The sequence below is a fragment of the Callospermophilus lateralis genome, chromosome 1, assembly GCF_048772815.1.
Source record: "Callospermophilus lateralis isolate mCalLat2 chromosome 1, mCalLat2.hap1, whole genome shotgun sequence".
NCBI classification, from domain to species: domain Eukaryota; kingdom Metazoa; phylum Chordata; class Mammalia; order Rodentia; family Sciuridae; genus Callospermophilus; species Callospermophilus lateralis.
In genome coordinates, this window is record NC_135305.1 from 70375246 (window position 1) to 71528678 (window position 1153433).

Here is a 1153433-nt window from a genome sequence, read left to right on the forward strand (position 1 = left end):
ACTCTCGTTTATTCTGCTTTTTCTGGTCACCTCTTGATAGCTAGCCTCCTTTCCCAACCCCTTTTTCTTTGTTTTTAGTTGAAGGTGGTACTTAAGCCTGAATTCTAAACCACTTCTTTGAGGGCTGTTTATTTTTCTCTGGACATCTCCCACAGGTACATAAGGTACATGTTAGAAGACTTCTATTTGTTTTCCTTGTTAGCCTACCTTTTGTTATGGTAGGCCTGCTAAGAACTGGAAAGATACAAGGAAAATGATTATTTTTTCTCTTATACTGTGATAGTAGGAGCAAATGTGACTCCATTTTGTTTTACGACTTCATCCTGTAAAACAACCATGCCAAGTAGAAGAGTCATGACTGGAGCAAGATGTTCTTTTCCTTTTGCTATAGAAACCTTTAAGAACACAGAACTACCTATTGTTTCTGTAACTAGGGTAACGGGGTCTGTTTCTGTAACTGGAGTGACTGGGCTAACTGTGATTGGTTAGGCTTCCCTCTGCTTGACTGCACTGTCCTGCTTCTGTAACCTGGCTTGCTTGCATTGGCTAGACCCCCTGAACATCCCTTTTGCGGTTTTCAGGCTTATAAGGAGTGCCCTTGCAATTGTTCGGGGCTGATCAGGGGAACAGCTTTAGTTTTTGGTCAGCCACCACTGGTGTGCTTCAATAAAGGCTTGATTCGATTATATGTGAGTGGTCTGGAAGTCAGTTTATGAAACCCTGGGACAAAGCTTTAACTATAACAATAAAAGAGTACGAGAACTACAAAGCCATCATTCTCTAAACAAAACATATTTTAACATTTTTTGGGGGGTGGTACTGGGGATTGAACTCAAGGGCACTCTCCCATTGAACCACATCCCCAGCCCTATTTTGTATTTTATTTAGAGACAGGGTCTCACTGAGTTGCTTAGCGCCTTGTTGTTGCTGGCTGGCTTTGAACTCTCGATCTTCCCAAGCCACTGGGATTACAGGTGTGCACCACTGCACCTGGCTTAACATAATTCTTATTTGGTTTATTTTTTTACAATTCAGTCTGAAATCCACTTTAAGGAAATAATGCAAAACATTGAAAAAGCTGTATGCAATGAGAAGGTCTCAGTGGTGTCATTTGTAGTATTATAGTATTAGGCATCATAGAATGTTCATTAACAAAGAAATCATTAAATTGTGGAATAATCTTTATATGCATGTGATAATATGAAAATAATTGCTATAACTTTAAGCAAAAAATAAGGCAGTCTTTCTAGATTCACTGTGATTATAACTATGTAAAACATACATGTTGAGAAATGAAACTGAAGCCCATGAATGGGTTAAATTGCTCCTGGCCCTAGCAAGTCTGTTTTTCACTGTTTGTTTGACCTCTCTCCCCTGTATCATTCTCCAAACGAATAACCAATGAAGTCAGCCCTGTTTGAATAACAGCAAACATCAGAGAACATCACCAGCCATAGGGCTCCCTGTCAGTGACTTTCTTTCTTTTAAAAAAAATTTTTTTAGTTGTTTATGGACCTTTATTTTAGTTATTCATATGCAGTGCTGAGAATCAAACCCAGGGCTTCAAACATGCTAGGCAAGTACTCTACTACTGAATTACAATCCCAGCCCAGTAATCTTTCTTTAGGTTGACAGGTATGTCTGGAATGCCTGGTGACCTGCGAGCAATACCTAAACCATGTCAAAAGAATTAATTATTGCAAGCATGAATCACCATTCCAGTGCCCACCTGGTTGTGACTAAAATCAGACTCCCCATAAAACCCATATGTGCTTTTGTGGCTGTAACCCTGGCACGATGTTATTTGGGAGAAAGTCCTCCATCTTCCACCTGCCATCTTGTTGTCACTTATGATCTTTCTTCTCCCATAACTCTGTCTCGAGTTACTGGCTTTATCAGGTAGCAGACCTTTCACAGTTACAAATTCAGCAATCTAATGCACTTATTCCATTGTTTATTAGCATTATTCTATTATTCCAGGAAATCTCTTGTCCAGGCGAATAATGACTATTCAGAATAGGAACTTCTCAAGGGACCCATCAACTCTTCAATAGAAAGCACCAATGGATGGTTTATGTCCCAAGATTCTTTGCATACCTTGACTCAAAATCCATGCCTTGCCGTCTCCACCCATCCTATACAAGTGCACCTTGACCTTTAATCTTAATCAAAGCCTGCTCAATGAAAGACCCACTGTAAACAAAACTCCAAAATTTCTATAAAATCTGATCTTGTCTTTGCGCCTCTGAGACAGGGCCAAAGCTCTGTCAGGATGGGGCTCTCTCATATGCTGAGCAATGGACACAGCGCTGTATCATCAACATTGTTGGTGATATTTGGGGAACAGGAACTCAACAATGCAGAAAAAAGACAAAAGGAATATGTAAAAAATAACAGCCATGTTGAGATTGATAGTCAAATCTTCAAACCTTTTCTGGTTTCCTTATATATTGGTGGCAAGACATAATTCAATCATTAAATGAGAATTCATTTTAGTAAAAGCCAGCTTTTAAAGTGTAAAGAGCAAATAAAGGCAAGATTATGTGATTTGTTATTCTTTTGTTGTCTTTTGTAGAACAATCACAATGCACACAGAAACCTTCTTAGGTGGGGAACTGAGCTATTCATATCGAAATTATGCTTGTAGACTTGAAATACTTATGGGCTCAGTTATAATGAAAATACTCCAGAAACGCTTAAGTCATTTAGTTAATGCTGAGAAACAATCAGGAAGATGTTGACAATGGCCTTTAACTGGGTTTTGGTATTTAACAGGACAGAAGCTTTAGACAGTGGTTTGCTTAGCATTGAGTTACATGAATGTCATAAACCTAACACAGCACAGACACAACTCACAAAATTAAAAGCCAGTCTTTATTAACAGAAAACTTGTAGTCATTGGATTTAGTGACTGTCAAATATATTCTATAACATTTTATAAAAACCAGGGAATAAAAGCAGGCATGCAAATAGAGCATGTTACAGCTGGCAAAAGCAGCACTAGGTCATTCCCTTGCCCAGTTCTACCTGTGTGTGTCAAGTTTTCTAATGCAAAGAAACTCTGATGGCTTGACTGGTTAAATTGGCTTTAGTTAGGCCAGTTAATGTTCAGCCACCCAGAAAAATGTAACCTTCTCCACGGGACAGTGACCCACACTGATCCTTTTCACCCTTTGTTCTTCATGGCATAAATGGGCCATAAAGAATAGAAGTGCATTAACTGGAGCCCAACAATACATAGCTGCTATTCTTGGTAAAGACACACTGATGATAGGAATAAAGACAGTAATATGAAGATTAATCTGGTAGCTTTATTTAATATTTACCATCCAGCAGCAACCAAAATGAACATCTGAGCTAAGGGAATCTCTTAAAATGTTCTGCTATATAGCTGCTTTAGAAATACACGCACATGATAAATTCAACTGTTCACTGCCAAAATTTTTTTTTTCTTAAAAAAAGTGGCTTCAAGAGCAAATAACACTGATTTATTCTGTGCCCAAGCACTAGTCAAGAAATCTATCAAATTACACAGGAAAAGGAAATCAAAGAAGCTTTGTTATCTTATGCATGTCATCTTATTTAAGTGGAAGGTTTTACTTCTTAAAGCAATAGAAATATGGAGCTTCCTACATTTATATATATGTATGTACATATATATATATACACACACATATATATAAATATATGGATGTGATTACAAACACAAAGTGTTATCATCAAAAGCGAAAGCTAGTTCAAGAAATTTCCAACTGCAAAACTTGCAAGATACAAAGCTAAAACTGTTCCTTTCCTCAATTATGAATACTTTCACTAGACATAAATATTTTAACATATATTAATTTTTCTGACATTCAAAATTGTAAAGTCAATATGGCAGAATTATTGTTAAAAGCACATATGTACAAATATTCTTTTTCCATACATAAAGTATTTGGCATAATTATAACAATCATACTGTATCCACAACTGTTTGCTTTTATTTTTACCCTTTTTTTTTTACACATAATGGTATCTCTTATTAAAATTAACCAGTTATGTACAAAAATACTTGAACATTTATTATAGAAAACCTCTATAACCAGCCTCAACAGCATATACCTGCTGAATGGTTTCATTAAGAGAATATAAAAAAGTGGTCACTGCCTTCCAGGTAAGCTATCAACAAAAACAAATAGGATTAAACTAAAATGAGCTTCCCAACAAAAGAGGGAAAATATTTAACAGTATGATTTAAAATACAGTTTATATCTATTGTCAATTGAGTGTTATAAACAGTCAGTAAAAGAAAAAAACAAAGATACAAAACACATTACTACATACAAGGTGCATTTTCCACACTCCTACAACAGTGGCATCAGCTTATCTATCTAGATCTAAGATGCTATGTTGCAATATTCAAGCTAGAACGTTCTATAATCATCCTCCTCTAACAAAAGGACCACAGGATCAGCTTAGAAGACAAGCTTCACTGGTAAGAAGAGAGAGTTGTGAGGAATTTTTAATTTTATGCAGGATTGAAAGTTAATGCCCTTGCCTTTTGAAAGTCCTTTTGCCATTTAATCATGCTGATATATTTTCACAAAGGTGTTTTTCTTCATTTACGCTATTGATTTAATACTGTCCTATATTGATTCCTGAATTCTTGTTAATGGGACACAGTAATTTGTGCCTATTTAATACTTGAACACTTGCTCTTCTGCAATGAAACATTTTAAATGGGACACTATCAAGTAAGGAAGCACAAAATTCAAGTAAACACTTCTCTTGGGGTCTTTTGCTTAATCTAGCTGATTGGAACTCTGAAAGCAAATTGCACCTTGAAAAGAAATACAGTAGATAACATGGTGTCAGGGTACTAAAGGATTTAGCAACTGATTCACAAGGTGGAGTTTTAAGAATGCAGACAGCTGTCAAACATCAAAAACAACCTTAAAGAAACATTTTGTTTCAAGAACAAAATAACTTCTAGTCCCAATCCTTGCAACCCCTTAATATATTGTCTAACTAGCTTTAACCTTTCAATTCAAGGGTGTGCACTGAACATTCTGCTCAGGGAAAGAGCCAGAAACCTCACCTTATTTACAGAAGTCTTCTAAAGTAAGGACCATTGTGTGAGGATGTGCATTGACGGTAATAAGCTTTCTCAGAGTATCAAGTATTCAGTAAAAAGTATACAACATTATCACACATTGTACTGTTTGACAATATTGTATTGGTTTTAAGATTAAACTATATATATTTATATATAAAAAAAAAAGCGAACATAAAAAGATATAAAAAGAGTCTTTATCACTATTTACCACTAGGAGAAACGTTCCAGAGAGATTCAGCCATTACTTCATGTAACATCTGGGCTTTAGATCAGTAACTTTTAATATTGTGCAACATTATATTAATAAGCAAGTTTTAATTCCACTCATGTAAAGAAAGATCTGAGTAAGTTATTAAAGTGCCTACACTAAATGTCTTCTCATCATACGTCTTATTTTGTAAACGGCCAGGTATTCATCGCAGGTACATGGAAAAGTGACTTAGAGCTGAGAAACCTTCCGGGGCAGGGGCCTGGGCCTCGGGCCGGGCTCGGTCCTCCTGGTCCCGTTCTCCAGGTGGCTGGTGCGCGCTGTCAGAGGCTTGGGGGGCAAGGCCGGCGGCTCAGAAGTGACGGGAATGGAGAGGCTGTGAGGTAGCGGGACCGGGCGCCGCAGAGTCCGCTCATACACGCTGTACGGGGGTGGGGTTTTGCTCTCTTTGCGCACCGGCTCCTCGGGTCCAGGCCCCGCGTAGCTGGACACCGACACCGGGGCCGCCTGTTCGTTCACCTGATTTTCAAAGCCTGAGGTTTCCGATGTGCTACACCGGCTGAGAGAGGAGATCCCGCTGCTGTAGCTGCCCGACAAGACCGGGGAGTTGGAGATCAGTCCTGGGGAATGGTACTCCACTGGAGATGGAGTGAAAGACTGCACAGAGCCCTGCTCCCAAGGTAAGGAGAGGGGGAGACGGAAAAGAAAGAGGGGAGACGGCAGAGTCAGGGACACTGGTGGGTTGAACATCCCACCACCCACATACAAGTCCACGCTTGGAAGCCCTGGCTTCCAAAACCGCAGCAGGTGGCTGTATTTGCAGCCAACTTCAAGGAAGGGACCAAGTTAAACCCACCTTGATGCAATCTGACTACTTTCTGTTAAAAAGAGGAATTTTGGTATCAAAGAGCAATGCTGGTACTCAGAAAAAAAAAAAAAAAAAAAAAGATTATATGAGGATGTTAAGAGCCAGCTGCCCATCTCAAGCCAGAGTTCTTAGGAGAAATCAAGACTTTTAAGACCTTAATCTTGGGCTTCTAGCTGTCAGAACTGTTCTGCTGTTTAAGCCCCACACTATAGTGTTTTGTTATGAGAACCCAAGCTGACTAATGCAAATACCCAGACTCAAACATGAGCATGAGCGGTGGTGGTCAAGCACAGCGCTGAAAATTACACATCTGACACTTATCTGCCAGCCCTCCATGCATCCAGTTCACCTCAATGCTTGACTTCTTATCATTTTCAAACAGAGGATGAAAGATACCAGCCAGGGAATTGGTTGGCAAACCACTGTCCTATATCCAGCTCGAAAGAGAGGCAACTGGTGAAAGCAGCCTTGGGGACTCCATTTTGTTTTTCTAGCTCAGCAGGCCAGGAGTTCACAACTGCAGGACACAGGGGCAGCTTGAGGACATGTAGGTAGGGCACTTCCCACTAGTCAAGAGGCCTTGCACTTGATTTTTCTGACTTTGCTCCAGACTCCTGAGATGAAGCTGTAAACTGAGCCCTCAGATTCTAGCCTGAGCTGTGAGCAGTTCCATCTGCTGCATTTTTTTTTAAACAAATTTAATTTTTTAATGTTAAATTTTCAATTTTAAATTATTAGTTGCTAATTTACTAATTTTTTAAAACAGGAAAATTTCACACAAAACCCTAGGTTTTCTGATATTATATAAAAAACTGGAAGTTTCGCAACAATGGCATGAATGCTTCAATTTACCACAATCCCCACTCCTCCACATGGCTTTCTACACAGCCTCCTTAACTCGGTTATGTCAGCAGTCTGGTCAATTTGCATCTGAATCTGTTGCTCCCCCAGGTGGTAATCTAAGGACAGCAAGTCCTAAGATAGGTTCCATGAATGGAGGGTTCCACTGGGAAATGTTCCTATGTACCTTGCAATCATATTAATATACAAAGTCTTATAATAAAGAAACCCAAATAACTCTGTTTAGCCCAATGTTTTCTAGTTTTATTTGACCATAGAACAATTTTCCACTAATAACAAATGTCCTATAAAAACCCAATATTCTATGGAACATACTTTGAGAAATGCTACGCTGGCCCAACTTTACCTTGGTCTCTCTTTTTAAACAAAATAATGCTGGTAAACACCAATCATTTCCTTTAATAGACAGTAAAATAAAGCATAGCTAATCAAATCCACATTCACTGCTGTCTTTGTCAAAAATTAGATCTCAAATTCAAAGGAAGGCAGGTAAGTTAAGTCTCCTCTAAAAGCTTAACTCCATTGTTTAACTGTTGAAAAAAAAAAAAAATCGAATTCTACCACTTAGGGCAGCACACTGCATTCTAATCATATTAAATTTAACAACTTGGTAGCAGTGTGCCCTCTAATGTAATCCAGGTGTTACAACACAAATGTTCAATCTATTTTCTCCTCTTTCAAGCCCCATTTACAAAGGCATGGCTTCAAGATTATCCATGGCCAGTAAAAATATATGCAGGTCTATAGAGAACATATACCAGTTTGCTAACTAGAACTGTTTGATAGCTTCTTGAACATTTTCAGGCCTTGGATTCTTTTTATTTTTTAGGAATTAATTCCTTAGACTACTTATTATCTTATTACTACTCTGCAAAATCAAGTTGAAAAACACATATGATAACTTCACAGCAACATGTGGAGTTCTCTGCCAGTAAGTACATGTAAAAATGTGGAAAAGCATGTTGCTTTCCTTTCCTCACATCAGGATGACAGGCAATGGCTTCCAAAGCAAATGCTATCTGTGTACTCTATGATAACACTGCATTTCAGAAAGACAACAAAACTAGCAAATAATTTCCACTGATAAGCCAATTTATGTGTCAGAAATTCTGGGCAACACAAATGAAATCACACTTCTTTGTGATTTTTCTCCTTTTCTTTTTGTTTTGATTTCCAGAATCTCCATTTCTATCAGCAACTCTCCTCGACAGCACAGATGCCTGGGATCACAACATGCCCCTATGTGTTTGTAGAGGCTAATTTGTCTTTTTCACATTAGCTAGAACCATCTCATCAACCAGAGGGACATGGAGCGTGTAAATCCTAAGTCACTCAGGTACAAAATCGTCCTTTCAACACTTACTTCAACCTTTTATTTGCTTCTGGTGCTGCAGCTCTGAACACCAACCTCTCATATGTGCTAACAAGACTTGCAGCTAGTCTGATTCAATTTGGATAGAGACTAAATATTATTCTTCATCTTCATGAGGGATTTGTATGTTTAGAGATGTTCAGCAGCCTGTATCTACACAGCAATTCAAAACTCTGACCTTTAAACCTTTCTCATTTTGTTTCCAGAAATTTTTTATCCACTTTATCATTTTGTTTTTCATGACTAAATATGTAATTCTAATGTGAATGACAATCTTCGTATAAAATATTAAAAAGAAAGTTGAACTTCACTTTGTCAAAACAGGTGAGGCTGATGATAAAGGCAAAACACCCACAGTAGAATATTTAGGAGACTTTGTTACTGATGTTTTTCAAGCATGGTGTGTGTGTGTGTGTGTGTGTGTGTGTGTGTGTGTATTGTGCAAAGTACCTTAAAGCAACAGAATAGACTGAAAATGTTTCTAAAAATTCATTGGGACCATATTTCTTTCCTAATTCCTTATACATACATACTGACTATAGTTTTTAAGTTCTCATTGCTACTATTTGGGGAGTGAGGCTAATAATCCAAAAATAAATAGCTGCATTCATGGAGAAGGCTCCCCAAGGGGAAAATCCAGAGTTTTTCTTACACATCCTTCCCCTACCTCTTATTTGTATATCCTTATCTGTGCAAATGAAAACACCTTTCAATTGTTTGGGATGAGTCTTACAGCATAAAGGAACCTGGCCTAGTCTCTAGCCTCAGTCTAAAGAAGGGTCTGTACCTTCAATGGAGACCGCCCAGCAGGTGAGGGGGATACTGACGTTGTGTGTCTTGCTGGCGAAGCTGTGGATGGAGAGAGATAACATTTTAATTAAGAAAAACCAGATAGCTGACCATATGCAAATACCCTCTGTGTTCAATCCCATATAGATGATCCAGTGTATAAGGCCCTCCTAAGCAAGGCAGGGTAGGGACAGGGGAGAAGCGAAACGAGGCCCATCAAATTCTTCACAAATGATAGCATTACTAAGACCTGAGCCAATTAGCGAAAAGTTGCCAGTGCACATATGATGCTTTGACCAAAGTGACAGGGCCCCAAATTGGTCCAAGGACCTTTCTATTTCTCTAATGTCCAGATGCTTCTCCACTGCTTGATCCCTCTACCTGGTAAGGTAAATTTAGGTGTGAGGTGCCAGGGAACAGTCCTTGGGAGACAGCTGTGGGCTTTGGCCTGGGCTGCAATGGGAAGACCAAGGCCATCCAAGCAGCTTAGAATAGGTCCATGGGAATATATTTAATCAAACTCCTTTTACACAGCCCACCCCAATACTCCCCAAACAGACAAAAAGCCTTGGTCATTTCTCCCCCCAACACTGTTCTCGGGTCTTCCCTTTGTCCCATGGGTGGTGGTATTTGATGGATTTTGTCATCATGGCCAGAAAAGTGATCTCCTTGCTCTTTAACTAGATTTTTAAGTCTTAGACTTGGGACATAGCATGCGTGATGGCACTGCCCCCTCTGTGTGTGCCTGTGGATCATATCCAGTTCTCTAGATCGTGACTATGCTGGGTGAAAGCCGCATATGACACAGTCACCAAGGGGAGGGCAAGCCACACTTCCCAATTCCACACAGAGAAGTTGCAGTGAATTCAGGATATGTTGCTTTGTGATTAGCTGCCACTCTCCCAGTTGTCACAGTAAGGTTTGTAACTCCTAAGAAAACCACAGAAAAGCTGAAAGGAAGAAAGACAGACAGTTACAGAGGCCTACAACAGTGACCACGGATGATGACATCAGGACAGACCATGAGGGCAATCAGTGCAGAAGGGATGGCAGCCCTGCCAGGTTACCTGGGGAGAAGGAAGGTCACCCTCCTAAGGGAACAGGAAGAGTGATCTACTGTTACATGGTGGGTGTAGCCTTCACCTGGCTGTGGCATGCTGTCAGACATGTCACCTTCTAACACAAAGGCTACTTCTCGTGGCTCATCAACTGTGGGTACTGATTATGGAAGAAATCATGCATATACAGAGAAGCCAATCCTGATTGGGAGCTATATTTATGTCATCACTGTGGCAGAAGTCAAGGTTTCCTGTTCCTCTTGACTCAGGCAGATGGTGACATCTCCATGGTGGCCTTGGCACTCAGTGCAGGTTCACAGATCCTTCTCTGGAAAAGCATTTTCCCACAAAGGCTAAAAATGGTTCCATTAATATCCCTGTCTTCAGGTTGAAACTGGCCTAGGAACCTAACTACCATCAATATAATGATGATGATGATGATGATGATGATAATTATTATTAACATTATTGTTAATATTATTAACATTATTTTTCCTTAAAAAAATGCCCTTAAAGTTCCCAACTGTAGGGACACAATCAGGTTTGAACTGGAGACAGCCTGAATCTATGTGAGTCACAAATGAAATACAAAAAAAATTGGCTGATGCATCTTAATCTTCTGTCATCACATTGACACAGTGACGCAGATGATCAATAAGCTTAGAGTAATTTCTTGTTTTGTTTAAAGGTCTCATGGGCCTTTCAAAAAATTATAGATAACTTGACTTTCAGCTTTGACAATTTTAGAACAAACTGGGTAGCATGTAGTTTATTTTTTAAAAGGAAAGTCAACTTTCTTAGTAAAAAAGAAACAGAACAAGATGCTAGAATACAGCAAATGAAATATGAAAGATCAATGCAGAAAAATCTACGGAAGAAACAGTGTCATATTTTCTCTTATTTTTAGGCCAACTATATTTGTAAAGTTCAAATCACCTTTCGACATAGGTAGGTGCTGAGAAGACCCCCAACACCAGAATAAGCAGAGTCAGTAAAGTAGGACAGGACGCTTTTAACAACAGCTCCTGCCCAGTGTGGTGGTGCATGCCTATAATCGCAGCAGTCAGGAGGCCGAAGCAGGAGGATCATGAGTTCAAAGCCAGCCTCAGCAACTTAGTGAGGCCCTAAGCAACTCAGCCTCTCAATTAAAAAAAAAAAAATCTATCTATCTATCTATCTATCTATCTATATCTATCTATCTATCTATCTATCTATCTATCTATCTATCTATCTCAAAGAGCTGAGGATGTGGCTCAGTGGCTAACACCCCTGGGTTCAAACCCCAGTACCAGAAGTTTCTCAGAAACCACTACCAGTGGTTCTCAGAATCTAGTATGAGAATCACTTGAAAGGTGTGGTAAAAATACAGACACAAGGATCTTTTCTCAGAAATCTTAAAATTCTGATTCAGTATGGCTGAGGTAAGGCCTCAGAATCTGCTTTGTGAGCTAGGACCCTAGGAAATGCAGTGCCTTGCATCAACCTTTGAAAAACACTCCCCTTGCATCCAGACTTAGAAAGCAGCAGGTGATCATGAATGCCAGAAGCCCATCAAAATCGCTGTTAGTTAATTCCTATTTAGGGGCAACTGAAACCTTGGCATGAGTCCTGAATGACACTGAAGAGAGTGCCTGAGTTAGCAGAGGGTGACAGGAACCAGGTGGCTCAAGCAAAGGCTGGAGGAAACGTGCGTGGCCCAGCAGGGTTAGAGGGTTGAGGATGGTGACTGGGGAGCACTGACAAAGTCTGCCTGAGGGCTTCATTAGAAATGGACCACTGTTGGACACGGAAAGGGGAGAACTATGCAGCTACCAAGGCTTTCACCTCAGAAACAAATGCCCACCTTTCTTTGAGGAGTTGAGTAAGTTGGAGAAGTGAGTAAAAGTTAGTTTACAAAACTAATTGTTCAAATGCTTCAAATACCCACCAGTCTGTGTGGGTCTTGGAGGGACAGGGGGAGAGATAAGTTTCCCACTATCCGACATGTTCTTGGCTTCTTTCCCACTGTCCAGGCTCCAGCTGCTAGGGGTAGGATTCACAGCTGGAAGGGAATAACACAGCTAAAAACACATGGTCCAGCTTTGACTTTCCAACACTTGAGATATTAGAATAAAGTCAGAATTATCCAGAATGCAAAAATCCAGAATTATTCAGAATGAAAAACCAAAAAAAAAAGAAAGCCTCCTGAATACCCAAACTTTGTTTAATTGGCTACCTGACAGAGTTGACATTTAATTGTAGGCTAGCATGTCTCTTTAATTCCCTAAGCTGTAAAACAGGACTACAAATCTCTATGCCAGAGTTTAGAAACTTGTTGAGAATTACAAATGTGTTTAGATGCTGGGAGACAGATGGAAGATATAGTCACTGGTCTATTTTAAAACTTGTTTTTTAGTGGAAATTTATGGACATGTGGCACCCAAAAAGGGAGAAGGCAATGACATCCTAATATTTCAACAGTTTGTTTGGCAGAACTATTGGGAAAGCATGCCTGTACCATGCCACCTCATTGACTAATTCTTTGAAGAAAGAAGTCTTGTTCCTGAAATCAGTGGATTGCAGTGAAGTATGTCCTAAGGAAACCATTTGGAATACTGAGTGCCATTCTTATTTTGTGATCTGTCTGCTCCATGCTTCACTGAGATGGAGGAATATGGAACAATCCTGCCAGGAACCAAGGCAGGACGCACAAGGTTGGTGACAGTCACTATGCAATGAAGTCCGCCTGGAGTTCCAGGAGCTCACTCCCTGTATAGATACTGCCATCTCCTGGACATGTTGAAAATTTCCACATTTTCCCACTAAATTGCCACTTTCATTTAACGGAGTGGAATGACTCTTAAGATATTTTTTCTCTATTCCTTTTAAATTTGCTTTGTGGTTCTCTTTTGATAGAAGAGATGAGAAAAACAGCACACCACCCAAGTTCTAGCGGCAAAGATCAATGCTTGACTCAAAACATTAAAGTTAAATTAGCATTTTAAAATTATTTTGGCTAAGGCCTCACTACTTTCCATCTTCTTTTGGAAAGTTTTAATGTTAATGTGTCAGTACCCAAATGACAATACAGTCTAGTTTTTAATGAGAGCAATTAAAGTGCACTTTACCAGGACGTTTCATTAGGGACTCTTGATTCACTGGCCTGTGGGACTGCTCCTATTTTTGAGGCCTGACCCTGAAGCCACAAATTGGTGACTTGCTGCAAACCCCCACCCCCCACAGTTGAAGAAGTGACATTTAATCTGCTCTTCATCTTCTGCCCATGTTGCAAAACTAATGCTAATTGGCTGCTTATTCAGATGCATGTATTTGGTTCTCATTTGTGTGTGTCTGCGTGTGTGTGTGACCTTGAGCAGGGCACACTCCGTTATGCACTGGATTGCAATTTTTAATAATATTTAATTGTACAAGACCCATATCTGAGCCACCACAAACAACAGATGAGCTGGCTGAATGGGCTTTGTAAGGGAGACAAAGGATAGGGACCACAGAATCAGTCTGCCAAGTTGCTATTTTCATTGTGCTGAACAAGTAACCTAATTGGCAACTTTGTTTCAGGAAGAACAGGCTTCACATGGGGACTCAATGAAAGACAACAAAAGTCATTCAACAGAGGCATTTCTAAGTTGCTCAGATTTTGCCCTTAAATCTCACAAACAGTTGATGAAGAATGGATCATGAATACTGTCTTTCATTAGTTCCCTAAAGAGTATACTAGTCCTGATCATTAAGGACCTAGAGCCCTGCCTTCCACAGGACACACGGAAGACTGGAGAAAATGAGGACAAAACAAACCCTTATACATCCCAGGACTGAGGAGGGGGCTGGTAGATACCCACCTTTCTCAGGGGCAGAAAGATTTGGGTCACTTCGCGGCAAGGCCCCATCTCCAATGTGATTAAACAGCATTCTCTGGAAAGGGATAAGAGTCTGTTTTTATGATGCAATATACCAACAAGGGAGACCTTTTAGAAAATGACATGATTATCTCCTTATTGAAACTTTTTGTTCAAAGTATTTTTTTTAATATGGTATGATGAGCCTAGGAACAAAGAATTTAATTATACTTAAGGGGAAAAGAGCCTTAGGTTTTGAGAAAAAGAATAGTGTTTTAGAAGTTTGTATTTCATTTTAAATATCAATGGTAAATAAATATTTATAACAAAATATAGAAAAAAATATTAAATAGTGGTTGAGCTATGGTTGAATTGAGGATAAGTTGTAGTAGTGAGTAAAAGTTAGTTTACTTTTAAACTAAATACAAATGCTAGACTGGCAATATGAAATTAAGGTAAGAATTAAAGGAGAAACTGTAGCTCAAAAAATTCTCTAATGAATGGATGTTTTAACCCCTTCACATTTTAAATCCAAATTAAGTTTAAAAACATATGAAATGGTTAATATTCTGTATTTTTTAACCTATAAAATGCCAGTTTTACATGGTGACCTATTAAAAAAAAGTTCCAAGTCCTTGACTAGATGCACTATGGCAACATTATTATTGTAATACTGGCAATATACACACTGCTTTGAATTTTACCCAAAGTAGAAAACTCAGGAGAGTAATCAGGGAAGGCTTTCAGAGTTTCCCATGCTGCCAACATACTTTCCTAGAGCAGATGGAACACACTGTGAAATCCCCTTGCAACATCAAGTGACAAAGGGAAATAAAACTGGTTAGCTGGTTCAGCCAAACGCACTCAGATATAATTTCTGCAAGACATCAGTGCTGCGCAGAGGAGGTATCCTGGGACTTTCAGGAAGATCACACAATCAGCAAAGATAAACCAATCAAGCCAAATCCCACTCGCTCTCATCCACTTCCAGATGCAGCTACAGACTTCTGCCAGGATGGTGTAGAAAAACAGAGAAATTAGCTGGAGTAGAAATAACTATTTTTCTCCGCTTCTAAATTACTCCCAAATAATCTATAAAAATTCAGGGCTACATACAAATCTTCAACTTTGAAATCATTCTTTGATGCTCTAGAAGCGCCCAAAGGGCTGAACCCATGACCTCAACCTTCAGATTAAGAGAATCACTTTGAAGCCAAGTTTGGGGGAGGAGGGTTCAAGCCACATTCCCTTGTCCCTGTGAGGGGTACTGGGAAAGCCAGAGGATGCAGCCACTTTGCCCTCAATGCCTTAAAGAAGAATGGCCAAGGCAAACAGATTGCTCCTGCACTCTTGGGGATTTCAGAATGGAATGGATTGCAGCTCTCTTATATAGGTAAGAGAAAAAAGAAAGAGTGAGGGACAATTCACAATAGCCAAATTATGGAAGCAGCCGAGATGCCCGTCAATAGATGAATGGATTAAGAAAATGTGGTATATAACACAATGGAGCTTTACTCAGCCATAAAGAAGAATGAAATTATGGCATTTACCAGTAAACAGATGGAACTAGAGAACATCATGCTAAGTGGAACAAGCCAGACTCAGAAAACCAAGGGTTGATGTTTTCTCTCATTTGTCGAAATTAGAACAAAATAAGGAAAAAGTGCATGGGTGGGGGGCGGATCTGATATCATAAAGATATAGGGAAGACCAGCAGAGTAGAAGAAGGAGATTGTGAGAGAGGAAGAAGAGAAAGGAAAGGGGAGGAAACGAGCAATGAATTTGACAAAATCATGTTATGTGCATATATAAATACACCACAGGGAATTTCAACTATATGTGTATGTGGAAGCACCAACCAAGGATGGATAAATGGATGAGCAAGGAGAGAGTCAGTGGAGTAAAAATGGTGGCAGGGGTCATAGGGAGAGGGGGAGAATTGGAGACTGAAATGGAGTGGGTCAGATTCCGTGCATATACGATTTTGTCAGGATGAACCTAGCTACCAGGAATAACTATAATGCTCTAATTAAAATTTTTTTTAAAAAAGAAAAGTGCCAGGTAGCAGGATACTTTTTCTTGAGAGTCATCTGCTAACCTAAAAAGCTCCCCCAGATTTCTGTTACATACACATGCAAACACACACACAGGCGATCCATTCACCCACTCCCCCTTGGAATGTTTAATAAAGAAACAAAATATTGGTTAAAGAGGAAAAAGGATTTCCCATTTTCCTTTTCAGCTGTACTGCTATACAACCCATATAGCACTACCAGAAATACAAGGCTCAGACAGAATGCCTTACAAAGGGCATAAAACAAAGGGGGGCTCTTCACCTAGCCGGCCTGTGGTCTGACAATGCCCATTTGGTTGCTTTTGGAATCTATGGTGTGCTTCTGCAGAGGTACGTAAGCAATTCCAGACTTTTCCCTATATTCTGGTTTCCTCACCCACAAAGAATACCTGAGATGGTTCCACAGGTGTTGGATAAATGGCACTGCAGGGTCTTTCTCTTGGGGACAGGCAAGAGTTTTCTCTGGAATGTTTGTGTTTGTCAGATAGCAAAGGAGAAGCTGGGAAGAGAAGGGAAGAATCATGTGTGGTGGCCATTTTGGACCTGTTTAGAGGCAAGAGCTGAGCTTCGGTGGCAGTAGGCCACAGGTTTCTTTGGACACCCTTAGTCTCCCCCACATTCTGGCACTGACCTCTGGCACTCGATGGAGCAGAACTTGTCACATTAGGTGAAGCAGAGTGAGTAGAACTCAGGCTTGAGGTAGATGGACTTGGCTGGAAATACATGAGGAGCTGTTACATACTGTTTAGAGGCTTCAAGTGACATGGATACATTAGAAACAAAACCATCAACATTTTTTTTTTCAAGTTAGCAAAAATGAAAAAATAAACATCAAAAGGCCATTTAAAAATATACAAAAATCTTACAAACTCAGACTGATAAGAAGTCCTGTCTGAATTAATCAAGAATCTGAGCTTTTCACTGACACCAAAGGAATACCTGTGCATTCATTTGTGCTACTACTGTCTGTGACTGCATACCTATTAGCAGCACACACCCAAAGAGTCAGTAGAGTGACTTCCAGCCCAGGGCATGTACTTGGGCAAGGTCTGTAAAAGGCACAGGGACTGCCTTCTCATTCTTTTAAAAAAATGAATTCAAAGCATGAATTTGGAAATACATGTTGTACTCCTTTTCCAAAGAAGGTGAGGGGAACAATTCAGCTTCGTCCTACTAAACTATCCTAAATGCCATATTAGTGATGTCTAAATAAAATGTTTCATTGCAACACTTATATTGGCTCTAAAATACTTAAAAACTATATTTTTTTCTCTTATAAAAGCTTTATTAGAGCTGGGTATGGTGGTGCATGCCTATAATCCCAGCGGCTTGGGAGGCTGAGGCAGGAAGATCATGAATTCAAAACCAGCCTTAGCAAAAGTGAGGCGTTAAGCAACTCAGTGAGACCCCATCTCTAAATAAAATACAAAATAGGGCTGGAGATGTGGCTCAGTGGTCGAGTGCCACTAAGTTCAATCCCCGGTCCCCCTCCCCAAAAGAAATTTATTATGGAAAATTTCTGATACGTATACAAATAGAGACAAAATTTTAATGAACCCTGAAACCAGGTCTTTCTTAAAGAGCCACCTGGACATGCTAAGGGGCAGCTAGTGTAGCAACACACTTCAAGAAATTCAGAACGGGTGGGGGGGGGGTGGGGGGGGGATGGTAGGTCTCAAAGCTAACCCTGGGTGGCTTGCCTGGGCTTTTCCATTGTTGTTCATGTCTTCTTAAAGTGATGGTAGTTTGGAAACATCTTTGCAGGCTCCAAAGACCAACAAAGCAATAAGAGTGTTTAAAGGTTTGTCCTTAAGTCAAGTTCTTGCTTGAAGGTCTGTTCATGAGCACAGCAGAATGAACAGACACTCTCACGATTGAGACAGAAAAGGAATAAACACGACCAGACAAAAAGCTAATAAAGTACCTGCATGTTAAAGACTTCATCAGAGCTTTCTGATTGCCCTGTAATATTGCTTACTTCAGCAGAAGCTTGTGAGGACAGTGAGGAGGAAGAATACCGGTTGACAGCTGGGTAACTTAATGGGCTGTTTCAGGGAAAAAAAAAAAAAAATGGTCGTTAACTTGGTCTCCAAATTGCACTTTATTACATGCTGGCAAGGTATACAACAAAAAGGGGGGGAGAGTAGACATCCCATTTTGTTGTCTCCCATTTGCCTCAATATAATCAAATGTTTGAGTTTGTTTATTTCTCATGCTGTTGCTGTTTTACCAGTGGCAGATGTCTGCAGCTGCCTTGCGGGTTAATTATTTCATTAAGAAAGAGCCCATTTGACAAATTATGCCATAGAGAGTGAGAGAATCATTCCAAATCATCTTGTGGGGATGCCAAATCGTAAGGTAATTCAAAATATGACTTACCTGCGCCTAGGAATTACCCTGGTACCATCTGGGCTCATGGAAGCTGGTGCTGAGTTCCTACACACCCGAGGACTTCCATTAGGAAAATGAACAGGACTGGCTTGGATACAAGCAGAGAACTCCTAAAGATGTGGTAAAGGAAATATTTTATTACAGTAATGATATGGGCAAACTAACTGCCACGATATTTTAATATACTAGATACATGTCCTAAATGCCATGAAATCTTTACATAGGAAACTATTAAGGTAAATTCCAGAATTACTAAGCCTTCCCTCACATTGTTGTTTACATGATACATAAACATGGCAAATAGCAGACAATGCATTTTAAATATTTAAAGACTCCATGGTTAGTGCTGCAGTTTGGCAGAAAAACCAAAAGATGTCACTATTGGATACTTCATTGTTTGTCTCTTCAAAAAAAAAAGCAAAGGGCAGTAGTTAGATAGATTACTCCCCCCATGAACACTGAGCATACATACCTGTATCCCTAAGCTCGACTTCATCACAAAGAACTGATCAACCAGCTTTTTGTGAAGGGGTCTCATATCTTGGGGTACAAACTTCTCATGCACGGCCAAACCAAATTCCAGAATCTGGGCCTTGATAATAACATAAGGAAAAACCCACATCAATGACCATCTCTCACAGTGTATGCTATGAACCAAGCACTGTATGCATGCATTATTGCTAATCTTCTGGATCCCATAAGAGAGGAACAATTGTTACTTTATGAGGGAGAAAACAAGATCAGAAAAGTCTTGCACGTAGTAAAAGACAAATGGGGATTTGAACTTGGGTCTGTCTGATTCCAAAGACTTGGTTTTTCCTAAGTTTCTTTCTGTGTATTTTAGATCTTGAAATATAAATCTCCATTTGACCCTTTCCTTCCTTTCCCAGCATGGGATAAGAGTTGCTCTCTTGTTAGGAGGGTCAACCAGGTCTCCTCCAGGAATCTCTTCTCTGGATGGCAGTCTCTCTTTCCTGTTATCCTCCTCTCTTCTATTAGGTTCTTCTGTGACCACCCCCAAATCTCTCCCACATTTTCAAACCCTGTCAGGAAGGAAAAAACAAGCAGAAATTCTGCAACTGTCGATATGCTTCGTCTTCTTCTTTTTTTTTATTTGAACCAAGGATGCCTAACCACTGAGCCACATCCCCAGCACTTTTTGTTTTTTATTTTGAGACAGGGTCTGCTTACAGCCTTGCTAAATTGCTGAGGCTGGCTTTGAACCTTTGATCCTCCTACCTCAGCCTTCCAAGCCACTGGGATTATAGGCACGAGCCACCAAACCAGGGCTTCTTGTTTTTAAGATATTATTCTTGTTTGCTAATTACAACGCAACAAAGGAACAGGTCGTTCCTAAAAAGTTTTCCTGCTGTGAGGACCCAAAAGGAAATGGACATAAACATGTTAATCTCCTTTGTTCATCTAGAAAAGGGAATAGTGTATGATTCCTTTGATTTGAGTACCAGCTATCTTGAAAATTTAAAAATGCTAAAGTGATCAATACAACTAACTTCTTAATCTGGGAGGAAAACAAATGATACTATACTACAAGGTTTTGTATCTTTCCAGCTCCTGAAGATTTTAGGTTGGAAGTTCAAAGCCAAACAAAACTGACCCTAATGAGTAAGAGAATCTAGCAGCTTCCCTAAGCAACAATGAATGACAACGCCTGGATGCCCACCCTATCCAACACATTTGTAAAAGAGGGAAAACACCTTGAAATAAATATGAAGGACACCTTTGAAAGAAAGAGCTAGAGTGGGATAAAGGTGCGGTTGACCTCTGTGCTGAGGGGACGGGAAGGATGAAGGAGCTTAGTCTAGTTAGAGGAGCTGCCAGTCTTCTCCACTTTACATGCTAGCTGTTGAGCCACCTCCCTTTTCGTCAGACAATATTGCAAGTTGGTCATTCAGGAAGTAGACTCTGGCTTGGATATTAGGATGTTCGCTGGGGAGAACCTGTTGGTGGATCAGAAGCAGAACTTGTCGAAAAAAGAAATGAGGCTGCATGGCAAGTTGGCCAGCTACTGCCTAAGCCCTAGGGAGCTTTACTGTGTCATCCCATGTTGCCCCAATTGGCCAGGTTTATACTTTCCCCTTAATCTTGGAGGTGCACCATTTGGAAGATAGTGCTGTGGGCCAGGTGGCTCTCTGAAGCTGAGGTAATCTTCAAAGGACCTGACAGCTGGATGTGTCTGTCAAGGGCCATGCTCCAGGAAGGAGCACAGGGCAGTGCCTCTTCATGGCAACAGATAGCTTATCTGAGCTACCTGGGAAGGATGGCACATTCTCTAGCTCAGGCTCCTAATCAATGGTCCCACAAACATGGGGTCACATGACAAGTCATTTGTACCTCTTATCTATACAAGAGATCTTGTTTCCTAGGCTACAGACTTCCCCAAAAGTCCTGGTACATAATTAGGCATGATGTGGTGTAAATAAATGCTCCCTGGTTATTTTTCCTGGGAAGCTTCTTGGCCCTGAGCTTCTACTTTAACTCTGGGGAAACAAATTTACTCAGGCTGAATATAGCAGACACAGCCTGAAGCAAAGCATTCACATGAGATCATGCTCAGGTAAAATGTAGATTAAAAAAAAATCAACCAAGGTGAAAGCCATCCCATACTCCTAGGAATTAGATGACCTAACCTGTTTAATTCTAATAGCTACATCCCACCCGGGGTCACACTGAGAACTTGATTTATTCTCTATTTCACTGCAGATCAATGACAAGTAATTCCTCTTTCTTTTCCAAAAGCTGTGCAAGTATCTTCATCCATGGCCAGTTTTGTGGACTGAGCCCAGTGAGCATAAAATATGGACTAAAATCAGATACAACCGCATCGCTTTCTAATCTAAAAGAACACGTTTTATCTATCACTTTGGTGTTATCAAGTGGGGAGAGATGCTTTTTCCCATTTTATCATACATGCTCCACTTTTCCTGGGAATAAAATGCCTTTGTTTCCCATTTCACTTAGATTTCTAATCATGTCTCTTCTACCTCTGAGGTATTCAAACCATTTTTAGGCCAAAAGCTATAATCCTGGAAGAGCTTAATCTTGGAAGTACACAGCAGGCAACAGATTAGTCACTCCAGTTCTTTTAATTGATGGTACCAAATAAGTAAATATAAACAATGTTTTTTTGGAGTAGAAAATGATGAGTTCTAGCTGGGCGTGGTGGTGCATGCCTATAATCCCAGATGCTTGGGAGAATCTGGAGTTCAAAGCCAGCCTCAGTAACTGCAAGGTGTTAAGCAACTCAGAGAGACCCTGTCTCTAAATAAAATACAAAAATAGGGCTGAGGATGTGGCTGTCACAGTTCATTCATTGTTAAATTTATTTTTGTATTCAGTGGTTGAGTGCCCCTGAGTTCAATCCCTGGTACCAAAAAAAAAAAAAAAAAAAAGGGGTGGGGAGAGTTCTATTTAATTTTGAACATTCTATATCATCTATAGGCATAGTCTGTAAAGCACAATATTTGTTATAAAGCAAATTCTACTGATTGTCCACTTTCTAATTATAACATTTGCATAATAATCTCATTCATTCATTCATGCACTCATTCATTTACTTTCAGGTAGCCTGAACTTATTTACACACAAATTTTTGAGTGAGAAGTCAGCAATAAGCCTACAGAAAGTCTTTTGGGGAAAGAACATTCAAAGAGACTACATGAAGTGCTTGCTATTATGGGCTGCCATAGTTCATTCATTGTTAAGTTTGTTTTTGTATTCAAGTGGGAAGAAAGAGTAGAAATTAGTTAGTTGGGATGCAGTACAGGTGTGCCTGCTAACTCCTGATCACCACTTTAGTAGACCACTGATTCAGAGAACAGTGTAGGCGGGCCTCTGGTAAGTAAGCACATAGCCAGGCAAGATGGAGAGAAGGTGAACGGCTTCTGCTTCACTTACCTGCTCAAGCATCAGCTCTCTTAATCGTGCAATTTTCTCCCCATCTTCAGGATGACTTAAAATATATTCTTTGACAAAGAATGCCTAGGAGGAGAAGGGACAGTCTACTTCAGGACAGTTACCAAGGAAGTAAAAGACACAGTTGTTGTTTTTAAAGACCTGGCATCTTAAGAGAAATGACATGATTATAAACCACTTGGGGACAGATGGAATGATTCCTAGTGTGGGTGGCTGGTCAGAAGGGAACATAAGGAAAAGATTGTTAAAGGAAGATCAGAGATTGTACAGTAAGTACCTTTGGTAAAATAAACAAAAAGCAAACCTATGTCAATAAGATATAGGGCATTCTAGCCTAAAATAAATTGTTGCGTGATTCAGCATGACCAAGATGGTGGCCTCATCCTTCAGGTGACTACGTACTTCTGTTTAAAACTAAAAGGGCAGAGGAAAAGTCCATTTAAAGGATTGTCTAAACAAGATCAGACTTTTCTACACCCAGGAACCTCTTTGCTCATACAAATTATTTTAGACAAACATTCATTAAGCAATCCTGAAATCTTTACTACTTTTATTCATATGAACACATCCTCAAAACATTACATGTTGGGGAAATGGAGTAAGTGGACATCACAAATGGCTATACATTTATGCTATTTCACAAAGGACTATATATGTGTCAATTGTAGCCGTTTGTCTGTATGGTGATATGAATACATATTTTGAAAAGATTCATGACACCCTAAGAAATCAAAACTGAAAACTTTCTCTCAAACAACAATCCCTAATTCTCACCTCTTGGTACCTTGAAACCCCACCGTTAACTGCAGCATCTATGACTCCATTCAGGCACATGGTCAGGGGGTTAATATTTTGCATCTGTCTTGTTTGACATTGACTAATCAGGGTCTTCAGCTGCTGGTTCTTATTTTCCAAAACTTCAATTGCGTTTTCCAGAGGACTCATTTCAATCTGATAAGCAAATGAGCATAAATATATATATAGAATATTGACTTTTTAAACACTCAAGAAGTAAGGAGGAGAAAGGAAAAGGAAAGAAAAAGGAAGAAAAAGAAGAGAAACAGGAAGAAAAAAGTAGATTATCTATGTTCTGAATTACCAATACTTCTACCAGGAGCCATGCAGTAAAATAGAAAAGGACGTGAAAGTCAAGTTAACTGTTCATCAGTAAGGTCTGAAAAGGGCAGGTAATTATATTCATTGATTAGAATGTGGTTTGGATAATCATCATTCATTCATTCTAATTAGTACTGTAACAATGAATTCACTCCTTAAAATCCAAGCATCCCATGGTTCTCTTTTCTTCTGAAGGACTAAATATTGAGGGACCCCAAATATTATTATTACCTTTTTAGATGCTTATTTGATACAAAGCACCATGGGAGACAATAAAGATCATTTGTAGATCCTCTGGTGTCAAAGGAGCTTTCAGCTCAGCTGGTGTTTTAGTCAGCTGAAACATTGCTGTGACCAAAAGACCCAACAAGAATAACTCAGAGGAGCAAGTTTGTTTTAGCTCACGGTTTTAAAGGTTCAGTCCATGGTCAACAGACTCCATAGCTCTGGGCCCAGAGCAAGGTAGAACATCAGGGTAGAAGGGTGTGGCAGAGGAAAGCAGCTCAGGAAATGAGAGCCAGGAGAAGAGTGAGCTCTTCTCAAGAGGGACAAAATATACACCCAAATGCATACCCCGAATGACCTACTTCTTCCAGCCACACCCTGCCTGCCTATAGTTGCTGCCCAGTTAATCCCTATCAGTGAACTGGTCCACAGATTAGGTTAAGGCTGACATAAACCTAATCATTTCACCTCTGACCATTCTTGCATTGCCTTACACAGCTTTCGGGGGATACCTCATATCTAAACCACAACAGGTGAGAAGAGGGGACACAAGCCCAGATGGACTGGACTTCACATGCACCGCACAAGACGGCATACAGTTGGGAGTTAAGAAAACAAGATGATCATATACACTCAGCATTCATTTGTTGAGAGAGCCAAGTCAAATCATAATGACTTGCTGGGTTGTACAGTGGCCACAACTGTGAAAATGACAAAAGTGCTCTTCAAATGAACTACAGATTTAAAGACATTAGTGTTTTCACAAAATCTTATAAGCTATCGGGATGTATGATTTAAAAAATAAAGATCTATAACTTCATATGAAACCTTTAATGCCACATTTCTGAATTTATAGTTTTTCAGATTTTCTCTTTTCTTTTTGGCAGTGCAGGGGATCAAACCTAGGGTCTTGCACATTAGGCAAGTGCTCTACCATTAAGTTATAGCCCCAGCTCCTTGAACTTTCAGATTTTAGAAAGGTAATATAAGGCATACAATTCAATAATCCCCATCAGGATCTGGGCAGTTTCCTTTAATCAACTGAATAAACATGTCTGCAGTGAAGCTTATAAGCATTCACACAAAATGACAGTAAGTTAATAAATGACCTTACATTGAAGAGCTTAGATATATAAGCAAATGACTTTTAAGTCAAATAAATGTAAACATCTTTGGTTCTCAGATTTGGGCATTGCAGACAGGAATCTCAATTCATTTTGGCATATATTTATTGCAGACCTACTTCAACATATCTGTGTTCTTGATGGCCTTATATAATAGGAATTAAACCAGCAAGTCAGTAACTTTAATAGATGGTGGAACATTCCAGGCAGCAGGAACAAGAGAACAACACAAAGGCTCTTAAGAGTGGGCTGTGCTCAGGGAACAAGTAGCCGAGTTTGATTTGTTCTGACAGAACATAAGATTACATATTCTAATAAAGTAGGCAGCTGATGTTTGAAAGGCTGTGTTTAGTAAGCTCTTTTTATCATTACCAGCGTGCTGTGTGTTTGTGTATGTGTGTGTTTCAAGAGCTAGGACCACTGTTAAGACCTCACTGAATTTAATGCTCTGGGTTTGATGGATCTAAGAGGGCTTTCTGAATCATTATCACAGCATGGATGACCAAGAGCCCTTCTGTGGGTTGGTCCATGCCATTCAGTAGGAAGCATAATAATAAGACTTTCTGACCACTGGGTTTGGCAGTCTCCTCTTTTCCATGGAGGGTACCAGGCCGTACCAGCTTTTGGGGATCCTTGATTCAGACTACACAAGAATACAACCGCAATGATGCAATCTGCTAAATTGAGTTCAATTTGTTGAGGGAGCTGTATTAATTTTTTTGGCACTGCAAAATGAAAATCCCATTAAATCCTTAGCTTAATTGAACATAATAAGCTGAGTTTTAATGCTGAGCGATTTGAGTAGGACTAGCCATTCTGGAAAGACAATTTGGGCAGGAGCTGCTGTTATTCATTGACAGCGTGGCCCTGTTACCTAATTAAAGTATGGGTTTAATTATACTTTCACAGTTGGCACACTTTCTTTCAGATAGAGGACCAGATCCAGCCATAACGGATATACTAAGAGCAGGAGGTATGCTGGGAGGGTCAGGGCTGTTAGCCTGAAGAGCAGTAGAGATGGCAGTATGCTGGGTCTCATCCTCAATGTGGCTGCCTCCAGCTGCTATCTCCTTGTTATCCACTGCTGGGGAGTGGAACAAAAGGTGTGTTTGACAATCAGCTTAGTGCTGTGTCTACCAGGTTCTATAATGGCATCTACTGATCTCTATCTGGTACTCCATGCAGGACAGCTCAGTTACTAATATCACACCATCCCCTCTACTGGAGACTGCAATAGTATAGACTTATGTGTGTCATACATGGTGCTGGGACTTTATATTAGCTTCATTTTACCTATAAGGAAACCAAGGCTAGGAGAAAAGAATACCACTGGCTTTGGAATTAGAAAAATCTGAGTTTAAGACTGTCCTGTTTTCAACATTTTGTTACATAACTTCTGGCAAAAGCTTTTAGTCTCTTGTTAAAAATGTTGAAAATTGGGAAAAGAATACATTACTCTGATATAAGAATACATAGCTTGAATATGATGATCCAGTAAGCCATGGTAGGCAGCCTTCTTGACACTGGTCTGCCACACACTACACACTGAAGGTCACTTAGCTATCTAGAGCAATTAGGAGAACTGAATTTCACTTCTTCTCACTCAAGGGCCCAGGTAGTTTTTTATAGGCTGCAGTCACAGCTGTTTTCAAGGAATTTGTCTGGCTGGATGGACTAGGACAAAGTTAATGTTCACCATCACAGCCTTAGTAACAGCAGTCAGTATCATAAATATTCACTAACTTACTATGAGTGAATCCAGGGACTTGGAGTCAAAAACAGAAGCAATTAATATCCAGCATGATTCCAGGTGAGCTACTGTGATGAGAAAGTACTTGAGAATAAGCTCGGGTCCTTACCACTTCACGCTTCTCCACTTCAAACCAGCGGGAGATGCCAGGTAAACTCTGCACCAAATAAAGTGATGTTCTCTCCACCCAGAGGCTCTACAAAACAGAAAACAAATGAAGTCCCCCGTTGCCCTTCTTTCTAGGCACTGAGCTATGACTAACACGATCAGGTTTTGCTTATTCGTCACCTTTTCTTTAGTCTTCGCTTGAGCACTCAAGAAACTTATCACAGTAAGATGCTGCTGAAGCTTATGCTAATAAATCCATTGTATGGTGCCTGGAACTTTTTTCTATGTAGAATAAATGAGCTCGTACTTCAGAAAGCAAGCTTTAAAATATAAAAATAGGCCATCGTGTTATATTCTTTGCTATTTCTCTAATGTGTGGATTCAAACTCTTTGTCCCTCAAGGTTTAGTCATTTTTACCCGAAAGAAGGAACTGAAGGAGCTAGTCAACGCAAGACTACAATAACTGGTATCCTAAAGAAAAAAAGAGCTTTAGGGATCATGCACCTTGATCTTTCCATTTTAAAAGTGAAGACACTTTAAGCCTTAAGAGACAATGGACCTGCTGAAAAGCAGCACACTAATCACCTGCAGAGCCGCACTGACCCCACCCCTAGAACCTGTCGCTGCCTCTGCCTCCTCCTCCTCCTCCCCTACTGTACAATGGGTCCACCCAAAACATTGTAATCTAGACTGACCTTTGAGTTGGCCCAGGGCTCCCTCTGACCAGGACTAGCACCCTCAGGACGTAGCTGCCTTTGGCACAAACTGCTGTTGTGACAATTTTCTCTTTCATCAACCCATTTTCTACCTATGCCTCATTTTTTCTTATTTAAACCAAGAGGATATGAAATGCCTGAAATTGTGCCATTTATTCAACAACAACAACAACAAAAAGGAAGGATTTGTTTATGCCCGTTGCGAATTATCGAAAGGAACACGGCAGCGTCACTGTGACAAGATTTCACAGCATTCTGGTGGTGACAGGGAGGTGAGCAGATAAATAAGATCTTGGAGGGAAGAGAAGGAACATTCAAGTTGCAGCGAGGGATGCAGGTGTTCGTGCCATGCTGAGGAGGGGGATGGCAGCCCTCAGAGGGGGTGACACGTGAGCTGAATTTTGAAGAGTGAGTAGGAGTTTGCCAGGAGGAGAGTGGGGGTAGCTGCGCAGGCAGGAGGAAGCAGCCCGCACAGACGCCGAGTGGCTTGTGAAAGGGCACCGTGACAGAGAAGGAGAGAAGCTGGGTGTTGCTGGAACTGAGGGAGAGGGTGGGTGAGTGGGTTGTGGTAGATACAGGCTTGGGGGTGCAGTTTGGAGCCAATTCTGAGGGCTGAAAGCACAAAAATGAGGAGCCAGATTTACTGTCCCCCGCCCTAGAGATGTTGCTGTATCAATGATAAATATATAAAGCGAGGGCCATGAGGAAACGTGGTGCAGTGGAGATAGTGATGGAGAGGGTGTTAGAAGATGTGGGTTCCAGTGCTGTGCCCAAAGGTAATTAGCATGGGACTTAGAGCAAGTCAGTTGTTTGGCTCCAGTGCATCTCTGACTTGTTAACACTGGAAGCAACTGCAAGGAGAACTACATCATAAACTAATTAGATCTTCAGTGGATTTTAGAGGCAAAAAGAGAAACAGAAGTATCTAGAAAGGACTAGAAAATGATCATGGATCTTCTCAGTAATATCACAGTGATGTTTTCCAGTGGTCTCCCTGCCTTGCTACGTAACCCACCAAACCTTCCTGCACAAAGAACTGCCCTTTATTCAGCTCTAATGGAACTCTGCAAAATGATCACAGCTTTCCTTTCTGATTCTTGAAGGTGAATAATCCCTGGAGTGACTGTTGAGAGGACTGGGAACCAACATTTAGGTAGGGCTAACAGGTGAGTCAACATTAGGTAGACAGGTAAGTAGGTTTGGATGTGGTATTGGGGATTGATCCCACTGCCTTGCACATACTAGGCAAGTGCTCTAAGTTACATCTCCAGCCATTTTTATTTTACTTTGAGGCAAGGTCTTGCTATCAGGCTGCCTTGAACTTGTGATCCTCCTGCCTCAGCTTCTCAAGTTGCTAGAATTACAAGTATACACCTCTGTGTCTGGCTAACATTAGGTAATTCTGACTGAAAGTATTGGGAGAATGCTTCCTAGCTCAAACAGAGAATATCTGTAATGAAAGATGCTAAGCCAACGAACTCCAATAATAAATTCACCTCGAATTTTTTGATTAAGTGCAAAAACTGACTAACTGGGGATTTATCTGGTCTCACTGTGTCTTTGTTTTCAAAGAAAGGGAAGATTTTAATTTATGTGCCAAACAATCTGGACCCTTCTCCCCATGGGGTTGCAGAACTCTTACCCTTTTTGGCTGGGAGCAAGCTGAACTAGGAAGGCATATTGGAGCTACTGAGCAGACAACGCAACACATGCCTTTACTTTGGGTTCTCTCAGAAATCCTAATTACACACCGTTCTAATGAGGAAAAACAACAAAGATGGCACAGAATTCACCCACTGTACTAGCAGTTTACCCGCCTGTTCTCTGTCTCAGCATCGCCTGTTTTCTGTCTCAGTGTCCTCTGTTCCTGAAATATTCTTTACTCATTTCAATCTTGTATCTGAGGATATCCTGAGGTTCCCTCAATGGGTTCAACATGAATAGGCAAGAGGACTGAGTTCAACCATGAGTTCTCAAAGACAGGTCTAAGGACCACTGGCTTTAGAACTGTAACAAGAAAGTTGATTTCAGGACCTCTTCCCACAGCCAAGACAGAATTCCTGGGCTTGGAGACCAAAATTCTTCTTGTAGGAAACAATCCCCATTAATCTGATACATGGAAGAGTTGAAGAACCACTATACTAAGGGATTTCTAGAGCCCCTTTTGGCTCTGTCACTATTCTGAGCATTTACCAGAAGAGTCTTGCCCCAAGGAACTCATAGTCTAGAAGAGAGTATGAGGAGAAAAATGCAATAAGAACTGCACGGTACCTTGAATTCATTCTCCTTATCTTTTGTGCCTTTGTGAAATGGTCTATCATAGCGGAATTTCCAGATATGATTCACTTTATAGAAACTTTTGATGTTGTCCGGAACACCCTCTCTCTGCAGGACCTCCTGGCTCTCTGGAATAGGGGTCACAGCATATATCTGCAAATCTAGGATTAAAGAGTCAAGGAGAGAACCTGAACTTGGCAAACTTAAAAGAAGTCTGGCTCGAACTGAGCTGTGTGGAGAGAAGAGGATTGTTAATGATCTGGTGTTTCCATTTCGGTTGAAGTCATTTATAAAATTGCCAAAAAGATGCTAGAAACACACTTGAAATCATATCTCAAACTATAGGCCTTGAACTAGTTCTAGGTAGGTGATTCTGACAAAGGGTCAGGTTTAAATTCCCATGGCCTATGAATTGGTCTTACCAAGCTTATTACTGATTTGTGTGTGTGTGTGTGTGTGTGTGTGTGTGTGTGTGTGTAGGGGGGATAGTTTGGATATTAGTTACTCAGATCACTCCTAATCCTTGTATGTGAGACACTATTTTGTGTGTGTGAATATGTGTGGGCATCAAATCTACTTGTACATGCTAGGCAAATGCTCTAAAACTGAGCTACAGCCCCAGCCTTCGTTTTTAAAAAATTACATTTTCAGGGTTGGGGCTACAGCTCAGCGGCAGAGTGCTTGCCTAGTATGTGTGAGGCATTGGGTTCAATCCTTAGCACCACATAAAAATAAATAAATAGATAGATAAGTAAAATAATTATATTAAAAAATAACTGTAAACCTTAAAAAGAAAATTGAATTTTGAGACAGGGTCTTACCAAGCTTCCCAGGCTGGCTCACTTGAGAGCCTCCTGCTTCAGCCTCCCAAGTAGATGGGAGTATAGGTGTATGCCACCAGGCCTGGTAAAGCACTTTTATCTTAGTTTGTGCATGGCCCTTTAGAACTTATTGTTTGTTTATAGTATTAAGTAAACCCTTATGTTGCCATGACCAAATACAGAAACCAGAACACTGACAATGACTTACATTTACATGTGTGATGCTGTGACCATAATTGTATTTTTCCATTCTCCTAAACCAGGTATTTAGGTGTTTAGGTGTAATTGACATTTTAAAAAACTTCATTAAAGGGCTCCCATATTTACTTGTATGTTTATCATCTCTTCTAATTCCAATAAAGCAAAAAAAAATTTTTAATGTACTTTCTTGCTTCTCTTGCATTTTGGCTTCTGCTTTGAGATGGTATCCATAATTGTCACTTGGAATTTTACATGTTCTTTAAGACCATTGGTTTCAGACAAAGGCAGAGGAATTCAGGAAGAAGTATGGTGATGAACTGCCTTTGCCTATAACATCTGTGTGATTTCAGCTGACTTGCTTGTGTTTAGGTGATGGGTGGGTGAATTGCATGGTAACTACTAAAGGTGTCCCAGATGTCATAGCTAAGTCTCCCCTCCTTCATTCTAGAATAAAAGTATCAGAGGAAAACAGAGTGAATGATTTGCATCTGCACCCCTGAACATACTGCTATCATCCTGAACTGAAGTAGCTTCCACCAGGTAAGTCAGAGGAAAATTATTCTAAGGGCAATCACTAAAATGAGCTTTAAAAGCAAGGTTGAGATACAGAGGAGTTTTAATTAAAAGGGAAAAAGTTCTTCAATAGAATCTGTAAGGGATTTCTTTTCATCTGACACTATGATAAAAAATTCAACAATTCCTGTTCAGAAGTATCTGGGCTAAAATTAAGAAGATGAGGAAGAGTAAGAACGTGGCTATTGAGAAGGGCCCAGGGGCTAAACGCCCAGTGTGCAAATGCTCTGCCGCTAGCAGCCAGTGTGACCTGACTGGAGTGGAGCCTTCCAGGTGTGGATACACTGAGCTTCTGCCTGGAAGATGGTCTCATCAGGCTGGTTGGCGTGCTGCATGGCGATGGCATGGGGGAACTCGTTCAGCATTCTCTGTTGGAAGGCTTCCAACCTCTCGTAGTCATGCCCTCGACACACAAACTCCTTATTCTGGGGAGGGGGGTGAAACCAAAAACAAAATTAGGACTATATAGGTGATGACATTTATTACAGAGATAATATTAAAAATGCAGGGCAAAGATCATGCATTTCACTCTCTATTGCTCTTATGGGGACCCAATAGAACACCTCACTCTTCCCAGTTCACTTGTAGGAAGTGCAAAGATGCGTCTGATTCTCAGAGTACCAAAGAACAAAATGAAGCAATCGTGTTCCATCTAAAGGCTAATGTACACACGTGTTAAAGATGATTTTTATAAACCGGATGTCAAACTTATGCACATAAATTCACAATTTGGAGGGAAAAAAAAAGCAAATACAACAACTAAAAATGCATTCTTTTTAAAAGGCTTCCGAGGTCAGCCTTAACACTTCCACTGAACACAGCCTTCCGGAGGAAGGAAGATTGAGCCCATCTGTATTCCAACTTTCAAAAGGGCTGGCAAAGAAACCTCCCTGTTATAACCAGCTCAGCTCAGATGCCTGTAGCCAGGAATCGTCTTAACTGCCTGAAACTAGGATTTTGGAGTTTCAGGATCCTGCTAAATGTTAAACATATTTTTGATGGATTTAAAAAATATATATAATATGTCTTCTGTGGGTCAGAACTCTGTCTCATTTGGGTGGGGATATTGAAGGTTATTCTTGAGGTCAGCCAGAGAGGTGGGAAGATGGGCAGGTCTTTGAAAAGTATCTTAATGGGCTGGTTAGATACGAGGGAACCCTTTCTGACAGTTTCATGATCATGAAATTAAAATGTTGAGTATAGTTATTGACCAGGCACACCACACTTATTTACTCTGTACAAGCTTGGAGGTAGTCACCCACCCCTTCTCCATTCTATAATCTGGGAACAGACTCAAAGGCTTTAAGCACTTTGTCCATGTGCATAGTACTTAAACTCAGGTCTGAGTCCAAGGGCTGAGCTCTGCAAACTCCAAACATGGCCTGATATGCTCAGGAAAACCTCCCAGGAGCTACCAGTGAGAGCCTAGGTCCTAAAGAAGAAGGGAGCAGTTTGAGCCTGGGAGCTAAGGTCCCAGGTTTTTAGTGCTTTTCAGCTCTCTGAAGTTCCTATTATTATATAAAATGCCCAAAGGAAGACTTCCAGGTCACAGTGAGAGAGTCAGAAACTTGCTGTAGACAGCTATGGCACAGGTTCTGAGAACCTACCTCACTTTCCTACAAATCTCTAAATTAATGGTGATCCTTTGAAAAAACACAAAACTTTCTAGATACAAATTATACCTTTTGATGCAAATGAAAGTTGTACCTTCTGATGCTGTATTTTAACAATTTTACTAAAAGATGATACATTTTCTTGATAAAGTAGGAGATAACACAACCCCTTCCTAAAGGAGTGCCAAAATAAACATCTGAATACTTCCAAACTTAAATAGTTTAAAAACAATGCTTATATATAATAACACTTTGTAAAATCAGAGCAGTTACTGTAAGTGCATAAGTGTTCAGTAGTGTTAGGAAGCTATTTTGAAAGAAAAACTGTGGCTCTGATATTTGGGTTTTCATGAAATAAAAATAAATTAAGCATTTTACTTCAACAATATTCTGTTTTTAAAAGTCATAGCTTTATTAAGATAAAATTCACATACTACTATAAAATTCAACATTTTAAAACATGCAATTCAGTGGATTTTTTTCAGTTTTTCATAGAATTGCACAACCATCAGAATAATTTAATATCAGAATATTTTCCATCATCCCCAAAAGAAACCCATGCCCAATCTCACACATGTCCTTTTAGTCACTTACTTTCCTCCAGCCCTGGAAACCCCAAACTATTTTCTGTTTCTAGGGATTTATCTACTATGGAATTACACAATGTGGCCTTTTGTGACTGGCTTCTTTCATTTCACAGAATATTTTCAAACTTCTCCCTCATCATGGCATGGAATTGTATTTCATTCCTTTTTTTTTTGGTGGTGCTGGGGATTGAACCCAGGGCTTTGTGCATGCGAGGTACTACTAACTGAGCTATGTCCCCAGGCCCCACAATTCATTGCTCTTTGTTGCTGGTTTACTTTACCGTTTATCAATTAAGAGACATTTGAGCTGGTTCTACTTTTTTGCTATTATGAATAATACTGTCATAAACACCCAGGTACAGATCTTTGTGTGAAAGCATGTTTTCAGTTTTCTTTAGTAAATACCTACAAGCAGATCTGCTGGGTCATGTTGGTCAAGAACTAACTTTGCATGAGAAGAAAACCTACTTAGATCATTAAATTGTATAAAGGTATTTATTGAATTTTAAAAAATTATCTTGAAATTGATTAAATAATGAAAGAAAAAATTTAAAGCTGATGTTTATTTTTAAATAGAAAAAAAGATTAGAATCTGAGCTCTCTCTCTCTCATACACACACACACACACACACACACACACACACACACACACACAAAGTGAGGCCCTGCAATGCCCTTTAGAAACCAATAGAGGGTAACCCTTCTCTTTCATTTTGAAGGAAATCCCAATTATGTCCAGAAAAGCTGTTTTCAGAAGACAGATGATATAGAGATTGATTTATTGTAACTGACTTTTACGCAAGATTTACTGCACCAGCCAGTGAAGTTTTCCAATTTCCTAAACTCTTTTTATAATTATGGCTTCTCAACTACTTTTAAAAGGTCTACACTTTTACAATAATTGCACATAATATATAGATGTAAGGGTACCTCACTGTGCACTTGCTAGCAAAACTCAGAGTTTTATCAGGGCTTCATTATGACTTTAGGGGGCCTTAGGTACTTTGCCTTCACAGGCTTCTTGCTTCATAAAAAATATTCAAAATTATATTATGACTGGTTTAGTAAAGAGATACTAACATTATCTAATGCATAATATACAATATATAGTATATTACAACATTTTCTTCAACTTAAATGTCCATTTTCCCCCTTCTGATATTTAAAAGGAATTAAAAGTTGTATGGATAGCAGGGTGTAGTGGCACATGCCTCTACTCTGAGCTACTCAGGCTAAGACAGGAGGATCACAAATTCAAGGCCAGCATAGGCAATTTAGTGACACCCTGTCTCAAAATCAAGGGCTGGAGATATATTTCAGTGTCAAAGTGACTCTGGGTTCAACCCCCAGTACCACACACATACCTCCAGAACCTTGTGGAGAGTGTATGTTTCCAGAACCTACCTTTCACAGTTGATGTAAAACTGCCCTCTTCCACAGCCTGTAGCACCCAAACCCGTGAGGTGTTCCATTTCCCCACCTCCACCTGTTTTTCTCTAATGCCAACTGTATGAAAATTACAAACTGAGAGTCTATGAATATCAACCTGTGAATATCACAGGAGGGAAACTAAATTACCAAAGACTCCTTGAAGGATAAACTTAGAGACAGATTGTTGATTCTTGAGAAATTATTCAAAACAACGCATTCTAGCTTAAATATGGTGTTTGCAAACTACAAAATTTAAAAAAAAACTCATGATGTCATTATCTGTCATAAAAAGTCATTAATATTTTAGTTTTCCTGATTGAATTTATCTGTATGAATAGGATAAAAGCTAATTAAACAGTTTATTACTTACTCTCAAGAAAAATGGAAATTTTTTCCCATAAAATCCGACTCTGAAGAATTCTGGTTCCAGACGCTGCTGGTCCATAATTTTGTCATAGAGAGAGGCTTCCATCATCTAGGAAGATATCAGAGAGGTTGTAAGTATTCTATCCCATCTTTCAGCCCTACCAATTAATGGAAGAGGATATTTCTTCTGTGTAAAGGAAAACTGCATTTTAATTCAGTTGAAGAAAAGAAGCTTGACTCCTTTTTTTATGCTTTAAGGCAAGGATCAGCAAACAATCTAGAAGCATCCAGAGAGCAAATATTTTAGGCTTTGCAGGCCATGTAGTCTCTGTCACAACTAATCAACCCTGCTAGGCCCACAGGCTATAGTTTGGTGACCCTTGTTTAAAGGACCAGGTATATAATTACATGTTATCAACAGAGCAAATTACCTCTATGCATGTAGTCTATTGAGGGAATATTTTCTTCAAGATTAAATTACATAAAAAATTAGAAGCAATACCTTTCTGGAGCATCCTCATGCCAGATATACTCACCTGTGGATTTGTCTCCACCTTGTAACCTGGTAATGCATTTGGAAGGTGCAAACTTGCACAGGTTGGGACAGAGGTAAACCAACCAACCAAACCAAAGGAGACCCATAGTGAAAAATGCCGTCTGGACTGAAAACTCTTAAGTACGCGTCTTTGAAAATGTGCAAACTATGAAGCATATAAAGCTTATAGTTTCCCTTTTAAGGTATGATTATCATCTCCAAGGTTTCTGGAGAAAGACTAATACTGCACTTGAAGACTTCCCCCCACCCTCAGTAACAACACCCCAAAGAGCAGTTGGTATGAAGTGTAATGCTTTGGGTTTATAAAAATCTTAATGTCTATGGCACCCAAGGGCTCTCACGGGTAAACATTGTAACCTCGCTTCTGTTACAGGGACAGGATGCCAAGAGAAGAACAGCAACGTTTTTATATAAAACTGCAGTGCCTGCCAGAGTCAGCACAATGAACTTATGTTAAAATAAGATTTTTTTTCATGCTAAGAGAAATATCAATGAACTGCTAACATGAAATACTATGCCAAGAGTATGGACCTAGTTCCTGCCAGGTGAATAAGTAACTTATGGTATAAGAAATTTTGAAAGCTATTAAAGGTATATGTTATCACCTCTTAAATGGTTACCTAAGATTAAAAGGTGATATCATGGTCTTTTTTTTTTAAATATATAAGAGCTGATGATCCTATTTTAGAAATCCCAAAAAACTTTAGCACTCATTAAATATTACAAAGTGACACAAAATGTTCATGATGCCCAAGAATAAGGACTTGGAGGACAAGAAGTACTTGTATGAACCTAAAACCAAAGGTGATACAAAACAACTGGCTCAGGAACAAAGACATTAAAGTCTTTCAGTTTGGGGGTACTAAAACCTGATTTAAGTTCAGTGAGATTGTATTTTCTGAAACTAAAGAGAGGTGATACACAATGTGGCCCTAAATTTATTTTAAGACAGGCTAGCTAGTCATTTCTACTATTTTGCTTTGCAGATTATGAAACTAAGAATGACATACAGTTAGAGATATGTGTACAACTGGAAAGTTCTTCAAACAGTGTGGAGATTTTCCATAATAAACTTAAAATATTAATCCTAGATTAAATTGTGTATTTCTGATGCATTTTAGAAATAGATGAAGGAGTCACTTTTGGTATATTAACAACAGCATTACACAGATCAAATTGCTATTTCTCTGCATTACACAGATGAGTACACTTCAGAGAAAACACTTATAAAAGGTTCCTACAAGGTATATCAAGATGATCACAAAGCTGATTTCATAGAACTACAGTGGAAAGTTAATCAAAAAGGGTACATCTTGATTAGGACGCACCCAGGTAGCTTACCCTCATCTTGCTCAGATTTCTGTAATCATAGTAACTCTCATACTGTTCTGCGATCTTCCGGCACAAGATGATGCCATTCTCCCAGCACTGTGGATAAATGAATGATGTAACTGTAACCCAAACGAATTATATAACTTTGCATCCAAAGGTCAGGATATGACTGCGTTCATATAATGAAGTCTTACTCCTTAATCTTTATAACATACCTTGAATAGTATCTCTGCAATTTTAAATATGAAAACACTATGTAATTAACATGCAGATTACTTAAAAGCTTTAGAAAGTTGGAAATGATACCACACCACTACAGTCATTAACATATGGTGCAGGAACAATATTTTCTGGTGTTGTTCAGAATCATCATCTTGAAATGACTGCAGTTCCACAATGGCCAAGTATATGGATACGCACAGGCCCTCAGTGCTGGGGAGAGAAGGATTACTGACCCTAAGGTCCAGTTATCTGGGCTGGTACCTCCATTCCTTGCTGGGCTAACTTGCATTTACAAATTATACGGGTCCAACCCAGCTGGGTATTCTCAATAGAAATGCAAAAAGTCATTGTTTTAACATAGGCATCAACATACTTTCTGCAAAGAGCCAGGCAGGTAATATGTTTGGCTTTGAGGACCATATAGTATTTGCCACAACCATTTATCCGTTATAGCATGAAAACCTCCATAGACATGAATGAATATGGCTGTGTTCTAATAAGAATTAGAACACAAAAGTAAATTTCACCTATTTTTCACATGCTATGAAATATTCATCTTTCAATTTCTTTCAAGCACTTAAAAATGTGAAAGCTATTTGTAACTTGTAGGCTGTATAGAAACAGGAGGTAAGCCATTTGACCTGAGGGTCACAGTTTGCAAACTCTGATCTGGCACAAACTCCTGGAAATGGTCAAATATAGGAAGTCAAGAAATTTTATAACAGTTTATCATACAGGTAAAAAATTTATAACAGGAGGGTACAAAGCCATTTCTTCTGCTACTAACATAATGCTATGACAGTGTAGTCAGATAAATAATAGAGGCGGATATGAAAGAAGCAATTTCCCTGCATCTCATTTTTAGGCATACCCAAATTTGTTCTGTACAAGAATGACAGCCACTAGTTGTGTTTTAATTTTTTCAGTTTAATTTTTGCAATTTGGAAGAGATATTTAAATCCAAGATATACCACTGAAACATCCAATGGTTCTGATCAAATAAAGAGTGGTGGTCAGATTCACAATTGTTTAAAAAAGAGAACTGTGAGCCCTTAAAGAAGGAGAGGAAGTGATGTGGGGCAAAGTTCTTAATTGTAGTAAGTGTTTTCAAAACCCCAGGCATCTCTAAGTATATGAAGGATGCCATAAACTTCTTTAGCAAATCTAGTTTTCTATATTTTAAACAAAAACGTGGAATGGGGCAGAATATATGCCAATATGGACAGCATGTGAAGGTTGATGATGTTTTTTTCAGAAAATAAAATAGCTAAGTGTTACGGTCTGAATGTTTGTGTTTCCTCCTAATTCACATGTTGAAATCTTACCTTCCAAGGTGATTATATCAGGAGGAGGATCCTTTGGGAGGTGAATATGTCATCAAGGTGGAACTCTCATGAATGGCATCAGTGCCCTTAAAAAGGGGCTTCAGAGAGCTGGCTTGAATTTCTTCTGTTCATTAGCCATCCAGTCTATGAACTATGACTGGGTATCGAAACCTCAAGATCAGTTTATCAAAGTGTAATGCAAAGTTTGTACACATGGGAAACTTCTGGAGTCCTCCTTAAAAAAATCACAGATTCTCCAGCCTCATGCTACTTAATCAGAAAGTCTAGGGCAGAGCCTGGGGATCTGCATTTTAACAAGTTCTAATGCACATTAAAGTGTGAGGATTCCTGATCAAGGAGGTAAGCATCCGTACACTAGAAATCAAAGGAAAAGGGACGCCAACAGTCACCTCAGGCGAGACCATGGGTCAGGCAGGGCTACTTACTTTGCCTCTGTCAAAGTTCTGAATGATGGTGAGGTGCAGGTGCTCCTTGCGCTGCCATTCTGTTTGCATGGGGTAGGTCAGGAACTCTCTGAGGGGCCGATCCGACCACTCCAGCAGCTCATCATACAACAGGAGAGTGTAGGCAGCCTCTGCAAGGCAAGTGGGGAGGCAGGAACTTAGCTGTGACCCCAAATCACCCCCCTCCAAATGGGGTCAGGAAAAACTGTTCTTTAAATTTTGTGAGATAGTAGAAAAATGTTCAGAATATATGCAACAACAGTTTAATGAATGGTGAGTTCCCTTGGATAACAGGGACTTGTTCAGGACTTGTTCAGTGGCTAGTATTCTCTATTTCTTTTTACTGTTCCCCTCCCCATAACCATATGCTATGGTCATAATACACATGCTCAAAGATTTCTTGTCATAGTTGGTTCCAAGATGTAGCAGGGTGGGGGACATGCTTTTGTTTGCTAGGACAGTTCATGGGGATCATTGAGACCTTAGAAAGGGCGTGTGTAAGAAACAACTAAAACCAACAAAAAGAAAGGCATCTAGAATTTTGTGGTTAACAAAGAGTTGAAAAATAGAAACTGCTTTCAGGGGAGGAGACATTCAGGGTGTAGCCAGAATTGAGAAGGGCAAAGAAGCCAGTGAGAAGCTGAGTGAAGAAAAAAGACAAAACAAAACAAAACAAAACAAAACAAAATAAACCCAACAACAGAGAAGAAAGAACTGGAGAAAGTGGAAAAGTTAAATGAGGTGTGTGTGTGTGTGTGTGTGTGTGTGTGTGTATGTGAGAGAGAGTGAGTGAGCAAGCACAACGTCTTGGGCTGTTGATAAGTCCCCAATAGTTGGCCCCACAAATTTCAGTAAAAGGATATTGAAATCATTACATGCTCGGTGTGTTTGAATTTCAAGTAGGGAAAACAATAACAACAACAATAACAAAAGGGGTGATTTTTTTCTATACACACATAAACAGAAATGCTGGACTGTTGACTCAGCATGGTTAACGGATAGGTCATGTGTTTTATAGAATACTTGCCATACTGCAGATCTCTTCTTTTCCTGAACCACAAATAGGGTCAAAAAGATCAAGAATAGGAACCAGAATTCACTGTCATTAATGAAATATTATAATAGTTTTTCCTTTAATATTATAATAGGCAACTTATTTTCTAAATGGAATAAAATGGACAAACCCTATGTTACTAATCCATTTAAACACTACTCCATCTGTCTCTCAAAAGTGTTAATATTAGCTTCTAACACAATATCAACACGTGACAAACCGTTTCTTAATTTATTTGTCTTAAGGCAACTCTACATAAAGTTCTGAAGTAACATTTTAAGTTCTGGAGTCCTCCTTAAAAATTTTTAAAGAGGCCATCTCCATGTAAAAAAAAAAAAGTGTAATTTGAAAGGCCTGCAGCCCTATCATTTACTCTTGTCTCTTCAGTACAGAAATCCCAGGAGATATAAGCTCTGGCCTTTTTTTTTTTTTTCTCCTCTTCAATTATCCTTAGGCGAGCTCAAACAATCTCCTGGCTTCATTTTATTATTATTATTATTATTATTATTATTATTATTGCAAAAATGTTTAGAACTCTTTAGCAGTCTCTTATCTTTTCCCTTCAGTTTGTGCACTTTTAACAAAACCATCTTCCTTCATTGCAAATAGTCATGTTGCTTCCCTGATTAAAAGCAGTCCATGACTCTCAATAGCTAAAATAATAAATAAATTTAGGCTTCGTAAGGGAGAAGACTGCTCAAGATCTGGCTGCTGCCAATCTCTCTGCTCCATCATTGCTCCAGAGTTTCTTCAAGCCTTTCCCCCTTAGCTGGCAGAACAACTCCTAATTTATTTTAACGTTGGACCTTAGGACTTATTTTTGCTTCTTTCAAATTTCTTTGGTGACACCCACTGCACCATAGTACTCAGAATAGCCTTCCCACAGCTGTTCACAGAGAGTGACTTAAAGGACCATGAAGGTCGATTTCATAAGACAAAACAGACTGTTGGATGCCAAGGGCAGGAAGAGTGGAGAAATAGTGTTTAATGGGTACAAAGTTTCATTTAGGAAGATGAAAAAGTTCTAGAGAGAGATGGTGGTGATGCTTGCATGACATTGCTGCTGAACCACACATTTAAAAATAGTTAAGATGGCATATTTTATGTTGTGCATGTTTCATCACAATTAAAAAACAAAGAAAGAGCAATAAATATCTTCAGCCCCTATAATTGCTTTCCCAATCTTGCTCGTCTTTGGAAGGTCCAGGAATACTTGGAGTGTCAGGTGTGGGCGAGTTGCCCCTGGAAAAGTCTGGAAAAACAAGGAGGCATGTGCAAGTTGCCAGGAGAAGCTGATAAATGACTGAACAGGGGCTGGGAAAGGTGTGAAGACAAACGACAAGTCCGTCAGAACCTGATTTGGGGAAATGATGATACCTAGCTAAGAGAAATGGTGTGTGGAGAGTAAGCTGTAGAAAATTTCTTATTAACCAAAAGCACATGTACTTTGAGGTGCAAACAACATGATCAACCCATGAGGCTGATTTTGAACAAGCTGATAAACTGAATATTTTCATGCATTGTTATATGTTTATTCTGCATACTTATTTATTTAGTTGTGGGTGGACACAATACCTTTATTTTATTTATTTACAGGTGGTGCTGAGGATTGAACCCAGGGCCTCACACATGCTAGGCAAACACTCTACCGCCGAGCCACAACCCCACAACCCCCGCCCTATTCTGCATCTTTAGAAGACAACATGTGTTGAAGAGGAATGAATTTCCAGCAGATGATCTTTTAAAAAGTGTTCATGATTTTAAACAAAATCTATCACTACACAATTAAATGTGGGTTATTCCATTATTCTGAGAAGTGTACAGTGAGGACACAAATATGCAAAAATAAGCAACACAGAAGAGTACAGATGCATAAGGAACAGGAGGCAGCATCGTGAAAGTTTGGAAAAGGGCTAAACCAGAAATGCCTTTAATTTACTTAAACAGAAAGAAAAGCTTTCCCATCAATTTCACTTTCTCCAAGGACACATAAAAACGAGCACATAAGAAAGAAAAACAAAATGTTACATGGGAAAAATACTTATTACTTATGACTTTGGGGAACATACAACTGCAAGTTCAGTAAATAAGGAAAAAAGACCTATTCTGAAGTATCGGATAAATTTGGACTTTATTTCAGAGAACCAAAATATATCCATTTCATCTCTAGAATAGTTTGTCCTCAGTTCCCTCTCTCATTTCTTATTTTATGGACTTGAAAATAAAATTGGTTTCTACGTTGTTTCCTTAGTGATTCAAGACCTATCAATACTGAAGGACAATCTTCCTACCAGGTGTTAAAATTTAATTAATGGTTCATTAGTGATACACTTATTTAAATCTTACATTGCTACTATTTTAAAAAGTTAGAAGACTAAGGAGAAGAACACATCATCTCTGTCCTCAGAGAAAACTCACCCTTTATCTGGGTATTACCTGTCTGTATACCCACACACATAATATATATTTTAAATGTAATATATAATTGATAAGAAAAACAATGTGATAAGGGTGCCCATGGAAATCTGAAAAAAAATACAATGTGGGGGAAAAAAAATAGAAATGGAAACATCAGTTTGTCCTCTAGGTGAAAGCTGGTGGACTGGAATCAGTGAGCGAAAGAGAAAGAAGAGAACTCCAGTGAGGGTCGGAGGGGTGTGGGGGGTGGGGGCTTCAAGGAGGTGATACAGGAGCTGGGGCCATTGGATGAAAGGAAGGTATGTACAAGGGGAAAGATGAGGCTGAACAGACAAAGGGTAGTTCCATTATGGCAGGCCTTGAATGAAGGACTTGAACTTTACTTTGTAGGATAATACACTGACAGCAGACTCACATCTAGAGAAGGGGTTAGGAATTTTTTTCTTAAAGGGCCAGACAGAAAATAATTAGGCTTGTGGGGCAGGAGGTCTTCATCTCAACTCGAGTCTGCCACTGTAGCACAAAAGCAGCCATAGACAGTACAACAATAAGGGGGCATGGCTGAGTTCTAATAAAACTTTCTTTAAAGAAACAGGTGTTTGGTTTCCAAGTTGTAGTGTGCTGTTCCTGGCTCTCAAGCATAACACTGGTAACTGTTGAGGGGGTAGGGGCAAGAATGATGAGGTCTAATAGAGGCAGTGAAAGTGGAAACAATGAAGAAACTGGGAGCAATGAGAAATTTTGAGGAAACAGAATCAATAGAACCTTATGAAAGACTACTTTGAGGGAGGTTAAGAAAATCAGAGTCAAGGATAATATCAAGGTTCACAGATTGAGTAAAGAGTGATGCTATCAATTGAAGCAGGGGAACCACAGTTAGAGGCAGGTTAAAATTCTGGGGACCATTCCTTTATTAATTTAAGGCATGGGTAGGGGCATGATTTAAGAGTCCCTTGGAAGAACAATGCAGTGAAAGGCCAAGATTCGTAGTTCCTGACTCCAACGAAAAGGTCTGGTTAAGACACAGTGAGCATATTCCACTGTCTCTTTTTCAGGGATTACAATTAAATGTTCCTGACAGGATATATAATACAACCATTGGAGGATTCTGAAATCTAAACTAAGAGCAGGTAGCCTGAGGAGGAAAACCAAAACTCCAAGAATGATCACGATGAGTTGAGTTCAGTTTTTATCTTTTTTTTTTTTTTTTAAGAGAGAGAGAGAGAGAGAGAGAGAGAGAGAGAGAGAATGAATATCTTTTTTTGTAGATGGACACAACACAATGCCTTTTTATTTTTATTTTTTATGTGGTGCTGAGAATCGAACAACCCGGGTCGTGCCCATGCTAGGCAAGCGCTCTACCGCTGAGCCACAATCCCAGCCCAGTTTTTATCTTTTGACTCCCGTGTCTGTCTTACATTTCCTTCTTTCCTGGCACAGCAAATGGGAAGAAAGAGAGAGCTCCCTCCTAGTCAGAGAACTAGGAAGGGGACATCCTGTGAGCCTGCAGACTCTTCTGGTCTCCCTCTAAGGAAGGCCTAGGAACAAAGCTGCCAACCGTGGCGGCAGCAGCAGCAGTGGGAGCGATGGCGGTGGCAGCAGTATCTTCCACAGGTTTTTTAAAACTTTTAAATGTTTTTCTATTGGTTCTTTTTAGTTATACATCAGAACAGAATGTAAAATGGCATAATGATAAAAGCATGGAATATAATTTGTTCTGATTCAGTCCCCAGTACTTCCCTTTTCCCTCCCTTCCTCCCAACCTCTTGTTTTCCCTGTACTTTATTGATCTTTTGGCTACTTAATTTTTTGTTTGTTTTTAATTAGTGCCTTGTGGATATACATGATGGTGAGATTCATGGTGTATATTCATATGTGTAAATAGGAAAGTGAGATCATGGCTTTTTTTTTTTTTTTTTTTTTTTTTTAAATCTCACTGCTTGGGCCCCAGCAGATGGGAGGACATCAAAGTAAAGAGGATCTAACCCTGGCTCTTATAACCAGAATCCTAGGAAAGGGAGTTTCTGGGAGTTGGGAAGAATGGGGTGGATACAGAGATGGAGAACTTGAGAAAGAGATTTTCTAATTTCTGTAGGAAGTCTTGGGCTCAAGTCCAAGGTGCACATTTGTAGAATGGGTCATGAGAGACATAACTAAGACTCTGAGACATGAACAATGGTGTGGATCATTGCTTAGGTTACAGAACTCCTTCTTGGGAGGTACCCATTAAGGAAAAACCAGAATGGTAACGCAAGAATTTTGAAAACAAAACTAACACTAGAATCACAAATTTCAATAGGGGGTTCAGGACTTGAGGTTTGAACCTAACTGGATTGATTGTTAAAATTTAAAAAAAAAATGTCAAAATTCTCCAGAAATTTTAAGAGAACCCAGAGTTTCAAAACATAATATTCAAAAGGTCCAGGATATAATCCAAAATTACTTGACATTCAAAAAACCAGGAAACTAAACAACTCTCAAAGGGAAAAGGCAATTAACAGATGCCAACCCCAAGATGACTCACATATTGGAACCATAGACAAAGCCTATGAAACAGCTATTATAACCACGCTCCATGTAGTAAATAGGAACACTTCTGAATAACTGAAAGGAAAGTGAAAGCTATAAAACACAAATAATCAAATGGAAATTTTAGAATGGAATAATAGAATAACAGAAACAAAAAGTTCACTGGAAAGGCTCAACTGTTTGGAGATGACAGGAGAGAATCAGGGGACTTGAAACTGAATCAACAGAAATCATCTAATCTGAAACTAAAGTTGGGGAAAGAAATGGACAGAGCCCTAAGAACTTATCAGAAAAAAAGGCCTAATATTCGTGCCATTGGAATCCCAAAAGAGAAATGAAGGATTGGTGTAGCAATGCATTTGGGAAAATAATGCTGGAAAACTTCCCAAATTTGGTGATGGAAATAAGGTATGGATCCAAAAAGCTCAGCAAACTCAAATACGTTCATATATAACATAATCAAGCCACTGAAAACTGCAGAGAAATGTTTAGAAGCAACCACAAAACAGGTATGCATTAGAATAGGTGAATAATTTGAATGACTACATATTTATCATCAGAAACCATGGAAGTCAGAAGACAATGGAGCAGTATTTTTAAAGTACTGGCACAAAAGAATTACTCACTTAGCATTTTACACTAGCGAACATATCTTTCAGTGAAACAGGTGTGCTTTACTTTGAATGTGGAATGTCCCCCAAAGGTCTATGTGTTAAAGACTTGGTCCCCAGCTTACTGCCATTGGGAAGAGGTGGAAACTTTAAAAGGTGAGGCCTACTGTGAGGTTTTAGGTCATTGGGAGTGTGTCCTTGAAAGGAACAGTGGGAATGCTTCCTTCTTCTCTCACATTCTGGCCATGAGGTGCATGGTTTGTTTTGTCACATGCTTCCGACCATCATGTGCTGCCTTGCCACAGGTCTAAAAGCAACAGGGCCAACAAACATGGCTTGAAACCTCCATAAGTGTGAGCCCCAACCTTTCCTCTTTATAAGCTGACTACTGTTGTTATAGTAAGGGAAAACTAACTAACACAAGGTACAATGAAGACATTCCCAAATGAAGGAAAATGAAGAGAATTCTTCATCATTAGATCAGCCTTAAAAGAAAAATCAAGCTGTTCAGGTTTAAGGGAAATAATAACAGGGAAACCAAGAACTTCATGAATGGGGAAAGAGTTACAGAAAAGGCCAATATCTGAGCAAATATAAAACATCATTTTAAAATTCTTTTGAGATAGGTATGAATGTTGAAGGCAACACCAATGCATTATTTGCTACAGTTTTGAATGTAGGTAGATGTAATACATATGACAAGTATAACACCAAATGGGGAGAATATTGGGATCTCTATGGTTATAAAGTTCCCATATTTAGCTTGAACTGGCAAATCACTGTTAGTAGATTGTAAAATGTTAGGTATGTATTTTGAAATCCTAAGATCGACCTCTAAAAAGTTATACAGAGAGAAATAGTCAAAAAATAGAGTACTTAGAAACATACACCTAATTAAAATATATTTTAAATTTAAAGTAGAAATGCCTGAGTACTCAGCTCTAATTACAAAAAAGCAGAGGAGTTATCATGTTTAATACATCAGTATCTAGCCCACTTCCCCAAATCTGAGCCAAAGACAGAATTACCTGTAAAGTTCTGTGCTTTGAGATGAAGATCATAAAGTTTGTGGATATACCGTATATACATCTCTTCTTTGTTCAGTTCAGTCTTATAGAAGTTCTGTAAAAAAAGAGAGTACAGGCATGGATAGTTCCTCAACAGTTATACCTATAATTATTTCCCATTTTCTTTGTGAAGTCAAGAGAATTTGTCTTGTGGAAGAGAACTGATGCATTTTTCCAGGTAAATATCTTTTTAAAAATGAAATAAGGAGCTCGATGATAGATTTTTAATTCAACACTACCCATGTTAAACATTATCAATTGCTGGATATGCTGTCAGTAACTCTTAGGTTATAACCATTCATTCACATTTCTTTTGTTACTTGCTATTATTTTTTTGTTAGTTTAACAGTCATCTAGACGATCATCCTATTTATCTAAATATATTAAAAATATAAAATAGATTAACATGCTTATTCACTTTGCTGGTTGATATTCAAAGGACAGTTCTTTAATTTTAAAAATATATTTTTCTCTAAAAAGTCTCTGAGACATATAGGTAAGGATTAGTAGAAACCATGGAGAAGCATCCTCCTACCCCAAGAATTATGTAAAAAGAGGGTAAATAAAAATGTTCTTTGTTGTTAAGGTATTATTCTGCATTTCTTACTTGTGTTAGAGTTTAAATGTTTCCAGTTTATGTATGAAACATAAAGGGACAGATATTTTTATTTCTAGTTGTTATTATGGGGCATACTTATTGAAAATATTCTATTCATTTATATTAAAACATCTGGGTGTTACCAAACTGCTCTGAAATGTTATAACAATTGTTACCAAAAACTCATTTTAAAAGATTTTTTTCACAGTTATAGATGGACAGCATGCCTTTATTTGTTTTTTATGTGGTGCTATGGATTGAACCCAGCGCCTCACACATGCTAGGCAAGCACTCTACCACTGAGCTATAGCCCCAGCCCACCAAAAACTCATTTTTTTTTTTTTTTTTTTACTTAGCTAGACACATATGCTGGTATTTTAAAGGTATATTTATAAGCATCAACATCTACTTCCTTACCACACTAGAAAGTGCGTTAGTCCTCAATGAACTTAGTAATCACAAGAACGAATGTATATGAATTTGGATTCTAGGAAACACATTATATTTGAGTCTCCAAATGAGGTTCTTTCCTTGAGTAGATCAGTGTATATCATGAAATTTCTATTTAAGATGCTCAAAACTGCTGGTGTTACTTATTGTTGCTGTTTTGACTAATGCTACTTGGGACAGAGTTGAGGGAAAATAAGCAGTGACAGGAGGAGAAATCTGTTGACACTAAGTAGCAACAAGTTTTTCAGGGGGGAAAGGGCCAGGAATTCTGACTGTTTCTGAAGCTGATTAGTTAGACAGGGCTTTGCTGATGGACTTTTAAACAAGCCAATGTGACTGCTTAAATTGGACTTGAAATCTGATGGCCCTCTATTGGATGTACCTTCTGCCCACTATCTTCTGGTGTCCATTCTCCAAGATGAGGACTCTTCTCACCGGAGACACTGACATTAAGTTCAAGACTTCAACAAAAAGCACTGTTTTATTTTTTCCAATTTATACCATTATCCTCCTTCTTTCCTTTTGTTTCCTGTAGACTCCTGGCATTCTTTGAAAAGCTAAGTAAATAATGCTATTCAAATCTCTCTCATTATAACCAAAATCATTTTAATTAGCAAGAATTGTTGTACCATAAACACAGCCTAACAACCCCACAGCAGGTTTCTACATTATTAAAGGCTGATTTGCTCTAATAGCTTTCTGGTAAGAAGCTGTTTTCTTTGAGAACAAAAATAAGTGATGTCTCTATAAATGAATAGTTCTTAAGGAAAAAAAAAGATCTCTCCAGTCAGCAGATGAGAATATTTCACATATGTCTGGCAAAACTTGTGACACAGGAACAAAACAATAATTACATTTCCTAGTATTAGTCATGTCAAATATTATGCATTTTTGCCGATTTCACAGTAGAGTTTAACTCTGATCTTATAAGGGAAGCCAGAGCTCTCCTGAAGGGGATTTGGATCTGATCGTTCCAAAGACTTAAGAAAAAATCTCTCAAAGGAAGTAAGTGGTTGAAGAGAACCATATTGCTGCAAGAAAACATCAAGAACTTTCCATATGGAGTAGAAGTTAAAAAGATTAGCTTCAAAGTGATATATCTGGTCCTGTAATAAGTGTTCTTGTCCTGGACTGAAATTGCAATCGCTCTTAAAATGTTGACATTTTCTCTAAGGACTATTCTTGATTATGGAAAATTATCAGTATAAACTCTCGTCTCATGTGATTAGTGATGGGGCCTCTGGTTTTATTAAATCTCTGGTTTATTCCTACTAGAAGACTAGAATAAGCACAGTTAGGGCAAAGTACTAATCTCTGGCCCAAGGAAATGATCTCTTCTTTTTTATACCAGTTGAGGATGAAGAACCAAGGGACAGCATTAATTTGGCCACTTCCAACTGGAAGGCACCTGTGAAAGGGGATGAAGACAACGGAAGAGGATTCCTTTGGGAAACGTGAAGGCTTTGTTTTGAGGTTTCTGAGGTGACTTTGTGCCTGAAGTTGCTCTATAGTCAGGGTTAGGGAGACAGACTGAAGTTTACTGAGCTCTTGGCTGTTCTCCCCGAACACTGACATACAAGCAGGACATGAGAAAAACAGGCTGAGGTTTTCAGTCTGATGAAAGACTGACAAAAGCTGGCAGGAAAGTAGGGAGATACGATGGTGGACTTAACAGGAATAAGTGTTCAAGGTTGGAAGTGATTGCAAGGGCTGACACCGTGAGTCTGGGCTGATGATCTGGAGGTCACTGTTGGGTCTGATAACAAAAATTATGGGAGAAAGGTGCATAATACATGGATCAGATGTAGCCTGATAGAGGATGCTCAGGTCTTGCTATTTTTAGGAGCTGATATTGGAGGTGGAGACGTAGCAATTAAATTTAAAATGAGAAGGAAGAGGTGGATGTGGTAAAAGAGGACAAAGCCATCAACTCAGAGATGAAGAACAGTGTAGCAAAATATTAGTGAAGTATAGAAAGACAGTCACAAGAAAGTGAAGCTTCTGAGCTTTGAAGAGGGACTGTGAGAGAAACAAAATTTAAAAGATTGAAACCAATGAACTAAGGTAAGACCGAATCAAAGAGGGGATAAAAGAAAACTTGAAGGCAAATAGAGAACAACGCAGCTTTTTAAGGGGTCCAGAGGATCAGAGGAAGAGTGAGAATGGCTGTATAAGTACTTAGAAGAGATGTTTCACCTATTTTGCAAAATGTAAGAAAAACAATCCATGAAATTCACAAATTTGGAAGTGGAAGCAGTCATTCTTCTTATATTTCACATCGGAGTGAAGGAAATTATCAAAATCATTAATTTACCCTGTATTAAAATATGAAAAATAAACATTTAAATGTGTGGTCATTTTTGTGCTCCGTGGTGAGAATCATTTGGTGGGTAACACTTTATGTCAATTTTGGTTTGCTCAGGACAATTGGTTTAGATGGTTATCCTTACATAATATTTAATTTCACTCTCAAAAATGTCCTGCCTGGGTGATACACTATATGGTCCTATGGTTATGATGCAAATCTTAACAATAGGGCTATCATGAATTGAATTTGCAAAGATGCTAGTGGTTGAAAATCAGTGGGTGAAAAAGAAAATTGTCACTAGTTCACAAAAGAAGAGATCAGTAATGTTTATTAAAATATAGAATGATTATGACTCTGGAGAAAGGAAAAAGGACACAGAAGCAAAAGGACCTCAATCTGGGGATACTGTGCCTTTTCCCAGGACGAGACTGGAGGAGGGCGAACAATGCAATAAGGGCTGTGTTCTCTGAGATCTCATGAGGTCTGCATTAGGGCTGAGGGCGTGCACCTGGCACATTCTGCAATGTTCAGAGCTGAAGATTTTCTGAGCTTTCATGCAATCTGCAACTTGCCATGAAGCTGAGCAACATTTCTAAACTCTTCTCAGAAACATCCAAGGGGGAAAAAAAATTCCAGATTAAGAACAAACAAACAAACAAACAAACAAAAAACAGTATTTCCATAAAGAAAACAAATGTTAGGATAAAAGGAGGAAAAGGAGAATGGGTTACTAACCAGAAGGCTAACTGTACAGCCGATCTTTTTGCCATCTACCTCTCCCATTTTCATGCAGTCCCTAAAAACAAAAAGCAACAGTCAGAACTTCCTTCTTAGGAGCACATACGTGAAACCTCTATCATCTTACTACTTGCTATTTTTCTATAAATCTAAAATTATGCAAACAACAACAACAAAAATTCCAACTTACTTCTTAGGGGCAAAAAATGGTTGGTTACTTTATCCCCCACCCTCAGAGCCCCACCAAAATGTACTGTCAGAAACCAGAGGCAATTGTGAGAGCTCAGAGAAAGGCTCCGGGGACTAAGGGTCTCTGGTGAAGCTGGGAAGCCAGAGACTCCTGAGCAACAGTTTCTGCTGAGAGTTCACTTCAGCATCAAGGTCTTGCTCCCTCTCCAGGGAAAGGGGCTCAGGAAACAAGTGTGAAGTTACTTTGAACACCTTCTAAAGTGGGAGGAGAAGCAGCTGCAAGCTTGGCCACGGGCAAGAGAGTGAGCGTTTTGTTTTATTTGAAAACAAGATCACTGTGCATGTAAATGAGATGAACTCCTTTGCAAGTCTAGATAATACAAAAATCAAGGAATTAAAGCTAGGAAAGGTAACAGTGGAGTTTTACCCTTGCAAGCCCCACCACTTTAAAAAGAGATAGCCTTGTGGTACATAATACTGCCTTCCCTCTAAAAAGGAAAGAGTCTATTCTCTTTACCCTAAAGCAAAGGAACCACAGAGGACTTTCTAGTGGTTGAACTGAAATTGTCTACTGGTTGAGACAAAAAAAAATTACTTTTTATTATTGTTATTATTATTTTGAGAACTGTCAGGGATGACTTTGAGAGCCCTCTCAACTCTCCAAGACTTTGAAAGATGAAAAACCAAAAACAAACCCAAAAGTGCCCAGATTAAAAACTCTGAACTACCTGGTTACGAGTCCAAGGTGTGATTATCAGTTCCTTGAGTGATGAACTCAAGTGGAACCCTGACTGTATTCTGGCTATTTGCTATTCTGGCATGCAGCATTTCTAGAGAACATGGGATGTGGCTTACCTGTAATCTAGCAACCTCTCCATTAGACGAGTTACAGTGGCAATTAATGAAACGCCACTTTCCCTCCATGTTTCCCGCTCTATTTTCTTTAGTAGACTGGAAAAGAAAGAACCCGGGGCATTTTCAACATTTATTTTTATCAGTCACCATGACAACCATTTTACTTTCATCAGTACCTTAAATGCCTTAGCAACCACTGCAACATTTCACAAGTAGCACAATTTGCAAACAATGTCTTACCTAGGATAGGGACCAAATAGTGGAATTCTAATCCAGGAAGCATTGACAAAGCAAATTGATTTTCAGATTATCCAAGTTATAAAATATGAACACATGCACATAATCAGATTTTCAAGAATATACAAAAGCACCTCACATCTCAAAGACATTTTTTTCCTAGCTTCTCTCTTGTACTAACAGAGGCTTGTGCCTCACCACATCAAATAACACTGCAAGAGGTGAAAACAGGAGTACCTCCAAGTTTACTTTTAAGTAAGAGCTTGCTTTATTCACATAAAAATGTTTTCCTACCTCTCAGTGGAATGCATCCTCATCCAAGCAATTCTACCGCAACGCAACTGCTACAGGAAAATCCTTGTACAGGCGGGATGACGTTTTGCGTTTTTTCCTTTCACTTAACATTTGCCCACTCAATACATATTGTACTATCTGTGCACTCACTCAACAGTTTCATTCATTTTGTCATTAATCACAGAGGATTTTCTAAGTGGTTGTTACAGCAGATTGATGACAAGTACTGAACCACGTCTCTCCTCCTACATCTCCCCTTGTCCTAAACACCTTGGAGCACAGGCACTATGTAAACACAAAATAATAACAATCATAATAATGAGGATCTGTGTTACTTTCACTCCGCCTCTTGGCAAATTAACATTGTGCTTTGCAAAGGCTTAGTGACTGAACTTACCCCCAAAGATAAAAAACAAAAAAACAAAACCCATGAGCACAGCAATATGAGGATTCCTCCCCTAGCCCTCAGAATTTAATGATCATGATTTCTGTCTAAAATCTTTTTTACTTTCCCTTACATCATGGTTAGACTGAAAGAAAATATTTCTTTCAATACAATACTTTCAGTACAATCTAAGCATATCATGTATGTACTTAGTGGAAAAATAAACACTAAGGAAAAAAGCTATCTCATCAAGGCTTTCTTTGCAGCCATGTTCTCCCCAATTGTCCTCTTTTTCTTGCTATTTCTGTCCCAGGGCCCAGTTTTCTGTCTTGTTTCCTCATCTGTTACCTCTGTATTCCCAATAATTTGCCTTCCTAATTTAAAAAAAAATTTTTTTTAGTTGTTGTTGGACACATGCCTTTATTTTATTTTTATGTAGTGCTGAGGATTGATCCCAGTGCCTCGCATGTGCTAGGTGAGCTCTCTACCTCTGAGCCCCAACCCCAGCCCCTGCCTTCCTAATTTATTCTAAACTATTTTATAGATTAAAGGTGGGTGGGATAGAGATTGCATATGGAAGAGATGAAACTCATTCTGGCAAATCTTCCAGGGGGAAGGTCCCTTAATTTGTTTAAATGCATTTTCTTTTAAAAGCCTCTGAACAGCACCTGTTTCAAACTTAAATGGCAAGCTGGTATTGAACCAAGTCCTGAAATGAAAACCTGCCTACCAAAGCAACACAGGATGATGCAGAAATTTCTCCAAGTGACAGCCTACACCTCATATACTTCAGAGGCTAAAAAACAAAGAATTCAAGTTAAGTAATAATTCTAAAAATACATGGAGACTGCTTTCATGAGTTTTATTAATTTTCACAGCCTACTGAGACAGTAAGGAGTCAGAGCCACATAATCCTCTTATAAGAAGAGGCAAAGCTGTACACGATCTGTTTTCTTGACTGACTCAAGACCAAAATGTTAGGACTGAGTCTGGAACCCAATTCACCTGTGTTTTCACCCAGGCTTGTTCCTTTTGTTGGGAAGCTTGCCAGTTCCCAGTACACCTGATAGGAACTGATAAGGAGAAGCCATCAGCAGCAAGAGAAGAATCTTTCTACATATCTTATGCCAGACTGGGTGTCTTCATTTGGTCTATAATCATGCTCATGTGCTCATACTGAGTACATAGGGACCCCATCTCATCATAGAGAGAGGCAATTCTCATTGCTAATTGATAAGGCTGCTTATAAGCAATGTCACTCTATAACACTGGGGATCTGGATAAAACACTGGTGTTGCCATATGACACTGCTCACCAGGCTCTGGGGGTAAAGAGGTGTCAGAATCTGATTCTCAATCTGCCTCCCTCTGTATCATAACAGGATCGTGCTGAGACTATCACTCTGAATATACTAGTATCTGTGCATTCTCTTCTTAAACTACCCAAAGAGTTAAAGATCTAAGGTATGATGCTACACAGTTAATCTTCTGTCTCCAAACAGCAATTAAATATGTGATCATAAAATAAAGATCTTTGAAATAATTTGAAGTCTTATTGAATTAGAGCATAAGAAAGAACTGAGATGGATGCTACTTGTTTGGGGGAAGCCCTTTAATTTTCCCCAAGTAAATCAGGCCTACTGTGTGCTCTGATAGCATAGTCACTGCTGCATTCCAGCCCTACACAAATAAAGCCCAATAAGTGAATCAGGTGGATCCAGAGAAAGCAGAATTTGGTTCTGATATTCTCTTTTAGATAGTTAACATTGCAGTGTCTGCTTCATAATTTCAGTGCTAACAAAAATTATAAACCCCACTAACTTCAAAAAGTTGTAGTATGAGTACATGGAGATGATGTTGAGAGGCCAGGAAAGATGAAATGAGTTCTAAGGTACTCTGCGGGGACTACTTTGGCAGGTATTACACTTTAGGAAATAATGAGCTACTTTCCGCCTTTTCAGCTTCCGAACAAAATTTAAGATATTTTGGGTATAAATTACAGAGAACTGAGAATCTGTACCATAATGGCGTGTGTTCCTAATTCATAATGTGTGCAGTGACTCACTGTGATCATGCTAACTCACTGTGATTTCTATCACCAAAACCACATTTTATTGTTTCTTGAAATATAGTTGAGATTTTCACTTTCTTATCTGAGTCCAGGCAGTAATGATATTTAATTATCACTTCAGATTTGATTTATTTTCAATATGCTGATCACAAAAGCATGAAAGAAAAATATTTATAGCAGCCTTTCTAGTAATATCCTAAAAATCAACAAAAGAATAAAAATCTCCATTGAATGAATCAGGATTCTTAAAATAGTCCTAATTACAGAGGCTTAATATTTTAATTATTGGTTTGCTTCTAATGTCAAAGTACATCTTCTATTTCAAAGTCATATTTATACACAAGCAATCCAAACTGCATGCTATCAGGTCTTTATTAAAGTAGATAAGAGGCAATATAGAACTATGCATGTATTTATTAATCTTGTGAACTTATTATAAATAATTAATCACAAATCTCAAGAGATTCATTTTACTGAGTGCTTTTTCATTTTAGTTCTTTGTTCAAACCAAAGACTAGTAACTGAAATGAGAGCAGTTTTCAAAAGCAATTTATTATATTGGATGAGGTTTTAATCAGAATTCTTACTAAACTCCAGCTGTCATGGAAGACAGACGCTTTGTACACAAGAATGAACAAGGGATTGGTGAATAATTATTAAAAGTTCGGGTTTAATTACAGTATCAGAAGAAAATGGTGTTCAGGGCTCAGTACAAAGAATGCATTTTATCACCCACCACCACCACATGAAATCTCTATACCCTTTCTTGGCTTTTCCGTTCAATATAATTTTCCTGAAAGCTTCAAGAATGATTTTGAATCAGGCAAGCTGAAATCTACCCAGTCTATCAGTCACTTATAATATTTTTCAAACCTATATAATAGTATTTCCACCGTTGTAACGTAATAATCCTAAAGTGAATTACAGAATCTTATATTTGGTCATCAATACCAAAATACTATTCTTGAATTTTAGCTGACAGTTGGCTTAAGGACAATTAAAAGTATATTTCATAACTGCAAATGTAATGCTGAACTATTTTGATACTTCTCTGAAAGGACTGAAAAATTTTTGAAAGATCAATGAGCTAATTCTTTCTTCAAAAAAGAAACATCTTGTAAGTATATCAGGTTCGAAAATGACTAAGATCCACAGAAAGCCATACAGAGAACAGGTACCAGAAGAGAGAACCCAAAGCCCCGAACCATTCTCACGTGTCCTCTCTAGCCAGTTCAACACAGTGGATGAACACTCAGCACAAGAAATTCATTCCTGTGACTGTTACCAGGTAATACTGGTAGGGACAACCACAAAGTCTCTTTATAGCACTCCATTATTTCTCTATCCTCCATACAAATCCCAAACACATAATTTATTAAAAATGATTTGCTTCCGTCATATTGTGATAAGAAACACCAAAGAAGCACTAAATAATCATGAGTGAATAATCAGTATAAATGGATTAAACCAGGTTCTAAAGAACAAATGCAAAATAGGTTAATTTTTCCAACAGCAAATCAGCCAAGGATATCAGGCTTTGGAAATCACTGAACAGACGTGTTACAATCATATCCCTTTGTCCCTCTCCCACTCATAGCCCTACTTAAAATCATTATCTTGAAGCAATGTTTTTTCTTCTTTTTTTTTAAATTATTAGGCATGAAAAGAGTGAGATTTGTTATGTAACACATACGACCTGTCCTAATCAGAGATTAAAATAAGGAGACATGTCTAATCATCAACATAATAAGATCCATTTTCCAGAGTTAGGCAATTATCCTTTATTTCACACTTCACAAAGACAAAGCAGTCCTATGAGACCCAAACTGTCTTTGCAACTCTCAGCTACGCCAGTGTGGAGCAGCTCAGGACTGACACCAAATCCCCTGAATAGAATCGACTTGAGATAAAACATTACTCACATACTGTTGAAGAGCTCCCGGTACGTTTCATCACCTTTGCCTTCTGACATCAGGCTATCCAGTTTGTCAATTAGCTTTGCTTCCACCTGAAACATACTCAAATATTACTCTTCTTTCTTCCTGTTCACAAGCATTTCTAGGCAAATTAAAGCATATTTATTTATCCCAGGGAAAAAGCCATACTGTATTTTGTGAAAGTGACATTATCAGCCATGGTTAATAGCAGACATCCCTTTGGAATTCTATGGGCCTCATTTGGATTGAGTTAACTTCAAACTCCCTGCTGGATGGCTTTGCCTACTGCCAAAGACATCTATCTATCTGTGATTCAAACACGAGTGCTTGCAGCCCAATTTAAATGTTTGAATTCTTTTTTAGGGACTGTAAAAACTGGCAGTCCTATTTCTTTTCTCTTTACATCACTATATATAAGGACATCAGCAAACTAACATGCCCACATACATGAATTTAAATCTTTGATGTGTTTTATATCTATTTTCTTTCCTAAAACAGTTGAGATTGCACTAAATCTTTACTGAAGTTGAGAACTTGTCCTATCCATGTGCAGATGGTAGACCCATGGAAATATTCTAAGTCAGCAATAAGCAGCAGGGGAGAGAAAGGACTATAGTCAAAACATTTATATTTTCAAGGATGTAAATTCTTTGGAACTTGAATATCAGGAAGAAAAAAAATATCCTTTGATCTATCTGAGGCAGGAGAAGAGATAGAAAATGAAAAACCTCTCTATGGCCAGAGAGAACTGAGACAATTAGGGATTTTGAGGGCTATTTGACTTGGTAAGTGGGCTGAGCCCAATTATTTCTTTAAACCAAATTTCAAGAAATAAATACAAGGGGGAAGGCAAGTGGTCCCCACTGCCCCACCCCCATCACCAAGCATTAATTTTTCTTCTGTGTGTGATACTGGGATTGAACCCAGGTTTATTCTACCACTGAGATACATTCCCAGCCTTAAAAAAAAAAAAAAAAAAAAAAAGATAGGCTCTTGCTAAATTGCCAAGACTGGCCTTAAACTTGTGATCCTCCTTCCTCAACCCTCCTGAATAGTTGGGATTACAGGTGTGCATCATCATACCTGGCAAACACAACTTTTCAAAATCCTTTCATTTTCCTAACTTTATTAAAAATAAATGTATATAACAATACACATGAAATACCCAAGCTTTTGCTAATTGAATCACTTTTTGCAATTGCCTTTTGCAATCAGACAGCTCATACAGTTGACAACGACATCTATGATTTGAGGAAGATTTCATTTAGAAAAGCATGAACAAGGGTCACATCCTAAGAGCAAACAGGGTAGTGCATTGACTGTGTGAACAGACAGTAGACCCACTGTCTCCAGCTTAAGGGACTTGGCATGGCAAAAGCAATTGATCCCTTATAAGATCTGGTGCTCAAATCAGAATGTCTGTCTTCCCCAAGCTAGAGAACACTATTAGAACCTATGTCAATGAGAAATGATAGGTTCATCCCCTTGGGATTTCCTTTGCAAGAATTCCCCCTGCTTTTTTTCTTTAAATTAATTCTCAATGCTTCAAGCTAAGAACAATAAAACATACTGTGAATCCAATGCTCAAAGCTAAGCCATTCACCAAATACAATGTGCAGACCACTAAGCTCAATGACTTTAAGAATCATTAACTCTCTGATTCCTCTATTCTGTGTCCAATTGGGAGCAGATAAAGTCTCTGTAAGTTCTTAAATATAGAACTGGGAAATCAAAGACTTTTTAACTGAAGGGGCTTTCCTGGAGGCTCAGAGGAACACAAGACCAAAGAGAAGTGTCCAGGCCATGTGGTATGGGAGAGGATAGACCAGCCAAATGAAGGTGTGCTGGCCCCAGCCTTCATTTCCCAGCTCAGGGTTGAATCTGGAATCAGAGATGCTAGAGGGGAAGTGAAATTGTTTCAACTGTTTTAAGGAACACTTCTGCCTACCTGCTTAAAGTTGCCACTCCGCCTCTGCTCCCAGTCCATCATATCATGAAAAATAGGAATCATGACATTCCGGAGATCTGGCTGGGGTATCAAGGTCACTTCTAGGAAGGGGCCAATCAGGGCAGGGATGAAGTGCAGTTTGTGTTCTCCTAAATTGAATACAATATATAAGTTTTAGCATATTTAGCCTTAATAATGTATCAGAAAATTCATATTATAAAATGTAGTTTGAAACTATCACTATAAGAATTTTCAATTATATATTATAGTTATCTCCAAGAAAAAAACAATCATAAGATACAATTAAAATTATACAAATCATGAGGAATTGACTACATGTTATTATACATTCATACATTAAAATTTTGATGCAGTTATTAAAAATGAGCCTGAAGAAGGATAACCCAGGTGAAGTTTTTCAATATAATTAAGTCAAGAAATAAGATACAATGTGGTAGGTATAGGAACATCTTTCACTTAGAAAAATGTAAGTCTAGAAAATTATACCCTCCTATGGTTAACAGTAGTCATTATCTCTGGGTGGTGAGACTCTAAGAGGGTTTAATATACAAAAAAGGTAATTCTTAGTATTATAAAATTTCCTTTTTTTTACATAATAAATACACAGCCTCAATAAAAATCTAAAAGGTACCCCCCCCAGTATAACTATTTTTCTGAAAAGAATAAAATGTAACAATAATTAACTCAAAATTGTGTGTTATCAAGTCTTAAAATGTGTGGTACTGATAAATCAGAGGAAAAGAAGGCAGGAGATGGCATGGACACAGATGATTTCATGAAGCAAGTGGGTGTGAAATCCATGACGCTAATCTTCTATGTTAAAAGTCACAGAGAAGTTTCTAGTTTTATAATCCAAACACTGCGTACCATGATAAATACACTCTTTCTCAAGAACTAACTTTGAGCAGCATGGTCAAAAGCATACAATATTGAGTATCCTGTTAGAATCCTTAGAACAACTTAGGAGATTAAGCCTAAGATGGGTGGCTTCAAGAAAGAGGGTAATTTCTTCTTTAGGGGAAAATCAGGAAACCTATCCTGATTAATTTTCCCTATGGCATACATTCTTTCTCTCTCTCTCTCTCTCTCTCTCTTTTTTTTTTTGTGGGAGGGGAGCTGTGCAAGAAATTGAACTCAGGGGTGCTCAACCACTGGGCCACATCACCAGCCCTATTTTAGAGAGAGAGTCTCACTGAGTTGCTTAGCACCGCAATGTTGCTGAGGCTGGCTTTGAACTCATGATCCTCTTGCCTCAGCCTCATGAGAGACTGGATTACAGGTGTGTGCCACTGGCACCTGGTTACCCATTTTTTCTTATATCCTCAGACTATAGGTACTCTATCATGATGAAACTTTCCTTCAGGGACATGATTGCATGAAAGAAACACCAGGATACCATTGCATGAAAGAAACACCACTGCATGTAGGTGAATATTTCAGAAGACAGGAGAAACCATGTTATAACATCACACATGTTACTGACATGAGAGATGAGATTTAGAGAAAGTTCTCTATTTCTCTGTGACCCAAAGAGGTCATGGAATCCCCATCCCTCCCTACATCTTAACTAACCTGGACAATGCATTATAGCAGTCAAAGCAAAGATCTGAATTTTTACTGATTTAGATTATTATAAACAAAAGCGGCAGAGAGAGTTGTAATGGGTTCCTCTTTCCTGTGCATTGTTTTGTAAGTGACACATTATTGGTTTAATAATTTGCAAAGAGTTTGAAAAGAGCTTGAAAAACTTGGAGAATGTCAAGATCTTAAAAATGTACTTTCCTTAACATTATGTGTGTGTTACTTTCTTCCATTTCATTGATCCATTCTATCATTAATCTGTTTCATTCAGTGGCTCAAGAAATAGGAATGTCTAAGTGTAATTTGAGTACACTATTACATGCAGATATGTGAAACACAAAGAAATTTGGGGCTGTCATAGAGATAGAAATCTAATATCAAGAAAGGGGTGTAGGGCTGGGGTTGTGGCTCAGTGGTAGAGCCCTTGCCTAGCATGTGTGAGGCACTAGGTTTTAACCATATGGGGTTGAAAAAAAAAAAAAAAAAAGAAAGGAAACTAGAACTCATGTTCCAAGATGGTGGATTAGAGGCATCTAACACTTGCCTGCTTCTCAAAACAACGGAGTGTAGCCTTGTTGAGCAAGCTGATGATGGGGGAGTGCTGGAATGCAACAGTAGAGAAAGAGAGAGAGAGAGAGACTTGGATAGCAGCAGAGTGGGAGAAACAGAGCACTCCAGGACTGATCAGATGGCAGCATGTCAGGGCAGGGGGAGTACCCCTTGGCAGGGATAGAGGTAAAAGAGGGAAAGCTCCAGTTAGCTCCACTGCTGCATGATCCAGCACCCTATGGCATGTAATCTAAGCAGATAAGAGCTATGGACTCTGCATTGGGAACAGGCCCTGGAGACCTGTCTGTACTTCCCAGAATATTTTCAGAGTGTTATCTTGAGAAGGGTCCTATTTTCTAAGTTTATACTGCTGTGGGAGTGAAAGGCCTCTTTGACTATCTCCTGGATCCTGAGGTAATACCACTGCACTGACTTAGCAGGCAGCCACCTCAAGTGTCAGTTTGGCCCAGGGGAGAGATGGACACAAACCAGCTGAGAATTCTACGTGGTAGGAAAATGGTCTCTGATGCAGAGGGGAATGGAAGGTACTTCCTTTTAAATTGGTAGTTTGGGAATCCAATTATCACAGCCCAGGGGAGTGAATCATGTGTCATTTCATGTGGAGGTCAAGAATGGAAGCACCCGAATCATGGGTGGTGGGCGGATTGCCCCATGGCCTCCCCTCCTAGCAGAGCTCCTTTGTGACCCCCTTGCCTCTCTCTGCCCTCGGGGACATCAAGGATCTGCAGTAGAACTGGCGTTATTCTCGCTCTAGAGAGTATCTTTGGGGGAGTCCACACTAGGCTAGCTTGTTGGTCAGCTGCAGTGCCAGTGTTAGTCCAGCCCTTGAAGTATATAGCTCAAATAGAATCTCTGTCAGGTGACTTATACATCCTATCCTAGCCCATCGACCTGATGTAGCACTGGCATTTTCTGTGCCCTTGAAATGTGCAGTCCAAAAATCTCCAGTGAGAATCTATACCTGGGAGGTTTGCTTTCAGCACTAACTCCTCACAGCCAGCAGAGGGGCTGAGAGGAATTCCAACTAGCTTCAGCTACAACCACTCCTGCTACTCACCAGGCAAAAATCAAAACAAAAAGACGAGGTGGGTGACTAACACACAGGTTCTGCTTTCTCTGAGGGGTGCACAGCCTAAGAAGACTCAGAGAAGCTTCCCCCCTCTTTTTATTTTTTCTCCCCCACACCTTTACCTGTTTTCCTGTCTCATCTTTTTAACATTTACTTTTTTAAAAAATATTTATTATCTTTTTAACTACTTACTTATCCATTGTGGTGCTGAGGATTGAACCCAGGGCCTCACAGTAGGCAAGTGCTCTACCATTGAGTTATCCCCTCAGCCCTAATATTTTTGAATTTTTATTTCATTCCATATTACTTTTCCCTTATCAGTATATAGTAAATGTTGGGGTTGTTGTTAATTTAATTTAATTTAATTTTTTTGTTTGGCCCTTTCCCCTCCCTTCCCTGTGCTAGGGATTGAGACTAGGACTTTAAGCATGTTGGATAGGTGCTGTGCTGCTAAACGATATTTCTAAGGCTAGCTGACTGAAACTGTACCTAGCTCCAGCCAAGATCTAGTCCTGCTCAAACCCTGGGGCAAAATTCCCTAGTCAGTAATCCCTCCCAAGTGGGCATGGTAAGGGGGAATCTGACTGCACTCACTCCCACAGCAACAAAAGAAAGATAAAAATAAACCTTGTGGCTATGACATCTATACAGTGCTCAGCATTGGTTGCTTCCACATTCTATTAGATTGCACATTGATAACAAGACTGAAGGTGCCACAAAGTGGGAGGTATAACCCTCATCCCTGCAACTCACCATGAAATACCAGGATAAAAGTGTCAGGTCCTTTACCATGATGAGAATACCTAGTACCAGGAGTCTTTTCTAGCAACAGAACCAATATCAATAGTACCTGAGGAAACCCCATCACCTAATAGGGGTTTCCACTCCTATTGTAGGAGTAACCCTAATAGATGCACCCCACTTTCTCTATTGTCTATGTCACACCTACCTGAACTATTGAGGGGAACCCCTACTCTTGTGAGACTTCTAGAGAAAGAAGTTCTTTCAGCCTCTGACACAGTAGGCATTATGTCAAAACCCACTAATCACAGCCGTAGAAATGACAAGGAGATTATATTATGAAGTCCAACTGAAATTAAACTCAATATTGAACAACAAATTGATACTCCAAGACATAATGTCAGGAGAAGACAGCTTATTAAGAAGGCTTCACCTAAAAAGAGAAGAAATATGCATCTCAACAGATGTACAGTTCTCAACATAAAAGCACATGAAATGTGAAAAAACAAGGCAAATGAACTCTACTTCCTAGAGTTCATAACTTCATAGTAACTTGTTACAGAGATATCAAAGTAGATGAAATTACAAAGAATTCAAAAGAAAAATTTTTTAAATGCTGAATGAAATAAATAGTTGAATAAAATAAGGAAAACAATGCAATATGTAAGTGAACAATTGAAAGAGAACCAAAGAGAAATCTTGGAAATAAAAAGCTCACAAGTTAGATAAAAACCTCAGTTGAAAGCCTGAGCAACAGACTAGATAGAGCAGACAGAAAAACATGACATGCAAGCTTGAAGGCTACTCTGCCAAAATATTATATTCAGACAACAATTAAAAAAGAATGAAGGAATAAAAAAAGAAAGAAGAGAGGGAAAAATCTAAGATCTCTGGGATACCATTAAAAGATCAAGTATTTACATAAATGGCATATAGGAAGGAGAAGAGCTACATACTGAAGAAACAGATAAATTATTCAGTGAAATAATAGAAGAAAATTTCCCATGTCTTAGAAAAGACGTGAACATGTAGGTTCAGGAGACATTTAGAACCCTAAACAGACATGGCCTGAAAAAACCTCTCCATGCCAGATTATAGTTAAATTGCCAAAATTACAGGACAAAGAAAGAATATTAACAGTTGCAAGAGAGAGGCACCAAATCATATTTAAAGGTAAACCCATTAGAATAAGCAGATTTGTCAGCAGAAAGTCTAAAGAATAGAAGGGCATGGAATTATGTATTTCAAGCCCTGGAAGAAAATAAATGCCAACCAAAATTACTATAGCCGGCAAGGTTATCCTTCAGAATTGAGGAAGACATAAAGACCTCTGAAGAAAAGCACAAACTTAGGGAGTTTATGACCATCAGACCCACATTACAGAAGATACTTAGTGGAATCCTAAGTATCGTAGGATTCAGAAGAGAAAGAAAAATACAATCATGAAAGCACAGGAAAGAATAAATCTCACTACAAGAGTAGACAAACGAGTAGAAAGGAATCAAACATTATCAATATAGTACAGTATAAGATGAATAAGAGGAAGAAATAGACGTAAAATATTCAAAACAACAAGAAGAAAATCAACACAAAGAAAGGAACAACTATATACCTTTCAATAATAATTCTGAATGTAAATGATCTCCAACATTATCCTGCCTACAAGAAATTCACCTCATCTGAAAGTGAAAGGATGGAAAATTATATTTCAAGCAAATGAAATCTGAAAGCAAGCAGGAGCAACTACACTTATATCTGAAAAAACTGACTTTCAAAATCAGAAGAGACAAAGAAGGTTACCACAAATATTGGTCAAGGAAACAATCAAGAAGATAAAATAATTATAAACACATATGGACCAAATGTCAGAGCAACTGAACACTACTGCACATATTAGCCATATTACAATATGATTATAATAGTTGACTTCAGTACCCCGCTATTACCAATAGCTACATCATCCAGACCTCCCCCACACAAAATCAACTAGTAAACATCAGAATTAAATTACACTTAGTCCAAATGGACTTAATCTACAGAATATTTTATCCAGCAGCTGCAGAATAAACATTTTTTCATTAACACATGGAATTTTTTTACCAAAATTGATGATATATCAGCCTACAGAGCAAGTCCCAACAACAGCAACAACAACAAAAACAAAAACAAAAACAAAAAACCTCTGAAATAATTTCTTCGTATTATTAGATCACAATGGAACGAAACTAAAAATCAGCAAGGGACACAACTGAAATTTAAAAAAATACTTAGAGATTGAATGACACCCTTTTTAATGAATGGTGGGTTCTTTCAAGACAAGAGTAGATTTTTTTTTTAAAGAAACTGGAGAAATTTAAAAATTCCTACAATCAAATCAAAATGCAAATACAGCAAAGAGACCCTGAATAGGCAAGTCAATCCTGAGCAAAATTAATGAGGCTTGAAGGCCTCATGATTTCTCATTTCAAAATGTACTATGGAACAGTATTAATAAAAACAGCATGGTATTTGGTATAAAAAGACATGAGGACCAATAGGACATAATACAGGATACAGAAACAAACTTGACACAGGTGCCAAAAACATATATTGGAGAATAAAAAACAGCCTCTTCCACAAACAGTGCTGGAAAAACCAGATATTCACACATTAAAGATTGAAACTAGACCCCTATTTCTTGCCCTGTACAAAAGTAAACTTAAAATGGATCAAAGACCTTCATGTAAAATCTGAAATTTTGTAACTGCTAGAAGAAAACACAAGAGAAACACTCTAAGATATTGGCACAGGCAACAATTTCCCAATCAGGTCTCCAATAGCTCAGGAAACAAAAGTCAACAATTGAAAAATGTGATTACATCAAATCAAAAAGCTTTTGCATAACAAAGAAAATAATCAACAGAATGAAGAGAGAACCTACAGAGTGGGAGAAAATCTGTTATCTACTCATGTGACAGAGGATTAATATCCAGAATATATAAAGAATAAAAAAAACCAAAAAAACATAAAAAGAGCAAGTAATCCAATAAAAAATAGTCAAATGATCTGAACTGACACTTGGAAAAAAGATATGAAAGTGGCCAATAAATATATGCAAAAATGCTCAATATCTTTAGTCAACAGAGAAATGCAGATCAAAACTACATTGAGCTTTCATCTCACCCAAGTCAGATCAGCTATTATCAAAAACAAAAAACAAAAACATGCTGTGAGGATGTGGAGAAAAAGGAATCCTTACATACTTTGGTGGGGATGTAACCACTATATAAAATATGGAAGTACCTCCAAAAACAACAAAAAACAAAACTAAATTAAAAATAGCAAAAGATGGAACTACCATATGTATAGATATATTTAAAGGAAATGAAGTTAACATGTAGAAGAGACATCTGTATACCCATGTTTATTGTGGCAGTATTCATAATAGTTAAGATGCAACCAGCTTAGGTGTCTGCCAACAGGTGAACAGATAAAGAAAAGGTGGTATCTTTCTATCTATCTACCTACCTACCTACCTACCTACCTACCTATGTTTGTATTATTCAGCCATAAAAAAGAATGAAATCATGACATTTGCAGGAAAATGGATAGAACTAGAGAACATTATCTTAAGTGAAAGAAGCCACACGTAGAAAGATAACCATTGCGTATCTTCCCTTAAATGTGAAAACTTAAAAAAGAAAAAAAAAAGGATTGGTGTGAAAGTAAAATAGGGACTATTAGGCCTATTAGGAAAGGGCCTGCAGGGAGGGAGTAGAGGGAGAGTGGACATGATCAAGGCATGGTATATGCATATATGGAAATATCCCAGTGAAACCTATTATGTTGTATAATTAATATGTGTTAATAATTTTTAAAAAATAATAAAAAGAGAGAGAGAGAGACAAAGGATAAAAGGGGAGGGGGAGATGGCACAATTCATCCTATCTGGGGAAACTAAAGAAAGCTGCTTGAAAGAAGTTGAGCACAAAAGGACCAGGACAAGAGGAGTTGCCAACAAGAGAGACGGGGTAGAGGCAGGCAGGGGAACATGGGAAAGTGGTGATGTGGACTGCAAAAGCATTAGAGATGGTGACTTATTTCTAATAGCAGCTGACCCTGGAAAGCACTTACATGTGGCAGGCAGGCTTGGGCTGCTTTGCATGTACAATTTCATTTACTCCCCATAACAACTCCAGGCAGTAGGAACTACCACCTCTTACTTACAGAGAAGGAAACTCTAAAATCTGGGAAGTTAAACAACTGGCCCAAAGTTCCTCAGCTAGTGATCAGGGTGGCCAGCATTTGAACCTAAGCAGGCTGGCTCTAGTTTGAATTAGTAATCACTATCTTGTGGATTCAACATAGGCCTTTAGTTTTGGCAGAAGAGTAATGTGAAGGAAAATATGACCATGAATTAAAGAGTAAAAAGAAACAGAAAAGGTGAGCTGGTAGGAATTGCCTATTTTTCCTCATAAAGTTGTCTGAGGGCAAAGGCAAGAAAGGAACTAAGCCAGAATCTGGGTGGGAGGGAAGAGGTAGTCAGACATGCCATCTGGCCAGCATCCTGTCCTTTGGGGAAATGGTTCATCTGTCATTATATGGGCTGGGAATGTGGGGTAGGTCTCAGAAAGGCATATAACCTGGGTCTTCTCCAAAGTCTCAGGCTAATTCCTGGACCTAGGGATTTGTTCATGAAGGATACATCACCCAGTAGGGCCAATTTGTGGCCTTGAAAGACTTCTCTATGGTGCTTTTAGGAAATAGAAAAATTCTTTTAAAGCCAACAGAAGCCACTTTCCCACTGAATGGAGACAGCCTGCTTGAGAATTAACACAGTGCATGGAACAAAGGACAGCTAGGAAATGGTGAGCCCCAGTGTTCTCTCTAGAAAACTATCACGCCTGAAGCCAGATCTACCTGTGGGCTTTCCAGCTACACAGTACCATGTATTTCTTCAATCCAAGTTTAACTGGGGGCATTTCAGGCTTTGTCTTTGACAAATGCAATCAGACACTAACAGAATGTCATCACCCAATCCTTTTGTCAAAACCCTTCTGAGGAGTATCTTGTCCATTCATGGAGACCAATATGGCAACAGGAAAAGATGGGAGGCTCTGTGACTTTCTGAGTTTGAATTCACTCTGGGTTTCTCTTTCCCTAGAAAGGGTGCCCTTGACAGAGGTCACAGGTCTGAACTACCTCTTATCTTGCAGATACCTAGAGGGCTTTGTATCAGCTTCCTAATGATAGTTATTGACACTGTCTCAGGACTCTCAGATACCTGCCTTGACTCAGGGAAGGATATCCTCACCCCTGCTCCACATCCTGAGTGTCCTATGGGCCAAGACCTCGTGATCTGCACTAGCAACATGCCTGCCCTCTTATTTAGCTATTACAGACATAGCATCCTGGGGCATCTGTCATATCCCCCATTATTGGGATTGGGTACTCCACAGAGATTTCAGGGAGTTGCTTCTCTATGACAATTGGGAAGTTTATGGATTTTACCTTGGGTTTAGTTTCAGAGCGAATTGAAGACAAGAGGCTTTGAGCATGTAGATAGAAACCCAGCCTTGGGCAGCTCACAGGCCTCTGACCATCTGAAGGTCCCTTTACTTTTTTTTTTTTTTTTTTTTTTTTTTTTAATTAATTTTTATTGTAGGTTGTTCAAAACATTACATAGTTTTTGATATATCATAATTCACACTTTGATTCAAGTGGGATATGAACTCCCATTTTTACCCCATATACAGATTGCAGAATCACATCAGTTGCACATTGATTTACATATTGCCATTCTGGAGTCTGTTGTATTCTGCTGCCTTTCCCATCCTCCGCTATCCCCCCTCCCCCCTCCCCTCCCCTCTTCTCTCTCTACCCCCTCTACTGTACTTCATTTCTCCCCCTTATATTTTCCCTCCTTTCCCCTCACTTCCTCTTGTATGTAATTTTGTATACCCCTGAGGGTCTCCTTCCATTTACATGCAATTTCCCTTCTCTCTCCCTTTCCCTCCCACCTCTCCTCCCTGTTTAATGTTAATCTTCTTCTCATGCTCTTCTTCCCTACTCTGTTCTTAGTTACTCTCCTTATATCAAAGAAGACATTTGGCATTTGTTTTTAAGGGATTGGCTAGCTTCACTTAGCATAATCTGCTCTAATGCCATCCATTTCCCTCCAAATTCTATGATTTTGTCATTTCTTAATGCAGAGTAATACTCCATTGTGTATAAATGCCACATTTTTTTTATCCATTCGTCTATTGAAGGGCATCTAGGTTGGTTCCACAGTCTTGCTATTGTGAATTGTGCTGCTATGAACATGGATGTAGCAGTGTCCCTATAGTGTGCTCTTTTTAGGTCTTTAGGGAATAGACCGAGTAGTGGAATAGCTGGATCAAATGGTGTTTCCATTCCGAGCTTTCCAAGAAATCTCCATACTGCTTTCCAAATTGGCCGCACCAATTTGCAGTCCCACCAGCAATGTACAAGAGTACCCTTTTCTCCACATCCTCGCCAGCACTTGTTGCTGTTTGACTTCCTAATGGCTGCCAATCTTACTGGAGTGAGATGGTATCTTAGGGTGGTTTTGATTTGCATTTCTCTGACTGCTAGAGATGGTGAGCATTTTTTCATATACTTGTTGATTGATTGTATGTCCTCCTCTGAGAAATTTCTGTTCAGGTCCTTGGCCCATTTGTTGATTGGGTTATTCGTTATCTCATTGTCTAATTTTTTTAGTTCTTTGTATATTCTGGATATTAGGGCTCTGTCTGAAGTGTGAGGAGTAAAGATTTGTTCCCAGGACGTAGGCTCCCTATTCACCTCTCTTATTGTTTCTTTTGCTGAGAAAAAACTTTTTAGTTTTAGTAAGTCCCATTTGTTGATTCTAGTTATTAACTGTTGTGCTATGGGTGTCCTATTGAGGAATTTGGAGCCCGACCCCACAGTATGTAGATCATAGCCAACTTTTTCTTCTATCAGACGCCATGTCTCTGATTTGATATCAAGTTCCTTGATCCACTTTGAGTTAACTTTTGTGCATGGCGAGAGAAAGGGATTCAGTTTCATTTTGTTGCATATGGATTTCCAGTTTTCCCAACACCATTTGTTGAAGATGCTATCCTTCTTCCATTTCATGCTTTTAGCCCCTTTATCAAATATAAGATAGTTGTAGTTTTGTGGATTGGTTTCTGTGTCCTCTATTCTGTACCATTGGTCCACCTGCCTGTTTTGGTACCAGTACCATGCTGTTTTTGTTACTATTGCTCTGTAGTATAGTTTGAAGTCTGGTATAGCTATGCCGCCTGATTCACATTTCCTGCTTAGAATTGTTTTTGCTATTCTGGGTCTTTTATTTTTCCATATGAATTTCATGATTGCTTTCTCTATTTCTACAAGAAATGCCGTTGGGATTTTGATTGGCATTGCATTAAACCTATAGAGAACTTTTGGTAATATCGCCATTTTGATGATGTTACTTCTACCTATCCATGAACAGGGTATATTTTTCCATCTTCTAAGATCTTCTTCTATTTCTCTCTTTAGGGTTCTGTAGTTTTCATTGTATAAGTCTTTCACCTCTTTTGTTAGGTTGATTCCCAAGTATTTTATTTTCTTTGAGGATATTGTGAATGGGGTGGTTGTCCTCATTTCCATTTCAGAGGATTTGTTGCTGATATACAGGAATGCCTTTGATTTATGCGTGTTGATCTTATAGCCTGCCACTTTGCTGAATTCATTTATTAGCTCTAATAGTTTCTTTGTAGACCCTTTTGGGTCTGCTAGGTATAGAATCATGTCATCTGCAAATAGTGATAATTTGAGTTCTTCTTTTCCTATTTTTATGCCTTTAATTTCTTTCGTCTGTCTAATTGCTCTGGCCAGTGATTCGAGAACTATGTTGAACAGAAGTGGTGAGAGAGGGCATCCCTGTCTTGTTCCAGATTTTAGAGGGAACGCCTTCAGTTTTTCTCCATTCAGAATGATGCTAGCCTGAGGCTTAGCATAGATTGCTTTTACAATGTTGAGGTATGTTCCTGTTATCCCTAGTTTTTCTAGAGTTTTGAACATAAAGGGATGCTGTACTTTGTCGAATGCTTTTTCCGCATCTATCGAGATGACCATATGGTTCTTATTTTTAAGCCTGTTGATGTGGTGAATAACATTTATTGATTTCCGTATATTGAACCAACCTTGCATCCCAGGGATAAATCCTACCTGATCATGGTGCACAATTTTTTTGATATGTTTTTGTATCCGGTTCGCAAGAAGTTTATTGAGGATTTTTGCATCTAGGTTCATTAGAGATATTGGTCTGTAGTTTTCTTTCTTTGAAGTGTCTTTGTCTGGTTTAGGAATCAGGGTGATGTTGGCCTCATAGAATGAATTTGGAAGTTCTCCCTCTTTTTCTATTTCCTTAAATAGCTTGAAAAGTATTGGTGTTAATTCCTCTTTAAAGGTTTTGAAAAACTCTGCTGTATACCCATCCGGTCCTGGGCTTTTCTTAGTTGGTAGTCTTTTGATGGTATCTTCTATTTCCTCAATTGATATTGGTCTGTTTAGGTTGTCAATATCCTCTTGGCTCAATCTGGGCAAATCATATGACTTAAGAAATTTTTCGATTCCTTCACTATCTTCTATTTTATTGGAGTATAAGGATTCAAAATAATTTCTGATAATCTTCTGTATTTCTGAAGTGTCTGTTGGGATATTGCCTTTTTCATCCCGTATGCTGGTAATTTGAGTTCTCTCTCTTCTTCTCTTTGTTAGCGTGGCTAAGGGTCTGTCGATTTTATTTATTTTTTCAAAGAACCAACTTTTAGTTTTGTCAATTTTTTCAATTGTTTCTTTCGTTTCGATTTCATTAATTTCAGCTCTGATTTTAATTATTTCTTGTCTTCTACTTCTTTTGCTGTTTTTTTGCTCTTCTTTTTCTAGGATTTTGAGTTGAAGTATTAGATCATTTATTTGTTGGTTTTTTCTTTTTTTAAGGAATGAACTCCAAGCAATAAATTTTCCTCTTAGAACTGCTTTCAATGTGTCCCATAGATTCCGATATGTTGTGTCTGTGTTTTCATTTATCTCTAAGAATTTTTTAATTTCCTCCTTGATGTCTTCTATAACCCATTGATCATTCAGTAACCTATTGTTCATTCTCCAAGTGATGCATGATTTTTCCTTACTTCTTTTATTGTTGATTTTCAATTTCATTCCATTATGATCAGATAATATGCATGGTATTATCTCTACTCCTTTATATTGTCTAATAGTTGCCCTGTGACATAATATATGATCTATTTTTGAGAAGGATCCATGTGCTGCTGAGAAAAAAGTGTAACTGCTTGATGTTGGGTGGTATATTCTATATATGTCAATTAAGTCTAGGTTATTAATTGTGTTATTAAGCTCTATAGTTTCCTTATTCAACTTTTGTTTGGAAGATCTGTCCAGTGGTGAGAGAGGTGTGTTGAAGTCTCCCATGATTATTGTATGGTGGTCTATTAGACTCTTGAACTTGAGAAGAGTTTGTTTGATGAACATAGCTGCACCATTGTTTGGGGCATATATATTTATAATTGTTATGTCTTGTTGGTGTATGGTTCCCTTGAGAAGTATGTAGTGTCCCTCTTCATCCCTTTTGATTAACTTTGGCTTGAAATCTATTTTATTTGAAATGAGTATGGACACTCCTGCTTGTTTGCGAAGTCCATATGAGTGATATGATTTTTCCCAACCTTTCACCTTCAGTCTATGTATGTCTTTTCCTATCAGATGTGTCTCCTGAAGGCAGCATATTGTTGGGTCTTGTTTAGTGATCCATTCTGCTAGCCTGTGTCTCTTAATTGGTGAGTTTAAGCCATTAACATTTAGAGTTATTATTGAGATATGGTTTGTTCTTCCAGCCATATTTGTTTATTTATGTTTCTAAACATGGTTTGTTTTCCTCTTTGATTATTCCCCCCCACCTTTACTGTACTACCTCCCGCTGTTGGTTTTCATTGATATTTTCCATTTCCTCTTCCTGTAATATTTTGCCGAGGATGTTTTGAAGAGCTGGTTTTCTAGCTGCAAATTCTTTTAACTTTTGTTTATCATGGAAGGTTTTAATTTCATCTTCCATCCTGAAGCTTAATTTCGCGGGATACACAATTCTTGGTTGGAACCCCTTTTCTTTCAACGTTTGAAATATGTTATTCCAGGATCTTCTAGCTTTCAGAGTCTGTGTTGAAAGATCAGCTGTTATCCTGATTGGTTTACCCCTAAATGTAATCTGCTTCCTTTCTCTTGTAGCTTTTAAAATTCTCTCCTTATTCTGTATGTTGGGCATCTTCATTATAATGTGTCTAGGTGTGGCTCTCTTATGATTTTGCACATTCGGCGTCCTGTAGGCTTCTAGGATTTGGGATTCTGTCTCATTCTTCAAGTCTGGGAAGTTTTCTCGTATTATTTCGTTGAATAGATTGGTCATTCCTTTGGTTTGGACCTCAATACCTTCCTGTATCCCCATGACCCTTAAGTTGGGTCTCTTTATGTTATCCCATATTTCTTGAATGTTCTGCTCATGGTTTCTTAACAGCTTTGCTGAGCTGTCTATGTTCTTCTCCAGTTGAAATACTTTGTCTTCATTGTCTGATGTTCTATCTTCTAAGTGTTCTACTCTGCTGGTAGTATTCTCAATTGAGTTTTTAAGTTGGTTTATTGTTTCCTGCATTTCCAGGATTTCTGTTTGTTTGTTTTTTATAACCTCTATCTCCCTGTATAATTGATCTTTTGCTTCTTGGATTTGTTTGTGTAATTTATTGTCGAAGTGGTCGAAGTGGTCTTTCATTGTCTGATTTTGCTGTCTAATGTCTTCCTTGAGACTCCAGATCATCTGAAGCATGTATATCCTGAATTCTTTATCTGACATTCCATCTGCTGCAGATATTACCTCTTCTAAAGTTGAGTTGACCTGCATTGCTTGTGGTCCTTTCTTTCCTTGTCTTTTCATACTGATCGCGTTTCGTTCTTCTGGTAGCCACGCCCCCGTATCTGGTGCAAGAGACCTCAGTTGTCAGCACTGGTGGGGGCTGTAGCTGGGAGACCCGCGCCGCGCGGCTCCCGCCGGCTCCTGCGTCAGCGCCGCCTCAGCTCCCGCCGGTTCCCGTGCCGCTGCCGCGGTTCCCGCCAGCTCCGTCCGGCTCCCTCGCCGCTCCTGCTAATTTAGAGTCCGCTGGGAAGGAATCTCTTTGGCCGATCTTTGGTGACTTCCCCTCTCTGCTATGGCGGGCCCCTGGCTCCTTGCAGGAGTGACCGAAGGGAGAGGTGGAACTGGCTTGTCTCTGGTCTGATATAATCTCTGGTTTTAGATCCCAGTTCGCTAATTCATAGAGGCTTGGTTAGATTTCCTTCCCATCCTCTCAAGGTGGGGAGCCCTTTCCTGGGTGGGCAGGGCCGTTAGCAGAGCCGGAAGGGCACGTGCCTTCTGTCGGGCCAGGCGGGGACCCTTCTGGCTGCTCTGGGCCGCCGGGGGCTCCCTCAGCGCCAGGCAGATGGCGCCCGCGTGGCTAAGAGCCGGGTGGGGTAACCCTTCGCAGAGCGGGCGGGCCGCCAGGAGTGCCGGGATGGTGGGAGCTGTCTGCCGGCCGGGCAGGGACCCTTCTCGACGAGCAGGGCCGCTGGGGGCGCTTGTAAAGCCGGGCGGCTGCCGCCGCGTGTCTAAGACCCAGGCGGGCGGGGTGGCTGTTTGCAGGGCAAGAGCGGGACCGGCAGGGTAGCCGGGATGGCGGAAACTGTCTGTTGGCCGGGCAGGGACCCTTCTCGCCAAGCAGGGTTGCCGGGGGCGCTTGTAAAGCCGGGCGGCTGCAGCCTCGTGGCTAAGAACCAAGCGGGCGGGGTGGCTGTTTGCAGAACGAGAGCGGAATGGCGGGAGCTGTCTGCCGGCAGGGCGGGGACCCTTCTCGCAGAGCAGGGCCGCCGGGGGCGCTTGTAAAGCCGGGCGGCTGCAGCCTCGTGGCTAAGAACCAAGCGGGCGGGCTGGCTGTTTGCAGAACAAGAGCGGAATGGCGGGAGCTGTCTGCCGGCAGGGCGGGGACCCTTCTCGCAGAGCAGGGCCGCCGGGGGCGCTTGTAAAGCCGGGTGGCTGCCGCCGCGTGTCTAAGACCCAGGCGGGCGGGGTGGCTGTTTGCAGGGCAAGAGCGGGACCGGCAGGGTAGCCGGGATGGCGGAAAATGTCTGTTGGCCGGGCAGGGACCCTTCTCGCCGAGCAGGGTCGCCGGGGGCGCTTGTAAAGCCGGGCGGCTGCAGCCTCGTGGCTAAGAACCAAGCGGGCGGGGTGGCTGTTTGCAGAACAAGAGCGGAATGGCGGGAGCTGTCTGCCAGCAGGGCAGGGACCCTTCTCGCCGAGGAGGGTCGCCGGGGGCGCTTGTAAAGCCGGGCGGCTGCAGCCTCGTGGCTAAGAACCAAGCGGGCGGGCTAGCTGTTTGCAGAACAAGAGCGGAATGGCGGGAGCTGTCTGCCGGCAGGGCGGGGACCCTTCTCGCCGAGCAGGGTCGCCGGGGGCGCTTGTAAAGCCGGGCGGCTGCAGCCTCGTGGCTAAGAACCAAGCGGGCGGGGTGGCTGCTTGCAGAACAAGAGCGGAATGGCGGGAGCTGTCTGCCGGCAGGGCGGGGGTGCTTGTAAAGCCGGGTGTCTGCAGCGGCGTGGCTAAGGACCAGCCGGGTGGGGTGGCTGTTCGCCGGGCGAAAGCAGGGCCGCCAGGGTAGCCGGGATGGCGGGCGCTGTCTGCTGGCTGGGCGGGGACCCTTCTGCCGCGCTGCTCTGGGCCGCCTGCCGCTTGCAGAAGCGGCGGGTGGCCGCGGGATTGGACTCTGAGCCCGCGCTGCCAGTCAAGTTTCACTTGTTTGGGGCAAACTGTCACGTCTAATAAACTTACTAATTCTCGGCAGGTCTCCTTTCAACGGAATTTTGCTAGAAGATCCTCAGTAGGTAGAATGTAGCTGTTTTAATTGGTGTTTCTGATCCCGTTAATGTGGAGATATTGAAAGTGCAGCTTCCTCGCCGGCCGCCATGTTGGATCCTTCCCCTTTACTTTTATATCACCGAAGTCACACAGTCCCTTCCTCATTCGAGGTTTCATCAAAAGTAATTTCATTGTACCTCACGCTCTCTAAATTATTTATCCATATCAATAATATGTGAGGAAGAAACCTGGCTGGTTATTCCTTGTGTGTTCCTACTTTGAATTTTGACTCAGGCAATCTCTTGTCTTTCTCAAAAAACTGCTTTATTTTCCTCATCAAAGCAAGAACACCTTAAAATCAACTTCCTTATTACTCTAACTTTGTATACTTTCCTCCAAAAAAAGAAAAAGAAGTTGAATCCTTTCAAGATCAACCTACTCAATGAAATAGCAATTCATCATTCTCCCTATTTATACCCCGCTCTTGAAACATACATTTCAAGCTGGCAACTAGCAGCTAGCATTTGCAAATTCTTTCCTCAGTTATTTTGTCGGGGCAGAAAGCAGAAGCGCCCTTAACTCAATCACTCTCATTGCCATTTACAAAAGATTAAACTCACTGTTTATTCAAGATGTCCTATTAAGTGGAAAAGAAAAAAGAAAAAAAAGAGGGAAGAATATTCCTGTCAGGGCAAAGGCTGGTAAATCCTGAAATTATAGGTCTTACCTCTGGCCCACTATTGTGCCCCAGGAAATGGCTGCAGGGTCTTGAAGTCTAGCCACCAAGAGCCATCACACTGAAGGAACCAAGTGCACCAGGACAAAGGCCACTGTTATGGCGTGGATGTGAGGTATCCCCCCAAAGCTCATGTATAAAACAATACAGAAACATTCAGAGGTGAAATGATTGGGTAACAAGACCCTTCTCCCAATCAGTGAATTATTCCCCTGATAGGAATTAACCAAGTGGTAACTGAAGGTGGGTGGGATGTGGTTGGATGAGGTGGGTCATTGGGAGCGTGCCTTTGTGGTATACATTTGGTGAGCTGAGCTTAGCCTCTTTGCTTTCTGATCTTTGCTTCCCTCCTTCACATTCATCTGCCATGAGATTCAGCCCCATCTTGAGCCCCGAGGAATGGAGCCAGTATGGACTGAGACCTCTGAAACCCAAATAATCTTTTCCTCCCCTAAAATTGTTCTGATTACTCGTTTAGTCACAGCAGTGACAAATCTGACTAAAACAGACATCTTAGCATTTGACCAGTTATCCCAGAAGACCTCTCTGCTGCTTTAACATTGGATAAGACACTAAAGCTCTGCATAGCTTTTGGGTGTGTGTGTGTGTGTGTGTGTGGAAAGGAGAATGAAAAAGAGAAGAAATACAAAATAAATTGAAATTCCTGTCAGGCCAGTTAGTTCTCCTAGGCCTGAGTGGGCAGAATGAGATTCAAAGCTATTACGTTAGTTTTAAATCTTTCTCAAGTCTGGTGTTCTTTGCCTTCTCTAATGAAGATCATAATTAGTAGGCCATGAACTTTATTTACCACTGTTTGCTTGAGTATTTTTTAATCTCTTCTTTAAAAAAAATTCTTATGTTTATAGACATTTTACAACCCAATTTTCTTCTTTTCAAAAATATCAATGTTGGGGCTCAGTGGCAGAGCACTTGCCTAGCATATATGAGGCACTGGGTTCAATCCTAAGTACCACATAAAAAATAAACACACAAATAAAACAAAGCCATGCTGTCCATCTACAACTACAAAAAAAATTAAAAACAAATATCAATGTACACTAAATGACAGAGAATAGAAAGACAAATCCTCATAAACCTATCAATTGGCTTCAATATCAAGATTTTTGTTAGTTTTATTTAATTTAACATCCCACATAATTTTTTTCCTAGAGCATTTTAAAGCAAGTCTGAGATATTGATATTATTGTGTAACATCAATAAATATTGTTAACTGGACATTTTAAGATTACAGAATCACAGTGTCTCTATCATGCCTAACAAAACAAACAACATTTGTTAATTTAAAACCCAGTCTATGTTAAAATTTGCCTGATCTTCATAAAAGACATCATCTATAATGGTTTTATTTAAAACACAATCCAAACAAGGCCCACACAATACATTCTGTAGTCTTATATGAGAATAAGGTCATGGAACAGTCATACCTACATTTAAATTATTGTGCAGAAATGCACAAGAATAGTCTTATTTGCTGAAAACACACTTTGAGAACACAGAATCTGTGCAAACCTGAACAGGCACCACAACCATTGAAAATTTAATTCCTCCTGAAACAGCAAAGCAAAAATTTGAGCTTCGTATGGCAATAGCAAACTAAATTTCCTTTAAATGATTTCTTTTTAAACTATAGTTTAGTCTATTTCCCCATCTCAAGTTGTCAGCCACATGGTCTTGTTTTGAAGTATTTAGGGCACCTGCTTCTTGGGCTGTTGGAGTTTTATATTTATGCACACAGAACAGCCTGCTAGGGAAGTATTGATTTTTCTACAGCAGTTACAAGATGCTGTGTTTGCAAATGTGGAACAAAGAGCTCACTTTATATTTAGTAGGAATGTGGGTTCATTTAAAAATAGAGAAAAATCTTAACCTTGCAATAAGATGAGGGCCAAAGGTGGGACACAGTAGTAAAGTCTAACCTCTCTGCAGACTATTCATACCAGTACACGTACCAACAGATAAACTTTTGGGGGAAAATATGTATTTTCCCCTTCTCTTGACAGAGTATTTATAATCCTTCAATTTAGAAAAATGAAAATGCTGAGAAATAGCATAGTCAAGAAAAGGTGTTCACTTATCACTAGTTGGTCTTTATTCTTGAAAAATAAGTTATTTTACCCAAACCTTAATGTGATGTCACCTCATACCCATGAAGATGTTGACTATGAACAACAACAACCCCAGAAAGCAGCCAAGTATTGGTGAGGATGGAACCCTTATTCTCTGTTGGTGGGAATGTAAAATGCTGCAGCAGTTATAGAAAATGATACAGTAAATCGTTGAGTTAAAAATAGAATGATGATCACATGATCCAGCAATTCTACTTCTGGGCATATGCCTCAAAGAATTGAAAGCAGGGTCTCAAGGAGATACTTGTAGACCCATGTTCATAGCAGCCTTATTCAGCATGGCCAAAAGGTTGAAGCAATCATGTATTCAAAGATGGATGAATGAATAAAGAGAATGCAGCACATTCATACAATAGAAAAGTACTCCAGCTTAAAAGGGAAGGAAATTCAGGCACATGTTACAACAGGGAAGAATCTTGAGGCATTCTGCTAAGTGAAACAAAAATCACAAAAAGACAAATACTGTATTATTCCACTTACATAAAGTACAAAGAACAGTCAAATTCAGAGCTAGAAAGTAGAATGGGCTGGGGAAGAAGGGAACCCAGGAGTCATTGTTTAATTTGTATAGAGTTTCAGTTTAGCCAAGTGAAAAGAGTTCTGGAAATGAGTGATGGTTGGTGGTGATTGTGTTATAATGGGAATGTCCTTAATACCATGGAATGAAGTAGGAAATGGTTAAGATGGCAAATTTTATGTGTAATTTACTTACTACAATTAAAAATACTTAAAAAGTTATTTCAATCATGTGATAGGATAATGTTGTTGTGTCCAGTGCTCCAGATGCAATGGAGACAAGGAGCATAATTCAAAATTTCAATGAAGAGCAAAAGCCTTTCTGTCTCCAAGAACCACTGCTGTCTCCTAAGGGGAAAAAATTCCTGCCTTGTTTACCTGTGGGGTACCACTGGTTGTCTGTACACAAGAAACTTTCTGGTTTTCTTCCTATGTCCCCATCCAGGCCTCATATTCTTGGGCTGAAGTATAAAATAACAGAACCTTTCGATTCACCCCCATGAAGTTGAATGGGCACTTTGACCCTGATTGCTCAAAAGCTCCAAGACTGAGATGAAAGAGAAAGAGAAGGTGCAGCCTGTGTCCCCCGCTTTTGTTGGCTTAATAAATAATTAAAGGATCCAAATATTCAGGAAGAAATTTAAACTTTCTGTATGTAAATAGTCATAAAAAACACTTAATACTACAGATAACTTGTTATACAAGTTTAGAACTACAAAATATTTCAAGTACACCCAACTGAGTTTGTCTACTAGTTTGGTGGCTACGGTTAAAAATAACAACTGGAAATCTTAAGTCATTCCAGGTCTCACAGGTTGAAAAGTTGCTCACAGGTTATTTTCTAGGGGGTATAATGACCAGATTTGAACATCCTTCAGCTTTCTATTTATGTCTGCCAGTACTGGGGATTGATTCAAATGGCACTTTATCACTGAGTCACATCCCCAGTCCTTTTTATTTTTTTATTTTGAGAAAGGGTCTCACTAAGTTTTCCAGGTTCATCTTGAATTTGCAATCTCCTGCCTCAGTTTCCTGAGTTGCTGGGAATATAGGTGTGTGCCACCACATCTGCTCTACTTTATATTTAAGAGCACTTTAGGGAAAAAGCCAAGTCATTGCCAGCATATGTAAGAATTCAACACATCTAAGCTAAACACCAAAGACAAAAATCTGATTTAAAAATATTGCTCAGTAAAATTGTATTTCCAAATTAGATCAATCAGCAAAAGCCTTTCAGGTGGTAAAAAGTGTATTTCGTCAGACCAGACATTTCCTGTGCTCAACTTATTTTCTAAAAGTAAATGTTCTTTGTATCTATTAAAAAGTACTGAGGTTGTTAATTTATTAACTCATACAAACTTACTAGCTTTTGCTTTTGTTTTTTTAATATTCACTTTTTAGTTGTAGTTGGACACGATACCTTTATTTCACTTATTTATTTCTATGTGGTGCTGAGGATTGAACCCAGGGTCTTGCACGTGGTAGGCTAGCGCTCTACTGCTGAGCCACAACCCTAGCCCCCGAACTTACTAGCTTTACTAAAAGACAGTAACTTTATCAGGATTTCTTCTGGTTCCACATATATCAGACAAAAATTTAAAATGCAAGATTTTAAAACTAAGCTTTTAACGGTTGTAGACCCCTTTTTCCCATTTCCCCAAATAACTTGCACATAGTCAATACTTTATGAGTTACTGGTCTGTAAAATTAAAATATGAAAATGTATAAACTCTTATTTAGCATTCAAATATTAAATATGACATTCTTATAGGCATATAAATTATATCTCATATATTTTGTTATAACTAACATATCATAACTACTTTATTTTGATATTCCTAAGTAATATAAGCCAATTTCAGGCTTATAAAATTGTCTAAATAGTTCACTGAATATTTAATGCTTATCCTTTTGCAAAAATATATGGTGGAGAGGGAGTTTTAATATTTTTTAACACATTCAAATTCTAGCTGTTATATACTAGCAACTTTAAAATTCACTTCATGTTTTAGAAGTTTCAGAAAAGTTAGGACACAACTTGGGAAATAATACAGAAACCAAGGAATGAAATGAAAATATATACTCACCCTACTCTTGAACTATATCATGCTGGGGACTCAAAGGTGTATATAATGAGCCTTCTCTAATCGAGTTCTAGACTGTGAGACAGCTAGTCTTTAGAGCTCTAACAACAGAGAAAGGGGATAATTTTGTATAAAGCAGGGCGGTTCTAGTCAAGTGTGTAAGGGTGACTTGGAAAACTTGCTAAAACTAAGATTTCTGGGTGGTCTCCCAAAGATTTTATCTCAGTAGGTCTGTGGTGGAACCGGACAATTAGTAGTTCTTATAAGCTTTCAGATGAGACTGATGCTGCTAGTCCACTTTTGAGTAGCAATGTTCTAAAGATACTGCATGATGAACTCTATGTGCTTAAGAGACTTTCTACCATCTCTAGATTTCTCAGAAAAACAGAGAATAATTTAACATAAAAAATGGAGGCAGAAATATTTTTGTTTTGGAACAAAGACAAAATAGAGAAAAAAAATTGTATGCTTGCTTAATTTTGCAGACCAAGGGACATAAGCCTCAGTGCATAGCTATCCTGGCCCAGACAAAAGATTTATGTGGAAATCATTACACACAGTAATGCTCAGATTTATCCAGAAGAGAAAGCCTGCCATGTTTCCTAATATTTTTAGTAACCAAACCAAATATGTCCTATATTTATCTTATAATTGGCTAGGAAAAGAGCTAAAAAAATCATAACTCTCTTTAAACACCTCAGTGCAAAATACTTTGGAAATTAGATTGCTAAATTAATGCTAATTGTAATATGGATTTATAAGGTCCATGATCTGCTTTTGAAAAAACAAGGAGACAATCAACCAAATATGAAGACTAAGAGGAACATTCTTCAAGTAACACAAACATTTAATGCTAATTTTGAACTGAATCTAAAGACAGATCATGATTTATTCTGGCTGGCCTTTCATAGTTGGAAGTTATTTTGAAGATGATAACTTCCTTTTTTGTATTATTTATCTATTCGTTTGTTCGTTCATTCGTTCATTCATTCATTCATTCATTTATTTTACTGAAATCACCACCAAGCACTGAACACAGGGCTCAATTATATATAATGAGGCACCCTCAAACTGCTATGTGTATTTGAGGGACAAACATATTCTAGTCAAAAATCACTCTGTAATAATTCAAGCAAAATGATAATGGTTCTATTTTCACTTACAGAAAGCAAATTCTGCCATTTCCAAATTGTTATTGGATGAGCCCAAGAAAGAAGGTATGCTCAGATCATTACATATTCAACTTAAATAGGTCAATCATTTTAATAAATCACAAGGAGGAATTAAAATGCAATAATTGTTAATGAATACTAGAAACTTATATAGTTAACATACCAAATTAAATGTTACAAATCTGTAGAATGATGCCAATGACTTTTAAATCAATTTGTTTCCAAAATATTATTCTTTTTTGTGCAACCAGATCTGTGCCATCAATTTGCTGGAATAATATGCTCTATCTGCTGTGGCAGATTTAACAAAATTGGATCTAACAGTCTCTTAGCAACCACAGATGCTTTTAAAGTCCTTTGGCTATACTCTTTATGACACAGGTCAATGGTCTGAAGGTTTTTAGAGTGATGATGTTTAAGTCAATGTTTCATGAAATTTAATCTAAATTTATGATGATTCATAGCCTCAATTTAGACTGCTAGAAATTTTGAGTAGTTATAGTCTCCAATTACCCTCTAGCTCATTGCTAGAAATAATGGGTGTAATGCTGGAGTAATGCTAGATTCTAAAATTTACCATTAATTAATAATGAAACACATAAAGGAAAGGTGATTTTTTTCAGACACCAATTTAAAGAATTAGTTGTAACTTTACTCACTGTCAAAATGCCAATGACTTCCTATAGATATTCTTATTGATTTCGACACTTGGTTTCAAAGGCTGTCATTGGTAAATTTCCTTCTTCGTTTGTGTGCTTGAAAGTACAATGATAAGCTGTGCAATGGTAGAGGTTTCTCTTTTCATCACTTACCTAGGTTCTGCCACATGCTGAAAATCTCACAACCCATTGTCACCCGCATGTCACCGTACCTGAAATAGAAAAAAGCAATCCTGACACAGAACCTTCAGAACAAAGAAGTATTTGTGTTTCTGTAGAATACAGTCTATCATTCTCAATTAAAAGGCACAATGTTTTTTTAATTAAACATGTCTAATGTACATGTCTTTATGTCTCTAAATCAATTCTTTACACAAATATTTTAGTAAAATGAATCTGTTTCATATTTTTTTGCTGCCATAATAATTTTGAATCCTGAAAGATTTGGGATAAAAAATGTATAAATAAGTTCAAAATATTGAAATTTCCCTAAGAAATTGCTTGTTGCCATTTTGGTTACTGCTATCCCACTTGTGATTTCTAGTTATGGATCTTTTGGTTCATGAGCCATTTGGAACAAGCACCTTCTAGAAGTTAACATTCTCACCTGAACACATAGTGGTACTTACTTTTCTAACACCTTTTTCTTTTTGGAAGGTGTGAACATCTCCAACTGCAGACATAACTGGTTTATAAAAATGACTGCAAGGTAAAAGTAGGAATCCCAGATCTAAAATAAGAGCAAGATATTTAAATACTATTGTTACAAAAATATTTGTAGGTGAAGTGACACAATATCTTGGATTTACTTCAGAAGTGGCAAATGGTAGAGTTGAAATAAGATTCAACTTGATAACAGTTAAGGGTGGAAATGAATACATGGAGGCTTATGAGACTATTCTCTATTCTTTATAAATCTATGCTTTAAATTTTCTATAAAAAGAAGTAAACACATAAATAATGTCTACTTAGATATTGCTTCAAAGCTATATCCCAAGTTCCATAAGCTCTTGGGTAGATGCTAAATGGAAGATGTTTTGTTTCTCTTATTTCTGTATCTCCTGTGAGGCAGAGATATAAGATGGGTTACTTTATTCCTATATGAATTCAGTCTTGGAACTGCTTTTAATGTAGAACTTTAAAAAATGCATATGCTTCTTTGGATATGCTAATTGCTTTCAATTCAGACAATACTTAAAAATTCCCTGCCCAGAAAATCTTTTGAGTCTATATTTTCTTATACCAAATACAGAATAAGAAATAGATCAGAGTATAATTTCCTGAAATAAACATTAAAAAATGTGTAGAACTTCTAATGAAAAAAACTATGTCTTAATTGATGCCATGTAAAATTATAGACAATGAGCTATAAGAAATATGGGAAAGACTATCTGTAATATGTAAAGAGTTCTGACAAATAAAAAAAAAATATGATAAAGCCCCAAGCTGAGCACAATAATACACATCTGCAATTCCAGATACTTTGGGAGTCTGAGGTGGGAGGATCATAAGTATGATCCCAGCTTGGGAAATACAATGAAACCCCATCTCCAAAAAAAATAAACCCAGGGAAAACAATAAACAAAAGTCAAGAACAGAAAATTCACAAAATATGAACTTCAATCAATAACTAGTAACTAGTGAATAACTAATAACTAGTAAGAAATTGCAAATTAAAGCAAAAAAGATGGTCCCCTTATCTAACTCTTGGAAAAAGCTGCCTCTTCTAGTGTTGGGTAGACTTAGGAAAATAGGTAATCAAACACAACTGGCTCAACCTTTAACTCAACAATTCCACTAATAAGTATTTATCCAAAGAAACAATTAAGAACATATGACAAATTTGGAATGCATCCAAAAAGGGTAGTTGTAAGAATGAAATAGAAGACAGAAATATCAAAAACTAGAACTCTGATTATGAAATTCTGACATACTATTATGAGAAATGATTTAAAGATATATGCAATTATTCAAATCCCATTTATTGTATTTGTGCTTTTTTGATAGTTTTTAATTATCCATTAAAGGAAATTTTATTAAATGCTTATTTATGAAAAATGCTATTCAAAAAGGATAAGACACAGAGATGCTTAAACAGAACAACACTGAGAAGAGAATCCACCATCGATAATTCCTATCTTTGTTTGCCATTTGAAAAAAATAGGAATCAAGAATTTTTAGGCACCTAGGTCTATCACTTCATATTATAGTATACAGAGAGTTCTGCCTGAAAAAAAGTTTTTAGAAATATTTCTTATTTTTTCATTGGTTAATTCTAAAACATGGGAAGCTAGAGGAGTAAGGAAATCAAGCATTTACTTCATAATTTTTTCTTCATATAAACTGTTTTGAAAAAATTCTTGAAAACATTATGTTCTAAGTCTTCTTTGTTATGCAACTAAATCATACAGAAAAGAGCAAGAATTATTATGTATACCAACAATAAAGATCTATCTTCTTTTAAGTACTACTGATCTCCATCAAGCTGATAAGCATTATTATAGCTCTGCTTGTGTGCAAATAAAATGAAAGTGTTCTACTACTATTCACAGTTAAAATTAATATAGGACAAGGAAATATATTAGTTAATTTACTAAAATGCAATACAAATCTTTTAGCCCAAGTGAGACAGTCATCTAAATGAATACTTACCTTATAATCAAAGTTTTCATTTAAGAAGTTCTTGCGAAGTGCATCTGAGAGGTATAGAACTGTTGTAATAATCACACTAGTGAGAAAAAGAATACATTATAAGTTGAAAACTTCATTTAGTAAAAGTCATTTAGTACATAAGAATAAAAAGCAACTAAGATAAAAGAAAAGCTCCTTCAGTAAACATGTGGGTCATTGTCAGATAATTCACAAAAGAGACATCAGGCAGAAGAAAAAAAATCTATTACTGAAGTTAGTTTCCTTGTAAAACAATACACAAGAAGATTCAGGAATTCCAAACAGAAACACATTAATATCACAATGTCTTGTAGTATTTTTGTTAAAATTTTTGAACAAAGCAAAATGACTTAATGGAAACCTAACACTCCTTTTGATTATCATGAAAGAAATGGAACCTAAAAATGAAATGATAAAATATATGATGAATTTATTAGATGACTTTTTTTTTTTTTTTTTTTTTGCTGTGCCTCATTTAAAGTGTTAGAGGTTATACAAGAACTATAAAAGGCAGATTCACTCTCAGGGCAATAAGACTTCCAACAATTATAAAATTGTCTGTAATCCAGGACTAAACTGTGTAAAGCTGATAATATTAGAGCTACTCAGAGAAAGGAGTATTTCTAGTACAGGAGAAATCGAAGAAAGCCTAACCTAGGGGTCATATACAGCCATATGTATCTTGCTAGGGAAATTAATAAAGGATTTGGTGAATTGTCTTGCCTAGTTCTAAAGTTCCATAATTTGTTCAAAATCTGCACATTTTTATAGCCAAAAAAAATTTATTCAAAATTGAATTGTGTTTTCAACAGGTTAATTAAATGTTAGATACAGCATTATAGTAAAATAATATAAACTAAGGAAAAACACAGAAATGGTGGATATTTAAAACTTCTTTGGCTTCTTCTGTATTATGATGTGATAAGACCCCAATTCTCATTATGGCATTTAGAATCGAAAGAGATGGCTATAAGACCCTAGGTAGAATGAAACAAAATGGCACCCCACCAAGTTTACACCTTGGTACTCATATATATTAGAAGAATATTTACTAATAATATTTATAGTCTTTGAAGGACATGAATGTTCATTATTATCTGCTAGAAAATTTATTATTTGATCTTTTTCTTTTTGTACCTGGGATTGAACCAAAGGGCATTTAACCACTGAGTCACATCCTCAGCCCCTTTTTATATTTTATTTAGAGACAGGGTCTTGATAAGTTGCTTAAGCCCTTGCTAAGTTGCTGAGGCTGGCTTTGAACTTACTATCTTCCTGCCTCAGCCTCCTGAGCTTCTGGGATTGCAGGTATGCCACCAAGCCTGGCTCACTATTAGATCTTTCTTGTGGGGTTGGGAAACATTATAATAAAGCTAAGGGGTTGGATGGTTGAATGTGGAAGTTCAATTTAAAGAAAGGGAAAGAGGAGGAAATCACCATTTCTCAGGCATATGCTCAACCATGAACAGACACTATCTTACCTAGATTTCATTTATACCTCTGAATGAATCTTGGTATGAGAGTCAATAAAGAAAAATCTATGAGACTAAGAAACCATTTCTGTGGTTTCTTCAGTTCCTAAAGTGGCAGCTATCACCAGTAAATTTCATATTAAAGAGACAAATTTCCTACAAATTTGTGAAATTTGTGAAAGTGACAATTTTCCATAGATACTGGCAAGACCAATAATGAAACTGAAGAAAGGTTCCCAAAGTATTTTATTCAAATTTTACTTTATGAAACTAAATTTTAACAACCAGAAAACAACAATGCTATCAGGTAAGGAAGTGGCTCTTTGCCTATCATGTGGCAGAAGTGTGGATTCTAAGTTTAAAGAAGAAAATTTGGGGGTACTCGGGGTATAGCTTAGTGATAAAGCATGTACTTAGGATACACAAGGTCCTGGGTTCCATGATTCCCATGAAAGAAAGAAACAAGGAAAGAGAGACTGAAATTTTGTATCCTTAACATTCTGCTTTGAAGTTCAGTAGAGAAATACATACAGTTCTTCTACAAGAGTCTGACATAGCAAATTGTTTTCTGGTCCAAAAATTCAATCTAGGATTATTGTTCAGAAATAATATCTTCGAGTATTAGTGAAACATGACATATCTGGGATTTAGCCAATTAGGCCTAACATTTTGGAAATAAGTTTACAAACTCAATCTTTCAACCAAGAGATCTTATTCCATCCAAGAGTTACCAAATTGTTATGTATATGCTGGGTCCCAAACAAACAAACAATGTCCATGGCTTCCTGAACTGCAGTACTTACTGGTAAGGTACATGGAAACTCTTTGGTATTGCTATGTTACAGTGTATCTCAATCTGGACTGTGAATTGGAATCACCTGAGCTTTAAAATACAGCTGTCTGGGCTGGGGTTGTGGCTCAGTGGTGGAGTGCTTGCCTCACATGTGTGAGGCACTGGGGTCAATCCTGAGCATCAAATAAAATAAATAAAGGTATTGCATTTATCTACAACTGAAAAAAAATACAGATGTCTGGATAATACCTTTAGCCAGAGATTCTAAAATGATTTGTTTGGGGTACAAAGGTTTGCCAGATAATTCCTTTGTGAATCCAGAGCTGACAACCACTGTTTTAGACTAGAGCAGCATTTCTCAAACTTTAGTGGGTGCCTGATGACCTAGTTAAGATGCAGATTATGAGTCAGCCATCCTGTAGTGGAACTTGTGATTCTGTGTCTCTAATAAGCTCCAAGTAATGCTGATGCAGTTGGTCCCCAACTCAGCCTTTGAAGAACAAGGCTCTAGAGAGGCCTGAATCAGAAAAATATTCCAACAAATTCTGCTTCAGCATTCTCCTGACTTCTAGAATTTTAGCAGATTCTTATGGCTCTTTAATGCAGCACGCAGTCCTTATTTCTAGACTCTTATTGGGGCATTTTTATCATTGAGCACTTAGGCTTATAAGATTTTCATGAGTTTTGGAAAATATTGAGACCTGAGAAATGTTATGGAACCAAATTGTGAAATAAAAACTAAAAAAAGGGGGGGAGGTTAATTACATGTTCATAGAATATATTGATGAGTTTCATTAATTTAATATTTATACAATTTTTACTACATTAAAAATTATAGGTCACTTTTAATATTTCATAAGAATCCTCAAATTTGCATAAATGCTAAGAAATCATAGCCAATCAAAATTAAGTGATTGCCTCATAGGCCAAAATTTAAGAGATAAATGTAAAAAGTGATTTTAATGTTTTTCTTCAGCAAAAATATCTACTGTGGCATGTAGTTTAATAGGTATCCAAAAGTAAGACTTCTCAGGGCTAGAAAGATCTTAAAATGACTCTACTTCAAAAGATTCTCATTTATGCCTATAATTTTCAGCCCAAATTCAAGAGGTAGCTTCCAGAGCTTTCCATGGTAACTCAGTATGGAAATATAGCTTCCTAGCAGCCAGGTCTCTAAGCCAGTTGCAAGTGTTCATACAGCTTTCCTCCTTCATTGTGCTGAGTAACTGTGGAGGGAGATGAGGGAAGTTTTTTTAATGGACTTTTTCTAATAAATCTAGAACCATGTGGCTCCTCTGGTTTTTTTTTTTTTTTTTTTTTTTTTACTCATGACTCAGTTTCTGAATATGGGATTATTTCAAATCTTGGTGGTCCAACTCAATAGCCAAGAATAGTTTGCGATCTGCTCCCACAAATGGTCAAATGACTGATTTCTGCCACAGAAACACAGGCACAAGAATCACTTCTGAGAACCTCAATTTGTGGATGCAGAATGATAAAATCTATACAGGAAAGAGGAATTGATACACAGGAAATAAGTTACTGCTTCAAGTTTTTCCAGTTATCAACTCATTCTGTGACTTAGGAATTATCTTCAATCACCCACTCCCACCTGCCCTAGAGAAAACTAATCTCCTATAATTTACCCTTTTGAAAGCTATTGCATCCTGGTAATCTGCTCAAGCCCAAGCCCATTGCCAAAAATCATATATGGACCTAGATTAACACTTTATGGATGAAGTTCGTATTAGCGATGTTGATGTTTACACAGTAAAAACCTAAGAAAACCTAAATCTAGAGTATGGCTTCATTACAATCTGGCACCTTAATTGTGGGCAGAAGCAATCACCACAGACACTGAGGGCAGAGGAAAATCTTGGACAGTCACCAAGGGAATTCATGGGAGACAGCAGTTCTCAAACTGCGGCATGCATGAGAATCACCCAAGTTGCAAAGAAACTTCAGGGTCTCACACCACCTCTGAGCAGTGGGTTTACCATGGGGCCTGGCCAGGTGATTCTGATGCGTGTGGTCATCCTTTCCCATTTGGAGGACTGGTGTACAGACAGAAGATACAGAAGGATCAGAAGGTAGAGAACAAAGACATCTGGGGAATTTGGCCTTGTTTCCCACTGTATTGCCATGGGCCTAGGCTAATAATTGTTGGTTGAATGACTGAGGGCTCCTCACTACATTGGAATCTATGGTTTATTATACTTATTTACCAGATTAGGTAATTTTAAAATGTGAACCCTGTAAAATGTTTAATATATCAGATATTTTAAAGGACATACTGAAATTAGGCAAAGCTGATGAGAGGAGGGCACAGCCTCAGGCAAAGCTGGGAAGGAGGAAACTAGTGACTTTGTTTCCAATCCATGAAGCCAATCCATGAAGCATGCAGTGTGGGAGAGGCAAAGAGAATTAGGAAAGACTGTAGTGATCTGCAGACTCCACTAGGATGCACTGGTAGAAAATCAGTCATGTGGCAACAGCCTTTATTTGGACATACTAGGCCTAAGCCTTAAGAAAGCCTTTCCTTTAGGTATCCATTCTTTCTACTTCACTGGGGGATGCAATGTGCATGGAATTCTTGCCAAAGTGCTTGTAATAACTATTTATGTTAGGTATAATTCTCACTGTATTACATAGTTTTGATAAAAATCAATATCTTATTTTTCTCTCTCTCACTTATAAGGTTTATTACACTTAAAAAATAACTATCTTTAGGAAAAACAAAAATGAAGCAACATCCAGTGTCAGTGGATGGCCAATGAATTATCTAGTCCACCGTTCAACTTTTCAGGGTCCCTATCACGTCCTTTCCCTTCCATCCTATAACTATGGACAAACTGCCAATGCTCCTTGTTTGAGCACAGCTTTCCTTGTGTGTACCAGGTGAGTTTTCTTTGTGTGCTACTCTAAGTGGGGAAAGCTTCCTTCATTGAGAAAGTCTTACTGAAGAAAGAAATGTCAGCTGAACTTGACTGTGTGCTTGCACAGTGGATTTATTTTTAGGAGTGAGAACACTGTGGACAGGGACACACAGCCATACTACTGTACTCCCCTCATTAAGCCAAAGGTGTTTCTGTATTAACTGGACCATTCCTATTAGTAAATCTAAATGCTACAATATCCCCTATTTTAAAAAAGAATTCTGGTCCTCATGTATCCTTCCAGATATAGCTTCATTTCTCTATTCCTTTTTATAGCAAAGTTCTTCTAAAGAGCTGCCTATAATTACTGCTATCAGCTTCTCAACTCCTTTCCACTCTTGAATTCACTCTAATCAGGCTTTCATCTCCACCATGCCACTGAAATAGCACTCGTCAAGGTCACCAGTATTTATTTACATTGCCAAATCCCAAGGTTAGCTGTTGGCCCACATCACTCCCAACCTCCCAACAGCTCTAGATGTTGGTATGCTCCAGGGCTCATGCCTACTTCATTTCCTTTTCTGTCTACACTTTCCTCCTGTGTGTTCTCATTCAGTCTCATGGCTTAAAATCCTAGCCATACCCTCAAAGTACAACTTCAGCTGCAATCTCTCCCCTGAGCTCCACCTAAGCACACATTAGCTTTCCCTTCTACATCTCTACCTAGATATCTAACAACATCTTAAACTTAGGTTCATTGTAGAATTCTTCACCTCATTCATCACCTTACCTACTCCTCTCTCATATTTTTCACCTAAGAGAATGGCACCACAATTTGTCCTTTTGCTCTGGCCAAAAAATTCCAAGGACATGTTTTCTTTCTCCCACGCACATCAATTCATCTTCAAGTCCCACCATCCTTATCATTGAAATCAACCTTCTCACTATAGTCCTTGCTAATCACCTGGCCAAACCATCATTTTTTCTTAACTGGATGGCGGCAGCAAGCTCGTATCTGTTGCTTTCTGGTTTCTCCTGTGCTGATAGTTCTCTGTACCTAACAATATCTGGGCCCTGTCTTCTTTCAATTGGGGTGGATCCCTCCCCATACTAACAGTCTTTCAGTTCTTGGAGTGAGCCTTGTTCCCTCTGACCACAGGGTCTTTTCTACGTACAATTCCTACACATTCTTCCTTCACTGTTTGCCTGCTATCTCTTGCTTTAGCTTTCAGCTCAAGTTTCACTTCTTCATGAATGACCCTTCCTCTTCCAATCCAGAACAAAGTTCCTTTCAAAAACACTCAAAGACCTATGCTCTTTAGCTTTACAGTGTTTATTTTACACATTAGGCACTGGGGGGGGGGGGGGAACCCTGCTGATAGATGTGTCAGTGAATGAATGGATGACCTCTGCTAAGAATCCATGATTTGACAAATTATTTATTTGCTAGATACACCTGTTGGAAACCCAAATTGGTTCATGTAAGACATGTTTGAGGCCAACTTGCATATAAGACAAACAAAGTGAGGATCTGAAATTGGATGCCAAGGGTTAGAAAGTTTTTACTGTCCTTAGCAGGCAAGGGTGTTGTAAGATTTATCTCCTTGAAAATATGCATGAAGCTGTGACTTTATTTTTGTACTTCATTTCACAATGTGGACGGGAAGGGGGTGGAGAGACACAGCTCTCAAAGTGTCCTGTATTTTTGGTATTCATGTTCCTTATGTTCCTTCTTTTTCAGATTGAGTGGTTATCCTCATCAGAAACATCTACTAAGAATTTAACAGTGGGCACAAGGTAGCTTTGAAGCATGCAAGAAAGAGGAAATGTCTTGTCCTTAGGGAATTTAGACTGGACACACTTCCTGTGCTACACAATTTTAGATATTTAGGTGGAAATAAACAAAAACCATAGAAATCACCAGGTGTTTGGTCACAGGACTTCACATAAAGCAGGAAACCTATAAGATTTGGGACAACACAGCTGTGGATGAAAATTAAAAGCATTTACTTGAAAACATAGGGGAAAGGGGCCAACATCTGAGAGATGAGTCATTCAGATGAGTTTAAGGAAGGGGTAACTGACTTCCCAGCTAGCTGCTATCAGTTGGCCACATTCTAAGCACACAAATGGGTTAATAAAATCGGAAGTTTGCATTTGAATGTCTCTCTCAGAAGCCCTGATCAAATGTTTGTCTAAGAAAGTTAATACTGTGGGAAAAAAGGGAGTCAGCTTCAGAGATGTAGATCTAGTTCCTGCAACTTGCTTCTACTCAGTTTAGCAAAGAGGAATTTGTTTCCTTTCCAGCATATGCTCTTTAACATATTTAAAATATTTTAGCATATTTCAGAAATATGTATTTTCTATCAATATTATATATAGGTTAATAGTTTTCACAAAAAAAGACATATAATTGAGGGCTTATTTCTGCACTATATTGCATTTACAGAGCAAGGCTAAGTCTTACATAGTTTCATAATTTGGGGAATGGTTTGTACAGTTAAATGAGGACAGCAGAGTCTGGTAGAAGAGTACATGGTTTATTCTACCTTGGCAGGTGCCTAAAATTCATGGAGTCCTTTTATGGCCAGCAATCTGCCCTCAGCGTTTACTTAATGGCAACATAATGGTACTGTTGCACTGAGCAAAGGCTTTTTGTCTTTTTTTTTTTTTGAGCAAAGGCAGAAGACTTTTGGGGTTTGTTATGGGGAAAGTTCCTGTTTAAATATATGACAACACAGAGCTCACCTCTTAAAAAAAATCATGTTCCTATGTGGTTAACACTGTAGATGAGCAATATACATGACCATGCACATCTTTATAAACCGAGTAGGGATTTTTAGGTGGGGCAGACAGAGACAGTATTTAATATCAAAAAGTCATATTCTTGTCATGATTTTCAGCAAGCTCAAGCAAAGCCTGTGTACCTAAGGAAGAAAATGTTAAATGTACTTTCACTTTGAATTTCTACTACTGGAAATTCTAATTTAAACCAAAAAGTTCTTTGGCATATGGGGCAGAACGACCAAATGCTGATTTTATGTGATGGTGACACTGGGCCACCTGAATCACTTCCCATCTGGTTCCCTGGATCATTTCATAGTCCTCTACAAGTACCAGAATGTTTGATCTTTATTAGCAAGTCCAGATATATGAGCAAAAGCTCCAACTTCAATCTGTAGCATCCAGACATTCAGAGGAATTGATATTGACTCTACTCACAGATATCAAAACTAAAATATATGCTAAATTCTTAGGAGAGCTGTTTTGCTACTCTCAATTAGTCTTCAAAATAGAAAAGCTGCTTTACTTATGTAAAATATAATATGCCATATTATACTATTTGTTACTTCACAAAGTTTTTAACACATCATGTTAACACCTCCAAGTCTATAAATGTGTACTGCAGCAGAAGCCATATGAAGCATATCTAATCAAAACTGAATCCTGTGTTCTGGGGCTCTCAGCACCATTGTACCTGGGCATCTGGGGAAGACATATGGTGACCTTGGCCTACAGATAGATGTGTTGAGAATCCAACCTTCATCCTGAGGATGAGGGAGTTGGTATTTGGAGAAGAGGGAAAAGGAGAAGCAGGCAAGCTTGGGCTTGGAAAGTAGGAATGTTAATGAAATAGAGTAAATAATGAGTTTGGAAGTGAAGACCAGGTTAGTTTCCTAAAGAACTTATGTTCATTCTTTCTCCTGAGACTAGGAAGATAGGAAGCTGAGATAGCATATGAACTCATGACACTGTGTTCTATGGAAACGGTGCCTAACATTTTCTCACTGTACCCTAATCTCCTGTTCTAGCTCCTATTCCTTCAGATCATTTTATTTTTTTGCTGGATATGCCTTGTATCAGGTAATTTTATCAACTCTTAGGAACTCAAATATTAACTTTACACTAATAATTTCCCAAATGTCTGTAACTAGTTCTGAACTTTCCTCAGAGCACTATTTTCAGTTCCTTAATGGCCATGTTGCTTGGATAAATAAAATAAATTCCAATCTTCATATGTCTAAAGCAAGGATCATGTCTCATTTCTGGAGATCAGCAGATAGTAGATGCTTAATGTAAAAAGAACTAAGAAGGATGAGAAATGACTCAAATGTCCAGCAATAGGGAACTAGTTAAATAAACTATGGTATATCCATTCAATTGGATATTATTCAGTCAGAAATGACAAAAAAACATAAAAGAATGAGAGGATTTTTTATCTCCTGCAATTTATAAGTGTAAGAGCAAGTCCAGAGCAATATAATGCTGTCTGCTTGACTATTATATAAAGGAACTATGGAAAAACTGTAAGAAACAGATAAGAATGGTTGCTACAGGCAGGCTGTTCTAGGGGGTAGAAAAGATCCAGTAGGTAGGTAATGGGATTTCTCAATGCATACTCTGTAATATTATTTGATTTTTGAATGATATTAATACATTCAAAACAAAATAATAACTCAAGACAAATTGTAATAATAATAAAAAAGAACCCTAGGATTTAGAGAATTAAAACTGGAAATAAAATAAAAAGGCCATCCTTTACTCTCCTTTTCCTCTATACATTGAGCCCCAATTATCATGAACTAAAATGTCTTACTTGTTAGCAACCAAGCGCATGACAGTCCAGTCCTTTGGAAACATCTCTGGGCGTATCAATATTCGGAACACAGTAAATATCTGCAGCAGGAAATCCTTGGACAAGGAGAAAATACAACATTTTACTGATTGAGCATAACTGTCAATACAAACAGAGAGACAGACAGTACTGCTGTTATCATTTCTAAAGCAATGACAGAGAAGAAGGGCACCTTTCTTTCATAATATACTCAGGAGCAGGAATATCACTTTCCCACTTTCAGCACCCAAAGCCATGGGTCTGCCGCTCTGCCCAAACACTGTCTTCTGTTTTTCTGCTTGGGCACAGTAGAAATGACTTTTCATTTCTCTTTGCAAGCTCTAAAAAACTAGGTTCTGGAAACAACTTGGAACAGAAGATTAGCAGGCAAATATATTCTGTTTCTTCTATTATAGCATCTTACACATCAGAACTTTTCAACCCAAGAAACAGTAAGCCGGTTCAGTTAAGTAAGGACTGAAATTTAAAGTTATGTTCATCAAAAAGCCTCTTATACAAAAACCTATTTTTTTTAGAGAGTGTTCTCAAGATGCAGTTTTAAGAGAATGTGTGCAGGTTATAGAATCTGAGTGAATTTTCCTGAGTGTGCTATGCAGATTATATTCAAATAAAACATGTGCTAAGTTGAGCCCAGTGACTGGCTGAATTTCGAAATTGTCCTCCTAGAGACCCCAAGCCATAGAGTAGTGGCATTACTGGCATCTTACTCTGAAACTGATCACCTGACACTTCCCCTCCCCATTTCTTCTTTCTCTTTTTATTTATTTAAAATTTTTCTGTTTTAAATTGACAGATAATATTGTATATTTTCATCATGTACATGATGCAGATGGTTAAATCTAGCTAATTAAAAATGGATGACCTCAGGTAGTATCATTTTTGTGGTGAGAACACATAACACTCTTGACAAGAAGCTGTCCTGAGACGTGGACACGTCACTCCTTTAAACACTGGAAGAGAGGGGGCCCCAAGTGCTTCAGCACATGATACTTCCAAGGGGAACAGGGAAGTAACACGGTGTAGGGAGTGAAATGGAGCCCTCCATACTCAAAGAGGAGCTGGCTCAGCTAGCTTTGATTTAAATTTGTTAACCAGAAAACAAAGTTTTTTTTCGTAACCTTAAGTGATTTTAGAAAAATATATTCCTCTAACAATCTAATTGAAGGCAACAGCATGGTGTTGCTTACCAAACAAAAAGTGACTCAAAACAGAAGATTTTTATTTATCAAACCAACAACACATTATGTTAAATATGTAAGCTGCTTAGATATAAGATTACAATTGTCACTCATATCAACAGAAGATAGAAAGAATCTAAAAACTGAGAACCATGTGTTAGCTTTTCTTTTTTTTCCTCCACATTCTAACAGCTTCGATCAAGCCCATAAATATTGTGACAAGAATTTATTTTAGCTTCTTTGGCATCAACACACATATGTTGATATGTAGTATGCGCCATGTGGAAACATTCCCACTAGGTCATCTGCTTTGAAATGGCCACACGGATCCTGCCCATGTCTCAAAAATGAATGGAAGCAGTGCTTTCAAAACATGTTTCACTGCAGGTCAGATAATTTTGTGGGCTGGGGGTAAATCTTAGTGGATGAGTGAGTGCTTAGCATGCACAAGGCCTAGGTTCCATACTTAGTGTCCCCCCAGATTTTTTGGAGGGGAAACACTTCACATTCTAGCCTTCCCTTGAGATAGTAGATTATTAGCATAATATAATTATGAACAACCCTTCTAAAAGCATTTCTCAAAGTTGTTCTAATGGTTTTTCAGTTGCTTCTTTTTGAGTTTCTCAGACATCAATACATATAATCACTGCAAAAAATGAGTTTGCATTTGTCTTTCAAAGGTTTCCTATTTTGTTGTTTGTTTAACAGATATTAAAGAAGAGTGAATGCAGGGAGTCATTTGTTTTTCATAGTCTACAATTAGGAGTTCAAATAAACTCTAAAATATGGAAGTTTCATCTTAACAACTTAACAGCACTGGTCTCTGGCAGCACCCTTGGTTGTGATGGTTGTATGTGTGTATGGTGGTTGTGTGTGTGTGTGTGTGTGTGTGTGTGTGTGTGCATGCGCTACTGTGATGTCAGTAGCAAAGTCGGGTATAAGGGTTGGCTAAAGGAGATAAGACATTTATCCTACAGGTTAGCAACCTCAGTTGTTCTTGCATAGGGCTGGGGACAAAGGAAAGGCTATTCCTGACACAGGAAGTGGAATAGACAACTTGTTTCCGTGCCATCCCATTTTAATATTCCCATTTATCTCTCAGAATAAAAGGCTGTGGCAGCATGTGACATCATACCCATGCCTATATATTGACATAAATCTTTATTTCTCCTAAGAAAACTTTTCAGTGTCTTGAGTAGCTTTCTAAGGTACCCACTTAAGTGTTATTTACATTTATGGAACCAAAAACAACCATTGGAAGAAGAAGGGGCGAGAAAACATTAAACTGAGAATCAGAAAAATCTAGATTTGAATTCTAGCTCAACTCCTCTGGCAACCTAGTAAACTTTTTTCATAACTGAGTTTTCATACTTGGAAAATCTGAGGGCTTTAGGGTTAGTATGATCACCGATCTATTCATACAGTACCATCCAATCTTTCTTATTTCTCAACTGTAGGCTAATGTTTTATCTGACCTCACTGAGATGACACAAACACTGCCCATTGTGGTACGCACATACAATTTAGTCCAGAGAGGGTTTGTCAACTCCCAAGCAACAGATTTCATTTCAGTAATAAGTTCCAAAATTCTAAAGCACCGAGACCTGAATGCCAGAGTCCACAGCACCTCCTTCTTCCCGTCCCCAGCACAGTGCTATTTCCTTTCTGTCCTCTAAGTACTTTCCAGCTCCAGTCATTTCACTAAATATGTGGTTTTGCATAGACAGACACAATTATTTTGTTCATCTGACTAAGCTACAGATTCCTTTTATAGATTAATAAAAAGAACACTTCCATGTCTACAGTATTCCAATTTGGACAGCACACAGAAATGTGTTTCATACGCCACCATTTAAAAATTGGCAGATCTGGAGCAGCTTCTTTTTTCCTGCTTATTTATTTTACATAGCACAACATGGCAATTTAATTATGTTATTGTCATTCTTTAAATCAGGGTTCAAAAGGAAAAAAGAAAAACTTTGGAGAATTACTTTTTTGGTAACACAAGAGATTCAAAGAAGACAGTTGATATTAAAATCTTCCCAAACAACAAAAAGGTCTGTGTTGAAATAAAAAAGAAAGCAGTAGTTGTTGCTATGATTTTAGAAATGATCACTGACATTCATTCATTTATAAATCCTGGGTGCTTTATGATGTGCCTGGCATCATGTTAGATGCTGGGGACACTTGGTTAAAGTGTGATATATTATTTTATTTATTCATACATCAAGTATTTATGGAGTGCCATACCACAGCAACTAAATGCTTTCTTTGCTTTGTGGCGCTCACATTTGGTGGGAGAGATGAATGTTAATCTAATAAACACACAGATGTGTGCATGCTCCATGAAAGAGGGTACATCAGAGGGCCAGATATTCCATGCAGTAGGAGAATACAAGAGAAGGGATAGTAAATGGGGTTGAAGTTGGGTGCAGTGGCATACACCTGTAATCCCAGTGGCTCAGGAAGCTGAGGCAGGAGGATCATGAGTTCAAAGCCAGCCTCAGCAATGTGGAGGTGCTTAGCAACTCAGTAAGACCCTGTCTCTAAATAAAATACAGTGGACAAGCACCCCTGAGTTAAATTCCTCTGTAACACCCCCCCCAAAAAAAAAAAAGAAATGGAGTTGAGAGATAAATAAAGCAGGATAAAGAGAGGACAAATAAATAAAAAACAAGTAAACAGGGAGAGATGAAAGATAAAATAAAATTTCATAACTTTTCTATGGTAAGGAGTTTGGAATTTGCTCTAAGGGCAATGTGGAGACATTGAAGGGTTTTATGCAAAAATGTAGAGGGTAAACTTTTGTGTTTTAGAAAGATTTTATGACTGTATACATGACATTATAATATTAACAATAGCACAAGACAGAAATTAGGACCATGAAACCAAAGAGGCAAGACACAGAGAAGACATGAGTTAAAACATCCAGAAAATAAAATACCACGAGGCAGGCAGACAGATAAAGAGCAATGAATAGGACAGACCTTTCTAGAAACACCGTTCCTTTACTTATGATTTAGACCATCATTAGGTGTTATTTTAAAAATTCATCATAAATTTACAATGTGTAATATCCTCGATATGGGGTTTGAATTCAATTAAAGGGTGCTAATAATCCTTATCACATTAAAATTTACATCCTTAAAGTGGAATCTTTAAGTATATTATGCAAAATAACTCCCAAAATGTCTTTAATCTTTGAGAATGACAGAACTATTTCTCTGTAATCAATATATTCAAATAAAGACAATAAGTCAAAATAATTACATGGAAAAAGATGGCTTATTGAAGCAGGCAGAAATCTCTTCAGAGGGCTCATTCATTCAACAAAGATTTAAAGTTCCAGACTCTATGCTTAAGACACAAAAACATGGTCCCTGCTCTTAAAGAACCCACAGTCACTGAAAACAAAATAAATGGCAAATAATCAGGATGCTGGTAAGTGTTAAGAGAAGGGTGGATCACAGTCTTTGAAGGCTTCATCATGAAAGTAAAATCTGAACTGGATTTTGTAGCATGAGTGGAAATCATGGAAGAGATGAATAGGATATACATTTCATAATCGAAGTAGTAGCAGAATAGGCATTTCAAATGTAAAGAACAAAAGGAATCAGAGGAATTGGGAATTATAAACATGCTTTGTTAGGAATATATAAGTAGTTTTAAGTGGCTGGAGTAGAAGTTCTTTGAAAGGAAATGGAGGCTAATATGTTGGAAGGTAGATTGAAGATAGGGACAATGTGACAAGGAGACTGGTCTTTGTTCTCTAGGTAACAGGAAATGCTCAGTTTTAAGGCTGGATCAACGTTTGATCAGATACATTTTTTTTTTTAAGCTAGTGGGCCAGGGAGCTTTAGGATGGCAAAGGAATGTTATAATAGTGCTGTACTTTTTATAATCTCATGCTTACACCAAGATTCCCATGGTTCTATATGAAAAGTCATAATCAACAAAAGAAGAGGAGTGAAACTGCTGTATATACATGAAAAACCAAAAATTTGGACAAAACTTTAGTCCTCAGCATGAGGGGGGTGAATAATAAGATATTACTGACTACAGGAAGAGGAAAAAAATACTTAATTGTTAACCCAGTCTTTGCTTTTTGTTCGTATTAGAATTATGTAATGTACAGAAGGAAAAAAAATTAAACAATTCAGAGTGCCAGCCCTCAGGTCTTCTCCCACGCACCTGTATTCTGACTCTGTGACTCACACCCCTCACGCACAGGTACCTGAGGGCCAAGAAGAAGCAGTGGCCTATGCCAAAACCCAGAAATCATGTAAATAGTAACCCTATGGGCTTCCAGGTTCTTTAAGCATGAATGGAGTTAAAGCACTATTAGTCTTAGTAGATACTAGAGAACTACACACTTTCAAAATTCATTTTGATTTAGAGAATCTTTGGGAAATGCTAAGACAAATCTTTCTTTGAAATGATAAGAAAAAAGTAAAAAAGCAGTGATGCTAGGAATAAAAACCAAAAATAGTCATTTGAAAATCTTAATATGTAATTTGTAAGAATCAATTAAAATTTAAAATATGTATATACTATGACCCAATAATTCTACTTCCAGGAATTAATACTACAGTAATAACGATATAGGTCCATAGAGATGTGTGTGTGTGTGTGTGTGTGTGTGTGTGTGTGTGTGTGTATTTACTGCAAGATCCTCTCTGGTTGCAAATATCAGAAACATTTTAAATGTTCATCAAAGAATGATTAAGTTGTGGGCTGCGGTTGTGTCTCAGTGGTAGAGCACTTGCCTAGGGTTCGATCCTTGGCACCACATAAAAATAAATTAAAAAAAAGTTATTCTGTACATCTATAACTGGAAAAAAACGGCTAAATTGTGTAGAATCTAAATAATGAGGTTCAGAAGAATGACGTACTGGGATACATACTATCCATGAGATACTGCTGTGCCAAGAAAAAAAAAAAAAAAGGACAGCACAAGAAGAATGAAATGATCTCACTTTTTAAAAATGTATGGACACAGCGTAGAACGTAGTCTAGGAGGATACACATCATCTATGGCTAGCTCTGGGAATTAGGGAACATTTTGCAGGAAGAAGGAGGACAAGGTGTGGTTTGAGTATGTCCCCCAGAAGTTCATTTGTTGGAACCTTAATTCCTAGTGGGAGGCGTATGGGTCAGAGGCAGGGCCCTCATGAATGGATGAATGCCTTTCTCTCATGACTGAGTTCTTGCTCATGCGTGACTGGCTGAATTCTAAGAGCAAGTTGTTATAAGTCAAGTCCATCCCTTGTGTTCTTTCTTCTTTGAAAATATTCATTTGCCTGTCTGCTTTCCACCATGAGTTGAGGTAGAACGAGACCCTTGAGAGAAGCCAAGCAAATGCCGGCACCATGCCCTTGGACTTTCCAGCCCTAAGAACTGTGCATGTAAGACACATGTCTTTTCTCTAAAAATTCTCCAGTGTCAGGCATTCTATTATAGCAATAGAAAATGAACTAGGATAGGACACATACTGTGATTTTCACTTTTTGAAACAGTATAGAGTTATGTGGGATTTTTAGTGTCTAATCCCAATATCAGTTACACTTTTCACTAACTAGTACTTTATTAATTCGTATCTTAACTTATTGATAGTTTCTTTATTCATTTAATTTCTAACCTATATGTAGACATAAACTTGCCTCCACCCTCCAGAAAAAAAAAACCCTCCCCCTCTCATTTGGTCTTTTTACTTCTACTCTATGACTAGAAATACCTTATTAATCTTAAAAAATCGACAAATAAAATTTTGTGCATTTTGATAGCAAAGATTTTGGTTTAGAAAAGTATAGTAAAGCTCAGGGAAGAGCTGAGTTCAGCTGCCTAAGCAAAGAGGTTGTAAGTTACTAGAATTCCCATCTCTCTCAATAACTTGGGAATAAGAATAACTGCATCAATCCATCTTCCAATGCAGGGGAATGAAATGTGATACTACAAGAGACTTGCAGACAGTGTTTAGCAGCATGTCTGGCTTATGATTGTGGGGGTGGGGTGGAGAAGTGTTCTTTAACTGTTAGTCATTATTCTTGTTGTTTAAACATAGCATGTTCCTTTGTATTGATTTAGATAACCTTTATAGCAGATTGCTTAATTAGCCTTAATATTACTTATGTGTAACCAACAATACTCAAGAAGTGTTTGCTGAATCAAGTAACTGGCATATGTAATACAGTAAGGGGGACTGGCCAGGGGCTCAGTGACGCACACCTGCAATCCCAACTATTCGGGAGGCTGAGGCAGGCAGATTGAAGTTCAAGGTCAGTCTGGGCAAATCAGTGAGATCCTGTTTCAAAATAAATAAAAAGGTATGAGGATGTAACTCAGTGGTATAGTGCTCTTGGGTTCAGTACCCAGTACCACAAAATGAGCAACATCAACAAAGTTAGGGACTCCCTCATGGGGTTCCTTTGAGAAGTAAATGAGTTAATATTAATCAACTGTTTAGAACAGTGCCTGGTATATATTAAATTCTATACAAAATGTTACTATTCCTTAGTTCCTCTACTGCAACATAAAGATTTAAAAAAGAGTATAAAATTTTTTGGTTTTCAGGAGACTGGGGTTGTGGCTCAGTAGTACAGTGCTTGTTGGCATATGTGAGTCCCTGGGTTCGATACTCAGTACCACATATAAAGAAACAAAGTAAAAAATCCATTGGCAAATAAAAAATATTTAAATTTTTTTTTTGCTTTTCTAATCCATTCAGCTGTATAATCTGACCTGAACTATTTGTAATCTTTATTTATTCTTCCTCTTGAGTGAACATTTTGTTATTGAAGATCTGATGGAGGTGCTATACTATAAAATACAGTAAATGCATTATCTATCTTTCTGAAGTTGCAAAAATTCTGGTTTCCAAAATGCATTTGGTACTAAGAACTTTAGATAGGGGATTATGGATTAATGTTATTATCTTTAAAACAATGTAATACAGCTTTGAGGAATATAATAGCCAAGGCTATTCAGCTTTGCAGAAAACTGAGAACAGAAAAAACTTATTAAAAGGTGGTGTCTTTTAATATGTGGATTAAAATCTGATGACTCATTAGCCTTTAGCAAAGTAAATAAATGACCTTGAGCTGGCATTTACTCCAGTTATCTCCTTTCTAGTCCTACACAGGTAAAGGGCTAATTCTTTCCCCTTCTGCTGCCTTGTCAGGGACCTCCCCTTTGTGAGAGGTGTGGCAGCCCTCTCTCCTTTATGTTTAGCTTCTCCCTCTCCATTGGCTCTAATCATTGATATTTAATCATGCTTAAGTCTCCTCCACTATACATACTGCTCTAACACCCAAAGTTATACATAAAGAGTCCCTTTAACTTACTCTTCTTGGAATATTACACACTTCTGTTCCTTTATATCTTTTTCTTTTCTTTTTTTTATTCCTCAATTGCATGGTAGCAATGGCTTTCACCTTCACCACTGAAATTGCTCATCAGCTTTCCCAATAATATTAATAATGTTACTTAACCTCTTTGAAGGAACAGGTACTAGTCACCACTCCCTTCTCTTTAATGCTTAGGATTCCACGTAAGTCCTTTTGAGTCTAGTTTCCTTGGATGCCTCATGATGTCAATTACTATTCACAGGCTGACAGTTGCCCAATCTGCTTCTGCCGCCCACCTCTCTCCTGAACCTCAGACACTGTCTACTAAACACCTCCAGCTGTATGTCCCTCAGGTGACCAAACTCAGACAAACTCAGAATTTACCTTTGCTCCCAAACCTCAACATCTACTCCTTCTATGTCCCCCAGTCAATGAATGGACCAATATTTAGCCTATTGTTAAAGAGTCTTGGAGTTATCTTCAGCTCCTTCATTTTTTTCACCTTTAAAAATATAGTTAGTTATCAAGTCCTGCCAATTCAACTTCCTAAATGTCTCCAGAATTTACTACCATGAGGTTCTCTATTTTAGGCCACAGTCTCTTCTAGCTTAAATTACTACACCAAATTACTAGCTTAGATTACTACATCTTTATAGGGTTCTGCCTCCTATTTTCATCTTAGTTAATCCACTTCCAGATACTGCAACTAGACAAATGTGGTTATGTCTTTCCCTTCTTAAAACCTTCCAGACAGATATTGCAACTAGACAAATGTGGTCATGTCTTTCCCTTCTTAAAACCCTCAATAGCTACCAAATATCCTCAAAATAAAGTCTACATCCATTAACAAAGACTTATGTCTTAACAATTCTCTTTCTCAAACTCTATATTCTATTCAACAATCAGTAAGCCAATTTCCCTCCTTCCTTTCCTCACTGTCTCCCTCACTCCCTCTAAGGATTGAAGGAAAGGCCACATGTGTGCTAGGCAAGTGCTTTAAAACTGAAAGACATCCCTGGTCCTTTTTAAACTTTTTGATTTTGACACAGGTTCTCACTAAGGTGGCCAGGTTGACTTAAAATTTGAGATTCTCCTGCATCAGCCTCCTGAGTAGCTGGGATTACCGGCATATGTCACCATACCTGGCTTCAACAAATATTTCTTCAATATTTATATGTGTTAGGGATGTTCTGGAATCTGACAAGAGAGGAATGAACCAGACAAAGCTTCAGATACAAGCTTATTATAACCTAGTAGCTGGGTGGGTTGGAAAAATACATAAAATCACAAACAAAAATATTCAAGATTATAAGAAGTGTCAGAGCACTGAGGTGACATTTTATTTATTTATTTATTTATTTTGCAGTGTTGGAGATCCTACTCAGGGCCTTGTGTATGCTAGGCAAACACTCTACCACTGAACTACATCTCTAGCCCAAGGTGAAAATTGATAGCACACACCTACTAATCTCTAGGTTCTCAATTGCGACATTCCTTGGGAAATTTTCCTGCTTCCTCGAGTCTATTGGCAGCAACTCCCAGATGCTCCAGAACACCATGTTCTTGCCTTATCCATCACCTTTAGGGTATCCATGTCCACTATTATCTGATTCCCCCAACTGGAAGATATCTTGTGCTGGATTACAACCCCAGTGCCTGCTCAGTGCTTGCCATGCATAGGATTCTCAGCCTGTATTTCCTGAATGACAGACTAAGTATTTAGTATCATTAAATAACTCTGTTGTCTGAAGGCCAGCTAATTTTGAAGAGGGAAATATATGTCTTTTGAAAAAGCTATGCTGGCCGACTGAAATAAAGCCCACATATAACACTTCACTGATTATCTCCATTTGCTTTATTATCAGTGAGAACCCTAGAGCATAAAACTCAATACCTTGATTAAATTAATCATATCTTTCAATCCATGCTTCTTGGCTATTTTTAATTCCCAGGCTCTTTAAAAATATGTAGTCTTTTTATGAGAAATTTTGAAATATGAAGTCACCAGACATCTTATGTAAAATCTAATTATTCTTCAACTGTATTAAATAGTCTCTGATGAAAGTTAACTTCATGATTACCTTCCTTTTCATGTACCCACAGTGGTGTAAGTTCTAAGGCCTTTCATCTGTTTTTAATTCTAAACTCAAGACTGAGTGAAAAAATGAAAAACACCATGGCATATGACAATCACATGATGCTGTGTAGACTGTATCTGCAAAAAACAATTGTTTTGCATGACTCAGCTTATGAACTATCAATTGCTCCAAGGTAAGAGAAAGAGTCTTCTGACATCATGCAGTATCTTCCAGGCACTTAAAAGTTGATAAGTGGAAAGGGAAAGTACTAGGGAATGATATGGATTAAAGTATGTTATGTGTGTGTACAAATATGGCATGATGAATTCCACTCTTAAGTATAAATATAGTTCACTAATAAAAAAGTCAGTAAGTGACCCCTATACACTATCCAAATAACTACCAATATTTCTCTAAGGCACTGTGATAGACCTCCCATCAATCAAACATTATAGTGTAATTGCATTGACCTATAATTCTCCATCAACCAGCATTTAAGCAATTCTCCCAATATGATAACTTACATATGCAGGTATCTGGAAAACTAAAGAGATGAAAGAGAAATTAAAGGAAATAAGGGCAGATGATAGATCATGTCTCTGACTACAATCAACTTCTAAGATTTTAGTGATATTATAAAGGAAGCATTATTGTTCCTCCAATACTAGATGTTTTTTGGCATACATTAGATTTTTATAACTTGGCATCGCTACTTTCTATTTAATGTCAGCCTGTCAAACAAGTATAGCATTTTGATTAGATTAAAGCTGATAAAGAATATCAAATAGAATTCTGCTTCTCTAGTCAGAAAGTTGCAACTAAAACTTCTCAATATGGTTCTACAGGGATGAAATCAGTCGCTATGTTTATATAATCTCCCTTATTTTCTATTTATTTATTTATTCATTTATATATATATATATATTTATTCTAATTTGTTATATATGATAGCAGAATGCATTATAAATCATATTATACATATAGAGCACAATTTTTCATCTCTGGCTGTATACAAAGTATATTTACACCATTTGTGGCTTCATTCATGTACTGAGGATAATGATGTCCATCTCATTACACAATCTTTTTTACCCCCACGTCCCCTCCCTTCCCTCCCTTTGCCCTTTATAGAGTTGGATAAAGAAAATGTGGTATACATACACAATGGAATATTACTCAGTTATAAAAGAGAATAAAATCATGGCATACAGGTAAATGGATAGAGTTGGAGAAGATAATGCTAAGTGAAGTTAGCGAATCCCCAAAAAACAAATGCTGAATGTTTTCTCTGATATAAGGAGGATGATTCATAGTGGGATTGGGAGGGGAAGCATGGGAGGATTAGATGATCTCCCCTATTTTCTACAAAGGTGATATTTTAGGTACACTTAACTAGAGTTAGTCTATTTGCGTTGTCTTCTTAGATCTGTTATTTTATTTCTAGTTTACTGAACTTGAAAGAAAGGTGTTTCAAATACTATGTCCTCCAAAAATCAGGGTTAATTACTTTGCTTGAGTAATACAAACCTTACAGAGTCAATGTAGCCAAGTGGATTTGTGAACAAGGCCAAGAAAAAAAAAATAGTTTAGAATTTAATGGAAAGAGGTAAAGCAATTGTCAAGAAGCTATCTGAAGAGTGATAAGAACATGAAAAACTAAAAATATACATAAAAGAAAAAATTTAAAATCACTTACCCTTAATTCTTCTTTTGTATTGAAACTATCAAGAAGTTGTTGATAATGTCTGTCAGTCATTTGTCGTAATAGGGACAGAAGACAGGCAACAAATTCCCCCTATTAAAAAAAAAAAAGAGGTATTTTTAAGGAAGGACATAAAAGAACACCAGTGATTTACTCTGAACTTCCCTCAAGGAGAAAATTTTTTAAAAATTCATTATGATTCATATTCACTATATGAACTCTTCTTAATGTAAATTTGTACATTGCCTGTAATATCACAGTCAAAAATCTCTCCCTGAGGATTAACATTTACTTCATACTATGATTGTTTGTTTGTTTATTTTAACTTGGGCAGAAGTTTTTCACTTCAGGACTAATTCCATGCACTTGAAGGAAAGTTATAAGGCCCATGATGATTTACTGAGCACTTAAAATACCTCTATTCATTATATTATTTGAGCCTTACATCAACTGGGGTATAATATTATTTAAAGAAGGCAAACTGCAGATTCAAATGGACTAAAAGACTTACTCCAAATCACAAAGCTAAAAAGTGGCCGAGTTGGAGTTATCAGCAGATTGTTTTACTCCAAAGCTCTTTAACTAACTTCATGCTCTATTTTTGAATTCACATGACCTCCTCCAACTCATCAGAGTTGGCTTACTGACTGACAGGGTGCAGAGAAAGAAATGCATTGCATAATGATGATTTCAATCTCCCTTTTGAAAACGGTTCTAATAGCCATTCTTTATGCTTGGGTTCCATGTGATTTATTTCTACAAAGTCCAATTCTCAAAAATTAAAAATAAAAATGTATGCAGAGAATCCTTAGATTTGAAGACCTATATAAAGTTGCTATCACTTGCATTTTACATGCATTTCTAATTTAAAATTCTTTTGTTTTCAGTACAAACATTTTTGCTTAGCAAATCATTCATCTATTTTTAAATAGAGTAATACCATTTAAAACAATATGAACACAGCAGGAAAAGCAATCTGTGGCAACTAACTGAATATTTACAGAAGTATTGTTTAGTTGGAATTTGTATCTTTGAATTTACATGGAAAAGGACTAAAGGCTCACATGTAAAATTGGAGACTAAATGCCCTGAGAAGTAGGATTTTCCAACAGAGTCAGCTGAGCTAGCACAGTCAAATGAATCTTTACCAGCTGCCATTGGAAGCCTGAGGATACACCTTCATGGTCATGGGAAGGCAACCCAGAACTCAAGTTGGTTCTTTGCATGTGGACAGCCATTTGCAATATACAGATATGAAAAATGGTTTCGCTTGAACATTAGTTAGGATAAATATTCAAGAAACTAATTAGTATGGCCCAATAGAAATATCCTACAAACTCAACACATTATCTTGTTAATAAACCAAGGAACCTTTGATATTCCACACGAGATGGAAAAAATGAAGAACAACTTTTGACAATTTAGTGCTTATGTATGAAGAAACAACCCAAGGCTAGAAAAATAGCACTCAGGAAAGAACTGAGTGAACAATACCAAGTGTTCACATAGGACTCGAAATAGAACTAATAGACTGCAAATTGTGAGATGAAACTTCACTGAATGGACAGTGCAAAAGAAAAGATCATTAAACTTACACATAGGGTCACAGAAATTCTCCAAAGTAAAGCATATACGGAAAAAAACCCCAAAACAAAATAAAAACAAAAAACAACTGAGGAAGCAAAACAAACAAAAAGAAAAAAAACCCCAGTGAAATTATAGAACAACTTCAAGTAGCAGAATCAATCTATCTGTCTGTCTGTCTGTCTGTCTGTCTGTCTATCTATCTATCTATCTATCTATCTATGTAATTTGTGGCCCCAAAGAGAAATAGGGCAGAAAAAGCAAGTAAAGATGTAAGGGGAAATCCTTTATATTCTTGAAAAACCAGAAACTATGTATCAAAAAAATTTCTACTAACCTCAAGCAAAAGAAATATCAAGGAAATTACATTGAAGTATATCATAATTTAATTGCTTATAGCCAGTGATAAGGATTTCATACAGAGAAACAAAGATAAGGATGAGAGAAGATTTCTCTTGGGAACAGTATAAGCTAAAATACAGTATAGCAACATTTTTAGAGTAATCAATGAGAGAACAACAGCTATCAACCAAGATTTATTATCCATTTCAAAAATGAAGAAAAAATACTTTTTAAACCTACCAAAACTTATTCATGGTTTCTATTCAGGTTCTAAGTAGTATAATAAGTCAAGAAAAAGAAATCAAAGAATACAAGTTTCAAAGGAATTTTTAAAAAACCTGTCTCAATTTACAGACAGCATACTTGTATACATAGAAAATGCTATGGAATCTACAAAGAGCTGCTAGAATTTGTTGAGGTTGATGAGGTAGCTCAGTGGTAGAACACTTGCCTAGCATACCTGAGATCACAGGTTCAATCAATAGCATCCCCCAAAAAAAGAAAAAGAAGAAAAAAGAAGTTTTTAATGTCCCAGGATATAAGTGTGAAAATATCAACTTCACTTCTATATACTAGAAATGAGGAATATAAAATTAAAATTTAAAATAACACCCTTTATAATACCTTTAAAAATATGAAATTAATTAGTGGTCTATATAACACAAGAGATATAAGCTTTGCATACCGAAGGCTATAAAACCCTGATGTAAGAAATTAAAGAACACCTAAATAAAAAGGAGAGATATCTTATATTCATGGATTGAGAGGGATTCAGTATTGTTAAGATATTAATACTTCCCACATTGACATGGGAACAATATAAGCAATTGTATTGTTCAATGCAATTCCAATCAATATTTCAGCATATTTTACTGAGAATAGAAATTGACAAGCTAATTTAAATACATATATGGAAATGCAGAGGATCTAGAATAGTCAAAACAGCTTTGAAAAAGAAGAGCAAAGTTGTAGGATTTATACTATCTGATTTTCAGACTTATTATAAAACATGGTAATCAAGAGAATATATTACAGGTGCTAAATAAATAAATAAATGGAACAATAGTCAAACCTATGAATAACCCAAATGTCTACCAACAAGCAAATAAACAAACACACTGTAGTCCATTCATACAATGGAATACTACTCATCAATAATAAGTAATGACTACTGACACACAAAGCAACTGAGATAAAACTCAAATAATTTCACTGTATGAAATAGGCTATAACAACACCTTTACCTCCTGTCAAGAAAAAATAACCCCCTGAAATCAACATTAACTATATGTCATATGATTCTAGTTATATTAAAATTCTGGAGAATGGAAACATATGTATAGTGCCAGATAATTTAATATAAAAATCAGGCAAATAGTTGCTGGGGGATGGAACAGGATGGAGGAGCAAGACAGAACAAATAGAGAGGACAAAAGGAAACTTGTGAGCAATGGTCCCATTCATTATCGTGACAACCGTGATGGACCATGGGTATACACATGTCAAAACACACCAAACTGTATATTTTAAACATGTGCAACTTATTATATGACAATTATTAACTCAATAAAAATTTCACTATGATTTATACTGTGTAGAAGTTACTATGCTTTGATTGCATTGTTGAGTTTATTCCTTATTAATCTTGTTGGGTGGACAACTTCATTTTAAAGATACAATAAGTATTTATTCAGGTTCAAAAGTTTACTCCAGCTTTCACAGCAAGCTGGCCTAGCCAAGATGTGAACCAACTATCTGTGGCTCTAGAAGTCAGTCCTCCGTGGCTTTCCTTCCAAATTCCCAGACTAATCTGATTTTATAGAGAAAATTTTATAGTGATTTTATAGAGAGCTTGGGGATTTAAATAGAACTAAGTACAACAATCTGTCTGTTGATAACTAATATTGACACTTTTCAATTTATTATGTCTCAATTTAAAAATGCAAATCTAATTGGTAGAAACCCAGTTTTTCATCGTTTTTCTCTATCCTCAACAAACTATCCTTAATACATCTACTACATCCATATTCTTTTTTACTTTAACACAACATTCTGTGAATATTGAAATAATCCAAAGCTTGAAAAACTACATATTATTTGTAATAATATCAGTAATAATGAGAAAAAAATTCAAGAGTGAATAGACTTTCATTAGGTCTTTATAATCAATGTACATACATAAACACCTCTTTGAATTCAGGTTATTAACTATGTATTTGTTATATCTGGCTGAGGCCCACTGCGAATAACTTACCATTCTGAAATATAATCCCTGGCACACTTATGGCACATTATCAACCCCAACATCTATTTATATTTATTCACTTAATCAATTTAGGAACTTAAAGCACATTCAACCCTGGTGAGAGGATTCAATGTTTAATATTTTACTGATGTATCTTTTGACTACAATGTAATTTTTTTAAGATATTTTAGGACTGTGTCTATATGAAAACCTTAATTCACAATTTGTTTTTAAAAATATGTAAAAACAAAAACAAACAAACAAACAAACAAACAAAAAACACCAGTCAAGACTCACTTAGTTTAGTGTGGAGACTTTCTTAACAAATTGCCTTTAAAACTCCGTGGTCTTCAGTGGCTTGTGCCAATTTTATGTACACATGGCGCGTAATGGGCATTTCTATAAAAAGCTTCAAGAGTATTGAATGTGTCAAGAAACCTTCCATTAAATATATGCATGCTTTTTTCCAGATATTTTAATAGAATTCTTCTGTACCCCTTTCCTTTTGTAATCATAAGCATGAAAACTTTAGATAAGCATACAGAGTACCTGTCTGAGATGTGGTCTATGCTGAGCTGAGTCACCCGCACTTGGAAGTGGTACTTAACAGAATTATGTGCAAAGAAGCATTTATAAATTGTAAGGAACTCTGGAGTCCAATTAGTCGAGGGTGTGAGGCAAATGGCCGTTATGCTGCTTTATAAAATCTGCTTCTATGTACAATTAGATTTTTGAAAGGAACCGATTATAATGTGCTTTTTTTTCCCTTTCTCTAGCCAGAGAGAACATTTTAAAGTTTAAAGAACAGTTGGTAGAAGAACAAAAAGTACAATCCTTTTAAATGGTAAAAATAAGACTACTGTTATTGGGAATTATGATACAACAGAAGCCTGTCCTCAGGCTGGGGTTGCTGAGAGGCAGGGTCACAACCATGGTACTTAACAGAGCATGGAGAAACTCATCATGACATGCTTTTGGGAACTGCTTTTGCCCACAGTGTGTCCACCCAGCATGGGTAAAACACGTGCTCAAAAGACTGAAAGGTGCTCAATATGGAACTGCCACATAAAGACTCCCAGTTTAGAAAGCCTGCTCCCTTGCAGGAAAATGATAAGGAACTTAGATCTTCTGTGCCCAGAGTGAACTGACTTTGTGAATGACCAGAGCACATATCTCACCACAGAATTAGTTATAACCACAACAGATTATAGTCTGCATCAGTGATAACATTAGTGTGACTCCTAGTGTTTCCACAGTAACTAATGTTTAAAGGTTTTATTCTGAGACCAGATACCGCTTAAACATGTTTACAGACTTGACGAAATCCTGTCATTAACTTTGGGATGAAGAAAATTATTTTCTCTGTTTTAAAGACAAACAGAGGCTTAGAGACATTCTTCGCAACTCAGCCCACTCAGTGAAACAGTAAATCAAACTGGGTCTGTCTGATCCTCCAAAAAAAATGTCTTAAAGTGTAAAACCAGAGTCATAGATGGCAAAGTTGCCAAATAATTTGGATTGTTTCCTAGAAAATTTCATCCCACATTTCTTCAAGAGTCAAGCTTTTCACACAGCAAAGAGCACCACAGAGTTGTGTGGGAACGACTCTCTTTATGTGATTTTCCTACAACTGAGTACACAGGATGGTTGCTCTCTCTATCCCACCCCCTACATCACCTGAAAGGCTGACTCACTGCCCTCTTCAAGTCTGTTGCTTCCCACCTGTTACTGCACTGGGATGGCCTAAAGATCAAGAATGCCCCCGCAGAGATGAGGTGAGCACTGTAGCTTGTGACCACAGGAACTACGTAACCCTGAAGAGCATGTGCTACAATTCTCTTTGCTGTGCAATTATAATTTCATGTAAGAGCTTTATTTACAGGACGTGGTTACATATTGCCATCAAAACCATAATGAAGACTTCCCTTCTTCTGAGGTAAAAGGGTGGTAGGGAAGCTTCTCCCTACTGTTCCTGGTAAACACAACTAAAAACCTGGATATTATAATATATAAAACAAACAGAAGAAGATCCAAAAGCTGGAGAAAGAAGACAGTCTAGCCAGGAAACTTGGGACCCAAGGAAGGTCTTGGTGCTCTATCCTTTTTGCCTTGTTCACCCCAGACTTGATTAAAGAAGCAGGCCTTCCTGAAACACCCACAGTTGAGTGGTGGTGGTGGGGTACCCTAAGAGAAGCCTGCTCTGTAACAAAAGGACCAGAAAAGGGGGACCCTGACAAGATAATAGTTTAAGTGATAACCACTCTGTTCCAGCAGAACACCGCAAAAATTGTTGGCTTTACCCACATTTACACCTTGAAGGCCAGGTGGGGGCCTAGACTCTCACTCTCGTGAGTAATAAGAAGCCCCAATAATTCTCCCAGAGCCGTGGCAGAGAAAGCCCAAGTGGGAGCAGGTACTTTCATCCCCAGTGGGAAGTGTCAGTGAAGGTGGGGAGTCTGGATTCCATCACTGCCTCCCAGTAACAAGCACACTTTTCTCTCCCCACTGGGTGGTGCCAGAGGAAGCCTCCTGGAGAGTGAGGACATTCACCCCTGCCCAGGAATAACAGGGGCATTCTCACAACGGTGTCAGTAGATGTGGGAGACCAACCTTACAGTGACTGAGTCACACTCCCGGGCTGGGTGCTGAGGCGCTCAGTCACAGAAATGTGGCAGAGCTTTCCCCACCCTTCTTGGGTTCAAGGGTCAGTGTCCTTGTGCATGGGTGTGTCTTGCTACAGCCCCATGGGTGAAGCTATGCTCACCTGTTCCTTTGTAATATAACCCCTTGCCCTATTTAGGAGCGACTCTTCCATGGAAGTGCCTTGTGTGTGTCCCCTTTCCTTACTGTGCCCTTGGGTGTGGCCTACCTAGGTGTCAGTCAACCTGCTGACAGTGGACATCATGAAGATAGACTCAGCCCCCTGAAACCTGACCCCTTGCCTCATTTGAATAGCTTCTCCTCAATAAAAGGGGTCAGCACGTGCTCTTGCTCTCTCTCTTTCTGCGGACCCTTAAGGTCAGAGGAGCCATCACAGCGACCCCTAAGAAAAAGGTATTTGTGTCTCTTGTGTGGTTATTTTGCACAGCCCAGTTAGTCAGTTCAACTGGAGTGACCCCTGACTGAGCCTTTGAGTCAGGAGAACAGAAACCCGGCAAGTAGAGATTATGGGTAGGGCCAAAACTTTCCATCGCTATCCAACATAACAACATCCCTCTTTCCTCAGGTGTCAGTGGAGGCCAAGTGGGAGATCTGGGCTTCTATCTCCATCTGGCCATAATAAGTTGGCATCCTCTTCTTTCCCAGCTGAGTGATACTGCATAAATCCAGCAAAAACAGAAGGCTTACATAAGATCCAGAACATTATAACACAGAAATGTTCAGATTTCAAATGAAAATCATTATACCAAGAGTCAAGAAGAATTCAAACTGAATGAAAAAAAGACTGTCAACAGATGTCAACATTGAGATGATGGTGGTTTTAAAATGGTTCAACCCAATTTGCACAAAAATTAACTTAAAATGGTTCATGGCATTAGATGCTAATTATAAAATTATAAAATTTTTAGGAAAAAACTAGGTGGTAAACTTCAGGATACAGAACTAGACAAAAGAGTTCTTAGACTTGACACCAAATGCAGGAGCCATAAAAGGAAAAATTAATAAACTACACGTCACTAAAACTAAACATATTTGCTTTTGCAAACCCTGATAAGAGAATGAAAAAAATAACTACAAAGTGGGAGAAAACATCTACAAACTATGTACTAAAAAATGAACTATATAATATATAGAATATATAAAGAACTATCAAAACCAACACTAAAAAGCAATTCAATAAGAAAATGAGAAAAATATGAAGAAATATTTTACTGAAGTGGATATATACATGGCAAATAAGCATATGAAAAGAATATTTGTGTTATTAGTTATTAGAGAAATGCAAATGAAAACCACAATATCACTCTACATCTATCAGAAAGTACTCCTGCTCCTGAAAAAAAATTAAGTGACAATACCAAACACTAATGAGGGTGTTAAGAACCTATTCATAAATGGGAATATAAAATGACATAGCCACTGTGGAAAAAAGTGTGGCAGTTTCTTAAAAAAAAAAAAAAAAAAAAAAAAAAAAAAAAACCCTAAACACCCAGCTACCATATGGGTTAGCAGTTACACTCCCCTGGGAATTTATACTACAGAAAATAAGACCTATGTTCACATAAAACTTATACAATGCATATAACAGCTTTATGGTAATAGCCAAAATCTGGAAACAACCCTGGAAACAACAACCTTTAGTGGGTGAATAGTTAAGCACCATGTTCTATTACACCATGGAATGACGCTCAGCAATTAAAAAGCAACTAGTGAGGTTTGGGGCTGTAGCTCAATGGCAGAGTTGCTTACCTAGCACATGTGAGGCACTGGGTTTGATCCTCAGCACCATATAAAAATAAATAAAATAAAGGTATGCGGTCCATCTACAACTACTAAAAAAAAAAACCCCACAAAAACTAACAAACAAACCAGCAACTAGTGATAAAGCTACCTGGATGAATCTTCAGAGAATTATGTTGAGTTTAAAAAAAAAAAGTCACAAAGGTTAACATGCTATATGTTTCTATTTATATAACATTCTTGAAATGACAAAATTACAGAAATAGAGAACAGAGTTGTGTTGCCAGGGGTTAAGGAAGAGATGGAGATGGAAAGGAAGTGGGTTTAGCTATAAAAAGGCAACACAAGAAATACTCAGGGTGATGGAAATAGTCTGGATCTTAATTGTATTAATGTCAATAGTTTGGTTGTGATGTCATTCTAGATTTCTGCAAGAGGTTACCATTGAGAAAACTAAGTAAAAGCCACACGGGATAGCTTTATATTATTTCTCTTAACTGCATGTGATTGTATACTTATTAAAAAAAGTTTTATCTATAAAAGATGAAAGAAACCCCAAATTTAGAATAAAACCTCCAAACCTTTAAACTCCATTGGCATTAAGCAACAGTAACACACTGTGAGCATTTATTGTGCACCAGGTAATATGGTAAGTATATGCAACAAACTCTAGAGTCAGGCCCCATTTTACAGGTAAAATGCCTCAGGCCAATGAGAAACTGTTATTTTATTCTTCTTTTAAAGAAGCAGTGTGGTGAGTATACTAATTAGAAAGTTTTTCATACTACTTCTAACTCTACTTTATTAATAGAAAGAATTTAACTTTACTTCCTCAAAATGGAATTTAGTTTGTTCAGGTAAATCTTATGATGGAAGCAAGAAGAAAGCAACACAAGACAGCTATCATGAAATGGCCGACCTTTGTGGGAAAACTGCTACAGAATTCTTATTATTTTAAGTAAAAATAAAAATTGTTTGCACCAGGACCTAGGCAAACATTTTTAAGACAGCAGTTCCACAGCACATTATAGGTAAAACTGATGGAAAAGGTTGACACTGTTGTAAATAATTTATACATGAAAACTACAGCATCTAATGCCATTTCTGCAAATGATACCATTTGCATGAGAAAATATTTTTTTTTTCCCTGACACATCTTATTTTATTCAGATAGCAATCTGATCATATATGGTCCAAGAAAACTCAAACAATAAATCAAATATAATCACATGTTAAAGATTGGTCTTCAAATGTTGTAGCCAACTATGCCATGCTTGCCTATGATCTCTCTTATATAAAATAGCATTCACACTTCAGTGGCCACCAAACCATTAAGCACAGCTTCCTTAACTGTAAACTGTTTGAAGCTACCAGTTTGAGCACTCTTGACTATTTTTTTCAGGCTCTGAATAGCTGTAGGGATCTCATCAGGGGTTGGAGGAACAAGCTCAACCTTGGAGTGATGCCAAAATGTGGCCAGTTGCGGCTTTGAGTAAGCCACAGCAGCATTCACCAGCTCTGGGGCCTTTTCCATGAGGTTACACACAAACTGGGCCAGGGTAGAAGGTGTGTTGCCCGGAAAGGCTGGCTGAATGTCTAAGAATATTCTTAATAAAGGCTAAAGATAGCTTTTAGTAGTTGAGTGTGAATTTTAAATAGAAATATGTGTGTGCAAGGGCTAAGGATAGCTTAGTGGTACAGAGCTTGCCTGGTATGCACAAGGCTCCTAGCACTGCTGAAAGAGAAAAAAAGTATGTGTACACACACATTTAAATATATGTATATGTGTGTGTGCTGGTGTGTGTGGGGGTGTGTGCATGTGTATATAAACTTTCAGTTATATTATTTCTTAATAGTTTATATGAATTGCATTATTTACATTAGACTCATAAGACAGTGGAGCTTGAAGGCCCCTTAGAATTTACCAAGTCATATCTTATCATATCATAGCCGAGGGGACCTAAAGTCTAGCAGAGTAAAGACCCTGGCTAGACACAGTGAAAAATCCAGAATTTGAATCCAGGGACCCTGACTTTCATGGCCCTATTTCACTATTTTGGGTTCCTCAGGTAATCTGATAGATGAAAAGAGAATGAAGAGTTACCAAGTTAACTGGGGATATAAAACTGTAGATTAAATTGGACAAAATGAAAACTAATATCAAAGTTTACTTTCTGAAATTAGAAACTGCTTATTGTAAGATCTTTTAATCACAAGATTCATATGACAGTTTTCTTATAAAATGAAGGAGAACTCACATACATTTGAAATGCTCACACATACTCTTGCAAGGTTGGATTTTCCGGATTCTTATAGCAACCCACCCTCAAAATGACTGAAGCTTTAAGAAGTCAAATTAGGCCCTGTTCCAAGTGCCATTTGCTTTAATCTTACAGTCACATCCTGGAACTGGAGCCGCATTGTGGAGCCGGATGGCTGGGGTCGGCTGGTGATCTCCAGGATGGTCCTCAGCAGGATGTCCAGCAGGCTGGCCACTATCACGTCTATTTCCTCCAACACAGATTTTTCCTAAGGAGAAAAAAATCTTCAGGAAATTGTGGCTTAATAGGTATATTATTCTTTCTTTAATTGCAAAGAGGAAAAAGGTCCATTTCCAAATACAGAATTAATTGAAGACTCAGAGAATTCAAGAGCATGAGAGATCTGGACCTCACATAAGTGAATGACCTTACAGAAAACCAAGACCCAGAGAAGTTACAGCTTACTCAAGGGTACACCACCTGGCCATGCAACGGATACCTGAGATACGAATGAAAAGTTGGGGTGAGGCCATCGGAAGCACAGTAGGCTAATTGAGACTGTCAGCTATGCCCTAACAGGCATGTACCTCAAGCAAATCAGTCTGCCTCTCTGGGCCTGCTTCCTCACTGAAAGTCCCCTCTGGTTCTTAGAGTCTATAATTCCGTGATTCCCAACTGTGCTTACATTTACTCTTCTCAGCACTGGAGCCCTACAGGTAATTCTCCAAAACTCTGGTTGATATGCAAATGACTATTCCTATAAAACATGATTTTTAAAAATCCTACATGTAAATATTAGGAAACAGTGATCAGTCTAGACAAACATCCTTAGCTAGTGTGGAGCTAGGGTCAGCTGTGGCAAAAACTGCTTTCCTGAAGCACAGTTAATACTACCCAAGCCCCCAGGATTTGAGAGACAAATTCAAATTGCTCTGCACTGACTGTACATAGCGGATTTAGGCTCTTATTATACTTGCACAAGACAGAACTCTGTGTACAAGGGCTCCTTACCAAGGAGCTCACTCTTTGTAAAGAATACTATTAGGAAGTGTGAGTTCTAACGAGCTTTTTGGCTATGATTTTATGATGAACTTTCCTACACCTGCAATAAAGCTACCAAGGTTTCCCTCCAGTGAGTAGGTTTCTGCTCTGAAATCCTTATCAGCTAGGTCCAAAACCTGACTTCAACTTCCAAGTTGAAATAGAGAAGGAGAAATAACCTCCACTACTGCTGATATTTATTTTTGGTTTTGTGTAGTGAAAAATCTGGCTTACTTTTTAACTGCAGCAATTATAATTTGGAAAAACATTCCAACTATGTATTGTACAGAAGGAATTTTTTTTTTCTTTTTTTGGTGGTGCTGGGGATTGAACCCAGGGCCTTGTGCATGCAAGGCAAGCACTCTACCAACTAAGCTATATCCCAGCCCCAGAGGGTGTTTTAAATCAGAATGTATGGCTTTTCCTTGTTGCCAATGTTCTACCCAGTTTCAGGTCACCTCTGGTGCCTGAATCACCGAGGTGGGTAAAGTGAACTGTTCCTTTCCATGCATGGCCCTCTTCTCACAGTTTTAGATGCAGGGTTTCTAGCCTTTTACTCTCAAATACCAACTCTGTTCCTACATGACTGGGGCCCTCACTCCACTGCTCCCCTAGGGACTCATCTCAGTTCTTCAGAGCTGATCATAACAGTGACAAAAATCAGAAAACTGTAGCACAGAGGTAATAGGCAAGCAGAGAAACAGGCATCTCAGCACTCGCTGCCAAAATTCTACTTTGTACAACCTGTTACCAATGAGAACAATGCTTAATTAACAGTTGCAGAGTGACAGAACTGGAACAGGACATCCTTCCTATGTGCATTTCACACCAGATCCCTGAGCCATTAACAGAAATACTCTGGGTTTGTCTGATTTATAAGCAAGCATGCTGTTTTTCTTATTTTGTACCACATTCTCTAACCCAATGCACTGTGTCAAGAGTCAAGCACCGTGACAAGAATCCCCAAAGCCATAACAACTTAGATTACTATTGTTGGGGGCAAAGAATTGCAAGTTACCCCTAGTCTCCTGGGGTTGTCCTTTGCTTCCACAATTTCCATGGGACCAGACCTAAGAGGCAAAGCCAAGCCCTGAGCATCACGATGTGGCCTTTCACAGAATGGACCCCAACGACTCCTTTGCAAGTAGTAATTTATTCTTGCCACAGAGTGTTCATCACATCAAGATTAAAGACACATGTGGGAGGCTTTGAACTTTCTAATTTTTCTCACTTGGTATTCAGTTCTTTCTTGAAACCCAAGTTTAAGAACCCAGGTTAGCTGGGGTTACAGCAATCCCATAAGGGTAAAAAAAAATTCCTTCCCAGAAAAACCATAACAAACAAACAAACAAAAAAACAACCACCACCCAATCCAGCTGCAAATGAAAGTGAGTCTCAGAGGGTTCCTCTGTTGCACGGTTTCTTTGAAGATATTTAAAATTTTATTTTCAGAAGCTCTTTGATGGGAACTACATACTATGACCTGTATTTACTTACTGAGCTGTTTTTCTTGATGAGGCAAAATACGTTGCTAAGGATACGCGCACACATGATCAAGTCCTTCTGTTCTTGCAAGTGAATGTGGAGGTGATGTAACACGACAGGCAGGAGAATGTACCGGGAATCTGGGGAGAGCAGAATCATTAGTGTCACATCTGTTAAAAGTCCCACGCAAAACGCAGTGAATCCTTATCTACTTTTAAATTCCGTTTTAATTGTTAAATTATTAACATGTGTAGTTACAAGGGCATCAGCTCTACATGATTCACATTGAAAAACAGTAGCTTTATTTCCCCAATACAATTCCGGCACTCAAGAGACCTCTGCCTCTTAGTTAAGACAGGTTTTCTTTTTTTTCCACATGTATGTTTTACCCCAAAAATCTCTAAAGTGAATGCTTCTCTTGCTCTTTCCTGAAATTTCAGTGAGATGGACAGTCCACTAACTTCTTACTATGGTAGATGATGATTCAGCCTTTTTACTCCCCTCCCTTCTTGACAGCCTTTCAAAATACTAGTTATATCTAAATTTCTGGTTAAGTGAACATTATGGTTTTGCTCCCATTCTGATTTCCAATCCTTTATATGTGTTTGGATTATTTTGTTTCTATCCCTCTTTGAAAGCTACTGGAAAATTATCTTTATTCATGAAAATACAACATTTCATATTAAGTGTCTTACCTTGGCCCTTTCAATTTATAAACTCATGTCCTTCAGTTTGGAAACTTGTCTTATATTATTTCTAGAATTATTTTCTTCCCTCTATTTTTTCTATACTCTGAGACTCCAAATTTATATTTTGAATCTCTATTCTATCTTCTACTTTCCTTGAATATTCTTCCATCTTTTTGTTCAATTTCTTGGGCAATTTCCTTATTTTATCTTCCAACTCTTCATTTTTCTTATTTATACTATCATATATTTCATTTCCAAGAGCTTTCTTCTTCCTTGGTCCAGTGTAATGGGTTTGTGTGGTCACAGAAGTCCCTGGGCTGGGAAGGGTCCCATATTTGATTTCATGCTAATGCTGGGTTGTTTCCATCTTGAAATTTTTCATAATTTTAAAACCATAGATTTTGCATTTTCATTATGCAGCCATTACTGTTTACTCCCCTGACTCTTTTCTTTATCAGCTTCCTGTTCATGTTTCATGTATGTACAATTCTTCTGGGATATACAATTCCCTTTGGGAATGTCAGAGATAATTTTGGAGTGTTTTGGAGGTCTCCCTGAATTATCTTTTTTCTTTCAAGTTATTGTTTTCTATTTTTTCATTTGTAGCCTCTGCCTTCAAATTAGAGTTTTTTCACCAATATCTGGAAGTCTTTCATTGTTCATTTATGTTTACAAGTGAAAAACTAAAAGGCTAACTGGAAAAAACAAACAGCAAACAAACAAAATTATTTCTTGAGTGCCGAGTTAAGTTTATGGACTGGTGAAGTTTTACTGCTGGATTGAAGGCCTCCAGATGTTGTTCATCTGGGAAATCCCCAAAATTCAGTATCTGAATGTTAGGCCAGTCAGTTGCTTTAAAGAGAAATTGGCAGTTCCCTCTCTGGGGAGCAGGAACCTATCTTAAAGTTAATTTAAAACCCAGAAAGGAAGTAGAGGGTAGAGGTCTCTCTGTTTAAATATAAATCTCTGATTATTCCAAAATTTAGCTGTGCCTGAGGCTCCTAAATCCAGGTCATATCTCATTCATTTTATTTAGAATGTAAATTTTCAATTTCTTTTAATAAAATAATGGTAGTGATTGGTGCAGGAAAAGGTAAAATGGTACCTATTCCTTAAAAAGATTTTTAAACCAAGTTTCATATGCATAGTACTCTTAATCTTCAAAGTTTCCTAATAGTCTCAATTCTTGGTCCTTCCTAAAGCCTACCTGAATCAGATGTTAAGTGACTTTGAGAGAGGCTACCCCCACTGACAGGTGTCTAAGCCAGGATTCAAACTCTGTCAACTAGTCCCTAGCCCCAAAGCTGGAGTTTCTAGCATTGTACTGCCCTGTCTCCTCCCATCTCCATTCTCTCTTCATCTGTGTATGGGAATGGAACTGAAAACAGAGCCTTGTTTTTTTCCCCCATTTTATTTTTAACCTGCTGCTGAGATTGTGGGCATTGATGGCTCAACTTTTTTTTCACCTGTGTTTTTCTGTGTATGATCACAAAAGTGCCATAAGTACTGATTTTGAGGTTGCAAACACATTTTATTGGGCAGGTGAATCCGTAATTATGGAATTTCCTGCTCTGGTTTTCTAAAAGATGTCATCTGTATGAAAATTCAGATAGACTGCCCTTGGTTTATAAAAATCCATGTGGGTCTTTCAAATAGTTGCATAAATTATAATTTCACTTGACTCACTCAAGAACGAATGGGGAGTCTAAGTGACTCCACATTTATTTATTTTAAAAATTGCATATGTAGTTAAAAACCCTCCTAACAATGAAAATTCCAAGTCCAGATGGCTTCATTGGTAAATTTTATGAAGCATTTATGGAAGAAGTCATACGAAACCTATGCAAATTTTCCCAGAAAACAGAATACAGACTATAATTCATTTTACTAGGCTAGCACTACCCTGATGCCCAAATCAGCCAAAACCATTACAAAATAAGAAAACTACAGACTGACAATCTTCATGGACATGGAATTAAAAATTCTTATAAAATCTGAGGAAAACAAATATAGTAAATACACTCTACTAGGATATATTCTCAAGAAAGTGCAAAGTTCTTTTAATACTTGAATATCAATCAATGCGCTTCACCATATTGGTGATAAATAAAGAAAAAACTTTTGACAAAATTCAGTACCAGTCATGACAAAAATCTTCAGGAGGCTAGGAACCGAAGGTTATTTTCTCAAGTTGATAAAGGGCACTAATGAAATGTCTACCTTTAGCTATCATAATACTTAGTAGTGAAAAATTGTATAATTTCTCCCTAACAACAAAAAACAAGGGAAGGATACCCAATTTTACCAGTTCACTTCAGCACTGTATGTCAAAGCCTGGCCAATGTCACAAGCTAATTTTAAAAATAGAAAAGAAAGGAAGAAAAATACTTATAGATTAAAAGGAAAAGTAAATTCTCTTTAATCATGAAATACATAATTATCAATATGGTAAAATGCTATGGAATCTAAAAAAAGTTACTGAACTCTTAAGCAAATTTAGTGATGACTCAAAATACAAGTTTAATGTGTGTATAACAATTATATTTCCATATAATGGTAATAATAAGAAATTAAAATTAAATAGCAATATGATATATTTTTGGTACTGGGGATTGAATCCAGAGTGCTTAAACATAAAGCTATATCCCCAGTCCTTTTTATTTTATTTTTTTCAATTTGAGAAAGGGTCTACCTAAGATGATGGAATTTGTGATCCTCCTGACTCAGTCTCCAAATTGCTGGGATTACAGGTATGTACCACCATGCCCAGCTAGCAATGCAATTTCTAACAGCGTATATTAACTACAAAGAAATAAATTCAACAAAATACATCAGTGTCACTGAACACTTTTTTCTTTAAGAAGTGTCAGGCAAGTCAATGGAGAAATGGTAAGTTTTCAACAAATGATACTGGCACACCTGAATACCCAGTTAAAAAGCTAACCTCTGTCCTTACCTCATACTGAATATAAAAATTAGCTTGGGATGTATCATGGACCTAAACGTACAGCTAAAAGTATAAATCCCCTGGAATAAAACACAGGATCTATCCTAGTGTCTCTAAGCTAGACACAGATTTCTTACACAGGTATAAAAAGCTACAAACTATCAAAAAAGGTAAGTGATGACTGGAATTCATCAAAATTTAAAATTCCATTTTACTTGCACCATGGACTCTGTTCAAGGTTCCTATTTGATGCCTTTTTTCTATTCATGGACCCTAGAATCAGAATGAGAGCTTAATTCTAACTGTATCAAATATTAATTGTGTGATCTTGGGCCATTCCCTTGACTTCTCTGTGCCTCAATCTTTTCATCTGTAAAATGGGGATAACAATGGTACCTCCTCTTGAGATTGTCTAAAAGATGATATGAGCTAACAGTATTTGGAACATAGTGAGTACTATGTAAGTGGTAATTAAGACACACGGAAAAACCCACACAAAACAGTCATCTGATCCATGTTTTTTAGCCAAAAAAAAAAAAAAAATAGAGAAAAGACAGTGTCTTTAACAATAATGGTGCTGGGAAAATTGTATATCCATATGTAGGAGAATAAAACTAGATCCCTTTCTCTCACCCTGCACAAAATTCAACTCTAGGTGGATCAAAGACCTATAAATCAAAGACCAGAAACTTTGCAACTGCCAGAAGAAAACACAAGGTCAACCCTCCAACATATTGGCATAGGCAGTAACTTCTTCAATGACCCCTTATGCTCAGTAAATAATACCAAGAATTAATAAATGAGATGGCATCAAATTAAAAAGCTTCTACACAACACAGGAAACAATTAATAGAGTGAAGAGACTACTTATAGATGGGAGAACACCTTTGCCAGCTATTCTTCTGAAAGAGGATTAATATTCAGAGTATATGAAGAACCAAAAAACTTAATGTTAAAAAATGCAATAACTCAATCAATAAACAGGCAAATGAACTAATCAGACATTTCTCAAAGGAAGAAATAAAAATGGTCAACAAATAAATGAAAAAATGTTCAACATCTTCAGCAATCAGGAAAAGGCAAATAAAAATCACACTGAGATTTCATCGCACTTAGAATGACAGTCATTAAGAATACAAATAATAACAAATGCTAGCAAGAATGCAGGGAAAAAGGAACCCTTATACACTGTTGATGGGGTTGTAAATTAGTACAACCCCTATGGTAATCAATACAGAAGGTCCTCAAAAGACTAGGCATGGAACTACCATATGACCCAGCTATGCAACTCTTTGGTGTTTACCCAAAAGAATTAAAGTCATCATACCAGGCTACTAGAGTGACAAATGCATACCCATGTTTATAGCAGCAAAATTCACAATAGCAAAGTTATAGAACCAGCCTAAAAAATATGGTAGATATACACAATGGAGTTCTATTCAGCATTTAAAGAAAAATAAAATTATATTATTTTCAGGAAAATACATGGAACTGGTAGGCACTATGTTATGCAAAATAAATCAGATTCAGAAAGTCAAGGGCTATACATTTTTTCTCACATGTAGAAGCTAGAGAAAAAAAGGGGATAAAAAAGGATTTCCTGAAAATAGAAGGGAGACCATTATAGTAGGGGAAGGGGGTCAAAGGGAAAGAGGAGAAAAGAGAAAAGAGAGGTAATGAGGAATGAAATTTACCGATTATGTTACATCCGTGGGTAAAAGAATATGCGATTCTATATACTAATTAAAATCATAAGGACTACAAATAAGGTATAAACAACTGGGAAAGTGCCTTTATCAGTTTTTGACTGATTTATTATCTTTTTTGATTCATTTTAGGAGTTAGGTTTGGAGTCTCATATTTCTTTTTATGCTGAAAGTAGGCTATTCAAAAAAGGACATTTGGAATTAGATTTACCACAAAAACCCAGTGACATAAGGGCCAAGCATTCATACTTTTATTAAAATCCAAACTTGTAAAATCATTCATTGAAGTCCTCCTTTAAACAGTGACCCTCATCCGTAACTTCACTTACTTACAAAGCAATTGCTGGACAAAAAGAACCAGGAAAAAGAGACTGAAAGCTGCAGAGCCAGGAATTACTGTCTGGTGATGTTTAATTAGAAAGGAAGCTAATGCTTACTTGATCTGTTCCTGCAGCTAGTTGAATGTGATTTCTAAAAATTCAATTGGCAGCCAACTGTTAAGAAAATATCTTCAGCAAGAACACAGACAAATAATTTGTATATAGTGTATTAAGAAAGAAATACGTGAATATCTAGTCTGCAGGTTTGCTTTTTCTTCATTACTAGGGTAATGTCAGTTGGCAAATAATAGAATCAGCAGGTAAATGCCAAATAAGCTGACTGGCTGAAATGCTAATTCTTACCTTTAAAAGTTAACATTTGGACCCATCAAGTAGGATCCTCCCAAATAACTAAAAAAAAAAAAAAAAAAAAAAAAAGGAAAAAAGAAACAAAATCCCCTGTAGTTGAACATACACTAATCTTCCACACATTTATCAAAACAACCTATCATGCAGATTCTGCCCTTTAAAGTGTCACTACTTTCACTCCATGTCCCAGGTAAAGATCACTATATTGTCTCCCTTGAATGGATAAGGGAATGTCTCATTTACTTTTTGCTTTGCCTGTAGTACATAAAGCCAGCTCCCCACTGTAACTTCCCAAGGGCATGGGATTAGTAGGTAGAGAAATATTGATAGGAGTTTTCCTTTAGCTTCATTGTGAGGAAGTGTACTTTTGCCTCCTCTATCAACAAGCTTTGTTGCCTGAGAGTCCCATGTGGAACAGAGAGTTAGTTACCTATCTCTTTGCATAAACTGGGCCCTAGGTAGGGGCTGGGTGTCAGCCGGACACCAAGGCAGCTGCTGTGTGGTTTGCCTCAGGAGGGAGGGTAAGGGAGCATTCAATACCACACAACTTTGCAAATAGCAGAGCTGCTAACTACAGAGAAGCACCAGAGCAACAAAAGCCTGAACTCAGATCAAAGCCACTGGGACATAAACTGCCAAAGTCAGAGATAGTGCAAACCTGAGAAAAGACCTCCCTATGGCTAGAGTACAGACAGCACACACTCAGAATGTGAAGCGCTGCAGATTTAGACAATGTTGGGATAAAAAGGAAAACAAGAGTGCAGCTCTAAGGATGATCTGTGTGTGTAGCTTATAGATCTCACCCACTGGCTTCAGTTGAACCGTGAATGCAAAATTGATGCTATGTGCACTATTACTTATGTCAACTGTGCCCTCTACTGGCTTGGAACTCCTACCTCTACCCCCACTGTTCTCAAGCTCATTCCTAGCTCAGAAGTTGCTTTTCCAATAAGATTTCCTTTTTCTTCTCCATCTCTTTTAATATACATCATTTCTTCAGTATTTTTAAATGCTGTATCCTAATCCTAACTCCATGACTTAGTACAGAGTATATTCTCAAGAAACATCTGTCAAGCTGCTGCTCATCTGTCACTATGGTGGAAGTGGGAAACACAATTGTGATCTGGGTAAATAAATTGCCTGTCCTCTGGTGCTTCCCTTCTGGTGTGGGGGAGGGAGATGGACATTAAATAACTGAATACGCAATTCTTCATTTAGTTAAGAGTTGTATTGGTGGGCTGGGGTTGTGGCTCAGTGGTACAGCACTTGCCTAGCATGTGTGAGGCACTGGGTTTGATTCTCAGCACCGCATATGAATAAATGAATAAAATAAAGGTCCATCAACAACTTAGAAAATAAATAAATAATGAAAAAAAAAGAATTATATTGGGCAATCTAGAAGCAAAACACAGTATGCTGAGAGTGGTAATGGGGTGGACAGTGCAGAAAGGATATCTCTTGAGAAAAGGAAAGTTTAACTGAGCCCTGAAGGGTAGTTGGAGATAAACGAGGGTCAGAAGGAGCTGGAAAAAGTGGATTCCAGATAGAGCAAGGAGACAAGAACATAAGTAGAACTATGTGCCAGGGCCAGATCATAAGCCTAGAAATCAGTTTTGAAGCATGCCCCCCAAACGGGAAAAACCAAGTGGGTTGAGAGTGAGGAGCTGGGTATGGTGATGTTTCCAATGGCCACATAGGCTACAAAGTAGATAGGAAGAAGGAGCTATGGGAAGTGAGTGCAGAAGGATGGAGGCAGTTCAAGCCAGGGACAGTCTGGATTAGAGATGGGCAAGCAGGGTGGGAAGAAGGGACCTGATGTGAGAGATGCTATGGAGGCACCCAGGAAGCCTGGGTTTTGGGTGCAGATAAGGGGAAGGGACAAGGAAGTTTCAAGAATGACTTTGAGGCTTCTAGATGGATGGTGTTGCCATCTACAGAGACACAGAGACATAAGCTTAGAAAGAAAAATCCTGAGGCTTCCATTTGAGACACACCAAATTTGAAAAGCCTATGGAAACATCCATATGGAGACACTGAGAGGACAGCTGGATATTTAGGTTTGGAGCTCAGAGGTGAGATCTGGCCTAGAATTACAAATCTGAGAACTCTGTCAGCCCATGGTTTTAAACAAATGGCATTTTCAGTTGTGAAAGACATCTAATCATTTGCAGCGCAATAAAACCAACACTAAACTGCATATGAACTACAGTTCTAAGAAATGCAAGTTACTAGTGGATGGGAGACCATCAATGGCAGTGCGATATTATTTTTGAAGTTATGAAATTAAAAGATAAACCTAATCAAATATCCCTTAAACATGCTTAAAAACAGTCTAATACTCTATCCCCTCTCACCCTTTCCTTATTTTCCACTGCAGCCTTGTTTCAAATCTATAAAATTGGGCATGATGACTAGGGAGTTTTTAGCACAAAGCCACACACACACACACACACACACACACATGTATTTCATCACTTTCTTAACAAAATCCCTACCATAAAACATTCGATTTTTTAGTCTCTACACAAAAGTAAGCAACCCCAGCATATTTCTCACCAATGGCACATGCTAAATGCATTAGGTTTTTATACTTATTTCTATTTTCTGCACTGGGTTTTGCTTAACAAGTTGCTCAATAATGCTCAAGCAGAAATATATATAAATTTTTCTTAGCAAGAAAAAGCTCAGCAGTGACTGCAGATCTCTGATAAATAAATCATTATGTACCAAGTAATGGGGACAAATGCAAAGTGAATGTCAAACCCACAGCTCTAGCAGAATCTGACCTTGCAAAGCCTAGATTTTGCCCCTTACCTGTGACTACTATGCCTTAAACTACCTGTTTCTGCTCCCAGCATCCATGCTTCCTTCTTCCTCCCAATCTCTATGCATCAAATATATGCATCAGACCCTTTTATTCCTGGCCTTCAAGAAACAAAAAGATTAAAATGTGGGCAAAAAAGGGGAAAATGAGTCACCAATTTTTAATGCCTAAAATAAAATTGCCTGGACCCCAGGTGATTTAGATACTGAATACCAACTACTCAGATTCCAAATGTTAGCTATGTCCTTCAGTTTGGGTCAGATGCCCTAGGGGTCTAACCTTGGTACTGTTACTGAGGGATGATTCAGGTTTCCTGACTGCTCTGTCCAACCATGAAGTTGCTCAATGACCCTTAACTCCATCTGGCTTGTATCTTCCTATGATAATATTTCATTTCCTATTTTTGGTATTAACTTTAGCATGTGTCCTTCTTTCATCGTTTCTCCATGTTAATTTCTAATCTAAACTCAACTGGGAATAATTTACAGTCATGCAGATGGGATGCTCATATATTTGGTTAAACACTATTTGGGGTGTGTCTCTTAGGGTGTTTCTGGAGGAGACCAATATTGGAATTGGTAGGTTGGATAAAGCAGAGTTGTCCTCCTCAAGGGGACTGAACCTCATCCAATCTGCTGAAGGCCTGATAGAACAAAAGGCTGAGGAAGGGAACATTTCTCTGCCTGGCTGAGTTTGAGCTGGGGCATCGGTTTTCTCCTGCCTTTGGACTTGGACCCAGACCGGAACTTACACTATTGGTTCTCTGTCTTCTCAGACCTTGGATCTTGGACTGGAGCAATATCATTAGTTTCCTGCTTACCAAGATTTTGGAATTCCTCAGCTTCCATAATCACGTGAACCAGTTCCTTATAATAGATCACTTTATATATGAACATATATCAGAGTGGCTCTGGTTCTCTGGAGAATCATGGCTAATATTGGATTGTAGTACAAAATTAACTTTTAGAACTTCTTAGATCTCTCTTGGTGGGCTTGTACATCAAAAGTAATTTTCTTCAAAATGTATTAAAATTTATTTTCTTAAAACGTAGGCTAATTGTGCTCTCTACTACTTTCTCTGGATAATATAAACCTATAAGAAAATGAGGTCACTTTCTCAGATTCTTGTTTTTAGCTGTATATGGATTCAGTTGATTCCTTATAACGTCTTTATCCCTATTTTATCTTACCCCTCATTTCCGATTTATAATTTTAATCAGGATATCATCATTTGTAATGTCTATCTGATCAGGATGTGTATACTCACACAACTGTAGCACTTCTGTGTTTCATTTCTTTTTCTTTCAATAAAGAAACATGATCTTATATTTCTGGTTTTTACCTTCTTATATGGAGATTAGCCATCACACTGCTTTTAGTTTGTTTTTAGTTTGAATTCTATTTTTCTACTTTTTAAAAAATATTTTCATTTGTTCTAATTAGTTATACATGACAGTAGAATGCGTTTTGACACATTACACATAAATGGAGTACAACTTCTCAGTCTCCTGGTTGTGATGTGGAGTTAAACAGGTCATGTAACCATATATGCACATAGGGTCACAATGTCCAATTCATTCTATTATTCTTCCTCTCCCCATACTCCCTCACCTCCCTTCACTCCCTTCTGTCTAATCCAAAGTATCTCTATTCTTTCTTACTCCCCCACACTCTTATCTTGAAGTAGCATCTGATTATCAGAGAAAACATTGAGCCTTTGGTTCTTTAGGATTGGCTTATTTTGCTTAGCATGATATTTTCCAGCTCCATCCACTTACCAGCAAATGCCATAATTTCATTCTTAAAGGCTGAGTAATATTCCATTGTGTATATATTCCAAATTTTCTTTATTCATTCATCTGTTGAAGGGCACCTAGTTTGGTTCCATAGTTTAGTCATTATGAATTGAGCTGCTATAAACATTGATGCATCACACTGCTTTTTGAATCTGTCTCCTCTATGCATGTGTGGTAAGCAGAATGCAACCCCTTAAATATGTCCATATCCTAATTTTCTGGACCCTATGAACTGTGTTATGGATAAAGAAACTTTGCAGATACAATTGAATTATAGATATCAAGATGAGGAATTATCCTGGACATACACAGGGGCCAATGCAAACTCAGGGATCATCACACATGAAAGAGCTAAAAGAACCAGAGTTAGAGATCTGGAGATGCTGTGCAGTTGACCTTGAAGAGGAAAGAAGTGGACCATGAGCCAAGTAATATGCAAGTGGTCTTTAAAAACTGTAAGAAAAGAAAACAAATGGTTCCTTAGATCCTCCAAAAAGAAATACTGTCTGGAAATCCTGAGTTTTGCCCAATGAGAACCAGAGTTCTATTCGACGTTAATAAGAAGATAAGAAAATTTTGTTGTTCAAAGCCACTAAGTTTGTGGTTATTGTTATAGTGTGTTATAGCTCGAATGTGAAGTGTCCCCACAAAGCTCACGTGTGAGACAATGAAAAAGGTTTAGAGGAAAAATGACAGGGTCATGATAATCTTAATCCCACACTACCCCTAAAATCCAATCAATGAATCAATCCCCTTATGGGATTAATTGGGTGGGGGCTGAAGGCAGGTGAGGTATGGCTGGAGAAGGTGGGAATGGAGGCGTGGCTTTGGGTATATATTTTGTATCTGGTGAGCGAAGCCTCTCTCTCTGCCTTCTGATCATCATGAGAGCTGCTTCCCTCGTGTAAACTCTTCTGCCATGATGTTCTGCCACACCTTAAGCCCTAAGGAATGGAACCAGCTGTCCATAGATTGAGACCTCTGAAACCATGAGCCTGCAAATAAACGTTTCCTTCTCTACCGTTGTTCTGGTCAGGTCTTTCAGTCACAGCAGTGAAAAAGCGGACTAAAACACAGCGGCAATGGGAAACTATCTTAGCACAACTATCTCCAAAACATGAGTCTTTCTATACCTGTTCATCTCTTTAGAGTAAAAGGAAAAAAAATGTACCTATTTCTCGTTATTTGGATATAGTCCCTTTGGGGAAACTAGGGCATCTAATCCCAAATTCTCTCTAAAAAAAAAATGTTTCCTCTATCCTAGGAATGTGATGTATTTTGCTTTAGAAGTCAAAAATGTTAGGCTTTATCTTTTACCCATTATTTGGAGTGGGCTTATCCCGGGAGTTCTTGCACTATGGTTCTCTGCATCCCCACCGTGCCCTAATTACACAGTTTTATATTGCCCCTCTTCTTCCACCTCCACTTGAATAGTCTTCTAACCACAATCCAAGACAACACATCCTTTTACTTCACAACATTTGCAGGGTCAGCTTTTTTCACTGCACATTTTATTTTCCTTGTAAAAATCTCCTCTTTCAACTGGAAAAGAAAAATATGCTCATCTATCCCTTAGATTCAAGATTACTGACACAGAAACCCTTTCCAGGTTTCCCAAACACTATTGCATAGACCCACATGATTTAAACAAGGGAGTTTGAGCCCTGGAAGGCCTTCAGGTCACTTGCTGTTTTTCTCCGTGAAAACAGGCTTCCTTCTGATGTGCTGTGCCCTTCTAGTTATACATGGCAGTCTCTGTTTCTTCAGTGATGAGTTAGTGAACATCAAGTCAAGCCCTGCCCTGCAGGGGCAATGAAAGCTTTTCCTCTCATGTTGACTGTGAGCTGCTTTTGCTTCTCCGTCATCATCCTCCAAAGGGAGCATCCTATACATTCCCTGCCCCCTTGTCCTTTTCCATGCCACCATATCACAATCACTGACCTCACAACCTTGACCCAGAGCCTCTCCTTCAGGGCTCGGCTCAGACCTTGCAGAATCTACATGTCCTGCATCATAAGTCCTTTTGCCCTTCACTGGGCAATAAATAAATACTCTCATCAACTTCCACAAAGATTCAGTATTTTTATTCCTGGAATGTAGCAGTTTCTTGTCTTTACAATCTATCTAGTCTTGCTTTCTATACTGCCTTTGCGGTATAGATACAGGAAACAGGGCCATATACAGAGCAAATCTCACAGACGCATAAATGAACACAATTCCCCCCAAAAGTTCCTTACACTTTAAAACTGTCTTGATTACCTGAATGACTCTTTTATGAGAGTTTAACCTAACAAAAACTTATCTGGTCAGTACGGGAGAAATATGGCAGAAATCAAATATGGCAGAAATCAGAGACAGCAACAAACTTTTCTTAGTTTGGTGAGGCAGAGTTGGTGCCTGAGTTAGACTGGGGTGTCTGGCTGGGAACCTTATCTACTCTGCACTTATCTACCCAACCCTGGAGGAGTCCTAGATCCTTGCAACAGAATCCTGAGGACTCTGAGGAGCAGTTTGAAAAACACTACAAAAAATATCTTTTCTCTAGGGTGAGTTTTTCTTTTTTTTTTTTTAAAGGGGAGAAATCAGAAGTCCATCAATGGGAAAAAACAATAAATTAAATATGATATATTATTTCAGTATAATAAGATACAACAGTGATATAAAAGTATACTACTAAAATCATAAAAAGCACTCCAAAGAATTACATACAACCTGAATGTTATCTTTACAGGACAAAAAGATTAAAAAAAAAATCAGGAGAGAAAAAACGGATACAATTTGTTTTTGTAATTATGTAATAAATGTTCAGAATATAGGAACCAGAATCTTTGATATTCTAGAAATTTGTATGAAGAAAGTGAGAGTACACACAGGAGACCTTGAGTACATCTATGATAAATTTATTTCTTTGTTTTTAATATTTATTTATTTGAGGATGAACACACAGTATATTTATTTATATTTATGGGATGTTGAGGATCAAAGCGTACCTCATACATGTGAGGCAAATTTTACCACTGAGCTACAGCCCCAGCCCATCTTTCTTTTTTTTTTAAAGTATTTTTTAGTTGTAGATGAACATAATATCTTTATTTATTTATCTTTATGTAGTTCTAAGGATACAACCCAGCCCCTCACATGTGCTAGGCAAGTGCTCTATCACTGAGCCATAACCCCAGCCTCTGATAAATTTTCTTGATAAAAGTCCTAAATCAGATATCTGACGTTAAGATATTTTATGATTTATTCCTATTGTGCTCTATTCTTGTTTGTCAGTTCAATACATTTTATGATAAAATAATGTAAAAAGGTTTGTTTATATATTGGAAATCCTATTTCAAAAGAATTATGTATGCATACATATATGTATTCATGTGGAGAAATGATTCTTAGAATCTATAAAAAGATTTTTTACTTAATGAAGCTGATAAAAACTTCTTTAAGTAACATGAGGTGGGGATTTACTCTTATTTACTTTAGGAAAAAAATGAGAAGAAATCAAGAAGCAATGGGATTATGTAACAGAAATTATGACAAAATCAATTTAGTAACATTACTTGCTATTGAGATAAAATAAAAAAATGAGAGCACATAAAACTTCCATATAGTTTTAGTCAGGACAAAAATCAATTGAAAACTTTGAAAAACAAGAGATAAAACAAGGAACATATGGGTGCTTATGAAAACCTCTGAAGGAAATGTTACATTTTTATTGACATTAAAAACAATCTAGAAAAAAAAAGTTCAGAAAAATCACGTTACATTACAAGTAGTTATGATTAGAATAAAACATTTAACCATTAGTTTTCATTCTTGTTTCCCCCCCCCCTTTTTTTTTTTTTTAGACAGGATCTTGCTGTTGTTGCCAAGGCTGGCCTCAACTCAGGGGCTTAGGTGATCCTCTAGTCACAATCTCCTGAGCATCTGGGACTATAGGCATACACCACTGTGTCTCGTTCTTTCTTTCTAGAAATAATGTTTTATAAGTCATGCTTTTATATTTGACCACTAAATAAATTTATCATGCAAATTACAATGTTTTGAGAAAGTGATTTTCAATTTTTTTTAAAAAACATTTTCTGCTGACCACAAACTAGGTGTATAATGGTCTTCTAGAGTCATAATTTTATCTGGAACTCAGCCTACCTGGATTGGTATAAAGCTGGCTTTCCACAGTTTTGCCAATGCACTGCAGCTTAATGGCCTGCAGGGAATCATCCACATGCATGATGGTGGGCAGGCTACCCAGGGTGTCCTGCACCAAGTTGGCTACTTCCCGAACATCGAAGAGCTTCAGCAGCTCTGAGTACACTGCTGGGAAGGAACTCAGAAACACAGCCTTGAAGAGAAGAGAAATTTAAATCAATTCCCTGATAAATCACGAGAACTGTGACAGTATTTTAAAATAGAAGGAACATGAATACAAAATATTTCTGTTACCAAAACTAAAAAGGAAAAATTTGAAAAGAAAAGATCTGTGACAGAAGAAAGTTTTTAGGAATATGCAAAGAAACAACACAATAAAAACTAAGAGAATCTAAAAATCACATTAGCAAAATGATTGGCAAAATCCCCACAGAATCAGTAAAAGATAACGTGACAGAAGAGAATGAATGCATTACTAAGACCTGGATTGCAGTCACTTGGATTTCATTCTGTTTTGGCAAAGCTTTCTGAAATGGACATTTTAATCTCATTTATCTCTAAGAGGCTGAACATATCGATTCCCTAAAACATTCAATTTATGATTTAAGAGAAAACACAGGGCAGGGCAGAAAGCTCAGGTTAAATAAAGTACTAACTTGTTTTCTAATCAACACTGTGACTTTGGAAAGTCATTTTAGTTTTACCACTTGTAAAATAAAAAAGATCATTGAACAATCTCTTGCATCACTTCATGATCTATTATAAACCAAAAAGTGTATGTAAAGACTAAGAACAATTATTTTTTTGGTCAATAAAGGAAGCTTATGATCATTTTATATGGAAAAAATGGATGCCAATGTCAACTCCTGAGAGACATAACTTAAAAAATCGGGCTACGACTGAACATCAAAACAAACTCAGCTCTTGTAAATTCCATAAACAGAGAGCAATGGAAGGAGCAGTCAATCAGCCTCAACTGCAGTCAGTGAGGGAAGCGGGCACAGGTTTCCACTATATTGAGCCTACAGGGCTCACTGGCTGCCCAGCCAGGGAAAGTCAACGCCATGGAAACTGAGTGCTGTCTACATGTGCTGATGATTCAAATTCAAAGAGCTAACGATTATGCTCTTGACTCTTAAAAATTATAATTTACTTCTTACTTAAAGTCAATAACTTGGTAATCTCTGTTAAAGACTATATTTATATAACTTTCAATGTACTCTGCAAAGAGCTGAGTCATATGAATGAAGTAAAATACAAGTGAAATGAAATAAAATGAGCCTAGTTTTCGGATTACTAAAACATCAAATAAGTTGATTTTCTTCATGTACCCTTTAATTTATCCCTTAATTCTTTATTTACATCTTTTTTACTTCAAAAAAGTATCTGACTATGTAAGATACATATGTAATAAGACTATTAAAAAGGATAAAGAAACAAAGACTTTATGACAAGGACTGAAAGAAGTACTAGGGCAAGCTAAGAGTTTTTACTGAAAATAAAAATAAGAGTACAATTTAGTTTTGACCTTCCTGGTGGCCAAGACAAATAGGGAAAAATAATCAGCAGGAATTTACAGTGATATATTGGGCCTTTAAACCTTCTGTCATTCCTTTTCTTTTCCAGGAGATCCTGGAGCAGGGGTCTGTCTGTGGAATGGGAAACCAAAAACCTTTGCTACCCCAGTGAGTTGGCCCTTGGTACTGCCCAAGGCAGAGGTACCCAGGAAAGTGTCATTGCAGAGCTGCGCTGTGGCCATGACATTAAATGAACCTCCTTACTATGACCAGAACAGACAGATGTGGGGCTGCTGTCCACCGATCCAATCTGAGAGATTGCTGGGATGGCTCCTCTGTCTCAAAGGAGTAGACTTTGCCCTGAGTTGTAACCATGGAAGAAATGCAAAACTGATCAAGAAAACTGCATTTCTATCTTGAAGGCAGCCTGATAGAAAAACCAAGGCCATGAATATCCTTGGTTCTGGATGTAGTAGAGAGAATTCAAAGAAAACCCCCAATGACCTTTGTTCCCACTGTTCTTACAATTATATTATGCTATAAGGCAAATGGGATTTTGCAGATGTAATGACGGTTACTAATCAGTTGGCATTAAAATATCGATTATATAGATGTACCTAACCTAATCACAAACCTTTAAAACAGAGTTTACTCTGGCTGGTAGCAGAAGCAATCAGAGAGATTCAAAGCATGAAAAGGATTCAGCGTAAGTTTGCTGGCTTTGAAGATGGAGAAGGCACATGTTGAAGAATGCCAGTGGTTCTAGAAGCCAAGAGTATCACCCATGCCCCAGCTCACAGCCATCAAGGGAAGTGGACCTCAGTCTTGCAAACACAAGGAAATATTTCTGCCAACAGCCTAAAAAAATTCTGAGAGCATATTCTTTTCCGAAGCCGCCAGATAAGACATCAAAGCCAATTCCTTGATTTTAGCTTTGGGAGACCTTCAGCAAAGAACTCAATGAACTCTGCCCAGACATCCAATCTTCAGAATTGTGACCCCATAAAAGAGCATTATTTAAAGTCATTAAACTGTGGTCATTTGAAATTCAACAACAGAAAAGGGTCACACTGAATCAATCAGATGAATGACACCCTGCTTTTGTGAAGAAAGGTGTGGGATCACAAGGAAACCTGATATGGAAAGAAGTATGGCCTTCCCCTTCCTCCCCAAATATAGAGGGCCATGCACTCATTAAAAAACTCACCACTCTAGGGTGTTGGGGTGGTGGCTCAGCGGTAGAGTGCTGGCCTAGCATGTGTGAGGTACTGGATTAGATTCTCAGCACCGCATATAAATAAATAAAATAAAGGTCCATTGACAACTAAAAAATATTAAAAAAAACTCACCAATCTATCATTTTATATGAGCTTTTTCTTAGCATCAAACTAAAAAGAAAATTATTACATCAAAATTTAGGGGTAAAGGATACTGTACAAAACAATAAAGAATGACTTCCGAAAAATTTATAAAGACATTCAGAAGCCTTGCACATATTTTGTATATTATCTCTTGATTAGGAAAAAATCAAATATGATTATGTTTTGGGAGTTGGCTTTATGTCTTATCTGAGAGTTAAGGGAAAAAATCAAATATGATTATATATTTATTTATTTATTTTGTTACAGGGATTGAACCCAGAGCACTTAACTACTGAGCCACATCCCCAGCCCTTTTAAAAATATTTTATTAGAGATAGTGTCTCACTAAGCTGCTGAGGCTGGCTTTGAACTCGTGAGCCTCCTGCTTCAACCTCCCGAGTTGCTGGGATTACAGGCATGTATCATTGCGCACAGTTCAAATACAATTCTTGAAAGGTGCCAAAGTTGTTTCTCAAACTTGGTTGTGGATAGAATGTCAATAACCAAGAGCAATAGAAGTCAGTGTGTTACAAAAATAAAAGCAGAACTACTCTCCCTGCAGTACCACAGTGGCCCGAGTCACCTTATGGGGATGGTTAGGGTTCAATAGAAATACAACTAAGGTAAAGAAATATTTCTGTAGCTTTAAAGGGGGTTAGAAATCTCTAGAATGCCTAGGAAGTGAGAACCCATGAATTAAGGTTACTCTTAAGAGTAAGAAAATATTTTTCAGGTTCAAATTAGGCAAACTTTGTCTCTGAAACCAGTAAAGAGAAATCTTAGGATGAAAACTCAAGTTATGAATAGCTTTTGTAGAAACAGAAACATGATGGGAACTCTAAAGGAACATGTGGTTAGCCCGCTGGATTATGCTTCTCAAATATCGTCTACGTCAAGTAGAGTTTGGTTACTGGGCATTTGATGCTGAGGTCTCTGGCAAGTTCCTGAAGTGCAGTGATTGTGCTGTTGACTAGAGAGGCCAAGATGACATTTAAAAGAGCCTGTGTTGTATCCTTGCCCAGATGGAAGATGAGTCCATCACTGTACAGAAGACAATGTGACAAGAATAGCAATAAACTGTCAGAAAAAGCACAGCTCTATCATCACAGGACTGGTATACTTCTGCTGTTTTTGCTATCATATACTATGCCTTCCAAATGCCCCATGTCACCAAATTGTGTCAAAACCATTAAGGATCTAGCTTGATCTCATCTCCCTTGATATGTGCTCAAGGATTAAAAGTCTCTGGTCTCTAGAGGATGAACAGAGCCTGCTTCTTCTGACACATTTGAAATCAAGTCATTAGAATTAGAAGTACATAAGACGGATTGAGAAAGTATAGAGAAAGATATTCAGAATTATCTCCTGAAACACGTACAAGGCCATGCTATTTGGAAAGCAGATGGATCCTGTTCTAAAACAAAAAACAAAAAGCAATATGTTAGGCTACACCTGGTAAGAGAACCTGGCAGCATGAACTCAGCTCTGGTCTTACACGTTCAGTCCCAGGATGATTACAGTCAAGTTAAATAAAACAAAACAAAACAACATGCAGTTTAGTGAAGTCCAATATAATGATTCTCAATAGATGAAAATGCAGTACCAGGCTTGGGGGAAAGAACTGCAATAGACTGGCTCTCTTACAATTCCTCCCCTGAGGCTGATGGTGATGTGCCTGACCAGCAGGATGTATCCTGGTAACTGAAACAAGGAGCAGGCAACCAACAGCCCCTCTAAGCAGAGGGAAGGGCTGGGAAAGGCAATCTAGGGAAGGCTGGTGCTCAGAGCTGGGGATGCTTAAGTCTATTCACAATGATGATCAGACTACAAATATGAACCGTGGAGCTGTGGATTTCTGGTGGAGAATTTCAGTCATGCTGCTGTGTAAAACAACAACAACAACAAAACAAAAAAAAAGAAAACCCAGATCACATTCACAGTTTTCCTCCATTCAGCAGAGGTGGAAAAAAATTACCTGCGACTGAGATAATGCTCCAGATCCTTTGCTCTCTTGTGAAAGAAAGAAACGGACGGACATAAGGAGCTCCTGAATGCAGCAGCGGAATTCCTCTTCATTTTGCCCACCAGTGGCAAGGGAAAAGAGCCTTCGGGACTGAACTATGTATTTAAAAATGTATTCTTGTGCCTGAAAAGGAAAAGTTTAAAAAGTTAGCTTCAAAGGAGGTCAAGAGTATTTATGTAACTGTGACACAGCATAAAAAGCATGGTACAGTATTAGACTTTTCAACTACTGACTTAAACACCAAGGTCCTGTGAGATTTTTAAATGTATTTAAATGTATTTTTCTGATGCCTAATAAATGTACAGAAAATTTAAAATGTTTTATAATTCTGAACGAATGCTGAATTCATGGATGCTGAATATTTTTGATCCTCATATGGCTTTTTAGATTTGGTCCATGAAGAGATACCTGATTTTCAAAAGTGATTTTGGAACTTAGTGAGGCAATAAGCAACTTAGACCCTGTCTCAAAATAAAAATAAAAAGGGCTGGGGATGTGGTTCAGTGGTAAAGCAGCCCTGGGTTCAATTCCTGATAACAAAAAAAAGTGATTTTGCTTTGGTAGGTACTCTTGTCACTTGGCATTTTACCTTCAAGCAGACCAAAATGAAAAATTCGTAATGATTACAATGCTTGTTTCAAAAAATGAATACTTTCCCTATAATACATAGGATGATACTCAACAGAAGACTACCAGGGCGGGGCCTAGACCACTAAGAATTTGTATTGTCCTTGAACATGAATCAGATATTAGTATCTCCAAATACAAAGGAACATATAAGGCCCAGAGACAGGAACAGCATCAACCATGAGACCCAGTAAAGCCTCAGGTTTCCTTACTGTGATCCTTGCTCAACAACCCTATTCTCTCTTAAAATTTAAGATGCATGATTCTCAGATGGTCTCTGTCAGGTGGATAGAAACAAGAGCCAGGAACTTCTAAGCTTAACTGCTCATGTGCAGTCTTCTTTCATAGGCTCTTTCCCCCTGACACTCAGGCATTTGACTTCAAGTTTCTAGGAGGCCAGAGAGGCAAGGATTCAATCCTGACCAGGTTCCAGTGGACAAGCCTGGCAAAGTCCCTTTTGAATTTCATCAGCTCTGGAGCAGCATAAACTGATTAAGATCCTTGAATTGGAATGGCAGTAACATATCATCACCAATTACTGTCTGTGTAGAGGAGACCAATTAGTTTAAGCATCACCGTGCCACAGCTTTGTTAGAATATGTTATCTGTTTTCAACAGCATGCTATTACCTTCAGCACCTCCTGGATATGCTCTTGCCGCTCTGCTTCTGTTATCCTGTCCACATACCACTTGAGAACTTTGATGAGATCTCTAAAATACAGGGAGAAATGTGCACAAAGTAGAATTGGTTGAACTTTCAATGAAATGCCAATAAACCTGATATGTGCATCATGAGGAATCTTCTTTCCTGTGAGGTTCATAGTTTTCTGTCAATTTGCTATATAATATTTTACTAAGCCTGAAGATCAATGTCACTACCCCTTTTTGAAGCTAAAGAGAGAAAATATGCTGTCTCCCCTTGAAATTCCCCTTAATCTGAACATATTCCATTGCCCACCCTGTTTCTGGCAAAGCTCTCTCAAAGGAGTGAACACAAATACTGGAGAAAAGGATTCTGGCCAAGCAAGCGGCTGGAAGTAGGGATGTTGTAGTCAACCCTGAACAACTGCTAGCTGGGATTTCTTCCCCACTGATCACATGAGCAGATAGATGGATTACCCTTCAGCTGCAAGCAAAAGAGAATAAAAGCAATACCTGAAACTCTAAGCTACACCCCCATGGATTTCTCATGCCATGAAAAAAATAATAAGTCCTATTGCTAAAGTGCACCTTAGAAAATGCTTCTAGAGGAGCAAAGTAGATTTAGCTTTAAGAAACAAAAAATTTCTTATTCCCACATCCCCTGCCTTCCCCTCCTTTCACTTCCCTCTATACTAATCTAAGGTAACACTATTTTTTTTTTGTATTACAATTCTTTTTTTTTTAAAGAGAGAGAGAGAGAGAGAGAGAGAGAGAGAGAGAGAGAGAGAGAGAGAGAGAGAATTTTTTAATATTTATTTTATTTTTTTTTAGTTTTCGGCAGACACAACATCCTTGTTTGTATGTGGTGCTGAGGATCGAACCTGGGCCGCATGCATGCCAGGCGAGCGCACTACTGCTTGAGCCACATCCCCAGCTCATTTTACAATTCTTAATACACATATATACCATAATTTTTGTATCTCTGTTTGTATATAAAGTATGTTGATAAGATAGTAGAATGAAACAGACATTATTACTTTATGTATGTATGTGACTGATTGACCAAGTGATTCTACCATATGTATAATCAGAAAAATGAGAAATTATATCCCTTCTATGTATGATATATGAAAGTATATAAGTGCATTCTACTGTCATGTATAACTAATTAAAACAAAAAAATTTAAAAAAAAGAAACAAAAAATTTTAAAAAGCAAAACAACAACCTAGGACACTTAAGATTACATTCTTGCCACATTCAACTTTGGTCAGTTCTTAATTTCTTGAAACAATTCACACAACTATTTTTTTTTATGATAAAAATTGTATACTAAGAGTTTGCTAGCTGGATTCATTTAGATAATCCTAATTTTGCTGGCAATATTCAAAGCATCGTAATCAACAGCCTCTTGAAAATATGCCTTTTTTCTGAACTCCATTAGGACTGATGGGATATTGACCTTGGTCATATCAATGCCAGAGAGCCATTTCACAGTCAGTTGATGCTTTTCAGCCTTGACTTCCACAGTGAACACAGGTGTGTGTCTTTATCTTCCTCATAGCCAACTCAGTGGTCAGGGAGAACTTCATGATGCCAGCATGGTCAAGCATGTTTCTTTTGGGGACACTCTTTTGAAGGTACGTGGGCTGCCTCTGGAGCTACAGTGTCTTGGACTGTAGGAGGTGGGTAATGTGTGGGTCTTTTCTTTTCATGTGGCTGTGGATGCCTTTTAGCATAACCTTCTTGGCCTTCAAAGCCTTTCTTTTGGCTTTTTCTGGGAGGGGCAACAGCTTCTTTTTTAACCTTTGTTGCCATTTTAGAGAAAAGATCACACAGGAATTTTTGTATTGGTCAGAAAAGAATATCCGGACATGCTAGGAGGTAGATGCTGCAGGAAGTGCTATTTTAAAGATGTCAGCAAATTCCCAACCACCTACAGCTTGAGAAGATTGCACAGGCCTTATCTGTCTTGTGAGGACTGGTTATCTTGCTTTTCTGGCCAACTTGAAATATTAGAAATTATACTCTTGTCTTCTATCTTCCAATGACAATTTCAGTGAGAAGCACTGACCTCCTCATACTGGGACCCAAATTGTTAGGTTGAGCAGGCCAACGTTTCAAAACTATTCCTGTTGTTACATTTCACCTTAGCAGTAAATCACCCTGATAGAGGGTAAAGTCTTACAAAAATACCTTAGTTTATTGAAATTTTGGAGACCTAAGTATAACATGTCATTGTCAGAAATACTCAAGCTGATCAAATACTTATGTGATTACTTACTACCTTTATAGGTCACTTAGATTGGGAGGCAGGTAAAAATCTGCTCCCAGGATCTTTGAGTTCACCTTTGGGAACTGGTGAATTGTATATGTACGTGCCCACAGGTGCTGAAGGTTTGAGGTAGAAATGTGGACAGCAAAGCAATGACAGCACTGGAGCGAGGAAACAGAACTAACTTCAGGGTTATATTTAAACAGGGCCCAAAACTAGAAAGGTGTTATTTATAGGATTGAAAGAGAGAAGCGGTTGCCTTCTGGCAACTGTCAACTAAGCTTCCTGGGAGAAGGCACCAGCTAAGCACTATTCATTCACTCTAAGCCTTACTTGCATTATCCAAGTTGGTGGGAAATGAGGAACAGTTAAAATGGCAGCAACCATCAAAGGGTAGATTCCAGAAACTAAATGACTTGAGGCCAGAGACCAAATAGCACTTCCTGCAGCATCTACCTCCTAGCATGTCCAGATATTCTTTTCTGACCAACACAAAAATTCCTGTTTTATCAGAACAAAATAGCTCTAGTATGAAGTAGGCACTCGGTAAATATTAACAACTGAATGAATGAATGCTTTCAAGCAGGTACGAAGGCAAAGATTGTCTTCCTTTCCATATCTCTTTCTTCAAGATAATCTTCAGGGTCAGTGATGCACACCTGTAATCCCAGCAACTCGGGAGGCTGAGGCAAGAGGATCACAAGTTCAATACCAACCTCACCAAATTAGCAAGGCCCTGGGATTTAGGGACACCTTGTCTCTAAATAAAAAATAAAAAGGGATGGGGATGTGGCTCAATGGTTAAGTGACCCTGGATTCAATCCTAGTACCCCCCCCCCCCAAAAAAGGATATACATGATCATCAGGGAATGCAGTGATTAAATGAGGCCTTGAAATGAAATAACCAGACATTTTTTACTAAAGAACATCAAGTTAAATAGAGACAAGAAGAAAATACTTTATATTTTAGGTCTCAGAGATAGAATTCAGGAAGTTCTTTTTTTTTTTTCTGCTTTCAACCAAAATCACTCCTAGCCATTAAAGAAGGGTGTGTGAGGAGGGAAGATATTGTCTCAAGAGGCACTTCAGTTGTTGTGCTTCATTTCTTCCTGCACCCCCTTTAAATGTTCCTATACAGCTGCTTCTGCTTAGACAAGCTCAAAAGGAACTGCTTCTAAACGAATTACAAGATAAACGGCTTTACCTGTACGCGAGGGCCCCAGCAAAATGACTCTCAATGTAAGTGTCCATTACAGGTTTAAAGTGGTGAAATTTGCTATCTTGTAGCAAATTTATTATGTGAACCTAAAAAAAAAAAAAAAAAAAAAAAAAAAAAAATTGAGCTTCTTAAAACCAAATGCAGATTGAGATTTTTTTTTGTTCCTTTAAAAATAAACACATTGTCAACTGCATATCTCTAAAACAGCCTCATGAAAGTCAAGACTGAGAGATATAATCGTTAGAATATAATTGAGTGAATTTGAACTTACCAAAGAATCAAACACTTTAGACCCATATTTCTGGGAATTTTCATCTAAAATTCCAAATAGGGTATCCAGTGTATCTTGCAGAAACTGTCGGATAAAGAAGTAGTAAGTGAATGAATAAAATACTATTTGTGCTTCCCCTCCAAGTGTTCTTTATTCTGTACGTTTCCAAGATGGGTAATGAAATAACATGTACCTTTACTATCTCTGAGCCATCGATTTCTTTTAATTTAGAGAGACAGCCTGTGATCTTGTCTGGATGGGTTCTCCATTTCAAAAGATCAAGCATATCACCTTTTCAAATAAAAAAAGGAAGATTAATTGCCTTTATAGAGAATAGTGATAAAAGTTGAGTTCTTAAACATGTTGCTTGCCCCTCCTAGCCATTTAAGTTGCAGGCATCTCCAGGATAGCATTTATTTCAGTGTATTCTAATTATTCCTCCCTGCTCCTACTTAACCCTTTAGTTTTCAGGTTGGATGCTGCTTCCAAGAAGCCTTTTCTGAGATCCCTAGCTAACCATCTCTTGTATGTGCTCCACCTCACAGTAACTCCTATCTTACCATCACAGTTGTATGTTAATGCCCCAAACTGACCATAAGCATCAATATAAAATAGAGCTAAGCTTGGCCCTATGGTACTCCCAATAGCAAGAACAGAGTAGGTATCTGACTGACAAATGTTAGTTGAATAAGTTGTGCCTCTTCCTAGTAAGATAGGAATTTCTTGGGGGCTGAGAACCTCCTTTATTTATGTTTGTATCTCCAAACATGAATACTCCACTTAGCACCCAACTTTGCCTAGATCAAAGGTCTTCTTGATGGACAAAGTGACCCAAACCCTGCAGGACTAAAAGCCCAGTGTTCTCAGACATGAGAGTGCCAGTTCCTAGATTTCATAGGCTATCTTCTGCCCCGGATTCTGGGTAAGCACAGTGCCCTGCTCTACAACTGCCTTCTCTTCTGAAACTACCTGTGGGCCCTGAGCCCTGCAAGCCCAGCAGGGATGGCTTCCAGGCTCAGCAGGGTTGAGAGAGAAGCCTGGAGGGATTTTCCAGGTGGCATAGTGAGAAATTCACTTCAAAGCACTTGTTTCAGAAGAAACTCAAATGGGACTTGCTGAGAGACAAAAAGACTAACAACGAATCAAAAAATCCTAAACCTCACAAAAATCAAGAAAGTAGTTGAGAAGGAAAATACAAATTGAACAGAAATGTGAAAAATCTTAACAGGAAAGAGAAACAACTTCACCAAAGACAGATGAGAGAAAAATCTTCATAAAAGATTTTAGTAAGAAGTTTGCTACAAGTGGAGCATCTCTAATCTGAAAATTCAAAATCTGAAAATACTACAAAATTCAAAACTTTTGAGCACCAACATGATGCCATAAGTGGCAATCCACGTAAGTTGTGGGTCACTTAAGTTGTGACCTCCTGTGATAGATCATAGCCAAAATGCTGGACCACTAAAAATACTGTGTATAATTACCACTAGCTTATATATACAAGGTACACATGAAACTTAAATAAATTCTGTGTTTGGACTTGGGTCTCATCCCCAAGATATCTTATGGATATGTAAATATTTTAAAATATAAAAAAAATCCTAATATCTGAAATAATTTTAGTCCCAAGCATATCAGACAAGGAATACTCAACGTGTACTAAATAGGAATGTGTATCTACAACAGTGAAGTACTTCTGCTTAGAAGTACTTCAACCAGGAATAAACCTCAGAGTGAGCACTGAGAACCTGTACTAAATAGGAATGTGTATCTACAACAGTGAATAGGAAAAAGAAGAAATATTTGAAATACCAATTTTGAACTAGATTTATGATGTTTTCTAACCAAAAAAATCCTGAAAATGTTTAATATTACTTTCTAACTCAGATATCCTGAGGATATTATTGAAACCTTTTAAAAATGGATTGGCTTTATTTAGAATATCAGATAGTTCCACAGAGAGACCCACAATGGTTTACAGAGACAGGGCTCTATTATTCTCCTAGTTTGCTTCCTTCTTCTTCCTCCTTTCTTCTTCTCCCATCTAATTTCAGGATGCCTCCCATTCCTAATATCTTCTCTTTTAAAAACTCCTATTACATTTCCCCTGCCATTCACTCCTCATTTCCCACCCCATCCCATCCCACTCTCACTCCTTCCCCTGGCTCTCTTTCCCTTCCCCTTCAAGTGAAGCAGTTGCTGTGTAGTTCAGGGCTCTGTCCAATGTAAGGAGGTGACTCTGCTGGTCATACAGTGGCATCCCCAGAGGCAGTAAACCCGAGATTTACTTAATGCCTTCTAATCACTGAGGATTAGGAGCCTCATGAACAGAGCTTGACAACCAACTATAGTGGTTCAGACAATCCCATTGGGACTGCTCTTAAAGGAGCACATGAAAGCACACAGCAGTTATATCTATATGAACACAATTGTGTATTCAAGTACTCAAAGTTAAGGCAAACTGTCACCTCCTAGGTCTGTTTTAATCATATGAAGATAAGTTAGCTACACATGAGAAACAATGATCTGAAAATATGGATTTCATATATTCCATTTAAGAAGCATTTACTAAGTATACTATAAGAGCTATAAAATATGAGGATGACATAACCCCACTCCTGCTTAAAATCTCTACTTCTGGCAATCACTGATTTCCAGCGCAATGTCCTGGCCTTGGCACATTATCCATGCACAATACTGGATACTACACAGAGAGTGCAGATAGACCTTAATGAATTCTGAAATGCAAATCTGCTCTAAGAAAATGCTTCTAGGGACTGAATCACTTGTTAAATGTCCAATTGTAGTAGAAATGTGATGTGTATATTTTTTTGAGTGAAGCAAAATGAATACATATCAATTTAATTCTAATTTGGAACTGGATTACTTCTACACAGAGATGTGTGTCCAGCATGTAAATTTTAGAAAGATCAACTGACTTCCTTCTCCCTTCTCATCTCTTAAAGCATGCTATTCATTTCCTGGCTCATTTTGAGCTGTCTTACATTGACAAGGTTAATCAAAGTCAAAATGATAATCAGCCTCCAAAAATGAGCCAGACATTGCATGGAATTCTGATCCAGCTTCTGTATAGTGAGATGTTTAATAGAATGGTTTCATGAATAGTTTATTTTCTAAATTTACCTGGAAATGTTTTCTTCTTTTGCAAAGGAGCAACTTCTAATTTTTAGCACTTGGTTCTCCCTTTCTTATGTTCTTAACTCTGCCTAACATCCTAAATCCTTGAACTAGAACAAATTCAGGAAGCAAGGCCAAATAGGTTGATGTCAGTGACTCTACTGTTAGGTTTATCTGTATGGAGGGCAGAATAATGCCCCCCCGCAAAGATATCCATATCCGAATTCCTAGAAATTCGACTGTTTACCTTACAGAGCAAGAGAGACTTTACAGATGTGAATAAAAGTCTTATAATAGGGAAGTTATATTGGATTTTCTGGTCAAATGTAATCACCAGGGTCCTATAAACATGGAAGAGGGTAAGAGAGAAATTTGAAGATGCTACTACTGGCTTTAGAAGATGGGGGAAGGCCCAAGAGCTAATACATGCAGGCAGCCTCTGGAAGCTAGAAAAGGTAAGAAAAAGTATTCTCCTCTATCGTGTCCAAACACTTTAATTTTAGCTTAGTAAAACTGATTTTAGATACCTGCTCTCTAAAACTGTAGGGTGATATATTTGTGTTGTTTTAAGCCAACAGGTTTGTAGCAATTGTTATAGCAGCAATGGAACAGTTAACTAACGTGGTCCTAAAATGTTTTACTAGGGATGTTTAGTTAAATGTGAATATGAGCTCTATAACATGTAGGATAAATACAATTTTTTTATTCACTAGGATGAATTTTTTTATATTCATCCTAATCCATGTAGGATGAACATAAATTTTGTCTAAGAGAGTCAGCAACAGGTTAATTTTGTCATCTATATAACCTCCATAGGAGTAGATTGGCCCCATAACAAATACCTGAGGTTTACTTAACGCCTTTTAATCATTGAGTTTTGTCAATAGAGGTTTATTTATTTATTTTAATTGGGGATATGACAACAGGATTTGCATTTTGTTTCATTGTACACAACTGCAGCACAATTTTACATTTCTATGGTTGTACACATTGTAGCATCATACCATATGTACAGTCCTACATGTACCTAGGGTAATGATGTCCATCTCATTTCACCGTCTTTCCTGCCCCCATACCCGCTCCCTGTTCTCCCTCCCCTTTTCCCAAAGTTCCTCCATTTTTCGCATGCCTACCCCGTTCCTCAATGGAGGTTTTATTTAAGTAAACATCATTTACCACTAAATACTGATGAAGTCTAGGACAACTTAACTTGGTGTCTTATTAAAATGCATGCTGAAATTGAGTGGCATTTTAAAAAGTGGTTAATATACTACTATATTTTGCTTCTTTCCTGATACTATGTTCTAAGAGAAGAACTATGCTTCCTTCTACAAAGGATGTGCCATGACACAACAGACAGAAGTAATAACACCTAACAAATGTTCAGGCACAGTGGCGTTCTATGAGACACAATACCTTATTATGAAGTGATTCTCCTCAGTGTAATGAATCTAACTTATTAATATAGCATTTAGGGTACGAGCTAAGAGCCTTATATGACAACCATGAAAAACTGAAAAAAAAATGTTTAATTTACTTCTTTCATTACAGACGATGTTTTCATAACAATTTGCCAAGGAGAAAAGCTTGCTTTATTAATCATAACTTGCTAAACAATCACTGACATAAAAAGTAATGCCAGAGCAGAAAAGCAATATCCATCTAATTAAACAAAAAACACGCTTTATTCTAAAGCCTACAATTAGCACTCTTTATGGAGCTATAAAACAAGACATTAAGGTGATGGTATTTCTTTTTTTTTTTTTTTTTTTTTTTTTGTCTCTTTTAAAAATGCAGCTGGGTTTTAATGATTTGTTTGAGGAGTTGTGTACTTGATTTTCAACACTGGGATAATTTTGAAATCCTTAAATGTCACGTATTCAACAGATCATTGGGTCACCCCTGTTTCCATTTTATTGGAAATCCTAAACAGATCAACAATTTTTCTAGTGCAAAGTTCTTAAATGTAACTGTAGTACTTGCTGAATATTCTTACCAAAATGCATACATGCACTTAGGTACAAAGGCTTTCAAATAACACTGTATCATACATTACCATTTTGTGTGAGTTTTGTGGAACAGAGAAAAGATGTTATCCAAAAAGACTCTTTTGTTGCCTTCATGGCTTGATTATTATTCCCAAGGAAAATGCCCTTGGAAAATGGAAGCTTGAGGTAGCGGGTAGTATCCTGAAGGTTTGTGTTTTCTTCACACTGTTAAAATATTTAAACAAAAAAACAAAAGAGGGGAAAGAGACTTCATTAAGAATTATTGAGTAAAATTTCCATTCCTACCCATTTATGAACAAGGAAACATTCCAAAAAACATTATAAGCAGAATTTGGCTTTTAAGTAAAAGGCAACATAAATGTGTAAAAAGAATTAAGTACAAATTATGGACTCAGATCCATCTGAATTTAAATCCTAGTGCTGTTATTTCCAATGTGAGAGACCTTATCAAGTTACTTAACTGCTCAAGAGTTTCTGTTGTCTTTCTCTGAAACCTCATTATCTTGTCAGAATAATTAGATTACGTAAAGCCTTTAACACAGTCCCGGATACACTGAAAACGCTCAAGAAATCATATTTGCAGTGACCAGAGGATTTTTAAAAAGAATGCTTAAATTTTTCCAACATCTCAGCTGAGTCAGCTGTTAAAGCTGTACTTTGAAAACCAGCAATTAAAGAATAGATATTTCAGATAACCTAATAGTCCCACTATGCAACAGAAATCTCTTCTTCACAAAAAATGCTGGCTAACACATGTAAAAGAAATTACAGATTCAGAAAATATAATATCATATCCCTACTGTAATTATTTCTTCAGTTAAGGACTGCTGTTTACTGCTAAAATCAGCAGGAGAATCCTTGATGAGGACCTGAATGCTCATGTGATGCCAACACATAGATTACTCCCTATTAGCAAGAGGACAACCACAACTGCATGTGGGGGATCGGGCTGTGATCCCACCACCGCAGGCAACACAGGGACACACATCATCTACAATGCATTGTCACCAAAGATGTCTAACCTGGCACCAGAGGAAACACAGGAATGGAGCCACATGCTGAACAACGCTATAGAAAAGCATCAAGACAAACCGGGAGAGTGGTGCCTTCTGCAATAGGCGTGGCCCATCTCTTCAAGTCAGTGTTGTCAACAAAGGGATTGCTCTAGAGTAATCAACACTTCAGAGACAGCCTGGTATAACAGATGGTCCTGGATTTGAACAAGCATGCTGAATTGCCCAAATATTTTTGTGGGTATTTGAAAGTTAAGTTCTAAGTGAGATAAGAATTTAGTGATTGAAAAAAACATTAATTGTTTTTAAAAAAAGTACATTAAAATAAATATATATGCTCGGTTATCATTTATTTTAAAAGTTTATATAGCTAGAAGGATACACACTAAGGGGTTAACGGTTAACATAATCTTAATAATGAGAGTATGGTGTTTTTATCTAATTTTGGTTTATTTGTATGCTGCTTTTTTAATGACAAATTAAAATTTTGAGGAAAAAAAAATGTTGTAGCTGGGTACTGTGGTGCATGCCTGTAATACCAGTGGCTGGAGAGGCTGAGATAGGAGAGTGCAAGTTTAAAGCCAGCCTCAGCAATAGCAAAGTGCTAAGCAACTCAGTGGGACCCTGTCTCTAATAAAAATACAAAATTGGGCTGGGGATATGGCTCAGTGGTTGAGTGCCCCTGAGTTCAATCCCTGGTACCCACCAAAAAAAAAAAAAAAAAAAGTTTTAACAGACATATACCTGCTTGAGCCTAGCCTCTTTGGGGCATAAATTCCTCCCTTCCTTCCTCCCTCCCTTCCTCCCTTCCTCCCTTCCTCCCTTCCTCCCATCCTCCCATCCTTCCTTCTGTCCTTTCTTCCTCCCCCTTCCCTTCCCTTCCCTCCCTTTCCTTTCTTTTCTTTTTTTTTTTGAATATCTATTTTCCAGTTGTAGTTGAACATAAAAACCTTTATTTTATTTATTTATTTTATGTGATGCTGAGGATTGAACTCAGGGCCTTGCACGTGTGGGGTATAAATTTCAAAACTCATGTGAACTCTATTTATTTAAATTGCTTCAAGTATTTTACTGGTAACAGGCAGGAGTTTAATCACAGAAACCCTTGTGTTTGAGACTTTTGTATGATTCACAAAGTGTATTTAAAAAAAATTTTATTTTCAATAAGTCTTTAGGAAGAATTTACAGAAACAAAATCAGAGTATTATGAGATATTCTTACTAGCAGATCTGCCTCATAACAGGAGTATCAATACAAACATAATAAACAGTGTCCATACTTCTCTTCTAGTGATATAACTCCAAATACTTCCTTTTATTACTATGGGTTACTTCGCATAGACAGACGACTGCATAAAACACACACGTATATTTTAAAGGATAATTAGAAGGTGAACACTTCAAATGCTTTCTTCAGAAAAACTGCTTGGGGCAAAGCAAAGTTCTGGAATCCTGGATCACTGCCCCCCACCTACTCTTGTTCCCGGTGTCAGGGCCATCACAGCAAGTCATGGCACCCTAAATTTATTCCCCAACTGGATCTGGTCTATAGAGTTAGAAACAGGCTCTGGTTTCCCATCCCCAGCCTGATTGTCTTCCACAGATCTAACCACCACTTCCTGTGGCGACTAAAGTCTAATGACAAACTGAACTCAGATAGGCTGCCCAGCAATTTCCAGGCTACCTCACTAGGAACTGCAGCCTGCCCTAGTCTGATATGCTCCATCTGTCCACAGAAATTTTGACCCTACACATATTTCTTATTCTCCCCACTCCCTCATCTAATCTTTTTACTTCCCTCCTCCTTCTTCCTGGGGAACTAAGCATCTGAGCCTAGGACATGACACCTTGACAGCTTCTTGCAGCTAAACTCGATCACCCTCAACACAATAATAAGTATGGTCAACACAAAAGTTATTTTAAGACCTTCCACCAAAACCACAGGGGTGTGTGTGTGTGTGTGTGTGTGTGTGTGTGTGTGTGTGTGTATGACCATGCAGAGAGATGGGGGAGGGTAAATAGAGAATTTTACCTATCAACTCAATAAAGAAAAACATATAGCCACTCTTCGGACAGGTTTTAATCAATTTCTGAAATGTTTAAGAAATTATACAGAAATTTCTATAGCATATCTTATTTTTCTTTGAGGTTTTCAGCATGCATGCTTAACACATAATATAAGCACTAGACTTAACAACTCAGAGAGCTACAGTTTATGAGAACACATTGTATGTCAGGCACTGCTAAGCACTTGTGTCTCTTTTCTTCTCATAACAACCTTATGAAACAGGATATTACAAATCTGAGGAGCTTATGTGTTTTACCTAATGTCACAAGAGTAGTCCTTGTCAGATTCAGGATTTGTATTCACAACTACTATAAAATATTGCCTCTTTCTAAGGTTGTTTTAACTGCATTTTGAATTCAAATATAATGCATTTAAAATTTATTAATTTGTAAATAAAATATGAAATGTTTTGTATGGTTAAGAAAGTTTAAAACACGTTCGCTTACCAAAAAAAGGAATATATGTGAGAGACACCTGGGAAAGAGCTCTGAGTTGTAATGTGGAAGTGAAATGATTTCAAAAGAGAAAGGCCATGAGTCTTTCAGGGAAATGGCTAGTCGACATGCTGAAACCACTCAGAGAAAAAAAAAGGAATCATGGGACTTGGATGGAATGAGTAAGAGGGGAAGATAGGAGATGAGACATGACACTGGAGCATGAGATTACAAAGAATGAACAAGAGGTCAGTCCTTTGAGGGCCAGGACTCTAGAAAGGAAATAGGGTTCGAGAACAGTAAAGAATAGAAACAGGGTTCCACAAGGTAGGCCTATAGGGCAGGGGCATGTGATAGCAAGGGTTTCAGCCAAAAAGGTTACCTAGACTCCTAACAGGAAGTGCACAGTTTACTAGCAGAAGCCAGCGAATGAAAAGAGTCAGTGGTAAATGCCCCAGACATTGTTCATCTAGGTGGGAGAAGGAGGAAACAAATGGGAATGAATAATCTCCCAGTTAGGTGAAAGGCTGAATCAATGAAGCCACAGAAATGACTCTGAAAAGTGTGGTTAGCACTGCTGGTTCTTTATTTGGAAATATTCAACCCTGAAAATAGGACCAGTATTGGGTAAGCTGCACCAAACTGTAGCTCTGAGATTCTTCTACTTCATGCAAGTGAGAGATGATTTTGTCATCATGGTAAAATCCAGTTATACTCCCAAACTGGATGAGTGGTAAAATATGGATCATTTGTATTCTGGGGAACACTTGTATATGTTCTGTTTTGGCTTTGGCAAAGGGATTTTTTCCCATCAAACCCAGGGTTCTCTTATGGGAGAAAAACACAGCTAAAGTGTTGCTAGGGTTGTGGTAGCTGTGTGATGGTAGTTGGTTGAGGGAAGAATGAATCAAGCAGTTCTTTTCAGGCAAAACAAGGCCTTCTGAGGTTGCTATCGGATTGGGTGAACAAAACTATGTCACTGTCAGAGTACTAGATAGTTCTCTGTGTTTGCTTTGACAAGCCGGAATCTGTGTAGTCATCTTAAAATGGCTAGGAGTTGATTTATTACAAAGAAGAGGAAGGAGATGAGAACCAGCTATTTCACCGTACATGGTTCTGAAATCAGATCTGACCAGGAGGACAGGCTCCTTCAGAATCTTACAGAAGTATCAAAATGCAGGCTCTGTAGTAGCAGAGGTAGCTTCAATCAAGGGATTACATATCTTGTTCACAGATACTTTTTTAATTTTTCATAATAGAAATCAGTACAAATAGCAGTGAATGGTACATCATATGCTAGGCTACTTGGGACTCCTGTCTTAGGCACATGAAAGACACCACAAGGGTCAGTCATGAACAGTGTTCCGGAACACAATAAGTGCCATTTCGTAAGATATGTGATTTAATAAATTCCTACTATTAGCCAGTCCTTCAATTCAGCATTACTAATGCAACAAGGAAATGGACACGGCCCCTGTCCTTGAGGGCATTATTACCTATCTAACCTGGTGCTTGTTTGTTGGAACTGATTTCAGAGCTCTGAAGACCACTGGATAGCAGCTCTTCTGGGGAAGGGAAAGAAGTATTTCTAGGAAGGACTACCTGACTTCAGTCCTAGAGAATAAGAGGGTCACCCCACAGGCAAGAGTTCAAGCCAAGGGAGGGAAGAAGCAATGCAAAGAAAGGCTCTGGGGAATAAAGTACATGTACGAAGTCATGGGCACATGACGGTTAAATGGAATGTGAGATCCTGGGACACAAAAATGACATTAGTGACTGGAACAATGGCGTATGCCTATAATCCCAGCAGCTTGGGAGGCTGAGGCAGGAGAATCGCGAGTTCCAAGCCAACCTCAGCAAAAGCAAGGTGCTAAGCAACTCAGTGAGACCCTGTCTCTAAATAAGAAAATACAAAATAGAGCTGGGATGTGGCTCAGTGGTTGAGTGCCTCTGAGTTCAATCCCTGATACCCACCCCCAAAATAAATGACATTAGTGGAAAAATTGTGAAATCCAAGTAAATCTTGTGTTAACAGTGTCTTAGCAAGATTAATTTAGTTTTTTTTTAAAGAGAGAGAGAGATAGATAATTTTTTAATATTTATTTTTTAGTTTTCGGTGGCACAACATCTTTATTTTATTTTTATGTGGTGCTGAGGATCAAACCCAGCGCCCCATGCAATGCCAGGAGAAGGTGCTACTGCTTGAGCCACATCCCCAGCCCCGAGATTAATTTAGTTTTGATTGATATGTTACAGTTTATATAGGAGGTTAACATAAGGATACTTGGGTGACAGCTACATGGGAATATTTGCAACTCCTCTGTAAGTCTAAATGAATCTTAAAAATAACTGTTAAAAATGCACAGGCATAGCTGGACAAATTTATGCAGTATAGTATGGCTAGAACATAAAATTGTTCAAACCTAGAAAAACCTTGGGACTATCCAAGACCTCTTAAATAAGAAAACCTCCAGGTAATTCTGATAGTCACCTCTGGTTAAAATTCCATGAATTGAAGCAATACCATGCAACTGGCTGTTTAGTTATGGAGGATGAGCGTGACAAGACAAGGAAATTTTGCAGGTTTCTATTCATGGCAGGAGTGGATGGAGGTGAGATTAAAAGCTCAGTTTTGGACATGCTGAATTTGAGTTATCTTTGGAAAAAGACAACTAAAGATGTTCAGTAGGCTGATAAAAGTTGTGGACCAGAAAATCAGATTTGGCTGTCATCAGCATAGAAATGTAGTAAGTTAATCCATGGAAGTGGATGAGGAGATCCAAGACAGAAGGCAGTGGAAGGTTAATCCATGACAACAACATTTTAGGTGTAAAGAGAGAAATCCTCAAAGAGGAAGAAGGATGGAACTTAGAAAAGCAATGCCAGACAGATGACAGAATGCGGGATTTTCAAGAAGTATAATCAACATTGTCACATGCTACTACAGGGAAGTCAAGTAAAGGAAAAAACATTTTTAATTCTTTTGGTATAGTGACTTTAGCTCCTGGATGGACATTCATGACCTGGAGGTGAAAAGCTTTACTTGAATGGTGGAAACACTGAATGTGATTGACTGGGACACAGGAAGTAGAGAAAGGGAGAGAAGACTGGTTTCTAATGTACGCTGGATGTCATGATGGAAAGGGAAGAGGGAATGTGATAGCTATTTTTTTTTTAATGTTTTTTAAAGAGAAATGCTGAAGCATGTTTCTGCTCTGAGTGAAGAGTGCCAAATAGAGGAAATAGTTATGGATGCAGGAGGAAGAGGGAGGCCATTGGGAGGGTCAGCATCCTAGAAAACATAGGAGGGAGGAAAATCCTGAGGGCAGAAAGTAGAAGAATTGGCCTTGGAGAGAAGGAGCTTTGCCTCATCCCTTGAGACAGGAAGCAGGAAGAAAAGGAAGGATGCAGATAAGTTTGCAGGTGGCAGGGGGAAGAGCACAGGAAGTTAAGGAAGTTCCTGTCTGGTGGCTTCTGTTTTCTCTATTAAGTAGACAGGAAGTAGTATGGTAAGGAGATTGTAAAATCTTGCCAGTAGTTCTGTGGGGATTGAGAGGGAGGTAATTAGTCTGCCTGAATGTTGGTGGTCCTGCATCTACACTGGTCAGGCTGATGCTAACCTATAACCACTATAATTTCCTCTAATAATACCCAACTGCCTGGAACAGGGTATAGGAGGGGGCAAAGAGAAGGCAAAGTTGACAGACTGACCCAGGACTGGTTTTTATTTCCCATGTGGGCACAGCAGAACTAAGGAAGAAGAAATACCTCAAATAAGAAAAGAAAGTAAGTAAAGGCAGGAGCGGTCTGTTGGAGGAGACTAAGACTGGAAAATAGAAGTAGAAAACTGGGAGGTTGAAAGATTATGGTTAGGATATTGTGAGTTTAGAAGTTTTGATATGAGATGATTCTGGATCATTTATTTTATCCATGCCCCATCCTCCCACCTACCTACCCACATATTTATCTATCTGTCCTATCAATTACCAAGTATTTATTTAGCACTCATGTGGCATATCCTGCTGGGTGGGAATGAAGGGACCAAAGAATAGCCACACTGAAGTTAAATGCAAATGAAGATTCAGCAGGATAGGCAGAAAGTCACAGTGCTATAGGGAAGGAGCCTTATAGAGGATAGGCAAGTTCTTCACCAGAAGTGGAAAGCCAGTAAGTATTTCTGAAAGGGGTGAGGAGACAGCTGACCTCTAGCCACTGGACACAAGGCTTCAGAGACAAGCTTTTTACCCCAACAGGTACCTGGGAAGCCCTCTCAGCAGACATGAGCCAGGTTACACTAAAGGGAGATCATTTTTGGAAGACAGTAGTAGTAATAGTTGGCATGAAAGGGGTTTTCAGGATGGGTTTCATATAATTACAGCCCTAAGTGCTAGGATCTATTAAGGTATCTTGGCCTTTTAAATTTTTTCCCCTTAGCTTCTATGTTCAGTTATGTACACTTTTATAATAAACTTACTGGGTTATTTACTTTTAAAAAAATTTGCAGGTGTTCTAAAATTTATCTCACTGGGTATAGTGAAACAAGAGTTCAGTGATCAATTCTACCCTCAAGCTTAGGGTGAATAGATACTTTTCTGGCTGATCATCGTTCCAAGATAAATCTCTCAGAATTATTTGAGCAGCATGTGGAATAAGTGAGGTAACAAATCCTTCAGTCTACCTAAAATTCCAGACTTCCTTCATCTTCTAATTTTATTTATGAATGCAAATACACTGATGTTCAGGATAAATAAGGAGCACCAGTTTCCAAATGCATTAGGGAAGTTCATCTCAAAGATAATGACCAGTGGAAAGAGATGGTGTTGGAATACCTGGACCAGCTGGGAAATACAATATGGCATAAGAAACTAAAAATGTGTAGGAACAAAAATATGGACTTAAGGCTTTATGGACACATTTTAGGTAGCAAAGGTGAAATAAATTAACCTGCAAAGGACTTTCATATTCTATAACATCACATTAAACTAATCCTCTCCCCACAGGAAACAGTATTATCCTCTATTTGGGACTTCTCATCTGGCCCTTTTCCTATTCAGATGTCTTGGATTAGAAAGCCAAAATAAATCCTGCTAGAGGAATCAGATTCTCTACTAAGCAAAACCCTAGCTTTGTTGAGTTGGACCATGTTAACCACGATGATGTCAGATAATCAGCAATATGAATTTATTAAACCCCAATTTCTCAAAGGCAGGTAGTGTAATTAATTTTAATTATTTAGTTTTAATAGTCTTGAGGGTGTTTTAGAATTTACTTCAGTTACTAAGAATCCTCAGGCAGAATGAGGACTCCAGTGTGCAGCTTCTGTCTTCCTGTCGTCCTCCTAGATCCTCACATCATTATCCTTAAGAGACATAAGTTTTGGAAAATACAATTTCCCATCCTCATTACTTTGGTCTCTTTTCTTGTTTTCCAGCAGTAGCTGGACAGAGGAAGCCAAAAATATCCCCATAAACTTGAGGGAGACAACAATCCTGACAAAATGCAGTGAGATGAAAAAAACTTATGAAGAATAAATGCTATAATTAACAAATTAGTAACTCCAGAGGGGAGTTTTGGACCTACCCATCAACCACTGGGAATATTGCTGATGTTCTGAGGGCTGCAAAGAGAACTCTGGAAGGACTAAGTCTCTCATGATGACTGATAAGAGTTATTTTCCTGATTCTTCTGGAGCTACACCATTTAAATGTTTATAGATTTTACAGTTTATTTGCACTGGAAATCATTGCAAACATGTAATCATTTAGGTTAAGATGAAAGGGAGAAAGGTGTCCCTATCATAGTCATCTCAACATCACTTATTAAGTGAGTTACTTTTCCAGCCGTTGATTTGAAATCCACTCCCCCCACCCCCTACTCCATGTCACTTTCTTTTTAAGTAATACATTTAAGGTTGCAATTATCAGCAGACTGGGAGCCTTCCTGCCATGGTAGGATAAGAATTATGCTGCTAATATGGTTTTATAATCACAAACTACAAATGGCCTTAAGCTGAAACTGAACTTGTTGGCTCAGTTATATGAGAAAGAAAACCACAGCATCAACCTGGCTGGAAACAGAAGTTGTTATACTTGGCAAGAATTTCACAAATCTTTGAATAAGCAATACTAAATAACTCTGTTCATAAGCAAACTCTGAAACTTGGGGGTTTGATTGTAAAGCTAATGCTTCGGGATGGGCCTATACAATGAAGGTCTGCCCCAAATTGACACATCATCATCCTGAGCTTACCCTCTAGTTTAGGATAATCACTGGGAATACCTGCACTGTAAATTGTTCAAGCTCAAATAAAATCGCCTCTATGGATCAGAATTTTGAGTACTTAGTCAAAATTCATGCAAGGGCCTGAGCTCATTCAAAGCTGTTTAGAGGAAAGTTTTGGCCCCATGGAAAGACACCAGATAGGCCTCTGATAAAGGAGTCGACTGGACCTGTGGGAGTCAATGTCAGTTGGACTCATAACTGCTCACATGGAGAAGTGAGCTCTGCTACCTGTCCTCGGGCATCTGATGCACTGGGTCTCTCTAGGCAGTAACTGAGAGTCTGGCTATTATTCACACTCATTTACAGAAATCAATTAGGACTCAACTGCAAAACTAGCATGTGTCAAAGAAGCATGCTCCAACCCATAGGTGACTGTCCATACGTGATATATGATACAAAAGCTATTCACTCTTCTATTACCCCAGTTTTAATTATCTCAGTCCTGACTATTCTGAGTCAAGACTTAAGGTTAAGAGAGCTATGCTATTTACATCTTTCAGAAAAGAGTGGATGAAGACTCTGCCTGTCATACTACTATCTCTTATAAGGGAGCTTCTGGCCTACAGGTGACATAAATAGATGTTTCCAGGTGTCTAGTACATTCTTCTGTTTGCCTTACTGGTTACTCTACAATATATTTTATTTATATTTAAACATTGTTAGCTCCTTTTCTATTTATTTATTTGTTTATTTATTGGTTCTTTTTATATATGACAGTAGAATACATTTTGATATAATGATACAAACATGGATTATATCTTATTCTAGTTAGGACCCCATTCTTGTGCATATACATGAGTGGATTCACTGTGATGTTTTCATATATGTGCATAGGAAAATTATGTCTGATTCATTCTACTGTCTTTCCTTTTCCTATCCCCCTCCCTTCACTCCATTTCCCACTGTCTACTCTACTGAACTTCTATTATTCCCCTCTTTTGTGCTTTAGCTTCCACATATTAGAGGAAACATTTGACTTTTGGGATTGGCTTATTTCACTTAGCATAATAGGTCTCCATTTACTGGCAAATGTCATAAAGTCATTCTTGTTCATGTGTTAATTTCTTTAGATAACTTTATGAAATAAAGAGAATGTAAGCACCAGAAATGGAGGGATTTGACTTTCTTGGTTATATTCTCTGTACCTGTCTTGATTATATTCTGGTTGGAATTTTTCCTCAATGAATATGTTGAACAAATAGCAAGGAAGAAAATTATTAAAGAAACAGACACACACATATACATGCACATAACAATAGGAATGACCAGATATGCTGTTCATCACTACTTATTTTATTAGCAGTTATCTAAAGGTAAAGAAAATTTTTGTTTGTGATCGTATTATTCATTCAATAAATCTTCACTGCACATCTGCTGCATGGCAGAATCCTCTGGTATAGCTGCTGCTTTAGAGAGGCTCAAAAACTTACTGGGATAAGCTAGGGGATCATCAGATAAATGTGGGGCAGTGTGCTGAGTAAAATGGTAAGAGATGCATGCAGAAACTTAGGGAGGTCAGGGGAGGGTGCTTGATCAGCCAGAAACATGGGGAGTACGTCCAGGAAGCTGGTAACAGTTCCTGAAGAAGGGTGTGGGTAAGGTGAGCACCTGAGGATGCACAAGAGAAAATCAGGGAGAGAGGCATGACTCCAGGAGTCCTTAATGGAAGAGCAGACAGAACTGGCAGGGAGGGTATGAGGATATAAGGAACTAGAAAGGGCTGGACAGAGCTACAGTGTGAAGGGACAAGAAGTAGTGAGGGGTGAGGCAGTAGAGGTAGAGGCCTGGCACACCCTGAGAAGCCCAGGATTTATTCCTGTAGCAATGAGGAGATTTTGCGTGACTCTTAGATTAAGAGATGACTTTGCTGGATCTGTATTTTAGATAGATCAACTCTAATATCCGGATAGAACCTGGAGTAGGGGGAGATAAAACCCAGATCAGCAGGACCAGATAGCACAGGTGAGAACTGATGAGAGCCTAGACTATCACAGGGTTATAAAAATGAAGCGATGTGAATGAGAAAATTGCCTGTATACTTTAAAAATACATTTTTATTTTATATTTCCTTATTGCAAGTATTCTTATCATTTCTTTGGGTTCCTCACTTTCTGAATTTTCTTTTGGAGGCCTACAATAATACACTTTGTTTGAAACATTTTTATAGGAATTCTGGATTTAAGATGAAAACTGCAAGAGCTCTGATAGCAAAGTGCAGACAAAAAGAAAAGAAAAAGAAATGTAATTCTGACTATGCTAAACTCACCTCTGGTAACATACAGATACGTAAAAAAAAAAAATGTATTGACGGTATTTAAAATTTTATTTGTGAGGTTTACTTAATTTTATCAAAGCAATGAAAAGACGTTAAGATCAGCATTCAGATTTACCCAAATGCCTATCTCTAAATTAAGATGAAAAAATAAATGATCTTTAAACTATGTTTTAGAATATGACATAGGATATAGAAAAATACTTCCAAATAATACTTTCAAAGACATTCTCCCTGCCAGCAATCTTACACAATAACATTCTTTTCAATGAATTTTCTTTTCTCTTTTTTGAACTGGAAAGCGAGTGAGTTAATAATTGCCCCATTTTCCACAGCCATGACCAGTATGTGATGAAGGGTACCTTGTGCACGATGAGCTCATGAGTGCCATCTGGAAGGGTCCTGCCATCTTCCTGCATCAGGGGCACAAAGGAGAAACCAAACAACTTCTTCTCTCCTTTCTCCTTCGCTACAAAGAAAAAAGAAAGAATCACTTGCTTATTCAGGTGCACGTTTACACATGTGTGTTTAAGAAGTAAGAACATTAAGAGATGTAACTGTCCCCACGCTCACGCCTCCACACATAGAGAACTGCATTTATGGTAGGAAATATACCTAAAGTAGCCATCCTCTAACCTCATATTCCTGTTCCCAAATATCCAAGTTATTTATATTCCGTGTCTAATTTTCTTCATAGGACTCTATGGACTTCATAGGGCCATCTGAAATCATGCTTTAAATTCTGTGGATTGCTTGTTTCTTCTCACATCACCCCTAAGCACCACCAAAGGCAGGTGTTATGGTTTAGATGTAGTGTCCCCCAAAAGCTTATGTGTAAGACCATGCAAGGTTTGGAGGTGAAATGATTGAGTTATAGCTTTAACCTAATCAGTGGATTAATCCCTGATGGATTAATTGAGTGGTAGCTGGAGACAGTTTGGGTGTGGCTGGAGGAAGTGATTCACTGGGGATGTGGCTATGGGGTATATATTTGTATCTGGAGAGTGGAGTCTCTCTTGGCTTTATGATCATGATATGAGCTGCTTCCCTCTGCTACATTCTTCCAACATGATATTCTGCCTCACCTCAAGCCCCAAGGAATGGAGCCGGCCGTCTACGGACTCAGACCTCTGAAACTGTGAGGCCCCAAATAAACCTTTTCTCCTCAACAATTGTGCTGGTGGGATCCTTTAGTCACAGCAGTAAAAACTCCTACTAAGACAGGAGGGGTCTTATCTGTTTTATTTTATATTCTCAGAGTGCCAAGAACATAGTAGGCTCTCAATAAATATATGCTTAATTAAAAAATGAATGAATATGGAATTAAAGATTTTGCTTACTACTCATGGAAAGGAAACTTCCCATCTCTGCCTGGGTCCATGACAGACCTTTCTTCCCTGTATCCATATATGTGAGGATGGTGTGATGCAGGTGAAAGCTACTTCCTTGGAATAGCTGATCCACTGAAAGGCAACATGAATTGAGAACTATAATTGAATACGGGCTTAATGTAGTATTGTTCAGGAAGTTGGAAATGAGGCAATGAGATTTTCTGATACCTAATTAAGAAGTACAATGGCTAGAAATTCTGAGGCTCCTTAGCTACTATTTATAGATAAGGAAATTGAGATCCCAGATGTTAGGTAATTTGCTCTAGATCTTTTGAGAACCACTCCAGTTCTTCCATCGTGCTCTTTTCTCCCAAAATGGAGAAACTGTTAACAGAACCTTGCTTGTTCAACTTGACTCTCCTGGTACTTAGCCAGTGCAGGGAAGAGCTCTCCAGGGCTTGTGACCTGTTTGGGGCTGGATGGTTACTATTTCCCATACAAGTGCAGCAGCAGAGTCTTACATTTGAATAGGAAAGTTCTGCCCTGAAAGACCATAAGATCTGGGCTAGAAGAGTTAGATATGGTGATCCTGAAGATTAGACAAGAGGGTTAGCAACAGCTTCCCTTTCAACAGCTTCTGGCATTCAACCTCAGGGAGTGGCACTTCGTGCAAAGAACAGTAGTTTAGGTTGCCTGGCATTGGCCCCTAACATGAGGACATTCCTGAAAGTGTGGTTTCTTTTAGGTGGGTCCTTTTGGAAAAAAAAGGGGGGGGGGGAGGGTTCTTAAATCCTTAAAATTATTAATTTCAACTCTAGAGAGAAACTGGGAAAACAAAGTTAAATAAAAGTTTGAGCAAAGACCTTTGGGATTCAGAGGAGAAGACCTTTATGATTCAGAGGAGAAGATTTATTTAGAAAAATTTCCTAATTTATTTGAATACCTTTTTTGGTATGGTTTGTGTTAGAAGCAATTTACTAATTTTATTTTTTTCTATAGTTTTGGTATGGTTTATGGTATTCAATTCAGAAAAATAAAGTGACTAAAGATTCCATAATAAATAAAATTAGCAAAAATAAGAAGCAATACAATCGCTTTCCCAAATTTTCCCTCCATTATAAAATAAAATAGATATTAAACAAAGTTTAATGTACATGACAATTTTTCCTGAGCCATTAGATCAGGATTAATAACTTACTGGAATGCTACAGTCTGCATAGTATCACCCCCTTTTTCTAATAAAATACACTAAATTTGTGCATTCTACCTCTAAATTTCCAATTTATTCTTTCTAGTACCATACTCCAACAGTTCTGCCTCCTGGAACCTTCAATTCACAAAGCCTGCCCTCCGTCCCCTCCTGTCTCAGTCTCCATGTTAATGGTCCACCATTCCAGTTACCTCCTTCCATATATCCTCGGCTTCCTTATTCCTCTACATTTCCATGGTAACACTCAAGCTGGTTAAATCCGACTTTGAGTTTCTTCTATGCCAAACCAGCCTAATTTCACTTTAATGAATGCACACTAACCACAAAGGGGTCTTTAGGTGGGCAAGCCTCCACTCACTTAATCTACTTTCTAGACAACTGTCTTACCTGCTCTCCCTTCTCAAGCCTCCAGCACCTTGGCTACCCTCCTCACTGTCACCTGATGTGAAGAGAGCTCCCACATATTACAGAACCTATTAACCCACTGTCTCTGTGCTCCCCTGTAATACTGTCAAGTGTCCACACTCCTGCTCCTTGAACACTGAACCCTACTCTCCTTATTCCAAAGGCACTGTTCCTATAGTTGTACCTTCTGTCTTCAGTATCACCTTTCTTCCTTTTGACTGAATTATTTACACCAAATAAACAGGCATTAAAAACTTCATCTTAAAAAATACCCTCACATGACCAAGTATTTCATTATAGTTCCTAACCCATGTCTCTGATCTATTTGCTTTTCCCGTTCTCTTTCCTCTTCCTTTTTTTTCTTTTAAATATCTTTTTTTAGTTGTAGATGAACACAATATTTTTATTTTATTTGTTTATGTGTATGTGTTGCCAGGATCGAACCCAGTGCCTCATGCATGCTAGGCAAGCCTCTACCACTGAGCCACAACCTCGAACCCCCCTTCTTTCTTTTCCCCATTTCCTTTCCTACCTTTCTTTCATAACCTTTATTTATTTATTTTTAATTTTTTTTTGGGGGGGGGTACCAGGGTTTGAATGCAGGGGCACTTAACCACTGAGCAACATCCCAAACCCTTTTTTGTATTTTTTATTTTGAGACAGGGTATTGCTAAATTGATAAGGAGCTTGTTAAACTGTTGAGGCTGGCTTTGAACTTGGAAGCCTCCAGCCTCAGCCTCTGGAGCCACTGGGATTATAACACATGCTACTGTACCTGGCAGCCTTTATTTTTTAAAAAAGCAGTTTCAGGTTCACAGCAACACTGAGAGGAAAATATAAAGATGTCCCACATACCTACCCTGTCCCGACTCCTGCATAGCCTTCAGTGGTACCAACATCCCCTGTCAGAGTGGTGCACTTCTTCAGCTGATGACTTGACATTGACACATCTCTATTACCCAAAGCCCAGTGTGCACATTAGGGTTCACTTGTGGTGTTATACATTCTATGGGCTTGTACAAATGTACAATGACATGCATCTGTTGTTATAATTTCATCCAGAAATTTCACCTCCCCCAAAATGCCCTGTGTTCTGCTTACTCATCCCTCCCTCCCCTAGCCCTTGGCAACCACTGAGCTTTATACTCTCTCCATAGCTTTGCCTTTCCCAGACTGTCATGTGGTTGAAATTATACGGTATGTAACCTTTTCAGATTGGTTTCTTTCACTTTGTAATAGGCATTTAAGTTTCCTCCATGTCTTTTCATGGCTTGATAATCTATTTCTTTCTAAGTGGACCTAGATTCCATTGTCTGTATGTACCACCGTTTATCCATTTACCTAATGAAGAACAGCTGGGCTCTTTCCAAGTTTGGGCAATTATGATAAAGCTGCTATAAATGTCTGTGCAGGTTTTTGTGCAGGCATAAGTTTTCAGCTCCTTTAGGTAAATACCAAAGGAGCATGTGGTTGTTGAATTTGTATGATATGAATTTGTTTAATTTAGTAAGAAACTACCAAACTGTCTTTCAAAATGACTGGTATTATTTTGTATTCCCGCCACCAGTGAAGGAGAGTTTCTGTTGTTCCATACACCTGCCAGCATTTGGTGTTGTCTGTGTTCTGGATTTTAGCTATTCTAAAGGGGTGTGATGATATATACCTGTTGTTCAAATTGTATTTTTCTGATATATGTATAATATGTGATGTGATGCATGCTTTCATATGCTTATTTGTCATCTGTATACTTTCTCTGGTGGGGTGTTTGTTAATGTTTTTATGCCCAAATTTTAACTGGCTTTATGTTTTCTTATTATTGGATTTTAGGAATTCTTTGTATATTTTTAATATAGTCCTTTATCAAATGTCTTTTGCAAAAATTGTCTACCAATATGTGTTTGTCTTTTATTTCTATTCACAGTGTCTTTCATAGATCAGAAAAATTTTAATTTTAATGAAGTCTAGCTTATCAATTCTTTCTTTTATAGATCATGACTTTGGTATTAAATGTAAAAAGTCATTGTCAAACCCAAGGTCATCTAGATTTTCTGTTATCTGCCAGAAGTTTTATAGTTTTATGTTTTACATTTATATCTATGATCCATTTTGATTTAATTTTTGTAATGGATGGAAGGTCTGTCTCTAGATTTCTTTCTTGAAATTGGACAAATATACACTTGTCCCAGAACCATTTGTTGAAAAGACTATCTTCTTATTATATTACCTCTGATTCTTCATCAAAGATCAGTTAACTTATGTGAGACTAATTCTGGGCTCTTTCTTCTGTTCCTTTGGTCTATCAATTTATTCCTTCACAATATCATACTGTCTTGATTACATGGTTTTACAGTAGTTCTTAAACTCAGGCAATGTCAATCCACTAACTTTGTTCTTCTCTAATACTGTGTTGGCTATTTAGATCTCTTGCTTTTCCTTTTCCATATAAATTTTAGGATCAATTCTCTTTGTTTCTCTCTCTCTCCCTCCCTCCCTCCCTCCCTCCCTCCCTCTCTCTCTCTCTCTCTCTCCATGACAACATTCAGTTAGGAAGAACTGACATCTTCACAATATTGAGTTTTCCTAACCATGAATATGTCTCTTGGATTCTTTATAGCAAAACTTTTCAAAAGACTTGTCTATATTTATAGCTTTCTCTTCCTTTTCTCTATCTCACTCTTGAACTCACATCCATCACCACAAATACACTAAAATCACCTGCCAAATTCAATGTCAAATCAAATGATAATTTCTCTGTCTTTACCTTATTTATTACTGGCTCCTGACATATCTGATCAATTCTCTCTTGAAAAACTAGCTTCATTTAGCCTTCTGGATGCTATTTATCCTTGATTATCCTTCAACCTCCTGGCTCTTCTTATTGTGACTTAATGGATCCTTCCTTCTCCCAGCTATAAATGTAGGTGAGTGCTCTAGAGAGCCATCCATGGACTTCTCTCTGCTATCTAAACATATTACTCAGGAATCTCATTTGGTCTCATGGCTTTTAAAAAAATGTCAAAATTAATGATGTGCTGGAGCTGGATTGTACTAGATCATAAGAGCTGAGAATAGGCATCTCTCTCCAACTCCACATTTGATGAAATCATTTTGGTAGCTTAAAATTGGCCATGGTTGGAGCACTTACGTCATGGAAATCAACAAATGTTACAAATCAGGGCTATTCATGCCCTGAGTTCTGGTCTTTAAATAGTTATAGCAGAATACTGAACTATATGTTCTCATTCCCAAGTTTAAGTTTCCATCCTGGACCTCATTCAATTTCCTGACATTTTGAATATTTAATAAATATCAAACATCTAAAATGAAATGTTTGCTTTTTGTTCCCCAAACAGTTTCCTCCTGTTGTCTTCCCCACGTCATTAAATGAATAATTCATTCTCAGGTCAAAATCCTCAGATCATTTTTTACTTTTTTCCTTCTTTCACATCTAATTCGTCAATAATCTCTAGAAAAAGAACCAAACCAGTACCATAATGTGACTAATTTAATCTCTTAGTTAAAAAACTATGAAAGCCTCCCAAATGGTCTTCCTGTTCCTAACTGGCCTGTCTACAATCTATCATCCATACGGAAGCCAAACCCTCTAATAGCTCTCCTTCTCAATCCAAGAAAATCTGCGGAGTCTTTGTGATGATGTAAGAGACAATAGTAGATCTGGTTTCCTTGCTTTTTCCTCCCTGTTCTCTTGCTGTTCCTTAAAAATATTAAGCATGCTAGGTGTGGTGGTACACACCTGTAATCCCAGCGGCATGGGAGGCTGGGGCAGGAGGATTGCGAGTTCAAAGCCAGCCTTAGCAAATGTGAGGTGCTAAGCAACTCAGTGAGACCCTGTTTCTAAATAAAATACAAAAAGGGCAAGGGATGGGGCTCAGTGGTTGAGTGTCCCTGAATTCAATCCCCAGTACCTGACCCTCCCCAACAAAAAAGAAAATGCCAAGTGTGTTTCAAGCTTCTGTCTTTTGTATTTACCATTCTCTCTCTCTGGAATATTCTTTCCCCAGATACCCCAATAGCTCAAGCCTTTACCACTTCTACCTTGTTGCTGACACACCTCATTATCAGAGAGGTATTCCCTGACCACTTTATGTAAAGTAGCAACATAGTACTATCACTTTCTAGCCCCCAAACTCAATTTAGCCTTCTTTACTACACCCACCACTCAGTATCCATATATCATGTTTATTTCTATACATATAGATCTATGATAAAGTTTAGTTTTTTAATTAGATACAGCAAGATTTAGAAAAATAACTTACCATAGATTTTAGCAAACTTAGAATATGATTTTTCCCTCCTGAGAACTTTTCACTTTTCACTTATGGGAAGCATTATATATCTTCTGCTTGGCATATCTAAAATGCCAGCATCGGTATTCTTGAATTTTGGGGGCATTTATGTAAAATAAAGGTGACTGAACACAAGCACTGTGACCAAAACAGTCAATATGATAATTGAGACAGCCATTAAGTGACTTATAGGTGGGTATTATATACCATATGGATACACTGGACAAAGGGATGATTCGCAACTCAGGTGGGATAAGATGGGATGGTGCAAGATATCATCCTGCTACTTGGAGTGGCAAGCAATTTAAGACTTATGAATCATTTATGGAATTTTCCATTTCACATTTTTGAACTGAGGTTGACTCTGGATAACTGAAATCAAGAACCACTAAAACTGTGGTTATGGGGAGACTAATGTATCAGGTATTTATTTCCTCATCTACCCTCTCTGGAATGAAAGCTCTATGAGAGGGAAATCTTGTATTCATAGATACATCTCCAGCACCCAGTCAAGTGCTCAGGTACACTGTAGGTATTCAATAAATATTCATTTCATGAATAAATGATATTTTGAACAAGCAAAAATATTGATGTCCATGTGATAAAATAATTTCAGTGAATATGTGTAGTTTATGGGATTATGGGAATTTCTTCTTTATGCTTTGCTATTTCTTTTGAATTTTAATAATGAACATTAAAACATCTCAAATGTGTGAGCAATGTTTAAAGTACAGGATGAGAGGGCAGAGATTTAACAGATTTTACTGAAAACAGCCTTTGTTCTGCTTTCCAAGTCATGAATTACAATAATTTTCTCCAAACGCTCTCCTCCTTTCCCTGCTGTTTCACCTTTATTTTCCTCTACCCTTTTCTTGCTTTAAAGCTCAAAGCTCATATTAGGTCCAAGTGAGAATTGATAACAAAGACTGGTGGAAGGAACAGTTTTCTATCACTCTACGTCCTTTATGTTTTCCCATTTCAAGTCCTTTATGTAAAACTCTTCTGGGAATTTGAAAGACTAGTGAGACTCTGCTAGCCATCTTCCTGTATTCTAAAACAAAATTTAATTTATAGAGCTTTCTGCACCAATTATGAAATATGCCATAGTCATGGCCACAGATGTAGTCCTCTCCTTTTCCTGAAGAGAACTGGTTGAATTATAGTATCCCTCAGGGAAAGTCGCCATGTATTTCTTGATGGTGCCCTGAGACTGCAGATGCACAGAATGGAGAGGAGCCTGCCACTTTTCTAATCCTGTGATTCTCCTGTACCTCTTACCTGCTATATGCTTCTCAAAGCAAGATTTACCAGAACCTTCTCCTGTCACAATGTATATTCTAGGGGTGTCTACAATACATTTCAGGGACACAGGGAATATCAGAAGATTCCTGGTCAGAGCTCAGTGGGGGTATGGAGGGTGTTTGAGAGTGTGGTAATGAATATAAGAGAATTAAAATAGAGATACCCAGAAACAACAACTTCATGAACAGTAATGTCCACATGAATAAATCTGGTAACATTTCTGTCTTGAGTTGTTTAAATCTGTAAATGAGGGCTATTACTTTGTATTATCTGAAAGACCTTTTCCGGTTGACATTATTTGATCCTCATTTCGACATCATCTGACACTGAACAGGGATGCAGATACACACAAATGAAACATCAATTCAAGTCTCACAGGCTTTCCAGTGGATGAACATGCACAGAAGATTCTGAGTAAGCTCTGCTGTTCTGACCAGGAGCTGGATCAGTTCCTGGTGATACCAGTCGGGTCAGGGCTGCTGAAGACCAGAACCTATCCAAGTTTTAATGCTGTCTCCCTTTCTATCTAATCTTTCTAGACCGTGGTGAGCTTTATATAAAAGCAATCAATTTAAAGAGAATCTGCAGATTTCCTGCAGTTTTTTTCCCCCTCTTTTCTCATTTCTTCTCTGTTTCCATAAAGGTTTTTGGCTCTTCAAATAGTGAGCCCAATTCCCTCTCAGGGTTCCCACTCACCTTCTTTCCTCCCTCCAGAAATCTCATTTGTTACTCTTTCTGCAGATCAGCCCCCTATCATCACTACAGCTAAATGAATATACTATACACATATCAACACAATACAGCCACAGAACCAACCCCACCAAACACTTACTGGAACAATGCCGAAACTCAAAGCGGATGTGTGCGCCCCTGAACTTATCCACAGGAATAGGCAGTTTCAGCAGTTCGGACCACCTGGGACTGTTGTTGTGATAAAGCACAAAGGAGTGGTATTCACTAGCTGGAGGCTCTCCAGAGCCAAAGGAGATAAAATCCTAACAAAGGAAACATGCAGGTTAAAGACAGCTTCATCCAAGGAACGAGTCTCTTCAAAGTGGCACCACAATCAGTGTTCTTTCTGCCTGGGCTCCCCAAACAGCACCCCATGTGAAATCACCTCCCCATTCTTTGCCACGTCATTTCTGTACTTGCTGCTGCCCAGTAAGGTGTGTCTGTTTAATTTGATGCTGGGCATTCTGTGCCCAGGTGATGTATGGGAGATGGACAACTGCAGGACCCACTGGAAGTACAACTATGAGGCAAAGTCCCCAGACTGCTGAAGCCAAAAGCCCATTCATGGTACCAGCGGGTATTCACTGGGCCCAGCAGCCAACACTAAAAGCAACAGGGCAATCTACTTCCTCAAAAAGAAGAGCCTCAGGAAAAATGCTTCTTCCATGAAGGAGCCTATTATTATCACCCCAAATGGCAAGTAGTACCCCAGTCTTCATGTCCAATTATGGTAAAAAAAAATAAATACGTAAGATTAAATATGATTCCCCCCAACTTTTTTTAGCCAATTGCCAAAGAACAAGTGTTTTATAAAAAACCATGGCAGATGAAAGGGGGAATAATTAAATAGCATAAATAAATATTACACTTAAGGAATAACTGTTATGAAGAAAATATTTGACACAATAAAATAAAAGCCTTTTTGCTTTTCTATTTCATTTTTGAGAGGCATCCTAATGAGTTTTTAAAAAGAAAACTCGGGGTGGGGTTGTGGCTCAGCAGTAGAGAGCTTGCCTAGCATGTGTGAGATCCAGGTTCCATCCTCAGCACCACATAAAAATGAACAAAATAAAGATATTGTACCCATGTATAACTAATATATATATAAAAGAAAACAATACAGGGTGGAGAAGATAATCCTGCAAATCAGAAATTAACTGATCACATTAAAGATGAAGCCAAAGCAATTATGTAGAATAATTTTACGAAAAAAAATATCCAGTATTAACGTACCTTTAAGGTCTGGCCACTACTATCTACAATGAACATCGTAACTTCCACATTTCTGGCCACACTCTTCCCTCCTTTCTCAAATTCTCCCCTTTCTATGGTGATATATAAATCATTCCTCATTTCACCTATTAGGAAATGAAAAATAAAATTGCGTTTTATATATATATTTGGAAGTGTAATAGTGTTTTATCAGGAAAAACTTTAGTTTATAAAATTTACTGTCATACATATAAAGGTACAAATGTACTTTAAAAGAAGGGTCCCACCCTCACTGCCAGTGCTGAAGAAGAATAAAAGCCAACTTCTGCTACACTGAACTCACAATACTGCAAATGTGCATTTAAGAGATGAATACCAGGACTGAGGAGGAAGGTGGTGTCCAGTCTCACCATTTGTCAATATTTCCCTCATTTCATTTACGAGGTGTGATTACAAAATGACAGCCTAGCAGAGGTGGCTCACAGAAACCAGTATTATTACTTTTTAGTAACGGCACTTAAGAGTAGAAGAATTACCTAAATGGAATAAAATGATAGGACTGCAAAGAGTATAGTTACAATTTAAATCTTTTCCAAAATTCACAGACAAAATGATCTCATTGCTGGAAGAATCCAGATTAGCACTTTATGAGCACAGATGTAGAATAATTCACTCACACAAATTCAATTTAATATTTCATGCCATCAAGCTATAAAACAAATGAGTAAGGCCCTAGATTCAAACCGACATTTTCTAGGCACACATGAACCATCTATATTTTCTCCATTTGTGATTTATAGAACTTGAATGCCTTTAAACCCCACCCTTTTCTTATGATTATAAGAAAAAAAAAAAACATTGTGCCAACTAGCAAACTTATGCAAATGGTCTAAAAGCATGCTTTTTTTTTTTTTTTTTTAACTTCTCCTGTAAGAATTAAGTGGCAAGGGTGGCTAGAAATAAGAAATACATAAATGAAGCACTACTACTTGAAAGTTTTTGAAGATCAATGTTGGTGAGATGGCAAGGCCGAACTTATTTATTATAACTTTCAAATGTTTGAAAGATTAAAAGTAACACTCTTTGAGAAAAACCTTCCATTAGGAGGCAAATCACCAGAAAGAAAAATAACCACATAAATGTCTGCAACTGTGAGAGTTATAAAAGTTTCTGATCAAAGTGTGTTTAACAAAGTACCCCAGCTCTCCAATCCCAGTGCCCTAGTCACCATCTTCCACAAAAACCAGCTTTTATGATAGCATCGTTCCCAAATGACCTGGGCTGACTAGGAAACAGATGGGCATAAAACAAACGAATTGAGTAAGTTCCAATAAGTATTAAATCTGAACCACCCTCTGCAAAGAGTATATAAAATGCATGCTAGTGGAAACAATTGATACAGAAATCTCTGGCTTTTGAATTTCCGTATTCTTATACAGCTTATAAAACCAACTTGGGAAAGTGATAAATTTATAAGTCCAGGACAAAACCAACACATTTCATGAGTCAGACATCATTAGGTACATGTATGGCTGCACATATGGTGCAATGTACATCATGTACAACCAGAAAAATGTGAATTTGTGCTGCAATTATGTACAGTGAGTCAAAAGGCATTTTGCTGTCATACATACCTATTTAAAATAAATAAATTAATAAAAAAATCATATATGCTTTGAAAGTTTTGTTTTAAATTTTTCCATGTTTTTAATGTTTTAATGAATGGTCCAGTCACTTTTGAAAGTTTGCTAGATTTTTTTTTATAACCCATTTCATTTTATTACTATTGAGATGTTCCTCGGTATTCATGAGAGATTGTTTAACAGTCCTCTGATCCACACCAAAATTCATGGATGCTCAAGTTCCTTCTATAAAATGGTGCAGTATTTGCATATATCCTACACACATCTTTCCAGGTACTTTAAATCATCTCTATATCACTTATGAAATCTAATACAATGTAAATGCTATGTAAACAGTTGTTATATTGTATTATTTAAGGAGTCATGATAAGAAAAATTCTTTGTGTTCAATGCAGACACAATTATTTTTCTGAATGTTTCTGATTCATTGCTGGTTGAATCTGTGAATGTGGAATCTGTGGGTACAAGGGCCCGTGTGTGTGTGTGTGTGTGTGTGTATGTGTGTATGTGTGTGTGTATTTAAAAAACATACACAAACACACCCTTAAGGTTATTTTTTAAAAATTCTACTAGAGAATGAAGAGCAAACTTGCAAATTCTGTCATCCAAATCAAGCTACTTAGGGCAATAAAAAAGAACTTTGGTGTGCTAACTGTCTACACACATACCAATCAGTAAGGAGCTTGGAAGGATATTCTTGATGTCAGTTTCCCATTAACAGATGTGGCAGGTAAAAAAAAAAAAAAAAACAATAAAATTATTTTGGTCCTTGAAGTAGGTGATGCATCTCACAAGCAAAGTATAAACCAGATGCTGATTAATGGGAAGCATAGCTATAGGGATTTTTACCTAAGGAATTTCTCATAATGAATAATTTGCTTGTCTAACTACACAGGGATTGGTTGTCCTGCAAAAGAAGGACTAGGGTTTTCTTGGGACAGTGTTTTCCTCACTCCTCTGCTAGAAGGCCACATCCACTTTGACTTCAGCAAAGGCAAGAGGGATGAGGGAGGTCTGCAAGGTACCCTGTTTTCTCACCCAAAGGAGGGAAGGCAGGGAGATGACTGCCAGTGTCCCACAATTTTTATTCCATGTATTCATTCAACAACTATTTCTTGAGCACCTCCTATGTGCCAGATGTACTATTCTAAGCAGTGAATAAAGCAAACATTACAGATTCTAGTAAAGGTAGGTCTTTAATAAACTAGTAAAATATACAACACACTGAACAATGTAGCTAAATTTAAGTGAGAGAAGGGGTAGGGGATGTCGAATAGGGGCAGAGAAGGAGTTATAATTCAACATGCTAATGAGAAGGATCTTCATGGAACATCAGAGACCAAAGTAAGCCATGCCATGGTCTAACACAGGAGCAAGGTGATAAATGACACTAGAATCTCATGCCAATCCACAAAGTCTATTTAGCTTCTAACTTAGCTGAATTCTCCTGTATCTTCATTACAAAGGAGATTCTGAATTCAAGCATGCCTAAAGGCTGTAGGGTCACAGGATAATCAGAAGAAGGAGATTTAAGTTCTACTCTCTTTGCTACTACTATATTGTGACATTAGTCTACACAGGACAATACAAAGCTCTGGAAATCAGGTCTTTCCATTATCAAAATGAGAGTGAACTAATAGCAAAGGTACAGACAAGACAGTGGAGGAACACCTGTCCTTGGAAAGGACAAGGTGACTTTCTTATGTTATGCTTTTTCTGACTTACAAAAGAGCTTCCAGAATAGAAGACATCCATAGATTAGAATACCTTGTATAGATGCTTTAATATTCTGTTCCTCAAATGTCACCATTCCTGTAAGCCCTCTTATCTTCTGTAAATCTTTTAGACTGAACCAAGATTTCTTTGAAAAGAAAGCACATGACAAGAAGAATATTTCTCCTGGGAGACATTCTACATATGCTTCTCTCCAGGAATTCTGCGGCTTGCTATGTTCCAATACTGCAAGGTGCCACATTCTGCCAAAATATGCAAAAGGATAAAGCTGAAACAAGTGCTAATTAAAACTGATGCACTTGAGGAGCTCTGGAGTAAACTAATAAGCCCAAGTGGTGTTAGGAAAGCATCTTGGGTAATTAGGAGAGTAACCATAAAGTGAGTATAAAATGGAGTCATTGCACCAGTGTGAAAAGCTATTTTCCTGACAATGTTTATTAACACCTCACACCTCTCAAATTTATTACTCTGTAAATTTGATGTGCATGACACTCTCCTCTCATTAGCAGGCCCACTAGTTGGGAAACCTGTATACACGTGAAGGCTTCTCAAAATATTGCAGACAAGATGAAGATAAGGCCACGGCAATGGGAACAAAGTCAAAAGACTTCAGTGACTTCAGTCCAAAGGGTTGATTAATAGCTTGACCTAAGCAGGCACAAGGTTTCCACTAATAGAAGCAAACCCTGAGAGTTGAACATCAAGGTTCAGATTTGATTTTGGATTTTTAAATTAGGGTACATGACTGGTAAAGTTTATGCAAATATTCCAAAATAAAAAACAAGAACAAAAACAACAACAAAAACTCTGCAATCTGAAACACTTCTGGTACTAATCACTTCAGACAAGGGAGCGACTCAGCCAGTAGTGGGAGTCCTGCTAGTAAGTGCAGCAGCAGCAGCATACTTCAGGGAGGACCAGCTGTGGGTCAGGTATTTTGTGAAGCACTAGAAGTAGAACCTCTCCTTAAATCCTCACATCCACTTTATAAAAAGGCACTATTATTTCCATTTTAGAGATGAGAAAACTGAAGCACTGAAGCATAGATGTAAAGAAATGTGTCCAAAGTATTATTAGAACCCTACTTTATCCAGGAAAAAAATGCAATTCACCAGAGTGAGAATAGCTATCAGGTAAGATGAAACAATCTGCCTTGTCTCTCACTACAAGTGACTTCAGCAAGGAAGGTGTAAGCCCTATATTATTGTGCATTGATCAAAAAAGTCATGAAATACTGATTTCAGTTCTAGGAACCCTCTTTACAGAACAGAAACGGCAAATGATAACATATAGGCTACAGACAATATGAAGAAAGGACTTAAAGTTCTAAGCAAAAAACCTCAAACCAGTGGATAGAAGAGGGAGGGAGAATGGTCCAATGTGAAAAAGGTCATTTTGAGAGGAGATCTGATAATGTGTTCTTTTAAATTTTTCCTTCATTTTTTACCTTTATTTATTTATTTTTATGTGGTGCTGAGGATCGAATCCAGTGCTTCACATATGCCAGGCAAGCACTCTGCCACTGAGATACAACCCCAGCTTCTGAGTATGTGTTCTTGGTCATCATAAATTTTCAATGAACTGGGCTGGGGGTGTAGTTCAAGCGGTAGCGCGCTTGCCTGGCATGCGCGGGGCACTGGGTTCGATTCTCAGCACCACATACAAATAAAGATGTTGTGTCCACCGAAAACTAAAAAAATACATATTAAAAATTCTCTCTCTCTCTCCCTCTCTCTCTCTCTCTCTCAAAAAAAAATACTAAAAAAAAAAAAAAAAAATTCAATGAACCAGAAAACCACTCTCAGGAACCCTGAAGAGAAAATTCAGCATCAAATACATTGGCTGTAGGGTCCTTCACGTGTGTGGCAGGTACACAAATGTTCCAAGGATTGGGAACCTATGGATATGTTACCCTATGTAACCTAATTTAAGTAAAGTAAATACTTGAAACCTATGAATATGTTAATTTACAAATAAGGGATTTTACAGATGTGATTAAATTAAGGATCTTGAGGGTACGGAGATTTTCTTGGATTGCTGGGGTGAGTCCAATATAATCACAAAGGTCCTTAAAAGATGCAGGCAGAAGAATCGGTTAGAGAAAGGGTTGTGATGAGGAAACAGAAGTTGAAATGAGTGGGCTCCTGAGTAGAGATGTGCAGATAGACTCCAGAAGCTGGAAATGGCAAGGAAGGAGATTCTCCCCAAAGCCATCAGAAGAAATGAAGCCCTGTTAACACCTTGATTTTTCCCCCATGAGACTAGAATGAACTCTGACCTCCAGAATGGTAATAAACATTAGTGTTGTTTTAAGCCAACTCATTTGTGGTGATGGTTTCTTATAGGAAACTAATATAATGTGTCCTTTAGAGCTAAGCTTATGTCACTTCATGACACCTTCAAGGAAGAGGAAGGAGGAGGATTCACAGGTAACTGGAGACTAAAGCAGACCACACACAAGAAAAATGTCAGGATGGGGTGGAAAATTAACTAATGTGAAGCAGAGCTTAACATTTCTCACCGATTCAGTTCAGTAAAACCTATCGAAGTTATTTTTCTACTTTCTGTCTGTTGTTCTCCTTTTTGTTTTGCTATGCTTCCAGGAATGTCGTAGGGGGTAGTGGACTTTTTTGGAGGGGGTATCTTTAAATTTTTGCTTATGAATATCCAATATACAAGGGTAACTCACAGAACAGCACCTGTGCCAGGTGTTTTAGAACAGTTCTGCAGAGAGGCAGGTGCAGGGACAGGTGATCATTCCCCATGGCCTATCTCACTCTGGGACAATGCATGAAGAGCTTGAAGGACCATTGTGGGAAAGCTCTACATCCTTGGGTGATGAAGCTCTTGGCTTCTTAATTTGAGAGGTGCCATCCCCTCCCCTAGACTGATCCGAAGCTGAGAGACAAACTCAGGGTGATGTGGTAGAAGCTCCATCTCTCTCTGGTCATTGTGGCATTCACTGCTTGAAAGGCCACAATTTCTTTGCATGATTAGGGGTTCACATCTGAGCTATATGTTTATATAAACACACACACACACACACACACACCCTATATGATATAGAGGCTCAGTGAGTTGGGCTGGGAGGGTGATGAACTTTGGTTAGATTTAGGATATACTTTTAAGGAAAATTAAATCATACCATAATAGTTCCAATCTCCTTTCTCCATAGAAGGGTCACCTCTGGATTAATTCCATCTGTTGATGTGCATTTCTCTATCAGTAAGCAGTAAATAATAATATTTATATTTAAAAAAGCACAGTAGCTTGCTTTCTTAACCATGAGGCAGGCACATTTATAACACTCTTGATTGGAGCCCTGTAAATCATTATCTAGTCAAATTACTTACAAAACAAATTTAAATAAATCTTGAGATCAATATCCACTTCCCTTATCACTCCATCATTTTTACTTTTTTAAAAAAAATGAATTAGAAGCTTCAAAGACCAACTAAGAGCACCAGAAGGAATTTATCACAGGTCCCCTAACAATGAGTGACAGTTTAACAAATTCCTGTGTGGAGTAAGTCTCCAGGGAAATGGGGTGCAGGCAGGGAAGATGAAGTAGTGAGATCATGATGGTGAAATCATAAACTTACGAGTAAAAATGGGTGTTTAAGGTGGAAGAAGAGCAGTTAGATCTTCCATGACCTTCCAGACACATCTGTTATATTTGCTCCAAAATGTCTGGTGGATGAAAACTCAGACCTTCCTGATACTCAGGAATGGCCCAGGCCTGATCTGCACAGTCTGTTAAGACATTTAATGGCCGGGCTGTCCAATACAATAACTGCTGCCACATGTGTGGCAACTGAACACTTAAAATGTGACTTGGCTACAAGGAGATTTTTTAACAGCAGCAAGACTGAGGTTCAAAAACATTCAAAATATTTTATATGGATTACCTATTGAGATGATAATATTTTGAGTGTAAAGGTTTAAATAACATGTACTGTGAAAATTAATTTCACCTCTTCTTTCCTGGGTTTTTAAAGTAGCTGCTAGCAAATTTTAAATTATATTTGTGGTTTGCTTTTTATTTCTATAGGAGAGCATGATTTTAAATATTTTTGCTGCTCTCCCTCTCTTAGGCTTAGAGACCAAAGCACAAAACTCCCCTCAGAATAATTATCTGGATTATTGGTAATAGTGATAAAGCTTCTCTGAAAATACCTTCTCTTAATTGGAAATAATATCCTAAGAAATAAAGTGTGGAGTGACTGACCCTTAACTCAGAGAATGATCATTGTCTTGATGGTTCCAAAGCACAAAGGCAGGTAGTTTCTTCATACCAGATGATATCTTAGAGATCCACCTGTACAAAAGCAAGGTCAAGGGGAGAGTTTCTGTCTTCATGTTTTCTCATTTCAAAAAGAGCTGGGCACTGATGGTGTTGTGCCATCCTTCAAACAGTTCTCTGTGTGTTCCTGTCTACTTCAAGAGCACAGATCATTCTGTTCAGCAGAGAGGCAGTGGCTGTGTTGATGAAGTTGGTCCTCTTGGAATGAGCGTGTGCTTCACCTGTCTTGACCCCTATCAGACCACTACAGATGCAAATTAACTCTGAAAGCAAGTCTAGAAAATGGAAAAAGAAAATCATGCTTTCAGACTATCCATGTCACACTGTGATCAGAAATGTTGTTCACAGTTTCTCACTGAAGCACTCAGCTCAAGTTTTCACTAAGCCACTGATGAGAATTAATTGACCATTCTGAAAATAACCACAGAAGACAGAACTACATGTTTCCCAAAGTAAAAAAAAAAAAAAAATCCAGTCACTTTTAGAGCTCCTTTCAGCTGTTTGAATAAATAACTACATCTCTTCTTTCTTCATCTAATTTGGAAAGATTAAGAAGTCAACAATAAAAAGGAGAAAAGAAAGAGAAGGAAGTGTTTCAAATTATCTTCTAGTCCCACAGTGCAGACCTGTGTCTGGGAAAGGCTGTTCCCCTGGACAGTGTGAACCTTGCACTACAAGACAGATCCAGAAAGGGACAGAATCATGCCTTATTCCCCCAGAAAGACCATTTCCATCACTAAAGCCAGACAAAAGCTGCATGAGCATAGCACCTCCCAGACAATTCAGCCAGTGAAGTGTCATCTTGCTTTATATTTTTCCATTTCTCAATGATACTGCCCAGAGACCAAGATGAGGAATTCAGCTGGCTGTATTCTGCTCTGAAATATGTTTTTTATATTAGATTTGCCCATCAATTTGCTTCCCAGTGGGATGATTTTTTTTTTGCTTTTTTGTTGAAGAGGAAATACCAGTTATTTATAGCAACTGAAGGAAATAATGAATGGTTGCAAGAGCCACTGAATAGCATGCCACCAAGTAAACAGATCTATAAACAGTCATTTTCAACAACAGTAGGATGAGATACTCAGGCAGAATAGGTCTCTAAGCTAGGTCAGGTCATTTCAGGAAGACTTCCAAACTGTTCTCTCAGCTCTCTCTGCATGAACGAATTTCTATCAAGAGATCACAAAATGGTGCAATGGGCAAGGCTGGTCATTTTGGGTTTTTATTCACAACAATCACAAGACATTTAAATCATAGTTCAGAGGATCTAATTTTTAAAAAGGGTTGTCCACAGCTTTATATTTTTCCATTCGGTCTACTTTTTCTCCCTTTTCTTGGTTGTGGAGGGTGGGTTAGGAAGCAATGAGAAATACTAATACTCAATATGCTGTCTTTCATCTCCTAACTTGCAGGTGAAAGGGCAGAAGTTTTTTGTTTCTATGCAAGACCAAACACAAGGTAGAGCCTTCCCATCATAAAATTTGGAGGCTGATGAAAGTTCATTTTTTAGTTTGTAAAACAAGGATGTGACATATCAATTTTTTTTTTAATTAAAGTAAGCCATAATAACCTGCATGGCTTACTCCCATTCTAAGGTAAAATTTAGAGGCCTTAGAGATGGATGATAAAGAAGAAGATGACAAAGACAAAAAGGAAAAGAGAAAGAAAGTGAGAGGGCTAGACACACGAAGGGACAGATAAACCAAAGCTCAGTGAGGATAATCCCACCTGTTCAGTCCTCTATTCCTAGGGATAATGAGAAATTTCTAGAATTTTAGCATCTTGGATTCACAACTAAATGGCATTTCAATGTTTCTGGTTTGTTCTAAGCTTTTACATTTCAAAGGATTTTAACAGGCTATTCTCTCATAAAATCCAGACTTTCACAGGACTTAAAAAATTTAAAAAGTTTGGGCTGGGGTTGCAGCTCAGTGGTAGAGCGCTTGCCTCTCATGCTGGAGGCACTGGGTTTGATCCTCAGTGCCACATAAATAAACAAACAAACAAATAAATAAATACAAATATTGTGTCCATCTACAACTTAAAAAATAAATATACTAAAAAAATTAACAAGTTTTTTGAATTTAGGTTTTCTTTTAACATTGGAGGTGGAGCATGGCTATCCACACCTGCACAGGCTCAGTACCAGAGCTGGGTTTGCTGCTCGCACAGAGGCAAACAATGGGAGATGTGGCCTGGAGTCATTGGCTCTGAAGACCCTGCTTAGATGTCCCCTCTCTATGAAATCTTCCGTACAGTTCCTTCAACAGGAGGAAGGTTCTATGCCTCCTCTGTGCTCCTTCCAACCCCTTCCAGATCTCCATGTGTCTTCTGCCTGGGCATGAACAGCTCACCCCTGAGGGCCTGAGCAGGTCTCAAGCTCCCCAGCTGGTACCTTCTCCAAGCTATGATCACACTCTCTTGGATAATCCCAAACAGCCTCGGCATTGATCTCCCTGTTTCTTTCCTGCCCTCCCACTTTCCTTTCAGGTACAATCTTCACGTAGAGACTATAATAATCTGGTCAGAATGTATACCAGTTAGGCACACCCCTGCTCAAAATCTTCCAGTTGCTCCTTTCATCATTCTGAATAAAAGTCAAAGTGTTTAGTGTGATCTCCAAGACCCCACATGATCTTCTGTCCTCCTTACTCTGTCTCCCATCACCATGACTCCCTTCTGACCAAGATGGCTTTCTTGCAGTTCTTCAGATATGCCAGGCATTCTCCTGCCTCAGGGCCTTTGCACTTGTTTCCTCTGCCTGGAATGCTTCTCTCTGCATGGCGTCCTCAGTTATTTCAGTTCTTTACTCTTTGTGTCCTCTCATAAATTCTTACCTACCTAAAGTTTCCATCCCTCAGCCCAGTCTGAATATCATTTCAGATATTCATGAGCCCTTTACTTACCTGAGTTTCTACCTTAGTATTTAGTATCTTTAAACACATATATTTTACTTAGACTTTAATTATAATTTTTTTATTAGAAAAAGAGTTCCATGAGAAAAGGGATTTCTTTTTCTGTTTGTTCATTATTGTATTCCCAATAGCTGGAAGAGTACCTCGGCCCATAGAAGGTACCCCAAACAAAACAAAACAAAACAGAAAAACTGCAGAATGAATGAATTCATCCTTTAATTTGGGGATCCTGGCATAAAACTGATCCTCAGTCAATGCCTGCTGCCTGCACTAACCACGTTTTGCTAAATACAACAGCTTTTCTCATCAGCAGGTATACTATTCTTGCCCATCTCATCAGTTTGTATGTAAAATACTCAGAGAACTGTAAGTTGCCATAAGATTACGAAGGGGCATGCTTTCAAAAACTTATTTTGGTTGAGAGATACAGACCAACTTACTGCAAAATTGCATCAGATTCAATGAACTTTGCATTGATTTCACAATGTGAACCCCTTTAACCTCTGCCTTTTCACTTAGAAAACAAACACTTGCGGAGTCTTTTTTGGGTACTAGAAAGACATGAATTATATACACAAATTGATCTAGAAAAGGTAAAAAAGACATATGGTATTTGTGCATGGATGCTTATTCACATATATAGATATGTATTTACAATGGAAAAAAATCCTGCAAGAGAGGACTGCTGCCCAATAACAGTTCTTATCAAAACCTATACGGACATTGGGTAGATTGGGTAGAGAGAGGTGATGGGAGGGGAGGGGAAGGGAGGGAAGGGGAGTGGGGGATAGGAAGGGCAGCAGAATAAAATAGACACTAGTATTGCTGTATGTATATATGTGACCATATAACCAATGTGATTCTGCAACCTGTACACTTGGAAAAATGAAAATTCATACCCCATTTGATTCACATGTATGATATGTCAAGATCATGGTATTGTCATGAGCAACTAATAAAAAAATAAATAAATAAAATAAAATAAAACATATCAACCGACAGAATCATTTTGGCTTTTGGAATGATAGTAAGAAACATGATATACAAGTCACAGAGGTACATTTTAAGGCGTCTCAGCAGGGGGATTATGGTACAAGAAAAACAATGGAATTACAACTACATGTATGTCAGATGTTCTAAATATATAAAATCTGTGTCTTTTCCTTTTTCTCAAAAACAACAACAAAAAACCTATATGGAGCCGGGCACTGTGGCACGTGCCTGTAATCCCAGTGGCTTGGGAGGCTGAAACAAGAGGATTGCGCGTTCAAAGCCAGCCTCAGCAATGGAGAAGCACTAAGCAACTCAGTGAGACCCTGTCTTTAAATAAAATACAAAATAGGGCTGGGGCTGTGGCTCCAGTGGTCAAGTGCCTCTGAGTTCAATCCCTGGTACCAAAAAAAAAAAAAAAAAAAAAACAAAACCCTATAAGGATATCCTCTCAGCATATTCACTGACATTTTCCACTAAGGGGTAAAATATTTTCTGGATACTATCCCCGTTTTTATCATTATCATGGTCATAATGAAATGAAGCCATGGCCAACACAAGTTAGTTACCCACCTTAAGATAATCAGGATGTACAAATATTTTGAAAAAGAAAACAAAAGCTTATGATCACACACTTCATTTCATTCTTCAGCATGGCCCACGTGAACTCCTCAAAATTGACAATTTGAAAAATTTCTCAAATGTCAAAAACAGACAACATGCCCATGCGTGATCATTTTGATGTACCCTACCCACATAACCTACCAGGCATGATAATATTAGAAAAACCCAACTTCCTTGTTATGGATACTCCATGAGAAAAGACGGATGAGTATTCTCTTCTGATTTGTTCAATGTCTCCGTGCAATAGTTGGAGGGAAACGGCTAACCCTGAAACAAATGAGAGATACCAAGTTAGAACCAGAATAGAAATAGCATAAATAGAAGCCCGTGTACTTCAATAGGCCCATTTTTATGGTAGCACAGTTTTAAACTATGGGTTAATATTCACGCAGATCAACAGAAACTAGATAACACTTCTCCATCATCAAACTCTGAGTTTTCTCACCTATAAGGAGGCTCATAGGAAGCCTGGTTCCAGCTCCCACACCCTCTCCCTAGCCCCACATAAGAAAGCACATCTCTGCACCAACACTTGTTCTAGCAATACGGTGGCCACCTGACCCCAGAAGACAGCAGGTCAATAGTAGAGTTTTCACTTTTTTTTTGCTCAACTCTATCAGGCCTATGAATAATGACTTATCAAATATTAAAAGCATGAACAATAAATCATAAGGCATTAATAATTCAGGGATTTAAAGGATATTGATGACAATTTTTCTTGAAACTTAAGAAACAAAGATAATTATAACAAAACTAAGGTTACATTCTTGTCATCATTCACAGTAGAAACTGGGGATGGCACTTATTTTCTCCTGAGGAGAATTGGCAAGATGCAGGACACCTTGACAAACAAAGGAAATATAGTCTCTAAAGTAGAAAAATTATCTGTTTTTTTTAACCCCAATTACAGTGACATTATCACAGTGGGATATACAGAAGATGAATGACACTTTCTTCATACATAATTTCCCCAATTCTCTGGCAAGAAGCACAAAAAAGAAATTAATGTCATGTCTTTGTGAATGTTTGTATGTATTTCAAAGACAGGTAATGTCTCTCAGCTTTCTCAGTCCCCCTTCCTTTGTCCATTATTGTTTTAAAACAAGAAAGACAGAAAGTTTCCTCACCTACATTTAGTGATAGAAAATGAAACTTGTCAAAGGTAATTCACTTTTAAAAACTTTGTCATCGTTAACCTGAATGTAATTTAAAAATGAAGTTGGGTGATGGATTCGAGAAAATGGTAAATTTGTTCCCTTGAGATATTCAATCTATGCTGTTATTTATCATTGCTTTTCCCCTTGATAATGCCCATGCTATGGCAGGTTCCACTCTGACCCATAACTAACAGCACGAGAATGCTCTACAGAGACAAAGGCATAAGTAGGACCACAAGTATACCGTAATGACAAGGAAATGCTAAACTTATTTGCCATGCATCTAGATTAGGATCTTTTTTTTTTACTCTAATAATACCAGCAAATAAGAATGGCAAAAGTGGTGTTTTGTTGGTTGATTTGCTTGCTTTTCAAGAGGGGCAAAAGAAAAAAGGAAAGAGGGAGTGGGGCACCACCACAATGTTGTCTTCACCCTTTCCCACAGGCATCTAACAGAATATTTGTTTCAGGGGGCTGCTATGAGAATTAAATTAAATCTGGCAGGTACTCACAACTTTACATCTGCACCCATTTTGACCAAACTATCCCTATCTACCCCTCCATTCACTTGAGTTGGGCAACGAAGACAACTGAACCCTTCAAGGAGAGTCGGTCCTTCCACAGCCAGGTGGAATGAAGTGGGTCTAGATGATCTGGTGAATGCAATTCTCTGTACAGCTTAGGGATACTTTATGTGGCACTACTGGTTCCATTTACAACCTAGAGGCAAGAGAATGTAGACATAATAACTTGTGTTCCCGCCTACCTGTCCTAACAGCTACTTCTTCCTGACTCACATCCCACTCGTTGAGCAGCTCCTCTGTTCTCCTCCCACTTCCATCCTTTTGCCTGCAAATACTCACCCCCACCATCACCATCATCACGACCATCATCAGAAGCTGGTATCTGATAAACACCAGTGTATGACACACATGGTAAATAATAATAGTTCTTCTTGCCAGGGAAAGAACTGTTCAAAAGTTGTGGTGTACTACCTATGTGATGCTTTCAAGTGCAGAATAAGATGAATTTAACCCAATTTTTGAGATCCTGTGATTTTTTTTTTTTTGGTAAGTGAAGATCCTTTTACTAGGCCTTCCATGGAAGGATTGGCTTCAAAATACTTGTAACCTTCTGAGGTATGTAGAAAAAAAGAAAAAGAAGAAGAAAAAATACTCAATAGTAATGTGAAAGCAAAGACATTAGGCTCTTCAGAACAGAGGTTAGACCCAGGAAAGCTGATAAGCATTCTTGTTTGGCTCCATAAGAGCCAGCATTCATTCAACCAGTAGTGACTTCTTTCTATTTTTACATAACTCTTTTTCTGGAGGAGTTAAGACAATGACAAAAGAAAAACATTTAGGGGCTTTGGGGATGTAGCTCAGTGGTACAATGTTTGCCTTGCATGTACAAGGTCCTGGGTTTGAGGACTAGCATCAACACACACACACACACACACACACACACACACACACACAAGCATTTAGTTAGAGACAACAGGAATCCTGAAGAAAATTAAAGAAGATACAAAAAGAGAAAAAAAAAATGAATGTTTTAGGAAAAGACCTGGATGGAGAGAGAGCAATAAAGGACAGAGAAATATATCAATACTCCCTAGACATCAAAAGCCATAGAGAGGGGCTGGGCTTGAGGCTCAGTGGTAGAATGCTTGCCTGGTAGAATGCAAGGGTTTGATCCTCAGCATGACAAAATAATAATAATAATAATAATAATAATAATAATAATAATAATAATAAAAAATATCCATTGACAACTAAAAAATATTTTTAAAAAAAGTCATAGAGAGGGGAGAGTACAAAAAACAGTGAGGACCCACTGAGGAGGAAGTGGATGGAGGGTAGTGGATAAAGGGAAGGGAATGCCAAAGTGTTGAGAAAACAGTCAAAATACTGTGGAACAAAGAAAACTAGAAACTTAAGAGTTTGATGTATCCTATAAAATGTTCAAACCGAATATTTAGAAAAATCTAGATATTAGTTGTAATTATTTCTTTTGTCTACCTCAGAAATAAAAATTGTGGTGGTGGTGGTGGTGGTGGTGTGTGTGTGTGTTGCAGGGATGCCACTTGGAGTTCCAGAATGAAAAACTTATAGTCAAGGACTGGAAAGGTCAACTGGATGGAGGGATTGACCACAATCTACTTGCTCTGCCCAAATCGTCTTCTCTTTCCATAAAGAAACTATAATACTTAACTAAAAAACATGAAGAAAGCCTGTACTTTCAATAAGAGAAAAAAACAAACAAAAACAAAGCCATGGTACTGGTGGTAAGTCCACAGGATCTGCCCACAATGAGCCATTGCTTTCTATTTATTTTTCAATCAGGGAAATTCCTGATCCTATTTTTACAGTGGTCCTTAATTATCATGACCACAATCAAGAGGTTGGATAAATGAGTCACCACAACAAGAAGAAATAACATATTAAAACTAAGAAACTACTCATCCTTGCAAAGAAGGGAGCAAATATTTAGACATTCCTTCTAACAAAGTTGAACTCATACATAGAAGACAGAAAGCAGGGAACAGAATAATGGTTGCCAGGGGCTAGGCAGAGTTGGGTAGGGAGAATGAGTAGATGGGAAGATCCGGTCACAGGGTACAAAATTTCAGTTAGGGTCAGTAAGTTCTGGGGACCTACAGCATGGTCACTAGAGTTAATAATGTTTCTATATTTGAAAATTGCTAAGGGAGATTTTAAATGTTGTCTCCACATACACACCCAAATACATGTTGATTATATTCATGTAAACATTTCACAATGTATACATAAGTCAAAAGACCACATTGTATATCATAAACACATAATTTTCATGTGTCAATTATAACTTAATAAAGACAGAAGGAAAAAAAAGACCTATAATTGTATATTTCAATTCCCTGACAATTAGCCCTATCCTTTTGGGTCTAGTCATTTATGACACAGGGCACGTTCATAAAAGAGTATCTTTCTTTCCATTTTCTTCCTGGCGTCATCCTACTTCACTGGCTTGGAGATTCCTGCTATCTCTGGGGGTGGTGTGACTTTCAAAATTTTATCCATACACTTTACCTCATTCCTGCCATAATTTAAAACACTATGACCAACAGTGATGTGATTAGAGCGGAAACAGAAGGTGGTATGTAAGGATATACACCATAGGGTTCTCGCTCCTAAGGAATTGACAATCTAATAACGAAAGTAAGACATACAAAAAAAAAAATAATAATAATAGAGCCATGGCAAAATGGCTAAGTGTATAAAAGGAATATAAAAATAAGGTAAAAATTTGTTACTGAAAGAATTTGAAAGTTGAGGGCACAATTTTTATAGAGATTTATAATAACCTGTAAAACAAGCTAAGGAACCAGGTTACTTCTTTAATTTTTAAACTATGTAAGTAATATTTGCATCACTTTTTCTGACCCTTGATTTTAGTACTCAAAATGAACTTGGTATGGGAGAAATGTTCCCCTTATTAGAAGAAATGTAATCATTAAACTGAACTTTCACACCAATCTAGATATTTAAGTCTCAATTATAAAACTTGATAGCTAATTTTAAACAAAAGCATAGTCATTAATTTATCTGTTGTCTGCCACAAAACAGCAAATTATTCAGGATTAAGTTCAACATATAGAGCAGTCGTGAAGTGTATAAAAAAAAATAAAAAAGGTTTGGTATCTGTTACACTGAATGTGGTTGATTGTTTGGTAGCTCTAGTTTTATGAGAATTGAAACTAATTCTCCAAGATGGTTCCTTTTAAATTCATAAAATTCTTTATTTTTGTATAAAAAATGGCAAACACAGCAGAATTTATAAGTAGCAGCCAAGATTAATTTTAGACTACATCAGCCATTTTGCCACTAATGAACCAAATAACATGTAGCTCTGATGTATAGCAATGCAAAAATGGAAAGCCAGGACAAATATATGATATTATTAATTGATGCAATTTCAGAAGTACATCACACGCAAGAAGATCCTGTCTGGATGTTAACTTCTCTGAGCTTCAGTTCCCATGTCTATAGAGTGAAGACAACAATAACACCAATTCCATAAAAAACCTGGGCTATGCCTGGCACAAAGGAGTACTCAAGGAAGTTAGATGCAGTTGCTGCAAGAACCACTGCCACTGCTATTATCAAACTACACCAATTGTTCTCTTCTTATCCCTACCTACCATGATTATCAATAAATTAGCTTCTATAAAAAATGGCCAAAGTTCCCTATGTTCCACACATCAAAAAATCAACAACATTCTTTTAAACAGACTTGCTCTCTTACCACTAGATAAAGTCAACTATTACAATCTAGTTCTATCTATCAAGATGGATGCTATGGCATGAAAGGTTTGACAAAGCTGTAACTGACCAATACAGGTAGGCAGTGTACAAAAAAATAGATAGGTATTGTGCCCAGGTATTAAAAAGTCAAAGCTCCAAAGAAGTGATAAATTCAGAACCCTTGAGTAGGAGAGATTATCTTACTAACTTAATTTCTGTTATTCAATTGTTAGAATTTTTCTTTGTTTCATCCCCCCCCCACACACACACTTCAGTTCTATCCTCTAAACAGACTGGGTTTTCTATGTTTTAATACACACAATTGACATAAAGACTCTATTTATAATCAACAGCATGATTCTCTTCTTGAACAAGTCTAGAGAACTTGGGTCTTTGCAACTCCAGTGATGAGATATTTTTAAATGGTTGCTGTTTACCAACAATGTGTAAATAGATTAATCATCACATTTACCATTCTCTTTGCACACTCTTACTTCTTATCTTTCTGTCCTTCTAGGTTCAGTTCTTTTTCCTGATGGTCATTTCTGACCAGTTTTCTCAGCGAATGTGGGTAGTAAATTCTCTAGGTCTTTATCCACAATTTTGTTTCATTCTGAGTTTTGTTTTTATTATTATTATTATTTTACAGTGCTGGGGATGGAACCCAATGCCTAGCACATGCTAGCCAAGTGCTCTATCACTGAACTCCATTCCCAGTGCCCCCAGTTCCTCATTCTCAGTTTTACATATTAGTTTGGCTTATATACAACTCAAAGTTGGCCATTTGTCCCTGGCAATTTTAAGAGAGAATTCCAAGGCATTCTGACCTCTGTAAGTGATGCTGAGACTATGACTTCTGTGTAGGTAATTTTCTCTCTGGGTTCTAGTTTTGATTTTGGTGTTTGATTGTTCTACAGTTTATCTAGGAATGACTTCAAATGCATCCTTCTCTTCCTCCTCCATTTTTTGGGGGGAGGGGGGATCTGGGAATTGAACCCATGGGCAGTTAACCATTGAGCAACATCCCCATTTTTTACATCTTATTTAGAGACTGGGTCTTGCCAAATTACTTAGGGCCTTGCTAAATTGTTGAGGCTGGCTTTAAATTCGTGATCCTCCTGCCTCAACCTCTGGAGTCACTGGGATTATAGGTGTGTGCTGCCACACCCAGCTATGACTTTTGCTTCTTAATGAGCCTGTGCATTTTCTGCAAAATCAAATTCTGCAACCTTTTCAAATATCTCAGCTTTCACATGTACTCTGTTTGCTCTTTCTGGAATTCATATTAGATGCATTTTTATCTTTTCATTCAATTCTTCATATCTCTTACAGGTTTATTCAGGTTTTTTGATTATCCCCCTTTGTGTAGCTCTCTGGCTAATATATTAAGCTATAATTTCAGCTTATTGATTTATTTTTCAACAGTGTTCATTTCTTACATAAGCAGTTCTTTCATTTAAAAAAAATTAATGACAAAAAAAGATGTCTAAAGCCCTCTTTAATTCTTTAGGACCAACAGAATTTAAGTGCCAAGAGGACAGGGATTATAATTTTCTTTGATACACACCTGTGTCTGGAGCAATGCCAGGAAAACATGCTCAACTGACATCTTTTGGTGCATTGATTTTAAAATCTCTCTCTCTCTCTCTCTCTCTCTCTCTCTCTTTTTTTTTTTTTTTTGTTATGAATCTCTTTTGCTACCTTAGTCTTTTCTTGAAAGCTATTACCTCAAATTCTAGGAAGTCCTGATCCCTCTTCTTCTCTGCCTCACTGTTGATGATTTCAGGGTTGATTATCATTACTAGTGTGGTTTATTATGACTCATCTCTACTGGGTGTCATTTTTCCACTGGAATCCCAGGTACCACAAGTATGGAAGTGACAATCAATTTTCCATTTCTTACCACATTTTGTTTGTAATTTAAATAGCATTTTCATCTGTTCGTAGTAAAAGGGGAAGTTACAACAGTCAGATCCACCTGTTTTGAAAAGCTGATTTATTTTAATATCCTTGAAATCCCTATTGTTTTCTAATAACACAAGGGTTCATGAAGAAAGAATAATAGTGTGCCTTTAGCGGACAACTGAATGGTAATTGTAACTGGTAAATTAATTAACCAACCAAAAAAATTACTCTAATTATGTAGGTATTTAAAGACTACCAAGGTTACCAAAATTTAATTCAAAAACTTTGCTCCAAAATCTTTATAAATGTACTAAATTAAGGCATAGAATAAAATTATAATAATGACTAAAATATTGACTTGAGAAATATAAAAAAGTATGTACTACTGTATAATTGTTTTTTTTTCTTTTCATTTTCCTGAGTTACCACACAAGTGTGGTAAATAAATCTTCAATTAAATAAGGATTAATATTTATTATCAATCCTTTATTTCCTCAATTAGAAGTTTCAAGATGTTTGATGAGAAACTGAAATGATCCTTTTTCATTTGAAGCATTTAGAAAAATATGCTATGCTAATAAAAAGCCAAAAAAATTGCTTCATATTACTTTTTCTCAAAATAAATACAGTTAAATGAAGAGCACCGAATTTGGCTATTCATTCCAACTCAGCCAAGATACTCGAAAGCTTTAAAAAAACTCTTTTCAAAAAATAGGCCTAGCTGAACGATTTTGGTAGTGACACAGAAAAAGAGGTGGCAGAATACTTATTACAGATAATTTTAACAGTCAAGATGAAAAATAATAAGGGATTAAATTTAATATCATAAAGTATTACAGAAGACAGAACTAATCTCAGAAGGTTACCTTGAGCCCACAGAGATCACAGAAATAAACCAATATATAAAACAAGAATTGTACCCCTCCCTTAATTCTCCCTTTCCTACTTGTAAGTCTATAATTCTGAATCTTCAGGCCCTTTATCTTCTAAATTCCTTTAATATTCTCTGTTCTAGGTTGCGTTATTTTTCTTCAAAAATGAACATCCAAGCCTTCTTTTATTTTGGTACCTTACAGAAACAGTCATAAAAAAAGTTCATATGCTCCCTTCATAATCCTACTTCTAAGGCATTATTTTAAAGATATATTCCAAAATACAAGAGTCATTCCTCACATTATTACTTAGCAAATGCGAAAAACTTCAAAGTACTCACGAGTCTAACAATAAGGATTAGACAAGTGCATTAGGGCCTTAGACCTCAAAGCCAGGAAAATTTATTAGTATTTCAAATCCTTAGGATTTGAAAATTTATTTTCATCTTCCATTTTACTCTTTGATTTGGCATTCATAAATAACAGAAACAAACTTGAGAAATACATCTCATATCTGAGGGTATACATATTATTGTTGTTATTTATTCATCAAACAAGATACTTATCAAGTGTCCTAGTCATTAATCATTGAACATTTAAAAATTTAACTAGATTCAATAATTTTAAAGTAGAGCAAGTATATGTTAAATAGTTCAAATTGTACAAAAAGTCCTGTTATTGAAGGAAATATACTCCCCTATCCCACTTCCTGAATTCTGTTTCCAGAATTAATCAATATACACAATTTCTTGTGTACCCTGCCAAAATTTTCTTCCTTTATATTGTGATAACTGTTGTTAAAAAAAAAAATAGGGGCATTTATATGGAAGATCTATCCATTGGTGAAAAAAGTGTGGTAAAGTCACCCAGAATTATTGCGTTGAGGTCTATTTGACTCTTGAACTTGAAAAGAGTCTTATTGATGAATGTAGATGCTCCATTGTTAGGGATATATATATATATATATATATTTATAACTGTTCTGTCTTGTTGATGTATGGTTCCTTAAGCAGTATGAAATGTCAATCTTTACCCTTTTTGATTAACTTTGGCTTAAAGTCTACTTTATTTGATATGAGGATGGAAAACCCTGCTTGCTTACATAGACCATGTGAATAATATATTTTAGCCCAACCTTTCACCTTCAGTCTGTGGATGTCTTTTCCTATGAAATGGGTCTCTTGAAAGCAGCATATTGTTGGGTCTTTTTTTAAAATCCAAACTACCAGTCTATGTCTTTTGATTGATGTGTTTAGGCCATTAGCATTTAGGGTAATTATTGAGACATGATTTGTATTACCGGTCATTTTTGTTTATTTTTGGTATTTAGCTTGACTTGGTTTCTCCTTTGGTTGGCTTTTTATTTATTGTAGTTCTTCCCTTTGCAGATTTTCATTGTTGTTTTTCATTTCCTCCTTGTGGAATATTTTGCCAAGAATGTTCTATAATACAGGCTTTCTTGCTGTAAATTCTTTTAGCTTTTGTTTATTTTTATTTCATTGTCAAATTTGAAGCTTAATTTTGCCTGATACAGAAATAAATAATACAATCAATAACTTAGACTTAAATGATATATAGAGAGTAAATTATCCATCAACAAGCCAACACACTTTCTTCTCAGCAGCACATGATGCTTCTCAAAAATAGACCATATATTATGACACAAAGCAAACTGTAGCAAATATAAAAAAGCAAAATACTACCCTGCATTCTATCAGATCACAATGGAATAGAATCAGAAATCGATGATAAAATAAAGGTACCCCAACATCTGGAGACTAAATAATATGCTATTGAATGAATAGTGGGTTGCAAAAGACATCAAAGAGGAGATTAAAAAATTCTTAGAAGTGAATGAGAACACAGATACAATGTATCAAAATCTCTGAGACAACATAAAGGGAGTTCTAAGAGGAAAGTTCATTGCATGGAGTTCATTCCTTCAAAGAAGAAAAAGTCAACAAATAAATGACCTAACATTACATTTCAAATCCCTAGAAAGAGAAGAATAAATCAACCCCCAAAGCAGTAGGAGACAGGAAATAAATAAAATCAGAGCTGAGATCAACGAAATTGAAACAAAATAAATAATTGAAAAAATTGACAAAACAAAAAGTTGGTTCTTTGAAATAGTAAATAAAATTGATAAACCATTAACCATGCTAATGAAGAGAAAGAGAGAGGAAACTCAAATTACTAACATCCGTGATGAAAAAAGGAAATATTACTATAGACACTACAGAAATACAGAAGATAATTAGAAATCATTTTTAAAATTTGTACTCTAATAAAATAAAAAATTTTGAAGGTATCAACAAATTTCTAGAGGCATATGATATTCCCAAACTAAATCAGGATGATATACACAATTTAAACAGATCAATTTCAAGCAAGGAAATAGAGGACGCCATCAGAAGCCCACCAACCAAGAAAAGCCCAGGACCAGATGAGTTCTACAAGACCTTTAAAGAAGGTCTAACACCAATATTTCTCAAACTATTTCATGATTTAGAAAAAGAGGGAACACTTCCAAACATATTCTATGAGACCAATATCACCAAAGACACATCAAAGAAAAAAAACTTCAGACCAATATAGATGCAAAAATTCTCAATTAAAAAATCCTGGCAAATCAAATTAAAAAAACATATCAAAAAGATAGTGCACCATGATCAAGTAGGGTTCATCCCAGGGATGCAAGGTTGGTTCAACATACAGAAATCAATAAATGAAATTCATCACATCAATAGACTCAAAGATAAAAATCATATGATCATCTCAACAGATGCTGAGAAATCATTTGATAAATTACAGCATCCCTTCATATTCAAAACGCTAGAAAAACTAGGGATAACAGGAACATACCTCAACATTGTAAGGGTGATCTATGTTAAGCCCCAGGCCAACATCATTCTAAATAGAGAAAAACTGAAAGCATTTCCTCTAAAAACTGGAATAAGACAGGGATGCCCTCTTTCACCAATTCTATTTAACATAATTCTTGAAACATTGGCCAGAGCAATCAGACAGTGAAAGAAATTAAAGGAATACGGATAGAAAAAGAAGGACTCAAATTATCACTAATTGTAGACAACATGATTCTATACCTAGGAGACCCAAAACATTCCACCAGAAAACTCTTAGAATAAATGAATTCAGCAAAGTAGCTGAATATAAAATCAACACCCATAAATCAAAGGCATTTCTGTACATTAGTGACAAATCTGCTGAAAGAGAAATTATGAAAACCACCCCATTTACAATAGTCTCAAAAAAAAATTTAATGAAAGAAGTGAAAGACCTCTACAATGAAAATTACAACATCCTAAAGAAAGAAATTAAAGAATACCTTAGAAGATGGAAAGATCTACCTCGTTCTTGGATAGGCAGAATTAATATTGTCAAAATGACCATACTACCAAAAGCACTATAGAGATTCACCGCAATCCCAATCAAAATCCCAATGACATCCCTTATAAGAAATAGAAAAAGCAACCTTTATACTCAGAAAAATGAGATATTATATCCCATTTGATTCAAATGTATGATGTCAAGGTCATTGTACTATCATGTGTAACTAATTAAAACAAATAAAAAAATAAAAATAAAGCAATCATGAAACTCATCTGGAAAAATAAGAGACCAAGAATAATCAAAGTAATCCTTATCAAGAAGAGTGAAACTGGTGGCATAACTATACCATACCTTAAACTATAGTACAGAACAACAGTAACAAAAACAGCATGGTATTGGCACCAAAAATAAACTGGTAGACCAATGGTACAGATTAGAGGACACAGAGTCTAACCCACATAACTACAGTTATCTTATATTATACAAAGGTGCCAAAAACATACATTGGAGAAAAGATAGCCTCTTCAACAAATGGTGTTAGTAAAACTAGAAATCCACATGCAACAAAATGAAATTAAACCTCTATCTCTCACCATGCACAAAACTCAACACAAAGTAGATCAAGTACCTAGGAAGTAAACTAGAGACCTTGCACTTAATAGAAGAAAAAGTAGGCCCAAATCTCCATCATGTTGGGTTAGGCCCCAACTTTCTTAATAAGACTCCTATAGCACAAGAATTAAAAACAAGAATCAATAAATGGGATGGATTCAAACTAAAAAAAAAAAAAAAAGCGTCTTCTCAGCAAAAGAAACAATCTGTGAGGTGAATAGAGAGCCTACAAAATGGGAGCAAATCTTTACCACAAGCACATCAGATGGAGCACTAATCTGTAGGATATATAAAGCACTCAAAAAACCAAATAGTCTAATCAATAAATGGGCCAAGGACCTGAACAGACACTTCTCAGAAGAGGAAATACAATCAATCAACAAACATATGAAAAAAAATTTCAGCATCTCTAGCAATTAGAGAAATGCAAATCAAAACTACTTTAAGATTTCATCTCACTCCAGTCACAATGGCAGCTATCAAGAATGCAAACAACAATAAGTGCTGGTGAGGATGTGGGGGAAAAGGCACAGTCATACATTGTTGGTGGACCTGAAAATTGGTGCAGCCAATCTGGAAAGCAGTATAAAGATTCCTTGGAGAACTCGGAATGGAACCACCATTATACCCAGCTATCCCACTCCTCAGTTTATACCCAAAGGACTTAAATACAGCATACCTCAGGAACACAGCCATATCAATGTTTATAGTGGCATAGTTCACAATAGCTAAATTGTGGAACCAACACAGATGCCCTTCGGTCGATGAATGGATAGGGAAACTTTGATATATATATATACAATGAAACATTACTCAGCATTAAAAGAGAATAAAATCATGGCATCTGCAGGTAAATGGATGGAGTTGGAGAATATAATGCTAAGTGAAGTAAGCCAATCCCCAAACCAAAGGTTGAATGTTTTCTTTGATATGAGGATGCTGACTCATAATGGTGATGGTGGGGGGAGCATGGGAGGAAAGGAGAAATTTTAGATAGGGCAAAGGGGAGGGAGGGGAAGGAAGGGGGCAAGGGAGTAGGAATGATGGTGGAATGAGTTAGACATCATTACCCTAAGTACATATATGAAGACACGAATGGTGTGAAAATACTTTATGTACAATCAGTGACTTGAAAAATTGTGCTCTATATGTGTAATATGAAATAAACTGCATTCTGCCATCATGTATAACAAATTAGAATAAATAAATAATTTTTAAAAAGAAAGTAAATAGGGGCTGGGGCTATAGCTCAGTGCCAGAGTGCTTGCTAGCATGTGTGAGGCACTGGTTTGATCCTCAGCACCACATAAAAAATAAATTAATATGGGGTTGGGAATGTGGCTCAAGCGGTAGCACGCTTGCCTGGCATGTGTGGGGCGCTGGGTTCGATCCTCAGCACCACATAAAAATAAAATAAAGATGTTGTGTCCACCAAAAACTAACAAATAAATATTAAAAAATTCTCTCTCTCTCTCTCTTAAAAAATGTAAATTAATAAACATAGATATTGTGTGTCCCTCTACAACTAAAATAAAATGAAGCAGAGACAGATGTAAAAATAATAAAGGATAATTGGCTATGGAAGGCATTTCTAAAAAAATAATATTTAAGATTTGAAAGAGAAAAGAAGGTAAAGTGAAAATGGAGAGAGAGTGCTCCTTGTAGAGGGATGATCATACGTAAAAGTCCCACAATAAGAAAGAGCTTAGGGTTATGAAGAAACAAGAAGCCCAGTGTATCTGAAGCCAGTACAGTCAGGTGTAGCCAGAGGTGAGAAAGGATAGACAGGCAGCAGTTATGAAGGCTGCGATAAAGTACACTTATGCTTTAGAAACATATGTAATGAGAACCTGGTGTGGAATTCTTAATAAAGAGAACATGAAAAAATTGCCATTTTAGAAAAGTACACTTGATCTTGCCTGAAAAATGGTACTGGGAAGAAAAAGAGCAGAACTAATGAGCCCAGCTAATGGCTACTGCAGCTATGAAAGCAAGAAATAACAGAAGCTAATGCTAACATGGTTGCAATAGAGATGGGGAAAAGTAGGAAACAAGCAAAAAACACTGTATCTTGAAGTATAAGAAGTAATAAGCCAGGATGTTATGTTAGATGTAGGGGGATAAGGGAAATGAGGATGATGGACAGCTTCTGATTGTCTGATCTCAGAGACTACAGAAGATGGGGCTCTGTACTGAGATCAATTAAAGAGAGAAGGGAAGAAAAAATAGCCACTGATAACTGTCTTTTATACAATCCATGAACAGCTTTAATGCTACTCTTTGTTTTTCATAAAGATTTGGCTTATTTTCTGGTAATAAATACTTGCTTTCAGTCTGGAAGAACTTCTTTTAATATTTCTTACGAGATAGGTATGCTAGCAACAAATTCTTTCAGTTTTTTGTCTGGAAATGTCTTTACTGTGCTTTGAAAGTTGAAATAAAATTTAAGATTCTTGGTTAATAGTCTTTACTTTTTTCTTTCAGACTTTTAATCTGTCCTCCCACTACCTTCTCACCTCTACTGTTTCATATGAGAAGTCAAGAGACAATCTTAATGCGCTTCCCTCAGACATAAGGAATTGTTTTTCTCTTGCTGCTTTCAACGAGATTTTGTTTTTTCTTTCATCATTTTCACAAAGATGTGCCTGGGTGTGTGTCTCTTTCTGTTCCTCATGTCAGTGTTGTTGAGCTTCTTGGATTTGTGATATTTTTATCAACTCTGGAAAGTTATGTATCTATTTTTATGTATCTATATTTATGTATGTATGTTATATATCTATATTTATTCATATATAAAAATACATAGAATATATAAATACATATTTATATAAGTAGATATAAACATATAAATATAATATACATTAAATATAATACAAATATTAAATATTATACAAAGATATATATAAAGATACATATATAGATATATAATATATAAATATATTATAGATATATAATATATTATATATATATAATTGTAAATTTCTATCTCTATTCTTCCAGGACTACTATTGTGCATATGGTTTTTTTTGTTCTATTTTTTAAATTTTTAGTTATAAATGGACATACCTTTATTATATTTATTTATTTTTATGTGGTGCTTAGAATCAAACCCAGAGCCTCACACATGCCAGGTGAGTGCTCTACCACTGAGTCACAACCCCAGACCATATGTTTGTTCTTAATAGTATTCCTGAGGTTCTGTTCATTTTTCTTTGTTCTTTCTCCACAAGTCTCCATATTTTCCAAGACCTTCCTTCAGTGTGAATTTCCACATGCTGTTTCTAATTAGATTAGTTCCTTTCAGGAGAATTTCAGTTTAACTCTATAGGGACTGCCTCTCTGTGGGCAAATCTCTGAGCCACCATTCCAGAGCTGGAACATCTATAAAAGACACCTTCTGTGGAGTGACATCACTGATTTATAAATAAGGTGCTGGGTTAGAGCAGTATCTGAGTTCTGGTTGCTATAATGCAGTACCATACAGACTAGATAACTTACAAACAACATAAATATATTTCTCACAGTTTTGAAGAGTGGAAGTCTGAGGCCAAGGTGCTGGCATGGTTGGGTTCTGGGGAGGATCCAGGTAGTAGTCTACCTGTCTTCTGACAATATCCTCATATGGTGGGAAGAGGGCAAAAGAGCTTGCTGGGATGTCTTTTACAAGGATATAAATGATAGTCATGAGAGCTCCTTACTGATGGTTTAATTACCTCCCAGAGGTTCTAATTCCTATTTCCATGATATTGGGAGTTATAATGTTAACACATGAATTTTGAGGAGGGATGCAAACATTTAATCCACTATCGGTAGTAATCTCTGGAACTGTCACTTGCTTCTCCCAAATAAAAGTCTCTACCCTATTAGCAAACCAGGGTAACATCAATCAGTGCCCCAATATTCTTATCCTTCTGCATCTGAGGTAGACCCTCTGCACTATGAGTGGGAATTGGATAGAAGAAGGGAGTCTCCAACCTCTCAGCTACTTGCAGGAATTCAGTCTGTGCATCTCCAAGTTGGGGGGATGAGAGAGGGTAGTGGCCTGTGAGATATTATATTCCTTGACTGGGAGCTAAGAGAAAGGGGAACTCCATCTCTTTGGCTTGGATTGGAGCTTCCATCATGCTGAGCTCAAGCAGGCAAAAAGGAGGAAGTGGGTTATGGTACAACTGCACTTATAGAATGTAGTCATCATTCTTGAATGCAGGTTTCTTCACTGGCTCTATGCTCTTAGGAAAATCTCTAGATGCTAATCCCCCTTTAAATATAATTTTCATCAGTTATTGTTGTTTCAACTTGGAGCAGGTTGTTGTAGCTTCTCACATCACCATTCTGTAGCAAACTCTCCAAATACTATCTCAGGACAGTACTTCCACACTTTGTATGTGTTTGGAAGGTAAGGGCTAAGGGCAAAATTTAATTGGTAGGTTTTTAAAGCTTGTCCTACAAATTCACCAATATCCTGAGCTCAGCAAAACTTCTTAAAGATGGTGTTATTAGATTATTTCAGAAAATCACCTTCAATAAAATCTACTCATTTCCGAAATACCTACAACTTCGATATTATTAAAGCAAGAATTTTTTACCTCTATTCACCCCTAAGTACTTGACTTAGAAAATTAATCATTTAAATTTTTGCTACAGGCACTGGAATGCTATAAGTTAAAACTGTAATTTAAGGTAATGGACTTTTTAAATAAATACACTAGCAGCTACATATCTGTTTTGAGTTCAACTCTGAGCCAGAGAAAATTTTCAAAGATACACCACGCAGTAAAATTCTGGCTGGATCTGGCAAGGTGTTTACATTGGGAAGTCAGAGCCCTGGGTCTCTGGAGCATAGGAACAAAAGGAGGGCAAAAGTTTAAAGGCATGATGTGAAGTGAGACAACACTGTCAGAAATGAGTCAATGAGCAAACTTCAGAGCATCTGGAAGAAAACAGAATGTAGAAATGAGCCAGGTTAGGTAATAAAATCAAGATGGCAACATGGGAACAGTGAGCAATAATATGCTGATCATGGGAAAAAGGAAGCCTACTTGCTCAGTCTTGATCCAGCAGGACCAGATGACCAAATTTACAGCTGTCCTTTAATACTGTCATCTTGCAGATCCAGACATCTATGTTATAAATATTGCTCCTGTCCAAATACGGAGATGCAATTCCTCTTTCACATGTACTTTACAAGTCATTTTAAAGTGAAAATAAAGAATGAGAGAGAAGAAAGAGAGCAACTGAAAAGTGAAGGGGAAAAGAATATTCTTCCATTCTTCTTTCTCAATAGGTCCATCTTAATTTCTGACTTTCAGCCTGTATTACTAAATTTGTGAGTATGGCTATTTCTCCCTTAAAGTAAATAAACTCTTAAAAATACAATTTTTTATATTATTGAGGATAATTCAAAGGGTCTGACAATAGGATCACCTTCTGATCATTACCTCCCTGACATCTTTCATCTTTGAATTGGATAACTCTGCTGGGATGCCTTACCTCTTGGTATGTATATAAAAAAAAAAGCATGAACAAATAATCTTGTGATTATAACTACCAGTCCACAGATCTCCTAGTTCCAAATTTCACAGTTTTGGGAAGGCTTTCATGTTTTTGTCAAAGAAGTGGTTAGACCACAACTAAGAGTCATAAAGAAAATAAGACCAGAGAAATACATGAATTTGTATTTGAGTGTAAAATGAAGGGATGTTAAGAGACATGAAATTTATTCATTTTCACTGAGTTCTACTTAGAAAAGAGTTGAGAGCTGGAGAGAAGTCATCCACATTTGGTGGCAGCTGTAATTTCAGGGGTGGATGAGACCATTCAGAGGCTTTTTAACATTTCCCTTTTGATTAATGGAGATTTTTCACCTTACACTTTTAGCTTCGTTCTGATTTAGGATCTCAACATTTCAAGGGTATATAATGGGATTATGTCAAGGTTAAAAAGATTTTGTGTATTTGTTCATTTTTACTGTAAATATTAATTATTTACATGTATTTCTTTTATCATGACCTCAAGTACCTAGGAATCCACTGGTGGAAAACCATTTCATAAGTATGTGTGCGCATGTGCATGTGAGAGAGAGTGTGTGTATATATGTGTGTGTATGTGTGTGTGTGTGTGTGTGTGTATGTGTGTGTGTGTGTGTATAGCATACTGATGGGACTTAGCACATGTTACCCTAAAATATGGCACACTATTTTTAGGAACATCATATATGCAGGAAGGTTACTCTTACCTTCCCTGCTCTTCTCCCCTAAAATAGGTCATCAGAATTTTATGTTAGAGGTGCTCTCCTTATACCCACAGGAAAACAGTATCTTTATCTCAGAAAATGAAAAGTCTGGCAGAGAAGAACCTGAATAAACAGGGCTTACTACATTTCCTCCAATTTATTACCATAATAAAATATTCCCATCATATATTATATGGAATTATATTACAAAATATAATTCTATCATATTTCTCCATGACTTCCCATTGTATGACAAATTAGTATTGAAAAACAGTAAAGTCTAACTGTTTCTTCTAAGGAAAGCTTCCTTGTCATGCAAAATTTACATTAAATACATCTGTATGCTCTTCTCTTACTAATTTGTCTTTTGTGATAGGGAAGTCAGTCATGAACTCAGGATGGGTGAGGAGATAGTATATTCCCTGTATTAGAAAAGCATATGTGGCTCTAATAACTAATTTAAAAAGAACTTATTGGAATACTTCCATATTCACATATATATTATCTTGCTGAAATATTTCTATGCGTGTGTGTGTATATATATATATATGTGTGTGTGTGTATGTGTGTATATATATATATATATATATATATATATATATATATATGATATAATCAGTAGGAATACTCTCTAGAAGGTTTTATATATATATATATATATATTATATATATATATCTAGAGAGTATTCCTACTGATTATATCAAAATCAGAAAAATGTAATTTAAAAATACCATTAAGCTCTAAACATTTCTTCTATTTGTTAACAATGGGTTTTTTTTTTTAAGATTACTGGTGGCTTTAAAGAATAGATAAGAGTCTAATTTAGTATCATATTTTGAACTATATTTTTTTCTTCAGTCAAGAGAAATGGTTTAGAAAAAAGAATTAAACAGATATGACAACCACATGTAATATAGCCCAGGTTTTCTTTTATTATTAAAATTGCCAAAATTTTAATAAGGTCTGTACATCATTATATCAATGTTAACTTCTGGATTTTGATCATCATACTCTAGCTATGTTACCATGTTCTGAAATAAAAGAGGCAATTTGTAAGAGAGGAAATTTGTTCTCAAGCAGTTCAGAAAAATAAATGCAAATATACAAGTACAATATGTATGTGAAATGTTTATATATATATATATATATATATATATATATATATATAATACGGATATATATACACATACGAATCAGGAGTACTGATGTAATCTTTAAGAATTATACCAACTCATTAATATTAATTTAAGTGTGTTTATGGTGGGAGTATATTTGGAGATAAAGGAAAAGTAATAAAATATTAACCTTTGGGAAATTAATAATTCTTTGCATTATTTTTGCTACTTTTATATAATTAGAATAAGTTGAATATTTTAAAAACTTGCAAAGAATTAAAAAGTGACCGTGGTTTAATGATTAGGAAAATCCAAAAATCAGTAAAACAATAACATACTATAAATCTAACCAATAGGTGGTGCCAGTAAGTACTACTTTTATTTCAATGCTATTAGAAAGCAAAATTTCTAAAAGCAATGCTAAAAAATTAGGGGCAATGATAAAATCTTTAAGAGTTATACCATTTTTGTAACACTGAATTACGTGATTACACTGATGTGTAGACAGGTTGCATTTAAGCAAAAATCATCAGCCAAATAAATAACAACATGCACTTTCTGCACAGCTAAACTGCTCTCCCTATGTACAGTAGAATTGGCAGGAAGATAACTATGTACACGCAGTTCATGAAAGCAAAAAGAAGGTTCTATAAGTTTATCTGATTAGCAAATATGATTTCTTTTAGTTGAAACTGCATGTATATTCAGATCCTTGGCCCATTTGTTGATTGGGTTATTTGTTTTTTCAGTGCTTAGCTTTTTGAGTTCTTTATATACCCCAGAGATTAGTGCTCTATCTGATGTGTGAGGGGTAAAGACACCTCTAAGAAGAGGATATACAATCAATCAATAAAAATATGAAAAAATTCTCATCATCTCTAGCAATCAGAGAAATGCAGATCAAAACTACTCTAAGATTTCATCTCACTCCAGTCAGAATGGCAGCCATTATGAAAATAAACAACAATAAGTGTTGGCAAGGATGTGGGGAAAAAGGTACACTCATACATTGCTGGTGGGACTGCAAATTGGTGCAGCCAATATGAAAAGCAGTATGGAGATTCCTTGGAAAACTGGAAATGGAATCACCATTTGACTCAGCTATCCCTCTCCTCGGCCTATACCCAAAGGATTTAAAAACAGCATACTACAGGAACACCGTCACAGTCACATCAATGTTTATAGCAGCACAATTCACAATAGCTAAACTGTGGAGCCAAACAGATGCCCTACAGTGGAGGAATGGATTAAAAAATGTGGCATATATACATATGGAATAAATATGGAATTTTACTCAGCAATAAAAGATAATAAAATTATGGCATTTGCAGGTAAATGGGTGGCATTGGAGATGATAATGCTAAGTGATTAGCTAATCCTCAGAAAACAAATGCCAAATGTTTTCTCTGATATAAGGAAGCTGAGTCATAAAGGGGGTGAGGAGGGGGAACATGGGACAAAGAGATGAATTCTAGATAGGGAAGAGAGGAGGAAGGGAAAGGGAGGAGGCAGGGGATTAGCAAGGATGGCGAAATGTGATGGTCATCATTATCCAAAGTACATGTATGAAGATAAGAATTGGGTGTCAACCTACTTTATAAACAGAGATATGAGAAATTGTGGTATATATGTATAATAAGAATTGTAATACAAAAAGTACACTCATAATAACATGAATTGGCCTGAACATACTTTATACAAAGATATGAAAAATTGTGCTCTATATGTGTAATAAGAATTGTAATACATTCTGCTGTTGTGTATTTAAAAAATAAATAAAAAAAGAAACTGCATGTATAAACTATAGAAAATAATAATTCATGAAGACATGATAAAAATATTTTAAAGTTTCTCTTGGGACATGAACAACTGCCAATGATTTTTATATACTTTGTCTAAGAACTGAATTTGCCCCAGTTAATCATATTGGCTTAGTCACATTCATAGAATTCAATCACTATCAGAGGTGACACTGTAATAAACATTTGTTCCATAAACCTAAATCAGGCTCATTTTAACAAATACTTCTAGAATTTCAAATTCTCAAAATATTGCTGTTGGATTTTCAAATTCCCACATAGAATACCTGAGAAATTTCAAATAACCCAGCCTAACTGAATCAAACTGAAGAGATATATTAATTATTTTTTACCTTTAAAAATTCCCTGGATCATTTGCAATTTCATCCCTATATCTAAACTCAACAAAAAGAGTGGTTAATGTACCTTTACAACATAAGTCTTAGGAAAAACCCCAGTTTAATCGATGAATCCTTTCACCTATTAAACAGACAAGATTACAACTCTAATAAGAGATATGGAGGATACCAGTGAAGCATAAAGGGCCTGGAAATTAGCTGGCAGAATTTGTTTCAAAGTAATTTCAAAGTTCTTCTTTTCTTCTTTTTTTAGTACCAAACCAAAGAATAGCAGAGGAAAAGCAGGAAGAAAAAAAAAAAAACAAAACAGCACTTTTTGAGTGAACTCAATTCTCTTGAAAATGTTTGTGCTGCTTCCATTTAATCAATTCTGTTTTCCAAGAAGAAAAAAGTGGGAAGTCAACAATATCCAGCCACTGTGATAACCAAACATTAGGCGCCCCAAGTTCCCACTTCAATTTCTTGTACTCTTGCTTCCTCTCCTATTTTAAAGGAAGTAATTAGAGTGCCTCCTTTTCAATAATGAAGCAATATGGATCCAGAACACCCACCTGGGCTTGTAACTCCCTTTCCCCAAGAAGGAAACAGATAAAGGTGACAAGAACAATGACTCACCAAGAATGGAGAACAGAAATTCTGGTAGGAAGAATACAAGCCTTTTTTAAAGGTTCATTTTGAGCTTTCTTTCTCTGGAGCAGTATTACAGAATGAGAAGGCTTAGGGCTGGGTGTGCCTAAGCTTAGGGCTTCAAAGAGTAAGAAGGGATCAGGGAGAGACCAGAGGGGTCTGTGCAGGGCTGGCTGGGACTCAGGCTTGACTGGAGAAGGATGGAGAAGGGCTGAGGTCATAAGAACAGGAGAGCAGGGCTCTGTAGCAGAAGCAAGGTAAAATGAGCACATATTTGGTTGCCAAGGACTTTAAGTATCATGGTAGACAGCAAAAAAATCATCATCACCGCACCAAAAGGAGGGGAAAGTATTCTATGAGGCCATTATATGCTACAATGATGATTTTTTACAACTTTTCCCAATGATAGCAACACAGTTTTCATTATAGTATAGTGTTTAGCAGAAAAATGAAGAATCAGGGAATAAAGTGGTTGGAGTCTCAGTTCCTGGTAAAGTCAATATTGCTGACAAAGCACATGGAACATGGGGAGTACTTTCCAAGGAGAAATGGCCCCAAGGAAGTAGAATATGCTGCTCATCCTTCCTGGAGTAATTTATGTAATCAGAAGGACAACAAACAATGAAAGGACCCCAGAAGGAGATATTAGAAATCAAATCTGTAAAGGGGAGATGGAAGAAACAAAATGTACGAGGAGTTGGTTCAATAATCCAATTTATCAAAAATCCAACTAATATTCTAAAAGTTTTCCTTAAGGAGATGAAATTGCTTCAATTTCTTATATTCCTGCTTCTTCTACTATTTCCTATCCATTTTTTAAAAACAATGAAACAAGGTAACTTAAGAGGAAAGGATAAAATATTCCAGATGATAGCTCAAAGTGAGATAAATAATGACAGCTAAAAGTGAATAATACATATACTTACTATGTATAAAGTTCTATGGTAAGTGCTTTGCATACATTTTTCTTTTTTAATCCTCCTATAATCTCTGGAAGATGATATTCTTATTATTCCAATGAAACTGATTCATACCTTCGATATCTTGCTTGCATAGGCAAAATTTTTAAAAAACCACACTATACTCTCAAAGAGATGATTCCTGTCTTTAAGCAGAGAGAATCTGTAGTCTGGTTTAATTGGAACCCTGACCCCTAAGGGAAGCCTTACAGGATACATATCACTGTCCTTAGGAATCTGTCTGGGATTAAATTAAAGCTCATCATCAAGATCTTCACTATGATCTAGGAGGCAACTGGGAATCACTTCAGAGTCTGGACAATGACCTATTCAAACAACCCAACAACAGATGAATCTTATTCTGCATGGGGCATATTCAAAAAGGGTAAGGATTGGGGGACCAATGACAAGTTAAGAAAGAAATGTACTGCAGTTGTCCTGGTTAGTGAAGAGGACATCTCTGCTGAGCACGGTGGTGCACCCCTGTAAACCTAGTGGCTCAGGAAGCTGAGGCAGGAGGATTGAGAATTCAAAGCCAGCCTCAGCAAAAGCAAAGCGCTAAGCAACTCAGTAAGACCCTGACTCTGAATAAAATATAAAATAGGGCTGGGGATATGGCTCAGTGGTTGAGTGCCCTGAGTTAAGTCACGGGTACCCCACTTCCTCACAAAAAGAGAACATCTATGATGGCAGGAAACAGGAAAGTCAGGAAACACAGGGGAAAATTCAGAAGGTGACAGTTAGTTTTATTATTATTTATTCACATAGAAGGCAAGTGCAAGCAAATAGAGAGTAATAGGACTTATGGGGGGCAGAGAATTAGCTCCCCAAAAGCTACAGTCCTCCATCTACAGTCAGTAGACAGAAAGAAAGTAGCAAGAAATAATGAACTTATTTGTAAGGTGTAAGATAAATTAGAGGAAAATGTTATCATGTAAACCAGGCCTGGGACAACACTGTCCCATAAAAATATCATGAGTTATGGGTGAAATTTAAAACTTTGTACTTACCACATTAAAAAATGTAAAAAGAAACATAATTTTAATAGTATGTTTTATTTAGCCCAATATATATACCATTTTAACAAGTTATCAATATAAAAACAATACTAACAGGATACTGTACATTCTATTAATAATATGAAGTCTTCAAAGTCTGACATCTAGTTTATAATATTCCTCCTGGCACTGCATTCAGCTAGTATGAATACTGCCTGGTAGCCACATGTGGGTAGTGGCGAGTGCCCACTGAACTGGAAGCACAGGTCTGCTCGATATTTAATGATAAAATAGTGGTCAGAGGTATCAGAAACACTGAAAGGTTCAGAATAGAACGATTGGATTTGGTGGAAGTCCACAGATTTGGTAAGGTAAGGTTTAAAATAGTAGCACATTTCCTACTTGAAGTGAAACCATTTGGTCCACACACAGTCAGCACTCCCATAATTCTTTATTGGGGAGAAGAGAAGACAAGCATGGAGAGAAGATTCTAAAATAAACTTATTACTCATGGAAGACACTTCTACTGTCTCCTCTTAGTCTTTTAGAGGCTTACCCTCAACATCCAGAAGCTCTAAGCCTCTTGTTTTTTTAGTGGTAGATATTGGACTTGGCCAAAGCAAATGACCATCTATATCAAATATAACCCATTACCTCCCCAACTCTTGGGAGAAGGAGGCCAACTCTTCATTTGACCTCACCATTCCTTTCAGCCAGAAATGCTGCCACATGTGTGAGCTGTGGATCCTTATGGTTCTCAAGAAATTGAACCACAAAGGCTTCTGGCTGCAGTTACTTTCTCTTTGCGGGATACATTGGCCTAGAGAGATGTGCATGAGTCTGAAAAGAAAAGCTGGTCTGAATTTAAACTGGTTCTCCTAATTACTAGTAAAGTTGGACTATCACACAAATATCTATTTATATTCAAGAGCTTTAAAATTACTTCTAAAAACAATGCATTCCATTTAAATAATGGCTTGTTTAATTTGAGGTTTCTTTATGTCAGCTGAAACACACAAATGCATATTATTTTGCTTCAATGTCTGACTGAAGGGTGAATAGGCACAAACAATATTCACCAAGTTTTTGCTAATAATCACATGTAAAGGAGTCACTATATATGCTATACAATCTACTTACACCATATAATGTCACATAGTCTATGATGTGTAACTACTGTAATACAAGTCTGCATGCCATATATTACATATAACTTAGAGTGGCATATAGAACATGAGTTGCTTTCTGAACAAGCATACGTACATTTTATCTATGTGACTCTACAGTCATCATCACTTCCTCAGCCCACTTCAATATGTGAACCTGTATGTTGGTTACCCAGTACAATAATGCTGCTTACAGCAGATTACATACAATGAGGCATCCTGTAATTGGACTTTCCTGTCAGACTTCTGTTTATCAAACCTACAGTCATGAACCCAGACATACTATCATTTAGGTTTTAGCAGTAAGTAAAAATTTATAGACTTGGCATCACTGAACAAATTCAGATCCGTAACTTTGTTTTAAGCCAGAATGAAATACATTTTTTTTTCTGAAAATTTATACTTATAGGCCTATCACACACAGTACCAGGAGATGTACCACAGTGCTTACTAAGCATTTTTAAAATTAGGAAGACAAAGAGAAAAAACCAAGAGGTTGACCATTTCCTTTTGACCTAAACAAAAGGCCTGAAATAAAAAGTGTAGGGCCAAGTTAGCCAGTTCCATATACTCACCTGCATTGGAGCCAGTCAAATTATAGCGTGCATTCAGCTTCTTGATGATGTTCTCATGGATTTGGTACCATTCACTTTCTGTATTACACCTATGAAAATAATCACTTGGTTAAACTTTACTGAAACATGGATTAAGCAATGATCTTGAATGCACACTTGCTCTTTTTGTTATGAACACTACAAGGTACTTCCCTAAATCTCCTTAGAATTTCTCGAAATTTGCTGTAAACAACTGATGATTTTAGTATGGCTATGCCAAGATGTGAAGTAATGCCCACGCCTGGTGAGGCATGGCCACCTCATCAAAGCAACAGCTGGGATGAACTCATAGGTTAAAAGTGGCCCCCAAAGAGAAAAAAACGCCGGAGAACAATGTATACAGTGGAAAATAGAAGAAGTCATCCCACCTATCCAATTGTGAAACATCAATTGCCACTTAGTACATTGGCTTCCACTTTCCTTATTTCAACCCAGTGGGGAAGGAAGAAAGAAGGGTTACTATCCTATTAGATAGTTAAGTGACTCTAGAGCATATGCTCTTTAACAATAACACCAAAAAACTCCATATAAAATCAAAAGCCCCCTTCTAGTCTCAGACAAGGTATCTGTTACTGTTCTTAAGAGTGCCAGATAGACTAGGGGCTTGGTCACCTTAACATTTAGAAATTTCTTTAAAAATTGTTTCTAATAAGCACTTCCTGGAGTGTTTTACTAAATTCCTGGTTCCTCTCTATTGTGCAGTGACTGTTTTGACTGGTTAGTATTCTCTTGAAATGGCCTCATGATTTGCTGAATTGTCATTTTTAAGGGATTTCTCTTCTAGGAAGAATTACCCAAAGCCTTATTTGATGCTTAAGAAAAAAATCAGAAAATAAAATACCACGAAGACCAGCACAATTTATTTTTATGAGAGTGAATGTCTGCCATAGGCAGAGCCAGGATTCATGGGTCTCCCTCATCTGACTGCATAATCAAGGGTGATGCATGTAACTGTCAGCCCCTCAGCGTTCCCTGTGGCAAGATAAACATGGCCCTTACAACCCACACCTGGAAAGACTATTCTAAGAAGAGACTGTGTTTTCAAAGAATTTCAATTTTCATAAAGAGCAACAGCACATACCACCATATATTACTATATAGTAGTATGAAGTAACATCTGGAAGAACACAACCTGATACCCTGAGAGCTCTAGTTCTGGAATTGGACAGTCTTGATTTCAAATCTGGTTCTCATTCTTTTTAGCAGCATGACATTGAGCAAGTCATTTAACTGTCCCCTTATGAGTAAAACTGAGATTACAGCATCTGTTTCATGGTTTGTTTTGAGGAAAAAAATGACACAATAGGCTTAACATGCTGACCAGAGTCCCTGGTAAAGCACACAGTAAAGGTTGGCTGTTACTAATCATTTTTATTTCAAATAAATGATGTTTTAAAACTCACAGCAGAATCTGGAAATATTACTTATGGATTTCTTCCTTTTTATTTGTTCTTTTTAGTTATACATGACAACAGAATTTATTTGGACATAATTATAAAAGCATGGAATATAATTTGTTCTAATTCATTCCCTAGTACTTTCCCTTTCCCTTTCTTCCTCCTATCCCCTCCCCCATTCCCTGACCTCTACTCTATTAATCCTTCTGCTGTTATGGTTTTTTAAAACCATCTTCTGGATGTACACACGATGAGATTCACTATGGTATATTCATGTATGCACATAGGAAACGTAGGTCAGGTTCATTTCACTGTCTTTCCCTATCCCATCCCTTCTCCCTCTCCCTTCAATCCCCTTTGTCTACTCCATTGATTTTTCTTCTAATCTTTTTTTTTTTCTTATTTTGGATTAGCTTCCACATATCCAGAGAAAACATTGAACCTTTGACTTTTGGGGACTGGTTTATTTCACTTAAGTATGAGAATCTCCAATTCCATCCATTTACCAGCAAATGCCATAAAGTCATATTACTTTATGGCTGAACAATACTCTATTGTGTATATGTACCACATTTTCTTCATCCATTCATCTGTTGAAAGGTACTTAGGTTGGCTCCATAGCTTAGCTATCGTGAATTGTGCTACTATAAACACTAATGTGGCTGTAGTACTGTAGTATGCTGATTTAAAATCCATTGGATATATACCAAGGAGTGGGATAGCTGGGTCATATGATGGCTTCATTCCTAGTTTTTTGAGGAATCTATGTATTGCTTTCCAGCCTGGTTGCATCAGTTTGTAGTCCCACCAACAATGTATGGAGAGACCAGAAGGTAGTTACTACAGATTTAAGTCCAGCCATTAAAAATGAGGGTTGACTTGTGACAAAAAGAGTAACAAGTTATGCTACTCACTAGCTTAAAAAGTTTTCAAGTTTAAAATCAAGGTCACAGGTTTTATCCCTCTTAAGAAGGGATAAAGAGAATTTCCAGTCCCAAACCACAGGATGTAGATAAATCTTTGTCAATTACTTAACTTGCTACAGAGGTCACCACTTGGTGGAGAGTAGATAAATCCATGAAACACTGCTGTAGTGGGTAAAAAATAAGCAATTGAAGTATGTGTCCCATAGGGGGTGGGCTGGTTGTGACCATCATATATGAAAAAACTGTTGGCATATGTTAGATCTAGCAACACAAACTCTGGAATAAAAGACAAAAGCAAGGTTGCTTGTGGAGGTAGCCAGGAGTTGGCCCTCAAAACAGGAATGCGGATACCCCAGGGGTTGGCTCCGACCATGTCTTTCTACTTCAGCTCTCAATTCTCAGATGTGTGGGGAGGTGAACAGGGTAGGCTGATTCAAACCATGTGCATTTAAGAAATCATTTAACTTAGAATTTGGATTATGTCAAGTGATTTTCTTCGCAGAGCATTATGGGTTATACTGAGTCCCCCTCCAAAAAGATAATGTTGATATCCTAACTTCAAGTACCTCAGAATGTGACCTTATTTGGAAAGAGGATCGTTACAGAAGTTATCAGGTGATAATGAGGTCACTGGTGTGAACCTCAATCCAGTACAACTGTCTTTATAAAAGGAAAAAATTAGACACAGAGATAGCCAAGCACATAAGGAGAATGCTGTGTAAAGATGAAGGGAGAGCTCAGGATGACAATAACTACAAGAACATCAAGGTCACATGGAACATCAAAGGTCACTAACAACCAACCAGAAGCTAGGAGAGAGGCATGAAAATGATTCTCCCTCACAGTCCCCAGAAGGAACCAACTCTGCCAACATGTTATCTCAGACTACTAGCCTCCAGGACTATGAGACAATAAATTTTTGTTGTTTAAGACACACTTTTATAGTATTTTACTACAGCAGGCCAGTTTAATATATGGAGTAGGAGGGTAATCACGTGAGCTTCCCTGTCTTAGTTCTCATTCATTTTTATTACAAAGTGCAGTATTTCCACTTTCCAAGAATGAATTAATTAATTATGAAAGATATACTAGGTATTCAAATTCAGTGGAAGTATGCTACACAGTACATGGCCTACCCAATCAATAAACCATCTGTATTCATTGGTTTTTGATTTCATATTTCTTCTGACTAAGAGCAACTTGTGGGCTAATTTGCAGCAAGTCAACAGATTGCTGGGAGTTTGAAAAACGACTCAAGCTTAACCCATGTGGTGTTCTGCATTTCCACACATAAAGTATTATCCAGGTAAGATCCAGACGCACCCCTGTGCCCACCCAGGCCCCACCATGTTCAGGCTTCTTACATGTACACTTTCAGGACAAGGTCATCCTTCGTCTCTCCTGTTAGCAGATCCGCGATGCTAAGAACCGCACAACCAAAGGGTCGCCGGTACTGGACGCTGCAGGCATTCTTTTTTTCTCCTGCTGCCATTCGACCTATCCAGTTAAAGAGCAAACATGACTCATGGAAATATTTGATTAGATGCATCCTAATCAGAGACACACAGAGCCACCAAGCAGGTCATACAAAACATAACTGGGTGATGGAAAGGGCATAGGATGGGGGCAAAAGAAGATTTCACTTTGCTTCAGGATCGCCTGCTCCAGTCACCTTCCTCTGTGACCTTGGGCAAGCATCATGAACTCTGAGCATCAGCTGCCATCCATAAAACTATGAAAATCAGAGCTGATCCCATGTTTGGGAACCACTTTCCTTCTCTTATGATTCATGAAGAGATCTCAGAAGGCCCACTTTATTAAAGGCAATCATGGTGCCTATGACATTTTCCATTTTCTAAAAAATTCCTTATTCACAAAACCATTTCAAAAAATTCACCTCTGATAAAAAGCAGTTGGAGAGACTCTGAATATAACAAGTAAGCACAGGTGAACAAATGAGCATGCTCCTGCCTCACTGTGCAGGCTGTGGATAACTTGGTCCATTACTGACATACCCTGGGACTGTGTTGACTATTACAAGCCTGGAAATTGTCATTTATTTGAAAATATGTTATCAATATTTTAATTTATTATTCATATTTATTTCCTATGATTATTTTAAAGACCAAAAGCATAATGTATACTGAAGCTGAAATATAAGAAGTTAATATGGGGCAAAAAAAAAAAAAGAAAAAATGCAAATTTGTCTCTAGATGCTGGTCAGCAGATCCATAAGTTGTTTCTATCTGACCAAAATTCTATAGCATATCAAGATGTCTCTAGCATTTCCAAAATCCAATGTTATATAGAAAAAAAAACCCACCAAAACCAAAAGGATGGTAGTATCCAATTGGGTTTTTACTCATCACTACTAAAGAAAAATGGAAAACTATATGTGCACTTTCAGGGAAATGCTTGCAAATAAAATCCTGAAAACCTCTTATTTTATGGTTAGAATCAAAACTAAAAAAAAAATGGACAACAGAAATCAATCACTTTTTAGATGTACAAAATGTAAGATCTTTAAATGTCATGTTTTCATGACCTTAAGCTATAGTCGGAAGCTAAATTTAAATATGCATAATTTTAATATAATTTCTGCCTACAAGTCAAACATCTTGTAATGTCATATTTAAATTGGTTGATTTAATTCTAAAGCAATTGTGCTTTGAAATAGTGCAATCTTGATCAATATCATGATTTAAAATACAAATTTTATTTTACTTATTCATTCCTTCGTACATGCAAGATGACAAAGTAATTAGGAGATTTCTGAGAGAAGTGCAATACAAATTTTATTTTACTTATTCATTCCTTCGTACATGCAAGATGACAAAGTAATTAGGAGATTTCTGAGAGAAGTGCTTCAAAGTTATTTAATATTTAGAAAAGAAACTCATTAATAAAAAAAATAGGAACTGAACATGAATATTCCTAAGGAATCTTCTAGCTCTGGCTTTCTACAATTTACACAAGGGCATAGCACACCTACCAGTCCTTTTTAAAACATCCCCTTCCTCTAGTACTGTGCTAAAGAAAAAACTATGGAGGAGGAGGATTGAGAAATAAGGGGGGTGGGAGAAGGTCTGTTCTCAGAACTACTTGAGAAGGTGCTCTAGGGAGGCTTGCAAGCTCTGCCACAGTGAAGTTTTGCTCCCTCCAAAGCTGCTGCTTCTCAAGTCCTCGACATGCAGTATTCAGTGTCCTTTCAGGACACTGTGGCACTACAGCTTTGCACACTGAGGCTTTGGTCTAACTATTACACCAATGAGATGATTCAGTGTCAGCCCTGGGGTCCCAACTCCAGGATTAATAAGAATTCACAGTTCTGCTCTGATTACTAGAAAAATTCTCTAAGCAGGAGGGAAGATAGGAGGAATTGGGGAAGATAAAATATTAAGGGTCCAGCCAAAAGCCAGAAGGGGAAACAGAGAGGTTCAAAGAACTTCACTTAGGATGGGCAGGAGGATATAAAACTATGAATTGCTCTTTTTTCCTTCATCTTCTTTCCAAATCAAAGGCTGGACATAATTTTCCAGCATTGAGGTGTTATTGCTCCTACTTTCCAATGAGGGACAGCGTGTCCTTTTCCCAATAAAGCAGGTACAAGGGTCATTCTATAAAAAGAAGTATCTGTCCCTGAAAGATAACAATCTTCCACTCCTCAATTTTACTAAATCGAAGGAGGATGGCAGTCAAAGTCATAACCTTTCTTAGAGCATTTTACCCTAACTTCATTTCTCCTCAGTTTCAAGCAGTAAAAATTTCTTGCAAGTTTCTTTCAACAATTCCAGAGATTTATCTTTAGCAAACCTAGAGGCAGGCAGGTAGGTAATTTCTGGATCAACATTCATTTTGAATGGTGTAATGACCATAAAATCTTAGTAAAAATTGCAAGCACTAATCAAACACCAGGTATTTGAAAGGCAATCCTATGACAGGCAACACTTTTGAGGTGGTTGCCTCAGCAATGAAGCTGTAAGAGGGGGACCATGGGCTTGAAGGGCACACACTCAGCTGCATGTTTTTATTTTTTCACCCAAATCGTGTAAATATTGTCTAGAAAGTTCCAAAAGCAAAAGTGGTTTACTTTTACTCTCAGTGCTTCAGATTATATTCAAGTTTTAGCAGTTTTACATAAAGATATCCCAAACTACATTTTAACAACTGGCATTACAAATTTGAAGTAAAATATATATATATATATATATATATATATATATATATATATATATATATATATAAAAATTATACAAGAAACTGTATCATATCATTCTCCAACAGACAGAGGTTTTAATCTCAAAAGTACATAGCAACATAGATTGCAACTTTTCCAAAATTTTAGAAGGTACTTTATAATTTTTGCTCACATACTCATTTATTAAAGGAAAAATTAAAATGCAACAAGTTTAGTTTTTGAAATCATTTCTACTATCTTTCAAATATAAAAAATAATTTAAAATGAAAACAAATATTCTGAACACATTTTTACAAGATATATAGAGAAATCTATGTTGGAATGAAAGGTTTTTTATAGTCTCTCTCAATGCACAATGTGGTTGTTGCATGCGTAAACTAAAAGACTATAAAATTAAAGGTCATTTAGCATGTCTGCATGGCAAGCTGTTACTGCACTGCAGAAGTATTTCCCTGCAAGTAATGGAGCACAGTTAGTTAAGAATTGGGAACACATTTCCAGCATCGGCTGGTCAGCCTTATTAGAAACACTGCAGAAGCTGCACCATTCCTTATTTCACCCAGCTGCTGTGACCCAAACGGTGGAAATATGTGGGAAAATAGAATACCAAAGTGTGTTCTGCAAGATATTAATAAATGCTACATTATATCCATGCTTTCACAGTCAAATCAGATTTGGGGGAAGCTGGGTCAACAAAGTTAGAGAACCATATTGATTTCTCCCTGTAGGACTTCTCAGACCCATTAATGAGCTATGACATTATATCAGTTCAAATAATACAGTATTCAGCATCTCTTAAACCTCTTTTTGTAGAATCTTCTGTAATAATGCTTTATAACATTCTGCATTTAGGAAAGTGATAGCTGGTGTGAAGCTTTCCTCAACTTGTAGGAAACTCAGGTCCTAAAAGTTTATTTCATGCTGTAAGAAATTAAAATTTAAAAGGGCAAATACAAAATATTTGAATCAGATGTGTTTAGGAGATTCAAGAAAACAAAAGGAAATACAACAAATTCCTGAACAACTTACATAGAAAAATATTAATATCTATTCATGGTAGGTGAGAAGGTTGTAATGTGAGGTTGGGGAGGCCAGAGAACAAATCCAGATTTCTGTGCTTCTGGAATTCACATTTCATTCCAGAGAGCAAAACAAACATACAAACACACAAACACACAAGCACATGTTTTACAGCTATTTGCCTGTAAAACAGTGACAAGTGCAGTACCTACCAATTCGGATGATGTGCACGGTGATATAGATGTCCTTTCTTAGCTCGCTGCTACCCAAATCCTGCCAAAAAATAAAGTTGGGTTATTTTAGAATTCATAATCTGCACCAGCACTTAAAGATTATAGTACATTATTTTCACAAGAACAGAAAGGCAAAAATGAACATAAATATTCTTAATGTAATGTTTAGAGCAGAAGCACATGATTCAAATTCTGACAAGATTCAAATTCTGTTCTAAAAATATCACTACAATCAACTTTGAGTCAACTGCTGTTAAGAGATGTTTAAAAGGAAAGACCATTGTTCATTCAGGCTCTCTCTCACATTTATGAAGCACAGATTAAACACCAGGTGCCATGCTCAGCCCTATTGCTACCGAACTTTGGCAATCATATCAGAGCACCAAAACACACCAACAGAAAAATTAAAGGAGTCAATAATACCCTAAGGGAAGTACAGTAATTGTGAATGACAGTATTCACAATTTTGGCCATTAATGCAATGTATGTGTTACTTACAAAGTTTAAATCAATTCACTATGTTCTTTCACAATCTTTTATTTCTCCTAAATAATATGAAGCACAGCTGGAAGAAGATACCTCATCAACAAAAGAAGATTCACTTACCACAAAGAGAGAGCAATGTCGTTCTGGTTTATCTGGGGCTTTGGGAAGCCCATTTCTATTCAGTCTCAAGAAAAATCTCTCACTATAAGGGAAAAAAAGGAATGCTTTGAAAATTATTTAATATTTATTCCTTTTCTAATTGCTATGCATTCTAAGAGTTTAGCTCAACATTTGTTAAGTTATTCATGTAATGTCAAAATTACCTATATAAATTCGGAGAGTACTGAAGACAATAAATATTTCCTTCACTTCTTATAAAATGGCAAAGTAGTAATTGCAAAAGAAAACATAAACAGGCAAAACAACTTTTAAAGCTGTAAGATAGGTTTCCCTATCAATGATACCATTGTTAGTATTACAAAAAGTAGAAATAAATGCACAAAACCAAAAAATATAGCCTGACAGCTCATGTGTTTGTACCTATCAAGATCATCTTCATGTTTTACATCATATTACTTCACTAAAATTAAGGGCAAGTAGCTTTATATTTTATGGTCTTCTAAGTCTATATAACTCAAAACACAAACAGAATTCCCCAAAAATGAAACTTGAATTTTCTTTGATCTTTAAACAAAAAGATCTCAAACTTCATTGAACATGTATTTGAAAATACAGTGCCACCCAGATTTAATGCAAATACAAACATTGTTGTTGATCAGCCACTAATTCTAGGCAATGAACACTTGTAGACACCATTTAGATTCAAGATCATGTATGACACTATTTATTTATGTTCAAAAAAAATAAAATGATTATCAACCCAAGGAAAATTAATCTACCAGCTACCAGGAGCTTCAAATTCTAACTGAGTTTCAATATCCTGGTGCCTATGATAAAATCAAAATGCTGGCTGCCTCAGGCAGAGAACACAAAGCCAATACCCATGGAATGTGTAATTATCACATGGTGGTGCAGCCTTGGGCAGCACAGCTTCTGCCTAGGAAGCAAGCTGGGAAATGGAGTGCAGGACATCAGTTAAAGGTCCAGAACCTACCAAGTCTCTGTTATTCATCACTAGATCCTTGGCTTAAACAATGGCTGTGCTACCCAAATACACAGAAGGAGAAAAAAATGATAACCATAAACGGATCTCTAAGGAAGCATATAGATTTGAATTTATGGCCACTATGGAAAACTTATTCTCTTTTGTGATCTAAATTCACAGAGATATATTTAACAGATCCAACTGCCTGACTAACCTCATCTTTTTCTTATATTATGCCTATTTCTGACCTCTCATATAAAAAAGGGCAACCAATACATACTTCTATGGGGCCATTTCCATTTCTATTACCTAAGCTTTTTTTCCACAGAGCAGGTAGCTGATAAGGCATAAATGGAGAGAATACAAATTACCATGAGGAGCCTCAACTAAAGTCAAAGTTCCTATATAATATTATTTTGAAATGGACACTGGGAATGACAGATACAATTGAGGGTGTGGAGTTGAATTAGTCTTATCCAACTGTCATTTACTATAATTAAAAAAAAAGACTTCATCCTCTCTTCACAGTAGAAGAAAATTCAGTATTATTTCAAATTTAATATAAGATAAAAGAAAATATGCAAAATGTATCTTAAGATAAAAGAATTATATTTCAAACAGTCTAAAGTCATATTATTAGGTAATACTTCTGAGAATTCACCATTTGACAGGCACTCTGCTAAGGACTTCATATGAATTAACTTCTTTTATATTTACCTCATTCTTAGGAAGCAGATACTATTAAGATAACCATTTTAAAGAAAGGAAAACTAAGATAATAAATAGCTTTGCCCAAGATCACAGAGCTGGTGTGTGACTTGAGTAGAGATTCTATTTCATGTGTAAAGTGAAAACCCTCACACTTCATCTGAATGTCATAGGTAAATTATATCTCTGCTCTACACAAGCATTGAGCCGATATTTCCAGAATACTGAGATAAAAGCATTGTCATTTATCTACCTGGGATACCCACATGATTTAGTCAAGCCTGGTCTTAAAAGTTCAGGAAATTTCCCCATGACCTGGACTAAATGGAAAGGAAGAAGTATCAATACTGACTGAGTAGGCTTCAAAGCAGTCTTTGGTAGGTTTTTTTTTTCCTTAATATTTTTTGTTGTTGTTGTTGAAAGACCCTATTTTAATCATTTATTTATATGTGGTGCTGAGAATCGAACCCAGTACCTCACACGTGAGGCAAGCTCTCTACCACTGAGCCACAACTCCAGCCCAGTAGGTAATTTTTATTTTGAGACAGGGACTCACTAAGTTGCTTAGGGACTTAGTAAGTTGCTGAGGTTGGCCTTGAACTTGTGATCTCTTATCTCAGCCTCTGAAGCTATGAAGCATGTAGCAGCACACTTGACTTTGGTAGTTTTTTTTTTTTTTCAATGAAAAAATGACTTGATAAATAAATTATTCTACTAAACAAAGGTGAAACTTCAAAAAGAGTTTAAGAATTTGATTTTACTTTTAGTCAAAACTGCTAAGGTTTAAATCTGGCATTTGTATTTACTAATTATAAAACATAAGCAATGTGAGCATTTCCCCCTCTTCTGTATCATGAACAGTATGTCCTAACTTTACATTTTTTTTTTAATTGTGTTTCTGAATGATACATTTAAACACTTATTCTCATTGAAACACTGGCAACAAATACCACATTACCTTCTGATAGGTCAATCCAAATGATGAATGCCAAGAAGATTAATATATAAAAATCTATCAGGCATTTTAGACATTAAGTTTCAACTAAATATAAAATTTAATACTGGGCTGGGGATGTGGCTCAAGCGGTAGTGCGCTCGCCTTGCATGCGTGTGGCCCGGGTTCAATCCTCAGCACCACATACAAACAAAGATGTGTCCGCCGAAAACTAAAAAATAAATATTTAAAAATAAAATAAAATAAAATTTAATACTACTAAATGTAAAATATACACATATTCCATATACGTGAGCTTTATCAATATTCTGGTAAAAATGTTTTCTAATGTATTCTATTTCAGAAAGAGATCCTTTTTGCTCTATCACAATTTTAATTTCACTTGTCTAGATAGAATCCTAATTATGAAAGTATTCTACTATATCATATCTTATTTCATAAAGAATATCAATATGTATTAAGCTTATGAGGTATGCCTTAGCTTAAACATGCCTTAAGTGGGAAATGAAAAAATAGACTGAAGATGAGTGCAGTGGAGGTAGTTATGTGCACATTGTTAAAAAACAGTCTTATTTATAAAGAATATCTCTGTGGTCAATTTTTTAAAAAATTTATTTGGTGACATGATGCTGTTATACAAACTCAGTTTCTTTCATCTTTATTGATATAGCAGGTAATCAATCAGCAAATGATTTTGGAGAGGGGGGAAAAGCCTACAGTAAGGAATTTTAGAATCTCTGGGTTATAATCACCTTCCATCATTCATATATTTGAGAAATACCAGGATGTCTACCTTCAAGGCCAAGATAAAAATTGAACAAAGTTAATGATATTTCATTCAAACACATCTTCTAAAATTCTCTCAACTATGTCACATGAAGTTTTGTGGCTACACATAAATGTACTTTCGATGCTCTATCTTAAGTCTGCTTATTAAGTTGTTTGTTTAAAAAAAATTAACAAATCTACTTTTCCTAAACTTAAAAAATGTCCTATTATAAGATAAATATACCTGAATTACATTGTTCATGCTTCTTTCCTAAGTTTAAGAGATTTGGGTACTTCTTTCCTAGTCATTGACCATCTTCAGTTTCTACCCAATGATTTGGTATTCCTTGATAAGACTAAACAAATATACAGTTCTAGGGAAAAAAATATAACATCATCAAAATAACTGAAAAGCTTTAACTCTCCCAAATGTTCCTTCTCTTTTTCATAATATCCTTTTCTTTAATGTTAAGGAAATCTCCAAAATTTCCCCCAAAGACATTACAACCAATGCTGTCCCACCACCAGATGTGAGATTCACCACATCAGTTTCATGGCACTTCTAAATTCTAGATCATGCCATTGAATCCTGTCCCAATCTAGATTTTATATCTTCATTATATTAAACATATAATAATGAATAAATCTGCAGTGACTAAGGTTTTCTAATGCCTCCCTCTTCTTAAAGATTAAGGAAATTGAATACTTGTAGAAAACCTGAGGAAAGAGAATTGATATTATCAGCACAGAAAAGATCATTATTGGCCTCATATACTTCCTCATGTTCTTCTAGAGTAAATTTCACTACAGGAAGCAATTTAGTGTCCACCTGAGTTCAGTGTGTGTTCCATTATACATCATGATACTATAAATCAACAATAATTAATTCTTTCTCTGGAAATAAAGACTAACAAATCATAATTATTATTTATAACCTACCTTCTTCTGACAAGGATTTGAGAAAACCAAGATAATGTAATAAGAACAGAAATAAGTGTCCCCAGCATAGCTCCTAGAGAAAAATAATAAAAGCAAATATGTACCTTCTGGTGCCAGACCCTATAACTTTGGCTTTATGTGGCTCTTCTCATTTAATTCCCACAACTACCCTAATGGGTAGAACCTATCATGCTGCTTGCCTGACAAATGAGAAACCTGGGTTTGAGATAACAGGTAAGTTGGCCACAGTTGTATGGCCAGGCAAGGATGGAGGCAGGATATTAATATCCAGAGTCCAGCTCGAGTGTCTTGGCTCTGAACAACATGCAGTCCTGTCTTTGAAAGAACAGCACTTCAGAAACAGAAAAAGAGCAATACTAACTATGTCACATAAAACATTCTCCATAAAATTAAAAAATAATTACAAATGCATGAGGCCAAAAGAAAAAAAATAAGCCACAACATGTCTGTGTTTATGAAGTTTATGCCTGCACAGTCAAACTACTGAAATTCTGATGTCCTGAAAAAGACCTCTAATAATGAAGAGTGTGTTTCAAATAGCACAATTTGGTAAAAATGGTTTTAGCCACGTTACATGTACTATAGGAAGCAGGGTGAGGATCTGAGGACTCTAATGGCTTCTCCTCTGTTTCTCAGCAATCTCAACCCGTCAGAAGCAGGCACCCTTCTGTTGCAAAAGCTTTACCTAGGGTCCTAAAGGACCCCAGGCCAGACAGATCTGGGAAGGTTCTTGTAACCTTCTGCATAATAACATCAAGTGGCTCTCCTATGGGGTGTCCTACTATAATTTGTTGCCTTCAGAAGGTAATGCAAATAAAAGATACTAGTGGCCAATGTCAGAGATTTTGATATTTCAATCGAAAAGTATTTATATATTCTAAAGATTTTTAAATTTTATATTTCATATGAAAAATTTTGTATCTCTCTGTATGGATTCATGTTTATTTCTACAACTCACCTAAGAAGCAAAACTGTCTAGTGATTTAATGCGCGTAAAAGTTACACAACATGTACTTTATCCAAAATATACGACTAGGTAATAACGTGGGTTGAACCATGTGGTATGAAAGATATGAAGCTACAAAAATGACAAAGACAGTTTCTAAAATAATTTTTAAAAGTTAAATCATTGGAGGGGCTGGGGCTGTAGCTCAGTGGTACAGTGCCCGCCTCGCATGTGTGAGGCACTGGGTTCAATCCTCAGCACCACATAAAAATAAATAAAGATATTATGTCCATCTACAACTAAAAAAAAAATTAAAAAAAATTAAATCATTGGAATAGATTTATGATCTCCAAAAGCAATTAAAATGGGAGAAAACATTAAAATGGTCAATTGGAGGAAAAACTGAACTGTCATCATATTTTTTACTCATACAAATCAATTTTGCAACAAAATATCCATGTAGTAACTTTGAAAAAACAAAGCCAATTATCTTAAATTAATTATGCTATATGTGAGAATAACAACCAATACCTCTTCTATACTGAGAAAGTGAGAGAGAAGACACACTAGAAACCAAGGAGGAAACAATGAGAGCAATTAAGATGGACAATAAGATGGCAAGAGGTAAGAAGATGGCTGGACAGAGTTTATCTAGAAGGCAACAGAGTATGCATGAACTCAATGGCTTCTATTTCCTGGCTCTCCTACATTTTCTCAAATGCTTTCTGATTGACTAACAGAGCAAGATGCTCCCAACAATCTGTTGTAAAAGACCAAAATATGCTACCCCAAAATATGTCTCTCTGGCATAAGGATTGTTGAGCAATTAAGAAGAAGCAGATTTGGGAAATATCTCTGCTTTCCCTCTATTTGCCTAGAAGAAGGAGACAGATGTATGCAATATCCAGCCTCCCACTTCTACCAGGAGGAACCATGTTCACCAATGAAGACAATTTTAGACCCTTACGGGCCTGGAGATGGCACAATGGGTATCTACATTAACAACTTTTGCTAACTATTCTTTGCATTTATTTGCCTTCCCACAAGCTGCTGCTCTTAGAGACTTTATCCTTTTTTTTTAATTTGTTATAATGAGTTATACATGATAGCAGAAAGCACTTTGGTTCATTGTATACAAATGGAACACAACTTTTCATTTCTCTGGTTGTACACGATGTAGAGTCACACCATTCCTGCAGTCATACATGTACCTAAGGTAACAGACTTTATCTTGTCCTTTCTCTATCAGTGTACTGTTCTTTATTGAAGATGCTATGTTAGCTGAAATTCACAGCCACCTATTTCAGAATTACTCATTCTCTGGGTGTCTTCCATGTATACACAAAATGCACATGCCAATAAACTCTGGTTTTCTTTTGTGAATCTTTCTTTTTTGTTTCAGGGGTTAGTTCCAACTAAGAAGATATGTAGGTTGTAAAAAAAAATTACCTTTCCTCCCCAACAGTGTGAAGAGAGCTGTAATTGTGTTCTTTCCTAGCACAAGTGGCAAAAGACAACTTGAAATAGAAAAATCTAAGCTACATTATGAACTGTTGAAGTAACATCCCCAGAAACTGATGCTACTTAGATCAGGCAGGACACCATGAGAAGTGGGTGGAGGGTGGGCTGGTAGCCCTGAGTGGCCACATGGGCTTTAGTACTCACTATGGATGAAGGATAAAAGGATGCTATATGCAAAGGGAATGATCAGTAGCAAACTGGACTGGTGTCCTTATCCAAGGACTCCTAACCCAGTTACCAGAACATTCTCCTGAGAAGCTGTACAAAGCTGAGGCTCTACCAGGTGATCCTGATTTATCAGGTCCAGGTACATTAAAGGACGCTGTTCGAGCTTAAAAACTAAGGTCCTAACCAGTCAGAATCATTGATTTTCTTTTAAGACAGTCATATATATATCAGAAAACAGGCAACAAAACCCAGGTACCTTAGGGTCAAAGACTTTTCTCTGTCTTTCTCCCAATCACATGACCAACATAAATGACAGAGTTTTTCCTTGGCAATAAATGAAAGCAACATCTCAAGCAAGTCTTTCTAGAGGCTATTAATGTGATTTCTAATTTTAAAACTAAAGCAACATTAGGGCCATGAGCTCTTTGACTAAAGGGAAATGGAAAGAGGAAGACCCTGAATGCCAATGTTTCCATAGTCGTTTATTTAAGGAGGAAAGAGATGTGCTTTCTTTTTTAAAGATTAACATCCAAGCCCAGCTTCACTTTACAAATGCATGAGTGTGGAAGAACTAAGAACCTAATAATGGGATAGCTTTGTTGGAACAGCAAAGGACTTGACTTCAGCTGAGTGACACAAGAGGAGATAAATGTCTAAGCTACAGTCAAGTTCATTGCCAATTTTCAATATCCAAGCCCTTTTCTTTCTTACTACTTAGGGTGATTATTAACCACTCTGTGCTATTTTTCATTTCAGATGATAAAGACATTCAAAGAATTTTGTGTTTAGGAAGTTAAGACTCAATGATAAAAGGCATGCAAAACTCCATAAAATTATAAATAAATGATTTTCACATCTGCTGCTTCATGTTACAAACAGTTTCCAGACTTATTGATTGAAACATTAAAGAAATAATCTTGATTAGATGTTGATTTAGGAAAGGCAACAATGAGTCTAAATTCAGAAGACATGGGACCCTAGAAATCTCAAAGTTCACTTTGAGTAAAATCCTTAGAAAGAAGAATATTTTATAACTAAATGACTTAGGAAAATATTTGCTTGCATTTCTCTACAGAAAAGTTTAACTGGAAAACAAGTTTCTCAGAGAAGGAACCAGAAGTAGGTGTGATAGTATCTAGGTCAACAGAAACAGACACTGTGAAATAAGAAGGGGTAGGCAGAAAGTCTCATATTTATTCTTCTGGGAATTTACATAATTTGATCACTGTAAACATTGTATCTCTGACACTTTATGAGGAAGGAATCACTCTGATCTACATTCAGCAATTATTCTGACTTTTCTAACAATGCCTCTTTGTTAGGAAAGCATGTGTAATAAAGAATGTTGAAAGTAAAGTAAACCCAAGCTCTTCATAATTTCTTTGGGTTGAAGTATGCAATTTTTTTAAGGCAAAGAAGCCTTCATGAAAACAGAATAGGTAATAAAAATCCATGCAATTCAAGTCCTACAAAAACAATAAGTGTAATAAATCTTCCATGCATTTATTATCTCAAAAGGATGTTCTTTTTTTTAATAAAAATAAGTCAGAATCAAATTTCCCTTTCAGCAGCTTACCTGTAAGATTCTTTATATTCATTATATTTTTTAAAAATGAAACTAAATCATCATTAAATGGCATTTATTAATTAGATGCCACATAGGCTTTTTGAAAGTCAGAAGTTTTCTTAATCAGAAAGCTACAAAGCCTCTGTACTGATAGACAAATGTTAATATGCAGAAGAACAGGTACACTAATATCTGCTGAGGTCTGCAATTTACATAAGTTTAAAAAGGAACCTTATACTGAACTGAACCTAGCCACTGAAAAGGTTGATCATTGTTTTAGACATTGGAATTACTTTTATAAAATAAAATTTGTTCGTTGAATACTTTAGAAAAGAAAATTATAGAAATTCTGGCCTTAAAAATGTTTCTCAACATTTGAACATAAGTAGAATATAAGATTTGTGAGGCAGGACTAACTTTTCTCATTTTATTCAATGATGAGCACCCCCAAATGAGTGGCCTGGAAGAGGAGAGAAACAAGTACTTGCTAAATAAATGAATGAATGAACTGACCTCAATAATTCCACAGGAATACTATGAATTTATGTTTAACTGGAGAAGAAGGAGAAGGAGAAGGAGAAGAAGGAGGAGCTATAGCCTCTGTTTAACTTGTAGTCCAAATTTCTAAATGGAAATGAGATGGAAAAGATGCTATGCATTTATCTGACAATTTTTATGTACTTTTTAGCATGACAGTGTTTGTAAATGATGGTTCCCTAGAGACAGGTCTGAGAGCAGAGTTCTGATTAACATAGTGTAACATGAAACAACTCTATAATGTTTCTGATGCACTCAACACCTTGAATTCTCTCGCTTATTAAGAAGCATATCCCCCCTGGAGTGGAAGTATGATAGCGAAGATTAAGACGCTAATGGCATCAACTCTTAATGCTTCCCCTCAACAGCAATGCAAGACTTGAAAGCTTCCTTTAACTGCATCAACCCCATGTGTCAGCCACTCTGCAAGGTGCTGAGAACACAAAGATGATGAGAAGATACAGCCGCATCATTAATAATTTCTTTGTTGATGTTGAATCATCCTGCAACATGAATGGCACGGAATACCAAAGAAGTCCTTGCCAGGTGGTTTCTTTATGTAATGACAGTTTATCCCTCAGGGAATTTAGAAAAACTTAATATACTGAATTCCCTCTAAGCAATAATCACAAGGTAGAGGAAGAAACAGAATCCTAGCAAAAAGAACACTAACCAGGCCATATTTTAAACACACAGATAGGAATAAAATGCCCTTCCGGTAACCTTCTAAAATACTTCCATGTTAAGGTAAAAAGGGACAAGTCACCCAAATAATTGCTTAGAACTCAAGAGAAAGAGAAGGCCAGTTTGTAAGGCTTTTGGTTTTCTGCAATTTTGAATTTCTAGCCACCTATTATAATAATGTGATTCACAATTTCAAAAATAATTGAAATTGTATGGCTCTTAAAATGCATCATAAAAAAAATAAACGAGTTCTACCCTGAGTGTTCTCAGTACGAATAAAAGTGTTTCTTGGCTATTTTGTTTTCATTTAGATTCACCTCCTGGCTGATTTCTTTAAAATTTCTCCCATTAAGGACATCACTAAGTCTCTAAAGCAATTATTTGTTTGTTTTTATGGGACACAGAAGTGTGACCAAAGGGGGAGTAAAGCACAAATATGATTAACTCTGAAGTGACAACAATCCCAATTTTCATGCACCTGCCAAAACAATCAAATGTTGGAGAAGAGGGAGGGTGGGGAGCAGCAGTGCCTTTCAACAAGAGGCCCAAGGGAAGGGCGCTACGGGTCGCTGACAGGCAGACACCCCCAGTGAGATCTGTGCCAGCATGTCTAGACATAGCAGGAAACACTCTGGGCAGTATGGGTGGTTGATACTGCCACGATTCAAGGAGGTCTCTGAATGATCTATTTTTGCTCTTGGGGCTGTGCTCCTTGAATGTCTGGCCAGTTGAACTTTTCCCCTACATTGTTGCTTTGCTTTGGAGAGCTTACAATTTTAGTTTTATAAAATGAAACTAGAAAAAGGGAACCATGCATACAATCTTTCAATGTTCAAAATAATATATGTTCCTAATTTATATAAAAATATAGATGCTAAACTTGTATGATCATGCCATGGTGAGCTGTAAATGATGTATGAACCAAGAAACACAAGTGCAGGGCACAGAGAATTCAAAAACCTTATCTGCTCTCTTGACTGTCTTATGTACTAACATGTAAACACAAAAATATTAGCTTTTTTTTTTTTTTTCTACTCTCGGCCAAATAACTAGTTTCCTTAACAGCTCCCTTCCGTATGCTCTTGAAAAATTTCCCCAGGAACTGAGTCTTTTCAAAAGTACAGTTCTTTCATTTTCTTTTAAAAATGAAAAGGCTCTTAGATCTTGTCAGCCCCTAAAGAGAATTACTAGAAGCTACAAATGTAATTTCTTAGATTCTCTTCAACATATCACGGGATTCCCAGTTTTCTCATTCTTTTGGACACGTGGTGTTTCAATCATCAGCCCTACCTCCTGCTTCTGATCCGCAGTGCCTGAACACTCCTAGAAAAGCTAACTTGGAAGCCAGGTTCCCTACAGATTTCAGAGATCTCTTAATGGTGCTCACTCAATGCACCTAGGGATTCTGTTACTCATCACAAACTCACTATCACATTCTTTCTTCCTTTTTTTTTTAACATTGGAGTATTATTTTTAACATTTTATTTATTTATTTTGAATTGACAAAAATTGTATCTGGGCATGGTGGTACACTCCTACTCTGGAGGAGGATTACAAATTTGAGGCTAGCCTCAGCAATTTAGCAAGATCTTATCTCAAAATGAAAAAATAAAATAAAAAGGTCTGGGAATGTAGCTCAGCAGGAAAGAACCCCTGGGTTTAATTCCTAATACAAAAGAACAAATTGTATGTATTTATATCATACAACATGATATTTTATATGTACATATTATGGAATGCCTAAGTCAAACTAATTAACATATGCATTACCTCAAATACTTTCCCACCCCATGGTGAGAACACTTAAAGCCTACACTCTCAGCAGTTTTCAAGAATACATTGCTATTAATTATAGTCACCTTATTATACAATAGATCTCTTGAACTTATTTCTCCTATCTAACAAGTTCTATGTCCTTTAACCAACATCTCCCCAAGCCCCCACCAATTCTATGGTAATAATTATTCTACTCTCTATATTTTATAGTTTGACTCTTTTATACTCCACATATAAGTCAGCTAATTTGATATTTTTCTTTCTGCGTTTGGCTTATTCACTGATAACTGTCCTTTAGGTTCATCCATCCTGGGCCAAAGACATGATTTCCTGCTTAAGGCTGAATAAGCACTCCACTGAATACGTATATATCACCTTTTCTTCATTCACTTATTGGTGGACCCTTAGGTAGTTTTCACCTCTTGGTTATTTTGATAGTGTTGCAATGAACGCCCCAGAGCTGATGTCTCTTTGACTGATTTCTTTTCCTTTGAGTCCACACCCAGTAGCGGGAGTGCTGGATCCCTATCACACCCTTGCTCTCAGTCTGCCTACCTTCCTCCTGCAATTCACTTCCAGTCCTTTGCTGTTGGATGGCAGCCAATCTTGTTTCAAATTTTACTCACAAAAGAGTAAGGCAACAAACACAAAACACCTCTACTCCATCTCAACATTTTATGCCTATTTCATTGTCCCACCTCCCACATTAATCAAAGAAGCATCCTTCATCTTTTTTAAAGTAGATTCCTGGCACTTGCTCTGAGAGTCACCATTGGATCTCCAGCTGGGCCTTGCACTGTGAGCACAGAACAGTTATTCCTATGCACTTGTGTAATGAGTGAAAAAACAAATGAATGGGAAGAGGTAACATACATTCTTCTAACTGAAATTTTCTCACCTTTGGAGGATGAACTTATACTGATTTAGAGCTCTGATTTTGCTCTTATCTGTAAGTTAAAGTTTATGCTTTAAAGGCAATACTGACCTTCCTATACCAGTAAGAAAGAGGCACTTTACCATGGAGCTACATCTCCAGCCTATTTTGTTTGTTTTTGTTTTCATTTTCTATTTTGAGACAGGGTCTTGCTAAGTTGTTTAGGTGGACTTTGAACTTGCAATCCTTTTGCCTCAGCCTCCTGAGTTACTGGGATTACACATGTGCACCACTGCGCCTAGGTAGAAAAACACTCCTTTTAAGTTCTGTCAAATATGTTATCAAAGGTAATCATTGTGGGTTCACTTGGATGCAGGTATGTTTTCTAGACAGAATGGAATTGGGATCATCTATGGGACTAGACTACATCAATAAAGTAGTCTTCCACCTAATATTCCATTTTACTAGTTACTAGAAGGGTTCTCTAAATTTTACATTACTGTAATATCTTACATAAGAAAAATCAACAATTCCTTGAAGACATGATTTCTTTAAGAATTCAAGGGCAACCATCACATATTTCTAATTATGTTAAAGTATACCTCCTGTTATGTTTTTTAAAAATCTTCATCACTATAGCTAAGATTTACTAACTAATTACCAGGTGTGCAAGCATCACACTCAGAGTTTAGTGCTAAAGTAATCCTAGGGGGAATGTACTACTATTATCCTCACTTAGCAGATGAGTTAACAGCCACAATATACATGAGTTAACTTGCCCAAGATTATATAGTTACTAAATGGCACAGTCAGGATTTCAACCCAGGTGATATAATTTCAGAGGGTGGCCACGTACATACTATAAAATGGTTTCAAAATGCAGGAAGATAAGTATCTTCCAGATGGAGAGAAGTTCACATATGAGTCCATATTAAAAAATGTGTATTCTCACCAATTGTATCACTGTTTATCTTTTCTTTAAATAATAGAATTGTTATGATATACTGAATAAAATGTAATTGTAGGCAATATAAATTTATATAGAAATGCATTTCCAGGAAAATGAGAATTTAACTGAATAATGATAGAAAATATACCTAACTGCAGGAAAGTATGTTAATAAGGTATCAACAGAAAGTTAACTTCATCTATAATTAATTACAAGGATAAGGCTTTTTCCAGAAGTACTATCTTGCTGCTAATTTCTAAAATAAAAGCTCATGCCAGCAGCTCACATTCATGAGTAGCCCTATAGTAAGGTGAATGCCAATTGGTGGCACTCAGGTTCTGTTAAATATGGTCTCAGATGAGAATGAAATAAAATAATGAATTAGTTCCCAAGACAAATGTACAATTTTAATTAACGAAGCCTTAGAATACATCAATAAATAAAGCAATGAACGTTCTAGGGGAGTTGGTCAACCACTGAACTATGTCATTTTCACTGGCCCATATAATTTACAGTCAGTTGTCTATTAATTGCCATGTCAAAGAAAGATAAGCATTAATATACAGATCCATAGCTCCATAATCTAGGGACAGCATAAACACTATGGCAATTTCTATTGCCATGCATTCTAAGAGCCAATTTTAAATACAACCTAAAGGAGATACTGTAAAATATAATACCAAGTTGTTCACTTTCTCTGTATAATGAAAAATGCATGTCCCCAGTCCAATAGCTCAGTTAAGACACAGCACACCTTTCCCTTTCTTCCTTTCTCTGGTCCATGGCTAATCCTCCCATCTGCAAATTCAAGTCTGTTTCCTGAAGCCCCTCTCCTAAGGGACCTTGACCATCCGTGATTTCACCTCTTCCTGAATGTGACTTCTTCCTCATCACTGGATTCTTTCTGTCAATTCTTAAAGAGTTCAAGTTCAACTACTCTAATTTCTTAAAAGACAAAACAAGAAACTCTCCACAAATCTCTTACTACACAATGGTGAGTAAAAATTGGCTAAGCAAAAACAAATTACAATTTTATAATTTGTAGCATATTCTAAATATTATAGATAATGAGATGAGTGGAGATATTAATAATACTTATTCCTGCACAGACTTCCCTGTTAAAATATCAGCCCCACCACATGCCAACTGTAGGACTTTTAGCAAGGTATTAATCTTTGTGCCTCAGTCTTCCCAGCTATAAAATTTGATGTATTTGTAGTACCTGCCTATCTTATAAGGTATTTTACACAAGCTAAAAAAAATTAATATTTTTAAAAGAGCTTAGAACAGTGCCTGGCACATAAGAAACATTATACAAAGGCTATAAAATGTCTAAAATAAAATTACAGAGAACTGGTTCCCTACCTTTCCTGGCTATACCATTGCAAACTGGTAAAATCAAATGTTTGACCAGATAAATATTCACTAGAAACATTTTACTCATGTGAAACTTCATACTGGAAAACTATTTTTTTTTAACTAACAATTAACTTTTATAGAAAGAAATTGAGCCCTGATGGTACAAAGCTCAAATAAACAGAAATGTTTTGTTGTTGTTGTTGTTGCCGTTGTTGTTTTTTGGTGGTGCTGGGGTTTGAATCCTGGGCTTTACACATGCAAGGCAAGCACTCTACCAACTGAGCTATATCCTCAGCCCCAGAAGTGTATTATTTTTAATGATCATCGAATAGCTGGCCTTTTCTGGCCCATGGCTAATCTCTCCGTCTCGAAACTCTAGTCTATTTCCTAAAGCCCCTATCTTTTGGGACCTTCATCCTGGGCCTTCTGAGCTGGTGATGCTACACAAACAGCTGGGGGAAGGAAAGTGGAAAAGAGGTCTGCAGCAGGCATGCACCAGCAGGATGCTGTGAGAATACACCTAACTTTACTCATACTTCATACAAGAGGTATCCATACCATGCAGCAGTGGCCTAACAATCTAGGCCAACTTCAGGCAGTGCCAGTAACTGTTTGAAGATAAAATTAGCACCAATTTTCCAAATATGGCCTGGCATTGATGATGATTTAAGGGTTGTTGTTTATTTAATTTTATCTATCTATCTATCTATCTATCTATCTATCTATCTATCTATCTATATTTGTTCCATTTTCCTGGTACCTGAGGAGATATTATATGCTTCACAATTTTTTGTGGTTTTTACACATGCTCCTTTTGTATATTTGACACTTGAAAGTATGGAATCTAAGATTTTGATCACAGTCAGGTAGCAAGAGCTGAAGCTACTTTTCTTTCTTGTTTGTTTATTATCTGTGGTATTAAGGATCCAACCTAGGGCCTTAAGCATGCCAGGCAAGTACTATATGGCCGAGCTATACCTCCAGCCTTACTTTACTTTTCTTGAAATATTTTGAGGACTCAATTTTAAGAACCAATTTCTAGAGCATGGACTATTCCTAAGGGCTTATACTGATTCCAGTATTGCCATTATCATTAGTTTATAATAATTTCTTATTAACACTATGACTCTCATTCTAGTCAATAAAATCCTGTCCAACTATGGAAAATTTCAGACAAACACTAAAGCATTTAAGGAGTAATTCTGAAGAGGCCTACAATGTAGAGGTTAAGACGATAGGGCTCTGGGACCAGACTATAAGATTTGTCGCTCTGTTTTACCTCTCGCCACTTACAGAACATTAGGCACATTACCTAATCACTCTGTGCATTAGTTGCCTCACCTTTAAAACTGATGCTTATAACAGTATATTTAGAGCACTTAAAACAAAGTTGGACAGATGGATATTTGCTTCTTAAAGGAGGGAGGTTTAAAAAACCAAAGTCTTAACTAGTTGTCTGCCTCATAAGAGAAATAAACATCCTCCTTTCCTTCTCCCTCCTCTACAGGTCTTGCAAATGTTGGCCCCTTCATCTGTACTTAGATGAGGTAACCTCCTGTGATTAATGGTCAGGGCAATGCCATAAAGATCTCACTTAGATTGTATTTTATTTTTGTAAACTGTAACAATAATGACGCTATATAACAAGAGAAGCATTCACTTAACTATACCATTTTTTTTTTTGTCCACTGTTTTCATTGTTTGGAATTAGATTCTGAACTATCAGAAAACAAGAAATCAAATGACTCCCATTTCTTCAACAAATAAAATACAAGGAATTTATGAGGGAGCGGGAGAGGGAAGCATTAGGGAAAATGTGACTTATAAGATTTAATCAACCAGTTGCAATGTATGGATCTGATTTAGTTCTTGATTTGAATACTTTGTAAACAATATTTATGAGTCAACAGGGGAAACAGAAATACTGACAGGAATCAGATATTATCAAGATAATATTAAGTTTTTAGGTGGCAATTTCTTTCAGAATTCCCTTTTTTAGAGATATACCCTGAAATACTTATATTTAAAAATAGGAAGAGGGTTAGGAATTTGCCTCAAAATCATCTAGGGGCAAAGAGGAGGCTTGGACAGGGATATAATTAAGAACAGCCCTGAGCTGATAACTGTTGAAGCTGGTGGTGGGTATATCAGTGTGTCTCATACTGTCTTACCTTTTTAATGTGTAATTCTGAAATAAAAAGTTGAAAAGAGAAAGACATAATGATTTAAAAATATCCACATAAGAAGAAATCTAAGAGTACCCTAAAATCACATCTTACATGTATAACACTTTCTTCTGAGATGATGCAGACATTTTATATTCATTATCTCTGTGGGGCACACTGAAGGAAGCAAGGATCCTTATCAGTTCTAGGATGGAGGGAAAGGTAGGGGTGCATAAAGAGGTCAGGACTATGGAGGTGCCATCAACTCCAGGGACAGGAATCAAGCCCTGTCTTGAGACTGTGCACCCTGTACCTCTTCACAAGGGAACTGTGACCTGTGTGGTTGGCAGTTGGAATCAAACTTATTCCTGACAAGATTTGGAACTCAGCCTGAGAGATAACAATCAGTGACCGTCAGAGGCCTTAGAAATGTGGATAAGCTAAACTGGAGATGGTTTCAAATACAGAGTAAGCTTATGTTTTGATTCTGATTCATTCTTTTGCCAAACACCTGTACAGTGATTGTGAGTTTGAAAGGTGAGAGCCACAGGTGAACCAACTCTGTGAGCAGAGGCAAAGAGGACTTCAAGCTTCATTTCTCCTGGGGTCTTCACAGGCCAGGTGGGATATTAGAGACAGGAAGAGAGGAAGGAGGCAGGGGAGCACCAAAGACCAAGCACATTACAGACCAGGAAAAGGGGCCCACTCCTGGTCTGAACTTGGGGACCACAAAGACAATATTTTGGGAGTTATTTTCCTACTTTCACCAAGTAAAAAGGAGAGCTCTGGAAATCAATGACTATATAGAATGTTTTAGAAAACTTGAAAATGTCTATAACCAGACAAAACTCAGGAAGAAGTTAATCGTAACCCTAAATTAATATAATCTGACATTAATGCAATTATAACATTAGTGGCAAAAGAGAATTTATGTTTCTCAAAGACTTCAGCTCCAAGGAATGAATGAGCAAGAGTGCCATCATTGTTCCTTTTTAAGTTTGTATAGTTTGTTAAATATATTAAAGACACCATATTATATGCAAACAATGTTACAAAAATTTTGTCAAACTCTACCCATAAACCATATATACTTCAGCAGAAATGATTTATCTCCAAATAATCTGTCACATGTTTTTTAAAAAGTGTTGAACTATAACTTGGATCAGTCTTTCAAGCCCTTAATGTCCCTTTTTAACATGCTGATTTGTGAAGGGAGAAAGTTTTTCTAACATTCTGATTCATTTTCTCCAGCAGTGTATAAGGTAGATTTTCAAGTGGTATTGCCATTGTTATTTCCACAGCTCATAAATTCTGTCCTTACCGAACAAAAACACTACCTTCTAAATTCCACGGACACTATCCACTGTCATGAAATAAAATGCACCAGTAAAAAAATGACTAACAGAAATTAACTCACCAAAGATTTTTATGACTATAAATGTATTTTAAAAACCCTGATATACTTCCTAGAAAAAGAAATCAATTTAATGAGAAAAGAAATATTCCACCATTATTTTATGTTTATGAAACAATGTATGTGGCTCAGATTTCTTTAAAATTACTAGTACTATTTTCATAAGTAATTTTTAATGCATGGTACAATGAAGATAACTCTGTGTGATTTGAGTGACTTAATTTTAATTCTTGATTTAAATGTAAAAATTTTAACTTAAAAGATGTGTGCTATATGCTTCACTATGATTTTTTTCTAAAAATCAATAACTTGCATTGGTGATGTACCTCAGTGGTTGAACATTTGTCTAGTATGCACAAGGCCTTGGGTTCAATCTCTAACATGGAAAAAAAAAGTTAAAATTAACACTTTCCAAAGGAGCACTATAATAGGTAAGACTCAGATAACTGAGAAAAGAGTGTGAAAACTCATCATCATTTTATAATTCTGAAACTTTACAGAAAAGATTTAAGAGTATTTAACTATCTCTTGATATCAACTGACCCAAACAGGATAAGAATAATGTAATTGTTTACAGAAAACTGAAAGAAAAAAATGTGCTGACCTTGATAAGCAAACCAATTTCAGACTGTAAAGAAACTTCCTTCCTTGTATTCCAATGCAAAACAAACAAAACAAATAACAGACTTGAAACCAAAGCCATGCTTCCATTTGATGTCAATTATTACAATTCTATAGCCTGTATAGAGTTCTACAGATGAGAAAATTGAGACTGACAGAGTAAAAGTGTACAAAAGTCACAGAACTTAAAATGTGCCAATCACAAATTTCTACCATTCTAATACTGTCTCCATAGGTAGTATCTCCATATGTAGTTACCTGATTGGTCGATTCTCTTTACTGTCAAAGAGGGAGAAGATGACCTCCAGCTCCTCTCCCAGGTTGGAACACATGAGGCTCTTCATCTGGACAAAGAGATGGTGACTGCTGGCCTGCACTGGGGTGTCCTTCTTCCGATGTCTATGTTCCATCTGAATGACAACACCAAAAAAAATGATTAGAATGGACCAAAGAAAATAGTGGCACTCAACAAACTAATTAATTATGGTATGGTAGTGATGTCTCAGGCTAAATTTTCTTATTTTTTTTTTTAATTTTAGGATTCAGTTCTAATTTAAATTTCAAATTTCTGCCAATTTCTAAAATGAGAAACTATGAAGTTTATATTATAGCTCATGAAGGAATTTTGCTTTAAGACTTAAAATTATCAATGCTAACATCACATCAACTCATAAAGGAGATTCAGAAGGAAGTTCAAAGGATTCTGCAGCTCCCCTATCAACTCCCAGGGTGAGAACAAACTATCATTCATCTTTTAAAAAACAGATTATATTATACTTCACTAACCATTGCACACTGATGGTAGCTGAGCAATGTAGCTATGACATCTCATTTCTAAAAATTAAAAGTTCTTCTATAAATTACACTAAATTGCAAAATTGTTGTAGTTTTGTGAGACAGTGTATGGCAATGATATTCTATCACTAAAGCAAGAACATGTTTCTAACTTGCTGAGACCCTGCAGGGAAACAGATTTAGGAAAGCCAGCAAAGTATCTAAAGGAAAGAATTGGTATCTTTGTCACAGCTGGAGGCAGGACCAGAACTGAGAGCTCTTGGATTGAGGGAAGAGAGGATCCAAGGGTAAGAAGAACATGGGAAGATCACTCATTCAACATATATCTGTTAAGTCTCTGATATGTGCCAAGCAATGGGAATGCAAGGGTGAGTAAAAAAAGAAAAGATCTATGCCTTCATGGAGATATCCACTGGGGGAAACAGACATCAGCACAACTGTGTACCCCGACCCCCTGTAAAACTGAAATTGAATGAGTGAAGGGCAAGGCCTGTATTACCAGGGATGGTGGGGAGGCAGGGCAACCTTAGTCTGAGCAGTCAAAGAAGGCTTTCTGGAAAAGTGACACTGAGGCTGAGAGCTAAAGATGGAGCACAAATAATATAGGACTCCACATGCTGCTTACAGCAAGGAACCAAGTTGCTTTCCTCTTGATATTTTGGAGGCTGATACTTCAGTACTTTTATAAAATACAGTAAAAGTACCATGGCAATGTCAAAATGGTGAAAAAAATTTCTAATTATTTGCTTGCCAGTCTTATCCTTGGCCCAATTTTCAATAGTTCAGAGTCCAGCTGGCTCTTGAACGGCACTTTGAGTGACAATGATTTAGGAGAAAACCACAGGAAAAACACATGGATGGGCATGTGTAGTAACAGAACAGGTGCTAAAGAAGTGCAGGCTTATCACTTTCATATCACAGACTACTAATGAAGTCACCTCTTCTGAATCGCTTGACAATGGAAAAAAAAAAAGCCTCAGAGATTTTTAACTCCATGGTAACTAAGCCACAGCCTTTGTTGGAGGTTAAAGAATATAACCCCATTTTTACCTCAGCCATCTTTTCAAAGCTTCTAAGTAGAGTTCAGTAATTAATGAACAACTCACCAATTTTCAAGCCAAAATGCCATCTTTATAATTTCCAGCTGTAAATCACATACTGGCATAAATTACCAGATTTTTTTTTCATGCTCTGAACTTTTATTTTGAACCACTTGAAAAGCAAAGGTTAAAATAAAAATGAGATCAACTAAATGCACCTGTAATCACTTTCCACTCAACAGGTACACTGGGCACCTCTTGGTAACAATGAAGAGCAAAGAGTAAATACATTTTTTTTTAAGTGGGCCTCAGCATTGTGGTATGTGTTGACCATAATTATTAGAAAAAAGCTATTTGGAAAAGAGTATTCTAACTTTAGAGGGAAAAAAAAACCCATAATTCTGTCTTGTTTTCTATGAATTTTCTCTACTTTATGCTTTTAAAATTCTTTTTACTATGGCAAAAGAAGCATCATATATTCATAAAACTACATCTCTTTAACTCACAAAGACTGTTTTCCCTAAAATTGCTAACTGACTTGCTAAGTTACTTAAAAAGCTCAACGTACATATACTTCAAAGGGAAACACAGCACAGGCTTCTCTGATTAAATGACTATGATATGGCAGAGCTAAAGAACCAGATGTAAAAAACTTGCAAGAAAAGCACTGACCTCAAGGAGGTGTCTGCTTTTGACTACAAAAAGCACAGTTTGTAGCATCCATCACAACATTCACTTAGAACCAATGGGAAAATAAGCTCCCTTACTCATGCAAGGAATCCAATATATCTAGATCAGTGGTTCTCAACCTTGGCTGCACTTTAGAGTCACCAAGAGAGTTATTAAAAAGTACTTATACCGAGGTCCTATCCCAGAACAATTAAATTAGAATTTCTAGGGGATGGGGGTCCAGAGAGTGGTAGTTTTAAAAGCTCCCCAGGTGACTCTAATGGGCAATGAGGGTTGAGACTCACTGATCAGGATCATATGCAAAGAGATGCAAATCAGAGCAGACTGACAAATGTCACATCCTCTGAACAACTACTGCCTTGATTTTTGCAAACATGCAAGTCTGATTCCACCCTTTGTACCTGTGGCACAACCCTCGAGTCTGGCACACCCTGGCATTGAAAGCTCTCCTCTCCCTCCCTTCAACCTTCAACTTGGAACTCCCTTCTAGGACTAGGATGGATTTGGGCTTAAGTAGGTTATGATTACTTGCTTATCTCTTGATAATTCACTGCTTTGGGGAAGTGCTAAAAATATCTTTTTGAAAATATTATTGCAATAACAAAATTTACAAGGCATTTTCACATTTCAAAAGTAGTTACTAAAAAGTAGTAGTGATAATATAAAGAGTAGTAATTGTGTAGTTATAACACACACAAAAATCCATCTTGAAATAATTTATGGTTAAAATGTATGTGACAGTTACTCTACATGTGATTACAGTTTATCTAGACCTCGGATTAAGAGAAAAATATATTCATCCCAAAGATTTATTCACTGACTGAACTTTTTAATCTTCATATAATACATTAATCATTAGATGAATTATCCATATCAGGATTTCTTAACCTCAGTGCTAATAACAATTTTGGCTAAATATCTCTTTATTTCCATATTTTTATTGGTGCATTATAGTTGTACATAATGATGGGATCTGTTGTTACATATTTGAATATACACACAACAATATAATTTAGGCAATAGCATTCCCCATGATTTCTGATTACCCTCCCCTTTCCTCTATTCTACTGATCTCCCTTCAATTTTCATGAGACCCCTAGCCCCCACCTTTCTTTTCTCTTTTCCTTTCTAGCTTCCATGAGTGAAAACACACAATTCTTAACCTTATGAGTATAGTTTGGCTGAATATGTATTGTGGGGGCTATCCCAGGTTTTGTGGAATGTTTCATGGTTTTTTTCCTGGACTCTGGCCTCTCTCCACCTCCACTTCTATGCGATAACCCCCAAATGCCTTCAGACAATGTCAAGTGTACTGGGAGGTGGGGTGTAAATCTCCCTCTGAGAATCATAATTTTCCATTTGTAAAGCACTGGTCTAACCCACTAAGGATTAAGCAAGAAGATAACATGATCCTATAAAACCATAAAAGGTTCCTATGAAGATACTCTGTGGGCCAAAAAAACAGACAATCAGCTAATTAGCTTCTCTATTTATAGCAGGATTGAGATCTGGCCTTTGGCACTAGACAAGACTTTCTGAGTGGACATATGTTAACACTGTGAGGCTTAGCAGTTTTACTGCTTAGATGAGCACAATTAGGTGAGAAAGATCTGCTAACAGGCTAGCAAAAAGCTAAAGCAAGACAATTTTTCCTCCTGATGCAATATGAATTTAGTGACATGAAAAAATAAAACTGTTTTATAAATATGACCCTAAAGAAGTAAAACATCTTCTGTTGGGCATTTTACCTCCATGTTGTGGTAGTTGGTCCAAGTGACAACAAGCAACAACAATAGCAAGGACTGTGCCTCCCAATTCTCCTTGGTGAGTCAACAGACACTTTCATATTGTGCAGAAAAAAGACCAGGACTGCAGAGACTGATTATTGCTAAGTCAATGTACACCTTAAAGAAGACAGCATGTTCTCCTCAAGTTTATAATCACTGGGTTTTTCTCAGGCTATAGGTCTTTGCTTTAGAAACGGTAAAATGCAAGGCTACATTTTTTAAGAAACAGTAAAATGTTATGGAGGAGAAATTAAGGTTTCAAGTGAAATTATAATGTTTTATTCTCCTCATCTGTACAACAAAGACTTTGGACTAGAATCTATGCTGTAAAATACTAAAGTATCCCCTCTTTTCTTTCTCACCAATGGCAGATATGGCTAATCAATCAAAGCCTAGATGAGATCCCAGAGTTTTATCATCACTACACTCCAGGCAGCCACCACCAGTAAACTGCAGTGTTAAGAGAGGTGAAATCAATTTGTCACCCATGTATAAGGTTAAGTAAAAAGAACTGAGGCAAAATTGCATATACAGAAAATAAAACTAGGGGGAAAAAGTGTTTGTGTCAGACATTATTGTTGCTTGTCAAATATCTGACATCCTCAGCTAAAGCTGGGGGTGTGATTATGCTCTGCCAGAGATGTAAAGGTCAGTGCTGAACGGAACTTTCAGGAAGGCTCATGAACATAACTGAATCAATGGAGAGGAAACTTTGTCCTCTGAATGCCTGGAGTTCACATGTAATGGCTATGACTCTTGCAGCTCTACTGTGCTTTAAAGAGTCCTCAGGAAGCCATCTATGGTATGACATCTACTGTATCTCTTTTCATATCATGAAGCTGCAAACCAATTCAGAATTTCCTGTTTATAGATTTGCACATTTTGAGAATTAAATTTCTATTGTGTCTAAGCTTCTATTATTTACTTCATTCCAAAGAGCCAACTAAAACCTAATATTGAGTACAGATTACATCACTTATTCTTATCATGCTGCCTCCCTAATGCAGATGAGATAAAAGAATAAAAACCAATTACCTATAGAGGTAATTTTGCAAATATAAGGAAAGCCATTTTACATGTTTTTTTTTAATTCAGTAATGAACAAGAAAAGAATTATTTTTCCACTTAGCACATGAAGAAACTGAGGCCCAGAGACGAAATAACAAGTCTAAGACCAGAGAGCTCATAAAGACTGCAAATCTAGATATTTGAAGCCACAATCCATAGTCTGTTCATCATATCATAATTATCTCTAAAACAATGACTGAGTGCTTATTAAGTACAAATCACTGGACAAAATTAAATTGAGCATAAGACCAGGGACAGAAGACATTGTTTACAACCTAAAGTAACTTAAAATTGAAAGAAAGATTATTTTTAAAAGTGAGAAAATACACAGCATGTATATTTAATATACTAATATATATTTATATTTATGTATATATATTTATGTATATTTAACATACTAACTAACAGGCTTAACAAACTAACTAATCAGATGTCACATCAGAAGATGTGACTGACAAGTGAACTACTGAAATTATATTTGCAATATAGGCTAAGAAGAAGTGATAACTTTAATTTGAGTTAAACTACCACTATCTTCTTGCCATGCACCATACATTCTGCTCAGCACAGATGCCGTAAAGGCCTATAGCATGCAACAGTGCTCACAAGAAGTTCACCACACAGTAAAGGGATCCTCTATAAAACCAGAATGTATTCCAACTACAACCCAAAGAATAGATAATCTAAACATATGGATGATGAAGAAAAACACTTAAACGGATAAAACTATGTCTGACTTCACAAGTCAGATTCAAACTCTGATGGACTTACTGATGATTTTTCCCGCTTTTTTTCATATATTGATAACCATTCAGTTTTAGACTATCCCACTATTTTCAGAAAAAGACTGTAAGCTTGAAAAGCTACCTCCAAAGAAGCAGGATCTTCCTAAATGGAGGGAGGACAGGCACTCCTCCTAGAAATATTATGGTAATGATATTACAGTAAAAGGTAATGGCCCATGAAAGCTCTTCCCAACCACCTCCTACTCTGATTCGGGGTTTTAAAAAGAGCTTAATTAATATCAATAAATTAGGTAAATTCTATACAAGTATTTACGAATATAAGGCTAAATTCAAGGCTGATTAGATCAGATTTGGAAAACCTAGGTTTTGGCACTTAGGCTTACGGTCTGGGGATAGGTTTAAGATCAGCAGGTGAAGACCAAAGAGGACACGCTTTCTGTAATCAATGTGTATCACAACAACAGGGACAGGGAGGCGGGTTAATATCCTGATGGACAACGAATGGTTGGACACCATTAGTTGGGACACTGGAAACACAACAGGTATGAATGTGTGACTTGTAACCACTTCACTACAGTAGGCAAAATGTATAAAGATTTGCAAAAGAATGTAAAACCTCACATTTACTTTCTAGTGCTTGGGAGTTGGGGGCTCAGTGGAGAACATCACATCACTCTGAGAAAGGGAAAATGTCTTAGTACTCTCCTCAGGGCAGGGTCACCTCAGCCCTCCATTCTTTTATTCTCTTCAAATTAAACCTGAACATCCTGTTCTTACAAAATCAAGTAGGTTTAAAAAGAGCTATGGAAACGACAAAATCAGCAGTGTGGTGTGAGTCAACAGTTCTTATACCTACCAATCGGTAGAGCTCAGTAATACTGATGTCCTCTGGATCCACCATTGCATACTCTTTCCGAGGCACCAGGTCCAGTCCTAGTTGTCTAGAAAAAAAAAATTGCAAAACATTTGGAGAAAAGTCACTTCTATGCAATATATTTAATTACTTTTACTACATCACCTTAAAACTTAGATGTATCATCTACTATCCTTTTCTCACTCATAGCTGTACCCTGTATGACTTATTACTATAACTGGGGTAGACAAGTTGCAAGGCTGGACACTGAGCTTAACCTGAGAAGAAGTGGATAACAAAGACAAGCAAATCAAGGAGGCAAGGGTTGGCACTTAGTGGAATGTTCCTGCCACTCAGGGCTTTCAACACCTATAAACTATCACCAGAAAAGCCCTTCTATACTGGAGTAGGGTGGAAACTAGGAATAATTTGGTTTCTGGAAATTGGTTTTGAGGAGAGGGAAAGTTGGTGTTTAGGATTTGGCGTAGTACCAAGTATAGAGTTAACACATTTCTAAGGTGAGTCGGGTCACTTGTGCCTGGTATTAATTCAGGGCAAGTTCTGGAGTAAGACATTTTGAAGAAACTTAGTAAACGAAGGAAACAGAAATTGAGGCAGCACCGTTCTAGGCCTAGAGTGGTGGAATGGTTTGTTTAAACTTCAGGGTCAGGTGTCATTATGACCAACATGTGGTTTGTGATGCTGAGAAGTATTCTAAGGTTATATCCAGTCTCAGAGGGACCATGCATGGTAATTGATTTAGGCTGTCTTAGACTGCACAGAGGAATGCGAGTACAAGCCTGTTCAAGCCAGTTTCCCTCCAGTGACCTTGTAACACCCTGCTCCCCAGAGCACCTACTGCACAACACTGATGCCAAAGTCACATCTTTCCATTCATCTCCTTAAGCATCCATTACCATCCTACTGGCTTCAACATGCCTTTGCAATACCCTATAGATCAAGGACAAGAAGCCCTCTGTCCACCAGACTCCTCTCAATTACCACACTCCAGGTCTCATGCTTATTGGAAGTTAATTTATTTGGCATCCCTTTTACATTATCACTCTTTCCACTACGGGAGCTTTGTGACATTGCACCTCCAATTACAGAACACAGCTTTCTTACATTTGTATACTAAAAAAATAAAAATAAAAAATAAAAAATCCATGCCCGTCTCAAAATCTCATTAAAGTTTCTTAAGCAAAATTTATTAATTTACCACCTGCTGCCAACCAAATACTGCCCAGCTACCCAGAGAGATATAAGTCCTTAAAACTAGAACAGTGTCCCTTCCTTGAGAGCAGAAAGCTATCTTTCAGACTCTAAAAACATTTTCTAAATTTCCCTTATTTGAGTTATTCTTTAAGAAAATCAAATGACACACTCATTCTTCTGGTTGAACTTTCAAATCACAAGCACAGTGATTTATTTTCAACATATCCTCCTATGCCATATCTCACCAGGGATTTTCATAGGGTCTATCCTCCATTCCCCAATCCCTCCAAAGAGAGAATCACTATATATTATGTATACTAGAGTAAGACAGGATTTGATATCAGGAATACATTGCTGATGAAAGATTATCCAGCAAAGAGAAGAGAGCATACAACCACCTAAGAACCATGGTGAGAGAAGCTTTGCTGCCCACCTTCTCTCCAGGAAGAGGCAGGAACATAAGGCAGTTATCTGAACATTTCCCCTTCTGATACATACTTAACTGGTCTGCAGGCGGACACCTGATCTAAGAATAAAGAATCCATGGGCTGGCCAGCAGCTTCTGAGAGGCTTGTATAAAGTACTCAGTCCAAACAGAAGGATTAGCTGTCAATGATATTCCTTCTTTGTGAATTTGAACTTGGAAATTCAGATAGAATTAGCCATTTAATGTAAGGGAGAAAAGATATGTGAAGGGCATCTGATTATCACTGCAGAATGAGTAAAGATCAGCTCCAGATGTGGGCTCCAGAACTTCCTGGACTTTCAGGCTTGGAATCATTATTCTGTAACCTCCTTTCTCCCATAAAACTTGATTTTTCAATTTTTCTTGGCTAACTGCAGTCCCAGCTGTGTGAAAAAAGAGAGTCTCGTTTGTTTTTATTTGGTTTTATCAACTTCTAGGTATCTCCTTAGGATAATCCAGGAACTGTTTGAGGTTTCTTAGCTCACAAAATAGACTCAGCGCAGTGTTCTACAATGCACACAGAGAAATCAGGCAAGGTAGGGGGAGACAACATGGAGAGAGATCCCACAGGATAAAGGAAGCCAGAATCTAAGCATGGAGAAATGGTCAGACTTAATGTCAGTGTAGCCACTATCCTACTCTGTGTTATATGAAGAAAGGAGGAACTAATTCTCCCTCCCATATAATCTTAGAGACATCAGATCTCAAAGGACATCAAAGCCCTCTATAGGAGACAGAAACATGTACCACTATTTTGCTGACCCCACTAGGAGCCAGATGGATTATGATCTCCTCCACCCAGGCTCCCCATTCCATAGGGCTTCGCTTCAACAGTTTGATAGGCAACTTGAGATTGGACATATTCTTTATTTATGTTCATCCAGAGATTTAAGTATTGACAGATAATTTCCAGAACAATCTGATATAGTTTAATAGACAACAAAAAAAAATTATCCTGGTTTGCTTTCCACAATGCACTTCAATAGGAAAACAAGTTTATAATAAAGTAACAAGGTAAATGCATAATCTGTGTGCTACAAATTATTTTTAATAAGTGGACATGAAATTAAAAGAAACATAATAAGAGCTCAGAAAATTCATGAATTTAAAGATGATCTTAATAAATGTATCATTCATTTTCATGCATCAGTGTTTGACCAATTTACCATAAATTAGCCCAACAAATGTTCAAACCATCAGCTAGAACTCATGTAAGTCAAAAACTAAGTCATGATTCAGCCATAATTAATGATCTTTCCTTCCTTCCTTTCCCTGTTCCTTCTGCCACCATTTTCCATTACTGAACCAAAAAAGCATCACTTTCTTGCCTGTTCTACATTACAACATTGTTTTTGATACATTAACTTCATCCAACTTTCCTCTAATTTACAAACTAGCCTTTTAAATGGCGACCAGCATAGTGACCAAGAGCCAACTATAACACAGTGAGAACTCAACGGTTTCTCAAAATCATAAAGAAATACGTGGAATTCAGGCAGCATAGGTCGGGCTTCAACAGCCTTTAGAGCCATCTCTCACTGCCAGTACTACCCCTTGAAAACAGCAAGAGGGGAAGCTCAACACCAACACTGGGAAGGTTGGTCTGCCAGGAGACACTGTGTTCGAATCTTACCATCCTGGAACTGAAAGGGCCCTTAGATCCTCTCATTCAGCTCACTCCCGCACAGCTAAAAATTGAAGTCAGGTTTAAGAAATTTGCTTCTGGTCTTTAAAAATAGTAGAGTTCCTTGCCCAATACTCCTGTTGCCACTCCACGCCTGTACCTGCTTTATTTCTCAGAGGAATGAATGTTCTAGAGATAAATCGATAAGGCTATGCTATTCACAGTGTGTAAACAGATAAATGGCACAGCACATTCAAAAAGATGTCATACATGCTCTGGGTGAGTGGCAGGATTCAAATCTGTCATTCCTGTAGTATTTAACATCTTGGTGGGAATCACACCTGGCTTCTGATAAAGTGACTTCCTAAGGGTAGGGGAAACATTCTACTTTCCAATTTTCTTTTTTGTTGTTGTTGTTTGCATTTTGTCCACTGTTCAAAATGTCCTGACATTTTCTCTCTCTTTTTTTATTCTTTCTTTTTTTATTCTGTTGCCCTAAGATCCTGTGAAGGTCCAAACAGTAAATGAGAGCTTGGGGAAAGGAAAGAAAGGTAGGCTATGGCCTTGTAGGATATTATGAAACCATTTCGGTGCCCTAAACTTAGGCCATGTGCAACCCTAGGATCATAGGCAAGATTGGCTTGTTTGCATTTTTAATTCTTATATTGCCAGTCATATTTAGTGCTATATCAGTTTTGGTCAGAGCTTTTAGTGATTAGATTTACTAATTAAGTGCTTGATTGTTATTTTTAAGTTAGTCCCCCACATTTTTATTTAAAGGTAAATCTCCATCAAAAACAGCTTTTTACTCTTCTCCCAAGCAGCTCCTCCAAGTAGCTGACACGTATGCACAGGAACCATCACAACAGTAATGAAAGGTCCCAGTGGTGCACCTGGCCTAAGCCTTTCAGCAGAAGCTGCTAACATCACTGTCTCCCTTCAGATTACACTGGCAACCCACACCATGATATGGAGAGGTGCACAATAAGAACAAGTACACATGCCAAACCTAAAGCCTACTGGAAGATAAGGTCCATTTTAGTCAGAGGCAATATTTAATTAACCCATATGAACATTTCATTTTATAGGAATACATGCATACTATCACACCACACAGGTCACTAGAGAGCAAACAATGCCTTGGTGTGGACACCAGACCTAAAGAATGTGGCTCTTGGCTCCATCAATGACAGTCCTCATAAAGCCTGTGAAAAGGTCAAAGCCGATGTGATTTCTTCTCACACCTACGTTACTTCTTTTGTGTTCACCCACCAGAGAGTACCCCGTAATGGTCAGCACTCACTCATTGCCCCAGTCAAGGCGGGCAGTAATGTGTCGCTTCACATCCTTCATCCTGTCATGGGTAAGATGGCCAACCAGCACCTGGCGCCGCAGATCCAGGATTTCATTCATGATGTGCCACAGCCGGTGGAAGAGATCACCTTCATTTCTCTAAGAAATACGCAAAGAAGAGAACTGGTAGTCAGTCAGATGCTGAGTTATAACCAAATAGGAAGGGGCAGGGGGTGAGTCTTGGTTACGTTCTATGTGCTTGCTGAATCCTGAAGAGATTCATCATCAACACACTCATTTCCCTCATTGTTCTCAAGTGCAATTATGACTCTACCTGCTTTCATCCAAGTTTCACAATGCTGCTCTCCTGTCCAAGAACACAACATTCTCCTACTCCTCAACACAACCACAGTGCTCCTGTTTCCAGTATGCCTCCACACCTTCATGTGCTCCTGTCTTTACCTCTGTCCAAACTCACTACTATCCTTCGAGGCTCAGCACGACATCCACTTCTGTGAGGCAGTCTTTCCTGATAACTCTTGCTCACATTCTTTTCTCTCCCCTCAGTGTTATGGCTGCATACAACTAAAGTGGATGAAATGGAAAACATCGTAATCCAATCATATCTTATATTATGACCTTAACAATTCATTAGATCTCCCCCCATCCTTTTTTTTTTTTTTGTACTAGGGATTTAACCCAGGAGTGCTTTATCAGTGATCTACATCCCCAGCACTTTTTTGTTTTAAGATAGGGTCTTACTAAATTGCTTAGGGCCTTGGTAAGTTGCTGAGGCTGGCCTTGAACTTGTGATCCTCCTGCCTCAGCCTCCCAAGTCACTGGGATTATAGGTAAGTGACATCACACCCAGCTAGATCTTACTTCAGAAGTTAGAGGACTCTCAAGCTCATTCATGATAATTCACTGATAAATTTTCACAGTCATTATCTGCTCATTACTACTTTTAAAAAATGGTGCTTTTAAATTTTTTATACAATCACATAGAATCATGATAACTTCATATGAAAATCATTAAGCTCTGTGGCTTAGTGAAAAAAGATGGGTTAAACTCCTGACTTCAAATCCTGGTCTTGCCACTTACTAGTTTCATAAACTTTGAGTATGGAGTTTTGTCATCTTTAAAATAGGGAAGTACTATCTTTATGCAAGATTGTTTTATAGATTACAGGTAACATACATGAAGATAGCAGCATACCCATGGTAAAGAACACCAATTTAGAGCCCAATGACCTTCTAATTTTAGCATTTATTGGCTAAAAAACCCTCAGTGATTCATTAACTTCTTTGTGTTGTTTTCTCGTCTATTAACAGGTATCATACTACCCACCTAAAAGTTGTTGTCAGGATTAATGAGTTAGTATATTAAAACTCTGAAAACAATGCCTGGCCCCAAATAAATACCATTTCAGTAATTAGCCATTACTAATACTGCTACTGTTTGGGGGCTTTGTTCATAATAGGCCCTCTACAAATACTATTTCTTTAACAAAACCAAAATATAGATCTCTTGTCTCACAGACATCAGAATAAATTGTTTGGGGAGGTGGAGTACTGGAGATTCAACTCAGGGCACTTGACTACTGAGCCACATTCCCAGCCCTATTTTGTATTTTATTTAGAGAAAGGATTTCACTGAATTGCTTAGTGCCTCATTTTTTCTAAGGCTGCCTTTGAACTTGTGATTCTCCTGCCTCAGCCTCCTGAGCTACTGGGACTACAGGTGTGCACCACTGTACCCAGCCCAGAGTAAATCTATGTAAGGATTCACTTCTCACCTTCCTTAACCAGAAGCTGCATTTTAATTTCCACAAAAATCATTAGAAAGTCACACAAATAGTGGCATGAAGGTACTGAGGTTATCTTCTACCTGAAGTCCTCTAACACGACAAGCTGTAGGAGATGTCAGGTTCCCGTGATGGGTAAAACACTGAGTGATAACACATTTTTTTTTTTAATTTTAGAAAGTAGTGAAGTGTTTTATACCTTATTGGTACTTGGTGTCTTGAGGAGTTTTCATGTGCTGTGCAAGTCAGACAAATGTGCAGAGGACAGGAAACATTCTCTAGGATGCATGCCTGATCCTCTGGGAAATAAATAATCTTGCTCTCAACTCCTAAAGCACTCTATTGAGCCTGTCTTCTATTACTTTTTTGCTCATGTGATATACTCCCATACAAGCAAGAGTACTATGACACAATACTCTTATAATTAGCAATCCAGTGTCTGTGTCCACCACATGGCTTTTAGAGCCCAACCACAGGGGCTGTGTCTGTCTTTTGTAACCCCTGCAGGAGAATGAATGGAGACTTTGATTTACAGGTATTATTTATTTTTGTGGACCTCAAGAGACAGATTCTGTTTAGGTCTTACAAAAGAATAAGCTGGGAATATCAAACATTTGATGAAATCAGTAGTGGGAAGGAAAAGTCCACTGAGTAAAACAATTCCATGAGGAAGTATAAAAAGAAATCAAATCTCATGCAGCAAAGGAGAGAGCCAGCACCCTCTTGAACTGACTGTCACATTGAAAGGCCACATGCCTGCACTTGGAAATGCAGTCTGCAATCGTTCTGTAAGATGGACTTGTTTTTCTGTGATGTTACCTCCTGTACTTCAATTTAAGATAATGTAAAGATGAGAAGAAAGCAATATCCTTTGTAAACATTAAAACCAGCTGGTCAGCTTTCCCTTTAAGGGGTGGAAGAGACATTGTCATGCTACAGGCTTGGCCACCTGATTTCACTACCACTGTAAAAATAAGTTACATATCTGATTGCACATCTTGTCAAAAAATGATAGTTCATAAAAATTGGATGTGTGAAATTGGATAATTACAAAGACTATTCAGAAATAAAAATGCTTTGATTCAGTGTTAAATGAAAAAGTATGGTAACGTATCAAACATTTGGAATAAGACAGTATCTAAAAATTCCTGCAATATTTCGGAAATGTAGCAAACAGGTTTTTACAGCAGCAGACCTAGATTTAGATTCAGGCTTTACCACTCAATGTGGGACTCTGGATAAATCATCTTTGATAAGATTTGAGAATAAAAGTTTCCTGGCAGAGCCCCAGGGAAGATAGATGTAAAATAGCTCAGAACCCGAACCAAAGTACTCAGTATAGGATGAGCACTGTATTTCTCCTAAACTTTCTGTGGTTATATTACTAATATTTTGTTAAGTGTTATTTTAAAAGACATAATTCAGGCCTTTACCAATATTATTTAGAAGAGCAACAAGCACTGCTCAATCATTTACCATGTGCTTTTATTCTAAGCTTTTGGCATATATTATATAATATTTACAATTTACAAAAAAATACTGCCCTCATCAAACACCTTTCAGTGAAGAAGCAGGTACTTTGAAATCATTGGAAGAGAAAATGGACAGTATCCAAAATACACTCAAGCATAATGAAACTTGAACCAAACCCTAGGCATAGAACATTTACATCAGGAAGAGAGAACCAAAAGGGCCAAAGTGGCCAAGTTAGCCTCATTCTCAATGCCAAAACTGATATCTCAGGATTGAAATTTATATTTGTTCCTCATATAATCCACTACCATTTTAGTAGCCAGGGAAACTGCTAGATAATTATCTCTCTTTCCCATTACTCAGGACACCAGAAGAAGAGATTACTTCCAGAGTTTACAACACATGAATTTTTCAAACCTACCAAGTCTGTCCCCAAAATAGATGCCTCCAACCTCAAAAGCAGGTAAAAATAGCTAGATAAGACAGAATCAAAAGGAAATTCAACTTTGTTCCCTACTAGAAGCTACATAAAAGGAAAAGTCTGGGTGTTGTAGCTCAACTAATGGACAACACTTACACTGTCATTATTTTTATAACTCTCTTAAGTTGGGTATTTAGGATACAGTGGTTCAAACTTTTCAAACAATGTGTCACACAAAATGCTAATTCAAATGAAATAATGCCTGGATTTTATATTGTTCCCAGCATAAATTTTTAAAAATTAATAAAAGAAAGATTTGCATTTCTTTAGCACTATCTTGGTACACAGCCCTCCCTGTGCATCAGCTATCTTGACTTCATGTTTACAAGGACCACACTCTGGCAATTCATCTAAGATGTAAGCTTTGTCTTGTGGATTTTCCCAGTGAGTTCTAAAGCCACCAACTCCAGAAGGGTGTGGCCAGAAAACTCCAGGACCAAAGGATTTTGGTTAGTGACTTTTCAAGATATTCTTCTCTCAATGAAACACCCTATTCATTTTAGATGTAATAGACAATATAAACTATCTTTCTGTGCTTATGTCCCTTACTAATTTGGATTTTTCTCTCAGGCGACTTAAAATAATTTTGTCAGAATAAGCACACCTTTGGATTTTGAACACATTCCTTCAAATGATTAAATTGTTCTAGATTTTTTTTGAAAATACAAGGAGAATCTCATTACTGTTCCTCAAAACTTCATCACCCTCTGACTTCAGCATACATAGTAGTTTGTATACATAAGTAAGAGTTTCACATCAAAACTCTAGCTCAGCTACTTTCCAATGACCGTAGTTCCCTTTATCTGCAGTTTCAATTCCCAGAGTTTCATTTATCCACAAGTACTGAGTTCTCAAAATATTAAATGCAAAATTCTACAAACAATTCATAACTTTTAAATAACTTTTATTATAGTATGTTATAACTGTTCAATTTTATTTGTTATTGTTGTTATTCTCTCACTGTGCCTAATTTGTAAAATTAAACTTTATCACAGATATTTATCATAGATAAATATTATAGATATTTATTTTGGAAAAAAATATAGCATAGTATATATTTGGGGTTCTGTATTATACAGTTTGAAGCTCCACAGGGGTCTGGGATTATATCCCTGGCAGATAAGAAAGGGACTACTGAATATGGAGTACTTCACTCTCTGGGCCTCATTTTTCCCTTCCATAAGCTAGAGATGATCACAGTTATTATTTCATTGATTAATCATAAGGAATAAATGAAATACTGTATATGGAGTAGTTCCAGAGGGATCTGTTGTATAACAAGCACTCAATAATGTAATCAACTACAATAAACAAATACACACACATATATACCTTTAAAACACTGATTTTTTTTTTTTTGATGTTGTTCAAGAAACATTCCCTTCCTTAGTATATTTAGAATATTCTCACTAACTCTGGATAAGAAGTTGTCATTTATAGTATACTTGAATTATAGAATTAAAATATGATAAACTATCACTCCCACTAAAATTGTATTAAAAATAAACTTATTTGTCCTTGAGAATTCAAAATATTCAGGAAGCCTAATAGTAGATCCATGTAAACCATAGTATTTGGTTAGATGTCAGAAAAGTCACCTTTTTTATCCTGTGATATTGAAAAATAATGTATGAGACCCATGCTCAGTGCACACAGAGATTACGAGGCTATGTCTTATAAGATCTATATCCTGGTTTCCTGAGAAGTCCTAGAGACTTACAGCAGGTGCTCAAATGTCAGTCAATGTTTATTCATGTTCAGATACTGCTTAAGAAAACTCTCTGCCCGAAAAACCGCTACACTAAAAAAAGAACTTACCACATAGAGTTGTTTCCACATGGTTCCCCAGTCTCTTAATGTTGATGTCATTTCTGTGATAACGGAGTCTTCAGTGGGAATAACCATTTCAAATTGTCTGTGAAATTAGAAAAGAAAAGGCATATATGGAAATACCATGGACAACAATTTGGTTTTAAGTACTCTAAAACATAAACTAGGAAGGAGCGCGATCAACTTATTTTGGGTCCTGAAGACAGTAACTGGGATTTGATTATGAGTTTGTGTGAGGACAGTCATGGGGCAATGCAATACCCAAGGGAACCAGCCACTTCATCCAGATGAAGTGTGATCCGTGCAGTAGAGAAGGAACCACATAAGAGTTCTACTCTGGTGACGGGGTGACCAATAGACCAATAGACTCTTTTAACCTCCCCTGGCCCCAAATCCACATGAGGTCACCAGACTTTACATAGTCTGAGGTGACCTTTGCCTTCCAAGTGCTATGACTCCATGGGATACCAAGAGAGTAAAAGAAACACTACTGAGCCATCAGGATGCGAACCCTCAAATGAACATCCTTATAAACTGGACACTGGGACCCTGAGTGAACCCACAGTGGAGGTTATTAACCCTTCATTTTTATATATGTGAACCAGACCACAAAAAATCATTAGTCCTATTAGTAATGTTATCATGCAGCATTAAATTTAAAGGCTTTTAACACTTCCTAGATATTTAAAAATTCATTTGAAATGTTAATCTCTATAATTAGGGTAATGCAGTCTTTCCATTTCTTCTCTAAAAGTCAGAAACTATAAAAATATTCATACCAACATTTAATAGGTATGTGTCTTTGTCCTGAAGTTAAGAAATGTAAGGAGATAAGAAGAAAAAAAAAGGGGGGAAGATTTAATTTGTCTTTTTTATTCTGCCTTTGTCATGTAATGATCTCCTTTTCTGCATCTCTAGCTTCTTTTTTCCAATCCTTTCAATGCTGGTTAAAATGGTTACATGGTTATTACCACTGCATCTCAAAGAACACTACTGGCTATGTTGATGGAGACTATTTTCTTTATTTCATTACATTTTCTCAAGGACAACATCTAATATGCAAAAGGTAACAGCTTCTTAGACACTGAACCAGGTCATCTCCATGATCAAGGGAAAATTACTTCTTAGTATGAGGCTAATAACTGCTCTGCGGTTCCTTTTTGATGGTATGTCCAAAGTGTGTATAACTGTCTTTTATAAAATCTTCTTAATGGAAGTATAGGAACTAAAAGTTTGCCTTGATTCCTTCACCAGAGCTCCATCTCCTCATTTCATACGGCTGCTAATACCTACCCTGTGAATATTTTCCTTCATTCTAGAGCTTCACATAGCTGAAAATGCAAAACTGGAATTTAAAACTAGAACTAAAAGCAAATATTGATATATGACTTGTGACAAGTATAGAACATTTTATTAAGTCTATGTATAACATCTTCCAGTGGTAGTACATCATTTATTTTGCTTTTAAAGCAGCTGTTGCAATTTAAATGATGACTATTTGGAGATAGAGAGATTATAAAATGATCCTACACAAGGTCAAGGAGGGAACAACGAATTTCCAAGAAAACCTGACATCCTGCTCAACATTTTAAAAGTGACATGACCTCAGCAAGAACAAACCAGAAGTGGCCTCACACACAAACTATCACCTAAAAGTCCCCATCAGTCCTCCATTGCTCTGAAAATTCAGGAAAGAATATAAAGACAATTCGACCTGTGGGAAGTTGATCAGAGAGCTGTCCAAACAAAATGCAAGTTTTTAAGCACAAAATTGCCATTTGGGCAAGGCAGCTTTTTCCTAAAACCAAAACTAAAATTCAAATAGTCTATCATAAGCAGTTGCTCTGAAATTATATTTTTTTCATTTATTCTGAAATGTACTTTGCAGCAACTTCATCCCAGTGGGACATCAGGTTGAAAATCTGCTGCCAACAAGATAGGTACCTTCAAATTCCCACAGAGATTCTTCTCTGGGTAACTAATCATCTGGCAATACATGTTCTCAAATGTTTTCAGACCAATGTTTTTCTTCCAATAACAGTCTCAGAACCATGGGTCTGACCAACTCCAATAATTCTTTTTTAGAAAATGAAGTCTGTTCTATTCATAAGCTCTTCTGCTGCCCCATGCCCATCATGCCCGGTGTCAGGTAGATACCTCATAGGCAAGTCTTAAACTTGCACAACCAAATTTGGAGATAACTTTACCAGCATTTAAGCTTTCTTGAGGCATATGGAAGGGGGCAAGATATAAAACATTGCCAAAAAAAAAAAAAAAAAAAAAAAGTAAGTCCTTACTTTAAAACTATGTCTCACTCCAATGCCCTTTGAGGGGTGGATGCTAAGTGGAGTAATGCCTGATATCCCTTTTATCCTCTGCTCTATTTTTCTCTTCCTTGATCAGTGTCTGATGGAGGCTGGGTGAGTCTTGGGGCCAATGCAGCAGGAAAGAACTCAGAGGAAAGAACTGCAGGGTCTTGTCCAGATAAGCACTTTAAGGGCTAGGATAGACCCCAGAGTTTCAACAATGCCCATTCCAGATAACTAGGGCAGAGAGATCAGGACAAAGAAGCAGTATGCGGCTGAAAAACTTTCTGTCCTGAGCTCTGGTTTACTTGAACAGGACTGGACAGTTTCAAGCCAGGGGTGGTAGACTTCAAAAGGACTGGTAACTTTGCTTGATAACTGTGGTGGGTATAGCTATACATTTCTGAAGGATATGTATTTATTAAAAGATTTCTATCAGCAGTGGTAAGTATTTGTATTAGAATTATAGTTTCAATCTACTATTTTTAAAAAGTTACTATTTCCTACTAATAATACTTGGTTAAAGTAGCTGACATATATAAGCTATATGGTGTAATAGTGTCCTAGATGAACTTTTATCCATATAGGAAATATTTATACCATAGAATCTCTTTCACTGAACAAAAATTTAATACTGTACCTTTATAGAGGGTGAATATAAAAATCACCATTTGAATAACATACTTGGAACTTTTCTGGTAAAACTAAAATTTGAAGATATTATTTACTCTGGTTTAAGAGTTCAAATACCAGATTGCTATTATAACTATTTGAGGAAGAATGTAATTTCTATGGCTGAATCTGTACTCTGGTTATAAAACTAAAATTATACAATGACCCAATAAAGATTCCCTGTGATAATGGCTCTAAATGTTTTGTGTCCAAATCCATCTTACAATGAATCTGTTCACTAACTTTAAATATATATATATATATATATATATATATGTATATGTATATATGTATGTATGTATATAAGTTGTAGTTGGACACAATACCTTTATTTTCCTTACTTATTTTTATGAGGTGCTGAAGATTGAACCCACTATTTTTTATTTTGAGATAACTTTACTCTTGCTTGAGTGGTATTATTCTGACAGACGCTACCAATCATTTTAGGAACGGACTGAAAAAATGTTAAATATATAAGAAGTCGTATATAATCAGTGAGCTCAATCACACTGAGTGTCATATAAATAATATTATCTAAAGGAGAACAATGGCTTTGTGGAATGCTAACACTAAGAATATAGTATTATGCTCATTTAGAGAAAGATAGACTTGGCTTCTTAAAATCAGTGGTAAATTGAGGAAATTCTTGGGTTTGGAGAAGACATGACTCAACATTTTATAGATCTAACTGCCATGCTTCCTTAAATAACAGGAAACCAAAATAAACAACTCCTCTGCTTAAGATTGAGCTGGTTCGATGATATGCCAACAACGAGAGACCTCAGTCTCTTAGATCCCATCGTTGTCCTGAAGGAGCAGATGGGTTTTTTAATTCCCTCCACCAATGGCCTTAGTCAGCGTCTCTTCATCAAACAGCACCAACAATATCATGACCTTGTACAGCTCATTTTTCAAACTTCCATGAATTATAAAATTCCAAAATAGGTAATAGCTATGTGAAAACCCTCCAACTACTAAAAAAAAAAAAAAAAACAAACAAACAAACAAACAAAAAAAACCCCTTATTTCTTACCCTTTGTTCTTTACACAGGCATTTTTCAAGTGAACATAGCTGGAAGGAAATATACCCTGGAAGAGAAAACAGGAAGGTTAGGGTGCTCACTGTCTCTTAAGGCAGGGTGGGTTCACAATAAAATGTAAAAGACACAGTCATACAGTAGGACAATATCAGGAGTTAAGGAAAAACATCTCTCCCACATGCCACAGGCTGAAATCCCTTGTGGCATAGGCCCACTCCTTTCACTTTCTATTACCAACTCCTTAAAAACCTCAAATATTCTCTAAAATCGGAAAAAAAAAATCAAATCTCATATGACAAATATAATCATGTAATCAAATGTAAAATAGAAAGCAAAACAATTTCAGGAATACTAAAATAAAAACCATGATATAGTGAAATAGATGTTTAAAAATATTCCATGCATGAGTGATTATGTCAAAAGGAACCCCATTATTATGTTTAGCTATAATGTACTAATAAAAACATAAAAGTAAAAAATAATAAATAAAATACAACATGGTTTTAATAGATGTTTGCTTGTTTTAGTTGTTCTTTTCTTTACCCCCAAACACTCATGGTTTTATCTAACCATATACACTAAAACAAACAAACAAACAAACAAACAAACAAAAAACACTGTGAATTTGGAGACTATCTGGTACTGTGTGTTATGGAAGATCTTTGATGGCAGCACAGCAGCAATTAATCACTATGCTGCCATTCTGATGGCACAAAAATTAAACAAAAGAAGCCACGCTCACATAAAGCTTTTTATTATAGAGAAATGATAGGGCAAGGAAATTGTTCTAAATGGGAAATCGAAAAAAACAACAACAAAATGAGCATCAATTTTATTTTCTGGTAAGTGACAATGTCCTCTGAAGAATTTATCATGTATAATCAAATGACAAACTCAATTAAATATTTATGAAAACAAATGTCATTTGAATATGTTATCACTTCTGTGAACCCAGATATAAAATAAAACTTAATAACTAAACTCTATACATTCAACTGTAGTAAATAGGGATATAGATTTTTTAAATTATTTTTTTTCTGCAAAACTTAAATTTACTTCAATATGATATGATTAACAAATGGAGTAAATGTAATTAATAAGGAAAAGTTAGAATTGAGGTTTGTTAGATATGACTAAAGTAACTCAGAAGTCATAATAAATTTTTCCCAAACATGCTCTAGATGAATAATTAAATACTGAGGATATACTTGCATGTGCCTTGCAAATGTCCAAAAACTACTTTAAATGAGGGCTAAAGTATTAAAAAATTAATTTGTATACTCTTTTGTCCTTAGGCTCTCCTTTTAGACTAATCTAAAATAATGAAATGAAGTAATTAAACACAGTTGGAAAAGCCACATTTAAGCAAAAAGACAGACAAAGAGTATAGTTATCTTATGCTATGTTTTGAGAATGAGAAATGAAACACTTTCTCATTAACAACTTTAGTATAGCTAGAATTAAACCAAAAAATAAATATGACATATAAGAAATATTAGAGACTGTGGGAAGTATGAGTGAAAGCTGGGGAGATTGAAATAAGGTAGAAAAATGTAGATATTAGTAAGGATTAGTGTCAAAATCACAAAGTATCCCAGTGAAAGATAAAACAAAAATCACATACTTCCTACTATAATTCCTGAGGATTTATATAAGTATATAAAGGATAATGAATCTTAGTTTCTGTCTGGAATAGTAAGAAAGGTGGACATTTTTATAATATGATTTTCCAGATTTCAGTTCCCTAAGCCAAGGAGACTCTTAATGTACCACTACAATGAATCTGTTTCCACACCAGTGTTTACAAATGATACCACAAAAGACTTAAAATTAAATGCCTCCATTCCATATTTCTTTTGGAACTATATACCCCCTGCCTGAATTTTAATTTAGTTCCTTGAGAAACACTTCAAAAAGATTTTGTTTATATATAATGAGCTTATTAAGGTCTGCTCAGTACAATTTTCAAGAGCTATATAGGATTATCATTTGAGTAGCAGATCTTAACTGTAATCCAAGTTCAAAGGAATTTCAAGAATTATAAAAATCTGTATTACCATTTTGCATTTTAACTAAGAATACAAACTATAATTTCAATTGTATAGGAAGATAATTTAAATAGTTGTCTTTTTGAAAATCCTATAATTACGGTTAGAAATTACAGTTTTTACCTTGATATTTGGGTTTTTTAAGGCAAATCCTCTGTACCAGCCTGTGGAGAAATAATCATAGTCATATTTTGATGGACCATTGTAATATTTTAAAGATAAAAAATAATTACAAATTAATCTGTTCTTTGCTGATGAAATTTTACCCTACATGTAAATACTTTATAAATAAATATGGCGGCAGTCAGAATTAGGTTAGATAATAGCTCAATTGACCTGTACTTTAAATGTTTTAATAACAAACTGTTAAAAATTATACCACAACTTTAAGTAACAAACAGAAACATGCATAATGGAAACAAACTCTTTGGAATCAGTACTGGGTTTAAATTCTCACTTTACAAATTACTAGCTTTTTAATCTTGGGCAAGTTACTTGATGTACCTGAGTACCAATTCTCCCCATTTTATAAAATGTCACCCTATGTATAAGGAAACTTCAAGAACATGCACATGACAGAATACATTTCTAAATTTTGCTTGCCTATCTAAAAAGCACAGACTCTATCACCAAATAATAGTGCCAGACTAGCAGTCATGCAGTGAATTAGCATACCCTTAAACTCCCTGTCTTGGATTAGGATTAGTTTCATAGCAGAAGAGAAAAACCAGGTCTCACCACTCCCAGAATGAACTAGCATACTTCAGCAACACCATGTCTGTTCAATGAGCTCACTGTGATTTTTATTCTGTAGTTTGCTTATTATTTAAGCTCCAAGCAATTCTGAATCAATTTTACAGTACTACAAGAGGAACATACCTTTTTGTAATTGGAAACAAATGCAAAATATATGTATGAATATATGTGATTAACATATAACCCAATTTAAAAGTATTATTTTCAGACTGCATCACTTTCAAGTGCAAAAATTATCTGCCCTCTTTGTAAGAAATTATATTGCTATGCAATGGTTGATTAATTGAATTTCTAAAAGCAAATATTTGACATTTGTATTTAAATATTTTGTTCCTCATAATGCTTTTTCTAAAAGGACATGTAGTATTATAAAATATCATCTTTAAAATCAGTCTGAAGAAAGCAGAATGAATTGAAAGAGTAAATACCTCAGGATTTACAAGATTCTCATAAGGACAGATTAAATATATATATATATATATATATATATATATATATATATATATAAATCAGTAAATAATTATCCTAACAGAAACCAAAATTTTTGAGAATTGCAGACATGTCATAGAGAGTTCTCTGTCCAATTATACCACACAGAAAACTTTTCATGCACCAGTTCAAAATAAATTTTGTCTTCACCTGTATACAAAATAAAAAATGGACAACATGCATCTAGTAATGACATAGAAAATTTTATCAATTACAGTGAACAGAACAAACACCTATGTATCATCACCATTTAATGCCGGGCTCTACCTAAATTCGGGCTCTACCTAAATTTGTTAGGGGGAATGCAATTTAAACCATGAACAAAATTGATGAGATAAAATAGTACCGTATTATAAATTCCTAGTAAGGAAAGCCTCTAGGGAAAAAAAGGATATTTTTGGATATTCTGATGATGCTCTAATATATAAAGTAATTTTGTTAACAAGGAAAAAAGAAGAGGTAGTCATTTCATCTGGGATCTCCGTAAGTACTGGAGTTCAGGGATGTTTCATAGAAAAGAAATGGAAACATGTGGGAATATATTAGGTACCTTTAATATAAAGGTACATAAATTAGCAATAATAATACAAGATCATATAGTCTACAAACATTGCAATGTATTGAATAATTTTACTCCCAATTTGGGAAGAGGAAAGATTGACAAATTAGAGCTGACTTGGCCTGGACAGGAGTCTTCCTGAGGGATCTGGTTAACCAGCCTCAGGTAAGCCATTTCCCGGCTGGACTTCTGTTTCTTTCTTTTGCAAAGGCAGGAGGGGATGTGCTAGACTCTTGAGAAATTCTGAGAAAAGCCTCCTTGTTTGGCACTGAGTCATGAACTCCCACAAACAGAGTAGCTTCAATTGCTTTCTATTTTGCCATATATTGACTACAAGGAAATAATACTAGGAAAAAACATAATCACCTTTAAAAATACCAAATGTTGCTATTCCATAAGCCAAACATTCAATGCACAAGAAACAAGTTTTGCCAAAAACAGTTGTCTGTTAACTACTGGAAAATTTCCAGAAATTAACAGAGGGAAAAACAAATTTGTAAACTTCATAGAACCCTGGGTTGAGGAGATCGCTCATGTGACCTCAAACAATCATCAGCAGCCACTCACCATCACACTTCTCCAGGATCTGAACTGTGTCTCCAATTTCCAATGACAGGCCATATGGGACAGTTCCTCGAAAACTGGCAATAACTGTAAGAGATGACATAGAATATATGAAGGCAATCATGTCACTTACAGCCAGTTATACTGCTTATAAATGTTATTAACTAGAAATGTTATTATTAAATGTTATTGATATTATTAAATGTTATTGACTAGAAAAAATGAATGTGAACAGGAAGTCACTTTAATAGCTAGAAGCTGCTGTCATTTTACTTTTATATAATTTTACAGAAAATCATTGCTTATATAGTTTGCCAACTTCTTGGTGAAATAAACATTATAAACATGCATTTCAAAGTAGAATTTACTATTAGTATACAAAACATCAAGTCTATTGCCCAATTACATATAAGCAAAGATATTTCTTAAAGAGGTCTGTGAGGGCCTGTGTCTCTAGGGCACTGCTATATTCCCTGGTCAATCCAGGTACCTGACATTTTAGTTGAAAATACATGTTCAGTAATAAATACATACATTTTTTTTACTCATTATTAATCTTGGTTTTCCTTTCTTCTATACTTTTTGAAGCAGATGTCCTTTCCCTAGACTGTAAACCCTTCAAGAGACGAGACTGCATCTATTTGCCACCGTGTCCCCAAGGACCTTGCCAAGGTTGCGGCTTAAAAGCAGTCTTCCTGTGGTAGCAATCAATGGCGACATTTTATTTAATAATGACTGAGCCCTCCCCTAGGACTAAACACACAGCCACCACAATTCCCACATGCCTTAGCTCTCATATCATTTGGAATGGGAGGTCACCATTAGTTATAGATTAATGGTTTAGATTGTTCTCAGGAAAAATAGGCGCGGGGGTGGGTACTAGGATGCGCTACCTACAGACAGGATATGCATGGATTAGTCATCCCCAGACAACAACTCCAGGAATTATAGAAAGAATGATGTTCTGTAATTCTCCCTTGGATGGTAAAAGCTCAAGTCATAAAGATGGATGGAGAAATAAAGAAAATATATCTCAGCACACAAATAGAGATAGGACATCTACTATGAAACACTATGGACACTGAAATCAACTTGTAATTCACAGCAGACAAAAAGGATTTTTTTTAAAAGACAAAAAAATATTTAAGTAATTTTTAGAATTTTGTTTTGGGTAGTGGGGTTCAGATAAAACCCCAGTCCTCAAAGCAAGTTTCTGTTATTGTTGGGAATGTATTTGAAAAGCCTGAAGGAACACCTGAATCTGTCAAAAATCAAAACATACCAATAAGTAATGGGTTTTTAGAGAAGTCTCAAGCCCTTTCATGATCTCAAAACAAAATTAACAGTGGAGATCAAAACATGGGACAGAAAAACGCAACCCAAAGTACCATAAGATGGATGAAAATAACCACGTAGGAACCAATTTAGAACATTTCAGACAAGCACTAATTTATGATGTCATTTTCTAACTATAACCATAAATACCACATTGCCTCATATCAGTGTGCAAGATGTTTGCTTGAAAAATAATCAAAAGTCTATGCATCTTGAATGATTACTCAATATAACTTTCAGAAAACTTCTTATACGAGATCACCAACTGGACAGTAGATGGATCAGTTTAAAAGACTTCAAAACAAACTTGTACCCAGAATTGTCTTTCTAAATTCATAGAAATTTTCTATGTCTTTCTCAACCAGCTGGTTCAACATGGGGCACGGTGAATGCTGCTCTCAGACATCTAGTGCATGGACTTCCCAACCCAGTTTTAAATGCAGCTCTTACCACACATAGAATCCCTTGTACACCCAAGGAATACCTCCCCTGCTGCTGGTTGCCCTGCCCCTTCCCGCTCACCACCTTGAACTTGTGAATTTCATTTCTTCACTTTCCCATCATGCCTCAACCTACTGGGTCCAGACTACATTATGTTATGAAACTGCTCTGAAGTATCCAGACCCCTCACAGTGGTCACATTCACATTGCCTTTCAGTGCACTGTGTTCCATAAGTCATCTACTGCTTGTCCCACATCCTCCAGCCTTCTCTAGACCACCTTTCTTAGCCCACCTTTTAAATGCCGGTGTTATCCATGGTTCTATCCTCAAGATGCTACAGTAGAAAGGATGGGATAGAGGAAAAGCGCATTGAGAGTGGCATTATGACACATGGGTTCAAGCCCCAATTTCACCACTTATTAGCTATGTGACCTTGGTCAAGGTACCAACCTCTCCGAATCTCCATAGGGTTATTGGGCAAATTTAGGCAATAATGAAGGTACTGTAAAAGGTGGTAGGGAATTACATAAGGCATCTGTCTGAAATAATGTACTATATTACCTTGTATAATTCAGTTAAAAAACACCTCAGTTGTTAATAGTTTTTCCCTTTATCCATATACATTCTCCCTAGATGGAAAGAGTTCTAAGACTTTCAACATTCTCTTGAATTTGATACATTTCCAACTTTCTAGTCTGAGCTGTGCCCCAAGCTATTGACAAACTTCAATGAGTGCATCTCTATTCAGATGTTTAAATATCTAAACTTAAAACATAGTGTGCCTCCAACTGAATTCATTATCTCTAATATTCCAGCAACCAAATCTGAGCCATTTCTCTCTCCAAGCATCCATTTTAAAATATTAATCTACTCAGCCATAAATAAAAATGACTTTATGACATTTGCCAGAAAATGGACAGATCTAGAAACTATCATGCCAAGTGAAATTAGCCAATCCCCCCAAAATCAATATTCTCTCTGATATGTGGATGTTAATACACAACAAGGGCGGGGAGGGGAAGAACACAAGTCCAATGGATTAGACAAAGGGGAATGAAGGCTAGGGAGGGGTGGAGAATAGGAAAGACAGTGGAATGAATCAGACATACCTTTCCTACATTCAGATGCCTTCAAACCAAAATTATCTTCCACTGTTCTCTGTTCGGTTGAATGATGGCACCAACCACTGATTACAAATCAGAAACCCATGGGCCATCCACATACACCCTGATCCACATCCCCCACCCATTACCATGTCACAATGATCTTGTCTTCTAAATATCTCAGGAAATCACCTTTGTCAACGTCTCTACTCCCACCCACACCCAGGCCTTGTTATCACCTCCTTCCTGGCCCTCTCCAGCAGTCTCCTAATGTGTCTATGCCCACTTCCTCTCCAACTCATTTCTCACAAAACAATCCAGAGGTATCTTTGAAAATGTATATTGGATGATGTCATCCTCCTCCTAAATTTATCAGAGCTCTAAGAATAATATTAAAATTACTACCCTAGCCTGGTAAGGCCCTGCCCTTCCCTTAGGTCTCATCCTGTATATCTCAACCCTGATTCTATAGTCCAGTCACAGTGACTTTTTGTAAATATTTTCTTGCTATATTCACTCTGAAAGGACTTTGTGCATGACACTCCTCTTACAAGGAATATTATTCCCTTACCTCCTTACCAATGAACCCACATTCATCCTTCAGATACCAGCTCAGTGATCTCTTTCTCAGGGAATCTTTCCTTGATACACAGCCTTTCACCCCAACTTACATGTACTCACAGCACCACATTCTATTTAATCATACCTTTTATTTGTGTAAGTTTTGGAATGATGGCTTTTACAACAGACTGTCAGCTCCATGGGTGAAGGACTGTGTTGACTTCAACTTGTAATTGTATACCCAATTCAGCACAGAGTATGACACATAGTCTGAGCTCAGCAAATAATTGCCAAGTAAATGAGAGTGTGACCATTACTTTTAAATATTTTCTCTGAAGCAGTCAAATTCCTATGTTACAGGGAATACTATTTTAAGAGGGTGCTTCAAATTCTGAGAACCAAATCATATTACCTATGAAAACTCATTCTGTCACAAGAGCTATTTAAAGGTAGAATGAGAGTTTTTCTCAGTTATAACCATGTATTAATTCATTTTAATCCAAGCAGTCTAAAAGAGTGAATTATGATTTTATTCATCAGTTTTTATTATTTAATTACTATTAAAGATAAGCTAATAAGTTCTTTAACCTCATTAGCCTTCAGATGCTTCCTTTATAAAACAAAGGAGCAAGACCAAAGGCACTGAAAGACCCTTTCAACCACGACATTCTGAGTCTGGAAGAAGCCTTAAGATATATTTATGGCATAAGATGTATTTAAGAACTCTGTACTAACCCAGCCTATTTTGTCACTGTGATCAAATGGGCATCTGTTCCAATCTGCAATAGCCATCTGAGAAAGCCAAAGGAACAGACATCTCTCAGCATTTCACTGAAGAGCCTAACAAGTGCTATCCGTCTGCCTTTCCAGGTTCACTTCTGCTCTACCCCTCTACACACTGCCCTATGCCCCACTTCTCATCAAGCACTTACCTGCAGCCCCAGTGCCTTTATACATATTATTCCTTCTTGGGGGCTTGCCTTCCCCAACCTTTCCATACTAGGAACTGCAAAGTAGCCTCAATTTAAGGCTTAGCTCCAATGTTAGGCCTTTAGAAGATTTCCTGAAGGAAATCTTGGATCCCATGGAATCAATTACTCCTTCAGGTATGCTCCCAAGGCACACTGACCACACCTCAAGCATGAATGTTTGAGTGCAGTAAAGCACCCACAAGGAAAGGAATAAACGGATGGATGATATCACAGAAAAAGTGGTACCTAAATTTTAATGGATTCAGACAACCTCACGGACATCATAATATCTAAGTAGTAAATACTAAACCACAGGTCATATTGGAGAACTCTTTCAGGGTATAGTTCAAGGTATGACTTTGATTTCACTTCTGAAATGGCAAGCCACTCTGAATCTTTGAATTAGGCAAGTAACTCCAGCTTTCTGTACACTAATGAATGCTACACCAGCAAAGATATTTAGGCTTGAGATTATAAAAGGGAACACCAAAAGAAGAAAGAAGTTCAGGGCCAAAAAAGAATAAGAATTTGAAAACATGGCTGGCTCATGTTTGTTACTGGTAGCATGTACTGTATCACAAACTAAACATAATTTAGTGTAGTAAAGACAACATATGCCTTGATAGTCTCAATTGGCATTTCCATCAAATGCACTTAAAACATATGTTATTTTTAGATTTAATTTTGGAAACAACTTTCCAACCAAACCTCATTAACTTTCTCCAAATGTTCTTGTATAAAGTAAAGTCTATAGTTGAAAATTCATTTTCGCTGCCAGCTATTCTCCTCATACTTGTCTACGCATTGCACACTTCCTAGGGCAGGTTTTTCCCCAATAATATTGGGGTTACTAAACATAACACATCGTGTTGGTCCCTTGATTTCACTTTTTTTGTTTAACTTCTTAGAAGTGGAATAGTTTCTTATAAATTGAACTTTAGTGGCTACAAGAAAAGATCACAGAGAATGAACCTTGTCAGAGCTGGAAACACAAAGGCCCAGGACTGTTGTTTTAGTCAAAAGGTCCCTGAGAGAACAATTTTAAACAATACATAAAAAACTACTGTGCGATGTTATAGTCATCTCTCCCCATGTACTACTATGTATAATTTATTTGGATTAATAAGTAAGCATATAAACAGCTTATGTTCAAGTCCTTAAAAAGCCTGTGCACAGAGAAAGCACTAAATTAGGGCATAACTGTGCTGAAAAGGATGTCAGCACCACCTGCCTACTCTCACTTACAATGTCATTCTTTCAATAACGTTATCAGTTCAGTTCCTAATGACAGTTTATTAAAACTTTTTTTTTATACCTGTGAGAAACATTCTCAAATACAAATACTCAATATTTTCTATGAGGAGGGTACAAAGAAAGTGAAAGGCTGTTATGGAACAGGGGCTCATTTCTTAGTGTCAATGCTGTTGTTTGCTTATGTTAAGAACAGACACAAGTTTTCAAAGCCTTTGAACTTAATAGGAGGAATTTAACCACAGAGTTCTAAGACTTTTAAAAATTGAAAATTGAGAAAATTAAAGACTTTTCTAAAGTCAACTATGTAGCTCTAAATTGCAGGCAATAACACATTCTTCATCATCAGTGTCAAAATAATATTTACAATGATTCTCCTTGACACAATTCAATTCAAGCCCAGCAAATGCTGCCCTTGGCCTTTACAGGTTGACAATCTAAGATAAATGGAACAAAGAACAGGAAAAAAAAAATAATGAAAAAAGCTTTGTCCCTGGTGGCCCAAAGTAAGGAAACTCATCTCACTAAGACAGAATTTTGGCTTTATCTTTCTGGTAAGAGGATCTCCAACTCATGAACACATTGTGGCCTACAAGGTCACTTGCAGTGCTGATAAGACATAGGATGCAATGTTGCTGTCCTCAAGTTCTGAGGTTACCCTACAGAACCAAATATAGGACTAAGGGAAACTATTGGTGTTTACAACAAAAACAAACTATGACTGCACCAGAAATTAGATATAAAACTTTACATCAGATAACTGTAAGAACTTTAAACTCTTTAAGGCTGGTGTTCAAAACATAGCGCTGACATTGCAGACGACTCACAGGAATTCTGAAGGACTTCAGAGGACACTTCAAAATGGTTCTTTTTCTACATCCATGTTTGTTTCATCTGGTATATTTGACTCTTGCCTGTTAGGACTAGAACTATGTTTAGGTTAATTTGCTCTTGTGGTATCACTTGGGGGGTTCACAAAGGAAGAAAGAAGTAGAATTCCTGAAGAAACTGGGTAAGAGCTGGAGGAAATAGAGAAAAGGGAAGGGGATTAAGAGCTAAATTCTTTCCTGAAGTGGTCAACTGTGAAGAAAAGGGAAAGGGGCCAACTCTTCAGCTCATGCACAAAACCCCTGTAAAGAAAGGTAAAACATGGCGGGGGAAGCCAAAGTGAGGATGTATCACAGGCACTCCTGTTTTTTTATAGTTGCCTGGGCCAGGGCTTGAGGGAAGATAGGTTGGAACTCATCTGGAGATGTCTACTGGTACCATCACTGTGGAAATACAGGGTAGCACTTTCTCCCTTATCCTTTCCTCTCTTTCTGCTTCAAAAGATGACGTTAGGTGCAAGGTCAATGCTAACCACTGGGGAATCCTAGCTGGCTAATAGGGTGACAGCATGACCATGGATGGGGGCTGGTGGTCTCGAAAGAATGGGGGGAAAAATCAAAGGAAATGTGGTTAGAAGAGATGGAAGAATACTGATGCTTAAAATGAACCCTGGAGGGGAGCGAGGGACAGAGAAATGCAGCCTGTACTCCATCTTTTATTCTTTAAACCTGCCATGTATTTGGATCTGCAGTGGACTGTGTCTACACAGCTCATGCAACTTGCAGGCATGCCTGAGAGGCACGGATGTATGCACACTGACAAAGAGGAGTCCATTCTTATGCCACAGTTCCCATGGTTAGCCTTTGAGACATGAGACTCAACTCCCGGCTGGTCTTTGTGACCTTGAAAGATCAGAAGCAGATTGAGAGCTTGTGTGGAGGTTCCAGCAGGGAAGCGCAGCTACTGGTATACCCTTGACCAAAGAATGGTCCTCCTCTATAGGGGAAGGTCATTTTCTTTGACCAAGCAGTTTCAGGAGGGACGCACATGGAGCAGTGAGGGAGGAAGGGGATATCCGCCTAGCCAGCCAGATCAGCCAAATCAACCCTGGCGATCAATGGGGTGACTGATGTCGCAGTCAGATAGCCCTCATATCCCAGAAGCATACTGAAAAAAACTTATGCAAACATGTTACAAGTATCACCTAAATACAGATTGCTATCCTTGACAATTTACAGGTTTTAATACCATGGGTTGCAGAATTCCATCTTATCTGAACCACTGCCATTTGGACTCAAGGCAAAGCATGGCTTCGGTGCTGTGATGCACCACCCAGATGCCTCTCTAGAAATGCATAGCTTACACCATTGGGAGTGCTGAGTAGGCCATGCTCACTGCCAGTCCTGTTCTAGAAAGGCCTTAGCTGAAGAGTGCTGCTTTGTCCAAGTCCAGGCCCCTTTCCAAGACAACTGCATCTAATGAAGATCAAACTCTCACACTATAACTTGCTGCAACTCTGAAGAGTCCTTCTAGTGTAGGTGACATGGGCTGTCATGGGGCCTACATCTTAGGTCAACTTCTCACTTTGCCTACTCCTGTTTCCTTCCTCTCTCCCTTCCATGGACTGAGCCCCAAGAACACTTCCTGAAATACCCTACATCCTACTCTCCAGGTCAGGGTTTGCTTTCTAGGGGGTTCAACCTGATACAAGCTTTAAAGCTCTTCCAACTCACATTTTACTTTTTTAAAATTTTCCAAGTCCTATTTTTTTAAGAGAGAAGAAAAATGAAATTTGTCCTAAGGATTTGCTTTTTTTTTTTTCCTCTGATGGTACCAGGGATTAAACCTGGGGACACTTAACCATGGAGCCCATCGCCAGCCCTTTTTATTTTTTATTATGAGACAGGGTCCTACTAAGTTGCTTAGGGCCTTGCAAAGTTGCTGAGGCTGGCTTTGAACTTGAGATTCTCCTGCCTCTGCCTCCTGATTCACTAGGATTACAGATGTGCATCACTGTGCCCAGCTAGGTTTTGCTAAATTCACTGTGTTAGTTCTAATCTTCTATGATATATGCATTTCAGTTCCTATTTTAGAGACAGAGAAAAAACAAAAACAACTCAAAGAGTCAAATAAGGGAAATAATTCAACAATATCAGAAGGGAATTATACCAAATGAAGATCTCTTCCATGATGTTGTCACTGTGGCAATAAATGAAGCAGTTTCATTCCCCCACAGTCATAAGTACATTCTTCCCTTGGTTTTTGTGTCACAAATGCAAAGGCACTTTCCTAAGTGGCTATGAGAACTGAAGGTCAAAAAATAAAACTTTAATTATTCCATCTACCTATCAGTACTTTTAGAAACAACTTAAAATGACAGAAAAGGTTATAGTTTTGGCCAACTTCCAGCCACGTGGAGCATCTTGGAAGAGAAAGCTCAGACAATTATCTCAAAAGCATCCTAGCACACGGGAAAGGGGCACAGTGTTAAGCAGAGAGATGAAGCCCTAGCATTTAGCCCAACTATTTATGAACCCTGTGGTCCTTGGTTCCACCATTTGCTATTCCAGGATGCCACCAGCTGCCTGACCTAACTCCCAGAATGTCACAAGAATCAAATGAATGTATGAGGATGTGATTTGTAAATCTATAAATGCAAGTAAATGTTATTATTTTTTCATCTTTGCTAAATGAAAATTTGGAGGCTGGATCTGAATCTGCCATGTATTCAAAAGCCAAAATGAGGCCTCCAATTATAAAAGTACTTTAAAGACTTTCTCTCTTTTGTTATTATACCTTCCTGGAGATCATCATTAATGAGTTAAAGTTAGATTAAGGCTTAAGGTTCTCAAAAGAGAAAAAGCTGATATGATTGCTCTTTCTGATAAAAAAAAGAAAGAAAGAAAAAAATGGAGAACAAAAAAGCAAAAAGTGTTCAGTAATGATAAGTAATGAATTTAGAAGGATTTTCCCAAAATGCTAGAGTAGATATAGGAGGGGAAGAAATTCAGTTTTTCATATCATCTTACTGAAAAAGTACGTTATTTGTTTTAGGGACAACAGACAATACCAGGAGGGAAAAGATCACAATACAGTTTTCATGTCACAAAGCAGGTTGAAGTTATAGAAAACAATATTTGCTTTCCCCCAAATCCAAGTGAAAACTTATCAATAATAAGCAAAATACCATTTTCCAATAAAATGTATCAAATCTACCACTGAATACTTGGTCATACACACACATTCCATCTAAGGAGATCATATTTTAGGTTCTTACTAAGCCAATTAACAATTTGGAATAAGCACTAAACTAATTTTCAGCCACTGACAACTAGTCACAAAAAAATTCTCAAGGAAATTGGGGAGCCAGTCAACAGTTTAATGGAGACATAGAGGAACAAAATCCAAAAATCCTTCAAAATCCAGCTCCAATACACTCTTCCAAATCTCATCTTTACCAACATTTTCATTGGTCACATTGAAACTCTTCCATGTGTCTTTCTGCAAGTGATATAAAGGTTTCTCTTTCCTTTTAGGAGTCAAGCCTCCTGCTGCCCCATAAAACAACTCAGTATCCTGCTTAGGGAAGGCTTATTCTGTCCCCCACTCCACCACACCTCTCCCACTTACATCCCTTAATGTGTACTACACTTACCACCTCTGGTTTTGAGCTCTTTATGTCCCAGCACCTAACACAGTGCATGATACCTAGTGAATATTCAGGAAAATCAATGAAAGATACAATGAAATAAAATCACCACTGTGTGGTTTACTCACGTATTCAACTAGATTTCTGTATCTTCTGATTCCTACAAACTATAATTCAAAGTATACAAATAGGCTACTCTTCTGCTTCTTGGATTCTGTCACTTAATCATTCAATTTAGCACTTCCTTTGCATGCATTTACTAATTTTTATCAATTGTATCCTTTCTACTATCTGTAGAAATCTTGTTTTCAATGCATCTTCAGAGTAGAGACTAGTACTCTGGCAGAGATCCTAGAAATGAGAAGCTACTAATTGTTCAGCAAATACCATTAAAATGAATCAGACGACAGGGACCCAGCTCACATAAACACTGCCTTGAGATGGTATCATGCCCTTTCCCACCAAAAAGCATCCCCAAACCACATTTCCCACATGTGCTGAAATCCATGATTTCTAAATTTCATTACTGGTGTCACGAACCTTGAATCTCAATTAAGCTGATATTTGTTGGGTTTCTCCATGGTAAAGTGACTAGTTCTTCCTTTGTAATTAATAAAAAGGGAGATAGTCTAAGACTATAAAAATATACTCAGCATACTTCATAGCATCCGGTAAGGATTCTTATAGGATCCTTACTTAGCCATTTCTAACTTTGTTGTTTTTGCACAAAGCTCTTCAAACACAATTGCATCATTTCAACTGCATTCAAAACAATGGGGGTCCTTTGTTTTGGGTGGATCCTTTCTGAAGTAGGCATGATATACTGAGTTAAATCTGATTTCTTAAATATAAAGCATAAAATAATTAAAAATTAAAGCATAAAATATAAAGCAAGGTATTTTTGCAATAACCTACTCAATATATTATATAAAATTTCATTTGTTTCAAAAAAATTAAAAATTAATATATTTTTGCCCAATTCATTCTCTCTCTCTCTCTCTCTCTCTCTCTCTTTGTTGTTCCTGAGAATTAAACTGGGGGCGCTGTGCAACTGAACTACAAACCCCACCCTTTCTATTTAATGTTTCATTTTAAGACAGTGTCTCACTAAGTGGCTGAGGTTGGCCTCTAACTCGCAATCCTTCTGCCTCAACCTCTTAAGTCACAAGATTATAGGAATGCACCAGCATGCCTGCCCCCAATTTTCTAATCCTTTAGATACTACTTCCTTAACTAATTAATCTGTATATGTGTCTTTGAAAGTTCGCTTTTAAACTGCTTCAGTCAACAACATCAAGGAAAATTTATGGGTCTTGTCATTAACTACGGTTATGGTGTAGATATGAGGTGGTCCCCAAAAGCTCATGGGTGAGAGAATGCAAGAAAATTTAGAGGTGAAATGATTGGGTTACGGGAGCCTTAACCTAATCAGTGCACAAATTCACTTACAGGGATGAACTGGGTGGTAATTGTAGGCAGGCTGGAAGCAAGTCTCTGGGGGTGTGCCTTTGGGGCTTATCCTTTATCCTTGTGGAGAGGAGCTAGCTCTCTGCTCCCTGATTGCTATGTACTGAGCTGCTTTCCTCCACCACATCTTTCTGCCATGGTGTTCTGCCTTATCTCAGGCCAAGAGCAACAAAGTCAGCCATCCATGGACTGAGACCTCTGAAATTGTGAGCAACAAGTGAACTTTTCTTCCTTTATCATTGTCCTTGTCAGGTCTTTCAGTCATAACGATGAAGAAGTTGACTAAAACAACTATGATCATCTACAGGTTTGAATTAAACCTTTCTATCTTCACTACAATTCATGATTTATAAGGAAATCTTGGCAAAGATATTTATTTCTTCTATTTCATAGCAGGCCTCTACCCTTCCAAATAATTCCAAACAATAATACTTAATTTTAATGAAGATATTACACCTTTCTGATGTTCACAGCAGCTACCAAAAATTAATTCTTTTGCACATTATATTAGAACTCGTTGTTAAAATCTTATATTGAGAACAAACTACAGTGAGTCTCAATCTTACAAAAGATTTGCATTTCAGAGATTTCATGAAGTTGGCTATTTAGAATCAATTACTGAATTCTCAAGCTACCTAAAAGATTACTTAATTGCTACAGCAGGTGAAATAAGAAGTCCACTTGCAGTGGGAATTACGGAATGGGAGGAAGGGAAGTTGTAGTAGGTGGGGTACAGCACTGGAGAGTTCTTGTCAAATGTGAAGAGAGAATGGGCTGAGCTAATTCCTCCCCACTACCACATTGCTCATTCTGGTCTGATCCCAGAAGAAGCCATCACACTAATTTTGACAAAAGCTGGTGATCCACCCATACTGCCCAGAGCCTCCAATAGGGATTGTGATTATGAAATCACTCTGTCCTATCACTCTGTCCTTCTTCTATCACTTCCCTTTCCCCATAGGTACACAGTCACACTAGGAACACCAGTCTCTTTCAACTACACTTTGTTTGTACCCCATATCCCGTGTACACACAGGAGTCATCTGAGCAAAGGGAGCTCAGTAAGGTCTCTGGGAATTTGAGGGGAGCCCAGGCCAACTATTCTGTACCTTGGCAAAATTAGTAGAACTTGTAAGGCCTTACAGGAATAATTGCATCACTGTATATATGGTAACTTGTGAACCTTGTTTTCATGTGGCTTAATATTATCCAGGAAATTAATAGACCCTTGCAATTTCCACTTTATAAATTCTCTATGAAACCTTTTTGCTTCCTGTCAATGACTATTTTTTAAAGTGAAAAGATATTAAGGGAAAAAAATGTTGCTAGTTTGTTTTGGAAATTTTAATGAGAAGTTGAGGCAAAACTCATGAAACTATAATAACCAAATCAGGGAACTAGGATAAAAATGAACATTACCAACTCAGCATTTATCAATTATAAATGAACTTTTAAATCTTTCCTCGGGGTTTTTATAGGGCACCAAGTTCCCCTGAGAACCATGCCCTCTGTTCTTCTCCTCTTCCAATTTTATAAACTAATGAAGCAGTTGCTTCCCATGACTTTCTTCTCACTGTAAATTTGAACTAACTATTGATCCCAGATGTTGTCTACAATAATTGAAATGTGGATTGCCTTTGTTTGCAACAAAGCTGCATTATTTGAAAGAAACTTTTACAAATTACTCTTCTCTCCATTTTCTTCACAGAAATGAACGTTTTTGTGCTTGGCTGGGGTTAAAATCTTTATAAATGCGTATCCTTTCCCCCTCTATTATGAAACTCACCAAACAAATTAGATAACTGTTCCAAAGTATCTTCAAAAACAAACAACACGTCTGGTGTTAAGGCCAAAAACAGTCACTTATTTCACAATATGTTAGTTAGAAACAATCCATCTACTGCAGTTCTCTGGTTTTGATGATAATTTGTGTTTGTTTTTATTTTTCTGACCAGCAGAGTGGAGTGGCTTGCTCCATCCATTAATTAAATTTGACAATGTGATGCCCCTGGGGCTCAGGTACAAAGTGAGCAGCTAAGTACTCCAACAAATGTAGAGAGAAATAAGTGCCTATCTAGACATGACAAGAGTTGTAAAAACTAAACAGAAAATTTTACTACTTGAAAGAATCTCAAACTTCCAAAAATATACTCAACATACAAAAATTAAATTGAGGGTGGGATGTATTCTTCCATAGGTGTGTGGGAATTTACTGATAATTCCTATTAATGAAGGAAGAACTGGGACATCACCTTCTTAAGTATGCCTGGAAGGTATCTTTATATAAGAGTATAGGTTAAAGTATATTTAAGATATGGCTTTTTCTCCTTTAAGTAATGACTGTCACTGAAAGTCTCTTGTTTTATACCCTCAGGTAACAGATATATGTTAGTTATGCCTTATAAGCATTGACAACTTACTACAAGTTTCACTATAAATAATAAAGGTTAATGCAGTTAATTCTTAAAATTGAACAGCAATCTATATAAATATTTAACCATGTCTAAATATACATTAATCAAAATACTGACTACAAGCTATCAAACCACAAAATAATACGCTTTAAAATTCTGAGTTCATCATCTACTTGTAAAATGTAAATAAATAAATACCTTTACTGTCTTTCCCAACTCTAGTCCCTACAGCTGAGTGAAATATTAGTAAATGATGAAAGTACTTCTTGAACATTTTTAATCACTGAGTTTTAAAATCATTTTAGTATGCTAATATTTGCTCATCTTTAATGGTTCTTATAAATCCAAAATAGCAAATTTGCCTGCTAGAGTCTACAATTTTAAATATTTCTGCATTTCACTGTGAGTTCTTCCTAAAAAGTCATATGATGCAGGAAATTCCAATATATAATTGAGGCTGCAGGAAAAAAAATAACAATTATTTTTGGGGAAAAGTTTGCTGTGCTGTGTTTGAAGTTCTATAATAGTTATATAAAAGCATTAAAGTGTTCTCAGTCATCTCCCCACACCCAGCCTAGTTCTGACAAACACAGTAAGCAAACAGTACAGAGTTGCCAAGGTCTCATCAGAATAGATGAGTTAAAAGCTATTACTTTCCTTTTTTGCACTAGATTGAACCTTTCTTTACTTCCTGATGCAAGTGTAGAAATAATAGATCATTCTGTCAACTTCCCAAAGACTACTTGGGTCCTGCTACTCAGAGTGTATAAATTTTGAACCCTCAAGGTGAACAAAACCAGCTTCATATATTCCCTAGCTATGCCAGGTCCATTTGTTTCTTTAAACAGAATAATACAAACATCTCAGTTGGCACCCCTGGTACCCTTCATTCAGTCAGTAGCTCAAATCTATACTGGCCTTGTAAAAAAATTAATTTCTGAATTTACGTCTGATTTTGGAAAATGTTTAAACATCAATTATTTCTTGAAGACCAGTCTTTGGCTTATGAAGATTTAATGTCAGACCCCCAAACCTGGGAGTGGTGTAGGAGCCCATGGCACAGAACACAGGCTAAAACTAGTTTTGCTTTCTATTCCAAAGAGTCACTTGTACTCCACAAGTAAAAGATTTCTAAAGAAATTTAACAAGTGAACAAAATCTGGATAATGGAGTGACGAGGCTAGAATATAGCAGGGTGTGCTTGACGCTAATCCCAGTGGCCTGACTTTGAACTTTCCAGGTCCTATCACCATCAAAGCCCTGTTAAAAACATGATCTAATCCTAAATATGACTTGGGATTTCTCAAAATAACTCCTTAAATTTCCTCTATAATTATCCAAGTATTTGTATTGTGTTGCCCAAGGAGAAATGGAAAAGTCGTAAGAATGACATTACCTCCAGAGATAAGGTCTTCACAATCTACAGGTATGGTTTTTAAAAGATAGACTGGCTCACATGATCAAGAAGAAAATCACTCCCTCCAGTTTTCTCTCCATTCCACACTTGTGCTGTTCAATAGGAAACTGCTGAACTTAACTTAATCAAGTTCAACATTAGGAAATGGGGAGGGTGATGTTAAATTTACTACTCCACATTTGATTCTGTAGCTGGACAATATGTTTCACTGTTATCATTTGTATTTTTCATTCCCAGTAATTTCTTATGCTTCTCACTGAGGCAACGGCATTGTTTCAGGGGGACAGCAAAACAAAGCAGACAATGCAGTCTTATATCCCAAACAGGCTTGCTCAGTTCCTAGTCATTAGCTGTGCAAGTCAAGGCGTCCAGTTGCCAAGACTTTCACTAGCAAGGGTATGGCAGTGCTGGGAGATGGTTTTCTAAATTCCTAAAGCTTCCCTTTGAATATCAAGAATTAGAAGCCATTGAGAATTAAAAAAAAAAAGAAAAAAGATATTCTCATAAGAAGGAGAAAAACTCTCCCAGCCTAGAAACGGAGAGGAAGGGGGAGAAAGAATAAGAGGGTGAAAAGAGAACAGAAGAATAAAGAGGTGAGCATAGAGGTGTATACAAACATGGGGCTTGTTTAGTATCATACTGGGTTCAAGACCTAAGAATAGAGGCGGAGGTTCAACAGACATTTCCAGATGGGTCTGGCAGTTTTAAAGAAAGGGTTCTGTGCTCCTTGCTCTGGAGTACTCTGGGAGGGGACCGCAAGGACAAGGTTGGAGAAAGTGGGGTGGAAATGGCAGCCTGGTATAGTTAGTAAGTTGAGTCTGAGTTAGGTAACCTCCCTCCCCCAAAACACACTCTTCCCCTTGAGAGGACAGTAGAAGGCAGTGGAGAATTCAGAACCAACAGTCCTGACAGCTCTGCAGAGTCTGTGGAGTCCACAGCCTGGGCTGGACAGAGACTGCAGCTGCGCACTGAAGGGTCAACAACCCCAGCTAGAGGTAAGGTGAAGGTCAAATGAGGATGGGAGATGGCCTTCCATGTTTTATCCATGCCGGGAACCAAACACCAGGGGGCACACTGGAGGACAAAGGTTGATCCCCACAGCCATTGTAATTCTTCTCTTCTAAATTATTTTGGTCCAGAAATCAGCCCTTTAGACTTAAGCATAAAAAGCAATTACTAAACTGCTATCAATGAGCTTTAGCACACAGACATTGCCAACTCTGTTTTGTTTGTCCAGACATTTACTTGTAAGTTCTTGGTCTTGTTCTGTGTGGGTGAAGTGAATCCTAGAGATATGAAATTGTATGTGCACATGCATGTGTGTGAGGGCAGGTACCTGTTCTCAAAGGGCCTTTCCTAGGTGAAGGAAAGCACAGAAACACTACCCCCCCAAAAAAAAAGAAAGTAAAATCAGTATCTTTTTATCCTTTGACCAGCCTGTAAAAGAAAGAAATATTACATGCATCTCACACACAGCTCTCATACATGAGTGGAATAAATACTCCCAGGGCTATGTGATGTACAGGAGAAAGTATAATATCTTCCAGCAGGAAAATTAGGGCAATCCACCCTGTGAGTCCAAGTGCCAGCTTAAGCATTTTATATCAAACAGAGGAGCCCATCATTTTTATAAATTCTCCCATGTCTACTCTGTAAGCTAATTTCTCCCATCTTTCAATACCTTCTTTAACATCTACATCTTTTAATTTACTGACTGCATGGAAAGTTCTAGTGTAATATTTCCTCAGAAGACTTTTAAATAACTCCCATCTATAAAACATAACTATACAAAAAAAGGATCAAGGTTCTGTCTATGAATGTCCCCCAGAACCCTGCTCCTGCTTCCCCAACTCAAATAAGCCACCTGATCCTCACCACCAACAGCAACAGCACAGTATCATGTTAAAGACATACTAAATCTACTTTTTAAAAAATACATATTTGATTATTTATCATTATAATTAATATCAAAGTTGTAAGCTGAGAAAGATCACTAGTCTTTAGCTGGGATATACACATTTCCTCCATACCTGCCCAGGTCCCCACAGGAGATGCAGTAGTCTGTACTTAGCACCATATTTAATCACTCACTCTTCTTTTTCCTTTTATTTTCTTCAATATTGAGTATGAGATCCAGGGCCTCATACATGCTAGAAAAGTGCTACATTGCTGAACTACATTCTCAAACTTTTGAAAAAATTTTATTTGTGACAGGGTCTCATGAAGTGGCCCTAGTGTCCTTAAATTTACAATCCCTTACCTCAGCCTTCTGAGTAACTGGGATTATAGGCATGTGTCACCATGCCCAGCTATGGTCACTTAATAAATGTTTATCAAACATGTATCATAGACAGAATATTTCTTTGTGTGTGTGTGTGTGTGTGTGTGTGTGTGTGTGTGTATATATATATGCTGTAGGTGGACACATACCTTTATTTTATTTTTATGTGGTGCTAAGGATCAAACCCAGTGCCTCACACATGCCAGGCACTATCACTGAGCCACAACTCCAACCCCAACAGAATATTTCTTTATGTGCTGATTCAGGAGTATTATCTTCAATTATTTCTCAGAGCAATCACTGCAGTAGGAATTACCTTTATTTTACTGATGAGGAAGCTGGACTCAAAGTAATTTGCCTAAGATCACAAAGATTAAAAGTGACCCACAGAGAGTTCAAACCCCAGTCAGTTGACAGATACTGCTCCTTGAGAGGGGAGAAGGCACCCGAATGGACAGACTAAGCATGGCACAGACTTGTGCCTAGGTGGGTTCAAATCCCTTTCCTGTTCTTTATTAACCACGTGATCCTGGGCAATCTAGTTACTTTGCTGTGTTTCACCTGTCACCAACTGTAGAACTGGGGTAAGAGGATGTGGTAATAGAATGTGCCTTGTAGAGTTACTGGGGATAGAAGGAGACCCATGGAGGAGATGGAAGGTATTCAATATAGTAACTGGAACATCTGGACAGCAAACATACATGAGCTATCATCTTTGTGCCAAAATAACTAGAAAAGAGGTATCTGAAGGTTCCCAACACAAAGAAAAGTTATTGCTCTGATCTGACCATTAAACATTGTACACACATATCTAACTATCACACTGTACCAATAAATATATAGTTATTATGTGTCAATTAAACAGAAATGTTTCCCTGATGAAATGCTTATTTCCTCAATTTTTATCCTTAATGATGGATTGGCTGTAATTTCTCACTAAGCCACAGGCTAGACAAATGCTTTGTCACTACACTATACTCACAGCCCTTTTAAAAATTATTTTATTTTGATTCAGGGTCTCACTAAGTTGGCCATACTGGCCTTGAACTTGTGATCCTCCTGTCTCAGACTCCCAGGTTGCTAGTATTATATGCATGTACCATTAAGCCTGGCTCAGCATCTTAAATACCTAGGATTACAGGTGTACACCACCCTACCAGTAGTATATTCAACTTTTTATTTAATATCTCTACTAAACTGAACTCCTAAGACCTCCCTTTTCCATCCTACCACAATCTTCAAACCCAAATTTGTTCCACAATCAGGCAGGCTTCCACCCCAGTAAGCGGGCACTGGATCCTTTCACTTGCTCAGGCCACAAACCTAGAAAATAATCCCTTCCTCCTTTCTCTTACATCCTTTAACCAACCCACCAACAATTCCTGTCCTCTGCTTCTTAAGCATATCTAGAGTCATGTCATTTCTGACCCCTAAACCAATGCCAACCTGGCCAAACCACCAACTTCGTTAACAAAGATTATAATGCTGTCTCCTGAAGCTCTTCCTGCTTCAGAAACCTTGACCTTCAATTCTCCATGTAGCAGTCAGAGTAATTATTCTAAACTCAAAAAAGATACAGGAATATCTTTGCCCAATTCCTTACTCCCCTGTACATTGTCAAACATTGATTATTTTCATGTTTGAGCTCTCATTAATGTTACTTCTGAGACCTACAATTCTTAGTCGTGTCTAATGTATAATTATCAAAATAATACAAAACCTTTCTGAACTAAATGCTTTACCTTTTTATTAGAAGCTACAAAACTTTGCAGGAAAAAACAACTCCTTCCTTATTACTATTCTACTGAATATGCTCACAAAATAACTAAATTTCCAAGTTGAGAAACTTGGTTTGCATAACACAGCTGGTCACTGAGAAAGCACTAATCAACAGAGATGCTGGAGATCAACCTAAAGTATTTAGTGATGTTGATGACAGTACAGATGTCTTCCAAATGCTGACAAGCCAGATCAGCAGAATTCTTCACCTACCACAGGGCAGCACCATACTGGGTGCTAGGTTCCAGTGATGTTTTATTTTTTAAGTTCACCATTTCTACCTTATAGTCACCAAGTCCTCTAAGCTCACATGGAGCTTCCAGTCAAACTCCAAGCATGTGAAGTTACTGCAAGCTCAGAGACACCTTGGATAAGGACAAGGATAAAATAGAACCAGTTTCTAATCTATACTGTGGAGAGTAGCTACATAATGGTCGCCTGGGCTACTTTGGCAGAGAGACCTATGAAATTTCTTTGACTTATAGTCTTAATCAAAGTGCTCAGTTACCAGAGTGGCCAAGGAGAAGCTAGGCTGCTCCATCAATACAATGCAACCCTTTGTCGGCCACCCTAATGATGGCCTTTGACTCAACCCTTCTGATTCCTCTTCCTGCACCAGCATGATCTGGTCCAAACCAATTCAGTCACATCTTCCCATATAAAACCCTTCAATAATTTCCTCAAGACGGTTAAGATGAAATCCTCAATCTCTGTGGCCTGGCCCAGCTGCCTGCCTTGCTTTAGGCCTCCTCTCTTAACATCCTTTACTTTTCAATGGCAAAACCTCATCCTTGTAGTTTCTTTTTAATTATGATATTGTTTCTCAACTGCTAGTTGCTCACATGGAGCTCTCAGCTAAGAACAGTCTTTGGACCCACTCACTATTTTATTCTATATTCAACTAAGGAGGTGTCATCTCTACCAGGAAGCCTTCCCTGCCTACTCTAACGTGGACATACTATTGTCCCACTAAACTCAAGGCTCAGTTAAGTGCCCTGCTTTAATACTCCCAGAATACACAATGTAAACCCCTCCCACTGCATTCATGTCTGTATTTGTATTTGTTTGTGCACACATCAGTCTCAACACTGAACTTTAATCTAACACACAGTGTATAATCTAACACATAAGAGGTGGTAAGGGCCCAGATAATAAAGACACAGTTACTGCTTCTATACTGGTATCCTTCAAATACGGAACAAAGTTCAGCAAACAGGACCCATCAGCTACATACAACCTACCACCTGGTTTTGTAATGCTTTGAGCCAAGAACTTTTTTGGGGGGGAGGGGGGGCGGTACCAGGGATTGAACACATAGGCACTTGGCCATTAAGCCACTTCCCTAGCCCTATTTTGTATTTTATTTAGATACAGGGTCTCACTGAGTTGCTTAGGGCCTCACTAAATTTCTTAGTCTAGCTTTGAACTCACAGTCCTTCTGTCTCAGTCTCCAGAGCTGCTGGGATTACAGGCGTGTGCCACCACATCTGGCTCCCAAGAATTTTTTTTTTATTATTTGTAAATGCTTAGACAAAAGTCAAAAGAAGAGAAATATTGCATAGCATGTGAAAATTACAAGAAATTCAAATTTCAGTGTCCATAAACAAAGTTTTATCAAACAATAATTACATTTTTTGCTTTATATGTGGACTATGCCCACTTTAACACTATAATGGCTAAGTAGATGGAACAAAGATCACGTGGCTCCGAAAGCCTAAAACATTTACTATCCAATCACGAGAAAAGCTTTCCACTCCTTCTCTAGAACTTTATTTGTTTGCCTACCACTATCCTAGTCATCTCCATTCCAGAGCACTTTGAACTTGTATGAGATACAACAGAAGTTCCAACTAAGTGAGTCCACAGACACACAGCATCTGGGAACCAGACATCAGTGTTGAGCTGGAACAGAGCTACTGCTCAGTGACTACTCATTGGCACTTTTGGGGCAACTATTAACTATATTAAAAAGTAGTTTGCAACAAATTGCTAGGCAAGTGATAGAAACTGACTCAGTTCATGTGAATCTTACTTGCTATTATGGTCAAAGAAGATGATCAAATATACTTAAAATAAGCTAAGAATTTGGGCTAGGCCAATGAGCTTGTATTGTAGGGGGCCATAAAACATATGATACTCAAGACATCAGTGGAAAAAAAATTGTCCCAATTCCTATCAACAATTATTTCTTAATCACTGATCTGAGTACCAGGCAGAGATACTGAGACAAAGTGGGCAAATCATAGTTCTTTCTCTCTGAATCCACAGCCTCCAATAGTCACAATTCAGATTGAGAGAGGAAAATAAAGGTGGTCACCGAGTAGTGCAGAAAGTGGGATAACTGACAGATCTTAGAGAGGAGTGCAGAGCCTCCACAACGAAGACAACACTGGACTTGAGTTTTTAGTGACAAGAAGGATGGCAAAAGAAAAGGCAAAAAATAAAATAAAATAAAATAGTAAGCCATTTAGGGAGCCACAGGCAGCTGAGTATCATTAGAGCATGAACTACAGGTCCCATAGGAATGAGAGGGCAATGCAAGTGGCAAATTGACTCTTAAAGATATACTTGAGAATAAGAATATCTTTAATAAGTTCAAAGCTTATTCCTTTGATGGCTGAGGCCCCAACAGGTAACAGCAACCATAGAAAGGAGTTCCAGCCAGGGGTGGAGGTGCATACCTATAACTCCATCGGCTCAGGAGGCTAAGGCAGGAGAACGGTGAGTTCAAAGCCAGCCCCAGGGGCTGGAGTCCTGGCTCAGTGGTAGAGTGCTTACCTAGCACATGTGAGGCACTGGGTTTGATGTATCATAATATCATAAATAAAATGAAGTACTATGGCCATCTACAAAAAGAAAAAAAAGGAAAAAGAAACAGAAACAGAAAAAGCCAGCCTCAGCAAAAGTGAGGTGCTAGGCAACTCAGTAAGACTATGTCTCGAAATAAAATACAAAATAGGACTGGGGGTGTGGCTCAGTGGTCAAGTGCCCCTGAGCTCAATCTGTAGTACTCCTCTCCCCGAAAAAAGGGGTTCCAATATTGTCTAAAACTTTATGAAAACATGTTTCCTTTCCAAAAGTGGAGGTCAAAGTTTGCATCAAAAGCCCAAATAACATCTGTTTGAAAACCACTAACCAGTGTTCCTAACAGAACTTTGTTGTCTCCTTAGCCTGAGCTCAGCACTTAAGGTTATCTAGCACAAGTGATGGGCTGGATTATAACTGACTGATAATACCTTAAAATGATCCAACTAATCTCTTCAAAAATCATTACAGGGCTTAAATCACGTGGGAGAAATGTCAACCCAAAGGAAATCTTTTGGGAAGAATCTGGATCAAGTGAAATGGAAACTCCGAGAAGAATGAGAACACCTCCAGAGAACAGCGGCACTCTGTTTTCTGGCACAGTCAGCTGCACCGAGCCCCACACAGGTTGCTGATGTCTCAGTTGAGCTACAAAAACACTCTAATTGCCTCCCTGGGTTCCCTTTGTCCATTTCTTTCTCAGCACTGGATGTCACACATTTTACACTGAACCCTCCAATAGCCCAATCCTGCTCATGTGGTTGTGATTTATTTTGAGAGCTCTAATTGTTTAAACATAATAATGCTGGGCTAGTATTTTCCTACTGAGTACCTGAAATGTAAATCAGACATCAAGCAAGGTTGGCCCTGCAGTATTAGGTTGCAAGGAAGGTACATTCTGCTTTTTCCCCTCTTCTGTCTTAACACTGGGCTCCTTCCAGCTGCCCTTGGAGAACCTCTCACTGTGTTGGCAGCACACAGCTATGAAATGTGCCCACTCATCCCTTCATTCAGTGTCCCATCACTGGGATCCACTGAATCCAAAACATGCCTGAGAAATGAATCACTGTGAATGTATAATACAGAAAGGCCAAATGGCCACCCCCAAGTAACATAATAATTTCAACCACAACTTCTGTGTAAAGGATGCATATCTCCCCTGCACTCCAGCCCATCTGATTCTCTTGGTGACCGGAGGAAGAAGACTCAACCTTCTGAGTAGTTGGAACTATAGGCATGGATCACTGCACCTAGCTAGGAAGAGCATTTTCAACTTCTTATATAGCATAGAATGGCTTCTTTCATGGGTAGGTCCTGAACATGAAGCTGTTTTGTAAAAATGAAAATCCTAAGTAGATTCAAGGGACAAAAAAGAATGGGAGAAAACAATTCATAAAATATCACCATTGATTTTTCATCCCAAGATGGTGGTGTTTGCAACATTTTTTTTTCAAAGTCAAATTGACAGAGAATGATAACGGTTATTAACCATTCAACTTCCATGCTAATTTGAATGACAGAACTTGTCACTTTAGTTAGATAATCTGAAATGTCAGCCAGCAGTCACTCTTGAACTTACATGAAAATTCATTAGTTTCACCAGACAGCTGTGTTAATGGAGATGGTAATTGCACTCACTGGGTGGTTTGCTTGTGTTATCAGAAAGAGATACTAATATGAACCAATCTGATCCCACTTAGTCCTTGGGAGGATAAGAATAAACTACTGATGTATCATAAAAATTATTTGTGAGACACATGGCTGAAATGAAACAGTATCATTATTCATTCTTTTTCTAAATATTCAGGACAATTAAATAGCTATAATACTTCAGAAAAGATATAAAGGTCTAAGTTATAGCAAACCTAATTTTCTGGTTCAGGATTTGAAGAATTTGCTTTCTTAACAGAAGCAAAACAGTTTTAGAAGTAATCATTAAATCTGCAAGAAAAACTTCACTACTGTCAATCAAGAACTGGGCTACTAGCAAGTCATATCTCTGATTTAAATGCCGACTTCAGATTTGAACTGTACAACACAAGGAACCAGATTCTTGATTTGTAGAAAGCAGAAAAAAATGACCGTTAAGCCTAATCTGGGGTTTGGGAGTACAATAGCAAGCTTTCTGAGAACCTGCTTTTTAAGAAGCACATACATCAAGAATGAGAAGAGGACCAGACAGGAATTCACGATGAGTTTGAACAATGAATGCTCAAACCCCAGACATGATCAAATGTACAAATAAAATCACTGTCCTAGGTCTAGCATAAAGGACCCATCTATTTTTATGCTGCCTCAATTAATGCAGCTAAATAATGGATTAATATTTTCCAAGTGTACAAACATTGTCAAACAGGAACAAGGTACTGTAGCTACTGGTGCAGTTCACTGTTATTTTTTCTAATCATTATACTCATTGCCAAGAGTTTGAGGGGGCACACCCCACACACATTTTATCTCCTCTGCAACTGGACGTATTAGCCAACTCTAGCAGAGCTGGTGAGAAAAAGATCTTTCATCTTTGGGAACTTTGAGTTCTCAGATGCATGAAAAGCTAGAGTCACCCAGACAGAGATTGCAAGGGATAAAGAAAACTCTGAAGATACAAAGAACTCCTGAATCCAACAGCTGAGGCAGCAAGAACCAGCTCCTTGGATTTCCAACTTATGAATTTTTCTTTCTTTTTCTAGTTTGAATCTGTGGGGGATTGCCATTTGTAACACCAAGTATTGACCATATTCTATGAAAAACGGGTTGGGATCCAATGGAGAACAAGAGATGAAGTCTTTTAAGACAGAAGTCACTCATCTTCATTCTCCTATGACTTGTAGTTCATCATGGTGAACCCATGCCCATCTATCCTCTTCATTTAGTGCCATCAAACTAGAATAGAGCAGAGGGCATTTTACAACCAGTAGGAGTGATACACAGCCATGGCCTTTACCTGCCAAAGGCCAAAGGATCAGAAACACCAGCAACCAGGAAGAAGAAGCAGGGATGACACTGGACTTCAGGATGCTAGGAGAGGGAATGGTTGGGATCTCCAGCAAATAAAGGTGGCTTCCCCCCCGCCCCCCATGATTCATTGCTGACCCATCTGAAACATTCTTCATGCAGCTGTTCCACTCCCCTTTATATTTACAGGGCTTCTGAGCACCACTCTCTTATTAACATTTTTAAGGTAACACAACACAGGGTTGTTTTTTTTTTTTTTTAGGAAATTTAATTCTACCCTCTTACTCTTTTTTCTTTATTTCTTCCCTCCCTCCCTCATTCTTTCTGTCCTGCCTCATAAAAGCTTTATATTGTTAAAGATCAGTCACATCTTCCTCACAAACTTCTCAGAAAGCAAGCCAGGCCCCGCCTCACTGCAGGGGACTTCCTAACCTTTAAACAGGCACCCCCTACCACACTCTCTCTTGAGATACAATTTATGAACCGACTTCTTTCCAAAGACAATTTGCTATGTGTATTTCATCACTTCAAGTCTCTTCAAATTAATCTCATTGCTACAGGATGATTGCTTGCTCCACTCCAGAACACTCGTAAAATTATTAAATTAACCCCTGAAAAAATAGAGAGTTCTAAGGGAAATGCTGACAAACCAAAATTAACGTGAGGTGAACATGTCATTAAAACATCTGACAAAATACCAAAAGATACATATGGTACATTACAAAGTCGAATCAGTCAAATCAAAAGAGATTGCTTTCTGAGAGTCAAATTAAAAAGCCTGTCTACCAAAAAAAGCAGCCAGTGGGTTTGCATGACAAGGCTGGCCATTATCTCCATAGGAACAAGCTGGAAAACACAAGCACAAATGCTGCAGCCACTGCAGTCGACTGCACAAAATTCACCCAAATATTTAATCTTCTCATGAGACCCTTAAAGTAGGTCATAGCAAACTCAGAAAATGTTGACAGCAAGAAAAGTATGATGGGTGACAAAATGAACATCATCTTGGAGGAAAAGTCAGTATTTTGGTATTCTGAGCAAACATCAGCTGCATTAAAATTATGAAGTAGTTAGGAACAGAGGGTACAGAAACACCTGCTCACACAAAGCCACGAAAAGAAGTCCTGCACCATCCTCCATCAAACGTTGATGAATAATTAGGCTTAAGGTGCTGCTGCTTTTCTTAAGTTAGAAATCCCAAGAAGATGGATCTATACCCTACATATAATTAAGAAGTTACTTATGCAAATAAATAAGGAAATTTTTTTTAACAATCTTTCACACATACCACAGGGATGTCTCACGTGAACTCTGTCCTTCACTACCATTTCTAGAACTGCTTGCTTTATATTTCAAAGGAGCCTGTGGCATTTTGGTATTCATTGGAAGGCATCAAAGAAGGACATGTCTTATTGTGCATTCCTCTCTTTACCACATTGTGCTGCAGTCAGATTCTTGGACATGATGTGAACACCATATAAACCAGAAAGCAAGGGTATTGCTAAGGGTAGACCAGATGTCATTTCCAGCCACACCACTGTCATCCTACATTACTCATTTTATTGTCTGCCTCCCCCGACACTTCACACAGCCTCAAAAAAGGGACTGAGAGAGAACTGAAAACAAGTGCATTGCCTCTTGTTCACAGCTGCAAATTAACTTTTAAGTATTAGTTGAATAATTTTCTCTAATATATTTTGCTTTCCATGAGAGAAAAAAATATGCTCTAAGGGGGAATAAAAAGATATTTTAAAAAATATATTCCCAAGGGAAAGGAAAATGGAGGTATAAAAGCACTCCTTTAGGTAGCTCACAAATGTGAATAAAATTATATGTTACTTCTGACTTCATTCATCAAATACATCTGGTTATTTTAGCAGCAATAAATCTGAGTAAGCAAACAATCCAATAAGATGAATTTTTACTTTTTCACCAATTTTTATATTGCATGTTTCTGAAAAGCTCAACATAAAGCAAATAATTCCAAATGAAATATAATATACTGTCAGACAGATACACATAATTCAAAACTAGGCCAAACCTCTTCATCATTCTAGACTAGGAAAAATGGAATAACAAGAGCAAATATAAAAATGATAATCTTTCTCTATTCCTATTAGTAACAGATGAGACATCTTTGCCAACACTTGACTTTGTTAGTCTTAATTTCAGACATGATAGAGTGTGTGTGTGTGTGTGTGTGTGTGTGTAGTATCTCACTGTGATTTCTATTTAAATTTGTTTAACAGTTAATGATGTTGAGGATCATCCCTTTTAATTATTTGGAATCTATAAATTTTTAATAAGTATCTTTCAAATAAAGAATGATTTCTCTTATTATTACCTACTTCTTTAGACATGAAGAAGAGAAAGGATGAAAAGCATAAAACTTGAACTTGTAAGGGGATTTTGAGTACACCTAATTCTACACTGCACAACAAATAACCAAAAATATCCAACAAACAACAACAAAAAACCCTGAACCTCTTCAGAAAGGATTAAAGTCCGTTATTCTGATGGTACATGCTACATCTGCACTAAAGGATCCACCAACACTTTTCAACATATCCTTACATTTCTTTCTGAAGTCAATTTGCAATGGTTTTTCACCTTCATTCAAAGGTCAAATTAGTAAGGCTGCAGTTATCTTTTTTTTTAAATCTGTACTGGGAACCAAACCCAGGGGCTTGCACATGTCAGGCAAGCACTCTGTCTCTAAGCCACATCCCTAGAGCTGAGCTTATCTTCCTTGATAAGTCAAGTTATGACTGCTTGATCAGCTTTCACAGTCACAGAACTATGAAAACAGTTCTGCTAAGGACAGGAATGGGGACAGCCAGCAAGCCAGCACTAATTTCCCAGTCTGCATACTCTTGTTCCAAGTAACACAGTCCTTGGAAATCTGAACTACCACTTCCCTGTTGAGGAATCATAATCTTCTTTATGCTTTAAAAAGAAAAAAAAGTAAGTCTTAAGAGAACTAGGCTCAATGTAAAACCCACATCAGCATCAATGTTTCCATGTTAAATATAGTGCTCAGTCTGAAGCAATCCCTAGGAATAGTAAGTGTCAAATGACAGCATCTTAACTTACAAATCCTGCAAGAAAGGAGAGCATTTTCAATGGGCTCATCTATTGTATTTTTGATTGGGTTTGGACTGTCAGCTCCCTCTCCATTTTAATTTAAAGGGCCAAATATTTTCACTTGTATATACATATGGGAAAGAGAGATTATGAGTGTGTGAATGTGTGTGTGTGTGTGTGTGTGTATGCGCACGTTCATGTATGTATGTGTGTTGGGGGACAGAATAGCAGAAAAAACAGAAGATATAGAAAATAGACCATTTGACAGCCAAGGTAAGAGAAGCTTTATAATGGACTGGGTCACAATAATGGATTCAAGCAAAATTTACTTCTTCAAATGGCTAACGAAAAATTTTAAGTGTCATTCTAAGGGAAATAAATGAGGAAAAGAAACTAAATCCCATATTTTGAAAAGTGGCAGATGGAAGAAAGGAATAAAACTGTAGCATGGCTCTGAATCCTGCCCTGAACTCTGCCTAACATGTGGAAATAAGGAAATGAGTGAGCTAATTAAACTCTGCACATTCTCATTTAAATTAACTAAGCTGGAGAGAAAGTGAATTGGAATAGAAAGTTCCAAAGAAGAAAAAAGATCTTTGAGGCTAGAATCTGTATTTACCAAGGTATCTTGGCCATATTATAAGATACTAAAGTTGGGTCAAGCAAAATCACCTATGGCTGCATAGAGTGGGCAGAGTCCTAGGGTATTTTTAAAAATTTTAAAAGAGGAAGCAGATCCAGATGGCATAACCAGCCATTCTAATGTGCCCCAGAAATACCAAGATGACACGTCACCTAGATCCCAGGTCCCCCAGCAAAGACTACTCAGTTTTAGCTGAGTTCTCCCATCTCACAACCTTGGATTAAGAGTACTGCACTGAAGCAACAGCTGCCCTCAATGTGCAGGTGGGTATTAGAGACAAATCAGTCCCCCCAAAGGCAGAAACAGCATCAAGTTAATTCACTTCTACTTGATCGGAGCAAAAATACAATGTGGAGCGTGAATGAGATAAAATAAGGATGATTTAAAAACATACTAAAGCAAAGCAGAAATTTAAAAATCTAGCATGCAAAAAACAAATGTGGAACTACAACTGGAAGAAACATTACCCAGGAAATAGAATATGACTTTTAATGCACAGTCTATCAAACATCATAGGACAAAAAATTCCCCCAAACTGAATGGCAAGATAAGACCAAAATAAAAAAGGAACTGTAGAAATCAGGAACTGCCACACACAAAAAAAGCAAAAATATTACACAGTTAATAAATGAACTGGAAATAGCAAGGGGCAGGAGAGATGAAAATCTCATCAATGGCACAGAGATATAATCACCCTCAGTGCCATGGGAAAAGACAAGGAAATTAAGTGAGGTAGTGAGAAGGTGGAGAAATCCTGGAAATCAAATGTTAAGATGCTTACTGTTCCTGAACCAGCATGTGTACACATGTGTACACACACCCACAAAAATGAGAAAAGTGTTCACTGTCAAAAAGTACACCCACTCTTAAAAATCACTGACACTCATTTAAAAAATAAGCTCTCCAAAATAAAAGAAGTGAATCTGTAGATCAAAGGGCAACTCCTATACCAGGGAAAAACTGATACACAATTAAACTGAAATAAAGCTATAGCACTATTATGTTACTGAACATAAGAATAAAAAGTTTTTCAGGAATTAAGCATACAAAGCAAGTCATCTATTAGAAGGAGAAAGGAAAAAAAATTGGGCTGACTAGAGAATTCTTCACAATACCATTCAATGCCAGAAGACAGTGGGGTCATGTTTTAAAAGAGGAAACAAGTGTGACCCAAGAATATTAAATCTAGCTAAATTACAGTTCCAGTATAAAAGCAAACAACCAGCACTTGAAAATGTTTAAAACCTCAGGAAACAGAATCCACGAGTCTTCTCCAAGAGTAAACAAACCAAAAAAAGTACTTGACAAAATATGCATAAACAACAGAAGAATCAAATAACTCAGACATGGAAAAGCTGTGGCAAAATGATCCATGGTGAGCAGAGAATCTATTTAAGTACAGGACTAAGACTAAACAACCGGGGAATTGTGATTGCAGATCAGAGAATGAATGTTGTGAAACCTGAAAAAAAGAAAAAAATAATACAATTAATGTAAGGGTAGATGGGAGGAAGCACAACTGTGTTAATCTTCTCTTGTTTCATAATGGAGAAAATATCTAATATTAAATGTTTGTTTTTACATTTTTAAGTTGAAGTACACAGACCATAAGTACATATAGTTTAATAGTTCTCTGAACAATATATATACATACTCATTTAACCACCCCGATTAGGATCCAGAATATTATTGCCATCATCCCAGAGAGCTCCCTTTCACCCCTTCCAGTCAGTCTTCCTCCTATTCATCTTAGAGGCAACCAATGTTCTGATACCTGTTGCCACTGTGAGTTTTGCTTGTTCTGGAACATCATGTGAATGGATTGATACAATATATATAGTCATCCCTTGGTGTCTGTGGTACCAAACTCTGGTGATGCTCAAGTTGCTTATATAAAATGTCCCAGTATTTACATATAAATTACGCATATACTGTAGTAAACTTTAAATCATTGCTATTTTACTTATAAGATATAATGTAATATAAATGCTATGTTATATTATTTAAGAAATAACAGCAAAAAAGTCTGAATGTGTTCAATACCAATGCAATTTTTTTCTTTGTTTAGTATTTTCCATCCATAGGGGTTGAATTCATAGATGGCAAAGCCACAGGTACAAAAAACTAACTCCACTCTCTTGCTTTCCTTCTTTTGCTCAATATAATGATGTGAAACTCACTCATATCATTGTATATATTAAAGTTTCCTTTTTATTGCTATTTTTATTGCTAAGATACTATTCCATTGTAGGCATATACAAATTTGTGAAAAAATTATTTATACATGTTCATGATTACGATACATCTGAAGAAAACACTACTACACAAATATATTTTGTGGGCACAGGTTTTCATTTCTTTTGGGTAAATGCCAATAGAACTATTGAGTCATGAAATATGGGTGCATTTAATTTTGTAAGAAAGCATTCCCATGGGGTCCATATCATTTTTACATTCTTACCAAGAATATAGAGAAGCTCCAGTTGTTCCACATACTCAAATAAACTGCATATTTTTATTATTTTCAATTTCAGTCATTCTAAAGTGTGTAAAGGTAATACATAATGGCCCCAATTGCCTATGAATTCCTCTGAACTCTTCTCTTTGCATTTGACACATTTTAGAAACTAATGGTTTCATGATGCCATTTTATCAGAAGTTCAAAACTTTCTTCAGTTTCCTTTTATTAAATGTAATGCTTTAAATTTTAAAACAGCATGCATACCATGTTCCTGGTCTTACACAATTATTCATGCTAGTCTACCTAGATACTCACGCATTCTTCTATTTTTATATATTAAGAGACTGATGTTCCTCAAATAATAACATTTTATTCTTGTCAGGCAAGATTTGAAGGTGATTTGTAACTATCTTCTTTGTATTTTTCCTTGGATTTTATAAAATAAGCATGTCTCATATTTAAGAAAAATAGTAAGGTCTCTTGTTGTTCAGTAGGTGTGAGAATCCAAAGTAGCCACATGAATGTACACAGAGAAAAGAAAATGGAGATGATCTCAGGGTTCTTTTAAAAAAAATAATTATGAAGCATATTGATGGGTTATTTATTTATCCACCTATCTATCTATAATTTATTTATTTTGCAGTACCAGGGATTGAACTCAGTGCCACATGCATGCTAGGCAAGTGCTCTACCACTGAACTAATTCAGCACTTCATAGGTCATTTCTATTCTGTGAACTTTGAGTACAAAAAAAAAAAAAAAAAAAAAAAAAAAACTTTGTAGGATTGTAAAAGGAAAGACAGTGGAATGAATCTGATATAACTTTCCTATGTACATATAAAAAACATCCAGTGAATCCCACCATTAAGTACATCCACAAGAATAGAGTCCTAACTAGAATAAGATATATCCCATGCTTGTATAATTATATCAAAATGGATTCTACTGTCATGTATAACTAAAAAGATCCAATAAAAAAAAGAAATAAAATAAAAAACTTTGTAGGAAGGAGTAATGGAAGCGGCTGAAAAGTAACAACTCTGCCACATAATTAGAAAAGAAACAAAAACAATATAAGTCCAAATAGAAGTTAAATAATCCTCAGAGAAGTTGATTTCTGTTTGGTTCAAGCAAAAGATACAACCTTTGGCACCAGCTAGAACTAACTGCAATCCCTCCTCTTAGTCACCAACCCCATGTTTTGTAGTTGTTCTGACGATGTTCACCAAAGGCTGCTCCTTTTGCTTTTGAAAGGTGTTCTAGTCCCTTCAGAGCACAAAGAGTAACAGGAAAGGGACTTTCAAGAGGGAGGCAGAGCAGAGAAGCCATGTTAACATTCCTATACCATGATATATCATCTCATGTTGGGTGACTTTCTAAGGTTCCCCAGAATCATCATCCATATTTAAATGTACACATCAGATGCATTCTCTGCTTGAGTATAAGTAGTGTCAACACTGTCTCCAAACTTACATTATTATCTCAATTGAAAGGTCTACTGATTACCTATACTGGAAGGAACTCTGCACAATCACTAGTGATAAAGTTGAATTATCAAGCACTTACTATGCAATACAGAAAATGCATAAGTCTAGTTACAAACTGTTATTCTTTCCCCTTTCCCCCCTTAAATAATTGCCTGCTTGAATTCTTCTGGTTTTCTATCCTTGAAGTAATGCTGAAAAGATGCATGTAGGAAAAGCCTTCTCTTTCTGAAGGATTTCCAGGATCCCCAATTGCCCTGGAGCCATGTCAATCCAGGCCTGTGGGATAGATTAGATCCACAGACATCTTTTTAGTCTGTACCGTGTTTTAAAACAATTACAATTATTGGTAACATTTGAGAATAAGGAGTTTTTCACAAATTTAATTTTCAGCTCCCTCCCCGCCAAAAAAAATCAGAAAATCTTATTACTTCAGGTCCTTATTTCCCATGTTAATAGCTTGGTTGGAATTAAATAACAGCTGATCCCTTTAGATAAGGACTATAGTCTCCAGGGCTGGGAATTTTAGCTCAGCTGTAGAGAGCTTGCCTAGCATGCCCCAGGAATTGTAGGGAAGATACACACACACACAGAGTTGTGTGTGTGTATGTGTGTATGTGTGTGTGTGTGTGTGAGAGAGAGAGAGAGAGAGTGTATGGGGATGGACAGATGGGTGTGTTGGGAGAGATTGAGACTGACTCCAATTATCTCTGTTACTTACACTGAGTCCTATCTACTTGTGCTTGGTCCCAGTTAGCATATGACCTTCGGCCCCTACCATATATCATATATATTCTACTGTAATTACCTTATTCATACTGATGTCTTCATTAATAAAATGTGAGTGATTTAGAGCACAGACTTATGACTTATCTTGCATGTAACGTATTATAAATATATACCAACCTAATTTTAAGTGAGGTATCAAACCAATGTTAAATAACAAAAAGTAATTGAATGGAAATTCTCCAATAGGATTCTCAGGTAATAGAAATTCAATTTTCCATTTTTATACTATTAAGTTTTATCTTCTAATGATTAGAATTCTAAATGGAAAGGTCTCCATATTCAAGGGATACAAACAGGAGAAATTATACAACACACACTCTGTACTTTTGTATTAAACTGTCCAGTAAGTGATAAATTAAGTAAATTTTGCTCCATACAAAGGAAATATATTAGGTGACATTAAGAAAGTGTTGTAGAAGAAAACTGAACCATATGAAAAACTAATAAAGGAGCTTCATTAAATGAAAGGAGTGCATGAAATATTACTCCTTTAAAAATATGTACACAATTATACATGCACGCATTAAATATGTACACATGTGTATCGTGTAGTCTAGAAATATGTATTTAGACATTACCTATACTTTGCTTTTTAAAAAAGTTATTTCTAAGAGGTGGACTTAGAAATGTGAAAAGAAAGGTAATAACTGCTTCTAACAATGATCAAAAAAATTTTTTTGATAGAACAATGATAACATATCAGCTCAGGCTGAGATGCAGCCTCAAGTTGAAACCGTAACTTGAGACATATTAACTTTATTCCTTGGGTTTAACAAGGAAATACTGATGAAAACTGCTGATAAAAATCCATCTAGAATCTCAAGTATCCATCTATTGTGACAGGAAGGTCACAGAATGCCCAATTATTACAATTCTTTTTAGGAGAGGTGAGACCCTGAGGTGTAGCTGTCAGAGTTCATAAGAACATAAAATTATAGATGTTAAAAATATATGTTTCTTCTGACCTCAAGGAAATTGGGGAGAGAAGGAAATGAGGTCATAGTATGTTTCCACATTAGCAAACACTTTTCATCAAATTATAGCTTCAAGCAGATTTTAAGTATTGAAATATGCTATAGTCCAATATATATAAATACAGGACAACTTTTATATAAAGGCAAGGTCTTTGACAAGTTCACCATACCATGGATAAAGAAAAATTTCAAAAATGATGCAAGTTAATTATTACAAATCATGCAACTACTATGTAACAATAAACCTGGGCATAAAACCCACATCATTTACCTTATCACTTTGCTTCTTGCTCCATTTCACCATGGGGAAACACAGAACTAGAAAGACATTTTAGTTATGTTTCTATTCTGCTATTAACTTTCAGTTTGACAAAGACCCTTCTCATTTCCTGAGTTTCCTTTCCTTAGCAACAAAATGAAGTACCAGACCTACAGGATTTCCATGACCCTCCTAGACTTTATTCTCTGATCCACAGGCAAAGAGAAGGCATTGGCCTAGGCCCCAGGCTGCCCTATGTACACCTCACAACCCTCTTCAGGAAAACAGATCCACACTCCAATGGGAGACGGTGGCCATTGACACCCCAGTCCTTGAATGGAATGAAAAAAGCAGCCAGGTGCAAAGTGATAAAGAGTTATGATCTCTGAGGATATTTATCCACTTATTAGATCACTGGAGCCCAGAGAAATCAGTGCTCAGGAAATGAAAACGCTATGCTCCAAACCCATGTCTGATTTGTCTTAGGACGGGAGACCATGTCAAAAGTGTAAAAGAGGGCTGGGGATGTGGCTCAAGCGGTAGCGCGCTCGCCTGGCATGCGTGCGGCCCGGGTTCGATCCTCAGCACCACATACAAACAAAGATGTTGTGTCTGCCGAGAACTAAAAAAAAATAAATATTAAAAATTCTCTCTCTCTCTCCCAATCTCTCACTTTCTCTCACTCTTTCTTTAAAAAAAAAAAAAAAGTGTAAAAGAGGATATTGGACCACAGACAGGTCAAGAAGCCACCAATCAGTATTGGCCGAGTCTCACAAGATACAGTCACAACTTGTAATACATATTTATAAATAACCATTGGGGAAACTGGAAAACCATTATGTGCTGAGTAGAAATTCCAAAATACCACAGGACAAAAATTAAAGCAAATACGGCAGCGGAAAAGTGGTATATAGTTGGCAAAGCACAACCCATACAAAATTAAACCCTTGCTATCTTGCTAACTGACAGCTACCTGCCTGACCATCATCTTTGGAAAATAACACCCCTGGTAACTCACTCTACATACCTCAGGATTGACACTAAGTACATTAGGCACAAAGAGGGAAATAACAGACAATGTTACCCAACATTGGATCAGAGAGAGAATTTCAATTGTCTTGACTAAGGCTATGTCAATAAATGTCTGTTATACTATAAAATAAAGTAAAATCGAGTTATCACTTGATTTTTCCTCCATGGAAGGAGCTACCATCTATCCTTATGAGTATGTGTCCTTCCAGAAGGAAATAAATTCCTTAATATGTGTTTATGCAAAAAAAAAATAATAAAAATTAAATGTCCATTTTTTAAAAATATCAAATCTATAATCTAATCATTTCCTCTAGAAGTTACAAACTTCATTTATAAAGCATGATATTTAATACTTCTACTCTCAAGAAACTGCCACAAATGAATTCTTACCCACACAGATGGGTCCTTAAAAAGAGGATCTTACTTATAGTCTTTAGTATGCAATGATGCACTAATAACATAAAAATTTATCAATATTATAATGTAGATAACAAAGACATTGCCTAAAATGTTAAAGACAAGCCTAACATTTCTATTAACAAGGCACCCATGAAGCCCTGAATGGAGAGAATGAGATGTCACAAAATCATGAATGTTTAATGAAAAGGCAGATAAGGCATTCTCACAGAACTTAGTTAAGTGAAAGAAGAAAATAATCAAAAGAACAGAGCTTATTTCCAATTGTAAGAATCAGTAGATGCAACCATCAGGGAGGGGAAAAAAGGCAAACTCCCCCTCCCTTTTTTTTTAAGAGTAGGAAAAAGGATAGAGGTGGATTTGAGAATATTTGACATCAGTTTGGCTTACCCACAGTATTCGAATGCCCGCACACATCAAGCTAATTCTGGGCTCCCCGAAGTTGTAACGAAGGCTCTTAGCTTCCATTCTTTTTTTTTTTTTTTTTTTCTATTGGTTGTTCAAAACATTACAAAGCTCATAACATATCATCTTCCATACATTTGATTCAAGTGGGTTATGAACTCCCATTTTTACCCCAAATACAAGTTGCAGAATCACATCGGTTACACATCCACATTTTTACATAATACCATATTAATGACTGTTGTATTCTGCTACCTTTCTAAAGTCAGAATCTTAGGGAACACTAAGGAGGCTACATTATTTTGCATTTGAGTCACGGATACTCAGTTTTAAAAAAGAAAAAAGAAAAAGACTTTCTGAACATCTCTCAACTGCTTAACTAGAATAATAATGACTAATAAGAATAATACATTATAGCTGGGCCAAGTAGCATACACCTCTAATCCCAGCAATTCAGGAGGCTCAGGTAGGAGGACTAGAAGTTTGAGACCAGCCTAAGAGTTTAGTGGGATGTTCAGAAACTTAGTAAGATTCTGTCTCATAATAAAAAATAAAAAGGACTGGATACACAGCGCAGTGGTAAATCACCCTGAGTTCAGTTCCCAGGACCCTTTTCCCCCCGCAAAAAATAAACTGTAGCTGCATCTACACTTAGATAGCACAAGTACTGTCTGAAATACCTTCCATATGTCCTGTCAGTTCATCTTCCCAATGACTCTTTGTACTATTATCAATCTCATTTTGCAGATAAGGAAACTAAAGCACAAAGAAGCTATATCCTTTCACCAAGATCATACAGTAGGTAAGTGGGAAAATCAGGATTAGAACCCAGGAAGTTTGCTCCAGAGTTTGTACTCTTGAATATTGCCTTACACCCCTGCTTCCCATGCCTGGTGAGGCTCCCATGGGCCTTATTTTAGTAGCATGGGTGAAGACTGAATGTTGAGCTACAAACAGCAGTAGCTGAAGAGTCAGAGGACATGGATTCCACCAAAAGTATGCATGTCCTCAAGCAACTCTTTCTACGTCCTTGTGCTTTAGAATCATCATTGCATCAAAAGTGGTATGTATTGAACAATCTTAAATATTTTTCCATAGTGCTCATCAAGATGAATGAGTTTGCTTTTCTCCTTAAGTTATGTCCTAATGATTTTTTATTTTTTATCTAGGCCAAACGTCTCCACCTACTGTAAACTCATAAATACAAGTATGTACTTATCATCTCCATTTGACATCTAACACGTACCTGAATCTGAACCCCACCACTGCATAGCCACTCCGGCCTCTTTGTGGTTCTTACATCACAGCAAACACATATTCATTTTTAGTTTTCACACTTGCCTCTGTTTAGAACACTCGCTTCATACACATGGGTGACTTGTCTTCTCAACTTCTTAAAGATCTCGGCTCAAATGTCACCTTACATGGAAATCTTACAACTGTGCTACTCACCACACCATCATCCTTTCATTAAAATGTTAGCTCCACGGTTCCCTGCTGGGAACTCACAGCCTGCAAGTTTCTGGCACACAGTAGATCCCAATAAAGAGCTGTTAAATACATGAATAAAGCAGCAAATAGCCATAACAATGTGTGGTTATGATAAAGCATTTGCCACTAAATGCTCTCTGGCTGAGAACAGGGACCAAGTTTTTTCATCCATGCGGTTAAAACTTAGCACTTGCCTTAAAAGGCAATAATTGCTCAATAATTATTTATCAAACAAATAAGGACTTTCCCCCCCACCTTGAAGAACATGAACTTCTTTCTACAATGTTAAGAACCAGTACATTCAAATGATAAATCTCTATGTCGTTTGATATGTGACAGGATGCTGAAAACATTTTGTTCAGGAGAGAGCCATTGACTGAAAAAGTCCTCACAGACAACAAAAGCAAAGCTATATCAAATGCTACCATTTAAAAGATGAAGGAATATATGTTAATTGCCATTTGCAGAAAACCAAAAAAGTATGTTAAAATTCATGCCTCATAATGTGAATTTAAAAAAAATAAATAACAGTACTTTTTCTGTGGAGTAGAAAGAAGGCAAGTTCCCCTCTGCTATCATGTATAAATTCCATATGCCATGGAACTACTGCTTAGAGAAATCATTGTTCAACCCCCTACCATTTGAATAATATTTAAACAGAAAAACTTGTCAACTCAAAACCCACTTATCATATGTGCTCGTTTTTTTATTGGATATACTTGGCATCTGCTGAATTCTGAGTGGAACAAACAGAATACATATAGCAAGATGATAGATTAAAATCTAAACATATCAGTGATCACATTAAATACAAATGGGTCTAAATACCGTAATTAAAAGGCAGAGGTTATCATACTGGATGAGAAAAGCAAGACCTAATTATGTGATAGGTATAAGAAAAGCACTTCACATACAAAGTTAGTTTAAACATGCTAACACTCTCCAAGAGAAGGCTGAAGATACTATGTTGACATTAGACAAAGTAGATTCCAGAGAACAGCCTATAAGCATGATCAAAGAAGATCATTATATACCAGTAAAAGTGTCAATTAATCAAAAGGTCCTAACAATCCAAAACACATGTACCTAACAACAGAACTTCAAAATACATCTAATTACAGCTCTGTAATGTCAGATGTTCTGGAAAGAGTATGGTGTTTGAAGGCTTCAATCCAAAGATAAGCAGATTGGCAGTACAGCTCAGTGGTATAGTATGTGCTTAGCATAACCAAAGCCCAGGGGGTGGGGGGATGGGGGAGAAGGCCAGAGAGAATAATTAGCCTTATCCTCACCATAATTAATTTTGTGACAAAGGCAAGAGATTAACCTCCCAGTGTTTCAATTATTCCCCCACATCACATTGGTACTGAAACTAGGTAGCTATTTTAAGGGTTTAAGAGAACCTGTCTGAACATCTAGCCTGTTGTCTGAGGTCAGGCCTACACTCAGAACTGATTGTGTGCCTCTCCTTTAGTATACTCATCACAGCTTTCCTTCTGAAATAAGGGAGTCAGTCTCACAAAATTTAGCATTTTTCCCCCAGAATTTAATGAGGCCTCTCCTAAAAGACTTTAAAATACTGGTATTCTTTGGATCAGCCTTGTTTTTAAGGAAGGCTTCTAAGTGAGATAAATAGTAGAAGCTGTTGCCACCCAATGGTAAGATCTCTGAGCTCATTTTCTGGTTTTAAATGAATGGTACACAAATCAAAACAACCTTAAACAGGCTATTTAATTGTCCAACAACCTGTTCAGCATTGTCTCTACTTCACATACAGTACACTGGTCCAGAAATAATTTTGGTTATTGGATTTTAATTGTTCTTCTACATTGTTAAACAATTGTTCAGGTAGAAAGATTAAAGGCAGTCATTGATGTGAATGACTTTCAACAGTAGTCTGAATAGTATGTTTTAAAACAAAAGCCCTAGGTTGCAATTCACTGGAGGGCAGGAGCCTTAAAAAAAGAAAGAGGTCTAGTTTGCAATGCACACTTGCTCTTTCACCATTAACTTTCCCAGTAAAAAAAAACTGCCAATATCAATTCTGTGTTTTGTTTTTTTACTGATTTAAAACTATCCATAAGTTTTCATGTTGTCAAGACAATTTTAAGTTGACAATTATTACTGAAGTCCAAATTCTGAAGCTAGAATATCTAGGGGCTATTTTGTTTAACTTAGCATTTCAAAGTTAGTAATTTCTGATTATCACATTATATAGGTGAATTAACTGTGAAATTTCCTCATGACCTGGCAACACAGTTCTAAGAGCAAAATATGGTCATAAAACAAAACAAAACATATTAGACCCATGTGAATTAACACTATACAATATTGCTATACTATCTAGTAACATGCTTACATATAAACAAGTGAAAAACTAAAAAAAAAAAAGTAATATTTTTAAGATTTAAGAAGTAAGGGCAAATAGAAAGCAAAATCAGGGTGGGTGGGAATTGTAAAGAATGTTTCATGAATGAGCTAGGATTGATCTCAGCTTTGGGGCTGAAAGGTTGTAACCCTCAGACAGGATGAGGTAGCACATTTCAATAGCAAGATTTATTACTACGATGGAGGGTATGTTAAAAGGCACTAGACTACAAACGCCTTAACGTTTCTACATGCACTTTAGATGGAGAACTATCAAGGATATTAAATTGCGGGTTCTTTGTAAATGACTTCTTTTATAGAAGAAAAGAAAAGGAAGAAAGATTGAAGGAGTTAAGAGAATATGTAGGCTTAATACCTTCTGATGCTAATTTCTGAAATAAGATATCTAAAAATGATTGTAATCATTTTTAGAGAAGCCATTAATAGGTCAGGAAAAGATCAGAGAAAAGAATGACATTTTCTAATAATAGGAAAATTTAATTTGTTCTTGGCTGCAAATATTTTTTTTCAATAAAAACTTGGAAATATGAAGGTAAGAACCTTTGTAGCTGCTTAGATGATACTATATTATTATACAAAATGATTTTATACTACTATGAAACATATTCTAGCATTTTAAAAGATAAAAAAAAATACTGTTAAATCTTCCCAAGACATGCCAATTTTTTCTCAGAAGACTTTAATTAAAAAGGTGCAGCTAAATAACTAGAAAGATATCTATTTATTATTATTTATTTATTCTAATTTGTTATACATGATGGCAGAATGCAATCCATTTCATATTACACATATAGAGCACAATTTTTCAAGTCACTGATTGTACACAAAGTATTTTCATACCATTCGTATCTTCATACATGTACTTAGGGTAATGATGTCTAACTCATTCCACCATCATTCCTATCCCCTTGTCCCCTCCCTCCCCCTCCCACCCCTTAGCCCTATCTAAAGTTCCTCCATTCCTCCCATGCTGCCCCTCCATCGTCATTATGAGTCAGCATCCACATATCAAAGAAAACACTGGGCCTTTGGTTTTTTTGGGATTGGCTTACTTCACTTAGCATTATATTCTCCAACTCCATCCATTTTCCGGCAAATGCTGTGATTTTATTCTCAATTGCCAAATAATTGTGTGTATTATACACCAAAGTTTCCTTATCCATCCATGTACTGAAGGTCATCTGGGTTGGTTCCACAATTTAGCTATAGTGAATTGTGCCGCTATAAACACTGATATGACTGTGTCCCTGTAGTATGCTGTTTTTAAGTCCTTTGGGTTTAAACCAAGGAGTGGGATAGCTGAGTCAAATGGTGGATTCATTCCTAGATTTCAAAGGAATCTCCATACTGCTTTCCAAATTGGCTGCACCAATTTACAGTCCCAACAACAGTGTATGAGTGCGCCTTTTCCCCCACATCCTCAGCAGCACTTGTTGTTGTGTGTATTCTTCATAGCTGCCATTCTGACTGGAGTAAGATGAAATCTTAGAGAACTTTTGATTTGCATTTCTCTAATTGCTAGAGATGTTGAACTTTTTTTATGTGTTTGTTGATTGATTGTATATCATCTTCTGAGAAGTGTCTGTTCAGTTCCTTGGCCCGTTTATTGATAGAGTCTTTTTTTTTTTTCTTTTGGTGTTTAGATTTTTGATTTCCTATATATCTAAGAGATCAGTGCTCTATCTGATGTGCATGTGGTAAAAATTTGCTCCCAAAATGAAGGCTCTCTATTCATCTCACTGATTGTTTCTTTTGCTGAGAAGAAGCTTTTGTTTAGTTTGAATCCATCTCATGTATTGATTCTTGGTTTTAATTCTTGCGCTACAGGAGTTTTTTAAGAAAGTTGGGGCCTAATCCAACATGATGGAGATTTGAGCCTACTTTTGATCCACTTTGAGTTTTGTGCATGCTGAGAGATAGAGGTTTGATTTCATTTTGTTACATGTGGATTTCCAGTTTTCATAGCACCATTTGTTGAAGAGGCTATTTTTCTCTAATGTACATTTTTGGCACCTTTGTCTAATATAAGATAATTATAGTTATGTGGGTTTGTCTCTGTACCATTGGTCTATAGGTCTATTTTGGTGCTAATACCATGCTGCTTTTGTCATCTATTTTTTAAAAAAATTTTTCTGAGATGTTGATGAATCTTTATTCATTTATTTATATGTTGTGCTGAGAATTGAACCCAGTGCCTCTCACATGCTAGGCAAGCTCTTTCACTGAGCCACAACCCCATTCCCTAAAAAGATATCTATTTTTTATAGATCTATATAAGGAAAAATAGATATAGCTATATGTACAAATATTGCTACTTTTCAATATCTAAATCCCAATGTTCTTCTTATAGAAAACCTTATAAACACAAGTAATGTTGTATTTGGTAGAAGTTTAGACTTTCAATGAACATTCTTTCCTATTTCCTTTACTTCTCTCCACCATGGGCATATATTGTATCATATGGATTTCTTTGAAATTCATTATCAAGTTATGTTATCTCAGTGAAGGATTCCCACAATTTTGTTGAGTCCGTTTCCAACATACCCATTTACCATCAGTATGTTTTATTGAACTGCTGAAGACCCAGCCCTGAACTACAATACAAAAAATTTTGCTGCTTCCTCCTCACTCAACTGTACTAATACCAGAAGCAGCTGGGCATATATATATACATCCACCCCCTCCCATCGTTCTTTTAATACAGCTCTGCATTTCTTTCACATTCCTCCCCACTATTATTATTAAGCTCTTAATTCTTCCTTTCACATTCTCATTTTAAAGTTTTTTAAACTAAGGCCCAAAGAAATTTTCAAAACATATTAAATATAAAGTCAGTCTGTTTTAAAACCAAGTGAGAAATCACCCATATGATTCTGATTTTTTGTTCTGCTTTCTAATTCACCAAACTCACAGGAGTTTTAAAAACGAAAAGTAAAAAACCAGTTAAGTGCTACATTTCCCCCTTCCTACTGTTTATTCATTTCAATTATTATTATTTCAAAGAGCTCATACATAATGTAACTGAATTATCTTAACCATTCAAAACCTGGAACTAATAAAAGTTCTAATTCCTACAACCCAGCCATCATTCAAGGAAAGGTTACGACAGGCCATAAACCTTGCTAATTATAGAACAATATTTGGCCAAGTCCAAGACCCTGGGGTGCTGTTTAAACCCTACTCCTCAGATCAGGTTCAAGGGTTTGAAGTTCAAGAGAAGGACAAGCAAGGCACCATAATCAGACTCCACTGCTACAGACCATGCACAGACAAAACACAAGGCAAGGAAAGAACACCTTTGCCCATCTCATTTTTATGACAGTGTATATGTGATTCTTTAAAAGAAATTTTTCTGCTAGGAAAAAAAAAATCATTCCATTAATTTCCTCCCACTGTGACCTCTGTTTCTCAAAAGTTCAAGACGTAACTAACTTGTATAGCCCCAACAAGGCATCATCTGGCTTAATTACAAAGTGTTACAAAGCATAATAATAATAATAAAGGGCTCTTTCCAAACACCTGACAATACTCAACTTATAAAACAGGAGGCTTTGTTTTGAGGGTTTGTTTAAAATTGTGCATATTTTTGCACTTATTTGTATGCATGCAATTACTAATCTTACAAACCATCTATCAGAAACTAGTGAGAGAAAAGTCTAAGGAAAAGGCGTTGTCAGAAACGTGGCACCATCACCACACTATGGGCCATTTATTTGGGCTGAGACTTGACCCAAGCCCACAGTGGAAGAGTAGAGAAGAGCTAGCTGCCAAATGATGATGGGAGCTGCTCCAGTTGCTGCAGAGGCCAACAACAGATGTCCATGAAATCACCCTCTGAGCTCCTTCAGCTCCCACTGTGTGATGTCTCAGGATATTTCTCATGAAGCACTCTTCTGAGGAAAGCCAGACAAAATAACAGGATAAAGTATTTGGAACTATGAAACACAGAAAACGAGTGCCTCTACTTCAGAACTGGGTCACAAAATAATGACTTGTTCAGCACTGGGCCTGGGACTGGAAAACCATATATTGCTTGGATAAAAGTTATTTAATCCTGCTTTCCAATTTCCAAATGAGGAAACCTATCATTATATACCTTTGTGAATCTCCATATATTCCTACCACAAATGACTCCAATTTCCAAAGAAAAGAACCTCCCTTATCCATTAAAATCCTGACCATGTTGCCAAAACCAAAACAAAAATCATGACTATATTAACTGACTTCCAACTTAAAACCTGAGATCCCTGGTGTTCCCCTTTTCAAAAAGTAGGTTCTAAACTGGTAATTATCAAAAATATTCTACAAAATTATAAAATATAACTATGTATTTTCTAGATCATAGGGGGGAGAAAGATTTTTCATCTAATGTTGAATTCAACAATCTCCGGTCTTAAATCCTTTTAATTAAGCATAAGTCATTTACTAAGTTATTTATGTATGTTAAATTTATTTAGAACTTGTCTTCAAAAAAGATCTTAATTTATGAATAATGATAAAATATATTGGACTCTATTTTCAAAGCCTTCATACTTATTCCAAAAGGAAATAAAGTAATATAAGATACATTTAATACAGGAAATTAAAATAAATTTAACTTGTTAAATTTAAAAAGAATATCTAAATTAAAGTAATACGAAGAAAAGAAAAATAAAGGTATGACTGTAGATGATGCCAGGAATAGGCCTGACGTCCCAATATACTCCATGCATTTCTACCTACTGCCAAAGATGAGACAGAGAATTGGCTTTAACTTAATCCTAAGGAAAGGTAAAGAGAAAAATAAAATATAAGCACTGACAAGAACCTCAGTGTCCATAACACAAATACAAAGGGTTAGCTAGCAAAGGAACAACAATGCTAAGTGACACTGAGAGCAGAGAAATATTCCCTCCTATCCTGAATCAAACTGAGCTCAGCAAGCTTTGGTTGGAAGGACAGGAGGGCAGCAGGTGGGAAAGGGATAGGGCAGGTGAGATTAGGTAAGATCTCAGCTCCTTGACCCCCTTTTAAGAGAAATAGCTCTGCTTACTTTTACATAACTGGCCTCTTAGTAAGATGTTACTTGAAAAAGTAAAAGGATTCTATGCTTTTCTTCTATTCGTTCATTCACTTATTCATTTTTTTTTTTTTTTTTTTAAGTACTCGGGACTCAACTCCGTGCTTCCCACATACTAAGCAAGTTATCTACCACAATCTACACCCTCAGCCCTCTATGGAGGTGTTTTCAGTAACTGGACAATTGTTGATACAGTTGGGTCCAAAAGGTAAGGCACAAGAGAACATATTAGAATTTCTTTGTATAAAGAAGTATGTTAAATATATATTACATACATAGAGTACGTAAATATTTAAAATGCTAAGATTAAACATATCAAAGACAAATTAAGCTCTAATGCTTATTATATGAATTCTCACCTATCCATTCTTCACATCACATGGTAATGGTAATGTGAGGTTTTCAAGAAGAGGGGGGAACTCTATCCTAAGGGAACAGTTCAGATCAGGTTTTCCCTGTGAAAGATTGTGTGCACCTGGGCCTAGCTAAGTGGATTTATAAACAAGATTATCTCCGTTTAACTAAACTCATTTACAAAATGGGTAAACGGCTTAAAAAGATCCCTGCAAAGAAAACATGGATTAAGGATAGCAGCAATAATGTAAGCAGATGCAAACAAACAGGAAATGGTAAAACTGACACTTTATAGCTTTACTTGAATCAGCCATATGTTGGTGAAAACTGAAAATCTGATCAAATGTAGATTGTAAAAATAGGTAATAAATAGGTACTGGAAAAATAGGTAATAAACTTACACACAACACTGAAGTAATCAAGAAAACCATTTGAAATAGCCATTGTAATTTATAAATAATTAAGTACTAACTGTATCTTTGCATAGATATCAGCTATTAAAAATCAAATATCAAAATAAACTACTTAACTTAAAATTCAATAAGCTACAAACTTTAAAAATGTTGCAATTTATTGTACATAAATTACAGTAACAAATAAACTTAAGATAATAAATTACACATGGAAAACAACCTTTGAATCGCTGAATTCTCCAAGAATCAAGTTAAGCTTAAAAATAATGAGGCATATTTAATCAAACCACACTCTTAAAAATAGATGATATAATTAAGACTTCATATCACTAGTAAAAAATTAAATAGAAAGTTTATTGTAACTTTATCTTGTCCTATTAAAATATCTGTTTTGTAGTACTTTGTATTTATACTATATATTCTTATTAAGAATTATAGTATAGATACAAATATAGTATGATAGTATGTAGAATTTGTAGCTATAGCATATATATACAAATTTTAAATAAAAACACATTGGGAGTGCAGATTCAAATTTTTCATCATTGGAATTTCACTAATAAAAGAAATTATATGAATTGTATAAAGCAGAAATATTTGGATAAATACTTGGGGAGCGAGCATTCCTACAGCAGTGACAGGCAACTTATCTCTGCTTCCCTTCTCTCCCTTTTTACAATTCCTTTATCTTTATCCCTACCGTCGTAAATGTATTTTTATAAACTACTCGGTCTAGGTAATTATGCATTTTAATAAATCCTTAAAGCCTCTGTTATAAGTAATAGCAAATATTGCCTCCTCTACTCCGAGAAGGTTCCAACTGCACTATGAAGCAATGGCATAATACAATATGCCTAAATTATTTTCTTAATACAAATCACCTTAGCATAATTCACATTAAATTTAATTTGTGACCTTTCATCTAAACCATGCTGCTTGATGAGACTTCCTGGTATATCTTTTCAGCCCTTTCAAATGCCTACTCTCCTGAATAGGGTTTCCATAGACTAAATTTGTCACCTGCTCCCCGTTTTATTAACCCAATCATGAACATGTTAAATACGGAGTCCCTTGAGCAAAAGTCTAGGGTAACAATCCTCAGAGCCTCATTCAGGCAAGAACCCTGATTATGGGTTTGTTTGTTATCTTCTGGGAGAGGAAGAAAATAATGAAATGAATCAGAGAGCCAGATAGAAGACAGGGAGGGAGGGAGGAAAAAATCCTTGAGTGGGTTTTATGGATGATCATGCTGCAAAGAGCAAAGCCTCTTTCCTCTTCCTACATCTCCAAGGATCATATTGTCCTAGAAACTTGTCTTCTAGGAACTAGGAAGGGAAGGCAGGGAGCTACAGTTCAGGAGGGAAAAGCTATTGCCAAGTCATAGGTCAGAGCTCTGGAGGAAAAACTAATTTGAATGAACGATTAAATTCCATTCTAAACACATCTGAGGCTCCCTAGTCTGGCTTAGCCTAAATTTTAGAAGATTTTAGGAGGGCAACCTTGTTTCATTCATTCAGGATATCCAGAGGAAAATGAAACAACAAAAATACTTTTAAAATATAGCTAGTAATTTTGCATTCATAGAATATACACCGCAGAACTTCAGAATATTAAAAAAATGTAATGAATATAAAATCAAGGCAGAATTTAGAAATCTACTCTTTCACTTGTCAAATAAAACCATGATAATAATAATTATCCCTATATTTCCCTTCATTTTCATTTAACAGCAGAAGTGATATACAATTATTTTACCAACCCATGATACGATCAATCAAAGAGAATTCTCAATACACAGTCCCTACTATCTCCTCCATGAAGTCTCTCCAGTAAATCTAACAGGAATAGGTGACTGATACAATAATATTTTCATTAATATAAAAATCAACGTAAGTTTTTTGATAAATACATCAAAACAAAAAATAATAAAATCCAGGGAATATGGAAATTGATAAGCAGTTAGGACATACTTTCCAATAGTGATGTCTAAAACTTTGATAAACCTGCCTTTTTCCATAGCACATACTAACCACTCTCACTGTACAAATATAACCACTTCACTACTCTCAGAGTCTATGCCAACTCAGAACAAGAAGAAAGATGATATGTTTAAAGACACTAAAAATATTTTAATATATAAGAGAAAAACACAGAAAACTTTAGGATAATGAAAATTATTAAGATTATATGTAAGTTGGTAGCTAGAGCTCCACAATCATTCAAAAAGGGCACAAACTTGTCACAAGTGTCTATGAAGTACCTTACAGTTAGCAGGGAAAAAGCACCCTCCACAAAGGGCTGCCAGTTCCTACAGAAACGGGATTGATTTCACTCTCAGCACCTTGAGAGAAAAAGAATGGATATGCTTTCATTCTTGCTTGTTAAGCCTTTTTAAGATCAAAAGCAAAATCTAATGAGAATGGCTGAGTTAATCCATTTTGGGAAATGCAAATCAAAATTACAATGAGACATCATCTCACATCCATTAGGATGTCTATTATAAAAAAAAAAAAAACTAAAAATAAATGTTGGTAAGGATATGGAGAAATTGGAAGCACAGTGCAGTGTTGATGGGAATGTAACATGCTATAAACCACTGTGGAAAAGAGTACGGTTGCTCCTCAAAAAACTGAAAATAAAATTATCATATGATCCAGCAACTCCACTTCTGGGTGTGAAACCCAAAGAATTGAAAGCAGGGTCTCAGGAAAAGAAAAAGAAAAAAAAAGTATTTGTACATGCATGGTCAAAGCAGCATTACTCATAATAACTAAAATATGGAAGTGACCCAGATGTCCATCAACAGATGTATGGACAGGTAAAATGTAGTATATACATACAATCAAATATTTTTGAGACTTCCAAAGGAAGAAACTTCTGCCAGGCACGGTGGTACATGCCTGCAATCTCAGGGACAAAGGAGGCTGAAGCAGGAAGATTTCAAGTTTGAGGCTAGCCTTCGTAAGACCAGCAGCTACTTATGATACCCTGCCTCAAAATAAAAAAAAAAAAAGGACTAGGGATGTCACTCAGTGGAAAGGTTCCCCTGGGTTCAATATCCAGTAATCCCTGCCTCCCAAAAAGAAAGTTCTTAGATATGCTACAACATAGATGAAACTTGAGAACATTCTCCTAAGTGAAATAAATCAGTACTGAAAAGACTGTATGATTCCACTTACGGAAGGTACTTAGAATAGCCAAAATCATGGAGGCAGAAAGTCTCCAAGGGTGCTTGCCAGGGACTGAGGGTAGGGGGAAATGGAGTTGTTGTTGTTTAATGGGTGTAGCATTTCAATGTTACAAGATGAAAGGGGTCATGGTATGGTGGTAATGTCTACATTTAATGCCACTGAGCTGGACCCTTAAAAATACTTCGTATGCTCAATTTTATATTATATGCATTTTTCTACAACACAAACATTAGAAAAAAGAGATGTATCTGAGGTACAACTCTTAATCCCTAATGTTCTATTTGACCACCTTTTCATTTTTTACATTCCTTTATTTCACATAAATGAAAACTTTCCCTGTACAAAATGGAGAAGACGAGATTTAAAAAACTGCTCCCTACCTCCCCTATCTGTGGGTGATGATTATCGCACATCTGTGGGTGATGATTATCGCACATGTGTAAATCAGCATTTCCAGTAATTACCACTTGGGATGGATCTGAGGCTACAGCCCAACATACAGAAGAGACTACCGTGCAGACTTTGGAAGACAGCTGCATCCTGCCCTGGCTGGACCGCTCACTGCTCCCGAACTGCAGTGGTGAGCCATAGGACCAGGCAATCCTCATGAATTAAACCACACAGACACAAAAAAGCTGGAAGAGAAGATGACCACACTCTAAAAAACCATCTCAGGGTACCAGGCTTCAGTTCTCAAGGTAGTTCAAGACAGAGGCCAGGAACAAGAAGCCAATCAGGCCTTCCTTCAAGGGGGACAAGCCTCAGGCCTGCAACACACCAGCCTTTCAGTCACCTGCTTTGTACCATTCCATCTGTTATGATTTAGATGTGAGATGTTCCCCCCAAACTCCTATGTTGATGCAGGAATGTTTGGAGGTAAAGTTATTGGATTGTGAGAGCTGCAACCTCATCAGTTCATCCTAGTCTGAAGGGACTTAGTGAGTGGTAACCATATGGAGAGGGGAGGCTCATGGCTGGAGGAGGTGGGTCACTGGGGGTGTGCCCTGGAAAGGTGCATCTTCACTGTGCCGCATCCTCTCTATTTCCTGCCCCCTGCCATGAGCTAAGCATCTTTCCTCCAGTAGGCCCTTCCCCTACAATGTTTTGCCTCATCTTGGTCCCAGAGCAATGGATGGAGAGACCTCTAAAACCACAAGCCCCAAATAGACTTTTCCAACTCTAAGTGTTCTTGTCCTAATTTTGGTCACATTAACACAAAAACTAATATGCCATCCAGCCATTTAATACAGAACAGCACACACAGCAAATAACTCATAAGCTTCCTCTGGCCACTTAACAAAAAAAAAAAAAAAAAGCATTATAAAAGAAGTTACCAAAGTTTTGCTTTAAAAAGAATTATAACAGTAACTGATTCATAGCAGCCTTTCCGGAATTCTATTTTGTGAAACAATATTCTGGGAAGATGTTAATAATGTTCTACACAAAAAAAGGTGTACATGATTTTTTTTTTTTTTTAACTGTCAACAGGTTCCTCTGGTGGAGAAGTTCCCAGTGTCTTTGTTACGGAAATCTCCCTGGGAATCTCCCAAAGGAGAATAAAGTAATGGTGGTAGTGGTGATGGAAATGTTTACTGAGTGCTGAAATACCAGGTCAGTATTATTTCATTTTTCAAACACACATTTTATGAATCCTCAAAACAGATTTATACAGTAGGTACAACTACACAATGTACAGATGAGGAAACTACAGGAGTGGGTGCTAAAACAGTAGGTAGTAGCCCAGCAGGAAGGTGAAGCCAGATCTGACTCCAAAGTATGTTTTTTCATTCATTCATTCAATCATCCATTCATTCAGTGGGGTGGTAAATATTTACTTTGTAAAGGACATTTCTACCTAATATGTGGTAGTGTCCTAGTGATAACACTGATTTTTATGTCCACCATCTTTCCTTCCAACAAGTTGATAATTTAAAAACTTTCAGACCTACATGATTTGAAAGAAAAGTGCAATGACTATCCATTCTTCTTGTCTATGAAAATCACTTTGTATAAAGCAAAACAGGTTTCAAAAGAGGAAGAGAATATAAGGCAAGTCATGGAAGTGGTGGAAAACAACCTAAACATTCACAAGACAATTGGAGGTAGCCATTTTATCTCAAGTAAAAATAATGCTAATTTCTTAAATCTTATATCCCAAAGTAAAGACAGCGTGTTAACATATTTAGCTAGTACTTTATATAACATCTCTTGATGAATATATTGTAAATGACCATCAAGACATGGCAATGTATCTTTAGCTCTGCTGTATCTCCAGCACCAGAACCGCAATACAATCAGTGAGAGCTGAGAGTGAAGTTTTGCAAATGCATCCATAAATAGGAGATAGTCTATGATTTTTTGCTGTGTCCTTCTCCATAGCACTACAGTTTTCATTGCCTTTATGTCATATGAATAGTTAGCAATGACTATGTACCTAGACACAGTCCCCTTCCCAGGCCCACCCAAGGGTCAGAGAAGTTGTCAGCAGAAAACTAATTAAGATAGAGTCCATCTAAGAGAGGCAAAGCACACGGAATGCCCCAATTTGAGATAGACAGCACTGGAGAAGACATCCCCAATGCCTTCTACTCTGTCCAATGACAAACATAAAAAATTACCCTGATATCAAAGCTATGGTTTAAGAGGAGACTCAAGACAAAAGCCCAGGGGATCAAGAAGGCTGAGCTGCACTTGCTATACACCAGCCTTTCTTTTACAGCCTTCTATCATTCTTGTGTCTTATATAAATGCAATAATAAAAATGAAGAATATTTACTAATGAGATTCCTAAGATTCCCCCATGCTTCAAATTCTACTTTATGCTCTTCGTGTCTTATTTGTACTCTCTCAAGGATATACTAGACAACGAGTACAGATACTGCTCATGTTTTCTAATTTTGCCTGGGCAGGCTTAAGAGAGAGAAAATGTGACCATATTTTGGAGAGGGTGATAGTAGAGGACATCCGTCATAGGACATTTGAGGGTCCCCCAAATCTTTTTCTTTCTTTTCTTAGGAGGCAGAGGCAACCTTTGACAGCTCCCCATACTGTGAATCCTTCCTCCCCAGGTCTCCCTGGCTGCTAGTGTGCAGTCTGATGAGCCCAGGTTCCATCCATCAGATGGGAGTTTTGATTTGAAAATGAACAATGTGACAAAATGCGCCAAGCCCTGGGCATCTGTTTTGCTGACCCAGGTAACAGTAGAAATGTGAGGCTTGGGCGGCAAACGTGGCAGCAGCTTCGTGGCTCACAACAGAGCCAATGTGGCTGTATAGTGGAGGTGGCAGCAGCTCTCTTGTCAGGCTAGTCCTGTGGGGGTGGTTCTAGGAAATGTTCACAGAAATTTAGCCTACAGCATGTTTCTGCATCTTTTCAAAGAGTCTATAAACCAGCTAATATCCCATAATAAATACCACTTTAAGCTAGGGTGAAATCTATTGTCTGCATCAAATAACCCTGACAGATAAGAACTCTCTAGAAAAGAAAGGTTTTGAAATTGCTAAAGATTCCTGCTGGTCAAGCAAAAAATTTTCTAAAGCCAGTTCCTCACTGCTCACCACCCCTCCATCTGTACAGGAGTCTGCAGGGACCCTAAAACAATCTCTGTTTTGTTTACGGTAATTTCAGTCCAACAATGTAATACATATTTTCCTCCTGGTTCCAATAGCAAGTGGCAAACGTGGGCTTTGTCATGTTAGACTAGGTCCTGACAAATGAGAGCTTTTGCTAACTACAAAAGGGGGGCTATGATGAGCTGAACTCTGCCCCCTCAAAATTCGTGTTTAAATCTTAACCCCCAGACCCTCAGAATGTAACTCCATTTGGAGGTAGAGCCTTTATATAAATGATCAAGTTGAAATGAGGCCATTATGGGAAATTCAAACCCAACCTGACCAGTGGTCTCATGAGAAGAGCAAATTTGGATACACAAGAGACAGGAGGGGCATGCCAGCAGGAGAATCATGTGAAGACAGAGACCAAAGCAAGTCATCTGTAAGACCATGGCAAAGGCCTTTGGAACTTACTGACACCTGAAACTTGGACTCTTGATCACCAGAACTGTGAGAAGATAAGTTTCTGTTGTGTAAGCCTCAAGTCTGTGGTCTTTTGTTATTGCAGCCTGAGAACACTGATTGGGTAGCAATGGAGATACTCACTGGACAGGGATGGACAAAATGGGCTCAAAACCATTCTGCCAGTTACTGGCATGGGTGCTGGGGTCACTAGATCAACTTTGAAATTATCTGTGACGTCTTTCCTGTCTAGCCACATTTCCTGAAATGTACACCATGCCTTTTCTCATACCAGGTGTCTGTGTATGCCATTCCTCAGCCTGAAATGTCTTTCCCACATTATTCATATGGCCGATTTTTTCTCAGCATACAAGTCCTAAAACTTCCTCCATTCCTCCCCCTCTCTCTGGTTAATGTTATTCTCTTTCAGTGCTTCTCCTTCAAATTGCTTATTTTAATTATTATTTTTAATTATTATTTTTGCTTCATTGATATTTTACTTTATTACCCAGTAAAACATTTAACTCCATGAGAGAGAATATAATGTCTACTTTGATCATTAATAAATAACTAAAATCTAGAATAGTACCTGGCTCCCAATAAGTTCTCAAAAAATAACTGATGAATAAAAAATTCTAGCCCACTCAGTGTTACTTGGCTGACTATAGAAATGCCCTAAGAAGTTTATTATTTCCAGACTTCAGCCCTGAGATTATGATTTCGTTGGCCCTGTATGATAGCAGTTTAACAAGTTCCCCCAGATGGTCTCATATATTGCTGGCATTATAGCCACTAGACAAGATGACTTCCAAGGTCCATTTCCACACAAATTCATCTCCATGATAGTTTTGTGTCATGACAGTTTTTTCCCCTCAAGTTACCAAACAAGCAATTCTACGATAAAACACTATTGGTGGAATTAAGGGACAGTCACTGATATTAATCACCATGTGATAGGTCAGGTATCCAAGCTCTGTATAAGCATCAAGGGAGAGCTGAGATAAAACATCAAGATGATAAAACATCAAGACTCCAGATGGAGCTCCTGTCCAAAGACATATCAAACATACAAACTGATACATACAAATAAGACTTAAAGCAAATGCCCCCAAATATTAACTCTGGTTGTGAGGGTTGATTTTAGGTATCAACTTTATCAACTTGTCTCATTTAAGAGGTCTTCAGCTACCCAGTAAAGCATTATTTGGGGGTATGTCTATTAGGATGTTTTTAAAAGAGACTATTTAAACCAGTGGTCTGGGTAGGGTTGTCCAACCTCCAGAACTGTGGGTGGACACCATTCCACTGGCTGTGAGCCCAGATGGAGCAAAAATACAAAGGGAAGGTAACTTTGTACATCATGCTCACACGTGCACATTTTCTGTCTCTCTATTGAAGCTGGGACACTTGTCTTCTTCTCCTATCCTTGGATATCAAAACCTTCAGGATCTCTGGCCTTTGGATTCCTTGTACCAGTGGCCTTTCAGGTCTAGTCTTGGGGTCTAGTCTTGGACTGGAAGTTATGCTATTGGCTTCCCTGGTTCTGAGGCCTTAAAACCTGGACTAAGCCACACAAATCAACTTCCCTAGTTCCCTCAGTCTTCACAATCACATAAGCAACTCCCCTAGTAAATACCCTCTCCAGTCTCTCTCTCCGTCTCTCAATGGGAACGAACACACACACACACACACACACACACACACACACACACACACATAGTGTGTTCTGCCTCTCTGGAGAACCCTGACTAATTATACTGGTTATCTACAAGCAGTGAGTTCATAGAAATTTCATATCACTTTTTATCTTTTATAAAACTGCTACACAATGAACATTATTACATTTATAATCAAAAAGAACAATCATGTTTACTTAGGGAAAAAAATTAAATTTCTATTTCTATATATGAACTGGATACTAACACGATACCAAAGAAACAAATCCCCACCCCCCAACAACCGACTGAGGAGGGACGGGTCGGAAAGACCATCTGAGTGGTGCTTCTGGCCAGAGCAACTAAAGGCATCCTAGGATAGATAGGCAAGAGACAGTAGCTAGGGAGGTGTTCTCACGGGAGTACAAAGTCAGCCAAGTCTTGAAGGGTTACAAAATATACTGAGAGGAAATAAAGTCTTTCACATTCTCATTGTGATTAACCAGAGGGCTAAAAAGGGAAAAAAAATAGTGTAAATGACACAGTGAAGTACTGGGATTGCTGCCTGTTTTGAAACAGCATTTCTTGTAGGAAACAGGCAGCAATGAGTTTCCTGCCAGCTCTTCTAGAACTGATAGCTTTGACTCACTTCCAGTACCTATGGGGAACAGGAAAACTCCCCAGAGCAGAATGACTGAACAAAACATGCCTTTAAAGGCTACCACTTAAATCCCTAGGGAACTCTTACATGCTTACCATGTTAACTGCCCTGGAAAACGGCAGCAGACACCTATCAGCATGAACTCTGGCTGTTTGTTGCCACTAGCAACAAACATTAGCATTTTCGGTGAAAGATACTGAACAACTTAGACTGCAGTGCAACTACATCCAATCTTGGCCCATTAATCATTTCACTTAGAGTATTCGTCTCGGAGCAGGTATGTAATTATACACAAAGCCAAGAAAATTATGCATGCCCCACTCAATAAGGGAAAGGAAAAATGAACTGAAGAAAATAAATTAAGCTCCAAATGTCTTGGTTCCAATATAACTTATTATTCATGTTAGTTTTCTTGCTACTGAGGTGTTGTGCAAAGAGGACTGGTCTGTGATAGCCACAACTCAGCATCACTAGTTAACAATTAAGAACTGGACTTTGGTCCAAGCATATCCTTCTGGCCTTTGGATTCCTTGTACCAATGGTCAGAAACTGGGTCAGTTTCTTCAATTGTAAAATGTGAACAGTGCCTGTAATCCTGGTTGGTTCCATGAAAAGATGAAACAATATTAGAGCACCTTGTAAAGACCTTGACAGTTATATTCTTCTAGATTGCTTTGAGTCAATAGGGAGGTAGTATGACATGGTGGATAGCTTTGGGTGTGAATTCCAGCTTCATTCCTCCCAGGTATGTGAATGTGGTCAAGTTGTTTAACTTATCTAAACACCAACTTTCCGTAGTTGTGATATTAAGTAATATCACTTCCTAAGTCTTTCATCAAAAGTTAACAAGAGAATCTACATAGTATGCTTAGCAGTTCCTGACATGCTGCAAACGCATGTAAATTATTATTGGAATTATGATCTGCCTTAAGCAATGAGCAGCCTATAAGGCCACCTAAAGAGCAACACCCCTTCTCTGATCTCCTCTGTGACTAAAGGGAGATTCACCTTTCTAGAGACAGGAATGGGGTCTCATTCATCCCTGCAGCCCCCAGAACTTCTCATGTGTTCTGCACTCAGTGGACATTCACAAAGTGACTGAAGTCGTGTTTCTAAGATCTTTCTTGTGAATTCAGAGAGCCTGCAGATGGAAGCAGGATTTCAGCCTCCTTTGATTGTCACAAAGTGATTCACCAGAGAATCAGTACTTTAATGAGTTAACATGAAAGTACCCAACTGAAACATTTAAAAACAACAAAAAAGAGAAATATTAATGAATGATCTCATTAGGATGATTTTCCAACTTCTATCTCTAATTCTTCACTCCTCCACAAAATGTGCCTGCCTCAGAGCAGAAAGTGTGCCTGACATTTAAATGCACTCTTGACTACCTTCAATAACACAACTGGCTATTCTGAGCACCCACGTGATTATATGTTGCCTGACATTAGCATTGCCACACAATGAAAGAAGCAAGCAAACTTATGTCATCAGGTGGATGATGGCTCAATACTTTTCATCCTGAGAATGAGTTCTCTTTGACCTTCATTGGCTAAATACCTTTATAACATTCACACATTTCTCACCTTATCACTTAACCATTGATTCACTAAAGATACAATTCTTGCCTTCTGGAGACTCTCAGCCTAATGAGAGAAGCAGCAGTTATCTTCATTAAAAGGTAGTTCTCTACAGCAAGAACAACTTAACTGAGTCTCAGCTGTACCTCTCACTGGAAGATGCAGAGCATGTTGCTTTATTTGTAAAAATGGGGAAAGGAGCACCCACCTGCCTCATTGGGCTGTTGTGAGGACTGAAAGGGATGATACATCATACAAGACAAAGCATCTTACTATCACTGTTGTTCTGTTAGGTGGTGGCTGTGCAGAGAGAGATGACACGGTGAAGTACTGAAAAGGAGATACCTACCCATAAACTGTTGCTTGAAGAACGCAACAGCAAAGGGTGGAAACAAAGATGGCAAGGCATATATTTAGTCAAGGGCAAAGAGCCTGCTGTCACAAAGCAAAGTGAGGGTTGGGGACACAAATGGGGGAAAGGAAGGCAGACATTTTTTAATATTTTTTTTAGATGTTGATGGATCTTTATTTTATTCATTTATTTATATGTGGTACTGAGAATTGAACCCAGAGCCTCACACATGCTAGGCAAGTGCTCTATCACTGAGCCACACCCCTAGCCCTGAAGGTAGACATTTTTGACATGAGTTTTTACATAGCTGTAAAGTGGTCTACTAAAGAATCTGAAGCAGCTGAATATGAGAATCACATGTAAACAAGTTATTTTAGTGACCATGTGGAAGATGGGTTAGAAATGGCAAGAAAGACAGTACGATTAGATGGGAAGCAACTCTAGTATAAAGTCAAACTAAAGTAATGGCAGGAGAGACAAAGACACCTAATTAAATAGTTATTTCAGAAGTAGACTTACAAGTAGCTAGAAACCTTTCAGAAATCAGGGCAAGAGGAGGAAGGAGGGATAGGATGTTTTTACCCTGTCCGGGAGAAGCAAGCACATAAACAATGATGTCATTAGCTAATGGTACTTATAGGAAGTGATGTACTTCTGGAGGTAAAGATAAGGAGTTAAGTTTTAATCACGTTGAATTTTAGAACCAATACAATAAAAACTTGACAGGATTCAAGAATAGTTGAATATATAGATTCCTGAGGCAAAAATTTGGGGTCATGGGATATTGTAGTAGCAGTGTTATAAAAATGAGCAACTAAAAATAATAGTAAAATTTTAAATAAAAACAAATCAAGGTCATGGGACATGTTCATAGTAGGAAGTAAACAAGAAGAAATATCCTAAACATTAGAGGAAGCGGGGCAAGTCTTAGGCACATTAGCCCAACCCTGATTAGACCTTCTAATTCCCTGGAGCTTCAGGAATTTGTTCAGGTGACAAGAATTGGTTGGTAACAAGTAGATGGTTGCTGTTGAAGGGGCATTAGGTGAGAAGTAACTGCCACCTGATAAGAAGTTCAAAAGTGTGGGCCATTCAGTAGCAACCTTCCCCTACCTTGAAGCAAATCCAAACCAGCAGCAAGGAAAAGGGGCCGGTGGAAGATGGCTCACTGTATTGAATTGCTTGTGACCAGATTAGCACTGTTTTGAATTGCATGACAGAAGGTAAAAACAATTTGTTCTACAAAACCATTTTGTTTTTAAAATGATAGCATTGGTTATAATATAATTTTACCTTTACCACAGCCTACAATAGAGTTCTCCTCTAAAGACATCTGGCACTTTTGTTGATATCTGATGCTGCCAATGAATGTGACAGCAATTACACAGCTTTTTTCTCCTGCGCTTAACAATTAAGGGAGTCTGTTATCTTCCTCTTGATTAGCAGTCTTAAGCACACTGAAGTCAGGAACTTCTTCCCCTTGTATCTGTCACAGAATCTGCAGAGTGCACGAAATATATCAAAAGACTCAATGGTGACTGAAGGAGAGGGAAATAAAGAAGAGGAGGAATCCCTCTGAATCATTAAGATTGATAGTTCAAGATTTAACTGACCCTGATTTAACTTGTACACCTGAAACATCCCACCACTTGAATACATAAATGTAAAAAAATCAAGAGTTAAAAAATTCCTTATTTTTCCAACTGAAATTATTCTGTTGTAATAGGAATGTCATATACATTGTAGAAGTACTATGTACTCAGAGCAGTCTTCAGTCTTCTCAAAGGAATGTTAAACATAACCCTCTTAACTATTTTCTAACCTTTGAATTTATTTTTATCCACAATTACCTGCCAAATTCTTATCTTCCTGCTTACATGTCATTGCCTTTAGAGGAAAAAAATCAGAAGTCCAGTAGCTTCAGAAAAAAGTACCAGGAGTTAATATGTAATACTGATAGATATAAAGCTATTAGGAAGTTACCATCTGACCCTGGTCAGAGGAGGGATGGAGCCTTACCTCATATTCCTCATTAAAAAGATTAGACCGATGAAAACCCAGATTACTCCTCTCTCAACACGTTTACGATTTTAGAGGAGTTTTTTGGTTTGGGGTTTTTTTTTTTTTGACCCTCACAGGTTATAGTAAAATAACATCCCTCTTGACCTTGCTGAACTCATTTTACTGTTAACTAACATGGAAATTAATTCCTAAAGCATAACCTGCTTCAACACTATAGCTACTGGGAATTCAAAACATCTTGTTTTCTTTCTCAGAGGCTCAACAAAAGAGCTTCCGCTTCCTTTTCCAAAGCTCCAATAAACCATGATATTTCCATGTACTCATAAACTGCAAAGAGCTCATAGATTTATCACCTCTTTAGCAATTCTCATGTGTAATAAAACCTATCCATAACCAGAGTATCAGCTCATAAAATAAAATGACAATAACAAGTTAGCCAACAATATTTCCATTACATGGAATCTTTACTAAATAACCATAAAAGAAGTTATACTAGGCCCTGGGAATCTGAGATTCCTTATCTTATAACCTTGCAGTCAGTGTGCTGTATGATTTAGATTTTTTTCCAGGTTTGGAAAATTAATTTGGGTTAAATATAATGGAACGCTAGCCTTCCCAGGCAGATGTAGGTTAGTATATAGGCAGGGTTAATATTTTTGCAATGACATGTATGAGTATTATATCACCACTTAAATTAGATTTTACTGTCAGATGAGTTACGGAAAGATAAAGATTTAAGGTATTTGGGGATTTGGGGATGACAAATAAATAAAATATTATCTATATCAAGGAACTCATAGCCAAACAGGAAGAAAATATTTCTTTATCCCTGTGTGTCGGTTGTTACATCATTATCTATAAGCTCCAAATTTACCATGATCTGTGATGCTGGGCTGACCCTCTGAAAACCTCATTTCAGCTCCACCAACTGCTGTCCTGGACATGCCACAGGGACTGTTAGTGGGAGATGGCACTGCAGAGGAGGGAGAAGGGACTTCTTTCTGTCAGTGGGTTGCAGGGTTATCCAGGCAGTGACCCTTGACCTTACAGCAATAGTTCCCTGGAGCACTTGAATCTGTTGGTCAGTATTCCCAGCCTCACTGTGCCCCAGCTGCCACACCTAGGTCTCAGCACTAGGGGAGATGGCCACCCATCCTTAAGGACTTGGATCTCAAGCCACAGGGGCCTTCTGAATTAAGCTGTACCTATGGAGCAACATCGCCTCCTCAGATATGTGTTTCGGTCCATAGGGCCTTTCTCTAACTTTCTACGTTTTTATAATCCAACCTTTTCCCTGCAGTTGCAAAACCCTTGATCCTTTAGGGTTCTCTTCTTGCCCTGTCAATTTCCATGTTATTTAACAGTAAAATGGTTTCAACCTAGTCAACCAATATTAGTATTAACATACCTCTGTTCAAATAACCGGTATAGTTTCTGACCCCAATTATTATGTGTAATAGACTAAACTAAATATAAGAATACAGATTATAGAATGAAATATTATAACAGTGGGGCCAAGGAAAGATATGAAGAGCTAATAGTTGAACCAGAACCTGACAAGATAAGAACATACTCAGTAAAAATGGAAGGAAGGGACAATCTAGTAGAATATAGCAACAAGAAAATTCAGAGCCTGCCTAAGAAAGGGATTTTTGCAGAGAAGGGGAGATGAGGCTGGAGAAGGGATGCTTTTGCAGAGCTAAGAAATGTTTTCTGCAGATAGCTATCAGAGACCCACATGCAGTGCCCTGTTCTGAACAAGACAGCACTGAGGGAGGTGGAAAACACAGCATAGAGGGGAAATGCAGGTAAAGGGGGTACTTGGACACCGGGTGCAAAGCTTAGGACTCAGACAAAGTCTTTCCTCTGAAGATTAATATAACTTAGAAAGAAATTCAGATACAACTCACTAAGTATAGTATAATTAAAAACAACCTAGTTCCCAAATTTGAGTTCACATTTGTTTGCAATAAACAATGGAATTTTAATCTATCCCAGAAAGTGATATGACAATTTTAATTCCTGAACCAAAAGTTTTGATTTAAAAGTACTTGCACCTAGATGCAGTCATCCTCCCCACCCCCGCCCCATCCAGTCAAATGCCATGATGAAACCCCTTTATAATAGTACAAATGCAAGTAGGGCTACATTTGCTTCTGACTTTTAAAAAGGAAAAAGTTCCCTGGAGAAATGAATAGTGCAACAAGGCAGAAACTCTTCCAGCTCACGAGAAGTGCCAAAATAATGTAGTCATTACTGATTTCTCATCTCTATTTGCTGTGGACTCTTAAGGCACCAGAAATCTTAATACCATTATCATCTACTCATGTCCTTGCAATATGTGTTATTTATCTTCTCTCTTAAGTTGGAGCATAAAGAATTATTTTGACAAGGGGAAGTACTACATTTAATAATTTTCCCATATTCTCCTAGAATTCATTACGGTGAATAAAAACTTCTGAAATATCTGTTGATTACTATGCTAAAAATAAAGTATTTTCAGCTATCCACTTAAGGAACTAATAAATACTATATACAACTACAGTATTCTGTTAGAACTGTTCCTAATAATTTCAGGGTGAACAGTACAATTGTACTTTGATATCCTCTGGAAATAACTAAGTTGTTTACAGTAGACACACAATAAATATCTGCTAATTTGAGTTGACTGAGGAAGAGATTTGAGAGTCTTTAAAATCATATTATTCATTAATGTGGGGACGGGACAATTAGAGTTAATAAGACAAACTGGATTTGGCAAAGATGGTTAAATTTTTTTAAATCCATTTTATGTATTAAGTGGGTTATTTAAAAAACAGCTGAAGAAGGCTTAGGACACTTTGGCACACTTCTACAGATTATTTGATGATCAAAGACATCTGGGTTTTTGATTATTTATGGAATTCTAACCCAAGGCTCACTTGATATTTTCAAAATACATTTTGTAATATTTGGACATTCTCCAGGTGGCTGGTTTAATTCACACTTCCCCAAACACTCCTCTTATTGGAAAGTTTGATTACTATTTCTTCATAGTTACAAATGAATACTAGAATCTATGTAAAGCATTTTCAGGGTTTTATGAAACAAAATGGAATAGTTACAAGAAAATCATTTTTCATTTAAAATAAGCTTAGAACCATTCAGTTTCTCACAAGTCTCATTTTCAGAATATAATAGAGGTAAGAATCAAACATTGCAAAAGGCCTTATTTTTAAGCAAAGAATACACTTAATTAATAAATGACTAAATATAGTATTTTTTAAAGATTAACAAGTACAGGCATTATTTCCAAAAGCATAAAACAAAGACTATCATAAAGTTGGGAGATTCTTTTCTCCAAGAAATATAGTAAACACAGATGGCAAGGTGTGCACAGTCATCAGGGTAGACATGTTTGATTGAATTCAATGGGAAGTTCAAATGGGAAAGAGGGAGAGAAAAGCCAGGAAGCAGCAGCTGAAAGCCAATCACTATTCAATTCATAAGGTTAACATTCGCCAACAGTCAGAAGTTCAAATCCCTGACGCAGTACAGTGTTCTGAAGAAAGTAATTCTGGAGATAAATCTTCTCCCTCACCCTATTATACGGTGATCACATATATCAGTAAATTAAGTTAACCCAAAGAAAGAAAAGTGCTATGAAAATCAGCCAAATATCATATTCTAGATAGTTACTGGGAAACAATCCATACAGGTGCTTTCTGAATATTAAAGAAAAACAGAGTAGAATTTACATGTACATGATATGGAAAGATAAGCCTCATAAAAGGAAACCAAATTGGAACGTTGTTCATTTTATACTTTTTGTACAATAACTTTATTTTGTATATTTATAGAAAAGAGCATTTTTAAAAATGCATTGTTTATATAACAGAGAGTTATGAATCGGTTCTAGTGTGTGCTTCAAGAGTGATAGAATGAGTACTAAGAAAAACTCTTTCACTAATAAATCACTCATAAGTATTCCATAATAAGTTGCAGTACTCTGCATTATAAAGTCATGTTTTAAACCATGGTGTGTAACAAATTACTGTACCTTTAAAGATCACCTATAATTTATTTATATGGTGTGGGGGTTTTAACATGCCAATTACTTATCTGCATTATCACGACAACATTGTAGGCTGAATGTTGATACTAGAGAGCAATGAATAATGCTTATAATTTACTATGCAATGCTCTCAAATTTTTGTAAAATGTTATTCATTTGAATGCCTTTGGGAAATAAAAATTATAATGAGCAAATTCAAAGTATAAAAGGTAGCTGAGAAATGTCAAAGCAATCCCAGAAAGAGAACAATATGAACTGACTCCTTTGTGGTCATTTTTTATTAAAACTCCAAGCCTGAGTTAAATTGTATTATATTTATTGAACACATATGATGCACTGACTCATGAATTTATCATATTTTTCTTAATGCCCCAGGATTACAAGGTATATGAATATGTTTGAAGATGCTTAATTAGTTGATATCTAAGTCTCAGCTTTCCTTAAAAACAAACACAAAGAAATCCCCTTGGTCTCACTACATCCTGTCTTCTTCAAGTGTCCTGCCCCCAGCTACATCCAATACTTCCCGCAGAACTTTAAGATTTTCTTACGTGAAATACAAGCAGTCTACAATTCTCCAGATTAATACTTTTTCCTATTATTAACTCCCTACTACTTTGGTTTCTAAGAGCAAACTATTATTAAGTCACAGTATTTGGGGTGAAACTTTACTAATATTACAACTAAAATGGGGCACATGAAGAGATGATGATTGGGAGATAAGAAGTATGAAGAGGCAGGATCACTACTCATTATCACAGAAAGTTATCTGAAATTATTTCCGGTAGAAGGGAGCAAAATGTGGTTTAAAAACAAAAATGCTCCAAGCATCTCTCCAAAGGACAAGATGGCTAAACAGTGTCTACCTTCAGCCATTGGGAAGGAAGCAGAGGCATCCAGAACATTCAGGCAAAGGAATGGAGAGGAACTCATGCATGCACATAACTACCTGCTGAACCTGGGTCTCTGTTCTAAACACTCGTCATGACTGTCATTATATTACAAAGCACCATATAATGCAATAGCAAATAGGAAGAAAGGTAAAGCAAAACAATTTCTAAAAATTATACAAATAAAATAAATTCCTAAACGTACATTATAAAACTGCATATGGAGAAATTGAAAGAGACTCAACTAAGTTGCTTTGGAGTATAAACAAGAACCCAGAAGTTTTATCTGGTTAAAAGTTCAATCTCAAAAAAAAAAAAGCCCAAATAATCCATTTTTTAAAATGGGTGAATGACCATAATAGACATGTCTCAAAAGAGGATACATAAATGGCCAACAAGTATATGAAAAAAAAATGTTCAACATCATTAATCATCAGGGAAATGCAAAGCAAAACCACAATGAGGTATCATCTCATCCCACTTAGAATGGTTCTGATCAAAGAGACAAAACCCAGCAAGTGTTGGCAAGGATTCTGAGAAAATGAAACTCTCATACCCGGTTATGGGGGGAATGTAAATTAGTACAGCCAGTTTCCTCAAACTAGCAATAGAATTACCATACGATTCAGCAATCCTGCTACTACTGGGATAACCCAAAAGACACGAAATTAGTCTGCCAAAGAGACATCTACACTCATGTTTTTCTTGCAGCACTATTCATAACAATCAGGAGATGCAATCTACCTAGGTATCTATCAACAGATGAATGATAAAGAAAATGTGGTATATAGACACACTGGAATATTATTCACCCATAAATAAGAATAAAATTCTGTCATTTGTAGCAACATTGATGGAACTGGATGGCATTATATTAAGAAAAGTCACACACATAAAAACAAATACCATGTGTTCTGGCTTATATGTGGAAGATCAAGTTGATCTCAAAGCAGTACAGAATATTGAGTCTACTAGATCTGGAGATGAGTATAAGGGAGGGAGGGATGTAGTGATGATGGTTAATGGGTTTAAGGATAAAGCTGGAGAGGAAGAATAACTTCTAAGGTTCTACAGCACATTAGGATAACTATAGTTGGCAATCATTAATTGAATCAGAATACCTAATAGGATTTTTAATGTTCTCAATTCAAATATATAAATACTGAGGATATGCTAATTGCATTGGTGTGTAAAAATCATATTGCATACTTGTGTAGAAATGAGACACTGTGTTCCATAAATATGTACAATTACTATGTGTCATTTTTTAAAAATATTAATAAGATAGAAATTCAATCAGAATCAACTGGGTTACCTGCAAGTAAATACCCCTACTCCACAATAAAACCAAACCAAACACTCAAGTCATCCTTGGGCCACTGGTAAAAACAAAACATCTAGTATAAAAACCTTTAAAAATCCTGCTGTATCCCACTTAAAAATTATACTGCAAGTAAATTATGCTTTTAAATTTTGACCAAAATATACACCAGGGCACTGACAAACCAGGTGAGTCAAGAAAAAGAAGACATAGGGATCTAGAGACATTATTGCCCTATAAGGAATACTCTTCAGAGTTGACAAAATTATGTGGCCATGGTTAAGCTAATCAACTGCTCTGTGCTTTAGTATCCCAACTTGAAAAACAAATTATGAAACTACCTACCTCAAATGGCTATTGTGATGATTAAATAAATCAGAACAAAGAGAGATTGATAACCATTATTGATCTTAGCAAGGGCTGGCTCTTATATGGAACAGCATCTTCACTGCTTTCTATAGTCTCCAGAGGGCAGACATAGGAGCAATGGGCAGAAGTTAAACACTGTGGCTAAAAATTCTCGGTAAATGCTACTTTTCCATCTCAGAGATTCCTTGTCTTCATTTTTGATCTAACATACCTGCAGTGATTTATGACAGATTAGCCTTTAAATTCCTATGCTCCCTTAGTTATCTAAATTAGCTTCTATCAAAGGAATTAATGTTAGAGCACTTTTTCTCAGACATTTTTTAAAAAAAGAATCAATACTCTAATTTAACTAATAGGTAAATATGGATTACTAGACTTTCTTAAAAGTAAAGATATAAGAAAAATTACAGGATGCCTGGTTAAATATAAATTTTAAATAAGCAACCAATAAGTTTTTAGTATAAATACGCCCTCAATATTGCCTAAAACATATTATTTATAGTAAAACAAAAATAACTCTTTATCTGAAATTAAAATTCAGCTGAATGTCCTTTAATTTTACTTTCTAAATCTAGCAACCCTAACAGAGTAATGTGAACAAAATCCAACATCATGAAAAGAAAAGAAAAACTTTTGAGCTTCTTTCTTCATTTAGAGTGTTTTCTTGTGTATCAATAGAGAAATGTTACAGATCTGCCAATTTTTGTTTAAACAACATTTCAGAAATTTTTCCTCCCTGACACATCATTTAGTCATGTCTCGGATTTCCTGTGCCAGCTTAAGTTGCTCAAGAAGAAGTGATGATCAGCTATGTATTTGTGACAAGGGGTAAGGACATCACTTCCCATTGGCTAAAGGCAGACAGGCCTTATGGTAGACTTTCCTTTTCACCTCAGTGAGCAGTGGAAGACACAGTTCCTCTGTTCCAGAGGAGAGTTATACAACCAGTAGATCCAACCATGTGAGAGGACCGCTGTCAAGGACGACAGCCTTTGTCATTTTCCTTGGATTCTACAAATATAGCCGCCACCACCTGAGTGCTAGCGATTAAATGGAGACAATAGGATATTTCAATCTTTCAACCATATTCACATTTATGTCATTTAAAACTTGTGCTGTGTGATTTGTTGTGCGTCAGGAATGAGAAAGAAGAATGAAAAATGCTCCAGTTTTTCAACAATGTAAAAAAAAAAAAAATTTAAAAGGACACAAAAAACTTTATGTTAAGGTATGTTTCTGGAAGATCTGCCAATAGCCCAGAGAGGCCAGGGACAGGAGACTGACATCTGAGGAGACAGAAGGGTAAAGCCAGTGACGAAAACACTGAGACATGAAAGCGGGGTGGTGCAAAAAAGCCCACAAAAGAAGAACCGAAACAGGAAGGAGGAACCGTCAGAGAGGAATCCAAGTCTTCTGGACAATTCAAGGAAGTGGTGAGGTTTGGAGGAGCCACACAGAATGTGGGCAAGCTGCATTACAGGACTCTGTGTCGATGTGACACTCACTATTTCACGGTAAAACAAGGTAATTCATGTGGAACTATTCTGAACACTACAAAATTTTTAGGTTAGGTGGGTTGTCATGGTCATGAATCAGGCTGGCTTGAATCCAGGGTGCAGGGTGAGGGGAGAGTCCTCTAGGGAAGTCTGAAATGGAAAATGCAGATGAACGTATTCTGTCCCACAGAAAAGACCCAGTAGAAAAAGCAAGAACACAAAAGAATCACCTTCGAGTGGGATTGTTCTAGAAGGACCCCTTTTCAAGGGAAGTCATGGTATTTTCAGGGTCTTCGCAATTTATTTTTATCCCTTTATTTTTTTAATCAGTCATCCCAAATGTTTTATAGATGATAATAAAAATAAATAAGCATTTGTAGCTCTAGTCCCTAATGTAGCATTCCATACTCAGCTGATGAGTTAATAAATGTTAATTAAATTAAGTAATTAATTCATAGCTGTCCTCATTAGGGGAACAAAAATAAAGATGGTAAATCAACTTGGGGCTTTAGAGTAAAAAGGGAAAAATAATAAGGTATGATAAGCCACATGTCAAGACCAAAAAAAAGAGGATCACAGAGTAATGAGGCAGTGCAACAAGGCCCTGTCAAGGGACAGAACAGGGCTGCAGCCTGCTCTGCCTCTATTTAGCTATGTGACAAACTGGGCAAGTTGTTAACCCTCTCCAGGTCTCAGAAACCTCGTGAGACAAATGGATATCTTGGGAACATTGACTGCAGAGCACCTGAAAATCTTGAGGTTATACACACAGAAGTCTTAGCATAGCGCCTGGCGAGGAATAAGCATTCAACCAATGGTAGGAGTAGTAGTAATAGGAGTAAATATAAAATGAAGCATGAGAAACATCTTTTAAAGAACCTCCATCAGGCTAATGGAACTGTGCTTAGTGAGATCTCAATTACAAAATATTTTACCCCCAAACACCCGTAAATTGTGGTAATTCAAGTAGAGAAAATCAAAGCCACTACCTCGCCTGTATTTGTGGTTCTGAATGATTGAGAACAGGCCGGGTAGGGAGTGGGTAATTCCACAGGAAAGCCACGGGAAAGGAAGAATGGCTCGACATAGGGTGGTGGTTTCTGCAGTACAAATTGACATTTTTCCTTCTAGTGGGGGATAATAGGATTGGAAACCCTGAGGCAGGCTGGGATTTCCCATCTAATCAAACAACATAATTGTTGCTTGCTACAAAATTCATTTTTCTTTCTGTAAGAAAGTACAAAGAACATGTTATTAAATAAGACCCTTGATGAATAGAGATGGGGAGGCATTGATGGATAGTAGGTAACTCACTTTCTCTTTTCACATCACATTTTCTCCACTTAAGGCTTACAGTTTCCTACCTGGGGGAAAAAAAGGGAAAGGAGAGAGAAATACTAACTACCACAGCATTTGCTCAGAGATTTTATATCAAAAGCAACTGAGACTGGTAGTGTTTTTCATGCACCTGAAAAATATGTTTTTTTATAAACATGGTAAAATCCAATCCATGTGTTTTAGTTAGAAACACATTTTGAATTGATAAAATATTATTTACCATGAAATGTGTTAAAAAAAAACACTTTATTACTTTTAATCTGTTGTAGAGATGGGCAATTTAAGGTCCATTGGATCTGTGTTGTGAATAAATTAAGCACACTTGAAATCAGCACTAATTATAGTTAGTATTAATTATACTTCCCAAATAAATGTTCTCAAAAAATATTTTTCCACAGTGGTTCATAACACTAATCTTATTAATCAGTCCTTTCTCCCATCAATTTTACTAAGGTAAAATGAATTTACTGCAACTTAGGCAGAATTATTAGGAATTAGTAATTAATAGAAGTTTATACTAATATGATTTTAACCTTGTTTGAAATGGTTTCATTCTACATGTGAACAGCACCATAACTGCCTTGGGTGCACACATCTACTATTTCCATTTGTTTTTTATTTACAAGTACCAGAGATTGGGCAATTTCCTCCTGGCTTTTATGTAAGTTGATTATGGATGCAAGGTTAGAATCAGAAATTTATAATTAGTAACATATTGCATGACTTGGTTACTATTAACTAATGAATTAACCATTATCTCCTACTAGTTTAACTTTACATATTAAAGTTAAATCCTTACTCACAGAAATCAAATTTCTGGCAACATCACAGATTCTTTCTAGAGTAAACTTTATGGAGAAATGTGAAGGTAAAGGCTATCAAGCATCCTAACAGCTTTGGGGTGGGGGTGGGGGAGTTTCAGTCCCCAGGACAGGTCCTTAAGTCCTATATAAAACATACATTTGTGTGTACATATATACTTACTAGGGATTGAACCCTCTGAGCTACATCCTAACCTTTTTGATTTTTTTTATTTTGAGACAGGGTCTCCCTAAGTTGCTGAGACTGGCCTCAAACTTGCCATACTCCTGCCTCAGCCTCCGGGGTCACTGCAATTACAAGCTTGTGCTTTCATTCCCAGCTGTAAGGAACTTATTTATCTTTACCTAAACACAGTTATTCAAAGAACTGCAGCATAAAGTGAGCAAGGTGGAACACAGAACTACTGACAGGGACATTAAAGGTATGAGTAATAACTATATGTAACACAGAATATTATTAGATAATCATATCAATGACCCTGGTTTCTATGGTAAATTAGTTCACCCATTCATAAGTAATTGCCTTTTCCCTCCCCACCTTTATAGAATAAGTACATTTCCTTGTTCCACTTAATGTTAAGTTCAATAAATGACTTACTTTAACCAAAGGACAGGAATCAGATGTGATTCAAGTTGAAACTTAAAACATGCACAGCCGGACTGGCCCTATAGTACTTGAGCCATCACATAAGGAAAGTTTACCTAGTTTGGTGTCTCATCCTATTGGGACCTGGAATAAACATTTGTGGAATAGACCAAAGCCTAATCCAGAGTGAAAACCTGAACCCAGACAGACCTGCAACACAAAGGATAGCCCAGCTAATCTGCATCATGGAGAATAATAATGAACCCAAATTATTTTAAGGCACTGAATTCTGGGGTCATTTGATATACAGCACTAGATAACTAATACAACAATAAAGAAAGGGTGAAAGGACGTTCAAATGGCCTTTGTTTAAAACAGTTACATATCTGTTAGAAGCTATTAAAATATTTTAAAGTTTAGCATCCAACCAGTGTAAGTTTCAACAGAATGAAAAATTTATTTATATGGAAAGCAAAGCAAAGCCACTATTTAACAGTGTGATACATGACTCTTTTGTGTCCAGAAAAAGAGAACAGGCGCTTTCTTTAAATAAAGTCTGCTTAGCTATGCTGAACAGTTGCAACAAACTCTGAGCTAATAAACTTTCATTTGAGGTTTCACACTGCTGACTAGCAATAAGAAAGTCAAATGGTGCTGTGGGCTGAGAAAATGTTTACTATACTTCCCATAAATCAACCAATGCAGAAAATTCCAAGACCTGCATAAAGAAAATGAAAGAAAATTCCTTGTTTTCTTAGAAAACCCCTCTTCAAGTTTGCACAGAGTAAAGTAACAGACATTGAGATTTAGTGTCAAATCACAAGAACATTACTTGCTACCTTATTGTTATCATTAACTAAGCTTTTCCCATGAGGTAGGCTTTGTGCTGGGGATTTTACCATTATCACTTTAAGTTAAATCGCAGAACCATCAAAGAGTTGTGCCACCATGTGCACTTCACACAATGGAAAAACTAGAATTCAAAGAGTGTAAATAACTTAGCCAAGCTGTGTAGCTAGAAAGTGGTGGAGTGGGATTTGGAACCAGGGCTGTCTGACATCAAACTAGTGCCTTTACCCATAGCATACACCATGATATTCATTTTAACATCAGAAAGTCATGAAGATCCTATTACATTGCTAATCTCTCCTCCACAAAATGAGGAACAGATCTAACAGGGTAATGTCTGGAGTAAAGCCTCATAGGTTCTCTTCTGCCCCCAAATGCTTCCTTGAATTCAACTGTCAGGACATTCAGAGAGGAATTTTAAAATTCCCTTTGGAATCTGGGAAACAAGATTAGAGACTTAAAACCCACAGATGATAAAAAAAAAAAAATTGACGGTGACAGACAGTAGTTGTACCAGCTTGGAGAATAACAGTGACCAAAAATATTTTAAGCCACTAAATTATGGGATTATTTGTTATACAGCAACAGATAACGGTTACAACAAGAAGGAGAGGGTGAAGAGATGTTCAAGTACTGCTGTGTTAAAAAAACACAGGGGTCAAAGTGGCCTGGATAGGGCAATTGAAGCAAAGAGAATAATGACTACAGTGGATTCAAAGATATTCCATAAATATAAATTCATGAGTTAATAATGATATGACAAATTTTAATTGCTCCTTACTGGAGATTGCTAGGGCATAGATTTATTATTCCCAAAAGTAATAAATAAGGAAAAAAAATCAAGCATTTATCTTGCCTTGCCTGCACAAACTATTTTAAGGTACTCAAGCAGTAGAAAGAGAGGTTCTCCTTTATAGAATCCCACCCAATAAATGTATGAGAAATGACAATAAGAAAATCAGTTTTCTAATTCCTATGAGAAATAGTGATCATCAATGAATCCTAAATCCATCATGGTAAAAGTTGGTGGGGATCTTCATAACAGGATCAGGCTGACAGCACTGAACCTCCTGGTGTAGGTGTTTCAATAGTGTCATTGACAGAGCTACAGCCAGAGAGCATGCCCTCATTGAAGGGAGGTCAAAGTACGCAAGGCCGCCTACTTCAAAAGCAGGAAAAAAACAAGCTGGAATCTAATAAAGTCTCTAATCTAATATTCAATTTAAAGTGTAACACACAGTGTGAGAAAATAATCAGCCAAATTCACAGGGTGGTCCATCCAATCTTATATAGGAGCCATTTCATCAACAAATCAATGGCAGGAAAAAAAAACCAAACAGAAACAGGGGTCAGAATAACAGTAATAGAAGATTTAAGAGGCTGAATAACTAATGTACTGTGTGTACTTTGACTAGATCCTGAATTGAGGGAGAGGGAACAGTTGCGAAACCAAATCCTAGAAACCACCGGAAACATTTTAACATGACTGGCAGTTACATGATATTAATTCCTAAAATGGTTCCTTATGTTAGGTGTGATGATGGAATGTTACTTAGGTTGAAAAATAATTTTTCCCAGATAGAAATGCATACGGATCTGTTTTAAGGTAAAAGGATATAATAGTTAGGATTTGCTTAAAAGTACTCCACAAAAAAAAAAAAAAAAAAAAAGAGGTTAATACAGGACTGGGTGAGATAAACAAGGGTGGCAAAATATGAAAAATTCTTGAAATTCATAAAATATAACTTTTAATTTCCACAGTAAGGCCAAAACAGAAATCCAGAAAAACTAACCCACCATAGGTCAAGCTTTTAGAGATCATTAGCAATGCTTCAGTTAGTGCCTGCCTGCCTGCCTCTCTCTTCTTTTTGTCTTTATTTGTTAGAATTATAGTTTTCTGTTAAACAACTAAGTTCGGGAGAAATTTCATTTTATATAACATGACAGTCAATGAAAGAGAATAATTTTAAAAACATCAGAACTAAGAACACCAAAATTCACAAATTCAATCAATATTTTCTTAGCCCCTACCTCCTCCTTGCCATCAAAACCCAGAGCTATGGAGATACATCAGTGTGTATGACACAGGTCCCTCCTGTTAAAACAGTGGTTGTTAAAGTCTGGCAATGTCAGCTTCCCATCAGGGTCAGAAATAAGGATGTGGTAACAGAGGCAATTTTCCAAATTGACTCTGGCATGCAAAATGTCAATAAAACCCAACTCTGAAGTCACATCTAATTGATCTTGACAGGGTTTCTGCTGAGCCAAGGCCATCCTGCCCAAGCACACTAAATGTTAACTCTGCAGCACATACAGGCGAATTAAAGAGTAGCCAAAGATTAGAAGGGGTTGGTCACAATTTCCTCAGTCATCAGGGATAGGAAAGCAAAAGAACCCAGATGGGCTAGAACACACATTCCACCAAAAACAACGAACCTCTCACTGCTCCAAAGGGGAACAAAGAAACAAACAATCTATAGGACTTTAATTTATAACACTGCATGCTGAAACCTGGGCAAAGCAGAGGAAATGTCAAAAAAAAAAAAAAAAAATAGACCAAAAAAAAAAAAAAAAACCCAGCACTTTGGGCTATCCCTTCTGTGGTGCAGACAGGGCAGCTCCCTACACCATGGCTGTGGTCAACTATTTCATCTCGTAAAGTTCCAAGATGTCAGTTTAGATGATGTTCACACAGTTGCCTAGGAAGTAGGTTATAGAGTGAAGTTTTATTGCATGGTCATTTTTCAAGTTTAAACATCCAGAAATGTTACCAATCATGGCAGATCATAGCTAGGACAAACTCCAAGATGATACACAGATTTACAAAGGCTTTTTAAATATGATTTTTCAGTTGCTGAAATATTCTTTCATTATTCTTTGAAAGATTAAATGTTTATGAATCAGAAATGTATATCCTAAATATTTAATGGGTTTTTCTCACCTCTCTTTTTTGAAAAACATATGCTTAAGTGAACATATATACACAATAAGTAGAAATACCAGGATTTTAGTTAGAAATTTCTATCCAAGCATTTTATTAGTCCATTTCTGAAAAATCTGAGGCTAGGAACTTTATTAAGAAAAGGCGCTCACTTAGTTCATAGTTCTGGAGGCTTAAGAGCATAGCATCTGCATCAGTTCAGCCCTCCTGAGGACATTATGGCAGCATATAATGGTGAGAATGCATGTAAGCGGGAGAGATCACAGAGCGTGACAGGAAGTCAGAGAGAGACAGGTCCCACTAGAACTATATTAATCTATTCTAATGACTCACCCCCAATGACCTAACAACCTCCCTGTAGGCCTCACTTCTTAAAGATCCCACCACCTCTTAACATAGTCACACTTAAAACAATGGCCCAACACATGAACCACTGGAAGAAACACTCAAACCACAAACAAACCAGGGCATATAAGACTGTCTTCCTATTCAATAATGATAGTATTATAATTAAAGCAGCCAGAATATACTCTTAATTTTTCTCTTCATACTTTGTGAAAGAACATGAGATTTAAATATGTGCTCAATCACTTAATTTAAGTCCTCTAGCAAGCTCCCACTCATTCAGTTCCCTCTTAGAACTATGTGAACTAAGGCAGGGTGGCTTGATGGATGGTTAACACCAAATATTCTGGAGGGGGACTATCATGGATGGTAACTGCTATAGAAGAAACTTGGTATTATTAGAGTATCTAACAAGACAAAAATCTAAAATATAGGATATAGAAATCTGATCTTTGCCAGCTTGGTTGATCCTAATTGTATTTTATGAGCAAGAATCTTTATGTTTTTTAGGCCTGGGGACATAACTCAGTGATACAACACTTACTTAACATTTGAAGAGCTCTAGGTTTGACTCCCCAGCATTATCAAAAACCAAACAACAACAAAAAAGTCATGTACTTTAAACAATTAAAGGTAGTGGTGCACATCTGTAATCCCAGCCAGTCAGGAGGCTGAGGCAGGAGGATCCCAAATCCAAGGTCAGTCTTGCAAGTTAGTTAGACTCTATCTCAAGATAAAAATTAAAAAGGGCTGGGGAAGTAACTCAATGGTAAAGTACCCCAGGGTTCAATGCCCAATACAGAGAGGAAAAAAAATGTATATAATATGCAATTTTGAATTATTTCAATCTTATAACTTTAATTTCAAACTTATAACTTTTTATTCTTTTATTTCTAAGTTAAAGCACTGTGAAAGCTAAATCAAAAAATTAATTCATCTTTAACACCCCCAAAGTATCTGTTTAGACAAATCATTCTGGTCTATTTCAGAAATAATCCAGGCATCTGAATATGTAACCACATTTTATATATCTGAAAAAATAAAAGATTCTCTGACCTCTTTAAATTTGAGAACAGTTGCATTAAAGGCAAACTGGCTAAATTTTGAAAGGAAGCTTAAATATATAAGTTCACCTGAAAGGGTGGATAGACTAGTTTTCATGCAAAAAAAAAAAAAGTGAATGACAATTTTGAGGCCATAAACTATATTCTGAGCACACTATAAATATAGTGCCTGGAGCAAAGAATTACAATAAGTGTGCTTTCAAGGAATAGACAAATTGTGACAACTGAGACAGGTTTTCAGAATTAGAGCTCTTTTAAGCTCTCACTTCATAGATAAAGCAATTGCATGCAGGGTAATAATGCTATTTGACCCAAAGTGCTAGCAGTAGTAAGGTGGGTGCCAGAATTTCATTCTTCAGATTCCTAGCCAGGCCTGGATTCTCCACTTCATCAGGACCACACTCATCAAAAACCCTCACCCTCAAGCATATCCACAAAGGCCTGTTTACTAATGACCAGTGGCACTGAAGTTAACAGAACTTGAGAGACATCACTCAACTAAAGAAAGATAACTATTTTTTTAGTTATAAAACGAAGAAAGGACCCACCAGGTATTTTGTACCCAGGTCTAAATTTTCTATTTACATTGCTTCACAGACTTAATATTGCTTGAACCCAAATTTCCAGCCAACAAATTCATAGACATTAAGATGCAAAAATCCACAAGAGTCCCAGCCTCTCCTCTTAAAAAGAAAAAGAAGTAATGTGGGATTTACAGGATATACATACCTGATATTTGAGCATCAAGCTCAAGAAGAATTAGCTTGGCTTGGGCAGGGGCAGGTAAGGCAGAAAGAAGAAAAGATATCTGAGCACACTTAGGCCTTCTTGGACTTCTAGGAGACTGGCAGACCAGCCCTAAGTGCATGCAGAGGACCTGTCTGATTCTAGAAACAGGTATACTACACAAATCTATATGTTCCTGAATTGGAAACAGGCTTCTAGAATCTTCAAGTTCCCTCATAGAACAGATGCTCTTGCTGCCTATGCATTGCCAAGAAAGACTGAATCACATTGATGAATGGTTACAACTTCCCACATACTCAGCACTGTATCTCCATGCTGAAACAGCAAGCAAGGTTCAATCTGAAAATAATTTAAGACACCCAGCCATTCCACAATCCTAAAAAGCAGAGGAGCTCGGGTCTTTTTTCACCTGGAGAATGTTCTACCCACCAAAGCCCCCAGCTAATATGTGCTCCTGAGATTCAAAGTGACTGGCAGACTCAGAATCTTTCCTGTACTTTCTAAAGGTATCAAGAGCTGAAAAGCATACAACTCATAAAGCCTATTCCATTAAATTCGATATGTATTCCTGAGTTCAGAGGCCAATCTGGTCAGTCTCTTCTTTTACTGTCTTTTGACCATGTTAGCATCCCACACTGCTTTTTATACTAAATGCTATACTCTGTCTCCAAGATATCCAAATGCGTACACATAAGTTCTCTGCCAGTGAACCACCAGGCTTTGTGTTCTAGTGGGACCCCAGTGTTAACAGAGCCACTTTCAGCCCTGTTCTCAATATCTGCACCTCTACTGAGACTAGTTGTCTTAACTTTAATAATAGATACAAGGGATTGTCATGAACTATATCTTGGCCTGATACCCAAGGTAAATATTCACATCCTGTCTACTGTTCATCCATCATGAAGTCCATTTACTACACTGGTTTGGTCATCTGCAAAAAGATAAATGAACACTTAGGAAGTTCCTACCAGGTACTAAGAGTTATCACTCTGGGTGTTCACATTCATTTTTTTAATCTCCTCAACAATTCTGTGAGACAATGGTACCAATATTTTCTAGCACATGAAGATGTTAGTCAATCAGCACACTTTCCAAGTATTAGGAAACCTTAGCTAACAGAAGTGAAGAGCTTTCTCTACCAAGGTGGGAAGTACCCAGGTTCCTGCTTGTCCTGGGACCTGCATGAGGGCTTTGGGCCTGCAGCATCAAGTCTCTTCAAAGCAATGTCTAAAGGAACTCAAGTGAAAAACAGCTTCTCTAAAGGCTACTGCAGTGTGAAACAGCTAAAGATGACCCTGCCTCAAAGAGATCGTGATTTGCATTAAACTTCTCTTCCTTTTCTCTTTTAACATGCCCAACAGGCAGCAGCAGATCAGAAAGCCATAATCACTATTCCAGTTTTGAAATTGCACTGTCCTCCTTTCCTAGGAAGATGGAATGAAAAGCACTGGCAGCAGGCTCTGGGCACCAGTAAATTACACCCCCACATACCTCAGGATGTCAGCGAGGTTTCATTTTGCTCTCAGTGGGCACTTGGGAGAAGTGGGAACAGAATACAGAAATCTCTACTCGCCTAGAGACTAGTGGTGTGCAGAATCAAACTGCAGTTTATCAACAGAGGATTTGCCTTTCTTAGTCTCTCACAGATGGGCATCATCATGGAAGATTTGGCGACATGCAGAGATAATTATGTCAGAAGGCAGAAAAGAAAAGGAAGCCAAACATGGTTGAGCTGTGTTGCTGCATTCTTAAATAGGTGGACAGTCACACTGTCACTTGAAAGGATACAGTGGGCACAATATTACCCAGGAATTGTGCCATGGTCACCTGAAAAACATTACATGGCTCCCATCTCTCCTGCCCTCTCCTGTCACCCCCTCTACCTCCCATTTCCCACAAATCATTGTTCCTCTTAACACTATAGCTGATGCTCTCTGGGCAATTAACTTTTTTGAAAGTATCATTTAAGATGGTCTACAAATCATTAATGTACTCTTTGTGAAGATAATCTACTCCCAATAGTGGAAATTAAATTTAAAGCTATATTATACTTAAAGGGGGAATAAACAATTACATTGATACTACCACAGTGGACCAACTTCATGTGGACCAACAATCCTAAGAAACAGAATTTATACAGGAATGTTTTAAAACACCCCTAGAATAGAGCTGACAGTCAGCAAAGATAACGTTCCTTTTAAATGAGAAATGCTGTATAAGCAAAACTACCTAAGGAAACTCTTATTACTGCAATATATCACTTTGAGAGAAGTACAAAAAAATAAAAAATAAAGAAAAGAAAATAGCAAGTTTTATCCCAATTCTAAAAGAACATAATGTCCTATCCCATCTAATATAAATTTAGATTTTCAAAGCTTGCCTTTAAAAAATCCTTTGAAATTTTGGGATAAAAATTGATCCACAAGGACTAAATTCTTATAAGAACATTAATGACTCTCTGATATATAAGGAAAAACAATAGAAAAAAATCTGAAGTAGTTATTTTTGAAACTTAAGAACAGCAAATTTAGTTCTCGGAAAATATGTTGAACTTTGATATTATTATCTAAAACAATTTGACTTAGATATGAGAAGTAGGAAAAAAGTACTGAAGTAACAGCAACTGATGAGCAAATACTTATAATAAAATATATGTTGACAGGTTCTTTCAAAAGCACATTCTTTGTGTTATCCTTTTCTCAAAAATAAATTTATCTTTCATTTAATCCCCCTAAAATAAAATACTTTACTTCAATAACATTGCTCTGTCACAGGTTAAATTGATAGTCATCACAAGGAAAAAAAAAACCTGCAATGATAATCAGATCAGGGCTCAGGAATGAGCTGGAGCGATTTTCGTTTATGACATGGTGACAAAGTATACAGTATAGCTGAAAGGGGACTATAAGAAATAAAGCTGGATTTCAGCAAACTCATTCCTTCCCAAATAATGGTTTGATCAAATGAAGATAGTCTTAGCTCAAACATCTTCCAAAGATTTTGAGTAATCTCTAGTCATTATCAGTACTACAAGTTGGGAAAGGACAGACATTTTTCAAATTATAATAGCTTAGTTGTAGCTAACTTGAAAGACAGAAACATGACAACTATCTACTAAAATAGTACTGTATAGCTAGGGATAAAAAATATTTTATCATAACATTATAGAAAATGATGGAATCAGCCCAAAGAACATTTGGAAACTGAAAGATGACCAAAGCTTAATTGTATATTTTAATTATATCATAGTGAATACTTTTTTGTAGAGTGAAAAAATAATTTCCAATCTTAAAAAAAAAAAAACATTCTTCTACTTTATTTCCCATTGGTTAGCCTTCAATGGTACAAGGCTAATATTAGACTTTTTTATTCTATATGGACAGGTGATGTTAACAAAAGGCACCACAACTGAATTGAAAGGGTAATGATGAAGCACTGAGGAATAAATATTTGCAGGTACTTAAAGGAAAATAAGAGGCTTACAAGAGAAGATGCAGAGAAAGGTGAAGGATTTTAATTGTTAAAAGAAATATTTAGTTTATATGTTTTTAAAAGGAGAAAGGGTAAACAGGATACAAAACGAAGTCAAAACTCAAAATTTTAATCTATTAAGAGGAACGTATGTAACCAAGTGACCTGTAATATTTTTTAAGTAATTTGGCTTTATGAATCCTATGGACAGGGAATTCAACAAAAATTTCATAGAAGTCTTCATTCTTTGAATTGTTGTAGTAATAACTCCATCAACAAAAGGCTTCATGTTTCTAATCCATGCATGCTAACTTCACATGCTTTTATTAAGTTCATTAAAGCACAGTGAGACTAAATAAAACCAGCACATTTTTTTAAAACAAACCATGAAATGCAAGTGCTTCCCAAATTACTTTTACAACACTGAATAGCCAGTTTCATGAATGTAGATGTACCCAGTAATTTTAAAAAAGAAAATAACAACAAAAAATGAGTATAATAAGGTCTCTCTAAAGTAAGTTCTTAATTACAAGATTGTGTGTGTGTGTGTGTGTGTGTGTGTGTGTGTGTGTGTGTGAGAGAGAGAGAGAGAGAGAGAGGCAGACAGACTTTTAGGCTATTCTTCAACCTATTGTGCATCATGCACTAATTGTGTTGTTGTTCTCTTAACAGAATATGTGTAGGAGTTAGGATCAAGTTTCATACATCTTTTTGTCACAACACAAAGTATTGCCTTATACACAGGTGGTGCTCAATAAATGTCTATTCAGCCAAAAAGAATTCTGATGCCTGTGACTTCCACCCACTAGTCAGGGCAGTGTTAAATATCTATGAGGGACTCCAAAATGAGTGAGATTTGGTGCTGGCCAGACCCAAAGACAAAAGTGTAGCTGATCAGTAAAGGCCCCAGTGAGACTATAAAGTAAGTCACAAGCCTAGACATCAAAGAGAGAGGAACCTGGAACATTCTGGCCACAGAGCATGGCACTGTGGAACACAGGAACAAAAAGTCATTTAGTGGCAGAGAAGTAGGCAGTCTACATGAGATAAGCTCAGAGGCAGGGCTCAGAGGCAGAACTTCAGTCAAGGGACTGAGCAGCAGGAAGTGATCAATCTATAGATTTGATCCTAATGCAGAATAAATGGATGCATAACAGACAGCACACAGAGACATGGCATGGGAATGGCATGTGAGACCTGGTTACCACCATAAAGCCAACTCATGGTTGGAAGGAAAAGAAGCTAAGTCAACAGAACCTAAGCAACCAAGTGGAAGAGGCCAAGAGATAGAAGAGCAGAGGTACAGGTACTAAGACTCAAACCATAAAATTAAAGGCAATTACATTTTCTCCATTGGTAAAAGGAATGGTTCCAGATCCCAGGGAAGGTGTGAATACAGAAGAGTTTAAAAAGCTTTAGATACAAGGATGAAAAGGGTTTAAGTTGCTCCGTGGGCCTCTGAAACTGCCCTTCTGTAGGCTAAGCATGTTGTGAATGATATTTTTATAGCAATGTGCTTAATCATGCATACCTTAGCTATTCTGGTCACTAATGTTTGTAATGACCACACAGGTGTTCATATGGACAAAACTTTCCCAAAGTCATTTCTGTGCCTACGAGAACAGCTCATTAACAACTTCCCCATCATTAGGTTGAGATGCAGGAGGTAATGTGGAACATGAGAATAACTCCCAATTCTAACCCAGCTTAGGATGCCAGAGGTTAAACCATGGGAAACAATTCCAAGGTGGAATCCAAAGTATTCTGCTGTGCATTTCAACATCAGAAATAGTTATACAACTAGGGATTTTTAAATGTCATATACAAATAGCATACTCTTTTAGGAAACATATTCCTTCTCTTCAGCCTGGTATCTCAAATGTTTCCATACTGCACAATTATGAGAGGTAGCATAAGTGTGAATAAGTACCAAAATGAAAATCCATAAGCACCAAAGGATACAAATTTAAGATAGTACACATCTCTGCTCAAATTCTAAAGTATCCACTTTTAAAGAAAATTATATTTTATTTTATTTATATATAATTAAATTATATATTACATTACTAGAAAATAATTTCTCTTACATGTATATGTAAAATAAAAAACAAACAAATAAATACTAGACTCAACATATACTGGATTTTAAGTATTCTAAAAAATACGTTTACAACATAGAAAAAATATGGAAGAAATTTCAATTATTAAAGTGTTTTACCTCCATGTACAGGCCAGAAAGACAAATCAATGAGACTTCACAGAAATCTCAGCAGAGGTCAGCCCTGGTAACCATATCCACAATAAGACCCACCATACACTGGCCTCTATTTTATAGTAGCCCCTTATTCTCTTCAAGAGGGGAAAAATAGTTTATTGTGCTCCTTAAGCTGACTGAGAATTATTAATTTATTTATTTGTTTACTCATCTAATATCCATTCCCAGTACTTCACTTTAAGTCCCATGAGGACAGAGAAGGTGACAGTTCTGTTCTGCACCCAGCAACTATCATAGCACATGACTGGTATTCAAGAAAACTGACAGTTTGGTTGGCTGGATTCATGAATAAACAATGTTTTCTTTTAGGTTCACAGACCATATACACACACATCATTCAAAACAGAATGTGCTTTCCAATTAACCCAATATATCCCCCCACCCTAAATAAAAGATAACCCAAAACAATAAAAACAAAACAAAACAAAAAATCAATCAACCAAGCATGAAGTTGGCCCAGAAATCCCATAATATGTATAAAAAAGAAAAATAATAGATGCAATTAGGTAACCAGCTAGATGAACAAAACAAAGGATAAAACTATCCACTATCTCATCTTTACAAGTTTATTTGGTGGAATTTGAACCCATTAACACATTAGTAATGACATAACTGCAGGTAGGCTATATCAAATTAAAAATCAATGAAAAAAATAATGAACAGGTTTTGTTTTTGTAGATTCATTGCACAAATTAAACACTGATACATATTTGCACAACAAGGACTCAAACAGTATTCTACTCTTTTAATGTTTGAGGTTATTATAATTTTATAGTCATATCTTTATTTTTAGACTCCATGAAATACTTTAACAAAAATAAATTCTGGCAATAAAAATGAGCTGTGCTTTAAACCTACATATGCCAACTATCATACCTCCTTCCAACTGCACACAAGGAATGTTATATTATGCATGAAACATTTTATATACTTTTCATATAGTTACAATTCAGATATTAATAACCATGTAAAATAATTGTTGAAATCAGATAATGCAATGGAACAATTACACACCAATCTACCCAATGATAAATCAGTTGGTTATACTTCTTCGCTTTTTCTTTTTCTTTTTTTTGGTGGTGGTAGTACTGGGGATTGAACCCAGAGCCTTGTGCATACAAGGCAAGCACTCTATCAGTTGGGAGATTGTTCTTTGGCGACCTCTGGCACTCCTGTGAGAGTCCAGGGGGAACAGATATGAATCTGGATGCTGAGTTAATACATTTTAGCAGCCTTTCCACTGTCTTTGGGAAGAAGTCAATGAATTCTCCAGCTGATGAAGATTGCGGGGGAGAGCATGGATGCTCCTGTTTTTTTGTTTGTTTGTTTGTTTGTTTTAACCTATGCCTGAAAATAAACTGTATCCTTGCCATTAGGCCGGCCTGGAAACTGTTCCTTTTCTCAAAATCAGCCCAAGGGCTTCACCCACATCTCCACCACTAAGGAAAAGCCTTCCCTAACTTTCCACAGAACACAGATGGCTGTGCCCTTAGCTCCCACTAGACATCCAAGACTGCATAAATCAAGGTGCACTGCCCACTGCTATCTCCTCCACCAGACTCAGCTCAGTGAATTCAGAACGATACTACATTCACTCCCATATCCCAGGACTGGGCCTCGGAAACATTCAAATGTTTACCAAAGGCAAAGCTGAGGCCAGAAATTGTAAAAAAAATAAAAGTGGTATATTTTTTTAAAAAGGTGTGTGTGTGTGTGTGTGTGTGTGTGTGTGTGTGTAGCTATATAGCTAAATATACAGATATATGGAAGTACATATAGATATCATCCAGAAGTCATATGTACTACGGGAAAGAATTATATTTCTTCCTTTAAGAAAGGTTTATAACCCAAACTCTGAGCTTTGAATTCAGATTTAAATAACCAAGTGCACAGCCAACACTGAGAAGTTTCTAGGGAACAGGAATCATCTGCTGTTAGAGTCTCCTAGGAATTGAATCTGAGGTTGTTCTGTGGAAGGATGTGGGAGGGTGATACATATAGTGAGAAGATTTTCACTTTTGGCACCACTTTTAAAAATGAGAATCATTATGGTCAACAACCCACCAAAAAAATATCATCTACCCAGAATTAACAAGCAATTTCATCACAGGCAGACACCCATCAGTATAAATTCTGCTCCATTACCCCAGTGTAAGGTCATGATGATTTACTATTTTATTTCACATGCTAGTTAAGAAACTCATCCATAATATATCACTCAAAATGTCTTCTGAATCAAGACAATGGTGACCCTGCCTATGCCACAGCTTGGGTCCCCAGAGGGGTAAAATATATGCTATAAAGAAGAAAGGCTTGATTTTTACAACGGTTGCTTAGCATCAAGTCCTTCTATGTCACAAGACAAATGAGACCAATAAAAGAGCTTATTACCAAGGCTACCAATCAGACCTAGAAAAGTCATGACCAAGTGCCAACTTCCTGAAGCAATTCTCTCAGTTTAATTTGATGTTTATTGTTGTTATGATTGTTCATATAATGAAATCCCTCAGAACCCTCCCTTCTGGTATTTTTAAACTCTAATACTTCACTTTTCAAACCTAACTGTTTTACCTTTTTACTACTGTTCTTGTGGTGGGTTTTTTTCTTTTCTTTCTTTTTTTTTTTGCTTTAATTTTTTTGTTGTTGTTGTTTGATTTGGTTTTTCTCAACCCCTATCTTTTATCCGTCCTTTCAATGCTAATGCTTGGGGGTCTTTCTTGGGATTCACTGGCCCCTTTCTCCTCTTGACATGGCCTTCTGGGTAGCATGCTCCTTGGGGTTAACCATCTGTCTCCTACTGCCAGGCTGAGATGTTTGAGGGCAGGAAACATGGCAGACCACAACACCTACTTAATATCAGGTCTCAATAAATGCATGATCAGTAAGCAAGTGACTGAGAAGCTGACGACTAAGTGAAGAAGAAAGAGAAAGAAACTCTGAATGCTGAAAGAAGGCATAGCATAGTCATGAACAGGTAAGATTCCAAAGCAAATTGCGAGAGTTCAAATTCCAGTCCTGCCATTTTCTAGTTGTGAGGCCTTGGGAAAGATACATGGATGAACTGAATTGTCTCAAATTTTGTATGTTGAAATCCTAACCCCTATTGTGATGGTATTATGAGGTGAGACTTCTCAAAGGCAATTAGGCCAGGAAAATATACTCCTCATGCATGGGTGAGTGCTCCTACAAAAAGAAGCTTCAAAACTGAAGTTGTAGCTCAATGGTACAGCACTTGCCTAGAGTGTGTGAGACACTGGGTTCAACTCTCAGCACCATGTGTAAATAAATAACAATAAAGGCCCATGGACAACTAAAATAAAAAATATTAAAGAAAAAGAAAAAAGAAGCTTCATCCTGTGAGGACACAGAGAGAAGGTGCCATCTACCAACCAGGATGTGGGCCCTCACCAGACACTGAATCTACCAGTGTCTTTTTCTTGGACTTCGTAACCTCCAGAATGTTTGTTGTTTAAGCCAGATTGGTCTATGGTATTTCTATGAGAGCTACCTGAATGGACTATGACAAGTTGGATGACTATGCTAATCAGTGTCATGACAACCACACCTAATATATGCCAAACACTAAGAAAAGTACCTTAAATTTTCTAAACACTTTCAGTGACAGAAATTAACATTTACACAATGAATTAGTCCTTTCAAAATCCTGTTTACACTAATAAAACTTTCTAAGTTATTAATAAAACAACAAGTTTAAAATAGCTTTAAAGAGATTTTCTTATTAAAAGAAAACAAATCCGCAAATGCCTAGCTAGGCCCGTCTCTGGTTTTGTTGATCTGTACACACTTCTGAGTTTATCTGATACTACACAGAATTCACTTAAAGCACCTGCAAAATTAACTCAAGTAATGTGAAATAGTTTCATTCTTAAATGTATGAACTACACTTATTTTCTTAAGTTATAGAAAAATAGTACATTGGTTGGGGTTGTATTGTTGGTGCTGCTGTTTTGGGTTTGGTTTTAATTATTGAATCAAAATTCCCAAACTTGGGAAACCAAATGGAAAGTTAGATGATCAAGGTGGAACTTTTTTAAAAATAAGGTTCAGAGGTACTTCAAAGTAAATGAGAACTTGAGCCCAGAGAAGAAGTCATAACCACAAGTCCAACCACCTCCCTCCTCCCTTTGTAGTTCTGCCTCAGGTTCCTGAAAGCCAGGGGTAAGCCACAATGTCTGGTTTCTCGGCAAGGACCTTGATTTACTCATAGGAATCAGAGTTGCAGTTTATTTGATCCCGACCTATAAAATCAAAGGTTCACTCTTGAGGCAGGGCAGATTGATAAACAATGATCTATGTAGGATTTTTTAAAAATTATAAACCAATAAGTGCCCTTTAAGAGCAGTCCTAAGCAATATTTCCTCTTCTCTGCAATCTGGTCCCTGTCCTGCTCATACAAGGACAAGATACAGGGCTACCTTCTGGGGGCCCCCTCCCAGCCAGAACTACATCTCCAAAGGACCAGTAAGTCCAAGTCATCCATCCCATTCTCAACTCTCTTCTCCCTGTTGAGGACCCAGAGTTCGCCTACCCACAGACTCTGTAGAGAAATTCATTTGGTCCCCTACAATTGCAGTCATTAGTGAACAGGGGTTAGGCAGGTCAGTGTTTTCTCAATCTTATAATAGTATTTCCACAACAGATGTGTTATGGCTACTGTGTGTTCTGGAATATGAATCATAAACATGACAATTATTACTGATTTAATTTTAAATGCACCAATGAAATAGAAAGCCTCATTAACCAGCATGCCTGCTCCATTAGTAAACTAATCATGAGAATAGGTCCCTCTAAGGGGAAACAAGGAAAATCCCAACTCAGGACCTTCACAGTCTCTGAGCGCATAACTGTAAGCATGGCTCTTGAACCTGAGCTGAGTGCAAGGGAAATGCCAAGAAAGCTCAAAATTATCCTTGGCTACTCCCATGTTCTACTCCTTTACTCCCATCCTTCTATAGTGGACAAATAGCACAATTAGAAGTTCAAAACATCACTTTTTAGAAGAAAAATACCCAAATGATCTACTATGTTTTGAATTTGTTCTAAGGAATATAGAAAGAACATAAAAAGTATAAGGCAGAAGTTTCAAAACATTCATAATCTGAATGGAGAAAAAAGACTTAAAAATAGGTAGAAAAGGGCCGGGGTTGTGGCTCAGTGGCAGAGCACTTTCCTAGCATGCATGAGGCACTGGGTTAGATCCCTGGCACCACATAAAAATAAACAAATAAAATAAAGGTATTGTATCCATCTACAACTAAAAAAATATTTAAAAAAAAAAAGAGGTAGAAAAATAAAAAGTAATGTGTAACAAACCCAGTGCTGAATGGTGATGTCGTGATCTCAAGTAGTAAATGACTCAAGCAAGGGTCAGAAGAGTGATGTGGAAGATGGTGGGTTAAAGAATAACTACTGACTCAAAGCAGCAGTTTAGATTATCCCCTAAAAACTATTAGCTTAATATGCTGCTGGGACTGTTAAAAGAAAAAACAAAACAGGAAAATATTAGCCACTATCAAAAACCTGTCAGAGTACATTGAAAGCATTATTCTATTCTTACATCCAAGTAGCAACAACTCCTAGTCACCATTACCCGAGAAGTTGACTTGAAACATGTTTAAGTTAAATCACAGGCAACAGGATGCTAAGTTATATTCCCTTATTAATCAGCTTCTATTTATTTTCACTCTTTCTCTAAATAAGTCATGGGAAATTATAATGAAGAACCAAGGAATACATTTAGGGAAACAATTTTTTTAAAAAAATGTGAAAATCCAAAATTCTTTTAAAATAAGTACATTTAAAAAAAAAAGAGTAGACGCCATGAGAGGAAACTGGGTAATGAGAAAGGAGACCTCTATCTACTCTTTTTATAACTTCTTAATAGTTCTATAACTTTTAAAATGAAAATCAAATTAATAATCACGAGAGTAAAATCAAAATGCAAGCATTATAACTATATGAGTTAAGTTGACTGTGATTAGATTTCGAATTTGATTCTAAACTTCCTTGATGCAAGGACATAAAGCTACCAGATGCTAAAAGAAATTTCTTAGAAGCTTTACTCTCACACAAAGGGTTGGGAAGGCGCAAATGCACAATGAACTGCAGCAGATTCTGTTTGGCAGTTCCTTCAGCTTTCAGCAAGAAAACAGAGTCTAGCATTCCACTACAGCTTGCTGGAGGTAACCACAGAATCTAAAAGAATCTGGTCCCTGGAGGTGCAAATGAATACAAGTCCTTTAGGCATAGTAAACTAAATGCCTCTTTCTCTTAGACAAGTTCTCATAAAAGCTATTTGTCAGAAAGGTTGAGGGCGCATATTCCCATCTTCCTCCAGGAACTAGGATTCTAAACTGCTAGTGAGGATAGCTCTAAACAGACCACCGGCTAGCAAGGCAGCACCTTGTTAGTAAAGGTGCAAAATTCAGCCAGGCCTTTCTGAACAAAGCATGCTCACAGACATGGTATGCAGAGGAAGGCTACACAAGGCATCTTTTTAGCATGCAGCACAGACTCTGCTCAGACACTCAGGCATGTATTTGATAGCTCATGCAGGAATCTACGTCATGGCGGATGGCACAAATACTTTGACCCTCCTAAATTTTCAAAATGGGAGTTACCACTTTCCTAACCTAGTCAATGTTAACTTCATAAATATTCCCAGAAACATTCAAAACTTAGTGGCATGGTTTCCTGATGAGGCCTTTGATGTCACTACCCAAAGAGCTCAATGAATTGTCTGATTACATCGCCATTATTTAAGGTTTGCCAAATGAATGCACAGAATGACTGCCAAAGGCAGTAAAGATTTGCATATGGATTTATAAGGTGGACAAGTTAAGTTTTGTCATGACTTTTTTTTTTCCACCTTGAGTTTGTAAGAATGAGAGAAGATATATAAATGCAAAATCACAGTGAAATTACTTAAATCTGAAAGAAAACTAAAACAGAAGAGTAGCTTAGCACTCCAGCAATGTTCTGTTTAATAAATTACTTGGCAGCATTTGACCAAATCTATGAAGTAATTTTAAGTACCATGCTTGGCCATAGATCATTTCCATAAAAGTCTAATAAGCATACTAAATTTTTGAGAGATTGATTTAATTAAACTTATATTGACCATTTATTACACATGAAGCATTACACTCAGGTCTCCTAAGCCCATTTATATAAGGTCATACCTTCAAATAGCCAATCTAATGAGGGAAAAGGAGGAGGAACAGATATATATGATGTATACAAGTAGCCACTGTTTGGGACTTAATTGTGCTCCCAAAAAATTCTTATATTGAAGGCCTAGGCCTAACCCAGCAGCATCTTAGAATATGACTAATTAGAGACAGGATCTTTAAAGAGGCTAAAGAGGTTAAAGCTCAGTTGGTAGAGTACTTGCCTAGCATGCACAAGGCCCTGGGTTCAATCTCCAGCACCACCACCAAAAAAAAAAAAAAAGGTTATGCAGGTGGGCCCCAATCTTTCTCTTCTTAGAATCTGGTGTCCTTCTAAGAAGAGAAAGAGATACCAGGTAGGCAAGTACATGAAGAAAAGGTCATGTGAAGACTTAGAGAAGGCACCTGTGTACAAATCAAAGCAAGAGGTCTCAGGAGAAAGCCAAGACTGTGGACACCTTGAACTTGAACTTCCAGCCTCCAGAACAGAGGGAAAATAAATTACTGTCTTGCAAGCCACCTAGTCCATGATTTTTTTTTTTATGGCAAACCTAGGAGACTAATAAAGCAATTTTGGAGAACTAGTGATCCACACCATAAGAGGAATATCATGTTTTATTTATTTATTTATTTTAATTAATTTTTATTGTTGGTTGTTCAAAACATTACATAGTTCTTGATATATCATATTTCACACTTTGATTCAAGTGGGATATGAACTCCCATTTTTACCCCGTATACAGATTGCAGAATCACATCAGTTGCACATCCATTGATTTACATAATGCCATACTAGTATCTGTTGTATTCTGCTGCCTTTCCTATCCTCTACTATCCCATTTAACAAGAGAAACCAGGAGACTGTATGGCAGAAAATCCTGGGATGGGCCCTGGAGGATGGGTGAAATTCTGAAAAATAAGGACATAAGAGCAGGGAAAAAAAATCATTATAGGCATGAACCAAGATCTCCAGATGGCAAGCATTTGGAAAGCCCCAAGTTGCCGTATTTGGTGATGTTCTAATTTTCTGTGATCAAGGAAGGTGGACTCTATTAAAGCCCACAGCCACAGGCACTGAATGCCAACATGAAGATTAATCCTGAATTTGATAGAAGTGAGAACTCACAGAAAAAAGAAATTCTCAATTATCCAGACTTTATGCATTACAAGAATAACTATTTCAGAATACGAAAAAGTGCCTTGTAGAGGGCAATGAAGAGACTAAAATTTCTTAGCTTTTCTTTAAAAAAAGAAACACATACATACATATAGACACCAAAAAAAATTCTAAATATAAGTTTATTATAATATGTTAAGATCAGTGTGACATAAACATTTCTGAGATTACATACTCAGATATAAATTGAAAGATACTTCACAGGAAGCTAGACCAAACTCTGAAGAGCTTGAAAAAATAGATGCTACTCTAAATAAGGATACCAACCGGAATTCTAAATTCATATTCATTACGTAATCTGTTAGGTGTCACACACAACACTGGAGTGATACAATCCTTCTAGGAACTGGATAAAATGTGACTGATATAAACAATACCCTCATTTTAGCCCATTTTGCCTTTAAACTTGATAATACACGTCAAGGAGAAATTCATCCTGCCTCTGAATTGAAATTTCTACCCCAATTAATAGACAAGGCAGCATAATATTTTATACCATTAATTATACCATTTATTATCAAGACTGAGGAAGCTGTTAGATCACCCTTCTGGCAACCTGACATTTATTTATATTGCCTTCATTTGCAGACCTCAGTGAAACTTAGATAATTAAAAAGGTATTTAAAACTTAAATCATTAAAAGAACACTGGCCAAACATAGTAAGTTTCCACAGACATTAAAATAAACTAAAATCCCATTTCAGGATCTGACCTTTAATTACATCCTTTTCTATTTATCGAAGACAAATGTCAAAATACCCACATGACTGCATTTCAGTGCCAGTGGAAATCCAACAATTGCTAAGGAAACCATGAAACGGATGTTGTAATCCTTCTCCTTGGGGATGTGATCTAGTAGAATGCAGGGGATTTTAATTTGCAGTAAATAAATCCAGACCCCTTTTTTCTGCACATTGTTAAGAACCAGGGATATAAAGGTGACTAATCACGTCTAGTGTCCGGCCCAGTTTTATTTGTTGGGGGAGAAGGGGAACAGCCATGAAGAAATGAGAAAAAAAAAATGCCCCTATCCTAAGCCAATTTCAAATAATTGATATAAGAGATAAGTGCCTTTGCCCCTCTCAAAGGATTTCTCTCAAAATGAGGCACTTCGTTCCCTTAGGAGAAAAGAGACTAACTCCCTGCACACATGGTGACATCCCAAGGGCAGAGCCAGGAAGACAGGATTTCGATAGTGTGGAAAAAGCACATGGACTAACCATGAGAACCTCCAAAGTGGCTCTCTCTTGCCGGCCAGTCAGTTCACTTCCCCAAGCAACAAACAAGGAAACAAAAAACAGAGGACCTTCTCCCCAGTGTCTAAAGGCCTTCGCTGACTACACTTCTAATCTACAATCTGAGGGGCAGGGAGAACACTAGCCAACTTGATTGCTCTGCAGGCCCCAAATGAGACACACAGACGGAAAAAATATCTGGGAAGCTCAAAGTATACAGCAAGCAAGACTGGTCTTTTGAAGAAAATTCCACAGAAAGTCAGGCAAATCACCTCTCACATAAATGCAACCAGCTTCTGTAGTAGAAAGTTTGGGGCCACTTGATCTCCCAAGGTAAAACCACTGAAGTAAAAATAAGAATGTATTGATTTTCTAAGACTATTGTGCCTCAGCAGAAAAGCAAAGGAATTCACATTTTGGGAAAGTTTGGAGGGAGATTGGCTGTTGGATAAATGGTGCATATTTAATGGTTGTGCAACTGATGTGATTCTGCAATCTGTATACGGGGTAAAAATGGGAGTTCATATCCCACTTGAATCAAAGTGCGAAATATGATATATCAAGAACTATGTAATGTTTTGAACAACCAACAATAAAAATTAATTTAAAAAAAAAAATGGTGCATATTTGTGAGTGACCAGACTATATTTCTATACATGACGCTACTTTTTTTTGTTGTTGTTGTCAAACTGCAGTGAAATCATCTTTGAACACAGCATTGTATCTAAAAGCAAAGGCACAAATTCCCAGAGAAGCCAAAGGATTGGCAAATATGAACAGGAGCCTCCAAGTCTCCTAATATTGCTTTTTTTTTTTTTTTCACTAAAATGTATTTTATTCAAAGTAAAAAAAAAAAAAAAAAAAGAAAGAAAAAAGAAAAGAAAAAAATCAATACTGGAAAATCTGTTCTTACAACATTGTTAACACTTGCAAAACTCAATTATGATTAAAATAAAAACCTATGGAAATAAGTACTTCATATGCAGCGGCTAACCACTGACCTGTATCATTCAGTGGATTGAATCCAGTTTGATTTAGTTTTAGGTCTATACCTACCCATCCAACCTAGAGTCCTAGTCTTCAAAGACATGACTAGATATGCTAAGAAACTAAGCTTATTATAATAGAAAACACATAAGTGTTATTATTCCTGCATCAGTGCCCCAACATTGGGGAGGATCCACAAGCCATATGGGATCTTTTTTTAAAATTTGCTCTTTTTAGATATATGTGACAGTAGAGTGTATTTTGACATATTATACATACACAGAGTATAACTTATTTTAATTAAGATCCCATTCTTGTGGTTGTACATGATGTGCAGCTGCACTGGTGGTTTCTTTATATATGAATATAGGAAAGTCTGAACAGGATCTTAAGGCCACATTCATCAGTAGGCTGAGGCATGGTCAAGGGCAAATCTGGCACGTATCATGCACAGTGGGGATCATCCAGGAATTTCTGTGCCAGGAACATGGTGGCCCTGTTTTCAGGGGAGACCTCATCTCTGCTGGAAGTAACTTCCCGCCTGCAGGACTCTCTACCCCAATCATGGGCCATCCTGAGGACCTTCTCTCTTTCAGACACTCCAGCACAAACCTAGTATCCACTTCTCAGACAGTGTTCAGCTGGAGAGGGTAGTCACCTGCTTCAAAAAGAGTCTGGCCCACAGGGGCAATGCAACTGACCTCTCCAAATGTGCTGAAACTCATTCCCTGCTGGCACCTTCTCCAGACAAAAGGTACCTGTATCCCAGAAAGAATTCTCAAATCTTTCTTTTTAGTCTCTAGCTACTAGTCTACCCTTCTTTTGTCTTCTCATCAGAGGCCTCTGAATCTCACTGTATTTTGTCCCTTAAGGGAACCTCTGGGAACGTCTCCATCTCTCTTTTTCCTATGCAAAAAAGTTATATCCTACCCAGAGAATTTCCACCTCAAATCTCAGGCCCCTCACCTAGTACTTCACACTGTCTTCAAAGACATGACAGATTGTCATTTTTGAGAGAGCTGAACTATTGCTAAGCAAATTACAGATTTTCCCCAACTAGAACCCTTAAAAGGTACGGTGGATTTTTAATAGGGGAAAAAATTATACTACTGCATGATCAGTAAAAAGGAGCATGCAAATAAAAAACAACAAATTAGGTCAGAGGCAATAGTGAAAGGAGCCATTATTAGGGAATTCCTGAGGCAAAGTGGGGCGTTGGCCAGTTCTAGCAGTTTAAAAGCTAAAGAGATGGCTCTGTTCCTGAGTTCTTAAATACCAAGACCAGTGTCTAAGACCAAGGAAAGTCTCTAGTACTTAAGAACAATGGCAGAACTGAGACCCTGGTGAAACAATTGGATTGAGAAGGAAGAGGGGAAGTGCACAAGTTTAGGGCTGCTGACAGGTTAGCTGCCCAGAGCAGACTGTTTCAGCATCACAAAGGACAAAAAAGAAATTATGATTATTAGAGCAAGTAAGGAAAAGAATAATCATCATCATCTTGGAAAACTGTTTTTTCTATATTTTACTCCCATAACAGATAAGCTTTAATACCATTAGCTTCTTTTCAAAAGCATTTATAAAGGCTTAAAAATATTCATATCAGGGTCCAGTCAAAAGCGCAATATCACTTTCCTTTGCTCCTACCCCATAGCCAGCTTCCTCACTGGAATTCCTTTTTCTTAAAACTATTGCTGGTTTCTTTCTTTCTTTTTTGAAGATTTATTTTTTTAGTTGTAGATGGACATAATACCCTTATTTTCTTTTTATGTGGTGCTGAGGATCGAACCAAGTGCCTCATGCATGCTAAGCAAGCGCTCCACCTCCGAACCACAACCCCAGCCCAAAACTACTGCTGGTTTCTAAGTCCAGGGGCCCCAAAATTCTGTTACCATCCCCACGCAGAAGCCAAATCCTGAAAACTCAACCTACTTTACTCTGATGAAAACCTGAACAAAGGAGCCATCCTGCTTCCTGGCCAAACTCTGCCCACATAGTCACTCCCTGTGATAGCACTGGAAAATCAAAATTATGGCTCACCTAGTAATGTAGGTAATCTGAATACTGATCATGTTTCATTATATAATATAAAAACATCACAAAATCTCATCAGAAAAGTTTTAAATTATTGATATAGGTTTGCAGCAATAGATGCAGATTTTCCAAAATTTACTTTTTTGTATAAAAGTTCAAATGTTATCATTGGCAATAAATGTTGTCAGTTATTTACCTTAAAGTGATACGTTCACATTGTTCACTTCCAAGAAACGTCAGCCAAGTACCCAAGTCTGAAAACCATAGTGTGGGAGTCATTCTTCCAAGAAAAATGGTATCCCACAAAAAAAGCGGTAAGTTCTCTTTTTCTACTCAAACAATTATGGAAGTGTTTTGCTTCAAGAAACCAACATTCTTCAGTACACAGCAGAAGAACTTTATATATGCTTCCCACTTTGTCACACAGATAATAAAAAGATATGAACCTGAGGGCTGAGTACTGTATGCTTCATCAAGGACATTCTTAAGAAAAACTTTTCTTCCTACAGGTACACAGAGGTGAAAAATATAATGACTACATTTTGGTACCATGCCCTTGATTCATGCTAAGATACCGGAAGTTGTATCTGATCAACACAATGTCAAACCCAGTGAAAAATGCAAATAACATCTTTAGAATTGTCTTGAAAATAGTTTTGTCTTTACAGACCTTCAAAAGGGCTTCAGGGACTTCTAGATTTCATTTTGAGAGCCCCTATACTAAACCATTAAAAGCCACTCCCACGAGTGCAGTGCAGTGGTGCATGCCTGTAATCCCAGCAGCTTGGGAGGCTAAAGCAGGAAGATCACAAGTTCAAGGCCCATCTCAGCAACTTAATGGGGCCCTAAGCAACTTAATGAGACCCTGTCTCAAAATTAAAAAATGAATATAAAAAGTGATAGGTATGTAGCTCAGTGGTAAAAACAACCCCATGTTTAATCCCCAATATAAAAAACAAAAAAATCCACTCCTAACATGCCTCCTGTGTCCAGTTTATGAATATCATAGACAATTTTCATCTCAAAATGATGCAAGATTCACCTATCTAAAACACAAGCTCAGCTTTTCAACCCGCCTGGCCCCTGCAAAATCCTTCTGGTCTTCTCCACCAACAAAAAAACAAGTGCAGTTCCTACACTGACATGACATTAAAGTCGCCCTCAGCTTTCTCATTTCACTTCCCCACTCCTTCACTTACACTCCTGTCTAGTGAAACAGAACATGGATTCTCCCAGCTAGGCATTTTTCCTATAATTCCCACTGCCCAGAATGCATATAACAATATTGGTTTGTTGCTTGCACCTGTGGTTCTCACACCTGGCTGCATATGACAAACGCATGGAAACCTTAAAAAAAAAAAAAAAAAAAAACTATTTTTAAACTCCTCTCTCTAGAGATACTTAACTTAAATGGGGCCAGGCCTAGGAATAGCCATTTTTTCAGATCTCTTAAGAACATTAATTTGCAACCTAACAGTTCTATCTCAAGTGCTACTGCCTACAGGAGAGCCTTTTGCATCCTTCCAGAAAGACAGATGCACTCTTTCTTTGGGCACCTGCAACCTATTGTTGTCACCTCCTCCATGGCACATTTCATTTCTGCCTTGCAGTCTAACTATTGTTCTGTTTATCTCTTTGCAACAAACCTGCAAACTCCTTATAGACAGCACCTTGGCTTCACTCTACACCAACATGGTGCTGAACAAAGGGCCCTGCCCAGAAACAGATCCAACATATCTCTTTTATTTATCAATTGTGTCCAAAGATATACCACATAAAAGTTGTTATTCAAACTATCTTAAAGAGTGCCATTCACTTCATACATCTGCAATATTGTGTAACTAACAGATTCTAGTTCCAGAACTTTTTGTAAATTGCATACCTATTGGCAGCCTACAAAACTGTCTTTTGTGGATGGATTTACCTATTCCAGATATTTGATACACATGGAATTATATAACATCTGGCCTTTTGTGTCTGGCCTATTTCACGCGGGGTAATGTACTGGGTTCATTCAAAATATAGAATATACCAGTGCCTCATTCCTTCTTATGTATGGAGAAAAATCTATTTTGTTTTTTCATTTACCTCCTGATGAACATATAAATACTTAATTTTACTCAAAATGCTCCCTTGTAATAAACACCAAAGAAAAGTATGTACCTGCCCCAACCCCTCCCTCAAAGAAAATGTGTCACAAATGAGAAAAATCTAGGAACAGCCAGTGACTGCAAACATAGCTTTGTACCTGGCAGTGAGGCTGAGCCCTGACCACAATTCTGTCTATGACAAATTCACAACTACAGCAACTAAGAGCCTCCTCTTAGAGCAATTAAAGGATTTCCATGTATATTTCTAAAACAACAAAGAGAACAGAAAACTTGAAAGAATGCACTGTATAAGTTTCTATAATGCTGGTTTTGAAAACAAATTTGTTCTGATGAAACTGATATTAAAGAGAACCCTGGGAGCCTAACACCAATTTTTTGTGTGTTTAGCATGGCTTTCTCCCAAAGAAACGCTAGGTAACCACATTCAACTAACCCAAGCCTGTAGAAGCACATAAAACACACACGTGCACATACTTTGAAACACTGACCAAGGACCTCCCTTGACTGCCTCTGCCTGAAGCCACTGATACTGGGTGTTAGTGGCCATTCTCAAAGTTCGCAGACCTCTTCTACTGCTTCACAACTCAAAGGTAGCCCTCTAAACTCCACCTTCACAAGCAAATTAATTATCTTTTTAAGTTAAAATGCTAAGTTTACTGTAGTATGTACGTATTTAATTTTTTAAGATGTGCAAAAACATTTTCTTTTTTTAAGTTTTTGAATGCTGGGTCCCCAATTCCACTTTCCTCATAAATACTGTGGTTTTCATTGTGTAACTCTGTACAGCATGGTGATTTTTGAGGAATGCAGAAGTCAGTCATGTTGCAGTAGAACTGATTTATAGCTTTTGTTTCAAAATAGAAACTTGGGTCCAAGACCACACTTCATGACCTGCTTCTTCCTCGAGACAAATGTGGGCCTCCAAACAAAGACGTCACTGGATTTTCTAAAAGCCTCTCAACATTCAACTCTCTTTGAACCTTTTCCTCTCATGTCACTGTAAGTAAGAAGGACCTTCTCCTCCCGACCAAGAGGAATTCATGTAAAATTCTGTACACAAAATACAGAGCTATTGTGTAAGGAAACTCGTGGTGCTTATCAAACCATCCTCATTTTCCACACACACACAAAAAAACATCTTGTGAAGACCTCTGATTCATTAAAGAATAACATCATGTGACCAGAGCTAGTCACTTTAGCTCCCTGTTTCCAGAAATGAGAGAAGAAATCATTTCTCTAAAACTCCTCAGAGCTTACTTAGGCTATTTTCAATTTTCTCTTTTTTACATTTTAGAGACTTTATAGGAATTATTGAGTAATTGACTGTCACACTTAACAAGACTTAATTGGACCGCTTCAAATGAAAATCATTCAGAGAGAGAGGCAAGCTGATGATTAGAGTGAGGAGGTGAGGTTTCAGATGAACTTGGCAAGAAGGTAAACATTTGGGCCAAATGTAGGACCAAAATAAAATTCGCACATCATATAAAAACATAGTAACAAATATTCAATGGCTTATAAATAACTGTTATATATCTTCTTTCTCTACTGAAACAACATCTATGTGAATAAAAAGAGACAGGGAGGGGACCAGAGCTAGTCACTTTAGCTCCCTGTTTCCAGCCATTATTGGCAGTAAAAACACCCTCAGACTATAGCCAAGTAGTTATGTCATTCCATCAAAGACTCGGGGCAGTAGAAGAGATATGATGTTCTTAGAGGGAGCAGAAATCACACTGCAAGACAAGAAGTAGAAAACAAACCAGAAAAGGGGAAGGGAGGGGAAGGGAGGAAAGAAGAAAGAGAAGTCAAGGGAAGGGGAAGGGGAAAGGTAGGGAATTGGAGGAACTGCAGAATCCCAGAGGCTTTGCTAGAAACCTCCACCTCACCCTACCCAGCCCAGAGTTTTTAAGCTTCTGTCCTCACCCCTTCTGGAAGTATACCACCAACGGCCAGGCATAGGTGGAAGAGTTCGGGAAAGGACAGAAATGCCTGAGGATAGAATAACCCAGAAAAGAGTAGTACCTGGCCATCCAAGAATAAATAAACCAACACTGTCTTGGGACCTCAAAATGTTTTTAGAATCTACAGTGCCTTTAGCACTCAGAGGCCTCAGGCACATGGAGGCTAGTCCAAGAAGTAACACTTACTGAAATGACGGTTCTACAGCAACAAATGCAGCAAACCCAAGCAACTGCGTACTACACGAACTTTGGAAACGATGGCCCTTTCATTAAGAAGCAGCAAGGAGTGGTGGTTTAGTCTTGGTTCTGAAGTCAGACAACCTGGATTCATATCCCAGATCTTTACATCTGTGGCCTTGAGGAAATCATGATCTTTCTCAGTTTCCTCATCTACAAAATAGAGATTATAATGGTACCTGTCTCATGGAGCTGCTGAAAGGATTATATAAAGGTACTGGCACAGTGCCTGACATATAAGTGCTCATATATATGGTTAGGTTGCTCTTTTTATTAGCTATGTCTAGGGTATCACAATTAATTCCTAATGGGTCCCTTTGCCTCAAGGCCTATGCACAAATATTACCTTTATTTAACAAATAACATTTGGAGTCGAATGTTAATAAAACTTAATTGTGGAAGTGTTTTGTGTCTATTGGATCACATATCATTTTTGGAATTTTTGGATAAAACTATTTAGTAGGGATATTTTAAAAATTTATGACAATGACACGAAAAGGAAATTTGGTCACAAATTTCACAAATTTTTGGTAAGGTTTATCTCCTGTCTGAATCAGTAATCTAGACAAAAGACAAAAAATATTTCTTAGTATTTATATACTAGACACCCCTATGTTCTAACATCCCCTATGTTCTATAAATACTATAAATACTAACATCCCCTATATTCCTATTAGCCATATTAGAACTAAAAGGATACATCTAGAGAAGAACATATTTGAAAAGCACTTCTAGATTAAATAAATCTGCCTTGATATATCATCTTTAAATTATTCACACTCATGACATACTATATTATATATGAGTGCAGATACTCAAATGAAATACATCTATTAAATAAGATCTTGGAAGTCGGATTTCATGATCTTGAGGGTGTCTTCAAATTTTCTTTGCTAATTTTAGAAGAATTCTACATTTGGAGAGTTTTTAGATGTCTGAAGGCTTGAAATATAGAGATATCAAAGTTATATCACTATAGCCATTTGAGTGTAGGGAGACTGAAAAGTACATTTTTTTTTTTTTTTTTTACTCTTCAGTAACAGAGAATTCCAACTAGTAGCCTGACATCAAGAAAATTCACTCTCTGATCTCAGCATAAATGAGACATTAACTAGAAGCTCTCACTTATCGAGCATCTCCTATGTGCCTACTACATGCTAGACCATTTATATTTTTTGATCTCAAATAAAACTGCAAGATTACATAACTCCCCAACAACATATGTGGAGAAAATGGCAGAGCTGAGATCTGAACCTAAGTCAGTCTGACCCCAAATCTCATGCCCTTTTTGTCTCTTTTCCAGTTTATGTGGAGAGTCTCTGATCCACAGGAGTACTATTCTTTCTGGGGACAATAGCAGGATTCTATCCTGTCACTGGGTCCCATAAATTCCCATGTGTTCTGTTGAACATGCTCTTAGAGCTTCTTAAGAAGATCCACAACTTCTCTCCAACAAAAAACTGTTGAACACAGCTTCAGACAAATCCACACAGGCAAAGGGTCTTTCCTTTCCTGTCTACTTCAAGTTCTCACAACCAGTGACCTCTTGGCATTATGTGCAATTCCTTTGAACTAGCAGAGCCTTTCCTTAGGCTTGCCACCTCTGCAGGCTCACCATCCTTGCCCAGGAACTTTTCACCCATTCTAACGTGAGAGAAAAGAGAAACACACTGAATACTTTTACATTTTAAAAATCAGATTGTCAGCAGAGAAAGGAACTCTAAGCAGGATGGCTCATACAGTCATAGACAGATATTTCAGGCCCTCTCTCTGGTTTCTTGCCCTTCATTCCTCTATGTCACACTTGGTTTTGAGCCCAATGATGCTCTCTCCAAAGTCACTGATGACTGTCTTGGTGCAAAATTATAGTTGGATCTCTACTTAACACAGAAAACGATCCCTTCTATTTGAATAGAGCATAAAAGTTCTCTTCTACTACTACACTTTGATCAGTTTCTCCGTCCATTTCTAGTTTGGGGTTTACATTTACTCCTAAATTTAAAATTAAAAGTAAAAATGATGCCAACAATATTATATTTCTCCCATTTAATTTCCCCTTGAATTCTGCTTTATGTGATATCAACACTGTCATACTTGATTCTCACTTGCCAGTACTAACAGATCTTACCCTGTCTTTTTAATTTTAACTTTGAGGGATCAGTAGGTTTTAATTGTTTAAAAAAAAAAAAAATACACTTAACATAAAATTTATCATCTTAGCCATTTTTAAGTGTACTGTTTAGTACTGTGTATTGAAACTGTTAGGAAAGAAATCTCCAAAATATTTTAATCTTGCAACACTAGGCCTGTTAAACCATTCCTATTTCCCCCTCCTCAGAGCCTCTGGCCATCACCATTCCCCTTTCTGTTTCTATGAATCTGACTACTTTAGAGACGGGTCATTATGTTTTAAAACTCTTTCAGGAACATTATTTAGTTGAGATTTTTAAAAACCCAATTTGAGTGTTGGCTCTTTGAGATAATAAATATGTTTGTATTTATTTTTATCATTTTATCTTTTCATGTGTTTCTGTGCCATGTACTTTATTTTCCATTTTGTTATAAAGAATAAGCTTTGTCTGCTTTTATTTTAATATTTTAGAAATGGAAATGTTTTTATTTTACTTGTAGCTATATTGTAAGTTACCAAATGTTGTGAGCAGATAATAAATCATTGTTTTGAACAATGTGAAACCTGGACAGTTGAGACCTGATTTGGGGAACCCTGCCGTGCCAGGATATGAGGGGAACTCCCATTTGCATGATAACTCCCACTGGTAGCAAAGTTCCAAGTTCCATGCTTATGGTGGAATTCACTAGTTCAAAAGCCTTGATCTCAAAATCCAGCTGCCAGAGGTAAAAGAGATGGACATAACCTGTCAAGCCCCAACCCTGTTTTTTTCTCAACTTCATCCTGTTTACCTCAAGAAGTTTTTCCACACTAAAACCCTTTAGTGTCTATACCTATAAAATAAACGTTCAGGTTTTCATTCATTACCTTTGTTAAATCCAGTCTCCATCAGAGCTGGATCATCCCACTGGGCCCCTGCTTTTCATTTATTTCCATGTCTTTATTTCCTAAATTTTTCATACCTGTAATATTTCTAATCCTACTCACTGCCCTATTTTGAGGAAACTGAGTAAATGTCACATGGGTCATGATAACCAAATATACACTAAAACTACATTTCTCTAGTTATGAAGTCTAGAAAGAGATCATTTCCAAACCTTTGACTCAAAGTCAAAAACAGAAAATAATTTTCTAAGTTATGCCATCCACCAACCTCTAGACAAAGCTCAATTGTACTTCTTAATAGGTTAGTTCCCAGTGAATATAGGAAGTGCATCTGATAATGCTTAGTATGGAATCACTTCAGTTTTCATAAGAAAATTTCCACTACCTACCTATGGAACACCCATGGTAAATTTTATGTTCTAGACCCCATATGGCCTTGAACTGTCTTTCTTCTATGTCTTACTATCAGAACTCAAGGCAGGCCAACTGATTTCCATTTTCCCCAAAATCAGTTTTTTTTTTTTTTTTTTTAAGAGAGAGAGAGAAGATAGGAGAACAGAAAAGAGAGAAGAGAGAGAGAATATTTTTAATATTTATTTTTCAGTTTTCGGTGGACACAACATCTTCATTTTATTTTTATGTGGTGCTAAGGATGGAACCCAGCACCCCCTCGAATGCCAGGTGAGTGCGCTACAGCTTGAGCCACATCCCCAGTCCCAAGAAACCCTGCTTTTAAACCTAAAGAATATGTTCTAAAGCCTAACAGAAGGAGTCTATCTAGTCAGAAAAAGAATCTAGCTAGAAGGAACAGAAGGGTCATATATGGTTATATGGCACCCCAATTAGATTATCGTGGCACTAGATGTAATCTGAAGTTTATCATGAGAACAGGGTATTGTTTTCCCAAATATGGAGAGAAGATTTTAAGTGAAATCATAAGCCAACATTCTAACTTATTCTTCTACAAAAAACTAAACATAAAATAAGGGGAAAATGGTTAAGGAAAATGTAGCTCTGTCACTTATGTTTGGATAAGAAATTAACTGACTAGAGTATTCCACCCACCACCTCACAGACATATTAAAGGATACCCCACCCAGACAAAGACAAAATCCCACCTCTATATCTCCATCCTCAGGTGTACCAAAGGGAAAGGTATGCCTTAGAAACAGCCATAAATGTACCCTAGCCACTCACCAGCCATGTGACACGAAATCTCACCTCTTAGTTTATACTAGGATAATATCATCAACTACGTCATAAGGCCCCTTTAAAGTAAAATAAAATCATATGTTATCAACCATCTAGTCCAGTACTTGGTCCATAGCAGGTACTCATTAAATAGTGGTTAAAAAAACATAATTAACCAAATGTCATTTTTAATTCAAAGTCTGTTTTTTTTTCATTAAAGCAATATATTTACTGTTATATTTCACATATAACTCACTTTCTTTTTCTTCTCCTCCATCACTTTTCTAACTATATATAACCTGCTTCACCTTTTAAATATAGGCTATATTTGAATCTCTTAATGTGCTGAGAAGTGATAAGAAATATATAGCACTTAGATGAGGCATTCATACCAAAAATGAGTTTGTTTTCCTATGTATGAAAAACAACTCTTCTTAAGGAAGATTCACATGTGAGAGAGTCCTGGGTGCGGCCTCACATCACCGAGCTGAGGCCACACTACAAAAACAAGCCTGAGATTCTGCAGCTTTACTAAATTTGAAATTACAAACAAAAATGAATTATATATTTTAAAAGTGATGTCCCTCATGAAGGGAAAGGTCAGTTCACTCTCAGGTAATTATAATATCGACTACTTTGTATGATATCTTTATGAATTAAATTACAGTATGTGCGGGAAATCATGATTTACAGACAAAGCTTCTCCCATCAGGATGATCCAAAATCTTCTCTATCATGTCATTTAAAGTCATTATCTTGCCTCTCAAAAATCCAAGCTAGTTATTTTTAAAATGCCATTGTTAGTTAGTCTTGCGTCCTGAAACGCAAGGGTCGTCCTGTCTGGGTGGTTGTTTCCACCCATCTCTAGACAAAGCTCAATTGTACTTCTTAGTAGGTTAGTTCCCAGTGAATGTAGGAAGTGTATCTGATAATGCTTAGTATGGAATCACTTCAGTTATGATTCATACTATTCAAAGAAGTGCATGCAGAAAAGCAATCAACTCTAACAAACAGACATAGATTCATGATTAAAACTGGAGCACCAGGGACAGAGTCACCACAGTTAAAATTCCTGCTTCTCAAAATACATCACCTTCATCAAGTTAATTTACTCTATAGGCCTTGGTTTCCCTTATCTAGAAAATGGGTAGATCAGAATGCCTAGTAACAGATCTGCTATGAAGCTCAAACAAGACAGGTGATCCATATTTACCAAACATGGCACTGCATTCTATATGTTCTCAATAAACAGCAGGCTCATCAGCACAATTCTTATCAGTACAGAATTATCAATAACATTTTCTTTCTTCTGCAAAACTAATGGAAATATTAGCTATTTCTAATCAACATAAAAATTCACCAAAAAAAAAAAACAATGAGATGGTAAAGGAGAGATGATCTCCAGGACCATGCTATTTATACTATTTAGTCCTCACAACATCCCAGTATTATCATCGCCACATTAGAGATGAAGCTGAAGACTAGATAAATACCCACAGCTAAAATGGGATAGAGTTGGGAGTTTAACACTGCCCCCATACTTCCAAATCCCCTAGTGTCTGACACTAACAATCTCTCACTAAATGTCTGAAGATAAAAACATTTAAAAACAACAACAAAGCAAACCAATACTACTACATCACTAATATGTATATGCATTTGTCTTTATAAAGAAAGCCTACGGGGCTAGGGTTGTAGCTCAATAGTAGAGCATTTGCCTCGCATGCATGAGGTCCTGGGTTCAATCCTCAGCACCACATAAAAATAAACAAATAAAAATAAAGATATTTTGTCCATCTACAACTAGAAAAAAAGAAATTTAAGAAAAAAGAAAGTCTAAGCTTATGGTTCATTTATTTAAAACAATATTCAGTTAGACAAACAGCACCATAAACATATAATTTAGATAGTCCCTTAGATTCTAGCACTATCCTCCTTCAATCCTAGAAGATTCTGACTACTATACCCAGATGACCTTCTCAGTGTTAGATTACTATCATAAAAACTGGTCTCTCTTATCAGTGCTGGCAAAAAAATGTAAAATAGTCACAGTAGAAAGCAGTTTGGCAGGTTCTTATAAAACTAAACATGTGCTTATGACCTAGTCGCCATAGTCTTAGGCATTTATCCCAGAGAAATGAAAACTCGTGTGCACAGAAATCTTTATACAAATGTTCATCACAGTTTGTTTCTAATAAAATAAATTTAATAAACGAATGTGTAAATAAGACTGCAAACAACCCAAAAGTTCTTCACTGGTTGAATGATTAAACAAACTCCAGTACAATCACACTATGCAATGCTACTGGGTAATACAAAGGAATGAACTATTTATAACAGCTGAATGGATATCGAGGCATTATGCTTAATGGAAAAAAAGTCAATCTAAAAAAGTTATGCACAGTGTGATTCCATTTGTGTAGTATTCTTAAAATGACAAAATTACAGAAATGGAGAACGGACAAGTATTTATCAGGAACCAGGAAGTAGCAGAGGGAAAAGTTCACCTAAAAAGTACAAACATAAGGAAGGTCCACTGTAGTGGTGAAACACATCAATCTATAAATGGGATTAAACTTTATAGAATTAGACACACACATACACATACACACACACACACACACACACACACACGTATGCACAAACTGAAAACTGAACAAAGAACACAGTCTAATTTAACAGTAACATACCAACATCAACGTCCTGGATTTGATATTGTACAACTGTGTAAAATGTCATCACTGGGGAAACTGGGCAAAGGATACATGGGACTCTTCACATATGAGTAATTTCCTATTTTCTATGAATCTATAATTATAATTATTCCAAATGTAAAAGTGAAAAATAAAAAGGATCTCAAGCAAATTTTTACCTCACTTACAGAAACCTATAAACAGTCTAGACAATGTTCATCATTTTATGGTGGTGTGATTTCCACGAGGTTATTCAAACTACCAGCAAAAACTACCAACACACTGGAGACTAGAATTCATGTCAAATAACACAAATAAAGAAGCAAATGCCTCCCCATATCTATAGCTTTGGGTTTTCAGTAAAGTCATTCCCCCAGCATCAAGTGCTTGGAAATCTTCAGCATTAGACATGGAAACACTTAACTCTGCCTGGAAAGGTCAGGAGAGGCTTCTCCCACCAAGGGAAATTTGAGCAGAAATGAAAGTTGAGTAAGAAGTCACCTGGCAGACCTGGAAGGAAAGAGCAAACAGGCCTGGGACAGCATTCCAGGTTTAGAGTGATCCAAGGATGGGGGCAGGGAAAGTGAAGATAACACAAGTCACCTGTGGGAGAGAGGAAAGAAGAGGCTGGGCAGGAACCAAGCACCAGGTTAAAGGCCTGTAGTGCCACCCCACAGGCGGTGAGTCTCAAAGCTGCAGCATACATACCCCCCATGTTCCACCAATGACAAAGGGTCACTCAGCCCTTGTACATTGAGATACCTATATTACGCTTCTCTTTCTCATATGAATGTCTTTTGGTGGTTAAAATATAAACAAGATACCATGGGCCAGGCCTGATGGGACATGCCTGTAATGCCAGCAACTTGGGAGGTTAAGGTAGGAGGATTGAAAGTTCAAATCCAACCTCAGCAATTTAGTGAGGCCCTAAGCAACTTAGGAAGACCTTGTCTCAAAATAAAAAATAAAAAAAGATATCATGGTATCATGGTTATAACCATTTTCCCAGTTAATATAAAACATGATGCTTTGTTTTCTAAGCAGATGGTGGGCCGGAGAGGGGGGTTAAAATTAAACTAGGACTGAATGCTATCACTAGTCTAATTAATACACATACAATAAACATAGTAATAATGTGATAAAAGAATCTCATATTACACGCTCCAAACATATGTTTTGATCAATCTGCCCTTTCTCAAAGCTGATTTGTACTCACAAAATAAGCTTAAATTGGTAAATGTGGGGAAAAATTAAATGTTTAGGGGGTGAGTAAAAATAAAGCATCTTACCAAAGGAAACCAACAATTTTTTATTTAAATTTAACAACCTTGTTCACAGTGGAAGTAAAATATTAATGGCATTGCAAAGCTGAATTTACATGGGCTGTAATTCACAATCTTGGGAATTCAGTCTTTATTTTATGTAAAGTCATTACATCGGTAGAAGTTACCAAAAATAAATCCATTTGTCTTCCAGTATTTTAGACAATAGAGCCATTTCTCCCAGTGCCAACTTAACTTTGAAATACGCAGACTTATCATAGTGAAAACCTAAACAATATCAAGAAAATGGCAGGCCACGCGCCATAAATATGTCCTAACACTAACAAATGTGATTCTGCTTCTTGTAGTATTTGAGATGTCACTGACTCTCTGAAATAATCTACAGCTCTCAGCATGAGATGTATGCTGCGTGGTGGATGAGATCAATTCTCCTCTCAGCACTTGCGATTGTTTTAAAATGTGCTGTGGCCCATGACCAATCAGTCACTGCAACAACTAGAGCACCCAAACCCAAAGTATATATACCACATGATCTCCTGTCTACCTGGGGCAGGCTGGGTGGCAAGCAATTCCTACAGGAAACAGGGATGTCAATTCAACAAACATCAGGCTGGGTCATTCATCCACTTGAGGCACTGAAGGAAAAAATCAAGTACCTTTACATATAATAGGCTACAGGCTCCTTGAGGCTGATAACTGTCTTATTTCCTCTTGTAACCTCAGCCCCTGAGATGACAGATAAATACTTTTTTTTTTACTAAATGAATGAATGATAGAATGAATGCATGCTTATATACAAGGTACAAGAAATAGATAAAATGTGATACATACATTATTTGTTTATTCACTGATTTTTGTTGCAACATTCATTAGGTGCTTATGAGGAGTCAAGTATGATAGCAGCTGACAGGAGACAAAAAGAGTCACACAGCATAGACCCTGCCCTTAAAGAGGCAATAGGAGAGACAGATGTGAAGCCCAATGACACAAAAAGGAGGGAGGGAAATGAACAAAGGAGGGTGTGTAACAAACTTCATGGCCTCTACTGATCTACTGGTGTAGGGACTAGGGACAAGGAGGAGACAACTTTTAAATTCTATCCCTGGAAAGAGGCCATTGGTCCTATGGGGAAACCATGCAGGGTCTGGAGGCAGAAGTCCAAATCAGACAAAAGAGGCCCTTCGTATGATCATTATCACTGTGAGCCTGAGCAGCTTTCAAAATCTCATTTCAGGCCAATTTAATGGTGTCTCTGTTGAGGGCTAAGATAAAAGGGGTGTGAGGAGGGGAGGAGAGGGTGGCCTGTCCTCAGACCACATGGACTACCACAGTGGCTGGTTCTCACTTTGATAAGATCTCTTAAAGCCAAGTAAACTGGCCCCCTACTTTGCATTTTCTCTGTGGTCTGTTAGTCTTAACTATAGGGATTCCTGAAGAGGCTTACACCACAAGGTTTCAAAGGCATACTTTTGCTTGAATTAAAAAGATTCAGCACAGTTACAGAAGCACAGATTGCCATTCCAAAAGGATTTCTAGGTATCATGAACAAAAGAATGGAACATACCCAGGAAGAACCTGGGAGAAAAACAGGACATTTGGTCATCCCTGCCTTGTGGCAGCTCACACAAAGGATGCGATGTTAAAAATAGAATCAACAAACATTCACGCAGAGCTGGTATCTGGAAACAGCATAGAGATTGATGGCATCCCTGCCCTGAAAGGACCTTACAGGAGGAAGCTATGGAGAACAGGCAGGCATACACACAGCAAGGCAGTCAGACAACAGCTTTCATGGGGGGATAAAAAGCCTTCAGTCTTGTTGGTGCACCTACGTTCCCAAATCCTTGGTTACAAAGCAGGAGGAAGCAGGGGACCCACAGGGAAAAATTCTTAAAGAATGAACAAAATATTATTTGGCTTTAGGGAAATTTACTCCTGGTTTATTCTTCCCCTGGGGCACTCAGCCCACAGCTTGACAGACCCACTCTCCCTGCAGAATTCATTAAATAAGGAGGTCCCCAGAGAACTCTGCTCTCTGTCCAGAGTTTTACTCCTGAATTTCACTTGAGAGTACATGGAAGTGAAATATTAGATTCAGTATTTTGGTTCCTTAGAATTTAGTATCATAAATTCTAGGATCACCAAATCCCTTAAATTCCAGAAAAATTATCTCCTTCTCTATTATAATACCCCCCTGAGACTTTCAAATCTTCACTGCAACCTAAATCCCAGGACAGGAATATAAGACACACTGCTTCTCTCAAGTGTTTTAAACTACAATTAACAGTAGTAATTTGTGTACCTGTGAGAGTCAGAGTCACTGATTTCCTCAAATGCAGTTCTTTCTAGCAAGATTGAAACCAAAATAGACCCCAAAAGTGACTGAGGCAGAATTTATCTGTCTACTTCAAAAATATTTTTGTCATGAATCTTCTTAAACATCTTCAAATAATCTAAATTTTCCTATTTAATCTTGAATTTATGCTTTCAGATTTTATACTTCCTTACCTAAATGAAAAAGTATAAAAACGATTGTTTTGATATATTCTTAAAAAGAATAAAGACTGTATGCCAAAAAGCACTGTCTACAGGCTGATAGTTATTAAGTGGCCCAGTGTTTCTCAAAACTGTAAGTCATCCCTCATTAATGCTTCATGAAATCACCCACCCAATAGAGGGGAATGGAATGGAATAGCATAGAATGGGAAAGAAAAACTAGAGTGTAACTCCCATTTTCAGGTTAACTGTTATTTTTGGTGTAATTTGTATCATGCTGTGAAGTCAGGTTGATCAAAGAGACATTTTGAAAAACGTAAGTGTACTTTGAAATAGTACTTTGAATTCTACTCCATTCCAATGCTTCAGAATCATTTTTATCGTAATCAGACTAAGTCCCAGACTCTATCATTTAGACCCAAAGAAGACAAATTGTGTTGGGCCTTTACTATAACAGTAGCATCACTCCTCCCGGAGACACAGAAAGGCAGCAGTGACCACAGCAGCTAGAGAGGGGGGTAAATGCTCCAACCAGAACCATCAAGACCCTAAATCTCTTGAAGTAATCTTCTTCACAGACACCAGACCTCAACACGAAGAGTTGACCAAACGAACTGCAGAGAGTGAAGAGAGTGTTCTTAGTAATGTTTATAAATAACTTTACACACTTTTGTTGGGCTGAGGATGTAGCTCAGTGGTAGAGCACTTGCCTAGCATGTATGTGAGGCCCTGGGTTCAAACCCCAGTATCACATACATACACATACACACACACACACACACACACAAAATAAAATTATAATGATAAAATACCTAAGACCACAAAAATCAATTCTAGAATGATAGCTATATCAAGGTGAGTTTCAAAAACTCTCATGTGTGTTAACCTATTTAATAAGAGAAATACTCTCCCATGATAAGCATGTTCTATTCCTCGAAGTAGAAGTAATGATTTAAAAAAATATTTACTTCAGTAATTTTCTTAATATTCACTTTGACTGCTGTAAAATTTGTCTCAATCTTAAAACACAAATGAAATAAATAAAAATCTGCTTAACCAATGTAGCCCTTCGTATATAATTTATACTATTTTTAAATCCTTGGTCAGTTCAATTTTGCCTTAACTAAGATATAATCTGCTTTAAATAAGACATAATTATTGCAATTGGGGCACTTTAAATTAATTCACTTAAATACTTAATTGAAAGTGGGTGTATTTTTCAAGCAAATATAAATCAAGTTTGTTTTTTGTTGTGAATTGAAAGTCATTTAAAAATACTAAATTCATGGGAGTAAATAGTCTCTTATTAATAATAATTCTTTATTCTTTTTCTTTTTCATGCTTTTTGTCAAACCCAGAAAAATCTATCTATAAAGATACAAAGGTAACTATAAAGTATCTTTTTATACTTTCTCGATACAGAAAGTACTACACATCTAGTAGGTACTGAAGGAAAATAATGTTTTTGGAATGGAAAGATTTCATGAGACATGTTAAATTTATTCCAATACACAATTATAGTCTAATTTATTTATTAAATTTTATTCCCTAAAGCAAGTTCTTATTAGCTATATAACCCATCTCCTTTAATCAACAGAAGGCCATCAATCCAAGCGTTCAGTATTACATCCCCTCAGTTGACATCCCGCTGCCTTGATTAAGTAGCCTGCAGATGATTATAAAGGAATTAAAGCACATCTAGACTAGAAATTCAACCATCAGAAACTTAAATTACAAAAGGGAAAAAAAAAACAGATCAAATAGTTTTTTCTCTGTTTTCCAAAGGTTACATAATATCCTAATCATTATTTCACCAAAAAAATTAATTTACTGCAAATTACCCCAATATGTAATGATGAAAACCTAATTTTTTTCTTTCCCTATGGAATATCTGGAAGGCCAGTGGGAATAGCAAATAATAAGAAAACCATCCATCCTTCTTGATTCCCTTCCACATATATCCTAATTCCAAGACACCTGCCACAAATTAATAATCTGTCTCTAGCAAAAGGAGATAGCCAAGCATTAGACAACCATCAAAAACTAATAAGATTTTTCTCTTTGCATCTTCTATGCCACAGATTAAAAGGGGAGTTCTTTCAAGTGATTCCAAAGATGCCAGTGTAAATTAAACATACTCTCAGAAGTTTTCATCTCACTACAGTTTAGAACCCAAATCAAGAGCTTGCAAAACTTCAAAGCTCTGAAGAAATTCACAACAAAAAGAATGAAACTTGTTTCTTTTATGTCTAATAAGTATTTTAATATAAAAAGAAATATAGAAACATTATAAAATATAGCAACACATAAAAAGTCATTATCTGCTTATAGATTTTTCTCTGTGTGGCTTATTTAACAGCTGCATTCCCAGACTGGCCTGTAAATCACTCAGCTTAAAAACATGCCACAATTCCCAATTCCACTGACACGTACAATGCATTTAAAAAAACACAAAATAATCTTTATTAGCCTAATCCAGATATTTAGGAAAAGATAAATCTGCAATGAAATGCCATAGTTCATTCATTCACTTATATGTATGGAGCTCTTTTCCTGTGTCAAGCCCTTTGCTAGAGCGTGAGAAGATGACTAAGAATCATCTCTGCCCTCATAGCTCATAATCAGGTGGAAGACAAAAGACTCCATAAAATAACTAGATTTCAAGGTCAAATGTTGTAAAAAAAAAAAAAACATCAAAATGATATAAGTAAAATAGTAGACAAGAAGAGGCAGAAATCACCACACTGTAGGTAATAAGGCAGGTTGTTTTGATGGAGAACAAACTTAAACTGAGTCTTGAAGGATGAATAGAATTTTGAAAAACAGAGACCGATGGCTAAGTTGAAAAATGAGAAGAGTACAAGCGCTGACATTTCCCAGAAGGCTAGTATGTATGTCAGCACTGTGTTGTGAGCCTTTATTTATGGTAGCCTGCCATTTCTTCTCAATGAGGAAACACAATGGGATTCAGCTATTGGATTTGGGAGAGAAGCAGAAAGGCAGGGAAGATGGGTTGAATGAGAATGTATGGGACTTCCAATATTGAGTCACAAATTCCAGACCTTACCAAAGGGAAAAATTATGTAAAAATGTGGATGTGTAACCGATGTGATTCTGCAATCTTTGTAATGTTTTGAATAACCAATAAAAAAAAAAAAAGAAAATGACCAACTATGTTTCTGAATGTCAAAAAAAAAAAAAAAAAGAAAGAAAGAAAGAAAGAAAAGGAAAAAGAGAGCAAGAAGGTACACTGGGTCACAATATTGCTACAGATAAATGGTATAGATAATGGCCAAGTACATTTAAAAATTTTTGTGATTGCTTATGTGATGTTGTATGCTATATGTCATTCAAAATACTAAGATATGGAAGAGTTCTAAAGGTCATTTATTTCACCTGGGATTCAAATTGAATAAATCCTTCTTATCTCCCAGCAAGATCCCCTGACCATCTCAACACCTACACAACAGGAAACTTCACACTGAGCCCCTGCTGTGTCAAGCCCTCTGACAAGTGGAGGTTACATTTCTCAGCAGCTTGAGAGCTTAGAAGAATTTCTTTGAGCTAAAATTTTCCTTATAGCTTGGTTCTTTGATCCGAGAAATGGAGGAATACCAAACAACATTTTTCATCTATTCTAAGACATGCTCCCTTCACATACCAACAACTAGAGAATCAGAGGGGGCTTTACAAATGATTGTGTGTCGTAATTTTAATTGGCAACAATTTTTATTAGAGGAAAATAAAATGATGATGCATTTTATAACCAGTGATATCTTAGATACAATAAAACAAAGTACGATAATAATTTTACATGGCTTGGCCCAATCCCTCATCAATGCTAATCTCTCTTCCAGTTTGATAAACTTTCTCAAAAGTAGAGATAGCAAGCCAGAATGGTGGCACATGCCTGTAATCCCAGCAGTTCAGCAGGCTGAGGCCAGAAGAGTTGCAAGTTCAAATCAGCATCAGCAACATAAAGAAGCCCTAAAGAACTTAGTGAGACTGTCTTAAAATAAAAAAGGGTTAGGGATGTGGCTCAGTGTTTGAGCACCTCTGGGTTCTATCCCTGGAACAAAACAAAACAAACAAACAAAAAAAAAAAGTAGGGATACAAAACAGGTCCTAAGGCAGACACTCTGGTCCAGCAACAGTTTTCATTTATCAATTCTGTGACCTGGAACTGTATCACATGTCTCTGTATTTCAGTTTCCTAATCTACCAACAATACCTAACTCATAGAAGCTCTGTGTGTTTGTTACATGAGGATGTGTGTGTGTGTGTGTATGTGTGTGTACATGTGTATGTATATATAACATATATCCTTTGCACAATATTAGGCACACCTTCAGCATTGTGTAAAGTGCTAACCATCTTCATCAGCAGCAGCTACTAGATTAAATAATTGCCTCTATAATCATCATCCTTATGACAGAATTTCTAAGGCCTTTGCCCATTCCAGGGTCCACTCCAATTTGTCAACATCTTCCTAAACAATGTGTTGTCAGAAACAAACACAATATTCTGTGTGTGGCTGGGCATGTATATGGCTGTAGAAGACAATTACTGCCCTGACTCTTGATACCAAATATAGAGCAGAGGTTACAGTCTCTTAGGTAGAAATGGTTCATTATGCAACAGTTTCATCAAGAGTAAAATTTTTAAAATGCAAAGGACAACTTGTGGACTAGACACAGTTTAGGAAAGGGGTGAGATCCCAACCTAACCTTAGAAAATGTGAGAAAAGAATTTTATTTCATCTACCTAAAACGAGAGAGGGAATGGGAAATGTATCAAATTAACAAATTCAGTGGCAGCCTGATGCTTCTGTAACCAGGTGTGACAAAACAGTAAGTGCCTTAATGTAGTAGCAGTGATAGTGAGAAGTGTTTCTGAAAGAAAAGAAAAAAAAGTATATTCAAGGAAACACAACTAAATTCCAGGATGCACTTGAAAGGCAGTAAAGCCCTCTAGTTTAGAGAAACAGGGAGATGGGAGAAGATGATTCAAAGAGCAAGAGAATGGAAGTCTGAGCAAGACAGCACTCGATGCCAGACCACAGGTCTCCAAAAAGACTGATGTTAGTTAAGGAATGAGAAGGTGAACCAAGGGACTCTAACACAGCTATGAATTTGCCAAACTGAAGTTTATAAGGAAGTAAAATAATATCTCTAGAACTTTAGTTATCATCCAGCTCAATTTCCTTGCTATTAAGATGAGGAAAAAGAGGCCCCAGTACTAAGGTAATACACCAAATGAGCCAAGGCTAGATATCACAGCTCCCAAGTCCAGATTAGTTGCTCTTCTCTCCCAAAAGTTTGTGAAATGGTCCAAGAATAAAACCTAACATAAGCCAGGCATGGTGGTGCACTCCTATAATCCCAATAGCTTGGGGGGCTGAGGTAGGAGGATAGGGAGTTCAAAGCCAGCCTCTGCAAAAGTGAGGCACTAAGCAACTCAGTGAGACCCTATCTCTAAATAAAATTCAAAATAGGGCTGGGGATGTGGCTTAGTGGTCGAGTGCCCCTGAGTTCAATCCCTGGTACCGCCCCCCCACCCCACCCCATCCCCCCCCCAAAACCCTAACACAACTGGAATTTTCCCAAGAAAAAGGGCTGAGCAATCCAGGTACTAATGAAGGACAGAAGTGAAGAGATCAATTACAATAACAAACCAATAAAAGGCTCTATGTTCCCCCTAGAATAGGAAACTCTGAAGTGTAGAAATGTTGATGACCCTGACCCCCACCTGTAGGACACCATCTTCACTCTATGGCAGCAACTGCAGACCATACCCAATAAACTTGCTGTGTTTCTCTTTAGCAGTTTCGTATGATCCACCCCAAAACATGCATTTTTAAATTTTTAACTGATATGGAATAATTGTACATATTGATGGGGTGCCATGTGCTATTTCAATACATGCATACATTGTATAATGCTCAAATCAGAATAAACCTACCTCCTCGAAAATTTATCATTTCCTGATGGTAAAAACATTCAAAATCTTCTAGTTGTTTTTTTTTTGTTTTTTTTTTTAATTAAACAGTACCTTACTATTATGGCTAGTCCTACTTTGCAATCGAATATCTGAAGTTCCTTCTCCTAACTATAACTTGGTATCTGTTAACCTTTCCCTATCTGTCCCTCACTCTCACTCTCCGCAGCTTCCTGTAACCAATATTCCACTCTCAACTTCTATGAGAGCAAACTTTTTAGATTCCAGGTATGACCAAGATCATGTGGTACTTGTCTTTCTGTGACTGGCTTACTTACTTAACGTAATGACCTCAAGTTCCATCCATATTGCTGCAAATGACAAGATTTCACCCTTCTGTACAACTGAATAATATTCCATTGGATATATACCACTTATTCTTTTTACACCCATCAGTTGATGGACACTTAGGTTGCTTTCATTTCTGGGCTACTGGGAACAATGATTACATAGCATGCAGATGTCTCTTTGAGAGAGTGATTTCCTTTGATTATACACACACACACACACACACACACACACACACAGAGTTGTGGGCTTATTGGATCATTTGGAGTTCTACTTTTCGTTTTTTGAAGAACCTCCATACTATCCTCCAAAATGGCCGCACTGTTTACATTCCCACCAACAGTGCACAAAGGTTTCCTTTTCTCCACATCCTCAAGAGCACTTATCTTTTAAATAACAGCCATTCTAACTGAAGTGAGGTGCTGCCTTTTTGTAGTTTTAATTGGCATTTCCCTAATGATAGCGATGTTGAACCATTTTTTGTTATACCTATGGCCATTTGCATATCTTCCTTTGAAAATTGACTATTGTCTGTTTTATTTAATTATTTCTGGAGTTCTTTGGGGGGGGGGGGTACAGGGGGTATGTGAATTTGTTGTTGTTGTTACCAAGCTGTTTGCCAAGCTGTTTGCCAAGTTGTTTGAGTTCCATACACACACACACACACACACACACACACACACACATTCTGATTTTTAACCCCTTGTCTCAGTACAGTTTGGAAATATTTTCTTCTACTCTTTAGGTTGTCTCTTCACTTGTTAAAAGTTTCCTTTGCCATGCAAAAGCTTTTTAGTTTGAGGAAATCCCATTTGTTTATTTTTACTTCTGTTTCCAGATCTTTTAGTGTCTTGTCCAAAAATATCCTTGCCCATTCCAATGTCCTTAAGTGTTTCCCCATGTAGAACATACTTTTTGAGATTAAAACTTTGAGCATCAGCTGCTGGGTTGTTGGTATCAGTTGTTAAGATTAATATTCTTGTATTTTTTTGGCCAGTCTATTGTTTCATGGAAATAAAATATATTCAGTATTTTAAATGGTAGTGAATTCTCAAAATATGTATAGAAATGGTCTTGAGGCTTTATCTAATCCCCACTCTTCACCCCCAAAAAATATTGTTCAAAATAAACCCAAAGAAAAACTCATCTTACCTGATGCAATAAAAATAATACAGAGATAAACACACATGAAAACATTTTTTTGCCTTGCTTTCCGTCTCTCCATAGTAGCTCTGCACAAACCTCTAAGAAACAAAGAAGGCTTTGCAAGAATTCCTTTTAAGCCCTGTTGGCAACTTTCCAAGGCACAGAGCCACATGAGGCAAACGGTGATGTATTTTCAGAACCTCCATTAATACCTGACCTTGAACAGCCATAGCACATCTGCACACCTGGTTAGCATGAGGCTCTACAGCTGGTGAAGAAATCTATTTCTTCCTAAATGCCCTGTCATCCTCCAAAACCCCTAGAGTCTACACATGACTACTCCCAACTGTCCTGAATGACACAGCCAGAACTACCAGGCCCAGCATCTCTATTACCCTCTTCTCAGAGGAAGCATCCTACATCATCAATCATCAACATACTGGATTGCAGACCAGACACAGACACAGCAGCTTTATGTGCAAAATTCTAAAGTCTCAGAGTTCTTTATATTCAACTCTTTGAAAAATCCAAAATCCCAGCATAATCCTTTTCCATCATAGATATCATTAAATATCAAAACACTGCTCAACAAATTACCATCTATGATGGTGAGTTTCATGTGTCAGCTTGGCTCAGCTATGGTACACAACTGTTCAAACAGTAATCTAGATGTTGCTATGAAGGCATTTTGTACACGTGGTTAACATCTACAATTAGCAGACTCTATGTAAAGGCAACCATTCTCCATAATGCCGGTGGGCTTCATTCAAGTAGTAGAAAGGCCTTCAAGACAAACATTAAGGTTTCTCGGAAGAAATTCTGCATCATTTCCTACATGCACATACACATCCACACAAACACGTATATACGTATCTATACATGCATGTATGTGTATAGATATGTATATGCACACATGCATACACACACATGCTAATGATGTAACCCATACATATTGTAATCTCCTGCTAGTTCGGTTTCTCTGGAGAACCCTGACTATGGATGCACAACCCAGTTCCATCTCTGTGTCACTAGAGACCTCTTTAAATTGTGGTTGCAAAATCAAATGCTAAAGGAAGCCTAGGAAGTAATGTTGCCCCAGTGAGTGGCTGTTAAACAATCAATGTCATTGCCAGGCTGCCTCAGTGTCCAGGATACATGAGGGAGCACTGAGAACTACAGTGAATTGGGGACACTTTCACCTACACAGGACAGTGGTTGTTGCCAGTTTGCAAGTGCCACTAGATGTTCCAGTGCCACTGGATGTTCCATTTATTCAAGAGAAGCCAGAAAATCATGCTTTCAAAATGTAACCCCTTCCTGCTCCCCTCATTCTTCAATGTTGGCAACTAAGTGAAATTTAAAGCATCTAGTAATCAAATTCTATGGAGATCAAAATTAACAGGAAGAGAGGAGGGAACAGGCTCTGTGGGCTACATGAGTATTCTCAGTCCTCACTCAGCCCTGTGAAATAGGCACTGTTATGATACTCCTTTTGTAGATGAAAAAACTGTGGCTTAGAAAGGTAAAGAATTTGGGCAAGGTCACTTAGTAATACCAACCCTAGTAGAATACAGGGCCACAGACAGCACTGCATGCCTTTGTCTAATGTCCTGATATTGAAGAGTGTGAAGGTCTTAATTCTCATTGTCATATGTTATAATAGGCTTGTGAAGGCAGTCGTGGAAAACTGTGACACAAAACTAAAGATGTGTTAAAGGCTTCACCCACACAGAAGAGCTAATAGTTCAACTGAAGCCTCTCTCAACTCAGGTCTGCCCCTACCTGAGGAAAGCTAATCAATAATGCATTTATAATGAGTGGCCTTGCTAGGGTTTTGTTTCATATTATTTCCTATGTTTCAAGTTAAACATTATAGACGTTGAAAATAATATGAAGAATCCCAGAGTGCCGCGCATTCAGTTTTAAAATTTAATGCTGGAAATACAATAGAAAGTTCATCCATATTCTTTACCACTATAGAAGTAACCAGGATCCTGAATTTGGTGTATATCCTTCACATGCATGTGCTCTTTTACTTTAAACATGCTCAGTGTGGTTTTGAAGTTAAAGTAGTACACAGGTATATACCCTTGGACAACTTGCCTTTGTTTACTCAGTATTATGCATTTGGCATTTGTTTACACTAACTGCATATTTCTCCACTGTGTAAAAATGAAGCAGGGTGTATATCCATTTAGCCTGCGTTATGCACAAGGCAGCAATAGCAGAGCATGTTCGACCTGCATCTTCTTGCAGATAATGGTAAGGCTTTCTCTATGGGCAGATGGAAAGGGCTAACTAACATCATTTTACGGTGTTTATGTAAAATACTAACTAAACTTAGGGAGGTGGATAAGTTAGAGAGGTGAAGAGATTCTTTGAATAATTTTCACAACTTTTCTGTAATTGTAAAACTAGTTCAAAATAAAAAGGTTTAAAAAAAATGGAAAAAGGAAAAGAATGTCACCATTGGACCAAAGTAATTCCCATAGGATTGCAAAGCTTTGGGCTAAATCCCAGGCACAGACTACAACTGCACAGTAGTAGAAACAGGAAAAGGCTGGCTTGGTGGTGGGGGTGGGGGGCGGGTGCCCCAAATCCCATAAATGTCACAATACCACAACACAGTCAAGTGAGCTTGGCTGTTTTGAATGCCTTAAATAGCTGAGCTTACATATGGTCAAGTATGATTAAGTAAAATCCAAGCAATCCAATTCTTTGAATATCTATAAACCAAGACAGGAAGAAGTTATTTAAATTGAAAAGACAACAGAGATCCATTAGAGGCCAAAGGTCTCTCAAGCTACAGCACTTCTCCACCCAGTAGATGTGATTGCTTGACTTTTTCATAAATTCAAATTGAATTTACCTCCTTAATTATATGCATTTGGGAACACATGTAAAAGTATGAGACCTCCAACTGGGCAGGGGGATGTCCTTGAATTCAAACACCTTTTCTTTGTCCTTCCTTTCCTATCAATCAGTCAGATGCCCTGTACTAGGAGAAAACCATGTTTACATAAAGTCTCCAGAGAACGGGACTGAGAAGAGCTACAGGAGCCAAATCCAAGCCCAGCCATCTCCTCTAGGAAGCCTGCCAGGGCTAACCTCATCTGAGCCACATCACTCATCTCCTCCTCTCTCCCTTTGGACTTTTATATACTCCCTTTGGCCTCAATCACTTAGCGCTTGTGGATTTTTGATTGGGATCATCTGTAAGCCCCTGTTATGTTTTCTCTTCGTAACAGATTGTAAGCTTCTCAAAGCATCATGTCAATCCATCAGCAAGTGCAGTTGCCAGAATATACTGGAAAGAAGCTGAAATGCAAAGGAGGGCGAGGCCTAGTTTCTAGTAATATCTCTGTAATCACAACCTAAGGACATTACATTTGTTTTGTAACTCAATTTTCTTATCTTCCTTCAATTTCTAAGATAGTTTCCTCCTATTACATTCTGTTGGTAAACTGTCCACTCATTTCACCTTCCTCTACTGACAGTTCATTACATACAAGATGGGTGGGCCCAGGGAGATATAATCCTTGCCATTAAGCAATATCTGATCCTTTTCTTTTTCGGTGCCTCTCACAACTAAGAATACCTCTCTCAACAAAGCATTACTTCATAAATGATGGTTAAAGTAATAGAGCAACAAGCCCAGGACTGACAGAATAAAGAGCCAGAGCAGATCCTGTATCTGAAGTGTGTTTTCTCCATCTAACTGCCTCAACTGTGGCCCACACTCAGAAACAGTTTGACATTTTAGTACCATATGGTTCAGTGAGGATGCAAAGGCCACAATAAAAATTGCCAGGCCATTTGGCATTTCCCACATTTGCCCAGGCGAATGGCACAAGGCTCCCAGCTCCCAGCTGTAGCCTGAGTCAGGGATAAGAGGACCAGAGTTTCTCCAGGATGCCAGGTCAACAAGGAGCCAGGGCTGCAGCCACAGAGCTCTGCAGTTCAGCACCTCCATGCCAAAGCTAATAAACTAATATTCATTTACCCAGATTTCTGGCACAGCTGAGAAAATAGCAAAGGGTAACTTTGAAAGCAACTGTCTTTCTACCAGAGGTATCACATAATCATACCCCATACCAAAATGCCATGCATCCAAGGAACAGTGAAGTAGGCTCAGTCTGTCTAGGATGCATGGGAACATCAAGAAACCTACCAGGACTACTGGCACAAAGCAAGCAGAGAGAGGCGACAAGAGGGATCAGATCCCAAGAATGTGCCTGGATTTCATCATTAGACATTCTTTTTCCTATAGGGTTGTAAAACACCTCTAACTTGTTAAAATTTTTAAAGTACTACACTTCAGAGCTAAAATCCAGAAATTTTCTTGTGCTTCCATAGAGCAGCTAGTTATTTAATGAAGCAATATCTATGTAAAGAGGAGGTCAGTTAAAGGTGGTTCCAAGACAAGGGCTGTGCACCCTGGAGAGGTACAAAGGCACCAGGTGTTGGAGAAAAGAGGTAGCAAAGATTAGATGAGCCACACAGAAAGGAGTTTGGATCAAGGGCAATTTGCCTCTAGGTCTGGAATGAGGCTACTTTTTAAGCATAAGTTTTGAATTAGACTGAGATCACTGAATTACATCCCTAAGCAATGCCTGGCTTCAACAGGCCATGTCTCATTACTCCACACTCTGAAATCACCCTTAACATACGAAAATACACACACTCATAAACTCCCCTATTAGAACGATGATTGGCTTAGCTCACATAAAACTGAGCCACATGCAAACATATGTTGTTCAGGAAGAGGGCCTCAGGGCGTGTGATACTGCAAGGTTATGTATTCAGAGATACAACAGAAGCCTTCCCAGTTTATGGCACTAAAGCTGGCTATTCAGAGGAAGAGAAATCCAGACGGGCTTACCATTCCTCACTTAATAACATTTAATCTGTATAAAAACCTAACAGGATCATTAAGCAGGATTTTTATATTTCCTTCAGGCTCACCTAATTTCATCCTTTCTCAAGTAAGCTTTGCATTCCACTAGACATACATGCACTCAGGGAATGGTTTTTGAAGCCTGATTTGCATGGAAATGCTATTTTCATCTGACTTTTCCTCTAAAGTCCAAGTCACAGCATCCAAGTCAAAGAACTTAGTTACTGAGAAGGAAAAAAGGTGGAGGAGACAGGGTGGGTGGAGGAGAGTATAAGATCAAATGTGTAAAACTACATTTATTTTCAACTTATTATTCAGTGACATCTAACTTCTCTTAAACTGCAAACTCTTTTAGAATTTGCTCAAATGTTTATTTGTGATGTGGGAAATGAGAGAAACAGAATGGAAGAGAATAATGTTTAGCAGGATAAAATGCCTCCCATAACTGCAAATCCATACAATAAAACCAAGTATCCAACATCTAAAACCACAACTTGACAGTATTTATCAACTGCTTACAGCAAAGACTAGTTTTTGTAGCAGGAACCAAGGTGACTTGACAGAGAGACTAGGCGTTGGAAAGTGGCTGGACCTTGAACGCTTTACCAGAAAGACTTCTTAAAGTCAGCGTTTTTCATTTGTAATATATTTTTATTTTTGACATCATAATTATACATTTTGGGAGGTACAGGGTGACATTTCAATACATGCATAAAATGTGTTGTGATCAGACCAGAGTAATGGCATATCACCTCAGACATTTATCAGTTCTTTGTGTTGGGAACGTGCCAGCATCCTCCCTCCAATAGCTATGGGGGTAGAGCCTGATGGGAGGAATAAGTTCTGATGTTCTACAGCACAGTAGGAGAACTATGGCTGACAAAAATTAACTGCATATTTCAAAATAGCTAGCAGAGAGGATTTCCAAAAGAATGAAATGATAACATGTCTGAGGTGATAGATATGCCAATTACCCTGATCTAATCAGTACACATTGTATACATGCATTGAAATGACATTTTGTATCCCAGAGATAGGTATAATTACTATGTGCCAATTAAAAATAAAATACATATTTTAAAATCCTCTTTTTAGTTATTTCAAAACATTCAATTAATTGGTGTTAACCATACTTATCCTTCTGTGCTATAGAACATTAGAATTGGAAAAAAAAAAGCCACAAATTCCAGAATCACAAAAGCTGTTTTGTTGTCAGTACAACTGAAAAACTTTTGCACAGAAAGAACGTTTGACAATCAGAGTTCTGGTTCTGGGATATCCCTGATCCCATCTAATTTCCTCATTAATTTCAATTGGTTACAAATTTGTGATAATTTAGATAAATTTAACAATACCCAAAATTTAATTCTAGTTTCTCTAAAGAAAGACCTATGATTGGGAAAACAGGGATACAAATAAAAATGATTTTTAAAAAATATTCAATAGATTTCTTAAAAGCCTTTAGTACTTTATAAACATATCTAACTACAAATGACATATAATTCTGACATATATATAAATATATAAGTCTTGCTTTACTAAAGCAAGACTATTTAGTAATACATGGTAGCAACAGTTATTGTTATACTGCATATAGTTGTTAAAAGTATTTGAAAGCAACATGGTACTTGTTTTAATTATGAGAATATAGATACTGATGCATGTTGTCTTATTCCTAGTTTAGATTATCCTCAATTTGAATTTGGTGTTATCATTAGAAACTTACATAGATAAGCAATAAATTCTGGTTTTCTACACACTATAATCCACATAAATCCAACAGCTTTTTTATTAAAACTCTTTTGCAAAAGGTAAGTAAAATATGTTTGGGGGGTTTTCAAAGACATATGATCCTAAGTCTCATTAGCACCAGAATAAACCATTGTTGTAATCCTCCAGAACCATATCATAAGCATAGTTGTATCAGTCCATACTTGCCACCTTAAATTTTGCCCCCAATCCACTTTTTCTATAACATTTACCTTTTGGCTTACCAAAGAGTCAACATTTTTTTAAGAGAGAGAGAGAGAGAAGAGAGAAAGAAAGAGTATTTTTTAATATTTATTTTTCAGTTTTCGGTGGTCACGCATCTTTATTTTATTTTTATGTGGTGCTGAGGACTGAACCCAGAGCCCCGTGCATGCTTGGCGAGCGCATTACCGCTTGAGCCATATCCCCAGCCCGGGTCAATATTTTTATAGTTATGAGATATACTGCCTAAAAACATTTTCATTTGAAATGTTTCTTCCCTTTTGCCCAATATCTCTAGATATCCTCCAGATATACTCTCAAAAGTATTTTTGACAAGTGAAGAGTTTGCCTACTTCAGTGTAAAATCTAGTCATAGCACATCAGAAGGTTCTGGCAACCACCTTAAAAAAAAAAAAAGGGCATTATTGGGGAGGCAAACCTTGAATCTCAAAATCTCTGTATTACATTCAAATAATTGAAGACACAGGTGAAAAATCCACCCTTAACTACATAGGAACCGTTCCCAAGAGAAAAAGCAGATTTTGATAAAGAGAAGCCTCCATCAGGAGTAGGCTTGAAAGCCTCAATTTAATTACTTCTCCATCTCCTCATTATTCCACCTGACTCACTATTCCCCACCTCATTTCACAGCCTCCACCAGCTCTGCCCTGGGGCCTCACATTATCCCTTTGCACACACATGCGCTTCCTGTGCTCACTCTCATCCCCACTCCCAGGGCTTGATGTTCTCTGCTTTCTGTCTTGCTTTCACAGCATCTAGCTTTCTAGTAAACTGTTGCTGACTCGACATCTTTCACTGAAAGTTTATGTAGACAGTAATTGTACTGGAGAGAGGGAAAAGCTAAAGGAAGTTGTCTCCTTTCAGATGTGTAAACCATAGATAAAAATAACACAGTCCAGATTCTAGTAACTTATGCTGGACAATTCAAAGGCCACAACTTGGCTCTCTAGAGTGCAGAGGAGGAACATAGCAGAAAAGCTCTCAGAAAAATAGCTAAGAGCCATTCTATTACAGAGCAAACTAATATGTAAGGGGTCTTAATTTTTTTGCCCTAGATCCTCTTTTAGCAATAGTCTGCTGAGGCCTCAGAATAATATTATTTAAAAAAAAAATACTAAAAATGTAGTATGACCTATCATAGGACCACAAAGGAAAACAATTAAATTGAAGCATAGCTATCAAAATATTAAGACAAAATTATGAAATATAGTTGAGATTCTTTATCAACATACTAAAACTCAGAACTAGTGGCATATTTCAAAAGTACCATAATTTCAAATGCTAAATACTCCCATGATTTGCTGTCTTCACCCATAATTAAAGAATCTAGGTTTCAATCAGCGGTTAGTAAAAATGAAGATTCCCCCTCCCCCATCCACCCATAAAGACCCTAGAATTCTATCCATGGGCCTCTTGCTTAAGAACTCCTATCAAGGATAGCCGAGGCATGGTGGAACACACCTGTAATCCCAGCAACTTGGGATCACAAATTCAAAGCCAGCCTTGGCAACTTAGTGAGACCCTAAGCAACTTAGCGAGACTGTGTCTGTAAATAAAAAATAAAAAGGGCTAGGGATGTGGCTCAGTGGTTGAGTGCCCCTGACTTCAATCCCCCGTACAAAAACAAAAAATTAAAAAAGAGCCGCCCCCCCTTGGGTTGGGGATGTGGCTCAAGAGGTAGCGCGCTCGCCTGGTGTGCGTGAGGCCCGGGTTCGATCCTCAGCACCACATACAAACAAAGATGTTGTGTCCGCCGAGAACTAAAAAATAAACAAACAAAAAAAGAGCCCCTATCAAGAGCCAGGCACAGTGGTGCATGCCTATAATCCCAGTGATCCAGGAGGGTGAGGAGGATCTAAAGTTGGAAGCCAGCCTCAGCAACTCAAAATAAAAAATTCAAAAAGGACTGGGTATGTATCTCAGTGGTAAAATATCCCTGGGTTTAATCTCTAGTACCAAAAAAGATCCCCTAACATAGTTTCTGTTCCTGGATCTTAAAATGATTCAGTTTCTTAAAGGAATTACTCTAAGTTCACCATCATTACAAATCCAATGTGAAATCCAATTCAGTGATAATGGAGGACCAACCATTGAACCAAATGCATAGCACTAACTCCAATTTTTGTGGATACGGGCTCCTTCCTTCAAAGGGAAGGCAAGAAACCCTCTCAAGACCAGACCCGAGTATGTCTTATACTAAAGATATATAAATCCATTCATTGGCACAGACCCATGAGTTATTATGCTTCCTTCTTTAGAGATTACATTGATTTAATAAATCCCAATCCTGATCACTTAAAAGCCTTATGGGTAGGGTGGCAGGGGACAAACATGACATTAAATATAACCACTGAATATTATACATTTCATAAAGATGAAATTTTTCACCATGAAGAAATGACAAATGAGAAGACAAGTATACTTAACCTGATTTAAACAACCCACAACGTGTACATGTATCAAACATACACAGTAACCCAGTAGTATTTATAGCTTTTATGATTTTAGATATCAGTTAAAAATAAATTTATCTATTGATTTTAAGACAAGTAAAATTTTCCTATTTTAAAGTGTGTGGAGAGACAGAATATCTCAGAACAGAATAAGAAATGTAAAGGATTTTATGTTATCATTACATGAATATTGTGCTAGGGTTGAAGCTGTTTGATAAGTGAAATGTTTTATAAATGTGAAATATCTGCCCCTAGATGTTATGCATTTGTGGAATCCATGACTGTTTATTTAAGCAATGCTGAACTGGATTTTAATCTTATACAGAAACATGCCAATCAGCCAACTCAGAAAACTCCCAGTTATTATCAGTTTTCAATATTTTATTATATAAAAACATTTAAACAGAGCCAAGCATCATTCTAAAATTCATCTTCAAGACAAGCCTATAATATATTAGTTAATACCCATATTTTACAGATGAGGAAACTGAGGCAAACAGGTTGAATGGCTGAGTCAAGGTCATACAGCTTCTGAGCTGCAGGTTGGTTCAACCCAGGCAGTTTGGTTATAGTCTCAACTATGCTCTATTACTTTCTTTTGTCTGTTCCACATCTCTCTCTTTTAAGGAATGTGGTTTATAGAAACTCCCCATGGAACTTTTTCATGTGAGTCAATAGGGACTTGAGGTTCATTAATGTTTATAAAGTAAAAGATGGTGCAGCTGCAAGGCCGTTCCAGGCTCTCTTCGTCATTATAGTTTCTTAGCTTCCCACTTGAATATACCACCATTTCTGTGCTCAAGCAAAGAGCCCGAAGGCTAATATAAGCCAGCACTATGGGGAAAAAAATGCAAGACAATCACGTTTTCAGCAACTGGGCCTTTCAGAGCACAGATTCAGAGCCCACATGGTAACTTTTCTGTTACCACGCCAACATGGGTCTGATAACCCCTCTGTGTAAGAGAATACAGGATCCTTACAAAGTCTCTGTAGGAAAGAAAGAAACCACTTATAAATATATATAAAAGAAAAGAAGGAAAGAACAACATTATAAGGAACACATAATGTATCTTTATTTTGTGGGAAAAAAAGACTGTCAAAGAAGAGGTCAACCATTCTATCATGGATAAGAGAACACAAGTTCACATAAGCTAAGACAAGAAAATTCATGCCTTATCAGAAGACATTATCTCTACTGTGCCCACTTCCTAGACTCAGTACAAATAGAAGCATAATCTTAGAGAAATAAGTAACTTGCCTAAGATTTGTACCTAGTTCTGACTCCAATATTCTTGCTTTTAAATAAAATACCCTAAGAGTACCAACACTACCTTCCTAACCTAGTCATCTCTCTAAGTTTCCAATGCAACTGTGGAGAATGCTGTTTTACTAAAGATGGCAAATTTATCACAGTTCAAATTACCCAGTGCTTAGGTAATTCATGGGTAGTATAAGTTATTCTTCCTTCATGAATGAGTCCTTCTCTGTCCACAAACCATTCTAGACTCCAAGTCAGTTGCTCTCAGAACTCTGCCTCTCATCCTTGGAGATGAGCTTGTCCCAACTTGCTTTATCCCCTCATAGCAACCTGCACCATGTTATTTCCTTCAAGAAGAGAAACAAAGCCCACCAATTCTACAGCATGTTCAGTCATGTTCCCCCTCACAAACATATACCCTAGTTCCCATTCACAGAGCTTCCTCCAGGCAGCTTGTCAGTCTCTGCTCACCTCACCACTGCCACCTCTTTCTCTTAGTTTGTCGTATAGTTCAATGTCCTCTGTTCCTAAACTACTTCCAGCTTTAAGCACCAGAGTCATTTAATAAACACCATCCTCAATCTCCCCAGGAATTTCCAAGTCCCAACATGCATGCAATCAGGGTCTCTTCTCAGGGCTTCCATTTGTTTGAACAACATGCCCTACCCATTTTGGGGGGAAACATTAGCAAGTCTGGGTTAATCAGAAGGCACTATGCAGCCTCAGTCAGACTGGCGATATTAAAGACAGGAAGGTCTGTCCATTGGATTTTTCAGGTACAAAGTAGAGGGTGGGAATAGCATTTCCTTATCTCCTACTAAACACAACACATATAAAATGAGTGTCTTTCAATGACAGGGGAGTAACTTACTCCTGTATACTTTTATTACACCTTGGAGCCAATTGCTTAGAAGACAGGATGCAATACACATCTGAAGCATTTTACAACAGAGAAGATTTATGTCTGCAGCTAGGACAGCTTAGGTGTTAAAGGCTGGGGCTTTGACATCTGAACCCAAGTTGGTGGCCCATCTTTAGTTGCTGCAATAGCCTCCTGCAGCCTTGGTTTCCTCACAACAATAACACCACTTCACAGGAGTGTCAGGAGGAAATAAAATATTAATAATGCACATTAGGTATGTCAGACAGTACCTGACAAAAAGACAAACGTGCAAAATATAGTAGGCATTATGTAGTAGTATTAGTGAAAATGAAGATAACTTAATGGCAGATGCACTGCATCGCAAATGTCATGCCACTACGGTAAGAAAGGCAGTTGCAGAAATATTTCAGAGCAATATCACTGGGTCTGGAGTTCATGGCCAACATACATCAGAGTCATTGCACTGTAGCAGGGCAACCCTCCCCAAATTCCATTTGACACTAAGATAAAATCTGGCAAACATGAAGTTCTGTAATGGTGGGTCTCTAATTACTTTTCTTATAGAAAGTACTGTTGTTTTTGTTTCTTCAAACAACAGTCTTTTTTCAGTAATGAGGAAAGTTCAGCAAGAAGTAGACATGTGGGAGGGAACTATCCTTTAGAATGATTTTTATGACACAACCACCTACAAAAAGCTGATTATCCAAAAAGAACCTGTGTATGGCTTTAGAGTCAGTGTGATGAAAAGGAATAGCAGTCACATACAAATATAGAATGTAGAACCAGGACTTCAACTAGAGAACCAAACGACTGCTGATTAAAAAAAAATAACTAAATAAAACCACATCACTTGATGTCTAGTTGCTTTTGAGACAGAAAAACTAAAATCCATTAAAAGGTACAAATGAATAATGAATGCTATTTTCTCAAATGCTCTATTTATAAAGCAATTTTTTTACATAAAGGCTCAACTTTAATTTTAGAAAAACTAAAGAAAAACAACTCTTCAATTTATTATGTAATAAGCTCAGAAAATGGACAATAAAACCCTTCCATGATAGAAAGTAACAGCATTTAACTCTTCTACAATATAACTGACAGTTTCAACACAGCTGTCTGCTAAGCACTTCAATATGAACCAATAGACTAATATTCCAGATTTGTTACAGATTTTCCATCAAATGAAGTAGTCACAGTGATGATAACTGGGTCCATGTGCTCTACAGCAAGATATAGCTCCCTGGTATGATGGGGTATAAGTTACAGAGACTAAAGGAAAAGCAACCTCTACAATTCCTATTGAGAAGGTTGTATTTGCTCAATTCAGCTAAAAACACATACATGGGGCACATAAAATTCAAATATCCCTACTGCAGATTTTAAATTGCAAAATCAGTCTCATGTACCATTCAAAACGTTATCGAAGTCTGATTTTCTCTTTCTTTTTTTTTGTACCAGGGATTGAACTCAAGGCACTTGATCACTGAGCCACATCCTCAACCCTTTTTTGTATTTTATTTTGAAACAGGGTCTCACTGAGATGCTTAGGCCTCGATAAATTGCTGAGGCTGGCTTTGAAGTCACAGTTTTCCTGCCTTAGCCTCCCAAGCCACTGGGATTACAGGCATGTGCCACCAATTCTTAAGAGTGTACTTATAGTTTACTTTAGCCAAGCTAAAGGATATATCGTTTTAAGAAGCAAAAGTCAATATCCTTGCAAACTTAAATGCTATAAGAGTAAATTATACTCTGTTACTTATAAGAATTTAAATAATTTTCATGTTTCATCATTCCAAAAACAAGTAATAAAGAAGATCAATCAGTAATCACATAGGATGTCAATGTCACTTTCAGTGGTAAAGACTACAGTTTGCAACGGTAGATGGAAAATACTAAATTGCAGTCTTTATACTTCAATATTATTTTACAATAAGTTGTTTTTACCATTGTAGGATGTAGCACAATAAATTTGTAGACTTATGCTTTTGTTACCACCATTGTTGCTGAGTTTCTAGTTAATTCTCCTAACAAAGAAAAAACAGTATAAATTAATCAAATGAGACCATTTTAAAACTACATTTAATTACAAAAAAAGGAAGGAAAAAAACCTTAAAAAGTGCAGAGCTAATTTTTTTTAAAAGTCAGCACAACTTTTGCATAAAAGCAAGTGAAATTAAATGTAGCTCAACTTCTACCAGTCACTAAATTCTTATTGGTTCCAGGCTTATGTTTAAAGTTCCTGAGAAGGGAGGAAGTTTGTACACTGAGAAATAACTTAAAATTTAACAAATATGATAGTTACTTGGGATTTATACTACAAAATTAATAGAATGTTATCAACATATCAATTTAAGTTGTTAACTGAATAAAACTTAGCTCTGAATCAGTTCATGACAGTATCTTTGGATTCTAGCATGTATGCTTCTTCATCCATTCAGCTATGTTATGGGTTAATCTGGTGGACCATTCTGGGAACCAACTCATTATTTATAACATTATTCCAACTAGAAAATTAATTGCCAGTTCCAATACAGAATGTGGGATGTGTGTGAAGGACACATTATCCTAGCAAAACAAAAGGATCATCCTCCAATTTCTACCAGCCATAGCTATTGAAAAAGCCAGCAATGTGTGCAAGAAACCATACTAGGTACTATGAAAGACTAAAAGCAGAAATATTTTAGTGACATCAGTATCTAGCTTAAGAGCTAGCAATAATAAAAAATGGACTACTGTAATAGGGGTGAAAAAATTTTCTGTAGAAATATTTTAATCATGTAGCATATTTTTAACATTTTAAGTGAAAAGAATAACCTTTAAATGACACCATATGTAAAGAAAGCCTAGGATTGAGAATGATGATAATCACTAATCAAGAGGCTGCTGCTTTCAAAGCTAAGAGCAACATCTCTGCACTCCTATGTTTTTGCACCTGATTTCTGAAATACTGATTAAGGTAAAATTCTATAATGATGTTCTAATGTCCTTCTGGGTGTAAATAGTAAAAAGTATTAGACAATTTCCCCTTGTGTGAATAAAGATGGCAGTTGATACATAAAGCACTGTCTACAACATAGGAAGACTTCTGTTTTCTGCTGCACAGACTAAAACAAACACCAATATTTTATCAATGAGATAAAGAATATCCCAAGAACGAACACTGACTCAGGATGAACAACTACATAAAGAATAGATAGCTCACATAGCCCCTGGTATCAGGACTCCTCCTAAAGTATTTCCCATAATGTCAATATCCTCTCTACTGACCTCCTAAGAACAAGATCCTTCACTACCACTTCATGCCAGGCCAGAGGCATGCAATAGCAGAGAGCGTACTTAAGGACTATTGGGGCTGGTGCAGTATCTTGCTATACTTCAGATTTAAAACAGGTACAGAGAAGAGGATGGATGAGACAGTATCATGACATTTACACAGCACTGTTAAGTTTCCCAAACACTTTAATGTATAGCTTGAGAGTCTCTTATCCAAAATGCTTAGAACCAGAAGATTTTCAGATTTCAGAGATTTTCAGATTTTAAATTACTGGCACACATTGTATTGGCTGAGCATCTTGAATCTGAAAATTCAAATGAAAGTGCTCCGAATCTGAAACTTTCTGAGTATCTCCAATGACTTTGATAAGCAAAGCTTGTCAAATAATAATGACTTTGACATTATTATTCCAACTTAACAATGAAGAAAGTGATAAGAAAATTGATAAGCTCACAGAAGCTAAACTGGTAGATCAGCAATAACATTTTTTGATTTTACATGACACTGTCTCCCCATCAAAATGACCTCTCTTACCTAACTACTTTTAAATGCCATCACAAAACATATATGCAATAAGTGAAAACTCCTTTTATGTATCCCTTTCACAAATAATAATAATATTTTTAAAGTCTATACCTTGAATCCTAAAAATTTCCTAAGAACATCATTAAGGATTAACTTAATATGTGTCAGATTAACCAGAGAATACTATGAATTTGAACTCTAAGTCCTCCCCATTTTTGTCATTCCTCCTGAATAAAGGCATCATGTTGAGTAGTATTAAGCCGATGTAAAAGAATAATTTTACATGGGAGATAACACAGTTTGCATTTATCTTGGTATCAGACAAACAGAAATCACTACTTATTCTCATAATCCATCTTAATTAAAAAAAATGTTTGTTGGGTAACATTCCATTTAACCAGTATCATGATAATGCTATAATGGCCAATGAGGAGGTTTGACAAGACTTCTGTCCGCATATTGTAGACAGTGTAAATTCCATGGTTCAAAAAGATGGGTAAAAGCATGAATAGTTAAGACTGACTCTTATATGGTACCTTATTAGTTTCAAACAAGTACTTCTGGATTTTGGACAACTGCCCCATCAGGACTTTTCCAGAGGCAGCCTGCACTCCAGACCATCATAGTGCAATTGAACTTTCTGTGATATGGTAAGGCCCAACATCTGCACCATCTACTTTAGTAGCCATTAGGCACATGTGACTTCTGAGCACTTATAATGTGCATAGGGCAATGCAGAAATTAAACTTTTAATTTTATTTAAATTTAATTAGATTTAAATGTAATTTAAACGTAAGGAGCCACATGTGGACAGCAAAGCTTTAATTTAAATAAGGACATCAGTCCACAGGGGAATCATAGCCCAGTTAGATTTCATAGGGCTCACAACCTTGAGACTACTAAATATAATAAAAAAATATGGGCTTTGGAGGCTGACAAACTGGGGTGTCTTACCTAAGCAGTTCAACCTGGCCTCTTACTTCATTAAGCCTCACCTTCTACATCTCTGTAAAGGGAATCTCAGTGCAAACCTCAGGATATTGGAAAGGATCTCCCCTCACTGTGTCTAACACATAAGACATTCTGTAAACAACAGTTTCCCCCACATCCTCCCCTATGCTTTCCAATCCAAAAGAACTATACATGTGGAATTTACCACACACATAAGGAATACAGTTTCATAAACAATCTCTAAAAATATTTGAGATTCTAGAGGTAATAAAAAGTTCACACTTGGGCTTGTATTTTAATTTGATAAAAAAATTTTATGGCATCAAAGAATTATAAACTATATTCATTGTTTTTTTAACATTTGGCTGATACAACTATATTAATGGGTTATAAAGCTAAAACATGCTTCTGTCTTAGCTCACAAAGCATGATGGACTATAATAAAAACTATAAAAACCACAGAAGATTGTTTAAATTAATACTTTATATGTCATCTTGGAAAGTAGCAGATTTGAACACTCCCTCCACTCTTGTTTAAGGGATGAGCTAGTCAGTATTGTTTTAGTCTAGTCATCAATAAATGTTTGCTTAATCACAAAAATGAAGGAATTCAAGAGAAATTACTGACCTTCTTAATTACATACCTAGCTATAGAGACTATTAAAAGACTATACACACATATGCAAATTATTCGATGTATTTATCTAGTGTTATTTACAAAGAAAGTAGACATCTACCTTAATATCCTATAACGTTAATATTATATGGATATATGTAAGTAAGCATTCCATAATACATTTACATTACATATGTATGTAAGAAATGGTACAATGCTTCAATGAATGTCATGTTTAAAGTAAGAAAAGTTTATAATAAAGAAGTAAAATCATGAAACTATATAGTTTGGTTTTAATTTTTAATTTTTTACAATTAAATTATTTATTTTAATTTGTTATACATGATGTCAGAATGCAATTCATTTCATATTACATATATAGAGCACAATTTTTCAAATCACTGATTGTACACAACTTATTTTCATTCCATTTATGTCTTTATACATGTACTTAGGGTAATGATGTCTCATTCCACCATCATTCCTACCCCCTTTCCCTCTCTAAAGTTCCTCTATTCCTCCCATGCTTCCCACCCCACCCCGCCCCCATCCCCATTATGAGTCAGCATCTTCATATCAAAGAAAACATTTGGCCTTTCGTTTTGTGGGATTGCCTTATTTCACTTAGCATTATATTCTCCAACTCCATCCATGTACCTGAAAATGCCATGATTTTATTCTCTATTGCTGAGTAATGTTCCATTGTGTATATATACCAAAGTTTCCGGATCCATTCATCTACTGAAGGGCATCTGGGTTGCTTCCACAATTTAGCTATTGTGAATTGTGCCACTATAAACATTGATATGGCTGTGTCCCTGTAGTATACTGTTTTTAAGTCCTTTGGGTATAAACTGAGGAGTGGAATAGGGTAGGAACTGAACAGACACTTCTCAGAAGAGGATACACAATCAATCAACAAACATATGAAAAAATGTTCAACATCTCTAGTAATTAAAGAAATGCAAATCAAAAACAACTCTGAGATTTCATCTCACTCCAGTCAGAATGGCAGCTATCAAGAATACAAACAACAATAAGTATTGGCAAGGATAGGGGGGTGGGCACACTCATACATTGCTGGTGGGACTATTCTGGAAAGCAGTGTGGAGATTCCTTGGAAAACCTGGAATGGAAAGACCATTTGATCCAGCTACCCTACTTCTCCGTTTAGCTTTTTAAAATTTAAAACTACATATGGGAAAAGTTTTGAAAAAAACGGTTATACCTTTGTTTGATTTTCTTCTTTTATAGTATTTGCAACTCCTAAATAAAATGGATTATACAGTTTTGACCTAATTTGCTAGACTTTTAGTTTCAGAAAATTTTTGCCAAGTTACCAGTTATATTTCCATATATTGACAATACTTAGGGCATGCATTTATGTTCCAAAAGAATACTTGAACAGTCAGTGAAAACATTTGGATCCCCTTTATTCATAAATAAGAAGTATCCCTTTTATTAAAACAAACAGTATCAAATACTGAAAATTTTAAAGAAACTATCACTTTTAACATACTCAGAAAAATTCAAAGGGTTGCTCAATAAAAGTCTTCAGAAACCTTTTATAACAAATGGAGGAAAACTATTTTTTAAATAGCTTTTCAGTTGTTCAGTTATAAATTGACATTTCTCAATCTCCTGACAACACTAAAAAACATCTGTTTTCATAAATATTTTAAATATTTCTTATCCATTCTCATTTATTATTACTATAGTGTAAGGTTTACACTTAAGATTCAGCCCAGTTTTACCAAGTTACTATAACCGAAAGAAATGGCCTGCTGTGTGTTGGTTCTATGGAGGATATAAAAGAAGACAAAGAGGGAGTCGGTCAAAAATTTATCCCTGTGAATATAACCAAGTTCCTTCAGTATTCTACCTATTGGTATATTGCCACAAGCATGCCCTGCTAGAAGTATGGTACCTTCTCTTGGAATGATGGTCCAGTAACTTTTAAGTCTACACCATACTACAAATTACACACCCCCACCCTCACAGACCCATCCCTTGACTAAGGCTGTCTTTTCTTCTTCCCCTTCCCACCCCCCATATCCCTATTTGAGTATTTAGCAGGTAGCCTTCCATACCCAGCCCTTAGCCCTTCTCATTTCTAGTCAGTCAGTCTGTGTCTGTCTGTCTCGCTCTCTTTCTGCTGCATTTCTACCACTACCTTCATCACATCACTACCATTCTCAAATCTATCATTTGATCCAACATAAATTTCTGACTATTTCTTTCCTGCTTTGCTAAACAATCTCATGAATTCCAGATCAATGATCCTACTTCCTCCTATTAAAACATGTCCTGTACTTCTGGGTTTTTGTTCTCTTGTTTCCCTGACAATGATGTCCTGCATCTGTCAGTCTTACCCATGTATGCAGACGTCTCGCTCACACAGTTGGCCCTCTGTATTTGCAGGTCCACATCCATGGATTTAACCATAGATGGAAAAGACTGGAGGGAAAAGAACCGAGTGTGAACTGTATATGTACAGAAATTTTTTACTTGTCATTGTTCCACAAATAATACAGTACAATTGCTATTTACATAGTATTTTCACTGTCTTAGGTATCAAAATTTAATTTAAAGCACTAGAAGTAATTTAAAACACTTTGTCCCACTGTTCTAGATGTGGAGCTCCCACTTGAGCAACAAATATACCACTAATGGCAATTTTAAAATAATTGTTGTGTTTGTAGAGTTCTATTCTTTTGACCACAATAATAGTGAATTAATAGAGTTTGAAATATTTTTAAATTCACTGTGAAAATAGCATAAACTTTACTACAAAAGTTACTTTTACTAAATGTTTGAACAAAATTTTATGTGCATAACTGCTATGCAACATAAGAAATACATTCCTGAAATTTCTAGAACTAGGTTATTGCATGGAATGCACTATATTTGAAATTATCAGTGTTCTAAAAGAGCTGTCCTATATATAAGGCCCTGGGACACCGCATAGTAATGTGTAGTGCCCTGCACGGACAAACTTGAACCTGTTGCTACTTGTTAACAAGTTCTGACCTGTTTCCATACTCCAAAAAAAAAAAAAAACTATAGAGAAAACACATTCTGAATGCTTGAGGAAAATAAGGAATTTGTTCAAATATTCCAGCCCAATACATATTTTTGAAGTATTGATGCCTGATATAAACAATCCATGATATTCTGAAGAAACTAAGAATGAATTTGAAATACTTTAGTATAATTGAGTTTAAAACATTTTTATGCATTTTTATGTTCTTAAGTTATCACATGCTATCTTCCATAAGAAATTACTGGTCGAGCAATGAAGATTTGGGTGTATCTATAACCAAAAAATGCAATGTTAAGAAATCATTTCTAGGAGGTAAAAAGTATTATATATTCTTGCAATAATAATGAATGAGAAGACAATATTGAAGACAAAGGTTTTAAATTTTATCCTCTAGTAAATATGAATCAAAAATTGTGTGTGAAATTTGATATGTTTGAAGAATGTTTGACAGTGGATAAAATGATTATCAGATATTATGGATAAAAATCACTGAAATAATTTTAAGAGGTAAGCCCATAAGATTTGGTTGTAAATTCTTTTTTTTTTTTTTAACTGAAAAATATGGAACGCTTCATGAATTTGCGTGTCATCCTTGCGCAGGGGACATACTAATCTTCTCTGTATGGTTCCAATTTTAGTATATGTGCTGCCGAAGCGAGCACGGTTGTAAATTCTTAACACTGTGTAGAATAGTAGGATATTGCTATAACTTTGACTTATATTGTGGAAAATATATTCAAGAAGGAAACAACTATGATCTTTTGCTTGGAAGGAAACTAGTTCTACAAATGCTCAAAGTGGTAAAGAATCTAAAATTACACTCCAAAATTGCACTCTTTTTTTTTTTTAAATCTATTCACTGGTTATGACTTGTCAGTACACATGTGAAATATCGTATTTCAAGCCACAGGCACTGAGACTACATAAGTTCCTTTGAAACCAACAAACTATCAAAAAAAAAAAAAAAACAAGCAGGAGGGCTGTACAGTTACCAATTTGATATGAATAATGAAGTTCTCATTGTAAAGCAGTTATACGTGTCTTTGTTAGAATAAATTAAGTACAATGTAAGCATTTTGCAAACTTCAACAATAGAAAAAGGCTAATGTGCCTCAACTAAAGGTAGTAGGTATCTGCAACAATTTCAATGGTAGGATGGATAAACATGACTGGTTCATTTCTGAATATTCCACTTCTATGAGAACTAAAAATTGGTATTGGCCTTTATTCATTTACTAAACATAATTGATATATTTAGTAAATGCATGAATTATTCACAAATCTGTGAAGAAAGACAAGAAGGATCTCATAAATGTGTTGGATTTCAAAAGAGATCAGCTTAGCCTACCTAAAATGATGCAATGAGAAGCCATGGGGAAGGAAGCGACTGTAACACTCCTGGACTTAGTACTGTATAAGATGGTATCAGATTTGACATGAGAAGGCATATCATTCTCAAACAGCAAGAGCAACAACAATGCCAGAACAAACCATGCCATGTGTACCAAAAACATATTATCAAAAATGTATTATAAACCTTTGCTTGAAGTGTTTTGCTTCTTTCCTCCAAAAATGAATTGTTGAACAGGTCATGAAAGGCACTTCTTTACATACTGTGTAACGCATGAAAGGATATCGTATTTGCTCAATATCCTATTTATAGGATATCTTATATATGTAAAAGATATTATACTGTTCCCATGTCCTCCTTACAGGACAATCTGTATTTTTGTTCTTAATGATAATAAAGGATATATACACTCTATATTATAATTTCCAAACTATTTTAATGTATCTGGGTCAATTTCATTAAAATCTTCACAGAATTGAAAATGTGGGCTTAATGGGTTAAAGCACATGGGAGAATACGTGTACGAGATATGCAATTACTATACCATGTTTTTTAATGTTTTTTCCATATTTTATTGGTACATTATAGTTGGACATAATGGTGGGATTTGTTGTTACATATCTGTCCACACACACAACATGACTATATATAATTTGGCCAATGTCATTCCCCAGTATTTTCCCTTTCCCTCCTAAACCATGATTTATAAGGGACTTGAGCACCTTCAGATATTGTTATATAAGGGGTGCCCTGGAACCAACCCCCCTTGGAAACCAAGGGACAACTGTACACAACATCCTCCCCCAGAAGCTTTCATCTTCCCAATCACAATTCCCTCCTTCCACTTTCTGCAAGATAAAATGTCAATTTGTTGTAATTGTGTACAAATTCTCTCCTTGGTCAGACTGTAAACTTCTATACAATTGAGCATATCATACTTATTAGTATCCATCTGTCCACCTCAGTGCACTGCAGTCCAAGCAAATGCTCCATAAATATCCAACTCTGTGACTCAGCTCATCTGCAAACGTAGGTTCCAATTGTGCCTCTCTCAAAAAGGCTTTTGTGAATATCGAATGAGACACTAAAATGATCTCTACAAATAGAATTGGTAGGATAATATAACCAGGAAAGCAAAAGTACTTTCACGCTGTACCAGAGAACCAAATAAGCAACAGTTATGATATTGAGCTCCAAGGGTTTCAGAAAGCCACCGGGAATGTAAAAGCAGCAAAGACCACTCCAGAGACACCTGTAGTCCCATCTACTTGGGAGGTAGAGGTGGAAATATCACTTGAGCCCGGGAGTTCAAGATTAGCCTGGGCAATATAGCAAGATGACATCATCATCATCATCATCATCATCATTATCATTATCATCATCATCATCATCATCGAAAGAAAGAGAGGGAGGAAGAGAGGGGAAAAGAAAGAAGAAAGAAAGGGAAGGAAAGAAGGAAAGAAGGGAGGGAGGGAGACTGACCACTCCAGGTTTCCAGGGGATTAGAGGTGAAGTTTTCCCAGGAAAGTGGGGCTTGAGGAGAGCCCCAAGGGAGGAGCCAGAGGAGCAGCAGTGACAAAGAAAGTCTACAGTCTACGGAGCCTGCTCTGAAAAGTATCTTAGTATCTATAATAAATCATCAGGGATGTGCACGTGGCAATCAGAGGTTACATAGAAATCTCTGAACAGCACTGGGTGGTCTTCTTAAACAGGCATCACTATTTCCCCAGCCAGAGGTCAGTGGCCACTGCAGGAAAGAAAACAGAATGTTCCTCCAGCAGGGAACAACAATTAATTTGCTAAACTTTAACCTTCTATACACTCATCTTTCTAAAGGACTTTACTTGTGCTTGGCTATAGCCTCTATTAAAGATCCTATCACTGCATTCATCAGTTTGTATCTCACCACTTTTTCCTGAGACTGCAGGCTTAGCAAATATTTTCACAAGCTAACAAGGACTCTGGGCTCTGTGAGGCAGGACTTGGGGCCTACCATCAGGATCACCCTGTGCTCCTTTACCTTTTTTACTCAGGTAAATGCAGACATTTAACTAATATTTGCAGGGGGGGGGGGCAGAAAGAATTATAAACTCCAGTGAGTCTTCATATTTTCATAATTAAGCTAACCTGAAAGTCGACCTGTGCAGAAACATTTTAAAAACAACAAATCTCCTATTACTTCCTTTTCTATTAGGAGATCTAACTGGTGACAAGTAGTCTTCAACTACTCGTTGAAGAACATATTTCCTATTAACTAGAGAAGTTCAGTATAAATGAACAAGAAAAAAATATGAACTGGTAAACTTGTTGTGCTGGTCTTAAAACTGAGTAAGACATTTCTACTGCAGAATCCAAGTAGGAAAATTTCACACTCTATCATATAACCCAGTTGTTAACCGCACCAAACAAGGCCCACAGTAACAGAAAGAAAAGATAAAAAGATAAATACATCTTTCATGTCTGTCATGGAAAACCCAATAGAAGGCTATATTTCTTATAAATTCTAATTAGACCAGAAAGGATAATCAGAAGATTTTCTTTGATCCTGTGATCTATCTTTATCGTACTATCAACTTGTGAAACACAAAAGCAGCTTACTAGTTAGGCATCCCAATTTCAAACAGAAAGTCTTTTAGGGGTAATAAATAAATAAATAAGTGAAATCCTCTGCTACTGTCTAGAGTGGTTGGGCTAATTTACATGATGTAAGGGATGCTTTATTTATGAAAGGAAGATAGGGGTAGATTACACTCTCCCAGGGAAAACCTGAGCTCTGGAACAGTCTCTCTAGACCACTTAAGTAATACCAATAGTTCACTTATGACATTTACCCAACTTGGCATAACAATTACTTTGTCATAAAGGTCCTCTAAAGATTTTGTTTCTTTTTTTCCTTTCTCTCACAGTGACTCTAAGAAAAGGATGACAAAAATCCAGCATCCTAAGCATCCTAACTAAAGAATATTCTAAACTCACAGCTGCTAAAGCCCATCCAGACTGGCTTCAACTTTCCAAGATTTTAGGATCCAGAGGACAGAAATGAGGGTATGTTATTAGTATTAACATTGTTAAAATGGCTAGTGAAAAAAGGTATCAGTCCGTATAGCTTACACACATATACACATTATTTTAAAAAATGTGTAGTTAGGTCACTTTTTTAAACATCACGATTTTTATTTTGTATGTTCCCAACAAGTAAGTAATTCCAAAGGGTGTGAAACCTCATTTATCTGGCTTCAAGAGAGCAGAGCTCTGGAGGAGTGGTTTCCTGAATAACAAACACTCTGCCATTCATTTGCCTGGAGTGGAAATGTTGTCTCTGCCTGCCAGCACTCCTCCCCCAGGGGCCGCCCCTCCTCCACTCTGCAGAGCTAGGACAGGGCTGTCACTGTGGTATCCCACCTTGCCTCAGGAAATATGGACCCAGATTGGACCATCTTGGTCATCATCCCCCTTGGATACAGTGGTACATCTAGAAGTAGGCAAGTGACCAAGCAGGACTTAGAATTTTGTGTGTGGATATTGAAAAGAAGACGGTCTCTCTACTTTTTCCTACCTAAAAGCCCCAATCATGTGAGATGAAGCAAAAGCAAGAGTCATTAGAGAGTCCATTTAACCTCTTGGTTTCTGCTTTGCCCCAAAATCAGCTCTGCCCCTGCACCACTGGTTATATGAGCCAACATTTTCAAGGTGGGTTTTCATCACTAGCAACTAAAAGAATACTGGTTCATAAAAATGTCCAAAGTTCAACTAAGTAATCGACCTGGTGTTCAGGGAAACCTTCCCAAAATAATTGCATGCATCTCTACCATAGTTTAAAAAAAAAAAAGAAAGAAAGAAAGAAAAACACAGCCATAGTAAACACAATTTAACCTTTTCTTACTGATCTAATCACCTATACCAAAACATATGATGTTCTCAAGCATTATTAAATTATCCAAGGATGCCTGACTCCATTAAAGAGATAAACACTGCTTTGTAACATTTCTTTGTTTATTATGTTGTCAGCAACATAACACTCCCTGAGTAGGAGGGTCAGATGCCAATTTCTCCTCCCTTGTAGCTGCTGTTGTACCTACTGCCACATCCTATAACAACAGGTAGCTGTTTTCCAAATGAAAATAATCATTCGCCAAAAAGAAGTAAGTTAAGAAATCCCAAGCTAGTTATTGTAAATGACTAATCACATCATGTTCTTGTCACACAAAGAAGAGAGCTTCACTCAAGTTATAAGACAAATAAACAAAAAGAATGGGGTGGGGGTTGCCACTCCAGTGTGGTTTAACTCCCCAGGCATTCTGCTCTTCTCCTACCCTCCTCATTCTTTTCCCAACATGCTCCACTCTTATCCCTGCCCTGGCAATGGAGTCCCTTGTTGCACGCATCCATTAACGGCCACCCTCTTCACTGGGCTGTGAATCCCCTTTCTCACAGCTAATTGACTTAATTTCTCACTTCCCAAATATAACTTCCTGGAAGAGAATCTGGCCCAGGGCTTCTTTTTGAGCTAGACCAAAATCGTGCCAGTGTCAGCTGATGGATGGCTGTCTCTGGGTTGTGTGCCCACTCCTGGCACAATTAGTGACAGCCAAAGAGAGGACCCATTGATTTACTTATTCATTATTTATTTATCTTACTTTCAGCAAACATTTGCACAGAGCTTAGTACAGGCAAGGCAGATACTTTCTAAGTACTTTACAAATATTCATTATATAGTTCAATAAACATGATGAACCAAAGAAGTAAGTTTACTTATTATCCCACTCTCATCATATAAGGATTTTCCTGCACATCTTTAGTGGTTATACAGCATATGCAATGCTCTTTAAATATATACTTTTGTTACTGTTTTAAAAATCTACATAGAGCCATATTAATGAAATACATGCATAATAAAGCTTTGAAAAACCAAATAAATAAAACTAATCATTCTTGTTATTTTCCTGTCTTGCCTGAATTATTTACTCACTCTGTGCCAGAAATTAGTATACTAAGTGTGCACTACTTCATTTATACATGCACACATGCACAGAATCTACATGACATTCAATAGATTGATATCCTTTCTCTCAACAATCTGAGGAGTCACCAGAGAGCCTGTCTCATGCTCAGTGCTTACATGTAGTTTTAAAACTCTTTCTGGAGCATTAAATATCCTGGCCATTGTGCTTTGCTTCATTTAATGTCCATCAGCCATCCTGAGGTGGAACTGTCTCTTTTTACAGATGAGGAAGCTAAGATCCAAACATTTAGCAAGTGACAAAATATTAACCCTGGTCTGAGTTCCACTACACACTATTCAGAAACTTTAACTTAATGGTGATAAACATATTATTACAACCACATGGGATACAGAACTATCCATTAAGAAATAAAAATTCTGTATCTTTCTAAATACTAACATCAGCAGAAACTGTTAATATTAAGCAGAATATCAACATGGGCTTCAGTCTGTGCCTAGAAACAAACAAACAAAAATGTCCACTGCATGTCTACAAAGGGCACATATGGTGGGTTATAAAATCCAAGGTAAGAACTATTATTCCATTCTGTTCTCTTGACATGCAAATATCAAGTCATATCAATTTCTTAAAGTGATCTAAAACGGGAAAACCAAGTATGTATCTTTCTCTGAGAAACTGAATTAAACGTAAGGGTACATTCTGTTTGAAGCAGATCAAGGTAAATGAGAACATCCAGGAATCAGTTAATGACACAAGTTCATCAACGAAAACTGGTGCTTAAACATGCTTTTCACACTTCTCACCTGGTGCCTAGGTTTGGAATATCTTCGACACTCCCTGTCCTCCTTCAGGAACCATCTCCCTCTGCTATCTGCTGCACTGTCACAATCCTAGGAGCACTACTGCTGCCACTGAGAAGTACGTAGTGCCAATCTTCCTTGCCATTTTGTCATATCTCTTTTGCTTTGTCAAGAGGAAAATCACATGCTGCCTTCTTTTCCTTCTACTTCTAAACACCATATCTATAAGCAGCAAAGAGAGTCAAGAGCTCTTTGTTTGTTTTGGGTAGTTGTTTTTTTAGTTATACACGACAGAATATATCTTGATGTGTCATCCATACATGGAGTCTAACTGCCTATTCTTGTAGGTGAACATGATGTGGAGTTACACTGGGCGTGTATTCACATATGAAAACAGGAAAGTTACGTCCTATTCATTCTACTGTCTTCCATTCAAGTCAAGAGCTCTTAAACACCATTTTTCACTATACAATCTAAACGAGGTATCTTGGGAAATTAAAAGGCATGTTTTAGGGATAAGATAAATGAGTTAATGGAACTATGCCATGAAAAAAAAGCAGAAAAAAAAAACAGTGCCAGGAACAAGTATTCTGTTGTTCTTTTCATAAATCACTTTTTAAAGGCATGACTGGCATTAAAAAGCTATACATATTTAATATATACAACTCAATGAGTTTAGTAAGTGTACACACATAAAATACTGACTATCCAAAATTTTCTTCTTTCTTTTTTTTCCACATTATATGGGTAATGTGCCAATGTTGTAACAAGGTTTACTAGAAGGCATATCACATACAACAGGATAAACACCAAATCATCAGGCTTATGAACCAAAAAGGATCTCTTCCTAATTCTTTCCATATTACTATTTTTTTGTGTGTATGAATATGTATGTGTATATGTGTATGTGTGTGTGTTTGTGTGTTGATTTAAGGAATCTCTCTGGAAAAGTTATACATTTACTTGGGTCATATCTTGTTACTGGAGGTGTCTTCAGATCCTACAGTGTATTTCAAATCAAATCCTTTAAGAGTGGACTTGACTTTAAAGTTCAGTTCCCTCAAGAGAATAAGATGTGGCAATCCAGCTAAACCCCTTAAAGTTTAAAAAAAAAAAAAAAGAAAGAAAGAAAGAAAAGAAAAATTTGACCTTGTTGGGCTGTAAGAATTTCCTTTGTTTTCAAGAATGTCAGTTTCATAGAAACATACATTAAATGTTTAAAGTAACTTCTTTTAGGTAAAAGTAATTGCTTGGAAGAAGAAATTCTGACAACTGCATCTGTTTTAAATTCTCATTACTTTATTGAAATCCAATGTATATATGATAGGGAAGGACAGAGGAAAAGCCATGGCATGGTTTATAATTTCCAAAGTTCCTTTTGGACATGTCTCCAATAATTTTCAACTACAAAGCTTTCGTCATTAGTAGACAGAATTCCACTGGGTCAATGGCATATAGGGCTGGACCAAAGTCCCAGGATCTCAATTAAGAGATGTTATTTTTCAGCGAACAAAACTACAGCACATGGATCAACTTCTTGTCTCCCTTTTCCAGGTTCTTCCAAGGAATTTTAAAAAATTGGTGTTGATGCCAGAAGAAGAGCAAACATCCTCCATCTGCAAGTGGAACAGAAAAACAGAAGCAGGTGGTCAAGCAGCTAAGCTGGCAAAGCTTCTGGCCAGGGGCCGGACGGCCTGGATTCAGACTTGGCTGCAGTCACTCATGACTCTCCAGTGCACAGCTGTATGGAAGCCAGTCCTACCTTGACAAGAAATGTTTGTGAAAGACAAGGCATGAGAACACTCACTTTATTATAGAATCCACAAATTCCATAACAGACACTAGGAAATCAGCTCATTAACTTAAAATGTTTTTAGCAAAAGGAGAAGCAAGAAAGACATTTGGCAGGAGGGGGGTCACATATACTCAAGGAATTTATTTTAAGCTATTAATAACAAAAACTGCAATCTCACATTCTTATGTGAATAGCCATCTTTTCTACTTTCTTTTCCATGCCTCTGAGTCTTTGTACCGCTTCTTTAAGCACTGGTTCAAGTCTAACCCGAGTAAAATTTAAGTAATTCAATTGAATTACTTACTGTGTATATATATGTGTGTACACACACACATACATATTAGGTAGTAGGCATACTGTGCCTACTATTGCCTCAGATAAAAGAAAAATGTTCTCTTAAGATCTTATTTAGTCTTTTAATTTAAAACTTTGAATTATTGAATACCTTAACGAGTTTTATAAAATTAACACTCCTTGACTTTCTCCTATGCGAACAGAAAACCCACCAGCTCTTTCTCACTCCCCATCTCTAAATAACAATTATCCTATCTATTACCTTAGATAAATGTATATTTATCTACGTAAAAATACATTTACTGTGTAAAAACGCAGTAATGATCACAATTACATCTAAATCAAAATTTGAAAACCATATTACTTTTTAGGACCATTGACTCCACCACATATCACATTTTCCAGTATAAAAATACTATTTCCCATGAGTATTTAAAATATTTTCTCAGTTTGAACTAAAATTTATCAGGTACTGAACTAGTAAAATATATATATGTGTATATTATATATATATATATATATATATATATATATATATATGTATATGTGTGTGTGTATATATATAAAATATGTATATACACATATATACACACACATATATACATATAAAAATATATATGTATATAAAGTTATCAATCAAGGTTCTTTTTGGTTTTTTTGTTTGTTTGTTTTATTTTTGTTTTTGTTTTGTTTTGTTTTTTACTGTACTAGGGTTCAAACCCAGGGCCTCACACATGCCAGGAAAGTTGCTGTAGCACTGAGCCACATCCCCAACCCCTTGATCAACTTTTAAACTGCCTTTAAACTTTGTTGTAAAATGATCTAGAAGTGAGTTTTGAAAACTCGTTAAGGTATTCAATAATTCAAAGTGCCTTCCATTTGGCCTACATGGAAGGAAAACTAGATATTTTCTACCTTACGTCCATCACTCCCATGCATGTTCATCTAGATCTCAAAGTCCAAGTCTCAAAGTCACTCACCCTAGGTGACCTGCTATCATACTTGCAAAAAGCTCCTTTGAAAACATGGTTAAACAGTACAGGGAGATAAGGTAAACCCTGACCATGGCTGAAGATCACTTTTTAATTCTATTTATAACTATATTTGTAAATCACTGAAGGGGAAAATCAGGTACATCTGTTGTCCCAGTTTGGGTCAGAAATCCATGAAAAATTGCAATTCAAGCATGGCGGACCTCAAACAGAAAACATCAGCACCCTGTGTGGTCTTTTGTAAGAAAGTACACATACACTTGTATTCTCACTTTTACTCCAAAGTTAGTTTCTAACTGGTACCAACACAGCTTGATGGATGAAATTTTAAGCACAAAATTTAAAGTGTCATTTAGAACAAGATAATTTAAATCTCTGGAAGATTGAATTAAGAATTACAAGAATTTTACAAATATTTGATTTTTTTAAAGAAAGAATTTAGTATGGGACAAGGTATTATAAAAATTTTTCTGTGGTTGACTTGCAAAATATCTGAAAAATAGCATGCCAATGGCTAAGGGAGGCAGAAGTAGGAAATGAACATCAATTATGCATTTATGGACTATCCCAGAACTTTAGTGTCAATCCCTATTCTCCTGTAGCCTTTGATGAGACTTTTAGCCTCTATTCCAAAGTCGAATCAGGTATGAAAGAAACAAGAACTTGAATTTTTCAAATGCAAAAACTAATGATCATAACTGATAAGAGGGGAGACAAATCACCTACAGGCTCATTCACCAGCCTAAATCAGAGAGATGACCAGCACTGGGTGGGGCTCACCTACAATAAGCATGCAATAGAAGCTATTAGTTTGAACAGTTGAGTAACTCAGCTATGATACCATAAATTCCATGAGCAGTTTTTCCTGAAACCAAGTTTCTTGGGCCTCTGATTTATACATGACCACTATAAATTCACTTGCTACCATCTCCATTTCCATAAGCAGAGCAGAGGCAGAAAATTATGAGGAGGAAAGAAAAAATAGCAAAGAAAATTATAAGTGATGGTCTGAAAACAAATAGGAGAGAAGAAAAGGAAAAAAAAAATTTAAAAAGCACGCTGAGACGCACAGACACAAAGAAGGAAACAAATTTAGGATTATTTACCATAGGTGCAAACTTGTACTTATCATAGTAGCTTCAGAGCCACACCATATTGCAGAACAAGCATTGTCTTCATAATGATGGCCTTGCTTAACTACACAAAAGATTAAGCTACATTCACAATAGTCCAAGAGGGAAGGATATTAAACATCTTTTACAAAAATGTTCTTAAGTAAAAAATTAATTAGGGTATTAAAAGAAGACGTTCAGTATCCAGAAAACCTGATGATATGCTCAAGTAATCCAAGAAATCTTGAAGTAAAATGTCTCTCCATAAATAATTATCAAGATACACAAAATACTGTCACCCAGGGCCACAGCATACTCAGAACTAGCACCTATGTGCTTTAAAGAAAAAACAAAACAAAACAAAAAGGCTTTCTACCACAGTAATCCAGTCAGATATTTTACCTTATAACCACTTCTATTCATTTAAAATGTGATTTAGCAACATGAAAAACTTCTAGTCATAGTAACAAAAAAAAAAAAAAGAAAAAACTAAACTGACATGAACATGGTTCAGAACCACTTTCACTAAACACCCACAGCTTACTTTCAAAAGCCTGGTAAATATATTCTAGTCTAAATGTTAAAAAAGCTTTCACAGACAGTTCTGACCCTCCTTCAAAGCACAGATATTTTAGAATTATGCTTCGATGACTTAAGCTCTGCATTTTCCTATCTCATTGGCAAGGCTGAATGGTTTACTTCTGATATTAATTTTCCTCTTAAATGAAAAAAATAATTAACCTATTTCCCATAAAGAAATAACTAATGAACACAATTACAATCACTTCACAAAATAGACTTAACTATTGAATAGAAAAATGATGAAAATGAATAGTAATAAGAATTTTGACCATGTCATATTTTATTTCACTAAGTATAATCCATGTAAACAAGTATTTTGCCTTGTTTTATATTTAACTTTTTTCTTTTATCTTTACTATATTTAATCCATGGAGAGGGGAATCACATAATGATACACAGATGTAAGTTATAAAGCATAATAACACAATGGAACACATCAAATGAACCACAGGATTTGGTAGCTAGAACTTGACCAAAATCCTGCATCTACCTAGGTACCATCATCCCCTAGTCCATCCCCCTGATCCTCTAAGGTGTCTTCTTCACATACACATTGAAAATTTCTCCATATTATTATAATTGGAAAAGACATTTCTAATATTTCAAGGAATTTTTAGCAGCCTTATTATAGCTGTCTAGGGCTGCCAAAACAAACTGCTACAGACTGGTCAGCTTGCACAAAAGAAATTCACTTTCTCATAGTTCTGGAAGTCTAAAAGTTCAAGAATGAGGTGCTAGCAAAACTGGTTTGCTCTGAGGCCTCTCTTTAACTAACAGATGGCCGCCCTCTTGGCTGTGTCCTCACTTGGTCATCCCTCTGTATACACACACACCCCTCGTATCTTGTTGTAAGTCAAATTTCATCTCATAAGGACACCAATCAGACTGGATCAGAGCCACCCTAAATGTCTCATTTTAACTTAGTCACCTGTTTAAAGGCCTATATCTAAATGTAGTTATGTTCTGAGGTACTGGGTTAAGACTTCCATATATGAAAGGCGGGTGGGGGACATAATTCAGCCAATAACACTGTACAAATGAAATTTAAAGCAAATATTCCTGTAAGTTTTCTGTGCTATGCATCTTGGGATTCTTTTTTAAAAATTTTCATTCTAATTTGTTATATATGACAGCAGAATGCATTATAACTCATGTTACACATATAGAGCAAAATTTTCATATCTCTAGTTATATACAAAGTATATTCATACCATTCGTGTCTTCATACATGTACTTAGGATAATGATGTCAATCTCATTCCACAATGCATCTTGGGATTCTTCGGAGTAATTTAAGGAAATATCTTCCACCCAGAAGGCAAACATCCTATTTTGCTAGAGAAAATACCTTCAAAAATACTTCTGAAATAAGAAAAGTGAGACACCTTCTTCTGATGGCCGAATTTAATGCACCAGCCTCTCTGTGAAGGTCTGGATTTCTCTAGGAAGGGATTTTTGACCAGATCTCTCAGAGGGTGTGTCTTCTTCTCCAAATAGAAAGTGAACCACCAGAAGCATATGACCTCAGTCAAAGGCCAGGTAACCTATCTCCCATGTAAAGAGAACCAGTGAGTTTTTGAAACTCAATGCCAGTGTTAGAAACAGAGGTAAAAATCAGGGCAACTCTTCCCTCCAAAACCAGGCAACACTATTACTTAAAATTACAGCAATTCAAGTTTTCCAGTATTCATCTTCTGCAACAGAGATTAATTCTTGACCAATCTGTCATTAAATAGAAAAACCATAACACTAAATGATATATGATCCTGTTACAATAAAAATACACCAAATACATAAGTAAAAATTTTAAAATACAGGAAGGAAATACCTTAAAGAATAATAATAGGTTATTTCTGGTATAAGGATTTTAGAGAGATTTTGGTACTTTTCCCCTGTTTTGGTATTTCCAAATTTTCGACTATAAAGCATTAAACTTTATTTTCTGCTATATATGATACACATGTAAAAATGACACTCTGTTATAAAGAAAGATCTCATTAGTATACCAGACCCCAGAGGATAGTCTCATATCTGAACAAACTAATCAACAAGCACACATGTGACAATCAGTGTGATCACATGGACATTTATCATTTCCCTGATGTCAAACACATCTGGCATGTCAACAGCTCAAAGGCCAACCAATGAATACCCAGAATCCAATGTAATCCCTCTGACATTCTATACGTTTGCCTGATAAGTGTCAGATTTTACAGACATTCCGTCCAAACACCAGAAAGGAAACGAAGTAGAACAAAGCAGGACTTCCTTCATGCACTGTATGACAAAGAAATAGCAAAAGGAGATGACTCCCAGCCCCTTCCCCAATTTATAATTACTTTTCCATGTCTGAACACAACTGTTTCAACTAGAGGGAAGGGGAAATGTCACTTCCGGACAATAGCCCTTGTTGTACCAGATTATTTTCCATTGTCTCTTTCTAAAGGCTTAGTGGCAAGTCAGCTGTTTTGTAGGCAGCAGGCCCTCTTATCCTGGTTCCCTAAGGAATCATTTCCTAAAGAGATTAATAACAGAGCCAAACAGAAGTGGCTTTGAAGCCTGCACTGCTCTTTTAAAGGCAGTCAGCAGCTAGTTTGAAAGGGTTCCACTGGGATCAAGTCTGGTTTCCAAATAGTTGTTTGTTAGGCAATATTTAGGAATCACCTGCTCCCAAAGGGTAGCGCACACTCAATGTGCCATGAAGAACTGCAGGAGACCACGGTCATGGCTATACCAGCTGAGGGAAAGCTTGGAAATGCCCAAGGCAGGAGCTGCCCCAGCAAAAACCCACAGTCAGACATTTTCACTGGCCATTCCAAGTGGAAAACGGCCTTTGAGAAAGGCTACCTAAGCAGCATTATGTCCAGTTGTGCACTGACTAAAATAGATAAGGCAAGAAAGCAAGGAGTCTGTGCAGCCTGACATCCGTGGGGTGCTGACAGGGCCAGGGTGTGGGAGGCAGTGGGGAAGACTAGACCTCCTGCCACAGCCCTAGGCAGGTGATCCACAAAGATGCCTCAGAGAGGACTCCTGTGGCCTTCCCTTGCAGGTTTTTTCCATCCTCCTCATCTCTCCCCACCATCCTCCTCTGCACCAATTCCATCCAGATTCTCCACCTTCATTTTGCTCTGCAATAGCCCGCCAGGTATGATCTGCACCACAGCCTGGACCATGCCCACCCACTCCGAGCCTTGACTAGCTGATGACCTCTGAATTTCCAGTTGACTGTAAGAGTCCATGGCATCCCATCAGACAAGGCCATACAACCTGAGAAGGTACCTATCACTAAAAACTGAAATTGTTCCACACGCCCAATTTGGAAAAGACTGCCACCTTCCTCAAGACAGACTCTACCTTTACTGGCTTGAGCTGTGTGTTACCAAGAGCTTTCGTGGTTCAGAAACTCATTGAACTTGCTGCTCAAATTTAAGGGTCAGCTTCTGATGACCTATGACAAAAAGGAGTGGTATGGGGTGTCATCTTGCATAAAACCACAAACTCCCTTCATATTACTTTTATCTAGGAAAAGGACCAAAAACTCTTTATCACCACAAGAACCGCCCCCAACACACACAAACACAAATGCATACTAATATGGGGGAAAAAATGCAGGCTTTTAAATAATAATAATATTTAAAATGACTATTTTAATTAACAGTTCTCACCATCATAGGATAGTGAAAGGTACAATTCCCAACACCTCTCCTTCACTGTGACCTCAAATGGTTCCAGGGAATCCACCTTGGATTTAGGTTTGGGGCTTCCTCTCACTTACATTTTGCATTCCCAGATGACTAGTTCCTCATCGTCACCATATGATGCTTTATCTCACTGCTTTCTAAATTATTTTTGTTTGCAAGCCTATTAAAAGATTTATGACAACTATGTTTTCCCTTGTACATTTTTAAGTTGACATCTTAATAATATTTTTCATTGCAATTTTAAACAGTGAAAAACGATCTGCATTTCCAAGGCACTGAATAATAACACTTGAAAATTAAACTATAACATGATTCTCTAAATATCCACCTGAATCAAGACATCAACTTGCTTTATTTTTACCATTACACATGAAAGAAAGAATCTGAAATAGCATGGGTGAAAAGACTTTATTTTCCTTTATTCCTTATATTTATCCTTGAATTATTTCCACTGCACTATCCGCATAGATTTTAATCTTTATATAAAGTGTTTTTTTTTATGTTTGAACCTTTTATTAGTCATTCTATCATGTATCTTTGTAAAATAAGTACAAAGATAACTGGGCCATTAAAATTTTTTTATTTGGCATTAATGATGGAAAGACATAATAAGAAGTAAGTTTACTATAGATGCATAACAATGAAAATTGTTGCATGTATATAAATATCATGGTCACAGGAAACAAAAAATTATACATAAATATAAATATTTTATGATCAAAAGAACTTTTTAAAATACAAATATTAACTTTTAAGTTTCTTATGACCATAAGACTCAAATTACTTCTGTATCAGGGCTGATTTATATTTGTTGTCAGTTTTATATAATGGATAAAAACATAAATATTAAATATTCTATAACTATTAAGAATAAAAATAAGCTACTTTAAAAATTCAGCTCATAATGAGACAGATGAGGTACTTTTGTAATTAAATTAGGTATGTATAGAGGAATATTTCTAAAAGAGGCATCAGTTTTATTCTTATCTGACCCATCCCCTTTTTTAATCTAAAAGCTGAAAAAACTTGTTCATGCAAGTAACTACATGGAAATTTAAGTTTGCTTTAATAATTTTCCTCTATAGTTTGAATTCCTTCTGGGATGTATGCCAAAAAAATCTCAGAGTGATCTATCACCAAAATTATTTTTAATGATCAACTGACAACTCAATTAAGTCCTCTTTCAATTTTGTGGAAAATAAAGAATTGGATGCCACCTGAATTGCAAAAGTATTTGTTATCCTGTCATTAGAATCATTAATTTTCATCAACAACAACACTACCATTTCAATCATTCCTTTGTTCAGAGCACAGGTGTTTTTTCACCCCAGGGTCTCAAACAGCACCCTGACAATATTAAGAAAACAACTGAGACTGGCCTTTCTCTTGGCAAGGGGGGTGGGGAGTGTCTATTAGAACAGGAGACTACAGGGAACAAAGAGTATATGAAAGTTGAGATCTAAAAATAGGATTCCTGAAATCTACCAATACCCCTTATTATCACATCCAGGACATATCCTTTACAAAGTTTCTGGGTCCATGAATTCCTGTCTGAAGATCTCCATTTGATCTAAACTCTCCATTTGGTCTGAACTCTGAAAAATATGTAGGGTTGAGAGATTTGCTCTTCCCTCCAACAGAAATGCAATTCTGTCTGCCTTACCTCTCATTATGCCGTCCCATCATTAATGCCAAATAAAAAAATTTTAATGGCCCAATTCTTGGCATGAAAAAATGTACTGAAAAAAAATACCATAAATATAATGCCCTTATTTGGCTTCTCTGGAATCAAAACAGTAAAACCTGTATTTTGCACAAACCTGCCAACTATTTATTTTAATTACGGCAAATTTTACCCTCCAGAGTCTTCTAACCACCAAGTCCTGCTCAGTAACAATATGGGAACTGGCTCATTATACTAAGCTGTCTCCTGAGTAACTACTTCTCTTTCAACCAAGTGCATTTGTTCTGAGAGCACTCTATTCAGTGTTGAGATTGCACACAAGACAAAAAATAATAATATAAAAGAAACAAGTTTGATGGTGGTTGTTTGTGTTTGTTCTTGAATGAAATCATTACACAGATGTTGGTCAACTAGGCGTGAGCAATCCCACATAACATTTTCAAGAGCTTGGCTGTGTTTGTCCTTTTCTGACCTAAATTGCCCTAGGTTACAGGGACAGTGAGTTGCAATGAGAGGAGGAAAGAAAATAACTCTCCTGCCAACCAACTTCTAATTCTAGTCATCACTGTCCAACAACCAAGCTCCAGGGCATTCAATCACTGAACAGTAGCTGAGGACAGACGTTGGAAATCTATGTGATCCTCGCAGAGCAGTGCCTGTCCCTCTGTTACAGACATCAGTCTAGGTTGAGGAATTTATTAAAAGAGTGAATGCTCAGGAATCAGAGAGTCCTGAGCTCAAAGCTCATTATCATCCTTACCTATGTGTCCATAGATAGCTCTTCTGAAATTCAGGGATGATAGTAAATGCACCTACCTGAAGAGTTCATTGTGAATACTAGCCCAGCTAATAATGGATTTGAAAGCACTTAGCCTAATAACAAAATATTCACTGAATAGGAGCTGTTGTTAAAATACCCTTACACATTTGCAAACCAATTTCTTTGGCAATCAACTCACACAGATACTTAAATGTAAAAGGGAATGCTGATTTTTTTTCACATAAATTTGAAATAAGCCCTTTCATAATGTTAATAATAAAAAAAAGATGCTCTTAAGAGGAACTCCAGCTTTTTATCCATATAGTATTAGGTTCACCTGAAGGAAAGGACACCCACTTTGCAGAAATGCTGTTCTTCTGTTAGGCAGACACCATGGTGGTCTCTTGGGCATTAGCTGTCATTGGCTTGGCATAAGCTGCATGTGGGAGGCAAGTAACAACACATTCTCAGACTAACATCCCCCGAGACTCATAGTAATAGTACAATGACTGTAGGACCTTGATTAATCTAATAAACAAAGTGGATTAAGTATGGAGCATCAGTATACAGAGTCTCAAATGCTTATTGACAACAGTAGCACACTCTCCTTCTCTGAGAGCTTGCTGAAAGATAACTCTGCTCTCATTTTCTTGCATCACAGTGATGGATTAAATGCAGTTCAGTGTTATAGCAGCCCATGCAATAGGAGTTGTAGTGTTCCTGCTTCTGAGATAAGAAGGAGTGGCCCTGTCAACCATTTTGTACTTCTAAAGTGAGGCTTACGGTACGCCTCTCCTCTTATTTAATTTTCAGTGGTTTTCACTCATTTTATAATTTAAATGAATGGAGAGTTTCTTCAGAAGAGAGTCAAGAAGGAAAGAAAAGAAGACTTTAGTAGGTTGATAGGGAGCTGTAAGACGTAAAGAAAATCATCAGGACTGGGAGTATAGCTCAGTGATAGAGCACATGCTTAGTTTTTGCAAGTCCCTGGGTTAATCCACAGCACTAAAAAAGCATAAGGAAAAGAAAAGAGAAAACAAATCAGTAACAGTGCTTCTATCGCCCAGCCATACTTGTGCGTTTAACTCTGCACCTTTTTCCCAGCTGCCCACCCCTACCACTTAGCTCAGAACAGAAATATCCATCAGGAAAGAAGAGCATCACAAGGAAAACAGCTCTTGAAAATAAACTGTGTCCTTAGATCCCTCCTCAAGTACCAGACACACACTAACACAATGAGTTCCAGTCCTACAAAGCAGCTGCCTAATCTATGATGACAGGACATTACTTGGTTTCTGGTAGCAGCTAGTCACATGGAAATGACTGGTTTTGCATGCCTTTTTAAAAAATGATCCCTAGCCAGGCACAATGGCACATGCCTTTAATCCCAGCTACTTGTGAGGCTGAGGCAGAAGGATTACAAATTTGAGGCCAGCCTGGACAACTGAGCAAGACCCTGTCTCAAAATAAAAAATAAAAAGGGCTGGGGATGTAGCTCAGTGGTAAAGCACTTGCCTACCATGCATGAGGTCCTCGGTTCACTCCCTGAAACCAGAAAACAAAAAAATTTTTTTTTCAACCCTCAGCCATCACACTTCCCTTCATCCTTCTCTTTGATAGTCTACCCAGAAGCACAGAAGAGGAGCTCAAATGCAGAATGCATGTGAACAGGAAGCTGCCAAACTAGAAGATTTTGTATAGATCCCAATATGCTAAATGATCCACAGGAAAGTAGGATAATATCCATCATAAAGATGATCTTAAAGACACAGAAATTTCAGACATAAAATGCAACTATAATAGTAGAAAGAATGAAAGTTTCTAAAAACTGTGCTGAGTCTAGCCAACTCCTCAAAAGTGGTCATAAAGAGCACTCAGAACATTAGAATGTTTACTTAGGATGCTTATTTATTTAATGGGAAGAGAGATGGAAATGACCACAGGGAAGAGTCTCCTGAGTTCTCTAGAAGCACTGCCTTATAGATATCAAATAATACACTGCTAATATAGCATCCTTTGTTAGTAAGTTTCAGTGCTTTTATCTCCCAGCCATATCTGTGCAAAAGACTCACTTCATATAACTCTGTACCAATACAAAGAGGTTTTTTTTAGACGTAGATATTAGAACACAAAAACTGCAAGGCAAATTAAACACATTTAGCACTCCAAGAAACTCTTCAAGGAGAACACAACTACTTCAATTGAAAGTTTTTCTAGAATTGGTATGTGATTTTTTGACATAAAAGGTCACCTCAAAACCTTTCTTCTACCCTTACAAAACTCAACTCAATTAAAAGCGCAGAAATAAAAATGGTAGTTCTATCAACAAGGTTTAGGAGATTATGATGGCTTTACTTAAAACCCCTCAAAATCAAGAACAGACCAGTGAAACAGGCACCTCAGTCGTGTGATGAATATTAAACTTAGGCTCATACCATTTTATCATAAACACTTTTTAAATTAGAGTCTTCATAGAGTATGCACTTCTGACATGTTGTTAGTATACTGTCAAGTTGTCAATCCTATTTCGAAAGGGGACAGCCTCGGAAGGGGGTGCAGGCAACATCAGTTTCTTGTTCTTCAGTAAATCCCACAGTCTAAAATAGAACATGACTGGAAAACAAAATTCCAAAGTAAAAACTAAAATTTGATAGCTTCAAAGTCAACCACAGAGCAGTTGTCAGTACCATGTACCCTGAGTTCATTATTTAGAAAACCGACTCTAAAAGAGAAACGGCAGCCGCTAAGCACAAGGGTGGGCAGCTGCAGAACCCAGACAAGGAAGGAGCCAGAAGCACACCTCGACCCGGAACTCCCAGAAGGCTGCAAAGCTATCCTATAAAACTCTGCCTTCCCGAGTCGTGCAATAAACCTCAGAGGATCAAAGAGCTCAGGGAAACAGAGGCGCAGCACCCCTCATACACAAAAATACCCTCTTCCATCCACAACCAACCTTTTGACCCACAATCTCACACACCACATTCTGGGATCTGTCAGGCAGATCAGACTGAAATGCTGTTCTTCCAGGTCTGAAAAAAAGTGTGCGCTGAATCTGCAGCCATGGAGTTAAAGGCACTGACTTTTCCTTGGAAAATCTTCTCAGACAAGAATGGGCCCATATGAAAGCACAAGCCCTAGAGAGTCATTCCTGGAGCTTCATCAATTCCATAATGACAGCTTGAGCTTCCCATTTGCATGAAGCACTGTCCCAGTGACAACTTCCTTGAGGTCCCCACACTGCCACCCAGCATTTCGTAGCTAAGAACTGCTCTACCACCTTAGTGGGAAGGTTGGTTAGAGGACTGCTTTATGTATTAAAGTGTAGAAAGTAGATTCCCAAATCAGAACTGCCTGCCCCTGTAGAAGCATCTTCCATAGTGACATGGTAGTCATTCTCCTGAAGTTGATAAAAATGGCTTGCTATTAATAGTCACTTTTATGTGTCTGTGTGGTGCTGGGGATTGAACCCAGGGCCTTGTGCATGCAAGGCAAGCACTGTACCAGCTGAGCTATAACCCCAGTTAATAGTCACATTTTTAAGAGTAAAGTACAGAGCTATTTCTTTGTCAAAAAGGGAAGTATCCACATGATGGTTTGCATATGACTCTTCTTCTTGGGCAAGTGAATATTAGCAAGACTGGATACACTAAATGATAACTCCAAATGCTGCTAATTTTGCTCATCTGGTATACTGACATCACTTTACAGACTAACAAAACGTTGGCGATAATATCCACTGTTGGCAAGGGAGTCAGAAACAAGAACACTAGTGGGAGTACAAAATGGCACTGCCTTTTGGGAAAAAAATATATCATCATCTACAAAAATGGTAAATGCACATCCCATTTTACTGGCCAATCCCATGTTGAAGTCTATTTCCTACAGAAATATTCACCCATGTGTTACTGGAATATAATATAAAGGTGAAAATCTTTGAGAACGCATTGTTTAGAATAGCATGCTATTAGAAACCAGAAGAGAAACTCTAAATGATGATATATTTCTATGTGGAGTAGTATGCAACTATTTTAAAAAGGGTAATTCAAAAGCAGGATCACAGAGTTTAAATGGATAAACAGTAGATGAACTTATGTCTTAGGGAATAAAGAAAAATGTCTGTAATGAGCCTTCTGTACTAGGGAGTCTACAAGAGAACCCAAGGGTTCACAATGACATGAAGAGGGCTGACTGTGGGACAAAAATTTGAAGTACTAGGGCATAGAGTCAGGAACCTCAATTGTTACCTTATCACTAACCTTTTGCACCTTCTGAATTTTAGACCATGTGCTGTCAATATAACATTTAAGAGTGTGATTCTGGAGTCAAGCACTCTGCCTTCAAAGACCAATTTTATATACTTGTCCAGGATGAACTTAGACAAGTCACTTGATCTCTGTATCTCAGTTTCTTTCTTTTTTTACAACAATTTTTATTTACTGGCTCTTCTTACTTATACATGACAGCAGAATCCATTTTGATATAATTATACAAGCATGGAATATATCTTATTGTAGTTAGAACCCCATTCTTCTAGATGTATATGATGGTGGGATTCACCATGATGTTTTCATACATGTACATACAAAAATTATGTCAGATTCATTCCACTGTCTTTCCTTTTCCTATCCTCCTTCCCTTCCCTCCATTCCCCATTTTCTAATCTTGCACCTCAGTACCTTGAGCCGAAAACTGGAATTAACACTGCCAATTCCAGAGAATTATGATATGTGTCAAGGACTCAAAACAGTGGCTGTTGCACAGTAATCCTCACATTTAAGTATTATAGTTATTATTATTTTATATGTAATTTTTCAAATTAATAACTAAACTTCAAATGTACTTATAGAAAGCTCTCTTCATGTATAATGTTTTTAAAAAGCAAATTATAGAACATAAATAATGTGCTGACATTTTTAAAAATACATACAACACCAGAACAGCAAAGAATCTGAGTCACCCCCAAAGCATTAGCAATGATAATTTATAAGAAGGAGCATGGTGGAAAGAGATGAAGGAATACTTCAGTTTGCTACTTATATTCCTCTCTACTGTTTGAACTTCTAATCAAAGGCATGAATACATTGGATTGTGTCAGAAAGACAAAATTTAGAGTTCGCAGAGCCCTAAAGCCTCTTGGAAACTAGACGAGAAATAAATAACACGCCATTCCTCTGTTGGAGAGATAGAGGAAGCAGGTCTAACTAAAATTTCAGCTTCACCACTTATAAACTCTACATGCAAAGGCATAGTTAGGCCTGTGGACATCTGACTCACTTTCAAGGCACAGCATACTAGACCAAGAAGAGTAAATTCAGAATACAAGGAGAACACAATGGTGCCCTCTGGAGTTGTGCAACAGGGTGGCCATGAAGCACACAATACCCTTGTTCACATGAGCAAGAAGAATTTTCTGGGCCCTGGCACAGCTGGGTGGGCCCAGAGGAGCTCCAGCCACCATATGCTCCATTCATACACTATACAAACTATACCACTGTACAGAGGGTACAGCTAAAAATCCCCTATGCTAAGTTTAGGTGGCAAACATGCAGGTCTCTGGCATTGTTGCTAATCTTATAAATCAGAAGGTCACCTTTCCAGAGACTCCATAGAAAGGAGGCAGCCAGCTCATGTTCCAGTCCAGTCTTTCAAAATCACCAGCCAACTGCCAATAAAATAAGGAAGGGAAGGAGAGATGAGAAAGGAAGAGACCTATTTCTTTAATGGAAGAACCTCTGCTTAGAAACAGGAGGAAGGCAACAAAGTGTTAACTCTTAACAAAGGCACCATCAACAGAAAGTATTACCTAGAATTTTGTAAGGTTGAATATCAATAAAACACAGAAACCAGAAAAGGCAAAGAAATTTCAGGAAAGTATACTAATGGGAAAAGCATTCCACTCTTTACTAACAACCTAAAAGTGGTGTGACCTAGGCTTTTACACTTCAGCTGAAAACAGTAGGCATGCTCTCTACCTTGTCACCTGATGGCATTGTAACTCCCAGGATTTCAACTTTGACTACTCCAAGAAAATGCCATGACCATATGGGACAAGGCAGTTACTCCTTTTGAGGGCCAAACAGCACTCCTGGCTTTGTCCAGTAAATACCAGTACAGCTTCACAATTACTCTATCCATCAAAAACAACACATTTCCAAACACTCTTTGGAGTAGGGGTAAAGGGTGGGTAGGTGGTTCAATAATATTGAGAAGCACTGATTTCAACTGGAGTAAGGTAATTTATTATGACACTGCTGTGGGAGTGAGCCACGTGCAGTTTCCTGGCTATTCTGTTGGCACCTATAGGCTTCTTTGCCTTTGCATATGCTGTTTCCTGATCCAGAAAGGTCATCTCCCATTTCTTCTACCTAGTTATCTTCTACAATACCTTCTCAACTCTATTAAAAAAATCATTCACAATCTTTAGGACACATGAGCTCACACAGGTCTGATTGGTCCTTTCTCTGTGCAGACTTTTACCATAACCAATCCCCTCTCTCAGGAACATAATCAATGACCTCTCTGTCTTCTCCATACAGATTTGAGCTCCTTGGAATTCACTGTTCATCTCCCAGCTCAAAGCACACAGATACCTACCACACAAACACATACTGAACAAGTGAATGACTTGCTAAGCCTCATGAGACTGCAAAATCCTCCATTCACCATGGAGACCAGAGGCCCGCACAGAGCCTAGCTCCAAGAGGAGGTCCTACATCAGTGAATACTGCATGGGCGTAGCTGCACCGTAACCATAATTTGCTAATACAGCTGGGAAGGTCTGAGTCTTCCCAAAAGCTCCTCTCTACACAATCAGTGGGCGCCTCCTGTGGGTGCAACCTTGAGAGCAGCAATAGTCTCCTCCTAACCCTCATACAGGAGCGCCACATAGGCACGCACTAGTGTAGTCCTTTGACTAACTCAACTAATTCTAGGTTTAATAACACATTCTCCAACATGTATTTCAGTTTTATTCTTTTTCCTTTTTGGACAAATGGCAAAAATTATTATTTTTCTTTTGGCTAGTTCCAAGTAGTGTGGCACTGACCCTCTGCCCAGTACCCTGGAGGTCAACTGGTAACTCCTGACAGTGGGCCCGGTTCCTATGGACATATACCTTGTACAAGAGCATCCAGATGTGTGAGCAGGTCCTCCCCAAGGAAATTGAGAAAGAAGCCTTTCTGCACCTTTACAGTCATCAGCAACAGCATCTGTGTGAATCACATAATCCCCCACAGAGCTTTAGAATAGAGCTAATAGATGATATCATGACCAGTTGTTCTAATGGATGCCAACTTCCATACTGAACTCAAGGTCTTTCATAACAATTCCTTATGCCTATAAAACACTTGATCATTTACATGGCTTCATAAATGATCTCAGTTGATTATGATAGTTCCACTGTAGATGAACTACATAAGTAGTATAGTACCTGTTTACAGAAAAGGAAACTAAAGCTAGAATCCTTCCCATGCTTAAAAAAAAAAAAAAACTCATATGAGCTATAAAAATGATTATAAAAATCCATAGGAAACCAGTAATATTGAATCTGAGAATATCCAGTACACACTGCACCTGTAGTGCAGAGGCCACTACTGGTGTCAGGAATGAAGCATAAAAAAGTATGAGATGCACACTGTTATTCTCACTTGAAGATGCCAATGGCCAAGGATCTTGTTGGAGCCTCCTCCTCTTCTTCTTCTTCTTCTTCTTCTTCTTCTTCTTCTTCTTCTTCTTCTTCTTTTAATATTTTTTAGTTGTCAATGGACTTTTATTTTATTTATTTATATGTGATGCTGAGAATAGAACCCAGTGCCTCACACACACATGCTAGGCAAGCACTCTACCACTGAGCCACAACCCCAGCCCCTGGAGCCACTTCTTGATGTGGACACCTACATATACAAATCATGTGGCAGCCTGCCAAGTTCTGAAAATATGGAAAACAGGTACCGAGAACAAACTGAGACAGTCCTTCTGACAAACAGCAGGGCTGGGCTGTCTTAACCTGTCACATTTAACTTGAGCTCCAACAGTCACTTCATTTTCCATGCCTTAACTGTCTTGTCAAAAAAAAAAAAAAAAAAAAGGAACAAACTACTCATCTTCCTTGTAAGAGGCTAAAAGGATCAAACAGGATAGGTGAGAAAGCATTCCAAACAGTAAAATGCCCCACAGAACAGGAGTAGAATATCATCATTCTACACACAGGAAAATGACGACTTAAGCATTCATTCAAGTCTTATTTTCTCTATCAGGCCTGACAACTTTACAAGGTAATCAGAAGCGTGTCACCATCAGTAAGTCATTTAGGACAAAGGTCACTTGAAATAAAAGATATATTCAGGTTAACACGAAAACTGCACAATGTTGTCATTGTCAGTTCTCTCTCGTGTTGCCACAGACCATCCCTAATGGACCAGCAGGTCTCTCCTTCCATGTGTTCTGGTTTCACAACCTGCTCCTTCTGGCATGATAATGCACAGTCCTAAACTGCCTTTCCTAAGTGATATCCAGTCTTACAGATCACCTGAAAAATAATGAGTTTTGCCACCCCTGCCTGCAGCGGAGGGACCATCTCACTTTCACACTAAGGGCAGGTGGCCAGAGCCCCAGAACCCTGTTCTGCTGAGTCTCAGTCCACATTAAACTTCTGATGAACCTGCTATAGTGTAGGCCGAGATAGCATTGGGGTTCTCAAAAGGGAGCAAATAGTCAAGGGCCCAGTCCAGCACACAAGTTTCAAAATCACAGATGTCCAACCAATATCAGTAGCCATCTCAACCACTGCACAGCAGTGGAGTTGCCTGGTCTCAAAAGAGGATGCATGTGCTGCAAAACTCATAGTGAATTCTGTCAGTCACTTAGCCTTATGAAAATGGATACCCACCAGTCCCACACCACCACCGCCAACCCAAAACAAAACAAACAAGTAACAAAAGCATGACTGGGTGGTTAAGGCACTGTACTTAGAACATGGCAGCAAATCTCAAGTTCCACTACTCCTTAGACTTGTGATCTCAGGCAGGCTCTATCACATTTCTGTACCTTAATTTCTCATTTGTAAAATGGGGATAAGAACAGTTGTCAGGAGCATCAAATAAAACAATAGATGCACAAGCTTGGCATAGTGCCTGGCACACAGTAAGCAGGAATTTTGGTTTACTACTATTACAAAAATGAGGTACTGCTCTAATAGTTTATATCATCACAAAATATGGTGGCATGAACAATTTGAAATCAAATTAACTTCAGTTCCATGTTAAAGATGTAAGTTCAAGAATCTTTCCATTGTGCTTAACGAGACACCCACAGACAAAGTACAGCATTTGGACCTAATGTTCACCAAATATGCTGTGATAGTCTTCCTCTTGAAAATGTTAAAAACAAATAAATGTCAGCTCTCCTTTCAGAGAACTACAGGAACTCTGTAGAAAGGCAACAAAATTTCAGGGACCTAAAGAAGAAGTTTTTTATACATTAGACAAACAAAAGTCATCCAGTAAATATGCCATGGTTATCAGAAATATATAACAGGGGAAGGAAGAGGTGATCCCTAAACAGTTTTGTACAAACCTTGTTTTGTTTTTCTCATTTTAAAAAACAGTTAATACTGCTGCCTAGAGAAAATAACCAAACACAGAAATATTTTCAAAAGTCAGGCATGAGAAAAACTAGTATTTTCTTCCAAATCCTGCTTAAAGCATGCAATCGCCCAAATTTTAAGAATGCCAAAACATACAGAAATTACAAAACTCAATACCAAAATAATTCATGTGTTACAACCATAATTACTTCAATAGCTAGAAAATTATTATCCTCATAAGAAAATCCTAATAGCTTAAAACACTGTCCTTCTGAGTTAATCCAGCAGGGAAGAAATGAAGAAAATTCAGAGTTCAGTCATTTTGATGTCCACATACTAAAAAGACTATCTCCACCAATTACCCACATGCAAATAATTGTAAATGTCTTTGTGCAACAGTCACATTAGTTTGGCTTATAAGGTCTTTCTTCTACCTCGCCTCTTTTTCATAGAGGTTTCTATGGAAGAAATCGAAGGAATGCTTTATTCCTCTGCTTCTGTCTGCCCCCCACCCCCCCGCCACACACACATACCCCACTTTTTGTAAGCCTTTGTCTGATCTACTCCAAAGAACTGAAGCCAGAAAGGAAAGAGCAAGGGAAGATAGGGAACAGAGAGTTTGACTTTGTTCTCAGAAGCCACCATTTCTCAGGTAGAAAATAAGAATGTCATGTCATGATGACATTTTGCCTTGTGTCACAATGATTAATAGTACTAATTTTTTCCAATTAAAGGAGTAAAGGCAACCAGTCAGTGGAATCTGACCAATCTTGCACGGTGGTATGGCCAGTGAGAGCTATAATTTGGATGCAGAATGAAATCTAAAATGATTCTTTTCCTTCTGACAGCCCAGTGTAATATATTTCCATCCCTGAGCTTTTTTTTATTACAATAAAAAAGAAGCCTGTCATAAAAATAAGTTATTTCCAAATCTGACCCCACTAACAAATGTTTTCTTTGAAGTCATCAATGTAACCTCAAAGTAGAGTACAGCATTTAATTTGTTTGTTTGAATAAGTTACTGATACCTGCAATGCCTTACTAGGTACAGAAAGACAGGGGGAAAGAGTGGGTTTTATGTGGCATTTATCAAATACCAAAATTCACAGAATCAAACACATAGAGAAGTGTCCAAGAGCTTCGAGGTAACTGCAAATGTAGTAAGCTGGTAGAACAGACCAGCACAAACAGTAAATATCTCATAAATTCAACTCAGTTACTTGATCACTAATCAAAACTTTTCCGATATAAAATATTCCAGACATTCCATGACATCTGGTCAGAATGCCCGAGGAAATCTCTAACTTACAATGAATTTTAAAATTTGAAAGAAACTTGGAAATCACGTCATCCAACTTTCATTTTATGGCTGAGGCCCTAAGAAAATAAATGCTTTGCCTGAGTTCATACAGTTATTATGAAAGAACCAAAATTAGAACCCTAGGCTCTTACTTTCATTAGATAAACTCCTTTTAACTTTTTTCAAATGGGCACTTTACAGAACGATGGCATAAAAAAAAAAAAAAAACCTGTTTTCCAGACACGAACAGCTTTATTAAATCCATGGTACAAACTGTGCCACATTGAACATGTGTTCTAGAAAAAGCAATAATTCCATGGCAATTCATACCTCCAAAACAGATTTCTCCACCACTACTTAAAGCAGAAGATGTCAGCCATCAGCAGGACACAGTCAGTAACCTCAAAGCTTCCCATAACAGATTTTAAGATTTTACACCAGTCTTGTTGAAGGCATTCTGACAAGTCAGTGGTTTTCAAACTCTGATTTTTGTATTTTTTAAAAAAAATTATTATATATAACTTCAATATATAAAACCCATAAAAGTAGCACTTTATCCTAATAAATGTATTTTGTACTTTCAATTTTATATATGCTCAGCAATGAGTCACTGAGAACAATGATGAGGGTTCCAGTAAGTCCATGTCACACTGTTATGTAAATCAGAAAGAAGGTAGCCCTTTTCACAGCTAAGACATCCCCAAATCTAGCCATCATGTGCTGAGTATAACCTCCAATACCATACACATGGCATGACAGATCATTTCTTTTTTTTTAATATTTATTTTTTAGTTGTAGTTGACACAATACTTTTATTTATTTATTTATTTTATGTGGTGCTGAGGATCGAACCCAGGACCTCACACATGCTAGGCAAGCGCTCTACCGCTGAGCCACAACCCAAGCCCCATGACAGATCATTTCTAATAAGATACTTTAATGCATAAGGCTGTTTTAATGAACACAGAAATGAAAAATGGGAAGCTATAAATAACAACTGGAGCCCATTTCTTCAGCATGCTATATATTTCTGTGTTTTGTTTTAATTACACAGTCAAATGAAAATGCTGTTTGTCACCAATGGCTAACTACATAGTTGGTAGGAGTATTGTTTCCGTCTTTTGATAACAATTTGCCTTGCAACCTCAGGATACTCTTTGTCCTGAAAAAAAGAAAAAAACGGTAGGAAATTTTTGTTGCAAAATTGAATCACTTAAAGTGGCTGGAAAAGCACCCCAAACTTGGAGGAAGCACTAAAAGTGCCTAAGATTTAGTATTACCCAGGGACTGTCTGCAAGTGATTAGATGGTGACCAGAGCATAGGACAATAGCAGATGTGCCTCAGCATCTTCTAGCATTCAAGTGGAGTCCAACAGTCATATGCTGTTGTAGAGACTTCACTTATAAATATTCTACTAAAAATTTAGACCTGTACACACTGACTCAAGAAAATTTATACCTTTATTATAAAAGCATTATAAACTACAACATCTATAGCAAATATTATGCAAGAAGCAGAAGAAGATAGAGAAGTTAAAAAAAAAAATAAGGAATTCCAGTTCTGTCTTCATTAAGCTCAGTGGTTACCAGTAAATTACTGAATGAAATGGCATTGGGTAGCCTTTTTGTTTTTATTCTCTATCTGGATTTTTTATGACAATTTTGTAGGGTGATAGAATGAATAAAACTATGATACATGTTTCAGATTTTATATAGATACTCTGATGCACTTTCAACAAATTTTATCACTTCTCTTAACAAATATGTCTTCCTCTGGTTAACATTTTGGAATGTGGGGACATGCCCTGCCCTGCTGAGCCAATCCTCATCTATTGAAACAAACCTTGGTTCATACATTCTGGACAAGCTGGTATATAATCTTTAACAAGTAAGTATGATACACTGAGTGCAGAATTTTCTCCCTCCTCTAAGAAACCCTTCATTCACTGATTCAACACTTACTAAGCCTGTGTTTCTCTCTAGGGAGATCAAAGCTGAATACCACAGTATCTCTGGCCTTAAGCACTTCACTAGTCTATAGTAAAGGTAGTTTCCAAACAGTGAAACTCTCTTGCGCCCTGAGACAGACAGCTGCAGGGCACAGATGTGAAGCTAAGGAGAGCAGTTTTTATTTATACCAAGGGGCCAGAAACAGAAAATCTTGAAGAGACATTGCAGCTAGGTTTACCAAGTAAAGAAGGGCAAAAGGGAATGGTCATCCCAAGCAGAATTCCAGCAAATGCAAAGGCAGGTTTATGGTCCTGAAGCAGTCTGGCACCTCTGAGGAGAGGTCAGCAGGCCCCTAGGATGGAGGACAGGGATTAAAGAGGAAGAACTGGTCAACACAGGATGGGACTGCAGGCAGATGCTAGTTTAGGATGGGCCCTGTGTGCCATGAAATGCCTCTGGACTCCGGATCCTGACTGCAAAGGAAACACTAAAGGCTGGCTGGCTGGCTGGCTTGCTTTCCTCTCCAGGAGAACCACTTTAACAATTTGCTTTTTTAAAACTTACTTCTGGTTTACATGCAAAAGCACATCGTAGAGGAGACTGGAGAAATACGACAAATTACAGCAGTAATTGAAACAAAAGAGATATTTCTCCAGCACACCAAGGAACACACAAGCTCCTTGGCCATGCAGGACAAGGCTTCCCTTGAGTTGCCATGGGATACAGTGAGAATCCCAGGTCCATGTGGAGCAAGAACTTACAACATCAGAATACAAGCTCAGAGGTTATGATTTCCAGTTCCTCCAGTCAATGCTGGCCCTCCCCGCATCTAGCTCTCATGATGCCACTCAGCTATGTCACTGCAGATTTGGTATTCGCTTTAGGGTTCCTCTCTGCTCCTGTTCAGATTTAGCTAGGTTCATCCTCATTTATGGATCCACACTTTTATTCCCTTCTAGTCACTCCGCAGTATCTGGTCCTTGGCTCTCTCATTTCCCTATGCACCTCACTGGCTGCTTCATTTCCATCTCCTGATCCTCCGAGTGGCCCCTCCAGCCTGCTCCATACTGCTACAGAGTACAGTGAATCTGACCATGACTAAAAGACCAAAGCTAGAACAAAAAGACACAGGAGGGACTTATTTCACAGAATAGTGGTATTAATACCAGCATGTTATACAAAATGTAAAATATGGTTGGCAATTTCCTTACCATTGTCCTCAGAGCCCCAGAGTCTAAGATTATTTCTCCAGATTCTGTTCCTAGGTCTTGGGTATAATATGAAGGAGTGTGGTACCATGAGTAGGCCCCCAGCTTCTGCCTCCTATATGTGTCTAACTGTCAGCCTTCCCCAGCGTGTTCCCCTTGAACAACAAAAAAAAATGATTTGCAGGAGGGCTTGAGAGTATATGTATGGCACCAAGCAACAGGCCTAGCTCCTGGCAAGTATTCATATTAAGTTAGTTTTTCCTCTACTGCCCACTTAAAAAGCTTTCTGTCACTTAAAAATATACTATAGGTTTTATTTATAGCTAAAAAAAAAATCTTAAAGAAGAATCATCAATATTGAATCCCTCTTTCTTCCACTGCCCAGTCTTAGAAGGAAATCACAAAAATACGACAAACTATTGTCTAAGATACTTAGCATGGGTCTGGTGACAGGAATGAGGTGGGGGAGGGGCAGAAATTACCCAGAAGGAAGAGGAAAAAGACTTTCCAATTATTCACTGCCAGTTCCACTCAGGTGGGGATACTGGACAATCACAGCAGCTGGTGACTCAGGCCTTTGGGGAGTATCTTAAAATGCAACTTCTATTCTTTTGTGTATATTCTGAGTTCTCCAGGATATGAGACACTCCCTTCTCAGAGCTGTTTCCTCTGGCATACATGTGAATAATATCACCATCCCAAGTCCTTATCTTCGTTTTAAAGCTAGAGAGGAAAATGTCTGTCTTAATCTTCACACTGATTTCCCTGTGATGCATGTATGCACTACTTTAATAAATGAATACTAAACAATTAATGAACATAACACCTACCTTGAAAAAACGTTGTACAAACAAAATGAGATTAAAACTATGAAACATTCTAGAGCTCCTCTGCTAGCCCAGGGATCCAGTCCTATACCTCTTTGGATGCCCATCATACTAGGACAATGCCTTATACACAGTAGGTATGTCCCATAAAAAAAACATTCAAAAAGAGTTTTCCCAATAAAGTGTCATAAAAGTTGACTGCATGTTTGTCACTAAGAAAAAAACAAATGCAATAAGTGAACACTTAGAAAGATATATTAACTACTCTCAGGGAACACACACTTAAGGATAATAGAAAATGGAAAAGAATTCCCTTAAATTTTCTTTATTCTCTTTAGGGAGTTGGCATTCAACAGTCAGGTCGTTCATGGAAAATTCACCTAAAATGATGCCCCCAACTAAAGTTCCATACAATAAAACCTCATCTACATGATTTAAATGCAACCTAGATGGTTAAACCTGTCATCCCAGGTTTTTGTAAATAATTGCAGCAGGGAGAAAAGAAGCATTTGAAGACCCAACTTCTATTGGTTGCTTTAAAGGCACCCAAAGTGACCTGATAACTCAAAGACAATGTGGGAAACTTTGCAAAAAAAAAAAAAAAAAAAAAAAAAAAGCTATTATTCAAGTAAGCATAAGCCTAGAATTACTAGGAGATGACCATCTTCAAAGAGTATCTCAGTTAAATCTGTGCTTCTTGGGACAGGCCAGAGAAATTAAATCTTAGACCATGGAAAGGGACTATATTGATTACATGAATTACACTGAGATAAAAAGGTTTCTGCTTCTGTTTTCTTTGTTCCTCTTACTACAGTGTCTAAAATTGTGCTAAACCTAGATTATCAGTCATCATGGAATGTCATAACAAAACACCACAGGCTAGGTGGCTTCCACAACAGAAATTCATTCCCTCACAATTCTGGAGGATGGAAGGCCCAATCAAGGTCTAGCAAGGGTGTTCCTGGTGAGGGCTCTCTCTCTAACTAGCATACCATAGCCTTCTTGATGTGTGCTCAAATGATCTTTCCTGGGTGCTGCACAAGAAGAGCAATCGAGTTCTCTAGGGTCTCTTCTTATAAGGACACTAATTATATCTGATTAGGGCCCCACCATTATGACCTCAATTACATCCTTTCTCCAAATATAGCCACACTTGGGTATATGTATATAAATTTGTGGGGAATATGCTTAGTCTATAATATGCATAGTAAGAAATCATTCCTCATAAATGCCAAATAAAAACTCTTCAAGTTATTGAATCTCTATGTTGAAAGGTTTCTCTTGAATAAATTATCCCAGGGCCCACTGTCCCACAAGACCGAGTTTACAGAAACATGCAAAATGAGTAGGGACACTAACATCGGTCTTCTAAGCAAATACTTCATGGAGAGAACAGCATTTTTATCTTAGGTAAATTCATTTGAAGCTATTTTTCAAAGACGGATTAGGGCTCTTTTTCAAAGACTTATGCTCCAAGGCCGTCTGAAAGCACAGCTTCACAGTGGCTACTGGGGAATGAACAGGGCAGCGACATTATAAGTAAGCAAACTGGCACAGCAAGAAAAGCCACTTGAAAACTCTGGAATAGAGTTCTTCCTGGATATATAAGACAAGTTAAATTCAGGCTGTCCAGACTCAACTTTTAACAACAGTCTAACCTCGAATCCTGAGAGAAAACCTTATACAAGAAATAGTGCTTGACTTATAAAAGAGTTTATATATTTTTCTCATTATAAAATAAATTCATGTTAAATTTGGAAATTATTAAAAAAGTAGAAAGAGGAAAAAATCAACTCCTCATTTATAACCATTGGTTGTAACAACATGGCAACATGTTGTAATTTGTGCCCAATTCTTCACTTCTCATAAGTATTTTCCCATTTTTAAACTTTTAATATATATATATATATATATATATATATATATATATATATATATATATATTTCCTCTTCTAATTGGGGACCAAAACCATAAATATTTAGTGTTTTTAATTTTAACAAACTACTGATAGGAGTATTAAAGGAAATTCTGAATACAGTTAATACACAGTTCTCTTTTTTTAAAAAAAATATGGGAGAAAGGGAAAACATTTACTGTATGTGCAATGTTGTAGAATTCCTCATCTTATTCTTAGTATTTTTCATGCAGAATTATAGAGAAAACTTCAGAGATTTCTCCTATCTTCATTCTTTATAGAACTGCTTCTTCAGGTTTTCCTCTTTCTTCAAGAGCCAGGCTAAACCTGGAGCCTATTATTACCCAAGCCTCACAAATTTCCTAACCAATGTTGGCTGTCTCAGGAAAACAGAGAGTAGGCCCTCTGCTTTCCCCAGGACAGAGAATAATGTTGTATCCAGGACCTCAGGTGAGGCTATCTTTAGTTATTTCACATATATGCACCCCCTTGTGCACAAACCTGTCTACCTTTGGTTGCCAATCCATTTTGGAGAAAAAAAAGGATATAGAACCAAATCTCTACATTTCTGCTTAAACATTTCAAGGAGATATTTTTAGGTTAATGTCCAATTAAGAATTCAATAAAACTGAACAATAAATTGCTCAGTTAACAAAAGTGTTTCATTTCTCAGTAGAAATATTTAGCAAATTCACCTAGGAAGACTTTCAAACTTCTTATCCAGAGGATTCTCGCCAACCACCTTCTCTCTGTGGCATGCTCACAGAAGATCTAAGTCAGGCGGAGATCAAACTCACCTCTCAGTAGTTTCCAAAAGCCTCCTATAGAAATGTCATGTTTGCTTTCTCTGCCTCACCAGCTAATAAAAAGCTAAGCCCATGTTTTAGTTCATTACTACATGACAGATATCTCTTTCCAGGTTTAGTTTCTTTCCTCCTTAGGGATGTAAATATAATGCAATCTGGGGCTGGAGTCTCTCTGCAGTGCAAAGGATTGGGCCAAAAATAAAGGTATGGGTTTGATCCCACATTCAGGTCTTCACTCAAAGACTGGCAGATGCACACAGCACCAGGTCAAAATTCCTAGTTAACATATACCATGTACCATAGTGTGGGGACACTTTTAATGAATTCATCTCTTATCCTATACTTTTTTCTCTGCCAACAACAGATAACAAGGAAAAAAAAAATCCAGTAGGCTTTGTTACTGCAGCACTCAAGGGCACTCATAGACTCATTTTTCTTAGGAAGACCAGTATACTTATCAAAGATGAAATGGCATCCTCTGCAGTCTCCTTTTTATCCACTTAGCCACCTACCTTCCTGTCCCAGTTGTTTCTGGAAATGGTCATCTCAATAAAAGTAAAAAGATGGGATGCAAATAGAAGGATCAAAGATGCCTCAGACAGTAAAGGACACTCTGGCAATACAAGTTGAACGTATTGATCCAACCTCTGAACTAGGGATGAGGGTGATGGGTCTTCCTGCAATGTTTCCAGTCATCAAGGCCATTCTGCTTAATAAGGGAAAGCAGAGAAAAACCACCAATTGGTTTTCCTTCCTTTTTCTCACAACTTTATTGAGGTATATTTAACAAATAAAAGTTATATATATTTAAGGTGTACAACATGATGTTGTGATATATATACATTTTTAAATGATTACCAGCAAACTAATTAACACATCTAACACCTCACATAGTTACTTTTCAAACCCTGCTGTCAGAACACTTTGATTTACTCTTAGCAAATCCAAATATATAATATGCTATTATTAAATACAGTTACCACAGTAGACCACCAGTTGATTTTCTTAATATATACCATTAAGTTCTACATACCATGGGGAAATACCTCCCAAATTTTGGCAATAGGCTTTGTACCAAACTTAATTTTTATTTACTTATTTATTATTTTATATTATTTCCTGTATGATACTGGGGATTGAACCCAGGGTGGTATGCATGCTAAGCAAGCACTCAATCACAGGGCTACATTGCGAGTCCCAGACTTAATTTTTAATAGTATTAATGTTTGCCTCTTTCTGTGCATTTATTGGTTGTTTCAGTGGGTAGTTATGAAAGGTTACGTTAGGGAATGGAAGTTTAAAGTCACTTCAAGCTGGAATCCCTTACTTCAAATCACATGTCTTTCATGGTTGGAAAAGTGTAATTTTTTAAAATTCTAAATTTAACCCTGTAGACTCCTGTGGTTACCTGCCCCCCCCCCACTATATACACACATACACACACACACACACACACACACACAGACACACATGTCTCACACACACAAACACATCTACTGCTTTAGATATTTAAGCATTTTTTCCATTTGTGGATTTGTGTAGCTACTTACATACTATTTGGGGGATGCATAAATCTTGTGTATTAAATTATTATTGTGCATTCTGTTTTTCAACATTCTTTTGGGGAAATCACACAAATGTGCATGACCTGGCATGAAATATTTGTTTGGGAGAAAACTGTCACAGAAATAGAAATAACTAACGCCTCAGCCAGGCAATGCACTAGTGGGACACAAGAAAACAGCATAAAATTTAGTTTAATACCAACACTACACAGACAGCTAATATTTCTCAGTTTTGTAGAATCCTCTGTATCCTTATTAATACAAGGCTTGGAGATGACTGCTGTTTGGAAATTTGTAGTCTGTCACCTTAAAACTTGGAATGGACAGACAGACTACATAATCAAAAAGTCAAAACAATTAGCTAGGTCTCAAGTAGGCCCATTGTTTTAGACATCACACACAAACCAAATGACTAATCATGGTCTTCAGCCTAGAGCTTTTCTTCTTTGCTCCAGATCCAGATCCTCTTCCTATCAATCAGATGTTGCCTCCTCTAAGTTTTCAGGTGTCTCAAATTCAATGGGGCCAAACAAAACTCTTAATCTTACCCTACAACCTGTCCTGCCTAGACAAGACATCTCATTTACTGAATGTAAGGCACATGCATTCACCTAGGTGCCCAAGCAGAGAACTACATGTTTTGAACCCCAAAATTCACATAGTGAAACCTAATGATGGTAATTGGTGACGGTGCCTTTGGGAGGCACTTATGAGCAGGGAGCCTTCCTGATGAGATTAGTGCAGTTATACAAAGAAATAGGAGAATGGCCAGGCACAGTGGCACACGCTGTAATCCCAGCAGCTCAGGAGGCTGAGGCAGGAGGATAAAGAGTTCAAAGTCAGCCTAGCAAAAGCCAGATGCTAAGCAACTCAGTGAGATCTTGTCTTTAAATAAAATACAAAATGGGATTGGGGATGTGGCTCATTGGTCAAGTGCCCCTGAGTTTAATCCCTGGTACTGCTGCCCGCCCCCACACCCCGCAAAAAAAAAAAAAAGAGGCAGGAAAGAGTTCGCTTCCCCTCCTGCCTAACCCCTTCCCTCACACGGGAATACAAGAAGGTGTCCATCAGCAAAGCAGGAAGTAAGTCAACCTGCATCTTGATCTTGGACTTTCTGGGCTTCTGGCACTGTGAAAAAATAAATTTCTGTTGTTTAAATTACTCAGTCTAAAGGCTGGGAATGTTTTTCAGCAGTAGAGCACTTGCCTACCATGTGCAAAGCCCCGGGTTCAATCCCCAGTACTGAAAAGAAAAAGAAAAAAAATATTACTGTAAATTACGCAATCTATGATATTTTTTGTGATAGTTTCTGAGCCAATGAGAATATCATCCTAAACTTTTCTCCAATTCCTCATAACCAAGAACCAAGCCCTATTGTTTTCATTTCTTAAATCCCTCTCTCAAATCCATCCGTATTTCACCATATCAAGGACTGCTAACCTGGTTCAAGAATTTAACATTTCTTACCTCTGATTGTAATAACTCGTTACTCATTTTTATGCCATCCCTCTTCTTCATAAGAATTAATATGTATGTTTACAGTTGAATACTACTCAGATTTCCAGTATTTCCACATATTTTAAATGAGAACTTACTGATAATGTTATAATGCAAGAATTATTCTCATTTGTTCATTGACCAAATGCTATCTATATGATACGTATTTTCTATGGTTTCAATCCTAGTCTGTCTGTATTTTGATTTTTTTTTTTTTTTGTCACTTAACACTAGGAACCTGGAATATACTACAGAAATAGTTTTATTTATAAAATATCCTATTGTATAATACTCTGACAACCTGGTCATAACCTAAATCCATTAAACCACTGTATGGTCCTTTATGTTGTTTTACAGAAAACATGGCAAGGGACAACTTTGTGTGTAGTGTTTTGCTCCCATTTTTTTTTCCATGTAAACACGGAGGACGGGGATTAGCAGTTAAAACTTCTATAATAGCTATTGTATCAGGCAATGCAACATAGTAGCTAAGAGAGTGGGGTCTGAAAAGACTTGATGAATTCCAATTATTTTCTATGTGACCTTAGATAGGTTGCTTAACCCTTCCATGATTCAGTTTCCTGTGAAATATGAGTGGTAATTTAATCTACCTCATGGTGTGTCATGATGACTAAATGACAGCACAAGACAAGCTCTTAGAACTGTGCCTGGCATGCGGTAAGTGCTCCATAAATGCTATTTTGTATATTACATATAAACATATTTTATGTATTTTTGTTATTTAAATATAAAAATTACAGTTTGCAAAAAGGATCATATTTGTTTCCAATACAATCAGCAGTGTACTGCATATTAGTTTTATTGCAACCAAGACACCAAAAGGTATTGAAACTTTTTTTGTGTGATTTTTATTTAATTAGTATATCCAGTGATATCTTAGCACACATTTTTTTTTAATGCCAGAGAGGACAACAGTTGTTTCTTAAGTTTAAATTGCTTAAATGGAAATAGGCTTGGAGAACTGTACTGCTTTATTCTTTTGTCCTACCATCCTCTGGCCAAATATACTTACCAGTTCAGTTTAAAAAAAAAAAAAAAAAAAAAAGAAGTAGTACTAGCCACCTTGTTGGTCTAAAAATGATCAGCAAAATAAAAGGCACAAAGAATGATGGGTAGTGGTCCTATAATTGGCTATATGACTCCAAAGATATTTTACATGAATTCTTCTGTTACAGTCATCCAAGAGAATTATCAAATGCAATAGTAAAGAACAGACCAAAATGGTCACTATGCAGTTGATTGCAATGGTGGGCAAAAAGAACTTAGTAGCAAAACACACATGAACTTAGAGAGACAACTTATACAATATATGTAATGGCTTTGAATATTCATTCCACCTTTAATGAGAAATATTATATAAAAAAGAACTTCATTGAAGAAAAAAGTATAAGTAAATTCTAAGTCAAAATAAATACAAATAAGTGACTGTTAAAAACAGGAGGAAAAAAAAAAAAACTACCCATCAACACTGTGCCAACAACATGAAAGGAACTTAACAAAAATCTAAGGAGTCTGACTTCAAACCTTACAGTTTGACACATGTAGCATTCAGAGCAGAGTTTTCAAACAACGGGTCAGGACCCATTAATGTCACTGAGTCAGTTAATGATCAACATCTTTTCTGAATGAAAAATAATAGATCACACAGGGTATGAACAAATATGGTTTTGGTTGTATGTGTGGGGTGGTATTAGATGGTGTTTATATATAAGCTGGGTCAGGAAATTAAATGTATTCCTTTTAGAGATGATAGTCAAACAAGATTAAAAACTGCTGATCTAGAATGAACTCTCTGAAATTGTTTCCCCATCTCATACAAGGAAGTTGTCCTTCTGTTTCAGAGGGCAGACTCGAAAAAAAAATTGTTCACACTTTTTCAACCATAAAACACATTAATATTATATTTATCAGCATTTTGGTTGAATTTCCTTAGAGTTAATGTTTCTCTGACACATGTACTCATAGCATAAAGGTCACTATGCTAGAAACTTACACTATATCAAAAATAATTCTAAAAGTGTTATATCCTCTTAGTAATGAGAACAGCTAAAGACAGAAAAACCTAAACTTGTTGAAATTTTATAATCTCTTTTGTGGCACCTACCATAACAGATTCTGAAGGAAAAAAAAAAAAGACCAGAGAGAAAGGGCATCAACTATATGTTACCATGGTGACCTTGTGAAAGAATCATCACTTAGGAGAATGACCGAAAGAGGGAAACATTTTTATAGGCTATTCCCACAGGAGGGTGGACCAAGAACATCAGCTGCCATCCGATCTGCACAGCCCTTCAGTGGTACTTTACTTGGAGGTATAAATCATTCCTCTTCTCTTTCCACTGGAAGTTCAGAATCCTGTGTCAGGCTCTAAATGTCACAAACAATCCCAAGCAGCACACCACTATTTAGATCCCGTATAATCTAACTACAACATGGTACCACAAACAGGAATCCTTAGCTGAAAAACTTAAAAGTCTAAGTAAGACTGAAGGTGTAAGCCCATCCGACTCTCCCCATAGGAGCTACCATTAAAGCAACCTTCTGAAGGAAGATTCTGAAGATCCTGAATAGAAAAGAGGAGGTACCTACCTCCTTTTCCTAAAACAGAAGGGATTTTAAAAAGGAATATGATTCCTACTCAGATAAGTTTAAACACACACACACACACACACACACACACACACACACACACACACATATGCTTCCAGAGAAATACAGGACAAGAATATTTGTAAGGACTCAGTGACATTAGGACTCTAATACTTTATGTTTAAAAAGACTCTCATGACTGTCAGATTAGCTTGCTCTTAATTTTGTTTCCTGTAAGGCTCATGGATTCATTGCTGATTTTGTTTTGCAACCTACATTCTCTTGCCAAGCTTAACCAGGCTCACATATGTAAAACATCTGGCTAGGTGTGAGAGGGTGTGGGCTGCAGCTCAGGAAGACTCACTGGCTCACCTGCAAACACTGTGCAAAAAAATGCCTATTGGACAAATGAGCACAAACATATCTGCAATGGTTTTAACCTTCTCTGGGCAGAATCCTCACCCCATTAAGGGAGGTAGGAGCTTGACAGATGAGGACATGCAAGAGGCAGATAGTGATCGTGAGGAAATTTTTGAGTGGGAGATCAAAAATGCTTTAGTCACTGCCCATGGAACTCCTACTGGAGAGAGAGAATTGAACAGATTAAGAAAGTGAACAACAATCACCTTGGTTCTGGTAGCTTGCCAGGTAGCATTCACTTACCTCTGATCTTAGTTTAAAACCATGTGGCACATGTCACAACAAAAGTTTCTCACTCATAACAATCTCTACACAATGGACATGTTTTTCTAACCAAAGGACACATTTGGTTGGAAGTAATCCACAGAATTGGAACTGGGAAGGACCTTAGGTAGAACTGACCTAAGGGTTAGGACTCAGAAAGATGAAGCAACTTATCTAAGGTCACATAGCTGACAACAGAATCTAGACAGGAACAGAAACTAATTAGAGTTACCCAATAAAACATGCCTACCATTGTGCTTACTAATTTGCTCCCCCCCCCCCCCCGAGCTGGAGATGAACATAAGACCTCACAAATGCTAGGGAAAGTGCTCTACCAGTAAACTACATCTCCAACCCTTGCTAATAAGTTTTTAAAAAGAGAACATTCCTTGTCTTTCAGAACTATAGTTTTATCACTATGTCTTGCCCTAGAATCATAACACTCAGGAATATGACTGACCATACACTATTTGAAGATCACTCATTATTTACATGGAGGAAATAGTAACCATGTATCAAATTTGAAAAAGAATATCTGATAAATCTTACTATGCTTATAAAATTAATTTTATTTATATTTTTAGTAGATTACTTGAAATTTAATCAAAAATTATAGACATAAGTATCCCATACATAGAAGACGGTACATAAGTATCATTGCAAAAACAGTTTGCATAGATTTATTTCAGCTATTCTAAGTTACTAAGATTGACTTATTTCAAAGAATGAAGAAACTAAATTACTACTATACCTGGTATCAGCCAAACATCTGAGCCCATAAAATATCTTTACTATTTATAAGAACTAAATGAGAGAAATGCACACACCAATCAAGGTTTAAAAAAAAATAACTTGCAGTATAAGCAGCTACAAATAGTGCTCTCCATGGTGAGAAATAAAGTCCACACATCATAAGTATCCTAGCAAAATTTTCACCACACACACACACACACACACCTAACAGATGGATTCTAAAAAACAGCTCAGCATTCCACAAGCCAAATGCTCAAAATGTAATATTAAAAGATGATTAACATTCCTGTACATGTGATACTGCATAAAGGAGAACGATAGCAATAATTTTGGGTAGAAGAACCCTCTTTGCTCTTGCCCCTTATCTCACTCAATCCTCACTCAACCTCCTTTTCCCAAATATGTATGCTCACGCCCTTCTACCTCCCCTACTCTGAAACCAAATCACAACCAAAACCGAGTAGTCTGTCGCAGCCCAAAACAGTTGACTGATAATATCCGGTATGCAATTCCAAGAAATCCCAGAGTGGTTTTTAAGCCTCTGCCCACAGCATGTAAAGAAAGGCAAGAGATGAACTAATCGATACCAGCAGCCCAGCTGTGACCTGGCACATAAAGAAATCAAGAAAATAAATCCTGCTCATAATCTGTATAATTTAACACTTGGAAGAAAGCAACATCTGGGATCAGCTCCAAGCAGGATAGTATTGCCTGGATGGGTCTGTGCTTCCTGCACTGTGTTAAGGTCCATTATGAGGTGATATCCTCTGGTTCATCACCAGTTCACCCAAGGCAATGTCTTCTCCCTAGCAAGGGTTAACACCGCCCCCCCCCCCCCGAAAAAGGAGAGTAAGGAGAAGGAAAACAACCACCAACATCTACTTCTTCCCAGCAGAGAGCTTGGCAAAGGCTCCCTTTACACTTTGAAGAGAGGGAAAGCTGGAAGCCTTTCTCAAAGGTGGGTCCAGGACAAACTATTGTCTTGCTAACTGGTCACAGTTCAGAAAGAAACCCAATGTAAAATATGGGGATGCTTAAACAGTCCTTTCAGTGAACTTCAAAGACCTATCCCCAGGTGAAACTGGGCTGGGGGAGGGGTGATGCCGGAATCCCTGGTAACTATGACTTCCTGCAAAGGCTTTCTAGATTTTTTTTTTTAATTGCAGGAACATGAATTTCAAACATAATCAGATATCACACATATCTAAATCACTGTCCCAAATAAAAATAAGTACGCCAGTGGGCAGAACGGGGCACTATAGGAAATAAAAGATTGTTAGTAAAATCCATAATGTTCTCTCTGTGCGTTAGACCTTCTGGGAGATTATAATTGCATTTGGCTGCTTCAGGCTTGCCAGGGAGTCTGGCTTAATAGTCTCAACCCTAAAAGGAGTAACTGTCAAGGGGCGACCCAGCTGATATCAAACAACAAAAACGGGAACTGTAATCCGCCTGAAAAGGGAGGAGGGAAAGGAAGGGAGACTCCTGTATTCATCAGTCAACATTAATGTCCTTTGTTGTTCACCTTTGCACAGAAAAGCGAGCACTACCCTGTTCCTTTTTCTCTGAACACCAGTGTCAGCATAGTCCCTTCCTAAAACCTGTCTCCCTGCCTCGAAGATCCAGGCGTTCTGACCCTCCTCCCCATTATCACTCTACAGCCATCCTCCACGGCCACCCCCGCTGCGCTTGCCCTGAGTGGAGAAGGTGGTCAGAAGTGAAAACACTGCCGAAATATCGGTTCCCCTCCAAAAACCAAACAGCCGAGAGAGGCACAGATGTTGAAATTTGCCAATCCCCCGACCCCAAACACACACCCCAAACACCGGGGGGAATGAAGGAGGCTCGGACCGGGCTCGGTCTGTCAGAGCGGGTCTTTAGAGGACTATGCCACATTCCGCACTTCGGGAATGCTAACCCCATCCTGAGGGATTTCTGCGCTTCCCTACTGTTTAGGGACGTTCTCGCCCCGGGATTGTGGTCTCCCTCACCGCCCTGGGAAATCGTAGCGGCCGACTGCCGTGGCTCTGCCGCTTTGGGCAAGAAGGGTACGGAAGGAGAAGAACCCTGTTGGCCTCCTCTTCCAACTTGACACACAACGCGCCCCGTCGCCACTCCAAACTCTGCAGGCAGAGCCCCGGGCGGGCCGCGCGCTTCCCCAGCCGTCCCGGCGCTCCGGGTCCGGTTCAGGGCACGCCAACCAAGCGGGGGGAAGAGAAACCCCGGCGCGTACCCACTCCGCCCGGAGCTCCCTCCGCAAAGCCCCAAACCCACTGCGCGATGCCAGGATTAGGCATTTCCAGCCCGGCGGAGCTGGAGGGGCGCGAGGGCAAGGACGAGAAATGCGCACGAGCTCCGGCCAAAGCCAAATAAAAGTTCGCCCGGCGGAGACTCACCCACGCCGTATTTCTCGTGCTCCGTGGGTATCCACATGGCTACAGGGGTCCGGGGTTTCCAGGCTTTGTAATCCCCGCGCCCCTCAACCAGCTCACAACAATGCACAGCTCGCGAGTAGCGGCTGCAAGCGCAGGAGCCCGGCAGCCCCGCGCGGGCTGCGGGCGCTGGGCAGGGTCTGTGCTAGCAGCTCTCAAGCCTGGCGTTGACACCGCGCCACCGAGGCTGCGCCGCCCGCCGCTCTCCCGGCAGCAGCTGCTCACAGTCTCCCGACGCGCTCCCGGGGACCCGTCGGCGCAGTCATTGTTCTGATTCACTGAACTAAGCGAACACGCCGGGGCACTCTCGGGCGCACCCCCGCCCGTCAGTGCCTCTTCCAGCCCTCTCTTCCCAGGGCCCCCACAGCACGCCGGGAATTGTAGTTCTCTGTCTCTCCATCACGGATGGGGGCGTGGTAGTAGCGGTAAGGGGAGGGGATTAGAGTCCGCTCGCCACATCCTATTGGCCCAGGCCGTGACAGCGCGGCGTAGGCGTGGAGGAAACGGCGCGTGGAGGAGGCGTTCACCTCAAGTCACATTTCTATTGGTACCGGCCCGCCCCTGTCCGGCTCCGCCCGGTGGCCCTCCCTTTTTTACTAAGCTGAGAAATGGCTGCCCCCAAGACCCAGGGGGCTGTGGCCGGACTGAAGGAACAAGATCGTGAGAGCTGCAGTGGAATCGCAGGTGTAGACTGTGAAGGTGAGTATGGTGCCCTCAGGGGCAGGTGATTTGTTTTCCTCTCTTCATCCCCCGACTGCAGCTTACTGCCAATAGGACCCGGGGAGCCCTTCAGCTCTGAGACCACCGGGGCGCGAGGAGACCCCAGGCAGAACCTATTGGGATGAGGGGCGGGGTCGAAGACGGCTATTTGGCCGATCGATCCCGGGAGGGCGTAGAAAACGAGATGAAATGACATTCCTCGCAATTTGGGAAGCGCCGTGGGCATTTGTCTTCCGGTTTGGAGCTCCCAGCTTTGCACTTTCCAGTGGGTGGGTGTGGACCAGCTCCGATTCGCGCGTGTGTGATTATAATTCTGGGATTAGCAGCTCCTTTTCCTCGCGAGTACTGTTGGATTCGGCCTCCTCGGAGTTGTGTTTTATTTGGTTTGGGAAGGGTTTCCAGTTGCTGACTGGTCACTGCTCTCCACTACATGTTAGTTGCCAACTGGATGCCAACTGGACCATGTTAGTAGTCTGTTGACTGCTCTGTGCATTCTCCCGTATTGAATGTGGAGCCTAGGAAATCATCTTGGGACGTGGAAGATTTGCACCTGTGACTTCAGAGAACACTTAAAGAGGGTTAATGAAAACCGTCACAGCTTCTTGGTCTCCACTCCACTGCTATGTTGACCTCTGACCTACTGGTAGTGACCATAAATCAAACTCTGAAAGCTGCAGGTAGATGATGTATGGGACTCCTTTTAAGTCTTTCCCTGTTCCACCCCCTCTTTTTGCCTTGGTGTATAACTTAATGTAACAGATTGTCTTTCTCTAATGGATATGATTTGGGACTTAAATTTGGTTCTCAGTCTTTTTGAGGTTTTCTGCCTTCTTTGTTTTTTTACCTTCACAGCAAAATTAACATTTAGTATAAAGTTTTTATCTCAACAGCACAGAGATTTAAGTAAAGATTCTTCCCATCTCCCATCGGTGGAATTCTAATTTCAGTACTCTATCAATTGATAGGCTTGTGAGTTAAATATAAAGTTACCCCACTCCTTTTTCATTGGTTGACCATATGTTCAGCACTTATCTAATACTAACAGACTATTAGGATTTCCATATTCTTCAAAGTTCCAGAAGGCTGCCAGTTTAAGAAGTAAAGATAGAATCTTTAATCCAATTAAATCTCTGAATTCAGCTCATGGATATGCCTTCCAAAATCATACAATTCTCAAAAATCATTAATTATCTTAAAATTATGAATGTTGCCAGGCCCAAGGGTTTACGTCTGTAATCCCAGCAGCTAGAGAGGCTGAGGCACAAGGATGGCAAGTTGAACACCAGCAACTTAGCTAAACCCTGTCTCAAAATAAAAAATAAAAAGGACTGGAGATATGACTCAGTGGTTAAGTGCCCCTGGGTTAAATCCCTGGTACCAAAAAAGTATTTATAGATGTATATAATTTTTATAAAAATATGTTTCATTTTAAACATTTCAGTTCATTCAGAGGTGTGTGAAGAAAAGTTCTTCCACCATACAGTCTCATTACCAAAGTTATTAGCAAAGTTTGATGCATAGGTTTTTTTGACATTTTCTTGTATGACATATATAGGGTTTCAATTTTTTTAATAGAAAGGAATAATTTTAGTAAATTCAAAGATCTGCAACTTTCTTCTGTCTCTTGTTATCTATCATAAAACTCTTCCATATCAGTATATTTGTTGTTTCTGTTTTTTTTAAGAACTACTCTCAGATTCCATAATATGGATGTTTTATACTTTAACCATTCCCATATTAACAAACATAGAGGTGGCTTTACTTTTTCAATATTGTTGCAGTGAATATCTTTATATACATAGACCCTTGTCTAGTGGCTATTTATTTTGTCAGGAATTGTTGAATACAAGGTTACTTTTGAATGTTTAAAATTTTGATAGATGCCAGATTTCCCTCTTAAAAGTTATTCAGCATAATATTCTCGCCAGTAATATACAAATCCTCACTAACTGTGAGGAAATCATTAATCTATGGCTGATATTTAAATGATTATTGGATTGAATTAAGTAACTAAATAGAAAGCTTAATTTTAGGTTTCACCTCGTTCTCATCGGAAATATTGAATAGCAATGAATTTGCAGTGTTGGTAACATAAAAGAATTCCTTACCCTGGTTCAGAACTGCCCAGTCTTCTCATTGACTTGTAGCAGTCAATAGGAGAGCTTATTGGTTGGTTTCTATGTCATTCTTATAAGGTAAAGTTTTTATTAAGCTTTCCCCTTGATAATGTATGTGTCATTCTGTGACTTTATCAAAATTCTTTTCAAAGCCAGCAAAGTGTGATTCAAATTTTAAGTGAAATAATTATATTAGAAGTATATTTATTATTTTGGTTAGTTAGCCACTTAGGTTATCAAATATATCTTTCTCTGTAAAATCGTATATCTTTTTAATTTCTTGAAAACTGCCACCTTTAAGAGGTTTCCCTATAGCTCTAATTAAAATCTCAATCTTTATGTTTGATATCCTGGGATAGAGGGACCTAAGAACTTTTTAATAGAAATCCTTGCAGTTCTACAAAATTCTTCTAGAATGAGTCGCAGAGTGATGTGTAGACAGATACAGCTGGTAACTTCACTGAGACCATTTTGTTGCCTGGCTTCCTACAGCTCCTTCTTTCTCCAGGAAGGGCCCTAAATTGATTGGATCTCAGACCAAGTCTTTTACAACAATGCTTTCCATGCATTTGAACAGAATTCGGATTTCATATTGTTCCCCAAATTTTCAGATAATAAATTGATGCTGGGAACTTAGCTGGGGACTTGCCTAGCATGTACAAGGCCCTGGGTTCAATCCCTAGCACCACAAAACAAAAAAATAATAATAATAAATAGGTAAAACATCTCTCACACTTGGACGTACTTTGCTGATATTTGTTCTTTTGCTGTTTCTAGTAAGAAGTCAATAAGAATGCATCTATGGTTTAGTATTGACAATAGTTTTAGGAGTATTTTATGACTGGGATGATTTCTTCTGAAATTGTTAACTAGTACCTCTATTTGCAATATTCTGACAAAAATCTTTTCTCTCTCCAAATATATGCCCGATAAATGATAGTTATGGTAATATTTGGATTTATATTGTTTGTCTTTTGGAGGCTTTAATATCTCATTTGTGATGCCTCTGGAAGAAGTGGGGGAGTGTAGCACTTAGAGTCAAATCTGAGCTAAAAACATCTTTGATTTCTGTCTTGCCCTCAGATTCTGAATTCTGTTAGTTAACAAGTCAATTTTCTGTACTTAACTATATTTTGAATCTGTCCCTTTGCTTCATTTCTACAAGCACTATTTTGTTTCTCACCCTTACCATCACAGCTAACTTAACCTGTGTCCCCCCACCTCTAGGATTATGCTTTTGAGAACCAACCTTGTTTTGGTTTGCCCAATCCTGTTCTTGGCACATTGTCAATGTTTAATAAATGTTTGATCAGAACAGTATTCTAGTCTGGACAGTTGAAAAACCTTCCCCTTGATCTAAGTCTTAATTTTATCTCCCTTAATCTGTATTCTAAAACAAGTATATTCATGAGTCTTGAAATCTTCATTAACTCAGCAACATTTATAACTAACTCCATAGTATTATTATCCCCTTTTTATTTATCCCCATATTCTCCGTGTGACATTTCATCTACTTTTCTAGCCTCACCTTCAGTCACCTGCTTCCTTTCCCATATGTCTATTATCTATTTACCATATCAAAGTAGTTATTTGTTGACAACTTTTTCTATTGCACTGGACTGTGAACTTCTTGAAGACAAGAGTTGTCTTATTCTACCTTTATTTATCCAGTGTTTATCATAGGTTCATGTAATAAACATTCCATAACAGCTTAATGTTTATAATCTGTTTGAAATTTATTTAAAGTATTTAGAATGGCAGCTGTTTTAAGTGGAGGAATTAAAATAAAAACTAGTAGATATTTTATGCTTGTGAAACATGCATACCAATTAGAAGTACAAAGTATATCAGGAAAATGATTTTCTGTCATAACTAATCATAGTTAGCATTTGCGTATAATTCTTCATTGTTTTTTAAAAGTAAAGTTTTAGTGTTGTTTATATAATGATTGCATTTTTAAAGGATGCTTTAGGTCTGGACTTTATAACCTGCAACCCATAAACAAATGACTCACCACATGAAACCTTGAAATCTGTCTTCCATCATCTGTATAGCTGCTACCCAGTTTCTACAGGCTCTCATCCTATTTCCATTTATCAGCATTGTCCATTCTCATATATTTGGCATGACAATGGAAACCAGACTAGACCCTATTTTGGAAAACATATAAATTTCAATTCTGATATTTAATAGCTGCTTAACATAGGCTTATTGTATATGCTATCACATTAATGAAAATATATAGTATATATTGTGTACTATATGTTCTACCTTGCAGAATTACTGTGATTATTTTATTGAGTTATGTATTTAGTAAAGTCCAGCATATTTGCTATAATAAAGCTGGACCTCATTAAACATTTGTTGCTTTCTTCATAAAGATATGCCCAATTAAACTATAAAACTGCCTGCTCTCTGATGCTCTATTCACTCAAGGAACAATCTAAATTGTGTAACCCAGGGGAAACTTAGGAATGTGCTGGTGATAACTGCGTATGCTGCCAATGCTCTCTTGGAATTTGGGGGCTGTCAGAGGATCTTTTAGTGCTGTGTACTGGTATTCCAACTATGTGTTCTGAAAGCCCTTTATATTATCTTCTGTATCATTCCTCACCCCTACATAGTGCTGCCACCTTCCCACTCCCACACATTCAATGAGTCTTCAAGAGGGTAACCTTGTATACTGGGATGGCCTTGCAATTAATAAACCAAAGAATGTAACAGAAGAAAGAGAAATGCAGAAACCTAGTCTTCTAAGTCTTGTTTGGTATAAATTTGAAAGGGAACTTAATACAAAACATTCTTTGACTTTCCTATAATAAATGCACAGGATCCATCTTGTATAGGATACTAAGAAAGGAGCCATTATAAAAAGGGATCTTATAATAATGATGTTGATGATGATCACTAACATCTAGTTAAGTACTAACTGTACCAGGTACTGTTTCAAATGCTTCCACCCCTAAGGTATTAGTATCCCCTTTTATTTATAAATGAGAAAACTGATTCAAAGAGTGACTTGTACAAGATCACATACTGAGAGAACATTTGTCCTATGCACTAGTATAATGATTTGTAATAGTAACTAACTTCCATTCAATGAAGTCTAAAATAGACTTTCTTGAACATAAATGTGTTTTAAAGCTAATGTTACTATCACAAGGCAGTATGATACAGTGAAAAAATTCAAAGGCCAATCTGTGATGAAATCCTAGTTACTTACCAGTCACAAGTCAGCTAACATCTGAACCTTAATTTCTCTTCTATAATAAGAGTAATATCATATCTGTGTGCTGAAATGACTCAGGAACATAGTAGATATAGTAGCTTGGTCTTCAATAAATTGTGACTGTTGTTTCAGTTATAAGTATATGCACATCTTTGGCATGTATGTCAGAGGTGGTACAAATGATGATTTTGATATACCTTTTGCACTTCATGAACAGACTTGATTTGAAGCATGTGTGGGTACTTTTATCAGATAATGAATATACATATACTTCTCATTATGTTGACACAGACCTATTGTTCATACAATCAAATAGCATTGCCCTTCACAGCACATGTGCATATACTTTCATCTTGAAAAAAACTTGGATGGTGATGTTTATCAGGTTCATGTAATAGAGATAATACTTTCTTCTAAACATAAATTATGGTATGTAGAATCAGGCAATGTACATTAACTGTCATCACCAACAGCTGAATCTTTAAGTACTCTTATTAACTTTTCTTGAAAACTTTGACACAGAATTAGGGTTCATGTTGCTATGACTTATTGATAAATACATCGGACTGATTGAATTGGCATTTCACTGACAATACTTTAAGACTTTCCACCTTTAGCTGAAACAAGTATGTTCTACTGACCTACTTGATCCAAAGATGAGCAGGGGAACTGTATTCAAAAGTTGTGATGGATATGACTGATGTGTCTTCTGTTTCTGTTTACATCTCAACTTAATATTCATTGTGACCAAGAGCATTCATTTGTGAGAGAGTCAGCTGGGATTGTATTGCTGTTCTTAGCCCTAGAAACCAAGAAAAGTTTTCTAAAGCTAAGTAGGATTTAATGGGAGAAGGGGGAATCAACAATTGAAAAGTAATAGAATATTTTAAGTAATACCAAGTAGGATTCTGTGAGGCTTTCTCTGCATGTAGTGTATTTTAAATAATAAATATATTAACTAAATAAAACATATGCAAAGAAAAACTGGAATAGGAGTCAGAAGACTTGAATCCCAAACCCTGATTTTCTATTTGTATTAGTGTAAACTTTTTTTTTTGTCGGAGCAACCAAGGGATCTTTATTGCAGCAGTGCAAAAGAGGAGAAAAAGAGAGAGAAAGAGAGGGGGAAAGGGAATAGAAGGGGGGAGAGCAGAGAGAGAGAGAGAGAGAGAGAAGAGAGTGAGAGGGAGAGTGAAAGAGAAGAAAGAGAGAGCAAGAACAAGAAAGAGGGGCCCAGCAGGAGGGAGTTTTTAGAGCCTAAATCTTTTTTTTTTTTTACTTTAATTAATTTATTAAATCAATTTATTTTTATTTTTTTTAATTTTATTTTTTTATTGGTTATTCAAAACATTACAAAGATTGCAGAATCACATCAGTTACACATCCACATTTTTACATAATACCATAATAGTAACTGTTGTATTCTGCTACCTTTCCTATCCTCTACTATTATTAGTGTAAACTTGAGAAAAATTATGTAACCTCTCTGAGCCTTAATATCATCAGGGAAATACTGCTGGTATCATTAGACAGTTGAGTAAGGTGATATGTTAGTCAGCTTTTTGTTGATATGACAAAGTATCTGATAAAAATCAACTTAAAGGACACAAGTTTATTTTGGCTCATGGTTTCAGAGGTTTCAGTCCATGGCCAGATAACTTCATTGCTTTCAAGAGGAAAGAAAGGTGCTGACATCCATAGCAGCCAGAGAGAGAGAGAGAGAGAGAGAGAGAGAGAGAGAGAGAGAGAGAGAGGGAGAAAGAGAAGAGCCAGAAACAAGATATAATCCCTAGGTCCATGCCCCCAAAGAACTTTCCCTTCAACTAGGTTCAACTTTTACAGTTTCCACCATCTTCCAGTAGTCTATCTCCCGATAGTACATTCAGATTATGAATTCATCAATGGAAATCCACTGATAGAATTTGAGAGCTCTATCCTTATCATTTCCTAAAAGTCTAACCTCTGAACATTGCTCAAGTGGGGACCAAGCCTTCAACATATGATTCTTTGGGGGTTATTTCAGATCCAAACCATAACAGGTGGTGTAAAATAGGTGGTGTAAAATTGATGTGATGAAAAATAGGGATGAATAATGCTATTGATGAAGGTCTATTACAAGAGGCAATGGTGGGTAGAAGTACAGGCTTTGAAATGAGACAAACTGGAATCAAAAGGAACTATTAATTAAAAGCTCTGTTACCTTGAGCAAATCATATGATCTGATTATTATCACAGCTGCTCCTATTGCTACTACTACCAAAGTCTGGATATAATTTTAAAGTGATATAGACTAATCAAAGAACATAAAAAGTATTTGGGAGACCGAGGCAGAAGAATTGAGAGTTAATGAGTAACATAGTGAGACTTTTGAGATTCCAAGACTCCATCTCAAAAGACAGAAAAAAATACACTAGAGCTAGAATCAAGACAAGTCCCTGGTTATATTTGCAAACCCCTTAAAGCCAAGGACTATCATATACATTTTGACTTCATCCTCAGGGACAGTGTCATATTGTGATGGCATTTAGTATTGATTGGTACTTGTGGACCAACTCTGTGTGAGGTGCTCTAAGGGACACAAATGAAAAATAATTCTGCTTTATCAATGGGGACATTTCAATGTAGTTGACAAGGCTTGGTATTCCTGTCTTACCGGAGTTAATTGGAGAGAATCATGTTTCCTTATCATACTTGAAAGAAGTAGATCCATTAGAATCTTCCATTAGAATTATCCATTAGAATTATCTGAGGACCTTAGCATACCAAGGATTTTAAATGTGCTTATTTTTTAAAAAATGAAATTCACATTCTATCTCCTGGTTTCTCTAACACTGCCCTTATTTCCTGTTTTTTCTTAACTGAAACATGAACCTTCCCCTCCCTGAAATTAATGACAGAGACCCTGCCCTTAAAAAAGAAAAAAAAATAATAATGTTTTTATCCAAATACTTACATTTGCTCATTTACCATTACAGACCTCAGAATTGTAATTGTGGTTATTTATTTAACATAGCCTTCAGTTGTGTAACAACTTGCTATTCACCAGTAATAGCCAATTAGAAAAGAAAATATCTTGTACACAGCTAATCGTAATTACCATTATAAAGCAATTATTAGCAGAAACTGTTGTTGAACTGTAACATAATATAAATCAAGCTATCTTTGCTAAAGCACAACTAATTTCCTCAAATGGAGCGGGAAAGAGAAAGGAAAAGGTGAGAGAGTTGGAAAGCACCATTAGAATTTCTTACAAACTAGTTTATGAATAACTTTTGAAAGCTTTGTAAGTCTGCGCCCACTCATAGTAGAAAATAATGGATGTAAATGGATGGCGTTGGAGAAAATAATGCTAAGTGAAGTTAGCCAATCCCCCCCCCCAAAAAAAACAAATGCCAAATGTTTTCTCTGATATAAGGTGACTGACCCATAATGGGATAGGGAGGGGGAGCATGGAAGGAATAGATGAACTCTAGATAGGGCAGAGGGGTGGGAGGGGAAGGGAGGGGGCAAGGAGTTAGCAATGATGTGAAATGTGATAGACATCATTATCCAAAGTACATGTATGAAGACATGAATTGGTGTGAATATACTTTATATACAAACAGATGTGAAAAATTGTGCTGTATATGTGTAATAAGAATTGCAATACATTCCACTGTCATGTATTTAAAAAATAAAATCAATTAAATATCTTTTAAAAAGAAAATAATGCTAATGGCCAACTGGGACACAGAGTTTTTAGCAACAGTTAACATAGAAAATATGGTTTAGTGAAAAGTTTAGTGGACAAGGAATAAGAAGGCCTGCATTTTAATACAATTTCTGCTTCTAATTGACTAATTTTAGATAAGTCCTTTGTACTTCTGGTTAAGATTTCCTGATTGTAAATGAGAGAATTAGATTGTACTAATACCCTTTCAACTGCATCTTCCCAGTATCAATAAAAGAAAGAAAAATTGAATTTATAGTTAGGAAGCCCACATTATACATACGCAAAGGTCTATAAAAAGGAAAAAACAAGTCTAGGTTATTTCCTTGAGAATTAGTTGCACATGTGTGGGTCATTAATCACGTATACCAAGTTAGAAAATTAGCTGAGAACCACTACCAGTTTATGACCTAGGGCCCATCACTCCAAAATCATGAGGATGCATCCCATCTCACCCCATCCCACTCCTTTCCAATTATTATAAACAGTGCAGATCTGAGAACTATTGGTAGAACTGAGACTTAATGCAATCAGACCTTCTTATCCGCTATGTGCAAGCTTATGTATTCTTGATGCTATCGAATAAAAGGATAAAAATAGTTTTGGTCTTTCCATCACAGATTTTATGGCCTAAAAACCATGAGAGGTACAGAAGTAACTGTATTACAGAGTAGAAGATGCTAAGTAATGTCAGAGTTATGTAGAGTTGAACCGGGAAGAGATTATTACTCATTGGTACTAGGCTTTGAGGCTAATAAGAATAAGTTTGTATAAACAATGAAAAAGCATTATAGACCTAGGCAACGATAGAAAAATGAAGGACATATACAGCAAGTATCAAGTCTATTTATTCTACTTAGAGAAAATGACATATAGATTATATATAAGTGGGGGCACTGGAAAAGTATAGAAATGAAAATTGAAGCTAAGTCATATAGTTTCATATGTTGGAACTTGATTTCTGCAGGATATGAAGCTTACTATAATTCATTGCATAATCGATTCATCCTGCTTTTTCAGTCCAAAAGTTGGTTTATAACCTTTCATCACCTAATCCTCACATAGTATAACACTGTTCCTCATACCGCTTAAAAAGTAAACAGAAGCGGTATATTTATCAGTGGCATGTAGATGGGTATTTGTCTTCTCACACTCCAGGAGCTGGGAACCTAGAATTCTCAGCGCACAGGTATAGTCAGTGAATTTCCAAAAGCTAACTCACATAGTTTGTTCGGAGTGCTGCAGTACTAACAATAAACACATCTTATATGACTGGCACTGAAGACAGCACATCTGATAACAAAACCAGTGGTAAGTGGTACGGAATCTTCAGATGCAGAAAATTGGATTTTCTAAGTCCATACTTCGCAACACTGTAGTAAATTTTCTCAAATGTAATATTTCTAACTATAATACACAAATCAGTAACAACTAATGTGTTAACTTTTTTTCCAGACTAGAAAAATATTCACTAAACCATCACAAGTGATATTCATTGATTTAAGACTGTTCTATTTTGACGAATATTTATGAGTATTTCGTGCATCCTAATCTTGCTCAAAGACAGTTTAGTACTAAATTCTTTTTAAGTAATACTAACACAATTTAAAAAAACGGACATAAAAATCTGCAACAACTATGAGGTAAAATAAGTAAAGGTTTGTGGGAAGGGAAGTAATAATATCAAAGCTAAATTATGTACACGAACTTGGAAAGGGAAAGATGCATTAGCAGTCATGAATACTAGCTGATACAAGTCATAATGAAGACTCACACTAAACTTTAATAGTATGCCCTTTGTTTTGTTTTTTAGATTTTTTTTAATCAACAAAAACTATATTCATTCATCATGTTTAACATGATGTTTTGATGTACACTTTGGAATGGCTAAACCAGGATAATTCGATATCCATTATCTCACAGACTCTTTTTTATTTTATGGTGACAATAATTTAAAATCTATTCTCTTAGCCATTTAATATAATAATGATATATTTTTTATTAATTATAGTGCCAGCATTCTACAGTAGATATAAACTCATTCATCCTATCTAAAATTTTGTATCCTTTGACCAACATCTACACACCCCCTATCCTCTGGCCCCCAGCATTTGGTAACCACCCTGTTTCCAGAGTTTGACTTTTTCAGGTTTCATACAAATGAGATCGTTATACTCAAAGTTCTAGTAATTGGGGCTGGGGTTGTGGCTGAGTAGTAGAGTGCTTGCCTAGCATGTGTGAGGCTAGGCAATTCTAAGCACCGCATATAAATAAATAAAATAAAGGTCTATTGACAACTGAAAAAAAAAAATTAAAAGAAAATTTTAAAAAAGTTCTAGTAATCAAAACAGCATTCCACTGGGGGAAAAAAAAACCAGACATACAGATCAATGTAATGAATGGAGAATCCATACATAAATCTACTCATTTATAATCAACTTGTAACAAGAACCTAGAGGCTGCTTTTGCTAAAAACACTTACTCTTCGCTTGTGACTACAAATGTAGAACACTTGGCATCTCTGCATCTGTCTCTTCTGCTCTGAGCCTCACACCTTGGATTCCAAGAACAAGTCTGATAGATAAACATCTGTGATGAGCAAAACTCTTCATCAGGCAACAACCTGACCATCTCAAGATAATGATCAGCCAAGCCACAGTTTTGCCAAGACCACTTGACTGTGAATACTTCTGGTTCTCTCGTCTATATAATCTGAGGGCTCACATTACTATCCCTGAAGTCAGGGCAAGAAATTCTGGTACACTTAATCTTCCTAGTATAAGTATACTGGTTAAAGTTCCTTTCCTGCTTCTCACCGTTACTTTTTCCACTGGTTTTGGAGCAAGTGGTTAGGCCTGATTTGTTGGGATCCCCAGAGTTGAGCCTTTGACCTAGGACTCTGATAACGAACTGATCTTTGACAAAGGTACGAAGAAAACACAATGGGGAAAGACAGTCTCTTAAATAAATGGTCCTGAAAAAACTGGTACATGCAAAAAAAAAAAAAAAAAAAAAAAAAAAACCCAGAGATTTGACACTTATCCATATAAAAACATCAACCGTCAACCCAAAATGGATGAAGGACTTAAACACAAGACCTGAAAATATAAATCCTTGAGGTGGGGGGTGGGGGTGAGGGGGTGGAAATCAAAAGGATAAAGGATAAAAGCATCTTCTTTTTTTTATTGAAAGTTTCTTGATACTGGTCTAGGAAAGGGTGTTTTAAAGCAACAAAAGTTAAAAGTCAAAAACTATATGGAAAAATGCTGTAGGTATCACTTATCAACAGGGAAATTCAAGTTAAAACCATAAAGAAATATCCTGTTATGTCTGTTAGGGTGGCTATTATCAAAAAGACAAAAGATAACAAGTGTTGGAAAGAATGTGGAGAAAAGGGAGCACTTAGTAATGTAAATTGGCACAGTCATTATGGAAAATAGGTGGAGGATCCTCAAAAAATTAAAAATAGAACTACCATGTGACCTAATAGTTTTACTTCTGGCTATAATACCAGGGTAAATAAATACCAGTGGGTAAAAGACATACCTGTATTCCTATGTTCTCAGCATTGTTATTCACAATAGTCAAGATATGGAATTAACCCAAATGCACATCGAAGAATGAATGGATTAAGAAAATGTGTTCTATCTAGGATAGAGCATTAGTCTCCAGGATATATAAAAAACTCAGACACACACACACACACACACAAAAAAAAAAAAAAAAAAAAAAAAAAAACAACAATAAATGGGCAAAGGAACTGAACAGATCTTCACAGAAGAAGAAATATGAATGGTCAACAAATATATGAGAAAAGGTTCAACATCTCCAATGCAAAGCCAAACTAATATTTCCAGTCAGAATGGCAGTTATCAAGAATTCAAATAACGGGGTTCGGGATGTGCCTCAAGCGGTAGCGCGCTCGCCTGGCGTGCGTGCGGCCCGGGTTCGATCCTCAGCACCACATACAAACAAAGATGTTGTGCCTGCCAAAAAACTAAAAAAAAAAAAAAAAGAGAAATTAAAAAATTCTCTCTCTCTCTCTCCAAAAAAAAAAAAAAAAAGAATTCAAATAACAACAAATGTTGGCGAGGATGTGGGGGAAAAGGTACACTCAAGTGGGACTACAGATTGGTGGAACCACTCTGGAAAGTAGTATGGAGATTCCTCAGAAAACGTGAAATGGACCTTCCATTTTACTCAGCTATCCCACTTGCTCCTCCATTTATACCCAAAGGACTTAAAATCAGCATATACAGTGACCCAGCCACATCAATGTTTATAGCAGCTTAATTCACAATAGCCAAATTATGGAACCAATCTAGATGACCTTCAACAGATGAATGGATAAAGAAAATGTGGTACATATACACAATGGAATATTACTCAGCCTTAAGGAAGAATGAAATCATGGCATTTTCAGGTAAATGGATGGAGCTGGAGAATATCATGCTAAGTGAAATAAGCCATTCCCAAAAAAACAAAGGCCAAATGTTTTCTCTGACATGCAGATGCTAATTCACAATAAGTGGTGGTGGCCAGGTGGGGGACCTAGGGAAAGATATATACTTTGAATTAGGCAGCAGGGAATGAAGGGAAAGGAGGGGATAAGAGGGTAGGAAGGATAGTAGAATGAATTGGACATTATTACCCTATGTGTTAATATGATTGCATGACTTGTGTAATTCTACATCATGTACAACCAGAAGATTAAGAAGTTACACTCCATTTTATGTATGATGTGTCAAAATGCGTCCCACTACCATGTGTAACTAATTACACATAGAAAAAAGTATCGTTTTTTCTATTTCTGTGAACAATAGCTTTGGAATTTTGATATAGATTATATTGACTCTGTAGATCACTTTCTGTAGTATGGACATGTTAACAGTCTTAATTACTCCAATTCATGGATATGGAAAATATTTCCATTTATATGTGTCTTTAATTTCTTTCATCAGTGTTTTATAGTTTTCAATTTACAAATGATGTTCTTTCTCTTTGGTCAGATTTATTCTTAAGCATTTTTTGTACTATTTTAAATGAGATTATTTTTTCAGACAGTAAATTCTATATATAGAAATGATAAGATTTTCTTGCATTGAATTGTATTCTGCTACTTTACGAAATTCATTTATCAGTTCTGACAGTTGTTGTTAATTTGATGGCATCCTTATGGGTTTGTTTTGTTTTGTTTTTGTTTGGGTACTGGGGATTGAACTCAGGAGCACTCGACCACTGAGCCACATCCCCAACCCTATTTTGTATTTTTTTTTATTTAGAGACAGGGTCTCACTGGGTTGCTTAGTGCTTTGCTTTTGCTGAGGCTGGCTTTGAACACGCAATCCTCCTCTCTCAGCCTCTGGAGCAGTTAGGATTACAGGCGTGTGCCACCAAACCCAGAATCTTTAGGGGTTTTCTCTATATACACATCATGTTATCTGCAAAAAGTCTTCCTTTTCAGTTTGGATGAATTTTTTTTTCTGTTTCTTGTACATTTACCCTACTAGAACTTCCAGTACTTTGTTGAACAATGATGTCTAGAATGGGCATCCTTGTCTTGTGCCTGATTTAGAGAAAAAGCTTTCAACTTTTCACCATTGAGTAACTGAAGATTTGTCATATATATCATGTTACTGTGTTTCTAACATTCTTTCTATGTGTAATTTGTTGAGATTTTTATCATGAAAAGGATGCTCAATTTTGTCAAATGCTTTTTCTGTATTTGTTAGGATGATCATATGAGTTTTATCCTTCATTCTGTTAATGTGATGTGTCACATTTATAGAATCACATGAGTTGAACCATTCTTGTATCTGTGAAATAAATTGCAGTTGGTCAAGATAAATGATTTTTTAATGTGCTGTTGAATTTTGCTTACTAATATTTTGTTGAGAATTTTTGCATCTGTGTTTATCAGGAATATTGACCTTTAATTTTCTTTTCTTATAGTGTCATTATTTAGTTTTGGTATCAGAATAATGCAGGTTTCATGAAGTGAATTTGGAAGTGTTTCCTTCTCTTCAGTTTTTTCAGAAGAGTTTGAAAATGTTATTATTAGTTCCTTAAATATTGACCAGATGCAGCAGTGGAATCAGGAGTTTTGGGCTTTTCTTTGATAGAAAATTTTTTATTACTAATTCAATTTCCTTATGTACTATTGGTCTATTCCAATTATCTTTGTAATTCACATTGGGTAGGTTACGTGTGTCTAGAATTTTATCCATTTCTTCTAGAGTTTCCAATATTCTGGCATATAGTTGTTCACAGGGGTCTCTTATAATCCTTTATATTTCTGTGTTATCAGTTCTAATGTTCATTTCTAGTTTTATGTATTTGAGACTTTACTCGTTTTTTTTTTTTTTTGACATGGCCTAGCTAAAAGTTGGTCAATTTGGTGTTCTCTTTTGCCCCCCTAAAGCAATTCCTAGTTAATCCTTTTCTATTGTTCTTCTAGTTGTTGCTGTGGAACTGAGTTCACCAAATTTGCCATAGGAACATGCACAAGCATGACTCCCAGCTAGTCTGTGGCTGGGCAGCACTGTTCTGAGTCTCCAGCTGAGTGGGGTTAAGTCCCAGATTCAGAACCATTTCAAAATATTCTGTCAGTCTGAGGTTTGGCAAGACTGCCTATGGGATTCAAATGGATGTATCTCCCTCTGCATCCTTGTTCAAGCAAGACTAATCTAGGATCATAGCCAAGAGGGGTTAGAACCACATCAGAGGGCTTTTTCAAGGTCCCCAGCTAACACCAAAATGGGCAAGACTGTCTCCCTAATCACTAGTGTATATGACTCTTCTTGAGTCCCTTGGTGTAGATGATTTTAGTAGAGTCCAAAGCCAGCTGGGGCTATAGCCAAGTCCACAGGGGATGGAGCCATTTCCAGTTTTCTGGAGCCAAGACCACAGTTCATGAGTCAGCCATGTGGCAGCATATCTGTTTTCTCAAAATGACCCTCCAAAGGGGATTCCTACCTGAATCCCAGGACTCTCCTCAAGGCACTTTTATTCATAGATGGCTGTGAAATTGTTTTTGCTATGGGGAGGGTATAATATTTGCAGAAGACCTCTTCTTATTCTGCCATCTTGCCAACCTAGAACTCACTGTGTAGAATTTTTAAACTAGGAATTATGGATAACTTTAGTCATTAGGAAGGCTTTCTAAAGCAATTGGGGTTAACTCTTCATTGTCACATCCAAAAGGAGAGGGCTATGACCTTGTTAATAAAGTCAGGTGATAGATAACTAACTCAGTCCTATAAGGAAGTTCCTGAGATTAGAAAAATGTGTTGGGACAGAGCTGATTTCATATAAAGATTCTTTCTCTCTCTCTCTCTCTTTATTTTTTCAGTTGTTGATAGAATATCTTTCTTTATTTTTATGTGGTGCTGAGGATCAAACCCAGTGCCTCACACATATTTTACATGAAAGCCAAAGTGTATCCAACCATGCAAATTGACATGTTCTTACAGCCTCAGTGAATTAAGCTAAAACCTTCAAGTAATGGACCGAAAGGAAATGCATTTCTTTGCTATCATGCTTTTAAGATGTTTTCACAGAAGTTTATGTTTTTTTTGTTCACCATGTGATTGAAGTAGGTAGGGTTAACATAATTTTAGTATGTTATTTATGTTTTTAGGGACAGTATTCCAGGAATACATAGAACTATCAGGCAGAAAAATTTAAACAGTTTTACATGAAGAGAATTTCTTGATCAAACAGTTTGCAAATACTGTAAGAGCTTTCTTACTTTAGGAATTTATTCTAATTTTTGTGACTGTCAAAAGAGAAATATTCTGTGAGTTTCCCAAATATTTGATTATCACTACCTTTTCCTTAAAGCCTATTAACATTTCACAAGATTGCTAGTGTTCCATGGAATTTAATTTGGGAAATGTTAAACAGGATCTTCTCCTTCTTATTAAGAATTTAGACATCCCAAACAGTTACCCATCTATAAATATCTCCAAGAAAAGATCATTCACCCTGTTTCTATAATAACTATTGTTGCTTACCTTTACAGTTTTCCTGTTTTACCTCATGCCTTTGATTGGAAGAAAATAAGTGTAGGAGACTAAACACAAGGTGAACACACAGGAAATAGTATTTTTTTCTGCCTCTAACAGATGCAACATCCTTTAAAGAGTATCTTTTCCCATTATATCCAGGATGTGGGAGTTGTTTGAAATACCCAAGATATTATTGAAATAAATATTTGTATAAACAAAGCTGACCACTTTAGCATAACATAAGAACATTTTCTCTTCAAATCAGTGTCCATTTTTCTTTTCTTTTTGTCTCTTCCTGCCCCCCCCTTTTTCTTATGCTAGGAATTGAACCCAAGAAGCTAATAAGCATGTACTCTATCACTTGAGTTATACCCTCAGCCCTGTTTCTTTATTTTAATGTTACTTCCTTAGTACATTTAAATTAGAATTTGACTATTATATGATAAAAAAGGAGTTTTCTAAGTAAGCAGTTTTTGACCACAGTTCCATAGTACTCAAGCCTGTACTTTTTAAGTCAGGTAACCGTAGCTATTTAATACATTATTTATCATGATAAAATTTTAATTAGCATTCTTCTATCAGCTTTCATTGACTTCAAGAATGTAGGTTAGTTGCAATTTGTTTTGTTTGTATATGACACCAATGTCAGAGATGTCAGTTTTTTTATTATTGTGTATTAATTAAATGATGAATTCACTTTGATGTGAAATCCACAGCTAGTGTAATATAGAGGAATATTTTAGTGAAAGGTTGTTTAAAACAGCTTCAAAATGATTCATGGGACCCATTGTTATTCACTTCTAGTTGGCAGTATTCAGATCCAACTGGAAAATTTCCATTTCTTCAGGATTCTTACTTACATTAAAAGTGGTTTCCTAGTAGACTGATTTAAGCAAGGCTTATAAATGAGACAGCTGGATTGCTCACTTTTGTCTTATCACCTTTGCCTGAAAATGTGTTTGCACTACAGTTTGTGGCAATAAATGAATGAATCAGATTCCAAATACATCTTATTTAAAGATATCAAGAATAATTACAACTTTATCAATTTAGCAGATCTTGAATCCTGCTATGAGATTCATTTAGACTTGTAGAAATCCAAACACATTTTCATATGTTTATGTGCTGAATATGATTTTTTAAACTTATGTTCTTCATAATTTATACTTCATAAATATTGTGGCTGTCATTTTAAATATATATCTCTTTTGGGTAAAGTCATACTTCATATTTTAACATAAATGTCACCTTTTATGTATAGCCATTCCTGAACTGCAGACTGCAGTACTTACATATTTTTTTGTAAACTATGTAGTTAATATTTACCTGGAAAAATCAGTTAACTGTTTGTAGAGAGACACATTGTCATATTAATAGTTCAGTTGTACATACTGTATTTGTTTCCTAGGTTTGCTTGTAACAAATTTCCACAAATGCATCTTAGTATATAGGAAATTTATTCTGACAGGTCTTAAGGCCAGAAATACAAAATCAAGACATAAGCAGGGTCATATTCTGTCCAAAGGCTCTAAAGGAGACTCCTTCCTTACTTTTTCCTGGTTCTGTTGGCACCTGGTGTTCTTGCGAAAAAAGAGCAAGTTGCCACCAAGGGACATTTCAGAATCTCTTCTAAAAGCTGCAGGCTCCGTAGAGATGTAGTGGAAGATAAAATTGAACAAAATACTATGTTGTTGGTTTTTTTGGTTTTTTTTTAACTTTTATTGTTATTGATGGACATTTATTTATTTATTTATTTATTTATTTATATAACCCAGTGCCTCACACATGGTAGGCAAGCATTCTACCACTTAGCCACAACCCCAGCCCAGAACAAAATATTATGTTTGATAATGAACTTATAAGAAATTATCTAGTGTTCTCTGCCATTATTTACCTGATTTTGGATTTCTAATAGACTTGGGTCTTTATTCTCTATTAGGCAAAGTAGTCTCCAAAAGCAGTAAATAGAATCTCACCAGTAAAAAATAAGAGAGCTCATAAACAATTATCCCTAAGACAAAAAGGACATCTTTGATATTCTGGAATTTGAGTTTCAGCAAGCATTTAAAAAGCACTAATTATGTGTTTGGCACTGAAGGCACAAAAAAAACAGGAAGACAAAATTCTTATCTTGAAGGAACCACTTTTCTAGTATAGAAAAATAATGCAGAAATGCGATAAAAAAGTCACACTGAAGCAGCAAGATTAACTTATCTTGATTTTCCTTCCTGTTATTAATCTATCTGGGGGATTAGGGTAGACTTCATGAAGAGATGATGCATAGGTAGAAGCCTTTGCCAGGTGGCCAAAAGAAGTAGCCCTTCCTGACAGAGGAAGCTGTATGAGAAAAAGTTGGGGGATATCCTACACCTGCATTTTACCAGTGCCTAAACAAACCTATGGAGTCAGAGACAAGGCTGGAGAATAGAGTAAGGGCTGTATTACATAGCATCTTGGCCATACTGTAGAACAGGGTTTTCCTCTGCATAATAAAGAGTTTTTAGGTGAGTGAGTCAGATTTGCTGAGTAGAAACTGCCTTTGTATCAGTCCTAATATGGGAATGGATATAGAAATAGAGACTAGTTAATAGAACATATTCCTTATGTAGTTCTACCTGGATGCCAAGCTGAATAAACCTTTCTAAAATATATAAACTATCGTATAAACTTCCAGCTCAATATCCAGCCATGATTTCTCTGTAGTATATGAACAAGCCCAAAATGAAAGTATATCTCATTCAGGACACCCTAAATTGGCCCCACTAATTACTCCTTCTCAGCCACAAAAATAACTGAGGCTTTTCTTTTTCTCCCTTACTTATAACCATACCTGAAGTGTGAGTCCCACATTAGAACAGTCTAAAAGGGACAGATCAAAGAGTTAAGTCTGTTCATTGAATGCACACTTAACTCTGTTGTGTGAAAATCTGCACTTTTAATTTTTATTTTTAAGTCATGTTTTTCTTATTTCCAAAAAAATGTCTCATCTAGTATTGCTTCTGTGACTATAAATGGCCATGATACTCCTGCAATTTTATATTTCTGTTTTCATTTATACTAAGTGTTTCCAGATTTACACAAATCTAAGCGTTTTCAAACAAGACCTTAAATTTTTTGGGATTTGGGTAGCAGTCCAATGGTATGTCTTAAAAATTTATGTTTGTGTGTACATGCATACTCACAGTTTTTTAAAACTCTTTTAAATAGTTGATGTGTTAGTTGGAATAGTTTAGTATGATAAACCAGAAAGGGGAAATGCTGGTTTGTCATTTTAATTTTTCTGTTATTTTAAACTTGCTTACACATCTACTGCAAATTCTTTATTCTGGTTTGTCATAATTGATAAGTTAGGGTCATCCTTATCCAAATTTCAAAAGTATCTGATCTTTTTAATGATAAATTACATGTTTTATGATAGCTCTGAAATCTCTGATGAGCACTATCTGGCCCTGATGCTAGATAGCAATTTTTCAGATTTTTTATCTTTCTTTCTCTCTATACTTCTATTCCCCCACCCCATCTTGAGAACTTACTATAATAGATTACTTCATTGCCTATAAAAGTTTTTTATTATTTTTCTTTAACATGAATGATGTCTCCTTTCATTTATGAAAGTAAAGGAGCATACCATTGTGGTACTATTTTAAGTTAATTACTGGAATCAAGACAACTCTAGGACTTAGGTAATTCAAAGAATCTCTCAGTTGATCAGTGTACAATTTAGGTATTCCTTCCTACTTGCAAGTGTATTTGCTTCAAAAGGTTATTTTAAGAGGAAAAAATAATCTAGTCTGTTACTTTAAAAACTAGACAAAAGACTAGTTTCTATTTCATTAGGAAAGAAAAAATGACATCAATTTACAGTATTCTAATTTCTCCAATTAGCTCCATTGGTGAAAACAACAGTATTATTCAGGGACGGCCACAAAAAAATATTTGTTTCTTAACTAAAAGTTTCAAACCCTTTTTTCTCATAATGAAATATTTTGGAGACTGGAAAGATGATTTTTTTAATATTTATTTTTTTAGTTGTAGTTGGACACAATACTTTATTTTTATGTGATGCTGAGGATCGAACCCAGGGCCTCACACATGCTAGGCAAATGCTCTACCGCTGAGCCACAACTCCAGCCCTGGAAAGATGATTTTAAAAGTGGATAATAAAATCTAGGAATTAAGATAGGGATTAGAAGTTGGTATAATTGGGATTAAACTCTCAGGAAAAGACAAACAAGGTAAATTGCAAAAAAAAAAAAAAAAAAAAAAGAATAAAGTGTCAACTAGACAGCAGAAGAAACCTTGTGAAATGAAATAAAATGTGTCTGTTTGGAGAATTATTTAAAAAAAATAGTCTTATCTGCAATAATTTGTAATTTGCAGATTAATAAATTCATGTAGGATAATTCCCTGAATTTTCAAGTGTTCCTCTCCAGTAACTTAATATGAGTTGATGTACCTCTTTAAATTAATTTGAAAGCCAGATTACAAACAGGTACTACAATTCGAGGCTACTCAGATTATTGGAAGTATACATGTATATATACACGAATAGTAGCACACATTAGCATCTGATGATAATCTATTCATAGAAAGGGATGGGCAAAGTTCAAACTGCTCTTTGGGATGTCTTTTACTCAAGATACTTTTGAGCCCTAAATCTGGATAGAAGATTAATAGCTGTTTATTTTAGAGCAATTACATATCAAATGTTTTGTTCGGTATCTTAAGAATCTAATGATGAAAGTTTTTTAATGTCACCAACATCATTGCATTGAAGTTCTTTCTGTGGTCAGTGGAGTACCTTGTACTCTTCAGACAGATGGCTGGTGATTCTAAAAACCTAAGATAATCTGAATGATTCACTCCCATTATCTCTGCATATTTTGAAAAAGTATATCACCTTCTGCTTACTCTAACCTTAATTCATATTATCTCTCTACCTTTAATATCTTTTCCTTGCCTTTGTACCTCACGAACTTGTGTTCATTTCTATGAAACATTCTTACTAACTCCATACCTCTATTTTAAAAGTAAGCATCTACTCAGCATTTTCTTGCCTTGCTTTCTGTTCTTAATACTTCATTTCTATTATCAGTTTCTGATTTCAGTTTCCATATTGGAATTGTGACTATGATACACTTGGCTCTTGTATTTTATGTTCAGAGACCCAGAAAGTGATGGCTTGCTTTGGCACCTGGCATTTGTAGGGAATTAGACTGTATTTCCAGTGCTGAACCTCAGGCACCCCTAGTTCCATCTCTTTCTCCTTTTCTCTTAGCCACCAGAGGATACTACCCTTGCAAAGCCTATGCTACACCATCTACACCATGCTACACTATACCTCCACAGTCTTCTCTTCATTGTTAGCTAGTCATATTTTTCAAAGCATTGTCCCATGTTGGATCTCATTTTATCACCTCAGGTACATTTAGGAGATGAGCAAATTAAGAAGCAAAAAATGTACGTCACCTAGGTTGGTTCCATAGCTTAGCTATTGTGAATTGAGCTGCTATAAACATTGATGTGGCCGTGTCACTGTTTTATGCTGATTTTAAGTCCTTGGGTATAAATCGAAGAGTGGATAACTGGGTCAAATGGTGGTTCCATTCCAGGTTTTCTAGGGAATCTACATACTCCTTTCCAGACTGGTTGTACCAATTTGCAGTCCCACCAGCAATGTATGAATACCTTTTCCCCCACATTCTCGCCAACATTTATTGTTATTTGTATTCTTGACAACTGCTATTCTGACTGGAATGAGATGAAATGTTACTTTTTATTTGCATTTCTCTACTTGTTAAAGATGTTGAACATTTTTTCATATTTTTGTTAATTGATTGTATTTCTTTTTCTGTGAAGTATCTGTTCAGTTCCTTTACCCATTTACTGATTGGGTTATTCTTTCTTTCTTTCTTTCTTTCTTTCTTTCTTTCTTTCTTTGTGTGTGTGTATGTGTGTGAAGTTTTTTAAGTTCTTATATATCCTGGAGATTAGTGCTCTCTCTGATGTGCAAGTGGTAAAGATTTACTCCCATTCTGTAAGCTCTCTCTGCATGTTATTGTTTTATTTGCTGAGAAGAAGCTTTTTAGTTTGAATTTGTCACATTTACTGATTGTTGATTTTACATCTTGCACTTTGGGAATCTTGTTAAGGAAGTCATGTCCAAAGCCGACATGATTAAGATTTGGGCCTACTTTTTCTTCTATTAGGCACAGGGTCTCTGTTCTAATGCCTGTCTTTGATCCACTTTGAATTGAGTGTTTGTCCAGAGTGATAGGAATTTACTACATATGGTGTTTTCCCAGCATCATTTGTTGAAGAGGCTATCTTTTCTCTAACATATGTTTGTGGTGCCTTTGTCTAATATGAGATAATAATATTTATGGATATGTCTCTGTGTCTTCTATTATGTTGGATTGGTCTTCATGTCTGTTTTTGTGCCAGTACCATGCCATTTTGTTACTATAGCTCTGTAGTATAATTTAGGACCTGGTATTGTGATGTCTCCTAATTCACTTTTCTCACTGAGGATTGTTTTGGCTCTTCTGGATCTCTTATTTTTCCAAATGAATTTTATGACTGCTTTTTCTATTTCTATAAGGAATGACATTGGGATTTCAATTGGAATCACATTGAATCTGTATATCACTTTGCATAGTCTGGCCATTTTGACAGTATTAATTTTGCCTATCCAAGAGCATGGGAGATCTTTCCATCTTCTAAGGTCTTCTTCAATTTTCTTCTTTAGTATTCTGTAGTTTTCATTGTAGAGTTATTTCACCTCTTTTTTAGATTTATTCTCAAGTTTGTTTGTTTGGGGGCTATTGTGATTAGGATATTTAGGATAGTTTTCCTGATTTTGCTTTCAGCTATTCGTCATTCAGTTGATTTATGGGTGTTAATTTTACATCCTGCTACATTGGTGAATTCATTTATGAGCTTTCTGGTAGAGTTTTTTGGATCTTTTAAATATATTTGAACCATGCTATCAGCAAATAGGGATAGTGTGAACTCGTCTTTTCCTATTTATATCCCTTAATGTCTTCCTTTTGTCTAATTGCTCTGGCTAGGGTTCCAAGGACTATGCTGAATTGGAGTGGTAAAAGATGGCATCCCTATCTTTTTCCAGTTTTGAGAGGGAATGCTTTCAACTTTTCTCCATTTAGAATGATATTGGTCTTGGGTTTAGTATATATAGCTTTTACAACATTGAGGTATGTTCTTTCTATTCCTAGTCTTTCTAGTGTTTTGAGCATGAATGTATGCTGAAATTTTTCAAATGCTTTTTCTGCATCTGTTGAGATAATCATGTGATTCTTGTCTTTTAAGTTTATTGATAATTAAATTTATTGATTTCCCTATGTTGAAATAACCTTGCATCCCCTAAATGAATTCCTCTTTATCATGGTGTACTATCTAATGTGATTTTGAATGTGATTTGCCATATTTAGAATTTTGGCATCTGTGTTCATCAAGGATATTGGTCTGAAGTTTTCTTTCCTTGATGTGTCTTTGTGTGGTTTTGGTATCAGGGTGATACTAGCTCCATAGAATGAGTTTGGAAGGGTTCCCTCCTTTTCTATTTTCATGGAATAATGTGAGGAGGATTGGTATTAGTTCTTTAAAGGTCTGGTAGAACTCACCTGAGAATCTATCTGGTCCTGGGCTTTTCATAATTAATAGGCTTTTGATAGCATCTTCAATTTCATTGCTTGAAATTTATCTGTTTAAATTTTTAATATTCTTCTGATTCAATTTGGGTAGGTCATTGCCTCTAGAAATTTGTCAATGTCTTCATGATTTTCTATTTTATTGGAGTATAGATTTTCAAAGTAGTTTCTGATTATCATTTATATGTCAGTAGTATCTGTGCAAATAAGATATTTCCTATGACTGAGTGAATTATTAAAAACCAAACTGAAATATATGGATATTTATATTTCCAAATTTTTCACTTATGTTTCCCCTTCTAGGTTCTCTACTTATATAATCTATTGAGGTTTGAAATATTTCTTTTCATTGAAATTTTTAATCATAATATACTTCTGTTCACCAAGATGGATCCATTGACATTTTGTATACCATATTTTTGCTTTTTTAAAATTAAAATAAAGAAATTAGTAGACATGAATTTAAATATACACAAAGATTGAAAAAAATTAAAAACTGCTATTTTCCCTAACCAATTTTTCTCTTTAATATCATATATATTTATGTTTATAAAAAATAGGTACATATATATAGTTCTTTTTATTGCCTCTTTCTGTTAAAATATCGGAATATTTGTGTTTAAGGTGTCATTTAATTACATAGTTATATTAAGTATCTAGATTAAAATTTATAATCCTATGATTAGTTGATATGCTTCTTTGTTTTTTGTTTTTCTTTTTTTTTGGGGGGGTGGGGATTGGTGTTGGGGACCAAATACAGGCTTGGCACATGCTAAGCACATGCTCTACCACAGGGCTATACCCTAGCTAGTTATGTTTCTTAAACCACTAACCTATACTTTCTATTTATAATCTTGATATATGCATTAAACATAATTTTACATAACTTAGTAGTTAAAAGCTTCATAATATATAATTATTGATATGATTGGGAAAAATTTACATGGCAATTATGAACAATTTTCAAAAATGAACTATAGAGTGTTTCACCTTCAATGACATAGAAAGAGTAACACAAGTCCTGTTATTTTATTTCTACTTTGATTACCTACCTGCTATCACAGAAGAGCTCAAATTTTGAATTAATGTTTGTTTACAACATCCAAAACAATTTTTTTTCTCGTATCTTCTCTCCTTTTTTAGCCCACTTTTCAGAAATATATTCCTCTTCCTAGCTTTTTAATTTGATAGTAACTACTCTTATCCTGGTCATTTTGGCTCATGGTCCTTCAAGCATCCTTTCCTCCCTTTGCTTATTCCTTCACCCTCACCCCAAGACAGTGACAACAATCAATACATACACTGCTTTGGGATCCACAGGCTCCAAGAGCCAGAGCAGCTGGATGAAGGTGACAAAGACTTCTCACTAAAGTTACCACCACCTGTTTCTTACTATGGCTCTCACACAGGGTGAAAGTGTAGAAGTACAAGGAGGCAAGAAGAGAAGGAAGAGCAGGTAGAGTGAAGGAGGTGAGAAAGAACATAGGCTCTCAATGGTTCTATCCTCTTAGATCCTCTTCTAGCATCCTCTTCTAGCCACAAGGGAAAAGCTCAGTTCCATAGTTGAGTGTATTAATTTGTTAGTGCTGCTGTAGCAAAGTAACATAATACAGGTGGCTAAACCAACAAGTTTATTGTCTCAAAGTTCTGGAAGCTGGTCATCTGATATAGGTATGGGCAGAGTTCTTTCCTTTTGAGGGCTGTGAGGGAAAAATCTGCTCCAAGCCTCTTTCCTATCTTCTATGGTTTGCTAATGATTTTTGGCCTTTCCTGGTTTGTAGGTAATCCTCCCAATCTCTGCCACCACCTTAGCATGATATTCTCCCTTTGTATGTGTCCCTGTGTTCAAATCCTCCCACCCTTTGTATAAGGTTGCTATTCATATTGGATTATGATTTTTAATGACCTCATTTTAACTTGAATTCCTGTGTAAAGACCTGGTTGCCCAATAAGATCATATTTAGAGGTACAGTGGCTTGAGACTTCACACTATCTTTGTAGGGGGACACAATTCAACCCATAACACTGGCTATCTTATAAAAACCAATATCAGAACCCCAAAACTGAAACACTTGCTTTCTTTCCTTGATAAATATGCTCCCACAATTGAAGGAGGGGAAAGTGTTCTCTTGTCCCTCTTTGTTTCTTATCTTTTTATCAAATGACTTCCAAGTGGCTCTCAAATATGCACTAGTCCATGAACTTTATTGTTATCATAACGGAAATATATGGCAATGTCTGTTTCAAAGTGCTTAGTAGGAAATTTGATATTAAAATAGCATACTAAAGGGAGAAGTAAAACACTGAGAAGAGAGACGTTTGAGGACCTAAGAGATTCAACCCTGGAGGAGGAGGAAGTTGGGCCTCATTTGAATTAGATAATGCATAGAAGGCAAAGGGCATTACAAATGAGGGGAGCTGCATTCTGAAAGCAGTCTGGTATCCGCATAGAACACTAGTGTGTATGAAAGAGATAGATACTGAAGATACTGAAGCAGACTTACATGAAGGCAGGGATTTATCTGTCTTGTTCCTCATGGTATCTTTCCAAATGCTTGGCACATAGAAAGTTCTGAGCAAATATGGATTTGATGAATGGCTTAGAAAGGCACATGCCTGTAATCCCAGTGGTTTGGGATGCTGAGGCAGGAGAATCGCACGTTCATGGCAACCTAGCAAGATCCTGTCTCAAAATAAAGAAGGGTTAGGAATGTGGATCAGTGGTTAAGTGCCCCCAGGTTCACTCCCTCATACCGAAAAAAGAGAAGGGCATACATAACAAACTAAATTGGTTAGCTAGTATGGAGTGAGGTTAAAATAGGTGCAGAAAAGATTGAATTCAAAAGAGCAGGGTGCGTGAATAAATTGTATCAGGAATATTAATCAGTCTGAGAGGAGTAATAGAGATAAGGTGAATTCAAGCTGGGAGAGTAAGAAGTCTAGGAAATAATCTTGGAAGTTTTGGAAATAATATTGATATGAGGCAAAGAAGCCTGAAGTGGAAAGTAGAAGAGGTACAAATTCAGAGAGATACCTGTTCAGTGGGAGGATCTCATGAAAATAGAAGGGAGGGGCTAGGGTTGCAATTCAGTGGTAGAGCACTTGCCTAGCACGTGTGAGGCACTGGGTTCAATCCTCAGCACCACCTAAGTATAAATAAATAAAATAAAGGCATTGTGCCATCTACAACGAAAAGTATTAAAAAAAATAGGAGGGAGATCAGTACAACAAAGTAAAGAGAATAGAGGGAGAGAGGAAGGAAGGGAAAGGAGAGATATTGGGGAATTGTATTGGCCAAATTATATTGTTATATTGTATGTATGTACAAATATGTAACAACAAATCCCACCATTGCATGCAACTGTTGAATAAAAAATATAGAGAAAATAGAAACACCTGTTTAATCATTGAGCACCTGTCATTTAATAGGACTCTAGGAATGTTTTTTAAGTTTATTATAATTAAGAATTACAGTTCCTTTGAGGCTATGAGGTGACAATACTTTGTGCAACCTGGAAGGAAAGAGCCTCAAATTGTGCTTTATACTTTTTGAGTACTCATTTGGATCAGTGGACAAATAAAGAAGATAAATAACATATAGCCCAATTTCTAGCTTGGAAGACAAGGTAATGCTTCTATGAAAAGTGTGAGGTTGAGAATCTACGCCCTCTGAGGAAAATAAGACAATTCACCTGCATTAGATGTGACTATAGTACATATGATACTCTTGGGATCCGCCTCTTGGTCATGACTGTAGAAAGAGATTTGCACATCTGCTGCTGTTAAAGCCATGGGAGTGGATGTGGCTCTGAAGAGATGAGTGGATTTTGTGTTTGGTTGAATTTTTATTTTTTCATAAGGATCAAAACAAAAGCAAAAAAAAATCTCAAGAAACTCACATAGTTAAGAGTCTGAAAAAAAAGTGCTGAAACAAGAGTGAAAAACCTTTAGGATACAGAAACAACCAAAATAAGAGAAATTTTGAAAATAGAAATACTTTTATTATTTTTCCTATTATACTATATTTTATAAACAATCAATAAAGTTGTATAATACCAAAGGGTATAAAGAAAAACTGAAAAAAAACTATTTTAAATTTATTTTTCAGAATTTGCTCTACGAAACAATCTAAAGTGATATCTTCCAAAGTTATTGGTGCTCCTGTTTTTGTCACTTACTTCCCTGCGGTTGATTCTCTTGTCTGTTTTCTAGCCTGGACTGTCAACCCCAAATTATACATGTCTAGTATTTTCTCACTCCTGGGTAATACTAGCTGTGATCCAAAAACTGTTGTCAAAATAATCACAGATCAAAGGTTCTGACCTGCGTGAGTCCTGGTAAAGCTTTGTTTGGAGTGCCCATGGTTTTATGTCTGAAGTAATCTTATGATGAGAGAATGGACTGAGGCAGGAAGAACAGCTAATCTTTTAACCAATAAATACAGAGATCCAATGAACTAAGTAAGCAATAAAATATTGACCTTACTGCTTCAAATTGAAGGTTCATACTTAAACTGTGTTTGTAGCTGTGACTCACTACTATGTTAAATGAGCCGCCCTATCCCTTTCATGGAATTAGAAGAAGTGGCCTGCTCACAAACCTAGCAATAGTTGAATACAAAGAGCCTAGAAAAGAGGAACCTGGACAATGTGTTCAAGCACATGTGTCCCCAAAGGAGAAAGAAGGTAGCGTCGTGACTATTTTGTTCTTTTTTAACCTTTAATTCTCTTTTGAGATAGATGAACAAAGAAATAGAAAGGGTAAAAATGTCTCCCCAGTTGTCCCAAATGGTGGAAATACTAGTGAAAAACTGTTACTGTGAGTTAGAAGGCAAATAATTCTCTCAGCAACAAACATTGATTCTCTATCCAAAGCCTCCTGCATTTGCTACCAGCCTCCACGTCTCCAACTGCTGTTATAACATCAGTTCTGAAGATTGAAAATCTGGTCCCTCACTATTTTCTTTTACAGCAGATCTTAACTTTTCTGCCTGTTTTTCTAGCTTATACTTAATTTCTATTCACCTTTATTTCTCACTGATCTTACATTGCCTATATACTTTTTTTTTTTTTTTTTGCATTTCCTGTTTCTTCCACTCTTTCATCCAGATAAACCCTGCTCTGCTCTAAGAACCAAATAGAGGAAGAATCCCTACTTGAAGTTTGCTCTGCCTCTCAGACTCACAGTGGATTTTTTGTTCTCTTCATTTGCCCCATGTACATAAGCTAAATTTAATGATTTAAACTATAATTTTAGATGTCTCAGATCCCCAGGAGTCCCACTGAGGATTAGGGACAATCAGAACAGATGGCTCGCTTGGCCTCCCCCCACTCTCTTTAACTCTTATATGTTTTACATAATAGTATTGGTTGTAAGATAATTTGGAAAAGAGTTCCATTGCTTAAAAAGTTGAGAAATGTTGCTCTCTAATAACATAGCAAATTCATGTCACTCAGTGAAATATTTTTACTTCATTTTGTTTTATGTGTTTATGATTTGTCTCATAAATTATACTTGGAAGCTACTTGAAATTAGCTTATCTTTCTTTTCTCCATTTTGTTCAACTCAAGACTGAGCAAAGGGGGTGCACTGCATTAAGTGATTCACTTTTTAACTCATTTTGCCGATGATCAGGTAGAATTTATACTGAGGTTTTAAGTGATATAGTGCCTAAGTAATATCTCTCATTTTTAAAGACAGCTAATAACAGAGGGTAGTGCAAAACAAAACAAAACAAAACAAAATGTACTAATAAAGATTTTATGTATCAGCAGGAAGTCAGTAGAATAATTTTTTGAGGAATGGAAGACTTTCCAATACTCCTCAAATCAGACCACTTAAATTAACTGTTAATTTGTGAGATTGCCGGGTTTGTGACATACAGCTAATTCTCAATCCCATTTGTGCCTTCATGCACAGCAAAGACCCATTATTTATGTTTTTCTTATCTCATCATTTAAGAAATGTATTGCTAATGAGAGGCTCATTGATATGTCCATTTTCTCTGGATTATAGCTACATTTGAGATGCAAGAGGCTAGCTTATTGCAATTAAGGAATAGAAGGACAAAGCCAATGATTGGAATACTGAACTGAGAATAAAGTGCCTTTGTTACCACAGTGCCCTTCTGTTTTTTAAGCATTTCCTTTAAAGAATGAATGAATAGAGCAAGATAGCATGGTAATATGTTCCTGTATACAGTACAAGCATAGAGCTGTGGTTTGCTTGAGTCACTGAGAAAGAAGAAAAACTTTTTAAAAATTCTTTTCTGGAAAAAAATTCTTTTCTGCATGTGGTCATAGTGTCTTTAGGACAAAAATAATTTGGTCCAATTCCTGAAATCTGTGAGTACAAAATGAACAAACTTAGAATCTGGGATCCTGCAGTGTTCTTTACCAATGATACCCTTGTACCTGAGACAAGGAATTTGATACCTCCCTGCTTCTGCTTCCTTATCTGAAAGAAGTAATGAAGTGCATTCATCAAATGAAAGAGTGAGTAGGCCTTTGTATATAAGTGAAATGACATAATACTGCCAAAGTCCTGGCTTTGAGATCCAGTAAAAAGACACTAAGGAGGCTTAGCAGCTCAGGCTTTATGAAATCAGTGAGTGAGTGAACAAAGAAACACATGAATGAAATAGTGTTTCCTAAATATCTAGAAAGGGTATCTAAGGACCTGGCTAACTACTAGAGGTAGAACAATGAATAAAACATTATTTTTATCCTTAAGAAATCACAGAAGAAGCAGGCCTATAAGCAGAAAAATAACAAGATGGTGTCTTATAAATAGAGTTGTGAGGCAATTATGTTTGACACAGAATGGTGTTGGAGAAGGTGAATATGATTGTAAAGTTTTCAAAGAGAAGGCTCTGGCAGAAGTTTCAAAATGGGTTGTTTTAAAGGCTATATTGCTAGGCAGTTAGTATCCAATTTTCAGAGATAATAAATATTGTTTTTTTGTTGTACAGATATAATAATATAAGAATTTTGCTTTTATGTTTTTCTTCTAAAATCAAAAAGACGGAATTTGACCAAAAAAAAAAAAAATGTGGGGAAACTTCCATGGAGACTAGCATTATTTGCTAAAGTTGGGTCTAAAATTCAAATATAAACTTTCTTCTAAACCATACTTAAATTATGACATATATAATTACATATATAATTACATATATAATTTGTGTCATTTGTCATGTGGCACCTAAACCAATTTCTTCCTAATACTCCTTGCTCCTCAACCGTTTTAAATCTACCTCTCAAGATACCCCTTCTTCCCTGGCTCTTCCTAGTTTTATTGAATAATTGAGAACAGGCAATACACCTGTCCTCCCTTCCTCAGTCACCAGAGCTGTTGTATTTCATACCTACTTGAGCCCTTTATCCCCGTATTATGCAAAGCTGAATCCAGTTGGTCAAATAGCTCATCCTTTTCATGTAGCCTCCAGTCTTGGAGTCATTGTGCTTATCTGTACTTACTGAAATCCCACAGTGTGGTTTCTGCCACTTTTTCTTCTTGTCTTTTTAAAAAGATTTTGTTTTTATTCATGAATTTTAAAGAGATCATTATATCTGCCAAAGATAAAGAGATTTATATGTAGCTATATCTTATTGTTAAAAGAGAATTTAAGCCTTAATTTAGATGAATACCAGCAAATATACACTACGACTTTGCTTTATTTTCTCAGAAATGTTTATGTTCTTTTATATCATCATCATAATCATCATCATTATTCAATTCTCCTTGTTCATGTACTTGTGTGAAGATGATTTCTTTCCAGTTGGTACCCATAGCAACATTGGATAATGCTAATGAAACTGTGACATCTGAAGCTGTCCCACAGAGCATCTCTGTGAAAATAACCATGAAACAGTTGCATTTCTTATTTTCTTTCCTGAAAAGAGATTGGTATTTAGAACATTTCCCATAATGAAGACATAACTTCCTAAACTGACTGAAATAGGAATCACTAATTTAGAGAAGCTTTTTAGAAGGCAGTAAATAATATGTGGGATACCATCTTCTTCCCAACATTCACATCCCAGACTAATGTTCAAAATATGGTTCCCAGCAACAGTAGCAGCATCTAGGAACTTGTTAGAAATGCTTATTCACATGCCACACCACAGACCAACTGAGTCAACAACTCAAGTCCTCCAGGTGATTCAGATGCACTAAAGTTGTAGAACCCCTGGTGTACAAAATGGACAGTGCCACAATAGGCAACAGTGTCATATATCATTGTGTGTATATTCTTGGGTTTTGCTAACATGATTAGAAGTTATTTTATTGTTGGCTTTTTAATACTTTAAACTGTTTTTATATCTTTATACTATGAAGTAATTAGCTGAATATGAATTTGTGTTAAGATAAAATATGGTATTGGAGAGTGTCTGATTGATTCTAACTACTAAAAAAATATTTCCTCATCCTTACTTGTCTATCACTAACAAGCATTTAAAAAGGCCAGATTATTGCCATTAAGTCTAAAATAGGTAATAATTCCAACTGTAAAAGTATGTGGGTTTTCTTTTTTCCTTCATTGTTTCTTAGGTGGGAAGCCAATATATATTTTGATTCAGAGATGCTAACAAGTATCCACTTTTTTGAAAGAAGTGTTTTAAATAGTGCTTTTTTTTTTTTTTACTTGTGGTTAGTAATTCATCTTTTTTATCTTAAACACATCAGAAATGTTCAGTAAAAACAAGGATCTTTTGAAGGTCAAGACTTGGAGAACAAATATAGGAATGAGATATAATAGAGAATTGCAAAAAGGACAAGTTAACCTAGCAAAGTTTTAAGAGACAAGCAGGCCCCAGGACATGAAGATCCAGACACAAATTTGAGCTGAAGAGAGTGAGTCTATAAATTAAGGTTTTAAAAGTGCTGGTCATCCCCAAAACTGAAGCACCTATTTCAAGACATTGGAGTAGAGCAGAAGGTGGTGATCTGACTGCAGGCTCTCCGCATTGTAATAAAGAGCTAGAGAGAGCTAAACAGAATTCAGAAATCAAAGATAAGTAAGATTCATCTTACCTATCTGTGGTAAGTCTATGAAAACATTAACAACAGAGTGAATCAGATCACCTATTTAAGCCTGGTATGTTAAGCATTGGCATTTGCTCCTTCCTGGTGATCATCAGTGCCTGTTATGGTTTGGATATAAGAAAACTTGTACTCCAATAAAATAGGCATCGACAAATTTGTAGAAGCATATAATTTGCCCAAATTGAATCAGGATGATATACACAATTTAAACAGATCAATTTCAAGTGACAAAATAGAAGACACCATCAAAAGTTGACCACCCAAGAAAAGCTCAGGACTGGATGGATACACAGCCAAGTTCTACAAGACTTTTAAAGAAGTGCTAATACCAATACTCTTCGATTTATTTCAGGAAACAGAAAAAGAGGCAGCACTTTCAAAATCATTCTGTGAGACCAGTATCACTCTGATACCAAAACCAGGCAAAAACACGTCAAAAAAAGGAAACTTCAGACCAACATAGATGCAAAATTCTCAATAAAATTCTAGCAAATCGAATACAAAAACATATCAAAAAGATCGTGCACCATGATCAACTGGGATTCATCCGAGGGATGGATGCAAGATTGGTTCAACATATGGAAATCAATAAATGTAATTCATCACATCAATAGACTTAAAGATAAGAATTATATGATCATCTTAATAGATGCAGAAAAAGCATTTGACAAAATACAGCACCCCTTTATTTTCAAAGCACTAGAAAATTAGGGATAACAGGAGCATATCTCAACATCATAAGGGCTATATATGCTAAGCCCCAGGCCAACATCATTCTAAATGGAGCAAAATTGAAGGCATTCCTCAAAGATTCATGTGTTGAAAGTTTGGTCCCCACTGCAAGAATGTGCAGAGGTGGAGCTTTGGGGAAGAGATTGGATCATGAAGGTACTGACCTCATCAGTGGTTTGATTCACTGGATTAATAATTCAGTGACATTAGTGGGCAGTGATGGAAAGTTTAGGAAGTGGGGTCTACTTGGAGGTTGCTGGGGTGTGCCCTAGAAGGGTTTTTTTTTTTTCCCTCTCTCTCCTCCTTCTCTTCCTTCTCCTCCTTCTCCTTCATGCCCTTCAGCCATGATGCTCTTGCCTTGCCTCAGGCCAAAAGCAATGGAATTGGCCAACCATGAACTGAAACCGTGAACCAAAATAAATCTTTTTTTCTTTAAGTTTCTTATGTCAAATATTTTGGTTACAATAACAAAAAGCTGATTAACACATTGCTCTAATTCAGATCTCCAATATATCTCACTTAGACTTCTGTGATTGCTTCCTTATTGGGGTCAAATTCATTTCTTTCTTTCTCTCTCTCTCTCTCTCTCTTTTTTTTTTTTTTTTTTTTTTTTGGAGTTGTGTATAGACAGAATGCCTTTATTTTATTTTAATGTGGTGCTAAGGATCGAACCCAGTGCTTCACACATGCTAGGCAAGCACTCTGCCACTGTGCTACAGCCCCAGTCCAGATTACTGAATATTAATAATAATCTTAGTTCCCTGCATATGCCATCTCTGTTTACCCACCATGTTGCTCCCACCCTTTTAAAATTTAGTTTTAATTTTATTTTTTTACTGGGATTGAACCCAGACGCATTTTACTACTGGGTTACATCCCCATCTCTTTTATATCTTGGTTCAGACAGTTCTTACACCTCATTAGCAGATTTAGATGCTCTCCTAATCTTGAATTTCTTATGGACCTTGCACATACTTTAGTTATAACAAATACTATATATTGTAACTGGTAAACTGGTAGTAGTAGTGTCTCTGTGTCCTGAGACAACAAGATTGATGTCTTCATATCGCTAGTCCTTTCTCCTCACTTGATGTCTAACATACCGTAGGTTTTCCATAAGTATTTTTTGAATGAACCAAAAAATTTTTATATGTGGTTGCCCTGGCAGACATCATGGATTTTCTCAAATAATTTCTTTATTTGAAATATTTTTGTCCTTTTCTCTCAGCTGTCAACAGCTTTGAAATTCATCTATTACTGTGCCCCACATATATCTCTTAAGTGTCTTACATATAGAAATAACAATTTTTTTTCTGTCAGAAAGAAGATTATATCTACCTTTGAAGAAGTATATGTTAGCCATTTAAGAAAATCTCCCGGGAAGTCTATTAATGAAGTTTAAAGCTGGAAGATGAAACAGAGTGTTTCTGTGCTTGTTTGAAAGATTTAGTACCATAATTTTTAGATTGAATTGTTTAGATCATGTAGGAAATCTGCTCTTTTCATTATTTTTACATTTCCACACCCTTCTAAAATTCAAAGTACTGGGGAAGTGTGGGTAGAATTGGGAAATACAAAACAATTCTAGGTGCATTTTATGAAGCAATGAATGGATTATAATGACTTTTAATGTGTCTGGTAAAATCTCAGAAAACACACCGAGTTTTATAAGGAGCTTACCAGATTTCTGAAGATTATTATGTTGAGTAGTTATTTTCAAAGAGATTATATACTTCACCCACTACAAACAACATGTTTTGATGACTGTCAGCATAACACATTTTTACTTACTGACTTTATCCCAAATATTCCTAAATTGCTCTTTTTTGGTTTTGCTTTCAGTTATTCTTGCTTCTCCTTGTGAGGTGACCATTCATTAACCAAGCAAATATTACCCAGCATGTTCTATGTGCTGGGCACAGTGGTAGTTGTTAGAACCAGAAGAATAAATAAAACAGATAAACTCCCTGCCTTACATCAAACTTAAAAACTAATGAGAGAAATAGACGTTAAGAAAATTTCAGCTTCTCTCCATATCCTAATTGTGATAGAAAGAAGTAGGTATAAAATGGATATATTTGACAATCTAAGGCATGAACTCAGCTTGTTAGGATTTGCCAGGTAAAAGAAATGAGAGAAGTGGGATCCAAAATGGGATTAGTGTAATGAATACCAGGTATTAGACTGCATCTAATAATGGTCACTTTTAATTAATACTGTCTTTATATTGATGTTGGAATGATAGGGAGTGGTGAGAATCCTGATAAATAGGAATATGCCCACACAAAGGAAGCAACCATCCAGATCCAGATCATTAAATGGGAATGTAATCATGATTTCTAGCTCCTTTTGTAAAAACTAGAAATTTTTTAATGCCTAGTCTTTCCACTTTAATGTTGATAACTAAATGAAATAAAATAATATGCACAGCAAATAAAATGTATCATCAAAGTGGATTTGGCACAAAGTTGCCAGTTTGTGGACTCTTTGAGTCTCCCAGGAAGTGGATGCATGAGCTTTAGCATCTAATTTGAGTACAGAGAGCACTCTTTTGCTTTTTTTCTACTTAGGATTACTAGATTCAGCTAATAAAAATAAAGGATGAGGCCCAACTATATTTGAATTTCAGATAAAAATTATTTTTAGCATATATCTCAAGTACAGCACATTATATATTTGTACCAGGCAATGTCATGCTATATCTGGGGCATATTTATACTTTTTAAAACTATTTATTGTTTACTTAAATTCAAATTTAACTGGACATCTGTATTTTACCTGGCTATCCTCTTCCCAGTATCATTCAGTTATTTTGAAGTTAAGTTTGCCAAATAAGTGGCTATAAGTAGGTGAAATATTCAATCACTTTTCCTATTTTTATTAGTTATTAATTTTAAATAATTAATATACTTTTATTGAGGATTGCTATGTGCCAATTTAGGCAAACCTTCAAACAGAAGTTGAAAAAAATATATGTGGCCGTCTGTGGGGAAACCTTATTTAGCCTTTATATATAAATTTCTGAAATGTTATCATATTTCATGATTTTGGCTCAAAAAATATTGTCTGGTTCAAATGAATACTTTTATCTATATATTTATCCCTAGCATACTAACTTAACCTTTGTATCTTTTTTAAAAAATATATCTTTATAAATGTCCTCCTTTCCATGTTAGAAAGTTTATTTGGTTTTTAATCTTTGAAAAACTAAAGTTTTTAATACTTCATTTCAAATACTCTTCTCCATCATATCCATGTTCTTTTTGTAATTTGTATTTTTTGAGGTTCTCTTATACTTCCCTTGCTGATATTTGCCATCTGTATTAATGAGATAATAAACCAGGCGTGCTACTAAGGAATTGATTCATTAAATGCTGGATTTAATTAGAAAGACATTTAACATGCCAACAGATGTTCTGATTTTGTTTCATTTTCCCCAGAAATAATAAAACAAAATACAGTGAATTTTTGGCACAAATAAAACTAAGTCAAGGTTTGTTATTCTCTTATATATTACAAAAGGCTGATAGAATTTTTGTTTTCAGTATATTCCAAGTATTAGAAAGAAAATCCATTTCCTCTTTAAAACACTTATCTAACTCTAATTGGCCCAAGAGCAAAAATATAGGAATAGATTTTAGGACAGCAAAGAGTGGCATGAGCTTCAGATCTCTTGAAAGAAAACTAAGTCACAAATGCATTCCAAAGATTTTTTTTCTAGTACTTGATAGGGAATAAATTTTTCATAGTATTTCACAATAAAAAAAATTTACTTAAGAAATATTGATTCCAGAGACACAATCTAGTCTTTTTTTAAAAATTGTTTGCTTTTCATGGCTTTGTTTTATTGCTTTCTTTGCACTCTTTGCACTTTTACTTACAGGAAAGAGAAGGGTAGGGGGGTGGAGGCTGTGTAGTTTTAGTGGAGATTTTTGATATCCAAGGCTTTATTAGAGAATTTGGGAGGGAAAGTTAGGAATGTGTTAATGCATGCACAAAAGTAACAGCTCAAACAAACTGAACTATTTTCACTTTAAAGTTTTCAACCTCCAGCATTTCCTTTCTAGAAAAGAAATAAAAGGACTCTTAACAGTCTTCCAGCTATCCAATTAATAGAGAATGTGAAGTAAGCAATCTCTGAATTACAGGTACATTAGAAAAAACTATTGTGAAACAGTTTACCAAATGGATAAGTTTTCTGTTAAATAAACTTGAATATAAAAGCTGCTTGAGCACCAAAAAGACAAAAAGAAAGAAGACAAAAGTAATTCCTTCTCACTCTCAAGCTTAGCTTTCTTTGTTTGGTTTGGTAGTTCCTTTTAAAACACACACACACACACACACACACACACACACACACTTACTTGAAAAAATACAGCTCATATTATAAACATTTTTTATATAACCTATTTAATTCAGCAGTATTTCTGACATACATGATTTCTGTAATTCATGTAATCTTTTTACTTTTGATTACTGGATCATTTCCATTTTTTTCTATCATTATGTTAACTCCAAGAGATATTCTTAAATAAACCCCTCTGTCTTGCTTTTATAGGGCAATTATTTCTAGGAAGGGTTCAGTCTTAAATTTTCAAATTACATTTCAGAGTATAAGGAATTTATCAGTTTCCTAAAACTAGGACAAAGGGGATAAAATCAAGAGGGGAGGCCAATCTGAGAGCATAGGTGATAGAAACAGTTGTACCTGCTGTGGCCTCTCTACCATCTTTTCTGACTTCTAAAATAAATAGTTATAACATACTGATTGCACCTTTCATCTGAGACTTATTTCTGACAAATTTGAAATATTTTTTAGTCTTAACAGTTCTTTTATGACTTGGTAGAGTTGTTTGTGTCAATCAAAGCCAATCACAAAATGTGTGCGAAAGAGAGGTTAGAATTTGTGGTGATAGGTCACATAACCTTTATTTAATTTCTATTAGATCTTGCCTCATTAGGTTCTCCTCTTTCTGGGTTTGCTCAGGTAACATGGGAAGATCTCAGTAACAAAAGCATCAGCCATCAGTAACTTCATAAATGTTAAAAAGATACCATTCTAGTATTAGCTTGGTCTTTGATTTCCTACTTGGCTTCCCTTATATTGTAAGTTATTTAGTGACTTTAGCCTCAACCAGTTGCTTGATATGGGATGAAGCTTCAAACTTTCATCTTTTTTTTCAAAACTAGTAATGCTGTACATGCAGATCATTTGTGCCTCCTATTTGTAAAGTCTGTCTACCTAACAGATTTGATTTTTGGTATATAAAAAAATGAAAAGATACAAAATATAAATTTGCTGCATCCCACCAAGAACAAACAAATGACATTTCATTTGCCCAGCTATAATCTACTTTTGGTTGTGGGATTTTTTTGTTCTTGTTGTTGTTTTTTCAGATTAAGGAAAGTGATTACTTCATTTGGGCCTTTGTTGATAACTGTTTCTTACTTTTCTAGGAGAAACAAATAATAACTCTCCTATTGATGATGGGGGTAACCTTATTTTATAGTGATAACCTTTAACCTGATTTATCTTCATGCATCTTTTCTAAATATTACCATGTGTAATATTTCATCCATAACTATACATCCTTTAACCTTCAGGGTCTCTTTAGAATTGTGTCTGAGGTTATTCATAATCTTCTCCCTGTTAAAAGACATCAGTGCTCATTTGTTTAATCCTGTTGAATATCAAAGCCTCTAGTCGAAGCTCTTATGTCATTTTGCATGCTTTCATTTGAATATCTGTAATAGAATTTTTTTTGAAAGCAAGGTGACCCCAACTACCATTTGTTACAAATAAATTCATTTGTTTGGTTTTTAAGTAATACCCTTTGATACAATAAGTATCTTGGAATTCCATTAAGTTTTTAAAGCAACTTTGCTAAAGGATTAGAGTATTTTCCTTTGTTAAACATTTATTCTTCTGTTCAGTGTCTCTAGTATATGAGTACCAAGGGTGTACTCATTTTCTTTAGAAATTGGTGTTCCCTAACTCATTACTTTGTTTCTTTACAGTGAGTTCTTTACACTGCTCCCAGCCTGCCTGCATTTAATAGCTCTTCTCCTTCCTACAGTCTGCCCTTTTAGTTTTCAGCCTCAATAGATTCCATCTCCATATTCTGTGTTCTGAAATACTGAGACATTTTTAAATGCAGGTAGACCAGAAAAAAGATAATTGAGCCATAAGGTTGCTTGCCCAGATTTATGGATCTAAAAATGGTCAAACTGGGATTTTTTATTTTATATTAAAGGTCAGAATGAAAGCCAAAGAAAAAGCATTGTTGGGAGCATTGTCCTTACAAAGAAAATTTTGACTTTTTTAAGTTTCCATAGAAAATCATATTTTTAGTTTGAATTTAGGAAGGGATTGTTTATTTTTTTTGCCTTACTTATATTTTGATTTATGAAAAAAATATCTATGAAAAATCATTGTTTGTGATTTGTTTTATAATTGATGTATTAAAGGCTAGTAAATGTAAGTTCATCATATTAATAAAGGTAATTTAATGACAGAAAAGTATTGTTCCGTAGGATTGCCTCTCAATGTTTTTTTTTTTAAAGAGAGAGAGAGAGAGAGAGAGAATTTTTTAATATTTATTTTTTAGTTATCGGCTGACACAACATCTTTGTTTGTACGTGGTGCTGAGGATCGAACCCAGGCCGCACGCATGCCAGGCGAGCGCGCTACCGCTTGAACCACATCCCCAGCCCAACCTCTCAGTGTTTTATAAACAATATAGAGCATTTTATATTTTTAAGAAAAATACTTTGTCTTAGTTGTGTAAAAATATGTTCTTCACATTTAGAAACTTCACAGCTTAGTATTTAAGAAGTTATATAGTAAATTTGTTTCAGTTAAAAATATGGTTTACTTGTGATTGTAAAAGATGATAAATGATACTGTCTAACTTAATAAGGACTTAGTTATTCAGTGTTTGTAATAATACTAACAATAAGAACAGAGCAATAATAATTACTACATGTTTTATTTAAATAACAGCATTCTCACTGCCAAGACAGGGAGGGAGAAGCCATAGTTTCTCCATCATAATTGAGATGTTTGAATGTTAGCTCATGGAGAGTGAAACCTGGGTTCTAAACTAGGACTTAATGAATTCCAGTCCTCTTGACTTGTAACTGGCTGTATAACCATAATGTCAAAGAAAAGGCCACTCTACTCAATATTTGAAACAGAAAGCTGGATTTATTGTTGATGGACAGTAGAAACCTGTATTTGTAAAGGCACAGACTTTCTGACTAAAGACAGACTGCTGATTTAAGACTGCTGATCTTACTTAGGGTTTTGAGAATTGTAGAAATATGGGACTGACAAATTCTCAGGAGCAGGAATGCGTGGGGATTGATGAACCAACCTTTCAATGTCGTCGCTGAATGAGGTTTTTGCCAGTTGACCAATCTTCATAAATGTGCTAATGGAATCGAACTGTCAGTGACCCATTTGGATGAGCTTATGACTGTTTATGATTATTATAGCCTCACAGAACAAAACTACCTTCCAGAGCTAGGGATGGGGCTCAGTGGTAGTGCTTGCCTTGCATGCATGAGGGCCTAGGTTTGATCCTCAGCTCCACACACAAACACACAAAAAAAATAAAAATAAAAAAAAAAGGAAGGAAAAAGAAACAAAACTTCTTTCTTCACTGAACATCTCTGATACTTAAATCAGAGATTATGTAAATTTCCTAGTATAATGCCTAGTAGAAACAAGCCATTTTCTTCATAAGCCTATCCTTGAAGAGCATAAAGCTATGAGAGAGTAAAGTCCAACTCTGAAAGCCGCAGCTTTTAGAGCCTACATCGTCAAACTGGGTAGTATGACCCCTCAGATTTGTCTCAAAACCAGTGTTTTACAATACATGCCTTTCATGTGTACTTGTGTGTCAGCATCTCATATTATATTTATCGGGCCTTTAAATAGATTTCACTGACTTTCTAGACAGCAGACTTTTTTGTGGGTTCAGTTTGATTTCTAAGGTTTATCACCGTCACAAATCTCTTTGCGAACCTGGTGAAAATTGTGAATACTTTCCTCTGACAATGTATTCTTGCATATACACAATTCTTAAAATAAGATTTCTTGAGTTTTTAGACTTCATTGAGGTTCAGGCTCTGATCTTCAGAACTACCCCTGATCAAAAAGATATATTATCTCTCAGAATCTTCACCTCTGGAAGCATAGGTTTCAGTTGTAGGACATTGGACAATACCTATAAAAAGTCATTTATGATAGAAAATATAAAATCTGTTTTGCACCTGAGGACAAAGGTTGAAATGGATTGTGGGTCTAGAAGCCACAGTGACCCTTTCTAGGCAAAAATATGTAGACAAAGACAGTGGGTTTTGCATCACTTGGGGATCCTCCTCTGAGCCAACCCAAAATTAGATTAATTTCGATCTGGCACGGGGTAATTCTGGCTGAATCACTTGTTGAGAAAACTGAATTACTTCAGAAAGTCGAAACATTGCTGTGATATAACAGGTTCTCCCTGACCAGTTACCTACTTTCTTCTCCAGTCTTGTTTAGGCATCTGCTCCTTTTATGCCTCATAAATCTTGTGAAACAATTTAGGAGTTTTTCAAGATCTTATGGTGTCTCTAAGCCAGCGGTTCTTACACTGCATCAAGATTCATCTGGTGGACTTGTTAGAATGCAGACTTCCAGGCCCACCCCAGAGCTTCTGATGCTGTCATGTGGACTGGAACCTCATAATTTGCATTTCTGATGAGTTCCCCAGGGATGCTGATGCTGCAGGTCTGGGAACCACATTTTGGAAACTACCACTAGAGGTCAAGATACATGACTGATCCTACAGACCCACTTACCAATGATAACAAACACTAGATTATTTAGCTATACTAGCTACTCAACTCAGTAATTTAATTCATGTTTAATAATTATTTATAATCATTTTAGTTAAAAGGGGGAGTTAATCTTGATTTATGCCTAATAATTGAAGTATTGCAGAAATGTCTTTAAGCTTGAGAGAAAAGGGCAAAATAAAGTTTTAAACAATTCAATTTTTTATTCAATCAGTCTTGAATAAAACTTTCCTTAGTGAAATAACAAATTGTTTCTTCTCAGTTGTAGCCTGCTTTTTGCTCAAAAGACTTTTCAGAAGAGGCTACTTCCCTACTCAGGAATAGGTCTCACTTGTAAGAGAGCCCTATTCAGACTGTTTATGGGAATAGAAGCTTCAAAGGCTAAAGAGATTGTTGACCATCTTCTCTGACTCTTCGTATTAGAATGGAGGAAAGTAATCTGGTTTATCCTCAAAGTCAACTATTATGATATATGGCTCCTCCTAATGCCCATACTTGCCTTTAACCACTTCATAACTTAAGATGAAAGTGATTCACATTAAAATGTCTGTACCCTTTAACCTAGAAATTCTAATATTTTCTAATCTTTAATCTCATGAAAAATATCTTTATAATAACAAGAAATGTATACAACCTAAATGTCTAATGTAGATAATTGCTAAAATAAATTAACTTCCAAAGTTAGAATACTAAAGATTTTGTCAGTAATATTTTTTAAAATTTTTATTATTGGTTGTTCAAAACATTACATAGTTCTTGACATATCATATTTCATACATTTGATTCAAGTGGGTTATGAACTCCCATTTTTACCCTGTATACAGATTGCAGAATCACATCAGTTACATATCCACTGTTTTACATACTGCCATACTAGTGTCTGATGTATTCTGCTGCCTTTCCTATCCTCTACTATCCCCCCCTCCCCTGCCCTCCCATCTTCTCTCTCTACCCCATCTACTGTAATTCATTTCTCCCCCTTGTTTTTTTCCCTTTCCCCTCACTTCCTCTTATATGTAGTTTTGTATAACAATGGGGGTCTCCTTCCATTTCCATGCAATTTCCCTTCTCTCTGCCTTTCCCTCCCACCTCTCGTCCCTGTTTAATGTTAATCTTCTTCTCATGCTCTTCCTCCCTGCTCTGTTCTTAGTTGTTCTCCTTATATCAAAGAAGACATTTGGCATTTGTTTTTTAGGGATTGGCTAGCTTCACTTAGCATAATCTGCTCTAATGCCATCCATTTCCCTGCAAATTCCATGATTTTGCATTTGTGCAGAGTAATACTCCATTGTATATAAATACCACATATTTTTTTATCCTGAAGGGCATCTAGGTTGGTTCCACAGTCTAGCTATTGTGAATTGTGCTGCTATGAACATCGATGTAGCAGTATCCCTGTAGTATGCTCTTTTTAGGTCTTTAGGGAATAGTCCGAGAAGGGCAATAGCTGGGTCAAATGGTGGTTCCATTCCCAGCTTTCCAAGGAATCTCCATACTGCTTTCCAAATTGGCTGCACCAATTTGCAGTCCCACCAGCAATGTACAAGTGTACCCTTTTCCCCACATCCTCGCCAGCACTTGTTGTTGTTTGACTTCATAATGGCTGCCAATCTTACTGGAGTGAGATGGTATCTTAGGGTGGTTTTGATTTGCATTTCTCTGACTGGTAGAGATGGTGAGCATTTTTTCATGTACTTGTTGATTGATTGATTGTCCTCCTCTGAGAAGTGTCTGTTCAGGTCCTTGGCCCATTTGTTGATTGGGTTATTTGTTTTCTTTTTGTTTAATTTTTTGAGTTCTTTGTATACTCTGGATCTTAGGGCTCTATCTGAAGTGTGAGGAGTAAAAATGTGTTCCCAGGATGTAGGCTTCCTATTTACCTCTCTTATTATTTCTCTTGCTGAGAAAAAACTTTTTAGTTTGAGTAAGTCCCATTTGTTGATTCTAGTTATTAACTCTTGTGCTATGGGTGTCCTATTAAGGAGTTTGGGGCCCGACCCCACAATATGTAGATCGGAGCCAACTTTTTCTTCTATCAGACGCAGAGTCTCTGATTTGATATCAAGCTCTCTGATCCATTTTGAGTTAACTTTTGTGCATGGCGAGAGAAAGGGATTCAGTTTCATTTTGTTGCATATGGATTTCCAGTTTTCCCAGCACCATTTGTTGAAGATGCTATCCTTCCTCCATTGCATGCTTTTAGCACCTTTATCAAATATAAGATAGTTGTAATTATGTGGATTGGTCTCTGTGTTCTCTATTGTGTACCATTGGTTCACCCGCCTGTTTTGGTACCAATACCATGCTGTTTTTGTTACTATTACTCTGTAGTATAGTTTGTAGTATAGTTTCCTGCTTAGAATTGTTTTTGCTATTCTGGGTCTTTTATTTTTCAATATGAATTTCATGATTGCTTTATCTGTTTCTACAAGAAATGCCATTAGGATTTTGATAGGCATTGCATTAAACCTATAGAGAACTTTAGGTAATATTGCCATTTTGATGATATTAGTTCTGCCTATCCATGAATAGGATATATTTTTCCATCTTCTAAGATCTTCTTCTATTTCTCTCTTTAGGGTTCTGTAGTTTTCATTGTATAAGTCTTTCACCTCTTTTGTTAGGTTGATTCCCAAGTATTTTATTTTATTTATTTTTTTTTTTTTGAGGATATTGTGAATGGGGTGGTTGTCTCATTTCCATTTCAGAAGATTTGGAAATCTTCCTGATATACAGGAATGCCTTTTATTTATGCGTGTTGATTTTATATCCTGCCACTTTGCTGAATTTATTTATTAGCTCTAGTAGTTTCTTTGTATACCCTTTTGGGTCTTCTAGGTATAGAATCATGTCATTCGCAAATAGTGATAAATTAAGTTCTTCTTTTCCTATTTTTATGCCTTTAATTTCTTTCGTCTGTCTAAATTGCTCTGGCCAGTGTTTCAAGAACTATGTTGAACAGAAGAGGTGAGAGAGGGCATTCCTGTCTTGTTCCAGATTTTAGAGGGAATGCCTTCAATTTATCTCCGTTCAGAATGATGCTAGCCTGAGGCTTAGCATAGATACTTTTTACAATATTGAGGTATGTTCCTGTTATCCCTAGTTTTTCTAGTGTTTTGAACATAAAGGGATGCTGTACTTTGTCGAATGCTTTTTCTGCATCTATCGAGATGATCATATGGTTCTTATCTTTAAGTCTATTGATGTTGGTGAATAACATTTATTGATTTCCGTATATTGAACCATCCTTGCATCCCAGGGATGAATCCTACTTGATCATGATGCACGATCTTTTTGATATGTTTCTGTATCCGATTTGCCAGCATTTTATTGACGATTTTTGCATCTATGTTCATTAGAGATATTGGCCTGTAGTTTTCTTTCTTTGAAGTGTCTTTGTCTGGTTTAGGAATCAGGGTGATGTTGGCCTTGTAGAATGAATTTGGAAGTTCTCCTTCTTTTGCTATTTCCTGAAATAGCTTGAAATGTATTGGTATTAGTTCTTCTTTAAAGGTTTTGTAAAACTCTGCAGTATACCCATCCAGTCCTGGGCTTTTCTTAGTTGGTAGTTTTTTGATGGCTTCTTCTATTTCCTCAATTGATATTGGTCTGTTTAGGTTGTATATATCCTCCTGACTCAATCTGGGCAGATCATATGACTTAAGAAATTTATCGATGCCTTCACTATCTTCTATTTTATTGGAGTATAAGGATTCAAAAAATTTCTAATTATCTTCCGTATTTCTGAAGTGTCTGTAGTGATATTGCCTTTTTCATCCCATATGCTAGTAATTTGAGTTCTCTCTCTTCTTCTCTTCGTTAGCATGGCTAAGGGTCTGTCGATCTTATTTATTTTTTCAAAGAACCAACTTTTAGTTTTGTCAATTTTTTCAATTGTTTCTTTTGTTTCAATTTCATTGATTTCAGCTCTGATTTTAATTATTTCTTGCCTTCTACTACTTTTCATTGTTATTTTCCATTTCCTCTTCCTGTAATGTTTTGCTCTTCTTTTTCTAGGGTTTTGAGATGAAGTGTGAGATTATTTATTTGTTGGTTTTTTCTTTTTTTAAGGAATGAACTCCAAGCAATGAATTTTCCTCTTAGAACTGCTTTCATTGTGTCCCATAGATTCCTATATGTTGTGTCTGTGTTTTCATTTGTTTCTAAGAATTTTTTAATTTCCTCCTTGATGTCTTCTGTAACCCATTGATCTTTCAGTAACCTATTGTTCATTCTCCAAGTGATGCAGGATTTTGCCTTCCTTCTTTTATCATTGATTTCCAGTTTCATTCCATTATGATCAGATAGGATGCATGGTATTATCTCTACTCCTTTATAATTTCTAAGAGTTGCCCTGTGACATAATATATGGTCTATATTTGAGAAGGATCCATGTGCTGCTGAGAAAAAAGTGTAACTGCTTGATGTTGGGTGGTATATTCTATATATGTCAATTAAGTCTAGATTATTAATTGTATTATTGAGTTCTATAGTTTCTTTATTCAACTTTTGTTTGGAAGATCTGTCTAGTGGTGAGAGAGGTGTGTTGAAGTATCCCATGGTTATTGTATGTTGGTCTATTAGACTCTTGAACTTGAGAAGAGTTTGTTTGATGAACATAGCTGCACCATCGTTTGGGGCATATGTATTTATGATTGTTATGTCTTGTTGGTGTATGGTTCCCTTGAGCAGTATGAAGTGTCCTTCTTTATCCCTTTTGATTACCTTTGGCTTGAAGTCTATTTTATTTGATATGAGTATGGACACTCCTGCTTGTTTCTGAGGTCCATATGAGTGATATGATTTTTCCCAACCTTTCACCTTCAGTCTATGTATGTCTTTTCCTATCAAATGCGTCTCCTATAGGCAGCATATTGTTGGATCTTTTTTTTTTTTTTTTTTTTTGATCCATTCTAGTAGCCTGTGTCTCTTGATTGGTGAGTTTAAGCCATTAAAATTTAGGGTTATTATGGAGATATGGATTGTACTTCCAGCCATATTTGTTTATTTATGTTACTTAACATGGTTTGTTTTTCCTCTTTGATTATTTTTTCCCTTTACTGTACTACCTCCTGCTGTTGGGTTTCATTGTTATTTTCCATTTCCTCTTCCTGTAATGTTTTGCCAAGGATGTTTTGAAGAGCTGGTTTTCTAGCTGTAAATTCTTTTAACTTTGTTTATTGTGGAAGGTTTTAATTTCATCTTCCATCCTGAAGCTTAATTTTGCTGGATACACAATTCTTGGTTGGAACCCATTTTCTTTCAGCTTTTGAAATATGTTGTTCCAGGATCTTCTAGCTTTCAGAGTCTGTGTTGAAAGATCAGCTGTTATCCTGATTGGTTTACCCCTAAATGTAATCTGCTTCCTTTCTCTTGTAGCTTTTAAAATTCTCTCCTTATTCTGTATGTTGGGCATCTTCATTATAATGTGTCTAGGTGTGGATCTCTTATGATTTTGCACATTTGGCATCCTGTAGGGTTCTAGGATTTGGGATTCTGTTTCATTCTTCAAGTCTGGAAAGTTTTCTCGTATTATTTCGTTGAACAGATTGCTCATTCCTTTGGTTTGGACCTCTATACCTTCCTGTATCCTAGTAACTCTTCAATTTGGTCTCTTTATGTTATCCTATATTTCTTGGATGTTCTGCTCATCGTTTCTTAACATTCTTGCTGAGCTGTCTATGTTCTTTTCATGTTGAAATACTTTGTCTTCATTGTCTGATGTTCTATCTTCTAAGTGTTCTACTCTGCTGGTAGTACTCTCATTTTAGTTTTTAAGTTTGTTTATTGTTTCCTGCATTTCTAGGATTTCTGTTTGTTTGTTTTTTATAACCTCTATCTCCCTGTATAGTAGATCTTTTGCTCCTTGGATTTGTTTATGTAATTCATTGTCAAAGTGATCTTTCATTGTCTGATTTTGCTGTATGTCTTCCTTGAGACTCCAGATCATCTGAAGCATGTATATCCTGAATTCTTTATCTGACATTCCATGTGCTGCAGATATTACCTCTTCTAAAGTTGAGTTGACCTGCATTGTTTGTAGTCCTTTCTTTCCTTGTCTTTTCATACTGCTCACATTTCTTTCTGCTTTGTGAAACTGTTGTGTTATTGAATTTTCCCCCTATATATTTATATTGCTCTTGTATAGTTGTGAAGTCTCCCTTTTGTGGAGAAAGACAATGTTAACAGTTCTCAATATCAATAGTACATCATCTAAGCACACATTTTCCTTATTACTACATTTATAGCTAGACTCTAAGTCTACAAATGTTGGTTTCGATTATCGTTTACAAATATAGTCATTAGTTTCATGAAAGGCATACCTTTTCTGGTAGCTTGAAGAAAACTGAATTTCAGGAGTAGGATGTTATGTTTATGGGGAAAGGAGTGAGGGTATGGGGTTAATCTAACTTAGTAACTTTGGAAAGCTCTAACCAATAGATGGGTAATTTATGGAAGAATGTATAGATTCAAATCCTATCTGTATTTGTAAGATTACCCTACTTATGAATAGTAAAATTTAGGTGGTTACAAGTTTGATAGAGGGAGTAAGAGGGAGGAAAACAAATAACAAGGAAAGGAAGAGAAAAAAGAGAGCAGGGAAAAGAAAATAAGAGAAAAAAGAAAATAAATAAAAAGGGGGGAGGGAGGTGGGGCATATGCAATTCCTCTATAGTGTATTATTCTGGTGATTCAGTTGTTAAAGACCTTTTTCATGCGCAATTTTTGGTTTCTCATATGTTGAGGTTGCGAGGACCAGAGGGGGAAGGGTAGAAGAGACTGGATGAATGGATGAGAAGACAGAGAGAAACGAAAAAAAGAAAGAAAAAAAAATGTCTCTCAGAACTCTGTTTTCATTTCTTCCAGTTGGTGGCGTTGTCTATTCCTAGCTTGAGTCTCTGGGTTCAGGGTGGTGGTGGTAGTCAGTGTGAGAAGACTTGAGCTTCCACCTGTGGCTTCTCTACTCTTATTCTCTGAGATGTAAACCAGGTGCCTGATCCACTGCAGAACTGTGCTGGTAGCCACGCCAACTGGTTGGTGGGATTTTCCAAGATGAGTTCCATCAGTTTTTCTCATAAGGTGTTTGATGAGGTGGGGGTGTTGGGGAAACCTTATGTTTGTCAAGAGCTTCGTCAGGTGACCCCATGGGCGGGCAGCAGGGCCCCTCCTCCAGTTGGGGAGGTCTGTCTACCGTACAGGCTGGAGGCTGGGCTCCTCCTCCAGCTGGGGTGGTCTGTCTACCCCGCAGGTGGGCGCTGGGCCCCTTCTCTGGGTCACGTGGTCTGCCTACCGTGCAGGCACAGGCGGCTGCTGGGCCTCTCCTCCAATTGGGGTAGTCTGTCTACTGTGCCCCTTCTCTGGGTTCCGTGGTCTGCCTTTGTCAGTAATTTTATAGAAAGATATTTAATGGTGTAGAAAGTTCTTGTTGGCATATTAAGTGGAGGAAAACAGTAAGTAACCCCAAAGCATTTTTTTGTATTTTTAAAATAAAAACACATGTTGAGATACGCATGAAGAAAAATCATGCTAATAATGCTTATTTCTGATTGATAGGATAGAAGATGGGTAGTTTTTTCTCTTCATTTTGCTTAAAAGTTCCACAGTGAACTGTATATTCATTTTTGTGTTCAGAAATTTTTGTATTAAAATGCTATTTAGGCTCAGTCAAAATACTTTAATAAGAATTTTAATCAAAGTGTATTATATCAGTCAAACAAGAAGTACAGAGGTGCCTGGCACATTTAGCACATACCTATAATCCCAGCTACTCAGAAGGCCGAGGCAGGGGGATTGCAAGTTTGACATCAGCCTCAGCAACTTAACAAATTAAAAGGGCTGTGAATGTGGTTCAGTGTGTAGAGTGCCTGAGATTTAATCCCCGGTCCCAAAAAAGAAAAAAGTGCAGAGAATAATTGAGAGCTATTTTTTTTTTTTAATTTTGAAAAAGAGGAAAAGGTGAAAGTCCCACAACAGTGCTATACCTGATTCTTATACCTCCTCCCCAAGGCAAATCACAGAAACTGTATTCTTCCTCCACCTTTTTTCTGTTTTTCACAGAAACTTTATTCTTCCTCCACCTTTTTTCTTTTTTTAAAAAAATATTTATTTTTTAGCTGTAGTTGGACACAATAGCTTTATTTCACTTATTTATTTTTATGTAGTGCTGAGGATGGAACCCAGGGTCTCACCCATGCGAGGTGAGTGCTCCACCGCTGACCCACAATCCCAGCCCCCCCAAACCTTTTTTTCTTAGAAGTGGCTATAAAGAAATAATCTGACTTGCCCTTGCCTGATAATAGGTCATAAGAATTCCGTCATTCCAGAGGAATGTTGCCCCAAAACCTGGAGGAGTGCTATTAGAATTAGATCAGACCATTTTTTGCCCATTCATATTTTGACACAGTTCATGTTCTTCAATCATTCCTATTGATGTTTTCATAAAAACCCAAATCATCCGGACATGGTGCTACATGTCTGTATATCCAGTTACTCCAGAGACTGAGGCAGGAGGATTACAAGTTTGAGGCCAGCCTGGGCAACTTTGTGAGACCCTGTCTAAAATAAAAAATTAAAAGGGCTGAGGACATAACAGTTGTAGAATGCCCCTGGTTCAATCCACAGTACTGCCAAAGGGGAGGGGGAAAAAGGAGCAAAGTCTAGTAGCTTCTGGATAGCTAAATATGTGGTGGCTCTTGGGGGGTGGCATGCCCTAACAAGGACATGGAAACTCCACACCCTTTCCCACATACCTTGCCCTGTGCATTTCTTCTTCCATGTCCTTTATAACATGCTTTATAATGAACTTGTAAATGTTTCCTTGAGTTTCATAAGCCACTCAAACAAATGAAAAGAGCCCAAAGAAAAGGTTGTAAGAACCACAATTTATAACCATTCACCCAAAAGCACAAGTAAAACAACTTTGTGACTGGCATCTGAAGAGCATTCTTGGTACTGAGCCCTCAACCTCTGGGATATGATACTATCTCCAGGTAGATCATGTCAGAACTGAATTGGACTAGGAAACACCTACCTGGTATCCACTGCAGAATTGATTGCTTTCTTGCTGGTGATTGTGGCATGAGAATAAAGAGAAAAACAACAATTTTTGTTGTTGTTGTTGTTTTTCTGACACACAAACATAGGGAGGTTAAAGAAAGAAGCTTTTGGAGGTAGATATTGCTCTCTCTGTTTACCTTTAAGAAGGACAATAGAAGGTGTGAGTAGTCTTGTCATCTTAATGTAGAGAGGTAACTTTGCTTCCTCTGTTTACTTTTTAAACCTTAAGATTGCTGTATAGTTGCTGTCTGGCCAGTGAGTCACTAATTGTCCGGGATTATCATAAGATCTAAAATCAAAAACCCAAAATGAAGACTTTTTGCACAATGAGGTAAAAGCTATGACAGCTTTTGAAATTTCAGATAAGCTATCTGAAGACCTCACCAGTATATCATAACAATAAACTGACATTTGAAAATAATTATAAAATTTAGCTGTGTAAAACATTGACAATGTTATTGAAAGCTCTAAAATTTTATTGTAGTCCTAAAACAAGTGCTCACCAAAGGCTAACAGGGTTGATATAGTATTTTTCCCTCATTTTCAAGGTATCCTTGGCTATTTATAGTTCTAGGTATTCTCTCACAACATTATTGTCATGTAAATGTTAAATTTTAAAGAAATCATTCTTTAAAATTCTGAATAATCCCTGAATGTAATATGTGTGTGTGTGTGTGTGTGTGTGTGTAATCTTCTTTGATAAATGTAGGAATTATTTCTTTGATATTCATAAACTTTCTGCTCTTTATTCTTTTGTGAGGTGTAGTTTATTCATCTCTGTGGCTTTCACTAGGCAGTGAGGTCCCAAGTCATTTTAACAGTGTCCTCTCTCTGGTTGTGAATCACTGGCTTAGAACACAGCTGAAAGGACAACTGTAAGTGAAATCCAGAGCAAAGTACCTTTCTGCTCTGAAAAAATTATTTGACTACTACTTTGCCTCTTACTAAATTTTTAAGTATATTGGATATGTTGAATAGAATTATTGATCCCTTATGTTATTTTATACAACCCAAATAACTTTCTTTACATTGTTTTTTTCCCCCCTCGGTGGCTATATCCATATTCAATGTTCAGTAGAGAGCTGGGATTTGGGAAACTTAATGCTTTTGATGCTACTCTCACCTTTATCAGTTTTAAGCCATTAACATTTCCCTAATGTGTTTTAACTTTAGGATCCCCTGAAAATAAACACATTCTGTTTGAAAGGTCTTTATGTTTTAAATGCTTTAAGCTTCATAGACCCAAAGTTGAATATAAGAAGAGGCTGGGGAATAAAGAGATGAGAAAAGACAATGAACTTTGTTTTTAATAATTGTTAACATTCGATTCACTTTTGTAGGCTCACTCTCATACACACTCTCCCTCACTGCCCTCTCTCTCTGATTATTGTCTTCTAAAAGTTCCCTTCATTTAATTGCCTTTTTTTTTTCAATTAACATGTCTCTCAATTTAATGGCCATGAGAGGCTTGGAAGAGGACTAGGAAGTTTGAAACATTAAACCTGAGAGGCAAGAGGCATAGAGGGAAGCAAGGTTTTCTCCACTGTTGACATTTTTTCATTCCACAAATGGGATCTGAGCCCACTGCACTCTTCAAGTGGTGGCAGGCTGCCCCAGTGGAGACATTTCCCAAGACTTCCCTAAATGTCCCCAGAATGCTTCCTGAATTTTCATATAATAGGAACTCATCCTTTCTTTTCATAGGAGCAACTAAGCCCTGTGTAAGGCTCATTCAAATAAGTCTGAATGATTTTGAATCTTTCATAGACCAGTAGACCAGTGGTGCTTTTTTTTTTTTTAAGTATACCCAAAAGAGATTTTTTTAATTTTATTTTTTTTAAGAATCACATTTAGATCAAACTAACACATACAATACCAAAACCATGGATAGGTTACTGTTTTGACAATACATATAATCTTTTCTTGCATTGTTTATTTTTATTTACTCTTGATTTATTATTACTGTGTATATTTTATATTAATATTTGATTAGGTTTCATTGATTACCTCTTAATAAATTCAAATAAATAGTCACTAGAGCATTTTATTTTAATGCAGATTTATCAAGGAGTTTCTTCACTTTTAAAACTTTTCTCTTTGATATCATTGTGGTTTTCCATGAATCAACAACCCAAATCTTGCAGACTGGAAATCTCAAGTGAGATTTTTATTATCTTTCTCCATTTAGTATTTTTATCTCACTGCATGGCAGTTATATATCAGGCAGGAGGGAGAATCATCCACTGAAATCAATTGTAAAGCATATTTCTGATTATTTTGCAGGAAAGAACTGAACTGCCTCAGATCAGCTTTCATGTTGACTAGGTTGTAACTTGATGCAACAATAGTTAACTAGTCATTTGGCATAGCGGGCACTGGCATATGCAAGAATGCTTATTGTTAACACTTCCCTAAGGAGGATGTCTCTGTAGAATAAAACTTTTGGGTTATAGCTTTCTGTCTCTAACATAGGGTAATCTGCATTCCCTCCTCATGGCTTCTCTTAAGATCAAAGCTTTGTGGAAATCTATAATCTAAGCTGTATTATCAGAAGTGGCCAGTAGGTGCCCTCACCTGTCCCATTGTATTCTACCCTAAAAATGCTTGGTTATATACAGATGCTTCTGCTCCAATACCATATATGCATTCCTGAAAAACTTTGAATTTCACAAAATCACACAATAAAAATAACAGAGCTTGTTGGGGGAATAGGGTTAGGGACAGATCACTTGAATCCAGTGGAACTTTGTAAGCAGAACAATCATAATAAGAGTAACTTTGTTAATTCAGTAATGCATTTGCATCCAGAATCCTAGAAAAATTGATTCTTCTCATTTTCTTCCAAACTTGGTCTTGAGGGGCATGTGCTTTTAATGAAGACCAGTTTTATCAAAATTAACCCAGAGTATATAGATCTCTATCAGTTAGATGTTTTGGAGTTTTTTGTTGGTGGTGGTTGGTTGATTGGTTGGTGAGATTAAACCCAGGGGATGCTTCACCACTGAGATACAGCCTCAGCCCAGCCCTTTTTTATTTATTTTATTACTTTATTTTTAGAAAGGGTCTCGCTAAGTTGCTAAGACTGGCCTCAAACTTGCAGTCCTCCTGCCTCAGCATCCTGAGGGCTGGCATTATAGATGTACACCACCACACCTGGTCAATTAGATGTTTTTTTGAAACAACAAGATACAATGCCTTTACAGGTTTCTACGTCTGCATTCTCTTGCTTCCTTAAATAGCTTATTAGTTAAGAAGATAGCTGTTCTTGAAGTTTCACTTCCTTGAAGGAAGGACTTACCTAGAATTTTCCAAAAAAATAGGAGTTTTGTTAAAGATATTTTTCATATGTTGCTCAGGCTTTCTTTTAATAATGAGAAACTTGCCCCTGGGTGCTTCAAACCATGATTGTGCTATTAAAAAATAATAATAATACATGTGAACCAATACAACTTTTATGCTACACTAACATTTATTCTTTAGTTTATCAAATGAATATGAGCTAACTCACATTAAAAGAACATATACTGTATCAATAAAGACTGTAATTTTGTTATATGTTGCAGTCTTTTTTTCTAGTCAATTTACTATCTACAAAATATAATTTTTTCATCATAAAATATTCTTTCTTCTAAAACCTATAGAGAACATGATGTTTTCCCCAAAAGTAGATACTGTTTTTTTCACTCTTACCCCACAAAATGTTTTATCTTTTTATATTATACTAATTTATAAAGTTGTAGAATTGATCATAACAGGTTTTCATTAGAACAGTGGTTTGTGGATTCACATGAAACATGTCCATGTTTTTAAAGCTCCTGAATTGATTATATGTACTGTCACAATTGAGAGCCACTGCCAGAAAAATAAAAATAACTAAAGATATTCATTAGGGTGTAATTTCTATTATAGTTGCATTTAGGCGTTCCAGTGAACCCAGTGCTAGTCAGATTAACTATGGCAAAATTCAGTACTTCTTATTATTTTAGTAATTTGCAGTGTGTTTCATTTAGCCTAACTGAACCACTTATTCTTTTAGAGATGAGATTTACAATATCTTTAAACTCATTTTTGTAATTGTGATGTCAAACATAAGAAGTTTAATACTAGGTCTGATATGGTAGGACTACATCTGTTGTCTTGTTTTATTATCCAGCATTATTCTACCTCATCTTTCTTCTTAGAAGTCAAGTGGTTTTTCTGATATGGTCAGATATTTTTAAAAGGTTGTTATCAAGACAATAGCGTTTTTTTATGATATCAAACTTGTAGATTAAAGATCTCCATTTATCATAGAGATAGGATTTATGGTACTAAGTTTATAGATTAGAATATCTCCATGTAAGATACTAAACTTCACCAAAGACAGAGTATTGTCAATATGAATAAGTATTATTTTTTTAAATGTCTGAACATGACTAAATCTCAGGTGTTTGAGAAGCTTTTAATGACTCCTCACTAATATGTTTTTAGAAAGACAGCCAAAATCCTAGTAGGTTCAAGTAAAACATGAAGAAAAAGGACTTGTTAAATGCCTTAACATAAGGCCAAAACACCTGTACTAGCAGTCTGGTCTGTGACTAAAACTGAAGAAATGAGTCCTGTGATTTGGTGTCTTATTTGCTGTGTTACAGGGCTCGGGACTTTCGGAAAACTGAGGCAGCACAAAGGCATCCCCTTCAAACCACAATTCTTGTAATCAAGTCAGATTTCAGACATGTCTTTTTCGGAGTAACAGGCAATGAGTTTATTGAAGGGATAGGAAAAGGAAAAGAAGACACTCTGAAGAGAGAAAGTGAATCCTCTCAAAGAGGAGAGGGACATCTTCCATTTCCTGCACTCCAGTTTTATTGAGGATCCCAGAGAAGTTTCCAGAGAGTCCTGCCCAAGTCCATCTCTTGACTTTTAACTGACAGCAAGGTGACTTTCAAGTCCCCACGGTTAGGACAACTCTAGGTCATTTTGGTCTATACTAACCCATTCTAGTTGGATTCTTAACCATAAATTCTTACAGATTTTATAGTTAGGAGGAATTATCCTTATCTCCCTGAGTTTCAGGATCTGGTCTGTTAAAAGAATCACAAAAGTCTCCCCTTTCAGGGTAACATGAGTTCCTCTTCTTGACAGTTTTGGGGGCCTGCATTTCCCCTGCAGATAACAGCTAGTTTACTGTGAAACATGATAGATCCTGTCCACTTAAACCAGACAGGACTGCAGGTAAATTGCTTCTAGGAAAAGAATGTGAGGGTTAGCATTCTGGGTCCGTTTTATAGAATTATTCCCTTAACCTCATGTTGGTACCACTCACATCTTTCTCCCTTCGTCATCTGAATATAGGCCGTCTGAAATTTTTACTTTTGTTCTTTACTCTCCTTTGGTGCTTCTGACATTTTAGTTGGGTGACATGTGTTGAGGAACATGATCAGCCTCCCTTGGGAAAAGATGTAGATTCCTTGAATGTAGTCCAGCTCGATCCTTAGTACCTAGCACAGCCTTTTGTCTGAAAATGGGCAGGAAGGGAGCATTTCTTTGTAGGAAAACAAAAATTATGGTAATACAATAAATATCAGCTAAGACTTTACCTAACTTTAGGAGATAATTTATTATTCTTCATCCTCAAATACTTCAAAGCCTTGCTAAGACAAAGCTGCTTTATTACTGAGAAGGCTTTTATAAGGTCTTTTATTATTTCAGCAATTAAAATCCTTAAGATAGGGCTGAGGCTGTGCCTCTGTCTGGGGCTGTGCCTCAGTGGTAGAGCACTTGCCTAGCATGTGTGAGGCACTGGGTTCAATTCTCAGCACCACATATAAATAAATTAATAAAGCTCCATCAACAGTTTTTTAAAAATATTTTTTTAAAAATACTATAAGATAGAATCTCAACTAACTTATCCAGTGCTGAATATTACAATACTATCATAATCAAACTCCACTGTCTTAATTATAGTCTGTCCTCTAAAGAAGTTAGACTAAATGAATAATTGCTAACTTTAACATCTCAACAACAGATCAAAAAGGAATTGACACAGATTTCCTTAATTATAGGTATTGGTATGATATTTGCTATTTAAGATGGCCAAAATGTTTGCCAAAAGAGTAGAGAATATATTTTATGATTTTTGTCTAAATTAATAATCCTTTCAACATAGATAGTGACCTGACTTGACTTTCTTCTACATTATTCATATGTTTAGGATATAAACCAAAGAAAGAAGTGTATTGGTTGAGTCATCATCAAAACAATACTTGTCACTCAGTAGAAAGGCAAATTATAATTTTTTCAAGGAACTTATTGATATGAGGTGTGTGTGTGTGTGTATGTGTGTGTCTTGTTTGAGAGAGTTTGAGAAATTCACATGTTCCAACCTATGTAGATACACTATGAAACTTCCACTGGGTACTGATTATTTATAAAGCATGAGGCACGTCAGTTACCAATCAGATCTTTCTGAGTCAGAGCTTATCTTCCCTTCCTTTCTTTTTCTCTAGAGAACTGAATAAATGACAGCAGTCACAAGTCACCTTGTGGCCCCATTCTTCACAGAGAGCCTTTTGTTGGTCCTTGTCTTTCATTACACTGACCCTCATTAGGATGATCACCAGTATTGTTGGCAGTAAGTTATTCTGGTTAAATTTACCATTAACTAACATTCAGATTTTAATGACTTTTTTATTTCAAGCTTTACAACATAAAAATCATCCTGCATACTGGAGAAAGAGATAAATTGAGGATTTAGTTCCTATTTGTATCCATTACTTCTTAAAATGAAATATATATCCAACCTTGAATTCTATTTAAAGCCCCAGCATTCCTATTCCTGGCCTTATCAAAATAATCACTCATAGTAGTCATAATTTAAAAGTGCTGAAGTATCTTTAAAAAGTGTAGAGTAGGAGCAGTAGAGGAATATCTTTGATACAAAAGAGTATTTAATGTAATGATATAGAGTGTGGGCCTTCATCCTTCATTTTCTTTTAGAATCTAAATCTTTCATTGGCAATAAGCATCAAAGAAAATATTTAACTAGGTATGTTTTAAAGCATATTTTTAACAGAATGTTGTCTGACTTAAATCTACAAATAAATCAACAATTATCATAATTAATAAGGAAAGCTTCATTTCTATCAATTTACTTTCTCTTCCTACGACTTACTTCCTTCTAAAATGTTCTGGACTTATAACATTTCAAATAGCTACTGCTTCCATAATATTGTTAACTGTTGCATTATTAAAACAGACATGACTAATTTCTCTTCATAGTATGGATTAAGGTAAGAAGGTATCATGTATAAACCAGAAACATAAGTAATTTATAACCAAGAAATAAAACCAATGTACCATTTATTTTCCCACTTTTTTCCAAAGTTGGCTGAGAAAGGAAATCGAATATAACATTTTCACCGTTAAGTTATTTTGAAGCTAAATAATGCTGCACTGAAGAGGAGCAGCAGCCAAAATTTGGAGTTCTGCATTGCTTTGTTAGTCTAATAAGGGAAAGGAGCTTGATCACTATGGTCTAAGTAGCCAGCCACGCAATCCACTTGTAATGTGAATGGGAAATCACGCCATTTCTACAAAATGGTCAGCCTCTATATTAAGTGGTTTGCTTCTGAGCCCATTTTTTCAATAGCACCTAAGTTCATTGAAAGTTTTCTAAACAAAAAGAATAAATCCATTTCCCAGCTCATTGGGGAAAATTCAGTGGATGGACAGTGCTTTATGGATGTATAAGAAAGAAATATAGGTATTTCTAGAAAGGTTGGATGTGTCAACACCTTCAGTGTTATAGTAGGATAGTTGTCACATGTTGTCATACAGCATCTGACTCATTTTTGCTATTGTTAACACTTGCATATAAACTGAACAAACCTGCTTCATTATAAACTGTCACATAATAAAAGATGGCACATAGCTTCACAACTAAAACAGTTTCCTGTATAGAAAGAGAATGTGAAAAGGAAAATCTATGGGGAGCAAAAGAGTTCTCTTTCCAGCTTCTACATGGAAAAGAATATTGCCTTTTCTAAGTACATCTTACAGTAATCTAACCCTGTTATAGTCTTCCCCGAATATATATCACCATAGATAAGGACATTTTCCTTTTTTTAGTAAGTTATAGAAAATCAATTATAGCAAGTTTTAGTAGTAAATTGCTATTTATATAAAGATAATGTTTTACTTCCAAAAACAATAGTTGTTTAATGTAATGGCAACAATTATTATATTAGGCATTGTGATAACCAGATTTTAAAAACTACTTTACAGAGTGGTTTATTTGTAGTTACTGTATCATTATATCTTATATAATTATTGCATATTTTGTCTTCAGGCTGGTCTCTTGCTCTGGATGCAAAGTAAAATATTTTAGGTCCTACTGTAGGATTGTAATTATTTTAGTCAATTATTTAGTTGCTTGAAATCCTAACATAAGGACACTGTTCACTTAACATCATAAATAAAAATGGTAGGAAAAATGATAGTATGTAATATATAGAAATAGGAAGGGCTAGAGGTGTAATGATAGAGCGCTTGCCTGGCATGTGTGAGGCCCTGGGTTCATTCTCCGGCACTACCAAGAAAAAAGAATAGGAGTCATCATTTTTAAACTTTTTTGATGTCCCCAGAACCCTTTAAGAATCTATTCAGTCAAAAGACTTTCTTTCCACAAAATTCCACCTACACATAATGTTTAATACAGTTTCACATTGACATCCATAAACTCAGAGTTTATTAATTGCCTAAATGGCCTAACATAGATGTAGTCACATGTGACTAAATTAGTTAAAATTAAATAAAATTGAATTTCAGCTCCCCACTTTCATTGTTCACATTTTAAGAGCTTAGAAGTCGTATGTGGCTAATGGTTACCATTATCAGAGCAGATACAGAACACTTTCTTTGTCACAGAAGGTTCTATTGGACAACACTAGATTAGATGCTTATAAAGTTTCCTTTCAGGAATCTTACCATTATGTGTATTTATGTATATGTATTTTTTGTAAAGCTGCATCATTTGAAAAATCCAGGCATATAACATATGTTCTAAGAAAGTCCTTCTAGACACAGAATACAAATGTGTTGCTAAAACATAAGTATAATGACTATAACTAAGACAGCTAGCTAACCTCAACTAGGCCTTCAGTGCTGTTTTTATCTTGTACATTATTTAAATTCTCCTCAATGGTAATTCTAAAAATTTTCCACATTTATTTTAGCCCTGGTCATTAGAAAGAGTGGAGCCTCCTTGCCTGATGCTGAGAAAATAGAGGCTATCGTTTTAGATTCCTTCAGTTTTTCTTCTCTATCAAAAATACTGTTTATTCCTTTATCTTTCTTATGATGTGCTACAGAAATAGCAAGATGATCAAGGAGATGCAAAGCTTTTGAATTTCACCAATGTAATTAGCACTAAATGTAAATATAGTTGGAAAGTGGGCTTATTCTTTTTTAGAATCCTAGGCTCTGTCATGTGATTTGATTCTTTAGATCTGTGTTGGAACCCTGGAATATGTGTTTTTAATTAATCCATAGGAATTTATAGTATACCTGAGAGCATATGATAGCCAACTCTCTCCGTCCTTAAATATATAGTCATACTCATTAGTAGTTATAATAGAAGGTAACCTTATATTGAGCTTGTGTGCTTGGCACCCTGTCCTTTATGTTAATTTCTTCATTTAATCCTATGACAATTCTTCCAAGGGGGTATTACAATTAATCCATTTTATATTGTGAAAGCAGTGTAAGTAAGAGAAGTTTAAGTAACTTGGTCATGCCTAGTTAATAGGAGTCAATGGACCATGATTCCTTTCATCTTGACTTAATTCACTTGGCTCTTTCCTTTTTTTTTTTTTCCTTAAATTGTGATTTAAAAACACATGATGTGAAATCACTCCCTTAACAAATTTTTAAATGTACGGTAGTGTTAACTATATGTACATTGCTGTACAGCAGATTACCAGAAATTTTCATGTTGTGAAATTTTTTACCCACTGAACAACAACTACCTGTTTACCCCTCTTCTCTGCCTCTGGCAACCACCGTTCTACTTTCTGCTTGAATGATCTTTATTACTTTAGATACCACATTTAAGTATAATCGTGTAATATTTGCTCTTCTGTTACTAACTTATTTTACTTATCATATTGCCCTCAAATTTAATCCACATCATGGAATATGACAGGATTTCCTCCTTTTTTTAAGGCTGAATATTCATTATATTTATCTGTCATATTTTATTTATTCATTCGTTTCCACCTCTTATTTTTTGTGAATAATGCTTTAATTAACTTAGGAATGCAAATATGTGTTTGAGACCTCGTCTTCACTTATTTTGGATAAATAAGCAGAAATGAGATAACTGGATCATGTGATAATTCTATTTTTAATATTTCTGCACATCTTTACTAACATTTATTATTTTTATTCTTTTTTTACGGGGTTTATTAACAGGTGTAAAATGGTTTCTTATTCTAGTTTTGATTTCTTTTTCCTTAATTAATGATGTTGCGCATCTCTTCATATTACAAATATGGGTGGGTATTTGTATATTTTCTTTGGAGAAAGTCTATTTAGTTGTTTGCCTAATTTTTAATCTGCTTATTTGTTGTTTTGTTATTGAGTTGTAGGAGTTTCTTATAGATGTTGCCTATTCATCCCTTGTCATTGATTCTGTTCAGTGCAAATGGGATTTCAGAGCACAGCACTTGAGTTCCTATTGTCAGTTTTGCTCAAAACAGCAAGAGATTTGAATGGTACATTTCCATGGCCACCACATCTACTGAATCAGGATCTATGTCTTAAACAAAATCACCTGGTGACTCATGGACACATAAACTTTGAGAAGCATTGTCGTAGAGTAATAATTAGATATTTTAAGAATACTTCCCTAGAGTCAGTAAAACTGTCAATAATCAGCATAGGATCACCTCAAAAACCCAACTTCCTTGGGATGATATTTTTTTTATAGTTCATTTGAATAACTTACTATTCAAAGTGAAAACTAGAGTAGATTATTTTACTTGCAACACATATGTGAAGTCATTTTGGGGCCAAAGCAGAATATATAAGATACTTTGCTTGTTTGTTGAAAGGAGCTAGATGTAGCTTACTTCTTTCTACCTTTTGGGTTCCAGGACCCTGAAGCAAAGTATTATATCTTTCTGCAGCCATTATTTTTTTTACCATGCAGTAAAATGTAATATAATATTCACAACAGCTGGAAATTACAATCTGTCAGGCAAATGTAAGTGAATTATATTTACTGGCCCAAAACTTAGTATTTTAGGGACACTCTTTAGGACAGATTAGAATTTCCTCAATCTAAAGGAAGGTCTTGAAATCAGAGTTTTGTTGTTCCTGTTGTTGTTGTTGTTGTTTTGCAGTTCTGGGGATCAAAGTATGTAGCATGTACTTTACTACTGGGCTACATCCCCAGTGTGAATTTGGTATTTTTTTAAAAGCTCTCCAGTGTACAAAACCCAGATCCAATCCATAGCACAAAAAAATAAAGAAAGAAATTCTCTGGATGATGAAACTCAAACAGATTTGGAAACACTGCTTTATATTAAAATATATTTTCAGCCGGCAAGGTGTTGCACACCTGTAATCCTAGCAGCTTGGGAGGCTGAGGCAGGAGAATCGTGAGTTCAAAGCCAGCCTCAGCAATAACTGAAGCACTAAGCAACTCAGTGAAACCCTATCTCTAAATAAAATACAAAATAGGGCTGGGGATGTGGCTTAGTGGTCAAGTGCCCCTGAATAGTTCAATCCCCAGTACCTAAGGGGATATATATATTTTTTTCTTTTTTCCAGGATTCAATTCTATTCCATATAAACATCCTCTGATGAAATTACACTCAGAGTAAGTGTAACTTACTCTGCATCCCAAATGACACTTGTTCCTTTTTTACTGGAATATCTTTACATGAAGAGTAAAAAATGGAATTTAAAAATTCCTAATAAAATGTAACATACCTATTACACTCAATAATATTTTTGTTATCTTTGAATTTGATATAACTGTGCATCATTATTGTTTAATTTCTGATGGGCCTGTTATACCAAGACCGACAGCACTAAAGATCTAGCTATGAATATAAGAGGACTACCTTTAATGCCAAACAGAGAAAGTTCTCCTAAAGACAGGCACAGATGTTTCCCGAAATAGGACTTTCCTAGAAACTAAGTTAACATTAGAACTCTAGTTGAAAGTACTTCTGGTCCATTATTCATTCTTTCCTGTCTTCATTTACCAAACATATGTTAAATGCCAGGTTTGTTCCAGCAGCCCCTGTAGTCTACACAAGACATGAAAATAAATAAGTCCCTCACATTGAGTTCACAGACTAGCACAGTGGCAGAAATATGTGTAAATAATTGATTCCTGCAGAGATATTTGCTTTTATTGGACCTAGAGACATGGAGTGGGCCAGGCCCGCAGGAGAACCTGGAAGAGCAGAACCCAGCAAACAAAGAGGATGGTACAAATACATCACATCAGACACCAGTCTCTACTCCTGTTGTCTACCAGCCAGCCATAGGGGAATATTTTACTTCTGAGCAGATCAATCGAACACATCCAAAACATACTCATTATTACCCTTCTCTCCCGTAAAATCAAATCTGCTTCTCTACATTTAATCCTGGATTGCTGACTGGCAGTCTTATGTGTACCAGAAACATTGGAGACTCCCTGTTCTCCTATTCCTTCCCTCCCAGTGGGTAATTAGTAATCAAGAACTATCAGTTTAATGTCTATCCCTACTGATATGTAATACACCTATGAAATTCTATGATAGTACTTTATACTGGTAGAATACGACAACAAAAGACTTAAATAAATAGTTTAATATCATAGACTACAGGCTTCTAGATCTGTAGAGGGGATCACATGATCATTTGGGAAGTTTTAGAATCAGAATTCAGGTAGAATTCCAGCTCAGGCCCTGAGTAGCATGTAACTATAAGAAAATTACTTCATTTCTCAGTCTCATTTTCTACATTGATAAAAGGGAATGATGATAGCATTGACCTGTCTTTTTATAAGGTTGTAGTTGTCTGGATTCAATGATACAAGGCACATAGCTGCACATAGGACGAGCATAGCATGTGCAGAGTAATATTACTCAATATGTGCAACTGCGGTTATTATTAGTGTTCCTGTAATCATTATTATAGGTGAGGGGCTCTGGCTTAGAGTAAGCTTTTGCCCTTAATTGAGTTATTCCTGGTGATTAGAGAAAAGCAGAAAGAAGTTCAATCAAGGGACTAGGGCAGTTGACAGATGGAGTTCTGGGTACCCCTCACCCCTACTTCAGTTAAAGCAATTTAGGTTTCATCTATTGACAGACTGGACTTCTGTGTTAGGTTCTTTTTAAAGAAGAATTCTTTTTTATTTTTTTGGTTGCTGGGATCAAAAACCCAGGGCCTTGTGTGAGCTAAATACACACTCTAGCACTGAGCTACGCCCTTACCCTAAAGAAGGAGGCTTTAAACCACTATGTTTTAGTCTTGCTTCAAAAATTCCAATTTTTTCCCTTCTGACCACTGCTAATATTGCTGATTCACTCTTAAACATTCACAATCGTCTCCCTACTGGTCTCTACATCTTGAAATTTACCTCTTTCCAGTTTGTTCTCCTCATATCTGTTTAAAACATAGACGTGGCTCTACTTCTTATAAGAAAAGATCTAAATTCCTTGGTGTTATCCATAGGTTAAAAGTGCTAACACTTAAACTACTTGGATTCTAATTTTTTTTTCTCTCGCCACTTTATAGCTATCTAGCACAGATCACTGAGATTCTCAGTGCCTCTCAGTTCCCTCATTTGTAAAATACAGATCAAATTGAAATCTTCTTCATTAGGGTTAATAGATACATGTAAATTACTTAACAATGCCAGACACAAAATAAACAATGATGGGTCATGGTGGGCATAAGACATTCATTCAGTGTACTTGCAAGTAAATAAAGACAACTGGGGGCTCACCTTACCTTCCAAGGATTATCAATCTGAGGGCAAGAAAGGGGAACAAATAGATAAACATTATATGATTAGAGCTATTATAATTTTGAGCAAGGTGCTAATGGTTAGAGGAGAAAACAAATCTTGTTGTCTAAAAATGTTCTGTTAAAACTTCTATTTTCAGGAAAACATAGTCACTCAAGTTCCCAAATACAACTTAATACTGCCAAACCACAACTTTATCATATATGAAATCTGCATATTCATATTTTGTTTCTCTATGTCTTTGACAAGAAAGGTGGTTCTAGTATACTTGAACATTTCAGTCCATTTTCCTAAGGATAACTTTAAAAAAAGGAAAACTGGGCATTACACATACAAAAGGGAAGAAAAATGAATCACAGAATAGTAGAGTTTGCAGTAAAGCCTTGGGAAAAAGTAAAAACAATGATAAAGATAAACTGTACTCCAGTGATTATTTTGAAAAACATGGGCTACTGGGATTTGTGCAAGAAGTGCTAGTGGATGTAGTATCAGAGAGACTACAGGACACTGGCAGAATGCATATAAATTCAGAGTAGTTCTAAATATATATAAATTCAAAACAGCATTGAAAGTACTTATTTAAGAAGAAAGTTAAGGAAATACTTTTGGTACTGGGAGCAGAAAAAATGTAGTATTTGAGTTTAGACTGAACTGAACTATGTTTATGCCACTTACCTACATTATTACTTTAGGAAAGTATTTCATCTAGAACATGGGATTAGAGTAACACTGCCAAATAAAATAGTTAGGATTAATTGAGAAAATGCCCAAAAGCACTTTGTTGGTAATTTACAAATAGCAAGCACTCAACAAATATTAGTTCCTGGTCTGGGGTTGTGACTCAGTGGTAGAGCGCTCGCTTAGCACAGGTGAGGCCCTGGGTTCGATCCTCAGCACCACATAAAATAAATAAATAAAGATGTTGTGTCCAAATACAACTAAAAAATAAATATTAAAAAAAAATCAGTTCCTGCTCTTGGTAGTAACAATTATTAATCATATGCTCGTGCTCTACAGTCAAACAAAATGATAACTATCTTAATCAAATTTGGAGAGAAAGATGTAATATAGTACTTGTTATTTCCTATTTGATAGGTAATACTTACTAATGTTGACTTTATTTAGAATGTGCTGTCCTTTGTCATATTCTACTAGTATAAAGTATTATCATAGAATTTCATAGGTATATTACATATCTCTAATGTTAAGATGGGGGAATTAGAGATAAGTAATATACTTAACAAATATATATGTACATGAAAGTATATAATAACATATACATAAAAATATATGAAAATTTAGCCTAAACTAAAGAGTATAGCCTATAACCAAAAAACTGCAGAATTTCATGATTCCGTTACCTAATTTAATAAATGTAAATTGCTAATAATCTATTTCATTAACAGTACTTATAAAGTACTTGTGGATTTTAAATACTTCCCCTACTGTCATGTGGGAGTATTTAATATAACAAAATTATAATAAAAAATTTGTGAACAAAAATAAACAGTTTGGTTTAGCATACTTCTAATAGGGGCAGAGTATATATGAATAATATACTAGAGGTCATCTCCTATAGGACACCTTCCCTTTCCAGCTTAGTTGTACTCTCCATTCTTCTGCTCCATATAGCTCTCTTTACACTTTGTATTTGTACCTTCAATCAAATTATGAGCACTTTAAATTGGATAGTATGGATCATGTCAAGCAACATTGAAACAAAGAGACTGGCATTCAGTAGATACTCAGTTGATTTTTGTTAAGTGAGTAAATTAAAGTGCCCCTCTTTTATTAGTTATCTAATTCTTAGGCCACTGTCAGCAGTCTACCTTGAATGATTCAATTATTCAACTAAGAATATTTTGAATAAGGTGCTGGGATTGTGGCTTAGTGGTAGAGCACTGTCTAGCATGTGTGAGGCACTGGGTTCAATTCTAAGCACCACATAAAAATAAACAAAATAAAGATCCATCAACAAAAATTTTTAAAAATGCTTTGAATAATAAGAATACAGTAAGATAAAAATAAGAAATAGAATGTAACAGGAGAATTAATATTAACCTAATTCTGAAGACTATTGTCTGTCAAAGAGCTATCTTTTTTTCTTAAGATGGTTCCCCACCCTTCTGCAAACATCAAAGATTCTACCCTAGTTTCCTTATACTAGTTTTCTGGTTACTAACTATTCACTAACCTGAATAAAGTGAAGGTCCAGCTTCCACTCAGGCAGACTAAAGAGAGGTCCTGATGCAACACAACTGCTTATAGTTTGAGGTCCTAAAATTGTAGACACAAAACTTATACACTTCAACTCATAAAGATACTATAAGGTGATGTTTAGGAAAAGGAATAGTACAGATAAGAGAAATGTTTATCATTTATGTCTAGTAATTGAACATTCATATCTTTATTCACAGAAGCCTCAATTCTGATACCTAAATGTATAAAAAGCAAATGAAAGATATAAACAGAAAATCACCACGTGGGCCACCCACCTATTTAAGAACTATCTTCTCTATATGTGACAGATAATCAGAAATAGGAAAGAGTTTGCTGCTGTGACAGAGAATAGCCTAAAAGACTGGCCTGACATCATCTGTAGCCTCGTATATATACCATTTACTTCCTTTTGTGTGATAACTCTTAGTCATAGGTCACAATTGAACCTTAGAATCTTGTAACCTTCCTGCTTGCAAGTACCCCAGAAGTTCTGCCACTGACCAGTGTCCAAGAAGAAGTCTCGAATAGCTGCCCTGACAAATGGGTTTCTCTGATTCAAGCAAGCAAATGGGGAATTTGAGCTTATTTTGCATTATTCCCTGTCTCAGGGTTACAAAAGTATTTAAAATGATAATAAAATATCTACTCTCTGTCACTATATGTTTTTCTTTTTGGAGATACATGAATATCTTTAGGATCCTTTTAATGCAGAAGGTGAGAAATCATTCATGTAAAGATCTAAAAAATTGGTTTCAAGTTTTCTTTATTTCTTTTTTCTTAATCTCTTCCAGAAAGTAACAGTAAGGATTGTATCTTGGAGCCGCTTTCCCTGCCAGAAAATCCAGGTGGCACCACCACTTTAGATGGTTCAACATCTGTGCCTTGTATTTTCTGTGAAGAGCATTTTCCTGTGGCTGAACAAGACAAACTTTTGAAGCACATGATTATTGAGCATAAACTTGTCATTGCTGATGTTAAGCTGGTTGTTGATTTCCGAAGGTAAATTTGGTTTTGTTTATAAAATAATTCACTGTTCATTAGGGAAATGGTATAAACTATGAACTAATTCCTATGCAAATATGAAAGTACATATTCATTTTCAGGTTTCTCCTTGGACTCTTTTAGAAATTGCACTCTTTTTCTTGAGTGTGTGATTTGTGTTTGAGAATGTCAGATACTGGTGCATTTCCTACTTATTCTGGAAATCGGTCAGTTTTCCAAATGAGTAAATAATATTTTCTTTGCCACATTTCATGAGATTGTTGACACTGTTGATGTCTGTCAGATCGACATTCTTTTCATGTTTGAGGCTATAGGCATTCTCTAGGTGAATGGGTCCATATAGGAAGTCAAGAAAAAAGACCTGGCAATGGGCTACCCAAAAGTTAATGTTTGAAAACAGGGGTACTTGGAACCTTTCAAGTCTGCAGGGTCTTGTCCAAACAAATCTCAGTTTAAACTAAGTGCTATGCTCAGGTTGTAAATCAGGAGGGAGGAAAAAATGGAATCATTCAACAAACCAAAGGGAAAATATAAGAGTGACAGCTATTGAAATCAGTGACAGAGTCTAAGAGACAAAGGATAATGAAGATGAAAAAGTAGATAGAGAGGAGCATGCTAACATTGGGCATGTTGGAAATATTCTTTTTCTATGAAAATTGACCTACACAGCCAGGGCTCAAAGTGAGCTATGCTCCAACTGAGAAACACCTGAATTATCATACTAGCAGGTTAGTGATATAGGCAATATCCCTTTTTCCCCAATTTATACTTTCTGATAGTAGTTGTTCAAGAGAAATACCTTCTCTTAAGCAACTATAGTGGAGTAGTAGTTATGCACATTTCATGATTGATTAAAATTTTGCAAACATAATTCAAAGAGGCAACATCATGGTAGTTACTAACTGATATAGTTACTGCATGTCTATAATTTAATATATCTGGTCCTTAATTTAATATCTCATTTTGAGATATTCTCTTCTGATTTCATTAAAAAATATTAGAGTAGCCCAGACATTGTAATATCCTTGCATCTTAACTATAAAAATTTCTCTCTCAGATAACATATGTCATTACTAGAAAGCAGCTTTTTTCTTATGATGGGTATTCCAAAACAACAAACTGTATTATTAAGGTAGACTGTGATACAAGGCAGGCCTTGAGTTAAATACAGGCTTCAAAACTTCCTGACCTGTGACTTCCAATAAGTTACTTTAAGCATCATTCTGCCAGCTCTTATAAGTTGTTGAATCACATATAAAACAGAGTATGTATTCCACTTGCTAGTGCCTGTAACAATGTGTACCTGATAACTGGAAGCCAAGTTTTCATTTGTATTTTTATTACTGAAGATATATTTGAAATCTTAATTTTCTATAAATGTAGCTTGCATTTTCAATAGGCATTTATTCTAGTCTAAAAATCTGATAATTATTTGTAAAATATAACTTTTGAGATGTCATCCAGGGTTCTAAATAATCTAAAATTCTAGAAAGTCGTAATAGCTAGCATACCCACAAGGGTAATATTAACTATCCTCTAACCCTGATCTCTGTCCTCAATATCCTTCCCAACTGCCTAACACCCATACTGAGTGTCTGCCATGTGCCTCCTGCATATGTATTGCCCCTTATATCCATTCAGCACTGTATGTTTTAGTACATTTTAGTGCTGCCTCGTCAGGAAGCAGAGAAGGAACAGAGAAAGGGAGGGGAGTTACATGAATAATATACATCAGCAACTGGTAAATAGAATAATTTCTTCTTCACTTTCAGAGGAGACCCTCTGCTTCTCATTCTCATTTTTATTTTTCAATTGGTTGGTGGTAGTATGTGTGCACGCTCGAATGAGTGTGTGCATTTGTTAATTCTTGGTGTAGTCTGGGAGCTTTCTCGTTTATGATACCTAATTATAGTATGTGGGCAAATCTGTTGATTTTGTTTTAGACACTTTGTAGGCTAGACATGTTCCAATTTTCTCTTATCCAATTAACCATTGATAGGACTATTAAATGAGTAAGACTTATATTACTCAGCTTTTCTTTGTTATGAAACTATTTTTTTTATTCTTTTCTTATGTAAGCACAAAGTATCTCAGATGAATTGCAGAAAAATGTGATCGTTTACCAGTGATAATTGAGAAGTGTTAAGATTTTCCTTTCTCTTCTGCCTTTAAAATCTGAGTATCTGAATCAGAATTTATATTTTCACCTTGTACTATGTATGATGGTTAAGTAGCTGTATTTGTACTAATCAGTCTCTCATTCTTATCATTGATACTAATCTTATTATTCATCTATAAACAGAAAAACCAAATTACTTACTAAGTCTCAGGGCTTAGGAATCAGTTATTAAATGTTAGAATTAATTACTCCCTAAATTTAGCTATATAATAAAATTGATGATTTTTAATTGAAGAAAAACATGCATATCTGATGTAAGTGCTTTCTAAACTGCATAGTTAATATGTATTTTAAATTTGGAAACCTAGATCTTTCTTATCAGCTGTCCTCCTAATTAAATAAAATTATCACAGTAAGTAAAACTGAGATCAATTCAAATGGGCTGGAGTACATTGAGTAAGCTCTGTTGCTTTAAAATACATTTTAACATATCCATTCTCCTTTAAATTATAATATCTACTATTTAGTGAAACTAAAAATTTCTTTCCAAAACAAGTCTTGACTATGATCAGAGATAAGTTCAAATCTTCTCATATTATGTGTGTGGATTATTCCTAACTTTAGAAAAGAAGCTAAAGAGGTAAGGTGGGGAGGAAAGAACAGTGAGATGTTCAGTAGTATAAATGAATTTATTCAGAACTTCTAGGAAAAAGTTGTTCCTTCCAAGTACAATAAGTAATAAAGATGATAAATAATAGATACAAGATGGGGATATAGCTCAATTGGTAGAGTCCTTGCCTCACATGCACAAGGCCTTGGGTTCAATCCTCAGCACAACAAAAAGAAAAATATATATATATATTTTAAAGTAAACTGTCAAGTTTTCACATTAAATATATTTGACATTTTCTTTATTGAAACAAATTAACAGTATAAACTTTCTAGGGAAAAATAAAAGAAACATAAAAATTTTCCCTTTGAACGTATTTAACAATTATTTACTGAGCTATTTTCTAGTTTTATTCAGTAGATTAAAATTGCTCCAAAAGATATATGTTAACTTCTTAATTCTTGCTACCTTCTGAATTAAATTTCACTCATTTTGTACTACTTAATTGACAACCATATCTCAAATCTTTATACCTTTATCAATAAGTATATCAGTGATGGTGGAGGGACTGTTTTCTTCTGAGACAATTCTGAGACATGATTTGAAGTTCTTTTGAAAGGAGAAAAGTATTTGCTGACTTACAATTACTTTCATGGCTTTTTAGTAAAGTATAAAAATTCTTTTATAGCAGTCATCCCAATAAAGTGTTGATACCATGTTATTTCACAGTAGCCTTTACAGATTGAGTAGCTACAATTCTAACTCTGAATAAACCAGAGAAGTAAAAAAAAAGTACTAAATGATCCCTTAACTTTAAAAAATATCTTCTAGTGGGTGGGGAAAAAATCACAAGAAGCATGTATTTATTTAAGGCCTGCTATCACTAAGCTATATCTCAATTGAATGCAATTTATCTGAGTGCCTGTAACCACAGGAAATATATATATATATATAGAAACCTCTTAATTCTAAGCAAAAATAACCATTGTTACATTTAACTAGTATTTTTCTTAGTATTTTTCTTGCCTCAAATTTAGGCGTAGGTCAAATATATGTTGTAGTTGAGGTCTATTATATATCATATCCCAATAAGGTTTGATTCATAATTTTATATATTTAGATTGTATGATGGTTTATGGTTATATGTGGCTTTTGTAACAAACATTGTCTCCCAATGTTTGGTTAAGAAGAGAACACTCATTGATAATTTTTTTTCCTATTGAACTAGCCTATTACCTGATTTATCCCCTGCCTGCCTTGAGAAGACAACTAACAATATTTCAGATCTACTGACAGTGCCTGAAAAACATCATTTCTAAAATTGATAACTGCCAGGCACGTGCCTAGAATCCCAGTGACTCAGGAGACTGAGGCAGGAAATCACAAATTCAAGGCCAGTCTTAGCAACTTAGTGAGACTCTGTCTCAAAAAAGACTGGAAAGATAGTTAAGTGCCCTTGAGTTCAGTCCCAAAAATGAATAAAAACAAACAAGTAAATAAAATTGATGACTACTTGTTCATGGAGCAATAAAATAACTTTGAACCTATTTGAAGACTGCCAGACTATATCATAATAGCTTCACTCTCTTCAACCCTTTGGAAGCCCCTCATTAACTTGTGGTCTGTGTGGGTGTGTACATTTCTTAAGGGTGGAACACATTATTCAAGGGGTACTCCACCACTGAGCTACATCCCTAGCTCTATTTATTTATTTATTTATTCATTCATTCATTCATTCATTCATTTTCATTTTTGAGACAGGGTCTTGCTAAGTTTCCAAGGCTAGCTAGACTTAAACTCTAGATTCCAGCCTTCCAAGTCAGTGGGATTACAGGTGTGAGTTACCATGCCCAGCCCCTCCCTAAATATTTCAAAGGGTTTGCTAGGCAGAATATACCCAGATTTTAAGTCCATTGATATTAGTAATTGCTTCCCTGTGTCTATCACCTTGAAGTAAACTCTGACACAAAATAGATGGTATATAATGTGATCCTTCTCTTCAGAGATCATGAAAACAGTATCAAAACATGGAAATCCTTAGAGACTGAGACCCATTGACTGTTGGAATTAGGTCATTGTTACCTCTGTAATGGAGTTACTTTTCACTTGTCCCTAGTAAGGTAGTTCTAAATCAAAAGCCACACACAGCTGGCATCAGCTTTTTGTCCTTAGACCTGAAGTTAGGTGCAATTTATACTGAACACCACTACTGTCTAGTATGCTTTTGGGAAAGAGAAGTTTCCTTTTCCCTTCAGACTTCATGTCTCTAGTTCTGTTTCTCGCTTGTCAAAAAGTATTATACAGAACTTCCTTGTCTTCTGAAGGAAAAAAATAATAATTTCATTACAACTGTATGGGCTTTTTCCCACCCTGTCTTCCCTTTTCTGCAGTTCTTATGCAGATTGATCTCCATGTGCCACAAGAGGCACTGTTCTCCAGAAGACCAAGTTTGACATTGGAGTCAGAACAAGTTCATATCCCAATTCTTACATTCTAATTGTGACCTTAGAAAGACAAGGACTCAGCAAATGGTGGCTTCTAGTAATTATCATTGTTGCTTCACATGACATCATTATTTTACTCTTTTGTCACCCTAGCCACTTCTGTGAGCTTTCTCACTATGAATTAAACTATTTTTTCTCAGTAGATGTTTGCTGCAATGTTCCTTTTTTTTTTTTTTTTTTTTAAATATAGGTTCTTCTTTCATTCTTGCCCAGGCTGGTCTCAAACTCATGAACTCAAGTGATCCTCTCACCTCAGCCTCCACCTCCCAAGTAGCTTGGACTATAGGTGCACACCACCATGCCCACTTTTTCATTTTTTTTTCCTTTTGTTGAGGGTGAAATATTTTTTGTTTTAGGCACCATTATTCCCCTGAGATAAACATAAATTCTTCACTACCTTTGTCTTATCTAAATATGTTTTTTTCTCTTAATAATAAATACCACATGTTAAACATTCAGGATTTTGGACACTGCTTAACTTGCTTTGTTTAGTCACCAACAACTGATATTGCAAATGAGTAATGTGAGCTTCCAGAAAATGAAATACCTTAAATTCAGGTTCAAATCCCTGAATGCAAAGTCCCTGTTCCTTTCATTGCATATTAATACATCAACTATGAAGTTTTGACCACTTTCTTCACTTTAAAAGCAAGCTGCTTCTAGATGAATATCTGTGCAGACATAATAGAAATGGTATTGATATTTCATTAATAAATAAATCAATGATAATTCAAAGGGCAGTTTGATCTCTAGGATGCACCACATTCTTATTGGTCATCTGCCTCACAGTGTTTCACACTTTCCTAGGTCTGTATATTCAAGGAGAGACTGCTGCTTCCTATAATTGGCTATAGACTCAAAATGGAACTACTGTTTTATAGGGCTGACCATTATTGTCAGTTTCATTTAGAGGACATCACACAGATAGTGACACTGGAGGCTGATGTATCTCTCTTTGGTATATTCTAATGGTGACCATAAGGGAACTCTAGAGAGAATGTTGTCCTCTATCTCAGCACCTGGTCTACCATGTATGAATTGATTGGTCATTAAAGTAGATATCTGCATATTTCAATTTGGAAGAACAATGCAACATCACTAATATAAATTCTATTATGTTCATTTATCCGTGTCAACCCTTTGTAATAAAAGATACGCCGAGAAGAAAATAAGTAAAGGTCAAGGAATGTCATTATTATTCTCTTAAGCCTTTTCTTTCTCCTTTTTTGCTTCTCATGGGAGAAAAGAACTAAAGTAGCTGTGTAGAATACTGAGAAATGAAAGGTGCTGAAGCTGGCATAGGATATGTTAAGAGCTTCTGATAGATAAATTTGCCTTTTTGTCTGTTCTGAGACTGCTATTATGGAAACCAATGAGAACTACAGAGCAACAGTGCATCATTTATAGTATTTGTGGTTTGAGGCTGAGCTGGAGCCTAAGATCAGCGTTTTCTTATCTCTTTGGATGAAATTCAGTACTGTTCCAAATGGGAAGATTTCTCCTCTTACTTATCCATCAGGGTTAATAATGTGGTTTTATGTGAGAAGAAAGAAGTAAAATATGAATCTATTCTTATACATTAGTCATTTATTTCTTTCTTTTTATAATTATATACTTATTTACATTTTATGTCAGCTTATATCTGATTCACTCTTTTTCTCAGACCTTTCTCCAGCATGATTTTTTTTCTAATATAGTAATGCCTTATCTCTAGAGAACCATGGAATTGTAGAAGTAATGTTAAGAAAAAGGGAGGAAAGAATAAAAATGAGAAACAAATATGTCAAATAGGAGGCTACTTAGAAAACTTAACAAGAATCTTCAAATACTCTCATACTACTTTAAAACATTTGTTGTGGGCCTACTGTATGAAAAACAGTGGTAGGTGTATATGAAGCCATTTTTAAATGTCCAAATTCCTACTGTTTCTATGTACTGTTTTTTACACCATTAAAACTATTTCAGGGGCTGGGGTTCTGGCTCACCAGTTGAGTACTCACCTAGCACATGCGAGGCCCTGGGTTCGATCCTTAGCACCACATAAAAATAAATAAATAAAGGTACTGTGTCCAACTACAACTAAAAAATAAATATTAAAAAGAAATGATTTCAAGACCACATATCTTTTACAGGTCTTTGGTTCTTTGGTTTAAGTTACTGCTTTTATCTATCGTTGCATAATCTGATAAATCATCAACTATAGAGTCAACCCTTACCAACTCCTTTCTCCCCAAGAAGACCACATTCTCTTATTGGTACCATTTGGCAAATAAAATTGCAATTGCCAATATATATATTGTTAAGTAAATGAAAAGAAACATAGCTTGTTGAATCCTGTCATCTTATTACCTCTTGCATTTAAATTCAACCTGTATGCTGCTTCTAAATCTGCTCATTAGATATAAGAATTGTAAGCTCAGCTATTTTTCCAAAGGCTAAATTTGACTTCTTTCAAACATGATGTGAACATATGGAATTTTTCTCTTGTTATATAGATTTTGAATGTAGACTGATTTTTCATTTTATTATTCTTATGACCTCTGTTCTTTTATAAGATAACCACTCAACTTTCTATTTATTGCAGAATGTGTCAGAAGCCTATTTATTTGTTGCATTTTAAATACATATAAACTCATATATTATTTTAGAAAACTTCATTATCATGTTAAAGTAACTCAGTTTAACTGTCTATATATCTGTTTATTGAATTTAGGGATAAAGTTTAATCATTTTTATGCTTTTACAGGGTAATTTCATTTCATTAAGTATTTATTTCATATTTCTACAATGCTTCACTGCTTTTGTGTTCACAAATTTTCTAGTAGTATTCAGTTAGAATTTTATTTGTTGCTTTGAGATAAAATGAAATGTTCTTATATAATCCTATTATTCTATGAAAGTAAAATATTGAGTCTTCTCACCAACCCTTTTTTAAATTATTATTCTAAGGTACATTTTATATTGGAAGAAAAGGTTCACTGAACAGCCCATCACAGATTTTTGTAGTGTTATAAGAATCAATTCCACAGCTCCACTTGGTAAGTATACATCTTGGTACCATATTTTCTCTGCATTCCAAATATTTTGAAGGAATAATCTTACTATCTCAAATTACAATTGCTCTCCTTTTTATGATGACTGAAGTTAAATTGCTGTGTTTATTTTGCCTAAATTGGAATAAAGCTAAAACAGATTCTGTACTAGATCCTACTGTATGTGCACCCAGGCATGCACAGTCATATGCATGCATGCAAACATTTTTAAAGAAATAAATTCTTCTAGAAAAAAACTTGGAAATATCTATTTTCTCATTTACTTTCCTTATCTCTCAACAGAAGAACAAGACAATTATTTTTTGTTGTGTGATGTTTTGCCAGAAGATAGAATTCTTAGAGAAGAGCTTCAGAAGCAGAGACTGGTAAGAATTGTTTTAAAGGGCAAATAGTGTATTAGAAATATATACAAAATCATTTTTGTTATTGTTCCTTTTTTCTACTTTTTATTATGGAAATCAAACTACTCAAAAGAGGAGACCTATACATGAAAGTCTTAACAGAGAAAAAATATATATACACCTGACTAAAAATGTAGGCATTTCATGTTAAAAATACAGAGAGAATTTTTGGCTTTGTTTGCTTCCTGGATTATCTCTAAAATAACAGATCTTGCACGTTTTAGTGTAATTTTAGCTGCCTGACACATGCTAGGGTTCAGTAGTGTGGAAAAATGCCCTCAGCTAAAATTGAGTTGAATTGATTAACCTTTTTTTCTCCTTTGCACTTGAATGTGCTCCACACTGGCATTTCTTTTATTCTTCCATATGAATTAAGCAAATGATTTAATCTAGCATAGTAGCTGTTCTCACTTTCATCCTTAATCATAAGCAAGCTAATTTGAAAACCTCAGTATCTTTAATCTTTAAAAAAGGTAACAATACACTCAAGGTATGAAATTTTTCATTTTAATAAGTTAATCATAAATTAATTTTAAGTTATTAATTTTGTTTAAAAGTACTCAGTTTTCTGTTATTTTTATTTAATCTTCAGATTGACTTACTCTTCTTTATCAGTCTGTTATAAATCTTCTTGTATTCTAGACTTGGCTAGGAACATTATGAAAAAAAGTTTGATTTAAATGTTTGTGCTATAAACCCAGGAGACCTAGGGGGAAAATAAATCCCATAATATCATAGACATATTATTTGAAAAAGTCCCTTGAAGCACATTTTATTTTATAAGCAGCCCAAATGATTATTTCTCCTGGTAAAGGAGATATGATATTACGGGGCTTTGGCTTACATGCAAGAAAAATTGTGCTTTCCCTGTATGATAAATCCAGTGAAGAGAAAGGACTTGCTGAGTTTCTCTTATCACCCTATTATAATATCTTATGCGATCTACAAAACAATGGTGACTGTACTGTCACATTTTATTAATTTTGTTTGTTCTCACTTTTATGATTTTTAATACCCATGAGTTTTCTCACTTAAGCTCATTTCATGATCTTAGTAATTCCAAGGATTTCTTTGTAAGAACTCACACTCTACTACTTAAACTGTTGCTGTTCTTCAGCATGCAGAATCTTTACTATGTCTGTAAACAGTCTTGGGTCCTTAGAGATGTCTACAAAATTTAGATAATCTTGTTTATTTACTTTATAATCTGACAGCATAATAGGTTTGATGAAAGTGAGCATTATAAGCAGTTGAAAGAACAAAATATGAATGAAAATGTAATCAATTCATACATTCTCATTGAATTCCTTCTTGATGATTATACAAAGAAGTAGAAGGCATAGTTTATATTGCAAGACTGTACAATCTGTTAGAGAAGAAAGCCGAATATGTATTCTTGGTAACAGAGATAATAGAATATCTTGTAGAGCTTGTGAAGATAAAGTGAAAACAATGCATGTAATAGACTTAGAATAATACCTGGCACATAGAACGCACTCAATAAATATTAGATTACAATAAAAAATAATAATAATGTGTCTTGGAATTTGGAGAGTTGGAGAATTGTAGGAAAGTAAGAAAAGGTATACAGATTTGAATGTTCCAGGTATATTTGGGAAAAATGAATAAACCTACTCTTACTGAACTAGAAAAAATTTTATGGGAAGGAGTATGAGACAGACTTAAAGAGGTAATCTTCAGTTTAAATTGCAGAAACTCTTTTAGTGCCAGGAAAGTTGACTTTGTAGTAATCAAGACCCACTGATGTGTCCTTATTGCCTATCAGAGTGACATGAAGAAAAGATAGTAAATGTAGCTATCTAAAAAATCCATGTAAAGCTGTCAAATTTTAGGAAAAAGCATATACCAACTTGGAGACATGAAAAGAAGCTAACATTTACTTAGTGCCAGTCATATTCCATGCCTTGCATTAGGTCTCTGCTTCATAATAGTCCTCTGCAGTAGCTATTAAATGCCATTCTATTGATGAGAAAACTGTGTCCAAAGATTGGCTGGCCCAGGACCACTTAGTGTATAAGAAGGAGAGCTGTCTTTAAAACAAATGTGCCTGTTAGTGCCCTTTTTTGGCCATGCCATGCCAGGCTAGTATTTATTTAGTCATCTTCTTGCATGCCTTGTACTATTTGACTCTAAGAGTTGCTGTGTCCTGAGTGCTTATGGTCTGACAGGTCTACACAGGGAAAGAGAGGATTCAGGCCTGAATTGGAGATTGGGAAAGCAAAGGAGCTAACAGTGGCCTGCCAGTGACTTGCCAAGCAGCAGGAAAATGGTCTGAATTTGCAGCCAGTCTATTTTATATTATGTAGTGTAGAAGCATGAGGGTGGTTTGAGTAATCCTTCTTTTGGAGTTGTCAGTGACTACAGGACCTTTCTCTTTTATGTATATAAGGAACTCTACAAATCAGTAATAAAAAGAAATCTAAATGGTCAAATGAGACAACATTCTACGAAATTACAATTTATTTTTTTCTTCTGTCAAGTTAACAAGATTTGAAGGTAATAAATGATTGCAAGAATGTTAAGAGATAAGCACTTCTTCAACTGCTATTAAGAATGTCAACTGGACTGAGGTTGTGGCTCAGCAATAGAGTGCTCACCTCACACATGTGAGACCCTGGGTTCTATCCTCAGAACCTCATAAAAATAAATAAACAAAATAAAGGTATTGTGTCCATGTATAACTAAAAAATATTTTTAAAAAAGAATGCAAACTGGCATATCATTCCTGAAAGTTTTTTTTTTTATCATATATTGGAATTCTTTTTTGTTTGTTTGTTTTTATTAGAAAGTGGATACTGGAACTCCTGAAGATATTTATGTCCATGGTCCATATTCTCTAACAAATTATCCCAGGAGAATCACACACCCAGAGAATTATAAAGCCACTTGCTTTATTATAGCTTGGTTATTTTCCCTTATGTTGCTATTAATCAGAATTTTAGTTTACCTTCCGGGATATGTAATTTAAACCAACCAGATTGTTTTATTGTTGCTATATATACATATAATCTGGTCTATATTTGAGTAAACTCAATTCAACATCAATAGGATAACAACTCAAGTCTATGAGGGAAAATCTTCAAACTACAGTTTATCTACACCATTTACTCTCCTGAACTGCCTTAATGATTACTTGTACACAAATCATTTTTTAATATTTATTCTCTAAAATTAAAAAATAACCTTCTAACCTCTTTGAGAACAGAAACTAGTCTTTAAACATCCTTCCAAGGCCTTCACTATACTCCTAAATTCATGTTGGTATTTTTCCCAGAACCTCTTATTTAAAAAAAGAAAAAAGAAAAAAAAAATCCCTGTTTCAGTAAGAGTGGCTAAAGATAAAGAGTCCAAATGATTCACTGAAAGTTGCAGTGGCAGATTTAAGGTCAGAATGATATTTCTTTTTCCACTTTTGTTGAGACCTCACCAACTTCTTAGCATTTGTAAGATTTGTGTGTGTTCCCAGTTTTTTTTTTTTTTTTTTTTAAAGTTTGATTTCCACTTGACGCTTTCTTGAAGTTTTTTTAATTATATTCTGAAAGGAACCACTAAATTAGGAAAAATGTTTGAGGATTTGAATAATTTGTACACCTTCTTCCCTTATCTTCCTTCTTAAAAACTTGTCCTTGATATTTGTGCAGTAGTCTTATTTCTCATCTGTCTAGTTTAATTACATGCAATGGTTCTTTTATCCATTTTTTCTTAAATATTTAAATGTTTCCCAATGACTTATCTCCCATTCATAACAACCATTGCTATGCTGATGGCTTAAATTCTGGTGCTTGTGAAGAATAGGCAATCAGAGCATATATCTTGATTAAGTCCACATAGAGCTTTCATTTTGGCTCACTTCTGAACCCCAAGTCTAAATTTCTTTATTTTAAACTTTTTAATATGAATTTCTAGCCAGCACTTATATTTAATAAGCCTAGGCACTGAACTTACTTTTTTCCTGTAGAAAAAATTGTTGTTTACCTGTTCTCCTTTACTTACATAGTAATACCACCATTCTCCTAGACACTTGGTTTGGAAATTTCTAGAATCATCTTTAACTCATTCCTTTTTCTCACCTCTACACATAAGTCATATGTCAAGTCCTATCAGTTCCACCCAAGTCCCATATCCATATCCTTTGCAATCCTGGCACCTTTTATTTTCCTTATATCTATCTATCTATCTCTCTCTCTCTCTCTCTCTCTCTCTCTCTCTCTCTCTCGATATATATATATATATGTTGTTGATAGACCTTTTTTTTTTTATTTGCAGTGCTGAGAATCGAACCCAGTGCTTCACACATGCCAGGCAATTGCACTTCCACTGAGCCACACCCTAGCTTCTTTGTCTCTTCACTCACTTTTCTCAATTAGTTGACATGGCCTGCAGAATGTAACATTAAAAATAAATAGTAGATCAGTTTATTTCCTTCTTCAAAAACTTATAGTATTCTTTTTTTTTCATCTTTCATACATTTGATTCAAGTGAGTTATGCATTTCCATTTTTACCCCAAATACAGATTGCAGAATCACATCAGTTACACATTCACAATGTTTACATAATGCCATATTAGTGACTGTTGTATTCTGCTGACTTTCCTATCCCCTACTATCCCCCCTCCCCTCCCCTCTCATCTTCCCTCTCTACCTCATCTGTTGTTGTTCCCTTCTCTCCCTTCCCCCCCCTTTCCCCTCACAACCTCGTATATGTGATTTCGTGTAACGAAGAGGGTTTCCTTCCGTTTCCATGCAATTTCCCTTCTCTCTCCCTTTCCCTCCCATCACTCGTCTCAGTTTAATGTTAATATTTTCCTCATGCTCTTTCCCTCTGTTCAGTTCTTAGTTGCTCTCCTTAAATCAAAGAAGACATTTGGCATTTGTTTTTTAAGGATTGGCTAGCTTCACTTAGCATAATCTGCTCTAATGCCATCCATTTCCCTGCATTATCATTCACATATTCTTAAGCTTTCCCAGGCTCAACCTGCATTTCCAGGCCCTCTTCCTTCCTTCTTTCAACTCTACAGTGTTCAGTTCATTTATTAATTCAACATATATTTATTTTACACCAGACATTGTTCTAAAGGCTATTGATATAACAGAGGATGAAAGAAACAATAGTCCCTACCCTTGTGGATTTTGTACTCTAGTGAAAATAATACTTGTCTCACATTTACTCTTGTGTATTAGGTGCTTTAAGGACTTTGCCTCATCAACCAGTAATGCCAACACTCTCTCTTCCTGGGTAGATACATGTCTTAAGGCACAATGTCAAATGTCACATTTTTAAAAGAAATGTTTCCCTGATGCCACCTGTCAGAATTAATAACTTCTTCAAAACTCTAAAACCACACAATTTTATTTAGCTTTTCAATTACAATTAGTTGTTTAAAAACCTGCCTTCTTTACTGAATTAATGTTTCTTAAGGATTAGGACTGTCATATTCACTTATGTATCTTCTCTGAAGTATTAACTTAAATTTAATCCTGAAGTATTGGCTTAGGATTTCTATGTATAGGCATATTTCTCTGATTTTAAAGAAAGATATAAAATAGCAAAGGCAGACATCCTTAATCGCTGGGTTACATTTTTCAGCTAAGAATTAAAAAAAAAAAAAAAACTTCTTTTTCCACCTGCCTACAGAAGAAAACAAGGCATTCATAAGCTTTCAGTAGGAAGATATAACTTAGCTAAATTGGGAAAAGGGAAAACATCTATGTAACTGTATAGAAGAGGAGAAATGTATTTAAATCACTATTGTAAATGTCAGATTGAGACAACATTCATGACAACTATAAACATTTTATGAAAATTTTAGCCTATATGGCAATTTGATACTCTGGAGTGAAACTTTTTTGAAAAATTTTAATTCTATTTCATATGTCTCACCTCCCCCTGCCCACAATAAAGCAACAACAAAATGAAATTACCTGTCTCCCACTGAAAAGATTTTTCTTTCTCATGCGACTTTTCTTTATTGATTTTAGAGACTTTTTGTAAAGAATCAAATTATTGTGTATCGATCACCTCAAAGTAAAATATCAATTTACACTTATACCTTTTTATATAATTTCTAACTTTCTAACATAATACAGGTTCTAATACTGCAACTAGAATAAATGTTCCCCAAATATATTTCCCATTGAATATAACATTGTCATTAATGCTCCAACAGAGATCATTAGTTTAAATGACCATTTAGTGATTTTAAACTTAAGATTAACTGATGTTTTCATTAAGAAACAAATATAAACACAACCTGAAAAATTATTAATCTGAATCCTAAAATTTACCACTTTGCACTTTCTCAACAGTAACTTAAAATTTACATGACATTTTTGTATATACATTGACTGTGAAATCAATAAGGCAGTTGGAGAAACAAAGTCAAAGATATTAAGAGAAAAGTATGCAGTCACACTTACATACTATAGACAGGGAAGCAACTCAGATTCCATTTTTCAAACCAAAGCACCATTCTCTTTCTGATTATACCAGGATTCTTTTTCAAATTTGGTCTTCCTTCCTAAGCAAATGTGACATTTTGTAAACTGACATTTGTTTAATTAAAAAATGCTAAATAGGACATAAGCACATATATAAATAAATAATGTTTTGTATTTTTTAAATAAAATCTGATTTCTTCTTTTCTTAATCAATAGTAGGTAGGACTTTCTTATTCCCCTAGACCTAAGCTTCTTTTATCTTCTTTTAAAACTTGAAGATAGTATGTTTTCAGAGTTTCCTCTGTCTTTAGAGAACCATAATACTTATTATATCTGACCCTGAGTTTATGCAGGAAAATACTTTCTCAATCAGGTAGTAATACACTGGGACATGTCATCTTTAGTTGAAAAGATGGATATTTGTGCAGCCTTTCATAGCCACCAATTCAGTTTTTTAACTTGCTAAGCTAGATTATATTCTATCTTTAATAAAAATTAAAAACTGGATTTTCATGTGATTCAGTTCAGTTTTCTTTTCATTCTATATTTCCACCCTTCTTTTTTCATTGTGATGATATAAATGGTTAAATTTGTGTCATTGTTTTTCTGTCTTGGATGGATGGATATATATATATATATATATATATATATATATATATATATATATATATATATACACACACACACACACACACACACATACACACACACACACTGTCTGTTCTGTCTCTTCCTTACTCTTTAAAGCCACCCCAGTAAGACTCAAAGTAGAAGAAAATGCTGTGTTTCCATCCTTTGTAGGAAGCAGATGGTTATTGCCTTTATCACTGCAGAAAGGGTGGGAGGTACTGATGTCTTTCAAGAAGGTGAGATATTAGTCAGATCAGATCTCATGGATTTGGAGGAGTATAATCACCCAGTTAAGATATCTCTTCGTAGCCAGTGGGCATATAGCTCAGTGGTAGAGCACTTGCCCAGCATGTGTGAGACCCTAGATTCATTCCCTTGCACCCCAAAGGAAGTAGAAGGGAGGGGGGAGAAATTTCTCTCTGGATATTTTGTTTTACTGTCTTTAGTCATTTATTCATGAGTAGTCTTTTCTCATTAATTTATTAAGATCCTTGATTCAGTGACAATGTTAACTTTCTATCATCTCATAAAATGCTGAGAAAAGAGGGATTTTATCAATTGTTTTCTTAAGAAAGTATTATGCCATTGATGATCCTTATTTTCATACAGTTATTCCTGTCTCTCTGTGTATTTTGTTTATTAAGGACATTTTGTGAGTATGTTGTTAACAAATTCAAGTTCTCAGATTATCAAATTCAAACAAATATATCAGTTTTTTCCTTTTAAGTATTAAAAGTGCTGTTCAGCATCTTTTAATAGTTAAAAGCGAATTCTTTTGTAAGGGAATGATAAATTTTTACTTAATTCCTGGTCAGAGGGCTGAATTATTTAAGTTGCAGGTAGTTCCACTTTGAAGCTGGGGCTCGGGATATGGCTCAAGTAGTAACGCGCTCCCCTGGCATGAGTGAGGCACTCGTTCAATCCTCAGCACCACATAAAAGAAAACAAAGATATTGTGTCCACCTAAAACTAAAAAATAAATATTAAAGAAAAAAAAAAGAAAGTAGTTGAAGCTGGATATCAATATCTATACAAAATTTATTCTTGTTTCTATTTTACTTTGTTAACCAAACTTGTCCCTTAATCCTTAAACTAGTGGAAATTTACTGAGCTTTTTATATTTTGATTCCAGACATTGAATGTTACATCAGATAGAATAAAGGGTATGATAGGGAAAATAAGCTTTTATGGTAACACTGAGTATGATTAAAATGAAAATATCATCTTACTGTCAAAAAAAAAAAGAAATGGCATAAAGAACAAGAGGAGATGGTATTATTAACCTGCCTCGGTTTGAGACAATTTGAAGACTGTTTCAATAATTTATATAATGTTCTGTTATTCAAATCATAACTCTAGTAATCAAAATTTTCCAATACTTTCAAATTTATTTAGTATAGAAATCCAGACTCTCTACCAAGGTCTCAGGAACTGGTATGGTATATGACTCTGTGATCTACTTTTTCACCTACTCTCCTCTTGTGCTTCGGCCACACTGGCCATGTCTCTGTTCCTCAGACACACAGAGCTCTTGCCTTTGTACTTCCTTTTGCTCTGCTTGAATGCTCTTGTCCAGAATCTCATGGCTTTTCTCAAGGGGAAGGGAAGAGAGTTTGGAGAAGGTGATATCTGAGGTGAGTCTCTAAAATGATAACTGCAGGCAAACAAATGGTTTGGAAGTGGTCAAAGAAGATGAAGACATTTAGGGTGATTCAAAAGGTTAACTGAAATGATTTAGGGGAAAGATATGGATTCTGTGAATAATTAACTTTAGCTACAATGTTGAGGAAAGTAGATACTTGAAAATTATATCAACTGTTGATTAGAAACATTTTTGTCAGTAGGTGAGAAAGATTTAAATCTATTTTGAATTCAAGATTATGACCAAATAGAAGTCATAAGTTGTAATGCCCTGATACTAAACTTGTCAACCTTTGGGAATTTTTTTGCTGAATAAATAGTGTTTTAGGGTATACCAATCAGTGTTTTCACCTAAATGTTATTTTAAGTTCGCTGATTCCTTTGTGTACTGGGGGATAAAAAATGGAGAATGGATTGCAAACAGACATCTCTGGCCCCTGTTTCACCAGTGGTAGCTGAAGTGCCACTCTCCATGCAAACTCTGAATGTCTGAGCAAAGGCTCATCTGCATTCCATGTATGAGAGGCTTTGCCATTTGGCATGCAGCCTGGGTTCTGGCATTGTAAGTCAGTCACTTCAGAAGAAAGCTAGTACTTTGTGATTCATTTGTATCAATAGTACAGATGTTTTTCTGCATCTGATTAACAAAATTTTAAATTTCTGTTACTTTCTAAATTCCCATTATGTTGAACATCCATTTTGTTTTCTATCATGAATTCTTATTGACGGCTAAATCTTGAGAAAATCCTAAACTCTAAACTGTTGCAGAATTGATCCTTCTTCAAGGCTTTTCCTCCTCTGACATTCCCCAATGCTCATGTTTTTTATCCCATTTCTTGAGAGGCTTTTTTATAATCCCAGCATGTAAACAAAATGTAAATGCACTTTGGACTTTTACTATTCCCTAGACATATTAGGGGAACACAGTGACCAAGGAGTGCTGCTGTAGGTCTCATCTGCCCTTTTTTCCAACTGTCATTCCATCAGCTTGTGGCCACACGTACCTTGCCTTTTAAAAGAGCAGGCCTTCATGGTCGTCAGACATTTTAAATATTTAATTCTTTAATATTTGTATTCTTTAAACCAAATACTTGTTTATAGCTTTTTTGAATATTCTAAGAAAAGTACATCATAGTACATGCTTGACAAACAAGCTACAGTTTCTTCAGCCTCTTTACATCCTGTTCTTATACCACAGAATACTATTGCATATTAGATACCTTCTAGGGGAAGCACTCAAGAGTAATATATTACCTCTCAGCATTCTTGCCCCACCCCCAGTACTAGCACACCTCTGCTGTGTATCAGTGCAGGTTTTTTGTCTTCTCCCAGCAACCAATAGCTTGGCTTTGTATGCTAAAATGGTCCCAGGAAGCCAGCTGGATTTTGTGCCTATTCACCATTAAAGGGTTCTTGTTCATATCTCTTTGCTTTTCCCCAGTCTTTTACCTGAAAACTTGGAGGAAACCTGTAGAAAAATTGAGCCTTGTGTTTATAACCTCCAGGAATTCAACCTTTTAGAGTTCTTTAATTTCAGATATTTTTCTCCCTCTTCTTCCCATGCTCTGCCAAATGTGAAATAGTTCATACATCCCTGTCTTTCCTCAGAGACTCTTACCACCTTTTGAAATTGTTTGTCTGGTTGCTTGTGACTTCTGTTCTTTGGACTCAAAGTAAGTTGTGATTTTTTTCCCCCATTATCCTATACTTTCTTCTCTTGGGATTTTCTTCTTCCTAAGCAAAAATGGGGCTTCTTCTCCCCCTGCTTTATTTTAATTAGTATCTTAGTGATTAAGCACTACTTTGGTTAAGGAGGATGTTTGCCTTCCTTTCGTAGAGTTCAAAAAGATGCGCGCGTGCACACACACACACACACACACACACACACACATTCATTTGTTAAATGAGGACTAGCTTAAGAGACAATTGACCCTACCAATTTGTTGTCTTAGGTAAATTCCAAAACATGGTGGTAGTGGTGTTATTTAATCTTGACTTCTTAACTGACTTATCTATGAAAATCTTATCAATAAATTGCTACATTTAGTTACCTCCTACATTCTGCCAGAAGTTTAACTTTAGAGTACTGTATGTGCTAGCAAAGTATGTCATTCATTGCCTCATATTCTTTGGAAAGTATTCTGACACCCACCCAATCAGGAAGGCATCTGGTAACACCTTACTTAAAATTTAATACTTTTTAAAAAATTGTGACCATGAAATGTGAAGCACAACTTTGAAAGCCAGTAGTTGCTATTGGGAGGGTGGGGTGAGGATTAGAAATTACTTTTTAATGAACTTTTTGGTCTGCTATATGGCTAGTCTCTAGACATTTTTGAGTAAGAATTAAATTATTTTCCATTCACATTCCAGTTTGCCTTTGGGAATTAGAAGAGGAAATTTCTTTACTCATCTATGTTGGTCAACTTTCCCATACTATAACAAAGCCTGAGATAATCAACTTATTAAGAGAAAGGTTTACTTTGGTTTATGGTTTCTAAGGTTTTACTATATAATCAGTTAGACCCATTGCTTTTAGGCTTACAGCAAAGTAGCAGATCATGACTAGAGTGCATGGCAAAGCAAAACCACTCACATAACAGCTAGGAAGCAAAAGAGAGGAAGAAGAGACTAAGATCCCATAGTTCCCTTTCAAGGGCACACCACCAATAACCTAAAAACCTCCTAGTAGGCTCTACTTCTTGAAGTTTCTACCAACTCCCAATAATGCCAAACTGTAACCAAGCCTTTAACACATGGACCTTTGAAAAATATTACAGATCCGAACTATAGCTTTGCCCTCTGTAGATTCATGCCTGATATCCCTAAAGCAAAAGCCGCATTACCAAGAGAAAAGCATATATATTTATTTGATGAAAGTTCCACTTGAAACAAGAACCTTTATAAGGAACTGGAGACCCAAATAAACAGGGAAACCTGTGTATTTTATTATTAAATCTGAAGAATAAATGTGTAGATGTAGAGTAGTATTAGACAAAGGGGATATGATCTGGTGTTGAAAAGCTAGGGGGCACATAGCAAGGCCTGTTTGTTCAGATTCTTCTCACTGTCCCTTGTTCTTCAGAGATAAGGATGTTCCTTTCCTCCAGAAATAGGAAGGGCACCTCTCAAAGAAGGTTTTATGATCTGCTTCAGGAAAGGAGGGTGAGGGTGAACTTCCTACCTCTGCTGTTTTCTCAGAGGCCAAGGAGCCATATTTTGATATAGCACCATCCAAACCCATCAAAGATTGTGAAGTTTTTACAAGACAGTCAACCCAAATACTTGCTGATGATCTTCTGACATCTCTGACTCTGTATCCATGGAAGGGCTCAGAAATATAGCATTTCAAAGTACCTAAGTGAAGAAAAGATGAAGCCAAGATTAGGACTATAGGGATGAAGGGAAATTTCCCCAGTGCCCTCTGAATTTATTCTACTGTTCACTAGAATAAACTAACTTTCAATTAAGTAGAAGAAAAAGCATATAAATTTATTAGTATGCAAAAGAGGAAAATCTCACATTGATAACCTGTTTCCCCAACATGATTCAGAAATTTAAAATACCCCTTTTTCTACAGGTGGGGAAAAATGAGGAATGTAGACAATTTTTAGGAGAGTAGTAAGTGATTTGGGGGGAACTCAAATGAGGTAAAAGAACACACAGTGGCCTGAGACAAAGTCCATTGGTACTGCAGAATATCCAATGGATTGTAAATGATTCTCTGAAGCCAAAACAGAGGACATTGGTATGTGATAAAAATTTGTCCATATGTGGACGGGCTGGGGATGTGGCTCAAGCGGTAGTGTGCTCGCCTGGCATGCATGCGGCCCAGGTTCAATCCTCAGCACCACATACAAAAAAAAAACAAAGATGTTATGTCCGCTGAAAACTAAAAAATAAATATTAAAAAATTTTCTCTCTGAAAAAAAAAAAATTGTCCATATGTGGAAAGACTTCAGTCTTTCTTCTGTGGTAGGAGCTCAGGGAAGGAGCCAGAGGTAAATGTTTCTTCTTTTTTGGCAGTTCTGGAGTTTAGCCAAATAAATCAACTTTGCAGAAAGCCTCTCCCTGCATTTAAAATAGAGAAATAAGATAAGGTTATAGACATCTTGATTCTGAACCTGCTTTGAAGGCATTTTAATTTTCTTTTAGATCTCATTGCTCAGCATGCAAAAAAAAAAAAATGCCATATTTGGAAAACATTGTTCTCTGAATCCCCAGTCATAACCAACCAATATTTACCAAAACCATGTTTAGAGAAGAAAGCTTGAGAAAGTTTGTTTTTCTAGGTAGCCTGAAATTGTCAGCGTCCAATCAAAAGAGAGCAAATATTTGTAATGCATCATGACAACTCTTAAACCTTTGTACTATTTTACTGGTTTTGAGATGTGCTTTGGTATAAGGATTAACTTATTTGAAGAACCAATGTGAAAAACAACTCTATGTTTGGTCTGTGTATACTAGTACACCATCCACTATATTACATAGTGTACTGTTCTCACATACCTACAGTGACTTCTAACATGAGCTACTAAGAGGTCAGACTTCATAGGTTAAGGACACAATCCTCTACAAGACTGTCCTTACTTCAGACACCAACTATAAGGTGAGGGATCCCCTGGCCACCTTCACCTGTGACCAGCCCACTATAAATTCATAGATTCTCATTACTCCCTCAGGTTTAATAGTTTGCTATCATGCTTCCCAGAACTCAGGAGAACGCTGCCTTTATGACTCGTGTTAATCTATGATAGGAGAATAGGTCTCTGGAAAGGATCTGAATTTAGCTAAGGGCCAGCAAGGTCCTTGGCTTTCAAGACAGAAAAGAATTTCAGCACATATCAGACAAAGGCTTAGACACAGGTTTATTTAGGAAAGCAGATACATATTGAAGGGAGAAAGTGGGCCATCTTGAGAGTGAGAGATGCATTTTGGTGGTTCCTGGCTCCTTTTATAAAGGAAACTTGATGAGGGTTGGGTATGGAAAGGTATATAAGAATGATATCACTTCTGGTGGATGGCAAGACAATTTACTGTGGTCTGGTCATTCTCAGGATCCTTAGGCTGATGTAGTTTCCATTATCTGATCAATAGAAAGTCCCCTAAATTACAGGTTTCTAAAATATAGAATCTCTTTTTGCCTAATCTACTTATTGAGGGTTTAATTAACAGTGCACAAGGGAGATTGTCAGATCTCCCAAGAATTTGGGAGTGTCAGGTCTGAGAGACTGACTTAGGGAATGACAGGCCTAGAAAAATACACAGAACTTCTAAAACAATATTTATTGCTTGTCTTTCCTTATGTTGCCTCTCTACCTATTTTTTTTTAATTTCTTCTTTCCTATCTTCAGTTATAGCAGTGGAATACAAATCAAAACAAGCCAAAGAGAAACACATAGAACAAAATGTGGGAATTTCCCCAATTCAGAGTTTTCATTATCCCTAGGCTCGTGTTATTCTGCCAGCACATTAATATGTGATAGTACTAAGACTTTTGCCAACCAAGGAATCATACAGGAGCTTTGATATTTAGAGTTTTTACTGAGATTTCACTGAGTAAATGCAATTGATTAGATCATTGACCACAACCCAGAGGTTAGGGTGATATCTTGTGGTTCAAAACCCTAACCTGATTGGTATTTCTGGCTGGCCAGTCCCCATCCTGAGTTATTTCTTTAGCATATGCTTGCCTAGCACATGTGAGGCACTGAGTTCGATCCTCATAACCATAAAAAATAAATGAATAAAATAAAGGTATTATGTTCATCTACAACTAAAAATATTAAAATAAAAAAGAAAGAAAAGAAAAAAAAGCCTCCCATCAATAACAGAGACACTCCAATCACTCAGGAAAGTCCAAGGGTTTAGAAGTTTCCTAAGAAAAACAGGACAATGATCAGCCTAATTCTTTATTATGCAAACCCTCCACTTGGTGGATTTTCCTTTACTTAAAAAAAAAAAAATAAGAACCAAATTTGGGGTCTACCATTAGGTTTAATTTTTTGTGTGCTTATGTATAGATAAATATATTTTTATTTATTCTTTTCTGTTTATGAGCTCATCCTATCCTGTTTTTTTTTTCTTTTCCTTCCTTTACTCCTATTTCTATCCTTCATTGTTTTATATTAGCCAGAAACACTTACTAGAATAGGAGAAGTTATAACAGAAAAAAATCTCAAATACCTGGGAGATAATCCATGGCTCTAGAAGTAGAAGTAGGAGAAATAGAAGAGTCCATGGCATTCCTGTAGAGCCTTTAGGCCACTGCCATAACTTGGAGAGAAGTGTTCTATGTTACAGAAGTGCCCCAAGTTCCTGGACCAAGAATTCCTAACAGATTCTGCCATGCTCCTGCCCTTGGGCTAGGTTGGGAAGGAATCAGAATTGACTATTTTTTCTCTTGACTAACAGGGACTTTAAGGCTGTTTTTGCTAAAAGCACTGACTCTGCTTGGGCCTGCAGATATCCAGTACGCAACTGAAAGCAGGATAAAAGCTTAGCATCTTTGCCTTCATTTTACATCTGTCTTCTTTGATATTTTAAGCAGGTAATTTTTTCCCTCCAAGACGGAAGGCACCAAGGTAAAAATAACTAAGATATTTTCAAGACTCAGAGGGACACCATAATCAACTGACAGCTTTTACACTGTCCTGTTCCAGATCAACAAGTTGCACCTAAAAGTATCCAGCCATTGCTTAAAAACTCAAGGAACATGCTGTCTTGCTTTCCTGACCTGTTCTTTTCTCTGAGTCATTCTCTCCTCTGGTCACCTTGTATTCCAAAAATCACAGGTCTGATTAATAAACATGTTGTGAGGAGCTCACACAAGAGCAACTTTCTCATTGCTTCCATCAGGGTTCTGCTCAGCATCCTGAGATAATGATTGACAACAGTTTAACAAAGACTGCTCAACTGTGTAGACTTCTGAACTCACTTCCCTGTATAATCTGGGAGTTCATGTCAGTAATCTTGACTCAGGATGGAAGACAGAGCTGAGGATGTTTGATTCCCCCTTATCTATAGCTATGTTGAATAAATTCTTCTCTTGCCTTTCACCATTACTTTTTCCATTTGGTTTTGTGGTGAGTAACTGGATCTGATTTGTTGGGACTGCACAAAATCAGGTACACTCTGGCTTAGGACTCCAGTAACATACCACTCACATCCACTCAATCAGGAAACTGTTGTAAATCTCTTACTTGTCAGTATTCATAAAATGTTTTTGATATCTATAGTTAGTATCAGCCTTAGTTTTAATTATTTACAATGCAAGCTGTTTCCATTGGATTTGTCATTTTAAGCACCAGTTTTTGGCTTTCCTATGTACAGGTTCTTACTTAAACATTTTCTAAATTGCAATCTTCCTATTTGACTGATTTTTATTTTTTGTAATTTCACCCAAACATTTTTCTTTCCTACCTATATGTCAATCCTCTATGACTGTGTTCAGTGCCATCTGGTTTATCTGCTGTTTCATTAGTGTTTCCTCTGTTCCCAACTTATGAATAAAGATAAAAGACTACATGCTGACCTCTTTGCTACTATACATGACATTTTATGCCAATTAGAAAAACATGCAGCTTATTATTATGACTCATTGCCTACTATATAAGCTGATCTTACATTCTAAACCCATAAAAACTATGGTTTTTATCCCAGCCTATTTTATAATGAAACTTTTATCTGATTTCATTATCTGCTTGAGAAACTCAAACATATAACATCTGTGCCATTATAAACCTACTGTATAGCCCAGCATGAAATTTTTAGAAAAATAAAACCACAAAGCTGATCAATTTGTATATCTTTGTGGTCCTTTCTGTAGATTGTCTCCTAATATTATTTTTTTGTTCAGAAATGACACTAAATATATTCTACAACTCATTCTGGGAGATGCTATGGTTTCACAGGAAGGAAGGAAAAAGAAGGAAGGAAGAAGAAAAGAAATAAAGAGAAAATAAAATATAATTTTCTGATTGTTCAAGTAGCTTGTGTTCAGTTTCTTCCTTATTAATGTGTAATGCCTGACCAACTCCTTTTAGCATGTTTGCTACAGAAAACAGAAGTACAGAATGTAGAGCTTAGTTTTGTTTTTTCACACCATAGCAAGTAAACTGCAAGGTGAATAATGACATTGTGATAGTCTTCTGCCTAAACTCTTCTTAATCACTTAAAAGATTTATGGAGATAGAAGTTGCAGGAAATCGTAACCCTAGTCAACAGATAGTGTGTAACCCTGTCTGTGCTTTGTAGCACATTGGAGCTACAAAGAGGAATCATATAGTATAGTTTTGCCCTTAGCAAGCTTATCATGTAGTAGCATATATGTTGATTACATAGAGATAATAACAGTAATAAGAGTTTCTTAGCAGTTACCCATGTACTTAGGAAGACTACTATTGAGTTTGGAAATTTTTCTCTTTTCTACACATTAGAACCTGAGTGCCGGGCTATAGAATTATTTTGTGGTTTAAGATTTAGAGACAGGGTTCCTAACAACCAAATTAAATGTGTGAACCTAAGAATAGTCTCAAGTAAGAGGTAGTGAAGAACAATAAAAGATATTCTTGGGACAGTGGAAGAAATTTAAGTATCAACTGGCTGCTACATGCTATTTTGAAGTTATTGTTCATTTTCTTAGGTATAATGATAATAGTTTGTGGTATGTGTCAAAGAATGTCCTTATTCTTAGTAGAGGCATACTGAAATATTTACGAGTAAAGTGTCATGATTCTGCAACTTATTTTTAAGTGGTTCAGCCAAAAAAAAAAAAAAAAGAGGAAATGCAAAAAATCTGTGTGAGTGCACGTGCACACTTAAAGAGAGAAAAAAATCTATGGCAAAATGTTACCAGTTACTAAATGTAAGCCTTAGGTGTAGGAATTTCTTTGTACTATTATTATAACTTTTCTGTATTGGTGAGAATTTTCATAGTAAAAAATCACAGAAGAAATAAAATAGTGATAAAATTAGGGAAACTACCTGTGTCGAATGGATTCTCTGTTTATGAATTCATTTAACATGCCATAACTATGTCACCAAAGCCAATTTCAGTGAAAGAGAACTTTCTTCTCCTTAATTTATTGAGTTGAGTAGAAAGGATAGTGAAAATTGTTACAGACACAATATTTTCCAGATTAAAATATATGTTTATTTTAATGTGTTTCATTTATGTATAAGTAAAATTTGACTAAAAGTATATATAACATTTGGTGTTCTCATTTTAAGAAATAAGGAGAATTTCCTATCAGATTAATTGTATAAGACACAAATACTTCATAGAGTTGACCTTATTAAATAATAGAGAAACCTTGATATCATTATTTCAAGTTAATAATTTTAAAAATATAATAATTGTTATACAATAATAATCTTATTTCTTTAATTATTGGATTTAGTAATTATCACTCTAGTTTGGTTCCTAATCTTAATCTTGACATGCACCTCCTATTTTGTTTATTAAGTCAAGTACATGCCTGTAATCCTAGTGACTTCCAAGGCTGAGGGAGTTTGAGGTCAGCCTGCCTGGGCTACTTAAAGAGGCCTTATCTCAAAATTTAAAAAATAAAAATAAAAAATTAAAGGACCGGAGATGTAGCTTAATGGTAGAGCATCCCTGTAGTTTAATTCCCAGTACCACAAAATAAAAAGATATATACTCATTAAAATTATGTATATATAATAGTAAAAGTAAAAATGAAAAAAAAAACCATGCATTTGTAAGCCCCCCCCCAAAAAATTGGATACACATACAACTAATTCTAAAAGCAATTTTAAAAAGTAAAAACTATAGTATTTTAAAGTAAAAACCAATTTCCCCAAACCCCTCACCTACAGCAATATAAAATTCTTGGAATATTTCCACACATTTCTAAATATTGTCAGTTATGATTTTTAAAAAGAAAAACTTGTAAGTTTTTTTTAAATCATAACCAATAATAATTTTTTAGAGTAGTTTATATGTGCAGTAAGCTATTATCTGGTTTTGGTTTTTGTTTGGTTTGGTTTGGTTTGGTTTGGTACTAGAGATTCAACCCAGGGTTTCTTTACCACTGAATCACATCTCTAGCCCTTTTTATTTTTTATTTTAAAATGAGATCTCTCTAAGCTGCTTAGGGCCTCACTAAGTTGCTGAGGCTGGCCCCAAAATTGCAATCTTCCTGCCCCAGCCTCCTGAGTCACTAGAATTACAGGCTTGTGCCATCATGCCCAGCTATTAACTGTATTTAAAAATGTCATTTTATTATAGGAAACTCTCCAATTTATGTATGAAATACAAATCATATAAGTACCAACCATATGTCAGTAAGGAATAATCAAGTGTGTATAAATACTTCTTTGAGATCATTTTGATATTCAGAAGAGCATTCAGATTTGTTGTATGAGTGTTGTTGTACCTGGGGTATAAATTTAATTGTGTGTTGAGAATCTGCTTTAAGAAATTAGCTCATTTTCTATTAGTAGAGATTGTTAGGAAACAGTTTTTCTAAAGACCAAGCAATGTAGGTGCTGATAGAACACCATAAATGGGTGTTCAGAAACCAAGAAAGTTAGAAATCAGCAGAAACTGAGTCCTAGAGAAGAGTTATGGCCAAGATTGCAGTTATCACTAGATAGTCACAAAAACAGAAGAAAGCAGAGTTCCTAAATCCCAGTTGACTGATCTTTCCACTCACCACAGTTGTACATTTGGACTGAGCCTTGAAGGACAAGGATAAACTCTAATGGGCAAAAGATGAAACAGTTGCTTCAGCCCATTTAGTTTAAAAAATCATAATAAGTTATTGTGAATGCTACAGAGAATAATAAACAAATTATAGTATTTGTTCTTGCTTTACCTACAACATAAGGTTACAAGGGGAATCAATGTAAGAGAAGGCTTTTTAAAACCTAGGTTAGAATCAAGTACAGAACATTGAGAATGAGATATTGAAGACTGAATTCTATTCAGTAGAAAACAGAGACCAATAAATGTGTTACTTAAGGCTTTGTGGAGTACCGGTTCTAGTTGTTTCACTTCCATATGGAATGTACTCATTGCCTATTTATAGACTACTTTTTTAAAAATCCATTTACAATCGGAATTTGTCTTCCATCCCTTTGGGCATGCATCAGATAAACATTTTTAAATGCATGTATGGGGGGAGTATTTCCTTTAAATCTGTCTATCTATCTGGTAACTCGTAGCCTCAGTAGATCCAAATCACGGAGTACCCAGAAATAAGAGACAAAGCTTACCTGCCAAATGACAACACCATCTGCAACCCATTCAGGGAAGATGCTAGAGTTACTCTCTCACGTACCAAACATATTTAACAATTTTAGTCTTTAGAGTTTGATTATCTGGTTTTCTTCATATGTTTTGGAGAGGTCCTATATATAGTTGTGATCCAGGTTAACCGGAAGAACAGAAAATCTAAACAAAGAATAATAAATGGAAATGAGTTGTAGATGAAGGAGCTGGTTGCTTACAGAAATGAACCCACTAGCAGTAATGAAAACTTTCAATGAATGAAAGTAGATGAGCATAGATGGCCAAAAAAGAGAGAATAGACTCCAACTGGGGAGAGCTCAACAGTTTAGAATTATTTGTAGGGGCAAAGAGATCCTGAATGTAAAATATATTTGTACTACAATACAATATGGTAGTAATTATTCCTGGCAAGGACACTATATCATACTGAACAGGTTAAATTACATCTTGAATTGGGGGCTGGGGTTGTGGCTCAGAGGTAGAGTGCTCGCCTACCATACGTGAGGCACTGGGTTCGATCCTCAGAACCATATAAAAATAAAATAAAGATATTGTATCCACCTATAATTAAAAAATAAGTATTTTTAAAAGGCATTTAAATTACATCTTGAATTGGAAATTCAGTGAAAACGGGGAGATGAGGCCCAGCATCTAGGCCCTGCACGCTTGCCCATACATCTTCCTTTCTGTGCAGACATGGCCTTGGACACTGCTACCACAGACATGAAGATTGAAATAATTAGTGGAACAGGCCTAGATGGTTCAGAAATTTTAGAAAGAAGAACTGAAAAACATGTGGATTCTCCATTTGGCAAGCCATCTGATGCCTTAATTTGAGTGAAGATAAAAATATTAATTGCATCCCCCTTGTAAGACATCGGAAGCAGCATACCATCATGCCTTCAGAAGTCATCTGCCAGGCAAACATCTTGACTCTAAAGGACTTTATGCATGTCAATGATGACAGCTTGCAACTCCTTGAGGGAGGAGATTCAGCCCAATGATATGGTCATTATCAGTCATCAGTTCATCAACAGGACCACCATGAAGCCTCAGACCTTCTATGATGGAAGTCATTCCTGTGTCAGAAGAGTGTGCCATATTTCAATGGGTGAGCTGTTCTGACACTCTAATGTCACTCAAAGGGGAGAGTAGTTATAAGCGAAGTTTTAGCTTCTCGGCAGAAAGCTTCATGTTCTGCACCAGGGATGCAGATATTGTCAATATAATCATGGTTCCAGAGGTAATTCTTGCTGAAGAGGCTGGAATTTGCTTCATCAACATCACCATGGCAATAAATTATGATTTCTGGAAGGAGAACAAGGAAGCAGTTTCAATGAACCGAGTTTTAAAGACCCTGAAAGAAAATGCCAATAAAGCCAAAGTTTACTCCTTGCTACCATCCTTAGGTAAGGGTCCATGGAATGGTCAGGAACATTCCATAACCTGAAGAATATGGCCCTCTTATTACCAACACATTAAAATAGTATGGCTGCCCAGAAGAAGACTTTCTAGTCATTTTTGCCTGTTTTGCTTAACTGGTGGTGGGGGCTTGATTTGAGAAAGACATGCAACTTTCATGGGCCTTGCCTACAAAAGAAGAACATGATGGAAAGAAAGATAAGACATTGCATGTATTGGAGACTCCACCTAAAAGACTTAGACTCTTTCAGAGCACACAAGAAAAGCAAATAAATGGTAAACATGGGGTAAGGCTTACATTTGGGAGGAAAAAAAACAAAAAGATAACGTTCTCACCTCACCACCCCCAATTCAGTTTGTAGCAATAAAGACTGTAGGATAATATCCACTTTCCTATGTTGCCAAGGAATATAAGAAAGAAATGGGACTTTGGGTATTTATTGTAAATTGGTATAGTCTTTTTGGAGGGAAGTTCTGGTAAAATGCATCAGAAGGCTTAAAAACACTAATGCACTTTGTTGGTACTCCTTAGAATTTCCCCTTAAAAAATTGTGTGAGAGGAGCTGGGGTTTTGGCTCAGTGATAGAGCACTTGCCTAGCATGTGTGAAACACTAGGCTCAATTCTCAGCACTGCATATAAATACATTTTTTTTAAAAGTTCCATTGACAACTAAAAACTATTTTTTAAAAAAATTGTGTGAGAGATACATATAAAAATTATGTATGAAGGGATATGTCTAATATTTATTATTAGTTATAATAGCAAATATTCAGAACAATCTGAATATCCAATAATTAGAAGTAAATTATGGTTTAGTTATAATTAGATCATAAAGCAATCAGCAACAAATCATATTTTCAGGTAATATTTAATGTCCTAAAAAATGGTTGCTATATAATATAAAATGGAAAAAAGTAAGCCTTTTACAATCCTAGTTTTGTTTTAAAATGCTATGTAAGTATAATAAGACTAAAAGGAAACACATAATATATTATTATCATATTTTGGAGAGAAATACTAGGTAATTTTTATTTTCTTTGAATATTTCTGTATCTTCACATTTTTCTATAATTAGTATAATCAAATAATAAAATTAAAGGAATTTAAAAAGGAAAACATGGGAGTTGCTTTTGAAGCCATCTCATATAAAACTTAACCTTTTAAATACCAATTTAAAATGCCATGATCTAAAAAGTTCACTTATGTAAAATACCTCTTTTTTTAATTAGAAATAAGGCATAATTGTACTTGCATATACTATCAATCCTATCATTTTAGTGTGTTCTAAAGACTCAAATTTCTAAGTACCTCATCCATCTCTGCCTCATTTCAATGAAGTTTTAGTGTGGATATGCTGTCGGAAAATTTTAGTGCTGCCCTACCTCTCCAGATCTCTTTTCCTAGACTCTGAACTTGTTCACTAAATAGATCATTGTTTTAAGTTCTGTATATGGTTATACTATAGTAGGTATCTTCTAAGAAAAAAGCTACTGTTTCATGAAAATAGCAACAACTTTAGCACCCGAGTAGCTATGTAGCTTTAAGCATGCCACCATAATGTCTCTTTATAGATAGTAGATAGTTTCATGAGGTCCCTTTGAGCTCACACATTCTGAAAAGCGAGTCCTGAGCAACATTGCTCAGAAAGGAAATCTTACTGGAGTAGAGAAGTTAGATGTGGTTAGGAGAAATAGAATATATTGATAGGAGAAGAGGCCTTTGTCTTCCTTCAGAAGACAAAAGAGGCAATAACTACCAGAGATGACACCAAGAATTTAAGTGGTCTCAATAACAATAATATCCTACATTTAATTGACAATTTGATTTTTTATTTTTCCTTATGATGCTGGGAGTCAAACCCAGGGCCCCAGGCATGTTAGGCAAATACTCTATTGCTGAGCCACATCCCCAGCACACAATTTGAACTCTATATAAATTAGCTGATTTATTTCTATAATCAGTGCTGCAGGATGATATTTTATTTTTATTTTAAAAATGAGGTAACTGGGGATTAAAAAGGTAAATATTGATTATAGGTGAGAGCCAAACTTCAATTCTAAATCTCCTCTGTGTTTCATTGGTTCTTAATTGTTGCACTGAGTCAGAAATAGGAATTAAGTTTTTGATGAACAGATTAAATTTGTAAGAGTGAAAAGGCCAAGGGAAATAAAATGACTTCCGGGAAAGAGAAGTATAGAACCACCCTGATTAAAGTCAGACACAACCAAAGCATATTTTTAATTATTTGAGTTAGAATGTACAAGATTAATGTGCATGAAAACAACATTTTAAAAAGTATTTCTAGCTGGAAAAAAATATAGGTATGAAAAAAGGGATTATAATCAGGCAATTCTATAAGAGATTTATTTATTTCTAGTACTCCTATAACTGAATAAAAATTAGACTCAGGGTGATGGCAATGGAAATGGTCGAGAAAAATAACATGAAACAGTTCAAGTGAAAATTGAGCAGAACTTAATTACAAACTAAGATTCAGAGAAAGAAGTGAGTTAAAAAACCTACCACATTTTTGTTTTAGGAAGGTGAGGATAGGAGACAGAAGGTTAAGAGCAGGGTGATAAAACCTTGCTGACTTTGAGTTTCTTGCATAGCTGTTTAACTGGAGTGTTCTATAGATTTTTAATGGTACAGACTTGGAGTATTGATACAAAGACAATAATGGAAAATTTTGAAAAACTAGCAGTTTCTGTGTACTCCCTTTGTGCTTTCATCCCCCCTTTCCTCCCATTCTAACTATGATATTTGCCAACTTTGTGTTTATTAAAGATAATATAAATCTGTTTCTACTTTACAGAAAGAAATTCTGGAACAACAGCAACAAGAACGAAATGATACCAATTTTCATGGCATTTGTATGTTTTGCAATGAGGAATTCGTAGGAAACAGGTTTGCCATTATGCAACTTTAAATATTATCATTATTAATCTGAAAACTTATTAAAACATTTGTAATTGTTGGTTGTATTAATTAAGTTTTATGGGTTGGCCCAGGACCCCTTCATAAATGAGTAGTACTTTTTTTTTAATATGCCTGACATCAAAGACGGACTGTGGTTGCTCTAAGCTGACCAGGGGAATAAAATACCAAAAAATAGATATTTAATCCTGTAGGGCTTTTAAAATTGTCTGACAGGCAAGACCATATGCAACAAACTACAGATGTACCTCTCTATACTAACTTGTTAATGCTAAATCTTTGGCAGTTTTTAGTTTCGGTTGTTTTTTATTTTTGTTTTTTGCCATGCTGTGGATCAAACCCAGGGCCTTACACATGCTAGGAAGGTACTCTACCAATGTGCTAAATCCCCAACCCTTGGCTTTTCACTTTTGAATATTAAAAATGATGAGATTCAAAAAGTTGTAATGTTATTAATTAAGTCACCAAGCCTTATTGATCCAAAATCAACTGGTGCACTACAATTCATTTCTGGAAACTAATCATTGATAGTTTGCATAGATTCTACAGGTTTTCAGCTACAAACCTCAACATGATTGCCCCCATTTTAGATGCCAATCATAAGTTAAGGGGTTCCCAGGGTACTTGAATTTTTGACCAACTAGCTATAAAGTCAGAGGATCTGACTGAAGTTTTTCATTTGTTTGATATTTCTCTAGAATGACTCATAGAACTCAGGAAAGCATTGTGCTTATAATTATAGGTTTATTATGAAAGAATATAGCTCAGAACAGCCAAGTCAAGAGCTGGATAAGGCAAGATCTGAGGGGGTCCTAAATGCAGAGTTTTGTGCCCTTTCCTCAAGGAATAAGAACCTGTCATCCTACTGACACAACACTGAATTCACTAACCAGCAATCTCCACTGAGCTTTGATGTTGAATTTTTATTGGAACTTCATTATGTTACTGTGAATAGTTAGATGGTTGAACTCAATCTGCAGCCTCTCTCCCCTCTCTGGAGATCAGGATGGTTCAATACCGCAACTCTTAATCATATTTACTATACTTTTTATCATTATTTTAGCATGTACTCCTTCTATTTATTAAAATTTATTATAAAACAGTGTGCTGTACTAGGCCAGCAACAGCCTCATGTTCTTGTTCACCGTGTGTCTTGATTGCATCAGGAGGCCACATTGAGTGTCGACCTATAGCATCTGGCTTTGTATAAGTACATTATGTGATTTTTGCACAGTGATGAAATTGCTAATAACCCATTTTTCAGAATTTATCACTGTTATTATATTAGCTATATAATAGTCCTGCAGTCCTGCATTTGTATTTTCCCATTGTAGACATGAAAAGAATCCAAACACAAAGAGTTAAATAATGGACAAGGAAAAGGAATGAGTACTTTCTTATTCTAGATCTATTCTTTTCTTTTGTTTGTTTGTTTGTTATTTTTAGTTACACATGATAGTAGAATCTATTTTAACATATTTATATAAGCATGTGGAATATACATAATTCTAATTAGGTATAATTCATATATCTATTATAGTAGATATATTTAATATCTAATTAGATGTAATAATTCTAATTAGGATCCCAATCTTGTAGATGTACATGATATTGAGATTCACTGTGGTGTATTCATATATGTACCTAGGAAAGTTATGTCAGATTCATTCCACTGTCTTTTCTATTTCTGTCCCCCCTCCCTTCCCTTCATTGCCCTTTATCTAATCCACTGAACTTCTAATCCCTTTGCCTCCCTTATAGCATCCACATATCAGAGAGAACATTCGACCTTTGGTTTTGGGGGAATGGCTCATTTCACTTGGCTTCATAGTCTCCAGATCCATCCACTTACCAGTGAATGTCATAAAGTCATTCTTATTTATGACTGAGTAATATTCCATTGTATACATACCACAATTTCTTTAACCATTCCTCTGTTGGTGAATATCTAAGTTGGGTCCATAGCTTAGTTATTGTGAATTGCACTGCTATAAACATTGATGTGGCTGTGTCGCTGTAGTATGCTGATTTAACTCCTGTGGCTATATACCAAGGAGCAGGATAAGTAGATCAAATGGTGGTTACATTCCTAGATTTTTGAGAAATCACTCTGCTTTCCAGAGTGATCGCACTAATTTGCAGTTCCACCAGCAATGTATGAGTGTATCTTTTTTCCCACATCCTCACGAATATTTATTGTTACTTGTGTTCTTGATAATTGTCATTCTGGTTGGAGTGAAGTGAAATCTCAGTATAGTTTTGATTTGCTTTTCTCTAATTGCTAGAAATGTTGAACATTTTTTCCTATATTGTTTTTATTATATTTCTTCCTTTGAGAAGTGTCTGTTTAGTTCCTATGCCCATTTATTGATTGGATTATTTGTTTTTCTGGTGTTCATCTTTTTGTGTTCTTTGTATATCCTGGAAATTAACTCCTTATCTGAGGTGTGGATGGCAAAATCCCATTCTGTAGGCTCTCTCGTTCACATTCTTGACTGTTTCCTTTGCTGTGAATACCACTTATTGGTATTCACAACAAGAATAGTTTAATACCATACCATTTATTGATTTTTTATTTTATTTCTTGGGCTTTAGGAGCTTTGCTGAGGAAGTCAGCTCCTAAGCTGACATGTTGAAGTGTTGGGCCTGCATTTTCTACTAGTAGGTGTAGGGTTTCTGGTATAATACCTAAGTCTTTGCTAGATCTATTCTTTATCCTCCCCAGTACACCTTTGACCATGGAATGTACTAGCTATTTCTTTTAACCCATTTGTCTGAGTCTAAAGTGTATCTCTTATAGACAGCATATAGTTGGGTCATTTTTAAAAATGCATTGTGCCTTTTGATTGCAGTGTTTCTTTCATTTCTAATATAATTACTAATAACATGGAATTTACTTCTAATATTTTGCTATTTGTTTTCTATTTTTTAGATTGGTTTATTCCTCTCCTCCTCCATTACTGCCTTCATTTGTATTGAATAGGCATTTTCCAGAATATGGTTTTTTAATTTCCTGTTGGTTTTTTTATCATATTTTTGAGCTATTTTCTTAGTGAATTCTCTGGGGATTATGATTAATTATATTTATTAATTTTATATAAATCTAGTTCTAATCAATACCTATAACATAATTTCAGTGGTGTAAAAAAATTACTCCAACATAGTTTTTTTCCCTCCCCACCCTTTGTTCCATTGTGACCATACAAAAGACATCTTACTGATTTATGCAGTTGTCTATTAGACAAAAGAAGAGTTGTCACCAAACATACATGTATATTGCCTTTTATATTTACCTTTGTAATTAGCTTTGCCAGTGTTCTTTATTTCTTCATTTAGATATGAGTTATCGTCAAGTGCCTAAACTAGTAGGAAATTTTTTCAGTTTCTGCTTATTTGGGAGTACCTTGATTTCTCCTCCTTTCTTTTCTTTTTTTATTATTTTTATATTATATTATATTATTTTAATTGTAGATGGACACAATACCTTTATTTTATTTATTTATCCTTATGTGATGCTAAGGATCAAACCCAGTGCCCTCAAACTTGCCAGGCAAGCTCTCTACCACTGAACCACAACCCCAGCCCAAACTCAGTGACTTCTGCCAGCTCAAAGCTTCTTTTGAGTACCTTAGTAAAATTTTCAGTTCAGTCATTGTACGTTTCAACTTCAAAATTTCTAATCTTTTTTATAATTCCTACTTTTTTGTTGTTGTTAAATGTTCTTTGTTTGGTAAGGTATCATTCTCAGACTTACCTTTGATTCTTTAGACATGGTTTCCTTTAGTTTTTTTGAACATGTTCATCTTAGCTGACTTAAAGTCTGTGAGATTCTGGACTTCCTCTGGAGTAATTTTTTGTTGTTGTTTTTGTTTTTTTCTTTTTTTGTAGTTGGAGATGGACAGAATACCTTCACTTTATTTATTTATTCTTATGGGATGCTGAGGAGTAATTTCTGTTAATTTTCCCATGTGTATGAATTAGGGTTTTTTGTTTGGTTTGTTTGCATATGATTTTTTATTTTAAACTCAACATCTAAATAACATAATGTGAAAAAATAAGAAAATAATAAATAATATAATGTGGCAACTCAATCAGATTCCTCCCCTGCTTCACCAGGGTTTTCATTGCTATTTGTACGTTTAGTAACTTTCATAGACTAATTCTTTAAACTGTGTACTCTTGATCATGTGTGGACTCTGAAGTCTTTACCCAGTTAGCTTAGTGTTCACTAATGATCAGTTCTTTGTCTAGGGTTCTGTATATAGATTGAAAAATACCTTCAACCCTACATCAGTTTACAGCTCTGCCGTAGCCTACACTTCATGGTTGGGTAGAGGCTCAGAATTAGCTACAAGTAAGAGATTAGGTCTTCTCATTTTTTCCCTGAGCTTGCACATGGATGTGGCCTTCTAGATCCCCAGGAATATGCCAGAACTTTTCAGATTTTTCTATAGGCATCTCATTCCCCAGTTCTTTATAGTTGTTTTGGCTAGGCTATTATTTGCTCCAGTCAATATTTTCCTCAGGCAGCTGTGATGTTAAAAAAGTTGTCACTGATTTTTTTTTTTTTTTTTTTTTTTTTTGGCAAATAGCCTGAGTAGACTTAGGTCATATAAAGAAAAACCCTGTGAATGGGACTTTTCTTGGTACCTGACAGACAAAATAGTAATGATTCTTTAGAAATGTCCCACTCCTCCTTTGGCCGCCAGTGCCTGTGAGGCTGCTGGGTTTCAAAACTGTGGTGTAGCTTAAGAGATAGGAATGAAATAGAGTACCACAAAGCTCATCATTCTTACTATTTAAAAAAAATTTTGATATATTATTAGTTGTTGATGGACCTTTATTTTATTCATTTATTAAAGGGGAATGGGAAAAAAATAAGGAGAGAAATGAATTACAGTAGATGGGGTAGAGAGAGAAGATGGGAGGGGAGGGGAGGGGGGATAGTAGAGGATAGGAAAGGTAGCAGAATACAACAGTTACTATTATGGTATTATGTAAAAATGTGGATGTGTAACCGATGTGATTCTGCAATCTTTGTAATGTTTTGAATAACCAATAAAAAAATTAAATTAAATAAAAAAAATAATAAATACAGTGATGAGAATCAAACCCAGTGCCTCCCACATGCTAGGCAAGCACTCTACCACTGAGTCACAACCCCAACCCATTGCCATTTTTCTTCAATCATTAGATTTTTGTAAGCCTCTGGTGAATTTCCAGAGTTCTAAAAACAAAGTTGATTTTTGACAATTTTTGCCCATATCCTAATTGCTTTTATGGAGGAACAGATTTTCAGACATCCTTATGAAAGTTCTTCTCAAAGCTGTTCCTTTAACTTAATCCAGTTTGCCCAAAATACGTTTTTAAGTTTAAAGAAGGGAACTGGGGTTGTGGCTCAGCAGTAGAGCACTTGCCTAACATGTGTGAGGCCCTGGGTTCCATCCTCAGCACCAAATAAAAATAAATAAATAAAAGTATTGTGTCCAACTACAATTAAAAAATAAATAAATACCTTTTTTAAAAGTTTAGAGAAGACTGATAACAGCTAATATTAAGCTAGTAGGGGGAAAAATGAGATTGGAGAGAATTGTGTAGGGAAATTTTTATTTCTAAAGTATAGAAGGAAGAAGTCTAGTTCATGAAGTAATACTGTAAGTAAAATTTCAATTCAACCCAAAATGTATTAATTACATATTAATAATTGTATTAATTAATTAATTTAAATTCAACCCAAAATATATTAATTACATATTAATAATTATTAGATGCCTTTAAGAACTAATATGAATGTGAAAAAAGATGTAAATGTGAAAAAAATTATGAAAACTAAGTTTCTGTGAAACTTGTAATTTGAAGACAAATTGTATGATTAATGATAAAGTTAAGTTTATAAAGAAGGTAAGGAGTTCAAATACAAGTTTAAATTGTCATGTAGTTAATTTTTCAGAAATTAAACCTTAGTTAGCTAGAAATTAATTTAAATTTTAAAAATGAAGTCAACAATTTAGGAGATCATCTTGACTGATCATAAATTAAAGAATTTCAAAATCTAAGATGAAGCAGATCAAGTAAGGTGCCATCTTTGCTCCAAAGCCCCAAAGATTTTCCTGCCTTCACCAACCAGCTACTAAGGTTAGTAGAGTGAACGCAGATGGTAGTGACTTCTTCTCACCTTCTCAACTCACAGGAATAGGGTAAATTAACCCAGTGTTGACTTAGCTAGCATACCACTTAGATGATTACATTAGTCAGGGTTCTCTGAGACACAGAATTATATAAGAGGGTATTATTATAGGACTGGCTCACACAATTAGGAGTTACTAGAGAGGACAATACCTTCTTGAGCCTGCTGCCATTCTAACTATACCTGGCCACCCTTTAGTGCCCGGACATCAGTCTTAGAACCCAAAGGAAGTTATGGCTAAGTTTGGGCCACTGCTCCCTAAAGCCAGAAGATACCAAAGAATATCAGATTACAGCCTGGGGCCAAGCACAGACTGGTAACTCCACCAAAACTCTTCTTTGGGCAGGCCTCCCTCTGTTTTGTCCTTTCACAGAACTTACCTCAATCCAGAAAGCAACAGGGATGGTAGCAGTTGAGCACATGGGCAGGAGAACCCTCCCAACAAACCTGCTTGCTTTGAGACAACTGCCTATTTATCCTCTTCCCTGCCTTTTAAGATCTGATTGCCTGGTTAGCAGGCTCAAAAACAAAAAATCTTTGGAGCCAGTTTAGGCTCCCATGGGCACATTCACTGTGGGGAAGTAGTAGAGCCTAGAATCATGGAGAACATCTCAGTACCTCTAGGAGGATCTGCCTTTAGCTAGGCTGGCCAAGAAGAACCCTTGTAGGCACAAAAGACTCTCTGAACTACCCCAACAAGTACTTTTAGTCATAATTGTCAGCAATAGTTAAGCAGTTACACATTGAGCATGTTAACCACAGATTAATAAACATATCTCCACATAGTAAAAAGAAAAGGCCAACAGGCATTTTTGGAAATGTTTGCTTTATTTCACTTCCTCAAGGGGAAAAAGAAACTAAGCAATTTGGGCTGGGTGCAGTTGGTACACATGTAATTTTAGCAACTCAGGAGGCTGAGGCAAGGGGATTACAAATTCAAGGCCAGTGTCAGCAATTTACTGAGACCCTAAGCAACTTAATGAGACCCTGCCTCAAAATAAAAAATAAGGGCTAGGGATATAATTTAGTGGTAAAATGCCCCTGAGTTCAATCCTGGTCCCCGCCCCACCCCCAAAAAAATTGGTGGGGGCAAGGAAAATATCTAAATAAGCTACATAAAATAAAATGTAATATGCCAATATGCATATAATATTTATGTGGGTTGTATACTGATAAGTTCCACAAAACTTTCACCTTTATTTTATGAAGTAAAGTTGTAATAATGTCCTTGAGGGATATATTCTACACATTTGCTTATTTGCTATTGTAGAAGTTACATAAATTAAAATTTGCTCACATATATACACTGTGGAAAACTATTCAGCCATATAAAACTATGAAATCCTTCATTTTTGTGAACATGGATAGAACTTGAGGATATGTCACAGAAAGACAAGTACCACATGATTTCATTGTTAGGTGGAATATAAACAAAGTTGATCTCATAGAAGTTGAGAATACAATGGTGATTACCAGAATCTGGGGAGAACATGGGGTAAGGAAGGATGGGGAGAGGTTGATCAGTGGGCACAAAGTTATAGATAAACAGGAGTAAGAAGTTGCTCTGTGCTATTGCACAATACAGTGACTAGATAAAATGATAATGCACTTTGTATTTCAGAAAGCTAGAAGATAAGAGTGTAAATATTTTCACCATAAATAAATGATAAATGTTCAAGGAGACAGAAATGTTTAACCTGATTTAAACATTACATTAATGTATTTATCAAAATTTCATATGGTAGCCCATAAATATGTACATTTATGTTTTTATATGTCAGTTAAAATTAAATTTAGAAAAAAAAATAAAATTTTCCTTTTCTGCATAGGTAATCAATAGGCTGGTCATTGTGTTTCCAGTTTATCATAACCCTTGAAAGTAATTAGACCTGTTAACTGTGGGTTCAAATTTGATAAATGTCTATGATCACAGGTTATCTTACTGTTAGGCAGTTGTTTCATCTCTCCCTCATTGTATTAGTTAGAGTTCTCCAGACAGAAAGAACCAATAGGATACTTGTAGGGATGGTAAAACAAGAGATTTATTAGAGAAATTGATATATGCAATCATAGAGGCTGAGAAGTCCCATGACAGGGTGTCTTAAGAGTTGGAGACGCTCAGGTGCCAGGAGCATGGCTCAGTCTGAATCGCTAAGAACCAGGAAAACTGATGGTGTAATTCTCAGTCTGAGACTGAAGGCTCAACCCTGGGGTCACCAGAGTAAAGTCTTGGAGTCCCAAAGTCAGAGAGCCTGGAATTCTGGTATCCAAGGTTGGAAGGAAGACAATTCCCCAGCCTCAGAAGAGAGACCAAATCACCTTTCCTCTGTTTTTTCTTTTATCCACACTAACCAGATGGTGCCCACCTAAATTGAAGGCACATCTTCCCCAACTTAGTCCACTCAGATTCTCGCCAGTTTCCTCTGGACACCCTCACAGACATGTCCAAAAATACTTCACCAGTTCTCTAGTATTTCTTAATCTAGTAAAGTTGATATCTAAAATTAATCATCATACTCTTATCAATTGCAAAAGTAGAGGAAGAACAATTTATTTAATAGGTTAAAGGACAGAAACCTGTTATTGCTGTGAGGATAACCCTTCCAGTGTCAGTTAATTTCAGCCTTTCAGTACTGATGTGATTATGTTTGTACTTACGTACCTTATAACGTATTACTCTTCAATAGCTGAAATGTTTATGCCAGTGTTTAGTGCTTGTTTAGTCCTCTAAATTATTGTTACATGATTACTATTTCTAGCCTAATTGTTCCTAGATGATTTGTAAATAATATAAATTCTTCATAGATCTGTTCTTTTGAACCACATGGCCAGAGAGCATGCTTTCAACATTGGATTGCCAGACAACATTGTAAACTGCAGTGAATTTCTATGTATGTTACAAAAGAAGCTTGACAAGTAAGTACTATTTTATGAAACATGGCCTAGACATATTTTAATAATTGACTCTGTGAATTTTTTAAATTAATTTGATAAAAGTAATTGAAGAAATGGAAATTTCCTGTGCTGGAAGAATTTGCATTTTGTACAACCATCCTATCTTATGTAGAATATACTGACTTTAGTGTTTTTAAATTTTTTCAATTAAAATATGTCACTTATGCCAAACAGTGTACATACCATATAAGATATATCATGTAGAGTATGAAGAATGTACTCATCATGTAGTCTAAGAAATAGAACATTATTTATTCCTTTGACTCCCTGTTTGCCTTTCCCTCTTTTTATCTCCCCAGAAATCACTATTCTCAATTTGAAATTTTAATTCCTTTACTTTTCATGTAACTTTTTTACATATTTAATAAAGAAATATATTTTCAAGGTATTAGTTAATCAATTTTATGTGTCATATAGCCAAGTGTATGTATTCTTTCACCTTTTATTTTTTATTCAAATTTATATATAATACTTCATTGTCCCAAGGTTATATTCTAGCAACCTTGAATATTTAAAGCTTAACCTATTAAAATAATGCAAGAAATTTTTTGAATCATCAAAATGGCTTTCAAAAATGTTTCTACTTTTTTCTAGGAAAGGGCCCAAAGATTTCTCCCCTACCCCCCAGGACCTAGTTTTTGAAGAAAATATAATGCTCACTTGCCTGGAATCTCAACCCACTACATTAAGAGCAGTAACATATTATAAATGAAGTAGATACAGATGTGCGATTTAAAAAAAAAAAGTTCTTAAATTGAATTCTATTATATTATTAAATTATGTTAAGATGAATCATTTCACTTGTTAAATGACCATTCAGTTTTAAAGATATGATGTGCATTCTAATAATATTAGCAATAATGAATATCAGTAATCACCTTATTGCCCCTAAGTTATTTGCTATAAAAGAATATGCTTATTTCTGTAGTATAATAAGCAAAAGGATGTTTAATAGAAATTTTTTTAAATTCAGAACTAAAACATTGGAAGATTACAATCACTGAGAGTTCATGTAAAAGAGATTAGATTTACTCTGGTTCTGATGACTGATAGATAAAAATTGCAGGCAGTTTCAGCTGTCAGACTTAGTAAGAAAAAAACATTTTTGTTAGTAATCTGCTCAATACTGGTAATTACTGCTTTATTAAGTGATGAATTCCCTATTAATGGAGATATTCAAGCAGAAGGCATATGAGAATGATATAATAAAAACAGTTACCGTGTATTTTATTCATATATATGTATACATAACAGTTCATAACACCTATTAAGTGCTCAATAAATATATATGAAATTATAAAAAAAATCTAAAATGTAAATATTCAGTTTAGAAATCAGAAAATAACAACAGAGAGGGCAAATATTTTAAAACTTCCACAGGTACTAAGGACTGGCAAACCTGCAAATTAGTTTACAGGATATACCTACCATGTGTTAATTATCATTTGCAATAGAGACAGTCAGTGCTAGTTGTTATTATAATTATTGAAAGAGTATATGTACATTTTCATTTTAGAATAAGTACTTTGATTACTAAAGCAACAAGATAATTCGAACAAGGGTAGTTTGAATATTTTGTATGACCTAAAATGAATAAATACAACCTCAATAAAGGTCTCCTATAGTTACTATCCAAGAAACTTGTTTAATCTTAACAATGTTTCTGTATTTCTTTTAGTTTGCAGTGCTTATATTGTGAGAAGAACTTTAGGGACAAAAATACACTTAGAGATCACATGAGAAAAAAGCAGCACCGCAGAATCAATCCTAAGAACAGAGAATATGACAGATTTTATGTCATCAATTACTTGGTAAGCTTTCTTTTCATAATTTAAAATTTAATTGCAATTCTACAAACAAAATCTTCCTAAAGGCCAACTAATGTTTGAATAAGAAATTAGCACAAGGGTTAAAATATAATTGAGGAACACCTTCAAGCAGCAGTTAGCAGTGGTTTAAAAAGCATGATTTGATTTGATTTGTATTTGATCTGGCAAGTATTTATATAGTAAAAATGTCATGTTCTAGAACATGACATTCTTTTTGTGACCAAAGAAGAAAAAAGTATATCATTTGGATGTCCACATACCATCCTCCACTTATCACCTTATCTGTTAACTTGAGGCCAGAGACTACTATATTCTCTTCCAAAAACGTTTGTTGAGCTCTGGTGCTATGCAAGATGATTATTTAAAAGCAATTTCTTGGGCTGAGGATGTGGCTCAAGTGGTAGCGCGCTCGCCTGGCATGCGTGTGGCCCGGGTTCGATTCTCAGCACCACGTACAAACAAAGATGTTGTGTCCGCCGATAACTAAAAAATAAATATTAAAAAATTCTCTCTCTCTCTCTCTCTCTCTCTCTCTCTCTCTCTCTCTCTCTCCCCTCTCTCACTCTCTCACTCTCTCTTTAAAAAATAAATAAATAAAAGCAATTTCTTTACTCTTTTCCTTCCTCTCTACTCAAAGACTCTCCCATTTCTCTAAAAACATGTGTATCATCATTGTTCTCTGTACCTGTTTTGACTTGTGTTGTTTGGAGGTGGTTTTTTATTTTGTTTTGTTTTGTTTGTTTGTTTTATGATACTGGAAATGGAACCCACAGGGCTGTACCTCTAAACTTCATTCCTGCCACTACTTTTTCTTTTTTTGTTTTTTGTTTTTCTTTTTGAGATAAGGTTTTGCTAAATTGCTGAGGTTGCCCTCAAACTTGTGATCCTTCTGCCTCAGCCATCCAAGTCACTGGGATTACAGGTATGCACCACTGCACCCAGCTGAACCAGCTTTTTTCTTTTTGCAGTACTGGGGATTGAACACAGGGCCTGACCCAGTTTATTTCCAGAGTCATTTTTAGGGAAACCAATGCATTTGACTATGCAAGGCAACTTTTATTTGTTTGCCTGGCAGGGTGAACTAACCATGTTACCTCTCTGAGGATTTTAAAAGCATTGAAAGCTCTCCTTGCCTGTTGAGAGCCACAGCCGAAGGGGCCCCAGCAAACTTTCAGACTGCCAGCTGATGAGCTGAAGGGGCCCCAGCAAACTTTCAGACTGCCAGCTGATGATTGGCTCACAGCGGCCCCAGCAACATCTAGCTGATTGGCTCCTCTGCGGTGATGCTCATTGGGCTGTTTCCCTGCCCTTTCAGACCACGGAGCTGCTCATTGGGGGACTTTTTTGGCTCCGCCCATGCGACCCAGCCAATCGGCCTTAAGAGCAGGAGGATTGTGGGAGGAAGAGGTTGTTGGGGTGTGTGGCTTGTGGGAAGCCGGTGGTGGCAGTTGGGCTCTGAGGGTTTTTTCCTGAGGAGCTGTTTTGTTTATTGTGTGTGGTTCTAAAAATAAAGTTAGTTTCTTTTGACAAGTGGCTCCTGAATTGTGCCCAGCCAGACTGCGGCATTCTCATCAGCTGGCAGTCTGAAAGTTTGCTGGGGCCCCTTCGGCTGTGGCTCTCAACACTTGCCCAGAAACTTTGATAGCATTTGCTGGCTTCTATAGATTACAGTCTCTTTGGGTAAAAAGAGGTATTCAGTTGGAAGCATATGCCACATTGGGTACTTAGAAATATGGGAAGAGGTTTTGGATTGTCACAATGACTAGGGAGTGCTACTGGTCCTACCCTCCATTCCCCAACTTTTTAATTCTATATAGCAAAGGAAGGAAACTATTCATACAAAGAAAGGAGTTAAGTAATTCTCTAGAGGGACTGAAAAAAAGATGGGGAGTTTTGTTTTTAATTGATAATTTCTTAAGCAATAAAAATTGGGTTTGGTTTGGTTTTTTTCCTCTCAATATGAATGAATTAAAATGTAAACTCATTGGCCACAGAAGGCTAATTGAATATAATCAGCCCTTTTATCTATTGGATAGAAAGAAGCATATCCTGAATTATGTTGGAAATCTCTACTCTGAGGGTGGAAGTTTTGTTTGTTCTGACATCCATATAATGTTAAACTGAAATTCCCCATGAGAAGCAAGTTTAGCATGTGTTTGAAGATTGACTCTGGGAGGTTTCCATGGTTTGCTTCAAATGTTTTACAACCAGCTAAAGGCAAAGGCACCCTTTGAGTTCTCTTGAAATCATTCAGTTGTACTTCCTAGAGCAAGTGCTGCTTCAGAGCCTAGCTTAATCCAATAGGGAGTGGACTTCAGTCTTATTTCTAAGAAGTATTCAACTACTGCAGCAAATTGTGATAGTAAATTAGTAATTCTTCCTTATGGGACTGTTTTAAGCTAATATTCAAAAGCTTAGAATTAGTAGAACATTGTATAGCTGGAGGTATTTACCTTTTAAAGGATACTCTAAAGAATCTGCACAATAATATTCTACTGGCACTTTTTGAAACGTATATTTCATTCCCAGGGCATCAAGTAATATAACTGTCAAAACTGAAATAATTAATAGGAGTGCCAGCTATATCTAGGTGAGCATGCTAGATTGTAATGGCCACATAGTATCCATACTTACTGTGGCAAATGATGACTAAAGAGAACATAAAGTTTTAATGAATATAAAATCACAGCTTTAGGGTATTATTGACACAAGTCATTTTTTTAATCCAGTAACTATTAGAATACTTATTATGGGCCTGGCACCATCCTAGGTAGTTATATTAAACTTAGATATTTATATTAAATCATTTAATCCTAATCACATCCCTATGACACAGGTATTTTTCTTTTTTAGTTGTAGATGGACACAATACCTTTATTTTGTTTTTATTTTTATGTGTTACCAAGGACCAAACCCAATGCCTCACACATGCTAGGCAAGCGCTGTGCCACTGAGCCACAACCCCGATACAACACAGGTATTATTATTATTAAGCCTATATTATAGAATGGGAGACTGGAGCACAGAAGATACGTAATTTTTCCAAGTTCATATAACAATGAAAAGTATTTATCTTCTGCATCAGTTTTCTTCATTTTTCTTATTGATATAATGCATCTGTGCTTCTGGTTAAGTTTTTTGGTCAAGTAGTGGTGTTGATTTCATAATGATATTTTTACCCTCCCTTGCCTCTTTTGTAACAAACTAAAAAGTGACCAACATCAAAGTAAGCTAACTTTAATCTGTGCATTAAGTCTCTCACCTATAAACCTATAGCCTAAGTATCACTGGGAACCTTCCTAATGGTGTAGATAGCCAATAACTAAGAGATTTGGGAGAGGAACTTAAATTTGTTGTGATGCCTTAGTATTATGAAAATTCTGTATACATCTTTAAAAAAGATTGAAGACACCTGTAAAGTCTCTAAAGATATGTAATGCCTGAACTAGAGGAGTGCTTACAAGAGGTATCAACTTTCTAGGAATATTTTAAAGAATATTATTGTAAAAGAAAGTATTATAATACATGGAATGTGAATATAAATAGTAGTAATGTGTAATTAGAGAAAAAAAGAGGGCCAACAGTTTCTCTGATTTCTTTTAAACTCCATTTAACATGAAAAAAGAAAAGTAAGTCATTAATATAAAGTAATATAAAATTTTACCTAAGCAATGAATAATAATAATGCTAATACTAAAAAGTTTTAGTAAATGAGACATTTATGGTTTATTCCTCTGAGAGAAAAGGCTGACATGATTGTGCACAAAAAACAAAAGGATTGTTGTATTGGTAGTCAGTGCCTGGACATCCACTTCATTGGCTTCATATGTTCTACATACATTTAAGTGCCTTCCAGGACACAGCTGCTAGAACAGAAAGTAAAACATTGCAGACAGGATGACTAATTTGATCACTGCTCTCAAAGAGTTCAGAGGTTGACATGGGAGACAGACATGTAAGCTTGTGTGTTTGAACATCTTGCAATGGTGTCTACATAGTCAGTATTTGACCTCTTTTATATCCTATATGCAATAATTGTCATCCATCCATAAAGTTCCTCCCCTCCCAAACACCTATAGAATCTCCAGTATGCATTGATGAAAGTGTCCAGGATATCCTGGCAAGAGACACTCCAACAGTCATCAAGAGAGGAAAGCCAAATTGACAGGTTCCTTTTTCCTTCCTAAGTGAGATTATTTCCATGTTTAATAATTCATATCCATTTTCTGAATAATAACAGGCTTCCAAATACACTAAAAATTCTTTGCATAGTCTGGATTATCTACTTCAAGTTCTCGGTTTGTTTTCTCACAAACAAAAGAGTTCAATAAGATAGGATGGTTAAGGGACAAAGTACCAGTAAGTTTCACTAGTCATGTACTCCTGCCTCAGCAGGCAACAAATTGCTTGCCATATTTCGGCCTTTGGCTACGTATTCCCATGGTGCTCATGTATCAAGTCCTGAGTTTTCCTAATGAGAACTAATTTTTTGTCATTGTATTATCATTTGAAAATATTTTACTCTTAAAATATACAAAGCCACATATAATAAATGTAGACTCTTAACCTGTTTCTCATGGTTTTGTTATAGTTCGCTCTAATTTGTTCACATTTTAAATGTTACTGTTTTGTGTGTGTGTGTGTGTGTGTGTATGTGTGTGTGTGTATGTGTGCAAGCATATGTAAGTATGTATTGGGGGGAGTATGTTGGTTGGGATCTTTTTTTTTTTTTCATGGTTTCTTCCACCCTCTCATTGTTCATAAGCCATCTGATGCTGGGGTTTGAGGGGGTGTTCTGAACATATTTACTGATATGGCTTCCAAACTTTGTTTTTCTTGCATCCTTTGCTTTCCTAAATGATTCATTAGCAGGCACAGCATCTTAATTAAAGAGTTATGTGCTTTATTCTTTGTAATTTTTTTTTTCTCTGTGGGTTTTGTTCCTGTAATAAACCATACATTTAACAGTATCAAAGTAGAGTGCTTTAGGGAAGCCTGGGCCATGTCCATGGTAATTGCTTATTTCCTAATATACTAATGAACATATATTTCTATTTTCCTCTCGAGTTTGATAAATGCTTGATACTATATTACCTAAGTAAATTCTTACATTTACATGTTTTACTAAACACCACAGAAATTGTAAAATTATGCTTTTCAGTTTGGAAATTTGACAGTGAAAGGTATTTTTTTGTTGTCCTTTTGGCTCAAAACATTTTTTTTAAAAGAGAGAGAGAGAGAATTTTTTTTTAATATATATATATTTTTTTTAGTTCTTGGTGGACACAACATCTTTGTTTGTATATGGTGCTGAGAATCAAACCCGGGCCGCACGCATGCCAGGCAAGCGCGCTACCGCTTGAGCCACATCCCCAGCCCTCAAAACATTTATTAGTGAACATCCTTTTCCTATATCGTTTAGAATGATAATATCACAGATGGTTCATACTTGAGTAATATCTTGCATCAATAAAAGCATGACCAAAAGTCCTTATCCAGAGAGACCAAATATGGCAAGAAAGATTAATTTATTGCCAAATGTTCTAATAAAGATCCTGTTTATAGTGTAAAAGCCATTCTTGATGTCCTGTAATGATGTTTACATGCTTTATGATAACTCTGGGAAGAATACTGTACAGTCCAAATTTACTCTCTGTAATGATACCTTCAAAACTTCTTGTTAAGTTTATGGATGATAGATTTTTCTTTCTCCCCCTAAATCATAATGGTACTCAACAGTTCTTTGTTTTTAGTATAATGAATACTTTTGAGAAAAATGAATATTCATAAATAAGTGAATTTGGGTGGTGTTTTTCCAAAAGAAGGATATTGGATACTGTTATCTGTGCTTATAGCAAGTCAAGTTGGAATTGACCCCCTCCAGAGGTTCCTGCTTAAAGGTGTCCATTAATACTTCTACATTCCTCTATGGTGCACCATCTGCTTTTGCCTAGCATAGTTTGAAGTTGGGTGGAGAGAGAAGACAGGACAAAAACAGGAGAATAGCTCAAAAGAAATCACTGGGCCAGAAGAAGTCATTCCTGCTCTTCACTCCATAAAGTTTTGCTGGAATTGGGACTAGGCTTGCCAGACATAGCCTTCACAAGGGAGAGTTGTTCTACTAACTGTAACGGATAAAAGGGATGTGAATGAGTACTTGAGCACCTACTCATGGCCAGTACTATGTGCTTTATAGACATCTTTTAGACATCTTACAAAATACTGTTGAGGTAAGTTCTAAGTTGTCCTCAAATTTTTAGATCTTTTCAGTTATAATCCAACTCACAAAATACTTTCTAGTACCCACTATATGCATGAACAAAGGCCACTTCCTCCTGGACAGTCTAGTAGGGGAAGTGAACAAATAAGAAAACAAACAGATACAGACAATGATTTAAGGTAGTGATCAGTACTTAGAAAAACAATAAAACATGACAGAAAGAAAAAAAAAGTAACTTTCAAGAGGAGTATTGTTTTAGACAGAGTAGTCCAAGGAGGCTCAGGTGGGATGGTTTAAGCAGAGTCCAGAGTGACTGAGCCAGTGGAGGCACATGGGAGAGCAGCATTTCAGGCAGAGGATGCAACAAGTATTAAAGAGCTGGGTGGTGTAACTATGCTGTGTCCAAGGCATAGCAAAAAGACTGGTCTGGAGTAAATTGAGGAAGAAAAGAGGTATTGGGAAATAAGGATGGAGACAAGGAAGCTATGGAGGTCTCGTAAGCCATCATCAGATCTGAATTTTGTTCAGAGTGATGGGACGCTGTGAGAGGGTTTGTACATACAGAGAAGTATCCTTTGAAAGACTACTGTGGCTGCTGGCTGGGAAATAGACCACAGGGGCCCTAGAGTAGAAACAGTCCATTTAGGAGGTTGTTTCAGATCTCTGTCAGGAGATATGGTGGTTTTTTTTAAAGATTCACAAGACATTCTAATACATACCCAGGGTTGAGAAAACACTGATTTAAATTTAAAAGAAAAGAACTTGATTGCAAGGATACTTCTGCTTCTACAAAAAGAGAAACATTGAAAGCTTATTAGGATATAACTATTCTTATGGCTGAAATAAAAATCTTAATATATCCTACCTGTATTGTTTCAAAACTATTTGAGTGAGTTTGGTTTGACTTTTGGTTTTTTAGTTTTGGGGGGTTTTGATTGTTTTTGTTTTGTTTTGTTTTGCTTAAGTTCTATGACTATTTTCTGTCTTCTTTCCCCTTTTCTCAATCTCTTTACTCACTATTCTTCCTACAAAGGAACTTGGAAAATCATGGGAAGAAGTTCAATTGGAAGATGATGGGGAGTTCCTAGACCATCAGGAAGAGTAAGACTTGTTGCTGCTAATTAATTACTGTGTTTCAAGAGTAAGAAGATAATGCTTTGGTTTGGTCTAAAACTATCATTCCAAAGAGAAAAAATAAAAAGAAAGAAAATCCCCTCTTTGAGCCATGCATTTTTTCATGTAATATGGAAAGAATGTGAATTCAAAATAAGTCTTATAGAAAAATCTAATAGGAAAGACAGTTATTCCAACTAAATTAGCACAATTATATATAATTCAGAGAAAAATTTATCCCAAAATGCCTTGCTTATTCAGTTGATCTCCAGATTCTGAAATCTTAGGACCTTGGAACTCTCATTGGAGTAGAGTATATAACCTAATTATATTAGGTTATATTCTATACCTTTGGAGTATAGAATATAACCTAATTGAAGTTAATCTTTTTCTGTATTTATCCCATTGATTACTAACTTAAAACATACATAGCTACTTTGCTTGAAATTACAAGTTTAAGAAGTATTCTTTTCAATCTGAAAGGATTCACTGTTAGTCATTCTCTTTTTAATAAAAGCTATTTGACCTTTTTTCTCTCCCAGGATTTTGGATTGAGATTATTTTAATAGTGAAAAAGTCCAAAGTTGCAGAGGTACCATTTGCTAAATTTACTTGATATAGAAAGATTTAGGTAGCGAGTCCTCCAGACTACAATAAAAATATTTCTTTACCATTAGGACATACTAATTACAATGTTTAATAGATGAATGCTGAAGTTTTAATGACATAAATATTAACAGTCATGACCTTGAGCAGATGGACTGGTGACTCCCACCTGGATGCATAGGATTAGGGAAAGTATTCACTGTTTTCTAATTGGGAAGCTTTGATGGAAATTGGGTTGGGTTGATCTTCAAAGTTAAAACAATGATGATTTCTAAACTTGCCACGAGAAACTCTCCCATTTGAATTTGAATGGATAGTTCCTTGTCTTCACAATTCTTCCATACTGGCACTTTTACTTTTATTCACTTGACAAGAAATATTTCAAAAATACATGCATGTAGATCAGGGAAGTACTAAAAGGGATCATGTATACTTTTTGAGTTCTCTGTTTACAACCAGTAAGACTTGCCCATTTAAAAATGATCAGTATTTCCCTTGTGAAAAATACATATTTTGCTTTTTGAAAATGCACTGTTTGTCATGCAGAAGTGCTCCCAACATCGTGCGTGCCTCACAGCACATGCGCTTAGAGCTTGAGGTTAATGAGAGCAAGCACCACATCTCTTGATATGCTTCCTTTACAAATCAAACCTAATTGTCTCAGGAAAACATTGCACTGATTCTATCTTGAAATAGCTGCTCAGAAGAATGGCAAATATGAGAAAACGGAGCAGCACCTGTTTTCTATTTATATTAATTTCATGGTGCTGCTTTGAATTTCAAAAGCTATAGCAGAAAGTTATAACATGATGTGACAATCTTTACCAAAATGTCAGAGTTGAGATTGGCAGCATTTTCCAGGGATGAGAAAATAATACCAAGTCGCCATGTAATGCACCCTCTTATTTAAAAGAATATCCATGCTTCTTGTCTGTTTCTTTCTTTTTACCCCAGTAAATGGTCTGATTGGGAAGAACATCCTGTCTCTGCTGTCTGTCTATTTTGTGAAAATCAAGCAGAAACAATTGAGAAATTATATGTTCACATGGAGGTGAGATGCTTTTATACATTTTAATTTTGTTTCATTCTGACAGGAAGCTGATAATTATTGCACCTTTGTTTGCTTATACTTTGTTTCCTCAATCATTATTCCATTTGTAAAAGTGCATTAAGCAAATAATCAAAACAGCAGAGACAGGACAGGTCTGTCAAGGAGAACCAGAGCGCAGGGCGGTTTACTTAGTATATATGACTACACCAGGGTGACTATTAGTACTGGGATTACACAGACCACTAATACCATCCCACCTTTGAGATGCTTACAAGATAAAAATTAACAGTATCCAACTATAACAGTAGAGATTCAGAGTCTTTTCATTGCTTCTGGAGAAAGTATGAAAGGACTATTAACTGGAAAATCAAGAACAGGTATGTTGCCATTTAACATTCCTAGAAGAATGGGGGAGAAGGTAGTAGGTTGACAGTGTCCAGGATATGGTCTTACAGAACCTTCAGTTATCAAGATTTGGAGAGAAGAAATTCAGGTATATTCCCAGCCTGCTTTTTATTCTGGGTGCCATTTTTACATTTTAGTAAAGCTTGAAACTAATAGTTCTAAATTTTACTCATCCCAGTATACCTAAGAGAGACATACTCCCTACACCTCTGATCTTCAGTATGTTCTGAGGGTAGGGAAGGGGAACATAATAATTTATATCAGCTTGAGGGCTGACGGTGATTATAATAGAAAAATATTTCTGAGTGATTCTGATATTCTCTCCATCTCTTGCTCTCAGCTACCTTTGTCAACAGTGGACCATGCTCTCTTCTTCATTCATAAACTTTTTTAGTTCAGTAAAATAAGAACCTGTGTAGTCTTAGAAAGGTCTTCACCCTTATGAAAGCAGAATTATGTGTGTATAGTTTTCTGTTTAAATTTAACTGCTAATAGCCTAGTGTCGTTCAGTTGAAAGGAACTGCAGTACCCTCTGCTGTGTAGGGATCCCATCCTCAATAGGTGGCTTCAACCTCTGCTTTATCACTTTCAGTGACAGTGTATTATAAATTCCTGATGATCATGCATGTGATGGCCATCACAGTTAGATGATGTCTGTCCTTCATCACCTTATATATTAAAACATTGACACAATTGCAGAAAGGAAACAGAATAAAGCAAGCCTCTGCATTGTGAAAATCAAAAGGAAGTATGATTTACAGGAATTTGGGAGTGAAGACAAACTTCCACGTTTAAGTTGTGTATTTGACAGCATAAAATAAAAAACAGAAATGAGTGAAATTGCCTATCTGCTTGTGGAACAAAGTACCTGTATCCATAATTTTAGTCTAGATTCCCTGTGCAGTAGAGCACCACATCTTACCTGCACACTTTTACCAGACTACATATTTCAGACACAGTAAATTATGAAAACTATAGCTATATATTACAAATAATTAAAACATTTTAACTTAGTGATATGATTTCTGTGGACTGTGCTTTAAAAAGAAGTTGAATGTGAGGTGAAGTAGTTAGAATTAGAAAATTTCAAAAGGGGAAAATGATGAACTCAAGCTGTTTCTGGAGTACTCCAACTCCTATAAGCTATCTATATCTTCATCCTGAGAGGTTAAATAATTACAAGTGTATTCATTACTTCTTTTAGGATGCACATGAATTTAATCTCCTCAAAATAAAGTCAGAACTTGGTAAGTTTGATTTGGAAGTTATTTTCCATGATGCTGCATTTTTTAATAAGCCAACCTGTACATGATGACTGTGTTTTATAGCTGTGATTGGAGAGCACACAGCCAAAATGGTCTGTATAGATGGTCCTACCAGAGCTCTCTGAAGTAGTGATTCTCATCTGTTTTGAACTATAATATTCAAATATGGTTTGTTTTCCTTCACATAAAATTTCGCTCACTTTCCTATATGGATAATTGCTTTCAATGAAATATAAGTTAATGGTTCATTCTATCATAAAGTGGAGAAGACCAATAGAAAGAACACAGATTTTTGAAGTCCTATTAGAGTTCATACTCCAGTTCCAACACTTACTGGCTATATCACCTTGGAACTCAGGTCAGAAAAACATTATAGTGAATAATGTATCTAAAACACCTACTGAAGTGTTTGGCAGTGTAGCTAGCATTATTCATTACACATATATCCAACTGAATCATTCTCAGTATCATTACATGGAAGAATTAGGGACATTGAGTTATATAGTACTGATTTCCTCATGGATCTCAGTGAAGTTCTCACTTCTCACATTTCAGCTTATTCTGTACTTGCCTAGACTCTTGGTTGTGTTGCTCTTACAGACATGTATATACATTGTATATGTAATTAGTAGTCGGAAACATCACCTCTAGAGCTAATAGCCAGGTGTCACATCCTAGTTCTGCCACTTACTAGCCATGAAACCTTGGAAAGTTTAATAATATGTAATATAGATATGATACTACTACCTGCTGGTGTTTTGTGAAGATAAAATATATTAATATATGGAAAGTGACTAGAATAGTCCTGAGCACATAAGCCCTGTAAGTAAGTATTGACTCGAATTATTTGGTATGCTTTATAATTGCACTGCCTCTTCAGATTGGTTAATTAAGTGTCCTTTAAAAAATTATAACAAAGGATTTTGAATGTTTTCACCATAAATGATGTTTGAGGAAATAGATGTTTATCCTGATCTAAACATTACAGTTTAAACATGTAGCTAAGCATTACATGATAACTCAAAACAATGTAGAAGTTTTATGTTTTTATATAACAGTGTAAAATATAAATTTAATTTAAACTTCAATGGAAAAGAAATTATAGCAGTGCAATATGGGTCTGACCAGTTGTCTAATGATTCTATATGCTGTCATTTTCAGGATTAAATTTCTATCAGCAAGTAAAACTGGTCAATTTCATTCGAAGGCAAGTTCACCAATGTAGATGTTATGGCTGCCATGTGAAATTCAAATCCAAATCAGACCTAAGGACTCACATGGAAGAAACTAAACATATTTCACTACTTCCTGAAAGAAAGACATGGGATCAACTAGAGTAAGTAATTCCAAAATAGGTATAAACTTCTATGTTCTGATTTCTTTATTCCATCTCTTTAATTAATTTCTTTAAATTTAAAAAATGAATATATATGTAGTATATAAACAAATATTTTTATTCCTCAAAAACTTTATCTTAAAATAATCCCTTAGAAATAAAAGCAACTATTTCATACTTTATGGTGTGGTGATATATATATAGTTATAGATAGATACAGAAGTAGATATGGACTTTTTAAATTATATTTCACTAACAGAATATTGTAAACATCTTTCTGTTGTATCATTTTTAATGCTTTCTAAATATTCCATTATATGGCTTTAATATTCGAATTGTTTTTTGATATTTCAGTTGTTTCTTTTTGTTTTGATAAATAGTAAATAGTGATAGAATGAATATTTTTATATGCCTACATTTTTGTACACTTATTCTAATTATTTCATTTAGGTAAATTCCTATAAATAAAATAACTCTGGATATGCATGCTGCTAGACTTTTGTATATTTGTTACATAATGGCACTTTGAAAATTAAACAGTTGGTCATCTGATATGTACCTATTGAGCTGTTGTGAGACTCGCAAGTATCTTTTAACAGTCTAACCTTTGGGCTAGCTCCCACATCATTCTTGATAACCTCAGCTGGGGAAACCAGCTATGGGGTTCTAGCTACCCAGGTTTCTCTATTCTCAGAGAATGTTAAACCAGGTCCCCCCAAAACACTAGTCAAAAAACTGTAGTCTTTCTCCTTCAGAAAAATCTCAGATTTGTGAGAGTCCATATCTACTCCTATTGAAATGGTATCCCATTCTTTTAATTCTTCTTACAGAGATTAGATATGAAGGAACCAGTAATGATTAGATTGGGAAACAGAACACAAGGAGAAACCTAATATTTTCATAGGGTATTTGAAGAATTTGTGTTTGATAAGTAACTATTTTTAACTTTGTTATATAGGGAATAACTGAGCCTTTTGAGTAGAAATTAAAGGGATGTCATTCTCATATGAAGGAGGTATTATCTAACAACTAGAGCTACCCGATATGAAGTAGGCTGCCTTTCAAGATAGTGTTTCTTATCAAATAGATATCAAGTAGAGGCTGAATGGTAGGTAGCAAGACTGGATTTTGCAAGGCTCATGTTAGACAAAAAAAAAAAAAAAAAAAAAAAGGAAAGATAGTCAAAGTCATCTCCGGTAAAACCTTTGCAAAATTTTATGACATTGAAAGTAAGAGAATCTAGCAAAATTATAATAATGTATGTGTATGTTCAACAACTTAGAAATTTTCTAGACAGTTTATTAGTTAGGTTATTCAATATATCTGTGGTTGTTTTACAGGTATTATTTTCCAACCTATGAAAATGACACTCTCTTGTGTACACTGTCTGACAGTGAAAGTGACCTGACAGCTCAGGAACAAAATGAAAATGTTCTCATTATCAGTGAAGATACATCTAAACTAGATGCTTTGAAACAAAGTAGTATTTTGAACCAGTTGCTGCTTCAAGAGTGCTTGAAAAACTAGAAGAAACTGCTGCAGAAACAGTTTCATGTTTTTCTTCTGTGAAACTTATAGAATAGTTTAAATTTGAACACCAGCAAAATATTAATTCTTGATGAAATGATTTTTTGTAGTGAATGCTGTTTTCAAAAAATTAAGTTGAAAAATAAAATGAGGACTTTTTATATTTTGGCTATAAAGTTATATTGTGTGACCTATCATCTTAAATCATCTCATTTCATTAAAGTAATAATTATCTATAATAAATAATCCAGAAAAAATGTTTAAATTTTTCATAAGCCTGATTTTAATGAGTTGTTTCAGCCTCCTCCCCACAGGCTTCCTTCATCCAATAAGTCACTAATTTGATAGTGTGATTTTTCTGCTATATTTGTAAACCATAAATGTAATGACAAAAAGAAGAGCTACAGAAGAAAAAAGATCAGAGATCTGTATAATGTACAAATTGGACACCATTTTGTAATAATCAAGCTGGGCACAGTGGTACATGCCTGTAAACCCAGCAACTTGGGAGGCTGAGGCAGAAGGATTGCAAGTTCAAGCCAGCCTCAGCAACTTAGCAAAGCCCTCTCTCAAAAAGTGAAAAAGGCTGGGGATGTAGCTCAGTGGTTGAGTATCCCTGGGTTAAATTCCAGGTTTAAAAAAAAAAAAAAAAAAATGAGCAAAAACTGACTATATTGTCATTATTGCCTTCTGTCTAGAGTTGTCAAAAGTCCCCTAAAATGGACATTAATATAATCAATTTTATTTTTCCATCCAATGTATATGTTACTAATAGATTTATGACACTGTTTAAAAACTGCCACAAAATATAACCACAATACCAGTATAATACCTAACAAAATTAATGATAACTTCTTAATATTATCTATTTTCAGTCTTACCCAGTTATCTCAAAAATGTCCTTTTGCATTATTATCAATCAGGGGACAAATATTGCATGCCTCTTAGTAAAATGCACTAATCAGAACAAAATATCACTTTTGTGGATTTCTACCAAAAATGTATAACCTGGATGTAATGAAGAAACATCACTCAAACCCAAGTTGAAAGACAGTCTACAAAATAATTGACCTTTACTCTTCAAAGATGTCAAGGTCATAAAAAACAAAGACTGACAAACTTTCTGGTTATTAAATCATAGTTCAACAGATTGATTGGATGCCGGACAGAAATGAGTGTTTTCCTTTTGCTATAGAAGACATCAGTGAGTCAGTTGGCAAATTTTAAATAAGGTCTATAGTAAATGTATTACTATTCTAGTATTTCACTATTGCACTGTAGTTATATATTAGAATATCCTCATTTTTCAAAAATGTACACTGAAGTGTTTAGGTGTGAAGGAACAACTATTTGCAATTTACTCTCAAAAAACTGGGCTAGAGGGCTGGGAGTTGTGGCTCAGTGGTAGAGCTCTTGCCTAGCATGTGGGAGGCACTGGGTTCGATCCTCAGCACCACATATAAATAAATAAAGTAAAGGTCCATAGGCAACTAAAAGAAAAAATTTTTTTTAAAAAACTGGGCTAGAGATATAGAGAGTGATAAAGTAAACGTGGTAAGACCTTAGCATGGAGAGGGTAGGTGGGAATTCTTAGTACAATGGGAGGTTTTCTCTGAAATTAAAAGGTTTTCAAAAGGTCTTTTTTGGGGGGTTGTTTAATTACATTTCAAGGAGATCCATCCATTACATTTGGTTGACTAATTCATTATGGTTCTTATATCTGTAGCAGTTCACATTTCTTTTATGCCATTTATTTGTCAATGAAACTGGATCATTTATTTCACTTTATTAATTTGGGTGATTGTATCCTTGTTTGACATGTTCCTGTATCACCCATTTTTCCTGAAGATTTAGAAACTTCATTAAATTTAAATTCAAAACTTTTTGCAAGACTACTTCATAAGAAGTACTGTGTAGTTCCTATAATATTACATCAGGTACATAATATCTGATGTACTATTTTTAGAGATAAAATTGCTTAGTGTTGGGCACAGTGGCATGCACCTATAGTCCCAGCTACTACGAGTTTGAGGCAGGAGGATCTCTTGAGCCCAAAAGTTCCAGCACTGAGCAACTCAGCAAGACCCTATCTCAAATAGATAGATAGATAGATAGATAGATAGATAGATAGATAGATAGATCCATTGCCAGTTTGTTGTATCATTATAAAATTCCCCATATCTTTCATCTAGTATAGTATCCATTGGTAATTATTTTCTACATCCGTTACATTTTTTGAGGTTGTACAATGGTGATTTTCTAATTCTGTCCTTTCTTTATATATAAATTCTTACACAACATATATGTTACATAGCACTGTAGTCTGAGGATCTAGTTATGAATCATCAATGCCAGCCTGTATAGACAGTGCCCCAAAATTAATCTTGGAGTCATGGGACCTGTCCAGAGTTTGAAAAGTCAATTTCTCCCACATGTGATCCTAAATTGACTGGATTTATAAATCACAGCAGCTCTGACCATGCCTTTTGATGTCCAGGCCTCCAGCTCTGCAGACACCTATGGAAAAATTTTCTTAAAAACCAGGCAAAGAAATGGTGCCCTTATAATGAACAACGACTAAGTGAAAGACAAAATTAAATTGTTTTAAAACGAAAGATTTAAAAAGTGGTCCTGTGGGCTGGGGCTGTAGCTCAGTTTCCTAGCACATGTGAGGCACTGGGTTCGATCTTTAGCACCACATAAAAATAAACAAATAAAATAAAGGCATGCTATTAAAAAAAAAAAAGCAGTCCTGTTCCTAGAACACTGTTTCTAGGAGTCAGATCTCAGAATGTCAAGGAATGTATGGAATGTCTTCTACACTGTTCTTCAGTCTTAGAACAGAAGCAATGGAAGAATTTAACAAAGTAAACCAAGAATAACAAGCTTGAGAAGAGGTTTTTTGAAGAAAAAGTTGATAGTTTAGAGAACAAGTCAGGTAGATTTTTCTCTTTGCCTCCCTGGCTTTCTGAGGACAGACTGCCACCATGAATGACACAGTAACTTTCCAGACCAGTAAGTTCATACCCAACGACTACTTCAGAGGAAACAAATGGTTGATGATGTTCTTCATCCTATGAAAGCAACAGTACCTAAGAAAGAAATTTGATAAAAAAAAATTAGCCAAAATGTACAAGACCACATCAGATGTCATCTTTGTGTTTGGATTCAGAATCCATTTTGGAGGTGGCAAGATAAGTTAATGATTCCTTGGATTATGCAAAGAAAAAGGAACCCAGACATAGACTGGCAAGATATGGTCTGTATGAAAAGAAAAAGATTTCAAGAAAACAGTAAAAGGAACACAAGAACATAATGAAGAAAGTCAAGGGGACTGCAAAGGCAGATGTTAGTGCTGGCAAAAAGCCAGTCTCTGTGGTGATTGTGCAAATTGATTACAAGGATTAATAAACTGAAAACTTAAAAAGAAATGGTAACTTGGACCCAGTGAAATCCAATAGGAAAAGAAGCAAAATCTCAGGAAACTGTACTGCCTCTAACAGAAGGAACAAGAATATGGGCCACTTCTTGGCCAAGTGCTTTTAGAGCTACATAGAGACTTCTTGGTAAGAACTGCTCCCTTCAAGCCTGGGACAGTGATATCAAGTATTCCCTGAAGGTCTTGACAGTCTAAGAAGAAAAATCAGTCAAAAGAAAGTAGCTACTCAAGGTATTACTTAATGAGTGTCCAAATGTCACTTGAATCATAGATGGAGACACAGCATTTGTGGTGCCAGAGGAAACATGCCTGAGAAATTTGTACAGCTGAGACTCCAAATGAAGATGGCAAGGAAGGCAAAACACAGGAGAGCCAGGCCTGGATAAGGATTAGGTCCAATCAGAAAATCCATGCCAGTTAGGATAGACTTAACGCAGAAAGGTGAGGGTGGCCATGATATTATTGAATAATGGTTGCTTTTGTTCAAACCAGAACCCAGGGACTTAATCTTTCATAATGAAGTTTCCATTAGACAAAATATAGAACAAAATGTTAAATAGCACATGTCTGGGGCAGAAAGAAGAGAAAATTAGCTTCAAGTTTTTTTAACTTAAGGGAAAGGAGCCATCAGATTCTACAAGTAGCATAGGTGACTTAAAGAAGAAAAGGGATCAACTTTGTTGTGACAAACTCAGTCATTCTGACTGGACTTGGAATTACCTCAGTTACCAGTGTGGCCTTCTGAGGGCAACAGCTTCACTCTTCACTGTAGTCTCAAGAATATTCACAGCGTAGTTGCCACTGAGGTAGGAGCGGGTAAGGGATGCACTCATGAAAATGGGGACAGCACTTCCCTGAAGGATTGTTGACTCCTGTAAAGGAGATGGTCACACTCTTGCTTGGCCTTGAGCTTAATGGTTAAGCCCAAGAAGCAGAAATGAGGAGTGTTGGAAAGAATGAGCCTCCTTTCCCCCTAATTTTTTGCTTCCATGACAAAGAGAAACCCATTATATAACATTTTTTGGTTTCTCTGTGCCCTCTGTCACTACTACAAGGGACATGGATGAATTTTCTAACTGGAAATTAGCAGAACAGGAACTTGGCATCTGTGCCTCAGCCCCTTGGTCCTCCTTGTTCTCTTGGAAGCCTGCCTATCTACAAAGAGAACACATTCTGTTATTCCTCCAGTCTTCAGATCTTAAAATGGTAGGCAGGCTCTGTCCATGCAGGTGTAAGCCTCAAGTTGTCCAACATAACTAACTATTCAAAGGTGTCCTTAATTTAAGGGTTTAATGTTTAAAAGTTCACTCTCCCTCTTCTGTAAGCCATTTTTTTTCAATATTATCTCTTTTTTTTTTTTAACCAGGCACTGAACCCAGGGGTGCTTAACAACTGAGCCACACATCTCCAGTCCTTATTTTATATTTTATTTAGAAACAGAGTCTTGATGAGTTGCTTAGAGCCTTGCTTTTGATGAAGCAGGCTTTGAACTTGCAATCCTCCTGACTCAGCCTCTGGAGCTGCTAGGATTATAGGCGCACGCCACTGCACCCAGCCCAATATAATGTTAATTAGCAATAAAGGTAATATGTCATATCCCTCTGCTTGGCCATTTATCAATTGACCCTTCTAGAAGTTTCATAGCCTATCTGGGAAGGTGGATATGGCCAGGATATTAGGAAACCACTTCTTAGAGATTCACCAATAATCCAGTGAGAAGGCAAAATAGACATAGTTCTATGTAACACTAAGGTTGGGCAAAAAAGCCAGAAAACTGATGGCTAGGATATCATTTGTGAGCCAGATGGACAAAGACATTTTGAAGACCATCAGAACTAGGCTTAGGTTGAGTTCATTCCACCAACCTTAAGACAAGAATTTGAATGCAAATTATTTATTTAAGAGGTAAAGCCAGGAGAAACCAGTTCAAACAATGAAAAATGAAATGGATGGAACACAAAACTATCAATGAAGAACTGGGGCTCAACTTCAGTGAGGACCTCTGGGAGATGGCATAGACCACTTTTTATATTGCCCTCCTCACCACCACCACCGCAAAGGAGCAAAAAAACAACAACCAAAAAAAAAAAAAAAAAACAGAAATATATATATCCCCAACTTGATGGGTTGTGGTTTGAGGGCTGAACCTGGGAGTATTCCTTGGAATTTCCAGCCTGCCTTACACATTACTCCAACACCCTCTGGAGTCCAAAAAAGGCCGTTTTACAAAGACTCAGGAGACTAATGGAAAAAAGATGTGGGCAGGGTGCTGAAAACAACTGCTTCAACTATAGACATTGCATAACAGCAAAATAAGAGCTTAGTTGTCCTCAAGTCTTTTTTATGTATCACCTCACTTGACATTCAAAACACAATGTTGTGAGGTATCTAGGCAGCAGTTTTTCTCCTCATCAAGGGTAAAGAGAGGATGAGAAAACAGAATTAGAGAGATGAGAACTTGCCTGAAAGTAAGCACAACAGAAATATCCAAAAAATAATATATGGGAATTTAAAATGAGACAAAGCCAAGTCTTGAACTCTTTTTTTAATAAATGGACACAAAGCAATTCTCTTTAAGATGAAGTAGAACTTGAAATCTGAACAAAAATTATTTTTTAATGTAAGTGCTTTGCTGAATTTATATACAGAATTAACACAGCCTACTTCCACCAAAGACATCAGATTGCAGCTATCTTTTGCTTATTCTGCAAAAATAGCCATCCATCTCCTGGAAACTTCATTCAACTTTTTCATAAGCTTTAGATGATAGATAGAAGATTAAGCCAGAAGCTTCACTTGGACTCTTATTCCTATAATTGATATTTTGAAAAGCTAAAACATGTTCAGTTCCTAGTGATGGCAATTTGCATGACTGAATGGCATTGCAAGACTGTTAATTCATACTGAAAACCTTCTGCAAAATTAACAATTTCAATGTTCTAAGACTCAAGGAAAGCATTGTCCTTTTGGTTTATAAAATTAGACTATAAAAGAAAAGATATTGGAGAACATTCTCAATTACCTTGGACACAGGGGGAGAAATAAATAAAACTACTATGATTTTGGTGTTTTATTCATTAAAAATCATTAGAACAACAAAATAATGTGCTGTGATAAATAGTAAAAAAAAAATTGTAAATTCAAAGGACAAGAAGAAAGTGAAAGACAAAAAATGATCTCTATCACAAAAAACCAACCCACCCCACCACCTCCATCATTACCTACAAAGATAAAACCTAAAGCTTAGCATTTTAGACTCCTCACAATCTGGCCAAAACTGCCTCCTTTGTCATCAAATCTATCTCCAAATCTTGTCAATTCTAACAACAAAATACATCTCAGTTTCGATCACCATCACCTTCCTAAACTACTGTGAAAGTTTCCTAACTGGACTCTCTTAACCTGGGCCCATCTAGTCCGTTCTCAGAACAGCTAGAGTGTTTTTTAATGATTCCTTCCCATGTGTGATGACTTTATTGATTGCTTACCTACATCCACTCTCACTTTCTTTCCTTATAATTTACAAATTCTTTATGGAACCACTGCATCCTCGTTATGTCACAATCATACCATTGGAGAATAACCCCAACCCCAGCTACAAGGAAGAGGGGAGTTATAACCCACCCTTACTGCAGAGTGGGTTAGCAATGAACAGTAACTAAATCTAAGCCAAAAAGTATAGGAAGCCCCTGATCACTGTGGCCAATCCAAGTTGATCCAATTAGAGAGAAACTGGGTTATCTTAAATGACCTAAAGAAGCTACAATTTCCCTATTCTTGTGAGAAGGAAACCATGTACCCTGGTTGCTGCCAAAGCCTTCTTGCAGCATTGAGAGAAACTGGCCCAGGGACTTTCAGAGAGAATTTCAGAGAAAGGAGCCAGAATCCCACCCCCTCTGAAAGCAGTGCTCCTGTTTGAAACCTTTAAGTAGGGTTTCTAATACATGAAATAAAAGCTTCCCAACTAATAGAGATGGCTTCCCGGTGAACACAAAGTCAACTCTAAACTGAAGACATGCACCAAATGTCTCTATTCATCCCCTGCGACTGCCCACTCTTCTTCAGGTAACCAACCTTTCTGTCTTTTAAGCAGGAAACCTTACTTTCCCTGCCTCAATGCTTTTGAATGTTTGTCCCTATTTTTTATGTTAATATCTCCTCATCTTTCATGCCTCCCCTAAACTATCTCCTTGTAATGACCCAGTCCCCTGTGTAGTCCTATACTAATGTATGGCCAGCGAAGTTCGGCAATCCCATGAGAAAAGAGGGGGGAAGGTCAGGATGTCAGCTGATCGTCATCTCAGGTGCCACAAGCAAATGTTTCACTCTCCCCTCTGTAAGAATAAAGAGATGGAATCCCAGATGGCTGCTTCCCAGGAGAAAAAGTCATGGAAGCCAGGCTGCACTTCTCTGTGTGGAGTCTAGAGGCCACTAGCTGGAAGCTGGTGCAGAGTGGTAGGTGAGGAGAGAGTGGAACCAGAGCAAGACAGTGAAGAAAGTATAAAGAAGGACCAGAGAGGCTAGAGGGCAGACTGGTCAGCACAGCAGAGGTGACAAGGACTTTGAGGCTATGTTGTGTAACACATGGTGTCTGGGTATTCTGCACAAAAAATAATTCCTTGGAAAACAGAAATATATGTTACCAGGAGGCAAAGAAGAAGAAATGGTAGCTACTGCTTAATGATTCCAGAGATTTTGTTGGGATAATGAAAAAGTTCTAGACAGTGGTGACAGATGTACAATAATGCGAATTTAATACTACCGAATTACACATTTTAAAATGATCCAAAATGGTAAATCTTTATCACAACTAAAAAAAAAATTCAGAGAAAAGGTTTATTTGGGTTCACAGCTTCAGAGCTTCAATCTAAGGTCTGCTTAAAAAAAAAAAAAAAAAAGTTGTTTTTGAATTAAATAGAACTGGGCATGGTGGTACATGCCCATAATCCTAGCTACTCAGGAGGCTGAGGCAGAAGTATCACAAGTTTCGGGCCAATCTCAGCAACTTAACTAGACCCTGTCTTAGAAAATAAAAAGGTTTGAGGATGTAGCTCAGTAGTGGAACATTCTATCCAATTAAGAAAAAAAAAAAAAAAGCTAGCTCACTAGTGACAATGAAAGAAGAACTAGAACAGGCCAAGCCAACCTAGGAAGTTGGCACACTAAACTGGTCAGGAGGGGATGAGAACTTCAACAAGGGCAATAATAGGAATCGGTTCAGAAATAGAATGGTCAAGACCACATGAGTTTCATTTTGGACCTGCTGATTTGAGGCATTATGGTGGACACTGCCCAGCTCCCTTCTTCAGGATTAAGGCACACGTTTCCCCCACTTGCCTGGGCATAGCTATCAAGGCCCACAGCTGCATTCGTTTGTGGACATTGTCCTTGACTAAAAGGAGCTGCAAGGGGTATTGGATACTTAGGAAGAAATGCTTGACTGGTGAACTAATGGGCAGAGACGGCAATTAGAGTTTTGGTTGGATTTAACAACAAAGAGATCATTAGTGACTTTAGCAAGAGGAATATATGAGGAGGGGCAAGTTCTGGGTTTCAAGGGGATGGAGGCCACATAAGAAGCATTGAGTACTTTGCTGGATCTGACTCTTAAAGAGTAGGAATCAGGCCATGGGAAGACTGGCTAAGCAGGGAAAGTAGTGTGAACAAAAGAATCCAGAGAAGTGGGTAGTACCCAAACTTGGCTATGATAAATGGTAGGCTGTAGAATTTGAGAGCATTCAACCAGGCTGTCACCATACATATGCCTGAGTTCCACACAAAGTCTCACTAAGTTGCTGAAGCTGGCTTTAAACTTGCAATCCTCATACCTCAGCCTCCCAAATTGCTGGGATTACAGGCATATCCACCATGCCCAGATTATTAATACACTTTCTAAAATGAGTTCTATTAAGCCAAATTAATACCCTGATCAGTTTCCTAACCTGTCTAGTAAATTCATTTCAGATACTTTATATATTTTTGTTAATATCATGTTCAAACTTTTAATTCTTCTTTTTATAAATACACAGGAATAATTGAATATATCAAACTGTATCCATTAAATTAATTTTAATTTATCCATAAAATGAATTCCTTTATGACTATTATTTCTATCAAATCCAATTTTACTAGGTATATACTTGTGGAATTAAACCTTATCAAGATAATTTGATCTTTGCTGTTTTTTAAAATTTATCTTTTTTTTTTTTTTTTTTTAATCTCTAGCAAATTTTTGAGTGAGAAACTTTAATCATCATCAGTTTCTTGTTTTAGGAGATACTGCAGTTTAGTTTGAGTTCTTGAAGTGGCAGGCCAGAGGACGCCTTTACAATAGTCCAGTTACAGTGGATAAACACAGACTTCAGGATAAAACTTAATGTCTCCTTTTACTATTGAAGTTCTGAAGCACTAATAAAATAGTTCTCTTTCCTCCCCAAGTCCCTTATGATCAGCCAGTGACTTAAGCTCTGGAGAAAAATTGGCTCATTAATTTATAAGATAGCATTCATCTGGCACATTCTTCTTTTCCTTGAAAAATGACACCAATAGTTATTTTCAACCTCCCTTGAAAACAATGACAATGTCAACCATGTGTCTTTTTTTTTAATCTTTTAAATGCAATGATTAGTGAAATTCCTTCTTTAACTAGCCTGTTATCCCCGAGCAATGGAATAACTTGGGTTAAGTTATTAAAACAAGCTGTCACCATGATGCACATAATAATCATGGGTTCATAAGGTTGCTCTCTAGAAAATTTCCTGATTTTGGAGCCAACAAAAATGGTAAACTAGTGTGGGTCAAACTAAGATGATTAATTTTTAAAGTTAAGAGAGTAAAACTTGATCTGACAACATACAACATACCACCACGAAGACTATCTTCACATTAGGCTACAGTTAGAAATCCTCACATCTGGGCAGTAGATCCGACAGCAAAGCCCGAAGTGCCCACCATCTGGGTAATTAATACAAGAGAATAACAAACGTGGACAAGGTCGGAACTGCAGTGTCCCAAAATGAATACCTGTGTGCCTCTTTCCAAGGGCTCACTACTCATCTTCAGCCAGTCCTCTCTAAACAGCTTCTGTTAATACACCAGAATCTCAGACCACATAGCCAAATTTATTTTTCAAAATAAGTTGGAGAGCTGGGCTGTGGTTTAGTGGCAGAGCTCTTGCCTAGCATGTGTGAGGCACTGGGTTCATCCTTATCACCACATAAAAATAAACAAATAAGCCAGGTATGGTGATACATGCCTATAATCCCAGAGCCTCTGGAGCCTGAGGCAGGAGGTTCCAGAGTTCAAAGTCAGCTTCAATGGCCAGGAGCTAAGTAACTCAGTGAGACCCTGTCTCTAAATAAAATACAAAAAAAATGATTGGGGATCTGTCCCATTGGTCAAGTGCCCCTGGGTTCAATCCCCGAAACCTAAATAAATAAAAAAATAAAAGCATTCTGTCCATCTATAACTACAAAAAATTTCATAATAAAAAAGTTGGAAATCTGGATTTTTCAGTGAAATTTCCTGACTTTTAATTCATATCTGACTGGCCAATCTCATTTTGACTCCTAATATTTATTACATGATAAATTAAAAATTCAAATATTACTTACCATAGACCAGTGTTCTCAAAAGTGAGATGGAATGCATATACCCAGGGAATATTTTAAGTGTTTATTTGTGCATATTCATACACAAATAGTACATTAAAATAATTTTGTTTATGAAATTGCAAAGAGTAATTTATAAAGAAGAGATATATAGTCATCCATTAGTAACCATGAGGGACTTGTCCCAGGACCCTTCCAGGATACCAAAATTCATAGACCCTTGAAATTAAATGGTGTAGAGTTTGCATATAACCTACATAATCCTCTCAGACACTTCAAATCATCTCCAGATTGTTTTTAATACATAATACAATGTAAATGTTGTTACACTGTATTGTTTGGGGAATAGTGACAAGAAAAATCTGTATATATTCAGGAAAAATTTTTTCTGAATACCTTCCAACCACATCAAGAGGGTCAACTATAATTGGAGAGAGAATGAGAAAACATGTTGTAAAACATTTTCCAGATAAAGATGTGGCACAAAAAAATTCAAATAACTGGTGGAGACTACACCTTTACAATGTTTTATGGAGCAATGATTCTCAAACTTTGATGGACTTAAAATTTTTATTTTAGACTTCATACCATGGCATTCAGAAACGGTCACAGGTGATAATGAAAAATATGCCTTATTAGCTGGTGCCCCAAATGATTCTAGATTTAAAAGTCCACTGAGTAGACTTAATAAACACATGTTGTTAATATTCACAGGCTTTGAGTCTAAAGATTCTGGGTTCAAATCTTGGCTTGTACACTCATTTTTTCACCTGCCATAGAACTTTCAGAAAGTTAACTTGAACTTCTCAAAGCCTCAATCTTCTAATGTATAGAATAGGATAATAATAATGGCTACTTTGTAAGTTTGTAAAACAGTGTTCAGCACAGGAAAGAGTCAACAAATATTAACAATTTTACTATGAATAATTCTTAAATCCTGCAGATGGTATCAGGAATGTATTAGGGCAAGGTAAGAGGTCATCCTGGGCCCATCTTATGAAGAACCTTTGTCTGCGCATGATCCCCTCCCTTTTATCATACCCTGCTTTGTTCTTCTAAAAATTCTTTTCCTCTTCAAAGCTGCCCTTGATGTTCTTTTTAACTTGATTTCATCTATATAAAAATATTCATGGATATGAACACTCATCATAATAATCTCTCTACTTATGAAGATGTTTGAAGATTTCCTTAATAAAAAAAAAATAAATTCTAAAAAGTCTATATTCACAAGAACTGCTCCAAGTACTCCTTTCCTAAGGATGGCTTGGATGGATACCACATGAAATTTACACCCAGGCAATGAATTTCAGACACTAAGTGTTCATCTCCTACTATGTGTGCGTCACTGGAAGGGTTGGTGGTAACACCTGTGTGAATAGGTTCTGCATGGCATTCTTTGTGATGCCTGTCAATCAAGCCAGATAGTATTGGCTTGTCCAAGCTGTCGCATTTGGTGTTTCCAGGCTGATGGTGATCGCACTGTTGAGATGACCCAGTTAGTTAGGCTTAACTTCAGTCAGGTACAAACAAAAACAGATGATCAAAGGAAAAGGTAAAAAGAAGGTAGAAGACAAGTGTTCATTATTACTATCAGGAAAGAAACTCAAAACACAGGCCCCAACTTCCACAACTCAGCAACTTCATTAAAAGGTGCTAGATTTGGAAGTATCATTTAAAAATCACCATGAAAGTTAACAACTACCAAAAAGCATTGAATATTATACACATTAGCAATAGTCTATTCTTGGATAAGTGTTAAGAATCTCATTATGCTGAACTTATAGTGCAAAAAATCCAAATGAACTTTCCTCCAAAGCTAATTATGTAAATTAAGACTTAGGTCGTGCTGCTGTAACAAAAAGATCCAAGAACACATGGTTTAATCAAGAGTCTATCTGTCATGCCCATTATAGTCTTGGTGGTCCAGACATTGGGGCTGCATAGCTATGGCCATCACTATGTTGGACTTACAACCCAGTCAGGAGGAAGAGAAGGAAGTGCCGCAGGTGTGCTCAGTGTTTCTTTATAGGTTCATATCATGGAAGTGTATTAATCACTTCCACTCACACCTTGTTGGACAGAACTTATTCACACAGCCACACTTAACTGCAGGGTATGCTGGGCCATTTGGTCACCAGCTGGGTAGCTCTGTGGCCAACCTAACTATTAGAGAGAGGGAATGGATATTGATCAACAACTAGTTGAATGTGTTTCATTCACCCTTCTACAGTAGAAACAAAACCTTTTTAGATTTCCAAAAACATCAGTGGGGAAGTTATATAGGATCATGATTAAGTAGATGGTATTTAGAATCTGACTGCCTGTGTGCAAATCCTGGTTCTCTCACTATTCGTGTGGACATGGGCAAGCTGTTTAACATTTATGTGCTTCATTTTTCTTAGGTGTATTTTGGAAATAAAAACATTAGTACCAACTCTAAAGGATAGTATATTAGTTTTCCACTGCTGTAACAAATTACCTGAGGCTGAAAAACATATAAAGAAAAGAGGTATATGTAGCACACATCTGTAGAGACTAAAAGTTTTAGGTGGCTCCCTTTGTGCTGCCTTTGATGTGGGCCTCCTGGTGCATGGCATCACAGTGGTAGGAGTGCCTGTTAGAGCAATCACATTGTGATGAGGGAAGCCAGGGAGCAGGAAGAGATCAGGTTTGCTCCTTTATAATAATTTTCTCATGAGAACTAACCAGGGTCCCATGAAAACTGCATTAATTCTTTCCAAGGGCCATCTCCCCTCAATGACCCAATCACCTCCCTTTAGGTTCTACATCTGAAAGTTTATACTACCTCCAAATTGGCATCACCCCACAGGGGGCCACACTACCAACATATGAACCCTTGAGGGACACACCATCTCCAGCCATAGCAGGTGTCAAAGAAATGAACAACATAATATTTTTAAAGTGCAGAAAGCAGTTTCTAAAACACAATCCCTATCAAAATTCTAATAGCATTTTTTTTTGCAGAAATACAAAATCTGTCCTAAAATGAATCAGAATGTCAAGGGACCCAAATAGCCAAAGCAATCCTGGAAAAGAAAAAAGTTTGAAATCTCACATTGAGTAATTTCAAAGCATATCATAAAACTATAATAGTCAAAGCAATGTAGTTCTGTCAATGGAATAAAATAGTCCAGAAATAACATGATTTGCAGCATGTAGGAAGTATTTAATAAATGTGCTATTTTTGTTATTTTCATCATTATCATCTTCATCATAATTAAACTGATATAATTACCCTGTTTCCTCCCCCACCTGCTTCTCTAACTATTGTATGCTGATGTTAATCATCTAGGTCAGGTTCCTTCTTTTTTAAAAAACTTTTGGATTTGGCAAGAGTGTTGACTAAGTATATAGAGAAGTGCAGTTTAGGCAGGTATTATGTGAGGAAAAACAGGCTTCAAACTGATTAAGCTTCAAGGACTCAGAACCTGTTCTTCCTTCCAGGGTATGGAACTCAAATGAAAAGACACTGGTGGGTGTCGCTGGATAGTCTGCACGTCTACAGGCAAAGCTGCAGAGCACATATAGCCAACTGGAGACTCCTTATGCTATTGTTGGTAACTTTGCATGGAGTCTTTAGAGTAATAGGAGGTATTTAATAAATGTGCTATCTTTAATAAGGGTTATACTCTTTTACTCTTGAATGCACTATTGCTAGCACATTTTCAATGTCTGATTGCACAGAGAATGAAGCAGTCAGAGTCCAACGGGGAGCTGGACTTGGAAAACAATTTTAGAGCAGGATAAAGGTCAAGAAATAAATCGTTGTGCAGACAGCACAGAGGTCAAGACCCAGGCATGCGTTTTCCACTGCCCTCAGCTATAACTGCTTCTGGAGCTTCAGAGGGGATTAGCAAGACCAAGAAAAGTTTCTGAGTGTTTATTGACAGTTGTGCCAGAATGTTGGGTTGACATTGTCTCAGAGCAACCTTATTTGATGTCCCAGGTGGAAACTGTTTACTTCTTTCTTCCGTGACATTATAGCTATTATTTAAATATAGTAAATAATAATGACGAAATTTGAGTTTTATCTCGTGTTCCAAAAGGGTTAGTCCCAGTTTAATTCACTGATGCCATCATCAAAGTCTGCTGCTCATTTTTTTTATTTAAAGGTCCATGTGTGGAAAAAATGGTCTGTTTTCAGTCCCACTTTGAACCAAGAGAGGATTATAAATTAATCAACCTACAAAAATGCATGAATCTTATAAACATAGTGCAGGAGTTTGCCGGCCATTCTCCACTTTATGTGTTATCGATGCCATAGTAGGTGGATTCTGTTAGAGCCACTCTTCTCTATTCTCTACCATGTCCAAGAGGGTTGATGACTGCCCCTAGATTTATACACTGTCACCAGGAAATGTCACTTCACTGAGTTTATGGATGCTTGGTGTTTACTCTTCCATTCTAGGGACCCTACTGCAACCTAAGCTTCCCAGGGAATTTATAAAATAGGGAGAGTTTTCTGTTTCCCCAGGAATTGGGTCATGATTTGGGCCATAGAAAGATGTGTGCAGCAGTGCATACCTGTGATCCCAGCGACTTGGGAGGCTGGGCCAGGTAGGATCACAAATTCCAGGACAGCCTGGGCAACTCAGTGAGACCCTGTCTCTAAATAAAAAAAAAATTAAAAGTGCTCAGGATATAGCTCAGGGGGTGGAGTACCCCTGGGTTCAATCCCCAGGACCATTAAAAAAAAAAAAAAGAAAGAAAGAAAAGAACAGAAAGATACTTGGTATGGGCCCCTCAACACCCTCCAAGGGAATCCTGGGATGATATATATGATAGGCATTTAGGTCCATAAGTAGGCATTCGTTGCTGGTATGTACAGGGAACACCAGTCTCAGATGTCTTAGAGAACAACATGACAAACAAGAGCTAGGTCTATGCTCCAGTCCTTTTTCGTTTGTTTTTGGTACTGGGGATTTAACTAAGGGGTGCTTAACAACAGAGCCACATCTTCAGCACTTTTTTATATTTTAGTTAGAGACAGGGTCTCATTGACTTTCTTAAGGCCTCACTAAGTTGCTGAGGCTGGCTTTGAACTTGCAATCCTCCTGCCTCAGCCTCCAAAGCCACTGGGATTACAGGTGTGCACCAGCATGCCTGGCTCCAGTCTTAATTACAGGTTCTTCACCTGAAATCCCTGAACTCTCTCCCTCATAGCACTATATCTACAGTTTAGACCATTTACAAAAGGGAATGGAAAGACAATTACTTCTTCATTTTCACAAACAAATTTAGCTCCTTCTACTATGAATATAAGCAACAAATCAGGATAGAATTAACAGTGCCTTGGATGGTGGGAACACACAGATATATTCATATCACATTCAGCTGTTGCAAATCTCTCAAAATATCATTTACTCTCATTGCTACTTCAAAATTCACTGAATGCCTCTGGATCTTGTTGAGGAATGTATTAATATAGATGCACACAAAAGTCAACTCAAAGTGCATCAAAGACCTGGGAATTAGACAAGAAACTTTCCAAAACTGCTAGAAGAAAACATAAGGTCAATATTACAACATACAATTAGAAACGATTTTGAAAATTTAAACTCCAATAAAAGACACCAACAAATTTCTAGAGGCATATGATCAAACCAAACTGAGTCAGGAGACCATATACAATTTAAACAGATCAACTTCAAGCAAGGAAATAGAAGACACCATCAAAAGCCTACCAATCAAGAAAAGCACAGGATCAGACGGATTCACAGCTGAGTTCTAGTAGACCTACAAAGAAGAATTAATACCAATACTCCCCAAATTATTCCATGAAATATAAAAGGAGGGAACCCTTCCAAACTCATTCTATGAGGCTAATATCATCCTGATACCAAAACCAGGCAGAGACACATTAAGGAAAGAAAATTTCAGACTAATATCCCTGATGAACATTTCAGACTAATATCCCTGATGAACACAGATGCAAAAATTCTCAATGAAATTCTGGCAAATTGCATACAAAAGCATATTTAAAAAATAGTGCACGTGGTCAAGTGGGGTTCATTCCAGGGATGCAAGATTGGTTCAACATATAGAAATCAATAAACATAATTCATCACATCAATAGACTTAAAGATATGATTATATCAATTGATTCAGAGAAAGCATTTGACAAAATACAGCACCCTTTCATGTCCAAACACTAGAAAAACTAGGGATAGGAAGAACATACCTCAACACTGTAAAAGCTATATATGATAAACTCAATGCCAGCATCAGTCTAAATGGAGAAAAATTGGAAACATTCCCTCTAAAAACTGGAACAAGACAGGGATGCCCTCTTTCACTATTTCTATTCAATATAGTCCTTGAAATTCCAGCCAGAGCAATTAGACAGACTAAAGAAATTAAAGGAATACAAGGAAAAGAAGAACTCAAACTACCATTATTTGCCAACAACATGATTCTATTCTTAAAGGATCAAAAAAAATGCAACAGAAAACTTCTAGAATTAATTAATGAATTCAAAAAAGTAACAGGATATAAAATCAATACCCATAAATCAAATGTATTTCTATACATCAGTGATGAATCCTCTGAAAGAGAAATTAGAAAAATTACCTCATCCACAATAGCCTCAAAAATATTACTTGGGAATCAATCTAACAAAAGAGGTAAAAGACCTCTACAATGAAAACTACAGAACACTAAACAAAGAAATGGAAGAAGACCTTAGAAGATGGAAAGATCTCCCATGCTCTTGGATAGGCAGAATTAATATTGTCAAAACAGCCATACCAGCCAAAGCTCTATACAGGTTCAATGCAATTCCAATTAAAATCCCAATGTCATTCTTTATAGAAAAGAAAAAGCAATCATGAAATTGATTTGGAAAAATAAGAGACACAGAATAGCCAAAGAAATCCTTAGCAAGAAGAGTGAAGCAGGAGATATCACAATACCAGACCTTAAATTGTACTATAGAGCCATAGTAACAAAAATGGCATGTATTGGCACCCAAATAGACATGTAGACCAATGGTAAAGAATAGAATACACAGAGACAAACCCACATAAATACAGTTATCTCATAGTAGACAGGCTCCAAAATCATACATTGGAGAAAAAAAAGCTTCTTCAACAAATGGCGTTGGGAAAACTGGAAATCCATATGTAGCAAAATGAAGCTTAACCCCTATTTCTCATCATGCACAAAATTCAACTCAGAGTGGACCAAGGATCTAGGAATTAGTGCAGAGACCCTGTGCCTAATAGAGGAAAAAGTAGGCCCAAATCTTCATCATGTTGGATTAGGCCCTGACTTCCTTAACAAGACTCCTAAAGCACAAGAAATAAAACCAAGAATCAATAAATGGGATGGATCCAAACTAAAAACTTCTCAGCAAGAGAGAGCCTACATTTGGGGAGCAAATTTTTGCCACACACATGTCAGATAGAGCACTAATCTCCAGGTTATAAAAAGAACTCAAAAAAATTAACACCAAGCATCCCAATCAATAAATAAGCTAAGGAGCTAAATGGACATTTCTCAGAAGAAGATATACATTCAACAAATGTATGAAAAAATGTTTAACATCTCTATCAATTAGAGAAATGCAAATCAAAACTACTCTAATACTTCATCTTATGCCAGTCAGAATGGTAGTTATCAAGAATATAAACAACAGTAAGTGTTCGTGAGGATTTTGGGGGAAAAGGTACACTCATACATTGCTGGTGGGACTGAAAATTGGTGCCATCAACCTGGAAAGCAGTATGGAGATTCCTCAGAAAACTTGGAATGGAATCACCATTTGACCTGGTTATCCCACTCTTCAGTCTATACCCAAAGAGCTTAAAAACAGCATACTATAGTAACACAGCCACATCAATGTTTATAGCAGCTCAATTCACAATAGCTAAACTATGGAACAAACCTAGATGCCCTTCAATCGATGACTGGATAAAGAAATTGTGGTATATATACACAATGGAATATTACTCAGCATTAAAAGAGAATAAAATCATGGCATTTGCGGGTAAATGGGTGGAGATGGAGAATAACATGCTAAGCCAACTAAGCCAATCCCAAAAAACTAAAGGCCGAATGTTCTTTCTGATAAGTGGATGCTGATCCATAATGGCGGGCAGTGTGGGGAGAATGGAGGAACTTTGATTGGGCCAAGTGGAGGGAGGAAAGGAGAGAGGGCATGGGGTTTGGAAAGATTGTCGAATGAGAAGTACATCATTTCCCTAGGTACTTGTATGACTGCACATATAGTGTGACTCTACACTGTGTACAACCAGAGATATGAAAAGTTGTGCTCCATTTGTGTACAATGAATCAAAAAGCTTTCTGCTGTCATGTATAACTGATTAGAACTAATAAAAATAAATTTTAAAAAATACTCTAATATATAGGCAGAGACATAGACTTCCTCAGTAAGAATTCTTAAAGCTCAGTAAATAAAACCTAGAAAATAAATAAGATGGCATCAAATTAAAAAGTTTCTTCACAGCAAAGTAAATAGTTAAGAACATGAGGAAAGAACCTACAGAATGGAAGAAAATCTTGCCAACTACTCTTCTGACAAGAATATCAATGTCTAGGATGTATAAAACTCAAAAAGCTCAACAGCAAAAACACTAATATTCCACTTAGTAAATGGGCAAATAACCTGAACAGATATTTCTCAAAAGAAGAAATAAAAATGGCTAAAACATAAATGGAAAATATTCAGCATCCTTAGCAATCAGGAAAATGCAGATCAAAACTACACTGACGGTTTTCAGGATGGCAGAATAGAGCCCGGTGTGGTGATGCATGCCTGTAATTCTAGCCGCTCCAGAGGCTGAGACAGGAGGATGGTGAGTTCAAAGCCAGCCTCAGCAATGGTGAGGTGCTAAGTAGCTCAGTGAGACCCTGTCTCTAAATAAAATACAAAATAGGGCTGGGGATGTGGCCCAGTGGGAGAGTGCCCCTGAATTCAATCCCTGTTACCAAGAAAACAAACAAACAAAAAAAGATGGTGGAATAGAGAAGGTCACTTTCCTGGCTGCTCCATGGCATGAAACCAAGAAAGGAGACAGGCAGCTTCTCAGCACAGTGGGTGAATGAAACAAGGGGCGGGGGTGCTTCACTGGAATTTAATACTGGACATTCAAAGCAGACTGAGTATTCAGGAGGTTAAATATAATGAAATAAGGAAAAATCCCCATTGCATAGCTGCTGCCACAGCCAAAGTTACCACCCAGAGCAGTCCCTCTACAAGCAAAGTAGAGAGATAAGGGAATTAAAGGAACTTGCATTTTTAGGAAGCCTGAGGTGTGTTTGGATATGGAGAGACCAGAGATCAAAGATACTATCCAACTAAACTGAAAAGTGTGCTGCACAATAAAAGAAAAGAAACTGCATTTCTCCCAGCTGTGTGTGGAGGACAGAGGAAGGAGCCATTTGCAGCTGTGGTGCTAGGGCTGGCAGCTGGGGGAGCCAATTCCCAGCAAACCTGAGTTTGGCCTAAAATACAGGCCTGGCAAACCCACAGTGCACGACACAGAGTATGCTAAAGTGACCAGGAGAAAAATCAAACATGGACAGAGATTTACACAGGGGACAACTGGTCATGAAAACCCACCCAGCTCTCCCCCTTCCCCTATTACCTGGCTGCTTGCAGCTGGGAGAGATGTGCTGGTCAGGAATTTGAAAGGGTGGGGATGGGAGAGATTGAGTTTGGAGACTGAACCTGAGTCCAGGAAACATGGGGTCTGCAGATGATGTAGTGGACTAAGAATTGGCTCCACTACCACACAAGTGGAACCCAGGAGAAACCCCCTGGGGTGCAGTCTTCCAGCATGGACCAGCAATTGCTAGGCCCTGGAGGGGTGCTGATTTAAAATTTCCAGACCAATTTTCTCAGCAAAGAGCCTGGGGCCTACCTAAACCTAAACCTTGTCTCCAGGAGTTTGCCTATGGGATTAACTCTCTCACTGTAGCAACCCCACCCTGAGGGTGGAGCAAGCAAACATCATACCCCAGATGACCCCACCTAACACTGCTGAGAAGGGAAGCTGAGAATCTTTTGAACTCCAAAGAAAAAAAATTCTTTAACTTTTCATCAAAATTTGCTTTTTCTTTTGTCTGTTTAATTGTGACCTTAATAGTTCATGGGCATTTATATATTAAGGTCACAATTGACCTTAATAGTTCATATTTGTTCTTTTTCTCAGCTCAATTCAAAGTGAATCAAGGACCTAGGCATTAGACCAGACCTTGTGCCAAATGGAAGAAAAAGTATGCCCAAAACTCCATCATGTCGGCTCAGAAACTGACTTCCTCAAAAAGACTCCTAAAGCACAAGAAGTAAAATCAGGAATCAACAAATGGAGTGGTATCAAACTAAGAAGCTTATTTATTTATTTATTCTGATTTGTTATACACAATGGCAGAATGCAATTCACACCATTTGTGTCTTTATACTTAGGGTAATGATGTCTAACTCATTCCACCATCATTTCTACCCTCTTAACCCCTCTCTTCCCCTCTCTCCTCTTTCCCCTATCTAAAGTTCCTCCATTCCTCCCATGCTCCCCCTTCATCGCCATTATGAGTCAGTATCCTTATATCAAAGGAGACATTTGTCCTTTATTTTTTTGGGATTGGCATACTCCACTTAGCTTTGTATTTTCCAACTCCATCCATTTACCTGCAAATGCCATGATTTTATTCTTTTTTAATGCTGAGTAATGTTCTATTGTATATGAAAGACACGGCACCACACTACGAATGGAAGACACCACATGACACAAATCACCGGAGAGGTTCCGCTTTATTACAAAAGGCTGTGGGCTTATATAGATCTAAGGAGAAGTGGCAGGGCTTAGGTAAATGATGGGTCAACCTTTTATTGGTAAGTTCTTCTAGATGTCAGTTCCGGAGCCTAAGAAGTTAGTTCTTATTGGGGCTAAGGTTTCCTGCCAGTGGGATTTGAATATTGGTGCTGGCAGGAAAAGGAGAGGCAGGAAGAGAAGCTCTTCAGGCGCCATGTTGGGGTTTTGGGGGTGAGGCTGCTGTTATATGTTTTCCCAACAATATATATATAAACCAAACTTTCCCTATCCATTCATCTACTGAAGGGCATCTGGGTTGGTTCCACAATTTAGCTAAAGGAAACAATCAAGAATGTAAAGAAAGAGGGGGCTGGGGTTGTGGCTCAGTGGTAGAGGGCTTGCCTAGTATGTGTGAGGCACTAGGTTCAATTCTCGGCACTGCATGTAAATAAAAAAAATAAAGGTCCATTCACAACTAAAAAATATTTTTTAAAAATGTGAAGAAAGAGCCTACAGAAAGAGAAAATCTTTGTTACCTGTATCTCAGAATATTAATCTCCAGGATAAACAAACAACTCAAAAAAACTCAAAACCAAAAAAACAAAACAAATAACTCAATCAATAAATGGGCTAAGGAACTGAACCAGTACTTCACAGAAGAAGAAATAATATCAGTCAATAAATATATGAAAAAATGTTCAACATCTCTAGCAATTATAGAAATACAAATTAAAACTACATCTAGTCAGAATGGCATTTATCAAGAATATAAGTGATAATAAATGTTGGCTAGAATGTGTCGAAAAAGATAAGCTCATACATTGTTGGTGGGACTATAAATTAATGGAACCATTATGGAAAGATGTGTGGAGATTACTCAGAAAACTTGAAATGGAACCACCATTTAACCCAGTTATCTCACTCTTTGGTTTATACCCAAAGGACTTAAAATCAGTATACTTCAGTGACACAGCCGCATCAATTTTAATAGCAGCTCAATTCACAATAGCTGAACTACAGAACCAACCTGGATGCCCTTCAACAGATGAATAGATAGAGAAACTGTGATATATATACCCAGTGCAATATTACTCAGCCTTAAAGAAGAATGAAATTATGGCATTTGCCAGTGAATGGATGGAACTGGAGATTATCATGCTAACTGAAATGAGACAATCCCAAAAACCAAAGGCCATGTTAAATGAAATAAGTCAGATTCAAAGTCAAGGGTCATGTTTTCTCTCATATGTGGAAGATAGAAAGAAAAAAGGGGAGTGCATGCCTATAATCTCAGCGTCTTCGGAGGCTGAGGCAGGAGGATCACAAGTTCAAAGCCAGCCTCAGCAACTAAATGAGGCTTTAAACCCTGATTTAAGGTTTGGTCATTAGCCAGCCTGTGGCACTATTGGAAGATGGTGGAGACTTTAGGAGGTGGGGCCTAGTGGAAGGCAGGCTATTGGAAAACCTTTAAAGAGGATATGGAGACCCAGACCCTTCTCTCTCTCTTTTCATTCCAAATGCCATGAAGTTTTCATCTAACTCAGATCCAAGCTGCCAACTACTTGGAAACCAATATTTGGGAGATGACAGTTAGAGGAAAGGAATCAGGTTCGTTCAAGAGCCGGAATCTGGGGAATGTGGAGAGGATATCAATCTCAAAGCTCCACCTGGGAAACTAAGGGGCACAGGCTTTTGTAGGAAGGTAAAAAGATGCACTGATGAATACACAGGAAGTCTAAATGCTGAGTGGAGTCTTCCTCATCCAGGGTGTGTGTCTACTATTTTCCTCTGGCAGGAACATTGCAATTGACCTCAACCTCCTAGGACTAGTTCCTGCATTTTCTTCAAATAGACATAGACATAGTACTTTTCTTCAAGTTAAATCTCACAGCAATCTATATGTTTGGTGTCAGTTGATGCAATTATTAAAAGAACAAGGAAGTGAGTTGCACATTCTGATGTATCTCTAAAGCTCATGGGATGTCAGTGATCTAGCAGAAAAACATCTTAATCATTTAGGTGTGATTTTCCTATAGAATTTAGAGTGCTGGGTAAAGTTGAGGGGACAAAATCCGTGCAGAAGGGAAAAGAGGAGGAAGTGAAAGTAACTCAGCCATGGACAATTCTCCATGCCCCACAGAAACAGCCACTGTTTCAGGATGAGCTGCTTTGATTCACCGTGCACTCCCTACCAGGATATTCTGCTTCCTCCTAGAACCAAAAGCAAGAGAGTCAACTAACCATGGATCGAAACATCTGAAATATGAGCCAAAATAATTCTTTTAATTTGATTTACCTCACGTATTTTGTCACAGTGATAGAAATCTAAGTAACACAGAAAATTGGTACCAAGAGGGCAGGTAATTGTTATGCATATACCTTTCTATGTGGTTCAGAAGCTTTGGAAATTGGTTTGTGCCGCAGTCTGGCTAGGCACAATTCAGGAGCCACTTGTCAAAAGAAACTAACTTTATTTTTAGAACCACACACGCCAAACAAAACAGCTCCTCAGGAAAAAACCCTCAGAGCCCAACTGCCACCACCGGCTTCCCACAAGCCACTCCCTCAACCACCAGTCTCTCCACCTCCCACAATCCTCCTGCTCTTGAGGCTTATTGGCTGGGTCGTGTGGGCAGAGCCAAAAAAGTCCCTCAATGAGCAGCTCCGTGGCCTGAAAGGGCAGGGAAACAGCCCAATGAGCATCACCACAGAGGAGCCAATCAGCTAGATGTTGCTGGGGCCGCTGTGAGCCAATCATCAGCTGGCAGTCTGAAAGTTTGCTGGGGTCCCTTCGGCTGTGGCTCTCAACAGGTTTGAAGGAGGAATTAGGAAAAATTGAGAGGGTAGGCTAGGGAAGGCCTAGAATACTATCAATGGCAATTTGGATTAGGACCCAAAAGACTAGAATGCTGATAGAAGTGCAGAAAGTAAAAGCCAGACTCATGGAAATGAGGACATTATTGCGAATTGGACTAGAGAATATTTGCATTTCATTCTGCCAAAAACCTTGTCCACATCTCATCCACGCCCTGGGACTTTGTGTGAGACTGAGTTTAAAGGTGATGAATTGATTAATCTGGGAGAGGAAGCTCCAAGGCAGCACAGCAGTTAGGCTTTAGCATGACTATTGTTTGCTGCTTTTATAGCCAGACTTATAGTGAGAATGAGGAGCAAAATGCAAAGGGTAAAGATTTGAAAAACTTGCAGTTTTGCCAGAAAAGGAGTGTGTTTAAAGTTGTGGCCAAGGAAGGTATGGTTGCTAAATAGGTTAGCATGTATTAAAACAAAACCAAGTATTTTGCACTAGAATAATAGGAATGACATGATGACTTGAGAGCATCTCAGGAGTCAACAAGACTCTACCCTTTGTAGGCTCAAAGACTTTTGTTTGAGAACAGAGCCCAAGGGTATGCTGCTTGCATATGGGTGCACATTCATCCCCTGGGATTTGTTTCCTCCAAGCTCCCATGTTCAGCTGTCCAAACACTCAAGGCCCACCACAAAGTCCAAATGGGACCAACTTCTGCTTAAGCCAGTGACCTTGGGGCCATCCCTGTTCATGCAGGCATTCAGAATGCTAAAGTTATATGGTCATGGAGTCTTCCACCCAGACTTTAAAGAAAAACCTGGGAAATCAGGCAGTATGTGGCAGTGTCTGAGCCCCTGCAAGCAGCTCCTGACAAAGCGATGCATAGTGAAGAAGTAAGAGTGAAGCTGAAGCTACAATGGAGAGTCCAGAAAGTTAGAGATGCCAGCAACATGGAATGCCTGCCAAGGGAAGCTGCAGGCAGTGAGTAGATCCAGCCCAGGAGAGTGGGTTGCGATGGGGAAGGCTATAGAAGTGAGACTGCTCATGCCCTTTGTAGCTCACATCATGTGCCTCGTATAATGGAATTGGAGCTATAGGTTTTAATATTTGCCATGCGGGTTTTGGTCTGATTCCTCCTTGTTATTTTCCTATTCCTCCCTTCTGGAATGGGAATGTTTATCCTGTGCCATGAGTCTTGAAAGTATGTTACTTTATTTTTTTATTTTTATAGAGGTTCATAGCTGAATTTGCCTTGAATCTTGGAGGAAATTTTGAACTTGAACTTTTGAGCAATGCTGGAACTATTAAGACTTTGGGGACTCTTGGAGATGGACTAAATGCATTTTTCATTTTAGATGGATATGCGCCTCTGGGGGCCAGGGGTGGAATGTTATGACTTGAGTCTTAACTGACTCTGAAGGCCATGTGTCAATGGCTTGATTACAAGCCTGTGATTCTATTGGGAACTTCTATAAACTTTATGAAGTGGAGCCTAGTGGAAAGAAGTTAGGTCACTGAGGGTTTGCCTGAAGGGGAATATTAGAACCCCAGTCCCTTTCTTTCTGGCTGCATTTGCTTCCTGGTCACCATGAGTTGAGCATCTTTGCTCTACCTCATCTTCCTTGCCATGATGTTCTGCCTGGCCACAGGCCCCCAAAACAATAGTCAACTGACCATGGACTACAACATTTGAAATGTGACTCAAAATAAACCTTCTCTCCTTTATGTTGATTTATCTCCAGTATTTTATCACACGATGGAAACCAGACTAACACAGGCATCCATAGTCTTCACCAGATGACAAAGGAGCTCATAATACACAAAACAGCTTTTAAAAAAATAATAAAACCCTGCTCTAGAGGGAGGGTACCGTCAGTGCTCTAATCCAGGGATTTCTTCTCTCAGACACTAGATTATAGCTTCAGAATCCTACTCAACATCAGGCAGCCACCAGCAATCAACTGGAGTTGTCCTCTGAGATGACACCTACTTACTATCTCTGGCCCATCCTGAAGGAACTGACATAATGACGGGTCATCTTCTCATTCCCACAAAGTTCAGGTCCACTTTGAGGTCAAGACATAGGTGGGTATTACATTTGCTATAGGAAGCTTCTGCAAGGCTTCTGCAGTTTTGCTGAATGGTTACAGCAAGTCCCCAGGGATCCAGGAAGCTTCTGACAAAGACTGGCCCCTGGAAGAAATGATCAGAAGCTCGGAGATTTCATGGTCATGGTACTGTGCAAAGACCTTCCAGTGTTCTTCAGGAAGCCACCCTGTGTCAATGTGTCACAATCAGGACTGCTTGCCAGTACAGTCATATACGTTATTCAATTATTAAGTGTCCCTTAGCAGTTGGCAAATAGGCACTGGCTGGAGCTCCCTAAGTAACCACCCTACCTCTGTACACCCCTGCCCCGGAGAGTCTTGGTTGGCACAAAAAGGGAACAGTCCTAGAATTGGCCAAGTCTCTTGTACATCTGAGGTTGTCTTGTGTGTCTGCCCTCCTTCCTCCACCTCCCACCCTCACCCCTGCTGCCAGAGCAGCACTCCTGAATGCGACTTGGGAGGATTATCAACCCCTAGGAGAATATGCCCAGTACCCACCTGGCCACCCTAATGCTACGGCAACCTATTGCCTGTTTCCAAAAATCCACAGTGCACCATAATGATTAAAATATTTTGAATATCTTCATGGTTGCAAACATCATGCTCTGCCCCTAAGTTTGCCATTTTTACAGAGGAGGTATCAAGGAGTTCCATTTGTTGAGACAGTTGGGAACCACAATATCGCTTCTCCACGTTTTCCAAAAAGGGCTACTATCAGATGAACTGGAATTCACAAATGAGGGTCATGTTGCATTAGATGTGAGACAGCTATCCATGCTTTACCTCCATCAGCTGTTATTCCTGGAAACAAACCCCTTCGCTGGGGCTGAGGCATTGTGATCCTTAGAAAGCTAAGCCCACGGCATCTTTGTTTGTTCCCTATGAGTGCATGTCTAATAAAGATCTACTAAAGCTTTCTACCAGTACATGGTACCCCATTTGCAAATGGGGGTTTTGTCTAGTTCACAGCACTCACGTGAATAGATGGCTTCATTACTGCTTTAAAGCTTGGGTGAGAAAATTAAGGTAAAAAAAAAAATGGAAAATTTCCTACGGATCCTAGAACATTTTACCCAAACATTTTCTTCACAGTCTGCTGTATGATTTCAGGCCCTAAATGGTGGACAGTGCCTTTGAACATTATTCAACAATAAATGTAGGCTGATTTCTGCAGTATATTGTTGAGCTGTTGCTAATGGCAGCCTGTGTTTGTGTGCCATCTGGTAGTAGCTTTCTTCTCTTCCAGTGGGCTGGACACTTGGAGTCAAAATAACTTGAGTGGATTTTCTCACCCTACCACTTCTGAACTGTGCGCCCTGGGGAGCCACTTAGGCTCTCAGAGACTCAGCTATTTATCTAAAAGGAAGTTGGCATGAGGCTTAGAGGCATGTGAAAGGCTCCAGACCCATGATTGGCATTTAACAAGGACTCAGTCATTTGTTATTTTTGTTGTTTTGATGCTCTTCAATACTTGAGTAAGTCGAGGGGCAACAACCATGAGAAATAACAGGGGTCTGAGTATGTATTTGGAATAATAAAAGGAAGGCTCAACTCTTTTATTATGCATTAAATTATGTTTTGAGGCATTCTCTAGATTAATAACTTTTTAAAAAATGCAAATACCTCTGAGGTGTACTTTGTTAAAATATTAGCACTAATTTACAGTAGGATATGTGTGATTGGGACTAAAATGTAACACATGACTATCTAAGGCTTCTTCTCTCCAGAGGACTGACAAGGAATGTGGAAGAAGAAATACAGACAGACAGAGAGGGAGAGTGAGGAGATGGGAACAGGGCTTTGTCAAGGAGCCTGGTAAGTGTGAAGTCTGCGGATTCACTATCCACAGTGTGACCCAGGAACAAATAAAGAAGCCCTAAAAAGAAAGGACTGGAGCAGTTTAATTTTGGGAAGAAGATGGATGGAAGGGGAGACTCTAAAAGAGTTGTGCTGGGAATCCAGCTCAGTGATAGAGTCCTTGTCCATTATGGGTGAGGCTCTGGCTTCAATCCCCAGCATCACAATAATAATAACAGTGATGATGATGGTGATGGTGATGATGATGATGATGACGGTGTCCTGGTTCACATAACTCCTTATTTCCGGTTGAGTTCTCCACAAGCAAATGCTAAGGTTTGGGTTTCAAGAGTTGGATTACTGATCTTCTCCTGAGACAAAGTCCCTGGTGATCTGTACACATCCAGGCCTTTCTCTACCTGCCCACTAGGTCCCCAGATGTGGGCTCCAGGGGAGAGAGTGACCTTGGTCAGGGAAGTTTCTTCAAAATTGAGGCAGATGCTGAACAGATGACAGCTGAGGGCTGTCTGCTGCCTGAAGCTGAAGCTGGAACAGGAGTTGGGTGGCATGTCCCCATTATGGCCCTGTTCTGCCAGCTCAGCTCTCGGACCCACGTTTCTGAACCCATTTGCAGTGCTTGAACCCATTTGCAGTTCCTACCTTGCTCTGTAGACTTCCCCTCCTGAGGGGACACTTGGACAAGGGAGGTAAGTGGGCAAACCGGGCCCATGTCAGCTTAGCTGGTTTTGGACTGCAATTTACACTTGTTCTCCCCTTTTCCTTGTCCATTCTAAATTCCCCTCACCCTTGGCTACCAGCTCTGCTGGTGTCAGCATCCTCCCTGGTGTTGTAATCCAGGCCCTTACCCGCAAGTGGCCTAAGGTCCTGGTCCCCACACTGTTCTTAGGCCTCTTTACTTGCCTGTGTACAACCACAGTTGGGCTAGGGAATACCATGTGGACTCACCCAAATTTCTTCCTGTCCCATGTGGAGCAACAGACCTGCTTCTTCCTCATGATCAGGGGCAATTAACTCTGCCAGGTAACTGTTTTCTCTCTGCCAGGCTCTGGACACAAGGAGCCCACACTTCTCCAGTTAGAATATAATATGAAGATCTTCATGTTTTGTGCTCATTTGTCCAATTACATGTTCTCCCTAGATCTTTTTCTTCTTCCTTTTTTTCCCTCTAGATCCTCTTGTCTCTAATCTTCCAGGTCCCTGATCATCTGGCTGGCTTATTTGATGCCACCTGTACATCCTCAAACATGCTAATCTTGAGCCATTTCTCTTACCATACAAAGTAGAGAACCAGATATACCCAACTTTCTGTCGACGGGGGAATTTTCCCTTGCCCTGTCTTTCAAGGCCATGCCAGAGTGAGGCTGAGGGACAACTGCTATCCATTTTCATCTTGCATTCATACACTGAACTGACCCAACCATAAATAAATTTGAGCTTTCTGCTACTGTTTCAGGTAGGTACAGGATCACCCATGCAGCCACATGCATGCTGAAGAGGAGGCCTGGTGGGATGGATGCTAGGGCAACAGAGGTGCATGCCATGGGATCCGGTCTGCCTTCTAATGGGACTTCTTAGGCACTCTAGTGCTATTTGTGTTCAATTTTGGATATGCCTTTTTCATTTTGTGAAGGGCCATTGCTGGACTACTCCAATATTCTGACTTGGTGAGTCTGATGGGACCCAATTTATGATGGTTAGCTTTAGAAGCTTGGTCACTTGGTGACCTATGGTCAGGCATTCTGTCTCTACCAGAGCCCAGGAGCAGAGAAGAAGTTGTTTATCCAAAGGTATCACCTAGCTCCTGACCCTTAAGGGCCTATTCTGTGATTCTCCCACTGAACCTTGCTACAAACTCCATGTGGTAATTTTTCCCACCATTGAAAACAATGCTACCATTACATATGTTAAGTCATGGGACTCATGCAGGAAAGCTGCTCACAATGCAGGCTGAGCCTGCCTCAGAGATCTGCCTTTTCTGCAGCCCAAGTTCAGCAGGCTTTCACCTCACACAGCACCAAAGCATAGAAGTATTTCTATCTGTAAAATACAGTGCTCCAGAAACCATAATGCCCATCAGGCATTAGGTGCCTTTCTTTGTGGTCAGAGGTAAACAGTGCAATCGTTTATCTTTTCCTCTGACCCCTGGATCACAAAACTTTAATGGACAATGGACATAGCAGGCCCTTTTATATTCAAAGAGTTCATCTATACTGTCAGTGCACTCAGTGCTTACCTCCTCCAGGCCTCTCTGCAAAGTTGATCTTCAATTTCTCCCTCTCCTCCTCCCTAAAAAATACTTTCTCTTATCCAGCTAACTTTAAAATATATCCCTTTAGTGAATAAACAGAATATCAAGGTCTTACTCTATATAAAGCATTTTAATAAAGTACTCTGGGATACTTAATTTTATATCAGACCCTGGCTGCTATATTATAAACAGATGAGCACACTGTCAAGGTCACAATGACATGAATGTTCTAGAAACATTGTGGAAAGGAGAAACTCAAGCTCATTGAAATAATTGGATTACCTTCTCAGACTTAAGATTTCTCTCCCCCTAGTAAATCTTGTTAGAGAAAGTTTTATTGCCTACCCTTCTGCATCTGTCTCAGATGGCTGGTTCAGATTTCTCTGGGTGCTCCAAGTAGGTCTGTGAAATTGTTTGCTGTTGCTTATTCAGTTCTCACCAGTGTCAATTTACTTCCCAGTTCCTTTTCTTTAAAAAAATAAAACCCATTTTATCAATCTCTATAATTATGATTCATCCTTTAAGTATTTCAAATGCTTTTTCATAATTCATTTTACTTTGATTTACAGGGCCACCCCATCTAATAGAAGCAAAGAGGAGGACTTTCAGGAGGACTTGGGCAAGCTCTGAATATTTTGAGTCCTTTGAAGTAGGACACTGAAGGAGGTATGCTGATTCTAGTTTTCTTCCTTAGAACTTAACACTGATATATTTTTAAAATTTGTACTTTTTAGCTATACATGAAAGTAGAGTATAATTTGACATATTTATACAAACATGAGTTCATCTTATTCTAATTAGGATCCCAGTCTTATAGTTGTACATGATGTAGAGAATCACTGTGATATATTATATGTAAATATAGATATAGATATAGATATAGATAGATATATATTACACTGATATTTTTGAAGAGAGAACAATTTAAGAAATACTGTATAGATACAAATAATGTATTAAGAGATGAGGGGAAGGGGGATTGAGTGCTAATGATTCATGGGATGAAATTAAAATATTTTGTGATGATTTCTACAGTGAACATCCCATTGTAATGTTTGAACATGACATGTAAATTTTACAGTTAGTTTCCAATCTAAGTGATGCTTTGAAAAGTTATTGGCAATTACAGTTATTTATGTCTCCAAGCAGTTTCCTCCAATTGAAACTAATTAAGAAAAAAAACCAGAAACTTTAATTACTCAAGAAATATTGTCTAATTTGGTATTACTGTTGATATGACTCAAACTATGTGAAAATCTTAGTTATAACTATGTAATTAGTGATTTTATTGAAATTAAGGCAAGAAAAAGAAATGTATGGAACAAACACAAAATACATTATGCTTTGCATGTCCTTGGGTTCCTACTCTTCCCAACATCTCTGGATTCTGAACAGACTATGCACAATAATGATCCAATTCTATCTTCTTTGATGTTTTGCCAACTTTCACATTTCATTCTGTTTTTTTTTTCTATTTTGTCATTACCAAATTTATCAAAATAGAATATATTTTATTTAACAGTTTGTTAGCTTGATTTATAACTTTTAAATGTTCAGACTCAGGATATGACTGTCCTTTTGTAATTGATTGGCATGAGTGTGGCCCCAGGCTCCACGAGTCTGTGAGGAAAGCCTACCTCCATGCCTTAGATATTTTTTAATAGCCCTATATTCACATGATTCTAAAATATTTTTTAAAATGTCTAAAGAGTCAAATAGGAAAAGTCTTAACTGCTACCTGTTATGGTTTGGAGGTGAGGTATCCCTCCAAAGTCTCCATCTTTGCAGGAATGTTCAGAGGTGCATTGATTATAGATTATGAGAGCTATGCCCAATCAGTCCTTTCTAGTTGGAATGGACTAACTATGTGGAAACTGTAGGCAGGTAGGGCATGAGCAGAGGAGGGAGGTCACTGGGCGTGTGTCCTGGAAGGGTGCTTCTTCCCTGTGGCCTCTTTCCCCTTCCCTGTCTCTTTCCTGGTTCTATCTTGAGCTGAGAAGCTCTCCTCCACTGAGCCCTTCTTCCATGATGGAGTTGATCATCTATGGACTGAGACCTCTGAAGCCATGTACTACATATTATTATTTAACTTTTCTTACATCAAGAAGGACATTTGGGTTATTTCCAACTAGCTAATATCACACACACAAAAAAAAAACCGGGATTGAATAAGCGTCTAAATTCATCATTTTGTTGTATAAAAGTAAATCTGTGGGAAAGAATTACAAGAAGTAGACTGCAGCATCAGGAGGGATGGTAGTACTTCTCCACTAGTGATGCTAGGATGGGCAACTTCATTGTATAGGACTGGCCTACCTACTGCAGCCTGTTCACCATTGCTCCTCTTTGCCAACAATACTCTGAAGTCACAGAGATCAGCTACTGTGTGTTCTTTCACCCTTCCAAGCTGCCTCTGAAACATCAGGAGGGAATGCTAGTGCCCCCAAGATTTATATTCATAATTTTATTTGTTTTTATAATTTGTACATATTTTGATTTTTGTTTCTGCTTGCTAGTTTGATAATATATTAGCTTCCTGTGGCTGATATAATAAATGACCATAAGCTTGGTGGCTCAAAAAACCAGATATGTATTCTCTCACAATTCTGAATAACAGAATTCTGAAATAGGTCTGGACTCAAGGTGCCAGTACATCTCTTCAGAGACTCTAAGGAGAATCTGTTCCTCACCTCTTTCAGCTTCTGGTGGCTGGGTGGGGCCATATCACTCCAATATTTGTCTCCGTATTAATAAGCTCTGTATCACTGAATTGAAATACCTGACACGGGCTACTTATAGAGACAGGTTTATTTAGGCTTAAATTCTGCAGGTTCACGTCCAAGATTGGGAGGTTCAATTGGTTTGAGCGTCTGGCAAGGGCAGTATATCATATTAGAGCAGCATGTATTAAAGTAAATGCTTACATCTTGAGATGGGGATGGGGGGATGGGGGGTCACTAACCATACTGAAAACACAGCAGCCTCAGTTTCTACATATCTTTCTCCTTTTCTCTGTGTCTTCTCTGTATGCTGCCTCAAAGCTCCCTTTCTCTTACATTATACAAGTGATCATGTTGTATTCAGGGTCCCCTCAAATAATCCAGGATGAACTCCTCTAAAGATCCTTGCTGTCTTTTTCCATATAAGGTAATATTCCCAGGCTTCAGGAATTAGAACATAGACATATCTTTGAGGCTACCATTTAGCTCATTAACAATATTGTAATATTGTAATCTTCCAAAAATTTTGAACCAAATTTATACTTTATTTTGTGTTATATGAGTGCTTATTTCCTACTGTATGCTGTCAAACTTTTGGATTTTACTACTCTAATAGGGAAAATAAATTTTAGTATACTTTTGATTTGCATTTTTCTTGTTATGTGAAAGTTTGAATATTTATATATATTTATGAGCCTTGTATATTTATTTTTCTGTGACATGTCTGCTCATGTCCTTTGCTCATTTTTCCCCCCTATTGAGTTTTTTTGTCTAAACCAATATCTAGTGCTTTTTATATATCAAGGAAATGAACTCTTTTTCTTTTTGTGTGTGTGTTTGCATCTTGCAGATCTATATAGTTGATATAGTTCCCCAGCCCCCTGCCTTTATGAGGTTAAAATTTTCAGTCATTTATGGCTTCTGCTTTCCTTTTTAGAAAGTGTTCCCATCTCCAAGGTTATGAAGGCATTCTCTCATGCTTACTTTTAGAACTTTTGTAATTTCATTTTTTTCCAGTTTTCCTTTGAAGTCTTTGATCACTTTAGATTCTTACTTGTGTGAGATGTAGATACAACTTATTTTTTTCTAGGGCAGAATATTTCCTATGACACAGGCTTCAGAGATATATGAAATATTCTACACTACAAGAAGCTGAATCCTGAGCTGGGTTGTGGCTTAGTGGCAGAGCGCTTGCCTAGTATGTGTGAGGCACTGGGATGGATTCTCAGAACTGCATGTAGGTAAATAAAATAAAGGCCTATTGACAACTACATATATACATATATATTTAAAAATAAGCTAAATCCCTTGGAAGGTGCTCTTCCCAGACTGGTTATTGCCATCAGTTGTCTGAAGAGAAACAGAAGAACAGGTTCGCATTTCAATTGATGTTTCCAGGATGACCTAAAGGTATCCACTAAAATATTCTAATCAGCATTTGTAAGGCACTGGTTAGACACGTTATGATTAGTCTTTATAATTAAATAGAATTTGTCCTATAGTTAGTACTTCTTACACGCTAAGCCCTGTTCTACATACTTAAAGTGATAATGCGCTTTTGATCTTCACAGCACTCCATTATGAAAATTGGGGTAATAACAAGACAGATGAAGAAACCAAGTTATCCAGTGATTAAATAACTTACTGGTAGGCATGGGGCCGAGATTTGAACCCAGGTAGTTTGACTCTGATGCCACACCACATGAAGACATGGACAGGGGCAGTGTCCAATTAGTCAGTTGTCTAACACTTCTTGTCAGAAATCTGCTCAGCACTGAACTTTAGGATTTCTTGGTCCCCTTCCCTTATATACTTTGTGATGTTCCAAGGACATATTATAACACAAATGTTTAATATCTCACCAGTACCAACTAGTATGTTTACACTTTGAATTAAAAGCAGATGCCAGTAAGGATTCACATAATACAAGTGGTGAGGCATATCGGACACTGTACCCAAAGACCTACAACTTCATTATATAATAAGGTGTGTTGAGAGTCACAGCCGAAGGGGCTCCAGCAAACTTCCAGCTGCCAGCTGATTGGCTCCTCTGCGGTGATGCTCATTGGGCTGTTTCCCCGCCCTTTCAGACCACGGAGCTGCTCATTGGGAGGCTTTTTTTTTGCTCCGCCCACACGACCCAGCCAATCGGCCTCAAGGGCAGGAGGAGTGGGGGGGTTGAGAGGCTTGTGGGAAGCTGGTGGTGGCAGTTGGGCTCTGAGGGAATTCCTGAAGAGCTCATGTGGTGTGGCATGTGTTCGTTTCTGCTTGATAAGTGGCTCCTGAATTGTGCCCAGCCAGACTGCAGCAAAGGTGAAAACCAACCTTCTTTAAGTCACATTTTACCTTTCGTCATTTTTCTGGGTGGTACAGCCCTCTGGGGTCTTAAAGATGGGTAAGAGGTTTGGCCCTAAACGGATGCCATCCGACACCTGTGTCTGTCACATCTGTCTGTGATGGCTGCCACTCCTCTACTGTGAGCAGGTAGGGACCCCGCCTTCTTTATTCCTACTCCCAATCACAACCTCCCTCCCCACATGTGCCCATTCCTACTCTTCTCTCTGCTTGATTTCTCTTTCTTTGACCTTTGTCTTCTCTGAAGTTTCACCTGCACTTCTCAGGTTGGGTACACTCAGGATAACTCTGAGCACCGCAAGGTGACTGGCCACTACAAGCGGGTTCCTCACAGGATATGAGTTAGTCCTTTCCCTCTTCTGTGCTCATTAAGTGCCACAGACCAGAGCAAAAGCTAAAGTCCTTCCAAGGTGCTATGAGCCTCACACCGACTGGCCCCTATTACCTCATTCGTTCTGGCTCTCTCTCTGGTTTACTTTGATTCCAGAGCACTGGTCTCCTTGCTGATTTGTGCACAAGACAGGAATGTCCCCAACATCGGGCCTTTGCACTTGCTGTCTCTTATGTCCAAAACAATCTTCCCACTGGGTACTGGGTGACTCACTTTTTCACTTTTTTTTTTTTAATTAAAAAAAAAAATTTTGGTACTGGGAATTGAACCCAGGGATGCTTAATCACTGAGTCACATCCCCAGCCCATTTTATTTTATTTTTTAATTTTCAAACAGGGTCTCTCTCATTAAGTTGCTTGGGACCTCTCTAAGTTGCTGAGGCTGTCTTTGAACTTTTAATTCTCCTGCCTTGGTCTCCTGAGTAGCTAGGATCACAGGCATGCACCACCACAGCAGGCTTCACCTGGTTTTAGTCAGCGTTCGTATTGTTGTCATCAAAATAGCCTATAAGAACAATTTAAAAGAGAGGAAGGTTGTTTGGGGTTCTGAGTTTCAGAAGTCTCAGTCCATAGCCAATTCCATTGTTCTGGGCCCAAGGTGAGGCAGAACATCATAGATGAAGGGCCCAGTGGAGGAAAGCTGTTCAGCTCATGGCAGAATCAGGAAGCAGAGACAGAGAGGGAGGAAGGGGACACAGGAAAGAGGCACATTCAGGGCCTTCATCTAGTGGCCCACCTCTTCCAGCTGTGCTGCCCCTGCCCACATTTGGCATCCCGTCAATTCATTCAAACTAATACAGATTGGTTGATTTACAACTCTCATAATCTAATCATTTCACATCTGAATATTTCTTCATTAACAGAATCTTTTGGGGGACACCTCCTATCCAAACCACATCACACTTCTTTCAATTCTTTGCTTAAATGTAGCACTTCCCCAGCCTAACTTTTCCTAACCACAGTATTTTTAACTACAACCCACCTTACCCTCTGTGCTCTTCCTTTTCCCTACCTTATTTCTCTTTCTAACAAATATTTTTCTTTTAGGCACTGATGAATCCCTAGCACTTTGATCAGTATTGAACAAATAGTAGGTGAACATTAAGTAGTTCAGAAATTAATTTATTACACCTTTTAGAATAATGGGATCTTCAGGTTGCAATCTGCTCCTCCCTAGGCAGATAGGGCAAAAAAAAAAAATAACCATTTTGAGAAAATGGAGAAGATTAATACAGTATGTTTGTGTCTTGTTTTGTCTTGAAATGTTATATTGTCTTTGTGACGAAAATATGGAAGGGGTATTAAGTAAATTACTAAGGGAAGGAGGCACCCCAGTGAAACCAAGAATAGTTAGGGCATGTGTTGATGGAAGCCCAAGAACTCTAGTCAGAAAAAAAAGAAAGTTCAAAAGAAGAAGGATTATCAGAAAAAAAAAATTGCAAAAGGATACTACTAAATACTTTTCGATACCGGAGGGTACATAAATCGGCGCAATGGCGGCTGCCACATGCACAAACTGGTCACAGCACTACAAGGTCTTTCCAAGCAGTGGCAACCGGCTCTTCCCTGCGCCCCCCCTCCCCCCCCACCCCACAGTATGTAGATTATAGCCAACTTTTTCTTCTATCAGACACCATGTCTCTGATTTGATATCAAGTTCCTTGATCCACTTTGAGTTAACTTTTGTGCATGGCGAGAGAAAGGGATTCAGTTTCATTTTGTTGCATATGGATTTTCAGTTTTCCCAACACCATTTGTTGAAGATGCTATCCTTCCTCCATTGCATGCTTTTAGCCCCTTTATCAAATATAAGATAGTTGTAATTTTGTGGATTGGTTTCTGTGTCCTCTATTCTGTACCATTGGTCCACCCGCCTGTTTTGGTACCAGTACCATGCTGTTTTTGTTACTATTGCTCTGTAGTATAGTTTGAAGTCTGGTATCGCTATACCGCCTGATTCACCCTTCCTGCTTAGCATTGTTTTTGCTATTCTGGGTCTTTTGTTTTTCCATATGAATTTCATGATTGCTTTCTCTATTTCTATAAGAAACGCCATTGGGATTTTGATTGGCATTGCATTAAACCTATAGAGAACTTTTGGTAATATCGTCATTTTGATGATGTTAGTTCTGCCTATCCATGAACAGGGTATATTTTTCCATCTTCTAAGATCTTCTTCTATTTCTCTCTTTAGGGTTCTGTAGTTTTCATTGTAAAAGTCTTTCACCTCTTTTGTTAGGTTGATTCGCCATTTCGAGAGCCCAAATCCAAACATAATCTCTTGCTCCCTGTGCCTGGAAGCAATTTAAAACCGAGACTCTCCCCTGATGTTTGGTAATTTTCAATGCCAATAACTAAACTACAATGGTTCTCCCACACCTGGAGGCTAATGAGTAATGAGCACTATTAATGCTTATTTCAAATGTAAAAAACCTTGAGATAATATACTAAATTGTTCAAAAGGTTGTTTTCTTAGTAGAATGCTACAGGATTTTCTTTAGCCATCCGGAGTTTCTGCCTTCATCCCAGTGCCGGTGAAAACAAGGGTGGAAGAATTTCCAGTGTTGCTAAAAACTGGACGATACTTCGGCTGAGAAATAGAGGAGACTTCAGAGCTGTTGCTGTTTCTACTGCTACAGCTTAGGTTAGCTGCCTGCAGAACTTACTTGGACTGTGATTTAAGCTAGCTGCCTACAGAACTTACCTGGACTGTGATTTAATATAGCTGCCTACAAAACTTACCTGGACTGTGATTTACCTGGACTATGAATTAATCTATTGAGACACTGCTTTACCTGGACTGAAACAACAAACTGTAATCTACAACAAATTGTAACTCGGTATCTTTGCAAATGGTGTCATTGCTGGTATAATTTTTCCAAGGGCTTCTTGCATGGAGCCATCAATTGGCTTAATATTGTGGCATTTTGTATCCTCCCCTTCTGCTTATAGCAGACTATTTATGGTGTTTATATAAAAACCACTATGGTCATTATTTAAATTAAACAAAAGGGGAAAATATTAGAGTCTATAAACAAGTCAGGATAACATCTGGCATTTTGCCAGAGAAATGTTAGGGTCTGTAAACAAGTCTGGATGGCACCTGGCAAAATGCCAGAGGGAGTGGTTTGTGAAGTAACGCCAGGGAGCCATTAAGTGTGGAAATTCCTTATTGGTTGACTGCTGTATCTAGTTTATGTTAATTAAGATAAGCTGTGTGGAATGTATAAATACCGCTCCTGTCCTACAATAAACGGCTCCTACTCCTGCTGTATCAATCTACACAAGTTGTTCGTCACCCCCCGGCTAATTTGCTGCAGCCGGACTGCAGCATCAGATCATCTGAGCTGTTCCCATCATGACCTGAGCTCTGAGGTCTCTTTATTATTTTATTTTGCTACTTACTATAGAAGATTGAGACACCTGATTGTATAAGGATTGCTCCTGGCCAGGTAACTTAAGGTGCAAATTGGAAAAGGTCTCTACTATGAAAGACAACAAGGGTTGGTCACTCTGGGTTGAGCAGCAGGTGGAACATAGCAGGCCACTTCCCAAGAGATTTTGGACCATCCACATGAGAACTCCAAGAGTCTCTGTCCCACCTGCCTACTCTCACTCCAGGATGGGCACCAGACCCTATGTATGGGTGTCTCTAATAGAAAAGATCCACAGCTTCACTGGTAGGAAGAACTCACCCCATTTTTGTTATCACAAGAGGCTTTAATTTAAACAATCAGAATTGTGCCTTCTCAACACCTTCCTGTGTCTTAGTATGACAAGTGACACAGGGAGACCTACACTAGCCACCCACTCCTTCCATCTCCCCAGATCTGAGGTTGGGCTGCTGGCATAGCTAAGTATGTCTGGGACTGTTATTTTAAAGCTCAATTTCTTGACTTCAGAAAAGGAGCATTTTCTAAAATTGATCAAACCTTGTACCTGAGAGATCTTCAAGGACTCTAGGAAAAGCCCCTTTCCTTGTTTATTTATTTATTTTTTTAAACTCTGATCTCTGAAACATTATCATTCTGTGTGTGTGTTCTTAGAACATCGTCTCCATCTTTATCTATCAAGGAGCCTCTGGTACATGATACATGACTTTACTACTGTGGGTCAAAGAGCTTGGACCACTTTTGTCCTTCTAACACAGTCACCTGACTCAAGGTGACTAACCCACCTGACACAACATTCCACGGTAGGGTTTACTAACATTTCACCAGAACTGCTCAGTTTGTATATACGGTAAGAGGGAAAAGGTTTAATAATTCCAATTATTAATGAAAATGAATAAAAAGCAACACAATTTACTGTACATTAGAGCTGTGACTCATATAAGAACACGTTTAAGGTCGTTTTGTTCCAATATTGGATACCTGGAATTTTGTCCTTCTAATTTTTTTCTTTTTCTCTTATTCTTTCTCTCTTCAATTTCTGTCTCTCTCTCATTAAGCTTTCTGTGATGGTTTTGCTAATTGACATTGTATTGTTAATATTATCAAATAGGGGACCATTTGATTTATTTGCTAGTATTTGATTACCTATTATTGATTCCATTAAAATACATATTAGTGTGATATTTTCTAAAATACTCTCAGATTAGAGTTAAACATAGAGTTTGTGTATAACCTGGCAAGTCCACTCATGGATGTATACCCAAGTGAACTGAGAATTGAATACATATGTCCTAGCAAAAAGTTGTGCACAAATATTCATAACATCATTATTCATATTAGCCAAAATGTAGAAATAACTCAATGTCCATCAACTGATGAATCAATAAGTAAAGTTGGGTGTATCCATAAAATAAAAAAAAAATATTTGACGATAAAAAGGAATAAAGTACTGTCACATGCCACAACATGGATGAATTTAGAAAACATTTTACTAAGAGAAAGAAGTAAATCACAAAAGGTCTTATATGTATGGTTTCTTTTATCTGAAATGTCCAAAATAGGCAAATCCTTAGAAGCATAAAGTAGATTAGTGGTTGCCAGGGGATGGATTGCAATGGAAAACAGGGAGTGGTTACTAATGGACATGGGATTTCTTTTTGGAATGATGAAAATGTTGGGTTTAGTGGTGGTTGCACGACTCTGTGACTATACTAAAAGGCACTGAATTAACTATACACTTAAAAACTTTTAGTTAACAAAAATGAAAACACAGCCATGCAGAGCCATGCATGTAATTGTTTTTAGCAGCATTATTTATAATAGCCCAAACCAGAAATAACCCAAATGTCCTGCAAGGAATAAATGGATAAACAAAATGTACACACAATGAAATATTATTCAACAAAATACTGATACTTTTTACAACAGGGAAGAAACTCAAAAACATTAAAATAAGAGGGAAAAGCCATATCTTGTATGATTCCAGTCATATGAAATGTCCAGGAAAGAAAAACTTATAGGGAAGGAAATAAGATCCGATGTGGCAGAGAGCAGAGGGTGGGAGGGGAATTAACTGTAACTGGGTATGGGGAGCTTGCTGGGGGTGATGAAAACATCCCTAAATTGGCTTTTGGTGACTGTTGACCACTCTATAATTCATCAGAAATCATAGCTATTTAAATGAGTGAAGTATATGGTATATAAATTCTACCTCAATAAAGCTGTTAAAAATAAAAACTTCATCAACAGACTTGTTTATAAATGTCCCTCAGACATTCTCAAAATTCTTTGCTGTAAGGATGAACATTTTCCACATGCCAGAAGGTCTGAGTGGAGGAGGGGTTACAAAAATGTTATGAGCCGTGTTTTCAGCTTCGGTGTTCTCAGGAAACTGATGCGAAGGGAGTAGCCCAAGCCCTCACCCTTGCTGAGATGTCTCAGTGCCAGAGTGCTTCTGCAGTAGAGAGGCCCTGCACGGTTTGGGCTGGTGTGGACTCTTCTGTAGGCACTGTGCAGCCTCTGGAAAGTTGGTGGGTGGGCAAGGACACCACCAGGGGAACCTCAAGACGGTTCCCAAGTCACAGAAATAAAGATACCCCTGCCCTTCATAATGGAAGTTTCTCTTAATTCAACAAGATTACCCAAAATGAACATGGACTTCATTTATAGAGCCCATTTGACTATTTCTGGCACGGATCATGCTTGATTCAGGGAAGAACACTTTCCCCCCTTCCCATTTCACACACACACATACACACACAGACATATGTAGATACACACGCACACCTTTAGGCAAATGCATCTCTCTTGTACTTGGTGCAAGACCGAAATTTATCTACCCAGGGGCAGTCGTAGGGTATGAAGGGCATGGCAGTGCCTTCTTGTGCCAGGCTACTTAAGTATGAATCCTGGATCCTGCACTCATTAGTTGGGTGGCCTTGGGAAAAGTGTTCTCTCTTTATACCTCAGTCTCTTCATCTGTAAAACAGGGATGATGTGAGATTTTTGTCAGGATTATTATTATTATCAGTAGTAGTAGTAGTAGTACTGAAAGTTGAACTCCAGGATGCTTTACCATTGAGCTACATCCTCAGCCCTTTTGTGTATTTTATTTTGAGACACAGTCTCATTAGTTTGTGGAGACTGGCCCTGAACTGTGATCCTGTTGCCTCAGCCTCCTGATGTTAATAGATTTAAAGTCGCTAAAATATTACCAGGCACATGGTAGATGCCCCACATGTATCAATCATATGCAGGCCCTGGTTCCAACAGGTCTTAATCTTGTGACCTGGGGAGTCTTTTTCTCTCTCTGATTTTAATTTGGGAATGTAAAACAGTAGTAATAACTCTGCACTGCTGGCTTCCCAGGGTTGTTGTGAATGTCGCATAAAATAATGTGTGGATGGCGCCTGGAAAGCAGCAACCCTCATGCGGATATCGAGCCTTTTTCTTATCTTAAGTGACATAAATGATTTGGGAACATAGTGGTTGTCATGCTTCTTGTCAGACTGTGTTATCCTTGTATAATTCCTTCCACGTCAAGTCTCAGTTTAGATGTGGCTGTTCTAGAACTTCCCAGAATTTCCCCCCTCCCAATGTTTATTAAGTGCGGCTTCTACACCCCCTAAACATACTGTATATACCTGCCTTTATCATTACAGTCATGCGTGTAGTTTATCAAGACTGGCTTGCTTGTCTGATTTTGAGGTCCTCACAGACAAGGATAAGTCTGCTTTGCTCTTATTTGTGTCCTTAGTACTCATCAGAGTGCCTAGCACGCAGTACCTGCTCCGTAGATGCATGTTGAATGGGTAAGAGATGAATATCTAAAACTCAGTTCTCTTTAAGACATCACAAACATAGTTACATTCAATACCATGAGACCAAAAAAGGAACACATCATCAGGCCATAGTATCTCACACAAAAATATCACACACACATACAGAGAGAGAGAGAGAGAGAGAGAGACGCATACATGAACCTTTGCCCATAGGGCAAACCTGTGCTGATGAATAAAACATGAACAGCTGGTTGGGGGTTTTCTATTAGTTTAAATGTATCCATGATCAAACATTTTTATGCGCTTTTCTATCATTCTTATTCCTCTTTTTTCTATTCAAAGACAGTGCTTGAAATATTTCTCTCTTCTTCTCACATCACTAATGTTCCCTTTCTTTTGGATCATTCCCACTGGTATGTGAGTAGGCTGCAATATCCTTTGTTTTTATAAAAATCCCAAACTTAGATTTTAGAAACTCCTTTGACACCACAACTCCCTCTAGCAACTGTCCCATTTGTCTGTCTCCAATATTGCAAAACCCTCAAAATAACTTCTGTGCCCCCAATTCGCAGTCCTCCTCTTTCTTCTTGAACTCCTAAACTCATCTTGTCAAGGTCAACAAGCACTTCTTTGCAGCCTCATCCAGTGGCCTATTCCCAGTCCTCACCTGCTGTGACCCATTAGAAGCATTTGACAGAGTTGGTCACTCCCTCCCCGATGAAACAGTTCTTCCCTGGGCTTTGAGGACACTGCAATCTCCTTCCTCTCTAGCTATGTTGTTGTTGATGTTTCTTTCCTGGTTCCTTCTCATCGTCATGGTTTCCAAATACTGGTGTGCTCATGACCTTGGGCCTCACATCTCAGGCCCTCTGGATCCTGTCTTCCTGTCTTCTCTGCATGGCACTCCCTCGGTGTTTCATCCATTCTCATGACTTTACACACCATCTACATACACCATTGGTGCCCAACTCAGACCTTTCACCTGAACTACAGATTCAGAGTCCAGTTTCCACTGGACAAAATCATACCAGTGAGGTTTCAAAAGCTTCTCACTGTTACTATGTTCAAACCTGAAGGGGCGCAAACTCATTTAACTTACTCAACTCATTCTTTAGTTTAACTTCTTTAACTGACTCCTTATTCAGCTAACTCATCTTCTATTGTTCCCCTCACCCGACTCTACTCTGTGCTGTTCCCCAAATATGCCAGGCTTGCTTCTACCCCAGAACCTCGTCATCTGTGCTTCCCTCTTCCTTGGAACACTATTCTATATTCGCACTGTCTGCTTCCTTGCCTCCTTCAGAGATTTGTTCAAATAATTTGTTTCTAGTGAGATTTCCCCAGACTGACTACCTTTTAAAAACTAACAAGCATCCCTACTCCAAGCCCTACTGATCCTCCCTTCCAGTCTTATTTTTCTCCATAGCACGTATCAGCATTTCACTATTTATTTATTTGCCTATTATCTGTTTTCCCTCGGTAGCTTATAAACTCTATGAAAGCAGGGATTTTCATCAGTTTTGCTAGCTCTTTATCCCCAGTGTTTAGTGTCTGGAACTTAATAGGCATTGGCAAATATTGTTTGAATGAGTGGAACTTGAACAGTGTGTGTGATAAGAAATGTAAGATTTCCCATATGACTTGGGATCATCCATATCTAGCTAGTCTTTCCTGGACACCCCTTTCTTCTTCTTCTTTTTGTTTTTGCAGGGTTTTTTTTTTAAGTTTTGTTTTAATTAGTTACACATGACAGTACAATGATCTTGACATATCATACATTTGAATCAGATGGGGTATAATTTCTCATTTTTCTGAGTGTACAGGTTGCAGAATCACATTGGTCATGCAGTCACGTATATACACACAGCAATAATAATGTCTATTTTATTCTAACCCCTTTCTTCTTTCAATCTCATCCAAGAGAGGATGTGCCCTGGTCCATGGGCACATTTTTGTATCTGGACTCATTGCAGCGCATTTGAATGTGGTTATACATTGTCTGTTTTCCTTCTCATGCAGTTGGTTCCTTAGGGCAGAGACTGTACCCATCTATTTCTCAAATCCCCACTACTTTGAACAGTGTCTGGAACTAGGACACCAGCGAAATGTCAGCCAGAATGAATTTCCAGTACATAAAAGAGTAGGTGCAGATAGGAGTGTGGGATGCAGGGATGACGGATTTAATCTGTTGTTCTACTGTGTGTGGTTAATGTCGCTATACCGTTCCCTCAGCTTTCTGAATCATAGGCTCAGAGGACATCTAACGACCACATTGAGTCCTCAGGGATTAGTGAAGTACAAGTCCGTGCCTTTCTGCACCGACTATGTGGACTATGCGATGCAGGTTCCCTGGGCTGCAGCTGCAAGAGATGCAACCGCTCCTGGCCCCTCCCCTTTGCCGCCTCTGCTCTTTTGCCGCCTACCCCCAGGTTCCAGGGCAGCTGCCAGAACTGTCCCATCCCGCTGCGCTGCTCCTCCTCTTCTCTAACTGTAGGATCCTCAAGGCTCTGCCCTAAACCCCTTTCCTTCTCACGGGCTCTTCTTTTGCTGGTTTAGTCTGTTCCTCCAGCTTACCTATGAGAATACCACCAAACCTATAATTATAGAGAGAATTTAGAACTGCTGAGTGTGAAGTACTTTTTCCATAACCTAATATTTGGTTTCTGAAACAGCATTGGAAAACTGTCTTCACAATTTCCACATCAGTCACACACACACACACACACACACACACACAGAAGTACTAGACTCATATTTTATATATATATATATGTATATATATATAACATATATATATTAATATATATAATATATTTATTTATTTTAAAATAATATGCCTTTCCTCTTTTCGTAGTCGAAGAATTAATATCGGTGAAATCAAAGGTTTGTTTGCAACATTTCTTTTCCAAAAATACATTAAAATAAATACAAAACCGTAGAAAATGATTTTAAAGTTTCCTCTTAAACAGAGCATGTTCTGGGAGTCTAGGACATAATACAGCATCTTCACTTATTAAGAATAGGATCTCTTCATTGAGAATTTAAGAGCTTAACAACACACCAGAGGCCACATTTGCAGCTGACAGTGGAGCCTGGACACTGTCTTGACCTTCAGCCCCACCTGTCTCTAGAGCCGGAGATTAGCTCACTTTTCCTTAGATAACCCAGCAGCTGAACAGATTCAGACCTACAAGGAGCACCCCTTTCCACTTTCCAAAGCTGTTCCTCCTCTTGACTTCCTCTATCTTATTTCTACCCAGACTCCAAGCACCTCTGATCCTTGAACCCTCCACCCACATCCAAGTTGCTGTGGATCTTGTCCCTTTCACTTCCTAGTTATCTGAGCTGTCAGAGACGAGGTCACCCTGTTGAACTCTAATGGCAACCCCCTCTCTCACGTCAGAGTTCCCTTTGTGTTCTGTGTGTTTAAATTTGTGGCGTTATTATGTATTGTCTCTCATAGCTGTACTTCCCTGTGATATGAGATGTGTCTTATCTGTAAACATTTGGGGAGGGTGGGATTTAATTATCTTTGAACCTCCACATTTTCTCACATGTCCACCACACTCTGCATAGGAATGTGTGAATAAATGACTGAATGAGTGAACAAATCAATAGATGGAGTGGATGAATGGTGCCTACCTACAATAAAGGCAGGGCAAATGCAGCACCGGGACTTTAAAATAATCCTTTTGTTAACATTTACTTTGCAGAATCGTTTAGAAAACTTAGATGAGCTCTCTGCTTCCTGGCTGTCATGTTCTGATCGGCTTTCCTCCGCAAAGCTCTTCTGCCATGATGGCCTCATGATTTTACCTCACCTGAGGTCCAGAGCTATGAAGTTGGTGAACCAAGGAGTGAACCTCTGAAATCATAAGCCAAAATAAACTTTTCTTCCTCTAAGTTGTTCTTGTTAGGTATATTAGGTACAGTCAAGCTTGACTAAAACAGGCAGTTGATAAGGGAAGCCAACATAGGTAGATGCAATTCCTTGGAGTCTGTGTCTTGATTCTGGACTTCTAGCTCTAAGACCACCCCCAGGTCCCATCATGGAAGGGCTGGAGACCTGCTCAAGATGGACTGTTGAATTCAAGTGCTGAGAGTATGAAGAAATGTTGAAGGAAAATAAAACATTTATGAAAAAATACCTTTAGAAAGTTTTTTAAAAAAAATTGATTTCTGAAACCTTATAGAGACTAATTACACCAAGGACATTTTTATTTGATATAGAATGGATATGTAACAGTCTCCAAGAATTTTGCAGATTAACATTTTATCTGGATCCTGTGCAAATCAAAGCAAAATACAGGTTTTTCAAAAACAATTTTAAAAAATCAAGTGATCTCAACTGTGGAAAATTTCTGCTTTTCTTCTTGTGTGTTTAAATGTGTGGCATCATTATGTACTGTCTCTCCTAGCTGTTCTTCCCTGTGATGTGAGATTGTCTTATCTGTAAACATTTGGGGAGGGTGGGATTTAATTATCTTTGAACCTCCACATTTTCTCATGTCCACCACACTCTGCATAGGAACAAATCAATAGATGAGTGGATGAATGGCGCCTATCTACAACAAAGGCAGGGCAAACGCAGCACGGGGACTTTATAAGAAAAACACATGGGATTGCAGGCATGGTGGACTACACCTATAATCCCAATGACTTGGGAGCTGAAGCAGAAGGATGACAAGTTTAAGGCCTACCTCAGGAACTTAATGAGGCCCTAAACAATTTAGCAAGACCCTGTCTCAAATTTAAAAATAAAATAGTGTAAAATAAAAAGGGCTGGGAGATAGCTCAATTGGTAGAGTGCTTGTCTTGCATGCACAATGCCCTGGAATCAATCCCCAGCACCACCACCAAAAAAAAAAAAAAAAAAAAAAAAAAAAAAGCTTGGGGCTGGGGTTGTAGCTGAGTGGCAAAGTACCATTCAATGCCCAGTTCAAAAAAGAAAAACATTGTCAAAATGATCTCTGGGTTATCAGACGTTCTATTTAAAAAAAAAAAAAAAAACACATAAAATCCAGCTGGACTAGTGTTGCTGGTAATGAAGACTTTAAGCTTGAAGAAAGTCTTTGCTAGATCAAAAATAGTGACCTGAATATACTAATCATCAAGAGATCTACAGAGTGGTCAAAAAAATCATAAAATTGTTCATAAAGTTACTAATAAATGAAATAAATGAGCATTGTACATTTCATACAGTAAAACAAACTTAAATGAAGTTTTCTTGATGTTTTGTAACTCAAAAATAGTTACTGCTCTAGAGTCAGTTGAACTTGAATCCAGGCATAAAATATAAGATGTTCCTAAGTCAGAGATAGCTGTAAAAATCCAGTTCCCTTATTATTGGCCATAGATGAATTATAATGAAAGTATAATTTGTTTATCAACAATCAATCTGAAGAATAAACAGGAGGATAATTAATAAATGTATTAGTTATTCTTTCAGGCTATGGATGCTGCTGGCATTCAGCTTTTAATTCCAGCATGTATACTCTTATGGTGGCAAAAGTCTAAATTGTGAAACATTATTCACTCACTAGTAAGTCAGAGAGCTCTAGGATTATTTTCTTTTTCTTTTTCTTTTTTTTTTTTTTTTAAGAGAGAGTGAGACAGTGAGGGGGAGAGAGAGAGAGAATTTTTTTAGTATTTATTTTTTAGTTCTTGGCGGACACAACATCTTTGTTTGTATGTGGTGCTGAGGATCGAACCCGGGCCGCACGCATGCCAGGAGAGCGCGCTACCACTTGAGCCACATCCCCAGCCCCTAGGATTATTTTCTTTAATGCTCTTGTCTTATACTAATTAGGACACCAATGCCTTGTCTCTCTGTTCAATTAATTCATTATATCATTAAAAATTAAATTATTTTCAATGTGTTGTCTTCCCTGGTTCCTGGGGAAGAATCTAGAAACTGTAGCTATGGCTTGGATCTGTAATGTCCCCCAAAGGCTCATGTGTTGAAGACTTGGTCCCCAGTGTTTGGATGTGGGGCTTTTGGAAAGTGTTTGAATCATGAGGGTTCTGACCTCATAAGTGGATAAATAATTTGATGGCATTATTTAGGAGCTGGTGGAAACTGTGAGAGGTGGGGTCTAGTTGAAAGACATGGGTCACTGGGACAATGCCCTGGAAGGGTATATCTTATCTCTGTCCCCTTTCACATGCTCCTTCTGTTTGTGCTTTTTGACTGCCATGAGGTGAGAAGCTTTCCTCTACTGTGCCCTTCCCCCATGGTGTTTCTGCTTGGAGCTGGTCAACCATAAACTGAAACCTCTGAAATTGTGAGCCAAAATAAATCTTTCCTTCTAAGTTCTTTTTTTTTCCTCAGGTATTTTGTCCCAGATGTGGAAAGCTGACCAACACTTCATTTAATAGTTATCACAGAGGACTCTGATACAGGTGGTCCATAGGTCATGCTTGGTGTAATTCCACCTAGGAAAGTAAGCACTTCAAGAATGAGATCCATATTTCATTTACGTACTAGACACTCAATAGACACTCCCTAAATGAATAGACACTCAATAAATGTTTATTGAATGAATGGCCTCAGCTACTGTGGGAGTGTGTGTGTGTGTGGGGGGGTGTGGTTATGTGTGTGGGTGTGGTACGACACTCAAGCAAAAGCCAGATCTGCTTTGTTCTTTAGTTCTCTTCTGTAATATCTGCCTTCTTGCTACACATCTTGGTATGTGATATCAAATCTTTATTATTATCACTTTACTGCTACTATTTTTACTATTACAGCATCAATACACTATAATTTGTTTGTTAAGATAATGTTTACTTATTTAGGAAATGGCACCTTCACCAATTTATTTGTGCAGGAAAGGAACCTGGAAGTGATTCCTGTTCTCTGTCTTTGCCTCTCTACCCACAGTGAATCAATACTCAGGTTCAGATAATTTTACGTAATCGAAATTCAGCAAAGCAAAACTGGCCCTCTCTTGGCACTTGGATTCTTGAGAAGAAAGGGAAGAAAGGTAGTGGGTGGGGGAGGATGCCTTCCCCAGTTGCCAGATCACTGGCCACTGGAAGTCTTCTGCTTCTCTTCAATCCCATGAGCTCGCCATTATTCTTTCAGTAAAGCCTCTTTTGATTCACTGAGAATTTCTGCTGCTTGAACAAGAACCTTAAAAAAATAAAACAAAATTGTTCATTAGGAACCTAACTGAACAAGCACTTTACTCCTTAAACACGTCAGAACCTATAGGACATATGACACTATTCTCTATTTTTAAAATATCTTTTCCAAAAAGAAGCAATTAGAGATAATTTTGTTAGTGTAAGAATGTAAAGCAGTGCTACAGGTAATGCAGTCAGAAGCCTGCGTCTCTATATTGGCAATGGGCATCTCTCTGAAGAGAGTTCAGGGGTGATTTGTAATTTGGGTCTTTGGTCACCATTTTATCAACTAAGTGCGTGAGTCCACATCATTTTTGTAACTGGGGTTTTCCAAGTAAACAATCATCACAGAGGACTCTGATACAGGTGATCCGTAGGTCACGCTTGGTGTCATTCCACCTAGGAGAGTAAGCACTTCAAGAATTAAAGCCATATTTCATTTACATACTAGACACTCAATAGACACTCCATAAATGTATAGACACTCAATAAATGTTTATTGAATGAATGACCTCAGCTACTGTGGGAGTGTGTGTGTGCATGTGCACACGCCTCCCCCACCCCCTGCCTTTCTTCCCTCTGTTCTCAAGAATCCAAGTGCCAAGAGAGAGCCAGTTTTGTTTTGCTGAATTTCGAATACGTACAATTAGCTGAACCTGACTATAGACTCACTGTGGGTAGAGAGGCAAAGACAGAGAACAGGAATCACTTCCAGGTTCCTTTCCTGCACAAATAAATTGGTGATGGTACCATTTCCTAAGACTGGTGACAGTGAAAGACGATGAGTCTGGCTGAATCCAGGGAGGGGCTAGATGAATGGTTTGGTTTGGGGCATGTTGAACTGAGGTGAGGGAGATGTCTAAAGGTGTTCAGTAGCCAGGTTGTGGTGGCGCATGCCTGCAATCCCCACCACTAGCAGGCTGAGGCAAGAGACTGGTGAGTTTGAGGCCAGCCTAGGCAACTTAGCCAGACTCTGTCTCAACATAAAAAATAAAAGAGACCAGGACTGTAGCTCAGTGTAGGGTGTCCCTGGGTTCAATCCTCCCCCTCACCACTCCAAATAAAGTTGCTTAGCAGGCAGATAGATGTGTGGGTTGTGCTGCAAATGTCCACCCCTGCAGACCTACTCTCCACCCTTTCCACCCTACAGTGGGCCCTGGGAGGGTGGCCTGCCTCAGTGAACTTCCTTCAACTCTGGCTTCAGATTGAGTGAGTTCAGTAGGGGACCCCAGCAGGAAGCCAGGGGGAAAGTCTTGGGTGCAGCAAGTGCCTGTTTCCTGACCCCCACCCTGCAGGGTTTGCTGCAGGTTGGCTGTGTCCTTGAACCAGAGACTATGGCTCTCATCAGCCCTCCTCTCCCCACCTACCCCTCTTCCCACCGCCCCCCTCTCTTTTATCCAGGTTCTGGCTGTACTCTTGCTAGTTCCAGAATACCACATGACCCCTTATCATCTCTCCTACCCCCTCCTATTGTCCCAATCTGAGTGTGTCACCCATTTCCACCAGAGTGCTGACCAGCCCATAGGTGCAGAATTCAAAGAGGAGGGCCCGGCTGGATGTGTATTTTGTGAATCATCTGTTTCTAGATGTAGCTGAAGCCGGTTCAGATGGTCAATTCCTTTGTGAGGGAGCATGGTCAAGAAATGGAGAGCATGTAGGATTGAGCTTTAAGGAGCTCTCACTTGTCTTTCAGTGAAACAGGACAGTGAAAAGAAGGACATGGTGAAATGAATCTCCAGGAATCCCCTTGAGTCCACCAAGACAGAATAGCACCTGTGCTGACCATCCCACAGGGATGGTGGGAAGGACGCAATTTCCTACAAGGAAATCAGAATGATGTTACAATAAGAGAACAGAGGCTGCGTGGCAGGACCCGACACCCCCCTAACTTTTATAAGCACTTGTGCACACACGTGTAGCATGAACAGCTATATAATTTTATTAAAGTGGGATACAAATGTACCTACTTTGTCAGTGAGATTCTTCCATGATAGAAAATCCAAAATTGTGATGATTTAAACAAGCCAGCATTTTATTTATCATGTAACTAAAGTTTAGTGATAGTGCTGGTCTGCTCTAGCATTCCATGGTGTTAGGAATCAGGGATCCTCTATCATGTTGCTCTGCCAACCTCCACATATCATTTCTACTTCATGGTTCAGGATGGCTACTTGTGCTCCAGTCTTCTTATCTGCATTCCAGTCGGCAGGACACTTTCCAAATGTTGCACCTAATGCCTTGTGCTTACATCTCATTGGCCAGAACTTAAACATGTGACCATATCTCTTGGCAAGCTACTAAGAAATATTGTTTCTGATGGCTATGTGCCCAGCTTAAAATCAAGAGTTCCCGTATCAAAGAAACAGAGGAAAAAGGAAGTTGAGACATCACTTTGTGATCTCTGTCAAAACATGTTCTGAGCCTGGGGTTGTGGCTCAGCGGTAGAGCACTCACCTAGCATATGTAGGGCACTGGGTTCGATCCTAAATACCTACCACATCAAAATAAAATAAAGGCATTGTATCCAACTACAATTAAAACAAAATATTAAAAAAACAACATGTTGTTCTGTAACCTGTTTTCTTTTTCATTCAGGTATTGCCTTTAATAAAACTAGTTTTGATGACCCCCTGCTGGTCAGAGCTATACTGTAGTATTCCTCCATGGGTCTCCTCACTCAAATCACCATGAGAAACATCAGATGACACGAGGCTCCAACACAAGGCTCTCACAGTTTAGGGTGGACTCCTAATACCAACTCCATGGGTCCAAAATATCACAATATTAGAGCCAAAGGAACCTGTGGAAAAGATCCAGACCAGGAAATAAGGCAGCGTCGGAGCAAGGCACGTGTTCCAGCTGAGTGCAGCCCAGCCATAAAAACTGACCTCACACAGCAGGTCCTGACTCTGCGACGTAAAAATACTGGAATTATGTTTGATTCATGGTCACATTTTACATCCTGCTGTAGGCAGATGTGAATGTGCACATGCTACCCCTGGCTACGCATCAATTTCCAGACAGAAATAAACTACCTACTGTTTCTTTTTCTAGGAGGCTTATGATGCTGCAGAGAACGAGGCCATAAATTTCTGCAGGAGATAGAAATTCCACAGGAGGCGCTCATTACCATGTCATTGGCTGGTCTTTTCCCACAACAGATATGGTCAATTTTGTTTATGGGGCTGGAAGGAAAGGTAGCCGTTGGCTCAGAGATTTGGGCTCATTAAGCTGGAATAAAACAACTTTAAAAAAGTGTCTTAATTAATGTGGAATAGAAACAATCTCGAGGTCCAGCCAGGGGTAGGCTGGGAAAACGGTAGGATAATAGGATTTTTCTCATGATGATGGAACTATTTACATTTTACTCAGGTATTTCATGACTTGGGGAATCAACAACTACTCTGTTTCTGGCAAATTTTTCTTGATTTCTAGAATTATCAAAACTCTGAATCCTGTCTTAGATAACATGGCAAAACAAAAACAAAAACAAACAAACAACAACAACAAAACAAAACCACAAGGTGAAAGGGGCTTATAATAAAAATAACATCTAGTACTCAATATTTTTGGTGAGAAATATTACTGTGAATGACAGGTAATATTATAAACTTTAAAATGTTCTACTGATGTGATTTTAATCATTATCTCCCTTGGTCTCATGGCTGCACCACAGATGTTATTATTTAGCCAGCAGGAGAAATATATATATATTAGTCTGTTATAATTATTAGGTCCCAGGGAGCTCTAGGTCATTAGTCCCAAAGATACTGTCTTATCCAGATGGCCAAAGGGTTGTGGCAAGTCTGCTCAGGGGGACAATTAGTGGGTCATCATGTAATTCTACCCATTTGTGTGGGCAGAACGTTGTTTAACTTGAACTTAACATACACAATTAAAGATATTGCTCTGGAACACTTTTGATAGAACATAAAAAATCCATAAGATTATAAAATGGTAATGAAAGTTTAGTAATAGAGGTGTTGCTTTAGTTCCTGATAGACTCCATATTATACTGCCCGTTGCTGAATCACACATGAGGCCGAATTTTAAATCTATGTGTCATAGTTTGTCACTTGTTGATGGATCCATAAAAATACCCTAGTGCACAAAGATGTCAGCCAGCTTCTCTTCCCCTCTATTATGTAGAAAGGGTCTTCAGCACTTTTTCATGAATGAGATTTTTAAACTGATAAATGGTTGAAATAACCATTATCTGTTGCTGTGTGACAATTTTTCCCAACCCTTAAAGGCTTAAAAAATAAATTCACATGGGTCAGAAATCTAAACATACTTTAGTCGGTATCATGATTTAGATCTGGAATGTCCCCCAAAGACTCATGTGTTGATGGCTTGGTCCCCAGTGCAGTGATGTTCACAGGCTCTGACCTCATCTGTGGATTGACCCATGGGTTGGTTCATATTTGATGGCATTATAGGAAGATAGTGGAAAGTATAGGAGGTGGGGCCAAGTTGGAGGAAGTAGATCCCTGGGGACATGCCCTGGAAAGATACTTCTTATCCCTAACCACTTCCTCACTCTCTCTACTTTCTGGCTGCTACAGGAAGCCACACTCTTTCAGCCATGATGCTCCACTGTTCACCATGGGTCCATAGCAGTGGAACAACTCAATCATGGACTGAAATGTCAGACACTATGAGCCAAAATAAATAATTCCTACTTTAAGTGGGTTTTCTCAGGTATTTTGTCATAGCAACAGAAATCTGACTAGCATAGTTGGGTGGGCTCAAACTGTCTCTTAAAGTTCCAGTCAAGCTATTGACTGAGGTTGTAGTTTCATCTAACAGCTCAACCAATAGTGATACTGGGGTCTGCTCAGAAGCTCATTTGTGGTTATTTGCAGTTCTCAATTTCCTGACAATTGGGTTTTTCCACAGGGCTAACACATGGCATGGCAGCTATCTTTCCATAGTCCCATTGGGGGAAGGTAGTGTGGGGAGAAAAGCCAGTTCTTTTTTTCTTTTTGATAACTTAATCTCAAAAGTAAGATATTATCATGCCTACCATATTCTGTTCATTACCTGTAAGCCAAAAAGCCCAGCCCACACTCAAACGGAGGTATCATACAAAGTCATAAACAACAGACAATGGGCATCATCAGGGGCTATCACAGAGGCTTCCTATGTCAATGGCATTGGAGTTTTCCATTTTTGAAATGATTGTCAGATGGTCTTAATTTTAATAAATTATTTTGTTTCGCATAGTAACTCATATTGGGTATTAAGGAAGTGAGATCTTGTGAATTTAGGAAACTGCTTATAGTCTAGAAAGTATTTAATATCATTTAGTTTTCATGACCTACTTGCAGGTACTTAGCCTATAAAATCTACATATTGTTTTTTTTATAGGTTCAATACATTTCATCTAGCAAATTCTCTTTTGGTGAATTAAATAGTAACCTCATTCCCATTTCTCTCAATTTTTTCTTTTTTACCAATGAACAAAAATATAAACTTTATTTGGCTGATTTTATATTTGACAAGATTGGGCTAAATGCTATATACAGTTTCTAAAATGTAGGAAGTGTGTGTGTGTGTGTGTGTGTGTGTGTGTGTATGTGTATGTGTGTGTGTGGACATACTATTTCATAATTTGTATCAATGTGATTTTCTTTGTGTGCATTCCACTTGGGATTTTGGGGGTGATTCTTAGATCTGTGAGGTTTTTATCAAATTTGGAAAAATTTTTATTTTACTGTCTTCAAATATCACTCCTTTTCTTCTGAGAAATTATGCATATTTTAGATTCCTTGACCTATTGCTTACAGTCATTGATGCTCTGTGGGCTATTTTTTTTTTTTTTTTGTCCCTGAGCTCCATGGATAGTTTTCTAGTATAGTGTAACAAATATTTTTCACTTCTGGTTCTAGGGGGTTTGTTTCAAATGCTCTTTTTCTATTGATTATAAGAACATTTTCTTGCTTCTTTGCATGCCTAGTAATTTATGATTGGATGTTGGACATTGTGAAATTTACATTTTTGAATGTTTGGTTTTACTGTATTCCTTTCAATAATGTTACAGTTAGTTTGGGCTCACAGTTCTATGAAACCAGTTAGAACTTTTCACAAATTCTCTTTAATTTTTGTTAGGGTAGGTCCAGAATTGATTTCAGGATAGGGATAATCTAGCTCTACTGCTAATGTGGCCCACTTTTGAGGATTCTACCTATTACAAGACTTTTCCACTGAGGTTTCTGCAAGAAAAATAATTTTCCATGTCAGAATTTCAAGAGGTTAATTTGGAAAATGCCTAAAAAAAGACAATCAGAAGAGGGATCAGAAGTGTGCCGGAAAAACCTCAGACCACATGCAGATCTGACATCGTGAATGGAGAGAGAGAAGGAAGAAGAAGGAAGGGAATTGGGGTGAACAGAGCCTTGGACTGCAATACAGCCCTGAGAAATTCTTGGCCAACCTCACAAGGATCTCAGGAGCAAATATCACCAGTACAGAAGTCTTGTGTTAAATAGAAATGGTTAGGCCCTTGTGCTCCTGCTTTGAAGCCTGTTAACAAGAGCTTACCGGAAAGAGTATAGCCTCAGCTTGCACATGCAGACAAATTCTAGATTTGCCTTGGCTGGAGGCTGCAGATAACTACATACTTCATGGAGACTTTCCTCTTTGAAAGGAACTCTGGAGAGCTCATTTGCATGTCTGGTAAATATTGTAATTTTGTTTTTTATGAAAACATTGAGAGTTAATAACATTTTTAAGAACTAAGTTAAAACATCAGCATTATGGAGTTGATTTAATGTTTTGGTAGTTATGCTACAACATAGAAGAATCTTCAGAAAATTATGTTAACTGAAATAAGTCAGTCACAAAAAGCCCAATATTGGATGAGTCCTCTTTTTTTATTTTTAGATGTTAATAAACTTTTATCTTATTCACTTATGTATGGTGCTGAGAGTCTAACCCAGTGCCTCACACATGCTAGGCAAGTGCTCTACCACTGAGCCACAACCCCAGCCCTAGTTGAGTCCTCTTATATAATGTATCTAAAGCAGTCAAACCATCAGAAATGGAAAGTAAAATGATGGTTATCACAGGCTGGGTGTACAGAAAATAAGGAGTTGCTGTTTCAGTTTTGCAAGAAGGAAAAGGTCCAGAGATCTACTGTGCATTAAGGTGCATACAGTTAACACTGCTATTTTGTATCCTTAAAAATCGTTAAGATGATAAATTTTGTGGGATATGTTTTCATCATAATAGAAATGTTTGATAATTACTTATTATAATTAGTATTTTTCCTTTTAATTTTAATAGAACATTATAAAACAAGAAAAAAGATAATTTTCACTTTTGTTCTGGCTATAGGCCCCACCAACATTAAGTTCTGCAGAACTTGTTTCTCTTAAACCTAGATTTCCCTGCCCTAAGTATAGCAACCTGACCCTAACGGCTTGCCTTTTATTCCACCTTGTTGCAGAAATCTGATTTTAATAGGCCTGATTCTGCCAGGTGCGGTGGTGGCACATGGCTGTAATCCCCACAGCTCACAAGGCTGAGGTAGGAGGATCCTAAGTTCAAAGCCAGCCTCAGCAATTTGGTGAGGCCCTAATCAACCTAGCGTGACCCTGTCCCTAAATAAAATATAAAAAAGTCTAGGGATGTGACACAGTGGTTAAGTGTCCCTGGGCTCAATCTCAGTACCAAATAAATAAATAAATAAATAAATAAATAAGAGATTAAGTGGTGCCAGTACCCCACCCCAAGCCCAGGTTGGGTGACATGGACAGTGGGAGATTTCAGGAAAGAATGAAGCCTCACACGGGCAGAGTGAGGAGACTGGCTTAGTACTTGGGGTGAATATTGCCAGGATCCAACCAAGTGAGGGAAGAATGAAGTGAAGAAAGAATGGGCCTTGTAAGGCAGGAAAATATATATCATCTTCAGAGGAAATTCAGCAGTGAACTCAATTACAGTCTGGATTGAACACATCTGGACTTTTCATTTACTTTAAAAAGAAAAACCACGGAACTGATAACTGACCCATTCTTAAGATACGGCTTTAGTTGTCACTTGAAGAAGAGTCAAACAGGACAGTAGACATTCAGAAATATGAACTGGCACCTCGAATTCCACTCTCAAGATTTTCATTGACAAAATCAGACTCACCCATCTTTGTTAAGCTGTTTTCAGAAGGTTAAATACTTGGCAGCAGGGGTAGGCATTTGGGGAAATTTTAGAATTGCATATATCACAGCAAACTGGTGTGTGTGGCAAGTACCATTACTGGGAACACTGTGTTAATTAATGCAAAACAACCGTCCTGCTGGGCAGCACCAGATGGTAGCCTTGTAAGCTGTTTGGCTTTGGAATAGACACCTGACCTCTCTGGGCCTTGGGTTCCTCATTCTTGGCAAGGAGAGATATGATAGTTCTTATCTCGTTAAGCTACTGCAATGATTAAATGCAGTTATGCATGTGAATAAAGCACTAGGCTGGCACATATCAAGAATTTAATAAATGTTATTTATAATTATTGTTTCTTTATCCATGTGGATTTGTTCTCCTCCAGGGATTGATTACACTTCTAAGCTTAGCTGGCTGCTTTGCAAAATATACTCATTATGAGAATGCTGAATGGATCAGTTTAAACTTCTCACTGATACCAGTGAAAAGTAAATCAGCTCAGAGTTCCTGTAGCAATGGTGATGGGTCACCCTTGCACCTGAAGACAGAACATTAGTTAGGATGGATGGTCCATTTTACATTGCCGCTGTAAATCTTCCTTGTAGGTTGTGAAAGGAGTCTTCTAAAGAGCATGGAAGGAGTTTATTTTTTATGCCTACTCTTGAGACATGCTACAGATGCTATGAAAAATAAGAACAAGAAGTGGGAGGCAAAGCTCTTAGAGGAATGTGAGATTTCAGATATTACTTCACAGAACTATCACCAAGGAGTTTTGGTCTTATGTTCTTATATTTTAAAACTGTGCCCCACAGTTTTCAATAAAGAAATCCTGAAGATGTTGAATGACTCATGAGAAAAACAAATCAGTTGTATACTCCAAAAGGTCTCTGGTTTGTTATTCTTGACCATTTGCCCTCAAAGGCCAAGAAGACATGAGACCAGAAACCCCCATATCCCTTGGGAGTTCCAAGTTGATTATATAGAGTGTGTTAATCAGTTTCCCATTGCTGTAACAAATTCCTGAGATAAATAAACTTTAAAAGATGAAAAATTTAATTTGGCTCATGGTTTAGAGATTTCAATGCATAGTTACTTGGCCCTGTGGCAGCATGGTACATCATGGTGGAAGTGCATGGCAGAGGAGGCCTGTTCACTTATGGCAGCTAGGAAGTAGAATGGGAGAGAGAGAAGGAGAGAGGGAGGTTGGGGAAACAGAGACAGGAAGAAGTCAGGGTCCCTATATCCCAATATTCTCTTCTAGGGAAAACCCTCAAGGACCCACCTTCCTTCTACTAGGCCCCACTTACTAAAGGTCCTACCACTTCCCAATGGTGTCATGGTTGGGCATCAAGCCTTCAACACATGTGTCTTTAGGGACATTCAAAATCCCAATTAAGACCAACAGGAAATGTGGAAATTAAGGGAGCTTGAAACAAACTCTTAAAATCATTAAATCAAATTCTATTTGGCCTGTTTAGATTTACTAAGCTTTTTCCCTTCCTCTCTGGCCAACCTCATCATGGACTGGAAGCTATAATCCCTCTCATTCACTTTCACATGGTAATTCTGAACATTTATCTTCCTTAAAATGCAGACCAAGGAGAACAAGGCTCTAACACATGCAATTACATTTTCTACTTTCCTCTCAGCCCACCTTTGAGATGTAGCTTCAAATGTAAGAAATCATTTACTCATTGACACTGGAAATTTCAAGGAGAGGGAACTCCCCAATGGGAATGACCTAGCCCATTAAGCTTTAGGGAAACTGTCTCTCTGAAAAGACATCTAGGAGTCACTTTGATAAAAAGGTTGATACAAAAGTTCCTAACAAAACCCACCTAAATGCCCACACAGTGGCTGGGTGTGCCCATCTGGAGGCACACACAATGACTTCTATCAGGGGTTCAGGTCTCAAAATGGACTTCTGAAGTCTCTTTCAAACTCAACATGCCACGTGTCTTGCTCATCTCTCAGGATTTCAAATCTCTTCTTTCTCCTGTTCACAATTCTTATATTAGTTTTGGGTTACATGCCTTTGACACAGAGGCCCCTGCAATGAAATTTTGGACTCTAGGTGCAGTGTGACGTGGCTGAGTAGAAAGTGATAACCCACGAAGCAGATGATTCCCACTTAAGAAGCTTCTGGAAAGAACCTACACTATATTCAACGCTCTGCCATTTTAGGATGATTAGGACATCCAAGCTGTGATTTTAAATCTTTCCTGCTTTGAAGTTTCAGATAGAACTTGATGATACCCTACTCTTCTGACTTTAATTATAAAGCTTCTCCATCTCACTCAAATTCCTGCCTAAGAATCAAGAAGCCCCAGGCTGCACAGCAACTTTGTGGTATCCATAGTCTTATTTTCATTGACTTTGGATAGTCAACTTATATATAACTGTATATGGAATGAGCTCCCTCAGATTTTCCTTTCTTGCTCTGTAGATGTTTGGGCACACACCATCTGTCTCTGGTCTCCCTCAGTTCTCCTACAACAGTCTTGTTTCCAGGCATTTAAAGAATCTAGCCCAGATGATGCCTTCACTTCATATTTCTACTTTCACCCTTGTACCCAGCCCTGACCTACAGTTCTGCAGAGAAGCACTGGGGAGGGACATTTGGTCTTTCTAGGATTTGATGTGGAACAGAATGGCAGGCAAAGAACATCCTGCCTTTTGGCTTAGCTGATACTGTCTGTAGTTCTTAGATTTCAAATGCCTTTTGTTTTGGAGAGTGCCTGCATGCCAGCCTGAAGGCATTTCTGAGGACACCTGCTATCCAAGAGACTTCTCATTAGACTTGTTTTCTGACCCAGGTATTGTACTGTCTGATTTCTTATGACTCCCTCTCAGGTTCTATTCCAGAGACCTCACCTAGAGGTCTTCTCATCCCAGCAGGAGTCCTCTTGAGCAGGGTTCTGTGAAGATGATCATAGCCTGAAGACCCTCTGTAGTGTCAGTTTGGCCCATGGGAAACAAGCACCCTTGTCCACCACTGCAAGAAGTGCTGCTTGCATCCATTGTAGTTCTCTGTTCTTGTTCTGGCCAGTCCCAGGAGATAACAGGTACCAGTTTCTATGCTCTTAAATAAAATGTACAAGAAGCCATTGGTTTGGACTGAGCTGTGGCATTAGGCCCAACAAACCAAACCAAAATGGAGTTGCTCACACTGACAATCTATGCCACCAGGCTGAACTGTTTATCTGACCTTCAGAGATCAGGAGAGAGAGCAAGAGAGAGGGAGGAATAGCCATATCCTCAGACAAGCCCATTTTAGCTGGCATGCTGTCTCCTCTGCTTTAAACTTTACCATGAAAGGAACTTTAAGTTTATCAACCTGCTTTTTGTTGTTTCTGCTTTCTTCAAACCTTTTCTGCCTATACAGCCAAACTCCTCTGCTCAGCTCATCCGAACACTCATTCCTTGACTCCCCAGTACCATAAAACAAAAACAAAACACTCATTCTATTTTATGGAATAATTGTTGCCTGATTCTAAAACTGCAAATAAAAGCCAATTAATATCTTTAGAAATGGGCACGGTGACACCTGCTTATAGTCCCAGTTACTTTGGAGGCTGAGTCAGGATTACTTGAGCCCACAAGTTTGTCTAGCCCACCAGCTTGAACAAAACAGACAGACTCCATCTCATAAAAAAAAAAAAAGTTAGTTAAAAACAAACTAAATTTGTTGTGATTTTATCTTTTGACACTTCAAACTCTAGGAGTCCTATGTCAGACCCCTCCCTGGCATCTCTTCCTCTGAGACATTTCAATGTAGGCTGACAGCTCCTTTCAGTAAAGTTTTCTTTGACCAGACTCCTTGACAGTATTTCTTCACTCTTAATATTTTTTAAACTTTTTGTATGTATGCTAAATTTCAATAAAGAAGCTTCTTTAAGCATTTAACTTGATCTTGCATGGACAGCTATACCTTCTTTTTGCTTTTAGTTGCATTGACAACTTGAGGAGTACACACAGGCAGGGAGGAACAGCCCCTGCCTGTGGGAGGACATAACACCCAGTGCCTGTAAAGCCAGGGAGTGCAGTTATGTGATGTGGGGGCTCATCTGAGATCCCATTAACCAGAATAAGGAGGCAGCTTCAGCAACCTGTGGAGAGTCTAGGAGGAAGGAGAGTTCCTCAAGGGGTCCAGGCTGCCTGTGAAAGAACCCAACAGTAGGAGTCCTGTGGTTTGATAATGAGAAAAGTTGGGTATTTGCTTCTGTTTTGTAACTTTAGACTTATTGAGCAGGTTTTTGGAATTGGAGGCAAACACGAACTAAGGAAGAATCAGAAGAGGAAGCAGGTGACTGAAGAGGACTTTTCACCTCAAATGGAAATATTCTTAAATATCTCCTATGCTTAGGTTGGTGACAGATGCCTTGAACTTTTTGTATCTTTCTGCTCCCCCAGAGAACTTGTCTCACTTCAAAAGAAATGACACTTTCCTTTTTCAAAGATGATTTTGTTTTTAGGTATCCTGCTCGTGTCTTAACAATTGTTCTGGAAACTCCGTAGCCCACCTTGATTATTCTGGGTACCAATGAGAATAGCCCATGCCTTAGTTGAATACCCCTGCCTTAACTTGGAGCAAACCTTTTTTTATTTCATTGAATGATCTTAAAAGTCAAGTCACATCCTGTTGTCTTCCCTGGATGTTCGCTTTTAATGTGGAAACGCTTGTGAGAGAAGGTGACCTTCTGGAGCAGCTCTTTGTGGTTTAACAGAAGGCATGCACAGCAGTGCTCTGTGAAACAAGCAACTTTCCCAAACAAGAACCCGTACTCTTCACTGAGATTTTCACAGGGAGGTAAAAATCACTACTTCTACTTAAAAATGGGTTAACTGAATTTGCACACCACTCATTTTAGCATATTGTATTATTTTGCAATCCCAAAGGTAGAAAGACATGGTCTAATGACTTCTAAAGGAGATTATAAGAATTGGCTCATAGGCTGAAGATTTTCTGATGGGTTACAAAATGAATTTCACTCATAGGCCAAATCTATCCCATAATCCTGGACACATAGTTAAATAAAAAAAAAAATCACAGTTACTTTATGCACAATAGTTTTGACATTTTATCAGCATGCAATTAAAATCCTTTTGTCTAAAGTTCTGGCTGTAAATTCTTGAACAGATAGAAGCCGAGAATGAACCGTGTTATGCATTTCAAAAGAATCAAAAGAAGAAATTAATTGGACAACTCACAGAGAGTTCCGTCCCAGGAGGAAGTGAACAGTGCGGTGCTGCACTCTATTGGGCTGCTGCAGAAATGGACAGATACATCTTGTTTGTCTGCCAAGAAAGTCTTCCCAAGGACATATCTCTGGGAATAATCCGGCAGCCTGTTCAACACAGACTCTCCTTTCCACAGAAGGGCAAGAGAAACACAATGAGCTAAGCAACAGAGGAGAAAAGGTGGAAATTAAGTTTGTTAAAACTCACATTGTGGGTACCATAGGCTGAATGTTTTGTCTTTCCCACAGTTATATGTAGAGGCTTTACCCCTATTTGGAGGTGGGCCCTTTGGGAGGTGATTAGGTCTTGGGGTCAGAGCCTCATGAACAGGATTGGTGCCCTTCTGTCTCTTTGCCATGTGAGAATGCGGCAAAAGTGCAGCCATTGGCAAATCCAGAAAATACCAGTCAGAACATAACTGGCCAGTACCTTGCTATTGTACCTCACAGCCTCCAGAACTGTGAGAAATAAATGTCGAGTCTATGGGATCTCATTATAATAGCTTCAACTGATGAACATAATGGAGTTAAATCAAGTGAGAAAAGGCAGGGGTGGGGGAAGATAGGAAAAATAAGCTGGGTGCTGCTTGCATATTTAAAAACGAACCTAGATTGCTTAAGTAGAAAAATCCAGGCAATCATAGACAAAACTCCTAAACTCCAGATTCGGACTTTTGTCTATGATTCTGCAGTAGCAGGGACAAAAGAAGGAAAACACATGTGTGTGTTTCCCCCATTGGTTCACTGGATATCTGGTTTCCCACAAATAGAAAGGAGTTTTAGAAGCCAGAGTCTGCTCTTCCTTATGACACATTGAAAATGAAACAAACAATGGTTTTGTTTGAGGCTCAGATGTCAGACTTCCTTTTGGAACCTGGTATTAATGTGCATTTAATCTTTTAGAACTTCATTGAATCAGGGAGATGTGAAAAACAGGAAAGAAAACATATACACTTCAAAATACCTTCTTTAGTTCATTTAAATTTATTTGAAATGTGTACAGACAATATGATCTGCAGATATTATCATTGGTGGGTCTGGGGTTGTGGCTCAGTGGTAGAGCACTTGCCTCGCATGCGTAAGGCACTGGGTTCGATCCTCAGTACCACATAAAAGTAAATAAATAAAATAAAGATGTTGTGTCCATCTATAACTAAAAAGATATTTTAAAAAAAGATATTATCATTGGGTGTATACATTTGAATTGGATTTTCCCCCTCCATTTGGGATGTTTTGCTAATGTAGTCTTACTCTTTTCCCCAGATTCCATGTAATCAAGGGAATGATTGATGCCAATGCTGGTTGGATGAGACTGTAGCATGTGCTTGGCTTTGGAACAGTGACAAAACCTAATCTAAACAAGGTCATGTCCTTGACCTTGGCCTTATTACCATATTCTCTATTCAAGCCATTACAAATTATTCTTAAATATTAATCTTCCCTCAGGTCCAAAGATTCCTAGGAATATAGAATGGTGCTGAATAAAGGGTCTTAGAAATATGCTTTTTTTTGTCTCCTAATATTTGTAATGAAAACCATGTGTCCTAGATCATAATCTATGTCTCCCTGAAAACCCAGCTATTTTCACATTGAGTCTTATTCTATGGTTCTCATTCACCAAAATGCATTAGACACTCTCCTCCTGTATTAATAGCAGTGAGTTGGTAGTGAATCAATTACCACTTCACAAATTACTGTCACCAGGGAAATCTATAAAACCTGGTGTGCAGAGAAATCAGACTACCTCAGGTTAAGTGACTTCAATTCAATGAGACAAAAAAGAAAGAAAAAAAAAGAGTCATCATCTCTATCAACAGCTGTTTCTTATTTTCTACCTCTCCATGCCATGGTTGGGTTTAAATCCAGCTATTATTTTGATCTAGCAGAGAAACACTGTCCCTAGTCTTATTGAAAGAAAAGATTGATTGGCCACCAAATAAGCTTCCCTTTCACTTTTTTGGCAGCAATGTGCCCAGTGGTATTAATAAGCAATTGTGAGTATACCCCTGCAGCCCCAGGGCATGAACCAAGGCTGATTTAACCCAGGAGAAGGGGTCTTGGAGAAGGCACATGACCTAGTTATGGCCCATAAAAGAGCAAGTATGTTGGGGAAAAAACTTCCCTTCCTAATAAGAACAAGAGCTGCATGAGAAGAAAGCTGTGTTTCTCACTCACAGGACCCACTTTATGGGATGTTGGGCTGCCTGGATCCAGCAGTCATTTTGAAACCATGTGATGTTAATTCTGTGGACAATACCAGCCAGAGCTGACCACACCTGGAAGAGTCTAGTTCTAAGCTTTTGTTGCTGCAGGCTGAAGCTTCTGTGGTTGAACATTCTGTTAGAGCTGACATGTTCCAGCTGATACAGATGTCCAATAATCTGGTAGTAAGTAGGTAATGCTGCTTCACCCCACTGCCTGGAGGAGTATTAAAATGTGGCCTTCCTTTCTTCCATTAATTCTTAGTTGTTACTGTGATTGCATAGCACCCTAGGAATACAGTTCATTAAAACCTAAGGTCTTGTAAAAGCAGGCTTCTAAAGGTGTATTTTGAAGGACATAAAATCCTCCATCTAGCATGTAAAATGAAACAAAATGGACTTCCTCATTACCTGCTTTTAGGTCTGAAATACTAATTATAGAGATTAATTTCTTAGAGTAATCGTTAAGAGTTCTTTTTTTTTTTTTTTTTTTTTTTTTTTTTGGTACTGGGGATTGAACTCAGGGGGCTTAACCACTAAGCCATATTCCCAGCATTTTTTTTTTTTTTAATTTGGAGACAGGACCTTACTAAGTTGCTGAGGCTAGCTTTGACCTTGAAATCCTCCTGCCTCAGCCTCCTCAGCTGCTGGGATGATAGGTGTGCAACACTACACCCTGCTTCAAGAGTCCTATCTTAAGTCACTGAGTTCTTCAGCGAGGCTAGCATCCTATTCCTTTATCAGCTCACATATTAACTGAGATGGAAACTGTTGAGCATGGGACAAAAAGAAGAGTATCTTAGGAATTTTGAGTAGGTAGGATTCTTTGAGATCATCTAGGCTTAAACCTTTATTTTGCTACTTGGGAGCCTGAGGCAGGAGGATTTCAAGAACAATCCAGCCTGGGCAATTTAGCAAGACCCTGTCTCAAAATAAAATTTTAAAAGGAATGGGAGTAGCTCAGTGGTAGAGGAGTGCTTACTTAGAATGTTCCAGGCCTTGGGTTCAATACCCAGTATCCTCCAAACAAACAAAAACCAACCTTTATTTTTAGTTGAGACAACTGTGGACCAGAGAGGTTTTACCCACATAATGTGGTGTTAAAGCCAGAATCCCTGTTCCCATACCTACAGTCCAGCAGATTTTCAAATTAAGTGTGGACAGCACTTTTTTTCTTTTTCTTTTCGTGGTGCTAGGAATGGGACCCAGGGCTTCACGTGGGCCAGGCAAGTGTTCTACCACTGAGCCACACCCCCATCCACACAGCACATTATAAATGCTTGGAGAAGTCTTGTTGCAATTTCTCTATCTGGATCTGTGGGTTCAAAGCATCATTTGACTAGTGAGTACACTTTTAGCAAGGGTGAGGGTGGGGGAAGACATGACATGAAAGGAGTAAGTGATGACAGATGAGGGAGCCGACGCATGGCCACTGGCCTCAGCATTTTGCTTAGGTCTGACATTGTTCCTGTCCTCTACCTATTGGAAAGGGAAATTCTTTCTCTTACTCTTCCTACCTCCTTTCCTTCTTACTTGATTGAATCATTAGCCCACTTAATGAATGTCATTATATACTATATTTACAGTTGATTCACTTTTGGGGGTGGGGGTGCCAGGGATTGAACTCAGGGGCACTCAACCAATAGGTGACATTCCCAGTCCTATTTTGTATTTTATTTAGAGGGTCTCACTGAGTTACTTAGTGCCTCACCGTTGCTGAGTCTGGCTTTAAACTCTCAATCCTCCTGCCTCAGCCTCCGGAGCAGCTGGAATTATAGGTGTGTGCCACCACACCCAACTAGATTCACATTCTTTAAAGAAGTCTATTTCTATTTCACTGCTACATGTTTATTATAGTTTCAGAACTTTATCCTTATTTCTGTGGGATCTTCAAATATGAATGTTTCTTAAAATGCTATATTGAATCATTCTGACATTCTCATGTTTTTGTTAAGCATTTAAGGATCTAGAGAAATGTGTGCACTACTTAAAGAAATTATGTTCTTTTTAATAGAAAGACAAGAATTTGTTATAATGCCAATGAAAATCAGTCTCTGCTTTAGACATGTAGTTTTAAAACAAACTCTTTCAAAAGAGCACATTCATAATTGTTTTTATGGCTTCTCCCTCACCCCCCACAAAGATTTCCACATTTGTAGTTTTATTTGATTCATTTCTAAGATTATAAATCTTGGAATGGTTTTTGTGTTCTCTTGCCCTCTGCTGGCTAAATTGAGACCTTTCTGGGAACATGTCAGACACTCTTATGGGTCAAAGATGTACACCCGCATCCTGCTCATTTTTAGGTGGGTTTGGCAAATGCCTCCTCAACAGCTTTTATGCCAGAGATAAAAATCTATCTTTACACACCCTGAATTTTTATCAAGATATCCATGACCCAATGGCTCCAGTTCATAACATCTGTCTGTTCTGCAACATCTTTTGAATTTACCCACTGAATCCTGTGATCAGCGGCTCATTATATACTATACTATTTCTGAATTGTCTCTGCCACATAATTAGGTAAGTTATCACCATCAGGAGTAAACACCAGGTGCATCATTCTGCCGAGGTTATTGATTGCTTGGTGTTTGTCTTGTTTTCCCAGTGTGACTGTCATCTCTTTAGGCTTATTTACATTCAACCTCATCAACTGGATACAGAAAAAGGCCTCAGCCATGGAAACTGGGCCCCACATTTCCCCTCAGTTTTCATGGGTAAGAAGGGGACCCTTGTGCTTGCTGTTTCCCAGGCATCCCCAGGTGTCCTCCAGTCCATCTGCAGTGGTCAAAACAGAATACACATCTTTACATCCAACCCAACTTTCCCTGGCAGGGCCCATGAAGGACAGTGGAACAGAGCAGAGCCCGAGGCCTGCCTGTGCACCCCCTGTCCTGCTGCTGTGACCCCCAGTGATGTTTGGAAGCTCTGCTGCCACTGAAACCCCACTACTCCTTCCTCTTGCCCATGAAATCCTCACAGCCTGATGTTCTGGGGTACACTCGGGGCAAGTGCTTCTCTTGGATTTCTACTTCTCCTCTGACATCTCAATTGAAATGGGTACAGTCTTTCATATCCACAGGTTCTGCAGACACAGGTTCAAACAACTGCAGGTGGAAAATATTCCAAAGAAAAATTGTGTCTGTACTAAACATGTACAGAATTCTTTTTTCATGCCATTATTCCCTAAATGACATAGTGTTTACATTATATTAGGTATTATAAGTAATCTAGAGATTATGGTGGGGGGATGTGTGCAAATACTACATCGTTTTATAGAAGAGACTTGAGCATTTGAAGATTTTGGTATTCTCCAGGGTCCTGGAACCAGTCAGGTCAGGTCAGGTCATTCACTGACCAATGACTGACTGTCTCCTAGGTATGCTAAAGCTACATGGTATTTTTTATTTTTACTTCCCACCTCCCTCATTGTCAATCTACTTTCTTCCAGAGGGAGAGTGTGTGGACAGATTTCAGTTTGGGTGGCTGGCTGACAGTATTATCCTATGGGAAAACAGCAGGAATTCTTTTGACTTTTTGTGCTGTTGTTTTGTTTGTTCTCTCAAGGAAAACAAGACAATTGACTGAGTGAAAAGAAAGGAAAAAGAGAGAGGAGAAGGCATGAAAGTTGTCCAGGCAGCTGGAGATGGAAGGACCAGTCAGTGTGACTGTCTGGTGGCACTAAGGCACCATTCAAGGTTTGTGGTAATGAACTTGAAAACCAATCAGCATGATTGTGGGCTTTTTCTCCAGCCATGTTTAGCTGCATCCTGTTGTGGTTTTGCTAAATGAGGACAGAGAAATGTGCAAAATTCGATAGCAGGAAAATGTTAAAGCTGCCCTGTGAAGCCCAGGAATAGGAAGGCTGCCGTGTTCCTGGATCAGACGTGCGGCATCAGAGATGCTGGTTCTCCCCAATATATACATGTTTTGTGATCACTAAAAGAAGTTATTTTTTTTCTACACTGAGAAAAATTGTTTCTAAACTATGTAAAAAATAAAAGAACATACAAGCTTATTTTGGATCTATTCACCCCCCCACACAAAAAAAGGCATACTGTGTGAATGCCACGAATTGTTTGTTCAGAAAAGAAAAACAAATTTTAATGGCCCTTGAATATCTAAAAAGCTACCTAATCTTGCTTCTATTAAGATAAAAATGAATTAAAAGCATTTAATTTTAAAAGCATCTAAAAGCTTACCCATCTGATTGGCAAAACTAAAAAAATAAAATAAAATTGCTAAGAAACCCTGTTGGTGAGGTTGTGGAAAATGTGCTGTTGTCACTGCCAGTAGGAGTGCAAAGTGGCACATTTGGGGATCATTTGGGTTAAATAATAAAATCACATCTGCAGGCTGAGGCTGTAGCTCAGTGACTGAGGGCTCGGCCAGTGTTATGGTTTGGATGTTTATGTCCCCTAAAAAGTTCCTGTGTTAGGCAATGAAGAGAAGTTCAGAGGTGAAAAGATTAGATTATGAAAGCTGTAAACTCATCTGTGGATTAATCCATTTGATGGATTAGTGGACTACTGGGTGGTAACTGTAGGCAAGTAGGCCACTGGGGGTTGGGCTTGGATAATATCTTGGCCCTGTCTTTTCTCGTTCTCTCTCTGCTTCCTAGCTGCTATGAAGTAAGCAGCCTTCTTCTACCACACCTTTCTGCCCTCATCTTGGAGAAAATAAACTCTTCCTCCTGTAAGTTGTTCTTGTCATGTATTTTAGTCACAGAGATAAAAAGCTGACTAAAACATCTAGCATGCACAGTGCCGTGGGTTCCATCCCCAGCAGCACCACACCATCACAACAAAAGAAAACCATATTTGAATTTGTACTTACCTATTGATTTAGCACTTTAAATTTTAAGAATCTTTATGAACTGAAGACAATATGAACAGGGAATTACTTATTCTGAAAGTATTTATAATGGCAAAAGATTATACATAATCTAAATATCCATCAGTAGAGGACTTGTTAAATAAACCACATTGTATTCACAAAATAGAGAATGGATTAATTGTAGCTGAACAAAGAAACTATAGAAATCAATACTGCAATCAATAACTTTGACTTAACTGACATGTATAGAATATTTCATCCTTCAACAAGCAAATACCCTTCCTTCTCAGCAGCACATGGATCCTTCTCTAAAAGAGACCACATATTATGCCACAAAGCAACTCTTAACAAATACAAAAGAAGTAGAGAATGGATATAATTGTAAAAAAGAACCCCTCCTCCCACCCGGCCCCAGCTGTGGGAAGCCTGTGATCACAGTTACTCAGGAGACTGATGTAGAAGAATCACACATCTGAGGCCAACCTGGACAATTTAGTGAGATCCTGATCAACATAAAATAACAGAGTCTGCAGAAGTAGCTTAGTGGTAGAGGTTTCCCTGAGTTCAATTCTCAGTACCACATAGTTAAAAAGAAGAAGAAAGAGGAGGAGGAGGAGGAGGAGGAAGAGAATTAGGGGATGTGACTTAGTGATAGAGGCCCTAAGATTGATCCTTAGCACCCAAAAAAGTAAAAAAAAGGAACACCTAAGATTCCGAATAAAAGATTAGATGAATAAACAGATAAAAGATATGTATAGACATCTATCTTTTGTGTAGAAAAGGAGGGAAAATAATGTTTGTGTTAAGGTCTGTAAACAAGTCAGGATGGCACCTGTTATTTTGCCAGAGAAATGTTAGAGTCTGTAAACAAGTCTGCATGGTACCTGGCAAAATGCCAGAGGGAGTGGTTTGTGAAGTAACAAAAGCGAGCCATTAAGTGTGGAGATTCCTTATTGGTTGACTGCTGTATCTATTTTATGCTAATTAGATAAGCTGTGTAAAATGTATAAATACCACTCCTGTCCTACAATAAACGGCTTCCATTCCTGCACGTACACAAGTCATTCATCACCCCCCAGTTATTTTGCCCAGCCAGCCGGGCTGCGGCATGTTTGCTTACTTTTGCCAAAAGCAAAAGCTCTGGAAGAATAAATTAAAAATTAGTAAAAATGGCTTCTGAGAGGGGAAAGGAAAATGGGGCTTAGGAGACAGAACTGGAAGTGACATTTCTCTAGATAATATTGATTGATGTAAATGTTTTACAAATTCAAAAACTGCTGCTACTAATAATGGAATGAAATGAAAAAAAGGAAATACAGCAAACTGACTTTGGAAACAAATGGAAACCAAGGAATTTAAAATGAATATCAGATTGGGAGATTACATGCCTCTTCTTGTTGACTAGGCCCTTGAAAAATTCCCCAGTAAATCTTGCTGAACCATGGAAGGCTGTGGAATTTGTACAACCTGCTTCAATTATATTTATTATCTGTTGTCTTATCTTTTGCCCCTACACAGCCCACATTGCAGTGATCCTGGTTTGTTTTGTTCATTGATGTATTTATACAAACAGTCTAAACAATGTCTGCGCATAGTAGGTGCTCAGTAAATTTTATTTTGAATGAATGAAACTCCCCTGGGCAAGGAAGCCATTCTTTGTATGTACTTCTTTGAATGCCCAAAGCTAGTGCAAGGCTCGTACAGAGATTGCCTGATATATATTTTATCGGAGCCCAGATGTTTTTAGCAGAACTACAACTGCACCTTTGTCCTTAGTGACATCTATTCATGTCTGGCCAATAGCTCTGGACCCTGCCACTGTCACTATCTGCAGCTGGCAGTTCCTAGCAGCCAAGACATTGCCTAGGCTCATACTGTGCTGAAAGTGGCCCAAACTACCAAAGATTTACTCTCTCTCACTGTACTTCCTACTGGGCTGCTTTATGGGCTTTTCAAGAGGTATCTCTCCATTCCTTTCTAGTGGGCTTACAAGAACAGGAAATGATATTTGGGACACATGGAGAAATAAATCTCTCTTTAAAAATGGCTATATATACAGATAAAGAGATTTCTTTTAGTAAGACTAGTTTAACGATAAACTATAGATCTGACGGTCACTAAGAATAGCATCCTTTGCCCTACATCCTTCTCTCAGCATTTCATTTTTTTTTTTTTTTTGTAAAAGACACTAAAAGGTTTCAGTTTAGAGTCTACCTTTTAAAAGTTTTGCTCTGGGAGTCAGGCAAATGTGGATTTGGATTCCAGCTTGGAGAAATTGCTAACTCACCATCCTGGGACTCATTTTCCACAATATTAGCAAAAATTAGCTTTCTATGTTGTTGGAAATATTATCAAATATATATGTTACACCCCCAGCACAATGCCAGTGCTTCACCAATGGGATAATTAATAAAAATAAGCTCACTCTTCTTACTAAAAACTGTAGGGAAATAACATCAGAAGGAAATATATAAAAGTGCTCTTCTTGGGTGGTGAGATTATTGTGCTTTCCCAGACTTGGTGATTAAACTTTCCCAGACTTATTAGATCATGTAAAATGACTCTATAGTAGTTTTATAGTCAGAAATGTTAATAAGTCAATTTATATAATTTTTAATAGTTATAAATTTTCAGTTTTCCTTCCATGATTCTGTCCTGTTTCTCAATAAAAACTCATAACAAAAAGCAAAATAAATCAAAGAATTAATATGAGCACATAGACCCAGGGCCTAACAACAACAAGTCAGCCTGAAACAAATGTAACAAAAAATTGAAACCAGGGGCTGGGGATGTGACTCAAGCGGTAGCGCGCTCACCTGGCATGTGTGCGGCCCGGGTTCGATCCTCAGCACCACATACAAACAAAGATGTTGTGTCTGCCGAAAATTAAAAATAAATAAATAAATATTTTTTAAAAAAATTCTCTCTCTTAAAAAAAAAAAATTGAAACTGAGGACTGATCAACACTTTTAGGATCTGGTGGGCAGATAACAAATCTTTTAGTGTTGGCCAAGAAGAACAATCTTGAGATCAGGGGGTAGGCCAACAGTGTCCGCTGTGAGCCAGAGAGCAGCCCCAATTTCTGCTGGAGCAAGGATTAACATTCAACCAAGCCACATCCACTCCTGTGATTAGCCTGGGGAATGGTGTCACAGCCAAGTGGTGTGAGCCCCCACAATGGGATGGCTATTATTTGCATCACTTGCAGGATAGGAAATTCCCATTGGCTGGGAGAGTGGAATCTCAGAGATTGGTACCCAAGAGGGGAAGAAGTGGCCAACATGATGGCTGTTGCTCTCTGAACACCCAGACCCTCCCACATCCTGTCGCTTGCAAAGGCTGTGGTCAGGGTTGCAAGGGGAGAAGAGGGATAGAGGAAGCATTTGTGAGCATTCAGCCTCCTGCCTAAGGCTTCTAACCACTCCACATTTCACAAGTGAGAAAATAGGAAGTGAGACTTAAAAAGGAACACAGGAACATGGTGCTGAAAGTAGTATACTCAAGACTTCAGGTATTATGATTTGGATGTAAGGTTTCCCCCCAAATGCTCATGTGTGAGCCAATGCAAGAGGTTTCAGAGAAGAAATGATTGGCCTATGAGAGCCTTAACCCAACCAGTGAATTAATCACCAGGTGGGATTAATTGAGTGGTAACTGAAGGCAGGTGGGATGTGGCTGGAGGAGGTGGGGCACTGAGGGCGTGGCTTTGTGGCATATATATATTTGGTGAGCTGAGCTTGCCCTCTCTGTGCTTTCTGATCATCATATGAGCTGCTTCCCTCTGCCACACTCTTCTGCCTTGATGTCCTGCCTCACCTTGAGCCCTAAGGAATGGAGCCAGCTGTCTATGGACTGAGACCTCTGAAACTGTGAGCCTTTAAATAAACTTTTCCTCCTCTACAATTGCTCTGGTCGGGGCTTTTAGTCACAGCAGTGAAAAAGCTGACTAAACATGAGGATTGAAGTATTTTTGCCAATCCAGGTTCCTCAGTTAGTGAGGATGCTCAAAGGAACTTCCTGTGTTGCTTCTTTTCTTCCAGTGTTAAATATCTCTGTAAGTCATGACACCTGCTGTCTGCCACAGAACTGTGCAGCCTAAACATCAGAACAAGACACTCATCTCACAATCCAACAGTAGACCAAGGGTCAATAAGTTACCAAAAGTTTTATTTATTATAGGGCGAATCTTTATCAGAGAATAGATGGCAAGCCATCCTATAACTCTGGCAGCAGCCTTAGATGGCACAGATAAGATCAGATTAAGAAAGGAGCTACACTCCATCTTCTGGAAAACACATCTAACCCCCTCCCATAGCTTCCCTTTCTTCTATTTCTACTTTGTGCAGTTCTTTTATTTGCTTCCTCCTCCCCCTCACTTAACTCTTCTAAAAGAAGAACAAGAGAAGTGTCCTAGGAAAGAGGTTGTGCTTGTTCCTGCTCAGAGCATCCCTTGATTTGAAGGTGGAAACTCCCAGGTATCTGTAAGGGCACCTGCTCATTTGAAATCAGGAGGCTGTCCAGAGAAGGAAAATAACCAGCTAGATCAATGGGCGGGGGATTGAAGCATAAAAGGGACTGGAGACAAAGAGAAGGTCAGCTGTAAGTGGGTCAGGAGACCAGAGTGGACAGAGTAAGCCCTGGAATGCTCTGCAGTGAGCCTGCCACGGAGGATTTCAGTCCTGTCCCCACCCAGGGGCAGGTGACTCATCACTTCCTATTATTATGAAGGCCAACCCCAAGAGGCCCAGGCAAGGCTGACTGCTGTTAAAACTGGACTGCTCTCCTTCTAGCTCCTGGTTCATTCTAGGTCTGTGTAGTAAAAGGTTGTTCTAGAAGGGCTGTGTGTAAAACATCCCAGTATTCAATGTTCCTTTATCACTTTTGTTTTTTTACTTGAGCCAGCAGTTGGCACTGGTCAGGCTTTGGGCAGATGCCAGCTGCTTTATCTGGTAGCATTGTCCCATAATTATTAAGGTTTATTGGCAATTTCTAGGTGCCAACGTTGTGTGAAGAACTTTACACAGACACCACACTAATTCTCAGAAGCTGAACACAAGCTGACCAAATCTCCATTTGCAGAAGAGAAGACAGAGGCTTGTAGATGTTAAACTGCTCAAGGACTGAGACTCTCACTCAAGACTTTGGACGGACAGGTACTTAACCTGTAGTCAATACTGCCTGGCAGAGATTAGAAATGGTTTGTTGAGATTAAACAAAACCAGAAGGTGATCATATGCAGGAGAAAGTAAAGAAAATGAAAAGCAAACATTAGGCCAAAGGGTTACGAGGAGAGAAGGATAAAGGGAGGAAAGCAATATGCCATTGGTAGAAAATCCAGGTTAACTAAGGTCATTGGTCCTGTATGAAATGTAAGCGCTAACTAGGACACTGTTCACTGAGCCAGCTATAGACCTGTGGAAAGTGTATCTATCTGCAGTATCAGAATTTACTGAATAACAATACATTCATAAACTACCTCAGAGTATTTTGGTTTACTTGGCAGGTATGAGCAGGGCAGTTACAAATTCTTTTTATTCCACTCCAGTCTTAATTACTAATATCTAGAATATCAAGTTGCATATCACTCTTTACACAATGATTTAGAAGTTACCCAATCTAAGAAAGGGTTACCAGTGGCCACAGAGTTAAAGAGGCAGAACAAAGGAGGAGGGCTGATACAGATGGCTGCAAAAGAGTCACTGCAGATGGTCAGATGAGATAACCCAACAGTTTAGGAACTTGTTGAAGGTATGGAACTCTTGTTGAATTTGTTCAAGGTGAAACAACAAGTGGTCTCCAAAGAGGTCATGTCAAGCAGGGACACAGAGCTGAGCTGAAGCCTCTGGGAAAGGAGTTAGGAGTTTCTTGTCGCCTGTTAACTCAACCTCCCAACGTGTTCTCTGGAGGGTCTGATAAGACCACCTCTGTAACACCGTCTCAGCTTCCTTCCTTTTGTGTTATTTTAGGTGAAGGGAGTGCATCATGTGGTGGCCTGGTGTGTCTAATAGGCTCATGAGCCTGGTTTCTCTGATGTGAGTCAGATATGTCCATGCATCCATGAACTTCTGATTCAATTCAATAAGTTCACAGGTGGTCATTTTTTATTAGCATGACTAATTTATTTTCCAATTTGTGCCTATGATTGTGCTGTGCACCTGGGGGTTATTCCTTTTCAATGACTTCTGTATGTCCAACATCTGGTAGTTATCTATTTTTCCAGACACGTTAACAAGTCATTCTGCCTCAGAACTTGTACTTAAAATGGAGTAGCTCAGTGCAAACTGGTACTTTATAAAGTAGAGTAACTTAGGGCTAGGCACAACCTGAAAACTGCTGTTCTATACATCATCAAGTAACTCAGAGCAGGGTACAGCCTTCTCTCCACATTTGTCTTCCTAACATCTCTTCAAGATGGATATATTTCTTTTTATTTTCCTGGCGGGTGGGGTGGGGTACCAGGGATTGAACTAAGGGGCACTCAACCACTAAACCCCATCCATAGCCCTTTTTTGTATTTTATTTAAAGACAGGGTCTCACTGAGTTGCTTAGTGCCTCTCTAAATTGCTGAGGCTGACTTTGAACTCATGATCCTCTTGTCTCAGCCTCCTGAGCTGCTGAGTTTACAGGCATGTGCCACTGAGCCTGGCAAGATGGATATGTTTTATTAGCTCCATTTTTCATGTATACAATCCATGGATTTATTATCTAGTTTTGGATTTTTTATTTGTTCTAATTAGTTATACATGATAGTAGAGTGCATTTTGATACATCATACATAAATGGAGTATAACTTCTCATTCTTCTGGTTGCACATGATATAGAATCACACTGGTCTTGTAATCATATGTGCACACAGTAATATCTGATTCATTCTTCTATCATTCCTAGCCTCATATCCCCTAACTTCTCTTCACTCCCCTCTGCCTAATCCAAAGCACCTCTATTCTTTACTAGCCCCCACCCCCTTATTGTGAGTTAGCATTATCATATCAGAGGAAACATTCAGTCTTTGGTTTTTTGGGGATTGGCTCATTTCACTTAACATGATATTCTCAGCTCCATCCTTTACCTGCAAATGCTATAATTTTATTATTCTTTAAGGCCAAATAATATTTCATTGTGTGTGTGTATGTATGTATATATATATATATATATATATCAGATTGTCTTTATCCATTCCTTAGTTGAATGGCATATAGGTTGGTTGCATAGTTTAATTATTGTGAATTGAGCTGCTACTAACATTTATGTGGCTTTGTCACTGTAGTATGCTGATTTTAAGCCTTTTGGGTATAAATGGAGGAGTGGGATAGCTGGGTAAAATGGGGGTTTCTTTCCAAGTTTTCTAAGGAATCTCCATACTGCTTTCCATAATGTTTGTACCAATTTGCAGTTACACCAGCAATGTTTGAGTGTACCTTTTCCCCTCATCCTCACCAACATTTATTGTTACTTGTATTCTTGATGATTGCCATTCTGACTGGAGTGAGGTAAAAATCTTAGAGTAACTTTGATTTTTATTTCTCTAATTGCTAGAGATGTTGAACATTTTTTAATATATTTGTTGATCTATTGTATTTTTTCTTCTGTGAACTGTCTGTTCAGTTCCTTAGCCCATTTATTGACTGGGTTATTTGTTTTTTTGGTGTTGAGTTTTTTGTGTTCTTTATATATCCTAGAGATTATTGCTCTGTCTGATATGCAGGTGGTAAAAATTTGCTACCATTCTGTAGGCTCTCTCTTCACCTCACTGATTATTTCTTTTGCTGAGAAGAAGCTTTTTAGTTTGAATTCATCCCATTTATTGATTCTTGATTTTAATTCTTGCACTTTAGGAGTCTTATTAAGGAAGTTGGGGCCTAATCTGACGTGATGGAGACTTAGGCCTGCTTTTTATTCTATTAGGCACAGGGTCTCTGTTCTAGTGCCCAAGTCTTTGATTTACTTTGAGTTGAGTTTCATGCAGGGTGAGAGATAGGGGTTTAATTTCATTGTGCTACATATGGATTTCCAGTTTTCCCAGCACCATTTGTTGAAGAGGCTATCTTTTCTCCAATGAATGTTTTTGGTGTCTTTGTCTAGTATGAGATAACTGTATTTATGTGGGTTTGTCTCTGTGTATCATTGGTTTACATATCTGTTTTGGTGCCATTACCAGGCCGTTTTTGTTACTATGGCTCTGTAGTATAATTTAAGGTCTGGTATTGTGATGCCTCCTGCTTCACGCTAAGGATTTCTGTGGCTATTTGGGGTCTCTTATTTTTCCAAAGCAATTTCATGATTGCTTTTTCTATTTCTTTGAGGAATGTCATTGGGATTTTTATTGGAATTGCATTAAATCTGTATAGTGCTTTTAGTAGTATGGCCATTTTGACAATATTAATTCTGCCTATCCAAGAACATGGGAGCTCTTTCTGTCTTCTAAGATCTTCTTCCATTTCTTTCTTTAGTGTTCTGTAGTTTTCATTGTAGATGTCTTTCATCTCTTTTGTTAGATTGATTCCCAAGTACGTTTTTTTATTTTTAAAGCGACTGTGAATACGGTAGTTTTCCTAATTTCTTTTTCAGTGGATTCATCACTGACATATAGAAGCATGTTTAATTTATGGGCATTGATTTTATATCCTGTTACTTTGCTGAATTCATTTATTCTAGAAATTTTCTGTTAGGATTTTTTGGATCTTCTAAATTTAGAATCATGTCATCAGCAAATAGTGATAGTTTGAGTTCTTTTCCTATTCTTATCCCTTTAATTTCTTTGTCTAATTGCTCTGTACAGTGTTTCAAGAACTATGTTAAATAGAAGTGGTGAAAGAGGGCATCCCTGTCTTGTTCCAGTTTTTAGAGGGAATGCCTTCAATTTTTCTCCATTTAGAATGATGTTGGCCTGGGGCTTAGCATAGATAGCCTTTATGATTTTGGGATATGTTCATGTTATCCCTAATTTTTCTAGTGTTTTGAACAAGAATGGGTGCTGTATTTTTTCAAATGCTTTTTCTGCTATTGAGATGATCATATGATTCTTTAAGTCTATTGGTGTGATGAATTACATTTATTGATTTCAATATGTTGAACCAACTTACATCCCTGGGATGAATCCCACTTAATAGTGGTGCACGATCTTTTTGATACGCTTTTGTAATCAATTTGCCAGAATTTTATAGAGAATTTTTGCATCTATGTTCATATGGGATATTGGTCTGAAGTGTTCTTTCCTTGATGTGTCTTTGTCTGGTTTTGGTATCAGGGTGATACTAACCTCGTAGAATGAGTTTGGAAGGGTTCCCTCTTTTCTTACATGGAATAATTTGAGGAGTATTGGTATTAATTCTTCTTCAAAGGTCTTGTAGAACTTGGCTGAGAATCCATCTGGTCCTGGACTTTACTTGATTGTTAGATTCTTGATGGCATCTTCTATTTTATTGCTTGAAACTGATCTAAGTTGTGTATATCCTCCAGATTCAGTTCGTGTTCATCATCTGTCTGTAGAAATTTGTCGATTTATTATCAACATGGATTTATTATCTAGTAGTGGATTCTTATAGCTACTGGGGGACAAGTGTATATTCAGTGTTGTTGGAGAAGCTTCTCTCATACTGAGTGCCCCAACTCCTACTTTCCCTGAAATTTTCACATTTACAGTGATTGGTAAGGCAGCAGAGGCAGGGGCTTTGTCTTCCAAAAGTTATCATTGATATGTACACATTGTCCTCAAGATCAGACTCCACAAAATTAAGGACTTTGTTTTATTTGCTTCTATATCCTTAGCTGGGGGAACAAGGAAGATGATCTTTAGTTATGTACTGAATTAAGACTATATAAATAAATAAACTAAGATGACTTTTAAATTCATTTATTTATTCAACAAATAAATGACTTGAAGACTTTTTTGATATTTTTTGGTCTGAGTCACTGTCTTCGCAAGTAAGAGGATAGGGAGAAATGGGTCATAGGGTAATGTTCTTGGGGGATGTGGTTGGATAAGATTAGGGGTGGGGAAGTTTATTTGGAGAGCTGGTGGGCACTTCCCAATCTAACTTCATGTCCACTTGACCATTGTCTCTATACTGTTCTCCTATCCACCCTTCCAATTGCATGAGGAGAGGCATCCTTTTGACTTAATAAGGCTAAATCTCCAGGTTTAGGCTGCTGACATTTTTGTCTTTCTCTCCACCGACACCCTCAAATGAGCCTGGGTATTCTTCCTTCAGGAAAAAGCAAAACAAAATAAAATCTTGGGTAACTCTGTAGTTCTTTTAACATTCTATTTATTTTCTTTAATTTACTATAAAACTTGAATAAATGTCTCATACTTTTAATTTTCATATATTTGTTGCCCACTAACTTTCAGTCCCATGAAATCTATCTTCTGCTTTTGCTACTACTTTACTAAAATGTTCTCGTTTGTAGAGATAAAACACTTTACACCAGACCACTAGTTGTCTGATAGTCCTCAGCCTTCTTCCTTTTATGGGTAAAACTCTTCCAAGTTTCAACTGGGCATATGGGATCAACTAGAGACTGCATTTCCCAGTTTCCCTTGCAGCCAGATATGGGTATGTGGCCAAGAGCTGGGGGCAACTTCTGGCTTCCCTAAAGCTGAGAGTTTGTCTTGTCCTTGCCCTTTTGTTCTTTCTGCTGTTTAGAAGTAGTCTTAGAAATTGGTGTAAAGATGGCAGGGCTGGTATGTTGAGGACAATAGTGCTTCTCCTTGGGCCCTGGGCTGATCACCTCTAGATGGTTACATGAGAAATACATAAACTTACATTTTATTTTCATCATTCCATTTTGGAGGGCCTTTGTTATAGCAGCTTAGTGAGTACCCTGTTAAACTCCTTTATTTCTTGTTTAAAAAGTAATATGCATTCAATAAGAAACTTAACTTGCTGGTAAGAAGAATGATGACAACACAAACAATTCCTGTTGATCCTCCTGCTTTGCTCATGAATTATTCTCAGTAGCCTATATTTAACTGCCTTCTTGTCTTCCCCCTATCTGCAAGCTTGGACATACCCCAGGATTAAGTTCTCTGCTCTCTTGTCTTTCTATGCTGTGTCACAGAGAATGATTCATGTAGCATCTGATTTAATCCTTAATTTGTTCATTGATTCAAGGATACCTCATGAAAACCTACAATCTGTCATGTATTGGGGATACAAAAATGAATCATCAGATGTGGTTCCCACTCCCAATGGGCTCATTGTCTGGAGAGGAGAGGGTAAGAGAGATGCAAACAAGCACGTGTAATATAGTGTGGTGAGTGCCTCAATGAAGTATTGCAGCAAGACCACAGAGGAAGGTACCTATCTCCATGGGGGTGGAGAGGTGGTGTCACTGAAGGACCCTAGGAGAAAATGAGCCTTGTAAAGTGAGGTGAAGGATAATGGAAAAGGGCTAGGGGTAAAGGAAGGTGGCTCCACACCCAAGAGATTAGCCAGGAATCAAGAACCTAGATGTGAGAACATCAAGGATATTTGCAAGTAATTTCAGACTGTATAGTATCGATTGTAGAAAGGGCAATGCTAGATGTCAAGAGCTGAGGGAGGTAAGGTGAGGGCAGAGGGTGAAGCCGCGAAGGCTTTGCTTGTTATGCTAAGAATACGTATACTTTCTCCTGTTGAGGCTTTAATGACCAGAAGCATGAAGTTGTCAGATCTACCAGCTGATACAGTTTCCGGATTGCTTGGGTGAAGGACAGAACTCTGCGAGGTCACCAAGAGTGGCAACAGGGAACCAGTTTGTAGGCTATCTGCAATGGAATAGTTAAAGAGGTGGGGATGGCTAGACCTAAGGTATTGGCCTTAGGAATGAAGAGAGAAATGAATCTGAGAAATATTTAAGGAACAGAACAGGCAAGGCTTGGCAAATGAAGAGGAGATAAGAGGAAGCATCAAAGACAACTCTTGGGGCTCCAGCTCCCTCCAACCAGGCAAGGGAAACAGTGTTGGTGGCTTTTCCTGCCACCTGCCCATGAGGTGGCTTATTGTGATGAAGGTGAGAAAGCTTCACCTTCGGGTCTCTTGCTTGTATCCACCCATTCAAAGCTCTGGGAGGGGCCCTAGCAATGCTGTCTTCTTAAATCTATTCTTTTTCTTAAAAAGGACCCACACCCTCTTTAAGCTGGTATCAATTTAGACACACAAAACCCAAATCCACTCCCATCCATCCCCTTTCAGTTCATCCTTCTGGTTACCACTAGATCAGTCTTCAGGGAAGAAACAGCTGACATCATGTCAATCCTCTCCTCAGAAGCTACTGTCATCATGTCAGTGACCTTTTTCAACTTGACAACTTTATGTTGGGTTTGCCCTTTACCTATGCTCTCTAAAATTAATTTCCCAACAAATGTTTATGTTTTCAGAAAAATAACATTGACCTGTCTATCAATGAGCAGGAAAGTCATTTATAACTTAGTCTTTAGTCCTTTAAGACCTGACAGAACTGCTCTCATCGAGGTTAGTCTGTTGAGATTTCTTGTCTGTCACTCATTTTCTTGCTGTGTTTTATACCAACAGTGGCTCTTCTACCTTTAAAGACTTGTCAAATATCAAACTTGGAATTGAGTGGTGACTGCTGTTTGGGATGTTCAGACCTATGGAAACCAATTGGCACATGCGAACATCACTCTTTATGGTGGCCATGGGATACATTTAGCATGTGGTCACACTTTAAAATTCTGTTTTTCATAGTTCAAGTCAAAGGCAATTTGTATTTTAGAATATGAACCCTTGAACACTAGTTATTCAATAGTTCCAGTGTGTGGGATATAACATGCTGTCATCTTGTAGTCACAGAGTTGTCCAGGGCCATTCTCTAATCTGAAAGAAGTGTTGTCTTCATTGTTCGCTGCGTTGTCAGCTGATAAATTACTCTGAAGATTTTTCTGTTATCTTAGCAGCTGACTACCCCATGTATGAAAAATCTAATTTCATTTTTAAGCTTTTTTCCTCCCATAATGTTCTGTCTGTATCAAAAGAGTCTCACTCAGACACATAATACCAATTTATTATCTTAACAATCTCAATACAGAAGGCAGCCTCACCATGTTCTTTTTTTAAGCATAAGGGAGGCCTAGCATCTTTCTAAAAAAGAACATGCTGTACAACCTCATATTAAAACAATTGCAGCCTAGGTAAATTTTCTACTGACAGTCCTTCAATTTTTCTAATAAGAGGATAACCCATTGTAAGAGAAGCTATTACTGAGATAAAACAAAGTTAGAATGTTACTTTTAGAGGACATTTCTGAGCCAGGAGCACCTGGTGCTAATGTTTCATACCAAATCCTTCTCAGGTCCCTTCTTTGCACTTCAGTCTCTACATCTCATAACATGTTGAAAGATACAAAGGTGCAGTGAGGCTGGCTACACCTGCCAAGCTCTAAGGACTTCTCTTGCATAAAGCACTTGGGGCTACTATCATCATTCTACATAAAAGCAAAAATCATTTCTACAAGGAAAGCAAAAAAAAAAATTTTTAGTCCTAAGAAACATTGAGCAGGTGTGGCCTGGGGCAGGTGGAGAGGCTTGGAATTCTGTTCTTTTTTGAGAAAATACTGTTTTCTCTATCTTAATTCCCTTATGTTATCCCCAACCTTGTGATGTTTGTGGTGCTTTGGAGAAATCAGGGATAGGTATGAGTTGGTGGATAGCCCGGCAGCAACCTGGGGAGGTGATTATGAGATGGCAAGGGATGGCCTGTTGAAGACCTGAGCCACAGCCTGGCTCCATGCTGCTACCCAAAGAGGACAAGCAGCAGCCAGGGCAGATGTGTGGAGCAGGTATGCATTCCTTGAGGATTTTCATCAGGAGGTAGGAAAGAGAACTGGGTAAAAGACTAAACTTTCAGACACCTATGGCATGAGCTCTGATCCTTGCTTCCCTTGGAAGACCAGAGAATAGAGATGTGTTTAACATTTGTTCTATTCAGAATAAACACTAAAGAGTCCATAAACACTAAGAGTCTAGTAAGGAGGCTAATTCCTTATTTTATACACACATTCACTCCTAGCTGCCTTTCATCCTTTCCCTGTCTCTCTTCCACTTGGGGTTGGCTATGTGGGAGGGGGCAGAGTAGGAGGTATTTTATATAGAAGGAGCCAGAAGAATGTCAAAAATCCACTTCACCTGTTTGTAGAACAGAGGTCCCCAGATACCCTGACCACTCATGTTATCCAGAGCCGGAAACAAAGGATTCTCCCAGCCTCCTCTTTCATACAGGTCAGCATCATATACCCCAGCTAATCCACACAGACCTCCCCAAAGGCCAGTGAATAAGGAAGGAGCATTCCTCAGAGCCCCTTCAGTTCAATGTTTAACATAATTAATCCTTAAGGTAGATGGAACTTGTTAATTTGCTAATTCTTTCCTTTCTCCCTCTCTCTTCTCTCCATCCCCTTCTCTGGCCTCCCACCTTTCTTCCCTTGTGTATCCTTGATCTTAGGGTATTTTCTGCTCATTATTTTTCCAGCTGTGTTGCTGATGTAACCAGTGTCTTATGTTCCCTGTTGTGGTCAGAAACCTGCTTCCATCGTTAGTGGCTTACAGGTTGCAAAGGGAGCTGAGTAAGCTTAAGTCTGGACAGGAGGCTACTTTTGGCCTAGAAATTATTATTTTTTAAAATATTGTTTTAGTTGTAGTTGGACACAATATCTTTATTTATTTTTATGTGGTGCTGAGGATCAAACTAGTGCCTCACATGTGCGAGGCAGGCGCTCTACCAATGAACTACAGCCCCAGCCCCAGAAATTATTAACTGAAGACAGATAACTATATGTCATATTATATTTTGAATTAAGATTGATTGATATCACTATATAAATGTATGTCAATAAAATTCAAATTGAGAATTTGGCAAAACAGCCTTGAACTTCTCCCCCTTTATAAATGTGGCTCCAGTACTATTCCCCTGCCTATGTTGGAACAAGAAGGACACACATCAGTTTGGAATGTTTTAGGTGAGGTCATATAGAATCTAGGTTACAAATGTGATGCCATCATTTATTTTTAGACTCTCAAAACAGTTTACCTCCTACTACCCACCCATCCCCACCTCTGTGAAGTCCTCCTTCCTATCCTCGTCCTTTCCATCATGTTGTAATAATGGGAGGGAAGAATCCAGGGCAGTAGGAAACGCCTGTCTTGCCTTCCACAACCTATTTCTTTTTATTAATTCATTTATAGAGTGAATTAATGTACAAAAAGATAAAAGTTGTATATTTATGTTGTACCATATTTATGGCATACCATATAACGTTTCAGTACATGTAAATCTGTGTAATATTTGAATCGGTGTAAGCATATTTATCTCCTCACATAATCTATTTCTATGCCATTTGCATTTAAAACCAAAAGTCATAGGGATTACTCCCTCCTTGGTGAGTGGAAACAGAAAGATCAGAGTTATGAAAATAGTATTTGAAATAAGGAAAGGGACTACCAAACATCCTGCTTACTCATTATAGCTTTCTGGGATCTCCTATATGTGAAAACTCCAGTCATCTGAGTCCTCGATTCCTAGAAAGCAAGCGTTTCCATGTTCTGTCCCTGACATAGTTGTACTTGTTCATAAATAGTTTATCCATCCTAAGTGCTCACTAAATACTTATTATGTGAATAAATGATTCTTGCTGCCTATAGTAATATTGTGTTAGAGGTATGAGCACAATTTCATATAGAAGATATTAGTCATCAGGCCAGCCACTTAGCCATGTTCACTTATGGCCTCTCCACAGGAATGCCTATGACACTTTTTGCATTCCACTTCTTTGCTTTCAATTTTTGACCATCAAAAATCAATTATTGTGTGCTAGTGGTACTTTGTGGGGTTTTTTCCTTCTTTTTTCTTTTGGTAATTCAACAGTGCTATAAGGAATGATCTTCATTGGTTCCTTCAACAGCTATGCATCAGGCTCTGTGTTAGATGCTAAGGACACAACAGTGAACAAGACAGACCAAATTCTGTCTTCATGGTACTTGGGAGTTAAGGCTTAGGGAAGTAACTTAGGGGATATACTAAGTGACCAGGCCAGGATTTGAATCCATCCAATTCCAAAACTCATGCTGCTTCTGAAAAATGGTGACAGTATATCATAAGGAATCTACTCAGTGCCAATCCTTTAAAACTTGGCACATTTAAAAATTTTTCATACCAATTATTATCCCCATTTTATAAATAAGAAAATTGGACTCAGAGAGGTTAAATAACTTTCCCAAGATCACAGAGCTAGTAGACAGCAGGGCCAAGTTCTGGATGCTCATCATCTTGGCTCCAGAGCCCAGGCTGCTTCCAACTGATCGCTCTGCTGCCTGGGGTAGCAGAGAGGATAAAGGTCCATAGGTCCTGTATTTTGGGGGCTTACAAACTAGCAGGGGAGAAAAGCAAATTATAGTACAGTACAAAGCAGAACATCAAAGGCCACAAAGAGAGCATAAACAAACTGCTTGGGGATTAAGGAGGGATTTTTTTAGTCTAAGGAGTCCTTGAAAACAGAGGACAAGGGAAAGTGCTCTGTTAAATAGGTCTATAGCATCTCATCTTTGAAGTAGAAAATGATATATTATTCTCAGTGGAAAGACAATAAATAGAAGTTAGCATTCTTTCACTTCCTTGATCTTATTTTGGTTATATTCAACAATTATATTCAATTATAAATAAAATATGTTGAATGGCAGAATTGATGTAGCACCATAAGATACTTCAATTTCTGGGATGATAAATTGTTAAAATGTGTGGATCATGTGTATCTTTTGGCTCTCACCCCGTGCCCTCCACCCTCCACCACCACTGGGGATTGAACCCAGGGGCTTGAGTGTGCTAGGCAAGCCCCCTACAACAGAGCTACATCTCCTGACCAAAGATGTTGTTGATCTTAAGATCAGCTAAACATGATTTCTATTTTTATAACATAAGAGCATGTCTTGCTCTCTGTTCATGGTATTTTAATTAGTGAAAGTATTGAGGAGCCACAGTGTAGTCTTACTTTCATTGGGGTCCCTGTGGGGCTGCTGTGTACACTGCATATTTTGTGTACTGAACAAAGGTACCCAGCTGAGCTGGTGAGGAGTTGAAATCTAGCCTGCATTCCCTGTACCAAACAGTGCTCCCCATTGCAGGACTGCCTCACTCCTACTAAAAGGAAGGGCATCAAAAATTCTCTTTAAATTTTTTATCAATTATAAAGAGACTTTCTATGAATTAGCAGTGGTCTTGGCTTCCTGGGCAAGAAAGATGATTATGGTGCTGCTATACCCAGGATTGTAGTATACTTTATATGATAACATGCTTTTTATGTGCCTTCTACAGGCCTTTAAAAACTGTAGGAGTTTATTAAATTCTAAATTACTTTAAGATTAACTCAATAGTAAGTAATTATGTCATCAGTGTAAATTCTTTAGGTGAAAAATTTATTGATCCCAGGTTATATTATTTAATATAGAATAAAATAATTAACTACAACTCTCAGCTAAAGAATATTTTCTCGTCTTTGTTTTGGTACTATGGATTGAACCCAGGGGTGTTTACCCACTAAGCCACATCCCAGCTCTTTTGAATTTTTATTTTTGAGACAGGGTCTCACTCAGTTGCTTAGGACATCACTAAGTTGCTGAGGCTGGCTTTGAACTTGCAATCTTCCTGCCTCAGCCTCCCAAGATGCCGGGATTACAGGCATGTGCCACTGTGCCTGACATCAACTAAACAATAGTTTTGCATAGAACTTCAGGGATTTCACATACTGTGTAAATTTCATTTGGGGAGGTTTTTAGAACTCAAATTACATGCCCAAACTACTGTACAGAACAATTCAAAAATAATTGAACATTTAACAATGTAAACATGTGGCTAAAACCTAACCTAACATTTTCCATATGGTTAGACAGTGAAAAGGCTACTTGCAGATTGGCTCTTGCAGGGTTGTATTATACCTGGCTGAAAAAAGGTTGAGTAACCCTAATCTGAAAATCCCAAATCCTTGGATTTTTGAGCACTTCAGATTTCATATTTTCATGAAACACTTATGGTCCCAAGCATTTTAGACAAAGGATATTCCACCTGTAACACATATTGGAAGTGTTCAATTCTTTTTGAATCATCCCGTATCATTTAGCAACTTTTTGGGGAGAGCTTTCAAATACTATCTCAGCACTCCTAGTTTTGGATGCTATTGTGCTATAAATAAGTATTTATTATGGTTCACATGGCAAGATGCCTTTTATAGGTTCAATTATTGGTGAGTAGTCATTCTTAATTGAATGACAATAATTTCACTTTAGATTTCAAGGAGTGATTGCCCCTCCACCACAATGCTCCCTCAAAATCATATCCAACATATAACCTCCTGTGAATACAGAGTGTCCCTGAAAGTTTCAGAGTTGTCATAGTGACCATCAAATTAGCGCTATTACAGGATTTATTCTCATAGAAAGTGAAGTTTCCCAGGACAGCGAGTCATTATGAAAGCAGAAAGAGCCTTGAAACTGTTCCCTCATTAAATGAGCCAGTGTTCTGACAATGTGGTTATCATCACTAGCCAGAGGCTGTCTTCGATTTTACAGGCTCTGTCATGACACTGTCATGTTTAAGCATTTATTTTTCTGGCTGATTGTCATTTTTAAGGAGTATTATCTCACTGGACAGTTTGCTGAGAGCAGACTAAGTTGGAATTGAATAATCCAAAGCTGATCCAGAAAGGATATTTGCTGCAGATGTGTGTGCGTGCAGGTACTCGTTCATTTACAGAAAATGGCATGTGCTCTGACTGCAACCACTGATGTGAATTCCATTGGCAAGTATAAATTAACATGACCTTCAGAGCAATAAATTTTATCTGTTCAGTTCAAAAAATAGCTTTTTATAAAGTTTTAATTGGCTATTAATACAAGCATGTATACTTCAGTGTTCTCATTAATATTGAAATATTTTAAGCATTTTATTCAGTCAATAGTTTTCTTCTTGAAGCTATCAAATGTTAATTATAGCAGATCATTTTCCTTAAATTTTTTCTCTTTTAAAAATAGCAATATTTGTTCAAAGAAGACATGTTTTAATCATGAATGAAAGCTGAATGCAACAACTGCTGTATGTGTTCACCAAGGTACATGTCTTCACCAAGGCACAGCATTTTGCTTCTCTATCCAGAGCAATAAAGATAGGAGAGCTGGTAGGGGGCAGGCTGGTATGTTAGGAATATTCACTATGGATGACTAAATGGATGGCAAACCTGTATTTACCTGCACTTCCAGACTTGGTGGCCACCAAGAAAATGGTCAGAAAGGATTTTAAAGGAAAACATATTTGATTTGGGTTTTAAATATCAAAAGATGTTCAACAGGTTTAGAGAAAAGGCCTGGAAAAATATACCTGATTGAAGGAAATGTCTGTTTGTGGAACTGCAAGTGATCATGCTTAGTTGGAGTGTAGGAGAAGATGAAGCTGAATAGATGCCATATTATAGAGGTTTTGTAAATCATACTAAAGAGCAAGAATTTTATTCAACTGGTACCAAAAATCCAATGGAAGGTTATAAGCCAAGCAGTGTTTGATTTTTAAAAACATTTACTGCTCTGAAGGTCATGTTAATTTTCCAGGCCAGTGCTAGGGGATGGGTTATAGAGATGGATTAAATGCAAAGAACACAAAACCTAGTAAATAAAAACATAAACAAATTAGTGTAAGTCATAGATTTTCTGTAATAGTAATCATGTACATTTATTGAGATTGGTCTTTTGCTAGGCATTTGCTAAGTATGAATGTGTATTATCTAATTGAAGTGTCCCACTGACTATATGAAGTACTATTTATTGGTTAGTGCCACTTTATAGGAGGACAGATGGAAGCATGGAGATTTGGTAACTTGGCCCTGGTGAGTGGTGGAATTAGGGGTCAAATTCTGATTCCTGACTCCAGAAAATGTACCTTTTTACCACTAAAGGTATACTGTTTCCCCATGACAGAAATTTCTCCAGGGCACTAGGGACCATACCAGAGAGAAAAATCCATTCTATAGAGACAGAGGTGGGAGTTAGAAAGTCTGTATGGAGAGGGTGATGGGATTTGCCTTCAGGAAGATCATTCCAGACAGCCTGAGGCTGGGTAAGAGGTGGCAAAATAAGCTCAGAGGCTAAGTTTTACTTGATAATATCAATGGGAATGAAAGAAAAGGAGAGAGTGTAGAGATTTTAGATGTGAAATGGCAGTATGTGGATGAGGTTAGGCTTCTGGTTTGATGTGAGGTGAATGCTAGAGCGATTAGCCATAATTCATAATGCCAAAGGAGAACCAGGTGGGTAGGGTAGGGGTAGAGTGGATGCATTTAGAATTTATTGAACTGGGGGAGTCTGTGTGACTGTAAGCAAGGAAAGTGATTGAATAGATGATTCTGCAGTTTAAGATTAATACCAAAGCTATAGATTGCATTGTGTATCATCTGTAAAGAGTTTCTAAAACATCAATCAATTGCTTGTATCTCTCTAAGTGATAAGACAACTGTTGAGTCTATCCTTAAAAAATAGAACCAAATATAAAAATGAATAATATCACAAGAAAGAAAAGAGTGAATCTTGCAAAGTTACTTCTTTATTTAAAACCAAACATGTGGGTAGGTATCCTAGCTTATATAGTGTGAAAATAGTATTGAAGCACCATGAATTCCTTTGAGGAGAAACATACTGCGGGATAGGGAGAAAGTGAATTAAGTAAAGAGGCAGCAGGGAGAACAAGTAGGGAAAGAACATCCTTGAATTTTGTCTTAAACATATAAAAGGAGCATAAAAGTATAAAAGTTATAGGTTCACTTCCTATTTTTTTTACAGTTTCCTGATCAGTCTAGGGCTTCTTAAAATGCATTGTAAGAAACAGACACAGGAGACAAAGACAAATTTGTGTAAATAGATGCATGCATGGAAATAATGTGGGACTAAAAGATACCTCCTTCATGTACACATAAAAGACTAGACTGTGGAAACCAAGCCAATAAACAACCTTCAAAGAAATAACAGTCGTGATATATATCAGATTAACTCTATTATCATGTGGGTGAAGTACATTTCATTCTCTCAGTCTTTGGAGTATAGATAAGGTATCATTGCTGACCCATCATGACAGCTCTTGTTTAGAAGGAAACTAACCATTCCATGAATCATTGACCTTAGCAAAATGATAATTATCCATCTGGAATACCACTGGCAGAAAAATAGATTCTTCCCACTGAAAGATGTTTTGGTTAAAAAAATAAATTCTGTTGCCAATTAATAGCAATAACAATGACAAATAGACCTATTAAGGACCACTAAGGGATAGGAAAACTCTAATTAGGAATGCCAAAGATGGAGAAAGAATAAGAGAGTGAAAAAAGCCCACAAAACAGTCATACACGATAATAGTGGGCGTAGAGAGAAGGAAATTCTCCAAATAGTTTTAACAGGGTGTCCTTGGACAGAATTTTGTGGAGGTGGCATAAAGTGGGTAGTGGCCCTATGTTGGTGCATTGTACATACAAAACAGCAGATGATAGAAGTGAGGATTTCAAAGACATTTTCTTTCTTGGAACATATGGAATTTTTAAGGGTGGTAACGGAATAGTTGGGTAATTACTTTTACTGATCTCATCTCTGTAGATATATATATAAGAATGTTAAAAATGGCCAAATGGTACCATCATTCTAGAGATTGTTAGATATAACAGTATTGGCTGGCATGCTTTCAGCCCCAAGTCTCAGAAATCGCGGAAGACAAAATTAAAACTGCCTTAAATATTATAAGCAGTTTTGATTTGCATTTCTCTAATCGCTAGTGATGATGAACATCTTTTCATGTATTTGTTGATTGGTTGTACATCATCTTCTGAGAAGTGTCTCTTCAGGTCCTTGGCCCATTTATTGATTGGGTTATTTGTTTTTTTTGGTGTTTAGCTTTTTGAGTACTTTACATACCCTAGTGATTAGTGCTCTATCTGATGTCTGAGGGGTAAAGATTTGATCCCTAGATGTAGGCTCTCTATTCACCTCACAGATTGCTTCTTTTGCTGAGAAGAAACTTTTTCGTTTGAGTCTATCCCATTTATTGACTCTTGATTTTAATTCTTGTGCCACAGGAGTCTTATTAAGGAAGTTGGGGCCTAATCCCATATGATGGAGATTAGGGCCTACTTTTTTTTCTATTATACCTAGGGTCTCTGGCTGTATTCCAAAATCCTTGATCTATGTTGAGTTGAGTTTTGTGCATGGTAAGAGATAGGGGTTTAATTTCATTTTATTGCATATGGATTTCCAGTTTTTCCAGCACCATTTGTTGAAGATGCTATCTTTTCTCCAATGAATGTTCTTGGCACCTTTGTCTAATATAAGATAATTGTAATTTTGTGGGTTAGTCTCTGTGTCCTCTATTCTGTACCATTGGTCTACCAGTCTGTTTTGGTGCCAATACCATGCTATTTTTGTTACTATTGCTCTGTAGTATAGTTTAAGGTCTCGTATAGCGATGCTACCTGCTTCACTCTTCCTGCTAAGGATTGCTTTAGCTATTCTGGGTCACTTATTTTTCTAGATGAATTTCATGATTGCTTTTTCTATTTCTATGAGGAATATCATTGGAATTTTGATCAGAATTGCATTAAATCTGTATAGTGCTTTTGGAAGTATGGTCATTTTGATAATATTAATTCTGCGTATCTAAGCTCAAGGTAGATCTTTCCATCTTTAAGGTCTTGATTTTTTTCTTTAGGGTTCTGAAATTTTCATTATATAGACCTTTAGATTTCATCTCACTCCAGTCAGAATGGCAGCTATTATGCATACAAACAACAATAAGTGTTGGCGAGGATGTGGGGGAAAAAGGTACACTCATACACTGCTGGGGGACTGCAAATTGATGCAGCCAATATGGAAAGCAGTATGGAGATTTCTTGGAAAATTGGGAATGGAACCACCATTTGACCCAGCTGTCCCTCTCTTTGGCCTAAACTCAAAGTTTTGACTTAAAAAACAGCATACTACAGGGACACAGCCACATCAATGTTTATAGCAGCACAATAGCTAAACTGTGGAACCAACCTAGATGCCCTTCAATAGATGAATGGATAAAAAAATGTGGCATATATACACAATGGAATATTACTCAGCAATAAAAGAGAATAAAATCATGGCATTTGCAGGTAAATGGATGGAGTTAGAGAAGATAATGCTAAGTGAAGTTAGCCAATCCCAAAAAACCAAATGCCGAATGTTTTCTTTGATATAAGGAGGCTGATTCATAGGGGATAGAGAGCAGGAGCATGGGAGGAATAGACAAACTCTAGATAGGGCAGAGGGATGGGAGGGGAAGAGAGGGGGCAGGGGGTTAGAAATGATAGTGGAATGTGATGATCATTACTATCCAAAGTACATGTATGAAGACATGAATTAGTGTGAATATGCTATGTATACAACCAAAAAAAATATTATGAGCATTTACTATCTCATATAATAAGAGATCAAGAGGAGAAGGGTGATGCATGTTGGCTAACTCTGACTCCAAAACCTCACCCAGAGTTTTGTTTTGCCATTCCTGGAGTGCTGGCTTTGCTTGTCTTTATGGTCACTGTAATAACAAAATCCAGAGAAATAGAAGATCACCTCTCCATTTTTATTTATCTTGGGAAGGAGAAATATGCCCCTCCTGCTTCTCAACTCATATACCTCATTGACTAGAACTGTGTGGTGTACCTAAGACTAAGCAACCATTTAAAGGAGGAATCAGTTACAGGATCAATCATGATACAACCTCTGGAACTGAAGCTAGGTCTAGGCTTCCCTGAAACACATGGACCTTCAAAGGAGGTGGGCAATCTGAACAGAATTGAGGTTCTGAGAATGAGGAACTGGGTTGAGGTGTGTCTTGAGTAAGCAATCTCTGCTGCAACAAATTAATTGCAAAAGTTTGTCTTGAATAGTATGAAAAATATTTATCAAACACATCATTAATAAAGTTATCAGTGTTTTGGTAGCTTTGTTCAATGACTGTTTTTTCCTCCTATTTTAAATTACAATAATTAAAATAATTGTAATTTTACAACTCTTTCAAATATTTGAAGTGATAAATCTGGTAAGGTCAGTTCAGCTTGTTTTAAGCTTTTAAAGTGTCTTTTCAGAATACTCTTGGCAGGATTGATTCACAATAAATAGTACTAATGATGAATGAAATTTGGCAATGCACTCATTCTCCATAATTTAGAAAGATGCCAACATGCCCCCAAAATATTGGTGAATCTGTCTCTACTTCCTACTACTTTTCATCTGAGAATAAAAGATAGGTCTTTTAAGTTCCACTTGCCTGGACAGTTTCCTGGGACAGCAAGACAAACTAGATCAAGAAAGTACTAAGAAACTATCAACTGCTGGGCGTGGTGACACATGCCTGTAATCCCAGCAGCTCAGGAGGCTGAGGCAGGAGGATCCAGAGTTCAAAGCCAGCCTCAGCAAAAGTGAGGTGCTCAGTAACTCAGTGAGACTCTGTCTCTAAATAAAATACAAAATGAGGCTGGGGACATGGCTCAGTGCCTGAGTTCAATCCCTGACACCCCCGCCAAAAAAAAAGAGATTATCAGTCACTCTGGCTTGCAAGAAATGGAAACTTACTTTACCTAATTTAAGCATAAGATAATATTTGCTTTAAAAGTTCAAAGGTGTCTCCTGGAACCTTAAGACAGAATTTTAGTTGAATCTCTGGTAGATCTACTGCCTAGAAGTGGAAGCCCATGGGGAGCTAGGTAGTTTCAGCTTGTGTCTCTGCTGTTCTTTGCAGTCCTCTTTCATTTTCATTTTTTTCTCTCTGCAAACTGACTTTTTTTTTTAATGGCTATAGTGGGCAGATGATAGCTACATTTTATCCTCTGCTTAAAAGACCCATCCTGACTCCACCTCTAGTTCTAACTGAATTCCCAGGAAAGGAATCTGATAGAAATAAGGAAATTTAGTTAGATTAAGGAATGTGCATAAGGCCACCAAACTTACAGACATTCTGAATCTAGATCTGTCAGGATCTAAAATTTGGTGATATTCAAGCAAAATATAGAGTTATCAAGGAGACTTTCAGGAGCAATGCTGGATGCTTTGTTTTCTTTCTAATCTTGTTGGTTGTAAGTCTGATCTGTTGGGTTGGTGAATTTCATTTCTCACCCTATCAACTCCCAGCCAAAAGATTTTCCTTTGCTTACTAATGTCTAAAATTCTATCATTAGGAGAGTCATTGATTTCTTTGGTTTAAAATAAGGATTATCACATCATTATGGGTTACTTGGCATCTGCCAAAGTACAAAGCTACGAGATCACAATGACCCCATCACTTAATAGGGTAGGGATTACTGACTCCCTTTATTCAGATAAGGCAATGGAGGTTCACAGGGGGGGGCAAGGTAATCTGCTCCAGAAGAGAGGACTTGGGAAGACAATGGACCAGTTATTTAGGGGCAGGTGAAGGGTCTCCTAATTTGATGTCTAGAAAAGTGGTTAGTAAATTGATCATTTATGAAAGAAGCAAAAGTATTGCCTCCAAGTGGGCTGGGAGAGGACAGCCACAGGCCTCCTGCTGTTGCACTCTTTTGCTAAACTGGAGGCTTCCTGAGGCCAGATACCCTGTTTTCATTCACCTCTGTTCTCATCGTGCTTGGTATATAGCATATATTTGATGTTATTGAAGGAATATGAGACTTTTCTAAAAGTGACAGTTAAACAATGTTGAAATGATGTGCCTTGAGGAATTATGTGATTCTTAACACTGGCAAGTTTGAGAAAAGATGGACAAATATCTGCTTGCTAATATTATGGCTCGTAGCTTTTTGTGCTCAGTCCTTGGCTAAGTGCTATATATGTGTTATTCCATGTATTCCTTGTTACAATCACATGAAGTATGTTCTATCATTATTCTCATTGGAATTATGGCATGGAGAGGTAAAGTAATTGCTTAAGAATCCATTGCAAATTGTATTTCTAGGATTTGAACCAGGAAGACTGACTTAGAGATCTAGATCTTAATCATGTTGTCAAAGGTTCCCAAATGAGTTTAAAGTAGATAACCTCTCAAATCGTTTTCAACTTTAAGATTCTGTGTTTACTTGGCCAGAAGATTGATGCCATCAATAGAGAAAGCTGGGAAGGATAAATAATTAGGAAGTAGAGAGATCAGTAAAGAACAAGTTAATTTTGATTATGTTTGGTATGAAGTGTCAAAGAAGATCAAAATGAAATAGCCCAGTGATATTCTTTAACTTCAAATAAAAGATAATCATAAAATAAATAAATATATACAATTACTATAAAAAGCTCTTCCAATGCACTGTCAAAAACATCACTGTCTCTGTACCTATTATGGTATTCACGGCTCAAAGTACTCTTCTTACACAGCCTTAGGTTGTATTATTGATAATACTGCAACTGTGAGAGATAAACAACATTCTCATTTTAGAAGAAAAACATTGCTTTTATTGCTTTTTGTCAGAAATTTTATTAGAGAAAGTATATGCAATTTCAAAACTGAAACCCACGGAGAAGTCTTTTATACAACAGAAAAAAAATGTATATTTCAAGGCTTCAGGAATTCTAACTAAATTTGCCACTGTGTCCTTAAATAAACAGGGATCTCAAATGTAGCATGTTGCATTATCACCATTCTTGACAATAAAACAAAAATTGTGGTAAGACAACAATGTAACCTGAAACATAACAGGTAACAATCCACGTAATTGTTTAACTCAATAACATTACTATTTGAGAATACAATTCTGCCAGAGTCTTATAGGTAACCAAAAAGTCAAAATTTACCAAACAATCATCAGGCAGACAACAACTGAATGACCCCAAATATTGGCACAAGGGATCAAGGGACACTAAAAAAAAGGGTAAGTAGGCAAGATTTTGCCCAGATAGGCCCTCTCTAGCAGTACTGCATATGTAACCCATAAATCCTGGTAGTGAGCAGTTAAGAACCTAGGTGATGAAGGCTGGCCAGGAGTAACCTTTGCAGATGGCCCGAGTTTTAATCACAGATGCACTGCTTATCAATGGCATGACCTTGGAGGAAGTTTCAAAACCTCTCTGAGCCCATTTCTTCATCCATAAAATGGTAATACCAATCTTTCTTTCCTAGGGCTATTGTAAGAATTACAGGAGATGTGTGAGATGTGTGAAAAGACTATCTAGAACAATGACAGTGTGGACTTCTAGTAAACATTAATCTTATGCTTTCCCTCATTAATTTCTTGCCTTTTAAGAAAAATACTCAGGTACATATCAAGTTCACTCCCTCAATGGATTAAACACAAACAAATACTCTGTGCAGCTACATGCTGAAAGCAGAATGGGGCTGAATTCCAGCCCATCAGCACTCCTTGAACTAGCATCCTTTTTCTAACTCACAAAAAGATACTACATGCCACAGTCTGGGCACAAATTAACTGAGCCGCCACAAAGCCTTGTTGGTTCAAACAGCAACTCTTTATTCCCGAACTCTCACCAGCACTCTACACACACTTTCCGGGAACACACTCTCTCCACCGGGCTCCGTGAGCCAATTCTTCCAGAACCCCAATTCTCCCAGGACCCCGCGAGAACTCAACGGGAACTCCAAAGTCCAGGCATCATTCCAACTAAACTGTGGCTCTCAACAACTACATGCCTCTGTAAAGAACTGGTGTGTTTTAGAAACAAACTCTGCCCATATGTATTTCATGTGTTATGGGGAAACAGATAATCAAGAATTAAAATACGCCAAGATGTGATGGCATATGTTTGTAATCCCAGCAACTCAGGAGGCCGAAGAAGGAGGATCACAAGTTCCAGGCCAGCTTCGGCAACTTTGTGAGCCCATCTCAAGATAAAAAGAAAAGGACTGGGGATGTAGCTCAGTGGTAAGGTGCCCCTGGGTTCAATCCCCAGTTCCCACCTCCACAAAAGAATTACAAAACAATAAGTGCTATTATTAGAGAAGATATTTAGATCAGAAATATTGGGGAGTTCAGGATCTACGACCACAAGGATGAGGGAGATTTTAGGGAACTGAATATCTACTAAGTGCCATGTACTTTTCCAGTACTGAAAATAAAGTAGAGAATACAACACACAAGGTCTTTTTTCTCAATTCTAACGTTCTAAAAGGGGAGCAAGACATCAATTACTGAACTAGAAAAATGCTAGGGCACTTTAGGAGAATACCACAGGCAGGGTGGTGGTGGGGATGAAGATGCTACTTTAGAATGGAGAGTGGGTAGGCCTCTTTAGGGAGGTGTCATTCAAGACGAGATCTGAATGGCAACCGTGGGAAGCTCAAAACGATCATATCAGGCAGAGAGAGGAGCTGTTGCAAAAGTCTTAAGCAGGGAATGAACTCTGAGTTGAGTTGGCAAAGAAGACCAGTGTGGCTGAAGTTCACTGGGTGTGAGGAGGGGCAGGAGGTGAAATGAGAAGATTAGCAAATTAAGCCTTTGTGAGACCTGGAAACTTGAGCCTGGTGATCTTGGAGAACTGCTAGGAGTTCCATATGGCAGAAGGGAAGGGATATGTCAGGTGATGAAAGTGATTCAGGAGATATAGAAAAGAACCAGATTCTGACAAACTACATGAAAGATCTGGGACACATTTAATTTTGCTAAATGCTATGCAAAGAATCAGAAGGAGGCTATAACTAAAGTATTTAATGAAAACCTTTCATGGTTATACCTTTCAGAAAGGTTTGAATATATGTGCTACTTGTTCTTGAATCAAAGTCCTCTACATTACAGATTGTAATTCTTCTCAACCTAAATTTTGTTTAATAGAACATTTGTTTTTGCAATATTTGAGTATACTTACCACAAATGGTAATACCTGTTAGATGGAATGTTAAAGTAAATTGTGTTTTATAGGAGGAAAATACTTTTTATTATGATTAAGTGGTAAGAGCACATAATGTCAACTTGGTAACAAATATGTTATTTATTTGTTAGAGCATGGCAGAACTTTGCCTTATATACAAGGCAGTCACTACTATTTGTCTGCCTTAAATACATGATTTCCCCTTCATTATTATCAGCAGAACCTCCAATTTGAATACCAAAGAGATCAACTAAAACTATCTTGCCAGGTATGGTGGCATATGTCTGTAATACCAAAGAGATCAACTAAAACTATCTTGTCAGGTATGGTGGCATATGTCTGTAATTGGGAGGCTGAATCAAGAGAATCACAAGTTTGAAGCCAGCCTCCACAATTTAGCAAGACCCTATCTCAAAAAAAAAAAAAAATAAAAATAAAAAGGGCCGGGGAATGTAGCTCAGTGGTAAAGAACTCCTGTACACTATTAAAAAATCCTAAGTACCAAATAAAACAACACAATGAAAAACTTGTCTTCTAATTTCCCTTGCAGCTAGGGATCATCATATGACACAGCTTTGACCAATGAGATGAGATGTAGGCAGAAATCCTTGGGGAAGGTATTCTTTCCTGAATCAAAAGGCAAAGACTGACTAGGAGAAAACTCCTTTATTCTATTCCCTATTGTGCTTCCCCTTTCTTGTTGGCATTTGTAATTATTTGTTGACCTGCTGTTTGGAGTCTTGTAATTAATTTCTTTAAACATGATACAAAATAGGCCATGTTGAATTGAAAATGACTATCACATGAATATGGCTAAATCTTTTTGATACTTGTATTTATCCAGAGCTAAACTAGATATTTACATAATAATTACATAATAATGTAATGACATGAATGTAACAATAGGTATAGAAAACAATTTGTACCCAGTTTGACTGTTTTCTTTATTGAAGACTGTTTTCTGTATTCAAGGCCTAGAAAACAGTTTGTAAATAATTCTGTAAACATTCATTTAATGTATACTATCTATAATTATGAATAACACTTCTTTATGTGCCACAGGGAATATGCAGGGATGATGTAAACAAGGTTTTTGTTTTGAGGAAGCCAACAATTTCATGAGATGACAGATGTGTTCACAAATAAATGTAAAACAAGTATGTATATGATGTACTCTGAATAGGCTGTCCAAGAAGAATCTCTAAGTGGGAATGAAGGAATATAGTAAAAAAGGGGTTGCCTCAAACACAGGCAAAGCACAATTTTCAAGGCCTAGAAGCCAGACCAATTAGTAGGCCTGGGTGATGGGATTTACAGAGTAGCTAAATTTTTGTCTTATGTATGTTGTTTCTAGATGAAGAGCCTGGAGTTCAGCAGGTATTGAGTCTATAGTTCTATGATCATTCATCCTAGAGACATCTCACTGCATCCATGGGGTCCAAAGCTCCTGGATTTCAGATGTTCCTTGTACCAGATACAAGGGAATTGATGGAAGCTTTGTCCACCAACTGGCACCCTTGTCTGGTTTACATGCTGTGTGCAGTTTACTAGCTCCTTCAGGATTAAACAAAGTAAAAGCAACCCTAAAATGATGCCCTTTGAACACTGTCTTGGAGTAAGCTGTGTGGCCTGTGGGGATGTAATTCGTGCCATTAGAACACCAAAAAGCAAGTTAAAGAACTGTGAAGAAGTACAGATTCTGCGTGAAGCCTTCATGAAGGTGGCAGCATTTGAGCTAGATCTTCAGAGATGACAAGACTTAATATGAAAATCAGAGGAAGGGCATTGCAAGAACATGAAACAATATAAATGATGAAATCGAAGTGAGAGAGCAGAGCTGTGTACTGGAAAGGAAGAGCAGTCCATTTTAGCTGAAGAATAAGATGTGTATGGGGAAACTGGAAAGGGAATAAGGGTCAGGCTAAGAGGATTGGCATTTAATATGTCAGTAATGGGAACCATGAAATATTGTAACAATTATTAAAGTAGGAGGATAAATAAAATAGGGGATATGTGAGTAAGTTTCACAGAATCATTGGGTATGAAACATGCACATGAAGTCTGGGAGCCCAGACATGAACTGAGACCACATGTGATTAAAGAATAAGAGATGAATTTGAAAGCTTTATTTTAAAACCAATTGTTTTGCAGGAACACTGAAGAAAGGAACCATGTATGATTTTTTCGGAATTTGAGCATATGGGAGGATAATAATACAGTGAAGACAGGAAGAGGGAAACACTGTATTGGACAGCCAGGTGAAAATGTCCTACAGGTGGTTAAAAAATAAGCGAATGGAGCGCAGGTGAGAGGTGGAGTAGAGAATGAGTCACCTACACTGAAGTGATTCAGAGTTTGGTCTGTCATAAACATAGTATAGGAACCTAATAACAGGCCCTAAATACAGGGCAAATGTTTAACAAGGAAGACAGAGATCTTAGAAGCACCTTGAGAAAACAAAACAAACCCCACCTCGATTATTGATATTTATAGCTCATGTTTGTTTTACCAGCTGTTAAATTCTCGGAAGCTCTTATCCCAAACTGACCTTCTAACTGGCAGGAAGAACTGTCAAGGGCAAATTCTTATATGGAGATTTGACACCGAATTGCCAGGTATTTTAAGTCTAGAATATGACATATACCCGAAATGACACAACTAAAGTGGACAAAAGCATACTGGGGGGGGGGGGGGCGTTTGTGTGGGAGGAGACGTATTCCTGAACCACAGTTCAAATGTAGGTATTGATGATTGTTAAAACTAATTAAAACACTATCACAGAAAAGTTCTCAAAGAGACATATGGTTGTGCTTGGGCAGCGATCCCTGCGAAGCAGGGGTAAGGTTAAAGAAAAGAACTAGAGTGGCCAAGAAAGAGTAGCACAAGTGATTGCGTAGCTCCCAGTCGGAAGGCGGCTCTCGTTACCAAGCATACTTGCTGGATGGATCACCAGCCTGACCACATCAGTTAATACCAACGCAGGCGTGCGCCAAGCAGAGGCGGGGTCACACCCAGCCAAGCAAGAAAGCAGAAAAGCCCCTTGGGGGGAGCTGGGCGGAGCCGGAGGCCCCACCCCCGGGCCTACTACATTTCCCTAAATTCCCCGCGGCCGCGAAGGCTCACTCCTGGGGCTCGGAGCTAAGACTTGCGGCGTGGGATTGGGAGTCAGGTTACATGCGCCGCCCAAGTGGACGCTAGTGGGGAGATCTGAAGGGATTGGCTAGTGAGAGTTCGAGTCCCGCCCACATATGGTGACGACAGGCGGTCGTCTGGCTACTTAAGGCGTCGTGGTCTCGCCCGCCCCGCCTTAGCTCCCGCGCTAGAGAGAAACATGTATCGTTTCCGATCACAGCTCTTCACGGGGATTTCTGCTGCCGCCACCGCCCATTTTTACCCCCGCCGCTTCTCGCCTCTGTTGTTAGCCGAAGACTCGCCTCTCAGCCGCCCGCCTCACAGACGTACGAGTAGAAAGTGCAGCTCCATCGGCTGATCCTCGCTAAACTCCGAGTTTAGACGGCACCGGGCGTCCCACGATGCCGAAAAATAAGAAGCGGAACACTCCCCACCGCGGTGGCAGTGGCGGTGGTGGCGGCGGCTCAGGGGCAGCTGCAGCAACGGCAGGTAAGGGGTATCCCCGCCACGGCGTCCTGGTGCCGGCCGGGTTGGCGAGGCTCCCAGCCTGGGGCGAGTGGGAGTTGTAGTTCCGTCTTACCTTCAGACGTTTGCGTCTCCCAGGCGCGTGGTGTGGCTGGCAAACTACAGTTCCCAGCGTGCCCTGGGCTCCGTGCCTCGCGCGATTTGGTTCCGGCGTGCGAATCACACTTCGGGCACCGGCCGCTAGGGCAGGGAGGAAAGGGCCCTTGGGTTTGAGTGTGTGTCGGGATGAAGTTGCTCTGGAGTTGCGTGGGAAAGGAGCTGTCCCCAGAAACTACTGCTAGTTAGCCCTAGCTGACCAAGAGCGGGGTATAGGTGGAGTTGCGCCCGTGCTGTCACCGGCCGCCTGTGAATCCCAGCTTCAACAGGGAGTTCTTAGGAGTGCCAAACGTCTGGCGGGTTTGGACCCTCTCTTGCGTCACGCGGCCGGGATGACGCAGAGGCGATGACGCAGAGGCACGCGAGTGGCTTCCATTCTAGTGGCTTCCATTCTGCTGCCTTCCAGCGCATCCTGCGTGTTTCACCTGGCGGGGCGGAGACGTCGGAGGATGCGGCCACCGCCCCACCTTTGGCTGGGATCTTGCTCAGTACTGGCACCTGCAAAGTCACGCGCCCCTGACCCACTGCGGCTAGTCGAGGCGACCTCCTATTCCCGTAGGCAGAAACCGCGTTCACCTTTAGTGCTACATTCTGTGGGTTCTCTGCAGTGAATCAGGTGGCAAGGAACTCAGTTTGCAGTTGGCGAAGAGTTTAGGTTTTTGGGGCCCTTACTGCAAAGTAGAAGCTTTTCCTAATGGGTAGGTGTTAACTGTATTTACTTATAATACGGTTAAGAAAAAATTCCAACCGGAAAGTCAGTCCTACATGACACCACACTAATCTCAATTAAAGTAGTATAAAACTGAACACAGTCATCTCATTTAGTAATTGTTGAAATTATGGAGTTGAATATTGGGATATCCTCGGAGATCATCCAGCTAATATTAGTCATTGGGTATTTGTTGACACAGTTGCCATTCTTTCTGATCCTCAGAATGATACGCCTTTGATTAAATAGTAAATATACCAGTTATCTTGTTACAGATTATTGGAAACTGTATGGCAGCCTGAACACTTATGATCATGTATTATACACTTAATAATTAACATTGGAAATGGATGATTACAAAGTCAATCCTTCTTTATGTTGCTATCCTGATTGAAAGCACTTCATTTTGGTGAAATTTATTCTTTATCAAGCTGCAGAATATATAGTTTGTGGCGTTTCATTGCTTTGGGCCAGCTGAGGATACCTCTTATCCTCTGTTTCAGTGTTCCTTATTTGAAATACACATTTCAGTTCTGCCTAGACCATAATTTTATTTTTTGTGTGTGTTGATGAGATGGAAGTAATGAGAAGCAGTAAGCAAACTGAAGTTGTTTGGAAATTAGTAATAGTGGTCTATATAAATCACAAACATCCCCTTTTGAAGCTTCCTGGCATACCTCTTTCCTTCCTTGTTCAGTACTTAACTGTAGAGGCGTCTGATGGCTGTAGGGGAATTGCCTTTAATATTTTGCCTCAAGGATGACTTGTGACCTGTCAGCCTTATCACAGCCTGCCTTTTTGGCAGAAAAGGTTCATTTAAACGCTGTATTTTAGTATATACAATACAAACATTTAAAACTCTTAATTTTTAGCACATACTGGCAAATAGAAAGTAATTCTTTGAATACTCTATAAAATTACATGCTTCCCAAGTTTTTGGATGTTTACATTAGAACTTATTAACTCTGGTTTCCTCTTGTGAGTAGGACTGGGGGAGGGGTGGGTATGAGATTAGCTTTTTTTAACTTGATCTCATGGAATGTTTTGCCTATTTGATAAATAATAAGCAAGTAATAGTTGAGTAGAAGAGGTGGAAATTTTACAAACTTGAAAACCACTTACTTATTTTTAAAATAATATGTAGATGAATGAGATTTAAATGAGGTCTCCACTATGTAGCCAAATAGATGACCAACTTCTCTTTATCACTTTAATGGACTTTCCATTGAGACTGGAAATTTCCAAAAAGCTAAGAAAATCTAATACAAGTATGCCCATTTATGGTGATTAAAAAAAATATATATATATATATATGTGTGTGTATATATATAATTTTTCTTAGTTGTAGTTAGACACGATACCTTCATTCCATTCATTTATTTTTATGTGGTGCTGAGGATTGAACCCAGGGCCCCTCACGTGCTAGGCTAGCGTTCTACCACTGAGCCACATCCCAGGCCCAACATGTGGTGATTTAAAGAGAGCATTTTGTTGTGGTGCTAGATATTGAACCCAGGGCCTTGTGCATACTGGACAAGCTCTGAAGGGAGTAATTTTCAGAAAGGAAAAAAAATCATAATAAATCCTGTGGAAATAAGGACTTCATGTATCTAGAGTGCCACCTCATTAATAGGTGAGTTTGTGAGTTTGCCAAACTCACAAAGTTTGACCCAGATATCAGGCATTCATGCAGGGTTTTCCCCCCGCCCTTTTTTGTTTGTTTGTTTCTTTTTTGTTTTCTTCTCCTAATCCCTCTTTCCCTTGACTTTTGGGGAAAAAAAGGAAATGGAAACTGACTATAGTCAAGAGAAGTTATTGAACTACTCTTAAAAATGGCTGAATATGAAAAATTAAAAATGTAAATTGACTTGTGAGTTGTAAAATTAATCAGATGACATCAACTGTTGCCATGATTTCTAGTCATAAAGACAATGAAGATGAATCCAGAAATAGAGTACAGCATCATAGATCTTTGTTTACTTCTATTTTAAGCACGGTGATTGTGAAATTTTAGGATCTTGGTTTCATTATTCTTTATGCTTTACTACTTTGGCAATAAGCAAGAAAATTGCAAGGCTACTTGCTGTGTTAATTAAAAAATCTAAGTTCTCTGTTTTGATTAAAAGAAATAATGACATACCCTATTTAAAAGAAAAATAACTCAGTTTAACTTACAGGATTCAAGAAATAAGGTAGTAAATAATATGAACTTTTTGAATGTAGGGTCTTTGTGATATTTGGTATAGTCTTTGGTTTCCCAACTAAGAGAAATAGGGCTTAGGTAAATCAGGTGATTTGAAGGCACTCTTGGGGTAGAATTTGTAGCTCATTCTAGCTCAGTCAGTGTTCAGTATAATTTATAACTGAGTAACCTTTATTCCATCAAATATTTTTAATGGTGCATTGTTACATATAACGATGGAATTTGTTATTACTTATTCATATTCGCACACAATATAATAATATAATTTGGCCAGTAGCTAGTTTTTTAATTAATATAAAATTCCTAAGTTATCATGAATTTGTTCCATAAGTTGATGATATTGAAAGAAATATTCTAGTTTTTAAAAAGTTTTTTTTTTTTTTGTATTAATAGCATGGATATTTTTAAACTTGAGTATATTGGAACCTTAATTTAACAGGCTTTTATGACATATGAAATAGTAAAGTTTCTATTTGAAGCCTTTTCTCTCCCTCCTTTTAATTCAAATTATCTTTAAAACTACCTTACCTTACCTCTAATTTAACATAAAATGTTAAAACTATCTTACCTTACCTCTAATTTAACATAAAATGTAGTCTAAATGTTTGCATATACAGCAACAAAATCATCTTTTTTTATCTAATAGGTGGCCAGCATCGAAATGTTCAACCTTTTAGTGATGAGGATGCATCAATTGAAACAATGAGCCATTGCAGTGGTTACAGTGATCCTTCCAGTTTTGCTGAAGATGGTATGAATTTTAAATATAATCTTCCAATTTGAGATAAAGAGTTGTTTTAGGTGAAGGAATTCTTATAGCTAAAGTATATTATACTTGTTCCGCTATCTGCTTTTTCCCTTCTTAAAATTACATTGATGGTTTATAATTATTCCTTAGGGCCAGAAGTCCTTGATGAGGAAGGAACTCAGGAAGACTTAGAGTACAAGTTAAAGGGATTAATTGACCTGACCCTGGATAAGAGGTAGGAAATACTAAAAACTCTCCATTCTGGGTCATTCTGATCAACCACCTTATAATTTGGGCAGTTCTGTGATACAGCAATGTTTTTCTGATGCTTTTTTGTTTACTTTGGAGGAATTAATGTTTTTTTGTTCCTTTAGCCTATTAATGTGGGTAGTAACTTGACACTAGGATTTAGATCAATTTGAATTGGTCATTATTCTAGCATATATGTAACTGTATTTTGTTACAGTGGAAATAGATTTATTGAATTAAAGTTATAGAGATGATAATTAAACTTTGCTTTAAGCTGTCTGTCCACTGATTTTGGTATGGACATGAAAAATATCAAAGCTGTGTTGTTTTCTTTATAGTAGTTGTAGAACTTACTAAGGGATGGAATTGTAAAGCCCAGAAGATGCAAACATTGTAGTGTTAAAAATGTAAACTTACTATAATACTGGAGAAATCATACATTGAGACTGTGAAATATTATTCACTCAGAGTTCTGCCTATCAAACTAAAAAACAGAAAAATGTTCTGATATAAGCAGCTTAAAAATCTTTTATGTATTAAGGTAAGTTATAAATGAAAATTACTGAAAAATGTTTAGGACTTGAAGATAATTTAGATTTAAACATTGTCTAGTGGCAACATTCTCAACTAGATCTTTCTTGTTTTAAATAGTGTGAAGACAAGGCAGGCAGCTCTTGAAGGTATTAAAAATGTACTGGCTTCAAAAATGTTTTATGAATTTATTCTGGAAAGAAGAATGACTTTAACTGATAGCATTGAACGCTGTCTAAAAAAAGGTAATCACCCTTATTTTTGAGTAAGTGGCGCAGAATTAATGATGTATTTGCTGTCTTCTTTGCAGTAACATTTGTTAATGACATTGGCAATTCTGGTTTAGTCTATGATAGTCAAGGAATATTGCATGCTTGTTATAACTGAGAATGAGATTTGTTAGAAACTTTTGTTTTTATTTATGTAACAAACATGGAAGGATTGGGTTGGATTGTCATCTTTGGTTCTATCCTAAGAGGTGATTGCTATTCTCTGGTTAGATATAGAAGTCTTGAAAGTGTGTATCAGATGTAAAGATGAAGTATTATTTCAAAAGACCTCCTACTTCATTTTCTAATTTGCACAAATATTATGTCATCTAGCTCATTTTCCCTTGCACTTATTTAGAATATCCATTGTACTTGTAGAAGATATCACTTTTTAAGATATCCCTTGGAATGTTTGCCTTCTAGAACTTTGTAGTTATAGAATTCTGGAATTTATATTGTTTCAATGATAGAGCTTATAAGGATAAAGAGAGACCTTAAAGATTCAGCTTATTATTACCGACTTTTCAGTTTTAGAAACCACAAAATTAGATAGATTACTATCTGCCAATTCACATATCTTGCTAAGCACATTATGAAGATAATTACCTTCTATCATTATTTTTTTTAACAAAATACTTATAGAACCAAAAATGTAGAAAGCACATATTTCTTTAATGTGAATGAACTTTATGTTCTTATTTTTCTCATTTTGCTTCAGGATGGAAGCTTTGTCATGAATGAAACCCTTGATTGATTTCACCCTCTCATTATACAGAATAAGGAAAGGCATTGGGAAAGCCAGACAGCTCTTAAGCCCATAAATTTTTAGTGGTATAGCTGATAGCAGAGCCAACTGTATTTGAGATAACACAGTAGCTTTTTTTTTTTTTGCATGTATGGCCCTAAGGATTGAACTGAGCATGTGTGCCACAGCATCCAGTGACTTTTAAAAATATGGTTTGCATTAAAACTGTCTCTTAATGGTAGTTGGACTAGGTGAGTTTAAAAATTCCATTGAGGCCTGCACATTATAGATTTTTAATTTGCAACGTAATAGATTTCTATTGCCTTACACCCTTTTGTGCATACGGTTCTCAAAAAAAAAATCATTTATATATGAATGTGGTTTCTATTTTTAATCCCTTATTCATTCAAAAAAATTTTTGAAGGGAAATCTGAAGGATTACCTCTTGGGCTGTGTATATATGAAATGCTTAGGAGATTAATTCAAGGGTTGCTTGAACAAGGTTCATTATGAATATCTTATGGAGTTAGAAGGCAGAAATTTACATGAAACATGTAATTTTGTTGAACCAATGTAGAACTCCCTTAACGGCATTACTTATCTTCATTTTACAGATGAGGAAAATCATCTATAACTAAGTGAAGATCATTTGAATAGTTAGTGACTGGTCTAGGATTTGAGTGAGGTCTGTTTCTTAAGATTCACCACTGTGGCCTCACTGAGTTTATGCCTTATGTCAAAGCCTGAAGTGTAGGAAGGGTTTCATAAATGGTAGATGCCATTTTGTATTTGAAAAAATTTGGGAATTACTATCTTAATAAGTTAGTCTGTTGAAAATAATTAGTTATGGTTGTATTTTGGCTTCTTTTGTAGGGAAGAGCGACGAGCAGCGGGCAGCTGCAGCGCTTGCTTCTGTTCTTTGTATTCAGTTAGGCCCTGGAATTGAAAGTGAAGAGATTTTAAAAACTCTTGGACCAGTCCTAAAGAAAATAATTTGTGATGGGACAGCTAGTATCCAGGCTAGACAATCTGTAAGTATAAGATTTTTAATAATTTACAGATCTATCTAGGCTTGATGCCCAGACATAAACAGTAGATTTTTGTTAATGTTTTATTCTCATTTGTCCATTTTAGTGAACACAAACTTGGTATAATGGTTGTTTTCTTTAATTTTCTGACACTTTGAAGAGTATTCGATATAAAACAAATTCCTACATCTTTGAAATTGAAGATCATAATACAGATAAATATTATATTGAATTATTTAGGGTTATTATAGAATAATTTTGATTGGCACTTAAAGAAATGATCTGGACTCTTTAATTGGGTAGTTATTTTTTATTACTAACAATGTTATTTTTTTTCTTTCTGATTGCTATGTCCTAAGTAAGTTCTTTTGAAAAAGATGAATATGGGTAGGCATAGCAATCTCTGAAACTCTGGCCTGTGAAATATTTATCTGTTTTGAAGTTTGAGAAAGCTTTGATTTTCTAATTGTTTGGATACTTTCTTGGGGAGGTTGGAACCGGGGATTGAACTCAGGGGCACTAGACCACTGAGTCACATCTCCAGCCCAATTTTTGTAATTTGGAGACAGGGTCTCATTGAGTTGCTTAGTGTGCCTTACTTTTGCTGAGGTTAGCTTTGAATTTGTGATCCTCCTATCTCAGCCTCCTGAGCCGCTGGAATTATAGACATGTGCCACCACGCCCAGCTTAATTGTTTGATACTTTTTAATAATTTGGAAATAAATATTTAAGTTTTATGAGATTTCTACTCCTGGGTGCTTATTTCTTGGAAGTAGCTTCGTTCTACAAGTTTTCATAGTGGAGTCTTTATAAAAACCAATGAAGGCCTGAGGTTGTCGCTCAGAGGCAGAGCACTTGCTTGGCAAGTATGAGGCACTAGGTTCAAGCCTTAGCACTACATAAAAATAAATAAATGGCATCTACAACTACCAAAAAAAAAAAAAAAAAACAATGAATCTAGGTGGTTTTAAAAATGTAAAAAACCAGTAACCATCTTAATACAAAAGGTCCTAAATAGAGTGGGCTTGTTTATTGCAAATGTCCAAGTTTCAGCTCCATCTTTAAAGTTAAAGGTTGAAATGATCTGCTAGACACCTATACTGCATACAATAAGGAAACAATGGGAATAGTTAGTTCACCCCTTCAAACGCTTCACTCGCATAAGTTAAATCAGACTGTGGGGCTAGAGTGGATTTAGAAATTAGGGCCTGGGGTTGTGGCTCGGTGGTAGAGTGCTTGCTTAGCTTGTGTGAGTCTCTGGGTTTGATTCTCAGTGCCACATATAAATGAATGAATAAAATAAAGATTCATCAACATCTAAAAATTTTTTTTAATGAATACATTCATCACCCTTCAATTTTATGAATTAATAAAAGAACCAAGAGAAACAATCACTTTCCTAAAGTTGTATGGAGTTTGGTAGCGGAGCATGAACTAAAGTGCACTTCCTTTGACTCTTGGTCTAATATTCTTTTCTTCTCCCCTGCTTCATGCATATACTGTCCTTAGGATGTCGTAGAGTCAGGTAGTTGAGAAAATTTTCATACTGAATTACAAAAGTGCATGTAGAATTAATAAGAAAGCTAAGCATTGATCTATATGTTTTCTTTTTTTTTTTTTTTTTAATTTCAGTGTGCAACTTCCTTTGGTGTTTGCAGTTTTATTGCCACAGATGATATCACTGTAAGTAGAAAACTTTGACTTCAGTTACATATGATTATTTCTAATTTATGATGGTTACTTTATGTCATATTCTTATTCATTAGGAGCTGTATTCAACTCTGGAATGTTTGGAAAATATCTTCACCAAGTCCTATCTCAAGGAGAAAGACAGTAATGTTATTTGCAGCACTCCAAACACAGTGCTTCATATCAGCTCACTTCTTGCATGGACATTATTACTGACTATATGCCCAATCAATGAAGTAAAGAAAAAGCTGGAGACGTATGTGTTTTTAGTTTCATATTTTGTAAAAACATTTAGTCGACATAACTGTCGCATTCACATTGTAATGACTAACTATTTTTTAGGCATTTCCATAAACTTCCAAGCCTCCTTTCTTGTGATGATGTAAACATGAGAATAGCTGCTGGCGAATCTTTGGCACTTCTTTTTGAATTGGCCAGAGGAATGGAGAGTGTAAGTACCTAATTGGCAGAGGAAAAAGCTTGTGCCACAAGGATTGTTATTCCAACATTACCATCACAATTAAGAACTGGATGATAAATTTACAGGATTGCTTAGTGAGAACCTTGTGATTGTGCTGCTTCTTAGCACGGATGATACTTCTGAGAGCATAAACCAATAGGAGTTTGGTAGAGCAATATTTGAGTATAGTTCGTTATACTTGAATTTTACTATCTATTGAATTGAAGTATAGGGGGAATGATGTGTTCACTGAGAAAGTTGTGTAATTTTAGTGGAGATGTTTGGATTTCTCCAATACCTAACATATTAAGGTAACTTAATATGTGATGCTTTATAATAAATATCAAATGAGTGAAGTATTAGGTTAACAGAGGTTTGGGATGAGATGACTTTAATCATTGTCATTTAACATCGCATTTTTAGAGTGGTACATGTGCCTTCCCTATCCATCTTCTACTCATGGATGTTAGTTACCATGGCTTGGCTCTCAGAGGTAATTGAGTTTGTTTTAGTTTGATAAGCTATCCCAGTTTGCTTGGAACCTTTTTGGGTTTAGCATTGAAAGTCCTGTGTTCCAGGAAACCCATTGTCTCAGGCAAACTGGACTCTAGTTTGTAATCTCTAGTCTAAGGATTGCTGAAGAAAGGAATGCATCAGATCTTAACTATAGGAAGGGGGATTTTTTCTTAGATACATGGTTCAGGTAACGTGCTGTTGTATGCCAGCTGGGTGCAGTGGCCAGGAGACTGAAGCAGGAGGATCACAGGTTTGAGGTCAGCCTTGGCAACACCATGTCTTAAAATTAAAAAAAGAAACTGGGGATGATTCATGCCCCCGAGTTCAGTCCCTAGTACCACATTAAAAAATAAATAAATAAATAACAAAGTAAGGTAGAGGACCAGCTTTTACTGCCGTTCGTCAAGTCCATAGATATTTTTTTATCCTTCTCATAAGGATAGTGAACATAAGGATCCAGTAACGAAATGCATATATTTATGGGAAATTGGTAACTAAATAGAAGATACTGTTTCTAACCTTCAGTTACTTTTACTAGATGCTTTTTAAAATCTGAGGAGTAAATCGGTCATTTCCAAACTGCATTTTTTTTCCTGCAATTTGGTAACAGTGAATATTTCAAATACAATTGATACATTGTTCTGGATTGTATGCCATATTTATTTAGTCCTTTGCATTCCATTCTAGGCCTGTATATTAAAAATGTCTATTCATAATTTTTCTGTAGTCCCACTTTTCTTTTAAGGGTAGGAGATAGGAAGGAGAAGTAAGTTAATGTTAATGATTCTCCTTATGTAAAAACTTGGCCTCAAATTTAGTCATCAGTTTAATTTTATTGAGCTAGTTAATGGTTTCTTACCCTCAAAGCACAGACACCCAGATGTCCCAATTTTTAATCTTACATTCCTTTGCTGGCTAGAAATGTTAATTTTTTTAATGTTCACCTTTTAAATGCATCTTAAAAGGAAAGTTGTAATGCAGTTTAAATTATACATGTTCAATTTGTTTAAATTTGTGTAAATGTATTACCACTGTATATCTTAATCTTTGACTTAATAAATCATAGATAGCTAGGAGAACTCATCCAAATGTGTTTATATGACTTAAATCCTTGTCCAAGGGCAAAAATGAGCTGTTATAAACAGAACCAAGTCTGCCATTATTTTTAAGTATGTAAGCTTTTTATATATGTAGAGGTGGTAGTTACAGGATGATTGAAAATGAATTAATCCAAGGGAATGTAACTCTGTGTTTTTTCCTTATTCTACTTAACTTTTGAAATCATTTAATTTTGCTATGCTGTTATTTAGGTAACAAATAATAATCTTCAGTAACCTATTTTGTTGTATTTATATTATGTTAGATTGAATAGGCTATATCTTATAACGTTGAAAGCCATTAGGGATTAATGCATGTTTATGTACTGTTTTATATACTTTTGATATTTTATTTAATCTTTATTAAGTACCTATGAAATGTGGATAGTATTAATTCCTTGCATTTTACATAAGAGGAACCTGAGGCACAGATGGCTAGTATGAATATGCCCAAGGTTGTAAATGGTGCATGCTTGTGATTCAAATTAATGCAAAATACATGCTTTGATTAAACTGCCTCATCCAGGTGCTTCACGGGTTTTTAGAAAAATACAAGTTCCATGTACATTCCTCTAAATGTAGAATTCTGATATAATAGTTAATGCTTCAGAATTTACTGACAATTTATTTTTATTATCTTATTTAATCCGTAACCAATGTGTGGGAGTGTGGATATTCTCTTTTGACAGATAGATGATAAAACAGATTTATAATTCTTAAAACTTAGTGTAGTGGGTAGTATATTTGAAATTCTAGTCCAGGACTTTTGACCTTGCTGTGTAATAATTACTGTGTGAGTTACATATATGTATACATATATAATTACATGTATATGTATATACACACACATACAAAGGAAGGGAAAATGTAACATTACCTACATATATACATACATACACAGATTTCCAAGCACTTTATGAAGTGCTTTTTTTTTTCCCTAAAATTGTACACATTTCTTTTCCATCTTTTAGTATTTTATTGAACTCAGTGATTCATCATCTAAAATAGGTTTTTGTTGTTTGGTATGTGTGTTGGATACTTTTGTGTTTGGGGCTGTCTTGTGCATTGTAAGATGTTTAGCAACATCCCTGGCCTCTGTATTCTAGATGCCAGTAGCACTCTTCTCCCCCAGTTGTGACAACTAAAAATGTCTCCAAACAGCCAAATATCCTTTGGGAGTCAAAAGCCTATCTAGTTGAGAATCACTGGCAGTGGTTCATAGTTCTTAGAATTAATTAAGATGATGTATAGAATTTGCTTAGATTTTTATTCATCTTTATAGATTTTTCAAATCTTTCATACTTCTGCTCACTAAGTAGTTGAGACTAGCCTCCAACTTGTGATCCTCCTGCCTCAACATTCTCAGTTGCTTGGATTAGAGGTGTGTGCACTGTGATTGCGTATCTTAGTTTTTAATGTGGTTGTAAAATGGAGTTGGGAGGGCAGAGGATACAGCAGAGTACAGGGCTTGCCTAGTATGTGTGAGCCCTTGAGTTTGATCCTTTGTACACCCCCACCCCCACCCACATAAATGGAGTTAGGGAATTGAGAAAAAAGGACCAAATAAAGAGACTTCTTAGAATGTATTAGCAGGTTTACCAGGAAATTCTTAATCAGTTTTAGGTAATAGCAAATAATGTACTTAGTAGTTTCCCGAGATTTAAAGTATCTTCTTGCCTTAAATAATTTAATCACTTAAATTGTGTACCTGATGTGAATGCTTCATTGCTTAGAAATTAAGAAGTTTAAAAAGCATTACCATTGGGCCAGGATTGTGGCTCAAGCGGTAGAGCGCTTACCTAGCATGCGTGAGGTACTGGATTTGTTCCCTGGCACCACATAAAAGTAAACAAATAAAATAAAGGTATTGTGTCCATCTACAACTAAAAAGATATTGGGGTGAGGTGGGGAAGCATTACCAGTACCAGTAGCTTGTACCTTTGGAATAAGAATAATTGTATTTCCCTGAAATGAGTGATTTGGGGTTGGGTAGCCAAAGAGTAGAAGCTCTACTAGTGTAAAAGTGTTTCACTGAACATTTTAAAATCTCAGTAATGTCTTATATTAGTGGGAGCACAATTAGTGTTTGTTGAATGCATCTGGATACATTTGGAAGGGGACCATTAACTCTTTTGTGGTAATTAGCATTTCTGTAATTAGTATTTTGGGATGAAAATTTTGCATGATAATATAAATGTGTCTGGGCACCAAAATCTTTAAACCCCTTACATTTTTGTGTTCTGTATAACTAGATGTTTTTCAAAGGTAGGCTATTTTTTGTTAACTCTAGAAGAAACTTTGTAAAAATTAACAAACAAAAACAAGTAAAATGAAATTGCTTTGCTTTTTCAGGACTTTTTTTATGAAGACATGGAGTCTTTGACACAGATGCTTAGAGCTTTGGCTACAGATGGAAATAAACACCGGGCCAAAGTGGACAAGAGAAAGCAGCGGTCTGTTTTCAGAGATGTCCTGAGAGCAGTAGAGGTAGGCCTCTTAAATGCTTTGTAACAGGTATTTACTTTGAAATTAAATTGTTTCAGGCTAAACTCTACAATTGAATCATTTTGTTGATTGAATTTGTTATTCATTCAAAATTTTCACATTTAAGACCAGGCAGGTTTTTAATAAGTAGGTGAAGAATTTTTTTTTTCTCCTTATAGAGGCAAATTTAATGCTGCTGTATAAAGGTATTTTATTTTTAGATTAAAAAAAAATAGGGCTGGAGGTGTAGCTCAGTGGTTAGAGCACTTGCCTAGGATATGGAAGACCTGGGGTTTATCTCCTAGGACCACCAAAATTTGAAAGCAAAGACCTTTTGATCTCTGTAGCAAGGGTAGGTACTAAAACCCGAAATAACAAAACCCAGCATCTTACCAAGACCACTTAAAATTATATGATGCTTAATTTCTTCTGTAGTCCTAATTTGCTTCAATGTATGTTGCCAATAAATAGATGTAGAAACTTGTAGGGATTAGAGTGCATGATTAAAACAAGCTGTAGAATAAGGGCAGTCTCACTATAGAGAACAAAAGTCTGATAATATTTTTGGTTGGCCAGACAAGAAATGTTTCTAGTGTTTAAAGAGTAGATTTCTCAGATTATTGTTATATGGTAGGGCAGGATTTTTGGAGAATAAATGTGTAATCAAAGAGTCATTTAACCTGATGAGCATATGAAAATTTAGAGTGAGAATTTAAACTAGAGATGCTCAGGCCGCACCCCAGATCTAGTTTTGATGTGTTACTGTGATTCTCATATGTATCCTACTTTCTTCGTTTTGATCTACCTTTTATAAAGTATAACCTAGGATATAGATTAGATCCTCTGGGATCTAAATACTTCTGCTATGGTGACTATAACTGCTTCCTAGTAAGTTATATTTACTCTGGATTTTATAATCTAAAGACAAAAATAAAATCCTCTAAATAGAGCAGACATCAGTGCTAAGAATTGAAATTGATTTTATTATAGTGTGGCGGTGGCCCTAAATTACACAAATCATTTTAGAAATAACTATAAACTACTTCTATATTTAGATTTTTTTGGGTGTGTGATACTGTAACCTTCAAAGATAAGATGAAGATGTGTCCTAGATTTTCTGGATTTCATATTTTCTGTCTTGATGCATTCCCTCTAAGTAATCAATTGTAAGGGGTTGACAGCCAGGCATCTTATTGATCAGCTTAGGCCACTATAGCACTCAGCACCTGTTATTCTGAAATCTCAGTTTACACACTAGCATTGTCAAGTCTCTTGTCTCTACTCCTCAGCCCTGCTAAAATTTGAAGCCATTCTTATCCTCTAGTCTATCTACCCTTCTAGGCCTTACCTAACCTTTCTTCTTCATCTAAGAATTTGCGCCCCTTTGTTCTTCCATTGAGCTTCCTGTTATTCTAGCTTCTGCTTCAAGTGTAGCTATCATTCAGTGTACATTCAATCTACCTGTCAAACCTCCTTGCTAGATGTTATGTCTCCATCCTCACCTGCCCCTCCATTGGAATCTAGTTTTTTCTAAAGGATCCTGCTTCCTTGATGGATCTTTCAAATAAAGGCTGCTGAACCTGCCATAGAGGAGAATTAAGCATCTTGAGATAGTGGCTGCCACACCATTTCTTTTTATCCAAAACCTTTCTTGAAGCTCATGTATTCCTTAAATCTGTAAGCATATTAGGTTTTATTATTTTAGTTTCATTATTAGTTTCACTCTTAAGCAATACAGCTATCGCCTTTTTAGGGAAAAGGGAATTAAGAACAATAAGTAGCAAAGCCAAAATTTAAACACACTGTGCTTTGCTTTTTCAGCAGGGCCAAATGTCAAGTGAGAGAGTGAATGTTTCAAATAGATCTGTCAATTGGCCATTGGTGACCTTTTATTAGTGTAGCTTCAGTAGAGTGGTGAAAGAAAAGCCAGATTGAAGTGAATGGAGAGTGGGTGCAGTAGTGCATGCCTGTAATCGAAGTAATTTGGGAGGCTGAGGTGAGAGGATTGCAAGTTTGAGGCCAGCCTCAGCAAGTTAACAAGGCCCTGTCTTAAAATTTAAAAAATAATTAAATGAAAAGGACTGGGAAGTAGTAGCTCAATGGTAAAGCACTCCTGGGTTTAATCCCCCTTCTGGGGATTAAAAAAAAGAAGAAGAAGTAAATGGGGAGTGAATAAGTGGGTCAATATATCTATCCCAGCTGTTCTTTTAAAATGCATAAGCAGTAGAAAAAGGAAGAGAATTGATAGCTATAGTGCTGGATTGTAGAGTTTGTTATAGAGAAAATTTGAAAATATAAGAGAAAGATTGGGATTCCCCTTGAATTAAGGAGCAAAAGTGTGTGGGGTCTGTTACATTTAGGATGGAGAGAGGAATAGATAAGGATGCAGCTGAATTTATAGAGGTTGGGTAGATGGGAAATAAGAGTTCTTCCCTAGTGTCTCTGTGTTTTCTGAAACAGAAGTTGAAATAGAATGTGACTATTTTTTTTTTTTTTTTTAGTTATTGCTAAACCAGAGTCTTGTATGTGCCTTACAGACATGTTTTCTGTTGTCCCTCTAGTAATTCTCATCATGGTATAGGTATAGGTAGCCTCTTTTTGCGGGCAAAGGAGCAGACTCGAGGAGGTTAAATCAGAAATTGCAAGGCAGTGAATGGTATGTCCATGTGTAGTAGTCACATTATTTTCTACTACATTGTATTCTGTGTCTACTGAGAGAGAAGGTGGGGCCTGGATAGCTGTAGGGTGGGCAGTTGATCTCAAGTTTCATCACCTTCTTTTTCCTTTCCCTGTGATAGTCAGATGATCTATTTCTGGTTATTCTTAAATATTCACAGTTCTTTAAAAAATTAAGTAGCCAATTTTCTTCTACCAAGTTCTGTTGCCCTTCTGGGTGACATTATCCGTTGGGAAAGCCCTATCTTATATTTGTTCCATTGACTTTGTTTCCATTTCTCTTGGTCCATATCATCATGGCTCTTAGAAATGGTCTCCTGGCAAAATAGTTCCATTTCTGAAATCTTAACCTTACTCAGGTGCTACCTTTGGTTTTCTTAATGAACTTAGTTTGAGACCTATTGGAGCCTCCTGGTTGTTGGATCTTCTTTTGCTTGGTCTTTCCACCCTAATCTTTACTTCTTTCCCTAGGTCCCTTCTGCTCATCAGTTCACCACTTGCCTTGTGCCATTTTTGTCTTTCAGATTACTCAACAGCCTTCTTCCCTTCTCTTGGACCCATTACAAACATTTGATCTCTTTTCTAGTTTCTTTTCTTTTTTTAGTACCAGGAATTGAACCCAAGGGCACTTAACCACTTAGCCACATCCCCAGCCCTTTTTTATATTTTATTTAGAGACATGGTCTTACTGAGTTGTCTAGGGCTTTTTTCCTAGTTTGTTGAGTGCTTTCAAAATTATTTTAAGTGTTCTCCACAGTACAGTTTTGTCATTAATATTTATTCTAACTCAGTTGTATCTTTAAATCTACATAGTTAGACAAATTCTGTATCCTAATCCAGGATAGTAATTCTTAGTCTGTTCACATCTCAGATATGGAAGTATCAGTTTAAAATATTGCTCAAGTATCTCAGCATGAATCTTGTCTGTTTAGAAATTGTGTTTATATAATATATCTTTGGGCCATTTTTAGTGCTGGTGATTTGCCTCTTCTTTTGGCTAGGAACGGGATTTTCCAACAGAAACTGTTAAATTTGGTCCTGAACGCATGTATATTGATAGCTGGGTCAAGAAACACACCTATGACACCTTTAAGGAGGTTCTTGGATCAGGAATGCAATACCACTTGCAGGTGAGTGAGTGATACCTTTCTACATATTTACTTATAAATTAGGGAGCTGCTTTGAATGTAGATCACTTTGAAGTTAATTGAGTATCCAGAAAGCTTTCACGTATTAGAAAAAAGTAAATTTACTTTTGAAAGTAAAATGGAATACATCTGAAATAATTTTTGTATAAGTCCGGAATGTTACTGATAACTTTTTATAAAAGCAAATAGCTTCACTTAGGTCTCTTGGATTCAAGGCATTGGAAACTAATTTACCTTTTTATTGAGAAACAGAAAAAAAGTATAGGTCCCACATAACTTCTATTAATCAGATTTGTTTAGTAGTGAAAGAGTTGTGATATTTAATATTGAGCCTTATCTCTTTCTTATACAAGTCAAATGAATTCCTTCGCAATGTATTTGAACTTGGACCCCCAGTGCTGCTTGATGCTGCAACACTTAAAACAATGAAGATTTCTCGTTTTGAAAGGGTATGTTTTGTTTTTGTTTTTAATAGAATTAAATACACCAAAGAAAACTGAATCTAAAGATTTGATTCTGCCTGATGACAGGTGAACTGTGTCTACTGCTAAATGGAAATTTTAGTTTTTAATAATGTTGCACACACAATAACTGTACTAAAAGTGTGGAAGCTTTATTGCATTTAGAGTGTAGGAGGTTTTAATAAAATTTTTTTACCCATAGTCCTACTACCATAACATAGAAATGAGTATTTACACATATTTCCTTTGTATAAGGTAATAGCTTACTTGGTACTAGATTCATTTTACAAATGAGGAAAACTGCTTGGGAGTTTGTACCATCAAATAGTGACTCATGTTATTTTCACTTTTTTTTTTTTTTAACATAGGGACAGTTTACCATTGAGCTACATCCTCAGCCCTTTTTATTTTTTATTTTGAGACAGGGTCTCACTGAGTTGCATAGGCCCTGCGAAGGTGCTGATGCTGTCCTGGAACTTTGGATCCTCTTGCTTCAGCCTCCCGAGTTGCTGGGTTTATAGGCATCCCCACCACACCTCTCACTCACTCACTTTTAACATTTCAAAAATCTTTTAATTGTATTTTTGTTGTTGTTGTTGTTATTTGTTTGTTTGTTTAATCAATGTAGATTGTTCTAAGTGTTCAATTCAGTCGCATTTAAATATTTCCATGACCTCAAAAGAAAACCTTTAACTGTAGGCAGCCAGCCATTCTATATCTGGCTTTTCCCTTAGACAAGCTCTAATCTGTCCTGTCTCTGCAATTACCTGTTTTGGATTTTTCATGTTCATGGAAGGATACAATGTGATCTTTTGTGTCTGGCTGTTTTCACTTGACATAATGTTGTCAAAGTTCATCCATATTGTGGCATGTATCAGAATTTTATGTCTGGCGTGGTGGTGGCACACCTATAATCTCAATAGTTTGGGAGGCTGAGGCAGGAGGATCATCAGTTCAAAGCCAGCCTCAGCAATTTAGTGAGGCCCTAAGAAACTCAGCAAGACCCTGCCTCTAAATGAAATGTAAAAAAGTCTTGGGGATGTGGCTCAGTAGTTAAGCACCCCTGGGTTTAATGCTGGTACCAAGGGGGAAAAAAAAAGGATTTCACTCCCTTTTTTTGGTTGAATAATATTCTATTATATGGATATGCCTTGGTTTGCTTTTCCATTTATCAGTTTATTTAGGCTTTTAACCCCTTTCAGCCTTTGTGAATAGAGCTATTATAAATATTCACATAGAGTAGTGAATGAAGGCATGCACCACACAGATTTGACAGCTTTGGGTTTTATAATTTTAAAAATTTGTTAATTTAATAGATATTAAAATGACACTTTCTTTCTTTATTAATTGACAAGTGGGTAGGACTTCTTCACATTAGACATGATTCATCTTTTTCTTGATCAGACTAACTGATGCCATTGTTTACTTTTTTGATTGGAATTTACTTGGTAGTTTACAAAGTTGGTTAATAATTTTCTAAATATGGAGTAGCCATGAATTGTTAATTTTCTCATTTACTCTTCTTGTTTGTAAACATTTAAAATATTAATAGGGTCAGATTAGTTCATTTCTTTCCTTTCCTTTATGATTTGCCCTTTCCCCCCATCTTTAAGAATATTTTATTAAGTTTTATTGATTCACATGTATTTTCCTGTTCTTCATTTCAGCATTTATACAATTCTGCAGCTTTCAAAGCTCGAACAAAAGCACGAAGCAAATGTCGAGATAAGAGAACAGATGTTGGAGAATTCTTCTAGATTTCTAGCACTTGCCAAATATTTTCTAATTTTTTTTTTTAATTTTTAGCTATTGCTAATGTACATGAACTATCTTGGGTCAACTTAGATAATTTTTATAGTAAGGGTGGGTTATATTCCTCATAATTTAATGTATAGTATTGTAAATGATGATTTCTGATTATTTGAGTATTCTCTGTAAATATCATCAGTAAACATGAATAAAGTGTTTGTAATGTTTGGTCACATTCTATTCATGAAAAGAACAAAAGGATGGTATTTCACTTGATTTCAAGATGCAAAAAGTTAGACAAGGTTTAATGTCTTATACTGTTGTCAAAAATACTGACTGATTATAATGGTGTGTACCTACAAGTTCTTAACTTAATCTCTTAAATATAAGTTTCTGATACAATTTTTGGGAGCTAGTTCCTCTGGAAAAGCTGCTGTGGTTTGAATTTTAAATGAATTGTAGCTTTTTAATTTTCATTTTGTCACTGGGTTCAACTAAAGGTATTATACCATGAGACTTTACAGATGCTGCACTTACAGGCCTTTCATTTCAGCTGTTTGGGATTCATGGTATATTAATTAGCCTATGTCAGAAATAACCTCTGAGAGCAGTAACACTATTTTGCTGTATGAAACCTTGTTCATTTTATTTTGAAATAAATAAAGATGTTTGCACACTGAAAGCGCTTCTTTTTTACTGACAGAAACATTACTTATAGCTTTGAGGCACAGAGTTCAAGTTACTCAAGCCAGGTAGGAAGGGAGTGAGACAAAATTTTATTTCTGTATTTGAAAATATTACTATGAAAAAAACCTGCAGCATTGTATAATTGGGATTAAAACTACTGCTGAGAATATTATTACTAGGTTGTCGTTATGATGAGATGTTTTATTTTATGAAAAGTTGAACACTATTGACAATGCATTAAAATTTAATTGTTAAAATCATATAGCTTAAGCAACACATGCAGTTTGGAATCCATATACCCGTTCCTTTGATTTTCTTGCTGTAGAAACAGTGAGGGATGGGAATTGTGTACATTGTAGAAAGAAATGTCAAAATCACTTCAGATTTTTTTTCCCAAAATAGTGTTTTTCCCTCCCACATCCCCAACAACTCCTGGAAGGTGTGATGTTCCTACTAATTGAAAATCATTGGTTGGCTATGGTGTCACTTATGGAATTCCATCCCTCTGATACAGCACAGTAGGAAGCAGATTAGAATCTAAAACTTAGGTCTGTTTATTGTTACTTCTTTATATTCCAGGTAGGCTAGAATCATGGAAGAGACTTCAAATAATAGGGTTTTTTCCCTACATTTTCTGGGAAATATAATATTTTTAAATATTATTGAATTTTTATTTACACACATAGTTTGATAATACCTAAAGGCTTATAAGGACACTCTCTCCCAGCCCCACTCCACCCCCATTCCATCTTTTCTCATCCCAGAAGAGATTTAGCAGTTTAGCTTTCAGGGTTTTTTGTGTGTTTTTTTATTTTTTAATTTTTTAGCACTTTGGTTTCATGTTTCTAAGTAACATGCTTCTATAACTATTATTTTAGACATTTGTCAACTTCCTATTGTGACAGGGAAGATAATCCTTTTGTCTTCTTACTCTACAAATGTCACTGTTTGCATTACTGTGATAATATGAACTAATTTACTGTTCTTACATTTTCATTCTAATACACCATTTTGTCCTGGATTAATACTGTTATTTTACTTTATGTACATCATCAGTTCTTTCAAGATCTAAATAAATTTGATAAAGTCCTTCTTTTTTTACTTGATTCAGTGGAGACTTATTTTCTTTCATCTTAATGCATAATTGTTTTCCTTAAACTTTACTATCCTGGGAATTTGTTTTTCTCAAATTGGATCCCATATTTTCTGGACTTCATGTCTTCATTTTAGTTAGCTTGTTACAGTAGAGTATTTCCTTAATGAGGGTCTTGGAAAGGAATACATATGGGATTAATTATTTTGTGGCTTAATGTTTATGAAATAATATGCTCAGTGTATGAAATTATACATCAAAAATCAAGTTCAGGATTTAAAAAAGATTGACAAATAATTGTACTCAAGAATTTTAAAAGGATTGTTTTCCAGTTAGCAAAATTTTCAGATTTGCCGTGATTTTGTTTTGTCTTTTACTTTTAAAATTGCTTTGTGGGGTTCTAAAAAGTGCTTTGGTGGGCTTGACAGTCTGGAAAATAATTATTTTTCCTCTCTCCCTTCCCTTTCTATTTTCTGTGTTGCATGAGCTCCTGAGATGACTCTTAATCTTTTTCTGATTTTTTTTTTTTTGGAACATTTCATTAACCACAATTTTCCAATCTTCTTACATTTTATTTTGGTTATCATTACTTGCTGGAATTTAGCACCATGCTGCATTCTTGCCTCCAGGTTATAAGCCTGCCTGAATTCTGAGGGTCATTCAGCTCACTAGTCAATGATAGTTCTAAGTCAGGTTTCACTCTTCTATGTTCAGAACATTTGTTGAATCCCTTCAGTATTGTTGCCTCCTATTTTCATTTTTGTGGTTGTGTTATTTTTCTTAATATTCTGCCTTACTTCTCGGGCTTTGGGAGGAAGAAAGATGAGTTAGCCTGAAATGTTGAATTTACATAGATGGGTGGACTTTTTAATGTATCTGATGGGTAATTTGCAAGGCTAGGATTACTGGGAACTCATAGAATGCATGAATTTCTTGAAAGTAATAAAATGCTTTTGTGATATGCCAGTCATTCATTACTTGAGATTTGGTTAATCTTGCTGGTTTGAAGGAATTTGATATGGTTCCTGCCCTATTTTGAGGCTCAAGAATTAATTTTGAATTAATATGACTAATATTACTCAATTAATTAATTAATTTTGAATTAATATGACTCAAGTCTGATGGCATTTACTTAATTTCCTGGGAATTTAATCTAGATACCCTGAGAATAGTATTTGAAAGAGTAAGCAAGAAGTACTTGAAAATGTCCCCAGATTAAATGACATGAGAATTATTTTCTTCAGGTATATAACAGATAAGATATAGCATGTCTTGCTTTGTTCCTCAATTGGTTTCTGGTAATCTAGTCTAAAGCCAGTCTCATCACCCTCATTGATGTACAGTTGAATTCAGACATTAATATGATGTTTGGATTTATATGTTATCTCTGCCATTTAACAATGTATATATCCTTTGACTATTAAATTTCTTAGTCTTGAATTGGGTGCAGTGGTGCACACCTATAATCCCAGCTACTCAGGAAGCTGAGGCAGGAGGATCTAAAGTGTGAGGGGTCAGTCTGGGCAACTTAGTTTGAAAACCCTATCTCAAAAATAAAAAATTAAAGGCTTGGTTCAGTGGTAGAGGCCTTGCCTAGCATATGCAAGTCTGAATTCATTCTCCAGTACAAAAAAAAAAGTTTTTAACATCCATATTCCTTGTTTCTGACAGGGATTAATACTTGAGATTATAAGGTTATAGGAAAGGAAAAACAAGGCAGATACTTCTGTTTCTTCAAAAGATAGGTGATTTATGACATTAGTTGGTAGGCTTCATAAATTCTAGGCATGGCAAAAAAATAGCATTTTAAAGAAATTTATCAGTTTTTAAATGTGTAATTAGATTTTGGAGAAAACTCTTACTGATTCCATATGCTTTATCAATAAATTTGTTCTTGGGTAGAGATGAGGCCTGAGAAAATGATCTTTCCCCCACAGCAGAATGAGGTCCCTATGGAAATTAGGTATAAAGGGAGCTTTGGAGAGCACACGTTTTCTAAAAGATGTGTAAAAAATTCCAAAGATAGGTCCGTCTAGTTGGCAAGTAGGATTATAAAGGACTACAGATCTGTTTACAATGAAACCTTTAATATACTGGAATAGTTGATACCTGTGCTCTCAAACCTTACTGTAACATCTTTTGTGTACGCCAAAGGGCAAAAGCTCCTTGGCATGTTTGTGAAGTCACCATACAAGTGAAAGACTGACATTCTTGAGAAAGGAGAATATACAAAACTCAGAAGAAAGCCTTTGAAAAGGAGATGAGGTTGAGACATTTCCTTCACCTGCAGTGGGTCTTTTGCAATGTAGTCTTTCCACTCAATTTTGTAGCTACTTAGAAGTCCTAGAGTCATCTGCTGCTATAGTTTGGATCTTGAGTGTCTCCCATCAGCCCATATGTTAAAGGCTTGATCTCCAGCTTATGGTAGGATTGGGAGGTGGTAGAAGGAAGTTGAGTTGTTCGGGGTGTGCACTGGAAGGGGATATTGGTATCCTGGCCCCTTCTTGTCTCCTCCTTAACTTCCTGGCCTCCAATAGGTGAGCAGCTTCCTCTGCCATGTGATCTTTACCACAATGTTCTTCCTTGCCACAGTTCTGAAGGCAGTGAGGCCAAGTGACCATGGACTGAAATCTCTAAAACCGAAATAAACCTTTCCTCTTTAAAAGTTTCTTTATCTCAGGTATTTTGTTGTAGTAATAGAAAGCTAACAACATTCCTGCCATCATCCTAGTTAGAATGACACAGTAGTACTCTCTCCTTTCTTATTGCAGTTCTCTGTTTGGTCAGGAATGGTTGCAAGTTAGTCATCACAGTAGCAGCTCCTGCCTGCTGCAAGATATTTATATACAGGAGTACACCATGACAGAAGTGCTGGAAATGTGGTGTCAGCTTACAGTTGCATCAGCCAAATATGGACATTAATTTCAAGTCTAACAAGAATCTCACCAATCACCAACTCAATTGGGGAGTGGTGTTTTGTTGTTGTTTTAGAGCATAGTTTCAGTTATATATTAATTGAAAACCTTAGATATGGAGAAAGTTAGTATTTGGAATCTTACATTGCTTGGATAAATAAACACTAAACAGGTCACCAGTTTTGTGCTAGAGTTTATGGGCCTCACGGAAACAGTTGGGCTCTGCAGGAAGGCAAAGAAAGACCTACAGAATTTGTAAAACATTTTGTTGTAGTTGCTCCTGAGTAATTAGTTGTTTTTTCCTGGTAACCAAGCAAAGCTCAGATTTTTGTAAGTAATTTTGCATGCTATTACTCTGAGATTAAATCATAATTCTTGAGTTTGGGAAATTGTTGTTGCATGTGCCCTGTGCTTTTAACTTTCAATAGAAATGATTTAAACTGGATTTTAAAAATTACTTCCTGAATCTGAAGAGGCATTGACTGAAATGGAATTAAAGAACAAATTACCATGATTCAAAGCTGCTTATTAGCTTTGAATTAAGTCCTGTTGTAACAATTCTGATTTTCTGGCAAGCAATATCAGTGTGAGTTATTTTTGTGGTATGATACCAAGCACCTGCAGGGAAAAAATAAAGCACAAAGCAGTTTTTCATAGACAGCTATCTTTATTTGTGAGGATATTTATTTGTAGGTAGTGAAAAAATTCTTACATTCCCCAAACTGGGCTGTTAGCAATGATCCAAACTAGAAGAAACAAATTACTTACATGTTTCAGTCGAAGGTATCAGTGTTCTTTTAAAAGGATGCCACTTTGGTCAATCTTGGTGAATAAGCAAATTTGCACCCTGGAGTCCGGAAGAAGGATTGAGTTAGTATGATCAGAATTGCTGGCCACACTGGTTCTCCAGCGTTGGTTGTTCCCAGATGCCCTCATTTGGAGATGCCAAAGATAGAAACCATTGGGTGTCAAACAGCTGTGATTCCTGCTTTTCAAGCCATGTGATCTTATATCCATTTACTAACTGAATCATTTGCAATTCATTTGCAAGCAGGTTCCTGGTGGCCACAGGCCACACCCAACTTAGGGTTCTCTGCCAGTTCTTTGTTTCTATTTGCATGTTGTTGCTTTTCATTAAAAAATATATTGAAATAGCATCTACTTGCATTGTGTCTTCACTCTGAAGAAATTTTCTTTCAAAGCACTACTTAGCATAGGCTGTTTTAGATTTTTTGGAATCACCTTCTAACTAGGTGGCAAGGTCAGTAATTTGGAGATTTCATTAGCTGGACTGTTCCTCATGAGTCAGTTTTTTAGCCCTGATTCCCTCGCTAATCCTCTGCTTTGTACAACACGGATTATGCTTCTGTATTCGATTTAAGCAAGAGCAGTCACATTCCTGAAGGGAAAGCTAAGGCTCAAGGATATTAAGTCAGAGATCCAAAGAAACATGCGTCAGTCACCAAGCCTAAAATAGAAGCTATGTTTGTTTGGAGTGATGATCCTATGACATGACACAAACATTTTTCCTGGTCAAATATCAGTATTTAGGATAATAAATAATAGAGATGATAAGATATTAAACACGTTTAGGAGGGTTTAGGAAATCTGTGACCTTGCAGTTAATACTTTCGATCCTTGATTTTATTGCAAAGTTAAAATTTATGTCTAACGTCCTTTTACTCTATTTGCTGCTGCTGCTGCTGCTGCTGTTGGGTTTTTGTTTTTGTGTTTTTTTTTCATTTGATTATCATGTCATGTCTTTCCCTTAGGACTGTTACAGAAATGTATTTGGAATTCGGTATCTAATGTGGTTCAGTAGCATTTTGTTTAAAATATTCAAGAAATTATGTGTTCTTTTTAAAATTTTTTTGGTTTTTTATGTGGTGCTGAGGATAGAACCCGGTGTCTTACACGTTTGGGGCTGGCGCTCCACCATTGAGCTCCATCCCCAAGAAATTATGTGTTCTTGTTAATTAAATTTTCAGGAATGAAAACACTTTTTAGTTTTAACTCTGAAAAACCTTAAGGAAAAAGTGTTAAAGATTAGTGCTTACTGGATTTCTTATCTAGGGTCCTGAGAGCATATTTTCCACAAGTACAGATAGGTTGTAGGTATTACTGGGGAATGGCTGGGTTTTGATATTTTATAGTGTAATTTAAGGTGTTTAGTAAATGGCTGACAATTTTTTCCAGATATTCTAAAGATTTATACCACTGGATTTGGTTTTCTCCTAACTCTAATTAAAATTTTCATTCTGTAGCTGGGTAATAAAGGAAAAAAATTAAATATTATCAGGAAGTAAACAGTGTGTTGCCACCTATAGGCAGCTAAAATATTTATTGCACTGACCTTACTGGAGTCCAAATAGATATCACATGAGCATTTTTCCCTTAGCCTTAATTCTGTTAGTGTACTTACTCACTAACTGCCTCAAAAGTCTTTCCAGATAGGTTACACCCTAAATAAATATTTTAGGTGTTCCAGCTTAACTAACAGAAGTCAAGGGCTTATAAATGTGGCACTGAATAGGATTGTTCCCTACCCTAAGGAATTTTCAGTCTGTTGGGGAAATCAAAGATGTCAGCCAACAAATGGATGAGGTGTTATAGATGTTCTGATAGAATAAGAATGCTCAGCAGTCAGCCAAGGCACACAAAAAGTTCATTTCTCTCCTAGGAGATGGTTTGTGCTGAGTCTTTTTTTGTTGTTGTTTTTTAGAGTACTGGGGATTGAACCCAGTTGCTCTACCACTGAGCCACATCCCCAGCCCTTTTCATTTTTTATTTTGAGACAGATTCTCATTGAGTTGCTGAGGCTGGCCTGGAACTTGCAATTCTCCTGCTTCAGCCGCCTGAGTCACTTGGATCATAGGCAAGTGTGCATCACCAAAGGCAGCTTGAAAAAGGATTAGGGAGGGTGTTGAATAGAAAGCAGGAGGGAAGACCCAGTGATTTTGAACAGCAGTTTGATTCTAGTTCTGCTATTAGCTAAATACATGATTTGGGGCATTTACCTGGCTGACCTCCAATGTTCTCATTTGTGGAAAGGATAAGGGCTGGACTTAAAGCAGGTCTAAAATCCTTTCCAGACCAAAAAACCTATGTTACCATGAAAGAAGAGAAAGCTTTTCAAATCATTGAACTAGAATCTAGCAGCATTCTCTCTACATCATGTAAGTTTACTAAGATTGTGTCCTAGAAACCCACAGTCATCTAGTGGCTAAAGGATAGATTTGAGGGTCAGGACTCATGCCATATTGAGGGAGAATATAAAGTAACAATGTTGTATTAAAGCCTCCTGCAACTAGAAAGGTCTCACAGTAATGTTTTCTTCTTTCAGAATGATTTTGGCCACAGCCTATCTTTATATTTATAGCTAGTCTTCCTGCACAAAGGATTTAAGGCATCTCACTGGAGCATGAACAGTGTCATAAAAGAGGAAAAATTTTAAATCGATTACAAAATAAATAACAAGATCCAGGGGGAAATAGGTAGAACTGAGCAATCTAAGGAAGAGAAAAGAGTATAGGCAGATAAGCAGGGCATAAATAGTTGTATAATTTTAGAAACTGGTCCATACATTTGACCATGAGCTTCCTGGCAAGAAAGCAAAAAGAATTAGAAAGTTGTCCATCAAAAGGGATATTTTCCTCTGGATAAGCAAAGCCAGACCCTTACTTAAAAACAGCATTTGTGGGTGGGTCTTTACCTGTCTAGTTTCCTGATGCCTCTGGTTCTTGTGGAGTTCCACAGCCCAGCCCCTTGTTTTTAATGTCACGTTTTTTTTCCAGGGGCAATGAATCATTCTTTCCAGGACACTGGATCTCGTGACATTCACGAAGATGGAAAGCTTTATGTCGTGGATTCCATTAATGACTTAAACAAACTAAACCTCTATCCTGCTGGATCACAGCATCTGTTCCGTATGTGTGCCCCTGGTGGCTTGGTGGCCCTTCCTGGCATCCAGGCTGCCTAAAAATGGCAAAGGCAAAAGTGGACCTGTGGGTGTTGGGTAGGGGTTGGGGTGGTAGGTATAGCTTGGCATTGGAAATGCTATTTATCATTAGGCAGGTTTGCTTTTGTTCTTTGAATACCCATGGGATTATGAGCTTTCTTGGCTCCTAAGGAAGATTCAAACTCTTTAAAAATCCTGGAAAAATCTTGTGGTGTTTCTGTCCCTGAGAAGGGTGAAGGCTGCTGAGCTGGACTCTCAAGGCTTGCTTATGCCTCTGTTATCTGTTGTAATGCTTCTTAGGGACCACAACTAGATCCTCAATACTGCCCACCTTCCCCCAGGGGTTTTGTTTCATAGTGTACTGCTGAGAAAATGCTCAACACATTCACCAGTTATAAAAATAGCATTAAAATTCTCTTGGGCAAAAGAATCAACTTCATTTTCTCCTTCTGAATTACAAATTGCCCAATTAAATAGTTAGAAAAATATGCGGGGTGGACAAAATCTGCTGAATACTAAATGTGTATGCTGCTCACTAAATATTAGAAATGAGTTCTACCAGACCCTCTGAACCCCTTCTTTTCTATCTTAAATGATGATGTTTGAACCCTAATGTGAATTGCTCACTTGCTTTTTTTGTGTGTGTGTGTGTACTCCCAACTTACTATCCCAGTTTTATATCTATCATTCCCCTTCTAAATCATTTCTCAGTTTTTGCTTTTCTCATCATTTAAATGGGTTCAAGTCTTCATCATTTTTATTGCAGTCAATCTTAATAAAAGCGAGTGTGTGGGTGTCAATAAGGGGGATGATATAGGATGTACTTATAGGGCATGGGATTTAAGCCATTCATTTATCCACAATCCAGGAGCACAATGTGTGGGACCAATTCAAAGTAGGAGAGCATACAAAAAAGTAATTCAATGATCTCCACTACCCCACTTTTCATATTTCTTACTCAGTTTAATCTCAGAACTATTAGGGACCTAGGCCTTAAAAAGGTTACTGGATGCAGACAATTCAAGATTTGGGTGAACCAAGCTATTTTATGAGCGAGTTGGATTCTCAATTCAACTCAAAATATTGGAAAGAACCCTGATTTCAGAGGATATCCATCTTAAAAACAGTTTTAAGAAACCAAAATATATCAGGACCACTTTTGTTTAAATGGGTGTAGGCATGCTTGATTATTCCTATAATAACAGGGATTTCCTGGGAGACAGCTCAGAGTATTCAATTTCCACCCAAGGCAGGTGGCCCACACCCAGCTCTGTTTTGCTCCTGGGTTACTGTGGGAGGACTATAGAGCCTCTGTCACTCTTAATCTTTCACTTCTTTATTCCCTCCCCCAAATAACAATCCATGTCCTGCTACTTCAGTACTAACACAGTCTTAAAAAAACTTTCCAAAGAGGCTTGATCAGTAGCTTACCCTTGCTCATTCTTTGAATACCAAAAGAGAGGAAGGTAAACAATTCCAAAAATTGTATCCATCCAAAGACATTCCTAACACATAAATCACTTTCCAGGACTGTCAGAAGGAAAATGGGTGTATTCATTACTCATGTCTCTAACAATGAGCTGCTGTTCCTTTCTGCTGACAACTTGTGTGCTGAGGAGTTTTTGTCTTCACTGTTTTTGTTTGTTTCCTATTAGCTCTTGAAGAGAAAATCCCAGACTTTGGCACAGGATCAGGAAATGGGAGGCGGAGTCTGTTCTTTATGGGGCTGCTAATTGCACTGATCGTCAGCTTGGCACTGGTTTTCTTTGTGATATTTCTAATAAGTAAGTACCACCAGCAGGGTTTTCATTACTAAGTGCACATGATGCATAGCTGGTTTTCCTAGCCGTTGTTTAACTTTGCTCTTGGGATGAGTCAATGCTTTCTGGAAGTCAAAGTTTCCCCTGGAAAACACAAGGGGAATGAACACCTGAGTGAGTCCCTTTGTTCAGGGACAGGGTCCCTGGGACACAAGCCTACTGCACAAGGGCACAGTGCTTGAAGGTCACAGACATGTATGCTAAATATTAATATAACATTTAAGTTTCTCCCTTGGGAACCCTAGCTGCCAAATGGTAGGTGACTCCATCAGGCAGTGGGATCAGTTGGCTACCATTAGATTCAGATCTATAACATGTAGTCACACTGAGGGTTCAAACCCCCTCTCAAATTCTCTCACTTGCATATCATCCCAGAAATCAAATCAAAGCGCCTGAAGTGATGTTGGGGCTGTGACCACAACAGCTGTTTCTAGGTTGACACTGACCAGGCTGGTGTCTGCTCCTATTATAACCTTCTCTGTTTGCTCTTGGCCTGGGATGCACATGCTGGTTGAGTGGCGACACCAGCTTTCCCACATCACCTCCCAGCCTAGAGACCCCCTGAGCCATCAGTGCTGTCTGGCTCTCTGCCTTGGGTAGGGGAGAGGTGCAGTTCCATCTGCCATGCTGTCCCATCCTTCTGCATGTGGTCCCTCCCACAGAACTCCCCAGTTTCCTCTCGCAGCTCACCTCTGTGTACTATCATCTGCAATTGTTCAGTTCTTTCCCAGACCACTGAAGAATGCAAGGACCTTTAGGGGAGGAAGTCATCTTCGACACTTTTTCCTAGATCCTCTACCCTGTCATTTCTTCTTCCCTTTCATGCTTACAGTCTTCAGTGATTCTGAATGAGACGTGGGACCTCACCTTTGGATTATCTCTGAGTTTATTCAGGAACTGAGGAGGTGAAGGTAGAGGTGATGAGAGGAGGAAAGTGGGCAGAGTGCACCATCCTTGAGTTGCATCAAACCTGTCTTCTTCCCCAACAACGCCTTCCTCCTTCCTCCTTCCTCCCTCCTGCCTCAAGGTCTTTAGCCTCAGGGGTTGGGGCTGGGACTGGTGGGGGAGGGGTGATATTTAATTGCTTCTCTCTCACCCAGATGCTGCCCTTGTGTACTTAGAAGCTAGCACGTAGATTATTACAGTAATTATGAACTTGCTACTAGCTACCAATTGGGGGAGGGTTGGCCCCTGAGCCTGCAGGGTCAGGAAGAGCACCTGGCTTGCTATTTTGACATGTTATTCCAACATAAATTAATGTCCTGCCTGCCACCTCTGACAGGGGTAATGACCCTGTTAAACTAGTAAGGAATTTTGGTTATGTCTCTAGACAAGTGAAATTCTTTTTTCTGTGGGGTAAGTGGAAAGTTTTAAGGGAAATGATAGTAACAAATGCTCAAACCTTCTAAAATCTGAATGGCTAGTGTAGGATCCATTATTATGCTGGAAATGAAGCTTAATATGCCCAAGGTCACATAGCTAATAAGTGCCAAATGGGGGCTTAAAAGTACTTTCTGATGTCAAACGCTATGCTCTTTCCTATTCTTCTTGCTTAAATAGGATTCTTTTTATTTGCCTTGAGCATTTTATATTGAGGAAAAAGTCACATTAAGTAAGAAACCAAAAGATGATGCCAATTGTGTCTCTTTATTGGACAATTACTCAGTGCTATACATATGATTATCTTAAGAATTTGCTCTATCCCTCAAAGGTGGGTTATTTTCCTCATGAAAGACTAAGGCTCAAAGATATCACCTCTCCATGTTCATGGGGCTTACACAGACAGACCTGGGATTCACACCCTGGCCTGTTGGGCTCTAGAGCTCCTGTGAGTTCCACTGCCTGAGATGCAGTAAGTATAAAATCTGCTTGTGGTTTTCAGATACACCTTAATCCAGTGTTACACCAGAGTTGGCAGAGGCATCTGTAAATGAACTTGATCTGTCCTTATCTTTAATAGGAAAACCATTTTGCTGCCCTGGGATTCAATGCAAATGTGTATTCTTTTTAAAAATTTTTTTAGTTGTAGGTGGACACAATACGTTTATTTTATTCATTCATATGTGGTGCTGAGGATTGAACCCAGTGCCTCATACATACTAGGTGGGCACTCTCCCGCTGAACCACAACCCTAGTCCCACGTGTATTCTTTTAATTGAAGTGAGATAACATATTCTTTATAACTCTGGCATTGTGACACAAGAGAATTAAGATTATTATATACTGATTACATTCTTATTAAACCATTGGGCCTTATGTTTTTGTTATAATCTCTGCACTAAAGAGGAATAACAGACAGCAAGAATACTTTACTATGGATTCCTATCTGCCCATGGTAGCAAGAGTAGCCAAGCAGCATATTCCACAGAATGCTAGTTCCGTGGGATAAGTGTTGCCTTTGGGAAAAAAAATAAATAAAAGGGGGGGTGTCTTCGTGGTCAAATGAGTTTGAGAACTGTTGGCTTAGGTAATGTTCAGGGTGTTTCTTTGCTTCCTGTGCATCTCCAAGGGGCAGATGGGCATATATTTTTGCTCTGACTCTTTTATACATGGAACCCTTTGTCTTTTTATGGAATTTATTTCAGGACTGTTGCACTGTGGAACAGAGGTAGGCAAGCATGGTTGCTCCTTCCTTCTGGGTTTGGGCAATGTAGAAGGGTTGCGAGAGGAGAAATTATTTCATATGTCATGGATTTGTTTCAGTCTCACACTTTCCCCAGAAGCGAGTGGCAGCTCTGCCTAGCTGAGCAGCAAAGCTCAATTAAGACCCTTCTCTCATATCTTGGACCATGTTTCATCCAGTGTAATTTTTCAGACATGAGCAAGAAGTAAGCACAGGGCAGCCAATTTGCCCCAAGGCTGGGAGGTGAACCTCTAACAGCTAGTTTACCTCCTCTGCTTAGTTTATCAGCCAAGCCCAGCAGCATGTTATCAACACTACTAGGTCCCAGAAGATAGTTTTGACGGAAAAAAAATGCCTGAAATGGAAATGTTAAGGAGTTCAAAGATAAAGCATTGATTCTGTGCAGCATTTTAGAAATGTTAACTCCAATTAACAGACCTCAAAGGTTTACATTCCCAGCTTACTATACGGCAGGGGTTCTGTTTATTTGGAAAATATTGTGCTCTCTTCTTAGGAGTGATCTGAGGGGAATGATTAAACATTCATTATGAGTTGGTAATTTAGAATCAGCAGACATGTCAAAATAGGCTGGAACCCAGAGAATGTCATTTTCCAAATGACGAGCAAAAGCCCTTTCCTGAGAATGGGCCTGGAAATGCCACAATATAACAATCGCTTCTGGAGAAATAATCAGGCACATTGGCAGTTTAATTTGATTTCTCATAGACATATGTCTCTTAGCCAAAATCTGGGTGGAGCTGCCAGGGGTGGTCTAGACTGGCACTAAGAGGTTGTAAAAATAATTCATTTAATGTGCACCTTCACTCTTCTCCAATTTCTCTCCTGGGTTTCTGGAATCCATGGATAATGGAACAGGGGGTTTGCCAAGAGTGCCTCTCAGCACTCAGATGAGCCCTGGTGGAACATACTGGAAACCAGTATAACACAGTCTGTTTTCCATTTTCAAGTTCAAACTGGAAACAAGATGGAGGATGTGTCAAGAAGACTAACAGTTGATGGAAGGGACATAGATGACCTAAAGAAAATCAACAACATGATCATAAAGCGACTCAACCAACTGGACTTGGAGAAGAATTAGAGAAATGATTTTCCAAGGGCATCAGCTAACACATGGAGCTCCTCACTTTCCTGGGGTGCACTGGGTCAAGGGGTGAGAAAGGGCAATGTATTATGTGATCACCAAAACCAGCCAGGTCAGGGATGTGAGCAACTCCTACGCAAGCTTTAAGATAGCAGCTGGAAAGGGGTGGTTAGGTCTCAGCCTTCTTTTCTGTTAGGGTGCTCCAGCTTTAATGGGGTTAGGGTGGTTGGCTAGCATGCAGGAGAATCAACAGAAACCAGGAATTCGGTTTTGTATATACAACTTCTCTTACAAGAAGAGTTTGGTGTAGAATAGGTTCACTGTCAGTGAAAGTTTGACACCACATGCCTGTGCAGATTCCTGTGAAAGCCTGAGAGATTCATTCAATTACCTGTGCAGAAGGGAACTGGGTGATGGCTTTTTTTCAGCAAAAGACATTCTTCTGCTTAGGTCATCAGGCTTTGACTATTTCCCCAGGGTCAGTGATGGGCAGGCTTCAGAGCTCATTGCTGTCAGTGATTGCTGCTGGAAACATGGGTAGGAGTTATGTGTGTGTGGTGGGGCCAGGAATCAACAGAGAAAGCTTGATTAATAACTGGTGTTTACCGAGTTCCTTCTCTGTGTGAATCATGCTACTCCAGAGCCACTCGAGTCCCATGTGGGACTAGGGAGATGTAGTTACGTGGAATTAGGTAATTCAGCACCCTGCTCATTAATTTGGAGGAAATCTGATAAATTTGTGGCCTTTGCTAAACTACAGTAGGAAATTATATACTTGGAATATTTGGAAACTGTCTTTTTATGGCAAAAGAAGGTACATTGTATCTGACATAAAAGAGGGTGTGAAATAAATGAGTTTAAAAAGCATGAGTCTTTTTATTTATTCTAAATACATGTACAAGTCAATTGAAAATTGTATTGCAACTCTGTCATTTTAAGTTTCTGAATTTGTTTACCCATTTTTGACTCAAAACCATTTGTGCTGTGTATATTCTTAAAATTCACAGGTACCAAGCAAAACATTTTCAAACCTAAAATTTGTATTTATTATTGACCTGTTGATAGGGTGTGGCAAAATTTGTTATCAGTTGTATAGCTGTTTCAGGAATCACTGGGGATCTGATAGAATGCCTCTTAAAAATATTCATTTCTTAGCCAGGCCCAGTGGCACATGCCTGTAATCCCAGCTGCTAAGGAGGCTGAAATAGAAGGATCGTGAGTTCAAAACTAGCCTCAGCAAAAAGCAAGACACTAAGCATCTCAGTGAGACCCTGTCTGTAAATAAAATACAAAAAGGGCTGGGGATGTGGCTCAGTGGCTGAATGCCCCTGAGTTCAATCCCTGGTACCCATCCCCCCAAAATAGTCATTTCTATCTGTTTGCTCTTATTATGCCCTTTTCCCTTTCTGCTTACCCAATGTACATATATTATGCTCAATAATAAATGACCATTTAAAAATGTTTTATGATATTAATGTAGCTCAGAAGTAGAGCTACATTCCCAGCCCTTTTTATTTTTTGAGACAGTGTCTCTGTAAATCACTATGGCTGTCTTCAAACTTTGATCCTTCTGCCTCAGCCTCCCGAGTAGCTGGGATTATAGGCATGCACCACCATTCCCAAATATAAATGATCTTCATTTTAAAAAATTATCATTTTAACAAAATGAAGAAGTGGATAAATCATTTTGTCCATCTTTTTGGATCTTCACTGTCCTGCCTGGATTGCATCGTGACACCTTTGACCCTTAGTCTTGGAAACTTCATCACAGCTCCTGGTATTTGAAATCACAAATTAACTCCCACTGAACATATTTAAAGTATTGGCTGGCTACATGTAGTCTTTTTTTTAAAGACAATAGTTTTATTTTTCAAGTCTATGTGCTGTTATCAAATCATACATTCCATTTTCAAATCATACAACCAATTTTACAAGTCACAAAAAATAATTTGGCTTGGCAAATTTACAGGCTCTCATTTTCTTACTGAACTAGAAATTTTCTATGAGTTCTTGCTATGGATGAAAATGTCAAGGGCTTTCTGAAGTTTCCTGACAGTAGTCTGATGAAATTTTATTCCATTTATTTTATCTTTTTAAGTTGCTGCCTCTTACACTGCTATTGTTTTACACAGTGCCCCAAACTGGCTGAAATAGTTTTTCTTCCACTGAATTAGTTTTGTTAAGAAGTGATTTTAGCAATTTTAGAAGCCACATAGACATAATCACATTATAGGTCAGTGTTAAAACATCCCAGGCATCCTAACAACTCTCATGATGGGAACAGCTATTGCTGGTACATTTCTGGTGGGTGTGATTAGAGGGATGTGACCCTTCTGAGCAGCCCTCTTACTACACTCTTCTTATCATAAGTTGTTATGCAATATATTTCTAACTCCAAAAATCACTGGGGCAAAGAGTTTGTTCTTTGAACAGTTGTCTTAGACAGGATATGTGAGGCTATTGACTATCGTAAAATGATAATAACACTAAGAATTCATAGGCTATGGTCTAGTCCTAACTTTGCATGATGGCTATAAAATTTGAGCAAATAAAAATTTCTTCGGGCCTAGTTTGCCCACCTGAGAAATTAAAGGCTTGGGCCCTTTCATTTCCAATATCCCTTTCTGAATATTAGCTGTCTATCTCCCGGCTGTCTTCCTTTTCTTTTGTCTCTTCTCATATGGAAAGATATAAAGAGATGTTGGTGAGGCAACTGGACAAGAGTGACCTCACAATTGACATTCTTCTCATAGCCTGGGCAACTTCTTGTAGTACAGTGGAAGAAACAGCTAACTAGAAGGAAGAGTGGTTTGGGAACAAGGACAAGGAAAACATCCCCAAACACCAAAGGAACACTCTTGTTCAACAAAACAGAAACAAGTGATAATGGATAGTTTAATAAGAAAACTTGGGTGGAAATGTGCTTGTGCTTAAATGTTGGGCACTGAGGACATTGAACAAAAGGACAACGAAGGAATTGTCATGTTAGGTTTCTTAATAAGTTATATTGCAATGAACACAGAGGCCAACCCTAAATGCGCCTAAAAAAATCACCTGAATGGGAATAGATACAAGTACATAGAGAAAACATAGGGAATGTGCCCTTAAGAATATCAAACTAGCTGCTATGTGCAAACATTATCCTTTTTTCTATTTCAGAGATAGAACCTCAAGAATGAGTTTGTTCTTATATCTTATCTCAAAAAACTAATTTTTTTTTCCCAAAAGATGGTATACACCAAGTTAAAGACAGGGTATTATAAATTTAGAATAATTGGTGGAACATTACAGAAATAGAGAACCTTTAGGATTAGTTTATGGTAATGGCTTTGATGCCACCTTGGATCAGTACTGAACACAGTTCCATCTGTAAAATATTTAAAGGTAAGTGATGGCTGCTTTATTAATGGAAGCAATTATGTCAGTTTTCATCAAACTAAAAATTGTTCATGATACATTGAACTAAATGAAGCTCTTTTTTTTGAAGGCATAAAAACTTTGAATTCTGTGTTTATGTGTGTTGAAACTATAAAGCTTTTATGACTCAAATATTAATTTCTCTTAAATGAAATTAAAGGCAAAACAATATGGTTTAGCTTAAATGATCATGCCTTCCTGCAATGATTAATTGGATTGTTTTACCATATATTTTAAAAAGCTAAAGAGAAAATAGTGGAAAATGGAAATAATTTTGTAAGCTAAAAGGCCTCGACTTAGATTTCTTTTGATAATACCAAATGAGGAATAAACCATGAAAATCAGAAGTTAGTACAGAAGTTAAAATAGTCAGAATAAACTCATCAGGTATCTTACAAACCTTCAAAATTGAAATAATTGATTTTCCTTGCAAGCTCATCTTATGTCTACTGCCTTTTCAATACTTCCAAGTCAATTTCAACACTTATAAAGAGAATATTTATATTGTTAACAGTAACTTTGCTACCAACCTTCAAAATAAAGAGTAATAATATGTCACTGAAATAAAAAAAAAAAGGATATCATTTTCACATATAGCTTTGGGTGTTCCCTAGTGAGATGACATCAGAGACATTGATCTTATGCTCCTTTTTGTTTTATAAAGGAATCTGCATCTAATGTGAGTCCACCTTTACAACATGGTTGTGTGAAATACTAGGCTTGTGAAAATTTTGTCAGAACCCTGGTGTTCAAAGAAATGGATCCAGATGTTATAAGAAAAATAACCCTGGGCTAATGTAATTTTATTCATATTTGTTTGGTGAGTGTTCCTTGAGTGTATATTTTTTTTTCCAGATTTTTAAACAAGTTACCTCTATTCTTGAATCATGGGATTATAGAAATTGTTCTCAAGTCTTATCATCGCTAAGTGATGCCAGATAAATTGGTTTCTGTAAGCTCCTATGCATGATTCTTTGGTCTGTGTGATTTACATATTGAGATACACCCTGCTTTGTAAATAATGTGAATTCCACATTCTTACTTGGTAACAATGAGAAATATTCCCATGTTTCTGTTTGCAGTATAGAATATGATGCATAATATCTCTGCAGTAAGTTGTTCCTTTGAATGCATTCCTAGTAAAGCAGTGGATTCAGTGACTGGATATGTGGTATGGTTATTGGGGGATACTATTATGAGCTTTTCTATCTATACTTCTCCATTGGCACAGAATGAAGCAAAGGTCTGAGCTATATTTTTATAATCATTTATGCCATGAATCCCATTGTTAGAAGTTAATGCTTTTGAATGGATTCCATTCATGCTTTTGTGATGAATGACATTAACTTCAATGATTATCACATGGGAAGCTGTTATCTGATTCTTTCTCTAGATCACTACCAGCCCATTTTGAGTTTCACTGGGATATGGTAGTTTCAGAATGACATCAAGAAGTTGGGCACTTGTACTTCCTTCTTGAGGGAGCTGCAGCATCATGGATCAAGAACTATGTCTCCATCTTCCCTTGATGTCTATAACTTACCCTCTATCAACTGCAGAAGTTGTTAATGCTTTGTATCCTCCAGTTCACATATTGATCACCAAGAAAATGACCATGGATGAACCCAAACCTGATGAAATATTCTATATGTGAAACTTCATTGCCCACTCGGAATAGAGTTTCATTGTTTTGTCTAGAGAATCTTTTTAAAAATATCAGTGTGTCCTTTGCTCAATGTCAATTAATGCTTTGACAATTGTTTGAACTGTGTGGTCACAATAGCCTTAGCCCCTAGTAGCAATCCAGATTAAGGAATGACAACACAGAATCAAGGGGACAGTTTTTGAACTGATTTCTTCAACCCAATCTCACATCCAATGGGATAAGGTCATCAAACAAAAGAAGAATGGGTAATAGCCTTTGAAGTTTTTTTTTTTATGTACTATGTTTTTAAAATAATATGATTATTTTTTCTAGAAAAATTCTCTTGGTTTTAGACCAATCTATATTTCTAAGAAACTTCAAATTTTCTTTTCTTCAAAAATTAGTTTTCTTGGGCTGGAGTTGTGGTGGAGCACTTGCCTAGCATGTGTGAGGCACTGGGTTCAATTCTCAGCACAACATAAAAATAAAAAAATAAAAATAAAAGTTAATCTACAACTTAAAATAATATGGGGCTGGGGTTGTAGCTCAGTGGTAGAGTGCTTGCCTCCCATGCATGAGGCCCTGGGTTTGATGTCTGATCCTCAGCACCACATAAATAGATAAAAAAATAAAGATATTGTGTTCATCTACAATATATATATATATATATATATATATATATATATATATATATATATATATATATAGTTTTCTTAGCAGGAGAGCTATACATCTTCATCTAAATGTGAAGGCCTGGACTGGGAATAATGCATTTGGCAGAAGGGTTAAAGAATAATAATTTCCAGGCTGATAATAGTAGAAGTCTTTTCCCATATGGAAAGCATAGTATCAAGATTTCTTTTCCATTTACCTTTCAAAAATTTTATATACTTATTTTTTTCCATATTTGTATTGGTCCTTTTAATTATACATAATGATGGTAATTGTTGGTACATATTTGTACATGCACACAATATAACAATATAATTTGGTCAATAGTGTTATTCAGTATTTCCCCATTCCCTCCCCTGGGTCCCTTTATTTTACTGAGCAACCTTTGATTTTCATGAGATCCACGCCCCACTTTCTTTTCCTGTTTCCTCTTTAGCTTCCACAGATGAAAGAAAACATGTGACTCTTCACCTTCTTTTTTTTTAATTTTATAAATGTTAGGCATTTTTTAAATAAAAAGTTATAAATGGAAACAATACTTTTATTTTATTTACTTATTTTTATGTGGTGCTAAGGATTGAACCCAGTGCCTTATACATGTGAGGCAAGCGCTCTGCCACTGAGCCACAATCCCAGCCCTGTGACCCTTCACCCTTCTGAATTTGACTTATTTCAAACTAGCTCTCTAGTTCCATCCATTTTCCTGCAAATGTCATATTTTCATTTTTCTTTATTTCTGAATAAAATTCCATTGTGTGTATATACAATATTTTCTTTATCCACTCATCGATTGACGGGTACCTAGGCTGGTTCCATAGTTTGGCCATTGTAAATTGTGTTGCTATAAACATGAGTGTGCATGAATCACTGTAGTATGACTTTAATTCTTCAGGATAAATAGGGAGGCGTGGTATAACTGGGTCATGTGGTGATTCCCATGCCTAGTCTTTTGAGGAATCTCCATACTGATTTCCATAGTGGTTGTACAAATTTACAGTCCCACCAACATTCTAAAAGTGTTCCTTTTTCTTTACATCCTCTCCATAATTTATTGTTTCTATTCTTGATGGATGCCATTCTAACTGGAGTGAGATGAAATTTCAATGAAGTTTTGATTTGCATTTCCCAAATTGCTAAAGATTGCACTTTTCAATGTTTGTTGGCCGTTTTATTTCTGCATTTGAGAAGCATCTATTTAGTTAATTTGTTCATTTATTAATTGGATTATTTGTTTTTCTGGTGTTAAGGTTTTCTGAGTTCTTAATATATTCTAGATATTAATCTTCTGTCATAAGAGTAGCTAGCAAAGATTTTCTCCCATTCTGTAGGTTGGTTCTTCACATTCTTAATTATTTCATTTTCTGTGCGGAAGTTTTTTAGTTTGATACCATCCCATTCTTGGCATTATTTTCTGAGCTTTTGGTGTTCTACTGAAAAATTGTTGCCAGTGAATGTGAGTGAAACAAGCTTAGAGAATATTGTGATCAGGTGGGGTTCAAGTCAGATCTTTGGAAGGGAATGCAACTTGTTTCCCTTTGAGTCTTTCAGCTCATGTGACCAGCTGTGAAAAGAGGGTCAGGAAACTGAACAAGAAGGTATGAATACATTCAAGGACTAACCCTTGGAAGGCCAGTAGTAGGTTCCAAAATCAACATATAAATCAATAGCTTTTTTATACAACAATAATGAATCTTCTGAAACAGAAATTAGGGAAATAATTCCATTAACAATAGCTGCCCCCCGTAAAAAAAAAAAAAAGATTACCTAGGCATAAATATAAATCAAAGAGATGAAAGATATCTACAATAAAAACTATAGAATACTGAAGAAAGAAATTGAAGATGACATAAGATTATGGAAAGACCTCCCATGTTCATGGATAGGTATTAAGGTTGTTTGATTAACACTCTATGTTGGAGTGTTAGCCTGACATTTTCTTCAAGGAGTTTCATAGTTTTTGGTCTAATTTCTAGGTCTTTAATCTTTTTCTTTCTTACTTACTTTTTTTTTTTTTTTTTGTACCAGGGATTGAAACCAGAGGTGCTTTTCCACTAAGCCACATCCCCAACCCTTTCTTTTAAAAAATATATTAATGAGAGAGAGGGTCTCACTGAGTTGCATAGCCTGTTGCTAAGTTGCTAAAGCTGATTTTGAACTCACAAACCTCCTGTCTCAGCCTCCTGAGCTACTGGGATTAGAGGTGTGCACCACTGCCTTGGCTCTTTGATCCAATTTGAGTTGACTTGTTGAGAGGTAAGGATCTAGACTTATTATTCCACATATAGATAACCAGTTTTCCCAGCACCATGTGTTAAAAAGGCTATCTTTTCTCTAAGGTGTTTTTGGCACCTTTGTCAAGGATCAGGTGACTGTACCTGTGTGGGTTTGTTTTTGCATCTTCTATTCTGTTTCACTGGACTATGTGTCTGTTTTTGTGCCATTACCAGGAAGTTTTTGTTACTATAGTTCTGTAGTATGATTTAAAGTCAGGTATTGTGATACTCCAGCACTGTTTTTTTTTTTTTTTTCTTAGAATTCCATTGACTATTCATTTTGTTCTACCACATAAATTTTATGACTTTTTTTTACAATTCTGTGAAGAATATCATTGCTATTTGATGGGATTGTATGGACTCTGCATGTTACTTTTGCTAATATGCCCATTATCAAACAACATTAATGCTTACCCATGAACATGGGAGGTCTTTCCACAATCTTGAGTCATCTTCAATTTCTTTCTTCAGTGTTCTGTAGTTTTCATTGCAGAGATCTTTCATCTCTTTGGTTTAGATTTATGCCTCAGTATTATTATTTTTTGGCTATTGTTAGTGGAATTATTTTCCTAATTTCCTTTTCAGAAGATTCTTTATTGGTGTTAAAAAAAAAAAGCTATTGATTTTTATGTTGATTTTGGAACCTACTACTGGCTTTCCCAGGGTTAGTCCTTGAATGTATTCACACCCACCTGTTCAATTTCCTGACCCTCTTCAGCTGGTCACATGAGCTGAAAGACTCAAAGGGAAACAAGTTGCATTCCCTTCCAAAGCTCTGACTTGAACTCCCATGGTCACAATCTTCTCTATGCTTATTTCACTCACATTCTGTTAAGTACACCCTAGGCCAGACTGCAGGCATTTGCTGGGACAACATGGCAATATTAGCTATGATCTCCTGGGCTCCTGCAGCAGCGAACTTCACTGTGGCTTCCTCAACATGTCTTCCTGACTCTACTCTCTACTTGTCAGTTGAGAAACAGAGCATTTTTCAAAGACCAGTTTCCCTGTGTAACCTCTGTATCAGCTAAGCTCAGATTACTTTTCTATTCTACAGGTATTTCCATGCTTAATTTGTCCACATATGCCTCTCTGTGTTCTTCTGCTGGCACTGTTGCTGTTGCTGCAACTCTCACAGCTTCAAAGTCCTTTCTTGATTTTTATTCAATGCATCTGAGTTTATGTGTCTTGAAGAGACTCTCACAGTATTATATTGAACTTCAGTGAATTCCCTCTTACGCCTACCTTGCTGAGAAGCACTACTCCCACTACTTGAATTCATAGCTATGGAGCAACTGGAAATGCAGCCTTCCTCTAGTCCATTATCTTGGATCTAAACATATAGTTTCACAGCAGCCAAATACAGTGGTTAAGAACATGAGCCTGGGAATCCAATTTCTTGGTTCAAATTCTGGGGCTACCATTTACTTGTTGTGGTGCATCTGAAATAAATCACCGGGTCAGTCTTGAAGCAGGACATGGAATGTCATTCGCAGGCGGGCCAGGGGACAGCAACCAAGTCGTCTCTGCACCCCTTTGCAGAAGGTAGGGTATATCTTTATAGCCCTAAACCCACAAGTGAAGTATGTTAAAACCATAGGAACATAGGAAGTGAGACAGAATGACCCAGTTCAGGGTATAGTCAGGGTATATTGCCCAGGAAAAATGGGAACTAAAAGAGAAATCTTACAAAAGAATTTCTTAATAATAGTTTATATAAGAATAAAAGAAACAGTGTATACCTGCTATGCATTGCCAAACAGGGTGTGCTTAGCAGGAGGTGGATTACAGAGGTGGGATTTTCACACGTGAGAAACATTTCTTATATGAAATGGTAAAATGGAGTTTGTCTGTTCAAGGCACTTATAGCTTGGCCCATAACATACTGTGACTTTGGAAAAATTAACTGCTTTAATTTTTTATCAGTATGTATTAGTAAGCTTTTTATTGCTGTGACCAAAATACGGAACAAGAACAAGGAAGAGTTTATTTTGGACTCAGTTTTAGAAGTCTCAGTCCATGGTGAGCCAATTTCATTGCTCTGAGCCTGAGATGAGGTAGAATATCATGGTGGAAGGGTGTAGCAGAGCAACACTGATCAGTCAGAAGGCAGAGAGAGTAAGTGAGCACAGAGCCAGAGATGAGATAAAGTCAAGGCCACACCCTAGGGATTTACTTCCTGGAGCCATGCCCCACCTGCCCACAGTTGCTGCCTAGTAGTCCTTTAAATTATTACTCTATCAAATGATTAACCCACAGATGAAGTTATAGCTCTCAAAATTCAATCTTTTCACCTCTGAACATGCCTATGTAACTAACACATGAGCTCTTTGGGGGGAGATTTCTAGATCTAAACACAGCATAATTGGATGATTGTAAAATATATTTCATAGTATTATTGTGAGTCTTAATAGAGGTGATCAATATGAAGGACTACAAACAGTGTCAGAAACAAAGTATGTACTCAATAAATGCTAGTTGTTGTTGTAATTATTATTGCTAAAGGTAATAGATGTTGTATAGTGTATTGCTGTATTTAAACCTTTACTGGAAAAGACTTAAGGTCAATTTTTTTTCCTGTTGTGCTGTTTAAGATCATATTAGCCTCATGGCATCTTGCCAAGGATGGAAGAATGAGAGTATTTTAGCAAAATCACTCATTGCTTTACAATAGGTGACTAATATAAGCAGGAATGTTTGTTGCCTTCCTAATTACATGGTCTAAAGAACACAAGGATTCATATTTGCCTCTCTGAGACAGAGTAAGAAGCTTGTCTTTCCTGAATGAATAAATTACTTGATCACAAGGTTCATTGGGAGGAGGAAGCCAGGACATTAAAGACAAAGGAGCAGAAAAGGAAGTAGAAAGACTGCTGACATAAATCATGGCCTGATAGGAAAAGAAAGGCTTGTACCATTCTTTGGACTTTGTGTGTATATTCACAAAGTTTTTTTGATAATGAACTTTATCTGCATGTTCTTCCTGATGATATCAGCCATTATGGGATGATTGCGTGAGTACTCTGACCTTGGGTCCAATGTCATGCACTTTTCCTTCTGCATTGAGTACCCAGAAAGGGTTGTCTAATTTTTTTGTCTTGCCAACTAACTGCAGGGAATTGCTCAACCCTTACCCCACCACACTCTTATGTGACACCTGGGGTTCCTGAGTTGTGGGATTACATCACCAGGAGGTCTCTGTGTCCTAGGATGGCCTAAGCTGCAACTTCAGGGGTATAGGATACTTATCCCTCAGTAATACACCAGGCTCATATGGCCAGTATTCTGTCAGTGGACATATCTCCAAAGCAATTTTCTTGGGCAAGAACAAAGCAAACCAGGAGGCTTAAAATGAACACAGAACAGCTGCTTTGTTCTTGCTAACAACAGCTTATGGAAAGGAGAAGAATTAGAATTTTGGTGTGCATGTCATTTGAACTAACTGAGGTGTCTTGGAATGCACTGTACAAATATTATAATCAAATTTTATTGCTTGAGAAAATATTTTGTTTTTGCTACCAGGGATTGAACCAGGGGCGTTTTACCACCGAATTACATCCCTAGCCCTTTTTATTTTTATTTTGAGACAGGGTCTCACTAAGTTGCTCAGTCTGTCTTCAAACTTGGGATCCTCCTATCTCAGCTTCCTGAGTTGTTGGGATTACAGGCTTGTGCCACCATGCCTGGTTTGAAAGAATATTTTAATGGAAACAAACTCTCCTTGAGTTGGAGCATATAAAATAATTTTATCCCAGCTTAAAATAATGACTTCATTCATATTTAGCAGAAAAGAAAAGAAAAAAAGAAATAGATCTTAAGAAGATTCATAACCTATCCCATCCAACAATGAGTGTGCCCAAAAGAAGCTATGAAAAGTAGAAGAAATATTTGGACTGTGAGTTATCTTTCCACAGGAAGAATTTCAAAAAAGAAAAAAAAAAAGAGGAAAAATGAAACATTCTTATTGGAATCTGTGTGATCATTTATTCTTAACTGGTAACGATAAATGCTTCTTTGCAAGTTTTCACCCCACAGGGGAGACATTACTAAAATATTCTTTTACTTTTTATAAAGATGAAAATGTGAGGCACTGGGTTTGATCCTCAGTACCACATAAAAATAAATAAAGATACTGTTTGTTCATCTACAAATAAATAAATATTTTTTAAAAAGATGAAAATGATCTTTAAAAAGTGATCAGAAAACAATTCAGAACAAACATTTGCCACTTAACAAGTGGGTATTAGGCATTAGACTTACGCTGTGTGGAGCAGTGTGGGCTGTGCTGTCTGCCCTGTGCTGGACCCTGCAGAGAAACTAGAGGAGGAACGGGGGTCCCAAGGGGTTTCTGGTTGTGCAAATGGGACAAATGTAAGAGACCTGATCTGGAGACACTAGTTTCTCAGGGTGTCCACTGGAGCCTCATCTGGGAGGGTTCCCCAAACCCTGATTCTTGGACTCTGCCCTCACAGCTTCTGACTTAGCTGGCATTGGGTGGGATTGGAAATTCGTGCCTTTGAAAAGCTGCTGTGACAATTCTGGTGCTTGGTTTTCTTGGGACTCTGGACAGAGAGTGGATTTGGGTGAACTTGGATTTAAATTCTGGTAATGTGCATGTAGTCTTGAGCATGTTCCCTGATTTTTGACTTGTGGAATTTCCTCTGTAACATGGGGTGGGGACAGGTGTTGCTACTGGTGAGACTATGGAAACTGATAGAAAGCCCTTCAGCCTCTGTGTTGTTCTCATGTCAGCAAAAAATTAAATGAATTTAAATTGTGTATTAAGGATGGGGGCCGATTGATCATTTATAGATATTACTTTTAGTCCCCAGGAGACACCAATAATCTCTTGTGAAAGGAATTCAGAAGAACACACCACTTCCTCCCTCTCCTATCTTACTTCTTATTTTCATTCACCCACTTACCTCCCCTGCCATATCCTGACCTCAACTGGATTTGGCTTAAGCTTAAGCTATCAACCTTTCTGAAGGACAGTTGAAGGTTATTCTGACAGCAGAGGTGTGAGACAGCACCTGGGACTCCAGGGGCTGAGGGGGCCAGTCCCAGGCGATCATCCTACTTACTGCCCCCAGAAAGCCTGGGAAGGTCAAGTCAAGGAGAGTTATGCTGCGCTAGGGCCTGCCCAGGTGGGTGGCTTCAGGTTAGCATCAGCTCTGAGCACCTCACACCCATTATTTCAGAATCCATCCAGTCTTCACTTTGAGTGGAAACCTCCTGTCTTAAATGTTTTCATCAGTAGACATTTTATGGACCCTTTGACAAAAGAAGATGTTCCTGGGGATTGAGAAGAACGAGTAGTGGTCAGGTGTCCCTCCTCTTCTGCATGAGAGTTTTGACTGGAAACACCTCTGTTCTTCAGAGTTAGTGGTAGAAAAAGCATAAGCAATATCAAAACGTTAGTTAATCAGCAAAACCAACAATGAGCATGGAGGCAAATGATTAACTCAATCCTCAGGACCGAGGGAGCGAAACAAAGTGTTGAAGTGAGCAGTGGTTGAGCCATTGTTGTAGCAAGGAAAATAAATAGTCTTACGATGAGTACAGCTTTCTGTCTTTTCATAAGACTCAATTTGACAAAACCTGTATTATCCCTAAATTTCCTTCACCAGGGAAATCAAGCTGGACGTATAGGAAATCACATAATTGGTCAGAAAGAAATTCCAGGAAGATTTTGATAGAAAATCCAGGTTCTTTCCACGTTACTTATAGAAGTTACAAAGGAGCATTCATAATTCTTTCCCTCATTAACTTGATGCATTGCGTTCTTCCTTTGAGACTGGGAACATCATCTGAACCTTTCAGATTTTGCCTTGTATTTGGGCACTTGTGTTTTGCCCTCCGTGTGACTTTCTCAGCTGGGCATCCCCAGGGGTCAGTACATGGCTAGAGAATGTGAATTTGTTTAACTGAATGAAGCAGGGAAGAGTTTCCAGCCCACCTGCATTCCCTCTGATTTGCAATTGGAGCAAAGTGGTGCTCACTAACAGGAAAGGAGGGACACCTGGTGGCAGTTGGTTATTTTGGGGGAAACGGGTCCCTCTGAAAGAAGGTGGCAAGAGGTGAGATGCCAGAGGGAAAGCAGACAGGTACAGCAGGCCTGATGGCTTAGAGCTGGTCTGGGATATGGTCAACAGGCAGAAGGCCACACAGTCGGGGAGTCTGTGGACTTTGGAGTTGAAGGACCTGTGTTTGAATCTGGCTTAGCCATTCAGAGTGACGCTGGCCCAGGCACCTATCTTTTCTGATCCTTGATCACCTCATCTGTAGGAAGGAATACCTACCTCACAGGGTTGCCGTGAAGAGTATACAAAATGAGACCTAGTACTTGGTAAATTCTTGATTAGTGGCTGTTATTTTTATTATTTATAGAAAAAAAGTGGAGTTTGAAGCCAAGGAAGGGGTCTCTGCTCACACTACTCAGTGGCTGATGATTCTTCTGGTTTTGGGGTATTTCCCTGGAAGGGGCCCCTCTGATACCACTTTTAGGAAGGTCTGCACAAAGTAACCTTAGTTTTGAGCCTTTGCAGGGAAGAATCTTCCCAAGAAGCTATAGGAATTTATTAAATCCCAGCATCTTTTCACCACATAGAGGTGCTTCTCTTCTGCAGCTGACCTTAAGTGCAGATACAAGGTTGCCACACAAAGGCCAATCAAGAAAAAAGGCTGTTAAGTGTCCAGATTTATGGCCCAGAGGATAAGAGTTGGGAAGGGTCAGAGGAAGGAGGGCTTCCCTGTGGGCAGATGATAGGCTGACCACTGTCCCAGGAAAGTACTCCATCCAAAGCAAACTGGGGCAGTTGGTCACCCTACCCTACCTTCAGAGAGAATATTAAAGACACCATGAGGGTTTCCTGGGGAATCCCTCTTTCTTTCTACAGACATGCCTACAATCTCACCAGAGTTTTCAGTTTCTCCTCAAAATTCAGATCAATGTGCACTACCTAAAATCTGCCCTCTAGCCTTGATCCCAACCTCCTATTCCCGTCCTGGTGCCATGTTCTAGTTAATCCACTTGTCTTTTGCCACTAACTTCTTTTCCTGTTGATACTCATTTAAGGCTCTCCCATCCTGATAAAACTATCTCCCATTACCCTCTCTAGCCACAACCTTTTTTATTATTCTTTTCCCTGTCTGAACTCTTCAAAATGGTAGGTGATACTCACTGTCTCTAATTGTCTAAACTCCCAACCATTCTTCAATCCCTGCTGCAATCTGGCACTGACACCACCTGTCAATTGGAATTGTCCTTGCAAAGGTATTTTTATATCTATTTTCATAAACATAAATGAATTGCATATATTAATGGGATTCACTGTGATATTTCCATACATGCATACAGTGTTTTCTGATTTTATCTGTTTACTCTTTTTCCACTCTCATCTCCTCTTCCCAGTACTTAGTAATCACTTTTCTCCTTTCAAGTTGACTTTTTATTTCTTTCTTTTCTTTTTTTCCAAGTTTCCACATATGAGAGAACATGCCATACTTATCTTTCTATGACTGGCTCATTTTACTTAACACGATATCCTCTTGTTCTATCTGTTTTGTAGCAAATGACAGGCAGAGTGGCTTATGCCTATAATCCCAATTTCTCAGGAGGCCAAGGCAGGAGGACACCAAGTTTGAGGCCAGCCTCAGCAACTTAGTGAGAGCCTATTTAAAAATAAAAGATATAGAGGACCAGGGATGCAACTCAGAGATCGAGTACCCCTGGGTTCAATTTTTAGTGCTGAAGAAAAAAGAAAAGAAAACATAGTCTTGATAAGTCCTTGAAATGTATCATTAATTAGCTTGTTTATTTGACATCTTTTTTTTTTTCTTTTTTTGAGGTAGGAACTTATTGCTATAAACTTCTTCCCTTTTAGTACTGCTTGTGTTGCATCCCCACAGGTTTTGGTGTGTTGTGTTTCAATCATTTTTAAATCCCTCCTGTGGTTTTGGGGATTGAACCCTGAGCCTTATGAAGGCAAGGCAGGCACTCTACCAACTGAGCTATATCCCCAGCCTTAAGTTTCCCTTCTTACTTCCCCAATGATCTACTATTTGTTCCAAAGTGTTGGTCAGCCTCCATGTATATGTGTAATTTCTTATTATTGACTTTTAGTTCATTCTATTTGCAACAGAAAAAAAGTTATAGATTGATCTCATTTTTTTTTTTTTTGGAATTTTTAAAGACTTGTTTTGTGGTCTAATATATGATCTGTTCTAGACAAAGTTCCATGTGCTGATGAAAGTAATATGTTTTCTGCAGCTATTGGATGGAATGGTCTGTACATGTTTGTGAAGTCTATTTCATTTAAAATGTAGTTTAACTCTGATGCTTCTTTGTTGATACTTGGTTTTGGTAATACATCCAATGGTGAGAGTGTGGCAATAAAAGCCCCCACATTATTGTATTGGAGCCTATTTTTCCCTTTAGTTCTGAAAGTTTGTTTTATAAAATCAAGTGCTTCAACATTAGGTGCATATTAATTGGCAACTGTTATATCTTCTTGATAAATCAATCCCTTGATCATCATATAGTGATGTTCTTTGTCTCTTAATATTTTATTTTACTGTTTTGTTTTTGACAAAAATAAATATAGCTATGTATGCCTGCTTTAGTATTGTTTGCTTGGAAAATCATTTTCCATACTTTCACTTGTAGTCTTTATGTGTCTTTACTAGGGAGATGATTTAATTATAGGCAACATATTGTTGGGTCTTATGTTTTAGTTCTTTAGCCAGGGAGTATGTTTTAATTGGAGAACCAAGTTCATCTATATTCAGAATTATTGAAAGGTATGGATTTATGTCTGTTGACTATTGATTTTCTTTTAGTTGTTTTGAATATTCTTTGCTTGTTTCTTCGTCTTTTATTCATCTTTGTAGTTTGATGGTTTATGTATTAATAACATTTGTTTTCTAATTATCATTTGCATATTAACTCTTCTATGGAGATTTGTATTTTCACATACTATCATGATGGTATTTATCTTTCTTTCACTTTTGGATCTAGGACTCCTTTAAGCATCTTTTGGAAGGCTAGTATGGTGGTCATGAATTCCCTCAGATTTTGCTTATCTTGAAAGATCTTTATTTTCCCCTTCATTTCTGATAACCTTGCTGGGTAGAATAATCTTGGTTGGCAGTTATTTTCTTTCAGCACTTGAAATAATTCCATATCCTCCTGGCCTGTAGAATTTCTGCTGAGAAATCTATTAGTTTAATGGAGTTGCTCTTAAATGTGACTTTATGTTTTTCTCTTGCAAATTTTAAAATCCTTTCTCTGTTCTATACTTTTGATACTTTGACTATAATACATTGTTGTGAAGATGTTTTCTGGTCATGTCTATTTGGGATTCTAAAGTTCTCTGTACTTATATATCCTTGTCTTTCCCAAGATTAGGAAGTTTTCTGCAATTTCATTGAATATGTTAACCTTTACTGCCTCCCCTTTGGTTATCCCAGTGATGAGAAATTTTGATCATTTAGTTGTGTGCCAAAGTTCTTGAATGTTCTCCTCATTCTTTCTTTGTTTCTGTGTGAGTATGATACTTTAAGATACCATGTTCAATCTCTAATATTCTTTCTTCTGTTTGATCTAATCTATTGTTGAGGCTTTCAACTTAATCATTTGACTTATTTGAGATCTTCAATTCAAAGATTTTTGTTTTCAATTCAGAATTCTTTCTTCACTTTCAGTTATAGTAACTTATTTTTCAGCAAATATTCATGCACACACTACCTCCACGTAAAAAGTTTAGGAGTACTTAATTTTTTTGAATTTTTTTAATATTTATTTTTTTTAGTTTTCGGCAGACACAACATCTTTGTTTGTATGTGGTGCTGAGGATCGAACCTGGACCCCATGCATGCCAGGTGATCGCACTACCACTTAAGCCACATCCCCAGCCCAGGAGTAATTAATTATGTTTGCATTATTGTAGCAAAAACTGACTATAACAACAGGCCTATAATCTCAGTACATACATTTTGTTGTCATTATTAAAACCTTTTTCCATACCGTTTCTCCTCCTGTATTACTTATTTTGACTAAGAATATGTGCATTAATATTTGACTAAAATTCCAGAGGGATTAGATTTACTAAATACCAAAGAAACTCCATATTCCTTTTCTTATCTTTATAATTACATCTTTGGTTAGGTTTTTATCATTTCTCACCTAGATTGTCGTAATGATTTTTGCATCTTAACTTTCATTTTTTAAAATTGTGAGTCCATTCTTCATATGGACACTACACTGATCTACCTAATATACTAATAATACGCTGATCGTTTTCTTGATTAAAACTCCTCATTCATCTCCAATTGCCTCTCAGATAAACTTAAAACTCATTAGTGTGGCATTAATAAAACCCTCTTTTTGTGTACCCCAATTGATTTTTCAAGCTTTACCTAATATTCATTTTCACTGCCCCCAACACACATTTTTTTTTGTTTTTAGATATACATGACAGTAGAGTTATTTTGACATATTATACATACGTGAAGTACAACCCATTGCAATTAGGCCCCCTTTTTGTTGTTGTACATAATGTGGAGCTACTCTGGTTGTGTGTTCATATATGAACAAAGGAAAGTTTAGCATACATTTTTAATTTTCCTGCTACACTGTTCTTGCTTTTCTCTTAATGTGGCATAGCCATGGTTTGTTTGAGTGACATCTAAGAATGTACTGTAATTGAAGCTTTGGTCTATAGGGTGGTGCTACTGGGAGGTACTGGAAGCTTTAGAAGGTGAAGTGGGAGGTCCTTATGTCATTGTGGGAATATACCCTCAAAAGGGATTGTGGGATGCTATTCTCTCTTCTACTCTCTCTGCTCTGGTTAGAGACGTGATTGTTTTGCTCCTAATACGCTCCTCCCACCATGATGTGCCACCTTCCACTGCCCTCTCTAGAACTGAGCCAATGCAGGTGCTGTCTCTCTTTGAACCTTGAAAACCATGGGTTAAAAAACCTATTATCTTAAAAGTTAGTTGCTTCAGGTTTTTCACTGTAATAACATGAAGGTGACTATTATAAATAGTATTTGGAAAATAATTCATCATTTTATTCTACAAAATATTAATTTTTAAAAGTTGATGTTATCAATATATCTTCCATGTAGTTTTCCTTCATTCAGAACTTTAGCTTATTGAATATTGGGATTTAGAGTGTCTAAAATCCTGTATTGTGATGTTACAAAACAACACGAGACATGGAAATTCATGCCCAGGTCTTTATTGCCCCAAACCCAGAATTGTCTATTTCACCATATGTATTCTAATTTGTAATTATTCTTTTTTTCAAAGAGATTTCAGATTAATTGACATTGTCCAGTAACATATTGACAAAGTCATTAAATCCTGGAAGTGTGCCAACAATATTCTGGTCATTGGTTAGCTGGTTACCAAAAAGCAAATCTGATTCTCATGTACCATAGCAGTAGCTATAAGATACTCATAATGGTTTAAGCAGCCATAGATATCCTAGAAATAGTTTATGACATATTGTTCATACTTTTTTGTGTGAAAAATTATTTGGTGAAATATTATTTCCTCTCTTTTCCATCTGTAGTATTTCTATTTATCCTCTAAGATAATTCTGATTTACAATTTTTGAGATCACTTCTATTTTCCTGATGGAGCTGGCTGCCCACTCTACTTGCTTCTCAGAACACTGTAGTAATATCTACCATATATAAAGCTTTTGCTTTTGATCATGTCTATGTCACAAGTTGTGTCTCAGCTACATGGATTTTAAGTCATTGTTTTTGAATTCCTAGTTCCTAGCACAGTGTCTGCTGTGACAAAGATCCTGAATAAATACTTGAGCAATGATTCCTCTTTCCTTCCTCTCTACACACACTCCCTGTCATTTTTGAAGTTTTTTCCCCGCTTCATAAATTTTTCACAGATTGCCCTGGCCGGGAAAGAAATTGTCACTATTGCTGTAGACAAATATCACTGATTTCCACGCCTATTGCAGATTCCTCCATGTGAAAATGCCCTCCACGTGATGTGCCATGAGTCTCAGAGAGGCAAGGATAATTCAGAGGGGCTGCAATATCCTCCACATTAAGCCCTCCACTCCAAACAGGAAAAAGAATGTTCTACAACTTCCACAATCTAAAATTCAAGTTAACATATGGGAAATAAAGCCTCCTCATATCAGATTGAAACTATATACATCTTCAAGATTTCCAATCCAAAACCATATGACTTCCTACAAGTACAAAAGTGTATTTGATTCTAAAAAAATCTTAAAGCAAATAAAGGGAAATATATGGTCTTTGTATTAATTTCTTCATTAGGATACTTATTATATAAGCAAAAAGTATGTGCATATCATGTATATATTATGTATATAATGTTGCACCTTATTTCCTATGGAATGATAAAGTTCAGATTCAGCAATATATGACACAAGAGAGAGGTAAGATCCTGGTTGTTGTTTCTGATGAAGTTTTATCTGCCAGGTGTTTGGCCACTTTCTGGGATATGTTTTCTTAGGTGTGAAAACTGTTTGGATTTAGATGTGACTAGAAAACAGACATCAGTTGCCAGGAGTTTATAATCTAATAAAATAGAATAAATTCACGAAATAAGCAGATATAAATGAAAATTGCCCCAAAAGGGACATCCCATTGCTTTAATGTATCTTTCTGGTGATTAATAATTTAAAGAAGATAGGGACAAAATTAGACTTATAATTTAAAAGGGTGGCAGGAAATTTGGAGATGCAAATTAGGTCAAATATAATTCCATTAGAATATGAATGTTTTAGTCAGCTTTTGTGTCACTGCAACCAAAATACCTGACAAGAACAACTTAGAGGAAGAAAAGTTTATTTGGGGCTCATGATTTTAGAGATCTTAGTCTACAGATGTCCAACTCTATTGCTCTGGGCCCAAAGGCATATCATGAGGACAGGATCCAGCAGAGGACCTGCTCTGCTCATGGCAGGGTCAGGAAACAGAGAGAAAGAGAGGAAGTAAGGAAGGGGTTTCAGGAAGAACAGCTCTTCTAGCACACCCCCCTTATGACCCACCACCTCCAGTCACACCCCACCTGCCTCCAGTTACTTGCCCAGTCAGCCTATTTCAACTAGGATGGATTGATTAGGTCACAGCTATCACAATGTGATCATTTTACCTCTGAATACTTCTGCATTAAGGGAAGATCTTGAGGGATACCTCATATCCAAACCATAGCATTCTGCCCCTGGCATTCAGTTCATCTCTGAGAGTTTCAGCATAGAACCAAAGTCCAAGTCTTATCTGAAATTAATTCAAGGTCAACTCTTTGCTGTGAGTACTTGTAAAAATCAAAACCAAGTTATATATATCCAATATAACATAGCACAGAGTAGACATTCCCATTCCAAAAGGAGGAATGGGAATATAGGAGAGAAACATGGGGTCATAGCAAGACTGAAACCCAGGTCCTGTGACCCTGTGTGCAGAATCTAGGATACATGGTGTTAAGATGTGTTCTCCCAAGGACTTAGGCAGTCTTGCACCTTTGACCTAGATGCCTGACTCCCACATGGACTCTCTAGCCTGGCTTTTTCTGTGGCTAGTAGATTTTCTTGTCAAATAGTCAGCATTGCTGAAATCCCTTAATCCCTGGGGTCTGCATTCCAGAAATGCCATCTTCACTGTCAGAATACACTGTCACAATACAGAACTTCCTGTATTGCCCTCTAAGGGGCAGCTTACAAGGACTCCAACCCTGCTACACTTTTGCCTGGTCTCCCAGGCCTTCCTTTGAAAGTAGAAGCTTCTATGACCCCTTAACTCCAGCATCCTGTAATCCTGCAGGACCAGCACCATGTGGATGATGTCAAGGTCTGCCTTCAGCTTGTGCAAGAGCTTGTCCCCATGGAATCACAGCTACAGAGGCCTCCTGCATGGCTTGGCATAGTAAAATAAATGTTTCAGTAGTTCTAGCTGGAATTACAAGACAGGTAAGTAAAGCTCAAGGAATGAGAGACATTTTAATTTTAACTGAACTCATCTGTTTCTATGTGAGGCACAGAGTTATAAATTGTGTTACCACCAGATGTCAGTATTGTTATAAATTGAGCCTCAACTAAGCATTGCTATGAACTTGGCCTTACTATTTGACTTTCAGGAGTGCAAAATCTTGTACTAGAGAGTCTCCTTCTTTGGAACTTGTAATATCTTTCTGTATCCTTATGGGAGGACTAAGAGTCACTCGGTCCTCATTAAGAAGAAAGCCCTATTGAACTTCTGCTTGGTACTATTGTGTTCACCATTCTGTGCCACATTGATTCAGCTTTCGAATATAGACATTTATGGTATTTTATTTAATCAGTTTCTGGACTATATGCATTCTATTTCAGTTTAATTTTTTTTCCTTAAGCCATCCCCAAAACCCTTACTTTGTTTTACAACTTACTAAAAAGAAAAGTTACTCTATGCCAGACTTGGCAAATTATTTAGCTCAGTTTAGTATTTTAACTATGTCCCTGAAATAGGTTCAGCTCCAGAAAAAGAACATGTAACTCTATGTGCATTTAGGATTGCAAAATTTAAAAAATATTTTCTTAATTTCATACTGTTTAAGATATAATTTCTGGTCTATTCACACAAGGGTAAATGAAGTTCTCTCTGTCATAAAAATCAATTGCCTAGACAGTATTTGAATTTTAGATTATCTTTCAATTTTCATATACAGGTTTTAAATGCTAACAAATCCTTGAAAATGAATTTCTCCATTGAAATAATTAATATTGGGGGCTGGGGATGTGGCTCAAGCGGTAGCGCGCTCGCCTGGCATGCGTGCCGCCTGGGTTCGATCCTCAGCACCACATACAAAGAAAGATGTTGTGTCCGCCGAAAACTGGAAAATAAATATTAAAAAATTCTCTCTCTCTCTCTTTTAAAAAAGAAATAGTTAATATTGGGAAAAAATCTAATTCCAACTGTAATAAGAAATAATATTTATTAGTAATAGTGCATTCTTTTCCTTTTGCAAATGTAGTACCAATCTGATTTACCAAACCTTATGATAACTTATGACAGGAACTTTTCTGGATTAAAATTTAAGCCATGACTCTGAAGTACAAGTTAGTTGTTATGAAATTAGTTTATTTTTTGCAATATCCCTATCCATATTATATATAAATAGTAATACTTGCAAAGATATGTAACTAAAAAGATGTTTTTAAAACCTCATTACCTCAAATTAAGTGGTAAATTAAAAAATGTCCTTTTGAACTGGGCTGGAAATGAGGCTCAATGGTAAATAGAATGATTGCCTAAGTGAGGCTCTGGATTTGATCCCCTGCACTGCAACAAAGGGAAAAAAAACCCCTAAATTAACAAATGTACTTTAAAGTATAACAACATTCCATTTGTTTTTCTACTTACAAGTTAAGAACATGATACTTAAAAGGACAAACTCTGGGGGTCCGGTTTGTGGCTCACTGGTAGAGTGCTTGCCTAGCATATGTGGGGCACTGGGTTCAATCCCTGGCACCACATTAAAATAAACAAATAAAATAAAAACATTCTGTGTATCTATAACTACAAAAATATTTAAAAAATAAAAAAGGACAAACTCTGGAGCTAAGCTGTGCAGCCTTGAATCTTGTATTTACTGCTCCAAATTAACTAAGTGTTCCATCTCTTGGTTTCCCTATTCTAAATAAAGATGATAATAACCAAATCTAAATCATAAAATTATTGTAAGCCACAAATCTGCTAATACCATATGTAAAGTGCTTAGTTATTAATATATTATAAAGCACATATTAAATATAGACATAGATATATGTATATGTACATGCTATTATTATTATTATGGCTTCATTTGAATAGTATTTATCTGGTTAATTTGTATTTATTTTAGATAAGGGTATAGACTATATGCATGCTATGTTTATGTATTATATCTCAATTGCAACAAACAGTAAGGTGTTGCTATTAATCTGTTTTCTTTTGCTATAGCTAAGTACTTAAGACTGGATGCTTTATGATGAAAAGAGGTCTATTGAACTTATAATTTTGGAGGTTGAAAATCTAAGATCAGGTGGCCCTGTCAGTTTGAATTCTGGTAAAGGAACTCTTGGTTGCATCACAACATGGTGGATAGCATAATCATGGAAGCCCATGTGGAAGAAAGATCACATAACAAGACAGGAAGTCATACAGTTTCAGGGGATAGGCTTGCTCTTGTGGGAACAACGGGGGCCCTGAGAGAACTACATTAATCCCTTCTGTAGGTGCATCCCAATGACCTGCTTACCTCTTATTAGGTCTCACCTCTTAAGGGTTCCACTGATGCAACACCACCACCCTGAGGACCAAGCTTACATGAACCTTTGGAAGTCACCCTCAAATCATATCCAAACCATAGCAGATGTTAAGAGTGGTTATCTCTGGATGGTGGGATAATGGTTGAATTTTATTTTCTTCTTTTCAAAAGGAAAAGCAAACAATTTTATAAGCATACAATTATAATTTATAAATAATATATTAGCATGGATTATTTTTACAGGTCTTTCTAGATGAGTAATTAAAATACAGCATATCAACTTTCCTTGTATGTACTCTGTGCAACTCACTATTACAAGCAATAAATTTGCTAATAACAGAAATTGCCAAGGATACTTTATTAGGCCCAGCCCTTGACCTCAGGAATCAGCTAAGTAAAACATAGGGTAGAAGGTGGAATAGTTATTAAAATCACAAAATCCTACTGAGTAGGAGACATCTTAGAAAGAGACTTCCATAGAAATAAAGAGTGACAGTGTAGGAATTAGAAGTAGAACTTGAAGGACAATACTAATCCTAGCAGAACTGGCAGAAAGGATAAGCATAGTTTTGTTTATATTTGCATATGTAAATTGTTCATCATTTTACCATGCCTGGGTCCCGATTTCCAAAATTGATACATACATGACAGATGTCGGAACGATGATTGCCTTCAAGTGTCTAGCTACATGGATGTGCATTATCGAAAGATAATAGACAAACAACAGTACAGAGGTTTCATGAATGCACTTGAGATTCAAAATGAATTTTAACAAAAGTCCCGTGGCCCATTAAATCTGCTTTGTACCTGATGGATTTGACTCTTTCTTTGTAGCTGTTGGAAAATTGTCCAACACTATCATCCACAATGTTTCATAGAAGAGTTTTTTTTTTTTTCACCTTTATGGAACTGGGGATTGAACCTAGGGGTGCTCAACTACTGATCTACATCCCAGCCCTTTACATTTTATATTTTGAGATAGGGTTTCACCAAGTTGCCCAGGCTGATTCCGAAATTGCAATCTTCCTGCCTCAGCTTCAGAGTAGCTGGGATTACTGGAGTGCACCATTGCACTGGGCTAGAGAAGGAGTTTTAAATCATTTTGTATATATAGTAAAAGGTATGGAGATAGGATACAGAAGAAGAAAGATATACTGAGTTTCAAAAGAAAAGTGCTCAGAGCTGGGTGTGGTGGCCCATACCTATAATCCCAGCAATTGGGAGGCTGAGACAGGAGGATTGCAAGTTCAAGGCCATCCTCAGCAATTCAGCGAGGTCCTAAGCAACTTAGTGAGGCCCTGTCTCAAAATAAAAAATAAAAAGGGCTGATAAGTAGCTCAGTGGGAAAGCACTCTGGGTTAAATCTCTAGCCCCCCCCCCCCCCCCCCCCCCCCCGAAAAAAAAGAGCTCATGAACTGGTGGAATGCAGGCAATGCCCACAAACCTTTGAAATGCAAAACAAGCAACTCTCAGCAACACAGCCCATATCCTTGCCAACCCCACCCCCTTCAATGAAATTGTATAACTCTACCCTGCCTCTACCTCTAGTCTAGCCCTAGCTACTGTCCCTTTATAAATATCAACACCCCACATCAAGGGGTTGTTGTCTCTCCCTCTGGAGATGGTCTGCATTCTCCCTGGAATGTGTATCTGCCTCCTAGATAAATCTGTGTCTCTGGTGAATGCTGAGATTCTTTTTGTCACATATGCTAAAGACCCCAGTTGTTCTGAGTTGAGGTTCTCCCACTCTGAAACTCCTCTGGTGACACTATTCCTATCTGTAAAAATATAGAATGTAGACTTCCCCTTTCTCTTGAAATGTGAACTATTGATTATCTAAAATTTTGGGTTTTCTGATTACCAAGATAGGTGGCATAGTGGATTGAGGCCTGAATACTGTGAGGTATATTTTTTCCAAATGTCCTCCCCCTTCATTTGGGAGTCTGTGATCAGCTTAGTGAATTGCACTCAAATAAGAAGACCTGATAAGAAGACTCCATGGAACACTTGTTAAAAAATGCTGGGAACATACATATTTACCATGGCTCAGAGTCCACCCTAGACAAATATGACTGCTTTGTAAGCCTTAATGTCTAAGCAGAGCAAGATATGGATTTGGCATACAGATAAGCTTTTAAAACACAGATTATTAAATAGCAATTTAAAAAAAGAAATGATAATTAGGGTTAAGGTTTGCTTTCACCAGCTTCCTTTGTACCATCTTCTTTCAGAGGCATAGAAGGTGGCCTGATTGTACAGTGTTGTTTTTGGATTGGGTGAAAAAACAGTTCATGAAGATATGCATAAGTACATGATCCTGTTTTGTGTTTTCCTTTTTTGGCGGGGGAAGGGGTACCTGGGATTGAACTCAGGGTCACTCAACAACTGAGTCACATCCCCAGCCCTATTTTATATTTTATTTAGAGACAGGGTCTCACTGAGTTGATCAGCACCTCACTGCTGCTGAGGCTGGCTTTGAACTCTCCATCCTCCTGCCTCAGCCTCCTCCGCTGGGATTACAGGCATGTGCCACTGCGCCCAGCTTCAAATACTATTTTAAATAGAATGAACTCTGTCCTATAAAAGCTCTAATATCATACGAATTTTAAATGAAGTATTTCCATGGTGTTCAAAATATTTGAAGTGGATCTTTGATCAAAGAATTATTATTTTTCCTAGGTTTTGATGAATTCTGGAAAACTACCAGTCTCAATATCACAATTCCAGTTTTCTTAGAAACCATTGGTGCTACCTGTATACTCTCAATATTTATCACTGCAGAAAATTTCTGCCTAACTTCCAACAGCCAGAATCTACCTCTCCCTGCCTGAGGTTTTCTCTGACAGGTGATGCTGCCCATGGCAGATCAGAAGCCTGGGACTGAAGCTCTCCCAGCAGAGCAACAACTAAGTTATTATTTCACACAGTTCCCCAGGTTCCCAGGGGGCTAAACTTCAGTTTCCCCAGTAGTTATTTATATTATATTGGCTTTCTGCCTTCCTGTCTCACCTCAAGACATTTTTACTTTGGAGAATCACCTCTGGTTTCACTAGAATCCTTGTTTGGCACCTGCTTCTTGGAAGCTCACGTTAAGACGCCAGGAGACAGCACAATGCTACCCAAAGGTGGAAAGCCTACCCTGACTCCCAGCCTTGCCATGTGACTACTCACAGCGCCTCCCTCAGCTCTTCACCTATACAATGGGGATAACATTTTATTCTTAGACACAACAAGAAGCATCTGTGCATTGTGCCTTATAATGGCCTTATAATGGCTCACACCTCTTTCTTCTTGTGGAAGGGTACATTAATGTAGTGGGTAGAGTTTGGGTTTGGGTTTAGCCAAATGGGTTCAAATTCTTAATAAAGCACCTATAATTGTGTGATCTTGGATGATTTGCTTAAAATTTCTGAGCCTATATTCTTAGGATATTGGATAATTATAGGAGATAACATATATAAACTGCTGGCATAGTCTCTCACATCTCATAGATTAAATGCTTGATGATGATTATTAATGATAATATAATTGTGTTGCTGAACCACAAGGATACATTCTGAGAAATGCATAGTTAAATGATTTCCTTGTGTGGATATCACAGAGTGTACTTGTACAAATCTACTCAGTTTAGCCTACTACACACCTAGGATACATATGTAGTATATGGTTTATTGCTCCCAGGGCCATGATGAACAAAATAGGATTCAAACACAAGAAAAAATGGTTCAGAAAGAGACACAGTAAATATCAGATACAAGAGACTCCTGCAGCGTAACAAGACATAGTGTTTAACAGTAGAGTATTTCCTGACCTGGGAAATAGTAACACAGATGGAATCACTTTGTGATACTACAAAAATACTAATTTCATATTTGTGCACTGTTCTGCATATATGTAAAACTTATTATTTTTTTTTGGTACTGGATATCGAAACTAGGAGTGCTTTGCCACTGAGCTACATCTCCCTTCCTTTTTATTTTGAATCAGGGTCTCATCAAGTTGCCCAAGATGGCCTTGAACTTGGAATCCTCCTGCTTCAGCCCCCCAAGTAGCTGGGATCACAGACAGGTGCCATTGTGCTTGCCAATACATTTTTTTTTTTAAATTGGAAGTTTTCTTTTAATTTCTTTAAATTTCAAAAATAAATAAAGCCTCATCACTATAAATTAACACTTTAACCTCACATTAAGTTCAGAAATTCTTCACTTTCCTCAACAAAACCATGCTCCAAAGCTCAGAGATTTATAATGGGAAAGGGGACGTAGTCTCTTGTTCTTTCTCTTCATCACTCTCCATTGCTGCTTGATTTGTCTTTTATCTTCAAAGTGTTAGTGAGCAGAAATGAGAGGAGAAGGGGCAAAGTCTCCGGTAATTAGCCACTGACATCCTCTGGGGCAGACATCCAGTTAGTGACTGGCTTGTGGAGAACATTTTTGTACATTCTTCTCTGTCCTGAACTGAGGCTTCATTCTTCACAGTCCCCTGAGGACTCCAGTATTTCACCTTCAGTCCCTGCTTCAGCCCACTGCTCCTACAGGTCGGACCCAAGGCCATTGCAGGCTGCGTTCTTGGTAGGATTACCCATGACATGGCTGGAGTCCAGTTATCTCATTAATGCATGATGTTCGTGGGACACTCCATATAGCACGTCAAAGGCAAGAGCATGAATGGTCCCATATTTTCTTTCTCCTTTCCCTGATAGCCAGCCACCTCTCTTTGAGTCTCTGCATAAGAAGCAGGCAACATTCTCTTTTTTTAAAAAAATTTTTAAATTTGTTGTTTTTAGTTATACATGACAGCAGAATGCATTTTGACACATCATACATAAAATGGAGCATAACTTCTCGGTCTCCTGGTTGTACATGATGTAGAGTTACAGAGGTTGAGAAATCATATATGCACATAGGGTAATAATGTCTGATTCATTCTACTATCATTCCTACCTCCATAACCCCTCCCCTCCCTTCATTCCCCTCTGTCTAATCCAAAGTACCTCTATTCTTACCACTTCCTGCCTTATTGTGAATTATCATCTGGATATCAGAGAAAACGTTTGGCCTTTGGTTCTTTGGGATTGGCTTATTTTGCTTGGCATGATATTCTCCAATTACATACATTTACTGGCAAATGCCATAATTTCATTCTTTTGTAAGGCTGAGTAATATTTTACTGTGTATATATACCATAGTTTCTTTCTTTCTTTCTTTAATTTATTTTTATTTATTTATTTATTGATTGATTGATTGATTGTTCAAAACATTACAGAGCTCATGATATATCATCTTTCATACATTTGACTCAATTTATGAATTCCCATTTTTTCCCCAAATACAAATTGCAGAATCACATTGGTTATACACTCACATTTTTACATAATGGCATATTAGTGACTGTTGTGTTCTGCTACCATTCCTATCCCCTATTATCCCCCCTCCCCTCCCCTCCCCTCCCATCTTCCCTCTCTACTTCCTCTGCTGTTGTTTAATTCTCTCCCTTTTTTCCCCTCCTCCTTTCCCCTCACAACCTCTTATAATATTGTGTAACATTGAAGGTCTCCTACTTTTTCCATATGCTTTCCCTTCTCTCTCCCTTTCTCTCCCCCCTCTCGTCTTTGTTTAATGTTAGTCTTTTCCTCATGCTCATCCTTCCTGTTCTGTTCTTAGTTGCTCTCTTTATATCAAAGAAGACATTTGGCATTTGTTTTTTAAGGATTGGCTAGCTTCGCTTAGCATAATCTGCTCTAATGCCATCCATTTCCCTGCAAATTCTATGATTTTGTCATTTTTTTAGTGCTGCATAATATTCCATTGTGTATAGATGCCACATTTTTTTTTATCCATTCATCTATTGAAGGGCATCTAGGTTGGTTCCACAGTCTAGCTATTGTGAATTGTGCCACCATCATTGATGTGGCAGTATCCCTATAGTACGCTCTTTTAAGATCCTCAGGGAATAGTCCGAGATAGCATCTTCAACAAATGGTGCTGGGAAAATTGGAAATTCATATGCAACAAAATGAAACTGAATCCCTTTCTCTCACCATGCACAAAAGTTAACTCAAAATGGATCAAGGAGCTAGATATCAAATCGGAGACACTGCATCTGATAGAAGAAAAAGTTGGCTACGATCTACATACTGTGGGGTCGGGCTCCAAATTCCTTAATAGGACGCCCATAGCCCAAGAATTAATTACAAGAATAAACAAATGGGACTTACTTAAACTAAAAAGTTTTTTCTCAGCAAAAGAAACAATAAGAGAGGTAAATAGGGAGCCTACATCCTGGGAAAAAATCTTTACTCCTCACACTTCAGATAGAGCCCTAATATCCAGAATATACAAAGAACTCAAAAAATTAAACAATAAGATAACAAATAACCCAATCAACAAATGGGCCAAGGACCTGAACAGACACTTCTCAGAGGAGGACATACAATCAATCAACAAGTACATGAAAAAATGCTCACCATCTCTAGCAGTCAGAGAAATGCAAATCAAAACCACCCTAAGATACCATCTCACTCCAGTAAGATTGGCAGCCATTATGAAGTCAAACAACAATAAGTGTTGACGAGGATGTCGGGAAAAGGGTACACTTGTACATTGCTGGTGGGACTGCAAATTGGTGAGGCCAATTTGGATAGCAGTATGGAGATTCCTGGGAAAACTGGGAATGGATCCACCATTTGACCCAGCTAATTTATTTTTTTAATGTCTTTTTATTTTATTTTTTTATTGGTTGTTCAAAATATTACAAAGCTCTTGACATCTCATATTACATATATTAGATTCAAGTGGATTATGAACTCCCATTTTTACCCCCAATACAGATTGCAGAATCACATCGGTTACACCTCCACATTTTTACATAATGCCCTATTAGTAACTGTTGTATTCTGCTGCCTTTCCTATCCTCTACTATCCTCCCTCCCCTCCCCTCCACAGTTTCTTTATACATTCATCTGTTGAAGGGAACCTAGTTTGGTTCCATTGTTTATTTATTGTGAATTGAGCTACTATAAACATTGGTGTTGGCTGTTTTAAGTCTTTTGGATATAAACCGAAGAGTGGGATAACTGGGTCAATGGTGGTTCCATTCCAAGTTTTCTTTTCTTTTTTTTAAAAAATTTTTTAATTGATTTTTTAAAGAAACAAGTGACAGCATAATGCATTACAATTCTTATTAAACATATACAGCACAATTTTTCATATCTCTGGTTGTATATAAATTATGTTCAGACCAATACATGCACTTTGGATAATGATGTCCATCACAAGTTTTCTGAGGAATCTCCACACTGCTTTCCATAGTGGTTGCACCAATTTGTAGTCCCACCATCAACGTATGAGTGTACTTTTCCCCCACATCCTTACCTACATTTATTGTTGCTTGTATTCTTTTTTTTTTTTTGAGTTGGAAAATGTGTATTTAACATAAAAAAGTAATTATACTTTTTTATACTGATTTATAAATACTGATGTAATTATACAATGAAAACTACAAAACCTTGATTCCTGAAAGAAACTTAAAAAGACATAAAAAAAAATGGAAGCACATCCCATGGTCATGGATTAGAAGATTTGATATTATTAAAATGTCACTATTCTCCAAAGTGATCTAAAAATTCAGTGAAATCCCTGTCAAAATTCCAATGATACTTTTTACACAAATAGATAAATGCATCCTAAAATTCACATGGAATTTTGAGGAACTCCAAATATCCAAGAGTGAAAAAGAAGAACGAAGTTGGAGAACTCATATTCCAAATTTTAAAACTTACTACAAAGCTTTAGTAACCAATACAGTGTTCAGCTAACATAAAGTCAGGCCAGTAGAATAGAAAAAAAAGATCCCAGGGGTAAATCCTTAAATACATGGTCAAATGATTTTTGACAGGTGTGTTGCTTGTATTCTTAAAACAACAACAACAATAACAACATTTATTTTTTTTAGAAGTAGTAAGTAGTTGAACACAATACCTTTATTTTGTTTATTTTTATGTGGTGCTGAGGATCAGACCCAGGGCCTCGCACATATTAGAGGAGTGCTCTACCACTCAGCCACAACCCCAGCCCTATTGCTTGTATTCTTGATGATTGCCATTCCAACTGGAGTGAGATGAAATCTTAGAGTAGTTTTGATTTGCATTTCTTTAATTGCTGGAGATGTTGAACACTTTTTCATATGTTTGTTGATCAATTGTATTTCATCTTTTGTGAAAGTGTCTGTTCAATTCCTTAGCTCATTTATTGATTGGGTTATTATTATTTTTTTGGGAGGGTGGTGTTGAGTTTTTTATGTTCTTTTTATACCCTGGAGATTAGTACTCTATCGGAGGTGCATGTGGCAAAAAATTTGCTCCCATTCTGTAGGCCCTTTATTCACCTCACTGATTGTTTCTTTTGCTGAGAAGAAGCTTTATAGTTTGAACCTATCACATTTATTGATTCTTGATTTTACTTCTTGCACTTTAGGAATCTTGTTAAGGAAGTTAGTTCTTAAATCAATATAGTGAAGATTTAGGCCTACTTTTTCTTTTAGTAAGTGCAGGATCTCTGCTCTAGTGCCTAAGTCCTTGATCCACTTTGAGTTGATTTTTGTATAGGATGAGAGATAGGGTTTTAATTTCATTGTGCTACATATGGATTTCCAGTTTTCCTAACACCATTTGTTGAAGAGGCTATCTTTTCTCCAATGTATGTTTTTAGTGCTTTTGTCTAATATGAGATAACTGTACTTATCTGGGTTTGTCTCAGTGTCTTTTATTCTGTACCATTGGTCTACATATCTGTTTTGGTGCCAATGTTAGGCTTTTGTTGTTGTTGTTGTTGTTACTATGGCTCTGTAGTGTAGTTTAAGGTCTGGTATTGTGATGCCTCCTGCTTCACTTTTCTTGCTAAGGATTTCTTTGGCTATTCTGGTCTTCTATTTTTCCAAATGAATTTCACGATTGCTTTTTCTATTACTATGAAGAATGTCACTGGGAGTTTAATAGGAATTGCATTAAATCTGTCCACTTTTGGTAGTATGGCCATTTTGACAATGCTAATTCTGCCTATCCAAGAGCACAGGAGATCTTTCCATCTTCTAAGGTCTTAGAAGTAGGCAACATTCTCTATGATCAAAATCTCTTGGAAACATACCTACCCACTAGGAACTCTCATAACACCTTGTGCTGAGAGACACCATAAGCAGCCTGTGCATTTTCTGCAGCTCAGCAAGCATGCATCCAGAGCCGATCCTGCTGCCTTCTTCTCTTACAGCTAAATATAAATATTTATGATTGTTTATATCAAGTACTCATGAACTGGCTTTCTGGGGATCACCATTTTTAAGGTGTCTTCCCCAGGGCATCTCCCCAAGGATAACGTTGCCTACTTTAAAAAAACAAAAACAAAACAATAGCTTTAAAAGTTTCAATTGTTTACTTATTTAATTTGGATGAAAAAAGAAGATGAGAGTAGAAGGTCCAGCTTACTGTCCTTTTTGAAAGCCCTCTAGAGGCATGTCTCTATAAGCTTCTCTATGGAACACCAGTGTACCTATCTTCTAGTGTTAGCTTTGGGGCCTTTGTCTCATTTCAAGAAACAGGAAGCATTCCGTTTCCACATTCTCTTGACACTTGTATTCCTCCTAAAGTATCTCCCACCTCCCTTCACTTAGGTGAGAAGCCTCCTTGTAACACTTCTCTGCACTCTCAACCCTCTAGTACTGATGGAGAAGGAGATGTGTAACTGTGAGTCAGGATGTATTTAGGAGTTCTTGATGTTTAGCATCCTTTAATTGACTTTTACACATCAAACTCAACAGTATACAATCACTTGCACAGCCATAATAACTTCACTCAGTTCTCTGTGGACCATGCAGTGAATAGTTAGGTATCATCAATGTCCTCCTGATAATTTTATAAACTAGGAAACTGAAGTCCTTGTTAGAAATTTAATGTTAACAGCATGTACTCAAGATGGTATTCCAAAACACTCATCATGTACTGTAATACTGAGTTCACGCACATACTTTCTGATAAGTAACCAAGAATAAATATGACAGGCTAACAGTGTAATTCATATTCCATGTCATGGTTGTAATCCTGCTCAACTATTCCTTCTTGTTAGCATGCCTTTATGAGCTTGGCTTTAGAGGTCTTTATAATGACATACGAGGATTGAGTGCGGAACATCTAGCATTTTGCAGGGAAGATTCATTCCAGTCCCAGGAGTGAAATTTTGGTAAGACTCCCCCTTCACTGAAGCTGATTCAGCAAATTCTGTTCTCAAATTTCTCTTGTTCAGTTGGATGGTTGATGGGACAAAACAACATAGGGTGTCCTGAAATCTCCCCTGAAGGATCATCTGTGCATTTCCTAATGAGAACATTGAGGAATTATGACACTATTCTGGATTCCAGGGAAATCTGCACTCTCCCAGAAGCCCAAGAAAGTTCTAAAACAACAGATGTTTTCAGACTAGAGTTGCGAAATTTGAAATTCTCTTGTTACAACATGGATGAGAATACTGTCATCTGGGTTTTGATTTAACTTGTGAAATTTAGATCTTGAAACTATCAAATAGAAATGCTGACAAAAGTTGTTTTCTTAAGATCGAAAGTTAAAGAGATGCTCTAGTTTCAGATTCATCTAAGAAGAGGCAGATAAACAAAAAAAAATGCTTACTAGTTTTGACCACTAAGCTTCCCTAAGGAAGAAGCTTATGTTCTGTTTGCATCCATCATAGAAACAAGAATTTGTTTCTGCATGTAACGTTTATTCTCTTAAAGGATGACTATTGTACTGTATGCGTGTTGGAGGTAGTGATTGGTTATAGGTAAAAAATATTTTTAAATTTAATTAATGTATTTTTATTTTTATTGATGCTTAATAATTAAATGGAATAATGAGTTTTATTGTGTGGCATGTTCAAAATTGTTTTGTTTTAAAAATATAGAATAAGGTGACAACCATATTAAAAATAGTTCAAATATAATTGGGGTACTTTCCTAGTGGAATATTATCCAAAGACAAAAAATGGAAAGTTTCATTTGTGATAGCAAAGTTTCTGTAAGGTCCAGGTAGTTCATGGACAAATATTTTATTTCAGGAATGTTGAGTTTTTTGTAATCATGTTTATTTATTAAAAAAATCAAGAGTTATAGATATGAGCTTTGAGTTTATGTGTACAAAGTGGCAGGGACTGAAACAATCCAAATTTACTTGGTATGCTTACGGCATGATGAAATCAACATCTGAATATTTATTTTTCAGTTTTTTTCCCTAATAAATTTTTAGAAGCTTGTTTGAGACACTCCAATATATTAAAGGGAAGAAATCTCCAAGTAAGAGGCACTCACTGTCCTTGAAAAATCAGAATCTTTGAGAATTTATATTTCCCAGTGGTGTGGAAAGTTCCTCTTTTAACATATTGAAACCATTTTCTAAAAGGTTGTTAAAAATTATTGAGGGGAAGAAAACAAAGAACTTCAAATTTCTTCTTTGTTTCTGATCACGATTTCATAATTATCATTTTAAATAGAAAAAAGGGGGAAGACAGAGCTGAAAGCCACTGTCAGTTTTATTGAATTGATTGTCCTATTTCCTTTCTAATTTCATTCACTGTGAAAACTAGTTGAAATAAAGTCAAATAGGGTTTTTTAAAAAAAATTTTTTAGATGTTGATGAACCTTTATTTATTCATTTATTTATATGTAGTGCTGAGAATCAGTGCCTCACACATTCTAGGCAAGTGCTCTATTGCTGAGCCACAACCCCAGCCCCTCGAATAGGAAAAATTAAGAAAAATTACATAAGAAAAATTAAGTGGAAAGATGAGGCAAGGAATTATACCATTTCTCAAAGGATGTTCTGCACATTTCAGTTCTCTGGAATTTTAATAGGTGACCCATAAAAATAATTATATTCTTTAGAAAAACAAATGTTGCAAATTCTGGATTGGAATTTACTCGGGATATGTGAGTGTAAAGGTTGGAATGCCCCAAGACTTAGTTCTTGCCCTCATCTTTTTTATATGTGCACATGTTCCCTTAGTAGTCTCACCTATTAATGCTTTAAGTGTCATCTTCATGCCTCAGACTTCCTAAAATATTCATCTAGCCCTGGACTATGCATCTCTCTTGAACTTAGACTGTTAGACCTTCATCTATGACAACCTACTCCACACCTCCCTATGAAGTGTACTAGTCCTCTCAAAGTTACCAGATCCCAAACTTAACCCTTCTATCACTCTCAGTCCTCTCGTAGTCTTTTCTCAGTAAATATCACCTCTGTTCTTCAATGAATTCAGGCAAAAAATAAATAAGACAGAGCCATCCTTGTCTCGGTTCTTTATCTGATGAACCCAACTATTTTTCATAGCCTAGTAAATACAGTGGTATAAATCCCATCATCTCTTGCCTGAATTATTGTGGTTCACTGAGACTGACATATATCTCAGTCAATTCACAACACAATAGCACAGCTGTCTTGATCCTTTTAAAATGCAGTTTCTATCATGTCATTCCTCTCCCCCAAATGCTTGATTGTCTGCACATCTTCAGCCAAAGTTCTTCTAGTGACCTACATGGTCCTTTGTTACATGATCCTGGTTATTTCTCTGTGCTTATCTCCAATCACTTTCCTCATTTACTCTTCTTCAATCACTGGGGTCCTGCTACTAACTGAGATACTCCATGAAAGCAAGGATTTTGTCATGTGTTTGCTATTGTGTCCCAGTGCCAAGTAGAGAAACTGCTGTGTAGTAGATGCTCATTAAATAGTTCTTCAGTGGCATCATCTGAGTGCTGCACAAAGCATAGACAATGATTATTGATTCCTTTTCTTAGATGTCATGAAGATCAAAGTCATCCACTAGCAGTGGAAGAGAACCAACAAGGATTTCTAGGTAAGAACTAACTTTGATTTCTAAATTAACATTTCCGTGGAATAGTAGGCAGCTCCACTGCTTTTGCAACAGTCACAAATGTTAAACTTTAAAGATTCTTGTTCATTGCACTTAAAATTGAAAAGCCATCCTACAAGGTAAGGAATGAAACTTTCAGGGAAAATGCTTGCACTTAAATTTTTTAAGTCTAGGTCTTTTCATCAGAGCCAGATGAATGGCAGCATAACTGAAGGCTCACTGAGAAGGTTCATGAGGAACTGCTCAAAGCAGAAATCCAATAGTGGTCCACCTTAACATAAAACCTGGTGACTTCTGATTATATCCTTGCAGACAATTGATAATAGCCACGCCCAAAACGTCTGGTTATAGTTCTCTTTGTGTATTGTCTGTGAACTGTGAATTGCAAAGTGACTTTCAGAACAATGGTAGCTGAATTTTAAGAAAATCACCACAAATTTATAGAAGGTAGTAAAAGCCAAGATAATTAAAAGGTGTTTACCATAGAATAAGGACTTTGCCTTTTCAGAAAGTTAAAAAAAAAAAGACTTTTTAAAGTGTGTCTTATTAGTTATAAATGAACTCTGTTAAAGCATATCTATTAAACCACTAGAATGAACGCAAAGATGGACTAACTCTCCAGCGAAGGGATCAGGAAGATGGCAAAGCTGGTTCAAAGGTCATTTTGAAATTGGCATGGTTAAACACGTTTAAAAAAGTCTTAATAAGGTTCTTACATTACTCACAAACTGCATATTCTTCAGGATAATAAAATCATAAGCTATAGAGTTATCTTTCTTACCAGATGGAAATCATTTGCATTCTTGACTGGAACTAAATCTACCATATAATATGAAACTTCAAAGCCTAAGCCTTAAATAATTTTAAACAGTGGGTCACACAAGGCTATGTATGTTCTTCCAAACCAGCACCATCCAACAGAAATATAATATAAGCGACTTAGGTAATTTTAAGTTTTCTAGAGGCACAAAAAAAAAAGTAAAAACAATGTCAACAGTAAACTTCATGTAGCCAGATATATCAAGAATTTGATTTTAACGTGTAAATAACAAATTGTGAGATACTTTACATCCCTGTTTTGTGTTGTCTCCAAAATCTGCTGTTCATTTTACATTTATGCACATCTGAGTTCAACCAGTCACATTTCAAGGACAGCCATCTATGATAAGAGGCTGCCATAGTAGACAATGTAGCTTTAGATAATTAAACACTCATTGAATGGGCTTCTTTTTTTTCTATTAATTTATTTGACAGTAGAATGCATTTTGACATATTGTACACAAATGGAGCATAATGTCTTATTCCTCTGACTGTACGTGGTGCAGAGATACTCCAGAAGTGCAATCATACATTATATAGTGTAATAATGTCTGTCTCATTCTAATGTCTTTCCCATTTCCACAGCCCCAGCCCTCCCTTCACTCTCCACTACACAAACCAAAGTTCCTTCATTCTTCCCTATCCCCCCTGCCCCACTATGGATTAGCATCTTCTTATCAGAGAAAACATTCGGCCTTTGGTTTTTTGGGATTGGCTTATTTAACTTAGCATGATATTCTCTACTTCCATTTATTTACCTGCAAATACCATAATTTCACTCTTCTTTAAGGCTGAGTAATATTCCATTGTGTATATGCACCACATTTTCTTTGTCATTCAATTATTGAAGGACATCTAGGTTAGATTCATAACCAGAACACCAGGATGATGTTGAAAGGTCATGCTGTAGTTCTTTGGCTTTATTTCAAAGTTTTCTTTCCCTCCTCCTCCCCCTCCTCCTCCTCCTCCTTCTCTTCCAGCTCCTCCTCTTCCATCTCCTCCTTCTCTTCCTTCTTCTTCTTGGGCATCGAAGCCAGGGCAGTTAGCCACTAAGTCACATCCCCAGACCTTTTTATATTTTATTTAGAAGCCGGGTCTCACTAAGTTGTTTAGGGTTTTGTTAAGTTCTAAGGCTGGCTTTGAACTCTTGATGATTCTCCTGCTTCAGCCTCCCGAGCCTCTGGGATTACAGGCATGTGTCACTATGCCCAGCTTCCAAGTTTTAAGTCATTTTTCTTAACTTTTCCAACCAAGAAGTTTAGTCCTTTATATTGGATTCCAAGATATTAATGATATCAAATAGAATCTTTCTATACCCTTACTTCATTCAGTAAAAGTATTTTTATAAAAGTTATTTTAAAGGGATTTTTGTCCTCCGTTTGTGTACAATGTGTCAAAATGTGCTCTACTGTCATGTATAACTATTTAGAACAAATTAAAAAAAAAAATGGAAGGGAGACCAGTAGAATAGAAAGGAATCAGGGGGAGGATGGAGAGGGAAAGGGGAGGAATAGGGGAATTAAATTGATCAAATTTATACTCTTTTATTGTGTGCATGTATGAATATATTATAACTAACCCCACTGTTATGTATAATTATAATGTGCAATAAAAAGGGAAAAAATAAAGGCATTTTTGTTAATCATCTATATTATATTACTTAAGTTTTTAGCTGAAGAGTCTTTAAAATTTAATTGAACTATTCTAGAAATATCCATTACAGCACAGATAGTCACTAAGATACATGGAAGATTATTATTACAGGCTAGCTATTATAAGCCTTATTATATTCACTGTCTAGTTCTCAAAAAATTCTTTTTAAGATAAAATTCCTACATTAGAGATTGAAACATGAGGTGAGTTGATATAACTTGCTAAAAGCTCCACAGCTAATAGGAAGACCTAGAAAAAAAATCCAGACTTTACGACTGCAAAGCATTAGTTATTAACTACTATGCTATATGCAGAAGTGCCTTCAAAATGAACTCTCCCAACCCATATCCATTAAATAACTCAATATTTACTATGCAAATGAAAAGTAAGAATTCATTTTATGAATTTGGAAGGCAGAGGTCTTCTTGAGGAGACGAAGCTGGAGCGTGGCCTTATAACAGCCAGCATTTCTCCTTTTCTCATTTTGGGTCAACTTGTTTGAGGTAAGACTACAACTGTCCCTTGAATTTGTGGTAAAATTGGCCTATGAGATTTTCCTTGTCTAGCACTTTTTTTAAAAAAATATTTTTTTAGTTGTCAATCAATCGTTTATTTATTTATATGCGATGCTGAGGGTTGAACCTAGGGCCTCACACATGCCAGGCAAGTGCTCTACCACTGAGCCCCAGCCCCAGCCCCAGCCCCTTTGTCTAGCACTTTTAATTAGTAATTCAATATATTTTATATCTGTTTCCTTTTAGCAGTGATTGACTTTGGCAATTTGACCATAACACTTACTTAGCATTCTCAAAGAGTGATGAAGAAAATATAAAGGTTATGAATGGAGAAAAAATTTAAAAATTAAACCGTGAAAGGGATATATTCTTTCCAAAGGACAAGAGCACACACATTGAACTGTCACCAATCTTTCCAGGTTTTAATGTTAAATCTCACAACTTTCAACTACTGTTTTAAGTAATAAAAGTAAACTTGAAAAAAGAAAAATCATGGGCAGTGTAGTATTTATTTTGTTTAAAAATCACATGTATACATAAAGATTGGAAATACATATTAATTATGGGGTATGTGTGCCAACAATTGAAACCAGGAACCAGGTTTAACTACTGAGCCACATCCCCAAGATCCCCATCTCATCTTGCTAAGTTGTTAGGGCCTTACTAAATTGTTGAGGCTGACTTTGAATTTGCAATCCTCCTGCCTCAACCTCCCAAACTGCTGGGATTACAGGCGTATGCCACCATGCCCAGGAAGATTAGAAATATATGTGAAAATTTTAAAGAATATAATTTTTCTGCTTACTTTTATATATTTGCTAAAATTCCTTCAATTTATATGATAACTTTAGCAAGCAAAAAGAAACAAAATAAATACTAATAAAAATTAAGAGTAAAAAAAAAAAAAACCCTACTCTTCTCTCAAAAAAAAAAAAAAAAAAAAAAGCCAAGCTTTAATCACACGTCATACCTTTAAAATTTTGTTCAAATTTTATGTCAATACATATATTTCAGTATTCAAATTGCATATATTTTCCCTACTTGGGCCTGGCCTACAAAGATGAGTATTTTCATGTACAGTGGGCATTTGCAGTGGCATTATTTTCAGAAGAATGCTGGGAGCCACAGCCAATTAATATGATGCATGGCATTTTTGATTGAAAGGTGATGCCAGCTAGCCATTGAGATGATATGATTATGTTAAAAATTACATTCATATGGATACTGGACTCCTGCTGCGGGACTCCTGGAGAGTTCCCATTGGTTGGGAAAGTACAGTAGGAGGGAATTCCGGGGAGGCGCTTGCGCTGGAGTTCCGGAAAGGAGCAGCAGAACGCCGCGTGGGTGGATCGGGAAGCTTCCCGGGCGGACGTGTTATTGGCGGTTCTTTCAAATAAAGTTTGTTCCTGTTTGAGTGGCTCGTGATCTTGTGCCCAGCCAGACAGCGGCAACTGGTGGCCCTGTACGGGGAGCGCCTGAAGCTTGGAGGTGAGTAAAATTGCTCGCCCCTGAGGGAAGGCGACAGAATGGGTGACCATTTCAAAAAACAATGTGTTCTTCTTTTGATTTATTTTGTTTTTGTTTCAAGCTGCCTATCCCTAGAATTTTCTCAGGCAAACTGGGAAAAATGGTTGGCTCAAGGCTTGAAGTTGTTTGGCCCGGAGAAAGAGAAAATTGATACAACTATTCTTTGCTCCGTTTTTGTTTCATTCTGTTTCGGGTTTGTTTTATGCTACCTAACTGGGTTGCGTTACCTTTATAGTAGATTAGAAACTAGTAAAAAACAAACCGAAAAACTGTTAAGTAAATTGTTAGAGGTCCAAACTGTGGTAGAAAACATGTCAGGTCAAGCAAAAGAGAAGGTCTCTCCAGCTAGTCAGACAGAGGAAAATTTAAAGAAAGAAAGCTTAGAGGAAAAACGACCATCAGTTGGGGAGTTACAACAGGAGGCTGCTACTAACTCCGTTCTATCACCAGAGGGCGTAAGAGCTGAGCGGCCCTCAATTCCTGTAGTTAATGCACAAAATCCTAAGGCAAGATCCCAAAGACTAGCATGCCCTGTACTTGAGCAGGCAGGAGGGCAACGAATTCATCGCGCTCTAGATTTCAAAACAGTAAAGCAATTAAAAGAGGCTGTAACAACCTATGGCCCGCAAGCACCCTTCACCATAAGCATGGTTGAATCTATTACCAACTTAGACATGACACCAGCAGATTGGGCTAACATGTGTCGATCTGTGCTAAATGGAGGACAATATTTGTTATGGAAGGTTGCCAATGAGGAATTCTGCATGGAGACAGCTAGGCGAAATACAGCAGCCGGTTACCCTCAAAGAAATCTGGAGATGTTGTTAGGAAAGGGACCTTATGAGGGTCAACGGCAACAAATTGAATATGATCCTGGTGTATACGCACAAATTGCTGCAGATGCAGTTAGGGCATGGAAAACTTTACAGGGGCATGGAGATTTACAAGGACAGTTATCTAAGGTAATACAAGGAACTAACGAACCTTACGCTGAATTTGTAGATAGGCTTATTCAGACAGCTTCTAGGATATTTGGAGATGTAGAACAAGCAATGCCATTTATAAAACAACTGGCTTATGACCAAGCAAATCGTTGCTGCAGAGAGGTCATTAGACCATGGAAACATGAAGATTTAAACACATATATTAAATTATGTAGAGACATTAATGAACAAGGACAAGTCTTAGCAGCAGTACAACAGGCTTTAGATGCCAGGCCAAAAACATGCTACAATTGTGATCAGACAGGACATTTTAAAAGGAATTGTCCCATAGGAGGAGGGTTTAACAAAGCTAGGTATCAAAGAAATAGAATACCAGGTATTTGCCCACGATGCCGTAGAGGGAGACATTGGGCTAATGAATGCCGTTCTCAAACTACCATAGAGGGCACTCCGTTATCAAAAAACGGACAAGGATCAAGTGTTTACCCACGATATCGTGGAGAAAGGCATCAGGCTCCATTGCCAAAAAACGGACTGGAGGGCCCAATGCTCCGGGGCCCAAAACCACAAATATACGGGGCAATGGAGGAACCCAACAGCACCATCAAGGTAGTGCCCAGGACACATTATCCATTAAATCCCTCATCAGACAAACTAGAGGGAGCGCAGGGCTGGACATCTGCGCCTCCGCAAGAGCAGTACTAACTCCAGAGATGGGAATTCAAATTATTCCCACAGGAGTAAAAGGACCTCTTCCCCAAGGAACGGTAGGCTTATTATTGGGACGCAGTTCTTCCACACTAAAAGGACTTATGATAAGTCCCGGGGTAATTGATCCCGATTATGAAGGTGAAATAAAAATTATAGCTAGTTCTCCAAGAGGCATATCAGTTATCTCACCAGGGGATAGAATAGCACAGTTACTAATAATACCCAGCCTACATGATAAATTTTCTAGTCGTACTGTAGAAAGAGGTACCAGGGGATTGGGCTCCACAGGTGTAGATTGGGCTATGCTGTCTTTAAATTTAGATTCTCGCCCCATGCTAAAACTAAATATTCAAGGATACGACTTTAATGGGCTACTGGACACAGGTGCAGACCTTAGCATCATATCTAGTCAGGAATGGCCAAAACATTGGCCATTACAACAAGCCACTCAAACGCTTCGAGGCCTAGGAGTGGCTACTAATCCCCATAGAAGTGCAATGGTATTAGATTGGAAGGATCCTGAAGGATGTGAGGGAACTATACAGCCATATGTATTGGATCATCTTCCTATAAATTTATGGGGACGAGATGTCCTAGATCAATTAGGTTTAACGTTAACAAATAACATCAATCCTAATGCGCCCACTACTAGGGCTAAACAAGGTTTTAAAAAAGAAAAAAGATTAGGAAAACAAGGACAAAATATAGCAGCACCAATTCAAATAGATCAAGGAACAGACAGACATGGGTTGGATTTTCAGAAAGGGCCACTGAGACAATAAAAATTACTTGGAAATCAGAAAGACCAGTGTGGGTTCCTCAGTGGCCCCTGACTAAAGAAAAGATACAAGTAGCCCATGATCTGGTTAAACAACAATTAGCGAAAGGACATATACAACCTTCCATATCTCCCCATAATACTCCCATTTTTGTTATTAAAAAGAAATCTGGTAAATGGAGATTATTACAAGATTTAAGAGCCATTAATAATGAGATGGTTATTATGGGACCTGCTCAATCAGGGATTCCCCAATTGTCTGCTTTACCAAAAACCTGGTATGTTTTAGCTATAGATATTAAAGATTGTTTTTTTTCAATTCCTATTCATCCTGAGGATAGTCCACATTTTGCATTTACTATCCCTGCACTAAATCATGAAGGTCCTGATCAGAGATATGAATGGAAAGTACTCCCTCAGGGGATGGCTAATAGTCCAACTATGTGTCAAATTTATGTTAACAAAGCAATCCAACCACTTAGAAATCAAAATCCTGAACTACAAATATTTCACTATATGGATGATGTATTATTGGCACATAAAGATAAAAACATATTGCTGGAATGTTATGCCACACTTACAAACTTATTAAAAAATTATAATCTAGAGATAGCAATAGATAAAGTACAATTAAATCTTCCAATTAATTATCTAGGAGTCCTGTTATCCTCAACCATGGTCCGTCCACCAAAAATTCAAATACGAGTAGATCAACTCAAATCACTTAATGACTTTCAAAAGTTATTGGGAGACATAAATTGGATAAGGCCTTATCTAGGCATACCAACAGGAGAGCTAGGACCTTTATTTGATATCCTAAAAGGTCCATCAGATCCAAATTCACCCCGCATGCTAACGCCTGAAGCAAGAAAGGCATTAAAAATCATTGAAACATATATGGAAAATATGCACTTGGATAGAATTGATATAAGTTTGCCTTTATTATTTATTGTACTACCAACAAAAAATATTCCTACAGGAGTATTTTGGCAAGAAGGTCCATTATTGTGGATACATTTATCTTATTCTCCTAATACTATTCTTACTAGATATCCTGAGGCTGTAGGACAATTAATACTCAAAGGAATAAAAGCAGCAAAGGGAGTGTTTGGGATTTCTCCCAATAAAATTATTACTCCATATACTATGGATCAAATTGATGAGTTAGCCAATGAGTTAAATACTTGGGCAATAATCATGTGTAAATCTAATGTTTCATTTGATAATCACTTGCCATCTAATCCTTTGTTGTCTTTTTGGTCTAAGCATCCTGTAGTTTTTCCAAAAATGACAAGAAAGACCCCTATCATGAATGCTCCAAATATATTCACTGATGGGTCAAATAATGGTACAGCAGCAGTAGTTACCCCTGATCAAACTTTTACATTTTTAGTACCCAAACAATCAGCTCAAAAGGTAGAGCTTAATGCAGTATTACAAGCTTTTATGATGTTTAAAGATTCTGTATTTAATTTATTTTCTGATAGTCAATATGTAGTTAATGCTATAGTATCCCTTGAAGATGCAGGTAGGATTTCCCCTTCTTCTACTGTTTTCTCTTTGTTTTCCACTATACAAAGTCTAATCTGGGACAGAAAAGATCCATTCTTTATAGGACATATCAGGGCACATACAGGATTGCCTGGAGCCCTTAGTTTAGGCAATGAATTAGCAGATAAATCTACACATGACATACATATTTTCTCCACAATAGAAGAAGCTATAAATTTTCATAAAAGGTTTCATGTCAATGCTAATACTTTACAAAAACGTTTTAAAATAACTAAAGAACAAGCCAGACATATAATAAAACAATGTCAAAATTGTGTGACATTTTTACCACAAGTTAATCTTGGAGTCAATCCTAGAGGACTGATACCTAACCATATTTGGCAGATGGACGTCACACACTTGCCAGAATTTGGAAAATTAAAATATTTGCATGTTACAGTTGATACTTCTTCTGGATTTTTGATGGGCTCCCTTCATGCCGGAGAAAAAACTAAAGATGTTATAGCTCATTGCTTACAAAATTTTGCCACTGTGGGCGTTCCAAAACAGTTAAAAACAGATAACGGTCCCGGTTATGCTTCTACCTCTTTTAAACAATTCTGCTCATCATTTGGCATTACTCACATAACAGGAATTCCATACAATCCACAGGGACAAGGCATAGTTGAAAGAGCTCATCAAACTATTAAAATGTATTTATTAAAACAAAAGGAGGGAATTGGAAAGGGGTATATATCCCCCAAAGATAAACTTAAAATAACCCTCTTTACTCTAAACTTTTTAAATTTGGATTCATCAGGACTTAGTGCTGCGGAAAGGCATATGTATCCAAAAAATGTGCATAAGCCTAAAGTTCTTTGGAAAGATATTCTAACAGGACAATGGAAAGGTCCTGACCCAGTAATTGTCTGGAGTCGGGGCTCTGTTTGCGTGTTTCCACAGGGAGAACAGCAGCCGATTTGGATTCCAGAAAGACTAACTAAAACGATTTCTACAGATCAAAAAGAAGATAATTTGACTCAAATCCATAACAGCTGATATCCAGAACTCCAGCTTGGCCATTCTTACATCTGCGACTGATTAACCAGGATGCTTTTTTCAATATCTATTTTATTATTGCATTTTTCCATATCATAGGTTCTATTTTATTTTTGAGCTCATACAGACCTAGGTTGATGTTTTTCTGATCAGTTTTATTTTTTAACTGTGGAGTTTTTAACATTGCAATGGAGATTTCACCTAGGTGAAACTACAAGGCCTTTACTATTGTCTTATGTGTTGTATGTTATATGTGCACACTTCTGTTTTGTGTTATGTGTCTATATGTGCGTATGTCCATAGATCATATATGAGGAGTGCTCAAAAAAAAAAAAAAAAAAAAAAAATGGATCCAAGTACTTTTTATTATTCATGTCATTTTAATGGTTTAATTTAAATTGGGTAAACAGCTGTTAAAAATTATTTTAATATGTGTACAAATAAGCAGGTTAACAAATCTGTTTGTTTATTTTCATCTTTCCTTTTCATTATATTTAATAATTCTGTTCAAGATAATGTAAATTGTTCTAAAAAAAAAAAAAAAAAAAAATGTTTTCTTAGTACCTGTTAAAATGTTACATTTTTTTTCTTTTTCTCTTTAACATCATTGTCAGAATTCTTATTTTTCATCCCAGTGCCGGTGAAGACAAAGATGAAACCAAACTACAACTTCTTCGATAATTATCACAACAAACTGTATAAACTGATATATCAATGATCTTGGGAGGAAATGGACATATTGATAGATTCCTCCACTTTGAACTGCTTACAAAACTTGCCTGGACTATGTATCACTTGTATGCACTGTGATCTATCCGTTGATACAACAAATTATGGTAATGCTGGCGTATCTTTGCTGATGTGTCACCAGTGATGCAATTTTCCCTAGGAGTCGTCAATTGATGTGGTGTTGTGGCATTTCTGTATCCTCCTCCCTTCTACTAGTGATGGTCTAATTTTGGGGGCCAACAGAGGTGAGGCAAAGAACCTCACCCCCCCACTGGCACCAAGGCCAAATCTGGGGGCCAACAGAGGTGAGGCAAAGAACCTCACCCCCCCACTGGTGCATAGGCCTATCCACAATTATGGCTATTTGCTGGACCGGTAGTCAGTGACGGGTATGATCCAATTGCAATGGTATCAACCTAAGACAGGAGGCTGACGCCTAAAGGTCAGTTTTCCAATGACGGGTAAGAACCATATGTTGAATTGGACAAACCTAACAGGCACGGTCCCTAGCCACATTACTTGCTTCTTAATTAAACAGAAGGGGGGAGATGCTGGGAGCCACAGCCAATTAATATGATGCATGGCATTTTTGATTGAAAGGTGATGCCAGCTAGCCATTGAGATGATATGATTATGTTAAAAATTACATTCATATGGATACCGGACTCCTGCTGCGGGACTCCTGGAGAGTTCCCATTGGTTGGGAAAGTACAGTAGGAGGGAATTCCGGGGAGGCGCTTGCGCTGGAGTTCCGGAAAGGAGCAGCAGAACGCCGCGTGGGTGGATCGGGAAGCTTCCCAGGCGGACGTGTTATTGGCGGTTCTTTCAAATAAAGTTTGTTCCTGTTTGAGTGGCTCGTGATCTTGTGCCCAGCCAGACAGCGGCAGAAGAAGATTGAGTCAAACCAGAAGTTGCAGAAACTCTTAGTCAAACTCTGAAAATAAGTAACTTAAAAGAAAATGGATTCAATAATCATTACTATCTGTTTGTAATCATGAGATTCTCTTCTTTCACTTTTCTTTTCCTTTTTCCTCTATAGCTTCCACATATGCTCAAAAGACCTATGATTTCAGGGAATACCAAAAATACCTAGAAAGGGAAGCTAAACATGAAAAGAGTACTAGCCAAATTGCTTAATACTGGCCCATGTGGTAGGAAATGTCAAGGCAAGAAATGATCTGGTCAAATAAATTTCAGGCCCACCATCAAGCCCACACATTCAAAACAAATTACTTTCAATGCAGATATGCTTTGGATAGATCTTAGCCATGTGAATAATGAATGGGACATGGACTGAATGATTTTTTAATTAATTTTTTTCAGTTGTAGATGGACACAATTTATTTATTTATTTGTTTGTTTGTTTGTTTATTTATTTATTTATTTATTTATATGTGGTGCTGAGGATGAACCTAGTGCCTCACATGTGCATGGCAAGCACTTTACTACCAAGCTATAGCCCCAGCCCCTGAATAATTCTTAAGGTCCTATCCACCTCTCATTTTCCACCTCAGATTTCTTATTTAACTATGAAACTATTAATGTGGTTGAAAATAAATTAGTATATTTACCCACAATGTGGAAAAGTATTTATATGTAGATTAAATGTCTATCTAAAGAGAAAAAAGCTATAAATATATAAATCTTCTAATAAGAAGACACTATGGAAGGATTTTTTAATCTTGGTGTGGAAAGGTCTTGTTAAAGATGAAGAAAAGTCCAGATACAACAAAAATACTAGGAGAAAATACTTGTAAAACATATATGAGATAAGGAGTTAATATTTTCAATGTACACAATGATGAACAAATTAAGGAAATCACACAATAGGTAAACTCATAAATATTGTGAACATAAAAGTCACAAAATATGCATAAGCAGTCAAAAAATTTAAGGAAATGTGCTCAACTTCACTATTAGGAAGGGAATATGGTACAATTTGTACCCATTTGATTTAAAATAATTAAATTAAGTTATGACTAAAGTCTGAGGCAATAATCTTATACATAAATTTTTATTGGTACATTATGATTACACATATTGGTGAGATTTGTTATTATATATTCATACAAATACACTATATTACAATATAAAATTGTCCCCCAGTTTTTCCCCTTTCCTCCCCTCCTCCACCTTCTGGTCTCTTTATTGGTCTCCCTTCAATTTTCATGAGATTCCTTCTTTTCACATTTCTCTTCTTTTTTTCTCTACAGCTTCCACATATGAAAAGTTCCACATATGAAAGTTCCCTTAACTTTCTGTTTGGCTTATTTCACTTAATGTTCTTAAGTTCATCCATTTTCTGAAAATGTCATAAATTCATCCTTCTTTGAGGTTGAATAAACTTTATTGTGTCTATACCACATTTTCTTTATCCACTCATCTATTGATGGACACTTAGACTGGTTCCATAATTTGGCTATTGTGAATTGTGCTGCCTTTACACACAATTTTTAGGAATATTAAATAGTACGATATATTTTGGAAATACTTTGGAAACATCTATTAAAATTTTTAAATATCAAGCTATCCTGAATTATCAGTTTTATTTCCAGGAATTTGTCCTTCAAAAAGAGTGGTATGCAAACTTAAGTATAGAAACCTAAAACTTGGGCTGGGGATGTAGCTCAGTTGGTAGAGTGCTTGTCTCCCATGTACAAAGCCCTGCTGGGTTCAATCCCCAGCCCTACCAAAACCAAAACCCTGAAACTATAAAACAAAAAAATCAGGAAAGAAAAACTAAAGGTATACTAATCGACATAAACATGGTACATCTGTACAATGTCCTAGAAAGAAAATTTCAAAAATAACTTATGTGTACTTACCTGAAAAAGTAATCCCTGATAAGTGAAAATTGAAAGATAAAACCAATAGGCATACTGTTTGCATGTTTATATACATGCATATTTATATGTGTCTGTGGGTAAATGTATATATGTATACACATATATATAAATAACACATGCTTTGGTTAGAGTAGCTAATATTTACTAGGTCCTTCCCTTGTGCTAGGCACTATCTTCTGCACTTCACATGAATTGACACAGAAGCAGCTACCTTTATTAGCTAGAGATTAGTATTTGCTCTTTTAAAAAACAACATGCTTAGTTGGTAGAACACTTGCCTAGCATATATAAGGCACTGGGTTCAATTCTCAGCACCTCATTAAAAAAATAAATAAAATAAAATAAAGGTTATTGTGTCCATCTACCAAAAAAAAAAAAAAAAACATGTCATATTATGCAATAGGTGGAACTGATTTTATGCAATTGGTCTCCAGAACTCACACCTCTTAAACCTTCCTAAAGGGTCAGCCTGAAGGCAGGACTGCAGACCCTGGGCCTCTTTTCTTTGTCACGCTCTGCAGATCCAACGGATCCTGGAATTCCTCTGAATTGTCTCTGAGCATTTTGAGGGTTCTTCTTGAGTTTTTTTTTTTAAAAAAAGACTTGCTTCTTCAATAGCAGATAGCTAATCTAGCCTCCATCTCTAAATACGTCTATGATGGAGAGTCAGTGAATTGAACACATTAAGATCCTATTAGATAAGATATGTAGTTTATGGAGAAAATACTGGCATTTGAGTGACTGAAGAAGCTTTTAATCAGACCCACAATAATACGGATTTAATCCTGGGCTTGTGAGACTGTTAATAATTATGAATTTAAAGCAGTGAGGAAATGGTCTACATTTGAATTAAGTTGTACAAGAACAAGAACTGATGTAGGAGAGATAAGGCTGGACACTCGAGGAATTTTCAGGAAGCAGGTTTATATAAGCTGCAGCAAATGAGAGGTGCTAATGCCTAAAACTCTCCGAACTCTGGGTCTGGAAATTCTTTAAGATTTATACTCAGTGGGATGGTTATATGACAGTGGGTGAGTACATAACAGATACTCTTTGTCCCATATTTCAAGTCAGAGAATTCAAAAGTTTTTACCAAGGAAAACAGAGATCATAACTTTTTGCCCAATAAGCTCTCCTGAGATACAGTCTATCACATCTTTTGTCCTGCAAACCTGGCATTAACAAGAAAGAGGAACTTCAAACCATATTAAGCGCCCTACAGAACTCCTGTGAAATCCTGTTGACACTCTTTGTAAGATCTTGCTGACAAGAAGCTTAATTAGGGTGGGTCTTTTTGGTGGGAGTACCTGGTGGTTGCATCAGGACATAAAGATAAACCTGATCATATTCATATTGTTGTATAATTGCATTAGCAAGTGGTGAAGTCCAAGGTCTAACTTGATGCATTATTTCTCTTTGTGAAAGTTTTGAGGAAGTGAAATTTTAAGCATATTTTGTTAAAGCAACTAAAACAAAAAAACAAATCATGTCACTGTCAATATCAAGTATTTATTTTAGGAAAAAAAAAAGATTTCCAAGGTAAATTAAAACCAGATGCAATTTAAAACTCAAAAGCAAGTTTTCCAATGAGAAACTATTTTTTTGGTGGCTGTCAGGACAACTGTTTAAACCTTTCAACTGTGTAAGTATATGCTATATTTTTTCCTCTTTCTATACAATCAATATGGTTCTAAAACTTCTTTTCAAAAACAATTATTTTTTCAAATTTACATATTTATTACTATATAAGTTAAATATGAATGCTATTTCAGAGCAATAGCTAATTTTTATTAACATACTCTACAAATATTCTAGTTATTAATTTTTATGCATAATGCTTTTAAACTTTATAACAATATACATGTTTTTATATATGTACACATATTTGTTTGTGTGTATGTGTGCATACATATATACTCAGATTCATCGTCACCATTTTATAGATTGGGAGGTTGAGGAAGCACTATACCACTGAGTCATACTCCCAACCCTCACTTAACGAAACTTTTAGACTGCTCTTGACAGATGGCAGAGAGTTTTCTACAGGAAAGATTCAATTTTAGTCATGTAATCCTTAAATCCAATTTAAGTTAAAGGCTACTTAAACAGAAAATCTGCTTGGGTTGCAAAGGGAAATTAAACTTCTGGAGACCTTTTGAACGATGAAATAAGTTTATTTTACATGTTATGAGACAGGAAAGAAGCCAAAGAGTTTTACTATAATTTTAGAAAACCTACAAGAGAGAGGTATCCAGATTTATTCTTATCAACCTTTCATTATTCTTTTTATGTTTTAATTAATTAATCAATCACACTTGTAGTACTGAGGATTAAACCCAGGGATACTCTGCCACTGAGCTACATCCACATCCCCACTTTTTTTTTTTTTTTTTTTTTTAATTTTGGGAAAGTATCTTTCTGAGTTGCTGAGGCTGGCCTCAAACTTGAATCCTCCTGCCTCAGCCTCCTGTGCGCAGCAGAGTTTACATGTGTACCTCATCACACCCAGCTGCTCCTCCCCCCTGCCCCCCCCCGCCCCGCCTTTGGTAGTGCTGGGGATTGAACCCAGGGCCTCATGTATGCTAGGCAAGCAATCTATCACTGAGCCACATCTCTAGCCCCAATATCCAGCTTCTTTTTAGCATTCATAACTTAAAATGTTTAAATTACCATGAACTAGCATAATAAATGTGGATATAGATGCTACAAATTTTCAACTAATATTTTAAGAAAATTCTCCATAAAATTAATGAGTCATTAGTTTAAATTTATCAATAAAATTATCTAATTTCACGTGTCTCCTTTTGGGCAGTTGTTCTCTGTGCTATCTTTGGGGAAAATGCAAAAAAGAAAAAAATCTTTCACTTTCTTCACTAAGTTATTTGATTGAAGTAAATACTATTTGCTAATTTAGTCTTAAGTTGATTGATGAGAGGGAAAATAGCTTCTGTGGACAAGAGCTATTCAAATAGGAAGAAAAGTTACAAGTGATACCACACACAAGGAAAAGTAGCCTATACCTGCCTCTTATTTTGGAAAATGGATACAAATGTCAGTCCAGAGCTCAGCTGGCCTAGTGGACTGACGTCATGTCCTACAAATGTACTTGACCATACAGCTCTGAGAACTTTACTCATTTCATAGTTATTTTACAAGGCGATTGTAGCTAAATGATTTTTAAAGGCATGCAATGTCCAAGTGTATCCTTTTTAAAAGAAAATTTGTATGACTATTATTTTTTGGTACCAGGGATTGAACCTAGGGTGCTTAACCACTGAGGAACATACCCAGCCCTTTTATTTTATTTTATTTTTGTTTTGAGACAGGCCCTCACTAAGTTGCTTAGGGTCTCACTAAATTGCTAGGCTGCCTTCCAACTTTAATTCTCCTGCCTCAGCATCTCAAGATGCTGGGATTACAGGTATGTGCCATCACATCCCTGATTAAAAGATAATCTATTTTTAATTTTAAACACATACAAAAGTTGACCTAAGAATTTTTTAACCCCTATATGCCAGTTACTCAACATAACAATTAGCATCACTTGGGCTATTCTATTTCACCTATCCCTTCCCTTCTTTATTTCTGGAGGACTTCAAAGTAAATCCCAGACATTGTGTCTTTTTATTCATAAATATTTTACTTTAAGTGAGAACAAGATGCTTTCATCTTTTTTTTTTACCTCTGAATTTTAAGGAATATTTATGTTGTAGTTTTGCATTGTTATTGTTTTAAATAGTTGAATATTAAAATCACATAATAAAGACTATCAGGGCAGGGATTGGGAATATAGCTCAGTTGGTAGAGTGCTTGCCTCACATGCACAAGACCCAGCACCACAAGAAAACAAAACAAAACAAAACAAAACAAAAGACTGTCAGGGCAGGAGGAGAGCAATGAAGACCATCAGACAGAACACATTTGACTGCCTTCTTTTTAAGTACTGAACAGGCTGTTCACTTCTTTGGTGTTTACTTAATTCAATAAGTAAATATGCTTCAAAGGGTTACTAAAAACTTTGAAATTGGATATAAGAAAGGCCAAAATAGATGCGATATAAATTGCATTATCCTTAAAAATTATAATCACTTTTTTATAATGATGGTCTATAAGGCTACAGGATTACAGGTCCATAGGAACAAGTATTTTTCTCCACATTCTTACCAGACGGTAATAAAATAGTAAATGAGTAACCTAGATTTCACAGTTCATGTGAGACACTTCCTGGATTATATTTTTCCTTTTGTCACACAAGCTAAAATTATACACAGGAAAAAATGGGATTGGAACCATTATGTTCATCTCCGATAATTCTTCTTGTACTATTCTTTAGTACTAAATACTATTCTTAGTATTATTTTTTTGCACTAATCTTTAGTACAAGATTTTAGTTCAAGATTTCTCTAAGTCCCTAAATAACATTTTATTGTAACAGTTCTGAATTTTATATATTGATATATCAACATTCAAAAAATCATTTAAATATAGAATAACATTTTTAATTTTTGCTATTTTAATTTGTTTTTCACAGGGATTGTGGATCTCAGATGTGTTGAGCTGAGTTGGTGGTACTCCTTGCTTCACAACTGACTGATGACCCACTTGTGTTCCTTTTCCACAGTTTTTAATTGCCTGGCTGTTCTCATTGATTCCTCCATCATCAATCCCCTTCTGTTCTCCACCACACGCTGACTCACAGGCATTCAGCATACACTCTTCCAGGCTGCATTCCATGTGTTTCAAGGCCATTTGAAAAATATGAACACCATAAAATAGCATGCTTTTAATTGTGTATGTGGCACTGCATTTTCCTTCTGTTATTTACCTTTATAGTTTTGAAATCTGCCTACCTTGCCATTCCTTCCAGGCTGTGCATTGCCTCTGACACTATGTTATTATTCTCATGGATATCCACGTATCACATTTTAGTTAGACATTATACTTTTACCGAAATTTAATCTCTGATTCCACTTCTTTCTACCACAATATGCTCTGGGTGGATTCATTGTCTATGCCTCCTGTTGCACCTGAGAGGAGACACCCTGGAATATACATACCTAAGTGGAATTTGGGAGCACAGAATATGTACCTAGAGTGTTTACTAAATGTGGCCAAATTATTTTCCAAATAGCTACATCATGTTAGAGCTGCCCCTATCAATATTATATGAGGTTTCTCATTTTTTCCACAACCTTGCCAGCTTCTGTTATATAACTATATTATAGTTATCAGTTAACTATAGAAGCAGTTGAGTTGTAGTGGTTTGGTGCCTGGGCTCAAAGCAATTTTACTTGGATTCTAATTGTTTAAATAAGTCTACCATTCAATACTGTTGTAGCTTTCTTTTTTCCTCCTTCCATTCCTTCCTTCCTTTCTTTTTCTTCTTCTTCTTCTTCTTCTTTTTTTTTTTTTGGTACTAGGAATTGAACCCAGGGAGTTCAATTGAACCACCTCCCCAGTCCTTCTTATTTTTTATTTTAAGACAGAGTCTTGCTGAATTGCTGAGACCCTTGCTTGCTTCCTGTGTCCTAGTTCAAAAAAGAAGATGCTATCTAGATGACAGAGTAACTGTAAGGATCAAAACACCTATATTTTAAAAGAAATCAGAATGATGCCTGCCCATAGTAAGCCCTCATATATTGACTGTTATGTGCTTCCTCCAATTAGTAATAATTGAATACCTATAACATACTTAGGAACCATTCAGGTTATTCCATACCTGTAAATTACCTTGCCATTGGGTTTCTTGCTGATTTCCTTTTGTTTGTATACATTTATTATGGTTAATTGTTTATAAAAATTGAATATATTTTACATGTACATCTGTGAAAATGAAATTGGAGTTTCTCTGCCTCTCCTGGTGGGTGGGGTCTGTGTAAGTTGCAGCCATCTGCAGCTGACAAACCCTGTTGCAGTCTTAGATAGGGCATGCCTGTTGGCAACAGCTGGCAACACTGATTCATCTCTAGCATTGAGGGGTGTGTTGCAGCTCTTAATGGCAGACTGTGTCCTCCAATGTTGCTACAGACCTCTGAAGCTCATTGCCAATTTTTTTCTATCTGGATTCTTATATTGTGAATTTGAAGACTGAAATCCATAGATGAAGAAGAGTGAGTACAAAAGAGTAGTATTTATTCATGTGGGAAGAAAGGAGACAGTTCCTATAGGGCAAGAAGGGACCAACAGGGATTGTCAATTGAGGGTGCTAGTCTAGGGGTTTGTATAGCACTTGGTCAATGCTATTGGTCCAAATTTATGTTAATTAGGATTTGGAAAAGTACCAATGCTATTTGTTCAAATTTATGCTAATCTCCAATCAGGTCTCCCTACTTCCATTTTCCTACCACTTGGAGGGAAGCAGGAGGTTCACATCAGTTGACTGTGGGTGCTTGGGGTTCAGTGCTGCAGTATTTTGTGAACTTGGGGCCCAGGCCAGGCTGCTGTGGTGCTACAGGTTGATACACCTTGGCTTGCCTCAGCCCATGTTGCCACTTGCACTCCAGTTGACCTGGGCCGCTGCTCTGCTCCTTTGGGATAGGCGATTGACTTCAAAACTACTTTAGTGTGATAAAGTCAAATCTATCAGTTTTCTCTGTTGCAATTTATGCTTTTTTGGGGGGTTTTGTTTAAGAAATCTTTCTATTCTTAGCTCCTGGTGACATTGAATTGTTTTAGATTTTTAAAAATGTTTTAAGTTTTTTTGGACCCTTTTGAATGTGTGTTAATTTTCCCTTACATAACTCTAATTCCATTTTATAGTCTTGTTGAACTTTCCTTTAATTTCTTTTTTTTCTCTTCATTTGCCAATAGGTTCTCTTATTTGATTTTTTATCTACATGAATATTATCTACAAATAAATAATTTTGATTATTTCTAGCAAATCCTCAACTCTCTTTTTTTCTTTTCCTGTTTTTTTGCATTGTCTGAGACTAATGTACTTTTTTGGATAGGAATGAAGTCATGGATTTTCTATTGCTTTTTTTTGAAACAACCTTGAATGAAATGCTGAAGTTTTTCTATTTGATAAGTTTTTTAAATGTAATTTATTATGGCATTTAATTATGAAATTTCCCTTCTAAGTAGTTTTCTAAGAATGTTGAACAATATTTTCTACTTTGCTGGTATAATCTTATTTTTTTTTCTTTTAACCAAATACATTTTTTACTTGAATAAAATTTTATGATATTGGTGTTAATATCCATAAATGAAAATAAACCCATAATTATATTTTCTTAATTTGGCTTTATTGGAATGTGTAATTATAATAGTTGATTTCTGTTTAGAAATGGTTTTAGCATCTTTTCTCTTTTTCTATGTCAACTAGTAGACAATGGAAATAAATGTGGTGAGACCCATGTAAAATTTTTTGAGCCTGGTACTTTATGGAAGAAAACTTTTTGCTTTTAAAACAATGTTGTTTACTTAACATATATTGATTGCTCTTTTCAGATTTTGTATTTTTATGTCATTTTGGCACTTCACATTTCCTAGAACTATATCTACTTTATCTTGAATTTTAAATTTGCTGACATTTACTAGGTTAAAAAAATATATATGTTATACTCGATTATAAAAGGTTTAAGAATAACAACTTTAAAAATTCTGAAATATTATTTATTGCTATCTACGAAGACATGTTTAAATGTGAACATTATACTATGTACTTAGAAGGGTAGATTAAATTAATGTTAAAATTTAATGTAAAATTTATTCATTATTTCATATAGAAAAAATATGTAAGCATTGATAAGAAATTTTTGGGAAAAAGTAGTAAAGATCTGTCATAGCTCAAATTACAAGAAAACAAAGAGTGTGATAAAAGCAAGCTATAGAAAAATAAATATAATCAATGAGTAACTAAGTTAAGTTAAGAAATAAGAATTTTATGTGTGAAAATATGATATTCTAAATCAATACATATACATGTGTTATTTAAGAACTTATATTGAGAAATACAATTTTTAATTTGGACAAAATTTACATTACTACATTACATGATAACAAAAATGTAGATTTCAGGTAGTGTAAAAATCTAAAGAAAAATACAAAGCTCCAAAATTTTTATAATACAGCATATAGGAATGTTATTGAATATCAGAGTAGGAAGACATTCCTCTGGAGAAAACAAAAAAGAAATGATATATTTGCAACACTCCTGAAAGAAAAAATTAATATTCTTCACATAAAATAAAAATATGTACTTTAGTAGATAGGTACAAATGATATGATATAAAATTCCCAGAAGAAAGATGCTCAATTTCACTAATAATCAGAGAAATACAACTCTTCAAAGATGCAATACAGTTATTATGCATCAGACTGACAATGTTTTAAAGGAAATATTTTTAGAATTTAATGCTCAAATATGGGAAAATGGTCACTTTTATATACTGACTCAGAGAATATAACTTGATAATATGTTAAAATTTTAAAAAATGCATAAGTCACTTGGCCCAGTAATTCAACTTTTAGAAATCTACTTTGTAGAAATAGAATTATGCATTTAAAAGAATAGTATACATGGAAGATTGTTTTTTGACATTTTATTCAAATTGATGCATTTGGAAAACACTATAAATATATTAATACAGAAGTGGTATATTAATACAAGGGATACAAAGTCATTATTTTTCATTTATTTAATATGTTTCTCCACATTTCAACTGATGCATTGTAGTTGTATATAATGATAAGATTTGTTGTTATATATTCATACATGCAGACAATATAACAATATAATTTGGCCAAAACCAATCCCCAAAACTTCTTCCCTTTCTCCTCCCCTCTCACCCCTTGGTCCCTTTCCTCTACTGATCTCCCTTTGATTTTCATGAGATCTTTCCCTGTCTTTCTTTTTATTTTCCTCTCTAACTTCTGCAGATGAGAGAAAACACACAACCCTTCACCTTCTGAGTTTGACTTACTTCATTTAACATAATGGTCTCTGTTCCATCCATTGTCCTGCAATGACATAATTTCATTTTTCTTTATGGCTGAATAAAACTCCATTGTATATATATGCCACATTTTCTTTATCCATTCATCCTTTGATGGACACCTAGGCTGGTTCCATGGTTTGGTCATAGTGAATCATGCTGTTATAAACATGGGTATGCATGTATCCACGTACTATGATGACTTTTAATTCTTGAGGATAAATACTGAGGAGTGGTGTAGCTGGGTTATATGGTGGTTCCATGGAGAGTCTTTTGAGGGATCTCCATACTTATTTCCATAGTTGTCTTCCTAATTTGCAGTCTCTCCAAAATTGCAAATGTGTTCCTTTTTTTCTACACTCTCTTCAACATTTATAATGGTATTCTTGATGACTGCCATTCTGACTGGTGTGAGATGAAATCTCAGTGTAGTTTTGATTTGCATTTTCCTAATTGCTAATGATGTTGAACATTTTTTCCTATGTTTGTTGGCCATTTGCATTTCTTCTGAGATTTGTCTGCCCATTTGCCCATTTATTAATTGGGTTATTTGATTTTTTGGTGTAATTTTTTTTAGTTCTTTATATATTTCATATATTAATCCTCTGTCAAAAGAGTAGCAAGCAAATACTCCCTCTGTGAGTTCCCGCTTTACATTACTAATTATTTCCTTTGATGTACAGAAGCTTTTAAATAGGATGCCATTTCATTTATGAATCCTTTAACATTATTTCCTGAGCTTTAGGAGTCCTATTGAGAAAGTCATTGCCTGTGCTTATGTGCTGGAGTGTTGTTGACCCTTCATTTTCTTCTAGGAGTTGCATAGTTTCTGTTCTAATTCCTAGGTCTTTGATCCATTATGAGTTGATTTTTGTGCAGGGAGAGAGATAAGGGTCTAGTTTCATTCTTCTACAAAGAGATAATCAGTTGTTCCAGCAACATTTGTTAAAAAGGCTGGCTTTTCTCTAATGTATGTTTCTGGCTATGTCTTCTGTTCTGTACCATTGGTCTATGTGTCTTTTTTATGCTAGATACTCCATTTTAAAGATGAGAAAATTTAGTTGCAGAGTGACTCCATGCAGGTTACACAGTTGGAATTGGTAGAGCAGGGAACTGATGATAGTGCTCCTAACTCCACAGACACAGTGAGAGTTGATGAATGGAGGAAAAAAGAAAGACAGATAGACAGATAATGTATGGCTATGTCTGCACCACCTCAAAAATTAAAAATTTTAAAATAATGCATCAAATTTTAAAATATTATAGCCTCTTTGGGACGGAATTTGAAGTCCATTTGATGAAGATGTGCTTTCACTTCCTAAATGATACAATGCTCATGAATATAGAGAGCAGAAATAACATGATTATGAATAAGTATAATTCATTTATAATTTCAAAATTTTAAAAAGTTAAATCATACTTTCACTCTAAAATGACATGAAATTGTTTATACCCAACAATCAGAGTTTTTAAAAGAAAAAAATAGCTTTTTCTGGAAATTCTACATTGTTTTTAGCCTCATTAAACCAAAGAAAAGATATGTGTATTAAAGGTGATAAAATTGCAAATCAAAATATCATATTGTGATCTTAGTATTGTTTAAAATGGTATCAGAGAGGGTCCATACATTGTATGATTAGGGAGTATTTTAATCTAGCTTATATTTAGTAATTTCAAAATTATCTTCTATAAACGTGTAATTATTTTTATTTTTTTTGTAAAAGAACAAAATACCTTTATTTTATTTATTTTTATGTGGTGCTGAGGATCAAACCCAGTGCCTCACACATGCTAAGCAAGTGCTCTACCACTGAACTACAACCCCAGCTCATGTAATTACTTTAATCAGAAAAATGCACAATAAGCAAGGTGTGGTGCCACATGCCTATAATCCCAGCAGCCCAGGAGGCTGAGGCAGGAGGATCACAAGTTCAAAGTTTGCCTGAGAAAATTAAGGAGACTCTATTTCAAAATGAAAAACAAAAGGGTTAAGCCCCTTGGGTTCAACCCCTGGTACCAAAACAACAACAACAACAACAAAAACTATTAAAATAAAAAATAGTGGAAAAAATAAAAATAATTCTGATTCATCTTTAAAAGCTATCTCAAGTGTCTCAGTGTCCCAGACTTCTTTGATGAAGTAAATTGCTCCCCATCTTTCTAGGTGGGCCTCAAGTGGAAATGTGACAATCAGGAATCCAGGGGAGAGTTGTTGAGCGGTTATTTTTAATCCTTGGCATTTTAGGAAAGGTAATGAGAAGACACAAAGGTGATGTTGTTCCTTTTGCCAGCTTCAAAATACAGTGTTTTCTGAAATATGTGAAATAAAATATACTAAAAAATCCTTCAGTTAATTGGAATAGTTCAGAGAAGTCTGTGATTTCAGGGAAGCCTCAAAATACCGAGATAAGGGGAAGCTCAGAGTAAAAGCAATACCAGTCAAATTGCTCAATTGAAACATGTGCAAGGGGATGTGGACTCAAATAAGGACTGGCTAATAGAAATGATTCCTGAGTAGTAGAAGGAAACCATCAAGCCTCAACTTTAAAAAAAAAAAAATAAAAACCTTCCCTTTGATTTAGGTTAATTAACTAACCTTATTTTTGTAAGTATCTTCACAAAAAAAAAAAAATGATAATTTGGGAGGCTGGGGTTGTACCTCAGTGGTAGAAGGCTTGTCTAGCATGTGTGAGGCACTGGGTTTGATTCTCTGCACTACATATAAACAAACAACAAGTAAAGGTTCATTGACAACTAAAAAAAATTTAAAAAATGATAATTTGGTCATGTGTGACTTCTATAGGTCCATGTCACACAGTTCTAACATTCACATGTTGCTGACATATTCCTTGAAAATATGGAGTTGCTTCTCTTTAGCTGGTAAAGCCAGGGCTATAAACAAACAAAACTGAATAAAAGATTAATTGTAATTATTAGTAAATAGATGTTAGAAATGTCAGACAAAGGGAAAAAATGCTACACTCTCAAGGTAATTTAGTCTAAATTTTATATATATATATATATATATATATATATATATATATATATATATATATATATATTAGAGAAAGAGAGAATTTTTTAATATTTAATTTTTTTCCAGTTTTTGGTGGACACAACATTTTTATTTTATTTTATGTGGTGCTGAGGATCGAACCTAGCACCCCGCCCATGCCAGGTTAGCGTGTTACCACTTGAGCCACATCCCCAGCCCTAAATTTTATATTTTTAAACTCGGATCTCCATTTACAACTTGAGCTTAAGCTAAAGTTATAATTTTAGATTATCAATCTCCCAAGACTATGCTTTTCAATCTTTATTGTGGTTAAAAGCACTTTCCAACATCTAAACTTCTAGAGAAATGATGATGTCTTCTTACAGTTATCTTACAGGGGTTTTCAATTGCCTGTGTAGTAACAATAATACAGGATACCGTTAAAAGGGAAATGCCAGATCAACAAATACATACATATATATTTATATATACAAATTTATATATGCAAATATATATGCATACATATATATGTATATATACACACACATATATATTTATTTCAACAGCAAACATTAAAGAGTAATAAAACGTTCACTTTACTACTGAACCATGAACTATGCCTTTCTACTCATAGTCTTATGTAAAATGTTAAAATAATTCATTCATAAAGGGGAATATTCAAGGTCCTGATTGAAACTTTAAAAAAAAAAATAGGTGAATCAAAAAAAGAATTCTGGTCTTCCCTGGGCTGACTGGATGAAAATACACTTCCCTAGAGTGCAATTTTGTTCTAATCACCAAGCTTTCATAGGAACTGTGGCTCAGGGCTCTTGCTGATGATTAACCATGTTTATTGATTGTGTGCCCAGGGCGCTGACAATGCTCAAGTCTTCTGATTCCAGGTTTTGTGCTTATGCTCACAGATCATTTGGTAAATTAAACATAAATTATTGCAATTTAGCAGGATTACCAGTAAAATAAATGTATTTTAAATTATATTTTGTATTACTTATAATCAAAGGAAAGTAAATAGCACATTGGAAGGATTTCCCTTGCCTGGAAAAAAAGAAAGGTATACTTCTTGTCTTTCATAAATGTTCATTTGCAATAATTCTGGGGTTATGATGTATTGGTAGAAATAAAATAAGATGGTTCTTAATTCTGAGATTCTATGACTTGAGGAATGAAGATCACTTGAAACCAATTGTTGTTTTTACCAACTTATTTTAATGAATTGCACAAATAATCAATCATATTATTTGTCATTGTTTTTTTTTCAAGGATTAAACTACAAAATATTTTTCTTGAACATTAATAGTCTACAACACAGATCTTGAATTCAACTATAGGTCCCATGCCTCAATCCTCCCGACTTTTGGGAAAAGACTTGTTCATATTGGCTATTTCTTCCTGGACTAAGAGGATTGGTAAATTGCTAAAAGAAAAAATGTAACTTAATCCCAAACTGACAATCTGATCATGCATATTCAACATGTATTACTGTAGTAAGTTGTGGGCTCACTCTGTCCAGCCCAAGGAAGCCCACTGCACAGGTGAGGAGGGTGTAGCAATGGAGTCGAAAAGAGACCTCTGGAGACCAGTTTCAGAGAACCCTATCTGCCTAATTAATGCATAGGCAAGCTTTTATGAATAGTTGGTTACTGGGCAGAGTCATCTGAGGGTTGTAATAATCCAGTGAGCTAGCAACACACTTATGAATGGAGACCAATGGGCTAAAAGGTCACTGGCAGAAAAACAGAAGGAAAAGGAACATGCTGTGCACCTGAGGGTGGCCAGGTTTCCGTGGTGATGGGGCCCAGCGTGGCTAGTATGCTAGACCACAATATCCGGATTTAGTGTGCTGAACCCTGAGAGCCCCTCACATATGCAATGTAGGCTGCTTTCCAACTCGCAGGCCCCACAATAAGTCTCTAAGTGAATGAGCTTACAACCTCGTGAGAGAAAACTATGATTTCCTAGAATGCACCAAAACCAAGCGCTACCGTATCCCTATACCTGTGTCCAACCACTGCTGTCTGCCCAACAGAAAGGCTGAAGGAGATGCTAAGGAGATAAAGCCAAGGTGAAGGATGAATCACAGAGAAGATCTGCAAGGTTATCTGCTAAACCTGCTCCTCCAGAGCCTGAGCCCAAGCTTAAAAAGATCTATTTTTTTTTCCACCAAGTTTTATAAAAATGCAGAATTTTGTTTTACTTTTTTTTTTTTTTTTTAAGCTATGCTGTTAGCACAGAACACTTCATTGTTGTTTTTTGGGGAAGGAACATATATCACTAGTAGAATGTATCCAAAGCTAGATTGTTGTGGGGGGAGAATACCTTTCCCTGCTAGTTTTGAGAGACTTCCTCTTGGCTTGTTGGCACACATGGCCACCTTGGCAAAAACACCTTGTGGTATGGAAAAACTCAAATTCATCTTTATGTCCTCCTCTCTGTCTCAGCCATTGATAGAGATTTAACTCCTTAAATTCAGACCTGGTGGGACCTGACTCCCAACAATTGGTTTTACCAATGTGTCAGGCAATCTGGACATTCTAGTGACATCATTTGAAACAGTGTCCCTCAGAGGAGCAGCAGTACCTTTTCTAGACTGTGGATCTTCAGAATAATAATTTTGCCATTTTCATTCCATTTCCTGAAAGTCAGGGTCAGCTTATGAAAAGTTGTTAAACAACAGGCTAAATGTGAAATGTCAACCTTCACTCTGAACTTTCCCTGTTCAGAGTATCAAATGAAGACTTTATTGGTTTTTAGAGTGGCTTTCTGATTTTGGTAGTCCATTTAAATAGGGAGTTTGAAAGTTGCTGTATACTATTAATGAGTGTTTGCTCATGTCCAGCCTAAAATACCATGATTATTTATAAAAAGTATCTTTAATAAAGTTGGATACAGTTTGACTTGAAGAAAAAAAAAAGTGTTGGAAGTGCAGAGGATGATGAAATTTACTTGCTCAAAGGAGATCATGATGATTAGGTGTAAAGAAGAAGGAAAGTTTCAATAGATATGAAAGAATAGCAATAACATGAAGTGGAGAGAAGAATAAAGGCATGGAAAGAAAATTGGCATCTGATTTGCAGGAATTTTTTTTTTTTTTTGATACCAAGAATTTAATATAGGGGCACTTTACCACTGAGCCACATCCCCAGCCCTTTTAATTTTTTATTTTGAGACAAGGTCTTGCTAAATTGCTTAGAGCCTTGCTAAGTTGCCAAGGATAGCCCCCAAATTGCAATCCTCTTGCCTCCGCCTCTTGAATTGCTGGGACTGTAGGTATATGCCACTATGTCGGGCTGGAGGAATTTTTTTGGAGGGATGAGTATGGGGTAGGAAATCTATCCAAACTAGATTCTGGAAACATTATTCTTATAGAATTAGATTAAGAGAAGTTAATTTAATCATTCTTAGTTCAGTTTACTGCTCCATACAATGTGTTAGTACTGTTCCAAGTTTTATATATTCATCCATTGAACCCTCTTGACAACCATATAAAATAATTCCTACCAACATTCATGTTCTACAGATGAGAAAACTGAGGTACAATGTTAAGTAATTTGCCTAAACTCAATCAGATGAAGAATGAAAGATCAAAGATTTAATATAGATCAAAGCCTTGCTGTAAATTAAACTACACTATCATGGCATGTTTGTTGAAGATGGGAATCTAGGGTGGAAGTAAAAGAGAGGGCAACCAGGGATGGACCTCAGAAATTGCAATCCTCAGGGGATTTTGGAGAGCCCTGTGGATCAAATGTGAAGATAAAGTCAGAGTGATGGGTCAAGATTAAATGATGCTACTAATGAAGTTTTTTTTTTTTTTTTTTTTTTTAAAGAGAAGTGGTTTGGAGGAAATGATGAACTTGACTTTGGCAAGATGGATTCAGTAGTTACATCTAGCAGGAAGTTGGAAGTTTGAGTCTGGAGTTCAGGTAGCCAGGACAGGACCAGGGTCAGGAAAGTAAGGCACTTGCCTTGGGTACAGAATGTGAGGGATGGAAAAACAAAAAACAGTGATCCAGATGAATAGTATGTCAATGCTATGTTTATAAAAAAAAATGTTAAGTCAAGTCAGGATCAATGTATTTTCTTTTCCTCAGACTCTAATATGGCCCTGGCAACAATGCTACCTTTAATTGAAATGTCATTTTTATCATTGCTTTTTGCATTAAAATTGATTTTAAAAATAATGCTTTGAAATGGTATTTATTGATTGCGGAGGGGTATTTTGGTATGCTTGCCTTCTTAAATTTTGCCTCCCAAGCACGTGTCTCACTGGCCCTGCCCTAGTCCCAGCCCTATGGAGAAAGAATTTTACTTTCACCTATGCCAAAGTTCCTTCTCATTTTTTTAGAAAAAAAAATTTCACTAAAATGAAGCTGAATTTAAATGATAAATCTGATTTTTAAATTATCTTTAATCTAGAGCATCAGTTCTTATATTTTTTTCCCCTAAAGAGGAAGAGAACAAATGATTTCACTCCACAGATAAGAAAACCAAGACAGAACAGCTCAGTGACACAGATAAAACAAAATTTCTTAGTGCTGCATGGGACACACTAGAACAGAAGCTTCTCTAACTACTAGTTGGAAGAAAATGAAAGTATGAAGTTCACTTAAGTGAAGAAAGCTTGGCCAAACAACATGGATTGAGAGAGTAAAGATTTTTGTTTGTTTTTGGTACCAGGGATGGAACCCAGGGGCACTTTACCACTAAGCCACAACCATAGACCTCTTTAAAATTTTGTAAATTTGAGACAGGATCTTGTTAAGTTTCTTAGGGCCTTGCTAAGTTGCTGAGGCTGGCCTTGAACTTGCGATCCTCCTGCTTCAGCTTCCTGAGCCACTGGAATTACAGGCATAAGCTACCATGCCCAGCTGAGAATAAGTTTTTGTAAAGAGCAAACATCTTGGAATTTGAGAGTGGGTTTGAATTTGTCTTTGGTTATTCAGCTGGGTAACCTGTGACAATTTGAAAGCCTCAGTTTCCTCATCTGTGTAAAGAAGCTTATTATACCCATCACTCATAGTTTGGGTTAGCAGAAAAAAAATGTAGCTAATAAAGCTTATCAACCTATTAACAGACAATGTGTAAAAAATAGGAAAATTCCTGGAGTTTGTTTTGTTTTTGTTCTTTAAAGAAGCTAAATGTATACAGAGAAAAGAAAAACCAAAAGGGAGCACATGAGATAATTACTATCAGCCAAAGGAAGAGAAAAAGTCACATATAATTGTTTGCCTAGAAATAGTGAGCTGGCAAGATGGTTCATGTCTGTAATCCCAGCGACATGGCAGGAGGATCACAAATTCTAGGTCAGCCTCCCACAACTTAGTGAGACCCTGTCTTAAAAGAAAAAAGGCTGGGGGTATGGCTCAGTGGTAGAGAGCCCCTGGGTTCAATCCCTAGAAGAAGAACAAGAAGGAGAAAGGAAAGGAGAAGGAAGGAGAAGGAAGGAGAGGAAGGAGAAGAAGAAAAGGAAGAGTAAATTTTGGTGGAGGAAGTAAGGAAATAAATACTCTGTTCTGATTTGAATGTACCCCATAAGAAGCATGTGTTGGAAACCTAATCTCCTATGCAGCATTAGGTGGGAAATTTGAGATGTGATTAGGCCAGAAGGCTCTGTCCTTGTGAATGAATTAATGCTGGTAAAAGGGCTTGAGGCTGCAAGTTCTATCTCTTGCTTGCTCTCCATGATTCTTGCTCCTCTCTCTTCTGCCATGGATGATGTATCAAGAAGGCCCTTGGTAGAAGCAGGTCCCTTGACCTTGGACATCCTCATCTTCAGAACTATAAGAAATAAATTTTCTTTCTTCCTGTATTATTGAGTTATAGTAACACAAAATGGACAGGGACATATTCTGACCTTAATCTCCTTTCTCTATATGGTCTCTGACCGAACTGTCATGTAGAGAACATCAGAGTCTTACTGTGTTAGCCATTCAGGTCAGTCTTAAGGGAGGATCACAAGTTGTCAAAGACCGGAGAAGGGATCTAGAGAAGCAATGGGAAGGTCATAACCACTTAAGAAGAGCTCCTAATTACTCAAGATTTTCTATGTAACAGACACAAATGCTTTATTTGGTCAACTCATTAAACCCAAATTACAATTTTTTAAGTTGGATACTATTATAGTTCCATTTTGTAGATGAGGAACTCAAGGCTAAATAGCCATTGTTTAGTGATATGCAGAAAGCCTAGGAACTAAGGATGGATGCAGGAATTGAATCCAGGCAACTTGTGCCATAGCCTATCACTGCTGAAGATTAGCAAATGATGGTTATTGGTTTCGTGGTGATTATCACCATCATCAAAAGAATTTAAACCACTTTAGCAATTACATTTCTAAGCACTTATTTCAGTTATAAAAATGCACATTGCAACATTGTATTAGCAAAACAAAGGCACAATTTAAATGCTTATGAACTTACACTAAATAAATTATGGTACATTTGTTAGATGGACTATCATGTGCTCAGTAAAAACAGTTCTAAAAGTACTGTGTCACACACACACACACATGCATCCAAAACAGTGCTTATGCTACCATTTCTGATTAAAATTTAAAAACTATATTATCCATATTGTTTTTGATGAAAAAACATCTGAAAAATATGTGAGAAACTGGTAGCTTAGTTGCCTTTGAGAAGAGCAAATGGGTGGCAGGATAAAATGCAGAAAAGTTTTTATTGCACACATTTTGTACTACTGATTTTTTAAAGCATAGTCATGTAATACATGTTAGGTGTAGGACAGGTTGAACTAAGTTATTTGCAGAGCAGACTGAACGAATGTTAGCTGCAGGATAACCCACGCACTCAAACCCCCCTCTGTCTGGTCCTTTATCACCTGTTTGCGTCAAGTCTGAACACTCAACCCCACTCAAGGCTGAACACTCAACCCCCACCAGTCTGGTGCAACAGAAACCCACATCTGACCCCTGCCCCACCTGCCTGAAGGCAGAAGATGACACCCTTAGCAACTACTATATGATCCAATCACTGTATGCCAACAAGGCAGCTTGCAGACCCAGAGACCCCATTAGATTTGGGCTATAAAAACTCCCTCCTGCTGGGCCCCTCTCTCTTGCTCTTGTTCTCTCTGTCTCCCTCTCTTGCTTTTGCTCTCTCTTGCTTTTTTTTTCTTCTCTTTTTTCACTTTCCCTCTCACTCTCTCCTCTCCTCTTCTCTCTTTCTCTCTCTCTCTCCTCTTTTGCACTGCTGCAATAAAGATCTCTTGGTCACTCCAAGTGTTGTGGTCACTTTCCTTTTAATACATATTTTAAAACATAAATTAATTAAGAAATAAATCTAATTGTTAAGTTATTATTAGGGACCTCCTAGGGACAATTTGGGAAATAGCCAAAGAAAATTTACATACATAAAAATCAGTTTTCTGATCCCTTATGCACTTAATGATTTGCTTTATAAGTAACAGTAGAATCCTTTGCCATACCATTGTTCTGTTAAATGAATGCAAAACAAAGAGTAATTTTCCATCTTTACTCCACAGTGCTTTGTCATGCTTTAAAAGCAAAAAAATGTAAGTAAAACAAGGAGAAAATTAGTACCTTGAAGCCAGGTAATAGGTAATTCAAAAGGCAGGCCAAGCATAAAATTATAGTCACAAACAGCCCTGCCTGGGAACATCCCAGGAGGATGGCTGCTGTTTTTTACCAGTAACTTTCTTGGCCAAGGGTGCCAGGTGGAAAGAGAACTTAATCACATTTCCTAAACTCCAGGGGATTTGCAGAGCTCTGTCCCCTGAGTACACAGCCAGTTCTTCAGGTTTTATCCTTTCCAAGAAACCTGACATGCTGTTTTGTATGGTATTTTGGGAAGATCAAGACAGAGAGTAACCTAGGCCATCAGAAACGGAGAGAAAAGTCAATGAAATGATGGAATGGATGCTTAGGAATTTTAACACATCAATGCTTTAAGAATTGGGTAGGTGGGAATGCCAAAGTGGCCCAATACTCCCTAAAGGCAGGTGAAAGCCTTGTTATAAGAGTGGAGAATACTGCTACTCCTAGGGAAACTCTGACTTGACGCTGTAAGAGCTAGTGCACTCTCACCGCTTCTGTGGCTAAGGGCGATTCTGGGACGCTGAACTAACAGGAGAGAAGGAGAAAAGACTGCAGAGCCATGGTAACGGGGGTGCACGGTGTCAAGCAGCTTTAATCGTTTGTCTCTCCCACTGGCTGTTAGGGAAAATTTAGGTTTTTGAAGGAGGCGTTCTAGGAGTTTGCATAAATTCCTTCCGAATCTCAAGATTTCTGAAACTCCGATTCGTCTTGTCGCCTGGTGAAGGGCGTGGGATTGGCAGCCTGCGCTGCGCACCCTCTGGGAAGCCACCAACATCTCCCGAGCAGCTCGCGCAAGGGTACTGAGCCCCGCCCGTGTCCGAGCCCCGCCTCCCTCGAGGGCGCGCCCTATAAAGCCTCGGGGAACAGGGTCCCTACCACAGGTCTCTGTTCAGTCGTACTCCAGGTTAGGCCAGGTCCTGTACCTCTGGGAGCATCGCTTGCGGGAACCATGGCCCAAGAGTTGTACCACCAGGAATTTGCCCGGGCGGGCAAGCAGGAGGGTCTGCAGGTCTGGAGAATCGAGAAGCTGGAGCTGGTGCCAGTGCCCCAGAGCGCTTACGGAGACTTCTACGTCGGGGATGCCTACCTGGTGCTGCACACCGCCAAGGCGAGCCGAGGTTTCGCCTACCGCCTACACTTCTGGCTTGGTAAGGGGCGTCCGCAGCGGGACCCCAACGCGCCCAGGTCGGGGAGGGGAGGGGAGGGGCAGATGCAGAAGTCTGCGGTTTGCAGGCTAGGAGGCAAAGGGGACCGCAAATTGGGAACGCCTGGAGACTTGTAGTGCTAGCCGCGCCCTCACGGGACCTCCCTTTTGTAACTGGTCACCCTCTCCTGGCTGAAGTCAACTCCTGGCCGACTGCAAATCGGGGCGCAGATGAAGTCAGGAGTAGGTTTACCCCGCTGGCTTGGTCCTTTGTCAAGCCAGTTTCCAGGCTTTTAGGACTAGTGCCTAGGGCTTCTCCAGCTTTCACCTTCCAATCTTTAAACCCCACAACACCCCAGGGGCGCTGCCTCTGCGCACACTCAGGCTGGCCAAGTCCCACTCACCTTCAACAAGTCCAGTCCTGGTTTCCCTGTCAGGGTGGAGATGAAGTCAAGCAAGTTTGTAGGTATCAGCAGCAGCTGGCAAGACTTTTTTTTTTTTTTTTTTTTTAAGTGAATTATTTTTGTATGTTGCCTTTGGGCATCAGCTTTCTATTTGTTTACTATTTGAAGGGATTAGTCTTTTGGGGCCACTTTAAATCAAGATTCTCCCTGAACAACACTGCTTCATGTTTGGGGAAAAAATATACTGATATTATCTATATAAATACATATAGCTTTATGAAAAGTAACAGCTTCTAAATGGCTGTTTATTTAGATGGACTGCTTTGTTCTTATTAATTTATTATTGGTCTTTTATAACAAGGATGTAGTGTGGAACAGAATCGCTGCTTTAGCAATAGTAATTATTTTGGGCTACATTCATGCCAAACTTTCAGGACACTGGGCCTTGTGTGTTCTACTTTTTCTACCTTCTACTTTGACTTGTAAACATCCAGCCTCTCTCCCTGTGAGGTCTTGTGCCAGTGGGCACACCCTGTCTAACAACATGCTAATTATTTGAGATTTTTTGCCTTCTTTAAAAAACTACCTAGTCCCCCTTGAACTTGTGTTTCTTTAGTTTTAGGTTTACTCTTGAGCTTGGGAAAATGCACAAAACCACACATGTACATGTTTGTAAGTCTCTGAAAGCCAACATTTCTATTTCTAACATCTGAATGTCTTAAGAAACAAATAGAAAACATTATGAGAAGTGACTTTCTGAACATTTCCCTAGTGGAGCAGGCACTAGGGAAATGAGAACTACACTGAGGAAGACTGAACTTTTAATTACTGCACTGGGCGTTGGAGTCTTGCTTGAGGTGGTTGAGGAGGCTGAGTCTGAGTTCCAAATACATTTGGTTTCCCATTGTGATGTTGCTATTCCTATTATAATGTTATACTGCATAGTGGTCTATCTATATTTTACACCAGAAAATGCAGAAACTTTGGTATATAATCTTTATTCATGAATGAATGATGTCCTCACCATGGTCTTTGCATCCAGAACTTGGCTCTGGGATCTGGAATGATTCTGTATCTGAAATGCCACATTTGCATCTGGGTGAATTAAAAGCAAAAGAACTCCACATCTTGTGCATGGCAGTTAAGTTTGGCTTTGTCAGAAGTTGGCAAGTGGGTTTTGAGCACAAGGTTTTAATTCCTTTCTTATCCAAATATTCCCTTCCTTAACCACTTCCATTTTGTAGGATTTAACTCTCAGTCATGCATTTAGTTTCAAAATAGAAGACCTCTGTGATGGCACATGCCTGTAATATCAGCTACTCAGTAGGCTGAAGCAGAAGGATCCCAAATTCAAGCCTGGGGAATTTAGTGAGACTCTGTCTCAAAAATAAAATTTAAAAAAAGGGCTGAGGACGTAGCTTTGTGGCAGAGTTCTTGCTGTGCACATGTGTGCCATTTCTCCCTTTCCCTCTCTCTTTTTGCCAAGAGAAAATTGTGGGGAGGTAGAAAAGCTTAAAGTACACAACAAGACCGTCAGAGGGAATTTTCCAGCAGCTTTTCCCCTAATACTAAGCAAACTGCACCCACCTAACAGTCTGAGACCTAAATTAAGGTAAATTCAGGTAAATTCATGAGGATTGATCAGGGAGACAAACCAAGAGAAAGCTCCAGGTGGGTGAGCTGAAAGTTCAGGGAAAAAGAAGGTGTGATTAAGGGAAATTGGGAAATCAATTGGAAGGAAAAGGAATGAAGCTAAAGTCAAACTAGGATGGAAAAGGCATACAGGTTAACGATGAGAAACAGGTCAAGTAGGAGGAAGAAAAGGGAAAGCAAGAAGTGAGACCTAACATGATGGAGGACAGAGGGAAGGGCATCCCTCCAGGTGTCTCTCAGTGTTTCCATAACACCATGGCAAATCAGATTATTTCACGTACCACCTTGTATTACTATTATATGCTTAAAGGAAAGTAAGAAATTGTTGCATGCAACTTACAAATTTTTTGTATTAGTCTTTCTTAAACATTTCAACTTTGGACCTAGCAGGTGCATCCACCTTTTGTGTCTAGTCCCTTGTGACAACAAATCAATGAGCAAGGCTTGGTGGTAAAGCTGCCCCCTGTCATATCTTCAACCTGTGGTACTCATACTTACCCTCACCTTTTCTCCTTAGATCAGATTAGTCAGATTATGTTATGTGCATATACAATTATGGCATAATGAATCCCACTATTATGTATAATTATAATGTACCAAAAAAATTTTTGAAATAACTTGTTCCTTTTTATTGGTATAGATATATTACAACTTGTTTAACCAATTACCTATTGAAAGTCCGGTTTTAAACTTCACTTAAATATATTTCAAAGTAACATACACTTGTCTTATAATTAGTCTGTGCTAGGCCTTGTGCAAAGCAATGGGAATGAAAAGGATTGGATCGCAATATGCAATACATAGAACTTATACAATAAAAAAGGGTCGGTAAAAGTAAAGTGGTATAGCACTCTGGAAAAGAGTTTTGCAGTTTCTCAACAAAACAAGCAACTACCACATGACCCAGCAGTTGCATTCATGAGCATTTATTCGGGGGGGGGGGGGATGAAAATTTATTTTCATGCAAAAACCTATACATGAATGCCCAGAGCAAAAAGAAAAAAAAAAAAGAATACCCATAGCAGCTTTATTTTATTTGAATAGCCAAAAACTGGAATCAGCCAGACCTTCAATAGGTAATTGGTTAAACAAGTTGTGATATATCTATACCAATAAAAAGGAATAAATTATTTCAAAAATTTTTGTTGGAACATTATAATTATACATAATAGTGGGATTCATTATGCCATAATTGTACATGCACATAACATAATCTGATCAATCTGATTTCCCAGTACCTTCCCATTCTCCCTCCACCATCCACTTGCTTTAATCTACTGATCTCCCTTCTATTATTGTTATTTTAATTAGTGCATTATGATTACATATGGGTATATATGCAGAGGATTCATTGTGGTACATTCATTAGAATCCGTAGACATAGTGTAATTTGGTAGCTTTCATTCCTCAATACTTTCCCCTGTGCTCCTCTCCTCTCTCTGTCTCTGCTCTATTTGTCTCCCTTCTATTTTTGTGAGATTCTTCCCCACTTTTTGTATTTCTTTCTTTCTTTCTCTCTCTCTCTCTTGATTCCTCATATGAAAGAAAACATTCAATCCTTGACTTTCTGAGGCTGGCTTATTTCACTTTGCATGATGTTTTCCAGTTCTATCCATTTTCCTGCAAATGACATCATTTCATTCTTCTTTATGACTGAGTCAAGCTCCATGTGTGGTCTACATACCACATTTTCTTTATCCATTCATCTGTGGACAGATACCTAGGTTGCAGGAATAAACTACTGATATGCACAGCAACTCTGATGAATCTCCAGGGAATTATGCTATTTTTAAAAAAGGCAGAAAGGTTCTGTCTTATATGAGTCCCTGTATAAAACATTCTGAAATGAGAAAATTTTAGGTTTGCTGTTGACAGAGGTTAGAGAGAGAGTAGGGAGGGGGTGATGCAGGCAAGAGATGGATGGAGTAATTAAGGGGCAGCACGAGGTATCTTTTCATAACTGAACTCTATGGGATCCTGACTGTGAGGCAGCTATATGAATTTCATATGTGATAAAGTTATGTAGAGCTAAATGCATCAAACACATCAGTGAATGCAAGTAAAACTCGGGAAATAAAAAAATTGGTGGATTATATAAACATGAATTTCTTAATTGTGATATTCTGTGCAGTATTGTACTCATACACTGAATACTTCAGTATACTATAGAAACTAAACCATTCTAGTTTTACAAAATGTTACTATTAGGGGCAACAGCCTGTTTACCAATACCATACTGTATTCATTACTGCAGCTGATGGTAGACCTTAATCCTGGTAGAGTGATTCCTCATGAATAATTACTTCCTCCTGCCTTAGGCTTCTTTGTTGAGGTTATTTTAGTATGCCAGGGCCACTCCCTTTCCATATAAATGGAAATTTTTTAAAAAGCTTTTTTTAAAAAAAAAAAGTGGTTTTTTTTTTTTTTTTTTTTTTTTTTTTTTTACCAGTTATTGAACCTTTATTTTATTTATTTATTTATATGTGGTGCTGAGAATTGAACCCAGTGCCTCACACATAATAGGCAAGTACTCTACCACTGAGCCACAACTCCAGCCTTCCAAAAAAACTTTTATAATGTTTATATATGTTATCATAAACATTACTGTGATTTTGGTGAAGATAGCATTAAGCCTGTAGATTAATTCTAGGAGAATGGACATCTTTATTACATTAAGTCTTCCAGTCTATGGCTTTACATTTGTTTAGGTCTTCATTGATATATATTTTTTTTAACCACCATTTAAAAATTTTTCAGCATACAGTTCCCCTACATTTTTGTCGAATAGGTTTGCATACTGTAGTTTCTTTGGAGTAATTAATTGTAAATGGCATTATGTTTTATATTTCAGTTTATTAATTTTCATTGTTTCTATATAGAAATGTGACTGACTTTTGTTTTAGACTTACATTGTATTCTTCTATCTTGCTGAATGCACTTATTATTCCAGGAGGACTTCTTCAGATTCCTTAGAATTTATTGTGTAAACAGTCCTTTTGTTTCTATATGACATTTTTAAATTTCCTCGTTTCCAATTCCTATATCTTTTGGTTCTTTTCCTTACCTTATTTTGTGGTTAGAATTTCCTGTGACTAAGAGTGGTGAGAGTGGACATCCTTGCCTTGTTCTTGATTTTGTGAGGAAGGCATTCAGTCTTCACCTTTAAGTACTGTATCAGCTTTATGTCTTTTGTAGGTGTTATTTATCACGTTGAGTATGTTCTCACCTGTTCCTAATATGGCATACATTTTTTTAAAAAAATCATGAATGTTATATTAACCTAGTTTTTAAACCTCTCTTTTATTTAATCTGTTTTATTTATAAAATGATCACATTCCCCCCCGAACAAATTTTAGAGGTTTACTACTATATAAATAATGTATCAAAATATAAAAAGTAATGTAACACAACATAACATACATAAGTAAACCAGTTTAAGGAAAAAAACAAATGAAATCATAAGTAGAATTCACAAGGGAAAATCAATTGAAGTTATAAGCAGAATTCATACACAAAATTCCTGTTTCTGAACACTTGCTAGGATTTCATGGTAATAGAATTTATGCCAGTTTTCACATTCAAAGACTGATATTGGCTTTGTTAAGACTATTCAACCTCTTTCAGGAAAGAATTCTGGCTTATTCATACTGATTTTCCCTGATTTAGCACACTATATAAACATCAGCAAATGAGAACATAATTTAATTAACTAATTTCCTGTTCATTCATTAACTTCATGCCTGTCAATTTACATCTACCGAAGGAGATTCGGGTTTCAACTTGTAGTCAGGTAAGAATATTTATGCTGAGTATATCATCCTTAGCACCTTGGGTATTTAATTTTAAGTTTCTTTCTTAAAGCATCTGTGTACAAAATCTACATGTATATCTTTATTATTATTCTTCGAGTTGGGAAACTACGTGTGTGTTTTAAAAATATTTTTTAGTTGTAGATGGACATAAAACCTTTATTTATGTATCTTTATGTGGTGTTGAGGATCGAATCCAGTGCCTCACGCGTGCTAGGTGAGCACTCTACCACTGAGCCCCAACCCCAGCCCTACATGTTTTTTTATGTGTATCAAATATTTACGTTTGACCACAGACCATTCACAAAATGTTAATGTCAGGTACTCTTCTAGCTGCTGATTTTTTTTCTTGAGAATATCCTACTACACAGGTTGATTTCAAGCTTGAGAGGAGAATTGTAAAGAAATTGATTCCTTCTATTTTAAATAGCTGACTGATTTTCTTTTTTCAGTTTTGGTGGATACTTTCAACTGAGGTGATCAAACTATTATATTGTGGAGGCTTCTGAATTTTTATGCATTGGTTATCCATGGGAGAAATTAATATATGCTAGTCACCACAAAATTTTACTACTTAATGAGAATCCGAATGTAAAAAGCATATCTTCTTCTTTCCCTACATTTCTTATTGGTGCATAGTTGAAATGGTTGTTACATATTTGTACATGTGCACAATATAACAGTATAATTTGGCCAATGTCATTCCCCAGTGTTATCCTTTTCTCTTTTCTCATCCCTCTCTGGTCCCTTTCCTCTATTCAGCTGATCTCCCTTTCGTTTTCATGTGATCCCTCCCACCTTTCTTTTCCCTTTTCCTCTCTAGCTTCCATATATGAGAGAAAACACATGACCTTTGACCTTCTGAGTTTGACTTATTTTGCTTAGCATATTGGTCTTAAGTTCCATCTATTTTCCTGCAAATGACATAATTTCATTTTTCTCTATGGCTGAATAAAACTCCATTGTATATATATTCCATATTTTCTTTATCCATTTGTCTGTTGATGGACACCTAGGCTGGTTCCATAGTTTAGCCATTGTGAATTGTGCTGCTAAACCTGGGTATGCATGTATCATTACAGTATGATGGCTTTAATTCTTTAGGATAAATACTGAGGAGTCGTACAGCTGGGTCATATGGTGGTCCCATTCCTAGTCTTTTGAGAAACCTCCATACTGATATCCATTGTGGTTGTACTAATTTACAATTCAACCAACAGTGTAAAGGTGTTCCTTTTTCTCCACATCCTCTCCAGCATTTGTTATAGCTTTTTTTCTTGATGACTGCCATTTTGACTAGGGTGAGATGAAATCTCAGTGTAGTTTTGATTTACATTTCCCTAATTGCTAATGATGTTGAAAATTTTTTCATATATTTGTTGGTCATTTTTTTTTTCTTCTTTTGAAAAGTATCTGTTTAGTTCATTTACCCATTTACTAATTGGGTTACTTATTTTCCTTTTGGTCATAAGTTTTTTGAGTTCTTTATATATTTTGTATATTAATCCTCTGCCACAAGAGGAACTAGCAAAGATTTTTCTCTCATTCTGTAAGATCTTTCTTCACATTCTTGTTTCCTTTGCTATGAAGAAGCTTTTTAACTTGATGCCTTCCCATATATTAACTCTTGGCATTATTTCTTGAGCTTTAGGGGTCTTATTGAGAAAGTCATTGCCTGTGTTATATGCTGCAGTGTGGACCCTGTGAAGAAACATATCCTCTGATGTACTTCCTAATAGTCTGTGCTTTGGGTACACAAACCTCTCTGGGTCCTCTTCTGCCAAAGATGACTTTGTGACCTCACAAAAGTTACTCAACCTCTCTAAGCCTCCATTTCCTCCCTTGAAACCTGGAGACAATGGGTTGAAGATCATTTATGTAAGATGGTAATACAGTGCCTGTCTTATAGTAAGGATGCTATAAATACATCAATTTAGTTGTTATTTCTGTAATCACTTATGATTTTCATACAACTCATATGTAAGTGTTTTGAAGTGTTTCTTTTAAAAATAGAATTTGTATTCTTCTTGGAATTGTCTTGGCCCTGACCAGTAAATACATTGCAGGTATTGATTCTTAGAAATTTTCATTTTGATCTCAGTGAGGTTGCCTGGATGGGCTCAGTATTAGAGAAAATTATGTGTACATTTTTGCTAAATTTCTGGGACAATATCAAGTACATGAACATTTAATAAATGTTAGCATGCAACATCCTTTACTCTGTCTTTTCCTTCAGAGATTGATTACTTCATACAAACAGAAGTAACAAGATAGTGAAATGGGGTCACAGACTCAAAAATAGGTGTAAGGTTCAGTTACTTTCATTTTTTTTTCTTGTTTTAAAAACCAATCTATTTCCTGAAGCTATTTTATTATGTCCCATGATGTTCATATTCTTCACAATTAACATATTGATCTATTGGAAGCCTGGAGTTTGATGCTATTAAAGGCTAAATAAATTGCAGAATGTTTTCCTACCAAGATCTTCTTGACTATACCAAATGAATGCTTTGTTAAATCTCATTGAAGTATATTTTTGTATCTTCTCAAACATTCAGATGGCAGTGTTTTCTTCCAAAACTATTCAAAGGCATTGGAAAAAAGCAGGAGCAAAATTAAGTTTGTAGTTAATATATCTACTTAAAGATCTTTCTGCAGATGACTGTTGCATTGACATACTACTGGAAGAAAGGTTTCTGACTTTCTTCACATCAGAAAGTCTGTCATAGCTGCGTGTGGTAGCACATACCTGCAATGCCAACAACTTGGGAGGTTGAGGATGGAAGGACAAAAGTTCAAGCCCAGCCTCAGCAACTTATGGAGCCTCTGTCTCTAAATAAAAAATAAAAAGGACTGGGGATGTTCAGTAGTAAAGCACCCCTGGGTTCAATCAAAAAAAAAAAAAAAGGAAAAAAGTCTGCTGTAATTCTTTTCCTTGCATGATAATTGAGATGTTGTCATTTGCTGCTTCCAGGAAAGGAGTGCTCGCAGGACGAGAGCACAGCAGCTGCCATCTTCACTGTGCAGATGGATGACTATTTGGGGGGCAAGCCAGTACAGAGCAGAGAATTGCAAGGCTACGAGTCTACTGACTTTGTTGGCTATTTCAAAGGAGGTCTGAAGTATAAGGTAAGCACCTCTCTCAGACAGTTTCCTTTACGACAGTTTCAGTTTCTCTTCCTATTCATGCATACCTCATGTCTTCATGAGATGAAAATTCATTGAAGGCAGGGTTTTTTGTTTTAATCTGTTTTCTTCACTGATATAGTCCTACTATCTGACAGTCACATAGTAGGTGCTCAGTAAATGTTTGTGGAATGGACTAAATTTATTTTGAGAGGTTAATTTTTAAGGAGATCTTTTGGTTGCATCTTTGCAAGAGAGCCCTTTAATATTTTGTAAAGTTATTTCAATAATTAAATATTGGTAACTTGCATCCTAAAAGTTTTCATTTTTACTCTTCTGGAGAATCTCTGAATTTGGTGCAAGTAATCCAAGCCTTCAGAACCTGAATTGTTCTGGAACACCTTATACAGTATTTATAGCAATTATAATTTCAGTTACTGCAAAGAACGATACACATATTCCCTCAGTGTTGTGGTTCAATCTTAGATATAAAAATGAAACCACTGAGCTGAAAATATCTGAGGTTAGCCACATAGACTCAGATACACATGCTCACACATTAACCTCAATAATGTATATGTATTGGCTTGAAATATCAGTTTGCTTTATTTCTGAAACAAACAAAAATCAATAAATAGTTCTGTCTCCTTCACTATGGGTTTTTCCTGAAAATTTCCCAGTGACCTTTACAGACTAGTTACACTTCCCCATTTCCTATTTCTTCTATAAATGCCTGTTCAGTCAAAGTATGAGAAGTATCCTCTGTATCCGTCAGCTTTTCCTTTATTGTGACTAAATACCCATGAAAAACAACTTAGAGGAGGAAAGATTTATTTTAGCTCACAGTTTAAGAGGTTTCAGTCCATTAATTGCTTTGTAGGGGAAGATAGCTGCCCAGCTCATGGCTGCCAGAAAGCAGAGGGGGGTGGCGGGTGAGAGAGAGAGAGAAAGAGAGAGGATGTTGAAAGAGCTGGGGACAAGAGACACCCTTCTAGGACCTGGCCCTGGTGATCTGCTTCTTCCAACTAGGTCCCATCTCCTAAAATTTCCACCACTTCCCAAAATACCACCAAATTATTAATCCATCAGTGGTTTAATCCATGAATGGGGTCAGAGCCTACATGATCCAATCACTTTCCAAAGGCCCCCTGCAATATTGGTGCATTGGGGAACAAGCCTTCAACATACGAGTCTTTGGAGGACACTTCATATTCAAAGCATAAAACCCTTCCCAGGCATAAATCTTTTCATAAAAAATATCTGGTGCACCAGGTGCTTTGTATACCCCATTATTGCCCACCACTGAGAATATCCCCCTGGTGAAGACCTGAAACCTCAGAGCTAAACTGGATATTTGAATATATATTAATTTGCATATTAAGATGCCAGGTTTATTTTTACCTTTACCTGATTAAAGCCTGTTGAATATTTGTGTTACCATTGAAACGAGTAAAAAAACAACTGTAAGTTCTTTTATCTCTTTTTTTGGATTATAATTTTTTTATTTGTTTTAATTAGTTATACATGACAGAAGAATGCATTTATGTACTCTGATATATCATACATAGATGGGATATAATTTCTCATTTTTCTGAGTGTACATGTTATAGAATTGTATTGGTCATGCAGTCATATATATTTATATATGTATGATATATATATATATATATATATATATATATATATATATATATATATACACACACACAGTAATAACGTTTGTTTCATTCTACTATCTTTCCTATCCCCACATCCCCTCCCCTCCCCTCCCTTCATTTCCCTACACCTAATCTAAGTAATGCTATTCTTCTCTAGTACCCCTCCCCACTCCCGCCTTATTGTGAATTAGCATCTGCATATTAGAGAAAACATTCGGCCTTTGGTTCTTTGGGATTGGCTTATTTTGCTTAGCATGATATTCTTCAAGTCCATCCATTTACCGGCAAATGCCATAATTTCATTCTTCTTTAAAGCTGAGTAATAATCCATTGTGTATATATACCACAGTTTCTTTATCCATTCATCTGTTGAGGGACAGCTAGGTTGGTTCCATATTTTAGCTATTGTGAATTGAGCTGCTATAAACATTGACGTGGCTGCATTACTGTTGTAAGCTGATTTTAAGTCCTTTGGGTATAAGCCGAGGAGTGGGATAGCTGGGTTATAATGTTTCCATTCCAAGTTTTCTGAGGAATCTTCATATTGCTTTCTATAGTGGTTGCACCAATTTGTAGTCCCACCAGCAATGTATGAATGTACCTTTTTCCCCACATCCTCGCCAACATTTATTATTGCTGGTATTCTTGATGGTTGCCATTCTGACAGGAGTGAGATAAAATCTTAGTTTTGATTTGCATTTCTCTGATTGTTAGAGATGTTGAACACTTTTTCATATATTTGTTGATCATTTGTGTTTCTTCTTCTGTGAAGTGTCTTTTCAGTTCCTTAGCCCATTTACTGATTGGGTTATTTGTTTTTTTGGTGTTAAGTTTTTTGAGTTCTTTATATATCCTAGAGATTAATGCTTTATTGAAGATGTATATGGTAAAGATTTTCTCCCGATATGTAGGCTCTCTCCTCACATTATTAATTGTTTCCTTTGCTGGGAAGAAGCCTTTTGATTTGAATCCATCCTATTTATTGATTCTTGATTTTACTTCTTGTGCTTTAGGAGTCTTGCTTAAGAAAGTCTGATCCTAGGTCAACATGGTGAAAATTTGGGCCTACTATTTCTTCTATTAGGCACAGTTTCTGGTACTAAGTCTTTGATCCACTTTGAATTGATTTTTGTGCAGGGTGAGAGATAGAGGCTTAATTTCATTTTGCTACATATGGATTTCCAGTTTTGCCAGCATCATTTGTTGAATAGGCTATCTTTTCTCCAGTGAATGTTTTTGGCACCTTTGTCTAGTATGACATGACCATATTTATGTAGATTTGTCTCTGTGTCCTCTATTCTGTACTATTGGTCTACAAGTCTATTTTGGTGCCAATACCATGCTATTTTTGTTACTATTGCTCTGTAGTATAGTTTAAGGTCTGATATTGTGATGCCTCCTGCTTCACTTTTCTTGCTAAGGATTGCTTTGGCTATCCTGGGTCTCTTATTTTCCAAATAAATTTTATGATTGCCTTTTCTAATTCTATGAAGAATGTCATTGGGATTTGAGATTTTAATAGGAATTGCATCAAATTTGTTTAGTGTTTTTGGTAGTATGGCCATTTTGACAATATTCATTCTGCCTATCAGGAGCATAAGAGATCTTTCCATCCTCTGAGGTTTTCTTTAATTTCTTTCTTTAGTGTTCTGTAGTTTTCATTGTAGAGTTCTTTCATCTCTTTTGTTAGATGGATTCGTAGGTATTTTATTTTTGAGGCTATTGTGAATGGGGTAGTTTTCCTAATTTCTCTTTCAGTGGATTCATTGCTGATATATAGGAATGTTTTTGATTTATGGGTGTTGATTTTATATCCTGCTACTTGATGAATTCATTTATTAGTTCTAGAAGTTTTCTATTGGAATTTTTGGGTCGTCTAGATATAGAATCATGACATCAGCAAATAGTGATAGTTTGAGTTCTTCTTTACCTATTTGTAAGTTCTTTTATCTCTTTTGAAATCCTTATTTCAAAATGACTCCAAAAGTAAGACTATTACATCCATTTTATTTAATTCATATGAGTTCCTCTAGTTTATGTCAAATGATTCTGAAACTTCCATCATGTTAATGAACCCAACTTTTGAAATAAGCAAGGACTTGTAGTTACAAGTAGCAGGTGCTGTAGCATTGTCTTAGTTGTGAACCCATTTTTTCTGAATGACTTGTTTGCCTTAGGTCAAACACTGAAGGTTTCTGTCTTAGATTCCCTTGAACGTACAATGTACAATGGGCATAATAACAGCTTCCTCATCCAGGTGTTGTAAGGATTAAAGATTAAATTTAATAATAAAACATCTAAACAATACATAATCAATAAGGATTTAGGACATTATTAATCCTACTGGCCATTGACATTGGAAAATAAAACTTCTGGATATATATTCAAAAGTAGACCTGATATAAGTAATTTTATAGTTATAGGATACTTAGCTTCTAATAATTCAAACCACCACAGATTAGCATTTTTCAGAAAGAGGATGTCTGCAAATGGAGGTCAAATTTATCAGCAAGAAAAGCAGTTGACTATTTTATCAGTAGTGACATTGTGCACGTGGAATATATGCAGTTGCAGCAATACTTGATCGGAAATGTGGAAGCAGAGATAAACACCTAGAAGATGGTTAGGTCACGCTGAATTTCATTCCATTTTTAGCTGCAAGCTACAGGAATAGGTTAATCACTTTTTGTATATTGTCTAATTTAATATAAACATTTATATGGTGCAGTTTCTATTATAACTTTATAACTTCCCTTTTAAGATAAAGCAAAGCTCAAAGAGGCTTACCAAGATTTTGTAGCTAGTATATGCCTGAGTGACCATGTGACTTCAGTGCTTAAAAGCTAGTAATCATTATACTAGGATACTCTCAAAATAAGCCAATGATTCATATACCAGGAAAAACTTTTAATTGAAGATTACCTTCTGGAACAGTTTATTGTTTATTTGGACTGAGTAAAACTTGACAAAGTCTGTCATTACCTAATCATATGAAGTTGCTATATGCAATGTAAATTGAGTTAGAAAATGCTAAGATCATCTTCCTGTCTCATTTTGTTGACTTGTGTCATTTCTTGCTGAGGTCTTTTGGGAGCCTGGGAACTGGATATAGAGGCCTATTACTTACCACTGCTCCTTTATGTTAAATTTCTGATTAACATACTTTTCTCAAGCTCAGCAAGATGCCACTCTCAGCCATGATAGTAAACAGGAACCATCAGACATCTGTCAGCTGGCAAACCTGTGTTATGGTTCCACTGATATGGAGGGTCATCCACTCTGCTTTAATTTTGACTCATGAAAGCAGAAAAGAATTGGAAGTTTCTAGCACTAATTCAAACAGTACTCATGGAATTACTATCTGACACAGATATATATGCAGCATGCTTTTTTCCTTTGTGCCTTTGTAGCATTAAATATTAGAGACAAGATTATTTTAAAAAATAATAGCACATTTTTAGTTTACACAACACTCATGATTCACCCTGAGTTTAGCCTGAATGTTATGTGTGTGTCCTCAGTCTAAGTCTACTCTATATTTTATAACATTTTTTTTCAGATCATAGTATTCTTTTCTATTTTTAAAACTCCGATCACAATGAATTTTTACTTACTTAAAAAACCCAAATGGCCATAAACAATAGTGTGTAGGTGAAAACTTGTATTTATTTTATTATATAACACTTAACTTATTCAGTTAGGAAATGTTATAATCTTTGCAAAATTAAGGACTAGGATATTATGATATTTTTTTTTAAAATTCGAGGTTATAATTGTCCTGAATCAACATTCAACCTATTCCAATAAAACATTTCTATTTATGAGGGCCTATTCTTAGAAAATGGTAGAAATTTAAAGTATATGTAAATTTAAAGAATGTGCCAGTGACTACATATGCAACTTAGTCCCTTATTTTGGATTTACTGTATATGTTTATATGATAAATTTGAAAATTAGACTCTTCTATAGATTACTTAATATAGCCAATTTTTTTGACTATTGTGGGAAGTCTGCAATCTATGGTTTATGATGCCTCTTAATTATGCACATTACTTCATAATTAATTCTGGAAGTAAATATGGTTCCTAACATTTAATTAAAAAATAAAAAGGTAAATGAAACGATGATTCTGAATAATGCAAGAAGATGTAGTTGATACAGTATAAGTTTTTTTCTTTAGCATTTCCCAAATCCAGTGGTGTCCTGTTGTTTTGTTTTGGTTGGGGATGTGCAATCAAATAGTGTATTTCTCCTAACTTAAGGTAAAAATATTCAGTCTTAGCATATTGGATAAGCTTTCTTTGCCAGAAAATGAAGAAGATCTTTGATATTTTAACATAAAACCAAGGATGCTCTCTGCATAGAAGCAGCACATCCCTGGCTGGATCCTACTCCCCTTCTGTGTCCTAACTGCAACCATGTCCTAATGTGGGGTGCTTGTTCTCTGCTACTGTCATCTGTGCCTGTTCCCTCTGACTTTTCCAGCCTTCTGTTGCCTTCTTCCTTAAAGTATTATTATTATTATTATTATTATTTTGCCTTTTCACTGATTAATGATTTGGGAATCACTTATTCCTGAGGGACAAGAACTACCACTCTTTCTTTTAGTTAATGCATCTGGGGTTTTCTTCCCTGAAGGTTCTCAGTAAATACTTGTGGTTTTTAAATAGAGTTTCTAAAACAGGAAGAACAAACAGAGCAAACCAACAAACAAACCTGTTGATTTACCAAGGAACTCTCTCCCTATTTAACTCTTTACATGGACTTACGTGGCTATTTTCTCCTGGTCCTTCAGGCACAGGTGGGCACAAACACCAGTGGTCTTATGCCTTGCCCTGACTAGTTAGCAGCCTCACCACTTTTCTCTGTTTTGTGTTGTGTCTTCCTCCCACTGATCAGGCTGGAGGTGTGGCATCTGGACTAAATCATGTTCTTACCAACGACCTGTCAGCGGAGAGGCTCCTGCATGTGAAGGGCCGGAGAGTGGTCAGGGCCACAGAAGTTCCCCTCAGCTGGAACAGTTTCAACAAGGGCGACTGCTTCATCATCGACCTGGGTGCAGTAAGTGTCATGTACACACACAGACATCTACAGGGAAGCAAACTGTTTTTAGATCACATCGGATGTACGTGTCATTGGAAATAATCACTTTTTGTACATGATTGGAAAGAGGTCATGTTTACGTGAGATGCGATCCTATGTGTAATGGGCAAATATTTAAATGGCACATAAAGTGAAACTTCAAAGTTTTTATGTTCTTTGGTAGGTTTACAAAAGTGATTTAGTTCTTCCTACCATAGAAGAGAAATTGAATAATTTTTAATTACATTTCCCCTTCATTCTGAACAGAGCTTCCTATAATTATTTTTGTCCTTAATTGTGTGGGAAAATGTGGCTTGTGGGGGGGGGGCGGGTAGGGAGGAATGATTCCCTCAGCAATTGAAGGTTCTAGAATTTAAACTGGGCATAGGTGACTAAACAGCCTGCTGAAGAATTTTGGAGGACTATTTTAACATATATACATACATACACAAACACATACTCACCATACTGTTTCATGCTTTCAAATACCTTAGGGTTACTAGAAGAAAAGGAACAGGCACAAATGTTAGGTATCTTCATGGCACGTTCAATGGCATCCAACATATTTTCTTCCAGGAAGAGGGGCCCGTCTAGTGTCAGGGATACTTATTAATCATTTTCATCATGGGGAAGAAGTATTATCGAATGGCTTATATTAGACTCTAGTAGATAGAATTGAAATGTGTCTTCAAAACTTTGTAAGGTTTCTAAGGGGCATTCCTTACCACTGAAAATCAATGTTGCCAAGGCAACACAGAGAAGCTTGGAGCCTGTGTATGATTTCCTCCTCTTTCTCCTTGTGGTCACCATTCTCAGGCATATCAACATTCTCATAGTCTGGTCTTAAATTGTGGGATCAAACATTATATGGAGTCCTGACTCAGCCTGTATTTCTTTAATTACTTGAGGTTTGGACTGTCTGTGGATCTTGCTCAAGGTTGCACAGCCAGGAAATGATAAAGCAAGAATTTGACTTTAGGTATATCTGATTCTCATTTTAATTTACTGCATCTCCTTGGGAAGTATTTTGGGATAAAGCAATAGACAGAAGCCCAAGGAGTTTATTCAGTATGCATAGTGGAGGGACCCAAAAGAGGCTCCAAATGGAGCTACCTGGTCAAGTTCTAATTAACCAGTTTGAATCTGGCAACAGTACAGACATGTATTAATTTTATAAATAGAAAATACTCCCAAGGTATAAACATCATCAATTTCCTTAAGTTAGAATGCATCTATAGTTTTATTACGGCTAGTGGATAATCTGATTAGGGTCACACCAGATTTTATGTACCTTTGAGTTCTGAATAATATTTTTATTACGGCTAGTGGATAATCTGATTAGGGTCACACCAGATTTTATGTACCTTTGAGTTCTGAATAATATTTATGGTCAGACTGTAATTCTCAGTGTTGTATTTAGACACCTACACTGTAAAATGACAGTACTTTTGCCCTGAATCCTACATAAAAGTCCTTTTCAACTTCAAAAACTAATTAATCATCTTAGTCCTGATCTTCAGATCTAGACAAAAACAGCCTACTATCCTACTCTTTAATTATCCCACACCAAAAATAAATAATGCAAAAAAAAATGGCCACAAGTATCAGTAACCCACATAATTCCAAAGCAATTAATTACAGCAGTTTTTCAAAACCAATGCACAGTAATTATTTATCTTAACTTCTATTTATACCACTTACATTTTAAAGCCTTTTAAAATCTATGGAATGTTTTTACATATAAAATGACATTTTAAAAAAGATGAGACCTCAATTTTCATTCAAGTTACTGTGCTCTGATGTTCTCGACCTTTACAGGTAGATATCTGAATGGGTGATTTCTAAGGTCTCTAAACAAATGGGACACTTTCCAATGATAATGGAATTTATCACTGCTATTGATTGAAAGTAATTCTTTCCTAAAAACCTTTTTATGCCTAATTCGTAATCTATTTAATTATCATGAATAGCTTCCAATTCAGCTTTCCAACTCTCTATGATTTGATCTTGGGCAAATCATTAACCTCTGGAGCCTTTGTTTCCTCATTTTTTTTAAACCTCTTAAATCTGGTTTCTAATGCTACTTTTGGCTTTAGCTGACTGTGATTCAGACTCATCTGATGAACAGTCACATCTGGGAAATGGCAGTTATCATTTCAGTTTTGAAAGGGAAACCGAAGCCTGTGAAGATGTGTGCAAGGCACTCTCATTCATAGCAGCTAAGGGTTGACTTGGGTAGGGACCTGGGTTGTTCTGCCCTAGATCATATTCTCTTTACTATCCAAGTAAACTAGATATATTTTAGATGGCTTGGGATAACAGAATGTCTTAAAACAATTTCAGAATTTGCTGAATTAGGAATTGATGATACCCAATTTGGCAGAGATTCTATTGAAAGTTGCAGAATTCATTAAATCATTGATTATTTTGTACCACAAATATTGAATTTCCACATGGGACAAATAGTTGGATGTTGTGAGGTGGCTTGTGGTTCTAGTGACACATCTCTCTTCCCATAGGTAGTTTCAACTTGTGGGAGTAATGACCAACAAATCCAGGCTCATATAAAGAGACAGTCTTTATTATAAGGTTCAAGGGCATTCATTTATTTAATAGTAAATTATCTTTATATAATTAATTATCTTTAACAACTCAGCTTTTCTCCTTGCAGACCTTGTAGAAGAGATACTTGGAATGATTTTGTTACCAAAGTTTTTGTGTTTAGTTGTTTCTTATGTCATGGAAGTTTCCTATACTCTAAAGGGATAGAAACCCTGATAGGAATCAAGCCCTGGATACCTATGTACACTGGAAGAAATGCCCACATTATTAACCTGTAGCTGGCTGATAACGTTGCCAAAAGTTTCTAACTGGTGATAAGATCTTGTGATTATCAATAATTTTATTTTTGGATTTTGTCACAGTAAACAAAGAAGTATATGGAACAACAATTTTCTGAACTATAATATTTTAACAGTCATTGAATTGATTATTTAAAGACCACCTTCTGCATCAGGGGGCACAAAATGAAGCCAATGCATATTGGTTATGATATTTGGCATGTTCTGTTTCCTTGTTAACTATTAACTTGTTTTACTACCCAGGTATGAAAAATATAGATTAATTAAATGTTCAAAGCCATCACCCAGCTCAAACCAGCTGACCCAAAACTAAGATTATAAGTATAATTTAAATCCCACATTTTGAGAATGTTCAAGGATGTCAGCTTTTATGACAAATGGTCATGATTACTTTGATTTTTCTTTTTCTTTTTTTTTAAAGAGAGAGAGAGAGAGAGAGAGAGAGAGAATTTTAATATTTATTTATTTATTTATTTATTTAGTTTTCAGCAGAAACAACATTTTTGTTTGTATGTGGTGCTGAGGATTGAACCCCGGCCACCAGCATGCCAGCCAAGCTCGCTACCGCTTGAGCCACATCCCCAGCCCCACTATGCTTTTTCATATGCCTTACAAACGTTTGCTCTTTTGTAGAGTTTTAGACTACAGTAGAAATTCCCTCTCACCCCCTCACCCTGAGGTATGAGACTGTAAAATTCTCAGTTTAATCAGTGTGAAGGTTAAGAAAATCATGACTGTTTTACAAGAATGATTTATGTATGTTATTTTAGTGTGTCATCTGAAAATAGTATAGGGCATGGCTGGATCTCAGCCATTCATAATTTACTGAATCTTTGGAAAAGTAATTTTGAAATATGCATTTTAATGTTGGTGAGTTTGTGAGTCCTTGTTTTCCCACTGATTTAAAGAAAGATACAAGGTATTAGTAAAAAATTAAATAATAAATTAACTAACAAAGTTACAGCAAAAAAAATATGATAACCCAGCGCCAGTAACTACAGAATATGAATGATAATGGAAAAAGCACATATGCTCAAGGTTTGAGATCTGGTGTAAACTCAGAGAAAAGTATGTCAGTAAGCCACTGATGAAGAATTAGGTCTAATAGGAGTAGGAGTTGCTGTCGTGAGTTACTGATCCTGATATTCTGCCTGTTCTGTTTCCTTGTTAACTGGTAACTGGTTTGGTCAGTCATGCAGCTCCGCCTCCTCTCCTGGCTATTTATAATCTATCACCCCTCCCCCACTGGTCAGTCATGTTGCTTTGAAAAAGCAGCTTCTACTTCCTCATTCACCAGTCTTTAACCCACATGTCTGGCTTTCACTCCCACCATTCTTTGGAAACTGTTTTTTGCCATGGGGCATGAATGACCAGTGGACATCTTGATCTAATGATCCATTTGATCCTCGGGCTGCATTCGACACTATCTTCTACCTGTCTTCAGCTCTGCGCCTTTCCTGGCTTTCCTATCCTCCTCCCTTTGAGTCCCTGCTTTCTCATTCTTCATTGCATGGCTTACCCACCCCCTCCAATATATTTTAAAAGCAGTCTATGTTTAATGACTGTCTCTTCTTTATAAATTTTCCTGAAACAAAACAAAACAAAACTCATCCTCACCCAAAGTGTTCACTACTATCCTACTGGTCAACCTCAGTTTCATAGTCCAGCTCCGACCTCTTGCCTGAGCTCAAGGTCAGTATTTCAGGCTGCCTATGAGATACTCAGCTTCTGTACATCATGAGAACTTCAGACTCAACGAGCTCAGAAAAGGAAGTACATCGTCTTCACTCCCATCTCAAACCAATTCTCCTCTTATTGTCCTTGCCTTGTTTAACAGAACCTCCACTCACTTGGCCCCTCAGACTCCCATCCAGGAGTCATCCACATTTAGTCACTGGCTGTCCTGGTCGATTCTGCCTCCTAACACCTCTGGTCCTTTCCATGCCCTTTATGGCTGCTGATATGTTTCAGTGCCCTGCGCACGACACGACACATTCCCTCCAGTCACTGTGCCTTTGCTCTCCGGGACAGTTTCCTTTGCCCAGAACCCTCTCCTCTCTGTGACTCCCTTCTCCAGCAAACATCCATTCTCATCTTATGCTACGATACTCAACTCCTATGTCGTCTTGTTCACAGTTTGTTCTCTGACCTCTTCCTCTTCTGCTTTTCCTGTCCCACATTCCACCCCTGTGGAGTCAGGTCTACCCTTATCTTAACTTTATTGTCACGGTTCAGAGATTGGCTCTCAGCATTTCTCACACTATCATGCACCTAGTGTCTCACTCATTTTGTTCCTCGTGTAAAGCCCAGACTTAAAGCCAACAAATGCGTGTCTATCTGGAATAAAACATACTAGTCTCACATAGTGCTATGTCCAGAAATGTGATTTTCTTTTTCCTTCTATAACTCAACCTGGCTCTATTCACAAGCTCCTAGTACCATAGGAGAGTTGGAAATAAAAGTGATTTTTGCCTTATTAAGATGAATTTTGTTAACCACTTAAAGCAATTCAGACTTATGCCACTAGTCACCTTTTCTATTCCTTGGGTACTAGGGATATTTATATAATATTATGGCCTGGGTATAGGGGTTGAGGTTGAGGGTGGAAGTATAAATCTAACTTACCTTCATTTACCTGTAATCTTCATTGAAGCTCAGCCATGCCATTCATTCTTGGGCTTTGGCCTCTTTTCTCAAGACATTTGCTAGAGAATAGGCTTGGCCTAAGTTTGGTCTTCTGATAATATCATACCCTCACATCAAGGGAAAGCAAGACCCTTTCTTGCTTTCTTGCAGCCATATTGTACTCTTCTCGGGAACTCTGTTTTGTTTTTCCCATGCCATACTGGAGAGGTAGGATATTATGTTCTCACTGTGGTCTGGAGAACTGTTCATAGTCATTTCTGTTCGAATTTTTAGACTCATGGATGACTCTATGAATGTATTTATCAGTTTTGTGTTACTATAACAAAATACCTGACATAATCAAATTAAAAAGAGCGAAAGTTTATTTTAGCTCACAGTTTCAGAGGTTTCAGTCCTTGTTTGCTTTGGGGCCTGTTGTGAGGCAGCATATCATGGCAGGAATGTGTGGCAGAGGAAGCTGTTTGCCTACAGCAGGTGGGAAGAAAAAAAGAGAGGAAGAGGAAAGACTGGACTCTGAATATCTCCTTCAAGGCACACCCCCATATAACCAGAAGACTTTTAAACTTTTGACTCCACCATTTGCAATACTTGGGGACTAAGCATGGACTTTTGACAGATAGCTATTTAAACCCTGGTTCTGACAAATCAAAAAGTGATTTGGAAAAAAAGTGTTCTGAGCTCTTCTCAAAGATTAATTGCCTTTGGTCAGGTTTCCTAGTTTTCTTAATCTCCCTCTTTATTGTTTTTGAACCAGACAAACGAGTCATACCTCATTTTTCTGTTCTTGCCTAATCTGTGGTTCCTACAATTTGCTCTAGCACCTAAGGCCAAGGCTCTGCTTCTTGATATGCAAAACAAACTTTGACAGCATCCTCACTTCTCATGCCCCCCACCTCCCTGCACCAGAGAAAACACTTTTCTCTAGCAAAATCAAGTTTCTTTTAATTTAAAACCATGTCAGTTTTCAGAGTTTTGTCTCTGCTGTGATTGAAAATGCTTGATTTAAACTGAAGACTGAGCAAACCATATATCTTCATGCTGGATAACTTTGTCCATACCCCCAAAGTAATGCCTAACACTAGATTTATAAGAGAAGAACCTTGAGGCAATAAGAAAAGATAAGAAGAAAGAATAAATCTAATCTTAAATCTGTTTAAAGTGCCCGGCAATAAAAATATGGCCAAGAGGCATTTATTGTGTGCTTAGTATGTGCTGGGTGAATGGAGTGTAGGGGTGAAGAGCAGGCAGCCTTTGCCCTCTGGATACTGTTGAATGGTTTGAGGCACGGCCACATTCACAAGTGTGACAAAGTACAATGGGGGAGTGAGGGCACTGGAGTAGGGGTGCACATGCCTTGAGGTTGGAGAATGGATGAGAGCAATAGACAGCATGCAGGGTGCTAGGAATTCTGCTTTAATTCACAGTCATGCTTCATATTAGAATCATTGAAAAGAGGTTTTTTTTTTTTTAAATTTAACATAAACACAAGAATACTCACTGCAACATTCTTTTTTAACTCTTTTTAGTTGTTTTTTTTTTTTAGTTTTATGTTTGTTTGTTTAGTTATTTTACTTATTTATATGTGGTGCTGAGAATCGAACCCAGTGCCTCACACATACTAGGCAAGTGCTCTATCAACTAAGTCACAGCCCCAGCCCCAAGAGGCTAAAATAATGATTCTTGTTCCTGTAATGTGATCCCTAAAAGTACTGATTTTTAATGTTTGGGGATGGGACTTTGGTGTGGGCGAGTTTTAAGCCCTGCCTCCCTAGTTTATTCCAACGTACAGTGAATATTGAGAACCAATTTCGTACAGGGAATGTCTAAAGGTGCTGGATTATTCAGGGTCATATGCATGAAGAATATGTCATTCAGTTATAAGCTGAGTCACCAATATAGGTGGCAGGCAGAAATGGCTTTTGATAAAGTATGACTAAACCTTTGGTTTGTCGAACACTCTGACTAGAACAGAGGGCAAAATTTTACCTACTCTCTGGTGCCAGTGAATGGCATCACTACCAGCAGCCATGCCAAATTTGTCTAAGTCATTTCCCCTTTTCCCTGTCCTTCTGGTGCATGGCCAGATGGCATTGTTGACCAATCCTGCCGCTGTATTCTTCTACTTAGCCCCTGATCTCTCTCTCTCCACTGCTTTGCCCTAGTTTAGAAGCAGTTTCTTCCTTTCTGGTCTGTGGTTCCTGCAGTGGCCCTGCACATCACACTGTTCATCTTCCCTCCTTCATTTAGAGATAATTTAAAAAATATATACATGTGTCATCGAAAGATGTTGGTTTCAGTTGCCTTTGAGGAAACTAAAAACAGGATTTTAATAAAAAGATTTACTAATCCCCAAACTAAGGAAGTCAGGTTTTAAACCTTTAAAATGAAAAAGGTAGATTCTTGGAGGTATCTCACGAGTCATTAACATCTTCAAGCTTAGAGAATCTCTAGGCAAAAGGAATATTTTCATGAATTTCTGTATTTTTTTTTAATTAGAGCTAATGAAAACACTAAACACAGTACAAAGCAAGGAAGAAGCAGCAGCGCAGGCTCCATTCTCCTTTTATAAAATTTTAGAGGTATTTATAGTGAATAACTTGGAAAAGTATGAAAAGGCAGCGCAGTAGTGCCGAGTTCTATGGGTGTGTTGTGGGTTGACATCTCATGGACTGATTTAGTGCCCCTATAAACTCAGCTTCTGAAATCTGTTTCCCTTTCAGGGCGTTATTGAACATTGTTTTATTTTGGCTCTTATTTCCTGTCCCCAAATGATGTTTGGCTGCTCTTTGATGTTTCACTTATTAATTTTGACCACATGGTTTAAAGGAAATTTTAGAAACCTCTGGTTTTCAAGACCAATAATAGGTCTCCCCTCCTCAAATGTAGTGGTTTCTGTTAATTGTCACTTGCTTGCTTTCATGTCTTGTTACTGATAGACCAGACTAATTGCCAGTAACAGGGCGTCTTTTTGCCCTTCTTTCTTCCCTTTCCAATAATTATGCGGAGTAATTTTGTTTTTCTGTAATCGTTTGTTCAGTAAGAGCTAATGATAGTTCCACAGACTTCTGCGAGAGGGTATGCCTGGCTAATATGTACATCAAATCGCTTTCTGCCAAAATTCAAGTGGACTCCATTCCAAATGAAATGGATATTTCCATATTCACAGGGAGTTTTCATATTCCTTCCTCAAAGAAATATGACATTTAGTGTTGAGTTGTTAAATACCTTAGGATCTTGGAAGGTAAAAACATTGTTTGTTTTACAATTTCCAGTGTGTAGCACACTTAAACTGATGAAAACTTATCAGCTAAATTACATGAACATATTACAAATAAATTAGCTTAGATTGTAGTGAAAACTTTTTGTTGTAGTGATATATTATCATCTATCAAATTAGTTCAGAGTTGTTTTTTTAAAGCTCTATGCATGATTTCTCTTCTTAAGCCTACTCCCTTTAGAAAACAGGATAAGTGGAATTGTAGGAGAGTTTTTTCAAGCATGGTGCCAGGTGAATACAAAGTTTCCCTGTGCACGGACTGGTTAGGTAGTCTTGACCAACTGCCTCTGAATAGAGTAAGTGTTGGGTAGTACAGTTTATTAATAGTACCACATACTTATTTCAGCACAGTAGAGCTCTGTTAAAAGAAGTCCTGAACACATGATCCACACATAGTGGAATAGAAATTGTTTAGATTTAATGAGTTATTAAAAATTCTATTTAAAAAAACTTTTGGGAAGGGGTGTGTACTGAGGATTGAACTCAGGGGCACTCGACCACTGAACCACATCCCCAGCCCTATTTTGTATTTCATTTAGCAACAGGGTCTCACTGAGTTGCTTAGAGCCTTGCTAAATTACTGAGGCTGGCTTTGAACTCACGATCCTCCTGCCCCTGCCTCCTGAGCCACTGGGATCACAGGTGTGCGCCACCATACCTGGCCTTTATTTAAACTTTTTAAAGCAAGTTTTAATGTGCTGTTGCCACCATTGAATAGCTATATTTGCATAGAAAACTAATTTAATTAAATGAAGATGATGTTTTAGTGTGACTAAGCAATTCTGACTTTTGACACTTTACAATTGAAGTCATTATTTTCTTGCATTTCTTGTCAATCAACCACTGAAAAATAAGACTAGTAAGAAAATATGTCACTTGTATATAATGGCAGCACAAAATAAGATCGAAATAATTAAATAATAAGTAGCACACAAACCATTCATTTTCGGGACAAATAATTTTTTGTAGCACTTTGTTTAATGATTTAGTTATCTTTGAGTTCAAAGTAAAACCTCACTTTTAAGGTTTTGCTGTTTTTATGAGTATTTCCTACATGTTTTTTACTATTTTAAAGGTAGAGATGGTGGCCTCTAAACAATGGTAAAGAATATTTTCTATAATGTGAATTGATGCATACTAAAATCTTCCAATCCAAATTAATATTATGAGAAATATTTTAGACTCCATAGAATATTATAAAATTCTATGTTAAATAATAATTATGCTTATGAAATTCTCATTATCTGCAAAACATCTTAATCACATTTTATCAGGCTTCCCTGATACTTTAAAGATGCTAATAAAATTTAGTGGGATTTTATATAATCTCTTTGAAGTAGATGAGAGGTAATTTCTATAACTAAGGTATCAAGAACATAAACATTAGTAGGATGTTCATATAAAATAGTCAGTTTTGAAAGTTGCTAATAAGCCTGAGAAATCTTAGAGCTCACTTCTGATCTACTGTTCATATTTCAGTGTGATATAAAATATAATCTTTGGATGTTTGCTTTCTCAGACCTGCTGAGAAAAGAATTATTTGTAAAATACTATGAAGTAGGAGAGGGAAAGGAATCTAAGCCTAGACCCTGGGCTCTCTTTGGCAGAGTGACCTACTGGGCACCTAATTAGATGTTGTGGATTCCCTGCTGTGTGTGCCCAGGTGGCCAGCAATGGTTCTAATGTGGTTGGATACCAGAGTCTCCTGGAGAGTTTTCAGTTAAGCAGTCATCCAGAACCTGAGGATCTCTAAGGACAGTGCTCACATCTCTGTACTTTAATGCTCAGTGACTACGAAACCACTTTTTTGCTCTTTATGACTGCTAAACTTGGCAGGATATTCAGATGGTCTCCATATGTGAGCTTCATGTTCCAATACCCAGATGTAGAAAAGAGGTTAGAGAGGAAATAATACAAGTGTGCTTTTCTCTTAGAGATAGGAGAGAAGTCCACCGTGACCAGATTGAATAATTAAGTCACATTCTAGAATGAAAAAAAATTTCAAGGCATAATCCTTTTATTTTTTAATAAAAGTTTGAAATCTTAAAATGTACAGTTTATTCTTAAAGAATACTAGGCCATTCAGAAACAGGTCAAACTAGAGGGTTTAGAGAGACAGTTCCAGCCTATATTGTTCAATGCTGTGTCCCCAGTACCCACAACAAAAACCTCCCTGGCTTTAGGCACACAGTAAACTGGCTTTGAATGAAAAGATGATTCTGGACTGAGCAAGTCTTGTAATCAGAGAAAATAGTCCATCTCTCATCTCTCTGGATGCTTGGGTACCTGCTCATTTATTTTGCCATTACTAATTTACTATTCTTTTTAAAAATGGCAAGCATACAGTCACATACCCAGAAAGTGACAGCCCAAGTCAAGCTCCCTCACACTTAACCACTATACTAACTACTTCTCCATGCTTTAAAGAGACAGGTGGAAATTGAAAACCATGGGTTTTGCAAACATATTTATTAGTAAAGTTGTCTGTTTATCAATCTCTCCTTGCTATTCTTTGTTCATCTCTTTATCCCCAACATCTACCTCATAGTAAGCACCTAATAAATGAATGTGACATATAGGAAGCTTTCTTTTTGAATATTCATGCCCCCCATCACTTAGAACTATTCATCCTTAAATATCTTTTTTTTTTTTCTGTACACGTTTTGGTTTCTACTTAAATATAACTGTATTATTCTGTAGCTTTATTTTATTCTTACTGATATACCAGTAATTTTCTGCATCAATATTAAAACATTTCCTCAATTTTGATTCCCTGAAGAGGAGTCCACAAGTATCCACGTAATGGTATTTAATAGCTCTCTCTCTTTCTGTTGATGGGCATTTGTTTCGTTTTGTTTCTTCGTTGTTAGAATCAGTGTTTGAATATTTCCCTGGGATAAATTCATAGAAATCCCTGATTTTTATTAGAAATTCTCAATATTAAAAACACATTTAGGGCCGGGGTTGTGACTCAGGAGTAGGGTGCTTGTCTAGCATGTGCGAAGCCCTGGGTTTGATCCTCAGCACCACATAAAAATAAATAAATAAATAAAATAAAGGTAGTATGTCCAACTACAACTGAAAAAAATATGTTAAAAGACAAAACACATTTAATTGCTTGATCTGATGTCAGACTGCCCTCAAAAGAAGCTTGTGAATGCTTATATCACACAAATAGTGGGTGCTAATGACCATTCCCACACCCACCAGGCTGGGGTACCTTAAACTTTTTTTTTTCTTTTGTTAAACCACATTTAATGGATAAAATGATGATGTATTTCTCATTTTGCATTGGGATTTGCATACATTCTTAACACTATACTCAAATCTAAAATATATGGTATTTCAATATAAATGGTAGCTAATATCTCTATTATGTATCAAATGACTTTCTATTTTTCTATATTTTCTGTTAAAATATAATTTTAATAATTGATCACCTAATTTTCTCCTATGTATAGTAATTTGTATAACTGATACCCTATTATTAAACATTTAATGTTTCTCTAATACCTCGTTGATATATATCAATGAAAATCCTTGTACATGTGGGTTTTTTCTTCTATGAATAATTTATTAAAATAAATTTTAGATGGTGATATTACTGGGTAAAAGGTTTTAACTCTTTTTATGACTCCTGATAACCACTGTTAAATTGCTTTTCTTACTTTAGTTTTTTGGATTTAGTCATCATATATTTAAAAACATTATGTTGTACATGACAAGTAAATGCAACTTGGATTTGTCAGTTGGAGTGAATAAATTTATAAACAAGTAAATTGCTTGACAAAAGTGTTAATATCAGTTTTTATGACCATCAAGAGTATATTGCCTTAACAGATTCTCGACTTCTTCTCTGAAATATGGTAGACTTATTATATTAAATTTGAATAATCCATATAAGTTCACTTTTATAAATTATAATTATTGGATTTTATATACAAAGAATGTCGAGGCATGTTTTTATATTTTGCATTAAAAATGCTTTCTTTAGAATACTAATAGCCAACAGCATGAGAATGTGATATGATTTAAATATATGTATAATTATATGTACCTCACTTGTAGCTAATTTTAATTTTCCTTTCTTATATCTTTTTGGTTTTTCCTAATTAATCACAGTGAGTAGCCCATCAAGTTTGAGTGTGTGCCACATGTACTTGAGCCCAAAAGATCTCTCTTTCTTTTTAGAAAATTTACCAGTGGTGTGGTTCCTCATGCAACAAATATGAGCGTCTGAAAGCAAGCCAGGTTGCCATCGGCATTCGAGATAATGAAAGAAAAGGAAGGTCTCAACTCATTGTGGTGGAAGAAGGAAGTGAGCCATCTGAACTTATGAAGGTACTGTGACTAGTGTTATTTGTTACAAGGTTACTACCATCCTTCGTGTGTGTGTGTGTGTGTGTGTGTGTGTGTGTGTGTGTGTGTATGGTGTGTGTACATCAGGGTTATCTGTGTGATGGTATTAAGAAAACAGAAAGCTATGTTTTCTTCTTTCATCCCCTGAACAATCATCACAGGAAACAACAGCCCCTTCTTCTGTGGTATGTGAGGACAAACACATGGGTGACCCTTTTATTGGCAATTAGAATACATTTTGAAAGGAAGATAATAATTAAATGCTTCTTAAATTTTTTTTTAAATGCAATGGTTACATCCAATTTTAAAGTTAACAACTGTTTTATTGAAAGAAGGAAATGAGGGGGCTGGGGTTGTGGCTTAATGGTAGAATGCTTGCCTAGCATGTGTGGGGTATTGGGTTTGATTCTCGGCACTGCATATAAATAAATAATAAAGTAAAAGTTCATTGAAACTAAAAGAAAAAAAAACTAATAACAAAAAAAGAAGGAAATGAAATCTTTCACAAAGGTATTAAATATACCAGTATTTTAAATATTTCAGTCAAACCAAGAAGCTGTCTTTAGACACGTTTTTACTACAGCTCCAAAGACATACATTTTTCACTTAATCATTATTTTATTTTATTTAAAAAAAATTAAAATTTGTTCTAATTGGTTATGTATGACAGCAGAATGAACTTTGACACATTGTAGACAAATGGAGCATAACTTCTCATTCCTCTGTCTGTACATGGTGCAGAGTCATACAGGTAGTGGAATCATACACGTATATTGGGTAATAATATCTGTCTCATTCCACCATCCTTCCCATCCCCACAGCCCCTTGCTTCCCCTCAATCCCCTCTATACAATCCAGAGTTCCTTCTTTCTTCCCTACCGTCACCCTACCCCACTGTGGATCAGCATTCCCTTATCAGAGAAAATATTTGGCCTTTGGTTTTTTGAGATTGGCTTATTTCAATTATCATGGTAACAATTATTTTAATATTAGACAATAGTTGTGACCAGCCTTTCCATTTTAAGAAAACTTCAGTGAGTACCTGACTGTCCATATTGTATCTGTTCTTGTAAGATTATCATCACAGGGTATAATCATATTCAGATGTCTTGATATATGTTGGCAAATTTATTGCTGTTTATTCACTTAACAAGTATTTATTTGGCTCCTGCAGCCTGCAAGTCTCTAAATGTTTTCACCAAATGCTACTTGGTTGCATAAATGCTGTAGTCCGTCATGACCTTACAGAACTCTTTCAGGCTTTATTGTAACACTTTTTGAATCTTGTGCATTTAATAGTGGTAGGGGATATCTTTTTGAGTTGTCATTTGTTTAAATTCCTGGGAAATTATGTACTACCCAGTGATGAGCTTAGCTGTTTCCATTTAAATTTTTCCAAAGACTATCTTATAAATATATTTTAGCGTTTGACATAGAGCAATTTAATACATTAGTTACCTGATCAATGATAGCCTAAAAATCCAGTGATCAAAAATTACGTTAAGATAATTTTATAAATTATAATGTGTTTAAGATTTACTTCTTTAATAACCCCTGAATACAGACTTTTCTGATGTTTTTAGAAATCATTTTAATTCAGAAGGAAAAATGCTCAAGGTATAATGAGGTATAATGTGTGTGTGTGTGTATGGTGTGTGTACATCAGGGCTAAAAGAGAAAAGGCAAGGTATAGGATTTTACATACCATATTACCTTAATATATAAGTTTATGTACATAAAGCTGTCTATTTAGACATACATAAATATATGGGAAGAAATAGGTTGAAATTTTACCAGTATTATCTTTGACTCTTTAGATGTGGCTGTTATTTTCTTCTTCATTTGTCTTTGTATTTTCATAATGTCTTTATAATGAGCATTCCTTTTATAATCAGAAAAAAGGTCATCAAAACAAAATTAAGTTAAAGATGGTTTTACCATATTTTCAACAGCCAAAATAACACTGTTAATAAATTAGACATTGAAAACTGTTCAAAATGAATTCATGATTCTTTAGTATTCTTTCAGGGCCTCTGTTTTAGAGATACGACTAAAACCATTTAAATCTTTCAACTTGCATTTTTGGAAGCAAAAGTCTGTAAGAATTTTTTCTATAGGACTGTAAGCCCTTGTTTTAATGGCTGTATAGCAGTCGTCCTGTATCCATGAGGATGTGTTCTAAGATCTCCAGTGGGTGTCCGAAACCATACATAATACCAACCCTTGTATATACTATCTTCTTTTATTATTTCTGATATGTACGTACCTATGATAAAGTTCAATTCATACATTATTTATACTAAAAGATTAACAAGAACTAATAACAAAAGAAAACAGTTATAATAATGTTTTGTCATGAAAGTTATGTGACTGTGGTTTCCCTCAAAATATGGAATTTTCCGTGTAATATTTTGGACTACAGTTGACCTCAGGGAACTGAAAGTGAAGCCATGAATGAAAGGAGGCTGCAATGATTTGAGGACAGTCGGGGAGTGGTGGAGAAGGTGTCCTGTTGGCTGTCAGACCTCATCCCTGCTTTTGCATGTTTTGCTGTGGTCACTTAACTCCTTAGGGTCCCTGATTCCTCATTCTCAAGTCAACATTTAGACAAAGCTGCTTCTGTGGTCCCTTTAGGTTGTAATCATCTGATGTTCTACCTTATCTCTTGGACAGTAGCTGTATTTAGTTATCAATCAGGTGATACTTTCAGTCTGTTCTGGGAAGCAAAGCCTCTGTGGCCGAGGGGCTTGGCTGTGCATGCCTGCATTTGGTGACCTTGCTTATTGGATTTTATTCAAAGCTGTGAAAAAAGAAAATTTAAACAATGCATTATGCTGTATTACTAAATTGAAACAGGAAAATGCAAATATGAAGAAAAAAGAGGAAAAATACATTCTTAATTTAGAAATATTAGAGATAGGAGTAAAAGGACTTGATACTTAAAATGCCCTGTGTTTCAGAGACTTTTTGTTTGGGGTTTTCAAAAAATCCTACAAAGCACCTACTGTGTGTCCATATGATACACTCTGTGTATAGTGCATTGTATTTGACAGCTGTCACTTACGAGATGAACTGAAAGGAGAGTTCAGTGAGGGCCTTCCTTAGATAGGAGAATCAAGCACTCAGTGGGATTTTTGTTGTAAATGTTGTTTTGTAGGCTGATTATAGGGGTAAGTGGTTATCTGATGAATTAATTATGTACCTATGATAAACTTGTTGGACTTCTGGGCTTTCTCAGTCCTATAACCGTAAGGATAGAATTCAAAAAATTCTGAAATTGATTGTGAACTTTATTTTCACCAGCCTGTTAACTAAAATGTGTCATTTCCTCCAATTGTGAATGTGATCAACAGACTAGATTAGCATGAGCAGTACTTGTGACTTTTTCAGATCACAATGTAGTTACTGTGGATAACCTCCAAATATTATTGAAGTTTAGTCAAGCTCTGTGGCACACATTTATAATCCCAGCTGCCCGGGAACCTGAGGCAGACCCTGTCCCAAAATTAAATAAAGAAAAAAGGACTGGAATTCTAGTGGTAGAATGCTTGCCTAGCAAGTACAGGGCCCTGAGTTCAATCCCTAGTACTATTAAAAAAAAAAAAATTGTTGTTACTTGGTGATTGTCACAGATATTAGATATTAGAATTAGATCCTTGCAATATTATTATTTAATGAGTTACTAAAGAAGCTCATATATTAATTTACAATTTCTTAAAAATATATTTTGAGGGCTGTGACTGTAGCATAGTGGTAGAGCCCTTGCCTTGCAAGTGTGAGGCACTGGGTTCGATCCTTAGCACCACATAAAAATAAATGAAGATATTGTATCCATCTACTACTAAAAAAAATAGACAAGATATGTATTTTGATAGTTGCATTCTAACATAATTACAACATATTCAATTGTAATATTTTGTATTTTATGAACTTAAAAATATTTTTTTAATAATGTGAGTTAAAAAATATTTTTTTAGTTGTGAATGTACCTTTCTTTTTTATTTATATGTGGTACTGAGAATTGAACCCAGTGCCTCACACATGCTACCACCGAGTTACAACCCCAGCCCTTAAAAATATTTTTCTTAAAGTGGGTCCAGCAGGCTTCAGAAGAGGTCTAAGGTGGTCCATAGTGTGCACACACACAGAGTCTTGAAATGTCATTTCTTTTTCCGAGACTGATGCAACTGATGATATTGCTAGAGGAGTCTAAAAATAAACATCTTCCAAATTATGGGTTATATTCTACCTTTGAGGTTATTGGTTTGTAATAAGGATCTTTTAAAATTAACTTTGTCAACTTTGAAAGTCTACACAAGAAAGTAATGTTTAGAAAGTAATGTTTAGAAATCAAGGACTTTTCAATCAATTATGACCCAATTATTTTTAGTGCATATTTGATGTTGAATGTTTGGAACATTAATTTTTTAGCACATTAAAGTACTTTATACTGAAAATATGAAAAATAATTTTTCTGAAAGTTTTTAAAATATTGATCTTTGGTTCAAGGCACTTCAGGTATCTATTAATCACACTATTATTTACATGAAAGTTTCTATAAATTTATCCTTTAAATTGGAACACTTTACAGAGTAAAGGCAGTACTCTCAAGATGAGACTTGGAAACAACAGATATTACCAAAACTAGGAACCAGGGCAGGTTATCTCTCTTAGCTATATCTGTAGCACTTTTAAAAACTCAAGCACCTAAGAACAACAACAAAATCCTGTATGTGGAAGTAACTAAAGGTTTTAACTAAAGCCACACTTTGTTTTGTACTTATTTTTTCACTATAAACATATTTATCATGAATGTTTGACATAAATTAACAAAATTTTTTTCATGTTTTTTTTCTTTTCATATTTAAAATAATCAATGAATGTAAATATCTCATCAGCCTGAAGAAGGCTCTGTTGTTGCCTGTATTCATTCTTTAAACATTGGGAGGGAAGCTAGAAGATCCCCTGAGGAAAAGATAACTTAGAATCTGATTACGTACTTTCATTTTTTAAAAGATAACATTGGTGAATATGAATAAGGGAATGAACAGAGACAGGTTGAAACAACCCAAATGAATAGTTCTTCTACTCCAGAAAGACTTTTTAAAATATATGAAGTTGATAATCACTTTAAGTGCTGAGGCAGACACATGGAAAGATACCACCAGGAGATAGTAAGCAGATGCTAAATTGTTGAAACATTAGTTTTCTCAATTTTTTTTGAAATATTTTTTAGTTATAGATGAACATAGTATCTTTATTTTGTTTATTTATTTGCATGTGTGCTGGGGATCAAACCCAGTGCCTCACATGTGTGAGGCAAATGCTCTGCCTCTGAGCCCCAGCCCCAGCTCAGGTTTTTTGATTTTTATAAAAACAATAGTAAGCCTCCCTGGAAAGTTACTTGTGAAATCTTTGTTTCTGGGTGAAAAAGGAACGTTAGAATGTCATTATCATGTCTGAATTAGTGTTTATTGAGTGCTGAGTTAGTTCCCAATAAAGTTTGAAGTTTCTGCTTATTCTGCTGTCTGGTTGAGGAGATAAGCATGCATTAGGAAGCAGAAAGAGTGGGTACCAGTAGGAGGGTCCTTGAGCTCCACAGAGCATGGTCTGAATGCTACCTTTTGTTGGAAGCCCTCTCCAATAATATAAAATTCATATTTAGGCCACTTGATATTAGCATACAAACTAGATTAACTTCTAGAGCATCTCCCAGTATAGAAATTGTGCAAATGTGTGCCTCTTGTTTTTATAAATCATAAATGACAACATGAAAAATAAAATTTTATTCAGTCATTTTCTTGGCAGGTTGATGGGCCATATATGATGTGCAGGTCTGAGCATCTGGATTGGCTCATTCAGATAGTTCTTTAATTATCTTTAAAGATGGATTATGCAAAGTCTATTTAGGCAAAGAGTAAAATTTTAGTCATAGTTCCCCAAAGTACTGTGCCAAATAAAATTTACGTGTTATTGGTGCCTCTCCAGGTTCCTTGCAGGCAGATGCTGCTTTTATGTTTGTGCAGCCCTCAGAGCTAATTAGGACAAATAATTAGAACATTTAAGACAACTGTGAAGTACATGGTACCATATACTTGGTCTACTTTTCAGTTTTCCAGTGGGTTGTTTTGCTATAGAAATTCCCCTTTGTTTTAGATAATAGTATTGATAAAGTTATGAACAAAACCATACTGTAGATTAAAATAAGTTTTAAGACCAAGTACATTTATATAAAAGCCATTTGTATTTAGAGATGGATAATTCATATGTTAGTATTTTTTTCTTCGAGTAGATAGTTCTAACTAATTTCTTGAAAAGTAGCAACCAGAGCTGGGGCTGGGGCTCAGAGGTAGAGCACCTGCCTGGCACGTGTGAGGCACTGGGTTCCATCTTCAGTACCACATAAAAATAAGTAAATAAAGATATTGTGTCCATCTACAACTAAAAAAAAAAGTAGCATCCAAATTTTGAACTCATTTATATTTACTAAAATATTTTTCCACATATTAGTCAGCTAGCATATACTCCAGGTGAAAGCACTGAGCTTTATAAGAAATATAAAGCTGGTGTCTAAAAAGTTGATTCCATAAATAAAAATGCATGTTCTTAGGAGTTGTTGGATACCTCCATCTGTAGAATCATCCTTTCCAGGTCAGGCCATCTCCCCAGCGACCGCAATGGTCCATCTCTCACTCTCTAGCACACAACCCTACTGTCCAGAGGCTGGGACCGCTTTGCTCAGCTGTTGCCCACAATCCCAGGGTCACCTCTTTGGGAACCGACATGGCCACTGTTGCTCACTGCTTGGAATTAAACTGAATGTGTTCCATGAACTCCAAGGTACTTTACAGAGGTGTAACTTTGGTTTTGAAATCACTCATATTGTCTCAATCTTCCCCAAAACTTTACATCAAAAGGTTGTGCATCAAAAGGGCTGTGCACATTTCTAATGCTTATAAAGGTTTTTATGTAGTTTAAATATACAGAGATAGAAGTGAATTTTAATTCTGATATTCTAAGCCTTAGAATATTGACACATTTCAGCATGTAAAATGAATTATTATGAAAACATATTGGAATTAGGAAACTTAGAATTTTATCAACAATCCTTAGTTTCTCTGTGGAAGTGTTTGTTTCATAGCATAATCCTGGGTTTACTGAACTTACATTAATTCATATTTTAATCTTTTAACTAAAATATAGTTGTACATTTAAATCAGGCATGATGAGTTTAAAATGATATTGCAGAGGGGAAGGAACATTATTTTCTGAGGCATGGTCTTTGATTAGATAAGTCATTCTCTATTTATCTTTGGGTAATAGTGGCAAGTGAGCCAAAGAAATACGGATCATAAAGATGAGGAGCAGTTGTGAAAAATTCCACTCACAAAATTTCTGGAGCAATGTGTAGGATATTTTTAAGTATCCTAAAGCTTTATAGGAAGATAACATAAATGAGAATAATAATTACATAGCTTCTTAGCATCACAGAATAAGTATGATGTTTTGAGCTGCTTAAATGTTAAACCTAGGGCTGAGGTTGTGACTCAGCTGAGGTTGTGGCTGAGTGTTCGTCTAACATGTGTGAGGCACTGGGTTCGATCCTCAGAACCACATAAAAATAAAAACAAATAAAAATAAAGATATCGTGTCCAACTACAACTAAAAAATATTTTTAAAAATGTTAAGCCTAAAGTTGTTTTGTGGGTTTATAATATCCATACAAAAGAATCACTCATTAAACTGCTTTCTGTTACTCTATCATTTATTTCATAGTTAGTCAAATCTCTGCTCGTTGTAAGGATGGAAATTTAAGTTGTCTGAGGTATTTATTTGGTCAATAGATATAGTAAACACTTCAAGAGACAACAAAAAAAGTTTTGTCAGAAAAGTACATTTGTCTTTGTGTGCTTTCCAAGTACCTTCAGATTCCTTGTTTATCCTCCCTCAACTTTCCTGGGAAAGTTCTTGAGAAAGTGAACAATGACTTAAATGATTTGTAATCTCCTATTTCTGTTGCATGGTGCCTGGTACACAGGAAATACTGATCAGAATTTGTCATCTGATTGAAGTCACATGTGAAAGCCAGATGGATTAGGAAGTCCATTGACAGGTTTACCATTCAAAGATGTTTAAGTAAAAGGGATCCAAAATATTTGCCACTCTCTCTAGATTAGTTCTGATCTGCATTACATATATGGAATAAATGAAATGTCAGGGATGCCTACAAACAGGAATCTTTCCCTTTCTTCTTTTTGGTGCATTGTGATTAAATCATTTCTTCCATCTTCCTTTATAGCAGCAAAACTTAGTACACACTTGATAGCCAATTAATTATAGTGGCAATTAGTACTGCTGCAAACTTGCGATCCTTTCTAGAACACTGTAGTTGCTACAGCTGTTTATATCTACCATTTATGGCCCAGCACTGTTCAAGGCACTTTTCAGTTTTTAATTTGTCATTTGAATTTCTAGTATTGAATTTAGATGCCTGTTTTGTTTCCCACTGATTTGTCTGATGCGAGAAGTTTTTTCTGAACAAAGATGAAAAATGTGTATAGTAAGCTAGTTAACCATATGCTGCAATAAAGTGATACTATTTCAAATAACCTTCCTCTTTGTCACACCAAAGTTCAACATGAAGACTTGTGACCTTACTGATAAGGTACCACTTTGATATAATCAGTTCAAATTTATATCATTTGGTAATCATTTCTGAATGAGGAACTTTCCCCTTTAGTTTGCATTGGAAGTGAGAAAATAGCAATAGGATAATGTAATTCCAAGACTAAATGAACAGTACAGGGGAGAGGGATGGAACCTGGCCCCACAAAATACATATTTAAATTGATAAACTAAAATAATATTAAACTAGATAAGCTAACATAAATATTACATTAGGATGGCAAGCTTCTGCTCTCTCTTGTTATAATAATAATGATAATACATAATAAAAACTAATAAAACTTTTTTCATCAATTTTAGATCATTTTTTTAATCCCATGTGCTAAGAATTAGCCAAATTCAGACATCAAAAGAACAAATTACTTATTCAGTGATTTATAATTTCTTACATTAATTTTGTAAATTAATAGTTTTAAAGTATATAATAATAGACAATAATATTGATTTATATTGTTTTCCTCTAACATCTTATTAAAAATTAGCCAAGTGCAGTTATTAAAAGGTTGAGTTTTCAAGATCCAGTGATTCTCTTATCGTTAGTTTTATTGTATAATGTGTATTCATTTAATATCATGAGGAAATAGGCTTGTATACTGGAGAGGACTTCCTGAAATGGAGACTATCTAAATTATGCTTCTAAATATACTGCCTTTTCAGAGCCAAGGATCATAGTGTGTTGCAGTGGGTTATATTGACAATACTTGTGCAAATTAGGGTTATTGCAATTAGAATTGCTATTTGGTCACAAGGGTGTTTAATGCATTGAAACTTTAAAGTCACATTGTTTTGAAAAAAAATGCATTTATAAAAAAAGATTTAAAAATGACTGTGAGGAAAGCATGGCTTGTTCATGTAAATATAGTATTCTGCTTAAAGGAAACTTGTAGAAATTCTTAGTTTTCGATAACCCCATATTTTTTAACTAATTCTGAAAAAAATGTACTACCAAAAAGGAAATATGTTAGTGTCTATATATAAACAAGTAAAATCCCTACTAATATATTAGCATATGAAGTCCTATACCATGCATAACTGAGAAATTAAATATTAATGCTATAGTGAATGAATAAACTAAAAGCAAGCCCCTATTAAAAAAAAAAACTTAAATGAAGTCAGATCGTGGATGCAAGCATCAGATGCACTGCAGTTGAATGGTGACATTCACTATCAAGGAACCGCATTGCTAAGTGATGGCATTATTTCTCTCAACTTGTGTTTTCCCAGGATAAAGGCAAATGGCTCACTAGGAGACTGAATTTTCTGTTCACTCTTAATCTTTCCGGATGCATTTTTCTTGATACCATGCAAATACTTGTCATTGACACAGGAATTTCATGATCCAGGAAATGGATTTTACTCAGAGTAGTGGAGGTAACACCCACTGCCATGACAAATATTCAGTGTTTACCATATGACCTGCATGCACCCTTCTATGCATTTTAATTCTTACATTTATTTTAATTCTTACAATAATCCTGTATGTGGATACATTTATAACACCTGTCTTGGGTTGAATCCCTCCCAAAGCTGTTTCTGAGACAAGTACTTGGGCAGGTTGTTATTTGGGAGTTGATTCTGGAAGCACCAGCTGGGGGTAAACTGAGAACACAGTGTGATAAGTGATTTAATGTGGCAGGACCCAGGGGCTCAGTCCCAGAAGTGCCCTCAGAAACTGTGGAGCACCCTTGAGAATTGGAAGACTGAGGTAGCTACAGGATTTAGCCAGTAACTCCCTTCCCTCATTGCTGCAGTCATTCTTTGGATGTTTACTTTCCAGAAGCCCCAGCATGCCTTGGGGTGGACATGTTCGACCTCGTGGCTGCATGATGCCATCAGACAGAGAGGAGAAAGCAGGTGGCCTCTAAATAGAACAATTAGAGATCAGTGAATCACAGCCAGGCAGCCTTCCTTCAGAGCCTACATTCTTTTTTGTTGATGTTGTTCTTTTTAGTTATATACTACAGAAGAATGTGTTTTAATGTATTACACATACGTGGAATATAACTTCCCATTCTTGTGATTGTACATGATGTGGAGTTACATTGGTCATGTATTCACATATGAACATAGGAAAGTTATGTCCAATTAATTCTCCTGCCTTTCCAATTCCCATCCCGCTCTCTTCCTTTCATTCCCCTTTGTCTAATACAATGAACTTTTATTCTCTACATCCCCCTTATTGCACATTAGCATCTGCATATCAGAGAGAACGTTCTGCCTTTGGTTTTGGGGGACTGGCTTATTTCACTTGGCATGATAGATAGACTGCTTGATGAAATCAGTCGACAGATAGACTGTCACAATAGACTGCTTAATGAAATCGGTCGATCAGGATAAGAGCAAATAACAAGAAAATGTAAGTCCATAATGAAATGTATGTAAGAAGTTCAGTGGTGGAATTGTAACACAAAGAATTATATTAAGGATATGCAGGGTCATGTCAAAGAGGGAAACAATGCTTTGACCAGAGGAAGGTTGGACTCTACATATGTAAGGGTGAAGAAATATGGAAAACCTAGCTTTTGTTGAGTTCTCATGATATACCAGTGATTGTAGGAATCCCTTCACATACATTATTTCACTCATATCAATTGAGTGGTATTAGTTATTTCACCATTTTCAGTGTGGAAACAGGACCGTGGAGCCTCACAGTTGTGCACTCTCTAGCCCACTCTAGATGAAGGGTATGTCAAAAAGACAAGGGAGTGATCCATAGAAATGAGGAAACTCAAAGGCAAATGTTGGCAATATGCATTCAAACTCTGATCAGAAAGAAATGTCCAAAATGGGCTTGAGGTCTTACCAGAAAAGATCTAAAATCTTTTCCCAAGATATGCTCTGAAGCAGTTTCCAGACCACCAGACCCTGATAACTTATCCAGGGGACATGTGCCATGGAAACTAATGTGAACATCAGAAGAGCTTGGCTGACCTGCTCTGATGGTTGTGATGTGTGAACTAGGTTGGTAAAGCTGATGCCACCAAAACTTAGATCATATCTCCAGATCTGAGCAGATTTCAAATGTACAGTGTTGGTCTTCACAATAAACAAACCAGAATCTTGGCATTCTCTTTTCTTACTTCCCAGATGGTTCTAATATGCAGCCACTGGCAATTGCTCTGATTTCGTAAGTTAATGTTCTGGCTGAGATATTCTAATAACTTGTGAGTTAGCTTTCTATGTTAGAGTGACTTATAAGTCAACTTTCTCAAATCCAGCTATTCATCTGTACTAGCCACATTTCGGGGGCTCAGTTGCAAGAACTAGCTAATGACAACTGTGCTGGAAGGTGCAGATACAGACATTGCTGCAGAAAGTTCTGTTGAGAGCAGTGCACGTGATGATTGGGTACCTTACTCTCTTGCCAACACTTGGTCCTTGTATCCAAACTTGTGTATCAGATCACATGCTTTCCTTCCTCAGAAATACCTTCACTCTCTACCTGATTATCACATTTCTCTTCATTTGCTGTATCACTAAAGAGACAAAGTGCTTTAGAGACAGGGAAGCCCATCACTTGAGAGAGCAGAGAGCAAAGGCTGGGATCTCTCGTCCAGATGGGGTGGAGCTGACAACAGGGGGACTCAGCCCTTCCTCAGAAGTGCCTGGGTTTTCTATCAGTGTGGATCTTCCCTATTATCAAATATTTGTCTACCTAAGGCACAAAACGCCTTGCAGCAGGTAAATATACCATACCAACAAGGCCTCACTTGACATTTGCAATTTATTTATATGCTCCATATGCTTGCAATCTACTGATTGTTTTTCAGGTAGGGAAGAAAAATAAGAGAAATTACTGAGTAGTTAAAATGTTTGCTCTTGGAACCTTAGTGTTTGCTACACTTATGGTGAAAATAGAAGGAGAGCCATCCACACTAAAATGATTAAGATAAGAACAGGATACCTCTTTTTGTACATAAGGAGCTCTTAAGTTGGAGTTGAGAAAACTCAGGATTTACATCCTTGCTGTAGTATTTATGAGATGATCTAAGGGCAAACTCCTGAGTTCTCTCACGCCTGTTTTCCTAATCAAGCTAGTTTCATTATGGTACTTACTGGTCCTGTCAGAGTTCTCAAGAAGCACCTAAGACCCTCTGTGCTAATGGGACTCAACAGCAACTTGGAACATTTTTATGCACAGTGATCTGGAATTTTGAATTATATATTATCCTTCTCTAGGTCACATATTATCTCCCTTTTCTTGATGCATTTCAAATACTGAGTATAATGAGGGCAAACATCTTGGCTTGTTTTTATAAATTAGGAAAAGCTCATGTTGAGAACCACCAAGAGTTTAAGTTTTGAAATTTCATGTCCAAAATAGGAGGGGTGCCTAAAAGTTTAAAAATAAATAAATAAAAACAAATACACTGTGAATAAGGATTGAAAGGGTCTAGCAATTTTTGCTTAACTTCCTGGACCTTTATTTAAAAAAAAAAATTTTTTTTTTTCACATAGGTGTTGTGTTCTGAAAGAAAAATAACCACCCTGGGTCATATAAGAGAAAAAAAATAAATAAATAAAACCACCAAGGATACTCCTGACATAGGCAGGCCAGAAGAACCAAGAGATTTTAAGCCACAGAATTGTTTATCTGAGGCTAGAATTCTTCATTTGCTCTGGTTACTTAATACACATTTCTTCTGATTTACTTTGAACTGAACTCTTGTTGTAGGCAGAGTAAGTAGCAGAAAAGAAGATTGATTTAGTCAGAAAACAAAATTATATTCCTACAACTTTCTAACTTCTTTAATGTCTCTGTTGCTAAACATTCCCAGAGTTTAGACTAAGAAGACCAGGGAGAAGAAGGAACTAGGGGTTGCAGAAAGCCACACCATTCTGAACAGAATGTGTGCTGCATGGTGTAATTGCTGGTATTGGTCAGTCTGACTGGGAGAATGAACAGCATCCCTGTACAATCTCTGCTCTGAGAGAACTTCTACTTATTTCAGAGGCTAAATGATATAAATCAAGAAGGGCTTCGGAAGGACCCGGCAGAGGAAGCAAGAGGTGAATTAGTTAGGAATACATATTTTGGCACAGAGTTCCAATTCTGTTTGTCACTTACTAGCTGTGTGACCTTGGGTAAAGTACTTAGCCTGTTATGCCATGCGTGAAAGGGGATAGTAACTGTGCCAACTCAGGGGGTTGCTATGAAGATGAAAGGACTTAATAAATGGAAAGCACCTGGAAAGGTGCCTTGCAATATGTAAGCATCTGTTAAATAAAACTCAAGAAATGCCTGTGGCATGGCACATATGGCACTAAAAGTTTTAATTGAATACATATAATATCCAGTGAAAGGCAACAAATATATTGATACGTTCCAATAGATGTGGTTTAGACAAAAGCAATATTGTATATAAAACGGTAGTTTTCAAAAAAGTAAATCATGTATCTCATACAAATATAAAGTGATTGCAGTCAAATATCATATGTAACTCATGTGTTAATAAGGGAAACAGTAAGATATTTTAACTAGTTCAAAGAAGAATTAAAAGAGCAGATACAGGACAACAGTATTGATGTTAATTTACTAGTAGATGTACAGGGCATAAATTACTTTCATCTCTATCATACAAAATCCCTGTGCATTTCTGTGAAAAAAAAAATTTTGAGGGCTCTGGTTGTAGCTCAGTGTAGAGCACTTGCCTAGCATGTGTGAGGCACTGGATTTGATCTTCAACATCACATTAAAAAAATAAAATATTGTACCCGTCCATAACTAAAAAAAAATTTGATTTTTTTAGATATCATCCACCTTTTACTGAACTAGAAAATAAGTTAAGGGAAAGGTTCAGATACCTATAACATTAGGTCATTGGAAGGGTCCCCTAGGCACAGATCTAAGGAAATAATCTTTTGCCCATTTAAAAGGCTTGCCCAATTTTCCTTGATTTAGGGAATTACACAGCCAATTCTTCTGAGGGTTAGTGAAATGGCATTAGAGAAACTTGTATGAAGATGTTGACCGTAACACTCCTCAGCTCTGTGAAATTGTCATTTTACCTCTTTGAGCATCACCACCCTTTTCTGTAAAATTGTGCTAACAGTATTTAGCACATGAGAGCTTTTATAAAGTTGAGATGATATGTGTCTAAAGCTCCTGATCCAGCATGTGACTCATTCAACCAACAGTAACTATTATGGTTTTAATTATAATTACCTGAGCCAACCAAAGACTAATTGCTCAGTTTTGCTTCTGCTATACCTAGTCAACCTAAGTAGAAATTTGAATCTAGCATTAGGGAAAGCCCAGGGGAAGTAAGGGGCAAGGCTCCCACAAGGGACACTGGGAACATCAGCTCGATTAGAGAAAGGGACTAAGGAGAGAAGGCTGATAAATAACACAGGTGGATAATACCCAGCTTTTAGAGAAGCCTTGGTATCCAGACAGAGGAGTTTTAGCTCTGTATAAATAAGCACCCAGTTCAGAATCATCTGGAATACAGATTCCTGGTCCTCATCCTAAACTTACTAACTTCATAACTGGCAATTGGGAGTCTGTATTTTAACAAGTTACCCAGAGGTTGCTTGAGCAAATGGAAATTTAAGAACTACCGTTGTTGCAGATATAAGATATAAATTTTTTTGATTAAAATTTTTTCAAATTTATGGAGGTGTGATTGAAAATAAAACTTGTATTTATTTAATGTTATATGTTTTCACATGTACAATGTGAAATGTTTATCACAGTCACGACACTTTTAAATGGAAACTTACAGGAAATAATTGAAAGACAAGGGGCTTCAAGCTTGAGTGACAAGCCATGACTGCATCAGTCAATGATTTTTTTTTTTTTTTTTTTGGTACTGGGGATTGAATTCAGGGGCATTCAACCACTGAGCCACATCCCCAGCCCTATTTTGTATTTTATTTAGAGACAGGGTCTCACTGAGTTGCTTATCACCTCACTGCCCAGTAGTCAATGATGTTTTTATGAAATACTCTCAAATTAAAGCTTCTTTGTTTTCCTACCCCTTTATTTTGTCAATTATATGTTACTCTACACACAAATGACTATATGAGAGAAATCCCAATCACCCCTTAAATGCAAATGTTTTGTTTTGGCAACCTTAAATGAAAATGTTTTGAATTTAGGCAGATCCTGCCTGTAAAGAAAAAGAAAAGCTGTATTGACTGTTTATCTCAAAGATCAAAATGTATGGCACTGTTTATAAAGTGAACATGTGTAGTTACTTTGTTCTTTCTAGGCAGGGTGTAAAATCCTTAAGGATGGGGCAAGATGGTTGGGAACTCATTTATATTCCCCAGTGAGGAGTTCAGTGAATGCATGGTTGTTGAACTGAGTTTTTAAATGATCCTTAGAGATACCTGATAATATAACCATAACCCTTCACCCTGGAATTAAGCCTGTTTTTCAGAGTCCCTTTGATTCAATTCCCTAGTATGCAATAGTCCTTTGTGAGGCTAATTAAAATACCTGAGAAATATGGGAATTATCTGAAAATTAAAAGTTAGAGTGTGCTCAAAATCCTAGCCTCAGCTGGCCTCGTGGGAGACTTCCCAGTATTAGATATGTCCTTAACCCTAATTGTTTATTCCAGTCTCCTGTGTTGGTTAGAGGAGAATTACAAAGGGTACCTAAGAGGGCTTTTGATGGTTCTTATAAATTATTCTACCAAACTACAAATGAAAAAACAAAACCAAAAATTTTTTGGTTGCAAGTGTTTTACTTTTTGTTATGATCTTACTTTTAGGGAAAAAGAAAACCTATGTTATGATCATTTAACATGTAAGAGAATTAAAACATTTTTTTTTTTTTGTTATTGGGTAAAAGAAAAGATGTCATATTCCCAGAGGATAAGTTGGTGCATTTTCAAACTTGAGACTGTACCCATACTTATATAAGGATGAGATTTATATATATTTATTGTTATTTGATATTCAATGATATTTATTTTAATGCAATATATTATAGGAGATATTGAGTATGAAATGCATTATGCAAAGAATTTATTTTTATTGAATATGTATTGAATCTAAATAACAGTTATGAATAAATGACTTCTTTCCACTTCTGAACTTGAGTTTATAGCTGTATTATTAAAATCACATTATTTAGAACAAGTTTATATTTTGTTTCTGTTCTTAGCATTCTATGGTATTTGTTTCAATTAACTTAATGAATTAATTAAAATGCTTAGAGACATATTTTTTGTGATTTTAGTATAAAATTCAAAGCAGAATCAATTGTATTTTCCTTTTTTATTGGTGCATTGTAATTATACTTAATGAATAGGGATTCATTATGCCATATTCCTCATTCCCCAGGTCTCTCCTTTTTTTGCCCCTCCTCCCTCCCTGGATCGGCTTCCTCTACTCTACTGATCTTCCTTCTATTATTGTTATTTTAATTAGTGCATTACATATACATACATATATATCTCATATATGTATATATGTATGTATATATAATGCACTAATGAGTTGCTTATCACCTCACTATGATCATCATTGCTGCTCAATACTGATAACTTTAACATGAGTTATATAGAAATTATTATCTAAATAGTCTGTAGTTTCATGTATATATGAGATATTTATGAGATATATATGATTTACACATATGAATCATTGTGGTTCATTCAACATAGCATAGTTTAGTAGATTTCATTGCCCAGGACTTCCCTAGATCCTTCTCTCTACCCTCCCTCTCAATCCCCTTCCTCTATTCTATTGGTCTCCCTTTTATTTTCATGAGATTCCCCTCTTCCCCTTTTAAAATTCCTTGCATTTCTCCTTTATGACTGAGTAAAACTCCTTTGTGTATGTATATACTGTATTTTCTTTATCCATTTATCTGTTGATAGAACACCTAGTCTGGTTCCATAACTCAAATGTATTTTTTTACCAAACACATTACTTGAATATTTTGATTGCATTATATATGCAAAGAATGGATGAAATAATGCTTTCTTGGAGATTCTCATCACCACCCAAGAAATTCAGTGTTTGTTTACTTAATGCCATTGGCTGATTTGACCCATGGGGAAAAAAAACTGATGCTGTGTGAATTGATAAGAAATGTGTGCGCCTGGTGATTTAAAATTCAAGTGTTTTATAATTGATGTCTTTATAAATGCAAAATGGTTGAGTTTTTTTTTAAACTTTGCATTCTTTAGTGACAGAACTTTATCTTTCATGCTGTTCACTTTTTCCAGGTTTTAGGGACAAAACCAGAGCTTCCGGATGGAGACAATGATGACGACACCATAGCAGACATAAGCAACAGGAGGATGGCCAAGCTCTACATGGTGAGTTCCCTGGAAGCAGATCGGTGGTTTTCACTGGGCTGGATGTGAGTGGAGCCTGTATGGAGGACTCTGCTGTAGTTCATGATTCTCCTCATTGCCCACATACTTGTGGAGGTTCCATCAATTTCTTGCTTTTGTATATTTGTTAAAATTATCATTTTATTACTTTTTGCTATTTTCATTAAAAACAGCAAATAAATGGACTTACTGCTGTGACTTACATAAATTTAGATTTGTTATTCTACTAGCTTACAACAAAAACTGTGATATGTTGCACTCAAAAATAAGTTTTCTTTATGGAGTACAACATTTTGTAAGCTTTTTCTTGTAAATTCTTGATAAAATTATAAGATTTTAACTTATTTAAAATGCCCTCTCTAGCCAAATAAAGGCTTTCTTTCAATCAGTGGTAAGAAATCAGGGTAAAACCAGCCCTCTCCTGGGTACTAACAGTCCTGGTTCTATGTCAGCTTTCTGGCTACATGACCGTGGGCAAGATGTAAGCATTCTGGGTCTTAATTTTTTTTTTTTTTTTTTTTTTATCTGAGGAGAGGGAGAGAGACATACAGACAAATACACACAGAGATTATATTAGAAAATTACTCAGGTACCTTCCAACTATATAATTTTTTAAATTTTATGACTGATGAGGATAATAAAAAATCCAAAACAAACCAGTTAAGCAGGTTGCTAAAATGTTTCCTCTGCTTCCAATTTTCTAAGCAAATAATTCAGAGCAGATCATAATCTCCCTGCAGAATGTAGTATTTTTTTTTCATCTTTAACAGGAAGGAACTTTTTGCTGCTCCATAAAGAATTTTCTAGATCAGAAATGCTACAGTTTTTTTAAGCTTTATTTTTTTTAAAATTTATTTACTTTTATGTGGTGCTGAGGATTAAACCCAGCGCCTCTCATGTGCAAGGTGAGCGCTCTACCACTGAGCCACAACCACAGCCCCAGAAAATTATAATTTTACATGAAGAATGAGTTACTAATTTGTGTAGCATAAACTTGCTTTTTATAATGAGGAAGTGGATTTTTTCTTCCTATATGGCAAAGGAAAATATGATCATCATTGCTGCTCAATACTGATAACTTTAACATGAGTTATATAGAAATTATTATCTAAATAGTCTGTAGTTTCATTACTTTCTCTAAAAACATTTCAGCCTAAAAAAAGTATCGTTTACTTCACATCATCAATCAAAACCATACTCTCTTGAACAACATTGTGGATTAGAGTAATGTTTTTCAAAGGGCAAATGTTAAACCTGAACCATAGTTCCCTCTAGTGGAACTATAACACATTGCACATATCTGAAATATAAAATCTATTAAAAAATAATTAGGGGTTGCTAAAAAAGACAGTGAAGTAGAATCACCTCGGGTGCTTTATAAAAATGCAGAATTCAAACTCTACCTTTGTGCTGTAAAACTCCACCACTGATTTAGAGAGGGCCCTGGAATCTGCATATTTAACAAATGTCCAGGTGGTTATAGCCAATAAGTTAACTTTTGGAAACTGGTGCATTCTGGTCTACACATGGATATCGCTTTTGGTTTTGTAGGACCACCTGCAAATTCAAGAAAGTCCTACTTCCAAATATGATAGAAGTTGTTTGCTTTGATAATTTTCTCAGACTTGAATTGCAGCACCTATGCTAAAGTCTGTATGCATAAACTGGAGTCCATCAAAGCCTTTAGCACTGAAACTGCCATGTAGTAGGCACTCAGTAACTGTGGTCTGAGTGAATGTTTATGTTTCACCTTTTTTAGTGTATGCAGTGCATGTAAGATCATTACCTACTTGCAAAGCTTGCTTTAAATTTGAAATGAAATGATTATGTTAAGTTCATTACAAGATGCTTAGTATATGTAAGAATCTCAATGAACCTTAGCTGTTAATGCTTTTCTAATGTTTTAACTAGTGTCAAAGCTTAATGCTTCATTAGTAGTTCTTTTACTTCCAAAGACCTTAAAAAAAAAAAAAAAAGAAAACCTTTTGGGGGTATTGGGCTCATGAATGCTTTGTCTCTTTGTCATGGTTAATGTATGAAGTTCATGCTCTTAAAGTAGACAGTTAAGTTTCATTACATTTACAGAGTCATGCAACCATCACCATAATGTAATTTTAGAATATTTTTATCTGCCCAAAATGTAATCACAGAGCTCCTGGTCTTTGTATTAGGTTTCAGATGCAAGTGGATCCATGAGAGTGACTGTGGTGGCTGAAGAAAACCCCTTCTCCATGGCAATGCTGCTTTCTGAAGAATGCTTTATTTTAGACCATGGTGCTGCAAAGCAGATTTTCGTATGGAAAGGTAAAAGATGCCATTGATTTTGATGCTGCGTCTCAGATGTGTAGCTATTTCCTTGGAAGGACAAATAAAACATCTTTTTTTGATTTTTTTTAAACTAGTCTGCCTTTCTGAGAAATGATCTGTAAATATCTCACCTACAAGGCTGCTATGTTCCTCCTCCTAGCATCATTTAGCAGGGATTATGGAATTAAAGCACTTGGACAGCATAAAAAGAATCTCTTCACAAGCACTGTTTATTACTATATTACTAAATATTTTTAATGTACTAAATTTAAAATTAGCCATTCTGGCACTGTGATACTTAAATTAAAATCGTGTTCATTTTTTTTTTTTTTGGTAAACATGCATTTCTTCATCATATAATATTTTCCTCTCTGAAATTTTCTCTTTAATTTACCTTGTATTTTAGGTAAAGATGCCAATCCCCAGGAGAGGAAGGCTGCAATGAAGACAGCTGAAGAATTTCTAGAGCAAATGAATTATTCCACCAATACCCAAGTATGTGTGAAAATGAATTGACAGGAAAAAAAAATTTACATGGGAGTCATGACATCTCCACAGAACTCACAGAAGAATTTGCTCAAAAGTAATATATGTGTATGAGGGCTTTCTCCACCTGTGTGTGCATTCTTGTGTCTTATGCCCCTAATACTTTATCTGTGTGGTGGAGAGGATTCTGCAGTTACTGCAGGTCAGACCTTTAGGGCTGCAAGAGGAGGAAAAGCCCACTGACTTGCTTCACAGCCTTTAAGTCAGGATAATCAAGTGCAGTAGATTTAGCTTAAAGCACTAATCATTTGTCCCTTAGAGCAGGTTATACAGAGCTGGGCTAATACCCAAATAGTATTTGTCATCATCAAGATCAACTTAGACACTGGCTGATTATTCTTTTCCTTTCTGACTCTCTCAGCCTCAGCTATCATCTTCATTGTTATGTTCTGACACATGTGACACAATGTGATAATTTCTTCCAGGTCACAGCTCTCTTGTGAACCTAATGCAGACAGCCAAACTTTGGGGACTATTATAGTGATTACATATGAAAGAAGTTGATTCTTATTTCAAACATTCAGATTCAGTGGCAATTATTTTAATTATGAGAAAAAGCAGGCTTGGATTATTTTAGCTTCATAGGCTTCTAAATTTATATCTGTAATCACAGAAACCTGGACAATAGTCTCATTTATTTCGTTCTTTCTCTATTACTAACGTTATTCCATGATCTCTTGTTTTCCTATCTAATACTGTGGTTGCTATTTTAAATTTCAGATTCAGGTTCTTCCAGAAGGAGGTGAAACACCAATCTTCAAACAGTTCTTTAAGGACTGGAAAGATAAAGACCAGAGCAATGGCTTTGGGAAAGTATATGTCACAGAGAGAGTGGCTCGGATAAAACAAGTTCCATTTGATGCCTCAAAATTGCACAGCTCTCCGCAGATGGCAGCCCAGCACAACATGGTGGATGATGGTTCTGGCAAAGTAGAGGTATTTGTGGACCTGATTTTGTTTGTTTTTATCAAGCCCATTTATGTCAGCATGTGTGAGACTATATAGCTTTATGATATAATATCTATAATATGATGTATGTAATAGATGTAATATAATATAGGAAACTGCAAACATTTTAAGATGTGAATCTTACTTAGTAATAAAGATGGTCCAAGATGGTACTCGAAATCATGGTAATTAAAGCTGGAAAAGTTAAGATCTGATCTTCACTACCCATTTTGCATTTGTATATGTTGAGATCCTGAGAAGTTAGGTGGTTTGTGCAAGTTCACCTCATGACCGTCTTAGAGATCTGAACAGAACATAGTCTTTTCGCTTCCTGGTCCAGAACAGCTCTTTCTCCCAGAAAGCCCATTTCTGGGGCTGTGCACTGAGGGTTTGTTGCTTTAAGTGTAATATCTACCATCACTTTTCCCTCCCCCCTTACACTGGAGGCATTTATAGATGAGATCAGGTGTGTTCAGGGTAGTATGGCTGTAGACCAAAGGCATTTATAACAGCAAATTGAGCATGCATGTGTGCTAAAAACAGATAATTATTCGAGTATTCAAATTGAGTTTGTTGATCATTCCCCTTAAGATTTTAAAAACTGCCGAAAATCTCTTCACACTCAATCCACTCTTTAGTTGTCTAAATGAGAACTGGATGATGTCACCCCCTTCTAAAATATTTTCATAGTTTTTTTCTTTTTTTCTCAGTCTGTCTGAAATCATCCCTCTGGGCTGGGCCTTGTGAGGCTCTCAGCGATTTGACCCTTGCTCCCCTCTCTCTTCACCCTTCAGTGCCTGGGGGTCTGACTCTTCCCTGGCCTTCTAGCAGCATCCCCACTCCTCCCTCTGTCTGACTAACCTCCCACTCTCCTTGGCAGCTCCAGCCTATCATTAGCTGTGGCTCTTCTGAGAAGCCTCCCCTCAGCCTTTCTCAGTGCTCAACTTATAAGTGGTCTTTTCCAGGGGATTTATCACTTAAGTATCACAGAGTGGTTCATTTACTTACGGATTTCTCCTAGACCTTTCAGCAGTTCCTTGAGGACAGGAATTAAAACATTTTACCACAGTCCTAGGACCAAACTATGTAGTCAAAAACTTTGAGAATAATTTTCCTTCTTTTCAAAGACATAAAATGTGAATCGAAGCGGCACAGAACCATGACAAAGGAGGTCACGTGTCAATCTTGGCCATCATCGGAGGGGTATTAAGTTCGGGGTCTGGGACTATCTCCTGCTCAGATATCCTTTCTGGTGCTTAGCACCGGTGGTATGGTCCCAGGGCCCTTGACCAACTGTGTCCCTGATGCAGTCTCCATCTCGGACCGCAGCATGCCCTCCTGTGTCACCTCAGGACTGCTGAAATCCAGTGACTGTCTAGGCTCCTGGGTTTCATGGGTGATGCTGCTGCTTCTCCTCCACTCTCTTCCCACCTTCCCACTTCTCTCTGAAAGCATACTGTGTTCTTCTCCATTTGCTCATTTCCATATTTCAAAGCCAGGTGCTGCCCTGCTCCTTTCCTGGACCCAGGCAGGAGGATGTGCGCATGTGCACAAGCATGTGTACACGCAGTGATCTGGCAGTCTGATTGGTAACTCGTTGGTGTTTCTACAACTCTCATCTTTCCAACTTGGAGTGTCTTTAATCTGTGATGAAGATGAGGAGGTTCTGCCTATTTTTATCCCCTGTTGGATCTTTTCAGTTTTATGCCTGGGTTGTACCTTTTAAAAATGGAAGTCATAATACTGGCATCTGTCTTCGTCTGTTCAGTTTGCGATAGCAGAAATAGCATAGATTGGGGCTTAAACAGTAAACATTTATTCCTCACAGTTCTGAAGCCTGGGAAGTCGAAAGTTAAGGTTTTGATGGATTGGCTGTTTGGTTGGTGTCTGCTTCCTGGTTCATAGACTGCTGTCATTTAGCTGTGTCCTTGCGTGATAGAGAGGGAGCTAGAGAGTCTCTAGGTTCCCTTTTATTAGGGCACTGTTTTCCTTCATGAGAGATTCACCCTCAGGATCTAATTACTTCCCAAAGGTCCTGTCTCCCAAGGTCATCATATTGTGGGGTTAGGTTTCAACATGAATCCTGTGGGTCCCTTGAACCAACATTCACATTTGGTCCCAGTCTACCAACTCTTGCCTCAGAAAATAGCAGTCTCATATGTTAATGCATAGAGAAGAGGAAAATATTTCACAGCTGATGAAAAATATTCAATTATAAAGTTAGGAATATATTCCTAAGCTGGATATTGTTTGGTGCAAAGTACAAAATAACAGTGTCATGTTATTTTCACTAACTGATGAAATAATAGAAATTTATTAATCAACCGACTCAGAACTGAGCTAAATACTGTGAAGGAATAAAAATAATAGAAGTGCTTAAAAGGTCAACAAATTGCCAGTTTGATTGACCTTTTCCCCTTTGTTTGATTTGTAAACTAGTTAGAAAAATTATTTAAAAGTTATTTAATAATAGACCTAAACTAAAAGTAATTTAAAGCCTATGAAAAGCATTATTAGATCTAGAAAATTTGTATAGTGTATGTATATTCCATTTCTTTCAGATTTGGCGTGTAGAAAACAATGGTAGGGTCCAAATTGACCCAAACGCCTATGGTGAATTCTATGGTGGTGACTGCTACATTATCCTCTACACTTATCACAGAGGACAGATTATCTACACGTGGTAAGTTTACCTCTTTCACAAGAGCTCAAGTTCCATAGGAGCTAGATTTTGCTCCAAAGTATTAAATTTCATGCAGTACAGGATAGAATACTCCTGTAGTTACCCCAGAGAGATTTGTACAACATGCATATTGTATTTTCTTTTGAATGTGCTTCTGACTGGTATCTGCTGTTCACAAGCAGAAGGAGTTAGATAAAAGTCATCCTGTCTAGTCTAGGAAAAAGTTTTGATGTCCTAAATGGTACTGTCCTCTTATGGGATATATGGTTGAATTTTTCATCTCGTATGCAGGCTAACCCTCTAGTGGCCAGCTTTGGGTACATGTCTTACTGTTAAAATTCACAGAGGCCCATCCTGATGAGAGTTGCAGAAAACTGCAGTGAGGCATACTCTGGGGCAGGGAGTGCAGGGAAATAATTTGTGATTCCATCACACATTCCAGAGAACTCAAAGTAATGCATCCCTGTTCTTTGTCTCCATGAAATTCATAACAGTGTTGGAGAAAATATGCGAGCATGGTCCCCATCTGCAAGATTTTGCATAATGATTTGAAGCTTGGGTTTACTTACTTTAGTCAGAGGCCCTGCTCAAGGAGGAAGGAACAAATGTCCAACCGAGTAATTTATATGCCTACCCTATGCCTGACAATTTCAAAGAATAGGGATTTTGAAACAAATCCTATAAAATATGAAATTCTCCAACTTGTTATTAGGTAAAATCAAGTAAAATATAATACTGCTGAGAAGATAGGAAGAAAACTAATTCTCCAAAAAGATTTAAAAACTTTACAAGGTAGGGGCAGTCTCTAAGGCATGTCAGTCTCTATTGATAATAACCCTCACACTAGATGACAGAGTCACATCTATCCCCAAAGTCCAAATATTCCTGCTGCTCAGTGCCTCAAATCCCATCAAGTTCAGGAGATGGGATGGTACTGAGGTAGTCTGGTAACCAGAAGCATTGCTAGATCTTAGAAATGTGGACTTTTAGGTGTCACCTTTGACTCACTAGAATAGATTCTGCAAAAATACTCTTGAGAGTCAAAGGTGGGGCCTCAAAATCTACAAGTGATTTGTATATGATGAGCACTGCCTTTGTCAGTGGTTCTAAACACCAGGCAGAATGCTGGAATAATTTGGATGATTTTTACACATCTAGTTGCCTTCACCCCACATGAAATAAATAGACCTAAGCTAAAAGAGTGTCACTCCTGAGATTCTAATGTACACAATTATTAATGAGAACCACGGCACCCAGAGACATTCCTAACCCCACTGTCACTCCATATACTGCCCAAGATGAATGTATATGGTTAAGAGCTAAATAGGTCATCTTACTAGCAACGAGCAGCATGTTTGTACAGCAAGGTACTATTTATTTCCTTATATTGTCTTGTTTACCAAAAAAGAAAGCAAGTAGGATCAGATAGGTTTAGTAACTTCACCCAAGATCACAACTGTTGTAAATGGCAAAACAATGTTCAAGCCTTGATCTGTAGGTCTTCCCACTCTAGATCTGAGTATAGCTGTCCCATAGAAGTATGTCCTTACTTTGCAATTTTGTCTTCTAAAATTTTAATTTAGAAATGTTTGTGCAAAGCACAATATTTATAGGAAAAAAATCAATTACTCCTAGTTAACTTTTCTTTCATTTTGTTTAATGATTTTTCTTGTGTTTCTCTTTCTTGCTCTCTCTCTTTCTTTTCTTTTTTTTTTTTTTTTTTGGTTGGGGAAGTAACCAAAGGTTGAACCCAGGGTGCTTTATCACTGAGCAATACCCCCGGCCCTTTTTATTTTTATTTTGAAACAGGCTTTCTCTAAGTTGTTTAGGGCCTTGCTAAGTAGCTGAGGCTGGCCTTGAACTTAGAATCCTCCTGCCTCAGCCTCCAAGCCATTGACTCTATTTTAAGTATAAAAATATAATTCATTGTGACAATAACAATTTACAATCCACATAAATATCTATGTGAACATAACTAAACAGACTAAATGGGGTCCCAAATTTTAAGTGGAGTAGTTATTCCTTGCATCTTTTGAAAGTGCTTATTGTGTACTTCATGTGCAAGGCATTGAGCTAGTTGCTGGAGATACAGTGATGGAAAAGAACAAACAAACAAGCGAAAAATGACCTGTGCCCTGAAGAGCTTACGCTTTATGAGAAGCAGATGATTGACAGGCATTTTTTTGTGGGGTGGGGTTACTGGCAATTGAACTCAAGGGCACTTAACCACTGAGCCACATCCCCAGCCCTATTTTGTATTTTATTTAGTGACAGGGTCTCATTGAGTTGCTTAGCACCTCACTTTTGCTGAGGCTGGCTTTGAACTTGCAATCCTCCTGCCTCAGCATCCCGAGGTCCTTTACTCTTGATACACCTTTCACAGTGCTGCTGGGATTACAGGTATGTGCTGCCACACCCGGCTTGACAGGCATTTTTAATGTAATGTAAATGATTGTAAGATAAAACCAAGCTGAGTGACCTTTGGGGAACTGTAGTCAGATGCCTCAGGTGATTGATGAAAAGTTCTTAGAAGCGACATCTAAGTGGGAGCAGAAATAGAGGCATATAGAAAAGAGAAGAGTCCAAGAAATACAGGGAAAAGTATGATCTAATCTAAGATTTATGACTGGAGCAAATTTAGAGAGCAAAGGCAGTAAAACTAGAGAAATTAGAAGGAGCCAATTTGTGAATGATTTTGTAAATCGTGCTGTGGAGGATAAAGTTTGTTTTCAGAGAACTGGGAGCCACTCGAAGAGTTTGCACAGGGAAATGACATGATTGATTTTCCCTTTAGAGAAATTATTCTGGTTGACATCTAAGGAAAGGATTGATGGGGGAAGACTAGAGGCAAGAAGGCCAGTGGGAATTGTTGGGCTAATACAGCTGAGTGATAATGAGGACTGAATTCAGGGATGGAAAGAATGAGACGAATTTGCAAGCTGTTAAGAAATTGGCTTCAGCAATCATCAAGAGTACAGATGATAATAAATGCTGGAGAGGATGTGGAGAAAAATGGACACTTTTACACTGTTGGTGGGATTGTAATTTAGTATAACCCCTATGGAGATCAGCATGGAAGTTCCTCAAAAGACTAGGCAAGGAACTACCATATGACCCAGCTATACCCCTCCTCCTTATTTATCCTACAAAATTAAAGTCATCATGCTACAGTGGGACTTGCATACCCATGTTTTTACCATGTGTTAAGCAAAATAAGTCAAACTCAGAAGGTTAGATGTTGTGTGTTTTCTCTCATATGTGGAGACTAGAGAGGAAAAGGAAAAGAAAAATGTGGGGGTATATCGTGGAAATCAAAGGGAGATCAGTGGAGGAAAGGGACCCAGGGGTAGGAAGAGGGGAGGGAGAGGGAAAGTGCTGGGAGCGATACCAGCCAGATGATATTGTTCTATTGTGTTCATGGACGAATATGTAACAACAAATCCCATGAGTATGTGTTAGCACTGGGCCAGCGTAAACTCCATGGATCATCTCAGCTTTTTATGCAGAAACAAAGTTTCATGCAGGGACAGGGTATGCAGAAACAGGGTGAGGTACCTCTGATGGACCCACTTTCCTGGTGGAAAATGAGCCACTGGCCAAAGGAGGAGTTTGGGCTTATATAGGTTATACTGAAAGGTGATTTAGTGAGCGTGTCCATTTGGCCACTTAGGAATTTGGGGTTGGGGGTTGTGGGGGTCTATGGCCAACACCTGGAGAGGATTTATCTTGAGAGAGATTAAAGCATCCCAGAGACGATCATTCTAGGTTTGATGGGACACTTTCTCCCCATCTGTGGCCAGCATCTAAAAAGGATTTATCTTGAAAGAGATTAAAGCTATCAATGTATGGTTTTCTTTTTAACTCCCTTTTCCCACGCCACACTATCTTGGGGTTTTTCATTTTTAATATCTAACACTATGTATATCTATAATGCACCAATTTAAAAAGTTGGGGGAGGGTTTTAAAAAAAAAAAGAAAGAAGTTTGTCTCAGAAAGAGTGGTTATAGGGAACAGAGAAGATGGAGGCAAGGATGACCCGTAGGATTTTTGTGTGAGCATAAGTGGATAACGGTTTCTTTTAAAGTAAATGAAGTGAAGATAGAGAACTCAGGAGGAGGACAGGTTGGCACATACTGCAAAAGATTCAAAGGGAAAAGAAGACAATGAGAATGCACACATTGTGAATAGTTTCTACCCTCGAGATGAGATGGAGGTTGTCATCTGGTTTTCTTCTTCCCCATTTGAAGGAGTGGGAAAGTCTCAAAGGAGACTTGAGATTGGAAATGGTATTACAGGTGCTCATCAGTAATGTAATGAGAATGTTTTGAGATCTAAAGTTTGAACATACTTGAGCATCTTTGCTAAATATTGAGCATCTTTGCTAAATATCTAAAACCATGGATGCTAAATATTTAAATTTGTAAAGATTGTATGGTTTGTGGATCTTCAAAGCTTCCATAAAGGTAATATGGAAGCATTTAGAAAATAAGCAGTTCTCTTGAAGACTGACTTTCAAATTAAACAACTTTTGAGCTTACGTGGTAATTTTGATACAGGGAGATAATACATTAAGTCCAGGAGGCAGAATGAAAAGGTGAAAACTGGAATTAAATGTACTTCTGAATACAAAAATTTGTAGATTCCTTTCTTTCTTTTGTCCCCCTGAACACAGAATGCAAAAATAACAAACAAAGGGCAACTGAATTGTGTTCTGGTTATAATGAAATACTTGCCCTTCTGGGTGATAGGTCCATAAAGCAAGTTAGTATGAATCTGTGTGTATGGGAACATAGGGTTTTGGCAGGAACAGGAAAAGGAATTCAAGATAATTAGTGGAGGACTTGTTAAAGTGTCAGCAAAATTTTGGTGTTATTTTTCAAGTTTGCTGGTTGAAATACTCAAAAGGGAAAAAAAAAGAGCAAATGAAGACAAAAATTGGATGATACTATTAGTTGGCTGAATTTTTTTCCTCCAGAATAAAAGACAAAATGTGAAGCAGTTATTTTTAACAAAAGCAGGGAGTGAAGACTTGGGAAGCTACAGATGTGAAGAAGAATTAGTGCGTAATAGCCTCCATGCTGTGGACCATCACCTCGCGCAGTTGCTACCCCTCCACTCAAGCTCCTGGCTCACAGAGGCGTTTCTTAAGAAGGGCTCATGGAAAATTGATATTGCTAACATTGAAAGGCTATGTTTAATAGGTTCCTTTAAAGTGATAATAAAAGATGTCTACATATATAGTTCTAGAAAACACACAGGACAATTCAGGGCTTGGTGTTAGTACTTTCAAACACAATAATTTTGATAGCTCATGTCATTAATTCAGTTGGTTTCTTGATCTTTCATAATAACTTACGTGTCTTCTTGGAATATCTACATGAGAAGGTTGTAAAACTTAAATACAAATATAGTTTAATGATCATGTAATGTATTTTGCTTTCATTCTTCTAGGCAGGGAGCAAATGCCACAAGAGATGAGCTGACGACATCTGCGTTCCTGACGGTCCAGTTGGATCGGTCTCTTGGAGGACAGGCTACGCAGGTTGGGATGCTTTTACTCCCAAAGTTCATACAGGTTCAAGTTTGGCTAGTTCAAATTCTAGGTGCGCCTCCCCTCCCATGTTAGGAAGGGAATTTGACATTTTCTTGATATTAACTTCCTTTTATGTTGAATATAAATGTCTCTCCCCTCCTACCATAGGAGTTCTCTCAGATTCTGGAACAGAGGGAGCAAACAAAAGCAAAATAAAGACAACAAAAAAACTATTAACTGATTTAAGAGCCCCAAAGCATCTTAGATCATACCACATGACAGTGGCAGTAACTTGACATTGAAACTGTTCTTCACCCGATGTCACTTCCAGCTGTTGCTTAACAGTTATAGACAGAAGGATACCCCCAACACATGCACATCCTAACCCTGAGAACCTGTGGATTCATTGTATTGTAAGACAAAGGAGACTTGAGATTGGAAATGGTATTACAGGTGCTTATAAGTTGACTTAAAACTAGGGAGGTTGTCTGGGGCTAATGAGGGTGGGGTGGACAGAGTAGTCACCAGGGTTCTTAAGAGTAGAACAGGGAGACTGGCAGATTTACAGGGATGGTGCATCATGAGAAAGGCTCAACACAGTTGCTAGCTTTGACCATGGAAGGGGCCCCCTGGGTAACCTCTAGAAGCTGTGAAAAGGCAAGGAAGTGGATTCACTCTTCCAGCCTGCAGAAAGTAGCAGAGCTCTGTGATAGTTTGACTGTAACCTAGTGACGAGATGCTCCCAGATTTTAGCCCAAGACTAAATTAGCCTATAACTCATTTCTGACCTCCTGAACTGTAAGATAATAAATTTGTTAATGGCAATTGGTTATAGAAGCAATAGAAAATACATACAACAGTATAGAGCAAGCCTAGGTAACTAGTTCTAGTTAATAGGCTAAAAAGAGGAACAATATTTTACATACTCTCAAATCCGAAAAGTGCATAAGTTATGTTTTACAAAGGCAAACTGCAGTCAAACTTGAAAGACACCAGTCATCTTATTTTTTTCTATTAGATAACCAGAGTTTTGACTGAACTAAAGTTAACACATAAAAGTGAAGGGAAAGTGCAAGAAAGGGGGAAGAGATGGACAGAAATGGGAGGGGAGAGAAAGAAAAAGGATTGGCAAGAGTGAGTGAGGGGAAGAAAAAAGAGGTTAAGAGAAAAGAGAAGGAGAAGGAAAGGAGAAAGTTGGTGTGAGGGAGGAGAGAAGTGTATTCTTTTTTTTTAAATATGCTTTTAGTTGTATATGAACACACAGTATCTTTATTTATTTTTATGTGGTGCTAAGGATCGAACCCAGTGCCTCACATATGTGAGGCAAGTGCTTTACTACTGAGCTACAGCCCCAGCCTGAGAAGTGGATTCTTTATTTGGGCATTTCTTTCCATACAAAAAATAATTTATTGACCCAAATTCAAAATGACCATGCCACATAAGTACAATTGTGTTAGTGTGTGTGGAGAGAGAAAAATTGAAATGGAAAGAAGGCAGTGGGAAGAGGTAACATTTGGCTTTTATTATTATAAAAGTTTGTCACTCATGTCACTGTCTTATTCTAGATTTCCTCACCATGTCTAAGGGGCTGTTTCCAGCCTGTTCAACCTTCTTTCCTCTTTTCTCAAGCTCTATCGATCCTCTTATATTTGTGGTGCAGGATCTGCTATTTTTGCAGGACCCTTATTAGTAACCATGAGAAATTCTTTGGTATTTGCCTATTTAATTCCTAATTCTGAAATCTGACTTCAGAGGGTCCTGTTTCCCACCAGAGTGTTCTAAGGTGTTTGTCTGTGCTCTTGTCAACCCTGGCAGTGGCACTTGTTTGACCCTTGACTCCAAAACTAGCTTGAGAGCAGTCTCTCTGTCTTGTTCCTGTTCCCTCCCTCTCTTTATAGCTGCAGCTGCTCATTGCTGCTTGAGTGCTTTCTGCCTGCCCCACTGTTTTCTCTGGCCAGTTTTTAGGAAGGTGTCTGCTTCCCATCTTCTGGGAAAAGTGTCATCCACACTGGGCTTCAGACTGAGAGTGGGTGTCGGCTTGACTGACATGGCATAACATCACGTTCCCTTTGCAGGGCTGTGTGTCTGTTTAACTTCCTCATGGCTCATGTCAGGTGAGCTAAGATTCTGTGTGTAGACAAGAGTTAAGTTTTGTTTTCAGCTCTTTATAACACGTGATTACTTCTTTAAATGCAAAAGTTAGAGAGGTAAGTCCCATACTTTAGAACATAAAATCTAAGGTGGGAAGGCTGCCTTGGTCTTTTAGTTGTTTTTTTTACCCACTTGGTATTTGTTAGCAAATTCAGAAAGCAAGATGGATCTCCACTTAAAGTGCATATTAAGTGTTTTTCTAGCAAATTAACTTACTAATTGTTATTAACAAGATGATTGAATTCTTTATGTGCATTTAGCTCTTCCCTATGAAGTATTATTTTCATTTTTTGAATAAATTATTTCTGGCTAAGAACTGATGTCATCTACGTCATTTAGTTGATCTTTAAATAACTCCTTGCCAAATTATTCAAAAATATATTTGTAGATATGCATCACGCCTCACATGTTCCACATTTCATACTGGAATATGTGACATACCTATTAATGAATTTCCCTGAATTGGGCGAATCCAAAATTGACAACCAAAAGGTAATTTTTAGTTTCATCACTAGATGGCAGTAGTTTAATAATGTTTAAAAAACTGAAGTCCTGTTGCTGAATAAACATTCCTTTGTAGAGTATATTAACACTATTGAAAAATCTTTTTAATCTGCCTTATCTCTCTCTTATTCTCCTTTCACAGTAAAGCACAGACCTTACTCAGTGGCCCTCTTTCTTTTATGTTGGAAATTGAAGTTTTCTCACCGTCACCTGAAATGCTAAGCAAATGGTTTTAAGTATGCCCTCCTCGCTGTCCCAAGCTCAGTGGCTGTGACTGATGAGATATTTTCCCAATCAACTCTCTTATTTGAATGTCTACCAGTTGAAATGTATTTGTGAAGTCCATTATTTACAGTATTCCCTAGAGATACCTATTCATCTGGCTTCTAGAAAAAGACCAGGAGAAATGAGATGGTTCTCTTTTAACACAGGGGAGAAGAAATGAAAAAGTAGTGGACTGAACCAGTATTTAAGCTCTTTATGTAAAAAAAAAAAAAAAAAAAAAATGCATCGATAGTTTATTTAAGAAATTAAATCCATTTGAATAGGTAAAAATCAAGCAAATTATTTACCATTTATTTCCTTCAATTTTCTCATTTCGAAAAGTCCTCATGTAATAAAAAAAAGTTGTTGATATTGAGCATTATCTATTTTTGCCATTTCTCTAGGTAAGTAAAAAGTATATGTTCAGTTTATTTTTGCCAGTTTCATCTCACACAAATGTGAATGCAGAAATAATAAGGGTGACTTTCTGTCTTTCTCCTTCTTTGAAGTATTTGAACATACATCTCAACCTTCTGAATGAGATACAAAACACGTGCAAGTCTAGTACATCCATAAATAACTGTAAAATGCTGGTGCTCTTGGAAGAAGAGTAATTTTTATTTAAGGTTGCAGATGCCAGCATTTTGTTGTTTTTGCCTTCTCCCTTTTAGAGACATAGATGAACAAACTTCATCTTCGTGCTTTCTGAAAGCAGAAGGTGTTTCAGGGACATGGTGTCTGAGGTGACAGAGCATTGCCAGGTGAACCTGGAATCCCTGCTGGATTGTCACAAGCTTATAACTAGTCATCACTCCTTCTGCTCCTGCCTTTTTTTTCCCCCAAAACAGGAAAATAAGAACACATTTAGAAATGGAACCTTATTTCATTGTACTTTGTATTCTATTTCTTTTATTCCCCCTCCACCCAGGTCAGAGTCTCCCAAGGCAAAGAGCCTGCTCACCTGCTGAGTTTGTTCAAAGACAAGCCACTCATTATTTACAAGAATGGAACATCAAAGAAAGGAGGGCAGGCACCTGCACCCCCTACACGCCTCTTTCAAGTCCGGAGAAACCTGGCATCTATCACCAGAATTGTGGAGGTAACGTCATGTGTTCAGCAAAATATGCCCTGATTATGCACTTCCCAGTGCACCTGAGCCATCTGCAAATAGTACCCTGTACATGATTAGCAAGTAAACTCTCTTCATTTCTATAATGAATCCACTGTGCACAATAAAAACCACTAAAAGCAGGAGGATTGAGTAAAAAGTTAAACTCCAGACACCGAGCTTCTCACATTTTTTCAACTGCACCAAAGTTCAACAAATGGATTTGGAGAATATTATACCAAATGAAGCTATCACAGGCAGGGGCGACCTAAGCTCCATCTTGAAAGGGCTGAGGAAGGGTTGTGGTGATGGTTAGACTGACCACACTGGGGAAACTTGAGAGGGAAGGCTCTTGTTTGTACAAGTGTAACAAGTGTGGGAAGTGAACTTGGCCACTTTGGACCAATCCCACCACACCTCACATCCCAGTTATCTCAGTCACTGTTGAAATCCAAGTCTCCAAAACACGCCTAAACTGCCCTGCGTATCCCCAGACCCGGTGCTGTGGAAATGTGTCCCAGCCCTTCCCTCTGCCATTCAGCTGAGCCCTTAAAACCCAGTCAGTCTTGTGTCCCTCCACCTGCCACATCTCTGAGCCTCCCTTCCCTTCACCTTGCTCTGTGGTGGTCCTCTGAGGACTTCGAGTCGCATATACCCCTTTCAAGTGGAAACTCTTTGCCCCCAGTGCCACTTACAGGGATGGGGCTGCACAGGGTCCTGTCCTTTTTCTTTCCTTTCTTTGCTTTTTATCAGCTTCTCCTTCCTCTGCCCTCATGTGCTGCCATCTACTGAGCTACCAGTCCTTTCCTCTTATTTTCTATAGCTTCAGCTGTTTTCTGTCACCTTTACTTTGGTTTCTCTCTTCCAATAATCTTTTCCTTGGTCCTTTTCATTTCACACTTGCATGCTCCTGTACTAAATCCTACCACAGCCAATAACTATGGCTCCTCAGAAATCTGTTTCAGTCATCTGATCTCTGACAACCATCTCCTGTCCTATGATCCTTTACCCTGAGAGGCCCATACTAGCAAATCTCCCATCCCGTAGCCAAATCCATGAACCTCTTCATCTTTCACATCCTCCTCTTCTTCTCTCCCAGATTTCCAGCACCCTCTGATCTCTGCTGATCACTTTGATTCAGAGTTCACAGCAACCATAAATATCATCACAAATGAATCACCTTATCGACACTCCCCCCCAATGTCACCAACCTATCTGCATCTGTACATATGCATTCTTTTTCCCTTCTGTTTATGAAATAGATTTAAGTTTTATATTAGTAATTTACATATAAATAAGTTTTATAAATTAATATCAATGTCATCCATAAATTGGTGATCATATATTTTATAAAATGACATGCTAATAAGTAAATAAATAAATGATTATTACATAGAATTAAAAAATATGGCTCTTGCCTAAAACCAGGTTTCTCCCGCCCCCACCACCACACCATCAGCTTCTATAAAGGATCTCCTCTTTCTTGCTTTCCTAGGAACTTTCCTGGATTTCTCTCCATGTCTTTATCACACTTCCAGTTCACCCTGAATGTAGGCCATAATTTTCTTTCTCTTTTCTATCACTAATTTATTCTTATATCCTGAATTGTTTACTTAGAAATTCTAAGACGCCTTAAAAAACAATTTCTTTAGAAGCTGTTTCTTGATCTGACCCTAATCTTCCCCACTACCTCATGGTTCCTCTTTCCTTCCTGAGCGCACTGATCCTGGGAAAGTTGTTTTCACTCACTCACTGTCTCTGCCTATTCTCTCTCAAGCCACTCCCATCACTTCCCACCTCTCCACCCAAGTGGTTTTTATCTAGCTTGACAGTGACCTGCCTCTGGTCACCATCAAAGGTCACTTCTCTGATCTCATTTTTCTTAACCTCCCACTGGCATTTGCCACAGTGAATCTTTACTGTTTTAATGATCGCTTTTTTCCCCTTAAGTGTCTATATCGCCACACTTGCCATGATTTTTTCCATGCCTACCAGCCTCCCTCCTAGGGCTGGTTTGACTGGGTTTCCCCCAGCTTTACCTCTAAGGACCTGAGTGTGCCAGGGCTCAGTCTTGGCCCTCTTCACAGAGATCACGCTCAGCCATATAGTCGAAATGCTGGGCTTGTATTGATCTCAGCATGTATTCCGTTATGACTAATTTTTTTAAAATCTATAATATCAACAATTTAGGCACAACCAGCATTCTCAGTTGATTCCAGGTGGAAGAGACAACCAGAATGTTCCAGTGTTACACTCCTGGTCTCTTTCCTAGCTGGCAGGTCTTTACCATCAGTGACTCAGGGTTTATCGCCTTATTTCCTTGCAGACTCTCAAACCAGCCTTCCCAGCCCCTCAGTAACATCATTTTATAAGGTTTTCTGTCTTCATCTCCTTACAGGCTATTGCTCTCTGAACATAGATATAGATCTCTCTCCTTGGTCTCACACCAGTCTAGCCATGGGCCTCTTGTCACCTTATCTCTGATGTCCTGGCTCTTTCCTCTGTACCAATAAGGAGACAAATGGAGGAGAAGTTCTGAAATCCAGCCCTGTTCCTATAATTCTTCATCACCACATCTGATGGGTTCCTTTGAGCTTGGTCCAGAGGACCTCTTTCCTACTAGGAGAGGACTATCACCACTTTCTTGGGTAATACCAACCCCTGAGGCATGACTTTGAAACTCCAACAGCCCTTCCTTGTATCTCTAGTGTTCTTTCTAGGTACAGGGTCCTGACAAACTGATGAAATCCATCTCTCCATGCAGTCTTGACCTTGCCCTGGCAGTTCAGAGGTGGGCAAGCAGCATCCTTTGGCACAGCAAGTCACCCTTGCCTTCTTGAAACATGCTCTGCACTTGGCCTGGAGATCTCTGCACTCTTGGCTGCTCCACCTCAGTCTTGCTTCCTGGTTCTTCCTCATTTCCCTGGAATCACTCATCACACTCAGCTCCACCATGTGCAGAAAGTCATACACAGGGACAAAGCTACACAGTATCATAGATAGCTTCTCATCGAGATGGACACAGAGTTGCAAAACCACCAGGTCATAGGCATGCTCATTATCAAGTCTAAGACCCTGCAAGTTCACTGTCCCTGCCCAGAGGTCAAACCTGGAGCTGCACCCTTAGGCCAGAGTTTGGGCCCAGTCAGGCCCCTCTGGTTGCTCTGTGACCATGTGGACCAGAACTCTGTCCACCTGCCTGAAACCAAGCACTGTCCACAGCTTCTTGGTTGGAATGAAGGGGTATGCCAGTGTCATTTATAATTTGAGCTATAATTTTTCTGAGTCTGAAGAACTTTTTAGTGAGTCTGTAGTATTCTCTTTGTCCCCACATTAATCTCCTGTCCTTGTTCTATGGTGTTTAGGTTTTTCCTTGGTAATGTGATAAACTACTCTTTAGTTGGGGAAAGAAACATCTTTGCTTTGTGTGTCTCATTTGAATACTATACCCTCTTTCCAGTCATCACTTATAGCTTGTCTTTGTTCTCACAATATATTTGAATATTATCATTGTGACTTTTCCAAGCCCTTAATTCTTTTTTTAATTTGTTTTTATTAGTTATACATGACAGCAGAATGTATTTTGATATATTATACATATATGGAGTAATAACTTCCCATTCTTCTGGTTGTACATGATATACAATTACACTGGTAATGTAATTATGTCCGATTCATTCTACTATCTTTTCTATTCCCATTCCCCCTCCCTTTCCTTTATTCCCCTATCTAATGAAAAGTACTTCTATTTTTCCCTACCAACCCCTGCAACTTATTGAGAGTTAGCACCCACATATCAAAGAGAACATTCAGCCTTTGCCAAACCCTTAATTCTTATCATGCAAGTGTGACTGATGTCATTCTTAGAACCTGTGCTAATGTCTGAAGACAGATGAGCATTAAAGTGATACTGATGCCATAGGATTGTGGCACTGCTGCCCTGAATTGATCTTCCAGGGTAAGACAGAAGTCTGGAAATGGTTTGTCACAGTCACAATTCAGGAAATGTTTGTTGGAGAATCAACAATGAATTTGAATCATGGTGGTATTTTTCTTTATGCTCTAGGTTGATGTTGATGCAAATTCATTGAATTCCAATGATGTTTTTGTCCTGAAACTTCAAAACAACAATGGCTACATCTGGATTGGAAAAGGTGCTAGCCAGGAGGAGGAGAAAGGAGCAGAGTATGTAGCAAATGTCCTCAAGTGCAAAACTGCTAGCATTCAAGAAGGCAGGGAACCAGGTATGTGTTGTGGGCCAAAGACAGTAGCCAGAATTTGTATTTAGGATGTTTGGTAATCTCTTTTTTTCATAAATAGTCATCATTTTTTTGATGATTAGAGAGGGTTTAGAATTAGTATATTTAAGTAAAGTCTTTTCATAAATAGTCATCATTTTTTTTGATGATTAGAGAGGGTTTAGAATTAGTATATTTAAGTAAAGTCTTTTTTATTTTTAAATTGGGGATTGTACCCAGGGGCACTTAAGCACCACTGAGCCACATCCCCAGCCCTTTAAAAAATAAACAAACAAATAAATAAATGTGTACATATTATTTATTTATTTAGAGATAGGGTCTTGCAGAGTTGCTTAGGGCATTGCTAAGTTGCTGAGGCTGACTTTGAACTCATGATCCTCCTACCTCAGCCACCTGAGCCACTGGGATTACAGATGTGTGCCACTGGTACCCAGCTTAAGTAGTGTCTTAGAGTTAAAATTAAGATGAGATATTATTATTGTTAATATGAAACAACACAAACCATATGCCCCTGGATATGTATTGGGTAACTCAGTATGTTTTTGACAGAGGAATTCTGGAATTCCCTTGGAGGGAAAAAAGACTACCAGACTTCACCACTGCTGGAAACTCAGGCTGAAGACCACCCACCTCGGCTTTATGGCTGCTCCAACAAAACTGGAAGATTCATTGTAAGTATTTTAAGAAGCAGTGGGGTAGAACTAACTGCATCGAGATGCATTCAGTGTTGGCTCTGACGCTCTGCAGCCATGTGAAAGCTGTGTTTCTTAGGTTCAGCTTCCCTGCAATAATCTTTGCTCTCTCCAGGGTAGTTGAAGGGTCAATGATGTGGTAGATGTGAAAGCATTAAGAATACTGTAAAGTAGTGTATAAGTCAAGGTGCTTTTAAAGGCATCAGCTATTTTGCATCTGTGTCCACATTCAATAATTGCTGTATGAATTGTAAATGGTTAGATTTGCCAATTTCATAATTAGATACTTTCCGTGGGTAGCAGTCAACTCTTATCTAAAAGGTTTGCACTTCAGTTTCCCAAGAGAATAAATGCTTTCTCAATGTTGGATGAATAAAAAATATTAAGGAAATACTAAGATCGTCAGACAAAATCACAGAAAGCTACATATTAGGAATGTTTTGTTGTATAATCACAAGCTTTGAATACCAAGCAACGAAAAGTAAAATTAGAAGGATTTATGTAACCGTCTTAGCTCAGGTTGCTATAACAAAAATACCACAGACAGGGTGATTTAAATAATAAGCATTTATTTCTCACAGTGTTGGAGGTGGGAAGTCTAAGGTAGAGGGACCTGAGGTCAAGGTACCTGCAGACCTGTTGTCTGGTGAGGGGGCTACCTGGCCTTCTCACTTGGCCAAGAGGGTGGGCTTGAGTCTTATTCTCTTCTCGTGGCACTATTGTCACCATGGGGTTCTGCTCCCATGACCTTAACTCAGCTGCACCACCTCCCAAAGGCCCCCCTCCTACTACCATCCCACTAGGGTTTATGGCTTCAACTATGAGTTTGGGGAGAATGTGAATATGCCATCCATGACATATCAAGATTGATTTTATATTAAACTCTGAAATATGATCCTACTCTATAGCCCTTCACCTCAATTTAACTGGAAAAATTCTGTTGTCTGACACCCTGGACTTTTGTATAAACTTAAAACGTGAATTCTTTTTTCCATATAAAATTTGATCTACAAATTCTGTTCAACATTTCCTGGTAAATACAGGCTTTGTTTTCAAAAAACACACACACACACACACACACACACACACACACACACACACACAGTTTTCTGAGTACTTTCCCAGGTGCCTTTGATGCTAGATACAGGATGCTTTGCTTAAACTGTACATGCACAAACCACACTGGCAGCTTATTATGTGACTTGACTGACCTAAAAATCAAAAATTTAATAGAGGATTGTGATAAATACTTAGTTGCTGAGCTCCATAGTTTATTTCCTGCCTTGTAGAAAAATCCTTGTATTTTCTATATTTTATAAACTTGTTATCAGAAAAATCTGCTATTTTGTTGTTTTGACTATTAACTAGATATTGCATCCAAACAACTTCTTTTGGGCATATGTTTCTATATTTTTATTAGAATTACTTGCTAATATTGCTACAAATTTGATATTTATTTCCAAGGAAGATATATTTTACAAAAATAAGTATCTAGACTTTGTTCTCAGTCAAATTTTTTTTTTTAAATCTTACTTTAATCAGCTTTTTTTTTTTTTTTTTCTGACCAAAAGACCTGATAAGAACAATTAGAGGAGGAAAAGTTCATTTTGGCTCATAGTTTCAGGGAGCTCAGTCCACGGTTAGCTGACTCCATAGCTCTGGACCCAAGATGTGGCAGAGCGTCTTGGGGAAAGGGTATGGAGAAGAAAAGAAGCTCAGGACATGACAATCTCTAAGCAGAATGAGAGAGCTATGCTCACCAAGGACAAAATATAAACCTCAAAGGCATGCCCCTAGGAACCTACTTCCTCTGGCCACACCCCCCTGCATTCCTGCCTCCACTAATTAGGTCACACCTCTCATAATATAATCATTTCAGTTCTGAAAATTCTTGTATTTTCTTACATATGAGCTTTTGGGGGACACCTTATATCTAAACCATAACAGATCTATTAATTTTTCTGTTCTTTTTGATCATATGCATATGTTAGCCTCTTGAGAAATATATTTTACCTTTTTTGACAATCTAATATATTTCTTTTTTTCTTTTCTTTTTTTAAAAATTTATATACAACAGTGGAATGCATTACAATTCTTATTCCACATATAGAGCACAGTTTTTCATCTCTGGTTGTATACAAAGTATACTCACACCAATTTGTGTCTTTATACATATACTTTGGATAATAATGTCCATCACATTCTACCATCATTTCTAACCCCATACCCCCTCCCTTCCCCTCTAACCCCTCTGCTCTATCTAGAGCTCATCTATTCCTCCCACATTCCCTCTCCCTACCCCACTATGAATCAGCCTCCTTAAGAAATATATCTTACCTTTCTATCTGTTCATTTTCTTGTTTGATCCTTGAAATCCCTTCTCCTCCCTTCATAGTTTAAGGAAAAGAATTGTTATTAACAAGAGTTTGACCTTATAATTACCATCAGAAAGTAAGCGTTAATAGATTCACATAAGGTGGCAGAACCTATTGGTTAAAAACACAATTTTTGGAACCAATCTACCTGATTTCACTTATTTGGTGAGATTTCCTAGATTGTGTGTAAGGGTAGTTCCTTATCCTCTGTGTTGTGTTTTCTCATCTGTTAAATGGAAAAAGTCATAGTACCTACTTCATGTGGTTGTTGTGAATATTCTGTGAATAATAAGTTAATTATTTCATTTAAAAAATTAGAACAGTGCCTGGTACAGAGCATGTGATATGTAAGATGGTCTCTTTCTTTTTTTTTTCTTTTTCTTCAGTACTTGAGATGAACTAAGTATACTACTGAGTTATAGCCCCAGCCCTTTTTCATCCTCAGTCCAGAGTCCCTAGGATTGCAGGCACAGCAGTGTGCAGGCTAGGTTAGGTTTTGGTTTTTAAAACTTATGTGCTTAGTAAATATTCTGTAAAAAGATCACATAAACAAACCCCTTGTTCTCTATAAATGATCATTGTTTGTAGGATTTTTTTTGCTTGTTTTTTGAATAAGGACCTCAAAATATTATCAGAGTATAACAAACATGAATTATGCTGAGAAGTCTGGAGGTTGCCTGGGTCGGGTTTATCCAGGCTGAGCTTCCTGGAGGTTCTCTTATGGGCTGCAGTCTGGTTTTATGCCAGTTTTTCCTGTGACAGAGCCCAAGAAAATAAGACAACCCCTGCTGAGTCATGTTTGCTAATACAACATGGCCAAGGCAATAGTCATCTCCAACTGTTTGACTGCACTGCGAAGTCAAATGGCAGAGCAAAAGAGTGAAGAATTAGGAACCATAGTCCAATCTACTATGCCTCCCAAAGAATCAGGGTTTGTGCAAAATTCTCCAAAGATACTGAACTAATAATGGTGATGGGTGGATTAAACTAATCCTACCCATTACCATTTGATGTTAACTATAGGGAATACAATTTAACCCCCTCAAAATAAAAATAATAAAAATTTGCATGTGCCTTATTGAAAATGGTTGACTTAGTAAATGTCCAGATCTATTAACTTTTATTAAAAGTCTTGACCTATAAAACAAAAGGCAATTTAATACCTAGACCCTAAAATCCAATGTTTTTAGAGACTCAGTAGGCAACAAAATCTGTGACGTAGCTTGTCATGAAGAGCTGCTCACACAGAGATCTATGGTCAGATTGACGTGTGCATTCTTGTTCCTGGAAGCATACAAATGCACGGAGTCGCATACTGGCCAAACTGTGCCATCAGTTTGTGACACCTGTTTAAACAGATGAATAATTCTTTACTTCTTTGTTACCCAAAAAGAAGAAGAAAATATCTACTAAAGTTTTTACTGCCCTCCAACATAATATGTTAGATAATAATGATCCTACTGTTTGGTCATAAAGCTTTTCATACATTTCAGATTGAAGAAGTTCCAGGAGAGTTCACACAGGACGATTTAGCCGAAGATGATGTCATGTTGCTAGATGCTTGGGAACAGGTAACATTTTGTTCATATCAAGAGAATATACTTATGGTTGGGAACTGACAGAACCTGCTTTGAGAAATGGTGATATTGAAAAGAATCAACACAGTTTGGCAAAAAAACAACATTCACAGGGCAAATTGAGTTTTTACTGTGGGAATAATTCCATAGCTATCATCTTTGGCTTTATAGCTTTAGGCAAAAAACTCAACTTTTCATTTACTGTGAAAGGTACTTCTGATTTATTCATGTGTTCATTTTACTAATAAATATTATAATAAGTATAATACCATGGGGGAAGCCAAATACTGAGAATTTCTGTGGGAATTTGGCAAGAGGTTATAGGGGAGCCCTCCTCTTAGGAAGAAGCAGGCATAGAATAGTTTTGAATCCAAACAGTAAAATATATTACTGTTTTATATATCTTAATTTAGGAGAAAATTAATGGTGATTCGACATGCCACATCCAACAGTTTTTAGAAATCTTTATGTAAACTAACTATAATGGAATGGAAAAATAAGTATGTTAAAAATCAAGTTTCATAAAAGAAGAAAGAAATTGTTACTGTTAGGTCTATTTCTAGTGGCTAAGCCACTCAGTTAAAATATTCTTTTACCTCTTGATCTACAATGACCATAATTGAATTGGGGGTCTAGTCCTAGATTTTCCTCTGACTATATTTCATTAAAAATCATACTTTTAATTTAAATTCCCATGCTGTTGTGATATGTTCTGTTCTCTGCACACAAATATTCCAACACTTGTGTATGAATTAGAACACAACCAAAATTTAATTTTACCAAAATTGCTCTGCTTGCAAGTGATTTTAAAGTGATTTAAGTATAAGGTAATTCAGAAGGATTTTTCAGCATTAAAATACTCAACCTACACATTTGGCAAAGAAAAGAATATGTATCAGATTGTATATATTACAGATTTTACATAATAATAATGCAGATCTCATATATATATAAAACTTCTTAATTATAACATTCATATATATATGAATGTTATAATTAAGAAGTTTTTAATCCTTTTTTTAAAGGATAAAAAGTTTATTTTGGCTTGCAGTTTCATAGGTTCAGTCCAAAGTAGGCTGCCTACCCTGCCGTGAATCCCTGGTGAAGTAAAACATCATGGCAGAAGAGCAGGTTTATAGCAGCACAATTCACAATAGCTAAACTATGGAACCAACCTAGATGCCCTTCGGTAGATGAATGGGTAGAAGTTTTTAATCCTTGGTACTAAATAATATAGTGCATTACCAAAGTTTAATAGGGCATAATACTGTAGGAGAAAAACACTAGACTTAAGTCAGAGAGTCCTAAATAGAGTCTGGGGAATTCCACAAATAATTTTCTCCATGTGGTCCTCTGCAGCCTGGACCTACACCTAGGAAATAGGGATGATGTTTTCTTGTCTTCTACCCTTCAAGGGATGGATACACAAACCCCAGCCAATCTGTTGTTTCCGTGAAAGATCACTTTACAAACTAGAAAATGCCATGTAAACATGAAATGTGAGTGTGAAGTCTAGTCAAATTAGCAGGGTACAAATTTAGGTGTCTCCTGGTGAGAGTGAACACTGGGAAGTATGGAACTTTCTCAGCCCCCACCTGTACCGCGCCTCCCTCACTTCTGGGGCTGCCACACAGATAAAATGAGCAGTGTGTGTGTGTGTGTGTGTGTGTGTGTGTGTGTGTGTGTGGTGTAGGACTTGGCATAGTGCCTGGCACCCAGGCAATGCTCCAAAACTGGTCCATATTGCCTGGCACCCAGGCAATGCTCCAAAATTGGTCCATATTGTTATTGTTTCATTTTTCAGATATTTATTTGGGTTGGCAAAGATGCCAATGAAGTCGAGAAGTCAGAATCGCTGAAGTCTGGTAAGCTAGATTCCAAGGACAATTATGGGAGTAACCTGGCAAGGTTATCACCAAGCACCTGGCTGTTCTTTATTACCACATCTTCCCCAAATCCATATTGAAGCAGAGAAGGAGCTTAGCCATCATCCTAAAACCGAAGGAGCAATGGAATTTTTTTTAACTGAAAAATTCCAGCACAGGCACAAGAAAATGTTTTGTTGCCTACTTTAGAATATAATTATTTCTAAAAATGTGAAATTCACTTAAACCCTTGTTTTATTATGAAAATAGTAAAACCTCCATAACTGATAATATAGATTTTTTAAAAAAACTTTCTTTTGAGTAATACTGTACCTTAATTACACCATAAAATAATTCCATAAAGTTTGAAATTCTTTCAGACAATAATGACACTTTATAATGGTGCTTTCCATGGCAGATGAAAAAAAATCAGTAAGAAATGGTTCATATTTGATTACTTGAAGACAATGAAAATTTAATCTATTGCTTGTACTGGAAGAATTTTCATTCTATAGTTATTTTAGTTCAACCAAAACTAACTGCATTTATGTCTTTATAATCTTTTTAGCTAAAATGTATCTTGAGACAGACCCTTCTGGAAGAGATAAGAGGACACCAATTGTCATCATAAAACAGGGCCATGAGCCACCCACCTTCACAGGCTGGTTCCTGGGCTGGGATTCTAGCAGATGGTAACTAATCTTAGTTAAAACAAACAAACATACATTAGGGGCACGTTGGGATCAGTTGTCCCATTGCTATATGGTGGTGTGGAGGGAGGGGAGCTTTTTTGTTTATTTGACTCTAGAAAATTAACCTCAACCAAATGGCTAATTTTAATGCCTACTATTGGCTTAAAATTCTTTTTTAAAAGGAATTTTCTTATGTCAATATATTGAAATAACCTAAAGTAAACTTTTGTTATAGTCCAATATTAGCTCTCCTGGTTTATATAACTTTTTAAATAGAAAAAGTTTTGTCCTATCTAGGAAAATTTGTCAAGTAGGAAATTTTATAATTCAGCAACCATTAGCCACACTTGTACCTTAAAATGCCTTAGAGGTTTTTTCTTTTCTATATATTGTTTTCAAAAGAATTGGATATTTGTAGTGAGGTTTATATTAAGAAGACTTTAAATATATGTTGTTATTTTCATTCCCTAGTCAAGGTGCCATTACTCCTAAGTGTCATTTTCTAAGCGGAACTTTCCTTTTTAAAAAAACTTTAAATTTATAGCTCTTTTATGTTAAAACAAAGTGTATTCTTATCATTTTAACTATATAAATATATATATGACAGTACATGTTTAATATCACAAAAGCTATATACAGAAAAATTTTACTAATGGTATCTTTCATCATTAAAATATGTCTCTTTTTGAAAAGGTTTTGTGTTGTGACATTTTATTCAAATTTGATGTTTTTAATTACACAATTAATTTTGTGGTTAAATACTTTTATGCATAAATTAATGTAGAGTTAGTATTTCTCAAACTGCTCTCACTAAGTTGTAAAAATCAAATAACTTTTCTATGGTGTTGAGAGCCACAGCCAAAGGGGCCCCAGCAAACTTTCAGACTGCCAGCTGATGATTGGCTCACAGCGGCCCCAGCAACATCTAGCTGATTGGCTCCTCTGCGGTGATGCTCATTGGGCTGTTTCCCTGCCCTTTCAGACCACGGAGCTGCTCATTGGGGGACTTTTTTGGCTCCGCCCATGCGACCCAGCCAATCGGCCTCAAGAGCAGGAGGATTGTGGGAGGAGGAGGCTGGGTTGGGGTGTGTGGCTTGTGGGAAGCCGGTGGTGGCAGTTGGGCTCTGAGGGTTTTTTCCTGAGGAGCTGTTTTCTTTGGCTTGTGTGGTTCTAAAAATAAAGTTAGTTTCTTTTGACAAGTGGCTCCTGAATTGTGCCCAGCCAGACTGCGGCACTATGGTTAGATAATTATGACAAACTTTGAATATCATGTAGTTCATATGAAATATGTGCCACAAAAAAACAGAAGTTGGCACAAAATCTAAAGCTCCAGTGAAGTAGAGACCAACTTTGGTAGTGGGTTAGGGGTGACTGGTGGAGAGGGGACACTGCACTTCCATGAAAGGGGAAATGGAGCAGGGAAGTGACATGAGAGATTCCTACCTTCTCTCTGGGGCAGTGAGGGGCACATGAACTTCAAATTGGCTCCCAGCCCACTTCCATTTTCACCAGATGGTAAATGTTCCTGGGACTTGTGTGGATGGCAAGGAGGCAGTAAGAAGCTGCTCTCCAGGTACTATTAATTACTGCAAATATTTATTAAGCATCTATGCAGTATCAGGCAGTATTCTAGGTTCTTTGGATCCAGTATGAATCAGACAAAATTCCAACTCCTATGGCATTTTTATTCCAGGGAAGAGGCCAACATAAACAAAATCAGTAAGTAAATATATTATAAAATGTATTATATAAGTTCTATGAAAGAGAAAATATAGGGAAGGTGATTAGGGAAGAGAGGGACAATATACAATTTTAATTGAGTGTTCAGGAGAGCCCTACTGAACAGGTGCTATTTAAACAGAGAATCGACAGAGGTTGGGAGTGAACCTCATGGTTACACCTGGCAGAAGGCAGTGCAGGATACAAAGGCCTTGAGGAGGAAACTCACCTGATAAAATGGGCTAAAATCTAAAGAAGCAGGGAAATTACCAGGACTCTCTTCTGTTGTCACCACCTGACTAGAAAAAGATTCATCTTCAGCAGAACTGTCATGTTCCTCCAGAGCTGGGAGGAGGCTTCTTTCCTGGAAGATCCTGGTACTCTTGAGGTAGGGATGGCAATGCTGAGCCATATCCCCTGGGTCATTGCCATCCCTACCTCAAGAGTACCAGCAGGGAAAAGGGAGGGGTCTCAAGCAGCACTGCCCAGCAGGGACAGCTGGTGGCCACAGAAATTACCAACAACTGTAGCTGCTTTGTCAATGCAGGAGCCCTACACCTGGTAAACTGAAGCAGTCAGTGATGGTGAGGGATGAGTAGGATGTATGAAAAGTATCTAGAAGGGGTCTGCTAAAGAGTCATTTTGATTTTACACCTGAAGCTGATACATCTGTATCGCCTGAAAATTGGCATGGTGGTAGTCAGGGGGGAGTCGGGGGGGGGGTGACAATCTGCCTCTAAAAAGAAAATTTCGTTATCACCCCATGTGCATATATAATTACACAACTGGTGTAACTTTACGTCATGTACCACCAGAAGAATAAGTTATGCTCCATTTATGTTTGATGTGTCAAAATGCATTCTACTGTCATATATAACTAATTAGAACAAATTTCAAAATTAAATTCCAAAAAATTTAAGGGATCAAAGGAAATTATTCTAGAGAATGTTCCACCATTCTATGATACCATGTCATCTTAAAATTCATGCAATTCCTCACCGAAATTAGTCTTTGGGATTTGAAATGGAGCTTCATACAGCTTAACTGATAAACATAAATGTTTCATAATTTCTTTTTCATTATTCTTCAATGGAGCTGATACTTAACTTTTAATATGAAACATTAGATTTCTTCTCTCTCTGCATTTCTTCATAGATTTTGGGGATAGTGAACCAAAACAAATGTATTTAGTCCTTTATAGACCCTTCCTTGCCCTAAACAATATAGAATACTAATTTCTGAATGAAATTTGTGAATTATTATATTAATGTGTATATATTATACATTATATATATATGTGTGTGTGTGTGTATTTTAATATATAAAATATATGTATATTATAGTGAATCCAGAAAAATCAAGTGGTAATCAGAAATAACCAGTCTGGTAAGAAGTAACACATCTCAGGAACTTCAAATAAAATATTATAGAATAATTTTGAGCAAAAGACCAGGAAACAAGGTATCTATGTAAAGAATCCATGTAAAGCTTCAAGAAAACTTCTTTATTGGACAGGGATGGAATTCTAGTCAGAAAGAAAAAGCTGAATATAGTATTAGTATTTACTATATATTGTATACAGGACTAATGTGTTTATAATTTTAAAAGTATATTTTCAAAACCTTTTGTCTTGCTTATTTTTTCTCCATTATGACTTCCTTCTTTTTAGTTTTAAAGACTTGTTCGATATTTTAAAAGTATGTTATGTATTAGATCTATTCCCTAAAATAATTTTCTCTTTTAAATGCCAAACATGCTTACTGTGCCACTTAAAATGTTGATGATGAAACAATTCAGTGCTGAAAGAAGAAAAGCAAAAGGTTGGATCCACACTCACTACACCTGCCTGGATAAATTCCATATGGTTCAAAAATTTAAATGTGAAAATGAAACCATAAAAATAATGGAAGAAAAGATGGGATTATGGGAATTCCATAGTTAATTCCAAATTATTAGGGTAATGATCTCTCAGTAACTGATAAAGAAAATCACTAAGGATCTAGAAGACTTGAACAACACTCTCAACCAATTTAACCTAAGTGATATTTATTTACTGAACATTTTACCAATAAGTGACAATGCATGAAATCTCTAATTATAGAAGGAAGGGCCTCTTTTTGAGATGCTATAATCTGGATCCCTCCTTTGGGTCCAATGGACAATTAGGTCATGGGATAATCCAGGGTAATCTCCTCTTCTCAAGATCCATAATTTCATCACATATGGAAAGTCCCTTTTGCTACGAAGGTAACATTAACAGGATCCCATAATCTTTTCACAAACTCTGGACCTCTTGTGGGGGAGAGGAGGGCTGACATTGCACCTGAATAGAAAAGTCTGCAGTAAAGATAGTATTCTAGACAGTTGACTTATAAGATAAAAGCTAATATCTTGTAAAACTAGTAGATTTTCCTACTCCTTTCCATCAACTATACCTTTGGCCTACAACATCATTTTAAAATAGAAAATAAATTGTTGCTGGGGGAGAATATAGGTAACATTTCATCTATTTTCCAATCCTTGTGAAATTGCTGGGTTTTTTTTCCCTGCAGCCTGACAATTTTATAAATTCAGGCAGGAAAAATTCTTTCCTACTGGGCTCATAGAAGGCTGTCACTTTCTGCCTAATTGCAGGAACACCATTGGAAAATAAAAAACATGTGGGGCAACTGTGGAGACAAGGGAGTGGCTAGGGTTCAGTGGAATTTAACTAAACCCAAAAGATATTCAGCAGCTAATGACCTAACTTAATAAGACACTTTGAATTTTTTTGAGTGATATTTTTCTATTCTTGATCACAGGGTATTTGTGGAGTTTATGTATTTGAAGATCCAATAAGGACATTGCTAGAATGGTCATATTCTCAGCTTCTCAGGAGGTCATCAGCAAGGGTCAGACAACAGGCTTCTAATGGAACACAATATTCAACCCAGGTTGGAATGAGAAAAATCATTGTGTTGAGATTTTGACTTCTGAATATAAAGGTGCTTCAAAAAAGGTCATGCTTTATGAGGCCAAACATTATTTTACGTGAACTTTTACTGAGGGCACTAGAGAAAACATTTCTTCTTTTTCTTCTTTCTTTCTTTCTTTTTTTTTTTTTTTGAAACAATTCTTGAATCAGCTTCTTAATTGAGTTTGCATTTTATTCTTTCCTTTATATTTCAATGCCTAACTGGCTCTATAGAATCCACATAGCTTTTTTCTTTATAATTCCGTGGCAACACTCCTAAGGAGCAGAGGTTACTACCAAACACAACTGCAAATACGTCTCAAATTAATTTCATAAATGATATAGGGATAAACCACTCCATAGTCCATCACCAACACTGCAACAAGCTCAGAAAATGTGTGGGCAAAAAAAGCCAGATTCCCCCATTTTTAATGAAAAACGTTAATAATAAAAATATATAGGAATTAAGTATTATTTCCCAACAAGGGTTATAGTCACTCTGTAGTTTTTAATAATTTTCTGTTGTCCTGAAATTTTAAGTTTCATGAGTTCTTAAAAAAATGTATTTTGGTAGGTGTGGTGGTGCACATCTTTAATTCCAGCTACTTGGGATGCTGATGAGAGAGGACCACAAGTTCTAGACTAGCCTTAGCAACTTGGTGAGATCCTGTCTCAAAATAAAAATTTAAAAGGACTGGGAAAGTACCTTGTTGGTAGAGCACCCCTGGGTTCAATCTCCAGTATCCAAATAAATAAATAAATAAGGAATTTTGTTCTTGATGGCTTTTAAGGTGATTTTAAAGTAAGACCAAAAAGAAAAGGGTGGGGTTTATTTTATTTAAATATCCAGGCAAGATATTTTTTCCCTCAGAAGAGTAAACTATTCAAATGAGTCTTGATGCAACCAAATCCTTCCTGAGCAGCCCCATGACATCACCTCATAACCACATACAACTGGTGGGTTATTGGTTATTGCTTTGTCTGAAAGCAGAGTGGTTGATTCCAGTAGCAATACAATACTGAAGAACATGGCATGGTATCTTGATAGGTCTTTTAGTTAAGACTTTGTGAAAAATCTTGACCCCATCATTGTTAGGCTGGATGTACTAGGTAAATCATGTAATTGATTTTTACCCTCATTTTATCTTTGGTTAAACATGCTTTATGCTTGCCAATTCACCTCACAGTTTTTTCCTTGCTAAGACTGGGAAAAACAACCAGCACAGCTGCTACCTGTGAATGATCTGCTACCTTGAATGAAGACAATTGAGATAAGAAGGAAGAAGTTAGTCAGAGCATGCCATACTCTCAGAACAAACGTAGTACAGTGAGGACAGAAAAAAATAGCCAAAACCTAAACAGACGTGTCAGAAAGTGGATTTGCTGGGCCGGGGATGGAGCTTAGTGTTACAGTACTTGCCTAGCATGAGGGAGGTCCTGGGATCCCCAGCACTGCAAACAATAAAAAACAAAAATAAATAAATAGAGAGATACTGGGGAAAGCCCAAGTCCAGTGATTGATTAGAATAAATAAAATAATAATGTTGGTGAGGTGATGATGAAGAAGACGGAATGCCAGAAATTATTGCTAGTTTCAAAGTACTTTGTGCTTAATGAGTTTTGCTAGGTATGCATAGAAGAGGGAAGTAAAAATTAAGATGAAAAACACCTAGGCAGAAGTTAGGAAAAAACTCCTTCAAAAAACAAAATAAACCCACCTCATATAAGTATATTTTAAATCATTTTACATATTTACAATTCCCACTTTTTACATTTACCATAATCTCTTATCATCAAACATACTTTTAAAAAATTTAGATTTTATTGAACACATCAGAAAGTGGAAGGTAAAAATTTAGAGTGATGTTCTCTACAGCTCTTAAAAAAATGGAGTGTAATTTGAATCATAAGGCTTCAGACTATATTGCAAATACAGAAAACTTTTTTATTGATATCTAGCTTGGTGCACATCAACAGTTTGAATATTCATGTGAAATTTAGGTTGGAAATACATAATTTTGTATATAACTTGGAAGCTAAAGATACAATTTCTAAATATGCATGTTATTTCCCCTAAAATGATTTGAAAACATGAAAAACAAATGATAGGGACAAAAAAATCGTGGTATGTATATCTGCTATATGGTCCCCATTTTCTACTCTCTTTTTCCTTTCAGTAATAGAATCCTTGCCTGTGCATCTTAGCAGATCATAATCTCTGTGTGGTCATATGACTAGATTCTGGCCAATGTAAAAGCTAATTACTAAATGGAAGTAGTTTGCCCTCCACTTTTCTATTCTTTTTTCCACTGGCAGGAAAATAAGAGTTTGAATAACTACTGTGAACCCAGGTAGAGAAGCCACATGTAGCAAAATGGCAGTGCTTCCTTCCCTTTTATGACTTGATCTGCTTATTTTAAGACTGTAAAAAGAAAAGAACACTTTATGGTATTCTAACCACTGCATTTTGAAGCCTTTTAAAAAGAAAAGTTTAGCCTTTACCTTAATTCATATAAAAACTGGTATCATGCTGGTTGTAGTGGTGCAGGCTTGTAATCCCAGCAGCTCAGGAGGCTGAGACAGGAGGATCACAAGTTCAAAGCCAACCTTAACAACTTAGTGAGACCGTGTCTCAAAATAAATAAGGGCTGGAGGTGTTTCTCAGTGGCTAAGTCCCCTTGGGTTCAATTTCTGGTACCAAAACAAAAACAAAAACCCTAATATCAGAAGTGAAGTTTTAATGTAAACATGTTTTGACTCTTCTTTACTAGTAGTCTTGCTGAGAATGCATGAATATTGTTTAGCTGAGTAGTCAGTAATCCTTCTTAAGGTGAAAACATTATGTGAAACTTTTATCAGCAGGCACTAAGAAGGCACATTTTTTGCCTATGGAGGCTAGTTCTCTTGGAAAAGGGTCAGGAAAATTCAGGATACTACTGCATATGGGCCATTCCTTATTGCTTTTAGCATGTGCCGTAGGAGAGAACTGAAGAGAAGAACTGAAATCAATCAGTTAAATATGAAGAGATAAAAGGGGGTATAACTGTTCAATTCTCAACAGGTGGTCTGCAATCTAAATTAATTAAGATATTCTATAAGCAAAATAATAATAAAGTTGTCATTCAGGACCTTGCTCAGGGCGTATTCTTAAGTGTTCTTAACCAGGAAGCTGAGCCAGTCCAGATACAAAGTCAGAGTAGGGGTGTTTTCACACTGTCACTGCTATTAATTCAAAAAAGACAGGGCAAGTGGCGTCAGCTTATAACCAAGTATAGCCTTGGGCTGTGGTTTCTTTCATATTCAACTTCCTGGAACCAAATAAACCAGGAGAAAGTGTTCTGAGCAAATCCTTTTTTTCTTTTATGTAGTGGGGATTGAACCAAAGAGTTCTTAACCACTAAGACACATCCCCAGCCCTTTTTATTTTGAGACAGGGTCTCACTAAGTTGCATGGAGCCTTGCTAAATTGCTGAGGCTGACTTTGAGCTTGCCATCCTCCTGCCTCAGCTTCCCAAGATGCTGGGATTACAGGCAAGTGTCACTGCGCCTGGCTTGAGCAAATTCTTTGGCAAAGAATTTGCAAGCTTAATTGACAAAATCTTATGCTTGACCATAAAGCAGTCCTGACACCCTAAGCCAGAATCATTAGAGTGAAAATGTGCAGTATTCAGCTCAAAACAGAATTGTTTGTCTATTGTAATTTCTAATATGGAATGCCTTCCAAAATGCACTGCAGATGTGTCCCAGGAGATTAAAGACAGGGAAGAATTTCTCAAAGGACAAAATCAGGAGCTCAGAAAGACAATGGACAGGGAATTTTCTTAGGGAGCAGAACCAAGTGCGTCCACTACTACAGAGGGAGACTTTGGAATTTCTGCCCAGCAAGATTGCAGCATTGCTACAGATGAGTGGCTCCCTGTTTCCTTTCTTCTTTTCCAAGTAGTCATTTTTATTATAGATAGTATTATAAATAACTCCCAGAAAAGAATAAAAATGACCAATAAATAATGAAAAGTCATGTCATAATTAAGTAAGGCCATAATAAGATGGAAGAACCTTATTTTTTCTGTCTACCAGATCACCAAATGTTAAAACATTAGTAGTCATCACCGTGTAGGAATACAGGATCACCAGCAAAGTGTTAATGGGTATGTAGAATGATCAAAGTTTTTGATTCATACATACATAAAACATACATTTGTCAAACATATATAGTAATATAAAACTAAAGACAGACTGGAGGAGAGAAAGAGGTAGGTACTCCTAAGCAAGTTAGTATGTTGGTGTCCCTTCAAAGTGATATAATGGCATATTTGTCGAACATTTAATCAGAGGAAAGGGCAGAAAGATCCAGGAAACCTAGTCAGCAGAGGTCAGCCTTATCCTGTGATTCTGAAAGCTCATACTCTGTTCAACAGAAGGACTTAGTTACCTCTGCCTTGGAGAACCATTTAGAGATTAGCCATATTCAGTCAAGCACAATCTTCAGTGCTTTCATCTTCTGTCTCAAGTAGTTTATCAAATAGTTTTTATCACTGATACCAGAAATGGGAACTTCTGTCAATGAAAAATGAAATCCCAAGTCCAGGGAGCATGGTGTTATGGTTCACAGGTGAGACATCCCCCAAAAGCTCATGTGTGAGACAAGGCAAGAAGGTTCAGAGGAGAAATGACTGGGTTATAAGAGTGTTAACCCAATCAGTGAATTAATCCCTGATAGGGATTAATTGAGTGGTGATTAGTGGTGGGGTGTGGTTGAAGGAGGTGGGAATTGGGGTGTGACTTTGGAGTATATATTTGTATCTGGCAAGTAGAGACCATTTTCTCTCTGCTTCCTGATCACCATATAAGCTGCTTCCCTCTGCCACACGCTCTGCCATGATGCTCTGCCTCACCTCAAGCCCTGAGGAATGGAGCTGACCTTCTGTGAACTAAGACCTCTGAAACCATGAGCCCTCAGATAAACTTTTCTTCCCTATTCTGGTCAGATCCTTTAGTCACAGCAGTGAAAAAGCTGACTAAAACAACATAAAGCTTTAATGGAGTGGGGAGAGGAAAAGGGGGGAGGGGACTTCAGCTCCAGATGAAGGGGACAGCCCTGACAGAATAGGCAAAACTGCCTATTGAGTGGCTAGGGAAGGAAGGGTCTGGTATTTTTATAATTCCTTTAAGGAATTTCTTGTGGAAGAGATTTTTGCAAAGATTGGGTGAGTGGGTGTGGGAAGGATGGTGGAATGAGATGGACATTATTACCCTATGAACATGTATGATTGCATGAACGGTGTGACTCTGCATTGTGTACAGCCAGAGAAATGAGAAGTTGTGCTCCATTTGTGTACAATGAGTTGAAATTCATTCTGCTGTCATGTATAACTAATTAGAACAAATTTAAAAATTAAAAAAAAGATTGAGTGAGTAGGAAAAGACTTGGCAGGTAAAAATTCTGAATGAAGGCTTGAGAATGAAAGATTTTACTAGGTAATGTTACCAGAGGTTGAGAATCACTGTGCAGTGACCCTCAGTCCTTGAGTGTGACACAGTCACCCCAGTGCAGAAATAGAAGTATCTTAAGGCAGGAATGGTAGTTAGAGCAGGTTTATGGAAAGGCCAGGGAAGAGCAAGAGAAAGTGAGGTACACCCTGGAGAGAGAAGTGGGTGGAACAGCTAGGGACCAAAGTGTGCCAAAATGATTAGGCTTTGGGTTTTTGTTAGGATAGGGTGTGGGAATTTGCCATGGTGAGAATCTTTTAGTGACATATAGCCACACTTTTTGATCCAGATGTGTGCAGCTGTGCCCCTTAGGGGGAGTCCTATACCTATGTTGTGTGGACACTGAGGGCATGGGCCTCTTTGCTCTTTCAGGCTGATGGCCCCTGGCATAAGGTCATATAAGGGTCAACTGATCCTTGGAGCAGTTTGTGGGTGTGTGTGCAGTCTTGAGAACAGAATATGTGCCTGGTGAATCTAGGGAAGAGTGTGAGGGGCTCCTTTGGTGGAAAGTGAGGGGAGATGGGGTGCCCTCTGTTGGTGGCTCTGAGTAGCCTGCCCACTTTCGTAAGATGGGTTTCTTCCATAGCCCCAAGCACACAAGGGGTAGGGGACTTATGTCCCTGTGGTGTTGCATGATGGGTATTATATCCCCTGAGCCAACTTTGGCAAGGGCCATTCCTAAGCCATGGTCTCCTCTTTTGTCCTCCTTTTCTCCCATTCTTGCTCACCTCTAGCTAACCACCTATGGTAACAGTAACAGATTTTTGAATTAAGGCCCAAGAGTGAAAGAATTTTAGTGGGTAACAAGTTTTGATGTAAGGCCCAAGAGCTTATGATCTCCCTGTAGTCATCCAACACCTGGTGTTTGTGGTTGATTTGATTAAGAATGAGAGTGTCAGAAAAGGCACATCCCATGCCTTATAAGAGTATGGGAGTAAGAGGACACTTTTAAAAACAGATTATGAATGAAGGGCCAGAGTTGATCTACCATTTTGTCCCCTTTTCTGGTCCCTGTCTCACTACCACCTATTTTTAACATTTCTGTTAAAGGGACTCGCCTCTGTGTTGCATTCTAAGTAATGTTTTGTTCTCTAGTAGTGGTTAGAAGCTCTCAATTGATTAAGCATAATATCTGCATGTATGGAAATGTCACAGTGACACCCATTACTTTATACAATTAATATGTATAACTTTTAAAAACACGTGATACACAGGAACCACAAATAAGAAAGAATATTTTTTAAAGCAACTGAGACTTCCAGATGATTTGTTACTGCCATAGTTGAGTCTAAGCCCATTAGATGCAGAATTTGTTACAAGGAGTAGATTGCAGCCACAACAGTATCTTACAACATACAGTGCTGCAGGTGATACCAGTGTTCCCAAATCTGGGCTGAGTCATCCATCCTGTCCCTGGCCCCCATTTTGAACATTAAATATCCAAGAAAGGATAGAGAGAGAGAAACAGAGGCTCCTCTGAAGAAGAGGAGGTTCAAGATGGTGCCTGGGGGAATGGGGGTGTCCTACCCCTTTCCCTTTTATAGATTTTAGATTTCCTTTGTTCTCATGCCCCCTTCACCTCTTATCTTGCCTAGAGACCAAAAGGTGAGAGCAGGGAGGAATAATTCCCTGGAGGCAGGTAACTTTAGCAACAGGTTGGAGGAGGGGAAATGCTCTGGAGGTATTAGCATTTTATTTCCTCTGGAATCTGCCCCCTCTTCCAGATCCCATTTAATCATTCATTACCTACACTGACTATCCTTTTGCCTCCCCTCATCCCACAGGTAGACAGTTTAAGCCATGAGCAGGTGAGTGGGGGGAGGACAAGGAAGAGCAACAATTTACTGGAAGGACATTAGACATTCACATCAAAGAGAGTTCCTAGGTCATAGGACTGGCAACAATAGAAAGCTTTACCAAAGCAGACAAACATTTGGAAAATGGGAACTGCTCTGCCAAACCTCCCCTAACCATGGTTAATTATAACTCTTTAAGGAAACCATTGTTTAAAGACCATGTCACACCCATCTCTTGTGACTGGGTCTGTACTACCCTTCCTTTGTGACTAGGTCAGTATGACCTTCACTTGCGCGCGCACACACATACAAAAAAATGTTGCTGAGGGCTAAACAAAGTAGTAATAAACCACCCAGGGGAAATGAGAAACTAAGTCAAGACCAAAGGCACTCAAAACACTTAAAAGCCCCAACTCTGTGAGGGCCAGACTCTAGAAGGGCCACATCCTTTTCCCTGGAGGAAACCTGTCCAGTGCCTATACTAAATGTTGATCTTCTCTTTCTAATAAACTCCTGCTTGTTACTCTGTGTGACTCATTTAAAATTCTTCCTACAAGATCATAAAAACCAATGGCTGTGGACCCTGGTGGCTGCTTTGGCTCTGCTGGCAGGTCTCCTCCTCTGTGACAGACCAGGTTTGGGGTTACTAGCAAAGAAACATTTCTGGAGAAATAAGAACATATTATGTTGTACAGTGGCACACAGTTGGTAAAATTTGTCCTTGCAATAAATTGAGGTTTAGATAATATTGTGATTTCAAATGAAGAAGAGAGAAAAAAAATATCATTATAATTGATCACTTTTAACTATTTTGGCAAAATGCTATAAGAAAGAGATGAGCATAGAAAAGAATTGGCCAATTTGTGAGGAAATTGGGAAGGGGAGTCATAAAAGAACATTCAGAAATTCCAGGACTATGGAAATAAAAGAAGCAATAGAAGATGTAACTTGTCTCTAACTGGTAAATAATAAACTGAACAAAGGTGGATTAAAGCTCAGATTTATTTTAAAGGAAAAAAATTTAAATCTTTAAGTTTTATAGTCTTGTTTTAAGAAGACTTCATGTGAAAAAAATATGAATTAAGGTGGTATTGAAATGCCAGATTTGTGGGACCCCAATAGACATCCAGGAGCCGAATCCGATGCAATCACACAAGAGTCTTAGTTCAGTGAGGATTTATAGGTTTTGGGGGGATACTCTATGTGTCACAACATCACACAGCAAATCATTTCATACTGCAGGAAAATCAAACAATTCTTAACATTGATTAACACATTCACTGGTGGGAACAATTTGGGTAAGGGTGACTGGTTAGTTCAAGTGGTGGATATGCTGGAACTGATTGGTTTAGGCCACGAGAGGTTGCAAGAGTGTATATTCTAAACTGCAGGGTTGCCTAATCATGTTATCAATCACCGGAAACTAGTGGGAGGGTCACCTGGCATTTCAGATATTTTCCCTGTCTCATGCTGATTGGTGGTTGCTAGGGGTCCTCACCTAGTGTAACTGAGTCAGGGACACCTGGCATTGTAGATCTCTCCTGTTATTTACAAACAACTCAGCAGGGTGGCTATGTGCCTAGGAGCTCTCTGTGGATTTTTCCAAGGACAAGGGTCACGCCCCCTCCCTCTGGACAGGCCTTGAAGTAGAAGCTGATTTTTCAAAAAATGGAGTCACATCAGTTTTTCAGTATATTAGTTAAGATGGTGGTTTTGTTAGCTTTTTTTTTTTTTTTTTTTTTTTTTTTTTTTAATCAGAGTGATTAAAATATCTAACAAGAGAAGGAAAAGTTTATTTTGGGTCACGGTTTCAGAGGTTCAGTCCATGGTTGGGCGATTTTCCATTGCTCTGGGATGGAGGTGATGCAGAACACCATGTGAAAGGGCATGGCAGAGGGAAGCAGCTTAGGATGTGACAGTGAGGAAGCAGAGAGAGAAGTCTGTTTGCCAGGAACAAAATATAAACCCCAAAGTCATTTGCCCAGTGATCTACTTCCTCAGCCATACTCTACCACTCAATTAATCCATATATGTGGATTAATTCACCAGTTAGGGTACAACTTTCATAATCTAATTATTTCACCACTAAACATTTTTGCATTGTCTCACACATGAGCCTTTGGGGGATGCCGTCATATCTAAACCATAATAGATGACAAATAGTAGAATCCTTTAGATTTTCAAAATGAGTCAAGGAAAGAAATGATACTAAAGATTAAAATTTGACAACTACAGGGTACTGTTGAAGTACCTGTTGAAGAATAATGCCTCTGGGCTGGGGATGTGGCTCAAGCGGTAGTGCGCTCGCCTGGCATGCGTGTGGCCCGGGTTTGATCCTCAGCACCACATACAAACAAAGATGTTGTGTCCAACGACTAAAAAATAAATTATAAAATTCTCTCTCTCTCTCTCTTAAAAAAAAAAAGAAGAAGAAGAAGAAGAAGAAGAAGAAGAAGAATGCCTTCTTCCCAAAGATATCCACATCCTTCCTAATTCCCAACACTTAAATGTCAGTGTGAACAAATTAAGTTTTTGACTGTACCTGAAATTTATATCTTTTTCACTAAGGAGACTGGGGATAAAAGAAGCCCCATCTGGGACAAATGTTGATCTTGTGACAGAAGGAATCATCAAAAATCCTTCATGCTTCAGAGTATATAGGGAAAAACATCCAAAATGCTTCATACTTATAGGTAGCTTATGCCAATTTTAGCAACATTTTATTGGCCCAAGAGAGTCACATGATCAAGTCTATGTCAAGCAAAGATAGGTCTGGATTATGGCCTTATCCTTACTATCTCTATGACTCTGGGCAATTTTCCTAAATTTTTCTGAGATTCTAATTCCTCATATTTAAAGTGCAGTAGAGGGCTGGGATTGTAGAGCAGTGGTATAGCACATGCCTCTCATGCGTGAGGCACTGGGTTCGATCCCCAGCACTACATAAAAATAAATAAACAAAGGTATTGTGTCCATCTACAAGTAAAAAATATCTTTAAAAATAAATAAATAAAGTGCAGTTGAGGATACTTACCTTGAAATTAACATTGTATATTCTATAATAGTAATACAATTAATGTAAGACTCAGAAATATAGGGGCCAATAAGTTGAATAACATCAAGGATTAAAATTAAAAAGGGAGAATAAGTATAAGTTAGAACATTAAGAATATAACCACGTGGCTCATCATTTAGTCAATGTAGTGGTTCTCATACCAGTCATTCTCCAAAACTGTACATTGTGAACATATAACCATATCCCCTTATCTGTGGGGGATGCATTCAAATGTCCCTAGTGTATGCCTGAGACGGAGGAGAATACTGAATGCTGTGTATAGTGCTTTTTTTATTTACCCTGTAGCATTGCCACGTGGTACCAGAGTTCATCTGTCCTTCCTGTTTTATGCCGTGTGCCTCCTTTAAATCACTATTATTGCATCCAAGCATGGCAAAACCTCAACAGTCACTCTGATAACCTAGAAGGCTGCTAAGGGATCAATGAGCAGGTTGTATATGTGGTGTGAATAAACTGAATGATTCACATCCCCTGAAAGACAGAAAGGGACAGAGATTTCATCATGCTACTCAGAATAGTGTACGATGTAAAACTTACAAATTGTTTATCTCTGGAACTTTCCATTTCATATTTCTGGACTCTGGTTGACCATGGGTAACAAACCATGCAGAGTGATACTGTGGATCGTGGTGGGAAAAAAAAAGTTAAGACTTGGTTTAGGTTCAGGGGAAAAAAACCCTGAATATTTATTTTAAACTTAGTTCATGGGTTTGGATTTAAAAGCCTAGCTGGCATATGCACAATGCTCATTTTGGTTTTCTCTTGTCCCTGAGTAAGACAACCCAAGGGAAAAATATAGCTTATAAGTGCATCGCACATAGAGTCATATAAAAATTATTATCCTTGTAAAAAGTGATTCAACTTTAATTTCCTTGGGGAATGGCTAAAATTGAAGGATTTTACTTGGGATACCAAGTGAAAACATTTGGAGAGGATATGGTGCAGTTGGGGCTTTCACCATGGCTGGAAAAAGTTTAAACTGTTACAGTGACTTTGAAAACTGTCACTTTCTTCTAAAATGAACATACACATACCATATGGTCATAAACCCTCTTTCGTTGAATATAGCCAACAGAAATACATACATCTGTGTGTGCATGTATACATAATGTAACAAAATTTAAGTAATCTATCTTTTGTGTGTGTGTGCTGGCAAAGAAAGAAAGATACTGATTATTGATTTCCTTATATAATGCAACCAGCGGAAGTCATGTCAGAACTATTATTACTCTCACTCCTGTTTTGCAACTTGTGTTTTACTTTTCATATTGATGTGAAAAGCAGCCAAATATTTGACAACATCAATCCCTTATTAAAATAACATTTTTTGTATATAAGTGAATATGATATTTGCATTTATTTTATCAGGTTTCCATATTTTCAAAATGATGACTTCAAAATACATTTTCTACCATTTGAGAAACAAGAAATATTATTCTTTCAAATTTACTATGACTTGATCTAAAGTTTTAATAATTCATGAATTAAAGCTAATGTTGAGAAGCAGACCACATGACCCAGAGAAGGGGCCCAGCAGCCCGCCTGTGCGGTAGACAGACCACCCCAACTGGAGTAAGGGCCCAGCTGCCTGCCTGTGCGGTAGGCAGACCACCTCAACTGGAAGAGGGGCCCAGCCGCCCACCCGTGCGGTCACCTGACTGAGCTCTGGACAAACATAAGGTCTCCCCAACACCCTCCACCTCATCAAACACCTTATGAGAAAAACTGAAGGAACTCATCTTGGAAAATCCCACCAATCCTTAAAACCCACCAACCAGTTGGCATGGCTACCAGTTCGGTTCTGCAGCGGATCAGGCACCTGGTTTACATCTCAGAGAATAAGAGTAGAGAGCCCACAGGTGGAAGCTCAAGTCCTCTCACACTGACTACCACCACCACCCTGAACCCAGAGACTCAAGCTAGGAATAGACAACACCACGTACTGGAAGAAAAGAAAACAGAGTTCTGAGAGACATTTTTTTTCTTTTTTTTCCTCTTCTCTCTCTCTTTTCATCCATTCATTTAGTCTCCTCTACATATCCCCCTCTGGTCCTCGCAACCTCAACATATGTGAAACCAAGAGTTGTGCATGAAAAAGGTCTTTAACAACTGAATCATCAGAATAATATAATATAGAGGAATTGCATATGCCCCACCTCCCTCCCCCCCTTTTATTTCTTTTCTTTTTTTCTCTTATTTTCTTTTTCCCACTCTCTTTTTTCTCTTTCTTTCCTTGTTATTTGTTTTTCTCCTTCTTACTCCCTCTATCCCACTTGCAACCCCCTAAGTTTTACTATTTATAAGTGGGGTAATCTTATAAATACAGATAGGAGTTTGAATCTATACATTCTTCCATAAATTACCCATCTATTGGTTAGAGCTCTCCAAAGTTACTAAGTTAGATTAACCCCATACGCTCACTTCTTTCCCCCTAAACATAACATCCTACACCTGAAATTCAGTTTTCTTCATGCTACCAGAAACGGTATGCCTTTCATGAAACTAATGACTATATTTGTAAATGATAATCAAAACCAATATTTGTAGACATAGAGTCTAGCTATAAATGTAGTAATAAGGAAAACGTGTGCTTAGATGATGTACTATTGATATTGGGAACTGTTAACATTGTCTTTCTCCATAAAAGGGAGACTTTGGAACTATACAAGAGCAATATAAATATATAGGGGGAAAATCAATAACACAACAGTTTCACAAAGCAGAAAGAAATGTGAGCAGTATGAAAAGACAAGGAAAGAAAGGACCACAAGCAATGCAGGTCAACTCAACTTTAGAAGAGGTAATATCTGCAGCAGATGGAATGTCAGATAAAGAATTAAGGATATACATGCTTCAGATGATCTGGAGTCTCAAGGAAGACATTAGACAGCAAAATCAGACAATGAAAGATCACTTTGACAATGAATTACATAAACAAATCCAAGAAGTAAAAGATCAACTATACAGGGAGATAGAGGTTATTAAAAAAAAAATCAGAAATCCTAGAAATGCAGGAAGCAATAAACCAAATTAAAAACTCAAATGAGAGTATTACCAGCAGAGTAGAACACTTGGAAGATAGAACATCAGACAATGAAGACAAAGTACGTCAACTTGAAAAGTACATAGACAGCTCAGCAAGACTGTTAAGAAACCATGAGCAGAACATCCAAGAAATATGGTTTAACATAAAGAGACCAAATTTAAGAGTTACTAGGATACAGGAAGGTATAGAGGTCCAAACCAAAGGAATGAGCAACTGTCCAATGAAATAATATGAGAAAACTTCCCAGACTTGAAGAATGAAACAGAATTCCAAATCCTAGAAGCCTACAGGATGCCAAATGTGCAAAATCATAAGAGATCCACACCAAGACACATTATAATGAAGATGCCCAACATACAGAATAAGGAGAGAATTTTAAAAACTACAAGAGAAAGGAAGCAGATTACATTTAGGGGTAAACCAATCAGGATAACAGCTGATCTTTCAACACAGACTCTGAAAGCTAGAAGATCCTGGAACAACATATTTCAAAAGCTGAAAGAAAATGGGTTCCAACCAAGAATCGTGTATCCAGCGAAATTAAGCTTCAGGATGGAAGATGAAATTAAAACCTTCCACAATAAACAAAAGTTAAAAGAATTTGCAGCTAGAAAACCACCTTTTCAAAACATCCTTGGCAAAACATTACTGGAAGAGGAAATGAAAAATAACAATGAAAACCAACAGCAGGAGGTAGTACAGTAAAGGAAAAACTAATCAAAGAGGAAAAACAAATTATGTTAAGTAACATAAATAAACAAATATGGTTGGAAGTACAAACCATATCTCAATAGTAACCTTAAATGTTAATGGCTTAACTCACCAATCAAGAGACACAGGCTAGTAAAAGGGATCAAAAAAAAAAAAAAAAAAAGATCCAACAATATGCTGCCTACAGGAAATGCATTTGATAGGAAAAGACATACATAGACTGACGGTGAAATGTTTGGAAAAATCATATCACTCATATGGACCTCGGAAACAAGCAGGAGTGTCCATACTCATATCAAATAAAATCGATTTCAAGCCAAAGTTAATCAAAAGGGATAAAGAAGGACACTTCATACTGCTTAAGGGAACCATACACCAACAAGACATAACAATCATAAATATATATGCCCCAAACAATGGTGCAGCTATGTTCATCAAACAAACTCTTCTCAAGTTCAAGTGTCAAATAGACCACAATACAATAATTATGGGAGATTTCAACACACCTCTCTCACCACTGGACAGATCTTCCAAACAAAAGTTGAATAAAGAAACTATAGAATTCAATAATACAATTAATAACCTAGACTTAATTGACATATATAGAATATACCACCCAACATCAAGCAGTTACACTTTTTTTCTCAGCAGCACAAGGATCCTTCTCAAAAATAGACCATATATTATGTCACAGGGCAACTCTTAGAAATTATAAAGGAGTAGAGATAATACCATGCATCCTTTCTGATCATAATGGAATGAAACTGGAAATCAATGATAAAAGAAGGAAGGAAAAATCCAGCATCACTTGGAGAATGAACAATATGTTACTGAATGATTACTGGGTTACAGAAGACATCAAGGAGGAAATTAAAAAATTCTTAGAGATAAATGAAAACACAGACACAACATATTGGAATCTATGGGACACAATGAAAGCAGTTCTAAGAGGAAAATTCACTGCTTGGAGTTCATTCCTTAAAAAAAGAAAAAACCAACAAATAAATGATCTCACACTTCATCTCAAAACCCTAGAAAAAGAAGAGCAAAACAACAGCAAAAGTAGTAGAAGGCAAGAAATAATTAAAATCAGAGCTGAAATCAATGAAATTGAAACAAAAGTAACAATTGAAAAAATTAACAAAACTAAAAGTTGGTTCTTTGAAAAAATAAATAAGATCGACAGACCCTTAGCCATGCTAATGAAGAGAAGAAGAGAGAGAACTCAAATTACTAGCATACAGGATAAAAAAGGCAATATCACTACAGACACTTCAGAAATACAGAAGATAATTAGAAATTATTTTGAATCCTTATACTCCAATAAAATAGAAGATAGTGAAGGCATCGAAAAATTTCTTAAGTCATATGATCTACCCAGATTGAGTCAGGAGGATATAGACAACCTAAACAGACCAATATCAATTGAGGAATTAGAAGAAGCCATCAAAAGACTACCAACTAAGAAAAGCCCAGGACCGGATGGGTATACAGCAGAGTTTTACAAAACCTTTAAAGAAGAACTAATACCAATACTTTTGAAGTTTTTCCAGGAAATAGAGAAAGAGGGAGAACTTCCAAATTCATTCTACGAGGCCAACATCACCCTGATTCATAAAACAGACAAAGACACTTCAACGAAAGAAAACTACAGGCCAATATCTCTAATGAACATAGATGCAAAAATCCTCAATAAACTTCTGGCAAATTGGATACAGAAACATATCAAAAAGATAGTGAGTGCATCATGATCAAGTAGGATTCATCCCTGGGATGCAAGGCTGGTTCAATATACAAAAATCAATAAATGTAATTCACCACATCAATAGACTTAAAGATAAGAACCATATGATCATCTCGATAGATGCAGAAAAAGTATTCGACAAAGTACAGCATCCCTTTATGTTCAAAACACTAGAAAAACTAGGGATAACAGGAACATACCTCAATATTGTAAAAGCTATCTATGCTAAGCCTCAGGCTAGCATCATTCTGAACAGAGAAAAATTGAAGGCATTCCCTCTAAAATCTGGAACAAGACAGGGATGCCCTCTCTCACTACTTCTGTTCAACATAGTTCTCGAAACATTGGCCAGAGCAATTAGACAGACGAAAGAAATTAAAGGCATAAAAATAGGAAAAGAAGAACTTAAATTATCACTATTTTCAGATGACATGATTCTATACTTAGCAGACCCAAAAGGGTCTACAAAGAAACTACTAGAGCTAATAAATGAATTCAGCAAAATGGCAGGATATAAAATCAACATGCATAAATCAAAGGCATTCCTGTATATCAGCTACAAATCTTCTGAAATGGAAATGAGGACAACCACCCCATTCACAATATCCTCAAAAAAAATAAATAAATAAAATCCTCGGACTCAACCTAACAAAATAGGTTGAGTTTGAAAGTTAGTTTCATTGAAAAGAGTTTCATTGAAAGATTTATACAATGAAAACTACAGAACTCTAAAGAAAGAAATAGAAGAAGATCTTAGAAGATGGAAAAATATACCCTGTTCATGGATAGACAGAACTAACATCATCAAAATGGCGATATTACCCAAAGTTCTCTATAGGTTTAATGCAATGCCAATCAAAATCCCAATGGCATTTCTTGTAGGAATAGATAAAGCAATCATGAAATTCATATGGAAAAATAAAAGACCCAGAATAGCAAAAGCAATTCTAAGCAGTTAAGAGTGAATCAGGCAGTATAGTGATACCAGACTTCAAACTATACTACAGACCAATAATAACAAAAACAGCATGGTACTGGTACCAAAACAGGTGGGTGGACCAATGGTACAGAATAGAGGACACAGAGACCAATCCACAAAATTACAACTATCTTATATTTGACAAAGTGGCTAAAAGCATGCAATGGAGGAAGGATAGCATCTTCAACAAATGGTGCTGGGAAAACTGGAAATCCATATGCAACAAAATGAATCTGAATCCCTTTCTCTCACCATGCACAAAAGTTAACTCAAAATGGATCAAGGAGCTTGATATCAAATCAGAGACTCTGCATCAGATAGAATATAAAGTTGGCTCCAATCTACATATTGTGGGGTCGGGCTCCAAATTCCTTAATAGGACACCCCATAGCACAAGAGTTAAAAACAAGAATCAATAAATGGGACTTACTCAAACTAAAAAGTTTTTTCTCAGCAAGAGAAACAATAAGAGAGGTAAATAGGGAGCCTACATCCTGGGAACAAATTTTTACTCCTCACACTTCAGATAGAGCCCTAATATCCAGATATACAAAGAACTCAAAAAATTAAACAATAAGAAAACAAATAACCCAACCAACAAATGGGCCAAGGATCTGAACAGACACTTCTCAGAGGAGGACATACAATCAATCAACAAATACATGAAAAAATGCTCACCATCTCTAGCAGTCAGAGAAATACAAATCAAAACTATCCTAAGATACCATCTCACTCCAGTAAGATTGGCAGCCATTATGAAGTCAAACAACAACAAGTGCTGGTGAGGATGTGGGGAAAAGGGTACCCTTGTACATTGCTGGTGGGACTGCAAATTGGTGCAGCCAATTTGGAAAGCAGTATGGAGATTCCTGAGAAAGCTGGGAATGGAACCACCATTTGACCCAGCTATTGCCCTTCTTGGACTATTCCCTGAAGACCTTAAAAGAGCGTACTATAGGGATACTGCTACATTGATGTTCATAGCAGCACAATTCACAATAGCTAGACTGTGGAACCAACCTAGATGCCCTTCAATAGATGAATGGATAAAAAAATGTGGCATTTATACACAATGGAGTATTACTCTTCACTAAAAAATGACAAAATCATGGAATTTGCAGAGAAATGGATGGCATTAGAGCAGATTATGCTAAGTGAATCTAGCCAATCCCTAAAAAACAAATGCCAAATGTCTTCTTTGATATAAGGAGAGCAACTAAGAACAGAGCAGGGAGGAAGAGCATGAGAAGAAGATTAACATTAAACAGGGACGAGAGGTGGGAGGGAAAGGGAGAGAGAAGGGAAATTGCATAAAAATCGAAGGAGACCCTCATTGTTATACAAAATTACATATAAGAGGAAGTGAGGGGAAAAGGAAAAAAAAAACAAGGGAGAGAAATGAAGTACATTGGATGGGGTAGTGAGAGAAGATGGGAGGGGAGGGAAGGGGAGGGGGGATAGTAGAGGATAGGAAAGGCAGCAGAATACAACATACACTAGTATGGCAGTATGTAAAAACGTGGATGTGTAACCGATGTGATTCTGCAATCTGTATACGGGGTAAAAATGGGAGTTCATAACCCACTTGAATCAAATGTATGAAATATGATATGTCAAGAGCTTTGTAATGTTTTGAACAACTAATAAAAAAAATTTTTTTAAAAAGCTAATGTTGATGTTATCCAAATCATTTGGATAATGCCAACTCTTAGGCAAACAATAAACTAAAATTAGCTAATTTCAGTTTTCCCCATTGTCTGATATTGATTGTCATTAGCTTGAGATTTTCAGGTAATATTCTGTCAGATCTCTACTCCCAAGGAACCAATGAGCCCAAGCTGGAATAGTAGTGAGAATGATAGAAAATTGCCCTTAACTCCTTAGAATGGTCAGAGGAAGAGATGAATATGGACAAGATTTCATTGGAATGTTGACCCATCAATGCTGTGGACATGGAAATTTCTCCTGATTCCCTTCCCAGTGTTCTGAAAATAGAAGCTCAGTATGGAATCCTTAAGAATGTATTCGCTTCTGGAAAACAATCTCAGTGTACATTGTAGAGTTTTACCTTCCAAAATGGAATTTATGATGAACAGAGTTCAAGGAACAAGCTGAAAAAGGGAAGGGAGGCAACTGAAGTAAATTTGATTATTTCCATTATTTTGTGAAGGGGTCAGGTGTGGAGAGGGTGATTGTACTGGTGGGTGATGCCAAGACTAACTTATATGATCTCAGTTGTAGCTTGGTACTACATCTCACTCTTTGCCTGTAGGAAGGAGTCCTGTGGGTATTCACATTTTTCCTATCATTTCATTTACATACTGATAGCATGGGAATAGGTAGTGAAGTTGGGGAACTCCTAGAATGTTACAAGCAGAAATTATAATTGCTTTATTTTTCAGTAGGTAATAATAAAACTATATGTACTTTTTGAAAACACATTTGTTTACCTATTTGTTTGCGGATTGAATCCATTTCTCTATGAATGATAAATAAGACTTGACTGTATTTTAAAACCATCCTCAAAAACCAGGAGCTAGCCTCTTCAACAAATGGTGCTCGGAGAACTGGAAATCCATATGCAGCAAAATGAAAATAAACTCCCATCTCTCACCATGCACAAAACTCAACTCAAAATGGATCAAGGACCTAGGAATTAGACCAGAGACCCTGCACCTAATAGAGAAAAAAGTAGGCCCAAATCTTCATCATGTCGGATTAGGCCCTGACTTCCTTAACAAGACTCCTAAAGCATAAGAAATAAAATCAAGAATTAATAAATGGGATGGACTCAAACTAAAAAGCTTCTTCTCAGCAAAAGAAACAATCAGTGAGGTGAAAAGACAGCCTACATTTTGGGAGCAAATTTTTGTCACACACATGTCAGAGTACTAATCTCCAGGTTATATAAAGAACTCAAAAAACACCAACCCCTCAAAAAAACAAACAAGCAAACAAACAAAAACCAAACAACCCAATCAATAAATGGGCTAAGGAGCTGCACAGACACTTCTCAGAAGAAGATATACATTCAATCAACAAATATATGAAAAAATGTTCAACATCTCTAGTAATTAGAGAAATGCAAATCAAAACTATTCTAAGATTTCATCTCACACCAGTCAGAATGGCAATTATTGAGAATTATACCACATTATTGAGAATTATACCACAAAGCTATAGTCAAAAAACAGCATGGTATTGGCACCAAAGCAGGCTTGAAGACCAATGGAATAGAATAGAAGACACAGAGAAAAACCCTCATAAATACAGATACCTTATATTAGACAAAAGCATCAAAAACATACATTAAAGAAAAGATAACCTCTTCAACACATGGTGCTGGGAAAACTGGAAATCCATATAATAGAATGAAATTTAACACCTATCTCTCACCCTGACAACACTCAACTCAAAGTGGATCAAAAACTTAGGAATTAGACCAGAAACCCTGTACTTGCTAGAAGAAAATGTAGGCTCAACGCTCCAACATGTCCAAACAGGAACTGACTTCCTTAATTCCTAAAGCACAAAAAGTAAAATCAATAAAATCAATAAATGGAATGGCATCAAACTAAAAAGTTTCTCTACAGCAAAGGAAACAATCAAGAATGCTGGGGTTACCAGCAGCCTGGTAGAGCAGATTCCTGCTTGGAGGTGTGAACCGGCTGGGAAAACAAAAAGTCTGAAAATAATCAGTGAGGAATAAAAGACAATAGACAGAAATTAGATTCACTTGTGGGGCATCTGGTGAGTCTTCCAGCCCTGATAGGAATTAAACAAGTGAAAAAGGCCCCAATCTTTTATTTAATGAGAAATACGTCAAACATTTTCAGTGTGGCAGCTACTTAAGGAAAACAGGATAAGGATGAGAAAACAAGCTGTTTGGGGATTGGCAGGTCACTCTCATTTCCAGGCGGCTGCATTTGAACCTAGGGCTATGAGCTAAGTCAGGATGCCAGCATGATCTGGGCTTTCTCGAACCAGAGAATTTCACTTAGGAGTTCCCAGAAAAGTAGCCTCCCTGCCTTATATAGGCTCAAACAAACCCATAATTTACACATGGCTTCCAACACAAGAACATGAAGAGACAGCCTATGGAATATGAGAAAATCTTTGCCACCTGCACTTCAGATAGGGCATTCATTTCCAGGACATACTAAGAACTCAAAACCCACCAAAAAAACAAGTAACCCAGTCAATAAATGGGCACAGGAACGGAACAGGCACTTCACAGAAGAAGAAATAGGAATGGTCAATAAATATATGAAGAAATGTTCAACATCACCAGAAATTAGAGAAATGCAAATCAAAACTACACTGAAATTTCATCTCCCTCCAGTCAGAATGGCAATTATCAAGAATACAAGTAACAATAAACGTTGGTAAGGATGTGGGGGAAAGGATATACTCATATATTGTTGGTAGGAGTGCAAATTTGTACAGCCGCTCTAGAAAGCTATAGGGAGATTTCTCAAAAAACTAGGAACGAAATCACCATTTGACCCAGCTATCTCACTCCTTGCTCTATTTCCCAAAGATATTCAGCATATTACTGTGATGCAGTGACATCAATGTTTTTAGCAGCTCAATTCATAATTGCTAAGCTTTGGAACCAAACTAAGTGCCCTTCAACAGATGAATGGATGAAGAAAATGTAATATATATTACTCAGCCAAAAGAAGGATGGCATTATGGCATTTGCCAGTAAATGGATGAAACTGGAGACTATCATGTTAAGTGAAATAAGCCATCCCCAAAAGTCAAAGGTAGAAAGTTTTCACTGATATGGGAAGCTAACCCAAAGTAAGTGCGGGGTGGGGTGGGGTGGGGTGGGGGGTGGGAAGAATAGAAGTTCAGTAGATTAGACAAAGGGAATGAAGGGAAGGGAGGGGGATGGGAAAAGTAAAGATAGTGGAATGAATCTGACATAATTTTCCTATGTACATATATGAATACACCACAGTGAATTTCACCATTGTATAGATCCACAAGAGTGGGGTCCTATTTAGAATAAAATATATTCCATGCCTTATAATATCAAAATGAGTTCTACAATCATGTATAACTAAAAAGAAATAATTAAAAATGTAGAGTAAGCTAAAATGAATTTATTATTGAAGAACGAAAGAGATATCTTTATACATTTGATGTCACCTAAATGCAAGTCATTTATGAAGTGTGCAGTAGTGTCCAGTGATATTCTTGGCCTTTACATTCACTTACCACTTACTGATTAACTCAGAGCAACTTTCATTAAATGAAATTAAATAACCCCTCCTTGCCCCCCCAAAAAAATTCTGATGCCTGGGATGAAGATAAGGATGAAGATAATTATATGCCATTTTGGCATGGATATATAAAGCTGACATGACAGTTTTGTATTGATAAAGGATAACATACATGATAAATGCATCCATTACAATCCAGGGGAAGTAAATTGTTCAGATCCATGATACTACTTAACCTGGAATCTGTTATCAGTGGTAAACATAGCACAAGTCACTGTCCCTATTCTGAAGCATATTTAATATCTTGGTGGAGAGTCATGGTGGCTGCCTAAAATGACACAGTGGGAAATCCTAGCCACAGGTACAGAATATCCAGTCCTTCACTTTATGCAGAGTGCACTACATGTTATTGGAGTTTTTAGATACACAGATTGCTGCATGTGGCTATCTGATGTTCATGATGGTCACACTCTGTTTTAGTCAGCTTTTTTGCTGCTCTGACTGAAGAACTTGACCAGCACAATTATAGAGAAGGAGGAGTTTATTTGAGGGCTCATGGTTTCAGAGGTCTTAGTCCATAGAAAGCCAGCTCCATTCCTAAGGGCTCGATGTAAGGCTGAACATCATGGCAGAGTGTGTGGCAGAGGGATGCAGCTCACATCATGGTGATAAAGAAGCAGCAAAAGACTCCACTCCCTAGATACAAATATATACCCAAAACTTGGCCCCAATTCCCACCTCCTCCAGTCATACCTTTCCACTTCAGTTACCACTCAGTTAATCCCTCTCAGGAGATTAAATCACTGATTGGGTTAAGACTCTCACAACCCAATCATCATTCCTCTGAACCTTCTTGCACTGTCTCACACGTGAGCTTTTTGGGGGATACCTCACACCCAAACCATAACACAGTCCTTAGTATCAAATAGGAATTAGCAAATGCAAAATCTGTAGTAGGGATATTCTCCTGTTTGATCCTCTCCTATTGCTTTCTGATAAGTTGACTACTAGGGTTACAGAGGGCACCACAAAGTTGTTGCTTTTGCTGCTGTTGCCTGTAATTATTGTTATTCCTGATATAGCAGACTTGCAGTGCTAAAATTGGCAGACTACAGAGTCAGCCAAAGAGGGGTGTCTGGGTTAGTAGCAAATCCTCTAAAAAACAGTGAATTATAACTAGACTGGTGCTATAGAGCTAGTAAGCAGGTTGGACAAGTAATTTCTTGTGTTTGTGTATATGTGTATGTGTTTGAGATGGGGTTTTTACTGTGTTGGTTATCTGGTCATCTGACCTAAAATTCCTAGGCTCAAGCCAAGCACAGGAAGGAGCGCATGCCTGTAATCTGAGCTACTTGGAAACCTGAGGCAGAAGATAGCAAGTAAGAGAGACACTGTCTCAAAATAAAATAAATTTAAAAGGCAGGGATATAGCTCAGTGGTAGAGAACCCTTGGTTCATTCCCCGATGTTGTACAAAACAAAAACAAAACCAAACCAAAAACTCAACAAGAAAAACAAACAAACAAAAATCTTCCTGCCATAGGCTCCCAAGTGGGATTAAGTTCTACCACTGTGTTCATCCACTGATCCCAGAAGTATTATTGCCTCATCCAAAAATGATGAGGCAGTAATACTTCTGGGGTCAGTGCAGGAATAGAAGTTCTCAAGACTAGGAGAAAACAGCTCTTGTTGTCAAGTTGGAAGCATAGGTTCTAACTGTGGAAGTCTGGGATGGCTCAGGGCACTCCTGAGAAAAAGTAAAGAAAATCTTTTCCTGAACATCCATAGGCAACTTAAAAATAAGATCAACAATACCCTTGTGCACATATGCAACAGAAGTAGAATATTGCAGACCTGGGTGGTTCTTACTTTGTGAGAGTCATTGAGCTATTCCCTCATGATTTTAACATTTTTTATTATATTGTGAATATTATATATTGTCTTGGTCCATATTGCATTGCTATAACAAAATACCTGAGGCTGTATAACTTATTTTAAAAGAAGTTTATTTAGTACAGAGTTTGGGAGGTTCAAGATCAGGGCACTGGCATGTGTTCAGCTCTAGTGAGGGCATTATGGCAATGACATCTCAGTGGGTGAAACACATTCAGCAGGGTCAAGCCATGCAGTGGAAGAGATCACATGAAGACAGGAACCAATGGATCAAGGAGGACCAGGCTTGCTCTTTCTATAATAACCCATTCCATGATACCAGAATTAATTCCTTCTGAGGAACGTACCCCTCATGACTTAATTACCTTCCATGAGGCCCCATCTTTTGAAGTTTTCACCACCTCAACACCACCATAGAGACCAAATATCCAGCACATGAACCTTTGGGGTTCAGACTTTAACCAAACCATAATATCTAACAATACAATTTCAAAAATACCTTTGTAAATCTATATTTTGTTATGATAATTACAGTGGGAATATTTTTATATAACATAAGATGATAAAGCAAAGTACCTGTTAACACTGTGATTCAAATTTCCCTAGAAAACTATTCATAGGGTAAATATCTAGTGGACATTATGATATATACGTCTTTATTTTTTATTTTCCCTACTGTGGTACAGATCATGGATTAGTAAAGACAGGCAGAGCTGTGATGCGAACCAAGGTAGTCTGGCATCAGAGCCTATTCTAATTTTTATGCCCTCATCATAATTCCAGTGTTCCTGAATGTCTAATATTGACTCTGCCTGGTAATAGAAAAAGTCCCTTTTACTCAGACCTGCACTGGGATTGGGAGCAGCTTTTCCATAAGGAAAATGGAGAACATGGTTCAGAGTAGGAGTGGAGGGATGGGAGTGTCTTCTTATATCGAGATAGCCTCAATCTGCCAGGACTGAGCAAGTGGCACAGCCCCTCCTCCTGTGCTTATCAGGACAGGGGAATCGTCCAGATACTTGGAGAAATCCTGAGCACATTAAAAAAAAAAAAAAAATGAACTATCCATGTTTTCATTTCTCAGAGAATAGGAAGATCAAGATCTTAGAACAGTTCCATATGATGAATGCCCTCACCAGGAAACTGGGAAGCAAAGAGAACAAGATGGTTCAGCATCATTACAGCTTTGGGGATTTCATTCCTTCCACCCTCCTTTACTTCCATCCCTCATCCTGCCCAACCTTCCCCACTCCCCCTCCACTCCCACCTCTCCTTCCCTCCTTCTCACTTCCACCCTGCCCTATCCTCACTTCTTTCCAGCCCTCGTTCCTCCCTTATGCGTTGTCTTCCCTACAACCCTTCAGTCCTACCCACCAACCTCCCAGCCCACACTTGCGCTTTCCTCAATGCCCTCACTTCAGCCCTGCCCTCCCTAACTCACTGTACCCCTTTCAGCCCTTCCATCCCTTTAGTGCTGTCCTTATGTCTTCCTGCAATCCCTTCCTCCCTATCCTCCCTCCATCACTGCCCTTCCCTTCCTCCCTCCCCTCTCTTCCTCCTTGCCCTCCCTTCAGCCCTGCCCTCCCTTCAGCTCTGCCCTCCCTTCCTCCCTGCCCTCTTTTCCTCCCTGCCCTCCCTTCAGAGCTGTCCTCCCTTCAACGCTGCCCTCCCTTCCTCCCCACCTCCCTTCAGCCCTTCAATCCCTTCCTCCCTGCCCTCCCTTCAGCACTGCCCTCCCTTTCCCCTTGCCTTACCCTCAGCCTTATTCTCCCTTCCTCCATGGCCTCCTTTGTACGCTGCCGTCCCTTCCACCCTAACCCTCCCTTCAGTCCTGTCCTCCCTTCCTCCATGACCTCCCTCCAGACCTACCCTCCCTTTAACATTGCCCTCTCTTCCTCCCGCCCTCCCTTCAGCCCTGTCCAGCCTTCCTCCCTCCACTGCTTCCCCCCTCCCCGTCCTCCCTTCCTCCCAACCCTCCCTTCCTACCCTGCTCTCCACTCAGCCCTGTTTGCTCTTCCTATATGGCCTCCATTGTGCACTGCCCTCTCTTCCTCCCTGCCCTCCCCTCACCCCTGCCCTCCCTTCCTCCCTGCTGTCCTCTTAGCTATGCCCTCCCTTCCTCTTTGCCCTCCCTTCAGCCCTGCCCTCTCTTCTTCCCTACCCTCAGTCCTTCCCTCTTTTCCTCCCCATCCTCCCTTCAGCCCTGCCCTCCCATTCTCTTTGCCCTCCCCTCAGCCCTTCCGTCCCTCTTCCCCACCCTCCCTTCAGCCATGCATTCCCTTCCTCCCTGCCCTCCCCTCTGCTCTGCCCTCCCTTCCTCCTGCCCTCCCCTCAGACTGCCCTTCCTTCCTCCCTGCCCTCCCTTCCGCCCTGCCCCGCCTTAGCCCTGCCCTTTCTTCCTCCCTGCCCTCCCCTCAGCCATGCCTTCCCTTCCTGCTTGCCCTACCCTCAGCCCTGCCCCCTTCCTTCCTGCCCTACCCTCAGCCCTGCCTTCCCTTCCTCCCTGCCCTCCCTTCCTCCCTTCCTCTTTGCCTTCCCTTCAGCCCTGCCCTCCCCTCAGTCCTGTCCTTCCTTCCTCCCTGCCTTCCCTTCAGCCCTTCCCTCCCTTCCTCCTTGCCCTCCCCTCTGCCCTGCCCTCCCTTTCTCCCTGCCTGTCCATCAGCCCCGCCCCCTCAGCCCCCCACTTCTTTCTTCCCTGCCCTCCCCTCAGCCCTGCCCCCTTCAGTACTGCCCTTTCTTCCTTTCTGCCCTCCCTTCTGCCCTTCCCTCCCTTCTTCCCTGCCCTTTTGTCAGCCCTGCCCTCCCTTCCTCCCTACCCTCCCTTCTTCCCTGCCCTCCCCTCAGCCCTGCCCTCCCTTTCTCTCTACCCTCCCTTCCTCCCTGCCCTCCCCTTCCTTCCTCCCTGCCCTCCCTTCATCCCTGCCCTCCCTTCAGCCCTGCCCTCCCCTTCCTTCCTCCCTGCCCTCCCTTCAGCCCTGCCCTCCCTTCAGCCCTGCCATCCCTTCAGTCCTGCCCTCCGCCTGACCTGCCCTCCCTTCTTCCCTGCCCTCTCCTCATCCCTGCCTGCCCTTCCTCCCTTCCTTCCTTCATCCTGCCCTCTTTTCCTCCCTTCTCTCCCTTCCTCCCTGCCCTCCCTTGCGCCCTTCCCTCCCTTTCTCCTGCCCTCCCTTCCTTCCTGCCCTCTCTTCTTCCCTGCCGCCCTGTCTTCCCTTGGGCTCTGCCCTTTTTTCCTTTCTGCCCTACCTTCCATGCTGCCCTCACTTCCTCTCTGCCCTCCCTTCAGCCCTGCCCTTCCTTCCTTTCTCTGCTCCCTTTCTCCTTGCTCCCCCTTCAGCCCTGCGCTTCCTTCAACCCTGGTCTTCCTCCTTCCCTTCATCCCTGATCTCCCTTCCTATTTCAGCCCTGCTTTCCCTTCCTCCCTTCAGCTCTTCCCTGCCTTCTTCCCTACCCACTCTTCTTTTCTCTCCTCCTTCTATCCTTAACATTTTTCTCTCTTTCCTCCTTCTGCCCTGCCCTCTTGTTCTTCCTGCCAGCCTGCCTTCCCACCCTCATTTTTTCTTTTTATCATCTAATTTTCTGTTTGGAATCCAGCAATTAGAAAGTGACTTTTCCAGGTATTTTTTGTACACTCATTCAGTTTCCAATAAATAAAAACAAGTCTTAAACAACATATTACCTTTATAGAAATCAGAAAAACTGCTGTCTTCATTATTTATGGGGGAAATAATGGAAAGTCCCTTGATGTCATGGAATACACAAAATGACTTCTTAGAAATACTGTTTTTAAATCTGGGAGCAAAGCCTCAGTGAAAGACAGGAAAATTTCCTTTTAGTAGCATGTGATCGATGCTGGCAATAAATATAATGCTTAATAATGGCTTATTTATAATTTAATTTATAATTTTCCTTATGTCTTGGGATTCTTTAATTATTATTTTTCATCATGTTTTCACTTCTGAGAGCTCACTGAAAATATATATGCTTCACCACAAGTGATGTGATCTCTTAGTGCTTTACATTATTCATAGTAGTGGAACTTTAAATTACACAAAAATATTTGAAGATATGACTTTATTCTCATATTTCTGCATAGCTATTAAACTTAGGATGAAATTGCAATTATAAACCATTTTTTGATCTTAGTTTTCAATTTATATGTTATTTTCCCTTAATTTTCATTAAATCATTAATTCATAAATAATTTATCTGGTTTTGACCCCCCTCTAGTCAAGAGTAAGGATTTCTGTGTTAAGTCATCCATACATGTCATCAGAGAATAATGAGCAAAGAATCACAGAATTCTGGACTGAGAAGAAATTTAAGCCTAAGAAACCTCCATGATGTGTTAGGCTTCTGCAAAATACAATATGAAAATCACTAGACAAGAATTTTTAAGCTAAGTTTCAAAGTACCCACCATTGTTTTCCCTGCTATAAGTAACAAGGATATATTCAGCTATTATTCCTGCACATATTGCATAAATCCCCAGACACAATGGATTGTGAAATATCTTTGCTTAATCTTTGTTTAGCCCCTTCCTTGATGTTTGTAGCAGTGCAATTTTTATACTATATTGGAATGAATTATTTGTGAGCTGAAAACACATAGTAGGCACAATCTTAAACTGCAGGCCTCAATGCATTCTGTACATACTAATTATTTGCTTGTCAGTATATTTCTCTTCAGACGATCAGATATTTTAATCCCAAAACTCAGGGAGATCTGTTAGAACCCGATGATCTTTTCACTTTGAAGTAAAGAACTAATGAATTCTGTCAAAATTTTATTCTGAGTTGAGTCCCAGCCCCAGTCCAAATTATTAAACATCCTTAATGTAGTTAAACATCCCTGTAACTGGGAAAGTATGTAAGTATTTTTTGTATTTTTTTATTTATATATAACAGCGGAATGCATTACAATTCTTATTATATATATAGAGCACAATTTTTCATATCTCTGGTTGTATACATAGTATGTTCACACCAATTTGTGTCTTCATACATGTACTTTGGATAATAATTATCATCACATTCAACCATCATTAATTACCCCATGCCCCCTCCCTTCCCTTCCCACCCCTCTGCCCTATCTAGAGTTCATCTATTCCTCCTATGCTCCCTCTCCCTATCACACTATGAATCAGCCTCTTAATATCAAAGAAAACATTCAGCATTTGGTTTTTTAGGATTGGCTAACTTCACTTAGCATTATCTTCTCTAACTCCATCCATTTACCTGCAAATGCCATGATTTTATTCTCTTTTATTGCTGAGTAATATTCCATTGTGTATATATTCCACATTTTTTTTTATCCATTCATCTATTGAAGGGCATCTTGGTTGGTTCCATAATTTAGCTATTGTGAATTGTGCTGCTATAAACATCGATGTGGTTGTGTCCCTGTAGTATGCTGTTTTAAAGTGCTTTGGGTATAGACCAAGGAGAGGGATAGCTGGATCAAATGGTGGTTCCATTTGCAATTTTCCAAGAAATCTCCATACTGCTTTCCATATTGGCTGCACCAATTTGCAGTCCCACCAGCAGTGTATGAGTGTACCTTTTCCCCCCACATCCTCGCCAACACTTATTGTTGTTTATATGCATAATAGATGCTATTCTGACTGGAGAGAGATGAAATATTAGAGTGGTTCTCTAGTTGCTAGTGATGATGAGCATTTTTTCATGTGTTTGTTGATTGATTGTACATTATCCTCTGTACATTATCCTCTGAGAAGTGTCTCTTCAGGTACTTGGCCCATTTATTGATTGGGTGATTTGTTTTTTGGTGTCTAGTATTTTGAGTTCTTTACATACCCTAGTGATTGGTGCTCTATCTGATGTATGAAGGGTAAAGGTTTGCTCTCAAGATGTAGGCTCTCTATTTACCTCACAGATTGTCTCTTTTGCTGAGAAGAAACTTCTTAGTTTGAGTCCATCCCATTTATTGATTCTTGATTTTAATTCTTATGCCATACGAGTCTTATTAAAGAAGTTGGGGCCTAATCCCACATGATGGAGCTTAAAGCCTACTTTTTCTTCTATTAGATGCAGGGTCTCTGGTTGTATTCCTAAGTCCTTGATCCATTTAGAGTTGAGTTTTGTGCATGGTGCGTCTAAGTATTTTTAAAAGAAATTTAGTTTACACAAACTAATTAGTTGTGAGACTGATATTTCTTATATTTTTAAAACTAATTTAATGATTTTTTGGTCTGTTTACAGAATTGTATGATCAGCATCAAAATCAACTTCAGAGCATTTTACCACCGAAAGAAGGAGCTTCATACTCAGTAGCAGTTGCTTCCCATTTGCCCCTCCTCAGCTGTATGTACCCTCAAATATATTTTCTGTCTCAGGCTAGGGATGTAGCTTAGGGATGCACGAGGCCGTGCGTGCGTGCGTGTGTGTGTGTGTGTGTTTCCTAACTGCAAATTCAATGTGAATAGATTTATACAATAGTTGATCCTTTCTGACTTCTTTCACTTAGCATAATGTTGTCAAGGTTCATCTATGTTATAGCATGCATCAATATTTCAATTTTTTTTTCCTTTTTTAGTACTGTGGATTAAACCCAGGGGTCTCTACCACTGAGCTATATCCTTGTCCCATTTTATTTTTTTTCCCAAGCCTGAACTCTAACTTGTGATCATCTTTCCTCAGTTTCCTGAGTAGGCTTTAATTTTTATTGCCAAATATTATTATTTAGTATGGATATGCCACATTTTATTTATCCATTCATCAGTTTTTGGAAATTTGGGATTTTTTTGTCCTGCTTTTTGGCTATTATGAATAATGTACCATGAACATTCATATACAAGTCTTTGTGTGGATATGTCTTTTTTTTCTTGAATATATGCCTAGGAGAGGGATTGCTGAATTATATGATAAATCTATATGGAGCCTTTTGAGGAACTGCCAGAAAGTTTTCCAAAGTGGCTGCGCCATTTATATTCTTATCAGTAGTAGCATATGCTTTTTAAGATCAAAATAATTTTATACTGTTGGAATTTATTAAACTTTGAGTTTCCTTAATTAATAATATAATACTCCTTAATATTTGAGTAGTATATAAAACAACGATTTCATATTTATTTGCAAATAATAGTGTACAATCCAGAATTTTATATGATAATTGGTTTTTTTAGAAGACTGATTTTGGTATCCATTTCTTCAAGTAGGGCCATTGTTTCTTGCTTTATTACATACAACAATATTTTGTAAGTTTACAACTTGTATATAAACTTCAAAAGATACAATTATGGTGCATCTTTCACTTCTACATTATGAGCTAATCTAATGCTCTCCTCTTGCTTGTTACTAAATAAATGGAAGTCCACATAGTAACAGAAAGCAGAAAATACATTATTAAATGTCCATCATTTATAATTTCTATTTTTATAAAAAATATAAAATTCTTAATATTTTCCAGATGTTTATCAGCTATATATGTAAATAAATAAATATATTCACACATGCTGAGATTTGTAGTCATCACAAGAAATTTTGGTGGATCACTGGAGTTTCCCCTATACTTTATTTTAGAATGAAATAATTTTTTTCCAGGATAAGACAAAAAAAAGTAGGATCAAGTTCTATTTTGTTGTCTATATTCAAACTATTCTATTTGTAGCAGAATTCAAATTAAATACTGCTCATCTTTGTAATCATTAAATACACAAATTATCAATACAACATTCTAATATTTCATATTTTGTCCTGAATTATGCCTTTGCGTCATTGTACTTAGTATTTAGGATATCTTGGAGAAAAAGTTAGCTACTGAATTACTGAAATAAATATTTGAGAATGTGGCTTTGTACAACATTTCTATCCTGATGTGATTTATAATAGGATTATGATTTCTCAGTCTGTCAGACAGCCTTAATTTTTTAAGTTTCTGAAGAAGGATATTGACTGTTAAGCCACCCAGTACACTTTTAACTTACAACATGGAGAGTTGCTATGCTAATGAAAATATAAAGACCCCCAGTTGTAATAATCACATGGGGCACTGAGATAATCCCCAATTTTCTACTTATAGGAAATGTTGCCTTTAAGTAGAAGATAGTGGTACAGCCCCTAGCTCAGTTGTTTCTTTTGAGAGTGTTAACCTTTACACTTTCTCTGCCTTAAAACTATATCTGGCCAGGCATAGTGGGCTAAGGATGTGGCTCAGTGGTTAAGTGCCCCTGGATTCAACCCCTGGCACCAAAAAATAAAAAAAGAAAGAAAGAAAAAGAAACAAAGACTACAAAACTCTTTTAGATTGAGAGCATCATAAATTTTCTGCAGATTCTTAGTTATTAATCCTTAAACATTGTATATGAATGATAGATGAAACATAGTGAGGAATTATTGCACTGAAAACGGAAGATATACTTTGAAAACAAGGATGTGTTGTTCTTCCGTGTTTTGTTCAATGCCCTAGTCTGTGATAGTTGAACTGTTCTGAGGAAACCTTCTTCTCTCCCTTGGTGGGTTGGCTCGCAGGATGTCATTCTGTGCTCTATATTCCACAGCAAGTCAGCATGTGGCCACAGGCAGAGCTCTTACCTGAAGTCAGCTGATTTAGTCCAAAAATTATTGATGTAATGACCCTTGGCAAATAAATGACTCAACCTTACTGATCTTCAGTTTCTTCATTTATGAAATAAGAATAAATCACAATGATCTTGCTTTCCTCACAGTGCAGTTTTAAGGATAATTGATAAATAACTTTGCAAACTAATTGTTCTTCATTCACTTAATGTATATTGATATTTGTAGAAATGCAAATTATTTGCCAAATATCAAATTTAGCTCTCAGGTTTTTTTTGTGAAATTTCTTGCAAATAGCTAGCAATTTATTTTTCTCTTCACATGAAGGTCAGGAATTATGTTGTGTCATTGCTTAATTTACTTGAATCACACTAAAAAAAATCAGTAGTTTAGAATAGTGTTTAAATACTGAAAACTGACTAAAATGATGTTCAGTTAAGTTCTGTGATCTTCAGGAAGTTAAAGAAAAATAAAAGTAATCATATGTCAATCAAGTACTATTTTATCAAATAAGTATTAATAATATCAGTAGAGTGACTTCATTTAGTGTTCCCAAAGCAACCCAATAAGAAAAAATGAGGCACAAATACTCCAAGACACGCTTAATTTGCTCATTTATTCATTCTAACAATATTTTCTAAATGCCTAACAAATGCCAGGTTTGGACCTAGTGGTAGAATATACAGTGAAGAGAGTGGTTTGATTTTTTCCTTTGATCCTGTACAACCTAAAGAGGGCACATTTAGCACTCCTATATCCCTGAAAGCACATTCTACTTGGACAACAAGGCTTTCTATGCCAGGGATGACTCTACATTCACTGCAAGTGAAAGCAAGACACACACGTGGGCCATTTAGCAGTCCTGTTACCAATATAGCTGAGCAGTAACAGCCCCTTCCTCAGCCTCTGCTCAAGTCCTCTTTTAGTTCTACAGACAAAGATGACAATATTGATCCATACTGACCTGGATGGTAAACTCAGTAGAGAAGCAGACTCCCCTGCCAGAGTGAGCATGTCTGCCTCTGGCACTCTCTCTTCTGATCCTCTCCTAACAATTAAAGAACTATATAAAGCCATGTGGTTTTAAAAGAATCCACAAATGTGAAAATACAGGTTTAGCTCCAAGTTTCTGTCTGTCCTCTTCTCTAGTAATTTCACCTACCCTCCATCTCTGCCACTGACTCTAAAAATTTACCTTGTGCTACTTTCTGTTCTCAACTTCAGTCAATGATTTATGACCATTTCTCTTTCCATTTGTCTCTAAAGGCCTTACCCCTAGATAGTTTGATTCAGGGAAAACTGTAGACCTCTTTGATTATTACAATGATTGTAGTTCTAAGAAACCTTGAATTTTTAAGAGTGTGCATTAAAACACATATTTTGATAAAAATAGAGTTGGAAGCTATAAAGTTTTAGTCCTATAGAAAAGCAATTATTCCTGTAGTTTTAAAAATAATGAGTATGGATATAAAATAGATATAAGGCCAAGCAGATCTAGCTTTGATTTCATAGAGATTTAACTATTATTGCCCCGTCTCTCCACCAGAACTCTCAATAATGCTGGAATTCTCTTTCTTTTTGTTTTGGTTCTGGATATTCAACCCAGGACTTTGTGCATGCTAGGCAAGCAAGTACTGTACCCTGAGTTACATCTCTAGCTCAACTCAAGAATTCTCATATATAATTTACTATGTTTATGAATCATCCACATAGGAGGCACTAAACCGCTATGTTGCCTAAGAAAATAGCTTTTATTTTAATGCCTGCTGATAGCCTCCAATCATTGTTTTCCTGTTACTTTAGCATTTAGAATTAGTTGCAGTTTATGAAGTGTGATTAAATAAAAATGCATTGCCAGCTTAAACAACGATGGTATATCTATCTAACTTGTTATATAAAATTTTCCACTCTAACAGAAATAACTACATTAAAAAATTGATCAGGTGATCCTAATAGCAACTAGTTATGAAAACTACTGTGTTAGTGTTAGGGTTTGAATCTAGAATGTCTCCCCAAAGCTCATGTGTTGAAAGCATGGTCCACAATGCAGCAAGATTCAGAGGTGTGGGTTTTAGGCAATGACTAGATCATGAGGGCTCTGGCCTTGTCAGTGGATTCATCAACTGATAACTGGAACATGGAATCTAGTTGGGGCAAGTACACAACTGGGGGCATGCCCTGGAAGGGTTTATTTTGTCCTTGGGTCCTTCCTCTCGCTTTCTGAGCAGCTTTCCTCTGCCTTACCATTCCACCATCATTTTTACCTCTGGCTTAGAACAATAGAGTCAGTCAATTGACCATGGACTAAGACCTCTGAAACCATGAGCCCAAATAAACTTTTTTTCCTCTGGTCAAGTTTTTCTTGTCAGGTATTTTGATCAGAGTGATTAAAAGCTGCCTAACACAGTTAGGTTGGTGCGTGAATGTACCACTGTATCATAGCTAAGTCAAACGTACATGCTAGTCCCGAGTCAAATCTTTTCTGCCACACAGAGTCTGCCTTTTGTGATTTTTATTTTTGTTAATGGTTCCAACTAAACACTTGAGAAATTTATGACTCCTCTCTTGCCTCATACGTCTAATAAATTTCTAGAACCTGTCAATGTTTCCCACAAATCTTCTAATTCATTTGTTTCTCTTCAATATATTTCCTCTAGATTTTGTCATTTAGGGATTCTATTACCTCTAACCAGAAGACTTACTAACTCTCCTCACTAGTCCCCCTCCCTACACTCCTGTCCCCTTCCCACTTTATTCCCAGAACAGTCTTCCTAAAGAACAAATCTAGACTTGGCAGTCTTCAAAGGCAAAAAAAAAAAAAAAAGGACTATTCATTCTGTTACTGGTATGAACCGCCCCAGCCCCCACCGCACCCCCATCCAGCTCCTTTATGAGATATGTTTTAGGAACTCTTATTTTTCAAAATAAAGCACCTCAGGGTCACATGACTAGGTTAACAGGAAGGTCAGTATTTTTCTTTTTGAGGTCTCTCATCTCTCACCAAGTGAGCCCACAACAATAAGAACTTAATTTAAGAAGCTGCTCCCAAATGCTCTGTAATGATATAAATACATAATAATATGACTAGTTTCCCAGCAGCCTTTATTTATCACTCACTATTTGTTTTAGTCTGGGCCATAGCCCTGCTGTTCCAAATAGGCCTTATTGTTATAATGCACTATTGATAAAGATCTTCTACAGAGACTGTAGTAGTTGTGACACAAAAGAAGAGTGAGGCAAGAGAGAGAAATTTACTATGCTAGAAAGACAGAATGAGGAAGGACTTTTGGATTCATCTATGGAGGGTACTAACCAGAACTAGGTTTTCCGCTCATCTCTGTCCAAACTTCAACATTAAGTCAATGTCACCAGACCAGACATCTGTAACTCTTACAGAATTTCCCATTTGGGCACTTTCCTGTTGTTGACCTTCCTAGGGACAATCACAGCCTAAAAGAAAAAATCTATTTAAAAAAAATTCCTTCTCTACCCAAGAGATTCTTGTAGCTCTAGACCAAGTTTTTCCGTCCAATGGAGATCACAAAATTTAATGGGGGAATTATATATGACAACAACGAATTTCAGAAAGACCAGTTCTTATAGAAGTGATTACACAAAATAGAAGTGATACAAGGAAGGAGTAATTTATTCTGGCTGGAAAATTTAAAGATACCGTATTTACCAGGCGTCTATAAGGTTTTGGAACCTTATAATTAATGAAAAACAGATCTCCAAGTGATTACATTTCAGTACAGGACTGAAGACAGGGTGGATATGAAACATTAAGGACATTATATGAAAAAGTATAGAGATATGAGTTAGTATGGTAAGCTATGGAATGCTTGCAGAAGAAGTTGTTCCATGTGGATGCAGTAGAAGAATATAGAGGAGTGGGAAAGAAGAAATGGTGGAAATTAGATTAGAAAGAGAGTCAAGAAACAATAATCAAAGGTCTCCAGGGAGAGACATGGAGATATTTTAGAAGTATGCAAGTCCATGGTATAAGCATGGTACATCTTGGTGAAACTCTAATATCACTTTATGATGGAAAGAGAAGAACTAATGGTGATTAGTTTTTTAATTTTTTTAAAAAACAAAACTCCAAAAGTTAATCTGTTATTACTTTATTGAGAATTAGACATTTCATCAATATTTTATTGAATAGTTTTCTTTCCATAAGAAGAAATCATCAGTGATGACATGGTAATTCATGGCAAATGACTACTACATCCAAAAGTTAGTTCTGCCCCAATACACTATTTCTTTGCAACATCTCAACTTTTTAAAAAACCCTTCTTTTAAGCATAAAAAATAAACAGAAGAGCATTCACATTGTAAGTTTGCACCTTGATGAACCATAACAAAATGAGCGCATCAATGTAAGCACAACTCGGATCAAGAGATAGAACATTACCACCTACTTTTAAGGAGTTTTTGCTCTGGCAGGTGTTCTGATAAGTGTTTTACGTGGATTTTGTGGTACAAGGTGTAAAATTAAAGAGACTTCAATAGAAGCCCATGTTCCTTACCAAAATATTCAAGACACTTACCCTCAGGGTCCGTTTTCCCCCCACTTTATTTGCTTGGTGTTACATAAGCCTATGTTTTAGGTAATTGACAAATAGGCATTTCCTTGGAAAACACCCTGGCCCTGTCCTGTGCCTTTCCTTATGCTGCTTCTTTCTTCCTGGAATGCAGCTCCTTCTCCTGGCATTTTTCTTTGCTTTTCCTTCCTCCAGAATGCACAGGCTCAAAAACTTTTGATAGGGTCCAGCTTCACTAGTATCTTTTCCATGATACGTAGTAAACCTTCCTGATTGAAAATAAACTCTTCTCTTTAGTAATATCCATTTTATATGTACTCCTGCTATAGCCTTTGTATTTTTATACATTAGTTAATTGTTGTCTTAATTTTACTAGTTTGTTGAAAACAGGTTTATTTATGAATCATTTTATATCCACTTATCATTAAAATGTTATCTTAAAAATTATGGTATTTTGTCTGTGTCATTTTATCAACCAGCACTTATATTTTAGCTGTGAAAAACAATAGGCTTTTCCCATGGCAAATAACTTGAACACTGAGGTAAAATAGCTGCTATACAAATGGTGAGGACTGAGGTTTTCAGATGTGACAAAAGATTTCCTCAACACATTATGTCCCATCATCCTATATATAAATGTCCTATAAAGTTTTATAGGTTTTTATATGTGTTCTTTATGTAGGACAGTGAAACATTATGGGTTAATGCAAATAGAAACATAAATAACAAGTAGAAATTTAAAATGAATAAAGTATACAAGATTCTTTGTATTAATGGTTTATTGGCTTACACTTAACAACTTTTGTACCATAATGGAAAGCTCATTTACACTTTATAATGTTTTCCATAGACAACCAAAATATTATATAGATATTGAAATACATGTGACAAAAATATTTTGTTACTTTTTTCCTGAGTATTTTCTGAACTGCCATCAAGAACAAAGTTTCTTGTAAAGCATGCTGCTTCTCATCGGTACCTAATGACTCACAGAATGGAAGCAAAGATTCTACCTGACTTACATTGGCTTATTCTTTTGTCTTTTTTTATTCTTTGTCAACAGCCTCACAACGTCAACTCCTCTACTGACATTAAATATAGTCTCTCTCTCTCATACTCACACACACACACACACACAGGCATGGATGTTCTGTTTTCCTAGCAAGAGGCAGGTTCGAGGCCAGGAAATAAGGACATAGAAATTACACCTTGTGTGCCACAGTCTGGCTGGGCACAATTCAGGAGCCACTTGTCAAAAGAAACAAACTTTATTTTTAGAACCACACAAGCCAAACAAAACAGCTCCTCAGGAAAAAACCCTCAGAGCCCAACTGCCACCACAGGCTTCCCACAAGCCTCTCAACCTCCCCCACTCCTCCTGCTCTTGAGGCCGATTGGCTGGGTCGCATGGGTGGAGCCAAAAATGTCCCCCAATGAGCAGCTCCATAGTCTGAAAGGGCGGGGAAACAGCCCAATGAGCATCACCGCAGAGGAGCCAATCAGCTAGATGTTGCTGGGGCCAATCATCAGCTGGCAGTCTGAAAGTTTGGTGGGGCCCCTTCGGCTGTGGCTCCCAACATCTCCCCCTCTCTGTTTAAACAAGCATGTGGCTTAGGGACCGTGCCTGCCTTAGGTTGTCCAATAGTACATATGGTCCTTACCCATTATCGGATGAGCTGACCTCAAGGCATCAGCCTCCTGTCTTAGGTTGGTACCATTGCAATTGGATCTTACCCGTCACTGACTACCGGTCTAGTATACAGCCACACCTGTGGAGAGGTCTTTGTACCAGCAGTGGGTGAGATTCTTTGCCTCACCTCTGTTGGCCCCCAAATTTTAGCTGAATGAGCATGACAAGCAGAAGGGAGGAAGATACACCAAGCCAATTGATGGCTCCTTTTGGAAAAATTGTACCACTGATGACATCATCAGCAAAAATACCCCAACACTACCACAAGTCGCTGCACCAACAGATAGTTCACAATGCATACAGGTGAGTTCACAATCCATACAAGTGATACATAGTCCAGGCAAGTTCTGCAAGCAGTTCAGTGATGGCTATTGCAGAAGCTGTAGATTGGTTTTATCTTTGTCTTCACCGGCACTGGGATAAAGATAGGAATTCTGGCAATAATGGCTAAAGAAAAAATTATGTAACATTCCAGAAGGCACTAAAAGAAAACAATTTTCTTAACAATTTACATTATCTTGAAGAGAATTATTAAATATAATGAAAAGGAAAGGTGAAAGTAAACAAACAGATATGTTAACCTCCTTTTTTGTTCACATATTAAAACAATCCTCAACAGTTGTTTACCCAATTTAAATTAAACCATTTAAATCACGTGAATAAAAAAAAATATTTGGATCCATTTTTTCATGAGCGCTCATCATATATGATATATGGACATACGTACATTCAAACATATAACACAAAACACAAGTGTGCACACATAATATAATACATACAACACATAACATAATAGTAAAGGCCTTATAACTTTTTACAGGTGAAATCTCCATTGCAATGTTTAAAAACTCTATAGTCAAAAAAATAGAACTGATCAGCAAAACATTAACCTAGGTCTGTATGAGCTCAAAAAACAAAATAGAACTTCATGATATGGGAAAGGGCAATAATAAAATAGATATTGAAAAAAGAATCCTGGTTTTGTCACAGATGTAAGGGTAGCCAAACTGGAGTTCTGGATATCAGCTGTTATGGATTTGAGCCAAATCATCTTCTTTTTGGTCTGTAGAAATCGCTTTAGTTAATCTTTCTGGAATCCAAATCGGCTGCTGCTCTCCCTGTGGAAACACATAAACAGACCCCCGACTCCAGACAATCACTGGGTCAGGACCTTAGTTAATCTCCCTGGAATCCAAATCGGCTGCTGTTCTCCCTGTGGAAACACACAAACAGACCCCCGACTCCAGACAATTACTGGGTCAGGACCTTTCCATTGTCCTGTTAGAATATCCTTCCAAAGTACCTTGGGCTTATGTACATTTTTTGGACACATATGCCTTTCCGCAGCACTAAGCCCTGATGAATCCAAATTTAAAAAGTTTAGAGTAAAAAACTCATCAATTTGATTCATAGTATATGGAGTAATAATTTTATTGGGAGAAATTCCAAACACTCCCTTTGCTGCTTTTATTCCTTTGAGTATTAATTGTACTACAGCCTCAGGATACCTAGTAAGAATAGTGTTAGGAGAATAAGATAAATGTATCCATAATAATGGACCTTCTTGCCAAAATACTCCTGTAGGAATATTTTTTGTTGGTAGTACAATAAATAATAAAGGCAAACTTATATCAATTCTATCCAAATGCATATTTTCCATATATATTTCAATGATTTTTAATGCCTTTCTTGCTTCAGGCGTTAACATTTGGGGTGAATTTGGATCTGATGGACCTTTTAGGATATCAAATAAAGGTCCCAACTCTCCTGTTGGTATACCTAGATAAAGCCTTATCCAATTTGTCTCCTAATAACTTTTGAAAGTCATTAAGTGATTTGAGTTGATCTACTCGTATTTGAATTTTTGGTGGACGGACCATGGTTGAGGATAATAGAACTCCTAAATAATTAATTGAAAAATTTAATTGTACTTTATCTATTGCTATCTCTAGATTATAATTTTTTAATAAGTTTGTAAGTGTGGCATAACATTCTAGCAAAGTGTTTTTATCTTTGTGTGCTAATAATACATCATCCATATAGTTAAATATTTGTAGTTCAGGATTTTGATTTCTAAGTGGCTGGATTACTTTGTTAACATAAATTTGACACATAGTTGGGCTGTTAGCCATCCCTTGAGGGAGTACTTTCCATTCATATCTCTGATCAGGACCTTCATGATTCAGTGCAGGGATAGTAAATGCAAAACGTGGACTATCTTCAGGATGAATTGGAATTGAAAAAAAACAATCTTTAATATCTATAACTAAAACATACCAGATTTTTGGCAAAGCAAATAATTGAGGAATCCCCGATTGAGCAGGTCCAATAATAACCATCTCATTATTAATGGCTCTTAAATCTTGCAATAATCTCCATTTACCAGATTTCTTTTTGATGACAAAAATGGGAGTATTATGGGAAGATACAGAAGGTTGTATATGTCCTTCCACTAATTGTTGTTTGACCAGGTCATGGGCTGCTTGTATCTTTTCTTTAGTCAGGGGCCACTGAGGAACCCATACTGGTCATTTCTTTTTTCCAAGTAATTTTTATTGTCTCAGTGGCCCTCTCTGAAAATCCAACCCATGTCTGTCCGTTCCTTATCTATTTGTATTGGTGCTGCTATACCTTGTTCTTGTTTTTCTAATCTTTTTCCTTTCCTAAAACCTTGTCTAGTCATAATAGTGGGTGCATTTTGGTTGATGTTATGTGTTAATGTCAAACCTAATTGATCTAGGACATCTCGTCCCCATAAATTTACAGGAAGATGATCCAATACATATGGCTGTATAGTTCCTTCACATCCTTCAGGATCCTTCCAATCTAATACCATTGCACTTCTATGGGGATTAGTCCCCACTCCTAGGCCTCGAAGTGTTTGAGTGGCTTGTTGTAATGGCCAATGTTTTGGCCATTCTTGACGAGAGATGATGCTAAGGTCTGCACCTGTATCCAGTAGCCCATTGAATTCATGTCCTTGAATATTTAGTTTTAGCATGGAGCGAGAATCGAAATTTAAAGAAAGCATAGCCCAATCTACACCTGTGGAGCCTAATCCCCTGGAACCTCTTTCTACAGTACGAATGGAAAATTTATCATGTAGGCTGGGTATTATTAGTAACTGTGCTATTCTATCTCCTGGTGAAATTACTGATATACCCCTTGGAGAACTGGCTATAATTTTTATTTCACCTTCATAATTGGGATCAATTACCTCAGGACTTATCATAAGTCCTTTTAGAGTAGAATAACTGCTTCCCAATAATAAGCCTACTGTTCTTTGGGGAAGAGGCCCTTTCACCCCTGTGGGAATGATTTGAACTCCCATCTCTGGAGTTAGTACTGCTCTGGCGGAGGCGCAGATGTCCAATCCTGCGCTTCCTCTGGTTTGTCTAGTGAGGGATCTAATGGATAATGTGTCCTGGGCACTACCCTGATGGTGTTGCTGGGTTCCTCTAGTGCCCCGTATAATTGTGGTCATGGGCCCCGGAGCATTGGGCCCCCCTGTCCGTTTTTTGGCAATGGAGCCCGATGCCTTTCTCCATGATATCGTGGGTACAGGGCATGCTAATTTTTGAGGTCCTGTCTCAGGATCCCATCTCTCAACTATGAGGGTTGGGGTCCTCCCAGCATATGGAGGTGGAGCTGTTGGTTGGACACTTACGCCCTCTGGTGATAGAAAGGTGTTAGTAGCAGTCTCCTGTTGTAACTTTTCCCCTGATGGCTTTTTCTGTTCTAAACTTTCTTCCTCTATCTGACTAGCTGGAGAGACCTTCTCTTTTACTTGAATTTTTCCCTCTGTCTGACTAGCTCGAGAGACCTTTTTTAGTTGAATCTTTTCCTCTGTCTGACTAGCTCGAGAGACCTTCTCTTTTACTTGAATCTTTTCCTCTGACTAGCTCGAGAGACCTTCTCTTTTACTTGAATCTTTTCCTCTAACTTGAGAGACCTTCTCTCTTACTTGAATCTTTTCCTCTGTCTGACTAACTTGAGAGACCTTCTCTTTTACTTGAATCAATATGTCTTCTCCCTCCTCTACCATTGTCTGAACTGAAGGCTTTGGACTAAGCAAACAAGATACCAACGTCCACAATGGCAATGTGGCAACTGGCAGAGTCCCTGGGCTTTTCTTTTCTATTCTTTTTAAATCTTCACCATGATGGTTCCATTGTGATATATTTAACAACTCCTCCTTAAAAAGCCATGGGCTACATTTTTGTATTGTATCAACGTATGCCCTGACTGTTCTTGATTTTACTGAGATGCCTCCTTCCTCTAACAATTTACTTAACACTCTTTCAGTTTGTTTTTTACTAATTTCTGATCCCATATTTCTACTATAATACAACTCAACAAGATAACACCAAACAAAACCAAAACAGAATGAAACAAAAATGGAACCACACAAAATCATTATATCAGCCTTTTTATCCTCCTGAAATGTCCATCCATCCTTTCTCCCTATCTGTTCCTCAGATGCAAATAGTTTTTCCTCAGATGTGAGCGGTTTTTCTTCCGTCTCACCCATCTCCAGGGACAGGCAACTTAAAACAAAAGTGAAGCAAAACAAAAGAAGAGTCTTAAAATGGCTACCCATCCTCTTGCCCTGCCCTCAGGGGCGAGCAGTTTACCTTATCACTTACCCTCATTGGTTCCCGTGCAGGCTACCAAATGCTGCAGTCTGGCTGGGCACAATTCAGGAGCCACTTGTGAAGCAGAAACAAACTTTATTTTTAGAACACACACATCACACCACACATTCCTCTTCAGGAAAAACCCTCAGAGCCCGACTGCCACCACAGGCTTCCCACAAGCCTCTCAACCCCCCCCCCCCTCTTGCTCTTGAGGCTGATTGGCTGGGTCGCATGGGTGGAGCCAAAAAAAGTCCCCCAATGAGCAGCTTCGTAGTCTGAAAGGGCGGGGAAACAGCCCAATGAGCATCACAGCAGAGGAGCCAATCAGCTAGATGCTGCTGGGGCCACTGTGAGCCAATCATCAGCTGGCAGTCTGAAAGTTTGGTGGGGCCCCTTCGGCTGTGGCTCTCAACATCTATAGAAATTACACCTTGTGTATGATATGGAATAATGTTTTTCTATCATTGAATCTTTTGGCAATTTGATATGTTGTCAGGTGTGTAGAAGCATATAAAGGCTCTCCTGTAAGATGGGACAGACTGTTCTGTGACTTGGAGCTAAATAGAGATAGCCTTGAAATTACTCATTAAAGAAGTATACAGAGAGGGTTTGAGCTTGTGGATTCTGAGAATTTTTATCTAGAACCATCCTAAGTAAATTTTGGCTTGTACTTCCCTTCTAGTATCCTCTTCCTAGAGTCTTTCAAACTTTCACCCTGACCTGTGGTCTTATAAGACATGAAATCTGCCCACACTTGATTTTGGACTTCTCAGTCTCCAAAACTGTGAGATAAAAATTTATTGTTTGTAAGCTACCCAATTTTATCATATTTTGTTATGGCAACCAGACTAATACAGATGTCAGTCACATATTTTATGTGTTGGGTATTTGGCAAAAGGGTTCAAAAGGCAGTTGGAAATAGAGCCTAGCTCAATAAAACTTTTTGAATGATATTGACACTGTTTCAGAAACAAAATGCATGCATTTTTCTTTAATCATTTGAGACTCAGAAAAACATTCATTTTCTAGCATATCCTTTCTTCCCATGGGAAAATCAGAATCCCCTCTTTTGCTTGAACATCTCATAACTTTGTGCCTCAAGCTTTGCCTACTCTTGCTTCTACCTTTAATTCTGTGCCCCACCCTTGTCTGGTGATGAGTTCTCATAATATCCATCTTAAATATGACATTTCTCTGTTAAGCCATCCTATTTCTGTCAGGTAAAGTTTCTAAAAAATAGGACTTGATAATAACTCTTGTAGAATATCATGGTAATTATGTACTTGTGTGTCTGCATTTCTAGCAGCTCCACTGTACTAGTGCCTTCAACCATGACTATGCCTTCTAATTATGTGGTCCTTCCAACTTGAGAAATTTTAATAAACATGCACTGAAACAAGTGTGTTATCCTCAAAAAGGAATATAAGCTCACTATGGAATGACAAAGTTTAGAAAAGACATGTTAGTTCTACTGTGTACTTTTAGTAATATATCACAGAATATCAGTTTGTGGAAGAGAGGATGAATATTACAAGCATGTGTTTTGATCTGGGTTCTGCATTTAATTAAAAAATGGAAACAATGTAAACTATTTAGTCTTCAAAGGAGAAAATGTACCCATTTCTGGAGATTAGTATTTGCTCAAAAGTGTAAAAAGTGTATTTGAAATGCAGATCACTGTCTCTCCTCCTGAAGATTCTGATTTGGGAGGTCTGAAATGGAGCCCAGGAACCTATATATTTACAAGCATATCATGTGATTTTCATTATTAGCCAAGTTTGGAAAATGTAGCTAGAAGCAGAGATTCACAGTGTTTAAGTAATTTTTTCATGGTGTCACAGGCTAAAAGAAACACCCCAAAGTTCCATTTATTAAATAGATGGATGCTAATTTAATAGTTGTAGTTGTTAACATGGTCCAACAGATGTCACTGTGTTTCCCTCAAAAAATTAAACTATCCCGCAGAACCCCTAGAAAGTCCCTGAGGCATCCAGGGGCACAGTAGCAGCTTCTAAGCTACAGCCTAAAGGGAATATTTTTCTGGCATAGCATCTAAATAAAATATCTGAATGAACCTTCTGTAGGAAGACTGCAACAAAGTAGATGGTATATTCCACAAATCTCATCACTTTTTACATCAGTTGTTGCTGTCTTCATGTGGTTATTATTGCTTATAGAACAGGTGTACCAATTTTTTTATAGTGAGACAGAAAGCAAATATTTTAAGCTTTGTGGGGACACTGATAGTGTCTTGCATATTCTAGTCGTTCTTTTCTCTTGCAGCCCTTGAACCTTGTAAAAACTATCCTTATCTTTCTGAATTTAACCTATAGGCTGTAGTTTGCCAATCATGGTTCTGATTAAAAGCCTAAAGTACATTAAAATGCAATTCTTCTTCAAGGTGGGAGGCTCTGTGTTTTCATATCTTATCCTTTTTTACTCCAGGAAAGACTGTAGAAACACATTTTTGAAAGGAATACTAAAAGGGCCTAATTGATTTCAAAGCTATTGTAAACAGGTGTGTTGTGGAATTTTTTCTTGCTGTATATTCTTAATTTAAGGAGAATTTTTAAATAATTCCAGTTTAATCAAGTATCACTGTTCAATTCCCAAGAAAAAGAAGCTAGTTATTGCACTAAGCCTTTTATCACCTTCTTGCTAATTACTGTAAATGTCTAATGAGATTCTATAATTATAACTAATGAGACAATCCTTAGCTTATACTGGATTCAATAAATACCTTGACAGAATGTGCCATTCGAGATTTCTAGTTATTTCCAAAATTGTGTTGCTGTCTGCAAACTGTACATTGTGCTTAGTCCTTAGGTTTTATTTCCGCTATTAAAAAGAAATCCAGTACACAAGACATAAAGGAGATAAATATTACTGGCAATAATGACCTTGAGAAAGCCAGGAAATTTTTTAGGGAAATTCAAATCTGTATTTTTAAAATTACATTTTTTAATAAGTACACCATATAGATTCATTTAAATTCCAGTCTCGGGCTGGAGTTGTGGCTCAGTGGTAAAGCGCTTGCCTTGCACAAGCAAGGCCCTGGGTTCAATCCTCAGCACCACATAAAAATAAATAAATAAAGATATTGTGTTCATCTACAACTAAAAAATATTTTTTAAAATAAATAAATAAATAAACTACAGTCTCCTGTGACTTCCACCAAAAAAATTTTGTTCATAGAAGCTTTCAGGACTTTTGAGTTTAGTACTCCTCTTTGTTGTCAGGAGCATTCTGAAATTACTACTGGTCACATTTCTTAAATTTATTCATGAGACAAATTTAGTTCATTCTTTTTCTCCCATAAAGACTCCAATATTCCACAAGAGCAAAGACAGTGTCTATTTTGCAATCTATTCTATCCTCAAGTACACAGTATAGTGCCTACTGTCTAGTTCAATAAATATTTGCAAATTTATGGATTAAGGACACAATTACATTCAGTCAGAACTATCCAATGGAAAATCATTACGCATTCAATGACTAGTAGACAAGTTATCAGTAATTCCAGCACCACCGCTAATTTTTCTTGGGTCATTAGAAACATCCATGTTATATTCCAGAGTGCATTCCTCAACACAAAACGTTGGATTTTTACCTGTCTCTAACCCACAGGGATACAGCCAAGAACTACGCAGGAAGGAATGCTTATTTGCTTTAGAAAAGGAAAGTGCGCGAGGCAGACCAGGTCGCGGAGGGCAGCCACTGGGGTACCGCCTCACCGCCCGTTACATAAAGAGCCTGCCGGTCCGGTGTCCTCTGGAATCTCTGACTCTGCGTCACACGGCCGCCGCCCTAGGGTGACACAAGGAGAGAAGGTACAGGGCGGGGCCTGTCTGAAGCTGGCTAGAGGCGACAGCAATGTCTGGGAGAGCGAGGGCTCTGGCTAGCCGAGTCAGGAAGCCCCACCCGACCCTGCGGGCAGCCAGCTACTGGCCGGTTCGAAAAGTGACCCTGTTTCGGCGTTGCTAGGAGACCCGGCTCCCGCGCGCCCCCCAACGGCCAGCGCCTGGGCGTCGCGCGGGAAGGGGGCGGGGCCGCGGCCGGCGCGGGGAGTAGCCGGCAGAGCACCGTTGGGGCGGCCTTTCGCGCGGCGCCCACCGGCGCCTCTGGAAGCGGCGTGTGGTCCCCTGCCACCGTCCAGGCTTTGCTGACACCCTGGGACAGGTGTCAGCGTACTTCCCAAACGGCTGAGACACAGAGTTAGGACGAGGGAAGGACGGTTAGTCAGGTGAGCTGTAGCGGAGTGATTGGCAGGGTGGCCACGCCCTAGCGGGGGAAGAGCTGGCCCTTTGCCGAGGAGTGAGGTGAAGGGATGCCGCTGCAGGGAGGGAGGGCCTGCCCTTGCGGGAGCCGCAGGTCATATCGTTTGTGCCACAGGGGTTGGCGCGACCATAACGAACACCCTCCGCCAGCCGAGAAAGAGTTAAGGCGCCGGCGGTGACTGCGGGCCCCGGATGTGAGGACCGTGGCGCAACGTCTGTGGGCCGCGCTGCAGGTGCGCCGCGGCGGGCGGAGCCAGAGGGCTGACGGCGACCTGACAGTCTGAGGCACCCCCTCCCCTGCAGGGGCCGCTCGGCTTCCTCCTAGAGCGCCTTGTTTTCTAACTTAGGGTCAACAGGTGGTGCGGGTGGACCGGGAGAGAGCCCTGCTCTGCCTCACGGGGAGCGGCGGTTACCCTAACCAATTAGGGCTCGGGGGCGGGAGTGGCAGGGTTGCCCTGATACGGGTGACCAATGGGATTTGGGATCACGGGTGGGCCGTGAGGAGTGGGCGTGGTCCTTGTCTGAGTCCAAGGTTTCTAGTGCAGCAACTGCTAGAGCTGCGTGGAGATCTAAACTGGACGGACGTGGGGTGCGTTCCCCCCGCATAGAAACGCCTGCCAATGGTTTCTCGTTTGGACCCAGACTCCGATTCCGGAGGTAAGAGGGGTTTTTATTTTTATTTATTTTTTTTTGGGGGGGGGGGGTTTGAGCTTGTAACAGTGATCTTGGATATCCTGTGAATCATGTGGGATTAGATCCCTAAATTACCTTTTCTGAGTTTTCTGACACCAAAAAGGGCACTTTTATTGTTACGGCGAGTTGGACTAGATAGTGGTAACTGAGTTGTCTTCCAGAATGAAGTCTAATAGTTGGGGAGCACGGGGCGGGGAGGGGGGGAGTAAAGGAAAGTACATGTTACCACAGAATTAGGTGAAACACAGAATTCCAATCTTAATTATTCCATGATTTGCGTTGGATTGTGAACGTTTCATATCACATCTGATTTGCTTACTAAAACAAGTTTTATTAAGTTCATCGTGTTGCTTATTTTACCTAAAATAGAGAAAACCCGTTTTAATGCATTATTTCACAGGAATAATTTCTTCATTTCCTCCCCAGCAGTCTTCTAGCTGCATCACCAAAGAGATTCCAAAGCAGAAAGAAGAAAACATTACAATTTGGGACACTTATTGGCAACTGGAAATGGGGAATGGACTGTCAGATCAGACTTCTATCCTGTCCAGCCTCCCTTCATTTCAGTCCTTCCACATTGTTATACTGGGTTTGGACTGTGCTGGAAAGACAACTGTTTTATACAGGCTGCAGTTCAATGAATTTGTAAATACTGTACCTACCAAAGGATTTAACACTGAGAAAATTAAGGTAACCTTGGGAAATTCCAAAACAGTCACTTTTCACTTTTGGGATGTAGGTGGTCAGGAGAAATTAAGGCCACTGTGGAAGTCATATACCAGATGCACAGATGGCATTGTGTTTGTTGTGGACTCTGTTGATGTTGAAAGAATGGAAGAAGCCAAAACAGAACTTCATAAAATAACTAGGATATCAGAAAATCAAGGAGTCCCTGTACTTATAGTCGCTAACAAACAAGACCTGAGGAACTCACTGTCTCTCACAGAAATTGAAAAATTGTTAGCAATGGGTGAACTGAGCTCATCAACACCTTGGCATTTGCAGCCTACCTGTGCAATCATAGGAGATGGACTAAAGGAAGGACTTGAGAAACTACACGATATGATAATTAAAAGAAGAAAAATGTTGCGGCAACAGAAAAAGAAAAGATGAATAACAATACCTTTTCTATCTGTGTGGAATAGGTTTTCTCTGGTCTGATTTTGACAAATGGAAGAGTGTCTACAGCCTGGTTTGCGTGTCTGCCTTTCTGGATGCTATTAAAGCTTTGTTTTGTTGAACAATCAGATGCCCAATTTATTTGCCTTTTGGAAGATGAGTAAATGCAGTGCTTCTTAAAGTGGTTTCCTCTCCCTACACCATAAATCTATCGGTACTACCATTTTGGAAGCCAAGCAAGGATAGAAAATTGACCAGAAAATAGTTGTGGAAGTTTGACCTGAAGTTAGTAAAATAAAACTCTGAAGAGTGTCTGCCTAGTGTTTTGTGCTTATATCTTTTGGGGGGAAGCCTTTGCAAAGAAATTGCATACGAGGCTTTGTAAAGATAAAATGCTAGTGAATGGATACTTAAAGTAGATTAATATATACACATATTTATACAGTTATATGATCACACTGGGACAGGGAGGAAGTGTTTGCTTTTTTAAACTTTGGCTAATTGATTTTTTTATGTTTCTGGAATCAAATAATTTAATGCTGTCTCTTAATTCTAGACAATGTTTAAGTTGGTCTGACTTTAATAAAAAATAAGGTGTTTGAGGTATACTCAAGTGCATGGATTAGTTTTCTTGATGAAGCATGTTTTGGTGTGTAGTCTTTCTTAGAAATAACTATGCATCTTTCTACACAGGTTTAAAGCAACTTTTTTAGGATTTGGGGCTATTATAGAAGTAGGTTGTTGTCAGAAGCACTTTCACTTAAAGAACCTAGAATAATTTACTTGACTTTAATAGTAAAGTAAATATGGGAATGTGGACTAATCCTAAATGCATATGCTTGGATATATGGATTTATGAAGAAAGCAATTAGTGAATGTAGATAATACATGGTCTCTAAAATACTCTGGTTAAAAGATATTTGTTCTATTAATATTTGCCGGCTGAAAACAGATGTGGTTTTTCACATATTTTTGTAGTGTCTTGGGAGGGGCAAAATCTTTATAAACAACACCTGATGTGTAATGGAATGAATATGTAAAATATCAATATATGTTCTGAGCTTTAATTTCTTTCTTTTTTTCTTTTTTTTGCTTACCAACTGACCAGTGTTACCTGAGATATTCAGTCCTGATGATAGTAAGGAATGGCAAAGTACTGCAGATAAGAATTATGATTATAGAAAATGAGAGGAAAGTAGCAAAGTGTTTTATGAAAATTCAATGGTGCTGTTTCTGTTAAAAACAAAACAAACAAAAAACCCACCAAACTCTTATATATAAGGAGGAAAGACCTTTGTCTAATTCTTATCTTCAGGAAAGACTTAGTTCAAGTAATCATATATTGGCAAATGAGCATATTTCCTATGTGTAATGCCAACAGCTGTTTGTTCTGAAATCACCAAAAGAAATGCACTTTGATAGCAGCATTTGTTTTAGTTTTTGGTTTTTATTTTTTTTTCAGCATAATTGAATTTTTGAAACCTTAATTTTTGTTCTATACAAAATGAAGTAGCCTCCTGTGGAGCTTTCATGTTAAATGTACCTGCACTCTAGTGATGGTCACTTAGAATGTTTATATTTATAGAAATGTGGATAATAACTATCAATAAACTACTTGAGGCATTAGGAGAACAGTGTTCGACTTTGAGTTTATATGTATTATCACTTCTGCTGGAGCTTATAATTAGATGGGTAAAAACAACTTGGAGCAGCTGGGCTGATTAGTTTTATAATAGTTTGATTTGGGTCTTCTCAGGTGAGACAGGCATGGAAAGATGTTTTCTAGGAGGATCCTTTTGTTTGTTTTTTACCCTTCACTGATACTCTGATTATTACTACTAGATCCAAGATGTGATAATAAAGCTTGGCTCCTGAAACCCCCAAATCTGAATCAATTTAGGATTTCAGTCTCTACTTTCTACTTACTCTATAAAATAGTGCTCTGTTCATTATCTCTTGAAAGGTTAATTTGTTGACCCTAAGAATTTTGTAGCCTAATAATTTGATCAGCAAATTCTTGTTATCCAAGTTTTCATATTTAGCGAACAGCAGCAAGAAAATGTCATGAACACTGTATCACCTTTTATTTATTAAAAGAATTTTTTTACAAAACTCATAATATTTTCAAGTTTGGAAGATTCAATTTCCCTATCACCTATTCTAGCATCTAATAGCATAGTCTAATAAGGAGTCTCAAATTCTAAAGAGTTAAGGCAATGCTTTTATATCTAATGTTTTGTTTTTTTGGCAAGCCTTTTGTAAAAGAACAAGTGTGTGTGTGTGTGTGTGTGTGTGTGTGTGTATTTTTTTCTACCCCCACTGTTGGGGATTGAACCCAGAGTGTTATGCATGCTTGGCAAGCACTCTACCACTGAGTTACACCTCTTATATCTAAAGTATATTTGTAAGATATTTTCTTATATTTGAAATTACTTAATATATAATACTAGTCAAGGATTGGACAGCTCTAAATTCAAATTTTTGCAAAAGAACTAAGTAAAAATCTTTTGATACATATAGGGATTTAAATTTCCAGAATTCTTCTAAGAATATATTACAAATTGTGTACTCTATCCAGCAGAGATTATACTAATAATCCTAGTAAAATGAACTAGATACTGACTGAAGACCAAAAGTATAGTTATTGCTATAAATATATGTATGTATGGAGAGGACTATTAGTCTACATATGACTAGTGGCTTCTCAACAGAGAGAAAGGAATAGACTTAGAATTTTTTGTTTGTTTGTACAAGTTGTTTAACTCTGCTCTTTGTTAATTATTCATAATGACCTTGAAGGAAATCTATGGTGTAGAGTTTCAAGTTTCTATTCAGTAATTAGATGATTAATATAAATACAGTGATTTCATTAGCAATGACAGATGCTAAAGTTTCTTCAAGCTGTAGATGATGTAAAGCTCAGCATCTAGCTAATATAACTTAGAGTTCTGAGTATTGTTTGAGGTTTTAATTTTAGCTTTCAGGTTTAAATTTAGCAGAATATTATGGAAATGGATAGCAATAATGTGGAACAGTGGAATGTTTAGATGAAGTCTTCCTATGAACCAGTATAGGATGCCAAAGTAATAATCATAAAGTTAATATTAAATATTTGAAGATCAGAGATAATATTCTCAGCAAATAACAGCCAGAGTATGAATCTAATTCTGTAACTTGCAAGTTAAAAATACAGAAATACCTAAAAGGAGACTAGGAGATAATAAGTGGAATCAGATCAGTGTTCAATACTGGCTCTCCCATTCTGTGTGATCTTTAAGCAAGTTCCTTGAAATTTGTGACGTGAATGTAATCCCAGCTACTTAGGAGGCTGAGGCAGGAGGATCACAAGTTAGAGGTAAGCCTTGGCATAGCAAGACTCTGTCTCAAAATACGAAATACAAAGGGCTGGTGAGGTAGCTCAATGGTATATTGGTTTGATCCCCACTACTGCAAAGAAAAAATAAAATTGAGAGAACTGCATGAAATAATGTGTATAAAGTATTTAGCACAGTGCTAAGCACTTCATGAAAAATAAATAGAACCTACTATTAACCAATAGGAATCAATATGAATTAAGAGGTCTTGTGGTGTAATTGATCATTGTCATACAAGTCCATATTTGAATACTGAATCTACTGCTGACTAGTTTCATTTTGAGTAATTTAATATTTTCAGTCGTAGTTTCTTCATTTGTAAACTGAAGATTATATCAACCATTGTGGTAACAAAAGATGAAATGAAACAATATTTAGCAGAATACCTGACACCTGGTAAACATTCAATGGACAGAATATTTTCTGACAAATGTATTTAGAGAAAAAATTTTGTAGGAGACATATGACCAAACAAACAAAAACAACCCTCTTAATTTGTTTTTCTTAGCATTTGTATTTCGTGGCACAAAATGGCAAGTTGGTGGAATTTGGGAAAATCTCAACATTCAAAATTCCATTAAAACCAGGTCATTTTTTTATACTTTTTTTTTTTAAAGCATCACTCTATTTTTGGCACAATATAATCTTTTCTTACCTAAGGAACAAAATTTAAAATTATGTGTTTTTTCTGGTCTAGAAATAAATAAAAATAAAGCAAACTCATTTCACAGAAATAAAAACAATTTAGAACTATCAGTTCTTAAAAATGCCCCAAGATTGTAATTCAAATTTTGATGATAAGTAGACATCTGTATGTTGACCCTTCCATGGAAACTTGCCAATATTTGTGAACACATCTGATAGATGATGATGTATGTTTGTGTTTGTAGTGGATATATGTGCTATGTTATTTTCCAGTAACTTTCAGTTTTGGGTCTTGTTTTTAATGTTTTCTGCTTATATTTTACTGGAGTTGAGATTGCCCATATTGGAAAAGATTGAGTTATAAAGAATTAAGTAGAAAATCCTTGGTTATTAAAAAATAAACCCTACTTTTTTTCTTGGGCCCTCTCTACCCTGGTTTTATAATAAGAAAGAAATTAAAGTAGTGCGAAAACAGAAGTATTACCTGGAATATTGTCCCCATATCCAATGCAGATTAGATATTATATTATCTGTCCTAGATTATTGGAACTGGTGATTCTCAAAACATCTTCCCCAGATGAGAAGCATTTGCATTACCTAGGAACTTGTAAGAAATGCAAAAATTTCAGGCTCTACTCCAGATCTAGGAACATGAAACTCTGGGAGTAGGCATAGTGATCTCTGGTCACACAAAGCATAGAGGTGATTCTAATATTCAATAAAGTTAACCAGTGGGGTAACACAAAATCCAGTCATTTATTATGCTGCAAAAGAAGATAGGGCTACGAGTATAGCTTAGTGGTGGAATCCATGTTTGAGGCCCCTTGATTCAATCCTTAGCAAAAAATACATACATACACACATACCTCAAAGGTAAATTTTTAAGTAATCCCCATACTATAAAATTCAGACCTTTTTAAAATGTGATTTTTCAGAAGCACAATGTTCGCATTTAGTAAAACCTTGTTGAAAGAACTTTAGTGGATTCCAACAGAGACACTATCATTTTAGATGTCATAAACTAATTTTTTTCATGCATACATGTAAATAGAATTAAGAATAGAAGGGAGTCTTGCTTTTTCAGCTGTGGTAAACATCCTAGGATGTGTGTAGCATTCTAAAATAGGCAATTGGAGATGTTCAAATTGATCCCTTCAAGTAAGGCCTTATTTAATCAAAATCTTTTTATCATGACAAATTTCAATTTATATAAGAGGAAAATAGTATCATTGTGTTTTCCTTCTACCCTGTGACAGTATACTTGAGATACTCAATTTAAAAGGAGGAAAGATTTATTTTGGCTCACACTTTCAGAGCTTTCAGACCATGGTTGCCCTGGACCATGTGCCTGTGGCTTTGTGCCTGTAGTGGCACAGTATGTCAAGGTCATTTGAAATTATGTTATGCCACCAACTAGATCACAAAATCTTTTGATTTGTACAATGGTTTATCTGATATAGAAAGTTCTTCCAGTATATTTAAAATATTCAGTTTGGGATAAAAAATTTTACACAATATTCTAGGGGCTTCCCTTTTATAAACTGAGATGCATGAAAATAACTCTGCACCTAAGAATAACTGTTTTCTAGATAACTTTTTGCCACTCCACTTTGAGAAGAACTAGGCAGTAGAATTGTTTTGTGAAATTTAAGTTCAATTAGTTTACATGGAAGACAACTGATAGAGTATATGGTTGAAAAAGAACTTTTCCTAATGCAGCTCTATGTAATGGCAACAAGATATGAATATTCATTTGTTTTGTTTGTGTATGTGTGTTTTCCTTTGTTATTTTTATATGAAATTCATTATGTACATTACATGTTATAAATTTTATATAATTTTATTATGTGTATATAATTTTATCCTGTTATTTTTTATTAATTTTTTAAAATTTATATATGATTGCAGAATACATTACAGTTCTTATTCCACATGTAGAGCACAATTTTTCTTCTCTCTGGTTGTATACAAAGTAAATTCACACCAATTCATGTCTTTATACATGTACTTTGGATAATGATGTCCATTTCATTCCACCGTCATTTCTAACCCCATACCCCCTCCCTTCCTTTGTTATTTTTTAAAGCAGAAACTGAGTAACTTAACAGAATGTGATTGGAAGTCTTGGGCATACAGTAGGCCCAAGTATTTCTTGGTTATTAAAATATCAAGTGATGGTTTCTCCATTATCTGCTTGGAGATACCCTTAAATGAGACAGAATGAAGTTCCATGGAGCAACATTTTCCCAAACTGATTGTATTTCAGAGTGGCTTAAGTAGGTTTGAAAATCCTTGGACTTCAGACACTTGATGAAATCTTGAGGAGAGGGGCCAGTAATTTATATTCTAACTCTTCCTGGGATTTTTAACACAGGATCGGCTATGTTTAGAAACCATTGCTATAGAATTTAAAAATTGGGGACTGGGAATGCCAGAGGGATGATATTTTAAGAGGCAGGAATAAAGGGATTGTAATTGGAACTCACCTACTGAAACATTTCCTAGCTGTCATGTGGATGCCTTTTCTTTTACATAGTAGGATGTTTTTCACTGGCTTGACATTGTAACCAACCTGAGAACATCAATTGATCCAGAGGTGTCTCACATCAGCTGTCTTAGCAGAAGTCTGGGTGAGTCCAGATAAGATAGACACTTTTCCTTTTAAGGACTTTATATGTACTTTATGCTTAAGAGATGTAAAGTGTTTTAGAAATCTACAAGTAGTCCATTTCATCTTAACAAGGGATAGAGAACAGTTAGGAATTTAGATGAAGTACTAATGAGGGACTACACTGTTTTTCCGTAACCCTTTGGAAACTTTGAGTGTCACAGATTTCACTGATCATGGTCATAGCAAATTATTTTGGGGATTAGCAGGCATGATAAGGTAAAGTATAGGGTCTGTAACAGTAGCAATACTGAAGATAATGGGCAGAGCCAGGTGGCCTATAGCCAATAGATTATACCCAGACACATTCAATTAGTCAAATAAATAAAATAGTTTAAGTCTTTTAGTTTTGTAGTGAAAGATTTCCCTTTTGTGACAACAATAAGTAAACAATTCCCCATGCCTAGAAACTGGGTGTTTGTTTTAAATTTTGCAGATAGAGATCACATCTTAACTTTGACATAAATTAGCATGTGACTGAGTAAAAATGTCTCTTAACTTCTAGCTGTAGTCTTCTCACCTCAAAATGGAAATACTACCTTTCTTATGGGTAGTATTAAGTTATGAAAGAAGCAACATAAGTGATCTGGCATGGTTTCTGGCAAACAGATTGAATACTCAGTATTTGACTACATCATGCTTCCGGGTGTGTGGGGTACATTGACAAGCAAGAGATAAATACTATATCTTTCGTCCTTGCTTTCTTTTAGATTTATTACTTATTTTCCCCTTCACTGTTATAAATTATTTTATTATTACTTTTGTTGTTACCATATTTATTAATACATCCCTGACTGCCTGATAAGCTTAATGTAAATTGGCTTTTACACTTAAAACACTTTTTAATTGCATTTATACCCTCCCCTCTGCCTATGTGACACACGAGTTTTTGTTGTTGTATTTTCAGTCCTACATATTTAAGATCCCCAAGACATGGCTATTATGTTGTTGCATATTTATTCTTCATGTACTTTTTTTCTTTTTTATTCTCTTGAGGCGCAAAGTGGGATTATTTTCCTTATACCTGAAGAACTTCCTTCAATGTGTTCTCTAGTTTGGTTTGCAGGAGACAAATTATTTTTGGTTTCTAAAAAGATTTATTTTGCTTTCATTTTTAAATAAAATTTCATTGTAGAATTTTAGGTTGACAGTCATTTTTCTTCTAGCATTTGAAAACTTTTCATTGTATTATCTTCTTGCTACCATTATTCTTGTTGGGAGATTAGCTGTTGATGTAATATTTGCTCTTGTGAAGGTAATATTTCTTATTCTCTGGTTTCTTATGTTTGTTTTTAGTTTTTGCAGTTTGACTATGTGTCTAGGGGTGATTTTATTTATATTCTTTTTATAGGGACTTGTAGATCTTCTTGAATTATGGCTTGAAGCACCTGTCAGAAAATATCAACATCTAGATATCTGAGAATCTTTTTGTTTCCTGTCTTTAATCAAATTTTGCCCTTTTATGGTTTATGGTTCTTCATTTTATATCTAATTGACTTCCATATATTGTAAATAAAAGTTGTAGTGATGATTTGTGGCTCTAGCAAATGTCTTCCTTCTCCAGAGGAAATTCACTTTTGCCACTAGCTATAAGGGTTGGTTTAGATCATATCTTTGGGATTCTTTTTCATCTTTCCCCCAAATCCAAACATCTTTGTAGCTTACTGATGATTTCAAGCAGTTTTAAAAACAAAATTTGTCTAACTTTTCCTTTCTTTTACATGGAACATTGGTCTTAACCAGTAAAAAATAAATTTTATTGTAAAAGCAATAGGAATGTAGGTCAGGGGATGTGGCTTAGTGGTAGAGAGCTTGCCTAACATGTGTGAGTCTCTGGGTTCAATTCCCAGTATTGCACTTTTTTTTTTTTTAATTTAAGAATGATAAAAGCAATAGGAAGGCATTAAAGAGTTTTAAGTGAAGGATTGACACAATCTGATTCCCATTTTTAAATAATTTAAAATTTTAATTTGTTCTGTTATCTCTTCCCCTAAAATGTTTCTAAAGTTTCCTTTCATCTATGTATTATTCTGATATTCTTGTCTAAACTCTAGTTACTAGCTTGGATTATTGTTTTTAATCTCACTTTCTAAGTCCTCTACAAGACATGTAACATATCAATGTTAGGTTCTTTTTTCCTGAGATCCAGTTTCCTTTATGTCTAGATTTAGATCTTAAAAATAACTATACTATCCTTTTAGTAATATTACTAGTTACATTTAATAGAAAAGCAAATCAGTTTAAGGTGATAAAGTAATTTGATCAAGATTACACAGAAAGATACATGTTGAATCTAAGCCTCTTTAGTTTCAGAACCTAAATCAGTTATTTTATATTATAAATTCATACAGATGTACCTTGATTTATGTTGAGGTTACATGCTGATAAGCAGATTTTAAATAAAAAATGTCAAACTGAAAAACATAGTTTGGCAACATAGGACTTAGCTAAATTTAAGTAATAATAATATTAAAAATTTAAAACTTTTGTTGTTCACATTTATCAATGTCAAAGTTGTTTGACCTAACCTGAGTAAAGAAAGCTTTCCAATAAGTAACTGGGGCTGTCAGAATGGCAGAAACCATACTGGGAATGAGGCCATAGAGGAGGAAGCCTTTTTCTGTGATCATTTATTTATTTATTTATTTATTTATTTATTTATTTATTTGTTTGTTTGTTTTCAGTTAGAGACTCACTTAACCACATATACCAAAAGTCCTGAATTTGAGTAAGAAAGGCTATAGAGATATTTAGGTAAAATGACATGAGCAAATATATTTTCATTTTCTTACACATATATTAATTCCATGATTATTCTTTATAGGACTCTTAGGCATGAGGGGAATACAAAAAGTTAACATGTTCGTGGACGGAAAAGAAGCCATCTTTACAAATGTGGTTGCTAACAGATACTATACAACAAAGACTTGAGCCAAGAAAAGCCCCAGCACGGCTCAAAGCAGAGCTAAGATTTCAGAAGGTGCTTGATTTCTTCCCAAACTGAGTCATGTTACTACATTCATTTTAGTTTTGTTTTCACCTATTTTTTTAGAGATGTTTGGGACTGGTCAGTATTATTACTTGTACTATTCTAGAATATTAATCTTTTCTAAAAATATTAGAGCATAGATGATTAAAAAGAGAATATAATATATAATTTGATGCTTTATGATTTTTTTATTTATCTATATATGTATATTTAAAAAATTTAAATTCTTTTTGCTGCTAGGGATAGAACCCAGGGCGTCACATATGCTAAGCATATGCTTTACCTCTGAGCTGCATCCCCAGTCCCAATATATTAATTTTTAAGGCATGAAAGAAATTTTTTTTCTCTACTACAGATTCCATGTTTGATATGGTGTTTCCTAGGTACTATGATATTCTTATTTGGGGGTGTTTTTAGAAACACTGAGTACTTCAAGCACTTATTTCTCCTGGGATACATATATCCCTGTAGGTACAGGCATGGTTTTGGAGTATGGAGAAACAGAGCTGTCTTTGTTTTGTTTTAAATAAAATTGCTACTGATGTTCTACCCATTGATCTAAGCCCCAATATCTGCTGCTGACACATGAGGTTCAGTTATTAAGTTCCATTTCAAATATGTCTTAAAATTTTTATATGATTTAAACCTACCTAAAATACTTTGAACTAGTGAATTCCCTATGTATCCTAGAGTGATTTCTTTGAATTTTCTAGATTTGAAATTTTATAACTTTAGACCTGTTTGATAGAATAGAAAAGGTTGACTAAAGTGGTATTGATGACTTGTAAGAGTTCATTAACAGAAATAAATATATACCCTTATTAAGCTTAAGACTTGGGTTCTTAAACTAGACTACCTAGATAAAAATGCTTTTTTATTTTTGCCATTTCTCAGCTACATATCTTTAAAAAGTTTCTTAACCTCTCAGATCACACTATTCTCATGTAAAAAAAGGTATGAAAATGATGATATACTGTTTTAGAGTTATTACAAGAATTACTACATGTTAAGTATTTAGTATTGCCCTGCCCTTAGTAAGTATTCATTGTATCATTATTACTTGTAGTAATAAGTAGTTTATCAATGAAATTTTATCTGAAGTGTCCCAGATATAGTGGGGTTTGCAGAGATAATCATCTATCATCCCTGATATTCTGTCCAGTAATACCATTTTCAGAGGTTATTCAAAGTTTGAATAAGCTATTGCACTCTCTTGATATATTATTTCTATCTGTACCAACTCAATATATGGCAGTCTGAGGTCTGAATACTAATTATTAGAAACAAACACATGTTTGTTTAAAACTCACATTGGAAGAGGGAAGGGTAGATTTTGGCACAAACATGGGAGGATTAGAGAGACTTTTGAAGAGATAGCACTAAAATTTGGCTTCTTAGCTGTAGAGAGGAATATCAGGGAGCTCTGGTTTGAATGGAGGAGCAGTAATGAGCCCCAGGTGTCTTCAGGTTTTGCCTTTGTTGGACTCTGACCCTGTGGAGGTTAGATGGACAGAGGGCATATACTGCATCTTGGAAGACACTGGTATTTCTAAGCAAACTTTGATTACACAGCCTTGCTGAAATGTTGATGGCCTGGGGTTTCACAGGTGTAGTGTAATACTAAATTGGCCATGACTACAAACAGGATGTCATTGTCATTCCTTTCAAATAGCAGAGCAGTAATTTGGCAATGTGTGGACACCTGGATCTCTGCCTTCTTTAACCTGAAATAAAAGGGAGAGGAATAGTTTCAGTCTAGTTTTGTCTTTACAGATCTGACCCATGGCTCTCTATCTCAGAAGCATCATATTTGGGTATGTGCATATATATATATATATATATATATATATATGTTTGTTTTTATTTTTTAGAAGAGAAGCTTCCTGAGGGAACCATTTTTCTATGTTTTTCACAACAATGTGTGGGCTACATAAATGTTAAATACTAATAAAAATAATGCCAGTAATTTACTGGTAAGACATTTGGTGAGTCACCACTAACTATGTGTTCACAGTGTGTAAACTTGGTGATATAAATGGATCATCTTATTTCTTACATGAGTTTGACTATTAGGATATTTAATCACTGGAATCATTGTCAAGAAATAGCACTTTTAAAAATGTTTTCACTTTTAATTTTAGAAATTGAAGAAGAGTTAAAAGAATAGAACAAACATGTTTATATACCCTTCATTCAGAGACTTTATCTGAGGTTGCCCAATTGTCTCAGTAATGCCCTTTTTGATGGAGGGCTTTGATTCCAGGATCAGTGTGCTACCTGGTTGTCTCATTTATTCTGGAACTGTTCCTCCTACCTTCCTTGACTTTCCTGGCTGTGTTGTTTATGAAGATTATAGGCCAGTTGTTTGGGGAACTATTTCTGAATTTGGGTTTATCGAATGTTTCCTCATATTTATATCCAGGTTAATTCAATTTTTTGACAAAATTTCACAAAATAATGCTTTGCTACTTTCCTTGCATCCTATCATATGCAAAGTGTCGATTTTAACCCCCATTAGTGGTGATGTTAATTTTATTACTTAAATAAGCTGGTATCTATGAGGTTTCCCTATTGTAAGGGTACACTATTTTCTCACATTTTGGAATTAGTAATTATTTCTTAATTATTTCTGTTTCTTAGCTGACTTTTGCCCATTAATTTTAGCATTCATTGTAATTTCTTGCCTGATTAACTTATTGGTTGCAAAAATGCTTATCTTACTAATGTCTTCATTCCTTTGACATTACTTATTATTATACTCCCATGTATGTACATATTTATGTCATTGAGGATTCATGAGTTTCTATTTTACTTAATGAACTATAGTTTAGTACTATCATTATTTACTTTGATAATAAAATTGCCTCAACTTTGGCTGGTAGGCATGAATCCTTGCAAATTGGCTTCTGTATCCTTTTGACATGTCCCATCACTCTTTTGAGTAGTTCCTTACTTTCTGGCTCAAATGGTACAAGTTCATTTCCTTGTCCCACGACTAGGATCAGCCATTTGTCCAAGAAACCCCATTTATTTTAGTAGAATTATATTTATAAACACATATCTAGATACTACACATGCTCATTGCTACTGAGATGCTATGGCTTGTGGGCCTTTCTCAATGGAAAAATGAAATGTTTATATATGTATACATGTATGTTTATACACATGTATGTTTACACATACATATACAGAAAGAGGGCAAATGCACAGTAACAGTATGTATGTGCATAAACACACACCCATATTTGTTTACTTATGAGTATACACCAACATCTCCAATTCCTATTTTCTCCCACTACAGGTGTCATTATAGCTTTCTTTCCTTGCCATAGTGTCTTCCTTCTCTGACAATAAGATGATAATGCTTCCAGTATCTTAAGATAGTAACTACTCAGTTCTCCTATATGTAGCCAATCTCTAAAGCTTGCTAGAGTGCCTTTATACTCTCTTTTACCTGTATAATTTCTTTTTTTCTGTGAACAGTAAGTATAGGGTAGAGAGGAATAGAAGGAAGATGAAAGGAAGGAATAGAATAATATATTTTAAAACACCATGATCAAATGGGTTTCATCCCAGGGATGCAATGTTGTTTCAACATACAGAAGTCAATAAACCTATTTCACTGCACAAATAGATGTATAGGCAAGAACTGCATGGTTATCTCAATAGATGCAGAAAAAGCATTTGACAAAGTATAGCACCCATTTATTTTTAAAACACTAGAAAAATGGTATTGAAGGAATGTACCTCAACATTGTAAAGGTGATATATGACAAACTCAAGGCCAACATTATTCTGAATGGAGAAAAACTGAAGGTATTTCCTCTAAAAACAGGAACAAGACAAGGATGCTCATTTCACCACTCCTATTCAACATAGTCCTTGAAACGCTATCCAGAGCAATCAGGCAAGAGAGGGAAATTAAAGGGATACAAATATGAAAAGAAGTATTCAAATTATTTGTTTGCAGACAAAATGATCCTATATTTAGAAGACCCAAAAAGCTCCACCAGAAAATTTTCAGACTCATAAATGAATTAAACAAAGTAGCAGGATATAAAATTAACACCCATAAATCAATCACGTTGCTATACTCCAATGATGAATATGCTAAAAAAGAAATTAGGAAAAATACCCCATTCACTATACCCTCAAAAAACAAACAGATAGACAAATTAAAAAAAAAAAACTAAAACACTTAGGGAATCAATCAAACAAAAGAGGTGAAGGACCTTTACAATGAAAACTATAGAACACTAAAGAAAGAAATTGAAGACCACAGAAGATGGAAAGACCTCATATATTCTTGGATAGGCAGAAGCAATATTGTCAAAATGGCCATACTACCAAAAGCTCTATACATATTCAATGCAATTTCCATCAAAATTCCAATGATGTTTTTCACAGAACTAGAAAAAAAGCAGTTATGAAATTCATTTGGAAAAATAAAGAGACTCAGAATAGGCAAAGCAATCATTAGCAAGAAAAGCAAAGCTGGAGATAACACAATACTGAATATCAAATTATACAACAGAGCTATAGTAACAAAAACAGAATGGTATTCACACCAAAACAGGTATGAAGACCAATGGAATAGACTAGAAGACACAGAGAAACCCCGACATGAATACAGTTATCTGATACTAACCAAAGGTGCCCAAAACATACATTGGAGAAAAGATAGCCTTTTTAACAAATGGTGCTGGGAAAACTGGAAATCTAAATGTAATAGAATGAAATTTAACCCTTCTTACCCTGCACAATATTCAACTCAAAGTGGATCAAAAATCTAGGAATTAGACTAAAAATCCTTCACCTGCTAGAAGAAAATGAAGGCCCAATACTCCAAAATATTGGCTCAGGAATTGACTTCCTTAACAAGGCTCCTAAAGCGCAAGAAGTAAAAAAAAAAAAAAAAAAAAAAAATCAATAGCCAGGAATCAAATTAAAAAGCTTCTTCATAGCAAAGGAAACAATTAAGATTGTGAAGAAAGAGCTAACAGAATGGGAGAAAATATTTGCCACCTGTTCTTCAGTTAGGGCATTAATATCCAAGATATATAAAGATTTTTTTTTAAACTTAACACTAAAAAACAAAAGCAAAAAAACACAACCCAATCAATAAATGGGCAAAGGAACTAAACAGACACTTCTCAAAAGAAGAAATGCAGCCAGGCATGGTGGCACATGCCTGTCATCCCAGGGACTCAGGAGTCTGAGGCATGAGGATCACAAGTTCAAAGCAGCCTCAGAAACTTAGGAAGACTCTGTCTCAAAAAATAAAAATGGCTGGGGATGTAGCTCAGTGGTTAAGCACCCGTTGGTTTAATCCATGGTACCAAATTAAAAAAAAAATTAAAAGAAGAAATGCAAATGGTCAACAAATATATGAAAAAATGTTCAATATCTCTAGCGATTAGAGAAATGCAAATTAAATGAACTACATTGAGAGTTCATTTCACTTCAGTCAGAATAACAATTATCAAGAATACAAGTAACAGTAAATGTAGGCAAGGATGTAAGGGAAAAGATACACCCATACATTATTGGGTAGAACTGCAAATTAGTGCAGTCACTCTGGAAAACAGTGCAGAGATTCCTCAAAATACTAGGAATGGGGGGCTGGGGTTGTAGCTCAGCGGTGGAGTGCTTGCCTAGCATGTGTGAGGTGCTGGGTTCAATCCTCAGCACCATATACAAATAAATAAAAAAAAGTAAAGGTATTAGGTCCAACTACAACTAAAATTAAAAAAAAAAAAAAAAACAAACTAGGAATAGAACACCATATGACCCACTCCTTGGTATACATCCAAAAGACTTAAAATCAGCATACTACATGAAATAGCCACATTAATGTTTATAGCAGCATCACAATAGCCAAACTATAGAGCCAGCCTTGGTGCCCTTCAAGAAATGAATGAATAAAGAAAATGTGGTATATATGCACAATGGAGTATTACTCAGTCATAAAGAAGAATGGCATGGCATTTGCCAATAAATGGATGGAACTGGAGAATATCATACAAAGTGAAAGAAACCAGTCACAAAAGTCAAAGGTTGAATGTTTTCTCTGTTATGCAGAAGGCAATCCAAAATAAAAAGGGGAGAGATTGAAAAAAAAAAGGAATAGAAAGAATAGACAAAGGGGAATGAAGGGAAGGGAAGAGATGGGATAGGGAAAGACAGTGGAATAAATCTGAACTAACTTTCTTATGTATATATATGAATATACCACAGTGAATCTCACTATCATGTACAGCCATGGGACAGTAATTTAAAAAAAAAACTATAGATAGCAGAAAGAGAGTAATCTTTAAGATTATGAAAAGGCAATCAAAACCATTATAAAATCTATAAAATCTACTTTTGTACAAAATCTGCAAAAGCTACTTTCTGTCTACATAATTCATAAAATTTTAAAGCATATACCACTTTCTCAATGGTGTATTTTACATTACAAAGATATTTCTTTATAGTTTACTAAGCCATAGTATTACTCATCTCTAAAGTCATAGATGTTTATTTGATATGGAGTAGGCATACTGGATCATTGTCTTGACAAGGATCTCAGACCTGTTGAAAGCTGGTTGCAACTTGGGGTGGAGCCTCCCTGATAGGTGGATTGTGATTCTATCTTGGATATAGCACAGTGACACTTTCCTTGTGACTTACAAGTTCACAGGGTTCATAGGCAATTCAGGTAAACTCAAATATTTAAGTAGTCATAGGGAAAACTATTTGCATATTGGTAGGCAGTTCTCAGTTTGCTATTCATTTTTATTATCTAGAAACTCCCAGTCATCCTTTTGGATCTTCAATCAGGTACTATTACCTTTCAGAACTTACTTTGGGTCCAGATGGTTTTCCCACTGCTACTTTTAAAACCAGAAAGTTATTAATTCACTTATACATTTCTTTTCAGAATCTTCATCCTATTCTCTTTGGTTTCACTTGTAATGGGTTAAAATATAATCACCATGTGAGTAGATAAGAATTTTTAAAATTTGTTTTCAAAGCTATTAAAGGAAAACACACTTCTGAGATTTCTCTTCTAAAATGCTTTGGTAAGAAGTATGCTATGATAAAATATTTTCACAATCATTTCATCAAGCACAATATTCACCAAATTATAATACTAATCTTATTATACAGAATCTCAGGAAATATGTAATAAATGTTCTTTTGTATTTAGTGATGAAATATTAAAACTGATAAAAGGGATTTTAAAATAATGATTAAATTTTAGCTAAGCTGGTCATTTGACAAACATTTACTGAAAGCATTTGAAACGAGCAACAGTAATGATAGTGATAATAAGGCATAGCAGGTGGCCTCACTTCTTTACTACTCACAACTCTTGTGTAATACATATAATTAAACCATGGAAACCACTGGGGACCATCTTGTAAGATGGTTTAGGGAGATCTTTGTCCTCAGATTTATTAGTTAATGGTATTGTATAATGATTTGTCAAATAATTGAGTTTTTATTTTAGATATTTGGGAATAACTAGTTAAAACTACGGAGTCTAATAGGGGAGTCAGAAGTTGGTACTTTTTAAAAAAATTCCTTCACAATAACCTGCTAGTATGGTCTTATGTTACGTCGAATGCCTAGTGTGTCTTTATATCCACAGGTGAAATGAAATGCCAGACATAGAATTTTATTTTGAAATCCAGCAGTTGCATAAACCTATTGAAATATCATCATTGATAAATTTTACTGGCATAAATATTACTTAGCAGGGATACTATTATGAGTTGTAGGTAATTCTGTCCGTTCATTTGAACTTTGATCAAGAAACATCGGCAGATTCTGTACTTCTTACTGCCAGTATCTAAAATAAACACTTTTAAATTATAATATCTGCAATCATAGTAAATGTCATTGATATTTTAAAATTTAAATTTTTTTTAAAGAGAGAATTTTTTAATTTTTATTTTTTAGTTTTCGGTGGACACACATCTTTATTTTATTTTATGTGGTGCTGAGGATCCAACCCAGCCCCCCACACATGCTAGGCGAGCGCGCTACCGCTTGAGCCACATCCCCAGCCCTAAAATTTAAAATTTTGAGGAATAGAAGTTATATGAGATGCACCAAGTCACAATGACAGTAAATATGAATGAAATGAAAACTTGGCTGAGAATCTGCTGGGAGTAAGTTTGTAAGCGTTCAAGAAAAAGACAAAACAGGGATTAGGGAAGTAGCTCAGTGATTGATACTTGCCTAGTATGTGTGAAGTCCTGGGTTTGATTTCTAGAACCACAGGGAAGGCAGTTCTCGTTTTTTTTTGTTGTTGTTGTTTTTGTTTTTTGTCTTTTGTTTTTTAAAGAGACAGTGAGAGAGGGAGAGAGAGAATTTTTAATATTTATTTTTTAGTTTTCGGCGGACACAACATCTTTGTATGTGGTGTTGAGGATTGAACCCGGGCCGCAGGCATGCCAGATGAGCGCGCTACCACTTGAGCCACATCCCCAGCCACGCAGTTGTCGTTTTTAACTAATCAAACATGAAAACTAGTTTGGAGAGCTTTCTAGAGTGACCAGCTAGTCCAGGTTTGCTTGGGACTTTTCTGATTTTAGCACTGAAAATCCTGAGCACTGCCCCAACCTATCTCTAGTGCCAGAGAAACCAAGAGGTTGATTATCCAGATCACTAAATTTGTATGTAATCGTTTTAATAGCTGCTTAATCACTTGTGAAACAGTAATTTTTCTTTTCAGGGGAAAAGAAAGATTAAAAGTATTTCTTTTTTCTAAGAATTTTTTTTTTTTTAGTTGTAGATGGACACAATACCTTTAATTAATTGATTAATTTGTTATTATTATTATTATTATTATTATTATTATTATTATTATTATTTAATGTGGTGCTGGATTGAACCCTGAGCTACAACCCCAGCCCCTGAAAGTATTTCTTTTTAATATGGTTTTGGCTTAAAAAACAACCACTACCAAGAAAATTAAACCACTTCTGTTGTGCATGTATAGTCATGTTTAAGATGCTCATAGGACAAAGATTCTCAAATGTTCTTGGCTCATGGTGAAAGGCGAGCGACTCACCCGAGATGGAGATTCAACCAAGAGATTTATTGGGGGGCTGCCTGAAGGGGAAGAAAAGGAAAAGCAGAGAGAAGAGAGGAGGAGGGCAGAGAGAAAGCAGAGAGCAGAGGAAGAGAGCAGAGAGAACAAGAGTAGAGAGAGAATAGAAAGAAGAGGAAAGAGGGGAAGAGGGCAGACAGCGTGAGCTTGCAAGCTTTGGCTTAAGGAGGGTTGCATAGGTGACGTGGTGGGTGCTGATTGGCAGGGTGACTAAGGAATGGGGGGCGGACGCTGTGTCCAGCGGGGATTGGTCAAGAAAACTTTTGAGTTTGGCACTCTTCCGCTTGGCACCCTTCCACTTGGGGCCCTTCTTAGAGGAGGTAGAGGGGTAAGGGATTCTGTGAAGCTCTTGAAAGACAGAAACTTACCTTCAACGGGGAGTCTCCTAACAGATGACTTCCTTAATGTCTCAGTATGTTTTTAATGATGACCCTAATATAAAAGAAATGTCATTGTTTATTAAAGATTAGCCCCAAATTCAGCAGGAATAGTTTGTGTAGTATCTGACAGATTTTTCCTATATTTCACTAAAAGTCTGGAAATACTCCTATGTGTTCATAGTAGCATGGTTTGGAACTGTAATGGTCAGGGTTCACTAGAGAAACAGAACCAATAAGATACATCTGTGTCAAAAAGGGGATTTAGTTTAATGACTTACAGAGGCTGCAAAGTCCCACCGGGGCTGTCTGCATGCTATAGAGCTAGGAAAATTGTATCTGCTCAGTCCAAGGAGGCAGAAATCTCAGCAGGAAAGAGAGACTAATCGACAGCCCCAGCCCAAGGTCAAAGGCACAAGAACCACCCAGAGAGGCATTGTTGGGAGCCCATACACACAAGGCTGAAGAACCTGAAATCTGACAGAGTATAGGTAGCAGACTGGTGACTGGTATAGCTTGCCAAGCATGTGTAAGGTCCTGAGTTCTATCCCCACCAAGCAAAAACAAGACAAAACCCAAACACACACTAATTTATTTAATATAAATTTTATAGACATCTTCAGAAGGAAATGAAGACTCAAAAAGATAGTTAAATCTCGTTTTTTATTTTTTATTTATTTATTTTTAACAGTAGGTTTGATGAAGAATGGACAGTCTTGGAGAGATGCAACAAGACACAGGGGATTTGAGCTAAATATAATAATCTGGGGGAAATTTATCAAGGCTTGTCTCTTAAGACTCCTCTCTGTGTCCTGTTTTTGGAGATAAGAATGCACCTTTCCTCTATGTATAGAGAAGGACCTCATACATGAGTATCCTATGCCCTGTTTTAGGGGAGGGAAAAAACTTCTTCCTAAGTCTTAAGACCTGCTTCAGGGTAGAAGGGTGAGGAAGAGAGATCTTCCTGCCTCTGTAGTTTTGTCATATTCCTTCAGCTTGATATATTCAGTATGCCAAAGTGCCATATTTTGGGGTATTATTTCTGAATTCTAACATTACACACACATACACACACACGCAAATTTGTGAATGCAAATAAAAAGACCTGGAAATAACTGGAAAGTTTATCTCTGTGTGATAAAAGATATGCTTGAAGGAGATGTAAAGCTGAAGACAGTTGTCAGGAAGCCCTTAATCTTGAGCTGTAATGTTTGTATATATTATACACATAGGTGCTTTTTACTTTACTAACTTTATTTTATTTATCATTTACATAAACATGTATTTGAATATCATAAATATTATTTAAATATAAAAATAAGTTGTATAGCTTATATAATTTATTTAAAGTTTGATATTCTTTCAGTACCTAACATCCTAGGATAATATATATTTGAATGTCTGATTTGCCTAAAATATAAATAAAAATGAATAGAGGTAAATATTGGAAGAATCCATTCTAAAATCATTTTAAAGATATGCAAAAATAAAACTTTCTTTTCTTTTTCCTTCCTTCCTTGACCTATGAAAGCAAGATATGTTCCTAAAAAAATAAAGATAACACGAGTAAGAAAGAGACAGTCCCCACTTCATTCCTAAGCCCAGTCATTGACTATATATATCTTCACTTAAATGTACATAGTTGTCGTTTTTAACTAATCAAATCTGAAAACTAGTTTGGAGAGCTTTCTAGAGTGACCAGCTAGTCCAGGTTTGCGTGGGACTTTTCTGATTTTAGCACTGAAAATCCTGAGCACTGTCCCACCCTATCCCTAGTGCCAAAGAAACCAAGAGGTTGGTGATCCAGATTACTAAGTTTGTATGTATCTACCTCTTAGTTTTAATAGCTGCTTAATCACTTGTGAAACAGTAATTATTAGTCACTTAAGTTGTTTTCCATTTTTTTTTGCCCTTGTAAACAATTCCATTTGAATTTCTCTGCTTATAAATTATAATAATTATAACTCAAGTGTCTGAATCATTCTTTCTCTAAAAGGGTGTAAAGTAAATCCCAGTTCAAATCTTTCAATTTTTTGAGGGGGTAGTTTTAAAACATACATCTTTCTGATCAGGTGAGTATGGTCATGAAGTTTTGATCAAGAGCTTAAAGCACACATTTCTGAACCCCAGCTTGCCCCCAGAAAAGTCTCTACATTTTGTGTGTTGTTGACTGCCCAGTTTGTTCCTCTCCCTGAGACTGTTCAGGGCTTCCCACTCTGTGCTGTTGGTGACTCTGAAGTATGTGATTGGTATATGACATGTTTCCCTCTCAGTAATTGTCCTTTTCCTCTTTCCAGACTGCTGTCTGGCTCAGTGCATATTCCATATCCTCCTCTAAACACTTTTGTAAAGACTTAGACAATTTTAAAAAGGAATTATATTTTAAGAGGGATAAATTTATAGTTCTACTCCATAGAAATCAATTAACATCTTAAAATCTCCCCAAAGAACTCTCAGTAGAGCAGCCTCCCTTCCCAACGCCATCCTCCTATATACTCATTTGTCTCCAAGTACCTCCTCCTCCTTCATGACCTTTCCTGTGAGAGTCTCCAGTATATCACACAAGAAACCCAAACTCTGCCTAATAAATCATATAGCTCACTACAAGATCTACCCTTCTCTGCAATCCATCTAACAGTTTTTTCCTTTGTACATTTCCCTTCCTATAGGTCTCTGGTATGGGGCAGAAAATGGTTCTCTTGGTTAGTTATGACTATCGTAATTTCTTGGTATGATTTGCATACCTGCTAATTATCTAGCAGTCACACAGATATCTGTTTTAGAACTTTTGCTATAGCTGATTTCTAGCATTCTGTCAATATTACATTTTCATAGAGGACTTCCCTAACCTCCCAATTTATCAAGTCTCCCAGGTAGGGTTGCCAGATTTGAATTTCACATAAAATTTCAGATAATTTTTTTTATAAAAGTATGTTCCAAATATCTCATGAGCTATATTTATACTAAAAAAAATATTCATTATTTATCTGAAATTCATATTTAACTTAGTTGTCTTTATTTTTATTTGCTAAGTCTGGTAACCATACTTCTAGTCATTTCCTATTATAATATTATGTCATAATTTCTCCTTAAATTTACCATGGCTTGATATTTTCTTGTTTGTTTAGTTGAGGTAGAATAGAAGACATAAGGATAAGAGGAGAGGACACATACAAAACAGAACAAGTGGCCATGATTTCAATCCAGATCTAAAGTCTACTTTCATATGAATTAAAAATCCAGATTTAAATGTCACTTTCACATATCTTGATCACAAACAGCACTATTAAATCAATTAATGGACCTTATCTATAGGTACACCAATTTGTAATACTGTGTGCACAGAGCAGAATACATGAAAAACAAAGAAGAAAACACCCACCCCATCCTGATAATGGTGAACATGTAGGTAAAAATTATCTCCAGCCCAACAGTGTTCAACACGTCAACAGATGACCCCTACCCCCGGTACTACATGTCCAGTAACCAGCACAAATAGAACTAAAAATACCCTCTTAGATCATATTCCTGTACTTCTGATCTTACCTGTATGAATAGGCCTAGTTAAGGTGTAGCTAATGTTCTCCTCTCCTATGCCCATACTGGACCACACTGTCTCTCAGAGTGTGTACTTTCATTCTTTCCCTCAGCAAAGTCAATCTGCATCTCACTTTGACCTGTCCTGAAATTCCTTTATGCAATGATGTCAAGGACCTTCATGGCCTGAGCCAAGGACCATGTCTTTTGGGGGACTTCTTAGGACACTCATCCTAGTGACCTTCTCTACCATATTGCTAGAACCCAGACCACTGCCTGGTGAATCCTAGATATTCAGCCACTATTCAGTGAGTGAGTGCACATCATCAAAGGCAAACAGAGGTGTTCTCTTAGTGCCTTGTGTGCTGTAAGAAATCTCACCTTTCATGGAGTTCTGTTATCACATAATCATACACAGCACCACTTATCCTTTAGTGCTCCCAGTTGTTCCCTTCAGAACTTGAGAATGAAAGAGGGGTCATGCAGGTGAAAAAGAAAAGTTGAAAAAGAAAATCATTGTGATTAGCACTGTAACAAACAAATTACCTTAACAAACAAATTACCACTCTATTACCTTAACTAATCTTAATGAGGGTAACTGAGGTCATACATTTTACCAATTTTATATATACATACATATACATATGTAAACTTTTTTCAAAACTTTAATAGAGATATTTAAAAATGTATCAAATTTTAATTCATGGGAAACTCAGTTTATTAGGTTGTCTTGGGTTAACTTTTTTTTCCCCCACAAAACTCTGATAATAAACTTCTTTTAATTACCCACAGGGATTTCTGAACTCTTTTGTAAGTATAGTATTATGTGTATCTCACTAATTTTTAACATTTAAAATTTTCTCTTAAGTTTATTGGGCTTTCTGATAGTTTAAGGAAAGGTAAATCAATACTGATGCTGGCCTGTCATACTAGCAGCTCAGGAGGCTAAGACAGGAAGATGGCAAATTTGAGGCCAGCCGAGACAACTAAACAAGAATCTGTCTTAAAAAATAACAAGGACTGAGGATGTACTTCAGTTGTAGGGTGCTTGCCCAGTATACTCTAGTCTCTGTGTTCAATCCCCAGTACCTCAAAAACAACAGAAAACACTGTTTCTGGTTCATCCTAGTAAATGATTCCCACCCCCTAAAGTTTCCTTCAAATTTGAATTCTGTAAGTCATTGATCTACAATAGAATATAAACCTCTATATTGTCTTTTTCCATAAGGAGTTTCCATATTTTCCTTGGGTGAAGTTGGCTAAGTCATTTTAAGGCAAAATGATCTGAGTGATTCAATTGTGCAATGATGAGGAAAATCCAACCAATAAGGACTGATTATGAAAAAGTCATACCTCCAGTTTTCTTAATTGTCAGAGATCAGAGGATTTTAAATTACACAAGAAGTGATATCCTTGATAATTTTTAACTCTAAATCTATACACATGCAAAACACTAGGTCTTTAGTGTATACTGGCAATCAAAGCATCTCTGATTATTTCATGATACATAGAAATCTACCCGATATTAGCTGAGGGTGTTTGATTTTGTAGGCTCTTTCAAAGCAGCTGCTAAAGGTGGCTCAGCATAATCAGAAGATTTCCTTTCCTCAGTCTGAGAACAATTAAGTTTTGCTGAAATGAAAGGACTAAAGAGCAAGAGGCTGGTCAGGGCTTGTAAAGAGCAGGCGCAGGACTCCACTAGAGTTCCCCACAGGCAGTCCTCATCCTGTCTTCTGCTTGGTGGGTACACGTGTGAGTGTGCACACTTTAGCTGATGAAACCCTTTCCTGTTACACTCGGACGGAACTAAGCGGGGCGGGTGTCCCTTTACAGGGTTCTGAAATCTACGACTCAGCTTCCTTTCTCACTGCTTGCCTCTGACTCCCTCACTGCAGAGTGCTCTGCAGGATCGGGAGGCCTTTGTGTTCAGATTATTTTACTAGCTACAAAAGCCACACCCTTGTGCTACAGAAACAGAACACTTTGTCCTTCCAGGAGGTCTGTACTTTGACCACAGCCCTGGGATTTCAAAGCTGCCTCACAGTGACTTGTCTATTGTGATGTAAAGTGTTGGGCTGAGAGAGTGTCCTGGTGTTAGAATACCGAGCTTTACAATTGGTAGCTCAAGGGCTCACAGGCTAGTAAGGCTATGGACAGCAGACTATCATTTTAAAATAAGAGAATCCAATGATATTGAGAATCCAATGATAGTGAGAGAAACTGGAATAATGGTGTTTTGATTTAGGAAAAAAAGCCATACTTTGTGTACAACCAGTGACTTGAAAAATTGTGCTCTATATGTGTAATAAGAAATGAATTGTATTCTGCCATCATGTATAACAAATTAGAATAAATAAACAATTTTATTAAAAATAAAAGAAAAAAGCCAAATTTTTATTTTTAAACAATGTATATTAACTCATAGCAAATACCCATTTATATTCATCAGGGCAGGAAATGGTGCTTGTCAAAGCAGGCAGCTGTTGGAGAGAAGTGATGTCCTGGAAGGAGACTGAGTTAAGAGCTGGAAACCTAAGTCTCCTGCTTGCTAGCCTGGGAGCAATCACCTCCCTGAGATTTTTTTTTTTTTCGTATTTAAAAAAAATGCTATTATTTTAGAGCATTATAATTATACATGGTGTTTGGATTCATTTTGACAAAATAATACATGCAAGGAATTTGATTTAATTTCCATTCCTCCCTCCTCCCTCCCCCTGTTCTCTTTCCTCTCTTCCATTGATCTTCCTTTCACTCCTATTTTCTACATACATATAGGTGAAATTCTTTTGGGTATACTTATATATGCATGTAACGAGCTTTGTTTATTTCATTCCATAGTTCTACCTCTTTCCCTTATTTCCTCCCTCCTCCTTCTACTCTATTGATCTAATTTTTATCTTTCTTCTTCATGAGATTTTAATTCTATTCCTATTCTCCTAAATAGTGAACATTTGGGGAAGGAGGGCACAAGTTATTTACACTAAACCTTGGTTGGCTATATAAATGAGGTTAACCTAAAACGGGGTGGATTTGGGATAGGTAAGCAGTTTACAGGAGGAGCAATCACTGCCTATAGATCATTTGGGGCTGCAAACAGGAAGCTGTGGTGTCTAGGGGGTCACTATAGGATTTGAGCTAAAATTTTAACACAAATAAGAATGTAAAATGCTGTTAACCTCCCCCACCTCTCTCTTCTCTTCCTTTTCCTGGCTCTTTGTTGTTGTTTTGGGGAGGTATCAGGGATTGAACTCCAGAGTCTTTGGCATGCTAGGCAAGTGCCCTACTACTGATCTACATTCCCAGTCCTTTTTATTTTTGAGACAAAATGTCAATAATTCTTGTTATGTTCGAATTCGAGACCCCCAAAAGACCACCAGAGACCAAGATGGATGTAAACAGCAAATAGGTGTTTATTTCGAGCTAGCTTGGTCCTCTGCGTGCACACACAGCAACTGGTGATGCTGAGAGGCCCAGGGTTTGCAGCGTTTTATACATTCTTTGGAGAAGGCAGGGACCTTACTTACATCATAGCATCTCTTAGCAAATCATCACACACCGCGGGAAAATAAAATAACAACTCTAAAACATGATTAGCACATTCACTGGCGGGAACAAGTTGGGTAGGGGTGATTGGTTACTACAAGAGGGGGATTCATTTGAACTGATTGGTTTAAGCCAAGAGGGGTGTACGTGCTGAACTACATGGTTTCCCAACACGTTATCAACCACCATAAAATACTGGGAGGGTCATCTGGCATCCCAGATATTTCCCTGTCTCATGCTGATTGGTGGCTGCTAGGGGGCTGCTATGAATCCCCACCTAGCCTGACTGAGTCAAGGACACCTGGTGCAGCAGATCTCTCCTGTTATTTGTAGATAAACAATTTAGCAAGGTGGGAATGTGCCCAGGGGTGCTCTGTGGGTCTTTCCAAGGACAAAGGGCATATCCCTTCCTTGGACAGGCTTTGCTCTGAGGTAGAGGCTGGTTTTTCATTCTGTCTTAGTTTGGCTTCAAATTTTCAATCCTGCCTCAACCTGCTGTGTTGCCGGGATTACAGCTGGGATTACATGTGTGTGCCACTGTGCCTGGCTTCCCCTGATGAAATTTTGGAGCATCTTATAATTTTTTCCTGATCAAATAAATGTTATTTTATTTAATTATTAATTTATTTGGTAAGAGTGAGTTGATTTGATCATTTTTTCCAGAAAAACTACTCTTGATTTTTGTGTCATCACAATCATCTGATTTTTTTTTTTTCCCTACCACACTTTCCCTTCTTCCCTTCCCTTTGCTGGGTTTTCTTTTTCTACTTCACAGCTACAAGTGGCAGCATCTTGCATTTGGCTTTGTTCTCTTTTTTCTATCCATTCTCTGCCTCATGTTCTCTTCCATACGGATTAAAATGTTCTCTTTCATACGGATTAAAAATCCTTCCCATGCCAATGACTCTAAAATCTTGTGTCTTCAATCTGTGTGTGTGTGTGTGTGTGTGTGTGTGTGTGTGTGTATGTCTTCAATCTTGACATCTCCCCTAATTCCGGATATCTAATCCACATCTTCCTTTACATGTGCAATACAAGTGGCTGTCATGTGAACAAAAAAAAAAAGGACTTCTAATTTTCTCTCAAAACTATTTCTTTCTTAGCCTTGACTTAGTTATTTAATTCACTATCTGCCCTGTTCAAGCGACTTCATGATCTCTTGTTTCCACACCCCTCCACGTCCCTTTCACTCTTTTCTTTCTGTACAGACCAGCTTTTCTGCTGCATTTTACTTCCCAGACTGGTGGCCAGGTCTGAGTCCCAACTCCAGCACAGGCCTGGAAAAGTCTCTTTGGACCTGCCTGTGTCAGCTGTTTGTCCTGAGTTACAGCAGCCAGAATAGGACAAAGGTCTATAATCAGGCTCCAGGCCTGCTAATGGGTGGGGCAGTTTTCAGAGAAGGGGGTTTTATGGTACATGTGCAGGCATCCTAATAATGTTTACTATATAGTTTTATTTACCAAGTTTTCAAAAGTTTTATATTCATGACCCCGCTTGATTTAAGCACTCATATAAAGAAATAGAAAGGATCATTCTTTTTATCAGTCATGATTGTAGTCCAAAGACTTTTTTTTTATGCTCTTTCCTATTGAGTAAAATAGAAATTGGACTGATTTCCTAACCTGTGTTGACATAGGCCTTTCTCTAAAATCAGCTTTAATAAGTTTTATTTCTTCCCTGAATATGCAGGCCCAGTTTAGACAGCATGTTCTTGCTAAATAAGTCTATTGGGGAAAACCAAATATATGTGGGGCTATGTTAACTAAGTAGCCTTGAATTTGACAAGAGTCTATAAGTATAACTTTTATAACTCTGATCCTGAGAAATGAAGGGGGGTGGGCACAAGTATAGGAATTCACCAAAGCAGGAGAAATCTACGGAGAGGGGAAAAAAAAAAAAATAGAGCAAATACTCTAAATTTTGACAATTCAGTGAAGTCTGAAGGATGATAAAGTTTCACCTTTCCTTTGGCCAAAGTCTTTACCCATACAAAGACAGTGCATCAAGGCAGAGCTGGTTTATGTACTACATACAGCCTGTCTTTCAAAAAGACAGTGGCTCTCCTGCTAAACAAAGGGCAATAAGCCTCCTTCTTCATGAACTAGAATTACTTATCTTATTTCTTACCACTTCAGTCTCTCAATAGTAGTTTTCAAACGGAAATCTATGCTTTTTTTTTTTTTTTTTTCCTCCTGGGATGGGCCTTCCTGTCTAGCAATGTGGCCATTTCCATGTAATAATTACATAATTGTTATGGAAATTCCCTTTTAGAAGTATTACTTAAGAAAATTGGGCAACATTATTCCCCAAACCTTTTAACAATACCTATGTCAAACCAAGTATAAATGATGTTAAATGGGTTTGTGTGTCTGTGTCTGTGTGTGTGTGTGTCATTGTTGCTGTTAAAGAAAAATCAAAGCAATGTTTTAGAAGCTTTTGTTTTCCATGAGAAAATATCGCCCTTGTCGTTCTTCATGGATTGATTATTGTTTGACAACAGAATTCTTGACAAGGTAAATTGTTTTGATCACTCAAAATAGCACAATATGAAAGATAGGACAACTCTAATTTCCTCACCTTTTCCCCTTTATCTAAATCACACATCCAAACTGAAAAATATGAGCCTATGGGAGATGTTCACAAACATGAAATCTGGATGATGAAAAAAATTGATGAGTCATAAAATCTTTTCTGTGTTAGATAAAATGTGCTTATCCTCAAAAATGACATCCCCATCGGTTTTCAAGCAAACTGATAAAAATCTCTGACTTGGGACAAGATTAAGATAGAAGCTTTTACTTTGCCTTCTTAGTTTTCTTTAATAACTATTATGTTGTTGAAAAAAATGGGAAAAAAAAGAGTCATTGAGAAAACTTCTAATTTTTCCTAGAGAAAAGAATTATAAACTCTTCCTCAAATAATCACTGTTTTACTCATACTTTGTGATTCCTACCATAGCCCACACCTCTTTTTAAGTACCAGTTCTATATTGCCAACCACCTGGCTTCCTGGAAGTTCTGCAGGCTATCTACCCTCCAAAACCTACCCTCAGTCTTCTCTTCACATCTGCTTTCCTCCGGTTCCTTTTCTACCTGCTGCACCATTGCCCAAGTCAGAAAGCTGGTATTCATTCATTTACCTCTCTTTCTGTCACCACCCTCCCAGTCCTGACCCAAGCCTCTGGTTCTTTTTATTTTATGCCTTTCTGATCTCTGACATACATTCTTTTTTTCCATTGTCAGGCCACTGATCAGGGTCCCACTTGATGGTCCACTATCATTCTCCTTTCCTTCTTCCAATTCATCCTTCAAATGGTTGCCACAGATTTTCTACACAATTCATGGTGGGTGCCATGTTTAAAATATCTACATTGTTCCTCTTCAGGATAAAGTTCTTATATCCTATCTCCCATACCTGACCTATACTTCAGAAGTTCCCCAGAATTGAAGTTCTCTCTTTCCATCCCTCATTGCACAGACTCTTTTGCTGGAAACACCCTTCCCTCATTGTGTGATTGACCAATTCTTTCTCATTTAAGGCTAAGCTCATCTGTGACCTTCCCTGGGCACTTCCAACTCCACCTTTCTGAGTAATATGTCCCTCTTGTGTTTTCTACACATCTAGTCCCTGCTGTGATGCAACACTACCAGGCAGAGTGACACTCTGTAGCTGAACAAGCATTGATTGGTTCTGGAGTCTGGCAGACCTGGGTATGACTTATGGGTAAATAGGGCATTTACTAAACATAAACCCAGAAAAATGCTTTAGTCTCAGTAAGCCTCAATTTTTAATATCTGTACTTATTAATACCTGCCATATTATACATTTAAGTAAATATATCTATATAAGTTTTAAGTAAAGTAAAAATTTAAAAAAAATTTGCGCCTGGTATGCTAGGTAGATGTAGTTGGATCTCCCCATAACTGTGGGTGTATCATGTTGCCCTTGGGATTCTAGGAGCTGGGGACAGTGTTGGGCCTCAGAAATGCTGCCAAGATGTCAGCATTAGACATTGTTTTTCCTTCTAAATCATACTCTCCTCTCTTGTACTTACTGACACAATTCTTTCTTTTCCTCCTGTCATTCTGGCTGCTCATTTTCAATGTTTTATTAGGTGTTCCTTATATACTTACCCCTTTAATATTAGAATTCATCTGACCCTGTCTTAATGCCTCTTCTCATTACATTCTCTCTCTCCCTCCCCTACCCCGCCTCAACATTGAAGATCAATCTAGGGTCTTATGATGCTGATCAAGTGTTCCCAGTGAGCTGTACCTCCAGCCCCATTATTCTAGATTTTCTCAAAGCTGATATGGACAAACTGCATTAGAATTACTTCCTTCCCTTTTCCAGAAACCTATAGTGAGAACAGTTGGTACTAGAGGGAGATAGGATCTCAGATCTGCATTTATAATGCGTTCTTCAAGGCAGTCTTGGACATACTAACTTTGAAAATTGTGGCCTTAGGAATTTTGTCCTCTACTTTGGCTATAAATTCTATCAATTTGCTAAAGATTTTCAAATTCATGTCTCTATTCCAGACCTCACTGTTGGACTCCTGACTCATATAGCCAAGTGCCTCTTTGGCATTTCTCTTAGAAGCTTCTTAGACTGTTCAAAAGTAAACTTTATACTCCTCTGCTAAATGTTTCTTAAAGGAAGCAACTTCCACCCAAATGCTCAAACCCAGAGTTAGCCTTCTGCTCTCTCTTCACTTTCTGTACTCTGCACATGTCATCTCTTAAAGTTTTCACCTCTCTCTAGCCTCACTGCCACACCCTCTACCTCAATTATCTCTTGTATGAATTTCTGTAATAGGCTTTAACTGATCTTCTGCAATCCATAATAGATCATAATAAAGGACTGGTTCTGAAGGCTGATTTCCAGGATTCCAAATCCCTGCCTGTTCTGGCTTATTCTCAGCTCCTTCTTCTCTGAGATGGGGATAAAATAGTACCTACCTCAAAGGGTTTTAAGGAGGGTTACCTGAGGTAATTCATGTAAAGCTCTTAGAATTGTGTGGGGCACTAGGAAGGAAGCTCATGAGAAGTTGCTATTGAGATATGAATTTGGGAATATAGAGAAAGATTTACTGAGTCTCAAAAGAGAAGTGCCCCATGAACCATTGAAATGCAAAACAAGGAACTCTCTTAAGCAACCCAGCCCAAGTCCTTACTGGCGAAAACATGGTAGAGAGCAACAAGCAAGTGCTGGAAAAACTGGTGCAAATTCACATTATTCCACTCTGACTCCACCTCTTCCCTACCCCTAGCTACTGACTCTCTATAAATATTTATAGCCAGACCAAGGTGATGATGCCTTTTACTATCAAGAGGGCCAGCACTCTGCCTTGAATGTTCATCTGCTTTCCTAGATAAATTTTTTTTTTTTTTTTTTTAAACTGGGGATTGAACTCAGTAGTGGTCTACCACTGAGCTATATCCCAAGAACTTTTTTTTTTTTTTTTTTTTTTTTTTTAAATTTTGAGACAGGGTCTTGCTCAATTACCCAGGCTGTTCTCAAACTTGTGATTCTCCTGCCTTAGCTTCCTAAATAGCTGAGATTACAGGCATGCACCACTGCACCTGGCTCTGTTTCTCTTCTTACTGGTATATGCTGAAATTCTTTTCCAACATGTTCACCAAAGACCTGCCCCACTTGAGTCAAGGTCTTCCTCTCTGGGAACTCTTCCATTGACATTATAGTCCACTTATACCCTGCTTCAGCCCATGCACACAACAATAGTGTGATCTCTAAAAAGTCCATTCGCTTTTTAAAAAACTTCATTAGGTTTCAGGGATAAAAGTACCTTAAGGTAGGCTCCTTCCTTTGGATTCAGTTTTTCTTTTCTATACCGCTTATCATGGCCATCATTTAATTCTTTGGTCACTGTTCTTATTCCCACCCTGCTTTGATACTGGGGAGCATATTTGTCTTCACAGTTGCATTCCCAGTGCCTAGCACAGAGCAGATATCCAGTGTTCATTGAGTGAATAAATATGATGATCAAAATATTGACCATTTTTTATTTCTCCTATATATAGTTCTCTCTTTAATCATCAATCAAAATTGTATTTCCTCTAAAATTTCATTTTGGTTATTAGTGGTGTCGTAGTATTAAGTAAAAACCACTGAACAATGTTCTAGAAATCCTGACATTTCTCTCAGAGAAATATCTACATCTGCAAAATTTTTCTTAAGAAAAAAATCACTTTCCAGAAACTATACATATCAGGATGCTTTAGCTTGTTTGAAGTTTCAGTTGTTTTCCAATCATAAAGGGGATCTTCCAGCATTTTTCTCCTGCAGCAGGTCATCAGATTGTTATCTGCACTTTCATCATTTTCTCCATCCTGTCTTCACTGCCTGCTGCTTCTCCCATACAGCTGAAATAAATGGGAGAGGAACTCATTAGAACTCATCTTCTAAATCAGTTACATCCCTTTACCACTGGCTTAGACTGTGGGTGCCCATCCCGGCACCCAAGATTTATAGCCCAAAGCAATGGTTATAAATAGTCCACTTCTATCTACACCTAAGTTAAAAATGGAGTGTTGCTGCACCAAAGGTCAGAAGCAAGGTTTAGACAGGAATGTAATTCTGGTGAAACTGCTAACCAGCTTCCAGGTAGAAAATATGAATGAGAAAAATTAAACCCTAGGCTTCCACTGCTTTTACAGTGTTGTAATTTTTTTTTTATTTTTCTTTCTTTTTTTTTTATTATGTTGTAAATTTTGATACCAATGGTTCTAATGTCATTTATCTCACAAAATCACTCTGTGCCTCTAACAGCTCTTCTCACAGAATGTACATAGTAAATAATGATTTTACATATTGTCATTTCTTGAGTGTTTAACATATGCCACGAGCTGTCTCTTATCCTCTGATTAAATATTTTTGAATTGAGGAAACTGCATATAAGAGTGTTTAAGTAATATGTTCAGATTCCTTGGTATAACAAATTGTGTGATCTGGTGTTCTAATGCAGATCTTTCTGTTGGGTCTGTTTTTGTCTCAGTTGACATTGCTACTTATCTTCAATATGCAGAGCAAGAGAGCCCTATATCCAAGTGGCTGATTTCATAAGTGACTCTTCCATAATTTGGCATATCTGTTTAGCTCCCACCCCTCCATCACCAGGTAGACTCAATAGACACCTCTTTGGTCAGTATTCTCTACTGCTCCACACCTCCCTCCTCCTGTTTGGGAAATAGCCTTCCTAGAAGGTACTGTGTCATAAAGTTACTCTTTCAACTTAGTGATAAGTCTATTCAGAGCTAGTTTTGTTTCATAATAAAATAGTCAATTTTTATACATAATATAAAATGAGAGAAGACCTTAGCCAAAACTCCATACATAGATATCCCATCAATAGAAATTTGCTCTTTTTGGGGTGGGAGTGGAGGGTGGGGTACCAGGGATTGAACTCAGAGGCACTTGACCACTGAGCCACACCCCCAGCCCTATTTTATATTTTATTTAGAGACAGGGTCTCACTGAGTTGCTTAGTGCCTCACTGTTGCTGAGGTTGGCTTTGAACTCTCAATCCTCCTGCATCAGCTTCCCGAGCTGCTGGGATTACAGGTGTGCACCTGTAGAAATTTGCTCTTTTGACCTTACAAATTACTTAGCTATTTAATTTGCCAGGAAGGGTTATCATTTCTCAACACTATTTAGCTTACACTGAACCTTTTCATCAATAGGTTTCTCTCCACCAACCAGTAGAGATCAGCTTTCTTGAGTGTATATAATGTTTCATGCTGGATAGGATAGAATAAGTGTAGAAAGGGAAGATAGTTGGAGGTGGGTGTTAAGGTATTAATGAAGTTCCATTTTGAACTAAGGTCTCATGGAGGACAGTTCTAGAGCACATGTTATTTTCCTGTAATAGTTGGAACTAAAAGAGGTTGGCAAAATCTGTGTTCCTCAAGAGCAAGTAAGGAGAAACACAAAGAACAACGCTTGGTCTTAGAGGTTAGATGCCTCTCAGATTTGCTAAGGATAATCACTGAATTCTTGCATTCTTACCCTCACCCCCTACTTTTTTCATAGCATATATGTTTCCATCTGAGATAATTTGTGTTATTCTTTCTATGTGCTATCTCTTGTCTTTTTTTTCTTTCAGTGCTAGTGATACAACCCAGAGACTCCTACATGAGAGGAAGTGCTTTATCATCACTCTGCACCCCCTCCCCCCAGGCCATATCTTGGTGAGAAATTATTAGGTTATATACTACAAAACCCCACAGAACTTGGTTTAGGAATTTTCTTACAAGCACCTTTTTCACTTTCACTAAGAAACCTGCAGGCATGTCTTGGTCTCATGTAAACTGGGCATTTGTCAGGAACTGACTCTCCCTTTCTAGGGCCACATGGGCTCTTGTCCCAGCTTCTTTGTGGGAATCTGCTATACTTTTTGGTATCTGGAGACTAATTTCCTATAAACATTTTAGAACTTCTATGTAGGTAGGATTTAGGGCCAATAATCTATGGTAATTGTGGCAGGAATGTTAGGGTCTCAGATGCTATAAGCAAACATTTAAATTAGGCTGTAGATTAATACAGGATGGATTTACAGGGATGTCAGCCATGGATTTGTACAGTTTCATGCACCTCTGTGTATTTGGACTGTCTGGGAGAATCTTGGCAGATGACTCAGTGTGACCTTTCAATGTCCCAGTGCCAAATTCCTTGCCAAAGAATAGTTGCTGCAGCTTTAGTTTTCACCTTGGGAAAAGCACCAGTGCTCATCATGTTGTTAATAACACACTTTCCTCCAGCATAGTGTTTCAGCCCACATCAAGCAAGGCTGGGAGGGACTGCAAGTGAGCAGCCTTCTGTGACAGAGAAACCTGGGACTTTGAATAGTCCAGATGTTATCTTATTACCTTGGTATTTCATTTTTGTACATGTAAAAGACAAGGCATGCATCCTGGCATTGCATGAGAAACAAAACAAAAGTGCTCACTGGTAAAAGCCTTTCTCAAATCCCCTGAACCAGACATCTCCCATTTCCTTTGCTTAAGCTCATTTCCTGACAGCCAGCCTATGCCTTTCTGAATTCTTTTATTGTAGTTTACTACAAAACAAGTGTCTGAATACACTGCTTCTTTGCTTGCTGACATCATCTTTTGGAGGTAGTCTCTTAGACTTTTCCATCTGTGAATTCTCTGATAGTATTAAATTTTACACCCTTTGAAAAGTCTATAAATATACAATTGTAAGCAAAATTATATATATATATATTTTTTTTTTAAACAGCAAAAACTTTTTATACTTGCACATTTACTCCAAGGAAATAATTTTCTTTGCAACATCTAGGAAGACAGCAGATGGATTCTTTTAAAAATATAAAAATTTGTGTCTACTTATAATATTATATATTTATTGGTGATATTTCTGACAATTTCTTAAAATAAAATTTGAGGTGTTGGCTCCTTCTTTTTTCTCTTTATTTCTTTTAAATTTTATTTTGAGACAGGGTTTTATTACTAAGTTGCCTAGTCTGGTCTCAAACTTGTGATCCTCCTGCCTCAGCCTCTCAAGTACCTAATATTACAGGCCTGTGCCACCCCATCTGGCTTTTTCTTTCTTTCTCTGCCATTCTATTCTATTTTAATTACTTAACTAAAATTTTTTCTTATAACATTGGAAAACTTCATTGAGAACTTATTGTTTTCTGAGTTTTCTCTCCTAAAAACAATAAGGTCTTCCCCACCCCTATGCTATCTTTTGTCTACATTCGTGGCGAAAATGTGTGTGTTCATGAAAAACAAAAACAAAACTAAACCACATACACACAGACTGCAGCTCTGGCTGGGTTCCAGAATTCCATCGGCCAGACAATGCCCCAGCCAACATGCAGCCTGGGAGTGTTGGGGGAGGAAGCCCATCTTGCCCTCTCTGGGTGTCTGTCTGAGCAGGGTCAATAGTGGGTTGAGGCCAGGAAGGGGGTAGACCAATTGTTTTGCAAATGCAGTAGATGGTAATAAATATCTGACATGGTTTGTCCTAATACTTGCATTAAAAATCAATTAAATTTGGTAGTGCGTATTTAAAATTCCATTTTACAAGTTTATTTTTTTCTCCTTACACTAGTTCAAATAAAACTGTGGCCAATTTTGGAATAACTACAGCAGCAAAGCAAGAAATGGTTTAGTGAAAAGCTAAAAATAGATGTCTTCTTTTAGAGGTTTTTCCTTGTTTATTTCCAAGAGACTTGCCAATGTACTTGGGATTATGGTCTACAGACTAAATCATATAAAACAATAAAAAAATTCAAGAATTAACATTTTTTTGCATTAAAAAAGTAATTGCTGACTTCTATAGTTGGATTTCTGAGTTTTTATAGTCTTTTAGCAACTTTGTGATTATTCTTTGCAAGAAATTAACAAACATGAAGAGAACTGACATCTGATGAATTTACAAGCTTAAAGTTAAATTTTTGAGAGCATATTTTAATTTAAAAAGCAAAAAAACATGTAAGGCACTTCAGTTTACTGAGTACTTTGGCATGTTATTTTAATTACTCCTCCAAATTTTTCCCATAATCCCTAGAATGTACAATCCATGAATTGAGGGATATTGGGAACATATCACTGCCTCCAAAGACCAGTGGAGGAAATCTGCAGAGAAGAAGAACGGGAAGAAATCCCACTTATTGAAATGTAATGTTCTGATTACACTGATCGTTTACATGTAGAATTTCATAAAGCATCTCTACACCCCCTGCCACCCTTTCCTCACCTCAGTTAGGAATTTTTATCACATTTTGCAGAAGAGTAAACTGAGGTTCAGATAAGACCTACCCATTCTTATCATTTTTTTTCTTTTTTACTCTAAGCTATAACATCACAAGTATTTTATGTTTAAGGTTGTACAGCTTTTAATTGATGAGTTCAGGACGACTATCCACGTGTTATATCTCCCCATATAGTCCTCTTTCCACTAAATGTCACTGGTTATTGTAATTTTTTTAGCGGGGGGGGGGGGGTATTGTGGATTGAAGCTAGGGTCAATTAACCACTGAGCCACACCCCAGCCCTTTATAAAAAATATTTTGTTTAGAGACAGGGTCTCACTAATTGCTTAAGACCTTGCTAAATTCCTGAGGCTGTCTTTGAACTTATGATCTTCCTGCCTCAGCCTTCTTAGCCTATGGGATTATAGGAATGTATTGTAATTTTTTTTAACCAATCATTATGAGGAATAGGGAGACATCATCAGTCTGAGCTAGAAAAGACAGCTAAGTTATGCAATGAACCCAAGTGCCCATCAATGGATTAAAAAAATAGGATACACAGGGAGTATGTACAATGGAATACCTTTCAGTCTTAAAAAAAGGAAAATTCTGTCATTCAAAATAACATGAATAAACCCAAAGAACATTATACAAGTGAAATAAGCCAGGCACTTTCAAAGGCAACTGCCACAGGTTTTTACTTATAAGGGAATCCAAACTCATAGAAGTAGAGAGCACAGTGGAGTTGTCAAGAGGCTGAGGTTTGGGGACATTGGGGAGATGTTGGTAAAAGGAAAAATGTTCCAGCTAAACAGAAGGAATAAATTATTAGTATTTGATATGTTAATTAGCTTGATTTGATCATTCCACATTTTATACACATAGCATCAATTTGTACCCACAAATATATACAATCATAATTTGTCAACATTCAACTAAAAAAGAAAAAGAATTTAACCTTTTCCTGGGGAGGTATGGTGAGAGTCTGGAAGTAATATTCATATCTCCTCCACCCCCAAATTTAGATCACAGAAGGCAGGAAAACATCATGTAATTCCCTGAATCCACATGGCTAGCAGCAAGGTGGGAAAACAGGATCCAGTCTTTCAGGATCCCTGTGTTTTTATTCATGCCTCTCCCACTGTTTTTCCCATCTAGGGGAAACACTCATTCTTTAAGATCCTCTCTTCTGTCACTCTTCCTCATTTCTCACCAATTTTTAAAGAGTCTCTGTTGACCCCAATCTTGAGACAGGGTAGAGCCTGCTGGCTTCTTGAGGGTAGAGCAGTGTGTTTTGCATCTAGGCAGACTGATTCAGAGTCATATGCATGATGACTTGGATAACCTGCGCTTCAGTTTAAGGAGGTGTCTCTTCACTTTAGGAGAACACCCATTCTAGGGGACTTCTTTTCTTTTGATTTATTCATTTTATTTCTCTGCAGTGCTGGGGATTGAACTGAGGGCTGGCACAAGCTTGGCAGGTCTTCTACCACAGAGCTGCATCCCCAGGGGTCTAGGTTATTTCTTTTATCTGACCTTGAATTAAGCAGCAGGAGGACAGGGCTGGCACACCAGGAGGAAAACATGCATAGCAAGACAGACTGCTAGAAAACAGCGACTTGGGTGACCTACGCAGGGTGGGGACAAGAATGGCAAAATGTTTTAGGTACATTCTTACTTAAACTCTGAGCTTACAAAAAGACAAAGCTGGGTTGACCTTTAAGAAGAACAAAAAGAGTGCTGTCATTTTCTTCTGCATAGTTGTTTCTAAAAGAAGCATGTTGCTTGGGAAAAAAAAAAAAAAAAAAAAAAAAAAAAAAAAAAAAAAACCTCAAAATCCTTACTATGCAATAATTTCTTCTTCTTTTTTTTTTTTTTTTTTCCTATTTCCTATTTTCTATTCTTTTATAGTTTAGCATGTTATACTCTGAATTCAAATTGGATCTAAACTGTTGGTAATTTTGATTTTCTATATTGAATTTTAACAGAAACTATCTAGTACTAGTTGAATTCACAGAGATTTTTTTTTAAATAAACATTTAAAACAGTGAATCAAAGAGTAATTTTTTTTAACCTTCACTTAGAGCATTTTTTTTTTTTTTTTTTTATCAAAGGTCTACAGGCTGTCCTGCCACACCCAGGAAGCCTCTTAAAAATATTGATAAAGTTGCCACTGTTGACACATTCTTAGGTTAAGGTAAATCAACACATTAAAAGTGTTAGAAACTTGTATTTTTACGGAAAATATTTTTTTAATACAAGGTCTAGCAAAATATTTAAAAATGTGTGCAACTGAATACATTGGTACAAACCTTTAAAAATTATCTTAACACTAGTATCTGATTTTACTCAACTTTACTGAACTGCTTTGAGACATTTTGACCCCACAAGTAGATTAATTGTGTGAAGAAGTTTATAAGACTCATTTTGATGAGGTAAAAAAAGCTATTAAAATATGTATAATTATTCAAAGTCAAGTATTCTGAAGCATCTACTCTGACTAGAATATAAAACAAGTGCAGATTTTAAAACATTCTTTAAATTCACCTGAAGTTGCCGTTTCAAGGCAAGTTATGAAGATTTGAATTCAGTGAAAAAAATCAGTTAGTTGCTGGTTATTAACTAAATATTATCTCTAGTTTAAAAAAAAAAACGGCAGGATGGGTGTAGGGACTGGGATGTAGCTCAGTGGTTAAGTGTGTGCAGGAGGACTTAGGTTCAATCCCCAGCACCAAAAATAGATAAAAAGAGTTCGTGAGTACAGCTTGAATATTTTCCAATTGGTTTGTAGGCCTCCTTATACTTCTAAGTTTCTTTAATCAAATATTTTCCACAATTTTTTGACCCAGGTAGTATATTAGTCAGGGTTCTAAAGAAACAGAACCATTAGGGTGTATATGATTATATGTATTTTTAAATTCATCTCTGTGTGTGTGTGTGTGTGTGTGTGTGTGTGTGTGTGTATGGAATTGGGGAATTGATTATAGGACATGATTGTGGAGGCTGGATAGTCTCAATCTGCATGGCAGGCTGCTTGACTAGCTGAACACTCAGGGAAGAATTGGTGCTGCTACTGAAGGCTAAAGGCAGTATTGAGGTAGTTGCCTTTTCCTTACAGGACCTTAGTTTATTTTCCTTTAAAATCTTCATTAAGGGCTGGGGATATAGCTCAGTTGGTAGAGTGCTTCCCTCACATGCACAAGGCCCTGGGTTCAATCCCCAGCACCACACACGCACACACAAAAAATATCCAAAACACTTTGTTAGCAACATACAGGTGGATGTTTGAGAAAATATCTGGGTACTGTGGCTTAGCTGAGTGATACACAAAATTACCTCATAGTTCGCAATTATAAAACCAACTTTAATCTTTGAAGTTAAATTCTCAAGTTAGAGAGAAAGTTAAGCCAGAATGAGGCAGTCAGTATAGATAAGGTGAATTGAATCAGGTTGGACCCGGAGGCTAATTAAGTGAGTCCCGCAAGTTGGAGACTGTCTCCTGAGGGATTGAAATGTTAATTCCTTCAGAGCCCTTCCTCCACCCTTATCAAGAACTCCCGCTACTCCAACCTGTTGCTAAGGTAACTTGTCCCAGGAATTGCCCCTCTTTACAGGGAGCTATAAAGTTGTTAATTAATGTGTCCTGGGCAGCACCATCCTGCCCTTCACCCTTCAGCCCACCTGTTTCCCACCTGTTGGCCATTCCACTGAGCATACCTGGGCCTAGTCACGTATGCAGGAGGGAGAAAGATAGGGGGAAGGAGGCAGGAGAACAAAGGAAGCCTAGGACATATTAAAAGGGCAGAACACCTTGCTTCTTGTCCCCCTTTCCCTTGCAGGAGAAGTCTATGTTACCCCTTTTTAAATAAACCCTGCTTTATATGCTTGCCTCAGGGAGCTTCTCTAATGTTCAAACTTGAACATTTGAGGGAGCAGAACTCATCACTGGTGGTATCAGAAGGATCAACATTATACAGGGGAATGGAGAAATTCTGCTTGGGGTCTATGGCAGATATTAGCTGCTTGTCCAATATTTAATTTCTCTAGAGCTGCCAGATTTAGCAAGTAAAAATATACAATGCACAGTTAAATTTGAATTTCAGATAAGCAATGAATTTTTTAGTATAAGCCTGTCCCACCTATTGTATATTGCATGGGGCTTATTATACAAAATTGATTCATGTTTACCTGAAATTCAAATTTAATGGGGTATCCTGTACTTCACCTGGCAAATTTATCCCTTTGTACTTACTACCGAACCTATTTGGAGAGTAGAGAGTGGAGAGTTTATCTTACCCAATTCAAATTAGCCCCCAGCTAGTCTGGTTGGTGGACAGATACTTGTGGATAATGAGATATAAATAGGATTCAAATGACTGAATTTTGATTTTTCCTGTTTGATCTATGCCCTTTCATCCTTCCTTCTTGTCTAAATACAAATAAGCTGTCTAGAGAAGTTGAAGTCATCTTTCAGTCAGGGGTATGACTGACACATATTAAAATGGTCAAGCAAGAGGGATGGAGTCTGGCTGCTGCCTTTTTTTTTCCCCCTGTGCTGGGGATTGAACCCAGGGTCTTGCCATGGCAGGCAAGCACTGTAATATTGAGCTACAGCCCCAGCCCTGAGCATGGCTTCTTGATGAGATCCTTGAGCTTTTGCACCATCCCTGAACTGCCTACTGTAGAATTTCCAGTTATATGAAAATCTTTATTTGCTTAAGTTTCTTTGACATGAAACTGCACAGAAGCCTGAAAACGATAGATTTCTGTGGGTCCTTTGAAGTCAAATTCAGGAAGGACCTTGGTTCATTTCTGCAAGTTATAGCTTCCTTTCCCTCATCTGGACTAGGAAGACACTCCTTTTTGTTGGGTAAATTTGGAGTTAGACTGAATAGTCTCCACAGCCTGTCCAAGGAAATGACAGTGTTTTTCAACTCTGCTTTTGGTGTACTTGACTACAGATATATATGCTGCAACAAAGTTAATTTTGTCAGCTCTCAAAATAAGAGGATGGTTGACATTTTAAATCAACCATGGAAGCAAAAAGGGGTTCCCTTTGTACTACCCCGATGTCTTTAAATTCTGTTCCCAATTGTGTTCTTTTCCAGAACAAGGTAATTTAACAAACAAGGATATAGTCAGCCAATTTTCCAAGAGAAATTGTGTAAAAGTAAGCATTGTCTAATCCAGTAAGATTTAGAAGGTTCTGAGGATGGGGTGGGGAAAAATGGGGGGAAAAGGGTTATTAATTATTTCTAATAAATCAAGTAGAAACTAAGAATAATTGCTTTAATGACATGAGTAAATATAGGTAAAATACTGGTTTTCTGTATATGAAAAAATATGCAACTCTATTATGAGAACCTACAGAGTTTAAATTTATAGGGCACAAAGTAAACTTAACCCACCTTCAAAAGTATGTTAAGAATCATAATCCCTTCCCATAATCTCTTCCCAGCCACACATCTCTTCAAAAGGAGTTTGTGAGTTGAAAGAACTGTTTGTGTACATAGAGGACTATGATGGGTCCACTGGGAATACTGTGAGAATGGAGGGCATAGTGCTTGATTTTCATGTCACTGAATAAAGAAAACTAGAAATCATTTATGCTTTTTCCCAAACCAGTCAACCTTTCTGAATCTTAATTTATCAGGATAAAAAATAAAGATGGTTTCAAATATAATCAATTTCTGAGGAATTTTGAAATGATTAGCAAAAATAAAAAAATACTTTGTGTGAGAAAACAGATGTTCTATCATATAAATTGTTTTATGATATAGAAAACATTTCTTTGGTGAAATAAGTTATATTTTATAATAACCAGTCAGTAAGTATGTGAGTTCCATCACTGGAAGAATATGTTAAAAAAAAAAAAAAAGAATGTTTTAAAAGTAATTTTTGTCAGGTAATTTAGGAATATTATGTATAGTTTATGAAATTTTAGAGAACCCAAAACAAAAGAACATAAAAAGCAATGTTTTCACATGTGGATAGAATAATCTTAACGTTTTAGATTATCACTGTATTTATAACCCAGTTTTAAACTGTATAGAAAATAACTACTTGAGGCTGAACACAGAGAAGTATACTATTTATTACTGAAGTCATTTTAATAATAACTGATTTTTTTTTAATATTTATTTTTTAGTTTTCGGCAGACACAACATCTTTGCTTGTATGTGGTGCTGAGGATCGAACCCGGGCAGCACGTATGCCAGGCGAGCGTGCTACCGCTTGAGCCACATCCCCAGCCCAATAACTGATCTTGTATGCATTTTTTATATAGGAAAACCCATCTTGTTTTTGAAGTTGAATTGACCAATAGCCTAGATACTTCTATGCTATATAAATAACTACCAAATATATTAATATTACACTTTATCTCTGATTTTTGGGAAACATCCATATATTTTCTTAGGAAAATATATGGATGTTTCCCATAAATCAGAGATAGATTTCCTATATTTTTTAAAAAATATTTATTTGCTTATTTGGGGATATAAAGAAAGGAAAAAATGACAAAACACCTCAAAGGAGGGGTGTGGGGATGTAAGCCCTCCCTATCACCTTTTTTGCCACCTCACATTTGGTCTAGCTTCTGATCCTCAAGACCTGAGGGCTGCATAGTGATTGGCACCTGTACTGTCACCAGGTCATCTGATAGAGTGGGCAGTTCCAACTAGTGCATAGGGCAGTTTGTCAGCCACTTGTTATGACCAAGGAAAGGAGGGCATGTTGAAAATTTCTTTCCTTTTCTAAGTACCAGCATTTATCAATATATATATATATATATATATATATATATATATATATATATATATATATATATATATTTTTTTTTTTTTCCCTGTCTAGAGATTGTCCTAGACAGTAATTTTAAGCTGGTTTCCCTGTATCAAAATTTGAGGGTGGCCTACTAGGCAGTTACTGCCTATAATTATGCATACTCAGAAAGAGTATTAACCCATGTTTGTTCGTATACACTGAAGTACACAGAATATCAAAGAAAAGATAGTTGAGAATAATTTGAAATTTGAAAGTGATAGCTATCCAGGAAATTAAATTGATCAAAAAACAATGACTTTTTAAGCATTTCACAAATTGAATTTTTTTATTTTTTACTTTTTTTTGATACTGGTCATTGAACCCAGGGCCTCACACATGCTAGGCAAGTTCTCTATCACTAAGCTAAGTCTGCAACTCCTTTTAGTTTATTTTGACACAGGGTCTTTCTGAGTTGCTGAGAAACTTGAATCCTCCTGCCACAGCCTCCCTAGTAATTGGGACAAATTAGGACTGCCCCCTCCCTGTTTTTTCTTCTTCTCCGTTTCCTTCTTCTCCTCCTTCTTCCTTCTTTTTTTGTACTGAGGATTAAACCCAGGGGTGCTTTACCATTGAACTACATCCCTAGTCCTTTTTATTTTGAGACAGAGTCTTGCTAAATTGCTGAGGCTGGCCTTAAACTTGTGATTCTCCTGCCTCAGCCTCTGTAGTTGCTGGGATTACAGGCATGCCCCACCATCCCTGGCCAAATTGGGATTTTTTTTTTTAATTGTTCTTCTTAGATATTCATGACAGTAGAGTGCACTTGGACATATTATACATACATGGAATATAGCTTATTCTAATTAGGATCTCATTCTTGTGGTTGAACATGATGTGAAATCACTCTGGTCACGTATTCATATATGAACAAAAGAAAGTTATGTCTTTCCTAATTCCCTTCCCATCATTCCCTTTGTCTAATACAATGAACTTCTATTCTTTCCTTTCCCATCCCTTATTGTTTGTTAGCATCCACATATCAGAGCAAACATTAAGCCTTTTTTTTTGGAATTGACTTATTTTACTTATCATGATAGTTTCCAGTTCTATCCATTTACTGTCAAATGCCATTTCATTCTTCTTTATGGCTAAGTAATATTCCATTGTGTATATATAACACATTTTCTTTATCCATTCATCTATTGAAAGGCTTCTAGTTTGGTTCCATAGCTTGACTATTGTGAATTGAACTGCTATAAACATTGATGTGGCTGCGTCACTGTAGCATGCTGATTTTAAGTCCTTTGGGTGTACACCAAGGAATGGGATAAACTGGGTCATGTGGTTTTGGTTCCATTCCAAGTTTTCTGAGGAATCTCCATACTGCTTTCTAGAGTGGTTGCACCAATTTGCAGTCCCACCAGCAATGTTTGAGTGTACCCTTTTCCCTATATCTTTGCCAACATTTTTTGTTACTTGTTTTCTTGATAATTGCCATTCTGACTGGAGTGAGACAGAATCTCAGCATAGTTTTAATTTGCATTTCCCAGATTGCTAGAGGTGTTGAACATTTTTTCATATATTTTCTGACCATTCATATTTCTTCTTCTGAGAAGTGCCTGTTTAGTATCTTAGGGCTTTTTTTTTTTTTGTGTGTGTGTGTGTGTGTGTGTGTATGTGTGTTAAACTTTTTGAGTTCTTTATATATCCTGGAGATTAATATTCTATCTGATGTGCATGTAGTAAAGATTTTTTTTCCCATTCTGTAGACTCACTCTTCACATTCTTGATTGTTTCCTTTGCTGTGAAGAAGCTTTTTTAGTTTGAATCCATCCCATTTATTGATTCTTGATTTTATTTCTTGTGCTTTAGGGGTATTTTTGAGGTATTTGGTTCCTAAGCTGACATGATGGAGAGTTGGGACTACATTTTCTTCTAGTAGGGTACAGGGTCTCTGGTCTAGGTCCTTGATCCACTTTGAGTTGATTTTTGTGCAGGGTGAGAGATAGGGGTTTAATTTCATTCTGCTACATATGGAATTCCAGTTTTCCTAGCACCACTTATTGAAGCAAATTGGGATTTTTTTTTAATGATAAAGATCAATCCCTATATTCAGCATAATTCAATTTTATTTAAAAGCAGAGAATTATCTTTCTACGCCTTTAACCAATCATAAAATACCTTCAACAAAAAACCAACCTGGACTAACTTGGTTACCACCAAAAATCCTTGCTACCCAAGTTATCAGTGTCAGACCATTGTGATATGACCTGGCCTCCCATTTTCCTCCATGAAAGGAAAATCTCTGTGCTTTCTTATATTTTCTTTATCTGCCCATGGGACATCAGACCCCCACCAATATCCTTCTAATCCAGTGTTGCTCCTTCATGATCTTTCTCTACTGTCCCTCTTGTTTTCCCAAACTTCTAAACATTGGGAGTGGTTTTTCCTTCTTAGTTGAGTTCATACAATCTCATGGCTGTAAATGCCATTTAATACGGATGAATCTTGTATTCTAATTTCCTTCACTAACCTTTTCCTTTAAGTCCTAAATGCTTACATGTATTTGTTTACTCCATATTTCTATTTTGGCATTTCACTGCATCTCAAAATTAACATGTAAAATATGAATCTAGAATGTCACACTCTCACTGCAAAATTCATTCTTCCCTTTTTCTTATTTATTCAGTATATAATATTTATATTCATTCATGATCTTAAGCTGAAAAGTCAGGGCTTGTCTTTAACTTTTTCTTTCTCTCACAGTCTAGCCCAACCCACCAGGTAGTGTTTTGGTCCTACTTAAACTGGTTTCTGAATTGAACTAGTTTTCACACCTTCCATGATATCCAGCTCATCCTAGTAACTTCTGTTTCTAGCCTGGACTATTACAATTCTACCTAACTGGTCATTCTTCTTCCATATTTTCCTGCCTACAATCTAATCCTCATAAAGCAGATTTCATTCTATTTAAAATGTAAATTCAGCCATTTTAGTCTCCTCATCAATGCTTCCTAAAGACTTCCCATGATATTTAGAGTAAGAATCCAGGTATTTTCAGTGACCTATCAGGCCATACATGGACAAACCCTTGCCTTATGCCCTGTACCTATCTTGGCCCCCATGACAGCTGCTCGAATTAGATTTCTTGCTGCCGTAAGTAGGTCAAGATTTGCTTGCACCTGAATCTTCCTTCTGTTTTCCTCACTTCCTGAAACAGTTCTTACCAAAACCTGTTTGTGCCTACCTCTTTTATATTTTTCAGATTGCTTCTCAAAATATTGCCTCATTGAGAAAGAAGTCTTTCCTTTACAACTTTCTGTTCCCTTACTACATTGCTAACTTTTTAAAATTTTATATTTATTATACATCACTACCTGACATTTTGTGATTTATTTATTAAATAAGAGTGAAACCTAATATATCTAGTTCACAGCTTACAAACAGAGCACCTGGTACACAATTAACACATACTGAGCCTTTGTTGAATGAATGAACGAACCCATGAACACTGTGGTTTTGTTATTTTTAAAGTATGAAATTTGTCAGTCTCTTCTCAAAATGTTATATTACAGACATTTTGGAATTGCTTGTTTAGCTTACATAATTCTTTTTTTTTTTTTCCAGAAATGTAGTGAGAATTTTCTTGAATTTTGTTCTTAAAAGGAGAGATCCATGCCACATCCTAGCATTCTTACATTGCTAAGGTTTATTTACTTATCTAGAAGTGCTTTACTTCACTTTAAATTGCAGAAGCAGGGAAAATGCTTTTTACATTTTTGAAATTTAATGTATAGAAATAATATATTTAAAGGTCTCTTGCAGAAATCAGCACATTTTACATTCTCGACACGTGGTCATCATTTTTACTGCTACTACACTTCAAGCACAACGTTCACAGTCACATATTTTAGAAACAAGAAGCAGATCTGGACATGTGATAAAATACATTAGATCAGGAATCTGGAGAACATGTAAAATAGGGGGTTGGGGTGAACTTGGAGGTTAGAAAACAACTGTATCCTTTTCAAATTTCCTAGATGCTGTCATATTCTTCAAGTTCTTTGATTCCATTTGTATGGAAAGTTGTTCTACAACTTTGCCCCCCAAAAAATTTCAGTTTTTTTTTTTCAAATTGCATACATTTCTTTTTGCAAATTGCATACATTTTTTTTCCAAATTGCATACATTTGTGTTTCTTCACCATTTATGGGGTGATTGAGATAAAATTGTGGGATTAGAGCTACTGGTAAAGGAAATTGATGTTTTAAGGATATTATTTGCCTATATTTCAGGCTTTAATTCTGATTTATCCAATTAGTCAAATATAAACAGTTACTGAAACCAAGAGGTACCTTGAGGTAAAGCCATTTCTAGAGGTATGTCATTTCTAGATTCCCATTTCTTAGAAAATGGGTGAAATAACAAATTTTTATTAACACATTCTATTTGTTAAGATTTGGGAAGCTGAGGCAAAAGGATTGCAAGTTCAAGGCCAGCCTCAGCAACTTGGCTGAGATCCTCAACAACTTAGTGAGACCCTGATTCAAAATACAAAATAAAAGGAGTGGGGTTGTAGCTCAGTGGTAAGAGCTTCCCTGGGTTCAATCCCCATTACCCCTCCCCCCACAAACAAAGATTTGGGGCAATTTGTTTTGCATTAACAGAAAAAAGGGCACCCTTCTTTCATGATTGTTTTCCTAAGCTAAAAAAATTTATACTATGTACATAAATAAATGGCCATAGTGTTATTAAGAATATCTGTTTTAAAAAAATCATTGCAAAGAATAGGAAGGATTCCAATGTGAATAATGCTTATTATTTAGAGAAGCATAAAAGTGAGGAATCCACATACTTTGAAAATTCCTCTGAGAGAGGACCCAAAGTATTCATAGGAAAGTGACTAATGGGAGGTGAAAGGGTGAAAAAACAAAGCCTTTTTTCCTGCCCCTTTTATTCCCAGCCTGTCCTACTAATTAGCATCATTTAACTTTCACAGTTCAGAATCAGGTCATATAATTAGAGAGGAACTAAGCTCTTCCCTCTTGGAGAGACGGGCTAAATTAAACTGTTTGGAAATCACTTAAAGAAACCCACTGGAAGACTTTGAGGGATGGCATCCAGAAACCATGGAGAAATGTAAATTATTACCAAAAGCCAACATAACTCCATGCTGGTGCCAGTGCCAAATTGTCTCAAATTAAATCAGAAAACATTTGTTATTTATAAGTTTATATATATGAGCCTATAATGCTGCCTTTTATTGATGCCACTGTATGAATATTTTACCTTTCTTTGACAAGTACATCATTCTTTCAGATAGTGTGTTAGAATTAACATGATCAAACTATTTGAGTTATTTTACCTTAGGCTCCTTCCTTTTTGTATTTATTCTAGAGTATCTAGAGGTATACTGTGTGAGAGGATCCTTTGGTGTTTCCCTCTTGGCATACGGAATGATCTGAAGTTTGTGGGTTGAAAGGCAATTCAACTCATTTAATTGTCTGTCCTCAGAGTAACTGAATGACATTCTGAGTATAGAGGTCTAGCTACAGAAATAGAAAATCTCCAATCTTCTCGCTTTGTTGGATCCTAGAGTAAAGAGAAACGTCTTGTAATAAAAGAGAAGTCTTTGCAATAAAAGCCTGAAGTTATGTGCCTGGCCAAGAGGTCTGATCTTAACTAAAACGGATGTAACTAACTCATTGTCCTTATCTGGACAAAGTGATCGTTCTGGCCATGACAGGACAGGTGATGGGGATGAATACGGCTCCAGCCAAATCATGCTGAAATTCTTACTTCTTTCCCATTTTCACTAAGTGCAAGTACGTGGAATCTGAATTTCCAAAGAAAAATAGTTTCCTCCTAGAGGCTGTCTAGCCCTGGCAGATTAGTAGTGCACAGTACCATCTGCAAGTGGATCCTTGAGGAACCTTCCTTCAACCCCTAATCTATCTCTGGGCCTCTTCAGTCATTTTTGTTATATGAGGCTTTGTTACTACTGTTGACCGGTGACAAGTCCTTGCTTCCCCAATGTTGAAGAATAACACCAGAGAGCACGCTGAGGCAAGGTCAGAGTAGAAATTAGAAGTTTATTAAAGGACAGCAGAAAAGACTTCTCCCGGAGGAAGAAGGGGACCCAAGAGGTGGAATCCGTGGAAGTGCGGTTGTTTCCCCTTTTTATAGTTTTGGTGATGGAATGTAGGTTGGAAAGCCCGAGGGGTGGGACACAGGTGGGCCAAGAAGTAGTCTGAGCAGGAAGGATTTCATTAACACTGCTTTGGGATGGACTTTGGCCTAGGGCCTTTTCAGGACTTCATTAACATTCCATGAGTTGTCCTGCGTTTTCCGAGTCATTCCCAGCATGGCCTCCATTTTAGATTTCACTCGATATTAGACCCGATTTACCTAACTACACTGACTACCTAATTTTAAATCTGGCTTCAGCTTCATTTGTAGTATGAAAGAAAAGGCAGACAAGGGGCCTTGTTTTGGGTCACCACTTCAGGCTGCCACAGTTGCTGCCCTCTGAAAACAGAGTGACAGGTCTGGGAGAAGGCTGAAAAGCCAGAGGAATATTCCCAGCACAGAAAATGCATGAGAAACAAAGAAATCTGGCTGACCATCGGAGACACCGGGAGTGCCAGGTCACACGGAATCCCTGCATCCCTTTATTAAGAGACCCCAGACTGCAGCTGTTTCCTTGAATTCATTCCCATGGTGGCTGGGGGCTTAGGTCAAAGCTTATAACCCTGTTCCCCTTGCTCACACCCACCTGATGTTCCATCTACTCTCTGAGTATATTCCGAGAATGAAAGAAAAACAAACCTCAGTTTATTGAAAGCACAGGATTCAATTCTACTTTTCAAACCTCCCCACTTTTTTCCCCCTATGTGACTTTACTTACTTAAAGAAAAAAAAATTCACCATTTTTTCCTTGTAAATGAAATAGAAGAAAATGTGAGCATATAAATTTTTGCTGGAGTTTTTATAATGATAATATTCAAATGAAGTATTCAAAGGTAAATAAATACGTCTTATCCAGCTGGCATGAATTTTGCTAATGTCCTTATTTGAGAATTTTTCAGTTTATAAATTCTTTGACTTTCTCTGTCTTTTGTGAAAAGCGTTTTCCTCTTGCATTTGACCACCTGACACCACTGGTTCTTCCTATCTAGAGAACATATACTTGAATATATTTGAAGATGAAAATATAGCCTCAGAGTTGGATCAAGATGTTAGCCTGTGTAACAGCAGTAAATATTTTAATTTTAGAAAAATAACTAAAATAACAGAAATCAATGTATTCCTTTTTTTAAAAAATGGATCTGACCAAATTAGTAAAAATGAATTGATTTGGACTCTGTTGTGAATGTTTATATTCTAGAAACAAACAAACAAACAACTAGTATTTTACTTTCTATAAGGATATTTCACCAACTATGAAAGTTTTATGCGATTGTCTCAGAAAACACAACCAAATTATTAAACAACGTTTGCATCATTTCTCCTTTGTTAGTATTATATACACAGAACTTGAAGGTTCACTAGTAGTAACAACCCACCTAAAGCTCCCTGCCTCTGGCTGCTTTGATGTAGCCATATTTGTAAGACAAAGAATATCTACAAAGCTGCTGGAATGGGTTGATGGAAACTAGACCTGGCAGAAAAAAATGAAGGACTATTCATTGTCACTTCAGCCTAGTTCATTTGAGATGGCACAGCTGTACAAGTTAAGGAGTAAGAAAAAAATGGCAACCAGTAAATCATTGTTAAGAAATGGGTGTACCCATTTTGATCAAATGTATTAGCAGCCATTAGGGTAAAAAAGAGTATGGTTAAAGTGATAGTCTTGAAATTTTCATTGAAAAGTACAATATTTCATGTAAAAATATTTGCTTATTATTGCCTTTTTTAGCTGACATGGCTTACAGAACTTCTCAGTCTATCAACTGATATCACAAGTTGAATTCTCTGGGTAGATGTTTACTAGGGAGTGTCTTGGAATCTACATCTGTGGAAGAAAAAGGAAGGAAACTGGATTGGGCAGAGGGAGAACTGCTATGTAAACCTTGATAGACCTCATGGAGAGCTGTGAAATTAGAATGACTCACTAGAGTTGCTATTGTTTGGAGTGGAATAGCCTGGTCTTTTCTCTCCACATTAATTGTTGGATGTGGTGGGCCCTAGGGATGTTGAGACCTGAAGAAAGGTATGAGGTAGCCCTCTGCATCCGAGACAATCCTATAAGGGATTAATGGCTGAAGGTTTCTGATAATAGCACTTTGAGCAACTGAGCAATAAGCCTTTCTTTGAAGTGGCATCAAGGTGGTTTAGTACGCCATTTTAGTGAGTTTCACAAAATTTTAACTATGGTCCATTTTTTAGTGCTGCTATGACAAAATAGCCAAGAGTGGGTAATTTATAAGCAATAGAAATTAATTTCTTAGTTCTGGAGGCTGGAAAGTCCAAGATTAAGGTGCTAGCAGGTTTGCTGTCTGATATAGGCCTGTTTCTTTGATGGGATCGTTTCTGCATCTTCACATGGCAGAAGACAGAAGGGCAGAAGGGATGAATGTTGTGTCAGGCCTTTTTTAAATCCAGTTCCAGACGGTAGGGCCCTATGACCTAATCATTTGCTGAAGACCCCCACCCTCTAATATTGTTGTATTGAGGATTAAGTTTCAGCATAAGTTTTGGAGAGGACACAAATATTCAAACTATAGCAGTCCCCGTAAGAAATATCTCTTACATCACTCCTCAGGAGTACACATGCACACGTGTGCACAGACACACATGCAGAACTAAATAAATTTCACAAAATAAGATTTTAAATATTGTTCTAAATAATGCAATCTGATATTTGCTACATCTTACTATGTTTAATCTCATTTCTTATTATTCTATTTTTTCCTTTACTTTGAAAAATGCTGTTTATAACACACTAATCTGATTTTGAAACAGTAGCCACCCTTTGCCAGTTGTTCTTTGACTTCCTTCCCCTCCCTTTGCCTGATATTCTAAATTTGAAAGAAAAGTAACAACTAAATTATTAAGATGTCAGCTGCTGAATAATCTTTTAGATTTACAGAACCCAGGACATCTGATGACATTATTCTTTGATTCTGTGCATCAATTAACACAAATCATGTAAATTGCTATGATGTTTATGTTGCAGAAAAGTATTGTGTAAAGTACTAAAGAATTGCAGGTGCTAGTCCCAGAAGGTCAAAGCCAATTGCTATGTTCTAGTGGTGGATGGGGTGGACACACACCCTGAATGAGGAAGATCCTGCTTAACGTGTAGTCTTCCTGCCTATTGTCCCTGAATCTCTCTTTCCATCCCTATAAAAACTCTTTCACATACTTGAGTTCTCTAAGATTGTCTTTTTATCAGGAAGATACATACCTCACCGATTTTCTTAAGGTGCCTGCACATGAATAAACCTGATTTCTTTCCCACCAACTTTCATGTCCTGAGATTGTTTTTTGAGCAGCAAGCAGATGGACTTGGGTTCAGTAACAATTTCTGTGACTCACTATTATATTGCAACTTGCAAATTGGAAAAATAAGAAATTAGTTTGACTGTGGAAATTAACCAAATTAATGTTGAACAAGTATTCCAGTGTAAGTAGAACAGGATAGGGTTCCATGATGTGATTGGATCACTTTCATTTCCAGGAAATCAGAAAAGAGCCACTGTCAAGTTCTGCAGGTTTACAGGTCCTAAAGAGATGGTATTGTGTTATCACAAATCTCGAAATTTTTGAATGCCTGTTCTAGGTTGGTTATCATTTGTTATTATTTCTTCTGACAGCACGATTTCCAGGCAAAATTTTCAAAGAAAAACGATGTAAATATCTAGGGGAGGAAATAGTAGTGTCAATAAGAACCGCGATTCCCATTTACTTGTAGTGTTTATAGTGAAATCAGGTTAAGACTCCTTTGTTTTTCCGGACAGTGGGTTACTGTGATCTGTTTCATATTGTTACTTTCCCATGAGAAGAATTACTCAAAGAAACATTTGGTGTTATGCTTCAGAATATTGAGTCTTGAAATATACTCTGATCATAGATCACAGTTAAGAATAAAAGACTGCTTTTAGATAAAGATATGAAAAAGATCGTGAACATAACAATACAGAATTCAGAATTCAGGAAAGTGATAAATGAACTTTTTTTTCCCCTTTCTTTTTTAAATGGTGCCCAAAACAACAACAAACTCCAAGTGTAACTTTTATGCTTGAAATTGGAGCAAAGAGGGGCTGGGGATGTGGCTCAAGTGGTAGTGCGCTCGCCTGGCATGCGTGCGTCCCGGGTTCGATTCTCAGCACCACGTACAAAAAAAGATGTTGTGTCCGCCGATAACTAAAAATAAATATTAAAAAATTCTCTCTCTCTCTCTCTCTCTCTCTCTCTCTCTCTCTCCTCTCTTACTCTCTCTTAAAAAAAAAAAAAAGAAATTGGAGCAAAGAATTCAGGATCTTTAATTGTACATTTACACTCAAACAAAATAGAAATTTTCTTTGATTATTTACAATTAAGGATATATAAGAATCAATATGGTCCTATGGAAAAAGTATAAAAGCAAATACATGATAAGAAAGACAATCAAAGCTATCTAAGAAAGAAATCTTCAGTTCGTTAACATATTTAATTCTTGTTGAAACATCTCAGCAGACTTGATGATTGTCATTTCTATAAATGAAGAACTTGAGAATAAACTTAGCCAGGTTGGTGGAGTCAGATTCAGAATTCAGATTTTTACTACTTTATAGTCTCATGTGTGCACACACACGTATGTATATGCATGAAATGTGTATATGTAATAGATTATATTTCTGTTTTTAATAACCTGCAGAATAAATATACATTGAAACCAAACATGCATTTACTCATATGTGAAACTATAAGTTGAAAACTGGTTAATCACTACTATTTCTGTATTTTAATTATTGCTCTTTATTAGATGATAATAATATATGCTTTCAAAAACCCATTCTTACTATTGTAATTATTTGAAATTTTTCTTACATAGTTGTATCTGTGTTATATGTTAACCAGCTGTTAAGAAATTTATAAGCCAAATTTCATCAACTCAAAGTAGTAAACATGCATATACACCAAAGAAGAGCTGAGCTGAAAGTCTACCCACATCTGGAAACCAGTGGGAAACATTTTATAGACATATTTCACTTCAACAATAAACTGCTTCACTAGTACAGTGTATGACTCTTTTCAAGCAGTATCTTTCTAAAAATTATAGAATATTATTTTAAAGGGAATATCAGACTATTTTTGATGTATCAGGATTTAGCTACTTATGAGTTTATGTTCATTTTAGATATCATCGCTGTATTGCCAATAATAGTTCTATAAAAGGGCAAAAGAAATTTACAAAGGGCAGACTTTAAAAAGTCATTATTAGCCCAATTGCCTCAAAATAGTACAAGAAATTAAGTGATTGACCTCAATAAATAGCTCATCCCACATCATTTTTTTCCCTCTAGAAATTAGCACTGTGAATTGTTAAAGGACAAATTCAACTCCAACATTAGAGATGAAAAATGAACCAAAAAATGCATTCAGAAGCTGATGAAGACACAAGAAACGGTAAAATATAACCACATTCTCTGTTATCTATATTATCTTACAAATGAAATGTCAGAGTTTAATGTGTTATGTTGTGGCTTTTATATCTTTGTGATGTTGGTTGTGTAATGTTTTTTAGTTTTCTTTGAACTTGGTCAAGTTTTAAAACTTCTGGGTCTCACTTTTTCTTATTTATAAAATGTCCCTATAAAATGGAACAGTATTTAAAATTTACATTCTGTGTAACATTAGTGTGTTTCTCAAATACATTGATTATTTGTCATAGGAGTAACTACAAGATACTACATGTGTGAAAACTTTCAGGCTTTTGTACTTGAGGAACAGGAAAGAGCAGTTTAGAGTATGGATTCTGATGGGATTTATCTATATGATCTTGAATAAGTCACTTAAACTCTTAGTGACCCAAATCCAAACAATAAAATGTACATCTTAATTTGTATTCCCTATTCCTCACTGGAATCTAGTGAAAACAGAAAACCTGAAAGTACTTGAGAGATACAACACACCATTAATAATTATCATAACAATCTGTCACTTCAGATGAAAAAGACACCCAGTTGTTCTAATACTGAATCAGGGAATTATTATGGCTTTTATATATGAAATCCATTTTAACTCCTGATTTGCCTTAGACACATGTTAAATAATGAGATTTGGGGTCCTTCTTGGGAGTGCAATGAGACTTGAACCCAGGGACTCCTGTATGCTATGTATTAATCATTATTGAGCTATACCTCCTGCCTAGAGTATTTATTTTAATGGCTTTTGTGGACTGTTTAATGCTGCTAGACAGAATGAAAATCAAGACATTTTACACATTCTTGAGGAAAGATGTAGTAGAAATTTGTATTCCACAATAAATATAGAAAAATAAAGTGTGATGTAAATTTTGATGCTTACTTACAATGATATTTGTGATTATCATCTTCTAATCTACAAGTACCTATTGATGGACAGAAGTTGCTGAAGTGTCTAATACACTGTGTATAAACATCTACTCAGGAAGTTCACATTTGGACTTCACAACTTTGTAGGTTTTAGCAAAGATGCAAGATAAGTCATATTTTAACACTTGATTACATTTGTTTTTGTTGTTGTAGTTGAAGTGTTGATGGTTAAATGGGCTTCCAGTGAGGGAGTGCAGAGAAAGAAAAGGCCAGGGCCTGGGACTGTGCCTGAGCATAGACTTTGTTTAAGCAACTATAGCTAAAAATAAAACCCAACAAGGAAGTGGGAAAAGAATATTCAGAGAGGAAGAAGGAAAACCAAATAGGATGGCATAATTCCAGAAATGGGAGAGAGAGAATTTCCACAAGTAGGACTTGGCTGCTGTAAGATAGAGGAAATTGGAAATGGCTAGAATCGAGCAACAGATAGATAAAGTCATGTGAGAAGTCATAGAAGATCTGAAAAAATAAAAAGAAGTATAGTATGGGGGCCTTTTGACAGGTGGTGGCATTAGGTGTCAGGGACTTAGCTCTGAGCACACTCCTAGAGACGTGGTTCCAATTGCCTTGAAGACTTGGTGGGGACTATAAGACCCAGATCAGGAGAACTAAATAGGAAACCTAATGAGACACTCAGATGTGTTTGGGACAATATGGAAATCCAGTAACTGGATGCAGAGCATAATGTTGGAAGTCAGTGATAAAAATGCAACTGGCGATCAATTGATAGAACGAAGAAATATTGTAGCTTATAACAGGGCTAATCCAAAGTAGACTTGGTGCTTGCCTACAGAGCTTGAGGGGATTCTTCGTATGTCACCTGCTTAGAGGACCTACGAATCCTATGGATGAAACTTACATTACATTAACAAGCAGGAGTTAAGTACTTAGCATATGGTAGATGCTCAATAAATACTTGTGAAAGGATGAATAATATTATCTTAGCTCTAGAGAATGAAAGTCTTTCATTCCTATCCAAATACTTCTAAAAGTATCAATTTACAATTGTGTTTCCTGAAAACCTAGTTGCTCAGGATATTAATGTTTTATGATCAAAGAGTTTTTTTTACCAAGTAAATTAGGAAACTACTGGTTTAAATAAAATTAATTGCATTTTTATGTTGTGAGACTTCTCAGTGACTTTACCTCTGAAAGGTAGTATGTAGACTTTTCCAAATTTATCTGATCAGAGAACTCGGCTCAACACCACTTTTCTCATGAGTTTCGCCTGGGCTAGTGTTATGAGGAACATGCATTAAAATGTGTTGGAATACAGAGTGACATAAAAATCAATAGAAGCCCCCCCCCCGCCAAAAAATTTTAGCATAATCAAAAGAAGAAGTACCCTCGTTCGAAATTTCTAAGATTTTAGAGGCAAATTTTTAAAGAATTAGAGAAACATCATTGTTCTTGTATTTATCTCTAGAGATGAGATACCCCAGTGTCAAGAATCCTTGTTAACTTCTGGACTACAGTTGGATGTTGGACTGGCCAAATTTGGAGACTGTGTGATATTGTCAGAAAATTTATATGGAATGAGGAAGATATGAGTTAGGGGCAGTTGGTCATTGTAATATCTATATATCATTAATGCTTTCTGTAATTTTTTCTACTTGAATTCCCATGGGGAAAAGAGCTGGTGTCTCTGTGGTGTGTGTGTGTGTGTGTGTGTGTGTGTGTGTGTGTGTGACAGAGCACACACACAGCAACTCTTAGGTAGGGGCCTGTGAGAGGCACAGGAGGAGAGATCTGGTTCTCAAACTAGCGGGTATTGTCCATTACTATATGTCTACCCCCACTTAAGGGCAGTGTGTGCCTTGATTCACTTTCATATAGCATTTTTTACCACATGTGGCATATCTTAGGTGCTTAGTAAATACTGAGACTGAATTAAACTAAGAGGATCTAAACACAGGAGGCAGAGCTTACATTCTTCTAAGGCTCATTTTTCCTAACATGGCAAAGCATAGCACCCTCCACCCCCGCGGTGTGAGTAATTTGGGCTAATGGGAGCACTCCTTTCCTGAGAATGATGTTTTGCACACGTTGCACCAGGTGTTTTGCACCATGTTTCTCCAGAGTGGATAATGAAGCACGTTCTAAAGACCAGACCCGTAGGCTGTTCTTTATCGTTTACAGTGAGCCAGAAAGGAAGGCCACCTCTAAGGTTACAAAGCTTACAGTACTGGGAAAGCAGAAAACTGGCTTAACAACTGAACTAGAAATTATGAAAGCCTTTATTTCCAGAGAGCTGGGAGAGTTAGAGATCATATCAGGATGATTGATGTTTCATCCCTGCCCTCAGCTTCACAAGAAGAAGGAAGTTTGACTCCTTCCAAATCAGACCTCAGAGTAACGTCATCACAACAGTAACTACAAACTTCTTCCAAAAATAAGACTCCTGGAAAGATACATTTGATATTAGTTGATAATGTGTGTGTGTGTGTGTGTGTGTGTGTGTGTGTGTGGAGAGAGAGAGAGAGAGAGAGAGAGAGAGAGAGAGTTGTGTGCATATATATGTTTATATTTGGATTTTTGTGTGTATGTGTGCTGGTGATTAAACCCAGGGCTTCCCGCATGGTAAGCATGTGTTCTATCACTGAGCTACATCCCCAGCCCATATAGGACACCTGTCATATTTGCTGTGGTCCCCACCCCCAACTTTACCCAGCAAATCCTTGAATAACATGCTCTTTTATGTGAATTTTGGATCCAGTTGAAATAATAATGTTTGATAAATATACTTGTTATAAGTACTTGCAGGAAAGTAATTTTCAATTTTGATTTAATCTAATTTTATTTTCTTTAACTGTCAAACACCTACAGTGACAAAGCTCTGTGTTTGTCAGGATAGTACAAAGCTAAAGAAGAGATTTCAGGTTGAATAAATATAGTTGATAGACAGACATGTATCCAGATACCAAAACCAATGAGGGGAGGCAGTGGCAGGCCAGGGCTGAGTGTGGAGCACCCTTAGTTTTCAAGTCAGCCTGCCAGTGCAGTCATGTGAACATGCTGAAGTCCCAGCCCAGCCATTTGGTTGCACTTGAGAATCCTAACCAGGAATGGCCTGTGTCTTAAGCAAATCATAAACATTTAAATGAGAGTCTTTATGATAGAACTGCCAATTCCAAAGAGTTCCTAAAAGGAGAATCCCTTAGTGCTTATTAAGAAAGTGCTTCAGAAAGATCTAGACATTACACAAATTCCAGCATCTCTTGATAAAATGTATTTTATCTCTCTCTAGTTCTTAAGCATATAATATAAAAACAAGTTATTTCACAAATCACGCGCCATAGGAAAAGACCATAAACCCTGACACACCAACACTGGCTTGAACATGGCCGCCACCATTTAGATCCTGGGATTGACCTTGGGGGTATTTCCTACTTTCACTATGCCTCTGCTATCTCCTGTGAAACAGAATTCGAGCACCTAACTTGAGGGATCACTGTGAGAATGAAAGGAGATAGCAAGTGTAAGGTTTGGGTCCCTCTTTACATTCTCTCATGGAATCCTGCACTTCTCTTTGGTGGAATACTTCGTAATTGTATTGAATTACATTCAATACGTGTAAAATTAGCTCTTCTGTGTTTGTCTCCTTTGTCTTCTGTAGGGAGATACACTTCCTGGGGGAAGGGACCACACCTGTCCTATTTGAAACCTGGCAGCTTCCTTTTCCTAACTCTGTACCTCTGTGAATTTGGGGAATTTCTGTGCTTCTATAATACACAGTATTTTGGGCGCAGTGTTCTTATAAAAACTTCCCGCCTGGGAAGTCCTGCTTTATGAATCCTACTTACGATATGCATCATGGACTTCCTTAATCAATACCAAACTCTTTGTGAACTGAAAGCATTATCCCTATTACTTCCATCTTCATTTAGAATGGAATTCTCTACTCATTTATTCCTTGTAGATGACAAAGTGATTTTTGGATCTGCTTATATTATTTTGGATTTTTTTTTTAATTTTTATTTTTTACTTTCACTCAAGTTAATAGGATAAAGCAAAGATCTGGGCTGATTATTGGTGACTCACGGCTGTTCTGCTGTTCATTATTTCATGTATGCAGTAAGAAACCTATATATATCTCTGCATTGTGTTTACCCAAAGAAAGAAGGGAGATTGAACCAAACCATTGTTTTCCCATTACACTCATTTTCATGTTGACTGACTTCTTTATGAATATAACAATTATTCCTTGATTTCTGCAACTCGTGGCAGCACTAAAATAGATCACAGCATCAGGTTTGTTCTGCTTATATTCAGGACGAGTGCTCTGAAGAACTGCACATTTCCAGGAGAGGAGTTTCCATGGAAACTCGGACAAAGGCAAAGCAAAATTATTCTTCAAGGCTCACAAGAAAAAAAAAATTATTCCACCTTGCCTTTTATTTTCAGTGCTGTTTCTCCCGAGCAGTTCAGCTGGTTGGCACTATCCTGGCTCTGTAGGAATCCCTGTTTAAAATTTATATATAGCATTATAAATCTCAGAAATCTGCAAAATAGGATTTGATGAGTATGACTAAAAAGTTATTTCTCAAGAAGGCTCAAGCCTTTTTTTTTAAATAATAAGATTTAAAAGAAAATTAAAGCTTACATTTAAGTAGCTACTGAATTTATAAGCATGAAATTGCTTTTCAAATTATAAATTTTTTGAAATAGTCCTTAAGAGAGTTTTAGGACAAATAAAGGGAATCCAGTAGAGGCAATTTGGAATTTTAAGACAATTTATTAGCTGAAAATAAAGACTAGGTCAAAAAAGTTTAATACATTTTTGGGTCATGTATCTGGAGTAAAAAGAAGTCATGGGGTTCATAAGAATTCCTTTAGAAAATGATGTCTCTCCCATTGCTTTGCCAGGTCCCCAAGGCAGGCTGACTGCTTGTTTATCTGTGTAGCTCCCATGGCACCGAACACAGTACTTTGAAGCTATTTTGGGGCCTGGGTTGATGCAATGAGAGGATCCACTATCTTCCACAGAGAATTCTTCAGTGCCAGAGTCAGAAACTGAATGCTCTCTGATTCCTATCCACAACTATTGACACTTTAATACATTTATGGCAAAAAAATTCATACTTCATTTTATTTTCTTTATTGAATTTGATAGCAGTCATGTTCAGAAATATATCATTTCTTCGATACTTTTTTAAATTTTTCCTCCATTTTTTATTTGTGCACTGTAGTTGTACATACTGATGGAATTTGTTGTTACATATTTGGACATGCACAAAATACACAATATAGCAATATTGATACATTCCCACAGCAAATATTATTCCAGGTACTATTAGGCACATTTCCCTGAGGGAGTCTGAAAAGGACTGCCAGATTTTAAAAAGTTAAATAAAACAAACGAGAAACACAAACAACAAAACGTGACAGTCACTGTACACTGTCGAATGTCTCACAGTGTCAAGGCCTTTTCTGGATTTTATGGGCATCCAGAGCAGCATGTGACAGCTTAGTGGTGACTATCATGTGTGGGTTAGATCAGGTCAGGCCTTCACAAAGAGATGTTTGCTCTGAGCCTTGATGGACACCAGATATGAATAAGGCAGACAAGTGGGAAAACACATTCAGGGAGCAGAAACATGAAAATTCAGGGACCCGGAAGGATGCAGTGTTTTAGACTCTGAGCACAGGTCCTGAAGTGGGCAGTGATGGAAGTGAACATGAGGAAGGCAGAAGCCACGTCTTCAGGTGGATTTAAGCAAAGCTAAGGAGTGCGAGTTCTGTCCAAAGGAGGAGAAGCAATGAGTGATTCCAGGAGAATCAAATGTTAAATCTGTCCGTCAGACTGGTGGAAGGGTCGAGGAGGGAGATGGTCACCCACAACAGAGAGAAGAGCTCAGAGGCAAAAGGGGACACACACACATTTATCTATTAGTTTACTTCAGTTATACATAATATTAGGGTCCATTTTGACATAATTATACAATCATGAAATATAATTTGCTTTAATTCTGTCCCCAGTACTTCCCCTTTCTCTTCCCCCCTCCTTCCTCCTGTTTCCTCTTCTTTGCTCTACTGATCTTTTTTTAATTTGTTTTATTATTATTATTATTATTATTACTATTGATTAGTGCCTTATGATAAACATGAAGATGAGAGTCACTGTGGTATATTTATATACCACAGGAAAATTCATTTGGATTCATTCCACTCTTTTTTACTCTTCCTGTCCCTCTTCTGTCTCCTACATCTCCTTCCTCTACTTCACTGATCTTCTGTTTTCATGGAAATCCCCCCACCCCACTTTTCTTTTCTTCTTACTTTTCCTTTTTTCCTTATTTTGGTCCACCTTCCACATAATCAGAGAAAACATTTGACCTTTGATTTTTCTGGGTCTGGCTTATTTCACTTAGCATGACAGTCTCTAGTTCCATCCCTTTACTAGAAAATGTCATAGTTTCATTCTTCTTTATGGCTGAGTAATACTCCATTGTGTATATTTACCACACTTTTTTAATACATTTATCTGTTGAAGGGCACCCAGGCTGGCTCCATAGTTTGGCTATTGTGAATTGTGCTGCTATAAACATTGAGTTGGATATATACCTATAGTGTGCTGATTTTACCAAGGAGTAGGAAGCTGGATTATATAGTGGTTCCATTCCTATATTTTTGAGGAATCTCCATACTGTTTTCCAGAGTGATTGCACTAAATTTTAGTCCCATCAATAATGCATGAATGTACCTTTCCTCCCACATCCTCATCAACATTTATTATTATTTGTATACTTGATGATTGCCATTCTGACTGGAATTAAATAAAATCTCAATGTAGTTTTGATTTGCATTTCCCTGATTACTAGAGATGTTGAACTTTTTTTTTCATATATTTATTGACCATTTGAATTCTTTTATCCACTTATCGATTGGGTTATTTGTTTTTCTGGAGTTGTGTTTCTGAGTTGTTTTTACATTCTGTCTATTAATACTCTATCTGAAGAGCAGGTGGCAAAGACCTTCTCCCATTCTGTAGGCTCTCATTTTACACTCTTAATTGTTTCAAAGGGACAATATTGATGGGGGGCCAAAATGTGACAGTGTAAACAGAGATGGAGCAGAGGCTAGGTTTGGAGGATAGATAGTTTTGGGAATCAATTATTTGTGTGTATTAAAGTGAGAAAAGGCTAGAGTGGATTTCAGATTTCTAGTATAGGTGCTGGGAAAATGATAGCACCATGAAGTGAAATTAATATGCTGTGATTTAGAAATGCCCCCCCCCCCCCCAACTCACAGCACATGTCTTAAAGGCTTGGTTGCCAGACTGTGGCATTATTGGGAAGTGGTGGAACCTTTAGGAGATTGGGCCTAGTAGAAGTTAGGTCATTGCGGGTTTTTCCTTGAAGGGAATATTGGGATCCTGTTCTCTCCTCTCTCTATCTTTGGACTTCCCAGACAACACAAGTAAAGAGACCTCCTCCACCACATACTTCCACTATATATACTGTGCTACCTCAGGCCTCAAGCAACAGGACCAAGTGACAATAGTAGGCTGAAACTGTGAGCCAAAATAAGACTCTTTTCCTTTGGCATTGTTTATGTCAGGTAATTATACAGTAACAGAAAGATGATCAACATGGAGCCCAAGAGATAACAAACTCCACAAAGATTAAGGGTATGGCTTTAATCCTGTGCTGCCTGCCTGCTTGTGTGACCTCAGGCAAGATTCTTAACATCTCTGAATTTCAATTCTTTGAGATGATTGTGTGGAATCATCTGTGAGATATTGCTTATAGAAAATTCACACATTTTCTCACTCTATATTTTTGGTGCATTTGTTGTTATGTATCAGAATAAGGAATTCAGAGATGCACAAGGCAAAGTTTATTCCCTGGTGGAATTTCTATTGAATAAACAGGAAGGTAGACAAACAGTTAACAAATAAGTGAGACGCTAATTATAGATTTGGAAGAATACTTTGAAAGAAGCAAGCAGGTTGTTCTGACAATGAATAGAGAGGGTTAAGTGTTCTACTTTTATCATGTGCTAGGAAAAAGACATCTCTTCAGAGTTGGGGAAGGATATCCTGGGTCTAGAATTTTGAAGGACACACAATTTAGCAGTTCCTCAAATATAGTAAACATATAATACACAATAACTCATGTTTAGAAACAAGAAGGCATTTATTTTACTATGTGCCATGGAAAACTAGCTGAACAAAATACTTCCATTTGTTAATACAGTCAGAATAATATTTAAAATGGTGACTTTGACAAATATATCTTTATAATTAAGAATGCAAGTAAGGCTGAAGATGGAGTTAGGGTAGGGTATGGGGAATTCTCTGGAGCAGTGTTGAGGTTTACAGGCCAGGACTCCTCACAGGGCACTTCATGATTAACATGTTTCTCCATAGTTCTGGAAATACATTTCCTTTCCCTATTTTCCAATTTTTTTTTCATTGGTTGGAATCTAACTCAACCTCAAAGGCAGATGAGCTTTCAAAGCTGGAAAGATGGGAGACTGTTAAGTGCCTTTTTGAAGTCTAAATCCCTGCAATTATATACAGAAAATGCTATGTCAACCTTTCTGCTTTTAGTAGAAATCTCTATTATTAGTCATTTCTACATTTTTTTTCTGTGAAGTAACAAAAGATATATCATTTTAATGAAGAAGAAGGAGGAGGAGGAGGAGGAGAAGATCCCTTAGTAAAAGTTGTGTTAGGTATTTAAAAAATTACAAATAGGGGCTTAGGGTGTTGCTCAGAGGTAGAGTACCTTCCATAGGCATAAAGCCCTGGGTTCAGTCCCCAGCCTTGAAAAAAAATTCACAAATGGTATAAGTAATATTGAGAAGTTGTTAAGTATCTACCCTAACCTACTGTCAAGCATCGCGTCTCCACACTAGGTTAGGGTAGCTACTTAACAAAAGAGGGTTTCCTATACTGTATTCAAAGGAAAGATTATAAACAATCATCACACATCAGCAAAGGCATCTGAATTTGATAAGAATCCTAGTTAAGAGATTTATTGTCTTCTTATATTCGAAGGTATAATGAAAGTAAATTGCAAATATGTGGTAGTTATAGATTTAAAATTGAAAATATAGAAGCATTAAATTTAGAGAAGGACCAAAGTATTAAACACGCCAAAAATCTAAAATCTAAAATATCAAGGGAATAAATGAAAAAGAACTAAGCAGGCATTAGGGCCATACAAAACAGGAATAGGACTACTTTAGAATTCGATGAGTGACAGTCTCCATGTTTGTTCAGAGTGAATCCTAACAAAGAGCTAATGAAGATAAACAGTGTATTTATTTAAGTGAGGCTGGAAAATTCCCCTTTAGCCAGCAGCTGGCATGACTGCTGTCATTCAAAGGGCATTAAGTAAATGTCAAATAATTGAGTCATTGAGAAACTGGGATGACAGTGACCTACATTCTCATTAAGACTTTTTGAAAAATTCTTCCCTGGGCTATTAAATAGATGATGTTTAATAGTGATATTAAGCTAAAGAAAAACTACAAGATGTCAATGTTTAAATAGAGCTTAGCTCTTTAATTGGTAATTCCTCAGGGAAATTAGCCATGGGCTTCTTACCAGGCAGGGTGTGTTTCCACGAAGCAGCACTGATAGGATTCTGAATCACCATGTTTTATAGATAAGGGAAATACAAACTTCAGATGAGACAATGGGTGTTCCAGTCAAGTACAAAGGTTGCAAAAGCCTAGCATAGAGAGTGCTTCTAAATTATCTTCCTGCTTCTGAGTAACTGGGGATCCTCACATTTTAAAGGAACCCTATGTTGGTAAAGTTGCTCTTTGCCAGAATTAAGGTGGATAGTCTCTTTGCACTCTCATTTCCTGCTTCCTCATTTCCCTCTGGCTTTTATCCAGTTTTTATTAACTCTTGTTCATTTATTAGTTGGCGTCTTCTAGCCTGACTCTGTAATTGACCTTGGCTTTGCCCCTTGATGGTATCTTTGCCTCTTGGATCCAATTTAACTCTGTGTCTTTGGAACTAACTGCATACATTTGCCAGGCTTTGGCCTGCTACACCCTTCCCTGAAGCTAGAGAATTATAGGCACACCAGGCAATCCTCTTCCAGGAAAGAGAATCTTAATAATAGAGGTCCTGATGCCAAAGCCAACACATACCTTAGTGACCAACAGAAATAGATCATTTCGACATCATTCAAGTTAAAAAGTGTTCAAAGTTGATTCTCAGAGTTTTAATGGCTACCCAGATTGGAGCTTAGTGATATAAACTGTCTAGCAACTCTTAGGAAGCAAGGCACCTTATTAAATCTGAAACTATAGCAAGACAACTAAAGGGATTATCCTGAATATAATCTGAATTCTTATATGATATTCATTAAGGGTATACATTAGTTAATAGCCAAAAAAGGTAAAATTAATTTGTAAACATCATAGTAAGTTACATCTAGGTCAACATGTTCATTCAAATCACTATAAGTCATTTCAAAATTCACTGATAATATGTGAAATGATCTTTGTTTTAGATTAAAACATATTTAAGATTGCCTTAGATAAAAGAAATGTGGTCATAAGGGAGAAGTCTACATTTTAGCCACCTTGAGGTTATACATCAAACATGTCCCAAAGCAGATACTATTGTTTCTCTTCCCAGATGGCCCTGACCTCATTTACTGGGTCTGAATACCCATTTCTGTTTTTTTTTTTTTTTTTTTTGCCAACAGTTTTGCCACAAACAGTTGTCAACCGTGGCCCTCTTCCAACACTATCTTTGGGCTGCTAGGCTTTTCGTCCCAGCAGCTGGAAGGCAGGACTGCTGGAAGTCCCTGGAGTTCATCCTCTCCAGAGTGGACCAGGCCAATGAACCAATGTATGTGTATTAGTACAAAAACTAAGGTCCATAGTGTGACAAACTGTGCAGATTATTACTAAAGACACAATAATGAAGTGATTCTAAAAAACACACTTCTGCTATTTTTACATGTTTGAAGTACGATGTATCTTATCATTGATTTGTCACACTCTGGTAGTGTTTCTTTTTTTCTTTCTTAGCACATACAAGGACGTGTCTCGTGGTGAATTAGAGCTAATGAAATTAAGATCTAAAAAAGAGAGAATAAAACACCCTTTTCAAATAATCAGAAAAAGGTTGATGAAAGAACTAGCATCTAAACTGGCAACATGTGGCGGTATCAGGCAACTAATCCTATTGTTTAGGAGATGTATGATCTGGAAATTAAGGCGAATCATTGTTTAGACATGAATTGGGCTCCTACAGTGTGTCTAGCATTGAACCAGATCCTTTGGTCCATTCCTTCATTTTCATAATAACCTTTTGGGTCAGAAAGCGACATAGTAGAAAAAAAACTTTTCTGTAGAAGAGAGACACCTTGACCCAAGTCACGGGCTTGGGAATTACCACATTGATTGGAATCAAGATGATTTCACAACCATCTGCTTTTGATGACTTCTTCTCCCTGAATTCTCATTCTAAGCAGGAAAGAACTAGCTTTTGGAGCAGGAAGATTTGAGTTTAAGCCCAGACTCCTCAACTTAACGTATGAGGCTGAACAAGTTACTTAACATTTAGAAATGGTTAAAACATCTTTATCTTCATCAGCGTTTAATATAATATTTGGACATATAATATGCAGAATAAATATTAGCGTCTATCCTTTTCACTGTAATCCCTTATTTTTCTTATAAAAGATGTTTTCCTAAATAAGAATGAGCAAATGTTGCTAAGAGAAGGAATGTAGGGGTTTTGGTGGTCAAGCTTAGGGGCCTGGCTGTGTCCTGGGCCACCAGGACATCCTCACCTGGCCACCGGGAAACAAGTGATCACTAAGAATTGGGCATCACAAGTCTGATTTCTGATATGTATCCTCCCCACGGCCAGAACTGGTGTGGAGTGGGAGAGATGCTACAGTTTGGAACTGGAGTTAGAGAGAGACCATAGGGAGCCAGGCAGACCATCTTTTGGGTCTTTAACATGTTCACCACATCAAATCTAATTTTTCTATTAAATCCAGTATTTAAAGTTATTTTTTTTTCTTACCAAATGATTAACCATAATTTATGTCCCTGTGTTTCATTCTTCTGTAACTCTCAAATGGAGCCACTGGGCAGTAGTTACCACTTTGAGTTGATATGATTCATCCATCCTGTCCTATTTCCATCCGGTTCCTCAAATGTCTCTTATTCCCTTCTTGTGCGCAAGTCCCAGGCAGGTAAAGGAATACAGTGTGAAAACTGTTATGTCTCTGCTTGGAGGCATTTAACCTTTGGAAGCAAAAAACAACAGTGAGTGTTTTGAAATGGGACCAGGTTATTGTAGGGGAGAAAAAACATGAATGGTCAAACATATATGAAAAAATGTTCAATATTTCTAGCAATTAGAGAAATACAAATGAAAACTACACTGATATTTCATTATACTACAGTCGGAATAGGAATTATCAAGAATAGAAGTAACAATAAATGTTGGGGGCAGGGGTTGTAGCTCAGTGGTAAAGTGCTTGCCTAGCATGTGTGAGGCCCTGGGTTCCATCCTCAGCACTACATAAAAGTTTAAATAAATAAAATAAAGATATTTAAAAAAATGTTGGGAGGATGTGGGGCAAAAGATTCACTCATACATTGGTGGTGGGACTGCAAATTGGTGCAGCCACTCTGGAAGCAGTATGGAGATTCCTCAAAAAACTGTGAGTAGAACACCGTGTGCCCCAGTTATCCAACTCCTCAGTAAATAGCAAAGGATTTAAAATTAGCATACTACAGTAATGCAGCCACATCAATGTTTGTAGCAGCACAATTCACAATGACTAAGCTATGAAGCCAACTTAGGTGCCCTTCAACAGATGAATGGATAAAGAAAATGTGGTATATATACATAATGGAGTATTATTCAGCCATAAAGAAGAATGATTTTATGACATTTGCTGGTAAATGGATGGATCTGGAGACTATCATGATAAGTTAAATAAACTAGTCCCCACATACCAAAGGGTGAATGTTTTCACTGATGTGTTGAAGCTAACTAACAATAAGAGGGAGAGGGGAAGAATAGATATTCAGTTGATTAGACAAAGGGGATGAAAGGAAGGGAGGGGGCGGATAGGAAAAGGAAGGACAGTGGAATGAATCCGAAATAATTTTCCTATGTACATATGTGAATACACCATAAGTGAATCCCACCACCATTTACATCCACAGAATGGGGTTCTAATTAGAATAAAATATATTCCATGCTTGTATAATTTTGCCACAATGAATTCTATTGTCATGTATAACTAAAAAGAACCAATAAAAGAAAAGGTGGGACTCTCTAAACTTCTTTTATGACATAAGACCCTTTGGGAGACAAAAAAGTTAAATGCATGAAACAAAATATGTAACATTACAAAAGAAATGAAACTCTATGGTGGCTTTGAGCATTTGTGGATCTTAATAGTAGATCCCAGGCTAATAATCCCCAGGAGAAAGTTCTTGCTAAACAGAGGGGAAAAAAATCAGGAAGAAGTAACCAAAGGATGGCAGGGAGGTGGAAAAAGCACCTGATGCAAGAGAAACATTATGTGGAAAGTGTAAGAAGTAGAAGTAAGAGAACAAGGCACATGGTTTGCATTTTGAGCTCAAAAATTGGGGCGGGGATAGGTCCAGCTAAAAACAAAGGGATTTGGGATTAGTCTGTACAGTTTGAATAAAGGCACACGAGTTCCTTCTAATAGGCCTTATTATGTAAGCAGAATACATACAACCTCTTTTCTATAAATGTCTGTACGATTAGGTACTAGTGAGAAGAAATATATTGTTATTCAGTAAGTCAAGCTGCAAATAGTACTCTGCCAACTTTCCAAATGAAAAGGATTAAAATAGACTAAACATACTGATCCAAATCACTGTGTATGTACATTACTAAATCGGGAATCAAGTCACAGCTGGGGACCTAGATGTATATTTATAAGAGATACTCTTCTCTGATCCTCTGAGTTTTACTCTAAAATAACTTTGGTAGAAAAAACACACAATAGTGTGATTTTTTTTTTGGTAGTATGTTTCTGGAGATTAAGTCACATATAAAATTTATTAATTTTTATTTTTTAAAAATTGGCACATAACAATTGTACATATTTATGAGGTACATTGTTATATTTTGATATATGAATATGTTGTATAATAATTAATTCAGGGTGTTTTAATATTATCATCTAATACATTTATCATGTATTTGTGGTGAGAACACTCAAACCCATCTCTTCTAGCTATTTTGAAAGACACATTACTATTGTTTCCATCACTTGGGCAATCAGTAAGTATCTGATGGAACAAGAAATACTTCTCACCAACTAATAAAAAAAAAAGACAATAAAATAAAAATATGTTATGTAAAGACAGTTCAATTGCTGTGCAAAGTCATAGAAAGTGTCATCTTGTCCTTAAAACTTAGAAAAAAAAATGTCTGAATTGTGACCCTTCTGCTTAATGTCTGGTGTGGCTGAAGGTCCCTGAGACTCAGTTACCCTTGTGGGTAAACCAGGGATATTAATACTTATTCATTCAGATTAACTAAAATAACAAACAGAGAACACTGAACGCAATCCACTTGGTACAATATAGCAGTTAGAACAATATGGCCCCTCTTCCACTGGAATGGCCTGATCCCTCCAAACTCCTTCTACTGCACAGACAGATCAATAATTGATAGAAAGAAATAGAAGTTAGGTAGAACCAAAGAGATTAGAGAGGAGAGCTTCCAAGTAACATTTCCTACACTATTGACTTGAAGAGCCTCCTTCTCCAGATATTTTACAGATTTTTGAGTTACATGGGTTTGCATTTTAATCATTAGGGAACCTATATTTGATGGCTGTTTTTTTTATAAGACTATACTGAAAGGACAGTAAGATTAGAAAGAGTAAAAGGTGTTCTGAGGTATATTTTCTATGATGGAACAATGTAAATTAGAAGAGGTTATGTAAAAATAGCAATTTTTCTTCAGATATATTTTGAATCAAATTTGAGTCTGTTTGACAAACTATATTGGGAATCCAGTAGTTATCAGGCTGCAAGCAGAGTACCTCACATTCCAAAACAGGCCAAAGTGCACTTCCCTGCCTCAAGTGAGTTTCAGTGGAATTGAGGATTATTGGAGGCAGAAGGTAGAGGGATGGGTGGGAGGCTAGGGATGGGCATGTGCACATAAATTCCTATGTAGCCAATGGCATGAATGTAAATTAAATTTCAGCATAAAGACACAGATAAGTGAGATATTTATTTCTGTCTATGGCAAGAGGAAGAGCTCCTAAGGCGGTGACAGTTTCTGGGACTATACAAATAATCACTGTCAGGAGCTGTGGCACATACCTGTAATCCCAGCAATTTGGGAGGCTGAGGCACAAGGGTTATAAGTTTGAGGCCAGCCTAACAATAGCGAGACCCTGAGCAATTTGGTAAGACCCTGTTTTAAAATAAAATATGAAAAAAGGGCTGGGCATGAAGCTTAGTAGTAAAGCAGTAAAACTCTCCTGGGCTTAATCCCCAGTACTCACCGCCCCCCACCCCCTACACACACAAATCACTGACTAGGTAAAAAACATACCCTAGTTAGGAACTTGGGACAAAACCCAATCTGAAGAAAAATAAAGATTTTCTGCAAAAGTCAAGAAACAGTGCTGAATTATGACAGATGTTGAGAGACCACGTTCTAGCATTAGTCTTTTTTTTTTTTTCCTTTTCCAGCGTACTTTTACACACACAGAGACACACACTATTTAGTAGTTTAAAAATTCTGTTTCTTTTTATATCAGGAAAAAATGCACAGTAAATGTATCCTGATGTTCCTGATGTTCTGTCATTCTGTTACAAAGAAAGAATTCAGTTTGTAGGAAAACAAATTGAAGCTTTACTCACCTTTACAATTAAAGTGTGTCTCACTACACAGGCAAAGGAGTTCTGGGAGACAGTTGTTAATAGGCACCCTAATCATATTTAAAAGATGTTCTGTGGATGATGATGCTTCTCCCCATCATCCTTTGAAGCATTTACTTACTAGATTTTTTTTTTTTGGGGGGGGGGAACCAGGGATTGAACCCAGGGCGCTCAACTACTGAGCCACATCCCCAGTCCTTTTTTATATTTTATTTAGAGACAGGGTCTCATCGAGTTGCTTAGGACCTCACTAAGTTGCTGAAGCTGGCTTTGAATTTGTGATCTTCCTGCCTCAGCCTCCCAGGCCAGTGGGATTACAGACTGGCGTCACCACACCCGGCTACTTCCTAGACTTCTTTGTGATATCCTTGTTAATCAATCCTGAATTCAACTGGACCAGCACAAAGCACTACCCATGAAAAAAGATCCTTTTGCAAGATGCCATTGTTATTACGTGAATGTTTATCGCTTAGTTTTAATTAGAGTCTCTACTCAAAGATGGAACTCTCTATAGAGTGAGAACTGTGGACTGGTGACCATACACATAATTGTCTTGCTTATGGCTTGTAAATTTTTTAAAAAAATCATCTACCATGCCCTTTGCCATTATCATGCCTAACGTTGCTCTTGTTGGAAGGCCTCTTGCTGGTTTCATATTGACTGTGACTCCATAGTAGCTTTGGTCCCCTGGATAGCCTGCTTTTCACTGTTGGATGTTGGAAGGGGCAGGAGGGTAGAGAGTGAACAGAGTGTTGTAGAATAGCTGAGCCTGCTGTGGTTTCTGCCACAGCTCCTTTCAGCCCCTCTCTTCTTTTGCTGGAATCTTCTGGTTCTCACCACCCCTTTGTGAGCACACAGCTTGGCAGTGATAGGAAGGGGTAGAAAATGAAGTGGAATTAAAGGTTTGGTCAGAGAGACATCAGTTTCTATGAAATATCTCTGGGCCTTTTAATTTGAAGATCTTAGTACCCTAGATTCTTTATAAGTTTTGGGTTAAATCAGTATGATTTTCCTTTTTAATTGCAGAAGTTAGTTAAACTTCTACATAAAACAATCATATGCTCAGGGAGTTTTGAAAAGGACATGCCATTTCTGCTCCTACTGGGTAAGTGTATACCATAACTGCATCATCAGCAGATGTCTTTTTTTTTTTTTTTTTTTAAAGTGAGGAATGATTTGCTAGATTGTGACTGATTCTAGTCCATGAGACTAGGCTTCCTATTGACTTGTGGTTTATGGTGGAAGTGTCTCTGTTTCACCTGGCAAATTAATCCTCCTAACAGTGAACAACTCTTTGAAGGAATGTTGAATTCATGATGCTCCTTCCCTTAGGAGAATTAGGTTGACATTTAAATGGAACTTCTAAAGAAATAAGTTTTTTATTTTTTCCTTTTTACTATATAGAATTAGCATTATTTTTAAAAAATCTTTTTGATATTCATGGACATAATTAAAAGCTTTTCTATTTGTTGACTCTGGATATTTTGTAGCTTCCAGTATCTACATTTCAACATGCAACAGAGTTATCATAATAACATGAGCAAGGCAACAAAGCAGGAAATATTGTAATATATTTTTGCAAGGAAGCCTTTGAATGTTAAAAGTTCCCAGATCTCTTCATTATAGTGCCAGCTGATACTGTATTTCTTAACTTTCATTAAAAACAAAACAAAACAAAACCCAAAACCCATATCATGTACAACCACAAGAATGGGATCCTAGTTGGAATAAGTTATACTCCATGTATTAATATGTCCAAATACATACTGCTGTCATGTTTATCTAAAAAGAACAGCAACAACAAAAATTGTGAACCTGTGATTCTGCTGAGTAAAGCTCTGTACAATGAAGGATCCACAACACAATCATAGGAAGCATATTTTTTGTTTAACCAGTACTTGCTTATATTACTCATATGAATAATGCGATTGATTTTTACTTTATCTCCAACTGGCAGTGTAGTCATAAATCTATCTGTGAGGTACCTCATGCAGGATAAAATGTTATTTTTCCTCTGTGTGGTCTCATTTGATTACAATTGCAGCCTTGCCTGGCCACATTCCATCCATAATTAATCGTCACTTTGGTTTCCAGTTGCAGCGGGGCCAGTGCTATAGCGTTCACATCTTCAGATAATGTTGACTATGCCAGCTGGCAAGTGAATGGAGACCTTTCACACTGAGTCTAATGGGCGCAAAAAGCCGAGCTTTGTCAGGGCAGCTCTTGCAATGATAACCGTGCCAGAGAAGGCTCAGCTTGCCGTGGTCCACGGTCTCTTTGGCACCTCACCCTTCTGAGTAAACACCATATGCAGTGAGGTTTCGTTTTGCCAATTTATTTTAGTGCTTCTCATTCCATGATAAAAAGTGTTCTCAGTGGTGACAGGAGAAAGAATTTCTTAACGTTTTACCTTAGGGCCCAGATTGCTGTCTCTTTCCTGTGTATTTGAGCTATAATCTCATTAGTGTTGGTGACTGCTGTTTTGTCATAATATGGATATTTGTTTTCTATCATTATTTACTGCTTGGGCATATGGCTTGACATTATTCCTAGAAAAAAAGAGTGGGATGGGTACTAGGCAGAAAAGTTAAGCAAACTGGCTGTCCACAGGCAACACTGATTCATTTTTGAGCAAGAGGACATCTTACTGTTCAATTATTACTACAAAGATATGTAAGATGTAATTTTAAATAGATGGATTTAGTTACTTTATTCACTCTCTATAGTGCTACCTTAAAGAAAAAACTTGTGGATTACTATCATTGAGTATGAGTTATTCCAGGATCTCATAAAGTACCAGAACTCTCATCCATTTATGATTACTCAAAAAAAAAAAAAAATTAAACCAGATTTTGCAATTCGGTGAATTTGAGTAAAGTGGACCAAGTGTGACAATTTTGAGAGACTGTGGACAAAACACAAGGATTAGCCACAATGCCGTAGTTCCAGCAAATTTTTGGCATATGGAGAAAATGAAGAAATGAGGGAAAAGGGGTCTTTCTAAAGAAGATACTAGGAAAGATTCTTCTTTTGTCAAAGGAAAGCAGTTATCCACATATTTATCTGATACCCTGTTTTTATGTCAACAATTGCCAAAAGTTCAATAAAAGAACATTAACAGAAAACAAAAATGATACCATTTGTGGAGAGGGCTGGACCTGCAAACTGACTTGCATTTATATACATTGATGTATAAATTGACGTCTAAGTATGAAAAATGTAGCAATATTCAATTAAACAAATCAATGTGTCTTGAATATCTGTGAAACCCTCTTAATAAAAATTTCCCCTCGTTGTACTATTATAAATCTATGCCTCTATATAACTTGCCATGCATTTTATGATGCTTAAATAATTATGATTTAAAGATCAGCAGAAAATATACAATCGATTCAACCATGTATTCTGTAATACAATCATAATGAAACCTAGATTTGGAATCCAACAAATATACTGTTTATGCTTGATTGTAAAAAAAGTTCTCTTCAAGTTTTGTGGGAGAGATAATGTAGAAAGATATGGGAAATTCAAGAGTCCTGAAACTGTAGCACTTTTGTTACTTCTTATATATTTTTGGGGCATATAAAAATAAAGACACAATTTTAGGAAAATTTTAGGAAAATAAAGACACAATTTTCTCTTCTGGAGAGAAAAGGAAGGATATTTAAAATGTAGGTGTAGACAATAACTTGACAATCTTGAATGTAAATGAGATGAAACAACACTTATTTTCTTTGAATTATATTTAATTAGATGCCAACCCCTTTTGTTAAAAGCAATATGTGGTAAATGACTCATCCACAAATAGTTTGGAGTGTTAACGTGTATACATTTTACTAGGGTGTGTATGAACTCTAAGCATGCCTCCAATTTTTAATGTAAGGAAAACACTTTGTATAGGTGTACATGGAGGAGATATTTCTTTTTCATTATTTTAAAAATTTTTTTGGTAACAGGGATTGAACCTAGGGATACTTAACTACTGAGTAACATCACCAGCCCTTTTTAAAATATTTTATTTAGAGACAGGGTATCACTGAGTTGCTTAGCACCTTGTGTTTGCTGAGGCTGGCTTTGAATTCATGATCTTCCTGCCTCAGCCTCCCCAGCTGCTGGGATTCTAGGTAGGCTTGTGCCATGCACCCGGCTTGAGAGGTAGGAGAGTGCCACAGGGAAGGAGATTCTATAGATGCAGAATAGGATAAAATTCTATTGAAGACATTTTGATGATAATTGGGAAAATGTGAAAATGGTCTGGTGTTGTGGGCCAGCCATGAGCTGTGTGTGTGAACTATGAGATTTGAGGACTGGCCTGATGTTGCAACCTCTTTCGGCTGTGCAACACACTGTGCACTTTCTGCTTGTTCTGCCTGTGTTCCCACTCAGCACCTGAGATGGGTGTGACTTACCAAGATGTCAATCAATCTACTGACCACAAGACATCATGAAGCTAGACTCAGTCCCCTGAAACCTGACCCTTTGCCTTATTTGGAAAGAACATTCCATGGAACCTCAGTGTCCCCCTCTATAAAAATAAAGAATTCAGGTAGCTCACCTTATTTCCAATGAACCCTTAATGTCAAGAGCCATTACTGGATCCTGAGTAGAAGGTATTTTCTCTTTGTGTGATTATTTCGTGCCACCCCAAATTCATCACCTGAATGATTTAGCCACATGTTGAGCAGTCTGGAATGTTAGATGAGGTATTTGTGTTAATGATGATATTTTAGGAGTGGAGATAATGTAGTTATTGGGTGAAAATATCTTCATTCTGAAGGGTTTAGAGGCAAAGTGGCTAGATATGTGTTGCCTATTTTCAAATGGTTTGGCATAACAGAGTATGTGTTCATGTGTAGAGGGAAATGGAGGGGTTATGACAATGTGCACATCCTTGAATGCAAGTGAAGGGTGTATTTGGTGATATACCTTTCTTTCAACTTTTAATGAGTTTGAACATTTTAAAATAAATTAAAAGCAAACAAATAACACCACTTCCCACAAAACAGCAAACAACAAATAAGAAGTGCCAGAGAAGGTAGGGTACTGAGCTCCCACAGTTATACTTGCTTCATTTTGTGACCACATTATAATAAACACAGATGAATGTGAGGAAGACATCTGCATATTACTAATTTCCATAGATTTCTAGAATCACAAAGACTACGGGCTGCAGCTTAGTAGTAGATCTCTTGCCTCACACGGTGTTCATCTACAACTAAAAATTATTAAAAAAAAATAAGAAAGGCTACGAGAAGTGGTACTTGATGAAGTGTTGAGGAGTATGTCACACTTAGAATATGCATAAAGGGGCTACAAGTTAGAGGAGAGCCAATCTGTCTGGAGATACTCTGGACTCAAGGGCAGTTACCATGGGGAGTATGTATAGCAAGTGAGACTTTAAATAGGTACAGAAAGCAGCGCAGCGATTATTCACAAATGAGAACATCAAGGAATTTCTCTCAAAAGAAATAGAAATAACATGTGCAATTAGCCAATGACAGTACTTTAGAATGAAGCTCAAATTATCCTAGCATTTAAGGTCCTATAGCAAGGTAGTCTCTCTTTCCTTGCTATCCCTCAGACAAATATACCAGTCAGAAATCTACTTATATGCCCAGAGCTCTCCATCAACAATTCTAGTGTTGTAGTAAGAGTAATTAGAAAATCAAGAATAACTGTATATTTGATGAATGCTTAAAAAAAGAACAAAATAAAAAGATTTTGAAAATTACTTTGAAGAATGAGGAAAATTCAATAAACAAGATTAAAAACAAATGAACAAAGAAAAAATGAATTTTAAATTTAAAATACTTAATTAGATAGATTCAAGGAGAATTGGACCTATAAAACAAGAAAAAAATGCAATAAAAAGGACAAGTCAGAAGAATAAGATACCATAAATGTTAAAAACATGGTTTTTATTACTCTATCAATAGTGAAAGATAAAATAAATGAAATTATTCAGGAAAACAAATGAAGATGTTTATCATGTTAATAATTAATATTCCAGGAAGAGAAAATGGGTGGGAGAAAATTACAAAAAGACACTAATATTACTAATGGTAATAATTTTACTAATAAAATTAAATTGCAACTTATGCTATTTTACTAAACTATATTAACTAACTCCTCACATCTGATGAGTTATGAATCCTTTCTTGTGGTCTGATGCTAGTGTGATAGTAGTAAGACACCAAACTCCATGCTTCTAAAGATTGGTGAAAAATATTTATTGGTAGGAATCACTAAGTATTTAATTCAGTTATTAAAAAAAAATCCAACTGGAAGTCAGAGAATTTGTTAAATTTTCATAACATTAAGGAAAAATAATACACCTAAGAGTTTCTGAAGAGGGAAAAAAGTCAATAATAGATGGTCATCTTAAAATGGGAAAAATAATCAGATATACATTGTATTTTTCAACACTAATTCTAATGTTAGAGGACAATATTCAAAGTTCTTAGGAAATAATAGTGCTCAACTTAGAATTCTATATGCTGTCAAGTTCATATATAACTAAGGGAAAGCAAACATATGTCTACATACAAGCACTACAGAATTTACTCTTTCTTAGGAATTATCAATAAATGTATTCCAGAAATATAAGGGAAAAGAAATATCTGACAAAGGATAGCAGTATGAGGAAATACTGATCTTCAAATTTTCCAAGGAAAATTTTTCTTCAAAATAATTGGAGAATTTGTACAGCCTATTAATAAATGATAACCAACACAGTTAAAAATAAGCAAAAGCTGGGAGTGGTGGTGCACACATGTGATTCCAGCTACTGGGGAGGAGGAGGCAGGAGGATCATAAATTCCAGGCCAACCTGGGAAAATTAGCAAAATGCTGTCTCAATAAACAAACAAAAACAGAAAACAAAAAACAAACAAACAAAAAGGGCTGGTGATGTAGCTCAGTGTTTGTCTTGCCCTGAATTCAATACCTAATCTCTCTCTCTCTCTTTCTTCCCCCTCGCTCTTTCTCTATCTCTCTCTCTCTCTCTCTCACACACACACACACACACACATGCGCAAAGAAAGAGAATATACAAAACCAAAATTTTTAAAAAATTTTATTTTTTAGTTGTAGTTGGACACAATACCTTTATTTTATTTATTTATTTTATGTGGTGCTGGGGATTGAACCCAGGGTGTTGCACATGCTATGCGAGCCCTCTACCGCTGAACCACAACCCAAGCCCCCCAAAACATATTTGAATAAGTACTTCATAAAAAGAGATGTACAAATGACCAATGAGCACAGGAAAGGTTATAACTGTCAATATTCACTAGAGAAATGCATAGTAAAATCACAATGGTTTCCCACTATGAACCCGGTAGAATGACTAAAATTAAAAGGCTAACAATATCAACTTATGCTAATTAAAAGGGTGACAATATCAACTTTGGCACAGTAGTAATTAGAATGCTCATATTTGCTGATCAAATTTAAAATGGTAAGCCTACTTTGGAAAAGAGTTTGGCAGCTTTATATAAAAATGCATACAGTCCCTTATAGTTTTTTAATTAAGATAAATAAAAACCTATGTCCATGCAAAGATGAGTATTTAGGTATTCATTTCAGCAATATTCATAATAGTCCTAAAGTAGAAACGTGAATATGTGAAATGAATGCCCAAACTGTGATAAAGGCATATAATGGACAAACTATTGAAACAAAAAAATATGGTTGAATCTTAAAAACATATTAAATAAAAGAAGCCAGACACACAAGAATTATAGCATTGATATGGATTCATAGAAAAAATGCTCTATTCTATAGTAGAAGTAAAAGATATAGCTTTATCTGGCAAGAGGCATAAAGGATTGAATGCAGGTATACGGGAAGAAATTTTTTTGTGCAATGGAAATCTCGATGTTGATAGTTGTGTATGTACATTTTCTAGTATTATTTATTTGCCTAAACTTGTTGAACTGAATCAAAATGAGTCCATTATTGTTTATAAATTATATCTCAATATAGTTCACTTTAAAGAAGGAAGAAAGCATGAGATTCAGGAAGGAGGACAGTCCCCCAAATATATAATAAAGGGAAGTTCCAGGATGGTAATTGTATAGATTTAGAAAATAATGAGTCCACATTGGAGCACAAAGATAGAAAGTTCTTGGAAAATTTGCCTGGAAAAGGGAAAATGTAATAAAAAAGAAATATAACTGAGTACTTTGGAAAATTTAATGATATGCTACATGTAATTAGTGGACTGTAAAAAAGACATCTAACTGAATTTAATGTTAAGTGCATTCTCTACTGAATGGCTTAGCATTCAGTTCTAGCACATTGTTATAATGTAAAAATGGTATGATAATGTTAACACTGCATAATCAACTTTAGAGGATAAATGTTAAAAATCTTGACAACGTGTAAAACTTGTAAAGCTGCCTGAGGTTGAGAAGTGGAAATAGTTCAGTTGAAATGAAAGCAAGAGGTATGCAGCATGTGGTCGATGGGCAAGAATGCTGTTTGAAGTTGCTGGGGTAATCCTTGGAAGGAATGAGACCATCGTTCACTATATTGGGTAGAAAGGAGAGGGATAGTGGGAGATGTTTAAGTGAAATAATCCCCAGCCATTATAGCAATCCATGGGAAAATGTCTAGACTTTTAAGGCCAAGAAATAGCATAGCAGGTAACCTGGGTTAAATAGTGTCCTTCAAAATTCTGAATCTTGTAATGTGAATTTATTTGGAAATAGAGTCTTTGAAGATGTAATTAGTTAAGTTAAAATGAGATCATATTGTATCAGCGTGGGCCCTGTGTTAGCTTTTGCATGGCTGTGACCAAAATACCCAACAAGAACAACTAGAAGATAAAATGTTTATTTTAGCTCATGGTATCAGAGCTCTCAGTCCATAGACAGCTGATCCATTGCTCTGGGCCCAAGGTGAAGCAGAACCTCATGGAAGAAGGGCCTATTGGAGGAAAGCTGCTCAGCTTATGACTGGGTCAGGAAGCAAAGAGAGAAAGGCGGGGAGGAAAAGGGCACAGGAAAGATGCAGCCTTCCAGGGCAAGCCCACAGTGACCCATCTCCTCCAGCCATGCCCCACTTGCCTACCATTACCTGCCTTCAGTCTGTCCATTCAAACTAGAATGGGCTGATCAGGTTACGGCTTCCAAAATCTAATCATTTAACATCCAAATATTACTGCATTAACACAGAAGCTTTTGTGGGACACCTCATGTCCCATCCATAACAGGCCCTAAATCTAATGACTGCTTTCTTTGTAAGAAGAGCATGTGAAAATATACACAGAAGACACACAGAAAGAGGCCATATGGAGGCAGACGCTGGAGTGATGGAACTAGGCCAGAAGAGGTAAAGAAGGAACTTTTCTTTAGGGCTTTAAGTGGGAGCATGACCCTGCCTACACCTGGATTTTGGACTTTTAGCCTCCAAAACTGTATGAGAATATTATTTTAAGCCACTTCATTTGTGCAAATTTGTTATAGCATTTCTAGACAACTAATAAAGTAATCATGCATTTTAAAAACAGATATGGAAATTACCATAAGAAAAACCAAAAACAGTTAAATGTTGTTGCTACAGGGAAGAGGATTTACAAGAAGGAATGAAACAGATTTCTCTTGCTTTTCTTTGAAATTTAATGGCTGAATTATTGAGTTGGAAATTAAAAAAATCAAGATAAAAAGTTTCCAAGTCAAATATAAGTGAGCAGATAATTAGATTGGGAGTTTAGATGACTGAAAAGAGGGCAAATTCCATCTGAACACAAAGATCTGAACTTTTTAGAGGACTGAGGATCTCAAAGGGCATAGTAGTCCTGGTAAGGCTAGTGAAAGATTCAAAGCTGAATTGCTCTAATTTAAAGACTCTCCTTTTGTAATAATGAAGGGAACTTTGATCTTAAAGTATGTGACTAAGTGTGTGATATGGAAGTACCTTCTCTCTAAGGGAAAAATGAGAGGCCAAAGGTTCTGCAAAAACCCTTCCCCTTGGGTCCTGCCCCCAACATCCAGGCCTCTTGGGGAGGAAACAGAAAGAACTGGAGATAAGAACAGAGTGCCTGCAGTTTGATGTTCAGGAGGCATTATTCCAGTTAGTTCTCTTGGTGCCTTTGCTAGCTTCAAGAGTCTGTAGAGCATAGAGCCTTTTTTCTAGAAGTTTCCTTAGCCTGATTTTGCTTTACCTCAGTATGTTTCCAATGGTCTCAAAGATAGCACAAATTAAAATCAGTTTCAAATTGCTTTAATCAGAGAATGCACAACTCATGTTTATATATCTATCTCTATCCTTCTGTCTCTATATATTTTTATATATTTTATATATATCTTTATACTTTATATCTATCTATTTAGATAGATAGATAGATAGATAGATAGATACATAAATTAATAGTTGGTGAACTTTGGAAGAGCAATAGAATCACTGACTATTCATAATTACCTTCAGAGATTCTGATTCAATGGTGTAGAATCTGTTTTTTTAAAAAATATTACTCTTTCAAAGTTCATGGAAGAGAGACTGATTCTTTGGCTGTAGTACTAAACCACACACATGTAACCACAGAACTGGTTTTGGTTCAGCCCTAGTCTATCAGTTCAGCAATTCTGTGTAACAGCTTTGATTCAGTCTCTTACTTTGGAAAATCATCCAATCCCTAAACTGCTCACTTCTTTCAAATGTGACATAAATTGGCCTTTTGTTTTGTTTAGAGAGATTGTGTCCTGAAAGTACACTTTCCCTTAGCAAGCTGGAAATTCAACTTTATACTAGATCTATTGGAAGGGTGTTTTCTTCCCCTGACACTTGTCAAATGATTCTGACCTCTGCTCTCTACTCCACTTTCGCCCCCAGAGTTAAATACAGCTCAGAATCACCTTGGCAAAGCAGTCATCTGAGTCATCTAGTCTTTCTTTCTTGATTCTGATTCAGTGAACTTTATATGTCAATGTGGTAACTGCCCAGGGCTGGTCTTAACACTTGTCTTTTTACTTGACAAAGTTTTTATTAGTTATGGAGAAATGGGAGAAACTAGGACAATATTCATATTTATGTTTTTATCAGGACATATTCAGTATTATTGAAGTCAATAAAAATAATCCCTGGAGTGTGTAATATATGGAGTTACCTTCTGGCATGATTCTATGAAGTCACCCCATTTATAAAGCACTGAAAGTTAAGCACTGGATGTAAAATTTAAAGAACTTGTTGAAAGAACATGTTTCACTCTTATAGCTTAAATTTATACGGTGCGTATGCGATGGTTCATTTAAGTGTTCCTTAGAGGCCCATGTGTTACTTGTCAGTCTGTGATGCTACTGTAAGGTGGGGGAGCCTTGAAGAGGTACAGCCTAGTTGAAGGAAGGCAGGTCTTGTGAGCTTGCTCTGGGAGGGCACGGTAGGAATTGGTCACTTCCTCTCTCTCTTTCCTTCCTAGCTGCCATGAGGTGAACATGTCTCGGTAGGAATTGGTCACTTCCTCTCTCTCTTTCCTTCCTAGCTGCCATGAGGTGAACTTGTCTCCTCTGCCATGTGCTCCCACCATGAAGTATAATGTCATCACAGGCCTGAAGCAACTGGGCCAAAAAACTGAAACCTCTAAAACTGTAAGCCAAAATAAACCTTTCCTCGTTTTATTACTTCAGGCATTTTTTTCACAATGATGAAATGCTGACTAGGCCAAAAGTTCCTAAAACACATATTAAAACAATTAGATTTCATCAAATTAAAAACTTCTGCCCTGTGAAAAACTTGGTTTAAGGAAAAGGCATGCCATGGATTATGAGAAAATATATATTTGACAAAGGATTTACCTCTAGAATATACAATTTGGTGATGACTCCCAAAATTCAATAATCATTAAAAAAATCCAAAATCCATTTTGAAGAAGAGTAAAATGTGGGAATGTATATTCTACCAGAGAATATACAGACGGCAAATAGGCACCCCAAAAGACATTCATTATCAGCCATTAGAGAAATGCTTATTAAAACCAAAATGAGATATCACCACACAGCTGTCAAAATGATTTAAAAAAAGTAGCGATCATGCCAAATGCTGGTGAGATTAGAGTAACTGATCACTCGTGCATCACTGGTGGAAAGACACCAATGACATACCTACTATCAAAAACAGTTTGGCAAGTCCTTTTAAAGGGAAATTGTTTTACCATATGTCCAATTAAATTCCTAGAGTACAAAGAAAACTAGAGAAATGAAAACTTTTATATTCACACAGACATTTGTATCTGAATGTTTTAGCAGTTCTATTTGTAACAGCCAAATTCTAGAGACTTCCCAAATGTCTTTCAGTGAGTAAATGGTTAAATACTATTATATATCCAAACCATGGAATAGTAGTCAACAATATTAAAAAAATGAACTATTGATGTGCACAATAATTGGTTTGAACCTTGTAGAAATCATACTGAATGAAAAAAAGTCAATCTCAAAAGATTATATACTGCCCAAGCCTACTTAAATAACAATTGCTAAATAATGTTATAGAGAAGGAAAATAGATTATTAGTTGCAGAGGGCTAGTATGTGTAGTAGAGGTGGGGTGGATATGGCTATACAGGAGTTACACAAAGGATATTTTTAGGGAAGGGACAGTGTTATATCTTGACTATGGCATAAAGCTACTTGTATGGTAAAATTACATAAAACTAAGTAGACACATGCACACACACAAGTGCATATGTACTAGTTATTTTTACTAGTTGGTAAAATATAAATAAGCTTTATGTTCTACCAATGTCATATTCTACTATAGTCATGTAAGATATTCATATTGGAGCTAGACATGGTGACTTGCACTTGTACTCCCAGTGACTCAGGAGGCTGAGGCAGGAGAATTGCAAGTTTGAGGACAGCCTGGGCAATTTAGAGTCCCTCAAAACAAACAAACAAACAAACAAAACTCCCTAAAAAACAAATAAAACAAATAAAAAGGACTGGGGGATATAGCTGAGATGTAGAGCACCCCTGGGTTCAATCCCCATTACATCTAAAACAAACACACAAACAAAAATCACATTTGGTTAGGGCATACATACCCAAAGAGTGCACATGAGCTTGCTGAACAATTCTTTGCAAATTCCTGTGAATTAATAATGATTTTAAAGAAATTAAAATATTAGTGATGTATCTTATTTCAAAGTCTGAGCATAAATAATTGTTATTTACAATTATTGGAAATTAAAGCATGTTAAAATGTGTTTGCTTTGGGCAGTTTGATGATTTAATAGTTTAAATACTAATTCTTTACTTCTGTCAAATGATACAATTCCAAAAAAGTTTACATAGAGATTAACTGGTAGAGATATTGGGATATAGATGAATTTTAAATCTTTTATTTTTTGCTTGTTTTTTATTCAAATTTAATTCTTTTAAAGATGCAGTGTTTTAAAATATACTTGTCATTAAAATATGAAAACAGGAAACCACTGCTCTGGTGCATGTAAAATATAATTCTCTATTAAAATATTTGATTAACATCTCAGAAATACATCTGTTGTAATGAACAGGGTACAGCTGTGTTTAAATTTTATTTTTTTGCATATGGAATGCTATTGAAAGAAAAGATAATGTTGGTTCTTATCACACAGAGAGAGTGTTGAAATGGCACACATTTTCCTACTCTTCCTGATGTTTTTGGTTAGACTTTATAAATGCTTGGCTTTTCTTGGGCCAAATTAGAATTGGCTTGAAAAAGTCTGTGCTGGCAGATTTTCCAGCACTGTCTTGAGTTTCAGTGTGGCAAACGGAATTGATTTCAGTCCCACAATTAAAATGTCATAGTTTAGAAATTGATTAAGAGGGGAACACAGGCACATCCAAAGGAATTTCTTACGTTTTCTTATTGTTGTTTTCAAAAAGAGATCCCTTTAACATTTAAATATGAAATTAGTTTTTGTATTCATGAAAATTTTTCTAATTGCATCATGCAATTTGGAACTATTAACATTTTCCAGAGAAATTATTGGGTCCATGTGTTTTGTAGACAACAGTAGATATGACCACATCCTCACACCTCCTACCTGAAGCCATCAGTAACCACCTTATGTCTGTTTATAACTTAAGCTTCCCCATAATCTACTCATAAGCACTTGTGCCTTCACTTCTGTTTTTTTAAGAGGATGCCAAATACCAGAAGCCAACAAGTCCACTGATAAATCAATGTATTTTTCTGTTCCTCTCATTTAGAGGATTTTCTTCTGGTTGTTCTTTCTATGCTAAATTTGTATAGCATTATCTCATGGCTCAACCAGTGTATATAAAACATACCTCAGTCACCTTGAATACAGAATAAGAATTATTTATATAATGCATTAAAATTACTAAATTTATCTCTCAGGTTAATATTGTAGCTAACATGCAAATTGGTATATTCGCACATGCCTCAGGCCTTGGAAACAAGTTCCAGCTTAAACCTTACAAAGAAATCTCATACATTTTAATTGTACTTTTTATTAACAAAATGTAATTAAGTTTCTTGATATTTTTTCATTCTGGAGCTGAAAGGGCCTATGATTATGAATTTGCTATAGGGAGACTTGTGTGGTTTTACACAGATAAGCCACACAACCAATGTATCTTCAGATACTGCTCACTGTATGTTAGAACCAGGTGTCATTAGTAGGTAAGCACTGCTATCAAAAAACTTTGACAGTTTCTTTAATGGTTCACCTCTGGACCTTTGAAGATGTTTGGTTACTATGGTAAATGTATACAATGGACTCAGCAGCATCTATTCCTGGGTCACGAGGACAGGCCGTGAGCAGAGGAGCAGCAGCTTTTCAATGACAAATCTAGAGAATTAATCAGTCTTGGCCAGGACTTGCTGAGTATGTACCTGGGCCCCTGTGATATGGGAAATAAATTCAAATGTGCATGCATGCATTTTTTTTTGAATTTTAATATTTATTTTTTAGTTTTCGGCGGACACTACATCTTTGTTTGTATGTGGTGCTGAGGATTGAACCTGGGCCGCACGCATGCCAGGCGAGCGTGCTACCGCTTGAGCCACATCCCCAGCCTGCATGCATGCATTTTAAAAGTAGTTGTATACTTTGGTTCATATGTTTTATACCACAACTGGATGTTAAACCATGGTTTTACAATATTATTGCTTAAGATGAGCAAAATAAATAGTACAAATTTATTTAAAGAAAATGCATAAATAAAGCTATATATATTCTTATGTTAATGTTATATGAAAATAGCAAAAGGAAATTGAAAGTTTCTTGGTGTGCATGAATTTTTTGAAATAGGTGTGAGGCATGGGGAACAATAGTGTTAGCAGTAGAACCTTAGAAAGCTTTTCAAGTGCAAGGTAAAGGTGGATTGCATTATTATTATTATTATTATTATTATTATTATTAAAATTTCAGTTTAGTTCAGTAGTTCATTAGATCAAAGAATATCTACAGAAATAAAATGGGTATTGATGAGCAGTGTCATTCTGATTTTTTCCTACTTAAAGCACATAATCTTCTTTTGATCAACAATATGATTCTTTGAACTTAATCGTGAGAATAATAGCAACTAATCACAGAAAATAACATAGAAACAGATGAGGAAGAAAAACAATATCAATCTATAAAACAGCTTTTTAAAGAAAGTCTATTTCAAAATTCAGTATTATTTTTTTTCAGAAAGAGCTATACATTTCTAGTACAATTAGAACCTTGATTTTTTTAAAGATAGCTATTTTAAACAGTACATGCTGGTGAAATTGCAGTGTTCTTCCTCTTCTCCCTCATCCCCAAAGGATTCCCCCAAAGGTTGGTGCATACAAATTTTAGGTCCTCAGTCATTTTCTTGAGAACCCTGATCTAAGATATTCATATACATACAATATTTTTACTTTGAAATATGAGTTATCATTTAAATTAATAAATTTGAGCTTCTGATTTTCATCTTATCTTTGGTGGTAATGGGAGATGAACCACTCTAAATGCTCAAACACTTTCACATGTACCACACACATGCATAACTCCCACATATACCACACATATACATCCATAGGCGTCACATGCTTGTACATACCACTTCACACACTACCTGTACTTGGTTCACATATGCACTAGACACACCACGTACACAGCTCACACACACATACACATACACCAGGTAGCACTCTTATGTACATACCACTCTGTACAGCATACATGCAAAACCCACACATGTACAAGACACTTAAGTATACATACATTACTCCACACAATCCTACACACCACTTGCATCATAAAAATGTACCTGCTACTTCACATACAGCCATATATTCTCACACACATACAAACACTCCCCTCATGTACATACATACAAACATCTAGCCTCCAAAGCTGCTGTACACATATACTCATCACTCCACACACCACAATTAGATAATTTGCACATATACCACTCACACTTCAAAAATGCACACAATACTCCCTCCCATACACACTCACACCACCACAGTCTATACACATAATCCACACATTTAGGCCTTAGAAATTCAGAAATGAGGGGAATAAGTTTGTGGGTTGTGGTTTAAAGTATTTAACCTATACTTAACAAACCAAAGGTGAGATGCTCTGTTGCCTTAAAGCCTTGTTTCTCAAATGTGGGAGAACATCAAGAATTACATGAAACACTAATTAAAAATACAGTGCTGGCCTTAATCCAAATTCTGAAGGGCCAAGAAAGGCCTGAAATCCTTGTGTTTAATAAGCCTTCCAGCTAACTCCTTTGAGAGAGTAAAAGATTCCCTAAGATTTTTGCAACTTGAGTAAAGCAGGGCTGGATTTCCAGATGCTGATGAAGTTTCAGGACCCCATATTCTGAGTCATCTCAAGGCTCTTTGTATTCTCTGGGGTGTTAAAGGAGGCAGCAGCCTCTGCCCCAACTTTGGCACGAGGGGCTTTTATGGTTTGGATATGAAATATACCCCAGAGACTCATGTGTTGAAGGCTTGGTCCCTAGTGCATCAATGTTCAGAGGTGGGGCTTTTGGGAAGTGATTGAGTCATGAGTGTTCATTAGTGGATTAAGTCATTAGTGGATTAATCCATTGAGGGATACCAAACTTAATAGCATTATTAAAAAGTGATGGAAACTGTAAGAGGTTGGGCCTGGTTGGAGGAAGTGGGGAATGGAAGGATATATGCCATGGAAGGATATATCTTGTCTCAAGTCCCTTCCTTGCTCTCACTCCTTGCTTCCTGGCTGCTAAAAGGTAGGAAACTTTCATCCCAAAGCCCTTCTACCAAAATGCTCTGCCTTACCACAGGCCCACAGCAATAGACACAGTTTAACATGGACTGAAAACTGTGAGCCAAAATAAATATTTCATACTTTATGTGGTTTTTCTTAGGTATTTTGTCCTAGTGGAAAACAAAACAAAACAAAACAAAAACCCCCAACAAACAAATAAACAACAACAACAAAAAACACAAATGAAAATAAAAAACTGACTAATATGGAGGTAAGAAGGGGTCAGTCCTGGAGCACAAGGTAGGGCCTCAAGCACTATCCCTATCTCCACTTGCAATGCCATCAGTGGCAACCTGGCAATTGTGATCTGTAAGTACCATGTTGCTAAATTTGATCCCTACAAAAAGATCTGGACCAGAGACTGAACCATGACTTGGAGGTTGCTATGACCTGTACTACTTCCCTGTAGGAGTGCAGGGACAGAGGTGAGTAGGTAGGTGGGACAAAGGGTGCAGCTCTTGCTGGAACAGCTGCAGTAGCTGGAGGCCTCACAGGTGACAAGCAAGGCTGGGCTTCTCCAAGGGACCCTCTGCAAAAGAATAACCACATGATCATTGCTGAATTTTGTCAAGTAACTTTTTATTAAAGATGCTGCTTTACCCAGCTATTTAAATTTACTGCTTACTTCTCAGAAATATCAATTGTGTAGATACAAGTTGTCTGTCAAGCTGAGTTGGATTCCTCCTCAGATCAAATCACATCCCTGTTCATCTAGCTGCTGTCTGATGCTTTGGGTTTTCATGTAGTTTTCCAAAGAAGAGAGGATGTACTGGTCAGTTCTGTGGGTGTCTAGTCTCATTGGCTGACCAGTGCAGTATGTTAATAACCTAGTTTACTTATAAGTCCTTACTGATTCTTAAAGTGTATTTGTTGGATTTAATTGTTCTAGGGCTTAGAAGATAAAAGACACTTCCTGAATACTTTCTATCTAGAACTATACACAGCATTAGGAGAAAATGAACTCACAGGAGCTCATAATTAATATGCATAATGCTATTTCACAATTGACCCTCCCCAATAAAAAGGCTAAAACAGTTGTTCAGTATCTTCAGACTCTTGTTTCTGTCAAATGGAAATATGTACACAGCATTTTCGCCCATCCACTTCCCATCCCATCCATGCCCTGTTTTGAGTGGGATCTTATATTTCATGAAATAAACTATACTCCAGAATTAGTAGAGCAAGGATTACTTTTTCATTGTTCTTAATAGGTGACTCAGATATAGGTTCCTAAGAATAATTCTATAGTTCAGAGGTCCATGGCTGTGGAACTTGTCATGGCATTAAAGATGGTTAGATTCTTAAAAATTATTTTTGTAAGATAACGATTTACATATCAATTCTTTCTCTGAATTTTATTTCATGTCCGTTTATGAGGCAAGTATTGATGTAGTTAATCTAGAGATGCTAAAATTTAAGCCATTTTATTCAAACTAAACATAGATGCCTTTTGAAACAATAATAGTCTTGGTTAAAAATTCCATCTCTGTAGTGGACACTGTGGTGTGCTACCCAGATGCCACCTTTATGAACAAGGCACTCTTGTACCAACTGTGAAAGCCTTACATTTCAGTACCTCTCAGGGCATTGTCCTGTGTTAAAGGAACTAATCTCATTGAAATTTACAAATTCTCAACAAGGGAAAGCTTTGTTGATGATTGGTGGATAAGGGGGGGTGGTGGTGGTGGAGGCTCAGTTTTCCTCATCTAATCCAAAACAACTCTGAAGGTCCATTATAGTTTCTTAACCTGCTTTGGGATCTTGTGAAGCTCCCATTCACTACATTAAAGTTCAATTTCTTCTCAATCCTCTTTCCCTTGTTCTCTTACAGGTGTTCATCCCCAGAGAATTCCCCCAAAGTTTAGTGCATACAAATTTTAGGTTCTTAGTCATTTTCTTGAGAACTCTGATCCAAGATATTCATATGCACACAATACTTTTACACCAAAATATGAGCTATCATTTAAATTAATAAATTTGAGCATTTGATTTTCATCTTATCTTTGGTGGTAATGGCAACAAAATAATATAACCCATTCACTACCAACAGTCATAAAACTGCTCATCTGAATTCTAGTTACAATATATAAAGGTGTAAATGCATGAATGACTGACTAGTAGAACCACTAATGACTATTAAGATGCTACAAGTGACACATTACCAATTTCTTTGTGATCTTATCTAAGTAGTTTCTTATATAGTCCTTTAGAAATTTTGATTAAACATTGAGATACTAGTGGAAATTTAATTCAGAGAATGTTTTATTTTGGTGTAACAAAATAAATAACAGAGTAACTCCTGTGAAAACAGGGGTGGCCTACATGGTGATGGCTTCTGGGTTTTCAGGTGTTCAGTAACCTTTGAGGCATTATATGATTAAAAAAACTATAATTTCTATAATTTCTCTAATACTTAATAAAGGAAATCATGAGGCAAATAACACTTTTGTGGTTTTGTAGATAAAAGTCCAGGTTGCTTCTGCCTCATAGACTAAGAAAACATGTACAAAAAAACATTAAGGCTTCTCCCTTCATGTCATAGATCATTCAGTTGCTGGCCAGTTTCCTGTTAGCTCTCTTTTGTCAAAGCGACTTATGACTTTTTCCCAAAGATTCTGTTGTTAACATAAGTGAGAATATAAGCGAGACATTTCCTTTTAGACAAATTGTGTGAATTTCTGAAGGCACTTTAATTTATCTTTATTTTTATTTTTTGAAATTTATATATAACAGCAGAATGCATTATAATTCTTATTACGTATATAGAACACAATTTTTCATATCTCTAGTTGTATACTTAGTATATTCTCACCAATTTGTGTCTTCATACATGTACTTTGGATAATAATGATCATCACATTCAACCATCATTAATTACTCCATGCCCCCTCCCTTCCCCTCCAACCCCTCTGCCCTATCTAGAGTTCCTCTATTCCTCCCATGCTTCCTCTTCCTATCCCACTATGAATTGGTTTGTGTTCCATTTGAGAAATATGGTAACTATGACCTCTTTTTTACTCATGAGAATGATTAGAGGCCAGAAACAGGATCATGCGACCCAAATTTGACAGCAAAATTTCTCTCAAAATGCTTTGTGAAAGGGGGAAAAACTCATTTGTTTATTTAAATATAAATGCCAGTCAAACTGAGTTGGGAATCAAAATTTTCTTTTCTTACTTAAAAGTATATTTTAAAGGAAGTGGCATGTTTTGTTACCAATTACATATTTAATTAATTTCAAAGAAAGATGTCATTCTGCCAGTTACCAGTTAGCTCTTAGCCATGTTAGAAAATCTACTTAGGACTCTTTAAACTGTTAAAACATAACAAAGTAGAGAGTGAAAACAAAGAAGATTATAGAAATCTATCCAAACAGAGGAGTTTACCCATTTTCAGAGAATAAAATCTCTATCTTGTTGGACACACTACTTTTAAAAAAACACTTAGTTAATATGTCAGAGAAAATGATATTTGCCCTGCAAAGAGAGACTCATGTGTCAATAGAAATAAAAATATAGTCAATATTTTTCAAGAGTTTGAAAGAAGTCTTCAACCAAAATCCTATACAAGATCTAAAGTCATGGAGCTGCTTTGGTAGTGATGATGGTGGAGGTGGGATTGAGTGGAGCCCAGTTGTCACCTCCACTAATGGCCCCGGATTCATCCCTTCAGAGCGCCAGATGCTCTTCAGATTATAACTTGAAAAAAATGCATTAGTTCAACTTTATTGCTTTCCAGAGAATGAATCTGAGGCAAAGGAGTTTAGTGACATTATCAGAATCTTCCAGGTAATTTGTGGTGGAGACATACTTCAACTCCTATGTTCCTGACTCAGATTAGCGCTCTTTCACCAAGATGCATATTGATTATAATATAAACATTGCATAATATTTCCTGTTATGATGGCATATGAATTTTTGTGGAGATACAGCAATTTCAACCTGTTTCAAACTATTTATAAACTCTTAGTTTTTGCACTATTTGAGTAATATAAAGAGGATTACCCACTGTATATATTTGATTAAAAAAATTTCATGAATTAGAGTATCTTTTGTTTAAGTTATTTGACTTAAATTATTTCATGGATGGTAAAGAAAATACAAATAGCTCAAAAGAGTTTCTACATATATCAAAAGCCCAAGTTGGCTACTGGTTTGCAAATTTTAGTTGATAGAGAATAAAGGCCAGCCTTTTTTAAGCTCTTTCTCCAGTAAGCTGTCTGAAATGATTTCACGGCTCAGGCAGGAAGGCTAGCTGGGTAAAGACAGCATTCACAAATAAGTTCTGGAGAATCCAGTGTGGAAATTGAAGAAGCTAGGAAAATGCTTGGCCTTGTGACAACTGGAATTTGAGTCAAAAATAAAAGTACTTCTGGTGATTCCCTATTGATTCAGGGAGTGCCTGCCCAACCCTGGAAGTTATTTCTTTGTGTTCTGTTTTTAGAGATTTCCAGCTCTGTTCTAAAAAAGAAAACATTGAGGACATACAGAAGGGTATTAAGTCCATCTTAAAAAAAGAAGTACAAAGCATAGCTATATAATTGTTCTCACTAGTTATTTCCGGTTGGCCATTTTTGCCTCTGGGAAAAATGATAGGCCCATGCATTTTGTTTTTGTTTGTGAGTAAGTGCTTGCTTATAGACTCCTTAAAGCAAGGACTTACTCATATTGGGTTCTATGTTTTTATTCGCCATGCAAACTGATCCCCAGAATCTGATAACATATCCCCTTTATGTGTCTGCCTTGAGTCACTGACTCATTTCTTGGTATCAAGATTTAAACTCTTTGAGAACAACATCCTCTTATCTGAGTAGGCATGATTTAATTTTACTGTAACAGCAACAGCACACGTGTACAAAAGCACATGCAACCCAGAGAGTCATTTGCCCTCCAGGTAATCATTCATGAGGCTACAAATTGCCTGTTGTACACTGCTGCCTTAGACCAAGTAGGAGTAAGGCAAGATGGAGGACAGGTGAAATTATTATTAGGGGTGAGCTATTGCATGACTGAAGACATTGTGGGGGGTGTGAACCTAAGTGTGAAGTTCATAGACACTGAAAAGTAGCTGGGCTGGCTGAATAGGATAGGGGATGGGAAGAACACAGAAACTGTGTTTAATGTCTCTTTTTATTCCTTTCTTCCTAGACATCAGCCTCTTCCTAACTACTCCACTTCTTTCACCTCCAGGATTCTACCAGATAGACATTAGACCCTGCTAACTTATCTTCTTTCCCCTTTTATGTCTTCAGTTGACTCTCTGCCCCACCCTGTGCTGGGAAAATGTTCAACTCTTTTGGGTCAAAGCACTCAAGTGTGTAAGTTAAGAACAAGGAGTGTGCTGAGGAAAAAGCTGAATGGGATTTATAAACAAATAATGCTGGGTTCAGTGATTCACCTTGGATTTTCTGTGTGGCCTAGGACAAGTTGTTTGAACTTCTTGAGTCTCAAATTACCTGTAATACATGGATAAGAAATTATAACTCATAGGGTCATTTTGAAGAGTAAATGAGATAAGATATGTAAAGAAACGACTATTCAGAAATATCAGTTTCCTTTTTTCCTTTCCAATTTGCTGCCAATACTACCCAACATTTATAGGTTATTGGCAGTCTTAAATCTTTGTAATATATAACTCTCTGAAGTGTATGATAGTAGAAATTATGAGCAGGAGAACCATCAACGAAGTACAGATTTCCAGAGAAAACTCCTTCATGAGATCTTTTCAAGTTTTATAATTCTAACTTGTGAAGACATTTGTTTGTTAAGGAGAAAGTGTAGGCACAGGCAGCTAGTTATATATGTTGGTATTTTCTGATTGAGCCTCTGCTTTTGCAGCCTGGTCTTTCCTCCAGGAAGCTGACTCATTTATAAACTATCTGCTGACTCTACTGACTTTTGGTAGTTCTGCAGATGGGGAACCCCTGCAGGAGATTTACAGGTATTAATTTTCCTTGATCTCTTCTAGGAAGTTGGAAGGTGACACTGTTAACAGAGGTGATCAGGGCCGCTGTGCCCTTGAGCGTCCTATTGGGTTGGCAAATAAGGGAAGGAAAGAGAGAGTTTTCTTTGCCAGTGCCCATAGGGGTGCTGCACTGTCCTTGGAAGGTCATTCATTATTTCAAGGCAAACTTGCTTTATGACTCCCTTCAGTTCCCAAAGCTATTCCTTCCCCTTGTCCTTTTGGACCTAGGGGTGTTAACATATTAGAAGCCCAGCATTCTTGTACTACCCATTGTGATTCTCTGACACCCAGACCTCTGTAAATAGACTTTTGTAAATAAACCCTCCTCAAATTATCCTAATTTGAGTGTGCCATCTGTTTCCTGTTGGAATCCTGGTTTATAATGCATGTAAACAGTGGAACTGAGAAGAGGACTAATTCCTGCATTGCAAGTTCACAAGGTCAGTGTGTTAGGCTTCCAAACTTAGAGTTATGTTCTGTAAGACATGTTTTGACTTGAAGTGTGTCTGAGTAACAGTCATTGTTTGAACCCCTTCTAGATTTTGCTTAATGCTTAATCAATGTTACTTGGAAAATATAATTAAAAGGCCGAAGAGAAAGATGAGGAATGGCTACAGGAGGGATACAGATATGTGTAGTGCACTTGTTTTCATGGAGACAGTCAAAGAAATTTATGGAAATTAATCTGGATTTTCCTTTACAATTGTGTACCTTACTTAAGATGAATTTCCTCTTCAATCTCTCTGAACTCAGTGCTGTACTCTTGTACTGGATGTTGGAAATGTTTCATTTTAGAATATTGGAAAATATACAAACACTATTAGACAGCATTTGCTAATTTTGTGAGCTCTTTCTTCCTCTTATATCTGGTTATTTTTTATTTGGTTTTGGAAAGATTTGATGAGGCAATATTAGATATAAAAAGAAGAAATTAAATAAATGTTTTGGAGCCTAGAATGATGGTGGCATTGATATAAGACTGCACCTAGCCCAGAACATGGAGCTGGTCAGTGATAATCAGAGTAGAGGTTCTTTTTAGGCTAAAACTGAAAAACCCAGCATCCAGACAGGATTTAGTTTTTATATAAAAAACTCTTATTGGGTCAAAGATAAGTCTTTTTTTTTTTTTAACCCTCTAGGTGTTTTGTGTGTGTGTGTGTGTGTGTGTGTGTGTTTTCCTTTAACAAAAGACGAATGTGACAAGGCAACACTGAAGTATCAATTCATGCTCTCTCCAAAGCCTTGAAAATTTTATTCTAATTTGAACTTTGAATACCTTTTCTACCTCATATTATTCATTTGACAGCAGCAATTGTTTCAAGAGATGGATTGCTCATTCCTGGCAATCTTCTTTTCTGTTAATATAATGTACTTAAACCATGTTCATGGTTCACAGAGAGCTGACAATATTTTCCATGTTTGCCTTTTGATTTGTATTGCATTACCTTAGAGTATAACAAGTTTGGTGATGGATGTACAATGCCTCCACTCAATGAACTTTGTATTTGCAGAGCAAATAGGTACATTTATGGCATATATGTGAAGGTACAGGATAGGATTAACTATCTTACTATATGGCAAGTAGTACAAGATAAGTCTCTATGTGGCTCCACAGAAACATTTATCATTGTTTTGTCTATGGAATATTTATTTCCCAAAACCATTTTCTTACTTTCCTGTGGAGAAAAAAAAATCTGAATTTTATATTTAATGGGTAAGAACTATTTTGTCCCTTACCCTTTCTTTTTCCTTTTTTTTTTCAATCTTGTAGGCTTAGTTGTGGTTGAGATATACTATATTCAGATACCTAAACATCTTTTAACAAAGTCTTTAACAAGAACTTGCAAATTTTGGACTTGAACATTTGTTGATACAAAGACATGGTTTAAGTAGGTGCTCTTAATATGGATTGTATCAGGACCAAAGAGATCCATGGGAACATTTGATATAGTGTACGAATGCTCTGATATACACAAAATTATGTGTAAATACATTTATATATTCTCCCTACCCTGGAGGGATTTTAAATTATATATCTACTCACAGAAAAATTGTAAGCAAGTAGTAAGTAAAGTGTTGTGTGTTTTTTGATTATATTGTTTTAATGAAGATGTTTTAAGGAAATCAGGATACTAGATTTTCATTTGAGATGGTTACTTAAGTGTAGTCTTTAAAATTTAATAAAAAGACTTTTAATAAAATTTCTAAACATTACCAAAGTGTGTGGTATTAGTGATATGCTTTTCTTCCAGTTGTAACCAGAAAAATAAAAAAGTAAAGAGATAGTTTACTTGTAATTTACAGTGACTTTGCATTTGTGCTAATATAAAAAAAGAAAAACCTTCTAGAAAACATTGAATTAGGATTAATTCCAATAAAATTTCATTGTTTACAACATGTGAAAACAACCGTAAGATCATACTCTATTTGAAAGGCTGACATTTAGATGTTAGTCACTTCAGATGAATAGCTGTTCTTTTTTGGTGTCTTTAAACCATTTTTTTAAATTGTTAAAATGCAGTCTTTTTAAAAACATTTTTTCCACATTTTTTAATTGGTACATTGTAGTTGTACATACTGATGGGATTTTTTTCTCACATACACAGAATACACAGCATAACAATACAATTTGGCCATTATCATGCTACAGTACTTTCTAAATCATTTATTTTTAATGTCATTTTTAAAATGTCTTAATGTTTAGGTCTGCCACCTTCTTGTTTCATTTGTTCTCTGTATTTTTTAAAAAATTTGTTCTGATTAGTTATACATCACAGTAGAATTGCATTTTGACACATCATACATAAATGGAGTATAACATCTCATTCTTCTGGTTGTACATGATGTAGAATCACACCAGTTATGTAATTATATAGGTACATAGGGTAATAATGTCTGATTCATTCTACTATCTTTTCTACCCCCAAATCCCCTCCCCTTCGTTCACTCCCCTCTGCCTATACAGAATAGAAGACACAGAGACAAACCCACATAAATACAGTTATCTCATACTAGACAATGGTGCCAAAAACATTCTTTGAAAAAATAGCCTCTTCAAAAAATGGTGCTGGGAAAACTGGAAATTCATATGTAACTAAATGAAATGAAACCCCTATCTCTCACCCTGCATAAAAAAATCAATTCAGAGAGGATCAAAGACTTGGGCACTAGAACAGAGAACCTGCTCCTAATAGAAGAAAAAGTAGGCTCAAATCTCCACCATGTTGGCTTAGGAACTGACTTCCTTAACAAGACTCCTAAAACATAAGAATTATAGTCAAGAATCAATAAATGGGATGGATTCAAACTAAAAAGCTTCTTCTCAGCAAAGGAAACAATCAATAATGTGAAGAGAGAGCTTACAGTTTGGGAGAAAATCTTTTTTTTTTTTTTAATTGGTTGTTCAAAACATTACAGGGAGAAAATCTTTACCACATGTACCTCAGATAGAGGTTTTGTGTGTGTGTGTGTGTGTGTGTGTGTGTGTGTATAAAATATCACCTTCCCATTTCTGTCTCCAGAATCCAAAGTCCTCTCATGGAAGTCAACCTATGCTATCAATCCTTACAAATTCTTTCAGAATTATTCTATGCATATACAGGAAGATCTATATATACATTTGTTTTATTTTTCACACAAATGGTGATCTGCTATACACACTGTTCTGCATCTTATTTTGGGAGTAAAAATAAAGTGAATAGGGGAAATAAAGACATAAAACCAAAAATGCTCATGATTTTTTTTTTTTTTTTTTTTGATACTGGGTATGATTAACAACGGAACCACATCTCCAGCCCTTTTTATTTATTTATTTTTTATTAAAGACATGGTCTCATTAGGTTAACCAGGACCTTGCTAAGTTGCTGAGGCTAGCCTTGAACCCATGATCCTCCTGCCTGCACTACCAAGCTGGGCATGATTTCCTTCTTTTTTTTTTTTTTTAAAGAGAGAGTGAGAGAGGGAGAGAGAGAGAGAGGGAGGGAGAGGGAGAGAGAGAGAGAGAGAGAGAGAGAGAGAGAGAGGGAGAGAATTTTTAATATTTATTTTTCAGTATTCGGCGGACACAACATCCTTGTCCGTATGTGGTGTTGAGGATCGAACCCGGGCCGCACGCATGCCAGGCGAGCTCGCTACCGCTTGAGCCACATCCCCAGCCCCTGATTTCCTTCTTAATGAACAGAAATGTTTTCTTCAAGTTTTTACTTATGGTCTACTCTGTCATGGACATCAGACATAAATCTTTGGGTGCTGGAAGTGTGAGACAAAGTGACAAGGTCACAGTATACTGTGTTCCACCTGCTCACTGACTCTTGGTTATCTGGCCTGTCTGGTTTGCCTAAGGCCCTCTAACCTTGAGATTTCTTTTGTGGGCTCCTCAATTCTCTGTGGGGCCAAAGCAGTGATCCATCAACCATGCCCAGGTATACCTGGATCCAGTTGTGGACTTGATTATGTCAGGATGCCAACTGGAACAAGCAAAATAGATGGTCAAGATCTGTTTGTGATTGACTTCATGCAGACATTTCAAAAGTGCTCTTAGCTAGTTCAGCCCCAAGTCTGTGCAGAATGCAACAACAAGTATTCAAAAAGACCTCTACACTTTCTTAAACTCTGATACTTCTGTTACACTAAGTTATAACTAAGTTTTCTTTTACTTCTTCTTCATCTCTGTTTTTGGCATATGATTTAAGAATAAGTATGTCTGTTATTTTTAATCCCACAGTAAAGAGGTTTAATTCTATGTGGTAGTTGAATAGCAGAATAGTTTGTATATGATAGGGTAACAAAGTTTTAGGATCTCCAGATATGTAAATAAATGGAATTCTGTGTGTCCAATGTTATATAATTGAGCATACAGTATCAGAATGTAAACTTTAGAGGCAGGGCATAATGGTACATTTTTTTCTTAATTTTAATTAATTAATTAATATTATTATTTTTGTGGTGTTGGAGATTAGAACCCAGGGCCTTGTGCATGCAAGGCAAAGCACTCTACCAACTGAGGTATATCCCCAATCCCCTGCATTTTTAAAATGAATGATTTTTTTTAAAACAGCAAAGAGTCTATTGGAATATAATTTACATACATAAAGCTAACAATTTAAAATATACAATTGAAAGGTTTTTAGTGAATTTGCAGAGTTGCACAACCATAACCATAATCAAATATTAGAACATTTTCATAATCCCAATAAGAAAGCTTATACATGTTAGCAGTCACTTCTCATCAGCCTTCTACCTCCCACCTTACACCACTGCCCAGCCCTAGACAACCACTAATCTATGTTCTGCCATTGTAAGTTTGCAAATTCTGGACATTTCATTTAAATGGAATCATAAGACTATATGCCAAATAATATTTCATTATATGAATATGAATACACTTCATTTTATTCATTTAACAGCTTTTGAACATGCAGACTGTTTCAACTTTGTTTGTTTGTTTGTTTGGTACTGGGGATTGAACTCAGGGGCACTTGACCATTGAACCACATCCCCAGCTTTATTTTGTGTTTTACTTAGAGATAGGGTCTCACTGGGTTGCTTAGCACTTCATTGCCCAGCCTGTTTCAACTATTGTCTATTGTGAATAATGTTGCAATGAACATTTGTACACAAGTCTTGCATGAGAACATATGCTATTAACTTTCTTGAGTATATAATTTAGGGTCTGAATTGTCAGGTCTTATAATATAACTCTGTGTTCAACAATTTTAGGAATTGCCAGATGACTTTTCCAAAGTGACTGTATCATTTTACAATTCTATCAGCATGTGTGAGCGTTCTAACTTCTCTACGTCCTCATGAAAAGTTCATTGTCTGTTTATTTGGTTATAATCATTGCAGTGGTTGTGAAGTGGCATATCATTGTGGTTTTGACTTACAGGTCCTAGTGATAAATGATGTTGAACATTTTATCATGTCCTTAGAATTTTGTATCTCTTTTTGTGAGAAATGTTTATTAAAGTTATTTGTGTTTGTCTTTTTAATTATTAAGTTGTAAGAGTCCTTTATATTTCCTGAGTGCTAAACCATTTTTAGAGATAAGATTTACAAATATTTCTTCCTATTCTCTGTAGTGTTTTCTTCAGATATTTTATGCATCAAATTAAAAAAATATTTGTTACAGTACAGTTTACCTATTTTTTTTTTTTTTTTAAACACCAGGAATTGATCTCAGGGGCACTTAACCACTGAGCCACATTCCTGACCCTTTTTATTTTTCATTTTGAGAAAGGGTCTTGCTAAGTTGCTTAGGGCCCCACTAAGTTGCTGAGGCTGACTTTGAACTTGTTGGCCTCCTGCCTCAGCCTCCTGAGCCAGTTTATCTAGTTTTGTCTATCATATACGTTTTTGATGTTTATAGTTTTAGTTCTTACATTTAAGTCTATGTTTCACTTTGAGGAATATATATATATTTTTTTCTGAATGATGAAGGTCTCCATTTTCTTTCTTTTACATTAGATCTCTGTGTAATTTTAAGACATGCAAGTGAAGACTCAATAAGTAAACAACTGCCTTCTTTTAAGATTAACTGAAGCTATTAATTCTCTCAAGTTGACTTAGTATAGATCAAATAAGGTCTACAGGAAAAATTTAGGCTTTTTGTGCCATTAAAAAAAAATGGGTCTGAGGACAGGTTGTAACACATTTTGTTAAATTGTAGAAAGTTTAATGCTGCAGAGAGACTGAGGTACAACAGGAATAGAAAACTTTTCTTTCTGAGTCACTTCTTGATTTTAGTGCACTAAATGACTCATCTGGCTGTTCCTACGTTAAGCCTAGAATTCCAAGAGATTTCTCCACTTGAACGGCAATAAGAAAGTTTTACAGTGAGCAAGAGTAAAACAGAAACTAAGAGTAATTTTAACTGCTTTGGGAAGATATATTTGCTTAGTTTTTCTCATCTTTATTTTTCACTTGGATTTATGATTTAAACTCTTAAATTTAGATAAAAAGAATTAAGCCTTTTAAGTATACAGATTGAAAAAGGTCCAACTTTGTGCTCACAGAAAGAACAATGAATCTTTTTAAGGAAATACATAGCTATTAAATGAATTTTAACATTTTTCCTTAATTATTTTTCAGACCAGGGTTTGAATAATGGATCACTTTACCACTGAGCCACATCCCAGCCCTGTTTATTTTTGTTTTGGGACAGGGCCTCACTAAGTTGCTGAGGCTGGCCTTGAACATGTGATCCTCCTGCCTCAGCCTCCCAAGTCTCTGGGATTACTGGCAGGCATGTGCCACAAGTTCAGCTTTCCTTCAGCTTTGAAAGAATCAATACTGGAAGTTGATGAAACTTAAGATGTCAAATTTAAAAGAAATAGGATAGTGACATTTAGATTTGAATTTAACTATTGAAAGAAATATATTAAATGTAGTTTATATATATAAGTTAAAGATGGTCCACAGAAATCATCATTGGCCAATAGATAATTTCAACAGATGTTTGCTGAAGCAATTCCCTATAAATAACTTTATATTTGAATATGTCAGATTTTACTCTCAGAGTCAATAGTATCTACTGAGTGTTATATACACAAGTTCAATTTTCTGCATGGGTTCCAGATGGCTATCCAGGACACACAAAGATATTAGACCAACAACAGCAATCCATCATCAATCAACTTAGCCTTCACTTGCCTCACATTTGGTTTCAAGTTGATATTCTCTCAGTTACTGATAGCAACTAACCCAAAAAGTTTTGGTTCAGTACTTCAATAAACTTGAACAAACACATACAAACTTCTCCCTGTCTGTCTGTCGGTCAGTCTATCTATCTATCTATCTATCTATCATCATCATCATCATCATCATATATCTATCTCTTGTTCCTTTCTTTTTTGGAGTGTGTAATGAGGTTTTCATCCTGTTTTAACATGCACTATAACTGCTGAGAGTGATTGTGCTATAATTTATTTTCCTTGGCAGTTATGGAGGCAGGGCAAGGTGAAGCTGGTGATTATTCTCAGAACACTAGCGGATAGGGTGGAATTATGCCAGTTAGTGTGGACCTCGGCAAGTTTCTTTTATTTTCTTTCAACATGGGGATTACTTTTAGATATTAAGTCCTTTTGCATGATGTTAACTTTAAGTTCATTTTAGGAGAAAGAAAAAAGAAAACTCCAGGGGTAGAATTAATCTTGATGGATCAGTACTACTTATGAGAAGCAGTGAAGCAAAAAGAAAAATAAATAATTTAGCAAAATGACTTTTGAAATGATTAAACTTAATTACAATATCTGGCAACAGTTTAGCCCCAAACCAAGGAGACTTGCATGTTCTCTTCAGATCAACCCACCTTGCAAATTATTTACAATTGAATTCCTCATTGTAAAAAAACTCCCTTTCCTTCCTAGTTCTGACCCCTTTCCCTAGGTTGGCTACCTGGTGCCAGCACCCCATGTTGTTCTCCAATAGCTTAAGAATTATTTCAGCACTGCTTCATGTGCTAACTCAGCTTACTGTGGTTGCTCTCCAATTGTTCACACTCTGATTTTCTGTCATGAACTGAATCCGAACAGGCAATTCGGAGCCAGGAAAGTGTAATGCCATGACAAGTCCTTCGAGAATTATTTAAGAACAGGTAAATTCTTGCCTGCAAAAAGCCAACCTTTCTCTTTGCCAGCGAGAAAAGCCGATAGACTGAGAGTTTAATAACCCACACCCTTGTTCAAAAATCCTTTCTGAGAGCTCAAGTCAAAGGTTTCTAACAAAATTTCTGAGAAACTTCTGCTTTCATGTAAATATAAGAGAAGAAGTATTAAGATACGTATAAGTGCAATGCTACTTTTGTTGGACAATTTGTTACAGACAATGCCTGTACTACCCCTCATTCCTGTGTTATTTTCTAATTCTAGCTGACTTTGTAACAATAGAGTGTCTCTAGCAATACACCCTTATGTATTGCAGCAATAATCTTAGTGATTAATGTTTCAGAAGGTAGAGTTTTTGAGGGTGCATATCAACATTGCCTTTGCAGTCTTTTCCACCAGGTTTTCAAAGAAATAATGGAGACCAGTTAACAGTGAAGTCACCAAACTTCAAAATTGAAAAGAAACTCAGATCTAGCTCCCTTATTTTTCAGACAATAAAAAGAAGCCCCAAGTCTTGGTTGAGGCACAGAATGAATCAGGGTCTAGACCCCAGGACTTGCAGATTGCAGTGCAAGTGACAGGAATAGGATTCTGTATTTCCTTTCCCCTGTGGAACTTCAGTGCAGTCCTCTATGTTCATATATTCTTAGAGAGCTCTGCATCTGCCTCTGGACTAAGGAAAATAAGCATGGTGATTGGAGGGCTCTCAAGTTCTACACAAATGAAAGTCTTCATGGTTTTTCCCCAGGAAAATTTGGGGGAATGTACAGTGGCTGCATATGTGAATAGGATTGCTCAGTACAAAAGAATCTAGAAATTATAGCCTTTATTCTTTAGGATTCAAAAATAATCTTCAGGGAAAACCTGGGCCATTAACAGTTTCCCAAGAGTTTGTTTTGGTTTAAGGTTAATTCTGGTTTATCTAGTATTTAGTATCTCTTTAAAGACTATCCTTTTGTTTCTCATCACAAATATAGTGTTCTTCTAAGAAATCAAGGAATACTGTCATGGTGAAAACAATTTTTCACAAATTCAGAGTAGTAAATAATATTTTATTAATTTGAGAAAATATCACCCATTAGCATCTAAAAAGAAAAAGTGTATTTTTCCATATGTGCATACGTAATAGATCAATATAGGCTCATTCATTCAGTCATTGCAGATGAAGCTAAAGTCTAACATGACTGCATCCATACTTCTCAGAAATGACAGCTATCATCAGTTTGGTGGGGATTTTTCCAGAACTAGAGCATTTACATGCATATTTTTACTTTTGAAATACATGATATTGTTTGCCATTCTTGTAAATATAAATTGAAGCAGTATACATAGTTTTTGGCAATTTGCTTTTTTTCCCTCCCCATACATATTCATACAGATTTTGTTTGTTAGTAAACAAAACTAGCAATATCATAATTTATTTAATAATTCATTTATTTATGTAGATAGTTAGGCTATTTCCAATTCTTAAGCATTATAAAGTTTATATCCCACATATGCCTCTTTGTTCTTATGTGCAAGTGTTATTCTTGCTGTATACAGAAAGTTCTCAAATCACACAGTGAGCACACTTTCTTATTTTAACAGATACTGAAGATATCCTCACCCAGGAGGCTTCAGTACAGAGAACATGTATGAGAATGATAATTTCCATTCACTCTGGACTATTCTTTGTATTTTAAAAATTTTTAAGTGGTGACAAATTAGTGTTGCTTCTCAAATTAAGCAAAATGTTTTTACTACTCATTAATATGTATAATGTTTACTGCAGATTTTAATAGAATATGATATTCCCCATTAGTGCTGCTTTGTTAAGAGCTTTTTTTCCCCCTATGATGGACATTGAAGTTTATTGAGTTGTTTTTATTCTACATCAACTTTGATGACTGAAATAATTTCTCCTTTTTATTTTAATGTAGAAAATCACTCAAATAATTTTATCATGCAAAACCATCCTCGTATTCTTGGAATATACTGAAAACAGCCCTAATATATTAATGTGTTTACATGTTGCTATATAAACTTTGCTAATATATTATTCAGGACTTTAAAATCCCTGTTCATAATATTTTTTTTTTTTTTTTTTTTTTTTTTGGTACTTGGGATTGAACCCGGGGCACTTAACCACTGAGCCCTTTTTATTTTTTTATTTTTACTTTTAATTTATTTTTTATTAGTTCTAATCAGTTATACATGACAGCAGAAAGCTTTTCGATTCATTGGACACAAATGGAGCACAACTTTTCTAGGGATGCAAGGTTGGTTCAACATATGGAAATCAATAAACATAATTCATCACATGAATAGACTTAAAGATAAGACTCATGTGATTATATCAATTGATGCAGAGAAAGCATTTGACACAATACAGCACCCTTTCATGTTCAAAACATTAGAAAAACTAGGGATAGTAGAAACATACCTCAACATTGTAAAAGCTAACTGTGCTAAACCCTAGGCCAACGTCATTCTAAATGGAGAAAAATTGGAAGCATTCCTTCTAAAAACTGGAACAAGACAGGGCTGCTCTCTTTCACCACTTCCATTCAACATAGTCCTTGAAACTCTAGCCAGAGCAATTAGACGGACGAAAGAAATTAAGGGGATATATATAGGAAAAGAAGAACTCAAGCTATCATTATTTGCAGAGGACATAATTCTATACCTACAGAATCCAAAAATACTCCACCAGAAAACTTCTAGAATTAATAAAAAAATTCAGCGAAGTAGCAGGATATAAAATCAATACCTATAAATCAAATGCATTTCTATACATCAGTGATGAATCCTCCGAAAGGAAATTAGGAAAACTATTCTATTCACAATAGTCTCAAAAAACAAACAAACAAACAACAACAACAACAAAAACTTGGGACTCAATTTAAAAAAAGAAGTGAAATACTTCTATAATGAAAACTACAGAACATTTAAAAAGAAGTAGAAGAATACTTTAGGAGATGGAAAAATCTCCCGTGCTCTTGGATAGGCAGAATTAATATTGTCAAAATAGCCATACTATCAAAAGTGTTATACAGATTCAATGTGATTCCAATTAAAATCCCAATGTCATTCCTTATAGAAATAGATAAAGCAATCATGAAATTCATTTGGAAAAATAAGAGACACAGAATAGCCAAAGCAATCCCAGACCTATTTATATTTTACTTACAGACAGGGTCTCCCTCCATTGCTAAGGGCCTCACCATAGTGCCCAGCCTATAATATTCTTATCTCATGCAGTTTTATCTGATTTTAATCCCAGTGATAAGAAAGCCTTATAAAATGAATTGGTTAGATTTCTCTTTCTTTTTTTTTTGGTAATTTGGATAAGTTGTATAAGGTAAGGATTAATCTGTTTCCTGTAGGCTTGGTAATACTTGAATAAAACTATGTGACTATGGTGCTTATATGATGAGTATGTATTTGTCTATTGATTCGATTTCTGAAATGGCATAGGTCCAATCAGTTTTACTATTTCTTGAGTTCATTTTGCAAATTTTATATTTCCATAACTAATATTTCTTGAATCTAGTCTTATTGGCATGGGGTTGTTTTTATAGTTTTTTAATTGATTTTTAAAAAAAAATGACAGCAGAATGCATTATAATTCTTATTACACATATACAGCACAATTTTTTATATCTCTGATTGTACATAAAATATGTTCACACCAATTCATGTCTTCATACATGTACTTTGGATAATGATGTCTATCACATTTCACCATCCTTGCTAACCCCCGCCTCCTCCCTTCTTGACCACCCCTCTGCCCTATCTACAGTTCGTCTATTCCTCCCATGCTCCCCTTCCCTACCCCACTATGAAAAGCTTCCTTATATCAGAGAAAATATCCAGCATTTGTTTTTTGGGGATTGGGTAACTTTACTTAGCATTATCTTCTCCAATGTCATCCATTTACCTGCAAATGCCATGATTTTATTCTCTTTTATTGCTGAGTACAGGTTTTTATAGTTTTTTATGATGTTAAGTTTTATTGTTTTCTCTGTAGAGGCTGGGAAATCTGAAAACATGTACAACAATACATGAATTATCATGATCGTTATCATTGTTAATACAACATGAGTATGATGCCATTTATGGTGTTAGAAAGATGTGACATTTGGCTTTGCTGTTGTCATAGAAATTAAATTTACAAAGTAGGGATCACTTGTGCTGGTGATGTGGATGGGACAGGGGAAGGGACATGGCAGTCTGTGATAATCAATTTATTAATTTTTCTTGTACTTTATCTTTAGGCTGATGTGGTCCCTTACATAAGGAATTACCAAATATCACTTAAAGGAAAGGCTCGAGACTAAATTGGCTAATTAATTAGGGCACAGTTAGTTAGAAAGGGAAAGAAAAGATTAACTTAAGGAATTATAATAACTGGTATTGGTCAATTTGTGGGAAAATAGACTCAGTGTTATATAAATGTAAACTGATAAAATCTTTAAGGATAATATGGTGATATGCAGCAAATCCTCAAATATACTCCAGGCCAGGCAATTATGAGTTTCAAGGTTTATTTTAAGAAAATAATCAGATAAATACTCAAAGATGAGTATGTGAAAATGTTTATGCAAGAATGACTAATATTACCTAATAAAATTCAAACAGCCTAAAATCCAGTAATAAGGAGGTGATTTGATCAGAGTTTCCCCAAGAACATATTATAGAACTTAAATTATTTATAAAAATGTTAGGATTTAACTAAATAAAGAATCCAATGGCTTTTTTTTTTGTATAAGTGCATCATAAACATACCACTTTTGAAAAGTCACAGTTTTGAATTAAATATGAACAGTCTGAGATACCTGGCAATTAAGACACTTTTATAACTGCTTTAAATTTGTTAGATCCAGATACTCTCCTGCCCCAAATTTGGATTATCTTGAAAGGCTTTTCAGAAAATAGTTTGAAAAACAGTATTAAATAATTTGTGTTGTATCTATTCAATACAACATTATTCATCAGTTAACAAAAAGTTTAATAAGGCATATTCATTAATAGAGAAAGTCATGGTAATGTGTTATATGTAATCATATTACGAACCATATATGTATGCGTTGCATATTATATATACATTATATATGTATTATATATAACATGCATTATACATTAAATAATATCAATTATATATAGAATGATAGCATTTTATAAAATATATCCAGGTGACAACTTCATAGGAATATTGTGAAAGGATATAAATTAAAAGGTTAATGTGGTGAAGAAATTATGATTCATTTTATTTCACTTATTTTTACATTTATTAGTGTTTTAGTAAATTTTACACAAGAGTGATACTAGTTTATAGCAAGAACTAAATATTTTTATTTAAAAAATGGAAGTATTTGGTATATTTTTCTCTAAGGCCCAAACTTGCCTTTTAAGAATTTAAGAATAATTTTTAACGACAGCAACATTACTGGAATAATAAGTGTATGGCACTTTAAAGTAGAGAAAAGAAGTACATTAAACTGTATTTAAGGTAGACCAAATTCACTTATATATGAAATGTAGATTCATTTTTCAAAATATAAACAAGCACTACATTGATTTTTTTTGCTTCAAGCATAGTTGAATTATTAATTAATCACACATTTAAAATTAATAGTTCAAAGAAACTCGAGATAGCAAACATATCCATCAGTGTAGTTTGACTTTGGAGGAACAGAAAAAATATTGTCTTACTTAACTAAATTATATTGTTCCATTAACCCAATTAAAATGCCATCCATAGCATTACTTGCTTCTTCACTCAGTTCACCCAAGCCTGAGTGATCTGATCTAGTTGGTAGTGCACAGCCAAAAGCTCTGAGCACTTCCTCATCACGTTATACTTTGATCATATCCTTCAGTTTTCTTGGCCAAATTCTTCTCTTTCTTTCCTATTCCACAAAACTTATTCCATACTGAAGTTTTTTGAAGTCTAAGGAAAAACAAGACTTTAGATAATGTGATTTTTCCGCATGTGAGTTTTGTTTTTAAACTATTTTTTTCCCTCTGGCCAGATAAGATTTGCTCTTGACTTAATGGCTCAGGTTGATATGTATCCTGCCAAACAGCTTAAGGAGAACACCCCCAAGGTGACTCCTAGGTGATTTTCTGTGATGGAAGAATAGGGAGAAAGGATGGATATGTGCTTGTATGTGTATATTGTGTACATGCACACACACTCTCTCACACATACATCATAGTTCCCAAATATGTTCTCTGGAAAAGTAACAGAAGAAAAACTTTCTATAATATCATAAATGTGTTTGCTAAAGAAAACCTGGAGACCAAGGTCTTTCCCTAAAGACCCCTGGATTTATGAGGTCTTTCTTGATTCTTTAACTTGCTAAAAATAGAAACAGAGTTTTTTGTTTTTTTTTTTGTTTTGTTTTTTTGGTTTTTTTTGCTTATCAGGTGGTGGCTTTATTACATTATTTTGCCATTGTTGATCATTTATCACTTTGCCTTTCTTCCTAGGTAATTTCATTTTAATCTATAGAAAGTCAACAAATACCTATAAGTTCTATTTTTATAATTTGTGCATTTATAGAGAATGGTTATTAGAAGATTGAGAAGTCATAATTTCCATATGAAAAACTGCTTGAAATTAATATACAGTACATGATAAGTAAAGATAAATTGGTTATAATTAAGTGAAAGGAAATCCGCCCCCCCCCCCATTCTGGTTTAATAGTTCTTTCCTCCCGTACTTTCCCTCTCTTCTTACATTAAGATAAAAAAATGCTTTTTAGAACATTTTCATTCATGTCATTAAAGAGATTTCCTAATGTCTGGGCTTGTATTGTTTTCCAGAAAACTTTGACCTACTCAGAGGCTGTGTATTAGAATAAAAACTGCATTTTTTTTAACATGATGCAGATGGTTCGAGTAGGCAAACATTTATCCATCAAATACCCTGCATTTCCACTAATTGTGTTAAAAGCAGCCAGAATTTTATCCAATTTCCCCCAAATTATTGCTTTGCCCTAAGTGGAGTTAGAATAAAGACATTTATATAAATGTTCAAAACTTGATATTTGAAATGATTAAAAAATTCTTTATCTGAGCCTAATATAGAAGGGATAGATAGTAACTTTCTGGAAACTTGTAAATTTTCTTTTGAGTAAATTTAGATCATTTGTACTGAGTGTCATTCTTACATGGAATACACATATAGAAATACAATGATTCTACATGGTTGTGTTGTCAATTGATACATTAATTGCATCACATTAACCTGATATAAATGAAGTTATTGTTTATTACGTATAAATTTTCTGGTGTTCTGCCCTAGAGAATAATTACAAGAACTTCACAGTTAAGTATTTAATATTGTCTACTAGAGGCTATCTTCAAAGGTCAACAAAATCTTGGGTAAAGCCAACTTTGGCTCACCAGTAAACAAACGACTTTCTTCCAGATACAGAGATTGATTTTAATCTAAACGTGGCATATAGAATATTTTAATGGTGTCTGAAAGTAGTGTTAAGTGTTCCTGGAGTGATTGCTTTACTGAATAAATAACTAAATATAAAGAACAATAGCTAGGAAATTTTGAAAATATACCCAGTAAAAAAAATCTTTTTGTGGTTATTTCTGTGAGCGATAATTCTAAGGAAAATTTCTATCAATTTCATTTTAGAAATATACGTGAATTTTAAACTACTATTGCTAGGATATTCCAAAAGCTTAACCTCCAAATTTAGAAATCACTAGTGTTGAATCTAAGTTCACATTAATGGCAGACACTTTCACTATTGGATCAGTGTGATCACTAACAGGCTCTAGGACCCAGAGTCACCTGCAGATGTGTTATTATCTGATTATCATAAAAGCTGTCATCATTGTTTTCTCATGGTGATATTCACATGGTTACAGCAGTAACATGATGTGTGTTCAATCAAGTGGCTTTTTTCAGCTATATTTGTGGCGAAAAAAATGCTATGTCTCTGAATCTCTCTTTGGAATATTGTCACAGTATTAAATGCAATGATGTGCTGTTTGTGATAATCAGGTAATCTATCCAAAGTTTAAAGACAAATTAGCATCTCTTAATTAAGGGACATAACAAATTCAGTGAAAGTGTTTTATGTTGTGTTTTTCTTTCACCGATGTTACATTTCAGTAATATTTTCATATTGGAAATCTTTTAATATGTCTTTCTTCACTTAGAGGGTACATGACAAATAGGTCACATATTTAAATATTATAGAAATGAAAAACATGTATTTCACAGTTGAATTTACAGTTAGCATAAATTATGTATTTATTTTGGTATTGATATTAAATATGATTATTCATATGCATGAATCTTATCTTTCTTTACATGGGCTTTAAATCTGAGTGGTTTCTAAAAATACTAGGGGCCAAGCAGAGTGAAAATTGAAGTTATGAATAATCTAATTAATGAAAGTAAAAGCCTGATAGTACTTAAAATGTCCTGGAATGAAGATAAATGATATTTTTTTATTGCAGATAAAATTAACCACAATCCTTGGATTACTCTATTTCCTGACCCCTTCCCAAGACAGCTATTATCCTGAGCTTACTCTGTTTCTCTCCAGACCTTTTTAGGCTCTATTCAGAGCTCATATTTGGAATCCCAACAGTCCTTAAAGAGAGGTCAGCTTGTGGTAATTTTTCACTAGGATTGTTACTTGAATTTAAATTTTGCCTAGGAAATATTTTTCTATGAAACAATAAACTAAATCATTTTCAGTTTGTTGGAACTTTGGGGCATGGGATGAGTGGAGGAACTTTGGATGGGGCAAAGGTGGGGAAGGGTCGTGGGGATAGGAAAGGGTGGAATGAGATAGACATCATTACCCTAGATATATGTATGATTGCATGAATAGTGTGACTTCATGTAAAACCAGAGAAATGAAAACTTCTGCTCTGTTTGTGTACAATGGATCGTAGAACTTTCTACTGTCATGTATAACTGATTAGAACTAATAAATAAACACCCCCACCACTACCACCACCACCACCACCACCACTAACAACAACAACAAAAAACCATCTTCTTCAAAGGAATAGAAGTCTGTAAGTTAAAATCACAATAATTTCCTCAACAAAATCCAAAGAGTTACTTGGTAATTGTAGACTCAATTTCTAGTGTAAGTCCTGTATAAATACATATATTTTTTTAATTGATATGATATTTTCTTCAGAGAAAGATTTTACCTACATTCTTTTCCTCATTGTTATTTGCTTCTGTAATTAGGTATACTTTTTATCAAGTAAGTCAGGAAAGAAGCTTTAAAATCAGAGCTTCTCCCAGAGCACATGTATAGACTTCCCCCATTATCTCTAATAACGAATGTCTAGGGAACAATAATTTGAATATTTGGTGTTAAACAACCTATTGGTGAGGAATTCCCATCAATATTTTCTCTCTTTCTGTACCCTGTCTTTTTCTAGTATTTTCCACATCTTTCAGAAAACGATATCACTAGGTACTAGTAATGCTAGGATCAAAACAAGTCTAATGGAGATAAACAACATAGAGAAGTGAAAACATCCAACTGTGGGATTTTGAAAATAAGAGTACAAATAAATAAACATTTTTATAAGGATATAAAATCTTTATCTAGGTGTTGTTATACAGAGATATAAATATAGAACACCTGTATAAAATACCACGTAAAAATCTGGCTTATCTGACAGAGAAAAATGTTTTGACGTAGCAGTTCATACTCAAAATGGTGGAGCTGATTGGACAATGTGCAAGGCTACTGAGGAACAAACTCTGATAGCTTGGCCACAATGATAAAATCTTATGTTTGAGTAGTGCTTTTACCATTTACATAGCTCTTTCATTTATTTTTGAAATAAGATTAGGAACAGTTTTTAATGTCCCCCTTTTTAAGGGCATAACAGTCTCTAGAAGGTTATAGGCATTTTGTGGGGTCATTCACCAAGTAAATAGTGGAGCCATGCCTGAGCCCCAGTAATTAAGTGTCACTATTAATGATTTGGCAATTAAATTATTGGCAGGGATTCTCATTCCTGAGAGGTATATTTCCAGCATTGTTATCTTTCTCTTCCCAGTCATAGTCATGTTCAGTTTTGTCTGCTCTTGCACTATCCGATATGTGGCAGTGAGGAATTTTAGTCATGACTTGACTTGGTACCAGAATAGAAGGCATGCCATAAAGTTCTGTCAACATCAATTTCTGGTCTTATATGGAGGGGAATAAATGATCCATGCAATGTAAGGACTTCTCTAAGCTTGTACTGCATAGACCAGTAATTCAGAATTCTAGCTCACCCTCATCTCTTACTCTATTTCTTGGAGGAGTTCCTTCTTTGCTCTCAATATTCCCTAAAAAAATGCAGCTGATTCTGCAAATGAAGAGATTACAGGTTGAAAAGATGAAGCCTGTTTATGTGAGAGGCGGTGTAATGCAGCGGTTAGGAGTGGACTACAAACTCTGGGTTCTATACCTGACTAATGCCTTCTAGCTCTGTGATCTTGAAGCTACTTAATGCCTTAGTAATTTTCTTCATCTGTAACATGGGGACTATCCTAATAATACCTCATAAAGCCCATTGTCAAGAATAGATGAGCCATTATCTGTGACATACTTACAATGGTGCTTGACAAAGCAAGTGCTACATAAATGTTAGATCTTCGATTGACATTGAAGAACTTTTTTGGCATTAAAAGAAAAAAACTGGCATAGCCTATCTCTATGATGCATAAAAGTGAGAACACACTTAGGTTAGATATACTCTGATTATTATTCTTGCACAATGTAATAGGATCCTCATGTATAAATCAGAACCAAGTTTATGCATATGATCAGTAAATATACCTAGGGAATATCATTTGCAGTGGCTGAAATAGCGCCAATCAAGTGTTGGGTGAATGATTTACCAATAGTTTATTAAAAGAAAGCCTCTCTAGTTCAATAAATCAGTCAATCAGCAAATATATATTGCTTCATGACTTTCATAAGATTTTTTAATTCATTGTGCTAAAGTCCTATGTTAGGAGGATCAATTAAGGAAGTTATAGTTTGGTGATCAATAGATTCCTTATTTAAAAGTCTAAATGGAATGGTAGTGCCAGGAAAACAACAATAACAACAACAACAACAACAAAAAACAACATTTAAAAAAAGGAATTCCTATCTGCTTGTCTATGTTTACTCAGTCTACATCCTGCTACGATTGCTGCTGCTTGGCTTGAGTCTGAGTTCAGCTTTGCCACATGGAAGATGAGTGAGCTTAGACATTTTAAACTTCCCCACACTGTTTCCTTACATGCAAAAGAATAATGAAGATAACACCTACTCCATAATATTGTCTTAAGAATTAAACGAAATAATCTGTGTGAAGGGTCTGTATCTGTATATGACATAGTTCAGTTCTTTTAAATGAATTACTCAATCTCCCATCTGGAGAGTAGGCTCATAGATTCTCTTAAAAGTTTATATAGTAACAGTGAACTAAACTATGTGTGTTAATTTGTCCTTAATAATAAACATTTCAAATGATTACAAAGGAAATATAAACTTATAGAAACTTGGAAAAGAGAAAAGATTAAAAAGAAGAAAAAAATCCCTCTCCATAAAGACAATCACTGTTAGCATTTTGATGCCTTTCCCACTTATGTCAAGGGGATAAGGATTTTTGAATCTGTGTCTCAGGCCCAGTTATTTTATGTCTTTTATATTCCTTTATATTCCTGGACTTCTCCATCTATATGTCCCACAAACCTCTCAGCCCAGCTTATCCAGAACTGAACTCATTACCATTCTTTTCCAAATTGCTTCTCCCACACATAATGTTATTTCTCTGTTGTTCCCAAGACAGAAACCTGGGCATCATCCTAGATTGATTGATTGATTTCTTCATTTATTTATTTTTGCAGTACTGGTGATTGAACCTCTAGGGGCACTTTACTACTGAATCACATCTCCATTCCTCTCTTTAATTATTTTATTTTGAGATAAGATTTCACTCAGTTGCCCAGGCGGACCTTAACCTGAGATCTTCCAACCTCAGACTCTTAAGTCACTAGGATTATAGGTATACATCACTGTCAACAGCTCTAGATTTCTTTTTTCTTCTTAGGTCACCTCTATCCTGTATTCAATTGTTACACCAGATCTTATCAATGATATCTTCCTGCTATAGCTCATAGCTAGCTTTCATGTCAACTTCCAATATTTCTTTAGGGGGATTTCCAGTGGTCTCTTACTTGGTCTTTCTTATATATTATAACTTCTTTTTTTTTTCTTTTTTTGTACTGAGGATTGAATACAGGGACACTTAACCACTGAGCCAGCTCTTTTTTGGTATTTCATTTAAAGACGGGATCTTGCTGAGTTGTGTAGGGCCTCTCTACATTGCTGAGACTGGCTTTGAACTTGAGATCCTCCTGCCTCAGCCTCCCCAGCTGCTGGGATTATAGGCGCGTGCCACTTCACCCAACATATATTGTAACTTCTTAAACTGACAGTATCTGAAAAGGCAAGGATTGGTTTTATTTATCTTCTTATAATAACATCCGAACACATAGTAGGTACTAAATGTTCATATGCTCAAACACACTCTCATAATTTTTAAATGAATAAAAAAATGAAATTCCACTCACCATAACCAGCATTACTCTTCAAAATGTAAAATTTATCTTGTTACTTTCTGGTTACAATCTTTTTGTGGTTTCCCATATGTATTAATCAGTGTTCTTCAGAGAAATGGTTACATACAATTATTGGTCACACCATTGCTCAGATGATAATATCAAATCTCTCATGATCTGGTCTCTGCCATTTCTTTTGCTGCATCCCCTACCATTTGATCTACTTGTGAGCCATGGACCTTTGCCCCACTGAGTTTTGATACCCAAGGTTCCCTCTGTACCAAAGCTCTTGTCCCATGACATATCTCTTTATCCTTTAAAACTCATTTTTAACATTTCCCCTTCTCTGAATGATGTTTCTTATTCTGCCTCACTTGGGAAGATTTTGTGCTTCTGCTGTTCCATGTGCACTCACCCAGTATGGAACTGGCGGTGCCACTGTAATGATTGCTGTGTGGCTTCCTTCAGCCCTCCTTGAGAGCAGGGTTGTATTTTATTCATCTTCTATCTGTATTTCCAACAAGGAAAGAAGTTCTTAACAGGTGGCTAATTAGTATCATTGAATTTATTCATGGGAAAATAAGTGAGTTTGTGATTTTTAAAAAATAATCATGTTTTCATGAGAAATTAAATTTCTAAATTTTAAAAAATGGCACATACTATTTATAAAATTTTCATTTTTCTGCTTTCTAAATTGCTTTCTCTTTCTTTTTAGAATCTAGAACACATTGAGTGGTTGACATTACAAGAAACCATCTATCACAAACTTTGTGGAATTTGAAATTCCCAGCACTGGAGTCTGACCTTTAAATCTCCACAATCCTCTATTGCATCACAGACTAGATTTTAAAATGATTTTCATTGTCTTATAACATCCTCATTTCCTATGGAAAAGTAAAATTGAATTGTTCCAGTTATGATGGATTTATTTAGGATATCCTTTTCACTCATTCACATCCTTCATTTTATTCATAGTTTTTTTTTTTTTTTTTTTTTTTTTGTCTCCAATACCTCTACTAACTTTATCCCCTCCACAGGTTTTAAATTCTACAAAACCAATTATATTAGTCAGGAAACAGAACAAAAGATTTATTTATTTAAAATAATTTTCTCACATGGTTATGAAAGTTGGCAAACCACAAATCAGTAGAGCCCATGTCCCATGTACCAGTGTGGAGGCCATCAGGCAGGAGAATAATGTTTCACCTTGTGGCTCTGTCAGGTTGACATGTAAAATTAGTCATCACTTCATAATCACTCAGAAATTCACTCTGGCCTTTGGTCTTTTATTATCTTTTAATATTCTTGTCATTTTCCCCCCTTGAAGGATCTGTTTTATTTTCATTTGTAGTATTTTTTTTCCTCCTGGATCTATCATAGTGCTTTGCCTATGGTAGAAGAGTAAATATTTAATTTTATTGAATAAAACCAAACTGGACTAAACTCTGATATTTCAGAGCCCTTTCCCTGGACCTTGACTTGTACCTCCTACTTGGCCAATGTAAAACTCCACCAGCCCAAGCATTGGTGGGGCTGTGGCAAGCTGGGCGGCAGTGGAGGGTAGAGGAGGTGTGAATTGCATGAGCTGCATGGTCAAGGTGCTGAAAGTTCACAGAGCCTCAGCATCAGTTGTCTCAGATCAGTACTCTCTGTGGGAGGTTGAGCCTTGCTAAAACTGGGACTTAACTGCCCTCCCATGGTTCAGGGTTTCTCTGTGCCTTTCTCAAAAATGCTCTTTTCTCTCATATGCACCACCGTGTAAGTCATAATAAAAGGTGTCAGCATTTGATTCTGTAACGAATCCCTGTCCCTTTCTTTACCTGATAGATTTTTTTTTTTTCATTCAGTTGACAAATGTCTCATGGAAGGGATTAGTGTTTCTGCACATCCCCTTTCTCTGGCATGTTATTTTAAAAGTACTACATGTTGTAGGTAGTAGGTCTTCTCTATTTTTCTTGAATTTTTCTCTTATTAACAATAGAACAGTAAATTACTTTTATCTCCAATACTTGTAGGAGAGACAGATTCTGTTAGAACAGTTCTGAATAAGTGAGAGTAACGAGCATAGTGCTGGGCACCCTAGCTTAAGTTTTCAAAGGCAGTCAGTAGGCAGGAGGAACATCCTCCTCCTCTAAAAAACATGCCTCAAGGAATTAGTAGAATTCCCAAGAACAAAAGTTCAGGTCCCCCAGGACACGATACTCAGGCATATATTACGAGAGTCTTTTCTGAGTAACATTTTCTTCCCCCCTTTTTAAAATAAAACTCCATTTTTCAAGAGAGCCTGGGGTATAAATTTTAACTAGAATTTGTTGTAGGAGTCTACAAATTGCCAGGCTACTCCTTCTCAATTAAATCTGTTTCTTGACCCAGGTCATACCTAATTTGCCTTAGTAATGAATAAAGTAACCATGACTTAAAATGTAGTTAATTTTTGAAGGAGGCTTTCTTCAGTAAGAAGCCTTCCAATTCATTTTCATAAGTTTTTATATTAAATAAGCAGAAGGACATTCAGAGGAACTAAATCTGCTTTCTTTTTGCCAAAATACACTTACAGAACAGCATCCCTTCTGTAAACACAGTTATTAATTCAAATTAAGCTTTTGGCAGCTCTTTCTAACTGGATGAATTATATTTCAGAATATATGATTTTAAAGCTATAAGTCTCTGCTGGTGGTAGTTTCTTTTGTGTATCATTCTTCAGTAAAATCAAATTTTTATAAATGTAGATATCTGTGTAACATCATATAGACCAATATCTCCAGCACCATTCCTATTTCTTTTTTTTTTTTTTTCTTTTTGGTGCTGAGGATGAAATCCACGGTATTCTGCATGCTGGTCAAGTGCTCTACTACTGGGCTACAACCCACCCCTTGTCTTTTTATCTCTCAGCACCTTGAACGCCCCTGTCATGCTCATCTCCGTACCATACCAGCTCCCAAAAGTAATCATTATTATGACCCTTAACACCACAATGATTTTTCCAATTTTGAACTTCATATAAAATATGAATAAAGAGGAATTATATATTATTTCATATGTAACATTCTATAAATACATATATAATATATATAATATATACATATATAATATGTAATGCTTTTGAAGCTTTCTTGTTTCCCACCTGAACATAAGATCTGTGAGATTTAGTTAAGTGATTATATGTAGAAATACATTGTTCTTTTTCACTACTGTGTAGCATAAATATTCCACAATTAATCCATTCTGCAGTCGATGGACATTTGAATCAAACTCAGGTTTGGACTATTATAAATAAAGTTCTTTCTACATGTTTGTACATGTCTTTTGATGAAGAATAGAACTCATTATTGTTGAGTTTATTCCAAGTCCCAGGCTTGCTCAGTCACAATATTAAAAAATATATATATTTGTTTATTTATTATAATAAATTATTTTAATATATATATATTTGTTTATTTATTTTTATATGGTGCTGAGAATCGAACCCAGTGCCTCACACATGCGAGGCAAGCACTCTACCACTAAGCCATAACCCCAGCCCACAATATTTTAAATTTTAACATATAATGTTAAACAATTTTCCAAGGTAGTTGTGCTGGCACATCTACCAGCTATGTCTAAAAGTTTCAGTTGCTTTTCACGTTCACTATTGCTTTGAATTGTCAGTTGTTTTCTTGCTAAAGTTCTGTTCTGTGTGTCTTGATATATAATTATAATACATCTTCTTGATGATTAATGTGTTGAGCACCATTTTATATACTCATTGCCCATAATCCTATTTATCTTTGATGGTCATAATCATTTAAAAATCCTTTTGGCTTTTAGACCTTTATGATCTAATATTCTCATCACTTTTTAACCATTATCAAGCTAAACCTAGATTTGATGATGTAGAATTCTTTTCAGGACGGATCCTCTAATATCTCAGAATATAGGGAGTCAGAGTATCAGAACAGAAAATGTGGGTCTGACTTTTAATAGAGTTGCTTTTTTTTTTTTTTTTAATAGAAGTTTTGGATACAATTAGACTATCTCTTGCTAATAATGACAAACACAAACAAATTATTTTGTTTTACTTTCCAAATATCCTTGTGGTAAATTGTTGTCAATTTATAAATTATATCAGAGATGGTATATTATTTTTACTTTCATGGTTAGATGCACATTATTCATATAGGAATGTATTGCTCTCAGATATAAACAGCTCTCGTCATTAAATGTATTCAAGCAGAAACTGATGACTATTTACCAGAGAATAAAAATGAATTTTGAGTTTAAGTGTATATTAGACTAGTTTGTACCATTTCCTTTAAACTATAAGGTCATTTAATGTTAAAATATGGGGATTCTTTTTTTTTTTGTGGCAAAAATATCAATCATGTACCTTTACAAATTACTTCATGTTCATTAGCTCACTTGATCTTAGCAACTCTGTACAATAAGTTATAAAACTTTTATTTCTGTTTTATGGATGACAAAAATAGAGCCCTGAAGTTGTTCCATCTGGTTAGTTTATAAAGTAGCAGAGCCTGAAATAGCACACAGCTTCCCTGGCATTGGACTTAGTTCTCAGTTACTGCTTTGTGGAAGTTGCAACTTGTAATCCCAGGGAACAAATAGACATCCAGCATCCAGATAAGATGAGAGAGCTTTCTCACATTTATATATATATGTATATATGTACACATATATATATATATATATATATATATATATATATATATATATAAATGTATATATATATATGTACATACATATATATGTATACATGTACATATATATTCATTTGGGTGATAGGATGAACTGATAGTATAGATACAGGATTATATATAGAATGTAACATAGGGTGATTATTAGAAAGTTGTAGCTGCAATAGGGTGGGAGTTTCCAAACTCCTGATAATTATACTGATTGATTAAAAAAGACAAAGAACACACTGTTAGGAGAGAAAGAGTGCAAACTGGGATAGTTAGATTAATGACATCTTGTGAGCATCCCATTGGCTGTGTATTGTGCCTGAGAGTGAGAAAGAAGAAGTTTGACTACATGCTTGAAAAATCCTCAGTACACACATTCCATATGCCATTTCTATAAAGGTAGAGAGATAAATATCCATGATGAATCCTTAATAGCATTATAAGAAATAAGAGAAAAAAGGTAAAGGAATATAGTCATTTATTATTTAGCAAAAATACTGGTCTTTATACAAATATTAACTATGAACTTGAAAACATGGGAAATGTTTAATTGGAAATCTCAGTTTTCCCTAAGACACTCTTGTGCTGTCTATATGTATTGAAAACCAGATGGAAAATCCTGTCCATTTTTTTTTTTTTTTTTTATTGTGTTCAGTGTAGCTTGTGTTTTATCACTTGCCAAGTCATGGCCACCTGTGGCTCTGTCTTGGCAGCTCTGTCTAACAGGCCAGACATTGTGTTCACAGGAAGAGCCTCCTGAAGCATAACTAAAAAGCAAATAACTCACATGACTGAGGTTTAGATAATCAGGATTTGCTGAATGCATAATTTGCCATGTTTTGCTTTGAACAGACACACTATCCAGTGCTTTTGTTGGCATCACTGCCAAAGACTTTTGCACACAAACAATTAGTTGCAAGTCATTTGATTTTCCACACAGGAAACCCAGCACAGAACAATTGGTCCCCTCAAGATATATCTTCTCTTTTCCTATTGTTTTCATTCTGCTCAGTTCTCTATGAACACATTGATGGACCTGGGACCATTAAAGGCCTGGGACCCGTCAGGGTTCAGCACTCACAGTACCAGGGCCTCCCCAAATTTAGTTCCAAGGCCTTTCATAATCAAAATGAAGGTGCAAGATGTGCCCAGATGACTTAATAAATAATGTGATCAGAAAGTGAAGAATCAATAAATAGATAAGATGTAAAAGTGGTCAAGTCTTCTAGAAGATTCTAAATGACACCCAAGTTTCATCTATTTTTGGTACTCAAAAATATCTTTATCTTTAAAATGGTTTCTTCTGTATTCAGAATCCCCATGCAAACATTAAACAGACTTTTAACAGCCTCTTAACTATAGGTAAGACTATTGAGCTATTAGGCCTCAATTATTCTCATCTGTATAAATGGATGGGTTGGAGAATTGACCATAAAATCCTTTTCAATGGGGCCTATGATTGTGGCTCAGCAGTAGAGTGCTAATCTAGCATGTGTGATGCCCTGGGTTCAATCCTCAGCACCACATGAAAATAAATAAATAAAATAAAGGTATTGTGTACAACTACTTCTTCTTCTTTTTTTTAAAGAGAGAGAGAGAGAGAAGGGATAGAGAGAGAATTTTTAATATTTATTTTTCAGTTTTCGGTGGGCACAACATCTTCATTTTATGTGGCGCTGAGAATCGAACCCAGCACCACACGCATGCCAGGTGAGCATGTTACCGCTTGAGCCACATCTCCAGCCCCCAACTACTTCTTAAAAGTAAATATTTAAAAAAAATCCCTTTCAATGGTTCTTAGTCTGGTCTGCATATGATATTCACCTGGGGTGCTTTAGACAATTTAATGCTTGTATCCTTCCTCTGGAGAGACTGCTTAATGGTCTGGTCTAGTGTAAAGCCTGGGTAGGCAATATAAGACCTTGGATGCACAGTGGAGTCACCTAGAGAGGTTTTTAAGATCTCTGCCTAGAAAGATTTTCAAGTGATTTATTTAGAATCTTACGGTGTATCAGTGCTCAAAACAATAGAACCTGTTATTTGACAAAAAGTATTAAGGAGCTATGTGGTTATGTTGGTGCACACATATCATATCACTTGGGCTGACTGCATTTGCAGACCCATGTACTTGAGCAAATGTGGCTATTAATCCATAAACTCAGAAATATCTATCAACTACTCACTATATTCTACATTCTTCTAATCATGTTTACAATGTCATTTGCACTAAAAGGTTTCTTGAAATCTCAAAATTAGAAAAATTGCAATACTTCATATTTGTTATAAAACTAGAAATTCATTTTTAGACCAAGAAGTTAATAAATACAGCTCATTTAAAAAATGCAATATTTATAAACAACAAATAGAAAATGTACATAATCTTTGTCCTGATAATTCCACTTCAAGCAATTTATCCTAAGGATAAGGTACACAGAGATATTTATATAGGGATATTTGTCACATCTTTTAAAAGTAGACTCAAGCCTTATAAAACTTACACTACAAACTACAGTTACAGTTACATAATGGAATATTATGTAGTCATCAAAATTCTAAAGTTCTAATTATTGACATAGATATTTCCATGATAATAATGGCTAGATGAATATATAGCAAAAATATAACTCTTTCCTTTGTGGTGGGGTTCAGAATAATTTTAGTTTTACAATTTTTCCTTTACTTATTTGCAATTATAATTATTCTACTAGGTAGTTCATATATCAAATGTTTTAAAACATGCGTATGAGAACAAAAATCAATTAAATGCTAAAATCAATCTCATTTCATTAGGCATCTATTTGGCATTTATATTTTTGTTTTGTTTTACCAATTAATAAATCACTTGCTTGCTAGGGTTGTAGCTCAGTGGTAGAGTGCTTGCCTAGCCGGAGTGAGGCACTGGGGTTCAATTCTTAGCGCCATGTAAAAATAAATAAATAAAATAAAGGTATTGTGTCCACCTACACATAAAAATATTTTTTAAAAAAATAAATAACTGGGCTGAGGCTGTAGCTCTGTGGTAGAGCACTTGCCTCTCAGGTGTGAGGCCCTGAGTTCGATCCTCAGCACCACATAAAAATACATGAATAAAAATAAATGAATAAAGACTCACAAAATAGCTTTTTTTAAAAAATAAAAAAGTAACTTGCCAATTATTTTATAAATTCTCTAGTAATTTATGTCTAGAGAGAGAGAAGGAGGGAGAGAGAGAGATGTATTGTTTTTCCTGAAATAATCCAGGAAAACAGTAAAATAGTGAAGATTTTAGGACATATTAAAGGAAGGAAAAGACTTACAGCTGTAATGTTTAATTTATACTATTTAAAAGTAACTGAAAAACAAACAAACAAACAAGGGCTGTGGTAAGCAGAATAATGGTCCTCTAAAGATGTCTTCATGTGGCAGGGAAACTTAAGGTTGCCAACCAGCTGACCGTCATTTGGGGATTAGCCTGGGTACCCAGGTGTGCCCAATGTAATCTCTCCCTGATGTGAAAGAGGGAGGCAGGAAGTCAGAGGGAGGCTAGAAAGTCAGGGGGAGGCAGGAAAGCCAGCGTAAGGCAGGGTGTGAAAGTCTTGACCTGCAATAACTAGCTTGGAAGATGGAGGAAGCAACCAAAGAAATCTTTCGGAGCTGGAAAAGGCATGAAAACAGATTCCTCCTAGTATCCAGAAGGAAGGAAGACCTGCCATCATCTTGACTAGTCCAGTGAAATGGGTTTTGGACTCCCGACTTCCAGAACTGTAAGATAACATATTTATATTGTTTTAGGTTAAGTTTGCAACTACTTGTTACTGCAGCAATAGGAAACTGATCCAAGTACTTAAATGCTATATAATGTGAAAAAATATTCCCTGAAATGTTCAAACTTTGGTTTGTGAGAAAACTTCTTCCTCATTCTTTTCTCTATTACTGCACCCTTAGAGGAACTTTTTCACTGCTTTGCTTCATGTTTGCTGCCAATACTAGTAACATTGGGGCAATGGTGGAGCACAACTCAATTTCATGTGAACCTTGGAGAGTTCTGAAATAATACAGGGAATATTATGAAATGCTGAACTGGGAAAGGATAGAAAATAACACAGGGTATTTAATTTAATTTTTTTAAAATTAGCAGGCAAGAAGTTATTCCATTATTTTTTCCTAAGTAAGGAAAGGGAAATTAGGTGTTAAAATAAGAGTAAAAACTGAAAGTAAACTAGGATGAGGAAATTACCTTCATTATGGTTTGAGGACAGGAAAAAGTCTGCATGATGATATTATGAACTACAGGTTTTGCTTTGTTATGATTAATTTATTTTGGTTGGTTTTTCCAATTCTTTAATGGTCAGAAGAGCAATTAGAGGAAATGGCAAGAAGGTGGTGTTAAGAAAATGACAATATTGGCTACTTCAACTCAGTTTAGCAGCTGTAACTAAAATAGTGGGAATTAGGATGCAATTTCTAAGGAAGACCTGAATGCAGAATTCAGGATATACAAAGGAAGTAGTAACTTGTGTGAATCAGAAAATAAAAGCTGAATATTAACTAGTAAATTTTAAACTCGTCTTTCTGAGACAGAACACTGTCCAGCCACCAAACACAGGAAAAAAACCTTACATTACATAGCAATAAGGATATATGTACCTGACTGACATGTATTGTTCCATTTATTATTAGATTAATCCCTTTAATTTGAGATCAGTAATTCCACAAGTTTTTTTATTTTCCTCCCTGCATGGTTGAACAGATGAGGGAGGAGTGAAGGATATGGGTAGGAGTCCAGAGAGGGTGAGAGTAGTGGGAAGTTGAAGCAGGGAGGCAGAAGGAGCTAGAAATAAGTTTGGTGGCTATTTTTGCATCGGCCAACTTTGAGATTAGTGCACCACTATAATAGGCTAGATCTCACATTTTATCACTGGCATTATCATATTATGCTTTAAGATATTGAACTATTCTCAAGTACACATAAAACAAATCTAAGTTTTGAAGATAAAATATTCAAGTTATAGACAAAGTTTGAATTAATTTATACAAACGCCAGGTAGGGTAATATTTGGATAAGGTAGAACTTCCAAAAGACATCATAGCAATACTTAGCCCTTGAGCAAGAGTCTGATACCTGACTGCAGACATATCACAACCTGTGTCAGCTGGGTGTATAGTCCAATTCATACTATGTCCCTGTAATCTATTTGCTATACTTCTGAGCCTCAGCATTCTGATCTATGAAATTATGGTGACAACAGTCATAATAAGAATAATGCCAATAAAAGGAAACACCCATGAGATGCTTTATGTATGCCTCACACTTTACTTACTTATTTTAATCTCATAACATTCCTTGAGACACGCTATTATTATACTTGTTTTACAGATGAGGTATACAGAGGTTAAGTTTAATGATATATGTTTAAGTTGACAAATATCATAGATTGAGAAAGTGGAAAAGCTGGACTATAAACCCAGGATGCTGCTTATAAAACCTCTGCACTAAATTATTGCTGTATAAAATCACCATCTTCTTGTTGGGTGGTCCTGTAGATTTAATTAAATAAACATGTGCATGTAATAATGTTTTTTTTTTTCCCTTTCATCATCCTCTCTGCATCTCTACCCTCTTCAAAAACTTTTCAAGACAAAAAGGAAAAAATACAATCTTGTATTGACCCACCCATTGGATTCTCTTCACATTTTCTGACATTAGGGTCTTAATTAATCATGTTTCACAAACTTCCCCCACAGCAGGCTGTGTTAATGTTAGCACGATGACACTGAGCCAAGTGATTCTTGTGGTAGAGGACTGGCTGTACATTGTAGGATGGTTGGGAAGCATCGTGGTCCTCATATCCTCTGCCTCCTAGAGGCCTCCCTGTTGGGCTAACAAAACCATCTCTGGGCCTTGCCAATATTCTCCTGTGATGAAAAATCACCCTTCATTTAAGCAAGAAAAATGCCATGGATCTTATGTGGAGATTGTTAATTATAACACTAATGGTTGAATGCAAGTTAGTTTTAATAGTTTTTAATGTGCTTACTCTGCAAAATAATATTCTTGCCATATTCTTTAAATATCAACTTTTTAATTTTTCTACTCATATTTTGCTGCATTGGGGAGAAAATAAAATGAGAAAGACCTGGAAAATGCAACTTTAGCCCTTATGCGTAGGAGATGAGAAATAAAGTAATTAAAAGCATCCCTTTATATTATTAGGTCAGCAGCTCATTTTTCACAATTGCTCTTGGAAGATGTGACTTGTTTGCATAGGACAATGGCCAACAAAATTATTTGGGGCATCAGAAGTTACTCAGCCAGCTGCTTCATACTGTTTGGAGTTAACGAGGCGGGAGCTATGTGTGTGATCTATACAGTTGTGTGAGGTATAGCCATGGATTTATGGACAAAGTAGGGATCAACTTTTATCAGCAGGAAGTGGCTTATAGTAGAGACCATATCTCCATTTTTTTTTTTTTTTACTAGAAACAATGTGTAATTCATTTATAATTGTCATAGCTCTCTCCCTCTCACAACAGTACCTGGGTCACTAGGAAAAGAGAGCAGTCCAGACACAGGGTTCCATTGTTCTTCTTGGCTTATAATTCAGGAGTATGTTTGTATATACACATGGTAGGATAGATGGAGTCTTTTGAGAATTGCTGGCAAAAAAAAAATCTTGCTCCCTTTCAATGAATAAAAACTGACATTTCACTAGGAAGTTCTCTGTTAAAGATCATGTCTGTATCACAAAAATAATTTGCACGACAGGAAAGTTGGTTAAAATTCATTTAATAACAATGGAAACACAGAAAATATAGTTGAGAAACAGTTTTCTCAAGAACATTTACATGAGAAAGTACAGAAGTTCTATCTATATCTGTAGTCAGTCTATCCAGGTGTTATCTCTGTGAGACCTATGTCAACCTCCTCCCTAGCCATTTATCTAGCATAAAAGGGAATGCAAAGCACACATTAAGAACTGAGTATATATTACCACTTATTTTTATTATGTGTCACTTCCTGACTAGTTAGGATAGAGATTTTGAGATGGTTAATTTGAAGCAAATGATGAGTCAGCAAAACCTGAGTGTGATAACTAGAATCTATTTTAAGAATCTACAAAGGAGTTAGATTTTAAGCCATTTTTAGAATATAGGAAACAAAAGAAAATATGTACCGAATGAGAAAAGGAAAATTATGCAGAACTGGGCACAGCTGAGGTCATTTGGGATGGTGATGGGAAAAGGGTCAAGTACAGAAACTCCAGAACAAAAGTGGAAGTGGGTAAATAGAGAATGAAGAGAGGGGAGTTCTGGAAGGAAATGATAAGATCATCCTTAATAGTTCTCTTCATTGATCATACAATGAAAAACCTTAAAATTCGTCCAGTTCTAAAGGAGGAGGAACTGAATGTTGTCTTAACTTTAATTTATATGAGATTTCTTTGAAACAGGGCCATTGAAAATAGTTCTGGATGACCTTGCATCAAAGTTAAATCATTACCATCAGAGGATTTCTGGGAAGTAAAATAGTTTAAGGAATTATGGATTTGGTTTATTAGTTCTGCTTTGACTTAATGAGTTCATATTCTTTTGGTGGTGTTAGTTGGGTCAGTGGGTTTCATTCCTGAGGAAAATCTGCTGTGAGGCAACAGAGCAGTGACAATCAGGCCTAAAATACCACTTGAGCTTGCAGAGACTTTAAATGTCAGCCAGCACAATGTGATGAAACATAAACGGAACATTCAGAAAGCTAAGGCTTTACAGGAAAACTTTAATGTCAGGAAGTAATATATTATGATATGTTCTTTCATTTTACAAATGAGACAACTGCAAAGTAATTTTTAATAAAACATTTTCTTTAAAATACCGCACACGTGATTGTTGCTTATCCTTTAAAAGAGAGAATGTTTCACTCAATCTCCAAAAGGGCCTTTAAAATGAACATACACTAATTTTCTTTTTAAAATAATGTTCCTAATCTATAATATTGTCAATATGAAATAAACTTACCATAAAATAAAAATTTTGTGCCCCATGTGAATGAAAGTTTCATAACTTGTAAAAGCACAGAATATTTTAAAATTCTATATTTTGTGAATACATAACTGAGGGCACTGTGCTGGTAAAGAGACATTTCTGTTTATAATTTGAGGTGTGTGTGTGTGTGTGTGTGTGTGTGTGTGTGTGAGTGATATACATGGTTCATTAATAAGAATCTCACCAGGTCATAATACATATATGAGATGTTTTCTGTGTGCATTATATTCTTTAATTTGTGAAGTTTAAAAAATATTTGCTATATTACCATGTTAATAGGTAATGAAACACTTTATATAAACACTTTGTAGAGTTATTTACTATTGCACAGGTTTCATTGAGGGTGTATACACTTTAGATCTTTACAGGTCTTTTTGTTTTTTTAACACGTAAATGTATACAGAAATTCCTGGTGACAAGCTCCATAGCTATGATAACATAAAATTATGGCTGCCTTTAGAAATTATGTTAATTTCTCAATCTAGAAAGCTCTTCTAGGATTTCCTATTTCAAATCATTGCACAGAAATATCTTCCTGATAAATAAAAAAAATAGTAACACCCACAGAGTTAGTTGGCTTTCTGAATCTTCATTGACACAGATACCAGAACCAAATGACACTAGCCAAAACTCACTTTGGTCTTGCTCTACTGCAGAAACTTCTTATTGTAAAAGACTCCTAAGGAGAAAGAATAGCAATTAAAACATGTTTCTGTTTACTCAGAAATGCTTTATCAAAATCTTCAGAGAGGTAGTTGGGGCATGAGGCAATCTCATCTTAAAAAGAAAAAAGAAATAATAAGGTGACCCAGCAGGTTTTGTTGTCACATTTCCTTCAAGTCTGCCTCAGGGAATCCTAAGTATGAGGACCATCTTTTCAACCCTTTGAGATTTGATAGTGACATCTTGGGCAAGTTATCTCTCTGTACATTCCTTTAATTCAGTGGAGATAAATATCAACCATTATCAGAAAGAAAAGTGACTAGATAAATGAACCTTCAAATACTTATTACAAAAACTGGCTGCAGTAGACATAGGAAATGAAACAAAATTCACAGGAGCCATTTTGAAATAATTTTGAAATGATTTTCCTTAAAATCATAATTTTTAGTGTCTTACATGGACATGGATTTTTGACCAGAATACTCTTGTCTAATGGATGCCATACTCCATTACAATAGCTTTAAAATAAGAATGAGTCACAATATAGAGGTAACCTCTAATCTCTTTTTGTAAAAATTGCCTATTATACTAATAAAAATGGCTAAGTAAATGGAATGAGCAACTTCTTGGAAAAGGAAGAGTTTCATAAACATCATCTATTTTGGACACGTGAGCAACATCTTGCTACTAGATTAACTTGTTAGATAAAATGTCTGTTGCTTACACCATATACAAATATTTTAAGACTCCACAGAGATATTACATTTTTGTTTATATATTCAATAGAGTTGATTATACTAAATATAGTTAAATATGATACATGCTATACTATTTAATGTAATACTAAATATATAAAATATTAAAAATAAAATGTAACAAATTCATTAATATTAATGTGTAAAATATAAATATGCTAATTATATATTTGATATGAATATGAATTATTTTAAATGATGAAGTCAATTTGTGTTAATGACTTATAAAAACTTACACTTGGATAAATAATTTATATCTTTAGAGAAAAAGTTATGAGAATATAAATATATCAACTTATTAATAGTTTGTATCCTTAAGAGGTGGGAATAGGAACATAAATTGAATTTGTATCTATTATACTTGCATATTGTTCACTTATTTTATAACAAGTATTGTTATTTCTGTGATTAAGTAACATATTTATAAGGTATATATTGCAGTGCCTGGTCCTAGTGAGTACTTCCCACATTTTTGCTGAATGAATGAGTATTAATATTTTGTTGTTCTGCCCCTTTCTTGGTCAAGGAGAGATGAAAAGGAAAGTGGCCAATTTCAAAGTTACTGTATGAGAGAGAAAGAAAAACAATCAAGGTAAAATACCAGGACCTAATGCCTGATGGGTAGTCAGCACCTATCAATTTATAGGGTGAAGCATACAAAGGAGTATAAAGACAGGTAGAGGAAAGCCTGGGCTATTTCATTCTTGGAAACAGGTCTCTAGAGCTCTGAGAAGGATTTTAAAAGTGCATGCTTTTCCTTTTCCCATACTGCCTCTCATCATTATTTAAGGGAAGTGGGTGGTAAGTACATGGAATAAACTTCCCGCTGTAGCATATGTTCAGGTCATGGAACATTTTTAAGCCAAACCATTTTGACTTTTCAATATCTTAAAAATTTGAATAACTCATGCTTCCTCCAATTTCTTAACTATTCACCTCCCACAAATAAAAAGAGCAAACATTAAAAACCAGTATATAACAAAATTACAAGTGAAAACAAATTACTTCTTGCATCACTTACAGTACTGGATATTCTGAGCACATTAATTACTACCTTTCCCTTTTCCTCATCTGATGAGATTGGAAATATTCTCAGCTCTATTTTTAAGAGAAGGAAATGACCACTCATTCTACAGGTCTTACCAATGGACAGATTATATTTTAGATACTTGAATTTTAAATTCTCTTGAACAGCATCAGCTATCAATGTCCGACACTGACAAATGTTTACTAAAAGCTCATTCAGAGTACCAAATGGTGGTGTATGCTGTGGGCATGAGATAAGGGGTATATTAGTTTTGTATGGTTGTTAAAAACAAGTTACCACAAATTTAGTGGATTAAAAATGAGTTTTAAGTAACACTGGTTTCCAGAACCAGGTTGTGACTTATCAAGTGAAATGAGATGATAAATTATTGATCTTTATATTTATAGTGATCTTTATGAAAACTGTCTAACTTTGTATTTATGAAAACTTTGCCTAAAGACTTTGCATACAGTAAATATTCAATAAATGTTAGTCGAATTCAAGTGACATATAATGATAGATATAGTATCTGTTAGGCAAAATCCATCCCTTGAGGTTTCCATCTGTCATCCCACAGGACTTGTGAAGTAATTGCATATTGTATCATGGTAAGGATTAAGGAACGGGTTTTACTGGGGAAAGGAAACTTTTACATAGAAAAGAAAAGCATGAGTTAGCATGACTTTCCTTGATCTTCCCATCATGCTTTTGAGAGGCTTGCATGGCATAGGGTAGAGTGGGAGCCATAGGGGTGTGTGTGTGTGTGTGTGTGTGTGTGTGTGTGTGTGTATTCTGGTGGACAGACCTCATGCTCACTTCAATTGGTCTCGCTTAGAGTGCAATGCTGGAAACTAGTTCATCTGTGGGAGGACACATGGGCAGCTTAGCACCAGGCAGTCTTGATTTGGGGGTACCAGCTGCTAACAAGTTATCTGGGAATGCCAGCTGCTCAGCACCAGGACACTTCAAGCCTGTGGGATGTTATAGCCTCCCATGCTGAGGGCAGGGAGATACCAGTGCCTAGGGAATCTGCGTTTAGTTGCAGCCTTCTATCTGAGGTATGGAATAAAGCACCTTTCTCTTCTTCGCTATCCTAAGAAGTTCCTTGTACAAGTTACCCAGTAAAGGCTCCCAGATCTCTTTCAGATAAGCCTGCTTGTTGCAACATCAACTGTTTCCTGTTGTGTACCATTCGAGGTATAGAATAAACCACCTTTCTCTTGGTTCCCCTTTCTATGAGTTTTTTATTCAGAGACCAGTTAAGTGTTATTACATGTCAGGTGCTGCGAGAAGTAAAGGGGAAATATAAATAAAAAGCCTAGTCTTTGCTCATAAAGTGCTTACTGTCCAATGAAGTTCTGTTCTAAAATAATTAACCCAGGAAGCAAATTTTGAAATTATATGTAGTTTTGTTTTAGGCAAAAAAATTTAAAAAATGTAATGGTAATTTATAAGTCAAATTAGCAAGGAGAATAAAACCAGTTATTAGAGATAAAATGGAACAAGTATTTGTGATAAACAGTGATCTCTATGAATATAATCCATTTTCCTTGAATGAAATATAATCCATTTTTTAAAAAAATTAAAGTCCTATTTTCATTTTTAACTTTGAAATCATTCCCTCTACCTAGGGAGCCTCTTTCTATATTCATAAGAATTAAATGACTATGTAGTCATTTTGAAACAAACACAAAAATACTGAAGTATATGTTTTCTCACAATATATTAATATAACAGTGTCTTTGGATTTCTAAGAATTAAAGTCAGTGAGATGCCTGAGAACAAGGTATTTCCAACAGTAATACTTGATATATCAACATAAATTCCAGAGATGAGCTTTTGCCATGACTGTGTTGAATTGGACCCATGGTTGTGCAGCAGTCTCTCTGGGTGCCCATCTCCGGGGCTCAGCTGTTTTCTCCAAATCTGGGAAAGGCTGAGGTATGAGTTTCACATCTTCAGTCCCTAGAATGACAGTGAACCTCAGGATAGCTCTAGGAGTACTCTGGTGGTTCAAATGTACCCTTTTCTCTGGGATGCATCACATAGATTATTCCTGAAGTGAATTTATTAAAGGACACGATAAATGTCACGAGGGTACACTAGGGACAAACAAAGCAATAATCAACAGAGGTGAATTATGATTGTCAAAATACGGAGGATAGACTTGAAACCAACACTTACTTTACTTAGAACTTTTTATTTAAAACACTCAGCTTTTGTTACTCCATATTTTATACCTCCTCTCCCAGGAGTAAATGGATGCCCTATTTTGAGATTGTCCGTACGACTATTGCCCAATTTTTTAGTATTTTTGTTTTGACATTAAAATATGTAGTCCATTGTTCCCATAATTCCCTATGGTGTATGTGAAAGAATCTGGCATAGTTAGGAATGAGGGCAGAGCTGGTATCTTAGATATATTTTAGTTCATGTACCTAATAGGATCTCTGCAAATGCTAGAGGATGAGAAAAATATTATTTTGATAGCAGGAAAGTCTATAGTTGAACCTTTTGTCCAAAGATATTGAAGTTCTTTATAAAACTCAGCCTTATTATTTATAGATTTATTAGTACTTTTAAAGAATAGATAGATATTAAATCACAAGACAAATCTTCATTTCTCTTCAGTTTTTTCCAAGAATCACTGTTTTGTGTTTAGATTGCATCCGTATAATGAAAGATGAAGAAAAGTACATTGATCAAGTCCATTTAATCTCTTTTTGTAATTTGTTTTAATTAGTTACAATGATCTTGACATATCATACATTTGAATCAGATGGGGTATAATTTCTCACTTTTCTGAGTGTACAGGTTGCAGAATCACATTGGTCATACAGTCACACATATACATACAGAAATAATAATGTCTATTTTATTCTGCTGTCCTTCCTGTTCCCCCTCCCCCTCCCTTCCCTTCCCATAGAAGATTACCACTAAATAGGGAAGAGAGGTGGGAGGGAAAGGGAGGGAGAAGGGGAATTGCACAGAAGATGGAAGGAGACCCTCATCGTTATACAGAATACATGTATGATGATGTGAGGGGGGGAAAAAAAGAAGTGTGTCACATTTAATCTCTTTTCACTAAGTATAATTTGGATACAGGAGGGATAGTAGGTTTTATTGTATTCAGTCTAGGCATCAGCTGGTTACTCTTTGCCACATGCATCAAGAATATTGGAGAGTAGTGAAAATCTTGATGTGCATTGGTTCACATCTGAGCCCACTGAACATGTCATGGTGATCCCCCAACTTTTGCAAATTTGGGCCTACAAATACAAATGTACTTTCCCAAAGCATAGGATTCAGAATCAGATAAATGTTAGATAACTGAGTGAGTTTAGACAATTGATCTAGCTGAACTTTAGTTATTTCAGGTATAAAATGAGAGTAATGGTAACATCTATACTATATAATCTTTGTCAGGATGATTAGTTCTTAATATAGTTCTTACTTAGAACATTAAAGAAATAAAAGCTACTGTTCTACATTCTGACTGAAAGTTCTCATAGAATATGAGAGTATGGGCTAGAAGTGAGGGGAATGAAAACTACCTCAGAGTTTGGGGAAGACTTCCGGAAGTAGGAGCAACTGAGTTGATTGAACATTGTTAAGATCCAGAACTCTGCTCATAGAAAGCGACCTAGCAGAGTGATAGAAAAAACATTAAAAAGCAGAAATAAAAAGCTATGATAAGATAGTTATCTGAATTTATACATGTAAATCACTAAGCCCAGGATGATACCTTTATACATTTCTTATGTGTTAACAAATATTAGTTCCACTCTCCATCTGTGGTGCTTGTGGAAAGTGGGGCTGGGCGTAGGTCAAAGAGTACAGACTTCATATGAAAAGATTTCAGTACTCACAGATAGAGAAAGAGCAGACCAGATGGTGGAAAAGTCCTATTTAAAGGAACAGAGATGAGAGGCATGTTCAAAATATAAAGCATTCCAGTTTGACTAGATCACAAAGTACCCAAGAGTAAAGCAAAAGATGTAAGGCTAAAAAACTAGGATAGAGACAGATCATGTGGACTTGTTATGCCAGTTAGGTGTGATTATAAAATAAAAACGAAAGGATATTGGGCTGGGGTTGTGCTCAGTGGTAGAGCACTTGCTTAGCATGAGCAAGGCCCTGGGTTTGATCCTCAGCACCACACACAAATAAATAAAGATATTGTGTCCAACTAAAAAAATAAATATTAAAAAAAAGTCATTTTGTATAATGACTGTCACCCATTTATATTGGGCCAATGAAGACGTGGAAATTGATGACCTACATACAATTTAATAATGGGGATTATGCTAATATCAATTTCAGGAGAAGAATGTATGCAATTGGAGACAGCAAGCCACCTGATAGAATTGCTTCTTTAATAATCATTTTCCCCATTTTTAAAAATTATTTTTAAATAATTCACTATTTGGTAAAATATAGGAAATGCAATTAAATTTTTTTTTATAATTAAAAAATCTGGATCTGAGAAGGTATGTCTGGGCTCTGACTCATCTCACCACTTCTATTGTAAATGGACACAATATCTTTATTTTATTTATTTTTATGTGGCACTGAGGATGGAACACAGTGCCACACAAGTGCTTTACCACTGAACTACACCCTCAACCTCAGAAATGCTATTTGTCATGAAATATCATTTTAGAGACAAAAAATGCTTTAAATGTTATAAATGACATAATGATTATTAATTACCTGAAAATTAATTTATTATGTGAAAACATTAATGCAAATATTAAAGCTAGCAATTTTGTAGCCTTAATCAAATTTTTTTTCAGAAAATTAAGTAAAAATTATGTATCCTTAAGATAGCAACCGAAATGGGTTATTTTCTACATATAATAGACTATAACAAATGAAAAATTAGTGATAATTTTCTAATCATTTATTGAAGGCAATTTTATATACTATTTAAAATATTTTATCATCACTCAAATTTTAAAACTCATCAACATAGAAACATAATGAAATACATGTATTTTAGTGATAAGGACTCAATCTGAAGAGCACAGACTTTTCTAAACATCTATGATTTTAACATTTACTAATATGTATCTTAATATCAGTAATTTTTGTGATATCAATAGCCTGGATCTCTTAAAGGAAAGCAAAAATCCTCATCATAACTTTCTTGAATTTAGGCTGAACTTTCCAAGAGTCTGAATAGTGCCTACTCTGAGAAGGGATGGCTGGGTTCTGACTCATCTCACCACTTACTATTCTTGTGGTTTAGGCAAATCTCCGAGCCTCCATTTTCTCTTCACTCAATAGCAGTTAATAATACCACCACTTACATGGTTTTTGTGAGGACTAAAATATAAAATAATTGCTTTTTGTGTTCTGTGAAAATGCTATTGAGTGCTAAACAGAACAATTTCAAGTGCATTTGGCATACAAATGAACTGGCTGCTTCCAGAATCCAGTTTTACAATAGGCATACATGATGAGATACTCTTAAGAAAGTTTTCATGCATTTATCAATGTCAACAGATTATTATTGTGAGTCTACTATAAAAGGCCTGAGGCATAAGTGAAGAATAGAAACATGTGTCATCCTGAAATTTATGAAGTAGTGAAAAAAATGTCTTTCAGTTTTAGAGTTCTATCCCTTTGTCCAAGAAGGTAGACCTGGATATTGACCAAACATCACAATAATGAACTAACTATCCAATGTATTTTATGAATGTATGAGCTTTCAGAATATAATACACTGAAGGCATCAGGTATTCATCTTCAAACTTTAAAATAAATCACATTTATCCTTATCAACTTACAAAATCCTTTGCTGTAGAAATTGGGCAGACTGAATGAAATGAGCTATAAACTATTATTAACCATTGTTAACACAGGTTTTTAGCTCACAAATCAAATTACATTTTGTTCTCACATCAGGATTGTACTTTTTTTTACTATTTTTTGATGTTAAACGATTACCTATTTACATGAGATTTAAAAACTAACAGTACTTTGCATCTTTGTGGTGAATTATGTTCTAAAATAATGATGTTTCAGGCATGCAGAAAGAGAAAATGTGAAAGATTCTGACCAATCAACATAAACCCTTTAGAAGATGAAGAATGGCATATTTAGAATCAGGGTTACCTAGCAATATTGTCTGAATTTTAAGTGTAATATGATGGATGTCGTATCTCCTTCACACGTCGTAACAACCACTGTCAGCATTACTTGAAATAAAGCAATTTTGCTTAGAAAAGTAATGAATATACAGTGAAGTAAATATAGAAGTGATGGCATTCTAAAGGAGTTATAGGCGAATATCAGGATTGCATAAGCAACACTTAAATGACACATTGACATAGTGATGACAATATAATCTTTAGGGATGATCTTCAGGATCTATATATTGCCACAAATTATATGCTTAATATCCCCAATCTGCCAAAAAGTAAGACTTTGAGCAGTTTTGGCTTAAAATAGATGCTATAATGTGGACTATACTTTGTTGTGAGTGAACAAATTCAGATTTAGCAACTGTCTTGACTTATATATTTGCTCTGAATTTGATTAAAAATACCTTTCTGTACAAAATCTGTATATTATCACTCGAATATCAGTACCTCCCCACCACCGCCTTGCAGTTCTCCTGCAGTGAACATTGTAAGCATCATTTAAAATGAATAAGTACTTTTTGATATGAAAATCATATGAGCTTTTCTCAAAGAAGTACTTAATAAAAGGCATTTCTGTGATTCTCTAAAGCCTCTTGGAAAATAAGTTATGAATATTGAAGATGAACCAACTTATTTGTAGCTCTATCCCTGTGTGCTTGTAAAGGATTAACATTATACTTTTTCTCTTAAGCAACTTTTTTTGTACATATTATTAAAATTTATAGCAATATCTTTAGTTCTTTAATCTGAGGAGGTGTGTGCAGGTGTGTGCACACGTGCATGCATGTGTGCTACTCAGTATTTCATTTTGTAGAACTACAGACACAATTAGGACAAAACAAAAACTGATTTCTTATGTCAAATTATGAAATGAAATTGTATTCATGTAAAAACTTTTAAACTACTTTAGTAATGCAAAATTGATATATAATGGGCTGGGGATGTGGCTCAAGCGGTAGCGCGCTCGCCTGGCATGCGGGCGGCCCAGGTTCGATCCTCAGCACCACATACAAAGATGTTGTGTCAGTCGAAAAACTAAAAATAAATAAATAAATATTAAAAAAAATTCTCTCTCTTTAAAAAATTGATATATAATAAAGTATACATATTTTAAGTGTACAAATTAGTATGTTTTAACATAAATATATACACTTAAAAATATCTGTCAAGACAATGACCATACCCATCCTAACCCAAAAGTTTCCTTGATCTGTGCTTTGATAATGCCTCCTCTGCCCTTCTTGTCCCCAGCTTCTCCTTCATAGGCAACCATTAGTCTACTGTCACTAGGTAGTATATTTTTCATCTGGATACTTATATATCAGATGTTATTGTTTATTTTTGTCTTTGATCTTTTATTCAACACAGTTATGAGATTCATCAGTGTAGAGTGATACTGAGTAATATCCATTGTAGGCATATGCTACAGTTTACCCATTCACATTCTGATGAACATTTAGGCTGCTTCTGACTTCTGCTATTAAAAATAAAGTTTTATGAACATTCACATATAAGTCTTTGCATCATGTCATGCTTTGATTTCTCTTGAACAAACTGAATGGAATGGCTGGATGACAGGTGTGTTTTGGTTTTATGAAACTATGACATGGTTTTCCAAAGTGAATATAACTATTTTACATTCCTACCAACAAGGTATGAGAGTTATATACATTGTTATTTTATCTCTTAAAGTTTAATTTGTACTCTTTTAATGTCTGTTCATTTTTAGACACATGAAAAGCAGTTATAATATCTTTTTAAATGCCTTTGTCTGCCAATCCTGACATCCATGCCAGATTTGTATCAGTTTTGTTGGTTTACCTAGTTTCATTTTTCCTGCTTCTTTGAAAATCTGGTAATTTAAAAAAAAAGAAATATAGACATGAATTTTATATTTCATATATCAAATCCTTTAAAAATTTTCTGTAAGTTTTTCTGAGCTTTGTTCTGGGATATAGTTAATTAGAAATGAGTTCATCCTAGTGGGCCTTGCTTTAAGACCCGTTAGGTAGGACAAGAGTAGTGCTCATTCTAGGACTCCCACTGTTCAGGAAAGGTCAAGGCCCTTCAGTGTTTTCTACTACAATGCCTGTGTTGTTTTTGTTGAGATTTTCTGTTCTGACAGGTGGGAGCAGAATTGGGCCTCTAGTCTTTTGAGTGATTTATTGCCCCTGGTCTTAGGTAGTCCCCCATTTGCTACTGAATACTCAAGAAGGTAGAAGAGTGACTTCTTTTTATCTATCTGTATCCTTCCTTTTAGTGATTCTTAAAACAGGATCTGTATTTCTTATAACTACTAGGTATCTAGAGTAATGTCTATAATTTTTTAGCAGTACTTATACTTTTGAAAATCAATGAGACTTTAACTCCTTTTGCTTTTCCCATCAAATAAACTGAATGCTTGAAATACAACTAGAAGAGTTTGATTTTTATTTGCTGTATTATTTTAGCAGTTTTCCTCTCACTTATTTTTAGATGAAAACATTGGAAGAAGTTCAATATAAAAAAACATAAGTAATAGATCTTATTCGTAGGTATTTATCAAGGTGGGAAATTTATTTATTAGGAAGTCAACTAATGAGAACAAATAAGGGCACTGTGATAGGTGGACATGCAGTCTTATATGAAGCATTCAATTTATTTCTATATTGGTATTTCCCCCCCCCCCCCCCCCGCAGTAACCAGAAAATTCTAAATCTTGGCAGCATAATTCCTTGTAGGCAGAACCAACGTAAATGGAGATATTTTGGTAAATTTGCTTTCAGACAGAAGCTCAGTCTTCAGACCCGAGTCTTAGTTGGCTGGTGCCAATTCCCAATGCCTAAGAACTCCTCTGCCTGAGCCAAGAAAATTTTCTGTTTGGCCTTTCAGAAGGAGGGACTCGAAGGTTGGGATGTTCTTCATGAACTGAAGAGAGAAAAAGAGGTTCTTGAGTGGCTAAGCACCAGGTTATTGGAAGAGACTCAACTTTCTAATGAGAATATTTAGAGTCTGTGGAAATGTGTGTTGTAAATACACCCCCCCACACACACACACTTTATCCATTTCTCCAGTGAAGCTTTCATGGCTCACTAATGCTTATCAGTGAGTGGATTTCCTTGGAGAGCATAAAGATTAATTATTCACATAGATAGAAAGGCCAGACAGATAGTATAGGCAAACTGACATCTGGAACCTATGAATACTTTTTGGTTTATTTTTATTTATTTTAATACTTTGTCCCTCTATGTCACCTTATCTTTAAATAACACTAACATAAATTTTAAGAAACAGTAAGGCATTTTGATTTCAAAGCTGATTGCTAGAATTCTTTAGTTAGTAAATGTTTAAGGGAAGGAAATTGATGAATATGCTCCCCATTCATTGTAAATCTTCATTGTTTGGTTAAAAATATTTTTAAAGTTTAACTTGTAGTGTTTTGTATGTTATTTATTTATTTAGATATCTTAGGGCTTGTCTCTATTAGAGGCTTTCAAATGAGTGAAAATTGTTCTGTTTTGCCTACTGAGTACAGAAGTTTTTCTCATTTTCTAAAGCCAAAGTAAAAATTACCATAATGTCACATTTATTTGTGTAAGGCAAAGTATATTCATGCTATTAAAATTATTAGCATAATAATCAGGATAATAAAGCTATAATGATAAACAAATTTAGCCAATGTACTTTTTTTTTTTTTTTTTTCAACTGGGGATTGAACTCAGGGGCACTCAATGACTGGGCCACATCTCCAGCCCTATTTTGTATTTTATTTAGAGAGGAGGGTCTCACTGAATTGCTTAGCACCTCACCATTGCTGAGGCTGGCTTTGAATTTAGAATACTCCTGCCTCAGTCTCCTCAGCTGCTGGGATTACAGATGTGAGCCATGGTGCCTGGCACCAATGCATCTTTTATAAAAAAAAAATGATGTATTATTTCATTTGATTTACTTGAATTATATTTTTGTCCTAAGTAACCAATGATTTTTTTGTTAAAGCAAATTCTGGAACTCATTATTCAAAACTACCTCAGAAAAGTCCATCTTTTAAAATATGGATAAATTATCTATTATCAACATTTTTATTTCTTGACTTCTTGTGGTTTGGGGGATTAAACTCGGGCCGTTTCTCATGCTAGGCAAGTGCTATACCACTGAGCTACACTTTTTAAAGCAGCTGCTCTAGAATTAGTGCTTTTTCATACAACACAATTTCTGTCTAACCATAGTAACAAATAAAGCAATGGCCCATTTTTAGTGACAAGCAATATTCATTTTATTGAGGAAAACATTTTAAAAATCATAAATTAAAAAATCATTCAAATACCTTGGTCTAGTAGGTATTAAAACTATTCATAACATACTGTTATCTCAGAGGAGTTATACACATGCTTATATTTTGTGCTGTGCTGATGTTTAAATCCATGAATTGAATACGGAAGGAACAGTTTTACAATAGTCATGCCTGATATCCAGTTAAACATTGTAAGAGTTCCAATGTGTTTGATTTTTTTTTTTTTTTTTTTTGAGGTGTAAGTTCAGGCTTGGACTAAAAAAGCTGTTGTAGATCAACAACCATTCCAGTTAATGATATATTTATAAAACTTTTGTATATGCATAGAGAAATAACAAATTATTTATCATAGGTTTTATTCCAAAATAAGTAGCCTGATAGTACAAGTTAATGGATGGTTCTCCCCAATGTGAGAAAGTTTTCTGGCATATATTAACTATAAATGACTATTAATTACAGATCAAAAATATAAATTTTTCTATAGGTTTAATGCAATGCCAATCAAAATCCCAATGGCATTTCTTATAGAAATAGAGAAAGCAATCATGAAATTCATATGGAAAAATAAAAGACCCAGAATAGCAAAAACAATGCTAAGCAGGAAGGGTGAATCAGGCGGTATAGCGATACCAGACTTCAAACTATACTACAGAGCAATAGTAACAAAAACAGCATGGTACTGGTACCAAAACAGGCGGGTGGACCAATGGTACAGAACAGAGGACACAGAAACCAATCCACAAAACTACAACTATCTTATATTTGATAAAGGGGCTAAAAGCATGCAATGGAGGAAGGATAGCGTCTTCAACAAATGGTGCTGGGAAAACTGGAAATCCATATGCAACAAAATGAAACTGAATCCCTTTCTCTCACCATGCACAAAAGTTAACTCAAAATGGATCAAGGAGCTTGATATCAAATCAGAGACACGGCGTCTGATAGAAGAAAAAGTCGGCTAAGATCTACATACTGTGGGGTCGGGCTCCAAATTCCTCAATAGGACACCCATAGCACAACAGTTAATAACTAGAATCAACAAATGGGACTTACTCAAACTAAAAAGTTTTTTCTCAGCAAAAGAAACAATAAGAGAGGTAAATAGGGAGCCTACATCCTGGGAACAAATCTTTACTCCTCACACTTCAGATAGAGCCCTAATATCCAGAGTATACAAAGAACTCAAAAAATTAGACAACAAGATAACAAATAACCCAATCAACAAATGGGCCAAAGACATGAACAGACACTTCTCAGAGGAGGACATACAATCAATCAACAAGTACATGAAAAAATGCTCACCATCCCTAGCAGTCAGAGAAATGCAAATCAAAACCACCCTAAGATACCATCTCACTCCAGTAAGATTGGCAGCCATTATGAAGTCAAACAACAAGTGCTGGCGAGGATGTGGGGAAAAGGGTACACTTGTTCATTGTTGGTGGGACTGCAAATTGGTGCAGCCAATCTGGAAAGCAGTATGGAGATTTCTTGGAAAGCTGGGAATGGAACCACCATTTGACCCAGCTATTCCCCTTCTCGGTCTATTCCCTAAAGACCTAAATAGAGCATGCTACAGGGACACTGCTACATCGATGTTCATAGCAGCACAATTCACAATAGCAAGACTGTGGAACCAACCTAGATGCCCTTCAATAGACGAAAGGATAAAAAAAAATGTGGCATTTATACACAATGGAGTATTACTCTGCATTAAGAAATGACAAAATCATAGAATTTGGAGGGAAATGGATGGCATTAGAGCAGATTATGCTAAGTGAAGCCAGCCAATCCCTAAAAAACAAATGCCAAATGTCTTCTTTGATATAAGGAGAGTAACTAAGAACAGAGTAGGGACGAAGAGCATGAGAAGAAGATTAACATTAAACAGGGACGAGAGGTGGGAGGGAAAGGGAGGGAGAAGGGAAATTGCATGGAAATGGAAGGAGACCCTCAGGGTTATACAAAATTACATACAAGAGGTAGCGAGGGGAAAGGGAAAAATAATACAAGGGGGAGATATGAACTGCAGTAGAGTGGGTAGAGAGAGAAGAGGGGAGGGGAAGGGAGGGGAGGGGAGGGGGATAGTAAAGGATAGGAAAGGCAGCAGAATACAACAGACCCTAGTATGGCAATATATAAATCAATGGAAGTGTAACTGATGTGATTCTGCAATTTGTATACGGGGTAAAAATGGGAGTTCATAACCCACTTGAATCAAAGTGTGATATATGATATATCAAGAACTATGTAATGTTTTGAACAACCAACAATAAAAAAAAAAGTAAAAAAAAAAACAAAAAAAAAACCATGTAAACGTGAAAAAAATATAAATTTTTAAAAAGAGATGTTCAAATCAAATATTAATAGAAACCCTGAAGCACTCTTGTGGAATCCTTGGAAGAACACAATTTTAAATCTATAGAAATGAAAGTTTTCTAAGGCCTCTTGTGCAGCCACCGTTCCTAAATGTCTATTTTTGTAGAGAGTGAGTGGAAGGGAACCATTTTGCTTAAAATCCTAGGTATTATTTTTCCTTCAGGTACCAAGTAAATATGGAAAGATTATTATCATATTTAATCATAATCTGCATCAATAAATTTAAAAGTCACAAATTTTATTGGAGCTAATGCCTTTTTTTCATCTTATTTTCCCAATTATGTTAATATTTCTATTTGGTGTTCGTTACTATGCCTTTAAAACTTTAACATTTTAAAAATCATTTATAAAACAGTCATTCTACTAAGAAAGCACCCACGCTGTAGTCAAATTTACTGTTACTACAGTAACCTGTGGTTACTATGAAAGTAGATGATTGTAGCCATTTGAAATCATGAGCTGGGGCAAATTCATTGGAGGGTGAATTGTATTTCTCTGTAGCGTTGGTAGCTAAATGTCTCACACTTAATGGAAGATTCCATATAGCAAGAGATTCTTAATTTAACTTGTATTAATAATATATGGAGAACTATGGAGAGAATATTAATAAATTCATGTCTGAACATTCTCTTAATGGTATTCTTTAAACAGAAAGCATGTATAATTCTTCAAGGGTCCACCTCATCTGGTATATCAGGACATTTTTTTAGCATCCTTTGGAGGCTGCCTGTCTCAGTTGGTTCCTCTGCTACTTCAACGCCACCTGGAAGCTTCCTTGCATCCTTCCTCCTGGAACTTGGGGTTGTGTTTCATGTTTCACATGATGCCATTACTAATATTTTGAACTCAGTGAGGAAGGAAAATGCCAGTTCTTTTTACTATCCCATTACTTAATTCTCCATAAAAGAATGAACCTAACACAACATTCTAGCATTTTTTTTAAAGCTTGGACTAATGAAAAATGTATGGATCTAAACAACCATTATAATAGGAAAACTGGAACTACCAAAACCCATAAATGTCTATGCTTCAATCTAGCAACCGCACTTTGGTTTCTTCTTTATCCTGAAGAAATATTGGCACATATGTTACTTGCACAAGGTTGTTCATTGCAGTATTATAAAAAATTGCAAAAGAGTGGGCATGAGCCATATTTCTACCCATCAAAAACTTGTTAAATATATCATCTTGCATCCATAAGGTAGAAGAATATGTAGCTGTTAAGAGTGAGAGAGAATTTATTATCTACCAATATGGAAAGTTACATAGAGCGTACTGAAGTGAAAAACAATAAAAATTCAATATAATTTTCATAAATATGCTACCTTCTGGATAAAAAGAAAAAGTGGCTATGTTCAAATTTGTTTAAACTATCTTTAAAAGAAATCCTAAAAACATAGAATATGGGTTATTAATCAGGGAGGGTTGTATCTGTTGACTTCAAAAGGTGATTACCTATATTTAGATTTTTCTGGTTTTTAAGCACAGATTCCTTTTTAAACTATAAATCAAAAATGCAGGTTACACACCAATTTAAAATTTCTTTGAGAATTTCTCCCTTCTGCCCTGTTTTTTCCTTCTTTACACCTTGTCCCTCCTTTCCTGATTGTCTAGTTTCTACATTCCTCATATCGCCTATCACCCTATTTTACAAATCCTTTAAATTTTTCTTCCTGATTACTCATCTAAATTTAAAATTCCATCTTTCCTATTTCACAACTTGGTCTCCCTTTGCCTTTTCCACATATATGCAGAATGTTTCATTGGGTAAATTCTTTCTCAAAACAAAGATTCATGGGAATTTTGACAAACAGTTTCCTCAGTTGTGCAGATAAAAGTGTTACTGCCCTGCCTTTCAGAAGCAGGGAATTCAAATATAACTGTGTTATAGTAATAGCAAAACCTAGAGCAAACGAAAGATACAGATGAAATGGGAATGGATGAAAAAAGGAAGGAAAGCAGGCTAGAAGAGGGCCTTCTTTCTAGCAACTGCATTGAGTGAAGGCCACTTCTTCATTCCTCATCTTGGTAAAATGGGGTCAAAGTCTCTGATTTATTTATTTACATTTTTCCTGGGCTCCCCTCTGACATTTATTAAAGGCTAATCAGGTATAAAGATATTAACATTAAATTATTTTCCAGAGTAAAATAAGTAAGAATTTATAGCTATTGAAAAGAAAATTAGTCTTGACCTTAACTTTAGGAGCTATTAATTCAGATAATGAATCTGGCAAGAAGCAAACAGCGTGAAGGAAAATCATTAGGACAAAATTGATTTTAGTTATTTCAAGAGTCACAAGTTTGTATGTATGAGACAAATTTACTAAATAAAAGATGTTCTCTAATACAAGAAGTACTTGGTATTAGATGTTTGTTCATATTGATTGTATGGTTAATATCTACATCATAGATATAGAATCTAAGGAGTATAATTATAAATACATTTTAGTGGGCTGGGAGTTTGGATCATGCTAGAATGTGTGCAAGACTAAACTTAATATTTAGAGCAATATAAAAAATTGTCGAATGACAATGAATATTCTGGAAATATGATATTCATGTGCCACTTCATCTCTTTATTTTCATGTCTGGTATTTTAACATATTAATGGGTCAATTTTTTGGGGGAGAAGTTATTTTGTGTTAACTGTCCTTATTCCATTGTAATGACTCAATTATAGGAGACTTTTTTAAAAAAAAAATTTGTTTTTGTTGTTGTTGTTGTACCCAGGATTAAACCTGGGCACATTCAGTCACTGAGCTACATCCCAGCCCCTTTTATTTTTTATTTTGAGACAAGATCTAAATAGCTGAGGTTGGCCTTGAACTTGATCTTCCTGCCTCAGCCTCCTGAGTATCTGGGATCACAGGTGTATACCACAATGGTCAGATAGTGGTATTTTTTCATACATATTTTAAAATACATTTCCTGCTTTGTTTCTTCCTCAGTAACAAGTGCGATATGCTGCAGAGACTGCTCAATAAATACTTTCTCAGTTTGATCTTTATTGATGCCAGAGATGAAATGAATTGCTTCATCATTTCTGGGGCAATATATTCTTATTGTGTCTTTTGGTGCTTCTAAAAATGACAGTACACAGCATTTGTATTTAGGAGTAATTTGAAAGTGAATACTTCCATTTTGCACAATTGCTATGGTTTCCTTATCTTACTTTTTTTGCTGCTGGCAAAATTTATATATATATATATAAATTTTCCAGTTTTTATATTTTAATTTTTTAGTATTATCCTCCATGCATTCTAAAGTCCACCATTAATACAAATGTATGATAATGGATATATATGTGTGTGTTTGTGTGTGTGTGTGTGTGTGTGTGTGTGTGTATATATATATATATATATATATATATATATATATATATATATATATATATATACCTCAGGTATTTGGTACAGCAATGAACAGCTGAGTAACATACTTACTTAATAAAACCAAAGAATCCACCCACATTCTCCTAATTTCTATGTATGTGTGAACTAAATTTCCAAACTAAATTATTGAAGGAAATATTCCAATACATATGTTTGGAGTAGAAGTTTCAAATGAAGAAAACTAAGATATTACCCCTTTAAAACTTAAAGCTACTCTGTAGTTCCTAAATAACAGGCCATTTACCATAAAAGAAGCAACATAGTCAGTGAAGTCTCTGTTCTTATGCCCATGAATATGGAAAATAATTCTCTATTTAGGATTCCTAATATTGGATCTTTTTCCTAGATGGTTGGGTACCTCTATAATATTACATTGAGCATACAGCCATGCCTCTCCTTCCAAATTTGAGTGTCATGTAGAATGCTAACAACTTGCATAACTTGTGGGGTTTTTTTTGGGAAGTTTTTCCAAGCACAGTTTTGCCCCTGTTCCTTTTCCTTGTGGTAGTATTGTGTTTCCATTCCAGGATATTCTTAAATATCTTGGACAGATGAAGAGCAAGCTGTGCTGTCTGTGAATGTGGCCTTGTTTCCTGTTTGAAGAGTGTGCAGTCATGTGCTTCTGAAATGGGAAAATTGGACACATCTGTACTTGGGAACCTTGTCAGTGAAGATGCATTTGCTTCATAAATGTTACATAGTAAACAGTTAATTCATTCTCAGGGTACAGCATCTTACTCTTAAAAACAAGTTTACCCACTGGGAATCTTTTGATCACTGTTGAATTAAGAAACCCTGCTTAGATCTTTTAAGAAGAAACATGCTGTAATTGGTCAAAAGTTTGAATCTTTTACGTTTACATAAATAACCTTCGAATAGACTATAGTTCCATTTGTAGAATTTGTGAAAGGAATGACAAGAATTTTTAAATTATATATATATTTTATGAAATTATATATATAATTAAATAAATATATATAATTAAATATATATATATATAATTAAATATATTATGGAATGAAAGGCCATGCAGTCATTTCTTATGATGTTAAATTGAACTAAAGGACAGATTCAGCTTTATGAATGATATTACTTAGTAACATCACATCTTTTAAGGTCCAATCTTCCTAATCATCCCAATGAATATTCTCCCAGTATATTTTGCATGTAAAAAATGTGTAAGAATTCTCCTTTATTTTTCACAGTGTTTAGATACTTTTGACTTAAAAAATGGTCATGTCAAAATGAGATTCAAAATATTATAACTTTAAATTAAGTTATGTCAATGTTATCTGTAGTAGTTGGTCTTTCAGTATGGGCAGAGGCACATAGATTACAAAAAAGAATAAAGTTACTGAGGGCATATGGAAAGTCAGGCTTCTTATTTATTTTTTGATTCCTACAGAGGGTGTAGTCCAATGCTGTGAATATGGCAAGTGGTTAACACATATCTTCAAAAGATTAAATGATAGTGATCTCAACCTTGTTTTTACCAAGCTGTTTCTTTCTTATCTTTGCTTACTATATATCCCAAATTGGTTTCATAATATACTGTTATAACTCACAAGATTTTTTATGAGTCCAGGATGATATGATACATCAAAGTCTTTTGGAATATAATAAGCTAGTTAATTATGCCAGACAAATGAAAGTCAAGTGTTATTTTCATTACATGTCTTTTTAGATAAGAATCATTCATATACCTGACCAAAAGAGTAAAAACCTTTATTCATCGTATCTCATTATCTATTTTAAAAGATTCAAAGAGAAACGTCTTTTTAAGAGCATGAGGAATGTTATTAAACTATTTTTTCCCAAAGTCATTAGTGTTAGAAATTTGCATCATTATTAATACGTTGTCAATGATTGTTTTTTAAAGCAACTCTTTGTATGTGTCATTTCTAATTTCTGGTTTGCAATAGTCAAAACAAAGTGTCAATTTGTGATGATACAATGACTCATTAAGTCCATTTTTGCTTTTGTTGAAATTAAAAACCCATGAATCATTCAATAGTTGTAAATAAAATCACATATTGGGCTAAATTATTAAAAGTCATGGATGGCAGGGAAAAGCACTAATGACTCAGTAGACTTAAATCTTTCCTGTTTTTTTTTTTGGTACTTGTAAAGGTCTGTAAACAAGTCAGGATGGTGCCTGGCAAATGTTAGTCTGTAAACAAGTCTGGATGGTGCCTGGCATTTTGCCAGAGGGAGTGGTTTGTGAATGGCCAGCGAGCCATTAAGTGAGGAGATTCCTTATTGGTTGACTGCTGTATCTAGTTTATGCTAATTAAGGTAAGCTGTGTGGAATGTATAAATACCTCTGTTGTCTTACAATAAATGGCTCCTACTCCTGCTGTATCAATGTACACAAGTTGTTCGTCTAGTTTGCTGCAGCCGGACTGTGGCAGGTACTGAGGATGAGGCTGGCCACATCCACTGGGTCAAGCACTGGGCCACATCCCCAGCCCTTTTTTATATTTTATTTAGAGACCTGGTCTTACTGAGTTGCTAAGTGCCTTGCTAAATTGCTAAGGCTGGCTTTGAACTTGCAATCCTCCTGCCTCAGCCTCTAGAGCCACTGGATTACAGGCATGTGCCCCTGAACCTGGCTCCTTTTAATCTTAATCCCAATCAGATGAAGATTGGGATTAAGACCTTTCCATCCTTAAGACATACTGTGGTTCAATTCAATTTTTATTATCTAAATCTGTTCATTTTGTTCTCTATTTGTGGAAGAAGCAAGAGGTAACAGAGATTAAATACTTTCCTGGCTTTAACCTTTTGATTTTACTATTATTCTCTCTCATGTACTCTGAGAGAATTATAAAAATTAGTTACTTATCCTGGTATATTCTGAAAAGCAGGAGTGTGAGGGGGAGGATCAGTTAGTAGGCAAGAGAGAATAGTCTACTCTGGAGTTTCTAATTCTTAAGGTATTAAGCCTTGGGTGGCTGCCATCATTTCCTATTAAAAGGATTATTGAAGAAGAATTCATATAGCCCTAGGTTCTGAATCCTGTCCAGGAAAATATTTATATCCTCTTAAAATCTTAGGGAAGAAAAAAAATGTTTAGAACAACAAGACTGTTAAATAGAGATAATATGTAATTTCATTTCATAGACACTAAAAAGCTCTTTATAAAAACAATTCTTTATGATATTCCATCTTATAATTTTGTTGAATTAAATTTTATAAGCATGGGTATTTTATTTTTCTGGTTCTGGAAAATGAACCCAGGGCTTCATGAATTCTAGGCACATACTCTACCACTGAGCTGCATCCTCAGCTAAATTGTTTAGTTTTTATTTGCTTGCTTTAAAAAGATATTTCTCCTACTGTTAAATTATGAATATTTGTGTCCCTCCAAAATTCATTTGTTGAAATTCTAACAGTGAAGTGATGCTAGTAGGAGTTGAGGTCTTTGGAAAATGATTAGGTCATAAGGGCGATGGATGGAATTAGTGCCCTTCAAACAGAATCACGGGGGAGCTTGTTGACCTGTTGTCTCATGAAGACACAGCCATAAGATGCCATCTATGAAACAGAGGGTGGACCCTCATCAGATACCAGATCTTCTGGCATTTTGATCTTGGACTTGCCAGTCTCCTGAGCTGTGAGAAAGAAATTTCTGTTGTTTATAAATTGCTCAATTTATAGTATGTTTAAAATATCAGATTGAATAGAGACATCTACTTACATGTTATTTTAAAATTCAGCTTGATTTAAAAAGATTATTTTATCTGCTATTTTAATTTCCTGGGTAGTTTCATAAATAATGGATTTAATTAGTAAAGCCTATTCTCTCCAAAACAAATTATTATAACTGTTTTGGAGAGAATAGCAAAAATATATTTCTTTGACATGGAAAAGGAGTCTTAGAGCTTCCCAGTGAAGGTTCACTGCAAGTTACTGTTGCCATATTCTTATTGTAATATAAAAGTGCCTTTTTATGAGTCATTCCATTTAATATTTCTATATATTTATCTACATCTATATCTATCTATATCTATATCTCTCTATATATGTATATAGTGAGTTGGGGAAAGACATGGTATTAGTGAAAATCACATTTATAAGCAGTTTTTTAAAGAAAACTTTTATCATAATTGGCACAACATTATTTTGAGTGAAATTCAGTGTAAGTGAAATTCATGTTTCCCTAGGCTATAAGCTAGGAAATAGATCTCCATGATCACTTATATCTTGACTCTTTCTCCCTCACTGGGGACCCTGTTTGCGAGACAAGAAATGGTGTTCATTTCCTCTCTGTGTGGAGAAAATTTTACTTAAATACTTAATTAAATACTTAACTACATGTCAAGCTCAATACTAGGTGCTGGGGACAGAGGAATGAAGGTGACAGACATGTTTTCTGCTCTCATGGTTTTTGCTGGGACCCAGTTGGCCTCTAAACTCATCTATGAGGAACTGGGGGCCCCTGGCAAGAGAAAAAACTGGTTCCCTCTGTCTTGCTGCCATGATGCCTGCCCAGATACCACCATTTACAGTAGGAACACAGCTTATGCTCTTGACTGGGTCTCTTATGATGTGATTTGTTGAGCTAATAAATAATACATTCAAAAAAGCATACTTTAAATCTGGCTTTTGATTCAGCACAGTAATATCAAACTCAAGTTTTGCTGATGAGAAATATAACCTTTACAATTTGTCCCTGTAGAGCAAACAATAATCTAATTATGTTGTAAACTTCCTTACAATTGGGTTATTATAGTGTGCACTGACTTTTGTTTTATAGTGCCCAATTAGGAATTCTGATTCTAAATATTGGCTTGTGTTGCCTAATTGACACCCATTCACCCAAATGCAACAAATCTCTAATTAGCTAGAGATCATGACTCACTGAGAAACAAATGTGATAAATGAAAATAGGATTCCCTTCACTAATTACATGAAAATCTTACAGGATAGTGATCAAGAAAATGACTTTTGGATAGATAATTATAATGCTGAAGAAGCCAAGCATTTGTATATTAATCGATAGTTGTATGAAGATAAAGGATAATCAGGTTAGGTTAATTTATGTATTATTGGTTTTATCTGAAATTTAATATGTATAGAGGTACTTGAGGCCCAAAGAAAATCAGGGTGGACCTGTTATAAGTCAAACAAAATGTCTGACAAAGAGATAGGAACCTTAATGTTGTACAGTGCTTGTAAAGATCCTATTGGAGAAATGTTTTCCAAAGAATCACTGATGTGTGACATTAAAAATGCAGAGTCCTAGGCCTTAATGAGGCCTGTTGAGTCAGGAACTCTGCGCAAGGGAATAGGACATGTGTGGTTTTTAACAGGTCTTCTTGAGTGAATCTTAGGTATGCTGGAATTGAGAATTATTATTCTAAACCTAGTAGAAACAATTTCCCACCTCCAACTTTAAAGATATAATTTCCAAAGCCTTTGAGCCTCTTCCCTGGAGATAAGTAATGAAACTGTGTTGGGACTATGTTATTGTCTTGATTCTCCTCCAGTTCACACAAGCTATAGAAGTCTGGAGAAGCTGTCTCCCAACCTTAAAGCTATAGGATATTTTTTAAAGTATATTTTGCAGTCGTCTAGCACTGTGTTCACTCTGTTGGTGTACTAGAAAACAGATTCTCAGGCCTCATTTCAGACTTGAAAGATACATAACATCTTTCTCTTAAAATACCTATCAATCTTTCAATTAATATAATTCTTATGAGTGTCATATATTTCTAACATGAGATCCACTATTCTGGAAGATTGCTTCAGGGCTGCCAAGACATGCCTAAGACCAGTCCTGGAGTTTGAACTCTGTGTACACTGTCCTTTCAACTTGATACATTTACATTTTCTGTTTCTTACCTTTTTTTCTTTGAATGAAATATTCTATCACATACTATATAATGTGTTCCAGTTGTGAGTTTTTCTAATATCAGCAGGCAAAAATATATATTTTTTTGCAGTATTTTCCTTCCCCAATATTGTTTTAAGTTCATAATGATCAGGTTGTACTCTAATAATAATAGGTTGAATTTCTTTCTCTCTTCTTCAGTCAGGAGTTTCCCTGGGACATGATTTGGAACCTATTCCTCTTTGAATGCCCTGTAGCATCCAGCACATAACACAACATAAATGACTCTCATTTTACGTGAGCATCTAAATTCCACACTGTCTAAAGGGTATGGATCCAAATCCTCTTGCTTCATCCAGGTGAAGATGCCCCGACATGTGACGTGTCATTTGAAACAATGTCTCCACTCTCCCACTAATGGTTTAGTTAATTATTTTCTTTGATTAATGGGGAATTCTTTCACCCCATCAATGAGCTCTTCAAAGTCTCTGTAGTGCGTATGAAGGGAAATCACATCTTACACATTTCTGTGACTCATGTTTTTATTTCAGGTCTTTGCTTGTAGAAGATTGACACTTGTGCTTAGAACATGTTATCCTCACAGTTTAAGGAAAGCTAGACGAGCAAAACACATTGGCCATCTTTCAAGACATTATAAAATGTATTATGAAATCCCCAAAATTTCCATGAGTGATACTTTGTCCTCATAAATGCTGAACTTAAAATGACAGGTTGATGCTGCTATTTAGAGCTGTGATCATTCAGTCAAAGCTGAGGAACAAAACAAAACAAAATACACATGAAACATTACTTATATATATTGAAAGCATGTCCAACCCTACAAAACATGAAATAACTTAGTAGTATGTAACTTTTCCTATTAAAAAAATTTTTTTTCATCATAGATGGATACAATACCTTACTTTATTTATTTATTTTTATGTGGTGCTGAGGATCAAACCCAGTGCCTCATGCATGCTAGGTGACCACTCACTCTACCACTGAGCTGTAACTCCAGCCCCACTATTTTTTAACCGGTATATAATGAATTATTTAAGTCTTCCTCTGAGTGATCTCATGGGAAGCTTAAAGTTCTACCATTTCTAGATGTTTCTGTGTCATGGCTGTAAGACATTGATAAATTCTCAATAGCACACTGGAAACTGCACAGACTTTTCAGGTTGACACCTTTTGCTCTTATCATTTCTGCCCCCTTCTGTCAGTGTCATGCTGCATGAACTTTATTTGTCCCAGGTTCCATTTTCTTGTCCACAAACTTTAGACCAATTGTAAGGCCCTTCTTAAAGCACGTTGTATGGATTGAATAGTATGATATACAAGAACCTGTCAGGATTACTCAGCTACCTGGCTTTTGTGAGGCCGTCTTAAGGTTGTTGATTTCAAGTTTCTGGGGGAAGAAGCCATCTTTGGATCCATATCTAAGAAGAGGCTAGAATCCAATGGCCCTGAGCATTATGAGAAGAATTTCAGTGCTCTGCTGAATTTTCTTACAGATCTGATTGTTATTTAGCATGCCTTTACTTCTCAAGTAGAACAAATTGTTCAAAGATGTCGAATTTATCTTAGCTGTTAGCTGAGAATCACGTGCAAGAAAGACTTCACACCGAACTGATGTGTATTTTCCAGAACACTGAGATTGGCAATTGGAAGAAATCTTGCATCTGATTCGAATTAAGGTTTTCTTTGTTTCATAACTGGCTTTCACAGACAGAAGAACATCAAATGCAGTCCCTAAAATAGTATAGAACTTCAAAAAGCTAGATTTACATTCAGCTGTGTCCTTTCAATAGCTGACAAATTATTGTTACATCCCCAGTCACAGTCATTATTCTTTTTCTATGGCATAATTCAAGGTAGACCTTGGGGGATACATGCTTAGTTTAATATAATCCCCAATATACTTTTGGAAGAATGCTGAGCTAGTGTAAAAGTGCTGTTATGTGGTTCACTTAAAATCTTTATTTCTTAATCCTTCCATGAAATTTTCATGAATGCCATGCATTTTTTTTTAAAAGGCTGCATTTCAGAGACCCTTGTATTTTCAAGCTTCCTGACAATCTTACAAATTTCTCTACCAAAAAAGTATTTCTCTTCCATAGTACCAGTTCCTTATTGCTTGCTCCTCACCCTCTCTACTATGCTGGCTCACCTCTCAGTAGGTTTAAAGGTTTTCCTTGCCTTTATCAACACTTTCCCTCCAATAGTGGCAATCCTGTTATATATATTTTTAGTTCTGTTAGGATCAGTCTTTCCTCTTTTGCCATTTTCTCTCCTTTTGAATGGTCCAATTAATAGCATTTTAAATACCTGAGCAATGCCCATAAGGAGTTAACAGCTAGATGCCAAGGGAGAAGGAGGAAAAAAGGTTTAACTGTTATTTCTACCATTCATGCTCCTGCCAGAAATATTTTTCCATTCTAAATGAGTGTCAGCTAAAACACCAGTAGCACTAGAGAAGCACGGGGGTCTGGGAGGTGACTTTCCCAGGAAACCTAATATTTGGTGAAGGAGGCTGCTACTTTTTAAAGAAAAATCTCCAATAGTTTCCCACATTTTTTCTTTATAATAACTTGTTCAGGAAATACCAAGATCAGACGGAAAACTGGCCCTCTTGAAGAGGGAATTAGATAAGGAGATAGCTCAATAAGTCTGAGATCATAAACGGGTTAACACCTCTCTTGGGTATACCTAACACTATAGCAATACATTCATTGCTAGGGGAAAGAAAAACACCAATCAGGAAGTAGGGACCAATACATTTTACATTAAAACAGCTCAAGAAGAACTGAACCATCTATAGAGTATCAGGGATATCCTTCAGTTGGCTCTAAAATTATAAACCAGATGAGCAAAGCCCTTCAGGTGTGGTTACCAAGATGTGGCTGAATGATAGTGCCCAGCTAATATTTGCAGCCTAAATTCAGGGTGGATGTCAGCCTGCCTGGAAGGTAGAGCTCATCTATGCAACGTAAGAGTTAATTCGTCCCTGATGCTGACTGGTTATGCAGCATTACTTGGAGCTCTCTGGGGTATATATTAAAAAACATATATCATACCTACTCATAAGCTGCTTATGCTAAGTTATGTTAGACAAAATTAAATAAATGACACTCTGATTGATTGAAGAGTTAATGTTGAAATAATGTCTTCTAGAATCGTCCTTGAGAATTTGTCCTCATTAGGCATTATTTCCACAATAGTTTCAAGTGACTTGATTAAAAATAACTCACAGAGCACTGTAATAGCTTTCCAACTTACAAATAGTAATCATATTGTGTTTTTATATTATTGGTGTGCAATATGTTCTTTTTAGAAACACATGTTTGTGGAATAGCCATAAGTTTTGAGATACTCTGGAGGTGGATAAAAATGAATAAATTCCTATTATTGGAGTAGTGAAAAATATTTGAAAACATTATCACAAAAATAAGTTTGCTACTTTGAATAAGAGGTCTCTCTCAAGTAGATCAGAACTGTTCCTCTAGCCTAACCACTATCATTGTAGTTTTGACATATTTTTTTGTATGTGGAAATGCATGGTATAATGTTTAGGATATTTAAAAAATACTTCAGGAATTCCCAGTGTGAAAATACTGTGGTATAATTTATTTCATATTTGTAACTAGTTATTTCAAAATGGATGCAAGTTAATTTACTGTAAAAGGCTCTTATGGTAGTTAAAAAAATAAGAAAAAGAAGCTGTATGGGGCTGGGGTTGTGGCTCAGCGGTAGAGCACTTGCCTAGCACGTGCGAGGCCCTGGGTTCGATCCTCAGCACCACATAAAAATAAATAAATAAATAAATAGATATTGTGTCCAACTACAACTAACATATTTATAAAAGAAGCTATAGTTTGTCCTTTGTTGAGGGTAAAATTAGTGCTTCTTATTATTGGGGGAAGGGGAATATGCCTGTGTTTCATGACATCCCATCCAAAAGAGAGATATGGTGGGTTTTATAATTAATTTTCAAATAAAAAGAAAATCTAAACCTTTGAAAGATAGTTTTCTCATCTTGGGTCCTAAAGAATATTACATTTTATATGAGATCTTGTAACCATATCTCCCAAAGAAATTCAATAGCAAAATTGTATATAGTCTTTTAAACATAATTATAATCAAACTCAGATAATTTTCTCCAAAGGGTTAAACTAATGATTTTCGAATGCAACATAATTCAAGAATAGAACTCAGAAACACAGGTAATTAGCCGGTACTGTGGTGCATGTCTGTAATCCCAGTGGCTCAGGAGGCTGAGGCAGGAGGATCACAAGTTCAAAGTCAGCCTCAGCAACTGAGCAAGGCCCTATCTCTGAATAAATGCAAAAGAAGGCTGGGGATGTGGTTCAGTGGTAAGTGCCCCTGGGTTCAATCACTGGTACAACAAACAAAAACAAAATAAAACAAAAACAACATAGATACAAGATGTCCTACTAGAGATTTTGTTTTTCCAGAAATGTAACTTAGTTGAAAACTGTGCATATAGTGCTAGTCCAGTGAGAAGAGGCAACCTCCCACACATTTCCTCATTGGGGATCACTGCAAGGGCCTCTGGACTGGCCTTCTCACACTTTCTCTCATCTCCAAATCATTTGCCACATGACTACAGGGACCTTAGCTTCAAACTGGATGATTTCAATGCCCTGCTTAACATCCTTTAATGCTCCACCCCCAGACTCCACAGTGAAAGGAGTCCTTTATGGTTTCTGCCTTCTCCAGACACCCCTCATCACTTTGCCCCTGTCCATCCCCTCAAAGTTGGAGAGCCAGCTATCAAAACACTTCTTATTTCCTAGAGAGGTACAAGTTATTTGTTGCTTCCATACATATACCTCTGTCTGGAAATTCCTTCAAAGAGCCTTTGATACCCTTCGAAGAGCCTTTCTCTTTTTACTCCTTCAATGATGTAGTCTTTAGGAAAATGTCTTAAATCTCCTTAGCTCTTTCTTCTGCAAGCCCACAACACACTATGCCTGCTTAAATCCTAATTGTAGCATAGTGTGACATTATCCCACAAATCGTTGCTTTACTAACCAATATCCCAAGTTGGAATATAAACTCTCAGGAGTTGGACTCTTCATCTTCCCTCTGTGTAGCTTGTGCTCTACCTGGCATATTATGTGCTGAACACAGGTTTGAAACTAAAATAATCTTTTTCTTTGAATTCCTAGGATAGTCTGAGAGTTTCACATAATAACATTCTCAAAAAATGAAATACTTGAAGGAATAAATATTTTTTAAGAAATAAAAGTATGGTGTATAAGCAAGTCATTATATATATATATATATATATATATATATATATATATATATATATATATTTTTTTTTTAATCTCACCTTTTTTTTTTTTTTTTTGGTACCAGGGATTGAATTCAGGGGCACTTGGCCACTGAGTCACATCCCAGCCCTATCTTATATTTTATTTAAAGACAGGGTCTCACTGAGTTACCTAGTTCCTCACTTTTGCTGAGGCTGACTTTGAACTCTTGATCCTCCTGCCTCAGCTTCCCAAGCTGCTGAATGGTGCGTGTGCCACCATGCCTGGTGAAAGTCATTTTTGATGCTAAAGTAGAAGACTCTGTTTTATTATTATTATTTTTGCTTTTTAATTTTTTCAGATGTAAATGGACACAGTATCTTTATTTTATAAATTTACTTTCATGTGATGCTGAGGATAGAACCCAGTGCCTCATGCATGCAAGGCAAGCACTCTACCACTAAGCTACAACCCCAGCCCTTATTATTACTTTTTATGATATAATTTTTGTACATCTCTATGGGGTACGTTATGGTAACTTAATACATGTATATAATGTGTAATCACCAAGTCAGGGTCAAGCATTTCTAACTTTTCAAACATTAAATATATTTATATGTTGGGAATTTTGTACATACTCTTCTAGTCATTTTGAAATACATACATGGTAGATTGTTTGAACCAATAGTTACCTAGTATACTAAAGAGAACCCAAACTGATTCCTCCTCTTGTGTTTTGGTGTTTAGTGCATGTATTTAACTTCTTCTCACCACTCTCCTTCCACTATTCCCAGTTTCTAGTGACCACTACTCTTCTCTGTTCTATGGGACTGACTTTTTAATTTTCATGAATGAATGAGAACATGCAATATTTGTATGTTTGGCTGATTTTGTTTAACATAATGACTTTCAGTCCCATCCATGTTGCTGCTAATGACAGAATTTCATTCATCTTTTTATGGCTCAACAATATTTTATTTTATTTTATATATATATATATATATATTTATTTCACTTTTTTTAATCCATTCATCCGCTGATGGTCCTCTGGGTTGATTCCATACTTTAGCTATTGCGAATAATGCTTCTGTAATAAATATGAGGGTCCAACTATCTTTTTGGTATAATAATTTCATTTTCTTTGGATGTATACCCCAGTAGTAGAATTGCTGGATCATATGATACTTCTATTTTTAGTTCTTTTTTTTTTTTAGAGAGAGAGAGAGAGAGAGAGAGAGAGAGAGAGAGAGAGAGAATTTTAATATTTATTTTTTAGTTTTCGGCGGACACAACATCTTTGTTTGTATGTGGTGCTGAGGATGGAACCGGGCCACATGCCTGCCAGGTGAGTGCGCTATCACTTGAGCCACATCCCCAGCCCCTAATTTTAGTTTTTTGAGGAATCTCCATACTATTTTCCAGAATGGTTATACTAATTTATATTCCCACCAAAAGTACATGAATTCCACTTTTTCTGCATTCTGCTCTGTAAAAGCTCCTTAGTTTGATTAAATCCCATTCATCTATTTTTATTCTTAAATACATTTTTTTGGCAGTGATGATGAAAGGAATTGCTTTCTTAATTTCTTCTTTAGAAAGCTCATTATTGATATAAAAATGTGACTTTCATGTGTTGATTTTGTATTCTGCAATTTTATTGAAGTTCTTATCAGTTCTAACAGTTTTTTGAGGGAGCATTTAGGTTTTTCACTGTATAAAATCACATCTGCAACCATAGGTAATTTAAATTCTTCCTTTCCAATTTTGATGCCCTTTATTCCCTTCTCTTGCTTAATTGTTCTTGCTAAGATTCCCAGTGCTATATCAAATAAGACTGGTGAAAGCAGGCATATTTGTTTTGTTCCTGGTCTTACAGGAAACACTTTCAGTTTTTCCCTGTTTGGTATGATATTTTCTGGGTTTTTATATATAGTCTTTTAATATCTTGAGGTATGTTCCTTCTATAGTTAATTTATGGGAAAATTTTTATCATGAAGGGTTGAATCTTATTGAATGTTTTTTCTGCATGTATCGAGATGATTGTATGGTTTTTGCACTTCATTTTTGTTGATATTTGTACCACATTTATTGATTTTTGTGTGTTGAACCATCCTTGAATTTCTAGAATAATCTCACTTGATTACAGCGCATGAACTTTTTAATGTGTTCTTGAGCTTGGTTTGCTAGTATTTTATTGAGAATTTTTACATCTGTGTCCATCTGGGATATACGTGTGTCTGTGTGTGTGTGTGTGTGTGTGTGTGTGTGTATACACACACATATATATATGTGTGTGTGTGTATATATACATATAATATATTTATTCCTTTTTGTTTTTGTTTTTTGATTGTTATATCCAGCTCTGGTTTCGTGGTATTGTTGGCCTTGTAAAAAGAGTTTTGCAGAGTTCTTTCAATTTCTTTTTTGAAATTAATTCTTCTTTTAATGTTCTGCAGAATTCACACAAAGACATTAGGTCCTAGATTTTTTCTTTTTGTTTGTTTGTTTTTACATGGGAGATGTTTAATTACTGCTTAAATCTCACTATTCATTATTGATCTGTTTAGATTTTATCTATCTTCATTAAATTTTGGTAGATTGTGTATGTTTAGGAATTTATCCATTGCTCTAGGTTTTCCAGTATATATATATATATATTTAGTTGTAGATAGACACAATACTTTAATTGTTGCTGAGAATCAAACCCAATGCCTTACACATGCCAGGCAAGCACTCTATCACTTAGCTACAACCCAGCCTGGTTTTCCAGTTTTTTAAGGTATACATGTACATAGTAATGTCTTATTGTTTAACAACTACAATGTCTAAAGGTTTATGAACTCTCTTTTCAAAAGGCAAACTGCTTCATTGGTCGTTCATCTTTGCTTTTTAGTTTTTATTTTATTTTTGCTCTGATCTTTATTGTTTCTTTCCATGTACTAAATTTGAGTTTGCTCTGTTTTCAATTTTCTAAATCCTTTAGGTGCATTGTAACTTATTTACTTTAGACCTTTTAAATTTTCTAATACATGCATTTATTGTTATAAACTTCCATCTCAGTGCTTTGGCTGTATCCCACAAATTTTGATATGTTGTCCTATAATTTTGTTTCAATTTTTTTTTGATTTCTCTTTTAATTTCTTCATTTACTCATAGGTCATTTACAAATATTTTATTCAATTTCCATGTATTTGTTTTCTTTCTCTTCTTATGTTGATTGTTGATTTGTGTTTTTATTCTGTTTGGGTCTGAGAAGACACATGCTATGATTTCAAATTTTAAATTTATCGAGACTTGATTTCTATCCTTACATATGATCTATCCCGGATAATGTTCCATGTGCTGATAGGAGGAATATGTATTTTGCTGCTATAGATTGAATGTTTTCTAAATGTCTGTTAGGTCCATTTGCTCTATATCTCAAATGTTTCCTTGTTAATTTTCTGTCTCAATGATATATCCACTGAAAAAAGTGCAATGTTGAAGTCCTCAATTATTGTTGTGTTCAAGACTCTTCTCTTCTTATAGTTCTAATAATGTTTGTTTTATATATTTGGGTGATCCTGTTTTGAGTACGTAAGTGTTTATGATTGTTATCTCTTCTTGGTAATCATTATTTTTATCAATATACAGTTTCCTCTTACTCTTTTTTAAAATAATTATTGTTTAGTTGTAGTTGGACACAATACCTTTATTTCACTTATTTATTTTTATGTGGTGCTGAAGATCAAATCCAGGGTCTTGCACATGCAAGGTGAGCACTCTACCGCTGAGCCACAACCCAGCCCTCCCCACCTCTTTTTACAGTTTTTAATTTAAATTAGCTTTATCTAATATGAATTTAGTTATTCTTGCTTGTTTGTGGTTTCCATTTTGATAGTATATCTTGTCCCAATCCATCACTTTCAGTCTAAATGTGTCTTTACCAGTAAGGTGAGTTTCTTTCTTTCTTTCTTTTTTTAAAGAGAGAGAGAAGAGAGAGAATGAATGAATTTTTTTAATATTTATTTTTCAGTTTTCGGTGGACACAACATCTTTATTTTATTTTTATGTGGTGCTGAGGATTGAATCCAGTGCCCTGTGCATGCCAGGCGAGCGTGTTACCGCTTGAGCCACATCCCCAGCCCATGAGTTTCTTATAAGCAGTATACAGTTAGGTCTTACTTTCTTTTATCCATTTGGCCAGTGTATGTCTTTTGATTGGTGAGTTTAATCCATTTACATTCAAAGTTATTAAGGATATTTATGACCTTTCCTCCATGAATTTCTTAATTGTTTTCTGTATGTTTTGTAGAAACATGCTTTGTTCTGTGCTTGCGCGCACGCGCTCTCGCTCTCTCTCTCTCTCTCTCTCTCTCTCTCGTGATTTGGTTGTTTTCTGCCAATGTTAAGGTTTGACTTTGTTTCTCATTTTTGTATCTGTTCTTCCAGCAAGTCCTGTATATTCATATGTTTTCACAAAGGTGGTCATTCATTATCTTTCTGTTTCTAGTGTGGGGCTCATTTATGCACTTCTTGTCTACTAGTGATCCATTCCCTCAGTTTCTGCTCACCTGGGAAATACTTTATTTCTTTTTCATTTCTAAAAGATAGTTTTTCTGGGTGTGGTATTCTTGGTTGGCAGTTTCTTTTCTTTCAAGATTTTCACTATATCATCACATTATCTTCTGGCCTCTAAGGTTTCTATGTAGAAATCTATTGCAAGGCTAATGCTCATTCCCTTATATCTGAATTGACACTTTTCCTGTTTTAGAATTATTTCTTGGTATGTAACAGTCACCTCTTCAAATTTTAATGGAGTAGCTTTTGTAGGAAATTTTTTTTTCAGTTAAATGGAAAACAGATTATCAGTTGGGTAGGCACTTTGGCTTTGGCTATAGGTGAACTCAAAAGTGTAGCTTGTGTTTGACTTCTTTAGCTTTGATTAATGCTGGTGGTGTCTGATTATATCAATAGTCTAGACTACAGCAGATTATTAAAGTATTTGTATGACTTTGCAGTAGGGATAGGTGTCCAAAGGTCCCAGTGTCCTAAGGTCCCTTAGAGTCAAACACTGATGGCACTGGCACTTATAGTCTCAAGTGCCACAGTCTCAGTATTGTGGTATGTGGAAAGGACTGTCCCCAGGTCCCTCAGGACAAACACAGGTGATCTCAACAGTTGTGTCACTAGCAGTCATGGTCCCTTGAGCCATATGATGGAAAAGAGAACTTTCCCAGGTCCCACAGGATGAATTCAGAAGATGCCCAAGCCTGTGGCACCAGCAGTCTCAGTTCTGGAGCTACAAGATGGCACGGGACCTTCCTCAGGTCTCACATGATGAGCATAAGTGATATTGGGACCTTTGGTACCAATAACCATGAGCTTGAGATTGTGCAAACAGGGACCTTTCCTAGGTCCCATAGTATAAATGCCTCTGGCATGCACTGGTGAAGGAGCTTTCCTGAAGATTCAGATATAATCTTCTCCAGTCCCAAGAGAAAAGCGCAAGTGATGCTAGTGATTTGCACCACCAGCTATGTTTCCAAGTCAATGGATTGTGGAGATTTTCTTAGGTCTTCTGTGGCATGTATAGATGATATTTAGATTTGTAGCACTTATATCTTTGTTCTTGGAGGTTTAGTATGTAGAGGAGATTTTTCCTAGCTCATATAGTTGGAGCACCAGTGCATTACAGCTTGTAGCTTTTGTATCTGCAGCCCAACAGCTGTAGGTCATGGATAGGAATGTTGCTAGGTTACAGGGCAAAGGCTGGTGGGGTTAAAGCTGTGGCATTGGTATCCATAATCCTGGAGTTACAGGACAAAGATGTGACTTTCCTCTCATCCCATGGGACAAGCTTGAGTACTATTTGAGCTCTTTTCATAAGCAGTTGTAGTCCCAAGGGCATGATCTAGGAAGGAGAACTTTCTTAGTTCTCACTGGGAAAATGTAGGTCATATCAGGGCTTGGAGAGCTGGTAGCCACTATTGTGGAACTGCAAGATGTGGACCGAAGCTTCCCTAAGACCTGCAGGACAAGCATGGTTGTGGCTGATGAATTTTTGTACCAGCTGCTGCAGTTGCCAAATAAGAGGCTGAGGAGAAGACCTTCCTAGTTCCTGCTGAGTGCAGATGATGTGGGGTGTGTATAGCTGGTATTTTTCTGGAACTGTGGAATGTGACTAGGACGTTTCCCAGATTCCAGGAGACAATCATGGGTGAAACCAGGCTTTTGCCACCAGTGGCCATAGTCACCAGCAGGTTGGGGAGGAAATCTTCTCTAGTTCCCATGTGGTATGAGTATAGGTGGTACAGGGGATTCGAGTATTGGTAACAGTGTTCTTGGACAGCTAGAACCTTCCTCAACTTCCTATAGAAAGTCATTGGAGAAGGACTTTGCATATGCAGCTTCCCTAGGAGACCTTCCATTTTTTATTCCCTAAAAGAACTTCACCAAGAAACCTTCCCTGGTTCCTACAAGGCAAGTACTGATGGAACTCTGGCTTGTGGCTGTTGCAGCCACTGGTCTCTGAAACTGAGAATACTGAGGGAGCTGACCTCTGCCCAGTGAGGGATGTACAAGTCCAAGTTTCTGGTTATGTCTGGGGCCAGCTTCTGACTCCTAAGTCATGATGTCATCTCTCAGTGGCTGTTGTAGCATATTGGATTCTGGAAGAATTCCTTCATTGGAGCAGAGCAGTTACTCTTAGACCATCCAGCTCCCTGAACTAAATTTAAATCCTATAAGGACTGTGGAGTTTTCCTGAAGTTAAGACTGCCAGTCTGTTGCTGTGATAGGGGTTGCTGGCACTTTTTCTGCTTATTTTGGATGTCTCGTACTAGTTCCCCACCAGGAAGTCAGGATGGAAGTTGTGATTTGCCTTTTTCTGTCCTCTAGTTTGCCCTTCTGTAGACAGTGCTGATTATCTACACTGTTTAGGGTTCCCATCACTTCCTCATTGATTTTCAGAGTTCTTCCTCAGTCACTCTCAAAATATAATTTTTCCTTGGTTACTCTGGTCTCTCTCTGTGGCAGAGACCCAGATGTGGCATTTCCATTTGGCCATTCCAGGTCTTCTCTGAGAATGGAAGATTCTAACCCATCTTCACAGGAGAAGAGACAGCTAATATGTGAACAGGCAAGGCCAGCAGAGTCCAATAAAGCTGTATGGAGTGCTCAGCCAAGACACCAGAGGTGATCATAATCTAGAGAATGAAAAGAGTACTAAACACCCAAGGTACAAAGTATCCCCAGCCTTACTCATGCAGAATGGCTCATTTTTAGCAGCATTGATACATGTGACATTAGTAAACAGACCTCTAAGCCTAATGTTGGACAATGACAAAATTCACTGTTTTTGACATTTCTTGGCATTTCTTGTCCATTTAGGAATGAAAAACTGACAGGTATTTGACCCTAGAAAAAAAAATAATTAGGAAGACTAAAGCTTCTTGCAGAAAGGAAGTTGAGTTTTGAAATATGCCTTGAAATATTATTTTTATGTTTTCACATCCTTTGGAGAAACTAGAACAATCTTGAACTTGTGTTTTACCGTTATTTAAATTCCATTCATTAAATTGCACATTGATTCAAATCCCCAGATAATAAAAATCTGGTTTACAAAATTGGCAAACAATACAACTACAGAGTATGTAAAAAACAAAACTTTAGAAACAAAATTGGCATCTGGAAATACCTATAATATACATGTAGATAGCTACGTGGGTGTGAAATTCAGAAAATATACCTTTACTTTAATGTTTTTTGTTTTATGAAAATAAAAAATAAAAAAATACAAACTAGCATATATGTTACAAATTATGTGAAAATGTCAATTTAAGGTTGAATATGGGTCATTTCTACTTATAAATAAATTTTACCATGTAGTAAAATAAATATCTCAGAAAAGAATATAGAACTAGAAGATGGAATAATTTCATTAGGGAAATTAAACATGAAATAATAAAACTAAGTTTTATTGAAATACCTTTTTTGTCTTTATAGAATTATCTTCATGATTTGCATTCTTTACTGTCATAATTTGACCAAATGTGAGAAGCTCAGGACAAGTTATTTTATTTGAAATTGTACTAATAACTTTTCATATGTTGATCATTATAGTTCTAAAACAAATTATTGAATTTAACAAGCCAACTCTTTACCAATTTCTTAAAATGATGGTATAAGGAACTTGATATGTGGGGCTGGAGTTGTAGCTCAGTGGTAGAGCACTTACCTCGTACATGTAAGGCACTAGGTTTGATCCTCAGTTCCACATAAATAAAACTAAAAATAAAGGTATTGTATCTGACTACAACTAAGATATTAAAAAAAAAAAAGAGCTTGGGCTGAGGCTGTAGCTCAGTGTTAGAGCGCCTGCTTTGAACATGTGAGGTACTGGGTTCAATTCTCAGCACCACATAAAAATGAATAAATAAAGATATTGTGTCCATCTACAATTAAATAAATATAAAAGAAGGACTTGATATATGTGCAGTTGTATGAAATAGTTTCACTTCTTTTGTACTTAAGGATTAAAGTGATTTATTCTTAGAGCTGAGACAGATTACATCTCATTATTTCTAACATGATTTGTAGGATAATTTTATGAAGTTTATTACTTTATTGTCCTTTTAATTAGCTAGTTTTGAGGTAGGGGGAAAGTTCTAATTGGCAGACAGTGTAGATGACATGAATGAATACATACATATATTAAAATGGTGTTAACAGTGGCATGTCTTTTAACATTACAAGTTCAGATTTCACTTGAATCACATTCTATTGGCATGCTATGGGGCAACCAGTGTTCAGAGCATACACCATAGAGTGAGGCTCATGGATAGATGCCTAGGACAGTATCAGTGCCCATAAGACCTTGGACAATACACTTAGCCTTTCTGAGTCTCAAACCCATCATCACATTGGGATGGTATCAGTAATTCCTAACTAATAACCCTGATATGAGAGTACATGTGTTAATGTATTCAAAGCGACAGAATACTGAATGGCTCGTGGTAAGTGCTCTATTGTTAGGTATTTTTATGATTAAATGCTAGGACTAATATCAGTTGTGCAAAGATCATCATGGTGCCTTCAGATAACTTGGTGAGGAGAAGAGACACCAAAATACCTCACATTGTGTGCTGAAGGCTGATTACACGATTTCTAAGGAGTGTCATGACAAAACGAGCCACAAGTAAAGATTTTGTACTGGGGCATAAGAGAAAATCCACACAGACAGGAAAAGATAGAGTAAGAAGAGAAAATGAATGAGTAATAAAACAAGGAAAATATAGAGAAGATTCATGTGACCTTTAGAGAGAAGTTAAATATTCATTTATTAAATTTAAAAGAGTGATAGTGAAAGATTAGAAGGCAATCTGACCCTGAGTTTTAAATTTTTCCCTCTTTCATTGTTCCTTTGGTGAGAGGGACTTTGAGTGGGAAGACAGTGACAGGCATGGAGTATCCAACTCCTTTTCTGTGTGTAAACCACAGGATCATTTCTGAGAAGGCAGAAGCACACAGAAAAGGGCTCCATTGCATTGAAGGAATGAAGTTGAAGCTTTCTGATTTTTTTTTTTCCTGCTGGTGGATTCTTGCAGATTGTCAACAGGGAGGAGAAGTGGAGGAATGTCACAGGACAGTTTCCCAGAATCTTTTGGGTCTGCCCTAACTTGCCATTCAGAAAGCCAAGCCCAAATGCTAGAACTCCCTTTAGGTAATTGCAACTTGGCTGCACTTTAGATGAAAAATCTGACATTTCAACAGGAGGGAACCAAATAACTTCATCTAATTTTAAAAGGTGAATGAATAATAAATTAGTTGTGTTGTTTTATGGAGGCTCAGTAGAGATAGATCATCTTTATTTCTTATTGCCACCAGGAAAGAGGAACAGATTTATCACACTGATAGACTTTTGATAATATTCTTGTATTATGTACATAATTATAGACTATATATACAAACCTCCTGAGAGGTATGTGCCCCAGCAGCCCTTAACCATGGTGGAAAACAAATCCTAATTATTTCTCTAGAAACATATTAAGAACCTAGTCTTCTGAAAATAAAAATGTCTTTGTAAGTGAACTATTGGGGTAAAGTCACAATGAGATGGAGAAGCAACTTAATAAGTCCAAATGGAGGTTAACCAGTACTGTAAAAGGGAAATAATTTTATTCCACTTCACTTCACTTAATAGTTTTAAAGAAAGACAACATAGTTGACAAATGTATCAACTGCAATGCTGCAGAGGTGGTATGGGTTTCTAGAGCTATATTTTAAAAAAGTACTATAGTCACTGACATACATTAATCATACTCATGTCTTTCTTGTTCCTGTTTCTCCAATTCATCTTTCTGTGTTGGAGAAATGTTTCTTTTGGCTAATTTCAAAAGAACTAGGAGATTCACTAAAATGCCTGTCCTTCACTCACCTCAAGTAAATACCCATGTTTTATGCTTTTCAGGCACGAATGGTATCATTTGGTTTTCATGTTTGATATTTAGGTACATAATCCATATCAATAAAACAGTGCCTGGCAACAAATTACATCCCATGTTGCTGCCAATTCAGGGCATCTGGAGATACAACATCTTGATACAAATAATTCTAATAGCATACTTTCCATTCTGTAGGAAGCTATTAGAAAGAGGGGACCTTGGCAGGCACATGTTCATGAATGATCCACCGAGTTCAAAGTAGTTATCAATTTATCTGGGGGAGCTGCTGTGCCTTGAAGGTTGGCTTGTGCCAGTCTTTAAGGTGACCACATAATTCTCACCCTTTTAAAGAGTAAAGGAGAAGCTGTTAATAGTTATGCTGGACAACAGATGTAAGCCAGGATGACATAGGCAAACAAGTCAGATATAGGTTTACCTTGAGTCCAGACAGATTCAGATATTGCTCTTACTCTGTTACTGTGAATTCCATTTCTATCAGTATAACAAGGAATAAAAAGTTACTGCTACATTTATGTATTATCTGTTTCTAGAATGCACACTACTAGATTTGTACAGCATTTGCACCAAATATTTCTAAACTGGGCCTAATTTCCTGATTCAATATGTCTACAGTTCTATTTTATTACGTATATACAGAAGTGAGGTTATGCAGTTCAATAGAAAGAACTGGGCCTCTGGATTCTGGTGGACCTGTGTTTAGATCCTCATTTTCAATTTCTAGTTGGGAGGCTTTGGATAGATTACAGTGCTTAATATTTTTCAGCCTCTTTTTCTTCTTTGCTAAAATACCTCCTGTGTTATGAAGATCATTTCAATTCTGGGAATATGTGGCCTTCTCTAGGAACTGTTAGTGTTGCCAATATGCACACCTAATAGTTTTAATTAAAGAATTCTGCCCAAACTGTATTAGATTTGAAAAGAATTTTTGGTTTTTAATATGATAACTTTACTTTAGTGATGCCAGGACCAAAAGACATGGAAAAAGCTATGGTTTTTGAAGATGTATAAACCAAATGAAGCTCCCAGTGTGCTAAAAAAAAACTGTAGCAAATTTGAAAAGTGTTTTTATGAATGTCACAATTGCTGGACAAGATTGCTTTGGCAATGACCATATTTAAGTTGAAGTGATCTATTTTCAATCTGGCAGAACTGAAAATATAATAACAGAGCTAGTTGGGGAAAACACGTCATCATCGTCACATCATCAAAAACAACCTCTTTCATTGTAATATAGACCCTTTCTATTTCCTTTGAAAAAATGATGGAGAGAAGTAGAATGGAGAAAAATGAATTGGATTTTTGCACATGTTCAACATTCATCGTTTCTGCATACACAGTCTTCCAGTGATTTAATAAGACAATTTTGTTGGTGTGGAGTATTAAAAAACTAAGCAGGGCAGCTGGGTAGGGAACTGCTATGCATATCCATACTCAAAGAGGAAAATATATCAGGCTTTGACAAAGTGTAATTTTTCTGCCTAGCTTTGAAAAAATACAGAGCTAATGGAAAATTATTTTGATTCTTTTACTGCCTTTAAATATAGTTACATATAAGATTGCACTTGACTGATCTGTATGATTTTCAAGAGGGAATTAATGGTTTTCTGTAATGGAGTCTCCTGTATGCTATGCATGAAAGGGTCTTTTTTTGTGTGATTAAAGAGAAGATTTAGCAGACAGCCATGCAGTGGTCCTCAAACTTTAGCATGTGTCAGAATTACCTTTAGGACTTATTGAAACACCATCTGTTTGACAAATGTCACTAAAACAATTGGATATTCATCTGTAAAAGAATAAAGTTAGATTACTACCTCACATCATATATAAGATTAAGCTCAAGATCTAAATTTAAAAAAAGAAAATAGGATTAATTATAGGTATAAATCTTTGTGACCATGAATTAGGCATTAGTTTAATAGAAATCAAAGCAAAAGCACAGGAACAGAAGAAATAAATTTATTTCTGATTTATTTCTATTACAATTTAAAACATTTGTTCTTCAAAGGACACTATAAAGTGAAAAGACAACCCATAGCAGGGGACAAATTTTTGGAAATTCTATATCAGATAATAATTTGTATAATAGCTCAATATTTTAAAAAAATAGTTTAAAATGTAGAATCCTAACAAATAGGTTAATACTCGTAGTTATAAGAGAGAAGGGTCGAAATATACAAGGAAGAAAGGATCAGAGCCCCAGCTCATAACTATGTTCCTTGCACTTCACAATATTCTAAATAGGAAAATTATCTATAAGAGAAAATTTAATTATCAATTCAAACCCAAAGTTGATACATAAGATGAATTGGTCTTTCAATTCTTACTTAGAGCATCAAAATATCTCAAATTTAAATAAAATGCAAGACATTTTAAAAATTACTCCAGATTATTTTCCCCGTGTCTAAGGTATCTTTTCATAGCTATTTTTCTTTTCTTCCTTTTGGGTACCAGGTATTTAACTCAGGGACGCTCGACCACTGAGCCACATCCCCAGCCCTATGTTGTATTTTATTTAGAGACAGGGTCTTACTGAGTTGCTCAGGGCCACGATTTTGCTGAGGCTGGCTTTGAACTCAGTCACTATCCTCCTGCCTCAGCCTCCCAAGCTGCTGGGATTACCGGTGTGCCCCACTGCACCCAGCTTCACAGCTATCTTTTCTTTGTAATAGCTATCTTTTTCTCTTGCACCACAGCATTGTCTGAATCTGCTGTTTTCCTCTCTTTTTCTGACCATATAAACCAATATGTACCTTCTTCATCCTTAAGAAAAATGCTACAAACTTGAAGCAGTTCCTATCATGGCTATTATCATAATTTCCCAGATGTGCAACACAGGTAAGTAGCACAAACAAAAGGTGTGGGCAGATTATACGTGCAGAGACTTACTTGGTTTGGCAGTTGCAAGATGGAAAGCCAGCTCAGGTGGCAAGAGAATCCAAGAACATGGGGGCGAGGTAGGTTTTGGCACTAACATCTAGCATGAAGGAACAGCGAAGGCATGGAATTCACACTTGTGGACTAGGAGCAGGCAGGCAAGTTAGCACAGCAGCAACACTGGCCATGATTGCTGAACCAAAAGTCCTGCCAGCCCTCTGCTCTGTTAGGAAGCCTCTCTCTGTGGGTTAGCAGGGCCCAGCAAAATGCAGTTCTGCAGGTACAGATGGATACATAAGGAGGTCCAGAGCTCTGGAGAATGCCCAGATTGCCCCAAACCCCTTTCAGGCCCTCCTTTGCTGTTGCCTCTTAAAGTAGTTTTAGGATGATTGATATTTTATTGAAAGAATAAGAAAAAAGCATTGTATCTTGGCTTTGGCTAATACCTAATATTCTCCTACAAAAACTGGGCAATAATTAAATACTCAAGTGTTACTTTAATTTTTGAAATGGTTAAGTAAATCACAAGTGACAGTTATTTCATCCTAGTCTCAAGGTTCACTATATCATCAGTCCCCGGATCTAGGGCTTAAGCATTGATTTGAAGAAAACAAATTGATACAGATGTTGCAGTCACATGACTAAACCAGTCAGGGTCACTCCACGTGAATTTTGGGACTAAATAAAGACAGAGACACAGAAATTACCTTTTCTTTGGGTTCAGTTACCACTCCTCAGCTGCACCTCCCACAAGGTAGGAAAGACAGGCAAGAAAGAGAGTGAGGAGCACATGCTGAACCCTTTTACTGGGGAGAAGCCATTCAAATGAGGCAAGGGGTCAGGTTTCAGAGGCTTAGGGAGGCCACACCCATCTCATGTGCTGTGTGGGGATCATAGTGCGAGCCAAAAGACGCTTATGTCGCCCGACCGACAGAGGGGCAACGTGGGTTCAGTCCACCCTTGTGCATAGTTCATACACACACACAGCCCATGGCTGGCTTGCCACATCTTCACACACTCATCGCTCAAAGCTAGGGGGCACCCGGTTCCCATGTGGCAGCTCCCCACATACAGATATTCTTTTTTATTACTACATTTTATTCATCTGTTTTTCCTGTTTATTCTAATTGCTAGAGTCATTTATTGCATGTGTAATATTTAATTTCCAAATATTTTTCATTGCTCTTTTGTCCTCTCTGACTCCTGGGCAACCTATCCAGATTGTACTTCAATTCTTTGCACAAACTTGGTTTCCTTTTCTGAAATTAAGGCATTTCTTCGGCTCCTCTATCTACACTGACCCAGACACGTTTCCTCCAAGTCAGCTTGGCCTGGCCTGTGAACAATTCATATGGTTTAACATTTCTAGTGTAAATTTCAGTGTCTGAGCAGGCAGCCTTGGGGTTTTAAATGAAGTATTTTGCTATGACGAGGATGAACTTCACAGACTGTGGTAAGTATAAGGTAGATTTGCTACAAATAGAAAAAAAAATTCCCAAGTCTCCCTATGACTAACACAGCCAGCGTCTTGCTTACTTCTCCAGTATTATCTCTGATCATTTCCCCTGGGAATTCCAAACTTTAGGGCAACTGGACTCCTGTTTGTTCCTATACACTGCTATGTTCACTCTTTTTTATGTGTTCTTTTTAGATATACATGATTCATGTCTGTCTGTCCTTCTTTTGCTGCCAAACCACCCTATATACTAATTCTTCCTGGCCCTCCTCTTTCAACTTCAGTCTTTATCTTTGTTGTTCAAATTTCAGATTTTAGTTCTGTGTTCCTGAGACCCTTGGCTAGCCCTGTGCTCTAGAGAATATTGAATGAACTTCATGCACTCTTTCTACTTGTCATTTGAATAGCGTGCCTCTCCTGAATTGTTCTTATTGCAGTTGGTTAAAGGAAAATATTATTAAGTCATAGTAGTTTTATTTATCTGATCTAGAACTTCTTTTAAACTTTGGTATATAGAAAGGAAAAACTCATAATGACATATATTATTGGTGAAAGAATTTTCATAAATTATATACATAAACTATACATCCATTGCTAAGAACTGGGCATTTTTTTAACTTATAATATTTTAAAAACTAAGACAATTAGTAAAGAATAATTACATAACGATTATCTTGACCCAGAACCTTTCTAAAAGGAAATAAGTCATATATAATGCCTCATCAGGGCACAAAATGTCAGTTGCTCTTTCCCACTGCCCAGAAAATAATGACCCCAATGTCAGGTTAAAATAATAAATTTAAAAAAGTCTGTGATACTTTTTGAGTCTAATTGATTAAGCAATGAGATTTCAGAGGCAATACTTAATTTTTAATTTTTTTGTGAGTATTTTTAAGTAAATATGCTGAATATATCATTTATCTAACTAATAAATGATATATTCAGCATATTTATCATGCCAGGCCTAAAAGTAAAATTGTGCTTCTAAAATAGGAAATGGTTATAGCTACATTACTGAAATTTGAATAAATTTAAAGGTATTATCAGAATGAAAAGGAAAAAATAATGACCATTTTCCTATACTTAAGGATAACTGGAGGGTTTGAGCAGGCAGCCTTGGGTTTTAGGTTAAGTATTTTGAATTGGAGTGGCATTTATTAAAAAACAGACTAATTAATAATTTTATATCCTTTTGTTATATTGAAAATTGAAGATCAAGTTACTATAACAAATATTATCTGGAATTCTTTTTTGTATATGTTAAAAGACATATATCACTTAGGTATCATGATTAAAAATATCTGCCTTCTCTTCAACCTGATTAATAGTTTGGTGTAAATTTATGTATCCCTTTAATTTTTTTTTTTTAAATTTGCTCTAATTCTAACAGTAGAATGCATTTTGACACATTATTCCAAAATGGAGCACAACTTCTTCCTCTGGCTGAACATGGTGCAGAATCACACCAGGAGTATTAATCACACACATGTAATAATGTCGGTCTCATTTTACTGTACTTACAATCCCCACATTGCGTCCCCTCTCCTCTGTATACTCTAAAGTTTCTTCATTCTTCCCACCCACCGCCCCTCCACCAATCCCACTATAGATTATCATCCACTTATCAGAGAAAATTTTCGGCCTTTGTTTTTTTTGGGGTTTGCCTTATTTTGCTTAGCATGATATTCTCCAGCTCTATCCATTTACCTGCAAATGCCATAATTTCATTCTTCTTTAAGACTGCATGATATTCCACTGTGTGTATATTTCACATTTTCTTTATCCATTCATTTGTTGAAGGGCACCTAGTTTGGTTCCATAGCTTTGCTATTGTGAATTGAGCTGCTATAAACATTGATGTGGTTGCATCACTGTAGTACACTGAATTTTAGTCCTTTGGGTTTAAACTGAGTAGTGAGATGTCTCGGTCAAATAACTGTTCCATTCCAAGTTTTCTGAGGATCGCCATACAGCTTTCCTTAGTGGTTGCACCAATTTGCAGAGCTATCAGCAATGTATGAGCGTACCTTTTCCCCCCACATCCTCACCAAAATTTATTGTTGCTTGTATCCTTGATAATTGCCATTCTCACTATAGTGAGATGAAAGCTTAGAGCAGTTTTGATTTGCATTTCTCTAATCCCTGGAGATCATGGACATTTTTTCATATGTTTGATGATGGATTGTATTTCTTCTGTGAAGTGACTGTTCAATTCCTTAGTTCATTTATTGATTGGGTTATTATTTATTGGTCTGAAGTTTTCTGAGTTCTTTGTATATCCTGAATATTATTGCTGTATCTGAGGTGCATGTAGTAAAGATTTTCTCCCATTCTGTAGGCTCTGTCTTCATGTTATTATTTTCTTTGCTGAGAAGAAATTTTTTAGTTTGAATTCATCCCATCTACCAGAAAACTTCTAGAACTAATAAATGAGTTCAGCAAAGTAGCAGGATATAAAATCAGCATCCATAAGTCAATGCATTTCTATACATTAGTGATGAGTCCTTTGAAAATGAAAGTGGGAAAACTACCCCATTTACGATAGCCTCAGGAAACAAAACAAAACAAGCCCCTTGGGAATCAATCTAACAAAAGAAGTGAAAGTCATCTACAATGAAAACCATAGAACACTAAAGAAAAAAATTAAAGAAGACCTTAGGAGATAGAAAGATCCCCATGTTCTTGGGTAGGTGAAATTAATATTGTCAAAATGGCCATCCTACCAAAAGCATTATACAGATTGAATGTAGTTTCAATTAAAGTCCCAATGATATTTCTCATTGAAATAGAAAAGGCAATCATGAAATTCATTTGGAAAAATAAGAGACCCAGAATAGCCAAAGCAATCCTTAGCAAGAAGAGTGAAGCAGGACCATTATAATACCAGACCTTAAATTATATTATAGAGCTATAGTAACAAAAAGGTATGGTATTGACACCAAAACCTATATGTAAACCAACGGTACAGAACAGAAGACACAGAGACAAACCCACATAAATACAGTTAAATTTATGTTTCTTATTGATACATCTTCATTATAATTCAAGTATTATGCCTTTAAGAGGAAAAGGTGGTAGTCCTTTATTTTAAGGAGCATTAAATATGTACAATGCTTTTAACAACAGTAACTATGGAATATTTTTTAGTATGAAATTACGTTGCTAGACTACTTAGAAAAAAACTAATTCCCATTGTAATATCAACCAACTCTACTATGTTTTCTAATAGCTTCAAACCTTTAAAGTTTAGTTTCTATGACATGAAGGTAAGTTATGTAAAGGGTATGTAGCTGTCATCGTTCCTGTTGTGGCCCATGTTTTGTAACCATGTTGTTTATTTAAAGACTAGAAAAATTATAACACTGTAATAATATAATTATTAACATATATAACACTACATAATTCTATAACTAGAAATGTTATTGGCCAAATCTATTGTTATGTTGTGTTCATGTATGAATATGTAATAACAAATCTCAGTATTATGTAAAATCTTACATAGTCTTACATTAAAAAATAATTATTGAAAGGATAATGCTTAAAGAAGAATTGTTGGCATAATCAGGACCAGAGCAAGCTTGGAGTGATGATGTCATCTGCTAAAGATGGCAGACTCTCAACAATGGCGCATCAGTTGGTCTGGTCAAGTAACAAATTTGCTGTAAAAACATGGATTCTTAAAGAGCAGATTAACAAATATATCATAGATTTACAATTTTATTTATTATATACCCTGAGAGAAAAATATTTTTAAAAGTAACATATTTTTAAAATTATTTATAGGAATTCATTTCTGTATGTAATATATTATTCTAAATTCTATTTCATACAATGGAGTTCCAATGGATGACAAACTGAGAATTATAATTAAGTAGTTGTGTTTTATTCATTAAGTATTATAGTATGTGATTTATCTTTATGTCTACGTTGTAGTCCATATAAACACTGTTTACATGCCACTATTCAATTGCTAATTATATAATGCTTTGTTCCCTGATTAGTTCATATACACTGTTTGCCTCTGTGTGTGTGTATGTGTGTGTGTAGGGGAGTGGTGGTTCTGGGATTGAAGCCAGATGTCACACATGCTAGGCAAGTGTTTCACCACTGAGCTACATCTCTAATCATTTTTATTTATTATTTATTTAAAATTTGAGGCAGGGTTTCCCCCAAGTTGCTCAAATTGGCGTTGAACTTGCAATCCTCCTGCTTCAGCTTTGTGAGTAGCTGGAATTACAAGTGTGTGTCACCATACTTGGGCTAATCTTCATGTTTTTTCATGAGTTTATAGTCTAGCCAAGGGTAGGAAATTTTCTCATATTCCTCCATAGAACTAATCACAATACTTAGCAGGTGCTCTGTCCCAAGAACTGGAAATAATACCCAGATATATCCAGAAAGCATGAATATATGTGAGGAATTGTAACATGTAAAATTGGGAGAATGGTTTAGCCATACCCACAATGAAAAAAAAAAAAAGAAAAAGAAAAAGAAAAAGAATAAAAAAGAAGCTGGGAAGGCCCATCTATAGAGAAGTAGAAGAACGATAAACTTCTAGTTTTGTTTACAATCTTTCTTGAGACCCAGTTCTTCAATTTTAGCTTTGGTTCCATGAGCTACTTCTTGTGCCAGAAGCCATCCATGACCCATATGTGAATGGTGCATGAACTGTAACAATGTGGAAACCATTAGGCAGGAAAGTCTGGTATCAAGAACTTGTAGCAGCAAACCTGCTCTGAGCAGGAACCTACCCCTTTAGGGTGCTGGTCACCCGCAATAGTCTTGAAAAAGACTCTCTTCACTCCAGTGTTATGTATATCTAAAAACAATCCCCTCCCCCCAAAAAAGCTAGTTTGATTCAGAACTCTTAGGAAATTTTGCCATGGAAAATGATAAAAAGAGACTTAATTACCTGGAATGCCGTTGGAGAGCCCAGAAAACTGTAGTCTGTAGTCTTTAGATGGCCAGAAGATGTGGACCTGAGTCACTTCTGAGACAACTTTATGAATAATTTATCCCTCTTCTAGAATGAAGCTAATGGATTTTTTTTTCATAGTGAATAAATTTAAATTCTCTTTTATGGTTTTAACTGTAAGTGGAGCAGAGTGGGACTAATTGTTAGTTCAGTTCCTTGGGTGGAATAAGAACAGACTAGATCTTGGTCATAGTTTGCTTCTTTAGAACCTTTGTCTTCCTTCTAAGAATTTTTCTTTCCATATATATTTTTTTCAATAATGAAATTTGCTATGTTTTCTAGGATTTTTGAGGTAACGACTGAGAGAAGAAAAATGAGGCCACTTTTTGTTGATACATATTGTCACCTACAAAGAAGAGATAAGAAGGTTGATTACTTTAGGTTTGAGCCATGGGATATTAGAAGAGAGATGAGGGATTTAAAGAATATGGAATATTCTCTGATGATAATCAGATAGGAATTAATAGTGTGACAGTGTAAATATTTATGAAGGTCAATTAAGGTCCAGTTAAAGGTCTGAATAAGTAGATATCAGAATACTTAGGTATATTCATTTTTTTTTGTTAACAATCTAAAGACAAGATGCTGCTTCATATTCAATAATTTAGGTCATTCAGTTCATTTAGCATCTTTTATTTTAGTGTTCTTAGAAAAGTGTGTATTTTCTAACATGCTATGTGAATATTCAGTAGCTCAGTTTGTACAAGATCAAAATAGTGATTTTTAACAAGGAATGCATGAGAAATTCCTCCAAACTACACTTCCATTACATTTTAAGATTCACATTTAATGAATTAAGCTGACAATTAGAAATGACTTTGATTTTTACCCAAATTAAAACATACTGCACTACTGAGACATATCAAGATTTTTGAATATTCTTTAATATGTTATTTCATATAACATAATGAAACACTGAGAGAAAATATAGTCTTGAAAAATGATTTCTTTTTCTTTTTTTTTTTTTTTTTTTCCAGTGCTAGTATTGAACCTATGGCCTTGATTATGGTAGGCAAGTGCTTTGCCCCTGAACTGTGTCCCCAGCCTTTTTTATTTTTTGAGACAGGTTCTAGCTAGGTTGCCTAAGTTGGCCTTGAACTTGGCCATTCTCTTCCTTCTGCCTTCAGAGTAGCTGAAATTTCAGCTCCACTAAAAAGTTATTTTATTAAAGATTAAAAATAAATAACTTGTCATTGGAGATATAAATAATATAATATTTGAAGTAAATACCTTTAGACAATTCCAAGATCTTTTTGAATCTTTAATGAATTTTTTAAAAAGTCATATTTAATTATATGTGTCTAAATATGTAAACAGACTAGATAAAATCCATTGCATAATTTATCACAAATTTTTACTATTAGGCATAGTCATAACTCATAATTACTGAGAGGTAACTTTTTTTTTCTTTTTTCTAATAATGCAGTCACACCCTCCCAATCAAGATGGCACATTAGAGCAAGCAAGGAATTAGTGAATACTTTAGTCCTCAAGCTCGGAGAACTTCTACATGCTAACATGTAGAAGGCTTGCCTTCCCCTTAACTGAAATTTCATTTTGATTTCTTCCACCTCCTCCTTTTCTACAGCCTCCTTCCCCTTCTAATCTTCCTTAATTTTTCATTCGACAAAGTGGGGAGAGATTTGTAATATTTAGATTGTAAAATTTAAGTCAATGAGGCATTCATAAAATGTCTCACAACTGCTCATAAAAATTGCAGAATGAAGGGACCTTGTAGGTTCATAGATTTAACTTAGTTTCTTCCAACAATTCTTATCAGTGTTACTATAAATAAGCATGATGTTTGCCTTTCTAGATCCTGTAATCTGACATAAATTGATATGCTGCCCACGCAAAGTTTCACTTAATACTATCGTTTAAAAAAACATATTGCCTTGTGGTATTTGTCATAAAAATATAAAGGACAAAATACATTTAAAATATTAATAATTTATGTTTTGATGTTGAAAGTAATAACTTCAAAGGATATAATTGTTTTTCTACATTCAATGAATGTTGATGCTTTTGTTTTTGTTATTATATGTGATTTTGAGAATTTTAACTTTATGTTCATTTGTCAATTATTCCAATTTGATTTGGTCTGAAGAGATTTCTGAGACATCATATTTTCAGTTTTAAAACTGGGATGGTTTCAGACAAATTGGGACCAATTAATCACCCTAGAACTGGAGTAACTGTTCTCAATACAAGCCTTTAATTTCAAAGGCAAAGTAATTCAATGGTACCAACTTCTAAGAATACACAATAGAAAATCCAAGGTTTTTGATTCCTGCTTCACTTCCTTTTAATTTAGCATTGTTATTTTTAATGTTAGAATCTTTTAACCTACCTTTTATAATCCCTGCCTCTGCCAAGTGCTTGCGTATCTCTTCTTTACATTGATATGGAATCAGTAAAACATGAATCTTTAAATAAATGGATTAAATGCTATAGTATTAGTGTATGTATAAGTATAACTTGCATTAACTTTCAATATATGTAATTATTCCATTACATGCAATCTACACACAAATCTTACATGTTCATTTGAAGGTTAAAATCCAGATGTAGTCAACATGAGACCTGTGTATGTTCTCTTGGCTTGGAAATTAAGTCTATGGAAGAAATTTGGGGGGTGTCCAAGGATTACAACACAAAATCAAATGTGAGATTAGATAACTATAGTTTACAGTACTAAGATCACAAAAGGACTAAGGATATACTACACTGCTTCAAGTGTAATCCAGCTACTTCTTTAATATTTTCACTATTCACAAACTCACAAATTTCCTATGTAAAAATTCCATTTTGGGGTAATAAATTGGGACACTTTGTTCATGAGCTGAACTGACTTACCTCCCTAAAGGCTCCATCTGCTTGCCCTTGAAGCAAAAAAGATCAAATGTCTTATTCCTTCTCAGTACAAGCATTTGAATAACTAAAGCCATGATTTTTCATTTTATTCTCAATTTATTATTGTTCATACTAATTCATACAACATTACTTCATTTTCATTCTCAATTCTTATGTTCTCTTATTGAAAACATTCTATTTTTTTTTTGCATGGCATTTTCAAAATATGATCCTCAAAGTCCAGTTTATTTACTCTGAGTTTTCTGGATACAATATTTCTTATAAAGCCTCAAGTCAGATAGTTTTGTTTTGTAACTATGCACACTGTTGACCTGTTGAGTTTACTGCACAGTGAAAAATTTAAGGGTTTATCTGGGAGGAAAAGATAGAAATGTTCCTTGCCTTTATTTTCCTGTAGTTCTTTAAGGAGCACAATGTTTTCTTCTTATGTTTTAAAGAATAACTTGGCTTGCTAGACAGGCTCTTCTAGTTCTGTGATGGTGAATCAGAAAGCAGGCAGAGTGCCAGGGCCAGGTGGGCAGCTAGAAGATTGTAAGGCAGAAGGTGGCATTTGTCAGAACATAGGTGGGGGGAGCAAGCAGTAAGTGTTAAGTGTCCCGTGGGAGTTGAGGGGTATGATCCAGGCAGTAAAAGTTTGGAACTGAATCAACTGTTGTAAGCACATGTGTTTGGAGGAGGAAAAACAAAGGGCTATTAAGACATTGCTAGGGGGTATTGTCTACTTTATGGCACCCAATTCTATACTAAAAGAACTAGTTTATATTGAAATTAATATGGACTCTCTTCTTGTGACTTTGATGTCACTCTGACTGACAAAAGGGAATCAGGGTTTGTAAGAATTGAATTTATATTTAAAAGATGCTCACCTTAGCTGGGCATGGTGGCACACACCTGGTAATCCCAGTGGCTCAGGAGGCTGAGGCAGAAGAACAGTGAGTTCAAAGCCAGCATCAGCAACTTACTGAGGTCCTAAGAAACTTAGACCCTGTCTTAAAATAAAAAAATAAAAAGGGCTGGAAATGTGGTTCAGTAGTTAATCCCCGGTACCAAAAAAAAAAAAAAAAAAAGTAAAAATGCTCACTTTACAGAGCTCTAAATATGTATGTGTATATGTGTATTTGAAACAATAGGTTGTTACCTGCCCAAACTACACTGCCTAAGTATAATTCCATATAAATTCATCGTATGAAAATATGAAGCCCTATTGGTAGAGGAACTATATCCCTATTCCTGAACTCTAGAGCCAGCCAAGAAGGAAGCTGGAGGAACCTCTAAAGAAAACTTTTACACTTTCATCTCAGTTAACCCTCTTGGCTCTGTGTGAAGACAGATATTTTCAGAGTCTCACTTGTACAGATTGTAAAAATTCTAATAAACTTGTGTTTTAAATGATGCATAATGGAAGAGACCATGTTCTGGCAATTATGGTTATTTTAATAAATTATTTATGTCTAGAATAATTTATCTTTGAAGAACATGTTCTCTCTCGTCTTTCTTCTCTCTGTGTTTTGAAACCCCTTGAAGTTGATGAGAATTCACAGCTATGACTTGGAATACGCATCAAATATATTATATGGGAAGTAGATATAAAATTGGGTCAAAAGCTTGAAATATACCATATGATGTGTAAATTAACATGATGATGAATACTGTGGTTTTTGTCAAGTGTTTGAAGGTATTTCCTTGAAAGGAAAGGAAACTTGGAAGGTTGGATTTTATCTTCACAAACCTAAGGAGTTTCATCTCACAGAGATAAGCAGTGATTGCAGGAGTGCACGAAATGTGTGCGACCTCCCCTTCCATTTCTGCATCAGTCACTGAGTTGGTTGACAAGAGGGTCACCATGGGAGGGTTCCAGCACTGATTCGAGGACCAGGTCCTCTTGCTGCCTTTCAGCTGCATGCCGAATTCCTGACTTCCGTCTCTTTACACAGAACACTGTGGGTCAGCTCAACCATCCTCCTTCAATTCTTAATTTAGACCTCACGTTTTTCAAATATCTTGTAGAATGTAATTTTGTTTGCTGTTTTCTATATTTGTTACACTGGTAATTTGTACAGCAAAAAAAATTAGTATATGTTATTTTTAAATAAAACGAACATTTGAAAACATGGAAAAAAATAAGGTGTAGATATGTGTGGGAAGTTGACTTTTTAGATGAAGAGAACAGAGAAAAGAAAAATGTTATGAGAGGTACTATATTTATGTGTGCCATTTGTTATTATTATTTTTTTTTGTGTGGGGGGAAGGAAAGGCTCATTCTCAGATTGGGAGAAAAGTGACGGTTTTCTTTTCCTGTTCTTGACGTTGACTAAATTATAGTGCAAATGAATAATACTGATAACAGTCAGGGATTTTGAGAGAGTTACTAAAGGTTTCAGTGGTTTTTAAAAGGACTCAAGAAATAGATATATGATTAAAACATTTTGCTGATGGAGCACCACGTTAAAGAACTCTTGGCATTCATTCATTCACTCATTTACTTATGTATTGAGCCTTTATTAAAAGCCAAGAGGAGGAAACCAAGTTACTAATAAATTAAATATAGCCAGGTGTGGTGGTGCATGCACACACCTGTAATCCCAGCAGCTTGGGAGGCTGAGGCAGGAGGATGGAGAGTTCAAAGCCAGCCTCAGCAATGGTGAGGTGCCAAGCAACTCAGTGAGACCCTGTCTCCACATATAATACGAACTAGGGCTGGGCATGTGGCTCAGTGGTCAAGTGCTCCTGAGTTCAATCCTCAGTACCAAAACCAAAACAAAACAAAAATTAAATATAAGCATGTTCTATTTAGTAACATATTTACAGTTTAAAAATTGTTTCCATTATTGTATTCTCAGTTGATTGGAGTTAGGTTAAGTGTTGTCTCAGTTTTAAGGAAGAAGAAACTGAAATTCAAAAGGCTAGTAACTTGACATTTGATGTTAAGAATTAAAGCTGGAATTAAATTTAGGATTTATGATCCTATTTGCTTATTTAACCATTTGTCAACTTTTTATTATGGTTTTACTGTGTGTCAAAGCATGGAACATACAAAGGTGAATAAAATACATTTTCTAATTTCAAGAAGCTACTAAAGAAGGGACTAGTAAATAATATCACTTAGTGTGATAAACCACATGGCAGAACTACAAGATGAGATGATGACACAGTATGGGTGTCGATACCATGCAGAGACCAGGATTTACTCCCAACTGTGCAAGCAATCTATGCCAGGAATGGAAATTTCATGAGGAATTGCCATGTTTGCACGTGAGGGTGGAATACTTAGTGTTGGGTGGTGGTGGGTCAGTATCCAGCATAGGGAATAGCATGCCCAGAGGGCTGGAAGCTGGTGAGAACAAGGCCCAAGTGTGAGGAAGAGAAGGACTCAGGGCAATTCAGGATGGCAAGAACACAGAATTGGGAATGAGAAGTTTTAAAAGTTGTTGCCTGAGGTAGTTAGGATCCCAGAATTTTACAGAGGCACTTAGCCATGTTAGAAAGGTTTGACCTTGTTCTATCTGTAGTTGGTTAAACAAGCATTCTATGCAGGGGGTGATAGTCATAATATATTATTACTGAGTTCTCTCCGTGATATGGTATTGAAAATTGATCTCATAAATGGTCATTGCTGAATTTCAACTGGACTAGGATATAACTGTAGGAATCAGGAAATTGGAGACATATCAATGGAAAGTTCCATTATCAAATGGTCTAATTGTATGATCTCATATGGAAAGCATAGAAGAATCAGTTTTCTGGTTAGGGAGGGCCTTTTTCTGAACTGGTCTGTTTCTCCACTATCATGTCCCATCCTAATACAAGGTACTTCCACCCATCTCTAGACTTCTGTAAGGGGAGCTTCCTGTTTGGTCTCTCTCCCTCTCTCCATCTTTCCATCTCTCTCTCTCTCTCTCTCTCTCTCTCTCTATATATATATATATATATATATATATATATATATATATAAATTTTTATCTTTCAAATAATTTTATTTGTTTTAACTAGTTACACATGACAGTACAATGATCTTGACATATCATACATTTGAATCAGATGGGATATAATTTCTCATTTTTCTGAGTGTACAGAAATTACATTGCAGAATTACATTGGTCATGCAGTCACATATATACCCACAGCAATAATAATGTCTATTTTATTCTGTTGTCCTTCCATTCCCCCCTTCCTCTCCCCTCCCCTCTCCTCCCATCCCATCACTTCTCTCTACCCAATCTAATGTCATGGCATTAGAGCAGATAATGCTAAGTGAAGTTAGCCAATCCCCCTCCCCACAAATGCTGAATGTCTTCTCTGATATAAGGGAGGTGACTCAAAATGGGGTAGGGAGGAAGAGCATGAGAAGAAAATTACCTCTAGATAGGGAAGAGAGGTGGGAGGGAAAGGGAGAGAGAATGGAAATTGCATGGTAGAGGGAAGGATACCCCCTTCGTTATACAGAATACAGGTATGACGATGTGAGGGGGGATAAAAAGAAGTTGTTATATATATGTATTTTTGTTTCCTGTTCAATCTTCTCACTTTAGCCAGAGTGACCATTAAAAAACAACAATTGATCCGACCAGTTCCTATTCATAACTCTTCAATAGATTCCCCTTGCTCTGAAAGAAGTCTCTCTGCAGATAAGATATCAATCCTCATCTGTCTCCCTCCTCTCACTCAGTATGCTTTAGTCACAAGGACTTCCTGCAGTACCTAAAATATGCTACAGTCTGTTCAACCTCAATCTAGCTCAACCAGTATATAATCTGCCAGGAAAATATTTTGATAGCTCTTGGCCCAGGAGTCTGAGATTCATCTTAGTTTTCACTGAAGTTTGTACAAAATTGACGTTATTCAGTTCATGCTATTGTGGGCTTTCCAATGAGAAGTGAAATGTTGAGTCCTTTGATGGTGTTGTGCACCCCATCAACAGAGAAGACATTAAATGAGATTAATTTAAGAACACAAATCTAGGCTTTAACTTGCTCATTATCTTTGAGAAGTTTCAAGTTTCTTTACATGATAGGGTAATTGATTGTCATCAGTAGTATAATTGAGCAATGAAATCTTTGAAAAATAAAAATTCAATTTTCATCATCCTTAAAATAGTTTTGAAATAACAGCAAAAAAAATGTATTATGGTCAGTCATTTCTTTTGCTCTCTCTTTGCTTACTAATACTTCTTGCTTAGAGGTCCAGAGTTTTAGAATAAGAATATGTAAAACATTGGATCGAACTTGCTGAGAGAGAGAGAGAGAGAAAGAGAGAGAGAGAGATATCAGGGTAATACTTTGGCATTATGCCAGAATATATATCATCAACCAGCTACAGTCTTGTTATGTAATACTGGTTAGACCTTGTGATTTTAAAAAAATGTATAATTGAGTTATCAAAGCCAAAGCATTAAAATTGTTGACTTTAAGTGTACATACATATTTAAGGTATTTGGCAATATCATCTGATTTCTTCTAGAAAGATTGTGACAAGTCACATAACTATACTTCTTCAATAAATGGCCTCTTTAGAAATGCTAGTGTTGTCGTCTATATAGGCATAGATATCTACTTAGCTAATATAATACATATAAACTGAAATCTGGTTTTCTTTAATTAGTTTAAAATGTGTCAGTTTTAAAAGTTACTTTTAAATATATTTTGGCTATATTTACTAATAGATTAGAGAAATATATTTAAACTTACATTATAAAAATATGCTACCACTAGGCCCAGTGAAACACTTTATTTCCTTTTCTTTCTTTCTTTTTGGTACTTGGGATTGAACCTGGGTGCTCTACTACTACTGAGTCACATCCCTAGCCCTTTTAATTTTTTTTTATTTTGAGACAACATCTCACTAAATTGCTCAGGGCCTTGTTAAATTGCTGAGGTTGTCCTCAAGATTGTGAGCCTCCTGCCTCAGCTTTCTGAGTCACTGGAATTACACGTGTGAGCCACCACTTCTGGCCATAGTAAAACTTAAGTCTTAGTCTATCATGTTCTAGAATGATTTAGAGTTAGTTTTAAAAGTTATTCATTGGCCCTTCAGTGGATGAATGGATAAAAAACAATGTGGCATATATACACAATGGAATTTTACTCAGCAATAAAAGAGAATAAAATCATGGCATTTGCAGATATATGGATGGAGTTAGAGAAGATAATGCCAAGTAAAGTTAGCCAATTCTCAAAAAAAACAAATGCCTAAGGTTTTCTCTGATATAAGGAGGCTGACTCATAGTGGGGTTGGGAGGGGGAGCATAGGAGGAATAGACTAACTCTAGATAGGGCAGAGGGGTGGGAGGGAAATGGAGAGGGCAGGGGATTAGCAGGATGGTGGAATGTAATGGACATCATTATCCAAAGTACATGTATGAAGACACAAATTGGGTGTCAAAATACTTTATATACAACCAGAGATATTACAAATATATACCACAATTTTTCATAAGAATTGTAATGCATTCTGTCATTTTTTTAAAAAGTTATTCAATGGAATCATATGGAATTGCAAGTTATTAAAAAAACTTACTAGTTAGTAGAATAATAGCTTAGTACATATTAATAGCGCTTCTGAATCAGAAATAGGAAAATAATCTATGTATTTGCTAAACTAACTTCAATTTTGGCTTCCTTAAATATTTCAATTTAGACTAAATTGGTACATTTGGATAAATTGCTACGATGAAGTAATAGCCTTAATAACTTAGAAAGGTTTTCACTGAGTTCCAAAATACTAAAATAACAAAACAAAGGACAAAGTAAATACCATTTTGTCTGACAAAAAGTGTGGTTTGGGGGAAAGAAAAATAATTTTAATTGCATATTGTGCTTTAAAATGGTGAACTGAAAGTGATATATTTAGAATAAAAGTCCTCAAAAGTAAGAAAGAAAATAAAGTATTTAATTTGCCAGTATTCCCATGGAAAACTTACTTAATAATCTGAACTAGTAAGAGTCCTGAAATGTTTATATTAAAACAATTTTTATTTTTTAAATTTATATATGACTGTGGAATGCATTATGATTCTTATTACACATATAGAGCACAATTTTTCATATCTCTGGTTGTATACAAAGAATATTCACACCAATTCATGTCTTTATACATGTACTTTGGATAATAATGATCATCACATTCCACCATAATTTATAACCCCATCCCTCTTCCCTTCCCCTCTAATAACTCTGCCCTATTTAGAGTTCATATATTCCTCCCATGCTCCTGCTCCCTATCCCATTATTAATCAGCCTCCTTACATTAAAGAAAATATCTGCATTTGTTTTTTTGTGATTGGCTAACTTCACTTAGCTATCTTCTCTAACTCCATCCATTTACCTGAAAATGCCATGATTTTATTCTCTTTTATTGCTGAGTAATATTTCATTGTGTATATATGCCACATTTTTTTTTATCCATTCATCTATTGAAAGGAATCTAGGTTGGTTCCACAGTTTAGCTATTGTAAATTGTGCTGCTATAAACATTGATGTGGCTGTGTCCCTGTAGTATGCTGTTTTAAAGTCCTTTGGGTATAGACTGAGGAGAGGGATAGCTGGGACAAATGATGGTTCCATTTCCAATTTTTCAAGAAATCTCCATACTGCTTTCCATATTGGCTGTACCAATTTGCAGTCCAATCAGCAGTGTATGAGTGTACCTTTTCCCCCACATCCTCGCCAATACTTATTGTTGTTTGTATGCATAATAGGTGCCATTCTGACTGGAGTGAGATGAAATCTTAGAGTGGTTTTGATTTGCATTTCTCTAATTGCTAGTGATGATGAACATTTTTTCATGTATTTGTTGATTGATTGTACATCATCTTCTGAGAAGTGTCTCTTCAGGTCGTTGGCTCATTTGTTGAGTAGGTTATCTGTCTATCTATCTATCTATTTATTTATTCATTTATTTATTTTGTGTTTAGCTTTTTGAGTTCTTTATATACCCTAGAGTTTAGTCTCTATCTGATGTGTGAGGGGTAAAGATTTGCTCCCAAGATGTAGGTTCTCTATTCACCTCATAGATTCTTTATTTTGCTGAGAAGAAACTTTTTAGTCCATCCTATTTGATTCTTGATTTTAATTCTTGAGCCACATGAGTCTTATTAAGGAAGTGGGGGTCTAATCCCACATGATGGAGATAAGGGCCTACTTTTTCTTCTATTAGACGAAGGGTCTCTGGTTTTATTCCTAAGTCCTTGATCCATTTTGAGTTTTGTGCATGATGAGAGATAGGGATTTAATTTCATTTTGTTGCATATGGATTTCCAGTTTTTCCAGCACCATTTGTTATAAAATACTTGGGAATTAACGAAAGAGGTAAAAGATCTATATAATGAAAATTATAGAACCCTAAAGAAAGAAGTCAAAGAAGACCTTAGAAAATGGAAATATCTACCTTGCTCTTGCATAGGCAGAATTAAAATTATCTAAATGGCCATACTTTCAAAAGCACTCTATAGATTTAATGCAATTCCAATCAAAATCCCAATGGCATCCCTCATAGAAATAGAAAAAGCAATCATGAAATTCATCTGGAAAAATAAGAGACTCAGAATAGCTAAAACAATCCTTAGCAGGAAGAGTGAAGCAGGTGGTATCACTATATCAGACCTTAAACTATATACTACAGAGCAATAGTAACAAAAACAGCATGGTATTGGCACCAAAACAGACTGGTAGACCAATGGTACAGAATAGAGGACACAGAGACTAATCCACAAAACTACAATTATCTTATATTAGACAAAGGTGCCAAGAACATGCATTGGAGAAAAGAGAGCCTGAAATGTGCATTTTGATACCAGTGTTGACAATCAGGTTCAATTGCTGTTCCCCTGATGTTGAACATTGGACATCTGAGGCAAGAGCAAGGAGTTTTATTTAAAGGATAGAACAGAGAGAAAGAGAAGGACAGAGACTCCTCTGCAGAGGCAGAGGAGGGCATCTAAGTTGATGCCTGAGGGAGGTGGGCATACTGCCCCTTTAATAGATTTTAGATTTCCTTTGTTCTCTTGCTCCCTTCCCCTTAAGGTGAGAAAGGAGCCTCCAGGGGTACAGGCAGGAAGGGATTGGCCCAGAGGGCATTTATTAACAACTCCTTGCAGAGCAGAACAATTCCCTGGAGGCAGATAACCTTGGGAACAGGTTAGAGGAGGAGGGGTGGTGCCTTGAAGGTATTAGCACTTTATTTTCTTTCCTTTCCAACCAGCCCTCCTGTTCCCAATCCAACCCAATCATTCATTACCTACACTGCCCCTTTGCCCCCCCACCCCTCAATGTTTCAAGTTTTCTTCTGACCGTGGACTATACTAAATACATACCCATACTCTGATTGTATATTTAATCTGCTTATTTTCAAACCAAAAATTTTTAAAAAATCTTATTTTGGCATTTTCTCCTTGAGTTTATTTATTACTTATTTTCTCTTCCACTTCCTTTATTTTATGGGTTTCTCTTTGGCCTGGTTTCCTCACAGGATCCCTTGTTTTGCCTTCTCTTGCCACATTTAAGGTGAGATCATCGTCCTCATGAAGCAAATTGTTAAAGTATATTTAGATGAAGGATTTGGATAGGAACCCACAATGAAAAACTCTACCACAAAACAACAGTGAAGAGAAATACACCACATTTTATTTTCCACAAGGAGTGCTTTGTCCTATTTTTGTCATTTTGGTACTCTGTCATGATAAATAGGCCAGTTGTACCAAGATTACCACTTCCTGGAATGATCTGCTGCTTAACCTCACCACCTCCCTCTTCTCCATTACTTTTTTCCCATTAATTCATGATGGGGTTTGGTGGCTGAATTTAAAACTGTCCCACCCTCCCTGCATGATGTGGGAGATAATGTATAGAATCCTGTATTCTGTTAATCAGAAAAATAAGAAACTTGAGCATGAAACTTTCTGTACAAATTACTGTGATGTGATAAGGATGGAGTTCAGCCCCCAGGGATCACACAGTGAAGGTGGCATTGACATACACGAAGATGGGGTGCCTTCCTTCTCCAATGCCTGTTTCCTGACCTTTGTGGCCACCACTGTCCCCTTACCCTGGATTTTTGTTTAGTTAATTCTTTCTTAATCTTCAAGAGCTTCATCAAAGACACAAGAGATATCTTCCCTACTATGACCCCCTCAATTAGACTTAGACATTCCTACTGGTTGTAATTTTTATTTTATTTTTGTTCAGTACTGGGGATTGAACCCAGGACCTCACACAGGCTAGACAAGTGCTCTACCATTAAGCTACATTCCCAGGACCCTGCTGGATGTGTTTTGTCCTTCTACTTTATTAGTGCTCTCATCTCATTGTTTTTCTTGCCTTCCTTCTGAGTTACTTGAAGATAGAGACAATGTTCTTTAATTACTGTGTCCCAGGTACTTTGGGCCTAATTTGTGCTCAAAAATACATATGTATTCCATCAACAAAATGTGTTCATTATGGTGAAAGGAGTGAACAAAAGGGGCAACACTCAAAAGCTACTTCTGAATTATGGTTCATAGCATTATTTGGTGAATAGGTAATTTTTCATATTATGACTTTGTTTTTCATAAAACATTTGAAAATTCAGGGGTCATATGAATTATATTCTCTCTTTTTAGAAAGACACATTAAAGACAATATAAGCAAAAGTAATAGTAAAAAGTAATAGTAACTTTAAACTTAATAATAAATTGTGGAAATTAGTAATAGATAGTATTATTAATAATATTAATAATATTAATAATATTAATTAATAATATTATTAATAGTGCAATATTGCTGTAATGCCTTTGGCTTTTTTTTTTTTTTTTCCTGTGCTGGGGTTTGAACTCAGGGCCTTGTACATGCAAGACAAGCATTCTACCAACCGAGCTATATCTCCAGCCCACCTTTGGCCTTTAAAACCATTTTCTAACTTTTATTCTGGGATACTTCAAATCCATGATCTCATGCACAGTAGTGTTCTCTTCTCAGTTTTTATTCATTGCTTAGTTGACCTCCACTGTCTACAGGACAGAAAAACTGAGGTCAGGGATAAATGATGGCTCCAATTCCAATGAGATGCATCCTAATTTAGTCTGGGGGCTCTGATTCAGGTGCCTTCTCATTGTTAGTGGTTGTGTTATGTGTAACTGCTTTATGATAAAAACAAGACTGTGGCATCATTGAATTAATTAGAAGAGAGTATAATTAGAAATGAAAGCTCTTCAGTTTCATAACTGCTAATGGTAGAAAATGAAGTACAATAAATATACTCCAAGCTTTGATGAGCACAACTTTTCATTAATTAGCAGATTTTAATGGTCTTCCATAATGTGACAGCAATTCTATTGATCCGCTTAATTAAGGTTCATGAAAGTAAAAGGGACTCCTCTTCACTTTGATGATTGAAACTCCTTGAATCATCCAAGCTGCTCAAATCGCTGCTCAGAATAATGTCGGCAATGGTATATCTGTTATTCATTGTGTGTGTCTGTGTGTGTGTGTCTATGTGTGTATATGTGTTTTACCCTATTGCTGATGCATGCACTCTAACAGACTCATATGAGGTATGTCTGTTGCAAATTTTATTTCATTTTTGTTTGCTTGACTTCTTTGTAGAGATAAGTAGAATGGGATACTGGGAAGGGCCAATGATTTCAAACTATATAAATACCCAATCAATGAGTAGATTTTAATTATTTATTGTTATTGACCTGAATTTATTTAGTCTTTATCCATCATGAGGTACTAAGAAAATGACTGACATACTGGATTAATATTTTCAGTAGCTAGGTACATGCTATTTCTCAAGCAATTCTATGCTGCACTAAGACTTCACATAATTTTGCATATACCCTTCTAGACTTAATAAAATGACTTCTAGGTTTGGATATGAGAATTCCCCTGAAAAGTTCATGTGTTTGGCAATGCTAAAGTGTTCAGAGGCAAAAAGATTGGGTTTTGAGAGCTATAACCTAATCTATGGATTAATACACATGAAGGATTAATAGTTTGAATGGACTACTGGGTGGTAACTGTGGGCAGCTGGGGTGTGGCTGGAGGAAGTATGTCACTGGGGGTGTATCTTTGGGGATTATATCTCATCTCTGGCTCCTTGCTTATTCTTGGTCTCTCTCCCCTCTCTCTCCCTCTCTCTTTTCCTCTTCCCCTTCCTTCTCCTACTTCCCCTCCCTCCCCCGCTCCTTCCTGGCTGCCATGAGCTGAGCAGCTTTCTTCTGCCACCTCTCTGCCATGATGTTCTGTCTCACCTTAGTCCCAGATCAGTGAAGCTCGTCAATCATAGACTGAACCTCTGAAACAGCCTGACCTGAAATAAGCTTTTCCTTCTCTAAATTGTTCTTGTTAGATATTTTTGATGCAGAGATGAAAAGCTGACTAACATAGTGTCATAAAGATTAAAGGAATACACACAGGAAATCTCAAGTAAGCCACCTGTGAGAGTCATGTGTCCATACCCCCCTCCCCCACCCCAGAGAATCAGGATAGAGTGTTAGATAAAAGCAGGGAAAAGTTAGGTACTCAGGAGGGATAGCAAACAAACAAAGATCTCTTCTATATGAAAGTAACTACTCTGGGCCTACAGACTGCTGAGGTGTGCTGATAAAACATCCGTGGCCAAAGAAGGAGTTCTGTATTTTTCTTACTTTGGGAAGGTGGGACAATGTGGAAAACAAAATATAGAAAAGGAGTTCAAAGTTGACGGGCATCGATGAAGGCCTATTTCCACATAGCACGAAGCTCTAGATTTCCTTCCTCCTTTCTTCCCTCCCTGTCTTCTCCCTCTGTTCTTCCATTCTTCTCTCTCTTTCCCTCCTTCCATTCCCTCTTTAGTTTTTATTTTTCTTTCTTTTTTTTTTGCTCAATCATGTTAATTGGTACCATTGTGAAATCATAGTAAAATTCTGCAATACAGGGAATGGTAATATGCCAAAAAAAGAATGTAAACTCAAGCCTTTTAGAAGTTGTTTTATTTGGCATATTATGGCAGGAGCACTTGGCAAAGGAAGTTGCTTACCTCATGGCAACTGGGAAGAAAAAGAGAAAGGAAGAGGCTGGGGATCTGAGTAATCCCTTCAAAGGCATGCCCCTTATGACCTAACTTCCTTCCATTAGGTCCCACCTCCTAAAGGTCTTACCGCCTCTGAACAACACCACAGGCTGGCCACCAGCCCTGAACACATGGACCTTTGGGGGACATGTAGTGTCTGAACCATAGCCAGCAGTAATGACAAATACAAATAATTTTCAAAGTGCTAACACTTGTTGAAGGAAAATCAGTTAAAGGAAAATATAAACCCTCCATTTTAAAAAGAATATTGCAAATTTACACAGACAATAGAGAATTGGTTGTACTTTTCAACATTCTAGATTTTTAAAATTTTAGACAGATAGATGAATGATGAAAATATCAGAACTTTGTATTGTTTGTTTTTGTTCAACCTGGGACGGAACCACCTTAATTGTTATTTGTATCCTACTATGATTAAGCTGGACAGTTTTTACAGAAACTACATTTTAGGAATAAAACATTGTGTACTGTTCAATATGGTACTAGAATGCCATTCGTTCAGCATTCAGTTTCTTAGGATTGTACATTGCAACATTTGGTACTCTTTATATGTAAATAATGAGGGTGGAGTCAATAGATTTATAAAATGTTCCTTTTCATTTATAAAATGTTACTTTTCATTTATAAAAATTAGCTTTCCTTTCTTCCTCTAACAATTATCTCTGTGGCTAGAATTGTCAACATTGTGAACATGGCTTTCTTGAATATTTATTTGAAACTATAACCTGATAAGTTATTACTGATGATATTTTGTTCCTACTTGTGTTTTGAAAATATAATTTTATTTCCAAGTCTTCTGTGCAGCTAAGCAGAGCAAGGTTTCTGCTTGGGGCTAGCAGCCATTGGGAACACAGACCAGGGTGTCAACCTTTTTATGTTGTGAGTTTCCTTCTCCTGTGGCCACACATTTCAGACCATGCCTCCTGGAGCTGGAGTATGATCCTGGGCTCTACTTTGTCCCTATCCTGACTCTGCTTGTCAGCTCTCTCCCTCTACCATCACTGGAGGGGTTGTGCTGATGCCTTGATACCTTTCTCATTTCTTTGTTGTGACCTCTACTTCATCATGGTGAGGAGTCCAGGTCTTGCAGGGTTTTGGTAAGGCTTTGCACCTCTCTGCACTTCTGAACTTGGACTTCTGACAATTACCCTTATTGTTACCTCAGGCATGCATAAGTTGGAGGGTCCATAGGACAAAGGCAGCTCTGTGGCCACTGATTTTGTCCTGGATTCCATTTTTCTGAGGCTCCTAGTTGGGCACCAAGATCCTTTCCCACTTTGGGTCTCCCCAGTCCTGAGGGTGCCTGCTCATAAAAACAGAAGAGGCATTATGGGCTCTGGATAGTTCTCCCTTCTGCCCTGTGTTATCCTTTCCCTTTTTCATCTTGCCTCTGAGGAGTGAGGAAAAGATAGCTGTTCTGATTGTGACTCCAAGCTATTAACTGGCAGAGCAAATCTTTTTTTGTCTTATTATTATTGCTTTGTGTACTGGGGGTTGAACATGCTAGGAAAGCCTCTACTACTCAGTCACATCCCCAGCCCTTTCTTGTTTTCATTCTTGCTTTTTTGGGGAGGGAACTTTATATGCACAGAAATTTGGACAGTATTTCTAAGCACCACTGCCTTTCTCTGGAACACATGGTTAATGATCCACATCCCCCATGTTTTTATGGGGCCAATAATTAAATATGTGGTTGACTCAGAGGGTTCTTTCTTTGATCTTTCATCCATTAAAATTGACAACAGGCAGAACTCTAGACTTTAAAGCAATGATAAAGCATAATCCTTTAGGAGATCAATGTTATTTTTCTGAACTGTGCAAATATGGGAAAGTTATACCTGTTCAGGTGATGAAGATTCTTGGGAAGTTCACTGTCTGTTCCTGTTAGTGGAGGGCCAGGACATCTGAAGCAACAACCCAAGCTGAGGGTCTCACTGATTTAGCTCATTGATCTGCTTTACTTTTGTGAGGGTTTTCAATCTTTGCCAGCTAGTGCTTCACACTTATGTAACAGGTTCTGTCTGGTTGGACCCCTCCCCTATCCCTGAGTTTCATGCAACAAATAATCTTCAGGTTGCTTTAGAGCTATGAATGTATGAAAGGTAAGAGTTAAGTTTTCCAAGACTGATCTTCAGCAAGCTGGTCTCTTAGAAAACAGGATTGCTTTTTGTAAAGCAACATGGAAATAAGTTATGGATTCATGCTCCTGGCATTGGTCAGCCACTCATCTTAGACTCTTACCTCGTTCAACATGTCAGGACAGGGGCCAGTGCTTTCCTGAGCAGGAATCCTGATGTGATGAATCCTGTGGCAAGCTTCCCTTATCTTACAGCTTCAATTTTAAGTGCCTGATTAAATGAAGGCCTAATACTTAGCCCTGCGTCTGCTGAATTGGCAGGGTAGGGCTGGAAGCAAGATTCTGTCATGTCATATGACTCTAAAAACCCCTTACTGCCACACAGCTGGGGGTGGGGGGTGTCTGACCTCTAGAGTCAGATGTCTGGATCCTGTGAGATGTCTGTGCACTGCTCCAGAATGTAAAGGGGCCAGGGGAGCAGACTTAGCTGCTACTGATCCTGAATCCATGAGCTTTCCTCCATAAACCCTGCTCTGGCGAATCAGATATATACCTTTTAGCTGACTCTCTTGTTGTCACAGTGATATTCAGATTGCTTTGTGTCTTTATATATTATGTTGCTGAGATAAATGCAAATGTTGTATCACTTCTTGAAAATGAGACAGTTTGTTTAATTCTCCAAATGGATGAGAGCCTTCCCACTGTGTGGTACATGGTGTGTTAGGTTTGTCTTATGGTAGTAGCAGACTCTGCTTTCAGTCTTGCAGGGGAAATACAACTGATTTCCCAATACTGACCATAAAAGATATATGTGGCAAGGAAAAGCCATAAAGGTGTTAGGAGAGTTATAGAGGGAAAAGAAATTACTTTTATTGGCAGGTTTTTGCAAGGCTTTTTGATGGCTTTAAGGATAAATGCAATTTTAAGTTCTTAAAGACCAACTAAATGGAAGAGGGAAAGCAAAGGGGAATGCGGTAGAAAATGAGTTTTGCTGGGATGGAATGCTTACGGGAGGCATAGGAGGAAATTGACTTTGTAAGATGAGTTGCATCAAGACTGTAAATGGCCTTGGATTCCAGGTTAAATAATTTGAATTTTATTGGAATTAGTCTCCATCTGGCAGTGGTATGTGAAAGATTTTGGCATAGGAAGACATGTTTGAGGCTGACACAATACAGGTGAAAGGACTAACTTGTTAAATCCATTGGTTTGAATAGAGAAAAGTACAAAGAGGGCTTTAATCCCAATTACCTGGAGAGATATAGAGGCTTGTTGGACATAATGAGGAAAATATATTATTAGGTTTCAGCAGGACAACATAGTACTGGCTTTTATCCAAGTTAATGCTACTAGAAAAATAAATATTCTAAAAAAGAACAGAGTTCCTTGGTGAGCTATCCTTACTTTGTGCTTATACCACTTAAATTTGCAGTACTGAATGTTTATATAAAGAAGTACATCATCAAAGCTTCTTAGACTCTCCTCTCCCAGCCCTTACATGGCAAAATAACATCTTCCTTTGGCATTTTACTTATTATTGTAAGTCTGATTACTTCAAAATATTTGATATATTTATTATTAAAGACAAAAATATTAAAATCAGGGTAAAAAAACAATCAAAATCACTATGATTCAGAACAAAAATACCTCTATTTTCAGGCAGTCAAGACAAATATTAATATGAGAGACTACAACTCTCATTAGTAGATTATTAAGGAATATAATTTTTTTTTCTGACACTGAGTGCTAGGAGAAATGTATTACCCATTATCAAAAAGACATTAAGCAAAAAAGGAACAGTACTGTCAATCTTAAGTTTCACAGAATGCAAGATATTCTTTGTGTTGTCAATTCACATAATAGCCTTTAAAATCAGGAAAGAATAGTGAATTGTAATTCTTTGAAACTACTTCTGGGGGAGATTAAGTATTTGGTTTATATGCAGATTCTCTGGTGAGATGATTTGGTAAATGAATGAAGCCTAAGGATAGTAGTAGCAGTGCTTCTCCGAATGTGATCCTCCCCAGCATTGAACATGAGGACTTCAGGTCTGCTGGATTCTCTGGACTCTGACCGATACACATTTCCGCATTTTTAATAGGACCTGTAGTGGTGTGTTTGTGTGTGTGTGTATATGTTTATGTGTGTATGTATGTACTTTGTTCGATAAAATTTAAGTTACTGATGTTGATAAATATTTGAGTATCTTGTCCCTTAATCTCTCTTGAATTTGTATTTTCTTAACTGAGATTTTGACTGAGGCTGTGAAATAGTGGATCTGCCAAGAGATAACAGTTTATACAATTCAGGTGCATTCTGTTGTTGACCAAGAGAAAATCTACATGCTTTAGCTTCAATAAATTTTAGCTTCAATTGTACAAGCTGTACAGGTGGCAGAGCTGGCTTTGTGTTATGAAGAGCCTGCTTTGTGTGCTTGCCCAGGTGGCACTGTCTTTGCACAGTGACCAGTAGCCTCTGGGGGTTTCCTACTGTGAGTAACATTCCAGATTTCTCAGCTAGGGATGCCATAAAAACAAAAGAGATTTTCTTTACTTTTAATTATTATTAAAATTGGGGAATGTGAGAGGTATCAAAGTGAAGAAGGAAGAAAACTTTTTTTTTTTTTTAAAGAGAGAGAGAGAGAATTTTTTTTTAATATTTATTTTTTAGTTTTCGGTGGACACAACATCTTTGTTTGTATGTGGTGCTGAGGATCGAACCTGGGCCGCACGCATGCCAGGTGAGCACACTACCACTTGAGCCACATCTCCAGCCCAGGAAGAAAACTTAACCTCAATTATTTGAAAGAAAAAAAGAAAAGCTTATATCTGGAATGCTTATTTTATCATAATAAATAATAACAATTGATAACATGGGCAATCTCATATATACATTAACAACATGTAACCTAATCCCTTCCCTACAGATAAATTTGTATGAAATTTGCATACAGTAGGTTTTCCTCTAATTTTAGCAAACTCTGCCTGGAGAATACTGCCCTATTTTACTAGCCTGGGTAATGCCATCCAACCTGGTAGCATGATCACATGAAACCAATGAAGCAGCCTGGCCCAGATTCCCTGCTGCCTGGATTGAAAAGTTAAGTGACCCAGAAGAGTCAAGGGCATAGAATTCCCCACTCTGGAAACCATGTTGTGGTTGAGGTTAGCTTTAACATGTTCCTGGCTCAGAAAAAGAAAGAGGTTTTCACTACCTCATCCTGGATTTTACACACAGTAAACATTTAGAATTATTAAAGACTTATACTTTATGTTACAATTGGGGAAAATATCTGACTTTCTTTATTTTATGGCCACTTTGGGTCAACTTGGCTTTTTGTTATGTCCAGATATTGCTCAAAATCACTATTTAGTGTTTGGAGTAAATCACTATTTGTTGTTTGAATAGAAATAGCTAAAATTCATGACAAATGTTAGGCTTCAATTTGGTCTGTCTACTGATTTCAATTAATGATGCTTTTTTTGTAAGAGAATATAATTAACCAGTTATAAGTCATAACTTAAATTAAGGGCTCAGGCAATTTGTATATAGTTTTTGCCTTGCATATAAGACAACTACATTTTGTTTAGCCAGTTTTAACAAAAAGGTTGTCATTTGGTTGTCTAAAATAACCACTGGATCTCCAGTGAGAAAAGAATGTTTTTAACATGAATAGTTTCAGGTCTAATAAACATTATAAAATAATATTTTCTTTCATGGGTTAAACATTTATTAAATATGTCATCTTTTTATGTTTGCAATAGTAGCATGTAGGACATTTTAAATTTCTTCTTGCATGCTGCAATGCTCCTTCTTTACTGAGAATTAAGGGAGTGTGGCTTGGATTGGAAGGGAGGAAAAAGGATGAAATCAATAGCTCAGATAACCAACTCAAGTAGGGAGAGTGTTGAGCTGATCTTAGGACTAAAATTGAGGACCACTTAGAAACCAATACCCTGCCACACAGGCTGTCTCCATCTCTTACTCTTGCTTTGTTCTTTGTGTGTGTCTCCATGAGATGAGGTTATAGTCATTTATGTCCCTAGGCTCATATTTTTACAGCTTTGCTATTTGAGAGGCAAAAATATCCTTTCTTCTACCCAGATTGAAAATTACCAAAGGTCTTTTGCACAATCCTTTGGCCAACTTCTCTAACTTTTGTGTGTGAGGCAAGATGGCAAGAGACATTAATTACCAAGCTTGGCCCAGCCTGTGGCTCAATGACCTTACCTTTCTCCAGTGTTCCAGAGTTCTAAGACTGGCACCTTGCCACATTCATACAATTTGAGAAGCATCATTCAGAGGGAAGTCTGGGATAAAAGAAGGGGTCACCTTAAAGTCATACAGAAATTAAAAAATAAAAACCAGTAGCTCATGTGCAGGGAGAGTGCTAGGTTGTGCAAAGCACTCCATATATAATGGGCTACTTTGGCTGTTTTGCTATTATCGTTAGTAGCATTGTCTTCTGTTATTTTCAGATAAGATATATCTAGTGTCCTTTCTATCATAGCCCTTTGACACAAGGAAAAGTGACTGCCAACACCTAGTATACCTGCCAAGACAGTGAAGTTGGTCTTCTCCAATTTCTCTTTGTTCTCTGTCTGCCAAGGGCCACACCTTTGAGCCTATTTTCCTTCAAATATCTTGAGGTCCCAAATGATTTTCCTATCATGGTGGCTGATAAACCCACTAACGTTTAAATATTTCTATGCAAAAGGGAAGTTGCTAAATCTCAATGTTTAACAGATGGTCTGCGTCTAAACTGGGAAGGTCAGTCATGGGCATTATGATTCTTCATGTGTTTTGCCCCCAAGTGGCAGGTTCCAGTTCCTCACCTCACTTGGGCTTTCCTTCCTCAGTCTTCCTTGCCCTATATCCTTACAGGATCAGTGACTTAACAACTCATTTCTGAAGGTTAAATGCACAGTTATAGCAAAGATACATTTTCAAGAGCTCTACAAAGGCACTTGAAAGATGAGGAAGTTCTACTGAAACAAGTGTATGGAGTCTGAACTACCTAAGTATTTGGTGGTAATAAAGGTGAAGCCCTGCACTTCATAGTAGGGAAATGGGAGCGGAAGGAAGTCCTGCCTCTCTCTATAAAGGGGTGCACAGTATGCATAGTCAATATTGTGTATCAGGAATTACAAAGTCTTCACAGCTGTGGAGTTGTCTTCAAGCAGATTATAATTTAGGGGAAAAGACAAAACACTGCAAAGATGAAGCAAGGGAATAATTTTCTAGCCTCTCAAGCTGAGAGGAAAGAACTCTGGAGAGACAGGAGAATATAGCCAGGGGAATCTTTAAGAGGAATGTCAGTTGTGAACCTGTGGTAAAAACTAGGAAATTTATCACAGCCAACAGAATCTAAAGCAGGCTCCTTGCCATTTTTTGGGAATTGATAATCCAGCAAATGAACATTTAATTTCTCTCCTAAATGGAATTCTTGCCTCTGAAACTTATCAGAGGGTATCTTCCTTCATATAAGATACTTTCAATGTTTTTACACTGATTTTAAAAATTTCCCTGTGCTGTATTAAATTTCATGGGGCTGAATCACACTAATCCCATCAAGGAGTTACCCACCAAGACCTGGGGAGATCAGCTGATGCCCTATCTCATAATGTACACTCATAGACTCCTAGAGGCTTCTGATAACACTATAAATACTATCTTTCGGAATAAGCAAAAACCTGCTTGTAGGTCACAAGCTAGTCTAAACTCCTGTAACTTTGAATTAAAGATTAGATTGTTGCAGGACTTTGAACCTATAGGCTTCTACAGCTGGCTTTGGGTAGAAATAGAAACTGCAAGAGGATCAGTAAGATAAACCAACTTTCTCTGAGATCAAAATGAGACTTTTTTTTAATGATTAAAAAAATATAAAGTCACCTCTGTACCAGGTCTAGAGAAAACTAGCATTTACAAGGGCAAGTTTGAGAACCCATACAATAAAATCAGCCAAGCCCCACTCCCATAAATTCTTCTATGTTTAATGTTCTTGACCTTGTCCATTGTCTATTGTAAGGGATACAGCCATTCATTCCTCATTTGTTTTCCTGTTTTTGAGTCAGGCTCTTTTTTGTTTGTTTGATTTGTATTAATTTCCAACTCTGCCTAAGCAAATACCATCTGAAACTCATTTAGGAATATAGCATCAAAATATCATTCATTATCTCAGGAGTCTTCATTTTTTTTTTTGAGAAAATTTAAATGAGCTCATTTGTGCTTTTTGTGGCAGTAGATATGATAGGAGGAAGATGAATACTGAGAAGTGGAGGCATCCCCATTCCCCTCCACATGGTAATGATCACCAGGCTTATAACCTTTGATATTTATGTAGAACTCTACTTTTCAAACCACTTTCATATATTCATATATGTTCTTATTTGATCCCCATTCCTATTTGATGTGTTACTCTTTTTTTCTTTCTTTGTTCAGAAAAAGAGAAGGGAAAAATAGTAGCACACAGATTGAATAATATAAAAATGCTTTGTAGTTTCTTTGAGAGAAATTCTCCCAGACATGAGGACACTGGGTTTATTTCACAAGACTCTGCCACAGTCCAACATCAAAGACTTCAATAACTCACACCAAGAAAATGATATGACTCAGCTCCTGTGTGGTTATCAAACAGTGTATCAGAGAGGGATGTGATGAATATAGTTTTCTGGGCCTTTAAGAAGGTCTTCAACAAAGTGTGTTTATGTTTATTTCCAATGTGAAAAATTTCTTGAATAGAAACATGTTTATGGATGATGTATCCTAGTTCACGTTCTTGAAGACAGCATGATAATCCTTGAATTGATGTAGTTTAGATGCAGGGGTTCAAGAATTTAACATATGGCTTTGTTTTCCCCCTAATACCCTTTAAAAAGAGTCATGATCCTTGTGATGACTTTTGTGGGTAATCTGGAAATGGAACAGGATCAATAAACCAATTTTGCTGATCAGAAAATTCGTTGATAATTTGATTGTTATTAACTTTAAGCAGATAAAGGACTACAAAAATTTCTGAGAAATTATTTGTGTTCTTTTATTAACCTATCGAATGAAAGTGAGGTTAGGAAGACATGCTATCTTCAAAGGTACAGAGTGTGGCACAGTGAAACAAGGATTGGATGCAGAGATTAGAAAAGAGAGGCTGGTTACTTAGGTAAGCCATTAAAACTCTACATTTTTCTTTCCTTGAGTATGAAGTAAGGGAATGTAAAATCTAAATTTACTTAGCTCTTGTGTCTTACTGATAAACGACAAGGGCATGGACGAAGAATCTCACATGGAAATAAGGAGAAACCCTTCTGTGGCAATAAACATGAACAGAATAAAGAGAGAGGTTATGGGCAGATGAAGCAGTGGGCAGAAACTTGCAGGCAGAGTTTTCAGGAGGCATATGTTGAAGGTTCTCTGGGTAAAAGCCTGTTTTATTCTGCTGTGTTTCATCTCATAATAAAGCTAAATGAAAATAGATTTTTCTATGTCTGTGTTACACTAATCCCAACATGATGTCTTTATTCAATATTAATATTACCTTTAAGAAATGACAAGCACCTACTTTGAAATAAAAAAAATTAAAAATAGGAAGTTACTTTTAAAAAGAAACATATACATAAACTGTATATAATGGCATATAATTGTTAATTGGGAGAGAGAAAGTATTATCAAAATGAACCAAATTATTCTAGATGGAAATCATGATATTTATTTATTTTATATTTTAAATAAATAGCCTCAGGTACTAAAAAACTTAGGACATAAAGTATAGAAGTTTATGAAATATTCATAACATTATAATATGTAGCAAAACAATTTTTATATTGTGATGAGTGTTTTTTAAAAATATTTTGCCTTAAGATAAGACATGCTAAATATCTTCATATCTTTCTCTCTTCAAACAAACTCTGACTAGGGTTTTTATTACAAAGCAATGTTGCATTTAGATGTGGTCCAATCTTGGGGCTTATTTTCTTGAACTTAGAGGCACTGTTTCATGTACAGGGTGATGGTGCTATTTTTTTTCCTACATTTATAAATTTTAAATGCAAAAAATGTCTATGAGGTAAAACCATATGCTTTCAGGTACTTTGGTATTACATGCTTAAGTAAATGAATGAGTACATAGGGGTTTGCTGTTTTTTATACACACACACACACACACACACACACATACATGTACACACACGCATTTTCATATATTTTGAATCTTATTTAATTGTTCAAAAATTAAATAAAAGGATTGTGTCAATTGTGCTTGTAGTAAATATATGCAGTTAAAAAAATGGCTAATGTTAAAATCATTCCTTGATAGTTAGTGACTATATGAAAGAAATTCCTAATACTAGTTAAAAAAGTGTGGGGGAAAAAAGCCATGTTGAATAAAAGGACAACCTAAAAAGAGTCAGAATTTTATAGTAGTGGAAAGTGATTTTCATGTTTTGTTTCATGTTATATGATTCTTTTATAATAACATATTTATGTAGGATGTAAATAAACAACAAAAGGATTACCTTATCTATAATATATTTGTTTTCTCAGCTTTCAGATATATATGAAGAATTAAATTAATTATACCAAGAAGAAATATTTTTTATTTTTTAAATTTAAGATCATGTGTGAAATTTAATACACACATATAAGCATATATATATATATATTTTTTTTTTCAATTAAAGACTTTTAAAAGCTTTATATTTTGGTGTCAAAAATAAAGCATTTTTGGAATAATCAATTAATTTTAAGGCCTCATTAAATTTCAAAGAATCTATAGCCTTGGAGTTATTTTAAAGAAAACATTTCCTTAGAGAGAAAGGATGGGAGAGGAGGGGAGGAGTAGGGAGGAAGGAAGGGCAGCAGAATAGAATAGACAATATGATTGATGTATGTACATTCCATGTATGTATTATATATCAAAATGCATTCTACTGTCATGTATGACTAAAAAAAAACCAAAAATTTAAAAAAGAAAACATTTCTTTGGTCTCTGAAATGATTAGATTGTTTCATAAGCTCTGCTATATTTTAAGTCAATGATTATTGATCACTTCATATTGATTTTGTGTGCTTAATTTTTAACTATGCATGTATACTGTCCAGATAATGTATGTAGAATTAAGTATAGTGGTCATTTATTGTGGTTAAAATGTTAGGTACCTTTATAATTATTTTGACATTAGCCATACTTTAACCGAAGAGTTTAATTGTGAAACAGAACATTTAAAATTTTCACAAGTAATCATATTTTGGATTCAATAGATATTTTGAAATGGGTAATATGATAGAATTTGGAATGTTCCTATCACTCTCCTTTTTTTTTGGAAATAATTTTGAGTCACATATGTTAAAGCTAGGTGGATTTGGCAGCATAAGATTCCTCACTCATGGGGCTAGGGTTGTGGCTCAGTGGTAGAGTGCTTGCCTAGCGTGTGTGAGGCACTGGGTTGGATCCCTGGCACACATAAAAATAAGCAAATGAAACAAAGGCTAAAAAAATAGACTTAAAAAAAAAACATTCCTCACTCTTGACCTTCAGACTCATATTTTCATGAATGCCAATCACTGCTGCTTAATGAAAAGTAATAATAAACCTAAAAGGTCAATACAGTACTTGGACACTCATGGATGACACAGACATGTACAGACTTGGGAACCAGGAGAGCAAGGAAAGACTAATCCACACCTCCTCCTTTTCCAGAGCCTCTGGTAGGGTACAGTAGGGCTGATGGGGTAAGGTAACTAGTGTTCAAACCACACTTGATTGCTCAGCAATCCAGGTGCAGGTTATAGAGAAGCATGCCTCCTATCTACATGACCTGAAGTGTTTGTCGCAAGCCCATTTGAGCAATTATTTAGGAATCTGGATATGTACCTCTCCAAAGATCTTGGGGCCTCTGCTCCTTAGAAAAATCAAAGTATGGTGTGCCAAGATTGTAATCTTGCTTAGACAAAAATTTCCTTCCCTGTGTTAAAGGAAAAAGGACAGTATTTTTTTTTGGAAATGCAATAGAATTCAGTATTAAGCTTTCCCATATTAAACCTATTTTTAATAATATCATCACACTGGAAAACTTCACCTTAATGTCACAAAAACACTATAAATATAATGTTTTACATTGAACTCAGCTTCTTCCTCTCTAAACCAGTTTGTTACTTTTGTTTTCTCCTCTGGAACTGCCCAATCATTTGTCTGAGCCATTATTTTAACTAGGGTGAGTACTACCCTTACATTTTATTTATTTATCTCTATGTGCTATCAGGTATAAGTTCAATTGAACTTTATTCTAGATGTCTCTTAAATCTGACCAGCCCACGGCACAGCTGCAGTTCACACTGCCAACTTTCTTCATCTGGAGCAATGGCACCATCTCTCCTCCCCCATTTCCCTGCCTGTGGTCTTGCTCTTGTGATTCAATCTTTTTATCACAGATCTTTTCCAAATAAATATTTGACAAGGTGACTCCTTGACTTACACCACCAAACTCTTATTTTATTTTATTATTTTTTTATTGGTTGTTCAAAACATTACAATGCTCTTGACATCATCTCTCATACATTTGATTCAAGTGGGTTATGAACTCCCATTTTTACCACATATACAGATTGCAGATTCACAACCACCAAACTCTTATAATGAAAACTAAACTCTTTAATATGTTCTAGAAGACCTTCCACATTGTATTCTCCTTCTGATTCCTCATTCCTTATACCCACATTATCTGGATTAGTCAGGCTCTACATTTAAGGCTTATTTTCCAGTGTATCTGTGAGATATTTACTTACCCTTTAAACTGGATTTGGGACTTTACTGAATATTTGGGCAAAGTCATTTGCTCTTTTATTATAATATCCCACCCCTCCAGATTTTCTAACTCTCATGGATTGATGATTGAAGGAACTGTGCTGCTTCTGTGTCCATCAATGTACTGGAGGTGCCTAGCACAAAGTAGATGCTCAATAAATATTTTCAGGATCAATGTAGGAATGATTTACTTTTTCCAGCCGCTTCTGTTCATCTTCCCTTAATATAAGTTTTTTGACATATTTACGCTGTGTTTATTCAGTTTCCTAACATAATATCTTCTCTTGTGTCTGGTCCTTCAATTCCTACCAGGAAGCCTTGAAACGTCTATCTGCTCCCATAATATACTTTCCTACTCTAGCACTTATCCGACTGTATAACAAGTTCTAATGCACAAGTCTCTATCTTCTACAGCATGTTCTCCATGAACATGACAACTATATCTCATCTTCAGCATTTAGTCTGTTATGTGTCTAACATAGTTTTTCATTAAATGAAATAGTATGGAAATAAATTAATATATATGGAAAACGTGTAGGGAATGCCTATGAGAAAAACATATAATAAAGGAGATATTTATAATGTGTTGGAAAATAATGAAAAATGAACCCACGAAGAAAGATTCTGAAAAGGTTCTAAAATGTTAGCATGATTGGGTATGATTTTTTAAAAAAGTTTCTTTAATGAACATTATTAGTATTATAATATTTCAAGATATTTTGTAAACCTTGAAGAAAAGTACAACATAAATATGACTAGTGAATGCACCAGTATCTTTCCAATATGTTGATAAATTTATGAATATACATCTTTAAATCATTTTTATGAACCTTGTTAAAAGAATAACCGGGGCTAGGGTTGTGGCTCAGTGGTAGAGTGCTTGCCTAGCATGCAAGAGGCACTGGGTTCAATCCTCAGCACCACATAAATGTATAATAAAGATATTGTGTCCACCTTAAAAAAAAAAAAAAAGAATAACCTGGGGTTAACTGAAAAGAATTATAGGAAATTATATATTCCAATTTTATTTTCTGTTTCGGCTAGGTGCATGAGTTTGAGAGGATTACATTTATCCTCCACTCGTGTGAACAGTCAGAGTTAGACAACAAGCAACCCTTGTGTGAAACAAAGATATAAACACACTAAATTGCACAAGCAGAGCTGACTTTCCTTCAGGCTGATCCATATACTTAATGAAGGACACATGCAAACTCAGCCAGGTGCTCGGCAAGTCTGGACATTTCATCCTATGTGAACCCAACTTAAAATATCTAGGTATGATTCCAGGAGTTATTTGCCTGTGGGCTTGTGTAGGGAACATTCTAGAAATAAGAATCATCTACTAACTTACAATCCACCAAAATGGTGGCATCTGGGGCAGTTTTCCTTTATCCCTTAATAGGTATTCCAGGACTTAGGAGCTAGAGTAACTTTATCTGCTTAAGAATACATATGACATCATTATCTGAGATGAGGATGGAAACCCCTGCTTGTTTATACAATTCATATGAGTGATATGTTTTTTCTCATCCTTTTCACCTTCAACCTATGGATGTCTTTTACCCATGAGGTAAGTCTCTTGAAGATAACATATTGTTGGGTCTTTTTAATCTAATTGGCCAGTCTATATCTCTCAATTGATGAGTTTAGGCCGTTAACATTCAAGGATATTATTGAGATATGATTTTTATTCCCTTCCATTTTGATTTATTTCTGTTTTTAATTTGACTTAGTTTCTCCTTTGGTTGAATATTCCTTTAGTGTAGATCTTCCCTTTGCTGATTTTCACTTCATCCTCATGAAATATTTTGTTGAGAATGTTCTGTAGTAGAGGATTTCTGGTTGTAAATTTTTAAAACTTTACATTTAAACTTTAAAAAAATTTTAAACTCCTTCTTGAACATTTTTCTACTGTGTTATCAGTGGATTCTGTCATTGGAGCATTTTGATTTGTTTGAGATGTTTTATTCCCTTGTTTTTTCATGTTGTTTTTCCCACCTAGCAGTATGGATCTAACACAGCCCAAATTCTATCCTGTAGACCTATAGTGTCCCTGAAGGTTTCCAGGACCTTGCCTTTAATGGTGAGACCAATATCAACAGGCACCCAGTATAAACAATATATGGCTTTAAACCTAATAGCTCTCATATGGATTGTGTAAACAAGCAGGGGTTTCCATCCTCATCTCAGATAAAGTAGACTTCAAGCTAAAGCTAACCAGAAGAGACAAAGAAGGACATTTCAAACTTCTTAAGGGAAGTATATATCATCAGAACATAACAATTATAATATTTATGCTCCAAATAATGGAGCATCTATGTACATCAAACAAACCCTTCTCAATTTCAAGAATCAAATAGATCACAACACAATAATACTGGGTAACTTTAACATGCCTCTCTCACTACTGGATAGATCTTCCAAGAAAAAAAAAAAAAAAGAAACTATAGAACTAAATAATACAATCAATAATTTAGACTTAACATATATATATATATAAAATATTTCATCCATTAATGAACAAATATACTTTCTTCTCAGCAGCATATAGCTCTTTCTCTAAAATAGACCATATCTTATGCCACAAAACAACTATTTGTAAATGCAAAATGAACAACCAAAACCAGATAATACCCTGCATTCTATCAGATCACAACGGAATGAAATTAGAAATCCATGATAGAATAAAAAATAGAAGTTACTCTAACAAATAGAGACTAAATGACACATTGTTGAATGATAAATGGAGAGTAGAAGAAATAAAGGATGAAATAAAAAATTTCTTAGAGGTAAATGAGAACACTGATACAGCATATCAAAATCTCTGGAACACTAAGAAGATAGTACTAAGAGGAAAGTTTATTGCATTGAGTGCATTCACTAAAATAATAAAAAGTCAAAAATGACCTAACACTACATCTTAAAGTTCTAGAAAAAGAAGAACAAATCAACACCAAAAGCAGTAGAAGACAGTAAATAATTAAAATCAGAGCTGAAATCAATGAAATCAAAACAAAAGAAACAATTGAAAAATTGACACAACAAAAAGTTTGTTCTTCGAAAAAATAAATAAAATAGATAAACCCCTGACCATGCTAATGAAGAGAAAAAGAAAAAAACTCAAATTACTAAAATATAGGATGAAGAAGGAAATATCACAATGGACACATCTGAAATATAGAAGATAATTAGAAACTAGTTTGAAAAGTTATACTCTAATAAAATAGAAAATATCAAAGACATTGACAAATGTCTAGACATATGACCCATGCAAACTAGAAGAGGAGGTCCTATACAATTTAAACAGATCAATTTCAAGTATGAAATAGATAATGACATCAAAAGCCTACCAACCAAGAAAAGCCCAGGACAGATGGATTCTCAGCTGAGTTCTACAAGTCTTTCAAAGAAGAATTAACACCAATAGTCCTCAAAGTATTCCATGAAATAGAAAAGGAGGGAACCCTTCCAAACTCATTCTATGAGGCTAATATCACCCTGATATCAAAACCAGACAAAGACACATCAAGGAAAGAAAACCTCAGACTAATATCTCTGATGAACATAGATGCAAAAATTTCTCAATAAAATTCTGGAAAATTGCCTACATTCTAAGTTTTCTGAGGAATCTCCATACTGCTTTTCACAGTGGTTGCACCAATTTGCAGTCCAACCAGCAATGTATGAGTGAACTGTTTTTCCCACATCCTCATTAACATTTATTGTTGCCTGTATTCTTGATGATTGTCATTCTGACAGGAGTGGATTGAAATCTTAGTGTAGTTTTGATTTATATTTCTCTAATTGCTAGAGATGTTGAACATTTTTTTTATGTATCTGTTGACCATCTGTATTTCTTCTGTGAAGTGTCTGTTCAGTTCCTTAGCCCATTTATTGATTGGGTTATTTGCTTTTTGGTGTTAAGTTTTTTTGAGTTCTTTATAATCCTAGAGATTAATGCTTTATTGAAGGTACATGTGGTAAAGATTTTTTCCCAATCTGTAGGCTCTCTCCTCACATTACTGATTATTTCCTTTGCTGAGAAGAAGCTTTTTAATTTGAATCCATCCCATTTATTTATTCTTGATTTTACTTCTTGTGCTTTACGGATCTTATTAAGTCAGATCCTAAGCTGACATGGGGAGGATTTCAGCACCTCAGAAAACTTAGAATGGAACCACCATTTGACCCAGCTATCCCACTCTTCAGTTTATATCTAAAGGATTTAAAATCAGCATACAACAGTAACTCAGCCATGTCAATGTTTATAGCAGCTCAATTCACAATAGCTAACAACCTAGGTGTTCTTCAATAGCTGAATGGATAAAGAAAATGTGGTATATATATTCAATGAAATATTACTAAACTTTAAAGATGAACAAAATTATGGCATCTGCCAGTAAATGGATGGAGCTGGAGAATATCATGCTAAGCAAAATAAGCCAATTCCAAAAAACCAAAGGTCTAATGTTTTCTCTAATATGCAGATGCTAATTTACCAAAAGGAGGGGCACTAAGGAATAATAGTGTTATCTTAGATTAGATAGAGGGAGGTGAAGGGAGGGGAGGGTAAGGGAATGTGGGGATAGGAAGGATAGTAGAATGGAGCAGACATTATTACTTTATGTATATATATGACTGCATGGCCAATGTTATTCTGCAACATGTACACTCAGAAAAAAGAGAAATTATATCCTATCTATGTATAATATATTGAAGTGCATAAATGCATTCTGCTTTCATGTATAACTAATTAAAAAATAAAAATTAAATTAAAAAAAGAATATATATGACATCAATGAGATACAAAGATTCAGATATAAGTTTTAAAGGATGCTGGACAGTATTCCTGCTTCCCAAGGTCCTTTAATATTTTAGAAAATATGGTTACAAATATGACAACTAAGATGCAAGTTTATATCCACTTTCATCTAAGATTTAAATGCAGTTTTTGGTCCTTTGCTGACTAGGTTTTATGATATAGTACCAATTATTGGCCAGGATCCAAATCTGTCTCTTATCCCTTTATCAGGTACTGGATTGAGTTGGTTAAGCACAAAACAAATGCAAACTCTTCCTCTTTTTAAAAAGTTAGCATCCAGAATGACATAGGAACAGGCAGTTGTTTACAAACACAATGTGTTTTTTGTCCCCCCAAAACTATTCTTAACAACTTTATTCTAAAATTACTTCTCTGATAAAAGAATATAGAAGTTTAAGTGAACTTAGAAAAGAATGTGGCTTTTTAAACAGGTACATTCCTTCATTCATGATTCAAGTGGCCTTTAGATAGAATGTTGGTCATAATAGGAAAAAAATGAAGTTCTTTCTTTCTCTCTTCCTCTCCCCACCTCCTCTCTTATAGTGGGAATCGAACCCAGAGGAGGTCTATAACTGTTATATCCCCAACCTTTTTTAGTTTTTACTTAGAGACAGGGTCTCATTAAGTTGCCCAGGCTGGCCTCAACCCTGCCCCCCCGCCTCTCAGATAAATTACCTTTAGATGTGAACAAATCATCATCTTTTGGGGACATAGAATGAGAAGAATACTTAACTATTTTGTTTTAGGATTCTATGTGTGTCTATATTAAATGTGAAACAACCTTATAAAACTAACTTGCATCTTTATAGGTTTTTGCATGTGTGTGTGTATATATATATATATATATGTATGTGTATATATATATATATATATATATATATATATATATATATATATATATATACCTTGAGCCTTAAACTTCATATATACTTGTGCCAAATGTTATAGCCATTTCACCAGTGAGGAAACTTAGACATAGGGTAGAAAAATTATTACTCTAAAGTCATGAATCAGCTGTTTATTATTTTTGTTATAGATGATGTTGGGTAAAAATGGAAGGAGGATTAGAATTTGAACTCCTAAATGAAAATAATATCCCGATCCCATACTATGTTAAGTCCTATAATTTTGCTATATTTTCATATATATGAAACACACACACACACATTTGTATACATGTGCCTATATGTATGCACATATCTTTTTAAATTTTTACTGTAGCAATACCTTCTACCTTCCTTATCTACTCCTTTTATTATGTAACACCTACTTAACCAGCAGCACCAAAATGTTTCTCAGAGAAATATTCCCACATGTGGTTAGAGGCCCCTCCTATACACACTCACCCTCCTAACAAAGCATCGACCACATACCATTGTTTGTTAGTTTTCTGCTTCTCCTGTTGGTCTGTGAAGGTCTTTATTATTCATATAACAAAAGGTGGAGTGCACAAATAGAAGTTTCCATGTTGCCAGAAACAATGTGTATTTAATTGATTCTAAAGACCTATGTACAATTTCTGATCAATGGCAGAAACACCTGGTTGACTCTTCTTGGTGCTAAGATTCTGCATCATTTCCCCAACATCTGGTGGTATTTATCCTCAAATTTCTACACAGTCTTAGTTCTTTTCAGTAATTACCTTAGCAGAGGCAGTAGGAGTTTTTAATGAGTTTTAGCCTGGTTGTTTGCATTTTATCTGTACCTTTGCTATTTAGACTGGCTTTTCAGTCATGATTCAGAAGAGTTTTCCGCTTGGGTTGGTTTGTCTGTTTTCTTGAAGTTCAACACCCCCATGTTGAGTCATACCTAAATTCTCACTAATGTATCCCTGTGCCAGCATCTGGGTCTTCATATGACAAATTCTTTCCACTGCACCCTCTCTGATAAATTTATTTTCGGTATTCTAAACTATTTTCAACATTCTAACATTTTGTACACTAATTTGTAGAATAATTTTCCTCACTCAAGCTTGGTGCTCATGGGCTTTATGTATTTAAATAAAGATATTCCTAATAATGATCACTTTCCTTCTTTTTAAAATTTAATCTGTAGATGGGTCCTGTACCCACTTTTTGCTTACCTAAATGTTTTCTAATTTGAATGGAACTTTGACAATCTCCCTGGTCTAGTCCACATGCTAACTTCTTGCCTGGACTGTGTTTGGCCATTGAACAAAAATAATTATACTAATCTTTGAAACCAGAGCTCAAGTTTCATCTTAACTGCAGTGTTTCACAATTTACCCCCTGACTCTTAATTATACCCTTTATCCTCATGAACTTAATGGTTCCACTCAGACCTTTGAACTTGTTTCTGGTAAATTCAGTCAACTTTTCTAGATTGGTCCCCACCCCGAGAATGACACATTTCTATACAATAGTTCATCCATGTACAAAGCATGCAGAAAACCAATATTCTATGTAGGGGAATGAGAGAGAAAAAACAAAAATGTCCACAACTTGCTCCCACAGAGTCTCTTATTTATAGTAAATATAAGACCACCTAATTAATCTCATCAAACATCAAATCTAGTGTAATTAGCAAAATTCTTAATAATAAGAGTTGGTTGAATAATCTAGGTTAATGGTATGAGAATTTGTTTCTTTCAGCTACTCAGAAAAGATGTAGTATTACAGTGTTATCAGAGAAGAATTTAACAGTTTGGCTTACTAGACTCAAAGAAATAATATTATTAATATGGCATTAAAATAAAACTAATCTCTAAAATAATGATTTAGTATTCAAATGTATTCTGAATTTATATAAATGAGGCAAATGTGTTAACATATAACATTAAGAACCAAAAAAGACACAATTTTATATGTGTAAATATCTCTTTTGAGTAATCTAGAGAAATAAAATGTATTCAATTCTGGTTACCTTTATATTTCTAGTTTTAAAAATGTATTTAATTCAATAGATTCATTTTTTTTTCTTTTTACTTACAGCTGAAACGTTTTCTGGGGAGTTTAGAATTCTGACACAAAAATTGGAGGTTCATTCTAAATAATCACCATAATTTAATTTTCCCTCCCAAAGGCAGAGTAATGATTTTCTCCTAGGATAATCTGTGAGGTAATGGAGAAAAACACCACTGTGATTTTTTTTTGGGTAATCCAGTTTAATAACATAACTATGGAAAGAGTTTTCCTTATGATACACTTCAAATGGACTTTGTGGTCCATCCTCTTTCACAAGAATATTTTCCCTAGCCAAGAGAAACTGAGTGGAAGTAAACATAATATTACACAAAATGATGGGTCTGTCTGCCCTCTGGATTAGTGGCCACAGCAAGTTTGTATTTACAGAGTTTTCTTGTTAATGGATGGATGAAATCTGAAGCCACATAAGTAATATAGAAATTCTGAGTCTATTTACTCCAGGTGTGGTTCTTTAGTTTGGTATTTACATTCTATTGGAAGGCAAGTGGCCTTGGGAAAGTTAAACCCCTAAATAGTAAATTCTAAAAGGAAGCAACTGTATAAGTCTCTCTCTGATAATTTTATGTTTCTATAAGATTTCCATTTATTTATCAACTAGAGTTTTTTAACCATTATTTCAAATTTAAGAACTCTTAATGTATGAACCTTTATCTTTTTAGTTGAAATATTTTTTAATCCTCTTGTAGGGCACATAGGTTTTAAATATTAACCTGTTTTAATCAGTTAATCATGTCTTATTGCAATTTGTTCCTAGTTATGATAAATATTCTATAAGTTTCTATAATCCTCACCTTTAATTTTTTTCTTAAACATTTTACCCTAGGTGGGGTATGTTTCTAAATTTTCTTTACAAATTTCCATTTAATTACTCTGTTTCCATTTCATTATTATTTTTAAAATAATCTTTTTAGACCTCCTTATTTGGCAACCATAAGGGATCTTTTTAGGGTAGTTTCCATTAATCTTATATCAAGCTATCCCAGCAACTCCTTTTCCCTGTATATTCATCTACAAGTTATATCAAAAATGTGACAGTAACAAGTTGACTAAACAAGAAGTCCTCTGGGAGAAAAATTAAAGTAGAGATGCCAATGTTCAAGTACTTTCTGAGCAGCACAACTTCATAATTTTGCACAGACTATAAAGAGATTCTGTCTTGTCTTTAAACTGTTCAGCAACCAGACAAACTTGTTTTTATGTAACAGGATTAAAAGTAGGACTACAAGTACAAACCCAGTTCATTGGCCCAAACAAGTTAGAAGTTTGCAAAGGTGTAAAGACATGAGGATGAGCTGCTGGTAATGTTCAACCCAGCAATTCACTGACAGGTGGCATTACTAGCATTGTTAGAATCACCAAACCTCAAGACTCCAAACATCTTATTTTAATCCATAGAAGATAAAACTTTATAAAGAATATCATCAGTGAGAACTTTTTTCTTTTTAAATTAAGCCTATATGTGTTTGCTTTATTTCATGTAATTTACTCTCCTGCCTTTCCTCTATCAAAAGAGTGTTGAAAATTATATGCACTGAATGACTTTCAATTGGCACTTTCTGAAGGTATTATTCAATTACACAGTAAAGATTTATACTTTAATAACGATGCATTATATAATTTCACAGAGTTGGATAGAAGATGGAATGATGTATAGGCAATAGCTTTTAATGTTACACAGAACCTTATATGTTGTCAAGTGTGGGTGTTGATGTGATTTAAATTGGAGGTATGATTGGCAGCAAAAATCAATTTTCATTTCACTTCAAAAAATTCAATCACTCATTAAGGTAGTCAAACATTTGTTATGAGTATGAGATATCTTCTTAATAAATAAAATGACCCATAGGATAGTGTAAGATATCAAAGGAAAAAAGATTGTGTAACATGATTTATTCTTGCCATTCCTTCTACCCCTGATACAGATTATTTCTTTCTTATGCTATGGAATATGAAGGAATCTGAAATAGATGGTAAAAAGTATCAGATGCTGCTATCCAGAAGTGCTACCACCATGTACGCAGGGATAATGCCTGGCACAGCCTCAGACTATGTTTCTGAAGAAATAATTTAAAGAGTCCCTCAATTCTGCCCAATGCAGTCCCCTAAGCACCAGGAAAGTTGTCATCCTCTTCAGCTCCACCATCCAGGGCTTATTTAGAAGAGATTTACAGTAGCAGAAAATAATTGACTAGAAATTCTTTTATTTCATTCACTTGACATTTGTACTCATAGAGTAAAAATAATAATGTTAAAGTATTATTTTCATCTAGTGTAGGAAATTGGTTTAAATATAATATCTTAATATGTCAAAGGAATGTCAAATTTATTTATCTGTTAACATGCATTGAGACCTCCCTTCTGCACTGAGCTAAGCCTTATAGGGTCCAATAAAAATAAAAAAATATTCTCTGTCTTCAGAAACTTACAAGCTATTATGGCTTTGCTGAATATAATTCTACATTAAGGAATAGTATTTAGCCTCTTTCGTTTCTCTTCCCAAACAATCACATTTCTCCTGGCAATTAGTCAGAAAAAAGACCTGACAAAGATGACTGAATAAGAAAGTGAGTTGGGTAAACAGAGAAAGCTTCATTTTAAAGACCCAAATGTATGAATCAATAGAGAAATTTTGCCTGAGAAGATCTAAAGGATAGAAGAAAGGTAGAAGTTAGAATTTAAAGTTGTCCTCATTTTCAGATTCTTTGAGCGAGAGCCTAGGAAATGAAAATAAATTTATGATTGGCAAGTTAGCAAGTAAAAGCACAGCTCTTCCCTTCCTTCCTCCCCACCCCTTTCTTTCTTTTGCACATTAGAATTCCAAGTAAAATTAGGCAAGTATAAGTAACAACTTGTATGATATGAGTTTCCAGGTTGGTATGTGGGAATAACCATGTACGCACAAATGTGGCATTCTCTGAATACTATGAAGGATGTTTCTGTTTTGAAGACATACTTGTCACCACTATTACTAAAATTTGGCTGTTAGCTTTCAAATCACAGAGGTCAGCTGCAGCTTCACTAACAGCTGGAATAGATGTGAGCTACACATTCTACTTGGCTACAAGTCACCAATCAGACTCCTTGTTTCTTCAGTATTGTTGCTTGATAAAAACAGGGCAGTAATTACAGGTAACATGGCAACTTTCTCACTTAATAGAACTTTTCTCTTTTTTCAGGGTGATAAAAATTCAATATAGGTGTTATTACTTTAATACTTTGCTTTTTCAAGTAAGGTAGACAAAATTATTATGTAGAAATTTACCTGTGATGTATAATAGTTATACTTTATATTAGATATACCCTAGTGCAAAAGGAAAAATATATGGAAAAAATAAGATCCCCATCACTGGGCACATTCAGCATGTATTCACTGCCTGTCACATATCCTTAGAAGTCCTGACTTGTTAGTGAGATTCGATAGAATTCTGAAACAGCTGACTTCAGTCTTAGTTTTAAATGTACAGCATTTGTGTACACACAGTGATCAAAGCCAAGTCAAATAGGTGATTCCATGTCTGAGCCATAGAAATTGGCTTTTGAGTATGACTTAGGCAGCATATCATAGTAAGCCTGGGACATGGCCTGGGTTGTGAGGACAAAGTTCCTCCTGGAGGCGAGGAAGGCATATGTAGCCCTGGGGGCTGGGCTCTTTTGTAACCAGGAGGGAGATCACCTTAGGAGGATTTGTCACAATAAGAGAACAAAAGTGAGACCTGGATAGAAGGTGGGGGGAGCATTTGCCCTTATTTTTGTCACTGTATTAAGATTTCTTTGAAATCTAGACTACATCTAAACTTGAATATATCAACAAATAAATTGCCCTTATTATTTAAACTAATCCAAGTTTAGTTTCTATGACTTGTAACTAAAAAGCACTCTAATAGATACATTCAAATGGGTCACACCATGGATGAGATTAGAAAAATTTCAGACCACAGACTGGTAGTTGGATTGGATGGTCTTTAAAGATGCTTTCAACCCTAGAGTTTTAATATGCTATGAACCTAGGTTTCTTACTCTATCACCTCCACATGAGTCTAACAATGTTAACCAGGTCCTCAAGCCATCAACGTGTTATAAACAATGTATATTTTAGTAAATAAACGTTGACACTATACATTTCTCACCTTACTGATTGTTTTTTTCTTTTGTGGTACTGTGGACAGAACCCCAGGACTTTGTGCATGCTAGGCAAGTGCTGGACGACTGGGCTATATCCCATTACTTTGGTTCTTACAGAATAGTTTCACCCTATTGTTTCCCTTCACCCAAAATGGTTCTGCATTGATTCTAATTAGGACTCTATTGATGAGCATGATTTCTTTCTAACAGGGAAGTATTCAGAATAAAAGAGAGATTTGATAAAAACCTGAGACAGGTTTCAGCTTTAAATATGTTGCTCCTCAGTATCCATTTATAAAGAAGGATAGGTGTATCATTTTCAATCTCATTAAGTACTAAATATCCCATTAATACTAAGCAGGGGCATTTTTTTTGCCTCTGGAATAAAATTTGGAATTACAATTTGAAGTTTATTGTAATCCAGCCATCTTGAAATAGTATTCTACATTAAAATTGACATAAAATGCAGGAAGTCTAGATGCATCCCTGAACAGATAAAAATACAGAATAAAGTGATACAAGACAACTCCCAATATTGACTGAAAGTACATCTGTATTGTGTCAGTAGCCAAGATGAACTACTTTCTTTCTGAACAAGGGATCCAGCAAGAGAACAGAGAATGAGAAAGGAAGGAGGATATGCCTTTGGGATCCGTTACCACCTGGTAGGAGCTTAGACCATCTCTGGCACTGAAGAGAGAGCTGCCAGTCCCAGGAGGGTCATCACCTGAGCTTGTCTGGACCTTTTCCAGAGCCTGGAGACTTGTCTCATAAAGAACTTCTGTTGTCTTCTTCCTGGAAGAAGTGCTTCAGGGCTTCAAATTTCTAGCAAACATGTTTCCATTCCTTAGAGCCTACATGTTTTTCTTCTGTGGGTGGTGGTATTCCTCCCCTATTAATTGTATGTTTCCTTTTAATCTTCCAGACCAGAAGGAATCTTCTAAAGGGATATCCCATATTTACATGAATTTCAGAAGGCTTTTTCGTGCTGCTTAAAATATTTTAAACCTTCAGAAATTCAATGTGTTGTCTAGTTTTGTGGCTGAACAGTATCAATTATGAGCAGTAATGGATGGTTGTGGAGAGGTAGATCCCTAAGCTTCCCACTGCTGCAGATGTTAGGCCTGGATTCTCAGGAGTAGAGTTAGGTATAAGGTTCTAAAGAATACAAATCATTCTATGTTGGCAACTTTAAAAGTCATTTTAGTAGTTTTTCAATACTTTTTATTCAGTACTTTATTTGCATTCTCTAAATGGTTTAAAAACATTAATCGGGCTTGTTGTTATGTTGTTTTAGACACATTTTGAGAGAACGGAATGGGGCCATATTTTAAGTTAAAATTCAGTCCATAGGCAAAGACTCAGTGAACTTCCGTATGAAATACATCGGAAGATTTACTCTGAGGAAATTGCTTATGTCAGCAGCTGTCACCAAGCATGTGGTCTGCTTCGGAATCCAGAGCAGCTGATATACTAAAATACTACTTCTTTTTTTCCTGGGGAAATAGGAATATCAGAGGAATTTGTCTTCTTTGAAGTGCTCCAGCTTTTAATTCTAATTTCAAATGTCAACAGCCTGTTGGGAATGACTGAAGGAGGCAGAGAATGCTCCACTGAGCCCTTAATATCTGGGGTATTTCCCAGTAGCAGGAATGTTTTCAGCAGAGCTGGGTGGGAACTTTCATTCCTTCTGCCAGATGCCATGAAGTCCACAAAGAAAATGTGCTCCAGGCCACTGTGAGAGTGACAGAAGTTTTCCTACCGAGTAATCTGTGTGAGGCTTCCTTGAAGGAGCACAAGTTCCACACCATCACCAGGTACCTTCCTTATACCATTTCCCCAAGCTACACCTGTCAAGACATGCCCAGCGCCACTTAGGTCTCCATATGTGTTCTCCTTCTCTCCCATCACGCAAAGCTCAGGTACTACTGGAGGAAGGCTTTCCTGATGAATAACAGTGACCTGAGCTAGGGATGTTTTCTCGTGGATTCATAATCCCAGCCTTCTATATGTACTTGTTATATATAGAATAGACTGTTATATATAGAATAGACTGGCTTTAATTTATATGTTTCTTCAAATTATTGACTACATATACTTCATATCAATGGATAATATCCTGTGTATTTTCTGAATCTAAAAGAACATATAGTACAATAGGATAAACCCTTGGATAGAAATTAGAGGATTAGAAATAAGAAATTAGAGGATATCTTCCTCCTTCTCCTTTCACAATGCTAGGGATCAAACCCTGGGTTTTGCACAAAACCAGGGTTTATTGCTAAGCTCAGTTCCCAGCCCCTAACCTGGCTTCTGATGCGCTTCATTCAGGTCCTAACCTCAGAGCAGAAGAGGATCCCACCAGGGGCTTTGTTTTAGTAGATTTAGAAGAATCTAACAGTGTAGTTTTTAAGAATATAGGTTCATTAATGAAATGGACTAGAATTTTAGTAACTTTAGACATGTTCCTATTTTCTCTTTAACTTTTTTCCTGATCTGGAAAGTGAGGTAAGTTTTAATACTTTCTTCAGAGAATTTTGTGGTTAATCTAGAACAATGAATAGAATGTGCTTATCATAATGCTTATTACTATGAATAAAATTACCCAGGTGCCCTCAGGTCAATGAAAAATGCTCTTCAAACCACATAATACTCATCAATGTAAGAACGTAAAACGTCACCAGGCTGCAGGGAAGATAAAGAGTGATGGCATGAACATGAGTCACTTTTCTTAGAAAAAAAAACTTTGAAAAAGTAAAGATAGATTATACTCATGCATGTGCAAATCTGTGATGTCTGTAGTCATTATGAATCAAGAAATATTGAAAAAATTGTATTTTTAAAGAGTGGTGATCACACTTTGTAAAATATAAGATATAAAATGATATATAAATATCCAGCTTTGCTTATATTATTCTTCTCACATTCACTACTACTATTTCCAACAAAAAGAAACCCATGAAAAAAAATTGGTAAGAAATGGACATGGGGTAAGAAGATTAGGGACAAGGAAGCAGAGTTAAAAAAACATAGCAAGTATTCAATATTATCAGAGTTAATGTGAGAATAAAAACAACGATTGCATTATGAATGCATTTGTCCATTCATACAATGCTGTTGAATAGTTTCTATAAAAGATATTCATAGATACTGGGAGTAAAATTGGAAGTAGAAAATGCTTCCAAATGGTAAAGCAATGAAAAATGAGAAGGCAAGAGAAAAAGGAGGGAAACATAGAATTCAGTGGAAATTCATCTTTTAAACTTAGAGAAAATAAAAGACATGCATTTTGTTTCAATAGATATTTTTAATAATTTATCATCTCCTAACAGTGTTGTGAGGAGAACGAGAGCAACACAAGAATGATCAATTGTGTCCATGATACTGTCTTTAGAGCAATGAGACCAAAAAATGAGGAGAAATAAAACAGAAAATTGACATGATCTGCTTAAGCTTGAGACGTATGTAGAGGGAGAGCCGGTGGTGTGGACTGCTGATCCCTAGACCAGGCAGTGTGGTAGCTAGTTGCTCCAGCAGCACTAGCTGAAGGAAAAAAGCAATGAGGAAGAGAGTAATTCAGCCCGCCTACGAATATTTCAGGAAAGTTGCCTTATACAAATACATTCAAGTTCATTTCTTTCCCAGGACAGAATTTCAGGCAACTTGAGATGAGATAGTTTAGCTTTGGCTCCAAACGGAGATACTCTGATTCTAAACTTATGTTTTGTGCAGATGTTCCCCATCTGAATTTTTTAGCCGTTGACCATTTAAGAAACATTTGCAAAGATGATCAGTCTGAGGCTAAGAAAAATTTAGATATTCATTGACACAAACTTTAATATGTATACTCAAATTCACTGTCTTTCATGGGTTGAGGGAGCCCTTGTCATTGCATCTATGTGAAGGTGGGTACAGAGGTTCCCCAACATTTCCAAACATAATTTTCCTCTGTTCCCCCCCAATCAAAAAAGAAAAAAAAGTAGAGCGATGGGTTTCACTCCATACAGAGATTGCATATCTAACTGGTATTGTTACAGGAAAAAGGAAATACATAAACTCTATTCTTGTTTAACTGATGTGCTTATGAGTTTGCCAGAAGTTGCCGAGGGGCAAAGGAAATCTGGTATATCTCCTTGGAAAGCCAATTTTATTTGCCTGTAAGTATTTTAGAAAATTGATGATTACATGCATACATGTCTCCCTTGCTTCATAACTTCAATCCTGAAAACCATGCAGCAAAGAAAAAAGCCATTAAATGATGAAAGTGTTGTTAAATTTTCATGGGAAAAACTATACTTCATCCCATACTAATCTGAGATACCCAAAGTTTTCACAGATAGAAGAAAAATGAGACAATGGAGAAATTTTGAATGAATTAGTTATGAATAATAATTTGAAAGCAAATAAGTAGATTTTTGTCCAGTAAATTTGATGCTACTGTCCAGATGCGGTGGCACACACCTGTAATCCGAGTGGCTGGGGAGGCTGAGGCAGGAGGATCACGAGTTTAAAGCCAGCCTCAGCAATGTGGAGGTGCTAAGCAACTCCGTGAGACCCTGTCATTAAATAAAATATGAAAATATAGGGCTGGGGGTGTGGCTCAGTGGTTGAGTGTCCCTGAGTTCAATCCCTGGTACCCCGCCACCCCCCCCCAAAAAAAAAAAATTGATTCTAATAGCTGGAAATCATTCTTTTTATTCCACATCAGTTAGTTTCAAACCTTTATAGGACTCATGGTTATCTCACATACAAATTTTATTTAAAAATAAAGTTATTGAACAGAAAATTAGGTCTAGGGCAAAATAAAGGCTAAAAAGATGAATGCTCCAAAACAAGAAATAGCATTCACACAAAAAAGTTTGTGTGCTGCAGTTTTGTGTGGTACATGTACTCAAAGACAGACATTTTTGTTTCATTCAAAAATGGGGCATAGTTCATATGTCTTCCAAGTGAGAGTCTCTGAGTAGAATCCACACTGACAAGTAAATGGAGTATGTTTGCCTCAAGGAATATTCTAGGCAGAGCACTCTTACAGTGCATTTATTTAGTGTGTTTTGGGCAAAAAGTCAGTATATAAGGGAAAAGTCAAGGAAGTCATTATATGAAACAGTATAGTTTCTTAAGGGCCATTGTAATGAAAAGTTGAAAACTGAACTGTTGCAAGAGGCAAGTCTGTGTAACTCTGTGCACACTTACCTTGATATAAACTGGTACAGAATGTAGAGGATAAAATCTACATTCACTTGGAAGTTATAAAATAACAAATTTCAAGTTTTATAACAGTTTACTGCTGGAGGGACCACTTGATGCCCTGTGGTGCATTTAATCTCCTTTATAGAACTTTAGAAGACTCTACTGTGACAAAAAGCTATGAAAAAATTGATGCAGTCCATCGCTTTCTCCTGCTACCATAAAGCTTTGCCTTCAAGCTTCACATTTCGTCTAACTTTCCTGACATTTCCTATGGTTAGAATGGAGGAGGATGTAGGGAGAGAAATGGATAGCGAAAAGCCTGAAATCACGAGCTGGATCCTGTCTTATATTTTGAGAATTTCAACCCATTGAAACCTAAGAACATACTTGAACAGAAAGCTAAACAGAATCAAGGAACAAACATTCAACAACAAAAACTCCTTCTATTTTGCCATTGGTGAAAATCAAGTGCTTTTTCAAGGAAAAAAAAATATATTTTTTTGCCATTCTCAAAGAATTGGCCAAAAAATTTTTGAATTTAAGGAAAGTGGGAAAAGTGATTACCTTTTCCATTCTAGGAAGTTTCCTTAGGACCAACAACATCTTTTAAGTTACTTATTAAAAGTCAGTGCTTTTCAAATAGAAAAGAAGCTTCTGACTTTCAAATGCCATATAGCATGGCTTGCAGGAAAATAGGGAATCACGGACTGTAAGCAGAAAACAAGAGTCACCATTAAGGGACAGTAAAGCAGAAGCAATTCCTGGAGTAAGCATTTTATACATTTTTACTTCAGAGAAAAGGGCAGGGAGCCTATTAATATAATTCTGACATGTTGATAATCATTTTGCTTACCAGCTAAAATAAAGGTTTGCAGAATCACAAAGTCTTAGTCATTCATTTAAAAAAAAGAAATTGTTCCATATATGGTAATAAAATGACTATGGAGGTAAATTCATTTCCATGTTGCTTACTAAGTCCCATAGAAGTATAATAGGATGACGAACTTTCAATGTTATTAAGCTATGAACTCCATTTACATGGCTAAAATGTGACTTTGAAACTGTATAGTTCTCGAGATTCTAGTTGTTCACTTTGACATTATGCATTGGCTGAACTGAAAATCAAGATCAAGTTAAAAAAAAACAAAGTGAAAATTATTATGTATTATTGTCACACTGAGATGTCATATGTCCCAATTAGTTTTATGTTCATTTGTTACTAGGTAAAAAAAGACTGGAACATTCAACCTAAAAATAATACTATTTTAATTGTAGTAATAGGTAGGTACTTTAGGAGCTTTTGATTTCAAAATGTTTTAAAATTTTCTCAGAGTGTGTTTGTTATTTGAGATTTCTGAAATAATGTCTGAATACCAAACAAAGGGTATTTTAACTTTTTGTATCATAGTCTTGCAAAGGATAATGTTTATAAAATTCCTAAGTGAATGAGGGTGAAATGTAGAAAAAATTTTTCAGCCCTTCTTTTTGGACATAAGCAATAAAGAAAAGGAAAAGTACTTAAAGGGGAAGTGGAGAAAACCTTTCCATAACCGACCAAGAAAGAAGATTTGCTTATCATTGTCCCACATGGATAACTTTGGTCTGTGAACTGCCTGAGGCAGATAATCATTCTCTCTCTCGGTAGGTTGGTGGCAGGCTGGAGGAAGACAAGATTGTTCCAGAGTTTCCCCTCAGAGAAACCAGATTAAGGAAAAACAGGTCACTTGATAATCATGAACCCAGTGAATACACCAGCCTGAATTTCTAATGCATCACCTTAGCTTGTTCCATTTATTTATTTTTGATACTGGAGATTGAACTCAGAGACACTCAACCACTGAGCTGGTACACCCCCAGCCCTATTTTATATTTTATTTAGAGAAAGGGTCTCGCTGAGTCACTTGGTGCCTCCCCACCTTCCCATTGCTGAGGCTGACTTTAAACTCTCCATCCTTCTGATTCAGCCTCCAAAGCTGTGTGGGATTGGTGTCACCACGGTGCCTGGCTTGTTCCCTTTATTTATTAATTTATTTGTGCAACAGAAATAATAACAGCTACTAGTGTTAGTGGTGGATGATGAACTTTTTATATCTCAGAGGAGGAAGGTCTGAGGCTGCCAGATTACTTAGAAAGCTATTTCTGTTCCACATTTGGGTTTATAGATATTGGTATAATGATTGAAGTATTGTGCACTATAAAGCAGAAACTAATTCTGTTTTCTGATTTTAAGTACTGGAAAAGCATTCAGGTGGGAATGTCTGGAATCAAAGTTCAGAAGAGAGAAAGAGTAGAGATGGAAAGAGTAAAGCTTATTAAGTTATGTACCATATAAATGTATGCATGTTTTTTAAGTTTATCAAGTTATATATGAGAAAATTTAATAAGCTATGTATCTTTAATATTGATTGAGCTTTTACTATGTTACAGGCCTATGATAAGCATTTGACATGAATTCTCAGAGCCTTTGCAAGGGTTCTATGTGTTTGTTACTAACCTCATTATTCTTTTATAAATGGGATCCTTGGCTAGTAAAAGGATTTCCAGTCAGGCTGGACTTCTGATTTCAACATCTGTGAATCTCGGTTGCAATATGGTTCCTTGATTTTTGCCTCCCCTATGCCTATATCAACATCTATGCCTGCTTAGTGGATGGCTGACTATATACTAGTATTTGTGCATCAGGACAACTTGAATGTGCAAATGGTGTGTCTTTTAAAAGAAAAAAGTTGTGAGCCAAAGAGTGTAACATTTTTATTGCTGAAAACCTCTGAAATTGTAAGGATTATGAAGTTAAAAAAGACTAAGAATTTTTTAAAAAAGAGATTTGAATGACAAAGTTATTTCTGGGGAAATGTGACAGAGGGAGAGAGAAAGGTCACAAGTTTTAGGGAGGCTTCTATTTCTGGCCTAAATTTTGTGAATCTGTAACAGATAGGATAAATGAATTGGTTTGCAATTCATTTCAGGTTTCTACAAGAAAATTGCTCTCATTTGAGGAAGATCAAGGTTTTTGCAGATTTTTTTTTTGTATTAAAAAAAATGGGAATTTCTCATCACAGTCAAAGATATTAAACGCCTATTCTGCACAAGGTCCCGTAGGACATTCCATAGAAAGCTTAAAGAACACACAAATCTGTTCTGTAATCAAAGCAGTTTACTGGGGAGTTGGGGTGGCAGAAAGCAAACATCAGAGATCCTCCAAGACCTTCTAGGGTCTTGCATCCTGCTGTCTCAATTTCCTCTCCCCTTGGCTCACCCTCCTTACCAATGCTGTCATCTTGCAGACACCATGCATACATGTCCCAAGCTTTGTTTTGCATTTATTCTCCCATGTTCTGGGTTACTACTCTCAAGATATCCCCACTCCCTTACTTCCCATTAGGGGTCTGCTCAAATATTGGAAAGTAATAAGGGCTCCGTTGACTCCCCAATATAAGTTATCTCTATTTACCTTGTTCCTTTAGCTGTACTGTATTTTTCAGTATAGTGTTTATCACCAGGTCATACATACTCGTACAACTTACACATATGGTACATTTATTTATGACTTACCAGCTCTTTCTACCCACTAGACTAAGAGTTCTTTGAGGGGAAAAACAGTCTCCATTTTCTTCATGGGTACCCTCAGTATTGGGGTATGTCCCAAATGGCTATAGTTGGGTTTCCTCACTGAGGCTTCTGGTGGGTTGTTTTAAATTTGTAGTCAAGGTCATGAATCAGTTATGTTATGGTTAGTGTGTACTCAAGGTCACAAGCACTTTGATTCAGTGTATATAATCAAGGTCACAAACATTTGCTTGCGAGCATGCACCCACACACATAACCTATTGGCTGTGTGCCTTCTTAGTCTGGCCTGCATATAAAAAAGGCTTATAGAAATTGCTTGGGGGCTAAATGGAACTGACTGGGGCTAAATGGCTAGGGGCTCAAGCTAGAGTGGGGGCTGGCCAGAGGCTGTTGCTACCTTTGAATAAAGGATGACTAATATCTCAACCATGCCTGGGATCCTGAATCTGTTGCCTGGGCCTGGGCCCATGCCTGACACTCAGCAAGTAGAACAGTGCCAGACATGTGGAAGGGATTCTATAAACATTTGTTAAATGAATGAAACAATGAACTAATTAATGAGGATATACACTCACATACAGACATATTGCACAGGAGCCAAATTGTTTACACAGGTAAGAGTCACTAGAGAAGTTAATGCTAGAGAAGGAAATGCGTAACTATACACCCATCCCTGAATTGTACTGGGTAAAAACTGCTTAAGGGAAAATACTCTCTTTTAAACATTTGTAACCAGTGCTCTCCTAGCAAAGTACCTGGCATATTGCATGTAATTGGTATATTGGAAATGTTAGACTTCTAAGGAGAGATGTATCTTTAGTAGAATTTTGATGGTGAGGATTTAGATGAATGGCAAATAGAAGAGATGACATTGACCTTCCAAATAAGATGCAGATAGAGATATAGAGCCTGTGAAATGGTATCAGGATATGCTGGTCAAAATCGGAGTTAAGGTTAAAAAGTGACATCCAGGAATTAGCAAAACATAGTTGATGTGTTAGTTGGAATTTCTGGAGGAAGTAAATTATATGGCACACAATGTCTGTGGAATATAAGAACTGTAGAGAAATACAGCAGGAAAGAAGGTACGGATTGTAAGTGTGGAGGGTGGAGGATTGCAATTTCAAATACAGTAGCTGGGGCACCTCTCTCACTGAGATTGTAAGAAACCTGAGGGAGGTGTGGATATGAACTGTGCTAAAATCTAGGGGGGCAGAGGAAGGAAGCAGGAAACTGAAGGTCTCATTCGGCTTCCCCATGATCAGGGATGAGTGAGGAGTCCAGTTTGGTAGGAAAGTAGAGCAGAGGAGGCAATAAGAGCACTGTGGTAGGGGATGATGGAGGATCTAGTTGTACCTGTGGGCCCTTAGAAAGAACTTGGGATCATTTTGAATGAGAAGGAAAGCTGATAGATAATTTGGAGAAGAGATAGCATATGATATGTCTTGCATTTTAAATGGATCCTTGTGATGGCTCTGCTGATTACAAAGCTGAGAATCATCTGGAGTGTGGAGATGGGCTTGTTTCCTCTGGTCAAAGGCATTTTTAGTTAGATAAAATAATTTACCACTTGACTTCTTAAAAACATTCTCTGAATTCCCCAAGGAGACCTTTCTGATTTCAGTTTGCAGTGTCCCTTATTTCCACTTACATCTATCTTGTAGAATCTGACAATTTCTCTCATCCTCTGTGCTGCCCTGGGAGCTGCTTCTGCAGGAGGCCTGCTGATCAGATCAAGGATAAGTGGCTAACTCGCTTCCACTTACTCTGTGTTCTCAAGTGCAGACAACATTGATCTTGCTAGATCTAACTCATTTTTCTGTGCCTTTCTATTTTCTTTCTAATAAAGGTTGGGGTAAAATGTATTTGGAAGAGAAATATTTCATAAATTTCCCTTACATTCCTTTGGATTCAATGACAGTTTTAATTATCACTGTAGATTATATCAAGAAAATACATGTCCTAAACTACTCAAAATTGTATTTCACTGAGGTGCATTAAAACAATAAACTCTAGAAAATTCTAAGTAAGACTTTTAACCTATCCTGGCAATTTTGAAAATTATGAGATACCCTTTCTTTCATATTGACATTTCTCTCATAAATAGTTTAGAGTTCTGATCTAAATTTAGCTCAAATATGGCAAGTAATTTATGAAGAGATAGTTACTTTAGAATTCAGGTTGTGGGTTTCCCTGCTTAAAATGTATTTAAGCATGTGGAAATGAAATGGGTATGACATTTATAAGCTGATGTATCTGTTCATCACTTTTTAATGAGGTTAGCGGTTTTCAGAGCACGTTGCCATGCCATTTAGGAGAGACCATGTACTAGTTCAGTGTTCATAGATCATTTTTAAAAATCGCAGAATGTTCCACTAAAGACAGAATGAATCCAGCACACCTGGGAATGAGTCATAATTTTCTTTGATCTCTGATAAACACTTATTTTAGAAATATGAAAAACATTTAAGGCTTCTAACTCAAGTAGCTTAATATAAAAAAAACCCTCAAAAAATGAGTATATTATATTTGCAATTTGCTTTGTCAACTCCTTAGCTCAGGTCATGTCCAATTATCACATAATGCATGATTTCTTAATGTAATTAGTAAAATTGAAGTCAGGCAACCACTCTGTACATTCTTGAAATTATTAGTGAAAGTTTGTAATTCAATTGTGATAACCCAAAATATATATATATTTTTTTGTACCAGGCATTTAAACCAGGGGTGCTTTACCACCAAACCACATCCCCAGCCCTTTTTATTTTTTATTTTTGAGATAGGGTTTTGTTAAATTGCTTAGGGCTTTGCTAAGTTGCTGAGACTGGCCTCGAACTTGAGATCCTCTTGCCTCAGTCTCCTGAGTTGTTGGTATTATAGGCATGAGCCACCACTCCCAGCATCCCTAAAGAAATTTAAGGGTTTAAATTAAGTAATTCAGGGATAACTTTTACTATAATCTTCTGTTTCAAACAAAGTCTAAGATTTCCTAGGCATCTGAGTTGGTGCTATGGTGCTATGAGGTTTCTATGACAATTTTTTCCCCCTAAAACTGTAGTCATAATAAATCTCATTGCTGTCAGGTATTTCTAGCATTATTGCCTTCTTTTCCCCTTCAAATAAACTGACTTTATAACTTTGTAATGCTCTGAATTAGGTGGAAGATCTCTTTGCTATTTACATAATTAAATAAAGGAAAATGAAGATTATCAGATTTTCACACACAAAAATGCACACACAAAAGGCAAAAACAACTTGATTCTGTTTACTCACAATGTTATTATTCTCTTTGCCCATTGTTTAGGACTCCTTTGAGTCTTTTAACATTCAAATTCAGTAAGATCCTGCCAATCTGAGCAGGGTCATGGGATTCCAAAAATTTCCAAAATGATAAACAGAACTTAAAGAATATGGCTTGGTGTAAAATGGCTTAGAGATGTGGAGAAAAAGCTGAAATTTCAGAGACAGATGTTTTTCTGATGAGATTTTCTATGAAAGCTCTGAGGAAACTGTTCATCTTACTCTCAGGGAAATAGGATGTCGGGTCTATTTCTGGCACTCTCCCCTAATGCTGCAGAGATGGGAAATAGATTGAAACTTTTTTCTGATCTGATTTGACTATTTCTGTCAATTACAATTCCACAGTTACTCTGCTTACCTGCCAACCATTCCTGGATATCCTGTCCAGTCTTGATGCAATTTCTTCCAAATGCATGTACTAGAAAATATTTAAGAATATGTGTATTAAGTACTAATCTTTTAAAAATCCTTTGTTAAAGAAATAACAAAGCTAGTAAAGATAGTCTTTTGGTAAAGAGGTCGTGGATTTAAAATCTTCGATCCTGAGAAAATTCACTGATATCTTCTTACTATTTTGAGAAAAGGGGCATTTAGCCCCACACAGATCATTGAAATAGTGAACCAGACTCTAAATCTCAGCTATAAAAATCACTGAGAACATGAAATGTTGTCTGGGATTTTATGGCAGTGAGTCACTGCTGCATAACAATCACTTTTGTAGAAAACAGAGGCATTCAGGTAGCCAAAGAATGCCTCTCATTTTGGAGATTCAAAAGCCTTTGTTTTTTCATTAGAAATAAACCCTGTTTAGGAGCTATAACCATGGAGCATGCAGATCCTGTATCATTAGCATAGCCAGCATATTAAGTCTACTATTCTATAAAATTTCAATTAATATTTGTTTTTTGATTGATAAAATAATGAATAAAAATACCATTTCTTGATTTCTTTTTTGGCAGTATAAGATGGTTATTTGGAAATTAAATATTAGTTAAAACAATGCAGTGGTTTTTCATTCATTCATCAAGCCTTATTGCTGGGATGTACTAATGGTAGGTCCTTAAGGAAAGTCAATGAATCTGATGAACATCATCCATGTAGTTTGAAGTTGTCTTATACTAGTGTCTGGAATAAATTCCTTTTGGATAGATGTTTTGTAGTTGACTAGTGCCTTGTTGTACATATTATTAGTTCTGAAGTATAGTTATACATTAGTAGTAGAGAACTTGTAAATACAGATTTACAGGCCCTAAACCAGACCAATTAAATCTAAATCTCTAGAGATGGGGGTCTAGAAATCTGAATTTGTAAGAAAATGTGCAGGTTTAGTTGATGAAACTGAATTGGCATTCAGAAATCACTATTCAGGTATAGAAAGAAATCTGCAATTGCCATTACTGAAGTTTTATGTTCATGCTAATGCAAATATAGATATCAATGGGTTGTCTTTCAATGTCAGATCATTTTATATAGAGTTGATCGATCAAAATAGCCTGAGTCATTGGTCTTACTGTACACCTTATATTATCATCTCTCCCTGAGGACCTTGCCATCCTCAAATGGATATTGCATTCCTCAGCCTCCAGTTATTGGATACCATTCTTTAGACTGTGAATCTCTGCACACTTTCTTGTTCTTACTTTTTCCTACAGTCAGAACAAACTCAGAGTACACTTTCCCTGTGGAAACTTGCAGGACTTATTTCACTAGCTCCAATAGCTTTTGTTTTAGTCAAAAGATCATGCCTCCTCAAACCATGTTAGCTCTAGTTTAATCCTTACCTATGCAATAAGGCCCTTAGTCATGTACATATTAAGAAAGATTTAATTGGATTTTTTTGGTTATCCATGCAGAAGGAATTTTGAGAAACAAGATAATGGATTCAAAGTTCCCCATTATTCTCAATTCTGATGGTCTCATTGCTTTCATCTTCTGGAATTAAATTCTCAAAGGATCATCTTTATGAAATCTACATCATTTTTCACTGTAGGCCTGTCTACTTTAATAGTCTGTATGTTTCAGTCTGTTTTCTGTTGCTATAACTGAGTACTGTAGACTGAGTAATTTATAAAGAATGGAGGTTCATTCAGCTCATGGATCTATAGGTTGAAAGTCCAAAAGCATGGCATCAACATCTGTTCAGCATCTAGCAGATGTCTTGCTACATTATAATGTGGCAGAAGAAGGTATTGCATGATGGAACAGAATTAAGTTTTCTAGAGAGCTTGATTTTTATAACACAACAACAACATCTATGATGACTATTTCATTAATTAATCCATGAACAGATTCATGCATTCATGACAGCACAGCCTCATAGCCTGTCACCTCCAAATCATTAACATATGAATTTATGGATTGAGTTTTTTTTTTTAGTTCTTTATGTTTTTATTTTGATTTGTTATATATGACAACAGAATGCATTACAATTCATATTACACATATAGAGCGCAATTTTTCATATCTCTGATTGTACACAAAATAGAGTCACAGTGTCTTCTTACATGTACTTAGGGTAATGCTGACCATAGCATTCTACCATCTTTCCTACCGCTATGCCTCTCCCATTCCCTCCCTCCCCTTTTCCCCTTTGTCCTATCTAAAGTTCATTAATCCTACCATCCCCTGCTCCAGCATATTATATATCAGCATCCTTAAATTATAGAAATCATTTGGCATTTGGTTTTTTGGAATTGGCTCATTTCACTTAGCATTATATTCTCCAGCTTCACCATTTACCTGCAAATGCCATGATTTTATTCTCTTTTAATGCTGAATAATATTTCATTGTGATTATATACCACATTTTCTTCATCCATTCGTCTAGTGAAGGGCATCTAAGTCGGTTCCACAGTTTAGCTATGGTGAATTGTGCTGCTATGAACATTGATTGGGCTGTGTCCCTGTAGCATGCTGAAATACTAGCTCTTTATGATTCATATAATATATTTTTTTGATTAGGTAATATTTTATTTTTTATTTTATTTTATTTTTTTAAATTAATTTTTATTGTAGGTTGTTCAAAACATTACATAGTTTTTGATATATCATACTTCACACTTTGATTCAAGTGGGATATGAACTCCCATTTTTACCCCATATACAGATTGCAGAATCACATCAGTTGCACAACCATTGATTTACATATTGCTGGATTGAGTTTTTAATACATGAAACTTCAAATCATAGAATTATATTACTAGATTCTGTCAACATGCAGAACCAAGGATCTGGGTTGGGGGAGAACCCAGACTTTACCAAATGCCAGCACTGATATTCATGAGCTGGTCATTTTAGAACTCATGACCTCAGGGAAGCTGGAAACTGTTCTAAGTAAGTAGCTAGTAGCCTTGATGGTGGTTCTGAAGAGAGGATAACAGATATTGAGTCAATATGCCTTCCACTGGACAGGCAAGGGGTGCCTCCTGTCATCCTTTCTGCAATCAAAAATACATCTCATTGCCTCAGAATGGCAGATTGCATGTTGCTTACTGCATACAATGCAGGGAATTAGACTTTCAGTAAAAAGACTGAAGCAGAATCTGTCCATACAACTTCTCTTGAATACGGCAAACCTGACTTTGTGTACGTTTTCCTTGTTATATAGAGGTATAGTGCAATTAGCAACTTCCTAAGTCAAGAACCATTCCATTATTTTTATTTGATTTTGAAAAGTGAAGACTTAGAATTTGTTTTCTTTAGTCAAGAATGATTAGTTATTAACTTAAGAAAACACATGTCTTATTTCTTTAGCTCCTGCCACTGTCCTATTGCTGCAGCATAATAGATCCCAAGGTAGGCTCTTTAGTTGAACCCATTAATCCCTGAAATCACATGAGATACTACTACTACTACTACTACTACTACTACTAAATAATGATTGGTTATTGTTTTATACTATAAATTCTGGCAATTTATTATGTAGCAAAATATAATTAACTTATCTTTCTCCTTTGCATTTATTTTTGCAATTTTTAAGTGTAATTATTGCTAAAGAAAGCCAGATTTTTTTTTTTTTTATCTTTTAGCATCACTTCTAGTCTAGATATCCATAATTGTATCTCCAGTATTGTTTAACATGTTCTTCTGCTGAATGGTCATTCTAAAAAATAAAGCACATGTGAAATTATGTTGACAATAATAAAAAACTACATAAACTTCAATAATAAGAAAATACTTTAAATCATTGACTGTTTAATTGCTGCATGATAAAAAAAATCAGTCTTGTTTTGTATTGATATATACTAAAACTTCATAATTAATAATTATTAATTTTGAAATTAATACTTAATAATGAAAAATAGTAACATATCAGTAGTATTCCTGGATGATTTTAAGAAGTTTCTAGGCACTATGTTCAGACAGCCTAGGCAATAGGAATTAGTGAAAATCTACCAAATTTAGCCTTGAAAAGAACTATTTAGTGCTTTATGAAGAATGGTATATAATTTGGTCTACTTCAACCAAGAGATTTATAAAATGTTCCTAAAATTTAAGTTAATTACACAGCTGTTTTTTGTGCATTGGTTGTGAATTCTGTTTCTCTTTAACATTTTATCAGAATTGGTCTGATCTATTTTCGAAGAGAAGTTCTTTAAAAAAAAAAAAAAAAAACCTAAGCAAGAAGCAAAGGAGCAGCAAGTTTAAATTAATGACTGAGGAGTTAATGAGGGTGAGAGATGGTTTTTATTTTATTGGGCTTATTGGCATAGTTTTAAATCAACCTGAACAATTGCTTTTTTTCCCAGCAGTTTTAAATTCTGCAATATTTTCAGCATCCCCATGAAGCTTGACAATTGCCAGGCAATTAGTTTTTGATCTTTTGGCTTGAATTACCATTGTTTTCATTAATGCTTGAGCTAAGCAAAAGCAGCCTGTATGAGGCTCCTCCTCTAAAACTCCCTTTTATAAACATTTTAAATCTTATTTATGGGAGACACTATCAGCATGTCAAATTGCAAGTTTATTAACACATTGGAATGCTCACATTGGACAAGCAACATAGAAAATTGCAGCAGTATTTCTAGAGCAAAGCTTTGGATGACACAAATGCTTGCCTTTTATTTAATTGAGCTGAATATAAAGCTGATTTAGAAGGCCACCTATTTTTATTATTTGAGGAGCCTATATTCCTACATTCTTAATGATCTCATTTCCATTCCACAATGAGGCAGAGCAAAGTGCTTACTCAGAGAGTAACAACCAGAGGGGCTTAGTGGAAACTACTATAACTCCTGTGACCTCCTAAGGTTTTGTCGTCTACCTGAGAGAAACCAATTGCTGCTTCATATAGCGGTGTCCTAACCTCTTCTCACCTCTCCAGAGGTCTCTAATAAGTCTGAATGACCAGTTAAGAACAGTGCAGCATCTTTTTTTTCTCACAAAGTGGCCATTTAAATTGTAACTCTTATAAGTCATCCCTGAAACAGACACCAATTTCTAAGACTTTCATGAAGTCTGTAATTTCAAAATCATTGCTGGACTCTGACTCAGGTAAATTCCCTTCTTCCTTCCTGTTTCTTGAAAAAATTATTTGCCTTTTTCATTTGCTTATTGTTATTACTGGCCAGATCTATCCTTATGTCAAATACCATACTGGGTGCATTAAGTCTAATTTCCACAACCAGAAAAAACCTTCTAGGCTTTATCATCTGTTTTGCTGATGTGAAAACTGAAGCCTATGGCCCAAAAGCCACCACCACCACCACCAAAAACAACAACAAAAAGTGGTTATTTCAAATTCAGCTCCTCTTGGATACTTTGTACTCTTCCATGTCATTGTAGCCAAATTCTGCTGCTTTTCTAAAACAGGCTACTGTATTAAACTACTTGGACTACCAATCAGTAGTTTTTAGAGCCCAGTAGTCATTAGCCTTTATGCTAAATGAGCTACCCTCTTTGTATTAAAATTGCATTTAAACATGAAATAATATTTACTCATGAAAAACTGTATATTTGTATTTATTCATGTGGTTTTCCCACTAGCTAGGTTGTGAGCTCTTTAATACAAAGATTACATTTTATTAATCTCGATATATGTAGTGTCTTACATTCAATAATTATTCAATAAATTGGATGCCCTTCCTTGGACTAGAGAGTTTATTTGCTATTCTTGCCATTAACTCTATTGAATTTTAGATAAAAGCTTAGTTATTTATTAGAAATGAGACATAAACTGAAAAGCTAGATATTCAATAAATACTGAAAAAACTAATAAATTTACAAATTTCATGTGCTATTGTACTTATATCTGCTGAGATGTGGGTTCTAAATATTACCCTAAGTTTACATTCAGAACCCTCAGCATAAAACTTCAAAAAGGACAAAGGTAGGATTTCCACTGACAACATAATTGATGGATGATTGACTATGTCTTGATAAGGAAGAAAACCTTATGTACACAGTAAGATGTGATTTAGCATGAATAATTGTAGAAGGTTACATTTCAACAATCAAAGTCAATCACATGTGTCAAGAAGTGGGGAATCCACACTTGGCAAAAGTTCATATGCAAAATATTGAATTTTAAATTATCTCTAGGTTTGTCATAAGGCAAAGATACAGAAGAAATAAATTCATTGAAAAAAATGGAGTGTGCAGATCGTGATTAATAAAGATATCTGTTTTGCCGTTTGTTGCCTTTGTCATTTGGGGCTTTTTGTTTATTTCTATTCTAAACTGAATATATTAAATATTAGTTCTTGTTTTATAATAATACAGAATATTGACTTCTTCCTGCATAACATTGCATGTTGGGCAATGTGAGACAGGTTACACAATTTGACAGCCATTTTAGGAAGGATATCATACATTCACTGAAATATAGTGTGATTGTGGGAAAAGTCTGGAAATTGAGCCCTACAAGGAATATATGAAACAACCTGTAATGCCCAGCTTGTAGAATAGGAGACTGTTTTGAAATATAGAAGCATAGTATGTAGAAAAGGCCAGCTTTATGCAGTAGGTATATAAAAAATACGAGGGTACTTATATGGAGGAAATTATAAAAAGCAAGTATTCAGTTCACTAATAAGAACAAAAGCTTAATAACTAAAGACTTGGAAAAATGAGTAGGGAAATATAAAATATAATATAATTGGAAGTTCTCAAATAACCATCAATATGTTGAAGATTCTCAAATTTTAACATACATGTAGACCTCTTAGGAATCTTGTTAAAATGCAGATTCTGTGTCAGTAGGTCTGGTATGGGGACTGAAATGCTGCATTTCTAATTAGTTTATGTCAAGGCCACTGGTCCTTCTACCACACTTTCAGTAGCAGCTACAGAAGGAATTTTTGCCTTAGGGATAGACAGGGACAAGGTGATCCCTAATGTACTTCTAACTATTGAATGTTCTTCCAATTTGTGAAGTGGGATATTATTGTCTAAGGGCTTTTGTTTTGATTTTTACCTTTTTATTATGAAATAGAATGCAGAAAACAAGCATGAAGCTTGTGAGATATTTTAAAGCACATGTTGCTATGTGCTCTATCCTGATGACAGCAAGATAAAAATGCCGAAGTTTTGGAGGAGAAATGATTGGGTTATAGCCTTAATCTAATCCCTGATGTGATTAACTGAGTGGTAACTGGAGGCAGGTGGGGTGTGGCTGGAAGAAATGGTTTATTGGGGGCATGGCTATGGGGTATACATGGTGCATTTGGAGAATGTTGTTTTCTTTCTCTGCTTTCTTTTGATCACCAAATCAGCTGCTTCCTCTCACCATACTCTGCTATGATATTCTCTCTCGATTCAAACCCCCAGCCTTTTATGGTCTGATAAATTGTAAGCCCTCTAATAAACTTTTCCTTCCCTATAATTGTTTTGGTCAGATCTTTTAGTCACAGCAGCAAGAAAGCTTACTAAAACAAGCAGACTTGGCCATTTTTAACTTGATCTATCTTAAGTCTCTTTTATTTGATTCACTATCATTTTCCCTACCTTACAATTTATCTATTGAGGAACCAGGGTCATTTTACTTGTGGTTTCTTTTAGTCTGGATTTTGTTGTTGGCACACTCATGGTACAGTTCAACAGGTTTCTCTCTCCTATGCTTTTTCTGGAAATTGGCAGCCTTGTTGAGAAGTCTGATTGTATTCAACTTTGATCCCTTTGCAAACTATTGATGGTGATGTATTCTTTCTTCGGTAGTTCCATAGTGCCTGAATTAGTTTTAGAGGTAACAGTCTGATTAGTTTTAGAGGTAACAGTCATCAATTTTCAATCTCTGGATCCATTGATTAATTGGGGAGGGCAAAATAATAATATTCTTATGTCCACCATTTCTTTTTCATTTCTTGACTTGGTATTATAAGGAAACACATTTTCTCATCTACTATGATGGTGTCCTTTTATACAGGAAAAGTAGAATACATCTTTAATCTTTTCTCCTTATTTGCCCCTTTTAAGACTATAATTTGAGGTACTGTCATAATGCTTATAAAGTATAGTTTTTTAAAAAATAGATTATTATGAATTTATGGAATAAATCATTATTTAATCCTCAATCCATGGCAAGTCTTATTTTTAATGAAATTCAAAATCCCATTTTTGGTCAGTAGAAATCTGTTCAGGTTGGCTCCTGTTCTTTTGATATAGACCTAGGGGTTTGTGAAATCTTATTAGGTATATTGTCTGTAAAATGTTCCAGGTCCATTCAGAATTTTCCTTACCCAGACCTAGAAGCAGCCATTTGTAAAAGAAGCCCCAGTTTCTTTTAATGAGGAATAGTGTTTTATGATAACCAGTTGAACTCATTACTACTAAGTTTTGGTATAGTTTCTAGAATGTCTTAGATAAAACTAGCATATTATAATATTTAGGGATAAAGTACGTTATGCACAATTCTCATATTTTCAGTTTAAATGAAGGACCCTGAGATATTTCCTTAAACTCTTCTATATTACCTCTGTATGTTTTTCCTTCCACCCCAAGAATCCTAGTTCTTAAAACACAGAAACAAAAGAGTATTCTTACAATTGCTCATGTATTTAAGGTCCCATGTTACACACATAGCCTAAGACCAATGCAAATATTACTACCACTTCTTTTTTTTCTATTTCATTTTTTAATTTAATAAAAAGCATTATTTATTTTTAGGTGTACATTGTGATGTTTTGATATATGTATACATTGTGGAAAGGCTAAGTCAAGCTATATTTTATGTATAATATCTCACATACTTACTACTTCCTTGTGATAAAAATACTTAAAATCTACTTTCTTAGCAGTTTTCAAGTATATAATATATTGTTACTAATTCTAGTCACCATGATGCTCAATATATCTTCTGAGCTTTTTCCTCTTCTTTAAATGAAATACTTGTCCTTTAGTCAATACCTCTCTAACTCCCCATCCCCCCTGCTAGAGTTCTAGAAGCTATTTGAAGATTAAGACATTAGGTTACTTCAGTCCCCTCTGAACATTGCACTGTGGATAGCTTGTATGCACACCTACTATGAGTGGATAAAATCCTTTTCATTTCATCTCATTGCTTTCTAGTGAGGTTGAATTCTCTCTAGTGGAAAACTCCTTGCTAATTGGAGTACTTAGTTCTAAAATGGGACAGAGTCTCCATTGTTTGCCATTACTTTCTCCTGCATGGATATTGATAACCTATGGATAATATTGCTGTATTATTACTGTCAGTGGCTTGTCTATTTTTTTTAAAATCCATAGTATTGAAATATAATTTACATACAATGGACTGCATTAATTCCTAGAGGAAATATTTATGAGTTTAGACAGCCAAAATGGAGAAAATATTAGAGCACAAACTTGCCTTTGCCCTTTGGTATTCATGCCCTGTATCTTTGGCTCTAGATATCTACTAATCTATTTTCTATTTTTATAATTTTATCAGTCTAAAATTTCATATAAATGATATTACACCAATCATTTTGTCTTTCTTTTAGTATAAAGATTTTCAGATGTATTCACATTGATACACTTATGAGAAATTTCTATTACTAAGTAATTTTCCTTTGTACAGATATGCTATAGTTTATCTATTTACCTATGTACATTTTGAAGGTGCCCAATTTTCGCCTTCTATATTTTCATGTGAAGTCTATGATCATTCTTTGTTTCCTTCTACACGTGCTTCACGATCCATTTACCATTTTCTTTTTATCACTTGTTTTCAATAGTTTTGTTATGACATGCCTTGATGTTTTAGTCATTTTTCTTTTTCTGTTTTGCATATGTTTTTCTTACTTGGGATTCATTGATCATCTCGAATATTAGAGTTTAGAGTTTTCATCAAATTCGGAAATATTTTAGCCATAGTTTTTGAAACATTTTTATCAACTACTTCTGCCTGCCTGCCCGCCCCTTTCATAGAACTCCAACTTTTAAATAAGGTAGATTATTTGATAGTTTCATAGGTCACTGAGTCTTAAATAATTTTTATTTTTC

At 36.8% G+C, this 1153433-nt stretch overlaps 7 protein-coding genes, 2 non-coding genes and 3 pseudogenes across 13 annotated transcripts; 8 read left to right on the top strand and 4 right to left on the bottom strand.

Moving 5' to 3' along the window:
• Nucleotides 1-2877: 2877 nt before the first annotated feature.
• Nucleotides 2878-447917, bottom strand: Dock4 (dedicator of cytokinesis 4). The gene is made up of 52 exons (XM_076835166.2): nucleotides 447571-447917; nucleotides 264959-265042; nucleotides 262711-262751; nucleotides 260533-260588; nucleotides 256510-256606; nucleotides 250943-251091; nucleotides 246338-246422; nucleotides 239614-239765; nucleotides 220399-220480; nucleotides 219772-219832; nucleotides 215706-215838; nucleotides 211980-212068; nucleotides 186104-186229; nucleotides 173772-173896; nucleotides 172639-172801; nucleotides 163614-163720; nucleotides 151231-151387; nucleotides 146230-146327; nucleotides 146037-146120; nucleotides 145751-145851; nucleotides 142261-142342; nucleotides 140957-141127; nucleotides 136104-136296; nucleotides 121319-121446; nucleotides 118914-119048; nucleotides 107942-108040; nucleotides 95608-95702; nucleotides 85852-85927; nucleotides 83829-83929; nucleotides 83353-83411; nucleotides 58982-59130; nucleotides 57019-57104; nucleotides 52111-52206; nucleotides 51064-51124; nucleotides 46934-47027; nucleotides 39276-39424; nucleotides 37292-37378; nucleotides 35399-35503; nucleotides 31681-31822; nucleotides 29797-29963; nucleotides 26810-26896; nucleotides 23260-23436; nucleotides 22468-22551; nucleotides 19025-19144; nucleotides 18541-18662; nucleotides 18086-18206; nucleotides 16793-16874; nucleotides 16551-16660; nucleotides 14091-14163; nucleotides 12179-12292; nucleotides 9192-9253; nucleotides 2878-5972 (listed from the first exon to the last, which is right to left on the bottom strand). The coding sequence occupies exons 1-52, from the start codon at nucleotides 447605-447607 to the stop codon at nucleotides 5535-5537; spliced, it is 5892 nt and encodes a 1963-aa protein (XP_076691281.1). The 5' UTR covers nucleotides 447608-447917; the 3' UTR covers nucleotides 2878-5534.
• Nucleotides 117826-118053, bottom strand: LOC143404707 (ATP synthase F(0) complex subunit g, mitochondrial pseudogene; annotated as a pseudogene).
• Nucleotides 402997-403103, bottom strand: LOC143384475 (U6 spliceosomal RNA). The gene has a single exon (XR_013089338.1). It is a non-coding gene; the product is annotated as a U6 spliceosomal RNA (small nuclear RNA).
• Nucleotides 410294-410397, bottom strand: LOC143384387 (small nucleolar RNA U13). Its single transcript, XR_013089308.1, has one exon. It is a non-coding gene; the product is annotated as a small nucleolar RNA U13 (small nucleolar RNA).
• Nucleotides 447918-448196: 279 nt separating the features above from the next.
• Znf277 (zinc finger protein 277) lies at nucleotides 448197-575720 on the top strand. Of its 2 annotated transcripts, XM_076835174.1 has the most exons (13): nucleotides 448221-448305; nucleotides 507227-507351; nucleotides 517761-517968; nucleotides 526154-526242; nucleotides 526540-526622; nucleotides 550885-550976; nucleotides 559999-560109; nucleotides 561827-561959; nucleotides 569231-569298; nucleotides 570871-570967; nucleotides 572577-572619; nucleotides 573799-573973; nucleotides 575314-575720. In XM_076835174.1, the coding sequence occupies exons 2-13, from the start codon at nucleotides 507330-507332 to the stop codon at nucleotides 575498-575500; spliced, it is 1308 nt and encodes a 435-aa protein (XP_076691289.1). In that variant the 5' UTR covers nucleotides 448221-448305; nucleotides 507227-507329; the 3' UTR covers nucleotides 575501-575720. The 2 variants fall into 2 exon arrangements, with proteins under 2 accessions (XP_076691287.1, XP_076691289.1); XM_076835172.1 differs by lacking the exon at nucleotides 507227-507351 and having other exon boundaries at nucleotides 448197-448305.
• LOC143404714 (S-methyl-5'-thioadenosine phosphorylase pseudogene) lies at nucleotides 547342-548127 on the top strand (annotated as a pseudogene).
• A 2767-nt stretch (nucleotides 575721-578487) lies between the features above and the next one.
• LOC143397563 (small ribosomal subunit protein eS24 pseudogene) lies at nucleotides 578488-578908 on the top strand (annotated as a pseudogene).
• A 99742-nt stretch (nucleotides 578909-678650) lies between these two features.
• Ifrd1 (interferon related developmental regulator 1) lies at nucleotides 678651-698543 on the top strand. 2 transcript variants are annotated; one of them, XM_076835179.2, is made up of 12 exons: nucleotides 678651-678967; nucleotides 682658-682762; nucleotides 682910-682994; nucleotides 683660-683784; nucleotides 685427-685584; nucleotides 687214-687264; nucleotides 687348-687526; nucleotides 687613-687721; nucleotides 691696-691830; nucleotides 695505-695633; nucleotides 696005-696100; nucleotides 697780-698543. In XM_076835179.2, the coding sequence occupies exons 1-12, from the start codon at nucleotides 678880-678882 to the stop codon at nucleotides 697867-697869; spliced, it is 1350 nt and encodes a 449-aa protein (XP_076691294.2). In that variant the 5' UTR covers nucleotides 678651-678879; the 3' UTR covers nucleotides 697870-698543. The 2 variants fall into 2 exon arrangements, with proteins under 2 accessions (XP_076691294.2, XP_076691305.2); XM_076835190.2 differs by lacking the exon at nucleotides 678651-678967 and adding an exon at nucleotides 679677-679797.
• LOC143381538 (uncharacterized) lies at nucleotides 678678-678836 on the top strand. Its single transcript, XM_076835200.1, has one exon. It carries the CDS (start codon nucleotides 678678-678680, stop codon nucleotides 678834-678836), a length of 159 nt encoding a protein of 52 aa, XP_076691315.1.
• Nucleotides 698544-702612: 4069 nt separating the features above from the next.
• On the top strand, nucleotides 702613-712834 carry Lsmem1 (leucine rich single-pass membrane protein 1). Its single transcript, XM_076862913.2, has 4 exons — nucleotides 702613-702886; nucleotides 706351-706482; nucleotides 708170-708298; nucleotides 711926-712834. Exons 2-4 carry the CDS (start codon nucleotides 706356-706358, stop codon nucleotides 712054-712056), a joined length of 387 nt encoding a protein of 128 aa, XP_076719028.2. The 5' UTR covers nucleotides 702613-702886; nucleotides 706351-706355; the 3' UTR covers nucleotides 712057-712834.
• Nucleotides 712835-782725: 69891 nt separating this feature from the next.
• On the top strand, nucleotides 782726-857870 carry Scin (scinderin). The gene is made up of 16 exons (XM_076862918.2): nucleotides 782726-783009; nucleotides 791846-792000; nucleotides 798555-798716; nucleotides 811713-811862; nucleotides 829751-829843; nucleotides 832033-832165; nucleotides 832575-832663; nucleotides 833435-833650; nucleotides 836224-836345; nucleotides 841797-841887; nucleotides 845726-845896; nucleotides 849972-850149; nucleotides 850714-850835; nucleotides 854725-854802; nucleotides 856613-856673; nucleotides 857242-857870. The coding sequence occupies exons 1-16, from the start codon at nucleotides 782811-782813 to the stop codon at nucleotides 857367-857369; spliced, it is 2148 nt and encodes a 715-aa protein (XP_076719033.1). The 5' UTR covers nucleotides 782726-782810; the 3' UTR covers nucleotides 857370-857870.
• Nucleotides 857871-909467: 51597 nt separating this feature from the next.
• On the top strand, nucleotides 909468-911808 carry Arl4a (ARF like GTPase 4A). Of its 3 annotated transcripts, none has more exons than XM_076862927.2 (4): nucleotides 909468-909650; nucleotides 909800-909917; nucleotides 910225-910341; nucleotides 910804-911808. In XM_076862927.2, the coding sequence occupies exon 4, from the start codon at nucleotides 910888-910890 to the stop codon at nucleotides 911488-911490; it is 603 nt and encodes a 200-aa protein (XP_076719042.1). In that variant the 5' UTR covers nucleotides 909468-909650; nucleotides 909800-909917; nucleotides 910225-910341; nucleotides 910804-910887; the 3' UTR covers nucleotides 911491-911808. The 3 variants fall into 3 exon arrangements, with proteins under 3 accessions (XP_076719042.1, XP_076719066.1, XP_076719059.1); XM_076862951.2 differs by having other exon boundaries at nucleotides 910807-911808; XM_076862944.2 differs by having other exon boundaries at nucleotides 910230-910341.
• Nucleotides 911809-1153433: the final 241625 nt, after the last annotated feature.

Bases quoted from the DNA above. Each gene is read 5' to 3' on its own strand.
- Scin (XM_076862918.2), top strand. From the start codon at position 782,811: ATGGCCCAAGAGTTGTACCACCAGGAATTTGCCCGGGCGGGCAAGCAG. The intron at 832,166-832,574 runs GTAAAAGATGCC...CTTGTATTTTAG, and splicing joins GCAGATTTTCGTATGGAAAG to GTAAAGATGCCAATCCCCAG. The intron at 850,150-850,713 runs GTATGTGTTGTG...TGTTTTTGACAG, and splicing joins TCAAGAAGGCAGGGAACCAG to AGGAATTCTGGAATTCCCTT.
- Dock4 (XM_076835166.2), bottom strand. From the start codon at position 447,607: ATGTGGATACCCACGGAGCACGAGAAATACGGCGTGG. The intron at 220,481-239,613 runs GTAACTACATAT...TTTCCCTTATAG, and splicing joins AAAGAGAATCGACCAATCAG to TGAGAGATTTTTCTTGAGAC. The intron at 59,131-83,352 runs GTAAGTGATGAA...TATTCAATTTAG, and splicing joins CAGCATGTGGCAGAACCTAG to GAGAACACAAACTGCACTTC.
- Lsmem1 (XM_076862913.2), top strand. From the start codon at position 706,356: ATGAATCATTCTTTCCAGGACACTGGATCTCGTGACATTCACGAAGAT. The intron at 706,483-708,169 runs GTATGTGTGCCC...GTTTCCTATTAG, and splicing joins TGGATCACAGCATCTGTTCC to CTCTTGAAGAGAAAATCCCA. The intron at 708,299-711,925 runs GTAAGTACCACC...TCCATTTTCAAG, and splicing joins CTTTGTGATATTTCTAATAA to TTCAAACTGGAAACAAGATG.
- Znf277 (XM_076835172.1), top strand. From the start codon at position 448,215: ATGGCTGCCCCCAAGACCCAGGGGGCTGTGGCCGGACTGAAGGAACAA. The intron at 517,969-526,153 runs GTAAATTTGGTT...TATTATTCTAAG, and splicing joins CTGGTTGTTGATTTCCGAAG to GTACATTTTATATTGGAAGA. The intron at 570,968-572,576 runs GTGAGATGCTTT...TACTTCTTTTAG, and splicing joins AATTATATGTTCACATGGAG to GATGCACATGAATTTAATCT.
- Ifrd1 (XM_076835179.2), top strand. From the start codon at position 678,880: ATGCCGAAAAATAAGAAGCGGAACACTCCCCACCGCGGTGGCAGTGGC. The intron at 683,785-685,426 runs GTAATCACCCTT...CTTCTTTTGTAG, and splicing joins TGAACGCTGTCTAAAAAAAG to GGAAGAGCGACGAGCAGCGG. The intron at 691,831-695,504 runs GTAGGCCTCTTA...TCTTTTGGCTAG, and splicing joins ATGTCCTGAGAGCAGTAGAG to GAACGGGATTTTCCAACAGA.
- LOC143381538 (XM_076835200.1), top strand. From the start codon at position 678,678: ATGTATCGTTTCCGATCACAGCTCTTCACGGGGATTTCTGCTGCCGCC.
- Arl4a (XM_076862927.2), top strand. From the start codon at position 910,888: ATGGGGAATGGACTGTCAGATCAGACTTCTATCCTGTCCAGCCTCCCT.